At 36.4% G+C, this 1,153,433-nt stretch overlaps 2 protein-coding genes and 1 long non-coding RNA gene across 10 annotated transcripts; 2 read left to right on the top strand and 1 right to left on the bottom strand.

The window, feature by feature from the left end:
* Positions 1-214,222: 214,222 nt before the first annotated feature.
* On the bottom strand, positions 214,223-235,417 carry LOC139035952 (uncharacterized). Its single transcript, XR_011488600.1, has 2 exons — positions 234,978-235,417; positions 214,223-217,487 (listed from the first exon to the last, which is right to left on the bottom strand). It is a non-coding gene; the product is annotated as an uncharacterized lncRNA (long non-coding RNA).
* Positions 235,418-235,716: 299 nt separating this feature from the next.
* Positions 235,717-745,925, top strand: CACNA2D1 (calcium voltage-gated channel auxiliary subunit alpha2delta 1). 7 transcript variants are annotated; one of them, XM_070469957.1, is made up of 40 exons: positions 235,717-236,332; positions 343,505-343,586; positions 372,310-372,426; positions 514,085-514,144; positions 551,581-551,622; positions 570,015-570,144; positions 605,238-605,369; positions 619,378-619,447; positions 621,677-621,727; positions 625,298-625,397; positions 653,952-654,110; positions 658,934-659,038; positions 673,405-673,483; positions 674,344-674,393; positions 675,572-675,661; positions 680,150-680,227; positions 682,356-682,430; positions 682,649-682,723; positions 685,975-686,031; positions 689,792-689,848; positions 691,122-691,193; positions 694,019-694,080; positions 700,210-700,286; positions 701,562-701,582; positions 702,232-702,292; positions 709,595-709,692; positions 712,384-712,471; positions 713,599-713,661; positions 714,330-714,433; positions 715,284-715,370; positions 716,877-716,944; positions 717,307-717,345; positions 719,385-719,456; positions 720,312-720,464; positions 720,550-720,602; positions 722,210-722,265; positions 722,655-722,784; positions 724,781-724,890; positions 725,983-726,065; positions 741,896-745,925. In XM_070469957.1, exons 1-40 carry the CDS (start codon positions 236,238-236,240, stop codon positions 742,010-742,012), a joined length of 3,318 nt encoding a protein of 1,105 aa, XP_070326058.1. In that variant the 5' UTR covers positions 235,717-236,237; the 3' UTR covers positions 742,013-745,925. The 7 variants fall into 7 exon arrangements, with proteins under 7 accessions (XP_070326058.1, XP_020739722.1, XP_020739721.1 ...); XM_070469976.1 differs by lacking the exon at positions 235,717-236,332 and adding an exon at positions 270,841-270,860; XM_020884063.2 differs by lacking the exon at positions 685,975-686,031.
* Positions 745,926-981,948: 236,023 nt separating this feature from the next.
* HGF (hepatocyte growth factor) lies at positions 981,949-1,063,006 on the top strand. Of its 2 annotated transcripts, XM_070469949.1 has the most exons (19): positions 981,949-982,101; positions 982,390-982,519; positions 989,454-989,619; positions 995,222-995,334; positions 997,061-997,175; positions 1,002,357-1,002,499; positions 1,008,458-1,008,578; positions 1,009,937-1,010,055; positions 1,027,691-1,027,865; positions 1,031,171-1,031,298; positions 1,041,609-1,041,711; positions 1,045,690-1,045,823; positions 1,049,767-1,049,805; positions 1,051,001-1,051,097; positions 1,053,493-1,053,567; positions 1,054,403-1,054,549; positions 1,055,015-1,055,121; positions 1,055,237-1,055,382; positions 1,059,311-1,063,006. In XM_070469949.1, exons 2-19 carry the CDS (start codon positions 982,432-982,434, stop codon positions 1,059,485-1,059,487), a joined length of 2,193 nt encoding a protein of 730 aa, XP_070326050.1. In that variant the 5' UTR covers positions 981,949-982,101; positions 982,390-982,431; the 3' UTR covers positions 1,059,488-1,063,006. The 2 variants fall into 2 exon arrangements, with proteins under 2 accessions (XP_070326050.1, XP_070326052.1); XM_070469951.1 differs by lacking the exon at positions 981,949-982,101 and having other exon boundaries at positions 982,273-982,519; positions 1,002,372-1,002,499.
* Positions 1,063,007-1,153,433: the final 90,427 nt, after the last annotated feature.

Here is a 1,153,433-nt window from a genome sequence, read left to right as displayed (position 1 = left end):
AAATGGTCTGACACTGATCTAAATGCTGGAAATGCAACAGTGAATAAAACACTGAAATAATAACTCCATCCAGCCCTGAAATGTATTAATTATTGATGAGCTACTCTGTGCAGAATAACAAACATATTGTTTTACAACTCATAGGAAGACACCAGGGAGTTGTGAACAACTCTAAATGTGTGTATGAGCTGAATGTTCAGCAAAAATCTAAATATCACAATAATAAAAAAAAAAATAACAGGGAAAACTTGGTTACTGATCTTTTAAGTGATATTTTACCTTGAAAGTGTTAGTTGCATCCAACTCTACAACCACATGGACTGGAGCCTGCCAGACTCCTCAGTCCATGGGATCCTCCAGACAAGAATACTGGAATGGGTTGCCATTCCCTTCTCCAGGGGATCTTCCTGACCCAGGGATTGAACCCAGGTCTCCTGCATTGCAGGCAGCTTTTTTACTGTCACCAGGGAAGCCCTATTTTACCTTGAGGGTTGTTGGATTTGTAACAATTCAGTCTAGTCCCCGATTGAACTACATCATATATCAAAAGGTTCTCTTCCTTGGCAACTCAAGTCTAATTACAGTAACATTACATTCGCTTTACATCCCCCATTAGGATGTAAAGACTGCCACCATTGCTTTCACTGGACATATTTATATACCATTTTTTCAGTGATTAATTATCCTTTATCTCTTTTTTTTATTCTGCTAAGAACTGTTTGCCCAGCTGTTCAAATACAAGCTGTAATTAGAATATAGGCTCATAAAAAAACTTATTTCCTCAAACTAGTGATAATATCAATAGATTAATTCAAATATTCTAATGTGTTTGACTATTGCCTTTTCACAAAAGAAAGGAAGTAAAATGATGCCCAAGAAATGGCCTTTGAGCTTTTTCTGTAGCCTTGAAGGGCTTCCCAAGTGGCCCCAGTGGTAAAGTACCTGCCCGCCGAGGCAGGAGACGTAAGAGGCCTGGGTTTGATCCCTGGCTGGGAAAGAGCCCCTGGACGAAGGCATGGCAGCCCTCTCTTGCATTCTTGCTTGGAGAATCCCACAGACAGAGCAGCTTGGAGGGCTCAGTCCATAGGGCTGCGAAGAGCTGGACATGACGGAAGCAGCTTAACATTCAGACACATAGCCTTTGAGCTTCTCCACAACTTTACAGTAAAGATGAAGCTGAAAAGAAATGTGATAAAACTTTCTGACTTTTTTCAGGCATGGGAAAGACAATGTTATAGAGCAGATCTATGTCCATATAGACAGGAGTCTGAAATTAACGAATGAGACTACAGAGAATATAGCCTGCATTCCTGTGTTTATATTTACTTACACATGTAAACTAGAGATCTTGTATTCAACCAGTCTGTGAAATCACAAATGAATTAAATGTTTTTCTGGAAACAGAGCTCCAGAAATTCTGTGAGTAGCATGATATTTTACAAGGTTCCCCTCCCTAAGGATCTGTGGAAGTTGCTGAAAAAAATGAACGTACTCCAAAATGCATCAAGATTGGCATTTACCAGTTCAACCAGCTTCCTGCCTCCTGTCATTTGCTCCACTCCACTGCGAGAATATCTCAAATCTTCTGTAATCCAGGGATCTGCTTTACTCAAGTGATAGTTATAATCGAATACACCACTTTCCCACAATTTCCCATTACTGCTTACAATCCTGTTATGTATTTTCTAGTCTTCTGCTTTCTGACTTATATGTCATTGATGGGAACTTTCTCACCGCCCCCATGAATCTATAAGCATGCCTTCAACTATGACCATGTTATTCTTTTTGAGACGGCAGAATACATGTTCTTTCATTCAAAGACTGGGTGCTCTGTATGTGTTCAAGATCTCATTTCTTTTCCCATAAATAGCTTTGCTTTCTCTTTAACAGATGCTCCTTTGAAAGTCATCTGTCATTTCTAGTCTGGCAGCTTTAAGGATTTTCTAATTTTTTCCAATTTTTTTCATGATGTGTCTAGATATAGAATTCCTTTCATTACCTGGATTTGGATTTTTTTTGCTATTTGATATTGTGAGTTTGTCTATAATCAGTACTGGAAAACTCTCAGCTATTATAATTTAAATATTGACTAATTCTATTCTATTTTCCTTCTGAGACTCTAATTAAATGCATATTTTCTCCTTATATCCTCTATATCACTTCCCTGCTTTTTTGTATTTTCATTCTTGTGTCTGTGAAGTGAAAGTCTCTCAGTCGTGTCCGACTCTTTGTGACCCAATGGACTAAACGGTCCATGGAATTCTCCAGGCCAGAATATTGGAGTGGGTAGCCTTTCCCTTCTCTGGATCTTCCCAACCCAGGAATCAAACCCGGGTCTCCCTCATTGCAGGCGATTCTTTACCAGCCGAGCCACAGGGAGGCCCTCATGTGTCTGTACTAAACTCTGAATATTTAACTCTGATATAAATTTGATTTCACTGATTTTCTCTTTAGCTATGTCTGATCTGTTATTAAACAAAAGTATGAAATTTTGCTTATTTGTTTGTTTAGCTGAAGTATAGTTGGTTTACAATATTGTATTATTTTCAGGTGCATAACATAGACTCAATATTTTAGGTTTCAATTCAGTTCAGTTCAGTCGCTCAGTCTCTGCGACCCCCATGGACCGCAGCACACCAGGCCTCCCTGTCCATCACCACCTCCCAGAGACTACTCAAATTCATGTCCATCAAGTCGGTGATGCCATCCAACCATCTCACCCTCTGTCGTCCCCTTCTCCTTCCACCTTCAATCTTTCCCAGCATCAGGGTCTTTTCAAATGAGTCAGTTCTTCATGTCAGGTGGCCAAAGTATTGGAGTTTCGGCATCAGTCCTTTCAAAGAATATTCAGGACTGATTTCCCTTAGGATGGGCTGCTTGGATCTCCTTGCAGTCCAAGGGACTCTCAAGAGTCTTCTCCAACACCATAGTTCAAAAGCATCAATTCAAAAAAAAGAAAATTAAAAAAAAACAAAAGCATCAATTCTTCGGTGCTCAGCTTTCTTTATAGTTCAACTCTCACATCCATACATGACTACTGGAAAAACCACAGCTTTGACTAAACAGATGTTTGTTGGTAAAGTAATGTTTCTGCTTTTTAATATGCTGTCTAGGTTTGTCATAACTTTTCTTCCAAGGAGCAAGCATCTTTTAATTTCAAGGCTGCAGTCACTGTCTGCAGTGATTTTGGAGCCCCCCTCCCCCCCCCCTTCCTCCCCCCCCCCCCCCCCACAAATAGTCTGTCACTGTTTCTGTTGTTTCCCCATCTATTTGCCATGAAGTGATAGGACCAGATGACATGATCTTGGTTTTCTGAATGTAAAGCTTTAAGCCAATTTTTTCTCCTCTATCACTTTCATCAAGAGGCTCTTTTCGTCTTCGCTTTTGGCCATAAGGGTGGTTTCATCTATGTATTCCCACTGGTAACCACTAGTTTCTTTTCTATAGCTGTGAGTCTGTTTGTTTTTTAAGTACATTCATTCCTTATATTTTTGGATTCCATATGTCAGTGATAACATAGAGTGTCGTCTCTCTGCTAACTTCTTTGACTCAGCATATCTTCTAGAATCACCCGCTTTGCTGAAGGTGGCACAATTTTATCTGTTTTATACCTAAGTAATATTCCATTGTATATATGTCCCACATCATCTGTATCCATTCATCTGTTGGCAGAAATTGTTGTTTCCATTACTTGGATTTTGTCAGTAGTGCTGCAATCAATGTTGGGGTTCATGTGTTTTCCAGTTATCGTTTTCTCCATGTGTATGCCCAGGAGTGGGATTGCCAGATCATGTGGTTTAGACTAGATCCTCTAGGTTTTTAAAGAACCTCTATGTTGTTCTCCAGTGACTCTTACCGATTTACAATTCCACCAGTCATGTGAGAGGTTTCCCTTCTCTCCACACCCCTTCCATCATTTCTGTGTGTGGACTTTTGATGGTCATTCTGATGAATGAGAGGTGGTATCTTATTGTAGTGTTGGTTTGCATTTCTCTAATGACGAGTAAACATGTATGGATGTGAGAGTTGGATCATAAAGAAGGCTGAGCACCAGTTGGTGCTTTTGAATTATGGTGCCGGAAAAGACTCTTGAGAGTCCCTCGGACTGCAAGATGTCAATCCGAAATGTAGTCAACCCTGAATATTCACTGGAAAGACTCATGCTGAAGCTCCAATACTTTGGCCACCTAATGCGAAGAGTTGATTCATTGGAAAAGACCCTGATGCCAGGAAACATTAAGGGCAGGAGGAGAAGGGGGTGACAGAGGATAAGATATCAGGATGGCATCACCAACTCAATGGACATGAGTTTGAGCAAATTCTGGGAGACACTGAAGGACAGGAAAGCCTGGCATGCTGCAGTTTATGGGGTCACAAAGAGTTGGACACAACTTAGCAGCTAAACAAAAACAACAATAATGAGTGATATTGAATCTCATTTCATGTGCTTTTCAAAAAAAAAAAAAGTGTAAGTAAAATTTACCTGTTAAAATTGGCTTCTTGAAAACCTAGCTTGTTTTGAATTCTTATTTGACTGCCTACCCCAGGCCATTTCTTGAGAACAGGTGTCATTTACCTGTTATGGTTTTAAGGGGCTTCCGGGGTGGCTCAGCGGTGGAGAATCCGCCTATAAGGCAGAAGACCGGGGTTTGGTCTCTGTGTTAGGACGGTACCCTGGAGGAGGGCATGGCAACCCACTCTAGTGTTCTTGCCTGAAGGATCCCGTGGACAGAGGAGTCCAACAGGATACACTCTATAGGGTCGCAAAGGGTTGGATAGGAGTGAAGCAACGGAACACACTCACAGGCCCTGGTTTTAAAGTTGTAGTTTGGGAAACAGCCACAAGGAGGCAGCATTTCTTCAGCCCCAGTCTGGTTACTGTGATAAACAGCCCCTAGGGAAAGGCGTGTTCTGAGCTGTGATGAGACTGCAGTGCTCCACAACAAATACTCCGGGCTTCTGTCCCATTTCTTCTTCTCCGTTACACTTCACCGCCCAATCCCGAACAAATCACGGTTCCTGCGGGTCTCTGCTGCTGTCTCTGTTCTCTGCGGTTCTCTGAAGGCGATGTTGGCCCTGTGTAGGGCAACTCAAAGTAGGGGAAGGAACCCAAGCGCCAAGAAATGTGGAGGCCAAGTTACTTTTCAGAGCACTTCAGGACCAGAAAGTCCACCGTCCTTTGGGTGCGTAGGCTTGGATTAGCTACTGGAGGTTCGCCTGGATATGGAGATTGCAAGCCTGATGGGCTACCGTCCACAGGGTCACAAAGAGTCAGACCTGATTAAAGCAACTTAGCACCCACCTTTCAGAGGGGAGCAGGCACTAATAACTAATAGTCCCAGGGCAGCTCATTTACTGGCACTTCCTTCCAAGCTCCCTCAGCCCCATAACAGTTCTGCCTTGAGAACTGAGGATACTCAGGCTCCAGGGATGACAGCCAAGACAGAAGGAAAATAGATAGGCATTTTAAAAATTTAATCTTTAGTGTATATTACAATATACTTCATTTATGGTACAACATTGTGTACGTTTTACACAAACAGTACATTGATTCAGTTATATGTAGATATATATCTACTAATTTTCAGATTATTTTCCTGTATTTGTTATTACTCTGTTGAGTAGGGTTTCCTGTACTTTATAGCAAGTCCTTGTTGATTATCTGTTTTATACACCTGAGTGTGTATATGTTAATCCAAACCTAAATTATTCCAACACCCACCAACATTTCCTCTGTAGTAATGATGAATTTATTTTCTAAATCTATGAGTCTGTTTCTGTTTGAAAAATGTGGTTCATTTGTAGTAATTTTTAGTTTCCTTCTATCAGTGATTTGTTATGACGCTGTCTTTCTCTACCTGATCTACTTCACAAGGTATGTTCATCTGCAAGTGGACTTAAGTGGTTGCAGTTGGCATTATTTCATTTGTTTTTATCACAGAGTAATATTCCCTTCTATATATGTACCATTTCTGCATCTGACCATGGACAGTTTGGTGTTTCCCTGTTTTGGCTATTGTAAACAGTGCTAAAGTGAAACTTGGGGTCCTTTGCCTTAACCAACTATAGTTTTCTCTGGATGCATCCAAGAGTGGGATGGCCAGATCAGATGGTAACTCTATTTTTATTTTCTTAAGAAACCTCCATAGTGTTCTCATAGTGGCTGTTACCAGTATACCAATATACTGTATACCAATACACAGTCCCACGAAAATCAAGTGCAGGTTCTTTTTATCCGCATACTCTCCTGCAGTTTTTCTTTGTAGGCTTTCTTATGGTGGCGTTTCAGCCAGTGACAAGTAACACGTCATTGTTTCAATTTGCATTTCTCTACTGCTAAGTGACCTCAAGCATCTTTCAGTGTCCTTAATTTTTTTAAATAGTGTATGTGAATTTTACCTTTTTCAGGTTGCTCCTTGAAAATGTGCCCTTTAATGAATTCTGTCTCAATTACCTACTCCCAGGGTATTTAAGGTGTCTTTTACATCCCTACAGACCTTGAAAATAGAAAATAGCCCAAGGAACTAGTTTTCAAGTTGTAGTTCCAGAAAATGTCCACAACGTGGAAGAATTTTTTCAACCCCACTTCCCATCCCTGGGGTAACCAGAGCCTTTGTGAAAGTCCTCTCCCTGGGTTGTAAAGGAGAATGGACTGTGGTAGAATATATACCCCAGATCTTGTGTCTTTTTACTTCTTACCCATAAAAGGACACCCTCTCAATAAGTCCAAGGACTGCCAATGTCCTAAGGGTGCTTTTGGCCATAGGTGCAATGAGTCTAAAGGAGGTGGGGGTGGGACCCCCAACTCCAGGAGTCATAGGCACCAGGTGACTATTCAGAGGTCTTTGGGCCTAGAGGGTCCCCCATCCTTTGGGTGTACTGTGCTTGGTTTTGTGGCCAGAGATCCCGAATGATCCTGGAGACTGTCAGCGATCCAGAGGGGAATCGGCACTTACGGGTCCAATGGGAGCTCATTTGCTGGCTTATCCTGCCCTGCTCCCTCAGCACCACACCAGTCCTGCCTTGGAAAATAAAGCTGCTCAGGCTCCGAGGATGTGAACAAGCGTGAGTTTCTATGGCCCAAGAAGAATAGAGTAGGCATTCCTTTTTTTTTTTTTTTTTTCATGTAATTTAACTTCATTTTAAAATTATATTCAACTAGAGTTGTTTTGGAGAAGGAAATAGCAACCCACTCCAGTATTCTTGTCTAGAGAATTCCATGGACAGAGGAGCCTGGTGGGCTGCTGTCCATGGGGTCACACAGAGTCAGACATGACTGAAGTGACTTAGCATGCATGCATGCATTGGAGAAGGAAATGGCAATCCACTCCAGGATTCTTGCCTGGAGAATCCCAGGGACAGGCGAGCCTGGTGGGCTGCCGTCTGTGGGGTCACACAGAGTCGGACACGACTGAAGTGACTTAGCAGCGGCAGAGTTGTTTTATGGTGTTGTGTTTCTTCTAGGATTACAGAAGATTGATTCCGATATATGGAGACATATTTCTACTGTTTTTTCAGATTCTTTCCCCCTACAGGTTATTACAGTGTTGAGTTGTGTTTTCTGTAGTTTGCAATAGGGCATTCTTGATTATGTATTGTACATAATAGCCTATGCATGTTGATCCAAAACTCCTAATTTCTCCAGACGCTCACCTACCTTTCTTTTCTGATCACCATAAATTCATTTTTTGAAATCTATTTGAAAAATGGAGTTCATTTGTACCAAATTTTAGTTTCCACCTATCATTGATGTCTTAGGTTATATCTTTCTATACTGCTCTACTTCAATTAGTATGATCATCAGCAAGTGAATTCATAGGGCTGCAAATGTCATTATTTCTATTATTTTTGTGGCTGAGTCATATGCCCTTTATATACATAATATGTCTCCAAAATGAATCCAGCCATGGATATTGTGCTGCTTGCCTATTATGGCTATTATAAATAGGGCCACAGTGAAGGTTGGCGCCCATGTGACTTTTCCAACCATGGTTTTATTTGGATATACACCCAAAGGCAGGATGTCTGGATCATACAAAGCTCTATTTTCAGTTTTTTAAGGACACTCCATAGTGTTCTCATAGTGTGTGTTACCAATTCCCAGTGCTTTGCCAGGATTCCTTTTTTGTCCACATCCTCTCCTGTAATTTTCTTTCTAGACATTTTTATCATGGCCTCTCTGATCAGTGCCCAGGAATACATGGTTCTTGTTTAGATTTGCATTTCTCTGGTAGTTCAGACAATAAATGGCAACCCGCTCCAGCACTCTTGCCTGGAAAATCCCATGGATGGAGGAGCGTGGTAGGCTACAGCCCATGGGGTCGCAAAGAGTCGGACACGACTGAGCGACTTCACTTCACTTTCAGACGGTAAACAATCCGTATAAAATGTAGAAGACCTGAGTTCAAACCCTGGGTGGTGAAGATCCTTTGGAGAAGCGAAAAGCTACCCACTCCAGTATTCTTACCTGGAGAATTCCATGGACAGAGGAGCCTGGGGGCTACAGTCCATGGGGTAGCAAAGAGTCGGACAGCTGAGCAACAAACATTTTCCCTTTTGCTGCTAAGCAACCTTAAGCACATTTCTGTGTCCATTTAAAAAAAAAAAATGGTTGTGAATCTTGTGATTTGTAGGTGGCTTCTCAAAACTGTGCCCTTTAGTGACTTTTGTTTCGATTATCTACCGCAGGACATTCTTAAAGCTCAGGTATAAACTACGTTTTCACAGCCTTTCTGAATGGGAAATGCACCTAGACACGTTTCCAAGTTGTAGTTCCCACATATTTCCACACGGGGCAGCATTTCTAAAACCTCCTCTCCTATTGCTGGAAGACACAAGGCCCTGCAGACAACCCCCTTGCTGTGTTGTAAGCAAGAGCGGGCCATGGAGAACAGCCCCCCGAAGTCTTTTGGACCTTTATGTGTTTTCCCTTTAAAAATATACTACTGGTAAGGCCAAGGCGTGCAAAAGATGTCCAGTGGTTTCTTTGAGTCATAGGTTCAGTGAGTCAAATGAGGAGGCCTGAGGTGGGTCACTTAGCACCAAAAGCCCTAAAGACTAGAGACATTTCAAGATCTTAGGGCACTGAGGAACCAGAATCCTCGGGTGCACTGGGCTTTATTAGCTCCCAGACTTTCCCACTGATCCCTCGGAGATTGTCACCTGTCCGGAGGGTTCCAGGCCCAGTGGGTCCCATGGGATTTCTTTGATAAAATATCTTGCCAAGGTCCCTCAACCCCATGAGAGTCCTGACTAAGGAAACAAGGTGGCTCAGTTGCCAGGGGTGGAGACATTTTTTTTATATACTGGACTATAGTTATCTCACCAATTTGGTTTTTTTGTTTTTGGTTTTTTTTGGGGGGGGGTATATAGCAGCTTCATTCACTTATATGGAGACAACTGGTAGTATTTTTTAGATTTTTTTTTCCCAATTAAAATGCTACTGTGTTGAGTTGAGTATCCTGCAGTTTAAAGGAGGTCCTTTTTTTAGGTATTCCAGGTATATGAGTGTGCATGTCAACAGCGACCTCCCAATTTGTGCGGATTTATTTTGTGCTCATCGTGAATCTAGTTTCTAATTCAGTGAGTCTCTTGTCTGAAACATGCACCTCATTGGTACCATATTTGGTTTCTACTCATCAGTGATCATCCTGGGCATCTGTTTTCTCCGCCTGATGTGAGGCCGTGTGTGTGACCGTCTGCACGTGCAGTCACGCTGCACGTGTCACTGTTTCATTCCTTCCCTGGCCCGGGAGATTCTTTATCTTGACACCGTTTCCTCAGTACTTCACACCATGGACATTCTGGTCTATCTTAGTGAGTGTAATTAAGGCTGCAGCAAAGGTTGGAGTTCGTGCCTTTTCCAACAGTAGTTTTCTCTAAAAATATCCTCAAACTTGGGATGCGCAGACTATATGTACCTGTCTATTTCATGTCCTGCAGGATACCCATAGTGGTCTCATACACACTGTGACCAATTTCCAGTGCCCTGAACACGGAGTCAGAATTCACATTTTCCCACACTCACCCTTGGAATTCTTCATCATAGACAGGTTTCCTGTGGCCTCTCTGATCGGTGACAATTAATACCTGGATTTTGTTTAGATTTGCATGTCTCTACTTGTTAGCGATGCACTGATCCTGGGGATGTTGTCCCTATGCACTGTCCATCCCATGAGAATATACTTGCAGGCATAATCGTGCCCAGTTTCCCCAAGCCCAAGCCATTCTCCTCTAAGAAAAATAGGCTTCTAAGTCTACAGGACTCACTCAGGCTTCCAGGTCTCCTTCAGAAAAGCATGGATTTCCTTAGCCGAGGTTTAGTATAGCAAAATTGCTTTATTTCTTTTTTTCTCCTCTTTCATCTAATTTTTCAATGATATTGTCCACGATGACTTCAACTTGTTGTATTTCTCTTAGGCATTAAAATAGCTGGATTTAGTTATAAGTAGTAAATCTGGAGTATTTTTCAGATTCTTAACCCATATACATGGGTTAACCCATATACAGGTACTATAGTGACTAGAGTTTCCTGTGGTGTACAGTAGGTCCTTCTTGATTGTCTATTGTAGCTATTTCAGTGTGTATGGAAATCCAATCCCCTGTCTGCCTTGGCACTCAAGTAGATGACTTTTCTAGTCAGCATGAATTTTATTTGTAAATCTGTCAGTCTGTTTTAGTTTGAAAGAGATACCTAATTCTGTCTTATTTTTTTTCTTTTTTGAAAAGGACTGTGTGTAAAGTTTACCATTTTAGGGTGCCTTCCTCAAACATATTTGATTACTGAATGTTTTTTAGACTACATATCAGCAGCTCAAAACTTCAGGACACAAAAATAATTATTTAAATCTTCACAGACTTTGGGACTCGGGAATGGCCCCAACATGGCTTTCCAAGTTGTAGTTCCCAACAGTGGCCACAAGATGGCAGCAGTTCTTCAACCACGCTGCCAACCCCGGGAGATGCAGACACGGAGCCAGTCGCCTTCCTGCGTCGGAAATCAGAGTGGGTGGTGGGAGGACAGCCCCCTGAAGCGCTCTGCGCCGCTATGTGTTTTGGGTCAAAAAGCACACTACTGATCAGTCCCGGCCGTGGCAGAAGTGCCCGGGGTTTCTTTCAGTCTTAAGTTCACTGAGGCTCAAGTAGGCGGCTCGAGGTGGGACCCCTAAGAGAAAGAGTCCTCGAGACCCGGTGACCCTTCCAGGTCTTAGGTCGTAAGCATCGCGGTCCCTGGGAGCCATAAGCCTTAGTGGCTGCCTGAGTTCCGCCCCAAGGCTGGGGAGAGGTCACCCGTCCAGCCGCCCTCCACATCTCCTGGGACCTTCTTAGGTGGCACATTCTCTGGCCCAGACCAGTTCTGTCTAGGGAAACAAGGCTGCTCCTTTCCCATGGATGGGTATCATCTCGGATATCCTTGGGCCAGGTTTATCCAGGCGGTCTCCATTCTTCTTTTTTCTTTCTTTTTGTCCTTTGACCCACTATTGGGATTCTATTGATCGCCAGTTATTCCACGATTTTTGGCTTGTTTAGGTGTACAGCAGCCTGATTCAGTACTATGGGTGAATCTTTGGTGTTTTTTAGATTCTTTCCCCATGCAGACATTTACTATGCTGAGCAGAAGCCTCCATGGTTGACAGGTTTGTGGATTTGGTCCTTCTGGTACAGGAGTGTTCATGTCCACCCAGCCTCCTCAGTTATCCTCATTCCCAACCCGATGTCCTCCATGGTCACCGCGAATTTGATTTCTCTCTCGGTGGGTCTGTTTCTGTTTGAAGAGTGTATTTAATGTGTACCAAATGTTAGGTTCCGCCTCTCAGTGATGACTTTATGTATTGCTTTCTTTCTCTGCCTGATCAGTGTCCTTTCGTATGACCTGGTCCAAGTGAAATCAAGTGGCTGCTGGGATCAATATTCCTTTCCTTTCCATGGATCAGAAGATTCTTTATGTATAGCACGATTTTCCCCGAATTTCATCCCCCCGTGGATATTCCAGTGGTTTCCGGTTTCCACAATTGGAATAGCTTCCGCACAGAAGGCTGGAGTCTGTGTGTCTCTTCCGACTATGGTTTATTCCGAATTTTTCTTCAAGCTCAGTATGCAGTGACCCTATGTTCCAGTCGGTTTCGATTCCTACAGAATAACCGTCGTGGTCTCACAAGCCAGGACCAAGTCCAGTGCCCTGAACTCCACTCAGGTGTCCCATTTTCCCACTCCACTCTGAGAATTCTTCAGTGTAAACATATTTCACCTGGCCTCTCTGATCAGTGCCAGTTAAACCCTGGTTTTTGTTTAGATTTGCATGTGTCTACTTGTTAGTGACCCACTGGTGCTGGGCCTTTGTCCCCCACGAAGAAGGGACCAGGCACTGTCGATGCCATGGGGCCTTAAGCAGGCATATCCTGACCAGCATCCTCAACCCCATGCCAGTCCTGTCTAGGAAAAATAGGCTTCTAAGCCTACACGGATCCTAAAGGCTTGGATTTCCTTGCCCAATTTTTAGGCGAGAATGGCTCTTTTTTTTTTTTCTCCCTCGGAGCTTTCACCTCGTTTTTCAACTATAAGGTCCTCCAGTGATTAAGTTGTTTTATTTCTTGTAGGTGTAACATAGCTACATTCAGTTATATGTGGTCAACCTGGAGTATCTTTTAGATTTAATTACGCATAGAATAGTACTACAGAGACTCAACTTTCCTGTGGTTTACAAGTGGTCCTTCCTGATAGTCTGTAGTAGCTGTTTGAATATGTATGGCAGTATCACCACTTAAGCGGTCTTGACATTTGAACAGATTTTTTTCTGGTTACCTTGAAATTGCTGCATACATCAGGAAGTCTGCTTTTGTTTAAAAGAGATACACCTTTCAGAGTGTCCTTTTTCTTTTTTTCATTGTAAGCAAGTGTGTGAAGGTTCCCTTTTCGGGGGGGCTTCCTGAACGGGTGCCCTCTTCTCAGTGCTGTTTGGATTACCTCCCAGCAGGACGTTCCCGCAGGGCACATATTACAGAAGTGTTCACAGGCGTTGTGAAGAGGGGATGCCCCTAGGCCCTGGAGCATTTCCAAGCTGTAGTTCCCAAGAGTGTCCACAAGACGGCAGCATTTCTTCCACCTCTCTCCTGGGAGACGCAGAGACTTGGAGACCATCCTCTCCTGCGTTGGAAATCAGAGTGAATAATGGGAGAACAGCCCCCTGAAGTGCTCTGCACTTTTATGTGTTTTGGGTCAAAAAGCACACTATCGATTAACCTGGCAGTACCAAAGGCGTCCAGGGGTTTCTTTGGGTCTTAAGTTCACTGAAGCTCAAGCAGGCGGCTCAAGGTGGGACCCTTAAGAGAAGAATTCCTCGAGACCAGTTGACTTCTCCAAGGTCTTAGGGCGTAGAGCATCCACGATCCTTTTCTTTAGTAGTTGCCGGAGTTCGTCCCAGATGGTGGGGAGAGGTCCCCCTCCAGCCGGCCCTTCATATCTCCTGGGACCTTCTTAGGTGGCACATCCTCAAGCCCAGACCAGTTCTGTCTAGAGGAACCAGGCCGCTCATTTGATGGGCAATATCAGTGCCAAAATATCAGGGTTGGCAATCATCTCAGATATCCTTGGCCCAGGTTTATCCAGGTGAGCTCCGTTTTTCTTGTTTGTTTGTTCTGTTTTTGTCCTTTTACCCACTATTGGGATAATATTGAGCATCAGTTGTTTCACCTTTTTTGGTTTGTTTAGCTGTACAGCAGGCTGTTTCAATAAAGTGGATGAATCTTTGGTGTTTTTCAGATTCTCTCCCCATGCAGACATGTACTGCGCTGAGCAGAGGCCCCCATGGTCGACAGGTTTGTGGATTCGGTCCTTCTGGTACAGGAGTGTTCATGTCCACCCAGCCTCCTCACTTATCCCCATTCCCAACCAGATGTCCTCCATGGTCACCGTGAATTTGATTTCTCTCTCAGTGAGTCTATTTCTGTTTGAAGGGTGCATTTTATGTGTACTAAATGTTAGGTTCCAGCTCTCAATGATGACTTTATGTATTGCTTTCTTTCTCTGCCTGATTGATGTCCTTTCATATGACCTGGTCCAAATGAAATCAAGTGGCTGCTGGGATCAATATTCCTTTCCTTTCCATGGATCAGAAGATTCTTTATTCTATGTATTACACATTTTTTTCCCTTGATTCATGCCACCATGGACATTCTGATGGTTGTGTGTTTTCGACGATTGCAATTACTTCTGCACAGAAGGCTGGAGTCTGTCTTTTGACTATGGTTTTCTCTGAATATTTCCTCAAACTCAGTATGCAGTGATTCTATGGACCACTCCCTGTTGACGCCTGGGTGTTGAGACCACCCGCAGTGGTCTCATACACCCCGGGACCAAGTCCAGTGTTCTGAACTGCAGTCGGGGTTCCCATTTTCCCACACCCCCTCTGCGAATTCTTCATCTTACCCATATTTCACTTGGCCTTTCTGATCAGTGCCAATTAAAACCTGGTTTTTGTTTGTGTTTGTATGTCTCAAGTTGTTCATGACCCACTGCTCCTGGGCGTGTTGTCCCACATGCAGAGGGGGCCAGGCACTGTCGATGCCATGGGGCCTTATGTGGGCATATCTTGGCCAGGTTCCTGAGCCTCATGCCAGCTTGTGTAGGAAAAAAAGACTTCTAGTTCTGCAGGAATCAGAATAGGGTCTTTTTTCTTGGCCGACTTTTCGGGGTGGAATCTCTCTTTTTTTTGGTCTGTTTTCACCTAATGTTTACATTATATTGTTCTCCAGTGATTAAGAGTGTTGCATTACTTTTAGGTATAAAATAGCCTGATTCAGGTATATTTATTCAACCTGAATGTCTTTCAGATTTTACTCCATATTAAATAGTAGCACAGTGACTAGGGTTTCCTGAGGTTTACAGGAGGTTCTTCCTGTTGTCAGCTGTGGCGATTAGAGCTTGTTGGAGCTCTCACTTTGTAATTTGTCTTGTCAGTCAAGCAGATTTCTTTTCTGATCACCAAAATTTGCTTTAGAAGTCAATTAGTCTGTTTTTGTTTGAAAGAGATACTACTTTCTGTGTATCCTTTTTTATTTTATTTTTTATACTTTTTTGGGTCAAGTTTACCTTTTCTGGTGGCTTCCCTAATGTGTGCCATTAACTCAATGTTGTTTGGATTACCTACTCACAGAACATTCCTTTAGGGCATGTATCATTTGCATCCCCTCTGCTGAATGTGGAAGAATTGATGCTTTTGAACTGTGGTGTTGGAGAAGACTCTTGAGAGTCCCTTGGACTGCAAGGCGATCCAACCAGTCAATCCTAAAAGAAATCAGTCCTGAATATTCATTGGAAGGACTGATGCTGATGCTGAAGCTGAAGCTCCAATACTTGGGCCACCTGATGCAAAGAACTGACTCATTTGAAAAGACCCTGATGCTGAGAAAGATGGAAGGCAGGAGGAGAAGGGGACGACAGAGAATGTGATGGTTGGATGGCATCACCGACTCAATGGACATGAGTTTGAGTAAACTCGGGGAGTTGGTGATAGACAGGAAGGCCTGGTGTGCTGCAGTCCATGGGGTCGCAAGGAGTCAGACAGGACTGAGCAACTGAACTGAACTCAACTGGGAAATAGTAAATGCCCCTAGGCGTTGGTTTCTAAGTTGTAGTTCTCAAATATGTCCCCTAGGTGGCAGAATTTCTCTACCCACTCAGGGTGTCGGGTAATCTGAACCTTGCTGACAGTTCTCCAGGATTTTAAATGAGGGTGAAGGGTGAGAGAACAGACACTTGAGATCTTTCGGCTCTTTCCTTCTTCCCCTTTAAAATACACCCCTCTATCAAGTCCGAGACCTGCCAATGATGTCCTGAGGTTTCTTTCCGCCACAGGTTCAGTGAGTTTTAGGATGAGCCTGGAGATGGGACCCCCAACATCAGGAGTCCTTGGGACCAGGTGACCATTCTTTGGGTGCATTATGCTTGGTTTAACTGCTGTAGGTCCTCAGTCATCCTGGAGTGATTGTTGCCCTTTCAGTGGGGACCCGGCACTGCAGGTCCCAGGGGAGCCTATAAACTGGCGCAACCTGCCCAGTCCCCCAGCTCCATGGCAGTCCTGCCTTGGGAAGCAAGTCTGATCAGTCTCCAGAATATGAACGAGTCTGGGTTTCCTATGTGGGAAGAATTACTGTAGGCATTCTTTATGTTGTTGTTTGTTTGTTTTAATTTTGTTGTTAACTTCAATTTTATATTATATTGGAGTATACTTTTTTTTTTCGGATTATACTTGTTTTAGGTTTTTGTGGGTTTTTTTTTAAGGTGTATAGCAGCTTGATTTATTTATATGGAGACACACATCTACTATTTTTCATGTAGCTTATTCCTATATTGAATTCCTATATTGAATAGATTTTTCCAGTGGTTTACAGTAGGTCCTTGTTTATTACCTAGGTTAGGTGTATTTGTTAGTTGCAACCTCCTTACTTAATATCCTGTCCCCCTTTCTCTGTTGGTCACCCTAAGCCTATTTTCTAAATCTGTGGGTCTCTTTTTGTTTTGCAAATGTAGTTCATTTGTTATCAAATTTATTTTTCACACTTCAGTTATATCATATGGTATTTGTCTTTCTGTCGTTGACTTACTTCACTTACTGTGTTTATCTCTAGGTCATTTATATTTCTTTTAGTGGGAAAATTGCATCCATTTTTATGTAATTATAATATACCTCTGTGTGTGTGTATGTGTGTGTATGTAATGTCTTCTTTATCTGTTCATCTTTTGATGGACTCTTAATTTGTTTCCATATATTGGCTGTTGTATATAATGCTGCTGTGATCTTTGTTGGGCATGTGTTTTTTTCAAATTCTTGTTTTTATTTTCTTCAGTATATAATAAAAAATGGAATTGCTTAATCATGTCATAGTTTTTTGGTGTTTTTTTTTTTTTTTTTTGTCTTAGTATTCGGAGGAAACTCTATACTGCTTTTCATAGTGGCTGCACCAATTTGCATTCTCAACAAGAATGTACTTGAGTTCCCTTTCTCCACATTTTTGGAACATTTGTTATTTGTAGACTTTTGATGATAGCCGTCTTGATAGGTGTGAGATGACATTTTCTTCTGGTTTTCTTTTGCATTTCTTGGATGCTTAATGATGTTGAACATTCTTTCATGTGTCTGTAGGCAATCTCTGTATCTCCTTTGGAAAAACATCTATTCATGTCTTTAGCTAATTTATAATTAGGTTTTCTTTAACATAGAGACGTATGAGCTTCTCATATATTTTGGATATTAACCCCTAATTGGTTTTATCATTTGCAAATATTTTCTCCTATGCAATAAGTTATCTTTTTTTCTAATTGATAGTTTCATTGCTGTGTAAAAGCTTTTCAGTTTAATGATTTATTTTTGCTTCTGTTTCTTTTTTTCAATTAAAAAAATTTTTTTTTTAGCTGGGCTGTGTCGTTGTTGCCGTGGCTGTGCGTTCTCTAGCTGTGGCCCAGTGGAGGCTTCTGGTTGAGGTGGTGTCTTCCGTTGCAGGACGTGGCCGGCAGAGTCCCAGGCTTCAGCAGTCCGGTGCGCGCTCAGTAATTGTGGCCCACGCGCTTCGTTGCTCGGAAGCAAGATCTTCCTGGACCAGGAGTTGAACCCGTCTTTCCTGCCTTGGCTGGTGGAATCTTAACCACAGGCTCACTGGGGAAGCCCTGCTTTGTTTTCTAGCTTGTTTTTGTTTTCACCTTCAGAGATGGATCCACGAGGAGGCCGTGAGCGCTCCCCGGGCCCGGGCGCCCCCCCTGGGTGAGGAGCGGTGCTGTGAAGCAGGCGGGGCTGAGGCGGGCTCACGGCTCAGTGCGACACACGCCGGGGACGTGTGCAAAGTGCTGGCCGGGACGCAGGACCCGGCTGCATCTCTTCTCCTCCCTTCCTGCTTGATTCTCTGTGGGTCTTTCTTACAGCCTTGTTTGTTCAAGAGTCTTTCTGCTAGTTGCCAGTTAGTTTTCAGTGAGAATTATTCTCCAGGTAGATGTATTTTCAATGTATTTGTGGCGGGAGGAGAGTTCCATGTCCTCCTACTCTACCGTCTTCATCTCCTCCCTGAAATTTAAAAAAAAAAAAAGTTAAAAAAAATTTTTAAAATATTTGTTTATTTTTATTCCCATAAGTTTCTGGTTCATTTTAAATAATTCTGTGTCACTTTGGTTACTTTCCTGTTTCCAGCAGATATCTTCAAGCCTGTCTGTTGCTTCTTTAAATATACTTGACATGATTAATTTGAATATGATAATCCCAGTATCTGGAGCATTTGAGGGGCTGTTTGTGGTACTGCTGCTATTTTTATTTTTTGCTGTTTTTCACTCCTGAGATCTACTTATTTTTTTCTGCCTAATTATCTTTGAATTTTTTTTTTTCTGTTTTGGTATTGTACCTAAAATGAAAAATTTAAGTGAAATCCACTCAGTCGTATCTGACTCTTTGTGACCCCATGGACTACAGAATCCATGGAATTCTCCAGGCCGGAATCCTGGAGTGGTTAGCCATTCTCTTCTCCAGCGGTTCTTCCTGACCTAGGAATTGAACCGGGCTCTCCTGCATTGCAGGCAGATTCTTTACTAGCTGAGCTACAAGGAAAGCCCCATTGTACCTAAACATTTTTTTATAGAAATCATTTGAAGCCTATAATATAGTAAATAAGATAACTTCCCTCATTTGCTTCTGCCACGTGTAGAAGGTCATCAGTTTAGGACTAGTTTAAGATGAAGGTCACAAAATTTTGAGACATCCTAGGACATTTTAGGAGACTAATTTTGTCTTATCTGTTCCATATTTAGTTTAGTCTAACTTTTAGAACACCCTGTTTCTGGATGCTCTCTTTTTAGACCTTCAGTATCCAATGTGGCGGTTGTGAGGTTCTTGTGGTTTACTTAGAAATGGATTTATGTGACCTACTTAATCCTGCAATGTTTACTCTATATTACTCAGCCATACAAAGCAGTTAATCAGTTTTTAACTAACAATGAAATTGTTTAATCTAATTCAAATAATATTTAGTTCCATTAAAAAGAATTCTAATGTAATGGTTCAGAAATTAAACAGTGAATAAACTATTATTCTAAATCCTATTGATAATTAACATCCTGATAAATGTACTTTATGTGTTTAATCCATTTACTAAACATAAATAGCCACCTCTGCATTTTTTTTTTTAGAAAAGAATAGAAAGTGATCAGCATGTATAAAGGCTTTGGAAGTGCAAACACTGTCTTCTGTTCTGAGGCAAGTACCTCCTGGGAGTATGCTGTGATCCCAGTTTCAATTATAAGTTTAAAAATCAGAAAAGTAAATGCTAATATTAAAATATATTATTCTTTGAAACAGTTTATATTCTTGACACAATTTAACTATCAGTGAACAACAGGAAAGTTTTTTTTTTCTAGTTTTCAACTGTGATGATTTCTAAAATAGGCTACTGGTGAGCAGAGAGATGGGAAAAAGTAAAGAATGCTGTCTTTAGAAGTATAAGAAGCTGACTAGTAAGGATATCTAATCCACGAGGACACATCAGGAATCATTGTTAATGTCTCTTCCCTGTTTGGGTCCTAATTTCAGTGTATTTCCACAACAAAGGTGAAGATTTCCAAGACAAGATTAGACCAGGACCAAAACAAGTGATGTGACCAGATTCATCCTCTTAAAGGTCTGGTCTGTAATACAAATGCAGACGAGTATCCTAACATCTTATTATTCAAAGTGTGGTCCACGGCCTGCAGAACTTATTAGAGTAGCAGACTCTTGGCTCTTCTCCAGATATGCTGATTCACAATCTGCAACTGAAGAAGATTTCTCAATTGAACAATAACTAAAATAAAGTTTTAGAAACATTGTCTTAAGGACATATACAATTACTGAGTGAAGTTTTTAATATAGATGTATGTTAATAAACATTATTTTAGTCTAAATAGTGTAAAACATTTCAATTAGCTTAATCCTAGTGGTCATATTATTAAATGTTACAAAAAGTAAAAATAGATAAGATGTATGAATGCATATGACATGTACAACAAAGAAATTGTAATCGATGTCTTTTAACTTCATAAAATTAAAAGATATGAGAGATATTTACATGACAAGCACCCAGGCAAAAACTAAAATAGGAAAGATATAATAATAAATAACTATTGACACAGTCCTGACTTCTACAGTATGTTGTACTTTTAAAAAGTTAAAGAAGAATCGCTTGATTTGCTGATTCAGGTTCCCGGGAAGTTTTCATAGCAGAAATATCCAGAGTAAGAAATATGTTATATACACAAAAATAATACCTCAGATTTTTTTTCCAGTATCAAGCAACTGGAGACAATCTGAGAAGTAAAGGAGTGTTGAAACTATAAGATGTCTATAATACAGGATGCAAGTTTAGAACACAGAATGTTCATGACTGCTACTTTTTTTTCTAAAGACCAAAGTTTAATATTATTACACTTAAGTAAATGCATTCATATGAGCGAGGACTGGAAGATCATTCAGAAAAATGTAAATTGATTTGTTAATGTCATGAGATGATAGTATTTTTCAACTTGTAATAATGACATTTGCAAGTGAGAAGGCTGTCTTCTGGAATGGCAAATTAAGAGCCCCAGAAAATCTATTCTTCCATCAGAACAGTGAGAACACTGGCCAAAACTGTCAAAAATAAACATTATCAGAATTCTGGAAATTAATTAAATTTATGCAACAAGCTGAGGACTGTTTATTCAAGAAAAAGAGTTGAAACTTAGTAGGAATGGTGAGTTTCACAGCATTCAGTGTGGCCCAATCCCATCATTTCTCCCTTCCTCTGTGGGTAAGCTTATAAAATGAAAAGCTACGATAATTGTGAAAATCAGTGGCCTCACAAGCCTTAGAAGAAGCAAACCCATAAGGTTGGGAAGGTCTCAAAGTCCCAATTCCCTCAAAATTGTCACTGTTGACATCTCTGGTGGCTTACTAAACAGCTCCATTTTCAGGGCTTGTTTTCATTTGAGCCAACTCTGAGATCCCTCTGCTGAATAGCACTAACCCCAGGACATTGGCAGAAAACAACCAGTGGCAATTGGTAAACATTGGAACTACCTGAAGTAGCATTGCATGTTGGGGCTAATGAGACACTGACCAAAAATTCTTGAAAATAAAAACTGAGAACTTGGAAGTCCTTAGGGGCTGTGAGAGACTGATTTATTCCTGGAAATTTCTACGTCCACATGCACAGCTGGGGCTGTGTATATGACCAAAAAAGACCCCAAAAGGGTCTAATCTCTCCCCTTTTGGCTGACCTTGAGGGCTCCGCATGACTGGAAGTGAAGACGAAGAAGCAGTTATAAATTGTTTGCTGGAGCATTAGAAATATACCTACACACACACACACACCCTTGACTAATGTTGGAGGGATTTACTCATTCAAATCATTTAAGGGACTCTTGTTCAGTCATTCCTTTAACACTAAGCTAATAACAGAAATTTCAGTGGCCATACATGACAAAGGATATAGACTTTAAAGACTTAATACTGGTCATTTTCTAAGGAAAAGTAAAAACAATGACAACAAGAAGAAATAGCAAAATGACAAACCTGAGCGGGGACAGGGGGATCTAATTTCCAGATGTGATGCATTATTTTATTTCAGTATCACAAAAACTTTAGATATGTAAAGAATCGGAAAAGTGTGGTCCAAACATCAGAAAAAAAAAAGAAAAAAAGACATAAAAAACAGCAGCCAAAAGAAGCTATACCTGAGGAAGCTCAGATGTTGGACTTCCCAGAAAAAGACTTTAACTCAGCTGTTATAAATATGTTGACAGAACACAGGACAAGTCATACAAAATGCATTTTAATATACTTTTTATCTGCAAAGAGTACAACATTAACAAGCAAAGCACTAGCATTTCAGGATTTTTTTCTTTTTTCAGAAAAACTAATTGACTTTTTTTCAAAGATTCAAAAATTGGGCAGTAACTCACCTAACAACTAGAAGGGCACTCCCATTTTAGGGAATTTTTAATTTAAAAATATTTAACATGCTAGTCATGGTAAACAGAAAAGGATATTAGGAAATAACACTCCTGTCTCAGAAAACTAAATTACGTTCTTCTTATTTAATGGGCATTGTTATTCTATGATAGTAAATATTTTAAAAATTGTTAAATTTTTAAAACTTTGCTGACAAAGATACATGTAGTCAAAGCTATGGTTTTTTCCCAGCAGTCATGCACAGATGTGAGAGTTGGACCATAAAGAAAGATGAATGCCAAAGAATTGATACTTTTGAACTGTGGTGCTGGACTCTTGAGGGTTCATTGGACAACAGGGAGATCAAACCAGTCAATCGTGAAGGAAATCAACTGTGAGTATTCATTAGAAGCACTGATGCTGAAGCTGAAGTGCCAATAATTTGGCCACCTGATGCAAAGAGCCAACTCATTGGAAAAGACCCTGATGCTGGGGAAGATTGAGGGCAGAAAGAGAAGGGGGTGACAGGGTAAGATGTTTGGATGGCATCCTCGACTCGATGGACATGAGTTTGAGCTAACTAAGAAGATAGTGAAGGACAGGGAAGCCTGGCATGCTGCAGTCCCTGGGGTCACAGAGAGTTGGACATGACTGAGCAACTGAACAATGACAAATTTTAAAAATTACTGCTTTACATATAAAGTCTTACGTCCATCAACCTTCGCTCATAAAAGCTTAAAATCACATTGGAGTTGTTCAGCAACTAAACGTGAACATCAAAACATGGAATGGGTTGCCATGTAAAGTAGGTAATCTGGTTTTGGTGGTGGTGATGTGAAATATACATGCCTACTTATCAGTGTTGCTTTGGAAACACTGGTTGAGAGCAAGAATCAGAATTTCCTTTCCAAAGAGATAAATTGAAGATTCCATTGTGTCTATACAGAAGTGTTGTTTTCCGTAATTTACAAAGTCTCATTTTTATACAAATAAGGTACATTTTGCCTATATATTAATACATGGTGGCATTATTTCCAAGCTTACTTAAGGAAGATTTTAGAAATAGAAATATAAGAAGCACATGTAAGTGATGGAAAAATTAAATAGGAAATGAAAAAGTAAATTAACTTGAGAGGCTAAAATTTTTAAAAGTGACTTAACAAATGCTGACAGGGTGTGGAACAGCACAAACTCATACATTGTTGGTGGGAGTATTAAAATGGCATTATTCTTGCTGTCATTCAGTTACCAAGTTGTGTCCAACTCTTCGAGACCCCATCCACTATAGCATCCCAGGCTTCCCTGTCCTTCACCATCTCTCAGGGTTTTCCCAAGTTCACATCCATTGAACCAGTGATGTCATCCAACCATCTCATCCTCTGTCACCCTCTTCTCCCTCTGCCTTCAATCTTTCCCAGCATCAGGGTCTTTTCCAAGGAGTCAGTTCTTCATATCAGGTGGCCAAAGTATTAGAGCTTCAGCTTCAGCATCAGTCCTTCCAATGAATCTTCATGGTTGATTTCTTTTGAGATTGACTGGTTTGATCTCCTTGCTGTCCAAGGGACTCTCAAGAGTCTTCTCCAACACCACAATTCAAAAGCATTAATTCTTCAGTGCTTTGCTTTCTTTATGGTCCAGCTCTCACATCTGTACTCAGCCACTGGGAAGACCACAGCCTTGACTATATGGACCTTTGTTGGCAAAGTGATGTCTTTGCTTTTTAACACACTGTCTAGGTTTGTCATAGCTTTCCTGCCAAGAAGCAAACATCAGAGGGTTTTAATACTGCCCTTCTTGGGAACTGGGATGAGATTGACATTTTCCAGTCCTGTGGCAACTGCTGGGTTTCCCAACTTTGCTGACATATTGAGTACAGCACTTTAACAGCATAATTTTTAGGATTTTTAAATAGCTCTGCTGGAATTCTATCACCTCCACTAACTTCATTGGCAGCAGTGCTTCCCAAAGCCCACTTGACTTCATACTCCAGAATGTCTGGCTCTGGGTGAGTGACAACACCATTGTGATAATCCATGTCATAGCTACTTTAAAAATGCTCTGGCTAATTCTTACATAGTGATAGTAATTAACCTAGTTTTAACCTATAACCCACAAGCAAAAACATTCACAAAAAGTCTTATGCAAAACTGTTGAGGGAATCCTCTGGCAGTCCAGCGGTTAAGACTCTGCTTTTATTGCAGTGACCCAGGTTTAATTCGGTCTCTGGTTGGGAACTAAGGCTGCGCAAGCTGTGCATCATGGCCAAGAAAAAAATGTTCATAGCATCTTTATTCATAACAAAAACCTGGACACATTTCAGTAGTACTGTGCCAAAATAATACAATGGAATTTACTCAACAATGAACGGTGAATATATAACATGTTGTTCAGTCACTAAGTCATGTCCGAGTCTTTGTAACCCCATGGACTGCAGCACACCAGGCTTTCCTGTCCTTCACTATCTCCTGAGTTTGTTCAAACTCATGTCCAGGAGTCGGTGATGCCATCCAACAATCTTATCCTCTGTCATCCTGTTCTCCTACTGCCCTCAATCTTTCCCAGCATCAGGGTCTTTTCCAATGAGTCAGTTCTTCACATCAGGTGGCCAAAGTATCAGAGCTTCAGCTTCAGCATCAGTCTTTGCAATAAATATTCAAGGTAGATTTCCTTTAGGATTGACTGGTTGGATCTCCTTGCAGTCCAAGGGACTCTGAAGAGTCTTCGCCAGCACCATTGTTTGAAAGTATCTGTTCTTTGACAGTCATCCTTCTTTATGGCAAGGTGATGTTTTTGCTTTTTAATAGGTTTGTCTAGGTTTGTCCTTGCTTTTCTTCCAAAGAGTAAGCATCTTTTAATGTCATGGCTGCAGTCACTGTTCTCAGTGATTCTGAAGCCCTAGAAAATAAAATCTGTCACTGTTTCCACTTTTTCCACTTTTTCTCCAGCTATTTGCCATGAAGTGATGGGACTGGATGCCATGATCTTAGTTTTTAATAGTGAGTTTTAAGGTGGCGTTTTTGCTCTTCTCTTTCACCCTCATCACGAGGCTCTTTAGTTCTTCTTCACTTTCTGCCATAAGGGTGGTGTCATCTGCATATCTGGGGTTATTGATATTTCTTCTGAAAATCTTGATTCCAGTTTGTGCTTCATCCAGTCCAGCATTTTGCATTACGTACTCTACATAGAAGTTAAACAGGGTGACAGTAAACAGCCTTGTCATACTCCTTTTCCAATTTTGAACCAGTCTGTTGTTCCATGTCCAATTCTAACTGTTGCTTCTTGACCTGCATGCAGGTTTTGCAGCAGGCAGGTAGCATGATCTGGTATTCCCATGTTTTTAAGAATTTTCTACAGGTGTTTGTTGTGATCCACGCAGTCACTGGTGGCTCAGAGGGTAAAGAATTCACCTGCAATGCAGGAGACCCAGTTTCGATCTCTGGGTCAGGAAGATCCCCTGGAGAAGGGAATGGCAATCTACTCCAGTATCCTTGCCTGGAAAATTCCATGGACAGAGGAGCCTGGTGGGCTATAGTCCATGCGGTCACAAAGAGTCAGACCTGACTGAAGGACTAGCACTTTCACTTTCAGGCAGTCAAAGGCTTTAGCATAGTCAGTGAAGCAGAGTAGATGTTTTTCTGAAATTCCTTTCCTTTTTCTGTGATCCAACGGATGTTGGTAATTTGATCTCTGGTTCCTCTGCCTTTTCTAAATCCAGTTTCTACCTCTGGAAGTTCTCAGTTCACATACTGTTGAAGCCTAGCTTCTCCAGGGTTAAGCCAAAAGGGTCTTTGTTTTACAATGAAGAGGAAACAGGGCTTCCCAGGCGGCACTAGTCGTAAAGAACCCACCTGCAGGAGACATGAGAGATGTGGATTTGATCCCTGGGTTGGGAAGATCCCTTGGAGGAGGGCATGGCAACCCACTTCAGTATTCTTGCCTGGAGAGCCCCAGGGACAGAAGAGCCTGGTGGGCCACAGTCCTTGGGGTCTCAAAGCGTAGGATGTGAATTGAAGCAACTTAGCACACTTGTAAGAGACAAGACTGGAAAGAAGCAGTGTGGGGAAGCGGAGTGGAAAGGTGACTTGGTTGGATAGCACATCAAAGAATGTTTGCCTTGAGGCCAATGTATACTTAAGACATGTTGCGTGCTGCATGAGGCTGACAGTGGGTCAAAGTTCAGGTGCATGAAGGAAGAAAAGAAGCTGAAACAAGGTTTAACAATCACTTTGTTCCCATTCATCAGTGGAGACAAGCAGTCCAGCTAATCATTTTTGAGGCAAAGAATAGGAATTTGGAGCATCGGATGGTTGGATGGCATCACCGATTCAACGGACATGGGTTTGGGTAGACTCCAGAAGTTGGTAATGGACAGGGAGTCCTGGCATGCTGTGGTTCATGGGGTCGCAAAGAGTCGGACATGACTGAGCGACTGATCTGACTAACTGATAGTTGGCTTTGATGTGGGTAAACACTAGAGTACATCCGTGAATCTTACCAGAATCATCTGAGGAAGTATGGTTCTCTGCAGTAAGCAGTTTCCTAGACGATAGAGTCAAGGATTTCTTTAACCAATGCTGTTTTCCAGTATCACAGGGATCCAGTAAAATGCAGCATTGTCACAGTTTGTAATTATACATCCAGTTGTATGACTATCTGACTTGTGTGTGTCTCGCCCATGAATTGATGTTACAGGAAAACACAGGCTGAGTCTGTTTTTGCTGCACACCATGGTAAACTCAGAGCTGGGCATTGTGAGTACTAACTTGTAGTCATTAGTATACAAAGGAAAGAATAAACAAATGGATTCACAATAGTCAATAGAAACTTTATTTCTCTTTCTCACATCCATTAAATGAAGGATTTATATAGCTATCTTCCTATTCTGAAATGTTTCAGCTATGTGAAAACAGGTTGTTTTCACAAACACATAGTACAGGCATAGAACTGATTTAACAAAGCTTTTAGTTGTTGAGGGCAAGGTGCCTTTTCATTTGGTATTTTGTCTTGTGCTTTTGAAAGTTTTGTTGAAGTATAATTCATACAAAAAATAATTGAAAAAGAGAAATTTTAATCTGTGAAAAATGTAACATTTTAGTTTAATTGCCTTTCTTCTCCATCTTCCTGAGAAAGAGAATTACCTCTTCATCAATTTTGAGATTACACCTGCACAGTGTCTAATGACTCTTGTGACAGTTTTTCTTCCCTTAGAATCTCACCTCACTTCCATCCATTCTCCTTTTAAGAAATTAGCTAATCCAAAGGCACACTTTGCTTCTGATATCCTGCCCTAAGAACTTCAGTGTTCAATGCAATAAGCAATACAAACTTGCTCTCATTCTCCTAATGAGCTGCCATTTTGAATGGTCAGTATAAGGTGTTCTCTTAGGCAGTAAGTCATTAAAACTCAATTTGTTTTCATAATTACAGGTTACTGTATTCAAGAGGGCTTTTCTACAGTTTAACATGATGAAACCGGAAGAAACATGCCCGAAAAGGAAGCATTTGAAGAAACTCATCATGTAAGTAACCACTCCTTCCAAAGACTCCTCTTTGGAGTGGATTTCCATGCCCTCCTCCAAGGGATATTCCTGACCCAGGATTCAAACCCATGTCTCTTACATTTTGGGGGGTAGTGTCAGGTGGAAATTCTCTTTTAGTAAAATGGGGTCTAAGTTATGTGCAAGATGGGAACATCCTGTCTAATATAAACAAGCTGGGGGTTTCAGAAGGAAAATAATTCTCAAAGTCCAAGATATGTTTACTATTATAGATACCTGAGAAAAAACATTAATTGGAACTTGAGAGTCCAAGGAACCCAAGATCATTTTACCCCATTCCAAGGTACCTTGATATCATCCTTCCTACTCCCCAGGAGAAGAAACTTAAACACAGCAACTTGGAAGGAGAATTTTAAAACACAGAAAGGGGGCTTCCCTGGTGGTCCAGTGGTTAAGAATCTGCCTTCCAATCCACTTCCTGGGCTAGGAAGTTCCCACATGCCAAGAGGCGACCAAGTCTATGCAACACAGCTACTTAATCCACTCTCTGGAGCTTGTGCTGCACAGTAGGAGAAGCCACCTCAGTGAGCGGCACGCACACCACAGTGAGGAGTGGCCCACGCTTGCCACAACCAGAGAAAACCATTGAGCAGCAACAGCAAAAATAATAATAATAATAATAATAATTTAAAAAACCCCCACACACAGAAGGGAAACTGGAACTCAGTAATTTTAGTAGAGGAGTGAAGTGATACTTTCAGAAATAGTTGATTTCAAAGAGAAAGGGCAATGAGAAGGAGGTGGCTGGTGAGTCCCCCAAGATCTTAAAACAGTGCTTCTCAGTGCAAATAAATCACCTAGAGATCTTGTTAAATATGAATATTCTTATCCATTAGGCCTTGAGTGGGGCCTTAGATTTTGCATTTCTAACAAGTTTTTAAGTGATTCTCAAAACTATTGGTCTTTGGTCCACATGTTGAATAAACAAGTCTCTGTGGAATGTCTGAAAGACACACCAAAGACAGAGATACTCAGTAGTAACAAGGAAATCATACCAGGAAGTGCAGCCCCGGATCATCAACCGAATGGCTAGGCTCCATCTGGATTTCTAAAAGGAAGCCTTTTAAGGATCTTTGCAAATTTTCTTCATTGAAACCAAGATTTCTATAGTACCAACATGCATCAAGCAGGTGTGTTTAAGGGCTTCTTCTGAATGAATATTAAAATTTAAATTTCTTTTTTATTCTTTAACCTTCAAGGTGGTTTTTATATTGTCAATGAAGAAGTTTAATCAGTAGTTTGAAGAAAGGAATGGAAAATTTTATTCAAGCCAACTTGAGGGTTATCCCTGGTGGCTCAGATGGTAAAGAATCTGCCTGCAATGCAGGAGACTTGTGTTCAATCCCTGCATTGGGAAGTACCCCTGGAGAAGGAAATGGTAACCCACTCCAGTATTCTTGCCTGGAGAATCCCACCGACAGAGGAGCCTGCTGAGCTACAGTCCATGGGGTTGCAAAGAGTTGGAAATGACTGAAGCTACTTGGCATGGCACATTTAGGTCTTTAATATGTTTTTAGCTTATTTTTGTATATGTTGTTAAAGAATGTTCTACTTTCATTTTTTTTTGCATGTAGCTGTCCAGTTTTCCCAGCACAATTTATTGAACTTCAATAAGTTTTCTCCATTGCATATTCTTGCCTCCTTAGTCACAGATTAATTGACCATAAGTGTGTAGTTTTATTTCTGGGCTTTCTATTCTGTTCCATTGATCTATGTGTTTGCTTTTGTGCCAGTTTCATACTGTTTTCATGACTGTAACCTTGTAGTATAATCTGAAGTCAGGGAGCCCAATTCTCCAGCTCTACTTTTCTGTCTCAGGATTGTTCAGGGTCTTTCATGTTTCCATACAAATTTTTAAGTTATTTGTTCTAGTTCTGTGAAAACTGATGTTGGTAATTTGATAGGGATTGCATTGAATCTATAGACTGCCTTGGATCATATGGTCATTTTAACAGTATTGATTCTTCCTATTCAAGAACATGGTTTAATCTTTCCATCTGTGTGTGGGCTTTAATTTCTATCATCAGCATCTTCTAGTTTTTGGAGTACAGGTCTTTTGCCTCCTTAGGTAGGTTTATCTCTAGGTATTTTATTCTTTGAAGAGGCATATGTACCTCAATGTATATAGAAGCACTGTTTACAGATACTTAGCCAAGACATGGAAGCAACATAAATGTTCATTGACAAAGGAATGGATAAAGATGTGGTACTTACATGAAGTGGACTATTACTCAGCCATACAGAAGAATGAAATAATGCCATTTGCAGCAATATGGATAGACCGAGAGATTATCATACTGAATGAGGTAGTCAGACAGAGAAAGACAAATATATGGTTTCACTTATATGTGGAATCTAAAAAAACAAAAGATACAAATGAACTTATTTACAAAGCAGAAATAGACTCACAGACATAGAAAAACCTAAAGTTACTAAAGGGAAAAAGGTGGGAGGGATAAATTCAGAATTTGAGATTAACAGATATACACTATTATATATAAAATAAATAGACAAGGACCTACTGTATGGCACAAGGGACTATATTCAGTATCTTGTAATAATCTAATGGAGAAAAATCTAATATACTATATAAACCTAACATATATAACATATGTATATATATAACTAAATTACTTTGCTATACACCTAAATCTATATCTTAATACAATTTTTTTTAAAGAAAGCTCTTAGGTCAAAGCACAGTTATATATATAAGTTCTGAGACATAGGGTTGCTGTCAGATGACATAGTGATAGTTAATACAATCCAGATCTGCACAAAGGCAGTAGTCGGTCATCTTTACAAGACTGAGAAGGAATGTTATCTCCTGAGGAGGTCTGGTTAATGCAAATAAACAATACATAATACACATTAGAGAGGAGGGATGAGACCCAAAGGGGCAGAGAAAAGTTTGTTTAAATGTTTCTTGTCTTGCCATAATATATAAATTTTATTTCACTGATATAAAAATATGATGCTGGTTACAAATTTAAATTCAGTGCTAAAAAAAAAAAAAGTTTCTAAGGCAGGACTTTGTCCATCTTTCAATTTAGCCTTGTCAATCTTTTCCAGTGCCTGCTCCTTAGTCCCCATAGAGGCTTGAGGCTAAAATTGTGATTAAGTACTTAACACTGAATGATGGAGAAGTGAAAGACATCTTGTTTCCCGAAGCAGAATGTAAATTAATTCTTAATAGAAATCACGGCTTTGAATCTCCAAGTACCTTAGAGAATTAGTCATCTCTGTTATTGTTTAGGTGGACTCTTTTGTAACCCCATGGACTGTAGCCTGGCAAGCTCCTCTGTCCATGGGATTTCCCAGGCAAGGATACTGGAATGGGTTGCTATTTCCTTCTTCAGGGGATCTTCCTGACCCAGGAATCAAACCCAAATCTCCTGCATTGCAGGCAGATTCTTTACCACTGAGCCACCAGGGAAGCCCCCAAATTGTCTCTAACATGTGCATATTTGAACCATTTTGGAAGTATTTCTCACAATAACTAGCCTATTTATCAGAAATATATTTAATTTTTTTCATGGAATCTTTAATGTTTACAAGCATTAAAATTTAATTAAAAGTAATTAAAATTTAATTTTTATAATACATTTTTAAGTATTTTATAAAAAGCTATTTATAAATAGTGCATGCATTTAACTGTGTAGTAGTTTTTTAGTGGAGGTTGTTTAGAGCATGCAGTTGAAATCAAGCCCCAAGCGTAATCAACATGTGCCAGTTAAGCTCTCCCTAAACTCAAAGCTAAAGCATACATTTATCCTGATCAAAATAAGAATGATCTTTTTAATTAAACCTCCATCTCCCATTGCTGAAGCAGAGGGATCACTTTATATTGAGTCACAGGTGATAACCATTTCCCCAAAATTTATATTTCATATTCAATATCCCTATGAAACTCTTACACTATTTAGTATATAGTTAGTTACTTGATAGGAAAATTTACTAGAGACCATTTAGAAAATGAATTTATTATTTTAAACTATTAAAAAAATATTATTTGCTTCCCAGTTACTAGTTCTGGAGGAGAATATATAGTGAAACAATTGTTACTAAATATTTGACTTTATAATTTTCAATCATTCTCTCTATGGAATTGGGTATCTTTTCTTTTGCTAAGATAATCATCACCTTAAAAACATTCTTTTGGGCTTCCCTGGTAGCTCAGTGGTAAAGAATCCATCTGCCAGTGCAGGAGACAAGGGTTTGACCCCTGATCTGAGGAGATTGAACACGCCACAGAGCAGCTAAGCCCAAGCTCCACAACCACTGACCCTGTGTTCTAGAGCCCAGAAGCCACAACTATTTATCCCATACGCTGCAGCTGCTGAAGCCCGCACACCCTAGAGCCCATCTCCGCAACAAGAGAAGCCACCACAATGAGAAGTCCAGGCACTGCAGCTAGAGAGGAGCCCTTCCTCTCTGCAACTAGGGGAAAGCACGCGCAGCCACAAAGAACCAGGGCAGCCAAAAATAAGTCAATAAGTAAATAAAAGTTTTTTAAAAAATTCTTTCAGTTAAGGATTTTATAAAGCACTGACTTTTCATGTTTTTAGCATTTTTAAATGAGTTATTAATTGTGTCTTTTAGCAATGTAGAGACTTCTTTATTCTATCCATGTACATATTTTAGAAGGGAGGAAAGCTAACTTTATTACTGTGCCCTTTTTCTGTTTCAAGGACAAACTACATCTGATGTATTTCAAAAGATATATAGAACTTTCCATTTTTATTCTAATTACCCTTTTTAACGATGTTTAATGTTGTCACATACAGTGAAGCCATAAAACACTATACACTGAGGATGCAGATGTTAATGATCGCTTCAAAAGACTATAGTTTAGGGAATGTGCAGCTTTGCAGACAGAAATGTTTTTTTTTTCCTATCTCTGGAGGGATTTTCAATGCAGCAGTACTCAGAGGAACTGCATCTATGATTCTGCTGAGTTTACCTCAAAGACATTTTCTGTTTTATCCTTTCTTTATTTGCCAGGTAGGCTTCAAGCTACAAATTTACATGAGAAAACCACACTGTACTGACTTTTAATTAAAACCTTACCCCCAAAATGCATTGGGATTGAATTTAAATATTTAATTAAAACGCAGCTTTAAAAAGAAAATAAGAAGGAAGGATTTGAGACTAAGTTATCATATGAGTAAGAGACATCCTAATTTAACCATGGCAAGAACACTGATGAGTCCCTGTCTAAGGGACTCACCTGACCTGTGGGCCATTAAATTTGTCTTGCTAATGAGTAGCCCCTTCCTGTGTATTTTGTGGGCCCTAAAACTCAGGTCTCCCAACACTGAAATCATCATCCTATCATTCTCCTGTACTTTTTCTTGTGATGAATGGTACTCACATCCCTCTAGTTACCAAAGCTTGAAGCCCTAATTTCTCCCACTCCCTCCCTCTCCTTAATAATCAGTGTCTTTTATGAAGATAACTTGGCACATAGCTCTGCTTATATAAGGACAATGTTAATGACTGGCTTCAACAGAGTTTCTTTTTCTACATTTTGTGCAAGTGGGGTCAAACTGGTTCTAGAATACAGTTTTAGAAATCAATGAGCTTTTTCTCTAGACGTGGCAAGAAGATCACGTGAAAGTCAAAGTTGCATTGAATTCAGAATGGTGTTGCTTCTGATGAGGTGTGGCTGTAGCACTTCTTGTCTCTTCCCTGAAAATCGGGTATGTAGTTTTTTCTAGGTCCCAATGAGATTTAGCTGCAAAATACTATTTCCATTTTTAATATTCCCAGATTACTTGAGGAAATGTGAACAAGTCTCTTCTGCTAACAACTGATGCATAGTTGATCCTAAATCATAAATGTTAAAGGGATATTGTTCAGTTGTTGTCATTCAGTTGCTAAGTTGTTTTGACCATTTGCAACCCCAAGGACTGCAGCATGCCAGGCTCCTCTGTCCTCCACTGTCTCCTAGAGTTTGCTCAAATTTGTGTCCTTTAAGTCAGTGATATTATCCAACCATCTCATCTGCTGCTGCCCCCTTCTCCTTTGGCCTTCAATCTTCCCCAGCATCAGGGTCTTTTCTAATGAGCAAGCTTTTCACATCAGGTGGCTAGAGTATTGGATCTTCAGCTTCAGCATCAGTCCTTCCAATGAATATTCAGGGTTGATTTCCTTTAGGATTGACTGGTTTGATCTCCTTGCTGTCCAAGGGACTCTCAAGAGTCTTCTCCAGCGCCACAATTCAAAAGCGTCATTTGTTCAGATGCTGTGTCAAATGGGCATTAACGGCAAAAAGCATGGACTTTGGATTGAGTCCTGGCTCCACCAACTGACCAGCTGGGTGACCTTAGAGAGATCATTTAACCTCTCTGTATTTCAGTTTCTATGTGTAAAATAATGGTAATAAGGATTTGCCTTATGAAAACATTCTAATTATATGATTGGAACTTTTTCTCTCCAATGGGTATCTTGTGTTTTCCTGTTGATTTACAGGAATTTTAAAAATGTATTACAAATAGTAATTTTATATGCACTGAGTACATTTTAAGAGATATAGTTGAATACTAACTTCCTTTTACTTCTGGCATTGTCTGTAGATAAGAATTATTCTGATCACTTGACACACTATTATGATGTTAATCTGAGAAATCATGTACTACTGCAATCACCTTAAAGACTGTTTCCATCTACTTCCTAAATTCCATGATTTATTTTTGTAAATGTAGATCTCAAAGTAAATAGGTACTTACAGAAAGACCATAACCAAAACAATCTACCATATGAAAAAAGAGATACTTTGCACCATTTTCCCAAAGATTATTTGTATTTTTTCTTCTATGTTAAAGCAGTAATAAAATAACATCTCTTTGGTATGGTGAGGGCTAAAGCTCATTTTCTACTTTCACTTTAAAGGGGAACTGTCATTCTTCTTTGAGCAGGTCATTGATGAGCTTAAAACTCATTGCTAAAAATAAATTTCAATGTTTAATTCACTTATATTCTGAGGTCAGCATGTAGTGGCTGTCACAAGCATTGGTGTTTTAGGAATTTATAAACCATTTGACATGACATTGGTGACTTGAAATTGCAAATGTTAGGAGTCTTTACATCAAGAGTATCAGCAAATGCTACAAATTAGGGTTGGGTTTTGTGTTTCTGCTTTCTTTTTTTCAGAGAGTTGGCTTTTAAGCATCTACTAGAACACCACTGATAACATTCTTTCAGCATCCTGTGTTTTTCCTATATTGAAACAGAATGACTCTTTCAAATCTACTCAGACATTCAGCAACAAATGTGAATAGATTTATGATAGACGCCTAGAATCTTCTGTCCTTGGCAGAAAATAGGAACATAAATCCATTCTGCTCAGAATTATGCGCAGAGTAGACTGTTGCCCTGTCGTCCTTATCCCATCTGTTATCATAGGTAAAATTTCAACTAAATCTTTTGAGGAATCAGAATAGAAATATTTATAAAGTCTTATATTACAGGTGGTACTCAGCAATTTCAGTTACAGAAAAACTAGATTTTCATCAAGAATGTTCTCTAAAGGAAAATGCATAGAAATCACAGGAAAGTTTTGAAATTATCTTGGCAAATATGCAATTCATAAAAACATTAACTTCTGATCTCATTTAAACTGCCTTTGAGACAATTATTTGGTCATCTTATTCTGGTGGTAATATTTGGGTTTCACTGAAAAACCTAGACTTGTTTCTCTTTATGTTTGATAATGAGAATTCTCATTAATAAAAAATAAACATATTGGGTAGAGATCAATGAAAATCATATAAGTTTCCAGGATTCCCTACTTAACTGTGAAATTACCCTTCCCAGATGCAGACCAAAAGGTAAGATTTGTTATTCCCTTTAGAACTCCTTTTAGAGTTTATGAGCTAGTTAGAACATTATCAATAAAAAGCAAAAATTCTGGTTAACAAATAGCTTGATAAACAGTTTTATCAATATAACATAAGGTAGGATATCTATCTGTACTAGTTGAAAGGAAAAAAATTTATCTTAGTCTAATTTGTGTGATTTTTATTTAATAATCACAATATTTAATGTGACTTTACTAAGTGTTGTTGGAAGTACTAAGACATAACCACAGACACCTACAAGTGAATCTTTTAATTATTTTCATGCTGGAATGATGCAAAGCTAGCAAGTACATCTTAGGCAGTTAATCCAAAGGCTTAACTTAATTGTGCTCCCATTTTTCTTTTCCTATTTTTTCCTTTACTGAGGGAGAAGTCACCTGCAATAAAATCTAGCTAAGTAGACAGATTTGTGAGTTTTGGACAAATATATATTGTCATGTAATCACTATCACAATCAAGATATAGGACATTTCCATTGCCATAGAAAGTTACTTTTTTTATCTTTGGAAGTTAATTCATTGTTTTCTAGTGCAAATGGTCACTTGCTTTCTGAGGTAATTTGCCTTTTCTAAACTTTCAAATAAGTGAAATGATACAGCATGTATACTTTTGTATATGGCTTCTTTCACCTAGCATGACGATACTACATTATGTTCTTTACATGTATCAGGAGATCATTGTATTCACCTACGGATGGGCATTTAGTTGTCTGCAGTTTGGGGTTATTATGAATACAAGTGTGCAGCCTTTGGTTGTGCGTGTGCTTTCACTTCTCCCAGATAAGTTGTTAGGAATTAAATTGCTCAATTACACACTAAGGGTATGTTTAACTTTACAAGAAATTCCAGAACCATCTTCTAGAGTGGCTGTGCAATTTTCTGCTCCCACAAGCAATATATGAAATTTTGGATTACATCATATTCTTACCCATACTTAGTATTTTCCAATTTTTAAATTTTTGATATTCTAGTGGGTGTATAGTAACATTTCTTTTTGGTTTTAATTTGCATTTCCCTAATGACTAATGATACTGAGCAGCTTTTCTTGTATTTACTGTTTTTCTCTTGCCCCTAATTTTTCTTCTGTGTCCATGTCAAATGCTAGTAGTTAGGCCTCTTTCAAATGTAAGTAAATGAAACTCACTGCATGGTTTTTACTAAAAATGTACTCACAAAGTACCAGAGAAACTAAGAAAAGTTTTACAATCAAGCCTTGGGTGAAAAAGAATAGGAGTAAGTATCCTCTACTATAAATATATAACTAGATCCTTGTCTTACAGAGATGACATTTAAATGACTCTGTTCCAATGCCCACATACATCATAATACCAAATTTTAGATTTCTATAAAACTTGTATTGCTTCTATTTGAATTAGGATCTTCTTTAGAAAATTGCATTTCTTAAATGCTTTCCCTTTAAATTATGGGCGGGGGGGATGTGACATGTGACATAATTTCCTCTCTTACAACTTCTTCTGATTACTCTGATCTTTTCTTACAGAATAGCTTATCCTCGAATTCACCTTTATATGGTGATGACAAAGATTCTAAATGCACAGGGCAGAAGAGAGGAAAGAAATCTGATTCACACACACCTCTTTGATGATGAAGAGAAGCGGACCATCATGGGGATTGTGCCCAGGTGTTACAAGTGGTTCACCATTCACCACAGAGCCTGGAGAACAGGGCAGGAAACTTGCTCATGCCAGAGAAAATGGTCCGTGGACCCCTGGGGCAGAGACCAGTGCTGCACCCGCGGAGGCAAGGATGGCTGTGGATGAATGAGAATTTGTAGGTAAGTAATTGGAAGTTGCGAAGCTTCTTGCTTCTTATTTTCTTGGTCAGGAATTCTGATGGTGAGAGGAGAGATGGTGGGACTGAAGAAATAAGAGAAGAAAATAACTTCAGTGAGAAACAGCTTTAAAAAAGATGGAAAATCTAAACTCACCAGGCAGTGTTGCATAGAGGCTCCGGGAGAGGCTGTAGCCCACACCATTTGTAGTGATCCCTACCTGAATACTTTTTTTCTTTATAAATTTTCTTCATTTATTTGATTTTTGGCTCTGCTGGGTCTTTGATGCTACTTGGGCTTTTCCATAGTTGCATAAACAGGGGCTGCTCTCTAGCTGCCATGAGTGGGCTGTTCATTGCAGTGCCTTCTCATGTTGCAGAGGACAGGCTCTAGGGCGACTTCAGTAGTTGCGGCACATGGGTTCAGTAGTTGCAATTCCCAGGCGCTAGAGAACAGGATAATAGTTGTGGTGCTCAGGCCGAGTTGCTCTGGAGCATATGGGATCGAGTTGAGGGATCAAACCCGTGTCTCTTGCATTGGCAGACAGATTCTTTACCACTCAGCCACCAGGGAAGTCCTACCTGCATACTTCTCTAATATTTTCTATTAAAGCCCAGCAATCTGGAATAGGGAGAGAACAGCAGGGAAACTAAATTATTACCAAGACAGAAAAATTTTTAGGAAGTTGTTATAGAAGAGAAGACTAAGGTGGTCAGTCCACCTTAGTATTTATTTTGGTGAGAGAAAAAAAGTGGAGTCTAGCATATGAAGCTTAATTAACTTGATTGTTTTGGGTATTTGCTTTTGCTTGTGTGAAGTCCATATTAAGAAAGGAAAATGGTAGATATCCATGTCACTTGCTAATATTTTATGACATTTCACAGTGGTGTTGGTATTTTGCTGACTATAAATCCCATTTTATTAAATATTTTGTGATGAAATATATTATTGGTAGTCTTAATAATAAGTTCATCAATATAATTAATTTTGGGTATAATTTCTGAAATCTCGTATCTTCTTTTGTGAAATGTCAAGATATTCACGAGAGCAGCATAAAAAGTAAGCAAGTCAATCATATAAATATAAGTCATTATGCAGAATTATAAATAATTCTAGAAAATAACTAGTTTTTCTGAAATGAAAGTCATAAAGTTGATGTTTTTTTTAATGACCTAACCATTACTTTCTTTCCTATATCCTTACATGTAAAAATGAATACCTTCAAAGATATAAAGTTTTTAAAATATCCCACCAAGCTTTTGTTGAGAAAGTACAACCATATGAGCATCATATTACTGTAGGCATGGAGTCAGGTGACCCAGCTCAGGACCCAACTCTACTGTTCGCTACAATATTTGTGTGTTGTCAGAATAGTAATTGAACATAATTATGTTTGTTGTTCTTATTTGTAAAAATAGAATGACAACAACAGTACTATCCTCATAGAATTATGGGGATTGAAAGCAAAATACTTAGATTTGGTGCATAAGAAACTCTATATAAAAGTTTGGAGTTTTGTATGCAAATTAATTTGATCCACAAGAGTACCATGATGACTCTCAAGATGACCCAGGCATCTCAACTGCCCGCTGAGTCAAAGCTACTTTCCTTTTCCTACTAGTGTCAACGTGTCCTTGAAAACTAGTGTCAACATGTCCTTGAAAACAGTGTACACATGCTGCTTCTTCCTTCACTCTGCATTCCTTTCTTTTCTCCATTGAAAACTTCTGCCTTCCCTGTAAGACTCACTCAGCTTAAAATATCACCTCTGTATTAAGTTTTCTTTAACTCTTGCAGGCTTTTGTATGTTCCTTAATATTCTGTAAAAGTTCTCTGTTAATGTAAGTCACATTGTTTGGAAAGTTCTGGCACACTTATGTTTCTACTTCCTCTACTAACAACTGAGCACTCCCAGCAGAGAACTGACATCTTTCTCTCATTCTTGCTTTAAAACCCAATAGTTAGTCTACTTCACTCAATCACCTAACCGACTTCAACTAATACTTATCTACTTCAGTAGGTAAAAAATTTGGAGAATCAAGAAATGAAGCAGTCCATCAGCCAATCATGATACACTTTTTTGAGACATGCTTTACTAATACTTATTGAGTGCTTACAATGTGACATTCCCAGCTGCAAGTGCTTATTATATCTTCCCAGTAACAACCTTATGATCTGGGAAAACTGAGGGGTAGGTGAAGTAACAAACTGAAGTCCACAAGCCACAGATAGTAAAGCTGACCTGTAAGGCCAGGAAGTATGACTCTAGCCTAAGTGATTAACCTGATGTCATTTTTTATTATATTGGTGTTGAATATGAAAGTCATTCATTGATATAGAACACACATCTGTATAAAATCACAAGTGTATATTTATATCCAGGACATTGTGAAAGATTTCCTCTTTTGTATTTCCTCTTTGTATTTTCTATTTATCACTAGCGTTGTATTTCTTAAAAATGAACTTGCTTTGATACACTAATGAAAACCTGCCTCACCTAACAGATAATTACATTTAATAATTTGCAGTGATGGATTGCTTAGTATATTAAATTAACTTTTGTGTTTGAATGTTCACTTTTCTATCGCTTTTGTAATGTCCCTGACATCAGTATCCCTGATTTTAAAAATAATAAGGCCTTCCTCCACCTGCACTTTCTTACCCCACATGCTATGCATTCTCTCAACCATTTTTTAACTTACTGAATAAGACTGACTGAAAGATTAATTAGATTTTTAACTAGTAATCTAAATGTAAAGAAAACAGTAATCATTGGTCAGAGTCCATCTGTTTTCACAAAAATATGCAGTTAACTACATATGTGGCTGAAAATAAATGTTTAGTCTTGGAAACTTGATGTAAATATATTGTATGGAAACCATATTGTGGGGATGAACTCCTATAATGAAAAGGACATCTTTTTGGGGTGTTAGTTCTAAAAGGTCTTGCAGGTCTTACAGAACCATTCAACTTCAGCTTCTTCAACATTACTGGTCGGGGCATAGACTTGGACTGCATTTATTGGACTCTTTTGTTGACTATGAGGGCTACTCCATTTCTTCTAAGGGATTCTTGCCCACAGGAGTAGATATAATGGTCATCTGAGTTAAATTCACCCACTAGCCCATTCAGGTATGACCTAAATCAAATCCCTTATGATTATACAGTGGAAGTGAGAAATAGATTCAAGGGATTAATCTGATAGACAGAGTGCCTGAAGAACTATGGATGGAGGTTCATGACATTGTACAGGAGGCAGTGATCAAGATCATCCCCAAGAAAAAGAAATGCAAAAAGGCAAAATGGTTGTCTGAGGAGGCTTTACAAATAGCTATGAAAAGAAAAGAAGCTAAAGGCAAGGAGAAAAGGAAAGATATACCCATTTGAATGCAGAGTTCCGAAGAATAGCAAGGAGAGATAAGAAAGCCTTCCTCAGTGATCAATGCAAAGAAACAGGAAAACAATAGAATGGGAAAGACTAGAGATCTCTTCAAGAAAATGAAAGATACCAAGGGAACATTTCATGCAAAGATGAGCACAATAAAGGACAGAAATGGTATGGACCTAACAGAAGCAGAAGATACTAAGAAGAGGTGGCAACAATACACAGAAATATAAAAAAAAAGATCTCCATGACCCAGATAACCATGATGGTGTGATCACTCACCTAGAGCCATATATCCTGGAATGGGAAGTCAAATGAACCCTAGGAAGCATCACTACAAACAAAGGTAGTGGAGGTGATGGAATTCCACTTGAGCTATTTCAAATCATGGAAGATGATGCTGTGAAAGTGTTGCACTCAATATGCCAGCAAATTTGAAAAACTCAGCAGTGGCCACAGGACTGGAAAAGTCAGTGTTCATTCCAATCCCAAAGAAAGGCAATGCCAAAAAATGTTCAAACTACTGCACAACTGTAGCCATCTTACATGCTAGCGAAGTAATGCTCAAAATTCTCCAAGCCAGGCTTCAGCAATACGTGAACCATGAACTTCCAGATGTTCAAGCTTGTTTTAGAAAAGGCAGAGGATCCAGAGATCAAATTGCTAACATCTGTTGGATCATTGAAAAAGCAAGAGAGTTCCAGAAAAACATCTACTTCTGCTTTGTTGACTATGCCAAAGCCTTTGACAGTATGGATCACAACAAATTGTGGAAAATTCTTGCAGAGATGGGAATACCAGACCACCTGACCTGCCTCCTGAGAAATCTGTATGCAGGTCAAGAAGCAACAGTTGGAACTGGACATGGAACAACAGACTGGTTCCAAATAGGGAAAGGAGTATGTCAAGGCTGTATATTGTCACCCTGCTTATTTAACTTATATGCAGAGTACATCATGAGAAACACTGGGCTGGAGGAAGCACAAACTGGAATCAAGATTGCTGGGAGAAATATCAATGACCTCAGATATGCAGATGATACCACCCTATGGCAGAAAGTGAAGAGGAACTAAAGAGCCTCTTGAAATTTAAAGAGGAGAGTGAAAAAGTTGGATTAAAACTCAACATTCAGAAAATGAAGATCATGGCATCCAGTCCCATCATTTCATGGCAAATAGATGGGGGAACAATGGAAACAGTGACAGACTTTATTTTGAGGGGCTCTAAAATCACTGCGGATGGTGATTGCAGCCATGAAACTAAAAGACACTTGCTCCTTGGAAGAATAGTTGTGATCAACACAGACTTCATATTAAAAAGCAGAGACATTACTTTGCCAACAAAGGTCCATCTAGTCAAAGCAATGGTTTTTCCGGCAGTCATGTATGGATGTGAGAGTTGGAAAATAAAGAAAGCTGAGCACTGAAGAATTGATGCTTTTGAACTATCATGTTGGAGGAGACACTTGAGAGTCCCTTGGACTGCAAGGAGATCCAAGCAGTCCATTCTAAAGGAAATCAATCCTGAATATTCATTGGAAGGACTGATACTGAAGCTGAAACTCGAATACTTTGGCCACCTGATGCGAATAGCTGACTCCTTGGAAAAGACCCTGATGCTGAGAAAGATTGAAGGCAGGAGAAGGGGATGACAGAGAATGAGATGGTGGGTGGCATCACCTGCTCGTGGACATGAGTTTGAGTAAGCTCCAGGAGTTGGTGATGGACAGGGAGGCCTGGCGTGCTGCAATCCATGGGGTCGCAAAAAGAGTTGTACATGACTGAGCGACTAAACTGAAATGAACTTCTACTTCTTAAACTTTAAAATAAATGGCGCAGAAGATGCTAAATGAGATAAGCTATTTTGACAAGCCCTGCAATATCTTTGGATTTTCATACCCAAGTCATAGCACTTAATGAAAGTGACTAGTCATCCTTGACATGCTAAGAACCATGGAAGAATGCAGAGAATAAATTACATGGCCTTCAGTTTGACAGCATCCATGTATCTTAAGGTTATAGCTTTATAACTTTCAATTTTCAAGTGCAACAAAGAAAATGAAATCATGAATGACTTTTATAATAACAGTGAAAGGAGCTTTCTTGATCAAAGGAAATTTGGAAATGGGATACAACTGTTAGAGAAAAAATTTGAAGCCTTGGAAAATAATTTCTATTACAAAAAGATTTTTCTAGCATACTGAGTCAAAGTTACATTTTTAATTAATAATTTAAACTTCACATAGACTTCATCTATCCTTCCCCATTCTACCCCACTTTAAGTTCCCTTAATAGAAGACTGTCCATTTTCTGGGAAAAAATGTAACTGATGTTAATATAAAGATTTTAAGAGGCCTTTAGGAAAGCTGATGTGGGAAGTGGGGGGGAAAAAAGTGACAAGAGAGGTACAATAGTTTGGACCAGCACCAAGGAACAGTATAAGTAGGGCTGAATCTGCCCTATAATTTTCACCAGCATCTTGCAACATTACAAGAAGCTATATAACTGGCCTTTTAAAAATATTTTGAAAGCAGTGTTGGTTACATGTATGAAATGTAGTTAGATTTGCAATATGCACTTTTGGGACTCTGTCTCTAGTCACAGTACCAACCTGATGGTTTAAACTACCTAAACCATTTATTGGTTAAAATATACTGTACACATCAATGAACAGATTATTTCTACTCTTCCCGTTATGGTGTTGATCATGTATACACTTGAATCTTGCCTTAAATGCTTCTGGAAGAAAACATGGAATAAATATAAATAAGCAAATGTAAAGAATAAAAGACTACATTTCTTCAATGGAGTCCTACAAAATTGAACAAAAATGAAAAAAAAAATATAGAGAGAATGTAGAACTAGTAATTCCTCAACAAAATACATTCAGTAGCTCATAAATATTTTAAGAAATAGTTGTTGAGAGGAGAAAAATTGACCAAAAAACTATAATATCAAGTGAGCTGCTAAATGATCATTTTCTTGGAGTTTGGCATCTTGTTCTCTATCTACCTTGTACTTAACACACTCTGATAGGAACCACACACTCTCCTTGGAAACAATTTTCTTGAGACTAGCTTAATCTTTAAAAACATGTGTGTGTGTCTTTTTTTCAAACTACAGAAGAATATATAAAGGACCCCAAATTCTTACCATTTTATTTTTTATCACTGGGTAATAATTGGGTATAAATGCCAAATAAAATTGTATACATTGAAAGTATACAATGTGATAAGTTAATACACATATATATTATGCAATGATTACCAAGGTTAATATGATGAACACATTCTACACCCCATGAAGTTAACTTTTTTTTTGATGGTGAGAATGCTTAAGATCTACTCTCAGTAACTTTCAAGTACCATATCCTTACCCTATTGACTCCTATGACAAGTAATGTCAAGTATTACATAAAGTTAGAAAATTATGCTTTCTAGGAAACTGCAAAACGCTTACTACAGGCGCCTCACCTCAAAACACCCACTAGTAACAGTTTCTTATGATTTCTTAGGGCTTCCCTGGTGGCTTAGCAGTAAAGAATCACCTGCAATGCAGGAGATGAGAGTTCAGTCCCGGGTCTGGAAGATCCCCTGGAGGAGGAAATGGCAACCCACTCCGGTATCCTTGCCTGAGAAATCCCATGGATGGAGGAGCCTGGTGGCCTACAGTCCATTGGGTCACAAAAAGAGTCATTCACGACTTAGTGACTAAACAAAAACAACATGATTCCTTTCCCTCACCAAAATATATATTTATTCACATACACATAATTAGTTTTGAATTTACTTTCACAAAAATGATCTTAATATATAATTCTGTATCTTTCTTTTTTCCACTAACATGCATCTTAGAGATCTGTTTACACTAGAACATATATCAATATTTTATTATTTATCATATGGTAGAGTGTTCCATCATATACATACATTGTAATAAGTTAATCTGTCCTCTTCTGATAAACAGCATTTTGTTTGTTTTTAGCATTTTGCTCTTATGAAAATTTCTGTACTGACTATCCTTGTACATAAATTTTGACAGGCTTTTGTAAGGATATTAATAGATCAAATTTCAAGCAATGGGCTAAAGGTATTTGTATTTTAAATTTTGATAGATGTTGTGAAATTGTTCTCCAGAAAGAATTGAGCAGTTTATATCCCTACAACAAAGTATGCGACAGACCACTTAGCCACACCCTGGCCACTACTGGAAAAATCAAACTATTTTAAATTTTGATAGTGTCATAGCAGAATAATATATTTTTTCACAAGGGCTTCCCTTGTGGCTCAGCTGGTAAAGAATCCACTGCAATGTGGGAGACCTGGGTTCAATCCCTGGGTTGGGAAAGGCTGGAGATGGGAAAAGCTACGCATTTCAGTATTCTGGCCTGGTGAATTCCATGGACTATACAGTCCATGGGGTCAAAAAGAATTGGGCACGACTGGGTTTTCACCAAGGAATGAATACTTTTTCATAATTTACATTTTTCCATTGACACTGAAATTGAGCATTTTTTACAAGCAATGTATTGTTATTTGCATTTTTTGAAAAAATGCCTTGCTCTTTTAAGAACTTGTTTGTTCATTTTTTCTTATTGATTTGCGTAAATTCTTTAAAAGTTAAGAAAATTCTATTTGTTTATATACATAAAATGATTTTTACATTGTTATTAAATATTAATTTTTCAATTTTGGTTGTGAAATCTATTATCTTCCAGATCAAATTTTTCAATCCTTTAAAGCTACTCAGAAAACCTTTGTGTGCTAGTACTGTAACTAGATTTATTCACACTTTCTTCATTTATTTTAATAGCTTCATTTCCCCCTATAATTTCCAATTTTATTTCTATTTTTATTATGAATAATAAGCAGAAAAACATATTCATAATAATTTTGAGTAAAGCAGCTTTTTAAGCATAACCTTATGTATCTAGTAATCTAGCTTTCATTTGTTAGTTTTTTGAAATCTTTTAAGCATTTTATTTTGTATTGGGATATAGTTGATTAAGAATGCTGTGATAGTGTCAGGTGACCAGTGAAGGGACTCAGCAATCTATGCATGTTCACTCCCAAACTCCCCTCCCATCCAGGTTGCCATGGAACATTAAGCTGAGTTCCACAGTAAGTCCTTTTTGGCTATCCATTTTAAATATAGCAACATGTACATGTCCATTCCAAACTCCTTAACTATCCCTTATCCTATCCTTCATCCCTATAACTTCATTTTTTTAAATGTTTACTCCCTTGTGCTATTGGAAACATCTTTTTTGATTGTTTGTTCCAATTTGTAGTAGTTTTCATACCACTTATTGAATGATACATTTTTGAAACATTTATTTATTTATGGCTGTGTGGGCTTTTCTCTAGTTGCCACTAGCAGGGTCTGGAGTTGCAGCATATGGACTTCTCACTGAGGGGGCTTCTCTTGTGTGGAACACGGCCTCTAGGGCATGCAGGCTTCAGTAGTTGCGGTGCATGGGCTTAGTTACCCTGCAGCCTTTGTGATCATCCCTGACCAGGGATTAAATCTGTGTCTCCTGCATTGGTAGGTGGATTCTTACCACTGAGTCACCAGGGAAGCCCTGTACTTAAAATTCTGATATGCCACAATTACCATTAATCTAATTATCTAATTCCCCTAGGTGCTTAGGTCTGTATATTTTTTTAAAAAGTCTCTTTTCTGTTTCATTGCCCTGGCCTTTTAGTTTCTCTGCCTTACTACCTAAAGTATGTTCAATAAGAATAGGTACATTTTATTGAGTGACTCTCCTATAAACATAAGTAAATGTTTATTAAGAAACATTTTATTTTTATTTAATTTTATAATTATGACACCCTAGAAGTGGGAGGAAGGGGGGTACACCTGACTTTCCCTAAACACCTGTATTCACTATCTCATTGAATTGTTCAATTTGCCACATTGAATTATTTAATTTATTCCTAACCACCATACTTCTATGCAGGTGTTAATTATTCAGTGTTGCAGATGGAAAAAATTAAACTTCAAAAAGGAAAAGTATTTTGCACAAAGTCATACAACTTATAAGTGGCAAAGCTGAGATTCAAACTTATATATGTCCAGCCCCAAATTCCATTCTTTTCCCATGACTCTCCAGTGTTAGATGCATAAAACTACTTGACAGAGTTAATGACAAACAATGACAGGATCATCCTCCAGTATTTAGCATCACGTAGACAGCAAGATTTTACAGTGGAATAATGATAAATATTAAGGGAGGTAGGAAAAACAGGTATGAAATTAATAAATTTCATAGGAATCAGAGAATGGTTTATTGAGGTTGCTAATAAGGTATGTTTCCCAGGTGGTGCTAGTGGTAAAGAATCTGCCTGCCAATGCAGGAGACATGAAATGACGGTTCCATCCCTGGGCTGGGAAGATCACCTGGAGAAGGAAATGGCAACCCACTGCAGTATTATTGTCTGGAAAACCCCATGGACAGAGGAGCCTGGTGGGCTACATACAGTCTCTGGGGTCCCAAAGAGTCAGACACAACTGAAGCAACTTAGCACATGAGGTATGCAAAGAGACATAGAAGAAAAAACTGAAAATAGAGTTTAGGTCAGACAGTAGAGAGATTTGACTACCTTCCTAGAGAGCTTGTATTATATGTATGATTTTATCAGAGGAACGTTTTTCAGTATTTCTCACAGAGCAATTTCTACCAACCAGTGTTTTTTTGGTTCTTGTTTTAAGAAAAAGAACTGCAAAAGGCAAAATGGTTGTCTGAGGAGGCCTTACAAATAGCTATGAAAAGAAGAGAAGCTAAAGGCAAGGAGAAAAGGAAAGATATACCCATTTGAATGCAGAGTTCCAAAGAATAGCAAGGAGAGATAGAAAGCCTTCCTCAGTGATCAATGCAAAGAAATAGAGGATAACAATAGAATGGGAAGGATTAGAGATCTCTTCAAGAAAATGACAGATACCAAGGGAACATTTCATGCAAAGATGAGCACAATAAAGGACAGAAATGGTATGGACCTAACAGAAGCAGAAGATACTAAGAAGAGGTGGCAACAATACACAGAAATATTAAAAAAAAGATCTCCATGACCCAGATAACCATTATGGTGTGATCACTCACCTAGAGCCATACATCCTGGAATGGGAAGTCAAATGAGCCCTAGGAAGCATCACTACGAACAAAGGTAGTGGAGGTGATGGAATTTCACTTGAGCTATTTCAAATCCTAAAAGATGATGCTGTAAAAGTGCTGTGCTCCATATGCCATCAAATTTGGAAAACTCAGCAGTGGCCACAGGACTGGAAAAGGTCAGTGTTCATTCCAATCCCAAAGAAAGACGATGCCAAAAAATGTTCAAACTACTGCACAACTGTACTCATCTCACACACTAGCAAAGTAATGCTCAAAAGCAAAAGCCTCCAAGCCAGGCTTCAACAGTACATGAACCATGAACTTCCAGATGTTCAAGGTGGATTTAGAAAAGGCAGAGGATCCAGAGATCAAATTGCTAACATCTGTTGGATCATTGAAAAAGCAAGAGAGTTCCAGAAAAACATCTATTTCTGCTTTATTGACTATGCCAAAGCCTTTGATAGTGTGGATCACAACAAATTGTGGAAAATTCTTGCAGAGATGGGAATACCAGACCACCTGACCTGTCTCCTGAGAAATCTGTATGCAGGTCAAGAAGCAACAGTTAGAACTGGACATGGAACAACAGACTGGTTCCAAATAGGGAAAGGAGTATGTCAAGGCTGTATATTGTCACCCTGCTTATTTAACTTATATGCAGAGTACATCATGTGAAATGCTGGGCTGGATGAAGCACAAACTGGAATCAAGATTGCTGAGAGAAATATCAATGACCTCAGATATGCAGATGATACCACCCTATGGCAGAAAGTGAAGAGGAACTAAGGAGCCTCTTGATGAAAGTGAAAGAGAGTGAAAAAGTTGGCTTAAAACTCAACATTCAGAAAATGAAGATCATGGCATTCAATCCCATCATTTCATGTCAAATAGATGGTAAAGCAATGGAAACAGTGACAGACTTTATTTTGGGGGGCTCTAAAATCATTGCAGATGGTGACTGCTGCCATGAAACTAAAAGACGCTTGCTCCTTAGAAGAAAAGTTGTGACCAACCAAGACACCATATTAAAAAGCAGAGACATTACTTTGCCAATTAAAGTCTGTCTAGTCAAGGCTGTGGTTTTTCCAGTAGTCATGTGTGGATGTGAGAGTTGGACTATGAAGAAAGCTGAGCACTGAAGAATTGACACTTTTGAACTGTGGTGTTGGAGAAGACTCTTGAGAGTCCCTTGGACTGCAAGGAGATCCAACCAGTCCCTTCTAAAGGAAATCAGTCCTGAATACTCATTGGAAGGACTGATACTGAAGTTGAAACTTCAGTGTTTTGGCCACCTGATGCGAATAGCTGACTCCTTGGAAAAGACCCTGATGCTGGGAATGATTGAAGGTGGGAGGAGAAGGGGACATCAGAGGATGAGATGATTAGAGGGCATCACTGACTCGATGGACATGAGTTTGAGTAAACTCTGGGAGTTGATGATGGACAAGGAAGCCTGGTGTGCTGCAGTCCATGGCACTGCAAAGATTGGACAGGACTGGGCAGCTGAACTGAACGGCTGGGAACACAGCTAGCCTCATTTATTTGCATGTGTCTATGACTACTTCTGTGCTACAATGGCTGAGTTAAGTAGCTGCATAAAACCCAAAAGTCTGAAAAAAATTCTGTCCTCTATAGAAAAAACTTGACAACCCTTTTACTAGTGTTTTCTCAACACCTCACTATAGCTGCCCTGCATAAACAGATCAATTTTGTTTGTATGTAAGGATTTGGGACATTGATTCAATATTGACTACTTGATTCTTCAACTCCTGTCACCATGTAAAAACACTTGCAGCACTATTTAAAACTTGTTCTTAATTTTGTTGTTATGTAACGATACCCCTTGACTCATTTGATGAGTAAATAAAAATAAATGAGAGAAAGATCAGAATATAAATTGCAAAATTGGTGAAGATATTTATAAGGCCTAGATGTGTCATTAAATACCTTAGAAAACACTCTTTTAAACTTTGCAGTAATGTGAAAAATTTTAGAAATATCCAAGGGGTATATCATAAATAAGAAAATGAGTCTAATGTAATAAGGAAATAATACTGTCAATGCTATGCAAATTAAAGTTACTCTTGTTCAAAAGAGGATGACAAATGGACATTGATGGAACTGATTATTTATTTGAATTTTTGTTACTAAAACACTTGAGCCATTAGCCAATTAACATAAAGTGCAATTTGTGAGACCAGGAGAGGGAAAATGTCACTAGACTGTATCCAAAGTGATTAAATTCCAGGAGCCAACTGACCTCTCAGCAGCTCTGCCTCGTCTGCTCCTTGACTGGCCACCCCATTCTCTGGTACTCTAAGCCTTTCCTCCAAATGCCACATTCCTGCTGAGTGATCTCTTCCTTCTGAACTTGTACTGAGCTTGAATTGCTTCTAAATCAATCGTGGATAGTTTATAGAAAAATGTGAACACAAAAATTTAGGGGTTGTTTACATTGATATGAAGGACAAATTAATAAGCTTCTAATCAAGGCAGAAAATGACTTTCTATAATTATTTACTTGAAGAATAAAGTTTTTCATATCCAAGGTGACCTATATTTTTACCTGTACCCTAGACCAAGGTTTCTCAGCCTTGGCACTCTTGACATCTTGGGCCAAATGGTGTTTTGGTTGTCCGGCTGTTCTGTGTATTGCAGAATGTTTTCCAGATTCCCCAGCCTCTACCCAGTGGGTGGCAGTAGAAACAGCCCGCCCCTTGCCAGTAGTGACAAAATTAGCCCTGACTGAGATCCACTGCCCTGGATAAAAATGTGTGAAAAGCTGTATCAGAACCTGTGCTTTGTCATCTATGTAAGTGTTAGTCACTTAGTTGTGTCCAACTCTTTGTGACCCCTTGGACTGTAGCACACCATTTTTCCTCTATCCATGGAGTTGTCCAGGCAAGAATACTAGAATAGCTTGCTATTTCCTTCTTTAGGGGATCTTCCCAACCCAGGGATTGAACCGAGCTCACCTGCATTGCAGGCAGATTCTTTACCATCTGTGTCACCAGGGAAGTCCTAATTTATCATCTAGTTAGCCATAAAAACCATGATTTAAACAGGCAGACTGCTGCTCTTAGTTCTGCTCTTTTTCTTGAGAATTATATTTATTTATTAATTTTTATGGGGAAGCAATGCATGCATTCCCAGACGTGTCCCATCTTTGCGACTCCATGGACTGTAGCCCGCCAGTCTCCTCTGTCTATGGGATTCTCCAGGCAAGAATACTGGAGTGGTTTGCCATTTCCTCTTCCAGGGGATCTTCATGCCCCAGGGATCGAACCCAGGTCTCCTGTGGCTCCTGCATTGGCAAGTGGATTCTTTGCCGTTGAGCCACCTGGGAAGCAATACAAAGCCTCAAATGCTTAGTCTTCAGATTAAACTATCTTTGCCACTAGGCTCTGCCGTTTACAGCTGTGTGACCTGACAAATTACTTGACCGCTTTTTGTTGTTGCTGTTGTTTAGTTGCTAAGTTGTGGTTGACTTCTACGGGGCCTCAAGTTTCTTCTGAGGAGTAATAGTACAATAATAAAGTACAATATTTAGCAATATGCTTGATATATGTTAAGTGATTAACAATTTGGGGTTATTATGGGTAATTGTATTAAACTGTATTATGATTAAAAATGTTTTTTCCTTTCCTATAAAAACATTTTATATTTTCATCCTGTGGATTTCCTGTATGATTTGCTTTGGCTAATGAACTATGAGTGAAAGAACCACTTTCTAGAAGAAGCTTTAAGAACCATTGTGAGGGTCTAGTTTCTCTACACTGGCTCTCTCCTGAAATCAGCTATGTCTCAGATAAGCTGTTCCTTAAGCCTAGGACCTGTTCCCTCAGAATGAAAATGACATGGAACAGAACCATGACCTGTGATAAGCATATAACTTAACCTAGGAATAAAGTTTTGGTTGTCTAGAAGGAATGAGTCCGCTAAGTTTTTTTTAATTTCAGTTTTTAACTGGAGCCTATTCTGGCGTAAGGTAATTGACAAAATAATTGATCGAACATTTCTTGAACATGCATCCCATGCCAAACATTATGTTATGGAAAAGATTAGCAAAACTTTCAATGCTGTCTTAGGATGTAGATTTCAGGGGTAGAGAAGGGGAAAATGGTATTAAACATAAGACACAGATAGAAGCGGTAATAGATAGGGGACAGTGAGGAGCCTCTTAGAGTTAAAACCCTGAACAGAAGGGCAGAAAAAGAATCAAGCTAAAGCAAGTGTAAGGCAGGGATACATGGGAGCATGGGATGTTTTCTTTTAATGGTGAAGAGACGAAAAGGAGACACTGTGGACAATTTAAGGACATATTGATGCGCATGTTTTGAAATTCAGGATTTATCTTTTTAGTCAAAGGGCAACCATCAAACATTTCTAATCAGGAAAATGACAATGTCCTAAATTATCCATTTGGTCATTGACTTTCCATACCTATTGCCTCTTTAGAAGCCTGATGCCCTTAAAACATTATTGAAAGATGTTCAGCTGTCTGAATGTCTTATTTCTCAGAACAAACTCAGAGAATGTTATGTTCTTCTAATAAGCCAACATTCAACTTTTCTAATTGAATTGATTACTTTGAGAGATTAGTTATGACCCCTAAAAGTAGAGTAATCTAGAGAATTCACTTATTGACTATCATTAGCTAGTAATTTCCTTCCTGTTACAATGCAGCCAGTGACAGTACACTAAGGTAGTATTTCAGGGAGAAAGATAATAGCAGCAAGAGAAATAACAATAACAACAACAACAAACCTAACATAAGCAGGTCCAAAATAGAAACAGAAAGTTGTCATTGAAAAGGATTCTGGAAATGGAAGATTCATCTCTTCATTATTTGAATTCTTCCTATTTGAGATTCAGAAGGAATCACTGTCATTTTTTCAATGGCAGATCTATTCCATTGATAATAATGCCCTCCTTTATAGATTTCCTGAAAGCTGTTTCTTGCTGTAGAATAAAGTCCTAGCTAGGATACTCAGCCCTTCCAACAATTGTGTATCACCATTATCATCATCATCATCATTTTATTATTATCATTATATCATTATCATTACTGTTATTATATATCAAGTGGTTCTGCTCTCATGACTACACTCTGAGATACAGTCTCATTAATCGTAACTGTGACACATGGCCAACACTCAACTGTAAAGGGATACAGAGAAAATGAATTTTTTTAACTTCTATAGCCAGCCTGTCCCATTTTATAGCCCTAAGCCACATGTGATTATTTAAATGTAAATTTAAATTAATAATTTTTATTGGGCTATAGTTGATTTACAATGTTGTGTTTCAGGTATAAAGTAAAATGATTCAGTTATATATAATTGAATCATATATATATATATTCTTTTTCAAATCCTTTTCCCATTTGTGTTATTATAGAATATTAAGTAGAGTTTCCTGTGCTTTACAGTAAGTCCTTTTTGGTTATCTATTTTATATATAGTAGTGTATATATGTTAATCCCAAACTCTTCAGATTTATCTCTCCCCCTACCTTTCACTTTAGGTGACCACAAGTTTGTTTTCTACGTCTGTGAGTCCATTTCTCTTTTGTAAGTAAGTTTATTTAAACCATTTTCTTAAGATTCTGCATATAAGTGGGTATGATATGCTATTTGTCTTATCTTTCTGACTTACTTCACTTAGTATGATAATCTCTAGGACCAGTATTATTGCTGCAAGTAGTTAAAGAATACAATTCAAAATTTAGCTCCAAAGTCTCAGTAGGCAGATTTCAAGCTCTCAAAGCTACATGTGCAGAGTGGCTCCCATAATCCTCTGTGCAGCACACACAGGACATTTCATCATCACAGAACTTTCTCTTGGAAAGTGTTGTCTATAGTATAGACACACAGTGGGAAAGAAGTTTTGCTAAACTTCCACAGTGCCAACAGGGTTTACCATAGGGAGGATCCGTATGCAAGGGTTCTTTTAAAAGATTAATAATTACTTATCTATTTTTGTTGAAGCTCAAATATTGTTATCTCCTCACTAATTAACATATTTTATATTTAGAAGGGGGAAGGTAACAATAAATTAAAAAGTGACTGTTGTCTGAATTTGTCTAAAATTCAGTGGAGTCACCTTCAAACTTTGATCCTGTACTGTGGCTTCAAAATTCAAGTAAGGCATAGAATAAACAAGACAGCAGCATCTCAGAGATTTAATGCCACTTTCTGTGCCAGCCATTCTATAAAATATTAATGAGGACATCTGTGGTAATAAATGTTAATATGTTCTTTTGAACAAGTGAACAATGGCAGATAATTCTTTATAGTGGCATTCAGTAGTAGGAAGAGTTTATTAAAACAATATATTAGTTTTTAGGAAGCTAAAAATAATGCTTAAATTCATATCCAAAGCTTTTAATAGTTTTCTCTTTTTTTTTTCTAATTGGAGGAAGGTAATATTTTGCAGCAGAAATTGTTTAAAACCAGGAACCAAAATACTGGGTTTATAAAGTACCTGACTTTTGCTGTCACTTCACCACAGCATTGCCAGACTCAGGAAAGAGTATCAGACATCTTATGAGCCTCCCGTATATGACTGAGAGACAAACTAAGCCATCCCTAGTTACTTAATGGACAAGATTTAAAATATATCATCACTCAATCATGGTGTTTTGAAACAATTCAAGAAACCTCTGATACACTAAAAGCCAACTCTAGTTTTATATATACCAAAAAAATTCTCATTTGAGAAATAATGGTTATGGATACTTTTCCTCTCTTGATGTAACAATTGTGGTCTATGTGATGTTTATGTGATATTTCTTGGACCACTCAAGAATGAGAGCATGATTTTGAAATTTGTTTTTCACTGATCTGTGAATCATGTAACTGTCGACATGTGTATAACTGTCATGATTTCTCCAAACACTAAATTTGCCTTTTACAAGGCTGACAATTTTGTTTGATGTTTCTATTTATGGTCGTAGTAATGTAAAATTATCTTTTTGGAAATTAGGTAGTGAAAGTAGAGAAGCCCAGAGTAAGAGTCAAAATTCTATGGTAGTGATTTTCATTAAGTAGTAAAGCCATGCCAAGAATATTATAAGGCCTCTGCTTTATATGGCACAATTCATTTATTTAGCAAATATGTGTGAAGTACCTTCCTCAGGTGAATCTGCATACTGCATGTTTTGAGGGGCCAAAGAAGACTTAAAACACCTAACAATTCAATAGTTGGCTTGACATCCCTACAAGAGTCATTTTATTCTAGCGGCATACTGGAATCACCTGGGAAGCTGTGACGACCTGAATGTGTGGTTTCCTTCCAAGTTCATATGTTGAAGCTTTATCTCTCAAATGTGATGGTATTAGGAGCTGAGTCTTCGAGAGGTAATTAGGGTTAGATGAAGTCCCACGGCTGGTCTTCATAATTGGATAGCTGTGCTCATGAAAGGGCTTCCCTGGAGGCTCAGTGGTAAAGAGTCCGCCTGCCAGAGCGGGAGACTTCATTATTCTCCAGTATTCTTGCTGGGAAAATTCCATGGACAGAGGAGCCTGGTGGGCCACAGTCCGTCGGATCGCAAAAGGGCCAGACATGCCTTAGCAGCTGAGCAGCAGGCAGGCACGCCCGCATGAAGAGGGATTCCTGAGCGCGTTCGCCCTGCCCGCCGCGTGCAGAGAGGTCACGTGTGCACAAAGCAAGATGGCGACCACTCCAGCTGAGAAGTTTCTGACGGAAACGTGCCTTGCTGGCGGGTTTATCTCCTACTTCTCAACCTCCTGAATGGTAAGAAAGCTTTGTTGTTTAAGGTGTTTTGTTATAGCATCCTGAGATCATGAATGCAGATGCTAAGAGAAATTTTAAAAGCCAAACAACAAAATCTCCGGCCTGCTCCCACTTCCAGAGACTCTAATTTAATTGGTCTTGTTCTCAGGGCATTAGTATTTGTTAAAAGCTCTTCAGGTAAATTTACTCTATAGACACGTATGAGAAACACTGTCCTGCAAGGAGTCTAGTGTTGGTTTTTTTCCACTCGTGCACTCCTGAGGAAAGTAACACTGCCCACAGAAGCTTCTCTGTTGCTCAGAGTTAGGAGATGGGTGGGTACAGCTTGCAGTTTCCTAGAGTAGTGTGTCTCATTTCTTCTCTCTTCCCATTGGGGATCACTCTGTAAGATAAAGTATTAGGGCATATATCAACGTGAATCAGTTGCAGGTATAGGTATTTCTCCTCCCTTTTAAACTTCCTTTCCACCTCCCACCCTATCTGTGGCAGAAACCAACACAATACTGTCAAGCATTTGTCCTCCAATTAAAAATAAATAAATTTAAACAAAAAAGAAGTTATTAGGGCAGACTATATGGTCATTGTTTCCCTGAGGCTTTCTGAGAACAGCGCTGTTACTTTGGTGCTCAGGTGATAACAGCTGGCTTAGTGTTTAATGAGAGGCGAACCTGCCTTCTACGGAACCCCCTTTTTCCCCTTATGTTCCGAGAACAGGAGAACTGAATATTTGAGAGATGTGTGGGACTGCGATGTTGGAAAAAAGTGCGAGTTCTCAGAAGGTGCTCTTTCTCGGCGTGTACATTATTTTCCCTTTGGGGAAGTCTCGTGAATCATTGCAAAGCTGTGCAGTTCGTAGAACGGGAGGTCCTACACTGCAGCGTGGTGTCAAAAGAGATTGGGGCTATTTATGTGGCTAGATTTTTTCTGTTTATAGTGCTGTAACGTCTGGGCATACAGGTGTAGTCATTTGTATCTTTGCATGAATTTAAGCTGATGTGCCATTAGTAATACCCATTATTTGGGAATTCAAGTTGAAGTTCCCATTAAAAAAGTTTGTGTCATACCAAAAAGCTGCATAAGAGAATTTGCCATTATTTCACCTCCTTCATCCTTTTTCATTCTCTTAATTTGCCTATTTCTGTCTCAGAATGGGAGAAAAGAAAATAGAAATTGTTTAAGTAATGAGAGCAGGCTTTCCTGGTGGCTCAGACGGTAAAGCGTCTGCCTACAATGCAGGAGACCCAGGTCCGATCCCTGGGTCGGGAAGATCCTCTGGAGAAGGAAATGGCAACCCACTCCAGTACTCTTGCCTGGAAAATCCCATGGACAGAGGAGCCTGGTAGGCTACAGTGCATGGGGTCTCAAAGAGTCAGACACGACTGAGCGACTTCACTTCACTTCAGATGGTAAAGAATCTGCCTGCAGTCCGTGAGACCCGGGTTCGATCTGTGGGCCAGGAAGATCCCCTGGATAAGGAAATGGCAACCCACTCCAATATTCTTGCCTGGAGAATTCCATGGACAGAGAAGTCTGGCTGAGGGCTACTGTCCTTGGGGTCCCAAAGAGTTGGCCATGACTAAGAGACTAACACACACAAGTAATGAGAGTGAACATTTGATTTCGTCATGTTGAGGAGAGTCTAATAGTCAGTGGGAAACTGGTAAACAAATTCTTTGGTTAAAATGCGGAGTTTTCTCTTTCAGTCTTTGCTCAGGTCCATACATACATTTGTGTGACTGTTTCTGTTTGGATTTGGTCATTCCAAGGAAAACAGACTGAGTCTCACATTTGGGTTAAATCCAAATGAAACTGAAGGATATAAAGTGGAACTGAGAAATTCAGAAAGCACAGACATGAAATAAAATACAGATATAAATTCTGATAAATTTATTGAAATTTGGAATGAGAATTTCCTAGGATATGAAATGTGTTTTTAAGACATCTTTATCTAGATTATATGAGTTATGTGAGTTATACTGTTCCAGAGGAATATCCTAGTGGGAAAAAAATAAGTCTTTTTTTTTTTTTAAAGAACTGGAGTCCTGTTCTGCAAACAAAAATGCCCCTAAAACCCTTAATTGCTATTGAATAATATTGCTTCTTTTATTGCATGAACTCTGACCTCATATTTGGTATTTTATACACACATACTTGCTGCAGCTCCGTGTGAAACTTTTGGAATTCAGTTATTTAGGAGACTTTAGGAACCTGCTTAAATCCTTCAAGTACTAAAATGTGTTCCCCTTAGTTATGAGATGAACTATCTCCCCAAATCCCTCTTCTTCCTTGAAACAATCAACACGAAAGTCTGCAAGGAAACTTTGCAGCAGTGGTTCTCAAAGGATATAGGTGGTGGTGGGTGGATCAGCTGCCGCAGCAACACATAACATTGATTAAAACTGCTAATTACTTGGAATCAGAAGCTCTCTGGGTAGGTCCTGCAGTCAGAGCTTCAACAAGCCTTGCAGGTGATTTGGATGCCAAGCTCTAACTAAGAAGCATTGCTTTAAAGTAATATCAGCTGTGGGAAGGTGCAACAGTGGCTGTAGAAATGAAGTATTCACTGGACACCTACAAAATAGAGCAACGATAATAAGCCTGTGAAATCCTTACTTTGTGAAAAGCACTGGGGTTTATAAATGTTGTCCAGGGACAATGTAGCACAGTGATTAACAGCATAGACTCTGTTAAGGCTTGAATCCCCACCCTTACCATTTAAAAGCTCTAGGGCTGTAAATAAGTTCTTTAAATTTCTTCATCTGCAAAATACCTAACTCAAAGAATTGTCAAGTGGATTAATGTGTTAATATGTGTAAAGCATTTCAGACACATCTGGAAAATAGAGCTCTAAAAGTATTGGCTATTATGTTTATGAATATATAATGTATAATTTTATATTGTATTAAGATTTCTTACTCCAAATGTAAATTTTGTATTACCCCCCTTTTATACATGTGGATACTGTATCTTCAAGAGTTTAAAAAACTTGATGAATTAGGATTTTTTCAATTATAAATGTCAGATCTAGTGCTTTCTCTTTTAAATGGATTTTACTGACTTGCATAGCTGAAAGTTCTAGAGATAGATCCAGGCAAGGTCTGTATTCATAGCATTCAAATAATGGTGTCAAGACCTGTGTTATTTCTATATCATTACTTTGGGGAGGACAGCTGTATACCCTATACCCTATCTCTGCCTCACCCTTTCTGCTAACTCCTTGCTGAAAAGAATGATCAAGTTGATTCTTGTGACCACAAAATGGAGGGTGCCCTAGTGGCCTGGTCCATAGCACAGCTCTAAACCAATGTCAGCCTGTACTAACAGGAAATAGTGGTCAAGGAATTCTAACATACACCAAATACAATCTTCCAATTTAGTTTAGCTTCCCTTGCTATAGAAAATAGGATCTGTAGCCTTAGAAGAAGATCCCCAAACTCCTGGCCAAGCCAGGCCCTGTTTCGATGTTGCCTGGTTTAACTCTCGGTGACACTCGCTCTTGCCCCAAATCCTTTGGGAACAGAATTCTCTGGCTTGTTAGGCGTTGTACTCCCAATCCATGGATCATTTTCCCTGGAATAAAGGACAGCAGTCTTGTTACTGAATTGTTTTAGTTTTGTCTTTTGACAAGAGGCTGTCTCTCCCACCATAGCTTTAAGAAGCCCCAGGCTTAACTGGAAAAGTCTGGATGATGCATCTGTTTTGGATACCAGTACAAGTTAGTAAACCTGGGTCTGTGACCATCTTCCCACCTGGGGGTGGTTTCAGACCATATGATGAATATCCTTTTTCTCCCATAGGAAGGAAAAACTTAGGGCTCCGCAACAGAAAGAAGGGGAATCATGGCAGAAATGAAAACAAAGATGTTGCCTACATTTGCCCAGGATCACACAGCTATCTAGTGGTAGTTGTTCCTCAAATCTAGGTCTTTTTAGTTCAGAAGACAGTGTTGTTGAACAGTTTTAAATATTGGTTCTTAAAATTAAATATGTTTGCTCTTCACTATGTACTGATAAATAGCCTAGGCCCTACCTAGGAATGTAAAGATGTATAGGACATATTCCTGCCCTGAAGAGCTTTATTTAATGGTGGAGACAAGTGTAAAGTTGACAGTGGTGTGATTAAGGTGCTCCAAAAGAGGCATGGAGGCCTCATTAGCAGTGATTAGAAGTACTTCCTGGATGATCATTAATCACTAACCCACACTTGTGAACTCCAGAATCTCCACCAGGGGAGAGACTGTGTGAACACAACATTTATCTCCTGAAAGGAGAAATTGTGCTCAGTTATTCTAATTTAACTAAAAAAAAAAAAAAAAAAAAGCCACTATGATGTTTTATGGTCAATTTCAGGAAGTTACTGTACTAGATAAACAAAAATAGGAAAAAAAAAACCTAAAATGTAAGAAATTATTCTCCACAATGATTGACACATTAGAATTTTCTTGGAAAGTGAGTATCTTGATCCTGATCTCCCTCAATTTTTCTACACACTTTTTTAATGCATCATGGAGAGCATCAATTCATTCACAAAGGAATAAAAGCAAGTTCATTTTCCTTTGGCACTTAATGGTGAAATGGTTCATTTAATGTAAAAATGACACATTGGGTGAAACTAGCTCCATCTGGATAAACTAGAAGCTGATGTTGAAGCCACACTGAGCTCCAATCAGAGCTCCGCATTTGGCATTAAATGCTATGCTTGGCTTGCAAGACAGAATGACTAGACTGTAGTAGACAACACATTTTTCATTCAAGTAAGTTTTGTGAATTTATAGTGAGAAATACAAGATGAATAACCCACAGCACTCCATAGTTAAATCTATGAGATGAGGATAATGTAGTAGTGATGTTATGTGTCTGATTTTAAATTCAGTGATTCTGGTACAAAGAAATGAAAACTATTCTTGCATTTTATAAAACTCTAATTATTTGTAAGACTCTATGCTATAAGTTTTAGGGCTGTTAGTGTTGCTCAGCACTTTAGAGGTTTAAACTCTTCATAATGGACTCATTCTACGGCTGTCTGGTCTGGCAAATTCTTTAGAAAGAGCAGCACTCCTCTGCTCAATAGCACGCACCTATCAGTGGTCTCAATTTACACAATCTGTTGTGGACATCTGCTAAGGAAATTTTTTGACTAAAATAACAAAGGCATTTAGAATTCAACTGACTGTGCAAAAAAGAATGCAAGAAATTTGAAAATCAACTCTATATGCTTTGATCATAGACAATAAAAAGTAAACTTTGTATTCAGTAAACCTGACAGTCAGGTTTAGTATTTGACAGAATTGGCTGATGTATCCAATTAAGTGGCTGATTGTTTTTGTGGAATAATTGTCTTCACTATTTCAATAGGTTAGATATAGAAAGACATATGGACTGGTTGTGTATCCCCCAAATTCAAATGTTGAAGCCCCTACCTGCAGTCTGGCTGTATTTAGAGTGAGGAAATGAAGATAAATGAGGTCATAAAGATAGGGCCTGATCTAATAGGATCAGTGTCCTTTGAAAAACAGACATCAGAGCTCACATTCTCTGTGCATACTCAAAGGAAAGGCTGTAGACTGAGTCTACTGGATGAGACCATAGAGCTCTTCAGCTTTAAACATGCTTTATCCTTCAAGAAAAAGAATGATACAAAGGGGACTGAGAGATCTTAGGGCTACTGCCCCCACCACTTCCTCCAGTTTGTGGGGACAAGGCTGGGTCCTTCATTTCAAGTAGTGGAGCTGTATTGAGTGCCTCAGGGCAAGGACTTGGCCCAGTGTTAGCAGGGCAGAGCTGCTCCACGGCCAAAGGGGTGATGTGGCCCCCACAGTGGGTCTGGAGAGCAGAACATCAAGCCAGAGGAATATTCTGGTGCCTTCAGATCTAATGGAATTCACCTTAGCTAGGTTTTCAACTTGGTTGGGATCTATCATCCCATTTTTTTCCCTTAGTTTTCCCTTTAGGAATGAGAAAGTCCACCATGTGCCTGTCCATCCTGTGATTGTATCTTGGAAACATACAACTTGCCTGGTCTTCACAGATTCACAGCTGAAAGGCAATTCACCTCAAGTTAAATTACATTGGGACTCTCACCCTACTGGATATAGATGATATTTAGATGACACTTTGGACCTTAGATTTTACAGTTGATGCAGGAATAAGACTTTTAAGGCTGTTGGGATGAAATCAATGGGTTTTTTTGCCTGAGAGAAAAACATCAGTTTGGGGGTTGGAGTGAAAAGTCATGGACTGAATGTGTTCCTCCTAAATCCAAACGTTGAAGCCCTAACCTCCAATGTGGCTTCAAGTAAATAATTAAGGTTGAATAGGATAATAAAGCTGGGACCCTGATCCCAGTGGATTAGTGTCCTTATAAGAAAAGACACTAGAGAGTTGGCTCTTGCTGTCTTTGTTCATGCTCAGAGGAAAAGCCACCTAAAGCTTATCTATTTACAAGCCGGGAAGAGGATTCTCACCAGGAGCCAAAACCTGCCAAAACCTTTTTCTTGACTTTCCAGTCTCCAGAACTTTAAGAAAATAAATTTCAGTTTTCAAACCACCCAGCCTATGAGCTGAAAAAATACAGTAGATAAGATCATGTTTCTATACGCTACTGTTATATATACCTCTCTATATATTAATGGCAATTACAGATCTTATTAAAAATCTATTATTGAATTCATTCAATTGATAATGTAAATTATTTTTCCTGATATACTATTCTGGTATCCCTTATAAAGTAATATTTACATAATATAAAATTTTCTCACTGTTTCTACCTTAAGATTCTGTCATCTCTCACTTTATCATCCTATCTAGCAATGAACTATTTCCAGTTCCTACTATATATGGTATTTATACCTTTATATGATTGATCATAATGTTCTCTTCATAGAAGACCCTTTTGCTTTTTGTGAAATTAACAGACTTGTAATCTTTCAGTGTTTGAGTTATGTATTACACTGACATTCTTTGTGAAGCCTAACCTTGATAAGCAAAAAAGAAAAAAAAATATCTTTCCTCTGAGATACCAATGTTATCATGTACATACTTTAATTTATGTATTTAGACAAATATGTAAGACATATACAAGGAAAGGACTGGAAGAGATTGTCAGTTAGCTCTGTACAATATTTCTTAGATGTAATTAAGAGGATATAATTAAGAGTTTTTCTACAAACTTTTACTTTTCTACTTTTAAACTACAAAAGTACAGGATGATTCCATGATCCAGGTTTCATCCAGAGATGGAATAGCTGATGTTAGATTTAGTTGTTGATGAGTCTAATCCATGCAGATTTAAGTGCAGGCTAGAACTCAGAGTTCAGTGACCCACAGGAATGACTGGGAGGTCATTAGCATTACTACATTATAGAAAAAGAAGAGTTATAGTTGGATTACTAGTATGAATTTTAAAAGAGGATGAGCCTAAAGAAAATGGGAGAGTAATAGTCTAGAATTAGGAGTGAAATAGTCCAAATCAGCAGGAGTAACAAGGTGTGTGGAAATACATCACTAACACCATCACTTACATCTCCTCAGGTATCCAAACTAGAAGTCTTAGAGTCATATTTGACTATTATTTGTCTTTGTTTGGTACCATTAGGTCACATCCTGGTTACTATACTTTGTATATATTTTTCAAATGCTACCATCTTCTTTATTCCCAAGAATTTTGCTTATGTTATTAAATTAGTATCACTACAATATTGGATATTGTTCATTTATCCTCCAAAGAGCCACTTCCTTGCCTTCTCTACTGGCCTTGTGCCCAAGGAGGCTATGCCCCCTAGTTTCAGTTGGATTTGGCTATAGAAAGCCTTAGCAGGAGATTAGAGTTGGGGAAGAATGAGATTGGGGGTTTTGAATCTCCTGGTTCCTCCCATGTCTTTTAAGGATGCCTGTGTTGTGACAACAGGTCACTGCTCCTTTTCAAACCAGCCACTTTGCATAACTCTGTGTCCAGGTTCCTATAACCTTTCTTTCTCCTCATCCTTCTGCTCAAAGTGCTTGTTTCATGCATCATCCTTCCTGATGCCCCTGTGCTCTGCCCATGCCTTGGAAATTATTCCATGTGCACACCCTTCCTGGTTTACCCTAGGTTGAGTATGCCATTTGTTGGAATCCTGACAAGTATTAACTCTTAGTTCATTTCCTGAGTTAGCCCGCTCTCATACTCTTTCTCCAATCTTCTGAACACATTTCAGAAAGGGGTCTGTTCATTCATTCTCCAAACCTGTAGATTCCTCTGCAAGATGAATTTAATTTCTTTGATACCATGTGTGCTTCTGCTAAGTCACTTCAGTCGTGTCCGACTCTATGCGACCCCATAGACGGCAGCCCACCAGGCTCCGCCATTCCTGGAGTTCTCCAGGCAAGAACACTGGAGTGGGTTGCCATTTCCTTCTCCAATGCATGAAAGTGAAAAGTGAAAGTGAAGTCGCTCAGTCGTGTCCGACTCTTAGCGACCCCATGGACTGCAGCCCACCAGGCTCCTTCATCCATGGGATTTTCCAGGCAAGAGTACTGGAGTGGGGTGCCATTACTTTCTCCGGATATGATGTGTAAGACTATAATTATTAACCTTTTGTAAAAGAACCTCACCTCTCATCATACCTACAGAGGGACTCTGCACTCAGGCCACTGTGAACATTCAGACCACATGTGGCTCTTCTTGTCTCTTTGCTTCTGCATAAATTGTATCCTCTGTGAAATACCTATCTCCTCCTTAGGTCACATGGAAGCATCTCTATTTACTATCCAGAAACAAATATCATAGACATGGGGGGATGGTAATTTCCTAACTTATCTGAAGCAATGAATGACTGTTCACTATAATCCTCTGGGAAACTGTACCTAGTTCTATCACATTGCCAATGATACTGTAGTTTCATGATTATTTGGCAGATTTTCTTAGGCTCACCCACTAGATTCTCTTGGCTTCATTGGGAAAGGAATGTGGTCTTTCAAAATCTTGATCTTATTCAGTGTCTACCATAGAGCAGATGCTCAATAAAATACATGGAATAAATATGCTAGCCTGTACATTATTACTCTAGAGATTTCATAGCTGGTTAAAAGGTGAGATGATCCAGTTGTGAAAATTTTATTCCAATTATTTATGGCCAAAATGAGTTTATCTGATACATCTGGCCAGGCAGATGCCCTTCTCCCCCAACTACTCATTCCATACACATCATTGCTAAAATGTCAAACACAAGAATGTTGATATAGGCAGAATATTGTGAAGTTTACACTGAAAATTAAAATTCATAATCATTAGGCATAAACATCATACCATTTTCCATCAAAAACAAATATTTACTGTATAGTTTACCTACACATTTAATAATTTTCAGAAGGGCAGTGAAAAAATGTTTGCACAAGCCTTTTGACTATAATTCAATGGCTGATATATATATCTATATATATAGATAGATAGATATAAAATGGAGGTACAGTTAAATAAGAAAAATTGAAATTATTCTACTGGAATATAGGTAATAAAATATTATTATTTGGTAATTCAGACCTAATAAGTTAAATGGAGACCATCTTTCCTAAATCTGTGAGTCCATGCTCCTTTTGCAGAAGGAAATGCAACCACTCCAGTATTGTTGCCTGGGGAATCCCATGAAGGAGGAACCTGGTGGGCTGCAATATGTGGGGTTGCAGAAGAGTCCGACATGACTTAGCAACTGAATGACATGTCCATTTAATGAACAACCTATAAATAATTGGTAAATAGAATACAATGCAAACTTCTAGGAGGATTTTTAACTCAGCCCTTCGCCACTCTGCTTAGTTTAATAAACAAACTTAATAAACTAAGGGTTGTGTCTTCTTTCTTTGTTTTCCTGCACAGATGAAGCTTTAAAATAAAGTTTCCCACCTTCTGTTAAGCTTTCAGGGTGGCATCTGTGCCTCTGTAACTAAGCAGCTAAGAGGCTGAGGCACATATTTTTCAACTGAAAAGTTGGATCTGGATTTCTCTGCTGCCTCACTCTTGGGAGACTCTGTAGCAGCCCTCGCAGCCCTGCTCTGGTGAGGATGAAGGTGAAAGAGTAGCTGTTAGGTGTGTTGAGGTTGATCTAAGGCCAGACAGTGGTGGGTCACAGATTTCCTCTGATATGGGGTTTTATGAGACACTGGCCCATGAGGAGCAGAAAGAATTTTTCTTCTGAGGAGCAAATAATACTTGAGAGGCCAGAGAATAAAGACTAAAATGTAAATCATAGGTTCAGCCCCGAGGATACCTGTTGAAGAAGTAGTGCAGAATTCTTGTCATTATTTGTTGCCTAAGAGCAAACACACTATTAAGAAGAAATTATTAATAAACTTGTTGAGCTTGAACAGAAAAATGATCAGTTGCATGATTTGGAGTAATTCAAACTACTTCCTGGCACAGGTATATTGTAACATATGGAGTAAAAGTTCAGTTTAAAATTTGTTTAAACCAAGTTTTCCCAATGAATTAATGATAAACGCATTAGCTTGTTTGCCTTTTAAGGAAGACCTGAGGATTCCTTGTGAAAAATCATTTATTTGGTAAAACATGTATTTGGATCCAAGTTTATCTAAATACAGATTTCAATTTTCATGTTCAGTAACAGTGTTAGTTCAGGTGATACGTATAGACTGTTTTTGCTACTTGGCGCACTTAAACTGATATGAAGGTGAAGATGGAATTATGTCATCAGTGGTCTGTGAAGCTATCTAATCTTACAGTCTACTTGTTACAGTAAGAAGTAAGTGAAGTATATTTCATCCCCAAGGTAGACCTTCAACAGTAGTACCTCTCCAAAGCACTAAATCACAGCAATAAGATGGAGACAAAATAGGTTGACTATATCTTTCTGTCTAATCTGTATCCAATTGATAAGATATTTTTCTTCATAATAAGTATTGCTTAATACACCAACTCATATATTGAGGTGCCATATATATTGAAGATATGCTCTGAGAGTAAAGCTAAGTACACATTTTGATCCTGGAGATGCCTCAATTTTTTAATGAGCTGTCGTCAATACCATTATGTATGCTTTTGCTTTTTTAATATTTCAAAATAAATATTTCCATGTTAAGAGGCTTATACAATGTTATATTGAGGTTCTGTGATTATGGACTCATCTCAGATTATTTCCAGCTTTTAAAAAAATAGCGTAAGTAATGCTACTGTGAGTACCTTTATTCATAAACTTGTTTTTATTTTTACTCAGTACATTAATGCTCAGTAATGTTATTGTCATGCATCAAATAATTTTACTTTGCACAGCTACATTCTTCACATTGCTAGGGCTGAAGTCATCACAGTGCCATAGTAAAGTGGTTGGTAGGTACAGCTCACTGTATTGTAGCTACGGCAGCACTGGGTCATTCCGAATTTGTTCTTGCTAAATTGTTATGTATAAAAGAGTGCCTTAAGATAGCAAGTCTTTTACTTATATGTTTGGCGATGTTTCTGCACTGGTATTTTCATCGAACATCTAAACTTGTCGACAGTTGATTCCAGGGAGGTACTCTGTTGCTTCCATCAGATGATTCTCAAACTATGTAAGGAAAAGCCTGGTGCTTTCCTCACTAGCATTCACTCTGTAGGCAGCTGAACAAAGCACTGAACAAAACAAAACAGGTTTTGTTTGGTTAACTTCAGAGAACCAAGAAGTGAAACAGTGCCTGATACAGGAAGGACAAAAAAATTAAGTGTTAAAGATGAATTCAAAACGTTCGCAAATCTCCCAAATTTGAGTAGACAATGCTATGTGTAGCGTAAGGACATGGAAAAGTTCTTAGCAAGGCCTTATATGGAGTCAGGGGAAAATGGGCCGGTAGTTCTGTCCTTCCACATACTGTTTGTTTAGGGAGTAAATCTAAAGAAATTCCTCTTCTTGATTTTTAAAAATCAAATTGCCCAGTTGTAGCTTCTTAGATTTCTTCTGTATCACTGGCAATAGCTTATACAAAAAAAAAAACACATTTCATGTAGTTTTATCCCACTATTAAGTTACTGCGTAAGCTAAATAAATTAGTAATCAATGAATCAAAATAAAAGTTGTAAATCCTGTGCAGATAGCGAGGCTCAGTGTAAATAAGTTAATTGATTCAAACTAAAATTTCAGATTATAAATCACATGTGTAGTGGGCTTTCCAAATAACTCATGTTTAAACCTATAGCTACTCAGTTGTCAAAAAACAAAATTCTATTGTACTTAGAAAATAAATTACTTTATAAGAATGACTCTCAGCCATTGTGCTGGTTATTATTGAATAATTTTGTTAATCTGAAATTTACTAATTTACAATGAGTTTTTAAAGATATTTTTAAAAATTTAAGGCATATGGTGATATATATACATATATATGTATAAATTAAGGAATATGGTACCTGTTTAAGTACTTTATTTCCCATTGTTTACTAGTATTTTTATTGATGTTTAAACTTTTTAATATATTATAAAACTCTTTTGTATTCTTTTTGTGAATACATGCATTTTACAAAACACAGAGGCATGTTTTATGTTTATAATATTCATTTTATACATGCACTAAGAATTTTAGGTGATCAAATTAATTCTTTCATAGTCTAATGTTTGCAGTCATGTTTAGAAAGAACTTCATGCTCATGGTTATTTTTTTAATCTTTAAAAAAATTTTAGAAGATATTTTTTCCCAGTTAAATCTTTGACTCTTCTGGAATTCTCACAGGCAAAAGGAACATGGAAAAGATCCAGCTTGTTTTATAGCCATTCCCCTCAAACTTTAAGAGTTTTTACACTGCCTTGAGACCATTTCTTGATCAATATTTACTCCACTGACTGGAAATGCCTTATTTGCCACATACTAATTATTTATGTCTATTTTTTAAAAATCTCCATTTCTGACTGTATGTCTCAATATGAAATTGTTTTTTAATTCATATGGTTTTATGCAATAATAAAGCTAATCTTACTTTTTCCCCATGTGTTCCATATCTTTTTTGAAATTTGGTAATCTTCTCTTATCAACTTAAAATTATTTTGGTATTTCATTGGAATTCATTTAGAGAAAATTGGCATTACTTTATAATTGAGATTTTTTAATTCAAGAATATTCTGTAGAATAATAAGATATATATTTAGAATAAATCAATATTTATTTCCTTTCAGAAGTTAGGTTTTGCAAAATCTTACAAGTATTATTTCTAGATATTTTATTTTTTTTTTTTTACTACTGTAAAAAATTTTTTCTTCCAAATATATGGCTATTAATTTTTAATTGTGTGACATGTTACTGGGTTATGTTGTTAAAATACATTTTCATCAAATGTTTAAGTATAAAATCATATTATTTACAAATGATAATTTATATCTTCCTTTACAAAATTTTTTGGGACTCAAGCTTTTTGGATCTGTGGATTTATAATTTTCTTCAAAATTTAGAAAACCTGGGCTATTATTTTTAGTTTTATTTTCTTTTTCCTGCATACCACCCTCTACTCCTTTTTCTGGGTTGCCAATTATATGATGTTAAACTGTATGATATTTTTTCATAGGTCATAGATATTTTTATTATTTTTCAGTCTTTTTTATTTCTGTGCTGTTAGGAACTCTGCTGAGCTGTAAGAGAGCTGATCTTAGCTACAAGTGTTAGAGTAGCTCATGAAAGCAACTAGCCCAAAATAAGAGTTAAGCCTTCAACACTTACTGTGATGGTGTAAGCAAGAGGATAAACCAGAGAGAGTTTCCACTTCTGTTCATTATCTTCCATAGAATACACGTTTTGGAGGTTAAAGTGGATTGGATCAGTGCAGACTTGTTTTTTCACTGTTGACCTACACCCCCACCTTCCCGTGCAACACAGACAACAAAAGGCCTAGGCAATTTTTTTTGTGTTCACTGGGGTAGAAAAGAAGGCAAGGGGGAAGGGCTAGGGGTGGAGAAGGACTGGGAACTGGAGTAAAGGGTGAAATGTCTTCAATGTTTTCTTCTGTCCTTAAGGCCCAATCTCTCCCCTGACCTGAAAGGAGGACTGAGCAGAAATACTTGAAGACCTCTGCTCAAGGCCCCAGATAAAGATATCTAAGAATGAAAGTACCTGGACTAGGAATGGAGATATGCAAACAGCATGGCCAGCCAATTGAGTCCTTGACCTCAATTCTGGGCAGTTTTCCCAATGTGGCTTGTCTCCATAATGGCCTGTGGTCAGACCTGAAAAATTATATGGATTTCCTGCACTGCCTAATTCAGTATATTTTTCATTTCAGTGATCATATTTTTTATTTATAGAGATTGCATTGTGTCTTAAAATATCTTTCATTTCACTCATTGTGCTCATGTTTTCCTCTGCTTCTTTGAATGAACACAGCATAGGTACAACAGCTGTTTCAGTGCCTGCCTGTCTGTGTGCCTGATCTACCATCTCTGTTATTTCATAGCTGGTTTCTATTACTGATTTTTTTTTCTCCAAATTATGGAGTATATTTTACGTTTTCTTCTTTTACCTACCTGGTAATTTTCTTTTACTGGACACCAGATATTGTGTTGTTGATGTCTTGGGTTTTGTTGTTATTGTTGTTGATTGCTGACTTTTGTTCCTTAAAATCATTTTGCGTTTTGTTTTGGGATGCAGTTACATTAATAAAAACCAGTAAAAACCTTTTTGAGGCTCACTTTGAGGCTTTATCAGAAGTAAACAAAGAGCCTAGAACTTTTCCTTGGCTGAGTCCTTTCCAGGAAAGAAGAGCAGTCTTCTTCTTGTCGGGCTCTGCTGTTGTCACAGGGCCTGAGAGCACCCCTTTCTGGTCTTCCAACCCTATTTAATGGAAGTTTCTGTTTATTCGTTTCTTACATGTGTATTAAATTGCCACAAACTAAGTGGCTTAAAACAACACACACACACTTCTCTTACAGTTTCCTTAGGTCAGAAGTCCAGGCATAGCATAATTGAGTCCTCTCGTCAGGGTCTCATAAGCCTGAAATCAGAGTGTTGGTGGAACTGAACTCTTTCCTGAACCTTGGAGTCCTCTTCTCAGCTCTTGTGTCTGTTAACGGAACTCAAGCTCCTTGTGGCTCTAGGTCTGAGGTCTCCGTTTTCTTGTCAGCTCTTACCCAGGGGCGTGTCACAGTTATCAGAAGCCACCTGTATTTCCTTGCACCCCTTAGAACATGGCAACTATGTCTAGGGCAGATTTTTAGAGTTAGGCCCAGTCAGGACAGGATCTTTTTTGATTAGCTTTGAATCAACTGATTTGGGACTTTTTTTCTGTCCACAGAAACTCTTCACCTTTGTCATATTCTTTTGACTAGAAGCAGATTTCATTTCAAGCCTGCACTTAAGTAAAGGAAAGTATACAAGGATATGACTTTTGGGGGATAATCCTAGAGTATGTCTTCCACAAGACAAGGGTCAATTTTCATTATATTTCTTGGTTGGAAGTGGAAATCTTCTAGTTTCATTTCATCTTTTCTAGTAAAGTCTGCCAAAATAGCCCTCACAATTTTAAATGAGGTCATGGTAGACATTCTTCTCCGGTAGCTCATTTTAAAGAAACTTTTTTCAGTACTGATCATTGAATATTTGTTGTGGTATATTAAGAAATTACCTGTTTATTTGTTATTAAGGATGCACATTAAATGTTCAGATGTCTTTGCATGTCAATGGGGAAGATTCTATGATTTTTCTCTTGTGGTGAAGCAAATTCACTTTTGGAACATTAGTTCAGTTGGTTGTATTATTTTTTCTAGTATTTTATTTAGGTTTTCATTTTTTCATTAATAGATACAGTTATTCTCTAGCTTTATTCTTTTTTGTAATGTTTTATATATTAAAGCTATGTCTGTTCCTTTGTAAGAATTGGGAAGTTTTTCTTTGTTTATGCTTTGAAATGGTTTAAACAGTCTATCGAGTTTTTTCCTTAAATATTTTATAGAATTCAATGTTTGACATTTTGAAAGAATCGGAATTATTTGATTATGGTCTCAGTTTCTTTTATAAAAATTGATCTGAATTTCTATCTCTTCTGTAGTCAGTGTTATTAGTATTTTTCTAGAAAATTATCCTTTCATTTATATTTTTTAATATGTTTTTGGAGAGCTTGGAAAAGTAATAACTCATAGTTAATTCCCACTGTACATTTATATACATTTTCTTCCTTATTTTATAATTTGCTTCTTTTTATTTTTAACTAGGTTTGTAAATAATTTTACTGTTCATGAAAAAAGATATTTCCCAGATTATTTGCTATAGATTATCTGATTTCTTATCTTTCCTGATTATACCCTTTGCTTATTTTAACTTTTATTTTTATTAATTTTTCTTTTTAGATATAATGTTTTAATTCATTTATTTAACATTTTCTTCATTAGTTCAGTGACTTTTAGTCTATATCTTTTACGTCAAGTTCTGCTATAGTTTCCTATATTCAGAGATTCATATCATTTTTATAGGAAATTTGTAATTTCTTGGTGTTTTTTCCTTTTTGGCATAAGAATTATTAGGGAAATATTTTTATAATAATAATGTTAATATCATGGCATCTGGTCCCATCACTTCATGGCAAATAGATGGGGAAATAATGGAAACAGTGACAGACTTTATTTTTAGGGGCTCCAAAATCACTGCAGATGGTGATTGCAGCCATGAAATTAAAAGACACTTACTCCTTGGAAGGAAAGTTATGACCAACCTTGATAGCATATTAAAAAGCAGAGACATTACTTTGCCAACAAAGGTCCATCTAGCCAAAGTTATGGTTTTTCCAGTAGTCATGTATGGATGTGAGAGTTGACTATAAAGAAAGCTGAGCACCAAAAAATTGATGCTTTTGAAGTGTGATGTTGGAGAAGACTCTTGAGAGTTCCTTGGACTGCAAGAAGATCCAACCAGTCCATCCTAAAGGAAATCAGTCCTGAATACTCATTGCAAGGACTGATGCTGAAGCTGAAATTCCAATACTTTGACCATCTGGATGCAAAGAACTGACTTCTTGGAAAAGACTCTGATACTAGGAAAGATTGAAGGTAGGAGGAGAAGACGACAGAGGATGAGATGGTTGGATGCCATCACCAGCTCGATAGACATGAGTTTGAATAAGCTCTGGGAGTTGGTGATGGAAAGGGAAGCCTGGTGTGTTACAGTCCATGGGGTTGTAAAGAGTTGGACATGACTGAGCAACTGAACTAAACTGAACTGATTAAGAGGATAGGAGTTTTTTTTTAGGGCTTCTTTTTGTAGTTTCTAGTTTAATGTCAAACATGATCAATAAACATTCTCTACAGCTTGTAAGCCTTGTAATACATTGATATTCATCTCATGGCCAATGTAGGATCAATGTATATGAATGTTCTATGAGCATTGGCAAACAAATTTTTTATGCATGCAAGCGTTTTTATTCAAGTTTAAGTTTAAAAACTATGACAGTTCAATAGGGTACCTAGTTAGAGATTTTAAGATATTAAGCTTGATGTATATAAACTTAGGAATTATGTTTCACTGTTGTTTGTTTTGACTTTCACTTAAACAGTCTATAATATAAGCTTAAACAGTTCAATTTTATAATCTCTTATCCATGGTCATAAAATTTAAAAGAGTCCTTAAAGTTGAAATTTTTTCCATAGATCATGCAGCTGTAAACTTTTTCAGGAAAAAAAAAGTTTGTTTAGTTTTTATTTATATTATTTATCTTGAATATATGATTCATTGCACAAATATTAATGCATTTGATTATGGAGTGCTGCTTCAGATCCCACTGAGGACTTAAGTGTTACCGAGTATTAGCAATATCTTACCTTTTAGAAATCCAAGCCATACTAAGTTCCAAAATATGTAAGACTCTTGGAATTTCTGAAAAGGTATTGTGGACCTATCTTTTTGTTAGAGTTTTTCTCCATAGAACCAATATATGAGATAGATTTACTTTGTTACCTTTAATAGTGATAATCTATAGTTAAGGTAAGATAAATTTTTCAGAGTTTTATAAAATATTCCTCCACTTTTTAATTGTTTTGTTGTGCAAAAGTAAGTGCAGTGTAGACAACTATTTCTTAATCAAAAATTAAAAGTAGTGATAAAAACTGAATTTCCTTTTATAGGGGAATAAAGGACTTCCCTGGTGGCTCAGGCGGTAAAGCGTCTGCCTACAATGCGGGAGACCCGGGTTCAATCCCTGGGTTGGGAAGATCTCCTGGAGAAGGAAATGGCAGCCCACTCCAGTACTCTTGCCTGGAAAATCCCATGGACAGAGGAGCCTGGTAGGCTACAGTCCATGGGGTCACAAAGAGTTGGACACCACTGAGCAACTTCACTTTCACTTTCAGGGGAATAAAATATTTTATGTTTATTATATTCATACAAAATGTTTCAAACTATGAGGTATGTTTAAATGCCCTGTAGAACAAGTTAACACAATGGAATTTCAGATAGAATGAAAAGGACTTAATGATAATTAAATTCTTAGGACTTCGCAGACAAACTCCTAAAGATGGAATCCTAATTAAGTTTATTGGTGAGCCTACTCCATTTTCTTTTCCTCTCTTCCCCAGAATCTGTACACTTAGGGCTTCCCTGGTGGCTTAGTCATAAAGAATCTTCCTGCAATGTGGGAGACCTGGGTTTGATCCCTGGGTTGGGAAGATCCCCTGGAGGAGGGCATGGCAACCCACTCCAGTGGGTTGTCCTGGACAATCCCCATGGACAGAGGATCCTGGCAGGCTACAGTCCATGGGGTTGTAAAGAGTCAGACACGACTGAGTGACTAACCACACACAGTACCACAGACAGGTTCATATGAACTGTCTCTACCCTAACCTGCAGTGCTCCAAACTTGTATAATCAATTCAGTTATTCACACTTGCTGCCGACAGTCACTTAAGCACCCAGCACACATCAGGAGTGGTCCTAGGTGCTGAATTCTTGGCAAGGCGGGGTTGAAGGGGGAGTGGGGATGGAGCGAGGGAGCGAGGGAGCGGAAGAAACAAAATATATATAACAGTGTTACCATTTGTGATGGTGTAAGGGAAGTTACAAAATACTGTGGGAACAAACAGAAATGAGTTTGCCCAGAGCATGAAGGAAGGTAGAGATGAGGAAAAATATGGGGAGACATTGGGTACATTAGATATTGGTAGAAATTTTCTAATTAGTCATTTGTAGTAAAGATGTTAATTGAAGAGGAAAGAGTAATTGTGAGGCCTAAAGATATTTAGAGAGGAAAGACTGAGGATAGGTGGAAAGAAAGTTTGTGATAACTGTTGTTTGAGTTTATATATCTTGCTAGAGGCTTCCAGCTCTTTCCATAACAGTATTGCTGGAAGAGGACTGTGATGCATCAGTTCTCCTCCCAAGTCTTGCTGCAGATTCCAAGATGTTATTATTCTGAGTGTGCTTTGTAAACAATGACAATGACACAAATGTTAAGTATTAGCTCCAATGGGTTCTGAGATTGATCCATGGACTTAAATATGTTACATAATTGTCCTAACTTTTCAAATGGCAGTGTCCTAAAAGTGATCATTGAATAAAATGAATAGAATGCCGATGGTTATTATTTTAAGCAGATGTGATAATAGTCAAGAATTTTGGAAAGAAAGAATATTGTGCAGAAAAAATTTATTTTAATCAAATGTCACAAAGAAGACTTGGAAATTTTATAAAGGAGAAGAGATTATTAATCATCTGCATTTTTAAATCGTATATAGACAATGTTGTTTTACTAAGTGGCTCATTTGACATTATCAAATTCCTAACTTTGTATCTCAGCACCTTTGTGCTCATTTTATAATTGCAGTTCATATTACCAATGTGTGCTTTATCTACTTTTTTATCTACACTTCAAGAAGAAAGTTCTTGGATTCTATTTTGTCAGATAATGGAAACTACTTAATAACAAATTATAAAAGGAGAAAGATGAACACCAGCAATTAATTTTTGCCTCCCTTTGGCTTTTGTATATGCAATAGACTGCGAACAGTAAGAAAGTAAGGACTTTGCTTTCAAGTTTAAATTCTTAGTTTTAACTAGTGTTTGATAGAGAGTAAGCATTCAGTAAATATTATTGAATAAGTTAATGAAAGACATTGTATTATAAAAGAAAATATTGATCATTGATTAGTCAACAGAAATGTTCAAACTCAAAAGAATAAAAGACAGGTCAATTAACTGAATAAGCTGACATTTTTTCATCACATTAACATAATAAAGATGATAATAGCTAGTGAACAGAGAAATTGGTGTATTCAAGCACTACTTATGAAAATTAAATTGAGCTAGATTTTGAAAAAAATTTTTTCCTTAAAAATTATTTATATCCTTCTACTCTAAATTGTTTTCTTAGGAATCTATCCTAAAGAAACAATCCAAGCTTTTTAAACAGATATATTTATAAACAGATAGTCATTTTAAAAATTACAAAATAACTGAAGCAGGCTAAATGTCATCTAATGGAGAAATGTTGAGGTAAATTCTTGTACCCTTTTAGTGGACCTTTAGGCAGACGTAAAAAATTATGTTTAGGGATACAGTCATAGAAACAGCTTCTTAAAATTTCAGAATTACTGTGATAAAAATCTATAATTTATTGACTCATGTGCATGTGATATGCACAGGAGAAAAAGTGAAAGAAAATGGTCAATTCAAATTTTGCTTATGATGTTACTATGGATTCTGTTATAACATCTTGTAATTTTTATGGCAGTTACTTACTGACTCTTGCCAATGCAATTTCCATGACTTATTATGTATTTACTCATTAATAGTAAACATTCACTATTATTTCACTGTATGCTTGGCAGTCTGCTGGGCACCGAGAACATAAAATTGAATATAATGTATTTATGATGCTCATGATCAATAAAATGCCATCTACGGGGGATGTTTTCCCTGAATTTCAGCCTATTATCAGCAATCCTGCTAGCCTGTCCAGATAGTGCATTTGGTCACTAACAAAGCTTCTGTGAGGGAGATATTGCAGTAAGAGAGCTTAAAAAGTTTCTGTGGAGGTGAAGGAAAAGTCAAAAGAGGAAGGATTCATCAACAGATAGCTTTTCCAAGAAACGGGTGATGGGGAAGGGATGAGAAAAAATTTTAAAATAATAATCTAGGTGTTTCTGTAAAATTATGAAAATGTATAAATTCCAAGTACTTCAGCTTTCTAATAGTATCCTGGCTCAAAATCTAGACTTGTAATATTAATACAATAGTATTCTGAAATTTTTCTTTGCACCTGACTTTTCTCTGCTTAATAGTCACAAATGTCATGGGTTCTCTCACCGACTGCTTGAATTTAAAAGTTGTAGAATGTTATTGAAATGAAGGTCTGGCAGAAGTGAGAACAGTGCCGGAATGTCATTTAATAAACTGTAAGACAGATAATCTGAATTTGGGGATTGACTGTATTAGCAGCTTAGCGTGATGGAGAAAGACACTGTGGTTGGAATCAGAAGCCTAGTGGTTGAGTTTCTGCTCTCCTGCTGCTTAACGTAAGATCTTGGACAAGTCTCTTAAATTGATTTTACTTATTGTTAATTGATGATGAGAAATAGCTTTATTAAAAATCTATTAAGATCAGTTTAAAGATCAAATGAGAAATGTAAATTAAAACTTTTTTTCTCCACTAATGTGGTATAGGTATATTAATCATTACAAGTGGTAGGTAGTGATCCTGATAACATCAAGATACTATATCTTGTTTATGACTCATATGCCTTTTTCTGAAAGAAAAGGACCCAAGGATATTTTAGCATTCTTTCTATTCAATTCTTTTTTTACCACCTCTAACTTGTTTCAGTTGTATCCAACTCTTTGGGACCCTATGGACTATATAGTCCACCAGGCTCCTCTGTCCATGGGATTTCCCAGGCAAGAATACTGGAGTGAGTTGCCATTTCCTTCTCCAGGGATCTTCCTGACCCAAGGATTGAACTTGCATCTACCTGTGTCTCCTGCATTGCCGGCAGATTCGTTACCCACTGAAGGAGATGGGAAGCTCCTAAAATTTTTAGCAAGCACTATAGTTAAGCAACTGTAAGAAGAATTTCAGTAGTTAAGAAGATTGATAATAAATTGGCTGTGTACAAGTATGTTCGACTTGCATGGGGGTGGCATCTCTTTAGTCCATTTGTACTGTTGTGGTCATTATGTAATAGGTGTTATACTTTCAAATTAATGGACTATTTTTCAAAGGTAGAATAATTGTTACTGATGAGGAAATCATCCAAAAGTTGTTCTTAAATGTTCAACTGTGTCCAGACTTCACTGACCTTCTGAGTCTGAGAGCATTGTCTTTATAATTTATTCATTTTTTAAATTTAAAACTTTATAAACAATTTCATCATATGGAATTTCAATTAGTCAATTTTCATTTTTATTTTTAAAATTCTTTTTTAACATTAAAAAAAATTTTTAATTCAATTTTCATTCCTAGTGTATGAAAAACAATTGAGCTAAGAGGAACAAATTGAACTTTCTTCTCTTTAGGACATCTAATGAAAGGGCATAGATCCATAGACAAATGGATGAACCAAATAACAGGAATGGTTAGTGACATTTATCACTGCATAAACTCTACATTTAAAATGTCTAAGGGTTTGAATTTGTCAGTAAATCTCTATGGGAAAAAAGCAATTTCAGTATGGCACATCTAGTATTTGTATCATATGAGTTGGCACAGAAGTTCTATTGAGATCATTTTTAAAAATCTATCGATTTGTGCATTCCTGGTACAAATTACTTGCCCCAGAAAACACATTCTTCTTCTCTTTTATAAGTTTGACTAAATGGACAGAAAGTACAGTCTGAGGTATATGTGTATGTGGTATTCATCCAACTTAAATTTTAAAACATGAATTTATTTCTATTTTATGACAGGAAAGAGTAACTCAGGAGAAATGGAAATATATTCAGACCCCAACATTCTGTCCTGCCTTCCCACTGTCCTTTCCCCAAGACATGTACACACCTTAACTGAACTGAATTAGACTCGTTACTGAATGATCCTTACCTAGTCATCTATGTAAATAATTTGTATTAAATATTCATTAGTTGCTTTTTAATTTTTTTTGGACTTAAGAGTCTTGAAAAAATAAACCCATGCAAGAACTTGGGAAAGATTTAGAACTGTCAGAGTTTATAAAATTGCCTCTAGCTAACTTAAACAAAGTCATGTGTTTGTTTAAAACACTTATTCAAAATGCTGTTTGTACCTCATCACATGCAGGCTTTATTTTGACATTTTATTAATGTAACACTTTTAGTAAGATTATATTATATAAATATTAACAATAGTGAAAGATCATCTGAATCATTACAAAATACTTATTGGTACCCACTAATATTCACAAATGCTTCTTGTTACCTTTAGAAAAGAAGGCAAGTTAATTGCAAAATGATAAACACTTTCAATATTCAACACACTTAGAACACCAACGAGGTTTGGGATATTTGATTTACAAGTTGCATATACAGTTACCCATATTTATAAAGCACTGCCTCCTGAGCACTACAAGAAGTGATTTTATCTGTATACCTACAATAGGAGGTAGTACTGCCAAACAGCTGGTTGTGTCATTTTAGATTCCAGATTAATAGCCAATCTACTGGGAACAGATGTTAAATCCTCATTTACACTGCTGTACATGTACGTCTATTTCCGGTGGAATGGGTTTCACTCTGATCAATAACTGTATCAGCCTAGTTTTTCATCTTATTAGAGAGGTCGAAGCCGTGACAGAAGTACATCTGTTTTCATGTCAAATAATGTTGGAGGTAATGAATCCTCTCCAAGTCGATAAACAACACTTCTGCAATTGTCCTTCGGTCTTCTACTACAGAGCTGATTGTGATTAAGCGCAGGCACTTGGGGAATTGGAAGTGCTGGCACATCCTAACGCATTTTTTACTCTGAAATTTATTTTCATCTCTGTGGTATTTTCAGTTCTTGAGTAGTGACCTGGTTGCATAATATACATCTAAGATGACGCCTGTTATATAATGTCTTTGCATAAGTGGGAAAATGTAGCAGAGAGATGGTTCCAAAATAGAGCCTGTTAAAACTCTTTGCAGTTGCCTACATAACACTGAAACACCTCTGGGAGCTTAGATAGTACACTTATCATGATAATAGTTAATAAACCATGCCTAATGAGCACAATGCAAATGTGCGTGTAAATGCATGTTAACCTCCATACCTTGTTAACACTTGGTGGATGAAAATCTAATATGGTACTCTCTTAAATGCCTAAATGAGATCAACACAAGTCTACAGAGAGGCAAAGCACAAAAAGATGTTCAGACAAATCTAGAAAATCTAGAAAGTTTCTATTTGGAAGTTGAGTTGTTTCAAAGGAAAAATATGAAGGTGATGTCTTGCTTGATGGATACAGCACATTGTTTTTGGTGGATTAAGTTACTGCCATTCATCAAGCCTATTTCCTATAACACAATTGGATGTGATGAATAGATTTAGTCACTCTGATTTGTAGTCACTTGCTGAACTGCTAGTATTCATTTTAGCCACCATTTTGACATTGATCGAGCAGGTAGCCCTGTCACTTGAGCCCTGCACTCATCAGTATCTAGATTGATAAAATACAGAAAATAACACCTCACCAAACAGCCATCCTTGGGGACAGAGAATTCTTCAGGCTATAGAACAAGGTGAAATCTTGCCAATTAGCAGAATAATTGGCAACCCGGGGTAGTGGACAGGCTGTGAGCATCTGGGCAGACTAGAGACAAGTAATTGCTATTTATTGTTCAGACTGTCCTCTGTTCTGACGTTTGGGATTTTTATGAAGTTGTAAAATTTCAAAACTTTAAGCAAATGTATTATCAGCTTGCTTTTTCAACTGGAGACTTAAACACTTAATGCCAGTATTAATCCACAAATTAAAGGGCATTTTAACATCAAGATTGGGAAGGATGAAACTAAAAATAAAATATATTGATAATTTTTCAATATAGCTTTCTTAATTTTTTTCAGTATAGGAACTCATTTACTGGCCCCAGATGATGAACAGACATTTGGGAAACATGATTTCTAAGTACTAGCAAGGCCTTGCAATAAAGATTCTGTTGTTGGCCAGACTCTGGAGACCCAAGACCAAAATGCAGTGTCCAGAGGTCCAAGAAAGACAGCAGTGACTTGGTGTCAAAACTGTGCTTCACAGGCCAACTCCAATCCTGAGTGAAGCACTAGAGGAAGCGGGAGCTGGCTAGGTTACTTGAGGTCACACCCAAATTCGAAGGGCAACATATTGAGACCAAACCTCTGGGACAAGGGTAAAAGTCCAGTATAACCCTGTAGCTGAGTTCGTACTTCTGGCATGAAAGCAGAAACAAAAGAGAAGCTTAACACTGAATCACCTCAGTTTCTGAATTAGGAATAGTCCTTAAATTTCTGAGGATGAAAAACACAGTTTCCATTTCTAAGGCTGGAGTTGAATCTTCATGTAGTAGTCATCTCCCCATGTATCCAGGTGAGAAGGTTGTGGATTCAGGACTTTTCATGGAGTCGGCATTGGACCACTCCATGGCTTCATGGGAAGCCTCTCTGTAGTCACTTATGTCTCTGGAAAACTTTGTAAAATGCTCATATATAATTTTTCCACCCATGAGACAGTAAAACAAAATACCTACCCTTGTAAAACCAGAAAAGAAATCAGTAGCATGATTTCCATTCTAGGGTGAAAACTGTATAATAATATTAACAGTATGGAAATTCATCTGCATACAAGTCTTCTTGTATTTGCCAACAATGACTCTTTGGCTTGTAGTTAGGATAATTAAGCATCAAGTGTATGAAAGGTTACAATAGATAGATCACAATTTTCCATACACATCTATAGATAATAATATTCAGTTTCATTTTTGTTATTCATTAAATCATATAGCTACAGTGAAAATTGTAACATTTTCTTAACTATTTTAAAAATGTTAAAATTTTACTGAAGCATCCTTTAACTCAGAGGCTGGTTGGCAAACTAGAGTCCACAGGCTAAAAAAATTAATAGCTGATTAAAATAAATAAAAACTGAGACTGAAAAAACAATATAAAAAATATTTTAACAAAATTCTGAAAGTAATACTAAATATATCTATAGGTATTTAATATCAAACTTTTTTAAAAGGACATTAATGGAAAAATAATAAAGAGAATGAGATCATATGTTTTATGTCAATATATGGAAGTAAATCATATTTTTTTTAAAAGCAAGTAAATCATGATTTTAAAATCATATTTTTTAAAAGCTTAAATATTGAAACTTCCCTGGCAGTCCAGAGGTTAAGACTTTGCCTTCCATTGCAGGGGTTGTGGGTTCTATCCCTGGCTGGGGAGCTAAGATTCTATATGCCTTGCAGCAAAAAACCAAAACATAAAATAGAAGCAGTGTTGTAACAAATTCAGTAAAGACTTTAAAATGTTCCACATCAAAAAAAGCCCCCAAAACAAAAAACAAGCCTTAAGGGAACTTTCCTAGCGGTCTAGTGGTTGGAACTCTGCACTTCCGATGCAGAGGGAACAGATTCGATCTCTGGCCAGGGAACTAGGATCCCACATGCTGTGGAGCGGGGCCAAAAAAAATTATAGAAAAACCTTAAATGTTTGCAAAAGTAAAAGAAAAAAACAACAGTAAGTTGTATAGAAAGACAAATTTTTTGTAGACACATAATTCTTAAGTTTATAATTACTCACTAATAGGCACATTTACAGAAATATTAAATCAATGATGCAATAAAGTCATAGAATGATACAGCATGGCCGATAGGCCAAAATGATAAAGGAGGTATCTGGCCAGTAATTAAAGATGGAAAAATTATTGCTTCTTGCCTTCTGTTCTTAAATAATGTGCATGCATATTGAATATTGTATATTTCATTTCTAAAAAGTGACATGATGAAAGATATATTTTATGCCATGAAGGTAATTACATTCTTGGGAACCAATCAACTAAAGTAACTTTACTAATAGAATATATGCAAACATTACCTATTTTTCTCCAAAAATCAGGACTGAATCATGACAACAAACCTGTCTTTAAGCTTGAATTTTAAAATCAGAGATCAAGTGATAGGACTGTTCCCTCTTTATTTCTCTTTTTTTAAAAAAATGATTGTGTCCCCATTTCACATAAGTAAATTTTTAAAATGGAAATGGATAGATAAGATTTGATGTCCTTATTAACATTAAAAACATGTCTAGATACCTAAGTGTCACCCATCTTTTATTATTTTGCTTAGCTATTAGTGTTTTGATGATACTTCAAGTCTCTTTATCTGGTCCCCAGAACCACCAATATCATAAAATGGTTAAATGTAGTAAGATGGTTAAAGCTAGTGATGCAGGGTCATTCCAATAAGTGGCACAGCCTGGATGCTAATCCAACCCTGCCTGAGTGTATAGAACAGGAAGGAATTATTCATCACTGTCATATTCTCCTAAAGTCTTCATTTTCAAGTTGAAGAACCTAAGACATAAGAAGCAATAAATTGTCTCAGATTGCCAGTATTATACTTCAGCTGTGTTCTCATCAATAGAATCCTGAGATTTAGAAAGTTCTGTACAACTTATATTCAGGAATTTTTATGTAAAACTTTTATTCTGTTGTATATCCTGACATAATATTTCTATGCATTTATGACTAACGAGTGAATACCATTAATTCCATTTCAATAAAGAATAACATTTTAAAGTCATGAAATATTTCAGTATTGTTCCTTGACCTGATGACAATTGTGAGAAAACAGAATTCTTCCTATAAGCTCTTTTCTTAGTATTCAACAGCCTTTGTGTGTGTGTATATACACACACATATATAAATAGTCATGTCTGACTCTCTGCTGCCTCATATATGTGTGTGTGTGTATATATATATATATATGCACATGTCTGACTCTCTCCTGCCAGGCTCCTCCGTCCATAGAATTTTCCAGGCAAGAATATTGGGGTGGTTTGCCATTTCCTATTCCAGGGGATCTTCCTGACCTGAGTCTCTTGTGTCTCCTGTGTTAGCAGGCAGATTCTTTCCCACTAGCACCACCTGGAAAGCCCATAGTTATATTTATTCTTATATATATTTTTTTATTTGGAGGAAAATTGCTTTGCAGTGTTGTGCTGGTTTCAGCCACACAGCAGCGTGAATCAGCCGTGATTATACTTATGTCCCCTCCCTCCCCTGCCTGCATTCCACCCCTCTAGGTCATCAAAAAGCACCAGGCTAAAAAAAAAAAAAGCACCAGGCTTAGCAGCCTTTTTAAGCTCTTTAACCATTACCCAAAAATTTGAATATCAACTTTATAAAATAATTTTAATATTTATCCCTCTCTCATGCCTGTTAATTCTCTACAGAGGCTAGACTTACTACACTTATGTAACTTAGTAAAAACTTCCTTTTAAATAATCTAAAGGTAAAATTCAACATATCTTAAATGTAAGTTTGTTACAGTAACAGCCATACCTCAAACCCACCTTGGATGTTGACTTTCCCCTCACATTTCATTAGTATTTTGTTACTATAATCCTAAAATATTCACCCAAATCTCCTCCAAGCCTTCTTCCCCATGAAAATCACTTTATTTCACAGCTTCAGTGTTTCAAAAATCTGTTACAATAATCTATCCTCTTCATACTGGAATTAATTCTTCACACTACTTGCAGATTTCATATTAATTCTCCACACTGCACACACACAGAAACACACAATCTGATCTGAACACATGTGTGTTTGAAACTCTGGGATAGCCCACTGTCTGCAGAATAAAGTTTACATTTCTCAGCATTATAGGCTCTTCGTGATCTGCTTCCCTTTCTTCCCTGATCATCAGTTTCTCCTCATCATGTTCCCGAATCTTTGGGCGCCAGCTAGCTTCTCAGACCCAGATTTAGTTATGTTACTTATGCTACTCTGCTTGTATCCTTTAGATTTCTTTTTATTTCACCTTTCCCCTTATTTGGCCTTCACATTTTAGGCCTTTCTCTCCTGTAGCATTCATTTCTGGGCCTGTCTTTGCTCTAGTCAAAGTTACTACTTACATAGTTGATTTACAGTGTTGTGTTCATTACTGTTGTAAAGCAAAGTGACTCAGTTATGCATATGTATACATTCTTTTTCATGTTATTTCCCATTATGGTTTATCACAGGATACTGAATTTACGATTTTGTAACATGGTATAGCATGTGTATTTTATTGCAGTTTTTTTCTTATCCCTACTAGGCTATGCATGGCTACTAGGCTATGCATGGCTAGATAACAGAGACTTAGTGATCCTTATCTTTTTATTCTCAATATCTAACACAGAGCTAATTACTTAGCAGTAGTTCAAATATATTAGAGAACTAATAGATTTCAATGAATAAAAGCATGAATAAAAATGATTCTTTTTTATTGACAGCAAATCATGTCATAACTCCTAATCATAGTACTAAGCACTTTATTAACAAGACCCTACCTGCTCTAAAGAGTTATTCTACTCTGTGTTCACTATTCACTATTCATATACAATATGCAAACCATGTAAACAATAAGTCTCTATTGAATATGGTATTTCTCTAACTTATTCTTCTACTTGAAAATTTTAATACTGAATATATAATTACATATAATTTAATGTATACAATATGAATTTAACATATCAAATTATATATAATAAATATATTAATTTATTGACAAAATATTATAAATTGTAAATTGATTATGATATATAATTATAGTGCTTGTTACTAGAATGTTCTCCAAATAGTAAACTATGTATTATCTAAGAAATAATATTTTACATTTTGTAAAGTACCTTTTATAGTTGTAATACCCTTCCATATAAATTTGATATATTTTTTAAAATTTGGTGTTTGCTAAGACGTCTCATCCTTATTTTGCAGAAATTGAAATTGAGCTTTGAGTTGCTGAAATAACTTGTTTCATGGTCACAAAGTTAGGAACGAACCTAGGTGTAACAGACAACTGTTTCCCGGTGCAGTTGTTTTCTACCGCATCACATTCACAGGAAGACAAGATGGGGTAAATACACAACAGCATAATCGCATTTTGCCACTTCCTACTTATAAAGGCATATGAGGAAATTAGATTTCTTCCAGTTACGTGCTCAGCAGCTAGAAAGTTCCAGTTATGAAAAGTTGAAGGAGATGACAAAGGTAATTATGTTGCTTATACAACAATTGTTTCTTTCAAAATTCTTCCTAACTTTAGCTCCACTAGAATTTTTCCACTCAACAACGTCTTGTGACTGTTTACCTGCTGAGCGGTCAAAATTATATCATGATGTAAGGGAGAATTTTTTTTTACCTTAAAATAAATTTCCTCTGAAACCAAATGCAGCCACTCAAGTTCACCCTGTCCCTAGCCGCCTTAGATAAATATGCATTTCCCTGACATCCTAGAAGAGCAGGGTTGAGGTCTTTTTTGGCAAACTGACAGTTGTTCCACGAAGCGAAGAATGGGGGGAAAGGCATAGCTAAATCTCTGATGGTGTCTCCTGAGCAGACAGTGTGCTTCCACTAAGTTTAACCTCCTAAGCAGAAAGACGTTTCTTTCACAATATCTCTCTGTTAGAAGAAAACATCTACACTGACGGGCAGCTTCCAACTTCACATAAAAGCCATATTTGAATTTGTAGCCGATAGAACATTTGGAGTTCTCGTTAAAATAGTTGAAAATTTTTCTGGGCAGTATAGAACTTAGGTGGAAAAGACATGCAGTTTTCTTCCCGTACCTCAGTAACCTAGAAATGACTGCTCCCTAGTGATCAAAGCAAAAGACCTGTTCTCTTAGAATTTAGCGATTCCAATTTATTTGATCCATTTATTTATTCATTCTAAGTTTTTAATTTAAGGATAGTTGCTTTACAGTGTTGTGTTAACTACTGCTCTACAGTGAAATGACTCAGTTATACCTATGTATACTTTCCTTTTCATATGATTTTCCATTATACTTTATCATGGGCTTTCCAGGTGGTGCTAGTGGTGCAGAACCCAGCGGCCAGTGCAGGTTAGATATAAGGGATGTGGGTTTGATCCCTGCGTTGGGAAGATCCCCTGGAAGAGAGCACGGCCACGCACTCTAGTGTCCTTGCCTAGACAGAGGAGCCTGGCAGGATGCAGTCCATGGAGGTGCCCGGTCGGACACAACTGAAATGACTTAGCCTGCTTTATCACAGGATACTGAATACAGTTCCCTGTGCTGTACACTAGGACCTTGTTTATCTGTCCTATATATACCAGTTTGCATCTGATGATCCCAAACTCCCACTCCATGCCTCGCCAACACCTCTCCCCCTTGGCAACCACCAGTCTACTCCCTCTGTCTGTGACTCTGTTTCTGTTTCATAGATAGGTTTATTTGTGTTATATTTTAGATTCCACATACTGTATAAGTGATACAATTTGGAATTTGTCTTTCTCTTTATGACTTCATTTAGTATGATAATCTCTAGTTGCTTCCATGTTGCTGCAAAGAACATTATTTCCTTTTTTTATATGGCCGAGTAGCATTCCATTGTATATATGTACCACATCATAATGCATTCATTGTTGACAGACATACAGGTCATTTCCATTTTTTGGCTGTTGTGAATAGTGCTGCTGTGAATGTAAAGATTCATGTGTCTTTTTGAATTACAGTTTTGTCTGGATATATGCCCAGGGTAGGAATGCTGGGTCATATGGTGTATTTATTCATTCTTGACACAAAGTTAAGTATCTCCTTTGTGTCAGTAATTAGGATGGGCACAAATAAAACACCTAGGTAAAAACAAGTAATGGGATGAATGTATCAGGAAGAGCACTCTGGAAGAGCCAGTGCTTTTGCTGATCACTAAAAGAGAAAGACTCAATATGCCAGCAAATTTGGAAAACTCAGCAGTGGCCACAGGACTGGAAAAGGTCAATTTTCATTCCAATCCTAAAGAAAGGCTATCCCAAAGAATGCTCAAACTACCGCACAATTGCACTCATCTCACACGCTAGTAAAGGAATGCTCAAATTTCTCCAAGCCAGGTTTCAGCAATACATGAACCGTGAACTTCCAGATGTTCAAGCTGGTTTTAGAAAAGACAGAGGAACCAGAGATCAAATTGCCAACATCCTCTGGATCATCGAAAAAGCAAGAGAGTTCAAGAAGAACATGTATTTCTGCTTTATTGACTATGCCAAAGCCTTTGACTGTGTGGACCACAATAAACTGTGGAAAATTCTGAAAGAGATGGGAATACCAGACCATCTGACCTGCCTCTTGAGAAACCTGTATGCAGGTCAGGAAGCAACAGTTAGAACTGGACATGGAACAACAGACTGGTTCCAAATAGGAAAAGGAGTATGTCAAGACTGTATATTGTCACCCTGCTTATTTAACTTATATGCAGAGCACATCATGAGAAACGCTGGGCTGGAAGAAGCACAAGCTGGAATCAAGATTGCCAGGAGAAATATCAATAACCTTAGATATGCAGATGACACCACCCTTATGGCAGAAAGTGAAGAGGAACTAAAAAGCCTCTTGATGAAAATGAAAGAGGAGAGTGAAAAATTTGGCTTAAAGCTCAACATTCAGAAAACTAAGATCGTGGCATCTGGTCCCATCACTTCATGGGAAATAGATGGGGAAACAGTGGAAGCAATGTCAAACTTTATTTTTTTGGGCTCCAAAATCACTGCAGATGGTGGTTGCAGCCATGAAATTAAAAGACGCTTACTTGATGGACACGAGTTTGAGTAAACTCCAGGTGTTGGTGATAGACAGGGAGGCCTGGCGTGCTGCGATTCATGGGGTTGTGAAGAGTCGGACATGATTGAGCAACTGAACTGAACTGGAAAGAGAAAGACAGAACATTCACCCAAGCAGAAGAATCAGTATGTGATTAGAACTATAGACAAGAGAGTACTCGACACATTCATATCTAACTGTGAGTTTAATAATACCAGGGCTAAGTAAGATTCAACAGAGACGGAGAAAAGAAAACAGATTTCAAATACTATAATAAGGTACGATTGATAAAATTCAGTGGTTATGTGTTGGGAGTAAATCAAAGAATCATGATGTTTGGTTTCCCGAGTTGGGTGATTGGCTGAATAACTGTGCTACTTCCTGCTTGGAAATAATGTAAGAAGAGGGGAGGGTCAGAGGAGTGGGGGTTGAGCAAGCAGCAGCAGGCCAAGGAATAGAAGGCAGTTATGAACCAGGCAGTGCGAATGTCAAAAAGCAGTAAGATAGGGACAGAGAGATACTTGAACTAGAATTTAGTTTGGCAATTACTGGCATAGAGTTCTTAAATGGAAATTGTTTTGCATCTTATTTAATTACGTAAAAATGTGTGATACATCTATAGTATGACAGGGGCTTCCCCAGGTGGCTCAGTGGTAAAGAATTTGCCTGCAATGCAGGTGACTTGGGTTCGACACCTGGGTCTGGAAGATCCCCTGGAGAAGGAAGTGGCAACCCACTCTAGTATTCTTGCCTAGAAAATACTATGAACAGAGGAGCCTGACAGACTACAATCCATGGGGTTGCAAAAGAGTTGGACACTACTTAGCAACTAAAACAACCACCTCAGTAGTTTAGTAAATCAAAATTTCTATGAATACAAAGGTAGTGTCCTGCCTCACCTTTCACTTGAAGTGAAGTGAAAGTGAAAGTCACTTAGTCGTGTTCTGCTCGTGGTGACCCCCTGGACTAGACAGTCCATGGAATTCTCTAGGCCAGAATACTGGAGTGGGTAAGCCTTTCTCTTCTCCAGGGGATCTTCCCAACCCATGGAATGAACCCAGGTCTCCTGCATTGCAGGCGGACGAATCCTTTACCAGCTGAGCCACCAGGGAAGCCCAAGCATACTGGAGCGGGGAGCCTGTCCCTTGTCCAGCAGATGTTCCTGACCCAGGAATCAAACCGGGGTCTCCTGCATTGCAAGCAGATTCTTTACCAACTGAGCTATGAAGGAAGCTCATCTCTACTTATCTCTAGTTATCCCCTCTATTTCACTCCCAGAAGTAAACTTTTTAAACTCTGTAGTTCTTTTATATATCTAATAACATGCTATTATACAACCATTTGTTGAATTGTTTTTTCAGTTTTAGGTATTATATATTGACTTTTTGTTACAAAAGCTGAGAATTTTCTTTAACATTTTCCCTGTTAATCTTTTTGATATTTATGTCAGTTTTCATTAAAAAAAAAAAAAAAACAAGTGTTTTTATCACTATAATATTATCACTTATTTGTAATTAGGCCTGTAATACGCTATGCTAGTGTTTCCTTTCTTGTGCAACTCTTTTCTTCTCCAGGGATTTTATAACTGCCACATTCTTTATTTGTTTAGTTTTATGTGTACATATTACCACTTCACCCTGAAATATCGGCAGAGAATAACATCCTCTCAATGTTGTTAAGCAGTTCAGCTAAATCTGAGTTCACTGTTTCTACTGTGGAAATCACTGTGGGAATTTTGTATCTTCCTGTTTCAAGATGGACTGGATACTCTCTGGCCTGTGGAAGCTGTCATACTGGGAAATTCATTAAAGTATCATCCCTGAGAAGAATGTTTTTGTTGTTTTTTTGTTTTTGTTTTTGTTTTTTTACTATTCTTGTTTCATAGACCCCTGCTGTGGTTTAAATTGTGTTCCTCCAAAACTCCCATCTTAAAGCCCTGACCTCTGATTTCTCAAAACATAGCTGTATTTAGAGATAGGGCCTTCAGAGAAGAAGTCAGGTGAAAATAAGTTTGTTAAAGTGAACCCTCATTGATCTGACTGGTGTCCTCATCAGAAGAGGAGATAAAGATACAGAGACAAACCGGGGACACATGTGCACACAGGGACAGCCATGTGAAGGGGCAGCAACCGGAGAGAGACCTCAGAGGAAATCAACTCTCTCTCTCCATCTTGGACTGCCAGCTTCCAAGAACTGCGAGAAAATGCGTTTGTCCTTTAAGCTAACCCATCTTTCTAGGGCAGTCCCAGTAAGCTCAGGAGAAGGCAACGGCAACACACTCCAGTACTCTTGCCTGGAGAATCCCATGGACGGAGGAGCCTGGTGGGCTGCAGTCCATGGGGTCGCAAAGAGTCAGACACGACTGAGCGACTTCCCTTTCACTTTTCACTTTCCTGCATTGGAGAAGGAAATGGCAGCCCACTCCAGTGTTTTTGCCTAGAGAATCCCGGGGACGGAGGAGCCTGGTGGGCTGCCGCCTATGGGGTCGCACAGAGTCGGACATGACTGAAGCGACTTAGCAGCAGCAGTAAACTGATTGTTGGCTGTTGTTTCTGTTGCTAAGTCATGTCTGACTCTTTGTGACCCCATGGACTGTAGCTGCCAGGATGCTCTGTCCATGGTATTTCCCAGGCAAGATTACTGGAGTGAGTTGCCATTACCTTCTCCAGGGGATCTTCCTGACCCAGGATCAAACCTCTGTCTCCTGCATTGGCAAGAGGATTTTTTACTTTTGAGCTACCAGGGAAGCCCCAGTAAACTAATACAACTCCATATAGTGTTCTTGCTTTCTTCCCTCCCCACCCCACTATTTTTTAGGCAGAGTACATTTTCTAGATTTTTTTAATTAAAAAAATAATAGGGGACGATTATTAGGAGTAGGGATGATATTTTGACTTATCTGAAAATACCTATATGTGAAATTTACGTAAGTATGATACATTTTCTGGTTATAGAATTCTAAGTTGATTATTTCCTGTCATCTTTTTCATCTCCCCTCCTATTATGAAGATTATACTCTGTGTATCTATTATTTCAGTATTTACCTACATATGAAACTTAGCGTTTGAAAATATACTTATTCCCTCTTCCCATAGAGTATGTGACTCCTTCTAAACTTATGTTTTATTGTCATCATATCATTTCATTCTGCCTTTTAATACCTTAGGGCATTATTTTTTATTGTATGCAGTCAAGGTTTGCTTAAATCATCTGTGTATTTTCTGTATCTTTTTTTTTTTAATTCTTCTTGTTTCCAGAAGCTTCCAAACAGGACCATTTACTTCCTGCCTACAAGTTTTGCTTGAAGCTTGCATTTTGTTGGCTCTATAAATTTGTATCTTTCACAAGAGGTGGGGTTATTATTTTTTCTGCACTTTTTTTTCTCTCTTGTAGATTCTATTTTAAAGCATACTTTACAAAAGCCATCAGTAATTCATAGTAATTTTAATGAAAGAGTCAGTTTAAAAGAGTAAATGAATCTAAAAAGAGGAGTATGTATGTTACAATAGGTTACATGATGCTGCAGTCTGGAACAACCTCCAAATCTTTATGGCCTAAAGTTACAAAGGTTTAAATTCTCATTCATGCTCCATTTCCAAACAGGTCATCTGAGGTCTCTACCCTGCATCATTTTCCTCCTCTCCATCTGGAGTACTTTCTCCATGGTTGTGAGGGGAGGAAGAAAAAGAAGGAGAGGAATTAAGTAATTTATTACTGAATTTTACCTCCCAAAGTAAAATGTGTAATTCTACCCACACATCGGTGGCCAAGGCAAGATATATGGCCACTGCCTAAATTCACTGGATCAGAGAACTGCAATTCTGCATGTTCAGAGCACTGGAAATACTTGATGAAGAGCATTAATAAGAACTATAAGGAACAATGTAAATCAACTGAAAAAATCAGAGCAATAAGAACTTATTGTTGATTTGAGGTAAATTAAACACTGATAAAAATTTCCTTGGCTAAAAAAAAAAAAAATTTCCTTGGCTAAATTTCCAAGAAGCTGTTGGAATTGAAAAATATTTAAACAGAATTGCCAAGATTTTATATTTTCTTCTTAATCCAGTTTACTTGTTATTGATCATAGAGAATCACAATCTGATTTTTTAATTAGAAAAATGCAGTAGAACTTCAACCTAAATTAGGACCACTTATTTCAAATAAAGGGGAAAAAAACCCTTAAAATTATGGCTTTGTATAGCATGAACAGTCTAGACCACATTCACACAGTGAGGAAATCTATTTTATCCTGGTTTACTCACATGGCACAGCGATAATGCTAATATATGGCATCAAGGTTGTTCCAGACTGCGGCATTTATCAGTTTCTGAATTTATCAGGTTCATTGAATAGGAGAAGTCTGTCAATATAGAGGCAGTAAAGATTGTTAAATACATCACAAAGTGAGTGGTGATGCAGATATTTTTAACATATATATATTGTGACTTATACATTAGCATTTTTTCTCAAAGATCTGAAAGATTTATTACACATATAGTTAGGGACAAGGGAGAGTATCAGTGTAACTGTAATAATCCGTTTGTACGCTAAGGGGCGCCAGGGCCATGTGTTTATCATGACATTTCTAGATTAGAATTAAGAATTTAATGATCAAACCTGAGGTATTATTTCCTAATATAAGCCCCTTTCTTTGTGATACAAATGGGGGCCATCATTGTTTAATAAATATTTCCCCCAAGCAAAGGTTCATGGTGGTCCTTGAAATTTGAACTTAACTACACTGAAGAAATTGATGTCATTTAATTTCCCTTAATAATAATATTATTAAAGAGCTTTTCCATAAATTCAAGTAACAACATCTTACTATATATCAGTAAACAAGAAATTTTTTGTCTAAATTTTGAAAAGCCCTAAATGAGAATAATGAACTATTATTTATTCAAGGCTTTATCTGGTTTGAAGATAGAATAGTCCTATGTGTCTTTTCACTCTGCTCAATAGGAAAAGTCAGGTTCAAAATAACATCAGGAAATTTACTTATTTATTTATTTTTTCCTCAAAATCCTCCTTCTCGTCTACTGCCACCTGCAGACTCTTTTTTTTATTTTATCATAGGATAGTTGGTTTACAATACTATTTTCTGCTCTTTCCAGGAGCATTAGTTGCTCCCAAAAATGATAGGTCTTGAGGAACATCACAGTTCACTAGACATCAAAAAAAGATCTACATGTATTAATACTGTTACTCCGAGGAAGAAGGGCCTTTTAGAATCATACAGTAAATCTATAAAGAAAACTCTTTTGGTAATAACTCCTTTAGTTAGTCATGTTCACTGTTGCTTTAAATTTTATCTCATGTAATTCTCACAGTAAATCTAAGAGGCAAGCATTATTCCTGTTTCATATGTAGTAAAACAAAGCTTGTAGCGGTTAGGTAAACTTGCCCTGAGTTTTACTGGATGTGGATGCTACGGCCAGGATTTTAATTAAAATCTGATTTCAAGGCTCTTATTTCTGATATGTAATTAGCACTTTCATTGCTGCCAAACTGTTATACTGAAAAAAAAATTTTTCTGTATTTATTATAGCAATAATCTCACCAAATTTTCCTTCAGAGATGTTGCAAAAGTACGTTTCCCTAAAGGAAATGTAACAAGACACTATAGTTTTCATACCTAATCTTGTAAGTAGGTCTACTCTGAATTCATGTGATTTATTTAAAATGAAAATGATTGGGGCATCCCCGGTGGCTCAGTGGTAAAGAATCCACATGCCAATGCAGGAGACGGTTCAATCCCTGCTCTGGGAAGATCCTTCATGCCGCAGAGCCACTAAGCCCATGGCCCACAACAACTGAGTCTTAGCAGTATTAGTCGCTCCGTTGTGTTTGACTTTTTGTGACCCCGTGGACTATAGCCCATCAGGCTCCTCTGTCCATGGGATTCTCTAGCAAAAATACTGCAGTGGGTTGCTATTTCCTCCTCCAGGGGACCTACCCAACGGTACATAAAGGAGACTTAGAGGATACCCCAGGTTAACGTGTCATAGAAAACTGTCTCATGAACCTTTAAATTCTGTACAACCACTGAGCCCGCGCTCCATAGCCTGTGAGCCGCAGCTGCTGAGCCCGGGTGCCGCAGCCACTGAAACCCATGTGCGCAGAGCCCAGGCTCTGCGAAGGGAAGCCCCCGAGACGAGAAAGCCCGCGCCTGCTCACCACGCCAGAGACGAGTCCGCTGGCGGTGAAGGCCCAGCACGGCCAGAAATCAGTAATTAAACTGGGAAAAGAAAATGGCTAGATACAGGTTTGAGGGGCAGCATTCTTCATAGGAACTGACTTACAGACTCACTTTACAACTTACATTCAAAATCTGTGAACTGATTATGCTTGTTTGTCCCCAGGGCCTTAACATGTTGAGAATTTTACTAAGAATTGGAGTTTCAGACAAACTGGGACCCTCATTTCCAAGGGTTTGTCACATCTCTGGATTGTTTCATGTATCAGTGAGACTGAATGTATTAGTGTATGTACACTTCAGTATATAATAGTTTGTTATCTATTCGTCAACAATACCTTAGTTCTTTAATAAGGCAAAAATAGGTATATAAATTTAGAACATGGAAGATTTTGAGCTTGTGATAAAAGGAAAGCAAGAGAAGCAAAAAATGTTTAATGTAGCATATAGTTTGACCATTTTATATGTTAATATTGAATAAGATCAAAAGGTTTTTACATTAATTAATTAGAAAGGAGATTCTCTGCACTTTGTTTCTTTAATTTAAAACTGAAACTACATCAAAGAAAAATTTTTTATCACTAGTAGACTGATGGCCAAAATGCAACTATGCCTTTAGGGTGATAAATATGCTAAGGGCATGGGTTTTTAAAATATAATGAAAAATTTTACTTTGTTAACAGAGGAGAAGAAAGTTTTGGTAGTAGATACTAGAAGTATCTACTAGAAGATACTTACCTACTAGAAGTATGGGATGGCTGTGTAACATTGGGAAAAAGTGGAATGAGCAGTATAAACTCATAACTGTACAGAGAAGTTTTGGCCTAATGGAAATTTTATTTCCAGTTGTGCTATAACTAGTAGGCCAAGAGCCATATCTTTCTTTCTGTACGTCTTTCTTCTCATTCCAATTCCTCCAGTGCATTTCTAGAGTCCACTTTTTGGTTCTATCCTATTTTCACCCCTCAGGATTCAGTGCTTTTTGGAGGATGACGGGTTACCTGTGCCAGAGCAGAAACTGTCAGGAGAATGCTGATCATTCTCTGAAAGACCCGTCAAAGTTTTCAGGGGCAGTGCTAGAAAGAATCAATGTCTCACTTAAACCAGCTCTTAATGGTCAACTTTGATATTTGAACAATAAAATAATAGTAAAAATGAAAATGTTGATTACAGTGGTGATGAAAGTGACAGGTGGAACATAGTGAATCTATAAAAGGGCCTGAACATATAATAGTCAAGAGAAAAGTTATTTCCAAGTGTGTGGGAAGATAATGATCCAGGAAAATTAGGATGAATAGAATAGGAAATTAGGAGTTCTTTCATTCACTTTAATATGTAGTAAAACAGAGTATTCATTTTTATAGATAATATTATTTTTGCATTCTATGTCTGTTTTAGAAGTATAAAAATGTTTGTTTCTGTTTAATGGAAGAATAAACACAAAGAACAATGAATAAATCAAATAGTGCAGGGAGAGTAGATACTACAAGAAAAATAGGAAGGCATAATCAATATTAGTTGCCACAAAAAAATCAAATATAAAGAGAATGAAGAAAGTGATTGACAGATAGGCATTGTATATTAACAAATAATATTTCATAGTAACAATAGCCCTTAAATATTTCAGTGCTTAAAGTATACTAACTCATTTGATCCCTCTAATACCCCTGTGCATGCGTGTGTGAGCTCAGTGTTCTTGCCTGCAAAATCCCATGGAAACAGGAGCCTGGTGAGCCACAATCCATGGGGGTCCCAAAAAGTTGGACATGTTTTAGTGACTTAGCATGCATGTGTCTGACTGTCTCTTTTTAGAGTTTTCCTAATTCAGACCCTTATCTATGCAATTAGGTACAAGACTTTACTTTTTAGTGTTGGTTATTCAAGAGAATTTACTAAAAGCGGCTAAAGCACTCTATGAGATGAAAATCATTTAATCATACGTGTGTGTGTGTGTGTGTGTGTGTGTGTGTGTATGCTGATGTATGGATATATTCATATGGTGGTGATGGTTTAGTTGCCAAGTTGTGTCCATATACACACTACATATATCTCAAACCAGAAGTACTTATACCTGTTTTAACTTCTGCAAGCTTCTCACAAGGATCTAGTGAAAACACAAAGCTGTCCAAGCTATTCCTACTCAGATTTCGATCTTCTTTCATCTTTCAACTCTGCACCACCTCCTGGCCTTTCCCAAGTCCCACAAGGTTCATTTCCTGCTCTGTCTGCATTGTTGTAGTTTCTGCTTGATGCCATGGTATTTACTAACAATTGCAGAGAGAACTGTTTACAGTTTAGACTTCATGTACAGAATTTTTGTCTATTTTTATCTCTAGCTATGCGAAAAATCTGTGCACTCCTAGAATTTAAGAGAGTGTTAACATGGACCTCTGAGACTTTCTTTCTGTAGTTTATTATCAAAGAAATTGTATATACTCTTCATATATTGTTTAGCTTTGTCTTCTGCTTTTAGCTCTGTTCTGTTTAATTCTGTCTTATCCACTATAGAAATAGAAAGTGTTTTATATAATACTGAGTTTTTAATAGAACAGTAGCTTCTGGGCATATGTTGATTTTTTTGTTTGTTTATTCAATATGTAATATGTTCCAGGCTCTTCTAAGTGCTTTTACAAACATTAAACATTCATTTAATCTTTCAAACAACCCAATAAGACAGTCATTATCATTGTCTCCAATTTGTAAGAGAGGGAACTGGGGAACAGAGAAATATAAAAATAGAAGTCTGCACTAAATCTAGATCTTCCCAGAACTTATTAGAATATGGTTGGTGAAATCATTTCCTAAATGGAAGTGGCACGATTGGAACAATCTTAAGGAGCTGCAGTTACAAGGATGTTATTCACTAAGAGAGTATCTCTAGTGCTGTGCCACAGTGAATATTTTGTGATAGCTAGAAACTGACAGAGATGGCATTTGAACCCAGGCAGTCTATTTCAGTCCATGTTCTTAAAGTAACATGGAAAGAGTACCTCTCTTCACAGAAATCACTAGATTCCATGATACGTTAGTCCCAGAATTATTACTTTCCAAGTCTCACTGCCCAGTTTCCCAAATGTCACTTTAATTGTAGTCTGTTTCATGTCAAAGTCTATGGATGCCTTATTACCCCCATAACAAGTTTAAATGATAAATTCTTGATGTAGATAGGGATTAATATTACACTAGAGTGGTGTGTGTGTGCTCAGTCATGTGACTGTTTGCAGCTCCATAGACTTTAGCCCACCAGGCTTTGCTGTCCATAGGAAAGACGTGATTAAAATTTTTAGAAAAGATGTGGTAAGTCTACCCTTAACACCAGTGTCCTGCCAGTGACCAGTCATCATAGTTCTAGGGGTTGTGGAAGACAAATCAATCAATATAAGGCACTTAACTCCTTTGTACCAAGTTATACTCAGTGGGGTTTTATGAAATCTTTTGAATCAGATGAAAAAAAAAAAAGTTTGTATAAGCATTTCTTTTTAGAATACTTAACACTTGATGCTTTATTTTAAACTACGACTTTCTGACTGACCTTTGGTGATTAAAAAAAAAATCTGCATTGGGTGCTAAATTCTCACACAGGGTGTTGGCATTAAATTGGTGAAATAGTCCCTTGAGCCCAAATGGCAAAGTCAGAACAAGCCTAAGAAGCTTCAGTCAGTAAAGAATCGGCCTGCAACACAGAAGACTAGGGTTCATCCCTGGGTCGGGAAGATCCCTTGAGAAGGGAATGGCAACCCACTCCAGTATTCTTGTGTGGAAAATCCCATGGATAGAGAAGCCTGGCAGGCTGCAGTCCATGGGGTTGCAAAGAATCAGACACAACTGAGTGACAGACACACACACGCACACAGCCATACTTATGAGGCATTGTTTAGTAAGAGAGCTTTCCTACTTTATCTTTGCAAAGGTTAAGCTGATGTTTTAATTTCCCTCATTAGATAAGGATCCATCTGTAAAACCTATATTGAGGATTATCATTCAAGATAACAAGAGGGTGGAGTATGGCAGTAAAAATGTGTTGCCTTTTACAGGATAATATTTTCAAGACTTGGTTTTATGGTGAGGTATTTTGCTAAATAGGAAGACCTGGTTTCTTCCACAGACTGCACCCAACTCTTTGGACATAATGCCTGTGATAGAGATGAAGTGAAAGTGAAAGTCAGCTCAGTTGTGTCTGACTCTTTGTGATCCCTCCATGGAATTCTCTAGACCAGAATTCTCTAGGCCAGATTACTGGAGTGGTAAGCCTTTCCCTTCTCCAGCGGACCTTCCCAACCCAGGGATCGAACCCAGGTCTCCTGCATTGCATGCAGATTCTTTACCAGTTGAGCCACAAAGGAAGCTCAAGAATACTGAAGTGGGTAGCCTATCCCTTCTGCAGTGAATCTTCCCAACCCAGGAATCGAACTGGGGTCTCCTGCATTGCAGGTGGATTCTTGACCAACTGAGCTATCAGGGAAGCCCCATAGAGAAGTGATAGACATTACTTGCAGGCAAGTGATAGAGATACTTTCAAAGAAAAGGAAAGTTTGTCTTTTCTGGTCCTGAAAAACTGTGGCAGGAGGAAAGGATAAAAGATTTCCAGAGTAGATGATATCATATGATATTTGTCTTTTACTTCACATAGTATGATCATCTCTAGGTCTATCCACGTCTTTGCAAATGGCCCTATTTTGTTTCTTTTTATGCCTGATTAATATTCCACTGTATATATGTGCCACACCTTTATCCATTTCTCTGTTGATGGGCATTAGGGCATTAGGTTGCTTCCATGCCTGGCTACTATAATTAGTGCTGAAATGGCATGCATCTTTTTGAATTAGTTTTCTTTGAATATATGCTCAGGAGTGGGTTTGCAGGATTATATGGTAAGTCTAGTTTTTTAAGGAACTTCCATACTGTTCTCCATAGTGGCTATAGCAATTTACATGTAGAATCTAAAAAAATAAAAAAGATGTAAGTGGACTAACATTTTTATAAAACAGAAATAGACCCACAGATATAGAAAACAAACTTACCAAAGAAGAAAGGTGGTGGAGTGATATTAGGATTAACAAACACACACTACTATATATAAAATAGATAACCAATGAGGATCTCGTGTACAATACAGGGAGCTAGGCTCAATATTTTGTAATAACCTATAAGGGGAAAGAACCTAAAAAAGTATGTATATTTGTATGTATGTTATATATAGAGGTGAATCACTGGTGTATACCTGAAATGAACACAACATTGTAAATCAAATATACTTCAACAAAATAAATATATATTCTTTGAAAAAAAAAGAATACAATAAAATAAAATTTCACCTGCTCTTTAAAAAAAAAACAGTTAACAGAGTAGAAGAGGAAATGGTAGATAGGTTTTACTCTTCCAACTGGGACTGGGTCAATAGATAAGGTAAGAGAATCACAGTGGACAAGGGGGTTTTCCTACCTTCTTGAGTGTCTAGAAGTTAGTTTTAGATACTAACTTTACTTGAAGTGGTGTGGAGCAGAGAACTAAAGGTTATGAGAAGCAGCAGTTTTAAATGACTTCAATGAGGTTGGTACTTCCTTACTGAGAAGTTCCTGCCTCTAACCTCTGTCCACAAGGCCTGAACAGACTGCAGAGTAACAGCTTCAGGTCGGAGGTGACCATCCTCTCGGAGTCTAAGATCTGGCTGAAGATGCGTGAGTCCTTCAAGGAAGCCCCAGCTATTTTTTCAGGGTTTCACGGATTATTGTTGCTGCTTAAAAATCTAAGAAGCTGCATTTTATAGCAATGTCAGTGCAGGGGCCTCTGACAACTATTTAAAATTCTCAGCAACTCCCACCTGCTGCCCATTTCACTTCCAACCACGGTACTCTACGTGGGGTCTGCAAGCGGCAGCTGGGATGCTTAGAAGCCGAGCAGAAATCCTGACTGATTCACAGGGCAGAGGAGTTAAAATAGGACTCCAAGACTTGCTGCGGCTTTGTTCTCAACCTAAAAGGCCATCTTGTCCTTTAATGAGAGTAGCATGAAAACAGATCAGCCCTCACAGAGATTATAATTAGAGCCTCAAATTATTCTATGATTTTTCATATGTAATCTGACATTCAGTTCAAAATGATCTTGTATTTGAGAAGGTGGCACTTGACAGGAAACCAAGAGAAAAAATAAAATAGAATCAAAACCCGCATCCCCATAGGTTCAGTCTCTGTCATCTTCTCTTGCTTTACCTATCTTTTTACCTTTCAATGTGCTGTGGAGATTTTTTTTGTTGTTTATGGTCTGTCTCACTAGAATATAAGCCTCCTTAAGACATAGCTTTGTTTCTGTTTTATTCAGTGTTGCCTGACATATCATAGATGCTCAAGAAATTTTGTTGAATGAGAGTGTAGTCAAATTAATTTGCACAACAAATGGTTGCTGTGAAATGTTAGCGACTTGAGCTTTTACTTCAGAATGGTCACTAAAAGAAAAACATTATGGAAGTTAGGAAAAAAAGCAAGAGTTATTTTGGTAAAAAATGAAAAGAAGAATAAGAGGGGGAGGGAGAAAGTAGTGGTGAGGGAGAGGAAAACTGAGGTCACAGGGAGAATAACTCTATCTCTATGTATGTTAATGTAAGAAAAATGAGAGTGCAAGATTGTGAATTCCAAATAAATATAGTAGTGTTTTAACAATATCAGGATTGTTATCAATATTAATCAGTTTGAGAAGTAATCAGGAAAAAAGAAACATAATAATAATAAAAAAGGTGAGAGTCTGCATATTTTAATGAGCTTAACTGAATCCAAGTCAGTAAAACTGTATGGAAAAGTCAGTGAGACAGTGATGAAATGAATCAGAGCGTCTCCTCCTCAGAATCAACTGAACCTATACTGGACACAGTTTCAATTTCTCATCTAAGGAAGGAATCGAAGCTTTAAATGGTTTACTAAGGTCAAAATCAAGGAGAAACTTTTTAAAAGTGAACCCAAAAGGATATACTTAAAAACAAACAAAAAAAAAAACTTCGAAGAAGGAGAATTTATTTTTAGTATATGGAATATGCTAGTTGTGAATGAAACTATTCTTCATGTACAAAAGATAAGTATTTAAGATGATTGAGGAAAGTTACAGAATCATCCACCATATATTAGAGCAAGGATTAGCCATAAATGGATTTTGTGTTTTCTTCTCTCAATTTTGTTTTTAAATCTTTGATTTTATTACTTACACAGTCATTTATTTATGTGCTGTTTTTAAGTACAGAAATTATTAGAATGTTTCCATAAAATAAAGATTAAAAATTTCCTAAGAATAGACCACAGCCACATATTTTTAATAACCTAGTATATCATGGGGGCTAAATGGCTGCTGAATCATAGTCAAATTAATAAAACATTAGCTATTCAAACTATAATAACAGTTTCTTGGAGTATTGGTTGAAATGAGAAAAATGACAGTGTAACAAGGAAAGTGTATAGGGGGTTAATTGTGACAGCTAATTGAGTTTTTAACGACAAATCTCATATGAATTTGGACAACCTTAAAATTGCAAGAAAAGCAGAATATGTAACAAATCACTTTTTACAGATCGAAAGCTTTATTGTAGGAAGATTTCTACAGAATTCAATAGTCATGGAAAATTGACATAGACTATAATTAATTATTCATTGGAAAAAAAATCCCTGAGAGAAATAAGCAAAAATCAAATTGTAGACACATAGAAGAAAATGGGAAGAGGCCAAATAAAATCTGTGCTGTGCCTGTCAGAATGGTCTGCCTTCCTCCTAGTAGACAGAATTAAACATGATAGATGTGAGCTTTCAAATCCACCACGAGAGCTTAATTTCTTTTTTTTTTTTTTTTTTTTTTTTTTTGATTTCTCTGCATACAAAACAACTCCAAAAGGTCTTTTTTAAAGCAAAGTATTTTAACTCATGTTTTAAAATTTAGGAGGTGGATGTGTTTAATTCTACTTAGTGGGCTTTTAGTGACTGAATCTGGAAACTCCCCGAGTCTGACCCTTCACTCTTTTTTTGCTCCCCACCTGGTACCATGACTCTCAAGACTTAAAAGTAACCTGTTTGGTTTACTACAAAGAATGATCCTGAAGTAGCTGTGAGAAATGGAGTCCCCCAAGGCTGGCTGGATATTAAAAGCTTTGTGCAAGTGGGATCCAGTGGAGCTGATGTAACAAAAACCAAGGCAGTTTTCTCTCAGCTCAGTTTACTGAAAACAGAGCAGCAGAGCAGAGTCTGTTGCCCACGGTCCGTCCTCTTCCTTAGAGGCAGGGAGGAACTTTTCTTTTTCTTTAACTTTGATTAGAGCGCTGTTGCTTCCCAAAGGGGGGGAAAGTACTCAGCTTTTAAATACGGGCTTTCTGTCCTAGCCATGTGAGAGTGTTAGAGACATGGAAGGATTTAAATTAGTTCTCATCCTCACTATTCCTTACCAGCCTCTGTACTAGGTTGAAACTTTTATGTTTAACCAAGTTCATGGGTACTTACCCAGCTGAAAACTGGAGATATTGGGTCAGATAACATCTTCCCATATCAGAAATCTTCTTCTCCTCTCTTTTCATCCAGCCTCCTCTTTTATTAAGCATTACTTAAAAAAAAAAAAATCATCTCTGTGTTTTATAAATCAATACAAAAAAAAAAAAAAAGACTGGTTCAAATGTTCACATAGGCTCAGGAGATTCACTAGGTTTCCACTGTGTACATTAAACGCACAAAGGTATAGACACGCATGTGCACACAGACTGTAATTGTTATGATCATTCTACTTTTTGAAAAAAGCAAGAGAGTTCCAGAGAAACCATCTACATCTGCTTTACTCACTACACCAGAGCCTTTGACTGTGGGGATCACAACAAACTGTGGAAAATTCTTAAAGAGATGGGAATACCACACCACCTTACCTGCCTCTTAAGATCATATGCAGGTCAAGAAGCAACAGTTAGAACTGGACATGGAACAACAGACTGGTTCCAAATTGGGAAAGGAGCATGTCAAGGCTGTATATTGTCACCCTGCTTATTTAACTTATATGCAGAGTTCATCATGTGAAATGCTGGGCTGGATGAAGCACAAGCTGGAAACAAGATTGCTGGGAGAAACATCAATAACCTCCAACACGCAGATGACACCACCCATATGGCAGAAAGCGAAAAAGAACTAAAGAGCCTCTTGAAAGTGGAAGAGGAGAGTGAAAAAGTTGGCTTAAAACTCAATATTTAGAAAACTTAGATCATGGCATATGGTCCTACCACTTCATGACAAGAAGATGGGGAAACAATGGAAACAGTGACAAACTTAATTTTTCTGGGTTCCAAAATCATTGCAGATGGTGACTGCAGCCATGAAATTAAAAGGTGCTTGCTCCTTGGAAGGAAAGTTATCACCAACCTAGATAGCATATTAAAAAGCAGAGATATTACTTTACCACAAAGGTCCATGTGGTCAAAGCTATGGTTTTTCCAATAGTCATGTATGGATGTAAGAGTGGACTATAAAGAAAACTGAGCGCCGAAGAATTGATGCTTTTGAACTGTGGTGTTGGAGAAGACTCTTGAGAGTCCCTTGGACTGCAAGGAGATCCAACCAGTCCATCCTAAAGGAAACCAGTCCTGAATATTTTTTGGAAGGACTGATGCTGAAGCTGAAACTCCAATACTTTGGCCACCTGATGCAAAGAACTGACTCATTTGAAAAGAAACTGACTCAAAGAAAAGACCCTAATACTGGGAAAGATTGAGGGCAGGAGAAGGGGATGACAGAGGATGAGATGGTTGGATGGCATCACTGACTCAATGGACATGAGTTTGAGTAAGCTCTGGGAGTTGGTGATGGACAGGGAATCAGGGAATCCTGGCGTGCTGCCATCCATGGGGTTGCAGAGTCAGACACGACTGAACTGAACTGAATATTTAAATAAATCACTTGATATCGGAGTTGCTGTTCAGTCATTAAGTTGTGTTAAACTCTTTGCCACCTCATGGACTGCAGCATACCAGACTTTCCTGTCCTTTACTATCTCCTGGAGTTAGCTCAAACTCATGTCCATTAAGTTGGTGAGGCTGTGTAACCATCTCTGATTTACTTAGCAATAATTTTATCTTTTGGAACTCATAACAAATTAGTGGGGGAAAAAAATGCCACAATAATGGGAGTTTTTGTCATGTACTTATGTAGACATAGGCATTAAGCTGAATTTCACTCCAACCTACGAATACTCATTAGTCACTGCAACCCCTGAAGGTTCCATATGCTCTGACAGTCCCCCAAGACAGATGTGCTCTGTGCTTTAAGATTGATGGTTATGCCCATGAATCATCACTATATATAATTCAAAAACTGGCACTTGCCCTTGTGCTGGAACATTCATTTTCCCCATTCTATCAATGTTTACATCTTATTTTCTTAGAAGTTATACTTATTTTATCTTAATAAAATAGGTAATGAAATATGTTTATGAGCCAAGTGTCTTTTAAATTACAATTGATTAAGTATGAGAGGAAATACGATCTCACAGAAATACAGGTATGTTTGAGTTGTTAGGGTTAGATGTTTGGGTAAGTAGAAAAGTTTTGGTTTTTAGAGAAGGCCAAAATTTTTTAAACTTGGAAGTCAGACTAGAGAAGAAAGTATGGCCTCTAGGTCAGCATCAGTGCTGTTCCATATCCCTAGTCTGCTGATAGGAATGAGGATGAAATGCAAGGAGCAAAACTGATGGTATCGGAACTGGAGCATGTAGGTGTGGTGGTCTGTACACACAACATAAAGTAGGTTGTTGTTGTTGTCCAGTAACTCAGTCATGTCCGACTCTTTGTGACTCCATGGACTGCAGCTTGCCAGGTTCCCCTGTCCTTCACCACCATCTCCCGGCATTTGCTCAGACTCATGTCCATTGAGTCAGGGATGCCATCCAACCGTCTCATCCTCTGTTGTCCCCTTCTCCTCCTGCCTTCAATCTGTCCCAACATCAGAGTCTTTTCCAACAAGTCAGCTCTTCGCATCAGTTGGCCAAAGTATTGGAGCTTCAGTTTCAGCATCAGTCCTTCCAATGAAAAGTCAGAGTTGATTTTCTTTAAGATTGATTGCTTTGATCTCCTTGCAATCCAAGTAAGATTGATTGCTTTGATCTCCTTGCAATCCAAGGGACTCTCAAGAGTTTTCTCCCATACCACAGTTAGAAAGCATCAATTCTTTGGTACTCAGCCTTCTTTGTGAGGGGTGGGGGTTAAGCTGGGAGCTTCCCACAAAGTAGGTTTGGCAGCTACATAAAGTAATTGGACATTCAGAAAGATGAATTCTAATCCTATAAGCAGATATCACAGTGCTAAGATTAACCTTCAAAGTCACTCCCAGTTTAAACCCTGCCTTTGGCTCCCTAGTGCCTTAGGGATGGAATCTCTGTTTTATCCTGTCATAAAATATCTCTCAGAATCCATTTTGAGCTTCTTTCCCAAATTCCCTCTGTCCTTTCCCATATATCAAATTTCTCACCATCTCCCAGGAAATTTCTGTGATTTACAAAATTCTCTTTTCTCAGAACGCTGTTCCCATTTTTTTAATTTAAAAAACAAAACAAGGCAACCTCTTAGACACCTTAAATGGAATAAATTCTCTCTCTTCTCTGTAGGCTTTCCATCTCTCTCCAGTTGGATTAATTGACTCCCTCTGCTGTTTCCTTTTGCACTTTATGTCTCTACTTGAGCTCTTACCATGTTGTATGGTAAGTGCATGTTTATAGGTATTTATTGCCCATTAGACCTTAGAAGAATTTAAAGTCTAATAGTTTAATGCATCTTAGAAGAACTTAAATTCTGTTCCAAGTTCTGAAACACAGATGCATACAAGAGGGCAGGCAGATAATGGAGGTGGATTTTGGGAACACTGCAGCAGTTATGATGATAAATGGCAACTCACTAAAAGTATTGAAGACTGAATAACTCAGAACACGTGCTGAAAAATGCAGCTAAGTGATCTCAAAACGCAAGTCAGGTAATGTCTTTATTGCCTAATGCCTCAGTGTTTTTCTAGTGTTTTGTCCATAGCTTAATCAAGTCCTGCCTGACTTGAAATCTCCTAGCCTTTCTATGCTCACTACGTCACATTCCTTCTTACTCTCTCTCCTTGAAGCCTCTGTTCTTATATCTACAGTGCTTCTACTCTATGGCTTTTTACATGTTTCTCTCCTTTATTAACGCCCACTCATCTGATTTCTACCGAAAGTTCTTCAACCAAACCACCAAATACCTCTGTTTGTGTCACTCACCACAATGTAGCAATAGTTATTAATACAATGTATAAGTGGTAATCGCAATTATCTGTCTCTGTAGACATCCTAGATTTTGAGGAGGCAGTGTTCTTTTAACCTTTTATTCTTACTGTATCCCCAGAAATAAATATAGCACCAGGGAAGAGATAGGTAATGTATTTTAAAATAGATGGTTGAGTAAATAAATGAAAAATACTAAAAATACATGATTAATTTTTAAATGGATGGACAAATGGAAATGAAGATGTCCTCAAAATCCCATTATTCTAATTACACAATGAGAGAATAGGTCTGTGAAAGAAGAGACAAAATTGTTTAAGATCTTATTGCACATCTTTAATTTATGCATTATTTCAATAGCAAAATTATTACATAATAATATTTACATATATACTAAATGTCCATGTTTATTAACATCAGTATAAATAATTTGATATCAGAAAGATGGAAAGTAGTTTTAAAAGGTTATTTTTCAATTTAATTAGGGGTGGAGAACAGATTACTTGGTGAGAAAAGATAACCTTTAGCCCTCAGAGAGGCGCTTCTGCTTCTGCTGCCAGATATTTTCCAGCCAGGGTTTCTCTACATCATTCTATTAGAGGTTGATCTTTCCCCTTTTAACTTAACTCTGGAGAGAAGTATATTTCACTGAGTGCAGTTTTAACCTGAAAACACAAAAATCCATATGTAACAACAGTCATTCCTTGACAAAAAATAGGAAATAAAAATCAGTAATGACCAAGACAATATTTAACTTCTAAAAGACAAGAGAAGGAATAGAAATACTTTGAAGTTGTAATAGGAAATGACATAAAAAACAGTCTCATTTCTTTCAGCATTTAAATTTGAAATGTTTTTGTTTCTCTCAGTAAAATATTTAAATAATGCTAATTACACTGCTCTTAACACAAACACGTTAAAAAAGACATCTGAAATATCTTTTCAAATATATGTTATATGCATATATATATTTCAAATATGTATGTATAAATGTGCTGTTGAAATACATCTAGAATCAGTTCAGTTCAGTCACTCAGTCATGTCTGACTCTTCGCAACCCCATGGATTGCAGCACTCCAGGCCTCCCTGTCCATCACCAACTCCTGGAGTCCACTCAAACTCATGTCCATTGAGTCAGTGATGCCATCCAACCATCTCATCCTCTGTCATCCCCTTCTCCTGCCCTCAATCTTTCCAAGCAGCAGGGTCTTTTCAAATGAGTCAGCTCTTCACATCAGGTGGCCAAAGTATTGGAGTATCAGCTTCAAGATCAGTCCTACCAATGAACAGCCAGGACTGATCTCTTTTAGGATGGACTGGTTAGATCTCCTTGCAGTCCAAGGGACTCTCAAGAGTCTTCTCCAACTCCACAGTTCAAAAGTATCAATTCTTCGGCACTCAGCTTTCTTGATAGTCCAACTCTCACACCCATACATGACCACTGGAAAAACCATAGCCTTGACTAGACGGACCTTTGTTGGCAAAGTAATGCCTCTGCTTTTTAATATGCTATCTAGGTTGGTCATAACTTTCCTTCCAAGGAGTAAGCGTCTCTTAATTTCATGGCTGCAATCACCATCTGCACTGATTTTGGAGCCCAAAATAATAAAGTCTGCCACTGTTTCCCCATCTATTTCCCATGAAGTGATGGGACTGGATGCTATGATCTTAGTTTTCTGAATGTTGAGATTTAAACCAACCTGGTCACTCTCTTCTTTCACTTTCATCAAGAGGCTCTTTAGTTCTTCTTCACTTTCTGCCATAAGGGTGGTATCATCTGCATATCTTAGGTTATTGATGTTTCTCCCAGCAATCTTTTTCCAGTTTGTGCTTCCGCCAGCCCAGCATTTCACATGATGTACTCTGCATATAAGTCAAATAAGCAGGGTGACAATACACAACCTTGACATACTCCTTTTCCTATTTGGAACCAGTCTGTTGTTCCATGTCTAGTTCTAACTGTTGCTTCCTGACCTGCATACAGGTTTCTCAAGAGGCAGGTCAGGTGGTCTGGTATTCCCATCTCTTTCAGAATTTTCCATAGTTTATTGTGATCCACACAGTCAAAGGCTTTGGCATAGTCAATAGAGCAGAAATAGATGGTTTTTTGGAACTCTTGCTTTTTCAATAATCCAATGGATGTTAGCAATTTGATCTCTGGTTTCTCTGCCTTTTCTAAAACCAGCTTGAACATCTGGAAGTTCATGGTTCACGTATTGCTGAAGTCTGGCTTGGAGAATTTTGAGCATTACTTTGCTAGCGTGTGAGATGCGTGCAATTGTGCGGTAGTTTGAGCATTCTTTGGCATTGCCTTTCTTTGGGATTGGAATGAAAGCTGACCTTTCCCATCCTGTGGCCACTGCTGAGTTTTCTAAATTTGCTGGCATATTGAGTGCAGCACTTTAATTGCATCATCTTTTAGAATTGAAATATCTCAACTGGAATTCCATTACCTCCACTAGCTTTGTTTGTAGTGATGCTTCCTAAGGCCCACTTGATTTCACATTCCAGGATGTCTGGCTCTAGGTGAGTGATCACACCATTGTGATTATCTGGGTCGTGAAGATCTTTTTGTATAGTTCTTCTGTGTATTCTTGCCACCTGTTCTTAATATCTTCTGCTTCTGTTAGGTCCATACCATTTCTGTCCTTTATTGAGCTCATCTTTGCATGAAATGTTCCCTTGGTATCTCTGATTTTCTTGAAGAGATCTCTAGTCTTTCCCATTCTGTTGTTTTCCTCTATTTCTTTCTATTGATCACTGAGGAAGGTTTTCTTATCTGTCCTTACTATTCTTTGTAACTCTGCATTCAAATGGGTTTATCTTTCCTTTTCTCCTTTGCTTTTTACTTGTCTTCTTTTTACAGCTGTTTGTAAGGCCTCCTCAGGCAGCCATTTTGCTTTTTTGCATTTTTTTTCTTGGGAATAGTCTTGCTCCCTGTCTGCTGTACAATGTCATGAACCTCCATCCATAGTTCATCAGGCACTCTGTCTATCAGATCTAATCCCTTGAACCTACTTCTCACTTCCACTGTATAATTGTAAGGAGTTTGATTTAGGTCATACCTGAATGGTCTAGTGATTTTCCCTAATTTCTTCAATTTAAGTCTGAATTTGGCAATAAGGAGTTCATGATCTGAGCCACAGTCAGCTCCTGGTCTTGTTTTTGCTGACTGTATAGAGCTTCTCCATCTTTGGCTGCAAAGAATATAATCAGTCTGATTTCAGTGTTGACCATCTGGTTATATACACGTGTAGAGACTTCTCCTGTGTTGTTGGAAGAGGGTGTTTGCTATGGCTGGTGCGTTCTCTTGTCAAAACTCTATTCGCCTTTGCCCTGCTTCCTTCTGTACTCCAAGGCCAAATTTGCCTGTTACTCCAGGTGTTTCTTGACTTCCTACTTTTGCATTCCAGTCTCCTATAAAGAAAAGGACATCTTTTTTGGGTGTTAGTTCTAGAAGGTCTTGTAAGTCTTCATAGTACCACTCAGCTTCAGCTTCTTCAGCATTACTGGTCGGGGCATAGACTTGGATTACCATGATATTGAATGGTTTGCCTTGGAAATGAACAGAGATCATTTTGTCATTTTTGAGATTGCATCCAAGTACTGCATTTTGGACTCTTTTGTTGATTATGATGGCTAATCCACTTCTTCTAAGCGTGTGCAGCGCTGGAGTGGCAGCTGTGAGGTGCTAGAGCAGTAGCTGTGAGGAGATACCCCACGTGCAACGTCAGAGAAACCCCAGCAAATGGTAGGCTCTGGAGCAGTGGCTGTGCAGGGCTAGAGCAGCTGTGAGGAGATACCCACACCCAAGGGCAAAGGAGAAGCCCCAGCAAGACAGTAGGAGGGGTGAATTCGTATTTATTATCAAACCTCATTCCTGCCAGAGACACTCAGAGGACCCAAACAAATCTTGTGTGCACTAGGACCCAGGGAGGCCACAGAGACAGACAGAACTGTGTTGAGCATCTCCTGTGGAGGATGGGTCGGCAGTGGACTGCCAGGGCCAGGGGCTCTGGGTGCGGCAGATTTGGGTACGGCATACAGTCTCTTGGAGGAGATCGCTATTAACCCCACCACAGAGCTGCCAAAACTCACACAGGACTGGGAAATAGACTCTTGAAAGGTATAAACAGAACCTTGTGAGCACCAAGACCCAGGAGAAAGGAGCAGTGACCCCACAAGAGACTGACCCAGACTCGCCCGGCAGTGTCCAGGAGTCTCCAGCGGAGGCGTGGGTCGGTGGTGGTCTGCTGCAGGGTTGGGGGCACTGAGGGTAGCAGTGCATGCGTGGGACCTTCTGAAGGAGGCCCCCATTATCTTCATTACCTCCACCATAGTTTGGGCCCAGGTAAATAGCAGGGAGGGAACACAGCCCCTCCCATCAACATAAAATTGGATTAAAGATTTACTGAGCATGGCCCCGCCCATCAGAACAAGACCCAGTTTCCCCCTCAGTCAGTCTCTCCCATAATGAAGTTCCCATAAGCCTCTTATCCTTCTCCATCAGAGGGCAGACCGACTGAAAACCACAATCACAGAAAACTAATCAATCTGATCACATGGACCACAGCCTTCTCTTAACTCTATGAACGTATGAGCCATGCCGTGTGACCCAAGATGGACAGGTCACGGTGGAGAGGTCTGACAGAATGTGGCCCACTGGAGAAGGGACTGGCAAACCACTTCAGTATTCTTGCCCTGAGAACCCCATGAACAGTATGAAAAGGCAAAAAGATAGAACACTGAAAGATGAATTCCCCAGGTCAGTAGGTGCCCAATATGCTACTGGAGATCAGTAGAGAAATAACTCCAGAAAGAATGAAGGGATGGAGCCAAAGCAAAAACACCACCCAGCTGTGGATGTGACTGGTGATAGAAGCAAATTTCGATGCTGTAAAGAGCAATACTGCATAGGAACCTGGAATGTTAGGTCCATGAATCAAGGCAAATTGGAAGTGGTCAAACAGGAGATGGCAAGAGTGAATGTTGACATTTTAGGAATCAGCAAACTAAAATGGACTGGAATGGGTGAATTTAACTCTGACCATTTTCACCATATTTCTCCACAAAAATATTGTGTTTTTCTATTTGCTTTACATGACTGTTCAGTCTGTACTTTGTGACTTAATTTTTCATTGAAACATATTTTAGGTAATCAGCCATGTTAACATGTGAGATGTATTTCAGTCATTTACACAGGCACATAGTATGTCATTGCAGGCATATGGTGTATTGTATTTATTCATTTTCCTGTGGATATTTGTTCTGTTTTCCATGTTAATTTCTTAAGAACAAGGCTCTTATGAGTAATGTGATTCTTCTAGTGGATATGTGCAAAAGTTTCACTGCAGTATATATCTAGGCAAAATATGGCTAAATGCAAAACTGTTTTTTTAAGTGACTGCACTAATGTATACTCCCACCATCAGTGAACAGGAGTGCTCACTAGGCTTTGGATATCCCCTGATCTTGGTAGCATTAGCAGACTTTTAAAATTTGCCAGTCTAGTTAAAATGGTATTTCATAGTTTATAAATTTAAGAGTGAAATTCAGTGAATTTTAACATATTCACAATTATGTCACCATCAACACAACTGAATTTTGGAATATTTTTATCACTCCAGAAAGAACGCATTAGGAGTCATTCCCCATAACCTTCTGCTCGGTCATAGGCAGTACTTTTGTCTATATAGATTTGTCTAATCTGAATATTTCATATAAATGAGAGCATACAATTTGTGATCTTTTATGACTGGGTTCTCTTAGCATAATGTTTTCAAGGATTGTCAGTGTTCGCATGTATCAGTATTTGATTTCTTTATATTACTGAATAATAGTTCATTGTATGGATATATTGCACTTTGTTTATCCATTCCTCAGTTAATGGACACTTGAATTTTCCATGTTTTGATTCTTATGAATGATATTTCTATGAACACTTATATACCAGCCTTTATATGGATGTGCATTCATGCTCAGTCGCTTCAGTTGTGTCCCAACTCTGCAACCCTATGTGCTGTAGCCTGCCAGGCTTCTCTATACATGGGATTCTCCAGGCAAGAATACTGGAGTGGAATGCAAACTAGTACAGCCACTATGGAGAACAGTGTGGAGATTTCTTAAAAAGCTGGAAATAGAACTGCCATATGACCCAGCAATCCCACTTCTGGGCATACACACCGAGGAAACCAGATCTGAAAGAGACACATGCACCCCAGTGTTCATCGCAGCACTGTTTATAATAGCCAGGACATGGAAGCAACCTAGATGCCCATCAGCAGATGAATGGATAAGGAAGCTGTGGTACATATACACAATGGAATATTACTCAGCCATTAAAAAGAATTCATTTGAATCAGTTCTAATGAGATGGATGAAACTGGAGCCCATTATACAGAGTGAAGTAAGCCAGAAAGATAAAGACCAATAGAGTATACTAACACATATATATGGAATTTTAAAAGATGGTAACGATAACCCTATATGCAAAACAGAAAAAGAGACACAGATGTACAGAACAGACTTTTGGACTCTGTGGGAGAAGGCGAGGGTGGGATGATCTGAGAGAATAGCATTGAAACATGTACATTATCAAGGGCGAAACAGATCACCAGCCCAGGTGGGATGCATGAGACAAGTGCTCGGGCCTGGTGCACTGGGAAGACCCAGAGGGATGGGATGGGGAGGGAGGTGGGAGGGGGGATTGGGATGGGAAACACATGTAAATCCATGGCTGATTCATGTCAATGTATGACAAAAACCACTACAATATTGTAAAGTAATTAGCCTCCAACTAATAAAAATAAATGAAAAAAAAAAAAGAATACTGGAGTGGGTTGCCATGTCCCCCACCAGGAGATTTTCCCCACCCAGGGGTGGACACACATTTTCATTTCTTTTAGGTATATACTTAGGAGTGGAATTATATATGGTAACTCTGTTTATTTAACATTTTGAGGAATTACCAAATTGTTTTCCACTATTTTACCTTCCCATTTGCGGTAGACGAAGACTGATTTCTCTACAATTTGATCAACACTTATTTTCTGTATTTTTGGTTATAGTCATTCTACTAGATGTGAAGTGGTCTCTCATTGTGGTTTTTCTTTGTATTTTCCTAATGGTTCATGTAGATACTCATTTCATTTGCTTATTCACCATTTATATGTTATCTTTGAACAGATGTCTATTCAAATTCTTTACCCAAATTTAATTAGATTGTCTTTTTACTATTGAGTTGTAAGTTATTTTTGTATGTTCTAGATGCAAGTCCCATACCAGATATATCCTTCAAGTGAGTTCCATTTCAGGCAAATAATGACAACACTCCATAGATAGGTATTTTCCAGGGAGCTGTAAGGTTAAATATTGACAGTTCTTTGGTCATAGGACTTCTTGCCAAGCCTCAAACCCAGTCTTCCCCTGTGTAATGAGTGTAAGGCTTCTGGTTCTCATAGCTCTGTGGTTTTGAGGCTGATAATTTTCAGGGCTACTGTGGAGCTGTGAAGAAGAGGGCTTATATCCAGAATACATAAATAACCATCACAATTCAATAATAAGAAACCAAACACTCGATTTAAAAATTGGCAAGAGACTTAAAGAGATACTTTAAAAGAGCAGAAAATATGAATGACAAATTAGAACTTGGAAAGATGCTCAGTGGCATTTGCTATTAGGGAAATGTAAATTAAAATCTCTTATGAGATAACAAGACATACCCACTAGAAAGGAAAAGATTCAATACCAGCTGCTGGTAAAAATGTAGAACAACTGGAGTTCTTTCACTGTACTGGTGGGAATGAAAAAACAATGGTAAAAATATTCATGGAAAACAGTTTTTTAATTTCTTACAAGACTAAAGAATTTCTTACATGTCCCAGCGGTTTCAGTCTCGAAATTAACCCAACGGAAATCAAAACTGTCCACACAAAACCCATTAGGTGAATGTTCATAGCAGTTTTATTCATAATAACCCAAATCTAGAAACAATTCAAATGTCTATCAAAAGGCAAGTGGATTAAATCCGTAGAATGTGAGCAGCATTAAAAAGGAAGGAACTGCTAAAAGGTACAATATGGATGGATTTCAAATGCATTACACTGAAGAAGCCAGACACAAAAGACTGTATACTGTATGATTCTGTTTATATGGCATTCTAGAAAAGGCAAAATAGTACTAATAGAAAATGGATCAGAGTTTGCCAGAGGCTAGGTGTAAGGGAATGGATTTGCCTGCAGTGAGGCTGAAAGGAACTTTTTGGAGTGATTGAAAGTTTTCAGTATCTTGATTATGGTGGTGAGAACTATGTACATTTATCAAAGCTCATTGAATTATGTACTTATGGTGAATTTTGCAGTATGAAAACTATACCTCAATAACCTGGCAGAAAATATTTACACAGATATTATATTGACCTTTATATTATTATAAATATTAAATATATTTATATTTACATTTAATAGAGACTAGACAAAGATATGTATCAATAACATTACATACATAGCAACAGTATCAACAATAGCAAATGTATAAGGTTTAGAGGAATAAATCTAATAAATTGTGTGAACACATCATGTAGGAAACTTATAAAGCCTTATTAAAATAATTTAGAGAAAATCTTTATAGATGTAGAGAGCCATCATATTCATGGATCAAAAAACTGAATGTTATAAAGATATCAGCTTTCTTCAGATAAGTCAGAAATTCAAGTTAAATTCATTCAATCAGCAAATATTTATTGAGTACATATTTTTACTCGGGAAAGATCTATTTTAGGTACTTGAGATGTACCAATGAACAAATCCAAAAATCACCCTGCCAATTTTGGGTTTATAGTCTAGCTGGTGGGAGATGGCTAGGTGAGAGGGAGAAAAAAAAAATAACAATAGGCATATGAATAAATAAACCATATAGTATCTTAGAAGATAATCCTTTACTATGAACAGAAAGTAGAGGCAAGAAAATGATTGAAAATGGTGGATAGGGGGTTACAGAACTTTTAAGTGAAGTTTTCTTTAAAATCAGTTTTATTCTAAAATATGTATGTGGAAGAACAAGTGAGCCAAAAAAACTAACTCATTACTGAAGAGTACATACATACTAGAGAGAGATTCTCTAAGAGATACTAAGACTATATTAAAGCTATACTTATATGGTAGTATCGTTTTGGTGACTGTTGGACAAAGGAACAGAATAGAGAATTCATAAATAGACCCAAAGAGATATACAAACTATATAAGGAAGGAAAGGATGGATTATTTTAAACAATCCTGGAATAGATACCTGCTTCACATGTCTCAGAAATAATTTCAAATGAAAAGACTTACAGGAAAAAATATTTAAGATGGCAGTATAAGAGAATACCCTCATGAAATTGTGGTAAGAAAGATGTTCTTAAGCAGAATTTAAAATGGCAAAAATTGCAAACTTTTTAATCAAGATTTAAAAAGGAAACTACACTATATTTAAGAACTTTTTAATTTCAATAAGAACACCTACTGTATTAGTAATAAAAAATTTGAGTTAAATTCATAGCATCATTTCACATTCATCAGGTTGACAAAAAGTAGAGACTAACAGTTTCAAATAACAGCAAGTATGTGAAACAATGGATACCATACCTTACTTCCAGGAGCACAGAGTGGTATGACCTCTTTGTAAAGAAACTCATGATGCCTCATAAGATGCTTGCTCCTTGGAAGAAAAGTTATGACCAACCTAGATAGCATATTAAAAAGCAGAGACATCACTTTGCCAACAAAGGTCCCTCTGATCAAGGCTATGGTTTTTCCAGTGGTCATGTATGGATGTGAGAGTTGGACTATAAAGAAGGCTGAGCACTGAAGAATTGATGCTTTTGAACTGTGGTGTTGGAGAAGACTCTTGAGAGTCACTTGGACTGCAAGGACATCCAACCAGTCCATCCTAAAGGAGATCAGTCCCAAATGTTCATTGGAAGGACTGATGTTGAAGCTGAAACGCCAACACTTTGGCCACCTGATGCGAAGAATTGACTAATTTGAAAAGACCCTGATGCTGGGAATGATTGAAGGTGGGAGGAGAAGGGGATAACAGAGGGTGAGATGGTTGGATGGCATTACCGACTCAATGGACATGAGTTTGAGTAAACTCCAGGAGTTGGTGATCGACGGGGAGGTGTGGCTTGCTGCAGTCCATGGGGTCTCAAAGAGTCAGACACAACTGAGTGACTGGACTGAACTGAAATGAACTATGTGCTACCATACAGTATTTGTCTTTTTTGACATGTTTCACTTTAGCATAGTGCCCTCCAAGTCTACTGTGTTGTTGAAAATGGAAAATTTTAATTCTTTTTTTAGCTGAATAATATTCCACTGTGCACGTGTATATATATATCTTCTTTATTCATTTGTCAGTTCTTAGACACAGATTGCTTCTGTAACTCAGCTATTGTAAATAATGCTGCTATGAATATTGGGGTGCATGTTTCATTTTGCATTAGTGTTCTTGTTTTGGATAGGAGTGAAATTGCTGGGTCATGTGATCATTCTGGTTTTAGTTTTTTGGGAAAACTCCACACTGTTTTCCACAGTGGCTGCACTAATTTACATTCCCACCAGCAGTATACAGAGGTTCCCTTTTTCCACATCCTCACCAATATTTGTTATTAGTATTCTTTTTGATGATAGCAATTCTGACTGGTATGAAGTAATATCTCTTTGTGGTTTTAATTTGCATTTTTCTGATTAACAGTGTTGAGCATCTTTTCATGTGCCTATTGGCCATCTGTATATATCTTCTTTGGAACAGTGTCTATTCTTCTGCCCATTTTTCAATTGAGTTTGCTTTTTATGTTGAGTTGTACGAACCACTGATATATTTTGAATATTAATCTCTTATGGGTCATATCATTTACAGATGATTTCTCCCATTCAATAGGTTGCCTTATCATTTGTCACTGGTTTCCTTTGCTGTGCAAAATTTCATAAGTTTAATTATATCCCATTTGTTTCTGTTTTTTTTTTTTGTTTTGCTTTAGAAAGAAGATCCAAAAATGTTACGTTTATGTCAAAGAGAATTCTGCCCATGTTTTCTTCTAGGAGTTTTATGGTTTCTGGCCTTAAATTTAAGTCTTTAACCCATTTTTATTTTATTTTTGTAAATGTTGTGAGAAAATGTTCTGATTGCATTTTTTTACATGTAATTGTCCAGTTTTCTCAGGACCACTTGTTGCACAAACTTTTGTCATAATTATATGTTCTTGCCTACTTTGTTGTAGATTAATTTCACAGAAGTAGAGCAACTAATTAAAAATTTTGTATGGAAAAAAAAAGGCCTTAAAAAACTTTAAACATTTATTTGAGAAAGAAGGACTGAAAGTCACATTCTTCCTGACTTCAGACTGTATTACAAAGCTATAGTAATCAAAACAGTATGGGACTGGCCCAAACACACACACACACACACACACACACACACACGCACACACAGATTTATAGATAAGTAGAACAGAATAGAGAGGCCAGAAACAAACCTATGCACTTATGGTCAATTAATCTATGACAAGCCATGCCAGAATGTACATTAGAGAAAAGACAGTATCTTTTAAGTGGTGCTGAGAAAACTGGAAAGCTACATGTTAAAAAATGAAATTAGAACATTTCCTAACACCATATACCAAAATAAAATGGATTAAAGATTATACTTAGTTTTTATAGCTAAAAGTTTAATGTTTGCATAGGTATTTTATTGTATTAAAACATTGAACACTCTTTAGTGACGTGAAGTCGCTCAGTCATATCCGACTCTTTGCAATCCCACGGACACTACCAGGCTTCTCCATCCATGGGGTTTTCCAGGCAAGGGTACTGGAGTGGGTTGGCTTTCCTTTTCCAGGGGATCTTCCCGACCCAGGAATCAAACCCAGGTTTCCCACATTGCAGGCAGACACTTTACCCTCTTCACCCTCTACCCGAGCCACCAGGAAGTCCTGAACACTCTTTAATTCTATATAAAAAATAATTGCTATTTTAATTCTTAAAAATATTTTTCCATATTCTTTTAATTCTTAGTAAAAAGTTATAAAGTGTTTCTTTCTTGTAATAACTGAACAGAAGTTGATAATAAAGGATATGTTAGTTCTGTGCTGAGTGCTGCCACAAAAAAGGACTGAAAACTAGATTGGCTTATATGGCAAAGATGTTTCTTTCCCTCATGGAAAAATCTGAATTGCATTTTTTAGGCTGCCAGGAAGTTCTGTCAGGGAGTTATTTTTTCCCTTGTGGCCATTTAGGGGCTGGAGTTCCTTCCAGGTTCTTGCCTCTCCCATTCTCCAGGGCAGTCAGGGTTCTCAAACTTTTTGTGTGCTGTGGACCTCTTTGGTAATCTACTGAAGTATATGGACTTTCTTATCATAAATGCATAAAATAAAATGCATCAGATTAAAAGGGAACTTGCATAAAATAAAATGCATCAGATTAAAAGGGAACTTGCATAAAATAAAATGCATCAGATTAAAAGGGAACTTGCATAAAATAAAATGCATCAGATTAAAAGGGAACAAATTATATTAAAACACCATAATCAAAATATATAAATGTATACTTCCTTAAGAATATAAGTTATAAAAATTCTGTATTATGGGTATAAATACCATAATTTTGTAGCAATTGTGGACATAAGCAATATTTTAAAATATCTGCAATGACTAATGATTTGAAGATACCTGTAATCTCTATTTTTGCCAAAGCTGCATGTACTACAGTGTGTTGTCTCTGTTTTCAACAGAAGAAAATCTTAAATTAATAAAAATGAGGAAAAAAATTTTCACTATCCAAATATCATGAGCCCATTGAATTCTATCTAGTGTTAGCCTTTAGGTTACAGGTTGAAAACTCTTTTTCTATGATGTTGATATTATGATCCTGGTCCAGTTTGAGTGGAATTGGCAGGAGAATGTGGGGGTCTGAAAACTTAGGTCTAGAAGTTGGCATTTAATTCTTCCAGCCCGTTCCATTTGAGATAAATCAGTCTCTAGAGACCTGGAGAAATATAGACCAGTCGTACATCAAGATGAAAGTACAGAATTAGAGGACCACCAGCAGATTGCCCCAAAGGCTGCACTCTTCATCTCCCTATTTCCTTCTCCTTCCCTTTTGGTGTTTGCTTTATTTTGTTTAAAGTCAATTAATTTTCTTATATATGTTCCTTTTGGGTAGTCCCTCAGTCTTTTAGAAAATCTTCTAATATTAGGATTTTCAAAGGATGTTTTACTTCAAGGCGCATTAAGTATATGAAGACATTTTTAGCAACATAATCCAAATGCTGGTCAGATTATTCAGAGATAAGAAAATGCAAGTATATTATACATGATCAAGTATATGATCCAAGTTGATCTATTTTTCTAAAATTTCATTAAGTAAAATAGTTCTTAAAATAAGTGTATTATCAGACAGATATGATATTAACTATATAAATGTGTTAAATTGTTAAAAAATTTCTTATATATGTATGTGTGTGTACATGTACATGTTGCCTTTAATTTTTAAAATTCTAAATCACACAAATTTAATTTTTTAGGCTCATACAGATTAGTCAATAACAAAGTAACCTTGTAAACCAGCAAAACAATTATAAACTGACCTTCTAACAATGCCTAAGGAAGAAGGACCAGTTTTGAGCAGTGAAGATAACTATCCATCAGATTGTTCTGTTGCAATATCTCTGCTATAACCAGTGAGACCCCAATAATTATGCCCTCTGGTAGTCAGATGAGAGAAAGGAGAATTCACCTTTATTAACTATTTATTTATAAGAACATTTTAAACTTGAAAAGTTATTAGATCTGAAAACTTTATATCACTTGTAATCACCTCAGATTTTTTTTTTAAAAAGTATATAAGATTGAAGGTAAAATAGGCTACTGATAGGAGGAACAATTGCTGCTGGGAAATCAGTTCTGTGTGATCCATCTGCCTGAGGCCCATCTTAGCTTCATCCAGTGCAGAGGTCTATATATCAGTGCTTATTTTAGTGGTTTATATAGTGCATCTTTAAAGCCACAATTTTTTTATTTAATAGAGAGTGATGAGTGATTTCTTTTGGTAATTATAAATAGAATATATTATCTTGAATCTGTTTAATACTGATAATTACATAATTATATCACTATGTTGCATCAGGGTTGCTTAACCTTTTCGGGGGACCACCTGGAAACTTGATAAAAAGCTATGGATTCTTTCCCCCAGAAAAAAAACACATGCACACAAATAAACACAAATTTCACATAAAGTTTAGGGGTGTTTATTGACACCTTAGTACTTTTCCAGAGGCATCTCTAGGATTCAATTCAGGATCTCTTTAAAACCCTGCTTCTACATTTTCATGTAATGGCAAAGGAATCAATAAAAGAGTGGTAAGATCATTTTTCTATAAGTCACTTCTACAACAGATTTCTTTTTTTCATTATGCTGGTCTTTTTGCTAGCAAAATCACCTTGGTGATATTTTCTTTTTCATTCTTGATACATATGTATTAACTCTATCTTTCTACTCTAATTTGATTCTCACTAGTACAAACTAATGAAAGTAAGTGATGTTGTGAGTCATCTAAAATAATACATTATTCACAAGGTTCAGTTGTTTACATACACTTTTTAAAAACAATTTAAGACCCTAATTGTATTTTAATTACTTTTAATATAAAATTGTATGCATTTCTCTGTATATATTATTCTAGAAGAGAGAGAAATTCAGAAGTTTATTAAATGACAGAGGAAATTTCTCATATATAATAGGATGACCAACTGGGCATTTTCCAGTTGTTCCAGAATTGGTGACTAGAACCCAAAGCTTGCATTTGAAGAGGTACTCACTTTCTGAAGAGATACTCCAAAAATGGAGTTCAGAATCCTCTCTGCAGGGTTTACCAGGCAGGATAAGAACCAGCCCTGGAAAGCTACAGAGTGGTTGGTATTAATAGCACAAGTGCTGTATTGAGTTGGCTTGCTTCAAATCCAGACCTAGCCACACTGTGTATCCATGAGCAAGTTACTTAATCTCCCTTCGCTGCAGCCTCCCCAATAAAATGGGAATAATAATAGCTAGAAAATGGTGCTCACAACACTTACACTTAGCACATAGTAAATGTTCAGTGTGCTTCTAGGTAGCAGTTAGTGATGCTACTGGACAGTCTCTGTGCTGCAGTGTCCTCCTTCGCAAAGTCCTACTCCATAGGATTATTGTGAAGATTAAATGCCAGCACAGGCATAGATAACGGGAAAAGTAACTGGGCCTAGATAAGTGATAAATGTGTATTATATACATTTAATAGTTAATACAATCATTCTCCCAGGTGCGTGTACATGTGGGCGGCTGTGTGTATGTGTGTGGGGGGGTGGGGCGGGGAAACCTAGAGAAGAGACACGTAGAAGGCGTGGGAATAGCAAGCCCTGTGGAATGGAAAGTGTGTTCTTTGATGGCGTTCTTTCTGTACGAGAAAAGGTGTCTCCTCCACATCCAAAGGAAATTAAGGAGACTTCACAAGAATCACGCAGAGATGAGGGCTCCCTGTTGATGAGCAGGGATTCCATTTCCTTCTTGAGTGCCCGTTTAGCAAGACTTACTGACACGCCATGTTGCCAGCACTCCTTCCTATTCCACTCAATGTCTAACCATCCGTTAGGTTACCTCCAGTGTCACTTCCATACGTAGTTTCTCCTATCCCTCAAACCAGATAGTATCTCCTATTAGGCACATAGCACTTCTTTTCATAGAACTTATCAGAGTTGACACTTGAATATTCATTTAGGTCTGCTTAATACTTCTCTTGGAGAAGGAATTGGCAACCCACTTCAGTATTCTTGCCTGGAAAATCCCATGGACGGAGGAGCCTGGCTGGTAGGCTACAGTCTGTTCCTGGGATCGCAAAGAGTCAGACAGGACTGAGTGACTTCACTTTCACTTTCACTTAATACTTCTCTACCTTATTAAGGTAAGAAATTTAATACGGCCATGACTATGTATTCATAACTCACACTAGTGTCTAGCTTGATGATTGGCTTATGGTTAAACACTTGATAATTTGGGGATAAATAAATGAATGATGTAAATTGTGGGAGAGACTTCTCAATGTTCAGTTGGAATTGAATGCTGTTGATTATTGGGTTAACAAGATCCTAAAGAAACACAAATGCTGATGAGTTCAGCTAGGGAAGGATGAGATCAATTCTCGTTAGGTGATCATAGGTTTATCATATAATGGTGGATTAGAATGAGAATTTGAAGGAAGGTAGATTTATCTATCTTCCTTTATGTGATAAACCTCCTATGATCATCTAACCAGGATTGTGAATAAATGAATCTGGGAATAAAAAGAAGGGACTTTATAAAAAAAAAAAGGAAGATACATATATAGTTGTGAGAAATTTGTCATTATATAGCCCCTTTCATGTAATGTTAAGTATTTAGATTCCCATAAAGAGTGTTAGATATTAAAGCGTTTAAGCAGAGAAGAACATGAGAGTATATTCAACAAGGTTGATATAGAAAACTAAAATTACTTTAGGTATTTTGAGCAGAAAATGACTTAACAGAGTTTTTGGTAATTGAAAAATTATTGAAACGGTTTAAGAAGTGAACGCCAGCCTAGATCTTCAGAGGTGGCTGCACAATGCTTCTCAAAACCCAAGAAGCTAGTAAGGAGACACTAAGACTCTGCCAGAAAAGTTTTAAAGCTGCTGCCAAACTTTGTATCCAGATGACTTTGATTAGTGGCAGAAACAAACAAACCAGATCAAACATAGAAAATGTCTCTATGTTAGTCCTGCCTTTCAAATATTGCCGCATTGCTTGTAGTAGGTAAAAGGTAATTTGCATCAAGAAAACCAGCAGTGGAGCTTCCGGGTTGGTGACCCCAGGGATGTGCGGATGCACCCACAGGGGCCTGAAAGCCCCCCACCCACCCGTTCTTTGTTTTATGCCTGTGTTCCGTTCGGCTTTTCCTGAAATGTATTTTTTTTTAAATAGAAGCAGAATCTTGAGCTTTATAAGGAAAGCAGTGGGGTTTCACAGTTCCTACCAGGTCTCCTTACAGATGCGATCAATTGCAATTCTATCACACCTTGATGATGCTTTCCTTGGCCAGAAATGCATTAAGTACAATTAACATTGAACAACACAGGTTTGAACTGTGCAAGTCTACTTATATGTGGATTTCTTTTTCAGTTGTAAATACTACGGTACTCAAGATCTGTGATTGGTTGAATCTTTGGATGGGGATGCCATATACACGAGGGGCCAACTATAAGTTATTCCTAGATTTCTGACTGCACAGAGGATGGGCACCCCAAATCCCCTCAGTGTTCAAGGGTCAACTGTAGTCTCAAAAATCCAAGCATTCAGAAAGTTGTGGCAAGAAAGAACCACTTAAAATACTCACTGGATTTCCATGACACATTCAGTAATGCTGTGGTAGCTAGCAGAACCATTTTCTGTGTTGTCATATGAGTGCTTGCTGTCACAGGATGGAATAGAATGGAACCTGGTAGAGACATCCTAAAGGGGTAGAGAGATAAGCGACCATTGCAACTGCTCTAATACAGAATTGTTCCTAAATCAATTTGTCATCTAAGCACTCTGCTGCTCATTATAATATAATTAAAGAGAGGAAATATATTTGAAACCTAAAAAAGAAAGCAAACAAAAAACCAGGCAGCAAAAAAACCAAAGAAATATAGCCTTGGTCTCTGTCTCTCCAATCTTGACCTTCTCTTCTTTCTCTCCACACCATACTTTCTATTGCCACCCAGAGTTTAGGTCAATGCACAGCATTGTTTCTTTTTTAATTAATTCACCGCCAATGTACTAATTGGCTTGGAGTTAAAAGATTGAAATAGGTGGTGAGGGAGAGAAGTCACCAATTACTTACTCCCTGGTGCTTTTAAATATGACAAAGAATTCAGCCAATGTAATAGATAACTTTTTCTTTCAGGGTTAGTATATAATCACTTATTCCCTTTAAAGTATATAATCAATATGTCTAAAAAATCCTTTAGAAACTGAATTTGAACCATAGCAACATTTCAATGTATACTGAGGAACCAAAAGTTCAGTAAACCTTTTGAATCGTTTTCCATGAAAAGACAGAAAAGTGGACAAAAAAATGTAATAATTTGAAAATGTGCAATGATATGCTATTAACTTTTAATAAAAGTATTTGGTGTAATCACCAAATTTCATTAATTTTTAAATATTAAGGAAATATTGCCTATCGGTGTTACTTTTCCAAGGATAGCATCCACACTTGGTTAATCACCAATAATCCATTCATCTAGTTTATGTATAGCCATGACCAGTCTACAGCCCACATCCCAGCCTACATTTTGCTTTTTACGGTTCTTCCATTTGGAAATGAGAGTTAGGATCCTTGCCAATAACAACCACCTCCAATGTTTTCGATATTGCTACCATCACCCTGGCAACACAGAAGACAGGACATAAATAGTTGCTCTGCCAAACATGTGTATTGCCTTGTTATACTCGTGGGAGTTAGAGTTGTCAAGGAAAGTTTATACCAAAGTTAAAAGTAAATTTGGACTTATCAATGGCAAGATTTTTCTAAAAAGTACATTCTACTATATGTAGATAATTAAGTAAAAGTGTAAGTAAAATATAAACTACATGATACCAAAAAAAATCTATTTTGTTCCCCAGCACTGAGCGTTAGTAGATGCTTTATAAATATTTGCTGAGTGGACAGATTTCTTCACTTCGTATTTGGATTTCTAAGGTCAAAGCATACAGTTTAACATTATTTATGATTACTTATGTTACTGTATTGGTTACATTCAAACTTTTTAAAAAAATGACAGTCCAGAATGTTTTTAGGTGACAGAATTGTAAATGCATGTGGAGATTTAATTAACTAGTTTCAGTCGAACCATCTAGTATCTATGCTACTGCTAAGTCACTTCAGTCGTGTCTGACTGTGCAACCCCATCCCTGGGATTCTCCAGGCAAGAACACTGGAGTGGGTTGCCATTTCCTTCTCCAATGCATAAAAGTGAAAAGTGAAAGGGAAGTCGCTCAGTCATGTCCGACTCTTTGCAACCCCATGGACTGCAGCCTACCAGGCTTCTCCGTCCATGGGATTTTCCAGGCAAGAGTACTGGAGTGGGGCGCTATTGCCTTCTCCAATCTGGTATCTATAGATAGACTCAGTATTGTCAGATGTCATCAATGCTCTTGACAATGAATTAGGTGCTTTTTTATACATTTGTGGCATTTTAACCTCCCCAGTGCCACATGTTGTATGTATTTTGCTGATAAGATCTAGACTTTAATCAGTCAGCAGAGTTAAGCAAGATTAACATACCTTGTTAGGGGAAGGCAAGACATGAACCTGGTTTCATCTGGTATCAAAGCCTGCAGTCCTGCTGGAATAGTCCTCTGACTACCTCTCCTGGTATCTCTCCTCCATCTCTCAAGTTGTTTGGACCTTTGGTGGTGTTCAGTTGCTAAGTCATGTCTGACTCTTTGTGACCCCATGGACTACAGTACACCATGCTCCTCTGTCCTCCAATGTCTTCTGAATTTTGCTCAGATTCATGTCTACAGAGTCATGATCCTATTGAACTCTCTCATCCTCTGCTGCCCCTTCTCCTTTTGCCTTCAGTCTTTCCCAGCATCAGGATCTCTTCCAGCGAGTTGGTTTTTCACATCAGGCAGACAAAGTATTGGAGCTTCAGCTTTAGCATCAGTCCTTCCAATGATTCAGGGTTGATTTCCTTGAGGATTAACTGGTTTGATCTCCTTGCAGTCTAAGGGATTCTTAAGAGTTTTCTCCAGCACCTCCTTTCTGGAGGTAGGAGGCTAATTTAGCAATTAGGCTGTTGTGCGAACCTGGTTTTACTTGCTTAGAATCCCTGCTATCATCTCTCTTGAATAGGACCCTTGGCACCTTTTCCATAGCTCAGAAACTTGCCACTTTCAAAGGAGAGGGACTGTGGAAGCAGAGCTGTATGGAATATCCCACATGTGTACTGAGGATCTTTTTCAGAGTAGAAAATTAGGTACATCACTGACCTCCCAGATGAGGAAATACTTGGCATGGTAATGAAAACATGAAATTTGGAATCAGAAATTTCAGGTTTGAATCTTAGCCCCCTCACCTACCAATTATTCTCACGTAGAAAAATTGCTTAAAGCCTGATCCCTCTTATTTGTAAAATGACTTATTACAAACTTTGGCTTTTGAGGCTATTGGGAGTTTAACTGATAATATACGGAAGCATTTTCTAAAGCATAAAGTGTTGTACAAATATGCTATTTGTGATAACAGTATAGTTATTATGGTATTAACCCTAGGACAGAACACAGAGTATCTATTCTAACATTGTAGTTTCACACATAAGAAAACCAAGACTTAGAGGAGTGAAGTGAGGCAAAGCTTCCCAATAAAGGTGGAATAAAAATAAACTTGAAAATAGACACAAACCAATATTGCCCAGAATCTATGTATTCCAATACATTGTCTAACCACATATACAAGATTTTAAATAGCAATCATTGCTTTCTATATTTAGCTAGTCTTAAGTTCTCTTAAAAATTGAATAGAAAAAAAAATAATAATCATTACCACAACTGCTATTTTGTCCAGACAGAGAAGTCCAATTTGTAAGATATGTCTCACTCTGTTAGGGACCAAATGATTGTGTCCCTCCAAAATTCCTAATTTGGAGCTGCAACCCCCAGTGTGATGGTATTTGGAGATGGGCCTTTGGGAGGTAGTCAGGTTGAGATGTGGTCATGAGGTTGGGGCCCTCATGATGGCGTTTGTGCTTCCCACTGCCCTGGAGAGTGGGAAGGCAGCTGTGTCCACATAAGAAGAGAACTTCTCCACTGTGCTGGTACCCTAATCTTGGACTTCCTATCCTCCAGAACTGTGAGAGCTAAATGTCTACTGCTTAAACCTCTCATTCTGTGTGTGCTTAGTCACTCAGTCATGTCCAACTTTTTATGACCGCATGGACTGTAGCCCACCAGGCTCCTCTGTCCATGGGGATTCTGCAGGCCAGAATACTGGAGTGGGTTGCCATGTCTTCCTCCAGAGGATCTTCCCAACCCAGAGTTCAAACCCAGGTCTCCCGCATTACAGGCAGATTCTTTACCGTCTGAGCCACCAGGGAAGCCCAGGAATACTGGAGTGGGTAGCATATCCCTTCTCCAGGGGATCTTCCTGGCTCTGGAATCGAATCAGAGCCTCCTGCTTTGCAGGTGGATTTTTTACCAGCTGAGCTACCAGGGAAGCTTTCAGGGAAGCTCTCATTCTGTCTTATTTTGTTATAGTAGCCCAAACTGACTAATACACACTTTGCTTTCTCAGATTTCTAAAGTGTTGACCTAGGCCATAGGTATGTATGCTTTTATTCTTTGATTCTTATTTAAATAATTTTTTTTTAGTATTTGAAAAGGCTTCTCTGACTTTCACCAGTTCTCTAATGTAAAATGATGCTTGCAATGAGCCTCTATTGACCACTAAAAACAGAGAGCTTTAACTTCCACCAGGTGGCGCCAAACCATAGCAGGGATGGGAATGGATGGCTTTAGCTTCTGCCGCGAAAGGCTGGACACCGGCTAGCTTCAATAGTCAGGCCTGGGCACTTGGAAAAAACCCCAACAATCTATGTTTTATTCAGTTGTATTTTTAAGGCAGACTTCTTGGTTATGGCAGGTTTTGCTGTAGTTAGAATGAATGCTTCTTCCTCACTGCTTCTAAAGATGTTATTTCCTTATTAGGGATGATAAAACTTCCTAACTTTTCAGGAATGCCAAATTCTTCTAAATGCTAAATTCTTCTTCAACCTGCATGTTCAGATAACTTTTATTGGCCATTAGACTAGTTAAAGTTTATTTTCCATTCTATTTACTTTTCTAAACTCTTTCATAATGGTAGTGACTTTAAAAATGTAAGGAAAGTTTAGTTTGATTCCCCCAGTACATCAGCTCACAATGTATTACAGCAGTGCCAATCTCTGTCTGCATTCAACTTGATGTTGGTTAGCCAGGCGGTGCCATGTTCACAGTGTTCATTATGGTCAAAGTTCTCCATTGGATAGTTTACTCTAACATTACAAAAAGCTTGGAACATTCAACATTCCCTTTATAACTCTTTAAGAATCTGCTTCTTGAAATTTTGACTACGTAAGTCAAATATTTCTAAAGACAAACCACTCTATTCTTTTAACCTAATTTTAAGGGAAAGAATAGTAATTATCAGAGTCCTGGTGGCCTGGTTTTGTTTAAGCATTATCTGTTGAAAATATGTAAAGTCATCCCTTGGGACTTCAATTTACATGATAGCCTTTACCACCACTCTTATGGACATTATAGGAATCTGAAATTTATTTATCAAATCTCATATTTTTAATAATTTACTGTAAAATTAGTTGAGACTCCAACTAGAATACAGAATTGTCGTGTGTGTGTTTCCACAGTTGAGGCAAACATTTATAAAATATTTTTTAAATGCTGAGTTGAAAGTGTTATTAGAGAACAATGAATCAAAACCCACTAATTTTACAATGGAAAAGCTGTGATATAGAAAGGACTTGCTGAAAAGTTATACACAATTAGGTAAAATAAAAAGGGCCAGAAGTTAATGTTTGTTCATATTGCCTTATATTCTGTGTCTTTAACCAATCATTTTACAGCTCATTTTAACAGGAAACCTTAGGGGATTTAGGAGTCTTCTGGTGCCTAGGGAAAAAAATCCCTCTTATAGGTTTCTCCACTGCCTGATTCTGGATTTAATTAATCTCCTTCTCCTCTTTTGGAGGCTATTATCACAGAGATGACCTTTTTGCTGTAGAAGGGGCACTAGTGGTAAAGAGCCTGCCTGCCAAAGCAGGTTAGACTTAACAGACTTGGTTTCAACCCCTGGGAAAGATCCCCTGGAGGAGGGCATGGCAACCCACTCCAGTATTCTTGCCGGTGAATCCCATGGACAGAGGAGCCTGGCAGGCTGCAGTCCATAGTGTTTCACAGAGTCGGACATGACTGAAGCGACTGAACATGAAGCATGATAGTATTCAGACCAAAGTCATTGAAGTCAGTCCTCATTTTGAATTCAAAATGGTTTACTTGTTATATGCAGAAGTTGCTCCGTCATGTATGACTCTTTGTGACCCCATGAGCTGTACAGTCCATGGAATTCTTCCAGGCTAGAATACTGGAGTGGGTAGCTATTCCCTTCTCCAGGGAATCTTCCTAACCCAGGGATTGAACCCAGGTCTCCCGCATTGCAGGCGGATTCTTTACCATTTGAGCCATCAGGGAAGTCCTACTTGTTATGTAATCTTGGGCAAATTAATTAATCTCATCTAATCTCTCTGCACCTCAATTTCCCTATCTTTAAAGGGGGAATTGCCAACTACCTCTTTTATGGAGCTAGTCTGAGGATGAATAAGATGCTGCTTATGACGGAGTCTGAGAAAGCCTTCAGCAGTGTCAGTTGTTGTTGCTGTCCATCATCCCTGCAGGAGTCACTGCAGTGTAAGTGATCCCAGATGTGTTTATACTAGTTCATAACATCAGTAGAAGGTGAATATGGGATTTAAAAGGCAAGTATAGACCTCAAGTGTTACATCTCTAAATCCTCACTGAGGGATGTACGAAGTTGCATCAAGTAATGAATGAGAGAAGTTTAGAGGGATGGGAATAAAGCAGATAATATTTATCACAAATAGTTATATCAGTGGGGGTGGAAGTGAATAGCAGCTTTATAATTCATGAGACTGTTTAACTCCATTTGGGAAAAAAAAGCATTTTTTGAAATGTGTTAGTTTCTTTATTATCATTGGTGTAAACTAAGAAAATATTCAGGTATTCAAATATAAATGTAAAAATCACCTGAAATTCCACCGTGTGGAGAGAACTAGTTTAATATGTGTATATTCTATAAAATGTAAAGATAACACTTCAATATATAATCTTGCATACTTTTTCTATACATCTATAAAGACTTGAAGAGAGTGAGGGAGTAGGCCATATGGCTAACAAAGAGAACAGTGAAGCAGTTTTAAAGGCAGAAAAAATAGTAAGTACAAAAGCTCTAAATTGGGAACATGCCTAGTATATTCTAGTAGCATTGAGGTGGGTAATGTAACTAAAATAGATGGATGAAGAGAAAGAGTAAACTAAAAATGTAGCTAATTAAGAAGCTAAAGTTGAAAGTAGCTTAGATCAAAGTGGTGGCAATTGGTCTGGGGAAAATGTGATGTATTTGGATATCTGGATATATTTTGAAATTATAGACAAAAAAATTTTTTTGGTGAATTGTAAATGAGGTGAGCTGAAAGAGACCAGTCAAGCGCAACTCCAAGTTTTGTGTATGAATAATCAAAAGACTCAGAAGACTGGAGCTGCCAGCTACTAAGATTGGAAAGAACACAGGAGGAGAAGTTTTGTAGCAAGTGGAGATACGTCAGGGATTCCATCTTGAACATGTTAAGCTTGAGAGATAGAACAAAATTCCAAGTGAAGACATGAAGCAGTCAATTGCTTATGTTAACCTGGAGTTCAGTGGAGAATTCTGGGCTGGAGATATGAGTTGGAGAGCCATCTGCACCTAGATAGTTTTTAAATCAGAAGAATGGATAAGATCATCTAGGGAGTGTTAAATAGAAGAGTTTAAGGATCTGAGCTGTGGGGCACTTCATAGAGTTTGGAGGGCCAGCAAAGGAGGCTGAGATGAGCAGTCAGGAAGTTGGGAGAAAATCGGGAAAGTATGTGAAGGCAATATCTTAAGAGGAAAGGAGTGATACACTATGTAAATTGCTATCTGTTATTCAAATTGTGCAACAGTGGATTTAGCAAGGTGGAAGTCATCCATTGTTGTCCCATTCTATTAGAAAATCTTTTATCATATTTTAGAATTGTCTTCAAATGTCAAATACCTCCTCACCCTCAAATAATGACCTGCTGTTTATTCCAATGCAAAAACAGAGAAGGATGTATGCAGCCTCACCTGCGTCTCTGCCCAGAGTGTGCCTGTCGCTTGTTACACAAAAGACTCTCTGTTCTCTTAACAGCAGTCAGCCCATCTACCTGTGCAAGACCCAATCCGTTCTTGACTATCCATGAATATAATACTCCCTTCCACTGTGATTGTTTTCTCCATATTTTATTATTCTCACCAGCATTCATCTTTCTGGAAATAATTTTATTGTTCAGATGAATAGGTACTTCTTAAAGGATGCACAGAACATTTTTTTTACTGAAATGGTTTAATAATTGTCACTATCCATGCACATTCATATAACCCCTGATCTATAGCTATTTTCTTAACATCAGAAAATAACTGATTTGAGATTTAACTTCCTTTTAAATGTGTTAGGTATAAGGACCTGACTTGGTGTGCACATCATCACAAATACCTGGTGATTGACAGATGCTGATTCCATAGGCCTAGAGAAGAAGAGCATCATCATTTTCTAGTTTGAGGAACAGCTACCACACAGCAGCAGATCTAACTTTACCATAATGCATGCCTGGAGTGGCCTGAAGTTCCCTGTTATGCAATTCCTTCAGGCAAAGTGTCTTGGATATATTATATCATGGATGAAGAGGTTGTTTGCCGTGTACTTGCAGGGCTGGGTAGTAGAGTTCAAACAGTGATTAATATCTAGTTTCTTTTCTCAAGTTTAAGTTCAATAAGGGTACTAGTATGTAAACAACTTCCTTCAGTGTAGTGTAATTAGTTCTCCTATTATGGGAACACACAGAAGGGACAGTTAACCCAGCTTAGAAGGATACATAAATTTGATTAAAAGAACACTTACACCTTAGATCAGGAACATGGAAAAGGAGCCAAGAGAAAGGAGTTAGGGGAAACCCATGGACTCTGATGTCACAGAAGCAAAGATACCTTCCTGTATTTCTAGACAGCAAAGTGAAGACACAGAAGCAGAAGCTAGAGAAATGGGAGGATCAAATCAACAGTCCAGATTCACAGGGGAAAAAAATGGAAACCAAATTTAAAGATAGAGATTTAAACACATTCACCTCAGAGATCACAAAGATGGTGATTTAAAAAAAAAAAATCACTTTATTAGTCTGCCTGGAAAACTGGGCAGATGTATAGTTATCACTTAGTAGACACTTGTTAACCAAGAGTAAATACAGATGGCGGTCAAAAGGGGGGCAGGCAATCATAGCACTCCAAAGAGGGTGTGTGGAAAGGGAAATCTGGCATAGTCTTCCAATGGCCAGGTTTCCGAGATGAGATAAATGTGTTTAAATCTTAAAGTTACAGTACCATTTCTGGCAGTTGCTTGAACTAAAAATAAAACTCGCTTGTCTACATGATGTCCCAGCACCTTTAAATGTGAAAGAAATTAGTCAATAACCACACTATTTAATCTACCTAAGTCAAATAATCAAGTCCTTCACTGAATTGAGGGATTATTTTGGCAGCCTCAATCCATCCCATCCATAACCACCCAAAGAATTGATTTTGAATAAACGGTACTTTAGGCAGATTGTGAAATTTTGAACTGCATTTAGCACTCCAAGATGTCAGAATGTAATGTGCTGAGAATCTAGTTTTTTAGAGTTCTGACAAGGGACATGGCCAGCTTTGGCAGCCACGGAAAGTAGGCTGTTTGCCCAGAGTGTCCAAGGCTTCACTTTTCTGGGCCTGTTTATTGTTCCTTGGCTTCTCTCTCCTCTCTTGCCATTAAAATCATAAAAAAAAAAAAAAAAGACTTCAGAGAGTATCTTATATCAGTCAGTTATATTTTAATTTGAGTTTAGATCCCAGGGTTATTTTACATGTTAAGTCTTAGCATAAATTCTTCACTCTCTGTAAAGAATTTCAGGAATTAGAAAGCAGGAAGACTGACAGTGGGAGATGATCCTTCCCAGGTCTCTAAATATGCCAATCCATAGATTTCAAATCTAGCTAAACATAGAAACCTAATAAAAAAATTCTCTGGAGACATGAAAATATTATACCTTAATTATGGTCCATCTAGTCAAAGCTATGGTTTTTCCAGTAGGCATGTATGGATGTGAAAGTTGGATTGTAAAGAAGGCTGAGTGCCGAAGAATTGATGCTTTTGAACTGTGGTGTTGGAGAAGACTCTTGAGAGTCCCTTGAACAGCAAGGAGATCCAACCAGTCCATCCTAAGGGAAATCAATCCTGAATATTCATTGGAAGGACTGATGCTGAAGCTGAAACTCCAATACTTTGGCCACCTAATGGGAAGAACTGACTTGTTGGAAAAGACCCTGATGCTGGGAAAGATTGAAGGTGGGAGGAGAAGGGGATGACAGAGGATGAGGTGGTTGGATGGCATCACTGACTTGATGGATATGAGTTTGAGTAAGCTGTGGGAGTTGGTGATGCACAGGGAAGCCTGGCATGCTGCAGACCATGGGGTTGTAAAGAGTTGGACATGACTGAGCAACTGAACTGAACTGAACTGAATCATGGTGGCACCTGGCTTCCCAAGTGGCACTAGCAGTAAAGAAACTTGTCTGCCAATGCAGGAGTCACAAGAGATGCGGGTTCAATCCCTGGGTTGGAAAGATCCCCTGGAGGAGGAAATGGCAACCCCCTCCAGTACTCTTGCCTGGAGAATCCCGTGGAGAGAGGAGCCTGGTGGGCTACAGTCCATAGGGTTGCACAGAGTCGAGTACGACTGAAGCAACTTAGCATGTACACATGGTGACACCTCTTCTTGTTAATCTGCCCCAAATCCACTTAACCTTTCTTGGGAATAGCGTCCTATTTTTCTGTAAGGGATCATCAATCCATTACTCTTCTGATTTGTGTAGGGTTAATTCCAACTCTGACTCCCAAAATGAGCCTATGATTTAAATTTAATCAGAGCATCAAATCCCCCCAAGCTCAGTGATTACTTACCATTAGCCTCAAACCAAGAGGCTCTGTGAGGAAAACAAAGACACATTAACAACATTCTGAGTGGGGCGAACTAGAGCCAGTGAAACTCAGTCTTGGGACTTTGCCTGGACTTAGGAGGGAAGAAATACCTGTTTTCTGAGCCCCCAAGTGGGATGCATGTAAGGTGGAACTCCTGCCATTAAGAGAAGCAGCGTGCCTCAGAATAAAGCCCGGAAAGGAAAGTGAGGTCAAGAAAGAGGAGAAAGTGTTTCCAATCTTGATCATTTCATTTGAGCCCGCTAGTCTTTTCAGTTATGTGTGTTAATACTCTTGGTCAGTTTTAGTCATTCACAACTAAATAAAGCATCAAAATATTTCCATTTCTGTTTGATTGGATTTCTTGAACAAGCCCAAGCTAAACCTTTAATGATGTTCCAACTGCTGTGAAAGCTCTGAGGTCTTCAGGCTGCTACTCTGACTCCCTTCCTGTCCTGGAATTTCTTCCCATTAACCCCCAAAGCCTGATTTATTTTTCACATTTATTTAATATAAATTTAACTTCTTATTTAATTTCTATTTAATTAATAGAAATTGAATTAAATAGAAATTTACATAGTCATGGCTACTGTCCTAATTACTTTACAAATCTCAACTTATTTAATTTTTCAGCAGTCCCATAACAGCCACTCTTTCTCCATCCTTATTTTATAAATGAGGACAGCAGGCAAAGATCACACACCTAGGGTGTGGGGGCAAGCAGGGAGCCAAGAACCCATTACTAAGAGAGCCTAGTCCTTAATAAAGCATTTACATCAGTTTCTCAACCTGTACTCAATATGAGTATCTCGGGAATTTTTAAAAATCTAAAGAATACTGTTTCACGGGTTCCAGCCCAGAGACTTTGATTTAATTGGTCTGTCCAGTAAAAAAATACTGGACATCAGTATTTTTGAAAGCTTTATAGGTGATTTCTGTGGTTTATGTAAACAAGCAAGCACCTGTTTACCTAAAGGCCTTGAGTATCCAAGAGGGAACTCATTTCAAATCCTCTGTTATGTGCTTCTGTACTATGATCACTAGGAAATAATGCTTTTAAAGGCTTATAAAGACAACCCATTGTGATATATTATACATTTAAGTTGCAGTTGTTGTTTACTAAGACTAGGGGTGGGGCTATGTCTCATGAGACTATGACTATACCTAATGCGGGAAATGGATGGCAGCAAAAGTGAAGGTACTTATGCTTAAATAACAAAGACCCAGTTTTAACCATTTCTTCATGTTTAAACTGTGAGTAAAATGGAAAATTTTTCCATACATGACTTGTACCTGGCCCAGAAAAATTTAATAGCAATAAAATACTGTTTATTTTCATGTCATCTATCTCTAGGAATATAGACCCTTTCAAACTCGCTCCTCTCCTTTTTGTCTGGGCTTTAAAAAGAAGGAAGAAATAATATCTAACTCTCCTTTCCATTTTCTATTCCCTTCTTACATGCTTAATCCCTCAACTACTGTGTAGTGCTTAGGATCACAGATATGCTATGCTTTCTGAGAAATATATGGATACAAGGAATAAGGTTTCGAAGTCATCTTAAATAATGAAGAAAATATTTTGCTTTAAAAAATCTTCAGTTGCATTGCTTCTGATGAATGAATGTTCTTCATGTCTTGGAAAATTTGTGTAGCATAATTAACAGTCTCTGGCCATCCCTCCATTCCAACTTCCAGTTCAGTTCAGTCGCGCTCAGTTGTGTCTGACTATTTGCAATCCCATGGACTGCAGCACACCAGGCTTCCCTGTCCATCACCATCTCCCCGACCTTACTCAAACTCATGTCCATCGAGTCAGTGATGCCATCCAACCATCTCATCCTCTGTCGTCCCCGTCTCCTCTCACCTTCAATCTTTCCCAGCATCAGAGTCTTTTCTAGTGAGTCAGTTCTTCCCATCAGGTGGCCAAAGTATTGGAGTTTCAGCTTCCACATCAGTTCTTCCAGTGAATATTCAGGACTGATTTCCCTTAGGATGGACTTGGACCTCCTTGCAGTCCAAGGGATTCTCAAGCATCTTCTCCAACACCACAGTTCAAAGGCATCAAATCTTCAGCACTCAGCTTTCTTTATAGTCCAACTTTCACATCCATACACGACTACTGGAAAAACCATAGCTTTGACTAAACAGACCTTTGTTGGCAAAGCAGTGTCTCTGCTTTTTAATATGCTGTCTAGGTCAGTCATAGTTTTTCTTCCAAGGAGCAAGCGTCTTTTAGTTTCATGGCTGCAGTCACCATCTGCAGTGATTCCAGGGCCCAAGAAAATAAAGTCTCACTGTTTCCAGTATCTCCCCATCTATTTCCCATGAGGTGATGGGACCAGATGCCATGATCTTAGTTTTCTGAATGTTGAGTTTTAAGCCAACTTTGTTACTTTCCTCTTTCACTTTCATCAAGAGGCTCTTTAGTTCTTCTTCACTTTTTGCCATTAGGGTGTGTTATCTCCATACGAGATTATTGATGTTTCTTCTGGCAATCTTGTTTCCAGCTTGTGCTTCATCCAGGCTGGCATTTCGCATGATGTACTCCTCATATAAGTTAAATAAACAGGGTGACAATATACAGCCTTGACATACTCCTTCCCTATTCTGGAACAAGTCTGTTGCTCCATGTCCAGTTCTAACTGTTGCTTCCTGGCCTGCACACAGGTTTCTCAGGAGGCAAGTCAGGTGGTCTGGTATTCCTATCTCTTTAAGAATGTCTTTAAATATTACCTTTCCTAATCAATGTCAGTTAGAGATCTGCCTATTCAAGGTAGAGAATAAATATTTAAGCTTGTTTTCTGATTTCTTTTTCCTTGAGGAAATGAGAAGCCATTTTTCTGAAATAAAAAAATATTGTTGAAGATTTTTTTTTTTTAGAGTCTGTGATCAGCAATCTATGTTCAGATAAATATAATCTTAGTGTCTAAATAGGCTTCCCAGGTGTCACTAGTGGTAAAGAATCCACCTGCCAATGCAGGAGACTCAAGAGACATGGGTTTAATCCATCGGTTAGGAGGATACCCTGGAAGAGGAAATGACAATCCACTCCAACATTCTTACCTGAAGAATCCCATAGACAGACGAGCCTGAGGGGCTATTGTCCATAGGGTCACAAAGAGTTGGACAGGACTAAGTATCTGAGCAAGTAGTGTATAAATACTTATATTTCTTTTATTGTGTTTTTAAATAAGAGACTTTTCCTAAATAAAATTTTTAAATTCTTGCAAAGGTTTTACTAAGCTCCTATGGTCTAATGACATCCTGCCATCCTCATCTAGACTTTCCATAAATCATTTTGTATTTTAAATAAATAAATATTCACACTTAGAAGAATATAACATTATTGGTTCAAGTGGTGAACATAGAAAACAAAATCTTTGCCCATTGTCATTATTTAATGTTATCACAAATATGTAAGCTTTATTAATTATTCCTTAATCTGAGACTGTTAGGGAGGGTAAAGTGGCACCCACTCCTTTAAATTAGTAATAGCTTACATAGAATTCATGCCTGAGAATGCTAACCAGTCCAGGGGAATGAACTTTGTTGTCTTCATGCAGTCTAAAGCAGCCCAAAGATTTGCTGGTATTATTTGTGAAAGACAGAAATATAGTAAATAAATATATTTTATTTATTTAATTAATTTTTAATTTAAAAATAAATTTAATTATGTTTAATTAAATAAAGAAAAATATGAAAATATGTTTTTTACTAAGAGGAAGTACAGGAAAACTATATTCTTAATTACTGAAAGATAGCAGCAGTCTAATAAGTAGCATTTGGCCATCTTTTTGACACAGCATTGAATTCTGAATGAATTGCTTGATTGAATGTTGAGGCTTTTGTTTATATGTCATGAGAGAAAATTTGGGAACTAGTAGTGTTCAAAGATTTTCTCATTTACACCACCAGCAGGCACATTCAACAACTAGATTGCCCTCTACAAAGTAGTTTCTCTATTCAATAATGACTCATTGCTTATGCTTCCTCTTAAAAAAATAACAACAAAAAAAAACCCCTTAAAAACACACACATACAGACAAAGACATTTCTAGCGTTTCTGCTGAATGTCCTACTGCTCATTCCTTTCTTTCTGAGGCTCCTGCTAAGTTGACAGGGTCATCTGGGCCTTGGATTTTTATCATATATGTGGTAATAAATACCAAGGGTGTTAATAATTTAAAACATACAATAGAGTGAGAAAGACATTTTCTAAACTTCTTTTACTAACTCAGTAAATAAAGTCAGCCAGTCCCACATTAAACTGTGAAACAGATGAAATATGCCATTTTCCCCCCACAGGAAGCTGACTTCTTTGCCAAGCCTCTGTGTGATTCAATAAACATGTATTGACTTTTTAGTATATGCAAGGCACTCTGCTAAGTGGTTGGAATACAAAAATGGGTAAGATGGATGAGTTGTTGTTGTTATAGTGTTTTTCTCAGTAAACCCAGAAAGTTCTTCTCTAAATAGGATAACCATACACTCCAGCTTGCTCTGAACACTGTTTACTCCCGTTGTATCAATACTTAGAACTCCCCATTTTACTTTCAGAAAATCTAGTTTAATCCACATGTATATGTATATATTTCCTTTTATCCTTAGTGACATCAGTCATCATTACCAAGAAAGTGATGTTGATGCTAAAAAGAGCTTAATATAGGACCCTTTCTTAATAGATAGTGACTTGTATCCAACAATGACTTGATGTTAAAAACTAGTTTTTTAATTTTTTCCTTTGAAGTTAATCATATATGCAATTAGGCAAAAATAGCCTAAAAAATTCCTGTTTACCTTTTCATTAGATTTCTTCAATGTTGACAGTTTATAAAACCACAGTAAAATAAAAGAAATCAGGAAACTAATATTGATACAATACTATTCATATTTTCTAATCTTAGACCTTATTCAACTCCACCACTGATGTCTTTTTTCTAGTCCAGGATCTAATTAAGGATCACACACTGAATTTAATTATAATTTCCCCATAATCTTCTTTAAGTCTGGAATAACTCTTTGGTCTTTCTTTTATTTCAAGACCTTTTTAGAAGGATACTGGTAGATTATGTTGGAAAACCCCTCAATTTCACTTTATCTTATGTTTTTTATGGTTAAACTGAACTGTCTTTTTAGCAGTACTACCAGAGTATGCTCATTACCTTGCATTAGGATACACTCACAGAACTCCTTAAATTACAATACAAAGGCAGATTTTCACTTTTCTCTTTCGTAGTGATCATCTTAATCACATTAGATATTTTAAACCTTATATAATAAAGTCCTTTATTATATTATTTTTTTCTACTGGTTTTATAAGTCAAAGATTCATACTGATCTCCTTGAAGAAGGTTAACCGTGAGGACAGTTAATCCCCTTACAAATTATTAATTAATTTACCTGCATAATCTAAGGACCTGGTTCTCATGCTGAAAAAAACTCTACATGATTCACTTAATCTAAAAATGCCTGAACAAGCAATTGGAGAGAGCGTTTCTTATACCTTGTCCTCAATTCACATGTGACACTGAGTGAATATGTTGACTTGTTTGAGTATTAGTTGTAAAATACAAATCCTATAAATTTTAAAATAAATAAGGAAGCAATTTTTAATTCTCCCAAAATACAAATAGACAGGCCTCTAATGATTCCATTCTATTTAATTTGTACCAAAAGACACATTAAAATTGGGGCCATGTGTTCATGGCATGGAATAATCAGATAAGAATAAAATACTAAGAGCTTCTGGTTTGTCACAACCTAATTATACATCCTTATGACTACAGAAATTAAGAATTTCCAGACCTTTTCATACTATTTTTTATTTAGCTATAACAAATCAAAGTACTGAAACCATTGTTATATTAAAGTCAAGTATGAGCCTATAGACACAGGATGAGAAACGTCACTATAAACAGACATGGCCACCAGTTGCTGGTAGTAACAGTTACTATATTATTTTCTCTTGTAATATATTAAGCATTCTGTCTTTGCTTCCTATTTTCAACACAATTTTAAGTTAAAATAATAGTGAAAATTTTACATTTATAAGTGAATTAAATTCTCTGAAGTTTCATGTCTCATTTACTGAAATACAGTCATACTTCCTTAGAAGACTTTTTAAAATTAATTTTTATTGAAGTATAGTTGCTTAACAATGTTGTGTTAGTGCATCGGTTATAGATATACATGTGTTCTCTTTTAGATTTCCTTCCCATTGAGGTCACCACAAGATACTAAGTTCCCTGTGCTATACAGTAGCTTCTTACTAGTTACCTCTTTTACCGAGTGGCTCTGTTCACTCACTCAGTCGTGTCCGATTCTTTGCGACCCCATGAATCTAAGCATGACAGGCCTCCCTGTCCATCACCAACTCCTGGAGTTTACTCAAACTCGTGTCCATTGAGTCGGTGATGCCATCTAGCCATCTCATCCTCTGTCATCCCCTTCTCCTCCTGCAGCTAATCCCTCCCAGCATCAGGGTCTTTTCCAATGGGTCAACTCTTCACATGAGGTGGCCAAAGTATTGGGGTTTCAGGTTCCACATCAGGCCTTCCAATGAACACCCAGGACTGATCTCCTTTAGGATGGACTGGTTAGATCTTCTTACAGTCCAAGGGACTCTCAAGAGTCTTCTCCAACACCACAGTCCAAAAGCATCAATTCTTTGGTGTTCAGCTTTCTTTACAGTCCGACTCTCACATCCATACCAGACCACTGGAAAAACCATAGCCTTGACCAGACGGACCTTTGTTGGCAAAGTAATGTCTCTGCTTTTTAATATGCTATCTAGATTGGTCATAACTTTCCTTCCAAGGAGTAAGTGTCTTTTAATTTCATGGCTGCGATCACCATCTGCAGTGATTTTGGAGTCCAAAAAAATAGTCTGACACTGTTTCCACTGTTTCCCCACCTATTTCCCATGAGGTGATGGGACCAGATGCTATGATCTCAGTTTTCTGATTGTTGAGCTTTAAGCCAACTTTTTCACTTTCCTCTTTCACTTTCATCAAGAGACTTTTTAGTTCCTCTTCACTTTCTGCCATAAGGGTGGTGTCATCTGCATATGTGAGGTTATTGATACTTCTCCCAGCAATCTTGATTCCAGCTTGTGCTTCTTCCAGCCCAGCGTTTCTCATGATGTACTCTGCATATAAGTTAAATAAGCAGGGTGACAATATACAGACTTGACGTACTCCTTTTCCTATCTGGAACCAGTCTGTTGTTCCATGTCCGGTTCTAACTGTTGCTTCCTGACCTGCATACAGGTTTATCAAGAGGCAGGTCAGGTGGTTGGGTATTCCCATCTCTTTCAGATTTTCCACAGTTTATTGTGATCCACACAGTCAAAGGCTTTGGCATAGCCAATAAAGCAGAAATAGATGTTTTTCTGGAACTCTCTTGCTTTTTCGATGTACCAGAAGATGTTGGCAACTTGATCTCTGCTTCCTCTGCCTCTTCTAAAGCCAGCTTGAACATCTGGAACTTCATAGTTCACGTATTGCTGAAGTCTGGCTTGGAGAATTTTGAGCATTACTTTACTAGCGTGTGAGATGAGTGCAATTGTGCAGTAGATTGAGCATTCTTTGGGATTGCCTTTCTTAGGGATTGGAATGAAAACTGACCTTTTCTAATCCTGTGGCCACTGCTGAGTTTTCCAAATTTGCTGGCATATTGGGTGCAGCACTTTCACAGCATCATCTTTCAGGATTTGAAATAGCTCAACTGGAATTCCATCTCCTCCACTAGCTTTGTTTGTAGTGATGCTTTCTAAGACCCACTTGACTTCACATTCCAGGATGTCTGGCTCTAGGTGAGTGATCACACCATCATGATTATCTGGGTCATGAAGATCCTTTTTGTACAGTTCTTCTGTGTATTCATGCCACCTCTTCTTAATATCTTCTTCTTCTGTTAGGTCCATACCATTTGGGTCCTTTATCGAGCCCATCTTTGCCTGAAATGTTCCCTTGGTATCTCTAATTTTCTTGAAGAGATCTCTAGTCTTTCCCATTCTGTTGTTTTCCTCTATTTCTTTGCATTGATCATGGAGGAAGGCTTTCTTATCTCTCCTTGCTATTCTTTGGAACTCTGCATTCAGATGGGAATATCTTTCCTTTTCTCCTTTGCTTTTTGCTTCTCTTCTTTTCACAGCTATTTGTAAGGCCTTCTCAGACAACCATTTTGCTTTTTTGCATTTCTTTTCCATGGGGATGGTCTGGATCCCTGTCTCCTGTACAATGTCACAAACCTCCATCCACAGTTCATCAAGCACTCTGTCTATCAGATCTAGTCCCTTAAATCTATTTCTCACTTCCACTGTATAATCATAAGGGATTTGATTTAGGAGGCTCAGTGGTAAAGAATCTGTCTGCAATGCAGAAGATCTGGGTTTGATCCCTGGGTTGGGAAGATCCCCTGAAGGAGCAAATACTGAAAACCCATTCCAGTATTCTTTTTTTTTAAATTAATGAATTTTATTGATTGGAGGATAATTACTTTACAAAATGTGAAGATTTTTGCTATACATCAACATGATTCAGCCACAGGTATATGTGTGCCCCACCCCCTTATCCTGAATCACCCTCCCACCTCCTTTCCCACCCTGTCCCTCAGGGTTGTCCCAGGGCACCGCATTGGGTGCCCTGCCCTATAATGGTCATCTGTTTTACATATGCTAATATACATGTTTTAACTCTATTCTCTCAAATCATCCTATCCTTGTCTTCTCCCACTGAGTCCAGATGTCTGTTCTTTACATCTGTGTCTCCTTTGCTGCCCTGCATGTAGGATCATTGATACTGTCTTTCTAAATTCCAAATATATGTGTTAATATACAGTATTTGTCTTTCTTTCCCTGACTTACTTCACTCTGTATAATAGACTCCAGGTTCATCCACCTCATTAGAACTGACTCAAATGAGTTCTTTTTATAGTTGAGTAATATTCCATGGTGTATATGTACCACACCTTCCTTAGCCATTCGTCTGCTGATGGGCATCTAGGTTGCTTCCATGTCCTGGCTATTATAAACAGTGCTGCAATGAACATTGGGGTACACGTGTCTCTTTCAGTTCTGGTGTCCTTGGTATGTGTGCCCAGCAGTGGGATTGCTGGGTCGTATGGCAGTTCTACTGGCAGTTTTTCAAGGAATCTCTACACTGTTCTCCATAGTGGCTATACCAGGTTTCATTCCCATGAACAGTATAAGAGGGTTCCCTTTTCTCCACACCCTCTCCAGCATTTATTGTCTGTAGACTTTTTGATGGCAGCCATTCTGACCAGCATGTGGTTTTGTTTTGTTTTTTTTTTCATTTATTTTTATTAGTTGGAGGCTAATTACTTTACAGTATTGTGGTGGTTTTTGTCATACATTGACATGAATCAGCCATGGATTTACATGTATTCCCCATCCCGGTCCTCCCTCCCACCTCCCTCTCTACCCGATCCCCCTGGGTCTTCCCAGTGCACCAGGCCCGAGCACTTGTCTCATGCATCCAACCTGGGCTGGTGATCTGTTTCACCATAGATAATATGTGGTTTTGATTTGCATTTCTCTAATAATGAGTGATGTTGAGCATCTTTTCTTGTGTTTATTAGCCATCTGTATGTTTTCTTTGGAGAAATGTCTGTTTAGGTCTTTTGCCCACTTTTTGATTGGGTTGTGTTTTTCTGGTATTGAGTTACATGAGTTGCTTGCATATTTTGAATATTAATTCTTTGTCAGTTGCTTTGTTTGCTATTGTTTTCTCCCATTCTGAGGGCCACTCCTGTATTCTTGCCTGGAGAACTCCATGGACAGAGGAGATAGAGGGCTATACAGTTCATGGAGTCGCAAAGTGTTGGACACGACTAAGCAACTAACACACACCTGTATAGTAATGTATCTATGTCAATCCTAATGCCCCAATTCATCCCACCCCACCCTCTTTCCCCTCTTTGTAACCATAAATTCTCTACATATGTGTCTCTATTTATGCTTTTGCAAATAGGTTCATTTGTATCATTTTTCTAGATTCCGCATATAAGCGATATTACATGATGTTTTTTTCTTCACTCTATATGACAGCCTCTAGATCTATTCACATCTCTGCAAAAGGCACTATTTCATTCACTTTTATGGCTAATATTCCATTATATATATGGACCACATCTTTGTTATCCATGCATCTGTTGATGGACATTTAGCTTGCTTAATATCTATTACAAATAGTGCTTCAGTGAATATTGGGTTGCCTGTGTCTTTTTGAATTGTGGTTTCCTTGGGGTATACACCCAGGAGCAGGATTGCTGGGTCATAAGGGGTTGTTTTATTTTTAGTTCCAGGGAACCTCCATACTGTTCTACATAGTGACTACATAGTACCAATTTACATTCCCACCAACAGTGTAAGGAGGGTTCCCTTTTCTCCAGCATTTATTATATGAAGATTTTTGGATGACAGTCATTCTGTAGGTCTGTCTTAAAGATAAATGAGAGTGGAGGTTTTTTCTGGAATTCAACAACGTGTCTAATCAGTAAACATTGCCCTCTTCAAAAAAATAGAAACAGTACTATTCTCTTAGGAATTTAATTTTAAGGGCATCTGACTTTTCATATGTATATTGTCTCATTCATTATGTTTGTATCTTGGAAAAGAACAGGAAATAAACACTATCTAGATTACCAAAACTTATTTGTTGACCCAGTAAGGATTAATTTAGTATACTTATTCTATATTAAATTAATCTTATTGCTGTAGCACAAAACTATATATTTAATTGATGGGGTGGAATTTTGTTGTTTTTATTTTCTTCTATAAGAACTGTACCTATTCAAAAATGTGATAAAGCATAAAAGGCCATTTTGATTACTTACATTTTTAAAGCTTTGAAAGGGAAAGTGAGTCAATATCTTTCATCCAAATATTCATAGAGAAATATTAGGATGATCAAAGAATATTTGTGAAGATGTGTTTTTATATTTAAACATATCTTTGAAGGAAAATATACTTTATTTACTGAAGAAAACCATTCAAAACGAAAATTTTGACTTTAAGGATTTTTATAGCAGAGTTCCCTCATTACTCAACTTTCATTACTTGTAAGGGAAAAGAGGGGCACATTGAACACATGGGTGCCGTTGTGAAAGAAGACAGGTTTTTCTGTGTGATTATGTAATTTATATCTGTACTTTGGTCCTCATATCCCATATGTGTATAGGATGCTGGACTAGAAAAATATTATTCATAAACTGCCTGAAAAAATTGTTAAGCCTCTTGTAAAATACAGATCTTATAAATTTTAAAATAAATGTTGAAGCAATTTTGAAATTCTATCAAAATGCAAATAGGCAACCCTCTAATGATTCCCTTCTACTGAATTTGTACCTAGAGAAACATTAAAATTGGAGCCATGTGTTCATGACACAGAATAATCAGATAAGAATAAAATAGTAGGAGGTTCTGGTTTGTCACAACCTAATTATACATCCTTCTGAGTACAGAAATTAAGAATTTCCAGACCTTCTTTTTATACTATTTTTAATTTGGCCACAGCAAATCAAATTACTGAAACTTTTGGTTATATTAAATTCAAGCATGAGCCTATAGACACAGCTTGAGAAATGTCGTTATAAACAGACATGGTCACCAGTTGCTAGTCACAGTTACTAAATTCCGTGTATTTTCTCTTGTGATATGTTAAACATTCCATCTTTGGTTCCTACTTTCAGCACAACTTTAAATTAGCACACTAAAATAATAGTGAAAACTTTACATTTTTAAGTGATTTAAATTCTCTGAAATTTCATGTCTCATCTGCTGAAATGCAGCCACACTCCCCTTTTTTGAAAATGCAACGAGATAATGTATATGAAAAACCTCTCACATTATCTCATACAGAATAGCTTATTTTTTAGCTATGATAATATTTTATCTTTATTGTTTTCTGATAATTTCACCAGATCCAAATTCGTGTTCGTTATAACAGACCAGAATATCTTTGACCTTTATCATTCGGGTATTTTGTTCCTATTTATTAGAGAGCTCCACATACTATTCTTCACAAATCCTTATTTCTGAAGCCATTCTCCGAGGTGTGAGCATCTGCTCGCTGTTAAGAGAGGCTGCAGCTGTTGTTCGAGGCTGCCTGTGTTGTGTTGCCAAGCAACTGCCGCAAGCCAAATCCCGGGGCAGGTCGCTTGCCCAGGCGCACCTGCCTGTCGACCCAGCTATTTATTTAATTAAAAATCTGTTCCTGCACAACAGCTTGGCTAGAAAGGCAACAGCAGCAATCGATGACAACTGGATTCAATGACCTACCCATATTGTTTCATTGACTATTCATTGTGAACCTAAGGTGTCTCGGACCACCCTCACTTACTGTTAATGATTTTGCAAAAAGTGTGTAAGAGCAAAGTAGAAATGGATTTATTTGCATGTCAGAGAAACTGAAACCTATTTGTCAGGCATATCACTTCATGTAATCAAAGGTGCCAAAAATAAAATGTTTTATCAACAAAAGAGCTTCTAAAGAGGCATTACTTCATTTTTATGTAAAACAGGGAGAAAAGAGATGTAAAATATGTATTTACTATTAATTTGAAATTTGGAAAGTCAATGTTTTCAGAGACCAAGTTATTTTTTTCCTTTCAATAAAAAAACACCTTAAAGTGCATTAGATTTCATTCCTAGACTACACTGCTTTTCTCATTTTACTTTCCTCATTTTCTAAATTGACAGTGGCTCTTTTATGTCAACCAGATGACATTAGAAATAAAACTGTCAAGAATTAATACCAGCCATTAAAATTTCTTTTAAAAACACAGGGAGTCTTGGTAGTACTTATATATATGTCAGGCGTGCTCCATCCTTTGAAGTTCATTCCAGCTCCCTTTCCCTCTTAGGAACAACTAGATCTAATAAGGATTTCAAGAGAAAAACATAATAGTTTTGACTGTGATTGCTTTACAGATTTATTTTTAATACCTGTGAAGGAAAGACTTAAAAGTGCGACACAAGTAACTAAAGTATTCCTAATTTTTATGGCAACTATTAAAGTCAAAAAAGGTCTTTATTAAGAATTCAGTGTTTGTTATATCACCAAAAGCAGCATAAATTATTATTAAAAAGCCTAGAATTCTCTTTGAGTGATGTATAAATTACATGTGCAAAGGAAACTTGTTCTCAGAAAAGGTACTAAATACAAGTAATGATAATTTGATATTAACTAAAGCTCAATTTAAAGAATATAATAAAGTATTTTTTAATATTGTATGTTTATGTCTTATTTGCATGTGTGTGTCTTATTTTAAAATGAGAGTATTTTGCAGTTAAAATTGGGATAAAAGTATAGAACAATTCTGCCAACAAACCTATCAGTAGTCTCCCTTGTTTAATGCATTTTCTATTTTTACTCAGATATGTAGCTCATAGGCTTCTGTTTCAACTCTCTGTTTCTTGACTGTGCCATATATATTTTCATTGTTGACATAGAAGTTATATCTATTGACTGCATAGAAAATGCTTAATCTTACTAATTGTATTATACTCATAAGGTATTGAAATTTCACAATACCTATTTCCAAGCAAATGTCAAAGGAGGATCTCCTATGAACCTACCTGATTCAATTTTTCTTTTTATCTCTGCAAAGAATTTCACCAATTAAATGTCTACTTTTATAAACACTAGAATCTGCCAGCCACACAGAGTTCTTTTGTGTATGTCTATTTACAGTATTTTTTTCTTTTTTCTCTCATTCCTTTTCCTTCTAATGAAATAACACATATACTAAATCTTCTATTGGATGTAATTTAGGGTCCTGAAAGTCATTTCGAATCTAAAACAGTTACAGTGTTTTTAGTCCAGGTTGATTACTTTTAACCACACAAAGAAGCAGTATTTAATCAGGTATTTTTTTTTTTTAATCTGAAAACTATTAGTTGGACAATCACTGAGTTTAAGATAATAAATACATGTAAATATGACTCACATATCATGTTCCCAAACTTTACTGTCTTCTTCTACTTCAGTATGCTTATTCAGATTCTACGCATTCTTCAAAGCCTAGCTAAAGATCATCGTCTTTGTGAGGACATGTCTTCTCTAGTGTATCGTGATTTCCTGTTACACCAGGTAAGTATAATCATAAGGGATTTGATTTAGGTCATACCTGAATGGTCTAGTGGTTTTCCCTACTTTCTTCAATTTAAGTCTGTATTTAGCAATAAGGAGTTCATGATCTGAGCTACAGTCAGCTCCCAGTCTTGTTTTTGCTGACTCTATAGAGCTTCTCCATCTTTGGCTGCAAAGAATATAATCAATCTGATTTTGGTATTGACCATCTTGTGATGTCCATGTGTAGAGTCTTCTCTTGTGTTGTTAGAAGAGGGTGTTTGCTGTGACCTGTGTGTTCTCTTGGCAAAACTCTATTAGCTTTTGCCCTGCTTCATTTTTTACTCCAAGGCCAAATTTGCTGTTACTCCAGGTATCTTTTGGCTTCCTACTTTTTCATTCCAGTCCCCTATAATGAGAAGGACATCTTTTTGGGGTGTTAGTTCTAAAAGGTCTTGTAGGTCTTGCAGAACCATTCAGCTTCAACTTCTTCAGCATTACTGGTTGGGGCATAGACTTGGACTACTGTGATATTGAAAGGTTTGCCTTGGAAACAGACAGAGATCGTTCTGTCATTTTTGAGATTGTGCCCAAGTACTGCATTTGTTGTACTCTTTTGTTGACTGAGAGGGCTACTCCATTTCTTCTAAGGGATTCTTGCCCACAGTAGTAGATATAATGGTTATCTGAATTAAATTCGCCCATTCCAGTCCATTTTAGTTCACTGATTCCTAAAATGTTGATGTTCACTCCTGCCATCTCCTGTTTGACCACTTCCAATTTACCTTGATTCATGGACCTGACATTGCATGCTGTCTTCCAACAGTAACATGCAATACTGTTCTTTGCTGCTTCTGCTGCTAAGTCACTTCAGTCGAGTCCGACTCTGTGCGACCCTGTAGACAGCAGCCCACCAGGCTCCCCCATCCCCGGGATTCTCCAGGCAAGAACACTGGAGTGGGTTGCCATATCCTCCAATGCATGAAAGGGAAAAGAGAAAGGGAAGTCGCTCAGTCATGTCCGACTTTTTGCGACCCCATGGACTGCAGCCTACCAGGCTCCTCTGTCCATGGAATTTTCCAGTCAAGAGTACTGGAGTGGGGTGCCATTGCCTTCTCCGATACTGTTCTTTACATCGGACTTTACTTTCATCACCGGTCACATCCACAACTGAGTGTTGTTTTCCCTTTGTCTCAACTTCTTCATTCTTTCTGGAGCTATTTCTCCACTCTTCTCCAGTATCATTTTGGGCACCTACCAACTTGGGGAGGTCATCTTTTAGTGTCATATCTTTTTGCTTTTTTGTACTGTTCATGGGGTTCCAAGATATACTAAGAGTACTAAGTATTCTTGGCTCCATGCCTCTATCAGAGGCTCCTGGACACTCACAGGTCCTCCAAAGTGGCAGCTCTACTATCCTCAGCATGATGGTGATAGCCACGACCCCGAGGAGGTGCCTGGTGCCACATCTGGCCCATCTCCTTGAACTGCCTTTCCAGCTTCCAAGGACCACCTCACATCCATGCATAAGCCTCTTATCCTTATCCATCAGCATAAGCCTCTTATCCTTATCCATCAGAGGGCAGCCAGAAAGGAAACCACATATATATAAAACTAACCAAACTGATCACTTGGATCACAGCCTTGTCTAACTCAATGAAACTATGAGCCATGCCATGTAGGAACACTCAGGATGGATTAGTGATGGTGGAGAGTTCTGATAAAACGTGGTCTACTGGAGAAGGGAACGGCAAACCACTTCGGTATTCTCTCCTCAAATTATATCCTTATTACTAACATAATTCAAGAGATACAGTGTCTCAGAATAAATGATGGAAGATAGGGGATAGAAGTAGTAAACACTGATAAGAATAATTTGGTTGCTCTCAGGATATAAGCAGAGAAGGCAATGGCACCCCACTCCAGTACCCTTGCCTGGAAAATCCCATGGACGGAGGAGCCTGGTAGGCTGCAGTCCGTAGGGTCGCTAAGTGTCGGACACGACTGAGTGACTTCACTTTCACTTTTCACTTTCATGCACTGGAGAAGGAAATGACAACCCACTCCAGTGTTCTTGCCTGGAGAATCCCAGGGACGGGGGAGCCTGGAGGGGTGCTGTCTATGGGGTTGCAGAGAATCGGACACGACTGAAGCGACTTAGCAGCAGCAGCGGCAGGATATAAGACAATACCTCCAAACCTATAATATTACCAGAATATTGGGAAGCTTTATTTTAAAAATAAAGTTTCCATAGCATCAATATTTATGTTCTGAATTAGAATTAAGATGGCTTCTCAGGTGATTCTAATGACCAGCCAGTTTTGGCAATTTTTAGAGGAGGAGACCTTACTAGGATTAATATTTTATGTAAGGATATTTTGAGTAAGGATTAATATTTTGTGAGCGTGTAGGGATTTGATATCTCCTACTCCCACATACTGGAGCCCAAACACTAATACAAAGGGCAACCTTGTATAAGATCTTGGCTAGATATGGGCATCCTTTTAACATAATTTACAGGAAAGTAATTGTTTCAGCGTGAGTAGTATAATTTTTGATACGACCTCTGGTGCTGTGATCACCATGGAGGTTCCTGTTCCTCCAGGCCTCGTTTTCAAGCCCTTAAGCCCCATGAGCACTACTCCCTTGTCTCTCTCCCCGGAGTAGAAAAGGATCAAGTAGTTATTTATTGCCAACCTAAGCTGAAGGCAGGGCCTTAGGAGATTTATAGGGTAAGAAGTTGATGAAAAGCAAAAAAAGAGAGAAGGCAGTTAGTGCATGGAGTTCTCTGCCCTTTGCAGGCCCACTTCCCAACAGGGACCAGTTTGATATCTTAGAAAAACTGTTCTCAAATCTCCCACCATGTAGATTCAATAAGGGTTAAATTACATTGTTTGCACCTAAAATTAAAAAGAAAAAGAAAAGGGGAAGAAAAGAGGAAGTGTAAAGAACAGATTTAACATTTATGGGATTTAATTATGTGCTCAGTGAGTTAACAAGAAAATATTTCACTTATGGAGTACATACAACAGCCATTCTTTATGCAGTAGAGTTTAGTGTCAGAGATACATAATGATGCCATGTTCTCATGTGTGTTTATTCTGTGTTGCTTTTCCAGATAGACTGTATTGTCAAAGATGTATAATACGTAATCTCTACTCTCAAGGAACTCAGAGCCCAAGGGAAATCCTATTAGAAAACAAACAATTACAGTTCCCTATGTTAAGTATCATGGTAGAGACTGAAGGGACCAGAAAAGCTTGATCTGTGACTTCAGTGGAAGGATATACAGGAATTTTTCTGACAAATAAGAATAAGGATATTTCTAGTTAAGGAAATTGAGGATGTAAAGACATGAGTGTGTTAAATAGCATGGTGGTTTATGAGAAGTGAGTAGGAGGCTGTATATCAGCTTAGAATATAAGGTTTGGGATCACATGGAGATTGCAATTCTTGCATCTGCTACTAACAGTGATACTGCAGCCTTGCCTAACTTTGTTTAGATTTCTGTTTCTTCTGCAGTGGAATGGTCATATAATAATACCTCTGTCATAGAGTTTGTAAAGTTTCATATTATGTATGTAAAGTGCTTAGCACAGTACATAGCAGTGCTTAGCAAAGTACAACTTAAATAATAACTTAGTGGTTCAGTATGGTTGGACCAGGAAATACATAGAAATGAGTAATGGAATTTCAGTCTCAATTTATACATGACCAGATCAAAAGAGGCCATACAGCAGTGCTATACAAAAATCACTGCTTTCTCAGACCATACAAAAGATGTTTTGTCCTTTTATGTCTTGCAATTAAATATAATTGATTTTGAGTATTTCCCCTGATTTTTAAAAGCAACAAATACCTCAAAGAAAACAAGCCTCAAAAAAAAAAAAACCAACTTAAAATGGATGTCTTTTTTATAATGTTGTGAAGTACATTTATACAAATGACTCAGAGAAATGTATTCGTAAAGAAAATCTGTACTGTTTGACCCCAAGGTAAGTAAACAAGAAAATGGTAATAAAACCCCCCCTTTACCATATGTCATTGTGTGCCTAACATAAAAATCAATAAACACAGAACACATGCAGTTTTTTAGCTTTTGTGTGATTTGCTCTTGATGCCATTCTTAAAATTCAGAGCAAAACATGACCCAGAGTTTTACTTACTTAGATGTCATTTGTATTACCATCGGGACAGGAAGTACACTGGCTTCTGTCGTTTGAAGATGTGACCCTCTCACTCATGTGACATGTAGTTCACTTTAAAATTTCAAACACTGGATCATTAGCTACACTGTTCAAGGGCTTCCCTTTCCTTTCACTTCCTGCTGCTTTTGTTTCATTTGTACTGAATCTGTTACTACCCTCCACCTCAACATGTATGACTATTATGAACATAAATTTAGCAGAAAAAAAATTTTTAACCAGAAATATGTATGAGAATTGTCACCTGTTCAGAGATTATGGAAGTGTACTAAAATAGGAAAAAATGTGTTTTACTCCCACTTTACCCATTAAATGAAATTGAGTCGCTGTTTAGCCTATATGGGTTTCAGTTACTACACCTATAGTAACTATGCCACTGTATGCGTGCACTCACCGCCTCTGACTCTTTGTGGTCCACCATGCTCCTCTCCCCATGGAAGTTTCCAGGCAAGAATACTGGGGTTGATGGCCATTTCCTACTCCAGAGGATCATCCTGACCCAGGAATCAAACCCATGTCTCTTGCATCTCCTGCATTAGCAGGCTGATTCTTATCCACTGGGCCTCCAGGAAAAGTCCTCAGTTTTACATTTCAAAGCCCTCAGATCCTTGGGCTTTAAGAGTCCTTGGTCTGAATTTACGGGTTATATATTATGTACACCTTATATAACCACTGTATCTTTCTTAAGTGTACATAATAGTAAAGATAGATCTATTTCAAGGTATAGAATTTAATAGTATGGTTAGCTGTAGCATTTACTGTGTTATAACAATAATTTGCCCAGTTATGAAATAACTGATCCAAAAGACTTCTTTTAATTTTGAACCCATTTAATAAAAACTTAGTAGGAAGTGCTGCCAGATAATAATCAAATATTTTAATTTATTTAATTTATGCACACACAAAAAACAGAACTGGTCTTACCATATACTATAAGTGATACTTACCTTGACTTTTAGCCAAGTTTTCTATGATAGCTAGCAGGTAATATTAAAAAATTAGATTTTCTCTAGTATCAGTGTATTATCGTGTGTGCTATCAGGTCATACATGACATAAAGTCTAGACAGTAGCATCTATGTTGATTGCATTGATAAAATTTTCTCTAATGCTGTGGAGCTAAAACCAAAGTGGTCATCCAACAAACTTAACAAGGATGGCAAATCACTATCTAAAATCTAATTGCAATTGTGTTAGTCATTTTTTGGTATCAGTGCCACTTCTTTAGAGTATGTTTATAAAAAAAGAAATCACAAGGTATCTTTACTGAGAAATTTTATTCAGTAATATTTTTTAATAAATGAATGAATTTGACTCGAAAATGTTCTACTTACAAATGAGCAATGAGAATAAGGATGCTAGTGTATAGTAGATTTATAGGAGTTTAGCTAATTGTTATAATATAAAAATAATTTGCCCAATAAGACCTATCTAGCCCTGGTATTCTTTATTATAATCCACTTTTAATTAATTCTTTGGGGCTCAAGGTTGTTTTTTTTTGTTGTTTTTTTTTTTTGATGCTGTCATATCAACTGCAGAACCATTCCTTAAATATGGTGGTCAGGAATGCTATTTCCAGATCCCATTTACTGTTCTAATTAGCTTGCTTTATAGACAGAAAATTTGAAGTATTATTTGCCCTGAACAAAATAAAAAGAGTATACCTCTTTTATTAAAAAAAATTTTTTTTTTCAAATTTTAAACTTTTCATTTTGTATTGGGGTATAGCCAGTTAGCAATGATGTGGTGGTTTCAAGTGAACAGCAAAGGGACTCGGTCATAGATATACATGTGTCCATTCTCCTCCAAATCCCCCTCCCATTTAGGCTGGCTCATAGTGTTGAGTGGAATTCCACATGCTATACAGTAGGTCCTTGTTGATTATTTTGAATATAGCAGTGTATACATGACCTTTCCAAATTTGCTAACTCTCCCTCTCCCCCCACAACCATAAATTCATTTTTTAAGTCTGTGAGCCAAAAAGGGTATATATACTTTTTTTAGAACTGATTCTCCTCCTAGGTAGTTGGGTGCTAAGTTGCTTCAGTCATATCCTAGTCTTTAAAATCCTTTGAACTGTAGCCCGCCAGGCTCCTCTGTTCATGAGATTCTCCAGGGAAGAACACTGGCATGGGTTGCCATTTCCTTCTCCAGGGGATCTTCCTGACCCAGGGATTGAACTTGGTCTCTTATGTCTCCTGCATTAGCAGGCAGGTTCTTTACCACTATCGCCATGTGGGAAGCCCTGGGTAGTTAACTATGATTAAAACTCTCTCTACAAAGTGGGCATTAGGACCTCTGCTCTCATATTCCAAAAGTAGCAATTATATCCCCTGTGGTTATTGTGTCCCACCAAGAGAAGTGGCAATTAGTAAAATCATTTATTTTAGGGTGGCTCCTGAGTAGCTGAGAGTGCTTGATTTTATTTGCTGCTTTTCTAGGAATGCTAAGGTCACCTTGTCTTTTAACAAAATAAAGAAAGTTTTCAAGAAGGGAGCCATCAAGACTGTCAAGTACTTCTAGGCACTAAATCAACATAAGAACTAAGAAGTGTTCCTCTGATTAGTGTTGGGAAATCATTGATTTCCTTGGCAACTGCAATTTCAATGAGGTTATTGATAGGAAGAAGCCAGATTGCAATGGGTTGAGAAGTGGGTGGGAGGTAAGAAAGAATTCTTTACAAGTGTAGAAAATTCTTTCAACTTGTTTTGTTATGAATCATGATGAAGAAGATAGCTGGACAGGGTTAGGGAACTAAAAGAGAGTTCTTCCATTATTTTCTAAATGGAAGCTTTTTAAAATGCTAGTGGATAAAGGCAGAAAAAAAAGTTGAACTAGAATAGAGAGGTCAATGTAGCATTTTCCCTGAGAAGGCAAAGAAGAGTCTCAGGTAGGAAAAATGACAGCATTTCTAGCTTTAACAGAAACAAAATGTCTAAGTGTTTATTTGGGAACATTTACTAAGCCACTGGCAGAATATTGAGGGGTTTTCTTTCTAACAACTTTCAATATGACATGTTGAACATAATGTAGAAGATGGGGGAAGTAGCATGGCTAAGAGCTCAAAAAATAAATTTTATTAAAGTGGAGAACTGGAGGGAAAAAAACAGACTTTATTTTTTTGAGGTAGGAATCCTGGGGAGTGTTACCAGCATAGCCAATATTAACATCTCAAACAGAAATATATATATATATGTATATATATATATCTCTCAAAGCTAAATCTAATTAACTTTCTCCATCATCTCAGGATGCTATGAGAGATATAGGGATGTGTTCAATGAAACCAGGAAAATGTAATTAGCTAAAGCCCATGGTATATGTGATACAACTTCTTCATCAAAAAACAGCAGTTTAAAAGGATAAAGGAACACTTTTTTTTAAATACAACTGAAAAAAAAATGAGCATTAATGGGGTATTAGGTCATTTAGGATGACTACTATTTTGTTAGGTAGAGAATTAATAGCATATTTATTTAGAGTTGACTATTTGAGAGGTCTTTTAATTTCATGGCTGCAATCACAATCTGCAGTGATTTTGGAGCCCAGAAAAATGAAGACTGCCACTGTTTCCACTGTTTCCCTATTTCCCATGAAGTGATGGGACCAGATGCCACGATCTTAGTTTTCTGAATGTTGAGCTTTAAGCCAACTTTTTCACTTTCCTCTTTCACTTTCATCAAGAGACTTTTTAGTTCCTCTTCACTTTCTGCCATAAGGGTGGTGTCATCTGCATATGTGAGGTTATTGATATTTCTCCTGGCAATCTTGATTCCAGCTTGTGCTTCTTCCATCCCAGTGTTTCTCATGATGTACTCTGCATAGAAGTTAAATAAGCCGGGTGACAATATACAGCCTTGTCATACTCCTCTTCCTATTTGGAACCAGTCTGTTGTTCCATGTCCAGTGCTAACTGTTGCTTCCTGATCTGCATACAGGTTTCTCAAGAGGCAGGTCAGGTGGTTGGGTATTCCCATCTCTTTCAGAATTTTCCACAGTTTATTGTGATCCACACAGTCAAAGGCTTTGGCATAGTCAATAAAGCAGAAATACGTGTTTTTCTGGAACTCTCTTGCTTTTTCAATGATCCAGCAGATGTTGGCAATTTGATCTCTGGCTCCTCTGCCTTTTCTAAAGCCAGCTTGAACATCTGGAAGTTCATAGTTCATGTATTGCTGAAGCCTGGCTTGGAGAATTTTGAGCATTACTTTACTAGCGTGTGAGATGAGTGCAATTGTGCAGTAGTTTGAGCATTCTTTGGCATTGCCTTTCTTAGGGATTGGAATGAAAACTGACCTTTTCTAATCCTGTGGCCACTGCTGAGTTTTCCAAATTTGCTGGCATATTGGGTGCAGCACTTTCACAGCATCATCTTTCAGGATTTGAAATAGCTCAACTGGAATTCCATCTCCTCCACTAGCTTTGTTCATAGCGATGCTTTCTAAGACCCACTTGACTTCACATTCCAGGATGTCTGGCTCTAGGAGAGTGATCACACCATTGTGGTTATCTGGGTCGTGAAGATCTTTTTTGTACGGTTCTTCTGTGTATTCATGCCACCTCTTCTTAATATCTTCTTCTTCTGTTAGGTCCATACCATTTGGGTCTTTTATCGAGCCCATCTTTGCCTGAAATGTTCCCTTGGTATCTCTAATTTTCTTGAAGAGATCTCTAGTCTTTCCTATTCTGTTTTTTTCCTCTATTTCTTTGCATTGATCATGGAGGAAGGCTTTCTTATATCTCCTTGCTATTCTTTGGAACTCTGCATTCAAATGGGAATATCTTTCCTTTTCTCCTTTGCTTTTCACAGCTATTTGTAAGGCCTCCTCAGACAGCCATTTTGATTTTTTGCACTTCTTTTCCATGGGGATGGTCTGGATCCCTGTCTCCTGTACAATGTCACAAACCTCCATCCGCAGTTCATCAGGCACTCTGTCTATCAGATCTAGTCCCTTAAATCTATTTCTCACTTCCACCGTATAATTGTAAGGGATTTGATTTAGGTCATACCTGAATGGTCTCGTGGTTTTCCCTAATTTCTTCAATTTAAGTCTGAATTTGGCAATAAGGAGTTCATGATCTGACCCACAGTCATCTCCCAGTCTTGTTTTTGCTGACTGTATAGAGCTTCTCCATCTTTGGCTGCAAAGAATGTAATCAAGCTAATTTCGGTGTTGACCATCTGGTGATGTCCATGTGTAGAGTCTTCTCTTGTGTTGTTGGAAGAGGGTGCTTGCTATTATCAGTGTGTTCTCTTGGCAAAGCTCTATTAGCCTTTGCCCTGATTCATTCTGTACTCCAAGGTCAAATTTGCCTGTTACTCCAGGTGTTTCTTGACTTCCTACTTTTTCATTCTAGTCCCCTATAATGAAAAGGACATTTTCTTTGGGTGTTAGTTCTAAAAGGTCTTGTAGGTCTTCATAGAACCATTCAACTTCAGCTTCTTCAGCGCTTACTCTTCGGAAGGAAAATTATCACCAACCTAGATAGCATATTAAAAAGCAGAGACATTACTTCACCAACAAAGGTCCATCTAGTCAAGGCTGTGGTTTTTCCAGTGGTCATGTATGGATGTGAGAATTGGACTGTAAAGAAAGCTGAACACCGAAGAATTGATGCTTTTGAACTGTGGTGTTGGAGAAGACTCTTGAGAGTCCCTTGGACTGCAAGGACATCCAACCAGTCCATCCTAAAGGAGATCAGTCCTGGGTGTTCATTGGAAAAACTGATGCTGAAGCTGAAACTCCAATACTTTGGCCACCTGATGCGAAGAGTTGACTCATTGGAAAAGACCCTGATGCTGGGAGGGATTAGGGGCAGGAGGAGAAGGGGACGACAGAAGATGAGATGGCTGGATGGTATCACTGACTTGATGGACATGAGTTTGAGTAAACTCTGGGAGTTGGTAATGGACAGGGAGGCCTGGCATGCTGCGATTCATGGATCTCCAAAGAGTCGGGCACAACTGAGCAACTGAACTGAACTGATCTGATCTGAGAGTTATGGGAAAGTGTGAGCAATAGGGAATGATGTTTGAAATTTGTTTTGAAATTTGTCAGTGAAAAAAAAAATGGGGGAGGGTGTAGAATTAGAAGAAACAAGAAGGGCAAAAATGCCAATAATAACTGTTGATAACTATGTGGAGACCGTGATCCTGGGCATCTATTTCAAGATGTTTTGTTGTGAAAACTGAAACTGTGAGGCAGCTGGCAAGGATGTGGGACAAAGGAGATTACTTATTTTAAGATTTTAAGTGGTACTCAAGCATGTTTGCCTGCTGGTGGAACTATCCAGTAGATAGGAAGAAACCACTGATATAAGGAGAAGAGTAATGATGGGCTCAGAGTTGCTGAGCTGAGAGGTGATGGCGTCCAGAACTCAAGCAGAGAAAAAGTTCATCTTTGATAAAAGCAAGGAGGTTTTCATCCACAGCAAGAGTGAAGGTGGTGTGTCTGTGTACAGATGTAGATAGGTTACTTGTGGGAGGAATTCAGAGTTCCTCAGTGAAGGCTTCTCATTTCACAAGTCACATAAAAGGTCAGAGAGTAAGTAAGATTAAAGAAGCAGTGAGGAACTAGAAGTTTGAAAAGAAAAGGGAAATATGAAATAGTTCTAGAAACCCAGAAAGTGCTTTTCGGTTGGATTTTTCTTCTAAGTAAAAGCATCCGTCTATACATTTTTTTAATTGGAGGATAATTTCTTTACAAAGTTGTGTTGGCTTCTGCCATACAACAATGCAAATCAGCCTTGAGTGTCTGTTTACCCCCACCCTCTTGAACCTCTCTTCCACCCCCACCCCCTTATGCCACCCCACCCTCCCATCTCACACCTCTAGGTCGTCAGGGAATGCCAAGCTGGGCTCCTTGTATTACATAGTGGCTTCCTACTAGCTATCTATTTTACCTATGCAACCCACTCCAGTGTTCTTGTCTGGAGAATCCCAGGGATGGGGGAGCCTGGTGGGCTGCCGTCTATGGGGTCGCACAGAGTCGGACACAACTTGAGCGACTTAGCAGCAGCAGCAGCAGTGTATATACATCCGTGCTAATCTCTGTTTGTCCCACCCTCTCCTTCCCCCAATGTGTCCACAAGTCCATTCTTTACATCGGTGTCTCTATTCCTGTCCTCCAGATAGGTTCATTAGTACCATTTTTCTGGATTCCATATTTATGCTTTAATTTTGATACTTGTTTTTCTGACCTCATTCTGTATAACAGGCTCTAGGTTCATGTTTATTTATTAATGAAGGCTGTGATGTGGTTCTAAAGGGAATGATACCATGTTTGTTAGATTATTTTCCTGTGAAATTACTTTATCTTGACTTTATCTTATCTTGAGGGAATCTGGGCAATGAACAATTCTCAGTCATACTCTAATGAGTCTACTTACTTGGAGCTAATCAAATGAAGAAAAAAAAGGTATTTTTGACACTCCTGCCACAGGGCGCTGTGCCTCTCATCTCAACTTCAAAACTATCAGCTGTTCAGACAGTGAGATTCCACAGTGGCTTCATGTAGAAAATGCTACTGTAGATGCAATGTCTTTCTTTACCTTCTTTGAAGATGTATCCTTTTCAAGTAGCTGTAGAAGGAGAGGAGAGTGATTAAAGGGAATCCATGGATGACACAATGGAACTCCGTCAGTATATCTGAAACCAGGCTGTGTTCACTCTGCACCACATAGCACATATCATATGAAATAATAATAGATTAACCTAACATTCTGGTGGAAGTGGGGGTCTGAAGGCCAGTTAGACAAAACAAGTTTTTCCTAATGTATCAAAACAGTGTACGTGGCTGTGTTAAATAAATTCATGCTGGTGCACTGCTGTGAAAATTGAATGATTAATGACCTTCAGTATTATTCCTGCTTCATTTAAGACACAGTAGACTAATGATCAGACATTATGCAACAATACCTTTCTATAAGGATATTGTGAATTCCATTTTAATTCTCTGTTTTCTCTGAGACATATATTCCTCCAGATTTGCTTTTGTCCCTTCTGAAGATTAATATAAAAGGTCTTAGATCTTAGGCTCGGAAGAAAGTAAGCTTTGAGACTTTAACCTAAAATGGGCTAGCTGCGTGGAAATGGGTTTCTAATGAATTCAGCATGCCTGAAATGCTCCCCTAAATTGGTGCTGAATTAATGCAGGAATATATATATATTTATTTGTTTCTACCTGTAATTCTTATTCCATAGTGACTTGATATGAAGGGTAATTTTAAGGAAAAACTGAACTGAATAATACTTTATAAAAAATGTAGTGCATTATTATGGGTATTTATGATTTAAAGTTTCTATTAAAAATGAGTACTATTTGAGTCTTTTAATTTTACAGTGACTTAACATTTACTTATTGATTCTTTCCTTTAGGAGGATTCAATAAAAATATGAAGGAATAAAGGATAAATATTAAGACTTGAGGTCCCTTCCTCATCTGGACACATTTTGCCTTCTTTGAAGTTTTTTTGATATGAGATGCAACTTAGTTTTTTAATTATATGGTAAAAATATTATAAAATGCTATATGTCATATTTCTTAAATTCAATGTGCATATATAACTTAATGTTCTTTTTACCATCCATTCATTGCAAGAAAATAGTGTGAAACAAAACTAGATACAATCTTTGCTAATCAGATGGTGCTAGTGCTAAAGAACCCGCCTGCCAATGCAGAAGACATGAGTGATTCAGGTGGGATCCTTGGGTGGGGAAGATCCCTTGGAGGAGTACATGGCAACCCACTCTGGTATTCTTGCCTGGAGAATTTCCTGGACAGAAGAGCCTGGCAGGCTACAGTTCTTAGGGTTGCAAAGAGTCAGACACAGCTGAAGCAACCTAGTACACACGCACACAGCCTCCCTACAGGAGAAATCTGCAGTGAATAAACTCGCATATAGGTTCATTGTCTCATTTCAAAGTTACTACATGAAAAATTGGAGTTTTGACTTGCCAAATATTTAAAAACTGAAGCTTATAAATGACATTTCATTTAGCATTTTTAATGAAGTAGTATAATCAACAATAGGTAGTCACTGAGACACTTGGAGTTAGAAGAATCATAAAGTATCAGAAGCCAAATCAGTTCATTCAAAACATTGCTGGATAGGACTTTGCATACTGATGTACGATACCCTTCTTCTCTTCATAACTTTAGTTTACAAAAGCATATATTAAGTAAACAGATTGTATCAAAGTTCAATTTCTTGAATTAAGTAGTTGTGGTCATAAAAGAGAACAGCCCATTTCTTAGGAAAAATTTGCCAAAGTACTGAGAGATGATGTGTAGAGTCATGATGTCTGAAAATTATTCTTACTGTGTAAGTGTGCGTGCAGTGCTCCTGTGAGTATATAGTGGAGGAGAGAGAGACTGACTGCTTTACCAAAAAGCACGGAACATGTGGCACTGACTATGGGAATGAGTCGTTAAAGTTGGAAGAGCCTTAAGTAGATGGTTAGTGAGGGCTTGAAAATATTAGTGTGAGATGGAGAGAAGGGAATCCTTGTTATAGTGTAAAGGAAAGTTTGGTAATACTGGCACTTGCAATTAAAAAAATAAATAGAGCAGGTACCTAGTTCATTTGTCAATCTGGCTTCAAAGATTTCCAAGAAGAATTGAGAAAGCAGAAACTGGCTGTTTGTGGCTGCCTTCTATAGGTTGAATGGCATCCCCATACCCCAAAAATATTTAAAGTACTAACTTCAAATTAGTGAATTTGACCTTGTCTGGAAATAAAGTGTTTTCAAATGTAATCAAGTTAAATGAGGTTATTAGGGTGGGCCCTAGTCCAATGTGACTGGTGTCCTTAGAAGAAGAGGAGAAGAGCCATAAACACATGGATGCACAAAGAAAATTTCACGTTACAACAGAGGGAAATATTGGAGTGATGTGTTTATAGGCCAGGGAACACCATGGACTGCTGGCAACACCAGTAGCAAAGGAAAGAAATGGAACAGATTCTCCTGTAGAATCTTTTGAGAGATCATGATCCCCTACCAAAACTTGGTTTTGTACTTGTAGCCATCAGAACTGTGAAAGAATAAATTTCTGCTGCCACCCAATTGGTGGCAATTTTTTATGCAGCTCAAGGAAACTAATATATTGTCTTCTGATAAAGGAAATGAATAAAGGAATGAACTAACAAAGATTCTGTTTGGTTTTAGGGAATCTATAAAATAACATAAAGGAGCTAGGACATCCTGGAGTTAAAAATAAAACTGTTTCATATCCCCAAACTTTCCCAGAAAAAAAAAAAAATCACAACATAAAACAGGACTTTGGGGCAAAGATCAATCCAGGATACCCCTGGAGGACCTTCTGTTCCTGTAAGAGAAAGAACAAGTTGACTGTTTCAGAGAAACAAACGTTCTGAGGTTCTGAAGATGTTTCCTTGTAGTTCCTTCTTGATTAAACAATAGATTTCTGGGAACCTTAAGGGTGCTGTCCCCTGGAAGCTTCACTTTGGATACAAAATATAGAGAGGCTTATCTGAAGAGAACTGCAGGTATGACTTTTAAATAATCGGTTGAATCCCATTGTGATTCATAGAAATGTATGAGCAGAGATACCACAAAGTGAAAACAGCCTTTTTGGCTCCTGAACCTTCCAAGGGCAAGTAGAAAATCCAGAAATCTATTCAGTGGCAAATACAGGCTATTTCTTATCAAAATGATCAGATGACTTAGCCAGGAGAACCAGGCAAGAGCCCAGATGATGGATCCAGGAGTTTTGTAGAATTATTCCCAGGGAATAGGACTAGATTCTAATCAATGGAGACAAACGCTTAGCTGGCATTGAGGATTGCAGAGGATGAGTAACTTAGTACTAAGATTCTGTTTCCCACTCTCCCCTCCCTTTCAATGGGAGTGTCTGCTGTGATTATTGTATCTTAGCTTCACTATTTTATGTTGGGTTTGTGGACAGCAGGTAAATTCTCTCTTTGGCTGATAGGTCTTCAGATTGAAAGCAGTCATGCTCAATATAAATCATCCATGTAGCTTCACAGGCACCTGGACCTGAGTTAGATGACAGGACCTTAAGCTAATGCTGCAATCATGAAACTTTGGGTTCCTGGGATGGTAAAGGTGCTAAGTACATTTTCATATGAAAGAAATGTAAATAATCTATAGGCCTAAGATGGACTATGGCAGACTAATGATGGCCACACTCTTTGTTCATTCCAGTAAGAGGTGAAGTTTGTGTACCATCTCCTTGAATGCAGGAAGACTGTGTCTTTGCTCTGGCCAGTAGAACATGGCAGAAGTGCTACAGTGCTAGTTTCTGGGCCCAAGCATCAAGGGACTGGAAGACTACATCCTCTGGACAGTCACCATGCTGTGAGAAACCTAAGAGGTGTTTGTAAGTGTAGATTTGATTATTATTCAGCTATGGTAAGACCAGCAGTTCAGGAAACAACTACCTGTGGGAAAAAAAAAAGTTTGTTGCTCACAATTCTCAAGAGGAAAGGATACACTATACAATTCAGGGCCACACAAGGATTCACCAGGGTGGGTCAGGAGGCAGAAGGAGTGATGGAGAAGTATGATAAAGTGATGGAATGTTTATTATGATCTCCAGAGGAAATGCAAGGTAAACAGGGTAAAAAGTTTTAGGATTGGCTAGTTGGAATATTTTCAGCAGGTTTTGTCATCTAGGGGCTATCTTTACTGATCTGGTACTGGTGCTGGGATGATTAGACCAGAGGGAAGATTGCCTCCTAGAGTGTAAAAGCCAGTATAGAAGAGGCAGTAAAGAATATGGGCTCTAGATCAGTTATTTGCATACAAAGGGCATGCTTCCTTGTGAGTCCTAAGCTGTCTCCCAGAATTGGCCAGCCCGAGGAGTGGCAGTCTCTCTCCAGTCAACAATGCCTCAGAGGCCAGAATATCAATAATACAGAAAATGTCCTATTTCTCCATCAGTCTGGAAAAGCTTTGCTGTTCAGGAGAATAATTACCATGGCTTCTGGTTCTTTGATGAAGCCTCAGAGTCATGGCAGGAGCATTTGTTGCCTCCCAGTAGATTGCAGCTTTCTATACAATTGCTGCGACTGAGCCAAGAAAGAAAGCATATGCAAATTTCTACAGAAATTGTGATTCCACAGATGATTTTGAGGAAATGAGGAAGGCTGGTATCCTTCAGAAATCAAAGTGATTCTAAATGTAAGAATTTCTTTGGGTTGCTTTCATGGAAGTTTGCAACTGACCTGTGTTCCTGAAACTTGAAATTAGGAACTATGAGTATGTGGGCTAAGGAATAGTTTCTCTTGATAAATAAATGATTAATAATACTGTGGGAGATGGAGAATACAGAAAATAAGAAAATATAGTTAGTACAGGAGGCTACTTTAGCCAATGAATGATAGCCATGTGAGTGGACCATCTCGAGGGTTCAGTTAACTGAAAACTTCAACTGACTTCAGCCATATGAAAGACTCAACAAAAACCACCCAGCTGAGCCCAGCAACCCACAGATCCATGAAAGGTAATAATCAAATGTGTTTTAAGCCCCCATTGGGGTATGCAAGTTCCAGCAATAGATAACCAAAACAGAATCTGTGTGTGTCTATGGATATATGTGTATCTATAGACACACACACACTAACACATACACAGAAGGAGAAGAGAACAAATGTGGCAAAACAGTAACAGTTTGTCAATAATCTAGGTAAAGAATTTAGGGGTATTCTTTGTAACTTCTTTTAACATTTCTGTGGATTTGAAATTTTTTTTTTAAATTAAAAGTTTGAGGAGGAAAAAAGCACATCAGTTCAGTTCAGTTCAGTCAGTCAGTCGTGTCCGACTCTTTGCAATCCCATGAATCGCAGCACGCCAGGCCTCCCTGTCCATCACTAACTCCCGGAATCTACACAAACCCATGTCCATTGAGTTGGTGATGCCATCCAGCCATCTCATCCTCTGTCGTCCCCTTCTCCTCCTGCCCCCAATCCCTCCCAGCATCAGGGTCTTTTCCAATGGGTCAGCTCTTCCTATCAGGTGGCTAAAGTACTGGAGTTTCAGCTTCAGCATCAGTCCTTCCAATGAACACCCAGGACTGATCTTTAGGATGGACTGGTTGGATCTCCTTGCAGTCCAAGGGACTCTCAAGAGTCTTCTCCAACACCATTGTTCAAAAGCATCAATTCTTTGGTGTTCAGCTTTCTTTACAGTCCGACTCTCACATCCATACATGACCACTGGAAAAACCATTGCCTTGACCAGACGGACTTTTGTTGGCAAAGTAATGTCTCTGCTTTTTAATATGCTATCTAGGTTGGTCATAACTTTCCTTCCAAGGAGTAAGCGTCTTTTAATTTCATAGCTGCAATCACCATCTGCAGTGATTTTGGAGCCCCCAAAAATAAAGTCTGACACTGTTTCCACTGTCTCCCTGTTTATTTCCCATGAAGTAATGGGACCAGATGCCATGATCTTAGTTTTCTGAATGTTAAGCTTTAAGCCAACTTTTTCACTCTCTTCTTTCACTTTCATCAAGAGGCTTTTTAGTTCCTCTTCACTTTCTGCCATAAGGGTGGTGTCATCTGCATATGTGAGGTTATTGATATTTCTCCCAGCAATCTTGATTCCAGCTTGTGCTTCTTCCAGCCCAGTGTTTCTCATGATGTACTCTGCATAGCAGTTAAATAAGCAGGGTGACAATATACAGCCTTGTCATACTCCTCTGCCTATTTGGAACCAGTCTGTTGTTCCATGTCCAGTTCTAACTGTTGCTTCCTGACCTGCATACAGGTTTCTCAAGAGGCAGGTCAGGTGGTTTGGTATTCCCATCTCTTTCAGAATTTTCCACAGTTTATTGTGATCCACACAGTCAAAGGCTTTGGCATAGTCAATAAAGCAGAAACAGATGTTTTTCTGGAACTCTCTTGCTTTTTTGATGATCCAGTGAATGTTGGCAATTTGATTTCTGCTTCCTCTGTGTTTTCTAAAGCCAGCTTGAACATCTGGAAGTTCATAGTTCACTTATTGCTGAAGCCTGGCTTGGAGAATTTTGAGCATTACTTTACTATCGTGTGAGATGAGTGCAATTGTGTGGTAGTTTGAGCATTCTTTGGCATTGTCTTTCTTAGCGATTGGAATGAAAACTGACCTTTTCCAGTCCTGTGGCCACTGCTGAGTTTTCCAAATTTGCTGGCATATTGAGTGCAGCACTTTCACAGCATCATCTTTCAGGATTTGAAATAGTTCAACTGGAATTCCATCTCCTCTACTAGCTTTGTTCGTAGTGATGCTTTCTAAGGCCCACTTGACTTTACATTCCAGGATGTCTGGCTCTAGGTGAGTGATCACACTGTTGTGGTTATCTGGGTCATGAAGGTCTTTTTTGTATAGTTGTTCTGTGTTTCTTGCCACCTCTTCTTAATATCTTCTGCTTCTGTTAGGTCCATACCATTTGGGTCCTTTATCGAGCCCATCTTTGCCTGAAATGTTCCCTTGGTATCTCTAATTTTCTTGAAGAGATCTCTAGTCTTTCCCATTCTGTTGTTTTCCTCTATTTCTTTGCATTGATCGCTGAGGAAGGTTTTCTTATCTCTCCTAGCTATTCTTTGGAACTCTGCATTCAAATGGGAAAAAACACATAGAAATATCAAAAAATCATCTTATGTGAAATGTGGACATGAATTCAAATTGTGGTAAGAAAGCGAGAATGAAAAATGAAGACTTTTTGTTAGGTTGATGATCATATAAATAGAAAAGCATCCCCATTGTGGGTGAAGCCTACATAATTAGAGCCCTAACTTTTCTGCTAAACCATAAAAGAGAAAGAAGCTCTGTAAATAAAACAAAAGTTTAAAAACACTGCCAGATCTAAATATATTCTCACATTAGTTTACTTTCAGAAATCTGGGAATTATTGTTGTTGCATCCCAGGAAATCTTTGGAGGAAAAAAGTGTTATTACATTCCAATAACTGCAAAATAGACATGACTCTAGCACTCAAGAAATAAAATAAACATACTTTATTAGCTCATATAACTGAGAAGTCTAGAGATGGGTAAGGATTCATATAAAGCTGACCATAATTTTTCAAATACTTTAATAAGGGTCAAGTTTTTCCTGTCACTACCTTCTGCCTTTCTCAGTGCCAGCTTGATGCTAAGCCTGATTCCAATATGGCAGTGCATCCCAGGGCTACCTGCATCCTTATTCATTTAAGACAGAGCAAGTGTCTTTAAAAATCTGAGATTCACTAAGACCAAATGCTTTCTATGCTCATTAGGCACCAGGCCATTTTTATTTCCAGAAGATGGAATGTGATCATCTGCCCTGCCTTGATTATGTGGTTTGCTTCATAAGACAGGAGTGATAGGAGAATCTCTCATGCCACCTAAAGGAGACATAGAGGTGCTAATAATTCAGAAGGAGAAAATAGATGTTCCATGGGCAGCCAACACGTAACCTCTGCAGCATATAGGCTTCCTCCTGTTTGCATCATTTTTTCTTTGTTCTGAGTTTCTTTTCTGTCTCTCTCTCTCTCTCTCATACTGTAAAGTGACTGCTGGCTGCCATAGCTGAGTTTAGAATACTTCCTTCAAGAAGATAGCCAGGCTTACATTAGAAAGTTCTTCTCCCCAGGCAAATTTATAGGCAGCAAATACTGCCTGGCCTACTCTGAGTCATGTGACCAAATAAATGTGGTCGTGGCCTTGAGTCAGTTCCAGTAAGCAGAAGGTATCTGGTGCATCTTTCTTTATTTGTGGATCATGGATGTCACTTTAAAAAGGAGGTTCATGGAGGACTGTGTAGTCAGCCAAAAGTTGTCCACTCCAGGTATCATCCTAAATGGGGTATTGGTTATTGGTTTAAGATCCTGTGGTAGCCAGGCTCCAAGATGGCTTCCAATCCTTCATTCTTGATATTCTCATCCTTGTGTAATTCTCTTCCACCATGAATGGTTTGCTTCATGTGAATACTGTGAATGTGATGGAATGATATCTAAGGCTAGTTAATAAAAGGTGTTGTAACTTTGGCCTTGCTTTCTTGGATTGCTCACTCTAATGGAAGCCATGTACCATGTCATGAGACCTCTCAAACAGCCCTAATGAGAGGCTCACACAGACAAAACTATGGCTTTCTCCAACAGTTAGTCTCATCTGAATAGCCATGATGTTTTGGCAACATGGGAAACAGAATTTTGAACCCTGTTTAAGCTTTCATATGACTACAACCTCAAACAGCACCTTGTTACCATGTTACAAGAGGCTCGGAGGCAGAGCTGCTCTATCTTATCTCTTCTGAATTTTGTATCCACAGAAACTGAGAGTGATATAAAAGTTCATTATTGTCTTAAGCCACTAAATTTTGAGGTAATTTACTTGGTAGCAACAGGTGGCTACTATAGTCTTGTATTCTCTATTTTGTTAAAGAAAAAATGTTCTGTTGCTGGGAGTGTGAATGAGCAAGATAATTCTGTCCCAGATTAGGCATATTAGGTATTATACTTCATTAAATGGTCTTTTAGAAGCAAAGGCAGCTACTGTTAATTTTTTCTGATTTGATAATTACTCATGTATCTTCTACTTTTAATTAGTGCACGTGTGTGTGTGTGTGTGTGTGTGTGTGTGTGTGTGTGTATAAGCTTATTTGAATGATTTCCCTCAACATTATGAACTAGGTTTTAAGGAAGAAACTGAGGCTTAAGGAGATTTGGGAACCTAGCCAAATTCACCCAGCTAGCAAGTTGCAGCTCAAGGATTCAAGGCCATGATATTTTACTTCATATTTTAGCCCATGCTTTTCATCATTACATTTTATATAAACCTTCTATTCTTACTCTTGACCCTAATTGCTCATGATGTACTCAGAATGGTGGTATTCATTTAGGATTTTGTACTACATTCACAGAAATGCTTTCTCTCTGTTATATATACTGTATTTTGACATTTGAGCATCAGAATGTTAGCTTCATAAACCAAACTGAACTATTATGCCTAGAGTCTATACCAGTTGCAGTGTGAAGATTACATATTTCATGAAAATCTGAAATATTTAATTTGAAAGTGTAGAATCAAACTTCATGGTTTCAGAATCATTTTAAGAGTATTTCTGAATCAATATATTTTTATGTTTTTAATATTTTTATTGTGAGATAATCACAAAATTTACAAAAGAGTAAGATTTTGTTATTGTTGAAGTACCCTGGTGGCTCAGACGGTAAAGCGTCTGCCTGCAATGCAGGAGACCCGGGTTCGATCCCTGGGTTGGGAAGATCCCCTGGAGAAGGAAATGGCAATGCACTCCGGTACTCTTGCCTGGAAAATCCATGGACGGAGGTGCCACTGGTAGGCTACAGTCCATGGGGTCACAAAGAGTGGACACGACTGAGCGACTTCACTTCACTTTATAGTTGATTTACAATGTGTTAGTTTCTGGTATATAGCAAAGTGATTCAGCTATATATATATTTTATATATATATATGTATATGTATATATATATATATCTTACTCTTTTCAATTGTAAGTTGTTACAAAATACTGAATATATTCCGTGTGTTATGCAGTTGGACCTTGTAGTTTATCTGTTTTTACATATATATATTAGTATGTATCTATTCATCACAAACTCCTCATTTATTCCTCTCCTCCTTCCCCTTTAGCAAACATGTTAGTTTTCTGTGTCTGTGAGTCTTTCTCTGTTTTGTAAATAAGTTCATTTGTATCAGAATTTTGATTCCACATTTAAGTGATAGCACATGAAAGTTATCTTTCTCAGACTAGAAGAGTGAGACTTTATAATGAATGATTTAAAAGTTACTTTGTCAAACTGATAGCATATCACCCTCGAATACCATATTGTGTAATTCCTACAAACAAAAACATCCCCCCATCCAAACTAACACATAATCATCTAATCCTTGGATACCATTCAAGTTTCACTAATTGTTCCAAAAATATCTTTTCTACAAAATGGTTTAGTTTGTAACTACTGGCTATACTTAGCTTTCATATCTCTTTAATCTTCTTCACTCTGGAAGAATTTTTCAATGTTTACTTGATTTTGGTGGCCTTGGTATTGCTGTGAAAGCTTTAGTCACTCAGTCATGTCCAACTCTTTGCAACCCCATGAACTATAGCCCACCAGGCTTATCTGTCCATGAAATTCTCTAGGCAGGAATACTGAAGTGGGTAGCCATTTCCTCCCCTAGGGAATCTTCCCAGCCCAGACGTGAAACCTGGGTCTCCTGTGTCGCAGACAGATTCTTTACCATCTGAGCCATCAGGGCGGTTTACAATATTTCCTGACTTGAGTGTTCCTCTTTAAATGTGAATTTTTATTTCTTTTTGATTACTTTAAGATATTTAAATCTCTTTCTTGATCTTAAAGATCGTGTAGATTGGGGCTGGGGAGAGGGATAAGGGGTGAGCGAGTCTGAGGATAATAAATAACCAGTGACTGAAACCATTTTCCCATCATCCTTTGTTCTGAGCATGCTCTACGGCCTTTCAGATACCCATCTTTTTCATTTAAAACCCCAATCTTTCACTTGAAAGATTTTATTGTATAAAAGTTCCACAGGTAAAAAATTTCAAGGAAAATGAGTATTTGGTCCAAAAAAACGAAAAAAAAAAAATCAAGATTTTAGGGCTTTTATTTTTTCTTTTGTAATTGTGTAAAAATTGGGGGGGAAAAACACATAAAAAGCAGAATTTAAATGTGAAGACTTTTTTGCTATAATTATTGGTTTTAGCGGCATTGTTAGTTTAGTGTGTGTGCAGAGTCCATTTCCCACATCTTTCCTCAAGTATCTTCTATTTTTATCATGAACTCCCTTTTAATCAACTGTAGGTTATTTAAAATAAATTCTTACAACTTAACGGGAAAAAAAAGTTTGGATTTATCTGATGTTTTCTTATGATTGATTTCATGTATGGATCTTTGACAGGACTGTAACAGAAGTGACTGCATCCTCCTCTTAGCATCCTTTCAGGTGACACATGATTTCAGTTTTTCCCATTACCGTTGGTGGTTCACTTTAACCCCTTGATAAGGTGATGTCTACAAGAATTGTCCATTGTCAGGTTACCTTTTCTTTTTAAATTAGTAGATATTTTGTGTGGAGATAGTTTAAGGCCATATAAATATGTTCTCTGTGTATTTATTAATTTAATTTATTTTGGGTATGGATTCATAGTCGGTAAATCATGTACCTACAATCCGGAAGACCCAGGTTTGATCCCTGCTTTGGGAAGATCCCCTGGAGAAGGAAATGGCAACCCACTCCAGTACCCTTGCCTGGAAAATCCCATGGATGGAGGAGCCTGGTGGGCTACAGTCCGTGGGGTTGCAAAGAGTCAGACATGACTGAGTGACTTCACTTTCACTTTCATGGTATAATTCAAAACTATCACTATTGGATTGTTTATATTCTTTCTGAATATATGAGACCAATGGGAGCCATCTCAAGCCAGCTCTTGTGTCCTCTTCACATGTTCCCATCAGTCTTTGAGCAATGCCTAGTCTCTAGCACAAGATAGTCTAGATTTATCCTATAATTTCCTTGATCAAGACATGATATTACCATTTCTCCCAGGAGCCCTGGTTGCTTTTAGTATAAACGGTTTGGAGAAGCCAAATCTGAGCTCTAAGTTTGTTTATGTTATTGAAATGTCATTAGTTCCAGACAGGGAACAGAGCTACGGAGTATATGCATGTGTGTGTGTATACACATGCACGCACACACAGACACACACATGATGTGCACTCTATTTATTGCTTTGTCTGTCTATGTCTCTATATTGGAAACTCTTGGTTCACACTAACACATGCAATTCCAGGTCAACACCACAGTTTCATTTGCTCCCCATCCATACCCCTAACTCCCTTCTATGATATTGAGGAATGTGGTTCTCATGATACTTACTGTATTTACTTATTTGACCCCCTGTTCATGACCTATTTCAGAATTTCCCTGCCACCCTTCCGCCACATAGAAGCATCCCTCTTCCTTTTGCATCTAACTCTTCACAGCAGTCTCCCCATTTCCCTGGAGTGGATGTCAACTCAACCTGTCTGAACCTAGTGTATCATTACCCTCCACACCCAGCTTGGGCTGTGACAACCTACCTTGTTAGAAGACACTCCTATACAGATGCCATCTTTATTTTGCTCAGTTCTGACACTTCATTCCAGACCACAGTCCTGTAAAGTGATATCCTCTTTCCCCTGCTTGGGTTCTGAGTTCCCACAGTGAGCAACTCCTATAACTGCTTGGATTGACACCCCACTTTGGGCCTCTCCCCTTCCCACTCCACTACAGACACCTACTTTTCTCTTCCACACCTAATAGACTTGGGACCAAGTTGTTTGGGAAGGGAAGGGGAAAAAAAAAAAAGAGTGGATAACTTTTCAATAATTGATTTCACTTTCCTGTACCAATAGTCTTTTTTCCAATAATTTCAAGTTTAAACTTATTTAATGTATAAATTTTTTCAAAGAGATCTAGCCATTTCAAAATTTTCAGAGCACAGAATAACGAGGACAAAATTCTAAGCCGTGTCAGTTACAAATTTTGAAAAACAATTGTCTGGTATCACAGTTGTGCACATCTTGTGAGAAAAGGCATTCTCTGGCAATTATTCATAATGTTTCTACATGAATTGTGAGTTGTTTTTTTTTCCTTAGACTGCCTTTTTTTTTCTTAGATTTAGCAAACAGCTTTGGATGATAGAGATTCTTTCAGAGCAGAGGACAGTTTTGTTTTCTTTTTGCTACCCAGTGTAATAAAGATGTCTCCCTCTGGGGCAGACGTCGAGCAGGTTTGCTTGCAGTTTATAATAGAAGACTGAGGTCTTCTCTCTTGTAACGCAACCCATTGTATGGTGAGAACCCTTATCCTAACACTTGTGGGAGCTGGGAACTTGGGAAATTGGCACAAGAAAATGATGATGCTATAGCTTCTGATGCTGATGGGGGTAATCAGCTATCCTTTGTCTATAACTTAGCAGTCTTGTGTCTTCTGCCAGCTTCTGTGAAGCTGTCAGTGTTACTTTGAGCTTGCAAAAAGGGTAACATATCAGATATTTTATAGTTATTATAAGAAATGCATTTGACTGCAAATAACAAAGTCTACATATTACTGGCTAAAATAAAAATTTGTTTTTCTAAAATAAATAAATATGTAAATAAAAATCTTGAGATGAGTGGTACAGTAATAATGCAGTTGCTAAAGAATCATCATGATTTGGATTCTTTCTATTTCTCTGCTTTGTCACCTTTTCAAGCATGGTTTATTCTCAGAGTATAGGCATCTATTTACCAGATAGGAAAATGAGAGAAGAGGAAAAACAATGGATGGGACCATTAATTTTGCCAGAAAAAAAAACTTTTTTTTTCCCCTGGGAGCACTAGCCAAGCCAACTTCCACTTACCACTTATTGTCACAGAGACTGCCCTAGGCCCAAGAGCAAAAGTTTGAGAATATATCTTAGGTTAGCCAAGAAACAGTATCCACCATGAGTATTATTCTATAATGCTTAGTCTTCTTTGAACATGTTACAAAATTTCCTCATAGAAATGAACTAGAAAGTTCTTTGAATTTGTGTTTTCTCTGACTTATCTTCGATAGGTTTGCCAAGTATCTCTTTTTATAACTATTAGTTTTATTTGAAAAACTTGTCTTAGGGCACTTTTGCTTTTGACCACCATGAAGTAATAGGAACTGGATTTACTCTCACATCTGACACAATTGAAAATCAATGTAAAATATATTAAACAATGATCTTCAGACTTTTGACATCAGACAGCACAGGAAGGTGACATTAGAGAGAGGAGATGTCACATACTCAATGCGAACCCATAGACAGCAGCCCACCAGGCTCTGCCATCCCTGGCATTCTCCAGGCAAGAACACTGGAGTGGGTTGCCATTTCCTCCTCCAGTGCATGAAAATGAAAAGTGAAAGTGAAGCCGCTCAGTTGTGTCTGACTCTTAGCAACCTCATGGGCTGCGCCTACCAGGCTCCTCTGTCCATGGGATTTTCCAGGCAAGAGTACTGGAGTGGGGTGCCATTGCCTTCTCTGGTCACATAGTCCAGCAGTTCCTAAAGCAGGGGCATGGTGGCAGCTGCTACATTGATTTGCCACAGAAAGGAAGACAGTGAGCCAAAATGGATCTGGACAGTGTGGTTCTTATAGCAACAGTAACAAGTTAGAACTGATTTTCCAGAATTCAGTTCCTACAAGTGTTTCCTGTATACCCACTGGTGGTGCATTACACTAGGGAGAAGTATCTTAAACTGAGGAGACTCCCAATCATTTCAGGAAACTCCAAGCAAGCCTGGCCAACCCATGCCCTAAAGGAAGACATTGTATTTATTATCTTGGTCAGATATCTCTCCTCTGACCCAGAGGGAAAACTATCTCATTGTTACACAAACATCTTTGAAAACATAGTCCAGGACAAAAACTGTCACAGAGCACGTAGAAATGCCATGGAGGATTAGCAGCAAGGAAAACAAACAAGATGAGCTGTGCAATAGCTCTAGCTCACTGCCTGGAGAGGGTCACCAGGGTGCAGTGTAAGAAGGGGTAACCGGGCAGAGCTGGCTTCTGAGAAGCACGGCCTCAGTAAATGACAGGCATCCAATTTCTGCTCATCTTCTGCTTCTGGAGATTTCAAACTAGGAAAGCCATTTATAGTCAGGTTTTATAAGTGCTTCATAGACACTTTAACAAGAATGGGCATGTAAGAAGTACATTTATAGGCTTCCCTCATAGCTCAGTCAGTAAAGAATCTGCCTGCAGTGCAGGAGACCCGGGTTCGATTCCTGAGTGGGGAAGATCCCCTGGAGAAGGAAATGGCAACCCACTCCAGTATTCTTGCCTGGAGAATCCCATGGACAGAGGAGCCTGGCAGGCTACAGTCCATGGGATCACCAAGAGTCAGACACGACTTAGCGACTAAACTACTACTACTATTTATGGGCTTATCAGGTGGCTCAGTGGTAAAGAATCCTCCTGCCAAGCATGAGACATGGTTTCGATCCTTGGGTTAAGAAGATCCCCTGAGAAAGGAAAAGATAACTTGCTGCAGTATTCTTGCCTGGGAAATCCCATGGACAAAAGAGCCTGGTGGGCTACACTCATGGGGTCATAAGAGTCAGACACAGTTTAGAGATTAAACCACCACTATGGTGAATGTGCAAGTTACCAGGAAAATGGAGGACTGTTTTATAGATGAAAAAGGAAGTTGAGAAGACCCCATAAACAAAGAGTTCATGGCTTTTCATTGGCTGAGTCGTTGCCGAGGAAGGAGTTTTTCTTCTTCCTACTGGGCTCTGCTATTGTAGCTGGGCATGAGAGCTCACAGTTCTAGTCCCATTACTCTCTTATTTAAGATTCCTGTTTATTAATTTTGTATACCTTTTAGGCCTGCTGTATAACTGTCACCTTAGTACCTGCCTTAACGTCTAGTCACACTTTTTTAGAGCCAGTTTCTTAACCATTCTTGTTCATATTCAGTCGCTCAGTCACGTTGGACTCTTTTCAATCTAATGGACTGCAGCACGCTAGGCTTTCCTGTCCTTCACCATCTCCTGGAGCTTGCTCAAACTCATGTCCATTGAGTCGGTGATGCCCTCCAACCATCTCATCCTCTGAGGTCCCCTTCTTCTCCTACCTTCAATCTTTCCCAGCATCAAGGTCTTTTCTAATGAGTCAGTTCTTTGCATTAGTTGGCCAAATTATTGGAGCTTCAGCTTCAGCATCAATCCTAATGAATATTCAGGACTGATTTCCTTTAAGATTGACTGGTTGGATCTCCTTGCAGTCCAAGTACTCTCAAGAGTCATCTCCAACACCACAGTTCAAAAGCACCAATTTTCCAGTGCTCAGCCTTCTTTATGATCCAACTCTGACATCCATACGTGACTACTGGAAAAACAATAGCTTCAACTAGACAGATCTTTGTCCACAGAGTGAAGTCTCTGCTTTTTAATATGCTGTCTAGGTTGGTCATAACTTTTCTTCCAAGAAGCAAGTGTCTTTTAATTTCATGGCTGCAGTCACCATGAGCAGTGATTTTGGGGCAAGAAAATAAAGTCTCTCTCACTGTTTCCATTGTTTCCCTATCTATTTGCCATGAAGTGATGGGATCAGATGCCATGAATTTAGATTTCTGAATGTTGAGTTTTAAGCCAAAATTTTCACTCTCCTCTTTCACTTTCATCAAGAGGCTCTTTAGTTCTTCTTTGCTTTTTACCAGAAGAGTGGTGTCATCTGCCTATGGGAGATTATTGATATTTCTCTCAGAAATCTTGATTCCAGCTTGTGCTTCATCCAGCCTGGCATTTTATATGATGTACTCTGCATATAATTTAAATAAGCAGGGTGACAATATACAGCCTTGACATACTCCTTTCCCAATTTGTAACCAGTTTAGTGAATCCATTATTTTGCCAAAGTATATCCTTTAATTGATCTCTCTTATTCTTACGCTAATGCAGTCTCTCTTGCTCTCTCTCTCTCTCACACACACACTCACAGGCATCAAATATCTTACCTTTATTCTTAGATCTTTTATCATTCATCTGCATCAACGCTCAGAGGGAGTATTTGATCTGAACATTTGTTTGTCCCTGGTGTATGTTTTTTCTTTCATTGTTCCCTCTATTCCCAACAGTTCTGTTTTCTCTAATTTAGACTCAATCTGAATTAAGTTTCATCAGATATTGAAACATTTAGATTAATCATTTATGTCTTGGAGTTTTCATCTTTTTTTTTTTTTTTGCTCTACATTCTTTTGATCTACAATCAGGGAGAACTTATTTACTTTATTTCCCAAATTTAATATATGATTTATGTTCATCAGTTGTACATTTTATTTCCAGAAGGTTTTTTATTTGCTACTTTCCCATAGCATTGATTATTTTTCATGGATGCAATATCTTAGTGAATGTCTTTAAAGACAAGAAACAATTTTTTAAAATGTTATCTTCAGTTGTGCAAATTAGTTTCCCTCAAGTTAGTCTTTATTTTTCTTTTGGATCTTTTACTTTCAAACCCTTGATTATTAGTTCATAATGATATTGTGGATAATATCTTGGCATCAATTCCTAGTTATAAGAAAGAGGAAGGGGCACATTTTATATATTCATATATTGTATTGATTGATTCTTTTAAAAGTAGTGTCAGGGACCTGGCATTTATGCTGTGTGCCTTGAATTCCAGGATTAGAAGAAATTTGTGCTGGGATGCCAGTAATCATACTTGTTGATTCCTTGGTGGCTCAGAGGATAAAGCGTCTGCCTGCAATTTACGCAGACCCGGGTTCGATCCCTGGATTGGGAAGATCCCCTGGAGAAGGAAATGGCAACCTACTCCAGTATTCTTGCCTGGAGAATCCCATGGACAGAGGAGCCTGGTGGGCTACAGTCCACAGGGTCACAAAGAGTCAGAGACAACTGAGCGACTTCACTCACTCACTCACTCTGTTAGATGCTGTATTGGGTACTAGCTAACAGCAGGCTGTTCTTCATGAGGAAGTTTGGGAAAGGGGTGTCAAACGCCTAGTGCTCAGTAATTTATGACATTTCCATATTCAAATCTGGACTCCCTCCTCTTCACTTCCTCTGTCAGAATTGTACAGTGGATTTCTCTATCTGTTGGCATGCTTTAATCCATTTACTGTCTTCCAGATATTTGATTAAACCTCTTGTCTGCTCTCCTTTCGTATAGTAGAATACACTTTAAATAATTCTATTATTATCACTGTTCTGTTATATGGGGAGAAAGAGGAGTTAAGCATAAGTTTTTAATTTAGCCTGTTGACCCAGAATCATTATGATATTGTTGCTCCGTTATTTTTAAAAAGTAATCATATATTTGATTCAAGTGTTTTCCACCTCTAAAAACAAATAAAAATTTAACAGAAGGTCTTAGTCCTAATGTCATTTCTGACTCTCACAGATCTTGGCCAATGAACTTCTGCAGACCTCAAACTTAATACCTGTAAAATTGAGCATCTAAATCAAGAGAGTTCTAAATTTCTTTCACCTCTTAAATTTTAATACCAAGTGTACTGTAAAATATTTATGAGTTGAAAAAAATTCTTCTGGTTATCAGAGAATGCTTTCTTATTGCATATTCTGGAAAGACATAGCAAGAATTAGAAGACAGTGTTATTAAATAAGAAAATCTCATTCTTCAAGAAAAGAATCCTTTTTCCATTATAGATTGTACTCTGAGGGGGTAAACCAGCTGGCTTTAAAACAGTAAGGTTTTATTTATAGAATAAAAGAATGACAGCTCAATTCACTTTAAAGAGATGCCACACCAACAACTTATAAGAAAAGATTCTCTCCTTTGCAAATGTTCGTATTGCTCTCTGAATCTTTTTCCAATTATGAAAATTAGAGAGCACCTCCTGTGCAGTGATAGGTTTGCTTTTGTTCACAGCAAGTTCACAACACTTTTACAGGTTTGGGGTCAGTAGACTGAGATTTCAGATTCATATTCTTAAAAGATTTATTTTTTAATTCTAGGGAAATGGACAGAGAAAGGCAGTTGTAATATTTTTATGAGCTAAATTATACCATCGTTTGGGGCTGTTCACTTTTATTGGTTCTCACTTTGAGCCTCCTAACTTAATCTGAGTTAGTGCCTGCTCTTTAACATGTCATAAAAGTGATATTATTTGAAAAGCCAGTGAAACACATTTTAGTTCTCATTTCACCCTTGGAGCTAAAGTGCTGTTGATTGTTGAAGCACTATATGGAATCCACATTAGTAAATTCTGACACAGATAAGTGGAAACTTCCTCCATGGGCATATAGAAGAATTGGAAGGAGGCATGGATATATCACAAAACATAATTGGCTCTGTTTTAATTGGATCTTGGGGGGAAATTGTGCTTCTTCAGCTTGAGGATTTTCTTCTGGGAGTAAGAAAACCATGGCTCCTTTCTTAACAGTTTTATTCTTTACACTTTAGCATCAATTTGAACTGCAGAGATGATGATACTAAAATATTTATTAGAAGGAAAGACTTAACTAAACTTCATGAAAATAACAGCTTCATAAATCTGATCCTATGTCATGAAGTTGTACATTTGACAGAAAACTTGTTTTCATTGTATTGAGTAATTTAACCTATGTTTATATTATGTATATTTTTTAATTGTAAATCTATGGGAAGAGAAACAAAATAATTTCCAGTCATTAAAATTATATAAATTAAGATTATTTGCAGAACTAGGCAGGTTAAAATAGAACAACAGGACTGAAGGGATTGACATCTTTCTTAAAAGATTTCCTGTTTTCTTTGGATTACATGATGTTTCTAGTTGTCTGTTATTACTAAAGTTGGATATTTAGAAAATTATTTTAAATACCAATTCTCACATTTGTTATAGGAATAACAAAGAAATCTTGTGTCTTATTTATGTTTTGAATACTCTTTGTTGACAAACTTAGTCTCTTTTTAATTGCTCTTTTTATTCTAGCCCCGAGTCCCTTTGTTCCTCAGCCTAGCTCAGGCCTTATTTTATTTGTCTGCTTGTGGTTTTTGTGCATGTGACATTTTTCTCAGTCTTGTGAGATTCCAGATGTCAGAAATCATATTTTATTAGTTGTGTTGTTCTGCTGCTTAGATTAGTGCTTGCTGAGGGCTAGATAGATATTTGTTGAATTTAATATTGGGTTATCTAGATTTTAAAAACTAGGTCTTTATAATCATTTTCTCTTTCCTGTAAATTCATAGAGGACTGTAAAAATAATAAGAGAATATTTCACTTTGACCAAGCTGCTGAAAACTTGTTGTTATTGTTCACTCACTAAGTCATGTCCAGCTCTTTGCAACCCCATGAACTGCATACAGCACACCAGCCTTCCCTGTCCTCCACCATCTCCCAGAGTTTGCTGAAACTCATGTCCATTTAGTCAGTGATGCCATCCAACCATCTCATCCTCTCTCACCCCCTTCTCCTCTTGCCCTCAATCTTTCCCAGCATCAGGGTCTTTTCCAGTGGGTCAGCTCTTCGCATCAGGTGGCCAAAGTATTGGAGTTTTAGCTTCATCATCAGTCCTTCCAGTGAATATTTAGGGTTGATTTCCTTTAAGAGTGACTGGTTTGATCTCCTTGCTGTCCAAGGGACTCTCAAGTGCCTTTTCCAGCACCACAATTTGAAGGCATCAAAAAGTAAGGAACAAAATGAAACAAATTTTTACTAGTGACATATCAGAGTAGATTTTGAGGAATCTAAGCAAATAACGTTTAATAACTACAAGTTGACCTTTACAATATGGGTTTGAACTGCAAGGGTGCACTTATACATGGATAAATTTCAATAGTAAATACTGCAGTGCCACACCATTCAAAGTTGGTTGACTCTGTAGATGCCGAGGAAATGTGGATACCAAGACCAAGTATAAATTGTAGGCATATTAATCTGTGCATTATTCAAAGGTCAACAAAGTTCAACTGTATTGAAAGAAACTTTATTTTTCAGAAGATTCATAAAGAACAAGTTAATCATTGCAAAGCGCTTTAAATGCAAACATTGACAATATTCTTGGTGAAAGTATTGTTTGTAAGATGGATAATCTCAAAATACCTGAAGTAAGAGGACCATAATGAAAACATTCAGCTTGCCCTAATGAAAACATCATTTTCTTAAAAATTATTTTCTAACTTTAGTATCTTTTAATTTTACTCTCACGTTCTTCAGTTCTGGGAAGAAAGCAATTTCTGAGATATGGTTATTTTAAGCAAATAATTACCAGATCAGGCTTTCCAGGTGGCTCAGTGGTAAGGAATCCGCCTACCAATGCAGGAGGAGCGGGTTTAATCCCTGGGTTGGAAAGATCCCCTGGAGAAGAAATTGGTAACCCACTTAAGTATTCTTGCCTGGGAAAATCCCAAAGACAGAGGAGCCTGGCTGGCTACAGTCCAGGGAATTGCCAAGAGTTGGACACGACCGAGTGGCTGAACACACATACACATATACACAAAATTATCAGATCATAGTGATAGAAAAGAATTATTTAATCAGTGCCTCATTTTAAATCAGCTGAATTCTGGTCTACTCACACTTGCTGCTACCTTTCTCCATTTTCCTCTCTCTGTCCACAGTTTTTGGCTTCTGTTATAGAGCCTATTCTTACACTGTTTGAACCTTGTCTTTCACCCACATACATCCTGCTGCTTTGCAGGTAACCATGACAATGTTTCACAGTTCTCAGGTTATATGCCATATAAAATGCAACGATGCTATCTTAAATTTATTAGCAAATACACCCTTCCCAAAATATGCACATGCACACAAACAAATACCATATTAAAGCTGCATGACATTTGGAAACTTTTACAGGACTGAGTATAAAATAAAATGATTTAATGGGTGGAAAGATCTCATGATTCTTTTGTTAGGAACAAATAAAAGGATATGAATCCTTGCTGATATAGAAATTGTAATTTTTTTCTGAAGTATTTAAAATACTCTCGTATCTTCAGTGTCTGCCTTCTGAGATTTACATTGTAAGAAACATTTGGTTAATAAGCACAGTAATGTTGGAGATATATGTATTTTCTGGTTAAAAAATGCTAATAAATATTAGTTGCTTAATATTTCTAATTAGACAGCTGTGGTACAGCATAAATACACTGGTCAAGAAGTGAGAAAGTCAAGATTCAGGTTCTGGGAAGCCATAGAAATCACTGGATCAAACATTCACAGCTTTTCTACATGTATACTGTATGCTATATGGAGAAACAATTTATACTATACATTATATATAGTATATGTATAGTATACAATGTATGCTCTATGGGGAAACAATGGAAACAGAGAGACTTTATTTTCTTGGGCTCCAAATTCACTGAAGATAGTGACTGAAGCCATGAAATTAAAAGACATTTGCTCCTTGGAAGAAAAGCTATGACCAACCTAGACAGCATATTAAAAAGCAGAGACATTATTTTGCCAACAAAAGTCTGTCTAGTCAAAGCTACAGTTTCTCACATGTATGGATGTGAGAGTTGGACTGTAAAGAAAGCTGAGCACAGAAGAATTGATGCTTTTGAACTGTGGTGTTGGAGAAGACTCTTGAGAGTCCCTTGGACTGCAAGGAGATCCAACCAGTCCATCGCAAAGGAAATCAGTCCTGAATATTCATTGGAAGGACTGATACTGAAGCTGAAACTCCAATGCTTTGGCCACCTGATGCAAAGAACTGACTCATTGGAAAAGACCCTGATGCTGGGAAAGATTGAAGGCGAGAGGAGAAGGAGATGACAGAGAATGAGATGGTTAGATGGCATCACCAACTAGATGGACATGAGTTTGAGTAAGCTCCAGGAGTTGGTGATGGACAGGGAGGCCTGGCATGCTGCAGTCTGTGGGGTTGCAAAGAGTTGGACACAACTGAGCAACTGAATTGAACTGATACTATATGCTAATATTTTGTTTGCCCACACTTAAAGATTTGATTATCACCTCTTCAAAAATACATCTTCTTTTGAGCTTTGGTGGAGACACTGTTTAGATCCTGAGACTTAAAGAAAGTTGTTAGATGTTAACCCAGAACTTGGAAGATTTACAGTTAAGTTGGAGATGTGCCATATCTTTGTAAGCTTTTTTCCTACCTTGTTTCCACTTGTTAAACTGGTATATATTTGGTGATCAGTATGGCTACATCCCCTCTTAGATATGCCCAGGAAAGGAAGGCACAATGCTGGCCTTCAGGAACTTGTACTCTTCATCCTATTCTTCCTCATTCCACTAGCTCCCTTAGTTCATGCTGTTATCTCAGTACTAGCATTAGTACCTTTTTCTTAAACTTCCTCTGTCAATTAGTTACATAGCAGATTAAACTCTTAAAAACAAATTTTCCAACATAACAACTGTAAAAGTTTCTAACAGGATGAAATTTGTTATTGAAGGGCCAACAAAGCCTAGCACTTAGTAAACCCTGTGTTATTCCATTGTCATATTTTTGCCAGCATTTTTCCTTCTACTTAGAAATTCCTGGTATTTATAGCTTATCAATATTTCAAGACCAATTCAGGCTACAGCTGCTCTTTGAAGTTTTCTCAGACATTCAGAATGACATCATTAGTGATAAATAGTAAAAGCAATAATAATAATAATAATATATAATATTTAGGGAATAGGCCTGTATTCAGATAAGCACTATGATCAGTACCTTTACACATCTCCCTTAATCTCTGTATGAAGTTTTTATCTGCTATAACAAATTGCCACACATTTCCTGTCTTATAAACAATAGAAATTTGTCATCAACAGTTCTATAGTTTAGAAGTCTAATGGGTATCATTAACTAAAGCCCAAGGTATGGACAGGGTTGAATTCCATTGTGCCAGTTTTTGATAGAATATTCCTTGCCTTCTCCAGCTTCTGGAGGAACTGTTGTATCACCCTAGCTGTTAAGAGTATATGGGTTGTAGGAGTGATGGCTAAAAATAAGAGCTCTAGAGTAAAAACTCCTGCATTTGAATCCTAAGACTTCTATAAATTCTTTGTGGTCTTGAGAAGTTGCCTTTACTAATTCTGTGCTTCAGTTTCCTTTTCTTTAAACTAGGGAAAATAGTAGTCCTTATCTCATGGGACAATTATGAAGATTAAATGACTTAATCCCCGCAAGGACTTGAAGCAAAGAAGGTGCATGTCATTTCCTATGAAGAATCCTTGCCAAAAGTTATCTAACTGGAATCCAATCATGTGAAAAGGATCCAGACACATCCAGAATGAGGGGCCTTCTGCAGGACACTTGACCTGGAATCTTCAGTAAAGCAGTCAGTGTTATGAGAAACATCAAGACAAGGCTATCATTCTAGATAATAGAGACTAGAGAGACAAAACAATATTGCTAACATGTAAACTTTCATGGGATCCTGGATCCACATGGGGGGAAGCTCTGATAGACATTTTGGAGACAATATGAGAAAATTTCCATGTGAACTATGTACTGATTACAAGGAATTATTGTTAATTTTTTACAAATGAAAATGGTGGAATTTTTAAAATTGCTACTGTACCAGATTGCCCAAAACTTGATTAAAAATAATACATATTTTTATTTTAAAGAGTTGTCAGTTAGAAGTCCCACATGGGTCTAGCTGAGCTAAAATCGAAGTGCTGACAGAACTATATTCCTTTCTGGAGGCTCTGAGCCTTTAGAGGTCGCCAGCATTCAATGGCTTGGGAGATGTCTTCTTCCATCTTCTAAGTTAGCAAATATTGCATAGCTCTAACTGTTCTTTTTATAGTCATACCTGCCTTGGACCACAACAGGAAAGGCTTTGTACCTTTAAGGATCCATGTAATTAGACTGAGCCCACTCAGATTAACCTGAATAACTCCCCATCCCAAGGCCTTTAATTTAATCACATCTGCAAAGTCTCTTTTTCACTGTTAGGTAATTATTTATAAATTCTAAAAGTAGAACTTTGGAATGGCAGGGTAGGAGGGAAGCATGATTTTGCCTAACTCAATGGTATTGTGGCTATTTAGGAAATTCTTTTTATTCTTAGGAGAAACATGGTTAACTAGGAATAAATCTGCAGTTTAAATATATATATATATATATGTATGTATATACTTAAAATATATATGCATATGCACAACCATAAACACACAGGTAACCAAATGTAGCAAAATGTTAACAACAGCTGAATCTAGATGGAGGGTTTATGGTTGTTTTTGTTCTGTTCTTTCAACTATTTGGTAGGTTTACAGTTTTTCAAAAGGTAAAAGAGAGGTGCTATCGAACACCTTCAAGTACCCTGACAATCCAGGACACATCTGATTTAGAGATGATTTTAGAAAAAGGAAAGTGGGGACAATTTTAAAATGGAATATCTCAATAAAAATCTATAGTGAGAGCCAATTAGAATAATAAAACAGTAATTGATTAAAAAATGTTACTCATATTTCTTGGAAAAGGAAGGTGTTCACTAGTTTGTAAGTGACATAGAGACCTTGTTGGGTCTGTTTAAATAAAATTACAAAGTGACCTTGTTTTGTTTCAGTGTGGTCTTGTCTGATGTTGATGTTCTATAAGAATGTTTAATATTCAACAGGACAGCATGGTCTAGCTGTAAGCACCAGGCCAGTTTCTGACAACAGCAAGTCTCAGATGTCAATGTCAGACCAGTTTTAGGCTGCCTAGGACTGCTTTTCTCTTCCTCATTTTTTTTTTTTTTTAAATCAAGGCTCAGCATAGCAAGAAGTGAGTTACTTTTCATTCCAATGGTAAATTTGCAAAATATAGTCCTTAAAAGTGGTAACTAAATGTAAGGTAAATAATTCAAGGAAAGTCAATCTTACTAATACAAATTCATTCATTTGACAAATAGATTGAGTATTGAGTAGCTGGAAAGAACTCTCAGTAGCTCAAAGGGGAATGAGTATGTAGTTGCATATGAAACAGTAATTGTCTCTTAAAAAGCATATATTTTGATCATATATATATAATAAATATTTCTTCTAACTTAGACCATTTATTATAAATAAAGAAAAACTATCTGTGTATTTGTTAACTAAATTCTTGTTTAGAACTGAATTCTAAATAATTATATGTAGTAACTTAAAGAATGTTGTCAGAGAATCCTTATGGAATTATTTAGCCTGCTATGTTTGTGAATATGTTTGTGGAACTCAAATATTTGCCTCTCACAGAGTTGATGAAGGCTGCTATACACTGAGTTGTCAGTAGAAATAAATACGTGACTGAATCTAACCAAAGAAATCAGGGTTAAATAATATATGACAAGTAGCTGCTCCCCACAAGAATTATCCCGCCTGCAGTCTTTAGCACTGCTCTGTATTCACACTGGTATGATAGATGTATGATATAAAACCAGAGCTGTGTCATGTAGCCTTGGGTATTCTTGTATAAAATAAAGATTTCTTAGTAATTTTTTTTCCATTAAGTCACGGCCAAATGTGATGGTAGGAACCACTGTTCTTTTTGGTATTGTCAGCAGCCTTTTATAGTCAATAAATGCAATCCTCTAAAAGGAAACACAGGGGAAAGCAGCCCACTTTAAAGGTGTTGTTACCAAAAGTAATTGACATGCAGAAAGAGAGCTCTTTAAGTCATGTATCTACCCAGTGGGGGGTATATTTGAATGAGTACAGTTTCTATAAGCTTAAAAACTCCTCATTATCCAAAATGAATGAAGCAGTTCCTCTTTTTGTTTTATGGACTCTCAGACTGCTAGCTGGATTGGGAGGAAATTAAACTATTTGAGACTTACCTTAATTTAGCTCTCATGTCTTTTGTTCATTTTCTTTTTAAATAATTTAGTTTTCTGCTATGGAGTTTTGAAAGTTCCTTGTTATCCTACATCCTATTTTTCAGTCATTATGTCTTAGTACTTTTTCAGCCCTGCTTTCTCCATACTCCTGGAATGATAGAAATGTTAGATCTTTTGTTATTATCCCACAAGTTCCCAAGGTGATGTTGATTTGGTGGGTGGGGGAGGATGTATTTTTTAAAAAATTTTATATTGAAGTATGGGCTTCCCTGGTGGATCATTAGTAAAGACTGCCTGCTAATGCAGGAGACACAGGTTCAGTCCCTGAGTTGGGACGATTCGCTGGAGAAAGAAATGGCAACCCACTCCAGAATTCTTGCCTGGGAAATCCCTGGGACAGAGGAGCCTGGTGGGCTACAGTTCACGATATCACAAAACGGTTGAACACAACTTAGCAGTTAAACAGCAAATTGAAGTACCATTGATTTACAGTGTTGTGTTTCTGCTGACCAATAGAGAGAGTCAGTTATACAACACATACATCCCACTCTTCTTAGATTCTATTCCCATGAAGGTCATTACATAGCACTGAGTAGGGTTCCCCGGGCTATTCACTAGGTTCTTATATCTATTCTCTATATAGCAGTATGTATATGTCAGATTCAGTCTCTCTTTATCCCTCCCGCTCCCCCCCACTTTTCCCCTGGTAACCACAAGTTTCTTTTCTACGTCTGTGACTCAACTTCTGTTTTGTAAGTAGGCTCATTTGTACCATGTATTTATGTACCACATCTTTATCCATTCCTCTGTTGATGAACAGAGGACCAACCAACATTTTGGTTGCTTTCATGTCCTGGCTATTGTAAGTAGTGCTACAATGAATATTAGGTGCATGTATCCTTTCAATTTATGGTTTTCTCTGGATATATGCCCAGGATTGGGATTGCTGGATCATATGGAGTCTGTTTTCCTTCTGTTTTTCCAACAGGTAATATATATCATTCCATCTTAGACATCATTGATTCTTTCCTCAATCCTCTCTCTTCTGCTGTTGAGTTTTCTTTATGGCAGTTACTGCATACCATAAAATTTCCATTTGGTTCTTTCTTCCTTTTATTTCTTTGCTGAGACTTTCTTTTCTGAAACTGTCCATTTTTTCATTTGTTTCCAACCTTTTTATTATGCTTGTTAAAGCATTTTAAAATTCCTTCTTTAAAATCTTAGATATTTCTAATGTGTCATTTCAGTGTTTGTATTTATTTTCTTTTTAAACTCAAATTGTGATTTTCCAAATTCTCAATATGAGATATGATTTTTAAAAACGTAAAACCTGTACATCTAAGGTATTAAGTTTACAAGACTCTGGATTTCACACAAATCTCTGCCAAGAAGTTGGCTTTCTCTGGCACTGCTGGAGCAGGGAAAGAAAGAGGTGCCCTCTTGTAACTGCCAAGTAGATGTCCAATTTCCTACTCAGCTTCCAGGGAGACTGGGCAGTGTCTTTTCCTGCTGGGTAGGGGTGTTATTCCAGTTTCCCTCTCGCTCTCTGCTGACACGACCCTGCCTAGGAATGCTTCCTGTCTGCAGAGTGTGCTGGGCATCCTGGCCTCCAGTGATATCAGGGCAGAAGGAGTGACCTCATTATCACTGGGTTTTGGGGAAAGTCCTAATTCTTCACCAGTCCTCACCTGCCATTCACCTTGGTAGGGAGGAGAAGGGATGCCTAGCCAAGGCAGGTAGTGGTGGGAGACCCTGCTCCCCGTGGTCTCCATGGATACTGTGGGAAAGGAGTTCTTTATTGCTCAGTGGGGATGAAGTCTTAGCTTCCAACTTGGTCTTCTCTGGCACCATTCCAGAAGTGGGCTGCTGAAATTTGTTACAGTCTAGAGACAGCTTTCTTCAACCTTTGCTGGGGTCAGAGGCCAAGTTGGAGCCATAGTTTTTTTCCCTGCGTGTCTGGATGGAGTAGTTATTTGTTGTTTAAAATATTTCTCTGTGGCTAAGCTGCCTATTTCCTGATCTTTGGGCTGGAGAGCACAAGCTTTTGTTGGAGTTATTTTTGTCTGCCCCTATTTGTATTTCCAGGTTGCCACTTTTCCAGCATGCAGTCTGGGATATATGAGGCTGAAAGAAAACCCATGCTTTTAATATCATGCCTATTTTTTCTGGTCCCAAGACATCTAGCTGATCTGCCTCTTCTCTCTACCTTTGAGAATTGCTATTTTTGTTTTATATATAATGGCCATGATTTTTAGTTGTAATTAGTGGGAGATATGGGGAAAAGAATCTACTCCATCTTTCTGTAAGTGGAAATTCAAAAAGAAATTTATTTTATATATCTAAATGTACAACTTTTATTTATTATAAATTTTATCAGTGAGGACAGTGAGACTATTTGATGGAAGTCTCAGATGACCTTCAGCATCCAAGTTATTTTCATAGTTTTTTTTTAGCCTTGTGGTGAGAAAATTCTGCCTGACACAAATAAGGAGTTACCATAATATCCTTTTTTATTTCTCCTGTGACTCATAGGGCACATCTCACCCATTGCGTGCTTTGGTAAGCAAAGTTAGACTGGCTCACAGTCACACTGATTTTTTAACATGTGTGTGGCTACATTTGCAGTACAATGTCAGAGTTGAATAGTCGTGACAGAAACATTATGGCATATGACACTGAAAATTTTTTCTCTCTGTACCTTTAGAGGACGAAGCATGCTAACCCCTGCTTTACAAGTTTCACTTTACCTTCTCATGATACTAGCATGTTAATCCAACCCAGAAACTGAAATGAGAAGTGTGAAATATTTATATCACAAAGAAGAATTGCCAACTATCCTCAATAATTCATTATTTGGTTCTTAAAGGAGTCTTTAGCCATTTAAACAACCATTTATTGGTGTAAAATATTTTTAGATTAATTTTCGTTAGTGTGGTATATTCAGTATTCAGTATTGTGAGTTAAAGAAAATGATAGATGTGTTAATTGGAAAGTCAAATTTTTATAAGCCCCTTTATTAAAACATATTGAATCTAAAATTTTAAATGTGTTGAATTGCTGATACTTTCTCATCTCAGTTGGAGCACTTTGTGTGTGTGTGTGTGTGTGTTCAGACTCTGCAGTTCCCAGTGGAGATTTTCTGAGTAACATGCAAATGAGTGTTACTGCACCACACATGAGACATGTGTGAAGGTAAAATGAATGAAAAGAGCCATGGGAGTAAGTGCGAAACTTTTTTCTAAGTCTGTATTGAAAATTTGAGGAGTAGCTACAAAATTTTCATGGCTGGGAAAGAGTGAAGAAGGAGGAGACTGATAGAAGATGAGTTTAGATATGTGACCAGAGACCAGGTCATGTCAGACTCCTTTACCATGTAAAACCTTAACTTCTACAATGAGTGAGCTAAGGAGCCATTGGATGGTTTGAGGCAAAGAAATCTCATGATTCCACTGAAGTTTTGAAAGGATACTTTAATGTTTGGAGAATGGGGCTGAAAGAAAGTAGAAGAATAAGAAGAATACCATTTGGGGAGCCATTGCATAGTCAGGCAAGAGATATTGGCGATTTGAGCTAAGGAGGTGTATGATAAAATTTTGACAAGTCTTCATCCCTGGTTCCTGGGAGGTAGACTTTCAACTCTTGGAATTTTCTGAGTGATAGGAATGTCTTTGTCTTCATGTTGGGCCTTGATAATATGCCAATCAGGTGACTTATAGCAGGCTCCAGCACAGTTTAAGCTGGCAAGATGACTCAGAATGTAGCAATTCAGGCCATAGAGACCAAATTGTGTAATTGGAGGATTGAGGCTTTGAGCCACTTAGGCTCTGAACCCTAAGGAGGAGAAGGCTCTGGAAAATCAATTCAGTCATGTGGCAAGTGATTCAATCAATCATATCTATAATGACCCCACCCCACTCCCACACAGACACACACAAGAGCTGGCCACCAAAGCATGAATACAGTGATGTGTACAGAGAGATTTTATGAAAAGAAAATAAATGCCACTTGGGTACCCTTTGGGCAGGTCAGTAAGATGCTGTGATGTTTGGAGAGTAATATTGGCTCAGACAGTGAAGAATCTGCTGGCAGTGCAGGAAACCTGGGTTTGATCTCTGGATCAGGAAGATCCCCTGGAGAAGGGAATGGCAATCCACTCCAGTATTCTTGCCTGGAGAATTCCATGGACAGAGGAGTCTGGTAGCCTATGGTCCAGGGGTTCGCAAAGAGTCAGACATGACTGGGTGACTAACATTGACTTTTTTCACCTTCTTCCTTAAAAGCAAGATGTTATATTGACAAGTTGTTAGACATGAAAATAAACATAGAGTTTACAATATTTTTGTGAATAGAGGGACATTCCACAATATTGTGTATCAATGTTTGTACTTAGTAAATACTGGAGTGGTTACGGTGTGATCTTGGCTACAGTTCTGCATGTTACAGTACCTTGGACTTTTAAAGCATATGTATTTGCTTTGATAGAAGATTAAATGAGTACTATACTTTCCAATACCTACACTGTCACTTACATTTATAGCACTGGGGACACTCTTGACCTGACAATGCCACAACTCTAAACACTTCCATGTGTATATGTCAAATCACAAAGAACTATACTTATATGAAGTGACTGGTTAGAGGGATGTTCAAATGAGTGCATATAGCTTCAAAGGATCTGTAGATCTTAATTTAGACAGAAACTTAAAGACTTCATTTAGATTTTAAAACTTTAACTGAAAAATTCTTGAAGGCATGGGAATAGCATTTGATAAAGAAATACTAGAAATTTGTGATAAAAATTATAGATTTTCAATGTCATGTTAAAGTTACTACTGTAAAAGTTAGAATCACCAATTCAGAGCAGAGGACAAAGTTATGACATATATATATATATATATACACACATATAAAATATATATGTATGTTTTTTATATTAAATATATATTAAATTTAATTAAGCTAAATTAAATCTTTGAGCTATGTTTGTGTATGTAGAATAAAAGAGGTTTCGAGGAACCAGAAAACTCCATTATAGGTGGCAGAAAGAAGTCTTCATCAAATATAGTACTGTATTTTAGCAAAAAAAAAAAATTCTAGAACACAAAGATACCATGACTATAGTTACAGAAATAAATTTGGGGCAGTAATAGAAGTTTTTAATAAAAGAATTGCATGTTGCTTTTGAATTTTTCTCAAGCTCTTTCAAAGATTTATATAAAACCAGCCAAAAGCTTAATGTTTGTCAACTCTGTATATTGCAAGCAATTTAGCAGCAGTATGCAGAGCCCATCTATTATAAACCGTCTGGAGGAAGGTGTTCTTTTGTATTATGTTTAATACAAATAGTGAAATTAACTGAATGATTCAAATGCCTGGATTCACAGGACTAGTCATTTTTAAAATTACCATCACTCTCTTTTTAGGTCATAAAAGTATATTGAATTACATCAACTAGAGTCATGCAAGAGGTGTGTACTCAGTCTGAATCTGTAAGCAGATATGAGCTAATTGGCCTAACTGGCTTAGATCCCAGTGTTAAAAGGTATGGAGATTTTCTAAAATAAACTTACGAAAGAAAGTAAGATAATGTTATATTTTGAACATATATATTTAAATCTCAGGGAGTAAAGTAATTATTTAGGTTTGTCTGAACACTGATTATTGCTACTTGAAATCTAGATTAGTATTTAATCTGCAAATGTCAAGGTCCACTGGTGTGGATAAATATATATATATATGTGATAAATAATTTCTGCATTTAAGAAATTGATGATACTATGGAAAGTATAAGACATGTTCACATGAAATATAATTTATGCAAGACAGTGCAATTACCAGGCGGTTAGGGCATAAGATAAATATCTCTAACTTAAGATAGGCAAATAAAGTTGTTCACAGTAAATGCATGTTGACATATAAAGATATGTCACAGCTGAATATGATAAGGAGAAGGGTGGTATCAGCAAAGGATCAAGCAAGGGCTATGCGTATTTGGAATTGGCAAGTTGATATATTTCCCAGGATATTTGAATATATGTGAAAAAGCAGTAAAAGTAAGATTGGGTTTTCTTGTGGAGGATATTAAATGCCAGATTGAGAAGTATGGATCTCAAACAGTGTATTAATATTTTCATTTGGATATTGAGTCACTGCATCCATAAATCAAAACATAAACTTAAGATCTGGACAGTTAAAAAGTGATGAACTTGTTTAGCTAGAAACAGCAGTTGTTCATTACATGCCTCTTTTCTTTGACCTGAGAAGAAATTTTTGCAAAAGCAAATACATAAAAAATTTAAACAGTTGGCTAAAATGATATGAACATCTTTATCAATCTTAAGAATGAATTCATGTCTCTGAAAGAGGATTTCTCACTGTTAAAACATCCCCTGTGATGATTCTTCAGTGCTCCCAACAGTATATATAAACAGACTTTTGTGATTTTCCTGCCCAGCACCCTTTCTTTTGACTTCACTCCAGTTTTTCATTCTCCATTGTAGGGGATTTGCCAGTGAAAGCGCCCTGACCTTCTCTAACGTTGAGAGAGACACATGACCCAGATGAATCAGATTCCCTGTCCTTGGAACTGAAATCTTGGCAAAGCGCCACCAACTCTGGAACTCTGAGGCAAAATACCCCAATTTGTAGCACCCTAAAAAGATAGTTCATTAGTTTCTGTTACCTAACCTCCAGGAGCTGTTCTACTCTCTGGGCACTAGGACACTGGCTTTTCAGTTTTCTCATAATATGCTTCCAAGAAATTCATTTTTTGCCTAAGTTTTCCCACAGTGTTTTTGTGGCTTGCAACTCATGACATTGACTGGTAGCAGGCAATTTCTCATAATAGTTAGGGGATTTCAGCGTGACATGCTATTGTTGATGGGTTATGCTTTGGACCCATTAATGTCTTGTAGGTAAGGTAACGATGTAAGGTAACGAGGGCATCATTAAAAATTAGCTATAATCACAGTAAAGACCAGGATATAGGTCTTACTCTTACTTTTAGTATATCTTGTGTAAAAAAAAAAAAAAACAAAAAACTTTAGATAATAAGCTCTGGTTTGTATTTGGGCTCCTTTGTTTTAAGAAATAAGAAAGAATGGGCTCATCATTGAACAATCATGTCTTTCTACAAAATTTTGAGTGTGCCGCTCCTAAGATTCCAGAGTGGTGGTTTGCTATCTTGGGAATTTATGTGACCTTATAGTTCAAGTCTTCTGGATTAAAACATTATTGCTAAGGTTGTTACTATATGAAGCAACAAACAAAACCTCCAACAAAGACAAAAAGGTCTGGCTGATGCTCTCCAAAACATGTTGGCTGTGTGAGATAACCCACATTCAGCCCATATTCTTTTGAATACGTTGCATTCTATATAGGTCAGTAGGACTCTGTTTTTTAAGGAATAGAAAAGTTGAAAAAGCCCTTTTAATAGTAAAATTCTTTTAACCATGTCTACCATATATATACATACAAATATACAAATATATATAATATATACACATACATATGTATGTATATATACATAAATACTGATCATAATTTTCACCTACTGAGTTACCCAGTTTACACAGATCTTGTGAATAAATTATATGATTATGTAGGAATGTTCATGTATCAAAAAATTCCACAAAAAAACCATGAAGAGAATAAAAGTACAGTTTTGTAGTGTAAGGATTAATTGTAAATATGACTTGGTAATTCACTTTTTAGCTATTTTCCACCTTCAGGGCTTTTTTTTAACCTTGGAAAGACTTTTTTTTTTTAACCTAGGAAAGACTTTTTTTAAGTGAAGGAAATACGGTTGATTTACAATGTTGTGTTGATTTCTGCTGTACAGCCAAGTGGTTCAGTTTTATATACATTTATAAATATATATATACACACACATATATATGTATATATATACACACACACTCAGTTCCGTATTTTTTCCATTATGGTTTACCATAGGATACTGAATATAGTTCTCTGTGCTATGCAGTAGGACCTTGTTGTTATCCATTCTGTATATAATAGCTTATATCTGCTGACCCCAACCTCTCAGTCCATCCCTGCCCCGGTCCCCTCCTCCTTGACAACACAGTCTGTTCTCTGTGTCTGTGAATCTGTTTCTATTTCATAGATAGGTGCATTTGTGTCATATTTTAGATTCTACATATAAGTTATACCATACCATATGGTATTTTTCTTTCTCTTTCTGACTTACTTCATCTAGTATGATCGATAGTTGCATTCTTGTTGCTGCAAAAGGCATTATCTTTTTTTAATGACTGAGTAATATTCCATCGTATATATGTGCCACATCCTCTTTATCCATTCCTCTGCTGATGGATATTTAGATTGCTTCCATGTCTTGGCTGTTATGAATAGTGCTTCTATGAACACAGGAGTGCATATGTCTTTTTGAAATGTAGTTTTGTCTGGATATATGCCTAGGAGTTAGATTGCAGTATCATATGGTAATTCTATTTTTAGTTTTCTGAGAAACCTTCATACTGTTTTCCATAGTGGCCACACCAACTTACATTCCTACCAACAGTATCCTGTACTCCTACCAACCTAAGTGTTCCCTACCTTAGGACTTCTAAGTTCTGCTGCCTGAAAAACTTGTTTCTCATTTTTCTTCTGATTCTTACCTTTCAGGTTTCAGCTTAAATATTATTTCCTCAGCAAAGTCTTACCTACCTGTCCGAATCTAAATCACATGCGTCTGATCCCCAACATATCCTTAATTTTCCTTCATTGCAGAATTTGTAGTCATATCCTTATTTATATTATTATTCTATACATTAGAGGAATAGGATATACCTGAAAGCAAAGGTCTTGCCTGCTTTGACTCTTACTCAATGTTCATCAAAATTAATGAAACTCCAGCTAATTTCTAAAACTGCTTATTTTTCTCTTGTCCTGTCTTGATTCTGTGCCAAGAGCACACAAGCAAAGATTCAATAATGTACAGCCTTCTGTGTGATTAAATTTGCTCCAAAAAATATGGTTATAGTTATCAAGTATTTTCAACCATAAATTTTGTAGGCAATATTTAATTTCCTTTCAGTCAGAACAGCAAACAAATGGTGAGAAAAATCATTAAAATTCAAACTTATTCTTTATTATGTATAATTAAAGGTGGGCAAACTTTAGTGTTATTGGGATAATTAAAAACATGAGGAATAGGGACTCCCTGGCAGTTCAGTGGTTAAGACTTTGCCTTCCAATGCAGGGGATGTGGCTTTGATCCCTGGTCAAGAAGCTAAGATCTCATATGCCTGGTGACCAAAATATCAAACAGAAACAATATTGTAAAAAAAAAATAATAATGGTCCACAAAAAAAATTTTTTAATCCAAAAAACCTTGAAAAATATATTGTAACCTGATAATGTTACCAGTGTTGCTGTCATATAATAAAATACTTGAATTCTGAATCCTCCCATAAAATTATTGGGAGAAAAAAGGGTGCTACTTCATAAATTTAAAAAAACTCCCATGGACCATAATTTTCTCCTTACTGGGTCTTAATGAGAAGTTACTTGCATGGTTTGTTTACAAACATTTTACATATATTCAGTGTCACTGAGGGAATTCATAATTCAAATAAAACTATTTCACGTTTTGGTTGACATTTTGATAAAAACACATCATATCAATGTAAATGGTTAAGCTTAAAAACAGAAACCAAAACATTTTTTCATTAGCTAGCCAAACCAAACATTTTTTCATTAGCTAGCCATTATGTAGAAACTGATATGTATTTCAAACTTACAAATTAGATTGGTAAAAGGTGTGCATTTATCCTTCTTTTGTCAAGCTAATGATCTTTTTTAGCACCTTATGATCTTTAAATTGAGTTAAAGATGAGGAATATCCAGAGAAAGCCAATTACATTTTCCCTCCATGAGGATCTTCAGAGCAGACTTTGGAGGTATGGCATACTCAACAAAAATACTTAATTAGAAAAGTGTGAGTAGATGAAGATCTCTAAGGCAATAAAATAAATTCATTTCCTTTCTATGGCTATAAGAGTAGTATTTTAGCATATGCTAAAAAGCTGTTATGCATGAATTTAGAGATGTTATTTAACATTGAACAATTGTTTGCCAAAGACAGTAAAGATTACTGTGAATTGACCAAAAGAGATAATGCAGTGTTACCATAAGACCACTAGAGGGTGAAATGAAAAACAGTCACAATTCCATATGAAAACATTTCTGCAATAACACTTTATTTAATCAGTTTTATTACATCTTAAAGTATTATTTACCTTCACAGAATTTTATCATAGGAAAATAGTCATACTTTGAGATAATTTATAAACACAGATGATTTAATGTTTTGTTTTGAGCCACATAATTGGAAATATAGCTCTCCTTTGTTGTTAGTATGACAAACATTTTGTTCCTTATTTTGAAAGGGATTTATTTGAAAACAAACCAAAAGCTATGTTTTAGTTATTTTGATCATTTATTACTTAGATAAATCCAATAGAGTCAATTTAATAAGATAAACCAATAATTAAGTTAAATGTGTGAAGGATAACTATGCACTCTGTGGTTGAAGGGAAATCTGGCAATACACTTGTGAAAAATAGTAGATTTGTTGGAATTCATGATAAATCCTAAATTTACTTTATAAGTATCAAAAAGGCTTACAGGCTTCTTCAGAGTGTCTCCACTTTAGTCATAAATTAGATGTTTTAAATTTGACTCGATTAAGACTCGCGGCCAGGTATCATTTAGTTCTTTTATTTTTAACCTGAAACTGCTGTTGGAAAATCTGTAATCTTCTAGGTATATGCTTCCTTTTCAAATTTTACAAGGATTAATTTTGTAGACTTATTACTGTTTTTGGCGATGAACTTGATGACAGTGCTAATGATTGGCGTTATTGAATGGGGCAGTGTTTAGAGTCAATAACGATCTCTTTAAAGGTACCAAAAACCATCCTGAGTGTGTTAGATGAATTAACTCACCCAGTCCTCAAAACAAACCTACAAGGTAGGTAGTATCGTTGTCTTTGTTCTACAGACAAACTAAGAAACAGATTTATTAACTTGCTCAAAATCTCATGCCAGAATGTGGTAAGGTCAAGATTTTAACCCAGGAAGTTTAGCGGCTCATACACTGATAGATTTTTGGTTTCAATTTTGTTTTTGTTTCGTCTCTAGGTTGTGTCCAACTCTTTGCGGCCCCATGGACTGTAGCCCACCAGGCTCCTCTGTCCATGGAATTGCCCAAGCAGGAATACTGGAGTATTGCCATTTACTTCTCCAAGGGATCTTCCTGACCCAGGGATGGAACCGTGTCTCCTGCACTGGCAGGTGATTCTTCATCGCTGAGCCACCAGGGAAGCCCCTAGGCTTCAGTTACTTAGAAGCAGTTAAGTTCTGCTACGTGGAAACAACACACTGTTAAAAGTCATCAAATGCTCATATCTTACCATACAGTCTTAAAGGTTATGCCCATTTTTGGTTATTTATTATTCATTTCTATTTCTTAAATTCATAGGATCGTAAAACTTCCCAATGATATGACATATCTAAAAATCCTGTCTTCTGAATGATCAAACCATATAGATTTTTAATTTCATGCCACATATACACAGTATATATTAGTCTATGGTCAGAACTGACTGACTTATTTTTAATCTGTTTTCATATTTGCTTTAGCTATTCTGTTAAAGCTATGTTAGTAAATATTTAATTATATAAGTTAGTTAGAGATATTGATTTACATTTATTTTTGATTCATCACCTGTCTTTTCTTTTTTATTTAATAGTAAGGTTGATGATGCTAAAAGGTGTTTATATGATAACATGATACTGAGACAGTTTCCTAGTGTGAAAAAAACAAACACTGGATTAAGTATGAAAGATGTGGATTCTGTTTCTGACTATGCCACTTAAGTGATACCAAGCAGATGCAACTTTTTGAGCTTCAGTTTCTTGATGTAAAAACAGGAGATAATTCCAACTATGGTAGCCCCATCACAGAATTTTTAAGAAATAAAACATAACTATATATTAGACAACATTTTTGCAAATTGGAAAAAATGAAGTGGTATATTCATTATCACTGCTTCAGTTACTATTACCTCAAAAAAACGTATATCAAAAGATTAAAAAGAACCATGTGACAGCTTATAATAACTATTTGTAGTAAATAACTTGCAGTTTAGTTCTATAAGCTATTAAAATCCATGAAAGAGTACAGAAGGGAATAAGTTTTGAAGAAGGTTGGATTCAGATCATGAAGGGTTTTGAATGTCTAAGACGTTTGTCCTCCATCTAAGAGAAACTCTGACTAGGTAGGTAGGGCTTCCCCTGTAGCTCAGCTGGTAAAGAATCTGCCTGCAATGCAAGAGACCTCCGTTTGACTCCTGGGTTGGGAAGATCCCCTGGAGGAGGGCAGGGCAACCCACTCCAGTATTTTTGCCTGAAAAATCCCCATGGACAGAGGAGCCTGGCGGGCTACACTTCATGGGGTCGCAAAGAGTCAGACATCACTCAGTGACTAACAACAGCTCAGCACAGGTAGGAGATAAAGAATGCCTCCATGCTTTTGCAAAGACAGTTTAACTTTGAATAATTTGCTTCAAACTTGAAAATTAAGATTAGTGCTGTGCTATGTTTAGTCGCTCCAACTCTTTGTGACCATGCCCTCCTCTAAGGTTAATAGGTAAGTTTAAATAAAATAGGTAAATTTGAGTTTATTGTAGATAAATAAACTTTGAGTTTTTTGAGTTTATCCTTATTTTATCCTTTGAGTTTATTGCAGGTAATTTAGGCTTTGAGTTTATTGCAGATAATTTAGGTTTAATTTAAAAGCAAGTTGTCTAGAGTAGATAATTGTCTATTAAGATCCTGGTAAACTGTAAATAGTTTTGCTAAGATAATTTCCTAATTCTCATTTTAGGGAATTCCCTTGATCATTTAATTTTGAAAAAGCCCTTATATTTCCACAAGTGAGTAACAGTGTTTGATTAAGTGCTATATATTTATCATCTATCAATATTTTAGAAATTTGACCAAGCACAATTTAATAAGAGATTAACTCTTATTTACTTCAATATAAAAATAGTCCATAATATACAAAATATTAAAAGATGAACATGAATGCACATACATATGCAATCACTTAGTGTTAATGCTGTGGATTCTTTTTCTTTTTTTTTCTGGATAGTATAATGGCATCAAACCAACATGAGTGAATCACAGTAACTAAGAAGGGAGTGAGAGTATAAAAACAGCAGTTCTGGGTAAAGATTTTCCCAAGGAAAGCCAGAAAAACATTATTAAGGTATTTTCACTTATATGTGATCATAAAGAAATGACAGGCTGGCAAGATTATCTTGGGAATGAGACACTGAAATACAATCAAGAAAGCAAGAGACTTTATAAGACAGAATAAGCAAACCTTTGAATTAAGTATACAGTGGCCGAAAGACAGAACACTGCACTTTCTGTCACAGCTTTTAAGATGGAAGGATAATGTATGATGAATTTAGAGAGACTCACTTTAACTGACTAACGCTTTCTGAGAAATCCATTTTGGTTTGTCTCTTCATGAATAATGAAACTGTTGAAGGAAAGGGGACCGCTTCCAGGGGTCTTTTCAGTGGGCTCTTGTCTAACACTCAGAAATGAATTGTCTGAGGAGACACATGTGCTGACAAAGCAAGAGGTTTTTTTGTAAAGGTCGCCCAGGTGGAGAGGAGTAGGGGAAGGGAGCCCAGGAGAACTGCTCTGTGGTTTATGGTGATGGGATTAGTTTCCAGGTGGTCTTTAGCCAATCATTCTGACTCAAGAGTCCTTCTGGGTGGTACATGCCTTGTTCAGCCAAGATGGATGCCAGCAAGGATTCTGGGAGGTGGTCAGATATGTGGTGTCTCCTTTTGATCTTACCCGAACTCTTCCGGTTGGCGGTGGCTTATTAGTTCCGTGTTCCTTACCAGGACCTTCTGTCCTAAAATAACTCATGCAAATGGTTACTATGGTGCCTGGCCAGGGTCGGCGGTTTCAGTCAGTTTGCTTCCCCTGACAAAACCACATGTAAGTTTAGCTGTGCTGTGAAAATGAATCTCACTTATTAAATAATAAGTGACATCTATTGGCAAGTTAAGGAATAAACATGTTGGTATACTCAGTCTTGGAATAAACATGATTGATATAATCAAACTCTGTTAGATGTAGTGTGACTACTTGTTCTGCATATTCTTTGAAAGATCAGCTGATTAAAGAAATCAGGATGAGTTCAAATGTATGTTGGTTTAGATAAGGAAATCTCTGATTACTCATGGTTTCCTAACTATATAAATTCAAATACGTTTAAAAGTCTTATGAAACTAGGAAACACCAGAAGTGGTTCTTAACTAGCAATAGGATATATTGGTGGTGCTAATTTAAAGAAACACTGTCTCTGTCATAACAGCTGTTCACTACTGTGCTGAGACTCTCCACGCTGTTGCTTCTCATTTAAACATGGAATGACTGATGCCTGTAAAAAATCATTTTCACTGTTTAGCTGGCAGTGGATAAACCTGCTAGTTACCAGCCAAGTATCGAGAACTTGCGAGATAATATTTTTTCTGTTGCTGATTAGATGGTGTAGCTTTACAGCTCTGAGGTACAAGTAAAATTAGAAACTCTTTAGAGTAGATTTAAAATAAAATTCTTAAGGTTGGTTAGAGATAGAAATCAATCATTCTTAAAGTCATGCTGTTCCACAAGCAAAGTTGTAAACAGGAGTACACATAAAAGGAAAAAATGATGTGGAAGTTTCTTGATACACTTTTCAGTGGATTCAAGAGGAATTGTAATCAACTTTGGAACATGAAATAAAAGATTGTTATTGCACTTAAGAGAAAAATATAAATTTTAAATTAGTATCTTCTCTGCAAAAAAAAATTAAAGGTAGACAAACTAGACCCAATCTAAATTGATTCAGTCTGTTAAAACGTCTTGTAGTGTCTCCACTTGGAAAATAATTCTTATTCTATGTCTATGTAGGCCTAAAAACATGTTGTAAAGGAAAAAGTTGTGCGTATATCAAGCACCTAAGTTTTTATCCTAAATAATCACAAATTTGGCTTATTCTCTCAACTGACCAGTCCAGGGAACTAATCAAAGGAATAAATGATTGTTGCAATGACAGTAACATGTCCAACATCCCTTATGTGTTGATGATTTGCTCATGAATTCTCTGAATTCCTAGCCAGTAGGATTTTTTTTTAAGTAAGCAAAATTGTGAAATTCGAGATGAGTGGGTTCTTTTGTTCGTTTGTTTTTTGTTTTAAATAGGATTTACTGGAAATATGGCAGAAAGTGAAGAGGAACTAAAAAGCCTCTGATGAAAGTGAAAGTGGAGAGTGAAAAAGTTGGCTTAAAGCTCAACATTCAGAAAACTAAGATCATGGCATCTGGTCCCATCACTTCAAGGGAAATAGATGGGGAAACAGTGGCAACAGTGTCAGACTTTATTTTGGGGGGCTCCAAAATCACTGCAGATGGTGATTGCAGCCATGAAATTAAAAGACGCTTACTCCTTGGGAGGAAAGTTATGACCAACCTAGATAGCATATTAAAAAGCAGAGACATCACTTTGCCAACAAAGGTCCCTCTGATCAAGGCTATGGTTTTTCCAGTGGTCATGTGTGGATGTGAGAGTTGGACTGTGAAGAAAGCTGAGCGCTGAAAAATTGATGCTTTTGAACTGTGGAGTTGGAGAAGACTCTTGAGAGTCCCTTGGACTGCAAGGAGATCCAATCAGTCCATCCTAAAGGAGATCAGTCCTAGGTGTTCATTGGAAGGACTGATGCTGAAACTGAAACTCCAATACTTTGGCCACCTCATGCGAAGAGTTGACTCATTGGAAAAGACCCAGATGATGGGAGGGATTGGGGGCAGGAGGAGAAGGGGACGACAGAGGGTGAGATGGTTGGATGGCATCACTGACTCCATGGACATGGGTTTGAATAAACTCTGGGAGTTGGTGATGAACAGGGAGGCCTGGCGTGCTGCGATTCATGGGGTCGCAAAGAGTTGGACACAACTGAGCGACTGAACTGAACTGAACCTTTTTCTCTCACTTTCATGCTGCATTATTTCTCTCTTCAAAATACATTGTTTTTAAAAATGTTCCTTTTTCTTGGCACTAAGGGATTAAGAGGGAAAAGAGGGAACAACCCATGGAAGGAGAAATTACCTGACAATCAGAAGTCTCAATTCATTCTTGTATTGTAAGCAACAAAAGCAAGTCCCTTAGCATTTCTGAGTTTTTGTTTCTTCATATGCAAAAGTAGGAGTTAGAATATGCTCTCTGAGGTTCTTCTAGCTCTGTAATTTATTATTCAGAGTATGTGAGAACAGATAAAATAAATCATCATATATTATTGAAGCAATATTTGTTACAACAGAATGGCAGTACTTGTTTTCCTTCACAGAAACAAATGTGTCAACTTGAAAGAGTAATAATTTCATTTTTTTCCCTAATTTTTAAAAAAGTAGAACATAAACCCCAAACATTGGTATAATCCCTAGAGAGTTTTAGAAATCCTATTATAATATACACCCTGTGTCTTTTCAAGATACCTCATTTTACCAAATGTTTGCAACTAATAGCTCTTTTTCTAGAGGAAATAACAGTTAAAATCACCTAGTTAAGGCTTGATAGTGCTGACTTTTTGTAAGTTTTCATAGAGCAAAAACTTAAATGGAGAGTTATTGGGGACTAAATATTAAAAGCTAGAAAGAAATAATTGTTTTCATGACCTTTAGCTTAGATCACTGTGGTACATATATGTATCAAGTAGACTGGAAATTTTATCATACTTTCAAGCATATAAGTTGGCCTGCCACAGTTTCATAGTTGCTGACAAAAGACATGAGACTTCTGTGTCAAAGACAGAGGACTTTATTCCTTATTATATGAGCTGATATTAGAGTATTGACGTTTATGTGTGTGTCCCAATTCCAGCAGGGAGACCTGAAGTAGGGTAGATGTTATTCATGGGCTTCCTGGATGGTACAGTGGTAAAGAATCCACCTGCCAACGCACGACACCTGGGTCGGGAAGATGCCCTGGAGGAGGAAATGGGCACCCGCTCCAGGACTCTTGCCTGGGAGATCCCATGGACAGAGGAGCCTGGTGGCTACAGTCTGTGGGGTTGCAAAGAGTCAGACACAGCTGAGCAACTGAGCACAAATGTTATTTATATACATTGTGGGTTACATTACTGACAGGAATCCTGAGCTTGGGGAACAAGTCCTTCAAAATAAACATTAAGTCTGACTGACCTTTGCCCCAGTAGAAGACATTATTTATATCTGCTGCTGTTGCTAAGTTGCTTCAGTCTGTGTGACCCCATAGACGGCAGCCCACCAGGCTCCCCCATCCCTGGGATTCTCCAGGCAAGAACACTGGAGTGGGTTGCCATTTCCTTCTCCAGTGCATGAAAGTGAAAAGTGAAAGTGAAGTCGCAATAAACCAGATTCTTGCTCCAGAGGGAGACTCTTCAATTTCAGAGATTATTCCCTGTATGTTCAAACATCCTTGGGAAGATAGTTTGGAACAAAGGCTGTCAGGATGTACAGAAACCAAAGAGACGTGTGGAGAATTATTCCCAACTATATGTTAAATCAAACTGTGTATGAGTGACTTCCCTGGTGGCTTAGACAGTAAAGCATTTGCCTACAATGCCGGAGTCCCGGGTTCAATCCCTCGGTTGGGAAGGTCTCCTGGAGAAGGAAATGGCAACCCACCCCAGTGTTTTTGCCTGGAAAATCCCTTGGATGGAGGAACCTGGTAGGCTACAGTCCATGGGGTCGCAAAGAGTCAGACACAACTGAGCGACTTCACTTCACTTCATGAGTGACTAATCATTAAAGCTGCATACAGTAAAAATATGTATTGTGTTATATTAAAACTGTTTACCTTTCAGATGTCAATCACAATTGGAATTTGGGATAATAATGAGGTAGACAATAAAGCAAACCCAAAATACTATTTTAACTCTTTAAATAAGAGTTGACTATGTTGTCAGCGTCATCAACAACCTTCATTTTGCTGAATCATCGGTCAACCCAAATTCCTTCTCTCACTACACCACTCTACAGCACTGACAAAGTTGACTACCTCTCAGTCATGAAGCGCTTCCTTCAAAGAGATCCCAGATGTTACAGTACCTTGATTTTACTCTTACTTTATTGGTAGCTGCAGTCTAGGTTACTTTACTAAACTTTATTCATCTGACAAAACTCTACACTTTAGTGTGCCTGTTTGCTGATATCAAAAAAGACAACCTAAAAGTTGAGAGTTATGTTTTATTTGGTGGACATTCTGAGGACTTTAGTCCTGGGAGATAAAACTTTCAGATTATTCTGAGGGACTGCTCCAAAGAGGCAAGGTAGAGAGAATCGGGATATATAGAATTATTTTGCAAAAAAAAAAAAAAAAAGACCAGGTGGCAAGAACATCAAAAGATTACTGTTAATCAAAGCAAAGTGGATATCTCAAGTTAAGGAATCTAGTGCTCTTCTGTGTATGGGAAGATACAGGATTCTTGGCTCACTGAAATTATTCCTTTGATACGCACTTAAGCTATATGGGACAAGTATCCAGTGTTTTCTCATCCTGAGTTTCATCAGGGTGCACCATTGAGGGTGGTTGCCGTGGCTACTGCTAGATAGACTTGGCAGTGGGCAGCCCATTTGTCTCCATCCTGGGTTCTGTCAGGGTTCACCATCAGGGTCCACCATCAGGGCAGCCGTAATGTGATGGCTTGATGGCTGCAACATCCTTTGTTTACTGATATGGCTGGCAATATTTTTCATTTACATGACTTTGGATAAAGTTGTTAGCCCTGTCCTCCATCTAACTTTGTCCTAGGTGATCTCACTCAGTCCCCCAAATTAAAATTGCCAGCTGAGAACCCTGTCTAGATATCTAGGCTCATATATCCAATTCTATTTATATTTCTACTGGGATACAACTGGTATGTCAAACTCAGCATGTCCAAAAAAGAGCTTTTAATTAACCCCAGCTCAACGGGATTCAATTTCTTCTTAATAATTCCCTACAAATATCAGCTCGTTTGCTCAAGCTCCAACCACACTCAGAAGTCACATTTGGAATCTCTTTTCCATATCCTTGACAAATGATCCATTAGTAAATCACATCAGCATCATCCCAACATAAACCTGTCATCTGACTGCTTCTAACCATCTTTCACACACTACTATTATCCTAGCTATTATCATTTCTTGCCTGTTCATTAGCTTCTTATAATGCTTTTACTCTTGGCTCACTGTAATTCATCCCTATATGGCAACCAGTTTGACACTGGATTAAGTATGAAAGATGTAGATTCTGTTTCTGACTCTGCCAGCAATGCAGGAGACTGGGTTTGATCCCTGGGTCAGGAAGATCCCCTGGAGTAGGGAATGGCAACCCACTCCAGTATTCTTGTCTGGAGAATTCCACAGTCAGAGAAGTCTGGCAGCCTACAATGCACAGGGTCACAAAGAGTCAGACAATGACTAACACTTTGACTTTTCACCTTTTTCCTTAAAAGCTAGATGTTACATTTGACAAGATGCTAGTCATGACAATAAAATAAACGTAAAGTTTACAATATTTTTGTGAATAGAGGAACCCTCCACAATACTGTGTATCAATATTTGCACTAAGTAAATGCTGGGGTGGTAACAGTGTGATCCTGGCCATTTTTAAATGGCTTAAAATTTTCTCAGTTAAGCCTGAGAAAATTTTTAAGCAAATCTTACTATGACTTCCAGTTATCAATAGAAATAAAACCAACTCCTAGTAGCCTCCAAGATCTTGTAGCTTTAGTTAGTGCTTATTTCTCGGTCCTCTTTGCATGCATTCTCCCTGATAGTCTCTGAATTTCAGTCATACTGTCTTTCATATGTTTGTCAAGCACATCAAACTTCCCCATCTTGGGTTCATTTCTCTTGGTCTTCACTTTGCTTATACTCCTCCCCCAGATTTCTTTGTGGCTGTGTCCTTCTTATCAGTCACATCTTTGTTCAATTTTATCTCAGAGAGATTTCTTGGAGCTCCCACTCCTTCCAAACTAGCCATTCACTGTAGCAGACACTCTTATTTGCTTATTACAAAGTTTTTCTTCTTTGGTAATAGAACCTTCACATTCACTAAAAATTTTAGAACAAAGTCTTCAAGGGAGACTGGACCCTTCCCAATGTCAAGGCATGACTCAGTTATTTTAAAACATAAGCCTATCAAACAATTCAAAGGAAGCTCTGGATGGGGGCAAGGGATTGTGCTTCTAGAAAATTGTATCTCCTTAAAAAAAAAAAAAAGAATGCTCCCTTTACTACCCCAGGATATCTAACATCTGAGACACTCTCAGCTATTTTGAAATCCTGAGGATATCTAGGCAAAAATGACTGGCAAACGTGCTGAAAATGGCAAAGAAGAAAGCATTTCTATAAATAATGAGGCAACTGAGCTTTTGAATTAATCATCCTGGAATTTTTCTAGCCCCTGACTTCATATTCTGTGAGATAATAAATGTCCTTACTGACCAAAAAGATTTTTTTCTGGTAACTTGAGACAAGAAACATCCTGATGGCTATATTAGATATCCCATTGTCCCGTGTTTTCTTCCTAGCACTTTTCTCAGTGAGGCTAGGGAACTCTTTATCTTGTTAATCCTTACTTATATAGCACCTGGGATAGTGCCTTGACATAGCAGGTACTCAGTAAATATTTTTGAATTAAAGAAAAAGGGTAAAACAAAATCAATGTTCAGTGGAGATTATATTAAAAGGAATTTGAAAAAATTTCATACACACTCAATATGATATATGCCAAATCCTTTAAAATATGTTACAGTGCTTTTTTCTTTTACCTTTCCGTCCTCTGTAATCTCCTCATCAGCTATTTTTGTGTGTGTTGGTTGGGGCAAGGAGGGTAGAGGGGGTGAGGAATTAGGGTTGTTAAGGAAAGAGAAAGACATACTGCTCAGCTTTTAAGAACAAAAGTAGTTTGTGGGGGTATTTGTCTTGTAAGCAACTGTCTAATCTCCAAGTGTTTTGACAAAGAAAGGGATTTTATATGTTCTTTTTTCCAAGCGTTTGACAAAGAAAGGGATTTTATATGTTCTTTTCTTAAGAATATTGATTTTATTTATTTGTGTCAGATTGCAGCATGTGGGATCTAGTTAGCTGACCAGGGATCGAACCCAGCCCCCAGGATTGGGAGCAGAGTCTTAGCCACTGGGCCATCAGGGAAGTCCTGATTTTCTACATTCTTTAAGTGTCTGTAAGCATACTAAGATTTCAGCCCTCTCAGCTGGAGTGTTAGATCTCTTGTGAGATAGAGAAACATCAAGAAAGTGAAGTGCCATTTGTGGAAGGAAATGTTTTAAAGAGGATTTGAAGGTATGCAGCAAGGAGAAATTACAAGAGAGACAAAGAAAAATATTTTCCTATTCTCCATGAGACTGTATGAGTTTGAAAAACACTGTGATATATCAAGACAAGTATCGGAGGAAATGGAAAATATTTGAAGTCAATAGCTCACTTTTCTGGGCAGTCATGGAAAAGGTTGAAAGATAATTGGAGAATTTTCCTATGTGATCCATCCCAAGCATAGAAGGAAGGGAGGGGTCTCGATGGAGGTACCCCAGGGGAATGGAAGGTGGGTGTGAAAGGCCCAAACAGAGGTTTTCCACAAGCAAGTACAAATGCTTGAAATGCAAAGCTTTAGAGAGTGTCAGCAGGGTGCAACAAAGAATCAGAGCCCATCTCACTAGAAACATGGTGAGACCAACCGACCCACAGTGGAAGCCAGTAAGGATCCTCTGAACAGTGTATAAATCTGCGGCTACCTCTTTGCCACAAATGTCTATCCATAGTCCAAATCTCAAAAATGTCTATCTGCAGTCCAGACCTCACTTTTGAACTCTAACATGCATACCAAATTGTCTACTCAGCATTGCCATTTGCATGACAAATTGAAATCTTGAAACTAACATGCCCCCTCAAATAGCATACCTAAAATGGAAATCATATTCCTTACCCTTGCATTTATTCTTCTTGCTTTTTCTATCTCAGTAAATATTCACCTTACTCACTTGTTCAGTTGAAAGTCTTCAACCTCATTCTTGACTCCACCTTTTAACTAATACTTAATTTCAAGTCCATCACCAGGTTTGACCATCTCTGAATTTAAAGCACACTCAAAATCTGATTGCTTCCCACCCATGTCTTCTGCTCCCACTTGAATCTAAGCCACTATCATCTATTGCCTGATAATGTCTTAACTGTTTTTCCTGATGCTAGTTTTGCCTACTTTAAGTCTATTCTGCACACACACACATCTGTCAATATGATATTTTCAAGATATGTCATATTATGTCTCTTGGCTTAAGCCCTACAATAATTTCACAATGTGCTCACAATATAATGTCCAAATTTCTCACTGTGGTCTAGGAGGCTACTCTTCATCTGGTCCTTAGTACCTTTCTGATGCACTCACCAACTACTGCTAACCCTGCTGTAGCCTCAGTAACCTCATGATTATTCCTTTGTCAAGACAAGATATTAGGGTCTAAGAACCCATTCTATGGGTTTGACTTTTAGTGGTCCCTTAGCTTGCTCATTTACTTCATTCAGTTCTTTGATCAAATGTCCTTTCAGCAAGCTCCTTTATGACCACTATCAAAGGAGGGCAAACATACATATTTTTACTACCATAATGCCAAAGCTTTCCCTTTGCAATTCTTTTCACTGCCAACCACACTATAGTGTATCAATTGCAAATTGCAGTCCTGTTGTAGAAAATATAAGACAAACTTAGACGATGAAAGCTTTTATTATTTAAAATATACCAGTAAGTTATGTAGAGTTCAAATGAAAGAGAAGTCATTTCCAATGAATGAAATGTGAAAAATATTTAGTAGATGGCAAATAAAACAGACCTTGAAGAATTCATACAGTTTATCAAGACCTAGTCAGAACCTAAATATCAATTAGGTCCAAGTAATGAATTGCAAACATACTTAGAAGTTTTCATGTATGTCCAGCTTCTAGGATACTAGGTTCTATTATCAAAATATTGGTTTTCATTGGAATTTTAAGATGAGAAAAGGCAAAGTGACAAAGGCTAAAGTCATAAAGTACTAGGTTACCAAGGCAACAATATAGGGATGAAGAAGCAAGAATTTTCTTTGTTTTATAAGACTGGATAGCTTGGTATATAAGAAAATGTAACAGTCCACTTTATAGGTTTATGAAGGAAAAAAAATTAGAGATTTGAGATTGGTTTGAGGCTGATACGCTGATTTTGGACTTTTCCTGTTACCCTGCCAGGAAACAGGGCGGTATCTAAAATCCAAGGCTAAGGGTTTTTGTCTACTTGGGCTGTGCTATAGCCCAAGATTCATATGCTGAAGACTTAACTCCCCATGTGACTGTACTGGAGACGGCCTTTAAGGAAGTGACTAAGGTTAAACAAGTTCATAAGGGTAGAGCCCTTATGCAGTAGGAGTGGTGTCTGGGTATGAAGAGGAAGAGACATCAGATCTCTTTCTCTTCCATGAGAGGACATAGCAAGAAGGGAGCCACCTACAGGTCAGGAAGACAGCTTTTACCAGAGCCCAACCATGCTGCCACCCTGGTCTTGGACTCCCAGCCTCCAGAACTACAAGAAAGTAAATTTATGTTTTTGAAGCCGCCCAATCTATAGTATTTTCTTATGGCTGCCCAGCTTAACTGACACATGGCACCAATCAAAAGTCTGCAAGTTCATGATGATCCACATGCCAAAATGACAGACAAGTCAAAAAAATAAGTGAAAGTGGAACTCACTCAGTCATGTCTGACTCTGTGAGACCCCAGGGGCTGTAGCCCGCCAGGCTCCTCTGTGAAGTTCTCCAGGCGAGAATACTGGGTTGGGCGCCATTTCCTTCACCAGGGGATCTCCCCAACCCAGGGATCAGACCCGGTCTCCTGCCTCGGAGGCAGATTCTTTATCGTCTGAGCCAGCAGAGAAGCCCACAGGAGTCAAATAAGAAGTCCAATATTACTACATAAATTCTTCAGATAACAGAGATAAAGCAGTTCTGAGAGATCACGGGCCTCCTAAATGGCATTTCCCTACAGTCTTCCTGCCCACTGACAGGACCTGTCCAGTGCAGAGTGATGGCTCTACTGTGCCAACCTAATCATGACGTTGGCTTGCTTCTTCAATAATAGCATGTTTGTGGCACAAAGTGAATACTGATCCTGGCAAACAATGTCCTTTGTGATCTGGCCCCCAAAGCACTCAGGATTCATTTCCTGCCATTTCCAGAAATACCCTAATTATCAGCCTAAAGAAACTACCTCATATTTCCCATGTTGCCATGCTGTTTTCACAGCTTTAAGCTTTACCTTGCCTGAGAAACCTCCTCTTCTTCCCAATCCTCATCCATCTTTAAAACTATTCATTCTTCATGTTCTGGCTAAAATTTTGCCCTCATTCCTAACCATGTAATCGTACCTTTCTTCATTGTATCTTGAACATTCATCCTCTATATATAATCAATTGCCATAACTAGTCCATGTCCTTCCCTTTCCTGGACTTACTTAAGAGCCTCAATGTATCACACATTATTCACTTGATCTGGAAATTCTCTCTCTCTCTGTGCTTCTCTGTCTGGCTTAAAAATTTTTTGGAAAACCTTCCCACTCTCTTAAAATTAGCTGGTCTCTCTGTAAATACCCTTGATCACTTGCATCACACCTTCATTGCAATGTTTTTATTTGCTACTTTCTTCAGGCTGGAATAATGAATGTATAGCATCTGTTTGCTAATTGAATTGCCTAGTTCAGCAGCCACTCATGACATGTGACTAATGAACAATTGAAATGTAGCTAGTCCAGGTTGAATTATGATGTAAATGTAAAATATGTACTAGGTTTTGAACATAGTACCAAAAAGAAGATAAAATATCACAATAAAATTTTTATATTGATTACCTATTAAAATTTTAACATCTCAAATATATTGAGAGATAATATTTAAATTAATTTCACTAATTTTACTCCCTTTAACCTGGCTACTGGAAAATTTTAAATGTTCATATATGCCACTAATTATATTTCCTTTGGATTGCTACTACTGTAGATCATGGTCTTTAGGAATAGAGAAAACATTTTATTGACCATAAATATGTTATCATATGGCCAAAATATGTATTGAAGGAGTCAGCTAATAAATGGCAAGTAATCAGTAGAAAACACCTGCATTCTTTAATTAGCAACAAGTAAAGAAATTTGCACAAATTGTATGTTACTAATCCAGAAAAGTACTTTTAAATCCATCATGATAATATTCTTTTTAGTATACTTATAAAATGAAAGAAATCAGGGTAAAAGAAATTACCCTGAAACCCCTATGATGGTACAGTTCTGACTCTAAAATAAATATATATCCTGACTTTTCTTTAATTTATTTTTTAAATTTTTCATTTGAATCTGTGTTTGGGGGGCAAATCTAAATGTGCCTGTCATAGGCAGATGCTTCTGTTCTCTAAGACTAGAGACATAGGAATCAGTAGGTGGTGGTGCAGATGGCAGAGAGAGGGCGGGGTGACATTTCAAACTGTGGGCGGGACTAATGCAAATTTGGCAGCCCAAATGGAATTTTTGTGGGCCTGATCATTTTTGTAAGACTCTTGCTTCCCAAACAGTCTTTGCCTACCCTCACCCCCAGCATATATATATGTGTGTGTGTGTGTGTGTGTGTGTATATATATATGTGTGTGTGTATATATATATATATATATTTTTGCTAATGAGATAAGATTTTATACTTCTCTAACATTGGACTCTACAGGAATTTCTGTTATAAAGAATATTAAATATAGATAAATAGATCATATATGCAGATAGTTTCCATAGAAAGTGCAACTTATTTCATCTGAATTTTTTAGTCATTGTGATTGGAATTGAAGAGCCATAGAATGCAAATGGTTTGAGAGAAGTCATCCTTCACATCAAGCTTTGTGGCATGACTCAATACTGTTTCCAAAGTCATGGCAAAAGAATTTCATCTCTATATTCTTGATCCCTAATCTTTAATAGAGAATGTCTTCCAGCTTGACAATATCTTCATATAGCAATGATATGTTTCCAACTGTCTAACCATATAACCCACTGTGTTAAATCTTTTGTCGTTGTTTTTTTTTTTCCTTTATGTGCTTGATCATGGGAGAGCCAATTATGGTATGGTACAAAAACATTTTAAAAAACTGAAGTTTTTGCAAACTATTTTCCAATGTTCTCATCTATGTAAAAATATGAGAGGTTTCAAAGATGAAACTTAACTGGCTGTGATAAAACAATACATGTCTTTAAACTTAGCAAAATACTGTAGGCCCTTAGGTTTTGAATTCTGGGTAAATTTCATTTTAAGCTCTTGCTGTAGCAGGAGGAAAAAGAGATACTATCAAGTGTAAATGAGGTTCTGGAATATACCATATTCTTACACATTGTTAGTTGGGTCACAAAACATGATAGCTACTAGGAAAATAATTTGACATTATCTAGTAAAATTGTACACTCCCAGCTACTCAACAGTTCATTCTTAGGATTGTATCTTGAAGAAATTCTCAAATACATGAGGCAAGAAACAGGTGGAAAAATGTTCACCAAAACACTGTGAGAATAAAGAATTAAGAGCTACGTAAGGATCAATCAACAATAAAATAATTCAAAGAACTGTGATAAATTTATGCAATGGAATGTTAACTAGCAACAAAATGAATGCTCTTTAGCTAAACTTAGCATGAATCTACCTTGGAGTCATGAGATTAAATAGGGAAATAAATATGGAAGACTAAATACAGTAAAATTACATTTATACAAAATTTAAATGTGTACCATAAAACAATACATTGATTTTAAATAAAGACATAGATTAAATTACATAGATATTGAGAGTTCCCTGGTGGTCTAGTAGTTAGGACTCAGCTCTATCACTGCCAGGGCCCAGGTTCTATCCCTGGCTGGGGAACTAAGATCCTGCAAACTGTGTGGCATGGCCAAATTAAGAAAGAAAAAAACAAACAAAAGCTTAGAGAAAAAATTATGGCAAACTAAAAGTTAGATAACTGTGAATTCATGGTAAGTGAGAAGGGTTGATGGAACCAGGATGGGACAAGGAGGGGCTTTCAAGATATTCTGGTAATACTTTTTGTTTCCTAACCTGAGTGGCAGGAATGGAAGTGTTCAATTTTTTATTACTGAGTTTAGCTTACAATCCACAATAAATGTTTTACTATTTTGTGCATATCAAATATTAAATTTAAAATAATTTAAAATATGGAGTTATAAAGGAAAAGAAAGAAGTGAGAGGGGAAGGAAAAAGCATGGACAAATAAGACGAAAAATAATGACCAAAAGAGGAGTAAATTAGTTGAGCAGTGTGAGCAAACAGAAATCCCAAAGGGAAAGTTGAAATTAACAGGAAAATGTTGGTCATGATGACATATTAACAATAACATTAAAATGATGATGGTGATGATGATGACATAGTAGCTAATGTTTATGGAGTAGTAGTTATTTTCCAGACAGTGTTCTCAGTTTATGTACATTAATTCATTTAATCATTTCCAAAACTTCATGGAATAGGTCTACTATTTCCATTTTTCACATTGCTAAACTAAGCAAATAAAATTCGAGTAAACTTGAAAAGATTTCACGTTGATAAGTAGAAGGGGGATTTTAATCCCATTTCAGATGGGCTGCTTCCTTCTTTTTTGGTTGTTTTAATTGAGATCTAATTGACATTTAACCTGTCAGTTTCAGGTATATAGCATAATGATTCAATATTTGTATGTATTGTAAAATGATCACCACAATAAGTCTAGTTAACCATTCATTTACCAGACATAGTTATAAATTTCTTAACATCATAAAGTCTTCTAGAATCATGGTCTCCAGATGAGTGATTGATTTTTCATAGTCTATCTGGAAACGCTTCCATGAACCTCCCTCAGTCTGTCTTAGACTCTACTAGGTCATTTATGGGAATTTTGTTTGGTCTAATAGATTTTAGGCAGACTGTGTGGGAGGCTATAAGATTAAAAGTCTGTTCAAGCTTCTATTTTCACCTTTTAAGAAATTCTACAGTTTCCTACCCCTTCTCGACTAGTCATCTTCACGAGATACTGAGTTTGGAATCTGTAGCAAAGGTATTAAATCACTTATAATAAAGGCATTCTTGTGCATCACTGTATTTCTATTTCAATTCCTTCTTCCAAAACAAAGAGTAAATCTTTTATGATGTATAGGATTTTCTGTGTGTCACATAATCTTTCATTAAAGATTAAAATTGGATAAAACTATTTCCCATAATTTTATCTCAGTCTTAACTAAAAGCTTACTCAGGATGATGCCAAGCTTAGAGATTTATACACAGAAACAATTACAAATTGTTACAAAGAAGAATGACAAGATTCTATTTATTTTTCCAAAATGTCACTATGTGTTGTAACTGTCTCTTATTTCTTCTATCACTGTGATGACCTTATTATGACATATTATGAATTATGTATGCTTATTAATATTTTATCAGTCTTGTTAGCAGAAGTCATCATAAAATTATACGTTACTCACCAAGTTGGGGAAAAATAATCTTAATCACTGAAACTAAATCACCTTCTCTTTATTATTCTATCCAGTGGTTCTACAACCCATCTACAACGGGATTAAAGGCAATGATTATGCCTTTACCAGTCTAACTTCCTCTAGAACCTAAATTCCCTCTTTAGTATTTCCTGAAAAGTGTGAACAAGAATGTGAAGATCTAAAGAGCAAGATAGAGTAAAAACACCACGCAGGCTTTAAGTCAGTGACCTCAGGTTATTTTTAGTGCTGCTATTTGACAGTGTGCCTTGCTAAACAAGTTTTATGATCCCTGTTTCCCTCAACAAATCGTTTAAACTTAGTTTCATTTTTCCCACCTGTGTAAGGAAAATAAAGACCTCCTTCATATAGTGGTTGTGAAAATTCAGTGAGATGACATGTATATGTAGATATATATAGATAAACAGACATAGATACGCAAAGAGTCGGACACGACTGAGCGACTGAACTGAACTGAACTGAACATATATATACACATATAACACAGTGTATGACTTGAATACTTGTTAGTTTCCTTTGTTGTTGTTGTAAAGTCTCTCAGTCATGTCTGATTTTGCGACCTCATGAACTGCAGCTCTCCAGGCTTCGTTGTTCTTTGCCATCTCCCAGAGTTTGCTCAGACTCACATCCATTGACTCAGTGATGCTATCCAACCATCTGTCACTCCCTGTCCTCCTGCCCTCAATCTTTCCCAGCATCAGGGTCTTTTCCAATGAGTTGGCTCTTCACATCAGGTGGCCAAAGTATTGGAGTTTCAGGCTCAGCCTCAGTCATTCCAGTGAATATTCAGGACTGATTTCCTTTAGGATGGACTGGTTGGATCTCTTTGCAGTCCAAGGGACTTTTAAGATTCTTCTCCAACAGCACAGTTCAAAAGCATCAGTTCTTTCTTGTTCGTCCTTCTTCATGGTCCAACTCTCACATTCATACATGACTACTTGGAAAACCACAGCTTTGACAATACAGACCTTTGTCAGCAAAGTAATGTCTCTGCTTTTTAATACGCTATCTAGATTTGTCATAGGTTTCTTAAAGGAGCAAGAGTCTTTTAATTTCATGGCTTTTGGCAACAGCTACAGTGATCTTGGAGTCCCCCCAAAATAGTCTGTCACTGTTTCCACTGTTTCCCCATCTATTTGCCATGAAATGATGGGACTGGGTGCTGTGATCTTCGTTTTTTGAATGTTGAGTTTTAAGCCAGCTTTTTCACTCTCCTCTTTCACCTTCATCAAGAGGCTCTTTAGTTCCTCTTCACTTTCTGTCATAAGGATAGTGTCATCTGCATATTTGAGGTTATTGATATTTCTTCTGGCAATCTTGATTCTAGCTTGTGCTTCATCCAGCCTGATGTTTCACATGATGTACTCTACATATAAGTTAAATAAGCAGGGTGACAATATACAGCCTTGACATGCACCTTTCCCAATTTGGAACCAGTCCGTTGTTCCATGTCCAGTTCTACCTGCTACTTATTGACCTGCATACAGGTTTCTCAGGAGTCAGGTCAGGTGGTCTGGTACTCCCATCTCTTGAAGAATTTTCCACAGTTTGTTATGATCCACAGAGTCAAAGGATGTAGCGTAGTCAATGAAGCAGAAGATGTTTTTCTGGAATTCTCTTGCTTTTTCTATGATCCAGTGGATGTTGGCAATGTGATCTCTGGTTTCTCTGCCTTTTCTAAATTCAACTTGAACATCTGGAAGTTCTTGGTTCATACACTGTTGAAGCCTTGCTTGGAGAATTTTGATCATTACTTTGCTAGCATGTGAAATGAGTCCAATTGTGCGGTAGTTTGAACATTCTTTGGCATTGTCCTTCTTTGGGATTGGAATGAAAACTGAAAAGGCAAATAGATTAGTTTCCTTAACTTCCATTAATTCATTTAGATTTCCCCCCATAGTAACTGTATGTAACCTCAACACCTCTAAAATTATATAGATAAAAACAAAATAATGAACAAAATATCTTCCAAGGCTCTGTGAGCAATATTACATCGCTAGATCCTCACCTTGACAGCCTTTAATTTCCCACTGGTTTCATCAGTGATCATTGGACCCTGTCAGGTAATCTCAGCCTTGCCAGTATCCTAATGACCACTGGTTAGAGGCATTCTTACAAAATCTCACTGAATACATAGAGACTTTGCTTGTAGTTGCTCTTTGAAATTGTGCCTAGTTGTTCTCAATGTGCCTCCATCTTACTTTAATACCTTTTGTTCTTAATTCTGGTAAGCAGATTCCTGATCTCCCCTATTTTTACTTTCCCCCAATCCATTCTCTTCAGAACTGCAAAGGTAAAGCTTTTAATTGTGCATATCTGATCATTCTGTTCCCCAAGTAAGTCCTTCAGTGACTTTTTATTATACTAAAATAAAATCTAAAACCCTTCAAGATTCTCTATAACTTTTCCTATTTCTTCCTTTTGTAGCCTCATATTGAATCACACCTTTGTTTAATTATTTATTAACTGAAGACCAACAAGTTTAGCTTTAAATTCTTTTTTCCTTGAATGTAACAAACTCCTTCTGCCTGTTTCATTGAGCTGCTTTAAAAAATGTCCCATTGTTTTTGATTTTCAGCAATTTGTTATGTGCCTAAATGTGTTCCTTTTAAATATTCTGATTGAGTTTCACAGTGCTTCCTAGATAGTTGAGCTGGCATCTTTCCACAGTTTTAGAAATTCTCAACCATTCTCTGTCCTTTCTATTTCAGACTCCAATTACATGTGTGTTAGACCTTTTTCATTCTGTCTTGCATGTCTATACAGACTTTTCTTTTTAATCTGGATAGTTTCCATAAGTCTGTATTCCAATTCCTTAGTTTTGTCTTTTGCATATTTAATATGCTGTTAAATGCAGCTCTTTTTCAGTTATAAAATTTTCATTTGATCCTTTGTTTTAGTTTTTGATTTTCTAGAAAAAATTTCAGAATCTTATTTTTTATGCATGTTCTTCTCTGTTTTCTTGAATACATTAATAATATTTGAATGCTGTTGTCTGATATAGCCACTCACTATTTAGAGCACTGTAAATCTATTTGTATTTTCTTAAATTTTCTAAATGTTTATTATGTGTTTTGATCTTACAGCATCTCTAAAACGTCTGACTAAATATGGACATTAGGCATGGAAAAAATAGAGATTTTAAATTATGTTATCTTCTTTGCTCTTCTAAGAAAAGATATTGAGACTGATCTCCTCAATATAATCACAGACTTATGGGTTGAAGTTTTGATGGTATATTGTTGACTTCTGAATTTCTCCTGGAGCATATTCCCCTAAAAATTAATATTTGAGATCTTTTTCTGGCAGTCTAGATCTCCAATTCTTGTCCTCTAGGCACAGTGAAACTATTGAAACCTCTCTTACAGCTTTCAAAAGCATTCGTTTTAGTTTATTAAACTGATCATGTGTCAAGCACAATTCTCCAAACCTCTCTTCTTATCAGGATCTTTGATCTTAGTCCCAGAGATCTTTTCCCCCCTCAGCCTTACAGGACTGCTGAGATCTCTTGTCATTTCCCTATCCTTTAGCAGTCATCTTTTGCCCAAGAAAAGTTCATATTCTTGGGCATTTGCTGAGGAATATTAGCTCACCCCTCTACAGTTCCCATTTCTCCAAACTTCTGGCCTCTTTACCATGGTTGATTTTGAAGATCTTTGGTGCTTTCTGAACATTTTATATGACTTTTTATGTTGTTCTTAAAAGAGGGTATGCTACAAGCTGCCTCATTCTATCAGAATGGGAAACGTGCCTCCACGCCTTCACACAATTACCCTTTCCTTGGGATGTCTCTGACCCAACTTTACCTGTCTAACAATCATTCTTCTGTATGTCTTTCTCTGAGAAATTACTTACCAGTATTAAGTCTTATTGTTGGATTCTCTTATAGTACTTTAGATTTTTCATCTGTAGCACTTCTCGGCTCTTGTAGCTGTATGTGTGACTTATTTAATGCTTTTTCTTGACAAAATTGTAAGGTCCAAAAGGGTAGGGATCCTTGTGCTTTTTTTTGTTTTAATGTTTTTTTTTCCCCAGACCCTATTACAGTCCTTGTATTTTCCTGACCTTTCTATCAGTGCATATTCAAGTACTCCATTCTCCAAAGAATCAACATTTTTGCTTGCTGCTTCTCCTCTGAGATGTAGCATACCTCAAAACCAGTGGTTTTCCATCCTGGCTGAGGACATCGTCCTAGTTAGCAAAGCTTTTATAAATAAGAAAAACTTTAAAATACTCTTTTTTGAACATGATGAATATGTATTAGTAGCAAAAACAGTTCACTGTCTAACAAAATGTGTAGCTCTCCTTCCATGGTATAAAACTGACTTTAGAGAGGCCATGCTATGAAAAAAGACCAGACTTCCTATCTTGTTTGCATCTAGAGAGGATCATGTCTCTCCACTGAAAAGTGAACAGAAATTCTGTGACGTGCTCTTGTACTAAATCTTTTTAAAAAAAAAAAAATGCCTGCCTTCTCCTCTCCATCTCCTGCTGGTGACTGTGAGTTTCAGGGAGGTTGGGACCACAGCTTGAAAACATCTAGGTGAATCCCCATATTGTACTGTTAGCAGAGTGAGGAAAAAATGCCCATTTTTTTTCTTTTTTTGGTGAACCACTGAAACATATGGGGTTATTGGTAAGACAGTGAACATTCTCAAACTAATGCAATTATGGATTCTTTGAGCTGGAGTGATACCAGAACCAAAGCCTAAAATATGCAGCATTGGTTCAGTGGTCAGGAGGTGGTCAGCAAAGAAACTGATCTAACAGACTAGGAAAAAAGACACATATTATGCAGATTTTATCAGGGTATCACTAGCAAAATTTAATAAGGAAACTACATAGCTTCCAGACCTATAGTTCTTTCTAGAAAAGAGAGAGGGGGGAAAAAAACCCATAATAAAGATAATGGATGGTTCTTGTGTGACTTAAAGGAATTTTATTTTATTTATTTAATTTTTTATTTTTTTGAAGGAATTTTATAAGAAGGGCTCATGAAAGAACAGAATGAAAAGTTCAACCCTATGGCAGAGATTAAGAGTATTTCAGTCCAAAAACGTTTATAATCTCATGTGGTCATGTGGTCCTAATGCAACTTATATTAAGGGAAGAGAGACAGAAATAAAGAGAGAAGAAAAGAAAAGGACTAAAGCTGACTTGAGTATGATGTCTAAGAACTTTTGAGTATGGTAATGGTAACTTGGGTACTGATGGAACTAATTAGATATGAAGTCTCTACATTTTTAGAGAATTTTATTGTTAAGAACAAAACACAAGCCTGGCCTAAAAAAAATTTTTTTTGAAGTTTCCATGACACGCTAATTTATCGTAATAGGAATTGAGATCCAAAATCTATTGCTGCTATACTAGACCACCTGACCTGCATCTTGAGAAACCTGTAGGCAGGTCCGGAAGCAACAGTTAGAACTGGACATGGAACAACAGACTGGTTCCAAATAGGAAAAGGAGTATGTCAAGGCTGTATATTGTCACCCTGCTTATTTAACTTATATGCAGAGTACATCATGAGAAATGCCGGGCTGCAGGAAGCACAAGCTGGAATCAAGATTTCTGGGAGAAATATCAATAAGCTCAGATAGGCAGATGACACCACCCTTATGGCAGAAAGTGAAGAAGAACTAAAGAGCCTCTTGATGAAAGTGAAAGAGGAGAGTGAAAAAGTTGGCTTAACACTCAACATTCAGAAAACTGAGATCATGGCATCTGGTCCCATCACTTCATGGGAAATAGATGGGGAAACAGTGGAAACAGTGGCTGACTTTATTTTTCTGGGCTCCAAAATCACTGCAGATGACGACTGCAGCCATGAAATTAAAAGACACTTACTCCTTGGAAGGAAAGTTATGACCAACCTAGACAGCATATTAAAAAACAGAGACATTACTTTGCCAACAAAGGTCCATCTAGTCAAGGCTATGGTTGTTCCAGTGGTCATGTATGGATGTGAGAGTTGGACTTTAAAGAAAGCTGAGTGCAGAAGAATTGATGCTTTTGAACTGTGGTGTTGGAGAAGACTCTTGAGAGTCCCTTGGACTGCAAGGAGATCCAACCAGTCCATCCTAAAGGACATTGGTCTTGGGTGTTCATTGGAAGGACTGATGTTGAAGCTGAAACTCCAATACTTTGGCCACCTGATGGGAACAGCTGACTCATTGGAAAAGACCCTGATGCTGGGAGGGATTGGGGGCAGGAGGAGAAGGGGACGACAGAAGATGAGATGGCTGGATGGCATCACTGACTCAATGGACATGGGTTTGGGAGAACTCCGGCAGTTGGTGATGGATAGGGAGGCCTGGTGTGCTGCGGTTCATGGGGTTGCAAAGAGTTGGACACGACTGAGTGACTGAACTGAACTGATTATAGATTACCACAAATATAGAGACTTAAAATAACACAAATTTATTATCTTAGAGTTTTGAAGGCCAGAAATCCAAAATGACTCTCACTAGACTAAAATAGAAATACTGGCAAGCCTAAACTCCTTCTGGGAGACAGTCTGTTTCCACCCCCCACACCCCCCTTTCAGCATTTAGAGACCCTTGCATTCCTTAGCGCATATCCTTCTTATATTTTAAAAGCTACTGGTGGATGGTCAAATCTTTCTCATTGTGCATTATTTTGACATTGGCTCTCTTGTGGGAGAAACAGGTCACCAAAATTTGTGCTCCATCTTTTGTTGTATTTATGGGAAGTTACTGCTCCGACAGAGACCTTCATCTGTCAACCTCCACTTTCATCTAGGCAGGTCCACTGGACTGGTTACCACAAAGGAATGAGAGAAGAATCTGTTAAGAAGAGGAGATTCCTTATCCAGTCTGTCTTTCTTCTTTTGTTTGGATGCAAAGGACTCCAGGGCTCTGGGTAACAAGAGCTCTGAGCAGGAAAGAACCTGTTTCCTTTAGTTACCACTAAGCACAATCTGCTTGGTGACAAGCAAGCCTGCAGTGGATTACTAAATGAGCAAAAACAAAACAAAAACCTTGAAGTCCTTAGATGTAAAGTTATATTTCTCACATAAATCAATGTTAATCTAATATAGAATTACCTATATAGTTAGAAAAACAAACAAAAACCAAAATGAAAATACGCCTTAATCTTATAAACCAAAACATTAAGAGGATGTTCATTTTCCCCCCCATTGAAACACCAAAATTTTACAGAGCATGATTTCATAGATAATTAGTTCTGTGACTATTTTAATGAATGCTAAATATGTGATTATTTAGCATTATTATAGTCCAAAAATGTCTGTTCTGTTGAATATTCCTTTAAAAGTGAGAATAATATGAAATACATTGATAAAATCTAGCATGATCCCCAATTTATATTTTTAAGGGTCTTAGTTATATTAAGATGTATGTGAATATGATCCTATCATATCAACTCCAACATTCTGTGAAAAATTTTGTATTAAAGGAGAACATGTATATATATGTGAGTGTGTGTATATTAACAACAGTATTATTGTTTTATATAAAAGAAGCAAGCAGAACCAAATTTCATAGGGGATAACACTTGGAAATGTTGAGTATATCATAGTAGAATTAACCTATTCAGTTTTATAAACTACAGCTAAAATAGCCCTAACATTTCAGGGGCTCAATTTTTTTTTATATATCAAGATAGTTTAATAATGTTACTTATAGTTTAATTTAAACCCAAGAATTACCTTGCTGAGTCACATAGTGCATATTAAAAGTAATAGTGAATAATCAAATAGTTACAATTACAGTGCTGTATTTCTTATAAATTAAAACATATATATATATATTTTTTGGTTTTGCAGATGGTTTTCAAAAGTCACAAAATCCAATTTAAACTTCCAAATCTTACAGTAACCCAATCCATGTATTTACCACCCAGTCTCCATATTAGTGTGCCTATCTGTTTATTCATATTGACATAATACAAGTAGGGAACAAACATCTATCTCCAGATGATACACATTTCTTTGGAAAACCTGGGGAACTGAAGGAAGAGGAAGACTGGATTACAGTTCTGTACTTTCTCTATCGAATCCTTTTTATTTCATAACCATATTTTTTTTGGAGCATCCAGATTACTTTTCCTCCCAGGGCATTAAGGACAGTTCCTTTTTTTTTTTTTTTTAATCCAATAAGGATTTTGTTTTTAGTTTTTGCTCTCTGAAAGGATTCTGTGACCTATATGAGGCTCTAGGTCTTATTTGAAAGAGTGAACTTGTCTTTTAGGGTCATATAAAGTAGATTTGAGAAACAGCTAATAATAAGACTATGTTTAAAGTACTCTTTGTTAATAATGCTTCTTGTTGATTATTGTTCTTACAAATTTATTTTAATGGTAAATTAAATAAAATATCTTAATCATTTCATTTCAGAATGAAATGGTTGCAGTGATTTAAATCTGTACTGACTTTCCTTACCAAAACCAAAATAATTTCTCATAGAGCCTGGAAATCTCCTTTCAAGGTGATAACTAGTTCAGCTGATAAAACAATTTTTGATAAGGACAAATGAATATTTGTTACTCTCAATGGGAGTGGTATTTCCACCCTAATAGCTTGTGCATTTGAATATACTTCTTAATTAATCTAATGTAATACAGTTGATAACAGTGTTTTAAGCTAAGTCAGGGAGGGAGCTGGTCCTGAGGGTGCATGTTTGGGAAAGAGTGAGGTCTTTGACATACTCCAAGTCTCATACGGAAGGGTGACCTTCCAACATGGCCTCATGTTGCTAGAGATATTATAGGGGCATGCCAATATCAGTTAATTTGAAACATGAAAGGAAGCAGAAGATCTGATGGCAACTTAGCTCAGGAGTTACTATTAAGGGTATCATCTGGTAGTAAAACTCACTTACCGAATCATCCCTCTCACCAGGTACCAAGATAACCCACCAGTGTTGGCAACTTGGCTCTGAGTTGGTTTATCAACTTAAAGAGTTTGTATTCAGTATGTCATCCCCTTTCTCCACTTTTCCTGACTCACCTCACATCACTTCCCACTTACAAACATTTATGAGTAAGCAGCAGAATTTCCCTGACCAGCGAGATCACTATCACTTGTGAATTTGTTAGGCATGGAGATTCTCAGACCCTATTGTGGTCTATGGAATCAAAAATTGAGGGCTTGGAACCATTTATGTTTTAACAGGTCTTCCAGGTGTTTATGATGCCTAATCAAATTTGAGAACCACTGATTTGTGTGAATGGTACAGTACCTTCAGTGCTACCACTATAGCTTTCTCCTCTCATTAGGATTTTTTTTTTCTCTATAACATCTCAGTCCAGCCTCTATCTCAGGAAACTGATTATGGGCTGAATATGTCCTTTGAAATTGCTTAGGAGGGATAAATCCTCTTCTCTATGAATTCACACATCCCAGGAGCTGATCTTCACTCTTAGGAGGATATTTAGAAGAAATTTTAGTTATGCCAGATTTACTTTAAATATACAGAATACCAAATTTTGATTAGTTTCTCTTGCATGTAATACTTTTGGTTCATTTACCATCTGTTTTGCTTTTTATAATATAGGCATAGAGTGTCTTTCACAGTCCAGGTACTTAACTAAACGCGGTATTGTGTATAAAATTTGCAAGGTAGTAAATACACATACACACACATAGATTATGTAGTATATATGAACTGTAATTTAGGTAAAGTTGATATGCCATTCACCCATGTAAAACGTACTATTCAGTGGTTTTTAGTATATTTACAAAGTTGGCTGCCATAACCACAATCAATCAAATGTTCTACACAATCAGATGTTCTAAATCTTAGAACATTTCATCACTCCAAAAGAAACCCCATACCAATTAGCAGTCACTCCCAGTTTCATCTAACAACCTATTGTAGTCTGAAGTGACAGTAATGTACTTCTGCTATGGATTTGCTTATTTTAGACATGTCATGTATTAATACATAGAATTACATTATGTAGCCTTTTGTGAATGGCTTCTCTCACAACATATTTTCATGATTTATCCATGTTTAGTATGATTAGTACTTCAGTAGTTTTTATTGCCAAATAATATCTCATTGAATGGATATACCATATTTTATGTATCTGTTTTTCAGTTGATTGACATTTGGCTTGTTTCTGCTTTTTGGCTATTATAAACATTGCTGCTCTGAACACTTCAGGTACATGTTTTTCTGCAGATATAAGTTTTCATCTCTTTTGGATAAATACCTGGAAGTTGAGTTGCTGGGTAACTCTAAGCTTAACCTTTTCCAAAGCTGTTGCCCTTCCGTTCAAGTTCTAAAGCTTTGTTTTTAGTACCAAAGGGCATGATGTACCTTGCTTCAAAGCTAGAAAATAAGTGGATATCTCATCTAATATATATGTATCACCTACAAACACACACATTTCACTCAATTTCTGGATGGTGAGTAGAAACATATAAATTTATGAAGCTTATGATTCCTATCAGAATATATAGCTCTTAGCAAGTTCTTAATGACGAATAGATGACTGACTGAAAGAATAAAACATGAACAAATTAATAAAGACACATATAAGTTTCTAGTTTACATGAAACAATATACTATGTTCTTTATGTACTCATGTATATATGCTACATGTGTGAAAGGGAAGACATGGCTTTTTTCCTTAATGGGATATAATAAATTACTCTTTATTTTATTTTCAGCTGCACTGGGTCTTAGTTGCTGCGCATGGGCTTTCTCTAGTTGCGGTGAGTGGGGGTAAATTACTCTTAGTGCTATTAATGAGATTAAGTGATGAAAATAAATCCACATTAATCAATTGGTACTTCCAAAGTTATTAATTTAACTGTATTTGAGGTCTGTTAGACTTTATGACTAGAAATGGTAATTCTACACACAGCATTTGAAGCTAAGTGGGAATTTAAATACATGCTCAGGTTGCTAACTAAAATTCACATCTCTCTATGAGAAAATGAAATCTGGGTTTCAAAACACTGATATAAAAGTAATTGTTTGAAACATATTTATAAGTTGGAGATTGACTGTATTTTCAGATTACTATTACTATAATGGTGTTTAGAAAGTATTTTTACTTAAGTTTTTAAAAAATTAATTTTAATTGGAGGCTAATTACTTTACAGTATTGTAGTGGTTTTTGCCATTTACTTAAGCTTTTAACAAAACTTTTAAGAGAAAGCAATCAATTCAGTAAGTGTTACTATTTTATTGAGCAATAAAATGACAAATCCTCCACATATGGTAGATTTGAGGATCTAATAGAAGTTATCAAAATAAAATGCATTTAGTTATTAATTTTATTGATGTATTTTTTCTAGTATTTTCATATTCAGTTTTTAAAGCTTCTCATTTACTTGATCAGAATGAGATTGTTTCATCTCTATAAAATGTTTCTGCCTTTCTCATCTCCATTGAAAGGCTCAAAAATCAGTACTATGAAGGTGTCCTACTGAGGTATTGCTGTTTATGGAAAAACAGTACATAAAGCAATAAATAGCTCTAGCCTGAGATTCAATGCAGAAGCAGAGCTGATGTATCTGATGAATGCAAATGCCATTTACAGCCTCATATCCTTCAGTATCATAAATACTATTCTCAATGTAAACATGATAATACAAAATGAACTGTATAGTATATACTTAAATGATAGAAATGAAGAAGTAGGTGCATATGCCAATCTGAATTCTAATTTTATTGTTTGTATATGGCTCTATCAGAGTGAGCTCAAAGTGATTATTTTTATCATTTAAGTTTAAATAGAAACTTTTTTATAGTGATTAGTTGCTTGAGGTGGATTATGTGAAGGATATAGGCTAAGGTTTTATATTTGGAAATACCCTAGTCATCAGTAATTTGTATAACTTAAGTATCAGGGTTGTTAAAATTTGTTTAACATTAATGTTACTTTGATTAACATTTGCTACATGTCTATATAGCTAATACTTGCAGATCTCATAAAATACTCTCTTAGTTTAAATATGTAATGATTGATATTTTAAAAAACAGAAATGATAGTGAAAACCTTTCTATAAAACTAAAAGCCATTGGACCATACTCTTTATTTTTATTTTTTAAATTGGGGTATAGTTGCTTTACAATGTTGTGTTAGCTTCTGCTATACAACAAAGTAAATCAGCTGTATGTATACATATATCCTCTCCCTCTTGGACCTCCCTCCCACCCCAGGCCCCCATTTCACCCATCTAAGGTCACCACAGAGCACCCAGCTGAGCTCTCTGCACCATATAGCAGTTTTCTACTGCTATCTGTTTTACAAACGGCAGTGCACAGTTGCCAGTCCCAGTCCCCCAATTCATTCCACTCCCCTCTCCCCTCACCATGTCCACAGTTCATTATTTACATCTGCATCTCTATTTCTGCCCTGCAAATAGGTTCATCTGTATCATTTTCTCTAGATTCCGCATATATTCATTAATATTCAATATTTGTTTTTGTCTTTCTGATTTACTTCATTCTGTATTACAGACCACATCTGTAAAAACGTCCATCCACATCTCTACAAATGACCCAATATTGTTCCTTTTTATTGATAACACACACACACACACACACACACACATATATATATATATATATATATATACACACACCACATCTTTATCCATCCTTGATGGACATTTAGGTTACTTCCATGTCCTGGCTATTGTAAATAGTGCTAACAATGGGATGCATGCATTTTTCTGAATTATAGTTTTCTTAGAGTATATATGCCCAGGAGTGGGATTGCTTGATTTTTTGCTAGCTTTATTTTTAGTTTTTTAAGGACTCTCCATACTGTTCTCCATTGTGACTGTACTAATTTACATTCCCACTAACAGTGTAGGAGAGTATCCTTTTCTCCACACCCTCTTCAGCATTTATTGTTTGTAGATTTTTTTGATGATGGCCATTCTGACCAGAGTGAAGTGATACTTCATTACATTCATTTTGATACATTCATTTTGATCTGCATTTCTCTAATAATTAGAGATGTTGAGCATCTTTTCATATGCCTCTTGGCAATCTGTATGTCTTCTTTGGAGAAATGTCTCTTTAGGTCTTCTGCCCATTTATTTATTTATTTATTTATTTTTTGATACTGAGTTTCATGATCTGTTTGTGTATTTTGGAGATTAATCCCTTGTCAGATGCTTCATTTGCAAATATTGTCTCCCATTCTGAGGATTGTCTTTTTGTCTCATTTATAGTTTTCTTTGCTGTGCAAAAGCTTTTAACTAGGCCCATTTGTTTATTTACCTTACTCTAGGAGGTGGGTCAAAAAAGATCTTGCTGTGATTTCTGTCAGTGTTCTTCCTATGTTTTCCTCTAGGAGTTTTATAGTATCCGGTTTTACGCTTAGGTCTTTAATCCATTTTGAGTTTATTTTGTGTATGGTGTTAGGGAGTGTTCTGATTTTATTCTTTTACATGAAGCTGTCCAGTTATCCCTGCACCACTTATTGAAGAGACTATCTTTTCTCCATTATATATTCTTGCTTCCTTTGTCATAGATTAGGTGACCATAGGTACATGGGTTTATCTCTTGGTTTTCTATTCTGTTCCATTGATCTGTATTTCTTTTTTTTTTTTTTTTTTTTGGGAACATTTCCTTTAAATGGTGAATTATATGATTTGTTAATTATCAGTAAAGCTGTTAAAAAGAACAAAAATTGGGGGAAATAAAGACCTTATCACATATTTCCTATTTTTTTCCAGTCATATTTGCCTACCTAAATTGACCCTTGAAAATCACTGATTTATTGAAATGATCTTTAACTTAATTAATTAATTAATTTTGGGTTGTGCTGAGTCTTCATTACCTTCCCCAGGTTTTCTCTGGTTGGTGGTGGGGGGGGGGGTGGGGGGGGGGGGTTAGGGGGGCTGGGGGGGGTGGGGGGGTTACCCTCCAGTTGGGCTGCTCATTGCAGTAGTTTCTCTTGTCGTGGAGCACAGGTTCTATTGTTATGCAATTCTTAACCACTGGTCTACCAGGGAAGTCCATAACCTGGCTACTTTTAAAGTAGAAAAAGAAACAAACAAAAAAAAAATAGAAAAAGAATTAAATTTTTTTTCATATTTTGTACATTCATAGGGAGATATTGAAGATGATGTATCATATTTGTTTAGCAATAACAGTTTTAGATGATTAAATATTGAAATCGGTGATTCGCCTTACTCTTTTGTGTCATGAATGCTACAAGTTTCATTCCCAGTTTTGGCCTTTATGTTTCTGTCTCTGCTCTACTTCTTTCTTTGCATTGTGTTCATCTGTGTTACAGGAATAAACCCATTCTTCCTTTAACATTGCTCTTCTTCTTGCGTCCATTTTTCTCTTCTCTGGATAATTTCTCTTTGCATCCCTTGATTTTTTTCCACTTTTCTCCTTGTTACTTAAAAAAAAAAAAGAGTCCCTCTTGTGGTATTGTGTTAAAGACAGTCAACTATTGTATGTGGGGAAGAATAAAAGATCAAAAGGAGGGGTGGAGAAGGGGCGGAGTGGGGCTGGTTCCTTGGCTTGGGGAAGAAAAGGGGAAAAAATAGCAGAACTTCATTCTGTTCCTGAACAGGGGTGAATCATGGACATTTGTTAAGGCTTGAATTGAAGTTTTGTCACCAAGTTGTAACTAAGTTTATGATGACATTTCATCTTTGATAAGTATTTTGTTATAGTTGAAAGGGAAACATTGTACACATTTTGAGGGGAAAAAAAAAGGAAGTTTAAAGGAAATGTATAATTAGTCCAATAAGTAGGAAATCCAAAAGTACTCTCATAATCTTTTGAAAACCATCAGGTCTTGAATATAAAGAATTTTCAGGTACTAACAGAGAAAGATACAGAGATGAGTGAATCTACATAGTCCTCTCAACCAAAACATGTTTGTTTTTAATACAAATGACTACTACACAAATGAATGACATAATTAAAGTATTTCACTATCAATGGCAGCTAGATTATGAAATGTTATTAAAATAATATAAAAACATATTTATTTTGAAATTATTCATTTGATATTTTAAAGTTATGCATTTAACATACAAAAAATTAATCTGCATGTATTCTGACAGCATAAATTCTATCCATAAAATGAATGTGATCCTGGAAAAAGATAAGATTGATCTCTGTGTAACAGAAAGACTGGCAGTAATGTCCAGGTAATAAATAGGCTCAGCTTGAAACTCAGAATTTAGTTTACCATTTTACTTTGGACTATCATCACCCAGGTTGGCAAATTTATGAAATCAGATCTCTTCTCCTAGCTGGTTATGGACATTCTCAGAGTACCATATTCTTTAAGAATAAGTTACCTTAGAATGAAATTTAAGGAATTTGAATAAGAAAGAATAATTAATTTATGTAAATTCCAGTTGGACACAGTGCAAGCTATCTTTAGTATTGTTCTGTTCTTAGTTTTAGAGGTATAAAATGTTGAAATATTACTGATTTAATTATGAAAAAACAATAGAATATTTGATAGCATATGACAATATCCTTCAGCCTATTAGACATTACAGTATTTCTTCCCCAAATTACCATAAACCCTATTATATCCCACCACCTTATGTATCTTGAAGAAAATACTGTTATTATATAAAAATGTTTGCTCTATTGATTTTCCAATGTTTCCTGATACCCAAATTAGAAGTTTATATCTCCCATTTATAAGGGAGTAAAAAAGACATCATATCATTGTTGTCAATGGAATGTGGGATTTTAACTCTTAAGTTTATCTTCTTTGTACTAACAGTTGGCATTTTAATCACCTAAATCTAAAATATGTGGCTCCAAAGTCAAATGATTGATCTTTTATTTTCTACCCCATGCTCATTATTTCAGCAGGAGAAATTCCTAGCAACACCCTTTTGTGGTGCTCTGTGGGCACTCATTAATTACCTTATGTGTACAGAAAGTGAATTTGATCCTTAACATATCCAAATGTTTATAGAAATATGCTGGGATAAATGGTGTTTTATTATATAAAGTACATTAAAAAACCTAGTGTCAGAAAAATAATATAAAAAATGATTTTTCCTTTCTTTCTCATGGAACACTACATCCATGAAATTAAAAAACAAAACAAAAAAAAGCACCAAGAATTATTAGCTTTGATCATTTCAAGTGTTACTATCTACTTCTTATTAACCACTTCACATTGTGTTTTTGTTGTTAGTGAATACTTAGATAAATAACTGAATTGTCTACATTCCTTTGTCTCTGTAGGCCTAAGTAAATGGATTCTATATACTTTGTGCTATAAATTATAGTTCAAAAACAAGCTCCACCTCTGTTTATGGAGAAGGATCTTACTAGAAATCTAGATTTTGTAGTCTGAATTTTGTTTTTTTAAATGGAAAGTCATACTGTAGATGCTGATTTTTTTTGAGATGTGTTTGAGTTTAATGGTGGAGGGAGAGGAAGAGCAAAAATAAAACAAAAATGAATGAAAAATTCTATTAGCAGAGATTGAGAAATAGAATGGCCTAAGGCCATTGCTTGTTGAAGATACAATGGTATTTTACATACAACAGCTTATTTTTCTACATACTTAAGTTAGCAATAAATTTGCTAGCAAGAGACTCAGATGGGCAAATGATAAACTTCCAATAAATACTTTTAACTGTTACTTTGTGTCCATTTTAGAAAAGGTATTTCCTCAAAAGCTTAATGTGGTTATCTTTCAACAGGTGTATATTTAGGCCAAGGAAAAATGTCTTCTAAATATTTGTCTTGATTTTAGGAAATATTTGACCGTATTTGTTCATCTAAGACAGTGTCTGTTTCATATGGCTTTGTATCATGGCTTCTATGTGCTTCTTCAGTTTAAAAGTACTGAATGTCAACGCTGACTTAAAAACCACTACACACTCTCTTAACCGCTCTCCTGGGAATTGATGCTTCTGAGTTGCTTTCTTTCATATTCCCATCTCCTGAGAACATTCCCGAAGGACACAAACAGCAGAAGCTTTCTTTCCATTTGTCTTTAACTTTGCTTTCCTCAGCATACATCTGTTCAAGGCAGCATGACAGGACCTCAAATCAGAAGTATTTCTGATGTGATTCTTCCATATATATTGATCTCAGAACCAGGTCATTTACTCTATTTGCATATAAGAAAGGTCTTTTGTCACAATTTTCCCCTTAGTTTTCTAAAGATATGACAAAAAACTAAAAATTCATCATTTCCTTTAAAACTTTTCTAACTAAGGAGGATTATTTTCCTTTCTAGTGTTTGTATGTGTCTGTACATGAGAGGGGGGAACGTGGGGGAAGGAGAGGCCATTTTTAGAATTTCTTTGTCCTTTTCTTAATCTCAAATGTTGAAAAAGTTAGATTTGACTTACTGAAAAATAAATAATGGAAAGCATGCTCATACATACATAGAAAAATATAGGAACATCCAACAGAAATAGAATTTTATGCTAGCAATACACATAGTATAACCTAAAACAAAAAGGCAGAAAGAGGGAACATTTTATGGCTGTTCTATTCATCTTGTTCTTTGTTCATTCTTAATTAATAAAAATGAAATGTATATGAACAAATTAAATATTTACATATTATAGCAATTGATGGTTAGCTAAAAGTGACAGATCATAAATATGAGTGAAAGTGCTCTGCATGAAATCTTTAAACTTTATTAAAGGAATGATTAAATATAGACATCATCTAACTTTTCATTAATCTTTACTTTCTTTTTAGAATATTTCCTCCTAAACGAATAGTAGATACTAGTTTCTTACATCTTGCTCACTTAAAGCCCATAATTCAAGTTTTATCATCAATCCTTATGGTATATAAACATTTTATCTTGAATGGCAAATTTTGGTGACTTAGCAAAATTTTATTAAAATTGATAGGCTATGATCTAATCTTCATGAAATTTTCCAAAATAACAGAACTGGACAGAAACTGTACATTATAGAATGCTATGGTTAATCAATTGACACATAATGCTGTATTGTGAAAATGGTCTTAATTTAGTTTTCATACAAAAGAAACAAAAGCCACATTTTGAATATCATTAAAAAGGTTTAGATTGATTAAAAGCAATTAACACAACAGAGGATTAAGCAATGATTTAGGCTTACAGTTGACAATCAGCTCCGTCAGAAAGAATTGTAGATGTAATATCTTTCTTCAACAGCTTCAGAAATGAGAGAGCACAGTGTTTCATCAGAGTGATCCAAAGAAATTGAGATTTGGCTCAAAGGCCAACGAAGTTAATAATGAAGGGCTGACTACCTTCTCGAGAAGTTTATTACATTCTTTTATTCCTTAAGCTCTTTTTCTTAAAGATATAAAATTGGAAATGGTGTACCTTAGTAGGAAGTCTGAAGTCATTATTGAAATAATTATTTCAGAATTTATTAAAATATTTTTCTGCAGTGTGGCTATTATGATACCAACATATCATGTAGACAGTAATGGGCATCTGATTCTGCCATTCTTAATTCCCATGCTGGGGAAGAAAATTTGCTTTTTAATCATTAAAAATTGGGGGGAAAAAAAGATGGACTTTTACTATTTAGTTATCTAATTTCAGCATGGAAAGCTATCTATGGTTATATAAAGTATCTTTGTGAGATGAGTTCCCAATCCTATTCCATCCCATCCCACTTCATTGCTCATTTGCTGGCTCCTGCTGCCACATTCTCTTGGTTTAGCATAAAACAAACTAAGTCAAGTCACGGTGGGGTGCCTTTTGTGAGGTCACTCAGAATAAGAGAAAAGAAACAGAGAGCAAGATAGATATGTACAGAATTAAAGAAAACAAGACGCGCGCGCGCGCGCGCACACACGAAAGAGAGGTTAGGAGGAAGGAAACACCACTGGGTCAAGAATAATAAAATCACATCGCATTTTAAAATGTTGCTATTAAGTATTAATAGTCTTCTGTTTGAGCAGATTGCTTTTAGAGAGATGGCAAATCAATTCCCAATTAATAAGGGTCTTTCTGTTTTCATAATCTCAAGAAACTATGAGAAGGGCTAATTAAAAATCCCAAGCCTCCCCATAATGACAACTTTTATGCATATGCAGGATGGTGATCCGCCCCCCCCCCCCCCCAATCAGAAATGGTGTCAAAGTGCTCCAATACACTACTAGAAGGGGCTTAGTAATGTCAGGTGTTCGGGGAAACCTGTTCACCTGGGGCACCGGCTCCTTCCTGAAGGACGCCTGTGTGGTCCGAGAGGCCTACGCAAGAGCCACCTGTTTTTTCTACCGGAAGGCCTGGGCACGCCGGCCTGCGGATGCAGGTGAAACTAGTCGGTACTGCAGTGCTGTTCCCTAGCTCTCTCCAATTCCTCCTCCATATTTTAGGCGCGTTTCGCAAATTGCCACCTGTTTCTGCTTACCCTTTTCATGCCTTCATCCGGACCAAGTGAACGTGTTTTGCAGCAACCTTGTCAGGGCAGGGCAGACCACAGGCCAGACCAGGGCATTTGGGGGAATTTGGAAGTAGTACGATGCTTTTCTCGCGGCCCAGTGCTCCTCGGGTTTAGGTCCTTCCACCCCTCGGTCCTCCTAACACATGGCCAGACTAGGAAGATTTTACAGCCTCGGGTCCTTCTCTGATTGTCCTCAGCCCGGACTTGCCAGGTCTGTCTTGCCAGGTGAGAGGTACCTGGGCGTCGGGCCGCACTGCCACAGTTGGCCCTCAGCCACGCCGGAGGCTCTAGCCTCTGGCACTCCAGGGCAAATAAATAGTGCCACCTGGTAGGGAGTCAAAAGTGGTGCTTTAAAATGCAAATATAAACCCCTCCTACACTCGTTGTCAAATCACGGCCCCACGATTCTCAGGCAGGCAGTGGATTCTGCGCCTGGGAGAAGGGCCGGGGGAACACTGCCTGCCTGGGAAAAATAACCCCCGAAGACGCGAGCCAAGTGCTGGGCCGGAGTCCCGGCTGCCTGTGGACACCCCCCGGGCGGCTAGCGGTCCCCTGGGAGCTCCGCGGGGCCCGCCCCGCTCTCGCTCCGCACGCCGGGCGGCGGGAGCAAGCCGGCGCCGACTTTGGGAGTTCCTTTCTGCCTTGTATGGAGGGCCGCTCCGGCCCGTCTCCGCCCGAGTGCTCTGACGCCCAGCCCTCCCGCTGTCCACCCCCAGCCACCCCCCTCTGACTTGCCCGGAGAAGCCAGACGAAGCCTCCCTCTCTGCCACAAGTCTCCCCGCCTGCCATCCCCCCATCCCGGCAGCCACCCCCACCCTCCCCGGTGCCGTCAGCCCTTCTCCGCCCCCGCCTCCGCCCCCCGCCTGCTCCACGGCAATCGGGGGAATAAATCAGGGAGGAAACCGAGAGGGAGCGAGAGCGCGCCAGCGCCGGCGGGCTCGCCCAGGTCTGTTTCCAAAGTCGCCCTTGATGGCGGCTGAGGCGAGGCAGCTGCGGCGCGGCGCTGCCGACGCGCGCTAGTGGGTCCGCCCGCCGCCCCTTCCCCCGCGCCGGGCTTAGCCCCTGCGGCACCCCCACGCCGGCCCGCGCCCCAGCCACCGCCTCGGCCGCCCCAGCCCGCGGACGCCTGTGGTCCGGGCGGACCCCGCTCCTTCTCCTCCCGCGGTTTCCAGCACCGGTCCTTCCCCCGGCTGGGGAGGGAAGCGAGATTGATCTTCGATCGCGAAGATGGCTGCTGGCTGCCTGCTGGCCTTGACTCTGACACTTTTCCAATCTTTGTTGATCGGCCCCTCGTCGGAGGAGCCGTTCCCTTCGGCCGTCACGTAAGTGCTCGGGCCGGGCCAGCGGGGCGGAGAGTGCGGGCCGAGGGGTGCCGTGGAAGTAGGACGGGGGCTCCGTTCCCGAGTTGAGGGGCTTTTCTGCTCGTGGGGGTGGGGAGCGAGCCGGGCTCGGATCTGGAGAGGCCGAGCGGGGGTGCGCGCGGCTCTTCGCCGGAATGCGCACGGAACCCGCGTCTCGGGAGCCTCGGCGGGGCCGGGCTGTCCCAGGAAGGGTTTCCTGACGACTTGCGGCACCTCAGCCCATCTCTAAAACGATTCCTTGGACTTGGAGTTTAGCGGTACTGTGAGAAAAAGTTTCCAGCCACATACCTGCTCTCATCAAACCGACTCCAGTAAAAAGTTGTGTTTGGGTAGGGCATTTTGCAAATAAGTAACTGCAGGCTGGCCTGGGTAGCATGGACTTCTCCCGTACTGGGCCTCTGAGATGCTCATTGCTGTGGTATCCAAACTCGTTTAGGTCCCAAATTACTGGGCGCACCTGACAGCCGTTCTGATATGAGGAATGCTTGCCCCTCGCGGCAGAGGTGCTGTCCACCCCAGGGGCTCGCAGCAATTGGGACCCTGCCATCCAACCTCCCTCACCCTCTGTTTGAAACAGTGCCGGCAGACACGCGCGCGGTTCCTGTTGTTAGAATGAATAGAACCCTGTATTCCTTGGGGGGGAGGGACTGAGCTTTTTCCAGAGTCTACTGCAATTTTTCTCTTATTTTTAACATTTCTAAAATAGCTGAAGAAAACCTCGCTGCTGTTCTGGAAATAGAGTGTTTGAAGGTAGCTGTATAGTCACACGGCAGGAAGGGAGTGAAAAATAATAATTCTCTCGTGTTGGAGAAAAGAATCAAAGTCAGTGGCACATAAAAACATATACATATTTTAAAATGTGCTGTATAGCCTATTAGGCATTCTGGGAAAGCATTTATTTTGGTTGTTGAAGCTACTTTAAAGCTTGTAAGAGTAGGTAATGGTAAGTGGATGAGTCACTTTAATGCATTTTACATAACAAAACAAAGCCGAAGGTAGCCTTCCCGGTATTTTTGCTGTTGGGAATTATTTGCTGTCCTTTGTTGGCAGAGTGCTGAAAACTGGAGTTTTTGGTGGATACTGACCTTAAATCTTCACTAGTTGATACCCTGCAGTTATTATTTAAGATTCAGCTTAAAGTGTTTATTGCATTAGGTGTCAGTGCAAGAACCCGAAGAATGCACATTCTAACCTGGAGAAGGGGAGTGTCTAATATTTTTGTCATGATTTACAGTCATGTTCTTTTTTAGATAATCTTCCATAAAAATAATAGCAGATCCTTTTTGTTATGAAGCAAAAGGGTAAATGCCATCTGTAGATCTTCCTTTAATTGGCAGCATATTGCAAGCGGATGTTTTGAAACATATTTTGAAAAGAGTAAGAATTACACTAAAGATGCTTCAATATTATTCACTCATTAAGAAATTACACTTTTATTTTTTTTTAAGTCTTTTTGTAGCTTGGCCTATAAATTGAAAACTGAAGTGAGTCGCTTGCGTTTTGTGTCAAAGAAGTGGCGCTTTAAAAAGGAGTCAGTGTGTTCAGTTTACAGATTTTTAAAGTGTTATTTTTAACTGGCAGTTTATCAATATTTCTATCATTTGGAGGGAGTGCATCATCACACCATAGTGGGAAACTATGACTTTTAAAGATACAACAAAATACAATCATTTATTCCTGAACAGACCATGGTAAAATATTAATGTAAAAGATCCTTGTTGTAAGAAGGACATCTGCAATAAGTGTTTTCCCAAAATTAAAATAGCGAAATTTTCATGGTCAGAAATTCACTAAAGATAAGAAAGAAAGTGAATAGTTGGCAAAAATAGTAATTAGAAAGCCACAATTTCTTTTCTTTCGAAGGATTTTAAATTTATTTTCTAACAATAAAAATTTGAGATATTTGCAAATAATTTGAAACATTATTTTGTAAAAAAAAGACTTAATGAAAGATTTTCTATATATCAGTCCCTTGTAGGAAATACTATTTTTATAAGGCTTCTGCGTCTTTAATTATTAATTTGAAAGTCAGTCATTTCTCCTTATCATCTGAGGAAGATGTACTTCATGTTAGATTTCTGAATAAACTTTATGAAATTAAAAAATATGTAGCATTAATTATATCATGATGCAGTGCCATTTGCTTTTCTTGCAAAAAGAGTTCATGTGGCATATTTATTAGGATAAATCTCAAATCTTTAGGAAAAATTCCAAGTTCATTAGAAACTCAGTCCAAAGATTATAGCATCATTAAAGACAAATTATTGTGCTTGTCTATATACATTTTTCATTAGTAAATTCTTTTGGTTTTCTTCATCATTCATTCTAGTTTTTCCAAAAAAAAGTAATATAAGAAATTTTTTATCATCAGAAGAGGAAGAATATGCCACTAATAGAGTATAAAATTCATTATACACTCATTGGAGTGGGATCTGAATTAGAATTAGTAATAAAAAGTCTTTTGTTTTTTAGAATTTTTATAATAAGGGCTTAAATATTATTATAAAAACATAAATATTCTAAATATTTTCTTTAATTTTCTCTGGTTTAACATACATTCTCATATAGCATATTCTGAATTAAAATAGTGATTAAATTGTTCTAAGAGTTAACACTAAAATAACTTTTTTTTCAGACAAAGGGAGGAATTTTGATACAGTTCTTTTGCTAGTTTAGCTTTTTCTTTGGAAATGATTGTTTTAGTTAGGTGTGAAACATAAATATGCCATATGGTTGCAGCCACCTCATGCATATTGGTTTGTATATAAATGGAAAATACATAATTTTCATCTTACAGTATGCACATGTTATATTGATAGTTTAAAATGTAGTTTTCTAAAAGGGAGTTCTCCCTTGTTCTAGAAATAATTTGGCTCATATGTGAAAACACTTCTATTTTAAAACTCAGAGTATTATGTATGGTAGCCAGTATTGTAATGTTAATTTGAATTTGTCAGTTCTAATTTTAGAATCTATTTACAAATCCAATTTTTTAAAAAGGAACATAGTTATAACTACTATTCATTTCAAACTTTTATCTCGTCATCTCAAAATGCCAATCTGTCCATAATAATTGGCTGAGAGCCCATTGGCATATGGGGATTTTTAATGTATTTAAACTATATAGTGGGATAAATATATTGGTAAGAGTTACAGGAGCTATAGGAAATATAGCATCTCATAAAAGAATAGTACCTTGGGGTTTAAGTACGTAGTTTATAAATTTTTTAACCATTATGAGACAAATTTATATTTAAAGACTATTAAAAATAAATATTTTCATTAGAATGGATGTCTTTTTCATGTATTAGAAGTGATATAATTATTCTTATTTGGGCTTAGTGATTTTAATTTGCATACTATATATAGAACAAAATGTACCTTATAATAAAATATGAGCTAATATATTAGCTTGTAGAATAAAACCTAACAGTGAACATTAATAAATCCTTTTCTCAGATCTTTGATTTGTTCTCATCGGCTTCATCACATGACAATATTTTTCCACAGGTGTATCTTTAAAGTATGAAACAATAGGTACATTTTTTCAGATGAGTTGTAACATATTAAATTTTAGTGGGTATATGTGTAGTTGTTTGGATTGGCATTTGAATAAACATTAGACAGGTTGAAACGAATATAGTCTAAACATTTTGGAAAGGTACAAGAATCTAAACTTATTATGATTTATAAAAGGAAATAAAATGTGCCTTTATTATTTTTCTTTGGCTTTCACCAATTTTAATTAAAAAAACATATAAAATCAGATAGTCTATAGCAAATTGTTCTTTGTGAAAATAGGTAAAATTTTACCATTCTCTTCCTTCAAAGAAACCTTGCTTTGTAGACAACTTTCCAGTGTTTCTCCTACATTGATATGTTGTAAGATTTTGCAGAAACATAAATAACACATGCAAATTATGTATTCAGATTTACTGTTTATATTTAGAAGTATATATTAATAAGAAATAACAATGCATTTAGAAATTTTAAAATTAATACAGAAATTTTGCCCTAACAAACTGTATTATTTAATTAATGTGTTCTCTGAAGTATCACTGTATACAACACATACACAGAAATTTCTTGTTAGTTTTCAGTACCGATGCAAATATCCAAGAAAGTAATCTGTTGTTCTGAATTCATATCTTGTACCTAATGTGTGTCATCAAGCTTTGTAGAACCTTATAGTGGAGATTTAAGTGGTTAAATTGAAATATTTTAGGCAATTGTCCAGTTTATTGATTTCATTCTGTGTATTCCATGTGTGGACATAATCAACCCTCACTTGAGCATATTTGGATGAAAGTTTGGGGAAAAAAATCAGAATTTGTTTCAGTATTTCTAAAAAGTAACATTTCATTGCTATTCAGGTGACAGCTTCCATCATTTGTAGTAAAAGACTGTCTGTCCTAGTATTTCAAAAAGCATGTAAGTTGCTGGTGATGTGTAACTGATCTCTGTTCTATGACATCTATCGCACATTTACCTAAGGCGTAAGGTATGTATCAGGCACTGTGTCACACTGTGTCAGCCAGTCTTTCTTTTCCTGGACTGTTTATGCATTGTACTACAACTGTTCCCTAGGCTTTCATATGGTGGCTTTCCAATAAACTTGAAACTGCACTGAGATAGTCAACCATGTAACTTACACATGGTTAGTTTTCTTCTGTGTGCACAAAACTTGGAAATACTGTGTCATTGTTGTTTACAGAGTTTAAGGAAAAAAAAAAGATTGACTTCAGTGTCAATTGAGATGAAAATGGTAGCACTTTATGAAAAATGCTGTATTTACTGCCTTTTTTTGAGGATTTAAAATATATTAGCATTGCATCATTATATAATTTGTATAGTTTATCTTTTTATATTTAATACATAGTATTTTATGTCTGTCTATATCTTTATGTATCTTTATCTCTATATGTGTGTGTACACACCTATTTTTTTTTTTTTCTTAATTCTTCAAGTGGCTTGTTAGGGTAGAAGAACCTCAGTAAGATAAGTTTATTAACAGAGGTGCATGCTGAAAAGTCCCTGCCAGTCCACCACTGTTTGTAGGAAGTAAATCTCATTCAGAATATTTTTATAACAGCAGCATTTAAAAATAATTTCATGAAGAGAATCAGATGAACTATTCAAAATGTTCAGGTCCTGTTAGACAAGTAATTAACACAATTGATGAGTGACAAAAGAAATGTGGTTCTAAAGATAGGCTTACTGTCTTTTAGACAAAACAAAAGGAGGAAGAGACTATTGCACTTGAACTGTTGAGTGCTTATTAAAAGGTCTTTGCATGCTAAGCAATTTTATTTCTACCATTTAGATATAAGATACTTGAAATTTTTAAGAATTAAACATTTGGCGCGCCATGTTTTAGGGTTGAAGGATAAATGTGCACAGGTTTTAAAATTTTGTTCATAAAATGTAAACTTTTCTTTCTTATAGGCTTTATATAATTTGTGGTAATTGAATTCCATTGCTCCTTTAAAATTTGCCGTTTACATAGATTCTAACAAGATCTTAAGGAAAAGATTGACATTGTGGCCTCAACAAACTGGCACACTTTTACCGTTAATTTCAATAATACAGGATCAGACTGTTATATATGAAGCAATATTTAAAGGTCTCTTTGAATATGAATGTGGGATATTTCTGGCTCAATGTTATTTTAACATTTGCTTCTGCTGATTTTTTTTAACCATATGCTTCTGTTGAATTAAAAAAATTAGGATACATTTTAAATTCTATATCATAAATGGAGGAACAACTTAAGCTAGAAATGATGGCAATGGAAAATAATGGTGTTGCCCATTTTAAATGATTCAGATTTGGGAATAATCTGTTTATCTGAAGTTCTTTTCCCTGAGTACTTAACATTTTATTGCAGTAGTCTCCTGGCAAATTATGAAAAAAACAATTCCTGTATTCTTTTATTCAGATAATTAATTGCTAATTCTTCTTTCTCTCTTCCTTACCCGCCCCCCCAACACAGTTAGTGTTAGTCATACTTGATTTTTATTTGTGCATAATGTCAAATCAATTGGAGAAAAATTTTTTGATTTGTTTTCCATCAGGTTACCTGTAACTAGACCTCAATTTTGGGTCCTTCAGACTTGAATTTTCACTCTCTGTTGCAGGGGAGTTCCTTTTACTACTAGATTTTTTTCTCTGTAGTGATATTGTTTAGAGGTTTCAAGGCATAAATAGATCTGTGATACATTATAAGTACTTTCATCAGAATTGTCAGATAGTTTGGACAATCATTGCTTTTGACATTTGCCCATATACTCTGGGAATAATTGGGGAAAGAGTGAGAAGAGCTGATGAGATTGTTCTCTGACGAAGGTACATACTGTCAGGCTATATAAAAGGATGGTCAGACATTAACAGTGTTTTATTTTGAGGGTCAAAGGAGGAATGGCTCAGAAAAATAAATGCACTTAGGCATCCTGGGAAAAAAAATGTTTTAAAAAAGGAATCAAAAGGCGTTGTGGTGAATATAATGTGAGGAATGGTATGTATTTGAGTGGAGGCAGACAAAGGAGCCCTCAGATATGTGAGGTGTGAAACTAAAGATGCTAAAGGTGGCGGTTGATTATTTTATTTTGCTTTTATTTTCTTCTTTTTGCCCCCATTTTCCATGTGAGGTTGGTTATCCTGGAAATGCTGTTTACTTCACATATTTGATTTTACTGACCTAAATGTTCATATATTGGAAATTAACCTGAGAAACCAAAGACAATAAAATTGTCTAGATTTAAAAAAATAGAAGCAATTAAACATTCTTTTTTTTCCTTAATAAAACCTTGGGAAAATGGAGTTCATTGGATAAGACATATTGGTGTAATACTTTATCAAAAGCTTAAATACTAATAATCAAGAAAATTATAGTAAATTCCTTCCATTAGATTATAAGAAATGAAATATCTTGAAGGTTATAGGCTTCTATGTAGTACACTGAAGACTTTAGACCTCTGAGTACATAGTACATCTTATTTTTTAAAAGAATAATTTTGATTTATGCTGTCTCTTTTAACAACTTCTTCACAGATTTTTAGCATCAAATGTAATTTAATTCAACAATTAATGCAGTTACTGTTATCTAGAGCAAATTATGTACTTCACTGAGTTGCATGCTGGGAATCCAAACTGAGGAAGAACATACCCAAGGAAGACATTCCCAACTCCAGGCTGACTGTGAAGCGGTGGAATCTAACAGAGCATGGCCAGGGAAAGACACATCGCGTGGTGAAGAAGTACCCACGGGTTGTTTCACGTCAGGCATGGGACTCCTGGGTGTGAAGAGAGGCTCAGACTGAACCATCAATCCAAGGCTAGGTTATCCAAGTTTTGCATCAGAGTTGTCTTCTCACGTGACCCGAAGGGGTGTTGGGCAGTGTGGAAGCCCGGCGCTGTTTTCTCAAACAAATTAGGTTTTCATCCTAAGACTTAAATTAAAAATAAAGTCATAGGCTTTAAATCATAGTATGTGGAAGACGGATTAAAGAGGCCCACTATTCAGAGGGACAGTGGGAGCAGTTAGGAGACTCTTGCAGCATCCTAGAGCGAGAAAGGCTGAAGGACAAAGACAGTAGTGGCCGTGGGAAAGCAAAGCAGAGATGAAACGTCATGCGGAGGTGCTGTTGCTTATAGGGTTGGGGGAAACAGGAAGAGAGTAGTGTTAGAGATGGCTCTAAGGTCTTTATTTTTAAAATTTTATTTGTGTCTGACTGTGCTGAGTCTTCCTTGCTGTCCATGAGCTTTCTCTGGTGTGGTGAGTGGGGGCTACTCCTTGTTGCAGTGCGTGGGCTTTGGTCTTAGAGCACGGGCGCTCGGGTACACAGGCTTCAGTAGTTGGGGTACGTGGGTTCTGGAGCGTGGGCTCAGTAGTTGTGGGGCTTGGGCTTACTTGCCCCATGGCATGTGGGGATCTTCCTGGACCAGCGATTGAACTCATGTCCCTGGGATTCTTAACCACTGGACCAGCAGAGAAGTCCTCTAAGCTCTTTAAAAGGTAATGCAGAAAGAATAGCTAGTTGATGGTGAGTGAGGTAACATGCTCACTGTTGGGCATTTTGACATTGAGGCATCTCTATAAATGACTATTAAGCTGTTAGAAATACCTATCTGAAGGGGATTTGGAGGCAAAATGAGTATCTTTGAAAATGGATCCATCCATTTACTTAGAAAATACCTATTTAGTATCTTTCATGATAGGCACTGTGAGTTTCAAAAGATGAATCTTGATCTACAATTTCATTTTGCAGAGAGGTCGACAATGGGCCCTTTAAGGAAGTCATCAGACCTTTGCTGACATGACAGCAATTTCAGTAGCATGTTTTGGATGCAAGCATGGCTTTCGTGCCTCGAAGAGTTGGTGTGTGTGTGTGGTAGTTGTCCGACTCTGTGACCCCATGGACTGTAGCCCTCTAGGCTCCTTTGTCCGTGGGATTTCCCCAGGCGAGGGTCCTCTGTCCATTGGATTTCCCAGGCAAGAATACTGGAGTAGGTTGCCTGTTCCTTCTCCAGGGGATCTTCCTGACCCAGGGGTTGAACCTGGGTCTCCCACATTGCAGGCAGATTCTTTGCCGTCTGAGCTACCAGGGAAGCCATGAAGAGTGAAAATACGAAGGCAGCAAGTGCAGATTCTTTCAAGGAACTTGGCAATGTGAGGAAAGGGAGAGAGAGAGCAGCTTTAGAGGAAGATGGAAGGGATTTGGCATTCTTTTGTTTTGCTTAAAGAGTAGGAGTTATAATAGGTTACTTAGGATTGCAGGTAGTAGAAAACTACAGGAGTATCTTGAACCAAAAAGAGAAATATTTTTCAATGGTAGTTAAACTGGATGCTCAGTGATGGGAATCTGCGGGAGGAATATGCCCCCAGTTGCAGAAAGGGGTGGAGCTGTTATCAGGATCATCTCTTGTGCTAGCCTCTGGTTTTCTTTGTCTGACTCCTTACTCTTCCCTTTCCCTCCTGAGGTTTTATCCACTTCCTGGAAGCTCATTTTGTTGAATGGCTGGGAGGGTTTATATTTTTTCCCCATTGAAACTTTGAACCAGCTTGAGACTAGAATCCTAGTCCAAAACATAGCCTGCTAAAGAAGATGTGTTGGTAATCTGAATATGGGTTAGATAGTCATTTATAGCCTGTTCATTTGAGATCAGGAGATGGTATTTAAAAAGGATTTTGGTTGCCTGAGCTTGGGTCACTTCTCACACCCTTGTCAAATCTCATTAGGAGCAATTGCAACAGGCCAATTGCTAGTACCATGGATAGAGAAAGAGGCAGTTCTTACAAAAAGGCATCTGCTGGTTGGGAGAGGTTGTAGAGGCAACTAAATAAGTATTACCAGAGGGAAATTTGAGCATATCAGAGGAGACCAAATGGCAGAGAGATGAAAGGGATGAGAGAGGCCATGATTGATGGGTGAATGTTCTGACCAAGGCAGGTGAGAAAGGGATCAAGACTAAAAACAATGTCTTACAAAGTAACTTTTGAAATATGAAACAGCCCTGAGAATTAAAACAGATGGTTGGAATATAGGATACATTCACTTTTAATTTACTGGAGATGTTTTTGGAGGATTGTTCCAAATTATATATTCCATTCTCAAGAAGACATGACATTCAGAAATGTAATAAATGCACATTAGTAATGTTCACATTTTGAGATACAGGGGCCAGAGTTTTTCTTTTCTTGGTAGTAACAAGACTCTAGTATGTCACTGTGTTTCTTTTGGACACAGCGATGTTTGTTTCTTTTTTGTGTTTCTTTTTCTTTTCTTTCCTTTTAAAGTAGAGATTATCATCCTGAAGATCCATGTAGTTTTGCAAAACGTCATTGGTTTTAATATGTGTATATGTTTATGATGGAAAGATGTTTCAGAAATATCAAGGAAGAGGAAACAAACAAAAAAAACAAATAGTTCTTGTTTGGGGCAGTTTACCATTATTCACGTATAGATTTTTTGGCAGACAGGGATGGTTCACAACCCTGCTCTGCCTGTGCTTCCCTCCACCTCGCAACCCCATGTTCATTCTTTAGCAGAGGGCAGAAATTTGAATTGAAACAAGATTGTTTAAAAAAAAGTGCGTTTGATAACACAGCAAACCACTGACAGACTACTCCAGCAGAGCGTGCCTGGTCAGCCCTTACAGAGGCATCGCAGGTCTCTTGAAGGCCTGAAAATCACTGGCAACTGCTCTCTCAGCAGTTCTCTGAGTTTCTGAGATGACTGAATGAAGGGTTAGGATCACAAATACTGGCAGATCTAAGAATCAGTCTTCATCTCATTGGTCCCACTGCAGTGTGAAAAAACTACCCTTGTGGTCTGTAACAAGAGAAGAGGAGAATCAGGGTGCATATTTATTTCCATTTTGTGACTTTACTCTTGTTTCCTCTTCCAGAGGTAGTCACAGTTTGCGGGAACTAATTTTGATGTCTCTACCTGCAGAATGTCTGGACACTAATAATTACTCACAGCTATCTTTCAGTTATTGTGATATTGCTTTCTATAATTTAATTTTTTAGCTCTCAAATGCCAGGCACTGTGAATTAATACTCTGCTTATTTTTTAATCCATCTAACCTTTAAGTCACTCCCTTAAGATAAGTATTATCCCTATTTTATAGGTGAGGAATGTTAAGTTTTGAGTATGAAGGAGTTTTGAGTTTTTTTAGGAATCAAGTTTGACCCCAAACAGCTCGATTTTAGAGTCCTACACTTAGCTGCTATACTTTGCTGCCTTTCCCTGGCAGTACCCTGGATGTCTTTGCATCCATTATCTTACCTGTTCAGTTTGTGGCTGGCTGCATATTCTAGCAAGGAGGTCAAGGTGGAAAAGGAGTCAGTGTAAAGTAGAGCAGAATTAACAGTAAGTCCAGTTCTTCTATCTGCAGATCAAGGGTAATATTAAGCTAATCTTGAATCATGATATTCCATTATGGGGATCACATGAGAGGATGCATTGGGAACCTTCAAGGACCATTTTAGAGCCAGGCTTTATTATTTGTACCATATATTATTTTTTCTGCCTTCAAGAGGTCATGAATCGATGCCGAAGGGTTAGTGAGTTAGATTATTGTACTAATACATCATTTGGTCTAACAGAAAAAAGTGAAATGAATGAGAAAAGGGATGCTTAGCTGGCCTTAAAAATGTCTCTTCTTACAAGTTGTGTATCCTTAAATGATAAAGAGGAAATGAGAGGAGATGCCATAGACCCCAGTGAGGGAAGTGTTCTGTCTCTAGGTTCAGGACACAACCTATATCTTAAAAGGGATTGAAAGAAAGCAGGACCTCAAGGGATTTGATGTGCTTCATCTTGGCATTTCAGCCAGCACCTGTTGTATGAGTTCTGTGCCACAGGAGGTTGAGTCTATTTTTAAATGTCATAATTTTGCCACTGATAACCTCTCATTGTCAAAGATGGGAGTTATCAGCTTCAAGACAGAATATTTGAAAGTGAATAAAGCAGTCTATGATGTTTATAGAAATGATTCCAGACAACCCTGAAAACTGAACGAGCACAGAATAGTAAAATTGAGACCAGTTGCATTTTTAGCAACCAACACAGAAGTCAGAAAAAAAAAAAATCTGCCAAGAGCATACTGAAAAAGGCCAATTTTTTTTCGTCTGACTCATCCAACTGATGATTAGTTAAACTCATTGAACCCTACCCCTTCACTTTACAATATAAATGGAGGCTAGCCTTTCACAAATACTTTTCCCATTTTGGTAGAAATAAAACACTTAAATTTCTGTTGCACATTTTTGATCAGTTTATGGAGGGAAGAGATGTTTTAGATGAAACTGTTTTAATATCAACGACTAATGAGCACAACTTGAGGATAACCACTGAAACAATAAGTGTTCCAGTGCCAGGAACCTGCCTTCTTATGGCAGTCATTTTGACATTTGCTACAGAAAGGAATGTGTAAAATTCTTATGATGTCTGTCACTTTAAAAATACCAACCCTTCTTTGCCATTACATTACATTAGAATTGACTTAAATCTGCATCTGTGAAAATGTTAGGAGCGATAAACAAATGGGCCATGTGAAGCCTCAGGAGGATGGGCACAATGAGGGGTGTGCAGATTGCTCTAAATTAAACATGTAGAATGCTTGGTTGTCTCTCAAAACACCTGATTTTCCTGTCGATGTAAATGTAGAAACCAGAATTAATTTTCATGAGGTGAAATTTTATTGTGCCCGTGTAGCTTATTTCCCAGGGGGTTGATCCATGGTGTTAAGATCTGCTAGTGAGTAATTGTTTAAAATTTATAGTAATACTGGATGGTAATAAATAAACATAGGGGAATGGTAACTCATCACACAGCAAACCATGCATGGTAATTAGATGAGGTCATTTATCTCCTTAAATTATCAGAGGTGACGCAACCTGTCTGTGGGGTGTGTAACAGCCAGCTGAGACCCTGGGTGTAAATGATGGGTGACAGGGGGTCAATTTGAAGGTTGCAAACTTTGGATTTGGTCCTATACCTCTGTTTTTGTTTTTTTTTTTCTAGAAGTGATGTAGATTGCCTCCTGGGATTTTCTGCTTTTCTAATAAACACAAGTATCTAAAACCTGAGTTCAGTAGGTTGCTCAGAGTCTGTTTTTCAATTTCATTTTTATGTTTCTTCTGAATTTTTCTGTATTGCATTTCAATCTTTCATAATTACAAAGAAATGCATGAACTATATATATATAAAACTATACATCTATAAATGTGTATAAACATACATAGTTTATAAATATTAGATGTTGGTTCTATGCTGAGTGCCATCGAAGCTGTGTTCTTTGAGGTGACTATTAAGTACTTCTAAATTCTAGAAAGTGATCATTTGTGGTGTGGTTGTAGCCTTCCTAACCAGGTTTCCTCATTTGAACCACAAAACAGATAATGATTTTAGTGACAATTTTTCTCAGTTCTTTCTAAATGTTTCATGATTAGTACTACTCTAGAGGTATAGAGTGAACTTAATAATGGATGCTTTTGAGCATTAGGGCTTAATTCCCTCCTGGCATTTGCTTGGTTGGCCAATAGTGTAGATTCAAAGATCAGCTTTACCATTTGAACAAGTTAGCTCTTTCATTGCTAAAACTTCATAAGGTTGTTGTGAGAAGTAAGAATGCTAATTCATATGAAGCATGGCACAAAAAAAGCACTGGAAAATATAATTTGACTAGAAGCAAGAGAATTTAGTGGTCAGGTGAGTTGAGTTCCTTTTTGCCTCCACCAGTATCTTGTAAGGAAGAATTCCTGGCTTTAGCACTTTCTATAATTACTCATCACCCAATCATTTCTGTACAGGTTGGTCTTAGTTGTCTTGCATTTGCATTCATGTGTCAGTTGAGCATAAATGAGATGTTTCTTGGTACCCAAATATTCCACTGCTGGTAAGGATGCTTCTGAAGAGTTCTCACCTCCAGCCTCCACATTTTAGTTTTCTCTCTAATAATCTTTCTGATAGCAAAAGTGGTAAAATTTGATGTTTTCCTCCTTTTTTAACACTGTGCTATCCCCACTTGTACTTAAGCGTGGTATGGTCTCAGACTCTTCTTTATTTGATTGAAGGACCCACAAAGAAATATATAAGGAGGTCAGTGACCTTGCATTCTTGTGTGCAGAGAAATAATGTTAGTGGCCTATTGTCATATGAGGTTTTGGTTCTGTGAAAGAGGCCCTAGATGTTCTCATTTGATAATATATTTTGAGTAATGGTTGCAAATTGTCTAAAAATGGTAACTTTTAAAGTATCAATAATAATTGTGTGTAACATAGAATAGGCTTTCTTTTTCTTTAAGATGAGCAAAAACCACCTTATGTATTACCCATGGAATAAATGAATATGAGTGTTTTTAGAAGAGTAGAACTCAATTATATTGTACTGTTTAAAATGTCTAATTTTTCAAGGGGAATTAATATTAGGGCTCATTATACATCTTAAGGTTTGAAAGAGGTATGTGTGTAGAATCACATGAAGTATGGCCTTTCCTTGTGCCCAGTTGATTAGCTTTCCTCATACTAAGGAATGGAGAAGGCGATGGCACCCCACTCCAGTACTCTTGCCTGGAAAATCCCATGGATGGAGGAGCCTGGTGGGCTGCAGTCCATGGGGTCGCGAAGAGTCAGACACGACTGAGCGACTTCACTTTTACTTTTCACTTTCATGCATTGGAGAAGGCAATGGCAACCCACTCCAGTGTTCTTGCCTGGAGAATCCCAGGGATGGGGGAGCCTGGTGGGCTGCCGTCTATGGGATCGCACAAAGTCGGACACGACTGAAGCGACTTAGTAGCAGCAGCATAGTAAAGAAATTCCTAAATGAGACAAGTTAGAGAAACAGTTAAATCCTCATGGTTTATGCAAGAAAGATGTGAATCAGACTATACAAAGGAGATTGAACACTGACCATAACCACAGGTTTAAAGTATAGTGAATGAAACAAACCAAACAGAATCTTTGTAAAGGCATTTTATGTGAAGATTGAGAGAGAAATGAATCCTTTGTTTAGAATTAAGTAATATAGACTCATTTGTTTATTTTAATTTGATGTCTTCTATGCCGTGAGTACCACAAATTCAGTGGTTTCACACAATGGGCATTTCTTTTTTCACAGTTTCCATGGTGATGAGTCCAGCCATGGCTTTGCTTGTTCTTTCCTCAAAGTCTCACATGGTTGCACTAAGGTGTTGACCGGCTTGCATTCCTTTCCAGGGCTGCTCTCTGCTCCTTTTTCAGGCTTTTGTGGTTGTGCATACTTACTTGTGGTTGTGGGACTACCTGCCCACTTCCTGTTTGTTTTCAGCTCTTGGAGGCCACTCACTTCCTTTCCACAGGTGCCTCTCAAAGGTCTTCTCACAACCTGGCAGTTTACTCTTTCAAGGCCAGCTGTAAGATCTCTGCTCAGAAAGGGGTCCCAATCCCTCTTTAAGGACCTTCAATTAGTTAAGTTAGACCATTTGCGGTCTTGATTATATCTATAGAATCCCTTCTCTTTAGCCATATAACAATCATGGAAGTGACAGCCCTTCTTGATCCCAGGTCCCACCCCTACAGAGAGTGGATGATGCATGCGAGCTGTCTCAGAATTCTTCCTCCCTTGTTTTATTATTAGACAACCATCATATAAACACTAAAAACTAGAAAATGGGAAAACTTCTTTTCACTTAAGATGTTCTCAAACTTTGAAGAAGCACTCAGATAACTATCATCATTTTTGCCTCAGGCAATCTGTGCTTTGCCACATTGGTGCTGATCCATCCCATCAGGAGTCAGGAAAGCAAATCCCAAAAGCTTGTTAACTGCTCATTACTAGAGTAGTCATAATTAGCTGAACTTTTCACCCTCTACAAAAAAAAAATTCTCCGTACTGTGGTTTAAGCCAGTTTACACAGTTATTGTTAATAAATGTGTGGAAAAACTGTGACAGTTCTTTTGCAATGTAAAGGATCAAGTTACTTCTAAATTAAGGTTACACTTCATGAAATCTTAGAGATCTCCTTAAATTGTGTGCCTTTCCCTGACTGTATAAACTAGGTGATTCTGTAAACTTAATCAGCATCTAGTTTTGCTTATATGTACTTATGGTATGGTCATGTTTTCTAACTAATGTCCCAGTTACAGAGTATTAATGCAGGAATGTTCATATGTAACTGAAAACATCCATATGTGATTTCTCCTCTTCACTGAGCAGATTCAGGTGAATAGCTGTGGCTTCTGCTTTTCAATGAAAGTATTATAAGATACTTCTTCACAGTACCTAAGTACTGGGTACTCAATAAGTTTACCTGGAAAAAAGAAGAGGCCCCTCTTATCTTGCATGTAGGTGTGCCTTTGCTCTGTACCATGCATGCCTCCTGACTTTGTTTTAGAAGTACTGCTGATTGTCTGATTTATTCAGGATTTGTCTTGTTATACCTCTAGCACTAATTAATTTGCTAACATGACGGGATTCTGGCCAAAGTAATTGTCTGTCTAATTCAGTGCTTTTCACACTAACTGTCCTAAAGGAACAGAGTTTATTTTTTGTAAGTTTCATATTCATTGCAAATGTATATTTTTGTAGCATACAATGAAAATCAGTAGAAAAATAAAAGATTTAAAAAGGTATGAATTTTTGTTTTTAAATAATTATGTTTGGTAGTCATTACTTTTTCAGACTGTTATCAAAGTGTCTAAACATCCTCCATTTCTGTACTTTACCTGAGCTGGATTTGCAGAGAGTAATCTGAGTAACTCTAGTTAAATTGATTTGGCTATTTAAGGTAACATTTAGTTAAAAGTAGCATAAAAAGAAACAAAACTCCCAAAATTGAAAGTTTTCATGTTAAAATATTTTTTTAAAGTAATATGTCCTACTTTAATGCTTATCTTTTATTTTGGCTACTAGAAATGGCATTTTTTCTCAAAGTCATCGTAATACTTTGACTTGGAAGGAGCTGTCAGTTTCACATTGTTACATGCTGTAGTTCCTTACCGGAATTTTATGTTTTTCACAAGCACACTTATTTGACTTTTAATGTGTTTTCTTTAGAACATTTACTGTTTGCCATAGGTCTAAACATTTGCTATCAGTAAAGCAAATATTTTGGTACTGTAATGAAGTTAAATGGGCTGCATACCCTTTTTAGGGTATGAAGATATGAAGATATCTCATATGAAGATGACTGGTATTCCCTTTTGATGGATTATGGAAATATTTGGATATATTAAAAAACAGAGGGACACAAAATTGTTACTCCACAAAGATTTTATGTCCCAGAATCAAGATGAAAACATCTTAAACATTCCTGAGGTAGGTTGAGGTTTTTTCCCTTTCCCCCTCACCCCAGCTTGTCTTTACAAAATTATATGTATAAGGTGTAGTTGGTTGCTGAAGCTGAGGCTATATTAAAAAGAATATATAAAAAACTTCTCAGATTTCAGAGTATCTGCTGAAGTATAAAAGTATAAACGTTTTCACTGTGTTGAATAGCATCCAGAATCAAAATGATTCTTGCAAAAGGCAATTAAAATTTTTTTCCAAAGAATGCAGTGTGCCATTTATCTTTGGTTCAAATGTTCACATAGTAAGTAATGAAAATTCAAGAACTTTTTCATTTTGTAAAATTCACTTTCTCCGTATGCATCTGTGCACTTTAAAGTTGACGTATATTAAAAAGCTTTATTGGACAAGAATATTTTTGCTTTCTGTTGGTTCAATTAGATTTTTCTGACAGTTTGTTACTAAAGTTGTCCTTAAGTTACATATATGATTTTACCTAACAAAACCGAGGCATATTAAATTATATCAGTAGACTGACAGAATAAGATCAGCTGCTTTTTATTTTCTGTCTTTTCTTGCAGTCCTTCTGAGTAATATCTTTCTCTATACACTTATTCCTGAACAGTTGTCTCAAAGATTTTTATGTGATTTTTGCAGACTGCTGAGAAACTAGTTTCCTAAGAAGTCAGAATTATATGTTTTAAGAATGTCTTAAAGGATTCTTACTCTGTTCTTTAGTGGATTACTTAAAACGAATTGAGTTACACTAGATCTTTTTATAAAGATGTTGCTTCTTTCAGCTAATAGTTGGAATGTCAGGTCAAGAACAATACCAGTCTTAACAGTGCTAGACAAACTCTTGGCTAAACTTCCCAGAACGGTAATCTCTTTTAAATGACTTTCAGGATAAGCTCACAAAAAATACCTTGTTGACAAACTCTTGAAACTTCGTGGATTTTTACATAGTAAAACTTGTAGCTGTTTCTGTGTAGTTCAAAGAAAGATTTCTTTAAAAGGATGTTCAATTCAGCATATTACAAAGGCCATTGATTTTAAGAAATCAGTTGAAATCTTACTGATGAAATTGTCCAACACCTTGGTAACCATTATAGATAATTATTGCAATAAAATATCAATTATTACATTTTATGTGCATATCATTTAAAATATCTTGCCAAGATGATCTTCATACATGAATATTTCAATGTAATTTAATATAGTTGCAATTTGGCCAGAAATATGGGTGGAAATTTAGAACCAGATGTCATTGCCTTATAAATGTCACATATGAAAATAAAGTATTATCTTTGTAGTGAGCAGCTTTGGTTAGGGGTTGGTTAGGGCTATTTCTTAGAGCTGCATGCAACAATAGGTAGGGAAAATATGGTTAAAGACTATATGAACAAGAAAAAGAGAACCTTTGCTGCTTAAAATTAAATAAATTTTTTATTTTATCTTTATCTGAGAGGTTATTCTGTTGACTTTAGATGGCCCAGAAATGAAAGTCTCTGCAGTATTCTTTCTTTTCCCTGACCATCCTCAATTTTTTAATTAAATTTCATTTAAGGCACACCTATGCACATGTGTTCTGATTAAATCTGAGCCAGCCCTTCCTCCAGGCGAGCTTCTTAGAACTGACAAGCATCATATTTAGTGGTATGGAGGCATTCACCAACTGTGTTGAAATGTGCTTTTGTGTCCATCTGCTGATTTTGGGCTATTTCTCTGCCACTATATTTCTTTGTTTCTTGATGGAACAGGTATATACAAGCTCTTTCTTGGTTTTATGCTCCATCCATGATTTTTCATTTGACAGTCAGAAGCAAAGTTTTATTTATAGATAAACTGGTTTTAAAACTTGTATTTAAAGTGGTGTGTTTCAACAGCTGTTCAGTGATCCTAAAGTTCTAGAGGTAGAATCAGAAATGAAGGTGAGATTAGCTGGTTCTTGTCTTAAGCCAGAACCTAGAAAAATGTAAACTTAACCTTGCACAATTTCTCAATGAAAATAAAAGTTAGGAGAAGAAATGATGAAGTTGGAGTCCTTTTAAAAATGTCCTTTAAAGTTTTATTCCAGTCTTTGTTTTGATAAACTTATGCCTTTCAGAAAAGAGGGGATATATTTATACATACAGCTGATTCACTTTGCTGTATAGTAGAAACTAACAGCATTGTAAAGCAACTATACTGCAATAAAACTTAAAAACAAACAAAATCCCAAAATAAAACAAAAAGTTACTCTTGTATGGAAATTAGAGAAAGTCTGATTCCTGTGGAATTTTCTGTTGTGTAAGTCCACGTTACTCTAGCCTGTATTGAAGAAGATAGCATCTGTCAGTTTGCTCCACAGACCATCTGCATCAGTCATGAATTTACTCAGAATCTAAGGTGTGCCCAGGAACCTGCTTTTTAACAGCCCTGCCAGGTGATGCTTATGAATTTTCATGATTAAAATCATGGCGTTATGGACAACTTTTAAGAGTAACTAGCTGGCAGCTTACTTTGAGAAGTTTGACTTCAAAGTGGCAGATCCAGTATAGGTAGAAACACCTCAGAACATATTTTAAAAATAACACCTTAAGGGCAAATGAAGTACCAGAAACTGGTTAGAAAGGTGTTTACTTCCGGGGAAGACTATAATGAACCAGAGTTTCCAGCATTCAAGTTCAACAGTTTTCATTTTGATAGTTTTGTGATTCTTAACCCTTAAAAATATTTTGATAATGCTACGTGCATCTTCTTTCCTAAGATGTTTGCATATGAGAGCCCAAGTTTGTTTATGTTATGATGGTTTCTGGGTTAGAAGATGTTCACATATACATATTAATCATAGAGTTTTCTGTGTTTTTGGCATAGCAAAATATTTATTGTAGGGTATTAAAAAATACTAGTAGGAAAAGAATGTGACAGGAAGTCCACTATATAGTAATTTATGAGCACAGTTTTTTTCACTGCAAATTTATTTTCTGAATGAAATTGGAACTTGCTTGACTTAACACATTACTGACCAGGAAATTTTTGCCAAAACTTGTGCCTGTGACTGGTGATTTGTTATGTGAGTGAATATTGAAACCCCCGATATTCAGGTGCATTTGAGTAAATAGTGACAAGGTTTTTTTGCACTTAAGAAACTTACAGCATGTCAAATCAATCTTCTTTCCTTCTATAACACCCAAGAAAACACCTTTTATCCTTCTGGTAATCATCTCTCTTTATTATTTAGAAATATCCTAACATTGGAGAGGGAAATGGCAACCCACTCCAGTATTCTTGCCTGGAGAATCCCGTGGACAGAGGAGCCTGGTGGGCTGCCGTCTATGGGGTCGCACATAGTCGGACACGACTGAAACGCCTTAGCAGCAGCAGTAACCCTAACATTGAATCTGTTTTAATGATAATTATGCTGTTTGGGTTTATTTACCAGAGGCCATTTATTTAAGTTGATATTCTAAGATTGAGTTAAAATAAGCCTGCTGTACTTTTTTTTTGAGCCAAACTGCTATATTATGTATGTATATGTGCTTTATAAAACTTAGGGATATGAAAGGAGTCCGAAGGTTACAAAGAATGCTTATTAAGCAAAAAGGAAAAGGCAGATGTGTTGTGATATAAAACTGAAAAATAGATGATTATTTTTCATTCTGTTGTCTCTTTTTCTGTGCTTCAAGTTCCTTATGTAAGCCTTTTTGTGAAATCCCTGTTCTTCTAAAAGTAATTTGGGATGTGGGGTAGGTAGGGAGAAATAAGAGTGTAAAAGGCGCAGAAGATATACCATAAGTGAAAGTCTTTAGAAGCACAATAAACTAAGTCCCCTTTAACCCATAGGTGGGCTAGCTGAAGGAACTGACATGGACTCACATTTAATAGGATGGAGGCAGTAACCAACTGTGTTGAGATGTGCCTTTGTGTCTTATCTGCCTCTTTCCCTATCCCTCTACCACTATATTTATTCCTTTCCTGATGGAACAGGTATACACAAGCTCTTCCTTGGGTTTATGCTCCATCCAACGTTTGAGACCTGCCCCCCTTTTAAAAAAATTCAAAAGACCTCCTCTCTCTGAAACATGGGATAAACAGAATCTTCCAAGAGAGGTGGTTTTAAAGGGAGTCTATTACCAGTGGTATATCCTCTATGTAGACCATATGAATGCAAATTGTAGTTTAAGGGAGGAGTTTTCTCTGGTTCTGTTTGACTTTGTGATTGCAGCTGTCAAACACTGTCAGGTAAAGATCATCTGGGCTTTCCATTCCTGAAGGAAGGTTTTTCTCACCAATGTTTTGCCATAGAGTCTTGGAAAAAGCTGTGAGAGCATGATTTCTTGGAGTTTTCTATGTAACTTCAGATACTACCCCTTAGAACTCCCGATGCTATTCTAAAGTCTTTGTAGATAGTTATCAGTGGCACTATAAAGAAAGCTGTTCTATACATCTGAGTCTCTTTTTCTGTTTTGCATATAGGGTTATCGTTACCATCTTTATAAATTCCATATATATGTGTTAGTATACTATAATGGTCTTTATCTTTCTGGCTTACTTCGCTCTGTATAATGGGCTCCAGTTTCATCCATCTCATTAGAACTGATTCAAATGAATTCTTTTTAATGGCTGAGTAATATTCCATGGTGTATATGTACCACAGCTTCCTCATCCATTCGTCTGCTGATGGGCATCTAGGTTGCTTCACAGCATCGAAACATGTATATCTAGGGTGAAACAGATCACCAGCCCAGGTTGGATGCATGAGACAAGTGCTCGGGCCTGGTGCACTGGGAAGACCCAGAGCGATGGGGTGGAGAGGGAGGTGGGAGGGGGGACCGGGATGGGGAATACATGTAAATCCATGGCTAATTCATTTCAATGTATGACAAAAACCACTGCAATGTTGTAATTAGCCTCCAACTAATAAAAATAAATGGAAAAAAAAAATAAAGCTGAGCGCCGAAGAACTGATGCTTTTGAACTGTGGTGTTGGAGAAGACTCTTGAGAGTCCCTTGGACTGCAAGGAGATCAAACCAGTGCATCCTAAAGAGACCAGTCCTCGGTGTTCATTGGAAGGACTGATATTGAAGCTGAAACTCCAATACTTTGGCCACCTGATGCGAAGAGCTGACTCATTTGAAAAGACCCTGATGCTGCAAAAGATTGAAGGTGGGAGGAGAAGGGGATGAGATGGTTTGATGGCATCACCGACTCTATGGGCATTAGTTTGAGTAAATTCTGGGAGTTGGTGATGGACAGGGAGGCCTGACCTGCTGCAGTCCATGGAGTCTCAAAACGTCAGACATGACTGAGTGACTGAACTGAACTGATCAGTGGCACATAATAAAGTGCTGATAAGAAGCTGGACATAGCTAGTATAGAAGTACTCTGAATATATGTGATATTTTATAATAATGAAGCAAGAGTGCTATTTTATATAATTATGGTTAGTGGAATACCAGTGTGGTAGATTAAGAGGGGAAGACCATTGGAATAAAAAGATAAAGATATTTTGAAGGACTTGCACTTGAAGTATAAAGGATAACTGAATCATAAAGAAATAAGTGATACAGCCGGTGTTAGAGGAAACTGTGGCCTGATGACCTTCTTCCTACTCTGATTTTCCTGAATACTTTACATTCTGAATTGAAGATTGAAAATCTGCTCTTCGTAAAACATAATACAAATTTATCAAAGGCATGTATTCTCCAAAATTGTTATTGTTTAAAATATGGAAACAAGAACCTCAAACTGCTTAAAGCAATTGTTCTGTAAAGTATATCACAGAGAAGATATTCTAGCATTTTCCAAGATATAGCAATAGATTTCCTCTTTATATTCATTTAGGTACATTTCTGAAAGCGTTTCTCATTCTTTTATCTTTCAACGAGCGTGGTTCTGTTTCTGGCTGTAATGATGTGGTGGGTTAAAAGTGGTGTTTTGTAAAAACAAAACAAAACCATGAGTTGGTTATGAGGTGAAAACTGGAAATTAAGAAGTTTTTAAAGTTGTTATTTGATATTACATGCAGTTCAGTTTTGATTCATTTATATTTCTTACCAATCTTCATTTCTCCTAAATTCAGACAATATGATAAAGTTTAGACTATTTTGTTTTAATTTTATAGTATATTTCTTATCATTTCATAATAATTTTATAGTATTTGGGAACAATTCCGAATTATAATTTTGACAAGTTAGAAAAATCAAATCAAAGAAGCTTCACTGAAAATAACTATTGAAGTCTATTAAAATGTACCTAGGAAAAATAGTATTACCACGTGGAATTTATTTTCAGAAACCACTGATTTTCCCATACATTGTAAGGCTGGGTTTCTCAGGCTTGGAACTGTTGATATTTTGGACTAGATGGATCTTTGTGACAGTGGTCTGTCATGTGCTTTGTACTTAGCAGCATCCTCGGTCTACCTGTTAGAGGCTGGTTGCAATTCTCCAAGTCAGAGTAATAAAAAAACCTCCAGACATTGTCAGATGTCTTCTTGGGTGCACAATCACTCCTGGTTGAGAACCACTGATCTGGATGGAATCTGCACAATAAATTGGCCCCTGCTATGTATTCCTCTTGCCAATGATGTCTATTTTTGGCTCACTCCCACAATGCTTAGGTGGTGGTTGCATTTTGCTAACATTTTGTCACATCAGTTAGTTTTATTCATTAATCCCTGATAATAAGTATGCCATTAAAAGAGTAAATTAGCTAGTTCAAAATATTTTCTAAATTAAGCTGTTAAATTTAGTGCTTGGTGAAGCAGGAAGTGTAATTATTTAACATATAGTCACATGTGCAAGGGTAAAATTCTCCTGTTCCTGGAGATCTCTGAATTTCCTGAAGGAAAATTTTGTAGTGAAACTTGTCTTTAACAGAAGCATGTTGGTGTCTGCTTTTCCTGCCGAGTCTGGAGCGGAAATGAGACAATCTCTCTTGTCCTTGGGCACAGTGAATAAAATGCCTTGTAGATGCCAGAATTGCTGGACAGTTGCCAAGGTGGCCTGTGGGCAAACTGTAATTAACATGGACACACACTTTGGTTACGGGTATTTGTTTCACCTGGGAAAGCGGCATAGTAAACTAATGAAGGTTCTTCTTGGTTGAAAGTACTCCTTTTTTTTTCAGGGGAGAACAATTGACAGACTCCCTGAAACAGTATGAGTACTGCTGGGACAAAGTCATGGCACTGCTCAGTTCTGTTGGTAGGTGTACTGTAGAGTGTCCTGTCTTATGTGGAGCTTTGAAATTGTATAGTGCTGGTCTGAACTGATCACACACCAAAAATATCCTGATGAGCATGAAATGAATACCAGGTGTTTCTGCTCATCTACGTTTTTCTGTAAATGGAGAATAGCTACAGGCTGTTTGTTCTCTTTTAGGACAGTGCAGTTATAGGAATGGCAACACAAAGTGGTGTAGTATAGAAACAGTAATCCCAGTGGTCACTGTCTACATTGGTTAGGAGGGAATGCTATTACACGAGTGAAAAGGGAAACCCAGAATCTCTGGTCCAAGATACTTTTTTTTTTTTTTCCTGTTGTTCAGTCAAAATAAATTTCTTTGCTTCTTTTTTTTTCTTTCTGTTAAAAAAATACAAATAGTTTACCTTTTTAGTGTATAGGCTTAAATGAGGGTCTTGAAATAATTCAAGACCCCAAAAGAGTCCAAAATGCAATACTTGGATACAATCTCAAAAAAGACAGAATGATCTCTGTTTCCATTCAATATGGAAGCCATTCAGTATGACAGTGATCCAAGTCTGTGCCCCGACCAGTAATGCTGAAGAAGCTGAAATTGAACGGTTCTATGAAGACCTACAAGACCTTCTCGAACTAACATCCAAAAAAGATGATAGGGGACTGGAATGCAAAGCAGGAAGTCAAGAGATACCTGGAGTAATAGGCAAATTTGACCTTGGAGTACAAAATGAAGTAGGGCAAAGGTTAACAGAGTTTTGCTAAGAGAATGCACTGGTCATAGCAAACACCCTCATCCAACAACACAAGAGAAGACTCTACACATGATCATCACCCAATGGTCAGTTGATTATCTTCTTTTCAGCCAAAGATGGAGAAGTTCTGTACAGTCAGCAAAAACAAGACCAGGAGCTGACTGTGGCTCAGATCATGAACTCCTTATTGCCAAATTCAGACTTAAATTGAAGAAAGTAGGGAAAACCACTAGACCATTCAGGTATGACCTAAATCAAATCCCTTATGATTATATAGTGGAAGTGACGAACAGATTCAAGGAATTGGATCTGATAGACTGAGTTCCTGAAGAACTATGGATGAAGGTTCGTGACATTGTGCAAAAGGCAGGAATCAAGACCATCCCCAAGAAAAAGAAATGCAAAAAGCAAAATGGTTGTCGGAGGAAACCTTACAAATAGCTATGAAAGGAAGAGAAGTGAAAGGCAAAAGAGAAAAGGAAAGATACATTCATTTGAATGCAGAGTTCCAAAGAATAGCAAGGAGAGATGAGAAAGCCTTCCTCAGAGATCAAGGCAAAGAAATAGAGGAATACAATAAAATGGGAAAGACTAGAGATATCTTCAAGAAAATTAGAGCTATCAAGGGAACTTTTCATGCAAAGATGGGCACAGTAAAGGACAGAAATGGTATGGACCTAACAGAAGCAGAAGATATTAAGAAGAGGTGGCAACAATACACAGAAGATCTATACAAAAAGGATCTTCATGACCCAGATAATCACGGTGGTGTGATTACTCACCTAGAACCAGATAACCTGGAATGGGAAGTCCGGTGGGCCTTACGAAGCATCACTATGAACAAAGCTAGTGGAGGTGATGGAATTCCAGTTGAGCTCTTTGAAATCCTAAATGATGATGCTGTGAAAGCTGCACTCAATATGCCAGCAAATTTGGAAAACTCAGCAGTGGCCACAGGACTGGAAAAGGTCAGTTTTCATTCCAATTCTAAAGAATGGCAATGCCAAAGAATGCTCAATCTACCCCACAGTTGCACTCATCTCACATGCTTGTATAGTTATGCTCAAAATTTTCCAAGCCAGGCTTCAACAGTACATGAACCATGAACTTCCAGATGTTCAGGCTGGATTTAGAAAAGGCAGAGGATCCAGAGGTCAAATTGCCAATATCCGCTGGATCATAGAAAAAGCAAGAGAGTTCTGGAAGAGTATCTACTTCTGCTTTATTGACTATGCCAAAGCCTTTGACTGTGTTGATCACAGCAAATTGTGGAAAATTCTTCAAGAGATGGGAATACCAGACCACCTGACCTGCCTCCTGAGAAATCTATATGCGGGTCAAGAAGCAACAGTTAGAACTGGACATGGAACAACAGACTGTTTCCAAATTGGAAAAGGAATGTGTCAAGGCTGTATATTGTCACTCTGCTTGTTTAACTTATGCAGAGTACATCATGCGAAATGCTGGGCTAGATGAAGTACAAACTGGAATCAAGATTGCCGGGAGAAATATCAATAACCTCAGATATGCAGATGACACCACCTTATGGCAGAAAGTGAAGAACTATAGAGCCTCTTAATGAAAGTGAAAGAGAAGAGTGAAAAAGTTGGCTTAATATTCAACATTCAGAAAACTAAGATCATGGCATCTGGTTCCATCACTTCATGGCAAATAGATGGGGGAACAGTGGAAACAGTGATAGGTTTTATTTTTTGGACTCCAAAATCACTGTGGATTGGTGACTCCAGCCATGAAATTAAAAGACACTTGCTCCTTGGAAGAAAAGTTTATAGCCAGCCTAGACGGCATATTAAAAAGTAGAGACATTACTTTGCCAGCAAAGGTCCATCTAGTCAAAGCTGTGGTTTTTCCAGTAGTCCTGTATGGATGTGAGAGTTGGAATATAGAGAAAGCTGAATCCCGAAGAATTGATGCTTTTGAACAGTGATGTTGGAGAAGACTCTTGAGAGACACTTGGACAGCAAGAGGTGCAACCAGTCCATCCTAAAGGAGATTAGTCCTGAATATTCATTGGAAGGGCTGATGTTGAAGCTGAAACTCCCAATACTCTGGCCACCTGATGGGAAGAGCTGACTAATTTGAAAAGACCCTGATGCTGGGAAAGATTGAAGGCAGGAGGAGAAGGGGACGACAGAGGATGAGATGGTTGGATGGCATCTCCAACTCAGTGGACATGAGTTTGAGCCAACTCTGGGAGTTGGTGATGGACAGGGAGGCCTGGCGTGCTGCAGTCCATAGAGTTGCAAAGAGCTGGACGTGACTGAACTGAACTGATATAATTCAGATCTGTTTTCTACTCTGATCAATGTAGGAGAGGCTAGAAAGATCCCCTTTTATGTGATTAACAATATTTCCTTTTCATATTGTCCACTCATACTTTTCTCAGGCATATCATTTTATTCACAAAACAAATATATATTATACTCTCATACTATGGAAAATCTCATGCATTTCCTCACATTTTCTCACTTCTTATAGGTGTTCTTATAGGTATTCCTGCGTGAGCAGAATAATCACTGCCTTTCCCATTCTCTACTACAGACTAATAAAAGAGAAGATATCTACCTTCCAGGATTTTATTTCAGCCCAGTTCTTTTTCTTACTTATCCTCATGTTGGGCTTGACCAGGATCCTTTTGGTTTCTGCTTGTTACCCAGCCTGCTTGTTAACACTACTCTTTCAAAGTGTCCAGGTTCAGACACCAAATTATATAGTCACGCTGTGCTCAGGCTCTATCACCAGTATCTTACCATGCATTCCAGTATATGGTGTCATTAGTCGGAAATTTAGATTGTATATTATTAATGTATGTGTAACATATAGTAAAATATTGAGTATTTATAGACTAATATACGTATGTCTGGATTGTAGCTATATCAACTCTAAAAAAAACAAAATAGTTGAGACATACTTGTTCTAGCTTCTTATCCTGAATATATGCTTTCCTTTAAATGTATTGAGAAGTGGGATATTTTATATCACACAATATTATCTTCTTAAAAAATATTTTTATTTTGTGTTGGGGTGTAGCCAATTAACAGTGTTGTGATGGTTTCAGGTGAAGAGTGAAAGGACTCAGCCATGTGCACGTGTATCCATTCTCCCCCAAACCCCCTCGTATCCAGGCTGTCGTATAACACTGGGCAGCATTCACTGTGCTCTAGAGTAGGTTCTTGTTGGTTATCCATTTTTTTTCTTAAGATACATATTTTACTGAAGTATAGTTTCAGGTACACAACAAGATGGTCAGTTATACATATACACATGTATTATTTTTGAAATTATTTTCCTTTTTATGTTGTTATAAGATATTGACTATAGTTCCCTATGCTAACAGTAAACCTGTTGCTTGTTGCATATCTTTTTTTAAATAAGAATCTAATATTCTACTCATACCGAGTCAAACAAGTAGAATCAAAATGTCATTAAGTTTTTAGTTAGGCAAAAATTCACAAGTCTTCTAAAGTATATGTACTATAATCATTATATGGTCTTTTTCTTCTATCTCATTTGTTTCACTTTCTCTATTTCATTTTCAGTGCTCCCATTTCATTTAGTATATGTTTTCCAATTTCTCCATATCTTTTTTTTTCTTTTGATGTTCTTTTTCAAGCCTTTATCAAGTATAGTAGAAAAGCTTTTGTATATATACACATATAATATTAAACTTTCTATACAGCGGTGAATTATCAAGCTATGCAAACAATGAATAGGAAGAACATTCTTATGTATTATGTGTGAGACTGCTTTTGAGTCCCTGCATGGGACACTATCATAGGTTGACTTGTGTTCTCCCAGAATCACTGTGTTGAAGTTCTAACCACCTTTGCCTCAGAATGTGTCTTTAGTTTATAATGGGGTCTTTGCAGTTGTAATCAGTTTATATTAGTTCAAGCTGCAGAAGGGTGGGCTGTAGTCTATGACAAGTATCCATATAGAAAGAGAAAATCTGGACCCTGACGCAAACATAGGGACAGTGCATGTGCTGCCAAAAGCCAAGGACCCTCCAGAAACTAGGCGAGGGGCCTGGAACACTTCCTCCCTGGTGCCTCCAGAGGGAGCATGGCCCTGCTGACATCTTGATCTTAAACTTGTAACCCTCAGAACTGTAAGGTGATAGATTTCTGTTCTGCACCACCCTGTTTTATGGTGCTTTGCTTTATGGCAGCCTCAGTACAGTAATACAGACCCAGGTCTGAGCTGCTTTGCTGGGGAGGTCAGGATATCACACTGAGTCATCCAGTATCTGATGGCTCAGATTGTCATCAGATACCGTAAGTATTTCAGTGGTTTCATTTTAGATGAGACATCATTAAAAATAATTCCTGTAGAACGTTTAACTGTGAATGCTTCATGTATTTATACTCCCAGTATCCTTTTACTGGGTGTGTTTATATGTACTTGTTGTTGTCACTCAGTCATGTCTGACTCTTTGCAACTCCATGGACTGCAGCATGCCAGGCTTCCCCATCCTTCACCATCTCCTGGAACTTGAGCAAACTCATGTCCATTGAGTTGGTGATGCCATCCAACCATCTCATCCTCTTTTGTCTCCTCCTCCTCCTGCCTTCCCTAATCTTTCCCAGCATCAGGGTCTTTTCCAGTGAGTCGACTTTTCCCATCAGGTGGCCAAAGTATTACAACTTCAGCTTCAGCATCATGTACTAGCCATACACATATATGGTTGCCTGCTAACTGGCTTGTCTTTGAGATGTTTTTTCTTTTAAAAATTAAGATTGAACTAATGAAAGATAAAGTGCAATACATTTAAGTGAAGGAAAAATATTCAGAGGCTACTATTGCATATTCCTACACAGCCTGTGCACTGGGTAAGAGTCGTGCAAAACCTACCTGACTAGAATCAAGATGTATGCAGCAACGGAGCTTGTCTCTGAGATCTCAGAGGTAAAAATTCCAGGGAGTTTCATGCAGCTCCTAGATTGCATGCCAAAGACATTTTTCTGGCCTTCTCTTACAAAGAGAGACTTTTATCTGATATTATTATGCTCGTACTCCTCCTGGGCACAGCACCAATGGGTCTGCTCCAGATTTAGGAAAATATGTGATGGCTGAATAGGATGATTCTTGCCAGACAGACTTCCCAAGAAATAAACAGAACCCTTAGGCCTTTAAAGATTAGTTTAATTAAAAAAAAAAAACAGAGGCCAAATTGGAAAGCTTTTATTTCTTCTCATAAAATAATATAATACTACCTTCTAGTTTGGGACATTTCTGTTAGAAGAGTATGGATTTGTTACTGTGTACATTTTTAGGATACTGATGATGTGATTATAAGTACAAATGGATAGCTAGCGCCAGGGTGTTAAACACAGTTTCACTGAGGTGTACACTCCCAGGGTGTACAGTCTTGCAGAATCAGAGGTGGGGCTCACTGTGAACTATCAGTGCTGGTACTGTGTCCACCTTCTTGAAGAAAACATTGTTATAATAAACCTTTTGGACACATAGGCCTCCCTAGAGTAGATCACAACCACTTGTCTGCAGAATCAATACTGCATATGTCTTCTTTCAAGATTTGATGCTCTTTGCTCCCTGGTCATGCTGGATAGATGCTTGATATGTGCTTCTAACACTCGTTGCTACTCTTACTTACCATGGATTAACACTCTGTATTTCATTGTTGTTATGCTTAGTAGTTCCTTACACTTGTCATTTTTCCTGAAGCTTGTTTGATGGTTCCAGTAACCAGTTCTATAGTATATGTGTAGGGTCAGTTGTGACCTAGACTTGCTTGCTAGCCATGGGCCCATGTTTATAGTGTTTGACACTTCAGTCTCCATTTCCTCATCAGTAAAATGCTTTCAAATGATCTGTCTTACTGAGCTCACTGTGTGGCTGTGACATTCAAATGTGGTGGTATTATGGAATACTCAAATGTGATATTATGGAATACTCAAATGTGATATTATGGAATACTCAAATGTGATATTATGGAATACTTTGAATAAGCCGTAGAGCACAATATTGATATGTGACGTTAGGCTGTTCATTCTCCTCATTTAAGCCAGTGTGTTGGGTTTGTATAATATTAAACCCATCATTAAGATTGGTGGTTCTGTTCCTTGCTTCTTCTGTGTTCATCTTATGTTTGAAAAGCAGTGTTGGCTTCCCAGATGGTAGTAGTGGTAAAGAACCTACCTGCCAACGCAGGTAGATGTAAAAGACAAGGGTTCTATCCCTAGGTTGGGAAGATCTCTTGGAGGAGAGAGCACAGCAACCCACTCTAGTATTCTTGCCTGGAGATCCCGTGGACAGAAGAGCCTGCAGGCTGTGTAGTCCACAGCGTCGCATAGAGTTGGACATGACTGAAGTGACTTGGCACACACGCAGACACCCACCGTCTTGTTTAGACACTAGCATTTTTGTTCTATGATTTTAAAATTATGACTGTGTTACAATTGTGTCTTGGTTTGTCATTTTAGTATTTCATTGGTATTCTAGTACTTCTGGCATATAGATGATTATAAATATCATTCATGATAATATAACCTCATTAGTAAAATCAGTGTAATGTTTCTATAAATATGCATTGTATCTATAGATGCACATATACATCATGTATCATGTATCACATATGTATTGCATCTATATAATATATACGTACATAGGATGAGATGGTTGGATGACATCATCAACTTGATGGACTTCAGTTTGGGCAAGCTCTGGGAGTTGGTGATGACAGGGAGGCCTGGTGTGCTGCAATCCATGGGGTCATAGAGTCGGACACGACTGAGCAACTGAGCTGATGTAAATATGTGTGTATATGTAACATATACTAATTAATTAGATCAGTAAGAGATATATATATATAGGTGTATATATATATATACACCTATATATATATTTTTGGTCCATGGGGTCACAAAGAGTAGAACACAGCTGATGTTGTTGAGCAGCTGAACAACAACAAATTAATTAGGCATTGTCAATCATGGGCTAGGCAGTAAGTTCTTAAAGAAACAAAGGCATAGAGCAAGATCATAGCTTAGATAATTCATAGGACAGTTATAAGAATACTTAATACTTATTTTTACTTATTATTATTACTTATTTTACTTTTATTATTTTTTTCTAGATTATTTTGGGTTAACAAGTGTTTTGGCTGTAATCAAGAATTAAAAAAAAAACAGTGTTTTGGTAAACCACCCATACAATAGAATGAGCTCCGTTTATTTTCCACGGAATAATGAGGCTAGCCAAAGTCAGTGTCAGACGTTGCTCTGGAGCCCCTGGGGACTTGCTGGGCATAAGGATACGACCAGCCAGTCATAGAGATGGGGAGACATCTGAAGGAACAGTCTCCGCCCAGGCCTAAAAGTGCATACCTATCACTTATTTGGCTGAGAAATCAGAGCATGAACAGAAATAAACTTGCTGATGACCCATTTTCCTTTGGGCAAATGTTAGATATTATAGAAGGAAAATTAATAAGTCAATACAGTGTTCCTCTTGTACAGACATAAGGATGGTTCTGCAGTCAAAAACAGGGATTGAGAAATATCCACTTAGGAAATGCTCAGAAAAGTTATCCCAGAAATACGCATGTAGGCTGTGTAAATCTGTTTAGTTTGTATAACAAATATATATGCGAACTAATTCAAATAGTATTATTTCTTTTTTAGATACATTGAATATAGTTAAAATACTTTAGCAAACTAAATACCTTACTTGTAGCAAACTTACTTAGTTATACTTACTTAGAAGTAAGTATAAACTTCTTATTTATACTTCTGTGCTTGCTAGTAGTTTGTAAGCATTTTGGAACTTTTTTTCCTCATCATTTTACATCTGAAAGAACTTGGGACATATTTCAGCTACTTCTGAGTTTAATGCAATGTCTTGTTAATCTCAAGGGAGGTATGTGATGTTTACTTTAAATGGACCTTCTGAATTTCAAGTATTTTTAGCATAGATTTCTGCATACCAATAATTAATGGCTTCTGTTCTAAAGAATAAGGTGAGAAGCAACTTAGTACATATACTGTTTAAGAAATAAAACTAGTTTTCACCTGATTTACAACTGGTTTCTATTTCTTTGAGAACCAAACCAGAGAAAATGGCTGAAACAGTTAGGACACAGATAGCTTCAGATACAAATGCAAAAGTGTAATATGTGAACAGTCTCTGGGAAGACAGATCAAGAATCCAGGGGTGATGCCTGTGAGATGAATCCAGAATTTTGATCAAAGTTTACTTTTTAAAGTGACTTCTCATGTATTGCATGACACCTTGTTGGGAGGCAACTCAATTACATTGTTTGAGATTTAGGTAAAGTGATGATTAATCATGAATCAGGATTTTCCTGGGATCTGTATTAATAGATTGTGTGTGTGTGTGTAGTTTTTGTTTTGACTTGAGCTTAGGAGTTGAATGTTTTGAGGCACTATCAATTTCTATGAAATAATTTCAACTTTTCATCAAATATAGTCATCTCTAGTATATGCATATTGTGAGAAATGTACCAAAATGCAAAATTTCCTCTATCAAAGTTTACCACCAGGAAAAAAATATTCCCCAAGATATTTTTCACTTCTATCATGCTCTTTCTGCCAGAAAAACAGGAAGAGGCAAACCTGTTTAGAAGAAAGGCTTTGAGATTTTGGATTCTTAGATGTAAATAGTATGTGCCTACTTAAAAACAGCAGCAATTAAAATAGTATTGCTTCTTGATGGTTCGATCATCTGCTGCTCATTGACTAATATCAATAGCTTATTGTCACCAGTAACTATCATCTGTAGTATTTATTGAGTGCTAGGGGCCAGACAGTAAGCTAGTGTCCTGCTGATACTGTCTTATTTAATTCTGACCTCAGCTTAATAAAACAGGGATAGACATTATTTCCACCTTTCATAAATGAAGAAGAAGCTGAGGTCTTGAGCAGTTGAATTCTGTGCTTCAGACCAGCAACAGTGGACAGGGGATGCAGCTCTGAGCTGATTCCAGACTTACTCTTCTCCTCAACATTTTATTAATGTCTCATGCAGACTATTCTGGACCAAACATTTAAAATAGCATTTAAAATAAAGATGACCTTATTTGGCTCATGAAATATGTTATTAGGAAGTCTGTAATTTTCCTTTTTCTGGGCCAGTGATTTTTCAGTGGAAGACATTTAAATTGCTATTTCTCTGGATGTGTTAATAACTCTTTTAACTCTTGCTTCTTAGACCAAGAGTCCCGGAAAGAATACATAAAATATTAACAGATAAACAGTTTTTCCCCAGAATAATACATGTGAAAGAAATCTTCAAAGTAAGATAGGCAAATGAATATCAAAGAAGCTTATTTTAGAGTGTAATCCTACGAGAGAGCAGTCTTGAAAGATTAAAAAAAGATTCTCTTTATGATTATGAATATGAAACAGTTGGAATGAATTCAGTCATGGCAACATAACTGAGGATCATTTCTGAAAGTGAGGGATACAGAAAGTTAAAAGACTCATTGCTTGGTGCTGAGGTCACCTGCTTCATAACAGACTAAAATAGAAGAGAACAAGTGTTAGGAATTCATTCTGCCTTCCCAGTGCTTTTGTAGTTTTATTTTTAGAGCTCTGCCAGCAGTAGTTGGAGCATTGTTTGCCCTTCTGCGCCTGCTCAGTCACTCAGCCTCTCTCTCGCAGTCTTTGCCTCCCTCGACAGGTGTGAGGGACTTCCTAAATGTTGCAGACCAGTCACCTGTCGTCAGCCACCCTGAGGTAGCTTCCTTCTTCACTCACTGAGCTCATAAGAGAGGTAATTTTTATCTGACTGTTAACATGCATTACTTTTTTCTTAAGGCTGAGGTAATCAGAATAAAAGGGTGTTGGATAGATAGTGGTGCAAGAGTGGTGGAAAAATACTTAATAAAGAGTATGTGTTTCAAATACTTAAATATTTAAAACCCAGGAAACAATAGTGAGCAGAAGGGATCTTAGTGACTTTCTCAGAACTGTCAGCAATTCATGTTGTTCATTGAAATTAAGTGTGATCGAGTGATTTTAAGCACAGATGCATATTTGAATTACCTGAGATGTTTTCAAAAAAACATTATTTAGTTCCTATCCTAGAGACTATAATAATTGGCTTGGTATTGATATTAAAAAATTTTTTTCCCCCAGATGATTTTATTGTATAGTCAGGATTGAGGGTTACTGACAGAGAACTCAGCAATTAGTTCTACTTTTGCCAACATCTACATCATCTTGGGTACCATACTTCAATAGGTCAGTGTCCTGTATTAAGGACTGTTAGAAGAAATAGCATATTTTAAAACTGGAGAGCTGCGTGAGGTGCGTTCAGAATTATATGCAACCATTTATATTTAGCTTGCATGATTTGTGGAAAATAACATTTTTAAATGTACTTGCATTAATTAAAAAAGAAATAGCACAATGCTTTCACTACCTGACCATCTACATATAATGGTCATTCAAATATTTGTTGAATACCTACTGTGTAGAAAACACTGATGGAAAGCCTAAAGAATCTGGCATTGTGTTTTGTTCTGAGGGAATTTGTGATCTGGTGAACTAACAGATATAACTTAGGAAGTAATTAGCATTCCATAGCTATGTGTGTTTCACAGCAGTGTACAGTAGTGCTGCAGTGCATGCAGAAAGAGTAACAACTCTGGGCTTATGCTGTCATGGAGAGGGAGAGAGTTTATAGAAGGTATGACACTTGAGTGTTAACCAAGTTGCTGGTTTGCAGTCCTCCCCATTACAGTTTTTCTTTTAAAGCCTCAGAGACTGAGAGGGAACTTTTTGTTGGTGGCTTAAAGTTCTGAGATCAGATCACTAATTTAGACCTATCTGTTCTTCCCTTATAGATAATTAGTTTCTTACTGAATAACAACATTATCTTGGGCCCACCCTTAATTACCTGATTACCAATTGGGTTTACATCTGCTTGGTGCTTGAATATGATGCTTATGTAAGACAAGAGTAGCTTTTGAGCTGGCCTTACAGAATGAACAGAGCTTAGGTGCCCGTAATAGTAGGTTAAATTCTCTGCTTCAGCTATCAGGAGGAACATACTAAACAAAGGTTAAGAGAATAAAATCTGATTGAGAAAGAAACTGCAGTAGAAGCAGAGTTCATAGAGTTCTTCCTTCCTGTGCCCTATCTGCTAAGTGTATTTTGATTATTACCTTTGGTTTACAACTTCTGCCAGGTAGTAATTACTTTTATTTAGTAAAATGTGAGGTTCAAAGAGTTTATAACATCATACATCAGTAAGCCATCAAGTCAAGACTCAAACATAACTCAGTAACTACTCTGATATCAGAAGCAGTGCCCTTTCTACTCTGCCATGTTGCCTTCTATAAAGGATTAATGAGCAGAGACAAAAGGAAGGTACCAGAGAGAGACTGCGTTGTGGATTGCCTTCGATGGATTTCATCCCGATGGAAGTGGGTAGCCACTGAAAATTTCTGAAGTGGGAATATATTTTAGGTATTTTAGAAGGCTTATCTGGCAAGAGTGTGTAGGTTATATTAGCTCAATAAAAAAGCTTATTCATTCAAAACCTGTTTTATTGAATACATATTGTGTTCTACACTGTATGTAGTTTCTGGAAATGGAGTTGCATTAATGAGTGCTTTTAATCTAGAACTCTATATCATATACTGTGCTACACACTTTGGAGAGAAAGAGAAATACGACACAGCATCTACCCTTTACATGTCTACGATTGAACTAGCCTATTGGATAACTGGGTCCTCGTTGGTGTTTTTGTGTGCCCAGTTGCAACAATGATGGCTTCCAGGAGAAGAAGGTAAAACCGGGATCACCAAGGCTTTTGTAGCGGTCTGGATGGTTTCAACTCAAGCGGTTAAAGAAACGGAAGGATGGAAAGAAGAGATAACTGTAAGAATAGGCAGAATTTAGTTACATGTTACATATGGGAAAAGTAGGGACAATCAGAGACAGTGTCAGTAGGATTGGTCTGGGTAACATTTTAAAATTTCCCATCTACTCGCATAAAGCTGCCAAAATAGAGGAGCGAGCATTTAAAATGTTTCTCTACTGTCTACTTTGTTTCTTTGAACCTTTGTGTTTTATTTCAAACAAACTTCTTAAAAGCTCTGTCACCATGAATTAGTATGTAGCATGCTGTGACGGCGTGTATTTGTGCTGTGCTCAGTCGTGTCCGGCTCTTTGTGACCTCATGGACTGTAGCCCACCAGGTTCTGCAGTCCGTGGGATTTCCCAGGCAAGAATACTGAGATGGGTTGCCATTTCATACTCCAGGGGATCTTCCTGACCCAGGGACTGAACCCAGGTCTCCTACTTTGCTGGCAGATTATTTACCACGGTGCCACCAGGAAAGCCCTAGTGTTTCAAATATTATCAATTTTTAACTTTCAGCGTGGAAATAAGTTCATCTTATGTTATATAACTTTCTCTTTATGAAATGTATGACATGTAAGACTATGAGAGATACCACTCCTTGCATGTTTCTTTATAGCAAAAGAGAATTCACAGTTTGACATGTTGTGTTAAGAAAGATTATATTAAGCAAGAGAAAAATTATGTATTAACTTATATAATATTCTTCCTGCAAAGATCTAATAGTTCACTAAATTTGACCATGTTTTTGGAACTGTCTTTCTTGATACATATACTCTTTCAAGAAAAACTCTGTAAATACCATTAGGTGTCAATATTATGTCTAGAGTACAGAGTAAAATTACTTCATTGTAGCATTAAACCATCTTCCTGGTCTTAGTAGAAGCTCTGACCTAGTCTATGTGTTTTAAGTAAGCAGAGACAAGAAATTCCTCAAAACCCCTATGGACACCACACATTATCTACAGCGTAGACATAAAAACTATCATGTTCATAATAATTATTGCTATTTCTCAACTGGATGTAAGTGTTGGTGTTCTCAATAGATATTTGGACATGTGCCATTCCTTTTTGTTAAAAGGAACCCTGATTCAAAATTCTAGCAGTGAGCTCTTAGTCTTTTTTTTTTTTTTGGCCAATGTGCAGATTATCAAGAAAAACTTAGTTAATAAGTATATTAATAGCAGTACTTTTCCAATATTTGGGGGATACAGGAATGTATATTTTATGGAGGTACAGAAATATGAGACATTTTGTGTATGTATGTTTTATTTATCTAGTGATATGAAAAAGTCTCACTGAAGTAGAACTACATTAATAGGGATGTCAAATTCATTTCCCATTGTCTCTTCAGATTTCAAATACATTTTCACAGCTCTAGCAAAGTAAGCTCACACACCTGGTGTGTGTGCTCTTTTTGTTCACACTACTTAGGGTGGTAGGCAGAACCCTGAGAAAGTACTTGAACAAAGAATTGGAGACAACTGTCAGGCAGCTATAAAATTAAGCTGTGCTAGAGTTTTCTGTCTGTGCCAATCACATTCTTCAATTCGGCAGAATACTTTTACCATTAACATATCTGCCTTGTTGGACTCCTTATAATATTTTTAGAGGGGTTCAGTACAGTTCAGTTGCTAAGTAGTGTCCAACTCTTTGCGACCCCATGAACCGCAGCACACCAGGCCTCCCTGTCCCTCACCAACTGCCGGAGTCTACCCAAACCCATGTCCATCAAGTCGGTGATGCCATCCAGCCATCTCATCCTCTGTCATCCCCTTCTCCTCCTGGCCCCAATCCCTCCCAGCATCAGAGTCTTTTCCAATGAGTCAACTCTTCGCATGAGGTGGCCAAAGTATTGGAGTTTCAGCTTCAACATCAGTCCTTCCAATGAACACCCAGGACTGATCTCCTTTAGGATGGACTGGTTAGATCTCCTTGCAGCCCAAGGGACTCTCAAGAGTCTTCTCCAACACCACAGTTCAAAAGCATCAATTCTATGGTGCTCAACTGTCTTTATAGTCCAACTCTCACATCTGTACATGACCACGGGAAAAACCATAGCCTTGACTAGATGGACCTTTGTGGACAAAGTAATGTCTCTACTGTTTAATATGCTATTTAGGTTGTTCAAAACTTTCCTTCCAAGGAGTAAGTGTCTTTTAATTTCATGGCTTCAATCACCATCTGCAGTGATTTTGGAGCCCCCCAAAATAAAGTCAGCCACTGTTTCCACTGTTTCCCCATCTATTTCCCATGAAGTGATGGGACCGGATGCCATGATCTTAGTTTTATGAATGTTGAGCTTTAAGCTAACTTTTTCACTCTCCTCTTTCACTTTCATCAAGAGGCTCTTTAGTTCTTCTTCACTTTCTGCCATAAATGGGTGGTGTCATCTGCATATCTGAGGTTATTGATATTTCTCCCAGAAATAATAAATAAAATATGTGGTTGTTGACATTAGTTTTTGTATATATGGACCTACCATTTGAAATTGCTTAAACATAACTGTTAATTCATTATAATTACTGAAAATTTAAAATTGATTAGCTGGTGAGGTTGTAAAGAAAGTGGAAAGTCTAAAATTAACAAAGTAGAGAGGGGGAAAAAAAGCTTCCAAGATTAAAATAGGTAAGGATTTACAGAAAAGAAAAGCAATGTGTTGAACACTAAAGCTATGATTTCTGAGCCAGGTTTTCTCCAAAATGAGAATTTTTTAAAAAGATTTTACGTTTTAGAGTCCTGGAGAAGGAAATGGCAGTCTGCTCCAGTGATCTTGCCTGGAGAATCCCATGGACAGAGGAGCTTGGGGGACTCCAGTCCATGGGGTCACGGAGAGTCAGACACAACCGAGTGACTGCACTATATTTTAGAGTAGCTTTATGTTCACAGCAAAATTGAGAAGAGAGTAGTACATTGATTTCCCATATCCCTCCTGCCCCCACATGTGCATAGCTTCAGTGTCAGCATCCTTTTCCTTTTACATAAAGCACAAGAATCCAAACTATTGCTCAAAGATAGGAACACTTGCCGATGTGATGCTCTGTGATGTTAGTTTGGGGGGTGTCTTCCAACCAACACCATTCAAATTCCAGTCCCCATACTTGAAAAATGGTTCCAATTGTACAGACTTGATAATTTGTGCTGTATAATACATGCTGAGCCATGTTCTTTGGAATCCCCTTCTACATTCCACCTGCAACATTGCTATTGGCCCACCAGTCACAGTGTGAATTCCTAGACTTCATCCATTATTTTCCTACTGACCAGCTTCTATATTTTATCCAGGTTTTGTTTTTTAGCTTTTTTAGCAGGTGGGCAGGAATGTTGTATTGCCTTTACTGATAAATAATTTCCCCAATTTTAGAAATATTATTTTGTTTACCTAATCTGTACATCTGAAGTTATATGGTGATTTTAAACCTTAATTCTATGTTCTCAGACCATTCTGCTAAATTTTAATATACAATTTTAAATTTTAATATATTTAAAAGTAATGTGTATTAATGGTCTATTATTTTCATGTTACTATTATCATAATTAGACATACATCTTCATTTTTAAATTGAGAGCACTTACTGTATTTTGACATTGGTCATATTTTATGTTTGGAATCCCCATGAACAGTGACATGAAATGACCAGTCAGATAATCATAAAATGGTAAAGAGAAAGTTAAATTTTTTTTTTTTTGCTAATCCTCTATAAAATTTATGATAATACCAATAGAATTTTATTTGACCAGTTTTGAATGACTATAGCTCCATGAGAGTAACTCTCAAAAACAGCTAAGTCAGGAAAGGCAAGTACCTTGGATGCTTTGGATTTTTCTATTTAAATCTCCACTCACTGCCTCAAGTAAATATAGATTTAGTATCTGAGTGACAGCGACAAATGCTGAAACCTAACCCTAAATTCTCAGTGCTTCAGTGGACCATATTTGGCAAATCACTGTACTCTCTGGACTTTACTGATCTAGCAAATATCTTTTCTGTTGACACCAGAGGGAGAAACTATGTGAGACATAGGGCACACAGGTTCCTGGTTTTCTTTTCTGAGTGTAAAATTAGTAGTACTGACTGAGGGTGAGAAATAAGGAAGTAGTCTTAATTAAAAGTTATCTTGTGGTGCAAATGTAGAATTAAAGTTTGGCTTTAATCAAAAGTTCTATGATACATACAAAAGCAAGCATAAAGGAAATATAATAAAATTTATTCCCCTATGATTGCACTTTATTTGAAATTGGAGCCTTAAGAATAATGATAGAGAACTTAAGCTAGTTACTTTTAACTAACCTCAATCAATTTGAACCCATTTGAACCAGGGCTGGCAGTTTAAGATCTGAGAATGGCTTACGTAGCTTCTCTGGCTTTGGAAAGGAAGGTTTTGTCCAACATTCTTTGAAGTGACACGAGTTTGGCCTCTGTCCCTGCTGCAGATACTTAGATATGCTTGTTCCTTCGCATGTCACTCTGTGTCCTCCTTATTTCTACCCTGAGGTTCCTTCAGGTCACTGGCCTCAGCCACTTTCACATCTCTCTTGGCCAGGGTTTCAAGAACTTAGAACTCTCATCCAAGAATTTGACTCTTTTCTTTCATCTTTGTACTTTGGTGTCCTCCTTTGGCTACTGACTCAGTGTAAGGGTTGGGAGTGGAGGGTAGAGAAAGGGGGAAGAGAGTGAATTCAGTTCGCTGCAGTAGGTTTTATCCCTTAGTGGTTTAGTCCCTAAGTCGTGTAACACTCTTGCCACCCCATGGACTGTAGCCTGCCAGGCTCCTCTGTCCATGGGATTCTCCAGGGAAGAATACTGAAGTGGGTTGCCATTTCCTTCTCCAGGGTATCTTCCCGACTCAGAAATCGAACCCGAGTCTCCTGCAGTGCAGGCAGATTCTTTACTGACTAAGCTATGAGGGAAATCCCCCCTTTCTTAAAATCTCTTTGCACATATTAAAAACTGTTCTGTATTTACAGTATTAATATTTTTTCCTCATAGAATTGGGATATTTCTATTGTCATTACATTTGGCAAGGGAGTATAGTTAAATTTGGGTGATGCTGGAAGCTTGATCGAACCTTAAAAAACCTGTAAATCATAGATAAATAACTTTTTCCTCAATGTGATGTTTGAAAAATATTCTCCCTTCAGTTCAGTTCAGGTGCTCAGTCGTGTCCAATTCTTTGTGACCCCATGGACTGCAGCATGCCAGGCTTCCAACTCCCAGAGCTTACTTAAACTCATGTCCATCTAGTCGATGATACCATCCAACCATCTCATCTTCTGTTGTCCCCTTCTCCTCCCACCTTCAATCTTTCCCAGCATCAGGGTCTTTTAAAAATCAATCAGTTCTTTGCATCAGGTGGCCAAAGTATTGGAGTTTCAGCTTCAGCATTAGTCCTTTCGATGAATATTCAGGACTGATTTCCTTTAGGATGAGCTGGTTGGATCTCCTTGTTGTCCAAGGGACCCTCAAGAGTCTTCTCCACCACAGATCAAAAGCATCAGTTCTTCGGCACTCAGCTTTCTTTACAGTCCAGTTCTCCCATCCATAGGGATGTGATATTTTCCCTTAAGGAAATGGAATTATAACAACTACTGTCAGCTTTGGAAGGCAATTGAGCAGGACACTGGAATTACTTCCTCATCATTCATTCCAGTTTTCCCCCACTCTGTGGTGTCTACATAGTTTAGGTCAGCCCTCATTCCACACTAGTCAGTGTAATCCTGTCCCTTGTGCAGTGGTGGGAATGATAGAGCTGGTTAGAATGATGTCTAAGGCTATTTTCAGTAAGTAGGGAAGGAAATATTTCTCTTCTATGCTGATTTTATGGTCAACATAGTGAATGAATGAATGAATGTATATTTTATTTATCTTTTAATGCCTAACACAAAAGCTGGCATATCTTAGGTACCAAAAAACAGTTGCCTCAATAAATGAATGAGTGATGCTATAAACCTGAAAATTGGAAGAATGTGATTTAAATACAGAAGGGTTTTCTGTCATAGTTTAGGTGCATTAAGCTTTAGAGAAAGTGGATGTGAATTGTAATGGTAACTCTTCAGTGCCTTATTTTGGGCCTTTTTTTTTTTTTTTTTTTGGTCTTTTTTTGAGATGGAGGGTGTAAAATGGAAAGAAAAGGTGAGTTGGGAGATAGAGCTTTTAGTTTTTGGCCATGTACAAATAAAACTGTTATATAAAAGTTTTACCAGTTTATAAAAGGGAATTGTAAACCTAAACTTATTCTGTTGTTAAGAGCATTTTTTTGTTTTTTTTTCTACATTATTTTACTATCTGGTGGAAAAGTTCAGTTCCTACATAGCTATTTAAAACATAAAGCATTGTTAAATCACAATGGAGACAAACAGAATTGAGTGGAAGCAAGAGTGCCTTTTCATGTTGATTGTGACTTTTATAAGATGGAAAACTTTACTCAATTTCATAATAGTCACAGTTCAGTAAGATTTTGGTGACTGATCGTATTGGTCTGAGTTAAATGGGTGACTTAATTGTAGAAGGTTCTCTGTTCCAATATCAAAATAACTCCTAGTTGATAATTCAAAGAAATAATGAAAGAACAGAAGGGTGAATAAAACAAGGAAGAAAAAAAGGAAGCAAAAACGGTTGAAAGGGAGGGAGGATAGAGATAAAGAAGGAAAGAGACAAACTACTGTGATTTTTTCAGTGAAACCTCACTCAGAAATGAGTAGAGCAATTCTAAAATGTTATTTTATTTTATTCATTGTGTCTAATAGCATATTGCATCTCTGGGTATAGTATTGTAGTGTGAATAGATAAGTACACACACATATGTACACATGCATATATTTCTGTAATAGTTCAACACATAGTACATAATAAAGAATTAAAACATACAGACTCTGACTTGAAAACTCTATTGTTAAAATAAGTGTCTGTAAATGGAATAATGTTTGTACTGTGGCACAGACAGTGCACCTGTAGGAGTGCAAAATCAGCTGATTGGCTGGACTAAAAATCGAGAGATCTTGATCCTTTTCTCCGATCTCAGTATTCTTTACTGTCTGTGAGTCTCTGTCCTAAGTATTTATTAGGTCTGGGGCTCTAAGGCTGCTGAATCATTGTTTTTTGTATGTTGATAGTTGTAGTTTGACCTGAGTTTCCTATAGATGTAATGTTCAAAGAATGACATCACTGTAAATATTTAGGTAGAAAAGCAGTTGGAGGGAGCCTGTTTATGAGGCCTGGCCTTTGGCTGTTCCCATCACCTGTCCAGTCCTGTCCCTCTGGGGTCTCTCACTAGCCCTTTCACATACTCGTGACTATTGGCTATTAATAACGTTTTATTCCCATCACTGGCCTGCTCTTTCCCACTTTTAACACCTAATGAAAAACATTTCATCTTTCAAGACCCTCTTTTGTCTTGAAAGTGAATCTTGACTCCACTGCTGTATTTCTTTGGTAACCTCTGTGTTAAACCTCTGAGGTTTAACCTCTGTGTGTCTCATCCATACAAGCACCTGTCACAGAACGCAGCAATGATGATTAAATGAAGTCATATGGGCTTAGTACATTCTGTAATATGACAATGTATGTTCAGTAAATTTGGCAATCAGAGGAAAATTTGTTGCTGCCTTCAATACTAATACTGCCCTTTCATTGTCAGATACCTCATTAAAACTGTTAACTGCATTTTCTTGTTACCACTCCTTTGCCCTGTGTTTCTTGCACTAGTTTGTGGGCTCCATCAGCATAGATGTTTACATTTTCAAATGCTCAATTCTATGCAAAATGAATGTTGCTATTAAGAATGATCACTTACAGTCTAAAATAGTCGCATAAACAAATACATAAAGTCTATACATATATTCAGTGTACTTCCCTCATGCCTTTCTTCTTTGGTCATCATAAGTTTGTCTTCTTTGTTTGGGGGCCTATTTATACTTTGCAAAAAATTTATATCATTTTTTTAGATTCCACGTGCAAGTGATACCATTCCTTCATTTTTGGATACGTAAAGTAGCAAGATAGCTGCCAGGAAAACCAAACTTCAGAACAATAGTGAGTTTTACATAAAAGGTTCTACATGGTGAACAAAATTGAAGGGCAGTATTACAATTTGAGGAGGGTAATTCTTGCCTGGAGAATCACCATGGACAGAGGAGCCTGGCTGCCTGCAGTCCATGGAATCTTAAAGGGTCGGACAGGACCAAGGGACTGAGAACACATGCACATATTACAAATTGCGGAAGTAAAGGAGTAGCAAGTACAAGGAGTCCCCAGGGGAGAAATATATTGTATAGCCACTCAGTGGTGAGTCAGCCCTGAGAAGTGCTAATATGAAAGAAATATTAGCGGATTTAAGATTATCCAAATATCTTCATCTTTAAAGGCCTAGATTACGGGACTTATATACTTAGACCTAGCACTCTGCATTGCTTAAAAATTGTATAGAACTTGAAAGTGGGAAAGAAAAAACTTGGAGAGAAGGAAGCAATATGGCAGTTCAGAAGCTAGTATCAACTCAGAAATAATGGTTACTAAAACTTGAGTTTGGGTTAAGGAGTTAAGGGTAGAGTATTTTTTTTCGAATTGTACATAGGCAAAGTTTAATAATTACCAGAGTAATAGGGTATATTCAGTTCAGTTCAGTTCAGTCGCTCAGTCATGTCCGACTCTTTGTGACCCCGTGAATTGCAGCACGCCAGGCCTTCCTGTTCATCACCAACTCCCGGAGTTTACTCAAACCCGTGTCCATCAAGTCAGTGATGCCATCCAACCATTTCATCCTCTGTCGTCCCCTTCTCCTCCTGCCCCCCAATCCATCCCAGCATCAGGGAAGTCCAAATCTGTATTTCTGTGAAGAGAGAATGATAAAGAACACTGCATTTTTTAGTTCGCATAGCATTTTTACATTTATCTTACTTAAGCCTATCAAACAGATGCCAGGAGTGTATCTTATGCCCTTTATTTATTTATTCATTTTTAAATACATCATTGGAGACTCAGACTAGTTAGAATCATCTGCTTGACTCTAATTGCAACTTTCTTTTTGTTATAGAATATTTCTTTAGGCTGAGAAAATATGCTCTTACTACAAAACATTGACCAAAATGTGAAATGTTGTATTGTAAGTATAGATAGATATGCATGCTATTCTAACTTCCTTTAGAGTATAACTGAGCTCATATAAACTATTAATTGTAATCAACTATTTATACTAATGACCATTATAATATTCAGTTTAGTTCCTCAAATACTTTTAGAGTTAGTATTTTCACCTTGCCTGCTTTTTGAGTTTTGTGCTTAGAGGTTTTCTTCTTTTTTAAAATGTAACTGTATTACCATTGAATTACTCCTTATACAGTATTAAGTGGGAAAATATAAAATCTGAAAAGCAGAGTGCCATGCCTGAGCCCTGGCAATTGTGCTCTTACATGCAAAGCAGTTAAAGCCCATGGTATGAGGAAGTGGGTCCCGGAAATCAGATAGCTTGACCGTGCCCTTGTCACTTGCCTGGTGTTCAGTGCTGGGCAAATAGCATTTAAGTTCTCTGTAGCTCAGTTTACTCAGCCAGATTGTGCAATCTATCAGAGTTATGTTTTATGTTTTTTGGTCAATAGTATATTCTGAAGGTCTAGAGTAGTGTCCTATGTGTAATAAACATTCAATAAATATTTTTTAAAATACATTTGCAAAGGACTGACTGTATTATCTACCCACAGGTTGCTTTGAAAGTAGGCCATTTACCATTTACCATAGCTTTTGGCAAATAGAAGATGCCTTCTCTTCTTTCTGCTATACTTATTGTCATCATTATCATTATTAGTGTCTATTATTGTGGCTGAGGGTGAAGGAGGTTTAAAAAATAAGACATTGTGACTGTTCTAAGTAAGAGCTGGTGTTTGGGGGAGGGACTCCATTCTGGTACAGTATCTGGTGATTGCTTCTATTTAGTTAAACAGAGGAGGGCGATGGCTTTATGTAAGTCCCGACTAATAAAGGTTTCAAGTGGCCTGGAGCTTCTTGGTTTCTTCCTCTGTTCTAGTTATCCCTTTTCATCTCCTTTCACAGATCATCAGTCTTTGATTCTTGTACTTCTGATGGTTGGGTTTTATCAAGTATTTGAGACTTCGAACTTAAACCATTGGTGTCGTGGCCCCATTTTTCTCTTCCCTATTACTTCTTCTTCTCTCCGTGCTTTCATGTGCAATGGCTGTAGCTAATGAAATTAATGACTAGTGTGTAATTTTCCTCTCCCAAATGTAAAACTAATTTGGAAGGTCGTGGGTCTAGTCCAATATTATAAGGGCTTAGGAACTTTTTATAATATACTAAATGTTAATAGCTTGAGATATGTGTAATTTTTTGGAGAAATCTCTCTTTTTTTTTTTTTTTAAAAAGGGAGTATTCTAGGAAAACAAGCACAAATAAGCCAACAATCAACAAGAAAAACCAAACAAGCCCCTAAAATCCCCCCAGATATATGTGATGCATGTTGCTTTTTTGAGAGTGGTCTCTTATTCCATGTTCTCTATGCAGGATACACTGCTTTCAAAAAGGGTCTGTGAAGCAAACTAGCAGACAAGTATTGATTACTGATAACCTGACACTCAAGCGCTCTTATGTATCATGATAGATTTCAGCATGGAAAGTTTAGTTTAATTTTTGTCCTTCCTTTATTTCCTCTTTTACTTCCTCTCTTCCTTTCTTCTAGTTTTCTTCATCCTACCTCCCTCCCTTCTTTCTTTCTGTTCTTTTAAACTCTTTATAAAAAAGAGGATTGAAGGTATTAATGATAAAATCACTAAGTTCTGACTTAAATTCAGGTAGATGTATTCTCTAGAGCAACAGTCCCCAACTTTTTTGACACCAGGGACCAGTTTTTTGGAAGACAGTTTTTCCATGGATGGAGTTAGGGAGGGGTGGTTTGGGGATGATTTAAATGCATTACATTTACTGTACACTTTATTTCTATTACTATTATTACATTAGCTCCACTTCAGATCATCTGGCATTAGATTGGGTTGGGGACCCCTGCTCTAGAGCCCACTTCAAATCCTCTCATCATCCATTTCACCTCAGAGTTAATCAAACCCTCCTCTAGGTCATGTTGCACTTGTACTTGCCTTTATTGATGTACTTACTATACTTAATTTATTTTAATATATTATTTTCTCTATTATCTGAGTAAAAATTGAATCTTTTTTATTACCATTCCTCTTATTGTATACTTGGCACATACCAAATGCTCTGTAGATGTTTATGTTTTACTTCTGACCTTTAGCAGAATTTTTTTCACTTCTCATTCTAAGTTTCTGTTATTTCTGCTATTTTCACACTGGTATTGCGTTAGGGATGTATAAAATTATCTATAAATAAAATAATGCAATTTATATGTACACACACATATGTACATATATCAGCAATCGGGTATCTAGTTATTTTATGTTTATATGATGATTTTACATTTTAGATATCAAGAATAAATAGTTGTTTACAGTTGTTTTTCTTAGTCTTCTTTATGTCAGACACAAGTGAAAGTTTTAGTGTAAATGTGCATGTATGCTAAATTGCTTCAGTCATTTCTGACTCTTTGAGACCGGGTGGACCATAGCCTGCCAGGCTCTTCTGTCCCTGGGATTCTCCAGGTAAGAATACTAGAACGGGTTGCCCTGCCCTCTTCCAGGGGATCTTCCTGACCCAGAGATCGAACCTGCCGTCTCTTGTATCTCATGCTTTGGCAAGCGAGGCAGGTTCTTTACCTCTAGCACCACACACCGCAACATTTGGTAGCTATGCCTAAGATAGATCATTCATTATCAGGTATTCTGATAAATGGATCTTATGTGTTGGAAAAGTTTTTTCAAGGTTTTTTTTTTATATTAAAATAATCTAAGAATGGACAGAAAGTACATCTTTTTTGGTTGCTTATTACATTGAAATAAAATACTCAAATGATTAATTTTTTTTTAAAGATTTCTTTATTGACTTATTTTTTATATCTGTATTTTTTGGCCGTGGTGGGTCTTTGTTGCCGCGTGCAGGTTTTCTGTAGTTGCCGAGAGTGGGGCTACTTTTCCTCCTGGTGCTTGGGCTTTTCACCGTGGTGGCTTCTCCGGAAGCACAGGCTCCAGGCGCAGACTTCAGTGGCTGAAGTACCTGGGCTCAGTGGCTGTGGCTTGCGGGCTCAGTGGCTGTGGCTCGTGGGCTCCAAAGAGGAGACTCAGTAGTTGTAGCCCACGGGCCTAGGTGTCCCCGAGGCATCTGGAATCTTCTAGGATCAGTGATTGAAACTGTGTCCCTTGCATTGTAGGATGGATTCTTAACCACTGGAACACGAGGGAATCGTTCAGTTTTATTTTTAATTCCATTTCTAATGTAAATATATATTTTATTAGCCTGTCTTTTTACTTGTCTGTATTTTTGTTACTGTAGATACAGTACTGTTATTTGAGTTGATTGTATAATGAGCACATCTGTGTAGCATTTAGCTTGGATTATTCATATACTTTCCATGTAAGAATATATGCAGCATTATTCTTTCCATAAGAAACAGCATTTCCCTATTGCATAAAAATAGTACATCTCTGTATATAGGTAAAAATTCTACATGCAGATGCTGTTTCAAGGTAATTCAAGAATTACTGCCCTTTGCTTTTTTTGTAGTCTCATTTTATTGTATCTGAATCTTCCAACACTGAGCTGGAACACTGCCTACTTATAACTTTACATTTACAAAATTCATGGAAATTATTGATAATATAATCAAACTGTTATCACTCCTAGAATATTTGTTACTTGGAAAGGGGGAACACTCTTTCAAAATGAAAGATAATAAATTTATTTCTTATCTTTGCTGTTTCCTCATGACTTACAGAGACACTTGAACCTTTACATCTAAGGGGTAATATTTATAATCAGAATTTTTGCACTGACGTGGGATAGAACCCAGTGATGATCTTTTTCTCTGAGGTACTTAGTGTTCAAAAATATTGTCTTATCTGTTTTCTTAATCATAATAAATTCATTTATTCTCAGCTGATAGTGCTTTAATATGTCGCCCTCACAGGGGCATTCTAAAATAAAAGAACATTTCAGGAAAGGGAGAAAAGTTTATATAAAACAAGGAATGACTAGTTACAGTGGGAAGGTAGTTAATCTTTCTAGCTCCCTTTAAATGCTGCCATATGGGACTAACCAGCTTTACCTTCTATTTGGTTTGAATCTGTACAAGGGAACAAAACAAGTCTTAAGAAAAGAAAAATCTATTGTGTGAAAATATTTAAGGTATTTAAAGGCCAAATATAATATTTTTGTGCTGTAGTCTACCTTAGTCTGCCATAATATCAGTATCCTTTATGACATGGATAATTAAATTTCATTGTATTTTGAATTTAAACAGATTAGTTTGGATAATCTGAGACTTCAGAATTAGATGAGTGGGAAAAATGTCAAGCGGGTCAGCAGAAGTGGAGATTACACTGTGTAACTGCCAGTCCTGTTCAGTCTAGTGCTAGAAATTGAGTAATTTTTCATGGACATAGAAAACATGCAGAGGACATAACTTGTTTCCATCTAGTTATATACTTGTGCAGTGAATGTGTTATCTGATTCTAAAACCATCTTTGAATTAGCTTTTTTTTTTTTACACGTTGGTAATCTGTGGTTTCTGAGATTTTGTATGATCGTATGAACTGTGAGTGATGCTCAATATTGACAAGTACAGTACAAACAGCAGATGGTAAGATACTGATGGAGACATTTGTTAATGGGCCAGTAGTCTTCCTTAGAAGTACATATTTTTGGGCAAGTTTTTGGCTTTTTCCCCCACTGCTTTTCTATACTGAGTACCTGGGAAGGAAGAAAGAATCTAAAGATTATTTTGTGTTTCTTCATGGGTAGAAAAGGTGAGTATCAGGATTGCATCAACCTTAGGTGAAGCCACTGTTAGTAAATGGAGTTGCTACATTATGAAAAAGAATGTTTGTAAACACCAGCCCTGTCACACATTAGTTGGTAAACTTGGACAGATTTCCTAACCCTTCTGAATTTAAGATTCTTTTAATGTACGTTGAAGATCACAATATCTATTTTATTATGTTTTCCATTTACTAGGATGAAGTAATATATGTATAGAAAATGTATATAGTAATGCTCATGGATATTATTACATAACTGGAAACTAAAGAATTAGTGCTACTTATATGCACATCATTCTAGAGTTAGCATGAATTAATTGCTTTATAAAGCTTCCCAGGTGTCTCAGTGGTAAAGAACCCATCTGCCAGCGCAGGAGACTGAGGTTTCATACCCTGTTGAGGAAGCTCCTCTGGAGAAGGAAATGGCACCCCACTGCAGTATTCTTGCCTGTAAAATCCCATGGACAGAGGAGACTGGGGGGCTACAGTCCATGGGGTCACAGTGAGTCGGACATGACTGAGTGACTGAGCACCCATGAGTGGTAATTACTGTCTCTTTCTCTCTCTCACTTTTTTTTATTCCCCCACCAGTGACCATGCTGTCACTATTTTTTTGTTAGTAAAATAATAACTTATTTGAAGAATTGTTGTAAGTTAAAATTATTTTTGATAGGTCAGAACATGAGCCATAACTAAAAAGATGAAATCATGTAGGGCTGAATGTAAAGTCCTACATTTAGGCTAATGAAAAATATTTAAAAACAAAAAATAAGAGAAAAGATGAACTTTGTAAACCTTAGGTTAAGTGAAATAAACTAGACAAAGAAGACTACACAGTTTATGCTTTCATTTGTATAAAGATTAAAAGAGAAGTTACAGAGACAGAAAGTAGATTAGCAACAACTCTGGACTTAGTCATGGGGGAGGACAGGTAGAAGAAATGGAAATTGCTTACTAATGGATGCATAGGTTCTTTCAGGGGGTACAAAAGTGATCTAAAATTACATAGTAGCAATGGTTGCACAGTCCTATGACTTGACTAAAAAAGAACACTAACTTTACATTTTTAGTGAGAAATTGTATATAAACTGTATCTCAGTGAAGTTCTTTAAAAATGAAAGTAATATTACATTCAAAAATTTCAGTGATGAGCATTAAATTTGTTTCACCTTTAGAACTCGGTTAATCCATTCAGTAATTAGCATTTTCTACATTAGAGACATAGTTTTGTATGTATCATGTTTAAGTGTGTGTGGGAGGTGCTGTCCCATGACTGTAAACATCTTAAGGGGGAAAAAATGGGGACCAGGCTTCCTCAGTTCTCTGAAACTGTACACATTCTCAGTTAGTAAATCCCTTTTCTAGAAGCGGTATTTTGTACCTCTGCTGTTATTTTATTGTTAATTGGCTTTTTCTTGTTGATGATGTGGTCCTTAAGACCTGCTGTCAGGAGTCCCTAAAGAGTCGATGAAGCTTCAGCTCTGATTTACCTCCAGGTTCACACAGTTACCTGAGCCCTGGGAGAAGACATGGTTTTCCCAGCAGACTTTTCTTTTGCTCAAGAAAACAGGGATATTAGCACACAGATAAAGACTGGTGACTCTGCTTTCTGATAAAGGCAGGTGAAGACCCCAAAGAGAAATTGCTCTTTCCAGTTTTCTTCCTACAGATGCTGTTACTGAGTATATTAAAGTGTTCTACATATTTTCATTCAGATGAACAACACTCACATTGCCCTTTCTGTAAACCTTTGTAGATTTCTGTAATGCTATTTCATCCTCATTTTGCTGGTTAAATTATAATCCCCAAAGATCCCTAAGAAAATCTTGACAGCTCTTAATTGTCTTCTCTGCTGTTGCAAGTACATATTTTTTTAACTTAACACAGAATATAGCATGTGAAATATATTTAACATACCTGCATACTTATTTAATATAATTCTCCTAACAACCCAGTAAGTTAGGTATTGCTGCCAACATTTTAAAGATGAGGAAACTGAGGCTGAGAGTTTTTATGGTCACACATTAAGAATGAGGCATCAAATTCAGTATTAGCTAAGTGGGACAGCATTATTATAAGGCTTCTGGGGTAGGGAGGCTAGTTCAGTTCAGTTCAGTTGCTCAGTTGTGTCTTACTCTTTGCGACCCCAAAGATGGCAACATGCCAGGCTTCCCTGTCCTTCACCAACTCCCGGGGCTTGCTCAATCTTGTGTTCATAGAGTCCGTGATGCCATACAGCCATCTCATCCTCCGTCGTCCCCTTCTCCTGCTGCCTTCAATCTTTCCCAGCATCAGGGTCTTTTCCAATGACTCAGTTCTCGCATCAGGGAGATGAGAAGTAACACCATATATACTATTGTGCACCTGTGTGTGGTTTTTATTAGCATGCATATTTAACAATGGAGATGAAGCAAAGAATCCAGGAAATCTTTTAAAAAATCAGATCATATGTAATATATAAATGAAATTTGAAATTCAGTTGTTTATGAAGTACCATCAGTGTGAGTATTCAAGTGACCCCATGGACTGTAGCCTACTAGGCTTCTCCGTCCATGGGATTTTCCAGGCAAGGGTACTGGAATGGGTTGCCATTTCCTTCCCCACTATTAACCTCTAGTGTCCATTAAAATGTTTGGAGTAGAAAATGACAGCCATAGTGATAAATTTCCATTAAAGAACACAGTCTAGGTGTTTAAAATAATCTCCCATCACTGTTGGCTGATTTACGCCCCGCCACCCCCTCCCCCCGCCCCGGCTCCTTTTTTTCCTAATTGCACAGTTTATTTTCTCTTTTCTAGAAAACAGAAATTTAGAGTATCAGATCTTGAGGTGAGACCCTGAATATCCTGCCTTTTGGAGTAAATTTATGTGCTTTCACCTTGTCTTCAAAAGGTACACACTATACAGGGGCTCACACTTATTTCAAACAAGACTTTTTTACTCTTTTTTTTCCCTGGCTCTAGACAAGCCTTTTTTACTCTTTTTTTCCCTGGCTCTAGACAAGCCAGTGAACCTCAAATTTGGTGAACTTTGATGGCCTTGAATGTTGCTTGGCTGCTCTTTGGCCTCTTAGACAACATCCTGTGGCTTATTCCCTCACAAAGCGTAGGTCACAGGGCCTCCGACTTTGTGGCCTGTATGTGAAATGGAAAATGCTGTGCACAATGAGCAACCCACCTGAACTGATTTTCACAGGTCTGTGAATTTTGCTCTCAGAATAGAGTACTGTGGTGGCTGGAGCATCTAGAATTCTAATCTGTCCTCTAAGAGCTCATTACACCTCCACTTAGCCACTTGTAAAGTAAGCCAAGACAGAGCCAAAACATAACCTGCTTTTTTGGATATCAGGTTGTCAGGGGGGTTTGTAATTTCCTTAGTTCTGTCTCTCCGCAGCAAAAATTTGAAGCAACAGACGGATAGGTGTTACAGCTCAGTTTTATTTGGCAAGCCAAGGAAAATACATCCTCGAGGCATGAGGGTGGGCTGACCCAAAAGACGAAGAGAAGAGAGGCCCCAGGCCCAATTTTGGCGCCTCCTTTTACATGTTTTTTCTCCTCCCCTGAGCCTGCCCTGTGTAAATTGGGCTAGCTAGGGGGGCTGTTTGCTTGACCTGAGGTTCTCAGTCAGCTCCTGGGACCTTCCTTTGTTCTATTTTCACAGGCTTTTCCCTTTTATCTTTTAGCCACCACCATTTTGGACTTCTTTTTCCTATTCTAACTGCATAACATTCCCCCCTCAGGAGATGGGAGCCCCAATTCTTTGGGAATAAGGGCGTTGAGGTCTCTCCAGCTACTTCTGCTGAACTGGGATGGCAAGGGGCATTGGGCCACCCCCTCTTGCTAGTCTCAAGCCTCAGAGTCCTCATAGTGGTGTCCATCTAAGGGTGAGTGATATTTTCTGTGGTCGGCTCTAGTTTTATATATCCTTGCTGAACTGGCACTGCATGTTGTAGTTTGTTGACCTGGGCAGAGACAAAATGGGTTAGACAATTGATAATACATGGAGCAATCATAAGCAGTATTAATATGATGATAACAAGTATTAGTAGGGGCATTAGCCAACTCCAGATTCCCCCATGCTAGGAGAAGGATCCCTCAAAAAGAGATTGTAGCCACCCCGAGAACTCTCCAGCTTGTTCTTTGAGGTCCTGTAGGCTCTGGAATGTTTTTCTTGAGGTCTGTGAGACTTTAAGTTAGCTGGAGGTATTTACCCAGAAACAACATGTCTGATTCAAGATGGCTCAAGTCCATCCTTGTTCAGGGATCAGGAGATCTGTCTCCTGTCTATTTTGGAGTACAACCCCTGCCAAACTGTGTTGGCTCTTTAGAGCTGTCCTGAGAAATCTTATCCCTAGAAACTTAATTTTGGGGGTGTTCATTAGAATGACACTCATTTGTAGTCCAGAATAGGTATCTGATAGCTCCCAGGGGCTCACATGTATATTGAGTGTCCTCTTCTGTTTTCTTTCAAAGCTTGACTCGTGAGTAGTGAATCCAGGAGTTGTGTCCTGGTACCTTGACTGCTGTGGGGATAGAAAGTATTACAGGGTAGGTGCCCTTCCATGTGGGCTGGAGTGAGTCTTTGGGGACCCATCTTTCCAGACTTTAATTAGGACTTGTGTTCCTGGAGCATATCGTGGTGACTCTTAAGAATCTTTTGGGTGCTGGTTGACACCCACCAAGCGTATATCCTGTTGGAATTGCCCAGTGGTCATGGCATAAGACCAGAGGGTCTGAGCCTCTGGATCTAGGAAGAGGTCACTGACATAAACAAAAGGTCTCCAATATAGCATTTCATAAGGACTAAGACCAACCTGTTCCTTAGGGGCAATATGGTGTGGAGGAGCGCTATTGGTAAAACCTTCTTCCATCTGAGAGAGGTCTCCTGGGTTATCTTTTTTATCACTGATTTTAAGAATCGGTTGGCTCTTTCTACTTTTTCTTAAGACTGAGGCCTCCAGGTACAATGGAGATAATAAATAATGCCCAATGCTTTAGAGACCCCTTGGGTGACCTTAGAAGTAAATGATGTCCCATTGTCAGTTTGTAATAACTTGGACAGACCAAATCTCAGAATGATTTCATGGAGCAGTTTTTTTTAACCACCTCCTCAGACTTCTCAGTCTGGGAAAGTCTTCAATCCACCCTGTGAATGTATCTGTCATGACTAATAGGTATTTATACCCTTGAGAAACTGACATCTGGTGAAGTCCATCTGCCAGTCCTCTCCTGGGTAGTTCCCACATCGTTGGATGGGATGGGCTGTCTGGGGTCTTCGAGCTATTTGGGGGGTTGTTTAACTGGCACATGAGACAGGGAGACTGCCTGCCTTATAGGTGTTTGGAGGCCTGTTCCTCTGAAGGACCTTTTTAGTCATCTTTGGAGGGCCTTTTCCCCTTTATGAGTGGTGGCATGTAAGGAGTTAACCAGCTTCCATTGGAGGCTCCCAGGTAGAAAAAGGAGTCCCTCCTTCTGGAACCACCCCATATGATCTTCTTGAAAGTTCTCACTCTTAGATTTAAGAGTCTTACCTTCAGTATATGATGGAGTTTCTGGCAAATTAGTCTGTGGAACTAGGGTGGCAACCCCTATTAGGTCACTGTTCTGTAATGCTGCTCTCTTAGCTGCCTGATCGGCAGTTTAGTTCCCTCATGCCACTTTCTCATGCTCCCTTTTTGATGTCCTTTACAATGGGAGACTGAAACCTTGGTGGGCAGATGGACTGCCTCCAAGACCCTAAGGATGTGGTCACGTGGCCTCTTTCTTTCCAAATAGCAGCATATGCATGTAGCACCAGAAAGGCAGGCTTGGAGTCAGTGTAAATGGCTACTCTTTTTCCTTTTCCCAGCTCTAAAGCTATGAGCTCAGCTAACTGGGCTGAAGTACCTGGTGGCAGAGGCTTAGCCTCTGTGATCTAAAAATTGGAGACTACTGCCTATCCAGCTCTTCTTTTTCCATCCAAGACAAAGCTGCTTACATCAGTGTACCAGATTTCCTCAAGATTAGTCAGAGGATCTTCTGACAATCCCTCTCAGGGTTTTGTCCAGTGGTCTAAAGTTTCTAGGCAAGCGTGAAAGGGGAGAGAGACCTCGGGTATGCAGGAGGGTAGCTGGGTTAAGACCCTCACAAGGGTATATAGTCAGGCCTGGACTTTCTTTTATTTATCTATAAATTAATTTACTTTAACTGGAGGCTAATTACTTTACATTATTGTAGTGGTTTTTGCAATACATTGGACATGAATCAGCCATGGGTGTACATGTATCCCCCATCCTGAATGCCCCTCCCCATCCCATCCCTCAGGGTCATCCCAGTGCACTGGCCCTGAGTGCCCTATCTCATGCATCAAACCTGGACTGGTGATCTGTTTCACATATGGTAATATACATGTTTCAATGCTATTCTCTCAAATCATCCCGCCCTCGCCTTCTCCCACAGAGTCCAAAAGTCTATTCTTTATGTCTGTGTCTCTTCTGCTGTCTCGCATATAGGGTCATTGTTAACCTCTTTCTAAATTCCATATATATGTGTTAATATACTGTATTGGTGTTTTTCATTCTGACTGACTTCACTATGTATAATAGGCTCCAGTTTCATCTACCTCATTAGAACTGATTCAAATGCATTCTTTTTAATAGCTGAGTAATATTCCATTGTGTATATATACCACAACTTTATCAATTCATCTGCCAATGGACATCTAGGTTGCTTCCATGTCCTAGCTATTGTAAACAGTGCTGTGATAAACATTGGGGTACACGTGTCTCTTTCAGTTCTGGTTTCCTTGGTGTGTATGCCCAGCAGTGGGATTGCTGGGTCGTATGGCAGTTCTATTTCCAGTTTTTTAAGGAATCTCCACACTGTTCTCCATAGTGGCTGTACTAGTTTGCATTACCACCAACAGTGTAAGAGGGTTCCCTTTTCTCCACACCCTCTCCATCATTTATTGTTTATAGACTGTTTGATAGCAGCCATTCTGATTGGCATGAGATGGTACCTCATTGTGGTTTTGATTTGCATTTCTCTGATAATGAGTGATGTTGAGCGTCTTTTCTTGTGCTTGTTAGCCATCTGTATGTCTTTGGAGAAATGTCTGTTTAGTTCTTTGGCCCATTTTTTGATTGAGTCGTTTATTTTTCTGGAATTGAGCTGCATGAGCTGCTTGTATATTTTGAGATTAATTCTTTGTCAGTTGCTTCATTTGCTAATATTTTCTCCCATTCTGAAGACTCTCTTTTCACCTTGCTTATAGTTTCCTTCATTGTGCAAAAGCTTTTAAGTTTATTTAGGTCCTATTTGTTTATTTTTACTTTTATTTCCATTTCTCTGGGAGGTGGATCATGGAGGATCCTGCTGTGTTTTATGTCATAGAGTGTTTTGCCTATGTTCTCCTCTAAGAGTTTTATAGTTTCTGGTCTTACATTTAGATCTTTAATCCATTCTGAGTTTATTTTTGTGTATGGTGTTAGAAAGTGTACTTCATTCTTTTTCAAGTGGTTGACCAGTTTTCCCAGAACCACTTGGTAAAGAGATTGTCTTTTCTCCATTGTATATTCTTGCCTCCTTTGTCAAAGATAAGGTGTCCATAGGTGTGTGGATTTATCTCTGGGCTTTCTATTTTGTTCCACTGATCTGTATTTCTGTCTTTGTGCCAGTACCATACTGTCTTAATGACTGTAGCTTTGTAGTATAGCCTGAAGTCAGGCAGGTTGATTCCTCCAGTTCCATTCTTCTTTCTCAAGATTGCTTTGGCTATCTGAGGTTTTTTTTTTATTTCCATAGAAATTGTGAAATTATTTGTTCTAGTTTTGTGAAAAGTACCATTGGTAGCTTGATAGGGATTGCATTGAATCTATAGATTGCTTTGGGTAGCATACTCATTTTCACTATATTTATTCTTCTGATCCATGATCATGGTATATTTCTCCATCTATTTGTGTCCTCTTTGATTTCTTTCATCAGTGTTTTATAGTTTTCTATATAGAGGTCTTTTGTTTCTTTAGGTTGATTTATTCTTAAGTATTTTATTCTTTTCATTGCAATGGTGAATGGAATTGTTGCCTTAATTTCTCTGTTTTCTCATTGTTTGTGTATAGGAATGCAAGGGGTTTCTGTGTGTTACTTTTTATCCTGAATCTTTACTCTGTTCATTGATTAGCTCTAGTAATTTTCTGGTGGTGTCTTTAGGGTTTTCTATTTAGAGGATTATGTCATCTGCAAACAGTGAGAGTCTTTTTTCATCTTCTTTTCCAATCTGGATTCCTTTTATTTCTTTTTCTTTTCTTATTGCAGTGTCTTAAACTTCCAAAACTAGGTTGAATAGTAGTGGTGAGAGTGGGCACCCTTGTCTTGTTCCTGACTTTAGGGGAAATGTTTTCAATTTTTCGCCATTGAGGATAATGTTTGCTGTGGGTTTGTCATATACAGCTTTTATTGTGTTAAGGTATGTTCCTTCTATGCCTGCTTTCTGGAGGGTTTTTATCATAAATGGATGTTTATCATAAATGGATGTCAAAGGCTTTCTCTGCATCTATTGAGATGATCATATGGTTTTTATCTTTCAATTTGTTAATGTGGTGTATCACATTGATTGATTTGTGAATATTGAAGAATTCTTGCATCCCTGGGATAAAGCCCACTTAGTTATGATGTATGATCTTTTTAACATGTTGTTGGATTCTGTTTGCTAGAATTTTGTTAAGGATTTTTGCATCTATGTTCATCAGTGGTATTGGCTTGTAGTTTCCTTTTTTTGTAGGCCTGGACTTTCCATCAGCACTATTTGATATCTGAGGATTCTTTGATTAGACATCCATAAATGACCTCTCCCATTCAGGAGTTATTTCACTTGATGGCTGGTAAAAATAGTTAGTTTTCCCCCAAAAGAGAATTTTCACGCATCTTCTATGAGGACTGCAATAGCTGCATGATTTTGAAGGCAGGGAGAGATCTCTTCCCAATAAGGGAATAGGACTGTCAGGGGCCACCAGAAACTAATGGGAAGAGATTCATCCATCCCAGCAACAAAGAAGTGCTTGGGTGAATCTTTTTGTGATTGTTTTTCCTATAGCACCCAAAATGGTACAGATTTGGGAGGAGAAGGCTCCAGAGTAGGAGGTCAGGACAGAGTAGGTGTACCTGTGTCAACCAAGAAATTCCTGGACATACCTGCCACATCCAGTTGCACCCTTGGCTCCAGCCCTGTGATGGCTATTTGTGACATAACCAAGCGGGCTGGCTGGAGTGGGCCACTCAGTCCTGTTGAATCATCGTGATGGAAGGCTTGGCGCTAGACTTTGAGACTCTTGGGTCCCAAGGGCAGAGTACCGCCCACTGTCCCAGTTGGTGGCGTTTGTAGCAAGCCGTTTTAGGATACCCGTCATGGTTTGGACACTCTTTGGCCTAATGTCCCGCTTGTCACAGATTAGGCATTTGCCTCATGCTTTGTCGTTCAGGGACTCAGGGTTTGCCATAGGGCTTCCCTGGAGGGTGACCAGCATCTGGGTATGCCTTGTCTATTTCCTTCTCTCCCTTTCCTGGGCCTTGGCCTCCCTCTCCTGTTCTCTGTTATAAAAGGTATTTGTTGCTGTCTGGACCATCTCATCTAAAGAGGCAGCAGGGTCCTGCTGCTATAGCTGTTGTAACTTTATCCTGATGTCTGATGCATATTGGGACAGGAATTTGTCCTTTAAAATCACCTATCCCTTATAAGAGTCTAAGTCCAGATTGGTAAACTTTTGGAGGACCTCTTTTAGCCTTTCCAGAAAGGTAATGGGGTTCTCATTGGGCTCCTGAGTTATTGCTGAGACCTGGTCATAGCTTATTACTTTTTGTTAGGCTGCTTATAGTCCTTTACACAGATCAAAAAATGATCCTTTTCCCAGATGTGCTCAGGGTCATTATAATTCCAGTTAGGATCTGAGGAGGGGACTGCAGTTTACCCTGCTGGGCATTTGTTGCTTGACATGTGAAGCCCTATAGCATACCTTCTGCTGGCTTCCTTTAAGACCCTAGCATGCTCAGGTCAGATAAAGTTTGGCTAAATATGATCATGATGTCCTTCCACGTCAAGTCAAATGCCAAGGTAATGTGTTGGAATGTATCTATATATTTACCTGGATCATCCATATAGCTTCCCAGGTCTTTAGTTCTAAGAGGGAGAAGGGCTTAGGGACCCAGGTTGGTCCAAATTCTTCCCCAGTTTCAACTAAGGGGCAAATTTGATTTTGTGGATGGGTTGCTCCCGGATATGGAGGCACATCTGGATACAAGGAAGGAGCACCAGGCAACTCAGGAGCCATGGGAGGTGAGCCTTCACGGGGGGCTCCCTTCTCTTGGTTGTCTGTGCCTAATACCATTTGCCTAGTAGGCTCGCTTTTAGGGCATATAACAAACCCATACTTACGACAGAGTTCCTTCATATCTCTCAGTCAGAAGAAAATTTGAACATAGGAGGTCTCTGTCCAATTCCCTTTTCTTTTGCAGAATAAGTCTAGCTATAGGATGGTATTGTAATTTAAACTCCCATCCTCAGGCTGGTGTTCCTTTTCGCCCAGAGGGTACCGTGGCCATACAGTGGTACAAAAGAATTTTAAGCGACTTTTCTGTAGAGTTAGAGTATCAAACAGCTTCCAGTTATCAAGGACGCATCTCAAAGGTGTCTGTCTGGAAGTAGATTGGTTATTTACCATGTGAAAGACAGTGATGACTGGGAGGAGAAGAAAAAGGAAAAAACTAATAGTCCTTCTTCTGTTTTTATGGGTGGACTCCTTAGGGGTGTGTCTTTCTGAAGCTTACCCTGCCCAATACTGTTGCAACCTGAGAGCCAGGTGTCCCCGGGTCAGGGTGCAGATCCGCAGGCAGGCTGAGGCGTGACAGCCTCCTGGAGATCAACTCCCCGGGCAGGTAGAGGCAGGTCAGCCTCCTGAAAATTGGGTCCCTGGGCATGTCGACCTCCTGGGACCACCAGACTGAAGTTGGGCATCCCCAAGGTCTCCAGTGTGACCAGTGCTGGGTAGGATTAAGGGGTTGTAATCTTCACTCATTGCTGGTTTGACCTCTGCAGATGTGAATAGATAACTTGATGTAAAGCAATCCATATCTGTGTCCTGAGACTTGGAACCTCGTGAAACAGCCATAAGCTTTATCCTCTTATTGCTCTGAGGGAATGTAAATCACTGACTTCCTCCCCTAGTCCTCCATAAGAACAGCTTAGGGTGTTTTCAGTGGTAAACATTTCATTGTCATAGACCCCCTTTAGGTAATAACAGAAGTAGTGACAAAGGAGTGGGTTGCTTGGTTCTGTTAGAGGCATTGGGAGTGTTTTAATAATAGGCAGTGTGTACCAGTGTTGCCTACAAGGGGGCAGGGTCCTGGTTGTGTGAGTTAGTAAGTGGCTTAAGAACAAATTGATAAGAGGCAACAGACCAGATGTTTCCTAAAATGGAGTGGAGATTTGATCGGGGGTATGTTTGTAACTTCAGGAGAAGGGTGGTAAGGGTTTGGGCCCAGACGGCCTGCAAGACTGACTGCCAAAGTGGCAAACATTGTCCCTGGAAGCCCAGTTGCCCTTGAAGGAATGCCACCAACAGACAGAGTTCTAGCAGGCATTGTGTGCCTGTCGCCAGACCTAGCAGGTTCACTGAGAGATGCTGTTGTTTGACATGTTGTAGGAAACATGGAAGATGAAGGCCTGAATATCTAGCGGGATTGAATATTATACAGTATTTCCTCCCAAGGGCCAGCTGTTTTCTGGTTGTCCCTCCAGAAGATTGTAGAGGCAACATGGGCCTGGATGGGGCTCAGGAAGAGAGCAGGAAACAGGAGGGAAGGGGGCAGGGCACAACTTTTGAAAGAATGACATTGCCCAAGGGCGTAACATAAACTGATTAAAATCAAATGGGTCTAAGATGACAAGTCAAATTCAACTAAACCTTGATCCTCAATCTGCAAGCTAAATGACACACCCAGAGGTGTCAGGACAGTTCCAAGGCACTTCAAAAGTCTGAGGAGTGGGTGATTCCCCAATTGTTGGCATGATCCTCCAACTCATTAGCAGATGAAATCACCCAGTTCAGGAAAACTAACACCACCACATTCCATGGCCTCTGCACTCGCCCTCTGTGATGGCCCACACCCTGTGGACTGTGCTTCTCCCTAAACCTGAACAAACCCACCTCTTGCCTATTGCTCTGTCTCTCACTGAACTTTTTCAATGAGACATCAAGAAGTTGAGATTCATTAGGCCCTGAAATCAGGCACCGTGGGTTTTGGCAGGGCTCAAATCCCAGTTGGACACGCATGAGAAACTAAGCATAGCACAGAGTCCCTGCCATGTGGGTTTGAGTCCCAATCTTATGTAAACGATTTCAAACATAACTTTCAGAAATGGAAAGATGATGACCTCCCCAATCAAACAGTGTCATAGATGGAGAGAGGAGCTGAAGGATGGGAGGAAAAAGCAGTGGGAAAAATGTGTGGAGGAATCCCATTCATAACCTGCCAGAAAATCTGCTAAATACCTGACCTGTGCTAATAGTTTTCATTGGCCTGATCTGTGGCACAAATATCAAGGAAGAAAGAATTCCCACTCACTCGGGCAACAGCTACTGAGGCACAGCAGATAGTAGAGTCTTCAGGACACCCTGGGGCACCCATTGCCACTCTCCTGTTCCCAGGGGATTTGAGGAAACAAGAAATGAGAGATTTGAAAGGAATTAAGATTTTGTTAGCCATATGTCCTTCCAGCCATAGGAGGGAGGATTTCCTACCCCAACCAGAGGTCTTCTGGAATCTGAGACTGAGCCACATGAGTTTTCTGATGAGTTTGTTTTTGCTGTCCTGAGTTTAGCATGCTGGGCTTCTTGTCACTTCCACTGTGTTGGGTTTTCTTTGTCTTTGGCTTCCACTGTGGGAGCTTTCACCTAGTTGGGCTTCTGCTGTGCTTGGCCTCCGCTTTGCGGAGCGGCCAAGCTGAGGTTGTTTCAGCCAGGTTAAATCTGAGAAACGGCACCATATATGTTAGGGGAGTTTGTAATTTCCTTGGTTCTGTCTCGCCACAGCAAAAATTTGAGGCAACAGACAGAAGAGTGTTACAGCTCAGTTTTATTTGGCAAGCAAAGGAAAATACATCCTGGAGGCTTGAGGGTGGGCCGACCCAAAAGGCATGAAGAGAAGAGGCCTCAGGCTCCATTTTGGCTCCTCTGTTTACATGTTTTTTCCTGCGCCTGCTGCTGCTGCTGCTAAGTCGCTTCAGTTGTGTCCGACTCTCTGCGACCCCATAGACAGCAGCCTACCAGGCTTCTCTGTCCTTGGGATTCTCCAGGCAAAAATACTGGAGTGGGTTGCTATTTCCTCTCCAACGCATGCATGCATGCTAAGTTGCTGCAGTCATACCCAACTCTGTGCGACCCTATGGACAGCAGCCCACCAAGCTCCTCTGTCCATAGGATTTTCCAGGCAAGAATACTGGAGTGGGTTGCCATTTCCTGCTCCCCTCCCCCTGAGCCTGCCCTGTGTAAATTGGGCTAGCCAGGGGGGCTGTTTGTTTCACCCGAGGTTCTTACTCAGGTCCTCGGACCTTCCCTTGTTCTATTTTTGTGGGATCTTTCCTGACTTTGTCTTTTAGCCGCCATTTTGGACTCCTTTTTCCTATTCTAACTACCTAACAAGGTATTGAAACTTCTAGAATATTTGCTAATTCATAGACTGAAAGTGAATTTATAGGCAAAAAATCAATACTTTTCTGTTTTCCTGTAAAGAGAAGATAACCCTGCTGGTGGAAAGTCAGATCTAGAGATTAGCTCTGATTTGAATTTGAACTGAGGAATCTTCACCTCAAATGCTTTATGGTATTCTAATGTATTTTAATTTTCTTTGCTACTTATTTGCATTTAGCTAAGAAAAGAGCAAAACCATTCATACTGTGTTCTCTGGTATTTTGAAATGAAAAATATGTGATATATTATGGGAAAGCCAGGTTTTGATTAAAATTTTTCCTCTTGATTATCTGAATAGTTCAGAAAATTTAATAGCTCAGAAAATTTCATTTGCAATGTGAAGACTAATATTTTCATGATAATTTTCATTGTTGGATCATCATGTCAATACATTGTAACTTTGTAAATAAGATTTGCCACCCTCTGCACTTCCAAGCATGAGAAAACATTTGTGAATTTGTAGAAACATTATTAAATTTGGTAGTGCAGAACAAACTAAACAGTATTACTAAAAATGTGTTTTTTACTCAGATCTGGTCTTCATTGACCTAGCATTGATCTTCAGTTTCACAAAGAGAATAATATTCAAGAAAATGCTGTTTAAGGTGGGGATGTGTTACTGAGCAGGACCCTATGAGGCTTCCGCCATATCCTCTGCTTTAACTCCTCTGTGAAGTGCCTAGATAGCAGTATTTGAGGCACATTTCATGAGTTATTTTACAGATATGAGACCCCTCCCACCAAGTAAAAGATGTTAACTACTTGATGACCATACTTTCAGACTTTCCAGACCCTAAGGACTGATAATGTGAACTCCTGTGACTCCATTCTATTACTGCACCATCAGCCAATCAGAGAATTGTACATGAACTGATGGCTTAACTCTGAGACCCATTTCCCTCATCTGGTTTTAAAAATACTTGACCAAAACCCTTTGAGAGAACTCAGGACTTTTTAGTGCATTTCTTTTTTTTTTTAAAGGACTTCTTTAGATTTTTTATTTGGGGTCGGGGAGCGGAGGGTGGGGAGAGGTTGCTTTCTAGTCTCGTTGAATGGCCCTGTAGGAAATTTTTCTCTGCTCCAAACTCTGAGATTTTGGTGTATTTGTCCTCACTGCATGCTGGGCACACTCATGCTAACAGATTGGAACAAAGAACGGTTTAAAATTTGAAGGATGAAAGTGGTTATATGCTTATATCCAAGGGTTATTTCACAGAAAATTTCTTTCTTCATTAGTATTACTTCTTATGGTTGTTTATTATACCAAAAAAAACGTCTGGGGAAGGGCTAACTGTGGATTCCTATACTAGCCCTCATAGTAGGGGCATGTAATGATTTATAAAGGACATATGGCCATTGCAAATGATATATTTTTTCAAAGAAATATCTTAAGTGCAATAATTAATTGCCACATTATTCTTTAACCACCCGATAAATACTTTAAGTTGCTACCACTTTATACACTGTGTGTGTGTGTGTAGAGGGTACTAATCTAATTGCTTTATAGTTTAAATTTGTTGTTAAAAGTCCAGTTAACATAGTATGTTTTTACACTGAAACAATAGTGGATTTAGAGGCTTTAAATAGGTGTAGTAGTGTACTTTATTTCATTCTTCCTACGTGCATGTGTATTTCTGCTAAATATTGGTTCTCAATGGATACTCCCTTGGCTTCAAAAGGTTTTTATTATGTTAAAATGTAGTTTGAAACAAGAACTAATTTCTTCCCTCAGTCTCATGTGGAAATGTATCTCTAATGTATTGTTTTATGTATTTTAATCTTTCTCATGATGTACAGTTGCATTTGATATAAAGATTTCCACTGGAGAATAAAGCACAATGTAAGAAATGGGAATCTGGTTGATTCAGAGGGATATTCAATACCATAAGGTTTTTTCACCTTTGCTGGATGTGTTTATTGCCATGGTCATTGCCGTTTAAACAAGCAGAATTTGCTGCTTACTTAATGGTAGTAAGTGGTCTCGAGGGGACTTTGCAAAAGATTTCAGGGATACATAGTCATTCCATGAACCAAAAATATTTTGAAATTGCCTGAAAAAATCTTAGCTCACTTATTTCTAAATGTGTTGGTAATTCTAAACCTAAATATAAATGCCAGCATGTAGTTAATGTTATATAATAAAAAACAAACTTAAATGAAAAGTCAGAAAGTATATCCCGTATAGGTGGTATCTTTCTGTAGTGTTCCAGAATTTGTAAGTATATTCTTTGGAAAATGAGCATATATTTTATCATAAAAACAGTAGTTTCCCATCTCAGTTTGTAAAACCCATTTGAACCAGATGTCCTACATAAAAAAATTATTTCACAGTCAGGTTTTTTGCTCATTTACTCACCATGAACATCAGTGGGTGACACATAGACACTTCGGATGAATGATGAAGTTGTGGAGGGCAAAAGAAATATATTTGGAAAAGTCCTTTTCTCTAAAGATTTCTCTGATTGCCATGGCTAGGGCTTCCAGACTATGTTGAATAGAAGTGATGAGAGTGGACATCCTTGTCTTATTCCTGATCTTGGAGGAGATACTTTCAGCTTTTCACTGTTGAGTGTGATGTTAGCTGTGGGTTTGTTATACAGCCTTTATTATGTTGAGGTATGTTCCCTCTGGGTTTCCCAGATGGCTCAGTGGTAAAGGATCCACTTGCCAATGCAGAAGACATGCATTCAATCCCTGCGTCAGGAATATCTGGTGGAAGAAGAAATGGCCACCCCCACTCCAGTATTCTTGCCTGGAAAATTCCATGGACTGAAGAGCCTGGAGGGCTACGGTCCATGGGGCTGCAAAGACTGGATACAACTGAGTAACTGAGCACAGCATGCTGGGTACTCTGCCCATTTTCTGTAGAGTTTTTATTATAAATGGGTGTTTATGATTTGAATTTTGTCAAAAGCTTTTCAAGCATCTATTGAGATGCTCATATAGTTTTTTATTCTTCAATTGGTTGATGTGGTATACCCCACTGATGGTTTTATGGATATTGAAAAACTCTTGCATCTGTGGGATAAATCTCACTTGATCATGGTGTATGATCCTTTTAATGTATTGTTGGGTTCAGTTTGCCAGTATTTTGTTGAGGATTTTGCATTGATGTTCATCAGTGAGAATTGGCCTGCAATTTTCTTTTCTTTTTTTTTTTTTTGTGGTATCTTTCTCTGCTTTTCTTCAAAGATTTAATAATCCTCTCATGGTAGGTTGTTGCCCATTCCAATTTGATATTCTAAACTATCTTCCCTTTTCCAGCAGTGGGAGAGAAGACAGTCTCCAGCTCTTTGGGCAACTGTAGCAGGAGTAGAAAGGGAAACACAGCAAAGGACAAATTGAACAAAATGTGATTCTGTGCCTCAGGGAGCTTGAGATCCAGAGGGCAGGCAGACAGTTCTTTGATTTGTTGTCTTGTGAAATAGCGAAGTTTTGTAGATGTTGAAAAGAGGAGGAGGAAGTTAGTAATGCAGGCAGAAGAGAAAGAATTGCAAAGCCCAGTGTTTCAGTAGGGGATAAGGATGCAGGAGCAGTTCAGTACATTAATGTGATTTATGTTCCATCTACATGCATTAGTTGATTCTTACATCATGCCCCATTTTCCCTTGTGTCTTTCATCAACATTCAGTTGAAAACAAGTCCATCTTTGCTTTTTTTTCCAGTAGTGAAATATACTTACTTTCTGTTGATTTCTATGCTAACTTCTACTGATTTCAGACTATATGAAAAATCTCTTCCTTAACTAGCCAGGCATTTTTATCATTTATATATAAAGCTAACAAATAACTTAACATTTCTTTTATCGTAAGTATTTGAATGCAGCATTTAGTTCATACCATAAAATATAATTCTTTCTAGAGCAAAAGTATTTTTTCTTTCTTTCTTTTTTCAGTTTGACTATCAGTCTTTTTTTTTTTTTTTTTTCAAAATACTTTACAACTAATTGTGTTAGTCTGCTTGGGCTGCTATAACAAAATACCAGAGATTGGGTGAATTAAACAACAGACTTTTTTTCCTCATGGTTGTAGAGACCGAGATGTTCAAGATCAAGTTGATGGCAGATTTTGTTCTTGGTAGGAACCCTCGCCCAGCTTTGCAACCTTTTTGCTGTGTCTTCACATGGCAAGGAGGGAACATTTCTCTCTTCCTCTTCTTGTAAAACCTTTAATTCCATCATAAAGGCCCTACCTGCATGATTTCATCTATCCTGAATTATTTTCCAAAGATCCCATCTCCAAATTCAGTCAGTCACATTAAGGATGAGGGCTTCACAATTTAGTCCACACCATTGAAATTGAAAACAACAACCCTGATTTTTCTTTAATTGTGGCATTAATTCTCTAGTGCTTTTGTCAAGTGAAACTTGAGAACTGAGAGATTCAAGTGTGTACTCTATTTCATATTTTCAGCACTCACTTGACTATGCATGGTAAGTATATATTTCCTATAGACTTGCAGATTTTTCCAGAAGCTGCTTTTGGCTTGTTTAGTTTTAAATAAATCATTTTATTTTTCAAATATGTAAAAATGACATGTGCAGAAAGAGTCGAGTTCAGATGAAAAACAGAAAGCAATATAAATACTGTACTTGTTCCTACTCTGGAAGCCTTGGCTCATTCAGCATTTCTTTGAATTTTTCATACATATTTGCTACTAATTTAGTTTGATGTATGAAGACCAAGGATGCTGTTTTTATTAGAATTCCTGAGGACATTGTGTGTATCCCTTGTTTCAGTATCACCTTTCTTCTGTGATGCATCTTTCCCTCATAACTATTATAAATCCTCTTCCTTCCTTCCTTGTATTTGCTGCTCTATTTCTCCTTATTGTTTTCTCTTCCCAACAAGGGCTGAATATGAATAATTGAATGGCAAGTAGTTTTTAGTTCAGAGTGTCAGTGTTTTAGCTGGCTGTCTTGCCTACAAGCATCCTTGGGCAGTAGTTTAGCCTTAGGGCTAATTCTGTCTTGGAATAGATCAGTGGCCCAAAAATCTCAATAAAAGAAGCTGCAGCACAAGTTCTGTAAACTCTAGTGGAGTAAAAATCCCCAGTATCAATTATGTCTATTTTCTGATCAAAACTGTATTCTAAATGACAAATGTATCAATATCCCTAATGGTTTATTTCTCAATCTCTACTGACTTTTATGTTCCTAGGTAAACTATCAGTGTGAATCTTTCTTCTACCACTCTGGAACTGATAATTTGGAAGAAATCAGAGTACCATTTTAATAAATGCAGTTAAATAGTGGGGGATCTAAGTCTTCTTCATATCCCTTAATAGCATTATATGTTTTCAGGCAGAAAAGTCTTTGATACACTTACTCTTTTATTTTTGGAACAAACATAGTAAATATTTATGAATGCCAGTCATATAATAGATTTTGTATTTTTCTGTATATCTAAGCATGTCACTTGATTAGCTTTAAATACCAATAATTCATCTAATCTTTTCAGAAGCCCCATTTTAGGCCATGTAACATTTACGGTATCACAAAGCGTATTATGGAGGAGGTGGTTCCCTTACATTACTTAGACAACCAATGACAAATAGAAGGTCATTTTCTGATTTAAGAGGTCACTTTCCTTTCTTCTGTGGAGGGCCACCATCCCGCCCACTGCCCCTCCCCTAACATTTCTCTGAATAGTCTCAGTGAATGGGCCAGCACGCCTCTGTTTAGGCCTCAGGCACTCTTGGTGCAACACTTGAAAAGAGCAGGTGCAGGTCAGAAGTGAATGGGATAGCCCAGAATGACTGCTGGGAAACATGTGCATGCAAGTCTCAAACTAATCTGGGAATGACTTCAGACAAAGAAAACAAAGGAACACTTTAGGGTCTAAATCACCCACTTGACGGAGGAGGGCTCTCGGATGAGAATGCCTATAAGGACTAGTTGCTTCTGTTTTCCTTTCACTCAACTTCTAGTGCATTTTCGAGATGAAAGACAAAACTCTGGTCATCTGAAAGTCAGAAAATTTGCTTACATTTAAATGAATCCTATATGGGGCGATTCATCATATATATCTTCCTTCTTTCTAGTACTCTGTACTTATACAGCTCAGTTTCAATTTAGACTATTGCTGTTACTGTGACCTTCAAAGTATCTTTATTGAGAGGACGCATTCTTCAAGTTAGTTTATGTCTCTCCCCAATGTAGGGTTTGATTAAATATTTCTCTTTTGTGATATGGGCAAAATAAATCTGTTTGGAAAAAATTTTATTAATGTTTTGTATTTATAGAAATACAAGAATATAAAACAATATGGTAAAATATGAAAATAATATAAAGTTAAAGACAGGAGAAGAGTAAATATGAATTAGAGGCGAGGATAGTTTGAGTGCAATATGTAAACCACAGGGTATTGTGTAGTCTCTAAAAATTCACAAGCCATCAGGGAAGCCCCACATGCTAGTAAGGTAATGCTCAAAATCCTTCAAGATAGGCTTCAACAGGACGTGAACTGAGAACTTCCAGGTGTACTTTCAGAAGCTGGATTTAGAAAAGGCAGAGGAACCGGAGATCAAATTGCCAATATTCTTGGATCATAGAAAAAGCAAGGGAATTCCCAAAAAACATCTGCTTCATTTACTACGCTAAAACCTTTGACTATAATCAGTGCTGTGGATCACAGCAAACTGTAGAAAATTCTTAAAGGGATGGGGATACCAAACCACCTTACCTGTCTCCAAAGAAACCTGTATGCAGGTCAAGAAGCAACAGTTAGAACCAGACATGGAACAACGGACTGGTTCCAAATTGGGAAAGGAGTACGTCAAGGCTGTATATTGTCACCCTGCTTTTTAACTTATAGTCAGTGTACATCATGCAAAATGCCAGGCTGGATGAAGCACAAACTGGAATCATGATTGCAGGGAGAAATATCAACAACCTCATATATGTTGATAATGCCACTCTAATGGCAGAAAGCTAAGAGGAACTAAAGAGTCTTTTGATGAAGTGAAAGAAGAGGAAAAAAGCCAGGAAAAACCTGGCTTAAAACTCAACATTCAGAAAACTAAGATCATGGCATCCGGTCCCATGACTTCATGGCCAATAAATAGATGGAGAAAAAGTGGAAAGTGTGACTGGTTTTATTTCTTGGGCTTCAAAATCGCTGCAGATGGTGACTGCAGCCAGGAAATTAAAAGATGCTTGCTGCTTGGAAGAAAAGCCATAACAAACTTAGACATTGTATTAAAAAGCAGAGACATCGCTTTGCCAACAAATGTCCATATAGTCAAAGCTACGGTTTTTCCAGTAGTCGTGTACAGATGTGAGAGTTGGACCATAAAGAAGGCTGAGTGCCACAGAATTAATGCTTTCGAACTGTGATCCTGAAGGCTTTTGAGCATCACTTGAACAGTAAGCAGATCAAACCTGTCAATCCTAAAGGAAATGAATCCTGAATATTCACTGAAGAACTGATGCTGGAGCTGAAACTCCAGTACTTTGGCTACCTGATGAGTGAGCTAACTCATTGGAAGTACCCTGGTGCTGGGGAAGATGGAAAGCAAGAGGAGAAGGGAGCGACAGAGGATGAGATGGTTGGATGATATCACTGACATAAATGGACATGAGTTTGAGCAAACTCTGGGAGATAGTGAAGGACAGGGAAGCCTAGCGTGCTGCAGTCCGTGGGGTTGCAGAGTCAACACAGTTTATTGATTGAATGACAACAGTTCTTGAAATAACCAATAACCATGGAGTATTTTTTTTAAATGATTTCTGATACATAGAAACTGTTGACACAAAGTTGATATTGTGAGTTATCAGAAAGCACAAAATAGAGTTGTAGACCTATTTGACTGATACCTTTTTTTTTTTAAGTCAAAGTAAGTTTATTTATAAAGATACACATTCCACAGGCAGAATGCAGTACCTCTCTGAAGGTGCAAGTGGCTCTGAGATATGAGGTGACTTATATCTTTCTAATCACTCACAAAACTAATTTTTCTATTTAAATTTTATTTTTGATTTAGTTTTTTATATTTAAATATTTTATTTATATTTGAGATTTAATGTGAACCATGCTGTAATGCCAAATGGAAACATTCTGTTTTTTGGGTAATGTAATGTGAGACAATTACAGTTAGAGAACAGAATGTAAATATAATAAATGCTGACAATTTAAGAGTAATTCTGTAATGGGGAGAATCTGGGTTATGAGTGGGGGTTAGGTGGTGGAGAGATGTGGCATGGTACTAATTTTTTTACTTCTAATACTTAGGGTCTGAGTAATATTGCCTAAGGTCTATGGATAGTCCAATAGAGGTTTTTTTTTTTTTTTTAACACTTATTTTTTGAGGTATAGTTGATTTCTGATGTTGTGTTAGACTCTACTGTGCAGCTAAGTGATCAGTTATTCATACACACACACGTTCTTTTTCATATTTTTTCTATTGAGGTTTATCACAGGATATTGAATATAGTTCTCTGTGCTATACAGTAGAATCTTGTTCTTTAACCACATGTATCTATCTTTCTGTCAATGTATGTGCTAATCCTTAAATCCCAATCCATCTCTCCAGTGCCAATAATAATAATACTAATTAGGGTATTATTTAATTGTTAAAATGAAAATGATGGAAAAGTTAAAAGTCAAATTATAGCAAAGGTTGGAAGAAGGGAGATAAAAAGATAGATGGGCTTCTGGTGGAAGAGAGGAAAGGCATACATGTGAGCTGATTTCTGCATAGCTCATCGAAAGAGTGAGTGGTGCTCTCTACAGCTGAAAAATCAAGAAATGGAAGTGAAAACTGATTATTTCACGTTCTGAACGTGACCAAAACGAGGCATGTAAAGAGAAACTGGAGAAAATAATTGTACTTCCATGGAAAAAACTGGGTAGGAATGAGAGGAAACATTTGCTTTTAATTTTATAACTTTCCATACCATGCGTTATTTTTATATTTTCAAAGAGGTGATGAGCAATTCACTGGATATATTATGTGTGAAACTACAGACCATTTTCTGAGTAGTCAATAATATTTTAACGTGTCTGAAGACAATACAAATACTTAACACACACATTTTCCTAAATGTGATTTTGAGAGAAATTCAGATAAGTGTAAATAAATTACAAAAGCATAATTTTTTTGGTAAAGTCAGTTTATACAGTTGTTATGAAGGTAATTAAGAGTATGATAAAGTACTTTGTGAATTTTAAATGGTAAAAAAGTTTTATGCTTCTATTATTTATCAAGATTGTCTTTGAAATGTTTTTCTAGTGAGAAGTAAATATTTAATAACTTTATGAGAAAAAATGGTTTGTAAATTATGCTTCCATGGATTCTTTTGACTCATGCTCTGAAATTCATTATTCAGTAGGCATGGGGCTGGATCAGCAAATGTTTAATTTTTTAAAGTTTTGTTTTATATTAATCAACTAACTACACTCCAATATAAAATAAAATTAAAAAAAAATTACACATCTGCTGGTCCAGCTCCATGCCTGCTAAATAATGAATTTCAGAGCAGGGGCCAAAGGAATCCATGGAAACATAATTCAAAAACCATTTTTTTCATAAAGTTATTATATATTTACTTCTCCCTAGAAAAACATTTTAAAAACTATCTTGATAAATAATGGAAGCATGTAACATTTTTTTTTTTTCCCAGTTAAAACAATGTGTTAGTTTCAGGTGTACAAGCCATGTGATTCAGTTATACATATATGTGTACCTATCTATTCTTTTTCAAATTCTTTTCTCATTTAGGTTGTTAAAGAATATTGAGCAGAGATGCGTGTGCTATGTGGTAGGTTCTTGTTGGTTATCTATCTTAAATATAGTAGTGTGTACATGTCAATGGCAAACTCCCAGTTTATCCCCCCATGTCCCCCGCCACAACTCTTCTCTGGTAACCAAAAGTTTGTTTTCTATGTCTGTGGCCTGTTTCTGTTTTGTAAATAACCTCATTTGTATTTGGTTGTTTGGTTCCACATATATGTGACATCATGTGCTACTTGTCTTTCTCTGACTTACTTCAAGTATTGTGATCATCCCCAGGTCCATCCATGTTGCTGCAAATGGCATTATTTCATTCTTTTTAATGGCTCAATAATATTCCCTTGTATATGTATAACAAATATGTAATTTTTAAAGGCATCTAATTTATTATACTGCAAATGGTTGGAGAAAACACTGTGAGAAACTGTGAATAAAACGTAACTGGTACAGATCACTAAAAAATAGTACCACTGTCCCTGGTCTTCTCTCTCACTCTCATTAAAAAAAAAAAAAGTTTCACAAGTAAAATACAAATTCTTCGTGTAAGTTTATTGTCTGTAGTACAGAGTGGAGAAGAACTTGCTTAGGTGCAGCACCTGAGTTTGGCATACATGACAGATACACAGTCCAGCAGCACCAGTAACCAGCTGACTATAAGCGAAACATATCATCCCTACTGAGACCCAAAACTCTATCCTGGTCAGATGACAATTTGTATGTTGGTTTCAGGTCTAAAAGTTGAAAGTTTATTTAATAAGCTGATTGACAGATTGTTTTCAAGGAGACTAGGGTGCTCAAGTAGCAGGGAATCATATTCTAATAACTTGGTGTTTTTAAAACAAACTGAAAGAGTTCATGAGAGAAGTAGATATAATGAAAGCATCAGAAATTTAGGCTACTGAGTGAAAGTTACAGGGTGGCAGAATATGGTTTCAAAACTCTCAAGAGAGTGAAGTTGTCATTAATCATGTTTAATACAATTATAGTAATTGCTGTTTATTGAGAACTTGTATACTAAATACTTTTAAATCCCTTTAATCTGTCATTTTTTAAAAATCCTTACAACATCCCTGAAAGAAAAGTATGGGTAAATAACTCCATCTTACAGGTGAGAAAAATAAACATTCAAGATTACTCGTCCTGCTTATGATCTCACAGACTGTACATGGCAGGTAATTGAATCTCAGCTCTTCTGAACTTTGAACTCCCAAATAAGAAGATGAAATCATAGTTTAATATTCTCAGGTTACCTATGTTTGGAAGAGGATCTGAGTTAGATAACATTAGTGGTTTCCTTTTCTTTTTTTAATGTTAAGTGTATGTTTAATGATTACTTCAATTTTACATTGATATGACCTGTTAATAATTACAGTTGCCTTATTTAATGATAGAGTGTAGGAAGGTCAATCCTGTTTGCCACCTAGTGGAGTTTGGATGTTATCATGTTGGGAGTTAGAACAAAGTATTTTGGTCTTACTCAGTGGTTGTACAAAAAAAAAAAATCTAGAAATGCATGAATTCCTACCAAATATATATATATTTTGCTTTATCAGAGAAGTTTTTTATAAAGGCACATAATTCATGGGCAAAAGTACTATCATGGGTGCTCACAAAGTGATTGATAGCCTCATGAAATATTTGGAGCTAACGACTTAGCTGTAAATAAACTCTGTGTATCTAAAATTCAAGCCCACTATGCTTGAGTACTTGTGGAAACAGTGAGAGTTGAAGCACAACAGAAAAAGAAAGCTTGATCCGCAGAGGGGACTTTTCCATCCAAATTCTTAGAACCAGAAAGAGAAGGAGAATGATGGAGACTGAGGTCAGATAATCATGTGGCAAAGAGCAGAGAGTGCAACAGAGGGAGAAATCTTTTCTCTTAAAGAATCCTTGCCCTTTAAACCATAGTGATTGTTGATTATTACTAATAGTAGTCACTGGAGAATCACTATTTCAAGTGTGAAGCAGTAACATGAAATCCTTCTTTTAGGTAGGACAGACTGAGAGAGTGAGATCCCATTCAGGAGGATGGAGAAAAATATTTCAAGCAGTGGAAAGAAAGCAAAAATATTCCCTCACTTGGATTTTTTTGTCTACATTCTTGACAATTTTGCCAAACTCCCTAAGAGTCATACTGGTTGTAGTAACTGTAGATAAACTATGGACTGAGACAAGCCAATGTGAATAGCTGAATCTGACAGATAGCCACAACCTTGGTCTAGTATAGCAATCCTGATCTAAATGAAAAAGAGAATCTGATACCTTCCAAAGCAATTCTGAAGCTTTAATCAATAGCTGGAATGTTAGGTTTTTGCAAAAGAAGAGATGTCACAATTTTGAAGCTGACTACATACCCAAATAAAAAAGGATCAGTTTTTATTAGGAATGGAGCCTGTCAGTTTTGCATAGTAATCCAGAATTTCCTTGACACAATTTGAGTAATGGGTTAGCTCATGGAAACTGGGCAGTTTTTTTGTGTGTGACTTAAACATGATGCACAAGAAGCTTCAATCAATAATACTTGTGTTGGAGAGCAGTTTTTAAGTAGGCAAGCAGTGCGTATAATACTGTTATGTGTATATAATTATCTCAGCATGCGAACGGGTAGAAAACAATCTTCAAGTGGCAGAAAATTAATAACCTTCTATTTCATTGTTCAGCATTTTCCTTTAACTTGTGTTGGTTTTGTTTCTGTTTACCCTCATCACTTGAGATTGTCTTAAAAATATAAGCCTGACATTGCTCATTACAGCTTACTTTCCCTCAATGGTGAGCTCAGTGCTGTTGAAAGCGAAATATTTTACTTATCAGTGTCTAGGAAGGCTAGTTACAAGGAAAAAAATTAATCGGCCCAGCTAGTATATGGAAATTCTGTGCATATATAGATTTAAGAGTCTAACCCACATGAATTCTTTTAAATTAGATACAGAAGTATATATTTGGAAAAAAAAGTATGAAACTGCTCATTTCAAATGAGAAGATTTTAACCTTTGCTGACATTACTGAACTAAGATATTTGCTGTTTTAGAAAATATATTGTTCACTATTAATAACTGTGACACTATATGGTTCATAATCAAAGATTATGTTTTACCTCATGGTCATTTCTCTTTGAAGGGGATATTAGCCTTGAATAAGGAAGTCAAGCAAGGACAACATGTACTGGAAATCATGAGTGTTACTCTGGCATTGTCAAGTTTCCAGCGTTTTCGTGTTTTTTATAACAATAGGACAAACTGGAAGAGTAGTGCTATGTGCATTCAAGCTTGTTTCATTTCTAGTTTGTGAATGACAGGTATTTATTGAGTTGCTTAAGACATATAACAAGATGGAGAAATATTCATTAAAAGCTCCTAGCCCCTTGAAAAATATTAAAAAAAAATTCAAAACTAAATTTGGCAGTGTGTGGGATCCAGCTATATTTCTTACCAGCCTCCCACGCTGGTGAATTGGACAAAATCAGCTGTACTTTTTTGTTTGTTTTGTTTTGAGGCAAGAAACACAGATTTCCTATATTTTGCAAGATGGTAGGGTGCTCAATTCCCTGCAGATCTCCTTTGTGACATCTATTTTCTGTACCCCCAGCTCTAGCTGACACACAAATCCAGTGACATGTGGCCTTGTTCCACTGACGGACGGCCAGTGTGTTTTTAGTCATTAAGCTTGCTCCTGGAGCCAAGAGAGCCCAAGGCAATCACCCGTAACTTGATTTTTCACCCCAGAGACCTCACAGACACGGCATTTAGGGCTGTCAGCAATTAAGACGGTCTACAGTGAAATCAATAATATTTGAGGGGGGGCATTAAGTATATTTATAAGCTTTGTGCCACATGTGTTTGTTTCCTGCCCACAAAAATCTGCATTTTGGTGGATGAGAAAGTACACACAGGCAGCTTATTAACTCTAAAATAAGGAATTGGAAAGAGAGGAGGGTGGTGCCATGGAGCTGTAACAACTGGGAATTATTTGTAGGGGAAAAGGCTTGAGCAGAGCACACACTCCCATGTCTCCACACCTCCACACTCCTGTGATCAATATGACTGGGAATTTAATCGGGCGCTTGCAGTTCCAATAGGAGAGATTTTATGATGTGACCAGGATTTCTCTGTCACTGAAAATGCTAGGAACAATTCTGATATGGCATTGCTAGAATATGAAATGCAAGTAGTCTTTGAAATAAGTGCCTTTATACTCTCTAGTGGCCTGAAATATGATGTAGGGTGATGGGATGCTAGGCGAGGCTTTTCTGTATTCTACAGACCCCATTATGGATGATGGGATACGGTAGAATAGTGGCAAACCTAACTGCTCTGAAGGTGGGTGTGTGTGTTAGGAGCATTCAGTTTGGAGTTGTCTTTCTACCTCTTTTCTGCTCCTTGTTTTTATTTTCTATATCTCTGACCCCAATCTTTCATTTGAGTTATCCCACAAAACTTAGATCCAATATGATACTCTTAGGGATAAATCTCTTATATTCTGCCAATTTAATACCCTTAGCTTGTTGAGGATTAGAAAACTGGAATCTGTTTTATAAATTCTGAAATCCAGCTACATCTTTAAGCCATTCTGAAATGCCTTATTTTCCTCCTTTTTAAGTGCTTTTGGTTGAGAGAGAACTTCCTTATGGTAAAGTGAGTAATTTTGGTCAGCAGATACTGTATACATCTCCAAGAGGGCTGTTAATCAGAAGGACAAGAAAACATAATTGTGTTAACTTCCTGGATTCCCTGCTTTGCATGAAGATGTGAGAATTGCTTGGCATATTTCAGGACTTCTGAGCTTCAAAAACCCTGCAACTGCAGTAATTGTGAATCAGGTTCTTGTGATGAAACAAATGATTCACAGTTAATTTCAGGAGATTCACTTATTCTGTATATTGTGTGTTTGTCTTTTGTTTGCTTTGTTGGATGTTTTTGTTTATTGTGCTGTGTTTTTAGTAATTTTTTGAAAACAGCTATTTTATGGAAAGCATCGCTATATAAGAAATTTGTAGTAAGGTATTCCTGAATCTGAATTATGTTAGCTTTCATTTAGCTTTATTTATTTTTCCATCTATTTATCTGATCTTCATGTACTGAATGCAGCCACCATAAATTCTCATTTGCAGAGATGGATGTAGCAATGACTCAAACATGGAACAAAGCTTAGGAGGAATGTCTGTGTTTGTCTGTGGGCGGTGTTTGTGTGTGTGCATGTGAGATGTCTTGATCCATTTGTATATTTCTCTGGGGAATTCTCAGGCAATTAAGTTAACCTATTACAAATAGAGCCCTCTCTGTACATTCTGATTTGATAGGAGAATGGGTAATTCCTGTTAATGACTAGTACATCTGTTCAGTTATATTGTTTTGTATTGATGCTTAATTAGGTGTCAAGTTGGAGGAGAGGGAGATTGTGAACGCATGATTCCCTTTTAAATGTCAGAGACGCCTCCTAAATTACCTGTCTTTTTAACATACACAGAACACTTTGACAGGCATTATATTCTTTTGACCTTAAAACGTTTACACTGTCTTGGAGAAGTGTAATGTTCCCTAGAAAGTGAGCTGTATGTATTGGAACTGGTTTGCCATGAGTGTCCCTCATGTCCAGTTTCATGTGGAGTGACCCTTATCAACCTTCAGCTGGCAACATCGGGGCGCTTCCCATGGGTAATACAGTTTTTGTTAAATAGCCTTCTTTTCTCTAGGAGGTTTTTATTAGAAAATATTGCCCCAAATAAAGTTAATGCTGTATTGTTTAAAAGTATAACTTGCTTTTTTTCTAGGTGTATTTAGATATAAGCAAATGAAAGACCAGTTGCATTTTTTTTTTTTTTTAAATGGTAAGGTCACACTGAACCTATTTCTAGAATATAGATGGACTAATGTGTAGGTTTACTCAGTGAATAAGAGTGAGTATTTATACATCTAACTGTTGAGAACAAAACAGGAAAAGATTTGTAGTAGAATGGAAAGTGTCTCAGGAGCTGAGTAGTATTTGTTACATTATCTGGAGAGTTACAAGAGTACCACAGTATAAAAGCCTTTTTAGCCAGCTTGTAGGTGTAATTTTCATTTTTTATTGATGTCAGTGGATGCGTTGAGGCCAAAGATTATTACGCGTTACTTGACAGCTCATGCTATGTCGAAAGGCGATGTGATGTGTTCTGATAAAATCATGTATTATGTATGAGATCCTGTAACAATTAAAGAGGAGAATTGACAGCCCAGAAATGAAGTTCTTAAAAATGAATCATGATGGTCAAGGCTCGCTTGACTAGAAGACTGATCTTGTTTAAAATGTTTGGAGTGTTTTTTTGTGAACTGTGGTTTCCATAACAAAGGAGAAGGAGGTTAATATGATATTCAGGAAATGAGTAAAGAGTTGTTGATTGTAGTAACTTTGGCTAGAAGCCTCTTGCCAAGAGTCATGCGGTTTAAGGCAGTCTAGTAATAATCCAGCAATTCTCAGGTCTGGTCAGTTCTCTGTTTGGTATTGTTCTTTTAGTAAAATTTTTTTCTAACTATATCTTAAGATAGTAAAATAGAAGAATATATAAAGGAAACTATAAGCCATCTCTTGACTCTGGACACAGTAAAATTTAATCATCCATTGTAGGTTCTTTACAAGTCCTCCCTTTCACAAATTTCATCAATGTTTCAGGTTTTGTAAATAGTGCTCAGGAATATTATTTGTAAACTATATTCTAAATTTGGATAAGGTTATTTTCTTTTATGGTATAGGTAAGATTGGATAATAAAAATCTACTTTGCATTATATATTGCCATAATTTTATACTGAATGAGATTTTGCCTTACTGAATTTATTTCGTTTTTCTTGTATCAATTCTATAAGTTATTGCTTAGAGAACTAACTTGTGCACATCTTAAATGCAGTGAGGAATCTCACACTAATTTCCAGAAAACTGAACAAATTTTTTGAGGCATGATTTGGCTCATAATATCTTAATCTTTATAGTTTATTTTGTATTACTACTTATATATATATTTGAGAATATTATCTTAGAATGGAAGTTAAATGTAAGTTAATGCTGTAACTGAGCCTACTTTTTGTAATATGCAAAAATATATTCTAATGATAATACAGATCAAATAACTACAGTTTTTAAGCTTCTTATCTTATTAATTTGTTTAATATATAAAATTGGAGATCAGTTTATTTCATTTTCTTTTTCTAATAATAGAATGTTTATTAAACATCGAAAAAGTACTGAGGGGGATTTTAATAAAAGGATGAAAATGACAAACAGTTGTACAACATTCCAGGCCTGTAGCCTTGTAATGAAATTGCACATAAAACATCTCCTAGAATTTCATTATAATAAAAGTTATTTTTTCTAATCTTATATAGAACAAGTGATTTTTCAGAGGGGCTGTGTATAAAGGGCACAGTAATCCCTGTGTGGTAATTTGAAGTTGGAATTACTGGAAGACAGAGGAAGATAGAGTCAGTTTGACCAGATAGGGGCCTACTGCAATAGTCTATGCACTAGATGGAAAAGTCCTTAAAAACAATGGCAGTGAGAATGGAAAGGAGGGAGGGATGGCAAAGAGATAATCATATAATAGAATTAACATTGTCAGGCATCACTTTGACTGTTGCCATGAAGCTAAGAGTTTAATGGCGAGCTTGTTGGCAAATAATTACTGTGAAATTTAATGCCATTGTAATATTATAAGTAAAGTATATGATATCCAGGAGAGATTTGCTGAGAAGTTAGTATTTGAATTTGGCCTTACAAGGAATTTTCCAGGAGAACAATTTCAAGGAAGAGATGTTTCCAATAGAGAAAGTAGAATGCAGAGAGTTTGTACATTAGGAAAAAAAAATACTATGTGATGTTGTTAGTAATATGCTATACCTAAACTAATTCAATTTTCTGAATTTTTATACAAAATGATGTTTTGTTGAACTCATGATGTAATTCTGAATTCTGGAATGTTATTCTCATTCTGGAATGAGAATTATGTAAGAATCATTATTTATTACATACAGCAAAAGAGAAAATATTGATAGAAAAAGGATTGGAAATATAGGAGATGACAGTTATGGAAGCTGCTGATAAAACATTAAAATGTAAATAAATGGGATATACCTGGAAATTTCTGGACAGTGAGTGAAATGATGAGTTCTGGTTATTCTGAGTAACAAATTTGTAAGGCTTTAATTTGTTGTTGTTACTATTATTCAATAACAGAATGCCAATCCCAAAGCAACTACCTAGGAAAATGAGACTGGATTAAAGCATTGTAAAATATGTAAAATAATGCATTCCTTGGATTAATAGTCTCTAGAAATTTAAAATAAAAATGGTACATTGATCTGTTTAAAGTCTAAAAATGCAGAAATAGAGATATTTTGTTTCCACTTTAATTTTAGATTCTGCTTTTGACTGAATAAGGCATCAGCTATGGTATCATTACTTTCCTGATTCATAGAACTTAATGAACTTTTAAAAGTAATTTTAGCCATTGACAAAGCCAGACAATATTAAATAGTAACCTCATTGTATTTCTACACAATTTGTGTAGGTGCTGTTCTCCAAAGAATCTAAAAATTACCCTAGTATGCCAGTACTTTCAACTTCATATGGAAAGTATGTATGTATGTGAAAGTCACTCAGTTGTGTCCGACTCTGCGACCCCAGGGACTGTAGTCTGCCAAGCCCTCCATCCATGGACTTTTCCAGGCAAGAATACTGGAGTGGGTTTCCATTTCCTTCTCCAGGGGATCTTCCTGACCCAGAGCTTGAACCCAGGTATCCATGTTGCAGGCAGACTTTTTCCCGTCTGAACCACCAGGGAAGCCCTCCTTAGTTCCTTGTGTTGAAGTTCATGCAAATGATGAGAAACATTCCCACTATCAAAGCAGTTGAAGTTTAGGTAGCTGGGCAGATTGACAGTGGTGTGCAGTGCTGGATCCCACCTGGTGGAGATGGACAGTGTCTGGAAATTGTTACTTTGATTGCATTGCCGTTTCTGATACAATGGCATCATTCCAGTTGGATTGTCTACTTTTTGCTCTAGGAAAACAATGATCCTTTTATTTTTCTCATTCAAAACTGACCTGACATAATTTTATGGACATTTTGTATGAAAATTCAGACATTTGAAATGTAAATTTTTTCCACATGACTTTAATAGAAACTTTATGGTCGCTGTGTCAGCCAACATTATATTTACCTAATCTTCTCCATTCTATTAATTGTGATTATCCTTAAACAATAAGAGCCTGATATGGCCAGGAGGCGGGACAAAGGTGGTTTAGCTAGTGTGGTTGGGAATGTGTCCTTGCCCTGGGTTTTAAAGGAATGAGGAGAAATGAGAAGCCATGGAAAGGAACTTTGGTAGGCCGAAGAAAGAGTAGATAAGAACATGCTATTTAGTGATGGTGTCAAATTCTAGAGTGGCAAGTTTGAGATCTAAGTCTCTCATATCTCTGCTATAGCATTGAGCTATCTAGGAGAAGAGTTAGCTTAGGAGTTACTTGGCATTTGAGTTCATTTTCCATTCTGAAGGTCCAAGTGCTAAAGAATCTAATTCATTAGCTGAAAAGTTAGGGAGTAAAACCCCCAGACAGGTTATAAAGCACTATCAAGACTACCTCCCCATAGTAGCTTGACTTCCCAGATCCTGTATCATCCACTGTGTTCAATAGAAAATAGCATGTATGGTTATGCAAATCAAACAATATGACCTTAGCCCTCCTTTAAATCTCCCTTATTAACCACATAGAACTCCTAAAGAGAAGGTGAAAGATGGTGGCCAAATATGGAGAAGTAGCATATGCTATGACACTTCAGTATTTAGTACAATAAAATAAACATGTCTTTTACAGATATGTTCAGATATGAGTGTAGCTAAGATGTGAAGATGCACAAATATGAGCTCCACCTCTCTGCAGGAAGCCAATTTTATGATTGCTGTAAACAAATTTATCATTCATTTATTGATATGTCTTTGATCTACACAGCAAAAATCAATGTTCTTCAAATCTTTGTCCGCACTGAAAAGATGTATACTTGAATAGCAAAGATGAATGAACACTGTTTTTTCCTGACAATAAATTGAATGTAAACAAGAATTCATATAAATGAACATAGTCTTAAAAGTGATTTGATTTCATAATTCCATGAGAAATAGAGCAAAACAATCATATATCCCATTATAACCAAATTAAAGGCTATATCAGTTTATAGGACTATTAATTGTATACCTCAAAAGTTGCAGTGATTATATAAATAGTATAAATAATGCTTAAAATTTTTGGTGATAAACCAAAATTTTTCAGAGGTGTGAAAGTAAATTTTCATCTTCTTAGGAGAATTCAATTGATCTTTAGAAATATGCAGATATTTTTAATATCCTTTCTTTTTGTATACTCTCCTCCTCACTCTTCCCAAATTCTGTGTGTCTCTCTTCCTCATTTCTTATCATGATTTCTTTTTTTTCCTTTGAATCCATTGAATCTCTTTCAATTTCTTGTTTCATTTTCCTTCATTTAATCATATCTACTACCAGGTGACTATGTTATCAATTCAGGGAGAGTTGGTTAATCAGGAGCATGTTATTTCCACTGGGCTTCCCAGTTCTGTGCACTCCTGGATTTTTCTAATGAAGAGGATAAATACTGTGATATGGGTATAATGGAGTCTCTTCCATTAATTCTACTGCTGGCCCATTCATCGCACACACTTCTCCTATCAAATCGGAAGAGTGAACGTAGAGAATAAGACCAGCTTGGATGGAAATGAGAACACCTTTACCATAGTCCTGATAGAGATGTTTCCTTTAGATGGAAGGTATATATACTATTCTTGAATTTATCCAAAGATAGTCCCTTGCCCTTTTTGAAAAATCCAGCAGGAAGAATTGATTGAGAGAGTCAAGAATAAGGTTCTAATTTGAGCTCTGGCATTAACATAAAGATGAGTATATTTACTTCTTAAACTTCAGTTGTCTAAAAGAAATAGTAAAACCAAATGAACTTCCCACTGTAGTGACATTCTGCATGATGCACTTTGGGATCTTGGAGTAAGAATTTAAATAGATGTGCTTAGTTGCTTACTCATGTCTGACTCTTTGAGACCCCATGGACCACAGCCCACCAGGATCCTCTGTCCATGGGGATTTTTGCAAGCAAGAATACTGGAGTGGGTTGCCATGCCCTCCTCCAGGGGATCTTCCTGAGCCAGGGATTGAACCCAGGTCTTCCACACTGCAGGCTGATTCTTTACTGTCTGAGCCACCGGGGAATGCCAGTATTGGAGTGGATGAGCCTCTCGCTTCCCCAGGAGATCCTCCTGACACAGGAATCAAAGCAGGCTCTTCTTCGTTGCAGGCAGATTCTTTACTAGCTGAGTTACCAGGGAAGCCCTTATAAAGATAGTAGAGGTCTTTAAAAATATCTTCATGACCATGGCCCAGTCAGGGCTTTTAGCAGCTCCTTTTGAGTCCACAGATGGCCAGGAGCACAGAAATTCCATAGATAAGTCCTTAACCACATCGTGAAATTACTGGACTACTCCTTTGATCCCCAGTTGTGCTCTATTTTTGTCTTTTGCTGTATTGTAGTCTCCAGTTGCTATTCTCTTCCTAGAGCCCCTGTTCTCTTTTTACCCAGCTTACTTGAACCTTTATTTCTATGGGCAACTTCTTTGGTTCTTGGCTCCAACTTTCCTTTTGGACACTGGCTGCTGGCTCTTCTTTAACATCCATAATCCAAAGAACCTGACTGAAGCCAGGCCCAGTCTACGCCTAAACCCAAACCCAGGTTCTAGAACTTACCATTTGACCAGAAAAATATTTCTATTAAACTTACATGGGGTGTTCATTAATCATTATTACCTGTTTGCCTTTAGTTGCTGATTGTTTTTTTTTCTAATAGGAAGGAGAAGATATAAATTCTCATTTTTCCCTTTACATACATGTATTTTGTTTTCCTTTTTTATTTTGTTTAAATCTTAGTATAAAGACAAACACAAGTAAGGCAGTCAGATGGCCACAACTATATTAACTGCATTCATTGTTCTTTTGCTAGGAATTAGGAAATTGCATGTCTGAAGACAATTGTTTTTCTGAAAATTTTATAATTTTATTTGTAAATTTCAAAGTGATGATAAAAATCAAACCCTATAGAAATGTATATAAAAGGTATTTTGGATGGTTGCCTAATATTTTATAAGATAAATATACCATGATTTTTTTTCAGCAGAAGAACTTTCTAATAGTTCTGCCCTTGAAACAAAAAGACTGTCAGTAAGATACAGTAAGCCCCCTTCATGAGAACTTTCAAAGATGCGAGTGTGCGTTTCCATGTCTAGTCATGTTAGTTCACGTGTCTGGTGTCCATTCTCATGTGCGTGCGTCCTCTCCCAGTGGCTGCGCCTTTGTGTACCTTACTGAACAGTTCTGTATAGAGAACAGTACTACAGTGTCTTTGTTTCAAGTGTAGGATGTCTGGAAGCAAGCATAAAAGTAGTGATGATGTAGCTCATACTGCTAAAAAGTGCTGAGTGATAACATTGGGAACAAAAGTGAACATGGGAGAGTGGAGTGAGGTGAAAAGATGGTAGACATTATTCATTCTTCTAACATGAATTGTTCAACCATCAGCATGATTTTAAAGGAAAAACTCATGGAACATGTGAAGTCTGCTGTGCCAATGATGTCAACTCAATTACGAAGAAGCATGGAAAAGTGATGGAGGAGATGGAGAAAATTCTCAGTGTGTGGGTGTAGGATTAGCATCAGTGTCGAGTCCCACACAGCTTAATGCTGATTCAAGAGAAAGCTAAAAGTGTTTATGAAGACTTGAAGAAACACAGTGAAGAAGCAGAGGGTACACCTTTTAATTCCTCCCGTGACTGGCTCCTGAGAAATCTGTTTGCAGGTCAAAAAGCACAGTTAGAACTGGATGTGGATCAACAGACTGGTTCCAAATTGGGAAAGGAGTACGTCAAGGTTGTATATTGTCACCCTGCTTATTTAATTTATATGCAGAGTACATCATGGGAAATGCTGGGCTGGATGAAGCACAAGCTGGAATCAAGATTGCCAGGAGAAATATCCATAGCCTCAGATATGCAGATGATACCAACCTTATGGCAGAAAGTGAAGAACTAAAGATCCTCTTGATGAAAGTGAAAGAGGAGAGTAAAAAAGTTGGCTTAAAACTCAATGTTAAGAAAACTAAGATTGTGCTATCCGGTCCCTTCCCTTCATGGCAAATAGATGGGGAAACGATGGAAACAGTGACAGACTTAATTTTCTTGGGCTCCAGAATCACTGCAGATGGTGACTGCAGCCATGAGATTAAAAGACACTTCCTCCTTGTAAGAAAAGCTGTGACCAACCTAGACAGCATATTAAAAAGCAGAGACGTTACTTTGCCAATAAAGGTCTGTCTAGTCAAAGCTATGGTTTTTCCAGTAGTCATGTATAGGTGTGAGAGTTGTTCTATAAAGAAAGCTGAGTGCTGAAGAATTGATGCTTTTGCACTGTGGTGTTAGAGAAGACTCTTGAGAGTCCCTTGGACTGCAAGGAGACCAAACCAGTCCATCCTAAAGGAAATCAGTCCTGAATATTCATGAGAAGGACTGATGCTGAAGGTGAAACTCCAATACTTTGGCCACCTGGTGCAAAGAACCGACTCATTGGAAAAGACCCTGATACTGGGGAAATATACAAGACAGAAAGAGAAGGGGATTGACAGAGGATGAGATGGTTAGATGACACCATTGACTCAAAGGACATGAGTTTGAGTAAGCTCCGGGAGTTGGTGATGGACAGGGAGGGCTGGCGTGCCGCAGTCCATGGGGTCACAAAGAGTTGGACATGACTGAGTGACTGAACTGAATTGAACTGATGACTGGCTTCAGCAGTTCATGGCTAGAGCCAACTTTCATAACATAAAAGTAGGCGATGAGGCAGCTAGTGCAGATATGGTAATTGCCTGGGAATTTCCTGAACCAATTTGAGAAATTATTGATGAGGCATGTACAGTATTTACCCAAACAAGATTTTTTTTTTAAACTAGTTAATTTTTAATTGGAGGATAATTGCTTTACAGTACTGTGATGGTTTTTGCCATACATCAACATGAATCAGCCATGGTTGTACATGTGTCCCCCGCATCCTGAAATCGCCTCCCCCTTCCTACCCACCCCATCTCTCTGGGTTGTCCCTTCCTACCCACCCCACCTCTCTGGGTTGTCCCTTCCTACCCACCCCACCTCTCTGGGTTGTCCCTTCCTACCCACCCCACCTCTCTGGGTTGTCCCTTCCTACCCACCCCACCTCTCTGGGTTGTCCCTTCCTACCCACCCCACCTCTCTGGGTTGTCCCTTCCTACCCACCCCATCTCTCTGGGTTGTCCCTTCCTACCCACCCCATCTCTCTGGGTTGTCCCTTCCTACCCACCCCACCTCTCTGGGTTGTCCCTTCCTACCCACCCCACCTCTCTGGGTTGTCCCTTCCTACCCATCCCATCTCTCTGGGTTGTCCCTTCCTACCCACCCCACCTCTCTGGGTTGTCCCTTCCTACCCACCCCACCTCTCTGGGTTGTCCCTTCCTACCCACCCCATCTCTCTGGGTTGTCCCTTCCTACCCACCCCATCTCTCTGGGTTGTCCCAGAGCACTGGCTTTGAGTGCCCTGCTTCTTGCATCAAACTTGTCCTGGTCATCTATTTTACATATGGTAATATACATGTTTCAATGCTATTCTCTCAAATCATCCCACCCTCTCCTTCTCCCACAGAGTCCAAAAGTCTGTTCTTTACATCTGTGTATCTTTTGCAGCCTTGCATATAGGATCATTGTTATCATCTTTCTAAATTCCATATATATGCATTAATATACAGTGTTGGTGTTTCTCTTTTTGTCTTCACTCTGTATAAATGGCTCGAGGTTCATCCACCTCATTACAACTGACTCAATGTATTCCTTTTTATAGCTGAGTAATATTCCATTGTGTATATGTACTATAGCTTCCTTATGCATTCGTCTGCCAGTGGACACATGGCAGTGGACACATAGGTTGCTTCCATGTCCTGGCTATTGTAAACAGTGCTGCAGTGAACACGGGGGTGCACGTGTCTCTTTCAGTTCTGCTTTCCTCGGTGCGTATGCCCAGCAGTGGGATTGCTGGGTCATTTGGCAGTTCTATTTGCAGTTTTTTAAGGAACCTCCACACTGTTCTCCAGTTTGCGTTCCCACCAACAGTGTAAGAGAGTTGCCTTTTCTCCACACCCTCTCCAGCATTTATTGTTTATAGACTTTTTGATGACAGCCATTCTGATCAGTGTGAGATGATACTTCATTGTGATTTTGATTTGCATTTCTCTAATAATGAGTGATGTTGAGCATCTTTTCATGTGTTTATTAACTATCTCTGTGTCTTCTTTGGAGAAATGTTTGTTTAGTTCTTTCATCTACTTTTTGACTGGATTGTTCGTTTTCCTGGTATTGAGCTTCATGAGCTGCTTGTATATTATGGAGATTAATTTTTTGTCAGTTGTTTCATTTGCTATTATTTTCTCACATTCTGAAGGCTGGCTTTTCACTTTGCTTATAGTTTCCTTTATTATGCAAAAGCTTTTAAGTTTAATAAGGTCCTATTTGTTTATTTTTATTTTTATTTCCATTACTCTGGGAGGTGGTTCATAGAGGATCTTGCTGTGATTTTTGTCAGAGAGTGTTCTGCCTGTTTTCCTCTAAGAGTTTTATAGTTTCTGGTCTTACATTTAGATCTTTAGTCCATTTTCAGTTTATTCTGATGAAGTTTTTAATGTGAATGAGATAGGACTGTACTGGAAGAGGATGCTAGGCCAAAATTACATCAGTAAGGAAGAAAAATTTGCCAGCTTGTAAAGCAGCAAAGGCTAGGCTAACTCTGTTGTTTGGTGGCAGTGCTTCTGGTGATAGGAAGCTGAAGTCTCTCTTGGTTTATCATTCAGAGAACCCAAGAGCCCTTAAAAACATAGCCAAGGGCTCTCCTCCTCTTGCGGAAGAGTAAGCCCCCAAACATGGGTTACACAGGCCATTTCCCAGGAGTGGTTTTCCCATTGCTTTATCCCAGATGTAGAGAAATCCTGCTTGGAGAAGGATGTCCCATTCAACATTCTTTTGCTACTCAACAGTGCCCTGGGCCACCTCCCATTCATGCACAACTGTCATCCCAACATCAAAGTAGTCCATGTACCACCGAACACTACCGTGCTTATTCAACCAGTGGACCAAGGAGTTATAGTGACTTTCAGGAAATACTGTTTACATTACAGTTTTTGTTAGGTGGTAAAGGCAAGTGATGAATCATGAACAACCTTGTGACAATTTTGGAAGGATTATTACATCTACAGAGCCATAAAACATATTGACTTTGCTTGGCATGCAGTTTTGGCTGTCACCAAGAATGGGATTTGGAAACTTTGCCTGCACTTTGTTCATGATTTTTGTGAATTTGAGAAGTTAGATGAGTAGTTCAGAGAGGTCTTCAGCAACTTAATGAAGCTCAGTGAGAAGCTGGAGCTAGATCTGCAAGTGGATGACTTCGTGGAAATCCTTGTTCTGCACCACAAGGAGCTTACTAACCTGATGGAATTGGAGGCCCAGAGAAAGGATGAAGAGAGGCAAGAGGAAGAAGTAGTAACTGAAGAGATTCACGACACAGGAAATGGTAAAGGGATTTTCTTTAGTTGAGGAGGCACTGTTAGTTTTTGAGTCACAGGCCCTGAATTTAGAATGGTATGAAGGTTGCAGGGGTTATTCAGAATGCAGTCCAGTGCTACTGTGTTATGTATGATGAGAAAAAAAGAGCTTCTACTCATGCATCACTGGATCACATTTTTCAAGACGGTAGATAGAATTGAATCGCAGGGAACCTGTGCCATCAACATCAGCCGTAAGTGAAGTTGCACCTTGCCCGTTGTCTCCCGTTGCTGATGATTCTTAAGCTCTACCATCTCCCATCTCCTCTCTCTCCTCCATTCAATAATTCTTCTTGTCTGTTCACTCAGAGCCAGCCTCTGTATGCCAGCTGCACTGAACTACTGTAGTTTTCAAGGTACTACACTGTAAGATGAAGATGTTTAATTTTTTGTTGGTTTTATGTATTATTTGTGTCAAAAGTACTATAAATCTTTTACAGTACAGTACTATATCGCCAATTGTGTTAGTTGGGTTCCTTAGGCTAAGTTTGTTAGACATAGGAACAAATTGGACTTATGAACAGGCTCTCGGAAGAAAACTTGTCCATAGTATGTAGGGGACTTACAATAATGAACACCTACTCCGGGAAGTATTTGGGTGAATTGACATGATCATTTTTTATTGGAAATGATATGAAAATCATCCATTAAGTTAGAAAACTGAACTGCAAGCCTGAGGTGTATTCTTCTGCAGTTTTTAGAACTGAAATAATGTTTATTACCTGCATTAAATGGAAAAATAACTTGAGTTAAAGATTTAGTTGCAAGATGTTCAAAGGTGGTATAAATGCCTATGAGGTTACTCTTCCCCTGATGTGATCAAGAGATAAGAGAGCATGATCTGGAACTTGAGGGCAATATAATATGAATAGTTGAAAAGACGGTTCTCTAGATAGCAGGAGATGCGGCAGTGGGCTTTTTCTTGTTTCCTTTTTTCCCTCTATACTACAGTGACCTAAAAGTGATACTGTGAATTCTAATGGAGCGCTGGAGCTCAAATTCCTTTGTGTTTTCTGAATAGTAATAAGGGAGTCCATTCAGCCTCTCTTTTACAGAAGGAACATTTTCTGGGAAAATATACGGGATGTCAGGCCTGTGGGAGGTTGCTGAGTCACATATGATTCACAGATCTGGCTTCAGAAATCTTTAAATTTTTGTATTACGGTACAGGGTGGTCTGTTTCAAAGCTGCTTGTTGAAATCCACATTGAGGTGTCTAAATGGAGCTTGAGGAACACTAACAGAGTAACTATTAATGAAAAAAATTAGCAGTCTGCAACAGCTTCTGCAGCATTGCAGAAGGAATGTTGATTTTTAATTCATGCTGCTGTCTGCTTTGTGATTCCTTCCTGTTTCATGAAGATGATGAGTTCCATGGACGTGCTATCTTACTGTAGACCTCTGGAGCCAAAGTTACCTCTTTGCGTGAGGGCTTATGAAATGCTTCCTTCCTCCCTGTTTCTAAAATGACTGAATTAGATCAGTTTCTCATTTTCCCTTCTGATTGCAGAATGAGTATTTCAAATGTGGAAGATACAAAGTGAAAGTGAGTATTCATTGCTCAGTTGTATCTTACTCTTTGCAACCCCAAAGTGTAGCCCACCAGGCTCCTCTGTCCATGGAATTCTCCAGGCAAGAATACTGGAATAGGTAGGCAGTCCCTTCTGCAGGAGATCATCCCTACCCAGGGATTGAACCCAGGTCTCCCAAATTGCAGGCAGATTCTTGACCAACTGAGCCACCAGGAAAGCCCTGGAAGATACAAACATCAGCACAGATGAGACTTTGAAGAGATTAGCCATTGTATTTTAAAGTGTTTATAGAAATAATTTAAATTCAAGTGATCATCTTGTGCACTGTATGATAAAGGAAAATATGCCTAAGACTTTGATTTTTAAAATTTTTTGTTAATAATTGTGAATTATCTGATAATAAAGATTGATTTTAACTAGGAATATATTTTTAGTTTGTATTTAAATTGGACTTCTAAGTATTCATACATAAATCATGCTTTACAGTGTTTTTTTTTTTCTTTCTTTTCTTGGCTTTCATTCATTTTCAAATGTATTTTGGCCTCACTGCACAGCTCACTGGATCTCAGTTCCTTGCTACAGGGGTCACACTGGGGCCACGGCAGTCGCAGTGCCAAATCCTAACCACTGCATCCCCAGGAAACTCCATACGATGTTTTTAAAACTTACTAACTGCATGACAAAGAAGCTTCAATTGGATTTCATTATATAAAATGCAAACTTTTTCCTCTTTGATATTTTTTCTATTTAATTGCCTAGATTTTGACCCATCTTTCCACATATACTGCATCAAAGGTCATAATCTTACAATGTCATTGATTAAACAATAGCAATTATGACATAATTTGGAAAATTAATTACTTGAATAATGTTCAAAATTGTGACCAAGGGACTGAAAATGATTTCTTTTCCTGTATTCTTTGACATAGATATAAAATTTTCACCAATGGTTGACAGTCAAGGAGTTATTTGATAGTGCCAAAAGTTGTAATTCTTTCACTGTTCAATAAGCATAAATTCATTCTTAAATGCAATTCACGTCATTAATTTCACTACGTTAATGGAAGAAAACCTATTTGATTAAAAACAGTAGTTCAACTTTGTGTTTCTATTGAGCTCAGATCAGGAAGGGCAACTGGTTGTAATCTCTACTCAAGAAGTAATTTTCTACTTGGAATATTTGGTGCTCTCAGACCATCAGAGAGGAGTGCCAAGTCTGTGAACATACTGCTCAGGCAGAGAGGGTCAAGGAGAACCACATGTCTGTGAGGACAAAAAGGTTGAAAGCAATTAAATTGTAGTGTATTTTCTGAGCTGGGAAGATATGTACTATTTCACATTTGAAAAACAATTTTTCTGGAATCCTGTGCTTAAATATTCGAAAATGTTACCAATGGGCTACTTTTAAAATGTTCCTTCTGATGGTCTTCAGAAAGAAAGTTCTTGTTTTTCTAATTTGTGCATTAATAAATAAATTTGCATGAAAATCTTTTTGATTGATAAATTAACTTTGTCCTGGAATAGCTATCAGACAAATTACACTATGAGCTGTCTTTAAATGAGGAATTATACAAGTTGGTCTGGGCACAGACTTTTGTGTTCTTGCATTTGTTTGCAATCTGAACTTGCAGTAAGAACACAGTGAAGGCCAGCTGAGAGAGTTTTATTTTCCATTCATAGTTGAAGGATGTAATGTTGCTTCTAGAATATTTTATATTTAAAAACACATCAGGGCTGACTCTACATCTGACCTACTGCTCCATGTCAAATCTTTGTGCGTGTTGTGTATAATGCGAGAGTCTGTCTATGTACCTAATGCTGAGGAGCCATGATATGTTAATGAAAGCAAAATTCATGGTTTTGTAAATACAACAACTAATGCTTGTTTATTTGATAATCTGGATCAAACTTAATTTGAGGAAAAATTGTTACATAAATAGTCACGCATTTCTTTTTAGGAAGATGTCTGGGTTTTCTGTTATAGTTTTCAAATTGTTATTTTCTGACTATAATTCTTTTCTTACTGTGTAAAAATAAAACTTTGGTAATTGTTATTTCCTCTATTTATATCAATGAAATACACTTAGAACCTAGGCCTATGAAAGTCTGTAAAAGTGAAAACATAAGACTTCTGTAAGTTAGGGTGAAAGGAGAATTGGAGACTGCTATCTGGTGAGATAAGAGATGAGAACAAGCCATGTTTCAAAAGACATCAATTAGCATTTATGAAGATAGTAGACTATTGGCTTCTAAGGGTAAATTGCTCAGCTCTTTCCCTTACTAATTCTGTGACCATGGACAAGTAATATAACCTCCTATGCTTCAGTTTCCTTATCTGTAAAGTGTGATTTGTAATAGTATCTGCCTCATAGAATTCTTGTGAGAATTAAAGAGTTTGTTCACATAGTGTGTTTAGAACAGCTGTTGGCACGTGGGTGTGTGATAGATGCTGTCTGTTGTCTTCTGAGCATTTACTGTCTGTTCAGAAATGTGTAGATACTCTCTGAATACAGAACTAGAAGCTGTGGCCCATCCACTCAGGGAAATCAAGCATTGTTGGGGAAAAAAAATACTAACGTAAGACAGTATATCAGTGTGTATAATGTATTGTAGGACAGGCTATGTCTATTTTTAGGAACTTGGAAAGAAAGAAAGTTTCTGAGGGCTTGAGGACTTGCCCAGAAGAAGGAACTGAAGTATCAACTTGAAAAATGATTTACAGGCACTGAAGAGACTTAAGAGAGGTCATTTGAGGCTAGTGGAAAATGTGATTAAATAACATGACAAAACTGACATGTTTGTGAAACTCTTAAACTGGCCTCACTTCAAATACTGATCTATGAAGGGAAGTAGATGGGCTGTTTAAGTCAGAATCCGAACATAATAAATATTTAAGGATTTTGCACTGTTGGATATTTCCAATAATATTCCATTAAATAATCCAGAGAAGAAAGGAAGTGAGGATAATTTGATTATGACATTAAATAATCTTTACATGCTTGAATTAGGCTAAAATAAAATTTGTGAACTATCTGCAATCCCTAAGAAAATATATAGATAAACAATGAAAGAGAAGATCCTCAAGAAAGTGAACGGAGGTTTTGTAATGTGCAACTAGAGATTCAGCTCATTTGGTTCATAGAAACACCAGCAGCAGATTGTGTGGCCGTTTGGGACAGCTCCCTTGACACCAGGCTGGAGGGACAATGCTGCAGGTTGTAACTAAGGGTGATGTGGAAGCATAAAAAACAAAGCTCTCCAGGCCTCCAGGGAGCAGATCCCTTGTATGAGAACCCTCTTCCCTCTGGCTAATCCAGGGAACTACACTAATATCAACCCTGAAGTGTATTGCTTATTTGTTGTCTTGGAAGCTGGCAGCACATTGCTGCAGCTGAGGCAAAAATGTTAACTAAAGAAACAATGAAAATGCTGGGATAGGACAAAAATCAATCCAAGATGGTGGGAAAGGTAGATCTCATGAAGAATCTTTGGTCTTTGAGAATTATGAGTATATATGAGTATATATATTTGTAAAGCAGATTAAATACACACACACGACAGCGAAAAGCAAACAGAAACGAAGGCAGAGGAACACAACAGCATAAGAATCCGTTTTTAGTGGTAAAACCTTTTTGCTTCTGCTCTCAAGTACTTTAGTTTTCCACTCTGATTAGCACGATCACATCCTTCTCTGCATTTCTTTCAGGATTGACTCTAGACAAAAATGAAATAGTAAGACATTTCACAAGTCTAAACAGCTTTCTAAAAACAGAGCAGCAGTGTTATTGAAAATGGTTTAAATAGAGGATAATTTCAGGAACTAAGGTTCCTATCATGACATGCATCTCACAAGCAATTTTATGTTTAATGTAGATACCACATGTTCCTTTCACACACACATACACACATAGTATTTCATAATACAGTTATCCATGTTATAAGAAATGCATATTTAATAAAATAGTATGTGTAGCCTATTTAAATCTTAGGCTTACTTGTGTTATTTTTTATCCAACTATGAGAACACTGTGGGTGGTTTATTATATAACAAAATCGGGAGAAGTTTGGCATTGGTGGGATATTTATAGCAAGTGGAACAGTTTTGATATATATGGTCTTATTACTTAAAATTTATGAATAAGCTATATATCAACACAATTGAAACAGTCAGTTTATTAGACCTTGTGATATTTTTATATTTTCCCAGACCCACAGGGCGGAATTGTTTCTGATTTCCTTGGGTTAAAAATAAAATTATTTCTTAAAAATATTAGCGTAGGCTGAGAATTGCCTTAGGACAAGGACCCCAGAGGGCATAGGCTTCTCACTCTCCTGTTCCTCCTCTTCCTCTCAATCTCATACTGTTGCAGCCCTCTTCTATTTGCATTTATTTTCTGTGTATCTCCAATAACTGAAAAATATTTTTAAAGATTAATTTTTACTGGAGTAGAGTTGATTTACAATGTTGTAGTTTTTGCTATACAGCAAAGTGAATCAGCTATACATATACATGTATCCACTTCTTTAACGATTCTTTTCCCATGTAGATCATACAGAGTATTGAGCAGAGTTCCTGGCTATTCAGTAGGTTCTTTTGTAGTAAACAAACTTCTGGTCACCAAGGGGGAAGTGGGGGTGGGAAGGGGGGATAAAGTGGGAGCTTGAGATTGACATATACACACCAATATCTTCCTTTTCTGCTCTCGTCTCTATAATTACTGGTGGGATAATGCAAGATGGATGTAGGAAAAAGATGTCTGTTTCAATACTCTATAATGAATAGCAGGAAGTTCACACATTCTTTTTTAACTGAGGACTTACTATGTGAGTGTAGGAAGGAAGACAATCAGTCTCTGTAGGACCTGTTACAACATTTCTTAGCTATCAGTTTGGCTCTATTATTCCAACCAGTAAAAAGGCAAATTCTCTCTGTAGCATTTAAAACAATTAAATAGATAACTATACAAACTTGACACTTTGTACTCAACCGCTGCACTTTACAATAGATGGAGCAGGGTGTAATTTGTGCTGTTCTGAATTTGATGTTCCTCAAATGCATGCAAAATGAAATGAATTACCATCTCTCTCTCTCTTTTTTTAAATAAAGTTTTCTGAACTATGCAATACTCTTTTGAAAGCCATCTGACAGGCAAATATCATCTCAAAAGGAACAATATTAATTGAATGACTAGTATTTTTTTCTCAGATTTAGCGAAAACTTGATTATATTATTTGCCTTCAGAATTTGGGCTGTTTGTGTACAATACAGTGAAGTAGAGGATATAAAAGATTATCTCAACTATTCAGTAAAATATTTGCCTCAATTTTTAGTAATCTCTCCAAATTACACTGGATCTGCAGACATCATAAAACAATTGGAAGCATATACTGGTATTTGATTTTGTAATGAGTTATTGTAGAGTTAGAGAAGGATTACAAGACAATTTTTTTTCTGATGAAATTTAATATCCAGTTGAAAGATTTAGAATTATAAGATATATGCATGTTAGAGATTTTAAAAAAATTTATTTAAACTGTTAAGTCATATTTTAAAATTCTACTTGTTGAAAAGTGAGTGCTATTTATAGAAACATGGATTCAGCAGATTGTGTTTTTCTCATGTGAATTTTGGAGAGAAGAGGGAATTTAGTAAATAAATCACTTACTCTATATGCATTAAGTAAAGATAATTATATATTTTAAAAAAACATTACAATTACATTTCATTTCAATAAATATATGTGTGCCTGCTATATGCAAGGCAGTATAATATTGACAGTGACAAATGAGAATAAGATTATATCCATCTAATCATGAAAGTCTACAGAAAAAGAAGCACAAAGCAGATTTTTTGTTTGGGAGTTTGTGAAAGGTGATATGAAAGTATTTGTGAAATTTATTCACAATGAAGGTAGAGGCTTAATTTCAGGGAGAAGTTATAGAGCAAAAGCAGTATGTGAAAAAGGACAGTCTACACACATGGAAATGTGGGAGGTTGGTGGAAGTAAAATGGCTTAGAAAAGCAGAAGCTAGAAGGCTGGACAGTTAAATTTCAAAGAAACGTAAGCACTGTTTTTCTGACGACTGAGAGAGAATGTAAAATACTTAGGCAAGAATTTTGGCAGAAAATAAGATCTCAGTGCATTTAGCTATCAAGTGTGTGTTGGAAAAACACTGAGATATAAAGGATTGATTGAAGAAGGGATATGATGATGAAATTGATGGCAGGGACATGGATGACTGAGGATGTGGTTGGTCAGCAAGTAGAAGGAACATGAGAAGATTAGTGCTATTGGGAGGAAAGATTTTGAGTTCAGTTTTATAGATTTTTGGAAAAGAATGGTGGAAAATCAAAAGGGTGTAATCTGGCAAATAATTAAGACAGAACTGGAGCTCGAATTACATATGTAAAGATGGTAATTGAAGTCATGAGATTTTAACTTTTTATAGTTGTAGAAGCTTGAAAAACAGGGTTTCAAAAAGCACTGGAAAGTTGGGAGACAGGGGTAGCAGAGAGATAGAAAGTAGTTGTGTTATATTCTATGGTTGACTACATACCCAGTCTCTGGAACTTCTTACCATTTTCCTCTATAAATATGCATTCTCACTCTCCTGATTGGATCATGCTCTAGTCCTATCCTTGTAACCTTGAAGCCTTTGTTGTTACCACTTAACGCTTGAAGCCACGGTTACATTTCTAATAAGCAGAGTAAGTGTGTTCCTGACATCACAATTTGAAAAATCCCATGCATTCATGGAAACACTATACCTATTAGTCAAGTTCTGTTGTATCTATACAACCAGATATGCATTGATTCAACTTTTTTTGAACTGCTCAGATATTGTAATATGTATTTATTTCTAAGAGAAAGATTTTCAAGCAAACTTAAGCTTTCTGAGAGCAATATGTTTTATTTCAGTGATTTTAAGAATTTTTTCTTTTAGAAATTATATGTTGTTTCAAGTGACTTAAAGTGAGATATGTGTTCAGGCTACTTTCTTCAGTTAGTCTTCCAACATATTATATTATGAGATTATTAGCCTAAAAATGTCCCAAATGATGAGAAATTTGAAATTTTGTAATGTAGTATTTTCACATTTTTCCAGAAATTTTGTAATAGTATTTTTGGTTCCATAAGAAAAGTGTTTAAGAAAATAAGCATTGTATATGAATATAATACTGTAACAGTTTAATGACTATTTTTGGTGAGTGGTCTTTGTTACTTAGAATTAGTAGAGATCTTAAAATTTTCAGGTTCTTCAATTTACTTTTCCTAGTCCTTTATTCCCCCATCTGCTGGTATCTGCTGCATAGTCATCTAAATGCCTTTTTTTCTCCCATCTTGCCCTCTTTAGCTTAGTACTGGGAGAAAAATTCCCAGTTAAGCTGATTAGTACTGCTAAAAACTGATGACGCCCAGTATAGGACTGGTCCTTACTCTCCAGCTCTTGTTCTTTTTAAACCTGCAACTTTTAAACTACCCTACCTTAAAACCCCCTGCCTCTCTTTGAACAGAGGACTGTGTCTCTGTTTCTTTTATTAAAAAGAAAAAAATAGAACTTGTCTCCAGTTGTTTTTTTTTTTTTTCCCCTAGTTATTACAGTTATTTCCATTTACTTAAAACCTTTTACATTTTCCCTTCAGTCTCCATGGAGGAAGTAACCTGCCATCTGGCCATGGATTAAGTTTCTCCTGTGTTCTGCTTATCTCTTCATCTCATCATATTTGGAATATAGGGGGTGAGCAAGAAAAAGCTGAATGAATTTGGAGTCTTTTGAAACCTTGCCCTGTCAGTAAGTTACATGTTCTCTCCTGAAATCTCTCTCTGATGTCTTCTTTTCTCCTTGCCTTCTCCTTTTGCTTGAAACCATGTCTTTGTCTCTCTGATTAAAAAACAAAAAGAAAGGGCTTTGTGGCAATCTAGTGATTAAGATTCTGTGTCCCAATGCAGAGGACATTGGTTCGATCCTTGATCAGTGAACTGAGATCCCAGGTGCAGTGTGGCATGGCTGAAAAGCTAACAAAAAGGAACACTGAACTCCTTGTTCTCCATTTATGCCTTGGTTCCACACTGTTCTCTCTCTCTCCTCGCATGTAAGAGTGATAAATTTCTCTCATCTTATTTGGTAACTCTTTTTGGAAAGTCTTGCATTCCCTGACTTTTTTGATACCATTGTTCTTGGATTCCCTTCTCTCTTGCCACCACTTAGATTGCTGTCTCCTCTTTTAGTGTTATTTACAGAGTTCTAGCTACTATGTGTTTTCTTCCCCCCCTCTAAACCTCTCCTATGGGAATCATGAATTAGTTTACCTTTGTCCTTTGTGACAACCGGATCTTTCAATTCTACGGAAACTTCTGAGAGCTTCAAATCTATGTATATTCAGTTGCCTCTGAGTTTCTATACATCAATCTCAAAAATATCTCTACTTCAACCAGTAGCAACAAACTCATCAATATTCCTCTAACTTGTTACTTCCTCTTGTACTATCATTGTCTAGCTGAGAAATTGCTCAACTGCATTCACTATTTAAACCCAGTAAGACTTGAAATCCTGTTGGTCATCCTTCAGAATTTTGTTGAGCTGGTTTCTTCTCCTTTCTCTCTCTCTATTTTTGGACACTTCTATGGCATGGCTTGGCTTGCCATGTAGGATCTTAGTTCCCTGACCAGGGATTGAGCCTGTGCCCCCTGCAGTGGAAGTGCAGTGTCCCTAACTACCGGGCCAGGAAAGTCCCTACTTGGTCCTCTTTTTGTTTGCTTCACTACTCTCGCTAATACTGAGCTGTTTTTAATACTCATTTCTTATATCTTGTCTTGACCTCCCCTTCTCACTTTTTGTTTTCCCTTTAAGCTACCATCCACTCGGCTGTCACAGGAGTTATTTAATAATGTCATTATATACTTAGTTGATCTTGTTACTTGCTAACTTCACATTTTCCATCATCTCTCCATTATTTTGAGGATAGAGTTTAAACGCTTTAGAATGTAATTAGAGACCCTGGGTCTGGCAACTATTTGCTTGAATTTCTTCCCCGTACCATTTCTGCCTCCTTTCCATAATTTGTTGAGCCAGCCTTGGACTGTGGCTATATAGCCAGGCTACTTGTGGTTGCTGACTAGGCCATGTTTTACATTCCCTCTGCCTTTGTTGTTACTTTCTTCCCTTCTTGATTTTGTCAAATTCCACTTGTATTTCCTATCATAGTTTAATTAGCTAGTGCAGAAAACCTCCTCTATCCACCCTCCCACACAACTGTCTGATAAACTTTAAGGGAATCTCGTATTGTACTGATGGGATTGAGTATATGCTACCCCAAAATATGGTTACATGGCCTATTGAGTATTTTAGGCGGAAGGTATTTGGGAAGTGGTGTGCTTAGGAAGAACCTCCTGACCTTCCTCTCTGGTGATCACTGTCTTCCCTGTACACGGAGGAAAAGGGCATCCTTACCTTTTAAGACGTGGGGCAGAAACAGAGATGTGTTGTTTTCCCCAGTTTACTATACTTAGCTGATATTCTTTGTCCCAGCATATCTTTTTTATTATTAAATTAATGTTTTTGGCCGCACTGCTATGTAGAATCTTAGTTTCCAACTTGGCATATCATTGAACCTGGGCCCTAGGCAGTGAAAGTGCAGAATCCTTAATAGACTGCCAGGGAAATCCCCATCATATCTTTCTGCTTTTCATCAAATCTAGCATAAAGATTTTGTGCTTAACCATTTTTTGATTAGGCTTAACTTTTTTTGAGGGGATCTTCATTTCCTTATAAAGGCTCTCCTGTCATAGAAAACTTAAATTAGATAAATTTGCATGCATTCTGCTTATTAATCTGTCTTTTGTTACAAGGTTCTCAGCCAAGAATTTAGAAAGGTAGAAGAAAAAGATACTTTTTCCTCCCCTACATCACTTTATTCTTTTTCTCTTCTGCCTCTTTCCTATCAGACTCAGTTTAAAGCTCAACCAGATAGTAAGACATGTATCTTTCATTTCTACCCCTTCAGGTTTTAGTATCTTTTCCAACAGTGCTGTGTTACATGGGCAGACAGAGAAGAAACAACACATTCTTCCTCATGGAGTGCTATGTTAGTTTCTTATCATCTTAAAAGGCTGTGTCCTCTGTAACTTTCTCTATGGAGACATTTAATAGTGCTTAGTAATTCCCGGAGAAGGCAGTGGCGCCCCACTCCAGTGCTCTCGCCTGGAAAATCCCGTGGACGGAGGAGCCTGGTGGGCTGCTGTCCATGGGGTCCCTAAGAGTCAGACACGACTGAGCGACTTCACTTTCATTTTTCACTTTCATGCATTGGAGAAGGAAATGGCAACCCACTCCAGTGTTCTTGCCTGGAGAATCCCAGGGACGGGGGAGCCTGGTGGGCTGCCGTCGATGAGGTCGCACAGAGTCGGACACGACTGAAGCGACTTAGCAGCAGCAGCGGTGATTATACAAGGCTTCCCTGGTGGCTCAGCTGGTAAAGAATCTGCCTGCAATGCAGGAGACACCAGTTTGATTTCTGGGTGGGGAAGATCCCCTGGAGAAGGGTTAGTCTACCCACTCCAGTATTCTTGGGCTTTCCTTTTGGCTCAGCTGGTAAAGAATCCACCTGAAATGCGGGAGACCTGGTGATTATACATATGTGCTTGACAATTTACCTAGAAAGAGAAAGACTGACAGAATTTGTCCATGTGAATATGTTCCCTTGTGATCAATGAAATCTTCGCTTATACCTTAGCCATTCTTATTTTCTAATTCCAGGTTTGAAAAGCAAAGTGCCTATACATTTTAGAAAAGTCAGGTAACACCTTATGTCTATAAAAAATAATCTTTACTCCTATAAAATGCTCTTGACAGCTTGTCAGTGGGATGGAGAAGACCGGACGGGCCCTGAATTACTTTTCAGCCAAAACAGGTTCACCCCAGTGAACACTGGCAGTGACAGTAGACTCAGGTGTCAAGATAGAAAGCACATTTTGGATCAGTTTAGTATAAATCAGAATTCGAGAGTCAAGTTTTTTACATATATAGTCTTTGTCTCTCAGTTTCCCAGCTGAAGACTTGTATAACACTTGTTACTATTTTTTTTTCTTTTTTTCCCGGAAACACTATTTGTCAAAGTTGGGAATTATATTTGAGAAGAGGTGATTCATTTTCTCTGGGTTTTAGGATTTGTTCAGTAATTGCTTGGAGAAATGAAATAGTTTCTCTGAATTTAGAAGATGATATCCATGTTTTTTTCTCCTACCCATCCCCTACTGTAATTTTTTGTTCTTGATGTAAAAGTGGATTACATTTATACTTACTTAATAGAGTAGTAAGAATTATTAACATTTATAATATTTTCAAATATATATATATACCAGCTTGTAAGTAGTGCAAAGTATAATATTATTCTAATAATGTGGCGTGCATCATTTATTTTAATGGTACTATAAATTTTTCTTAATCTTACACCCGTTTTTCCATTTATTAATTTCTTTTTCTTATTTCTTTTATTTCTTATTTCTTTAAAATCATACAGCATAATTCAATAAATATTCTTTCTTATTTTCATTTGTGTGAAAAGTACTCCTTGTTTTTATGTGTTTCATTTACCCTATTTTGTTTCACATGTAAATCAAACCTCTGTGTTTTCCTCTAAGGCATTCCATCCTTTTCATGATTGATTTTCAATTTTTTTTGTTCCTCTTTAGTTAATCAGCTCATTATCCTTTTATTTGTTCTCCTGTATATACCTAATTTAAATCCCTTTCCCATGTAGAAGCTAGATTCATATTTAAGTTTTAATACGTTCCATTCAAAATTAGCTGAAAAAAGTTGATGACCTTGTAGTTCTGTCAAAATTTTTGTCTAAGAAGACATGCATGTTAAATTCCTGTGATTCCCACTTGTGAAATACAAAGTTTATTTTCAAAACAACAATTTTCTACTCCATTTTAGGAGGAGTGGAAACTAGGGCAGTGAAACCAGTGAACATGGCTGGGCTTTGAAATAATGAGAACCAGTTCCCTTGATAGAGGTGGTGTAGCTCTACCATTTTAGATTCAGATTGTTGGTCAGTCAGAGTAAGACAGTGGTTCAGTGTTACTCTTCATCGCTCTATTTCCTAAGTGAAAATGTGCATAAGTGCCTTTCAGATACTAATCGTGAATAATGTGATTTTCCTCAGGGGAAATTTTTCTGAAATATTTGAGAGCCACTCACAAACTTCTGGAGAATAGGGACAGGGACCAGGATTATTGTTATTCCACAGAGTCAATCCACTGATGAGCTCATTCTCTAGCATTTTAAAGAATTCGTATGTTTAGAGTTTCCTGGTGGAATCAACAGAGATAATATCTGCTCTTAGACATTTTCAAAGCCATGCGCCTTGTCATTCCATTGAGAAGGCCAGTAGTCAGGAGGTGGTGGGCTCAGTTTGGTGTGAATGCTGACTGGACAGAGTCAGTGCTATTGTGGGCAGACCAGCTTCAGTCCTTGAATTAGTTTACTGATAGAAGAGTTACCTTTTAAAAAAATGTTTTTTTTCTAATTGAAATATAGTTGATTTGCAGTGTTGTGTTAATTTCTGGTGTATAGCAAAGTGACTCAGTTATACATATGTGTGTGTGTGTAAAAATATATAAAAAGTGAAAGTTGCTCAGTCGTGTCCAACTCTTTGCCACCCCATGGACTACACAGTCCATGGAATACTCCAGGCCAGAATACAAGAGTACTAGAGTGGGTAGCTATTCCCTTCTCCAGGGGATCTTCCCAACTCAGGGATTGAACCCTGGTCTCCCACATTGCAGGCAGATTCTTTACCAGCTAAGCCACCAGGGAAGCACGCGCGCGTGCACACACACACACACACACATACACACACACACACACTTATATACACACACACACATATATGTGTATTCTTTTTTATATTCTTTCACTTTGATTTATCACAGGATGTTGAATATAGTTCCTTGTGCTTCACAGTAGGGCCTTGTTGCTTATCTGTTCTATGTATACTAGTTTACATCTGCCAATCCCAAACATCCAATACTTCCCTCTTCCACCCCTCTTTTTCCTTTGCAACCACAAGTCTATTCTCTATGTCTGTGAGTCTGTTTCTATTTCATAAATAAATTCGTTTGAGAGTTTATGTTCACTCTAAGATGAACATATCTAAGAGTTACATTTTAAATGTATGAATTATTTGCTATTGCAGTATAATGAAACTAAATCACACTGTCAAAAGAAAAAGGAAAGAAAACACTGTCAATCAAAAAAAAAAATGGAGGGAATACATTTAGTGCCAGTGAAATCCAAAGAATAGAAGACATAAGTAACATATAGCTACACATGCCATATATGTAGAGAGAGAAAAATTAAAATACTGATAAATCTTTATTTCCTATTTTTATTAGTGTTTTATTTCTATTTGAATGAATAGAAAAGAATACACATTTTTTGAAACTTGAGGATGAATAAAATATATGAAGGGATTGCAAATTAATTTATTAGAATGGGGAAAGTTGTGTGGTATTTGATAATCTCTAATAATGGGAAAAATAGGACCATCAGTTTAGAATTTTTCTAAGATCTCTAGACATCCATACCTCCTATTTTAAGATCTCTGTTACATTAATCTAAAGTATGTACAGGGACATATAGTATGTACAGGGACATATAGTATGTTGAGGGACAATCCCTCAAACAACTTGGGTTTAAACTTTCTGGGTCTACTTATAGTAGATTGGTTTTCAGTAAATGTGTAGTACTACATGATCCATCATTAGCTGAATCTGTGGATGTCAACCCATGGATATGGAGGGATGACTATAAGACATTTGTGGATTTTCAACTGCTGGGGGCTTGGTACTTTTAACCCCCAACATTGTTCAAGGCTCAACTGTACATGGAAAGGATTTGAACTGGATCCTTCAGCCATAATTTTAATGCTCAAAACCATTTCTTTAGAACTTAAGTTTTGACCCAGTAATTCCAAATCTGAGTCTAGCTAAGGACTAAGCTTTTAAGATTTATGTACTAAGATATTTGTTGCAGTGAAATTTTTAGTGGTTAAAGCTGATAATGTTCTAGCTATATATTTATTTACTTTTTCTAAAAAAGAGTATGGTCAAGTATATTAAGTGATTTAGAGATAATGGAATATTAGGTGGCCATTAAAATGCAGTATTTATAAAATATTTGTAATGACATAGAAGACTATTAAGTGACTGATATCACATACATGAATTTTACATAATATGTGCTCAACTATACAAATGCTTTTAAAAGACTAGGAGGGGAGTGCATCAAAATGTTAAGAGTGGCTATCCTTGGGCATTGGAATTATAAGAAATTTTAAAATACTTATTATTTTCTTGAATTTTTCAAATACTCATTTATCACACCCTTAGTATTATATTAAGACTTGGGATTCCTTGGTAGCTCAGCTGGTAAAGGATCCTCCTGTAATTTAGGAGACCTCAGTTCAATTCCTGGGTCAGGAAGATCCCATGGAGAAGGGATAGGCTGTCCACTCCAGTATTCTTTCCTGGAGAATTTCATGGCCAGAGGAGCCTGGCAGGCTGCAGTCCATGGGGTTGCAAGAGTCAGACATTGACTGACTTTCACTTTACTTTAAGAAGACTTGTAAGTCAAAAGATAAAGTTTAGTTTAGAACATTCCATTTATTAACTTATTTTTAATGGAATTTTCATAAAAGTTAAGCATATATTTATAATTTTTCTCTGAGTTGTTGATATTTTAGCATCCTAAGAGGTTGGTCCTTACAGGTTCATTGGTCTTATAACTTAAAAGTGGGCTGGGCTGGGGAGGTGTAGGCAAAACAGGAGCTAGGAGGGAGGAGAAATATTTAAAGGTAATTTAAGAATTATCTGTGGATAATCTGTACATATCAGATGTCAGTCTGTGACCTTATTTTGCCAGAGATTTGATAGAACATTCTTTCCTCTGATTTCTGCAGTATCAAGTCATGGGTGGATAAGATGCAAGAAGACCTTGTCACCCTGGCAAAAACAGCAAGTGGAGTCAATCAGCTTGTCGATGTGAGTAAAGTTCCTTCAAACTTACAAATCATTTCTTTAATTTGAGTGCAATTTTTCTAAGAAACTTTATTTCTATGTTTTAAATAGTACATATTTTTTCTTGGGAATATGATAGTGAAAGTCTGAGAGAATGTATTGATAGTTATTACCATCCCTAATAATTAGCGAGGTGTTTATATACAACCCTCGCTTACATGAGTTCACATGATTTACATTCATTCCTGCAATTCAAATCAGGATGTCCTGTTTCCTCCATCCTTCAGAGCATATTGGAATCTCACATGTAGTGGTTACTTTAAGGCTTGTGATGGATTCTTTTGAATATCCTCAGTGGGAACATATCTTCATTCTTCGAGGATAGATTTTGTTTTCAAAAGTGGTTTCCAGTGTTTACAGCCATGCCTGAAGACATGAGTGAATCACTGAGATGGGTAATACAGACTTGTGTGCAAGAGAAGGAGACACTTTTATAAAAGATAGTTTTTCTTATGATTATGAAATGGCTATGAATGTCACTCTAAAATGATTTTTGAAAATGATAGCAACATATAAATACTTGTGTGGCATCTTAAATAGATCATATTCCTTGGGTAAGAGCATATGCATATAGAGCTTCTGTAAGATTTATTAAAAATTAAATGTCATTTCTTTGGAGTCTCACTGCTTCCATTTTAATGTAAGTAATCTAACAATTTGAAAGTATCTCATCTGTGTTCCTAGTGATGCAGTGAGGTCTTTTGTTTTCCAAAAAAGTGGTGGGATCAGTGATGTGAAATGGTGTAAATGTGGTTTCGTGTATGATATATGAGTATTTTTTTAATATGTGAATATTCCTTTCTGGGGGAAACTAGAATGAACGGTTGGTTACCTTGTGAATTACTAGGAATTCATAAGGAAAACATGCTAAGCATATACTTCAATATATTATCCCAATATCTCTTTATAAAACAATTGTAGTTTTCAAACTGAAAATGTTGAGTAAACTTAAATATCTGTGAGATGACATAGGAATATGCTTTGAAATGAACAGTGTTCTTTGTTAATAACAATTATCACACTTAATTCAAATGAATACTTATTGAACACATACTATGTCCCAGGCACTGTGCAGGGTACCAAGGGTTTATGGAGACACAGTTCCTCTCCTCAGAGAACTGACAACCTAGTAATCAAAAATCTCCATTTTAGAAGGTGCAAAGATGCCTGAAAGCTATTGTAAGCTGATGTTTGGGAACTGCAGCGATTCTCTGGGAGAATAAATTGAAATATGAAAGTGTGGAGGATAATAAGCAAGCCTCTATGAAAGTCATGGTGTTAGTGGAATAAGAAAAAATAAATGAGAATTGACAGCTTCTGGTTAAAAATTGCATGACAAACAAATTAAAAATAAGCTGCCCTTGGGAGTGCTCCTTCCTCCTGCAGTGTTTCTCCAGCCTCAAGAACCACCTTCTTGGCTGACCTCTTATTTACTTCTGGTGTTAATATGTGGGCCCTCTCTCACCAAATCTGCAGTTTTCAATGAATCCTTAAGGGAAAAAATAAGTGTCATCTCATTTCCATTATGCTTTATGAGGTGTGGGTTACTAAGAAGAGTGTGAATACTGATGAATGAGGAAATGGCCTTGTCTGAATTAGGATAACGAAAGAGAATTGACAGGATGGAAGAAAATCCTTACAATGTTGCTTTTGTAAGACATGTACCGTATTACAGTCACAGGAAAAATACAGATAAAAGAATCATATGTATATAACAGGGAGGGAAGGAGCAAACTTTACTATTGGAATTTAAGTATTAGGGGACAAGAAGGTAAATGAATGAGTCTATAAGCCTCTTCCCTTTCATCCAGAGAGAAGGTACACGACGGGGACAAAAGAGTGGCATTTCTTTTTGGCCACAGGAACTCAAAGCACAGACTAGCTGAAGGACACCAACAGAGTGAGCTTTGTGCTGAGACTGGGGGTGTTAGATGCATGCTGAGGACAAAAGTTGAGTAAATAGAGGAATTCAGCAGGTTTCTGGGTTGAAAGTCAATATTTTTAAATGATGGATCTTCCAAAATTGTCAAATTTAGTTTTTACTGACTTCACAGGACACATCTTGCTTTTTACCTGCAGGCTCAACCACAAGGAGTGAACATAGCTAAGCAGGATACTTTTGCAATTTTATAAAGATTACTTTATGGCATCATGAAATATTAGCTCAGAGAGGATTGATAAATAGTATTGAATAAATGCAGTACTTTAACTTTTAAAAGTTAGACATTTTGCCAGGCGCCTGCCTGCATGCATTCATGCATGCTAAGTAGCTTCAGTCATGTTTGACTCTTTGTGAGCCCATGGGCTGTACCCTGCCAGGCTCCTCTGTCCATTGGATCCTCTAGGCCAGAGTAATGGAGTGGCTTGCCATACCGTCCAGGGGGTCTTCCCAACCCAGGGATTGAACCTTAAATCTTGTGCATTGGCAGGCGGGTTCTTTACCGCTAGTGCCACCTGGGAACCACTGACACCTACCTAACTTCTGTTAAAGATCACAGTGAATAGGCTTACATAAAACTGTTACCCCTGATGCTTTCAACTTCTAAGATATCTTTTGTTGGATTTTTCCATTTCTAATAATGTATTGGAAGAATACATATGTCCTTCAATTGCATATGATTTATCCACAAAAGTAGATTAAATAATTGAGGAAAAAATTAGGATAAAGAGATAAATGTATTATACTTTTTCTTAATATAATATTAGAACCTTTTAAATACAACTGAAAGGCTACATTTTTTTCTTTCTAAATTAGTTCAAATACTGTCCTAAGCACTTTTATTGATTTTATTATTTTATTAATCTTTAGGACAACCTTGTGAAATGAATATCATCATCTTTAATATGCAGGAAGAAATTGTTTGCAAGGTTAAAGTTTTTTCCTAGGTTGTACAGCTACTAAATGCAATGTAATTCCAACAATGAAGAGAGTCTTGTTACACTTTAGAATATATGTTAATATTTTACATTTTTATGTTGCAACATGTATTTTGAGAAAGTGAGCAGATCCCCAGTTAGCTACAAGGTTAATATGTCTTCTTATTCCACTGCTCTTTTTATAAAAAATATAAAGGAGAAGTCAAAGCTTTGCCACCAAATATCCACTTGTGGACATTTACATTTGAGATTCTTTAAAAAAGAAAAATGTAGAAGGAAATTCTAAGACCAAAACTTAGATGTCTAATTTTAAAAACTTCCATTATTGAGGTGTGCATGGAAGTGGCTTTGTGTGTATATCCTTTGAAAAAATTGCTAAGAATGGTACAGAATGTTTTTCTTGTCTTCATGGTCATTCAACTGAAAGAAATACAGTTAGTTATGTTTTTATATAATGTTATAACATATTCTTTTAAGTATCATTTTAAGACTGTTATACTTTGTGGTTCTTTCAGTTGATAGCTTTGTGATCTACCCAAGATGTTTAACCTCATGGAATTGTTGAGACAGTTGACATAATCCATATAAAATATTCATTGACCTGTAATCAGAACTCAACAAGTATCATTCATTTTTTTTTTAAATTAAGGATATAATATTGTATTAGTTGGAGGTACAGATGAAACTAATGTAGCAAAGAGATAAGTTAACCATGTATTTTCCTCTCATATAACAGTCTGGAGGTGAGCAGTGTGGGGTCAACAGAGTGGCTCTGCCATCCTCGGTATATAGCTTCCTTCCTGGGTCCAAGGTGACCCTTCTAGCCTTCCTTTCCCAGCCTTCCTGCAAAGGGAGAGAGACTAGGAAAACAGGTACATAGTCATATTTGCTTCCATTCCAGTGGTCAGAACTTACTGTCAGGGCCATATCTTACCAAAAAGAAGTCAGAAAAATGAAATCTTTAGCTGAGTGGTCATATACCTCCTCTGTAACAGTGGAAGACAAGAATGAAGAGTGGAGGATAACTAGTAGTCTTTCACTGACAATGTATCATTATTTGAAGAACTATATCTAAATATGTATTAAACACCTGCAAATACAAAATGGAATATATATGTATTTTTAAACATAATTAAGAATAAAATTGTAGATGAAAGAAAAATAAAGACTCCCAGATTATGAAACAGATGGTATTTTTTTCCTATAAGATCATTTTATGTAAAATATAATACAGTCTCAAATTTTATCCTGCATAGAACATTACATGGGAACTTTATGCATTTACAAAATAATTTATTATTGACTATACATTTATGAAGAAAGATTTAACATACTATTCTGTCCTCATTTTTTAAAAATTTATTTTAATTGGAGGCTAATTACTTTACAATATTGTGGTGGTTTTCATCATACATTGACATGAATCAGCCATGGGTGTACGTGTGTCCCCCATCCTGAACCTCTCTCCCACCTCCCTCCCCATCCCATCCCTCAGGGTCATCCCAGTGCACCGGCCCTGAGCGCCCTGTCTCATGCATCGAACCTGAACTGGTGATCTATTTCACATATGATAATATACATGTTTGAATGCTATTCTCTCAAATCATCCCACCCTCGCCTTCTCCCACAGAATCCAAAAGTCTGCTCTTTACATCTGTGTCTCTTTTGCTGTCTCACATATAGGGTCATCATTACCATCTTTCTAAATTCCATATATATGCATTAGTATATTGTATTGGTGTTTTTCTTTCTGACTTACTTCACTGTGTATAATAGACTCCAGTTTCATCCACCTCATTAGAACTGATTCAAATGCATTCTTTTTAATAGCTGAATAATATTCCATTGTGTATATGTACCACAGCTTCCTTATCCATTCTTCTGGCAATGGACATCTAGGTTGCTTCCAAGTCCTGGCTATTGTAAACAGTGCTGTGATGAACACTGGGGTACACATGTCTCTTTCAGTTCTGGTTTCCTTGGTGTGTATGCCCAGCAGTGGGATTGCTGGGTTGTATGATAGTTGTGTTTCCAGTTTTTCAAGGAATTTCCACACTGTTCTCTATAGTGGCTGTACTAGTTTGCATTCCCACCAACAGTGTAAGAGGGTTCCCTTTACTGGTGGAGTCTTTAGGGTTTTCTATGTAGAGGATCATGTCATCTGCAAACAGTAAGAGTTTTACTTCTTTTCCAATCTGGATTCCTTTTTTAAATTTTTCTTTACTTATTGCTGTGACTTAAACTTCCAAAACTAGGTTGAATAGTAGTGGTGAGAGTGGGCACCCTTGTCTTGTTCCTGACTTTAGGGGAAATGCTTTCATGTTTTCACCATTGAGGATAATGTTTGCTATGGTTATGTCATATATGGCTTTTATTATGTTGAGATGTGTTCCTTCTATGCCTGCTTTCTGGAGGATTTTTATCGTAAATGGATGTTGAATTTTGTCAAAGGCTTTCTCTGCATCTATTGAGATAATCATATGGTTTTTATCTTTCAATTTGTTATTGTGGTGTATCACATTGATTGATTTGTGAATATTGAAGAATCTTTGCATCCCTGGGATAAAGCCCACTTAGTTATGATGTATGATCTTTTTAACATGTTGTTGGATTCTGTTTGCTAGAATTTTGTTAAGGATTTTTGCATCTATGTTCATCAGTGGTATTGGCCTGTTTTCTATTTGTCTGGGTTTAGTATTAGGGTGATGATGGCCTCATAAAATGAGTTTGGAAATTTACCTTCCTCTGCAATTTTTGGAAGAGTTTGAGTAGAACAGGTGTTAGCTCTTCTCTAAATTTTTGGTAGAATGCAGCTGTGAAGCCATCTGGTCCTGGGCTTTTGTTTGTTGGAAGATTTCTGATTACACTTTCAATTTCTGTGCTTGTGAAGGGTCTGTTAAGATTTTCTGTTTCTTCCTGGTTCAGTTTGGAAAGTTATACTTTTCTAAGAATTTGTCCATTTCTTCCAGGTTGTCCATTTTATCGACATATAGTTGCTGATAATAGTCTCTTATGATCCTTTGTATTTCTGTGTTGTCTGTTGTGATTTCTCCACTTAAATTTCTAATTTTGTTGATTTGATTCTTCCTTTTTTTCTTGATGATTCTGGCTAATGGTTTGTCTATTTTATTTGTCTTCTCAAAGAACCAGCTTTTAGCTTTGTTGATTTTGGCTATGGTTTACTTTGTTTCTTTTGCATTTATTTCTGCCATAATTTTTACGATTTCTTTCCTTCTAACCCTGGGGTGCTTTATTTCTTCTTTTTCTAGTTGCGTTAGGTGTAGAGTTAGGTTATTTATTTGATTTTTCTCTTGTTTCTTGATGTAAGCTTGTATTGCTATGAACCTTGCCCTTAGCACTGCTTTTACTGAATCCCATAGGTTTTGTGATTTTGTGTTTTCATTTTCATTCGTTTCTATGCGTATTTTGGTTTCTTTTTAGATTTCTTCTGTGATTTGTTGGTTATTCAGAAGTGTGTTGTTTGGCCTCCATATGTTTGTATTTTTAATAGTTTTTTTTCCTGTAGTTGACATCTAATCTTACTGCACTGTGATCAGAAAAGATGCTTGAGATGATTTCAATTTTTTTGAATTACCAAGGCTAGATTTATGGCCCAGGATGTGATCTATCCTGGAGAATATTCTGTGTGCACTTGAGAAAAAGGTGAAATTCATTGTTTTAGGGTGAAATGTCCTATAGATATCAATTAGGTCTAACTGGCCCATTGTATCATTTAAAGTTTGTATTTCCTTGCTAATTTTCTGTTTGGTTGATCTATCCCTAGGTGTGAGTCAGGTATTAAAGTCTCCCACTATTACTGTGTTACTGTTCATGTCCCCTTTCATACTTGTTAGCATTTGCCTAACATATTGCAGTGCTCCTGTGTTGGGTGCATATATATTTATAATTGTTATATCTTCTTCTTGGATTGATCCTTTGATCATTATGTAGTGTCCATCTTTGTCTCTTTTCACAGCCTTTATTTTAAAGCCTATGTTATCTGATATGAGTATTGCTACTTCTGCTTTCTTTTTGTCTCCAGTTGTGTGAAATATCTTTTTCCAGCCCTTCACTTTCAGTCTGTATGTGTCCCTAGGTTTGAGGTGGGTCTGTTGTAGACAGCATATATAGAGGTCTTGTTTTTGTATCCATTCAGCCAGTCTTTGTCTTTTGGTTGGGGCATTCAACCCATTTACATTTAAAGTAATTATTGATAAGTATGATCCCATTGCCATTTACTTTGTTGTTTTGGGTTTGAGTTTATAAACCTTTTCTGTGTTTCCTGTCTAGAGAAGATCCTTTAGCATTTGTTGGAGATATCGTTTGGTGGTGCTGAATTCTCAGCTTTTGCTTGTGTGTACAGCTTTTGATTTCTCCTTCATGTCTGAATGAGATCCTTGCTGCATACAGTAATCTGGGTTGTAGGTTTTTCTCTTTCATCATGTTAAGTATGTCCTGCTTTTCCTTTCTGGCTTGAAGAGTTTCTATTGAGAGATCAACTGTTATCTTATGTTTCGCCTTGGGTTTATCCTGTTTGGGACTCTCTGGGTTTCTTGGACTTGGGTGGCTATTTCTTTCCCCATTTTAGGGAAGTTTTCAACTATTATCTCTGCAAATATTTTCTCATGGCCTTTCTTTTTGTCTTTTTCTTCTGGGACTACTATGATTTGAATGTTGGGGCGTTTAGCATTGTCCCAGAGGTTTCTGAGGTTATCTTCATTTCTTTTAATTCTTTTTTCTTTTTTCCTCTCTGCTTCATTTATTTCCACCAACCTATCTTCTACCTCACTTATCCTATCTTCTGCCTATATCTAGGAATTTCTCTGGAGCTGTTGAGGGCAGTGTGGGGTCAGTTCAATTTCAGATAGTTCCTTGTTCCAGCTTATACTTCTTTTCAAGGTCTATAGGTCCTTTCCAATGTAGCCAGTGCTAACTACAGGGCTTTCATCTGTTGCATCTGTCACGTCCAAAGTGGTTCCCTCTTCTTTGTTTATTTTGGCTTTCTCTGTTTGCACGTCTCTTCAGTATCTAACTTCCACCCTGACACATGGGGGCGAAGGTGGTCCCTTATTTAGGCTCCCTTGTTTAGTTGTGCTGCGGGGAGGGAGGGACACTGCAAACATATATCCCTGGGATCTGTGGGGAGCGCTCGCGGTGTCTGGGCCACACCGGGTTTGCACCCGCTCACAGCGTCTGTGCTTTCCCGGTCTACACTGCTCAGGCTCCAGGTTGCTCTGCAGGGGATCTGTCTAAAGCAGGCCCTGGGTTGTGTGCACTTCCCGGCCGAAGCCACTGAGGTTCAGGTTCTCGGGTCCTCCACCAAGGCACGGACTCTGTCAGGCGTGCCTTTGTGCCCTTCCCAGGTCTGAGCGGCTCAGGTGACCATTGTCTTGGCCAGTGCACTCTCCCCAGGTGGGGTGGTGCGTCTCATCCCCTCCCCAGCCCGGTTGCTCTGTTTCCCGGGTGCACAGCGGGGGCGACGACTCAGGTGTGCCTTGTGTCGCCTTTGGGGAGCTCTTCTCTGGCTGGGACCCTCCTGGTGGATGTCAACCATCCAGGATCCCAGGAAGACTTGGTTAGCAACTGGGAGCCTGTTTGCAGTTTGGTAGAGGATGCCACCTCTGGGGCCAAGCTGTCGCCTGCCTGCCTCCCTGCCTCAGGCAGGGCACGGGCCAGTCCGCAGCTGGCTAGCTCTCCTCTGGTATTCGCTCAGTCCTTTGTTGTGTGAGCAGCCCGGCAGTGCCTTAGGTTAGAGTTTTTTTGTGGGAAAGTTCTCTCTCTCCTGTTTTTTTTTTCTCTCTGGCTATCCCATTTTGGATTGCTATCTCATGTTAGCGCCCTCAGATTGTCCTCAAAATTCAGGCCCAGTCCTTACCCTCAAGCAGTGCAGCCGGCGCCTCCCTGTTCAGCCCCCATTTGCAGATGGCAGATGCGAGTGTCTTGGCTTCATCTCCACTGGAGTTGTGGTTAGGTGCGTAATCTCTGGGTTTTATTTATTTATTTTTCCCTCCAGGTTATGTTGCCCTCTGAGATTCCAAAACTCCCCACAGACCCTCTGGTGAGAGGGTTTCCTAGTATTTGGAAACGTCTCCTCTTTTACGACTCCCTCCCCAGGATGGGTCTCTGTCCCTAACTCTTCTGTCTCTCTTTTTTTATCTTTTATATTGTGTCCTACCTCCTTTCAAAGACAGTGGGCTGCCTTTCTGGGTGCCTGGTGTCCTCTGCCAGCATTCAGAAGTTGTTTTGTGGTATTTGCTCAGTGTTCAAATGATCTTTCGAGACATTTGTGGGAGAGAAAGTGGTCTCCCCATCCTATTCCTCTGCCATCTTCCAGATGTGTATTTTTAAACACTTTGAATTGTAGAATTTTTGAATACATTGTGATACTTTTATTTATTTTCTACTGGATAAATTTGACATTATGTAAACTTAAGGTATTCATTATGTTACTTTGACTCCTTTATATTTTTTAGTATATGCTTGCCATTGTAATGATATTTATCATATTATGTACTTATAGGACACTGTTATTATCTGTGGTCAGTAAGCCATACATTAAATCTGTATCATTATTTCAGTACTTGTTACAAGTTCGTACCCTTAGAGACTACTAATCTTATCCCATTGCCCCCATCCCCGGTAATCCCTAGTTTATACTCTGTTGTTGGTTCTTGTCATGTTTGATTTTTCGTAGATTCCACCTGTAAGTGACAGTGTGCAGTATTTGTCTTTCTCCGGCTTGTATCACTTAACATAATGTGCTCAGAGTCCATCCATGTTGTTGAAAATGGCAGAATATCTTCCTTTTTCATGGCTTGGAATACAATATTTTATTGTATATATACCACATCTTTTGTATTCATTCATCCATTGATAGGCATTTGGGTTGTTTTTATTTTTTGGCTGTGGTGAATAGTGCTGCAGTAAAATGAAGTTACATATGTCTCAACCAACTATTGTTTTCTTTACTTTGGATTTATCCCCAGAAATAGAATTGCTGGACCTTGTAGTAGATCTATTTTTAACTTTTTGAGACACTTCCATCCATATTGTTTTCCATAGTATTTGAACTAATATACTACCCCATAGGTATGAAGATTACCTTTTTACCAATACATGTGAGGAGTTCAGTTCAGTTCAGTCGATCAGTTGTGTCGGACTCTTTGTAATTGCAAGGACTGGAGCATGCTAGGCCTCCTTGTCCATCACCAACTCCCAGAGTTTACTCAAACTCATGTCCACTGAGTCAGTGATGCCATCCAACCCTCTGTCATCCCCTCCTCCTCCCGCCTTCAACCTTTCACAGCATCAGGGTCTTTTCCAATGAGTCAGCTCTTCCCATCAGGTGGCCAAAATATTGGAGTTTCAGCTTCAGCATCAGTCCTTCCAGTGAATATTCAGGACTGATTTCCTCTAGGATGGACTGGTTGGATCTCCTTTCAGTCCAAGGAACTCTCAAGAGTCTTCTCCATCACCACAGTTCAAAAGCATCAATTCCTCCGTGCTCAGCTTTCTTTATAGTCCTACTCTCACATCCATACATAACTACTGGAGAAACCATAGCTTTGACTAGACAGACCTTTGTTGGCAAAGTAATGTCTCTGCTTTTTAATATGCTGTCTAGATTGGTCATAACTTTCCTTCCAAGGAATAAGTGTCTTTTAATTTCATGGCTGTAATCACCATCTGCAGTGATTCTGAATCCCAACAAAAATAAAGCTTGTCATTGTTTCCACCTTTTCCCCGTCTGTTGGCCATGAAACGATGGGACCAGATGCCATGATCTTAGTTTTCTGAATGTTGAGTTTTAAGTCAGCTTTTTCACTCTCCTCTTTCACTTTCATCAAGAGGCTCTTTAGTTCTTCTTTGCTTTCTGCCATAAGGGTGGTGTCACCTGCACATCTGAGATTATTGGTATTTCTCCCAGCATCAACTTGATGATAGCCATTGTAACAGATATGAAGTGATATCTTGTGGTTTTTATTTGCATTCCCTGATTATTAGTGATGTTGAGCATCTTCGCATGTGCCTGTGCTCATTTTGATGACCTCTTTGGGAAAGTTTCTATTTCTGATGCCAATTTTTTTCATTGGGTCATTTTTTGTTATTATTATGTTGTGTTAGTTTTTAAATATATTTTTCTAATTAACTTATTTTGAGACTGTTTGCCAATTTTCTCCCATTCTGTAGACTACTTTTTCATTTTGTTAATGGTTTTGTTTTTGCTTTGCAGAAGCTTTTTAGTTTGATACAGTACCATTTGTTGATTTTGCTTTACTTGTTTTGTGCTTTTGGCATTGTCCAAAAAATCATTGCCAAAAGAATATCAGTGAACTTCTCACCTATGTTTTCTTCTAGGATTTTTATGGTATGAAGTCTTATGTTTGAGTCTTTGAACCATTACGAGTCAATTTTTGCAAGTGGTGTGAGATAGGTGTCCAATTTATGTATTGGGCTTGTGTTTTTCCAGTTTTACCAGCATTTTACCATCATCAAGGAGACTATCCTTTCTCCCTTGGGTATTCTCGGCTCTCTTGTTGAATATTAGTTGATTGTATGTACTGGAATTTAAGGGCTTCCCTGTTGGTTCAGATGGTGAAGAATCTGCCTGCAGTGCAGGAGACCTATGTTTGATCTCTGGGTTGGGAAGATCCCCTGGAAAGGGGAATGGCAACCCACTCCAGTATTCTTGCCTGGAGAATTCCTTGAACAGAGGAGCCTGGTGGGTTACGGTCTACAGGGTCACAAAGAGTAACACAGCTGAATGACTAACACTAATACTGGAATTTAATTCTGGGCTCTTTATTCTTTCACTGGTCTGTGTATGTATTTTATGCCAGTACTGTACTGTTTTTTTACTGCCATGGCTTTGTAGTGTAGTTTGAAAGCAGAACGTGCGATACTTCTAGTTATATTCTTTGTTCTCAGAATGGATTTGACCATTTGAGGTCTTCTTTGATTCCGCACACATTTTATGATTGTTTCTTCTACTTCTGTAAAGAATGCCTTTGGTATTTTGATGGTGACTGTTGAATCTAAAGATAACTTTGGGTAGTGTTAAGTTAAAAAATAGTCACAACCTAAAAGTTGAGAGTTAGGTTTTATTTAACCTAAATAGTTAGGGATTTTTTTAGAAATTCAAGAGCAGGAGACAGCATCTTAGGTGACCTTGAGAGAACTGTTCTGAGCAGGTGCAGGGACAATTTAGTTTATAGAAACTTGTAACAAAGCAGGTAGTTTGACCATTAAAAGATTATTGTTAATTAAGGAAAACCAGATATCTCAAGTTAAGGAATTTAGTGCTTTTTCTATGTATGGGAAGATACAAGATTCTGGGCTTACTGAAATCATTCCTTTCATATGTATCTCCTCTATCTAGGGTCAGCATCCTTTGATTTTATTATTCCCATCCTTGCTGCTGCTGCTGAGTCACTTCAGTTGTGTCCGACTCTGCGCGACCCCGTAGGTGGCAGCCCCCAGGCTCCCCTGTCCCAGTCCCTTGCTTATTGTAAGGAGTGGTGACAGCTCAATGGCGTTGTTCTTCCTGGGCTCAGAAACTCACATATGGGGGGTGGAATCCCCGATGGCTGTGATATCCATGTTTATTGATATGACAGGAAATACTCCATTTCACAGTGCTATGGCCGTTTTAACAATATTAATTCTCCCATGTATGCAGGATATCTTTCCATTTGTTTGTCTTTTCTAATTTCTTTCAGTAAAGACATTTTATAACTTCTAAACTCATATAAAGACTCACAAACACAAACTTTTTATTGTCATGCTGGCAAATGAAGAAGCTGATAATCAGATATTAATAAATAGATGACATTTAAAAAATTAAGGTGGTCTTAATATTCTTTGAATACTCTTTGTCTTAATATTTTTGGAAACAAAGTTTATAAAACATTCTCTGGCAATCATTTTTTCATTTAATACTTCAATAACATTCAACATTGTGTAATATATAATTTAATACTATAGTTAATGATAGTATATATTATAGTTATTTATTAAAATTAAAATATTAAATATAATTTAGTAATACTTAATACGTAATAAATTTAATAATGAATTTCATCTGAGAAAACATTTAATGATAAAATTGTAGCTAAATTTCAACCAATTTCTAAATGATCAGATATTCTAAATAAATTGGCTCTATAACAATAAATTTTGGTATATTTAAAAGATTTCTAAAAATAAATTGATTAGAAACCATTGTTTTTTTTTATAAAATGCCATTCTGAATCCATAAAAAATTATATTAAAAGGAAAGAGGAATCTGCTGTCTGTCAGAAATGCTCAGTTGTTGCACTTGACTGCCCCTACCCTGGGGAAAGCAAACCCCAACAGCAAAGTAAATTACAGACCTCCAGGAGCCTTGCTGTCTCCTTTGTGCACTGTTTTCTTCACAGCTCTTCTTTTCACTTCAGTAGTCCAAGACTTTCTTATTCCCTCCTCTTTATTACAGAAGGAAGGGATTGATAGTTACCACTCACACTTGCTTATTTAGGTCTTTGTTTACTCACTTTAATCCCTGAGCAGAGTGTATTTGGTGTTAGTAGTAAGTAATTACTTATTTCTTATTAGTAATAAGGCTCATTGTTTTGAAGCCTGCATTTTGAAAGAGGTAGAGTTTCTCCTCATTCTAAGAAGGTCTGTCTTTTCTGGCAGGGACTGGGTGGGGACAGGGGATTTGCAGAATCTGGAACAATGTGGGGCACGTGATGCACTGAGGGCGGGGAATTTAGGGAGGCTCACTCATCCTGAGAGTCTAAAGCCTATTCGATCTTCAGTGAGTGAGTGGCTCTTGGAATGTTGTTGCCTCACGCTAGTCGGAGCCCTGGGGCCCAGGAACCGTAAAGGCCTGGCTTGCTCTGCGTCTTCTGCCTCCTCGCAACGGAGAGGCCTTTAAGCCTTTGAGCATCACAGGAATTCCAGGCCACGCTGTGCATTTCTCCCCAGTGTATAATGTTAGGTCTTTCTTGCAGCTTTACTTGATGCTTTACAAGCCTCCCAGACTCTTCTTATGTCAATGTAAGGTACATTGGCTGTTCCTCTAGTGTTAACAATATGTGCGTCTTGAAGTTTTTACCCCATTATTGGACACTTCTCTCTATTTCCCCTCTCTTTCAATTCTAATGTGTTGTGTCTTCTTATAATGAAGGATGTTAGGGAAATCCAACTTTTTGTTGACAGAGACTATTGTATTCCTCTTGTTATCTAAGAGAGTTGAAATGATGCTTGTCACATTGTTTTTATAAGACATACTTCTTAGAAGTAAATTCTGTCTGGATTTCTAACATGTTAGGCTAGAATCTGCAAACACATTTAAGAAACTTACTGATTAATTTTTCCTAGGAGTTTATTCTTGAAGTAGACTCAGGCTGCAAAGGCATTATCATAGAATTTCCTGGCTTTTGATTCACTGTTACGATTTCATAACTTAAAGTTATGTTGAAATTAATATCTTCATATTTTAATATGCTCTCAAAAATGTAAATATGAAATGTGTCTAAATATTGAACATTCAGAACTCTTAATTAAGTTAGTATTTACATAACTGTTTTAAGTGAAAAATTTCTTTTCATTAGTTACTTGTGGGATTAACAGACTGATGCTCTGACACTGTGGTCATGCCATCTTTATGTAAATAAAATATTTTCTAGGATCAGAATGTAATTAATCATTGGTGATTATGACTAGGAAATCAGCAAGATGCAGAGGCAACAACAGGATTGGGGAATCTTCTTTTCTACTCTAGGTGATTCTGTTAAGTAGTAGAATGATGCTAGATTTCTCTTTACCTGCTTGTCCAGTGAGGCAGATAGTAATATTCTCCCTTGCTTATAGAAATGTTGCAGGGGTAGAAAGAACATAACATGAAATATGAAAACAATAGTAGATGCTGTGAAGAAGTTAAATTCTTATCACTTTTAAAAATGTAGCTTTGTATTACTTTGTAAAAGCAATATACTTTATATATTTATAATTACTTTATAAAGGCAGTATAATGATTACAAAGGTAATATAATTACTTTTCAAACAAAGCTGTTGATTTTTGTTTCATATGTCCCGGTTTTATTTAGAGTTGCCTTATTCCCTCAATGATGAAGTGTTGTAATTAAATCAGTTACCTTTGCATGTCAGCAACCTGAGATTGTTATGATTTTAGGGGTGAAACGCTTTCTTTTAGGAGAAAGAGCTCTATTTGACTATAGACTGTATTATCAGTAGAGACTGTGGACCCCCTTTACCCAACTACTGGAGATTTTTAAAGTAAGAAGCTATTTTCTTTTATAAGATTGTAGTTAATTACATTCATTTTCAAAGATACAGAATACACTAAGGGAATTTCTAATCTTAAGGTGACTTTCAATATTTTATTAACAGATTTTTAAGTACTGTTGTTTCACACACATGAACAGTCAAGGATTATTACAGATGTTTTCTACCTTACAAATCTGTTCCATTGTCAATCAGTACTTAACACTTTAAATTATGCTAGTACTTGAAGGATGAATGATTTGTTATTGTTTCTTCAAATAGCAATCAAATGGTTTGGTAATAATAATTACAGAGAGAGTAATGTATAGTAGTTGTGTTCTTTGCTTGTCTGTGAGCTGCACAAAGAGAGGGAAACTAAAAGCTCCTAAGTGTTGTAGCCAAGTGTTGGCTTCTTCTCCAGAATGAAGATGAATGGTGTAAAAGACGATGATTTACTACTGCACACTCTGAATATGCAACACAGAGCTACTGCTGCTGCTTTTTTTCCCCCTAAAGACATCCGTCATTAATGTCTTAATATCTAGAGCAGTGGTTCTCAGCCAGGGGCAGTTTTGTCCCCCAGGAGACATTTGTCAATGCTTGGAAACACTCGTGATTGTCACAGCCAGGGGCGGGGGAGGGGTGAGTGCTGTAGGCATCTAGTGTGGAGACTGAGGATGCTGCTAAACACCCCATAATGCACAGGACGCCACCCCACAACAGACTTATCTAGTAGAAATGTCCATAGTGCAGTGCTGAGTTTGCAAAGCCGCTCTAGAAGGACTGAAGAATTTAAGGCGAGTATAAATCTCCCAGAATTCTTTAAATGAATATAAAATTGTAAAAATTGGATCTCAGCATCGCTGACTAGCAGTTTTACTTTCCAAAAGCTGTTTGTTAATAAGGTATGATGGTTAAGGGCAAATTAAACTCTGCTCCTCTTCGAAATTCTTTTGTTGGCAGTGAAATGAATTTAGGTCGTTTGAGGTTAGGGACATTAAAAGAGCTGTCTACGGCCATACCACCCTGAACGCGCCCGATCTCGTCTAAAAGAGCCTCTCACTCAGCCTATCGTTAGTTATTTTTTTAATTTAGTTTTTATAAAATCTAATATGATCTCTTTTAATTATATATGAATTTTCTGGTCAGAACACATACACAATTCATATGTAGCTCCAGACATTCGAAGGGAAAGAGAATAGTTTAATAAGTTACTTCTGGAATTAAAAACAAACAGAAAACTAAGTAGGTAGCTTTTATACATATCTTAATATTTTTCTTGTTTTAATTTTAAGTATCCTGAGAGAAACTTAAAACTTACCATACGTGGGCGATGTCTCCAACCTAAAAACTGAAGAATTCTTGATCTGGATCTTTTTCATGCTCACCTGAGTCTTTGTTAGAGTTGTTTTCCTTATTCTAGAAGTGACCCCTAGTATTTCACTTGTATTTTTTGTTAAAAATAATCTCTGATTCCTATGTGTAGTATGGAGAAAGTGAACAGGCATATTTATGGTTGTCACTTGTTCTGTTCTTCTTTCATTTTTAAATATATTGCTCAAAAGTGTCACCATGAAATTCTTGTTACTAGGTATTAAGGCAAGAAGGAGTGTATGCTGTGGAAGAGTCACTAATTTTGACTTCTTTCTTAATATTCTTCCTCAAAATAATGTCCCAGTTGATATGTGATCCTGTCCCAGCTAAGATGCTGTGTTGTATCAAATGGAACGAACAGGAGAAATAGGGAAAATACCAAACTCTGGTATCTGATTTTAGAATGCCTGTTTGATGTAATTATGACAGGAAAAACATGCACTGTAGAAGTGAGAATATGACATATTGTATATGTGTATTTATGCATATGTGTGTATGTACATGATTAACATGTGTGAATATGTTTATATATACATGTATGTATATATATTTCAATCATGTTTATAATAAACAAACCTATGTTGTATTTTGAATTCTTCCTATGTATGAATTGTTATAATAGGCACTGGACGTTCTAGGAGTCAGTTTAAAATAGCTTGGACTTGACTACATAGTAAAATACAAACCAATATCCTAAATTTTAAAGTTTTTCATCATAGTGTTCCATTTTGCCTTTCAGTATTGTCCAATAATTCCTTACATCACATTCATTTGGATATCTTTCTCTCCTATTAATGCATATTTCCTCTAAAACATGACTGTAATACCATCTTTTGACTATCACAACCCATGTAATCTTACTTTTCTTTGAATTCTGATAGCCAAATTTTCTGTACCTCTTCAATGGAACTGTAATAATACCCTTCCTCATATTGATCAATACCTTATTTGTGTATTTATTGTTAGAATCGAATAATCATTTAGGTGTTGTTTTTATTTCATTATATAACTGCAAAACACCGTATGTAGCCTTTTGGGGGGGTTCAGAATAGATATGCATTTTTAAAATATAAGGAAGACTTTGTTAAATAAGCATTCACATTGCTAGAAAAGCCTGACGTAGTAGCAGGATCAGGGTCCATTCACTGATTCATGTCATCAGTATTTATTGAGTGCCTGCTACATGCCAGGCACTATACTGTGTGCTGGGCTGAACCAGTGAACAAAATGGACAAGAATCTGTTCTCTTGATACTAACATTGTGATTAAGAGAAGTAGGAAATACATAATAAACATGATTCTTACATGTTAATGATGTTTGCAAATGCTCAAAGGTAGCAAAAATACAGAGAACTGAAGCTGTAAAAATTTCAAAGAACTCAAAAAACTCAAAAAACTAGGTTACTGGAAAAAACTCAAAAAACTAGGTTATTGAAAGAAAAAAGGAACTGTATTTATATAAAATGAAGTTGTAGACAATCAAATCTGATTCTTTTACTGATATTAACATATTCTTTCATCTTAAGAATGCTTATATCTTCATAAATTTTTACACAAATTCTATTGAATTCATATACAATTGATGTTGGCATTCATTTTTTTTACCCAATTGTGTTAGCTGATACAAAACATTTTAAAAGCTTGACTTTTGTTTGAGATTGCATTATTTGCTTTTTAAATTAAGAGGGAAGAGTTTGAATAGTTTAGGGGGTTAATTAGGTGATACTTCATATATATATATATTTTTTTTTTTTTTGGCCAGAAGGTTTAATCCAAAGATTGTCCTCAGGCAGGATACATCCTTGTAAAGACCAGACCTACTCCCATAATTTATGCTTTAAGATAACAGAATTAGCCAGAGGGTTTAATCCAAAGACTGTCCTCAGGGAGGATACATTGTTATATAATCCTAAGGAATGTAGAGGAAAAAAAGTAAAAATGTTTGTCCTTTCTTCCTCCTTGAATATCCCAGACCTCTCTCTCCTTGGGGACCCCTAGACTTCTTATCAACCTGCCTAGGAAATGACTCTCTCATTCCCCCCTTTCCTTTTAGGAGAATTATGTTGCCTAGGGAAAAGGGGCGTCATTCTCATTCCATAACTGCTTCTGAGCTGACAAGGGGCGTTGTCCCTAAATTGGTGAGGCAACATGTTCTCCTAATCCTCATAGTGAGGATGTCTGATCCAGGGGCTCCAAGTAATAGTTGGAGGAGGCTGTGGCACTCATAGGAGCTCGGACAACTATTTGTAAATTAAAAACTTTTAGACGGTTAGAAAACCCCATTATACAGTTACAGATGTAAGGCAAAATAGTCATTAAACCAAGTTAAAATAAAAATGAAAAGTCACATTATGCCCATAGTTACATCAGTCCATCTTAGTGTTCTTAGATGTCATCAGTTTAAGAAGAGGCATCACATGTGATTGTTGAAGGTATTTGCAGACTTGGAGAAAGTCCTTTCTTTGAAGTGGAGATGTCCACCATGGGATGCCTTTCATGGATGAAGAAGGGAGTGGTCCACAGACCCAGCAGTTAGACCGATTGTGGAATGCTGCATAGGAGTGAGCCCAGGACAGGAAGGCATTGTCTTGAGGATCAAATGGCAGACTCAGGATTTCTGGAGTCAGCAGAAGTAGGCTCACATAGATTATCAGGCCCATCTTGTCCTGAAGGATCCCGGACGAGCCCCCAAGATGAAAGGTTGTTGCTGAATGATGAGACGCGGGATTCTTGGCCTCCGGAGGAGATGAATTCAATCCAGGGCCAGAGACGAGGCTGGATCGCTCAGAGCTTTTGTGTAATAAAGTTTTATTAAAGTATAAGGAGATAGAGAAAGCTTCTGACATAGGCATCAGAAGGGGGCAAAAGAGGACCCCCGATACTTCATATTTTTTTATGGCAAAGTTCACCTTTTGAAATTCAGCTAGTTTTCAATGGAAGAAGGAAGGTTTCTTTTTTTTTTTTTTTGATAAAATATATTCCAACATCAATTCAGATTTGGTGTCAGTAGTTAACTCTTTACCTTAGATGAAGGACTCTTCACATATCTTAATCCCTCTCTCTGCTGGCCAGCTTAGATGATGATGAGATTTATAATAAATTTAAAGGAAGACTGTACCTTTGAATTGTAAAAATTTCTCAAGGGAACTTTCATCCTTGAAAGTGACCAAGAAAAAAATTATATCTTACTTTTGTGTTACTGCATCTTTTAAGAAACAAGACATTCTTAAGTTGTTAGGAAACATGTAATTCAGAAGCCCACAGAACACTATTACAAAGGGAAAAAAACCCCCAAACTGCAGAATTCAACTAAAAGTAAATGAAATTGATTTTATGAGTATCTAAAGCCATCAAGGGGGTTCAGTTCAGTTCAGTTGCTCAGTTGTGTCCAACTCTTTGCGACCCCATGAATTGCAGCACACCAGGCCTCCCTGTCCATCACCAACTCCCGGAGTTTACTCAAACCCATGTCCATTGAGTCGTTGATGCCATCCAGCCATCTCATCCTCTGTCGTCCCCTTCTCCTCCTGCCCTCAATCCCTCCCAGCATCAGGGTCTTTTCCAATGAGTCAACCCTTCACATGAGGTGGCCAAAGTATTGGAGTTTCAGCTTCAGCCTCAGTCCTTCCAATGAACACCCAGGACTGATCTCCTTTAGGATGGACTGGTTGGATCTCCTTGCAGTCGAAGGAATTCTCAAGAGTCTTCTCCAACACCACAGTTCAGAAGCATCAATTTTTCGGTGCTCAGCTTTCTTCACAGTCCAACTCTCACATCCATACATGACCACTGGGAAAACCATAGCCTTGACCAGACGGACCTTTGTTGGCAAAGTAATGTCTCTGCTTTTTAATATGCTATCTAGGTTGGTCATAACTTTCCTTCCAAGGAATAAGCGTCTTTTAATTTCATGACTGCAGTCACCATCTGCAGTTGTTTTAGAGCCCCCAAAAATAAAGTCTGACACTGTTTCCACTGTCTCCCCATCTATTTGCCATGAAATGATGGGACCAGATGCCATGATCTTAGTTTTCTGAATGTTAAGCTTCTGGGTAGTGAACCTCTTTTCCTGCCTGCATCAGTAATGAAGATATATGAATTTAGTCAATAAAGATAGTGAAACTGGAATGATGGTGAGGTGTATATTCTAGCTTTTTTTCTTAACCCCACCTTTCATTATTGTGAGGTAGAATCATATTCATTCACCTAATTTATATATGTTTTTGTACAGTGTGTGCCATCTATTCTTTATATTTTTAGCTCCTCTTTCTAATATTTCTTTTCAGGCTCCTAAACAATTATGAAGGCTATAGTGGGAGTCCTGAGATAGCTTCATTATTTCATAAAGAAAATTTCATAAATTTCTTAATACAAACTGTACACCTCTCACAACAGAGCTTATTCTTTCATTTCAGTGAAGAGAGTCTGATGACTAATGAAATGGGCATTCAAAGTGTATTTAATAAACAGTGTTAATCGCAACTTAGAAAAGTACTTAGCATTTTTAGTTTTTGTAGAGTGAATCCCTTGGGGAATTTACTGTAGGACTACATGTAAAAGAAATATAATAGTACCACGTTTAAGCGAACTCGGGAAGAGTCTGGGTTTCAGCAAGAATTTAAGGCGTTTGGAAGATAGTTTGGGCAGTGAGAAGGAAGGTCTAGAGCCAAGACAGCCCCTGAGGCTGAGTATTAGCATTGTCTCCACTGCTAACTCATTGTGTTAGTTTTCTATTGTGAGTGTCACAGATTACTTTAAATTTACTGACAAAACACATTTATTATCTTACAATGCTGTGGATCAGAAGTCCTTTCCTTGCCTCATGGCCCATTTTCCTCTTCATAGCCAGCAACACAGGATAATTTCTTCTCACATTATCATCCATTTGATTTTCTCTTGCATGGTTGCCTTTTCCTCTTCCATTTTTTTAAGGATCTTTGTGAATACGTTGGACTCTCCAGGACAATCCAGGATAATCTCTTTAAATGCAACTGATTAGTGAAACTTCCTCTACAAAATTAATTCCTCTTTGCCATGTAACAAAATATTCACAGGTTCTAGAGATAAAGATGTGTTTATCTTTGGGAAGTCATTACTCTACCTACCATAGCCATCATTTATCGCATTAGTAGTATTTGAAGACTTTTTCTTCTGCTAGTCTTTTCACTTTTGCTGCTGCTTTTAACTTTGATCCATCTGTCATCCTATATGGAGAAAATTTGATTGGTTCAAATCAAATATACCCTTGTTCTTGTAGATCTTTTCTATCTGATTCCTCACAGATTATTAATTCAGGAATTAGCTGCTTCCAGGTCCAATATCAGTTCAGTGTCTGACTCTTTGTGACCCCATGGACTTCAGCACTCCAGGCTTCCCTGTACATCACTAACTCCTGGAGCTTGCTCAAAGTCATGTCCAACGAGTCAGTGATGCCATCTAACCATCTCATCCTCTGTGATTCTCTTCTCCTCCTGCCTTCAATCTTTCCCACCATCAGGGTCTTTTCAAAAGAGTCAGCTCTTTGCATCAGGTGGCCAAAATGTTGGAGTTTCAGCTTCAACATCAGTCCTTCAATGAACACTGAGGGCTGATCTTTAGGATGGACTGGTTAGATCTTCTTACAGTCCAAGGGACTCTCAAGAGTCTTCTCCAACACCGTAGTTCAAAAGCATCAATTCTTCAGTGCTCAGCTTTCTTTATAGTCCAACTCTCACATCCATTCATGACTACTGGAAAAACCATAGCCTTGACTAGATGGACCTTAGTCGGCAAAGTAATGTCTATAGTTTTTAATATGCTGTCTAGGTTGGTCATAGCTTTTCTTCCAAGCGGCAAGCATCTTTTAATTTCATGACGGCAGTCACCATCTGCAGTGATTTTGAAGCCCAAGAAAATTCAGTCTGTCAGTGTTTTTACTGTTTTCCCATCTAGTTGCCATGAAGTGATGGGACCAGATGTCATGATCTTCATTTTTTGAATCTTGAGTCTTAAACCAACCTTTTCACTCTTCTCTTTCAGTTTCATCAAGAGGTTATTTAGTTCCTCTTCACTTTCTGCCATAAGGGTGGTGTCATCTATGTATCTGAGGTTACTGATATTTCTCCCGGCAGTCTTGATTCCAGTTTGTGCTTCATCCAGCCCAGCATTTCACATGATGTACTCTGCATATAAGTTAAATAAGCAGGGTGACAATACATAGCCTTGATGTACTCCTTTTCCAATTTGGTACCAGTCTGTTGTTCTATGTCTGGTTCTAACTGTTGCTTCTTGACCTGCATACAGATTTCTCAGGAGGCAGGCAAGGTGGTGTGGCATTCCCATCTCTTGAAGAATTTCCCACAGTTTGTTGTGATCTACATGGTCAAAAGCTTTGGTTTAGTCAATAAAGCAGAGGTAGATGTTTTTTGAGAACTCTCTTGTTTTTCAGTTGATCCAGCTGACGTTGGCAATTTGATCTCTGGTTTCTCTGCATTTTCTAAATCCAGGTTGAACATCTGGAAGTTCACAGTTCATGTACTGTTGAAGCCTAGCTTGGAGAATTTTGAATATTACTTTGCTAGCATGTGAGATGAGTGTATTATGTGGTAGTTGAAAATGCTTTGGCATTGTCTTTCTTTAGGATTGGAATGAAAACTGATCTTTTCCAGTCCTGTGGCCACTGCTGAGTTTTCCAAATTTGCTGGCATATTGAGTGCAGCACTTTAATAGCATCATCTTTTAGGATTTGAAATAGCTCAACTGGCATTCTATCACTTCCACTAGCTTTGTTCATAGTGATGCTTCCTAAGGCCCACTTGACTTCACATTCCAGAATGTCTTGCTCTAGATGAGTGATCACTACATTGTGATTATCTGGGTCATGAAGATCTTTTTTGTATTGTTCTGTGTATTGTTGTCAGCTCTTCTTAATATTTTCTGCTTCTGTACGTCCATACCATTTCTGTCCTTTACTGTGCCCATCTTTGCATGAAATGTTCCCTTTGTAATTTTCTTGAAGAGATCGCTGGTCTTTCCCATTCTGTTGTTTCCCGCTATTTCTTTTCATTGATCACTGAGGAAGGCTTTCTTATCTCTGCTTGCTATTCTTTGGAACTCTGCATTCAAATGAATATATCTTTCCTTTTCTCCTTTGTTTTTAGCATAGGTCTGATATGTCCTGATGCTATTAGGCAGGGGCCAAGGGCAAGGTCTTACATTAAAATATTGCTACCCATTTGTAAGGAAACTCCTCTGACTCCTGTTTCATCAGCGATTTCCAAGGGAAAACTTCCCTCAGAAACATGGCAGAGGTCTTGATGGCTTGTCCAGGACAAGTTCCAATGGAGGGAAGTAAATGTACAACTATTGAAGGGACTGTCAAAATGTACATATTTTGATTTACTATGCAGAAATTTGACTGTGTTTATCTTTAGGGAACTTAACTTACTGCCAACAACAACTTTACTGAGCTGCCATTGTTTCTCCCAGAATGGGGGGAAAAAATTATTCTCACAATTTCATGGTTAGGCTCTTTCAGTTTAAAACAGTCTCTTGTGATCAGTTTTATATTCAGTTAATTCAGAGTTCCAACTCCCTTTCAGTATTCTCTGATTTTCTTGACTTTTCTCCTGGTCCTCTGGGTACAAGGGAAACTGACAAGACAAGATATCTGGTGTATTTACTGTCTTCTGTTCTGTTGACATGGATATTAATGTTATTGCTACTAAGAACTTGGAAAGTCTTTCCAGATAGTTTTCACCATTATTCTTCAGTTGGACTTCTGCTTCCCACTGGCCATTCTGTCTGTATTGGGATCCCCTTGAACTCATACCAAGGTCATCTCCTATAAGAGATAATTATCCTTTATTTCCAGCCTCCTTACTTGGTCATCCCAAGGGGCTTTGCTATGAATATTTCTGCACATCCTGGTGAAACAAAGAGAGGTCCCAGAGAGTGGCACTCAGGTTCCCTTTGCGTAACTGTGATACGTTAGGATTTCATCTCCTTCTGCTCTGGGCAGTGGTTTGCTCCTGAGCGATGTGAAATGGGACCTAAAGTCTCTCCACACTTAACATTCCGAAGCCTGACATGCACTGTTGCCATTAATAAAATGATTAATTGAAAGTGGTGGACGGTTTTGGCTTCCTGGGTAGCTTAGACGGTAAAGTATCTGTCAGCAATGTGGGAGATCCAGGTTTGATCCTTGGGTCGAGAAGGTCCCCTGGAGAAGGAAACAGCAACCCACTCTGGTACTCTTGCCTGGGAAATTCAATGGATGGAGGAGACTGGTAGGCTACAGTCCATTGGGTTGCAAAGAGTTGGACATGACTGAGTGACTAAGCACAGCAGAGCCTACATGTGAACCTGCAAGATATGAACTTTCGAAGATGCAAAAGTGCGTTCTCATGTTCAATCACATAAATTAATCACATGTATGAAATGCATCATTACATGCATGCATCCTCTCTAGGTGTTTGTGCTTCTGTGTACTTTGTAGTATAGTACAGTAGTACAGTATCTTTATTTCAAGCCCAGGATATCTGAAAGCAAATGTAAAAGCAGCAGTATGTAGCCAGTTGTGTTAGTTGGGTACCTTTGCTAACTTTGTTGGACTTAATGAGCATATTGGACTTATGAACGTGCTCTCAGAAGGGAGTTCATTCATATTTAGGGGAATTCATGTATTTCATGGTATAATTCCATGGTGTGACACTAATATTATGATTTCCGAAACACTTCATTAGTTATGTTTATTTAGTGATTGTGTGAGTGAGTGATGTTTTCTTTTTTTTTAGACAATTACGGGTTAGTTATTTTTAAATGTATTGTTCTGAAAATTATCACTGAACCATGGGCTTAACTATACAGCAAAGAGGCTTAACGGACGTTTTCAGTGAAAAAGGTAGGGAAACCATGGTTTCTGTTATCACAGCAAATCTTGGCCTGTGAGTTTTGTAGTGAAAGAATATTAAAACCAGCTAATTAAGATGATGAGAAGGAAAGAATGTACAAGGCGACAAATATTCTTTTTGTCAAGACTAGTGTCAAGGGTGGCAGTGTGAAGATTTGAACTATAGAAAAAATTAAAAGCATGTTAGTGTTATCGTCAGGAGGAAAAAGATCCTGTCTTGAATTCTCTTTATGTGCTCCATTCTTTCTAGTAGAAGAAACGGAAGCCAGTGTCACACAGCATGTGAGGAGCTGACATGTGATGTGAATGTAGCTCTGCCTGGTGCCAGAAACTCATGTTATTCCCATCATGCTGTTTTTCTGTTAGGAAAGACATTGGATAAAGTGGTAAAGCAGAGAATTAATTTTCTATAAAGGAGAAGAAAAACTAGGAAGAAGAAAAAAAGATATATAAGGCTCTTTAAAATATTCATGTTAGCATGTTAAATATTATAGAAATGTGGTTTATTTTAGTGGTGGAATGAATTGTAAATACCTGTAAGTTATGGAAATATAATATCTTAAAAATCCATGTGAAACCTTCTACTCTGAAAATTATTCACTAAACATGCCCCGGGCTCTCTCTGAGAGCCATTGTAATATCTCATGCAACAAAATAAACAAGATTGCATTCTTTGAAACCAGAAGCAAAGTCCACTTCTTTTGGTGGTGGCTGTTACATGATTCTAATTCATGTTTTATTACAATGAAAACATTTCAAATGTGGTATTGTACCTTAAAATGTATGGCAGGGCATTTACACTGGGCTCTGGACTTAAGCTTCCTTGACTTTATTTATTAAAGTTTATTTGCATTCTGGATCTTATTTTTCATTTCCTAAGCTTTTAAAAATTACTGTTTAAGTGGAACATGAGAGAATATTCTCTGAGGAAAAAAAATATATATACTTGAACTAGTTTTTTCTTATTTATAATTCATTCATCCTTTATGGCATTTTATATGTCTGGCATACATAGATAGTGATTAATAATTGCCATTAGCTGTAGTACATAATATGAAGTAGAGACTGTGTGTCCTGAACTAATCTTTACCAACTTTCAATTCTATTAGAGTCCCAATACCACAGGAAGGAGGTTAGACTTTATACAAAAATGAGCAAGATATTCATGATACAAAGCATACCTGCCTTTCACAGCAATTAGTTATATTGGTTTTTTTGCACAGAACTAAATATCCTTGATCAATTAAAGTGATGTTGAGTTTTATCTGTTTGTACCTCAAATCAATCTGTTTAGGAGTTCATGTCCCTGGATGAGATCTTAGGCTGAAACAAAAGAGATAGCTTTGGACTGGAGGGAGTCCTTCATGGACAACCTGGGTCTTTAAAAATAGGACACAATAGGGACTTCCCTGCTGGCCTAGTGGTTAAGACTCTGAGCTCCCAATGCAGGGGGCCCAGGTTTGATCCCTGGTCAGGGAACTAGATCCCACATGCTGCAACTAAGACCTGTTGCAGCCAAATAAATGAATAAATATATAAAAAAAAATAGGACACAATAGTCTGTCCATCAATAAAAAGTAGAAAAAAATCCAGTAATATGCAGGAATCCTGAATGATATTAACTCTTGGGATTTTATATGACTAAATTACTGTGCCTTGAATAATTGGGATGAGAACCTACAAGGTCAAAATTCAAAGTGTGAGGAAAAGCCTCATGGTTTGAAAATGATAAACAATTTTAGCAGTAGAAGTTTGAGTCAAATATTGAAAAATATTTATTAGATAATTAGTTTTATTATAGTTAATTATTTTAACTTATTGATTAAAATGTTGATGTATTTTAAATCACTTAAAACTGAAACTTCATGTGAAACCAACACACTTCAAAAAATAAATTTAGCTTGTGTATATTGCTCCTTTTGAAACCAGTGTTCACCAGCAGCATCCATGATCAGCTGGGACCAAGCTGTAGAACCTGTTGGTAGTAACCAGAATGCTGGCATTATGCCAGTAAAAAACAGGGTTGAACTGGTTCCTGCTTGTGCCTGGATTCACTTCTCATAAGACAGTAAAAACCTGCCAGTCCCTGGCTTTGAAGATGGTTTAGTCATGCATGTGCAACCCATCTGTTGGATGAATAGGGGATTTCCTTTTCAGCCAGCCCTTCAGCCACAGACATCCTCACTGTCTTTGTGCTCCTCCCCTCGCCCCCCACTTTTCTTTTAATCTTTATTTCCTGCCAGGAGTATACACGCTTGATAAACCAGGTACATCTTATGCTACTCTAGGGAAATCCTTCCATAAATGCTGATGTGAGCCAGAAAGTAATTGTTTTCTCTTGCTGTCTAGGTTACTTTCAATGTAGTCTTATTCAGTGAGTTTTTAAAAAAATTCAATTTCATAATATAAATGCTTATACTATTATAGCTTCAACCAAACTTTAACATAGACCTCAGTGACCTTGTTCTTCACTGTGAAATGTGAAGCTTCCTGTGCCACCAGGATGAACCTGAGGGGTGGAAGGTCTTCATTCTCTGTGTTTCTCTTTTTGGTTATTAGCCTATTTAGCAGCATACATCTTAGCTTCGGTGGTGGAAAAGGTGCGAGTCTCCCTCAGTGCAGTATCTTATTCCCTTGTCCCAACTTTTGTTCAGTGCACACATCCTCCAGTTTTGATGTCCCATGCTTAAATTCTTCTATTTTCTAGAATAGCCTCCCTGTTTCTTTAAAATGCTGAAGGCAGTAAATACCAGGTTTGGGGCTTCCCTGTAGCTTAGCTGGTAAAGAATCTACTTGCAATGCAGGAGATCCCAGTTCAATTGCTGGGTTGGAAAGATACCCTGGAGAACATTCCAGTATTCTGGCCTGGAGAATTCCGTGGACTGTATAGTCCATGGGGTGGCAGAGAGTTGGACACAATTAAGTGACTTTCACTTTCAGTTTTTAATTTTGAGGTTGGAGGTACAACTTGAATTTGCAAAATAGAACATACAAGTTGTTGTCTTACAAGATGTTTTACAACTTTTTAACATGATATACTGTTTTGGTGAGCTTGTGGTCTTACAGTTAATTGATATTTGTATGTATATCAACATATACATATATGTATATATATATGTATATTTTGAACACACTGGAACTCCAAAAAGATCAAGATGAAGCAAGGAACAGATTTGTCTTTCTAATCAGTTTATGGTTTTAAATACATTCTAATGTGAGGATGGAAACCAAAAAAGCAATTATTGTTCTTACTAATTTTACTTCCTCTTCATACAGATTTATGAGAAATACCAAGATTTGTATACTGTGGAGCCAAATAATGCACGCCAGCTGGTGGAAATTGCAGCCAGGGATATTGAAAAACTTCTGAGCAACAGATCCAAAGCCCTGGTGGTGAGTTTAAATTGTATTTACTCATTTTATTATTCTATACTACTCATTTATTATTTATCTTTCATGCTTTATTTGGAGGTTTTCTTTAGTATGCTTGTTTTATCTGAGAAACTGTGTTCATCTAATATATGTTCATAAAAGATGAGATCATGGTTTCACTGTGGACTTGAAATAATTAGCTTGTTTATAATTATTATTTTATTTGTATATATTTGGTGATTTTAATACAGAGAAATAGTATATTTAGTTAGAACATATATCTATTTATACATATGTAAGTAATCATGTGTAATAATCATGCTTAAACTGATCATACAGTGTAAAATCCTTGAATATTGCAAGCATCCTGAAACCTTCCTTTGTAGTATTTCTTGTCTCATCACCCTGCGTCTCTACTAGAGATAGCCGGTACACTGGATATTTGATTACTTGTTTCTTTGCTCTTTAAAAGTAGCTGTACCTCACCTAAATGTTTTGCTAAACATGTGTTAGTCTCCTTTGTTTCAGCTTTATTAAAATCACATAATGCTGTATGTGGTCTTCAGCCACTTCCTTTCTTCCATCAACATTATGTTTGCATGATTTTTTTAGATGTTTGTGCTTAGCTTTAATTCATTTTTATTCATGGTAAAATATTATTTTTTGAAGATATATCTTAATTTATTCATTTATTCTCTGCTGGTAAATTATTATTTGGATTGAACCATGAATAAGGTGGCTTCATTTTCTTGAACGAGTTTATCGGTACATATGTACAAGAACACGGACCAGTACATGATAGTAGAATACTAGACCAGTACATGATAGTAGAATACTAGACTATAGAGTATTCATAAAATCAGATTACATAAGTATGACACTGATTTTCCAAAGTGGTTGTATCAGTTTAGACCTCTACTACCAGTATTTGAGTCCACATTGGTGCATATTCTGGCCAATAAGTGGCGATGTCAGAGCTCTTCACTATAGGCAGCTGAGTGGATGCCACATGGCATCTCTGCTTATCCCTAATGAAGTGGTTATCCGTTTTGTATTCTGAATATTCTTCTTTCCTCTTCAGTGACATAGTTCTTCATATCTTTTACACATTTTTATCGTTTAAATTGATTAGTAGATTGTATATTCTTGATGGTAGTTCATTTCAGTTACATGTGATGCAAATCTCTTTTTCCAGTTTGTGACCTGTCTTTTTATTGTCTTTTTGGTATATTTTGATCAAATAAGTTCTTAATTTTAATGCTGTCAGAGTCAACTTAAAAAAAATATTTTGAGGTGTATGCTTTGTTTAAAAAATCATTTCCTACCCTGATGTTCTAAATATTTTTGTGTATTTTATTGTGAAAGATTCCATTTCTTTCAGATCTATTTAAGCCACCTGTAACTAATATCAATATACAGTTTTAGGTCACAATACAAATGATTTTTTTTTCTGATCAGTTCTCCCGAGACCATATATTAAATATTTTACCTTCCCTTGATGAAGCCCCATTTATCAAGCTAGTATGCTCAGTTTCTCACCATATTCTTCTTCAAAAGGATCTTGACTAGTCTTGAACTTTCACAAATTATTTAAAATTTAGATTCAGCATGCTATTATCTGAAACAGTCTTTACTGGGATTTTAAATGGCATTCCATTGAATTCCAAATTAAGACAAAATTTGGAAGAATTGATATTATGATTTTTGTCTTTATATGCATGATTTTTTTTTTCAGTTAGCTGTTTTTTATGCCACTTTATAGCATTTAAAAATTGGTTTATAAAGTTCTTATATATCTTTTGTTAGATGTAATGCTGGAGTTTAACTCCTTATTCTACAAATCTCAGCACTGTTGCAGGTGTTTGTTCCAGGATAACTCTGAATTCTTTGTTTACTGATCACTTACAGTTCAGATTTTTAACTTAATGTATTATATATATATGTGTGTGTGTGTGTGTACAGACATATCTCTTGGCATTCAGAAATTGTCAGTTTTGTTTTTGACCCTTATACATTTCTATGTATCTTAAAATATCCAGGATCTTATTGTAACATAATAAGAGGATCCTTTGGAATATTTGGTATGCCACATTGCCAGAAGTTGAAACACTTTTTTTTTTTTGAAGTATAGTTGATTTACAGTTGTATGCAAATTTCTGCTGTATAGCAAAGTAATTCGTTTATACACATATATACCCTCTTTTAAAATATTCCTTTCTATTAAGGTTTATTTCAAGAGATTGGATATATTTTGCTTTCCTACACAGTAGGACTTGTTTTTTATCCATTCTAAATAGAGTAGTTTGCATCTACTAACCCCAAACTCCCAGTCCATTCTTCTCCCTACTCCCTTCCCTTGGCTGAACCACAGTCTGTTCTCTTACATCTGTGAGTGTGTTTCTGTTTTGTAGGTAGGTTCATTTGTGCCATGTTTTAGATTCCACATATAAATGATAACATGGGGCTTTTATCTTTCTCTTTCTGACTTCACCTAGTATAATAATTTCTAGTTGCATCTGTGTTGCTGCATATGGTATTATTCTGTTGTTTTTGATGTCTGAGCAGTATTCCATTACATATATGATACCATGTCATCTTTATCTGTTCATCTGTCAGTGGATATTTAGGTTGCTTCCATGTCTTGGCTATTGTGAATGGTGGTGCTATGAACATAGGGATGCATGTATCTTTTTGAATTAGTTTTGTCTGGGTAGATGCCTAGATGTGGGATTGCTGGTAACTCTGTTCTTAGTTTTCTGAGGAATATCCATACTGTTCCCCAAAATGGGTACAGTAACATATATTCCCACCAACAGGTATGAGAGTTCCCTTTTTGCAACACTTTCTCCAGTGTTTGTTTATTTGTAGACATTTTAGTGATGGCCATTTTCACCAGTGTGAGGTGGTACCTCATTGTTGTTTTCATTTGCGTTTCTCTAATAATTAATGATTTTGGGCATTTTTCTGTGAGTCTAATGGCCATATGTATGTCTTCTTTGGAGAAGTGTCTACAAAGTCCTCTATGAAGCACAATTTTTAAGAAATGTATAGTGGTAAGGCAAACTTTCATGATTAGAAGATTCATAACATTATCTTCAGTTTTTGTTATATGAATACCTCTTTAAAGCATCATTTATAGATGTAAGTATATTTTCATTAAAAGTTTATCTAATAAAAATTACTTTCTTCTTAAGTGATTAATATTCACTAATGACTACTGAAAATGATTCCATTTATATTGATTTTTATCAGCTTACATTTTTTTTTTTGCCCCGGATGTAGGAAGCAGATAATCTGGTCATCACAATCCTTAGAAGAAGGTCATAGAATGAAGTAGGATGTATCTTGCCTTAACTGGATTAAAATGGGAGCTTAATGATACTTTGTTTTTTATCATTTGGAATTGAAGGTCTAGATACCTGGTATATTATTTGAGTCCTGTGAGATCACTGGCTATCTTAAGCACATAATGTGAGAGTACAGAAGGCATAATGACTAATGAAATGTAGAATTTGTTAGATTTTATGTGAGGGGGAAAGATTCATCTTTGTTTTCAAACTAAATTTTTTATTTAACTTTTTGAATATATGGAAATAAATACATTATTTGAAAGAGAAATTTTTTGAGGATAATTAAAAAGCAGGTTCTACATTGTGTTGTAAATGAATATAAGATGAATATGAATTCATTAATAAATTCATAAATTTATTCACATTCATAAATTCATTCATATAAGATGAATATGAATGAATGTAATATATTAATACTATATGAGTATAGGATTATTATATTATTAATAATGTATATTATTAATTTACTTCTACTTTTGTTATAGGCTTATATTCAGGGAGACTTCTGTATTAAAGGAGCTTTAATTTATTTGCACGGGGTACCAATGTAACTGCATAAATAAGTACATTGGAAATATATCTTGAATATACAGATTTGAGGTAGATGATCAAATTTAAGGCCAGTTACACCTTATTGAGTGTTTACCAAGTAATGTTACCTGATTATTTCTCATAATAATGCTGTGCACTGTATACCATTAGTAGTCTCATTTTTCAGTAAGGAAATGGAGTCTTTGAGTATTCCTTTAACTTTCTCCCAAAACTGTATTTAACAAGCAGTGTATGCCAGTGTTTCTCACTGTAACGTGCGTGTGGCTCACCTCTGGCTCTTGTTAAAATGCAGATTTTTATTCAGTATAAGTATGTGTGTGCGTGTGCTCAGTCATGTCTGACTCTTTGTGGCCCCTGGACTGTACCTTCCAGGTTCCTCTATCCATAGGATTTCCCAGGCAAAAATACTTGAGCGGGTTGATATTTCCCACTCTAGAGGATCTTCCCAACCTTTGGATCAAAACTGCATCTTTTGTGTTTCCTGCATTGCAGGTGGATTCTTTACCAATGTGCTACCTGGAACGCCTCTTTTTATTCAGTAGATCTGGCCAAAGATACTGAATTTCTAATAAGGAAACAGGTGATGGTTCTGATACAAAGACTGTACTTTGAATCAGTTCAGTTCAGTTGCTCAGTCGTGTCTGACTGTGTCTCCATGGACTGCAGCATGCCAGGCCTCCCTGTCCATCACCAAATCCCAGAGATTGCTCAAACTCGTGTTCATCGAGTTGGTGTTGCCATCTAACTGTCTCATCCTCTGTCGTCCTCTTCTCATCCTGCCCTCAATCCCTCCCAGCATCAGGATCTTTTCCAATGAGTCAGTTCTTCCCATCAGGTGAGCAAAGTATTGGAGTTTCAGCTTCGACATTAGTCCTTCCAATGAATATTCAGGACTTATCTGCTTTCAGTCCATGGAACTCTCAAGAGTCTTCTCCAACACCACAGTTCAAAAGCATCAATTCTTTGGTGCTCAGCTTTCTTTATAGTTCAACTCTCACATCCATACATGAATACTGGAAAAACCATAGCCTTGACTAGATGGACCTTTGTTGACAAAGTAATGTCTCTGCTTTTTAATATGCTGTCTAGGTTGGTCATAACTTTCCTTCCAAGGAGTAAGTGTCTTTTAATTTCATGGCTACAGTCACCATCTGCAGTAATTTTGGAGCCCCAAAAATAAAATCAGTGACTGTTTCCCCATCTATTTGCCATGAAGTTATGGGACCGGATGCCATGATCTTCATTTTTTGAATCTTGAGTCTTAAGCCAACTTTTTCACCCTCCTCTTTCACTTTCATCAGGAGGCTCTTTAGTTCTTCTTCACTTTCTGCTGTAAGGGTGGTGTCATCTGCATATCTGAGGTTATTGATATTTCTCTCGGCAATCTTGATTCAAGTTTGTGCTTCATCCAGTCCAGCATTTCTCATGATATACTCTGCATAGAAGTTAAATAAGCAGGGTGATAACATACAACCTTGACATACTCCTTTTCCTGTTCTTACCTTGAGAATCCCATGAACAGTGTGAAAAGGCAAAAGATAGGACAGTGAAAGATGAACTACCCAGCTTGGTAGATGCCCAATATGCAACTTGAGATCAGTGGAGAAATAACTCCAGAAAGAATTAAGTGATGGAGACAAAGCAAAAACAACACCCAGCTGTGGATGTGACTGGTGATAGAAGCAAGGTCCGATGCTGTAAAGAGCAATATTGCATAAGCCAACTAGAGTGATATAAAAAGATTGCAAGTTTATTTTCTCTCAAAGCAAGAAACCTGGATGTAGGTAGCTCAAGAGATTTCCAAAAGTCTCATTCTGTTACTTCTGTGTTCATCCCACTGGGTTACCCTTGGCTGCAAGGGGAAATAATAGATGGAGTTTTTTTTAGCTGGGACACCACCTCTCTGTACAGAGTTGTGGTAGTCTTAATTAAAATGTGGCTCCAGCCAGCCAGTGTCTGCATCAGATCTTTTCAAGATTGAATGTGAGTTTTAGGGAAGAAAGTCTGGAGAAAATTCATTTTGAAGAAGCTGAGGAGGGGAAGGAAAATGTTGCTTTCTTTGGCTTTTTATATAAAGTCCCATTTTGTAAGAATATTTTATTGAAAATATAATGATTGCATGTGTAGTCAAATCAGCTTTTTCTAACAAGGCTTGGCACAGTGTGAACAGCAGTAGATTGAAAGGACTGTTGAATCCATGTTTTAAGACTCATAAGAGTAAATTTTTTAAATATCATGGGTACTTGAAAATTAGTCAATGATAGTTGAAATATTTGAAATCATGAACCATGGATAGATCTGGTAATGGTTAGAAATTGTGAGTTCAAAAGAGTAAATTATCATTGTTATGATAATTTGCAGTGAACAATGGAGAAAAATAATTTTTGATAAATAATAGAAATGAAAGAAAGTAAGAGTGCTGGGTGATAAGGTTGAGGCATGTATGAGTGAATGAGTGGTTTTCTTCGTTGGAGAAGAGTGAAAGTTCTAGTCTTCTAATAGGAACAAATAAGTAAACATTTTATTAAATGTCAGTTATATTCCAAGCAGTTTGCTAGATTCTTTCTATGTATTTCTAACACATTGTCCTTTATGCAAAATAGGTATAACTGTTTTCATTTTACAGTTGAAAAGTAAAAACTCAAGGAATTTTGAAAAATTTGTTCAACTTTACACAGCAAAGAATTCATTTCCGTCTATGTATATGGGAATGTGGTTGCATACAAGCCTGAGGTATTTTTTTTTTAACAAAATAAACATAATACATGATGTCATAGTTCTCACTCAGAAAATATGATTTTTCTGAAGTAGACGACAGGTTTAAATGGAAAATGCCTGTCTTTCTTGATACCATTTGCTAATGTATTACATGAAAATCTCCAGATACACCAGCACATTTCCTCTCTCAAGTTATATACTTTAGCAGCATTTTTATGGATTTTACATCTCAAGTAATGATAATGATCGAAATTTGGGGTCAGACAGAAGGAATGGGGAAACACTAAGTGCTGTGTTTGGAACCTCTTAAAGTACCCTCAGAAGTAAACAGATCCATATACTCATAACGGTGTTGCTACTCACTACCACACTCAGCACTTTAATTTTTATAACATTCTGTTCGGATTAATATATTATTTAAAGGTTAGCAGCAAGGTGTTTTTTTAAACATAGCCTGCTGTTCGTCGCTCTGCTCCGCAGTACTTTCTCCCCCGTCCATTCCATGAAATAGTGTTTGCACTGAATTGTTTGAGCAAAGGCACTTTTGGAAAAAAGATAAGCTGCCAAATACACCTTTAAGACAGAGAGTAGAATTAATGGTAAAGTGAAAAGTTTTCTCATGGAAGGTGTTCAGAAAAGGAAAGGTTCTGGGCAACATTGATAGTCTCTTTCTACTAAAAAAAAAAAAAATCTCTTTTGGAAATATGATTTTCATAGACTTGAGTTGACTTAATTATTTAGGAGTAGAAAGTAATGTTAACATAGCAGTATTATTGTGTTGACAATTTAACAAACATAATGTTTGCTCCGATAGCACTGCATTTGCAAAAATAAGGGGAAGAGGGAGTGTTGGGTTGTTGATCACATGCAAGATAATGAGAATTAGATAGATGAATTGAATTGGAAATCTCACACAGGCAGTAACAACTATGTAATTTGTAGGGTCATGTCCAAAATGAAAATGTGGGGCACCTCTTGAAAGAAGGTATTCAGAATTTAAGGACGGTAGCTGCAGAGCTTTAGACCAATTGTGGGATCCAGCTGGGGGATTGCACAGGTCCCACACCAGTGGAGCTGGCTAGCCCTCATACCCAGGTGGTCAGAGTCAGAACTGGAATTGGACTTGGGATTCCTAATCATGCGTGCTATGCTGTTTCTACAGTGGTAATCAGTGAGCTTTACCTGGAGATTTAGGAGTCTCCAAAACCTGTGATAATCGTAAAAGAATGTCAGAGTAAGAGCCGTATTTCATTCCACTTCTAATCTAGAAAATTGCAAACTCAACCCAGCAGAACAATAGACATGCTTTGATCTAAATGTGCTAGTGGATGATGTTGACAAGGGAAAAATAAATATAGAGAAGCAGTGCTAATCCAAGGTTACCATCTTTGATTCACATAATGGAATCTTTAAATAAAACTTCATACCATGCTGTACATTTGGAGAAAGTCTGATCAAGTAGTCTTTGCTGAAGGAAGGTAAACACTGTTTAGCTGTTTATAGAATTCAGCCTTCCATGGTGTTCTGATTCTTAACTTTATCTGAGTCCTTGCTAACTTTATTATTTAATCTTTTGATGTTTAGTTTTTCCCCTGCCCCTATTAACCCCTTATCATCCTCCTACAGAAATACATAAACTCTCAACCTTCCTCTGAATTAATTTTTTATCTTTAATGGAGAACAGAAGGCAGCAGAAGCACTTTGTGAGATACCCATCGCTATCCAGACTTTTTTTTTGTATATACAAGAATTCTTTTAAATCTATTCCAATAATTTTTTTTAGAGCTTGTAAAATCACGAACTACATTTGCAAAGATGATCTGTCTGTGCTTTGCTTAACACCCCCTGACACAATTTATTGGGACAATGATGGAATGTCCTATTAATTTAAATAAAGTATCATAGAACATGAAAGTTGAAAGACTTGGGGAATTCAGTCTTCTGGTCCTCTTCTCATAAGTAGGTGAATGTCTAAACCACCAAGTTTGAGAAGATAGCTGTTTCTTTTCTCAGATATTTTTGGTGATGAAGCTTCCACAATTAAAATATCCCATTATTATTGCTTAACTTAGTATTGAGTAAATTATTTCTAACATGGATGTCATTGTCTAATTTAAATCTATTTTGTTTTCTGTTCCCTATATATGTTAAAATTTGTTTGGTTTTCTCCTTACAAGAGTATATCTCTTTGTGTGTGTAGGGGGAGTTTTGTGGGTGGGAGGACCCATCTTCAGCTCCTCATAGCTGAGTGTTCCTGGCAGATCCGTATTGATGATTCTCAGTTGCTGAGCAATCTTTATTGCCAGCCATCATGTTAAATGCTTTACACACATTCTCAGAACAACTCTTAATCTTCAGAACAACTCTTAAGTGGTAGGTGTGCTATGTTGAGGTTGTATCTAAAGATAGGTATTACCTAACAAAATTGACCAGCTTAGGTAGCAGGTAGAAAAGATCTTCAACTCAGGTATCCCTGATTGCTAAAGCCTCTGGTTCTTTTTGACAGTATGCTGTACTCTATAATCTAATGAACTCTAATTTAACTCCCCTATATAGACATATTTTTGGTTTCTTTTTCATTTCTGTATTCTGGAAATTATCAAATATTCTCCAACTTTGTTAAAACATGAAGGATGCAATTGAAGGTGGTTCTTTTATTTAGGAGTAATCTGATAAAGCATAGTATAACAAGTTTACCATTTTCTTTTGTCACATGATCCAGGTACAGTGAGAACTGCTTTATTCTCTGTGGGTTGTGTGTCAGATGATACCACTACGAATGTTAGATGATTCTGATATATGTTACATTCATGTTGCTAAACTTATAGTCTTGTAAATAATTTAAACAATATAAAATGAAAAAAAATTCCCTATGAGTTAAAAACAGTACCTTCTATAGTGTGGTACCCTTTAGGGCTCTTTTGAGTGTGTGTGTGTGTGTATTTATGAGTATTTCAAGGAGATTTTTATGTCTGTGGGTATGAATATATAATTGCTTCTTATGGCTTTGTATATATGCGTATACTATTTATTTAACCAGTCTATTAATAGCTTCTGTATTTTTAATATAGACAATACTTAATATTCTTTATCTCATACCTTTGCATATGGGAAAACTGATTATTCAAATTAAGACATATAAATGGAATATTTCAGTAAAAAAAACTTATGGGATATTATTTATGTTTTTCTTTTAAAGAAACAGAAATCTTTAATCTTCCCACTGATTTCTTCCCTCCTTTCTCTTTGTTTTTAAATAGCAGAGCTTCTGATAGACTTAGGTAGGAGTGAGTAGGTTGCATTTGGCCCAGTATAGTCAGTTAAATATGTACACAGAACTTAATTTTAAATGATATATATATTTTTAATTATTATAATAATGTCAAAAACTCATGCTGTTCTCTACAGATTAGTGCCTTTGTTGTTGGCAACATAATCAGTTCAGAATTAACAGGCTGGCTGGGGCAAACATCTGCCTTCCAGATTTATTAAAAAAAAAAAAATTCTGCCTAAGAGTTGCAGTTGCTGATTACACATACCAGCTCATATGCTCTAACTTGCATGCATTATCTCAGCCACAGGCAGAGTGCCAAATGCTGCACTGTGGATACGTGATCCTGTTGCCCACAGACCTTGTATTCTAGGGCAACTGACACCGTCAAGGCCCAGTTAAGAGCAAAATCCAAGTTATGTCTTGACAGCCAAGGTATTCGTTATAGGATTCTGTCTACCCTTTCTCTGGTTAAATTTATTCATTTAGTTCCAGCACTCATTACTCCCCAATTATAGCCACTCCTATAAATATTGGCCTATTGTTGCCTGACAAACCAATCACCCCTGATTATTTACACTGCCTTTATAAAAAATTCTAGGTCCACCAACTTGAAAGTCCTGTAATAAATAATAATGACTCATTTTCTCCAAGAGGGTTTACAGAGAATTTATTGCCCTGTATATCACTGCCTCTACCATTTTTTCCCTAGTGTAACAACATAATATGACCTCTTAAAAAGCAGAATAATTAAATAAATCACCCAGTATGATATTTGTGTGCTTTGGATGTTTCTTTAAAATGTGGATGTTCAGTAGTCATTTTTTGCTTGCAGCTAGTTCACAGTAATGAGTTTGACTGTTGCAGAATATTTGTTCACTTTCATTAAATAATATTGTCTACATGAACTCTCCTCTCTAAAATAGGTATTTTTTAACTTGTGAGATCAAAATAGATTAATCAAGTGTATAGTTTATGATGCCTTTATTAATAATTATGTTTTGGCTAATTATATTATTTGAAATGAAATTGATTCTCACATATTCTCATTAGGGAATGATGGCATCATTAGTTTAAGTATTAAATTATTTTTTGTAAATAGCATTATATGACATCTTATATCGAGGGATAGTAATAATATTTTATGAAGTGCTTATACTAGGCCCTGTGCTAAGGACTTTATTTGCATTTACTTATTTAATTCTTACAACATGCTTCCACTTCATGTATTATTGTTACTATTTAATAGATATATTTTCCCCAAGGATTTGAAAACAGATGCATTTCATTGCCAAGTTTTATAACAGTGGGCTTTGCACTTATGATGTGTCAGGCACTCTGCTCAGTATTTTACATGTATTTTCTGTTTCATAACTTCTCTCTTTCTCTTCCCCTGTTCCTCCTCTTTCTCTTTCACTTTTCCTCCTCCTCCTTTGACCTTCAGCTTTTTGTAATGAGTATATAATATGATCAGGTAAGGAAGTATAGACTTAGAAAGTTTTTAAGTGTATTATCCAAGGTCATGTTGCTCTAGGTTGGTATTTTTGTTCCCAAATAGGATTATATATTAATATATTTTATTTTATATAAGATGTGCTATATAAAAGAAGTAGTGAAAGTGAAAGAGTTGCTTAGTCATGTCTAATTCTTTGTGAGCCCATGGACTGCGGTCCGCCAGGCTCCTCTTGTCTATGGGATTCTTTAGGGAAGAATGCTGGAGAGGGTTGCCATTTCCTTCTCCCAGGGGATCTTCCTGACCCAGGGATCAAACCCATGTCTCTTGTGTCTCCTGCATTGCCAGGCATATTCTTTACTACTGTGCCACCTGGGAAGCCCTAGCGTTAATGTTATTTGTCTTGCCTTAAGTATTTACCTAAAAATATGTGGTTGTCTGCTGATGGAGATAGAGCTAATAAGATACAAAAGTGTTGTTAAATTCAGTGTAATTACTTGGGCTTATATCTGAAAACCAACAGTTTTAGAGTATCTATAAGCCACAAGCTGCTTGGGCTTTTACTCCAATAAGTGGATGTATTTTGAGGGTGTTTTAGGGAAACTGGTCGTCTGCTTGGTGCACCATATGTAGTTGTGGTCTAAAGATAAAAATTAGAAAGATTCTTGTTTCTAAACCCAAGCTTCAATACTATGTGAATATGCATTCTCTTATTGTAACCAATGAAACCAACATTTTTTTGTTGCTCTGCTCCTCACTTGTTATTTCAAAGAGTAAATTTTAATATCTTCTAAACATTGGTTAAAGGCAGAGATGCGGAGCTAAGTGGGCTATTTGCATGTCTCAACCTAAGGTATTCTTAAATTAACCAACTTTCAATTATAATGAATAGTGAAAAACTGGATATGAGGTCCCTCTGGCTGTGGACACCTGTCAGCCCATTGATCACTAGGGTTGATTTTGCTGATCTGGTGGACTGAGTGGTATCCCTCATCCCTCATTGCTCCAAGTGCATCTCCCCTGAAGCTGTACACTGATAGAAGAGGATGACCTGCTCTGAAAGTGGCAGACATTTCTTTGGTGAAGGTTTCAAGAGTAGCTGCACTCACCTGCTAGAACCTCCAAAAGGCACTAATGGGGTATTTGTAGGAGAACAGGTAGTCAAGCTTCCAGAACTCCAGACACACCCAAATGAGGTGCTGCATGTGGCAGGCAGTGTTTCTTAAAATAAAGTTGTGAGAAAGGTAGGGCTATGGTATATATTGAAAAGGCAAAATCACTCCATTAGAGGGGAGAAAGAGGCATCATGGGAAAAGGAAAGGTAGAACTTGGAGGCCAGCTGAGTTAGTAAAATACAAAGAACCTGGATCAACTGCTAGACTTCATTCTTCTTCAAATGTATAGATGTCTAGTATATTCACTATGTGTCATTCCTTTGTCCCCTAATGGTGACTGTGGCCATGAAATTAAAAGAGGTTTGCTCCTTAGACGAAAAGTTATGACCAACCTAGACAGCATATTAAAACTCAGAGACATTACTTTGTCAACAAAGGTCCATCTAATCAAAACTAGTTTTTCCAGTAGTCATGTATGGATGCGAAAGTTGGATTTTAAAGAAAACTGAGTGCCAAAGAATTGATGCTTTTGAACTGTGGTGTTGGAGAAGACTCTTGAGAGTCTCTTGGATTGCAAGGAGACCCAGACAGTCCATCCTAAAGGAAATCAGTCCTGAACATCCATTGGAAGGACCAATGCTGAAGCTGACACTCCAGTACTTTGGCCACCTGATGGGAAGAACTGACTCATTTGAAAAGACCCTGATGCTGGGGAAGATTGAAGGTGGGAGGAGAAGGGGACAACAGAGGATGAGATGGTTGGATGGCATCACTGACTCCTGGACATGAGTTTGATTAAGCTGTGGGAGTCGGTCATGGACAGGGAAGCCTGGTGTGCTGCAGTCCATCGGGTCGCAAAGAGTTGGACACGACTGAGTGACTGAACTGAACCTGTACTTTATAGTTCAGAAGTGATATTATCAGTTGGGAATTTGGAGGAGGATACCTCTTTCTTTAATTTCAGTGATGCCAAATGTCTGCCTGTCATCTGGCCAGGAAAATCAGGGCTGCTTACTGTTGCTTCAGTTCTGTGATCAAATTTCCCTTCACTAAATGGTAGTGTCTAGTCCTTAGCTGACATTTCACAGCAGTTGCTCCGTCGCTGATGGAAGCTAAACCAGCAGATCAAGAAGCAGCAAGTGGCAGCTAGTGCCTGTCTTGAGAAAAGTCCCCAGGTTTGAGTCACCTTGAAGTTCCGCAGCTGCTCTCCCTGAAGAGTCTCAGACGCTGGTTTGAAACAGGTTTCTCAGCTTGGTAGAAGGCACGTTGAATAAATACTGGAAGGAGGACAGTTTAAAGACTTAAAGGCAGTTCCTATCAAGGCAGCCCATACTTTTGCTCTCAGCTGCACACACACAAGAGAATCAGTCCTGTGATCTGCCGGTGTTTTATTGCCATGTTAAGTAGGTGTCCATTACAAAAGTAGCTGGCAGAAAGCATTTTTGTTGTGTTTCTGTGACAACAGTAATTTCCGACCTCTCCATTTAGTGACAGTGTTTAAAGAGGAAAATAACGTTTGCATTTTAAGAAACAGTGAGCTCCAAAAGGCTCTTGGGATCTTATAGAAACACCAGTTGCATGTGTGGTACAGCTGATGTTTAAAAGTTGGATAATGTTCAACTGACATTGACCAGTGAAAGACTGGGGTCTGCTAATGTGCCCTTGATGAAGTTGGTATATCCTATTTTGGTTCCTTTTGTGGTGTTACCTGTTCGAGTATTACTTAGTTAGATATTTTTGATTTTATATATTAGATCCTGATTTAGTTGCTTTAGTTTTCTGGTCATAGGAAATAATTCCATTATATTTAGTTCTCGTTATCAAAGAGGTTCTCAGTAAGTATGATTTAAGGGCATGTTTCCCTTGTGGCTCAGCTGGTAAAGAATCTGCCTGCAATGCGGGAGGCCTGGGTTCAGTCCCTGGGCTGGGAAGATCCTCTGGAGAAGGGAAAGGCTACCCACTCCAGTATTCTGGCCTGGAGAATTCCATGACTGTATAGCCCAAGGGGTCGCAAAGAGTTGGACACGAATGAGCATTTCTTTTCTCTCTTTTTTTTTTTCCTTCTAAAGAACTGGATTTTTCTCTTTATTATAAGAAGTTGGGAGCGCGGAAAGAGAATTGTAGTTAGAACCAACAAGATTGAGGATTTTTTTTTTTTTATTGAAGTATATTTGATCTGGTGGGCTACAGTACATGGGGTCCCAAGAGTCTGACATGACTTAGCAGCTAAACAACAGCAATAGTCGATTTACAATGTTGTGTTAATTTCTGCTATACACCAAAGTGATTCAGTTATATGTATAATGCATTCTTTTTTAAAAAATCCTCTTACATTGTGGTTTATTATAGGATATTGAATATAGTTCTCTGTGCTTTACAGTAAGACCTTGTCATTTATGCGTTCTATATAAAATAGCTTACATCTGCTAACCCCAACTGCCTAAACCATCCTTCACTCAACTCTCTACCCCTTGGCAACCACAGATCTGTTCTCTGTGTCCTTGTGAGTCTGTTTCTGTGTCATAGATAGTTTCATTTGTGTCATCTTTTAGATGCCACATATAAATGATATCGTATTTGTCTTTCTCTTTCTGACTTATTTGACTTAGCATGATAATCTCTAGGTTCATCCATATTGCTGCAGATGGCATTATTTCATTTTTCTTTTTGTGGCTGAGTAATATTTCTTTTTATATATCTACCTTGTCTTCTTTATCCATTCATCTGTGGATGGACATTTAGGTGTGTCTTGGCTATTGTGAATAGTGGTGCTGTGGACACAGGGATGCACGTATCTTTTTGAATTATAGTTTTGGTGTTTTTTTTTTTTCTGGGTATATGCCCAAGAGTGGGATTGCTGAATCATATGGTAATTCTATATTTAGTTTTTAAGGAGTTTGCATACTGTTCTCCATAGTGGCTGCACCAACTTACATTCCCACCAATGGTGTAGGAGGGTTCCTTTTTCTCCACGTCCTTTATAGCATTTGTTATTTGTAGCATTTTTAATCATGGCCATTTTGACCCCTGTGGGGTGATATCTCATTGTATCTCACTGGCTATATTATGTAAGAAGATAGTGTGTTTAAAAATCTAGAACAAGAGAAACAAAGCTATTATTCCTTTTTTTCCCTTACAATGTAATATGAAGTGGAGTGGTGGAACAGAGGGTGCTGAAGCCTTAGATAACTATAGTCATATCTGCTTTGAATCATCTCATTATTATAAGTATAATGATGAACAAGGTTACCTCATGCATTTCTGTACCACATTAAAATGTCATTACTACTGCTGCTGGGGTGACTGGACATTTTTCGAGTTGGGAAAGAATGCCTGCTGTTTAAAATCACTAATTAAAATAGGTGAATATTTATTCCTTAACCAAATTTGAACCATATAAATTGACTAAGGTTTTTGTTTTTCTTTTTAAGGCAAAGGTAGCATGTAGAGATTCAAGCAGCATAATTTCTCTCAGGAGCTTTAAGATAGCCCATGTTATATTTTCTTACAGTTCTTCCTACATATTGTTGATATTACTATGTTTATTTGATATGCTAACTACAGGAATAACTTAGAATACAAATTTTGCTAGAAGTCTCATTATCCTGGTTTTTTGAAAACTGGACAAAAACAGTATTATCTGGTTTTCTCACATTGTTTAATGAACAGCACATATAACTGACTAGGAGAATAAATGGTTTTAGCATTTTGAAAACAACTACAGTTCCTTTAGTGTCTGTAGAAAAAAAACAATGAAGTTACAAATAAAGCTTTTTTTCTTCATTTTTTTAACAAACCTAAGATGGAAAATATAACAAATAGAAAAAAATAAAATCAAGCAAACCAAAGTATTTACCTGTGTGCCTTGGCATGCTTTGATTCCTTGAGATTCAGATGTAAAAGAAACTAAGTATTATTAATATAAAAAATATGATGTCATAAGTATTATTCATCTGATTCTTTTCAAAAGCCTGTGTTTTTTTCAAAGCAACGTTGGATATAAATAGAAATTATTAAAAATAATTCCTTAAAAATATTTAAACTATTGGTAGAAATCATTGATGAAATATAGTACTTATTTAGTACTTATTAAGGTAGCTTTTTTTTTTTGGTCACACAAATAAACATGTTCAATATAAGAAATATGAGAAATGGAAATACATTAAATCCTGTTAGCCAGAGACAACCATGATTTACATTTTTGGTGTTTATTTTTCAATTATTTCTGTATACATATTTAAAAGTAAAAATACAGTGTTCTCTGGACTGTTGAGGCCAGTATATTTTACATGCTTGTACCATACTCTTGCATTCACCACTCTTGTAAAATATTTCAAATGTATTATCTCATTTAATCATCACAATTTTCATTTTAGAGAGGAGTTACCTGAAACTCAGATAAATATATTTTCCAAAATCACAAGAATAATTAGTGGTAGTCAAGATTATTTGAAACTGGTAACAACTGATTATCTCATAAGTTATATTGTATTGTTTCCCTAGCATATCACCGCGCCTCCTACATTTTCCATTATTATTGACTGTGTCTTTATAAAATGGCTTTTATTACTGTCTAAACTATCTTGAACATATAATGCCGTTTATTAACAGTCTTCTGTTTTTGAACAATTAGGTTTGACTTGTATTTGTCTGTCTATAAATAATGCTGGCATGCATATCCTTGTAGGTAGATATTTCCCAAATTCTGAATTACTTTCTTAAGTGAATTGTAAGAATTTGGTATCATGGAGCTGAGTTTGTTTTTGAACAATTAGGTTTGACTTGTATTTGTCTGTCTATAAATAATGCTGGCATGCATATCCTTGTAGGTAGATATTTCCCAAATTCTGAATTACTTTCTTAAGTGAATTGTAAGAATTTGGTATCATGGAGCTGAGTCTGTACACATTTCAAGGCTTTTTATTACATTTCCTTAAGCTCTGAAAGTTTCTGCCACGTAATCATACAAGGTCAGTTTATTAGGTTAACAAACTTCCTTTAACCTTTCACCTTCCTACCATGTCAATGTTTATGCAAGTATAAGAAAACTTTAGTATGTAAATTAATTTGTAGTGATTAAATTTGAATGTTGTTTTGTTGTTCAGTCGATCAGTCATGTTCGACTCTTAGTGAGCCCATGGACTGCAGCACACCAGGCTTCCTTGTCCTTCATCATCTCCCATCTCCTGATGGACATTCAAATGCATGTCCATTGAATCGATGCCATCAAACCATCTTATTCTCTGTCATCCCCTTATCCTGCCTTCAATCTTTCCCAGTGAGTCAGTTCGTTGCATCAGGTGGCCAAAGTATTACAGCTTTAGCTTCTGCGTCAATCCTTCCAGTGAATACTCAGGGTTGATTTCCTTTAGGACTGACTGGTTTCATCTCCTTCCTGCCCAACGGACTCTCAAGAGTCTTCTCCAGCACATTTCAAAAGCATCACTTCTTTGGTACTCAGCCTTCTTTATGGTTCTCCTCTCACATTCATACATTATTACTGGAAAACCCATCACTTTGACTATAAGGACCTTTGTTGGCAAAGTGATGTCTCTGTTTTTATATACTGTCTAGGTTTCTCATAGGTTTTCTTCCAAGGAGCAAGCATCTTTTAATTGCATGGTTGCAGTCACTGTTCATATTGGATGCTGTTTATCAAGCGATTTTTCTTTTACAACATTTAAATTTGGAAGTTGTCATCTATTCTTTGTAATTCCTAATGCCAGTCATCCAGATCCTACTTCCTTATCACTATATTGGATTAATTCAGATCTCTTTTCGAGGATGAGATTATAGGGATAGACTTTTAATTTTAGAAACTGTATTATATATAGTTTTGATATTTAAGGTCATTTTCTGTTTTATTTTTATTCTATTAAAAAGACAGATAACTGGACTAGATGTAAATTATCAATATTCTGAATGCCTTCATCTCAGTATGCTAAATATTCTAACTTTAAAAGCCTTCTTTTGGTTGACTCTTAGTTATGGTCCTCTGTTGAAAAGTATTGTTGCTTGTATTTATACTTAAGAAGATAGGAATAATTACTGCCAAAAAAATGGTATTTCCTGCATACTTGTGGAAAATATAGCAAAATACTGGGGCTTTTAATATATATTATGTGTAAAACTCTAATTTTGAATAACTCAGTGTTTTCAGTTTTGTTTAAGGAAGACAGTATGATCTGTATGTTAAATCATACAAGAGCTTTCAAATTCTCATCCACTTACCAAATATTATTATCAAATATTATTTATTTAGATAAAGTTTGTATTCCTGTCAATGTCTTTGAGCCTTTATACATCTGGCTTGTTTCTTTCTCTTTGGTTTTCTTCATTCCTCTTGTCCTTTCACACTGCTTCAGTTCATAGATCTTTATCTTCATTCCCACCTAAGAGTATTTCCATATTCTGTTTCCTCCCTCAGTTTAGTGCTTTATTCCTTAGATCTCATCGGGAAGGTCAGTTGGTCAAAATATACATGTTTGACTATATTTTTTTAAATCATTCTGATTTAGAGACTCCTATATTACCTTTAAAACAGTGATCACAAATTGGTAGTTATTGAGGTTTTTGTTTTTATTGTCTTTCTAAGCAATAATGTCCACTAGGGTTTATTTCAGTTTTTATTAATCTTGTATCTGCAGTGTCTCTAGTAGTACCTGATGTATGATGAATATTCAGTCAATATTCTCTGAATGTTTAAGTTCTTTCATGATTATAGTTTTGTTTCCTTAATCTCTCTAATATTTTCTGGTTTGCTCTAGTCATAATCCTTTAGAGCTATAGAAATGATTTTGAATCATGTTTTATTGCTACTCAAAAATAAAACTGTAAGTTTGAATGAAATAACAGTGAAGAGGCTTTGATGTTATATAAGCGTATTCTTACTTTTTATATTAAATGATCTTTGCTCTTGTTTCTTAGAACATCATGATTGAGAAAAAACAAAACTAAACAAAAAAGACCAATAAAAGTTCCTATCTTAACCTAGCTCCTCTAAAAACAAAACTAAACAAAAAACCACTGAGAGTAGTTTATTGTAAGATGATCTTTCATTTTATCTGTAGCATTTCTTTAATGTTAACCATATGTCTATATATAACAAGTAGATTTTTTTTTCCAATTCACAGGTCAGAATAAAATAGTTTCTCAGTTACCATTATTTTCCCTTATTAATTTGTGCCTACTTTAACGTGCATCATTGTGAAAGACATTTGTAGGACCCTTCAGTTTAAATAAATTCCATAGTGTGATTGAGCTATAAATATGAACTTTAAAATAAAGAGAGAAAACTAGTTCATGAGTTCTAGTCTGTAGTTTTAAAGATAGAAGATACTGTCATTCAGATGTTAACAGTATTATAGAAAGGAATGGAAAAACCTGGATTATGACAACCCTTGAAATATATAAGCATATGAGAAAGGAAGACAATGGAATCTGAGGATTTCATAATGTGACTCTAATATAGTGTATCTTTTAGTGAAAATTAAAATTATAGTCCTTTTCTCTAATATTTATTAGTAAAATCAGAAATAAAAGATGAGTAGTCTGTGGGAATGTCTATATTTCTGTTAGATTTCCAGTTTATAGAAAATATTTATGTGGTACAGTTATTTAGTGCCATTATTTAATCCTAGAGCACTTTAAAAATTCATAATAAATATTATTTAGTAATTATAAGTAATATTTATGGTACTGCAAGGCAGTACATGTTTCTTTGTATTGAATTGAAAATTTGAATAATATTTTCTAATTAGTCATGCATTTTATCATTTTCTTTTAATGTATTTAATGAGGAAAATCTTTTTCTTATTATTAAAGCTCCAATTGTACTCTACTTGATTCCAATTAAAACTGCCCCTTGGCAATAAATTCTGCTTCTGAGATATCCATACTACAAGAGTGATTGTGAAAATTACGTTTGGGTCTCATTTGGTAACAAGGTTGTTAGGAAGGTGAATGAAGACGTAATTATTTATAAGATTGCTTATTACTTCTTCTGTTAGATAGTAAAATTCTTTATTGCTTGCTTTCAGCACCTTAAATAACACAGTCCTTAGAATTTGTGTTATATACAATGAACGATGCTGAAAGACACAGATACTGATGAAGACCATAGCTAGATTAGGGCTTCCCTGGTGGTTTCTGGCCTGGGAAAATTCCATGGACAGAGGAGCTTGGCAAGCTTTGGTCTATGGGGTTGTACAGAGTCAAACATGACTGAGACGATGAGCATGCCCTCAAAGCTAGATTAAAAACCTGAAGGTAATTGCAGGAATAAATGTAGCCACAACATTTTAGAAACCTGTTATTATTTTTAATGAGGATTCTACTTATTCTGTAATCATAATGAACCTTCTTTTCATTTTAATTTCCTTTGAGAATGAAAATTGACCTTACTTAAGGTTTTCTAGTTCTCCAGTATTCTTGCTGGAGAGGAGCCTGGCTGGCTGCAGTCCATGGGGTCACAGAGTGGACACGACTGAACGACTAAGGATACACGCACAAATTCTGTACATTCCTTCTATTACTGCTTTTATAATAAGCTGAGAAGAAATGCACATCTAATTAGACACAGGTACATATGGAAAACCAGTGGTAGATTGTCTTCAACCTTCACCTCTCTAAAGAAAGTATCTTTATTCTGTATTAGCTGTCAGGAAACATTTATGTCACATTTTCTATTATCAAGATTGTTCTTAAACTATTAAATGGGGTAGGTAATGCATTTAATGTTATTTTTAAGTGAAGAAACATAGTATTCTAGACCCTGAAATATAAAAGAATTTCTGCAGATATATAGTCTCAATTACATGTAGAAATCCTTTTAACATCTTAGAATCTTATTTATTGAATGTGTGTTCAGTCACGTTGGACTCTGCAACGCCATGGACTGTAGCCCACCAGGCTCCTCTGTCCATGGAATAGACAGAGCACATATATTTGAGGAAAGCTTTGAATATAATGAGAACATCAAAATGACAAACAGGATAAAAAGGAAAAAGAAGACAAAAGCAAAGCAGAGACAACAAAGACAGTGCAGGAAAGAAAACGTCAATTAAGTGATAATGAATATCCTTAGACAAGAGAGCTTTCATTTTGGAGTTAAGACTGGAGAACATCTAAAAATTTGTAGCAGAAACAAAAACATTATGTAGAAGGTAAGGAACGTAAAGTTCAGGACACTTTCTTAGGAAAAAAGGCCAAAAGAAATGAGACAGAATCTTAGAAAATTAGTCTAGGATGTCTGTAGCGAAATAAGAGTTCCAAAAAAGAGAAAATAAAATGGATAGGAAGATGATATGTACATATGTGTATATGTGTATGATTTTTCTTATGAATTTTATATACATTTTTCATATATACTCATACATTCATAAATATTTATGTATTTACATTATGTGTGATGATGAAATGGACTATAGCACACCAGGTTCTGTCCATGGGATTCTCCAGGCAAGAATAGTGGAATGGGTAGCCATTCCCTTCTCCAGGAGATCTTCCCGACCCAGGGATCGAACCCAGTTCTCCTGCGTTGAGCTTCTCTGGTGGCTCAGATGGTAAAGAATCTTCCTGCAATGTAGGAGATCTAGGTTCAATCCCTGGGTCCTGTAGAATTCCATGGACAGAGGGACCTGGTGGGCTACAGTCCATGGGATTGTGAAGAGTTGGACACAGCTGAGCGACTAACACTTTCTCCTGCATAGCAGGTGGATTCTTTACAGTCTGAGCCACCAGGGAAACCCTAATTCCTTGTAATTGAAGATCAAGAAACCCAGTTTGATGAGACTCACTAGGTATGAAGTATAAGAAAGAAAAGTCATTGGCAAGAGGTTTGAGAACATTAGAGATGATAGTTCTGGCCCAGAGAGGAAAATCAGGGATATTACATAGACAATAGGCTTTTGAAGAACAACATTAGGAGCTAAAGACAATGGGAAATGCTTTCAAAATTCTGAGAAGTGATAATTTCTAAACAAGATTGCATATCTAGTCAAACTATCAATCAAGTGTGAGATAGGGTAAGTAAATTCTTATAAAGTTGTTCTTCCATGCATTCTTTCTCAGGAAAGTACTGCTGTAAATACTTCCAACAAAATGAGGAAGCAAGTAACAGGAGTGCATGGATGTTTTTAAAAAAACACACACACAAAAAACAAAAAAAAAAAAGGAAAAAAAATACACGAGGAAATGAGAATAGAAAATGTAATGAACTACATGTCAACAGAACGGCAGGCCAAGAGTTTACAGATCAAGCATGTGCATGGTGGTGGCGAAGTCCACAGTGAGGTCTCCAAAGAAAACATGTGTTTATACTGGTAAAATTGATGGAGGAAGAAAATGTGTGTGTGTGTGTGTGTGTGTGTGTGTGTGTGTATGGTAGGGAAAGGGAAGTGACATAAGTCACTGATGACATTATTTTTCATAGAGGGAATTTTATGGATATTAGCATGTCATTTTTAAATGGAGGTACATAACAAAAGAAAGATAATATGATTGAAAATGCTTGACTTGGGGGATCAACTGTGAGTTGAAAAAGGTGGAACAGGATTTTAAAAAACCTTTTTCTTCCCTTTTAAGACTCCCAAGGCTTATTGACGTTTGAATTTTTATTTTTGTTATTTTGGCTGTGCTGAGTCTTCTCTAGTTATGGCAAGCGGAGCTCCTCTTATGTTGCATTTCATGGGCTTCTCATTGCAGTGGCTTCCCTTGTTGCTGCGCGTGTGCTGTAGGCACGGGGCTTCAGTAGTTCTGGCCTGTGGGCTCAGTAGCTGTGGCTCCCAGGCTCCAGAGTTCGGGCTCAGTAGTTATGGCGCACAGGCTTTGTTGCTCCTGGTGTGAGGGATCTTCTGGAACCCAGCGACTGAACCCGTGTCTCCTGCACCGGCAGGTGGATTCTTTACCACTTAGCCGCCGTGAAAGCCCCTGACTGACTTTTAAATGAAGCATCTGTATTATTCAGGGAAGATAAAATTTAACTAAAATGAAATATTCTGTGCATTTTCTAATTGGAAATAAATATAATGCATTTGTATTACTTCTATAAAATTATGTATTACTCCACAAATTTAGCTTGGACACTTGTATCTTTGTAACACTGTGTATAATTTTAGGCACTTAAAACTGCTGAAAGATATTTCTATTTTCTTTTTGAAATCCTGTATTTTTGCATTTAATAAGAATGAAATAGCAGCAATTTATCACTCTTCTTTCTGTGCCTTAGCACGTAGGTATATGAGGCATCCTTTGGGGCTTCCTAGGTGGTGCCAGTGGTAAAGAACCCGCTTGCCAACACAGGAGATGTGAGAGACCTGGGTTCAGTCCCTGGGTCGGGAAGATCCCCTGGAGGAAGGCATGGCAACCTACTCCAGTATTTTTGCCCGGAGAATGCCCTGGACAGAGGAGCCTGGCAGGCTGCAGTCCATGAGATCGCTAAGAGTTGGACATGGCTGAAGCGACTTGTCATACCATAGTATAGCATTTGCATCTTTCTGTGTTATGCTTGCCTCTGTTCTTGAGTCTTCTTTTTATAGATGCTATCTTCGCCTGGATCTTTACTACTTCATGCCTGTTATCTAGCAACAACTTGTGAAATGATTTTCTACTCACCTACTCTTCTCATGCTTTAATTTGTTCTGCAGTGCTTACAGGTTAAATTGCAGTAATCACTACAGGGATGCAAGTTCTTTCAGTAAACAAAAAAGAATTAAGGGGAAAATGATGCAAAATATTTTCATTGGAAATTAATTATCTCAGGATAGGCATTTTAAGTCACTGTTCCTGGTTCCAGTGATAAGGTTGTTCACTCAACAATATTTATTGATCAGACACTCTACTAGCTACTAGGGTTATAAAGATTAGAAAGACAGTCCCCTCTCTTTTCAACCACCCACATTGGTAGAGAGGCAGTTAATATTAGCATTTTCACAGGAATGGCTGGGGTTTCAGAGCCAATAGTTGGCTAAGTACTTGACAAGAGAAATTCAGGATCACTGAAGTATATTTCAGCTGTGATAGATTAAATGGTGGTTCTTTTTCCCTCTTATGTTTTTACTCACTGAGAATAATGTTTATTTTTTTGATCAAAGGTTTTCAATTATCATAAGTCAAAGTTAAAAATAAATTATGTAGTTGGTTACATTCTTGAGAATGGTGTACTGTCTTTCTCTATGTTCATTTCTATTCTCACTTTTACTTACCTTTTTATTCTGGGCCTCTGCACACTTCCATCCACAAACAATTGCAATTTCAAAATGAATAATTCATCTGATTCATTGTATCCTGAATCGGCATATCTTAAAGCAAATATAATCCTGTGTGTTCCTACAGGAAGCCTTTTGTTCTTTTGCAAAAGGAGAAAAAAAATGCGAAGTGTCGAAAGATGTTTGTGTTAAATTATTTACATGTTGAGCATTTGATTCTTACAGTCATGCTAGGGGGTGTATTTAAATGTGGGGATATATAACTAGATTTCATTGTCCTTTTCTGCATTGAATACATTTAAATAATATCATTTCAGTTCTCACATCACCATAAACAAATAGCATTCATCTTTTCCTTTAGAAAAGACAAATAGATAACTATTTTAGTTGGATCCTATCAAGATGTACAGCTGTGTGGAACTAAATATTTGTGCTGTGTGATCATGGTGCCCTTCTGATGGCAGTGGCTGTTGCAGGCTGGCTACATGGCTGTGATTTATTATTTAACCACGGGCTGTGTTCATTTCAGCAGGGAGCCTCTTCTCCTGCAGCTCCTTTGAGACCTCTCACTGTCATCATACTTTGCACAGTGGTGTGGACATTGTTCGTACTTGCAGATCTCTCAGAACCCTCTCTCCGAGAGGCTTCATTTTCATAACCTCAGAGGAACACATAGAGAACACAGGCCTGAGCTTATTGACTCTCTGATAACCAGTGTGTTCATAGGAGCATAAAACCACAGGCAGCTGTTTTGGGTCCCAGTTGTCAGGTGGGAAATTACGAAGAGCTTCATGCTGCTCTAAATAATTAAAATTAATACCAGAAGAAAGCCTCCTCAGTTAGCATCAGATTCCTTACAGATATGGAATATTAAACTAGTGTCTGGAAGAGACAGATGTGTATTTATGAGATGCAAATATTTAAGTAGGACTAATTTTTAATCTGCCTAGACTATTCAACAAAGTTTATCAATTCAGTGGCTTGGTAAAGAAGCTAAGCATTCTGGTGTGTGTGTGCTTGTGTGCGTGTATTCATTAGGTTGGGAGCCTAAGGTTTTGATGTGAATGTTCCTTCTATCTTAACCTTCAAAGCAATCCTCCCTCCCCTCAATTTCTTTATAATAATTCATAGAATAACTTCTGGAGGACAGGAATGAGACCAAAGGGAACAAGGAAAAAGCATTTTTTAAAAGAAATAATATAAAAAACAACTTCTAATATTGGAATGGATGTACAGATGATAACTGCAGAAATGTTTACTCTATCACTCGATGACCTATATAAAATACTTGGGAATATTGTACCTGAAGCATTCGTAATATTTCATACAGCAGACAACTTTAGCAGGCACCCAGCATCCACTGCTCTGTTCCACATATGAGCTGAGAAAAGCATCACGCTGTGAAAGTCTGTAACCAGGGTAAAAGTAAGAATATAAACAAGTTCTATTCTTAGTCTTTGTGTCTCTTGGAGCTATACTCCTTTATAGTAATATCATTAGATAGCTTATAGTTTGTTTTCTCATTATTTTAATTGTCTGTACCATTTTTAAAAAGGCTTGTCAAAAGATATATTGCCAAAATACATGACATTTGGATCATTAAAGAATTGTATTGTGATATCCTAGATCTGAAAGTAGAAAGTGCATTTTAATGCTATCATTTGAGAATTTGGGTCAGTACTCCTGGGAGTTCTGAATTTGATATTCATTTTCTTTCCCAACTACAATTTTTTTCACTGAAAAGACACTGCATTGAAGCGTATAGGACAGATGTTGTGTATTAGAAAGAAAACTGAAAAACAAACACAACTGTTCAATGGAATGTGGTGGGAAGAGATGTAATGGAATCCAATATGGTTATTTCTCCAGAACATCCCAGCCAGGTGTAGCATCCATTATTGAGTCCCCTGAGCTTATTACTTACCTGGTCTGTCTAAATAGAATTAAGATTTATAAGAAATTGGTTTTTAGAAATAAATGAGAGACTCTCTAGTGTGCAAAAAGACAGAGTCCAGGGTAGACTTCCCATGTGTTAATTGACTTGTATGTTAGTAACCAGACAGTTGGTCTTGAAGCTACATTCTGGAAATCCATAAAAAAGAAAATACATTGGTGCTAATTGTCACTGCCCTAGGTTGAAGACATAGGTTATTAAAAAAAGAATGTTCAAAAGACAGTGATAATAAATTGTAAATGAACTGTAAATTAGACCAGCTGATGATTAAAACACGAGGAAATTACTCTTTTAATCTGTATGTGCTTTTAAATGGTGCAGGAGGCAGAGAGTGCCTGCCTGCCTTTTCTATGCCCTGGACATGCTGTGCTTTTGAAACCTCTAGAGAAGTCAAATATGTTCCCAGCAGCCCATGAAGTCCATTTTATCTTCATAAATGGAAACCCACCCACACACACACACACGTGTTCACGCACACACACACGTAAGGCAACAAGGTAACTTGGTTAAGATAGTTAAAAACCTATTGGGAAAATTTTTTTTGAATAAGGCATTTTTCTTTTTGCTTCCTTCTTCCTTTCTTATCAGAACAAATTAAAGGTTTTTAAAGCCGAATGAAGTATTGAGACATGATCTAATCTGTCCTCCTTTGACCAGGCTGTGCTACATCAATAACCAGAATCAGTTGTCAGAATATGAAGGTAGGGAAACATAGGGAAAGGAGTCAAACTAGAAAATTTAAGACTTTGAGAAAACAAAAAATTGATATGTTTCTATAATTTGTGTTTTGTTGTCTCAGACTGCAAAAAGTTGTAGTAGGATATTTGCCTTTTTTTTTTTTTTTTTTTTTAGAGTGAACCTTGTGTCTATTTCAGTGAGGTTTCTTTTTGAGTGGAGTATATGTGTGTGTCAGTAAAACTTGATCAGAATTTCTTGTGAGTGGTTATAAATCCGCTTCTTCCTCTGAAGAATAAGAAGGTAAGCAGTGTGGGGACTGGCAGAGTCAGGGAGGAGAGGAGCAGCCTAGATGGGGCGGAGAAGGGGCAGGAAGAGAGAGACTCCTGGGCAGTGCCGTTCCATCTGGCCCTCACAGTGAAGCTTCTCAGTAGCCAGGATGCATTTCCCCCTGTTTCCTGTTGCTCTCTGGATGACTAGGCCTTCTGCTTGGCACGTAGTATCCATGAACACTATTAACAGACATAAGAATGCTGTAAGATACTCCCCATAAGACATGAAAAGTAGGGAATGATGGTGTGGTATAAGAAGCACGGAGGGCAGTGAAGGAAGAGGGATAAAAAGACAAGACAAAAGGAGAACAGCAAAATACCGCTGTTGGATTACCTTTGGAAATGCTCTCATCTTCTAAGGAGTAATTTAGTAGACTCTGGCTTTTTTCATCTTTGATCTGCAAATAATGGAACTAATTATTGATTCAAATGCTGTTGTATTTTATACACTGTGTTTGTTGAACCTCTTTAACCTCTTTAACTCATCATAGAGTGGGAGAGAGTCTTTGTAAACCGTGTTCTCCATAGAGGGTCCTACGGGCTCCATCCCAAATTCATTAATATGTTATCGCCAAACCAATGAGGGCACCCTTGTGTTCCAGTTGCCCAAGGAAGTCCTGATTCTGTCTGTAATCCAGTGCATTTATATATACAACTCAATTTTACTCTTTTTGAAAGGGTTCCATTTAAATGATATGTTATATGGTCTATTTCAATGAACTCCAAGCCAAAACTGTCATAATAATGTCTACAGGCCTGTCTCTGAGACTTTCTCATCACCCACTTATTAGACCTAACATTTCTTATAAAAGTTATATGACTCTTAAAAGACTGATGTTAACAGATATTTAAAGTTCTTTATATGTTAAGAGCACATAAGGAAATAAATATTTCAGAAGTAGCTATTTCATACTATGACACTTTGCCATCTACAACTGGTTCTTGGCTAGGACTGCAGGGTTATCCAGAGCTGGGTTGTGTAGGGGTTTTGAAGAATTTGGGACCTGATCAAGGAAGAAGTCATAACCATGGGAAGCAGTAAAATACAGCAAGCTTTATTGGGTGGCACTTGGACAAGGTTACATGAAAAGGGGAAATCCATAGCACGTGACTCTCCATAAACTTATGGGACAAGGAGCACCTTCCAAATGGGGCAGGACAAAGGAACTCCTGGAGAAAAGGGGCATCAGAGAAGGATTTCCACATCTGGGTGGTGTTGCTTGGCAGTACTGCAGGGAGCGTCCATGTCAGAGAGCCCTGAAATGCAGTGGTGTTGGTGTCTTAAGCTCTGAGCCATGAACACCTTAGGGTCTTCATGTGGACCTTAAGGTCTAACAATTAGTTGTTACTAGCACATGTAGGGTAGGATTTTTGGGGTGTTTGCAAAGGATGCAGGTACTAAAAGGCTTAACATCTGTTTGGGTTATTTTTTAAATGGTTGTATAAATTTTGAGTTTGGTGCTAGTGGGCTTTTGAGCTCACAGAACTCAGTCTGCTGGGAAGATATTAGCAACCTAGGGATCAACATACAAAGGTCGTCTTTGGCCCATTTATATAACTGGTCCATGCAGTTTCCCAGAGTCAACTGAATGAAGGACTGGACCATTCTATGCCTAATGTACGTTGATACAATCCAAACAATTTCGGTCTTTATTAACCCCCACAGTGAGAGAGAAAATAGCAAATACTTGGACAACTCCAGTGACTTCTATGTATCAGTTACACCTCTAAAACACTTCTTTCCAAATACATAGCGCTGATGCCACCACTGCTTCCTCTCAGACTCGTTGCCTTCATGGTCATTAGTCTTGTGTTTTTCCTGGTACAACTGCTGGTATAACTTAAGACCAGCAAAACTCTGGTTGTTTTATAAGTTTAGGTTTATTTAGACTTTGCTCAAGCATTTACTTAGTTAAATACCTTCTGTCTTTTCTGTAATAGAGGAATAGAGATTTTACAGTCTCTGGGTGCTTAGAGCTGGCCCAAGCTACTAGAGCACTGCTAACATTAGTAATAATAACCTTTTGCATATGTTTAATGCTTTGCATTTCTGTAGTAATTGTAATGATACTTCCTGGTAATGTCCTTACATGTATCTCTTCTTCCTTTTTCATGAACCCTTCTTATAATCTTCTACTATACTCAGACATAGGCACTCTGCTTCAACCCTTAAGTCATGCAGATTACTGTGCCACTTTTTTCTTTGACTTCCATATATCATCATCTTTACTGAACTCATTTTAAAAATCTTTTTTTTTTTGCTCTTTTTTAATAAACAATTTGGAAACTTCCAATATAAAGGGGAAAAATCTTCTTTTCCACCTAAAGATAGTTGGTGTTAATATTTTTATATGTTTCATCTAAGCATGTATCTTGCTGGAAGGAGGGGTAAGAGAGAGGATATCCATGTGGGAGATTAAAGATTGAATGGAGTAGAGATGAAGATAAGAGTCAGTGATCGAGCTAGAGCTAGGTATGAGAAATGGGGAGGGAGAAAGAGAGATGGAAAGAGATTTGCATACATATATGGGCTTGAATTTTATGACACACCACACACACACACACACACACACACACACACAAACACACAGACACAATTTTGCAGTTAGCTTTCTTCACTTATCCAGTGGTCCCTCAGTTTCTGCAGGGGATGAGTTCTAAGGCTAGAAAGTTTTTCAGGAGAATATTACTTAGTAATCTATGTAAATCTCAGCTCAATATAATTGAGAATGTTCATAGTTTAAAGTATAATAATTAGCAGTAACTATTGATGGGAAGAGTTAAGTTCCCCATTGTCTTGTGTAGTAGGAACAGAGACTGTTTCTTTAGCAACCAGTCTACTCCACTTCTTTGTGTAACATCCAATTAGTTTGGATGACACTGATCAGTCATTCACATGGCACTTGTCTCTCTTGAAACAGTGACTGGTTCTTGTAACAACCCAGAGCTCAGTTAATTAACACATGATCCCATCTGTGCAAAGCTCAAATCTCTTCTTTAGTAGTTATGTGAGGAAGAGAACATCTCTTCTTTCTGATCTGGAATCTGGGTCTTATAAGAACACATGAGGACCCATTGGATGATAAGATCTTGAATCCTTGATGAACATTGACTCTCATCTTATATCCAGACTTCCCTTTGCCACAATCTAGTAAATCCCTTTCTGATGAGGCCAATTTATTTATTTATTTATTTTTAATTAATTAATTTTTATTTTTCATTTATTTTTATTAGTTGGAGGCTAATTACTTTACAGTATTGTAGTGGTTTTTGCCATACATTGACATGAATCAGCCATGGATTTACATGTGTTCCCCATCCCGATCCCCACTCCTGCCTCCCTCCCCATCCCATCCCTCTGGGTCTTCCCAGTGCACCAGCCCTGAGCACTTGTCTCATGCATCCAACCTGGGCTGGTGATCTGTTTCACCCTTGATCATATACTTGTTTCAATGCTATTCTCTGATGAGGCCAATTTAAGTTTTCAGTTATTTGAGGATGAAAGAAAGCCCATTTTCTGGGTTGATGTATTTGTCTTGGAATTAGCACTGAACTGGATTCCAAATCAGAATCCTAAATTCTTGTCTTAGCTCTTCTGTTTACTTGTGGTTTGATCTCATTCAAGTAAGTTATTTTTATGTAAAAAGGTATGATAAGATGACATAAAAGGCTCCTTCTAGCTCTAAAATTCTAAGATCCTCTGATCCTAAATTGGTTTCTGAATTAAAAAGTTGGGGGGATAAAGCACAATCTGAATTTTGGTTGATGATGAAGATCATTAACCTCTAAGCTCTTGTGAGAAAACTATAGACCTTGAGGTTAGGATGGTAGGCCTGTGCACTCTGGGGTATATTAAGATGGTACAAAGTTGATGATATGACAAGATATAAACATGAACAAAAAATGTTGTAGAATTCCCTTATTGATTACATGAGCCTTGAGTTTCCTTTCTTTTTTTTTTTTTTTTTTTTTGAGTTTTATTTCTTTGGAATCTTCTGTCTCTGGATTTTGAACATTGTGATGTCTCAGTACTTTTGTCACTCAAATGTTTCTTTCCCCTGTATATGAATGTGTGGTTATGTGTGCAAGTGTATGCACACATACACACAAATGCAAACAGTTTTTAATATTTTATTCTTTATTTTTTTCAAGTATAGTTAATTTACAATGTTATGTTAATTTCTGATCTACCTCCTGAGGAATCTGTATGCAGGTCGAGAAGCAACAGTTAGAACTGGACATGGTACAACAGACTGGTTCCAAATCGGGAAAGCATCAAGGCTATATGTTGTCACCCTGCTTATTTAACTTAAATGCAGAGCATATCATGAGAAATGCTGGACTGGATGAAGCACCAGCTGGAATCAAGATTCCTGGGAGAAATATCAATAAGCTCAGATATGCAGATGACACCACCCTTATAGCAGAAAGCAAAGAAGAACTTAAGAGCCTCTTAATGAAAGTGAAAGAGGAGAGTGAAAAAGTTGGCTTAAAGCTCAACATTCAGAAAACAAAGATCATGGCATCCGGTCCCATCACTTCATGGCAAATAGATGGAGAAACAGTGGAAACAGCACTTGATTTTTGGGGCTCTAAAATCACTGTAGATGGTGACTGCAGCCATGAAATTAAAGGATGCTTACTCCTTGGAAGGAAAGTTATGACCAACCTAGACAGCATATTAAAAAGCAGAGACATTACTTTGCCAACAAAGGTCCATCTAGTCAAACCTACGGTTTTTCCAGTGGTCATGTGAGAGTGTGTCCATAAAGAAAGCTGAGTGCTGCAGAATTGATGCTTTTAAACTGTGGTGTTGGAGAAGACTCTTGAGAGTCCCTTGACTGCAAAAGGATCCATCCAGTCCATCCTAAAGGAAATCAGTCCTGAATATTCAATGGAAGGACTGATGCTGAAGCTGAAACTCCAATACTTTGGCCACCTGATGGGAAGAACTGACTCATTTGAAAAGACTGATGCTGGGAAAGATCGAAGGCGGAAGGAGAAGGGGAAGATGGAGAATGAGATTGTTGGATGGCATCTGCAACTCAATAGACACGAGTTTGAGTCCAGGGTTTGATTATGGATGGGGAGGCCTGGTGTGCTGCAGTCCATGGGGTCGCAAAGAGTCCAACACGACTGAGCGACTGAACTGAACTGAACTGATTAATTTCTGCTGAATAGAAAGTTAATTCAGTTATACATACATATATATAATTTCATATTCTTTTCCATTATTGTTTATTGCAGGATATTAAGTATAGTTCCCTGTGCTATACACTGGACCTTGTTGCTTATCTATTATATCTATATAATAGTTTACATCTGTTAATCCTGAACTCCTAGTCCATATTTTGTATATTGAGTAATGCCTTAAATTAGAAATTAACCAAAACCTAATAATTAAAAATATAATTATAGGTAACATTTATTTTCACTTGTGATTCAAGATAAGTTACATTATTTTATTTTAAAATTAATTTATCTTTAATTCCTGACTGTTTTCTAATTCAAAGATTTATTTTCATTTTAGTAAGTGGATGCCAGGTGTCATGTTTTACTTTTTTAATCACTGTGACTTTGTTCATAGTGCTTGAAGAAAAGATATTAAAAAAATATGTGACCATTACAGGAAATTTTGATTGTGTTTTTACAGTTATCCAAGTACAATTTACTTTTGGTATTATTGGCTGTGAACAGAGACTACATCCCATAAAAATTATTTGGACTAAATTTATTCTTGTCATAAGATATAATCTAATAACATTTTAATTTTTAAAAAAAAATTAAATATAAAGCTTCAAGGTACAGATAATAAACATTTTGTATAATAGTTATTTGTTCAGGGAAACCTGACTGTTCCCAAGTCCTATGAACAAATTGGTTTTTAAAAGAGCTATTAAAGAAGCAGTAGGTTATGGAAACCTGAAGCCTAAGATGATAGCAACTCTCAGAAGAGGAGATTGGGTATTATTTAAGCAGTTTGTTTAGTTTCAACCTCATTTAGATTTGTCTACATTCAGATGAAAATAAACTTGGAGAAGAGGTATTTATCTCTGTGTCGTTTCTCAGGAAACAGGGAACATAATTGGCCAGGTATTTTAGTTTTTAAGAAACAATGACTCTTTGGTTGAAAATCAGGTCCTGTATATGAACTGCAAAGTATATAGTTTGTTTTCGCCCCTTTTCAGAAATAGTTGTTCATTGGCAATCTGTTTTATTGCTGGAAATGGGCAGGTTACAGCCTGGAATAGAAAAGAGGAGCACAAAAGGCCCTGTAATGATATATTTTTTCCAAAACATACACAATTCAGTTTATTGCTCCTTTTTGAACATGCAGATTCTTCCTGGAATAGGTAAATGAGTCATAAGGGAATTACCTTAATGGCAATATTCTTTTTTTTTTTCTCTTCAAATATGAAGATCATGTAATTGCCCATGAAATTCAACAGTTTTCATGAAAAGGGAAGAAAACTTTGGTGCTGATTTTTCTGCAGAGTTTCTGTAAATGGAAATACTGGGACAGGTGGCTAAGGGTTGGTTGGAGGCCTTAGAGTGTGTCAAGAGCTGGAAAGGAAGTCAGCTGGGTTTTGCTTAGATTTCCAGAGACCTTTGAAAATTACCGACAACCCACTCATGTGTTCTGTTGACACATAGGACACTTATATATGCTTGCCTTTCAAGTCTCATGCCCTATTTTCCCTTCAGTGCCTTTGTTAATTTAAATTTTGGATGCTTATTCAAATGAAACTAAGACAACTTTAAACGTGAAGATTAAACTACAACTTCATGTAAGGAAGATGTACATTTTTGTTCATTGAGACCAGTATATTAGGTCTATCAATGAAGTTTTAAAAAATTAGTAAATTGTGTTTCATTTGTGCTATAAGTTGTATTAACATGATAAGAGGTTGACAGCAATCTCCTGTTTGTAAGTGATACATTACTAAAAGTAGAGTGTATGAAAGTTATACATGTTGAGAGAGGAAAGCCCTGCTATCAAAGAACTAGAGATATATAGAAATTTCTGTTATGTTCTTTTTAAAAAAATAAGAAAAAGATTTATTTATTTTGTTTTTTGGTTGTGGTGGGTCTCCGTTGCTGCACAAGGGCTTTCTCTAGTTGCAGCGAGCAGGGGCCTGTCTAGTTGCTGTGTATGGGCTTCTCATCGTGGTGTCTTTTCTCGTGGAGGAGCACAGGCCCTAAGCAGCTGTGGCACACGGGCTAGTAGCTCTGTGGCACGTGAGGTCTTCCTGTACCGGGGATCAAACCAGCGTCCCTGTGTTGCATGTTGGATTCTTAACTACTGGACCACCAGGGAAACCCCTGGTAGGCCCTTTCTATGATGTAAGCTTCAAGGATAATTCTGAACATTTTGTTTGTATGTATGCGTGGGTGTATACACACACTAATAGTTCCATATCTCCAGTTGACGTTAGGGATTGGTCAGTTTTGTTAGGTCAAATTCCTATTATTGTCCAAACTCTATTAATGTAATCATATTAATGATTCTTTGCCCAATATCCCCAGCATTACTTTTCCAGTCTGCAATCATTACATAAAATAAAGAAGGGGGACTGCAGTTAAGAGTTCAAATATAAAGTCCTACTGACACTGCTATGCAGATAAATGTGAATATGCTGTTCAATAAAACCATTGGCTCTTAGATAGTAGCACTTTGAATCAGCTCTAAATGGTCAAATGAGTTGATTTAAAAAAAAATGGTGTCTGTCTATAATCTATCAAAGTGTCTGTTCCTTGTAAGTTATCCTCATGACATTTTTAAGTTTCAAGTAACAGAGAATGGCAAGCCGATTTAAATAGCAGGCATATTCATTGCATGAGTATATGGGATACTTCACAGAAGGACATTGCATACAGAGCCAGGCTGAAGAGCACACGTCTGCCACCACCCCGGTTCCGTGGCTCACACTGCCGCCGTCAGCCTGGGTCACGGGGGCTGCTGTGGCTGCCTCTGAGCTGGGTGTTGCTGCCGCAGCCAGCTTGAGTGTGTCAGTGCCCCTGCTTCTCTGGGTGACAAACCTCATTCAAAATCCAGGGCAGGCCCATCAGACTGGCTGAATCAGAGGTTAGTCAAAACTCAGGGGCCAAGAAAATAGACAAAATAGGTTTTTGATTTCTGCACTTGATGTGGGCACTGCCTCCCAGCATAATTTATATCTTGAGACATTCTCTAAACATAGAGAGTCAAAAACAAGTAAACTGAGACAGTTTAGCTTATTGTAAAGTTTAGCTTACTGCAATTAAGTATCTTAAACATGCTTCTGTCGAAATAATTTGACATTCAGGTTTCCGTGATTACTTTAATCAGCCTGGGCAAAAGAGACTCAACTCATTTCAAGAACATGATAAAGTAAAACTGCTTATTTGATTGGTTTGCCTGTCAGGAAATTAGAACAGTTAAACAATTACTTAATTGGTATAGATGTAAATGAGATAATGTGAGTGCAGACCTTGAAAGAGCATATCCTTTATGGTGGAATATATATAATAAGTGACAGTTCAAAAGCCCATTATGATCTGCTCAATTTGCTCTTTAAAAATCTATTATGTTTCAGCAGAAAATCAGTAATTACACTGTCTGTCAAAGGGCAAATGTTATATTTTCTCAAACAATTATTTAGTGCTTAGTGTGTGCATGCCACTGCATTGTTGCTTTACAAGATATACACTCACAAGATACATCTCTTGAGCACTGTTGATCTTTGCCTTGCAGTGTCTATTGCCTTTAATCAGCCTGGCAGGATGAAGTGTTGCTTGTGGAAAGTAATTACAGGGTTTCAATGGAAATGACAGCGTAAAACCAGCTAGATGATATTTGTCGCAGTGGAGAGTGTACGGGAAGTGTATACAAACTGTGGGTTCTCTGCCGAAAGACCCCTTACAGAGATAATGATAGAGCTGCTTTGGCAACTGATGAAATCAGAGCGCAACCTGATAGGGGGTGCCGCCCTCACCTTGGGGGCACAGCTGTGCCATCTATTTAGGAAGATCAGGGAAGTTTAAAGAAAGCGTTAAATAATGAGCACATGCTGCTGGATATGTGGCTCTGAGCTGGACAGAATTTAAAGACGTATTATAAATTGGGGTAGGGGTGCTATTGAAATTTTGATTACTTGGGAAAGCAGTTCAAATGTGGTATTGTTTCCAGGTCTTTTCAGGGAACTAGGTGACAGAGCTAAAGATCTTGTAGGTCTTGGGTAAATTTTCATGTTTAATGAAGTAATACATTAAACTGTGACTTAATTGGTAGCACCAGACAACTGGCTGCTTGATGAAAAAAGCTTGCATTGTACAGCAGTGTATATATTTCATATAAAACTTACTTAACATTTGCACGTGAGATTGGTTCATGAACAAGTGATTTTCATTCTGTATACTTTTATACTTTTACTGCTACATGCTGGAAGCCGCAGCATGTATGTCCTTGCACAGAATTACATTTGGCTTGTTTTTCCTGTTCCCTGAAGTTAATGTCATTTTTTAATGGATGCAGGTGTTGAAGAGGGACCCCTTCCAGAGCTTGAGAATGGGCTCTTGTCTAACACTTGGAAATGAATTGTCTGAGGAGACACATATGCTGACAAAGCAAGAGAATTTATTGGGAAGGGACACCCAGGCAGAGACCAGTAGGGCAAGGGAACTCAGGAGAATTGCTCAGCTATGTGACTCACAGTCCTGGGTTTCATGCTGATAGGATTAGTTTCTGGATTGTCTCTGGCCAATCATTCTGACTCAAGGTCCTTCCTGGTGGAACATGCGTTGCTCTGCCAAGATGGATTCCAATGAGAAGGATTCTGGGAAGTGGTAGGACATGTGGTGTCTCATTTTGACCTTTCCTGAACTCTTATTGGTTCCGTGTTCCTTACCAGGTCCTCCTGTCGTAAAACAACTCATGCAAATGGTTACTATGGTGCCTAGCCACGGTGGGCATTTTGAGTCAATGTTTCCTGTAATGCAGGGGACAAAATTTATTGGTGATCCCTCATTCAATACTACATAAATATATGTATTCAACAATTTTATTTATTCTGGAGTGCCTAATTTATATCAGGTATTGATTTACGGGCTAGAAACAGCAAACAGAAACTAATCACCTCCCTCATGGAGCTCATATTCTAGTAGTCTTTGAATGTGGGAATGTAGTTGCATTGAGAGGACTGCCCACATATTGTTAATGATGTAAATCTGGTGGTTTCCACTTCACTTAACCCTTTGTTGTGGTTTAGTAAGGATAAGCAAGCAGTAACAGACTTCAGTGAATGAAGAAACTGTAGAAACGAAGAAGGAAGGAGTACAGTCCCTCCATATAAGCCAAGAGGGGAGACTAGGTGATGGACAACAAGGTGTTCACTCTAGCTCTCATTCATTAGAAAATATTGCTTGAATTGCTGCTATTGGGTAGGCGTATTTTTAGGGACTCGGAGTATGGCAGTTACCAAGATGGACAAATTTCCTGCTGTAATCTTATATTTTATAAATTAAAGGAGATGGACCATAAACAAACAAGAAAGTAAAAAAGATTTTTTTTTTTTTAATAGTAAAAACTGCTCTTAAAAAAATAAAAAGGTTCTGAAGATTGGTAACCAGAGGGACATAATTCTTAATGTGTTGCCTGGGCAGAATGCTTGGGATATCATAGTCAGTAAAGCTCATCTGTGTTGATGTGAGAGGAAAATGCATTGGAAGAAGGAGCCATGCTCAGGAATGAAGGTGCTGCTCCAGAAAGAGGGCAGGGGTGGTAAGTGCAAGAGCCCTGAGGTCCATGGGGCTTTGCGTGGTCCCAGGATAGAAGGGCCAGGATGACTGGAGTTTAATGAACAAGTATGAGAGTTTCAAAGAAGAGTTCAGAAAGGCAGTCAAGGGTTGGATGAATATGGTATTCTAGAAGAGCACTCACAATGTGACACTGCCTTATTCTTTCCTTCACTAGATGAATTACTTTTTCTCTGTATTAGATGTTGTCACCAGGTCATGCCTCAGTACTTGAAGAAGGGACTGTCAAAGAATTTGTAAACACTTTTTAAAGTTGCTCAGTAGATTTTACCATTTTCTCTCTGGCATATTATAGGACATTGACAGTATTACTACAGTTAATACTGGACAACCGATGCTACCATCTCCCTGTCTATAGTACAAATTTTACTCATTAAGGGCTATTTTACATGCTTATCATATATTCCAATTCCCATGGTTTATTTTTAAATGTTTGGAATGCTGCAAGTTAGGTTACATTCATTGTTTAAAACACCTATCATTTAGAGATTGTATTAGGGGAAAAATTGTCATACATTTTGATTCATAAATTCATTATTTGGATTTCTCTTTACATGAGTTTTGACTTGTATAAATTCATAATTTGTGTTTGTGTATACTGTTTGAATTGTTAGTCTGTATCTACTATCTAGGATTATAAATTCTATTTATTTCAAATATGTTAAGATAGTCAGGAAAGAAGAAAATGATTTTAAGTTTTATACTGTAATTAACTGCATTCCTGACTAGCCAGTTACTTTATTCTGAAAACTTTTTATGTCTTTGGCTCTAATTAATAACTCTCTTTCTAAACTTCAGTATTGCTCAGCTTCCAAATATGGATAATAAATGAGCTTTATATCCACAGCATGCCTGTAATATTAGTTAGCTATTACTTTCTTAGTGGTGGTGATAGTGGTGATTGCCTGAGGACCAAAATCAGCAGATTGAAAACTAGCAAGCTTGTGTGAAATCTGGCCTATTGAAATATATTAATTTATGGATGGAAGAAGATATATAAAGTTAGAGTTAAAATCTCCATTTTAATGGGATAAGTATATTTTATGGGATAAAGAATAGAAATAAAATTTGAGAGAGAATCAAGATAATTCATAGACTACATTATAGGGGAGAAACAAGAGCAAAAATAAATGACTCAGTATTTTGAGATTGAATGATTGGGTGAATAATGGTATTTTTTTGAGTAGTAAGAGGAAACTCGAGATGGAAAGCTAGGTTCTAGAGAAAGCAGTGGCTTTACTTTCCTACAGAGTGAATTTGAGGTGACGGTACTCTTTCTTGCTGTAGCTGGTTAACAGCCAGTGAAGTTAGAGGATTGACACTTCTGAGAGAAAGGATAACAAAGATGTAGTTTCATATGGTGACAGTTGACTTGAAAAGCAAGAGCAGAAGGTTGAATCTGTAGTGAAAATATGATATTTATAAAATGAAAGTAAGGGATAGAGCCAGAGTTGCATAGGAATGAAGAAATTAACATGTCCAGTACAGCGAGGGGAGGATTTTGCAGTTAAGTAAGAAATTCAGTTTAAGTAGGTGATTATGAAAAAAAAAAATACAGTTGAGCTACAAATTGCAGATATTAGAGTAATTAGGCAGAGAACATAAGGAAACAAGTAGAAACATGAGTGAGACCTAAAGAAGTAGTTAGAGGGAGTCGAGTAATGGAGACAGTAAGGAAGTCTGTTTTTTCAAGTTCACAAGAATGGCCACAATTTTTTTTAAAGTTTCATTATGTCAAAATTTTTAAAAGGCTCACTATGCCAAAGATTTTTAAAAGACTCACCATGCCAATTTATGGAATGTAAATACATTAGATGTAAGGATACCAATTTTTGTAGCAAACTTGGTGGAAATTTTTTTGAGAGTATCTCACCCTAGTAAATCAGTCCTGCATATTCATTGGAAGGATTGATTCTAAAGCTGAAAATCCGATACTTCGGCCACCTGATGCAAAGAGCCAGCTCATTGGTAAGGACTCTGATGTTGGGAAAGATTAAAGTCAGGAGGAGAAGAGGATGACAGAGGATGAGATGGCTGGATGGCATCACCCACTCAATGAACATGAGTTTGAGCAAGCTCCGGGAGTTGGTGATGGATAAGGAAGCCTGGTGTGCTGCAGTCCATGGGGTTGCAAAGGGTTGGACATGACTGAGTGACTGAACTGAACCCTATGACCCAGCCAATTCTTAGAATATACCCAGGAGAAGTGCATGCGTGTGTCTACCAATAGTCATGTAAAATTATTCATGATAGTTTTTGTCTGAAAACTCAAATGTCCTTCAACAAAAGAGATTTTTGGATAAACTTTAGTGAATTCATACTTTGGAATGTTGCACAGAAATAAAAAGAAAGAAGGACTGTTACACACAACAGTAGTTACAAATCTCCCAGGTATAGATAAGAACCCAGAAACCAGACAAAAAAAAGACTACATACTACATAATTTGATATATGTCAAGTTCAAGAACAAGCAAAACTATCTGTAGCAGCAGAGGTTAGAGTGGTGGTCACCTCAGGCGTGGGGCAGGGGAGGATGGCTCTTGACTCAAAGGAGCATAAATATGTGTGAATAGAGCCTGAAAAAATGGGAAACAATTGGGAAAGTTAGAAATAGCTAAAGAGAACTGGTTAAGAACTTAATTAGCGGAAGCCCAATGATGGATCTTTAATTCAAGATATGGAAACCAGAGAGACAGCACAACAGTTACAATTGGATAACAACATAAAGCGATAGAGTCTGGCTTGCCTACTTTTTATGTCTCTTAGAAGTCCCAGTGTAAGGCTCTGAGCTGGAAAGAATGGAGAATGTAAATCAAGAGGTTAGTTCTTTCCTGCCACTTTCTTCCTGATATCTGTTAGGCCTCAGTCATTTATTTCCTCAGAAAGTTTTTAGTAAGTACCTCTTATGTTCTAGACATTGAGCTGAGCTGGGTACTAAGGATATACAATTTAAAGATGACATCTTTGTCTTATGGAACTTATAGTCCGTTAGAGGAAGATTGTCAAGTAGACAAAAAGAAATTTTTTAAAATTATAGTTGATTTACAATGTTTCACTAATTTCTGCTGTACAGTGAAGTGGTTCCATTAAACACACACACACATTTATATATATACACACACACATATATATGTATTCTTTTTATATTCTTTTTCACTATGTTTTATTACCAGAATTATTGAGTATAGTTCCCTTTGCTATACAGTGGGACCTTATTGTTTATCCATTAGACAAACAATTTTAATAGATGTACAGATACTATAGAAGCAGGTAGAACAATTCTCAGACTCCTGAGGTGAAGAGAAAGCTTAAGGGAATTTCAGATGATACACAACAAGGTTATTGTGCATAAAGGAAATGATGAGATGCAAGACCAGAGAAGTCCGTGAAGTGAAGTGAAAGTCACTCAGTCGTGTCCAACTCTGTGTGACCCATGGACTATTGGGTTCCTCCAGGCCGGAATACTGGAGTGGGTAGCCTTTCCATCCTCCAGGGGATCTTCCCAACCCAGGGATTGAACCCAGGTCTTCTGCATTGCAGGCAGATTCTTTACCAGCTGAACCATAAGGGAAGCCCAAGAAAATGGAGTGGGTAGCCTATCTCTTCTCCAGTGGATCTTCCCGATGTAGGAATCGAACTGGGGTCTCCTGCATTGCAGGAGGATTCTTTACAAAATGAGCTATGAGGAAAGCCCATAGAAGCCAGATAAGCAATGAGGCTTGTATGGCCCATGCCCTGGGAAACCTCTACACTTGAAAGTGGACACATCTGGACTTGAATTTTATGACTGAACCAGTAAGATGGAGAAAATGTTGTCCATTTTAAAGCATTATGAGACATTATAGGCTTAAATCCATGCTTGCTGTTGTTTTAGTGAAGGTAGTCCTCTCATGACTAATAAAGAAAATAAGTATTGATATTATTTTAAATTCATGTTGGCAGCTTTAGCATTGTATGGGCTGGAGGATTTCAAAATCAGATTGGGGAAGACCAGTGCTATGGAAATCCTAGAAAGTGAAGACAATCTTGAAAGAAAACTGTTCTAATGCAAATGTAGAAGGCCTCCCTTGTGGCTCAGATGTTAGAATCTGCCTGCAATGCTGGAGACCCAGGTTTGATCCCTGGGTCGGGAAGATCCCTTGGAGAAGGAAATGGCAATCCATTCCAGTATTTTTGCCTGCAGAATCCCATGGACAGAGGAGCCTGGCGGGTTACAGTCCTTGCGGTTACAAAGAGCTGAACAGGACTGAATGACTGCACTTGGTGGTGTGAGATAAGAGAGGAGAATATGTGCTTCATGATGAGTCTCTGAATGTGACCTTTGAGAGAAAGATATTTATGTTTCTGATAATCAGGTGGATGCTGGTCTTTTTCAGTTGGGAGAGTGTACAGGCGCCATCCACTTTCTGTCACAGACTACTTAAACTTTGTGGCAGTTTTTCATGCTGGTTCTTGTACATCTTGTACATCTTGTGCTATAATTCTGGCCTGAGGAAGCATCGTCTTTTTAAGGTCCTCTCTTCAGTTCAGTTCAGTTCAGTCACTCAGTCATGTCCGACTCTTTGCGACCCCATGAATCGCAGCACTCCAGGCCTCCCTGACTATCACCAACTCCCGGAGTCTACCCAAACCCATGTCCATCAAGTCAGTGATGCCATCCAGCCATCTCATCCTCTGTCGTCCCCTTCTCCTGCCCCCAACCCCTCCTAGCATCAGGGTCTTTTCCAATGAGTCAGCTCTTCGCATGAGCTGGCCAAAGTATTAGAGTTTCAGCTTCAACATCAGTCCTTTCAATGAACACCCAGGGCTGATCTCCTTTAGGATGAACTGGTTGCATCTCCTTGCAGTCCAAGTGACTCTCAAGAGTCTTCTCCAACACCACAGTTCAAAAGCATCAATTCTGCAGCGCTCAGCTTTCTTCACCATCCAATTCTCACATCCATACATGATCACTGGAAAAACCATAGCCTTGACTAGATGGACCTTTGTTGGCAAAGTAATGTCTCTGCTTTTTAATATGCTCTCTAGGTTGGTCATAACTTTTCTTCCAAGTAACAAGTGTCTTTTAATTTCATTGCTGCAGTCACCATCTGCAGTGATTTTGGAGCCCCCCAAAATAAAGTCTGACACTGTTTCCACTGTTTCCCCATCTATTTGCCGTGAAGTGATGGGATCAGATGCCATGAATTTAGATTTCTGAATGTCGAGCTTTAAGCCAACTTTTTCACTCTTCTCCTTCACTTTCTCTTACAGATCAGAAACTCTGGATTGAAGCTTCCTGACACCCTCTTCTTGTCATTTTCCTGTTCTAAGATGTTTAGCAAACTCTTCAGATTTACCATCTTGGAAAGGTTCCTTGTCATAGTGTTCTGTTCACTCTCCTTATTTGATCCTCTTACTTTTTGGCTTAGGGGGTCTCTCCAGTCCTCTTTTCATTCCCCCTTTCTCTAAAGCTCATCTTTGCTTTTCTAAGCCACTGTGCAAGACACCTTGCTCCTTGTGGCAAAACTGGTTTTTCAATTTTTTGTCCAAGCATGGTTCACATGACTCTAGCCAGTAACTCTTATTTTTGGGTATTTCTGGTTTTGGTTAAAAAATAGGATGGAGTGTAGAAAAATCAGGGTGAACCATGTTTGTTTGGAGGGAGAGTGAATAACTGGGTGACGTGCATACATGGTTGTGATTAAATAAACCCCAAACAGTATGCCTCAGGTTCTCTCTGTATTATCAGTAGATCATTGGTTGTTTCATCTGTTTTTGTGAAAGAACCATTAGAAGTTGATTTCATATTTATTATATTTTATGAATGCTTTCAACTAAAGTACTTATTGAGCATTTATAGAAATTATATCTGAAGCATTAAATCTTAACAATCTGTGATGAAATTTTTTTACAAGACAATTTTAACTTTGGTGTAATTATAGCAGTTTATTTCTTTTGATCAATTTCAATCTTTCTCCATTTATGTTTTACTAAAATTAAAAAAGCTTCCATGGTGGCTCAGCTGGTAAAGAATCTGCCTTCAATACAGGAGACCTGGGTTCGATCCCTGGTTTGGGAAGATCTCCTGAAGAAGGGAAAGTCTGCCCACTCTAGTATACTGGCCTAGAGAATTCCATGGACTGTATGATCCTTGGGGTTGCAAAGAATCAGACACGACTGAATGACTTTCATTAACTAACTCACTAAAATTTAAAAAAAAAAAAACACACTAGAAACATAAGTTTATGCCAAAAATAGATTTTTTCCTCTGTTTATATAAAACATTGAGGTGACTTAATTTTCCCCAAGTAGTAAAAGAGTTTTTACTTAATAATTTATTGATTTTTATCTTTTCCAGATAGATAGATTATAGATTCTATATATATAAAGAAGTTGGCTTTATTGTTTTTTAAATTTTTGTTTTATATAGGAGAATATCTTATCAACAATGTTTTCTTAATATCAGGTGTACAAAAAAGTTATTCTGTTATCCAAGTACCTGGATCTATTCTTTTTCAGAATCTTTTCTCAGTTAGGTTATAGAACATTGAGCAGAGTTTCCTGTGCTATACAGTAGGTCCTTGTTAGTTATCTGTTTTAAATATAGGTGTGTGAACAAGTCATTTGTAAACTCCCAATTTATCCCACCTCCTGTTAGCTTTAAAATCTTTACTTTTGTCAAATCTGTAGGAAAATCACATGTTGTGTTGCTTTTCAGGAAAAGAGTGAGCCAGTGGTTATACCAAGAATGTTATTTAGTACCTGTAGTCAAGGAACTTACAGACTATTGGGAGAAACAGAAGAGTGCCAATAACATTACAGTAAGACCACAGTACATGTTTAGGTGCTGTAATTGAATATCTTAAGATGAATTGTTAGCAAACAAATTATTCTGAAGATATTTTCTTGATTTTGATATATAATACCAATTGGTGCTGGGCCATAAAGAAATGTGACACTTAGGGACTGTATCATGAGCATATCAAAAAGTTATACTTTCTCCATATCAATAAGCAAAAGATTAACAACCCAAAGAAAAGCAATGTAAAAGAAAAGTCATTACACACTGCCTCTTCCATACACTCCCACACCAGTAACACGTGAAAGTGCTTGTTCTCTCCAAGAGAATGCAAGTCCAAATACTGATATATCCTTTTTCTCTATGTATATTTTAAATATTTTTAATAGGGACCTTTTGGGATTTTGATATTTACCTTGAATCTATTTGAGTCTAAATTAATTTATTAATTTTAAAGGTAGCCAGATTCTGTATACATTCATTGGAAACATCTAGTTGATGAATCTGGTAGATGAAAATATATTTCAGAAATAGTTTGTCCTGTGATTGAAATGTAGATATAGAACAAATTGAACATATCCTGGATGGGTTCTTTTTAGGATAGTGTAGTTCTCTTTACAGTTTATCTGGACAAGGAAAAAGGTCAAACATATTTCTGTTAAGAATTAGTCAAAGACCTTTTCTACCAATAGACAGTGGTGGAAAGCTTCAAGCACTGACCTGCTATATTTGGGATTTTATAAGATAGTACTTATGAGTTGATTTCTACAACTGTTATGATTTGTTATATTTTAGCTGCAGATGAGAATAAACTTGGATCCATTATCACTATATGTTCTTCTAAACTAACCTAAGAGTATTTGGAGAAGCATATAATTAATGGCAATCCACTCCAGTTTTTTGCCTGGGAAACCCCATAGACAGAGGAACCTGGTGGGCTACAGTTGAAGGGGTCACAAGAGTCGAACACGACTTAGCAACTCAATCACCACCTTGCTTACTTAAATCAATGGAAGTACATGTGTATTTTTAACACCAGTGACCAGTGAAGGAGTCTGTCTGCTGATAACTAGTAGCACCTTGCACTTATAAATCTTAAATCAAACCTTGGATTTCACGTAGGCAAAGGAGATGTACCTCATTATTATCTAAAGGCCAGGCATTTTCTCTCTCATTTTTGAAATTGGCTTACTGAATGGAAATGCTTTTGTGGCTTTTTAAAGGTAATTGAATGACTACGGTAAGACTCTCTGTATAAATTTCATAAAAAAACACAGTGCATTAGATGCACACACACCAATAAGTATAGTACCACATAGATCTAATAGATGGTTTAATGAGGTAGAATATACTTCCATCTGATTCTTTTAACATCATATAGACAGAGCTAGAACTATTAAAAAATAGCTAACCAAAAATATAAGATTCTGTATTGTCTCTCATTTCTCAGAATCAGATCCTGGATAATGGAGAAGGAAAATAAAGAGGAGAATGATTGAAAAATCAAAAATTTAATATATAAAAAGTGGAAAATGGGTTGCCAATAATGGCATGTTGTTGAAGTATGAGATGCAGTTTTAAGATAAATTTGCTCTTGAGACTAGCTATATTATACTCTTACATGGAGCCCAAAAGACTTTTCCTAATCTTTCATGAGGGCTTACAGTAACAGGCAGATATTCAGAGAAGAAAAGGAACTCAAGGCAGATTAAATTTCTAGATTTATATCTGTACATTGAAAAATAAGTGAAAAGAACCTATTGCAAATGGGATTTGGGGATATTGTTGAATGAAATCCAAATGTATTCATTGTTAAATAAAGGGATGAAAACTCTACAGGCATCAAAAAATGGAAAAAATTAATCATTAATATGTATGGGTTAGGTTTGGCCCCAGAGATCTTAGATTAAATACGACTGGGTCTGCATCGCTTTAGGAAAAATGTAAGGCAATATTTAGAAAAAAATGATGCAGTGAAATTTAGCATTTCAATTCGAGAAATAGTGCTTTGCTTCTAATGAGCAGATGCTCAACTGTGTATTGAGAGACCTGATGCAATTAAAAGATGTTTTTAGGTGGGAGGAGATCATTCAGCCTTGTATTGCCTGTCAGATCTACCTTGGCCAGCTTTCCACACGACAGATGTAGTTAGATTTTCCTAAGTCTGTTCAGCCAGCCATTAATTTGGCAGCAGTCCTTCTAACAATAACTTGTAAGACCTAGGTTTGGGAGAAGTCTTATATGTCCCTTTTTATAATAAAACAGAGATCAGATGTGTCACTGCAGTGATAGGAACATGCCTGATAATACAGTGAACCTCACTGGATTTTCAGGACAGAAGAGAGAGATTGAAATTAGACACAGCGAGAGACCTAATTGGGAGAGGCTGCTGTAATATAGGTGTGTATTTGGATCTGTGTGTGTGTCTCTACACACATGTACGTACACACATGTGATAGAAAGCTCCTTAAAATAAGAGCAAAAATGCCTCTTTTTAGAGTGAGTTACTCCATTAATGTGTCTTGCATCACACTAATTTTATTTTAAAACATCTTAGGTGCGTAAGCAGGTGCATCTTGAGTAATAAAGTGGAGCTTTGAGACATCAAGTCATAAACTGGATGTAAAATTTGATTCAACTGATATGCTTTCCCTTGTCCATTCTTTTCCTTTACTTTTTTCATTTCTCTTCAGGTCAGAGGCTGGCAGCATAATTAAAATTTGAATTATTTATGAAGAACCATTAAAGTGGGTGGCTTGCAGATTAGTCAAAGACAGCAGAGCTGACACTAAGCTGTATTTCTTTTACTCTCTCACAGTAAATGATACTGTACGCCTTCAAAATCAGCATTTGAGGTTGAAGCTTTTAAAACAGAAAAACAATACAGTGTGGCTGTTTCCACTGAAGCAAACCTAAGTGTGTATCTATAATCATCTTAATGTGCAAAAACATGTTTTGTGTGTGCATATATAAATACAAGACATTTCTTGACCAGTCACTCATTAATATTGAATAGAAATATAATTACCAAGGGGAAGAGGTTTTTTTGTAGATATAAAGATATGACTGGAAGTATAAATGCACACACATGGGTATCATTAAGTGCGCATTTTATATTTGGATAGGGACCTTGAAACAGTCCAGAAACATCTGTCACCAGTGCGACATGTTGAGAAGCAAAGAAATGGAAATGGGTGTCTGTTTTCTCAAAAGCATTAGGATCTGTAAACGTAAACATCATTTTTTAAAATCTGCCAATTAGAATGAGTTTATGGGCCTAATGCAATTTTTGAAAACAGTGAGAGCCCACATAATAATGTCAAACTAGAATATTCTCCAAATTAACAGAAAAAATTTCCCATATGATATGCTTCTTTATAACTTTATCCTAGTCATGGGGGAAAAGCAGCATATTGTGATATGTTTCATTTGCAAAGATTGAAGCAAGCCTCTCTATTTTGTTTACCATACCCGTGTAGATTTATTGATACTATTACAAGGAAAATTAAATATACCTTTGCTTTTCTGGTTTTATTCTTGTTCATGAGAAATGACCCACAACAATTTAGTTCTAATAGCATTAAAACTGAAAGAACATTAAATATATTCATACGTTTAATTTCATTTTTAATGTTTCATTTTTAATATGTAAGACGTTTCTAAACAGAATTTTTTAATGCTCTATTAAGATAATCACTCTTATATGATATCTTTTCAGTCATATTCATTTGTAATTTCAGAGTTAATTCTGTGGATAAGATCAATCTCCTGTTTTTGTTGTTGTTGTTGTTTCTTTTTTAAAGGAAAAATACTAAGCTTTTTTAAAAAAAAACTTGGTAGCAATGTTTTAAAAATAATAGCATCCAGGTTTAATCATTTAAGCTTAGGCTGTTTGTCTGGAGCCAGATGACCAAAGCATGATGCTTTCTGCAGTGTCTTGATATACATATGTAAGAGGAACAAATCCCTCTCTCTCTTCTTTTGTTCTTTCTTTTATGTCAGGTTTTGAATCATCTTCAGCAGATTTCTACTTGTAGTTCAGTGAGTTACATGATAAAATAATAGTAGCACAGCAACAATAATAATATAAAAAGCTTATTACTTTTTCCTAGCATAGAAACGTTGCATGGGAAGGATAGGTTGGTCGCCTTCCTCACTAGCACTTGGAATTGACATTACCTCCAAATAAGTATTCAACAAATAAAGTTTAATTTACTTGAACTCTTTGAGTGCAAAGGTCATTGTTAAGAAAAGTACCAGTAAGACCCTGAGCTTTACCAACACCGAAATATCATTTGTCTCAGTTTTTAACTTAGAATGAACTATTGTTTCTATTTCTAACGTCCTTTCTTCCTTATACAGATGTTTATCATCTCTGTGATAAGATGATTTTTTTATTAGAAATGATTATGTAGAATACTATTCTTACATACATGTAGAGAGGCTACCTTTACGATGTTTTTTCAAAAATGCTTAGATGAGTGTTCCTTTCACCAGTCCTTATCCCATAATTAGTACCAGAAAGGAGACTTCATCAGCCTAAGGGAAGGTTATTAGAATGGAAATACCTTCTTTTTTTTAAATCCTGGGCATACTTTATTTTTTGCTTAAAGCATAAATTAGAATGTGGAGATAAAAAATTAAGAACCAGTAGTGTAGCACTTGAGAAAGGAAGTTGATCCACTGGCCTCAGTCACACTGGTCATATGGAAAAAGAAAAAAGACTAGTCTGAGACGTTTACAGATAAGGAAGTTCTCAGAGCCATACTTGCTGCTAAGGAGAGGAACGGCAATTACACAATTCAGTGTTTGCCAAAACATGTTCCATAGCACCCAGGTTTAGAGAGATTCTAGAAAAATGGGACCATGATCCAGTAAATTTTGGACATACTTTATTTATCTTCATAGACTCACTAAACCCTGGGATTAGGGTCCTATATTTCAGAGATTTATTTGTTTGTCTAGCATTTCATATATATTCAAAGGATATCATATGTATATATGTAATATAGCATCATGATATTATTTGGCTATTATGGGGTGAGTGTATCTATATATGTATTTTTTGGGGCCAAAAAGCAAAGTAGGGAGTGGTTATGAAAGTAGCTCAAGGTCACAAAGCTAATAAGTGGTTGAGTTAGCAGTCAAACCAGTGAACAGGACTTCAGAGTGTAGGCCTTTTTTTTTTTTTTTGGCCACACTCCATGACATGCAGAATCTTACTTCCCTGACCAGGAACTGAACCCATTCCCTCTGCAGTGAAAGTGCAGACTCAACCACTGGACACCCATGGAAGTCCCTCCAGAGTCTAGGCTCATAACCACTGCAGTATGTGGAGAGAAGGGCTTTGTGCAGATCCCTGGTCCTCACTTCCCACTTGCATGAGCTTGTGACCCAAGGCAATTCTAGTTTTTCAGTTCTTTATCCTCCCAATATCAGTATTGCTGGATAGTTGTGATTGTGTCTCTCTATTTCCTTTTTAACCCCTTTGGCATTTAGGACTGAATTAACGTATACTTAATAAGTATTTAATCAAAGAGTTCTCATTATCTTTTATCCCTTAATTGCTGATCAAACCAAACAACATACCTCTAGACTTGCTTTCTTGGGACTAAATTTATCAGCTGAACGATTCTCAGAGATGTTTTGCTACCAATATGTTATCTTCCAGTAGACATTTATAGGAAAGGACTTGTTGTATTTCTCATGTTGTAAAAAGTTAATAAAATTCTCTAACTAGTTATTCAAATGATATTCACTAGCCATTTGACAATATATATATATATACACACACACACATATTCCAGATAATATAATAATAATAATAATAATGGTAATAATAATATATAGTATATTAATATTATTACTATTAATTATATTATGAGTCCCTGGTGGCTCAGAAGAGTAAAGCATCTGCTTGCAATGTGGGAGACCCAGGTTTGATCCCTGGGTGGGGAAGATCCCCTGGAGAAGGAAATGGCAACCCATTCCGATACTCTTGCCTAGAAAATCCCATGGATGGAGAAGCCTGGTAGGCTACAGTCCATGGGGTTGTAAAGAGTTGGACACGACTGAGTGACTTCACTTTCATATATATTATGTGATGTATATGTAATAACAATATATATTCCGGAGAATCTTTGGAGCCTCAAAATCTGTAGAGTGTTCTGCCATTTCAATTCCTAATAGTTCTCACTTATAAAGGAGGGACAGTAATCACTGCCCCAACAAGATTGGGAGGCTGTGACAGTAAGTCGCAAAAGAGGCCTTTAGTTAAGGTCGAGGGACTGAATAATTTGCATTCAAATTTAAGTTGATGGCCTAAATAACTTAAATGTGTATCACAGAAAATTGCAAAGAGGTTCACACTAAAGCTTTAGATTGCTTACATGAATGTTACAAACGTGTTTATAAAGTACACTGATATATCTATAATTTAAAATAAAATTAAAAGTACATTTTGTATTTTAACCTTATTACCACCTAAACTTTTGTGTTGAGGCCAGACATAATGGTCCTTTTTTGAATGGAAGATGACACAATCCTCAAAGAGCTTAAAATACCAAGCATGTCAGTCTGTCTGTCTGTCTAATCATCCATCTATCCATCTATATCTGCCTATATGGATATCTGCATAATCATCTACCTTTCTATCTATATCTATCCCAGTGTTTATTCAGGAATAGGATATAGGATTTTATAGTTTGAGTAGTTACAGTTTTCTTCTAATAAGCAGGAAACACTTTCAAAAATATTGGCTTGTGTGTTCCTCTGTTGGCTCAGATGAATGATTCAATATATAGTGAAAAGAGAACAGTGTGTTTGGAAGAGAGGGATGTGATTAATATTTAAATACCTGCAATGGAGCTTTCTCAGTGTTACATTTTATCTTGTCATCTGAAACTGTTTCGAGTGACACTTCAGATTTTAAACTAGAAATTCATTGTTTGAGTACTAGAGGATGTGATTTGGGACCCTTAGTTCTATAAGTCCAACTGACTCAGTAAAGTTTGCATAAGGCTGGTGTAAACTGTACTAGACTTATATGTTTTCAGATTGACCAGGAAATCTTGGATGAAACTCACAGAAGCACTGTTTTTCCTCTTTCTTCATAAGGAGAAAGGAGTAAGTCAATCTGACTACAGGACTGTAATCTCTAAGGGAATTGGAGAGGGGGACAAGTCATTGTGAGTATATACTCTTCACAATGAAGAATATTTGATTTCCTTTAGTTGTGAGAGGTCAGACTTCCTTCTTCTTTCAGCTCTAATATCTTCAGACTTTATCTCCACCTGTTTCACTTCAACCCAGAAACATGTCCTTTCCTCTGTCAGAAGTTAATGTCCTGGCCTGTTTTTAAAACCATTTTCTTCCCATCTCTCCCAAAACTGGGGTTTCCCTTCACAGTCTGTGTTCCTATTTTATTTTCAGTGTCTTCCATTTTGCTGTCTCTTGGCTCAGAGCTTACAAGTTTATACCTACTCTAATCTCTCCCATCTTTTTAAGATAAATCTACAAACAAAACATATTATTAAAGTTTATGTTCCTTTTAATTAAAATATTTCTTCTTTACTTTATAGCCAGATTTTACCAGAGCTTTCCAGATTTTTAGATTTCACAGACCAGTATATTCTGTTAAATGTAAGAATTCATCTAAATTACTAACAATTACCATATCTCACAACTAAGTTTCATCAAAGAGAGCATCTTATATTAATAACACCATAAGGAAGAAGGACATATTTAGGTTATTCTATTCTTCTTATTTTAGGGTTTACATAGTCCTGGAGTATAGAATTTCTGCTCTCATTAATTCCTTCATTTCTTTATTGCGATATTGTTGCAACTCAGTGCCTGTATTTAGATTTTAGGCATCACTACATGGGCTTTGAATCAAACAAGGAATGTGATTTAATTCTTTGGATTGCATTGCCAGTTGTAAATGGAAATTATCCCAAGATGCATATGCATTTTCCCTGAAAATAGATGACTGGCACAGAGTGTGTGTTTTCAGTGTCAAGACAGGGGTAATATATATGATTGGTGGTAAAATATAGACTGCTGTGGGCTTGGGGCCAGAATCCTGTCTCGTATCCTATTCCAGTCCCTTCGAGGAGCAGAGCTGACTGGAGTTGATCTGCTCAACTAAAATGCCATATGTAAGATACCATACTGAATTTCATTAGAGAGGAGAACAAACTATTTTTTGGACTGAAACTCACTGAATTTTTATTTTTCTTTGTAATGAAAAGTATTAAAGGTTAACACAAGTACAAATAACAATCTACTATAATCTATCTGGTTAGTATGGGAAAATACTGACAAAACATTTCCAAATTGTAATAATTCAAGTCAGATTTGTTGCTCCTACTTCATTGTTTTCATCATCCCTGATCAATTATCTGAACTTATTATGGGTAAGATTTTTATATTTTTGAAACTTCTAATATATTAATATATATTATTACCAATGATGGTAATCAGAGCATGTACTAAGTCATGCATTTTTTTAATGAAATATCTTATTTAAGTTTTTATGCTTCAAATTTTAAGTGACTTACAGATTCAAATTACTACAGTTCTTTGTGCTTGTCTTTTGTCACAGTATTATTGTAACAGCTTTTAATGGATGACTTGATTAAGGGTCTTCATCGTAGGTTATAACTAATTAAAGTTTTCTAAATAGGACAATAAAGTCACTCTGAAAGATTCAAATGTACTTTTAAAGCAGTTCTTATAATTCTATACCACTAATCTTTATTCTCTTTTTGATGTATAAAATAGTAGTATATGTCTTTATTTCCCTGCATCTATAAATGCATATAATGATTACATGCTCTCCATAATCAGTATTACTCTGTGACTCAATTTAATATGATTGTTAGCAAAATATGTTAGAAAGCACACAAAGTGAATTATGGAAGATATAGAATATATTTTTTTATATATTCTTATCGGAACTTGGAAGCCGGAATTGAAGCAACTCACAACTTGGAAAGAAGATCAAAATTTGACAGTCAAATTTTAATCGATATACACAGACACATATACTCATTGGATGGTTGAACCATGAGTGTTACGAATCCGGAAACCAGAATGCTTCCATAACTTGACTGAATGTATACACTTACTTCAAAAATAAAAGTACTAAGTTAGTTAACTGACTTAATAATTAAGCTAGCCAATTAGTTGATCAGTAGTAGTTCAATAAAGAAAGAAGGAAGTTTATAAAGAAAACCTTTTCCATGTCTAAACATTACCTTTTGAGGGAGACACTTAGCCATTGGTTATGGAACAGAGGAGCCTGGTAGGCTACAGTCCATGGGGTTGCAGAGAGTTGGACAGGGCTTAGCATGAAAACACCATTGCTATTGACATTTAGGTACCATTCTCAAGATTATTCCTAGATGCATAATGTATTCTCACCATTCCCCTTAATTATTTAATTCATCTAAGGCCTCTTATTCTTCTTACATGATCAAAAGCTTTTTATCATTTGGCTTTTTAAGAAGTTTTGCCTGCAGTGAAATTACTGTATAGGTTATACCAACAATGGTGATCCAGAAGGTGATATTTCTTAGAAGTAATTGACGGTTTTGTGTTATACCACAGTTTTGCGGGGCTTCCCAGGTGGCACTAGTGGTAAAGAATCTGCCAGCCAGTGCAGGAGATATAAGAGACGCAGCAGATTCAATCCCCCAGGAAGGCATAGCAACCCACTCCAGTGTTCTTACCTGCAGAATCCCTTGGACAGAGAAGCCTGGTGGGCTACAGTGCATAGGGTCACAATGAGTTGGACACGACTGAAGTGACTGAGCACACAGGCACAGTTTCGTGAACCAAGTTAGTTCTTTCCCGTGTGAAGTGTTTATCAGGATTCTCTTAATAGGTCAGCTGTATTTCATACTCAGGATAAATCAGTAAATAAATAGGCAAGTTGCTTGTCCTTGGAAAACTTATACCCTGGAATGGTGAGGTAGAACAAGATACATTCTTAGTGAGAAAAACACAATAAATGAAGCGAACATAATGATATAATACAGAATAACTGGGAGAGAGAGAAGGAGTTTTTTGGAGGGAAGGGAGGGGGAAGTGGAATCTGTAGATGACTTTTAAAAGGAACTAAAGGCTCAGAGAATTTATTTAGCAAGTGAGAGAACAGTTTTCCAAGCAGAGAAAACCAAAAGTTATGAGCAGACTGGAGTTTTAGTATATAAAGAAAACTGGTAAAGGTAGGGGTATATAATACTAAGTAGACTCTTATAGATCAGGAAGTTTGGATTTTTTTTTCAGATCTACTTGAAGTACACTGATGAAACCAAGATTTTAAATCTCTGAAGCTGAAAGCCTGCTTCTGGAATATCACCAATTTAAATACAATAAATAACTAGAGCCAGTTAAGTCTTTTGAGGCCAGTTTTACTCACAACCTAAGCCTGTAGACTCTTCCTGTATATGCTAGCAACACCATGAATGATAAACATAACATTACACCTATCAACAATGCTATGTAAAATATCATACTTCTGACCATTATTGTTTTAAATTACAGGACTGATATTATATTGCTAACTCAGAGAATGATATACATATTTAGGCAAAGAGAGACCATGTGACCTAAAGAGATATAAATGCTGCTTTATAGCTAGATGTTAAATGCATCCTGCCTTCCGCTACTAGACACATGAAGGGACTTGCCTGGTGGAGCAATGGGTAAGAATCTGCCTGCCAGTGCAGGGGACATGGACTTGATGCCTGGTCCTAGAAGATTTCATATGCCATGGAGCAACGAAGCTCGTGTACCACAGCTACTGAGCCCCTGTTCTAGGCTTGCAAGAGGCATCCACTGAAGCCTGCATGCCTAGAGCCTGTGCTCGACCAGAGAAGCTGCTGCAGTGAGAAGCCTGTACACAGCAGCTAGAGAGTAGCCCCTGCTCTCCGGAACTAGAAAGAGCCTGCAGGTAGCAATAAAGACCCAGTGCTGAGAAAAAGAAATAATTAATAAATACAGATAGTAGTGGGTATATGTCAATTTTTTTAATAAAAGGCACATAGAGAATTATAACCAGAGTGCCAACAAAAGAAAAGTGAGCCAATAAAAAATTATATTCATAAACAAGCAGTCATTTATAGCTCCTTTATCTCACGGTTACCTACACATTATGCCACCTGTACTCCCACTCCCCACCAATTAAGCATATTTCAGGAAAACACAGGGTATCCATGGGATTTATGCTGAATACTACTAATTTGTTTGTTTTATATTTAGGTTTGAACGGACAGAATAAGAACTAGCCAAGTTGATTTCTAGAGTTGGAAAAAGGTGAGAGGAATGAGAATATGATCTTTTTAAGTCCATCAGTTCAGTTCAATCGCTCAGTCCTGTCCGACTCTCTGCGACCCCATGAACTGCAGCATGCCAGGCCTCCCTGTCCATCACCACTGCCAGGAGTTCACCCAAACTCATGTCCATTGAGTCAGTGATGCGATCCAACCATCTTATCCTCTGCCATCCCCTTCTCCTCCTGCCCTCAATCTTTCCTAGCATCAGGGTCTTTTCAAGTGAGTCAGCTCTTCGCGTGAGGTGGCCAAAGTATTGGACTTTCAGCTTCAACATCAGTCCTTCCAATGAACACGCAGAACTGAAATCCTTTAGGATAGACTGGTTAGATCTCCTTGCAGTCCAAGGGACTCTCAAGAGTCTTCTCCAACACCACAGTTCAAAAGCATCAATTCTTCGGGGTTCAGCTTTCTTTATAGTCCATCTCTCACATCCATACATGACTACTGGAAAAACCATAGCCTTGACTAGATGGACCTTTGTTGACAAAGTAATGTTTCTGATTTTTAATATGCTGTCTAGGTTGGTCATAGCTTTTCTTCCATGGAGCAAGCGTCTTTTAATTTCATGGCTGCAATCACCATCTGCAATGATTTTGGAGCCACAAAAATGTAGTCAGCCACTGTCTCCATTGTTTCCCCATTTATTTCCCATGAAGTGATGGGACCAGATGCCATAATGTTGAGCTTTAAGCCAACTTTTTGACTCTCCTCTTTCACTTTCATCAAGAGGCTCTTTAGTTCTTCTTCACTTTCTGCCGTAAGGGTGGTGTCATCTGCATATCCGAAGTAATTGATATTTCTCCTGGCAATCTTGATCCCTGTTTGTGCTTCATCCAGCCCAGCATTTCTCATGATGTACTCTGCATAGAAGTTAAATACGCAGGGTGACAATATACAGTCTTGACGTACTCCCTTTCCTATTTGGAACCAGTCTGTTGTTCCATGTCCAGTTCTAACTGTTGCTTCCTGACCTGCATACAGGTTTCTCAAGAGGCAGGTCAGGTGGTCTGGTATTCCCATCTCTTTAAGAATTTTCACAGTTCACGTAGTGCTGAAGCCTACTTGGAGAATTTTTAGCATTATTTACTAGCGTGTGAGATGAGTGCGATTGTGCGGTAGTTTGAGCATTCTTTGGCATTACCTTTCTTGAGGATCAGAATTTTAAGTCCGTAGTGACATATAATTTACTTTTTAATAGCCCCCATTTGGTAAGGGGGTGTCCCTGGTGGCTTAGACAGTAGGGAATCTGCCTGTAATTTAGGAGACCAGGTTTCAGTCCCTGGGTCAGAAAGATCCCCTGGAAGGAGGACATCACAACCCACTCCAATATTTTTGCCTGGAGAATTCCATGGGCAGAGGAGCCTGGTGGACCCTGGTCCATGGGGTCACAAAGAGTCGGACACCACTGAGTGACCAACACACACATTTAGTAAGTAGCAAAGCAAAAATATAATTTGTATTTCCTTATTGTTTGATTAAACTAAATATTAGATGAATAATCTATTCATGTAGTCAACTTTTGATGTTATTTTATTTTTAAGTCAGAACAGAAATATTCCCCAAGCACAGATCAGGGGGATGGTGAAGCTACTCATCAAATTGAGTTGTCAGGGAAGAGGAACATTCCTTTCAAAAAATCTGCCACTTAAAACAATATTTGACCTCATGTTACTTAGCCATATGGGAATATACTAAACTCAAGGTTCAGTAGCTTCAGGGAATCTGCTCTGAAACCTTGCAAGTGTCTGGAGAATAAACTGTAAGTATATTTTATTTCTAGTATAAAAATCATGTGATAAATACATTTTGTGGGACCATAGGATTTATTAAAGGAAAAACACTGGAGAAAGATTTAAGATGAAATATATTCACAGCATTAATGCACATTTCTTTTTTGTATACCAATATTATATGTCTTACCAGGTTCTTTTTGGTAGTCTTTGTTTTGTGTATTAAAATATTTATTGATATATTTCAGATTTTCTTATAAAGTGATGTTGTTTTTCAGAGCCAGTACTTTTTATCATTATGTCCTTGACTAATGTTTTTGTGCATTGTATTATTCAAAGAATATATGATGCCATACTTAGAGTTTTTCTCTCATTGCAGATCTCCCTTTTTAAAGCACATTTAAGAAGTCTTGCTCTAGTCCTCATCACTACCACAGTTCATGCATTTGTCATTTCTGACTTGTGTTTCTAAGTGTCCTCTTGCTTTTGATTCCCACTGCCCTTTGATTCACTTCATTTTCCACACTACTGCCAGTCATCTTTTTCAGACTGAAAAATTTCATTTTCCTGCCCAAAATTCCATAAGGCTTCCCTGATGACTCAGTGGTAAAAAACCCACCTGCCAATGCCCGAGATGCAGGTTTAATCCCTGGATCCGGAAAATCTTCTAGAGGAGGAAATGGCAACCCACTACAATATTCTTGCCTGGGAAATCCCATGGACAGAGGAATCCAGCAGACTGTAGTCCCTGGGGTCACAGAGAGTTGGATGTGACTCAGCAACTAAACAGCGGCGCCAAATTCCATCTCACTTCTCTTCCCCTTTAGAGTGTAGTTCTCATCACTTTCAAAGTGAGACTGAGTCTGTGTTGCAGCACAGCCTAGGCTTCCCCTTCCCTTCTCGGGAGCTCCTCACACTTAGCGTTCCTGAGTGCCTACAGGCTGTGTCTTAACTTTTGAACACCCTTTATTTTATTCTTCAACAGGTGAGCTATTTATCCCTACACAAGTGTTTCCCAACAAAACCTTTCTAGATTTTAGTCTCTCTGATATGCACCACTCCCAACTCATTCTCTCTACCTTCCACAGTTTGTCTCTGGGTTGAATGTTTCTTCTTTTGGTTAAATAACTTCAGTTCAGTTCAGTTTAGTTCACTCAGTCGTGTCCGACTCTTTTTGATCCCATGAGTCACAGCACATCAGGCCTCCCTGTCCATCACCTTTGCTCTTATTAATTCTGTAGTGACGTTTTCTCGTGCTGTGATGCTTCCTATTTTGAAAATCCTTGAGTTTAGGAACTCTATATCTTCATTGCTAAATACAGAGGGCATTCAGTCAATATATATTTAGTGAGTGTTAAGACATGTTTAATTAAGACAGAGAGTAGAACTGATGTAGTTGTGATAAGCTCAGTCAGCCCTGCAACTTTTCAAGTCCTTGCTCCACTATTACCAGCTATTATGAACAAGTAAGTTACTTAAACTCTCTGTGCTTTACTTTTCTGGTTGGAAAATGGATGTTACACGAATTTCTAGCTCAGAGCACAGATGCAAGGGCATAAGGCAGTGAGCAAAATGCTTGATGTATCATCAGAGCTCAAATGAATGCTAACTGTTATTGCAAAGGAGGAAAGTTTATCAGAATTACAGTATACAGTATCTTTATTTTACTATCCCAAAGCTTGCTCACAATTTCATTTTAGAGTACAAATAAGAATAGGGTACAGCTTATTTGGAAAACAGTCATTATTGTAATGTCTCATAAATGAACTGTAGTAGATAAGAATGTGATATTTTTATATTTTAAGGACATAAATTCAAATAATGAAAAGTAAATGAATCGTAGAAATAAAGTAATGATTTACTAGACTATTTATCACATATGTCTTTTGTAGTCCTATGACTGATAAAAAATGTTGGTAAAACATTAGCAAAAATGGTTAAAGGTCCTCAGGACGTCAGGCATTTGGCGTCAAGCAGATCTAGGTTTGCATGCCATCTCTTACTCTCTCCTTGCAGATTGGCTAGTTGACATTCCCTGATTCACTTAGGAGTTATTTTAATGAAGCTAATGTATGGCTGAATTTCATTCTTTTCTGCCACTGAAAATACACACACACACCCCCACCCCACCCAGAGAAGAAACTGGCAACCCACTCCAGTATTCTTGCCTGGAGAATCCCATGAACAGATGAGCCTGGCACACTAGCTCAGGGGCGCAGAGTTGGATATGACAGACACACCACAACCACACACACACACACACACACACACACAAACACACACACACACACTCACACACACACCACACACACACACACACACACACACTCACTCACTCACTCACTCATTCATCGTCTTTATCCATTCCTCTGTTGATGGGCACTTAGGTTGCTTCAGTTTATGTTTATATATAAACTGAATAAATAATAAAGTTTATTATTTATAATTGCTTGGCAATTATAAATAATGCATGTGTCTTACTGAATTTGTGTTTTGCTTTTTCAACTATATACCCAGGAGTGGGGTTTCTGGGTCATATGGTAGTTCTGTAGTTTTGTTTTTAGTTTTTTGAGGAACCAATAGTGTATGAGGATTCTGTCTTCTCCACATCATTGCCAACATTTCTTTGTATTATTTTTGATGATAACCATTCTGACAGGTGATGTCTCATTGTGGTTTTGATTTTTATTTCCCTGGTGATTTTATTAAGGAGTTTTTTTGTTTGTTTGTTTCTTTTTTTTAATGCAGAAGAATTGCAGGGAAGGTTTAGAGACTGATTTGCTAGTTGCCTACTCACAATTCATTTCCTGCCTTTTCCCTTCTCAAGGTTTTCCTATAGTACCCAGTCAAAAAATTTAGGTTGGACTGATCTAGGCACAGAACCCATCACTTATGAGTGGATTTTGAGTCTTTAAACTACCTCAGTTCAGGATTGAAGATAAAATCTTCCCTTATCAGTCAGTACAAGATCGGTGCTTGATTATAGAGTGTTCTAATAGTTAGGATTCCAAATATTGTTTAATTATTTTGAGAAATATGGCCCCTGTTCTCCCACTGGATAAAGATAAGTGTGATTTCAGCAATATTTGGTCATTTTGCAGCAATGAGATTGGCAAAACTGAAGATGCTGTGCTAAAGCTAACCCTAACACAGGGAGAAGGTCAAAGCTAAGGGTGTGTCTTTTCTTTCTTTAATGTGGCAAAAGTTGTCTTTCATTTTCTGATTCTTGCACACTTTTTTAGCCTCATTTCCAGGCTCTTCCCTGCTATACTCTTTAACCTAGCCGTGTCATCTGTCGAGAATTTCCAAATTGTCCCGTGCAATTCTTGTTTCCATCAAATTCCTTTTTTTCTTGAAATCCTTTTACCTAAAATCCTTTGTTTAATCATGTTTCTTCAATTCCCAGTAACCATTTATTTTTTAAGACTCAGCTCTAGGGAAACTGTCAGCTATGGTCTAAATGCTTGTATGCACCCCCCCCCCCCCCCCCCCGCCACCACTCATGTGCTGAAACTTAATACCTAATGTGATGTTTTAGGTGGGGAAAATGGGGAGATGATGAGTTCATGAGGGTGGAGCCTTCATGATGGGATTAGTGCCACTTACAGGTTAAATGACACATTCAGATAGGCTTGAAAAAGATCAGTATGATTTAATTCCAAATTAGTCACTTAAATGTTATTTTTCCACTTCAGATCCTTGTTTTAAAACCCCAAGAGACATAAAAGAGGAGAAGGTAAGCGAATAGGGCTGGCAGTCCTAAACTTGTACTCTTGTTCAGTCCAGCACACTGTGCCTTCCCTGCTTTTCAAAGCTGTTGCTTTTGTAGATAAGCGATGGTCTGAGGTATCTGGAACAAGATACTCCGAGTAGGAACCACCTCTGTACCTCGTGTGCCCTTGGTGTGACTGTGTATGTGTGTGTATATTTTTGAGGTAACCATGAGTAGGGGGGTGAGAATGTAGAGTATCTTGATATATAAAACTATCAGAATAAAGTCAAAAGGGCCCCAGAACCCCACCTCCCTCTCTCCCAGCCCTCTGTGTCCATATCACCAGCCAGAGATGGTTTGCCCTCTTCATAAAGATCAAAACTGTCTAAATATTCCCCCCAAATATGTTTAGATACTTTTATGAAATGACTGGTAATTGGAGGAGCTTGTACACATATGTCAACTACCGTGTCAGCCGATCAAAGAATAAAGCCGTTTCTTGCAGCCCTGTTCCCCACACTGGCATTCTCCTCGCCCTGCTAACAACACACACAAATACACATACCCTACAGATCAGACCAGGTTTCAAGCAGAGAATTTGCACAAGTAACATCTGACCTTTAATGAGATGAGGCCACAGACTTATTGATATATACACACAGAGAATGAATATATAGCAGTAAGTAACATACTGTTAAACTATCATAGAGGGATGTTTCAATATAAACATAGCTTATGCTCTGAAATGACAACCCACTCCAGTATTCTTGCCTGAAGAATCCCATGGACGGAGGAGCCTGGTAGGCTACAGCCCATGGGGTTGCAAAGAGTCAGACACAGCTGAGCAACTTCACTTATGCCGTGCCAGAAGGTAAAGTTATCAGGGCTTTTATAACTAGCCATCAATATATATTTTATTCTTTAATAACAGTCTTTAATAAAATTCTGTTTTCTGTGAAAGTGAAGACTACATTTTCTTTGAAGTGAACTTTACAAAACTGAAAGGTTTTTTGATGTGTGTGGGGGGGGCGGGGGGGCTGGATAAAAAATTTGCAACATTTTGAGTAACTAAGAATGATTGGCTTTTTTTTTTTCTACAATGTTTGATGTTCCCTTCTATTTGTAGAACAGATATCCTCATCAAGCTTACTGTATATGATGTTTAGTTATTCCATTATAAGAAATTTCTTCCACCTTGTTAAATACAAAAATGAAGAGTTTAGTCTTCTAAAAAAAAGTCTCTCTTTTGCATGACTAGATAATTATCCAGGGGTTTATTCAAGACAAAAACAAATTATGCATCTGTGCAGAGCTGAGCAGTCTGTAAGCTCAAGAGGATTCAGAGAATTTTGTTCCACCTGTGGTGAAGGTGAATAGAGTAAATCAGTTATCATTGATAGTATGAAACACTGATGTTCCATGGCTGGCCTCAGGTTTGCCATGGACATGCTGCCAAGGTTACATGTTACAGTTCTTGTTAGAATCGTTGCTATTCCCTGGGTTTAAGTGTATGTGCTAGAGGATGCTTTAAACTTTGTTAGAAAATTAGCTTTAAGTTGTTGCTTCATTTTCAATTTTATTATACTTTTCCCAAGTGTGAGAGGCAGTAATGATCATAGATTTTTTCCCCAAGTATAATTCATATGATGTTGATGGAAAGCACATTGCTTTTGTCTATAGTAGTGGATTATAGTTAAAATTATACTTTTAAAATAATTCTGGTAACTATGTTTATATCTGTTAAAATTGGAAAGTTGATAGTATTAGGAAAATATTTTTATGTATTTTTTCTTCATTTAATTTCATTTTCCTTTTATTTAAACTGATGTGCTGGCATTTGGCCTGTTGGGTTATTGCTACCTGGGCTTTAAGCTCATCTCCTAGTAGTTAGTGCTTGATTCAATTCAACATAGGTTAGCGATGGTGGTCTACTGTAGACAACTAAGATTAAAGCTAAATTGCAATTTGTACCTGAGAAAATGTCTGTGAAGACCATTTTACAAAAGAAATTATGATCACTAGTTATTTTGGATTTCTTTTTCAAGCTCACTCTTTCGTCTTATGGGATTGTAGAAACCTCTTTGATAAATAAAAGGATTTGTGTGTAGCTTTGGATACCTCATCCCTTAGTGTCATGAAGGATTTGAACTTAAAGCTGATTAAAATCCTAATAAATGAATATACATATGAAATATTTATCCATTGAGATAAAATGGCCGTTCCAATAAAAAGAGTGTACTTTGTTTCTATGAAATGTTTTCCCTCGAGAGGCTCAATACCTTTGAAAAAATAATGAAACCCGCAAATTATTTCACTGATGTGCACATTAATTAATGAAGGAAAACAGTTTTCCCTCTCATTTACAGATACAAATCAAGGTGAAATATGAAAGGCTTTACACCTCTAAATTAGTCTGTCAAAAGAACAGTGAGCTTAGTCCTGAAAATTCTTAAAAGTCTTTTGTCTTTATTCTCTTCTTGAAACCAGCATGGAATTTCTGGTCACCTTTGAAGATGGGAATTTTGATATTTAAATGCAAGAACCACAAACCATGCTTTTGAAAACTCAAAAGCCTGAGTGAAAATGTAAATAATCCTGTGATTTCACTACGGGAGGCTATATAGAATAAAGGTTAAGGTTTGGGGATCCAGAGTCCTATGTGGGTTTTCTTCTGGCTGCACCCGTGCAGTGTGTGGGGTGAGAGTGGGTAAGAGATGTGACCTTTTGGTACCTCAGCTTTGTCACCTCTGCAGGGGGATCATGGCACCTTGTTCCTGGATTTGTTGTGAAGATTGGATGCTATACTGTATGAAATACACCACATCTGCTTGGCAGATAGCCAGTACTCATTAAGAATTGGCTATTTTAATAATACTTTGATAGTAATAACTGACAATAATAAGTCGATATTTGTATAGTTAATCTGTTCTAATTGGAAATTTTACTTCCCTATTTCAGGAAAAGATGAAGCAATCATATATCAAGCTGTTTTTTAAAAAAATGTTTACAAAGCATGAAATCCACTGTAGGATTGAATTTTTAAACGATCTATAAGTAAAATTGTCCAGAACTCTTCTCTTTGGGAGAATATGAATAAAATGTGTTCTTCAGTGGTGCTTGTGGAAGATGGGATGGTGGAGGGGATGATGGGGTGAAAGATGGGGCAGACTTGAAATAAAAAAGAAGTCAGTGATTTAGTTCCATATACTGTATTTAAAGGTTTGCTTTCATTATAAAACAAAAGATCAGAACAGCACAGTTAAACATGTTCTTCTGCAAAACTTTAAATAGATATTTAGTTAAATATCTATTTAACATATAACAAAATGTTTTGGTATCCTAACAATCCAGAGTTAAATATACAAATTTTTGATGCTTTAAAGATTTTCTTGAACATTTGATTTGTGATTTTAAAAGAAGACTGACTTTCATAATATGATGAACTATTTCCTAACTGTGACACTAATTGTGGTTTTAAGGCACAGTCTTAATAAAATATGAACAGAATATATTTTTCTTGCTTTTGCAAAGTATTTTTTTCAATAAATTCGGAATGAGCCAACTAAAAAAAAGTTGATTTATAATGTATGGATATGTAAATACAAACAAACAAATCAAGAAAAAAACAATGAATGCTGTGAGTTCATTTACCACAGAAAAAATTTATATTTTATATAATGAAAGTCTCTTCCTTGTTACTTGATTTACTGAGTAAGACCTTTTGCATTTAAGAAAGCCATGTCTTTTCAGTGACTACTACTACAAAAAACTTAATGTCAGTTAGGGCGTGAGGGTGAAAAAGTAGACTTTATTTAAAAAGATTCAACATAGAAAATCTTACCAGGAGAAATGAATATGAAGTACTTAAGATCCACAAATAAAATTATTTGTCTAAAAGAAAAGTGAAATAGTTGTAGTGAATTTGAATATGAGTAAATAATGTTTATTTTGACATCATAATTGCTTCTAATAGCTATGTCCATTGTTAACTGTACTTTAAATTTCTAGAGTTTTACATCTTAGAATGTTCATTTTTGAAGATAATATTTCAGATAGATTAGATAATTCTAATTATTTTAGTTTAGTGTATTATATGCTACTTTCTGATGTTACTATTTTTGGCAATAAAATTCACTTGTTACTTCAAGAATGTTTAGATGCACAAAATATTAATTAATCCATAATTAGTCTCTAGATCACGGACTGAATAAGTTTGTCTTATTCAAGCCTCATAGAAGACTTTGAGTGCCAGATTTATCCTCTTTGTAAAGGTGAAGAGAGTGAGGAAGATTTCTAAGAATAATCTTAGAAGCTTGTATTTGAATGATTAAATGTGCTTGAGGAGGTACCAGCATAGTTCTGCTCTCACAGCTCAGGATCTTACGTTTGTTCTTGTACGAAGATTTTTAGTAGACCAATACTATGCATAGTTAGTCAGTTTTACTTCTTGAGAAATTAAAAATAGTAGCATGTATTTCTCCCATTAGCATGCCAATTTATTTATTTAATTTCATTTTTTTTCCTTCCAGAAACTTGCCGCTGTATATAAGTTCATACTGTTGATACAGCAATGTTAGCACTAAACATAGGAATTATTTCCACTTTTGTGTACTTGGGTCCAGCATTATCTCTTCTGACCTGGTCTTCCCACCTCTCCTTACACACACACCCCCACCCCCACCCCCACCCCCACCCCCACTCTCTGTCTCACACATGCACACACACTCTCTCTCTCTCACATGCACACACACACACACTCTCTCTCCCCCCAGTGATCTCTCAGTCTCTCAATTCCAGAATGATTAGGAGATTAACATCTGAAAGGTGAGATTGTGTTGGTATAAGAGGACCTCTTGGGAACACTTTTCCCAGGAGTTCCCAAATTGATCCCACAGAGATGAAGTGAGTATTCCCAGGATTGCTGAAGTTTCCTTGTGGGGTATTGGCTTATCTTCAGCTGTCTAACCTTAAGCAGGTTGAAAAGCATTTTCCTGGAGCTTAAGAAGTTCTTGAATTAATTCAAAATATAGTCTAGATTAGCATGATTTTTTCTGAAGCTACTTCCTAGTTTTGAGAGTAAAATATAGAATAAAAAGTATTTAGGTCAAATCTGGAAATATAGAAACCTAGTTTATCTTTAATAAGCATTCATTAATCTAGTTAATAAAGCTTATAAAGATGTCTGATTCATAATTGAGCTATAACTATTGAGAAAATCTAAAAAATTATTTTCAGTATATATTTGAGTTACATCAGTCCTACTATACAACTGATAGCATTGTAATACTGATCCAATAACCAAAATAAAGATGTTTTTAGGACTGCTTTAGATCCTTTGGTTTGCGTACTATTAATTCAACTGCAGTTCTTAAATGATTCTATAACAATAATCTAAAACACCTTTTATGCAAAACCTTAAAGGTGTCTTTTACGTAAAATTTAGGAAGAATACTTTATTAAATAGAAAATTTATTAAAATAATTGAATTAATTAGCATATAAGACAACAGAAAATTAAAGGTACACGATTTGTGAGAATTCTTTGATGCATTGACATTGCCAGATCTATAATATAGTTATACTTGCTGCTCAACTTTGAGATTTTAAAGATCATTGTATTAGTATATTTTGCATTGTCATGAAAGGGTAGGTAATATTTTTTCTAAGCTCAGTTTTATATGAAATTATTAGCTCAGGAATGAAATTCAAATTCTCTTGAAGTTTATTGTAAATTAGGAGATGCAGAAGGAATATAACATATATTGAGAGCCTGTTGTTTTAGAGATTCCATTTGATTTAATAACCACAGTAAACTTAAGATGTCAGCAATGTTAGTTTTCTAGAGGAGGAAACAGAGGTTTATTAACTAATTTGTCTGAGTGGTACAATTGGTAGGTGGGTGAGGGTGAGGGGTGGGGTTTAAATTTGAATCTGTATGACTCCAAAGATGAGGATCTTTTTTCTCTTCCATATGCTCCAGAGTCTGAAACTGTAGGTCGTGTTCATCGCTCAGTCCTAGCTTCATTTTTTATATTCCTATTCTTAGTTAAACGCAAAACATTTACGTTTGTTCTTACTTTTTTACACTTAATGTCTTTATCTTTTTTACAACAGACTGTGGAGCAGTGTGGCTGAGATCTTGTACATATGTGAAGACATTGGAAACTGTTCCATGGTGATGGTGTGTATGTGTGTGTGTGTGTGAATGTGTGCGTGTTTACAGATCATAAGCACATAAACAAGTTCAAGTAGACCTTGTGGACAGGCTAAATACTTCAACAGGCCTTCCTGCCTTGGACAAAGTCATTTGCTAGGTAGGAAACAGCTATTTTTTTTTTTTTTTTTTTTTAGCATTTATTAAGCTTCTAATATAATTTAAAATGAGGCAAAATGATTTAGACTTCTCTGGCTCAGGTGGTAAAGCGTCTGCTGCAATGCAGGAGACCTGGGTTTGATCCCTGGGCCCTGGAGAAGGAAATGGCACCCCACTCCAGTACTCTTGCCTGGAGAATCCCATGGATGGAGGAGCCTGGTAGGCTGCAGACCATGGGGTTGCAAAGAGTCAGACACAACTGAGTGACTTCACTTTCTTTCACTTTCTATAGAAATGCTTTGGCACTAGCTTCAACAATATAAATTATGATATCTTTATCATGGATATTGGGAATATTGCTCTTTTTCTTTTTCTTTTCTTTTTTTGTTTTTGTGGAAACCTTTGTAGCTACATAAATGTGCCTTAAAGAAAAAAAATTAATTTACTAGGAAAGATTACCAGATGACACAATTATTTTTAGCTGCTGCTGCTGTAATTATTAATGAAGAGAAACTTGGAAAAAACGAGGGAGGCATCACTATCATAGCATTTTTTTGTTTGTTTGCTTGTTTTGATTTTTGGAGGAGATAGGGCCTATTGAATAGTTTAAAATTATTAGTTCATTGAGTCATGATTGTGTGGAGCTTAAATTTTAGTTCCCTTATGGTGTTTTTATATAGGCCTGATCTTTTTTTGGAGCATACTCTGAATTTATCACATATGGCCCACATATAGGTTTATTTGACCAACTAATTGGCATTAGAGGCAATAAGATTTAGCTTTCTGCTATAGCATACTCTTTAGTGTCTTTTATTCTCCTGACATGATAGTATTTCTAAATTAATATTCTGTTGCTCTTAAGGAAATGAGAGGAAAGGGGGTAAAGAGATGGATTTAACTAAAATACTGCTGTAAAAATGAACACAGGTTACTAGAGCTTCTGTCGGGCTGCTATTATTGATACCTTTTTATCAGTTTAATGTATTGGTTCTTAACATAAGGAGCCTCCTAAGGATTATTACTTAGTAATATTTTAGTTTCCTCATAATGTCCGTATCCTAATATATCATCTACTGAGTAATTTTTTTTAACTCTATAAATATTGTTTCCTATCTATTTTGTGTTTTGGATATTGTAATGTGTTCTGGAAATAATGAGATGAATGAGTTTGTTGTGGTTGTCTTCAAGCAACATCTAGGCTGTCCATAAAGACAGATCCATCAGAGTCAACTACATGTGTGTTATTAAGCAATGACAGTTTTCAATTCAGCGAACATATAATGAGTGTCTATCATGTGACTGGCATAGTGATAGCCTTGAAGATACAAATATGTCTAAGTCTAGACTGTACATTTAGAAAAAACTCAGAGACTTCTGGTAAGTGGAGATGTAAGTTTATGGTTTGTTTTGACCATGGCTGTTAGAATTACCTTCATAGTTTTGGGAAGCACAGAGAAAGGAGTGGTTTTTGTGTTGGACTAGGAGTTAGAAAGGTATTGTTACTACCTGATTAAGGGATTGCTGAAGCAAAAACATGCTTGCCAGTAACTACAAAATAGTAATTTGATGGGGCTAGAGAAACACTATGGTATAGAGAAATATTTTTCTTCTGTTCTTCTGGTAGCAACACAGACTGCCATGTTAAAGAATTTGGAATTTTTCTTGAAAATGAAATGCAACTATAAAGAGACTTTAAATGGACTACATTGTTTTCTTAAAACAGCAACCACAACAACAAAACACTCCAGGAGTGCAAACAGGAAAGGACTAAGGCCAGAGGCCAGATGATTTCTCATTAACAAGATATTTCACTGCTAAGGACACATGGCCAGCTGGCTGTGTGTTCACAGTTGGCAGGCTATTTGTTCAACTGAATTTCTTCAAGTACCTTTAATTTCCTGGCCTCTGTGAATGGAAGGAGACCATGACATGGTCCTTCTCATAGGCATTTTTGGGCAGATGAGTGTACCCCTGCCCTGAGGTTGTTAGAGATGACCTATAGCTGTGTTGGATTTATTAAAGACCTTTCCTCAATTTTTCTTCCATACACCTTTTCAATTAAGCTTAATAGAGAGTTTCCTAGGTTCATATCTAATGGATGTCTAAAAATTGCATGTCTTATTCCTAATGATGAACAGATTATAAAAGACAGAATATAGAAAAAGTGAAATAAATGTCAAAGTGTTGTATGCCTATGAATTTTGTTCCTCAGAAGAATCTCATGTTTACCATAGATACATAATGATAAATAAAAAAGAAAATCATTTCAATGAATTTTTGATTTCCTAGCAGGTTTTGTTTTTATTTTCCTATTTCATAAATACTAAGAGCTCTGTTACGGGAGAGAGATTTTGTTGGGAAGAATAGTTTGCAAAGACTTTGGAAGTCACCCTTAGAGGCAGGACTAATGTATCCATACCTGGCCTCTAGTTATATGTTCATAAACTCCTGATGGTTTTAGCTCTTGACCTGTAGTCCATGTCAGTTTCAAAGTCTTAGGATCCTTAAGCGTTTTCAAGCCCAGTGACTTTGGTCTTTGAAGTTTTCTCTTAAGACCTGATCTGCTTTCTCAACATCACTAATCAAAATTAGTGGAATGAAAATTAAAACAACAGTTAGACACCAACTCACACCTGTCATAATGTGTATTATTAAAAAGACAAGAAGTAGAAAATGTTGGTGAGGATGTGCAGAAAAGGAATCGTTGCATTGTTGTTGGGGAAGTGGTATAGCTGCTGTAAGAAATAGTATGGAGATTGCTCAAAAAGTTAAAAATGGAGCTATTAATACCATATGATCCAGTAATTCTGCTTGTGGGTATTTTTCTGAAGAACAAATGCACTAATTAGAAAAGATACATGTACCACTGTGTTCATTGCAGCATTATTCACAGTAGCCGGATATGGAAGCAGCCTAAGACAAATGGACAATGACGTGGTATCTATATGCAATGGGATATTTCTCAGCCTTTACAAAAGAATGAAATCTTGGCATTAGGAACAGCATGAATGGACCTAGAGGGTATTAAGCTAAATGAAATAAGTCAGAAAAAGAAAGACAAATACTGTATGATTTCACTTACATGTGACATCAAAAATAAGTAACAAACGAACAAACAAAATAGAAACAGTTATAGATACAGAGAACAAACAGAAATTGCTAGAGTGGGGGAAATAAATAGATAAGGGAGGTTAAAAGGTACAAACTTCTACTTGCAAAATAAACAAGTGACTTATATATGATATGTCTAGTGTGGGACATACAGTCAGTAACTATGTAATGTCTTTGTATTGTAACAGGTCATAACTAGACTTCCTGTGGTGATCATTTAAAAATGTATAGAAATACCAAATCACTATTCTGTACAAGAAGAGCTAGCAGTGTTGTAGGGCAATTGTACTTCAGAACAAAGAAACTCATAGAAAAACATACCAGGTTTGTGGTTACTAGAGGCAGGAGGAGGAGGGAGAGCCAGTTGGATAGAGGCAGTCAAAAGGGACAAACTTCCAGTTAAAGTAAGTACTGAGGATGTAATGTACAACACAATCAATAGTTAACACTGTTGTTAAAGGGTAAGTCCTAAGGATTCTCATCACAAGGAAAATATATTTTTTTCTGTTTCCTTTGCTTTGTGTCTGGGGCTTCCGTGGTGGCTCAGTGGTAAAGAACCCACCTGCCAATGCAGGAGATGCAGGTTTGATCCCTGAGTTGGGAAGCTCCCCTGGAGAAGGAAGTGGTAATTCACTCCAGTATTCTTGCCTGGGAGATCCCATGGACAGAGGGGCTTGAGGAACTACAGTCTACATGGTCACAAGAGTCAGACAGGATGTACCAACTAAATAGCAAGAAATTTTGTATCTGTAAGAAAGACAGAGGAACCAGAAATCGAACTGCCAACATCTGCTGGATCATCGAACAAGCAAAAGAGCTCCAGAAAAACACCTACTTGTGCTTTATTGACTATACCAACTTTGACTGTGTGGATCACAACAAACTCTGGAAAATTCCTCAAGAGATGGGAGCACCATATCACCTGATCTGCCTCCTGAGAAATCTGCATTCAGGTCAAGAAGCAACAGTTAGAACTGGACGTGGAACAACAGGCTGGTTCCAGATCGGGAAAGGAATGTGTCAAGGCTGTATATTGTCACCTTGCTTATTTAACTTATATGCAGAGTACATCATGAGAAATGCCAGGCTGAATGAAGCACAAGCTGGAATCAGGATTGCAGGGAGAAATATCAATAACCTCAGATACGCAGATGACACCACCCTTATGGCAGAAAGTGAAGAGGAACTAAAGAGCTTATTGACTCTTGATGAAAGTGCAAGAGGAGAGTGAAAAAGTTGGCTTAAAGCTCAACATTCAGAAAATTGAGATCATGGCATCTGGTCCCATCACTTCATGGCAAATAGTTGGGAAAACAATGGAAACAGTGACAGACTTTATTTTCTGGGTTCAGAATCACTGCAGATAGTGACTGCAGCCATGAATTAAAAGCTCTTGCTCCTTGGAAGAAAAGCTATGACCAACCTAAACAGCATATTAAAAAGCAGAGACATTACTTTCCCAACAATGTCTATGTAGTCAAGGCTATGATTTTTCCAATAGTCATCTATAGATGTGAGAGTTGGACTAAAAGAAAACTGAGTGCTGAAGAATTGATACTTTTAAACTGTGGTGTTAGAGAAGACTCTTGAGAGTACCTTGGACTGCAAGGAGATCCAACCAGTCCATCCTAAAGGAGATCAGTCCTGAATATTCATTGGAAGGACTGTTGCTGAAGCTGAAACTCTAATATTTTGGCCACCTGATGTGAAGAACTGACTCATTTGAAGACCTTGATGTTGGGAAAGATTGAAGGCTGGAGGAGAAAGAGAGGACAGAGGGTGAGATTGTTGGATGGCATCACTGATGCAATGGGCATAAGTTTGAGTAGGCTCTGGGAGTTGGTGATGGACAAGGAAGCCTGGCGTGCTGCAGTCCATGGGGTTGCAAAGAGTCAGACACAACTGAGTAACTGAACTGAACTGATAAGGAATGATGGCTGTTCACTGAACTTACTGTGGTAATCATTTCTTGATGTATTTAGGTCAGGTCATTATGCTGTACACTGTAAATGTACATAGTACTCTGTGTCAATTATATCTCAGTAAAACTGGAAGAAGAAAAAGAAGACTGGATCTGTTCTGATCATGGCTGGTGTGACTGATTAATAGTGCCAGCATGCATTTGGGAATGCTCACCGGTGTGATGTAATTTTTCTTCTCTCCTTTTACACTAGATTTAAGTGAGTTTTGGTGACAATAAGAACTTACTCAAAAGGTTAGCATAAGCCTACCTGCTAGTAAGGAACACAAGAAATATTGATTCTGTAAGACACTCATTAGTGGTTGAATGCTGGACTTTCAGACAGATAATCCTGAATCATTACTATTCTTGTTTCCAGTGTGAATTTGTTGTGTGATTTCACTTTCTTATCCCCCAAAAGAAGATAGTATCCATACTATCTAAAATGTAGGATGGTGGAGAAGATGATCACAGATTATGTAGGAGATAGTGTGTGAAAAAAATTACTGTTACTGTGTAACAATAAATAACTGAGAATAACAGTAATGGTCAGTAATGTTTACATCATCCTAAGTCTGGTTCATATTTTCTTATTTTTTAAATTGACATCTCCAGCCAATTTTGACATCTCCAGCCAATTTTAAATTGGTTTCCATGTAAGCCACCGGTTGGTCCAATTGCTTTGACTTTGGAAAGAAATTCCATTAGTGATCAGAATATTTAAGTGAGGTTAATACCTGCTCATGATTTGGTTGTAAAATTAAAAGTACTTAATTGCATAGGGTTTGACACAACCTATTCATACCTGAGAGTCACAGTAGAAAAAATATCAGGAGATATGGGGAAAAAAAAAACTCTAAAAAGCCAAACAGAAAGATAAGTTTGTGTGTATATGTCTGATGTTTTGCCAAAACCACATACAACTTTGATATATTGTGTTGAGTAGTTATTCACTGAGCTAGTTTTAGAGGTTCTAGTTATTAAATTTTATGTTTAGTTCCTAACATTACCCCAAATTTTAAAAGACTATAAAGGGAATGGGCTATTATTATTATTTTGAGATTTATTAAGAGTAGGAAAATACTTTAAACACTTTAGTTTTAGGATTTAGGATACTCTGATTCTGAGTTTTTTTGTAATTTAAAAAAGTGTTCGATAAGTTTTCAGCTATTAGAAACTTAAAGCTATGTTCATGATTAGTACAGTGTTATAGAATTAGTGTGACAAATTTTAGTTCTACAGGTGCTAGTATATGATTTAGGTGAACCCATTAAAATAAAGACTATTTAAATTTATAATTATATTTAACATACCTAGTTAGAAATGTAAGTGGATTCCACCATTGCTGAGGAAACAGATTTCCTTTTACAAGTTCTAGCCAACTGGGCTATTTGTAATTTTGTTTTGCTCTTCAATATGAAATTTTAGAATTCAGAATAAAAATCACCTGCAGTAGATGATAAATTAGTTTTATGTCATGGAACTCTGCCATTAGTGAGAAAACATTGTTAAGAACATAAGTCAAATAGAACTTAAAAATAATAACGTTTTTATTCTGCTTTTGTTATATTGTCAAGTTGGATACTTTTAGAAAAAGCCGAAATATAGGCAACACTACTGAAAGGGAGGAGAAGTCTTCTGATAACTTTGATTTCCTCTTTGTAACTTGTCAGTGAAGAAAATGGCTTCCTCGGAGTCAATTTTTCTGTTACACAATTGGTTAGTGTAGAGATTAAATTACGAGTGTCAGATTATATTAAAACTAAAGAGAGAAATAGCATTATCACCGAGAATGTGCTCTTTTGTGAATGTCAAGTGCAACTTGTTGAAGGTCTTTTGAAAAACCAGTAAGACTTTGTGCATTAGTTATGCATGCCCGGAGCACCTACCAGTTTGGCATACAGATGCCAAGTACACTATTGATCTGCACTGTTTTTAATGCAGGTTGGCTCTTAGAATGATGCTGTCTCTATTTTCCATTCGAGCCGAATGAGCCTGTGCTTTGGAATGGATCCAAAGCCCCAGAAAATTTGCTTAGAGACAGCATTCTTGCCTAGGAAGTCGGTGTTCACTTTCCATAAGTTTGGGGTTTACCTAGTGACAGCAGAATTTCTAGAGAGGCCTTTTCTCTCTATGCTGCATTTTTCTCCTCAAATCTTAGTTTTCCTTAGGAAGCAGGTGTCTTTTTGTTAGTACAGTGCTACACAACTGAGAATGTTGTCAACAGTTGTTAGTCTGCTTGTTTCTGTTCTCTTCTAGCCTTTCACATAAGTTTTTGTGAGTGTTAGTAGAGTTCATTCGTGGGAAGTTCTTTCTTAGTTCATAACACACGTCAGTCATCAGCAGGGCTGGTGGGGAGTATATTTCCATTAGAGAGATGACGGGAATGAGACACAGAAATATCATCTCCTTAGTCTAGAGACATCATTGGGCCTCATATGCAGTGGCGTTTTAGGAATACACCCAGGTCATTCTTGTTTCTTTAGCTGTCGCCCACTGCTTATCATGCCTCTATTGCTCCAAAGCTAAGAGTCCAACCACCAGAGTCATTTGATAGTCAGAGTTTCTTGGCATCTTAGGCAAAATCTGAGAGTGAATAAAAAAGGTAAAATTAGAAGAATCATCAGTAGATCTTTTATCAGTATCCTTCTGATTAATCTTTGGTTATTCAGCTATTTCTATCATCATCATCATCATCACTTTTCACTTCTCTGGTTTAACAGAATTTAAAGTGATGTGTGAGAGTGGATGGAGTTTCTGGCAGTTAAAAGCATCATTGGCTATAGCGAATTCATAATGTTGCCAGTGCATGGAAGGAAGCATCCCTGTCTTTCGAATTCATTTCCATTTGCCTTTGGTGGTTATGCTGGATAACTTGGCCCAAGGCACCAGCTAAAGGGCTAAAATATAATTGGTTTAGTTCCACTTTACGTTTAGCACTGGTTCGACTGTTCTTTCAGGAGGCAAGCATTTATCATTTTTATCTACAGAGAGGAGTTGATTTTTGCTGGTGGCACCACAGAGCCTATTTGAGCAAAATGTTTAGTTGCTTTATATAGCTTACCAGTCCATCTGTTTTGTAAGTAATTTTAATTAAAAGGAAGAGGGACAGAATTAAAGCATACCATTGTTAGACATTACTTTCATCTTTTAGTTTGCTTGTTTAGCCTGGCGAACACGTTATAGTAATTTTACTCATTCCCAAGTTTCTACTCTGCTCACTGCATTGGATACTGGGTAGACTTTAATATTTGCCATGTGATATGTTGCAACAGTTAAATAGTAACAGTTTCATTAGTAATTCTCAAAGGCCAACATATTTAAAACTAATTCTATTTAAAGTAAAACTGCATTATGAGCTCAGAGGCAAGAGAATATGCCTGTTTATGACAGAGAAGTGAGAAAAAGTCTCTCCAAAGGCACAGTATTTATGGGACAAAGCAAGGTGATTTGTATTCATTTTCACTTTCAAAATCATACTTTGCATTAGTAACGTTTCTTTATGTTGACTACTTAATTTTCATTGATTGATTGACTCCCCTTTCAGTTTTCTGTGGGTTGTCTGAAAAATTCAAAGAAGATTATTATGGCCCCCTTGTGGTGAAATAATGTAAAATTCTTCAAGATTGAAGAATAGCTATCTTTTTCTAAAAAAAAAGAAATTATTCTTGAAAAACTTTTGATGGATAATAAAGACACAATTTCATTGAACATATATTTGATTAACATATGGCCAGATATTTAATTTTTATATATTAATAGTACAAATATATTACATATGTTTATATATAAGTGTTAATTGTTGGTGCTTATGTGAATGTAATATCTGAATAATTACATTCCTTACCCCACCTTCTGTGATATTTTAGTTAATAAGGTAGTTAAAAAAATATGTCTCACATGATGATGAATCTACTAGCTATATATTATTTAATACTTAAAAAATAAAATAGTAGGATGTGAAACAGCATATGTATATGCTCTTGGTAATTAAGTCTTAACATTTTAATTAAAAGAATTATCTAGTTTCTCATATAATCCTATTTTATCATTGATTAGGAGAAGCATTTTTGAACCATTTCTAAGAAAATAAACATTAAGAAAAGTAAATTTTTGAAGTTTTTTCTCCTGTGTTCAGTGTATGTTTTATGTTTTACATAAGGATTCAAGAGGTTAATATCAGGAGGCATCTTAATATATTCATTATTTATCTTAACATATCATCTTTATATATACATTATTTTAATATATCTTAATGCATATTTCAATTAATAATTAATTGTAACAAGCAATTGTTCTTATTACATGTAATGAGGCTTTAAATTATTTATACTGAGAAAAATTACCGACATGAGGAGTTTGTGTCCTACCTTTTGTAAATGACTATACATAGAAAAAATTATCTAGATTTGGGCCAACTACTCTCTAAAATAGATGTGAAAGGTTATGTAAGATTGTTACATGTATAAATCTTTCTACTTAAAAATATGAAAACAGATGGTAGTGAACTAAGCAGGAATAAATCATGTTATGCAAATATAACTACTATCTCTGAGTTGTTTCAGTGAAACATAATCTTTTTGGTTTTGATGTGATTGTAAGAGTGGAAGGGAAAAATAGAACCTGCAGATGTATAGTATGCGCCAATGATAGACTTTCAAAGGCTGTCCCGATCAGTGCCAATTTGATATTACTATTTTCATCAGGTCTGCTTTACTTGATCTCAGGGGATAAATTCCTGTCTTCAGTGAAGAAATGAAAGAGCTAGCAGAAATTAAATGAATACTTCAATAAAGGTCACAAAGAATTTCTCAGAGCTTTGCTAGATTAAAAAAATACCTGTGAAGGCGAACCTGATCTCTGGTGTTGGAAGCTAGAGCACGGGGACTTTTCTGAGATGCTGCTGATTTGGTTTTGAGTGAATGCATCATGAGTACTTCCTTCTTGTTCAGATCTTTATGCTTGATACACTTTTCTGTAGGGATACTACTTTTCAATAGTAAACTAACTTAAAAAGGGAAAAACTATTTGTGAACACCTGAAGAAAATTCAGGAAATGTTTGTGTTCTAAAATATTAATATGTTAGGGATAAAATGTTCTCTGGAACATACTTTTATGATGAATTTGCTTTAAGATGCATTAGAATTCTTTCATCTAAGGTAAATTTTATGAAGGGTTTCTTTTTTATAAGTAGTTCAAAGTCAGGAAAGAAAAAGTTGTCGTCTAAATGTCGTCTAAATTAATTGCTTCTTATGTTGTAAGAAATTACCTACCTGATTTTAAATTTTTCAGAATTTCTGCTTGAAAGCAATCCTGAAGCATATATATTAGTTTTAGTCTTTTCCGTGAGTATTTGTAATGTTATAATAGAAACTAAATGCACTGTGCATTACCCTGAATTTTGTACAGATGAGAGCAGTTACAATATGCTTTGCAGCCTTTGATAACACATGAGAAAGTCTGTAACATGAGGTCTCGTACTTGATATGTCTTCAATAAAAGTTTGTATATTTTTTTTTTCCCCATGGATGTCTTATGTCAATCTACAGTTAGAAATGTGTGGATTATCTGATTTGCTGGCAACACAAAGAAGGGAACATTTGTTACTTTAAAACATGTATCACTTTATGAAAGCATTAGCCAGATGAAAAAATCTTTATGTTGTAGATGATACTTATCAATGTGATGTGAATTGGGGCCAAATGAGTGTGGCATCCTAATTTGAGGTGCTGCTTTGTTTTAAATATTAACATTAGGGCAATTTAAATTTGTAATACTGGCAAAAGTATTTTAGAAATAAAAAATATATGCATTTTCTTTGGCCTCATATTCCTGTTGCTGGGTATATGTCCTCAAAAAATAGTTTATAAAGTAGGAAAAGGGCTAGAAAGCCACAAACACAGAATAGTAGAACGTTGTTCAAAATTTAAATATCACACAATAAGAGAATATTTATAGTTTTAATTTTTTTAGTGAGTATTTTATATTTTACAAAAAAATACTATAAGATGTTTGTTTCAATGCAGACAGTGTGTTATGGGGTGAAGTAAAAGTTTATAAGTGTATGCACATGCACACCATGATTTATTAGAATTGTACAACTGAACAAAGACTATAAGCCTTAGGAAAAGGATAAACATCTCTTGGGCTAAAGTTGTGGAATTAGAGGTGATAATGTTCCTTTATCATTGTTATTTTCATTCTTTTCACTTGAGCAGAATCAGGTGGAGAGCGAGAGTACATAATAAACTTCAGAGCACTTACATTTTAACTAGACCAATGACATTTTTCTTGTCACCCTGGTATCTATTTATCTTACAAGGTAGTTTTGTTTTTTGGTGGTAGTATATTGAAATCTTACAAAATTGAAGTGTTTTGCTACAGGGTTCTTTCTCTGGTTCTCCCCAAAACCTGTTAATGACAATCTGACCAACCATCTCTTGAAGTGAAGTGAAGTGAAGTCGCTCAGTCCTGTCTAACTCTTTGCGACCCCATGGACTGTAGCCTGCCAGGCTCCTCCGTTCATGGGATTTTACAGGGAAGAATACTGGAGTGGGTTGCCATTTCCTTCTCCAGGGGATCTTCCCGACCCAGGGATCGAACTCTGGTCTCCCGCATTGCAGGCAGACTCCTTACCCCCTGAGCTACTATCTGTTAGCAAATGTAAAAGATTAGTGCCAGTTATTTAGTAAACACAGTTAATGTGGCAACAAATGTGAATCGAAGCTTCCAGGTTTGGTGCTCCCCTGAATTTCTGACTTCTTGTGCCTGGTTCTAGCTACACTGATGTTAAGCAGAGTCTCCCCCCATCCAGCCTTGGGGTTGGAGGGCCTTACACAAATCGTAGGTGAGCGGTCTGTGTAACCAGGGTGGGTAAAATGCAAACAATTACTTTGGTTCTTCTTTTGGTTCAAGTCCTTTCCAGCCTTCCGTTGTGGGGCGTGCCCTGTTGGCAGGGTGTCTGCACTTTGCACTGGGGCCTGACGCACAAACAACAAAAGGCAAGCTGGGGAGGCAGATTTAATTCATTTTATCAAGGGTCCTACCTCTTCATTAAAAGAACATTTCAAGGGGAACATTTGCTGATGTTTCTTTTTGAGGACTCATTTATTTTATAAGCATTGAACCAGAGCCTGCTATGTACTGGAGGTATAATTGTAGGAATATAAAGATGAATTTGATCTGGTCCCCACCTCAGGTAGCTTATATAAGGGAGAAGTTTGTCCTGCTTAATTTTAAGATTCTCTAAAATGGAAGCAGCTTCTTTTCTTTTTATACTATATAAAAAGAAAGCCAAGGATGCTTTTATTATACTGGTATTCTTGGATAGATGTATTTCCAGTAGATGTAAATTATTTTATTTCACAAAAGCTAGTCTGTATATTTCTAGAAGTAAAACTGGCGTAATATCTGCAGTGTTTTTCTTTCTCTTTTTTTTAGAAGTAAAAGTTTAAAGCAGTCTTTTCAAATAACAATAGCATGATCGAGAATACAAGGTTGGCTTGTATCAATTCAGACACTAAATTTCTTCCTTTAGTTAACTGAACTGAGCATGGTTTCTATGATTTATTTTTTAAATTAGAGACCAACGTTTGTATCTATCAAAGTGAAACATATGTATACACTATGATCTTGCAGTTCTTAGATACATTTCTTAATAGAAATATGTAGGTTGCCAAAGACATACACTACAGTGTTTATTGTTGTTCAGTCACTAAGTCATGTCTGACTGTTTGCGACCCTATGGACTGCAGCATACCAGGCTTCCCTGTCTTTCACTGCCATGAATATAAGAATGTAAGAGTGCAAGAATGTTCATAGCAGTACTACTTTTAAAAAAATTTTCTGAAGGATAGTTGATTTAAAATGTGGTTTTCAATCTCTGCTCTAGTGGCTCAGTTGTACGTATATACATAGATGCTTTTCCTGTTCTTCTCCATGCTGGGTTATCAGAGGGTAGTGAATATAGCTCCTATGCTCTACCGTTAGGACTTCATTGTTTATCCATCCGTATCTAATAGTTTGTATGTGCTGATCCCAAACTTCCGATCCTTCCCTTCCTCACACTTCTGCTCCTTGGCAACCAAAAGTCTGTTTTTCCGTATCTGTGAGTCTGTTTTTTTTGTTTTCCTTTCATAGATATGTTCGTTCGTGTTGTATCTTAGATTCCACATATAAGTGATACTATTTGGTATTTGTCTTCCCCTGTCTGATTTACTTTACTTCCTGTTAAAGTAATCTCTAGGTCTATCCATGTTGCTGCAAATGGTGTTATTTTATTCTTTTCAATGACTAATATTCCATCGTATATATGTGCCACATCTTCCTTATCCATTTATCTGTCAATGGACATTTAAGTTGTTTCCATGTCTTGGCTATTGTAAATAGTGATCAGCACTATTTTTAATAGCACCAAACTGGAAGCTACCCAAATGTCCATCAATAGTAAAAATGGAAGTGTAAACTGTGGTTCAGTTATGACATGGGAATATGATATGGCAGTGAAAATATGCTGTAATAAGGACAAATCTGAAACATAGCCTTGAGTGAAGAAAGCTGGGTACCACAAGTGGATGCTTTTCACTAATTCCATATCAATAAAATATCAAGCAAGCCAAGCTGCACTGGGATTAGCAGTTAGCATGGAAGTTACTCTTCAGGGGAACTGTAGTGCCTGGAAGGGAGTGCAAAAGAAGGTATTTGAGGGTTGTTCAGATCATGGAGTTTTTCACCGCAGAGCTCATTACACAGGTGTGTTTGTTATTATTGTTCAGTTGCTAAGTAGTTTCTGACTCTGGAACCCCATGAACTGTAGCATGCCAGGCTTCCCTGTCCTTCACCAGCTCTTGAAGTTTGCTCAGGCCCTTGTCTATTGAGTCAGTGATGCTATCTAACCATCTCATCCTCTCTCACGCCCTTCTCCTCCTCCCTCAGCCCTTTCCAGTATCAGGGACTTTTCTAATGAGTTGGCTCTTCGCATCAGGTGGCCAAAGTATTGGAGCTTCGTCATCAGTCCTTCCAATGAATATTCAGGGTTTATTTCTTTTAGGATTGACTGGTTTGATCTCCTTGCAGTCTAAGGAACTCTCAAGAGTCTTCTTCAGTACCACAATTCGAAAGCATCAATTCTTCAGTGTTCAGCTGTCTTTATAATCCAACTCTCATATCCATACATGACTACTAGAAAAACCATAGCTTTGGTTTATGAAAATTCATTGAGTTTTATTCTTGGGAGATATGACTTTCTGCGTGTATGTTGTCCACACAAAATTTAAATGAATGGATGGAAAAATGTAACAGGAAATGGAGCTGTGTTCCTAGCCTTTATGCTACTGATCCACTGAACTCTGGAAGAATGAAGACCTTGCCCGTTAGAAAAGACAGAGGCTGTCTATTCTGAGCTTTATATGGCAGCCACCATCACTTGTACTTGGCCTCGACGCAGGGGCAAGGAGGGGAGTGGGACAGCATGACAAAAAAAAGAGGAAGGGCTTAGAGTGTTCTGTGATACAAAGATGTTGGCAAGGGGAAGCTACGGAGGACTGTCCGGAAGTGGGGCCTCGTTTGTGATTGGTTGGGCACATAGACGGCTTTCTTTGGTTGATCCGGAGTTGCAGTGCAGGGCACGAGTACAGAGGTGCTGGCAGAACTTTGACCAAGTTCCGACAGTGCTGAGCAAGTTGCTGCAGAATTGTAGTGTGGTTTCCCAAGTTGGTTGCTTCAGAAGTTGTGAGTCAGAGCTCTGTGGCATACAGGGTCAGAGAGGGTCTCATCATAGAAGGAGCCATGTGCAAGTGGGAAAGTGATGTGCTCTTCCAGAGCTCACAGTTGGTGCACTTTGGGTCTAATCCTTAGTCTCTTGTATTTGTGGGGCTAGATGTTTTCCACAAGGTAGTTAGTCTGTGAGAAACCAACCACCTAGTAATCTAAGTCCATACACACTGAACTAATTAAAGAAATTTCTAGTGGAAAGACTTTGTAAAGTGGCAGACATATCTTCTTAAACCATTGGTTGTTTCGTTTTTTGATGATGAATTTGTTCAGAGAGTCATTAGATGCTACAAAAAGAAAAAAAAAAAAGCAGCAGCATCCAGGATTCCCAGTGATGATATATTTGAAATAGTAGTTTTCAATCTCTCTGATATCAGAATCAAGAGGGAGCTTTGAAAACTGTCATGTTCCTGGTCATACCAGCAGAGAGAGAGATACCAGTGCAATTGATAGTGTGTGGGACCCAGGTATTACTATTTTTTAAAAAAGATCCCTTTTTGTTTTTAGTGTGGCTAGCATTGACCACTAAATCACTGGTTTAGCGCAAAGGTTGCAAAATTAATCATTTGTTGTTGTTGTTCAGTTGCTGTGTCATGTCTGACTCTTTGCAGCCCCATGGGCTGCAGCACACTATGCTTACCTGTCCTTCACCGTCTCCCAGAGTTTGCTCAAACTTATGTCCATTGAGTCGGTCATCAGTGGATCACCATCCAACCATCTTATCCTCTGTTGTCCTCTTCTCCTCCTTCCCTCAATCTTTCCCAGTATCAGGGTCTTTTCCAGTGAGTCAGCTCTTTGCATAAAAGTATCAGAGCTTCATCATCAGTCCTTCCAATGATTATTCAGGGTTGATTTCCTTTAGTATTGACTGGTTTGATCTCCTTACTGTCCCGGGAGCACGCAAGAGTCTTCTCCAACACCACAGTTTGAAAGCATCAGTTCTTTGGTGCACATCCTTCTTTATGGTCCACTTCTCACGTTTGTACCTGACTATTGGAAAAAACTTAGCTCTGACTGTATGGACCTTTGTTGAAAGTGATGTCTCTGTTTTTTAATATGCTGTCTAGGTTTGTCATAGATTTTCTCCCAAGGAGCAAATGTCTTTTGATTTCATGGCTACACTTACAGTCCACAGTGATTTTAGAGCCCAAGGAAATGAAATCTGTCACTGTTTCCATTTTTTTTCTTCATCTGTTTGCCGTGAAGTGACAGGACTGGATACCATGATCTTAGTATTTTGAATGTTAGGTTTTAAGCCAGCTTTTTCAGTCTCCTCTTTCATCCTCATTCAGAGACTCTTTAGTTCCTCTTCACTTTCTGCCATTAAGGTGGTATCATCTGCATATCTGAGGTTATTGATATATCTTCCAGCAGTCTTTATTTCAGCTTGTGATTCATCCAGTTCAGGATTTCACATGAGGAACTGGGGGTTTCCCTGGTGGCTCAGATGATAAAAGAATCTGTCTGTAGGGTGAGAGACCCAAGTCTTATCCCTGGGTGGGGAAGATCCCCTGGAGAAGGGAGAGGGTACCCACTCTAATAGTCTTGCCTGGAGAATTCCATCGATAGAGGAGCCTGGCAGGCTATGAAGTCCATGAGGTCACAGAGTCGGACATGACTGAGCAACTAACACACTCTGCATATAAGTTAAATAAGCAGGGTGATATACAGCCTTGTGGTATTCCTTTCCCAAGTTGGAACCAGTTTGTTCCGTCTCCAGTTCTAATTGTTGCTTCTTGACTTGCATATGCAGGTTTTTCAGGAGAGAAGCAAAGCAATCTGGTATTTACAGCTCTTTAAGAATTTTCCACCGTTTGTTGGGATCCGCACAGACTAAGGCTTTAGAGTAGTCAGTGAAGCAGATGTTTTTTCTGCAAACCCTTGCCTTCTTTGTGATCCAGCGGATGTTGGCAATTTGATCTCTGGCTCCTCTCTGCCTTTTCTCAATCCATCTTGAATATCTGGAAGTTCTCGGTTCACGTACTGTTGGAGCCTCCTTTAGAGAACGTTGACATTACTTTGCTATGTGAGGAGTGCAATTGTGCAGTAGTTTAAACATTCTTTGGCATTGCCTTTCTTTAGGATTGGAGTGAAAACTGATCTTTTCCAGTCCTGTGGCCACTGCTGAGTTTTCCAAATTTGCTGGCCTATTGAGTGGAGCACTTTCACAGCATCATCTTTTAGGATTTGAAATAGTTCAGCTGGAATTCCATCACCTCCACTAGCTTTGTTCATAGTAAATGCTTCCTAAGACCCACTTGACTTTGCATTCCAGAGTGTCTGGTTCTAGGTGTGTCATGGTAATTCCTGGTTTTTTATTAAATTATCACCAGCATCCTTTAAGATAGTTGTTGTTACCTTGTTTTTCAAGATATGGGAACTGAAATTCATAGTAGCTAAATAACTTGCCTATAGCAGTTAAATAATTAATGTGAAGTCACAAAACTGTAGGTATATGAACCCTTATTTACAGAGAGCTCTTATTTACAGAATTCCCATAACCCAAGATTAAACACAGTACAGTTGACATTTCACTGTGTTTAATATTTAGTGCTGGGAAGTTTAATAGCATATTCATCTGTATATATTCATCTATACAGTTTCTCTGTAAAATTTTTAAAAGTATTAAATTCCAAAGGATTATGAAACGGGAATAAGAACAGAAGCAGATCGAATCAGATCCAGAGGAATCCCTCTTAGTCACCAGGCCACATACTGCTATTGTGTGAGGTTTTGATTAAGTTGTTAATCTAATACATTTTCTTCATCATTCTAGGAACATGTTTATCCAGAGAACCCAAACCAGTCCCTATTACTGATAGGGCTGTAGTTTCAGGTTCAGAAGAGATCTTAATAGCTTTCTAAACCAATAACCAGTCAGATACTTGATGCAATTCAATCTTCTCAAGACTCAAAACCTATCCTAGAGCCTTTGCCAGAATCAATAGCAAACTCTCAACTTTGTAGTTTATACAGTTTATTTTCTCACCCTTTTGGAAGATCAGTTGCACCTGTGTATCTTGGCGTTTAAAGACCTTTTCCTGTTCTTTGTGAGCTATGTAAGACGATGACGTGTTTTTGTCTCGGTCATTTTTAACTTCTTCCAACCTTTCAGACCAAAGGTCCTGAGCTCTTTTAGTATGAATAAGTTTGCTGCCACGAAGGTGGGGGATGGACACTATTGTATTATTTTTTCAACTCTTTACATCCTAGAGACTGTATTTAGCTCTAGAGCAACATCTTTCAATTTTATTAATCTGTATTCAATTTTTTTTTAAAAGATAGTTTTAATTTTTAGCATGAAATTTCAGGAGCAAATCATTCCAAGCTAGTTTAAAAATTTTCATTGTCCTTGTGCATATAAGAATTGTAATATTTTATGTGTTTTATAATGCAAAATGAAAACGTCCTAAAATAGTATTTATACTACAAGTTAAGCTGAGCACTGCATCTGTTTCAAGTGATTCTTCATTTAGAAGAACTAAATGAAGGACTAAAAGTTCTAGTATATAATGAAGTATATAAACACATACAATTTGGGAGCTAAATGAGAAGTGCAGAATAACAGTGAAGATAGTTTCTTGGTCTAACATTATAGGAGTAAGCCCCTGAATCTCATATTTCTTCTTCCTTTAGGATATTCTTTTCTTTTCTTTTTTTTTGGTCTATTGCTACTACTTAGTCATTTCTGTTGTGTCTGACGAATCTGTTCTAATTTCTAACATGAGGGATAATTGAAGGGATCCTTTCCTTATCTGTACTCAGCAAGCCTGCTCTATTGTCCCTATAACTCAGCTGTTTTTTAATCGATCCCTCTGAAGAGATGATATGCTAACAGAACAAAAAAATGTCTCAGAGTCTGCACACTTGTCTGAGAAGTTAAATCAGTTCTTCCCTTTCTCCAAAAAGAATGTGTTATAGGAAAAGCCTATGACCCAGAAAGTAGGTCTAGGTAATAATCCTTTACCTCATTTAAAATGCACTTCAGTTGCCTTCCTTTCAATCTCTTGTGAGAACAAATGAGAAAATATGTGTCAAATACCCAGAAGAGTGTGAGTCAGCCCTCAATAAATGGTGGCTGGTGAGTTGCGGAGGTGATTGTTGGCATGTTGGTAATGGCATTTTGAGCTGTTCATATTTCTTAAATCAATGAAAATCAGTGAGTCTTTGGCGTCAGAAAGTCAGATGGCCCTAAATAGACTCTTACTCACCTGTACTTTTCAAAACATGTCTAAGAAGGACTGACCACATAGTAAACCAACTAAACAACTACCTAGGACATGATTTTTTAAATATAATTATGCATTTTGTTAAGACAACATTAAAGTAGAATTATGATGGGTCTTTTAACATGTGCTTTGCATTTGGGAATTGGTTTCATTTTGAATGATGAATAAACTATTATCTTTATAGCACTTAATTTCTCTACAAACTTTAGACCTGTTTCAAGTCTGTATTTGCATGGAGAGCCATGATAAATATGCATGGGTGTTCAATTAAATGGGTCATTGTCAGCCATTTTAGAAATACACTTATGTTGATAGAAAATATGATCAGAAGGACACCCTCTGTCTATTCAACACATTAATAAACTAGCAATTTAAAAACTGTGCTCTGGTAGAGGATGAGTTGACATTCCTTGATGTAGGTTGACTTAAACCCAAAGGGAAATCTTGGTTGCAAGTCTTATGAAACTTCTCTTCCATGTATTTGTATATGCATGTGTGTATGCATGTAAAATTCACAAATATCAAAGAGCACCTATTTTGCATGATTATATTGAGTAGGCTATTTTTTCTTAAACTCTGTTAAGTCATGTATTCCCTTGAAAAATTGGTGTAAGATGTGGACATTTTTACAGAAAAATTGACATATAAATGCCTACACAAAATACCGTGGACAGTTTCTAGAGTTTGATGAATCTAATTCTGGTAGGCGGTTCATGAATCTCAAAGTCAGCACCATTCTTCATTGAGCTTTTGAGTCAGGCAGAAAATCTGAGTGATTACATTAATTTTATAGTGAGCTTATTGAAGTACAGAGTAGGTAAGCCAGTCAGCAGCTACCTTTTATAAAGAACAAAAAGCCTAGTTCTTAATTCTTATATTAGCATTCTATTCCCCTATTTCCTAGCTGTATCCATAATGATTTAATTCCATAATCGGCAGAGCCTGTAGAATAGGTTCCATATTATATAAGTACTTCTGGTCATAAGTCTTACTGCTCCCTGCATTAATTTCTGTCAATTTATTTTTCTACATTTGAACAATTCTCTCAGAGAAGTAGCAGGGTCACTTAGACAAAAATTAATCTATAAATTAGAATACAGAAAAAGTTAAGAGAGAACGATTTTTGTATAGTTCTATGTATTAACTTTTCATCATGAATTTGAAATAGTGAATATATTTTTACATTGGACAGTCTTATCAAGCATAAATTTTGTGTCTCATTAGTGATCTAAGTTTGTTTTCCAACAGTGAGACATTCCAACTTAGTTTTGAATTTCACATCCAAATAGGAGCAGAATTTCATCTGTCGTTGCACATTGTAGCTTTGCTGAGAGGAAGACCCAGATGCCATGTGGAGAGAAATGTGGCCTGGGGATGAGTAAACAGCCACTGCATGATTGACAAACAGGAGCAGTTCATACAGTTTCTGTTGAGACAGGGAGCTACATCTCCTCAGACCTCTGTGAAGTATCAAGTGTGGGCTGACTGAGAAATAGGTCCTGTCATATTTCCTACCCTTCCCAACATGACAGGAAAAAATGCTCCTTGAATCGCAACAAATCATTTGACACATGGTAACAGTAGATCAAAATGATTTTATGAACCCTACAAGAAAATGAATGTTGTAAGACTTAAAATATTTCTGTTGTGAAGTTCTTCTTAGAAATTAGTGTGTTGAATCAGATAGACTCTGGACCCAGAATATCTGAGTTAAAAATCAGATTCCTTCCTTCGCTGTGTAGCCTTGAGCTAATTATATAGCTTGTTGAACCTCATTTTTCATCTGTCAGACAGGGACAATGATTATTCCTACAGTATCAGTTTTGTGTGGGGAACAAATTAGTTAATGCCTGATGTATGGTAAATAAGCTTTTAATGAATACTAGCTATTCTTATTTTAAATTAAAGGTCATGCAACCTAAAGGGGTGAGATGGGATGAGGAGGGCTGGGAGGAAAGTTAGGGTGGGGACATGTATATACTTATGACAGATTCACATTTTTTGTATGACAGAAACCAACACAATGTTATAAAGCAATTATCTTCCAATTTAAAAACTAAAAAACAAGCTGTAATGATAGCTAAATAAAAATTAGGCTCATGAGAAATGTTTTTCCATAATTTTACAATTCTTCATGTATCTGGAATTTTTAAAAACTATTATTAATTATATATTCATTCATTTAGCAGATACTTTTGAGGGGCCTCCAAGTAGCAGACATTGTTCTTGATCTTCAGCAGGTAGGACTGGATGAATCAGTGACAGGAGTGGAGTTGAAGGAGGTTGCTAGGAAGGGGTGATGGTAAGGAAATATTTGAGTAGACCGTTGAAGTGAAGTGAGGGAAGTGAAAGGAAGAGCATTCCAGGCAGTGGATCTTTAGATGTAATAAGTCTCCAAGGTCAGAGTGTGCCTAGTCTGTTTAAGGAACCAGAAGGCGGCCAGCAAAGTAGTGTTAGGAACCTAGCACCAACCTCCTCCATGGGAGATGAGGTTGGTACTGGGAGTGGAACGCACATTGCCTCAGACCTTTTATAACAGGTGCAAGAAAGGGAAGCGATTGGATGACTTTCAGCAAGAGAGTAACATCAGACTTATATCGTAAGAAGGATCACCGCATATGTTGGGAATGGGGGACACACATGGAATGAGAAAAATCAAATAGGAGCAGTTGCAGTTGTTTAAGTAGAAATGATGGTGTTTTGGACAAGCCTGATGGCAGTGAAGGGTGTTTTTTTTTTTTTTTTTTGCTCTTTTTAAGGGTCAGTAATGTGTTAAATACCTACTGTGCATGGGATGCTTTCCATGTATATTGTCTAATCCACACAACAACCCTGAAAGGGAAATATCAGTACCATTCAGAGGTATGATTTGCCCACAAGGTCCTTCAACTGAAGTACAAGTATAGCACGATGCTCACTGTGTTCCCTTATTTCTATATCTAGACATAAAGGAGAAAAGAAAAATGACAAGTACTGCACATTGATCACGTTGCCTGGCTAAGTAAACTTTTCATGTGTACCATAGATGTTTTCAGTAGTGGATACTTTGAGGAAAGGTTGTAAGGCTGACAGATTGAAGAGAATGGAAAACGTTATACAGTGGGTTTTGGAGTTTTTAATGTTTAGAGATCCTGTGCATTGGAAGTAAAATCCTATTTTTGGAATAAGCTGAGTGACAATTTAGCATTTTAGATAAAGCACTAGAAGCAGGATACAAAAATGAAGCTAGGAACAATAAAAAAAATCCTGAAAAAACTTTTAAATATTAATGGGATGTTTATTTAATAAGTAAATAATCATTACACTTGTTTAGTATCTGCTGCTGCTGCTGCTAAGTGGCTTCAGTCGTGGCCGACTCTGTTCAGCCCCATAGACGGCAGCCCACCAGGCTCCACCGTCCCTGGGATTCTCCAGGCAAGAACGCTGGAGTGGGTTGCCATTTCCTTCTCTAGTCTGTGGCAATTAGAAACTTGACATTTAAAAAAAGAGCAAGACATGATATCTGCTCTCAAAAGCTTAACTGTATGCTAAATGATAATAGCTTAAAAGAAACCATAAAGTGTTCTCTAGAAAGTAGAAGGGCTTCCCTGTTGTCTCAGATACTAGAGAATCTGCTGGCAATGCAAGAGACCCGGGTTCAATCCCTGGGTCAGAAGATCCCTGGAGAAGGGAATGGCAACCTGCTCCAGTATTCCTGCCTGGAGACTTCCATAGACAAAGGAGCCTGGCAAGCTACAGTCCATGAGATCACAAAGAGTCCAACACAACTGAGCAACTAACAGTTTCACTTTCCAGAAATCAGTAAGCAGGTGTGTGTCTTGAGGATGGCAGGGAAGTTGTCTGAGGGGAGAAAGTAGTTTTGATAAATAATCTCTTCTGTTAGATTGGACCCAATGGAAAAGTTCCCTTGATTCATGGAATAGAAATCTTCATTTTTCAGTATAGAAAGTCATACAACTTTAGCCGTAGATCCCTATCACTGTAGTTAATATATCTGTAGCCTAGAATAGCTTCTTTTTTTTTTTTTTTTCCTGGCCACCCATCTCAACTGACCATGAAAGATTAGCTTCTGATAATGACTCTTATAAGTTATTGTTGTTTTTCAATTTGAACTTCATCTTTGGACTGCCTCTTTCTATTCTGGGGCCAGCGGCGACTCTATTTTTTCCATCCACCACTCCTTTATTGGGTTTTCCCTGATAGGTCAGCTGGTAAAGAATCTGCCTGCAACGCAGGAGACCCTGGTTCAATTCCTGGGTCAGGAAGATCGGCTGGAGAAGAGATAGGCTACCTACTCCAGTATTTTTGGGCTTTCCTGGTGGCTTAGCTGGTCAAGAATCCACCTACAATGCATGAGATCTGGGTTCAGTTCCTGATTTGGGAACATCCCCTGGTGAAGGGAATGGCTACCCACTGCAGTATTCTGCCTGGAGAATTCCTTGGACTGTACCGTCCATGGGGTCGCCAAAAGTCAGACACGACTGAGTGACTTTCACTTTCACTTTCCTCCTTTATTAATTATTTTGCTCATATTAGGATGATATTCTACTAGCACCTAAAGAAATGGGTCCTGATTTTGAAGAGGGGCTGTGATTCCTCATATAGTGGTAAAAACAATTGGTATTATAGAGAGATTGAAAGGAAACCCTTATTTTTATTATAGCCGGCAGGCCTTTCATTACTCAAAATTGTTCAAATCTTTTGATTATGAGGATTGTTCTTTGTATCAAAATCATGGTATTGACTTTAAAAGCACCGTTATAGAAATTATCCTGTAACTTGTCTGGCAGTCATTTTGATGTGCTATTAGCATTTGAAAATAGTATAATATTATTCTAACAATGAGCTGATTTAACAACAAATAGTTGTTTCACCCTGAGGTTGGAAATATAAGGCCATGTCCTAGCTCTGGTAGGAATTCCAAGAATCTATTGTAGACAGAGTGTTAGGAGTGAGTCTTATGTGTAGTATGCACACTCAAAGTGTAATATTTATTTGGCATGTGTATAATGTGAAAGTGTTTCAGAAGTTGTCTGTATTTAAACATTCAGAATCATTGATTCTTAAAGTGCGGTTGAGGCTCATCTGGGACTTTACAGAACCCTTTGAGAGGGAGTGCAAGTTACACATTATTCATGAGTGAAAAATATACTTCACATGTAAAATATACCTATTATCCATTTCAGTGTAATACAGAAGGAAATGCTCATTGATAGGGTTTCAGATTTTTCATTGCACTAATCTTTAAGAACTTTTAGAAATTTCTTTTTGTTGAATTATGATGTGGTATCACAAAAGTTATCCACAGTTCTCTATAAAGCACACTAAAATATTCCTTTATTTTCACACTTTGTATCTTTGACAGTCTTCTCATTGTTTTCTAAAAAAAAAATCTGTTTATTTTCATGAAACCATGTCATTTAATCATATAATATGAGGATTATTATTTTTACTGAAAGAATCAGTAGGTTATAATTTAAAGACTCTTAGTTTAATTGCTAATAGAATAAGTGCTAACAGATATAACCCACATACCGAAAACCTTTTGGAGTCCTCAGTAATTTTTAAGAGCATAAACACATCTTTAGATTGAATGTCTATTGTGACGTCCAGCCTTCTAGATTTAACTTCTGTTGCTTAAGCCACCTAGTGCACAGTAATTTTCATAGCAACCCAAGGTGAGATGCTTATAAAAGTTTTTTATTAATGGTTGTAACTTCTGCCGTTCTCAGAAGCCATGCTTACTACTTTTGAAGAACAAACCAATAAACAAATCTGTGGTAATCTTTATATCATTAAAAGGGAACTTATCCTTTCATAAAGATTCTACCTATGAAAATCAATTGTCAACATTGTAGACTTTTCCTATTTCTAAAATATCTTGTGTATGGGTATTATATTTTTGGTAAGTACCTTTTATATTGATATTTCAATGTTCTCATCAAAATAAGATAAAATGAATCATAAAGCATAGATGAGTCAGGTATTTTTGTAACTAAAATATACTTTTAATTTTATGATCAGGTTTGTACTTTTTATTTAAGTATGACTAGATTTAAAGTTACTTTGTGAACTTTCTAACAGTTTTCTTATTTATAAAAACTTACAGCAGGTGAACTATCAAAATATATCTTTTTTATTCAAAGAAAATAACGTTCCTTTGAAGATATTTCTAAAATGTTAAAATATAAGGTCACTTATACTTCTTTATTTAAAAATAAATGCAACAGATATTAGTCTTTTAATTGTTAGTATTACATATGAACAGCAAAAATACTAATGAAAAGCTTATGATTTTCTGTTACTATTGGAAGCATCAAATTATCGAGGTAGAATCATGATGCCATTATATAAGTGACAAATTGAAAAAAAATAAAATCAAGTATGTCACTCTCCAGGTTTTAAGAAAAGCTATATAAAATAATTTTTATGAAGTATGCACTATATGGCTGTCAGTAATAAAACAATGAAATTCTTACTAAATCAAAAATGCTTTACCTATACTACTTGTATCCATATGGTTATAGGTTGTATAGGTGTCTCATAAGTCTTTGTTGTCCCAAAACCATTTATATTCTTTAGATAAGTATATATTAGGTAAATAACTTACAGAGTTGTAAATTCCTTAGGGAATTTTACACTGTAATTTTACAAGTGAATACATTTTTGAAACATCTTTTTTGATCAATATTTTCAATTTAAAATTAATTTTAGCACCACAGAAGAGAAACAAAGCTATCCTGAAATGGAGGATCCTATGAAGGCCATTTAGGGAAAGCTTGCCTACCGTGGTTCCTTTCTTACAACTATAAGCTAATTTCTTTATTCTGATTATTTTAAAATGTTAAAAAGCTATATGTCTCAGGAAACTCAAACAGGAGCTCCATATCAACCTAGAAGGGTGGGGTGGGGAGGGAGATGGGAGGGAGGTTCAAAAGGGAGGGTTCATATGTATACCTATGGCTGATTCCTGTTGAACTTTGACAGAAAACAACAAAATTCTGTAAAGCAATTATCCTTCAACTAAAAATAAATTAAAAAACACACAATCAAAAAATATCTAACTTCAAAATTTTAATTGGCTCATATCATAAGCTTGAGAGTTCTTGATAAAAATATTCTAACAGAATATTTTAACAGAATATTCTAACAGAACAAAATTCTAACAGAAGGCAGTAAAGATATGAAACTCAGACGGACCTGCATTGTGTCTGGTTTATCAGCTGTTATAGAGAAAATGAAGCTTTGCATCAGTATTAGAAGTTGGACCTTCCTTCTCTGATCAGTTCTTTCTTGGTGATTAATAAATTTGTAACTAAAAAAAAATTATAAATTTGCAATGCAGAAAAATCCTACACTCCTATTGTATAATAGGGCATCTTTGGAAATATTATCAAGTAGAAAACAATTGGGAGTAAAAACTTGCAGATAAATGCACATCAACAGAGCAATGGATTCAGAAAATGTGATACATATATACAATGAAATATTACTCAGCCATTAAAAATAATGAAATAATGCCATTTGCAGCAACATGGATAGAACTAGAGAGTGTTATGCTGAGTGAAGTAAGTCAGACGGAGAAGGAGAAATATTCTATGCCACCCCTTATATGTGGAATCTAAAAAGAAATACAAGTAAACTTACTTGTGAAACAGAAAGAGGCTCAGAGACTTAAAAAATGAACTTATGGTTGGTGGGAGGAAGGTATAGTTAGGGACTTTGGGAAGGTCATATACACACTACTGTATTTAAAATGGGTAACCAGTAAGGACCTATTGTACAGCACATGGAACTCTGCTCAATATTATGTGCCAGCCTGAATGGGAGAGGATTTGGGGGAGAATGGATACGCGTATATGTATGGCTGAATTCCTTTGCTGCTCACCTGAAACTACCACAACATTGTTAATTGGATATAACCCAATACAAAATAAAGTTTAAAGTTTTGGGGAAAAAATACCTGCAGATAACCTTGCCATTTCCTGGAGAAGCAGCAATACTGCAGGCTTAATAATTCTAGGTCTGAACTGTGTTACTCACTCAGTTGTGTCCAACTCTAGATCTAGGTCTAGAGAAAGTTTTCTCTGTTTTAAGATCAGTATTTACTAATTGTCTGAACTTCAGTAAGTGAGCCTCGTTAAGCATCGGTTTTATTCTCTCTTAAGTGGGGATACGAGTAGTCCCTTCTGTAAGAGTTTATCTGAGAATTAAATAATAGTCTCAGTAAAGCTGGATCATCATATCTCTCACATTAAAAAAAAACTTAATGTGTGTTAGCTCGATGACATTGATTGTGATGATGGTGTCAATAATGATGAAGAAATAACTGGACAAATGTTCAAAATGAAATATTAGTGATATTTTGCTCCAGAAACTAACTATTCTGCATTTTAACATCCTTAAATTTATTTTTCCTTTCCTTTCATTTGAAATTAATGAGATAGACATATGGTAATGTACCAGCCTGATAAAATATTTCCACAATAAAAATATTATTTTGTATGTGTGTGAAACTTCACCATGACTGATAGTAGATCTTGCTTGTGGCAGTAATATAATAGCTGCCATAAAATGATTGCAATTTTATCTATACCTGAAATGAAATCTCCTGTCTCTCTTTAATTTTGTTTAAATTTTTAGTTGACTTTGGAAATGCATCAGATTTATTTGATCCTGTCTTTGAAATTTCTTTATGTCAAAGGCATGTTTTTTTCCTGACATTAAAACAAAAACCAACAAACACAGGATGTAACAGACATCAGCATAACATAATATACAAATCTAGATTTCTGGTTGTTCTGATGATCTTCCCGTGTTATATCTTATAGATTCAGTATACTGTCATGTTGTGTGTGTGACTTGCAATTAATTCAAAGTATATTGTTTAAAGAGTTCAGAAAAAAAGATTGTTTAGAAGAACAAGTTGACTCACAGAAATCTCTCACATGCTAGGCCAGTCAGACAGGTGATAGCTTCTGTCTTTAATAGAGATGGTCAAAGACATTATGAAGCAAAAGAAAAGAGCACTTTTAAAGTAGGTGACTGCAAAATGATTCTCCACTGGTGTGACATAAAAAGGATATCATATATTGTGATTTAAAGTGTCTTCAACCTCATCTTTTAGAAAAAGATGTGTATCCCTTGAATCTCTTTTTCTTCCCTCCCTCCTCTTCTTTTTTTTTTTTTTCCTATTTTTATGTTTTTCTTTTTCAAGTATTTTAACCATCAAACTTACCATGATATACATTTAGGCTTATAGCTAGTGTGAAGATCAAGAGGTTTTAAATTTACAATTATTTTTTGATTGTTCATTAGTGTATTTACTGGTTTTTTGGTAGCTTATTTATTTCTTTCACCTTTGGGACATCATTTCTTTTCATTCTTTACTTTTGGATCCTTTGAACTCTACTCATTTAATTTTGCTAGAAATCTGATCTTTGGGTAACTAAAATACTTGATAAAATAAAACCATTGTTAAGAGTAAAGTGTCTCATTATGATGATGCTTTAAGTTCCATAGAAGTAAAAATATATCAGCAGTTTAATTTTTAGAGAAGGAAAGTTTAGAATGTTTATTATGAAATATCTCATGAACATGTAGCAAGTTAAATTGATTTTGATAAACTTCTTCATATTTTACTGTTATTTCTCTGTCTATAAAATTTTACTTTGTATGGTGAGAAATTAAAACAAAATAAAAAATATACTGGAAACAAACCCACTCCAGTGTTCTTGCCTGGAGAATCCCAGGGATGGTGGAGCCTGGTGGGCTGCCGTCTATGGGGTCACACAGAGTCGGACATGACTGAAGCGACTTAGGAGCAGCAGCAGCAGATATGCAGATGACACCACCTTTATGGCAGAAAGTGAAGAAGAACTAAAAAGCCTCTTGATGAAAGTGCAAGAAGAGAGTGAAAAAGTTGGCTTAAAGCTCAACATTCAGAAAACTAAGATCATGGCATATGGTCCCATCACTTCATGGCAAATAGATGGGGAAACAGTGATAGACTTTATTTTTGGAGGGGCTCCAAAATCACGGCAGATAGTGACTGCAGCCATGAAATTAAAAAAGACCCTTGCTCCTTTAAAGAAAAGGTATGACCAACCTAGACAGCATATTAAAATGCAGAGACATTACTTTGTCAGCAAAGGTTCATCTAGTCAAAGCTATGGTTTTTTCAGTAGTCATTTATGGCTATGAGAGTTGGACTATAAAGAAAGCTGAGTGCTGAGGAAATGATGCTTTTGAACTGTGGTGTTGGAGAAGACTCTTGAGAGTCCCTTGGACTGCATGGAGATCCAACCAGTCCATCCTAAAGGAGATCAGTCCTGAATATTCTTTGGAAGGACTGATGCTTAAACTGAAACTGCAATACTTTGGCCACCTGATGTGAAGAACTGACTCATTGGAAAAGACCCTGATGCTGGGAGAGATTGAAGGCAGAAGGAGGAGGGGACTAAAGAGGATGAGATGGTTGGATGGCATCACCAACTCAATGGACATAAGTTTGAGTCAGCTCTGGGAGCTGGTGATGGATAGGAAAGTCTAGTATGCTGCAGTCCATGGGTTGCAAAGAGTCGGACACGACTGAGTTACTGAACTGAACTGAGCTGATAAGAAATGATGGCTGAGCAACTGACACGACTGAGCAACTGAACTGAACAAACAAATCAAAGAAGGCTTTTTCAGAGGAGTTGCATTAGTTTACCTTTCAAGTGATAGCAGGGCATTCTAGGGATACAGAATAGCATAAGTATTTGGAGGTTAAACTAAAAAGCATGGGTCTTATATGGAACTCCCAGAAGTTCATCATGACCGATCAACAGGTACAAGTAAGAATGTTATTGGAACATGGAAATGGACAAAGGCCAGACAATTCCTTGTGTGTCAGTAAAGGGGAACTATGCTTTACCAGTAAGCAGGGTACTGCATGATCAAGTGTGTGTTTTCGGCATGTATTCCTCTCTAATTTGAATTATAGTTAGGGTTTGTTTTAGATTTTTTTGGCTATTAATGACCTTGGATTTTGAATCTATGAAGTGGTTTGGTGTGAGAGAGAGAGCAGAGTGTTTATAGAAGCACAGCCATTTAGGAGGGAGAACTGAGTTTCCTGACTACAGTTTGGAGATATGCATTTGCCTCAGGTTATATGAGCCATGTGTATATAGCCAGGGATGAGTCCTCTAACCTGCCAGCCTGAACGGGACTGGCCCTTCTCTGGAGGGTGTCTCTAATTGAGTGTGTGTAATGTTTTTTTTGTTTTGTTTTTAAAGAACTCTTTGCAGTTTATCATGTTATATATTTATTTTTTAGAAAGATAGTCTAGGATATGAAGAACTAGGATATTATACTCATATTTTGTTTTCAATCCCAAATCTACCACATACTTACTCTGAGACCTAAAATCTATCAAGATAATAATAGATTTCTTTGTTTATGGAATGATAATGACATATTAGGTCAGAATATTTCATTGCCATGTGACAGAAAGCAAATTCATGTTTCAATGATAAAAATGTATTGGCATAATAACTGTGAATTGTACCTGTTGAGACAAAGTGCAGAGGCAATGTTGAATCCAGGGGTTCAAGTGATACCATCAGAACTTTGGCTCTACTCTGCTCTGTAAAGTTTTCATTCCTAGACTGATTTTCTCCATGTTTAGCCAAGGATGGCACCCACCCAATGATAGTCTTACGTACTACAAATTTAGCCTTACCAGGGAAATATGAAGTGCTTCTTGTCCGATGGTTCAGTGTAAGTCTTGGACTGGCTCTTACTATCTCTTCTTGTAAGCTTTCAAATCAATGATGAATCATTTTTTAAAATCATAGGTTAAAGATTGTGTGGAATGCACTTATATTAAGAAACAATTTCTCTGTATATATGCGAAACTCAACTGGAATTGGGTATCCTGTATTTTTATTTGCTAGATATGATTAACCTTTCTTAGAAACCTATCAATTTCTGAACCCATAACTTTTCAGGGTGATAGAATGTTGATTAGGCCTGGGTATGTACCTTCTTTTTTTTTTTTTGTACCTTCTTAACTAAACTTTCCCACCTTGAAACAAGTGGATCGAGAAAGGGAGAAAGGTAATTTTATTACAAAAATTGAAGTGCTAGTATTATGCTGTGCATATAGAAAACCAAAAAACATACACAAATAAAAATGTTTTAGAAAAATGATATCTAACAGGACTCCAGAGGAGATTCCATCATAAATAATTCTTTTAAAGCTGTTAGCACAGTGCCTGGCACATAGAAAATCTCAGTAAGTGCTTTTTACTGTACATACTATTACTGTTCTAGTAATTCTAATACCTAAATATTGACTCCATTCATTCAGCAAATATGTATTGAGCATGTCAATATTGTTTCAGTTTTCATGCTTTATCTGAACAGGAATAAAAGACATAATAGGAGAATGATGAGATAATTCTGTTGAACATCTTTGTTCCTTTGACTTCCCCTCTGCCCTCTCCCCTCCCCTCCACCCCCCACCAAATGAACATTTTCCTAGGAACAGAGAGGAATTACTAGCTGAGGGGAATGAATGTTCTGAAATCTTCAGTTACTTGTGTTGAACTGTGAGTTATAGCTCTATAGTTTCCATGTTCCAAAATCAGAGGCTATTTGTCTCCTGCTACCCACAGATTCAGCCCCATTTCCAATAACCAGACCATCTAGATATCTAAACTCTCAATCTAGTTCACAGCTCATATGACCCCTTACTAGTGAAGTCACAGATCAAGGTTAAAAATTAGTTTCTATAGTTCTCTGGCCTGGGAGAGACATTCTCAACTTCCACCTCAATACAAAAGTCGAAGTGTAGAGACAATTCATGGGCTTTGAAACTTCAGTGTTACTCTTTTTCCAGACCTACTTACTCTTTTCTGATGACTTCTTCCAGTATATCTTTAACCTTCTGAGGTCAATTTGTCCTTCATGCAGCAGGTAAAATAAACAGTAGATAGAAAATTAACTTAGGAAAGCCTTATCAGAATAAACCCAATATTAGAGAAAAACTAGAGTCTTAAAGTTGCTCAAATGACTGTTTTGAAGTGGAAATATAATCTCCAACCATCCCAGTTGACCACATTGATCTGCTTTCCTTAATCCAGAGGTTCAGAGAATTATTCTCCTCACTTTCAGTTCTTTCTAGTTCTTTTGTTTAGAAGACTGAAGAGAAATTAATGATCTCAATTTTTAAAATAGAATAGGAACTTCAAGGAAGGTTAGTCGTATTGATGTTTAGCTTTGCCTGTTAAAGAAAAAAGTTCAGCTAAAATTCTGCATAACAGGGATCTGAGTGGACCCATGTTAGGAAGTTTCAGTCACACTTTAACTGTGTGTACATGTAGGAAATGGGTGTCCCTCATAGCACAGTCAGTAAAGAATCCGTCTGTAATGAAGGAGATCCAGGTTGGATTCCTGGGTTGGAAAGATCCCCTAGAGAAGTAAATGGCACCCCACTCCAGTATTCTTGCCTGGAAAATCCCCTGGACTGAGGAGCCTGGCGGGCTGCAGTCCACGGGGTTGCAAGAGTTCAACACGACTTAGCGACTAAATCACCATGTGTAGGAAGGCAGCCAAAAGGGTATCCTAAATTGTTTCACACATCTCTCTAAAGGAGATTGAAATTTATCTCTTATAAGTCAACTGGGAAATATCTAAGGTTTAGACAACAACAGTCATTGTCTTAACCTAATATTCTGTTGATGCCAAAACTTCCCAGTCCCACCAAATATTACTTTAGCCCTGTAGTTAAATATTTATGGAAATGGTAATCACTCCAACGCCAACAATCTATCAATTCATACTTTCCACTAATGTAAAATACTATCTCTTTTTGTGTCTAAGACTTATTCTGTTACACATCTTCACTCTTGTGGACCTGGATTTTAGTAGTGTTTTGCCACATATCCAAATACATCCTCAACACTCATGGTTTAACCGTACATTTCATTTGACTGGCTGGCTATCCCTTGCCTTCACACCACTGACTGTATCACACAGAGGCTCACCTACTCTTCAAAGATAAGAAATTCATTGGCTTGTGTAACAATTCAGATGGCTGATAGTTCAACACTAATTAGTCACAAAAATACTATGAAATCATATAAATCATAGCTCAAAGAGCCACAAAGGAAATTAAGCTCATAATGCTGAAATTATGTTCTGCAGAGCAAATAATCACGATGGTGTGATCACTCACCTAGAGCCAGACATCCTGGAATGTAAAGTCATGTGGGCCTTAGGAAGCATCACTACGAACAAAGCTAGTGGAGGTGATGGAATTCTAGTTGAGCTGTTTCAAATCCTAAAAGATGATGCCTTGAAAGTGCTGCACTCAGTATGCCAGCAAATTTGGAAAACTCAGCAGTGGCCACAGAACTGGAAAATGTCAGTTTTCATTCCAATTCCAAAGAAAGGAAATGTTAAAGAATGATCAAACTACTGCACAATTGCACTGTTGAAGCCAGGCTTCAACAGTACATGAACCATGAACTTCCAGATGATCAAGCTGGTTTTAGAAAAGTCAGAGGAACCAAAGATCAAATTGCCAACATATACTGGATCATTGAAAAAGCAAGAGAGTTCCAGAAAAACATATATTTCTGCTTTATTGACTATTCCAAAACCTTTAACTGTGTAGATCACAATAAAATGTGGAAAATTCTTCGAGATGGGACTACCAGACCACCTAACCTGCCTCTTGAGAAACCTGTATGCAGGTCAGGAGGCAACAGTTAGAACTGGACATGGAACAACAGACTGGTTCCAAATAGGAAAGGGAGTACGTCAAGACTGTATATTGTCACCCTGCTTATTTAACTTCTGTGCAGAGGACATCATGAGAAACCCTGGGCTGGATGAAGCACACTCTGAAATCAAGATTACTGGGAGAAATATCAATAACCTGAGATATGCAGATGACACCACCCTTTTGGCAGAAAGGATGAAGAACTAAAGGACCTCTTGATGAATGTGCAAGAGGATAGTGAAAAAGTTGGCTTAAAGCTCAACATTCAGAAAACTAAGATCATGATATCTGGTCCCATCACTTCATGACAAATAGATGGGGGAACAGTGGAAACAGTGGCAAACTTTATTTTTGGGGGCTCCAAAATCACTGCAGGTGGGGATTGCAGTCATGAAATTAAAAGATGCTTACTTCTTGGAAGGAAAGTCATGACCAACCTAGACAGCATATTATATAGCAGAGACATTACTTTGCAAACAAAGGTCCATCTAATCAAGGCTGTGGTTTTTCCAGTAGTCATTTTTGGATGTGAAAGTTGGAATATAAAGAAAGCTCAGTGCTGAAGAATTGATGCCTTTGAACTGTGGTGTTGGAGAAGACTCTTGAGAGTCCCTTGGACTGTAAAGAGTTCCAACCAGTCCATCCTAAAGGAGATCAGTCCTGGGTGTTCATTGTAAGGACTGATATTGAAACTGAAACTCCAATACTGTGGCCACCTAATGCGAAGAGCTGACTCACTGGAAAAGACCCTGATTCTGGGAAAGATTGAAGGCAGGAGGAGAAGAGGACAACAGAGGATAAAATGGTTGGATGGTATCACTGACTCAATGGACATGTATTTGGGTAAACTCCGGGAGCTGGTGATAGACAGGGAGGCCTGGTGTGCTGTGGTCCATGGGGTCGCAAAGAGTCAGACATGACTGAGCTACTGAACTAAACTGAACTAAGCTGATAGCAAATAATAAGGTAAATTTCTGATTGGATTTTTAAATTGATAAATAGAATAATCATGACACAACTAGCTGCCACTTACACAATGTAATTTAGAGAATACTTTTATAAACATTCAGGGCAACATATAAAAACATATTAGTGTGCCAGTTTTCCTTCCAGTGTTTGGAAATAATACCTTGCAAGAGGCATGCAATTTAGAAAGTGAATTTCATCATACCCTGGTATTTATGCTTTGCTTATCTAATATTTTGGTAATGTAACTATATTTATGTAGAAGAGGAAACCGATGTGTAACGTTGTCTTTACTTTGACCGTATTCCATTTCTTTAATTATAATTCTGTGAAAGAATAGTTATGCATTGTTGGACCAAGTGTCTCACTTTATCCTGCTAATATTATTAGGACCTAATACCAGTGATAATGTCCATTTATTCACTGCTCAGCATGTGACAAGCATTAGTTAATTCTCACCAGGCTGTGAAAGAGCACTTGCTACTCACATATTCATGGAAAAGCTCATAGAATTTTATTTTGGTTAGGGAAGCCTTGAGGATATGCTGGGGAGAAAAGGCCTGTAGATAAGCTGACAGAGAAAATAATCAAAGAGAGGCTGCTAAACATAGACCAAGAGAGATTAATTCCTTCATCTCTTAATCTCTTGTGAATCCCTTAATTCCTTCAAAATAAAGGAATATTTTCGTCTGAGGTGGAAAAAGAGGAGAGGGTGGTAGCAAATGTTAATAAATTGTAAGGCAAACATTAATGCGAGTTTGGTTGACTGTGATTATGTACTGTCTTTGGTTTTGCAACTCTAACAAAATACCACAGACTGGGTGGCTAATAAGCAACAAAAATTAATTTTTCACGATTCTGGAGTCTGGAAGTGTGAGATCATGGTACCAGCCTGCTGAGGTTCTGGTGAGATCTCTCTTCTGGGTTTCCAAGTGCCACGTTCTTTTTTCCTCACATAGTGAAAATGGGTGAGGGAGAGAGGCAGCTCTCTAGGGGTCTTTCCTTTTTTTATAAGAGCAGCACTTCCATTCTTGAGTATTCCGCCTTCGTGACCTGATTACCTCCTTAAAACTCTTAACTCCAAACACCATACACTGGAGCGAGGATTTCAACATGAATTTTGCGGGGACATGAACATACACTATAACATGTATCAATTTGTAAGTGGTGTAGATGCAGAAAAGATAGCAGATTGTGCTGATCCAAGACTATGAAGTTTTATGCAAGTTAGGACAGAAAGGCAAAAGTTTTAAACTGAATGTTAATTAATTATTTGGTTTTCAAGTTAATCATTAGATATCGAACACTTGTGTGTACCTCACACCATTATAGAATAGTCTCTGCTCTAAGAATCTCACATCTAGAAGATAATACATACAGGCAAAGCTGTACTACAAGGAAATAAACTGTTAGTCCAGTGGTGGATGTTAGAGTCAGTTAATGTGGCCAATGTTCAGAGTGATGTCAGAGAAATGTTAAGTTCCAAAATTCTCTTTAAATCTAGGATGTCCCCTCCATTGTAGGACACAGGATAATGTTGCATTTTTTAAAAATCTGCAAACTGTGAGTCATCATTCATTGTGAAACTGATCCAGATTTTATAGATATCAATTAAAATGGGCAAAAATGTATCTCTCCAAGGCCATAAATAGATGTGGAATACTTATATTAGAATTCAAACTTCAAACTATAGCAAATTTAACATAATCTTGAAGAGACCCATTCTGAACTTAATACACAAAAAATGAATCCATTATTAATTACCTTCTCAATGCATCAGTACACGAAAACTTGTACAGTTCATGCCATTCAGTAGGCATGGTTCTCAGGGATCGTCATTTTATTTACATTAGCTTCTGTGAAAAAATTGATTTCATGTTTGATAAATTTTAACTAGATGACTGCTGGTTTCATAGAATTCTGGTACATAAGGTCATTTGCTTTATAGATGGCAATTCTCTTTTTTTTTAAAAATTTAAGTTCACAATTAACATGATTTAAGACTTACACTTACCTTGAGGATATTTTTAGATTGTGTTGTAAATGTTGATCTGCAGGTACCAAAAATATACCTCAATTTGTTCATTTATAGAAGCTAAGAGGCAAGGTTTATTTGATTCGTACTGTGCAAAAAAGTGGCACTGGCTATATAAGGAGCAATTTGGCAACAGTAAACCATTTCACAACATCCATTATTTCAGAAATAATGCCTGTTTTATTTCGTTGACTATAAGAAAGAATTAGAACTTTCCTGGCATATGTACAGAAATGAGCTCATTAGCGTTGGAATATCTTCTTATAACTGTTGGGAACAAGAAAAGAAAAACCAATCTGTTTGTTCCTTATTTCATATTCATGAAGCTGCTCAGAGGCAGTTTGATTGACACCACTAGTATATGTTTTCTGCTTTCTTTAGATCAGGCTGAGGGTTTTGGTTCACCTATCACTCACTTCCACTTAGCTACCAAGGTCTATTGTGGCTTTCTAAAATTGTGTTGTGATGAATTGCCCATTTGGGAATTTTTAGGACATCTTAATCCCAGCCTGACAGAAATCCCTTCGATAAATAATCTACCAACCCCTTCTGCCAAATACAAGTGGATCAGTGGACATAGATTTATGACAGCTTTCACAAATGAAAAGTAGTAGCAGGGAATGTATGCTTAGCCTACTCAGAATCCATGAATGGTCTCTACTTCCCAGTTTAATTTTTCCCCAGATATATTTGGTTGAAATGTGTCCTGCAGGATTTTCTTTAAAGCTCTGTGTGTGTGTGTGTGTGTGTGTGTGTGTGATGTGTGCATGTGCATGCCCCCGTATGTCTGAATGTGCAGCTGCTCCATTGATTAAAAATATGGGAAATTATTTATAAAGCAATCACTGGAAATCATTTTTATTTATAATTTGGGATTTTCTTGGATAAATATATAACTAATAGAATCTGAATGATAAGAATAAGTCACTCATTTTAGGTGATTAAATTTTCTTCAAAGAAAGTGGTTTATATTGAAAAGCACATGAAGTTACCTGTGGATGAGTTAAACTGATTATTTCTATATCAAATATAGAAATAGCAAAGATATAGAAATATCAAAGAAAAAGTTGTTGAGTAGATTAAATACATAACTTGTAATATTTTTAATGTAAATTCTATTATTTATGATAAATTATTAAAAATATCAAACCATTAATGCTATGGAATAAGCTTATGTCATAGAATAGACTTTAAGTACTGTTTCATGTGTATTATATACATACATATAACATATTTTATTTAATTGAACATTTAAAAAGTGAGAAGCAATTTTACAGAACAAATCTGAAAATTAGTAATTTTTTTTGGTATTTCTTGCATTATCACAGTTAGACTGTGAATTTTGTCACTCTATTACAGAAGCACCATTCTTTCTATGAAGTGACAGCCACCTTTTCTCACCCTTAAGGCATATGGCACAAGTTCACAGCAAGTTAGAATGTGACATATTGCTTTTTCCCATTAAAACTTAGACAGCTTTATAAGCTCCATATGAGGCTGAGAGTTTTCTTCAGTAATGAAGAAAAGAGAGGGGCGCACACTCACACACGTTCCCCTCTCTGATAGTGTACTGTATGTGTGTGTGTGTTTTTCTTTTCTTTTTTTTTGTGTATATATTTGTAAAAATACTGGGAGCAAAAAATAAAAGCAAGAACTATGGACTGGAAAAGTCTATAGTTTACTAAATCCATAGAAGTAAGTTAATATGGGCATATTGTTGTTTAAAAAAAAAAAAACTGGATTTTTTCAGAACAAATCCCAAAGAGGTTCTTAAATCCCTACTAAGTACCAGCTTCTTTTTCTTCGCCAATAGAGCTACCTGCAGGTGACTGCAGCCTCATTAAGGCTGTAACACAAGGTCAGGAGTGAAATTGCTTCTGGCTTGGATAACTGAAAAAAATCAGAGCCTTCAAATGAATGCATTTGTGTTCAAATTAGACAGTAATACCAGTAATACATAATTTTCTTTTTTCTTCTTCAAATCTTTCTTAATGAACCCTGAAAAGTATGACACGGGATAGTTGTTAAATGAAGCCAAATGTTTTAACTTTGTGTGGCACTGACATTACGAAGAGCTTTTTCAGGTCATTGTCAGCTTATGTCCATACAATGATTCTGGTAAGGCTTGAGGGCGACTCTTATTGAACCCACATCACAGAAGAATAAACCAAGGCACAGAGAGCGGTAATTTGCCTGAGATCACAGAGCTGCTAGGATCAGGTTTACTGAATTCTGTCTGTTTCACTTCGAGCCCTTTGATCATGTTTTCAACCAGGGGTGATTAGTACCCCTCCTACCACAGTTTCTCCCTCTGCTTTCCCAGCAAGAGAGTTTTTGTGTGGGACTATTTTGGTTATCATAATATAACAGCTGCTGGCGTGTCGCATGCAGGCCCAAGGATAATTCCACACAACCAGGACTTTTTCTACCTGGATATTCTGTAATGCCTCTCTTGAGAAACATTTACATGCACATTTCCCGTGCACATGCCGGGAAAGTGGTTCTTATAATTTTATATGTATTTTTAAATTCCTGTTTTCATGTATTTAATAAATAAGTCTAAGATTGTATGGTTAAAAAAATTTTATTCTCTAAAGAATGTTGTAAATGAGAACTAGTAAAATAACAAATGAATAATTATAATTCCTCATTCCTCTTTTGACATTTAGCTATAATACATACTCATAATAACATATCTATGTATTTCTATAGTTTTTAATATACTCCATTTGTTATTCTTCCAAATTAGAAATGTTATTAGGACAGTAATTTTTACCCTCTTTTAAATTTGGTATCCCATTATTATTACTGTATTACCAAATGCTGTGGTTTGCTCCTGCTGTTCTGAGACTGTAGGGAAGGTGATCAGCCTCAGGCTTTGCCTGAAGAAGCAACAGAAACTGTGCTGTTAGCAATTACATTTGCACTTTTTCTGGCATGCATTTAACATTTGATTTGAAGGGTGCTAGTTATTTTATTTTCTAAGTATCTAATTTGGTTTATGGAATGTTAATAGTGGTAGTATTGTTACAATTTGACAAATTAGGAAATAAAATATATAGGGTTGTTCCTTCTAAAAAGTTATCACAATCAAGATAAATGTTTAATTTTATGGGTATTATAGACTTACATCCTGTATCTTCCTCATTCATCAACGAGATAAAAAAATTGGTGAATTTTTGACATTTTGCTATGTAATAGCATAGTTTTTGAATAAATAATATATGTAATATAGTTATCTGCCAATAAATAGCAATATATATGGCTTGTATGGAATTAATTGACTCTTGTTTTAAAATATGCTTTTAGAAGTAACAGATTAGGATTTAGTTAATAAAGTTAAAAAGAACCCATAAAATTCACATTCATATTTTATTAAATACATATTTTAAGATCATGATTAATAAAAGTTCAATATACCTCAGAAACAAAGTTTTCTTTGGACATTAATGGGAAATTTCCATTTTGAAGCACATTCTTGGTGCCTGTATTTTTCTTTTAATTAGCTAATTTTTAAAATAAAAATGTTTAATATTATCTATCAAAATGAAGAAGATTCGAAAAGGCATATATAATATTGAAATTACTGTAGTGAATTGGTTGAATTTGATTTAGTCTTTTTTATGGGGACTGTTTCAGGGTTTGGCATAGCTCTATGGTTTTTGTGGTTAAACCTATTAATACTTCAAGGCATCAATAATTGCACATTATATGATTGAATTTATATTTGTGTAGATCTGTTTTTAAAAATTAGATTTTTTAAGGAAAACTTGTTATTTGAAATGACATATAATATAAAAATAATTGTGACTGCCTGCATTCTTCTAGTAACATAGAATAAATTTTGGATTTTAATAATTTCTGACTTGAAAATTAGTTGGTATTTCTTAAGAAGGGTATATAGTATGAATATTTTCTATTTCACTTCTGTCTTCTTCCACTTGTAGAAGGACATAGTCATGTATCCTAGTTATTGTTGCAATTGCTTATAGAGTACAAACTGCCCAGAAATTAATATCAGAATTTCCCTGAGGGGTATTACAGTGAGCAGACTTACAGGATAAATTGCTTGTGGGGGAAACTTAAAATAGCAGAGATCAGTGTATTATATTAAATTATGAGTGACAAAATAAGCAACGTGCAATACCAAGAGGTTAGAAAATGGAATACTGTGTAATAAATTTGTTAACCTGTATAAGTCTGTTTTGATAAATTGTTGGTGGCTGCTTGTTATCATAAATTTTTAAGTTTTTCATTGTAATAGTATTTTCCCACTTTCAGGGAATGAGAGATCACTTAGTTCGGAATAATAGTTAGCTGGAAGGAAGTAAAAATTTAGTATGTATTCTTCTCCACTCTAGTAGAAGCGGTCTTTGTATGTGTGTGTGTGTGTGTAATTAATTTGTAGTATTGTATTAGTTTCCAGTGCGCAACAAAGTGGTTTAGTTATGTGGGTGTATGTATGTGTGTTTATGTGTATATACTTTTTCAGTTTTCTTTCCATTAAACGTTATTACATGCTATTGAGTATAGTTCTGTGGGCTATACAGTAGGTCTTTGTTGTTTACCTCGTTTCTATATAGTTGTGTATGTTCATCTCAAGCTCCTAATTTATCTCTTTCTTGTCCCTCGTATCCCTTCCGATACTGTAAGTTTATTCTGTCTGAGTCCAGTGGAAGCAGTCTTGATGAGCTGACAGTTCCATCAAGTCTTATAAGTAAGCGTTTACTATACATAGTTATATATAGTCACACTGTAAATAGGCATCAATATAGTTTAATAATTATACACACACATACAGCTGAACCACTTTGCTGTATACTGGAAACTAACAACATTGTAAATTAAACTTCAATTTAAAATTAAAGACCATTTTTACTAGAGTGGAGAAGAGTATCGACTAAATTTTTACTAAATATATATATATATATATGTGTGTGTGTGTGTGTGTATGTGCATGTATGTATGTAGAGAGAGTGGCTTCCCAGGTGGGACAGTGATAAAGAATCCACCTTCCAATGCAATGGATGCAAGAGACACGTGTTTGGTACCTGGGTCAGGAAGATCCTGTGGAGGAGTAATTTCCTGGAGCATTCTATGGACAGAGAAACCTGGCAGGCTACTGTCCATGGGGTTGCAAAGAGTCAGACATGACTGAGTGTGTATATACACACATATAATTGTCTTAGGTCTCAGACCTCTAGGGAGAATCTGTGAGTTTGTATACTGGTCAGATTATTCAGACACATAATATATTGTTTGAAGTATTTTTTGTGAGTAATAACATAATCTCTAGTGATTAAAACAAATGTGATTAGAACTATGAGACACAAAATGCAAAAAATATACTTGAATTCCCTCAAGTGACCAGATTCTCCCTAGAGGTTTTGCCCCCCTTTCCTCCTTCATGCATTCTTCAACCAATGATTATTGCAGATGGGAAGACAAAAGGTCAGCCCCATCCCTAATCGGAGACCAGTTTCGTGGTGTGGTTCATACTAAAGTGTTTGCCATGGGATCCAGCTTACAGTTTTATGTCCAGTAAATTAGAAAATAATATGCCTGTCAGTTCTCGTCTTTGCAGTAGACTGCCTTACATATATATTCTGATTTATGGTTTAAAAGTTGTAACACATACATGATTCTAAATATTTCTAGTGTTTTTCAATTATAAAACTCAGTTTATTTTAGCAATGTATTCTGAAGCACCTAAGACATCAGATATTATTCAGAGAACCATAGATAAGGTAAAATGAAAAATATCCTATTTCCAGTCACGTAATAAATTACTCTTAAATTTTAGATTTTCTCTTTGAGCGTTCCTAATTTTTATATCCTGCCATAGGACAGTGTTTTAAATTAGATGATGTATAGTAAAGATTTATTGGCATATAATTTTTAATGTCTAATGAAATAATTTATTGTCTTTTGTGTTACAATAAGGTTATTTATGTGATAGTTAAATGCTTAATTAATTAGCCACAATTTTTCCTTGATTGTTTTTATCTAGTAGTGAGATTTTCTACAGTTTCTGCAATGAATACTGCAATTCATTAAGACAAGGATATCTTTCCTTAAAAAAATTACTGAGGATTATACAGTACATTTATTTATTCCCATGTAATGCTCTTACTCAAATTACCAAAAGAAATGCATTATTTCATCTCTGTACTCCTTTCCTCCCATTCTACCATATTTTCCTTGATTTTCAAACTCCTGACATCTTTTCCTTCAGATATGAAATATAGGATGTCAGGTGGGAATTTCCTCAATTTCTTTGCCCAGACTTTTCTCACCTGTAGCCATATTCACCCATCTCTTTTATTTCTGATTCAGGGAAATAATACTCTACTTTGCTCAACCTAGCAATCTTTTATTATGTGGATCTCTTTCACCTTTCTTTAAGGACTTTACTCCCCTCCATCAACTATTGCTGTTTTCTCCTGTTCTTTCTTTAAAGGGGGAAAAAAAATACAGACCAACTAAGGCCATAAAAAACAAAAAGCCCAATGGCAGCAGTAGCTCTAGGCTCTCTATATCCCAGTCCTCTCAATTCTGTCTCCTTCAGTTCAGTTCAGTCGCTCAGTCCTGTCTGACTCTTTGCAACTCCATGGACTGCAACACACCAGGCCTCCCTGTCCATCACCAACTCCCAGAACTTACTCAAACTCATGTCCATTGAGTCAGTGATGCCCTCCAACCAGCTCATCCTCTGTCGTTCCCTTCTCATCCCGCCTTTAATCTTTCCCAGCATCAGGGTCTTTTCAAATGAGTCAGCTTTTCACATCAGGTGGCTAAAGTATTGGAGTTTCAGCTTCAGCATCAGTCCTTCCAGTGAATATTCAGGAGTGATTTCCTTTAGGATGGACTGGTTGGATCTACTTGCTGTCTAAGGGACCCTGAAGAATCTTCTCCAACACCACAGTTCAAAAGCATCAATTCTTTGGTGCTCAGCTTTCTTTATGGATGTGTCCAACTCTCACATCCATATATGACTACTGGAAAAACCATAGCTTTGACTAGACGGACTTTTGTTGGCAAAGTAATGTCTCTGCTTTTTAATATGCTGTCTAGATTGGTCATAACTTTCCTTCCAAGGAGTAAGCGTCTTTTAATTTCATGGCTGCAATCACCATCTGCTGTGATTTTGGAGCCCAAAAAATAGTCTGCCACTGTTTCCACTGTTTCCCCATCTATTTGCCATGAAGTGATGGGACCAGATGCCATGATCTTAGTTTTCTGAATGTTGACTTTGAAGCCAACTTTTTCACTCTCTTCTTTCATTTTCACCAAGAAGCCATTAAGTTCTTCACTTTCCGCCTTGAGTGTGGCAGAGGTTAATGATATTTCTCCCAGCAATCTTGATTCTAGCTTGTGCTTCATCCAGCCCAGTGTTTCTCATGATGTACTCTGCATAGAAGTTAAATAAGCAGGGTGACAGTATACAACCTTGATATACTCCTTTCTCGATTTCGAACCAGTCTGTTGTTCCATGTCCAGTTCTAACTGTTGCTTCCTGACCTACATACAGATTTCTCAGGAGGCTGGTCAGGTGGTCTGGCATTCTCATCTCTTTAAGAATTTTCCATGATTTGCTGTGATCTACATGGTCAAAGGCTTTTGCATAGCCAGTAAAGCAAGTGTAGATGTTTTTCTGGAACTCTCTTGCTTTTTCGGTGATCCTACGCATATTGGTAATTTGATCTCTTATTCCTCTGCCCTTTCTAAATCCAGCTTGAACATCTGGAAGTTCATGTTTCATGTGCTGTTGAAGCCTGGCTTCAACAGTGCAATTGTGCAGTAGTTTGATCATTCTTTGGCATTTCCTTTCTTTGGAATTGGAATGAAAACTGAGCTTTTCCATTCCTGTGGCCACTGCTGAGTTTTCCAAATTTGCTGGCAGCACTTTCATAGCATCATCTTTTAGGATTTGAAATAGCTCAAGTGGAATTCCATCACCTCCACTAGCTTTGTTTTTAGTGATGCTTTCTAAGGCCCACTTGACTTGGCCTTCCAGGATGTCTGGCTCTAGGTGAGTGATCACAAATCATAATTATTTGGGTCATGAAGATCATTTTTGTATAGTTCTTCTGTATATTCTTGCCACTTCTTCTTAGTATCTTCTGCTTCTATTAGGTCCATACCATTTCTGTCTTTATTGTGCCCATCTTTGCATGAAATGTTCCCTTGGTATCTCTAGTCTTTCCCATTCTATAGTTTTCCCCTCTTTGCATTGATTGCTGAGGAAGGCTTTCTTATCTCTCCTTGCTATTCTTTGGAACTCTGCATTAAAATGGGTATATCTTTCCTTTTCTCCTTTGCCTTTCACTTCTCTTCTTTTGACAGCTGTTTGTAAGGCCTCCTCAGACGACCATTTTGCTTCTTTGCATTTCTTTTCTTGGGGGTGGTCTTCATCCCTGCCTCCTGTACAGTGTCACAAACCTCTATCCATAGTTCTTCAGGCACTCTGTCTGTCAGTTCTAATCCCTTGAATCTTCTTGTCACTTCCACTGAATCTTTTTTACATCACCATTCCTCATACCCTTGGGTTTAATCTTGTTTCCCGTTGTTGTCTGCTGTATTAGTGTGATAAGTACCTGACAGAAATCTCTGTCTCAGATATATCTCTCCTATCTATCTTTCCAAACATCCATCATAGAATTCTTTTGTGGTTTGCCTTTGTGATCATTCTAAACCTCATATCATATAAACCTGATTGTTGACATTAGAGTCTTCTTATCTGGAAATTTTGCCTAGGGTCCAAAGCTGAGAATTATGAGTGTAAAGTATCCTTGTTCTAAAGAGAGTATTAGACTGTGTATGTAGTATTTGAAAACAGTCCTTCTGAAATCTATTTCTAGATTTTGCTAATCTCCTCCCTTGAGGCTAGATAATAAAAAGTGAAGAGAATACCTGGTGTGAGTCAACAAGTCCCCAGCTAAAAGAGCCTGACTTGAATTATCAGAATCTGCCCTGGATGGAGAAACTTGCATGCCATTCCAGGGGTGGGAATCACCATTTCTATGCGACCACATCGAGAGATCTCCAGGGAGGGAATTTCTGTAGAATGGTTAAGGTTTCCTGGGAAACAGATTTAGCACTGTAATTCCTTCAAACCCACCCACAGCAAATTATAACTGTTCAGCCAAAGGGGACCCTTTCTGCCATCATTTCTTCTTCCCCTGAGCCAAACTATTAAGGGTTGCATCAAGTGTGGGAGGTAGTCTTAGAGCCTGGTGTGTAAATAGTGTTAGTTATTCTGTAGATTTTTCAACCTGAATTAGGACAAGAGGGTACAATGTTCAATCTGATAAAGATTTCACTAGGCAAGAGGTTTTTTGCTTCTTAAGATCTGAAATTACAGAATCAGAGGGGATAATATTCTGACTTAGGGAAAGGAGATTTGATGTTGCAAGGAACAAAGGCAGTTACTTCCGTGATAGTGTCCTAGAGACCTTTAAAAATAATCCAGTTCTGATAGCAGGCAAAATCTTTAAATATTTGTTCCCTATTTATCTAGCCTCATCTTTTATCACCAATCCTTCAAAACCAAACTCTATATCTTATCAAAACACTTTGAACACCCTTCATCATCATCTTCCTTACGTAATTAACTCCCATTTGATGTTAAGACAATTCAGGAATCACGTTCTCAAGGACACTTCCCCTAATGTCACACCCCACCTCATTTTACATTAGATGTTCCCATTTATATTTTTCTCACTCCCATCCAATCACTCATCAACCTGGATAATGGTGGTTTTGTCTTTCTCCCTTATGAGACTATGTAATTCTTTAATGCACAGACTCTCTTTTGTATTTACATCCCTGACACCAATTGTAGTGTCTTTTTTTTTTGTAAGTGAAAGTTAATTGTTAATGGCATTTTTGAATTGAGATATATTATAAATCTGAAGAAATACGTGGAAATACATGGAGTCTAGTTCACTAATTGAAACATTTAAAAATTGCAGAGCAAAAACATTTTCTGTAGAAGAGTAAAATTCACAAAGCTACCTTTGTATTACTTCTTGTGTCGCTGCTCTCCCTACCTCTCACCCTCATTCTGTCTCACTCTGTCCTTATGCTGAGCAGATACAAAACTACAGTACTGCTCACCTTCCATCTATCAAGCACTTTCACTGTATCTTATCTCTTATACACTCTAGATACACTAGAGAGTCTCTTTTCATTATAGGTTTGCAGCCCTTTCTTACAGAGAATATTATTCTCTTTACTCTATCTCTTTGTCTTGATATGACCTTTGCCAAACATTGTTATTATGCCTTTTCCCCAAATCTGATCTGAACATGTTTTTGAAATTAATTTTTTATTAAAAATGCCATAATATATATCAAATAAAAATATCACATAGTTTTATTTGCCTCATCTTCTAATTAAAATTTCTGATGCTTCTGCTTTAACTTTAGCTTACTAGCTGCAATTAATTAAAAAAAAAAAACTTAAGGAAACATTGGTATGAAATCCACCATGTAAATACCTCAACTATTGAATGTTTTTTCCACATGCAGAAACACCTATGCATGCAAATCATTTTAGGATGAATTTTTTTTTTTTTCAGCTGTTCCAGTATAGGAAGTAGAGACATGTTTGCTTAATCCTACGTGAACTTGAGAAAGTTTATTTACTTGTTATTTGCTATTTTTGCACAAAGCATAATTATGTTTGTCATCTTGAAGGATAGAGTTGTGGCAGTCAAGGAGCCTTTGTGCCCTGACATGACTCCCAGAAGCACTCGGGGAGGCAGACCCAACTGGAGGTTGCTTGTGGTAGCAAATACGCAGGTCCTCTGAGCAGGTCATGGAAGAACACCGGGGACTCTGCTAATGACTGGTACCAGCCTCTGTGGATACACATAGGACTTTCAGCAACTGCTTTGAAACCCTGCTGGTTGGTTAGTTTTAGAGATTTAATTCAACACAAAATTTGTTATTTAAGGGATTTGCTACCAGAGCAGCAATGTAGTCTCCTCATTTTGATGCCAAATTTATTGTAGTGATGCATGTTAATTAACATGTTAGCATGTTAGTTGCTCAGTCGTGCCCGACTCTTTGCAACCCCGTGGACTGCAGCCCACCAGGCTCCTCTGTCCATCAGATTTTCCAGGCAAGGATACTGGAGTGGGTTGCCATTTCCTTCTCCAGGGGATCTTCCCAACCCCGGGATCGGACCCGGGTCTGCACTGCGGGCAGATTCTTTACCGACTGAGCTCCAAGGATAGTCCAGCCCAATCTGAAAGAAGTTAGTTGTACAATTGTTACTTTAAATAAAATTATAAAATAAAAATGATAAAACATACATAAATACAAGGAATTTATTCATATTAGTGTGTGTATGTATGTGTGTGTGTGTATATATATATATATATGTATCTTTATGTTCTTAGGTTTTATTTGGGAACATCAAATGAATTTTTTGGTTTTAAAGCAGGTAATCAAAGATAAAGTTAAACATAATAAATATCATAATTAGCTATCATGCTAAATTTGTTTTTAGTATTAATAATATGTACTATTTCCATGTTGAATTTTAGGTGAAGTTGAAAGGAGAAAAACTCAGGCATTCTCCAGTGTTTCCAAAACATTGCTAAAATTATTTTAAAAACTCTTTAACTATGAAATGCAGTGCATTAATTGTAATACTCATTTCAATGTAATATGCATTTCTGTATATTACAATGTGTACAGGTATAGTACATGATTTGTGAAGATTCATTGTTTTAATGTACTATAGAAATCAGACTTTTCATTTTGTCCATGCTGAATCTTTATTAGACTTAAAAATACTCCTACAAACCCACACATCTCAAAAAACTTGGCAAACTACAATGAAAGCAATTTTTGTTAATTCCAAACTCTGCTAAAATTTCCCAGATATTTGTCAGTTTGCCCGGGTCTATTTTGGACACACATGTTAAAAGAGATTAATTTTCTCTTGTCATATGGCCATTAGTTATCAAAAAAAAGACAAAAAACAAAAACTCGATAATGTATAAATGTGTATTGTTTGAAATTACTTCAGAAAAATTTCCAGCTGTGTCTACCATTAATACTATTCAAACACTTCTCTTACCTGTTTGGCCTTCTTTGATGTTTCGAATTATAAGGAATTAGAGGCTATTCTACTTAATGCCGTTTTCTATCCAAATCTAGCTATAAAGCTTCAGGATAAAATTTGTACACCCTTGAGATCAGTGTATCACTCACCAATATAGTTGGGCAGAAGAAACATCACACAAAATGGATTAGGAATTAGATTAGGAATGTAGTTCCAGTTTATCTATTGATTCAGAGGTAAACTTGATAACTTTAATGTAATAAGCAAATTATGACTAAAATATCATTAATCAACTAGTATTTTTTATATAGGTCAGGATTTTAGATGTCATTGTATGGTTGTGTGTGTGTATGTGTGTGTGTGCGTGCACACGCAGGCACACACACAGTGTTTCATTCAGATGTTGAAATAAATTTTTTAAAAAAGGAATGACTGCTCAAGTTACTAGCACTCAAAACTCTATGTAGAAAATGCCAAGATGATGGAGCAAACTGAATAAAAGAAATAAGAAAACCTATCAGGGAGTTGGCCTCTGCCAAAGGGAGTTAATTTGATACTTACACCGCCATCATTTCAGCTTGTGACCTGTACATTTTGGAATCAGTTTTAAATCATCTTGGATGCTGACATTCTGTTTTTTTCGCTGGTTCTATTGATCCTTGTACTTAAGAAATAGATGTTTTTCAAAGATTAACTCTCAACTCTCTTTGCCATCCTCTATCTTATAGTCTCCTTCTAGAATCACATTTAATATTTTCACAGAGAGACTGTCAAGCCAGTATTTCTGCATTTTTAAGCTATTGTTCCTCATTCCAAAACATTAAAATCTTACTCAAATTTCCAGATTCCACATATATCTCAAAATCCCAAACTCCCCAAACCAAAGAGTTAATATTTTCCCCAGAAAGTCCTTCCTCAAGGTTTTGTGCCTTTAAAAGCAACAATGTTATTTTTGCATTGAAAGTCTGCTTCCACCATTGTAGCCTTTTTCTTACATACCTTTTTGGCCCCAAAGAAGCTAAATATGTTTCTTTAATTTCCTAAAGTAATCATGTGTATCATACTGAAGATTTCAGGGGAAAGTTATAGTAAGGGATTAACTCTGCCACAAAAGTCATGCTAAGTTGAAAATTAAGCTTCTCAATTATTTAAAATTTTTTTGACTGTCCCCAAATGAGAAGTTGTCCCTAGTTTCTCATTCTATGTGCTCTATTTTTACATACAACCTTGAAGTGTCTTCTTTCCTTCCTAATACCCTCCCGAATTTCCTTCCTCACCTACCTTCCTTAGAACTGTAATTTCATTTTACCCTCAGAGAAGAATTCTGGTTTTCTTAACTTGATTCCCAAACTTGTGTATGTAAAGCCAACTAGAGGCACAGCAGAACAAAATGCATTTCTTTTTCATAGGATTTAGTCTTCTTAGGAAAAATTCATTTTTGCTAGGACTAATTTTTTGTGGTGCCAGCCATACTTATTCTGCTGCTTCCCTATGTAGTCCCCATATTCCATTTTGATTTAGAAATTGAAATTAACTTTTTGTCAGTCTTTTTTCTTATGAAGCAAACACTGTCTGGACCGTCATTTCTTAAAAAAATAGTCTCCATTTATAAAGATTGTATTTGATAGTAAATGAAACTATATATAATATATATGTTTCTATTTCCTGTAACATAACAGACAGGCCTGCTGGGAAAAGGTTTTTACACTTTGAACATGGTGATAATAATACCATTGATAGGGTTATTGTGAGATTATCTAGCACCATTCCTGGCACTCAGCACTAAGTGATTAAAAGTCACATTCTCATTTTTAATATGGAACCCCAGTGTTGATTAAGTGAGTTTAGGATACTCCATTAATCATCCCATTAAACTTTTTTTCCCTTTTCTCTTTCTCTACATTAAATTGTGAAATTCTTGAGGGCAAGAACTATATCTTGGTGCTTAAAAATATGTACATATATCTCACAGAACAAAGTGGATTTGGGTAAAGAAGACTCATGGTTTTTCACCTACATGGATTTCTGAAAATATGACTTTAAGAAGTTCCTTGTAGTATGTGGTGAGTTGTTTTGGAGAGTTGTGGAGCTTAAACTCTCAGTAAGTAGTGATAATTTTTCTGTGGATTTCTAAGATGATCTGAGTCCAAATTGAGAGAAAATCATATCTGACTAAAGTTGTTTATTGCAGCCTGTCCTTTGAAATATATTCATTAATACTGTGATTCATCTTTTCCATTTTCTTTACTTTTCTTTGTCCTTGTCTTTTGATTAGCTGCTTTCAAATGCCCATTTATGCTTGAAGATTATTACGCAGGCACACATTCACACACACACACACACACACACACACATGCTCCATTAACAAGAGAAAAGGAAATTAGTTGGGTTTATTCATGCTTTGATGTTTTACATTTTTTTCTTTGATTTTAAAAGATAAGGAATACTTTTAAAGTCAAAATTTTCCTGGATAGAAGGTGGAAATGAGTGGAAAGAAAAACCAAAAGTTTTGTACAGGATAATATTCAAAGCAGCTTGCCTATGTTCTTTGAGTTTGAAGGTGGTGATTAGTTTTCAGATTTAGAAAAGTGTGAGACAACCTAATTAAACACCTTTTTGCTGAAAAGCAGTTCAATAAATTCAGATTGCTTTGGGAAGCTCTCAAAGCTTTGATCAGAAAACTAGTACTGCAAAAGTCTTCTAAATTAATAGCTTTTGAAAAATTATTTCCAAGGCTGGAAATATAAAGATATTTAAATAAATATGCCTGCTAGGATATCCTTACATTGACTAGATACAAAAATATGTCTTAAAATGTATGAAATATACAGTCAGTAAAAGTGTAAATATATATTTCCTAGTAGTAGTTAAGGTGAATTAACTTAAAAGGTAACTTTTTGACCCCTTAGCTCTCTGATATTTGTTTACAAATCTTTATTAATTATATATGAAGAGGGTCATATGGAGATCAGGATGAAGAAAGAAAAGCAAATCTCTATAGATACTAGATTTATTTGAGTTGTACATAAAACCTTGATCTTCTTTTTAAGCATATGTTTACTGTTGCACTCATTAGCAGTATACTTACTAAATGTGAATTATTTACCTGTAAATATAGTGGAACAGATTTTGTAATTTTGTGATATCATTTGATAGCATACCTTCCTTTCTAACAAAAATCCTTTTGGGTTTGTTACCTTATTCAGTGCCCAGACAGAAGAAGGGTCTTTATCTAATTTGTTTTGTCACTCCTTTGTGAGAGGAATAGCCTCTAAAATCCTTTCCAATCCTTAATAACCTAAGATTTTATGGCTTGATTTTTTATCATAATGCCAAGAGGGCATGGTGATGGGTTTAGGATATTGGAAGATTCCCTTATTCAATTGAAAATAGTCCAGGGTACTAGAAGAGAATATTTAATAAGATGATATTACAATTTGAAGAGAGCAGGAGATTGCAGTTAGATAATGAGTAATAGTGGTGTAAACAAATCCACACACTATTGGGTTGATTAAATTTACCTTTCTGGGAATTGAATATATGGTGGTCTTTTATATTACAAATGAGATTTGAGGAAAGTTAATGAAGCTGAATCCTCATTAGATGGCCATGCTTTTCTGCCTGTTTGATTGATAGCAAAGGATTGCTATTGTCTTTTAGTAATTAATCTCCTTTGTGTCATAGAACACATTTTTTATTTAAAACAATTTATTCAAAGTTAATACAATTATGGATATAAAGCAATTAAACATTGGCTCACATTCCGGATAAAGAAAAACTAATTGATAAGCTGATTTTTCCATGCATTGAGCAAGAGCAGTACTATATTACTGTGGAGATAATTCTGTGCATGTGAATAGCAGTATTATTTTGGCTTCTAAGATTGTTTTTTAAAGTTATTTTAAAGTTATTAAATTTTGCTTCTCTGAATTTATCATTTAATAAAGAGTCCAAAAATGCAATTTCCTGTAGTTGGACGCTACACTACTTGATTTCATATTCTTTAACAGAATTTTTTTTCAAGGTAAGGCAGGTTTAGCTAATAATAAATAATAAATTCATTTTAAATTGTTTATCTTTGAAATGTATCTGTGATAAAATTTATGGTTCCCATCATTTCATTTACTTACTGTAAATTTTTAATTCATAACTTAAAAATAATTTAAATTCTAAAGAAAAGTCACATCTGAATTTTTTACAGCTATTTAAAAATATTCTATAGAAAACGGAGGAACAGAGATGGCATTTTAATTTTTTTGAATTTTTATTATAATTTTTTATTTTTTCCTGGGGTATAGCCAATTAAAGCAATGTTGTGATAGTTGCAGGCGAACAGCAAAGGGATTCAGCCATATGTATACATATATCCATTCTCCCCCATATCCCCCTCTTCCAGGTTGAGGAATGGCTTTTTTTTTTCCAAATTAGTAGTGGATGATTCTGATACGGTAAAAAAGAAAGACTAGTAAGTTGGGTATTTTGCCAGTTTGATTGACTGATTTACACATCTTAGTGATTTTCCAAATCCTTAGAGGAAAAATTATGCACGTGGGGGAGGAGCACGCAGCATGCAGTTTATCAGCCACACAGTGTGAGACATTCACCCCTAATGTATCAGCAAAAGCAGAAAGTCAAAGGAGTGTTTCCGTAGCAACATTCTCGAAACACAACATTTTCCTGCTGTCTAAGATCAGATTTTTTTTTCTCTTCTGAGCCAACAACCCACCCACCAAATTGGCAGCCTGTGAGTTAATTAAACTCAAAGGTAGATTATTTACAAGTAAAAAAAAAAATAAGATAACATAGCAGGAATGATAAATAGTTTAGAAGCAGTTAGAGAGTAGCCTGCGGTAAAGGAAGCAAATCTCCTTTGACAGAAGAAGAATCAAAGGGAGAGTGGTTGGAGAAGGCAGCTGAAGTTGGCAAATTATTATTGTAAAATTAAGAGGATAGAGGGTGCTGAAGCAGCTGTAATCTGACAGGATCTTGGGTGCACTGCAGTTTATTTAGACTATTGTGATATATAACTGTTTGATTATACTTCAATAAAGTGAAAAAGCTCCTTGTTCCTGTTCTTAATTTCTGAAAGCTTTTGTTGACAAGGATATCTTTCACTGCTATGTTTGTTTAGCAAAAATCTTATCTAATGCCTAAACAATTCTGCGAAAGGGTACTATTGTCTGTTTTACAGATGAAGAAACAGAAGTGCAGAGAAATTAAATAACTTGGCCCATATTTTCAAAGTCAATACTTTTTTTATGGTCTCCTGAATTCTTCTTGAACAAGTCCTGCAGAAAAAAAAAATTTTAATGTTTTTGACCATTTGGCATATTTTATTTTTTATTTTTATTTTTTTAATTTAACTTTATTTTTAATTTATTTATTTTAATTGGAGGCTAATTACTTTACAGTATTGTGGTGGTTTTTAAACTAACCTCAAAATTAAGTGCAGAATAGCTGAATACTTTCTGTAATATCTTTGGTTACTATGTAATATTATGAAGCTACTGCATTTACTGTTACTTTAAATTTTTGTGCTACCCTCTCTAGTTATTTGTTCAAAGAACAGGTTAGAGTAATGGCAGGTAATGAATATCTGTCTGTTTGTGAGTTGATTTAGAGGGTTAATAATTCAGGCTGTTTTAAAACTCTTTAATTATGCCAAGGGAAATACAGTTATAAACACTTTATTGGTTATAATCGCTGAAAGATGTTATATCTGAAAAGAAATGATCCTTTACTAATAGGATAAACCTTTTAAGTTTTCAGTATAGGATATCACAAAAAATTTGGTAGATTTTTCAGTCTACCCTTCTTGATAGGCTTCCCTACTGGCTCAACTGGTAAAGAATCCGACTGAAATACAGAAGACCCCGGATTGATTCCTGGGTTGGGAAGATCCCCTGAAGAAGGGATAGGCTGCCCACTGCAGTATTCTTGGGCTTCCCTTGTGGCTCAGCTGGTAAAGAATCTCCTGCAATGCAGGACACCTGGGTTTGATCCTTGGGTTGGGAAGATCCCCTGGAGAAAGGAACGGCTACCCACTCCAGTGGTCTGGCCTGGAGAGTTCCAAGGACTGTATAGTCCATGGGGCTGCAAGGAGTCAGACACACGACTGAGCGGCTTTCACTTCTTGATAGTCTCCCCCCCCACCCCCGACTTAGTATCAGTTTATTGCTAAATATGTAAACTTATAGGTATGCATATATAAAACTAAAGATACATTATAAACATATATTCTTTGACCAGGTGTATTTATTTCTATTCCTGCTTTTAGGTATGGTCTTTGAAGAGAGTTGAAGCCTTTAGATTTACCTTCTTTTTTTTTCTTAAAAACAAACAAACAGTCCATATATATGTGTTAGTTTACTGTAATGGTCTTTATCTTTCTGGCTTACTTCGCTCTGTATAATGGGCTCCAGTTTCATCCATCTCATTAGAACTGATTCAAATGAATTCTTTTTAATGGCTGAGTAATATTCCATGGTGTATATGTACCACAGCTTCCTCATCCATTCGTCTGCTGATGGGCATCTGGGTTGCTTCCATGACCTGGCTATTATAAACAGTGCTGCGATGAACATTGGGGTGCACGTGTCTCTTTCGGATCTGGTTTCCTTGGTGTGTATGCCCAGAAGTGGGATTGCTGGGTCATATGGCAGTTCTATTTCCAGCTTTTTAAGAAAAGATGGTAATGATAACCCTATATGCAAAACAGAAAAAGAGACTCAGATGTATGGAACAGACTTGTGGACTCTGGGAGAAGGCGAGGGTGGGATGTTCAAGAGAACAGCATTGAAACATGTATATTATCTAGGGTGAAACGGATAACCAGCCCAGGTTGGGTACATGAGACAAGTGCTCGGGCCTAGTGCACTGGGAAGACCCAGAGGGATCGGGTGGAGAGGGAGGTGGGAGGGGGGACTGGGATGGGGAGTACATGTAAATCCATGGCTAATTCATTTCAATGTATGACAAAAACTACTGTAATGATGTAAAGTAATTAGCCTCCAACTAATAAAAATTAAAAAAAAAAACAAAACAAACAAACAAACAAGGTCAAAATAAAATGTCAAGAAATAATTTCAAAGGTACTTCTTACCTATTGTACTACAGCTTTTAAAAAAATTATGTCAATTTGCATCATGTTCAATTAAATAGTATTTTTGTTATTTTCATAGACTAGTAAAACTCAAGTGAACTTTGGTGCATTCCTAGATTTGTAGGAAGGCAGAGCCTCATGCAAAGCATCAGACAGTGAAAAGTGGTCTTTCCACATCTTTTTCCTTCTTTTTTAAAGTGGTTATATATTTCACCAATTCTTTTATATTACCTGCTTCCTACAAAATTTGATCCCTTTTTTAGAAGTATAGCCTTTTCCCACATTCTCACTTGCCTACGCTTCTGTGGTTTATGCTATATTTGCCAACCAACATATAAAAACCAAAATGAAGCCCTGCAGCCTATAAAAGTACCTGCAAACTGTGAGTGGTGGGCTTAAAAGAACTAAGAAAGTTTAGCCCATTCAGTGTCCTGTATACAAGAAAGAAGGGAAATGGGAAGGGAAGGATGCAGGTAGTAAGGGAAGAAAGAAAGAACTGTGAGACTATAAGGCAGTGTGTTTTGATAATATATTAAAAGAAAAATAGTAAGATAATTTTAGACATTTATAAAGCTCAATTTTATTAATTTCAATTCATCATATTTTAGTGTATTTTTATTGAAGATTCAAAGATACTTCTCCAGTTTCTGATATACATTTAACACTGTTCTGTAACATTATGCAGTTTTTTTACCTATTTTTCAAACTGGCAAGTATTGTTTTCGGTATTTTAATGCTTTGAAATTAAAGTTAATGATCTCAGATACAAAGTTCATAAACTGTATTAATCAGTAAAAGTAAGGCTCTAAATTACAAGTAGACTTCTGAATTGGTATCTTGTGATTAGGGTTAATCAAATCAGGGATTTTTGCCTCATGTATTCTCTAATATATCTGATTTGCAAGGTTTATTATTTTAAAATAAGACTTTAGAACAAATAGTTTATTCTTGTTTTATTTCTTACAGCTATAAGAGCTTGCTGTTAAGATAATAGAAACTTCAGTAGAACAGTGCAATGACCTTTTCTTTTAGAACAGTGCTTCTCAAACTTTAGTTCACATAAGAATCACAGGGAGGGTCCAAAGATGGTGGAGGACTAGTACAGAGAAACCACTTTCACCCTCACAAATTCATCAAAAGATCATTTGAATGCTGAGTACCTTCCACAGAACAACTTCTGAATGCTGGTGGAGGACACCAGGCACCGGGAAAGGCAGCCCATTCTCTTCGAAAGGAGGTAGGACAAAATATAAAAGACAGAAAGAGAGACAAGAGTTAGGGACGGAGACCTGTCCTGGGGAGGGAGTCGTGAAGGAGGTTTCCAAACAGTAGGAAACCCTCTCACCAGTGGGTCTGTGGGGAGTTTTGGACTCTCAGAGGACAATACAACTGGGAGGGAAAAACAAAAACAAAAAACCCAACAGAATATGTGCCTAACCACAACTTCCAGTGAAGAATTAGCCCAGACACTTGCATCCACCACCAGCCAGTGAGCAGGGGCTGGACAGGGAGGCGTGGGTTGCATGCTTAGGGTAGGGACTGGACCTGAATATCCTGAGGACAATCTGAGGGAGCTAACCAGTGAGATAGCAACCCAAACTGTGGGATAGCCAGAGAAGGGGAATAAAAAAAGAGAGAGCTCTAAACTTAGGCACAGCCTGGACCACTCACAGAACAAAGGATTGAACAAATACCAAAAGAGAGCTAGCCAAGTGCGGACAAGGCCCTTCCCACCACCAGAGGCAGAGAGGCAAGAGGGCAACAGTCTGAGCTGGAAGGCAAGGGGCAATCTCGGGCCCAGAGACGGCATCCTCTACCAAACTGGGAGCAGGCTCCCAGTTGCTCGCCAAGTCTTCCTGGGATCCTGGATGGTTGACATCTGCCAGGAGGGTTGCAGCCAGAGATCAGCTCACCAGAGGAGACACCCAGCACACCTGAGACAGCCCTCTTGTGGTGCACCCAAGAAACCAAGCTGCCAGGACCAGGCAGGTGATTAAGACCCATGGCCCACCTGGGACCTTGCGCTTGCCAAGCACCTGGTCACCTGAGCTGTTCGGACCTGGGATGGGCACAAAACGCACGCCCAACCAATTCTGTGCCTTTGTGGCATACCCAAGAACCTGAACCTGAGCAGCTTAGACCTGGGAAATGCACGAAATACAGGGCCTGCTTTGGACAGCACCTCTGCAGAGCAACCTAGAGAGGGGAAGCACAGGCCGCTGTGAGCTGGGATAAACCCTGTGTGGTCCATACACTGCAGACACTCCCCACAAATGCCAGTGATATTTGTTTGCAACTTTCCTCCTTCCCCACAACACAGCTGAACAAGTGAGCCTAAATAAGTGACCACCTTCGCCTTGTGACAGGGCGGAAAATAGACACTGAAGAGACTTGCAAACAGAGGAAGCCAAAATAAATGGAGAAGAGGGAACCACTCTGAAATCGACAGGTGCAACAGATTAAAGCCCTGTAGTTAACATTAAGCATTGGAAGGGTCATACAGACCTTGACAAGAGGTATAAACTGGAAGAAGGAACTATCTGAAGCTGAACTGACCCCACACTGCCCTCCACAGCTCCAGAAAAATTCCTACATATATTTTTACTATTATCATTTTTTAACATTTTTATTTATATGTTCTTTATTACTCCTTTAATTTTCATTTTTATAACCTACTATTACCTTGCAAAGAAAGACACCCTGTTTTTGAAGCAAATTTCATATATATATTTTTTATAATTTTTGTGATTGATTTTGTTTTGTATTTTTAATATTGTATTTTTGAGAGTCTAACCTCTACTTTAGATTTTTAATCTTTGCTTTTTGGTATTTGTTATCAATTTTGTACCTTTATGAATCTAATCAGCAGTACTCATTTTTACTTAGTGATGTGATTACTAGCTTCATTGCTTTCTCCCCTTTTAACTCCTTTTTCACCCCCAGGTCCCCTCTATCTCCTCCCACCCCCTCCTCTTCTCTGCTTAACTCTGTGGACCTCCCTGGGTGATCTGGGCTGTGGAGAGCACTCGGAACGGGTCTCTCTCCTTAGGGAGCACTTGGTCCTTGCTCTCTCCCCTTTTGACCCCCCACTTCTTCTCCTGGTCACCTCTGTCTGCCTCCTCCTTCTCTTCTCTGTGTAACTCTGTGAACGTCCCTGGGTGTTCCAGACTGTCGAGAGCACATAGAGAATTGATTATTGGCTAGATTGCTCTCTCCCCTTTTGATTCTCTCTCTTCTCCTGGTCAAGTCTATCTCTCCCTCTTCCTCCGTCTTCTCTTCTCCCATGTTACTCTGTGAACCTCTCTGGGTGTCCCTCACTGTGGAGAATCTTTTCACCATTAACCTGCATGTTTTATGATCTGTGTTGTATGGATGGAGAAGTCTTGAGGCCACTGTAAGAATAAGACTGAAAGCCAGAGGCAGGAGGCTTAAATCCAAAACTTGAGAACACCATCAAACTCCTGACTCCAGGGAACATTAAATCAACAAGAGCTCATTCAAAAACCTCCAAACGTACACTAACCAAGCTCCACCCAAGAGCCAGCAAGTCCCAGAGCAAGACATACCATGCTAATTCTCCAACAACACAGAAATGCAGCCTTGAGCATTAAAATACAGGCTGCCCAAAGTCACACCAAACCCATAGACATCCTAAAACTCACTACTGGACACTTCATTGCACTCCAGAGAGAAGAGATCCAGCTCCACCCACCAGAACACAGACGCAGGCTTCCCTAACCAGGAAACCTTGGCAAGACGCTAGTCCAGCAACACCCATAGGGAGCAACCTCCACAATAAAGAGGAACCACAAGCTTTCAGCCTGCAGAAAGGCCACACCAAACACAGCAATCTAAACAAAATGAAAAGGCAGATAAATATTCAGCAGGTAAAGCAGCATGATAAATTCCCACCAAACCAAACCAAAGAGGAGGAGATAAGGTGTCTCCCTGAAAAAGAATACAGAATAATGATAGTAAAGATGATCCAAAATCTTGAAAACAAAATGGAGTTTCAGATAAATAGATTAGAGACAAAGATTGAGAAGATGCAAGAAATGTTTAACAAGGACCTGAGTGAGTGAGTGAAGTCGCTCAGTCATGTCTGACTCTTTGTGACCCCATGGACTGTAGCCCACCAGGCTCCTCTGTCCATGGGATTCTCCAGGCAAGAATACTGGAGTGGGTTGCCATTTCCAAAATAAAAAAGTCAGTCAATAAAAATTACCACAATAACTGAGATCAAAAGCACTCTGGAGGGAACCAACAGTAGAATAACTGAGGCAGAAGATAGGATAAGTGAGGTAGAAGATAGAATGGTTGAATAAATGAAGCAAAGAGGAAAAAAGAAAAAAGAATTAAATGAGGACAATGTCAGAGACCACTGGTGCAATGTTAAACGCCCCAACATTTGGATCATAGGAGTCCCAGAAGAAGACTAAAAGAAAGGAAGGGCATGAGAAAATACTTGAGGAGGTAATAGTTGGAAACTTACCTAAGATGGGGAAGGAAATAGCCACCCAAGTCCAAGTAACCCAGAGAGTCCCAAGCAGAATAAACCCAAGGTGAAACACCCCAACACACATATTAATCAAATTATGAAGATCAAACACAAAGAGCAAATTAAAAGCAATAAATAAGACACAACGGGGATTCCCATAAGGATAACAGCTGATCTTTCAATAGAGACTCTTCAGATCAGAAGGGAATGGCAGGATATACTTAAAGAGATAAAAGAGAACAACCTACAACCCAGATTACTATACCCAGCAAGGATCTTATTCAAATATGAAGGAGAAATTAAAAGCTTTACAGCCAAGCAAAAGCTCAGAGAATTCAGCACAAACAAACCAGCTCTTCAACAAATGCTGAAGGATCTCCTCTAGACAGGAAATACAGAAAAGGTTTATAAACTTGAACCCAAAACAACAAAGTAAGTGGCAACTGGATCATACTTATCAATAATTACTTTAAATGGGTTGAATGCCCCAACCAAAAGACAAAGACTGGCTGAATGGATATAAAAACAAGACCCCTATATATGCTGTCTATAAGAGACTCACCTCAAAACAAGGGACACATACAGACTGAAGGTGAAGGGCTGGAAAAAGATATTTCATGCAAATGGAGAACAAAAGAAAGCAGGAGTAGCAAAACTCATATCAGATAAAATAGACTTTAAAATAAAGGCTGTGAAAAGAGACAAAGGACACCACATAGTGATCAAATGATCAATCCAAGAAGATATAACAATTATAAATAATATATGCACCCAACATAGGAGCACTGCAATATGTTAGGCAAATGCTAACAAGTATGAAAGGGGACATGAACAGTAATAGTGGGAGACTTTAATACCTGACTCACACCTAGGGATAGATCAACCAAACAGAAAATAAGCAAGGAAACACAAACTTTAAAGGATACAATGGACCAGTTAAACCTAATGGATATCTATAGAACATTTCACCCCAAAACAATGAATTTCACCTTTTTCTCAAGTGCACACAGAACATTCTCCAGGATAGATCACATCCTGGGCCATAAATCTAGCTTTGGTAAATTGAAAAAAAAAAATTGAAATCATTTCAAGCATCTTTTCTGATCACAATGCAGTAACATTAGATGTCAATTACAGGAAAAAACTATTAAAAATACAAACATATGTAGGCTAAGTGACACACTTCTGAATAGCCAACAAATCACAGAAGAAATCAAAAAAGAAATCAAAATATGCATAGAAACAAGTGAAAATGAATACACGACAACCCCAAACCTATGGATTCAGTAAAAGTAGTGCTAAGGGGAAGGTTCATAGCAATACAAGCTTACCTCAAGTAACGAGAGAAAAATAAATAACCTTACTTTACACCTAAAGCAACTAGAGAAAGAAGAAATGATTAGTAGAATGGTTAGTAGAAGGAAAGAAATCATAAAAACTAGGGCAGGAATAAATGAAAAAAAAAAATGGAGACTATAGCAAAAATCAACAAGCGTAAAAGTTGGTTCTTTGAAAAGATAAATAAAATAGACAAACCATTAGCCAGACTCATCAAGAAAGAAAGAAAGAATCAAATCAACAAAATTAGAAATGAAAATGGAAAAATCACAACACACAGCGCAGAAATACAAAGGATCGTAAGAGACTACTATCAGGAAATATATGCCAATAAAATGGACAACTTGAAAGAAATGGACGAATTCTTAGAAAAGTATAACCTGCCAAAACTGAACCAAGAAGAAACAGAAAATCTTAACAGACCCATCACAAGCATGGAAATTGAAACAGTAATCAAAAATCCTCCAACAAACAAAAGCCCTGTAGCAGAGGGCTTTACAGGTGAATTCTACCAAAAATTTCAAGGAAGAGCTAACACTTATTCTGTTCAGACTCTTCTTCCAAACTCATTCTATGAAGCCACCATCACTCTAATACCAAAACGAGACAAAGTTGCTATAAGCAAAGAAAACTACAGGCCAATATCAGTGATGAACATAGATGCAAAAATCCTCAACATAATTCTAGTAAACAGAATCCACCAACATATTAAAAAGATCATACATCATAACCAAGTGGACTTTATCCCAGGGATGCAAGGATTCTTCAATATTTGCAAAACAATGTGATACACCACAATAACAAATTGAAAGATACAAGCCATATGATTATGTCAATAGATGCAGAGAAAGCCTTTGACAAAATTCAACATCCATTTATGATAAAAACCCTCCAGAAAGCAGGCATAGAAGGAACATACCTCAACATAATAAAAGCCGTATATGATAAACCCACAGCAAACATTATCCTCAATGGGAAAAATTGAAAGCATTTCCCCTAAAGTCAGGAACAAGACAAGGGTGCCCACTCTCCCCACTACTATTCAACATAGTTTTGGAAGTTTTAGCCACAGCAGTCAGAGAAGAAAAAGAAATAAAAGGAATCCAGATTGGAAAAGAAGACTTATAACTCTCAGTGTCTGCGGATGACATGATCCTCTACATAGAAAACCCTAAAGACACCACCAAAAAATTAACTAGAGCTAATCAATGAACATAGTAAAGTTGCAGGACATAAAATTAACATACAGAAATCCCTTGCATTCCTATACACTAACAATGAGAAAACAGAAATTTTTAAGGAAACAATTCCATTCACTATTGCAATGAAAATAATAAAACACTTAGGAACAAATCTACCTATATATAGAAAACTATGAACCACTGATTATTGAAATCAAAGGTGACACAGATAGTTGGAGAAATATACCATGTTCATGGATCAGAAGATTCAATATAGTGAAAATTAATATACTACCCAAAGCTATAGATTCAATGCAATCCCTATCAAGCTACCAGCAGTATTTTTCACAGAACTAGAACAAATAATTTCACAATTTGTATGGAAATACCAAAAACCTCGAATAGGCAAAGCAATGTTGAGAAAGAAGAATGGAACTGGAGGAACCAACCTGCCAGACTTAAGACTCTACTACAAAGCAACAGTCATCAAGCCAGTATTGTACAAAGACAGAAATATAAATCCACGGAGCAAAATGGAAAGCCCAGAGATAAATCCACGCACCTGTGGACACCTTATCTTTGGCAAAGGGGGCAAGAATATACAATGGAGAAAAGACAATCTCTTTACCAAGTGGTGCTGGGAAAACTGGTCAACCACTTGTAACAGAATGAAACTAGAACATCTTCTAACACCATACACAAAAATAAACTCAAAATGGATTAAAGATCTAAATGTAAGTCCAGAAACTATACAACTCCTAGAGAAAAACATAGGCAAAATACTTTCTGACATAAATCACAGCAGGATCCTCTATGACCCCCCTCCCAGAGTATTGGAAATAAAAGCAAAAATAAACAAACTGGACCTAGTTAAACTTGCTTTTGCACAATGAAGGAAACTATAAGCAAGGTGAAAAGACAGCCTTCAGAGTGGGAGAAAGTAACAGCAAATGAAGCAACTGACAAAGAATTAATCTCAAAAATATACAAGCAGGTCATGCAGCTCAATACCAGAAAAATAAAGGACCCAATCAAAAAATGGACCAAAAAACTAAACAGAGATTTTTCCAAAGAAGACATACAGATAGCTAACAAACACATGAAGAGATGCTCAACATCACTCATTATCAGAGAAATGCAAATCAAAACCACAATGAGGTACTGTCTCACACCAGTCAGAATGGCTGCTGTCAAAAAGTCTACAAACAATAAATGATAGGGTGTGGAGAAAAGGCAACCCTCTTACACTGTTGGTGGGAATACAGCCACTATGGAGAACAGTGTGGAGATTCCTTTAAAAACTGGAAATAGAACTGCCATATGACCCAGCAATCCCACTGCTGGGCATACACACTGAGAAAACCAGAATTGAAAGAGACACATGTACCCCAATCTAAGCACTGTTTACAATAGCTAGAACATGGAAGCAACCTAGATGTCCATCTGCAGATGAATGGATAAGAAAGCTATGGTACATATACATAATTCATATTACTCAGCTATTAAAGAGAATGTTTTTGAATCGTCCTAATGAGATGGATGAAACTGGAGCCTATTATACAGAGTGAGATATGTCAGAAAAATATTGATATGGTATATTAACACATATATATGGAATTTAGAAATATATTAACGATGATCCTATATCTGAGACAGCAAAAGAGACACAGAAATAAAGAACAGAATTTTGGACTCTGTGGGAGAAGGCGAGGGTGGAACGATTTGAAAGAATAGCATTGAAATATGTATATTATCATGTGTAAAATAGATCGCCAGTCCAGGTTCAATGCATAAGACACCACCCTGTGTATACCCGTGGCTGATTCATGTCACTCTATGGTGAAAGCTACTACAATATTGTAAAGCAATTAGCCTCCAATTTAAATTAATTAATTAATTAAAAAAAAGAATCACAGGGAGGTCTTGGTAAAATACAGATTTATAGAGCTTCTGATTCAACAGGCCTGAGATGGGATGTAACAATATGGGTATCTAATCTATTCCCAGGTGACTGCCCCCACTTATCTAGGAATACTTTGAAAGGGGTGCAAAATGCATGCTCAGGAAATAACTGAGGAGAAAATAAAGATGACGTCAGTTATATGATGGTTAAAGTTTGAAGACAGGAAGATGGACGAGTGAGCATTTTTATAGAAGTGGACTCAATCAGATGTGGTGTGTTGAGAAGTGAGAAGGGTCTGAGATTTTACTCTTCATGCACGCTAGCAAACTAGCCAACTACCATTTCATAGGTTCAGGAGACTCCTAGAGTCAGATACAATGGACATGGTAACTCCCAGCATGGGAGGTCCCGCAGGTAACTCCTTATGGTCAAGTCCAGGGCAGGCCATTTCTCAGTCGCCCAGGTAGATTGTGCCTATGCTGTGAGCTTTTATCACAGCTGAGGAGCCATGAGCTTGGGAAATGCCCCACTTTTAAAGGGAGTCTGCCCAAGTTTTGCCCCATAGGATTATTTTTATTTACCTGAGGAGCAGATAAATCTGTCTTCTGCCCTGCAGGGAGACACTTTGTCTTCCAACACTGTTTGCTATACAGACATTCTTGAGAAGATATTTTAGAGCAGAATCTACCCCACCTCTGTTCACAGGATGTGCATAAACATGAGACAATTGTCTCCCAAATGGTGATTGGATATATAATTAATTCATAGGGAACAGTGATGACATATTTAAGATCGTTTAAAAATCAAAATGGTGTAGCTGTGTTTCAGGCAGCCAAAATGTACCTGGTGAGCATTAGGGATATATGTCTTGGGATTCTGAATCAGCATTTGTATTCAACATTTGAAGAATAAGGCAACTGGTTATAAACTGGTTTTAGAATCTCAGAGTGGAATTAGAATTACATGGATTAGTTTGGATCACATTCATAGACAAATTCTACTAAACTTTAAGAATCATATGGTGATGAAGTGATCCAGCAAGTTTTAAGAATTTGATAGTGATGTATTGATCTAGGAATATGCTTGTCTTGTGGGAATGAGTTTTGTGACCTCCTGAAGTATCATGATAATGAATGATAAAAATGTAGTGAACCTAGTTATGAATCTTGATACAACTGAGATAAAATCTTGACAGTACTTAAAAGTGATTATTTATACATTTCCACACATAGTAATTGAGTATCTGTTCTCTGCTACACATAGCATGAAATGTTGGGTGTGTGCAGACATGAAAGAAATGTGTCCTGTGCCTAATGAACTTGCAGTTAGTGGTTTATTGAAAGTTAGAGAGAGGAGAAGGAAAAAGGGGAATTAGGGGAAAGGAGGGAGAGACAACAAAGATATGGAGAGAGTTAAGTATGTGATGGGAATCAGGATAGTGTAAGGCTAGGGAACTAGTGGGTTATTTTTGTTTGACTATCAGCTTGTGCTACTGTTTCAAACAGTGTTTTTCGAAGTGATTACATTCATATGTCTAGTAGAGCTAAAATATTACCCTCTACAGCAGGGGTTCCCGACCTCCAGGATCTAATGCCTGTTGATTTAAGATGATTTAAGGTGGAGGTAATGTAATAAAAATAGAAATAAGCTGCATAATAAATGTAATGTGACTGAATCATCCTGAGCTCCCTCCCCCTCTGCCACACACACACTCTAACAGTTTGTGAAAAATCGTCCTCCACGAAACTGGTCCCTGGTGCCAAGGAGGTTGGGGACCGCGGTTCTAGAGGAGCCTTTTCAAGGTTTAGTCTGTGGAAAAGGTGTTCTCTGTAAAACAATGTAGATTTCTGGGAATGATACCAGAATCAGAATCTTGAGATGGATGTGGAGTTGAGTGGGTCTGTATGTGGTCTAGGTGATTTGAACAGGTTCATCTGGTGATTCTTTTTAGGTATCAAAGTGTATCAAATAGGTATGTATCAGGTGTGTATCAGCTCTTTCAGGTATCAAAGAGCTGATGTAGAAATTACTTTCTGTTCAACAGCTTTTTATTTCAGTGTTTGTGCTGCAGAGCCAAAAAAAAAAAAAAAAAAGTGATAATTGCCAGTTGTGTATTATTTACTTTCACTATTGCTAAAAGGAGTTTTGCTATTCTTACCAGATGACATCTCCTTTACCCTGGCTTATATATTCCAAGAGTCTGCCAATTTATTTGGAGCTAATTGCATCTTGGAATATTAGACTTGAAGCTTTGTAGTTAATTTCAAAAGCATTTCCTGAATATGTTAGATCCTGGCTGAAATCTATACAACAAGATCCAGAAGCCATGTTCCAAAAGATATAATTTTCACTGGGCCACAAATAAAAGAATAAATAATGATTGGCTTGATTTCAGTAACTTTTATTTATATGTTTTACATATATGATACTCCCTTAAATCTTACACTAGAAAGGAAAAATAGAGTTCATATACTGATCTGCTTTTGTTTCTAGTTTCATTTATTATAAGATAAAATGAAATAAAACCGAAGAACTCATTTTACTGACTACTGTGTTAAACTGCTATATTCTCTAAATTGTGTTTGCTTTTGGTACACCCTGTAGTTCCACAGATAAGAGCTTTTTTACAGATCAAAATACAGTGAAAACTTAGGGACCATTAAGATGTTTTCATTCATTTCACTCACATATGTACACATTGAAGTGGTTATCAGTGATTACAGTGCTAACATACTCTGTCCTATGTAGTTGTGTTTGTAAGATTCAAATGGAAGTAAAGCTTTATTGAGTTTATAATATGGTAGATACTGAAATATCAATAGAAAATATATAAAGTAGATACTGTTGTGAAATGCTGAATAAATGTTAAGTCCATTTCCTGTGATTCCATAGTTAGTCAATAGCAGCACCAGAATTGGAAACTGGATCTGTTTGATTCAAAGTGCATGCTTCTTTTAACAGTGTTTTAACTGTTTAATTATTTAACTTATTTTAACACTAGGGCTTCCCTGGTAAAGAATCTGCGTGTAATGCAGGAGACCGGGTGTGATCCCTGGGTCAGGAAGGTCCCCTGGAGAAGGAAATGGCTACCCAGTAGCCATTCTCCAGTATTATTGCCTGGAGAATCCCACGGGTGAGAACTCGGTGGACTGCAGTCCATGAGGTCGCAGAGAGTCAAACATGACTGAGCAACCAGCACTCACTCTCCAGAGTGACGGGTGGCACCTGTACACTTTCTTCACACTTTTCTTCAGAACACACACGTCTGTTCTTCTACTTGTTTGCTGTTTTCAGTAGATGTTTTTAGATCATTCAAATGATTATCCTGATTCTTTAGGTATCTTAAGAACATTTGATGAAAATAGGGAAAACTTGTCAACAGAGGCATAATACAGCAATTTGTTCCTTCTTATAGGTTGTTGACCATTTGAACATTGATTATATTACACTCACATTTTTTATCGAACTGTCTATTGTAAAAAGAACTAATGTTTCCTTATTAGAAAGAAAAATCTTGAGATACACTAACCAAAGAAATAGTTTTGAATTAGTTATTTCTTTGAATGCTATTTCAGTTCTTGATATTATTAACATTGAGTATCAACATTATTGGATTCTAACAGAAATACTATATGATCCCTGAAGATTTCCTTTCAAAGCTAACAAAGGAAAATTCTTTGTAATTAAATGTTTCAGAGAACTTTATCTTTCATATGCAATTAGCATTTAGTCTAGGAAGTAAAGTTTTTACAGGTTTGGAAAATATTCCCAAGAAAAAATATCTTTAGATATTTTTAAGGACAGTGATAGAATTATTTCTTCTTACACTATTATACTGCTTTTATTAAACTTGCACATCACTTGATAGAATGCAATGCTAGTGGAAAAGATAAAGATATGACAAAAAGGTGAAGGTTGAGAATGAATAGACCTTCAAGGGAGCTGCTCTTTCTCTGATCTGATAAAACCTCTCCCATTATCTGTTTCTTTCTTTTCTTTTTTTCCTTGCAGATCACTGCATATCAAAAGCTTTTTCCCTGATTAGCAACATTCTCTCTGGATTTGAGGGCAAGACCAAAGTAAAAGATAGTATCCAAACTGACATATGACATTTTGTGCTGTTTTTCTTGTAGTCTTAAGCAAATTCTAAAAAGCACTGGGGGTTTTTTCCTTGACCTTAAATAGTTTTCTGCCTGGGTTTTTTTTTTTTTTTAATTTTGATTCTACTATGTCTTCATATATTTTATGAATGCCAAGTGATATTAACACTTGATAGGTTTAATGGGAACTAAAGATTGGTCTTGTGGAAGAAGAGTAAACTTTGGAGTTGGAAGGCTTAGGTTCAAGTCCATTTTATTAAACTTGTTCTTAAAATATATCTTTAAAATGATTTTTTATTTTACATGCTCAAACCAATAGGTAGGTAGGGATGTATATATTATTACTACTTTAGTGACATTGTATATATACTTATCATTCCATACTCAAAGGACTTTTAAATCCATATGTGCTATTTTACTTATAATAAAGCCATTTAATGAAATTTTCTGGCTTATCTTAATATGACAGAATCTTCAGTTTTTTTCTTGTAGGTAATTATGCCCATCTTGGTTTTTTGCTTCTATTTGGCGCTTCATCTGGTTTTAGTGTTTGATACTGTACTAAATTGTATTGTAAATTAAATGAGAAGAGATACATTTTCTTTTTCTGAAGTAAGTTACTGTTCAGTTCAGTTCAGTCACTCAGTCATGTCTGACTTTGTGACCCAATGGAGTGCAGTACGCCAGGAGCTGTCCATCACCAACTCCCGGAGCTTACTCATACTCATGTCCATTGAGTCAGTGATGCCATCCAATCATCTCATCATCTGTCATCCCCTTCTCCTCCCGCCTTCATTAATTCCCAGCATCAGGGTCTTTTCCAATGAGTCAGTTCTTCGCATTCAGGTGGCCAAAGTACTGGAGATTCAGCTTCAGCATCAGTCCTTCCAATGAATATTCAGGACTGATTTCCTTTAGGATGGACTGGTTGGATCTCCTTGCAGTCCAAGGGACTCTCAAGAGTCTTCTCCAATGCCACAGTTCAAAAGCATCAATTATTCTGCACTCAACTTTCTTTATAGTCCAATTCTCACATCCATACATGACTACTTTAAAAACCATAGCCTTGAGTAGATGGACCTTTGTTGGCAAATAATGTCTGTGCTTTTTAATATGCTGTCTAAATTGGTTATAACTTTCCTTCCAAGGAGCAAGTGGCTTTTAATTTCATGGCTTCAATCACCATCTGCAGTGATTTTAGAGCCCAGAAAAATAAAGTCTGTCATGTTTCCATTGTTTCTCTATCTTCTTGCCATGAAGTGATGGGACCATCAGATGCCATGATCTTAGCTTTCTGAATGTTGAGTTTTAAGCCAATGTTTTCACTCTCTTCTTTCAGTTTGATCAAGAGGTTCTTTAGTTCTTCTTCACTTTCTGCCATAAGGGTGGTGTCATCTGCCTATCTGAGGTTATTGATATTTCTCCCGGCAATCTTGATTCTAGTTTAATTCTAGCATGTCTCATGATGTACTCTGCATATACATTAAATAAGCAGGGTGGCAATATGCAGCTTTGAAATACTCCTTTCCCGATCTGTTGTTCAATGTCCAGTTCTAACTGTAGCTTCTTGACCTGAATACAGATTTCTCAGGAGGCAGGTCAGGTGGTCTTGTATTCCCATCTCTTGCAGAATATTCCACTGTTTACTGTGATCCACACAGTCAAAAGCCTTGGCATAGTCAATAAAGTAGAAGTAGATGTATTTCTGGAACTCTCTTGCTTTTTTGATAATCCAGTGGATATTGGCAATTTGATCTTTGATTGAACAAGTTATTGTTACAGGGTCTATATATATAGCCAACTATGAAAACAGAGATTTCCTACTGAGCAAACATTCACAGTTTTTTAGGTAGGAATTTTACCAGTCTTAACACAATTTTCCCATGGCATTTAATGGTAGATCATTGGCTCTAAAATATAAAATGTCACTTTACCAGAATGAAAGCTCATTTGGGGCTTGCAGTGTCCAGAAGACGTGTCTGTTTTCTCTGAGTCATGGCTAGCTGGTTTTTTGCCACAAGAAAGGGCACCATCAGCAACTATTTGTTTCGATTCCCAAGACAGGCTAAGTAGCTAAAGTTCTGTATTTTGCTTCCTCATGTAAAATGCTAGGTAAAAAAATTATTTTATTAATTTCTTTGTGAAAAAAGAAGATAATAGTAGTGCATTTTCATAATATGTATCTCTTGATTTCCAAGCTGGGGATATAAAATTCAGCAAATTTTCAGCTCCCAACTAACATTTTAAAATACTTTTTTGCTTCTAGAAAAATACAGGTCTTTAGGCTTCTAAAGCTATTTCATAATCTTGCAATAAATGGCATTTACTTCATAAAATTAGTGTATTTATATTATATATATAAAATCCTCATATGTATATATGTATAAGAAAGATTACTTGGACTCTCCGCCTTCTAAAGAGAATCGTCTTATAGTTTGTGACTGTTGTTCATCCCTGTTTAGTTTTTTTCTAGAAATAATTAGCTGATGATTACTATCACTGTGGCTTATTAAACGTGGATTAAGTTCACATTATGAACCATGTGATTCTGAGTCAGATCAGAGTACAGACCTGGTGAGTTGAGACCTGGTGAGACCTGGTGCCTTGAAAACCGTGCATGGCCCTGTGGGTGAAAGTCCCCCAGTGTGTTTTGTTGGATTGGCAGCCTCCTTCTGCGTGTCTTGCAAGGAGAAATCTTAATATCCCTCTCAAGAAATATTAGAATTCTAATATTTCTTAACCTAAAAATTATATAACTTATTTATATTCTATCCAGTATTTTGTTTAAATTCACAAAAAACTTAAGTTTATTATTGGCCCCATTTGTATGAGTAATTTAGTTCTTATATGGATTGTTAAAAATGGGGGAAGACATACATTCTGAATTTTCTAAAGTATATGCATTTTTTTCCCCTTATTCTGTCATTTCTTTTTTTCTATCTTTCCAAATAAAGTTTTCTTAGAAAGTGCTTTCAATTCCATTTCTTTTACCATTTTATTCATTTTTTAGCAACATTTTTATACTGTATGTGAGTTTCTAAATGTGATGCGGTGTGACTGAAATGAATGCACTTTTCCCATGATTTTGCTCTGTTCAGGATTTTGGCTTTGTTAGGTAAAAAGAACCTTTTTGGGTTACTCTCGCTGGTACAATTTCTAACACTCGTTAGATTCTCTTGAGTTACATGGCTGCCTAGTAGTTGATAAACCGGAACCACTGTCATTTAAGCACGCTGGGGAATTTTCCCTTTAAAGTGATTCAGTGGTTTTCCTGATAGCTCGGTTGGTAAAAAATCCACTAAGCAGTTTATATAGTATAGTATTTAATTCTTTCAGCAATCAGTGAGGTAGATTTTGACACTATTCCCATTAGAAGATAGGAGGGGAAACTTAACTTTTCCCAAGTTTGCACAGCTAGTGTGCAGCAGGGTTAGTATTTAAAACCAAGCCGTCCAGTTGGTTGAATCTGTTCTTTTTTTTTTTTCCCATTTATTTTTATTAATCTGTTCTTAATCACTAAGTGTTACTGTCTTTGTGAAACTAACCCAATGGAGAACATGATAGCATCAGTGGGAAATACAAAGAGAAAATATAAAAACTATTAGAGAAGGAAAAAAAATTATCTGCAAAAAATCATTAGCAGGCTGACAATAGGTATTTCATCTCCAACTAAACCTAATGAAATAACCTTTTAAAAGTGCTAAAGGTAAATAAGTCAGGCTAGAATTCTCTAATGACTCTGGAGTACAAGAATGAAAGGGAAATGAAGCCATTTTTGAGTGTGTGGATTGATAGTTTGCTCCTCACAGGTATCTGAATAAACTCTCAAGAATGTATTTTAGCAAGGAGAAAATTATTACAATTTAATCTTTTTTGGTTAAAAAAAAAAGCCAAAAATGCTGTTAAGAAGGTGCGTGTACAGAATTTAGCCCATATTTATTGATTTCCTAATGTCATTTCTTTCCAATATATGTTATAAAGATATTCATTAAAAGCAAGATTTTACCAAGATTAATAGACTGTAGTGATCAAAACTTTTCTCTTAAATAATTGTTAGGCGTTAATAGATAAGCATTGATTGTTAGCGCCACACTACTGCAGAGGCAGAGGTAGTGAACTTAAAGGTATTCAAGAGTACTATGCTATTTACATTACTGAAGAGCAAATATATATATATCAACTTTAGTAAATTAGGTTATTAAATAATTTACAATTTAGGAATCACAAATAAGGAACGTCTCTTTTATGTCTTAATAATCGATTTGAAAACCCAAGCATTATATAACAATTATATAATCATGTGGTCGTTTGAATTCTAAGAATCTTGTTTCCTTTGCAGCGTCTAGCTTTGGAAGCAGAGAAGGTTCAAGCAGCCCACCAGTGGAGAGAGGACTTCGCAGTAAGCACCCTTTTTAACTACTTGAATTAATATGTACATCAATGTCTTGTGTTTGGGTAACTAAAAGCTTGCATTTAAAATATGTTTTTAGTGATGGACTTTGGGACGAAAAAAACAGTTCTCTATACTTCATTTAAAAAAGTACCTTCAAATATTCTCCGATACTCCAAGGTATTTATAAAATTAATAACAGAAAAATAACATTAAACTGTAGTATTTGTATAATCTTTGTATGTATTATGAAAATGTAGTACTTGAAAAACAAGTGGCATTTTCTAAGAAGTGACATGTATAATGTAATCACTTTGGTGGGCAATACAATTGAAGTTAGAATAAATGTATCAAGATTTCTTTAATTTGTTCCACATTAGCTAGACCTTATTGTTTGTCTGCTCTGGCTTGCTTTTACAAATATCAGATGATACTAACTTTTGTCCGAGTTTTTTTGATAAACTAGTTTTGTGCTTCAAGAGTCATTGGGGTGAATTATACAAATCTCAGAAATTCTTGTGAGGCATTCCCTTCCTTTTTTGCCTCCCTCTCTCCCACCCTTCCTCCTTCCCACTCTCCTTTCTTCCTTCTCTCTCTCCCTTCTTCCCTCCCTTCCTCCCATCTCTAGCTATGTCTTATCTTCTTATGTCCTTGAGAAGTGACCTCAATAGTTAAAAGACTTCTGTTACATATTTGAGTTGTTTCATTTATAGTGAATATCTCTTTAGTTTCTGATTAAAGAACAGTTCCAGACAACTCATTTGGGGAAGGTTAACTGTGTCCTCTCCACATTTAAAGTATCTTACTCTAATATGATTAAAGTAAGAATGACAGCTTGACTATACTGTTCAATTGTCTTTGAATGTTTTGAAAAACAAAAATCTCAAATTTCAAGGTACGAAAGTTGTGCTTCAATACAGCGCTAAACTTGTTTAGTGTTTAGGAATTGAGGTTTCAGGTTTAGAAATTAGCACTTTTACGTTGTGTTTCTGTGATTATACTGTATATCAAAGGAAAATGTAGTAAATGGTACTTCATTTGCTTATAGGGTAATAGTTAAATAGTCTTTCATGTTTATTAACTCTGATATTATTTACTTTTGCTCTCTTTTATACCAATTTATATTTCTTAAGGAAATTCCCAGTCTATTCAGTTGAGGCTCTGATTACTGTCAGTTCAATTCTTTCATTTGGATTGATCTTATTGCTTGATTTATTGGTATCATGTAGATACTGGCTTAATCCACAATTGTTTATTATAGGTGCATAGGTCAATTTGGTATCCATTAAATATACATAAAGAAAAAAATCAGTGACTAAGTTAAAACACAATCTTTTTCAATATAGAGGAGAAATTTTAAACTCATCCAGTGAAGATTTTACAATGCAGTTTGTTGCTGTTACATAAAAGGAAAGTAAACTTGCATTTGTTTGGTGTATAAGCCAAAAATAGCCAAATATTCTTTAGATGAACTGATAATTAATGCAATTTATTTTTCCTACTCTCTTAGAAATGGCATAGTAAAAGCATAATAGTTGTGAAGTTAGACCTTGTAGTCTGCCTAGTTTTGATTTAGTAAGTTGGTGCTGTTTTAGTTTTAATCATGAGTAATTCTGAGAATCTAAAAATTTTAAGTTCATTCAAATCCGATTGCACAGTATATAGATTAGACTGGTCTTCTCAAAAGCTTCTCTTGCAGTAAAGGAATTTGGTAATATTTCAGTCATTTATTAGTGATGTGTCTTTTCAAAATTTCTAGGAAGAAATGCTGTATAAAAATAACTTTACAAGTAGGAATGTAGTATATAAAGTTTCTTTTCCAAGATATGTTGACTCATTAACACTAAGTTAACATTATGGCAATGATTTATTTTTCCTTATAGAAATAATGGGTGACTATTGTAGATGACATGAAAACTCTTAAATGTGTGCTAGCCATTACTCTTTTATTTACTCTAAACCATCATCTATTGTATTGCACTTTACCATTTATGTATAGCTGAGAAGGAAAAAAAAAGAAGACAATCAAATTATGATACATGAACAATTTTAAGCAATATTTATACTTTTCAGATACCAAATGTGTAAAAATTTACCTTGAAATATAGCTTTTTAAAATCTACTCTCTCAGTGCCTGTATCCGTACAGGAGTATGGCTAGGAAGAGTCATGCAAGAGAACAAATCAGTTCCACAATGACAGTAAAGCCATTGCTAGATCTTCTGTAGTTAAATAGAAAGTAAATGATTTGCCCAGTAGATGTTAGGAGTTCTTAGCAAATAGTCATCACTGTGTGGGAGAATTTTGAACAAATTCAGTTCTAAATTTTCCCCTAAGTTACTTCACAATTTATTCAAGATCTACGAACATTAATTGACGTTAAAAGAGACCATTAAAGGGAAAACAAATTAGGACACTTTAGAGCACTGTCAACTCATTTCCTGAGTACCCTTCTTGATGAACTATAAATGGTGTTCACAGTACACATCTGTCACAATTTGCCTGTTGAGAATTGATATTTTCCATGAAGTCTTTACAGTAGCCCTTCCCTTTGAAATAACACAGGTGAGGGATTGTTGAGGCAATAGTGATCTTATATTTGAAGAATAGAACCTGAATAAAGATTGCCTTTGGATTCAAATAAGTGAATATTGCAAATATAAGAGATCCTTTTCTTCCTTTTTGTTTGTTTTCTTCTCTGGTAAAATAGATGATGCGACAATTCATTTACATAAACCAAGGTTAAACAAATCCTTCAAAACTGTGAAAAAAATCAAGTTCACTTTCATGAGTGGTTGGAAGTTAGAAATCAACATTGAATCTCCCTTTATTTTGTGAGCACAGACAGAACAACTGCAAATTTTATCAATTTCTTAACCAAACATTTAAAAATGTTTAATTTGAAGTTAAATGCTTCCATACTCCAGAAGATCCTTTTTTAAACTTTATAAGCCTTTTATCTTTTAAGAGATTTAACTATTTGCATCAGGGCAATACTTCTCTAATGCCATCCTTTAATAATTTAACACTAGGATGATTTAGAAGGCAGAAATAATTTACTAAAAGGTACATTAACATTTCAAAAAGAAATATAATATGCCAATTCTTCCCTCCAGTATAAGTAGGGTGGTTTCATTAGCATTACTTAGGCAAAATGTTGATTAACATTCTGTTGTCTGTAGTGTAGAGAAATCTCAGGAACAGCAAGAACAAAAGGCAAAGCAGTAAAATGCTGGCAACAAGAAAGGACTCCTGAAATTCACGCTCTCCCTCAGCTCCACTCAGTTCCCAGTTGGATGTACAATTGAGGGAACAAAAGGCGCATACTCTAAATGGATTAAGATTTATGTGGTCATGCAATTACAAGTTCAAACCAATATTTGTAAATAAGCTGTGTCTACCAGCTGCCTTTCAGGTCTGCATACAACTTACTGGCATTAAAGGGGGTTTTTTATGTCATGTATGATTGGGCAAATTATTTTATTAAGGGCAGGTGGGAGAAGGAAAAAGGAGCTTGGAAAATTAATTGTTCCGCATTAAATAATTGCTTTTATTTCTACTGAACACATCTTTTCCAGTTGCTTCTGAAATCTCATTTGATTGCATTGCAATGGTTGGTTAACTAAAGAAATTTTGTTTCCAACTAAGCCTGCAATATTAATTGTACTTACACATGTATAAACATAAGGGGTGCCTAATTTGTATTTTAATAAGTGAGATCTTTATGTATGGCTTATTAGCATCAGCTTGCTACTGTGAAGGCTGAGTACAGAGGCTAGAAATTGGCCAGTAAATAAAACATTTGACGAACCTCTTTTTAGCTCTAGCTTCACAGAGAAACTAAATTAGACAGTAGAAATTTTTCTAGTGAAGTTGAATGTTATTGAGTGTTAATCAGGCTAATTTAGTTTTCCTAATTTAGTTTTAATTATATATATATATTTTAAAAATTACCTTACTCTAATAATATTTTCAAATGTTGCTTTAAAAGTTGTACTATGTAGAATTTTGTGTTTATATGAGTTAAATTAATGGGCACTAGCATTGTATGTTTATTATTTCATCTGTCCGTTTCATGAAATAACCTTACCTCTATTGATTGCAGCACAAACAGTAGTGAATATGGGAACTATGAAGTCATACTGTATTTATTTTGGTTACAATGTATAAGAGAAACACTTCTAAATTTGTGCAGGTGCTGGATATGAAAGTGCTGACTTTCTAGGAATCAAAAATGAAAAATGGAGGGCAAGGTGGCATTTTGTCTTAATGAAAGAATGAATGAATTTAGTAGATTATCAAGATACTTTAGTCTGTAGCTGGATTTAGTTTTTCTTAGTTTTTGCCTTTGGTAGAGTCGTTCTTTTGGAATTAAGAGCTTTCATATTTCAGTATATTTTTGTAACACTTCTTACGCAGGAAAGTAATCAATTTTTTACTACTGCTTTTTTGAGTCTTATCAATTTTCTCCTGATCATCAAGACAGATGAAAAGGAGCCACAATATAAAACTGATTTACCTCCAAATTGTGGGAAACCAATTTAATAGAAAAGATCCAGATAAATATGTGTGGTCTGACTCTTTTTGTTTATTCATGCACATAAAAGCCCATGGTAAAATGACTATAAGACACCAGAGTAGAAAATAATAACCAGGGGCTTTAAATGATTCGTTATCCTGATAACCCCCCCTTTTTTTTCTTATAATGAAAAAAAGAGAAGCAACATATTTACTCATTATTTACCTAGCCAATATGGTTTTTTTAAAAAAATAATTTTTAATATGTTCTAGTGATTATTCTGTCCTCACTATTATTTCTTTTGAAGCCAAAGTCACATTGATAGTATAAGATGATACAGTAGAACTCTCAGAAGTAGAGCATCATGGCAATATGTGCTGGAATAATGCAAATTTAGATCTAATTGGAGCTTGGTAAATTTTTTTTCCCCTCCTCTCAGGAAGATAGAGAGATCTTGGGACAAGTGTCTGACTTGGGAAATGGGGAGGTGGATGGAGTCTTATATATTTTTCAAAATATATTCCAGAAATATATATTCCTGCTGCCTGTGTAACCCAGGATTGAACTGATTTTACATTACTACATTAAGGGGAGATTCCTGGAATTACTGCCATGTTCTAAAAATTATAACCAAGAATGACACACAAAATCATCCTCATTGATACTTAAGTTAGAGTCAGTTATTATCATCTGCAGATATTAAATTGTAGTTGTCACAAGAGAGCTTTTGAATGCACCCATTTCATTTACTTCTTTATAAGTTGAGCTGCATTTTATTACAGTTTTTGGATACCTACCCCTTATTTGCTAAGGTGAGGTTTACTATCTTAATTTCTCAACCACAAAAGAAATGAAAAGATGAAGAAAAATGTATCAGCATTACAAATCAATGTAGAGTCTACAAAGATTTGTTCTATAAACTTTTATCTGTTTCATTTTCTTATTTGAAAATCTGCAGTTACTTTCCATTTTCCATAAATGGTATACCAGGCCTTTCATGATCTTGCCCCATCTTATCTTTAGTAAATTTTCCATTGCAACATTTCCCCAGTAGTTATTACCCTTTCCCTGAAATTCTGAGTCCTAAGCAGAGTAAACTACTTGATGTTTTCCTTAGACAGTATTTCCTTCCTCTTCTCACCTTTTGAAAATTTCTACCTATAATCTTTCATTTCTCCCCAGTTTCCATTTGGTTTTGATCCACCAGGCTTGGATTCATTGTTTGTTTTATCTGGTCCTCTAATGCTGGGTATGTATTCATATTCAGGTATATACTCCCTATATAATTTTCCTTTTACCACATTTTTTCATCACTGAAATGTAAACTTCTTGGGGATAAAAAAAACTTTTGCTAAAGCATAACCAAAATAACTATAGTCTAGTACATAATAGACAGTAGTCTATAAGTAAGTAATTTTTAAATTAAAAATACTGAGATATCTATTTTTTACTCTAAACATTTATTGTCAGTTTTGCTGGAGAAGTAATTTTTAAAGTTTGTTGAAACAGCACATTTTTTAATGTCTGAATATGTTTGCATACAGCTGTGGTATAGTTACAGAACACTGGGCTTGGAGCTATGCAAATCTCCTTTAAGTATTGGCTTTCCCACTAACTTGCAATGCAATTTTAGAAAAATAGCAATCTTTTGATATTATTTCTTTATATAGAAACTCTTGGTTCTGTTGTCTCCACTGGCATAATTATTTTTGTGAGATGCTCTGTGCCCCTCCCTAGCTCCATAACAAAGAAGCTATTTATTAGAAACCTTGAGATACATCTCAGGTGCTCACATCCAGGTTGGTGCAAGTCCTATGATGGCTATTTGCCTAGTCCATTGAGCATCTCCCAGCTGCCTTGACTCTGGTACTCGATCTCCTTTCATTGCTCTAATGAAAGAAATACCATTGGCTCAGGCTGCTATCAACTGGTGCATGCCTTATTGTAAAACCTTTGAACTGCAGTCTTAGGGTATTCTGTGCAGAAAGAGGGTAAATGACCTTATTCCTAACCATAGACAGTTTTTAAAACCTAGATAAATAATATTTTAATGTACTGTTTTAAAAAGTCAAAGTTCATACAAAACATCCACTGTGAACAAAATATCAAACTTACCTTTCTTTGTAGAAAATTGATTGTCCTGAGAACACAACATGAGATCTACCCTCTTAAGAAAGTATAAGAAAGGGTACAATACATTGTTGCCTAAGGGTAGTGTTGTGTGGTTGATCCCCATAGCTGTTTCTCCAGCTTGGTTGAAACTTTATGCCATTGATTACTGACTCCCATTTCTTGCTCCTCCCCAAGCCCTGGTGACCACCATTCCAGTCTTTGGTCTTATTAAGTTGGCTATTTTAGTTATTTCGTATAAGTGTAATCACGTAGTATTTGTCTTTGTGTCTTCTTTATTTCACTCAGTGTGATGTCCTCGAAATCCATCCATGTTGTTGTATGTATTATAGAATCTTTACTTTTTGTATGTGTGTGCACTTAGTCATGTCCAACTCTTTGCAACCCCATGGACTGTGGTCCCCCAGGCTCCAATGTCCATGGAATTCTTCGGGCAAGAATACTGGAGAGGGTTGCTATTTCCTTCTCCATAGATCTTCCTGACCCAGGGATCGAATTCGTGTCTCTTGTGTCACTTGCATTGGCAGGCAGTTTCTTTACCAGCTGAGCTGCCGGTGAAGCCCTCTACTTTTCAGAGAGGCTGAATAATATTATATTGTATTTATAAACCATAATTTTTTCATCCATTCATCTGTCAATGGATGTTTTTGTAGTTTCCACATGTTCAGTTCAGCTCAGTAATTCAGTCGTGTCTGACTCTTTGTGACCCCATGGACTACAGCACTCCAGGCCTCCCTGTCCATCACCAGCTTCCAGAGCTTACTCACATTCATGTCCATCGAGTCGGTGATGCCATCCAACCATCTCATCCTCTGTTGTCCCTTCTCCTCCTGCTTTTAATCTTTCCCAGCATCAGGGTCTTTCCCGATGAGTCACTTCTTCATATCTGGTGGCCAGAGTATTGAAGTTTCAGCTTCAGCATCAGTCCTTCCAATGAATATTCAGGATCAATTTCCTTTAGGATTGACTGGTTGGATCTCCTTGCAGTCCAAGGGACTCTCAAGAGTCTTCTCCAACACAACAGATCAAAAGCATCAATTCTTTGGTGCTCAGCTTTCTTTATAGTCCAACTCTCACATCCATACATGACTACTGGAAAAGCTATAGCTGTCTCTGCTTTTTAGTATGCTGTCTAGGTTGGTCATAGACAGAGTGCCTGAAGAACGATGGATGGAGGTTCGTGACATTGTACAGGAGGCAGTGATCAAGACCACCTCCCAAAAAAAAGAAATGCAAAAAGGCAAAATAGTTATCTGAGGAGGCCTTACAAATAGCTGAGGAAAAAAAAAAAAAAAAAAGAAGCAAAAGGCAAAGGAGGAAAGGAAAGATACACCTATTTGAATGCAGAGTTCCAAAGAATAGCAAGGAGAGATAAGAAAGCCTTTCTCAGTGATCAATGCAAAGAAATAGAGGAAAACTATAGAGTGGGAAAGACTGGAGATCTCTTCAAGAAAATTAGAGATACCAAGGGAACATTTCATGCAAAGATGGGCACAATAAAGGACAGACATGGTATGGACCTAACAGAAGAAGATGATCTTTAGAAGAGGTGGCAAGGGCCACTTGACTCCCCTAGTGCCAGACATCCTGGAATGTGAAGTCAAGTGGCCCTTAGGAAGCATCACTACAAACAAATTTCTAAATTTCTATATCTTAGCTATTTTAAATAAGGGTACAATGAAAATGAGTGTTATTATTTCTTCTAGACCTTGATTTTAATTCTTTGGGACACATAGCTGGAAGTGGGATTCCTGGATTAAATGATAGTTCTGTTTTTTGTTTTTAATTTTTTTGAGAAGCTATACTGTTTTGTGTAATGATCGCACCATTTTGGATTCTCACCAGTAAGTTTGCAAGGTTCCAATTTCTCTACATCCTCAGCAATGCTTGTTGGTTGTCTAATGCATTAAAGACTTAACGGTAAAAATCTAAAACTGCAAGACACTTAGACTTAAACATAGCAGAAAAGTTTCATGACATTATTCTTGGCAATGATTTTATGGAGTGACACCAAAAGCATAGGCAACAAAACCCAAAATGGACAAATGAGACTACATAAAACTAAAAAGCTTCTGCACAGGAACAATCAACACAGTGAAAAGCAGCCTAAGAATGGGAGAAAATATTTGCAAACTATATATCTGATAAGAGGTTTATCTCCAAAATATATAAGAAGCCCATACAACCCATTAACAAAAGTAACAACCTGAGGCCTTTCTCATCATCAGACTGTGGAGCTAGTTCTCATATTCCCATTTATTTAAAGTGAAAGTCATGCAGTCATGTCTGACTCTTTGCAATCCCATGTACTGTAGCCTGCCAGGCTCCTCTGTCCATGGAGTTCCCCAGGCCAAAATTCTAAAGTGGGTAGCTGCTCCCTTCTCCAGGGGATCTTCCCAACTCAGGGATCGCACTCAGGTCTCCCACACTGCAGGCAAATTCTTTATCGTCTGAGCCACCAGGAAAGCCAGTTTATTTAATTCTTCTCTCAAATAGGACAGAAACACCTTTCCTTAGAAGTCTTTTAAGAGACTTAACCTTATCCTTATCTTATAAATATCCTGTGAACTCTTTCATGTTTTTCTCCTTTTGTAGAAAACAGTCCTCCTCCAGCAAATGAATGCATGAAAATAGATTTTCTTCCTATATTATCATAATTCTTGTTCATTCTGACTGTCCTGTGTTTTTAAATACACTCATATTTCCAAAATGCTCTTTGAAATTAAATGAGATAATTTATGGGACTATGCTTAGCACTTTGGAAGGTCTCAAAAATGGTAATTTTTATATAGGAGGCACTATCTTCTTCAAGTCTTTTTCCTTTCAAGAAGCTCTCATTGCTTCTTAATGATTAAGTGTGGCTGGGTATATCTGCTTAAGAAGGAAAGTATGTATTGCCTGTAATAGGCAGTAGATGATTGCTTATTAAATTGACTTAAATCCATTTTACTTACATTCCATTTATGAAAAATGAGTATATTTGGAAATGATAAGTACTCAGCGTGAGACTAAGAAATTTTTTTTTGCTCTTACTGATATTTGGCTTTATGAGTGTATGAAGTTCTGGTTTATTCAGTGCCTAAAACAGCCCTGGTAGACCTCAGTAGAATTAAAGAAAAGTTGTATCTAAAGATGTCCTTAGGAAGTACAGAGATTAATACATATTTCTATTTACTGTCGATCCTTTATGACCAAGCCTAGGGTAATAACTCTATTCTCAGAGATAATTTTTATATTGAGAATAGCATTAGATGTAGGAGAAAGAAGTGGCAACCCACTCCAGTATACTTGCCTGGAGAATTCTGTGGACAGAGGAGCCTGGTGGACTGCTGTCCATGGGGTCGCACAGAGTCAGACACAACTGAAGCGACTTAGCATGCATACATTGGAGAAGGAAATGGCAACCCACTCCAGTGTTCTTGCCTGGAGAATCCCAGGGACAGCGGAGCCTGGTGGGCTGCCGTCTCTGGGGTCGCACAGAGTCGGACACGACTGAAGCGACTCAGCAGCAGCAGCATTAGCTGTTGGGATAGTTTCACTTTGATGGCATTATAGATGTGTTGATGTTTGCTCATATTGCTGTGGGAAGGAGAGCGCTTCGGGAACTGAAGAACCGGAGTAGAGAGCTGTAGTTCCTGACGGACTGACACTACAGTGATGACATCTAGAGTTTTTTATAAAGTAGCAAAGTGGTAGGATGCAGGCAGTTAATACACGTCGTGGGGTTTAGTCACTAGTAGGGTACATTTTGACTTTGGGAGTTACCTAGAAAATGACCATGAGGACTGTGTTTCAATAGAGGGATTATATGTGTCCAGAATACATGGAAACTGTTGAAACATGGGTCTGGATAATGTTGAGAGTATGGATATTACAATGAGAAGTCTATCAAGTAAGTCTCTTAAGTAGGCAGAAGACATTTTAAAAAGGTCTTTGAATTAAACTTGTAAGTTTAAAAGAAAAGACAAGGAAACCTAGAGAATATTGATCCACATGATTGAAAAAATATTAACTGGACTTAAGTGCTAGATTTGATTACATATAGGAAAAATACGATGAAAATTTAGAGCAATTATTATTTCCGTTCATGCAAATCGGCTTTCTTCTTTAAAGTGCATGCTTGTGTCGTCTTTTAACCTTACAAGCCAGTTTGTCAATGGATTTTATTCCTCATGCTATTCTAAGTTGTCAACATTTTTGTTTGTTTTACTTTCTCATCAACATTACAAACTGGTTCCCTTTTATCATTAAAAAAAAGTCACCTCTTTTAGTTTTGCCACATTTCTTTGCTGTCTTATTCTTCAAGTCTCAAAAGAAAGAAAAAAAAGTAGACCTGCTCCACCTTTTCGTCTTCATCCAGTGGCCAGCCAACTCCAGTCTAACAACAAAATTCATCCATGGTGAAAATGTTCTCAGTGGTCACATTTACCTCAGGTCATCAAATCTAATGGACTTTTTTTTATTAATCTCTGTACTTGGTCCTTCTTATCATTTTAGTGTACCACTTCCTATTTATTCTTTCATCAAGCACACATTTCTTCTGCTAGTTTTCAGGAAACTGCATTTTTCTGGGTTTCCTATTTTCTCACCATTTATTCCTTCTTAATCTGCTTTTTTAGTACTTCTTTCTGTAGTATAGCTCTAGTTTTAGGGGACAGTTTAAATTTAAGGAACAGTCTTAGAGCTGTTCTAAGTTCAAGGAACAGTCTTAACCTGCTTGTTTTCCATATTTACTCCCAGGACACTGCATCCATTTTGTTGAAATTATATAGAATTCTACCCAAGTCTCTTTTCTGAGCTCTAGACTCATTTATGCAACTGATCATTTGCTGATTCCATTTAAATGTCTCACCTGCATGGCACTAACATGCCCGGAAGAGGTGCTGTTTCCATCCTACTTCCCCCTCAACCCACCACCACCACCCAGTATCCTGATCATCTGTTAATTTCTCCACCTCAAATGAGATCAAGTTCTCCCATTTCTTCTAGCCAAAATTAAATCATAATCCTTTATTTCAGGACTTCCCAGGTGGTGCCTGTCAATGCAGGAGACACAAGAGAAACAGATTTGATCCCTGGATCAGAAAGATCCCCTAAAGTAGGAAATGGCAACCCACTCCATTATTTATGTCTGGAAATTTCCATGGACAAAGGAGTCTGGAGGGCTGCCGTCCATGGGGTTGCAGAGTCGGGCATGACTGAGCACTGCCCACGTGCACACGGACACAATCCTGTTTCTCCCTCTGCTGTAATCGCTCACATACTGTGATTCGTGTGTAAATTCTGCTTCAAGTCCATATGTGTCATGCAACCCTCCATTCCTTCTTTACAACCACCATGTTTATTTGAATTACTGGGTTCCCACAGGCAGAATAATCTTGAAATTCATCAAATTATGAATCAGAAGTCTACTCTACTGTCCTGGGGAATCCACAGGTTTATTTTACAGAATTTTAGTGGCCCAGCATATACATAATTAAATAAGATTTTAGACTGTCAGTTCAATAGAAGAGAATGAGATTTTTTTAAATCTCATTTAAAAAAGATTTTTTAATTTAAAAAAAGACTTTTTAAAAGATTTTTTTAAATTAGCACAATTTTGTAAGATGGTGGGAAATGAAGCTTTATCTATCCTTCTGATACAAACATTTTAGACACCGAGCAAGATGAACAAGATGTACAAATTTTAAACTAATAAGTCAGGCAAATATCAAAACAGAGTAGCTTAAATAACAAAGATGAATGGAGAAAGTAATAACTGCTGCTTTTTCTCAAACTACCCGTGAACAATGTGTCGATGTACCAGTAACAACAGTAAAATCCAGGCAGCGCAAGTAACAAAAAGAGGGGGAAAAAAAGGCCAAATGTTACCTCTAGCCAAAATTAATGATACAAAAGGTGAAGTTTTATATGAATTTGGTTGTAAAATAGCAATTTCTAAATGCCTACTTCTGCTTTGTTAGAAGACATTATGGTCTGAGAGAGAATGTAATCAAGAGAGCTTGTAATTGCTCGATGTTGTAAGAATCAGCTGTCATCGGAATTGTGGTATTGTGTGCCATGGGATATGTTATATGTTAATTAAATTATTAGATTCCAAAATTATAAAAGTAGCAAAAGCTACTTTGTTATAATGTTTCACCAGTGTGTGTACAGCTCTCCTAGGGATTGTATAAGAATCAAGTGGAATCCTTTTTTTGCTTTCCAAAGTCTTTTATTACATTCTCACCATAAGGCTCTCTGTGACATCCTGTGAGGTAAAGACAAGACATTGAGAACCCTTCTGCAGTGAGCCAGTGTAAATAACTGGAATGTGATTTCTCTCTCATAGGTTTTAAAACTGAAGAAAGCTTGACAGACACTAACTGGAAGTCTTACTAGTTATGAAAATATATATGATTAGTCTAAATGCAGTTCTAAAGGTTGGAAAAAAGGGACTGAATGGTAAATAGACTTGAGGTAGAAAAGAAAATTATAATAAGCAAATAGAGTCTCAAAAAACCTGAATAGCAACTGCTACCCAGTTACTCAGTCATGGCCAGCTCTTGTGACCCCATGGATTGCAACCCACCAGGCTCCTGTCCGTGGAATTTTCCAGACAAGCATACTAGAGCAGGTTGCCATTTCCTACTCCTCGAAACCATGTCTCTTGCATCCCCTGCATTGACAGGCGGATTCTTTAACACTGAGCCACCTGGGAAGTCTGGAAAGTTGGGTTTAGTTAATAACTAAATAGCAATAACAGTAATAATTGGGGCTGTGCAATCACTTTTTCCCTAAAGTTATAATACCTTAATTGTTTTTGTAAAAGTTTTAGTATCATTATTTAAAAATTAAAATAATTACAAAAGAAAACTTAAAATCTTGCCTAAACTCTATAGCAAGGTTTATTCCTTGTTTACATTGTCTCTTCATGTTCAGCTTATCTGTTGATACTTTTTTCATGTATTTTTTCATAATATACATACAAAATTTATTGATACAGTCAATATAACAGAGTGTACAGACTTATAATCAGAGAGTATGCTCTATTTTGAATAAATTAGCATGTTTGTGTGTTCTCTCATTTTCTTCATACATCCCCCAATCTTATTAAACTATTACTTTTAAGATTCATCTTACTTCTATAACCACAGTGTTTAATACTGCTTCTATAATTTGGTGGGTTAAATGCTATCAGTATAACTTTTATGATAATTCTCCCATTACTGCCCTTATTTTTTTCTCTTTAAATTCATAATTTGATTGAATGCATTTTGTTGTGAAGTAGTTAGATCAAGACGAGCTGTGAGATTCTTTAATTCCTGAGTTCTTGTGTGATTGAGACTATCTGAGCATTTCATTTTGGGCTTGAAAACCTTGACTAAGTAGGCATTTTTCCCATTCAAAATTTTGGGACATTGCTTTACAGTCTTCTGTCACTTTTAGTGGCCATCAAGAACTATTAAGGGCCTTCCTAGGACTCTGACAGTAAAGAATCTGCCTGCAATGTCGGAGACCAGGATTCAATCCCTTGGTCAGGAAGATCCCATGGAGAAGGAAATGGCAACCCACTCCAATATTCTTGCATGAAGAATTCCATGGACAGCCCAGCTGCATTCCATGCAGTCACAAAGAGTCAGACACAACTGAGCAAGTAAATCACACACACACACACACACACACACACACACACACACACACGCTGAGCAACTAAATCACACACACACACGCACACGTGCTGAGCAACTAAATCACACACACACACACACACACACACACACGCTGAGAAACTAAATCACACACACACACACGCTGAGCAACTAAATCACACACACACACACACACACACACACACGCTGAGCAACTAAATCACACACACACACACACGCACACGCTGAGCAACTAAATCACACACACACACACATGCTGAGCAACTAAATCACACACACACGCACACGCTGAGCAACTAAATCACACACACACACACACACACACACACGCTGAGCAACTAAATCACACACACACACACACACACACACACACACACACACACACACACGCTGCCTACCTAAAGCTATTCTGATTTTAGCCCCTGGTTTCCATCCTGAATTGATTTGATTCTTTTCACTGATTCTCTAATGATACGTTCTTTGTTTTTGAGGTTGAACAAGGAATGATACATCTGATTGTTGATTGTTTGATGTCTTCTTATTAAAGTTGTAATTTCATTTTAGAGATGTTTATATTTGCTTTCAGCATAGTTTTCAATATTTCTGTGTGTAATATTTCATGGTTTTTCAAGAATATTATTTAGTGTAAGTTGGATCTCTATTTCTATTTTCCATAACTGGTATCTTCTCTATTACAGTTTTTAAAAAATACATTTTTATTCAATTACATTTCATTTGACATGATTTTTTGAAGCCTGTCTAGAATGATGGTCTTTTCACCTGCATCTGTGCTTTTGTTATTTTCATGTGGCTTTCTTCACTAAATAATCTTTTTTTCTATCTCGCACTTTTCTCTGTTCTGGCAGCTTCTTTGCCAACTTATATAGGTCTATAAACTAATCTTTTGAACTCCTCTACCTTTTATTTCCCTCCCTTGCCTTCTCCTTCCACCCTTTAATTTAAATAATTGATCTACAGTTCCTCTGACCCTCTGAAGACTCATGGATATTAATTCTTTCTTTTATTTTAGAATTTCGTATGTTAAATTAGTTTTCCTATCTTCCCTCCCTTTTCCAAAATGGCTATGTGCAGGTTCCAGAATCTTTGCATTAATTAATGATTTGATAGAAGTTGTTGAAAGTTTAAAAAAAAAAAGAGAGACCCCAAGATAGTTTAGAGATAGTTTAGGTCTCTGCTAATAGGACTTTTCCACTAAGACAATTAGTCTTAGCTGTGTTCCTTTGTACATTTTCAGCCAGTTGTTAACATTGAAGAAATCTGTAAGACTTACGGTAAAAACAATTAGGTCATGGCTTTTCTTGAAGCAATATGATGATTGTCATTTCTCTTTCTTACCAGGATTTATTTTCTTTTATGCTTTTCAGTGAGAACTTGGTAGTATTAATGACATTTTCAAAGTCAAAATAGGGAATGTCTGACTTATGTTTTCCTGCAAATATTAATATGTATATGGTACTTGATACCAGATGGATATCATAAATTCCACTTTAAAATACATTATTAGAAAATAAGATGAAGAAAAGAAAGTATAATGTAAACCATTATGAAGATAGAGAAATCAGAACATACTCTAAATAGAAACCCTAAAGTTACCATTTGTACATTAGAATTATTGATTCTCAGCTTATAATGTGCTTCTTGTTTCATTCAATAAGTTATTTTGTTGCATAATATCCAGTCTAAAATTATTTTTTGAGCCATGAAACAGTTCAAAACCTATGATATTAGAAGTGGCAAAGAATAATAAATGCTGACCAAGGTCCCAGGAAGATTTGGTTTGGTTGTTTCCTATTATGTGATTTTTAGCTAACTAATGTCTAAACCACAGTTTTTTTTTTTTTTTTTCTAACAATAAAAAGGGAATAATATTAGAGATGTTAGCACAGAATTTTGATACTTAATGAAAATTATTCATGGAAGCCTTCATGCAGGTCTTTGACAAGTAGATTTAAGCATTTGAGATAACTGAAATTTGCTTAGCAATCCAATTTAGTTTTTTTTTTTTTTTTAATATATTCTTCCCACTTGGTTTCAAGAGGACAGCATCTTGCTGTCATGAAACACCCTTCGCATACATATAATTACTCCATTTAATTGAGATCAGTTATGCTTGCAAATGTGTTGTTTCTCTTTAAACATAGTTGTAAAGATTTCAAAGAAAACATGAGATATTAAATAAGGAGAACAGTATAGAATCAACATATCCATGTTGATAAATGTTTCTTTGTTCTAAGGGGCTTTGGTTGTAAAATAAAGAACATTCAGTATACTCAGGACAGAATAGATTACAGAATTTAAATTGTAATAAATCTAAAATATATGTTTGATTGCTAAATTCTTTTTCATCATATTTGTGTTGAGTGAAAATGACCCCACCATATATTCAAGCTGACTTAAGTCCATTTCTTTGACTAGAAGTGAAATGAAACTACTTAACAGCAAATATCAATGTTTCTGTTATTTTAGTATCATAGATGTTAATCTTAAGGATTCCTGGAAGTGTCTGTAACTTTTACAGGTTTTTCTCTGAAATTCTGATTCAGAAAGTCATTCATTTGATGACCTAGATTTTAATCTCTGGTTTCTTCTATATTACAGGTTTTTAGTTTTAAATTTTGACTCATAATGAGCTTGTGGTGGCAAGGACAAGTGGTGGGAAACATGAATAATTTTAATCTGTAAATGAGTTCTTCACCATTTTCATCAAACTCTATTTTCTTATCTGAACGTCCACAGAATAAGCACCAAGAATTGTGGGACTTTAGAATGCTGGATTGTCTGGCATCTGAAGCTTTGTCTGGCTTAGTTGCTCTTGTTTCCTTTCTCAGTGAAATGTCAAGGGTATTTCATTGATGATTATGAATTGTCTTGAGTCATGCCATGTGACTCAGAAAAATACAGCAATGACAAGAAAAGCCAAGGTCTCGCTACAAAAGCACTGCTTGGCCATGATGAAAGCTTTGTGAATTCAGAATGAAGATGGGCAATTGTACTATAATTCATAGCTCTGCTTGAGTGCCAAGGAGTCATATCTTTCAAGAGCTTTCAAGTTCTTCAGGAGATGTAAAATTCAAGGTTACTGTTGAGCAAATTAAATTCATCAAATACTTAGACTTCAAAGGTATAAACATCTGTTGTGTGGTTTGAGAGGAAGTCTGTTGAATCATGTTGATACTAGTCAATTCGCTAATACAGAAACTATACAATATAAGAAACTTTCACAACTGATTCTAAAGTGCGAGCATATTTTCATCAAAAAGTGAAATTTCCTTCCTTTCCACTCCCCTCTCCATCCGATTACAAAAGGAGAAAGAAAAAAGTACTCTAAGTGATTAGCAGTGAGGACTAAAGTTAAAGTGTGTGTGCTCAGTTGTTGACTCTCTGCGAGCCCATGGACTGTAGCCCGCCAGGCTCTTCTGTCTGTGAAATTTTCCAGGCAAGAATACTGGAGTCGGTTGCCATTTCCACATCCAGGGAGTCTTCCTGACCCAGATCAAACCCATGCCTCCTGCATCTTCTGGACTGGCAGGCAAATTCTTTACTGGTGCACTACCTGGGAAGCCCTTTAGTGATGAATGGTTTGGTTATTGTCTGTTACTTGAGGTTATATACATGAATCTTTTTTTGTTCTGTTGGGAAATATGGGTCTGTTTACTCTTTTACTAAAAATCATGGTTCTTTTTCAATTATACTTTTTCAAAGGTGCAGTTAATGTAAATGTGAAATGTATATTATGTATATTCATTACATATATATATATAATTTTTCTTAAGAAAAATGTAATGTATGTATGTTACATATATATATATATATATATATATATATATATATAAAATATTTTCTTAAGAAAAAATAGGGTGGCTATGTATTTATTTGGGATTATAAAGGGCAACTTAATTACCCGGAAAAATTGGGCAACTGTTGCCTGGGTTGCTTGTAGACTGATTTCCGAGCTTCTCCCTTGTTAAAAACTGAGGTATGGCAGGAGCCTAACTGCTCTCAAGCTTCCCTGCAGCTTTATTTGTACCAGACAGTTTGGTGACAAGCGGATTCCTGCTGGGACACCTGATCCCCAAAGTAAATAGAAACCAAAAGTAAAGAGATGACAACAAAACCGGTCACTAAATAGGCTTGATTGGCATTGATTGTCACTGAATTTAAAAGCAAGGTTTATTGACTTAAAGCAAATGTGTGGGCAGTTAATTTGTCTGCATAGTGTGTCAACACATTTTGAGTAAAATTATTTTTTATCATCTTGCCAATAGGTATTTTGTAATGATATCTTGGCATACATTTAATATTTTAAATCTGCCATATTAGCACCAAGTCTTTAATGATGCAAAATTCATTTGTTTCTAAACTTGACTTTTTTTTTTTTTAGTGAATTGAAATGTTTTAAGAATTAGATAAGGGAGCAAATAAAATATTACAGTACATGATACTGATAGGATATAAGCAAATATACCATGCTGGATATGTTTCTATCCAAGTATAATTATATCTTGCTTCTGTATTTCTGTTTCTCCTTAACTTTTAGCTGTCTGTTTAGGCTGCCCTCTAGTGAAATAAACAGTAATGAAGACAGTCTTTGGGCTGGTGAAACCTTATTTTCTGTACCCTTTCCCCCTTTGTCATTTTCCTCTTTATGTCATCTGCATTATATCAGTCATTTGACTTGCTAGCAGTAATCAGTGAGGGAGAGTTGAAGAAGCACAAAGACCAATTTAAAGAAAAGTCTAGCTTTCTGAAGCTGATTTTCTTTCGCTAATGGGAAAAAATATCATTTCAGAAGCTCACTGGAAGGGAACATTGTTATTCAGAAATTGAGAGATTTAGCATTTGATATTTCCATATTAAAGATGCTTGTTTGGTTTATTTATTAAATATTCACAGCTTTAAAATGTATAGCATATGGATATGAAATTAGTAAGTGAAAGAAGAATGTTCACTTGTTCCAGAGGAAAATATGGAAGCTTTAACATATATCTGGATTCCAATTCTGTGTTGCTTCTTACTAAGTAACTTTGAGAAATTGGCTTACCTTCCCAAACCATTTTCTCATCTGTAAGTTATAATAATATACATATCTTTAATATTTGAGATGAGCACTGCATGAGATAGTGTGTTTACATACTAAATTATCAGTAAAACGGCATAATGTTATCATTATTATTGTTCATAACCTGTTTTACAAATGACAGCTGTATAAAGATTAACTGGGATTTATTCTTTGAATCATATTTTGTACTTCCTTAAATTCAGTGCAAGTCTTTTCCGTGTTTATGTGAGCATGCATATGTTTTATGTATTATGTTGTTCTACTGGAATTAGAAATGAGTGCTGATAATCTCAGATTCTAGGTTTTTCCTTTGTATACATACAAAACACACATTTCTTAAGAAAACATTTCACTTAAAGTTTTGTGCTGACAAATATCAAAACAATCTTGAAGGAATGATATTAGATCGTTGTCTATTGTCTTTCTATGCAAATATGTTAATACTTACTATGGATGGAGGTTATGGGAACAGAGAGGGAGGAAGACAAGAGAGTGGCTATTTAAAGAATTTTTTTGCTTTTTATTAGAAAACACCTTTGAAGATCTCTGCCCACTGTGTTTTTTAGTGTCTGTCATGCTTCGGTGACAGGGAGAACCAAAAGGATTGGTGGGAGCAGTATGGACAGTACTTAGGCCTCACTTAAAATAGTTTGCAGGTTCTACCAAGTTGTCAGAATTTTGTACTTTGATAGCAGGAATGTCCTCTGTCTGGGAAAGTTATACCATTTGACCTAGTGTGGGAGGATCAAATAAACTATAGTTGGAATGTAAGTGTGTATGTACCTGACTTCTCAGGTCATGGATATCAGTTTAGGTGATCTGTCCAATCGTAGATATGACAGCCTTCAAAATTTAACATATTGCTACTGAGTTACCAATATAAACATTTGACCATTCCTTAGTGTATTTCAAAATGAGAATTAAATGAACAATATCAGGTAAATATATGTGTAAAATTGACAGTACCATTGAAGCATACAGTACATTTGATTAAGCATTTATTCCAACTTTGCAAAGCAAATATCCCTTGGCTTTTATGAGTAGTTAAGTTTTCTAAAGACTGGAGCAGTTTGTAATTTTGATATCACTCCTTTGAGATCGTTGTTCCAAATTTCATTTCAAAGCTGATGTTTAATGATTCAGCATCCTTTTCCCCTCCCAAAATTCCTGCAACAACATTTAATTTTTACAGTGTTGGTAATAATATAAAATATACTTAAATTATATAATACTACCTTGTAAGTTAGGGTTGCCAGGTTTAGCATATTAAAAAAAAAAACCCAGCATGCCCAGTTATATTTGAATTTCAGATAAATAACATGTATTTCTTATTATAAGTGTGGAACTTATTTTTACTAAAAAAATATTGTCTGAAATTCAAATTTAATTGATTGTCCTCCGTTTTATCTGGAAAATTGTATTTTAAATACTTGTATTAAGCTCTTAAATGAAAACTCTTAGTTCAAGCTTTCATCAGCTTTCTATGCCTATGTCTGTTTTTGCACAATCTCTGCATGATTTCTAAGTAATACTAGTTCAGTCATATAGCTAACTTATATCATTTATTTGTGAATGGGAAGGACATTATGCATATTAGTATTTATCAGCTTGGTTAATAATTTTTAGCTTTGTCTTGTACTCTGTTGATACATAGTTTGACAAATTCCCCTTTAAAATATGAAATATAGAGGATAATTTCACTTGATCTGCTTTCAGTTTATTTGCTTCTCTTGGGTGTTTCTAGAAGAGCTATTTTAAACAATACAAATAATCCATGAAAGATGCCAAAATATGCAACAGATTGGAGGAAAAAACACAGCCTTCTAATTTTTTTAGAGAGGAAATTGTGTCTGTAAAGGTTAATTGGCTGCTAATATATTCTATTCCTACTTCTCACTTAGATATTAACTTTGAAATTTCTTTCTTCTTTACATGTAAAATATTTTTCATACTGAGTTTCTTATGCGCTAGGAGAGAAGTGATTCTGATTAAAAGATGAGTATGTCTGTGTGCTCCTTTGTTCAGTAACACATCTGGAAGCATAGTTTAAAATGTAGACAACTCTGTAATTGACTTGCTTTTTTGCAAGATTTCTGCTCTCCACTGAAGCAACACCAGCTTCTTGTGATTAAAATAACTTCAATTAGTCAAGTACTTAAGCTGATCAATCTCTTTTTTTTTTTCTCAATTTCTTGTTTAAAAACTGTCTAAGTGTTATTATTGAAAAGAAAAGCTATGACAAATCTAGACAGTGTATTAAAAAGCAAAGACATCACTTTGTCAACCAAGGTCCATATAGTCAAAGCTGTGGTTTTTCCAGTAGTCATGTATGGATATGAGGGCTGGACCATCAAGAAGGCTGAGTGCTAAATAATTGATGCTTTTGATATGTGGTGCTGGAGAAGACTCTTGGGAGTCCCTTGGACAGCAAGGAGATCACACCAGTGATCAATCTCAAAGAACATTAACCTTGAACATTCACTGGAATTTCTAAAGCTCCAACACTTTGTCTACCTGATGCGAACAGCCGATTCATTGGGAAAGACCCTGATGCTGGGAAACATTGAAGGCAAAAGAAGAGGACAGCAGAGGATGAGATGTTTGGATAGCATCACTGATTCTATGGACATGAACTTGGGAAAACACTGGCAGATAGTGAGGGACAGGGAGGCCTGGTATGCTGCAGTTCTACGGGTCTCAAAAAGTTGGACACGACTTAGTGACTGAACAGCAACAAAAATCATTATTTATGTTTAACCAAGTTGAGTGCCTTTTTTATTTTTAGGAAATATTTATTTCCATTTCAACCTTCTCTTAGTCTGTTCTATTTATATAATCACATCTCTAAAACAAATATTTTTTGGTTACTGAAGTAATGGCATTGATTATAATTGTATAAAATAGCCCTAAAATAATTTGAATACTAGAAAGTAGCAGTATACATTATCTATGTACGTCTTAAAATTTCAAAGTTCTTTCAAATAAGTCAGAACTAAAAATTATTATTGCAACCCTTTGAAGTTGGAGTTCTTTGCCTAGCTAATAAATGAGATGACAAAACAACTTTGGCTGTATCCATTTACTTGTTTGCTGACACAGACTAAGAATTGAACAAAGGAATAGAATTCTAAAGGCACCTTTTAGATGCTTTCAATTTATGATGCCAGAGAAGACTCTTGGGAGTCCCTTGGATGGCAAGGAGATCAAACCAGTCAATCTCAAAGAACATCATATTTGAGGAACTGAGCATGGTCCACAGAATTCCTTTTCCCTGTCCCTCCTTTTAAAAGTTTTGAACAACAGATGAAATGCATTATACTCCTTAGGACTATGTTGAGTCTTTTGGATTACTTGAGAATCTTTTGGATTATGACTTTCATAAGTTAACATTTTAACAATTGTACATGTTTTAAGTAGAGATAAGTTATATCTGAATCAGTGAACAGTTTGAATTTAAAAAGCTCTTTGAATTATGACTTAATTAAATGCAATTACTAAAACTAGGCTGATGAAGTATATGCTACTAGGAAGTTTTTTGTTTCCAAAGCAGTTATGTATTATTCTGATGGAATGTAGTGCTTTGAAATGTCAGAAATTATTTCATTTATTTCTTCTGCAGTAACCTTTCTTTTTTGTACTGTGAGCAAAATTATTTTCACAGAGAGGTAGCTCAAATTATTTAAGCTGTAATTTATCCCCTAGAAAAACACTGTGATTTCTACTCCAGTTAAATAAAACTGAATGGCATTGCATTATATTAATGAAAGGAAGCAGCAGTTGATCTAGAGCAGTTCATTTCTACCATAATGAAGGGAGTGCCAGAACAGGTGTGGTAGGAGGCAAGGGGTTGATTTAAGCTAGTTTAAGGATGCATCTCTCTCAGAACATCCATCCTCAGAAACAGTTACTAATTTTCAGAGATGAATGAATATACTTTGATGTGACATTTCAAGACATAAAGAAAAATAACAGTATAGAAATTCTTCTTATGCTTCTGCATGTTTCTACAGAAATATGTCAGAGACATTTCCAGTGTGGCGGGGACCAGGGCCAGCAGGGGTGGGGATGGTTGAGGAAGAAATAGCTTTGTCTTTGATTTAAAGAATTGAAAGACCGTTGAGTTTTGTTGGATGTTCAAATGAGAAGAGAAGCTAAACCTATCAAAGCCTCATTGAGCAAAATAGGTGGCAGACAGCTACTGGGTCTTATGTAATCTAAAGAAAAACAGTTTCTTAGTGGACACATCAAAATATATAGATGGAAGTATTCTAGAGACCATGGTTGTCCAGTGACTCATTTAAAATTGAAGAATGGAAGCCTCAGGAAGTCACAGTGCCAGCTAGTCAGTGTTTAAAATCGCTTATTGATTTAGCCACGTGCTCAGTAAATATTTCTGATATACTCACTATGTGACTGTGGTAGATGTTGGTTTCCTGCCCACAGCTCTTCAGAGCACACACACAGTTGTCTAGCTTCCTACTCTAAGCATCCATAGATCTTTGCTTGAGGGCTTTCTGTGGAGTCAGGAATTCACAGAATTCAGCACTTTCAACCAGTGATGACTGGTGTAGGTGAATACTAGCAATCTTCTCACTCTTCGGATATAGCAATATTGAGCCATGTTTGAGAGCTTCCTAGCATTCTTGGAGGAACATGGTTGGCTGGCTGCTCTCTAGCACACCTTATTTTGAATTGCTTTACTACCGTGTCTTACTTCCCCACCACCATGTCTCACTTCCCCACTTTCCTAGCAGTGTTTTCTGGGATCCCCTTCCTAATTAAACAGGTCTCAGGGTCTGCTCACACAGTGCTAGAAACCTGTTGTTAAAGACCTTGTCTGCAGAGGAGGACAGGCTTGTCCACGGGTCATAGGCACCTGGCTGTGATGGACCTCCAGCCACATGTGGAGTGCAAAAGTGATGGAGACTGTCCCCTTACAGGACTCAGACTGCAAAAAGGGTTGTAGCTGATCTTTGGGTCAGACTTTCACTGATTAATTCCATGCAACACCCAGTATGGTAGCTACTGTTGTTCTCTCTGATTTATAGAGGATAAAAATATCAGATGGTGCTGTGAGAAACATTAACAGGGATACCTAACTTTGATTTGAATTAGAAAAGCTTGGGAAGTTGTGCACAACAAAGAAAACTCCCTGGCTATAATTTAGGTGTGGAAAGAATTTATTTCAGAATCTTAGGAACAGTAGCACATTCTGGTCTGCTCCCAAATTTCTCCCCAAGGACCCTGACCAGTTTTTGTGAAAACCTTACATACCCTAAGTGTACGTGCCCAAACCCACCTCCCCAAATTCCCTGAAACTAGTCTGAACAAAGGAAAAGAAAGATACAATCAGAGTTAACCCGTGATTCATATGCCTTAAGCCTAGGTAGTTAGCAGTGGACAATTACCAATAGGCCTGTGGTCATACCCCAATAAACATAATAGAATTAATGATTCTATTCAGTTACACAGATAATTAGGGTATTCTTAGACTTCCCTGGTAGCTCCGGTGGTAAAGCGTTCTGCCTATAGTGCGGGAGACCTGGGTTCGATTGCTGGTTCAGGAAGATCTCCTGGAGAAGGGAATGGCAACCCACTTCGGTATTCTTGGCCACCCCCCAAAAAAGGGACTCAATGGGACATTTTAAATCTCAGGTAGAAAACTGGAAGATCTCTGTCTGTCTGTCTGGATTTATGTATTTCTCAGTGTGAGTCTTCTGTTTGGGAGACATTGGTGGCTCAGAGGTTAAAGCGTCTGCCTCCAATGTGGGAGACCTGGGTTCGATCCCTGGGTCGGGAAGATACCCTGAAGAAGGAAATGGCAACCCACTCCAGTACTCTTGCCTGGAGAATTCCATGACTGAGGAGCCTGGTAGGCTACAGACAATGGGGTCACAAAGAGTCGGACACGACTGAGCGACTTCACTTCACTTCACTTCACTTTAGGTGTCAGAGAGTCTAGGTTCGAGCCCTGGGGCTCTTCCATCTGGGGGGTCCGCTTTTCCAGTTGGTCTGTCATTCCATCGATACTGGGCATGTAGCTCAAAGTCCACAGTCTGGCCCAAGATGGAGTTGTGCTTTCAAGATGGAGCCTGTTCTGTAGTTTCCTCCTTCAACACTGCCTTTGGAAAAATTAACACGTATTTATTGCTAGGACATCATATGCTGTTAAGATCAAGTACTGTGAACTTTGGTCATGAGTCGAGAAAATCTGTGAATTGTGTAAATCAGTAGGAAGAAGTATAGAAACTGCAGTATTTTGGTGGATTAAATTTTAATGTTTTAGTTGATGATATCCCAAGCTTCATTAGAATCATAGATTAAAGGAAATTAAAGCTAGGTCATCAGCATTTTAGATGTGTTTGTTCAGTTCTGGTCTAAATTTCCTGGGATATTTGGTAGATGAAAATGACATATTTATTTTATTATATTCTATTTTGGCTTTTATCCTATAGTTTAAGTAATGTATTTATTGATGTCCTTTGGAACACTAGAAAAAGCTTACAGGCAGATTCTTATTAAAATTTACCAGATGAAGAAATAAGTTGCTGCACTTAATGTTTAATAGGAATTGATTTCCTCGGAAGTTCAAAAACATGAAACTCTGAAATCACAGCCCACTTGGAATTCCACCTTGATTTCTTATAAGAGGGAAACTAGTCTCTATTTTAACTCATCTGAGGCTTTTTAGAAGTTATATACTTTTTCTCTACTCTGATGCAGTGTATATGCATATGTTTATGCAAGCATTTATGGGTATGTGCATTTTGTTGTTATTTTTACTCCAGAATTTCTAATAGTCATTTATAAGCTTGTGATAGTCATTTGTCCATTATCTGTCTGTTCAGTGGCAGTTCATACATTTCAGACAGTAGCACTGAATATACGCATAATAGAACATTATCTCAAATCAAAACAACTTAAGGGTCCTGCTTTAAAAAACTGCATTTTTTTATGTCAATGAAATGAACATTTACATAGAAAAAGAAGAAAAAGAAACACAAAAAAGCAAAATGGCTGTCTAAGGAGGCCTTACAAATAGCTGTGAAAAGAAGAAAAGCAAAAAGCAATGGAGAAAAGGAAAGATATTCCCAATTGAATGCAGAGTTCCAAAGAATAGCAAGGAGAGATAAGAAAGCCTTCCTCAGTGATCAAAGCAAAGTAATAGAGGAAAACAATAGAATGGGAAAGACTAGAGATCTCTTCAAGAAAATTAGAAATACCTAAGGGACCATTTCATGCAAAGATGGGCACAATCAAGGACAGAAATGGTATGGATCTAACAGAAGCAGAAGATATTAAGAGGTGGCAAGAATACACAGAGAAACTGTACAAAACAATCTTCATGACCCAGATAATCATAATGATGTGATCACTCACCTAGAGCCAGACATCCTGGAATGTGAAGTTAAGTGGGCCTTAGGAAGAAGCATCATTACAAACAAAGCTAGTGGAGGTGATGGAATTCCAGTTGAGCTATTTCAAATCCTAAAGGATGATGCTGTGAAAGTGCTGCACTCAATATGCCAGTAAATTTGGAAACCTCAGCAGTGGCCACAGGACTGGAAAAGCTCAGTTTTCATTCCAGTCCCAAAGAAAGACAATGCCAAAGAATGCTCAAACTATTGTACATTTGCACTCATCTCACACAGTAGGAAAGTAATGCTCAAAATTCTCCAAGATAGGCTTGAACAGCACATGAACTGAACTTCCAGATGTTCAAGCTAGCTTTAGAAAGGAGATCAAATTGCCAGCATCCTCTGGATCATCGAAAAAGCAAGAGAGTTCAAGAAAAACCTGTATTTCTGCTTTATTGACTATGCCAAAGCCTTTGACTGTGTGGATCACAATAAACTGTGGAAAATTCTTAAAGAGATGGGTATACCAGACCATCTGACCTGCCTCTTGAGAAACCTATATGCAGGTCAGGAAGCAACAGTTCGACCTGCACATGGAACAGCAGACTGGTTCCAAATAGGAAAAGGAATACCTCAAGACTGTATATTGTCACCCTGCTAATTTGACTTCTATGCAGAGTACATCATGAGAAACGCTGGGCTCAAGGAAGCACTAGCTGGAATCATGATTGCTGAGAGAAATATCAATAGCTTCAAATATGAGATGACACCACCCTTATGGCAGAAAGTGAAGAAGAACTAAAGATCCTCTTGATGAAGGTGAAAGAGGAGAGTGAAAAAGTTGTTTTAAAGCTCCACATTCAAAAAATAAGATCATGGCATCCGGTCCCATCACTTCATGGCAAATAGATGGAGAAACAGTGGAAACAGTAACAGATTTTGTTTTTTGCGGCTCCAAAATCACAGCAGATGGTGACTACAGCCATGAAATTAAAAGACAGTTACTCCTTGGAAGGAAAGTTATGACCTACCTAGACAGCATATTATAAAGCAGAGACATTACTTTGCCAACAAAAGTCTGTCTAATTAAGTCTGTTTGGTTTTTCCAGCAGTCGTGTATGGATATGAGAGTTGGACTATAAAGAAAGCTGAGTGCCAAAGAATTGATGCTTTTGAACTGTGGTGTTGGGGAAGACTCTTGAGAGTTCCTTGGACTGCAAGGAGATCCAACCAGTCCCTCCTAAAGGAAATCAGTCCTGAATGTTTATTGGAGGGACTGATGCTGAAACTGAAACTCCAAAACTTTGGCCACCTGATGTGAAGAGCTGACTCATTTGAAAATACCCTAATGGTGGGAAAGATTGAGGGCAGGAGGAGAAGGGGACAAGAGAGAATGAGATGGTTGGATGGCATCATTGACTCAATGGATATGAGTTTGGGTAAACTCGGAGCGTTGGTGATGGACAGGGAGGCATGGCGTGCTGCAGTCAATGGGGTTGCAAAGAGTCGGACGTGACTGAGTGACTGAACTGAACAGAACTGAATGAATATTTTCTTTGGTGAACATTTTGTGTTTTTTTCATCTAGGATGTAGTTCAGTTGTTTCATGAGTCTCATAATAAGTGTTGCTTGGGGCATGAGTACTTGAACATACTTGTAATTAGGTCATTAAACATAGTAAGACACCTGAAGTTATTCTCTTTTTCTTAGGTGTCTCTTGGATGACTATGCTTATTGATTTGTTCATGTAGTAGGCTGGGTCTTAAGTAATACTTCAAGTCACAAGCATCATAGTAGCAAGTTAAAACTATACTACAAATATGCAATCTAATGGCAATTACCTGACAAATAAATGTAAAATGGTGCTTAGTAAAAGAAATAGAAGCAAACTTTCTTTAAAAAAAAGGCCAAAATTAGTTTCTAGTTTTTTCGAGTAAGCTAAAGAAATTAGTATTGAATTCCATTCACATTTTAAAGCAAATGATAAAGCAAAGTTACAAGAACAAATAAGACAGCTAAATGTGCTTTAATGATTATTAAGTAATCTATTAAAAGGTGGATGTTGCATATATAAAGGACTACTGTCCCTAAGAAGTAGATCATTCTGCATTCCCATATAGCAGGACAAGGGAGGAGTAAGTACTCAATTAGGTAAAAGAAGACCTCTGTTAGACTGGGTTTTACTACTGTTAGTCTTAGCTTTCGAATATACAGAATTGAGATTGATAGTATCTTACTCACTATTTAATCTTAACAATTATGTTCTCTAAAAAGCACATGTTCTTAGGCTTCTAGCATAGAACTTGGAATGTGTACAAAGCTCAGTATAATATATATTTATTCTTCCGAATGAATGTTGAGAGTTCAGAGAAAGACTAAATAATTTGTTTCTTCATTACAGTCATTGAACAGCATCTTAGCAATAGTATGCTACTTTTGTCTCTTTTATAGAAACTGTGGTATTCAAGCATATAACCAAAATTTATATAGTCATTTCATGTTGTATCATGCAACTAGTTTCTAAAGGCTAGTGAGTTGATATAAAGAAATCAGTAAACATTTTTTGAAAGATAATTATTATTTACTGATTTACTTCTCACAAAATATCAACTTGACACTAAGAGATTTTTGGCCTTCAGTTCATTAGATAAGTGTTTGAAAAATATTAATGGTTTTTCTTTATGTATGAGCTAAGAAAGTTTTCATCTCTTGGCTGCTTCAATTTTTTGCTTTAATCTTCTGCTAGAATTTTAAATTCTAGACCAAAAAAAAAGTTTTATGCAATAAGACTTCTGGATTTTTATCCCATAAATCTTTGCAAACCACTGAATATAATTAAAGAGAAGATGGACACACAGGAAAGACAAAGGATGAAGGAATGCAGGAGGGGCTCACATCCAGGACGTGGAGAGGGGAGTTCATTCTAGAACAGTTATAGTCTCATAACGCAACCAACAGAAATTAAAATTCAAGCCAATACTATTGCCTGTTAGTAACAGGAAATTTGAACGAAAAAGCACATTTTATTTGTATTGGTACTATCAGTTGTAGGAGTGAAAAAACACATTCTAAAAACCTTAAGGGAAAAAAAATATTGACTATAATTAAGAAGTCAACAGGTAGATGTAGCCTCTGGCACATAAAGACTGAGGCTTTAAGCATTAAAGCATTTGCAGCCATAACTACTCTTAGGGAAGTGTATTTTTATGAAAAAGGATTAGGGATATGAGATTCTATTTTTGGATAGACTTAGGCACCTGTTAATTTCTGTGGTCAGAGAAATAGAATGGTATGATTTGCCAGCTATCAGAATCACATGATTGAAAGAAACAGTTTCCCAAAGATAGAAGAGTTTCTGAAAAACAAACAAAGAAAAATTACAGACCTAAGCAAACCCACATGTGTACTATAGTTTTTTCAAAGAAAGAAACACCAACTTTCTTGATGTGAGGACAGCATGTATAATTTTTGCCGGCAAGATTCCACAGTTTAGGTGTAAGGATGAACAAACAAATGTTGGGTTTAATACAAAGTTGAGTTTTTCTAGACAGAAGTAGATGAGGATGGATGTTTAAAGGAGAGTGGGGTTAGAAAGAGTATGCTTAGAATCAGAGAGGAGGTTGGACCATAGGAACACAATAAATGGACAGATTGCATGTTGTTATTGTTCAGTTGCTAAATTGTGTCTGACTCTTTGCAATCCATGAACTCCAGCCAGTTAGGCTTTCCTGTCCTTCACTATCTCCTGGAGTTTGCTCAGACTTGTGTACATTGAGTTGATGATGCCATCCACCCATCTCATCCTCTGTTGTCCTCTTCTCCTTTTGCCTTCAGTCTTTCTCAGCATCAAGGTCTTTTTCCATGAGTCAACTCTTTGCATCAGGTGGTCAAATTATTGGAGCTTCAGCATCAGTCCTTCCAATGAATATTCAGGACTGTCTGAGAACTAACAACTACCCTTTGTAGTAGACTTGTTACTATTCAGTAGCTCAGTTGTGTCTGACTCTTTTGACCCCATGGACTGCACACTTTCTTATAAATCCCCTCATTTATCAGATTAAAAATAAAAATAACAGCTAGTAATACCATTCTGCTATATGGAATCTTTGAAGAAGGGACTTTACATGAGTTAAATAGACTCATAGCATAGTATATGATCTAAGAACATAAAGTTGTAAACATTTACTTTAATTCATATGCAATTACCAGATAAAGCTAATAGATAAATTCTAGGGATATTCCTGACTTTTATGTTTCAATTTGTAAAACAATAGCTGATAATTTGTAGGGGGCCCATACAGGCACTGTGCTCAGCACTTGATGTCAATTCTTTATTGTCTCTTATATATGATGTGAATCACGTGCTTTCAATCTAGTGATCTGGGAATGGATCTGTAAATGGACCTTTGCCCATGTTTTTCTTTTTTTCTCTTTATAAACAACATTTTCATCATTCCAAACCCCAAATGGATATAATGGCATAAATAAAACCCCAAAACAACCTTTTTTTAAGAACCCACTTTCTTTAGTGCTTCAGCTACTTTTAGCTATCTTTGGAAACTTCACTTACATTCACACCACCGCCCAAACACACACGAAGATACACAAAATCATACACATTCTGCCTCTCTCCCCCCACACCAAAATATCTTCCTAAGTTTTATTCACACAGTACTATAATCAGTGCTGCTAGTTATCCCATCTCATGTACCATGGTTGATTTGGGCACAGTCAATAGTAGTGGTGTGTCTGGTTGTATGCATGTGTGCGAAGTCACTCCAGTCATGATAGACTCTTTGTGACCTTATAGACTGTAGCCCACCAGGCTTCTCTGTCCCTGGGATTCTCTAGGCAAGAATATTCGAGTGGGTTGCTAAGCCCTCCTTCAGGGTTTCTTCCTGACCCAGGGATTAAACCCATGTCTCTTATGTCTGCTTCATTGGCATGCTGGTTCTGGTTACCAGGTCAAATTGTTACTACCATATGTTAATCAAAAAATATTTGAAATTTAAATGATTTGAACTAAACAGTATGGATCTTGTTTGGCAGGAATCATTAACACAACTCATATGTAGAGTATCCTTTATGTTGGGCTTTCCTGGTAGCTCAGTGGTAAAGAATCCACCTGCAATGCAGGAGATGCAGGAAGAACGGATTCTGTCCCTGGATCTTAAAGATCCCCTGGAGGAGGAAATGGCAAATCATTCTAATATTCTTGTCTGAAGAATCCCATGGACAGAGAGGAGCCTGATGGGCTACAGTCCATAGGGTCACAAAGAGAGACAACTGGGCACAGTACACACACACCCACACCCCCCCCCCCCCACACACACCCACCCTTATTGTTCATCCTGTTGACTTCATATTTGGAACTAAAGAAAGATAAAATGAAAATGAGTTTGTTTTTTTTTAAGTGATTTAGCAGGCAATAGAGTTGCCCCAAATTTTTCATGCTGTGGATCATATGTAGAGTCAAGTGTATAACCCAGAAAATAAAATTAGTAACTTGGAGAGGAAGTTAATATCTATTTGAGTTTTAAATGTGTCATATATTTCAGATATTGGCTATAAAATCCTAATTTTTGGTTCCAACACTTAAATCTTATCCTTGGCAACATATTATTCCCAGATTGAAGCTTTGTGCTTATGGTTCAGGTTTTTAACATGAACTATTCATCAGAGGCTGCATTTTATAGGCAAGTGGCATGCAAGGTACTGTCATTCACAGTATGTTTTTATGATGGAATGGTCTATCTTGTCCAGATTGAATTTTTGACTCCCAGTAGGCACTGGGAAACTAAAGTCATTTATCTGTCAGCTTGCTAGGGGATGTTTTAAATTTCAGTAAACAGCAATATTGTATTAGCATGAACCATTTGGATAAATTTGTTTCAAGGAGATAATAAATAACTAAACTACTTGGTTCAAAATCACAAACAATTTGTTCCTGTCATCTGGTGGTGTTTAAATTAGGAAAAATAGCTCTCTAAAGGTGTAAGTAATCTATGAATCTAGTTTGAGGCTCTTGCTAGCTGTATGCTATCAGGTTGCACATAATGCACTGAAATCCATGGATATCCCCCGTGTTTGGGTGTAAAATTCCTTCTAAGACGATGTTATTTAATAATTGCATGAAAATGTTCAGCTAGAAGGATAGCAGGGAAAGAAGATGACTCAACTCTATAATCTGTGCCAGTGATAATTAGTTTATATGCTATAGTTTTGCAGTCTTAAATGATACTGATACAACTGTGTACCTTCTGGAAAAGGGACTGAAAGAATTTTGAGTGATAGAATAGGCAAACAATTAGGACCATACACACACATGTGCAAACACACATGCTTGACTTGATCAACAGAGGAGGAATGTCTCAAATATCTGAAATTCTTCACTGTCACCTGTTTTAATATCTAGGAAGATTTTGTGTTATGTGGTCATACCATCCATGTATGATAAGAGATATTCTTCAGTTAGAGCAGATTGAAGCAACTGGCCCAGCTGCCTCCACATCTTGTCACATGTGAATCAGGAGGGCCAGAACTTGACTCTTAGGTCAGGGTTAATAGTCTACATCTTTGTTGCCCCTGCATTTAGCACTGAATGATGTCAGAAGAGTGCTGTTGAATGAGTGGGGTGTGTGGCTTCATCTCTTGGTCAGGAGAACTCGGTATCTTCCTATACTAAGTCTAGGTGAGATGGAGCCAGAAGCAGGGCAAAGGGCACTCAGCTGACTGATACTCCTGCCTCTCCTCCAGTTGCCCCCACACAGACCAGTAACTGTTAGCTCTTTTTAAATAATATCTTTCCCTAATTTTCTTTTAGCATAGAGTTCATTTTAACCAAAATTTATCCCTATGTAAATATCAGGGCATAGAAGTAGGCCTGATTCACTGTGAATTGTCCTTTATTCCTGGAAACTGTCCTTTAACCCAATCATCTAAAAATTGTTTCTGGATTTATTCTGGTGATTCAGTGATTTATGTGATTTGATTTCAGACTGATTTAGTTTAATGTAGCTTCACACATCTGAAAATATATATACATATATTTATACACACACACACACACACACACACATATATAATAGAAGAGCTAATATGTACCTCTATGAGGCAGAAGAGATGGCTCTAAATGAATGTGATAAGAAAGAGAATTAAGATTATCATTATTAAAATTATGATTTTTCTCAAGTCTATATTCAAAATTATTTATGAATCAAAGAATTCTGAAATTATGTAAACAAAAGCCATAGTAAAGCAAATCACTGCAATTTTCCACAAGAAATTATGATGAATTGTGACCTAAAACGTTTTTGTATAGTTACATAATTTAAAGGTCGCATGGATATTTGCCATTTATTTTAACATCATGCTGCCATGTAGGTGGACTAGGTTGACAGATTAAATACAGAGTTACAGTTTTCCCAAATCCTGATGCCCTATGGTGATTTATCTTTACTAAAGTTGATCAATTTAGCTTTTCTGTTAGATAAAATAAGGGAATAATGCAGTATACATGCTATCAATGCAAAGTCTGAGGTTTGAGAAAGGAAAGTGTACTTATAAAGATTAAAGAAAAGCTTCTGAGCCAAAAGCAATATCACATTTATTGAAGAAAAGAAATTTTGTTTTAATACAGTGGACATCATCAGTTGCACATTCCACTCAGGTCTGTGTTCTCTTATTGCAATGTGATAGCCTGTCTAAGCATATGTGTTTGATTAAGTACTTCCGAGATATGTTGTTGTCATATAAAAAAGACACACTTGTTTTTCTTTGCATTTATATTTTGACTGGTTATTCTTGATTCCACTTGTGCCTCATCCAGCCCAGCATTTCTCATGATGTATTCTGCATATAAGTTAAATAAGCAGGATGACAGTACAGGGTGACAATACAGCCTTGACGTACTCCTTTTCCTATTTTGAAAAGACCCTGATGCTGGAAAAGATTGAAGGTGGGAGGAGAAGGGGACGACAGAGGATGATGATGGTTGGATGGCATCATCGACTCAATGGACATGAGTTTAAGTAAACTCTGGGCATTGGTGATGGACAGGGAAGCCTGGCGTGCTGCAGTCCACGGGGTTGCAAAGTGTTGCAACTGAGTTACTGAACTGAACTGAACTGATATTTTGACCATGTTAGACTTGGGCTTTGTATAAGGAAAGAGCTCCTTAAATGTAGAAATATAAACTACCTAGTCACAAGAAGTACTGATGTTTGGCATGCAGTATCACTTTATGCCTAATATATTTTGTTTTCAGTTTGCTTAAAAAAATTTAAAAAAAAAAGCCAGGTTTGGCATTACATGTCTGATGATTTTCGGAAAATTGCCTGTAAATCCATACATAAAAGTTACATACAGTTAGCAATACACATTTTCAATAACAATTTTAGAAGCAATATAGAACTTCTAAAAGAAAGGGCAATAGTGAGGTTTTATATAAAGTATAATATAGTGACAAAGGAAAAATACTGAAATTCTCAAAAAGATTTTTCTCTATTTTAATTTTTATTTCAACTTCAGTCACAGTCTATCTTAGTAGAGTCAAATACTTAGCTTGAGTTAAAACTAGTGTTTCTTTATCACACCTTACCCTCTTCTAACACTGTGTGTGATACTCTTCATCTTTTATATAATAAATAAATTCTCTTTGTTACTGTGACCATGTGTCACACATAAGAAAAGATTTTAAGTAATCATTGTAGTCCATTAGCTCTGGTTCCATGGACTAAGTGTAATCCTAAATAAATGAATTATTTTATATAGTTATCTGAACATTTTATTTTACCTAAAAATAGAGGTGGGTATCTTTAATTAGCTTTGTGTCTTTCTTGGCACAGATGTATTTACAAATAGGTGGTGAATGAGTTTTGAAAGGATGCTACTGAACTGCATGAAATTTAATACTATTTTACCTTGTTTTCCAAATGTTCCAATTTGGTAAATATAAGTAATCAGTTGGCAAACATAATATCTAAAATGAAGTAAACTTATTCAGTGTTTTAAATTTTGATAGAATCCACAATCTAAATCAAAAATTGTCTCCTAAGCATAAATTACAGGGTTCCATGAGGGATCAATAAACTAGTAATTGGATTTGAGTCTCAGGAGAATTCCAAAGGGTCTCTTGATTTATGTATGTGATGAGTTCTGATTTGTATTTTACCTTTGTTACAAACCTAATGCTATAAGTAATAAATGTTCCAGGACATAGAAGTTTTATGTGTATGAAAATTCTCTAGCTACTTATTCTTTTAAAAAAAATAATATTAAATGGTAGTTTTAAAAATGTTAATGATGCTAAATGAAATTAAAACTCCCAAGTTTTTTTCAGTATTACAAATCTTATATTCCTATATTTATGTATGTAGTGTTTGGTTGGTTATTTGGTCTTCAGAGAGATCTGTATTTTATAAATCTTCACTATCATAGTATATTTCTCAAATCAAAAAATAGGCAGAATCTGTGCCCCTACCCAAATAAAAACAAAACAAGATCTCAATCTCTTCTTCTTTTGGAGATTATAATGTGCATTCATACACTGAAGCTGTATAAATTACTGGTGAAAAGAGACAATTTTAACTTTATAATTTATTCTGAAATCATGACCATGGAATAGTTTTGCCTATAAAAAATCTATTACATCTTTAAGAACTAGTAATTTTCTTTAGAACATACTTTAAGAAGCACTAATTTATTCTATTTTCCTCAAGTAATTAAACAAAATTCTATCAATTGTGTTTTTGTTAATAAACTTTTGGATTATCCTTATTTGTAAATGTTTAAGAGACAGAGATAAGTGCACTTTTACATGATACTCAAAATACAAAAGACATACAGAAGATGAAGAACACACATCTTCAATCAGTTTAGGAAAAGAAATTTTTAAAAAATCAGTATATATGTGTTATTTTTAAATTGCATAGAACTAGCCTTGTAGATAGAACAAGAATTGAAAATTCCTTGAGTTGTTTTATCCACTTTCCTTTCCGTTTTTCCTCTGTAACACAATTTATGTCCATAATTTATATTTATGACATATTCAGCAACATTGATAGCTAGTAGAAATGTCCACACACATTCATTCTTGAAAAGTTAACACTCATTTGCTACTTTAGTAGAATATGAGACCATTAAGAGTGTTGGATTATCTGATATTTTTGCTGTCTAAATTCACAGACAATCTTGATTCCTTATCTGATTTTCCTGAAGAAATTCCTGCTAATGTCATGCAGCTACACTTTTCTTCAAAGAATAATTTTGACACTTGATGTATATTTTTTAAACATAATGGTTTTAGCCAAATTTTAACAAGCCAGTTATTCCGTAGTCTAGAATTATCCTATCTATCATTTCATGATTTAGGTGAAGAGACAGAGAGAGAGACAGTGTGTGTGTCTATGTATAAATTATTTGTGTTAAAGATTTTTCAATTTTTTCTTGACAAATTGACCTCAGATTTGCACTGAGGTATTTTGCTCCATTGCAAGATGTGCTTTTCTAATGTCACTGATATAGTGTTTTAATATGTTCTTGTAGAAAATACTGGCTAATATTTATGGGTCTTGTGGAACATATCATAAAAGGAATACTATGTGAGTCTTATTTCATATGTGAATAAAATATACTTAATGTTTGATCCAATATGTTTTTATGTTTTTAATCAAATCAATAAAGCATTCCTTTTTCCTTTTTTTATAGAGCAATGAAGTTGTCTACTACAATGCAAAGGATGATCTTGATGTGAGTATTAAAAGTTTTATATTACGTTGCATGCTAAACTTAACTAGACTAGGGCGAATGGCTTTCTTAACAAGCTGACCATGTCATACATTTAGTTGGATTCATGTTCCCATCCAGCTTTAAAATTGTAGTTGCTTATAAGCATGAACACCTATTTAAATTCAAACTGTTTTTCTCTCATCTTAGATGTGCTACAGCTAATTCTGTGATCCAAAAATTTCATTTTAGTTCTACATATTCTTGAAATCCTGCTAACTTCATCAGGTTTGCTGGAGTTGGGCCATTTCACATAAAACTTTTAAGAATTTGTAAAGAATTGTAAGATAATATATTTTACAATTTACTATAACTTTTTTGGGGTAGTTTAAAGTGCTTTAGATATGTTAATAGTATTGCTCTTGTAGACCCTTAGATGGTGAATAAAAATGAACTGTGTTTTATGATTGGTATATTAGTTTAGCTATTACAGAGAGACTGAAATATGCTAAACTGAAAATGCTAAAGCAAAACAAAAGAGTATTCCTCTCTAATGGCACTTTCTGTGTGCAAGGCCTAAGCAACTCTATATCCAGGCCCTACAAATCTTTCTCTCATGATTTTTTCCTCTCCTCAAAATAGCTTTTCTATTTTATGGTCCAAAATGGATGCTGCACTATCCACAGTGACATTTGAATTCTGTACTTCAGAAAGGAGTCAGATGGCCCTGAAGGTCATATTCTGGAAATTACAGAAGACACATCTGTCTGCACCTGTTGTCTACTACTTAATTACTAGTGTTACCTAGTTGCCAGAAGATGTGCAATGTAATTCCCCATCTTCCTCCCACCTTCCCCTAAGCATGTAGGCAAATAAAATACAAAGTTCCATTACCAAAGAGAGAATAGAGAGAATAGTAGTTGGGAGTTAATTAGTAGTTTCTATACTTAACTTCAATTTGCTCTTCCTGGCATATGGAAGTTAATGCCCACATCTACCCCTTCAATTGAGTGACTTCTATAAACTTCTATTAATATAGTCAAATTCTTCAACTTGGAATGGAGCAGAAAATTCTCACTTATAGTAAAATAATTATAACATTTTGTCCTGTATTTAGTATTATTTAGTTCTTAATGCATATGTTTTGATCGCTGTGACCAAAATGTTTTCTGCAATAGAAATATATAGTCTTTATTTTTTAAATTAATTTATTTTTTATTGAAGGATAATTGCTTTACAGAATTTTGTTGTTTGCTGTCAAACCTCAACATGAATCGTAGGTATACATATATCCCTTCCTTTTGAACCTCCCTCCCATCTCCCTCCCCAGCCCACTCCTCTAGGTTGATACAGAGCCCCTGTTGGAGTTTCCTGAGCCATACAGCAAATTCCTGTAGGTTATTTATTTATACATGGTAATGTAAGTGTCTCTGTTACTCTTTCCATACATCTCACCCTCTCCTCCCCTCTCCCCATGTCCATAAGCCTATTCTCTATGGCTGTTTCTCCATTGTTGCCCTGTAAATAAATTCTTGAGTACCATTTTTCTAGATTCTGTATTTATGCATTAGCATATGTATTTATCTTTCTCTTTCTGAAATCTTGCCAGTAATGTGAAGCTATAGAAAATAGGTAGGCCAGATTTAGCTGTAGATATATTTTGATGTGCTGACACAAAAGCCAAGGAGCTTGCCTTTGGATGTCATACATTCTCCAGCTTGCCCCAGTTCCACTCTCCTTGTTATCTTATTCTCTGTCTGTATCACACATCTACACACACAGAGAATAATTAGAATTGCCTTAACATAATACAGGGATAGAATCCTCAGCACACCAACACTTAAGGAAAGGTCTTGAAGGCAGGGTAGGGTGTGTAGAATAAGAATAGATGGAAATGAGGAAAAAGTAGCTTTCATAATAGAAGTAAATCATATGTAAAAGCCCATAATTTTAGTTTATGTTGACTTAAAGACTAATTGTTCCTATTTTTCTTCCATGTTTATTTGTCCATCACCAAGTTAAGATTTGAATATAAAGAATGACATATTCAAGTGTAATCTATTGATTTTGTTCATTATAATGATGATTCATGGCCTCACTTAAAGGTAAAGCAAGCATTTAAAGGTGATCAGTTATCTCTTTGGAGTGTAACTTTCTATTAGCTACATCTGAATTAGTTTGTGGAGAGCTGTCACGTTGTAAGCTTTTCAAGTACTTTGATATAAGACAGTTCCTCAGGGACATTTTATAATCTCCATGCTACTCTAGATCGATGCTATTTATATTCACCTTCTGGGTATAAAAATAAAAACTTAGTGACAGCCAGATTTAACTAAAGTGGTGACTGAAATAAGGGTAAAAGTAATGTCCCTTAGGATTGTGTAATATTACAAAAAACTATGACTATATTCATTCACACAGATTTTTGCTTTGAAACTTCAAAATGTAAGTATTACTGGGCTAAATTATTTGGTTATTTGGTTAGCCACAATTCTCCTGGTAGACAAAAGGTACATAAAGTACATAGCCACACTAGAAATGTAAAGTGATCATTTCTGTCCCTTGTGCCAGTTAATATTAGCATATTCTCTCCTCTAATTACCTGATTATAATATCCTACACATTTTGTGCTAAGTAGTCTTTAAAAACTAATTCAAATACTACCTACTGTTGAAGCCTGCCTTGGTTTTTCTAGATAGCAAATGGTATTTCCTTCTTCTGAGTACCCTAAATAACTTGTTACACATTTTTGGTTTTAATGGTCTAATACCATACACTATAGTATTTTTATATAGGGATAATCTTCTTTATTACATTTTTGTGTCTTGAGAGAAGGGTCTTAATCATTTTCTCTCTTTAACGATTTACAGTAACTGCTGACATGATGCTATTGCATTGGACAGTTGGTTACGTGCTTCAGTTCCCCAGTTGCTCACATGGCGTTTGTGAAGGTTGCTCACCTTTTAGGTGGTGCTGTATTTGCAGAGTAAAGAGGAAATCTGCGAACATGGTAGTAAAGGGAAATGTTTGTTTTGCTTCAAGGTTGGGTGGAAACAAGATTAAGAGAGGATTGGCAAGATTGGCTTTGACTATGGACTGTCTTTGAATTAATTTTTTTTAATATAGACATTTGAAGATGGGAACAGAGTGGACCTTGTTCTTTCCTTTTCTCTCATGTGTTCCTTCTTCCCATTAGCCTCTGGTTCAATCATGAGGGCTAAGTAAAGACATACAGACAGTCAGGTTTGCCCTATGTCTAAAACTGATTCAAGTTGAGAATAAGTATTAGAGTTAGAATATTTGTAGGCAATTACTGCAAGTAATATAAGATCAGAAATTTTGGTTCTAAGACTGAAGAGATCTGATAAACTAAGCTTTTATGAATATTTGTGAAACATGAAATCAAGCCTGTTAGTCCATTGAACTAAATTTTGTCTAATTTTGCATTTAATAATAGTAAGTTGCTGAATTTCATTTTCAGAGAGACTACAGCATTAATGTACACATAATGTTTTAATGTAAGATTAGTTTTTAACTTTTTATCAAGAAAATTGTTTTAAATATAAAAAAGAAAAAATAATAAACTGAGTCTCCATAGTTGCTGTGTCTATTATTTGCTTAAATATTTTAAGATAAAATAGAGATATGATATTTCACTCATACATTCTTCCATATGAAACTATTTTCCCCAATTAATAACAATACATACATGTATAATTACTATGTATCAGTACATTGTTATATGGAGGAAATAGAATATGATACTTAAGAGATTATATTTCAGAGTTCCACTGCAAGCATTTGAATCCCAGATGTGCCATTTTCTGGCATGGTGATTTGGCAGTCACCTAACCTGTCTGTTTTTCCCTCTTGGCTTGAAAAGTAAAGGTAATAGTGATACCTACCTCATACAGTTATGTGAAAATTAAATTAGTTAATGCATATAAAGCATTTAGAATATTCCTTATCTTACAGTAGGCAACCTAGAAATATTAGTGAGTGTAATTTTTTAAATTAATAATTATTAATATTATTACAATAAGTTTAATATTGATTTGAAGTGATTTTAGTTCTCCATGGGGACACATTTATGCATGTGTGTGTGTTAACAATAATTAAAGAGTACTAATTTGAATTATTTTATTGTTAAGGATATCATTACATTTGTGTGAAAAACTTAAGAAAATACTTAACAAAATAAAAATTGAAATAGAATCTTCTAAAACACGTTTAGAAGTGCATGTGACTGCAATGTAGAAATTTGTTGTGAAATCCTTGTGAGTGGTATATATCCAGATTAGAAAAGATAATTAAATGTCTAAATAAAATGGAAAATAGCTAACAATGCAACACTTAGTTATGAAATTCCACATTCAGGTTCTCCTTAGTTTTGATGGGTGGAGATGCCACTATACCAATGAGGAACTGCCCTCTCCTTAGTTTTAAAATTTATTTAGGTTCTTGTTTTGGTTTTTAGAGACATCTGTCCCAATAAATCTTTAACTTTCCTAAAGGTTTAGCGAAGTAGATTCTGCAGAAGGCTTGAGTTGTGCTAGCATGCAGCACTATTTTCTTAATTCCTAAAGCAAGCAAAGAGAAAGCAGATCATTGCAAACCCTTATTAACCTAATTCTAAGATCTATGTTTTGGACTGAAATCCAAATGAAATAAATTCAACCCAGAATTCCCATGTCGATAAATTAGGTTGATTTATTCGCTACATTTTATTTTATTGATTATGTTAAAAATGTGACCTGTCTGGGACATTTGGCTAGTCTGCTGAATTCCCTTGCATATTTATGTTGCTATTTATTTTCTTACTGGCCTTGTCTACATTAAAATTAATCCCAACATAATGTCCTTTCTAAATGTCTTTTTAAAAGGCCAATCATTCATTTTATTTTATAGAAATAGCAGTCTGCTTCTAGAATGAACCAAAAGCAGTCTGTATCAAACAGTGAGGAAATATGTTCTAATTATTAAAGAAGGAATCAAAGTCTAGTTTCCTTTCTCTCTCTTTTTTTAAAATTATCTGATAGTATGTGGCCTTTATTTGAGGCTCTGCTAATGATTATTGTTGAATCGTCATAGGAGATAGTATATAGAGAGAATATTAATTGCTTCAGGAAAATAAATGGTATAATCAGAGTTGCCTTTTTTGTTTGTGAATCTAAAATAAATGGTTTGAATATTTTCAATGCTCTTTGTTTGGATTAGATTATAATAATAGTTATATAATATATATAATAATAGTCGCTCAAATTTATGTTAGCTTAATGGACTTCCCAAGTGGTGCTAGTGGTAAAGAATCCGCCTGCCAGTGCAAGAAGTATAAAAAACTGAGTTTGATCCCCGGGTTGGGAAGATCCCCTGGGGGAAGGCATGGCACCTCTCTAGTATTCTTGCCTGGAGAATCCCATGGACAGAAGAGCCTGGCAGTCTACACTCCATAGGGTTGCAAAGAGTGGGCATGACTGAGTGACTTAACATGAATGCACATGCTTATTCTAAACTAGGAAATAAATGCTTTGTAGGTGATGTTATCGTTCACACTCATCTTTTGTGGCACATACTATTATTTTAATAATTTTCAGAAAAGTCAAGTAAAGTTTAACGGGCTTGAGTGACTTGTCCCCTTTCACACATGTGTATTTGGAAGAGCAGAGAGTCGAATGACGTGCAGTCAGAGGGATCCACAGCAGGAGCCGCGTGTCACTGTGCTGCGCAGCCCTGCACATGCCGTGGGCGTCCATGGCGCACGGGAAGGACCTGTGATGGAGCTGTTATAAATCAAGATTTGCAATTAAAAGTTCTGAAGATGGTTTTGATTTAAAATTTTAATTTATTATACCTATCCATCATTCTTTCCATATTTAATTTTGATGTATATGGCTTGTATTTATCCAGCCAGCTTCATCCTTGACTGTTGTTAATAGTGACTTGCAAGTAGGTAAAATAAAATCTCTGTGATTAAAAATGATGGTTAGACTTTAAATCAGAAATCTTCACTGATCTGATCCATCATTCCCAGTGATATTTATCATGAACACCTTAAAATTAATGCATGCACCTTTGTGTGAAATATAGCCTTATTAGAATTCATGGGAGGGGGAACTGTTAAAACTGATAATAGGAAAGATTATTTCAGATTGTGTTTCTTGTAGGAAAAGTGCCATGTGTTTTTGGTGCCTTCTTGCAAAAATTGAGTCTGTTTTAATATTTTTGTAATGCTTTGTACACCTGTGCATGTGCTCCTTTTGCAAAGATAGTTAAAACATTGGTCCTAAGCTGCTTTGGAGTGGTGGCATGCATAGTTCTCTTTTAGATTGCACATGTAATTCTTCCTTTACAGAAGGTAGTATATGGTGTATTTATTTAGAACTCACTGGATTAAGATTGGAAAATTCGGTGGTATTATGTGGGCATTATCTACTCACCCTATGTACGACATTGGGTAAACAGATATGGGGACTGGATTGCTTTGAATGATATCTTCAACCTTTTCTTGCTTGCATATACATATCAGTTTAAAAAACTCACCTATTTACTTATAAATTATATGTACACACACACACACCCCGGAACTGATACACACACACACACACACACACACACACCCCTGAACTGACACACACACACACACACACCCCTGAACTGAGACACACACACACACACACACACACACATCCCCCTGAACTGATATGCTGAGAAACCTCCCAAGAGATTGCTTTGAATGATATCTTCAACCTTTTCTTTCTTGCATATACATATCAGTTTAAAAAACTCACCTATTTACTTATAAATTATATGTAAACACACACACACCTGAACTGATATGCTGAGAAACCTCCCAAGAGATTTCCAAATTTTCAAGATAAGTGAAGTTTTATGAAGTGTTGGTTTAAGTGGCATTTGACAATAAGAATTGCCAGAAAAAAGCAAAAAGTTTTATCTAGATACTTAACTAAGTAACTAAATGGCTTTAATTATGATGACTTTGTATTAATCACTGGAAATACCTCAGCAGGCCATTTGAACACAGGGATTTGTTACCAATATAGTACTAAGAAATCTAAACCCATATTTATAATAATCTTGATAATGATAGCTTTTTTAACTAGTTTGCTGGTTGAACTAATTGAATCAGTTTTCTGTCTGGTAATGAAGTACAATAAGAAGAGCCAGTGCTGGCAGTAGAAGCATCATCTCTGTCATGCCCTTTTTGTTCAGTGCATCTTCCATAACTGGAATCTCAACTTCAGTCATTATTAATTGCTGACATTTTTTAAAGCTGGTAGCACATATGGGAGTAGGTTGTACCTAAGAAAATAGTAAGTAAATTTACACGTCAGTTCAGTTCAGTCACTCAGTCATGTCCGACTCTTTGCGACCCCATGGACTGCAGCACACCAGGCCTCCCTGTCCATCACCAACTCCCAGAGTTTATTCAAACTCATGTCCATTGATTTAATGATGCTAGCCAACCATCTCATCCTCTGTCATCCCCTTCTCCTCCCGCCTTCAATCTTTTCCACCATCAGGGTCTTTTCAAATAAGTCAGCTCTTTGCATCAGTTGGCCAAAGTATTGGAGCTTCAGCTTCAGCATCAGTGCTCCCAATGAATATTCAGGATTGATTTCTTATAGGATGGACTGGTTGGATCTCCTTGCAGCCCAAGGGACTCTCAAGAGTCTTCTCCAACACCACAGTTCAAAGGCATCAATTCTTCGGTGCTCGGTTTTCTTTATAGTCCAACTCTCACATCCATACATGACTACTGGAAAAAGCATAACCTTGACTAGACGGACCTTTGTTGGCAAAGTAATGTCTATGCTTTTAAATATGCTGTCTAGGTTTGTCATAACTTTTCTTCCAAGGAGAAAGTGTCTTTTAATTTTATGGCTACAGTCACCATCTGCAGTGATTTTGAAGCCCCCCAAAATAAAGTCTGTCACTTTTTCCTCTGTTTCCCCATCTGTTTGCAATGAAGTGATGGGACCAGATGCCATGAGCCATGATCTTAGTTTTCTGAATGTTGAGCTTTAAGCCAACTTTTTCACTCTCCTCTTTCACTTTCATCAAGAGACTCTCTAGTTCTTCTTTGCTTTCTGCCATAAGGGTGATATCATCTGCATATCTGAGGTTATTGATATTTCTCCTGGAACTTGATTCCAGCTTGTGCTTCGGCCAGCCCAGTGTTTCTCATGATGTGCTCTGCATAGAACTTAAATAAGCAGGGTGACAGTATACAGCCTTGATGTACTCTGTTCCTTATTTGGAACCAGTCTATTGCTCCATGTCCAGTTCTAACTGTTGCTTCCTGACCTTCATACAGATTTCTCAAGAGGTAGGTCAGGTGGTCTGGTATTCCCATCTCTTTAAGAATTTTCCACAGTTTTTTGTGATGTGATTCACACATAAAGTGTGCATTGAAAGTGAATGTGTAAGAAGTAAGCTCTCCTTTCTCCTGTGATACCTGGAGGATGACTGATGACTTGAGACTAACTCACATACAGTTAGTAAGGCCAGAGTAGATGGAGTGCTAATGTCACTCCATTTAGTAAATATTTGCAAAATTTTTTTTTTTTATCCATTTACTAGAAATGGGTGTAACTCTAAGTTCAAATGCTTTTCCCCTATGAATTCTCTTGGGGACCATGGACACAGGGTGTGTTCAACGTTATTTAAGTTATTCACAGAGAGAAAGTCTTGGTTATCACTTGATGGAAGTAATTGAAATAATTCTACTTGTGAAATTGAAGTGAAAAGCCCAGCTAATGTTCTAAGCTATGTTCACCTACACAGTGTCTGTTTGACTGATTTATATCTATAACTATGTTGTGAATGCATTAGCATAAATTAAAATGTAAATTCTCAGGGCCAAGAGGTTTGGAAACCAAGAGACTCCTTTGGCAAATGCTTGTATATACCAGCCTTCCATCATTTACATGTTTTTGTAATTACATGGCATTTAGAAAAAAAAAGGCTGGGAACAATTCACTTTAAGTTAAAGTTCATAGATTTCAGAATTATAATTTTTAGAGCCAGGAGGAGCCTTTCAAATGTTATTTGCCTCTGTTTCTTTAAAAAGCAAACAAAGAAATAAAAAAACAATGCCAATAAAAATCCCTGAGGAGCCAGAGCAAGAACTCAAAGAATTGGAATGAGAATGAGAAGCTGAATGATTGACTTAGGTGCTTTCTGTCAATTTACTGGGCTGAAGTGTTTGTCCTTCCTTCCAATTGAAGTAGGAAAAGCATAAATTTGGGGAATAAGAAATATAGATTCAAGTTGATTTATTCACTCAACAAATAGTATAAATAGGGCAAGCAGACACAGTTCAACAATTTGCTAGGTGCTAGGACCACAACTGAACAATGTCAATGAGTTCTCTTGCCCTTGTGGTGATTATATTTAGTACAGTGGGACAACAAACATGGGACAGATAAAATGGCTGGTAACGTCCTTAAAAGATGCTTGCTCCTTGGAAGAAAATCTGTGTCCAACCTAGACAGCATATTAAAAAGCAGAGACCTTACTTTGCCAATAAAAGTCCATCCAATCAAAGCTATGGTTTTTCCAGTAGTCATTTATGGATGTGAGAGTTGGACTATAAAGAAAGCTAAGCACCAAAGAATTGATGCTTTTGAACTGTGTTGCTGGAGAAGACTCTTGAGAGTCCCTTGGACTGCAAGGAGAACCAACCAGTCCATCGCAAAGGAAATTGATGCTGAGTATTCATTGGGAACACTGACGCTGAAGCTGAAACTCCAATACTTTGGCCACCTGATGCGAAGAACTGACTCATTTGAAAGGGTCCTGATGCTGGAAAAGATTGAAGGCAGGAAGAGAAGGGGATGGCAAAGGATGAGATGGTTGGATGGCATCATTAAATCAATGGACACGAGTTTAAGTACGCTCTGGAAGTTGGTGATGGGTAGGGAAGCCTGGCTTGCTGTAGTCCACGGACTTGCAAAGAGTTGGACACGACTGAGCAACTGAACTAAACTGAACATTCTTACACATCCGTAAGTCCTTAAACACCATTCCGAATATCAATGTGTTGATGACAGATTTCTGATTTTAATTCAGAGAATTCTGATCATTGAATGAGCTTTGTTGCATTTACAAATTTGATTTTTAAAAGATATCTGAAAATAAAATGTGGTAAAATTGTTGTTTCTAAAGTCAAATTTGGTACAGTCTATGTAAGACAGAATGGAAATAAAGAGGCAACTGTACCAAAGCAGTTATGTAATCAATCTTTATCCTTTCTTTTGACATTTTATACACAGCTATTATTTTATATCCTTTGTCTTGAAAGGGTTGCCCTGCCATCTATCCATCTATCCAAATTCTGTCCATGTTAAGATATAGCCTGCGGTTAAGCAGTACAATGAATGTTTGACAAACTTTAATGTGAAATTCCATAAAATCAGTCACATCTGCATTGCTCTGAAGGTGATAAATGTGATGTAATGTTTCCATGATTCTGTGGGTGGTAATTTAGATGGGAGAATCTCCAAGAGAGTATTTTTCAGCTGAGGTCTGAAGAACAATCTGATACTGTTAAAAAAGACCAGGAAACAGCATACCAGGTAATGGGAACACAAGCAGAAGGACCTTAAACCGGGAAGAGCATGATGTGTGTGAGGAGCGGAAAGACAGGCCAGTGCAGCATGAACACGATGAACAAGGACCACAGGGCAGGAGATGTGGATGAAAAGTCAGACCAGAAGCAGATTATTTGGAGTCTTGTGAGCCATTGAGAGGTTTTTGTTTCTTTATAAATACGGTAGGGTTTTGGTTTCCTAGAGTCTGGGCTCTTTGTACATTAGTTGTAAGGTGTTAGTCTTTGTCTCAGATGTCAGGATGAATAATTGATCTTTCTACCTTACCGATTTTTTTAAACTTCTTTTGCCCTGACAGTATTTTCTTAAGTATGTTTGTCTGTCATTATCTTCACAACATAAAAATTTGCTTTTAAGTTTTTTAGAAATAGATGGGTATAATTTAAATCTTTCATAAAGCAGTGTATATATACCACTACGTGCTTCCCAGTGGGAGTGCTATGTTGACCTTTTAGACTATTTGAAATCACATAGTGCTTTTCATATGCAAGAAACCTTTTCACAGTCCCTTAGTAGAAAAAATACCCTCTCTGTCACTCCCTAAAATTTAGATGACATATTTATATATAGAATAGATATATATATATGTTTTTAGAGTGTTACATTCCTTTCTAATGCTGATAATTTGCAAATTTATACTGCTCACAGAGTTTACATCAGCTTCCAGCTCTTGTCATAACACTTTCCTGTACTATGGTTGTGATGGCTTTCATGCTCGCTGTGTGCTAGGTGCTGGATGGATGATTTATGAGCATTCATCCAGCACGCAAACTATCAATAAAAATTCATTAATTTCATTTTGAGAGTATCCTCAGATCCTGTATTCCAACGTAATGTTATCGGCTTCCATAGTGGCTAAGATGGTAAAGAATCCACCTGCATTGCAGGAGACCTGGGCTCAATCCTTGGGTTGGGAAGATCCCCTGGAGGAGGGCTTGGCAACCCTCTCCAGTATTCTTGCCTGGAGAATTCCCATGGACAGAGGAGCCTGGTGGGCTACAGTCCTGGGGTCAGAAAGAGTTGGACATGACTGAGCGACTAAGCACCGACCGTTATAATTGTGATTTTCATCAGCAACCTCAGTATATTTTATTTGAAGAATGCCTAGTTTTGCTTTTAAAACTTAATATGCAAATTACTACAGTGTTCGCTATCCATTTTTGACAATTTAGTTCAATTTTATGTTTCATATTCGTATTTATCTTTGAATCATTTCATCGTATTTAGAAAATGTATATATTTTTTGCTTTAATATCCCCTATGTGTTTTTAAACTTTTCCTCCGTGTTATTGTACAGTTTCAGTTGCTTACTGTTTTCCCTGCCACCAAAGTCAGGTTATATCAGACTGTTTCTTCTTTCTATTTTATTTATCATAATTGTAGTAGAAGAACACATGGAGACTTAACAGTGCATCTAATTTTAAGAAATAGAATTATGCATTCAAGTTTCTTCCGACCACTAATGTCATGTGTATCTTTTATATTAACTGTGAAACATTCTTTTCTTAATATATTGAGTAAATTGCCTCTGAGAATCCATGTTATAGTTTTTCCATAGAGTAAATCTAAGGAGTTAAAAATTTTAACTACTTGACGACCTGGAGAAATCTCCTGAATGTAGAAGAAAACTTTTATTTCTTCATCAGACGTGATTAGCTGAACTCATCTTTTTTTCTGGTGATAATATGCTATTCATTACTTTATAATTCACTTTTTTATTTTCTTATTGTTGGGATTCAATAAAGCATATGTACAAATATTATATCAAAATCCTTAGTATCATTTTATTGTCATATAGTCAGTGTGATCCAACTCACATTTGCATTTCAGTTCTAGTCATTTACTCAGTGCATCTTTGAGTCATAGTGTCCTCAAGGAAAAAAATAGCAGCTGAAGCCAATTAACTCAGGAGACTGGATGGTGTTCGTATTGCATCATAACTGAACTCATTATTTACAGTTCAGTGTGGCCTAACACCCTGACCTGAAAAATTATAACTGGCTGAAGGCTCAGCATCTTTTTCTCTCTATTCATTATTCATTAACTGGGCATGGGCAGCTGCAGCTGCCCTGATGAATCTCCACTGCTTATTGATGCAAGTGATTTACTAAAAGGAGGCTTTCCTGTATCAGTCAGAACTGGTAACCAGCCTTACTGGTTAGATTCCAGTGGTAAATAGTGGTTACAGAGCCAATCTTATCTTTTAATCCATAGAGCTGATAGCTACATGTCAGTACAGAGCAGCCTTTTAGTCTTGGTGTCTTTATAAAAGTCTATTGTAAATATAATATATCTACGATTATTATTTTCATTAGGTGATAATATGCCTAGAGGCACATTATGTATCCAAAATTTTATTTGATATTGGGAATACAACTCTGACAAAAAATTTCAAGAATCAAAAATACCTGTATTGTGAGAGTGGCAAAGCCCTATTGTATATAATATCTATTAAGTAGTTATAAAAAATATAAGGATGTATTTGGAGGTGGAAGTTTTAAAATATACACATATAGACTTTGGAGAATTGCATACAAGTCTATAGTCTTTGGGTTTTGAAGAACTTGGTTCTGTACACAAAAACCCATTCATTTAAGCCCTTCACTAGTGAGATCAAAATAACAATTGTGATTCCTCTATGGAGAGTCTCAGCTCTTATTTAGTGTTAACTCATTTTCTCTGGCTTCCCTCATAGTTCAGTTGGTAAAGAATCCACATGCAATGCAGGAGACCCTGGTTGGATTCCTGGGTCAGGAAGATCCGCTGGAGACGGGATAGGCTACCCACTCCAGTATTCTTGGGTTTCCCTTGTGGCTCAGCTGGTAAAGAATCCGTCTGCAATGTGGGAGGCCTGGGTTTGATCCCTGGGTTGGGAAGATCCCCTGGAGAAGGGAAAGGACACCCACTCTAGTATTCTGGACTGGAGAACCCCAGGGATTGTACAGTCCATGGGGTCTCAAAGAGCCAGACACGACTGAGCGGCTTTCACTTTCACCTTCACTTTCTTTCATTTTCTCTTGGTTTTAGGGGACACAAAAAATGACAGAGAGCAGGAGGTGGTAAATTAGCCATAATGTGATTGTGAACAAAGTTTTTCAGTATATATGTTTAGTTTGTATTCTGCATAGTGATTAAGCTAGTTTCTACTGCAATTTATGTGAAATATATAAACTTTTAATTTCGGCATGATTTGTTGTTAGAAATAGTTTTAGCATTAAAAGATAATGAAATTAAAAAAAACAAATTCTTATTATAAAAATCAATTATTAAAAAATAATTAAATACGCAAAATTATTTTGTGTGTGTCATAGAGTTATCATTATAACTTTCCAAATTAATTTTAGTAGTAAGTACTACTTGTAAAACTGAATGACCCACCTAGCACTGGATGGTACCTCTGTCTCTGAGTGATCCAATCTGTTATTTAATAACTGAAGTTACATTTAGATGATTAGCCTGAGGAACATGCTTCTCATGTTTTTCTTATATTGGAATTTCACATGTTTGACCAAATGAGTTGTATTTAGAAAGTTTAATATTTTCATGAATTTATTGCCATTTATGGAAACTTAATAAAGGAGGGCCATGGACAACAGCAATATAATTTTTTCTTAATATCTTTAGCAGCGGCACAATAAAACTAGACTTGATACATGAATATGTAAGTTGAGAAGTACATTATTTTCAGTTATTCTTCAAAGCCCTTTATATGGTGATTTGTTGAATTTCTTTATTGACCATGTCATGTAGCCCACAGGATCTTATTTCCCCAACCAGGGTTTGAACCAAGTACCAGGAGTTGAAGCACCGAGTCTAACCACTGGACAACCTGGGTATTCCGTGCATGGCAGTTTAAAAGTGCAAACATCTTATTAAAATGCATTTAAAGCACAATTTTTTAAGTGTGAGAGGATTCAGAGGAAATATTTTAGTATATGTGCTGCCGAAGCGAGCACGGATTCAGAGGAAATAGAAGCGACTTTCACCTTAGTAAGCTAATTGTATAATGCTAATAGTATGCTAGAAAGAACTTAATGTTTTAATTAAAAGTATAATACTTGTTTATTGTATTGTATTGGAAACAACAAGAAAGCACAAAGATGAATACCATTAAAACTATAAAACTAATGATAGTGCTGATAATGTTAACTATATACTCATCCTTTCATTTCTCCTTTCTTCTTATCCCTCTAAAAATATAGGCTGTTTTTCTCTTCGTACTGTGTGCTTAACATCTACTTTTAAACCTAAAACCATTTAAAAACAAATAGAGCATATATGTAATTCTTGATGTAATTACTCTTTTATATTGCTTAGTAGCGGGATTCCCTGGTGACTGAGATGGTAAACCATCTGCCTGCAATGCAGAGACCCGGGTTTGTTCCCCGGGTCAGCAAGATCCCTTGGAGAAGGAAATGGCAACCCACTCCAGTACTCTTGCCTAGAAAATTCAATGGATGGAAGAGCTTGGTAGGCTACAGTCCATAGGGTCGCAAAGAGTCCGACACGACTGAGCGACTTCACTTTCACTCACTTTAATAACGACATTAAATTGTGTTTGTCATAATAGATTATTGTGACCATTTTACTATTGTTGCATGTTTGTTTTAGGATTTAAATATTAAATGACATTTCTATAAGAATTATCATTAAATCCTCTCTCCTCCACTTTACCAATAAATATTTCTTGAGTGAATGAATGAAATATTTGCATTTATCCACATATTCCTAATCCTAATTCAGATATGTACTTCACTATCTATCTCTTATCTGTCACCTGATCTTTCTACTTTTCATATATCTAAATTTTTCTCAAGATATAAATGGGATTTCTGGGAAAAATGTGCTTACAAAAACTAACATAATATTTTCTAAAATTGTAGAAATGGAACTGCAAATTTTCCATAAGTGAAAATAGTTTTATAGTTTCTTTAGTTTGAGTGTTCTTATTTTAGGTAGGAGAGGGTATTAGAATTAACTGAGAGTTTCTTTCCAGAAACATCCTCCCTACTGTGATTTGCTGCTTATTAGTGAGGGGAGAAGCTTCCCAGGTGATTCTTATATGCCCCAGGAAATAGGTACCACACCTGTAGCCCAGAATCATTCATAAGTCAGAAAGCTGAAGTCCAAGAAACAGTCCAAGACATTATTAAATACAACTGAGGAAAACCAACTCTTCTGATATCTGTACTTTCTACCAAGGCTTTCCATGGTGTTTTGTAAGTATGTGCTTTGTTGTAGGTTTTATATGAAGCAAACAAACAAACAATCAGTATCAGATGAGCTTGAGAACCCTGAGGGTAAATATTATTTTCTTTAGTGAAGCTTATCTCAGAGTTTTAATGTGCCAATGTGCTTTTATTTCCTTAATGGAAGAGTAGAAGAGTATTACTACCTCAACTTATTTTAAGTTGCAACCAACCCTTAGAGAATCTCCAGGGAGTATTTTTTTTTCAATTATCCTTTGATAAATATTACTGGCCATATTGCTATGTGCATGCATCTGTTATTCAGTAATAATAAAAAACAGTATTTCTTCCCTGTGGAGGGTAGAAAATTTCAGACATCCGTTAATATGCCTATTACTAGTCAATTCTAATTTTTTAATGAAAACAATTTTGTGTCTAATTTAAACTATTGATGTTTTAAAGCCGTGAACTTGCAATTTTAATGTGTGTCACAATCACCTGGAGGGTTTGTTGAATTACCGAATTGCTGGCCCCCTTCCTGACATTTCTGATTGACTGGGCCTAGGGTGGAACCTCTGACTTGCATTCTAAAATGTTTCAGTGGTTGGTGATACCGCTTCTTCAAAGACTAAGCTGTTAGAAACCTCTGCTTTAAAATAAATATTGAGGCTTTTTACTAATTCAGAATGTTTGCAGTGGAGAAGCATAATGACATCATTTATTTGGTGAGACCCTCTTTACATTCATATTATTAGTGGAAGTAGTTCATTTTAATTTTCCATCCTCTTATTCAAGTCAATTGTTTCCATAGATAATCATAGAATAGAGGATGAATTTTAAATTATAAGAAAATTCATGACTGAATCCAGGACCAAATCCCAGCTATAATTTTTATTCTTTCCTTTATTAACAGTTGGAATCATGGTAGATGTGTTAGGTTAAGTGTTTTGTTCTGTGGCGTTACCTTATCATTCTTTCTTTTTCTTTCTTTTCTTATCCTTAACACTGCACACACCTAACCTTTGTTTTAGAAAGTAATATGAATTAGTAATTTCTGCATGTAGGCTTTTTGTCAAATTTTAGACTTTCAGCACTACAATTTCATAATTTTGTATATTGTTTGTTAATGGAGGGGCAATTATATCTTTGTTGCTTTCACATAGATTAAAAATAGTGATCCTTCTTTAACTCTGCTTATCACAAATTTTACAGTCTGAATGACATATACCCAGATGTGCACACATACACACAGAGTCATAACTAACTAAATGACACTTGCCAAATATAGTCCTTCTCCTTATTATAGAGAGTGTATCTTCATGCTTTCTTTCAACATTATTTCATTTGAAAAATAATTTGGTCATGACCTATTAAATTGATTTCATTACATAATAATGGGTTGGACTTGCAGCTTTAGAAATCATTGATTTTTTTTAAGCCCTTTTGCCAATATTTCTTTCTAAATAATCTTTCCCATGTTGCAGCTTCCCTAGGGAAACAAGGAAGTGTGTATGTGTGTGTGTGTGTGTGTGTGAGAGAGAGAGAGAGAGAGAGAGAGAATTAAAATATCTTGGATTACTGATGGGTTATCTTGTTGTACAAATTTTCAGAGCCATCTAGAAAGTCGGACACTATTACTTCTTTGTAAAGTTTGTTTTGCCACATCCTACCACCCCTATGAGATTGTCCACTTAAGTTCTTTCTCTTGTTTATCAGTTGTGTAACTGCAGTGTGCTGTAAAATAGTCAAATGTTGTATTTCTTTTTTCAGTTTTGTTTTGTGGAAATTACCATAGGAAAGTGGAATAAGTTAGAGATATGCATTTTGGATAAATGAGTGAGATTCTTAGTTACTTGCCAGAGGAGAAACTGAATTACCTTGCCAGGGTAATTTAATAATCAGAAGCATAGTTCAAATAGGTAGAAAATTAATCTTCACACTTAAACTCTTGTGAGATTTTCTTGAATCAATATTAATTGAATCTTTGCTTCTACCTCAGGAGACAACTTGGTTGAAGTTAGGCTTCAGTTGTACTTAGAGTTACAATAGATCTCTTCTTTCTGAGCATTTGTACTTTCCTTTTTAAAGCAAAAATGGATAGACCTGGAAAACATGCAAAAATCAAAGGACTATGACAAAATAATCCCATGTTGCTATTATGTTTTGCGTTCATGTGTAAGATTAGTTATCAAACCAAGAATTATATAAAGGTGTAGCATAAGTGGTGAAGTTATTTCAAGGGGGAGCCTTTAATTCGGTTGTATTCTCTTCTTTAAGTGCGCATTTCAGTAAGTGCTGTACGTGGGAAAGCCTCTCAGGATGCATCCTCTCAGGATGCTCCTGGGTTACTCCAGTGTTGAGGAAGTTAGGAGAGAAGTTAGGGCATAATGTGAATCCTACCGTGAAGATGCAGTGTGAATGCTAGTGCCTGAATGGAAATTTGTGGTGTCTGATATTATCATGGGAATATTTTAAAATATTCTTATAGATCTGTTTTGTCAAGAATATGCATTTGGCAAATGAAAAAGTGAATGTGAGAATATCTGTGTTAGGATACATTGTAATATTCTCTTTATTGTCTGTCTTTTCTTTATAGCCAGAAAAGAATGATAGTGAACCAGGCAGCCAGAGGATAAAACCTGTTTTTATCGATGATGCTAATTTTGGGCGACAAATATCCTATCAGCACGCAGCCGTTCATATTCCCACTGACATCTATGAGGGCTGTAAGTAAAAGGATGTGAACAACTCTTGGAATACCATGTTTTTAATCTATCTTATGTATCTTATTTTTGAAAAAAAAAAAGGGAGCAAATTTGATGCTCTCATTTACATGTTATTTAAGAGTCTGTGGTAAACTCTGATTTATGCAAAAGAAGAAACCTAATTTCCATGAGCAGTATATCGTCATCAGGCCTCACTATGTGAATAACTGCAGGAGAGCCTGTAGGCATGGAGGTGTCCTACTCTTTTGTTTAACAAATAATTCTGCCTCTCCAGTTAGTATCAATAACTTCCAAAGTAATACATGCATTTATAAAAAATTAATACTTTGTAGCGTTAGTGCACACAAATATTTTTACAAAGACACCAGACTGGTAAGGGAAGAGGGATGTACATTGTAAACTCTCCAGTTCTTACCACAACTGATTGTATTTTACCTGTCTCTCTCTCTCTGCCTTACCCTATGATGTAAAGTGAAGACACCTCACTCTTAGTTTATTGTGAACTCAAGGTATAAAGGGTTGGGTAAAGGAATAAATTATATCCCTAAAGAAATAGAAAAACTTCAAATTGAATGAGAAGGCTTCACTGCAAGGAAGGGAGGGGAATGAGTTTTTAGGAAGATATAGGGGAGGAAGCTCATGGCAGTGATGTTCCTTGGACACCCTGTGTACTAATAAGGGCAGAGCCTGACAGTTCTAACAGGAATTCTCCTAAGGGCAACCTAGTCACATAGGAAGATGAGCTGTGACCCAGAAAGCAGAGTCTTTGCCCAATCACAACTCTTGTTTTAGATGGTATCCTTTTCTAACCAGTTCCGACCCTTACTGCTTGTACCTGCCTTTCACATAAGTAAATGGTAAGGAGAAAGAACCACTTGAGATTTTAAAAAGCGTGTTTCCAATAGTCCCCTTAATTAAAAACACTGTAAAGTGTATTGAGTGTCCAGAGTGTATACATAATTGCCTGGATTCTGGATGCAGACAGCCTAGGTTAAGTTAAATTTCAAATCTAAAATTTAGCAGTATTTCCTTGGGCAAATTTATCAACTTTCTGAAAGGTGAGCATTTTTTGAACCTGTAAAATGGGGATAAAATTACTAGCCCAAAGGTTCATTTGAGAATAAAGTAAATTAATATATTTGAGTTTGCACAATAGTGCCAGGCTCATAGTAAGCATTGTATAGATGTTTGCTGTTATGAGAAATTACAAATGTAGTTTATTTAGTAGTAGTGTTAGTCAATCAGTCATGTCCAACTCTTTGTGATCCCACAGACTATAGCCCACCAGGCTCCTCTGTCCATGGGATTCTCCAGGCAAGAATACTGGAGTGCATTGCCATTCCTTTCTCCAGAGGATTTTCCCAAACCGGGGATCAAACCCGGGTCTCCTGCATTGCAGACAGATTCTTTCCTGTGTGAGCTACAGGGAAATCTAAAGCATTTTTATGTCGATACTGTGTGGTCATCATGTCACTGTTATCTGGTTATGTTACTACCTTGAACAAACATGAGGCCAGCTTGAGTGTTTTTAATTTGTTACAGACTTTCATGATTGTGTTTCTGTTTTGTCGCCAATAGTGATTATCCAGATATCCTCAAACTTTCCATCAAATTCTCGAGGAAGGATAACAGAACTTTCTCCAGGGAGATAGAGATCTCCCTCTTCCCCAGTTCTTCTTGAGTTTTTTTGGCTGGTCTAAAATTGACAGGAGACAGATTAATAGATTATTTAAAATCAATTTGCACGTATTAGGGGTGCTAGTGGTAAAGAATCTGCCTGCCATGCAGGAGACACAAGGGACGTGAGTTTGATGTCTGGGTTGGGAAGATCAGCTGGAGTGGGAAATGGGAAGCCACTCAGTATTCTTGCTGGAGAATCCCAGGGGCAGAGGAGCCTGGCAGGATATAGTCCTTGGGCCGCAAAGAGTCAGACAACAGATCAGAGCAGACCGAGTCATAAGAATGGTACCCTCACAGTGTCCAAAGCAGGCCAATTACATGTCATTTTTAGACAGAGAAACAATATGTGAAGAGATAAGACAAGGCAGCTTGTGCTTGGGGTAGCTGACTAACGAAGCAACAACATACGTTTGTACAGCTTGCTTAGCTTTGAATTCCTTACCTCTGCTGATAGGAGTGCACACCTTCATGTGGAAGATGTATTTCCTACTTTTAGAGGGTAAGAGAGACATGGTCTTATTGTTTTTATCATTTATTTTCCTTGGCTATTTCTCACATAACCCTTAATTCAGAGTAATCAATATGCCACTGAGGCATATCTTGGAGCAGCCTACTGTGGGCCACAGCAACCTCACACATTTTAAAAACAAATGTCTTTTTCTAAAAGCTGTGTTACCACAGTAGAAGAAATTTTAATATTGCATGCATGTTTAAAATAGAAAATAAAGGTCTCGAACAATAATACCTCCTGAAGCTAATCATGACTAACAGTTTGGGGCATAGTCTTATAAAATATGTATTTAAATGCAAGCACAAACTAATGAAATAATCCAAATGGGATTTTTCATGTTGCTTTTCAACTTGCTTCCCCACCAACCTGTTCTGCTTGCCTTGCTCATTTGTTGTTGTTAAACTATTAAAAGGCTGAAAATAGAGAGAAGAAAGGTAACTCTTTAGGAGTAGGTTATCCAGGGAATAGAAAAGCAAAATAACTTTGATTAACTTTTCAACGAAGTGATATTGAATAAAGAAGTGAAAAATACATTTTTCCCCAGGTAATTAGAACCTAAAATCATTAGAACCTAATTCACCAGTCTAGTAAATTATACACCAGTAAATTACAGTGTCTCATTTAATTACTGTAACTTTGTTAAAATTTTTTGAAGAGGAAACTCAAGCTGAGTCTTTGATGAAAGTCCACATCACTATTAAAAAATGGAGTCAAGTTTCATATAAATTCTAATTTTAAAGTTTATACTTTACAGTACTGTAATAGATAAAATTTCTCGTGTTTTCTTTTGACTTAATTTTGACTCATATTACTTGGTAGCCAAGATCTAACTCCAGAGGAGTTAGTAAGATACTGATTTTGCATGAGAATTTTCATTTTCTTATTTCTTTTGCTCTTTTTTTCCCCACTGAAGTCACATTCATTAATGTCTTCATCTATTTTATGCTGGAACAAACATAAAATTGACACATAAAATAAATCTAAGTATCCTTTCTTCAGATTGGTGTGTCATAGTATACATATCTTCTTTTAAAATCCTACAGAAGAGTTTTGACTTTGTGTAAATGTTTTTCTTTCTGATTTAGAATAAACTGTTAGTGGATATTTACAAAGGCTGATTGTAATAGTCTCAGAGGTTAAAAAGTATTACTTTGATTGCTTTGAAAATCAGGAAGATAGAATATTGAAATAGATGTTTTCAGAATTGTAAGAAATTTTGGTATATGGCTTAATTTAAAAAAAGAAAAAGCAGCTCTGTCTTTGGATTGTGTATTTAGTCCTATTTATCTTAATATTGGCATCTCCTCTTTTGCTGAAATCTCATCAGTAAGACTCTGACCTTGCCTGGCCTGCACTGCTTTAAAATTCATATCCGGTGTTATGAGCCATGTGAGTAAATGGCATAGGAGTAAAATCAGAAATGTCAACAAGATCTTGGAAATTTAATAATTACTGGCATTTTTCACGCAGTTCATCAAAACTTATCAGATGTACAGAATCATTCTAGATTCTGAATTTAATAAATGGAAAAGCATACTTTAATTGAAGGCTTAACTGAAGGGAACAGCCTCTCCTTTCATTCAAAGACAGTTTGTGTCTCTGAATTCTCATAAGATATCTTGTGTCCTAATTTTCCAAAGGTGATTACTTTTGAAATTCCCTTGAATTCAATATGATTGCTTTTGCTCCATGATATATTTAAAGTTTTCAAATAGTGTATTTAATTAAAATATTGTCTGAAAGCTTTTAGTTTTGAGGATTTTAGTGGTTAATACTTTTATTTTAGAGGGCACCTGAACTACACTTAATTTTTTAATCTAATTAATCTGTTTCAGTATAAAAATAGTGAACTCGATAGAAAGGACTGAATATTCTGACAATTTGTTTTAATCACAGAGCTTTATTAATATGTTAATTATTTTTGATTCACGTATAGGGAATGCTTTTATAGAATATTTTGATCATTTGTCATTAGAAATTTATGTTAATATTTATTTGTATAATTATTATAGTTGTAAAAAATACACATTACTAAGAGAAAACAGTAGGGAACTCCACCGTATGTAACTTTCAGGTACTAGATACTTTTGTCCTTATACTACCTTTTGATGTAAACTAGGCAATTTATAACTTCTATTTTAGAAATTTAAAAATGAACATACTTCTGTCACAGAGGTACATTGATTTTGATTGAGGAAGACAGAATTTTCTGGAGTGTATTAATATCCTTGGAGGTCTCATATACTTTTACAAAACTACTTTTTATAAATTAAATTATCTATAATCACTAATACTGTATTCTAATTTATCTTTTCTTACATTGAGATATAGTTTGTGTACAGTATTACATAAATTTCACATGTACAGCATAGTGGTTCACAATTTTTTAAGGTTATACTCCATTTATAGTTATTATAAAATATTGCCTATATTCCCTATGCTGTTTAATATATCCTTGTAGCTTATCTATTTTATAAATATTAGTTTGTGTCTCAATCCCCTACTCCGATCTTGCTTCTCTTAATTTTCATTTGTTTTGTCATAGAAAATGTAACTACATAAAATGATGTTAGTGTCAGAATTACAGAAGAGAAAGCTGCTAGGCTTTTGCTGATGATTGTGTCATAGTCCTTCATAAGCAACTAATCTATTTCAGGACAGGTGCACTATTTAATTAGAGAGTGCTAATAGTTTACTTTTACGGTTTTAAAAATCTGTTTATAATGGGAATACAGCACTGAACAAACAGATTAAAAAAATCCCTGTACTCTTGAACTTTACAGGCTGATGGAGATAGGGCATAAAATAAACAGTTAAGTAATAGGATATATTGTAACATAATAATAAAAGCTTGAGATAAAAATGAAATAAGGGAGCTGCTGCTGCTAAGTCGTTGCAGTCGTGTCCGCCTCTGTGCGACCCCATGGACTGTGGCCCACCCGGCTTCTCTGGGGTTATACGCAATTCCTGGGCTTCCCTATTCCCTGGTAGCTCAGCTGATAAAGGATCCGCCTGTAATGTAGGAGACCCCGTTTCGATTCCTGATTCAGGAAGCTCCCCCAGAGAAGGGATAGGCTACTCTCTCCAGCATTCTTGGGCTTCCCTGGTGGCGCAGACAGTTAAGAATCTGCCTGCAGTGCGGGAGACCTGGCTTTGATCCCTGGTTTGGGGAGATCCGCTGGAGGAGGGCATGGCAACCCTCTCCAGGATTCTTGCCTGGAGAATCCCAGGGACAGCGGAGCCTGGCGGGCTGCAGTCCATGGCGGTGAGGAGTCGGACACGACTGAGCGACTAGGCACAGCACAGCATCGGCGGTTCCTGGGTTAGGGGCTGGGGAGTTGGTGTTTACAACATAGAGGTAGGGAAGGCTTTGTGGATAAGATAACATAGTCTGTAGTTGGTGAGCGTGAGAGTTGAATTCTCTGGATACTGTGGCAGGCAGAGGGAAGAGAAAACGCCAAGATCCTGAGCCTGGTAGGTTCCTAAGGAGCCTGAAGACCAGTGTGGGCATAGCTGAGGTAGCAGGTGGGAAGGAGCAGGTGGAGCAGCAGAAGCCTCATTGTATGCAGCCTTGTGGATAATTGCAAAAGACTCTGATTTTTGTTTTAGTCTGTTTGGACTGCTCTAACAAAATGCTGTAGACAGAGTGGCTTATATAATAGATATTTATTTTTATAGTTTTGGGCACTGGAAGTCCAAGATTAAGTTGCTGACGGGGTTGATTTCTGGGGAGGTACACGGAGCTTCCCGTTTTATAGATGGCCACCAGCTTGCTGTGCGCTCACAGGACTGCTTCGTGCACATGCAGAGAGAGTGAGAGCTGATATTTTTTCCTCTTTTTATATGACAGCAATCTGATTAGGAATGTGAGACACTAATTGCACTACAAATGTTCTACCCTCATAACCTCATCTATGCCTAATTACCTCCCAGGGGCCCCACTTATGAATACTGTTGCATTGCGGGGTAGGTGTTCAACATACAGGTTTTGAGAAAACACAGAGATTAAGTCCACAGCAGAGAGGGAACTCTGAGGTGTTTTATGGATGAGGAATTACACTTTCATAAAAAGGTAGATGCTGGATACTTGGTTGAGAACAGACATAAAAGGCAAGAATTGAGGAGAAATGATGGAACCTTGGACCAAGGTTGTAGCTCAAAAAAGTATTCCTATTAAAATATGTAGGTTTTTATTTACAGGACAGCAAAGGAGAAACAGACATAGAGAATAGACTTACGGACTTGGGGAGCGGGGAGGAGAGGATAAGGTGTATGGAAAGAGTAATATGGAAACTTACATTACCATATGTAAAATAGATAGCCAACAGGAATTTTCTGTGTGGCTCAGGAAACTCAAACAGGAGTTGTGTATCAACCTAGAGGAGTGGGATTGGAAGGGAGGTTCAAAAGGGAGGGGATATATGTATACCTGTGGGTGATTCATGTTGAGGTTTGACCGAAAAGAGCAAAATTCTATAAAGCAATTATCCTTCAATTAAAAAATAAATTAATTTTAAAAAAGAAAAAATTGTGTAAATCTATTTTTGAGATATACATTTTTCCTTCTAATTTTGTATGATGGAGACATTCTATTCAATTAACTTTATTATATCAAAATAGTGTGGCAAACAAATTTTATCCTCATTATAAAAGCACTTTTAGAATTGAGAACTAAGAAACTAAGATAAATTTCCTGAGATCTTTAAAGAGTAGTGAATTAATTCAGGTTCAGTAGAATGTCAAAAGATCTTTTTTTGTCTTTCTTCACAACTTTAAAATTTTCTTTTCAAGACAAATAAATTCCATGCAAGTTAGTTTGCTCCTCATCATTCAGTGTTATAAGTTACATAGTAATCTTACAGGAAAAGAGAGGGAAAAATATAAACAAATTTCATTTTACCTGTTTACATAAATCTTACACATCCTTACATTGGTACAAACCGCTGAGCTCTTTTTTCAGGCTTGCCTGGTATATTTCCTGTAATAGGCTTTTGGTTTTGGATTCACAGCTCAGTACTGGCAAGTTTTGAACTTCCTAACTGTTGATGTATAGGTATGTGCATGGTAGTGTTTTAGTTGTTGCTTTCTGTACAAAACAAATGATCTTGAATTAATGCATGATCTATTTCTTTGAAGTAAAATGTTAATAGGGTTGTTCCACTTCCAGAATCTTGACTGAAATAACATACAGGAGAAGGCAATGGCAACCCACTCCAGTACTCTGGCCTGGAAAATCCCATGGATGAAAGAGCCTGGTAGGCTGCAGTCCATGGGGTCGCTAAGAGTTGGACACAACTGAGCGACTTCACTTTCACTTTTCCTTTCATGCATTGGAGAAGGAAATGGCAACCCACTCCAGTGTTCTTGCCTGGAGAATCCCAGGGCCGGGGGAGCCTGGTGGGCTGCCGTCTATAGGGTTGCACAGAGTCGGACACGACTGAAGCGACTTAGCAACAGCAGCAGCCTGTTAAACATCTTATGATTTTTACAATTGCTTTTGGGGCAAATATAACATTAAAATGCTTATTTTTCTCACTATAAAATAAATAAACTAGTGTAAAGGAAAATATGTAAAATTACACTGATACAGATACTATGTCTGTGTCTATGTATGTGTTCATTAAATATACTAGTAGCAAATATATAATTACTAAGTAATTATACTGAAACCCTACCAAGTTTATACCTGATCTTTTATCTTATCAGAAAGTATTGTTATATATTAAATAATACTTTTTGAGATAACATTTTATTGTTGTATGTTCCATAACTATATTTAGGTTGTTTCCATTTTATCATGGGATATAAGTAAATATATGTATTTCTCATTATCACCTTAAGATAAAATAAGAACTGATATTAAAAAAACAAAACTATTGATAAATTTTCTTGATATTACAGGTTAGTACCAAATTAGATCATACCTTCAATGAATTAGTTCCTTTCTAATTCCAATTTATTAACATTTTATAGATTATGTAGAATATTGTCATATATTGGAATAGTTTGCTGCCCTTTTTTTTCAGCATTAATTTCATATGTTTGTTTTTTCAACACTAGGTTCCATTGCTTTGTAAAATAAAATACTAGGGCACTATGAAGTGTAGCAGCAGTTTGTCTGAGGGATGGTAACAAACTTGTTTAGAAAGTACCCCGATTTTCCCACATGCTAGATCTTTCACAACATATACTGTAAAGTTTTTACTTTTACCTGATTTTAGTGATTATGCTTACTTGAACTTTGTTTGATAAATACATAAATTTAAATTTTCAAGTAGCAAAATGTGTTTAAGTGTACTTTAGCAATAAAATCACAAGCTTTAAAATGAGATTGTCAAGGCTGTTGGAAAATGAGAGGAAAAATATTAAAAGTGAGAAGTATAACTCCAGATATTGGAGATTAAAACCATGAAAGGGTGTTATGGGTAACTTTCCAGTAAAGTGCTATAATGTATAAGAAGCATGGATGATTTATTATAAAATAAAATCAGATCAACTCAATAATATGTCAGTAATGATAAAATAAATTGGAAACATGGCCAAAGAAAGTACTTCATGTTGAGTCATTTCTATAAAATTTTCAAATAATTACTTTCAAGTTTTGAATTTTTTTTCTAGAAATGTGAAAAGTTAATTAACTCATATCGCTTCATTATAAAAAAAGGTGTAGCACAAAAAAGAAAAAATCATAAGCCAGTTTTAGTTTATTAATAATAATGAAAAATTCAGTGAAAACATTGCCAAGCAAAGTAGCAATGAAAGAATAATGCCTGGTAATAAAAAAACTGTCTCGATAATTGAGTATTTTAGATGTCTAATAATGCTTTTATATTCTATATCAATTGATGCAAATTAAGCATTTACCTATTTTTTTCAGTTTGAAATATAATTGACCTACAGAACTATATAATTTTAAGGTGTAAAATATAATTTGACTTACATATATCATGAAATGATTGGCACAGTAGATTTAGTGAACATCTCATGTAATTTAGTATTAAATGGGAAAAATTTACATTCATTTTTAATTGAAGTAATTTTAATTAAAATCTTATCAAAATACTCCTACCAATGATAAAAACTGCTCTAATGATTAAGGAGAGCTGAGAAATTCCCACTACTTCTATACCTGTTTGTTTTTAGAGTATTTTTTGTCCTTGCTTTTATTTATTACAAATATGATTTTTGTTATACATTGTTATATACAATTGTTATTATTGTTATATACAATAGTATAAATTGTTTTGTATTAATTTTTTTCACCAGATAATTACCAAAAACAAAGTTTTTGAAATTCTGGGTGATACATCATTTCATGCTATAGAGTTGTGTGTTTAAAAACTAAAAAAGTGAATGACTTTAAAATATTATCATGGTTATCATATTAACAAAGTAGCTTTTCTTTTTCCTTTAAAAACGCTGTTTAACTCATAAAGCCATGATCCTAATTCATGAAACCAGAAATCTGGTAAGGGCTAAAAAAAGGATATTTTATGAAGTACCATTGATTCTCTAACAAAATGATCATTGTGTGTGTGTGTGTGTGTGTGTGTGTGTGTGTGTGTTTAAGGTTTAGCTTAATAAACTAGCATCACTCCTCATTAGGAGCATAGCAATGAAATAGTAGAAACATGAGAAGACAGGTAGTAATAAAATTTTAGGATAGGATAACTTGATCATTTTAATAAGTATTAGACAAAGAGAAGAAATACCACTTCTGAGGGCAAGCTTGCACTTCATTTCATTGTTTTTCTCTAATGGATACATTCATCATATAAATGCAATATAGTATTCATTTTTTGATAGGAAAATGTTGACCAAAAGTAAATTCAAATGCCAAAGAATACAGTATTCTTCTGATCTTACAGGTACTAGCCCTTTAATTCATTCAGAATTATAGAATAACAAACCAAGTAGCAGTAACCATTTTGTGCATCTTGTAAATTGCTATGAACTGAATTGTGTCCTACATGGATTCACATGTTGGAGTCCTAACCCTCATTGGTGACTGACTATATTTGGATAGGGTCTTTAGGGGGCAGTCGAGGTTAAATGAGATCATTAGGATGGGGCCTTAATCTGGGAGGATTGGTGATTTTATAATTTATAAGAAGAGGTATTCCTGCACAGGAAAGGCAGCAGTCTGCAGGCCTGAAAGAGAGTTCTCACCAGGAACCAAATTGGCACTCACCTTGATCTTGGACTTGTCAGCCTCTAGAACTCAGAGAAAATACCTAGTCTGTGGCATTTTATAATGGTAACCCGAGCTGGCTAAGACACAGTTTTGTTTCCAGGGAAAAATAGGAATAGGCTTAAACTCAAGTTTATATGTACACACACACACACACACACACACACACGCACACACACACACACACACACACACACACACACATAATGGTATTGGAGAAGTCTCTTGAGAGTCCCTTGGACTGCAGGGAGATCCAGCCAGTCCATCCTAAAGGAAATCAGTCCTGAATATTCATTGGAAGGACTGATGCTGAAGCTGAAACTCCATACTTTGGCCACCTGATGCAAAGAACCAACTCATTGGAAAAGACCCTGATGCTGGGAAAGATTGAAGGCAGGTGAAGAAGAGGATGACAGAGGATGAGATGGTTGGATGGTACCACCAACACGATGGACATGAGTTTGAGTAGGCTCTGGGAATTGGTGATGGACAGGGAAGCCTGGGGTGCTGCAGTCCATGGAGTATCAAAGTGTCGGACACGACTGAGTGACTAAACTGAACTGATATATAATGAGCTGAAAAAGTTACGTTGGTTATGCCATACTTCTAAACATAGAGTATAAAGTGTTTGGCTGTTTAAATTTGAATTTGCAAGACTATTTTTGGCATTTTAATTTAGAATCTTATTTTCTGTACTTCCCCTTTAAAGTAGTTGTGCTGTGGAAATCAGTTAATAATTGCCAACTCAATAGATGAATAGACTTACCTATTTATTGGAGAGACAGTTAATTTGTAATTCTAGGTGTATATAGAAGTAATAATTAGATTGTTTTCTTGGAATATTTCCTAAGTTATAATTCCCTAAATTTATATGTCCATAGGCTCTGCAGATATAGAGCCTAAAATTTATAGTTACTGAAGTGTGGTTTTCTTTTGTTATTTTTTGAGAGGGCAAAAGGATATTATAACAACTTGACTGACTATCCATTCATTTGATCATGTATCCTGTGTCCAAAATGGTGCCAGTCACTCTGACAAGTTTTTTTTGTCTTTGCAGTAAACATTGTCCTGTGTATGTTACAAAGTGATTAGAATACTCTCCCCCGGTTGAATTTGCTAAGCATTCTAGTCTCTTATTTGAAATTTGAGGGATATTTTAAACCACAATTTTATTTTAGGTCTATGAAAAAAACCTAGGTCTTATTGAAAATAAAGTGGTACGTTAGCCCTTGTGATAGCTTCTAATGCAAGATCAACTCAGTTCTTGTATATAAACATCTAACATGATGATTGTATCCATCATCTGTATCATGTATTGACACTGTTCATTCAACCATGCCATGTTTTCTCAATTCTGTTATAGGTAATGAAATTATAACAGGATTCTTAATTGGGGTAATGGTTTGCTAGTCAAACAAATTTGGGAGATGTTCTATAGCTTCCTCTTTGTAGATTCCTAGTCCTTATTAACCTTTAAAAGTGCCAAGAAATTATGCTAGAAATAAATAAAATTTAAGTCATTTTACTGATAATTTTTTGTATTTCTATTACTGTGTAACATTAACATACTATAAACATATATTTCATTTAATTCAAATAATAACACTTCCCCAAATTTTATATTATTGGCAAATGCCACAATACTTTTGATAAAATTTACAACTCATTTTGTTATCTCCTTGAGTCACCTTGTCCAACTGTGTCAGGCAGTTTCTTGTAAAGATCTAACTTTATTTTGTTAGACTCAAACTTTTTCAGTAAATGACTGGATAAAGATGACTTTCCTGGTAACAGATAATAAGATGGCCTCAGTCACATTTAGACATAAATACAGTATATAAAAGGCAAAAACACAGTCTCAATTCCAAATTTGATTTATTATTAACCCCTACTGCTCTACCACCCTGCACTCTAGATTAGGGCTAATGGAAGCCTACAGTGGAAGAGGCGGAAGGGAAGGGGTACTTCCTAGCTGTATGTATCTTGCCTCCACCAGGTGGAAGTGGTAAGGGCAAGGGAGAACAGAGAATGGTTGGTGTCTGACTGGCTGACTTTGCCAAGGCTAGGTAGATGTAGTTATGTGGTAAATAATTTAAACTTTTTCTCTTGGGGAGAGATTGTATGGGTTATTTAGAAGTTTCTTATGTGGGCATCCTCTCCGTAGTTCCTTTGAACCAGCAGACACATATCTCTATACCATGTGAAGATGTTCTGCTACTGCTTTCTGTGGCTTTATGTCATTTTGGATTTGTCTCCTCAGATCTATCTAAGGTACTATAAGAGAATAGTGCATTCTTCATGCTGTGTGGCAGGCTTAGCAGATGCTACCCAATCAGCCAAAATTCGAACATAAAATGTTGTGTCATTCTTAATATTTTACAGTATGTTTTTTTTTTTTTTTACTATTTTTCATTGCAAAGTTTCTCCTATATTGTTGCATATTTGGATAAATATTTAAGAAAGGGCCCTTGGAAAGTCTTTTATTCCTAGGAGCCTCATGAACATTGTTTGGTGAACCCGAAGTTTTTCAAGAATCTCTGTCAACATAACTTGGTTACTCTTGGTATTGCATCAGTGTTTCTTATCTAATAATATTAATGTCCATGTGTAGGTCACTTAGGTCCCAGCCCTCTGTAACTCACTAAAGAAAAATTGCAGATCTTTCTGTAACTTCTTGGAGCTGAAATATGTTTCTTCATGTTGTTGCTAAGGAAGGGGGCCCTCAGATATTGTATAATATGATTATTAAACTCCCTTAATTTCTATTCATTTTTCATATTTTATTAGAAGTTTTGAAAATTTTTTTCTGTTACTTTTTAAAAATCTGTTACTGAACAAGGATATTCAGGGATTTGTTGAAGGTCAAATTATTGCCATACTTTAAAAAATTGTTTAGAGGAGAATACAAATAAAAATCCATTGTCTCATTCTTTATAAAAAGATATTAAAAAGGGAACATGGAAGACATCAAAAAGGATGTGTGCACAATTCAAAATCTCTATAAATTGATAGCTGGAAATCAGACATTTACTTGGCTAGCTTTTTATGATGGCTATAACAAGTGACAGGCCATTCAAAGGCTGAAGAAGAAAGATAATGAAATATTAAATTAGAACAGCTTCCAAAACAGACTGACAGTACTGTTCGCAGCAAATTAAAAAGGGATTGACAACTGAAGAGAAAATAGAGGTCTGGAATTTGAGATGAGAATTTTTTAATCATCTGGCATTTTGCTTCATGGATAAGATCTTACTCAGATTTCTCCCTAGAGATAAAGAGGCATTTAAAAGATATTTCTAAAATCCAATTATTCAGAGAGAAAGATTCTAAATGGGCTTAAAGATTTCAAAGCTATTTTGTCACAAGATACAAGATCAGATTTTTTAAGTATGGAGCTATGAGTTATGCTTGCATTGAGATGGAATTTAGTCAGAATTTTTGTAATTAGAGCAAATCAAGTCATATACAATTTTACCCTAATGAATAATACATGACAAAAAATACTGCAGTCCTTGCTGGTTATTTCAGTCTTACATAAAAATCGTTTTGTTTTTAATTGTTTCTTGCAAATGATAGCAACTAGGAGCTGTGAGGCAGTTCATGGTGGGGCCTTTTTTTATCTTACACTCGTCCAGATGAGAACATGACTGAGGAAATGGCTCATTACTATCCTTCCAGGTCTGTGAAGACCAGTTGTTGTTTCTGCACTTTCCGTACCTTTTTATATGATTGTTGGTAGTCACTACTCATTATATAAAAAAAAATACATCAGCATTATTATTAGGGACAGAATGTAAGTACTCAGGAGAATTGGTGAATGACTTTATTTTTGAAAGAAATAAATGTATAAGGATGGTCTCTCTCAAACTGAAAATGACTTCTCTATTTAATCTTCATCTGTTTTAAGCCACGGGGTTTCTTTGACTCAGAGAAGAACATATTTATTCCGGAGTAATGTAATTCTTTTATCTTCTTCAGTTACCAGTGTTGATATGTCAGTGAATATTTAGATAAACAGCTTTTTAGCAGTAGATGACTTAAATTGTCATTTGTCAAACTAATCTAATATATATCTTACTTACCTCAAAGGACTGTTATGAAAATTTTAAAAACATGTAAAATAACTAGAACACTCCTTGATGAATGTTAAACTAAAATCTGCCTCATATATCAGCAGGTTTTATTTTCCTGAGAAACTGTATTTAGTTCAGTTCAGTCGCTCAGTCATGTCTGACTCTTTGCCACTCCATGGACTGCAGCATGCCAGGTTTCCCTGTCCATCACCAACTCCTGGAGCTTACTCAAACTCATGTCCATTGAGTCAGTGATGCCATCCAACCATCTCATCCTCTGTCGTCCCCTTTTCCTTCTGCTCTCAATCTTTCCCAGCATCAGGGCCTCTTCCAATGAGTCAGTTCTTCACGTCAGGTGGGCAAAGTATTGGAGTTTCAGCTTCAGCATCAGTCCTTCCAATGACTATTCAGAACTGATTTCCTTTAGGATTGACTGGTTTGATCTCCTTGCAGTCTTTTAATATAAATCATTTTTATCTAAGCCTAATGAGAATATTGTTAACTACTAGAAGTCCATAACATAGAACTGAGAACATGTACACATTTTTTCATGGATTGAGTTAAGAAAGATGAATGTTTTAATAAATACTGATGAATTATGGAATTTTTAAAATTCAGTTTAAGTAATTCAGAAATATTTGATAATGATTAGTTTCTTTTCATAGTTCTTTGTTCTGATATGGTTCTATGTTCTTTGTATGGTTCTATGTTCTTTGTTCAGGTATAGTTCTATATTCAGTTCTTTGTTATGGTATCATAGTAAGCAACTTGTGAACATGAGGTTTTTTGATAATTTTGAGATGTGTTTTAATATTTTGATGAATAGATTTTGAATCTGAATATTTGTATATCAAAGCATATTTACTTTGAGGATCATTAAGCTACTAATTTATACTCTCCTTTTTTTGTAATCAAGTAATATATTTTAGGATTGTTAAGGGTTCAATTTTAAATTCACTGCCCATACAATAATAAAAACAAAATATTCTTTTGTTTCTGTAAGATCAGTTATTATGAGTGAATAGAATTAACTATACATATCTGAGGATTAAGTGTGTTTTACTCATAGGTCATCAAATATATTGTTATCATGTCTCAAAAAGAATGTGCTGAGGTTAGAAGCAATCTGTATTTTTTTGTTTTCTAAAAAAAGTCTGAAAATATGTATCCAAGGGTCTAATTTATGGGGATCTAATTGTGTAACTAGTATTAATTTATACAGCAAACATAAGAAAATCAGAATATAAATATAAAAGTAAGGCTACTGGATGATTGAAGCTCATGTGTATTTTAGTGTATTATAATATCATACTAGACTATATGTTGTATAAATTATATATAGTAAACTTTAAGAAATAGGTACAAAGACTAGTTATTAGGGCTGTATGTCACATAGTAGCATAATCATAATATTCATTTTACCTTTCAAGAATTTCAGTAAGTGGCCAACCTATTCTCAGTGCTTGGTCAAAACCAGTCTTTTATTAGGTTGCTTCTCTTGTGTTCTACATAAAGTCATTATTAAATGAAAAGCCATTACAGTCTAGTTTATAGGTTTTTTTTAATGAAATTAAAAATCATCATTCAACCATGCTATATGACAAGACTTAGTATAGACTGCATTGCTTCACTGCATCTGAATCTCTCTTTTGGACATGTAGGAGAATTACACCTTTTCCCACCTGCACTAGGGTGGAGGTACATGGCTAGTGCTAGCCAGTGGGTTATGATGGAAGTGATATCTGTAACTTTCAAGTTGGTGAATTTAAAATTGAGAAATAGACTCTCAAACTCTCTTCCTGCCCCAAGATCAGACGGGTAGAACCACATGGAAGGAACTTCTGTCAGTCTACATCCCTAGGGTGAATGAGCACATGCTACAGAGACTACCCCCTCTTCCATACCTGGGTTCCACCAACGGTAAGCTCCGGGTTTTTAGGATGAGACAAATGAAATAAAAGATAGAAAAATGATAGATAGACAAAAGATAGACAAATGAACTACTTGGATATTTAATCCACCTAAATTATATGCATGTAAATGCACACATACATGCTCACACAGCAAATAATATTCTAATATTTTTATCTAATTAATTTTCCTAAAATATAATTCTTCATCTAATTATCTTTACATCATCATTCTATTTACAAAATGACTAATCTGACTTTCTTAGTTTCTCAGGATTTTTTCCCCAAATGTTTAAAAACTGAAAATTTCAATCTAAAACTTTGTCTCCAAAATAAATGTTAAGAGTTACTACTTGCTAAGTGTTAAAGCCTTCAGCAAACAAATTTATATTGAGCTAGGCAATAAATTTCAGTTCCATTCTCTTATTCTTAATTTTTCATTTTTTTCCCTCCTGAATCAGATTTTAAAACTATGACAGCTTAGGGAAAACAAAAACTCACTGCTTATTCTCTTAGGAGGTTGGATGATAGACTGATTTCAGGCTCTGACAATTTAAAATCTACATTTGTGCTCATTTCCAAGTCAGCAAACTAGTACAAAGTACATAAATTATACATGTTGAAAAAATACTGTCTCCAAACTTATTAGTTTGTTTTATGAAACTCAACAGTAAACTATTATCCACAATATGTGATGTTAACTGCCTTCCCACTGAAAGAATTATACTGCTTATAATATATGAGAAAATAAAATTGACTTAACATGTATCTGTAATCACTAGGCTAGAGTACATATTCAAATGAAGAGACTTGAATTTAACCTGGGTTAGTAGGCTATAAAGTATATCTATAAATATGTATATTGTACATATATGAATATGTATATTATATAAAATATACATATAAATAATATGTAAATGATATATACTTATATATACATAAATTTATAATGTGCATATCGTATAAATGTATAAATTTAAAAACATAACATTTTTGCATTGCAGGTATCCATATACTATAATACCATTACTATAAGTATGACATTTCTATACTGACCTTAGTTTAAATATTTTCCATTAGTTCTTATGAAGCATAAAATTTTAATGAAATTGCAGGTTATTAATCAAAGAGCAATATTATATACCTTGCTGATTTTCAGTTTAACAATAAGGTGCATTTTTAAAGAAATTTTATTTTGGAACTTTTAGATTTTTGTTTGTCTTAGGAGTTCAGTGTCTCATTTGACATTTGCTGGTTTTAATGGATTGAATTTCTGTGCAAATAATGTAGAAGTTGCAGCCCATCATCTGATCTCTCTCTGTTAGATTTTGGCCAAACTTAGTTCAGACCTTTTATAGTAGTAAGGGGTGGGAGATCTTAACAGTGAAAGTTAAGAATTCTGTTCTGACTGAGACATTGTTATTTTCCAACTTTAGAATGTTTTGGTAACATTGAGTGGTACTTGTGCATAGTTGTTTTCTTCTTTTGATTTTCATGTTTTGTTAGTGTATAGTTACTAGAAATTTAATCTGTTTATATAATATATAAGAATCCTCCATGTTAAGGAGTAGATAAAGGACTATTACACGTTTATCATGTTTGCATCTACTTTTGTGTTTGGTATAAATAGTAAGGTCTAGATTTCAATATAAAATAGTTCCAAGTAATCTGTTTCAATTCAAAAATTTATCTACAAACTCATGATCTTGAGTATGATTTATACATGCCAAAAATCACATTTACAGGTTCTGTACATTTAAAAAATACAAGCTACATTTCAAAAACTATAATTGTGAACTCTTCTTAGAAAATGACATTAAAACATTTGCCAGAAAAATTCTAAAAGGTTAAAGAATCAGTCTTGATCCAATATAAAAACAGTAGTTTGAGAAAAAAAAAAATCTGTGTGAAAATTTTTCTGAAAATTCAAATATTTAAGATACTATTTAAAGTCTCCACTTAATCCCCATGTTACTTGGCATAAATGCACATATGTATATATCTCACGTATGTATATTATTCAGGCATAGAACTCTTCCCAGTCAGCTGTTCATTGAATCAAATTTCAGATAATAATACCTTAAGCTAGGAAAGGGGTTTGCTTCCAGTCTGTATTTTGATGTCGATAGCATAAGTTTCAAAATATTCTGAGCTAACAGAAAAAGAAAATTGTTTATAAATGATAATAACAAACAATGTTCATGTGTTTCAGGGAGGTTTTCATTTTAATGAACACATCTTTATACTCCACAAAAACCTGATAATACCTGTGAAAGGTTAACTTTAGTAAAAGATACTAAATTCTAGACATTAAGATGAGGTTTTTTAATGATTTTTTAAACGTAAATTTCCTATGAAATAGTAAAATGGGTGCTAACACTAGGCATAACGTTGGAAGTGAGGGAATAAATGTGCACTCAGGAAAAGTCAGAATATTACAAAGGAAAATTCAGAATATTACAAAGAAACGGTAAATCCAATCTCAATCTCAGTATATTTGCACTTTTCAAAGCCATAAAAAGTTTGTTTATCCTCACTAAAAATATTTATATTCAGTTTTGGCAGTGTCTAGAAGAGCTGTTGTATAAATGCTTCTAAATGAGTTATGTTATCAGTTATGTTTATCAAAGCATGTATGTGTGCTAGGTTACTTCAGTCGTGTCCAACTCTGTGCAACTCTATAGACCATAACCAACCAGGGTCCTCTGTCCATGGGATTCTCCAGGCAACAATACTGGAGTGAGTTGCCATGCCCTCCTCCAGGGGATCTCCCCCACCCAGGGATCAAACCCAGTCTCTATGTCTCCTGCTTTGGCAATTGGGTTCTTTACCACTAATGCCACCTGGGAAGCCCATCATAAGCATGTATCATTCTAAATAGAGAACTGAATTATATGATCTGGTGCCTGTAGTGATTCACAGACACACACACACACACACATCGCTACCTTCTTGTCTAAGAAGATATTGCTATCTTGTTTAAAGGTATGTGATTTTAAAAATAGAAAAAAGTATGGATATAAACAACAAAATGCACAGACTTTTGCTTTTAAACAAAAAATGTTGGAGATGTCACATTTAGGAATAGCAGGTAAAAGGACGAGACAGGGAGAAATTGATACTTAAGTAGAATACATATGAAAAAATTACAGTAGAAAACAAAATCAAAAGGCTTCGCTTCAAATTTATTTGAAAGGCCAGAGAACCTGACAAATAATGTAAAGTATCCTGGCTGCTATCAGTCTGACATGAAACACAAAGTGACAAGGAAGTAAAGGCTTGTTTCAAAATCACGAAAAAGATTCATGTCAAACTACAGTTTTGGTAAGAATGGTAAAATCATTTTAATAAATTATTCATGTTTATATTAGACAATGGTAGCTATGTTTTTAAAATTAAATGGAATTTGTTACCTCTTTGCTGCTGCTGCTGCTAAGTCGCTTCAGTCATGTCTGACTCTGTGCGACCCCACAGACGGCAGCCCACCAGGCTCCCCCGTCCCTGGGATTCTCCAGGCAAGAACACTGGAGTGGTTGCCATTTCCTTCTCCAATGTGTGAAAGTGAAAAGTGAAAGTGAAGTCTCTCAGTCATGTCCGACTCTTAGTGACCCCATGGACTGCAGCCCACCAGGCTCCTCCATCCATGGGAGTGGGGTGCCATTACCTTCTCCCTTATTACCTCTTTACATGTGCCTAATTTGATGTTTTATGAAATAGAAGGTTTGAAGTCTTCATCTGTATGTAACCTTCTAATATTAAATTTTACTGAAAGGTCAATTGAAGTTTTGTTTTTAGAAATAAATATCTGAGATGCTGTTAATTAATTAAATCTTGTCACTCTTGTGTATTGGATAAATGAGAGTGGTTGGCACTTGTTCATTTAGACCTACTGATGCAGGTTTAAATCATTTCTGAAAGTCAAAGGCACAAGCAATTTGCAGGAGAGCCACACGATGGTAAGAAGAGCATGGTCGGCAATTTGAAGTGTCTTTATAATACATATACGACTCCTGTGGTAGAACTTTATGGTCTTATAAGACCATGTAATCATCCAGTTTCAGTCTCGTGGGGCTCTGTGAAAGTGTAGAGGCACAATAGATTGCCTTATCATTCTAACCGAGCATAAGGGGAATTGCTTATTCTTCAAGTACACAGCAAGCATAAAGTGCTCTACATACAAGAGTTTCAGGCATTGTATCCCTGGGTACTTCATTTAAGTCAATAACTCTTTTAAAAAGGCAAAATTCAAAACAGTGCATTAGAAGATAATGGGTTTTTATTGGTTTCAGTATCTTTTCATATTATTTCTTCTTGATGGACTGAGTTGGCCACAGATACACCGAATTTGCGCAGTTGAATTCAGTGCAGTTGTTTTAATGCAGATGTAAAAATTGTATTCAAAAGGCATATTTTTGCGGCTTTTGATAAATGAAAAAATAGGTACTATCATAGCACACTTTTCCCTGGTTACTTTTCATGGGAAACGGTGTTCTTGTTTATTAGTGTTAGGTCCATGTTATTTCCTTTTGGCAATCTCTCTCAGCTAAGTAAAGCCTCCTTAGTACTTAAGGATCTATAGCACTTATTGATGTCAGTAACTATGAACATCCTTCAAACAGTTTTGACTGTCACTGAAACAGTGACTTCCAAATCTGATTCTTCCATATGAATCCATGGCTAAGCTGCAGATTCATTTCTCTGATTCCCTTTTGAATAACCGTTTTCAGTGGATTAAAAGGCCCAGGCAAAAAAAATAAAAAATAAAAAAATAAATAAAAGGCCCAGGCACCTCACATTATGACATCAGTGTCTCCAAATATGCCCCTCCTCCAATGTGCATATCTTTGTTAATAGTACCAGCCATGTCCAAGCAGAAAACCGGGGTTCTTTCCTCCTGCCCCCCGTCTGTCGCTGTGGTCTGTGGATTGTTTAGTCTTCTTCCACTCCCCATGTCTCCACTGGCTTTTTAGTTCCACCCATTGTCATTCCTCTGCATCCTGACCATACTCGCTTTTTGTCTTCTTCTCCCCGTTCATATGTGGCCTTTCCCCAGTCCGCTTTCAGTCTTCTTCCATGCTGGCTTTTTGAAACCTCAAGTGCAAATATGATTATTTTGTATTTTAGCTTTTATGACTCTGTAATTCTCAGAATACAATTATTTTTTGTTTAGTACTTCTGTATCATTATAACAGTATGTCTGTATTCTTAGCTTTGCTGCTTTGGGCCATCAGTTCAGTTCAGTTGCTCAGTCATGTCCAGCTGTTTGCTACCCCATGGACTGCAGCATGCCAGGCTTCCCCCATATTCTTCTTTTATTCAACCATTTTGAAGCATGTAGAGCTCCTGAAATGCCTTACGCTTTTTTTTCCCCCCAGCGTTTCCTATACAAGGTATTCACTGAATCAGTCACCCAGCTGTTCTACCACTTTACTATTCTTCTTTAAAACTGTACCACCTCCTCCTGGAAGTCTTCTTTGACCACCAACCTTTTGACTCTCAAAACATTTACTCACCTCCTGAGAGGCAGTACTGTTGTTAATAGGGTGTATGATACAAAAGCAAAATTGGATATAAGACGCTTTACCTCTCTTTCTTCATTAGATGTAGAACAAACTGCAAAGAATGGTCACAATTTACTTTAATTCTGAGAGCATAGTCAAGGATTATTAATGTGCTTTGAGGGACTGAACACAATGCTGGAATTAGACCTCTAGAATTCAATCTACTACAGTAAGAAGACCCAAACCATTTAAGAAGACCCAATCCATTTTTAGTGTCACAGCATTCCTTTTGTGCCATGTATTTTTCTTTGGATGTTTTGATGTTGCAGCAAAATTGTGTGAGATTCTATCCTTGAAATACTGCACTAGATCCTAATGCTTTCTATTAAAAAAGTGAACAGTGGGAAGGGAGGTCTGGAGATGGTGTAGAAGGAGCCATAAACGACCGACTTTCATGGAGACTTAACTGAAGGCTTTTCATTCAGGAGGTCATTTGCCATGTAGAACACCATGGCAGTGGCCGTGGGAAAAGGGGCTGAAAATGAGGTGAAATTGGAGGCAGGGAGACTAAAGGTTGTTGTGAGAGACGTAAGTGAGTTTGGCCTTGCAGTGAGAGGAGATTGAGAGATACACAGATCTAGAACCAGTGTGACCTGGTCATTTACCATCTCTTATGATATTTCATCAGATCAAAAACCTTTAAGCCACTTGTAAAAGTTTGTGTGCAGACTATTTGTTTAGATCAGGTATAGAATCCTTTATAATATTTTTTCTCACTTTACCAAAAGGTTTACTTGTTCTTTTGAACATTTTTCAAAAAGAACCAAATAAAAGACCAAATAAATGAATACAGGGTGATAACTTAAGAATTCATTTGATGTCATTGAAGAGACATATGAATCTACTTTCCTAGTTACACTGAATGATTATTTTATGAGGAATCCTTTATAGTAGTTTAAAGCTATGTCAGAATAACTTGAATTTCTTCAACCAATTTGACCGATAATGTAAACTTTTGTGGGATATTAAGTTATGAATGAAAATTTAAAATACATGATTTATTAGAATAGAAAGATAATTATTTCTTAAGGTGTTTGTTGAACTGGCAGTAGCTAGGACTGATAAATATAAACTCAACATCAATAACTGTAACAAATACATTAAAATCTGAACAAGTAATGCTCACTATGTTGTAAGCATCCTGAAAACTGATATATTTGATGTATTTTTTTATTTTTCTATATAGATGTCTATCTTTATAAATGATAAAATGTTATGAGTGCTCTGTATGCATGTATGCTTATTTGCATATGCCAGTTCTTTATTTGTATGCAGCTAGAGATACAAGGATATAACCTCTTGTCTTAGATACGGAATTAGATTTCACCCATACCTTTATGGAACATGACTCAGTAAGTAGCAATCTGTAGTACAAAAGATTTATTTTTTGTTTAATTTCACTCTGAAGCAGTGCATGGTGTTTAAACTAAGTGATTGTTCTTAATTATAGCAATCTACTATGTGGTGTATTTCAGTGCATCTAATCTTTCCATCTTAAAATCACCAGGCAGCTCTTTGTTCTGAAACTAGTTGACACAAACCCGTAAGTACTAAGCAGTCTGTGCCTCATTGACAGTATCACCCTTGCCCCCAGGAGCCTTGTTATCCTTCTCCAACCATACCTCATTAGTCAGCTCCAATACTTTTTGATCCTTCTTTGTGAATTTGTAGTCCAGATTTGTATGTAGACACTAAATTCCCTGTGCAGTTAGGCAGTCTCAGAGCAAAGGCAAGAGATTTCCCATATCTAATTTAGTCTGCAGTTCTTGGCCAGAGTTTCCTCTCTGCCTTAAAAGAACTGTGTACACATCATTCTGTGTATGTGTGTGCATGTGTGTGTGTATGCCTGTGTTGTGCCTGGTATGTATATTAGGTCTTATATAATTTAATATTCCCTTGCAGAGTTTTAATGTTTTTGTGTTGCATTCACCAGTATGTATTCACCAGTTGTATTCACGATCACTACTGTGGTTTATTTTCAAGAGCACTGGGAACATTCCATATGAACAAATTACCTTCACTGAAATTATACAGTACATTACATACTATCATTATAGAGACTTTTCTTTTTCATTTTCCCTTCTCTTGTAACAATGTAAATGGTTTTGGAAGGGTAACAAGCTGTTTTCTTCTGGAGATTTATAACAGGAAAATTAAGTAGTATTTCTGGACATTAATTTAGGGTCAAGGAAAGAACAAAGATTCTTTGAGGAAAAGAGAGGATGTCAGATTTTTATCACTCATCCTAGCATTTTAGCAGCATGGTCAGAATGTCTCCATAAATATATATATTTTAAAAATCTTTTAAATGCTGAGTATTAAAAGCCAAATAAGAAAATAATGATATAAGCAGATAGCATTTATTGTGCAGTTACTAAATGACAAAAGTGTTCTAAGTACATGTAATCCTCGGCACAGATCTGTGAGGCAAAGCAAGGAAAATGAGGTTTAGAGAAGAGAAAATGCTTTCTCAAGGTCAAATGGATACTTCACAGAGACTCAGCCTTTTGGTGGGAGGGCAGTAAGTCACAATATTCTTTGCTCATACTGCATACATGCATATATGGTGTGCTGTGTTTAGTCACTCAGTCGTGTCCAACTCTTTGCGACCTCGTGGACTGTAGCTTGCCAGGCTTCTTTTTCCATGGAGGTTCTCCAGGCAAGAATACTAGAGTGAGTCTCCATTTTCTCCTCCAGGGGATCTTCCCAACCCGGGGATCAAACCCTGGTCTCCTGCATTGCAGGCCGATTCTTCACCATCTGAGCCACCAGGGAAGCCATGCATATACTGAATTCTAAAATACCGATTTATTTAAAGGAAAAAGCGTCATCAGCTAGATAAGTTGGCATCTAAAAACAGCACCTCAATTTGAAGTCCTTTATATCTGGTCTTAATTGTGCATTTATTCTTATGTGGCTTTGACTTCACCTCTGTGTTCTCATAGTTTCTGATTTCTTTTTTAAACTCATATATTTTATTTCCCTTTTTAAAGTTTAAATTTTAAAAAGGTTTAGAACATTTTTGTCAGTTTCTTGTTGGTTCAGAATGTAGCAAGCTGTATTTAGTAAACTTGCTCTAATGTATAAAATAGATATTTAACAATTTTTCCAAAAATTTTAGTTACAAATAGTCACATTTGTGATGAAAATGACTTTGTGAAATAGTATCAATGGAGGAAATGGTGTTGTCTTTCTCAGGTAATTTCTGTAAAGTTCCAACTTTATGTTTGCAAATTATTCAGTATTTCCAAAATGTAAAATTACAGTATTTCACTATATGATTCCAGTGAAGAGTATCTCATGATGTGAGAGGTTTTAAATAAATTAGAGGGTGGACATAAGGAATGTAGATTTATTGAAAAATAGATTTATATTTCAGTTGCTACATCTGAAAGAAGTTATTTTTCCAGTAAAAAAAATAACTGACAAAATTTTATGTCAAGATGTAAAAAGGACCTGTTCTGTATGTGACATCTAAAGGAGATGTGCATCTTACAAATTTTTATTCCAGCTAAGGAAAGGACTATAATAATATCATGGACCCTGACATCCTTTTATTCATAGGCTTATTTGACATTCATGTTAACTCTGTCTGGCACCCTTGATGTGTTTATTTTCTTTATTTAGATGAAAGACAACAGAAGTATAAGACATGAAATGACTAGTTTGAAGTTGAGGCTGTGCCCATGAGAGAGAAAGTTAAAATGCTTGCATGAGAAACATTTTGCCTCCTAATCTTATGACATTTCTTGTGCATACTACTTCTGCCCCTTCAAGAAAAATTTTGCAAGTATTTATCAATTTATTGAAAATGACATTAAAGATCCTCAATTAACAAACCTATTAGGTCTGAATGTCTTCTATTCTCTTTGCATTATTCTTATTTTATTTTATAAAAGTGGTTTCTCCTGAGCTCCTTCTATGTGCTCAGCAGTTTGCACTTTTTTTTAAAAGCAGAGCAGCTGTGTTCTGGGTATTAACCAGGTGCTCAATCTATGGGAAACTAGACATTGGGAGTGAGACCAGAAATCTCAGCAATACAGGGTTTAGAGAATTGACAAGAACAATGCCTTTTAATATTTGTACCAAGTTAACAGTAGGAATAAGGCTTATCTCCTCATCAGGCCCCACAGTGGGAGGTGTGTGGTGGTGCCCGAGACATGATTAGAGAGATTAGATTTGGTCTTCCCATCTCCCTGTACTTTATTAATATTTCATTTACACTGGCATTAGATTAGATTCCTTTAGCCAAATCCACCAAAAAGATTCATTCATTTTAATATTTATGAACACTGCTTGTTCCTTAAAGTGGATTCTTTTTGTTTGTGTGCTTAATTGGATCAGTGGGTTTCTTCTTATTAACATTTTTCTTTTTCAAGATTAAGGTTGATGAATTAAATTAGTGACATCTGGCTCAGCTCTTGGACTAAATGTAACTCCTTTAATGACTGTGTTATATACGGTGAGATAAAATGAACATTTGCTATAAAGATAAAATTAAATTTAGTTTAGAATCATACAGTGTTGAGTCATTTTTTTAAAAAAGCACAGCTCATAATATTTTATGGATATCCAGGAACAGGAAGGGGGAGGGATAACATTTTTGGGGAAGAGTGTAGCAGTAAGTGCATGGCCTCTTATTAATTGATTCATTTTATTATTTAGTTGGTATAGTTGCTTTACAACATTGTATTAGTTCCTACTGTACAGCAAAATGAACCATCCAGACATAGTCATGTATCCCCTCCCTTTTGAGTTCCTTCCTGTTCAGGTCTCCGCAGTGTATTAAGTGGATTCCTTGTACTATAGAGTATGTTCTCATTAGTTATTTTCTTATACATAGTGTCGGTAGGGTGTATGTGTCCCTCCCAACTCCTCCCACCTAATCTTTCCCCCTTGGTATTCATATATTTGTTCTGTATGCCCTTGTGCCTATTTATTCTTTGCAAATAAGGTCACCTGTGCCATTTTTCTGGATTCCGCATATGTATATTAATATATGATATTTGTTTTGTCTTTCTGACTTACTTTATGATTTTCATTCCTTTTTGTGGCTGTATAGTATTTCACTTAATGGCACTAAAAACATAGCTTTGAAATCCTTATCTCTTCAACTATGAGAATAGTGTGTTAGAATTTCTGGGACTGAAATGGAAATTTCTCAACCTGAAGAGTGTCAAAATATAGGCTCAAGTATGGACATAATTTAGTGTGAAACAATAATATTTTTAAATGTATCAGCTTTCTTTTGAAGAAGTTTTGTTATGGTTTTTTGTGGACAGGATTTGTTGGGAATATTACCTTTTACAAAGTGAATTGATTATCTTTTGTTTATATTTGTACTTGAGCAAAGTTTCTAAAATTGTGCCCTACTGACTTTTTGAGCTGGGTGATTCATCGTTGTGGAGATTGTCCTGTGCATTCTGGGATATTTAGGGTGTCTCGGATCTCTACCTACCAAATGCCAATAGATCCCCTAGTAGTCTTTCTTTTCTATTTTCTCGGCCCTGCTTTGTAGCATGTGGGATCTTGGTTCCCTGACCAGGGATAAAACCCTCATCCCTTGCATTGGAAGCTCAGAGTCTTAAATCCTGGACCTCCAGTGAAGTTCTGCCTCCTACTAGTGTTTTTTGTTTTCTTTATTTTCATTGGAGGATACTTGCTTTACAATGTTGTGCTGGTTTCTGCCATACATCAGCATAAATCAGCCATAGGTGTACATATGTCCCCTCCCTCTTTGAAACTCCCTCGCACCTCCTTCCCCATCCTACCCTTCTAGGTATCACAGAGCATCAGGTTGAGCTCCTTGCATCATACAGCGAATTCTCACTGGCTGTATATTTTGCACATGGTAATATATATGCTTCAATGCTACTCTCAATGTGTCCCAGTCTCTCCTTCCCCTGTTGTGTGTGCAAGTCTGTCCTCTGTCTCTTTTGCTGCTCTACAAATAGGTTCATCAGTACCATTTTTCTAGATTCCATAGGTATGTGTTAATATGTGATATTTGTTTTTCTCTTTCTTACTTAACTTCACTTGTAAAACAGACTCTAGATTCATCCACCTCACTAGAATTGACTCATATGTGTTCCTTTATTATGGCTGAGTAATATTCCATTGTATATATATACCAAAACTTCTTTATCTGTTCACCTGTCAGTGGACGTCTAGATTGTTTCCATGTCCTGGCTATTGTACATAGTGCTGCAGTGAACATTGGGATACATGTACCTTTTAGAATTGTGGTTTTCTTAGGGTATATGCCCAGTAGTGGGTTTGCTGAGTCATATGGTAGATTTACTCCTAGTTTTTTAAGAAATCTCCAGACTACTCTCCCCAGTGGCTGTATCAATTTACATTCCCACCAGCAGTGCAAGAGAGTTAATTTTTTCCACATCCTCGCCAGCATTTATTGTTTGGAGATTTTTGATAATGGCCATTCTGACCAGTGTGAAGTTATATCTCATTATAGTTTTGATTTACATTTTTCTCATAATAAGCAATGTTGAGTGTTTTCTCATGAATTTATTAGCTATCAGTATGTTTTCTTTGGAGTAATGTCTGTTGGAGCTAATCAGTGAATTTTGTCAAGTCCCAGGATACAAAATCAACACACAGAAATTTCTTGCATTCCTATACACATAACAATGAAAAAATCAGAAAGAGAAATTAAACAAGTAATCCCATTCACTATTGTAACAAAAGGAATAAAATATCTAAGAATAAACTTACCTAAGGAGACAAAAGAGCTGTATACAGAAAACTATAAGACACTGATGAAAGAAATCTAAGGTGACATAAACAGATGGAGAGATATGGCATGTTCTTGGATTGAAAGAATCGATATTGTGAAAATGACTATACTGCCTAAAGCAATCTACAGATTCAGTGCAATCCCTATCAAATTACCAATGACATTTTTCACAGAACTATTATAGAACAAAAATTTTCACAATTCATATGGAAACACAAAAAACCCTCAAATAGCCAAAGCAATCTTAAGAAAGAAGAATGGGGCTGGAGGAATCAACCATCCTGACTTCAGACTATGCTACCTGTCCTGACCATCAAAAGTGTCTGTAGATATTGCTGAAAGGAACAATCTGAACTGATTGAGAAACATTATTTACAAATGCATAGGTGACAGATTTAAAATTCTAAATTAGAGCTACATAAATAATGAAAGTATGAAATAAATAGTTCATAAACAGGATCTTGAAATATGACTTATTTGGGTGCTGTGTCTATGACTGCCTCTGTATGAATTTTGATAAATTGCTCTTCTAGATCTTATTTTTATCATCTAGAAATGAGTCATATTTTTAGATTGCTGCAAAAGTAATTATAATTTTGCATTTTTGAATTTTGCTATTTGATATTGGAATACATTCTTATATAAATGTGATTGTTATACATCACTTTAATGTACATTTCTCACTTTATTTTTTTGCTAATGACTTATTAGTTGTTGTATATTTTATATTTATTTTATACTTTAGAAATGATGTCTCACAAAAAGCAAATTTGAACAGTTTTTTAATTTGAGTTCAAAATGGGTTGTAAAGCAGCTCAGACAACTCAAAACATCAACAACACATTTGACCCAGGAACTGCTAATGAATGTGTAGTGCAGTGATGGCTCAAGAAGCTTTGCAAAGGAAATGAGATCCTTGAACGTGAGGAGTTTTGTGGCCAGCCATAGGAAGTCAACAACGACCAATTGAGAGCAGTCATTGAAGCTGATCCTCTTACAACTGCATGAAATTTGCCCAAGAACTCAACCTTGACCATTCTACAGTCATTTGGCATTTGAAGTAAATTGGAAAGGTGAAAAAGCACAATAAGTGGGTGCCTCATGAGCTGACTGAACGTCAACAAAATTGTCATTTTGAGATGTTCTCTTATTCTGTGCGACAACAACAAACCATATCTCACTCAGATTGTGACACATGATGAAAAGTGGGTTTTATAAGACAGTCAGCAATAACCAGCTTAGTGGACTGCGATGAAGCTCCAAAGCACTTTCCAAAACCAAACTTGCACCAAAAAAAGGTCATGGTCACTGTTTGGTGGTCTACTACTGGTCTGATCCACTGCAGCTTTCTGAATCCTGGTGAAACCATTACATCTGAGAAGTATGCTCAGCAAATCGATGTGATGCACCCAAAAAGCAAATCCTGCAGCTGACATTGGTCAGCAGAAAGGGCCTAGTCCTTTTCCATGACAACACTTGACCACACATTGCTCAACCAGTTGCTTCAAAAACTGAATAAATTGGCTACAAAGTTTTGCTGCATCTGCCATATTCACCTGACCTCTCACCAACTCATTCAAGCATCTCCAAAACTGTTTGCAGGGAGAATTGCTTCCATAACCAGCAGGAGGAAGACAGTGCTTTCCAAGAGTTCATCAAATCCTGAAGCACAAATTTTTGTGCTATAGGAAAAAACAAACTTATTTTTCATTGGCAAAAATGTGTTGATTTTAATGGTTCCTATTTTGATTAATGAAGATATATTTGAGCCTAGTTATAATGATTTAACATTCATGCTCTGAAACCACACTTTTGTACCAACCTAATAGTATCTTGTTTCAAGTGTCATTTTTAGTAAAATGTGATTGTGGATACAAAATAGTTAACTTATCTGCTTGCTCTTAATACAGTATTACTGACTTTGTTACTACCAGTGGAAATAGTTTAAATAATACATGCTAATTTTATCTTAGTACAAGTCTATGATAATGGTATGATTAAATGGCAATGGTGTAGTAAACATTTTGGACAATTCTTTTTTTTAAATTATTTAATTGTATCATATTTAGTATTGTTAAAAATAATTGTTACTATCCATACCCTTATATAACTTTAGGATTTACAAGTCTTAGGAAAGACCTGCCAATGTATTTTATGTTTTATAAAGTATATTTGTGATGCATACTTATCAAAGTTATTTTATATTTTAAGTAAATCATAAAAATTGTTTCTCTTCTTTTTTTCTAGCATATTTTTGCTTCATTTCAAAGCTATAGTTGATATTAATCTTAAGGTGTTTCAAATAGTTATATAGTGCCTTCAATACATGGTGAGGCCCAGAACCCTGAATAAATCAACAAAATGTATTCAGACTTAAGTGGGAGCAGTAGTGGAGTACCTCTTGGCTGAAGTTCGCACGAGAAAATTGGATTCTAAACTTGTTAACGATTCCACAGTAATGTCATAAACAAGACACAGATATGTCACGTATTTTAGATTAGCAGCAAATGTAAGGTCCTTTTTTTATGCTATTACAAATTAGATTTTCCTTTCTTCCCTTGAGAAGCCAAACTGAACAAAAGAATCCTCTACAAGAGAGAATTGCTGAACACCAAGGCCGTGTTTTTGAAAACTAAATATAAGAAGAATAGAAAGAAACATATGCTTGGCTTTCTGAATCAATTAGCAGTGAAATCCTTTTATACCATTCAGATTAGAGGCCCCAAAGTCAAGGTTTGCTTTCCCAGCATTCATTGATTTTAATAAACTTAGCCTTGAATATCTATGAAAGATTTATTTTCATAAACTCTAATTTTCAAACAAAGATAAAAATCTTCATTTCTTAAAAGTTGACAGAAAATCAGTACTCATGTTACTCCTAAAGAAGCCATAAGACAGCTAAGTTCATTAGAAATTGGCAGCAGGTTCAAGGCTAGATCACAATTGGCCAGTATGTCTTACACAGTGAAAAATACCTAAGTCACTCATGTATTTCTGTGTACACCATGTACTCAATTCAAGCAAGAAATTAGAAATTTGGATGTGTGAATGTAAAACATCACTACTACTTTTGGAGGCAGATAAAGGTGTGGGTGCATATAGAATACACTATATATTAAATAAGGCCATACATATCCAGTATATAATTGAGAAAATAAAATACAATATAATTTTAAAGACTGCTAAATGCTTTATGGAAAACCAATCAGAACTATTCCCTATGTTCTTGAATATACCTGTCCAAATAGAAAGCTAAGTTTTATTGTTGGACAAGAAGTATTTCAAGGGCTTTTGGAAAGATCATTTATTCTGGAGCTATTACATAAAATATTGGTGAGCTACTAGTTTATATAAATATTTATGCAAATAAATAAAATCCTCTATATCTTGCTTTCTTGCTCTGGATATTTATATAAAGATCATGCTTTATAGAAAAAATAATTGCGTTTGAAAAGTTTCAGCATTGCCAGTGTTCTGCGTTAGTTTTATTATGCCATCATTTGCAAATGACCCAGTTACTTCAGTATTATTTTTCCATAGTTATGCTAATAACATAGAATTGGGGAAATGTTGGGCACTTTAGTAATTTGTGGATTACGTATTTCGTTTTTACAAGGTTAAGAAGGTAAAAATCTACTTATTATAGAATGCCAAAGTAATACATGATTATTATGTTATTTGCTCAGTTTTGTTCAACTGTGACCCCATAGACTGTAGCCTGCCAGGCTCCTCTGTCCATGGGATTTCCCAGGCAAGGATACTGGACTGGGTTGCCATTTCCTTCTACCCAAGATGGATATAAAAGAGGATTCATACTTATTTGTTTGCTTCTATATTTTACATGTCACCTTTTACATTTTTAACTGGTTTCCAGTGTAGTTTGAGAAAAAATATTTCCTGCTGCAGAAATTTATTTTTCTGTTTTAAGGAATTTGTACAGTATAATAATTGAAAGAATGATTCTCGGTCTAAAATTCTCTGCCTCAGGACTGAATATCTGTAATCTCCTCATAGTATAAATTTTTTCAGATAGAAGTGCTGGATTAACACATTTTGATAGACAGTGTTTGCCAGACTCTCCTCTGCACTAATCTTGTACTTCTATGGCAGATCCTGTGAATTTTTCCTTGTGAAAGACATTCAAATAAAAATTGTGGCCACAAGAATAATGATTGCACTCGAGTTTTTATAAATACACAGCAGCAAATGCAGCTTTCTTGCTACACGTTCTCATCAAGTTTTATAAACTTTGCTTATTTGATAAGTGCACAGTGCCATTTCTTTCATTCTGAGTAAATCACTTCAGGTGTCTATTCTGAAAAAGCTTTATGTACTTTGTTCATTTGCATATGAACAGCTTTTGTGGAAATCATTTGCAGTGTCTTATCTGAAAAAGAATTTTCAAACATATAAACTACTATTTTAAAACAGATCACATGATAACATTTCAGAGTTTGACTTTTTCCTCAAATACATAAAAGTATAATTCATTATCAGTGTATCAGAGCCTAATACTTAGTAGTTGTTAGGTAATAAAACTGAATAAGACTCTGAAAACAAAGAAATATTTATTAAAAATAATTAGATCTCAGTTGTTATTAATGTGAATTAAAGAACCAAGGAAACTGAAGAAACAGACTTCATTAATCCCCAATCTATTTTAAGTATCTAAACCATAAATAAACATGATTATTTTGTTGAGTAGAATATAACTGTCTAATTCATGAATGTTTAAAAAAAAGGTAGAGCATGTCCCTCTTTTTCTGTGCTATTTTGTGTGGTACCATAAATATTCATGGATAGTGAGTATTAGTTTAGGTTATCTATGTGAATATAAATTTTCATATAACTGGTCACTCAGTGTTCATTGGATCATGCTTTTGAATTTGAATTCACTAGTGTCTCAGATGTGCTATGGATCTGACCCAACTCATGAATATTTACACACACAACTGATCTTTCTGAAGGTAATCACATCCATAAAGATGGGAAACTTGTTAGTTTCCAATAATGAGAAATGCATTAGGATGCCGGTCCCAGAACAATTTGCAGTATGCTTGTTTTCATATTTTGGGTGAATGATAAACCTTAAAATACAAACGCATATGCTGTTCATCTTTCCTGAAAGAAGGTCTTTGTTCTTTTATCTTCAAAACATCTTGCATATGTTTTAACCATGATTGTATTTGGTTCTTTTACTTACTGTGGTCATAGAAATGAATGGAAAAAAGTTAAGTAGTATTTCTAGTCATTATCCCAAGCTAATGTCCATTATTTACGCTTGGACATATATTCTCAAATGCAAGCTTTCCAATCTGCTAATTTGCTAAGGGCATGGTGCATATTTTACATATATTAAGACCTTCCAAGAAAGATGAGGTTATCTTGTATGTCATCTTTTTTGTGTAAAGGGAAAATAATATTCCAAGCTGATTAAATTTTTATCATGTTAGACATAGAATGCTATGATCATGGAGAGCCATAAATATAAACTATATTTAGCCCATGTTATATCCTACATTATAATTGTTTGTCTTTCATTATAATGACTGGCATATGTTTGTGATACCTATGCAGGATCAGTCAGTTGGTATAAGTAGGTATCAAAATCAATGACCTGTCCCTTGTTAGCACCACACTCTAATTGTTAGTTGAACTAACCAGAAAAAAGAAAATTATTGTTCATAAAGCTAGTGATAATGTATCAGCTACATCTTACTTCTATTATTGATGTTGTCAAGCCTCTGAATGAGTTTTTCTTTATCAACATGTATGCATTTTTGTTGTTACAGAAATATAGTTAATAAGCTATGCTCAATGACAGACATCTATTTTTTTTTTTAACTCAAGTAACAGATCAGGCCACGTTAGTATATCACAGAGAATCATCAATAGTTGAGGAAAATAGTCATCAAACTGTGTCCTAAGGTGTCCTGTAGTTTTCTTCAGAACTGCCTCAATTGGAGGAATGCTTCCCACCACCTCTCAGCCAGCAGCGCTTGACAGTTGCCTGTTCTATGTGTTACAGTGGTTCTCAGCAGAAAGTAATTTTGCTCCCCAGGGCTTATCTGATGATGTCTATAGACAGTTTTGCATATCACAACCGGAAACATGGTACTGACATCTAGGGTGTAGAGGCCAGAGATGCTTGTAAATATCTGCAAAGCACAAAACAACTCCCGCTACAAAAAAGTCACCCAGCCCCTAAATGTCAATAGGGCCACCATCATATAAACATTTGTTTGAAGAAATGATTCCATGTCTAAACTTTTTGATTACCACCAGATCAGAGTGCTTTTATAGATAAAGCAATGAAATATATATAATATTACTGTGCACATATATGAAAACAGGTTCAGTTACCGATTACAAATTTGAATTGATTGATTTTTCCATTCTTTCACTTTTGGTAGCAACAATTGTATTAAATGAACTCAACTGGACAAGTGCCTTAGATGAAGTTTTCAAGAAAAATCGAGAAGAAGATCCTTCATTGTTGTGGCAGGTGTTTGGCAGTGCTACAGGCCTGGCCCGATATTATCCAGGTAAGTACTTGGTGATTCAATAGGTATCAAGTAAAATTGTAAATACTAGACTTAGTTTTTCTTGAGAACACTGTTACCTTCTCCTATTTGGTAAAAGATGGTTATCCATGGGTTTTGTAAGAAAAGACATTTCTCCTTACTTCTCCTTACATGGCTCTTTAACTACCAAAATCACTTTAAGTCAACATACCTGAGAAGCAGCTGGAACCATTGTTATGTGAAATCAGGCTGTGCTGCCATTGAGACTGTGAGCAGGTGTCTGTGGACCTGGAACAGGAGGTTGTCATGAATCTTAAAACAGTTCTAAGACTCCAAATGCATAGCATGGACCAAGTTATGAATCACATTAGAGAACTGAATAGAAATTTTAGAAACTAATTGAAAGATCCCTTTCCAGATTTTAAGTCTCTGTGTTTATATGAAAAGTATTGATGCTTTTCTTTAATCAGTGAATGTAGATTTGTTAAAATGAGAAGATGAATATATTTTACAAATTAACAAGAATAAATCCTTGTGTAATGTCCTTTATTCTTATATAAAAGTTTAAGAGGAAAGAATTTATAATGAAAATGAAAGATTAATCACTAGTACATACTGAGAATCTATTGAAAAGACTTTAAGTGAAATGTCTGTTGGTATTTTTAGCTTTTCCACCTTTCCAAGCAAGCTGACAAGCACAAATGCATTTTCTTCCTCAAAGTGTGACTGAGTTATGGGATACATACTAGGTCATTAGGCTTTAAAAAACACAGCATATATGAGAGTTTATTTAGACTTGCATTTTTTAAACATTTAACATTAGAGTTGTTAACAATGGAAAGTCACAACAGTGAAACGGGGCTGAAATAGAATTAGATAATATGTCTTTGTGAATAAAAGTATGTGGGCATCATCAAACTAAATAGCTCTAAAATTAGGTAAAGATATATAACTTATTGCAATAAGTGCCAGATAGTAAGATCATTGACAACTACTGTTTGCAGAAATCCAGTGGGCTAGGAAAGGCGTACTGGTGTTTCATTGTTGAAAAAAAGTCATGCATTACTGAAATGTAAACAATATCAGATGTCAGGGAGATAGCACATAGCTTGCTATAATAGATGAATTTTCTACTTGGAAATACTGTTCAGTATAATACAAAACTTCTTCTAAAATACTCTTATGTTACTAATATGTTCAATATCATATATCAGGAATTTGAAAACTTTCCTATGTAATATAAAGAAAAATGCATTTATTGCTCATGTACATAGTAAACCTAATATAATAAACCTTAATGTTATGGCAGGTCTTATAAAAGTACATTTATAATTAATTAGTATACAATAACACTAGTACATGAATATAATTATTTATATTTATCAATAACTTACAGCATTATGTAGCTTTAAAATGTATTAATGCAATACAGAATTCCATTTATGAGCAGCTGAGGATAGGAGGAAAAGGATAAGTAAGAGAAAATATGATAATAATGAACAAGCTAGAGCCCAGAACTACAGGAAAGTTGGTAATGCTGCAAAAGAAAGAACACACATTATTTTAAGAGAGAAATAGGAAGGAGAGTGGAAGGAAAGATTGTATAAGAAAGGGAGAGATAACATTGGGGTCAAGAGGTAGGAGGAAAGATAGATCCTAGTATGTACATTTTTCCAAGATGAGTCTTTCCAAGTAGTTAACTTTTAAGCATACCAATAAATCACCAATAAATTTTCTTTTGAATGCTAATTGAGGGATTATGGCTTTAATTTCTTTTTTTAATCCAAATCATATACTTTCTAACATGTTGACATTTGTCCACTTTTATCTTGGAAACACTCCATAAAGATTTAGTTTAGCTGAATCCATACGGTCCCCCCAGAACGTTAGTTGTGGAAGCAACCCTCGGCTTTCCTATATAATACCATGTTTTTTAAGATTTGACTCAACAAATCATCTCTGAGTCTCATAATGGCTCTCTTGATTGCTATGGAATACACTCAGTGAAATTTCATTGAGTTTATTTATTGAGTCTGTTGCTGAGGTGCTTTTTTACTTAAAAAAATTTTTTTGACATGTGAAAAGCTGTACATAGTTAACATATGTAACTGGATGAATTTGGAGATAAGTATACATTGGTGATACTATCACCACAATCAGTGTCATCAACCTATTTATCATCTGGAAAAGTTTCCTCCTACTCTCTTACTTATTATTATATTTTGTGTTATAAAAACACTTAATATAAGATCTAGCCTGTATGGAGGGAGGAATGAGCAGCCAAGATGACTGTTCTCTTGTTCTCTATCCATCCCCACTCAACTAGTCCCTGCTTCAGCTACAATCTTTTCACCTGACTGACCTTCACTCTTAATAATAGGTAGAACCTAATCAATAAATGCCTACATACTTGCTCCCAGCCCCAGCTTGTGATTATTCTAAGCCTTATATCAGAACATCACCACCTGAGAGCTTATCAAAGTGCAGTGAGGGGCATGCTCTCTGCTGCTTTCACTGGTAACCTATGAGCTAAGCTGAGATCAGTGTCAATTCTCCCTATAACTGGAAACTTCCCCTCCTCTTTTCCCTCATTCCCTCCCCACTCTCCACTTCCAGCTAAGAGTGGGCTATATTTCTGCCCACCAGCAGCCACACATGGTGGGGTATTGCTTCAGGGCCTTGCTTCAGACCCATAAGATCCCCCAGTCCTTTAAACCATTAATGTCTCTGTCACTATCTCCAGGCTCTTTAGCCTTAAAGCTGCAGGCCTGTGGAACACAGCCCAACATACCCTGTTAGCAGAGTTTTAAGTGTACAATACCGTATTGTTACCTTCCGGTTCTGTGCTATACAGAAGATCTCTAGGGCTTACTGGCTTTGTATAACGGAAACTTTGTACTCTTTAACTGATACTTCCCCACTTCGTACTTTCCCCTGACAACCACCATTCTACTTTGCTTCTGTAAGTTTGATTATTTTAGATTCCTCGTGTAAGTGATATCCTATTATCAGGGGTGAGTGTTATTTCCTCAGTTCTGTCTCACTGCAGCAAAAATTTGAAACGACGGACCAGTGTTACCTCCCTGTTACAGCTCGGTTTTATTTGGCAAGCAAAGGAAAATACATTCTCAAGGCATGAGGGTGGTTGACCCAAAAGAAGAGAGGGCTCGATCTTGGCTCCTCTTTTTATATGGTTTTTCTCCTCCCCCTGAGCCTGCCCTGTGTAAACTGGGCTAGCCAGGAGGGCTATTTGTTTCACCTGAGGTTCTCAGTCTTGTCCTAGGATTTTCTTTTGTTCCATTTTTGTGGGCTTTTCCTTTCTTTTTCTTTTAGCCACCACCATTTTGGACTCCTTTTACCTGTTCTAACTACCTAACCATATAGTACTTGTCCTTCTGTGCCTGCTTATTTTGTTTAGCATAATATCCCTCAGGTTCAATTATGTCACAAATGGCAGGATTTTTGTCTTTTTTAAGGCTTAATGAGTTGCTCTTCATGATAATAATGTTCTAATAGAATCAAATGTCTTTAACAAAGACACTGACATTATTATAATTATTATTATTATAATTTAAAAGTGGACCTCTATATTGCTGTGTATGCTAAGGCATGCTTTCAACACATTTTACATGTCTTTCAGGTTTAAAGAGTTTCAGGTTTAAAGAGTTTTTAAAATAAAATTTATTTTTAAAATAAAATTAAAAAAAATAAAATGAAGGATTTTTTAAAATTTCTCAGTAAGCCATACTTTCCTCTCTGATTTTAGTCTTTCCATTTTGATACTGAACAAAATAATTTGGAACAGCTCATCCCTGATTACTTTCGGTTAAAGCAAAGGTCAAAATAGCCTTTAATTATTTTTAATTATCTTACTTGTGAGTTGAAATAGAATAGCTATTACCTAATTGGATTTTACATGGCAAGATTTGGACCTCAGGCTAGGATCTCCCTTCTAACTGTGAAAAACTAGATGGGTCTTCTAAATTTTCTGAGCCTTAGTCATCAAATCTAAAAATAAATATGAGCACTAACATTTCAATTTTAGAGTTCTCTGATGGCCTAGTGGTTAGGACACTGAGCCATTGGATAGCCCAGGTTTGATCCCTGGTTAGGGAACTGAAATCTTTGGGCTTTCTAGGTGGCTCAGTGGTAAAGAATCTGCCTTCTAATGCAGAAGACACAGGTTCAATCCCTGGGCTGGGAAGATCCCCTGGAGAAGGAAATGGCAACCCACTCTAGTAATTTTGCCTGGGAAATCCTGTGGATAGAGGAACCTGGTGGGCTACAGTTCATGGGGCCATGAAAGTCAGACATGAATTGGTGACTAAAGAACAACAACAAATGTTTCAATTTATCCCCTGAGAGTTGTGATTGATGAGATAATATAATGAAAAGTACTTGCAATAACTCTACATGGTGGTGTTGGTCAGAAGATGTAGGTTTTAACCTATGACCTTAGTTAAGTCACTTCTTAAGAATGCCCAGTTAAATTTCAGTTTCAGATAACAAAGGATATTTCAGTCTAAGTATATGATGTTTGAGAAATATTTACTCTTACAAAGTATTTAGTATTTGCTCTAAAAATTATTTTTTAATTAAAATTGAAATTTAATTGGATGTCCTTAATTTCGTTTTCCTAAATGTACTAATCCTATCTCTCCGGCACTGAGTTTATGACAAAATATGAGAAATAAACTTTCCTATTACCTCATGACATTGTGAGAATCTAAGAATCAATTTCATGTGTTAATATAAATGCAGAATTTGTGTTTTTTTTTCTTTTTTTAATTCTACAAGCTACCTTTAAAGCCTTTTTGCCATATTATTGTAAATAAGTTTTTTTGTAGAAACTAGAATCTTCTAACTCACAATATAGGGTCTAAAATAAAATGTATTCTTGTGAAATATTAAGATGCTACTTAAAGGAGAGCTAATAATGTGTGTGGGTTAACCGGGTATATAGCCTGATAGCCAGTGTTTAAGTCTTACTGCCATGTCTTGATATCATGGTAACCTTGGGGAAATATTCACAGACTTGAGCTGTTAAACAAAAAGGATAAAGTAGAATTAAGAGGAGGAAAAAATTAAATGTTTCTTATTTGCTAAGACATTTAGGAAAAAGCCCGTGATGATTAGCCACTCTGCCGATTTCCGTTTTTCAGGTTATTTAAACAGCATGGAGGCACTAGTGCCTCCATACACAGAGGGCCCCAGAGCTGACAACATATAAGGGCACCTCTACAGAGCTGATTCTGAATAGCAGTTTGATATGAGTGGGGATGGATTTGACCTCTTACATCTGCCCTTAGATCGAATATCAGTAATGTGTCTGTTTTCTAATTTTGGTTAATATGTATGGAAGTACAGTATAAAAATGGTTGCTGTATGTCTTTTTTTTTTTCTTTTTTCCCCTTTTCTCCTTCTTTTCCTCTTCCTTCTCCACCTCTCCTTTTTCTCCTGTCTCCTCTCCAACTTAGCAGGTAGGTAGGCTGTGTGATAATAAGAAGGAGGATCATTGTATTGAGAGGAGTTCTTGATTCATATTAAAAATTTCATGGCTAAGTCATATCTCTGAACCTATTTCTTAACCAGTAACTTGGGATGACTGAAGAAGGTGATCTCCAATGCAGGCACTCCCTTAATTTACTTATGCATTTAGACCTCATTTGCTACACCACAGCTCTTGTTTTGTAGTATGAACTAGAGGGAGTTGCCCTAGTCATACAACACGTCCTGGCAGAGTTGAAGCTGGAACACATATCTGATGACATCTTGTTGAATATGTGCTGATGGGACAGTCAGTTTAATTTATGAGTGCTTTCTCAATTCCTGGGTTTGGAAGATCCCCTGGAGAAGGAAAAGGCTACCACTCTAGTATTATGACCTGGTGAATTCCGTGGACTACAGTCCATGGGGTTGCAAAGCAGCAGACATGACTGAGTGACTTTCACTTCACTTCCTTTAGAAGCCCTTAATTGATTTATATAAATTAACCTTAATACTATTAAAACTGCTTTCAAGAGCTATCAACTGTTTGAATTTTTATGCATCATAAAAACTGTAGGTATTGACAACACATTTCATCTATTAGTGTCTCTTGAAATTGTACAAATTACTGCAGTAATTGGGACGATAATTAGAAGTTACTGGCTTGTCAGAATGCCAATATAGATAGCACTTATTCTTTTTAGGTAATTAGTTCCACTTATAAAAAAAGGAAAAAACTTAAATCTCTTAAACTTCATGTTACATTTTTAGTTAATCATTTAATTAAATGTCTTATTAAACATTTGTTCTTTCTTCATCCTCTTTCATTTATTTATTTTAAAAACATAGTTTTACAGAACAGGAACCTAGTATATGTTGTTCAGTTCAGTTCAGTTGAATTAATGTTAAGTATTCCTTATGGAGACACTTCCTTGTTCTTGGATCTGCTAGGATTTTGCTAAAATAAAATGTGAGGGAACCTGTGTGCAGAGTATATAGAGGGACATATTTTTGCCATGTGTATAGCCAGTTATTAAGCTGCTTAACTCTTTTTGAAAAATGCCTTTAAAATGTATCAAATAACAGATGACAGGGCAGTCCAAAGAATACTTTTTTTAGTTGTTTATAAAGGCAGCATTTGCTAGATTTCTGGTTAATTTGAAGAAAACACGATAGCAATGGAGCCTCAGCATTTTGAGGTATTTATAAAAGAATAGCTGCTTTCAGTGATCAGTTATCTTTAAAAAAAGCCAGATTTTTTTTTTTTAGTTTGATATTTGTGAATGGATATGAACTTTAACTGTAAATATGTTTAATTATATTTGTTGAATGCTGTATGAATATACTTTTAAGTTGAAATAATTACCTTATTGCTTTTTTATACTAATAATGATTAGAGTCCAATGCACCAATTGGGAATAAAACTAGCTACCAGTTACAGGAAATCCAAAACTATGGTGATTTCAACACTATAAAGATTTATTTCTTACTCAGTCAAAGAATATCAGTTACAGACACCAGGGCTGATAAGGAAGCTTCACATACAAGTGTTTACACTCCTGTCTTAGTTTTCTGACATTCTCTGAGTATATATTCGGCAGTGTCCACCATTGTTACTTGTGTTTTTTTCTTAAGGGACAAAGAATAGTATTTCCTCTCTTTTTAAGGCACTTTCTGGAAATCACACAAAACCTTTCCTCTTATGCAACATTGGCCAGAGTTTAGTGGTCTCATGATCATAGTTTACCTCTCTAAATTATACAATTTGCTCTTCTGTATACCATTGACCATTTGTATTACTTGCAAAAACATCATATATATATATATAAATATATAAATGCATGCACATACACACAAAATAATATATTATTGAAATTCTCACATGATCCCAATTTATAGAGGTAATTCTGTAACCTTATTTTTGTTTCCTTTTATATGACCCTATCTCTTACCTGAGTCTGTCTTATTTTTCACGTATATGGGTGGAAGAGTTGTTAACTTTATAGTCAACTATGGGTCCAGTCATTTCACAAGTGAGAGCAGTTAGAGGCAAGATCCTGATATGAAAATGGGATGTGCTCATAATTTGATGGAAGATAAAATTGTATGAAAAATGTGTGCATCTGTCTGTGTCTGTGCTAAGTCACTCTAGTCGTGTCTGGCTCAGTGTGACCTTATGGTCTTCAGCCCACCAGGCTCCTCTGTCCACGGGATTCTCCAGGCAAGAATACTGGAGTGGGTTGCCATTTCCTTCTCCAGGGGAGCTTTCAGACCCAGAAAAAATTAAACTTCCTGTTTTAGGTCTCCTGCATGGGCAGGTGGCTTCTTTACCATTATCACCACCTGGAAGCCCTAATTATGTGCGTAAGTATTGTTAAAAATCTTTAGCTCTTTTTAAGTTCTAAGGTAGCTCATTTTATTCCTTTTTCTTTGATACATTGCTAAATTTGCTATCCATTTTTAGATATATAGAACCATCTTTGATGTGCAGCTGTTGTTGTGTTCAGTATATTTTATTAAGAAAAATTTAAAACACTTTTGTCAAAATTCAGACAACTTTTTAAGCACTTCTCTCAGATATACCAAATATAAAATTTGTAAGAAATACATCCTTTAGCCCCGTTTTCTAAAAAGATTATTGAGTTATAAAAATAAGACTCTTGTTCCTATGGAATCACAGTTTATTTTTTTGACTGTATCACTGTTATCACCTGACTGGATTTATTTGCTTACAAAAGTAGAAACTTTTTTCTCTGACAGAGTTCAATTTTCTTCTGTCTAGCATACATCTGAAATTAATTTCCGGTAAAATTCTCTTCATGTTTTACTTAATAGAACTTCTTGTGTGCAAGTTTATTTTTGCACTACAGCTAATAATAACATATGGACCATCTAAATCATTAAGTCTTTGTATACTATTTACTTTATTGAATATTTCATTTAATCTCACAGCTTGTCCTTGTTATCTGCTGCTTTTGCTGACAAATAATCCTTGTTAAATGGAAACGTTTTACATGGGCTGTCTGATATATGCAGAATTACCAGCAAATTGCTTTGTAACAAGTGCTTTAATTTTTAAAACTTATGATGATTTATCCTTGGCTGTAATACCTTATATCTGTATGAGTTTCCAATCTTTATTTATCTATAAGTTAGAAAAGTGTTCTGACATAAGACCATACAGATGTCAAAGGCACTCTCAAACCAATACAATACCATCATTGAGCATCAACTCTCATTTCTTAGAAACAGTATTAAAATCTTTTAAGAATTTGATTAAATATGTCAATATACTCAAGTGTAAGTTGGAAGGAAGAAAACATAAGAACTAGCAAAACTGCCGTTTTCTGAAGGAACTGAGGTTCCTAAAGATTCAGGTACCAATAGGAGAGAATTTTGCTCTGAAGAAGCTCACAGGTAGATGAGACAGGAAATGTCTTAAACACATTAACATGCAATGCAAAGAGACATCTAGTATATTTATTAAAAAGTTTTCTGGAGTTAACTTAGATTATCACTTCTCTAGTAAAATGCAGCTGTCTGAGATTATTCACTTAATGACATCTGGCTCACTTAATGTGGCTTCAGGCCATCCAAAGAATCTAACCTAATCTACATTTTTAGTTTTACCTCTTACTGCACCGTTAAACCTTCTCCATGTACTCCAAATTGTTTTTCCCCCTCTTGAGTATTTATTTGGTTTTATTTTCTACAACCTGCCACATTGTTCCTATTCCTATATGCTTTGATCCCAGAGCCCCATTTCTAGTCATATACAACTTATCCATAATTCCAAATAGAATACATTTGGCTTTCCCCAGAGCAGTCTTTGTTTTGTTCTCTCAGAAAACTTGGTTTTTTAATCTAGATTACAACAGCTATCAAATTTTATCTTTCTTCAGAATTTATTTGCATATGCCCTTTTAAAAAAAGCATGGCATTGTAAGTAACTGCAGGTAAACTCTGTGTGTGTGTGTATGTGAGAGAGAAAGAGAGAGAGAAAGAAAGAGAGAGAGATCCAGGCAATAGAATGACAGTTGGCTTTTACAGGCATTTTTTAGTATGAGAAAACTTACTTTTTTTGTCTTTCCATGAGACTAAAAATATGAAGTCTTTTTGAATTTTAAAAATGCATTTTAACTTGTTAATTGAACATGCAATTAGATGCCATTCAAAATGGTGTTTTCACCAGAGAATCAACCCTCAGTTCATCATTTTGTACTTTGTTACTTCCTGGCAGAAATGAAAAACTCATACTCTTATTTTTAACCATATTTACTAGAAAAGGGCTCAACAGTGTGCATACTCTCTCAAGAATATTTCAGTATTCTGAGTTAACATATAGGTAAACACTATAAATCAATGGTTTGATAACTGACATAGCACACACTAAATGTCATGTAAAGTAGAAATGCCATCAGGTATATTTAGTCAAAGATATACCCACAGTTCATTTTTTATCAGGATAAAAAAACAAGTGATCATTATCACCATTAATGATGACCTTCAGAAATGAGATGCCCACATTGTAGGCCATCATTTCTACTTCTTTCTCCTGCCATTACAAAATCTTATTGGAAAGCAAAAGGGACTTTCAAAATGAGCAATATTTCACTTTTTGCAAGGTTTGTAGAAACTCTGATTTTCTTTTACCCAGCATTCATTGAACCTCATTATGAAACTGATTATTCCAGGGAATTACAATGTATGGTTATTATCTTTTTTCACTATTTGACCTTCCTTCTTTCTGAGCCTATATAAATAATGTACCATATAAGTACCACAATGGGATTTTACAATCAGCTAATTAGTATCACAGAAGAAAGTACATTATTTGATTTTAACATAATGTAAACATCTTAAAATAGCCAACGGTTATTTCCCTCTGGTAAATATCTCTACAGACTTCTATGGGAACAATATTAATGCTTTTAAATAGAAGCCATCTAAAGTTATAAAACATGTTACAATTTAATATCTGACTCCTATTGTAAATTATGACTCCTTTTTCCGTCTTTAAAGAAATAAATTTTATGGAACATTTTAATAAATATCACTGCTAAGTCACTTCAGTTGTGTCCAACTCTGTGCGACCCCATCCCTGGGATTCTCCAGGCAAGAACACTGGAGTGGGTTGCCATTTCCTTCTCCAGTGCATAAAAGTGAAAAGTGAAAGTGAAGTCGCTCAGTCATGTCTGACTCTTCGCGACCCCATGGACTGCAGCCTACCAGGCTCCTCCATCCATGGGATTTTCCAGGCAAGAGTACTGGAGTGGGGTGCCATTGATTTCTCTGAATAAATATCACAGTTCATTTCAATAGGCAGGTATACCAAAACCAGAAATCCTAGGTGAATGTGCTCTGTAAAGAATTCAGAAATCTAATTTTTTAAATTAATTTAGTTTTTAATTTAAGGATAATTGATTTACAGAATTTTATTGTTTTCTATCACACATCAGCATAAGTCAGCCATAGGGGACATATGTACAGCTATGGCAGAAATCTAATTTAAATGTGACTTTCAAATGCCTGGGTTTTTTTTGTAACCATTTTCAAATACACTGGTTGATCACTTTCAACTAATGGTGATCACTTTTATTGTCAATGGTAACCAATCCGACTTCCCCTCTCACCAAAATATTTGTATCAGTCTGAATCAGAAAAGAAATAATACAACATTTTAAATAGGGCTAGTTAATTTTTAATAAGGAATTATTAACTTTGGCAGGGATTAAAGAGGAATTGGCTAGAAGTAGGGATAAGTTCTAAATAATACAGGAATTCCAGATACAGCATTGTATAACTAACCCCCGTAGGGCAGAAATAGGTAGCCAAGGAAGAGACTTTGGTCCCCTTGTGCCCCTGGATTGAGAGATCCTTTTACAGAGGACATGGTTCTGGCCCATCAAATGGCAGAGAAGGTACTGCAGTGTCACAGAGTTTGCTGCAAGTTCACCCTCTGAGTTACATGTGTCTCATCAGAGGCTCTCCACAAAAAATACCCGAGGGTACTGCTAGAGAACCAGACAGCGCTCCATAAGCCTTGTTCTAGAGAAGCTACGCATGAGCTCTGGAGTATATGTATTGCCAGAGCCAAACCAGGAAAGCTGCACTTTACTGCCAGAGCCTTGGAGCAAACAAACCAGACCAGGATGTAGAAACCCTTATCTCACAATGTCTTTTTTCATCATCTGCTGAGAAAGCTTAAATTGTCCTTGTTAGGTAAAAGAAAAATATTTAAGGGACCAAGAGACATTTTCATAAAGCAAGATAAAAGAGTGAATTTGGAGTTAAGAGGGAATAAATGTACAACCAGCCCAGGATTTTACTGAAAGAAGAGTGTGATAAATTTGAAGTTACTACAAAGACCCAGACTTGAAGAATTATGTAATAGTTGAATGTGAACTGAAATGTCTGCCTAGTGCTTGTTGCTGAATTCTAGAGCTACCACAAAAAGAAAGAAAGAAAAAAAAAGTCATAGTTTATCTCACTAACTCCTAAGTTTCTGCAGATGTAAATGAAAATAATTAAAGTAAATTTGCCATTTCAGTTGCATACTGTATCAGTATATATTGTTGGAAGAGTGCTATATTTAAACTTAGCTATTTCTTATAAATGTGATTAGTTATTTTAAATGAATAAATAAATCATTTTCTTATGTAGGTACTAATAAGAGAGCAATTTCACAGTCAAGGAGAAGCTTGCTAATACATATTTTTGACAAATCCTAATTGGCCAAATTATCTTAGTCAGCTAATAAACATGATTCTCAGAAAAGTTCTACATAATTTTCATCATTTTGTAATAAAGGGCAAAATACATTGAGAGACGTACATCCTATGAATTATCATTGGGAATTTTCCCAGGAGTTACATGTCTAAGTGTGTTCAAGGAGAGGAGGACTTTGGCATAAAATTATCATCCAATTCATAAGCACTTTTTGTTCTCCATTGAGTCAAAGGGGTGTATGTGTATGTGTAAAGCTTTGTAAAGTATTTTAATTAAAGTAAGTTTAGAGTTAATTGGAATAGTATAAAATAATTACATTTTAAAAGCAGTTAAACATACTTTTTTTATTTACTGCAAAATGATAAAGACTCTGAAACATCTTCTGTTAGTTAATAGAAGACTCTTGAATCTGTACTTGAATTACTTTGCATCATTCAAATAAATATCAGGAAAAGTTTTTTTTCTGTGTAGCTATGTTAATTATAGTTTAATTTTTAAGTTATTATTTTAAATGAACTAGCCATTATCAAATATGCCACTGTAATCGCAGAAAGTGAAGAGGAACTAAAGATCCTCTTGATGATGGTGAAAAAGAAGAGTGGAAAAGATGGCTTAAAACTCAACATTCAAAAAACAAAGATCATGGCACCCAGTTCCATCACTTCATGGGAAATAGATGGGGAAAAAGTGGAAGCAGTGACAGATTTTATTTTCTTGGGCTGAAAAATCACTGTTCAAAGTGACCTCAGGCGTGAAATTAAAAGACACTTGATCCTTGGAAGGAAAGCTATGACAGACTTATACAGCGTATTAAAAAGTAGAGACATCACTTTGCCAACAAAAGTCCATATAGTCCATATAGTCATAGCTATAGTTTTTCCAGTAGTTATGTATGGATGAGAGAGTTGGACCATGAAAGATGAGCTCTGAAGAACTGATACTTTGGAACTGTGGTGCTGGAAAAGATTCTTGAGAATCCCTTGGACAGCAAGGAGATCAAACCAGTCAATCCTAAAGGAAATAATCGCTGAATATTCATTGGAAGGACTGGTGCTAAAGCTCTAATACTTTTGCCATCACATGTGAAGAACTGACTCATTGGAAAAGACCCTGATGCTGGGAAAGACTGAGGGCAGGAGAAGGGGGCAACAGAGGATGAGATGGCATCATCGACTCAATGGACATGAGTTTGAGAAACTCTGGGAGACAGTGAAGGACCAGGAATCCTGGCATGCTGCAGTTCCTAGGGTCGCAAAGAGTTGGACATGACTTAGTGACTGAACAACACAACAACAAGATTAAAAAATTATGCTATTACGTGATAACAATCCAAGAAAAAGTCTTTTTATAGACCAAGATAGTATAACATTGAATGAAAATAAAAGGATCAAATAATTTAAAGTACAGTTTTCCTTAGTGGCAAATAAATTTTCTGTTAAATTTTTCTGTTAGTAGAGAGGAAAGAAAATGTATATTTTCTGGACACTTCGTGAAACATACTCATGGGCACTCTGAGCATCCCTATGCCTACAGGTTATTTCTGAAATAATATGAAAAAAAAATTTGACTTCAGCCACTTTCTTCTGTATTGCTAGGTTGTTTTCCATTTAAAAAAAGAAAAAGATTAAAGGCATAAAACTTTGTATCTCCCATTTTAACATTGCTCTGGATAAGTGGAATGTGTCCTTAGTGCTTTGTAACTTTTAAAAATATTACTTTCCTAGATAATACCTCATATTTTGGTTTTCATTCTCTATTTTAAATTTAACTTCTCTTGTTCTCTCTACTTCTTTCTGTCTCTCTCTTTTTAAAGCTTCTCCATGGGTTGATAACAGTAGAACTCCAAACAAGATTGACCTTTATGATGTACGCAGGAGACCATGGTAAGAATGTTTGGGTAATTTTGAAAAGATGAAAAGGACAAAATAGATTTTCTTTCTTTTTCTTTTTTTTTGGTGTAAAAGTTGGAGGGACTCGTTCTATTATTAGTGTTAATACTGTCTGATTATTATAGAGATCTAGTGTTTTTTTTTCTTCTATACATTTGCGTTTTCTATACACTTCTACTTTTAAAAATACTTAAAGTTAAATGAAAATGATGAGTTCAGTGGGCACTGATCATGAATATTGTTGAACTGATTCATCAAATACATTTGAAGTGGACTCCTTTAAGTTTTTAGTTACTGTCATCTCTAAATCTCTTTTAGCTTTTAGGGATGTCTATTGAAATACTCCCACTTACTTATAGTAGGACTCTAACAAAGTGTCCAGATAGAGTAGAAGGTAGTTTGCCTCTGGCAGTGAATTAATGAGAACTAGCCCCAAGGAAAGAGCTACCCCTAGTTATAGACATATTGCTTAGGTTTCATTTTTCCAAAAAGAAAGTTTAATTGTTCCTTCTAAAGAAACTCATTATCCTAATATATAAGTAGAAGAATACCAAAAAAGTCATAATTACCCTCATTGGTAAATAATTGTTAAACTTATGTATTTAATTGATTTTTTTTTAATGTATGTAATGTGTGGCTATATATTTTTTATAGTATGCATGTTATTTATTATACAGTATACTGCTTTGTAAGCTACTATTTCATATCAGTACCTTTGAGTACCTTTTCATAAGAAACACACTTAACATCATTTTAAAAGAATGACTAAATGGTAAGTTATTTTAAAAATCCTCTATTAATGGACATATAGGTTATTTCTCACTTTTTGTTAGGATTCAGACAAATTCTAAGACATACAATGGTTAATTCAAAGAAATATATTTAAAACTTTTTAAATGCTCTGTTAAATATCCTAGTAGCAACTTACATTAATACCAACCATGTATAATATTACCAGATGCTATTAGTCCATGTATTATTCTTGTTAATATTTCTCCAAGTTAGTGGCTCTGGAGCCATAGGTTGCTGAATGGAGGCAAACCCTCTGCCATCATGTGATTTAGATTCAGGAACCAGTTGTTTTGGCAGAAAATTAGAAATTAGGTCCCAACCAAAGGAGACAGATAAAATTCTGTCCTCTCATTTTCCCATGGAGACACATGCCAGGACCATTTGTCAAAGTGCTAGACATGAACTAGATTTGCCTTTCATTGAAATAACCCAGCAACCCTGCCATTTTGCCTTCTGATAGAGAAGCAAACTTGAATGCAAGCTAAAAATTCTGTTCCATGACTATATCATCCTGAATAGTTATTAAATGTGCTGAATGTTGTCTGAAAGCTAATTGGCAAGCTATCTGGCAAGCTTCTGAGACGTTAGATTTAGAGTGGTGGACAATAAGTAGAACCCTGAGTTCAGACCCAGGTCTTTTTGTTAGGGAAGGCAGGCCCCTAGGTCCCATCAGTCCACAGCCAGGCACCATGAGCTTTGGGGATTATTCACCTTCAGTTATCTGTGTCTACAGTGACTAGGCTATTCTCCTAGAGTCTCTTTTCCTACATAGAGAGAATCTTTAGGACTGGGGTTTAGCATGACAATCAACATTTTGAACTGACTCTCCAGGTGACTTTTAGATAAGGTAAAGTTTGAAAACCACTACTTGAAACTCTTGGAAATAACAAGATATATTGCTCTGTTTCTAATTACTTTATTGTCCCTTTCTATTTCCCTTACATTGATACTGCTTTTTCACATTCCTAGACCACTAATTTATTTCTGTGGGAATTTTGTGTGTGTGTATTTAAATTAATGACATAATCTTATTATTCATTTTTATTATTCTTCCTTAGAATGAGTTTTGAAAACCGTGGTCAGCAAAATGGAATTTAGGATAACTTTGCTCCCCCCTTAGGGAAATACTCTTCCAGAAGTTAATTTCTTGTACTCCTAGTATTAAAGCACATCTCTTATTCCTTTGTTATAAATACCTGTAAAACATACTTTAAATATTATACCTCTGATATCTCTACTATGTTAAATATTGTGTTTTTAAGTTGATGTTGCATAATCGTGAATTAAATAGTATTATCTACCCAGCTAGGAAGGACATAGGGCCATGCTTGGAAAATATCTCAGAGATCAGTAAATAGCAATTCAACAGATATCAGTGTTTGAAATTATACAAGAGAAAAAAAAATACTCATATGAGTGTATTTGTTTCAGGTACATCCAAGGAGCTGCATCTCCTAAAGACATGCTTATTCTGGTTGATGTGTAAGTAGTTAAACATTACATTATTTTTTATATACTGAGAACATAGGAAGGGTTTTCAGTATCAGTAATAGTATGAGACTAGAAATAGGTGGGGAAGAAAAAAAACAGAGAATAATTATTATGACTTTGTCTATATCCAGACAAAGAAATCAAATTAAGACAGTAACAAAACAAACAAAAATTCTCTTGTTGAAAATGAGAGGAATCTTTGTCAGAATTGAAAATTATGACTTGTTTCTGAAGTCTAAGCTTTTTGAAAAATTATTAATTTGCTTCCAGTTTTTTGCTTGTTAAACAGTATTAAAGTACATGGTTGCTAAAACCAATCAGTTTCTGCTACCAAAAATGTAGAATTGTTTAGATGGCGCTTAGTCACTATTGATCCAAATATCTTTTAGGGATTGGTCACAAAATAGATTACTACTAGATATATTACACGTCCATACTGAAGTTTCTCAAGGGAAATGCTGAAATACAAGAAAAAAATTTATTAGTTTTTATATTGGTTATTTGTCACATTGTTTCAAGTTAGGTATGTGTGTATAATCTTCCAATAAGATTAAAATTGAAATTTGAAACTGTGGAAGATAGAGAAGACTATATCCTACTGTGTAGATTCAGTTTTTAAGAGCAATACTAAAGAATTAAAAACATGAGGTATAAAAGCTTGTATTTTCTTTCCTGAGAGAAAAAGATTATATGGAACAGAATAGAAAGCCCAGAGATAAATCCACGAACCTATGGACACCTTATCTTCGACAAAGGAGGCAAGGATATACAATGGAAAAAAGATAACCTCTTTAACAAGTGGTGCTGGGAAAACTGGTCAACCACCTGTAAAAGAATGAAACTAGAACACTTTCTAACACCATACACAAAAATAAACTCAAAATGGATTAAAGATCTAAATGTAAGACCAGAAACTATCAAACTCCTAGAGGAGAACATAGGCAAAACACTCTCCGACATAAATCACAGCAGGATCCTCTATGACCCACATCCCAGAATTTCAGAAATAAAAGCAAAAATAAGCAAATGGGACCTAATGAAACTTATATCCTCATCTGTTCTTTACATCCCTGGTGGTACAGAAAGAATTTGCCTGCAGTGCAGGAGACTTGAGTTCAATCCCTGCGTCAGGAAGACCCCCTGGAGAAGGGAATGGCAACCCACTCCAGTATTCCTGCCTGGAGAATCCCGTGGACAGAGGAGCCTGGCGGCTACAGTCCAGGAAGTCACAAAATTCGGACCCGACTCCGCAGCTGACACTTTCCCTTTCATCTGTTCTTTGCCACTGGAAGTAACAAAATTCCATGTTTTATAGGCAACTAAATTCATTTCACAGGATCTTGTCAGCATTTGAAAATTTCTCCATTATAACCTGAAGTAAACAAGTTTAAAATCTTATAATCTTGCCTGAGAAAGAGAAGATAAATGAAGCCAACAAATATAACTTAAATATTAAATCTCATTTCATTTGTTAAAATGAGTTTAAACTTCATCTTTTTAAGTTAAATTATTGTAGATTTTGTACATTTGCTAATCCTTGATAGTCTTCTGAAATATAAATCTAAATGGGAATGCAATATGTTGTAATCCTATTGGATATATGCTAATGTCCAGACATAATTTCTTATATTAAAATATTTAGAATGCATAAGGTATAATAAAGTTAAAAATAAATGTGCATGAGGTTGTAATGACATTTTAAAAAATTATTTCAACAGAACTAAACTGAGAGTATCAGACCAAGATTATTAAGACACGGTTCCTCCTCTCAAAGATGATTCAAATGTATTAGTGAAATGAAACCATATTCACAAATAACTTAAAACAATTATAGAAAGTGCGAGATGTATGACACAGCACTGAAGGAATACACTGGCGAGAAAGCACATTTCAATTTGAATGTCAGGAAAGACTTCATTAAGAAGAGAAAATTAGAATTGAATCTGTATAGCTAAGATTTAACAAGGCAGGCATGGAAGGGAGAGAATTTCATGAAAGAGAGTGGAATTTCAGGTGGGAGAATTGCTAGAAGCAAAGTGGCATTGTTGAGAACATCTGGAGGGACTATATAGAAGGTGGAGGTAGGAGAGAGAGAAAATAATGACACTTTCTGAATGCAAGGCTTTTAAGATTCTTGGATATTTTGTAGTTTTAACTATTTTGTAGGTAGGGCTTCCCTGGTGGCTCAGTGGTGAAGAATCTGCCTGCTATCAGGAGACACAGGTTCACTTCCTGGCTTGGGAAGAATCCCTGGAGAAGGAAACGGCAAGCCACTCCAGTATTCTTGCCTGGGAAATCCCATGGACAGAGATCCTGACGGGCCATAGTCCATGGGGTTGCAGAGTTGCTGGATACCACTTAGTGACTAAACAGCAACATTTTATAGGTGACAGAAGTGGACGAAGATACGCTGCCAGAATTTTCACCTGTTAGCATGGGGCAGAGAAGGAACTAAGTGATGAATGGTTGTTATTCTGGCTCTGGATCTTGAGGTGGTAAACACATCAGCTAGAATGGAAAGAGGATGGAGAGAATACTGTAAAGTAGGATGAATAAGAGAGATTGTCTCAATGGGAAGGAAAGTTGAGAGGGAGAATGAAATTGAATGACTGAGATCTAGTGTGGTTGGTATCAAGGACATATGTAGGAAAGAAAAATAAGTTTTGGGACTAATGTGTCATTTTGGACATTGAACCCATAGTCATTTAATAAACAGCTAGAAAAACAAAACTGGGGAAAAGTTAGGAGCTACAAAAGTGAATACAAAAGATACAAAAGTGAAAGTTAATTGCCCAGTTGCTAGGAAAGATTGAAGGCAAAAGAAGAAGAGGGCACAGAGGATGAGATGGTTAGATAGCATCACCAATTCAAGTGACATGAATTTGAGGAAACTCCAGGTTGATAGTGAAAGATAGGGAAGCCTGGCATGCTGTAATCCATGGGGTCACAAAGAGTTGGACATGACTTAGTAAGTGAACAACAGCAACAAATTGCCTGGAGATGAGCCACACAAATAGATGAGGTCATCCAGGATCATAAAATATGTAAAGACAAGATAAGTGATGACTAAATCCCTGAGAATACTTCAGGAATAAAACAAGGCATTGTGTTTACAAGTCTATTATCAAATTCTTATGCTGCTACTTGATAATTGTTTAATCAAGTCAGATAGTGAGGGGCAATGACTGCATTATATTAACCTCTGTAGCCCTCACTTCTAACTTGGCTAATAGAGCTGATATTCAGTATATATTTCTAGAAAAAGTGAATACGCCATGAGTATCTGTAGTTTCTTTAAATTATCACTTGAAATATAATTTTCATCATTGTAATTAGAGATAAATACATTCTGATGCTTATAGCAAAGAAAGACAAAATTTCTTGTAATTTATTTCTACTTGCTATCAAAAATAGGACTTTTTCTAGTACTGATATTTTAAAGACAAAATTATGTTCATATTATATAGTGTCAGTGCATAAGTTGCATTTCCTTAGGGTGTCTTATGTTGACTAAATGCATAGTCATTAACATGTGTGGGTCCGTTTTTTGTTTTAAAATAGGAGTGGGAGTGTTAGTGGATTGACACTTAAACTGATCCGAACATCTGTCTCTGAAATGTTGGAAACCCTCTCGGATGACGATTTTGTGAATGTAGCTTCAGTAAGTATATGATGATTGCATTTTTGTTGAGTTAAATATGCAACTTTTATCTCTCTCTGATTTTAAGTGTCTGATTGTGTTTTGTCATAGACAGGGTGAGATATTTCTGGTCCTATTACAAGACTGTCTTACTAAGCTGTTCTCTCTTGTTACTTATTCTCCTATACTTCCACACCAAGGTTCTTTCTCGGTGTTTGTACCCATGAGAGAAATGATTAAAGCAATGAATATGAAAGGAAAACATTATATACATATTCTCTTTGACTCCGAAGAGCTTAAAAAGCTGACATGCACCCCTGTACTCATTGATGTCATTGTAACTCCAAATAAATATTGACTTTGCAGTATAATTGTATGACTCTTTTCTGTTCATTATAACTCTCAACTTTCACACTGAACATATGTCCATAATGTAGTATGTTTTTAAAGTTTATTTATTATTAACATAAAAACTAATAGATATTTGAATGTGCTTTCTTAAAAGTCTTATTTCCAGGAACCATTTTAGACCTTCCTTTCATAAGTAAAAAGCTTTGAATTCTGAAGCAAATAAAGCAGGACAGAATGAATGTTACTATATCTCATTTTAATCTATGAATTAAATTTGTATTTTGGCAGAAAATTTCATGACTGTGCACTGGTTGATTTAATTTCATGTTTGAAGTGGTTATATTTATAGAGATCAAAGTGAAAGAAGAAGTAATTGTGGTGAACTCATTTTGTATTTTAGAAAGAAATGGCAATCCACTCTAGTACTCTTGCCTGGAAAATCCCATGGATGGAGGAGCCTAGTAGACTGCAGTTCATGGGGTTGCTAAGAGTCGGACACAACTGGGCGACTTCACTTTCACTTTCATGCATTGGAGAAGGAAATGGCAGCCCACTCCAGTGTTCTTGCCTGGAGAATCCCAGGGACGGGGGAGCCTGGTGGGCTGCCGTCTATGGGGTTGCACAGAGTCGGACACGACTGAAGCGGCTTAGCAGCAGCAGCATTTTCTATTGAACATAAGTGAACGGCTCTGCCTCTGAAACCATGTGGGAGGAAGTTAAAGCAGGTGACTTACAGTCAGTTTACTCCCTTCACTGGAAGGGCACCCACTGGAAGAAAAATGTAGTCAGAGGAACTGAGTTAATCTCATCAACCAGAGCCTCAAGTAGCTAGATAAATTGTTTACGAAGGGGAAGACAAATTATTTTGAAAATGCTTTTAGCAGAATATCCCTACCTAAGGGTAACATAGGGTTTCCCTTGTGACTAAGCTGGTAAAGAATCTGCCTGCAATGTGGGATACCTGGGTTCAATCCATAGATTGGGAAGATCCCCTGGAGACGGGAAAGGCTACCCACTGGCCTGGGGAATTCCATGGACTGCATAGTCTATGGGATCGCAAAGAGTCGGGCACAACTGAGAGACTTTCACACACAAGGGTAACATAAATAGAACTCAAGATCCGTGTGGCAAGATGGCTTTAAAATTACCTAGTAGGTAATATAACACTCTGGGTGATAAACTGGAAATATTTCATGGTTTAAATACTCCCACTATACAAGGAACCCTGGAAACCTCTTTTGAGACTTATTTCATCTGACCCCAGAAGAGTGTCTTCAATACAGTAAGGGAGGATCTGGTCTATTAGTTTTCTAAGGCTACTTAACCAGAATAACACAGAATGGGTGCCTTAAACTGAAGAAATTTTTCTCTCACAGTTCTGGAGGGTGGAAGGCCAAGATCATGGTGCCAGCAGGGTCAGTTTCTCCTGAGGCCTTTCTTGGCTTGCAAACTGCTGCGCTCTTGCTCCATTCGCTTTGGTCAGCCCTCTGTGCAGACTGATTTCTCTTCTCCTTATAAGGACACCGGTGATATTGGTGTCACATGCTCTTACCCTGATGGTCCCCCTTTTTTTTTCTTGTGTCCCCTCCCTCTTTTTTGAAAATTTATCTGTTCTTTAACTGAAGGATGATTGCTTTACAGAATTTTGTTGTTTTCTCTCACTTCATTAAAAAAATTACCTATGTTTACTGTTACACTTGGAGATAGTAGGGTTTAGGACTTCAACATAGGAATTTGAGGGGGAGACAGTTCAGCTCGTAACACCTAGGAACTGCCCTCCATGCCCAGTTCTTTCTATGTCTTATCTGAACATTTAGCAGTCCTTTAGCTTATCCAAGAAAGTATTTATTCATTCAGTCATGTCCGACTCTTTGAGACCCCATAGAGTGTAGCCTGCTCGGGTCCTCTGTGCATAGAATTCTCCAGGGAAGAATACTGGATTGTATAGCGATTCCCTTCTCCAGACGACCTTCCCAACCTAGGAATTGAAACCAGGTTTCCTGCATTGTAGGCAGATTCTTTACCTTCTGAGCGACCAGGGAAACCCTCGCTTGTTTATATCCTTGATATTACTAGTAAAGTTTGATACTGCATAAGAGCTCTGATTAATGTTAGTCCGATTTTATAACCTGACTCCGGGTGTTAGCTCATAACATTTTCAACAAAATGTGTACAAGAAAAATGTAATGGTCAGTCTCTGAAATAAATTGATTAGAGAAGGTAATCAATTAGTTTATTTTGTACATAACATATTTATTACAACTGCATTGGAAAGGTTGTTAACAAAATGTTATGTTTGGCATAGCAAAAGAGGAAATTGTAAAAACATTAATTTCAGTACAGATCTGGCATATCAAATGAAATTTTTATAAAACCAGCTAACATTAAATATGATTAATGTCTTAATATGACTTCTTCCTGATTCTTACTCATGGATTCCAGTGTAAATAGATTCTTTTGTGACATGATCCCAAGAAACACAACCAATTAAAGGAAGTGAGACAAGGAAGGAAGGAAACCAATTAAAGAAATTTAATTTAAAGGAACTCAATCCTACTGAGGAATTCTAGAAGCTTTGTAGTATATGAACTGCTATTCTGCCTCGAGGTCAAGTGAACTGGGGTTTTAAATGTGTACCAGCATTCCATATGTGTGGAGATAATAGACTCCGGTCATAAAAGAGAGAACTGAAACAGAAAGTTGCAGGTGATGGTAGCTAGAAACCTGTAATAATCCTTAAAGATGGCATTTAACATGTCATTCAAGTCAAGTGTTTCCTCATTGATTTTTTTCTATATGGATGATCTAGCCATTAATGAAAGCAGGATCTTAAAGTCCCCTACTATTACTGTATTACAGTCATCTTTCCTTTTGTGTCTGTTGATATTTGCTTTATGTATTTAGGTGTTCCTATATTGTGTACATAGTTATTTACAAGTGCTATATTCTCTTGTTGAATTGATCCTTTTACCATTTAAAAGTTCCTGACAAGGAAACCATTGATTTTTTATGAGTGGATACAGTCTTGTGCCAGGACATCAGTGGACTTCATGCCATGGTTCAAAATATAAACTGCATCTTGATGGACAGCATTTTAATTCAAAGACTGTAATCTCCAAGTTGGAGCTTTAACATATAAGATACTATCCCAATGTTTTTCTTTTTTCAGACTGGCAATTCCCAAGTGATGCATTATATCATAGACCCAGTGGATTCTGTGGTCATTTGTTTGTTGTTGGACTTCCTTTACCATAAAATAGATTGCTTGATTTGAGGCGAGGTTAGGCAACATTCTATAACGATAACCCTTCATGGTAAATCAGACGGTTCAGAGGATTATTTTAGTGGATGAGGAAGTGTAAACAGAAAGAGGAACGCTTAACTGAAAACTGTATCAATAACAAGTAAAACAAAATTGACCTTACCCCATTCCAGAAGGATAAATGAAGACTGGCTATAACCTATGTGATATCAAGTCACTATTAAATGTCTTTTTGAGGAGTGATACTGTATTGAATTCTCAGCATTGGATAACTTCCAGTGGGTTGGCCATTCACCAGTGGCAATAGGTATACATGCTAGGTGAGAAAGAGCCTATATTTTTAGGTCCCTCTCTCTACCTGGTTATTGCATTTATTTGTGGTTCCTACATACAAAGCCTAGATGACTTCCAGTGGACAAATTCTCCCATCCACCCCATTATTTAGTACCTCCTCTGTGATGGATGTTTTCCAGTGGTGATTGATTTCAAACAGACGTCTGCACGTTTGATGCTTGCTCCTGTAGATCCATCCTTACGCTGCTTCTCCAGAACTCTTTGTCTAGGGAAGGTCTTCCTGTCTTGTTTCTTCAAGGGCATTGGCCAACCAGCCAAGCCATTTGCCACTGTGCAAGAGTCCACGTGTTTTCTTATCTCAGTCTGCTTATTCCTTCACACCAAGTTAATGCCCAGGTGGCTTTTGCCTCAAAATCCATCAACATCCATTCCCTGGCATGTTCTGCCACTGTCTGCTGATTCATATTAAACAGATATTGCATCTCTTTTGTTGCATATTCTCTTCTTCTGTTACCCTGGAGCAGAGACTATTTTTCCAGGTAAGCCATATTGAGACCTAGTCTATTTGTTGCCTAGAACCGTGAGGAAGATGAGCTCAGATCTCGAGGATAGCAGGCTTCATCATGTATGGTCTCTAGCATGGAAAAACTACTACCCTCTAAGGGGAAGAGGTTACTTCTGCCTATTCAGAGGGCATAGGGGAACCTGGAAGTTCAGTGTTCTCAGTCCTATTCACTGGATGTCCCCATTCTCCTCTTAGGGTCCCATCCTGTGCCTATCAGTGTCCTCACTCTTACATAGAATCCTGCCATGTCTGTGAATGTGACCTCCCTTATAATTATGTCACTTTTGAAAGCAAATTCTGTGCCTCTTTCTAGCACATGTTGACCTGACATTAGGGGATTAGATTCTCTTTATTGGCTGCTATATGTCTTCTGGCTTTCACACGTTGCCCTTAGTTAATAGTTAGCTGATCTGAGGTTATCACTTTTTTCAGTGATACTGGAGTGGGTTACCATGCCCTCATCCAGGGGTTATTCCTGACCTATGGATTGAGTCCAAGTCTCTTATGTCTTCTGCATTGGCAGGTGGGTTCTTTACCACAAGGGCCTCTTGGGAAGCCCTTAACAACAACTAACCAACCTCAAGTCCCTATGATTACTGTTATCACTATATTTCTCAAATACTCGGTGCCTCTCTTGTGATCTGTATTGTGTTCTAGTCGCTGCAGATGAAAGAACACCTCTGAGGGGTTTTACTCTATTTATCACTGATGCACAGCCAGTTACCAGTGGAATATTTGTTGCCACATGGCTAGTGAATGATTTAACTTTGGAATTAAAATTTGGATCATCCCATCCTGATGATCTGTTTCCTAAGATCTCTGCTAGTATCCCTTTATATTGACTTTCCTTTGAAATAGTTCATAAGGTAGGATTCAAGTACAAATGGCTGGTATGGAAAGTAATTCTGGGAAAGATTTAGACAAATGTAAGAAGTAAAACCAAAAAAGAAGAGAACTAATACACAATGGACTACCAAATAAGTTACCACTCAGTGAATAGAGCTAATCCTCGGAAATTCTGAGAACCAATGTAGATTGCATGAATTGAAATTATTCTTTTTTTTCCAAGTGGATGATATGTTAGAGCATTTGAAGTTAATGATGGCTCCCAAAGAATGTTAATTTCTTAGTGTTCCCAGGCCACCTTGGGCACAAGCAGAAGGCTCCCAGAAACCTTGTGCAGTTAAATTTGGGATGGCATGTATGGAAATATGGGTGGGGCACCAGTAGCATCTACTTAAGTTGAAACTGAACAATACTTTTAAAAGTATTTTTTAAGACTTCCTGACTAAACAATAGAAATGAATTTGAATGACTTTTATGCTTTCAACATTTAGCCAGCAACTAATGATTCTTTCCTAACTAAAATAAAGAACTTAGATGGAATTCTCATTGACCTTTACTTTTCCTGAAAATATTATAGCTGTCAAATATGTGTTTCTTTAAAGACAGTTGTTAACTAAGTTCTTTTGAAACAAAATTGCAAGATGTTTCCATGTGATCTGCATGAATCAGGTTAATACAGACATTACTGATGCATCGACAGCTCTCCTGACAGCTCACAGTAAATCCTTGCTGGGGCATACTCACATGATGTAGCTTGAATATGTGTCCGAGCATGTAAGTAAAGTGAATATGTTGCTTTTAAAAAGAATTCTGCATGCATTTGATATGGAAGTAATGTATCTCAATATCTCAGATTAAAATTATGGAAATATCTCAGTTACATATTCAAAAATAGGGGAGAAGAGTGATATTAAAAGATGTACAATCCATGCAAGTTCTAAGGTGAATATTGCAAAAAATATTTGAAAGATGAAGTCACAGTGATTTCACACTCTACTCCTAGAGAAATTTATCAGTGGTCTTTGTTGCTCCTATAATGGCTTGTTTGGTTGAGGTTCATTAGTATCATTTACTTTATTTTAGTGGTTTATGGCTGTTATTTGCCATAAGGAGATAGTTTGTCAACTATACTCTGATTTTTTATTATCTATATATTTTTCTGTGCTTTTTTTATGTGAGAAAAACAATTAGTACATTTTCAGAGTTGAAAAGTCACTAAATGATAATAACTTATCATTTTATTTCAGACATAGATTTGTTCTTCAGAAAATAAATACAAACAAGATCTAAAGTAGATATTAGTTCATTGTTTATCTAGTATATGTATTAATCTTCAATTTAATCACATCATAGTGAATTATTAGAGTTGATTTTTCTTAACACTGCTCATGATGCAGGGAGTGTTTTATGTGTTTTTAATAGTTACACATTTGTTCTCTACAACAAACTTGTGAGGGAGATAATATTACTGACCTAAACTTTATAAAGAAACAGAAAATGTAGTTTGCCATTACCAGTGTATTCTCTTGGCAAAACTCTGTTGGCCTTTGCTCTGCTTCATTTTGTACTCCAGGGTCAAGTTTGCCTGTTACTCCAGGTATCTCTTGACTTCCTACATTTGCATTCCAGTCCCCTATAATGAAAAGGGTATCCTTTTGGGGTGTTAGTTCTAGAAGGTCTTTTAGGTCTTCATTAGAACCGTTCAACTTCAGCTTCTTCAACATTACTGGTTGGGACATAGACTTGGATTACTGTGGTATTGAATGGTTTGCCTTGGAAATGAACAGAGATCATTCTGTTGGGGGAGTTTGTAATTTCCTTGGTTCTGTCTTGTCGCAACAAAAATTTGAAGCAATGGACAGACCAGTGTTACAGCCCTCAGGCAGACCAGTGTTACAGCTCGATTTTATTTAGAAAATAAAGGAAAATACATCCTCGAGGCATGAGGGCATGCTGACCCAAAAGACGCAAAGAGAAGACAGTCCCCTGGCTCAATTTTGGCTCCTCTTTTTATATGTTTTTTTTTTTTTTAAACCCCCTGAGCCTGCACTATGTAAATTGGGCTAGCCAGGAGGGCTGTTTGTTTTACCTGGGGTCCTCACTGAGGTCCTCAGACCTTACTTTGTATTATTTTTCGCGGGCTTGTCCCTTCTTTGTCTTTTAGCCACCACCATTTTGGACTCCTTTTTCCTATTCTAACAACCTAACAATTCTGTCTTTTTGAGACTGCATTCAGATACTGTATTTCAGACTCTTTTTTTGACTATGAGGGCTACTCCATTTCTTCTAAGGGATTCTTGCCCACAGTAGTAGATATAATGGTCATATGAGTTAAATTCACCCATTCCAGTCCATTTTAGTTCACTGATTCCTGAAATGTTGAAGTTCGCTCTTGCCATCTCCTGTTTACCACTTCCAATTTACCTTGATTCATGGGCCTAACATTCGAAGTTCCCATGCAATATTGGATTTTACTTGCATTGGACTTTACTTCCATCACCAGTCACATCCTAAACTGGGCGTTGTTTTTGCTTTGGCTCCATCTCTTCATTCTTTCTGGAGTTATTTCTCCACTGATCTCCAGGAGCATATTGGGCACCTACCGAGCTGGGGAGTCCGTCTTTCAGTGTCCTATCTTTTTGCCTTTTCATACTGTTCATGGGGTTCTCAAGGCAAGAATACTGAAGTGGTATGCCATTCCCTTCTCCAGTGGACCACATTTTGTCAGAACTCTCCACCATGACTTATCCGACTTGGGTGGCCCTACATGGCCTGGCTCATAGTTTCATTGAGTTAGACAAGGCTGTGGTCCATGTGATCAGACTGGTTAGTTTTCTGTGATTGTGGTTTTCATTCTGTCTGCCCTCTGAGGAATAAGGATAAGAGGCTTAGGGAAGCTTCCCTATGGGAGATACTGACTGAGGGGGAAACCAAGTCTTGTTCTGATGGGCGGGGCCATGCTTGGTAAATCTTTAGTCCAATTTTCTGTTGATGGGCGGGGCTGTGTTCCCTCCCTGTTGTTTGACCTGAGGCCAAACTATCGTGGAGGTAATGAAAATAATGGCGGCCTCCTTCAAAAGGTCCATGCACACACTCTGTGCCCCAGACCCTGCAGCAGGGCACTGCCAACCCACACACCTGCTGGGACTCCTGGACACTCACAGGCAGGTCTGGGTCAGCCTCCTGTGGGCTCCCTGCTCCTTTCTTCTGTCTCCTGGTGCACACAGAGTTTTGTTTGTGCGCTCCAAGAGTCTGTTTCCCCAGTCCTGTATAAATTCTGGTGGCTCTATGGTGGGGAATGGCAACCTCCTCTAAGAGGGCTTATGCCTCACCAGGTCTGCTACACCCAGAGCCCCTGCCCCTGCGGCAGGCCACTGCTGACCCGTACCTCTGCAGGAGACGCTCAAAACACTCAAAGGCAAGTCTGGCTCAGTCTCTGTGAGGTCTCCTGGTGCTCACAAGGTTTTGTTTGTAGTAGCTTTTCTAAGGGAGAAGCCAGGATTGGAGCATAGCCATCTTCATTTATTAGTCTAGATTTGTCCATAAAGTTATGTGACTGGATCCTGAAGGAAATTGTAAAATAAGTTTACTAATTTTAGTGTGTATTTGATGTATTTAAGTAAAATTCCAAACTATTAGAATTCTTAGAAATTCAAAAGTAGAGTATGATTAGGTTATAAACATGAGAAATGCTTCTTTTAAGTCTAAATTTGTTATTAACTTTTGATGAAGAAAATTACTTATGTTTTGGTAGAGGAATTCTTTTAAGAAATCTGCTTTATTTTGACTTGAAAAAGCATATATGAATTGGATTATTATAATTACAAATAAATACTTAGACATTGTATCTAGATTATACATTTTGCTTAGGTATCTTTTTATAAATTTATTTACTTCCTTTATCATGTGTCGTTTCAGTCAAACTACCTAGATTGTTATTTGCATTTATATAATATTTAATGTCAAAAATATCTACCTCATAATTTAAAAGAAATTCTTCAGTTTTATTAGTTAGGTGAAAATAAAATACCTGAAAGCAATACATATAAAGAGAAGTAATTCTTATGCAACATTTTGGTCAAAGGAAAGTAAAATCCTATTTCTGTCTTTAACAGATAGGCCCTTCTCCTTAAATAGAAATGTAACAATCTAACAATGTAGCGATTCAACAGGAAATGAAACCTATTAACAGTTATAATCTCCTGGACTGTGTGTGTGTGTGTGTGTGTGTGTGTGTGTGTGTATGCACACAGATGTGCCTATATATGTTTTTCTTTCTGAAACTATTTGAAAGTCTAAGAGAGAGATATAACTCTTAGCTTTTGTAACTTCAGGGAGGCATAATAATAAGGCACTGAGGAAATGTGGTAGTGATTCTGTAACTTTGACAGTAATCTTCCCACAAAGCCTGCATGCATTTCTCTTCATCCTCATACCTAAGATCATGTCTGCCATCCAGAGTTACGATGCAATCTGCATGAATGCTTTCCCAGTGTTGCCTAGAACCACCAGACAGAAAAATCAAGCAGCTTCTCACCTTTAGGCTTATATATCTAAGTTTCTTTTTTTTGAGACCAGTAATTTTTATGCTTCAATCACACATAAGATGTCAAAACAAATATTGCATCATTTCCTAGTGTTTCTGTTATCTCCAGGGCTGTTCTTTGTTACAGAAAGGAAGCCTGCTGTTAGGCAAAGCTTTAATGCACGCATAATGTAGCTGTTTTCCCACTAATCCAGTTATATGCTTTGATAGAAGTAAGTGGTAGATGATAAGAGCAGCAATTCAATCACAGCATGTTCTGATTTACAGGCAAAATTTCAAATGTTGACACAAAGAGGGGAATTTGTTTATGGAAGTGAGCAAGTTTGACATTTTAGGAGTGAAAATACTGCAAGCCAGTGAAGGATGAAAGGAAAATGTAAGCTGATGGTGGGCAATATGTAAAAATTAACAACTGAAGAAGATGGTCTTGTGTTTAAAAAAAAAACACATACCTTTTTATTTAAGGACTAGATTGAAATGTTATTTATGATTTAGTAAATCTGTGAGTCAGTTTTCTTGTAGGAAGCTCTCCTAATTTATGGTCATTATAAAATGCTATCTAAATGTTATTTATGATTTAGTAAATCTTTGAGTGAGTTTTCTTATAGGAAGCCCTCCTAATTTATGGTCATTATAAAATGTTATCTTTGATTACTCATCAAAAAAATAATCAAAATCTAATTCCTTATATTTGCTATTAGTTGTACAAGATAGCCTTTTAAAAATAAATAAACTCTACTCTTTGCCCAATTGTGGTCATGAAGCAATAGTTCTGGAGGTGACAATCTGTAAATGCCAGGGCAAAATAAGATGTGAGACCGCATAGCCATATTGGAGGCTGGGAAGGGCTGATCATGATGAAAGGATCTGGTATACGTAGTCATTTTCACCTCTGGTTAAGTGTCCTCTGTCTCACAATCCTGCCTCTTAGATGAACTCATAGAATTGCATGGTGATAAAGTTGGCTTCCCTGGTGACTCAGCTGGTAAAGAATCTGCCAACAATGCAGGAGACCTGGCTTTGATCCTTGGGCTCAGAAGATCCCCAGGAAAAAGAAATGGCAATGCACTCCAGTATTCTTGCTTAAGAAATCCCAGGGACAAAGGAGCTTGGTGGGCTATAGTCCATGGTGTCACGGAGTCAGACATGACTTAGTGACTAAACTATCACCACCATGTGAGCTTATACAATTAACGTAAGGCTTAAGAGATTAGCTCTTTTCCTTCTCTTTGAAATGGACAGAATCCTATTTAACTTGCCCACCTTTGTTGAGCACCAAATGGAATAACATGTAAAGTACTTTTTTTTATTGTAACCATTATTCCGGTTATTATTTTTGTTATCTTCCAACACTTTTCTTCCAACCATTAGCAGACAGTTCTTTGTGAATATGTTATATTTCTTCAAGTCTGAGCATTAATAAATTTGCTCAGATTTATATACATTATTGGATAAGTACAGATAGAGATGTCTCCCTCCTCAGTAGAGATTTACAATGCCTAGTAATTAAGATATTGTCAATCTGTGGGAAGGAGGGAATGAGTCAGCTGTCAGCAGACCCTAAATAAAATCAGGACTTCCTCATCTTGCGATCCCTTGCCTGAAATACACCTACTGCTGTGCATGACCCCTTTCCCATTCCTCTGTGGGGGTTTAGGATGGCACTCTGGCTATTGGCACTGCGATTGGTATTGCTGTGAGTAATAAGCAGCAGTCTTTGCTCTCTGACCCAAAGAGCTTCCATTTTTCTGCCAGTATCTGTGAAGCTATAGGAGGATTACTCGTTAACTTGCAAGAAGGATAAAATCTCAGTAACTTCCCAGTTCTTGGCTTGACAGTTTAACACCATCTAATGTCAGAGTGGGGGTTTGTTTAAATATCAAATCACAGTGTATATGCAAGAAAGACATGATTTGGATTGTTCACTTTCCTATGTGATTTAAATTTCAGTTTTTTTCCTATAATATTGTTAAGTGTTCCTAGACAAGGGCATGATTTTCTTAGATAGGAACCTTCCTTCTCTGCATATGACAATAAGCACATTTGTTGGTTATGGCACAAAACTTAAATTTAAAAGTGATTTCTCCACCCTTACAAAACAAACCCTTTTTGCCAGGATTCAAGTATAATAAAAGACATTTAGTATGCCAATACAATTTTATGACAAATGGATTTTAGGAGAGTGATTTCATTTCATGTCTTATAAAATAGTCATCCATCTAGGAAAGCTTGATGTTGATTCATATCTCATTTACATCAGTGAACAAGAATATTGTAATTTATGCCCTTCCTACTTAAAGTGAGGTCTCTGGCCAAGCAGCCCGAGTAGCACCTTCAGCCTGTAAGAAATTCAGAATCTCGAACTCCACCCCAGACTTAAGGAGCCAGAAACTGCATTTAGCTAGTCTCCCAGGTGATTATTAAGCAATGAGCAGATCAGGGTACTTTAGGGAGGTGCTGTGAGCAAAGTCATTGGACTTCGCTATTGAGGCATCTGTCTGGGCCATATTATGACTAATTATGCTTATTTTCTTAGAGTTTTACATCTTTGTAATTAGAATTACTAGTACTATGGAAATCTGTGAATATTTTATAGCCATTTGCTTTTTGGAGGAAAGTATTAAAAAAGAGCAGAAAGAAGGAGTAGAATTATGTTCATTAAAAGAACCAATTTTCTCTCTCTTCTATACTTGTACTTTTAAGGAAAAAAAAATCTGAATCACTGTGCTGTACACTTGTAACTAAGACAATATTGTAAATCAAAATATATAAATTTTTGATACTTATTTTTATTGATTGATTGCTTTACAATGTTGATTTCTGTCATACATCAACATGAATTAACCATAGGTATACATATGTCCCCTCCCTCTTGAATCTTTCTCCCACCTTCCCCCGGTCTAGGTTATTGTAGAGCCTCAGTTTGAGTTCCATGAGTCATACACCAAATTCCCCTGGCTATCTATTTACATATGTTCGTGTATATGCATCCATGCTACTCTCCATTCATCTCACCCTCTGCCTCATCTCCTCTACCCTTGTCCTTAAGTCAGTTCTCTATGCCTGCATCCCCATTGCTGCTCTTTAAGCAGGTTCATCAGTACCATCCTTCTAGATTCCACGTGCAGTGCTGTGCCTGGTCGCTCAGTCGTGTCTGACTCTTGCCACCCCATAGACTGTGGCCTGCCAGGCTCCTCTCTCCATGGGATTCTCCAAGCAAGAACACTGGAGTGGGTTGCCATTTCCTCCTCCAGTCCAACTCTTTAGGACCCCATAGACTGCAGCCCTCCAAGCTGCTCTGTCCATGGAATTTTCTAGGCAAGAATACTGGAGTGGGTTGCCATTCCCTTCTCCATCTAGATTCCATATATATGCATTAATATACAATATTTGTTTTTCTCACTTACATCATTTGTATAATAGGCTCTATGTTCATCGACCTCATTAGATCTGCCTCACATGCATTTCTTTTTGTGGCTGCATAGTATTCCATTTTACATATGTACTGCAGCTTCCTTATTCATCCATCTGTCGATAGGCAACTAGGTTGCTTTCATGTCCTGGCTATTGTAATTAGTGCTGCAATGAACATTGGGATACATGTCTTTTTTCATTTCTGGTTTTTTTTAGGTTATATGCCTAGAAGTGGAATTGCTGGGTCATATGGTGGTTTTATTCCTAGATTTTTAAGGAATCTCCATCTTCCATAGTGGCTGTATCAATTTATATTCCCACCAGCAGTGTAGGAGGGTTCCCTTTTCTCCACACCCTCTCCAGTATTTGTTGTGTATTTTTTTTTATTGTGGCCATTCTTTCTGGTGTGAGGTGATATCTCATTGTAGTTTTGATTTGCATTTCTTTAACAATGAGTGATGTTGAGCATTTCTTCATGTGTTTATTAGCCATCTGTATGTCTTCTTTAGAGAAGTGTGTGTTTAGGTCTTTTGCCCACTTTTTGATTGGGTTGTTTGTTTTTCTGGTTTTGAGTTGTGTGAGCTGCTTGTATACTTTGGAAATTAAAAGTTTGCTTGTTAAGGCAAAAGAAAAAAACGAGTGCTTCTTAAAATTTTCTTCATTTAAAAGACATAAAAATTACACGCTATGCAGAAAAGACTCTGATAGAAAGGATAAATTTAGGAATGATAGCAACAGGGCAAGTAATCGAGGTTATTTAGATTTTAGAAAGAGAGAATACCAGAGGATAATTTAATTTCTTTGCAAGTATAAGGAAAGTTTATAAGAAGGTGTTGACGGTATGATAAATATATTTTCCATTAATTACATGATGAACTAAAGATAGTTTTAGGTAATTAGAAATTAGCTGTATTTGCAGTTTGAAATAGCAAAGTAATTCTTAAGGTGAGGCAGAGGAAATGCTTTCATTTTGAATTGAACTGTAGTTTTTTAAAAACTATGAAAATTATTGACTTGTTTGTTGAGGCTATAAGAATTACCAAAAGACTTCACATCCAGTAAGAACAGATGAGCATTTATGAGTGCCATTTTCAAAGTTCAGCCGTACCTCAGAGATATTGCAGGTTCAGTTCCAGGCAGCAGCACAATAAAGCAAGTTTCACGAATGCTTTTAGTTACCCAATACATATGAAAGTTATGTTTTCACTATACTGTAGTCTATCAAGGATGCAATAGCATTATGTCTAGCAAAACCAAAATACATACTGTAATTAAAAAATACTTTAATGCTAAAATATGTTAATCATCATCTGAGCTTTCAGTAAGTTTTAACCTTTTTGCTGATGAAGGGTGTTTCCTTGATGCTGACTGTTGGTTGCCTGATCAGGGTGGTGATTGCTGAAAGTTGGGGTAGCTGGCAATTTCTTAAAATAAGACAAGAGTAAAGTTTACTAGAGAAAAATTTATTCATAGATGTCAGAATTTTATAGTGAATTTGAATCAGTGATGAAACGTTTTGTGTTTTTAAGTGGCCAGAGTCATCCTGACTCACTGTTAGTATGGCATGTCTCTGCTCTGTAAACGCATTAGGTGCTCTTTCTCATCGTGTTCTTTAGGCAAATCCAACCATCATCACAAAAACTCTTTTTTTCAACTAGGTAAGATGTTCCAGGTAATCAGCTTCATGACCGCTAAACTATTAAGCATACTGATCAGCTCTGCATCATGTGTTGGTGAAGAGAAAGTGATAATTTGAGTGAGAACACTTGATATATGATCATTTGGTCATTTCAGTAAAGCTTCATCTGAGAGCTGGCACTCAAATTTCCCCAGGGCTATGAAAATATACTTGTGTTAGGAATAATACTGATATGATTATTGTATCTCAAGAATGTTGGGAGAAAGCTGTCCATATTTCTAGTTGAGTGAGTGCTCTGGAATCAGAATTGTATACTTGTCAATTATAAAGCTGTTTGAGAAAAGGCAAATAGCAAGGAGAGATGAGCAAGGAAGCTAAATACAAATTAAGTCTAGAGCAAAAGAGTAGCATATGCTTGCTTGAAATTCTTCTAAATGCCTATAATTAGGTTTAAAAGTTTTCCGTCCCAGAATGTAAATTGAATATATTAAAAAAGATACTTGAAACTTATTCAGAAACTCATTCAACATTTTGACAAAATTTAAAAGACTGAATTTTGAGCATGTCATGATTCAAGTTAATGGGAATATTTGAAAATGACAGCATTTATCAAAAATTTTGATGGCCATTGATTTATAATTAGAGGTAAACATAAATTTTGTCTTAATCTTCTCAATATTTTCATATGTTATTGATGCTATTTTCTTTTGGTTATACAAAATTTATTACTCATATTCATTTATGTAATTTTTCCCTAACTGATAAAATTAACATATATAAATGATACGATTTTAGAATTTCAGGGGCTTTCCAATAGATCTACCAAAGCCTTTTACTTCAGAAAAGAAAAACCTGAAACTCAGAGGGGATAATTAAATAAACCTTGACCTTGGGTACTTATAACAGGCAGATTGAGTGAGTGATAATCACTCAGTCATATCCCACTCTTTCTGACCCCACGCATGGACTTTACCCAGCCAAGCTCCTCTGTACATGGAATTTTCCAAGCAAGAACATTGGATTGGGTTGCCATTTCCTTCTCCAATAACAGACAGGGCCCGGATTAAACCTGATTTTCCTAAATTGAATTTAAAAATGGTAAATTAAAAAAAAAAATTTTCTGTAAGTCAAGGAAACTGTAAATGAGCAGCCATTACCTGGGGACAGCAACATCAATTTAAGAACAGGAGTGTTCAAGTCCAGAGTGCTGTTAGCAAAGATTTTTGTGACACCTCTAACCAGGGGAAGGTGACCACACTTTCTGATTTTTGCTAAACAGAGATTAATAATAGAAATTAAAATCATATTCACAATATTAGCCAAATCTGTGCATTAGCTAACATTATTTTTAATAATATATTTAGGGTATGCATTTTACTCTATTTTTATTGAAGTATCATTGATTTAAAATTATTTCTCAATTTTCAGTATATAGCATAGTGATTCAGTATTTTTTACAGATTATACTTCATTAAAAGTTATTATGAGATAATCCCTGTGCTTTCCAATATAGCCCTGTTGCTTGTCTGTTCTATACACTGTAGTATGGATATCTTACTCCCATACCCCTAGCTTGTCCGTCCCCCTCCATCTTCCCAAGGTAACCACTAGTTTTTTTTCTACATCTGTAATTCTGTTTTACAATATACATTTTTTATTTTTTTAGATTCCACATAAAAGTGATATGTTAAATGTCTCTCTGATTTATATCATTACACATAGTATTCTCTAGGTTCATCTTCACTATTGTAAGTGGCAGATTTTTATTATTTTTAATGACTGAATAATATCCCACTGCTTGTATACCACGTCTTCCTTATATATTTGCCTATTGATGGACACTTGGATCGCTCCCAAATCTTTGCTATGATAAGCAGTGCTGCTGTGAACATGGAGGTGCATGTATCAGTTAGAATTAGTGTTTCTGTTTTTGATGGATGTAAACCTAGGAGTAGAATTACTGAATCATATGGTAGTTCCTTTTTTAGTTTTTTGAGAAATCTCCATACTGTTTTCCATAGTGGCCACACCAATTTATAATTATAATGTAAGCATTGAATGTTACATTGACTGTGGGTTTGTCATAAATAGCCTTTATTATGTTGAGGTATGTTCCTTCTGTACCCACTTAGATAAGAGTTTTTATCATGAATGGATGATGGATTTTGTCAAATGCTTTTTCTGCATCTATTGAGATGGTCATGTGGTTTTTGTCTTTGTTTTGTTAATGTGGTAGGTCAAATTGTTTTTCATATGTTGAGCCATCGTTGTACCTTAGAATAAATCTAACTTGATCATGGTGTATGATCCTTTCTATGTATTCTTGGATTAAATGTACATTTAAAGTAATTATTGGTAGGTTTATACTTATTGCTGTTTTATTATTTTCGGATTGTTTTTGTAGCTCTTTTTCATCCGTTTCTTTTTTTTTGTTTCTTCACTTTGGATTGCTAAGTTTCTTTTTTAGTATGCTTGTGTTCCTTTTTAAAAAAATTTTCTGCCTCTGTTGGCTTTTGGTTTGTGATTATTGTTTGGTTCATATACATGGACTTATAACTGTATCTAATTGTTTTCAACTGATTGTCATTTAAGTTCAAGCATATTCTAAAAGGTCTGTATTTTATTCCTGTCCCCTACATTTTGTGTTTTTGATGTCATATTTTGCATTTTCATGTTTATCCATTAATTATTGTAGTTATGATTGTTTTAGCGGCTTCCCAGGTGGCGCTAGTGATAGAGAACCTGCCTGCCAGTGCAGGAGACATAAGAGACATGGGTTTGATCCCTGGGTCAGGAAGATCCCCAGGAGGAGGGCATGGGAATCCACGTCAATATTCTTGCCTGGAGAATCCCCATGGACGGAGAAGCCTGGCAGGCTACAGTGTATAGGGTCATAAAGAGTTGGACACAACTGAAGCAATTCAGCATGCACACACGTTTGCTTTTGCAATTTTTTTGTCTTTTAATTTTCATATTGGCATATGTAAGTGGTTGATCCTTAGTACTTTCAATATTTTGCATTTCCTGGTAGGATTTTCCCTTTCATGTAGATTTTTACTTCTTTTTCATTTAGAGAAGACTCTTTGACATTTCTTTTAGGCTGTGTTTAGTATTGATGGTCTCTTACTTTTTGCTTGTCTGAGAAATTCTTTGTCTCTGCTTCTATTTGAAATTATAATCTTGGGTAGAGTATTTTAGGTTGCAGATTTTTTCCTTTAAGGACTTTGAATGTATCATGCCCTCTCTTTTAGCCTGAGAGACCTATGCTTGTCAGCCATAGGTCCCTCAAATACATTTTAGATGCCTTTTTCTGTCTCTTCTCCTTTGGGACCCCTATAATGCGAATATTGGTATACTTATTGTTGTTCCAAAGAGCTGTTAAACTGTTTTCATTTTTGAAATTCTTCTTTTTTCTCTTCTAATTGGATGATTTTCATTATTCACTTATGCATTCTTCTGTATCACTCAGTCTCATACTCATTCCTTACAGTATTGGTTTTCCTTTTTTTCTTTTTCTAGTTATCGGGTTCTTTATTTCTGTTTGGGTCTTTATATTATTTTCTAGACCTCTCTTAAATTTTCCACTGTATTCATCTGTTGTTTTCCTTAATAAATTAACATTTTTATTAGCAATGCTTTGAATTCTTTATCTTGTGAATTGTTTCATTAGTTCTGTTTTTTCGGGGGTTTTCTCTTGCCTTTCCAGTTGAGAGCAGTTCCTCTGCCTTATAATTTGCTTAAATTTCTCTGTCTCTGAATTTGGGTGAAACAGTTACCTACTGCAGTCTTAAATGTGTGTTCTTATGTGGGTGCAGTCTATCCCTATTCAGACTGCGTGTGCTCATTTGCCCTTTCGTGGGAGAGCTGGTTTGATGTGAATGCAAGTGACATCTTTTTGCAGGATATGCTGGCATCTGTCACCTTGGTAGAGAAGGGGCTACACACAGAGGAGCTGGATGTGAGGTGAGGCTTACCCCCGCGCTGTGGACATCTCTGCCCTCTTGGCTGTGGGGTCTGATCCCACCTTGTGGGGCAAAAGCCTTTATGGTCAGGCCTGAGTTGGTTCTGTTCTCTTTAAGTTTGTGTTTTCCCCTCTCCCCAGGATGGGATCCTTGCCTCAGAGAAGGAGGGGTGCTGAAGCTAATGGGGGCCCGAGTGGCCTCTTGGCTTATCTCATCTGCAGACAGAGATCTGAGTTGTCTCCTGACAGCTCCTGAGTCCGCTCCTTCAGGCACCTGCTCCTGTTTTCTTGCTCTGCTCAGACACAGCCTTGGCTGCAAGTCCCTTTTGTCCCTCACAGCTGATCACAACCCCAAGACTTTGCTGCCCCCACTCTGTTTAGAGGCACATCACAGGACAGGCAGGGCCCGACTGGGCTCTCGGAGTACTGGGGCATGAGGTGTGATGGAGATGGAGCAGCTGCCTTCAGACACCCAGGCTTCTTCTGAGGCACTGCTGAGTAAGTGCTGGCAGCGGCTGCTGCCAGCCCACCCAGGCCCCACCCGGGGACAGAGTAACCTTTGTGTCCCTGGGCTGAGCCTGCTCGGTCGTGACCACCCTAGATCCAGTGCCCAGCGTGACATAGAGTGAGTGGGGCCAGAGCGTCCTCCCAGCCTGGACTGAGGTGAGCAGCGGGGTGCCTGTGGGAAACCAGCAGCCACTAGAGAAGTCTTCTCTCCACTTTCTCCACCCTGATTTAGGGGCAGGCTAGCTCATGCATGCCCCCCGCAAGTGGGGTCCAGGCCTCTCACAGCCCTCCTGTTCATCCCAAAGCCTTCCGACCAGCAAAAGGGTCTCATCTTCTGGGAGTAGGTTGCCAGTATCAGGGCACCCAGCCTATGGCTCTCACCGTTCACTCCCCAGGAGGCTCTCCGCCTGTGTAATCTCTTTTTCCTTTGAGTCCCTTCCGAGGGGCGTAGACCACTATCCATTACTTGTCTTCCCTTCCTACCCAGTTTCCAGTTAGTTGCATGAGAACAGTTCTACACATAGATATGTTTTTGATGTGTTTGTCAGGGGAGGTGAAATCCATGTCCTCTTACTCTCTGATCTTGATTGATTTTCTTGATTGATGCCTTGCATTTTAAGAGAGAGAGACGAGTATCTGAAATAGATGCATACATATATTGAAATTGATGGAGAATTCTTCCTGGATTGCAAAGTTGATTCTTGTGAAGATACCAAATTGTTCCAAAATTATTGCTAAATGTGGTTTTAATTTGTCAGAAGAGAATTCTGATGTTCAGGGAAAAAAGTAGCATAACAGAGTATGGCAGCTTACACTCCTGGTATAAGCTGAAAGTGATGAGGCACCATGGAGAAAGCCTCAAGTGTTGGGGTTTGAAGTAGGGTTCTGACCTTGGTTTCTCCGTGACTCTGAGCACTTCCTTTGACACTCTCAGCCTCATTTCCTCAACTGTACAGTGGAAACCTCGGCACGCCAGGCCTCCCTGTCCATCATAACTCCTGGAGTTCACCCAAACTCATGTCCATTGAGTCGGTGATACCATCCAACCGTCTCATCCTCTGTCGTCCCCTTCTCCTCCTGCCCTCAAGCTTTCCCAGAGTCAGGGTCTTTTCAAATGAGTCAGCTCTTTGCATCAGGTGGCCAAAGTATTGGAGTTTCAGCTTCAACATCAGTCCTTCCAATGGACAGCCAGGACTGATCTTTTTTAGGATGGACTGATTGGATCTCCATGCAGTCCAAAGGGCTCTCAAGAATCTTCTCCAACACCACAGTTCAAAAGCATCAATTCTTCTGCACTCAGCTTTCTTTATAGTCTGACTCTCAAATCCATACATGACTCCTGAAAAAACCATAACCTTGACTAGACGGGCCTTTGTTGACAAAGTAATGTCTTTGCTTTTTAATATGCTGTCGAGGTTGGTCATAATTTTCCTTTAAGGAGTAAGCGTCTTTTAATTTCATGGCTGAAATCACCACCTGCAGTGATTTTGGAGCCCCCCCAAAATAATGTCAGCCACTGTTTCCACTGTTTGCCATGAATTGATGGGACCAGATGCCATTATCTTAAATGTTGAGCTTTAAGCCAACTTTTTCACTCTCCTCTTTCTCTTTCATCAAGAGGCTCATTAGTTCTTCTTTGTTTATTGCCATAAGGGTGATATCATCTGCATATCTGAGGTTATTGATATTTCTGCCAGCAATCCTGATTCCAGCTTATGCTTCATCCAGCCCAGCATTTCTCATGATGTACCCTGCATATAAGTTAAATAAGCAGGGTGACACTATACAGCCTTGACGTACTCCTTTCCAATTTGGAACAAGTCTGTTGTTGCATGTCCAGTTCTAACAGTTGCTTCCTGACCTGCATACAGGTTTCTCAAGAGGCAGGTCAGGTGTTCTGGTATTCCCATCTCTTTCAGAATTTTCCACAGTTTATTGTGAACCACACAGTCAAAGCTTTGGAATAGTCAATAAAGCAGAAGTAGATGTTTTTATGGAAGTATCTTGCTTTTTCGATGATCCAGCGGATGTTGGCAATTTGATCTCTGGTTCCTCTGCCTTTTCTAAATCCAGCTTGACCATCTGGAAGTTCACAGTTCACGTATTGCTGAAGCCTGCCTTGGAGAATTTTGAGAATTACTTTACTATAGTAGGTACATATGCATATGGGTAAATGCTATGAGCTATTTTCTTGGATTTTAGGATAACCATTTTGTTGCTTCATAATATTTACTGCTGCTGCTGCTAAGTCACTTCAGTCGTGTCCGACTCTGTGCAACCCCATAGACATCAGCCCACCAGGTTCCCCCGTCCCTGGGATTCTCCAGGCAAGAACACTGGAGTAGGTTGCCATTTCCTTGTCCAATGTGTGAAAGTGAAAAGTGAAAGTGAAGTCGCTCAGTCCTGTCCAACTCTTAGCGACCCCCATAGACCGCAGCCTACCAGGCTCCTCCAGCCATGGAATTTTCCAGGCAAGAGTACTGGAGTGGGGTGCCATTGTCTTCTCCAATAATATTTACTAGTTTCCTACAAAAACTGGAAAATCAAAATAAAGGGAAAATATTTTGGTAGGAATAAAACAACCTAGATTTTAAAGATCACAGCCTCTGTTCACTTTCTTTTGCTTTTCCTGCATCGCCATCTGGTGTCCAGAATGTGGATAGCTTCTGATACCATAATTTGTAGCTACTGCCTGATGTGCAAAATTTTATGCAGTTTATTTAACTTAGATACTCCATCTAAATTATTTTATATAACTTAAATTTGCTATATAAACTATTTATGGTAGTTAACTGTGTAGCTTATTTTACACGTATTTTCTAGTTTTAAAAAATACCCATGTTCCAAAGCAGGCCAGTCTGAATTTGATTTGTTTTTGCTGACTATCTACACAGTGTGAGCCCACAATTTTACACTATATTACTTTTTCATGGAAAAAGAAGAAAGAATTTGAAATACATAGATGAAGTAATTAAAGGCATACTGAGTGATCGACAGTGATTAAATAGGTCACTTTTTCTCTGCAGTTCGAAGTAGAAGAACATCAGTTTTGGGTTTATTTTCCCTTTGCTTCAGCATTCCAGAGGAAAACTGCTTGAGCCCACCAACCTCTTCAGGGTGAGCTTTTGTGCTCCGTGAAGGTTATTATAGGTGCCATTCCTCAACAGAGTTGCTTTCTAGGAATTTGATGCTGTGATTTGTGTGTATCAGGCAATGACAGCCTTTCAGTGTTTGTGTCCTAAATTAATCCAATGCACCACAGAGCCTCCTCTCTCAGAAATATTTTGTGGTTTTTTTTCTTATTTAGCATAGGATATCAAAACAAAAAATAGACAGTGCCTTTACAAAACCAAGGGTTTAAAATATTTCATTGAGAAATTAACAATTTGTTTGGGCCCTAAAGTTTCTTTTAATTTGGTGTGTGTACTTGACTGTGATATTTAATAGGGAAGTTCGTTGGAAGCATTGACATTTACTGTTCGTGATTATGCTCAGAGATTGTTTCAAGCACTAAACTAATGTTTGAGGGACACTTGTATTATTATACTAATGAACTTTATGTAAAGCTCACTAAACCTGATATTGCTCATGTGAATCTGTCTCTTGAATATAGGCATCCATTTTTATTTCATCATGTGGCGTATACTAACGTTTTTACTAAAATACTTTTTAAAACCATAGTGTTGCAGTTGATTTAAAAATATACTATGTGTTGGGCTCCATGCTAGGTGTTCTGCATACATCTTCATTTGGATATTTTATACTGTTTGGACAAAGTATATTTACAGATGTACACATTCAATAAGATATGGAGAACTAAAATACATTTCCTACACTTAGAAGCCTTTAGCTCGATAATTGATTGATGTTTGTGCCATGTTTTCTAATTTTCTTAAACTCCACATATTCATTCAGTAAATATTGTTTTTATGTTTATTATATACCAACTATATGCATACCTATTACTATGTCAATTACAGTGGTAGGATGGCTGTTTTCTTTCACCATGGCTTTTAATCCAGTTGAAAGTTCAATCAGAATATCATACAAAAATATAGAATTATAAACATGATGTATTCCATATAAAAGATAGATTTAGGCCTATGAGAACTTTTAATGGGATTGATTTGACCTAGTCAAGGAAGATCATGAAAGCCTTTTATAAGGAGAGAATGTTGAGGTAAGTGGACAAGCAGGTGAAGAAAAGTGTAATAAGAGGAAGGAGCAGGGTATATGAAGGAGGAAAACAAAACCATGTCTACGTTCTGGGGCAGAGAGATACATCCCTCCTGATTTCTGCCCCAGATGCTCATGTTAATCCACACACCTTCCTGTCTCGGTTAATCCACACATCTTCCTAGCAGATTTTCTCGGCACTTCTAGGAAGGAACCTACTTGGTTGAATTTTCTGGGATCAGGAAAGGAATGAGTGTGATGTTAGTTTGGATTTGAGTCTCTGTAGGGTTAGTTAGGACTTTCCTGATAGCTGAGGTGGTAAAGAATCTGCCTGTAGTGAAGAGAGACCTAGGTTTGATCCCTGGGTCAAGAAGATCCCCTGGAAAAGGGAATGGGAACCCACTCCAGTATTCTTGCCTGGAGAGTTCCATGGACGGAGGAGCCTGGCAAGGCTGCAGTCCATGGGGTCACAAAGAGTCGGATACAACTGAGCAACTAACACACTTTTTAGGGTTAGTTAAGTGTACATATGTAAAAGAAATATTTTCTTAAAAGATGGCAAAAGCAGGACTCCTTAAGTGTATTTTCAATCACCATGTAGTATTTCAAAGCTTTATGAGTGAGTGATAGTTGTTCAGTTGTAAAGTTGTTCAGTCGAAAGAAAGTTGTGCAATTTCAGTTCATGAAAGTAAATCTGTTATTCTTTTTCTATTCTAAAAGCAAGTAAGCCTAAGATATCTGTGAAATATATACTTACCTAAGCTGGAACTTTTCACATTTGTCATCTCTTTCTTTGAGTAAAATTTGCCATAGAGACTTATACTTTGTAAATTATTCTTTTCTCTGCATTATTTATGCATTTTTAATTGTGGTATTTGTTATACATCACTGAATTTGTATTTAATGAATCAGATTTACATTTAATCAGTTTGTGTTGAAGTGACTTAATGAGATACTTTGCTTTTCTGTGTTAAAAGCAGGTCAAGGTCAACTGAAATACTCAGGGCAATAAATACATTACTCAGTGTTCATTTTTTACATAACTTGTAACTTTATCAAGTTTTATGATTTAACTAAATCATAATAACATTCCCTGTAATAATTTCTAATTAATTCTTTAAGGCCAGACATTTTACTATTGATGTTTTGGCAATCTATTGTTTACTTTTGCTTTATTTTATTTTATTTCATTTTTACTTTTTAATGTGGGGATTCTTACTTTCTACTACTTTCAGAACTGAATATGTAGATTAAGATTGTGTCAGATTATCAAGTGATGTGAGAAGAAAGGCAGTGCATTACAGATCTGAAGATAATTTTCAAGGACTCCCCTGTTGGTCCAGTGTTTAAGGCTCCACTCTTCCCTGCAAGGGGCACAGGTTTGATACCTGGTCCTGGAACAGAGATCCCACATGCTCTGTGGCACAGACAAAATAATAATAATAAAAGATAAGGAATTTTCAATGTTTGAATTTATTTAAAACAGAAAACAAGTATATTAGAGCTTTGTCCTCATATATATGATGTACATGAATGTAGCGTTCAAAGTAAAACTGACAAAGAACTGAGTATTTTTCTGTGTAGGACATTTTTGTTGTTATTCAGTCACTCAGTCGTGGCCGACTCTTTGGAACACCATAGACTGCAGAACGCCAGGCTTCCCTATCCTTCACCATCTCCTGGAGCTTGCTCAAACCCATGTCCATTGAGTCAGTGGTGCCATCCAACCATCTTGTCCTCTGTCGTCCCCTTCTCCTCCTGCCTTCACTCTTTCCCAGCATCAGGGTCTTTTCTAATGAGGACATTTTACTTCCTGTTTTATCTATACTCCCTGCAAACCTTCCACCTCTGCCTTTTTCCTGATGGCCTTGCCTCATTATCCATGTGTGACAAAAGCCACAGGCAATACTGTCATCTTCCCACATCAAATTTCCATACACCCAGTGTCTGTATTCAGCCCTCAGCCTCTTTCCTAGAACAATGAAGTGGATACAGTGCGTGGTTTCTCAGAGGCTTGTTCCTCTACAAGCCATCTGTATCCCGTCCTTCCCCGTCTTCGCAAGAGCTTTGTTTTTTCCCCTCTGTTTTGTTGCCCACATCATTTTCTTCCTCTTCTCTTCAATATAAATCCTCTCTTGCTCTGATGACTCTTCGCTTTGAAGACTTTCCTTGACCCTGGTTGGTCCCCGTAAGGACCACCCTTTTCCTTCTCTGCCTCTCAGCTGAGGTGCCCTGAACACTCGCCTCTGCACAGGCTAATCCTTCTCACTGTTGTTCGGTGCATTCCATTGTTCCAGTTACGTTCCACCCCGCCTCCAGATGCTGCCTGTGTAACCGGATGAGTTCAGTGGGCTCTTTTAAGTCCTCATCTTTTCTGTCTCTCTACCACAATGTGTTCTACTTGAGACCGTTTTTTCCCCCCCTCTCGTCTCTAAGACAGTCCCATCTCCTGATTTCCTTCCTGCCTCCATGGGAACTTACTCCTCCTCAGTTTTCTCAAGGACTCCTCCTCTGTTTCACTTTTATTCACATGGTTTTAAACCAAATTTTTCTGCTGAAGCTTTCCATTTTTTTATATTTAATTAAGACTTCTTTTGAGCCTGTTGCTTTTCACGTGATGATTTCTTGACATTTTCGTTTGTATATCTCACATACCGAAATCTCACCCACACTTGAACTCTCTGCCTCTCTTCTCTGATCCCCGGGTGTCCCTGAACCCATCCCTTCTCTGGCCACCCAGGTACCCATGTCAGAAACCAGGTGGTCATTCAAGACACCACTCTTTTCTTACTCTCCACCACCACTGCCTAGTGATTCTGTCTCCAAAAGAAGTCTTCAGTCTCTCACTTTGACCACTTCCATGAATGACAAAATCCCTTGGTGTAGTAAGCTAGGTTACTGCAGCAGCCTTCTGCTTATTTTTGATCCTTTACATCTGCTTATTTTTGATCCTTTACATTTTGCTCACCTTAAAACTACTTCCCAAACAGCAGCTAAGGTGAGCTGTTAAAGTTCTAGGTTAAATTATTTTACATTTGGTTTAAAACCTTTTGTGACTGGCTGTTCAACAGAAAATATGTTCCTAATTGTTCGGCATTTCCATTAGATGCTGCACAGTCCATCCTTGTCTTCTGCCTGAGGTCATTTTTATGTAACTGAGCTAAGCTCTCCATTTTCATGTTTCCCTAAGAGGGTTTTTCTTTTTTTTTTTTTTTTTTCCTTTCTGTCACATAAGGGCCTTTTTGCATGTGTTCTATTTGTCTGGAATGTTCTTCCTCATCTGTCTTCAAGGAAACATTTCTTTGGAATCACAGGAAATGCCATTTCTTGGGGAAACTTTCCTCCAACTGCTCACAGTCTGAATTAGAATCCATTATCTCTTAGAGCTTAGTATTATATTGCTTTACAGAACACATCATGATTTATTATAATCTTTTGAGAGGGGCTGCATGGGTACTTAAAATCCCAGACCCCTGCCACAGTGCTGCTTTGAATCCTGACTCTGTATTAATTATTTCCTACGTGAGTATGGACAAGTCTTTTAACTATACTTAAGGTTTCTCATGGATAATAGCAACTTAATTGCAGGTCATTTTAAAAGCAGAAATGCTTAATATCTGTAGAGAAAATGGTGAGCACAAAGCAAGCCTTGCGTCTGTGTGGAGAGTTCACCTCACGTCTGAAGGCAGAGCGCCTCCCCTGGCACACAGCCGGCGCCCCAGCAGGCTGCCGGTGGGCGTTCCTTCAGAGTGACGAGCGGTGCTGCATCCTGTTCGTGTTCAGGGAGGGCCGGCGGAGAAAAGAATGATATTTGTAAGAATATGTAACCACTATGTAAACTTTATGTTTTGACGATGATCCACTTTTTTTCATTTATTTTTTAATTGGAGGGTAACTGCTTTATAGTACTGTGTTGGTTCTGCAGTACCACACAGATCAGCCATAAGTGTGTGTGTATATATATATCCCCCCCTCTCTTGAGCCACCCTCCCCCCTCCCACACCTTTGTTTTTGATCTGAGAATATCTTCAATATTTGGTCTGTCCAGCCCCTTTTGGCAAGAATGTTTTTATTATTACTATTATTATTCTATTGCAGATGTGACAGTCTAGCCCCAAGAGCCTAAGGGGCTTGTCCACACAGCAGAGGTAATAAATGATAGGATGATTCCCCTGGTAGCAGCTCCCTGGTCTTCTTGCTGAAATCTTATTGTTTCTGTCTTTTTGGAAATATCCTGTGAGCTGTATGAATACTTTGTATGTGGTTGGTGAAATTACGTTGGTGATCAGTCTTAAATTTTCAGTTTGAGGCAGATACTGTGAGAGCTTGTTTTCTGCTCCTGCACCCTCTTTGTGCTTCGAGCCTTGCCGCTCACAGCAATAGCTCTGCAGCGAGCTGCTTGCCCTTTCTCTTGCTCCATGATTCGACTGTCTTCTTTGTATAACCTCTAGAGTGATAGGGCTGAAAGGCCACTCGTTGTTCTTGATTCTTTCAGATTACTTTCCTGTTTTAACTCTCATGGTGAGACTACCATCAGATCTCAAATATATTAAACCTCTGTTCCTATCATCCCATGTACTGTATTTCCATTAAGCTTTTCCTCATGCGAGGCAAGTAAAATGCTCAGTTTCTCCTGTATTCTCTGCAGGAATACCATTTCTGGATTCTGAATATATTTCATTGATTGTTGAGTTGTTTTTTTTTTAATCTAAATTCTCATAACATTTGAGAGCTGGAATGGGCCTCACATAACTCAAATCCCAAATTTATCATCAGGGAAGCCAAGCTAGCTTCAGGAATGTAACTGAGAGGCTTAATTTCTGTTACAGTAGGAATTGGGGCTTAGATGAAATTACTGTTTGATCTTTAGTGCAATTTTGTTACCAGTTTACTCACTTTTCTTTCTCAAAGAGAAAGCAGTGCATTAGGATTGAGAAGTATAACATGAATTCAGTGAAAATTGCATGACTGATTTTAATTTTCATTTATATATTTACCTTTTTATCTTTTGCAGTTTAACAGCAATGCTCAGGATGTAAGCTGTTTTCAGCACCTCGTCCAAGCCAATGTGAGAAATAAGAAAGTGCTGAAAGATGCAGTGAATAATATCACAGCAAAAGGAATCACAGATTATAAGAAGGGATTTAGTTTTGCTTTTGAACAGCTGCTTAATGTAAGTAACAATGCTGTCCCCTTTGTCTTTTATTATTGAATTATGGTATCTGAATTTCAATATCCTGGTAGTTACAGCTCTGTAGGATTAGGTAATAGTGCTATTTTTCACTCATTTAGAAAGCATATATGTCCAGGCTTTAGAAATCTTTTGAGCTTTTTAAAAAAATTTTAAATCCAAAATTCAAATGTAGATTTTTTTTCTATCTTTTCTTCCATCCTTTTTTTTTTTCCAAACTATATTTTAAAAACACATTTGTTGGGTAATTTAATTTTGAATAAGCACTGGAAACCTCGTTGACATATTTAGAATATTATTTATTCTCATCTCAATTAGTACTATATTTATTTGGAAACTTTTGCTTTTCATTATCAAATGGTTTCTGATGAAATATTTTAGTTTTAAACATCAGGTCTTGAGTCTTTAGGTTGTTCCTAAATGTATAGAAAGGTCCAAATGGTAAACATCAAAGTGGACAGAAGGATAAACTTCGGAGCAGAGATTCCTTCCAAAGTGAATGTTCCTTTGGATGAGTCATTGGTGTCTATAGTTAGTGTTTTATACTCTCCACACCTACTCTCTACTGCATATCATAACAATATTATAACATGAATCTCATACTGCAGACTAATATTTTCAAATGGCCATGTTGTCTGTTTGATTTTGAACTATTTGAAAGCAGGAGCTATCATTCAGATTTATATTTCTCATAAAGCAATATTATTGCAGTGGTTGAGAATATGGATTTAACCTCTCTCAGCCTTGGTTCCCTCACTGGGGTTGTAGAAGGAATGTCCATAGAATCTGCAGATATAGCCAACCACATGGGTGTGTAGTTATTGGGTTGGTGAAGAATTAATACATAAATAGCATGAGGCTGGTACAGAATCAGCTTATAATTCCTATCAAATTTGCTAAGTCATTGAATAAGCTCTTATATTTAGTCTTTTCTGTAAATTTTATTTTGTCATTCCTACGTGTATCTTCTAAACAGTTTTCAAGGTCTCTGATTGGATGATGACTCATTCATTTGTTCATTCAGCCAATATTTACCCAATGCCTCACAATTTCCTGTCATAGCACATTGATGAAATTGTAGAAATAAACAAGAAAGACCATTTGCTCTCAAGAAAGTCGAGCATAACTTGCTAAGTCATCGTTTCTCATATAACATATAGTGCTGTTACAGGGTATTCATAGTGTGTTTGCCGAGAGTATCTCGGGGAAGTGGCTCAACCTACACAAAGAAGTCAGAAAGTTGTTGCTTTTCCTTGAAAATGGAATTTTGAAGAATGAGTAGAGTCTAGGTAGATGATGAGGGGAGTGGGAAATCATTTCATATTAAAAGATCACCAGAGATTAAAAAGCACAGAAGCATGAGGGGTTGTGCACTTTGAAAGAATTGCAGGTTTGTTGGCATGGCTGGGTCATAGGCAGTAGAGGAGAAATGATGGGAATGGAAAGGCCATGAGCTATCCCTAAGTGAGGTATGTCAGAGCAGATGGAAAGTGTGTGGTAGGAGAATGATATGGTCTGATGAGTGTTCCAAGTTAAGAAGCTATTGTAGAAATCCTGGTGTTGGATTAGAAGTGATGTTAGGGTGAGTGACCTAGTAACTATTGGATGGTAGGAGGGGTTGCTGAGAAGGGAGTGGGGGTGACTCCAAGTTCTCTGAGCTGGAAAATAAGGTGGAGGGTGGCTTAGGAGTCTACATTAAACGAATGTGAGGGTAGAATTTTCAATTATTTGGACTTTGAAGTAATATTTTTCTTAGGTACAATTAGATAAGCAAGTAAATAGTAAAAAAGTAAAGAAATTCAGCACTGCAGTTTTCAGGGGAAATTATCTTTGGTAAAATTCATGTGATTATTAAATGATGTGTGTGCATTAATAAAAATGAAAACTCAAAACTTCTGAAATTCAAGCACAGATGATCACTAGAATAGGATATATCCTTTCTGCCATAAAGTAATGTGAAGTCTTTTCATAACTTCTTTTTCTCTTGAGTCAATAATCAAGTTTTCTAGATCTTGGCATTTTAATTATTCTTGGTGTTGTCAATTGGCCTCACTCATTCCCTCATATTCAAGTTTTTGTTGTGAAATGATGAGAAGGAGTCTCAAGCCTGATGTTCTACTTCAGAGGCAGTTACCATAGAGGGGCCAGGTTAACTCCCACGTTCATTATTAGTTACTTATAAAATATGGTCTAACTTCTATTGGCCTCTCCTACTGCCTTTGTAAGTTGTAAATGATTTTTAACATGTCCTCAGTTATTCCTGTAGTAAATCTCATATGTTTTGCTTTCCACATGTCCCTTAGGTATTGCAATTCTTCATTTAAAAATAATTTTCCCAAATGCACAGCATTCCTTGTTGAGCTGAGGCATGTTTTGTCTTTTTCTTATACACAATACCATTCCTTGTCTTATTTGTCCTGGCATGGTTTACCCTTAAGATCCCTGAATCAAGTGTCCAATAGAATTAGACATTGATTTGAATTAGTCTTCAGTTAGCATTTCATAAAATATTGACAAATACATGAGACGGATTTTTCAAAAAAATTTTGAGTGCATATATAATAGATGCTGTGCTGCATAGCTGCAGAGATACAGCAAAGTGTGCTATGAAATACCACACTAAAGTAAATTACCAACCCTAGCCATTGTATTTTTATTGACATAATCAAGTTTTTCCTTACCTTAATTCCTTCCAAGCCAATTTTGTATAATTGTTGTGACAGTGTGATTCTTTAGATAGTTGCAAATCCAGTGAGAATTTGCTGAGGTAGACTCTATTCTACCACAAGTCCTGAGAAGTCTACTTAGAGAAAAAATGTTGAAAACAAAGCATTTATTCATTTCTCCTTTTGTGAGTGTACTAAAAATGATCAACAAGATGCAGTATGCTAACTTTGATATTTATATTCCATAATAATATAAAAATAATACCCCCACTATTTAAAAAAAATGAAACCAAGTCCTGTGCTAAAAGCTGTCACTTTTTTGAGACGGTCTTTTGAGTAAATATTATTTTGCCCATTTTCCATATGCAGATAGAAAAGATAAGTCATCAGAGAATTTAGTTTTAGATTCAAGGATTTCAACACCTTTCACAAAAGTATTTTGATGATAAAATATGTAACTATTTTATGGTCAGATTTTCAGATAATTACCTTCCACGATAAGAATGGTTTTTGAATGTGATAAATAGTATTAGTCAATACTTGAGTTTTCACAATGCTGAGTTAAAAGCTTTAACTGCCACTGGGCTAATGGCCTAGTCAGTGGAGTGAGAATATATGAAACAGGATTTTTTTCATCAGTTAAAACAGCATGTTGTCCTCATTACCTTTTCCAACAGGAAATGTGATATACCTTTTTTGAAAAATAGAAATAAGGACCTTTGATAAATTCAAACACTATTGGAGAATTAGTGATTTTTAGACTGTGTTGTCCAGTATGATAACTATAATCACATGTGGGTATTGAGTGCTTGAAATGTGCATAGTCTGAAGTGAAATGTGTTATAAGAATACACTGAGATTTTAGAATTTACTTTGAAAGAAAAAAAATATTTATTTTCTCAATTTTTATAGTATTTTGATGTTGAATTGACTATTTTTGAATGACTGAGTTAAATAAAATATTAGAATTTCAGATATTTCTTCTTACATTTTTTAATGGGGCCATTAGAGGGATAAAATTATAAATTAGCTTCAGATTTTATCACCTTTAAATATCACTAAACTAAAGGGTTGACATTTTCAAAGAAGCTGAGCAGTCATAAATCAGTTTGATTTTTTTTTTTATTCTCAGCAATTTTGCAAACACATTTTACAACATTAGGAAGGCTGAGATTATAATTTCAGGCCTCAAAGAAGCTCAGCTTTGTATATTTCATGTGGCCCTTTGATGCTAATCCATTGTTTTCCTAAATCCAGCTCTTTGAGGGACCTTAAAGAAAATGTAAGAGAGGATTTAACATTGGAATTGAGCCTTTCAGAATTAGAATATATGTGACAGGTTGAGAGCAGATAAGACAATATCCTGGAAATAGCTGTCAACATTTACCAAAATATGAAAGAGCACTGTGTGTTGGGATCAGCATTACAATTTCAGAAATGTAAACTGAATAAAATAGGAGGAAGGAGGAGTAAAGAGAGGAACAAATTAGGAAAACAATTTAGGAGGAACAAAGAGTGGAGGAGTAAAGAGAGGAATAAATGGATTGAAAATATACATGAAAGGCTATGTATGTTTTATTAATATTATTCTTTATTCTGGTATATATTATAGAGGTATAGAATTGATACCACATCCATTAATCACTTTAAAACCCATGTGTTAATTAACCCTGAGAGGTTATTATGTATTAGGCATTTGTTCAGACAAGGAAGCTATTAAACAAAAAAGACAGAACTTTATACCCTTTTGGCACTTAATATTCTATTGGGGGAAGTCATTAATAAAAATCAAACAAATTATATACTGCATGTAAACAAACATGAAATGCCGTAAAGAAGAATACAGCTTGGGAGGGCAGATTGCAGTTTGCAATGCAGTTGTCAGGAAAGTCCTCAAAGGTCAGGTATCTGACATTTCATCAGATACCCAAAGAAAGGGAGAGGGGTGGGTGTTGAAAATGAGGCAGAGCCCTGTGTAGGCAGGCACAGGCCTGGCTTGATCCAGGAACCTGTTCTTAGAATTACTATTGGGCAGATACTTCAGTCATCACTTGCAACCTGCACACTCTTTCCATTCTGCTTCTATACTCCCTCCTTTTTACTATGAATGATATATAATTTTATTGATATATTTTACAGTATAATGTGTCTAGAGCCAACTGCAATAAGATTATCATGTTGTTCACGGATGGAGGAGAAGAGAGAGCTCAGGAGATATTTACCAAATACAACAAAGACAAAAAGGTGAGTGTAATTTTTCTGGTATCTTAAATTTAATATTAATTTAGGTGGTTTTTAGAGAGTATGGCAAGAGTGGTGAGGGAAGATGTTTTTGGTTAAAACATTAGTGTGATGATTATAAAGCCATACAGCTCATGGATTATATGCCAATCACTGAATTTAATGTTAAATATCTTTTGTGAAATTCACAAGTACTTTACGACTAATTCATTAGTAAAATAATTTGAACCTATATAGAGGCCTGTATAGAGACCTATATAGAATATATTTGTTTCATTGATTGCTTTACTGCAGAGAAAAGTATTGTACAAAGGCCTGTTTTGAAGGTTCACCAGTGTAGCTGAACCTACTGATACTGTGGAAAATATCAAATGTAACTATTTTTTCTACCACTCCTACTTGTCAGCTTATTGTAATTTACTGATACTCTCCATATTTTATAAGAGGACAATGATTCTCAACTTAATTTCCTAAAATGCCAAGGATCCATAAATAAGTAATGAAAAATTATAGCTTACGTCTTATGCTTTCAGAACTTCAACAGAAATTATATACTTCACAAGGAACCTGACTTCAGGGTAAAATGCTTATCAACTTTGTTTTTAATTAGAACTTTCATCATTGACTCATTATTAATGCTAATGAATTGTGTTATGTGTGTGTGAAGGATTAAAAAGAAGGAAAAATGTAAATTAATACATTTAGGTAAATATACATAAGTTATATATATATTGGCAGGCAAAATACTGTGGATAGTAGGGTAGAGTATTGATGAAAATTTTGGAAACACTTCATAAATACCAGTACTTTCAAAGAGTTGACAACATACATAGGTATAACTTTGAATTGTTTACAAAATGTTTTAATACTCAGCTCTTTGATACTGCATATGCTATTAAAGTATAATGTCATATGACATAAGCTTAATGTGAGGGTTAAGTTTTTTTAAACATCTGGTGACTTTGATTATATAGAAGAGCCATTCCTTTTGAAAAAGTTGATAAATGGACTGAACTGTTAATAGGCTATAAATGTTTCGAGTGGTATCTTGTTACTGTGCATATTTGTTTCAGAAATATCATTAGAATGAAAAGTAATGGGAAAATAGAGATGCATTAAGATATGATGTACATTTCTTACTTTATTTAGTAGCTACTACTCATTGTTCAAAATCCAGGGCAGTCAGCACCCCTTGGAGGATGACCCTGCCATCCTTTCCTCCCACGTGGTTGTTCAGCTGAGCGTACTCTGATCCCAGCGCAGTGTCTGAGACCCCAAGTCTCTTCACACTTAGGCTACCCATGAGCTCTTTTCTCTGTCCGCCCTCTGGATGACAAGGTCCCACGTGGCTAGGCCTTTGTGTTGTTTACCTATGAACTCTCAGCATCCTACAAGAAGCACAAAACCAGAGTTAGTTCTCAATACATGGCAATAAATAAAACTTGAAAGTGTCTAACAAAAGTTGGAAGCATGATTTCTGTTATAGAACAAATTCATAATCATAAAAAATAATCTGGGTTAAGGAATATTTCACTTACTTGAACATTCTCAGTGATATAAAATTACCATGTTTTGAAGAATTCAAATGTAATAAAATAAATTTAATCTAAATTCATTTCTATTAATATTTACTTCAGTATTTTTAATTAATCATACACTGATAATTTGGAAAGGACTTTTTAGCATCTTCTAGTCATAAATTTAAGTATTTTTTATTATGGTAGAGTTGCATAAGTAGCAGCCCCAGTGCTTTTCATTTTTTAATGAATATAAGTTTAGTTAAATCATCTTTTCTTTGATTTTGCTATCATCCAGACTAACAAGCAGAATTATCATTCACCTCTGAATATTTGGAAGAGTTTCTTAAATATGGCAATGAATATTGCATTCTGTATTGCAATTTGTGCCAGAGATATATTTTAATTTCAGAGTATAAAAAAGTTTAACAAGTTTAAATAAAATAATTTAAATGTATAAAAAGAGAAAAATAATAAACTTGTTATTTATTTTTTTCCTCTCTGAAAACTCTTTTTGCATGCAGAAGTAGTACAATAACATGTGTTGGAGGCATATCATAATTTTCTTTTTTTCCATAAAAGAGATTTTATGTCATAAGGAAAACAACTCTATCCTACCCTCCATTTTCACGAATTGTCTAGTTGATTGAATACATGAAAAATTTACTAGTTGAAAGCCATTTTTCTATGTATATATCCAAAAAATGTCCAATCTAAATATTACTATCTTGAAACACTGCTTCTCATCTCCTTCACCTTTTATAGGAACTCCATGTTTTAAACAAAGTAATTTTGTGACATTCTAAACCACATAAGAAATGATTCATATCACATTCACTATTTAAAACTGATGAATCTAATCTTACTCAACAATCTTGCTGTTTGCCTATTAATAATATCTCTCTGCTGTAAGGACACACACTTCTCCTAAGGACATAGAATTTTTGTGAATTCCAAAGAAACTTTGAAAAGTAAGTAGGCAGTGCTTTCTATGATTTTTAAAATAAATGTATAGTTAGCTAAGAAAAATTAAGATATCCTTGGAATTAGAAACTACATTTTTTTTAATGGGAGTCTAATTTAGGGGCTGTAGCAAAGTTCTGTGATACACTTATACATGTATACATATTTACATACACAGGTATATGAACACACATTTATATCTGTTTTAAATGGACATTGATTCTGTCAATAATATCTCTAGAAACAAGGGATCATGTGTGGAACTTTGGCTTAGCTCTCTTATGTAAAGTGCTATGAGTAAATTTCAACTACTGACAAGTGGTTAAAAAGTGATCAAGGAATGAGGAAATAGAAATCTGAATATAAACTAATTTTTTTCTAAAATCTTTGCAAATTTGCTAAGAAATATTAGGAAAAATTAAGACAGTCAACTCTGGGTGAAGTTTTGCACACATATGTGTGCATGCAAACATGTTTTTTTAACAATGGAAGAGCTAAGTCATTATTTTAACTTAAGGTTAGTAAAGGGATACCATCCAGACAGAGAAAGCTTATAGATGCAAAACAGAGAAAGGATAATTGATGGAGATCTTTTTTTTTTTTTTTTAACTTTACAACATTGTATTGGTTTTTGCCATACATTGACTTGAATCTGCCATGGGTGTACATGTGTTCCCCATCCTGAACCCCCCACCCACCTCCCTCCCCATCCCATCCCTCTGGGTTATGCCAGTGCACCAGCCCTGAGCACCCTGTATCATGCATTGAACCTGGACTGGCTATTTGTTTCACATATGATAATTTTCATGTTTCAATGCCATTCTCCCATATCATCCAGCCCTCACCCTCTCCCGTAGAGTCCAAAAGACTGTTCAGTACATCTGTGTCTCTTTTGCTGTCTTGCATACAGGGTTATTGTTACCACCTTTCTAAATTCCATACATATGCGTTAGTATCCGGTATTGGTGTTTTTCTTTCTGGCTTACTTCATTCTGTATAATAGGCTCCAGTTTCATCCACCTCATTAGAACTGATTCAAATATATTCTTTTTAATGGCTGAGTAATATTCCATTGTGTGTATGTACCACAGCTTTCGTCTGCTGATGGGCATCTAGGTTGCTTCCATGTCCTGGCTATTATAAACAGTGCTGTGATGAACATTGGGGTACATGTGTCTCTTTCAACTCTGGTTTCCTTGGTGTGTATGCCCAGCAGTGGGATTGCTGGGTCATATGGCAGTTCTATTTCCAGTTTTTTAAGGAATTTCCACACTGTTCTCCATAGTGGCTGTACTAGTTTGCATTCCCACCAACAGTGTAACAGGACTCCCTTTTCGTTGGAGATCCTTGAAAGAGGAGGGATTGAGAGATCCAGAGCACAGATTTCTGAATTAGACAATTAGGAATTGTATTTCTGAAAACATGTTGTGCCACGTTTTATTGCACTCTGCTTCCAAGTTCAATGGCTTTTTAAATTTTCTAATGTGGAAAAAGCTATGTTAGACAAAAAAATTGTCTCTTGGTATTTGCATGTTTTTATCCACTAGCAGTGATGATAGCAGACAATTTTTTAGCCAGTTATGTTTTTGAATGTGTTTGTATTTTGTCAAGACAACATTTCACAATTAACTGTTTATGCCAAGGGTGTATATATGCAACTAGTGTGTATAAGAGAGATTTTCCCACCATCTTCAATATGTCTTCAAATGGTTTGGGATGAACTGTCAAACCCTTTCTCACTTCCCCTGCTTATTCTGACTTTTTCTACCTTCCACTCATCCACCCAGTGTGAGAGATTTGCCACCCTCAGACATGTGGATGCATGGAAGATCCTTGTCTATCTGTGTCATCTAAGGATGTGTATGACCAGTAATTTACCTGCAAAATTCATATTTATTATGCAATAAATTTATCAACTCAGAACTTAGCTAGCTACATTTTGTTTCAAATGGCCAATGTGTAAAACTGAAATCTGATAGTAAAATAAAAACTTTCAATACTTGTAAAATTCTATATTCAACTATAATTTTACTTTAAAACATGCCCCTTAAGATAGACATTCACTTGTAACTTAAAAATATCAAAATTGCAAAGTCACAGAATTTGGAGAGCTTTTAAAGAAAAAAAATATCTGAAAACCTCTTTTTGAATCCTACTTTCTCCCCAGGCCTCTTGCTTGGCATGAATGTGACTGAATGCTTCATTTAAACCCATTTGTCATCCAGATGACATTAGAAATCATTCAGAGCAACCCAGATAGGTGTGATGAGGTCCACCCAGAGAGCTGATGAATGAGTTTGCAGATACAGAGCACAATTTAATGAGGCCAAAAGGTTTGAGAATTAGAAAAAAATGTTTGGGTTCTTTTGAAATGTATTACTCTTGGGAATTAATCTACCTGATTATAGATAGGTACAGCTTAAAACTGAGTCCATGTTAATCTCCTCACACAGCTGTTCCACATTAAAATGCATTCATTTTCTAATCTTTACCTGCAACTCTGCCATTCCTTAGGGCTCAACCATGTGTATGAGACTGCCTTATAAATGGTGCCAAAACCAAAATGAACTCTATCATAGATTCCAAACACATGAACAAAGGAAACTGACACCAGATACAGAGTTGAAAGATAATTCCCAGGTCTAGCAAAAGTAAAGATATTTAATTTTCTGTAGATTAGCAAAGAGATTGGTTAGCAGTATACACTTAAGATTGTCTAGCCAGCTATAAAATAGTTCTTGGATTCTTAGGTTAATTCTCAGAATTAATCAAAAATAAAAAGACATTCAAAAATCTATAAAATGAACATTTCAAACTAGCTAGTAAACTGAATGAGAAGAATAAAAAAAATGCATATGATAGAAGTGGAATACTTTTGTAAAATAAAGAATGCGTAGCTAAAAAGTTATAATTGTCTGACAATAGATGCTTTATTTTTTAGATTCTTTCAAAAACGATTGGCAGTCTTTTCTATTTTTAGTCAGATCCAGAAGAGAAATAATCTATAACCTACAAAAATCTAAAGCAAATCACAAATGGCTAAATCTGTATATGTGTTTTATACAATAAAAGTGAAAACCATCAACTACTTTTTCAACATATGGTAGGAAAAATAATTCATGGGAAATAATACATTGCCTTCTTGGTAGTCTCTGCCTAGCTTCTCCATCAGGCAAGAATGAAGCCTTTCAAAGGAATGTTCAAATCTCTGATAATAGAAGAAATTCAGACTTGTAGAATATTTAATACTGTTTAGAAATTTACTACTCTTAAAAATGTTCATGTAATTTGGTACTTTCAACTGTTTCCAAAGGATTTCAGTTTTAGAATGGCAACTATAGTTGTGCTCATAAAAGCCAAATATATTACTTGTGCTGGAGTTAAGGTATAATTAAACACAATAATTATAAGTAATATTGGCCCTGCCAGTAGATGATCAACTTAAAATTCATGTCATGTGCATATGGGTAGTGTCCTTCTCTGACAGATTTGTTCACATTTGTGTTCTTAGAATGAAATTAGTATTGATAATTCATTGCCTAAACTAACGAACATTTTCTTTGGGTCTGAGTATTATTACTTCCATACATTTTACAGAATCCTTAATTTGATGGCTAGAACAAATCCATTGAAATGTGAGAATAAGTATTGCATTAAACACAAAGTATTTTACATGACATAGGCCATAGAGTGCCACAAATACACTTGAAATAATTTCTAGGTAGAATTGTGCCACCTAAAATTGGGATTGCCTTTTGTTGATGTGAAATCACAATACCAGGAAGGGCATTCTTGTTCTGCTTTTCCTGAGGCTGTCTTCTTGGACTGAAAGCTGTGCTTGCCATGTAGCTCCACACCGAGATCTTCCCTGCTCAGAATTTCTAGAGTGGTCCCCATTATTCTCTATTTCAGTACCATCTTTCCTCTTTGTTTTCTTCCTCCCAAATTACCATTTTTATTATTTTAATTATGTACTTATTTACGTTATCTTGAACTCTGTCCTGTTAGAAGCTCTAAGAGGTATGGGTTGTATCAGCTTGTAAACCTACCATTGACTCCTTAGAGGCTAAGAAAGAAGGGCTTGATGCACAGAGGTTGCTGAGTAATGACTGAAGATGCCCAACATAAATGAATAAATATAAATATGCAATAAATAATCTCCTATAGTAAACTGTAAAACATTCATATATGATACTCAATAGCTTTGATCTTTTACAGGAAAATAATTTAAAATTATATTTTTTCCTTATAAGTGGAATGTTACTGTTGTTGTTGTTCAGTGGCTGAGTTGTGTCCGACTCTTTGAAACCCCATGGACTACAGGGTGCCAGGTTTCCCCGTCCTTCACCATCTCCTGGAGTTTGCTCAAACTCGTGTCCATTGAGTCAGTGATGCCATCCAATCATCTCGTCCTCTGTCATCCCCTTGTCTTCCTGCCTTCAATCTTTCCCAGCATTGGGGTCTTTTCCAATGAGTTGGCTCTTCTCATCAGGGTGGCCAAAGTATTGAAGCTTCAGTTTCAGCATCAGCCTTTCCAATGAATAATGTTTGGGGTTTATGTCCTTTAGGATTTACTGGTTTGATCTCCTTGCAGTCCAACGGACTCTCAAGAGTCTTCAAAACCATAATTTGAAAGCAACAGTTCTTTGGCACTCAGCCTTTCTTATGGTCAACTCACATCCATACATTACTGCTGAAAAAACCAGGCTTTGACTAGATGGACCTTTGTTGGGAAAGTAATGTCTTTTTGTTAATGTGCTGCTAGGTTTGTCGTGGCTTTTCCTCTAAGGAGCAAGTGTCTTTTAATTTTATGGCTACAGTCAACATCTGCAGTGATTTTGGAGCCCAAGAAAATAGTCTGTCACTGTTTCTATAGTTTCCCTATTTGCCATGAAGTGATGAGACCGGATGCCATCATCTTAGTTGAATTTCAAGCCAGCTTTTTCACTTTCCTCTTTCACTTTCATTAAGAGGCTCTTTAGCTCTTCTTTGCTTTCTGCCATAAGGGTGATGTCATCTTTATATCTGAGGTTATTGCTATTTCTCCCGACCATCTTGATTCCAGCTTGTGCTTCATTCAGCCCAGCGTTTCGCATGATGTACTCTGTATAGAATTTAAATAAGCAGGGTGACAATATATAGCCTTGATATAGTTCTTTCCCAATTTTGAACCAGTCCATTGTTCCATGTCTGGTTCTTGTTGACCTGCATACAGGTTTCTTTAGAGGCAGGTAATGTGGTCTGGTATTCCCATCTCTTTAAGAATTTTCTACAGTTCATTGTGATCCACACAGTCAAAGACATTAGAATAGTCAATGAAGCAGAAGTAAATGTTTTTCTGGAATTCTCTAGCTTTTTCAGTAATTTCACGGATGTTGCAATTTGATCTCTGTTTCCTCTGCCTTTTCTGATTCCATCTTGTACATCTGGAAGTTCTCGGTTCCCTTACTGTTGAAGCCTAGCTTTGGAGGGCTGAACATTACCTTGCTAGCAGGTGAAATGAGTGCAGTTGTGCGGTAGTTTGAACATTCTTTGAACCCCATAAACAGTATGAGAAGGCAAAAGTAGAATGTAGAGTAAAATTAATGTTCCACCCTTGCATAGGTCATTGTAAGAATTAGGGAGACTTAAGTTCATATAAAAAATGATTGTATTGATGCCACCTCTTCTTTCATACTAATCAGTCCAACACATAGTTTTTCATGAGTATTCTCATTATTAGAGTCAGTGAAGTATTTAGCATTACCCAAGAGGAACATCTGAAATAAGTATATCACTTATGTTGTGACCTCTCAGCTGACAATAGTCTCTGCAGAGCTAAATTGCTTAGAAATGAAATGTGTCCATAGCTTTTTCCTCTGTAATCAAATCCTGTCAGTGCATGCAGATAGAAGGGGAACCTGAACTTACTCCCTTATAATCTTAATATACAAGGATGATTCATTATAATTGTTAACATTTTTAAACACCAACATAATCCCAAGGGCATGTATCTATGTTATGTACCCACATGAAAGACATGTAAGAGAGATATCAGCTAGGTCCTTTAAGATCATGTAAGCAAAAACTACTGCATTTCATTTTCCTTTTTAAAGTTGCTTGGTGTGATTTATTTAAACAAACTCACTAGTCACTTACTAAATATGTTCCTTTGTCAGGCCCTGAGTAATTCCATACAGGCATATCTTACATGGACACAGCGGCATTTAGACAGTATCTTTTTCTTTGGAGTTTATTCTTAAATGCAGTAAAGCAAACCAAACTTGTCACTCTGGGAAGGTATTGTTTCAAATTAAGTTCTTTTTGAGGCATGAAAATGGAAAATGTTACCTCACTGAATTCTGATAGTTTGACTATAGAAGACATTGTAGTCATCATCATCATGATATCATCTTTATTACTGTAGCTAATATTTATTGTGCTTATAATTTTCCATATAATACAAAAGCTTTCAATGTATCACTTCATTCACAGTTGTAATAGCCATATGATAAAAAGGTTTTTATCACCATCAACATCATCCCCATTTTGGAAATAAGAAAACCAAAATTTGAGAAGTTAACGAGCTTGCTGAAAGCTACACAGCTACTAAGTGGCAAAATCAATCATTTAAATGTTCTGCAGTCCAAATTTCATAACCTCATGTGGAGTGTGCTGGCTAGTCGTGTATCTCTCTCTCCAGGGCAGTCTTGGGGCCATGCCAGTCATCATTTGCCCACCCAGGATCCTTCCTTCTAGCCGGATAGCAAGACTTCACCACTAAGGAACATGCTTCTCACAGCTTTAAGAGGCTAAAATGGATTAAACTAAGCCATCAAATCTTTGCAGACTTGCAAGAACCTTTCAGATCACTGGGCTTTATAAAATAAATTAAGTGTGAAAGGTACACTTGGACACTTTTATTTATTTCATAATGCTATAAACCTAGAGACGTGTGTTATTTTAAACACTGTGGATCCTGGTATACTTGTGAATTATAAAAACGACTGTAGAATTTTCTTCTAAAAAATTCAGTCCAATCTAGTATTTTTATAGGCTTATTGCCAAAAATTTTAGTACACACAGTAAATTAATAAAACCCATTTCTGACATCATTTTTCTAACATGATTCGATAGCTGATGTTTTTATTTTAGTTTTATTGGCTTTCTTTCTTCATAGTCTCATTTCCATTATTCCTTGGAGATTTGCCTATTGTAAATTAAACTTGAACTCTGGGTAACTGATAATTGTTGAGGTGACAGTTTCCAGTAACTGGGTTCTGCTGGGAAACAAGAAATTCCTATGACTTTTAAAATAGGTTGACCCTGTGGTTTTGGAAAAATCTTAATTGAAGACAAGTATTTTTGTCTTCAACAAACAAGAAAAAATAAGAAGCAGAGTAACAGAAGTCTAGAACTAAAGGGTACATCAGTAGTGTATTATAAGAAGCAAATCAGTAACCCAATTTGCTGGTAATTAAAAGTTTTCTCTGGTCAAATAGGCCAGGCTTAACATATAAGTTATAATTCAGATTTACATGTTGGAATTATAATTTTCTGTTCAGATAAAAAATGATTTTTGAACCAAGTGAAGGCCAAATTATATAAATTTGCAACTAATAATAGAGACTGATTTTTAGTTACATTTAATTATATTAAATATGCTCTCAAATTGCAATTTCTTTTGTGAATATTCTTATATAACTAAACATGAGTCAATAATTATTTTTTTTAATTTTCTAGGAATAATACAGCATATAAATGATATGTGTATTATACATACTTTAACTTGCCTGAAGAAATTTTCTCATCTCCATTAAAAAGACTATGTAACAACAACAAAAAAAGATTACAAATTTACCATGATATGAGTGTAAAGAAACAACCCATGATTATGAATGCAAGGCTTCTATCACTCTGGCTTTGGCTCTACTCTGTTATAATGAACTAATTTATATATCAGATGATATCAAAGTGTGTCTTACATCCCTCTGGGAAAACATTAAGACCACTCATTTAGCTATTCAATTTTTTTTCATTTAATAAATATTTATTTTCATATCTATATAAAGTACTCTAATAGATATAATAGTGCAATCCTGAAACTGTTTTAATGCAGTCCAATGTTTATTCAATTTCTAACTTCCCATATCATTTCTGTTAGAGACCTGGACTCCAGCAATGTGAAAAAATATTTTTCAAAGCCATCTATAGCTATATGTTTCATATATGACCCTCACAGAAGTGAACATTGTAAAACATGGCCTATCTAACATCAACCAGTTCAGGATCATTTAGCAAATTTTCTAGGAATATTACACTTAGAACAATGAGTCTTCAGTATGTACTTGTTCTATGGATCTAGTGTTGTGATTATAAATGTACTACTAGGCATAAGTAAATGAATTTTTTCTCCACAAAAGTTGACTTTGCTTTAATGGAGGCCTGATTTAAAGTAATTTACTTAATGGAGACTTTAGATGAGATATTTAGCTTGTGTGACTGCACATTAAGTGTTTTAAGGTTTTGTTTTTTTTTTTTAATGTCATTTTATTTGTTTTTCTGTAAGACCACATAAATACACTAAAAAGAAAAGACCTCTAAAAATTCACATCTTTGAGAATGTAATTTACCTTAATCTCTAAATTGTGCCTATTTCAAGGAAACACTTTATTATTTTATTTCTCCAAATTTATAACTAAAGAAGGATGGTACGCCTAAAGAAGTGAAAAACATCAGACCGAGGGGACAGCAACCATCTCTGTAAACTTGGCATTGGAGTCAGTTCATTAACTCTTCCACAGGGTGGCAGTCATATAGTGTGGAATAGGAGAAATGAAAGTAAAACTTCCAAGTGGAAAGTTAGGGTTCAAAAATTATTTTTTAAACTTCATCAATTCATTGTATATATGTACTATGAAATGTTGAATATCACACCTGATTATGAAATCAATCTAGTTAAAATCTTATTACATAATTAGTTCAAATATTTAAAGCAAAGACAAAAGTCTGCATGGGTACAGCACCTGGGATTGACGTATAATATTCACGTGGATCTTTTCATTGTCATAGAAAGAATTAAAAATTTATATTAAAATTTTTATATTTGATTTTATATTTTATTTGAAACTGAAGTAATGTTAATGTGGACTTTTTCTTTGTCATAGAAAATTAAACATTTATAGTTGTTTTATATTAAACTTATCACAATCAAATATATATATTTATCAAGTCGTTTTAGAAAATTCTAAGATAATCTATAAAATCATTAACTATTTACATGCATATTTTGTGTAACATGCATGTATGTATGTATACACACATATACATGTATGTATATCTACCAAGAGAAAAAATAAGTTTTTAGATATACTAGAAAGATTTTATAACTATTGTAATGGCAAGCCAGTTGCTGAAACTGTAGAAAGGTTGAATTTGTAATTATTAAGATTTTAGTAACCATTGGGAGGATGTTTTCAGAAAAATATCTTTAAAAACATCTATCATAAGGCAGATTTGCAAAGTGAGTTAAAAATTATACATTCATAATACGGGAATGATTCAATCAGTTCAGTTCTGTCGCTCAGTCGTGTCCAACTCTTTGTGACCCCATGAACCACAGCAGGCCAGGCCTCCCTGTCCATCACCAACTCCCGGAATTTACCCAAACTCATGTCCATTGAGTCAGTGATGCCATCCAACCATCTCACCATCTATCGTCCCCTTTTCCACCTGCCCTCAATCTTTCTCAGCATCAGGGTCTTTTCAAATCAGTTAATGCATCCTATATTCAAATAGCCAAGGAAGGACCTATATGATAAATGAATAAAGATAGAGAAGAAAACATTAAAAAAAATGTGTATTAAGCTTTTATTAAATTATAATTAATTATGACAATGTACACTTTGACACCCAGCTCTGATTCTAAATTCTTTAATTTGATCAATAGCTGAAGTTTCCATGTAGGCCAACAATTAGGGTCAGGCAAAACTTCTATAGTAAAACAAATCAAGCAATATGTTTTGTTGTTGTTTTTTACGAGTATGTTTTTTGCCTGTGTTACAAAAATCTATATAGAAAGGAGGTCACTCTACCTTTGGTTGCTTAGAGCATTATACTTAATGATAATGATAGTGTTTATTTGGACTGTTTGAATAACATCAGTCAAAATAATCACATGGTGTATGTCTATGTAGGTCTAGCCTCTATGTTATTAGAAATGCTTGATTTCTAGGGATATAGATATATAATAATAATTCATTTAGTCTTATTCATTTATGTCCTTATACTGAAAAGTACCTTAACCATTTTATTGGAATACTGTTGTGGTAAGAGAAACAACAGACAAAGCAGTGCTTTAAATTGAACATTTGAGACATGCTTTCAAATGTTAATCATGAAAGTGATCCCCAGGTACTTTCTAGAACATCTGGATTGTTTCCGTGTCCTGAGTTCACATGACAATTTTTTAAGGTATGGCAATTAAATTGAATTATCAGTAGGGTGGCCAACCCATTCATGAAAATAATCCATTTAGGAGTAATTTTAACTCTGTTAAGTAGTAACACCCCACTAAAATGCATGTCCCTCAAAATGACCAATTGAAGATTTTAGGGAAATGAAACTAGATTTTTATATTTTGAAGGATTAAGGGAGAGAAGGGTAGGTGTCACCAACTTCTGTTAAGCTAGAACCAGTCACCTGTCTTTACAGTTTGGGGTGATTAAAACTCTGATGTGTTCACCAAATGGCATCTTGCATAACTAGCCAAGGCAAGCCTGGATGAGTGGCTTGAGTGAAACTTTACAAGTGAAACAACCATCTCCCCAGTGTACTTTCTGGGGCAAGGGTTGTTATGATGTGATCTCTGTGTGGCCAAGACCAGCGAAAGAACAGAGACCAGATGTGGAATCTCTTGAGATTTCTGCTCTGCAGTCAGTGCGAAAGATGAAACAGATGAAACAATTAGAACATGTCAATTCAAACAGTCAATCGACATGAATTAGGGAAAAGCTCTTAACATAGTTCAAACCAGACCATGAATTCATGGCAAAGTGCTTTTCTGCATGTTTATCTTTAGAAAAAGCTAAACTGTTGAACTTAGAGTATTGGTTTACTGTGATTACTAAATTGGTAAAAATCAGTGTAAGTCAAGTAACCGTTTTATTAAATAGTTGTTGACCTCATTGAATTTATTTTCTATACTTTTATACTATTTAAATTCAGCACCTTCCAATGAATATATAAATTACAATAATTAAACAGTACCACAATTACATTTTAAAATATTTGCATATTAGAAGCAGTCAATATTTTAATTCTTTTTAAAAATGCTCAGAGCTTAAAATATTTATTTATATGTTACAGTCATCTTTTATAGAAAGTAAGTCATATGACTAACATCATACTCATACATGTGCATATTAAATGTTTTCATGATGTGAAAAGTAGTGAAACTATCATTAAGTATAATGCTGTAAGTAACTAAACATAGAGTGACCTCCTTTCTATATAGATGTTTGTAGCCTTGTACTTATTAAGTAGGATCTTTTTTGCAGTGACTAGATATGTGAATAATATGTTTTAACCAGGTGAGACAGCTGATGTTGGGTTGAATCTAAAAGATGCCATTTTTGCTAATGAAACCTTAGTCACAATCCTGCCACAGAATCGGGATATGATGGAGAGCACCCAAGTACTAACTTAAATTTAGTAACCAAAGTCTATGTTTAGAGTAGATTATGTGGTTTCTCTCTGGTGTGTTCCTAAGTGATTTAGTGGCCTCAATTTTCTTGTCACATTAATTAACTGAAAAACATGCTTTATTTATCTTTTATTTTAGCTCTTTTGTTTTGCCTTTCAATTAAATTTTATGCAGCCTAACCAGATACCCATTTTTAAATTCATCAGGTCCGTGTATTCACATTTTCAGTTGGTCAACATAATTATGACAGAGGACCTATTCAATGGATGGCCTGTGAAAATAAAGGTAACAAGTCTGTTTAATGACTACATTTTATTATAAGAAGATGAATTTAGTAGTTATCACTTCTACATATTATCATTTAAAATACTCTAAAGTTGTAACTCATTTTTAAATTGAGGCAAGAATAAGATGCAGAAGATATTTTCTCTAGAGAAAACACACAAACTTTGTCTTCGGTGTTACATTACATTATAGTGTTACTTTGACATTATAGTGTTATATTTTATTGAATTATACTAGTGATTCTGATCAAATATAACTTTGCATGAAGAATTAAGAATCAAATAATATCTGAGTTGTGTAAAACTTAGATATCAGAAAGTATAACATTATATGTACTTTTTTTCTGGGTGGCTGAATTATTTTTATATATGTGTTATACATTCCTAGATAATTCAGACTTTGTATAGTGAATCTATATTTCATTTATACTCAGAAAAAGAAAGTTATTTGAAAAATGACTCATGACAATAGAAAGAGTTTAGATTTATTCTGAAAGTTATATTTTGGCAGATATTTTATATAATATAAAATTTAGATACCCATCATTGTATACTTTTAATTATTTCTCCAATAAAAATAATTTTTGATGATAATAGATTTTCTACTGCTTTCTAGAAAAATGACATTTATTTTATACAATATGAGAAATGTAGTGAAGTTTCTGATAAAGCTTGTGTATTTGCTGTGAGTTTATGTTAATCATACATTTTTCAAACTGATCAGTGGTATTGATATTTTAGTGTTTGCTGAATTAGAAGTACTCAGTTTCTCCTAGAAAGCCATAAAATTGTTCTGTGTTTTTTATTATATCATAATATGTAAACATATAAATCTGTTGTGTATATGTGTGTATATTTCAGGTTATTATTATGAAATTCCTTCCATTGGAGCAATAAGAATCAATACTCAGGTATGGTTATTTAAAACTTGTTTAAAGTGTTTTTTTAAACTAAGATATTTCTCTGCTCCTTTAAATATGCTCAATATGAAGAAAATAAGTGAAAATGAATGAATAATTGATAGTATTACATGAATAAATAATTCATACTATTACATTTGTAATAAAATAATGAGTATCATGGTAATGTATTGGTTTTTATTTCACTAAAGTTCCAAGTGTTTTTAAATATCTGAAACTCAGACAAAGATGTATAATTATGTTTGTCTTCTCCTATTTTAAAACATCATAGAAAATAAATAAAATGAATTTACTAACAATCTCATCATATAATTTCAACTTGTTTCTATGGCAAATCATTTAACTGAGTTTCCCCAAATTATGGGTTCAACACAGAAAATTAAACAATAATTATTTGCAACTTACAACAAGGAGATGGTTTTTCTATAGCCATTCAGTTGAAAACATACTTGTTAAATAGGTAGTTTGAACCAATAAGTTAATTTAAATATATAGTATCTTTAAACATTCATAAATTGCTATTTAAAATCATTTATTCAGTTTTAAACATAACTGAAAGTCTACAAAATAGACTAAGTCAAAATTTAGTGCAAATAACATGGCTTTTGTGGAAATGAATACTGAATATGTTAAGTTTTGAAATGAAACAGCAGCTGCATTCAAGCCTGATGTCTAGTTTTGGCACAGTATTTCATTTATTTTTGATATGTTTAAATGTAGTTTTGAATTTCAGCCAAACAATCTGTGATATGAAAACAAGTATGTGGCTGCTTTATTATTTCAAATTTGTGCAGTTCCATCCAGTAAATCACAGAGCCTTAAATAGTTTAGATTAACATAAAACAATTCACAGGGAACTTATTTCACTTATCCTTGGCTGTACCTCAGAAAGAGAATGTTTTGTTAGGAGAAGAAAAAAAAACTGGGGTAGATACATTGTATAAATAATACAAGTCAAATATTGTTAATTCTGAGTATGCAGACATACCATTTATGGAGTACCCAAAGTAGAAACTGAATGATTATATGCTTAACACTCTTAATAATTTTAATTCCATCTTCATTTTTACCTCTAGGTAAATTTTTCTCTGTGGAGTTTTTTTTTTTTTTTCTTAGCACTGCATTCCTAGTTATCAACCACTTAAATTTTTTAATGTGTTTATATATAGGAATATTTGGATGTTCTGGGAAGACCAATGGTTTTAGCTGGAGACAAAGCTAAGCAAGTCCAGTGGACAAACGTATACCTGGATGCACTGGTAAGCTGGGCGGTTTAACCAAAGACTGTTATAACAAAAGCACACAGCTGACTCTGTTTCTCTCTAGCTTCCATTTCTCTTTTTCTTTTCATGAATCCCTTTCAGAATTCCTTCTATCACAACATTCTTTGCTAGAATTTACATCTAAATTTACTTAGAAATCTAGACTTGTGTGCAATAGAAAACCAGAGATGTAAAGTGTTGTTTTTTAGTTGTCATTGAGGATATAGAGTTTCAAACCCTGAATCTTGAATTTAAGATCATTCTAGTAACTTTGTGAAGTTTAATGTAAAAATAAAAATCCTCAAGTCAGATAAACTAGTAGATTTTGAACAAGAATTGTGAAGAAAGTATTTTTAAAGTAGATTTCAGCTAGCAGAAGCTTGTAGATCAGATGGTAAAGAATCTGCCTGCAATGCAGGAGACCCAGATTCGGTCCCTGGGTTGGGGAGATCCACGGAGGAGAGCATGGCAACCCACTCCAGTATTCTTGCCTGGAGAATCTCCACAGGGTCGCAAAGACTCAGACATGACGCAGCAACTGACACTTTCACACTTTCAGCTAGCAGGAGTCTGTCTGCTGTCTCCTCCATATTTAAGATAGCCTCCGTATCTCAAACCAGACTCAACAAAACTCAAGTACTTGCAACTAGATAAACAAATATCTTACCCCACCCTGGAATAATCACAAACCTAATCACCTCTTCATATTATAATTTCTTGCTTTAGAGTCAACCCCAAATATTTATGGAAATAGCCCATTGAAGTGATTCAATCTGATGTGAAATAACAAATAAAAACATGTTCGGTTGTCCACTGCACAGTGGGAATTGTAGTACAGGCATGCCATCATATTTCAGAGCAGTGGTTCTTTCTCAACTGGGGGCAATTTTGCCTCAGATCACTTGGAAATATCTATAGGTATTATTGATTGTCATGACTGGGATAGAGAGGGTTTGCTACTGGCATCCAATGAATAGGTGTCAGGGATGCTGTTAGACATTCCCACAATGTACAAGAGAATCACACACATTCCCAACACACTCACGTGTGCGCGCACGCGCGCGCACACACACACACACACACACAAAACAAAGACTTATTTAGCTCAAAATGTCAATAGGGCTGAAATTGAGAAATCATATTTTAGTATAACTTTTTCCTCTCCTAATAGGAAAGTTATAAATAGTAATAAGGTTTATTCATATGCTTATCTTAATTAGAGAAGACTTAATTAACAATTTTGCTAGTGTAACATCAGAGAGACTTAAAATACTAAACCCTGAAAAATAGATGCTGATTCAGTAACCCCTTTTCCTACTTGGAGTTTAATTATATGCTGATACTACTTTCCTGAATACAGTGATGAACCCACAGGGCAGAATGCAATCTATTTAGAAAGAATTACTTATCATTTGGTTCTTGTAAAATAAACATATACAGGAAGTTTAGGAGAAAAACAGGCACTATTAGCAGCAGCCTTGCATGCTAAGAACGATAAAATGAAGCTTGCTTACCTCAAGCCCTTGCTAAAATTACCGTCCAGTGTTCCTTCTTGACATCACATATTTATTTAAGGTCACATGGTCATCTGAAGCTGTGGTCAAAATGTTTCACGCATTCAAATCCATCACAGGACAGAGTATGATAGGAGGAGTCAATAATTATTCCCTCTTGTATTTCCTATGACCAGAAGTTCATTAACCAGCATGTCTGCATTGTTGGTAAGGTTCTTGCAGATAGCATAAATGACTTTAGGAAGTGATTTTGGTTCTGAATCTGCTGTTCTGCTAGCTGAGACTAAATGTTAAAGAAAAAAAAAGAACAAAAAGAGACACATTAATTGACTCCTCAGTGGATACATAATGCTTTCTTTCTTCTAACTTAATACTCAAACATGACCCATCTTTTACTTCCAATTACTTGTATATAGTCTCTGCACATAGCACATTCAAAAAATAATCTGGTCAGGTTCACAGTTATTTTTTACAAAAAGATAAAAAGATAAAAATATTGCAATACAAAATATAATAAACATAATGACAAAAATGAAAAGAACTCTAAAAATCAGAAGAAAGAGGCCACATATTTGGTGATAGAATAAGGTTAAAAATATGGTGTCATTTTAGCTAAATATATGAGTCTAGGTAAGGTTTCTACAATTGGTGATGTGTAGAGAAATTACAGAAAGGAGCAGCAAAAATTGGACAAGTGCTATGTATATTGAAAGGATGATACTTTGGTCACTTTTGCAGATAATGGAAGATAAGACTAGAATCAAGACTGGGACAGTATTGTGGAGGGTTCATTTTATTTGGGAGATAAAGTAAGATTCTTTATGTTAGATGAAAAGAATTACACTCTGGAAACTAAAAACTAAATATCAAATAAATTCCGAGAGAGCTGATATCTTGCTTTATTTCTCTTCTTAGTTCTCTAGAAACTTACACAGTGCCTTGGAATTGAGTGCAGTTTATGTTTGTCTAACATGTTAGAAGCCTTGTATCTCATTTGGGCACACATATTACCATACTTAGAAAAAAATTTATGGTATTCTGTGTAATTGTGAAAGTGATGCAAAGAAAAAGATTGCTTCTATTTATGCCATGCTACCATTCCTAAAACCGTGCATGTACTCAATATATACACAGTTGGTCCTCCATATATGTGTCTTGTGTCAATAGGTACAACCATTGCAGATTGAAAATATTTAGGAAAAAATTCAGAAAGTTCTAAAAAGCAAAACTTGATTTTGCCAGGCACTGGCATAATGTTTACATAATGTTTACATTGTATTTACAACTGTTTACATGGCATTTGCATTGTAAGGGGCTTTCCTGATGTCTCAGATGGTGAAGAATTTGCCTGCAATACAGGAGACCCAGTTTGATCCCTGGGTCAGGAAAATGCCCTGGAGAAGGAAATGGCAGCCCACTCCACTATTCTTGCCTGGAGAATTTCATGGACTGAGGAGCCTAGTAGGCTACAGTCCATAGGGTTGCAACGAATCAGACATGACAGAGCGACTTCCACTTTACTTTACTTTACCTTTTTGCATTGTAAATGGTATTATAAGTTATATAGAGATGATCTGAAGTTTGGAAGGATGAGCATGAGTTATATGTAAATAGTACCCAGTTTATATAAGGGACTTGAACATCCATGGATTTTGGTGTCTTTTGGATACTAGGTTTATAAATTATCTATAATCTGACACTATTTGAGGTGGAAAGTTTTCGTTGCAGATATTAGTTTGCATATTCAATTAAGGATGTTTTCATGGTCAAATTTTCTCCCTTAATACTAAATACAAAGCCAACATGCCTATCATGCAGCCAACTATGTGTCGTTATTTCCTTAATTTCCTTGGTCCCAAATCATTTGTTATCTTGTTCTGCTGAAAGTGTATGATTGTCCTTTCCCACTAATTCAGTTTCTACTGTTTTTGAGCTTCCCATGTGTATAATTAATAATAAACCATAGCCTAAACCATTTTCTTTATAAGACTGTTCTGTTTCTAGAATTAGAACAGGAGTCAATAGATTTGGATTTGGGGTCATTATTCAGAAAAAGATTACTAATAATTTCTCAGTAAATTCAGAATTTTCAACAATAACTTTAAAATTATTTTAAAGATTAATTTTGTTAAAAATGTAGTTCTGACATGAAATATTTGTAACAGGAATATAATTGTTGCAGATGACAATCATAAAATGCAACCTCTGACCTGAAAATCAGTTTTTTCCAGCTAATCTCTGTGTATTCATGTAACATATGAAATTATCTACATGCTGATTAAATCTGTGTGATTATTTTTGTTCTACTAAACTGCTTCATGACTGGACTTTCATATTTGATTATTGCAGCTGTCTGCATCATTTCACTTTGTCAAAACGTTCATTTTGGAGAGCATATAGAAGCAATGTTGCTTCTTTTAACATCATAATGCTTACCTAGAATATCCTAGAAATGTATTATCAGTACCATGTTTTTTCTGTTTATAATATAATATTATTCTGCTACACATCTGTGATTTAGCCTGAAGCCTTTGGCTTAGGGCATGAAAAAATTTAAGAATGGAGCTGAGAAAAAAAGAAAAGTTAAATCATTTGAAACAATATTTTAATATCACTCTGTTCATAGTGGCCTCTGATATTAGGTGAACTCACTATGAAAAAAAAGAGAGTGAATGGACAGGGTTACTATAAGTTTTAGTGTAATTTGACTTTTAAAGTTATTGCAATGCTCTCTTAAGGGTATTATTTTAGATGTTGCATGCTTAAAGAACTGACTAATAGATCCTACTAATTTCTAAGACATTTATTTCATTGACTTTTAAATAAGCTTTCAAAATCAATTTCTAATTTTTATGGCTTTATGGTTTATAAAGCAACTAAAATACAGTATCAGATATTCAGAAACTAATGCATAATGACAAAGTTTAAATTGTTATTTGAATTTGACTTTTTTCTGTGAATCTATTTTTAGGAACTGGGACTTGTCATTACTGGAACTCTTCCGGTCTTCAACATAACCGGCCAAAATGAAAATAAGACAAACTTAAAGGTTAAAAGTTAATTGATAAAATTAATAATAATAAATGATAAACTATGACGTTGAAGCTCAGTGTGGATAAGATATTTCTATAAGGAAATACATACAACGTAACTGTCTCGTGAGGCTGAAAGTAAAAGTCAGCAGCTGTCTATGTGATAACCACCTGGGAAAAAGGAAATGCAGGACAAGTTCTCAGTTCCCCCAGAGACAAGATTCAACTTAACTCTATTTAACTGACAAGAACACAAGTTCAGGATCTGGGAGTAATTATTGCTCAGACCAGAAAGTTCATTTGGGTTTCCTGTAAGAATTTACGGAATACATGATAAATAGGCAGTACTACTGTGTCCACATTTGTAAATGCATCTAAGATACCCATGGAGTTCAAACAAAAAAAAATCCAAAGGGAAAAAAAATAATATGGTAATGTCTGTATCAGACATATATAGATATGTTTTTAGGATCACTCATCCTCCAAGTCCTATTCAAGAAATTTATTTTTTTTTTAATTATCATGTAACTTAAGGATATGATTTAAAAGAATAGTTCTCTTTATGCTTTTCTCTTTTTTAAGATTGAGGAAATATGCTTAATGAGTCTCATAAAAGTAATTATTTCTATAGCACTGGCATTGTCAATGCTACCAACCTAAAGTTCTACAAATGTTGAAAAATATATATCTTGTGCTTATTAAATTATCTCATTTTAAAAAATACTTTTGATTTAAAGTAGGTGTGTATTCCTGTCTCTTAGCTTGCATTAGAAGGGATTTAAAAATCTAGGAGAATTAAGATTTTTAAATACTAAATACTGATTTTATATTTTGACTGACACTCCTGATTTGAGGGAAATTTACTTATAGTTTATAATATAATGAATGTTGCACTTAAGCATTATTTGTTCACTTATTATAAATTTCAGTTGAACTCCTTATTTTAATAATGTTGCCATAGAAAAAATTGGTTATTCCTCTTTGGGGGCCCATTACCATTCTTAAATATCTGCTGGTTCTAATTATCATAACTCATGAAGGGAGTAATTCTCTAACTCCTCATATAGACTGTGTAAGGGATTGCTTAAATTGGGGGAACATGCTCTGAGTGGGCTCTGGGTTGGTTCATGGGAAAACAGCAGGTTGTTGACCTAACTTTCTCATTCTGTGTGTACCTACACAGGATTTACAATGTGCTTATAATAACTATTGACTGGATTTAAGACTGGATTTAATGACTTTCTGTGTAAAATTTTTATTATTTTATAATTTATGTAATTATATATATATTTTTTTTCATTTATATTTATTAGTTGGAGCTAATTACTTTACAATATTGTAGTGGTTTTTGTCATACATTGACATGAATCAGCCATGGATTTACATGTATTCCCCATCCCGATCCCCTCTATGGGACACAAGGATGGAAATGGTGTTAAAATTTGGAATCAGGAATCCTGGTTCCAGGAAGGAATCAGACTTGATTCCAAATTTTAACACCATTTCCATCCTTGTGTCCCATAGAAGACTATGGTAACAATTTGCCACATGGATTCTTTTATTTGCAACTAAAACTATGATGCCCATTGTTTGGTATTTAGAAGTTAACAGCAACCAGGAATAGTATTGTGAGAATTTCCATTTTATTACACATAAGATCACATACTTTTCACATATACACTACTATTGGCAGCAAAAATACATGGTTTTTTATTTGGTATTGTCTAACTTTAAGAAGTGATTTCTGAATTGTATTATAGCACAAAGTCAGTTTGTACTCACAAATACACACACAACCCCCACTTACAGCTGTTGACTGTACAATATCAATTAAACTATAGGGGTAATTAGTACAAAAAGAAACAAATTTAAAATTTCATATATTTTTTGTATTTTAGCTGTAATAATCAAGATTTCACTTTTAACCTAGTAACAATACAGTTGAGGGAAAAGAAAAATCACAGCTGAGAATCACTGCAAACTGATAGCTTAATTGTCTCACCCTTATACATAAATACATATATATATATTTAACCTAATGTGAAATACAAGCATTGTCGAGCACAAGGATGAATGTATAATTTTGTATAGAAATGTGTAAATTTTTGGTATAAAATACACTGCCTTGTTGCTGTCTTCTTATAGAATCAGCTGATTCTTGGTGTGATGGGAGTTGATGTGTCTTTGGAAGATATTAAAAGACTAACACCACGTTTTACAGTAAGATGCAATTTTCTCTTTTGATACCTTTTTTATTTTAAAACTATACTAATTTAGCTTGTCTTTAAAGCACTTAAGAAATTCTCAAAAATTGTGCATTTATCTTAGCAAAGCTACTAAATATTTAAAAGAATTCTTAAAAGAATGTTATAATATCATGTTACCTTTCTTTATGCTTTAAAATATGTGTTTAAGAATTTATTATTATTATTTTTCAGTTGTGCCCCAACGGCTATTATTTTGCAATTGATCCTAATGGTTATGTTTTATTACATCCAAATCTTCAGCCAAAGGTATGTCTATAATTTGTTTACAGTGATAGTGTTCTGTAAAATTAATGATTACTGTTCTTATTAGGTTCATCATTTTTAAATTCACTATATAGCACTACATATAAAAAAGCATTTTGTGTGTAATGTTAATACAACAAGGCCACAGTTGGTGCGAAGATGTGAAAGCAGTGTTCATTTTCGCTTACCAGCTTAGCTCTGCAATATTCCTATCCAGTATCCAGCTAACCAGTAGTCCCATCTCGGAGGCAGTCATTATCCCCTCCTGGCCTGAGCCTCGCGCATCCTCCTTGGTGTTTTAATTAGGCAGAAGGTAATAAAGGAGGTTGCCTGGATGGTGTAAACCTGATAGCATTATTCATGTTCCTCTCTGCGTAGTCCATCTCTCTCTCTCTTTCTGGTAATTCTCTCTCCTTTCCATCTCCCAGGCTTATAACGATATGTATGAAATGCAGTAAGTAAAACTCAGTGAGATGGACTTCATAACTGGGAAGGGTTTATTAATCAGTGAGTTCTAGGAAAATTATAAAATTCCATACATTAAAGATTTTATCGCAATCTTTATTCCTATTTTCCCAGAATATAAAATACTTTCCTAAATATCTCATCCAATTCATTTCACTTTTCATTAATGCTTCATGGGTAAAACACTTATGTATCTATAAGTAAAGCTGGCAAAACCCTATTTATTTTTAATTTATAAGCAGCTTCAAGTTATTATTTAACTTTGAAGATAATATTAAGGATAATTTAAGCCACGCTTCAGGGAAATCTATGCAGACTTACGCATACGATTTCCTTCTCCCCAGGCATAGATATTTAATGTTAGAGATATTTTAGGAGATCAAGTAGGGTCATTAAAAATTATTCAAAAAAGTAATAATTAAGAACCATTGATATTGAATATTAAAACATATTGAATTGTTATAACTAATGTCTGCATTTTATTTCTCACTCAAAATTATTTCCATACAAAACCATCATTATCTAAATATTTACTGATTATTTGTACCTACTGATCATCCTGAATTATTTTTAAAGTTGTTACTTTACTGTAAATATGAGAGAAGCATTTCTCATGCTATCATTAATGTGTCACAGCTCTTTAAAAACATGTCAAGTGTCTTAGAGCTGTTTATGATCGGCTGACATTATGATTTTTTTATAATTGAGCATTGTTCTTTCTGAACCTTAAGATTTGTAAAAACTATATAGTATTATTTTGTATTACATTGTATAGCGAATATATTTAAATTATATTCCCATGAGTAACATGATTTAAATATGATAATAACATAATGTGCTGAAGGGTGTGAAGGACTGCTACTTTTATGTAGCTGGACATTTTAGATTGTGAGTCTAAACTCCTTGCCCAAAAGGAACTAAAATATATCACAGACAAAATAATAAAGAAGAATAATGAGAATAATGAATATATGTAAATATATAAATCAATCATTTAGAGGTAATTATTTGAAAAGTTTTTCCCCTTTCTGCATTCTTATACTAATAACCAGTGTTTATGTGGAAAATATTTTATTACTATTTGAATGCTTTAAACATGTTTCTGGCTCATACTTGGAATAATCAATTTACTAAAATTTTGAAAGCTACAAACAAAATATAAATTATTTATAAATTCATATTAAAGCCCAAGTGCTTAATTTTTCTTCAGGATTATGTTATTTTTCATATTTTTATATAGGAAATTATTAAGAGAATAGTTTTAGAGAACCATTTAAAATGTTTGAACTATCAGTGTATTTTTTCTGAAGTTCATGCTTTTGAATTAAATATGCTTATTCTCATTATTAACAGGTTAGATATAATTCTTTTTGTGGATGATGGTACTAGTTAGACAGATAGATACAAGAACCTGATAAAGGATAATACAGCGTAATACAGTTGTTTAGAAATTGATAAATACAGAATGCCAATATGGTTAGAGTAGCATGCTAGCAAAATTAATCTTAATTTTTTTAATTCAAAATTCACCAGTGAAAATATAGAAAAATAATGCCTTGTTCCATAGTACCCATTATTATTTAGCAAGATCAACATTTAATCTTATGCAGGCATTCTTTGCTGAATGCCTTGTGTTTTCCTCCTGAAACTGTAATCTTAATTCAACTTACTTGAGTACAATTCTGAAATTTTTAGAAGGCAGAAAAAGTACCCTAAAGCCAAGAATAATGGAAAATAAAATATCTGTGAATCTTTTGCATATCTAATTTTCTAAGGAATCGTTACTTATCTTCTCAAAGTGACTCTTCAAAGTCTCTACCATGACCAAATTTTGACAAGTGCTGAATTATGTATCCTCCTTTATTCCAAAATAGAGTTTAGAATTCCTCCATTTTGTTTCATTGACATAACTAGATTAGGTATACTTACTAGATATCTCATTTTCTATCAGTCTTAAGAACTATTTACTGTATAGGAAATTCTGAGTAATTTACATTTGAGAAGTCAGTATTTAAAATAAACCTACAGTGTTATGATTGAATTCACCATTTGTTCCATAGATACAATGTTTGTTGTCACTAACAAATGCCCAGATTTGATGGGTTTTGTTTGTTTGTTTCTGCCGTTCCATGCAGCATGCAGGACCTTAGTTCCCCGACCAGGGGGAGCGGTATTGCCTCTGCAAGTAGAGGCATGGACTCTTAACCACAGAACCACCAGGAATGTCCCGCAAGGCCACAAAGTTTAAGCGTTTAAGATCAGAACTTTTCAATATCCTATAATATTTGTATTTTAACATATATGAATCATATGCATTCTAAAGTATTCCTCTTTTATGCTTCTGTTTGTTTGTTTTGTTTTTAAAACAGTATAGTGAATTCCCTGGCCATCCAGTAGTTAGGACTTGATGTTTTCACTGCTGTAGGCTTGGATTCAATCCCTGGTCAGGGAACTAAGATCCTGCAAGCCATGCAGCATGTGAAAATAAAATAAGTAAGCATAAAAATTGTCTGAGAGAAAGCATCTTTCTCCTTTCCTACTTTATTACTTCTTTTTTAGGAATAAAAGAAAAATACTAGTAATTTTGCTTTAAACAATGTTTAGTAATTTTACTAGGTTTACATATTTTTTCACTAAAAATATTTTTGAACTTTTGTTAATTAACTCATCATGAACTTGATGATACCTGTTTCTGATTGAGGAAATATCTGACCAAAATTGATGATAAGGTAGAACCTTTACCTAGGTTGATACACAGTTGGTGAATTACCATCTTTCTGTTGCTTCAGCCTATTGGCATAGGTATACCAACAATTAATTTAAGAAAAAGGAGACCCAATTTTCAGGTAACTGAAGTTAGCAGTGCCTTCAAATTTGCTAAATCAGAGTTGCGATCAAGCTTCTTTTCCTAAAAGCATATGATTAATGCCGCCTTTCTTGATAGCAAGCTTCCAGAGCATGAGATGGAGATGAGCATCATTTCTCAATAAATTGGAGCAAAAATGTTATTAATGATGGCAGAGGGTATGCATTTGCTGACTAAAGACTGCTGCAAATTATGTAACAATGATAATAATCAGAGTAATCACAAAATTAAAATTAGGTTTGTTATTAAATATTATTGTGAAATCAGTGGCAAATCCATGTAATCCTAACAACTGGTTGTAAAATTAACTTCTAAGTGGAAATAAAAATACAATTCTGATGTCTAATTTCTATGAATCACACAATTTAAGCAAAAATTTGGGGGGATTTCTAAAAGCATATTTTCGGGTTAGCAGTTAGAGAAAGTTCACGTCACCTAGTTAAAAATGTCCAAAATCGCAAATTAATATTGTCTGGAAAACTCATTTGCAAAATCTTTCCTCTGGTGGGAAAATAAACATTAAACACTAAAAATAATCATCATGAAAGGATTCTTCCTATAGTTCCATAAAGTTTAGTAAGAGCATTTCAAAATTTTGAAAAAAGTTCAGTATGACTTAAGGTTTTATATATAAGCCTATTTATTTTTTTAAAAAATGGTGATATTGTAATGGAGAGGTAGTGTGATATTAATGGATATTACACTATGAATTTGTAGAACTGAACTCCAGTTTGTTCTACTTATAACCAATACTGTCTCCTTTAGTAGTTCACTAAACGTCATGATACTTCAGTTTCTTCATCTGAAAAGTAGGAAGATTAAACTATTAATTATTTCCTATCCTACACAGGATAGTCTGAGGAAGTTAAATCTAGATATAGATCCCCAGCTCCATCTCCTGAAAATTCTGACCTAATTTGGCCAGGGATGGGCCCGAGGCTCATGAATAGTTTTAAAGATTCCCAGGGAATTCTAAAGAACAGAGCCTTTGGATTAATAAAAACTTCGGTTCCCTTCTCGCTCTAAAATTCTGTGACAATCTGAATTTCATGTTGTTCTGTCAATCTTCATATCTTTTATGGTTCCTCTACAGTTAAAATTTGTCTTTTCTTGATTTATTAAATTGTTTTATGTTACTCCTCTTGCATGTTTCTTTTTGTGTATTACCTTAAATTATACTCATTGCAGTCATGTGCATTTTAGTGAATTTTTAGTTTTGCAATACTTTGAAATACTGCATGTAAATATTGTGATATAATCTTAAAAAAAAAACAACCTGGAAAATGGTTTGTTTTATTTTTGTTTTAAGGAATCTTCAAATGGCAAACTAGCAACCACACAAGACTTCTAAATTTAGAAAATATTTTTTGAACTATGTGGTATTTTTAATAATGCTGTTAATTATTTCAAATTAAAATATTTTACAACATTACATTCTGCCTTTTTAGTTCCACAAATAGTACTAATCATTATATTAGTTGATATTTAAATTTTTCAGGTGAGGATTGTTGGATATTTAAAACATATTTAAAAATATTTAAAAAATGAAAGTATTGGGAACGCAGGGACTGGATTCAGTTCTCATGCTTCTCTTGGTACTTTTCGATATGAGTCTGCTTTTGAATTTTTCTATCACTTTACCTGTGATGAGTCTTTTAAAAAATGGTCAGCCAGATTGCCATATACAAATTACAAGTGATGCATTGACATTTTTCTTTTATGATTTCCTTTTCCTCTCTGTGTCTTTATATGTTGGATTGGGACATGATCTTCATATTGCCAATTCTTCCTGATAATGCCTCCTCCATGCATGCTGTTTGGGTCTGGTCATGCTATGCATTATCCATTGCATGTAAGATGATATTCTTATTTATGTTTATATTTTATCATTTTGTTTTGACTTTGTTTTGCAGTGAGTTAAAATTGTCATATGCTGATAGGGTGTTTGTGTAAAGATAATTTATTTCATATGACTCTAAGTAAGAAATTTAGAATAACATTTTCAACTTTAGAGTCCCCTTTTGATAGAAATGTGCTCAATTTCATATTTTAAGCAAAGGACTAGAATTATTTTCAATGCTGATTTTTATTTTCTTCTTCTGAAACATGTTACTTTTCAAAAGAGTACTTCTGAACCAGTAAAATGCTGCCAAAGAAAAATCAGTATTTTAACCTGTTGAACAATCCAATACTTATTTTCAATATTTTAGAACCTTCTGAATTTAGATATCAATTTCATAAGCAGTAAATTTTTGTTTGTTTGTTTTTGTTTTTTTTGAATTTTTTTTTAATAGAAGTGCCAGGCATAGTTTTTTTTTGTTTAAGAATTCCCATTCATCAAAACCTATGGGAGTTATATATTTTTCATTATTTAAATGGAATTACTCCCTGAAGGCACTTCTGTCATTATTATAAAATGAATACATGCTATGTATATTGTGTTAATCAGCATTTGATATAAATATTTAATACATTTCATTTTTGGCATTGTCTTTGGTAGCCAGCAGTTGTAAAACAGTGTTTAAAATAATGATGATTCAAATGTATTTTGGAAGAACCAGTAAGGCTATAATTTTTTAAATTCCAGTGACCTGCACTAATATGGCATAATTTGTGTTTATTACTTCTATCTAATTAGTTATAATATATTGATGGTATCTAACTTAGTAAACATTAAAATCCAGTTTCTAAATTTTTAAAGTTGTAAAATTATAGACATGTATTATGATTTTATGTTCTAGTGAACTTTGAAATTCTACTATGACATGTTGCATTACTCGTGTTATAAGAGAATAGTATATATTTGTTTATCAAATATTTTGATGTCCTTAATTTATGATTAAGAAAATTTTTAAATGTCACGCGAGGTCAGTTTACCAGGTTAACACTTTTGTTTGATATAGGTGTATAAATAAGTAATCTGCCTGTTACATAGTGAATTGATTTCTTACTACACACTCGCAAGAAGCAGCAGTAGGACATGTTAAGCAAGAAAACATTATTAGTGAACCTGTGGTTTATGTTTCAAGTTAGACTTCCATAACTGATCTTTATTAGAACCCTTATGACTTGATCATAAATTTTATCTTCAAAATTGATAAAATAATTATTATTTATAATGTTAATAATTACATTATTAAAATGTAAAGTTTCTGGGATTTAAATACATGAATCAACTTGCATCTTTGCTTTATGCATTTTAAGATGGAAGAATAAATTTAGAAGTGTCTGTTTGTTAAGTAAATTCAAACATTTAAAAAATATTTTCCCTCATGTAATTTCTTATTTTTTATAGAATACAAATAATGTATATTACTTACATGTTGCCTTTGTTTTATTGCCAAATATATTATCCAAATGGCTATATTTTGCTCCTTTCACATCCTGACTAAAGAAAAAATAGCTGTAAGTGGATCTTCAGAAGTCATATTCCCACAGGATTTGTGATTATAAATGTCCCATCTAACACAGGACTCAAAATATAAGTATCCTCAGTTAGTGATTAATCAGAATTTGCCACAATTAAGGCTCAAATTCCTAGCCTACTTATTATTACTTTAAAATATATATGAAAGAATCTGCATTTATACAATTATTTAGTCAGCTTTTTCATATATCTTAGGTAAGTAATTTTTATGGAATTAATTCTATATTTAAATATCCCTTGAATTATTCTCTATACAGCATTTTACAATGTCATATATGCTTAATTGTTCTCTGTGTAGAACCCCAAATCTCAGGAGCCAGTAACTTTGGATTTCCTTGATGCAGAATTAGAGAACGATATTAAAGTGGAGGTAAGTGCAGCTGGCCTGAGCAACACCCTCCCATCAGATGCTGGGATTCTTCCAGTCTACAGGATTTGTTTAGCAGTTTCATTGTGTTGGTTCTCTCTTTGGACTATATGCACAAAGATGACTGTTTTTTGTCTTTAAAAATTTCCAGATCCTAGGCTTTCTCATCCGAAAGATCATATGAAAAGGAATAAATATTTTAAATTGGATGTGACCTTATTGTTTTCTTTCTTTCTCCTTCCACAGGTTAGGTTATATTTCAATAGAAATATAACTTGTAAATTTCAATTAAAAAAACATAGGGAGGAGGATGTTGCCATAGAATTGAAAGAAAATTTTCAGAGAATTTAACTACTCAATAAGCAACATGAGGAAAGAAGCTGCCATGTTTTTCTTAGTACTCTATTGTCAGAAAATTTCTATTTTATATCAAAACCAACATTGCATGCCATGTCCTCTGTGGGGACCTTCCATAATAATAAAGTGAAAAATGAAAATGTTAATCACTCAGTCCTGTCCAACTCTTGGCAACCCTATGGACTATAGCCAACCAGGCTGCTCTGTCCATGGGATTCTCCAGGCAGGAATACTGGAGTGGGTTGCCATTTCCCTTCTCCAGTGCATCTTCCCAACCCAAGGATTGGACCCAGGTCTCCTGCATTGCAGGCAGCTTCTTTACCATCTGAGCTACCAGGGAAGCCCTCCATAATAATAAAGATAATTATTAATAACACTTATTGAAGTATGTGATATGTGTCAGTCATGGCTTTTCAAGAGCTTCTGAAACAGGTACATTGTTTTTGTTGTTATTACTACTATTATTATATCTGTTGTACTGATCATCTATTTGAGGTACAAGAGGTTACGTAACTTGTCTCCAGTTACTCAGCTATTAATAGTAGCAGAACCAGAATTTGAACCTGGCTCTCATGCTCCAGAGCGGAGATATCTAAGATTCTTTCAAGTTAATTAACTCTGTCACTTATCTATTCAAAGACTCTTGTATTTCTTTTATGGTTTGTCACACATTTGTAGTTGCTTTCCACATTTTACACATTTACTCCCTCAGTGTAGAAAAATAAAATCTATGTATTATAATTACCTTAGACTGTGGCGTAGTGCTGGGATATTTTAGGTAAACAATGAATATCTGTTGTAAAGTGTTCTGTCAGGATAACCTAAAATAACAATAATGCAGTAACTTTTAAAAGAATATTTCCACACTTGGTTGGTCTGCTGAGTGTCTGCATAAAGTAACTGTTTCAATTTCCCTTAGATTCGAAATAAAATGATAGATGGAGAAAGTGGAGAAAAAACATTCAGGACTCTGGTTAAATCTCAAGATGAGGTAAGAATTAAGCCAGATTTATTCTTAAATAAAATGTATATATTAATAATAATACATGACATTAGTGGTCAGTCTGATCTAGTAAAGCAATAGTTATTTATCAAACAGAGATGTTTCTAGTAAACAGATTTATTTAGAGCACTCTTTGCTGGAGGGATAATTTCAGTAAGACTTTTAAATCTGAAACTTTTATAAAATAATGTTGCTATAGGTTTCTTAATGTATTCTTACATCGCTAATAATATATTCTTGAAAATTACATTTTTTAAAATTTTATTGACGTATAGTTGATTTACAATATCATATGTTTCAAGTACATAGCATAGTGTTTCAGCTGTACGTACACATACATACACATATATTCTCTTTAGGTACTTTTCCTTTATAGGTTATTACATAATATTGAATATGGTCCCCTGCGCTCTACAGTAGGGCTTTGTTGGTTTTCAAAAATTGTATTTTATGTCTCCACTTTTTCTATCACGATAAGAAATAGAACACACAGTATAATGTTCTGCCATGTTCTTTTAGGCCATTTCAGTCATACAATTTGAAGTTAGTACTTAATAGCTGTATGTTTTGTATGGCTTGTGCACGCAGATGTTTTAATTGCTGAGTTCCATATATTAATTTTTTTTGTTTCTCGTTTACTATTTCCGGCTTGATTTCTTTTACTATTTCTGCATGATTGCCCTGCATTTAAATCTGAAATTAAATTGAGAAAACATAGCTACCACCATAAAATCACTGGTACAACTATGTAATGCTTGTATTGTTTTATAATGACATTGGAAAATTCCTTGTGAATTGAAATTGTGTCTATCCATTATCAGTCATATAAGGATATGTGTTTGTATATTTGAGTATTTGAAAAATACATAGAACTCACAAGCTTTTGAGCCTAGAAATTTAAGCTTTTATGTATAATTGATGTCTTTTCCTCATAATCTCATCCATTTTAAGTGTACCAATACTCCTGAGTTTGTAAATCCGTTTTAAGTGTAACAAATCTCCTGAATCTGAATCAGCAGAATTTTTTCCCTAAGATGAAGCCAGGATCCAAACATAGTACTTCATTAGCACCTGCCCTTTCTCACTCTAATCAAGAGTCCCAGTTACCAGAACACAAGGGGGTATATATACATCAGCGTCAGTCTTGAAATTTGAAATGTTTTGTTGAAATGTCAGCTCCGTTTACTTAGACTTTAGCCATGCTCTTTATACCCTCACTTTCCTGAGAAAGGAGGTAAATCAATCAGCAGGCCTGCCAACTTCTCTCTGTTGATCTGACAAAAAGAACTCTTTTACCTGTACCTTCTTTTTTTCAACTTATAGATCAATTTTGTTTCTATTAAGTCACTTTTTAATTTTTCTTCTCCAACTTACTGTAAATTCTTTTATTTGACCAATATCCTCCCATAGACTTTTCGTGTTAATAACCTTGAAGAACGTGGTATTTTGTGTTTTTTTTTCTCTAATCTGATACTGTTTTTTATCTTCTTTTTTTAAAACTTGTGGAACAATACTAGTTTGCCCTGGTTTTTTAGGAGGAGTAGTAAACATGTAAACATTTTTGTTTTAATTCTTTTAGGAATTTTATGAGTCTAGAAACTTCCCGTGCACTTCTGTCCTCTCTCCCCCATCTTCCACACACATAAATAAAGCCATGGGGATATTTGATGTATAAAACAACATTGTGTAGTTGTTATAAAATGAACTGGAATCATGTATTTTCCTTCATCCTGCCAGTTAAACTCGTCTTGAAGATTCATTTTCCAAATCAGTAAATTGTGGAAAACAATAGTATTTCATTTAATCCAGTGGGTTGATTAAATGAGACAAGGATTGTAAAATGTTTTGTATATTGCCTAATATCAAGTAATAACTTCAGTGAATATTATTGTTCTGCTAAGGATGATGACACTGGAGATAACTGAAAATACTAAAAGATGCATATGTATCATCACTAAATCTAATGGAAGAAGGAATGATAATTTCTTTACTACCCTTCAAGAGCTACATAAGAAAGATTCAATATCTAAGAAGTCATTTAGCTCTTTCTTCCTTTCCCTGGTGGATATAGTTGTTTTTCTAACCTTCAATAATATTAAGTAATTAGTATCTAAGATAAATACTGTAATAATAGCTTAATAAGAACTGCTACTGCTAGTCCTGCTGTTTAGTCACTCATTTGTGTATAACTCTCTGCAACCTTATGGACTGTAGTCTGCCAGGCTCCTCTGTCCACAGGATTCTCCAGGCAAGAATACTGGAGTGGGTGGTAATTTCCTTCTCTAGGGGATCTTCCTGAACCAGAGATGGAACCTAAGTCTCCTGCTTGGCAGGCAGATGTTTACCACTGAGCCACATGGGAAGCCCTTAATCAGAAGAGTAATATGCTCATCATACATTTGGATGTAGACATTGCATTAAATTCCTAATATTACCAATTTATCTTAAACATACTCTACTATGGACATACCTGAGTGTTATGTAATATTTCAATCATGTTTCATTATTAAAATTTATTTTTTAAGAAATGTTTTTAAAGTTTTGATGTTAATAATTTGGCATAAATTACTAATTTTAAATTAAGATTTTCACTTAAATGTCCTTAAAATTTATCATGTGGGTACTTTTTTTTTCCCTAAAATTTTGCTTTACACACACACATAACAAATAATTGTAGAGTGGAATAGATCAGACATTTGTGAAGAAGGGTGTTGAATCACCACTGAATTTATAAATAGAGCCTAATGTTCTGCTGTTCTTATCAATTAACATAGGATAAAAAGTGATCATAATCAAGTCCAACTCTTTTTTAGAGATATATTGACAAAGGAAACAGGACATATACATGGACTCCTGTCAATGGCACAGATTACAGGTAATTAACCATATTTATATGTGTGCTTATAAAAAAATATTCAGTGTCTTTCACCTGTTTTTATTACCTGTTTTTCCAGTGGATGAATATTGTTTTTATATATTCTCAAACTGTTCTCAATGTAATTAAAATAGAAATGTTATCCTTTCCAACACTAAAATGCATTAAAGTTATACATTATTATTTTCAAAATGGGTAAGATGGGGAAAAGCTAGAAATATAAAATTTAGAAATGAAAATTTGTATGATATGCATATATTTGATATTTTGTATATTTATATTAGTAAAAGTTGACAAAATCCCCTTATATTGTAGTCATGACCTCCACTGACTTCCTCATTTACATTGTTATGTAGTTTACAGTACTTAAATTTAGGTTGCAAGTTAACTTAAAACTTCTCACATCATCATATAATCTGATATAAAATGCTCAACTGATATAATTTAACCCCATGAGTAGAAATTCTGTAATATACTGATTCTTCCAGTTGAGTGGACTTTGAAAAACTGGACAGACTAATACCTTAACATTTCTTGGAAATTTTTCATTATTCAGCACTTGCCGAGCGTTTTCTTTGCTTGCTCTAACTTTAAAGTCACCTCTTATCCTGTGGTCCTGCTTCCTACAGCCTCATAATACTGAAGCTGATCCGATTATGTCCTTCTTATTCATTCTTTCTTCCTCCTCCTTCACATCCCCACCTTTGGATCTCATGTCACCAGACAATACCGCCTACCATTCCTCCTTTAAATAGTCATCCCCTTCTCATTTCAGGGATTTTGATTCCTGGGCTGGTTGCCACCCTCTCCTCCATTCACGTGGATCACTGTTTCTCAAACTATTTGGGACATACCCACAGTTATATAAAACAAAAATTGTTTATTAAAATAAACACTAAAAGATGAAAAGTCAAGTGGACAACAATTTTTATTGGATTTCATAGACATAAAATTAGTCTGTCAGATTACTATAAAAATTTCTAAATGCTTACTCTCATTTTCTATACGTAACTAATCATGACCTGGTAATGGGTGGTTTGCAAATGGGCTAGGTTCCCTGGACATACTTTAAATACCACTGGCATAGATGATTTTTCTAGTGCCTGGACTCTCGGTTTTTCTGTCTCCTCCTCTCTGATGATCTTGTCAATCCCCAGTCTTAGCTACCTGCTTCAAAGTCATGTCCTGCAACTCTAACATTCAGACTGCAAGTCCTTCATAGTCTTGAGATTTCTTTTTAATCCAACTGTCAGATGACTACATTTTAGCTTTCCATCCCCTCCTTCTGATAGCCCAACTGCAGCAATCCTTTGACTCAGTTGAGACCTGAAATTTATCAACTCCTGAGACCTTTCATTGTCCTTGCCTTCCTCATGTGCGTGTACCCGTTATTTCAGCATAAATTCATTGGATCTTATTACGTTCACTCTCATATTAACGCCATCAACTCGTATTTAAGTATGGCAAAGAGTGGTTTGACCAATTTCAATCCTAGTTAAATTATTACCAGTACCACACAGCATCTGCACAGTTACAGATGGGAAAAATAAAATATTCCTTGACTGATAATGTCTAAAACCTCTAAACCTCAAGTAGACTTCAGGGGTGCCTACTGATCTCAATAGTCCAATAAATTTAGGAGGCTTCTAGATGACTTTTGATAGCTTCAGTCCTTAAACCCATCTCTTTCCCATCCATTTTCTCTGTTGATCTGAAACTCTATTTTGCTCAGTGAAATAGGAAGCAATCAAAAGAGACCTTCTACCACCATAGAACGTAACTATTTGCATCTATTTCTCCATCTCCTATCTCTGTTTCTTTTCACAACACAAGGGTCATATTTCACAAGAGTCATAGTATTAATACTTGAGTTATATTGTTTCATTTCCCTACCCACAATACTCCAATAATTTGCTGTCTTAATATCTATAAAATCTAAGGTTTTCCCAGCCATTAGAGGCCTTACATCATCTGACTTCATTTACCATCAGTTCTCTGACATTGTCGTCTCAGATTCTTTCCTGAACCACCTTCATCTCCATCCTCCTTGCTGCTCCTCATAAATCTGGAACCACTCTGCCTCAGGACCTTTGCACCTGAACTTATTTCCCTCTAGGATGTAAAGTGCCTCATCATTTCACATTATATATATGTATGTACACATGCACACATATATATATGAAGCATATATAAAGAAATTTATTTCTACTGTTTATTGTTTGTCTCCCCCTCACTATTAAGTTCTAAGAAAGCAACATTCTAAGATTGTTAAATTCTGAGATTCTAAGATTGTTGCCTGCTTCATTTACTTTTGAATCCTCAGATTATAAGACAGAGGAACACAGTAGACATTCTATATATCTTTAGACAGTCAAGTATTAGATTTCAACTTGTTTCTTTCTGTCAGATTCAAATAATAGTGTCCAGACTTCCATTGAAATATTCAAATATGAAGGATTCTTTGACTACATATTAATGTATGATTAATATGTAGCCTAATTAATAGGCTGTGGTAGACTCAACCATTTATTTCTTAATAAAACCAAACTATATTCCTCCTGCCTCTGCCTCAGAGCATACACCTAACTTTGCCGGAGAATCTAGAGTAGTGGGATTCTCTTAAAGCTGTAATATTATCACAGGAGACCATTGCCTTTTGTGTTGCTGGGATGGCATACAGACTCAATCTAGAAGAGGAGCCCATGGATAGTAATGTCATAATAACACCACTACATGCCAATAATTCTCCATTGTTTTAGTTTTTCACATAATTTTGAATCTACTGAAAAATACCAGTATGACTGTTTTACTTATATATATCTCTTGATTTCTCTCATTGCTATTAGGCATTTCTTTATACATATACCATCTTTATGTATCAGTGTATACATAGGTCACTTTTTTCCTTTCTGTTCCATGGTTATTGCCAGCTTGATTTTTTGGATAAACTTGAGAAAGGGTGTGATAGCCAAGAGGAAATCTGGGAGTCCTGTCTCTTTAGAGATGACTTCATGATAGGAATGTGCTCTTTGCCTCTCTTGGTTAGACAAATAAATTCCAAGTTAGAAAAATGGTTTCTTTTTGACCCTGACAGTGAGTCATTCTGATGGTTGGTCCTACTGCAGTCATAATTACACTCTGGGGGAATTATAAATTTTTATCCTTAAATATTTTTAATAATCTCACAAATGTCGCTGATATTCCTCCCCTTCCCCTCCCACCCCCAGTCGTAACTCAGGTAACCATATTAATGTTCTTTTCTTCAGTTTTGAGTATTTCTGTCCTTATTCACAGAACTTTAGTCTCTTCCCATTTTCATTCGAGTTCAGGCTTACAAGCTTGAAATTCACATCATGCACCTCTTGCCTAACCTTTCTGCCCTGTCATTTCCCCCACTATCCTCCCCACAGTAACCACTATTCTCTGAGAAAGCTTCAACTTCATCATCTTTGAATGTTTTCTTCACACATTCCCTTCACAAATCTATAACTTTGGGATAGATTAAATTTATTTTCATTGTAAGTACTCCCTTGAATCTCTGTTCAAAGAAATTCACAAATAACAAAGTAGAACAAAACATTACATCTGAGTTGAAAAAAAAATGGAAGTGTTTTTATGTAATGTATGAGATATCAAATTTTACTTAGTAATTTCTGTCTCCTTAAGCTTTGGTATAATTTGATATAACATATTTTGAAGTATAGAAGTTATTTTAATAGAATATTTTCTTTTTAATGAAGAGCGATTTTATGGTGATATAAATGATGGAATAGAAAAGTGTGTTATATTCCATTTAACTAAGTTAACCATGTTTATGGGAGTTTCAAAAATATTTCTTGGGCTGTACCATCCATCTGGTGGCCACTGCCTTTATCGGATTTTAATCCCTTGGAGAAAATAAGGCAGCCTTAGTCTATTGGATTTATATGGAGAAAGACAACAAAGACTGCATATGGCAGCATCATTGACTTGGAATGTTGATTAAAGATCTTATCTGCTATAGGTTGAAAAAAATAACTATTGCTTCAAGACAAAAAATATTATGTATAACTATATGTTTCTATAAAATAAACTATAGATATTATTAATAATATCAACCTGAGATTTGCAGGCCAATAAAATGTATATTTGATATGTCAATTTTAAAATTTCTGTTGTGTTCCTCATGGGTTTCCACACTAATTTTTATGGTACGTGAGCTGTAACCCGGGCTTGCAGTGTGACACTGTAGCAGCCACATGATATATTGTTATCAGTTTTAATTTGAAGTTTCTCTTAGTAATAAATGCTGATGGGGCATTAAAATGTCCTTATTTCCCTTGAGAGGAATTTGTGGGAGACAGTCTTCAAATGCTCACTAATTCTGTGCTACAGTTTATAAATGGCAAGTGAATCATGAAAGGTCATCTTACTTTCAGACTAATTGCATTGGTTTTTTTTTTTTTAATTTTAATCTCTTCTTCTACTTTAAAGGAAGTTACCTTTAAAATGAATGTAGAGATTTTCATTAGATCTACATAACATTTTGTTTCTCTGACCTTTACCCATAAGGGAAGTCTATGAATTACTTAATGATGGAGAAAGATTTGGGAATTGGAGGTAACAAGCATCTAATTATTTTGCTATCTTGACTGCATAATTAAGTTGTAGCAAATCAGCCCTTGCTTTTTTCCTCTTCATGGAATGAATTTTTAACATATTTTCATAAGAAGAAAAACCTGGAATTTTATATTTTCTCCTGTTCAATATTGTTCATTAAAAGTGCATAATTGGATTACAATTTGGGCATCTGTATTCAGAACCTGGGGATCATGAGGCTTGAGTGATGTAAAAGATGATCTTCTACAAATACTTAGGAATCTCAGAAGCCTAGAAATGGACACATTTTTCTGTGTATTGCTAAATTGGGGGTTCAGTTGTAAAAATGAATCTGAACAACTCATTTGGTCACTTTAATCAAGCATCACTTTTTAAAATTTTAAAAATTATAGTTTAATTGGGAATCTTAAGAGATTACCTTATTTTTGGCATTAGTTTCCTTCTGTATTCAAAGGATAGCAAAGGTCATTTGTAGCTGTAAGTATGGATAAGGAATAATTATGTTCTGCACATGTGTATCAGCCATTGTGAGAGTAGAAGAATTGCATGTATGCAATTGTTATGGGAAACTGCATAATATTCTGATTTTTTTCTTTTAACAATTCTTGTGTGTATGTTCATTAATTGGCATCTTCAAAATTAATAGGGTTACCTGCCTGTCTGTTTTTTAATTTGTACAGTCATATTAAGACAAGGTTGGATGACAAGCTTGACAGTCTTTGTGTCTAAAATGTTCTGAATCTTGCTAAAGATTTGCACTGGCGATTTCCTTCAATGTGTACATCTACCATAAGACTAGAGTACCCCCGGGGCTCTTGTAAACTATAAAAATCATGATGTTTCCCCTATTGTATCTAATAACAAGCTACCAAATGATATGGGATATCCACAGTTAATGAACTTGAAATAAATACAGTTACACTGTAGGGTAAGAACCACAGGGATGAGCAAAAAAATCCGAATTTCCCCATCAAAAGACGGGGGAAATTGCAGAGAGATGAGTTCTGTAATAGTAGGTATTTAATCCTTAAAAAGAAAATATTTCAAATGATTTTATGCATTGTATAATACTAATAATACTTCTTACATTTGTTATTGTTAATAGTGTACATTTGCTCGCAAGCACTGTTACATTATGTTTAATTCATTAGGGAGGGTATAGCCAATGTGCATGATGCAATTACTTTGCCTAAACATATCCCTACTATTCTTCTATTTTTTTCACGAAGTATTTTTCTGGAAGTATAATACCCATGACATTTTCTTCAGCTAATTTATGGGCACCCTTAGTAGCTAATTTTCCCTGTGTCTATTCCAATTCCCTACAATGTAGAGTACTGGATAACTCTGGATGGCAAGACAAATTAAGTGCCTTATTTGCTGAAAGCATTTTCCTGTCAAAGTAATGTCTTTTCCTTCCCATGAGGAAGATCTTTGGATTTCCCATGAACTTGATGTGTCTTTTTTTTTTTTTAAGTTATGTTTCATTTTTGTTTGTTTGTGTTTATGCTTCTCTTGTTTCTATTGCAGTTTGGCCTTGGTATTACCAACCTACAGTTTTTACTATATAAAAGCCAAAATAGAAGAGACAATAACTCAGGCCAGATGTAAGTACTGTGAAAGTGACTTCAGGGTCTATTTGTTATCTTCTAGTACCAGAGGTTTAAGTACGTCTAGACTTTTGACTACCCAAGGCTTATACCTTTTAGTAGGTGTTATTACCAAATCAACAGCAATGATTCTAACCCATTCCAAACATGCAAGGAACAAGAAATATTCTACGTGGATAGAATATGAGCAGGTACTCCAGTCTCACTGGCAGTCCCCACCCCCCCCCCCCCGCCTCGCTCTGTGCTCATAGAATCATTGCAGTGCTGTGTCCTCTGTCGCTGTTGTTTTAAGGGTCTGCTAACTGGCGCAGAATGTCTCACATAGTCTCTACTCATGGCACTCTGCTAGTCAAGTTTCTTCTTTTTTTTTCTTTATTTTCCTGTTTTTGCATTCAGCAAAAATGATATGCTCCACATCTGCGACATGGTTTGAATAAATTGCACTGGTCTTTGGCTTTGCTTTAGCGATTAACCCCCTTCTAATTATCCAAATTAATGTCTTCAGTAACCTAAATAGATTAGCTTTTTTTTAAAACATCATTTGGAATGTGGAGTAATTATTAACAGTAGCGCATATTTCAAGTCGTTATTAATCTTTATTTTATTTTGGGTGACTAGATTTAGCAAGGTAAAATGACCATCATATCCTTTACATATCACTCAATTATTCCTGACCACCAAAATTTTTCCTATGATATAAAGTAAAATATATATATGTATATATATATGTATATACTTTTTATATCTGACCTTACATGAACTACAATTTCTTTTGTTTCTATGTCAGTTCTTTTTTTGCTCTCTGCAGTCCTAGTTCTCATTGTAAATTGTGGTAATTTAGACATTTATATTTCTAGTTTCACTTGATAGATATGATGGTCTTTTAACAACCACTGACTTTGCATGAGCTAGTTCTTCACTTGATAAATGAGGGGATGACTAGTGGGTCTTTGATGATTGGTAAATGCTTCTGTGTATAGGCTAGCATCATTGGGGTTGCACTTGAATTAGCCACTTTGCAAAATAGACCCTTGAAATAACCACAGTACAGAGGGGGTGCTCTAGTAGTAATTGACAGGACATACTTTCCGATCTTCAAAAATAGTGTCTTTTTTTCCAGAACTACAGCTGTACATAAATAAACCTTTGATCTATGCACAATATTTTTATTCAAGAAAGTCATTGAATAAAATATTGTTTGTGACCCCCTTTGCTTTACCCTCTTTTTTTTTTTTTGTTTCCCTGCTTTCTCTTTCTGATGGATTTTCACAGCCAAAAAGGGCAGAATGAAGGGCAAGTATTTTCTTGTTGCTCAATTTATTTTTCTTTAGTACACTTGACATTTCCACTGATATTTCCATTCCTATTGGATATTATCCTCTGTGCTTCTCACTTGCTAGATTTTCCTCCATGATCACTCAGACCTTACTAGCAGAAAAGGGGGAAAGAACACGCTTGTGTTTTCATATATAACCTGTTTTACTTTCTGGTTTTTTCCTAAACTTAGATACTTATGTGTTTATCCTTCCACTTACTAATTCATACTAATATGAAGAATGGCGTTAATTCACTAGGGCATTAATGGGTTTATTGAAATCATTTTATTATAATATTGGTAAAATATTTATGTTGATATTTTAAATTAATACCTCTGGTGTAACGCTGACCTAAGTCATTTTTTAAAGGATATCTTGGTTACGGTAGGGTTAGTTAGTAAATGGGAAAATTATAGACCTAGCATTGTCTTTGATATAACCGTTGTAATCCATGTTATGAAATTAAAATTGATTTTATTACTGTGAAGTATTGGGGAATCTTTTTATGTGTTTCAATTTAGGATGAAATGTTTTTCCTTATTAGGTTATCTTTCTAATGCCTTATTGACATCACCTCAGGATGCATATTCCGATTGTTATCTAACCCTATAATATTATGTTTTCAGATTCAGAAACTCTGAAACCAGATAATTTTGAAGAATCTGGCTATACGTTCATAGCACCAAGGTAGGTTTTGTTTTCTTTTGTTTTCTTTTTTAAGGCTCATTGTGGATGTACAGGCCTTCAAGAATAGGTCAGAGTTGGGGGTCAAGACTGCTCTGGGTTATGCCATGTCAAATTATGGAACCAAAGGAAACAATAAGGTTAAAACTGAAGGAGAATTCTGTTCATTCATTCACTCACCCATTCAGGTACTTAGCAGCTGCATTGTGCTAAACAGTATGCCGACTTGGGGATCCAGTGGTGACTAGGACAGATGGAGGTTCTGTTTTTGTTGGAGCCAACAGTGTATTCAACAAAAATGAAGAGTTGAGTATTTGCATTTGTGACTGTGTATGCACATACAGCTCTGCATACATATACACATACAGATAGATATGTACAGATATATACATGTATGTGTGTGTATACACACAAGAATGTGTATATCTCAGAGCATGACTAACCTCATTATTGATTTAACACAAATTTTGGGAAAATATATTTGAATATAGTGAGATTTTCTGACATAATTTTTAAGATGAGCATTCTTTTTCCTCCTACACAATTTTACTTCTTTTTCATACGATCCCCCTTTCCCTATCTCTATACACCTTCATCTCTACCTCTATTTTCATATAATTACTTGGGACTCCATTCATGAATCCAAGATTATCCTTTATTTCTCTTTCCTTCCTTAGTTTTTGATTCCCAGTGTCCAGCAGACACATGTAATAGTACACATCAACATAATTTCTATTTACCCTAGGCTAAATTATTGAATAAAATACATTCAGAAGCTTGTAGTACTCACTTCTCTCTTTTTTCCCTTCTTAAAGAAATTCCTTTCAGAAGGTTCCTAAAAATTGGTCTCAGTTATTCTTTCTCATTTTATTTCTACACAAGCATATCTGAATTTTCTCTTCTGGAAAATAAGGAATATATACATATATATATGCACACCCATATATATCTTCTTCAGAAATCTGTGCTAACGAAGCGTATTCCTGCTTTGAGACTGACTGCCCTGGAGCAGCTTTCTTGCTTGGACTTCCTTCAGTGTGAACACTGCTAATCCCATCTCTGGTGACACTTGCCGCCTCTTGCTTGTGGACACACTTTTCCAGTTTTCTCCCTCCGTCCCCAGCTGCATGCTCAGTCCTTCTCGTGCACCTCACTCACTTGAGCTGCTGGCCTTGTCCCTCTTATCTCCATATTGTGCATCGACAGATATACCACAGACTCTCAAGTATTCTATGCTTTGGTTTGAGCTGACAGCTCCCAAGTCTCCAGGATGGAGACAATAGACATATTGTCTATTGTCTAAACACAATTAGACAATACTATGTCTAAACACAATAGTCATAATATGTGGTTCATTGACCTTATGTTAGAAGATCAAACAGTATACCTATTTCTAGACTTCATGTATACCCTACCTGTTTCAATATGAGACATTCATGTTTGTGGAACCTGATAGGACTCTCTCTTCAAGGTGCTTCAAATTCATTATTTCCTGAATATTTGTCTTCTTTAGGGGAGCTCTTCTTTCCATGTTGCCTCAGTAACAAAAATACTGTCCTCCCTAAATGCCAGTCTTAAAAGCTGATAGATATAAAGAAAGGGAGCAAAGATGTCTAACTTCTGGTCAATCAGTAAGTCTTGCCAAGCGGGGATTTATCTTATGAGTGTCCAGTATGTCTGTCAGACTATGCTGCTTTTGTTCAGGCCAGTGTCTTCTCTCACCTCAACTAGTAAGGCTGCCTCCTAATTGATCTCCCTGCCTCCAGTATCTCTCCCTTATTTCCCATTTCTGTCTCCTTTTTGAGGCTAGAGGGAGTTTCTAAACTTTCAATAAAGTTTTGGTTCTCATCTGCTAAGTACTAGCCAGTGGCTTAGCACTGTCCTCATGATGATCTGCTCTGCACAGGATGGCTTTCGAACGTTCTGTCCCTAGATACCAGTCCGCCAGTGTGGCACCCTATGCTCTCACTCAGCAGCTGACAAACCGGCCTACAGACTGGCTGCCTGTTTTTACACATGCAATTTTACTGGAACATAGCCACGGCCATTTGTTGAGGTCCTGCCTCTGGTTGTGACCTGGACCTTTTCAGCCCATAGAACGTGAATCATTCACTTTCCTACCCTTTAAGAAGCAGTCTACCAACCTCTGCTTTAAAGTCCAGCCACACTAAACTTTTCATAGTTCCTAAATGCATTTTATCCTCCTTATGTTTATCTTCTATTCCGGATTGAACACACCCACCACCAGTCCTTTCCAGACTCCAACTTCACAGCTCCTCCACCTGGGAATTTCTTTCCTGTCCTCTCTGGGTTAGACATTCTTGCTGACTGCCTCACAGAGTCCTATATTTCCGCTACTAGAGCACTGGCCACATTTCATTTTACTTACTTTCCCCAGCCAAGACATGATGGCATCTCTTTGGCTTACCATTCAATATTTAATATCACATCTGCTGCCTGGCACACAGTAGTGGCTTTGTAAAGATTTGGTGACTGGAGAATCTATAAATATATGAAAAGTATTTTTAAAATCATGTTACTAATGCATGCAATCTTATAAGCAATTTTTTGCTACAAGTAACTTTGAACAACTGCTAAAACTAGTTGGAGATGGAAAGCAGAATGTTACTATATAGCACAGAGATGAAACGGCATTGAGATACTGAGTGTGCTCTGTTGATGAGACTCCTCCTCCATCTCAGATCTGTGATTTTCTCTGGGTAGCTCCTTGACTCATTCCTCTTAATTTTTAAATAGACCATGCAGATTGGCTTTTTCAACTTCACCTTTAAACAAGGTAGAAAGCATGGTAAATGTCCAAGTTCTCCCAGAGAGGATGAATATATCTCCCAATCCCAATTTGTAGGCAGTGGATTTTGTTTAGTCCAGCAAAGATTAGCATATGGACCATTACTGCAGCCTTAGGTATGTTCAGCATCATGGCTGGAAGAGTAGAATTTGCCTGTATGTTTAGGGAAAGAGTAAATACCACAGAAAGAAAGACACATTGTAGCTTGTAGGATGAATCAGTGAGTGTCCCCCTCAGTTAACATATTAAGCCTTTTACATACTATGATTACATTTACCCCTCAGAAGAATGTAATAAATTAGTACTATTATCCTATTTCACAGATTAAGAAACAGTTTTAGAGGTGGTAAATAATATGGGATTTGAATCCATTTCCTTGCTACCCTAAGGTATAAATATCTACACTGAATATGTAAATACTTAAGGAATTTCAAAAAGAACATCCAGTACGGCTGAGCAAATATTTTTGTAGGGAACATTTCCTGGGAAAGTGGGCATTGAATGTATATTCAAAGATTTGTGGAAAATAAACTGATAAAAATAAAGGAAAAAAAATTGGTGAGGAAAGACAGACATTTTTGTTACCCAGGATATCAGGCATATGTTTTTGTCACTGTTATTAATGGGGAACAGTGAAGCAAATTAGAACAACACTATCAGAGTCTGTTTCCCAGATATTCCTTTTCATGACTGTTACTCAGATTTCCTGCATCTTAGTTTCTTTACTAGCAAAATAGTGCTAACAATTATACCTGTCAACATATAGAGTTTTTATAAGCTTTAAATGAGATAATACCACATGTATATATATACATGTAATATATACTTGTAAGTATATTACTTAAGTAATATATACTTAATATAGTTCTTGGTAAGAGATGAGCTCTAAATAAATATTAGTTATTATTTATGGTTCTAGTAGAGTAGGAGGAGGAGGGAGTGCTATTTAATAAAGAATGTTAAAAAGCAGATATTTTAAAGTAAAGGCAAAAGCTTGCAAATTTTAGAGGTAGACCATTTCTGTTAATTCCTAAATAATTATTCTATTTGATCCTGATTAGTACTCAGTTTTAACATTTCCTTCCATCTTAAGACTACTGGAAAGGAAAGCATTGAGAATACAGATGCATGTAGCATTATTCCTCCCTTTATGAGAATTAACCATCAGAGGGATGAAACATGAATTAATTTTTCTATCTTTCTGGGATAATCAGAAATAAGAAAGCACTTCAAAGATATGTTGGAATGAGAAAGAAATAAAAGTATGTGATACCCAGCAGTTAAAGACTAATTTGTGATGTATGACCTATGTAAGTGAAATAGAATGAGAACAAGCAGTATTTTAGAAATAATTTGGCAAATTTCTAATACCAAAGATCTTTTAGTTTCAAAGCAATTTAAGTTACAAATTTCATTTGGTCAGAAACACAAAGTGAGCAAATGAGATTATATAGCTTTCAGATCCTGAAGGTATTTTTAGGAAATGGAAATGGGTCAAAACCCACCCAGAGATTTCTCCATCTTGCTACTTAACCTTTTTTAGAAGGAAAAAAAAAGAAAATCCTCAGAAAAATAATGATCCAAAGAGAGTAAACCCAGTCTCTTATAGAAAAACAGAGCATCATAGAACGTTTACCAGCAAGTTTTCCAGCGCATCCTAAGGGAAGTCAGCAATTGTGGTAACCACAGTATGTTTCCCATCACAGACTTGCCTGGGGTGGTTCCTCTGGAACAAGAAGTGGTGATTATCTTCAGTTTTCAAGCTCCCAGCCATGTGCTAAACAATCATTAGGCTAACAGACAACTGATGTTGATGCTGTCTATTTAGCCACACATTCACACCTCAGATATTTAAGTCAGGCTATTGCTGCTATTGCCTACTGCATGGTGGATGACTTTCTGTTGTCCAGAATCATTCTTATTACTGGACAACTCATTCTTCTGACCCAGTCAACACTTTGTTTTCTCACATTTCTGTTGTTTAATTTTTTTTTTTTTTACTTCTGCTCCTATCCTAAGTCAGCTTCTCTCCTTAGTAACAGCTCCAACACTTTCACTGCTTTGCCTTTAGAATACATCAACAAGTCAATATCTTGAAACTAGTTCAAAATTGGGTATAACCCAGCCAGTGAGGATAAAAACAAAAGCAAAACATTATGACATTGTCTAAATTAATTGCTCAGAACAGCCTTCTGTTGATAGAGGTCTAACCTGCTTTTGGTTTGAAACTTTGTGGGTATAAAAGCTCATGAAGTAAAAGTTTAAAGCACATTGTATGTTGTGTTAAAACACTAATTTGGAATCCGAAGACTTGCTTCACTTCCCGTCTTGACCATTTGCCAGTTAGGCGCCTTTGGGTAAATCTTTACATCTTTGAATCTCAGTTTCCTCACCATTAAAGTATTAATCTCCTGGTAAAGTTATTTTTAGAATTAAATGAGCAAAGATAATGTTAGAAATGCCTTTTAAATAATAACATGGAACTTTAAATGATTTTATTGATAATTATTTAGTCTTTCTACAGTATTTAATCCTTCTACAATCTTGCCATGAGCTTCTATTTCTGTGTGACACTACTTCAATATATTGGCCTTTTGACTTGAAGGCTAGTGTTATTTTCCAAAAAGCATAACATTGTGGGAAGAAGTCGAAAACTGAGTATTATGAAAACTTTTTAAACCTTGCCTCCAAACTAAAATTTTCGGTGAGCCAAGAAGTTATGACATTCTATTGCTCTCTGCTCCCTGAGGCTTTGTGTTTTAGATCATGGGCTTGCATCTGAAAATTTTTACTTTTTAATTGCGTTTTTGCCTTGAATATTTGATTGTTTGGTCTGTTAGTTGTATTAACCTAGTTATTATGATTGCAGTCTTCTTATATTTATGGGACCTTACATTTATTCTGAATTTTCAAAGCACTTGGGACAACAGTTTTCAAAGTATGAAAAGTTTGAAAAGTATGAAAAGCCCTATGGTTTCCAGATACTCTTTCCAAGAATTCACAAGGAATGGCATTTGTCTTTTTCATCATATTGATACTTGCAGTGCTGTGACAGTACAAAAGCAGTGGTGAGCTGTTACCACATTGGGAATCAAGGCAGTTGTACCAAAGCGTACTGGTAGTCACTTAGTCTTCAATGCAAGGCACTCATATTGGGGAAAAAGCCAGTGTCACTCTAAAATATCCTTGAGCATGTATCTTTTAATACTCTGAATAAAGAAAATGGAAATTTACTATATACTAGAGTAACTTGGCTGTCTCCAAACAAAAAAAGAAAGAAAAAAAGAAAAGCACTTATGTGATTGTTTGAATTGAGAGCTAAAATAGGAGCGTCTTGATTTTTTTTTCATAAAATGTTTTATTGAAAGAAGGAATGACAGATGAAGGTTATTCAGACTTGGGATGGCAGGCATTTTCTCAAAAATCCATTAAGTGAGCCTTTTACTTGGAAGAATACAACTGAGAGTAATTGTTCCCAATGACAAAATCTGAACTTTAAAACAGAAGTTAGAATTTTAGGAAAGATATATTTATTACTATAAGCAGGACTGCTTTGCAGTAATTATAGACTTATCTAATGAGATCAGTGATATAATTTATGAATGTGAATTTTCAGTATAGTATAATGAAGTGTGTCATTACTTGAAAGATCTAAATTATTCACATTTTCCAAATAACCAATTTATGATGTGAGAAAATCATGGGTGGGTGAAAGAGGCACTCAAAATATAAGATGGTGCATTGAATTTTAGTATAACAAGGTAGAGAAGTTCATTGGTATTGTTTCAGATTCTGTATCACACATTACAAAGCAAGAAATTACAAATAATCAAGTTTTAGTGTTATTTTAAAGCATAGTGACAGTTATCTGAGAAGATAAAATAATTCTGTCTCTTCCAACTGATTATCTATATGAGGACTGATGTGTTTCATGTGCCAAAACAATCTTGCAGTCAATTGAATGCAAAGGCATGTTTGTCTTCTATTAAGTCAGGAGTTACAGAAATTTGCAAATAAGCACATCAATGACACTTGTTTATACTATTTTCCGAAAATTCAGTAATTTCTCATAAAAGTGCTATCATGTGATGGGTTTATTAAGATATTTAATAAATAAATGCTTTTTAATTTCTTGATATTAATTTTTAATTTCTTGATAGTAATTTCTAAATATAGATTACTAACCTACAACATTCAATAATAGCTCAATCAGTAAAGAACCCACAGGAATAACAGAAGCTAATTTTTATTGAGCACCTTTTGGTCCAGAGGTCAAAAGCTTAATATATATTGTCTATAATCTTTAGCACTTAATGAAAAAATATTGTTCTGTTATAGAGATGAGGAGATAGAGATAACAGTTCAACAGCTTACAAAATCATGCACTACAAAAAAAATAAAATTAAAAATAAATTGTTTCCACTACCTATGATTGCTATGAACATTTTTTTTAAGTTTTGATTTTAACACCTAATATCCTAAAATATGTTTTTCAGAGATTACTGCAATGACCTTAAAATATCAGATAATAACACCGAATTTCTTTTAAATTTTAATGAGTTTATTGATAGAAAAACTCCAAACAACCCATCATGTAAGTATGCAATCATTGTTCCACTGTGTTTATATTCAAAGTGGTCAAATCTTGGTTCAGTTCAGTTTGTTGCTATGCTGGTTTATTTATTTACTTTTTGAATTTTTAATGGTAAAATTAAATAATTTAACTCAATTTTTTACATATATTAAAGAAATTTCATTCTGTTATTAAGTAAACTTTAATTTTCAAAGCCAGGTATTAAATACTTGCAAATGGTTAGCTGTAAATAAGATAGGCTACTCTCCTCTCAAATTTGAGAAATTTAATTTGGAATGATCTTTTGAAGGTTTTTTCATTGCATTGTTCTTGGTATGTAGAGGGAAACACAACAGAATTTTATCAAGTGATTTATATCCTCCAATTCATACAATGAGTTTTAATATGGATAGTATAAACACAAAACTAAATAAAGATATAACACCTAATCATTTTCTCTCTTCCTGACATTCTATTTTTATCACAGTAACTTAAAAAGTATGGATCTTTAATTCTCCATTTTATGAAATAAATCAAGTTGGAATAGATAAATTTTACTAGTTTTTAACCATTTTTGTCTTTTAGATAAATTTCCATCCTTTTACTATGAAACCTCATAGAGATTTATGGATTCTTGACCCTTAAAACATTTCAAAATCTTAACTAGTCTTTTTTTCCTAAAAATTCCCTCCTTTTGTTTCATTTTTCCCCTCTTTCTCCTTTCTCTCCCTTTCTTCCATCTCTTTTTTCTTTTTAAAATTATTTCTCCATCTATTAGGAAGGTTTAAACAAAGTATGGAATATTACTTCTTACATTTATCTCATAAGAATAAATAACTACTGAGCACCTGTAACATGAGTTAGCCAGTTGCCTTAAAGAGCCACTCTGGAAACCTATCATGGGTGGATGAAGTTTGCATTGATCATGCCTGAACATAACTGATTTTAAAACTTTCTGCTCAGTGTGAGCTCACTAAGCTGAGCCTTTCTAATGTTGTTATTTATTTCCTATTCAGAACTAACAGGCATTTCCAAGAGAGAACTAAAATAATAAAATTATTGAAATCCCTTTATAGGGTATCTCTCATCCCAGAGAAGTATAAATGTTTATACAAAATCCTTTTAGTAAAATAGCAATTTATGTTCTTCAATCTCTTCCTTTTTCCTGTCTCCCCTATAATTCTGTGGAAAATGTTTGAGATAATTATGTAATAATGTAAAGAATTGAGAACTTACTGGATTTTTTATCATAAAAAAGAGCTAATAGCTAATGAAACAATCTGTATTTTCCTCTGACAGTATTTTTGTAGGTTTTTCTCAATCATACTTTACCTCATTTATGAATAATCTGTTAAACCATCTCTAAAAGTAGGTATTAGTGATTGAAATGTAACTGACCTAAATGTTTTTTTAAGGGGGTACAGTCATGTTTAATTTTGCTTTAAGACACACTTAATCCATTAGTAAAATTACAGTTCTCAACTTTAATTCACTAACTTACCTAAAGGCATATGGTATAGAGCAGTTGTTTTTTTCATATTCTCCTTTATTTTTGGATTAAGTTAAAAAGTTTTATACATAGTGTATATGTATAAAATGGTAAGCTTAATACTAATCTCTATTGTGTGTAATCAGCTGTAGGAGACAAATTTCAAGATCCATTTTTAGGCTTAGAACATAATGAAAATATTAAAGAAATTATGAAATTACTTGCAACATTGATTTATATATATATATATATATACATACATACATATATATATATATACTCCTTTGTTTTACCAAAAAGTATTTAATAATTAAAAGGATTCAAGAATTAAAATATTCACTTTCCAAATGGGTTATTTTTATAGTAATTATTTCTTTTTTTTTTAGTAATTATTTCTAAAATAATGTAATAGAAAACTTCCTAGAGTGAATTGAAATGAAGTCTAACATGTGCATTAAGTTGATCCTTTAATCTTTAGTATAAGATATATTGAGTTAAAATAATTAAAAAGAACTGAAATGTTTTCTAGCCTATCCATCCCCCAGCTCTTGTAGTAATACAATATTAAGTAAGACCATATATTTATTATGTGAATAAAATGAAATCATATCATAGGCGTGAAGTTTCAGAGGGTACTTCTAGGTTATTTCAGAGTTTTATCTATGGCTTTAGAGCAGAGGGCCCCAAAAAAGGGAAGACAACATGTTTTGTTAAGAATGTGTATGAACTGACCCTTGGTCCTCATTATCTCTTCCCACTACTACCTTTGTTTGAACTTGGGCTGATATGCTCTTCAGTTAATGTCAGAAATGACATCCTGAAGCGTATACTCTTTCATCAATACCAGTAGATTTCAAAAGCCAATCTTGGAGTACTGCTGGCCTGTGATGTGTTCTGTTCCTTGGCCAGAAAACAAACTATATTATACAGTTTTATAATTCTATATAAACTTGTCTATGAAATTATGATGCTTTGAAATCCCTATCTTTTTGATAACATTTAGAAAATAACTTGCCTCATTTAGAATTGACTTTTCCACTTCTAATTATGTCCATATCCTGAAAACTAGGAGGAAGAGGAACACAGATAAAAATGCAGATAATTAATAAGGATAGATAATTAATTTCTAAATTGCTTTGGAAATTTAAAAGAATACATTTGTTTCATTATTATCCTAGTTAAACTATGTGCATATAATTAAACTTCTCCTTTTTCTGTGTTAGGCAACACAGACTTGATTAATAGAGTCTTGCTGGATGCAGGCTTTACAAATGAACTTGTCCAAAATTACTGGAGTAAGCAGAAAAACATGTAAGTATCTGTTCTTATTAATAAAAAGATATATATCCTGTATTTCAGTTTAGCAACTCTAGGAAATTTGGGGGAAATTGGCCTCATAAATTTAAAGTTTATTATCTTTAATAACAATTTCTCAAGAAAACCATTTTGCAATTGTTAAATTTTTAGTATTGGGTGTGTGTCAGGACTAACATCAGTCATTACTCAGCTTTACACATTTACACACCTCACCGTGAATAACCAAATTAAATTGATGTGCTTTCATGTGTCTCAGTGTTTGAGGTAAAATAGGATCTCTAGTGAATGTTCAGTTAGCTTTCTAATAGCACTGCCCTACACCCAGTCAAGAAATTGAGAAATCTGATGATCGTTCTGTTCCAGTCTCTTCTCCACTCCATTTCTAATCAACCACGAAATGATAAATATTTTTTTCTAAAAAAGTTTTCCTCTCTTCTTCATTCTCAACGTTCTAATGTTTTTCCATTTCTAAGAAATCACAGCAGGTGATTTTTCTGCCTTTAGTGCTTCTGATTTCTCTGCCCACAGCCCCTCCCCGTCTATTCTCCATGTAACACAGACTTGCCAGAGTCTCTCTTTTAAAACTGAGTCCTAATTTCAGGATAAAGGTGAAGCAGGCTCTCCAGCATGGATTTCAGGATCATACATGAGCTGACCATTCTTCAAAAGCTTGTACTTGGATTTTACTTCCTATTGTTTCTCAGCTCATGCCTTGCGCTTTTGTGCACCAAACGCTACCACTCTGCACTAGCTTCCCCTCATATGTACTCATTTCTTTACATGTGGTGTCTTCTCTATTAAGTCCCATTCTGTCTTCAAAATGCAACTATATCATTGTTTCTTATGAAATGTCTTCCTCAAAGATCTCTCTATTAAGCCCCATTCTGTCTTCAAAATGCAACTATATCATTGTTTCTTATGAAATGTCTTCCTCAAAGATCCTCTCTTTAACCATTTCTTAGATATTTTAACCTATTAAACCATAGTGTGCGTCTATTGATATTTATCTTGGCTTGCTTTGTCTTAGGAACCCATTTTATTTCTTTTTGTACCACCACCATCTAAATATTGTACAAAGACTCAGTTGAATGAAACTTTCCTTCTTCTGTCTTCTGTTTCAGCAAGGGAGTGAAAGCACGATTTGTTGTGACTGATGGTGGGATTACCAGAGTTTATCCGAAAGAGTAAGTTCAAATAACATCTGTAAAAGTTAGTACATTACAGAGGACTACTCCAAGGATCTGTGCATTACTGTATTAGGAAGCTACTCTTCAGAGAAACTGATCACTATTAAATTAGAGTTTATTTAAAGTACTTAATTATTAAAAAACTCCATTCTTGAAAAACATGCTATGATTCTTCAATTGTATTTTTCCTTGTCACCTATATTACAACATTTAAGTTTTAAAAGAGATTTTTCTCTTTGTAGACATAACTAACCTGGTTAAATGAATATAATGTTATTATGAATATGACTATTGGCAATATTTGCATAGCACTTCATTATTTTCACTCATGTATGGATTTTATCTGTGTTTATCCTCAGAAGAGTCCATAAAGTGGGCTCTGTAGGTTTTTTAATACTAATTGATTTACTAACTGACTTGTCCATAATTACTTGTCTAGTAAATGTCAAAGTAAAACTTGAAGTCAGCCTTTTCTGCTCCTTAATTTAACTCTGTGCTGATCTATTGCTTCGTAATGAATGTCATTTACACCATCAATTACCACTAACTTCCTTACCCGTACCAGAGATGCAGACATATCTGTAAAGTTCAGTGATGTCCACAAATGGAAAAGTAAGTTATCAAATAGATTAAAGAATAAAAATGATGAGCTACTTCCTCCTTAGGGCTGGAGAAAATTGGCAAGAAAACCCAGAAACATATGAGGACAGCTTCTATAAAAGAAGCCTAGATAACGATAACTATGTTTTCACTGCTCCCTACTTTAACAGTGAGTACCACTTTACAAGTCATTCATCTCAATTCCCCTTTTTAAATAAGTGATTGCTACTACCTGCTTTCCCCCCAAACAATATATTTTATGATAGTTGCTCAAAAAGTCATTATTAATTACATACCATATGCATGACACTGGAAAGATTGAAGTATCCTTTTAGTTGAGGAAGTAAAATGCATCTACAGGAAATCAGCCAACCAGTAATGTGAATACAGCATATCTACAGACATGCATGGTACAGTGAAACACATGTAGATAATCCCTAATTTCACAAACTGCAAATACAGTTTACTCTGCTTTAATCAGTATTAGTTGCATAATATTTGTACAAATAATTACTAGTCTATATTTTTAAAATATTCTGTTGGGTTCTTTCCCTGAAGCTTTCTATTTTAATCCTCAGCCTTTCTAGAGGGGCTTATTACCATCATTTTATAATATTTATTTATTTTTAATTGATTGATGATTGCTTTACTGTTACCATCATTTTTACAAATGGGGAAACTGAAGTTCAGGGAATTTCAGTTTTTTCCAGTTCTTTCAGCAGCCTCCTCAATATTTTAGCAGGTATAAACCAGAGATTTGGTGTGCATCCTTTAACTTGTGAGAGTGATACAGCCAAGCTAAATAAGTTCCATTCCAAAGTCAATTAATGCAGCCAATTCATGGACACTCCAATTAGCCTGGTATAAAAAGGAAGAAAAAGAGGAGACCACTCATTCCTTGATAATATATCTATGCTAGAATATTTAAGCAAAATACTGTTTTCCTGTATTTATTAAAAGACATGTAATATTATTTGATTTATCTAGAGTGGTTTGTTTTCCTTTTTTTTTTCTTTTAGAAAGTGGACCTGGTGCTTATGAATCAGGCATTATGGTAAGCAAAGCTGTAGAAATTTACATCCAAGGAAAGCTTCTTAAACCTGCAGGTAAGCATATATACTGTCCACATACACAGGACTGAAATTAATGTGACCTACTGTTTCTAATATCAACTGGCAGTGCTTATCTGGAAGGCTATTAGTACGCTTCAACCAAAATACAGTTAAAGACATGTGAGTTTGAAAAATGAGATACAGTTACCTATGAGATTGGGGATAAAATTAAATTGATACTATAAAGAGTTGACAGATTTTTCAAAGAAGTGTATATGTTTATACACTGTTGACACAAATTTATGGAGTCAATTTTATACTATGTATCAAATTCTAAATGTTTGACTGATGTAGCAATCTCACACTAGAAATCTAACCTATAAAGTATTTCAAATATACAAAAGTCAAGAGAATTCCCTGGCAGTCCATTGGTTAGGACTCCATGCTTCCACTGTACAGGGCACGGGTCTGATTCCTGGTTGGGAAACTAAGATCTCACATGCCATGTAGCAGAGTAGATATCGCCAAGGATGTGAATGTCTATAATATTTTAAACATAAAAAGTTGTTTCCATCATTGAGAAAGATAAATTATATCTTATCTATATTATATCTGTTAAAAAGTAGGGATCTTTTTTAAAAGCGTAGAATAAAGAATATGAAATTTTTGGTAAACTAAGTCAAGCAAATGCAGAAGTTCTTAAAACTGAGCATCAGTGGGAGTTAGAAGTGGGCTATAGTAAACAGATAAATAAAAATTAAAGAAAAAAAGTATTGTGTAAATCACTGTTGTTAGAATTCTATAAAGGGTTTAGAGAGGCAGATTGAGAAAGCAAATAAATCCCGTTCTGCGCCTGAGGGCAGCTTTAGCCCTCAGTGGTTCAACTACATAGATTCACTCTGTTACTCATGCAGTGACTAACTCATTTGCTCCTTTCTCCATTCACACGGTTGCTTATTTACTCATCCAGTCTTACTCTTTCAGTCTCTCATTCATGTGCCCTTTTCTACCCACTCACCTACCTACTCATCCGCTCATTTATCCACACTTTAGCAGACATGTCTTCAGCAACTACTGCATGCACTGGTTAGGTTAGAGAAGCCCCTTCAAGCTCACCCCTCAAATGACTTCATTTTTATAAATCTATTCCTGACACTATCAATTTTTTAAGCTTATTGTATTAATTGGCAAGGTGTAAAAAAGAAACTATGAATGTAATGAAGTTTATGTAATAGTTTAAGAGCTATTAATATTACTTCTTAATGAAAACCTCAAGAAATATATCTCTAATTTTAACATTATATTCAATTTAATGCTATTTTATAAATTACCTAAATTATCATATAGCAAAATATATATCTAGGTAATTAGATATGTAACCTTTTACATGAATCAGTATTTCTCAGTGTATCTGCAATTAAATGGATATTCTTTTTCTTTTTTTTAAAGAAACTTACATTTGCCTCCTTAGGAATTTTCAAATGTGAGAGGAAAGATAAGTGACAATTATGGCTACATTTCTTAAAAATTTTGTGTTAATTTTTCTTTATGGTTTTTCAGTTGTTGGAATTAAAATTGATGTAAATTCCTGGATAGAGAATTTCACCAAAACATCAATCAGGGATCCGGTAAGATATTTTTTTTTTTAATTCCTATGCTACATTTACTAGTCTCAAAAAATCAAATACAGTGGCAAAATCAACTTTTAATGCTACTACATTGAAGCATAATTATGAATTCCTATTTTTTTCAGAGATTTTTTTTTTGTTTAGTCAACCAGTAATAAAAGTATTATCAATGTAAGAATTTAAAATGCCCATTTAAATATTAATTGATATTCTCTAATTTATAAAGATAAAACTAATGATTAGACTATCATTTAATATTTTATACTAACTAAATTATTTATAATATGGTAATAATGAAAATGATATAATTAAAATCATTATTAAGAAAATGTGAGGTGATAATTGTACTTTCTGTCTTTCAGTGTGCTGGTCCAGTTTGTGACTGTAAAAGAAACAGTGATGTAAGAAAACTCTTTAAAATGGAATTTTTATTTATTTATTTTCCCTGGTTTTTCTCTCTTTTTTTAATTAGTTGGAGGCTAATTACTTTACAATATTGTAGTGGTTTTTGTCATACATTGACATGAATCAGCCATGGTTTTACATGTATTCCCCATCCCGAAACCCCCCGCCCCCCCCCACCCGATCCCTCTGGGTCTTCCCAGTGCACCAGCCCCGAGCACTTGTCTCATGCATCCAACCTGGGCTGGTGATCTGTTTCACCCTAGATAATATACATGTTTCAATGCTGTTCTCTCGAAACATCCCACCCTCGCCTTCTCCCACAGAGTCCAAAAGTCTGTTCTATACATTTGTGTCTCTTTTTCTGTTTTGCATATAGGGTTATCGTTACCATCTTTCTAAATTCCATATATATGTGTTAGTATACTGTAATGGTCTTTATCTTTCTGGCTTACTTCACTCTGTATAATGGGCTCCAGTTTCATCCATCTCATTAGAACTGATTCAAATGAATTCTTTTTAATGGCTGAGTAATATTCCATGGTGTATATGTACCACAGCTTCCTCATCCATTCGTCTGCTGATGGGCATCTAGGTTTCTTCCTAAAATGGAATTTTTAAATACAACTTTTTGTGTTACTCTTTCTAAGACTAATGGTAACAAAATGCAGGAAGTTTTCATCAGATACCAAAATAATATTGTATGGAATTGTGAAGTTATTCACTGATAAGAATTTGAATTATATGCTTCTAATTCCTAAACTTAAACTTTGGAAGCATTTAAAAATATTCATTCAAAAGCCATATCAATATGAACTATATTCTCTTTGGACCCAATTGTGTTAGATTCTTTTGCACATATTTATTTCGGCTTTGTTTCTGACCATGGTTTCTAACTGAAGCATACTTATTATCAATGCAGTCTTTCCTCATCTTTTGCATTTTATCTGAATATTTTTGTGCTGTATTTATAGTGGTGAGAAAGTTTCTTTTAACTGAACCTTAGATTATAAAGAAGTTTTACTTGCCTGGATTGGATTCTATTATTTGCATTTTTGTCTGAGAAATTGAAAAAGCTAATATGAACCTTTTGTTTCCAGTTTAAGATGTTGTAAGAATGAAACTAGATAAGTTATGCCTATACTCAATAAGAAGGATGAATTCCCCTATTTTCTTTGAGTCCTCGCATGTATGTCTGTATGTTTCCAAGGGAAGCAGGAGTTTCGTATCGTTTTATCACTCCTAAATCTTGAGAAGCCATAAGCCAGTAATTTTAATTATTATTGTAGCATTCATTTTACATAGACTATGTATCAGCAGTTTTTAGAGCAAAGGTTTTAGCAAGCTTCTTCCATATTATTAAAACAGAATGCATTATGTTCTGAACTCTGAAAACAATGCTTTTAATTGTAATTTCATGCAGTAAAACTATTAAATTGATTCATGTATTTAAGCATAATTTAAAATGGGAACATTTTAGGATATATGATTATTTTTCCTTGAACTCATTTTTTTCCTCTTGATTCTTGCTTTTACATCCCAAAGTACCCAAATATTTTTAATATAAAACAATTATAACCTCATGGTGCTGCTTTTTCTTTTTATGTCTGTGATGGATAGTGCCCCGAATGGATTTTTTAAAAGGTCTTTCTTGTCAAAATCTTAAGTATGTGTTTAAATATAATAATAATAAAATAATTATACATTATTAAATATTTGATTTATCTAGTTTCCTGATTTATTAAGATGACCACAGAGTGACAAAAGGATTTTTTCTAGTTTGTTCTTATGTATTGTTCAGACTGAGTTGACAATTTTAATGGCTGGATGGTGGTGGAATTTCAAGCCCTGATGGTTTGATAGCAAACTATGCATACCCTTATTTCATCAGAATCTCCTGAACACATACCTTCAAGATAAGATATAGTTATTTAAGCTTTTCTCCTATTTTTATTGTTATAATCATCTACATAAAATGGAGTCATACTGTAACCTAACCTTCCTTAAAATGTATTAACTGCTATTTTTATTTTGATAGGTAATGGATTGTGTTATTCTAGATGATGGTGGGTTCCTTTTGATGGCAAATCATGATGATTATACTAACCAGGTATGTACCTAAAGTGGGAAGAGGTAGAGTTTCCAAAGTGTGTTTCCCTGATCAACATTATGAAACTCCTCCATACCACTATAAAACTTGATAACCAAAGTGTTTAATGTAATATAAGCCATAAAAAAATACATCCTAAAAATAGTTTTCCTTTTACTTGTTAGTCAGTTTTACTTTCTGGTACTGTTTCTGCTAAAACTTATGTGCTAAAGATTTTAATATGATATGAACTTTTTTATTTTTGATCTCTCAGGAATTTAGAAAATTTTCACATATTAGTCTGTTGATAATATGAGTCTTAATACAAACTCGTTTGAAACAGATGAAGATTCTAACACCAAATTTGCCAGTTGTCAATGTAGGCTCTTTGGTTCATTTCAAACAAAGTAGAAATAATTGCCAAATAATTACACTTCTGAATTGATATATCTGGCTTCTCTTTAAAAAACAAACAAAAAAAATCTCTCAGTCCTGGACTGTTTTCCTAAATGACATTATTTATGGGTTGGAATTGATGAGTTCGAGGTTGTCCCTATGGATGGGACTTAATCCAGTTCATCACAGTCCCCACAAGTTTCTAATTTCACCATTTATCTCATTTGATTGTGGCTTAGTGCATAGTAAACTGTCCATTTCTTACACAGATAGCATTGGCAGCCATTCAGTAATGAGAACACCTAATCTCAAGGGAGTTCTTTCAAAGTGTAATATACTCATTCATTACTTGCTTTTGTTTTTAAGCTCCTCAGTGGTTTTAGTTCAGTTTCTTTGTATCATTTCTTTTCTTTGTACTATTTCAAGTGTTAATAAAGTTTCAAATGTAAGCCAAATATGAATTACTTTTTTCTGTACCAGATTGGAAGATTTTTTGGAGAGATTGATCCAAGTTTGATGAGACACCTGGTTAATATATCAGTTTATGCTTATAACAAGTCTTATGATTATCAGTCGGTGTGTGAGCCAGGAGCGGCACCAAAGCAAGGAGCAGGGCATCGCTCAGCATACGTGGTCAGTAATATCCACTCGCCTTCCCATTGTGTCAGAGGGACACTCGGTGTTCATTAGCGTAACACTTTCTTACCCTGTTTTATAGCCATCAATAGCCGACGTATTACACATTGGCTGGTGGGCCACTGCTGCTGCCTGGTAAGTCCAAATTTTAGTTTTATTGGTAATGAGAAAAAAGGGTTGTGAAAGAGGAAAGAATTTGATGAAAACACAGACATCTAAATAATTATTATGGGAACTACATTATTTCCTACAGCACATATTGTTAACAGTCATAAATATTTTTTTCTTAAATGATCAGTGTAAAACCATTACAATTATCCAGCTTTTTCTATGAAAATAGATTTATGCAAACTTCAGCCTCTTCAGGGGATTCTTTTATCTATGAATCTGTTGAAATTCTTTTCATTGGTATTTTGTGTTTATATTGTACTCAGTCCTTAAATTTTAGGCCTCACATTGATCTACAAAAAGTGACTAGTTATTGTCTTAAATACCCACGTTAAATGTCTTCATCCATCAGATTCATGACATAATGACTTCTTTTTCTACTTCCTGACTTTTCATACAAAGGCTGGCCTCATTTTGGAGGCATTGTATTCCTGAAATGGATCTAAATCTTTCTTTTTACTGGTTCTACCCTTCCTCCCACTTTCCCCTCTACCTATATCCTGCCACCAATGAAAAGAAGACATTTAAACTGCTTATTGAGGCACTGTGGAAAGTCTGGAAGATCAAATTTGTCATTGTTTGGGTCTGGTCAGTCAAGTAACTAATCCCCCTGTTATGTCTGGGTCCATTCCCTCCTCCCTCCCTGTTTCTCTTTTGTGTCATTACCCTACTGTATTGTGTAAGTTTTATTCAGTGTAGGTTAATATATAATGTTCACTTGATTTTGAGACTTTCCCAGCAAAAATTAAATGATTATGCCATTTTATTAAAGTAGCAAAGATTTTAGATTAAAAATCTGATTTTTTCTTAAAAATTATGAAAAATGGAAAAATGGTACTTTCTGTTGTAAAAATGCTATTTTAGATAGGCTTTACAAAGGTTTTCTACATCTCATAGTCATCCTGAAATACTTGATTGTTTCTATGCTATTTTCTGGTCAGAAAATGCCCCCTCCTCAACTTCCCCCTTCCCTTCTCCCTGCTTTTGTTTTAACTAAACTCAGTTCCAGATGAGTTTTTACCAGTATTTGGCTCAATTGTCATTTATTGTAAAACTGAAATGTGCCATATGTCCTGTATTTAATAGGTATATTTTATTTCATGAATGCCACATTATGAATTTTATTTTATGCCACCTTAATAGTTAATAAACCCATAGTACACAGTCATTTTTGTTTGTTTTGTGGTGTTTTTTTCCCTACCATACAGCTTCAGTATCTAAAATAAGGATAAAATCTTGAATGTCAAAACTATGCACTAATATGATGACATTCTCCCTAGTTATCACTTCTCCTCACTCAGATTTATATTAGGTGTCTTCACACATTATGTGTCCCTCACTGGGTCCTGAAGACAACTGACTTCATGACTTCTTTTACAAAAAGAAATTTACAATGTCTTATATAATTTAAAAAACACTTCTATAAAAATGCCTGCAAATTCTCAGTTTTTCCAGAAAGATGAAAAAAGAAATATGTTTATGTGTACATGCAAAAATACTCTGGTTTTTATGATATAATTAATAAAATAAAACACCTAGCTTTTTATCAATAGTTTTTTATATTTAAAATTTAGGTCTTTTCTACAGCAGTTTCTCTTGAGTTTGACCTTTCCACGACTTCTTGAGGCAGGTATGTAATAGCTCAGATGCTATCATAATAACTTAAAATTTTCTTTTTGGGTGTGCTGAGTTCAAAACTCAGAGTGTGTGTGTGTGTATTTGAGAGAGAGAGAGAGATCGTCCATTTGACATTTTGTAGGTTAAATTCTTTTTGTCACAACTTTCCTAATGCCTTAGAAACATTCCTAGGTCACACTGGTTTCTGTTTTGTAGCTGTTATGTATTCAAATTCATTTATTCTAATGATAGTTATTGGGTACCTTTTGGAGCTGCCATATACCTCATGGAGTAACTAGCCAATTATGGTGCCTGCCCTTATACTGAGTGATTTGTTTTGCTCTTTGAGAAGTGGAGGCTCTGGGAGACCGCTCATAATAATGGTCTTTGTTTTCCCCACAGTTGAGATGGAAGATGATGACTTTACGGCCTCTCTGTCAAAGCAGAGTTGCATTACTGAACAAACCCAGTATTTTTTCGATAACGATAGTAAATCATTTAGTGGTGTATTAGATTGTGGAAACTGTTCCAGGTAATTTGTTTCTTCAATTCTGGACTAGTCTTGCTTCCGTAAGAAATTGTACTCACTTTTATAATCATTACAGAAAATAACAGATTGTCATTTGAGTATGAGAGATGTGAGTAACCACTTTATGTTGAAAACACCACAGATCTTCAGTCTCTCTGAAGGTTTTTAACATTAATTCTGACTTCGATAAGTTGTAATTCCTTCAACTTATTTTAGTAATTATGGAATCAAGAAAATTATACCCACCTTTAGGCAGAATATAAAGGAAATTGTATTTTGTCTAAAAGAATCCATATTAAAATTTTTCCAATGTAGAGATAGTTTCAGAAATTATATTAATTTTGATAAGATTAGAATTATACTTACTAAACAGATTAACAGACATATCCTTAGGTAGGGAATTGTTTTAGTTGTAGTATTCACTTACCTTTGATTTGAAACTGAAAAACTAAGAACATATTTTCTAAAGTCAAGGTCAGTGCTAGTCATCACTGTCCATAAAATAGTTTGAAAAATTTTTGGAAGAAATGGAAAATTTCATTTTTATTTGTATCGAGAGAAAGAACAAACGGTAGGGTGGAGATTTTTGAAGTTTTGAAAGGAAAGGGATAATCTATGTCACAGGATCCCTGAGAACAGGGCAGGAAGGCACAGAATTGGAATGCTTTGTTTTTAGTAACTGAGGACAGCTTATTCTAGAAGAAATGTTAACATAGAGAATAGGAAATACGAGGAGGTGAGGTAATCTGAGCAGGTGACAGGGCAGGAACAGTTGGTTGCTAGGGAATTTGGAAAAGAAGTTTATAACTTTTTTTTTAAGTATTTTCAGGAAGGGGTTAACTGCAGTGAGCACAAATTTTTAATTGATGTGGTATGATTTTATGACTGACTTTATTAAACCTCCATGTCCTAGGAGGAGGTGGAGGGTATGCAGAGGAGAGGAAAGGGGTGGAGTCAGGCACGTAATCAGAGAAAAGCAGACCATCTTGCTTAAAAATTAGCATATCGGGACATCACTTTCAGAAAATAGAACTGTGGCAAGTTAAGTGGTTTTATCAGTTTAGGGTCTTCGGTCTTTCATTAATTGATGTCCAAGAGTAGCAATGTTTACTTTAAAACTGACTAAGTTAAGCTGTAATGTAAAGAACCAGTATAATAAGTGGAACCATGGTTACTTTCGATTTGCTTTATGCTTGTGTCCCAACTTAAATAGGTTAAGAAAAAAAGAAAACCCCGCTTCCTTGAAAAATCAATTACTCTTTAACAACAGATCTACATTTTTACTGTGAAAGGTAGAAACAGCTTAAGATACGGGGAAAAACACTACATGGAATTCAAAGCCCTTAATTCCGTCTAGACCTGTGTTGTCCTAATTCAGTAGTAACCAGCCACAGGTGGCAATTTCTGTCATCTGATCATTAGTCACTGCAACTAATTAATATTACAATTTTGCACCTCAGTAACACTAGTCACCATTTCGGGTGCTCAATATAGCATCCTGTGGCAAGTGTTTGCTTACCATATAGGTTAAAGTGGACGACATTTCTATCTTCACAGAAGGTTTGTTTAATAGCCTGATCTAGACTTCAGCCTGTCATGAGCTTGGGCAAATGCTGAGTCATTTTACACTCCTAGTTTCCTTCACTGTAAAATAAGGCAACTCTGGGACATTTTCAGTGATAAATAGCACACGTCCTTAAACATGTAAAATAAAACATTTCTTACAAGTCTAAACAACAGATTGGTACTTACTTTGCATTGAGGTTTATCGCTTAAGAAACATCTCCTGTTGGAATTTTTTAGTATTCACTTGAGAGATAACATGTCCATGTTAATCTTTCTCTTCAAAAATCATTCTCATTCGGTTTTACTGTTTGTGCATGTGATGCTTTGTTTCAAAAGGTCTTATTTTCTTTCTTTTTAATACGTAATAGTCTTTGAAAACTATTTTTTTCTCAAATGACGTTTTCTCTAATCTTTTATAATACTCATTCTACAGAATCTTCCATGTAGAAAAACTTATGAACACCAACTTAATATTCATAATGGTTGAGAGCAAAGGAACTTGTCCCTGTGACACGCGGTTGCTCATACAAGCAGAGCAGACTTGTATCCTTTCACACTGGGGAGATTTGGAATGACAATTCCATCTTAAAGCCATGCATTTTTAACCGCATCCCATTGTTTGTGCCCAGAAAGAGGAAAGTAGCACAGAGTGCTGAGATCACCTCCAGAGGCAGCACGGACCCTTCACACACAGTCTCGCTTGGATGTCAAGACTGATGGTGCTTCGCGTGCACGCGGGGGAGTCTTTGTGCAGAGAGCCCCGCAGACCCCCAGGCAGCCCTGGAAATGGCTGGGCAGCGTCAGGGAGCGCCCGGTTGGGGTTTGGTGGTGGCGGGGAGGATGCCGGGTTTCTGCCAGGGCTGTCTGCGGCGTGCTGGCCCAAACCGCCACACGGTGCCAGGTGAGGGCATCCTCTGTCTGCGCTGGCAGGCCGCCCGGGTGTGGACAGAAGGGAAAAAGGGCTGCTGTGCCTTGAGAGCTGTCAGCAGCCAGTCATCATTGATGGAGTCTATGTGGTCTCTACCCACAATGGAATATTTATTCAGCCTTTAAAAGAAGCTAAGTCCTGTCATATGCTACAGCTGCGATGCCAGCAATTGTAAGAATACTTCTGTGGGTAAATATGCTAAATAACAATGCAGCAACTATTCAAGCATTACAGGCCGAATTTTGGTAGACTGCCTCTGGTTTTTGCTATTTCTGGGAAGATAGTCCTCCCATATGTTATGTTTGGAGCTGCCGTTTATTGCTAGAACTAGTTTCTGTTTCTATCTTGCTAAATAGGAGGCGCCAAGGTCCTCTGTTATGGTCTTATGCGAATGACTCTCTCTCACAGGTGCGTCATTTGCACATTTCAACCACTTACATTCTACAAATATTTACAGTGTACTTCCTTGTGCCGGCAACCTTGCTGTGTACAGTACAGATAAAAAGTTGATCTCTTCACACAGTCCCTAGGCTAACAAAAAAAAATTTGTGGCACTTTAGTTCCTTAAATCCTATAGTAGTGTATGGTACTAAAATAATGTCATAGGTTTCTCCTGCTTGCCTTGAGAAATAAATATATGGCATTGTATTTTTTCAGTTCTGTGGGGGGAAAAAAGTAACTTCATATCCCTTAACAAGTTTTTTTAGCTGATGGTCCAGATCCTTGTGACATGGTGAAGCAACCCAGATACCGAAAAGGGCCTGATGTCTGCTTTGATAACAATGCCTTGGTAAGTGTGTCCAAAGAATTTCAGGGGACAAATTACAGTTAATTCCAACATAATGTCTCAACCATAGTATTTCTCATTAACATGACATACTTGCTGGTATATAGATTTTTCATTTCAGTATTTTTTCATGGTTAGCATAAGCTTAACAGTTGCTTCTTCTATCTATCTATCTATCTGTCCTTTCCACAGAAATTGTACTTTCAAACACAATGCCAGTTTACTAATGTTCCAAGATGATAAATCTAATGATTTTAAAGGCTTTCTAATAAATAGTAACTGACAGTAAATATGACTAATAGTATGAGTTGCTTACCTTCATTTATATTCCAATCTTGAAGATATGTTTTTATTATAGTATTTTATTAATTTGTTTAGTAAAAATACTGTAAATATATAGTACATATACTGAATGAAGATTCAGTATATTTAAAAACTTGTTAAATTGCTGTTGTCCCCTTATTTAGTAATTCTACTTTTCTACTTGGTTTCTAATTCTATCACCTATGAGCTTTGTATTATTTTTCTTAATTACTTTTTATATTGTTTGAAATTAGACAAGGTTAGTAACACAGGATTAAGTTGATAAAATTTTACACACCATATTTAATGTATGTTATCTGAAATGAGTAGTCCTTTTCCTATAGGTTAGCTGTCTTCCTTTCATAAACACTATTCAGACTACTGTATATATAAGTAGCTTTATACTTTTCAAATTATTTTAACTTTTTAATAAGCTTTATTCTGAATCAAACCCCATATAAAAGGTGCTCACTACTTATAAAAATTAAACTTTAATATTTCTCAAGTCTCCAGTCTTCATGTCTCTTGCATGAAGGTTTGCAAACAAAGCATTATCATCTTAGGAATTGCTTATTCTAAAAATATGTCATATCATTGATTCAGTAATGTGCATTTCTAGAAGCTATTTATTTAGAACTGATTTCTTTCTTATTTACTCAAATACACACAACCATATTTGTTTCAGAAAAGAATAAGAATTTCCATAGATACATATTATGCAAGTAGATAATACAGATTAGAAGCAGAGCAAAGAAGTAAAATTAGTGATGGGGAATAAGGGTGAAAACGCAAACTGTTTTGGCCACTAAATCCTTTTACCTCCATAAGGACTGTTGATCAGTTCCTCTTTGAAGGGGAAAACTGATTCAAAATAGAGCTGTTTGACTTTTTTCTTTTTTACAGTGAGGCTTAAGTAAGACCCAGATACGAGGACTCTTTTGTTCCGTCTACTCGACCTTAAGGAGTTTTGCCACGTCAAATTATTACCCAAAGAATGTTATTTTTGGACCCAAGGCTAGTGTCACTCATTAGGGAAACTTCACTCATCAACTATTTGTCACCAAAGACAGATTAAATTTACTCAGGTGCACTTCCAAGATCATATAACCCCCAAATATCTTCACCACTGGAAACTATTTTTTGATCACGACAAAAAGATTTTACAAAGACAGAAATTTATAATATTAAAGTTCCCATAAATTGTAAAATGGATTGTGTGTGAAAGTACAACTCTTGCTCAGTAGCTTAATGTGCTAATAATGTCTTGTGTTTTTTTAGCACTGGAATATTTTGGTAATGCTTATTTGCAATGGTCACTGTGAATCTGCTCTGAGTGGAGGCTCACGTAAACTGCTGACTGCCAGCAAATTGCATGAAATCTCATCTTGTATGTCTTCTTTTCTGTGTTTTCTTTCCTTTTCCTGTATTGCTACTTTGCCCGTTATTAATAGGATCAACTTATATGCACAACGAGTCGTGCCTGTACCATGATGTCAGCTCCTATCTTCATTTTACTGCAAGTTTTCATGTGGTGTGGATGGTCAGTCACTTTCTCTAATTTTTCTTTGTTTTTGTGTTTGGCTTGAAATTTTAAAAAGTAATCCATATCCCTAAATCCACTACAATAAATATCCTGAAACCAGGTTATTAAAATGCCAGTAGTAATGTTTTGTAAATAACAACGTTCAAAATTACATGTTTCTAATCCTGAATAGAGAATATCAGTTTCCTGTATTTAGTTAAAAATTAGTAATGTCTCTTCTGGGAAGATCCCCTGGAGAAGGGAATGGCACCCCACTCCAGTATTCTTGCCTGGAAATGTTTCTTAAGATTTTACTAAAGTTTAAGTCAATGTAGAAAAAAAGTATACATTCTTCATGATGTCTTACTTTTACTTAAGAGAAGTACCCTAAGGACAATTATTAAAGACGGTCATAAGTTTTGTTTCAAAAGTTGCTAACATAAAAGTAATGAAATATTTCAGTTTTAACAAGCATTATTCAGTACCTTCTAAGCTCATTATCCTAATTTTTCCCTTCCTATGTAAATGGATATTGTCTAAACAGCATTTCTTAGATATTGATGTTCTTAGTGAAATATTTTGGTATCACTAAGTGCTTCTAATTTCTAAGTTAATTTTACTTAATATTATTTACATTATCTAGGCTAGGATTATCATTATTTGTTATTCTCTGACAAATTTCTGAATTACATACTCAGTACGACTGAATAGATATTTCAGGGCCTGAGTTTATAGTCAGAGTTCCATTACATTTTCTATTCTTTTTTGATGTTTTGAAATCCTGAATGTTTAACTAGACAGCATTTGTTATGTTCTTTCTTCATTGCTGTCCAGGTAGTCTTTGGTTAGGAAACCACTAGATGGAGATGTGGCCATTCCTGAAGAGTGAGCTCATCAGAAGGAGAGGAAAGTGGAATAGCAGAGGGAGTGTCAAAATGTTCTGGGATAATAAAATAATGCTTTGAAGATTTAAGTGGCAAAGAAAATCAAAGCAAATCAGTAACGTACTATTGAGGAAGTTCATTATTTTATGCAAACATAATTGGTAAATACATGTTATTGACAACACGAAAAATGAATATGTAGAATAAATGTGTGTGTATACATACACATACATTAAGCCTACCTACCTCATGATTGAATGTGGTAAGTGTATTAAGGTGCTATGTAGGAAATGCTTTGTTAGGGATCTTATTCATATTAAGAGAGTTATGTGTAGTATCTACCTGCGTAAATAATTTTAAATATGCATTTTCTTTGAAGCTGCTGTGGGTGATGTAAGTATAGACCTATCTAAATTCCAGAGTCAGTTATTATTTGGTGGATGCTTTTTACCGATGATTTGAGCTCTTACTCCCTGGAGGAGGAAATGGGAAGCCACTCCAGTTTTCTTGCCAGGAAAATCCCATGGACAGAGGAGCCTGGCAGGCTGCAATCCATAGTGTTGCAAAGAGTCGGACACTATCAAGTATACACTCACAGTGAGCTCTTACTGTTTGCGATTAGTCAGTCACCCCAGGTTCGGGGTGGGGAAAGAAAGGAAGAGTAAGAGTTAAGTAATACTTGTCTAACAAGAGAAAAATGGAGAGAGTTTTACTTACTGGTATATCTGGTCTTAAAAAGTAAGCTTCAGGGCAAGAGCATGGTTTAGATGTTTTTTTTTCCTTGAGTAGTAATGGGACAGAAAAAAAAAAAAAAAGAATGAGGGATTCTTAGTTGTTATCTTTACTAAGAGTATTTTGAGACAGATCCCTAGAAGGCAATTAAAATTACTCTTTCATATCTTAAAATATATGTAAATAATTTTGGCACTCTATTCCTTTACTGTTTAAAGCTGAAACAAGGTACCAGTCTGTTATCTACTCCACTAACCTTTAAAAATCAGACTGATTTATCTGGTTATGGTGTTAGTGGGATTTTGGTCTCTTTAAAATAGAAAAAAAAATATGCTGAGGTTTCTCCCACATCTATGCATTTGTGATTTAGAATGTTTTTAGAACGTATCTCATAATTTATTTTCATATAATAATTTCAAGTCTTGGTATATGTGGTTGCCCATGCAAAACATTTGAGAAAACATGATCAGGAAACTGAAGGGACAGATTTTTCAGTGTGGATCAACATGCAGACTTCAGGGACTCCAAATAAGTTATCTGAACTACCACCTCCCAGACTGAAACAGACATAGCTCATCATCACGCAGAGGAAATTAACCCCCCCTCAAAAAAACATTGGAAATATAAAAATAAAAACAATGGAAGCAGAGCCAGAAAGAATATTTTTCTTTCTATAACATTTCTAGGACATACAGATGTATTCTGCATTAATACATCAATGAGTCTTGTATGTTTGCTTATTTTGTAGTCTATCAAATTAATACTTAACCAGAACTGGGAAGCTCTCCTAGTGAAGTGACAATTAAGCCTTTAAGTTAGTATTTTATGTTTGTAGTGTTCCTAACTAATCAAACAACCACTGCTTTATTTGAGTACGAGTACTCATTTACCAAGTCCTTGCAGTACACCTACTACGTGTCAGGCCACTGTTATATGCCTGAGATATTTAAGATACATTTATACTAAAATGTAATTTTTTATCTCAAATTCACATGCAATTCAGCATCCTGTTTTTTCACCTGGTTAATCTACGTAGAGGGAAGGGTATTTGAACAAAGAGAAAAGGAAATGCAAAGGTCCTAAGATAACAAATACCTTTATCTGTTGCAGAGAAAGTTAGTGTTATTGGAGCAATGTGAAGCGGGCAGGAATAGAGGAAGATGAAGATGGAGAGGCAGCCAAGCTGCACACCACATAAGGCTTTGTAGGCCTTTATAAGAAATTTGGATTTGGTTCTGAGAAATTTCAAGAAGGGCGTGAAAGGGTTTGGTTTTAAGAAGGCTGCTTTTTGGAGAGGAAATTGTTACAGAGCAAGAATGGAAGCAGAGAGTCAAGGGAGGCAGCTTTTGCAAGAGGGTAGGCCAGAAGTAACAGTAACCTGGACATGACATAGTAAGTAGTAGGTCTGGGAATATATTTTGAAACTAGAGTTAAGAGGACAGGCTAATAGATTAGATTTGAAGAAAGGAAGACTCACAGATGATCTGTTGTCTTTGACCTGCTTCATTACTCCTAGAAATATCATTCAGAAAAATAATATTTAGGGGCAAGTTTAAGATGTTTCTGAGAATCAAAAAGAGAGGTGATAGTGCTCAATGCATATGGAGCTCAGAGGCGCATTCAGGGGTAAAGGTTTAGAAGCGTGAGTTACTGAGTTTCTGGCCCAAGATGGTGACAGAGGAGACTTAAAACTCACCCTTAACCCACAGACCTACCAAACCTACAGCTATGAAGAGAGCAATACCCTCTGAGAGAAATGTAGAAAGTAGATGAGCAACTCCTATGAGCTGAGTGAATGTAATACACATGCAAATGAATAGGAAAAGCTGAGGAACTTTGTCTCCATAAACCACACACCTGGCACAGCAACATACAATTAGAAAGGAACTCACAGCTTCCAGCTTCGACCTGAGCAGTGCAGGGTTTAGGTTGAACTTCTAACATCCCAATTTTTTTTTTAATTTTTAAAATTATTTTTAATTGGAGGATAATTGCTTTACAGTGTTGTTAGTTCCTCCTGTGCAACAACATGAATCAGCCATAAATATACACATAGCGCTGCCTCCCTCTCAAGCCTCCCTCAGCCCTGTGCCCGCCTCACTGTCTAGGTCACCGCAGGGCACCGGGCAGAGCTTCCCGTCAGTTCTCTGTTGTACACATAATACTGTATATGTCGCTGCTGCTCTCTCAATTCATCCCCCCTTCTCCTTCCTCCATTGTATCCTCAAGTCCATTCTCTACATCTGCGTCTCTATTTCTGCCCTGAAAACGGGTTCATATATGCATCAATATAAGATCATTGTTTTCCTCTTTCTGATTTACTCAGTTTTCTTTTTATGGCTGAGCAATGGAATCAATGTATATATATACAACAACTAACTTCTCTGCACCCCAACTTTTAAGACTCTAACCTGAGGGATGGGCCCCAAAACTTCTAGCTTTGAAAGCCTAATGGGCCTTGTGTCCATAAGACAGACAAGACTATAGCTACAAAGAAACAATTTTTAACAGATTTGCAAGGACTCCCTGTGGCTCTCCTTTCAAAGTTCAGAAGAGGGAGCAGAGAGAAATGCACTTCTCCCAACCTTTCCCTTAGAGAGGCTATTTGCATATTTTAAAAGATTTGCCTGTAAGTAAGGCTGATGAAAGTGAAAGAGGAGAGTGAAAAAATTGGCTTAAAGCTTAACATTCAGAAAACTAAGATCATGGCATCCGGTCCCATCACCTCATGGGAAATAGATGGGGAGACAGTGGAAACAGTGGCAGACTTTATCTTTTTGGGCTCCAAAATCACTGCAGATGGTGATTGCAGCCATGAAATTAAAAGACGCTTACTCCTTGGAAGGAAAATTATGACCAACCTAGACAGCATATTAAAAAGCAGAGACATTACTTTGCCAACAAAGGTCCGTCTAGTCAAGGCTATGGTTTTTCCAGTGGTCATGTATGGATGTGAGAGTTGGACTGTGAAGAAAGCTGAGCACCGAAGAATTGATGCTTTTGAACTGTGGTGTTGGAGAAGACTCTTGAGAGTCCCTTGGACTACAAGGAGATCCAACTAGTCCATCCTAAAGGAGATCAGTCCTGGGTGTTCATTGGAAGGACTGATGCTGAAGCTGAAACTCCAGTACTTTGGCCACCTCATGCGAAGAGTTGCCTCATTGGAAAAGACCCTGATGCTGGGAGGGATTGGGGGCAGGAGGAGGAGGGGATGACAGAGGATGAGATGGCTGGATGGCATCACTGACTCGATGGACATGAGTTTGAGTAGACTCCAGGCGTTGGTGATGGACAGGGAGGCCTGGCGTGCTGCAATTCATGGGGTCGCAAAGAGTCAGACATGACTGAGTGACTGAACTGAAGGCTTCTAGTTTAGCTCACATTTAGGGACTTACTTCAAGACTCCCTGGAGACAGGCGAAGGGGTAGACCATGCCCATTGACCCTCCGATTCACTCCAGGTCAGTGTATCTTCCTAAAAGAAGCTTGTGATCCCATCTGGCACCTTGGCTTTTGAGGTAGCTTCCCAAAGGACACACCCTTTTGTCACTTGGCTCTGAGAGCCAGCAGGGCTCACGTTCACATCCACCAAAGGACCTAGAACCATAGCAAACAAATAGTTCTTAAATGCCTATCCCCTCAGAATTCAGCACAGAGGGAGCAGACAGAAGTGCCCATCCCTCAGTCTTTCCCTGAAAGAGGTGTTTTCGCATACTTTGGAAGCTGCTGCCTGAGGATCCAGCCTCCAATCAGCCTGTTTCCGGTGCTGACTGAGATCTCCCCCACTGGGACACTGACAGATGTTAGCACACCCTCAACTACTAGGATCCAAAGGGAAAACCACAACACAGGGTGTCAAGGAAAGTGAAGAAACAGAAAAATATGTTTTAAAAGAAAAAGAACTCCACAAACAGACCTTAATGATACAGAGAAGAGTGACTGATATGAGGAAGAGTTCAAAATATGGTCATAAAAAGTCACCATATCAGGAGAAGAATGCATGAACTGAGAATTTCAGCAAAGAATATACAAGAAAGTACCAAACAAATGTCACAGAGCTGACGAATACAGTAACTATACTGAAAAGGCCAATAGAAAGGAGTTCAAATAGCAGACTAGATGAAGTGGAAGAAAGTATCAGTAAACTCACAGACAGAGCAGTGATTCATTCCATCAGGAACCAAAAGAATAAAGAAAGTGAAGATAGATAGCTAAAGCAACTTATGAGACACATCAAGTAGACTGAAATTCACATTCTAGTGTCCCAGAAGGAAAAGAAGGCAGACACAGGTAGAAAACTGAAGAAATGATTGAAAACTTTCCCAACCTGAGAAAAGAAACAGCTATCCAAATCTAGGAAGCCTAGAGAGTTACAGATAAGAGGTATCCAAATAACACCCAAACCAAGTAAGGAAGAGGTAAAACTGTCATTATGTGCACATGATATGATTCTGTATATAAAAACTGCTGCCAAAAACTGCTGTCACTAATCAACAATTTTATTCAATTTCAGGCTCTAAAGTCAACATATAAAAATCAGTTGTATTTCTGTATACTAAAGATGAAGCATCAAAAACTGTCACATTCACAATACCATCAAAAACAATGAAATATCTGGAAATAACTTTAACCAACAAAACGAAAGTTCTCTATTAAATTAAAACTAGAAGACTTTCCTGAAAGGAACTGAAGCCAACACAAACTTCCCATGTTAACTGATCATAAGAATTGATACAATATCTATACTACTCAAAGTCAACTGTAGATTCAACACAATCTCCATCAAAATACCAATGGCATTCTTTACAGAAATAGAAAAAAAAAATCTCAAAATTTATATGAAATGACAAAGTCTGCAAATAGTGAAAGCATTTCTCAGAAAAAGTAAGAGGTGTCATATGTCCTGTTTTTGACTGTACTACAAAGCTACAGTAATAATACATTATTTTAAAAGGTATGGTGGCATAAAAATGGACAGAGACCAACAGAACAGAGCCCAGAATTAAGTCCCTGCATACACTGTCAACTAATATTTGATCATGGAGCTAAGAACACCCAATGGGATATAATAGCCTGATTGACAAATGATGATGGGGAGATATGATAAACACATGCAAAACAATGAAATTGGACCCCTATCTTAACACCATTCACAAAAATTAACTCAAAATGGATAACAGATTTAAACATAAAGCCTAATATCTATAAAACTTAGTAGAAACGTAGGAAGCTCCTCAACATTGTTATTGGCAATGATTTTTGGACATAATACCAAAAGTACATATAGTAAAAGCAAAAATAAGCAAATGGGACTACATCAAACTCGAATGCTTCTCCACAGCAAAAGCAACAACTGACCAGATGAAAAAGCAACATATTCCAAGAAAAAGTTTGCAAACCATGTGTCAGATAAGAGGTTTTATATCCAAAATCCAAAATAGATAAAAAACTCATCAAACTCAAAAACAAAATAACTAACAAACAGGCAGAAAAACTAAACAGACCTTTTTTCAAGAAACACAAGCATATAGTGAGCTGTCATCTCACACCTGTTGGAATGGATATCATCAAGAAGATGAGAGATAACAGGTATTGGTGAGATATGAATAAAAGGGAACATTTATATACTGCTGGTTGAAATGTAAATTGTTGCTACCAATATGGAGGTTCCTCAAATAAAAATAAATCTACCATTATGATCAATCAATTCTATTTCTGGGTATATATGAAAAAAACATGAAAACAGGATTTTGAGGCAATAACCTAGTCCACATTGATTGTAGCATTATTCACAATGGTCAAGAAGTTATGAGGATAACCTAGATGTCTGTAAACCAGTGAACAGATAAACAAGAGGTGGAATTTATGCTTATATGTGCATATAGGCACACAGTATTATGTTTTTCAGTCATGAGAAACTGCAAACTGCCATCTGCAGCAACATGGGTGGACTTTGGGCATATTATGCTAAATAAGAAAAACAAGTACTGTGTGTAAAATCTAAAAAGCCAAACTCATAAAAACAGAATAAATGGTGCTTACCATGGAATTGGGGGTAGAGGATAAGACAGATGTTGTTCAAGGGTACAATCTTAGAACAAGTAGTAAATAAGCTCTAGAGAGCTAATGCACAGTACCCTGAATATACAAAACTACTATAGTCATCAAACTTGCTGAGAGACTAATAAATGAATTATTCTAACTACTAAAAAAAAAGACAGTTATGTAATACGATAGAGGTGCTAATTATCACTACAATGGCAATTATATTACAGTACATAAATTATCTAATTAACATGTACACCTTAAATTTACAGTGTTTTATTTCAAATATATTTTAATTACTGTGTCTTTGTATGGGTCTCTAAATTATCAAGAGTAAATCTATGACAAAGGTGGCAAGACAATCTCTGGTAAATCTATGATGAAGAAAAGACAGTCTCTTCAACAAGTGGTGCTGGGAACACTGTGCAGATACATGTGAAAGAAAGAAACTAGAACATTCTCTAATACCATACACAAAAATAGACTCAAAATGGATTAAGACCTAATTGTAAAACCAGATACTATAAAACTCTTAGAGGAAAACACAAGCAGAATACTCTTTGACATAAGTCACACTATCTTTTTGGATCAGCCTCCTAGAGTAATGCAAATGAAAACAAATAGAACCTAATTAAACTCAAGAGTTTTTTCATGGCAAAGGAAATCATAAACAAAATGAGAAGACAGTCCACACAATGGGAGAAAATACTTGCAAATGAATTGACTGTCTAGGGATTACCCTCCAAAACATGCAAATAGGTCATGCAGCTCAATATCAAAAAACAATCCAATCAAAAATGGACAGAAGATCTAAATTTCTCCAAAGACATACAGATGATATGTGGGATCTAAGAAAGTGGCACAAATGAACCTATTTAGAAAACAAAAATAGAGTTACAGATATAGAAAACAAACATGGTTATTAAGGGGGAGAAGGGGGTCAGGAGGGGTGAATGAGGAGATTGGGAATAATGTATACAGACTACTGTATATAAAATAATTTACACTTGTTATAATTATTATTATATAATTATTATATTATGTAACAATTTATATAAATATAAATTACTCATAATAATTTATAAAAACCTGTTCACTCAGTGAACTCTTTTCAATAATCTGTAATGACCTACATGGGAAAAGAATCTATCTATACACACACACACACACATATAACTGATTCACTTTGCTATCCAGAGAAAACCAACAATGTTGCAAATCAACTATACACTAATAAAAACTAATTATAAATAAATAAAACATACATAGCCAAAAAGCACATGAAAAGATGCTCAGCCTCACTAATTACTAGGGATATTGAAATAAAAACTATAATGAGGTATCGCCTTGCACCAATCAGAACAACTGCCATAAAATGTCCACAAACAATAAACACTGGGTGCAGGGAAAGGGACCCTTCTACATTGTTGCTGGAAATGTAGCCACTATGGAGAACAATATGGAGGTTCCTTAAAAGCTAAAAATAGAGTTATCATATGATCTAGCACTCCCAGTCTTGGGCCTGTATCTGGAGAAAACTATAATTGGAAAAGAGACATACACCCCAGTGTTCATCACCACACTATCTACAATAGTCAGAACACGAAAGCAACCTACATGTCAATCATGAGAGGAATGGATAAAGAAACTGTGGTACATGTATGCAACAGAATATTATTTGGCCATTAAAGAACAAAATATTGCCATTTGCAGCAACATCATGGATGGATTTAGAGATAATCACACTAGAAGTAAGTGACAGACAAAGACAAATAGCATATGATATCACTTATATGTGGAATTTAAAAATATGGTACAAATGAACTTATTTACAAAACAGGAACAGATTCACAGACTTCAGAAACAAACTTCTGGTTACCAAAAGGGAAATGTCAGGGGAGGTATACATTTTGGGATTGGGATTAACATACACACACTAATATACCTACAATAGATAATCAACAAGGATCTACTGTAAACCACAGGAAACGTCACTCAGCATCTCTATAATAAGCTATATAAGAAAATAATCCCAAAAAGTAGATATATGTCTATGTATAAATGAATCACTTTGCCATACACTTGAAACTGACATGACAATGTGTATCAACTATATTCTAATATAAAATAAATATTAAAAATTTTTAAAGTAAATGATAAGGAGAGAACCTTAAAAGCAGCGAGAAAAACATCTTGTTACTTACAAAGAGACATTTAAGGCTACCAGTATCCACCAAAATGTGCAGGCCTGATGTGAGTGGCATGTTGTATGTAAAGTACCGAAAGAAGAAAACCTACCAACCAAAAATACTCTTATCTAGTAAAACCGTCCTTCCAATTTGAAGGATAAAGAGTTGTAGACAAGTGAACACTGGAGTTCATTACCACTAGACTGACCTTATAAGATATGTTAAAGGCACTCCTTTAATATGAAACAAAACAGCACTAATTAATAATAGGAAAACATATCAAAGTATAAATCTCACTGGTAAAAATAGTCAAATTCAGAATAATATAATATTGTAATGACTGGGTTAATCACCTGGACAAATATAGTAAAAATAACTATCATACAACAATCAATGGTTACACAGACTAAAAATATGTAAATTGTTAAATCAAAAGCATAGAACGTGGAGGAAAGAGTAGAGTTTTAGAATGCATTTGAACTGAAGTCTCAAAATAAGTAAGATGTTATAACTTACTGCATATATAGCACTAAATATTATGAGGTTTAAATAAGCATGTTATATTTATAATAACTATAGAGTCCCATTTCAACTTTACAGACATTCACAGACTGAAATGGAAGAAGATATTCCATACAAATCGAACCCAGAAGAAAGCTGGGATAGGTATATACATAGACAAAATAGGCTTTAATACAAATCTAGTAAGAGACAGTCATGATCATTACATAATAATAAAGGAGTCAATCTAACAAAAGGATATAAGCATTTGTAAATATTTATGTACCCAACATAGGAGCACCTAAATATATAAAGCAAATATTAACAAAGGGAGAAATAATAATACAATTTAAAAATTGCAAACAAATCCAACAACCTAGAAGAAATGGATAATTTTTTAGAAACATACAACCTGTCAAGACTCATTCATGGAGAAATAGAAAATCTAAACAGACCAGTTACTAGTTAGAAGATTGAATCAGTTATCAAAAACCTTCCAACAAAGTCCACAAACAGATGGCCTCACTTGTGAATTCTCCCAAACATTCAAAGAACAATTAATACCTGTCCCTTCCAAACTCCCAAAAAATGAGAAATGAATACTTCCTAATTCATTTTTACAAAGCCAGTCTTATTACCATGATTCCAAAACCAGACAAGGGCACTACAAGAAAATTGCAAGTCAATATACTTGATGAAAATAGATGAAAAAATCCTCAACATTATCAAATTAATTCAATAATACTTTAAAAGGGTCATATAGCATGATCAAGTGGGGTTTGTTCCTGAAATGCAGTGATTATTCACAAACCACAAAATCAATTGATGTGATACACACATTAGCAAAATGAAGGCTAAAAATCATATGATCATCTTAATAGATGCAGAAAAAGCGTTCAACAAAATTCAACACCTGTTTATGATAATGCTCAAAATGGTGGATATAAAGGGAATGTGTATCAACATAATAAAGGCCATATATGATATGATCACAGCTAACATACTCGGTGAAAGATGAAAACTTTTTCTTCTAAGATCAGGAACAAGATATAGATGCCCACTCTACTTTTATTCAACATATTACTGAAAGTGCTAGGCAGAGCAAATAGGCATGAAGAAATAAAAGACATCAGAATTGAAAAGGAAGAATTAAAACTGTCTTTATTTATAGACTACATGATATTATATATAGAAGGTCTTAAAGACTCAACCAAGAAACTGAGTTAATAAATTCAGTAAAAATGCAAAATATAAAATTATTGTACAAAGAACATTTCCATTTCTGTATAATAATAATGAACTCTCAGAGAAATTAAGAAAGTAATTCCACTTAGAATTGGATCAAAATGAATAAAATAAGTAAGAATAATTTTAACCAAGGAAGTGAAAGACCTATATTTTGAAAACTATAAGACAGAGATGAAAGAAATAAATGGAAGATGGTCAGAGCTCATAGATTAGAAGAATTGTTAAAATGTCTGTACCACCCAAAGTAATTCATAAATTCCATGCAGTCACCATCAAAATTTCAATGACATTTTTCACAGAACAATCCTAAAATATATATATGAAACTACAGAAGACCCAAATATCCAAAGCAATCTTGAAGGGAAAAGTTGGATGCATGATACATCTTGATTTGAAACTATATTAAACAGCTGAAGTAATAGGAAAACTGAACAGCCATGTGTAGAAGAATAAAACTGGACCACTATCTTAACACCATTCACAAAAATCAACTCAAAATGGATTAATGACTTAAAGACCTGAAACCATAATAAATCTAGGAGAAAATACAGGGAGTAATCTCCTTGGCACTGGTTTTGATAATGACTGTTTGGACTTGTCACCATAGAAAAGCAAAGGCAACAAGAAGAAAGTGGGATAACGTCAAACTTAAAATTTTCTGCACAGCAAAGGAAAACAACAGAATTAGAAGGCAGCCCACAGAATGGGAGGGAATGTTTGCAAATTGTGTACATGATAAGGGGCCAGTATCCAAAATCTATAAAGAACTCATATAACTCAATATCAAAGAAATAATCTGATTTTAAAATTAGCAAAGGATCTCAATAAGCATTTTTACAAAGAAGATATACAGATGGCCAATAGTACATGAAAAATACTTAATGTCACTAAACATCAGAACAATACAAGTCAAAACCACGAGTATCGCCTCACACCTGTTAGAATGGCTATTATCAAAATGACAAGAGATAAATGCTGGCAATGCTATAGATAAAAGGATTTGGACTGTCTTTACATATTGTTGGTGGGAGTGTAAATTGGTGCAGCCACTCTGGAAAACAATATTGAGGTTCCTCAAAAAATTAAAAATAGAATTACTATATGATCCAGGAATCCCACCTCTGAGATGTGAAAAACAAAATGTTCTTTAATGGATTATTTTTCTTCAGATTTATCTTTAACAGACTTCTACTGCCTTAAAATATAATTCAAGAAGAAATTGTATATGCTCGGTGACAGGCACTGTATTAAACTCTACTGAGCAAAAAAAGCCATTGTTTTAGTGTCTGGGAGCTCAGAGTGTAAAATTTTTCTGACTGTAAAATATACTTTCTTTCATAACCTGTTATTCTGATTATTGGAAGATGAACCTTGGATTAGTGAATTCCTAAAAGATGTTTAGGAAAATAGTGAGATAAGGGATTTTCTGGGTTTCTGGAGGGATTGTGGAGTTGTTTTTTTTTTTAATTGAAGTATAATTGACCTATAATATTAAAGTTCTGGGTGTAAAATATAGTGAATCACAATTTTTAAAGGTTTTTCTCGAATTTATAGTTATAAAATTAACATTGCTACATTCCTCATGTTGTATAATATATCCTTGTAGCTTATCTTATACCTAGTCATTTTACCTCAAGATATATTTTTTAAATGCAATTCATAAAGGAATCAAAGGATGCAAAAAATATTACAGAATACAGAACCTAGGAATAAAAGTAATTTTGTGTTACCAAGGAATCTAATGATCCACCAGTAGACAATGGGGGATCCAAATGAGCAAATTGGTATCTCTAAACAGAACAAATCTCTCTTGCTAGCTTAGCTCTTTATTTTGGATATGTTTTCAAAGTGTCCTTCCTTGAGGGTTCAACTACATTATTGTTCATTTAATTCTTGATGAAGGTCCAGAGGCTACATGTACAACCTTTGAAACTGGATATGGAAAATAAATGCTCATTTTTTAAATTTATTTCTTTTACCAGTCTCAAACTTTGCCTTATAGAGCATAATTGCTAATATCTTAATTCTTTGGAATTACAAAACAGACTGTTACATTTTTATATCTTATATTTATAAATATAAAAGGATGCTTAACACTGTGAAAGTAAGGGTTTTTTTTTTTACTTTAGAAATTGGTATATCATTCAACTCAGCATTTATTATTAAAGTATTTCCTTTAATAATCATCAGACTCTACAACTAAAAATGTAAAGCATTCTTCAAATGGTACTGGGAAAATAGATTAATCCAAAATTGTTGAATAGTAAAATATAGGACAATGTAATTTATCTGGATTCAAAGCAAAGCAGCATTATAAGGTGAGTTCAGAAGTGGACTAACATAGGGTACTTGGAAAGATGTCTTACTAAATATTTTTCAGGAGTTTCCTTTTCCCTTTTCTTTCCAACAGGAGGATTATACCGACTGTGGTGGTGTCTCTGGATTAAACCCCTCCCTGTGGTCCATCATTGGCATCCAGTGTGTATTACTTTGGCTTTTATCTGGCAGCAGACACCACCAGTTATGACCTTCTCAAACCAAATCTGCAGATTAAACTCCAGACCCTGCTGAATCAGGAGCCCTCAACTGCATTAAAATAGGGTCAACTGCGAACTCAGCAGACCACTAGCTGGGCCCACCCCATGGCATCCATCTAAGACGAAGACTCATAAGGCACCCACTGGCTGCATGTCAGGGTGTCAGATCCTTCAACTTGTGTGAATGCTGCATCATCTATGTATAACATCGAAGCAAAATTCTATACATGCTCTATTGGAAAATTTCAAAAGTTGTTGTTGCATTGTTGGTGATTACATGTTAAAGGGCTCCCCACACAGTTGTTTATGGATCATGCAAATTGTCTTGATTTTGACTTGTTCTTTTACCAAGAAAATCTCTTGGGGAAAAGAGTTGCTTTATTCCCTTCACTTATTCTTCTGTTAAAAATTATTTCCTGCTTTGAGTAGTTGTTATTGGAAATATATAGAGAGAAACAGAGGGAGAAAGCATTAACATTGGTGTAATCTGGCAAAATAGAAATAATGGCTTATTTTCTACAAAAAAAAAAAATGCCATGAATAAAATGCCTTATGAAGAATGGCTTCTCTGCCAGAGATATAACACAAATGATGGTCAAGTTTTGGTGGGTATAATAAATTGGTTGTTTGAAAATAATAAGTAAGAAATTACATTAAAGGTGCTTGAAGGTAGAATCAATATGTGACATATTTCCTCATAAATGTGAGCCCTTAATAAATGCTTCGATGTAATGTCCTTTTTGTTCACAGTAAAGTTCCGTAGTGCTAGCCAGATACTTCAAAATGCTCTAAGAAAAGCTTGTTGGGGGGAGGGGAAATGTTTTTTCTTGTGATAAATGAACTTTGGTTACCAAGGGTATTTTGCATGATGCTGCTGCTATTTTAACTTTGGGTTTGTTTCTCTCTTACTGTAGAGTATAGTCCATTGAGAAGTTAACTGAGTGACATTATTGTTATGTAAGAATCTGAACCTTGCAGTGTAATGCACTTAAGTCATCTTTTAAAATGTCTTTAAACTACTCTGAATATACTGTGCAATGTAAATGCTGAATGATTGGATTGGTGAAATGGGAATTAATGGATTTTATACAGATTCGTGCTTTTGCCTGAAAATCTATGTACAGATATTTTAAGTACATAAATCAGATTTGACACATTTATTTTTTGAAGAGTACATATATGTTCTCAGTGAAGAGACATGCTAGGTTTCCTCTCTGTTCGCTGGAATAGTAGCACGTACAATCCCAAATTCGCTGCTGCTTCTCTTGCCTCCATTTTAAATGATATGAGCACTTGACCAAAATTTCCATACAGTTTGATGAGGGTTTTACAATAATCTGAACAAATAGGAAACCTTGAATCTCTATGTATGCACATGAATACTTGATTGTGAATAATCAAAATTGTTTTTATACAGCCTCATTAGTGAAAATGGTTAGTGTATTAAAACAGATATTTCATTATAGAGTAATATGGTAGAATTTATTTATGCTTTTAAAGATTATTTTCAGGGTTAAACAGTATTTGAAGAAAGGATAAAAACAATGAATGTGTAACAATTATAGGGAATAATTCTGCTGAAGGCTGGAAGTATGCAGATATTCTTTTTTCAAACATACCAGAAACTGGTATGTGTCTATGCTGGAAATTTTCTTATATATCATTTTTAAGTAAAAATCTTATTAACATTATCCAGTATGCTTTAATATGCTTCATATATCAAAGATATAACCAATTCTTTAGCATAGTTTAAAAGATATATTTGTTTTGTTTTTAGCTTTGCATATATTTGTAATTCCCTTCACCACTAATATACCCTAGGTACCACTTATGTACATTTCCTTATTTAAAATATTTTTTTATTTAAAAACGGGGGTAGAGGGAAATGGAATCACTTTGCCAACTATTGTTCTAAGAGTTGACATCAGTTACCATTTCTAATACATTGTTGTGATTTTGTAGTCTCATTTGTAACTGGTATTGACATTTTAGAAAACACCAAAGTGATTTAAAAAATATGGAACTTCTCACTCTAGTAACAATATGTTTAAATCATGTTGTTTGTTAATTAAATATTTAAAACTTATTGTTAACTTTTGCTAGACTATTTTAAATCATGAAAGTGTTGAGAAGGGGATATCAAAATATAGTTATGTTAGCTTGTGTACATAAACGACGCACATTAAAACAAGCAAATTGCTTCCAGCATACAACAGACTACCTTAAAATTATCTTTAAAATCTATTAAATATATTTTCATGGCTAATGTCACCGAAGTATGTTTTCATCAACTATATTGTTGTATTCTTCACAGTGAAACTTGGCATCTCCTGGCAGGGTCCTATTTGATTTCATTTGCCATCAAAATATATTTACGTGCATGAGTCTTGCCATGATCCTTTATTTTCTGTTATAAAGATATATTATGACAGCCACATATATGTTAATAAATTGAGTAAGAACATGCTCTCTGACTAAAAACTGTTCTCATGCTTAATACTAGTCTTCATGCATTTTGAAAGACCGTAACACTCATTCCATCCAATTGTTATTTTTACTTTAGGATTTTTCTGAGTTCTGATTGTTGGACAATAACTTAAATCACAGCCTGTTATAATATTAATTTTCAAAGACTAAAAATACAAGAGATCAAGAAAAAAGCTTTTAAACTCCTTTTGCTTACCTAATTTTTCGCTATGCTCATGCCGCTGTGTAGTTTTCACTAAAACAAAATAAGTCTTGCATTGGTGTTGAATAACAGGAATGGATTTTGCATTAATGATTTGTTTATATTTTCTTCATTTGAACAACCAGCATTACTGCCAAACACCAATCGTGGTCCATATTTGTAACAGGTTTTTAACATGACATAGTTAGCAAGTTTGACTGAAGAGATTTTTAGGTCCTGGGTCTAATAAGATTTTAGTATGATCTTTTTTCATGTTTCTAATGCTTGAGGCATTATTGCTTAACTTGGAAAAATCTAGACAGTGTTGCTGCCATTTGTAAGTTTTCCTATAATATTCCTTTTATTAACTTTAAAACTGGCCTTACTGGGTTCAAATAGGCAGTATCCCTTTTAAGTGACCTTTGCAACCCAAGTGTTACTTGCTTATTTGATGCTCTTTTGTATTTTACATCTCATTTAAATCTTTCTCTCCACCAAAGCTTAAATTCTATGTCTTAATTTAAACTCTGAACTATTCCATTAATCATGTTAGTTGACATTAAAGTGTCTAGAGGTAAAGAGGCTGACCTAGGGAAATAAAATGGATGTTGTGGCTCAGAGGATACAGTAGAATGATGGTTTCACCTTCTCACAGTTTCAAATATGTTACAATTATCTGGAACCTGTGTTGTTTTCCCATAGCATAGAATGTTAATACTGCTATTATTCCATGTACATTTCTGTAAAGAGCGAATCAATAAAGCAAAGGTTTGAAATTTCTTGATTTCTTGAAAAAATTCCAGAATGTTAAAGTCTTAGAAAATCTTTACCAACAGTTTCATCTACTTTATTTCTAATTCACAAGATTAACTCAAAGAAATTCTGAGACTAATGGGATACTGTCTTGAAAAGATGCCAATTAAGTCTACAGTGTGACCTGACAGAGCTGTCTTTTCTGTTGTGCTGTATGTTGTTGGATCATTACTATTAGGGATACTTTTACTGAAATGCTCAGTGTGCATCCATGAAAAAGGCCAAGTGGCTTTGTGAACAATATATCCTTTCTCCCCTTTATTATGTTCTCTTGACACTTTTGTGGAAATTAGCCTGATAAAAACATTTTTGTAAAAATTTGTATATTACTGTTATAAAAATATTTATAATCCCAGAAAATGTTGTGTTAAATCTTGTGCAAAAACAGTATATTCAGAATAAAAGTTTATCATTTAAAGTCACCAGCTCTGATTATTTAATTATTTAAAATTCAGTTCAAAGAACCAGAGGTCTCTGTCAAACATACAGTTTAAGAAAGCAGGCTTTCCAGTGGAGAGACTTCTAGATTGTGAAAATAAAATCTGGCATTACAAAAGTGCTTTTAGTTTCAACCTCAACTCACAAACAAATTTAATTGCAACTCCTTTGCATAACTCTGACCCTTCTCACATGTGCTTCTGCCATCAAGGTAGTTAGGAACTTATTAAAACAAACTTTTGACTTATGTAAGAGATTTTTTTCAAGAAATTTTTTTCTATACAAAAATAATGTTTCCATGCTTCTTTAAAGATTTTGGGAAAATAGTTTGAAAGAAACAAGTGAAATATATGGAATGCACATAACTGTTATACATGTTATTAACACAAATATCTCTCCTTGCTGATGGCTATATTATAGCAAATAGAAGCTGACACAGTGAAGTATAATGTACAGAATTTTTTAACTTGTTTTACAAGTTACATGTAGACCAGCTTACCACCTGCCCTCCTATGCTCACCTAATAAGTAATGAGCCTGGTATTATGTAGAATCTAATACAATGTAAGTCTATTTTTCATTTTGGGAACTCTTTAAGAGAGAGCAAGAATACCTACACAGGAGAGGAATGTAGTATGTGGGTTACCAATGATGGTGATTACTGAAAAATCTGACCCCTTGTTTCTGATCAAGGCATTTTAACAGGGAAATTACCAAAAAGGGTAAGGTGAATAACATTTGCTTTTTGAACATCTGGCTTCATTCTGAACCAATTTATCCCCTCAATCAATCCTCTTACTCCCTGCTACCCTCATTTCCTCTATCAATCATCTTGAGCCCATCCCCACCTCTTCCCTGGGGATCACGCCTCATCAATTCTCCTTTCTCAAGCATATTCAGTCTCCCTTTTCTACAGACTTTCTTCCCTCTATCTGCAAGCACATTCAGAACACCTCTACTTAAGACACGACTTAGTGACTAAACAACAATTTAAGCCAGTAAAATCAACTATCCAGTGCTGCACAGTTGCCCCATTACTCCCTCAAGCATAACCCTAAAAATGTGTTTGTGTGCGTGTGTGCCTATGTGTGTATTTTAACATTTATTCTTTGCAATATCTCAACAAGGCCTTAGAATTTTAGATATGAAAAGCTTGTTATCTGATGTTTTGGGTGACCGCGGAAAATTTTAAGTTACTGGTATGAAGGTCTGATAACTTCAAGGTCTTGGGTACTTCTTGATTCTCAAATTCTTTATATCTTAAAGTTAAGTTATTATTCACAAAGCACCAATACAATTTTCTATAAATTGGTATATAATCAACAATACTATATAATAATATTTTTATTTAATAGACTATTTTAAATAAGCATATTTAAAAAGAAATTTAACATTACTATGTAACTGGAAAGCTAATATAATTTGCTATAATTAGTAATCATGTCACATGTTCATATCTATTATAAAGAAATTTTTTAAAAAATCAGCATACACCAGTGTCAAGTGTGCTAGATTTAACATTTCTTCAACACATTTATTGTAATGATAAATTAGGCAGTTTCTCTATTGCTGCTATGAATGTTTTCAAGATTAAATCTGGACTCAGTCATCTGACATTGTAAGTATTAGTGGATTAAAATATGTTTACCAAAATGAATACTCATGAAAAGTTTTTCAAAGTTTGAGTTTTCTTGGATGCATGGGTTTAGTTTTTCAAAACTACTTTATCATAGTAGTTTTTTAGTATCTCAGGAAACTAACATGTCTTTAAAGTTTACTTGTAAAACATATTCACTGATATAAGGGCAAAATATAATATACCAAGGTTGGAGTGACAATAGCAATTTTCTATATTGAGAAGGACTGTTTTCTCAAATTGTTTAAGTAAAAATGAGCTTTTGTGAAATTATGGGATAGCTGACAACTATTGTAACTAGTGAAATTGTTAATAAACTTAGGTTAGATATCATTTTATCTGCACTCTAATCCCTCCGTTTTTAATTTTAAAATTACACTGATCTGAAAAGTTCCTAAATCTGATAGATACTGACCTAGTCTTTATCATGAGAGCAGTGTGCCAAGTAGTAACTGCAACCTGCTGTTTAGATTTGGCTTCTGACTTTACTACTTACCAGCTGTGTAACCCTGTGCAAATCACATGACGTTTCCAAGCTTCAGTTTCCTCATCCTTAAAAAAGTAATAGTAACTGCACAATAGGATGGTAATGATGACTAAATGATATAGGGCCCAGACTGTCAGCTCTCAACAATGCTCTCCATTAGTACTATGTATTGTTACCACAATCATCTTCCCAGCCAGCATCATCATTTTGATCTAGAGCTTTTCAGATCCTAATTATCTGCATCATTTTTCATTTAATATATTTACTGATTCTCTATTCAACTTAAGTGTTAGAAGTAGAGCCTTATTTAGAATAAAAAGCAGCACCTTCCTAAATGGAACTGCTGGGTAGAAATATTGAAAATTTAATAAGAATTTACAATAAAGTGCTATAAGAAATGATTGCTCCCACATTTATTTCTTATAGAAATAAGGAATGAATTATTTTTCTGATATAAGAAATAATATATATATTGTGGGAGCTTACAATACGATAACCTAGCTAGAATGAGTGGCCAGAGGAGGTTGCCATGATACTGTGTTAAGGGAAAGAGGTGGTAATACAATTACAAGAGTGGAGAGTGTGTGAAAGCTGAGAGGTGCATGCAAGAAACTGGAGGGAACGGATTATGAGTTCAGTATGACTTGGCGGGAGGGTGATAAGTAGCTAAGATGAAGTAGAAGATGACGCTGAAGGTAAAAAGGGCCATAGCCTGGAGCTCCCTCCAGAGGGGGTGGCTAGGTAACTGGAAGCTGCTGAAGGTTTTTAAGCAGAAAACAGTTTGATGAGATTGGCATTTCGGGGAAAACACTGGATGAAATATGGGTTATCAGTAGAACACCTACAGAAAAGAACCAATTAAGAGGCTATTGTCAAGGTGAGAAACTTGTTGATTGGCATATAGGAAGCTAGATAGAAAAAGAGGACTGCTTTTAGAAGTATTCAGAAGGGAAACAGGAAAGAATTTCATGATTTACTTGTACTAAAAAAGAAAGAAAATGTACAGTTACTCCCAGGTTTTTGAAGTTTAATATTGTGTAGAATGATACAGTCCCCCAAGTTAGGAAAGAATGGAGGGTACTAGAAATAGGGACATGTGGGACAAGTCCAGGGGAGAAAATGAGGGCTTCTTCTTCAGAAATATTGTCAATGATCTTTTGTAAGGTGCTGAGGATACAAAGATGATACATTCTCTAGTGCATAGAATGTATACTCCAGAATAATGATTCTTAACACGGACTCATTTAGAAACCCTTATTGGAGGTTTTATTAGTTTGTTTTCTTTAAAATGCTGACTCAGGATCCACTCTAATTCAGAATCTCAGGTATTTCTAGTGTGCAGTCACCATTACACTACCTGGGGGCATGTTAAATGACAGATATGACAATTCTGGTGCAGATTATCTGAATTAGACTTTTCAAAACCCAATTTAGATGTATGTTACTGGCTTAATTTTAAATTAACACCCTTTTTGAGCACTTTTTTGGCAACATACCCTATGATTCCAACTCCATTGCAATTTTTCTGAGGACTATACTTTTTAATGTTTTATTTTCTCTTCTAATCCAGATTCTATAGCTGTACATAGCTGATAACCAATAAAGTTTTCCTTGATTGTGGTTGATAAACAAAACCACCATTAAGACAATTCCTACCAGAGGAAATTCTATTCCTATTAGTCATATTGATGATATCAAATGTCTCAGAGTTGAACCACAGATTTCTATAAAAATTAGTGAACTCCATCAATAAGGTTCATTCTTATGGAAATGATACTGCAAGTCAGAATAAAATTAGGAAATAATATAACAATCTGGTTTCTTTAGATACTGTATTAAATGAGGTCTTCCCTAATAAAAATCTAACCGAAACTTTTAAAAATCCACTTAAAATATAAGTGCTTCAGATTGTTGTCAGACTGCCCCATCCATCTATTCCACAGAACCTCAAAGAGCTCTAACTGAAGAAAGACCATTAGGTACATAATAGAGATGCTAGGCTCTACAGTTAGACTACCTGGGTCCGCATCCCAGCTCCCCAACATTGCATGTTTTATGACATCTCTAACTGTTGCATATCAGTCTTATTTATACTATTGACTCCACAAATATTTGTGTATAAAATTAATAGTCACTATCTAATTGCTGTCCAACCTCTGCTTCTTGTTTCAGAAGCTCAATCATTCTGATGCTGATGATTTCAGGAGTGCCTAGAGAAACTTGGCATTAAGAGGATTTCTAAGGTGTGAGGAATACTGCCAGAACTTCAGATTTTTTACTTGCTGGACAGTATGGCTACAATGATGACACTGATGAGAAATAAAACAGCAAAAGCTATAGAAGAATGTGGGGAGAAAATTCATCCAAAAATTCACATAGATAAACATATTATCACTAACTCTACAAAATCATTGCTATAAAAGATCTTGGTAATAAGAGACAAATAGCAAACTAGAGAACAGGGCCAGATGGAAACTGAACTGGGTTTAGTTACAGGGCTGGGAAGAAGGACGATCCAAACTGTCTTGGATATTTTGATCAAAATCTCAAAAACAACTAGACCAATAGCTCAGTTGACTATAGATGCAATAATTCCAATAAAATATTAGCAAACTAAATTTAAGAACACATTAAAAGATAATATACTTTATATTATATTATATAATATATATTATAAAATAAAAGTAGTTATTTTTCTTGGGATACAAGGATAATTAAACATGTTAATAAATATAATACATCACATTAATAGAATAATGTATAAAAATCACATTATCATCTCAATATATGTAGAAAAAAGTCATTTGACAACAATACAACACCCTTTAATGGTAAAAACACTTAACCTATTGACCAGCACTCCCACCACGCACTCCCCAGCCTGACATGTCCCCCCATCGGTGTGGGTGGGGATTGGGCGCTGAAGCTTAGCCTCTGGAGATGAGACCCAGGGAAAGGACTCAGGTTGGCGGAGACAGGCTGAGGAGGCTGCGGTGTTTCAGTGAGGGTGCGGTCAGAAGGGGTCTGTGCCCGCAGAGAGTCGCAAGGTGTCCTTGTTGCGGGGGAGGGGAGCGGGGTGGGCATGAGGAGAGGGCAAGACCACCCTAGGAACTTCTTTCCCTGCGTGTGTGCGCTCAAGAAACAGGACACACCTACGGCAGCTCCGGGGAGCGGGTACAGGCAACTGCCTCTGCCGGGGAGCCTATGAGCAAGGCCGAGGACTGAGCCTGCTGTCCGGGGAGAGCTCAAGCGGCGCCAGCACGAACAGACTCCAAAGCAGGCATGTGTATGCCTTCTGGGGAGCGAGAACGGGCAGCCACGCCTGCACAACCCGCATCAAAGGAGGAATGGCCGGGACACGCTGAGGGAAGCGTCTGCAAGCATCCCAAGTGAAAGCAGCTGCTCAAATCCAGACAAGGTGGCAGATTAGGACTTGAGCTCACCTCCTTTCCCGAAAGCAGCTGAACTAAATGCTGAATACCCATACATAAAAAAATTTAAAAAAAAAAAATTGGAATCAACCAAAAATATTTTACACCCAAAAGCAAAGAAGAAGCCACAATGAGACAGCAGTAGAGGCGTTTTCATGATGTAATCAAGTCCCACACCCACTGGGTGGACAACACAGAAATTGGAAATTTATTATATCATAGAGGTTCTCCCACCAGAGTGAGAGTTCTGAGCCACACATCAGTCTCCCCAGCCTGGGTGTCTGGCACTGGGAGGAGAAGATCCCAGAATATTTGGCTTTAAGGACCAGCAGGGCTTGAGTGCAGGAATTCCAGAAGGACTGGGAGAAACATTCTACTCTGGAAGGGCACGCATGAGAATTCACATGTGCTGGGGCCCAGCACAAAGCCGTGACTCCACAGGAGACTGGGTTAGACTTACCTCTGGGTCCTGGAGCATCTCCTGGGGAGTCACAGTTGGCTATGGCTCATTGGAGGGACAAGGACACTGGTGGCAGAGGCCCCAGGAAAGAGTGATATGCTTGAGCTCACCTGAAGGTCTCCATTCTGGCACAAAGGCCAGGCGCCATCTCACAGCCTGCAGGCTCCAGCACTGGGATGCCACAAAGAGAAGAATCTGAAAGAGAAAGCACACACGTATCTGTTTCACTGGATAACTTAGCTGTAAGCCTTAAACCAACAGAATACTGCACATCAACTATGTCCTAATAAAATTAAAGATAAATGATTTTAAAAGGTGGCAAATTATACCTAATTATTACTAGATGTAAAATTTATACATGCAAATGTTAAGATTAAAACAGAATGTGAAAGGTGAAATCTAGACTTTGCAAATTTGTAGTAATTAAAAATATATTTCAGTCATTTTGTTAGATTTATCAAATGTTCAGCAAGTACTTCCAGAGTAGTACTATGTAACGGATTCAACATTATAATGAAAAGGGTCACAAAGAACAATTCTCCCCCACTCAACACATCTGACCTTGACTGAAATTCTAACATGTCTGTGTTCTAATTTGAATAAACATTATTCTCTCCTAATTTATAATCCACAAATTAGCATTGTGATATATTAAATTACTACTATAAATTATGTCCAATATATTGAACAAAAATTTACTGAATGACAAAATCAATCAGAATTCATTTATAACACATTCCAGTAAAATGTCAATTAGAAATTAAAATTAAATAAAAGGAGAGGAAAAATTAAGAAAACAATTCCATCTACCATTACATTAAAAAGAACAAAATACTTAGGAATATATCCAATTAAAGAGATAAAATACTTGTACTCCCAACACTCTTAAGACACAAATTAAAAAAAAACCTATATATGATGCAAACATGGGAAAATATACTCTGTTTATAAAATGGAAGAATATTGTTTAAATGATCATACTATACAAAGAAATCTAGAGATTCAATGCAATTCCTATCAAAATACGAATGGGATTTTTCACAGAGCTAGGAAAAATAATTCCAAAATTTGTATGGAAACACAAAACACCCTAAAAAGCTAAAACAATCTGGAGAAGGAAAAATAAAGTGAGAGGATTACACTCCATGATGTCAAACTCTACTTCAAAGCTACAGTATTCAAAACAGTACTGGCACAAAAGTACAGACACACAGATTAATGGAACTAATTAGAGATTCCAGAAGCAAACTCACATTTATGTGGAAAATTAATCTATGATAAAGAGGGCAAGAATATACAATGGGGGAAAGACACTCTTCAACAAATGGGGCAATGGGAAATTGAACAGCTACATGCAAAAGAATCAAACTGGACTGCTCTATCACACCATGCACAAAAATAAATTCGCAAATGAAGCCATAAAACTTCTAGAAAAAAAATGGCAGTACAATTTTTGCTGTTGGTCCTCACAATATTTTTTATATGTCTCCTGGCACAGGTGAAACAAAAGCAAAAATAAACAAATAGGATTACATCAAACTATAAGCTTTTGCCAGAGAAATAAGTTATCAACAAAACAAAAGGATCAGCTACAGAATGGGAGAAGATATTTGTAAATGATGTGAGTTATAAGGGATTAATATCCAAAAGATGCAAAGAACTTATACAACACAACATCAACAAGATAAACCGTCTGACTAAAAAATGGGCAGAGGATCTGAATAGATATTTGGTCATCAGCAAATAAAAAAGTTTTCAACATCACTAATCATCAAGGAAATGCAAATCAAAAACCACAGTGAAGGGACTTCCCTGGTTGTCCAGTGGTTAAAACTTCGTTTTCCAGTTCAGGGAGCAGTGGGTTTAATTCCTAGTCAGGGAGCTAAGATCCACATACCTCATGGCCAAAAAACCAAAACATAAAACAGAAGCAGTATTATAACAATTTCAATAAAGACTTTTAAAAAATGGTCCACATTAAAAAAAAAACTTTAAAAAAAACCACAATGAGATATCACTTCACACTGTCAGAATAATGATTATTAAAAAGACATAAAATAACAAGTGTTGATAAGGATATGAAAAAACAGAAATTTCATGCTAGGGGGTCCCCCTACATGAATCACAACCTTGTTGTGGCAAAGGGGTTTGCATAGCTCAATGAAGCAATGAGCCATTCCATGCAGAGCCACCCAAGATGGACAGCTCATAGAGAGGAAACGTGGTCCACCGGAGGAGGAAATGACAGATCACTTCAGTATTATTGCTGCAAGAATGCCAGGGAGAATGTAAACGAGACCAAAAAAAAAAAAAAACAAACTGAAAGATGAGCCCAGCAGGTTGGAAGGTATCCAGTATGCTACTGGGGAAGAGCAGAGGGCAATTACTAATAGCTCCAGAAAGAATGAAGTGGCTGGGCCAAAGAAGACATGACAGTTAGTTGTGGATGTGTCTGGTGGTGAAAGTAGTCTGAAGCTATAAAGGACAGTATTACATAGGAACCTGGAATGTTAGGTCCATGAATCAAGATGAATTGGACATGGTCAAGCAGGAGATGGCAAGAGTGAACATCAACAGCTTAGGAATCAGTGAACTAAAATGGACTGGAATGGGCAAATTTACTTCAGATGACAATTATATCTACTACTGTGGGCAAGAACCCCTTAGAAGAAATAGAACAGCCCTCATAATCAACAAGAGTCCAAAATGCAGTACTTGGGTGCAATCTCAAAAATGACAGAATGATCTCAGTTTGTTTTCAAGGCAAAAAATTCAACATTACAGTAATCCAAGTCTATGCCCCAACCTCTATAGCTGAAGAATCTGAAGTTGACTGGCTCTATGAAGACTTCAAGACCTTCTAGAACTAACACCAAAAAAAGATGTCCTTTTCATCATAGAGGATTGGAATGAAAAAGTAGGAAGACAAGAGATATCTGGAGTAACAGGCAAGTTTGGTCTTGGAGTACAAAATGAAGCAGGACAAAGGTGAACAGAGCTCTGTTGAGAGAACACACTGGTCATAGCAAGCACCCTTGTCCAAGAACACAAAAGATGACTCTACACAAGGATATCACCAGATAGTCAATACCAAAATCAGATTGATATATTCTTTGCAGCCGAAGATGGAGAGGCTCTATACAGTCAGCAAAAACAAGATCTGGAACTGACGGGGACTCAAATCATCAGCTCCTTATTACAAAATTCAGGCTTAAATTCAAGAAAGTAGGGAAAATCAGTAGGCCACTCGGGTGTGACCTAAATCAAAGCCTTTATAATTATATAGTGGAGGTGATGAATAGATTCAAGGGAATAGATCTGGTAGACAGAGTGCCTGAAGAACCACGAACAGAGGTTTGTAACATTGTACGGGAGGCTGTGACTGATACAGTCCTAAAGAAAAAGAAATGCAAGGGCAAAGTGGTGGTCTAGCAGGCTTTACATGAAAAGAAGAGAAGTGAAAGGCAAGGGAGACATACCCAACTGAATGCAGAGTTCCAGGGAACAGCAAGGAAAGATAAGAAGGACTTCTTCAATGGAAAATGCAAAGAAGTAGAGGAAAACAATAGAATGGGAAAGACTAGAGATCTCTTCAAGATGGAGATATCAGGCGAACATTTCATGCAAGGATAGGCATGATAAAGGACAGAAACGGTAGGGACCTAACAAAAGCAGAAGAGGTTAAGAAGAGGTGGCAAGAATGCACAGAAGAACTATACCAAAAAGGTCTTATGACCCAGATAACCATGATGGTGTGGTCACGTGCCTAGAGCCAGACATCTTAGAGTGCAAAGTCAAGTGGGCCTTAGGAAGCATTACTATGAACAAAGCTAGTGGATATAATGGAATTCCAGCTGAGCAATGTCATATCCTAAAAGACAATGCTGTTAATGTGCTGCACTCAATATGTCAGCAAACTTGGGAAACTCAGCAGTGGAAAAGGTCAGTTTTCATTTCAATCCCAAGAAAGGCAATGCCAAAGAATGTTCAAACTACAAAACAATTGTGCTCATTTCACATGCTAGCAAAGGTAATGCTAAAATTCTTTTAAGCTATGCTTAGCTGCATGTAAATCAAGAATTTCCAGATGTACAAGCAGAGTTTAGAAAAAGCAGATGAACCAGAGATCAAACTGTCAACATTTGTTGGATCATGGATAAAGCAACAGAATTACAGAAAAACATCTACTTCTGCTTCCTTGACTACACTAAACCTTTGTGCAGGCATGCATGCTAAGTCACTTCAGTTGTGCTTGACTCTTTTGCAACCCCACAGACTGTAGTCTGGCAGGCTCCTCTGTCCATGGGATTCTCCAGGCGAGAATACTGGAGTGGGTTACCATTCCCTCCTCCAGGGGAATCTTTCCAGCTCAGGGATCAACCACATGTCTCTTATGTCTCCTGTATGGGCAGGTGAGTTCTTTACCACTAGTGCCAACTGGGAACATGTAGATCACAAAAAACAGTGGAAAATTCTTAAAGAGATGGGAATACCAGACCGCCTTACCTGTCTCCTGAGAAACTTGTATTTAGGTAAGGAGCAACAGTTAGAATGGGAGATGGAATGACTGACTGGTTCAAGATTGAGAAAGGAGTACAACAAGGCTGTGCATTGTCACCCTATTTATTTAACTTATATGCAGAGTACATCATGAGAAATGCTGGGCCAGATGAATCACAAGCTGGAATCAAAATTGGTAGGAGGGAGAAATATTAACAACCTCAGACATGGAGATGATGCGACTCTAATGGCAGAAAGCAAAGAGGAACTAAAGAGCCTCCTGCTGAAGTTGAAAAAAAGAGAATGAAAAAATTGTCTTGAAACTCAACATTAAAAAACTAAGATCATGGCATCTGTTTCCATCTCTTCATGGTAAATACAACAGGAAAAAGTGGAAGCAAAGACAGATTTTATTTTCTTGGGCTCAAAAAATCACAGCAGACAGTGACTACACCCATGGAATTAAAAGATGCCTGGTCCTTGGAAGGAAAGATATGACAAATCTAGACAGTGCATTAAAAAGCAGAGACATTAATTTGCCAACAAAGGTACATATAGTCAAACTATGTTTTTTCCAGTAGTCATGTACAGATGTGAGAGTTTGACCATAAAGAAGGCTGAGTGCTGAAGAATTGATGCTTTCAAACTGTGGTGCTGGAGAAGACTCTTGAGAGTCCCTTGGACTTCAAGGGACTTGAAGAACAGTTAATCATAAAGGAAATAAACCCTGAATAGCCACTGAAAGGACTGATGCTGAAGCTGAAGCTCCAATACCTTAGCCACCTGATGCAAAGAGCTGACTCATTGGAAAAGACCCTGATACTGGGAAAGATCAAAGGAAAAATGAGAAGTGGGTGACAGAGAATAAGATGGTTATATAGTATCATTGACTCAATGGACATGAATCTAGCAAACTCTGGGAGATAGTGGAGGACAGAAAAGCCTGTTGTGCTATAGACAATGGGGTCACAAAGAGTTGGACATGACTTAGCGACTGAACAAGAACAACCACAACTATTTATTACAGTATTATGTACAATTGTCAAGGTGTGGAATAATCTAAATGCCCATCAATATATGAGTGGGTAAAGAAGATGTGGTTTCTATGTATACTAGAATACTACTTAGTCATGAAAAAGAACTAGATCTTGTTATTCATGACAACATGGATTGATCTAAAGGGTATTATGCTAAGTGAAATAAAGAAAGAAAAATAGTGCATAATTTCACTTATATGTGAAATCTACATAAATGAAACCAATGAGTAAGCATAATACAGAAACAGAGTTATAGTTACAGAAAGAAACAGGTGATTACCTGAAGGTACAGTGGTGGGTAGAAGAAAGAAATAAGAAATTTAAGATGTACAAACTACCAGTTGCAAAATAGATGAATTACAGGTATAATATGTACCATAATGGGAATATAGTTCAGAACTATTTAACAGGTTTGTATGGTGACATATCATAACTACACTTAGTGTGGTGATCATTTTGAAAAGTACAAGACTATCAAATCACCATGTTGTTTGTCAGTAACTAACACAGTATTGTAGGTCAACTATACTTAAAAAATAAATATAGTAGGTCAACTATACTTAAAACAAACAAACAATCTTAAAAAGAGTTCAGATTTGTGGTTACCAGAAAGGGTGACAGTAGATGGGAATTGGATAAAGTCAGTCGAAATACACAAACTTCCAATTATAAAGTAAATAAGTACTAGGAATATGATGTACAACATGATAAAAATAACTTACACTCTTCAATGTTAAATATGAATGATACTGAGAGGAAGTCCTGTGTTCTGTGCAGATGAAGATTTTTTTCTGTTTCTTTAATTGTACTATGAGATGATGAATATTCACCAAACTTACTGTGATAATTACTTCATGATCTATGTAAGTCAAATCATTAAGTTATAAATCCTAAACTTATACAAGCTCTATGTCAATTACATCTCAATAAACCAGAAGGGAAAAAGAACACATAACAGGTGTCTAAGGCCTAACTAAAGTTGTCTGAAAATTAAGTGCCAGGTTGACCTCTGAACCTGAAATGGCCTAACAGGAACTTCGCCTCCCTACTTTGTTCCTGTGGATAAGATGTCTCTTTATCAAATGTATAAGCAACAGTTTCTGCTTATACCCTTGTAACAAATTTCAGTTCACTGTTGGCACTTAGAATTATTCAAGGAAATCAATCACATTCTCCACTGGACTCAAACGGTTTTACCTTTCTGATACTCGAAAGCCTCTCCTAGTGTCTGGTGGTTCCTTCTGTTCCCAAGTGCAGCTCCCAGGTGGACTCTGTGCACTGCGTCCTCCTACCGCAGACTGTGTGCACATGTGACTAGTCAAATGCTGTCAGCCTCATCTCCCCAGTGTTGGAGGTCGTGTACAGACATCCCTATAACTCTAGGCTGGTGATTCCTCTCATCAGTGTGGTAAAAAGGCAGCAATTAAACAATCAAGTAGATAAGACAAAGAATTCTTCAGGTTTTAGTCAGCCTTTTTTTCTTGAAGCAAAAGAACCCTGATGGAAACAAATGGACTAAGTTGAACCATGATTCCAGACACATGATGGAAGCATTCACCAAGTAAGGGAAGTCAGGAGAGGGACTGGATTGGAGGAGAAACCACGAGTTCAACTGGCAAGATTTGGTTATATGTGCCATGAAATAATGATGTGTCATGTAGCTATAGGATAAGAGTCCACATCTCAGCAGGAAAATGCATAGGGAAAAATACAAATGTGAGGTTTCCATTTATAAATACCACTTGAAGTGATCAGTTTACATGTGGAAGGCTAGGCAAATTAAAAAAAAAAACTGCAATAAACATGTATTTATTGCAATGAATCCTTTGACTTTAAACTACTATTCATGCCAATTTATTCAAATTTCTTATAAAGGTAGAATTTTAAAGAATCATACTGATGTTTTAAAGAAAGGTGTTAATTTCCATGGGTATGTCCATAACTTCTAGCTTTTTAGGTAAATTTTATAGAAAAGCTATGTCTAAAGTCTTAGATCATATAAGAATTAAACACTAAATATTAGGTATGATTTTTCATAAATTCCTACAAGGAATTGAATGTGTGCCACACTTGGCTTAAATGAACTTATGGCAGCAGCAGAAAAAAAAAAAGAAAGAAAGAGAAGCAAAGGACTGTGTGGGGAAAGAAGAGGAGGAACATTCATCTCAAATATGACTTCTCCTATATAGACTTTCTTGCATTAACAGGAAAAGGAATTAATTCCTATTCACTAATTTTCTACTTGTTTTGTTATTTTTTTAAAAAAAACACTGTATAGTTGTATTTATTTATCATCATCCCTTAATAAATCTTGAGATCTTCCAAATGAGGGCCAGTTATCTTTGAAACCTCACTGTGACATCAAAGATAAAAAGTTTGATATTTGTCCCATAAATCTAGTAAGAAGAGATCAACAATTTTGATATGTAAAAAGAAATGATCGGAAAGCACTTGATCTATTTTTCCTCATATATTTATGTGTGTCCCAATGAAAGAATAAAATACAAGGCTGAACTGTAAACTATTAATGGAAAACACTATTTAGCTTCAGATTGAGATGCCAGATAACACATAGAGTTTTCTCCACATTTCAGTGAGATTTCTCTGGGAAACATGGGATTAATTACAAGGAAGAAAAAAGTATAACACCCAGGAGAATAGGAGGTGGGGTGGAAGAACTGCTGACCAATGAGAAATATCAACACTTTTGTTGAAGTAGGATAGAAGATGCAACCAAACACAGGCTAGAAGGAAGGAAGGAGCAAGTTTTCACAGATAGTCTTTAAAACTCTCATCTGAGAGTGAGGCAGTATGCTTAAGCATGGAAATGGAAAACAGAGCAGAAATTCACTTAAGTGTCAGAATGGAATAACTGTCCTCAGAAGGTCATTCATCTTTCTTCAGGGTTGAACACTCAAATCACTAGCAATCCATGCTCACTCCCAAGCACTGGTCCAGATGTTTGTAGAGGTCTGTGTGATTGGTTATGACGTATGAACAACCAGAGAATGACATGTGTCTTTGGCAGGCCAGGTCATTTAATTATTACCCTTCCAGAGCTCTCTTTCCATCAATGACAGGCCAGCAACATTGGCAGCTTTATCAGCCTATACCCAGAGCAAAGAAATATGGACAAAAATCTCTGCTGTTCTTAAAGTCACTGAGATTATTGGCTTTCTTGTTATCTTAGCAAAATCTAATCTTTTCTTATTTTGCCTTTTGTCTTATCTCTAAATTGGTGTATGGGGAATAGAAAATCCAAGCCTTTTCTCTGGCTATTGGTACTCCAGCATTTATCCCTTATTGGTCTAGTATTAGGAAATTCACACAAAGGAGAGGAGAGAGACAGATCTGACAGGAGATACAATTTTTTGAATGCAAAAGTGCATCACTTTAAATGGCTTACAGTTAGACATATTTTCATTGCACTTCAGAAATATAAAAGAGAAGACATTAATGGCTTCTAAGAGAGCGAGCGAAGGTCGCTCAGTCGTGTCCGACTCTTTGCGATCCCATGGACCATACAGTCCATGGAATTCTCCAGGCCAGAATACTGGAGTGGGTAGCCTTTCCCTTCTTATACAAACAATAAATGCTGGAGAGGGTTTGGAGAAAAGGGAACCCTCCCATACTCTTGGTGGGAATGTAAAGTGGTACAGCCATTATGGAGAACAAGATGAAGGTTCTTCAAAAAACTAAAATTAGAATTAACTTATGATCTAACAACCCCATTCATGAGCATATATCCAGAGAAACCATAATTTGAAAAGATACATGCACCCTAATATTCATTGCAGCACAACTGACAATAGTCAAGACATAGTCCATTGACATATGAATGGAAAAAGACACTGTGGTATATGGAATGCATAGAACACAATACATAGAACACAATGGAATTCTACGCAGTTATAAAAAGTGAATAAATTTTCCATATGCAGCTCTTTGGATGGACCTAGAGATTATCATAATAAGTGAAGTCAGTCAGATAGGGAAAGACTGTATCATATGAGAGCACTTATATGTGGAATCTTGAAAAACAGATACAAATGAACTTATTTACAAAACAGACTCAGTGTCTTCAACAAACAATCTTATGTTTACCATAGGGTAAACAAGGGGGTAAAGGGAAGAATAAATTAGGAAATTGGTATTAACATACACACACCACTATATGTGAAATAGGTTATCAATAAGAATCTACTGTATAGCACAGATAATTCTACTAAATATTCTGTAGAATGGGTATATAGATATGTGTATATGTGTAGCTGAATCACTTAGCTGTATATCTGAAACTAAAACACTGTATATCAGATATACTGCAATATATAATAAAAATTAAATTTAAAAGAAAGTTCAAATTATACTTTAATATGACTATGATATAGAATACAAACATGTAAAGGTCAAATTTTAAAGAGAATGTTGAAAAATGAAATCTAGAATGTTCATATTTATAGCAACTAAAATATACATTTCAGTTTTGTTATCATTAAATGTTTAAATAGTACCTCCACAGTAGTACTAGTTATGTAATGAATTCAAAATTATAATTAAAAGGGTCATGGAGAACAATGCTTCCCCACTCAATAGATCTGATCTTTACTGAAATTCTAACATGTATGTGCTCTAATCTGAACAAATATTATTCTATCCTAATTTACAGCCCTTGATTTATCATATTTTTGTGATTTTTATATTAAATTAGTCTTTTAAATGATATCCCATATAGTAAACAAATAAAATGCTAAAATTTAGTAAAAGACATAATCGGCCAGAACTGATTTCTAACACACTACAGTAAAATGTGGACTGTAAATTAGAAATAAAGAAAATAATTAAGAATTCCTACCTACCATCACATCATAAAAACTTGTAATCCCTGGGAATGAATCTAACTAAAGGTCTAAAAGACTTGTATGCCAAAAGATCTAAGACATGACCAAAAAACCAAACTGCATATGACACAAATGGGGAAAAAAGATAGTCTGTTCATAAGTTGGAGAATATTATTTAAATGACCATAAAAAACCAAAGCAATCTACAGATTTAATGAAATTCCTATCAAAATATAAATGGCATTTTTCAAAGAGCTGGAACCAAAAAATTCCAAAATTATCTGGAAAGACAAAAGTCCCTGCATAGCACAAACAACCATGAGATGATTAATCAATGCTAGATGTACCATACTCTCTGATTTCACACTATAATACAAAGGTACAAAAAAAAGACACATAGAACAATGCAATAAAACAATTCCCACAAATGAACCCACACTTAAATGAAAATTAATCTATGACAAAGAGGACAAGAATATACAGTTGGGAAAAGATAGAGTCTTCAACAAATGGTAGTGGGAAAACCGGACAACTACACACAAACAAGTGAAAATGGACTGCTCTATCACACCATGCACAAAAATAAATTCAAAATGAAGCCATAAAATTTCAAGAAAAAAATGGCACTACACTTTTCCCCACTGGTCCTCACAATATTCTTGTTTGATGTAGCTCCTTGCACAGGTGAAACAAAACTAAAAATTAGTATTACATCAAACTATGAAGATTTTACACAGGGAAATAAGTTATCAACAAAACAAAAGGACCATCTGTAGAATGGGAGAAGATATTTGCAAATTCTGTGACTTAAAAGGGGTTAATATCCAAAAAATACAAAAAACTCATACAACTCAACATCAACAAAACCTGGTTTAAAAATGGGCATAGGATCTGAATAGATATTTTCCCTGAAAGGTATACAATGTTCATCATACAAATGAAAAGATTTTCAACATTCCTAGTCATCAGGGAAATACAAATCAAAACCACAGGGAGATATCACCTCATACCTGTCAGAATAACTGTTACCAAATACAGCAAATAACAAGTGTTGGCAAAGATATAAAGAAAAGGTACATTCATGCTGGAATATTTGAGAGTAAGTAAATTGGTGTAGCCAATATGGAAAATAGTATGGAGATTCCTCAATTAAAAATGGAACTACCATATAACCATAGGCAATGCTCCCCCTGGGTATATATCAGAAGAAAGCCAAAACACTAAGTCAAAAACATATATGCACCCCTATGTTCATTGCAGCCTTATTTATAATCATCAAGATACGCAAGCAACCTATGTGCTCAACAATAAATGAAAGGGTAAAGATGATGTGCTCTATATATACAATGGAATATTACTTAGCCACGAAAAAGAGCTAGATCTTGCAATTCATGACAATGTGAACGGACCTATATGGCATTATGCTACGTGAAATAAATAAGACAAAGAAAGACAAATCATGCATGATTTCACTTAGATGTGAGATCTACATAAACAAACCAAATGAGTATATAAAACAGAAACAGAATCATAGTTAACAGAGAAAAAAACAGGTGACTGCTAGAGGAAACGATGTTGAGGGGAGGAAAGAAATAGGAAAAGAAGTTTAAGATGTACAAATTTCCAATTGCAAAATAAATGAGTTACAGTGATGGAAATATATTCTAGAACTATATAAATGTTTGTATAATAATATATCATAACTAAGACTTCTCCAGGGGGTACAGTGGTAAAGAATCTGTCTGCCAATGTAGGAGACACTAGAAACACAGGTTTGATCCCTGGGTCGAGAAGCTCCACTGCAGCAGGAAATGGCAACCCAGCCTGGTATTCTTGCCTGGGAAATTCCATGGACAGAGGAGCCTGGTGGGCCACAGTCCACGGGGTCGCAGAGAGTCAGACATGAATGAGTGCGGCAGCACACACAGGTATAACTAGACTTACTGCAGTGATCATTCTGAAATGCATAAAAATATAAAATCATATGTTCTGTATTTGGAACTGACACAGTGTTGTAGGCCGACTGTGCTCCAAAAATGAATGAACAAGCAATTTCCTAGAAAAAGTGATCAGATCTGTGGTTACCAGAAAGGGGGGCTTTGGAAGGAAGTGGATGAAGGCAGTCAAAATGTACAAATTTCCAGTAATAAGACACATAAGTCCTACAACATGATAAAAATAACTAACACTGCCCTGTGTTATATATGAATGTTATTAAGAGTGAATCCTAAGGGCTTTCATCAACCAAAGAAACTTTATTTTTCTTTACCTGTATCTACGAGATGATATTCACTAAACTTAACTGTGATAATCACTTCTCGATGTATGTAAGTCGAATCCTTAAGCTGTATACCTTAAACTTATACAAGCTATGTGTCAATTATATCTCAAAACAACTGGAAGAAAAAAGAGCACAACTTTTAATATTTGTGTAGGGCCTAACTACAATTGTCTGAATATTAAGTACTCCATCGACATCTGAAACTGGGATGGCCCAATTGCAAGTTCCCTTTGCTGCTCTGTTCCTGTGAACAAGATATCTCTTTATCAACTATGCCAGGGACAGTTAATGCTTATAACTGTCACAAGTTTCAGTTTCCTGTTAATACATGGAATTATTCAAGGAAGCCAATCATAATTCAATGAACCCAGAGGACATTTTACTCTCCTGGTACTCCAAAGCCTCCCCCAGTGCCTGGTGATTCATGCTGTTCCCAGGTGCAACCCTCAGGTGCACTTTTAGTGAGGACTGGGTCCTCCTAGCCCAGGCTGTGGGCGTATGTGATTACCCAACTGCTATCAGTCTCCTCAGCCCAGTATTGGATGTTGTGTACAGACACCCCTAAAACTCGAGCATGGGAATTCCTCTCATCAGTGTGGTAAAAAGCAACAATTACAATAACCACAGAGGTACAATTATAAATACTTTAGATTTTTGTTTTATAAATCTAATGAACCCTAACGGAAACAAATGCAACTAACTGAAGCATAATGAACCAAGTATATGTTAGCTGTAGGATATGAGTCTGCATTTCAGCAGGAAAATTCATAGGAAAGTAGACATATGTGGAGTGTCAGTATATAAATAGCATTTAAAGTCACTAGTTTTGATGTGGAAGTCCAGGCAAATAAAAAGAAAATTAGGCAATAAAACATGTATGTATTCTAATGAATCATTTGACTGAACTTTCTTTTGTGGAAATCTTATATATGAAAATTTGTTAAAATTTTAGATTTTGAAAGCATGTAACAAATGTTTCAAAGAAAGGTGCTAATTTGCAAATAATTTCTTGCATTTTAATTAAGTTTGACAACAAATCTATGTCTGAGGTCTGAGGTCTTAGATCATAGTTGAAATACACTGTAAATATTTAGTAGGAATATTCTCAAATTCTGATAAAGGAACTGAATCTGTTCCACACTTAGCTTAAGTAAGTTTATGAGACATAAAAAAAAAAACCAAGACCTAGAATATGGAAAGAGAAGTAAATGCCTGGGTGAGTAAAGAAGAGGAGGAACATTCATTTCAAATACTCCTCTTCTGTACATTTTTACTGTGCATTTTTATTTATATATCTTCCCACCCTGATATCCTGATAAGTCCTGAGCATCCACCAAATAAGGGCCAGTTATCTTTGTAATCCCACTCTGACAGGAAGATTAAAAGTCTGATATTTGTCCAATAAATCTAGTAAGAACACATCTATAATATACTTTTGATGTATTAAAAAAAGGTTATCTCAAAGCACTCATATTTTTCCTTGTGTGTGTGTGTCAGAGAAAGAATAAAACATGAAGCTAAATGGGGGAAAAAAATATTCTGAATCTAGTTTAAGATGTCAGTTCATCCATAGAGTTTGCACCCCTTCTCTGTCAGATTCCTGTGGAATAGATGAAATGAATTACAAGGAAGAACAGTAGAACCCCAAGGAGAACAGGTGACTGATCAATGTGAAAGTTCAACTTTTAATGAAGAGAAGGAGAAGCTGTTACCAATCATAGGCTAGAAGGAAGAAAGAAGGAACAATCTTCACAGAGAAACTGTCAGAAGCTGTCGTCTCAGAGTGAGGATGTATGCTTAAAGCACAGAAATGACAAATAGGGCTGAAGTGTTAGTACAGAATTACTGTCCTTTGATGACAATTCACCTTTCTCTGAACTTGAACACACAAATCACAAGGAATTAAAATTTGCTCCCGAGCACTGGTCCTGTTGCTTGTACAGGATCATGTGATTAGTTTCGATGAATGAACAATCAAGAGAAATGGCATGTGTCTTTTGTGGGCAAAATCATTTAACTATTACCCTTCCAGAGCTCTCTTTCTATCAATTATAGGCCAGCAACACTGAGATGTTGGTGGCTTTATCAGGCTACCCTCAGAGTGAAGAAATGAAGAATAGAGACCCCAGTCTCTACTGTTGTTAAAGTGACTAAGGTTTTTGCTTTATTTTTATCTTAGCAAAGTCTAATCTACTCTTATTTTGCCTGTCATTTTATGCAAAAATTGGAGGAGGAGGAGTGGAAAATACAAGTGTCCCAGCTGCACATTTGTATGACAGAATTTAGCTCTTATTATTCTATTATTTGGAGGGTCACACAAAATACAGAAACATGATGGCTAGGAGAAAAACAGATTTGACATGAGACACAACTTTTAAAATGAAAGTTCATCAAATGATCGTCACTGTAATTTTAAAAGGCTCACATTTAGACATATTTTCATTAAACTTCAGAAAAACAAAGGAGAAAATATTAAAAGTTTCTAAAGACATTTGTTATAAAGCTACTCAGAGAGCAATGAGAGACATATAGATGGCCAGGAGGCATATGAAAAGATGACCAACTTTGCTAATTATTAGAGAAATGCAAATCCAAACTATAATGTGGTATTATATCACACTAGTCAGAATAGCTATCATGAAAACATCTACAAACAATAAATGCTGGAAAGCATGTGGAGAAAAGGAACACTCCTACACTGTTGATGGGGATGTGAAGTAGAATAGTCAGCATGGAGAACAGTGTGGAGGTTCCTTAAGAAATAGAGCTGCCATTTGATCCAGTAATCTCACTCCTGGCCATATATTAGGAGAAAACCATAATTTGAAAAGATACATACACCCCAATATTTGCCACAATACCATCGACAATAGTCAAGACCTGGAAGCAACCTAAATGTCCTTTGACAGAGGGATGGATAAAGAAGATATGGTACATATATTCAAAGGACAATTACTCAGCATATGAAAGAATGAAATAATGTCATTTGTATCAACATGGATGGACTTAAGGATGACCATACTAAATGAAGTCAGTAAGACAGAGAAAGATAAATATCACATGACATCACTTATATGTGAATCTTAAAAGAAAAGATACAAATGAACTTATTTACAAAATAGAAACAGACTCACAGACATTAAAAACAATCTATGGTTACCAAAGGGGAAGCCTGGGGGAGACAGAGAGATAAATTAGGAGATTGGTATAAACATATAAACACTACTGTATATGAAGTATATAATCAATAAAGATCTACTGCATAGTACAAGAAATTCTACTCAATTTTCTTCACTAAACTATATGGGAAAAGAATCTAAAAATAATGAATGCAATATTTGTGTAACTGAATACTTAACTATATATCTGAAACTAATATCACAAGGTAAAATCAACTATAATATAAACTATTAAAGAAAAAGACAAATGAAATTTATATAAAATAAATTCATTTTTATATAAAATGAAAATTAAATAATAGAAAAAGCTTTCCATTACTATTGTAGACGATGTCCCACACAATGAATAAAGAAAATTCCAAAGTTTACTGAATGACATAATCACCCAGAATTTTGTTCGATCTTATTCCATTATTAAATGAGGGTTGTAAGTTAAAAATAAAAAAAAAAAGAAAGAAAAATTAAGGAAACAATCCCTGGTACCATCAGCCCAAAACAAACAAAAAAAACACCTGGGGATAATCAAACCAAAGAGGTTAAAGACTTGTATTCCAAGAATTCTAGAATGCTAATGAAATGTATTCTATATGACACAAATGTGGAAAAATAAACTGTGTTCCTAAATTGGAAGAATATCATTTAAATGACCATACTACCCAAGGCAATGTACAGATTCAATGAAATTCCTATCAAAATATCAGGGCAGTTTTCAAAGAATTCCAAAATTATATGGAAAAACAAAAGACAAAACAAAACTATTTTGAGAAGTAAATCCAAGTTGGAAGTACTACACTCCTTGATTTCAAACTATTATGCAAAAATAGAGTAAACAAACAGTGCTGGCCATGAAAATCAAACACATTGATTAATGGGGCAAAATAGTAATTATAAAATGAACTCACACTTATATAGAAAATTAATCTATGACAAAGAAGGCAAGAATATACAATGGGGAAAAGACTGGACAGTGGGAAGCCAATGGCAGTGGGAAGACTGGACAGCTACATGCAAAAGATTCAGACTGGACTGCTCTATCACATTATAAACAAAACTAAATGCAGAATGAAGCCATTAAAGTTCTAGAAGAAAACTGGCAATACATATTTTGACACTGGTTCTCACAGGTTTTTTTTTTTGTTATGTCTTCTTGCACAGGTGAAACAAGAGCAAAAATAAGCAAACAGGATTACATCAAATTATAAGGCCTTTGCACAGAGAACTAAACTGTTGATAAAACAAAAGGACCAGTTACTGAATGGGAGAAAATATTTTTAAGTGATGTGACTTATATGAGGTTAATATACAAACGTATATGTTTGTATACAAAGTATACAAACAACTCTTTCAATTCCACACTAGTGAAACAAAAAAACCTGATTTAAAAAATGGGTATAGAATCTAATTAGACATTTTTCTGACAAAGGCAGTCATCAGTCAAATGAAAAGATTTTCAACATCACTAATTATCAGGAAGATGCAAATCAAAACCACAATGAAATATCACCTGACACCTGTCAGAATATTATCAAAAAGGCAACAAATAGCAAGGGTTGATAAGGATATGAAGAAAGTCCTCTGTGCTGGAGGATTGGGGGGGGTATGTAAATTGATGCAGCCAATATGGAAAATAGTAGGGAGACTACTCAAACAATTTAAAAAGGCTGCATATAAACATAGGAAATTCCTCTCCTGGCTATATCAGAAGAAAGCCAAAACACTGAGGAGAAAAGATATAAGAACCCCTATGTTCATTACAGCCTTATTTACAATTGTCAAGATATGGAAGCAACATAAGTGCCCATCAATAAATGAATGGGTAAAGATAACATACTTAGCCATGAAAAAGAATGAAAGTTTGCCATTCACAAAAACATGGATGAATCTAAAGGTTATTCTATTAAGTGAAAAAAGTAAAAGAGAGACAAATAGTGTGATTTCACTTATATAAATCAGCAAAATAAATGAATAAACATAAATCAGAAACAGAATCATAAAGAGAATAGACAGAGGACAGGCTGGTAAGGAAGGGAAAGAAGTAGGTAAATATTAAGAGGTACAAACTTCCAATTGCAAAATAAATGAGTTACAGGTATGAGATATACAGTGATGGAAATATAAACTATAAAACAGGTTTACATGGTGATATATCATAATGAGACATTGTAGTGACCGTTTTGCAAGATACAGAAATATTAAATCACTATGTTCTGTATCAGGAATTACCACAGTGTGAATGAAGTCAAGTATACTTCAAAAATAAATGAACAATCTCATGGGAAAAAAGAGATTAGATTTGTAGTTATCAGAAAGGAGGTGTGGGTAGGAATTGGCTGAAGGAAGTCAAAATGCGCAAGCTTCCTGTTATAAGATAAATAAGTCCCAAGGATGTAATCTATTAATACAACATGACAAATATAACTGATACTACCCTATGTTACATATGAATATTTTCAAGAGAGTAGATCCTTAGGGCTCTCATTAGGCAAAGAAATCTTTTTTCCCTGAATTTCTTTAATTTTGAATCTGTACAAGGTGATGGATATTCACTAAACTTACTGTGACTATCACTTCTTAATGTATGTAAGTCAGATCATTAAGCTATACATCACAAACTCATACAAATTCTGTGTCAATTATATCTTAATAATACTGGAAGAAAAAAGAACACACAATAGGTGTGTAAGGCCTAACTAAAATTGTCTGAATATTAAGTGCCAGGTTGACCTGTGAAATTGGAATGGCCCAATGGGAACTTCTCCTCCCAACTGCTCCTGTGGATAAGATGTCTCTTTATCAAATATACAAGGAACAGTTTCTGGTTATACCCTTTAACAAGTTTCAGTTCACTGTTAGCACATGGAATTTTTCAAGGAAGCCAATCACATTTTCTATTGGATTTAGAGGGTTTTGTCCTCCTGATGCCCCAAGCCTCCTCTAATGTCTGGTGGTACACTGTATTTTCAAGTGCAATCCCCAGGTAGACTCTTACTCTGTTCTGTGTCCTCATAACCCAGGCTGTGGGCATTTGTGACTAATCACCTGCTCTGTCTCACCTACCCAGTGTTGGAGGCTGTGTGCAGACATCCCTACGACTCTCGGCTGGTGAACGCCTCTCTCACCAGTGTGTTAAAAAGACAGTGATTAAATAATAAAGAATTCTTCAGATTTTAATCAGCCTTTGTTTCTTGAAGCAAAAGAACCCTGATGGAAACAAATGGACTAAGTTGAACCATGATTCTAGACACATGGTGGAACCATTCACTAAAGCGTCAGGAGAGGGATTGGATTGGAGGAGAAACCATGAGTTCAATTGGCAAGGTTTCGTTACATGCGCCCAAGAGATAACAAGGTATCATGTAGCTGTAGGATAAGAGTCAGCAGGAAAATGCTTAGGAAAAAATATAATTTTTTAAAATATTTTATAAAATATATTTTTTATATATTATAAATAGGGGTCCATTTATAAATACCACTTGAAGTCATCAGTTTACATGTGGAAAGCCAGGCAAATAAAAAGAATATTTGGCCATAAACATGTATTTATTCTAATGAATGCTTTCACTTTAAACTATAGTTTGTGCCAATCGTATTCAATTAAATTTCTTATAAAGGTAGAATTTTAAAGGATCTAATGGATGTTTTAAAGAAAGGTGCTAATTTTCACAGGTATGTTCGTAATTTCTCACTGTTTAGGTAAATTCTATAGAGAAGCTATGTCTAAGGTCTTAGATTAAATAAGAACTAAACACTAAATACTGAGTAGGATTTTTCGCAAATTCCTATGAAGAAATTGAATGTGTCCCATACGTGGCTTAAATGAACTTATAGCAGTGGAAAACTCCAGACTATGGAAAGAGAAGTAGAGGACTGGGTGGGAAAAGAAGGGGAGGAATATTCATTTCAAATATTACTTCTCCTATGCAGCCTCTCATTCATTTAACAGGAAAAGGAATTTATACATATATTCTCTAATTTCCTAGTTGTTTTGTTATTTTAAAATAATAACACTGTATATTTGTGTTTATTTCTCATCCTTCCGTGATAAACTCTGAGCTCTTCCAAACAAGAGCAGGTTATTTTTGTAATCTCACTGTGACAGCAATTAAAAACTTGATATTTGTCCCATAATTCTAGTAAGAACAGATTTATAATATAATTTTCATATGTAAAAAGAGGTGATCATAAAGCATTCTATGTATTTTTTCTCATACATTTAGGTGCGTTTCAGTGAAAGAATAAAACCTGAGGTTGAACGGGGAGGGGGAAATGCTATTCAGCTTCAGATTGAGATGCTAGGTAAAACATAACCTTTGCTCCAAGTCTCAGCGATAGTCCTCTGGAAAACACAAAATTCCAGAGGTGTGGAAGTATTACTGACCAATAAGAAATATCAACACTTTTGCTGAAGTAGAATAAAAGATGTAACTGAGCATAGGCCAGAAGGAAGAAGGAAGGACTGTTTTCACAGAGAATCTCTCCAGAACCCCCACCTGACAGTGAGGCAGTATGCTAAAGCACGAAAATAGAAAACAGAGCTGAAGTTCACCGGAAGTGTCAGTATGGAATAGCTGTCCTTAGCTCATTTGTCTTTCTTCAAAGTTGAACACTCAAATCACCAGCAATCCATGTTCACTCCCAAGAACTGGTCCAGACGTTTGCACAGGACCGTGTGATTGGTTATGACATATGAACAATCAGAAAAATGACATGTGTACTTTGGCAGGCTGGATCATAATTACTACCGCTCCAGACTCGATCCATCAGTTATAGAAAAGCAACATTGAGATATTGGTGGCTTTATCAGCCTACACCTAGAGTGAAGATAATGTGGACAAAGATCTCAGTCTCTGCTATCTTAAAGTCACTAACATTATTGGCTTGTTTGCTATCTCAGCAAAATCTAATCTTCTCTTATTTTGCCTACTGTCTTATCTAAAATTTGGGGTAGTGGGGGTGGGAAATCCAAGCCTTTTCTGTGGATGTTGGTACCCCAGCATTTATCCCTTATAATTCTAGTATTTGGAAATTCACACAAATGAGAGGAGAAAAACAAATTTGACAGGAGATACAATTTTAGAATGAAGAGTTTCTCAAATACTCATCACTTTAAATGGCTCACACCTAGATGTATCTTCATTACACTTTAGAAAAATAAAGAGGAAATATTAAAATCATCTAAAGACAGATTTTAAAAAGTCACTCAAAAATCAGTGAGAGACATACAGATGTGCCAAGACACACATGAAAAGATGGGCAGCATCACTGATTATTAGAGAAATGCAAATCAAAACTACAATGAAATATCACCTCATACCAGTCTGTATGGCTGTCAGCAAAATGTCTACAAACAATAAACGCTGGAGAGGGTGTGGAGAGGAGACTCCTCCTACACTGTTGGTGGGAATGTAAGTTGGTAAACCACTATGGAGAACAATATGGAGGTTTTTTAAAAAAACTAAAAATAGAACTATCAGATAATCCAACTATCCCACTTCTGGGCATATATCTAGAGAAAATCATAATCCAAAAAATGAATGCACTTCAATATTCACTGTAGTGCTATTGACAGTAGCCTAGACCTAAAAACAACCTAAATGTCCATCAACAGAGGAATGGATTCAGAAGATGTGGTACGGTGGATTACTTCGCAGTCATAAAAAAACAAAATAATGGCATTTGTAGCAACATGGATGGATATAGAGATTACCACACTAAGTGAAGTAGGTCAGAGAAAGATAAATATATGATATAGCTTATATGTGGTATATAAAAATGATACCAGTGTACTCACTTACAAAGCATAAACAAACTCACAGACTTTTAAAAACAATCTTATAGTTACCAAAGAGGAAACATGTCAGGGAGGGATAAATTAGGATTCGGGGATTAACATATGTACACAACTATATATGAAACAGATAATCAAAAGGGTTCTAAGTATAGCACTGGGAAATAAATTCAATACTCTGGTCATCTACATGGGAAAAGATCTGAAAAGAATATATATTATATAATATATATGCTGGATATATACACACACACAACTGAATCACTTAGTGCTACACATGAAACTAATACCATATTATAAATCAACTATATGCACAAAAAAATTAGAAATTGCAAATTACACTCTAAAATTATAATTTTAGAGTACTCTAAAATTGTAGGATATAAAATTCATACATGTATGTATGAAGATTAAAAAAGAATGTGGAAAGTGAAATCTAGAATGTGCAAATTTGTAGTGATTAAAAATATATTTCAGTCATTTTAAAAATTTTTATCAAAGGATAATTGCTTTACAGAATTTTGTTGTTTTCTGTTAAACCTCAACATGAATCAGCCATTGGTAAACATATATTCCCTTCCTTTTGAAGCTCCCTCCCATCTCCCTCCCATCCCACCCCTCTAGGTTGATACAGAGCCCCTGTCTGAGTTTCCTGAGGCATACAGCAAATTCCCGATGGCTATCGATTTTACATATGGTAATGTAAGTTTCCTTGTTACTCTTTCCATACATCTCACCCTCTCCTCCCCCTCCCCATGCCCTTAAATCTATTCTCTATGTCTGTTTCTCCACTGCTGCCCTGTAAATAAATAATTCAGTACCATTTTTCTAGATTCCATATATATGTGTTAGAATACGATATTTATCTTTCTCTTTCTGACTCACTTCACTCTGTGTAATAGGTTCATCTACCTCATCAGAACTGACTCAAATGCATTCCTTTTTATGGCTGAGTATATTCCATTGTGTATAAGTACTATAACTTCATCCATTCATCTGTTGATGGACATCTAGGTTGCTTCCATGTTCTAGCTATTGGAAATAGTGCTGCAGTGAACAATGGGATACATGTGTCTTTTTCAATTTTGGTTTCCTCAGGGTATATGCCTAGGAGTGGAATTGCTGGGTCATGTGGTGGCTTTATTCCTAGCTTTTAAAGGAATCTCTATACCATCTTCTATAGTGGTTGTATCAATTTATATTCCCACCAACAGTGCAAGAGTGATCCCTTTTCTCCAAACCTTTTCCAGCTTTTATTGTTTGGAGACTTTTTGATGGCCATTCTGACTTGGGACTTCCCTTGTAGCTCAGTCAGTAAAGAATCTGCCTGCAGTGCAGGAGACCTGGTTTTGATCCCTGGGTTGGGAAGATCCTCTGGAGAAGGAAATGGCAACCCATTCTAGTATACTTGCCTGGAAAATCTCATGGACAGAGAAGCCTGGTGGGCTGCAGTTCAGAGTGTTGCAAAGAGTCAGGCACAACTGAACGACTAACACTTACTTACTTATTCTGACTTGTGTGAGGCGATATCTCATTGTGGTTTTCATTTGCATTTCTCTAATAATGAGTGATGTTGAGCATCTTTTCATGTGTTTGTTAGCCATCTGTATGTCTTCTTTGAAGAAATGTCTGTTTATGTCTTTTTCCCACTTTTTCATCCGGTTGCTTGTTTTTCTGGTATTGAGTTGTATAAGCTGCTTGTATATTTTGGAGATTAATCTTTTGTCAGTTGTTTCATTTGCTATTATTTTCTCCCATTCTGACGGTTTTCTTTTCACCTTACTTACAGTTTTCTTTGCTGTGCAAAGCTTTTAAGCTTAATCAGGTCCCACTTGTTTACTTGGTTTTTATTTCCGTTACTCTAGGAGGTGGGTCATAGAGGATCTTGCTTTGATTTATGTCATTGAGTGTTCTGTCTATGTTTTCTCTAAGAGTTTTATAGTTTCTGGTCTTACATTTAGGTCTTTAATCCATTTTGAGTTTATCTTTGTGTATGGTGTTAGGAAGTATTCTAATTTCATTCTTTTACATGTAACTGTCCAGCTTTCCCAGCACCATTTATTGAAGAGGCTGTCTTTGTGCCATTGTATATTCTTGCCTCCTTTGTCAAAAACAAGGTATGCATGGTACTCAAAGTGCATGGGTTTATTTCTGGGCTTTATATCTTGCTCCATTAGTCTATATTTCTGTTTTTGTGCCAGTACCATATTGTCTTGATGACTGTAGCTTTGTAGTATAGTCTGAAGTCAGGAAGGTTGATTCCTCCAACTCCATTTTTCTTTCTCAAGACTGCTCTGGCTATTCAGGGTCTTTTGTGTTTCCATATGAATTGTGAAATTTTTTGTTCTAGCTCTGTGAAAAACACCATTCGTCATTTGATAGGGATTGCATGAATCTGTAGATTTCATTTGGTAGTATAGTCATTTTCACAATATTGATTCTTCCTACCCAGGAACATGGACTAGCTCTCTATCTGTTTAGGTCATCTTCTTCCATTAGTGTCTTATAATTTTTTTTTTTACCTTTATCAAACATTTAACAAGTACTTTCACAGTAGTACAGTCCATGTAATGGATTCAGAATTATAATTTAAAAAGTCATGAAGAGCAATGTTCAACCACTCAATAGATCAGATCTTACTGAATTTTAACATGTATGTGTTCTCATCTGAACAAATGCTATTCTACTCTAATTTATAATCTTCAAATTAACATGTTTGTAATTTTCATATTAAATTACTATTGTATATGATGTCTCAGAAACAAAATTCTGAAGTTTAGTGAATGACAGAATTAATCAGAACTTATTTCTAATACATTACAATAAAATGTGCATCAATATTAAGAATAAATAAAAAGAGAGAAAATAATCCCATTTACCATGACATCATAAAGAACCTAGGAATAAATCTAAGTAAGGAGGTAAAATACCTGTATTCCAAAAGCTCTAATACATAAATGAAAGAAATTGCATATAAAAGCAAAATGGAAAAAATATATTGTATTCATGGATTGGAAGAATATTGTTAAAATGACCATACTATCTCAGCTAATGCAATTCTTATCAAAATACCAATGGCATTTTTCACAAAGCTAGGAAAAATAATTCCAAAATTAGTATGGAAACACAAAAGACCCTGAATAGCCAAAACAATCTGGAGAAGGGAAAAACCAAGGTGGAGGTAGCAGACTTCCTGCTTTCAAAGGGTAGTACAAAACTACAAAACTACAGTAGTACACACAAAAAGCATCATAGATTAATGGAATCAAATAGACATTCCGAAGTAAACTCACACTTACATAGAAAACTAATCTACGACAAAGAAGGAAGAACATACAATGGGGTAAAAAGAGACTCTTTAACAAATGGCAGTGGGAAAACTAGACAGCCACATGCAAAAGAGTCAAACTGGACTGCTCCATCACACTAAGCACAAAAATAAATTCAAATGAAACCATAAAATTTCTAGAAGGAATCTGGCAATATATTTTTGCACTTTTTGACAATGACCCTCACAGAATTTTTTTTTTTATTATGTCTCTTCACACGGGTGAAACAAAAGCAAAAGTAAATAGGATTACATCAACCTGTAATGCCTTTGCACAGTGAAGTAAACTATCAAACTATCAGCTACTCAATGGGAAAATATAATTTTAAATGATGAGACTTATATAGGGTTAACATCCAAAATACATAAACAACTCATTCAACTCTGCATCAAGGAAACAAACAACCTGATTAAATAAGTAGAGAATCTAGATAGATATTTTCCCTGCAAAGACATACAGATGGTCATCAGCCAAATGAAAAAATTTTCAACATCACTAATCATCAGGAAATGCAAATCAAAACTACAATGAGATATTACCTCACACCTGTCAGAATTTAACTATTATCAAAAAGTCAACAAATAAAAAATATTGGCAAGGATATGGAGAAAGGGAACTTTTGTGCTGGAGCCTTTTGATGGTATGCAAATTGGTGCAGCCAGTATGGAATAAGTATGCAGTACCCTCCAATAATTGAAGAGGGAACTACCTTATAACTTAGCAACTCCACTCCTGGGTGTATTTCAGAAGAAAACCAAAATACTAAGTAGAGAAGATATATGCACCACTATATTCATAGCAGTAGTATTTACAATCATCAAGATATGGAAGCACTGTAAGTGCCAATCAACTATACAATAGAGGAAAGACATTCTCTTCAATAAATGATGCTGGGAAAACTAGACAGCTACATGTAAAAAAATGCAATTAGAACACTCTAACACGATACATAAAAATAAACTCAAAGTGGATTAAAGACCTAAATCTGAGAGTGGACACTATAAAACTCTTAGAGGAAAACAGAGAACACTATTTGACCTAAACTGAAGCAATATCTTTTATGAGCTGCCTCTCAGAGTAATGGAGATAAAAACAAAAATAAACCAAAGGGCTCTAAATTAAACTCAAAAGCTTTTGCACAGCAAAAAAGCCACAAACAAAACAAAAAGACAACCCACAGAATGGGAGAACATATTTGCAAATGATGTGACCGACAGGGCATTAGTCTCCAAAATTCACAAACAAGTTACACCGTTTAACATAATAAACACAAGGAACCAAACCAAATACAGGGTAGAAAATCTTAATAGGCATTTCTCCAAAGAAGCCATAGAGATGGCAAGAGGCACATGAAAAACTGTTCAGCATCACTAATTATTAGAGAAATGCAACCAAAATTACAATAAGATATCACCTCAAACCAGTTAGAATGGCTAGCATAAAAAAATCCACGATAATTGCTAGAGAGGATGTGGAGAGAAGGAATGCTCTTACACTGTTGGGGGAAAGTACACTGGTACAGCCATTCTAGAGAATAGAGTAGAGGCTCCTTAAAAAACTAAAATGAAAGCTATAATATGATCCTATAATCCTACGCCTGGGCATATATCTGGAGAAAAACATGGTCCAAAAGGATGCATGCACCCCAGTGTTCACTGCAGCACTGTTTTCAATGGCCAAGACATGGAAACAATGTAAGTATCTGTTGATAGATAAATGGATAAGCAAAATGTGTGTGTATACACACACACACAATGGAGTATTACTCAACCATTAAGTAGAATGAAATAATGCCATTTGGGGCAACATGGATGGACCTAGAGATTATCATACTGAGTGAAGTCAGAGAAAGACATATCTTAAGATATCATACATGTGGAATCTAAAAACTGTAGTACATGTGAACTTATTTACAAAACAGAAACAGACTCACAGACTTAGACAACGAATTTATGGTTACCAGGGAAAAAGGTAGTGGGGGGAGGGTTAGTTAGGGAGTTTGGGATTGACATACACACACAGTTATATTTAAAATTGATAACCAACTAGGACCTATTGTATAGCACAGGGAACTCTGCTCAATATTATATAACAACCTGTAGAGGGGGGAAAAAATGGAAAAGTAATAGATAAATACATAGGTATAACTGAATCACTTTGTTGTATTCCTGAAACTAAAACAAGCTTGTAAATGAAATATCATATAAAATAAAAACTAAATTTAAAAAAGAAAAGTATAACACTAAGAAAAAAAGAGAAGAGTGAGCATCATTGACCAAGGAAAAAGATCAACACTTTTGTTGAAGAGGGAGAGAAGCTGCAACTGAAACTAGGAGGGAGGCAAGGAGGGAGCAAGGTTTCATACAGAGACTGATAGTCTCTGATAATGCTCTGAAGCATTAGAGTAGGGAGTTGTGCTAAAACATAAAATTTAAAAATAGGGTTGAAATTAAGTGAAATTGTCAGTTTTGAATAACTGACCTTTCTCTAATCTTGAACACACAAATTATAAGCAATTCCTATTCATTCCCAAGCAAAATCACGGCTGGTTGTGCAGGACCATGTGACTAATTATGACCAATGAACTATCAGAGAAAGTGCTATGTGTCCATTTGAGGACAAGATCATTTGATTGTTACCCTTGCAGTATTCTGTATCCATCAATCACAGGCCAGCAACAGTGAGATGTTGGTGGCTTTATCAGCCTACATCCAGAGTGGGGAGATGTGGAACAAAGATACCAGTCTCTGCTGTTGCTAACGTCAATAATTTTTTTATTTCAGCAAAGTCTAAACTACTTTTATCTTGCCTATTGTACTATCCAAACATTGGTGGTTGGGGGAGGGAGAATCCAAGACTTTTATTGTGGATATTTTTACCCTGGAATTTGGCCCTTATCATTTCCATTTCCGGAGGCTGACACAAAATAGAAAAGATGGAGAGGAGACACATGTATGCTTGCCAAGTTGCTTCAGTCATATCCGACTCTATACAACCCTACGGACTGTAGCCTGCCAGGCTCCTCTGTCCATGAGAACCTCCAGGCAAGGGGTTCTTCCTGACCCAGGGATCAAACTCACATCTCGGAAGTTTCTGGCACTGGCAGGAGAGTTCTTTACCACTTGGGCCATCTTTTTAGAAATAAAGGGCTTCATCAGATGCCCATCTTTTTAAATTTTAAAAAGACTCATGCATAAAAATAAAGGAGAATATTTTAAAAGTTTCTAAATACATTTTTTTTTTTAAAAAAAAAAAGCCACTCAGAAAGCAATGAGAAAATGCCTGTCATGAGTCTGAGTGATGTAGTATCTACCCAATGAGGTCTAGAGTCAGGAGCTGCAATTTACTAACCATGTGACTGGGGCAACTTATTTGACTTGTTTAACTTATTCAACTTAACTTGTGTTTAAGTTACTTCGACTATAAAATGGAGGGAGTAATAATTTCTATCATTTATGAGTGAGAATTTAAAGTGATTAGTGCAGTGCTTATACCTAATAAGTTGTTAATAAGTGTTGACTATAATAATTTTCAGACTAAAAGAGCAATTCTCAATGTGAGAAGAGTGTAGGGCAATTACTCAGAGCTTATAATATGCTTTAAATGATTACAGTTATGAAATGAACATAATTGCAGTGTCCATTTAGAGTATCTGTATTTCTTTCAAACTGAAGTTTGTTTTTAGCTCATGAATCCCAAAGAGTGTTTGGCAGTAGAAATTACTATATGGCCATTCGCGGTAACTCAGATATTTAAGGTTTTTAAGCTTGGGCTCTTGAGACTCTTATGTTGCCTCTCTTGTTAATAGAAGGGATTAGTGAGGACAGGAGGTACCTAGGAGAGTTATGTCTGCCCCAAGTGCTGATGTCTATCCTTGATAGCCTCCCGTGTCTGGCCTAGGATGTTGGTGACTGTCTCCATTGCAATAATTTGTTCCCAGATGGAATAACTTATGGTCTCTAATTTCATAGAAAAACACACTATTTTTTCTGAATTGGAGCTTTTTGTTTCTCCTCCTGTCAATCTGGGTTCCATCTTAATCTTTGTTGCAAAGACTGATGTTCTAAGCTCAGCTATCTCCCAGTACAGCCTGGACTATCTTTGTATAGCCTCAGCTACAAGATCCTTTTACCTCATTCCACCATGAATTCTCAGCAGGCACGCTGGTACAAAATGCCAACTACATTTTGCATTACACTCAGATATTTTCCAGTCTTCTTCATGTTGGTGACAGCCACGAATATCTAAGTTGCAACTATGCTTTGGCACTAAGTTTCAAGCATGCTTTTATGTACTGGGTACATACTAAAGGGTGTGCAAATCAATTATGTGACTGGTGTGAAGATGCTAACTAGATTTAGAGATGAAAGAAATTAAAGTTTTGCGCAGAATCAATGAGAGAAAGAAAGCTTTATTTACAAAAATCAATTAAAATTAAATTTAGACTAGCATAAAGTTTTAGGCATTTCTGTTGGGAAGAAACTTTTATTCTCAGTCTTTTCCAAAGTTCTTGATCCCATTGCTTAATCATATGTGGTGGGTACAATTTTGCTCTCCATCATTTAGACAAATACCACTATCAGTGAATGGATAAGAATAAGACTTCAGCCTTTAATGTAACCTGATACTTACAGAATGTGATCTAAGGCTCTGTTTTGATCTTTAAAATTTATAAATGTCTCTGGGATTCACATATAAAGCCACTTGAATGTGGTTTCCTATGATTAAAATGTAAAGTTTATGATTTTTTTTCATTTTGGTACACCTGTATTTGATAACATAACTTTGAAAAATACAACAGTTGCTATTATTTCTTGTAGGACAGATAGATACTTCTTTAAGTTTTTACTGGTCAAAGGGCAAACTCTATAACATGATGTGCATATCTAGTATGACAGCTTTATTTACAGAAATATGATCCTTAAGAATGGTTTTAAAGACTAATATCAATGACAAAAAATTAAAGAGGGAAAAAAGATATGAACATTATGACTTCTTATAAGATACATCAGTAACCAATGATTTAACTCACATTCTTGCTATTTTATTTCAAGATTGTTTCAGTGTTAGAGTGTGAAAAGCAATTTGTATTACTAATTTTTTAAAAACATAGTTGTGAGGACCTATGCCTTTGGAAAAAAAAGATATAATTTCTCATCAACTGATCATGCCTTTTTATAACATCTAAGTTCAAGGAAATGTGGAATGAAATGTGATAGTCAGTATACATTACATATTACATTACCAATGTCTATCTTCAATAAAAACTTCATCCAGCTTCTGTACCATGTGGTATATGAGTTAGACTCACTTTAATTGACTCCAGCTGTTAGTTACTATGTGGAATAATGAATCATGATCTTTTTAGCATTATCTAAAATGAGATATGTGTACAAAGGGAGAAAATATGTTAAAAAAAAATCACTAATCTATATTTATTGAGTGTACTAGACCCAAATGTGGGAAAAGAGGGAGAATCTAGAACATGGCAAAGTAAATAATGAACTAAATTAAAGGCATTTAGGCATGATGCAAAGAACAGATGTCTAGAAGTCAGTACACCTGGTTGTAGGCCTTGGCCTTACTGCTAACTTCTCATGTAAGCAACTTAAGTGTAAATTATGCTGGCTCCCTACAGCCTAGGTTACATATGGAGAGAGGAAACAGTTTACCAGATTTCAACAGGCTGACAGGTGAGCCAGGGTAACAAAAGGGCATCCACCAGGGAGATAATACAGAGAACAGTGGTCAAAAAAAATTGATAAACCCAGGCTTATCTAAGGCCCTAGTCCCCTGTAGGTGTCCGAGTACTGGTAGAAGGTCATTTAGACAGAGAAGATGGGCAGATGATATTTTACAGTCAAGTAGGATCATAGTTCTCATTACAGTCAAGTAGGATCATAGTTCTCATTACAGTCAAATAGGATCATAGTTCTCAAACTACTACGTGGTTGTTGAGCCCACTCCAGATTGTTGAAATTGGATATTTAAGACTGAAATCCAGACATCTGAGGTGGAAACAGAGACATGTATACATTTTTTATGCTCCACAGATAATTCTAATATGCATTCAAGGTTGGGAACTAATGGATGACATGATCACTTTAAAGTTTGTCCTTGAAGTGGCAGGTCACAGGACAACGGACTGGGGTTCAGTCCCCTCAGTGAAGTCAAGCTTCAGTAACAGAACTAAAGAACAAAGGGTAGGCAGAGCTATCGCTCCGGGATTAACATTAGTGACCAGTGGAGCCAAGTAGACGGTAGACCTCACATGTAACTCGTAGCACATTTGAGATGACCACACTTTGCTCTCGGTACTAAAGAAAGACCACAGAGTAGACAGAGGTGATGGCCAGAGTAGACCGAAGAACTCCTATTTGGCTTTGCAGGGGGCAGTAGTATTAAAGAATCTGCCTGCCAATGCAGGAGATGCAAGAGATGCAGGTTTGATCCCTTGGGTTGGGAAGATTCCCTGGAGTATGAGATGGCAAACCTGCTCTAGTATCTGTATCTGGAAAATTCCATGGACAGAGCAGCCTGGAAGGTTACAGGCCATGGGCTATAAAGAGTCAGACATGACTGAATGATTGAGCACTATATATACTATCAGCATTAGAAACTGCTTAGAAGAAAAAAACCAATGATGCTAGATAAACCAAGAGAAAAAGTAAAAGCCAGATGTTACTTCCGCTGTGATCACTACATCAGCAATATGCGGTTGACAAATCATTTTTTGCAACATTCAGTGTCCCCATCAGTCATCTGTTCCACTTCAGGAGCTTCTCACAAAATATTACCCTGTTACATTCTCATGTATTCAGTTTATCCGTACTTCAAAACATTCTTTCACAAAAAAACTAAAAAATGACCTAAAGAAATTATGACATTTTTAGCTCAAGTTACCTTGAATAATACTACATAAATAATGTAACAAGAAAGAAAAAAGTAAATGAGTTTAAAACTTGGAAAGAAGATAAGATTATCATTATTTTCTGGTGAAATGGTAATAGTTAAACTCTAGAGAATAACACAAATACTAAGTTATATAACAAATTCACAGGTGCAAAATTAATATACAATATTAGGAGTCTTCCTCTATACAAACAATACACTGGAAGGTAGGAATAAAAAGATTAAATATCTAGGGGAAAAAGATAATAGGAAATGAGGAAAAACATGTTTAAAAATAAATGCTACAAAAGAACTTAAATGAATAATTAGAAAAGTATGTTTTGAGCATGATTAGACAATCTGTAATAAAGACATCAGTTATCACTAAATTAATTTTTTAAATTAGCACAAAAAACGTAATAGGAATTCATTTTTAAAAACAAGTTAATTTTAAAGTTCATAAGGACAATGATACCTTTAATAATGTTAATTTTTCATAAGCGAAAGAAAGAAAATTACTTTAAGAATCGTACTTTGGTTGTCTAGAAAAGACTGCATCAAGGAAAAGGAAAGACTGAAAAAACATCAGGCTTCACAGGTGACAAAGTGGTAAAGAATCTGCCTGCCAATACAGGGGATGCAGGAGAGGCGGGTTTCATCTGTGGGTCAGGAACATCCCCTGGAAAAGGAAAGGGCAATCTGCTCTAGTATTCTTATCTGGAAAATCCCATGGACAGTCAAGCCTGGTGGGCTACAGTCCATAGGGTTGCAAAGTTCAGATTGTGACTGTGCTTAGCAGAGACAGCATGAAAAAAAATGGGATTTTTGTCCAGGCAGGAATTATTTTCTGGATGAAGGTACTGATTAGTAGTCATTCCATTACAGATGAATCCCAGACTGAAGTCTGATCACTTCTTCCTCAGAAATCCACATATAAAAACTAGGCTTTCAAGGTTCATTTGATATAGGGGGCATTTATGTAGTTCATCAGCTTAATTCTTCTTACTAAAGCTGATAAAACATTGCACCTCCTTAGAACACAACATAACACTGGTAGTCTTCTGATCTGACCCACATTTTTCATCTTTGAGTTTTTCCTAAGACCTTCCTCCTATCTCCTAAAGTTTACCCTACCTTGATCTCATTTCTTTCATCCATCAGTTTTCCAAATTATCTATTTCCTTCCTGTAGATTCTAAGATAAACAAGACTTGAATCCATTCTATTTAACTGTAACTGAAACTATTAAGCATTCCTATATTTGCTGTAATGAAGATAAGAACACTGTTGCATATCTTTACGTACTGATTCAATGAACTTTGATGACATCACTGTTTATTGAATCTTAATGTCCTTATCACAATCAAATAAATTGTTATGACATGTTTTATTAGAAAATAATCTTATTTCAGAGTTTTAAAAATTATTAGCCTGTGAAGAGTTAATTGTGTACTGCATGCTACATGGATTTATTCCATACTTTTAGATCCATTATTAATTTATTCAAACACTGACTAGTTTACAGTTTCATAATTCACTGTATTACTTCAGATGTATGGTATATTCATGAGTTTTGGGGAAAACATTTAGAACAGCAATATATTAAGTCATAAAATGAAAACACAATTTTTTTTTACTAAAAATATATATCTAGTTGACATTTATTTTTTTCTGATGTTCATCCATATGGTTGAGACATAAGTAAGCTTTATAAGACTGATGTGACATGGTACTACATTTTAATTTAAAGATTTGTTTTTTCTGTGAGTACAAACTGCATATATATCCATACAGGGGTGACACAAAGATTGTGCTTTACAAAGAGGTTCTTTTATATTTTATAGTTTATCTATATCATTATTGATAGTTACAGTAGAGAAAATATATTAAACATTTCTTTCCTCTAAGTAAACTGTCACCCCATAGTGTTCATTTAAAAAGGATAGATTTCTATTCATCTGAAGCATAGAATTTGGCTCCAGGCCACTGAAACAGTTTGAAAAATGACATTTAAGATGTGTAAATTAACAAAACACCTGTATTGTATGTATTCATTTTTGTTTCAGAAGTTTTTCATTTTACACCCTTTGAGCAATACATTTCATTTATCACTGAAGTTCATTTCATGATATAATTTAGAAAAGGCATGTTGTTTCAAATGAATTGTACAAATGGCATTAAGATCATATGAAAAGTTTTTTACACCTCTGGAATATTTTTGCAACAATGTACACACAGTTTGGGCTTCCCTGGTAGCTAAGCTGGTAAAGAGTCTGCCTGAAATGCAGGGTCTCCCTGGTTTGATTCCCAAGTTGGGAAGATCCACTGGAGGAAGGCATGGCAATTCACTCCAGTATACTTGCCTGGAGAAATCCCATGGAGAGAGAAGCCTGGAGGTCTACAGTCTATGGGGTGACAAAGAGTTGTGTTAGGCAGTTAGAATAGGAAAATGGAGCCCAAAATGGCGATAGCTAAAAGACAAAGAAAAAAGCCTGTGAAAATGGAACAAAAGAAAATCTAAGCACCAGACTGACAACCTCAGGTGAAACAAACAGCCCTCCTAGCTAGCCCAACTTGCATAAGGCAGGCTCAAGGTTGGGGGAGGAGATGATTGTATAAAATGACAAAGTCAAGATGGATTGAGGCTTCTCCTTTGAGGTTGGCCTGCCCTCAAACCTTGAGGGTGTACTTAACTTGCCACTGAATAAAACTCTGAGCTGTAACCGAGCTGTAACATTGGTCCACCATTTCAAATCTTTGCTGTGGTGTGACAGAACCAAGGAAATGACACACGCCCCTGACACATCTGGTGCCATGTCTTGGATTTAACCTAGCTGAAGCAACCTTGGCTTGGCCCTAGTAAGGCGGAGACCAAGCACAGAAGGCCAACTCAGCGAAAGCTCACGCTGTGGAAGCTGGATGTGAAAGAAACCCAAGCGCAGTGGAAGTGACAAGAAGCCCAGGGTGCTGGAATCAGGGACAGCGAAAACAAACTCTGCAGAGAGCTCACACTGCTCAGTCTCAGATTCCAGAAGACCTCCAGTTAAGGTAGGAGGTTCTCGCCCCTGTGGCTGGAAGGACATACAGCTAACAAAATCTTCATTCCTTTACAACCTCTTGTTTCTTGTTTCCTCAAATCTCCTTTGAACAGGCGAGTGGCAGAGTGTGCAATTGAGTGACGCTGGCAGGGACCGCTCCCCAGTGTGTCCCCCAAAGGCTCCACTATCAGCTGCGCCCTAGTAACTGCTGCCCAAGTGGGTTCTTCTCTCCTTAACCTCTTTTGTGCCAAGGATCAGGCCAATGAAAACTGTGGGCACAGGTCAGGTATTTAGCAGTTTTTCCAGCAAGTTATGAAAGGGGTTCCTCGGCAGGTTTTTCTCACTGCTTTTTCCTCCCATCCTTCAGCTCCTCTCTCCATCTATGCCACTGTTTACAAAGTATTGGGCAGCTCATCATCTTTCCATTTCTGAAAGTTGTGTTTGAAACTGTTTACCTAAGACTGGGACTCAAACCTATGTGGCAGGGACTCTGTTCTGTGCTTAGTCAGTCAGTCATCTCCGACTGGGACTTGAACCCAGCAAAAACCCACAGTGCCTGGTATCAGGACCTAATGAAACTCAGGTTCTTGAGGTCTCACTGCAGAAAAATTCAGTGAGAGGCACAGTGATAGGTAAGAGGTAGATTTGTTTGGATTCAGGGAGAAGCACAATCCACAGAGCATGTACCATCACAGAGGGTATATATGGCAGCCATGAAATGTGTGGTTAGTTTTTGTGAGCTGGTGAATTCATATGCTAATGAGTGGGAGGATCATTCCAACAATTGGGGAACCACCCACTCCTTGGTCTTTCGATAGTGCTTTGGAATTTTCATGGCACCTCTTGGTGTGTCATTTAGCTTGCAGACTGAGGACCAAGATTTTGTTGAATTTGACTTGTCTGCCATCTTGGACCCATTTGATTTTAATCAGTTTATGTTATTTGCTCGGGCTGTCATTCTTTCAAAAGTTGTGTCCTGCCCCCTTCCCTCCTGTTTCATGCTCTTTTTGTGAGCCCTGTCTGGGCCCACAGTGTTGCCTCTACAATCTTCTGGAGGGACAACCAGAAAATAGTTGGCCTTTGGGAGGGAAATACTGTATAATATCCAATCCCTCTAGATATTCAGGCCTTCATCTTCCATGTTTCCTACAACATGTGTGTCAACAGTATCTCTCAGTGAACCCGCTAGGGTGGCTGACAGGAACACAATGCCTGCTAGAAGTCAATCTGTTGGTAGCATCCCTTCAAGGGCAACTGGGCTTCCAGGGAAAAAGTCTGCCACTTTGCGGGTTAGCCCAGCGGGCCATTTGGGCCCAAACCTTTACCACCCTTATCCTAAGTTAAAAACATATCCCCTGGGTCAAATCCACAGTCCACTTTAATGGAACATCTGGTCTGTTGACTCTCATCAATTTGTTCTTAAGCCACTTACTAACTCCTACAACCAGGACCCTGCCCCCTTGTAGGCAACATTGCTCCACCCCACTTATTAAAGCCCCTAACAGTACCAAATAACCCACTCCTTTGTCATCACTTCAGTTATTACCTAGAGTGGGTCTATGACAATGAAATGCTTACCACTGGAAACCCCCTAAACTGCTCTTATGGAGGACCAGGGGAGGAAATCAGTGACTTATATTACCTCAGAGCAATAAGAGGATACAGCTATTTCGCCAGGTTCCCAGTCTCAATGCACAGGTTTGGATTGCTTTACATCATGATATCTATTCCCATCCACAGTGGACAAACCAGCAATGAGTTAAGATTACAACCCCTTAATCCTACCTAGCACTAGTCATACCGGAGAACTTGGGGATGCCTAACTCCAGCCTGGGGGTCCCAGGAAGTCAACCTGCCTAGGGATCCAGTCCCCGGAAGGTCATCACGCCTCAACGTGCTTGGGGATCCACCAGCCTGGGGTCCCAGGAGGTTGACCTGCCTAGGGATTTGGTCTCCAGGAGGTTTCCATGCTTCAACCTGCTCAGGGATCCGCCAGTCCAGGGGTCCCAGGAGGTTGACATGCCTCGACCTGCCCAAGGACCCAATTCTTGGGAGGTTGACATGCTTCATCCTGCCTTGGGATTATATCTCCAGGAGGCTGTCATGCCTCAACCTGCCTGGGGATCTGCACCCTGACCCAGGGACGCCTGGCTCTCAGGTTGCAACAGTAGTGGGTAGGATAAGCTTCAGAAAGACTCAACCCTAAGGAAGTCCACCCATGGAAACAGAAGGAAGAATATTAGTTGAGAGATTGTGCCCGGTCTCAGCAATAACTCAGGAGTCCTATGAGAACCCTATTGCCTTTCTGGAAAGGCTAAAAGAGGCCCTCCAAAAGTTTACCAATCTGGACTTAGACTCTTACAAGGAACAGGTAATTTCAAAGGACAAATTCCTGTCCCAATGTGCATCAGACATCAGGATAAAGTTACAACAGTTACAGCACTAGGACCCTGCTGCCTCTTTAGATCAGGTGGTCCAGACCAATCTCTTTTGCAACATAACAGGAGAGGGAGGCCAAGGACCAGGGAAGGGAGAAAAGGAGAGAGACAAAGCATGCCCAGATGCTGGCTGCCCTCCAGGGAAGCCCTATGGCAAACCCCTAGTTCTTGAAGGACAAGGCACGGGGCAAATGCCTAATCTGTATACAGGTGGGACATTGGGCCAAAGAGTGCCCAAACCATGATAAGTCTCCTAAAATGGCTTGCTAAAAATGCCATCAATTGGGACATTGGGTGGCACTGTGCCCTTGGGACCCAAGAGCCTCAAGGTCATGTGCCAAGCCTTCCCTCACAATGTTTCAACAGGACTGAAGCAGCCTACTCCAGTCAGTTCACTTGTCACAGATAACCAATGCCCAATGCCCCTTGCCATCCCAGCTCAGCAGGAAGTAGCCAGAGAGACCTCGATGCCCTGATTCCCAAATAATTGGGCCTGGGCCTCCCATCTCTTAAGGGGGGAATGTTAGGTAGTTATAATATGAAAAAGGAGTCCAAAATGGCGGTGGCTAAAAGACAAAGAAAGGAAAAATCCTATGGAAATGGAACAAAAGAAAATCCGAGGACCAGAGTGAGAACCTCAGGGGAAACAAACAGCCCTCCTAGCTAGCCCAATTTGCATAGGGCAGGCTCAAGGTGGGGGGAGGAGATAAGTGTATAAAAGGAGGAAGCCAAGACGGATTAAGGCCTCTCCTTTGGGGCTGGCCCACTCTCATGCCTTGAGTGTGTACTTTCCTTTGCTTGCTGAATAAAACTCTGAGCTGTAACAGAGCTATATCCCTGGTCCACCATTTCAAATCTTTGCTGCAGCAAGACAGAACCGAGGAAATGACACACTCCCCTGACAGTTAGATATGGCTGAGTGACTAAGCACAGCATATACAGTTTATCTGAGGATGGCAAATTATTATTTTTAACTTTTTCACTGAAGATTTATTTCATGCCCAATATCAGAAAAAGAGGAACAGAAAGAAGAGAGAAGGAGTGGGGTGTGGGAGAGACTAAAAAGTAACCTATTAGGTTAATGGTGTTGTTGAGATTAAACAAAGTAGGTATAAGACACCAAACGACTGATCTTAGTGACTGTGACTGCAATGAAGTGTTAAGGACAGAAACCAACCTTGATGAATTAAACAGGAATTGAGATAATGGCATTAAAAGCATGTTATGTTACTAGTGAGTCAATGTGTTTTTCAGAGAATAACTGTAAAAAGATATAGGGGAAGGTTGAGTTTGTTTTGCTTCTTCAAACAAATATGCATTTTGGCCCTCTTTCAAATTTGCATTTGAATTGAAAAATCTGTAGGATTAAAATAGCCTCTAAAGAAGTCTGAGGAAACTTAAATGAGGCAATTGTTATCACTAATTTGTTTAGTATTAAATTGATAGGAACCTTTTTCTTTTTTTTTTCTTTTTTTTTTTTTTGACAGGAACCTTTCTTTTTCTTTTTTAATTTTGCAATAGAAAATGTTTTTATTCAATCTCAATAGTCTCATAACGATGACAATAAGGTATGAATTATTCATCGTAACCATACATTATTCAATCACCTTGCTTCAAACAGATTTTTTTAGTGTAACCACTGATCTATTCTTGATACTGTTTGTAATCTTTCAAAATAAAATACTAGGCCAATGGAAAAAAAAATTTAACTAGAATGAAAATTTACTATAAGTGTATCAAACATGAAATTAATATATCATCAATTCTCTTCAGACATAAAATTCTAGCAAGCTTGAGTGATTTACTTTTCTTTCAGTAGCATATGTCATGCAATACAAAGTCTTAACATGTGAGAGATAGCTTTTTGATTGCAGATGTTAGCACAGAAAAATTTTACAGTATTTTAAGATTAACATTTTTCAATATACAGTCTAAAATACATGTATTATGCCTTAAGAATTGTTTGACCTCAAGTTAGTACATGGATCTCCATTATCTCTAAGTCATTAAAAAAGTAATAATAATTATATAAATTGAAAATGCTTCCATTATGATATTAATACAAACATGGATATATTTTAAGATACTCTATGGAATCTATTAATGCCATGCCAGCCTGTGACTTTAGTTGTGTCTGACTCTGTGACCCTATAGACTGTAGCCCACCAGGGTCCTCTGTCCATGGGATTTGCTAGGCAAGAATAGAACACTGGAGTGGGTTGCCATGCCCTCCTCCAGGGGATTTACTTACCCAGGGTTTTAACCTGCTTCTCTTATATCTGTTCTACTGGCAGGCAGATTCTTTATCACTAGTGCCACCTAAGACTATTAATAAAACATATTACTTCTCCTAGTGTTTCTAGGATGAGCTCAGTGAAAAGAAAGTGGGCTTCCCTTAAATACATCAAAAAGTCATCAAAATATGGAACAACTCCTCCAGAACAATGTCTAAATGATAGCAAAAGACCCCGGGACTACAAAATGACAAGCTAATCTCTTTTGGATTGAGGTAGGACAAAAGATAAAGACATTAATAATTAAAATGAAAGAAAAAGAGGACTTCAAGACAGGAGCTTGTGCCCCAAGAAAGGGAAGGAGCCATGGAGGAGGAAACGTCTTCCATGTACTAGGAAACTGCCTCACAGGTGGGACCAAGGCGAGCTGTGGAACCTCAAAGTGGCATGCAACAGTGGGGACTCAAAAGGCAAAATACAGAGAAAGCTGCAGAATACCACTTCCTCAGCCCATCAGCTGCTCACAAACTTCAGCCCAGACCAGAGCGTGGGGGTGGGGAGCTGAGAGAAGTGGCTAGCCAGCTTAGGCCTGCAGCAGAGGGTGGGACTGGGGGTGGAGGCTCCAGCAAAGATTTCAGGGAGAGGTAGGGGGCTGGTTGCCACGAGGATGTGCTGAGAGGGCTGCTTCAACATGGCTGCAGAAATACACATGACTACCACTGCCAAAACTCAGAGGGGTGCCAGAGGCAATGAACAAAACACCACTGATGCAGTCTTAATCCCAGAGGTTTCAGCTACCACCAGGCTGTGAGCAGGTACAGGTTACTGCCCACACCTTGCTGGGAGTTTAAGAAGATGAGCTCTTTCTAGGGACCCATGACCTGGGTCCTTTTTCCCTGGGAGAAATCATAACCTGACCCAGACTCTAAGAGCTCCAACAGGTCTCTATTGCCCTAGGGGCTCCCCGGCACATCCCAATTGTGGTCGCCATATCCTTCCCTCTCCCCAGCCCAAGACAGCAGGTGAGCCCTAATGAACTTTGGCTTTTGCACAGTTGAGGAACACACTGTGGACTCTAGGGGTAACTGTGAACCTTAGGAGCAACTACAAGCTGTAATAAGATCAGATCTGAAACTGAACTAATGCCATGCTCCCACAACAGGTCCAGGGACCTTCCTAGAAATATTAGAGGGCTGTGGTGTAAGCCTCTGGGTGTTTCTTGGCTGCTGAGTATTGCCTTCATTGAGAGTATTAGTAACTTGTATTTTGTGCTGTGTGGCTTTTGAGGACTTAGAGTTTCAGTGGGCTTTGAACCTGAACTCCTCAGGTGAGAAGCCCAAGACTTTGAACCACTAGAGAACTCCTGACACCAGGAAACATTAATAGACAAGAGCCCTCCAAAAGACCTCTATGACAACACCAAAACCAAGACCACTCAAAGGTCAGCATGCACCAGTGCCCAGATAGCCCCATGCCAATGCTTCAACAAAATAGAAACACAATGCTACACACTAGCAGACAGGCTCCCCAAAGCCATATCAATCCTACAGACACCCTAAAACCTACTACTGGACACAGTGCTGCCCTTCAGAGAAATGAGATCCAGCTCCATTGACTAGAACACTGGCACAAGTCCCACAAACCAGGAACTCATCACAGGGCACTAGTACAACCCCACCCACAGGGCAGACACCACAGCTAAGAAGAACTATAACCAATTTTATCTTTTTTAAAAATCACACTGTTCATTCCCCTTACCTACTTCTACCTCTATGATGGCCTTCTGTGATGCTGTAGATTTTCCCTTTTTAAAAATAAAACTTTTCTTCTCCTTTTTTCAAGTTTTTTGTTCTGTTTGACTGTTTTTCTTATTGTCCTTTTCCTGTTGTAGTTATTCCTTAATATACATATATAAAAATCATTTATATATACTTCTCTATCTAGATTTGCTTTTCTATTTTCTTTTTTCTTGTCATCCTTCCCTTGCTTTTTTCTTCTTTCTTTCCCCTTTTCTTTCTTTTCTTTCACTCTTTCTTTTTTCATCATGTTTGTTAATTTGTTTTGCCTTCTTTGCTTTATTCCCCAGTTGGCACTCTGCTTTGGCTCAGTTTTCTGGTTTAAGTTTTATTAGCTCTGTTTTTAACTGGTCAATTTCATTTTCGCTTTCCTTGCTCACCAAGTCAATCTCTTGTACTTTCTTTCCTTTGGAATATTTTGGTTATCTTTGTGTGTATATGCCATTGCTTTTGATTTATATGTCTGATCTTGTATTTGCCGTTTGTCTGGGTTCATCCTTCGTTTCTTGTTATGTTTTGATTTTTGTCTTCATGTGTCTGCTTTAGTCCCCTTTAATACCACGGTGAGTGACTGTAGAGTCTTGGTCTCCTGACCAGGGATTGGGCCTGAGCCACTGAAGTGGGAGCACAGAGTCCAGGGCCACAGAATGCCAGAGAACTCCTAATTCCAGGAAGTATTAATTAGTGACAACTTCCACAAAGGCCTACACCTGTGTACAAAGCATGGTATCACCCAGCTGCTGACAGCACCTCGTGCAGGGTGCCTCACCCAAACAACAAGCAAGGCAAAAGCACAAAACCAATCATCAGCAGACAGAATTCCCACAGACATTCCAAAATATACCACCTCACACAGCCCTGGCCCTCAGAGGGAAAAAGGAAAATACCTCCTCCCACTGGAACACAGTCACAAGTCACCCCCAAAAGGAAGTCAACTCAAACCACTTTGTGGTGGGTAAGGACCAAAACGCAGAAACCGAAAGGAAGAAGGAATAGACCAACCCTAAAGCCTGGGAAAGGAAGACCTCAAATGGAGTAAGTATGGAAAAAAGAAAAGACAGAGAAATATAGTGCAAATGGAGAATAAGGTAGAAACTCACAAGACCACATAAATGAAGGAGAAATAGGCAAACTACCTGAAAAAGAATTCAGAGTAATGATAGTAAAAATGTTCCAAAGCCCTGAAAATAGAGTGGAGAAAATGCAAGGAACAATGAACACAATTTTCATGGACCTAGACGAAATAAATACAGACAAATAACACAATTACTGAAATTAAAAATACTCTAGAAGAAACCAATAGCATAATAAGTGAGGCAGAAGAATGAAAAAGGGAGCTGGAGTCTAGAAAGGTGTAAATAACAGCTGACGAGCAGAATAAAGCAAAAAGAATGGAAAGAACTGAGAATAGCCTCAGAGACTTCTGGGATAACTTTAAACACGCCAACATTTGAATTATAGGAGTCCCAGAGGAAGAAGAGAAAAATAGAGGGTCTGAGAAAATGTTTGAAGAGCTTATAGTTGAAAATTTTCCCAACATGGGAAAGGAAATAGTCAATCAAATCCAAGAAGTGTAGAGCCCCATACAGGATAAACCCAAGGATAAACACGTTAAGACACACACTAATCAAGCTAATAGAGATTAAACACTAAGAAAGAATATTAAAAGCAGCAAGAGAAAATCAATGAGTAACATACAAGGAAAAACACATACTATTAATAACTGATCTTTCAGCAGAAACTCTGCAGGCCAAAAGGGAATGGCAGGATATATTTAAAGTACTGAAAGAAAAAAAAAAAGTCTACAACCAAGATTACTCTACCTGGCAAGGATCTCATTAAAAATTAATGGAGAAATCAAAAGCTTTACAGACAAGCAAAAGTTAAAAGAATTTAGCACTGCCAAATCAGCTTTACAACAGATGTTAAAGGTTAAAGAGACTTATACAGACAGGAAACACAAGAGAAGGAAAGACATACAAAAACAAACCCCAAACAATTAAGAAAATGCCAATAAAAGCAAATATATCAATAGTTACTTTAAATGTAAATGGATTAAATGCTCCAATGAAAAGACACATACTGGTTGAATGGAAACACCAGCCATACTCCTTATGTAGGAGCACCTCACTACATAAGGCAAACACTAAAAGAGTATGGGACTTTAACACCCCACCAATGGACAGATCATCGAAACAGAAAATTAATAAGGAGTGCAAATCTTAAATGAATTATTAGACCAAATGGACCTAATTGATTTCTTTGGGTCTTTACATGCAAATGCAGAAGAATACACTTTCTTCCCAAGAGCACATGGAACATATCCAGACCACATCTTGGGTACATATCAAGCCTCAGTGTATTTAAGAAAATTGAAATTGTATAAATCATCTTTTCTGACAACAACACTATGAGACTAGATATAAATTACAGGGAAAAACTGTAAAAAAAAAAAAAAAAAAAACACAAGCACATGGAAATTAAGCAATGCATTTCTAAGTACTGAGCAGATTACTGAAGAAATAAGAAGGGAAAATTTTTTTTAATTCCTAGAAACAAATGACAGTGAAAGCATGATGACTCAAAACCTAGGAATACAGCAAAAATGTTTCTAAGAGGGAAGTTTATAGCAACACAATCCTACTTCAAGAAACAAGATAAACATCTAATGGACAACCTAACTCTATACCTAAAACAACTGGAAAAAGAAGAACCAAAACCCTATAAAGTTAGTAGAAGGAAATAAATCATAAAGATTAGACAAAAATAATTGAAAAAGAAATGAAGGAAACAGTAGTGAAGATTAATAAAACTAAAAGCTGCTCTTTGAGAAGATAAACAAAATGAACAAACTGTTAGCCATACTCATCAAGAAAAAAAGGGAGAAAAATTGAATTGACAAAGTTAGGAATGAAAAAGGAGAGGTTAAAACAGACAATGTATAAATACAAAGGATCATAAGAGACTACTATGAGCAACTATATACTAATAAAATGGACAACCTAGAGCAAATGGACAGATTCTTAGAAAAGTTAAAACTTACAAGACTAAGCCAGAAAGAAATAGAAATTATGAACAAGTTTATTACAAAGACTGAAATAGAAACTGTGATTTAAAAATCTCCTGAAAAACAAAAAGGCCAGGGCCAGATGACTTCACAGGTGAACTATCAAACATTTAGAGAAGAGCTAATGCCTATCATTCTGAAATTCTTGCAAAAAAAAAATAAAAATTGCAGAGAAAGAAACACTTCCAAACTTATTCTACAAGACCGTCATCACCCTGATACCAAAAACAGACAAAGACATCACAGAAAAAAGAAAATTACAGACAAACATCACTGATGAACAGAGATCCAAAAATTCTCAACAAAATTCTAGCAAACAGAATTCAACAATACATTAAAACGATCATATACCATGATCAATTTGAGTTTATCCCAGGGATACAAGGGTTCTTCAATATAAGCAAATCAATAAATGTGATACACCAATATTAACAAATTGAAAGATCAAAACTATATGATAATCTCAAAAGATGCAGAAAAAGCTGCCAATAAAATTCAACACTCAATTATTATAAAAATTCTTCAAAAAATGAACATAGAAGAAACCAATAATAACATAATAAAGGCCATATAAAAGAAACCCACAGCAAACATTATTTCAATGGTGAAAAACTGAAAGCTTTCTAAGATCAGGAAAAAGACAAGGGCACCCACTCTTGCCACTATTAATCAACATAGATTTGGAACTAGCTACAGCAATCAGAAGAAAAAGAAATAAAAGGAATCCAGACTGCAGAAGAAGTAGAACTCTCACCATTTGCAGATGACATAATATTGTATGTAGAAAACCCTAAAGATACTATCAGAAAAATTACTAGAGCTAATCAGTGAATTTAGTAAAGTTGCAGGATACAAAATCAATACAAAGAAATCATTTTCATTCCTATATACTAATAACAAAAAAAAATCAGTAATAGAAATTAAGGAATCAATCACATTTACCATTGCAATAAAAGAATAAAATACCTAGGATAAATCTACCTAAGAAGACAAAAGAGCTGTATACAGAAAACTACAAGATACTGATGAAAGAAATCAAAGACAATATAAACAGGTAGAGAGATATACAATGCTCCTGGGTTGGAAAAATCAATATTGTGAAAATGACTACACTACCAAATGCAATAGACAGATTCAGTGCAATTTCTATCAAACTATGAATGGCATTTTTCACAAAAGTAGAACAAAATTTTTCACAATTTGTGTGGAAACAAGAAAGACCAAGAATAGCCAGAGCAATCCTGAGAAAGAAGAATGGAACTGGAGGAACCAACCTACCTGATTTCAGACTATATTACAAAGCTACATTTATAAAGACAGTATGGTACTGTCACAAAAACAGAAATACAAACCAATGGAACAAGATAGAAAGCCCAGAGATAAAAACCCACAAACCTATGGGCACCTTATCTTCGACAAACGAGGCAAGAATATACAATGGGGCAAAGATAGTCTCTTCAATAGAGATGCTGGAGAATCGGACAACTACATGTAAAAGAATGAAATTAGAATACTTATTAGCATCATACACAAAGATAAACTCAAAATGGTTTAAAGACCTAAATATAAGACCAGAAACTATAAAACTCTTAGAAGAAAACATAGGAAGAACAGTATATGACATAAACCATAGCAAGATCTCTATGACCCACATCCTAGAATAATGGAAATAAAAGCAAAAATAAACAAGTAGGGGCTAATTAAACTTAAAAGCTTTTGCATGGCAAAGGAAACTATAATCAAGGTGAAAAGACAGCACTCAGAATGGGAGAAAATAACAGCAAATGAAACAACTGACAAAGGACTAATTTCCAAAATATACTATCAGCTCATGCAACTCAATACCAGAAAAACAAACAACCCAATCAACAAGTGGGAAAAAGACCTAAACAGACATTCCTCCAAAGAAGACATATACATGGCTAATAAACACATGAAAAAAATGCTCAATGTCACTCATTATTAGGGAATGCAAGTCAAAATGCAACGAGATATCACCTCATACTGGTCAGAATGGTCATCAAAAAATCTATAAACAACAAGTGCTGGAGAGGTGTGGAGAAAAGGGAATCCTCTTGTGCTGCTGGTGGGTAAGTAAACTGATACAGCCACTATGGAAGACAGTATGGAGATTCCTTAAAAAATTAGGAATAAAACCACCATTTTTGTTGTTGTTCAGTCACCCAGTCATGTCTGACTCTTTGTGACCCCATGGATTGCAGCACTCCAGACCTCCCTGTCCCTCACCATTTCCCAGAGTTTGCCCAAGTTCATGTTCATTGTGTCCATGATCTCAGTTTTTTTTTTAATATTTAGTCTTAACCTGGCTCTTTCACTCTCTTCTTTCACTGTCATCAAGAGGCTCTTTAGTTCATCTTCACTTTCTGCCATTAGAGTGGTATCATTCACATATCTGAGGTTGTTGATGTTTCTCCCATCTATCTTGATTCCAGCTTGTAACTCATCCAGCTTGGTAATTCTCATGATGTTCTCAGAGTATAGGTTAAACAAACAGGGTGATGGCAGACAGCCCTGTCATACTCATTCCTCAATCTTAAACCAATCAATTGTTCTACACAGGGTTCTAACTGCTGCTTCTTCACCCACATACAGGTTTCTCAGGAGACAGGTAAGATGTTCTGGTGATTTCATCTCTCCAAGAGCTTTCCACAGTTTGTCATGATCTACAAAGTCAAAGGTTTTAGCGTAGTTGATGAAACACAGATAGATGTGTTTTTCTGAAATCCTCTTGCTTTCTCTACAATCCAGCAAATGTTGGCAATTTTATTTCCAGTTCCTCTTCCTTTTTTGAACCCACCTTGGACGTCTGGAAGTTCTTGATTCACATAATGCTGAAGCCCAGCATGCAGGATTTTAAGCATGACTTTCCTAGCATGGAAGATGAGTGCAATTGTCCACTGGTTAGCACATTCTTTGGAACTATCCTTCTTGGGAGTTGGGATGGGAATTGACCTTTTCTAAGTCCTGTGGCCACTGCTGGGTCTTCCAGATTTGCTGACATAATGAATGCAAAACTTGATGATATCCTCCTTTAGGGATTTGAATAGTTCGGCTGGAATTTCATGGCATCCACTAGCTTTATAAAAGAAGTGCTTCTTAAGGCCCACTTGACTTTGCACTTCAGAATGTCTGGCTATGGATGGCTAACTATACCATTGTAGTAATCTGGTTCATTAAAATCTTTTTTATACAGTTCTCCTTTGTGTATTCTTTCCATCTCTTCTTGATCTCTTCAGCATCTACTAGGTCTCTACCATTTTTATCCTTTATTGTGCCCATCTTTGGGCAGAATGCTCTGTGGATGTTTCCAATTTTCCTGAAGAGATCTCTATTCTTTCTCCTTTTGTTGTTTTCCTCTATTGTTAAACACTGTTCATTGGTGGGCAACTTTAATTCAGGTGACCATTTTATCTACTACTCCGGGCAATAATCCCATAGAATAAGTGGAATAGCCCTCATAATCAACAAAAGAGTCCAAAATAAAGTATTGGGTGCAACCCCAAAAATGACAGAATGATCTTGGTTCACTTCCAAGGCAAGCCATTCAACATCATAATAATCCAAGTCTATGCCCCTATCACTGATACCAAAGAAGCTGAGGTTGATCAGTTCTATGAAGACCTAGAAGAAATCCTAGAACTAACAACTAAAAAAGATGCTCTATTCATCATCAGGGATTGGAATGCAAAAGTAGGAAGTCAATATATACCTGGAATAACAGACAAGTTTGGACTTGGAAAACAAGATGAAGCATGGCAAAGGCTAACTGAATTCTGCCAAGAGAATGCACTGGTCATAGCAAACACTTTTATTCAAGAACACAAGAGATGACTTTACATATGGATATCACCAAATAGTCAATACCAAAATCAGATTGATTATATTCTTTGCAGCTGAGATGGAGAGAATCTATACAGTCAGCAAAAACAAGACCTTGAACTGACTGTAGCTCAGATTGTCAGCTTCTTATAGCAAAATCTGGCTTAAACTAAAGAAAACCAGGAAAAACACTAGGCCAGCCAGGTATGACTTAAATCCAATCCCACATGAATTCACAGTAGAGGTAATAAATAGAATAAAATAAATAAATAAAATGAAATAAAATAAAGAAAAGCAAGAGGACCAAGTGGTTATTTGAGGAGGCTTTATAAATATTGGAAGAACAAAGAGAAGAGAAAAGCAAGGGAGAGAGGGAAAGGTACATTCAATCAAATGCAGTTTCAAAGAATAGCTAGAAGAGACAAGAAGGCCTTCTTCAGTGAACTGTGTTTAATAAAACCACCATATGACCCAGCAATATCACTTCTAGGCATATACCCTGAGGAAACCAAAACTGAAAAAGACACATGTACCCCAATATTCATTGTAGCACTATATACAATAGCTAGAACATGGAAGCAACCTAGATGTCCATCGATAGATGAATGGATAAAGAAGCTGTGGTACACATATACAATGGAATACTACTCAGCTATAAAAAGGAATACATTTGAGTCAGTTCTAATGAGGTGGATGAACCCAGAGCCTGTTTCACAGAGTGAAGTAAGTAAGGAAGAGAAAAACAAATATCATATATTAACATATATATATGGAATCTAGAAAGATGATACTGATGAATCTATTTGCAAAGCAGCAGTGGAGACACAGACAAAGAACAGACTCAAGGACAAGGGCAGGGAGGAGGAAGGAGAGTGAGATGAACGGAGAGAGAAGCATGGAAGCATATACACTGCTGTATGTAAAACAGACAGCCAATGGAAATGTGCTGTATGGCTCAGGGAACTTAAACTTGGGCTCTGTAACAACCTAGAGGGGTGGGAAAGGGTCCAAGGTAGAAGGGAGATTCAAAAGGCAGGGGACATACGCACACCTATGGCTAACTCAAGTTGATGTATAGCAGAAAGAAAGCCAATACTGTAAAGCAATTACCTGTCAATTAAAAATGAATAAATTTTTTAAAGTTTTAAAAAAGCATTATGTATTCATGACACAAACCAAGAGATGTTGTGCAAAGACCTTCTTAAACAAAAAATGTGGAGGAAGAACTTAACATTTTGAAATATGCTATTCATTACTAGCACACAGCAATTTTTACATAGTTCCATGCACCAGGACCATTCTGTTAGAGTTAGTAATTTTTCAAAGGGGAGATGCATATCTTTGTTAGCTTTATTTAGTTTCATTTTGCCTTGTTTTACAAGGCAAGAAAATTTTAGTTTTTTCTTTTCCTTTTTACTGAAATATAGTTGATTTACCCAGTTTCTTCTACAGCTTGGTTACTATCCAATGAAACTAGAACTACTACCATAGTTTTTTATGGTAATTGACATTAATTGACATTTGGTTTTTGGGCAGTGTAACCAGAAAATGTTGCATATAGTAGTACTACCATATAGGTAGTATATAATATACTATATAAAATATTACTATAAAAGTAGTACTTTTAGAACATTTTCTTTGTGAAATATTACATAGTCAATTTTTATGACTACTGTATGAACTCTGCAAAAGAAGATAATTTCTTCATTTTTACAGCACAAAGTTTAATGTATATAAATTAGATCTACTTTCTTAATTATATTGGCCTGTATCTTTATCTTCCTGCTTTATTAGAGAAAAATATAAATTAAAACCTTGTATCTCTCCATAAATCACACTGTTTTATTAAGTGAAGCCTACAAGCAAGGAGACAAAACTAACCAATATCATGAATCAGATGGAGATAAAATTGCTGATTAAAAGAATAATAAAAAATGCTACCCCTCCCAAAAAAAAGCCTATGCCCATAAATTCACTAACTTAGATGAAATAAATTCCTTGAAAGACGCAGAATACCTAAAATCAAAGAAATAGATAGACCAAATAGCCCTATGTCTGTTAAAGATCCCCTCCACTTATAGGCCCACTAAATTTACAAATATGTACAGAGTATATATTGATAAGACTAAAATCTAGCAGAAAATATCTTCTACAAATAAATAGATAAAAGAGAACCACATGAGATGAGGGAGGGCAAAGTCACAGTATAGTCAAGATTCTTATCACAAATTCGAAAATAATTACAATTACAGAGGTTCTCCTTAAAGAGCAATGGTTCTGAGACAAATGTCAAGTTTCCCAGACCAGGGGTCCTGTGACAGAAAGATAAGCCCCAAGAAAGATTGGCTTTGAAGGCCAGCAGGGCTTACTTTTGAGAGGTGCAGAGTGTTGTGGGAAATAGACTCTACTCCTAAAAGGCACATACAACATCTCATAAGCTCCAGGTCCCTGGGAAGAAACAATAATTTGAAAGGAGCCTAGGTCAGACCTACTTGCTAATGTCAGAGGGTGTCCTGGAGAAGGAGGAAGCAATTAGAACTTGCCCTAATGACATAGACACTGGCTGGTGCCATTTCTGGAAGCTTATTCTATCACATGGAGACTAGTGATGTCAAGCGCCATTTGGAATCTTGCTTCTAGCATATTAGCACCAGGAGCCAGTCCCCAATACCAGTCTGCTGGCATTGGTACTGGGAAGCCTCAGGCCATGCAACTAGCTAAACAGGGACACCGCTATACCTACCAGCAGGCAGGCTGCCCTGACTCAGCCAACTTGGGACACAGCCCTGTCCAACAGAAGGTCCAAGACCCTGTTCTAAATCAGAGGGCCTAAGGCCCTATCGCAAAACCAGAGGGCTGGCTCTAGCCCTGTGACCATTCTCACACATTAGTGGGCAGGTACCAGCCCCCAGGATACCTGAGCCAGCATGTGGACACCAATCCCAAGACCGCTGAAGTCTCACAGCTTTCAACAGCAGGCCACAAAACAAGTCTCAATAAGTTTAAGAAACCTGACCTCTTATAAAGCATCTTTTGTATCCATAAAACTACTGGACTAGAAATAAACTATAAGAAAAAACTGCAAAAAACAAAAACATAGCTAAACAATATGACACTAAACAATCAATGGGTCAATGAACATATCAAAGAGAAAATAAAATAATATCTGGAGAAAAATGAAAACAAAACCACAAAGACCCAAAATCTATGGGATGCAGAAAAGCAATTGTAAGAGAGAAGTTTATACCAATACAAGCTCAATCAGGAAACAAGAAAAATTTCAAAGAAACAACTTAAACTTATACCTAAAGGAACTATAAAAAGAATGAAATCCAAAGTTAGTAGAAGGAGAGAAATAAAAAAGAGCAGACATAAATGATACAGATACTAAAACACAAACAAAAAACAGTAAGAAAGATCAATGAAAGTAAGAGCTGGATCTTGGAAAGATAAACAAACTTGATAAACCTCTGACTAGATTCACCAAGGTGGGGGGTGGGGGTAGACGGGGGTGATGCAGGAACCCAAATCAATGAAATCAGTAATGGAAAAGGGGACTCATCAGCCAATACCACAGAAATATGAAGGATCATAAGAGGTTACTATGAGCAACTGTACACCAATGAATGGACAGCTTAGGAGAAATGGACAATTCTTAGACATTTACACTTTCATAAAACTGAAGCAGGAACATATAGACTATGTCTTCTGTTTTCTAGAGCAAACCAATTGCCAATAATGAAACTGAATCAGTATTAATAATTTTTAAAAACTACAAAAAAAAAATTTCCAGAACCAGATGGCTTTAGGGATGAATTCTACCAAACATTTAGAGAATAATATTTTTACTGTTACTGTGAAGTTGCTAACTTGTGTCTGACTCTTCGCCACTCCATGAACTGCGGCATGCCAGTTTTCCATCTTTCACTATCTCCCAGAGTTTGCTCAGATTCATGTCAATTGAGTTGGTGATGCTATCTAGCCATTTCATCCTTTGCCACCCTCTTCTCCTTTTGCCTTCAATCTTTCCCATCATCAGAGTTTTTTCCAGTGAGTCTGCTCTTCGCATCAGGTGGCTGAAGTATTGGAGCTATGGCATCAGTTCAGTTCAATTGCTCAGTCGTGTCCAACTCTTTGCGACCCCATGGACTGTAGCATGGCAGGCCTCCTTGTTCATCACCAACTCCTGGAGTTTACTCAAATTCATGTCCATTGAGTCAGTGGTGCCATCCAACCATCTCATCCTCTGTCACCCCCTTCCCTCCTGCCTTCAATCTTTCCCAGCATCAGGGTCTTTTCAAATGAGTCTGTTCTTCGCATCAGATGGCCAAAGTATTGGAGTTTCAACTTCAGCATCAGTCCTGATTCAGGACTGATTTCCTTTAGGATGTACTGGTTGGATCTCCTTGCAGTCCAAGGGACTCTCAAGAGCCTTCTCCAACACCACAGTTCAAAAGCATCAATTCTTCTGTGCTCAGCTTTCTTTATAGTCCACCTCTCACATCCATACATGACTACTGGAAAAACCATAGTCTTGACTAGACAGACCTTTGTTGGCAAATTAATGTCTCTGCTTTTTACTATGCTGTCTAGGTTGGTCATAACTTTTCTTTCAGGGAGTAAGCATCCTTTAATTTCGTGGATGCAGTCACCATCTGTAGTGATTTTGGAGCCCCCCAAAATAAAGTTTGCCACTGTTTCCAGTGTTTCTCCATCTATTTATTTGCCATGAAGTGATGGGACTGGATGCCATAATTCTTGTTTTCTGAATGCTGCACTTTAAGCCAACTTTTTCACTCTCCTTTTTCACTTTTATCAAGAGGCCCTTTAGTTCTTCACTTTCTGCCATAAGGGTGAACTATGGAATGAGGTTCATGTGTTGTACAGGAGACAGGGAGCAAGACCACCTCCAAGAAAAAGAAATGCAAAAAAGCAAAATGGCTGTCTGAGGAGGCCTTACAAATAGCTGTGAAAAGAAGAGAAGTCAAAAGCAAAAGAGAAAAGGAAAGATATACCCATTTGAATGCAGAGTTCCAAAGAACAGCAAGGAGAGATAAGAAAGCCTTCCTCAGAGATCAGTGCAAAGAAATAGAGGAAAACAATAGAATGGGAAAAACTAGAGAGCTCTTCAAGAAAATCAGAGATACCAAGGAAACATTTCATGCAAAGACTGGCTCAATAAAGGACAGAAATTGTATGGACCTAACAGAAGCAGAAGATATTAAGGAGCTGCTGCTGCTGCTAAGTCGCTTCAGTCATGTCCGACTCTGTGCGACCCCATAGACGGCAGCCCACCAGGCTCCCCCGTCCCTGGGATTCTCCAGGCAAGAACACTGGAGTGGGTTGCCATTTCCTTCTCCAATGCGTGAAAGTGAAAAGTGAAAGTGAAGTCGCTCAGTTGTGTCCGACTGTCAGTGACCCCATGGACCGCAGCAGACCAGGCTCCTCCTTCCATGGGATTTTCCAGGCAAGAGTACCGGAGTGGGGTGCCATTGCCTTCTTCAATATTAAGGAGATGTGGAAACAATACACAGAACTGTACAAAAAAGATCTTCACAACCGAGATAAGAATGATGGTGTGATCTCTCACCTAGAGCCAGACATCCTGGAATGTGAAGTCAAGTGGGCCTTAGGAAGCATCACTATGAACAAAGCTAGTGGAGGTGATGGAATTCCAGTTGAGCTATTTCAATTCCTAAAAGATGATGCTGTGAAAGTGCTTCACTCAATATGCTAGAAAATTTGGAAACTCAGCAGTGGCCATGGGACTGGAAAAGGTCAATTTTCATTCCAATCCCAAAGAAAGGCAATGCCAAAGAATGCTCAAACTATTGCACAATTGCATTCATATCATACGCTAGCAAAGTAATGCTCAAAACTCTCCAAGCCAGGCTTCAACAGTACATGAACTGTGAACTACCAGATGTTCAAGCTGGTTTTAGAAAAGGCAGAGGAGCCAGAGATCAAACTGCCAACATCTTCTGGATCATCAAAAAAAGCAGGAGAGTTCCAGAAAAACATATACTTCTGCTTTATTGACTATGCCAAAGCCTTTGACTATGTGGATCACAGTAAACTGTGGAAAATTCTGAAAGAGATGGGAATATCAGACCACCTGACCTGCTTCTTGAGAAATTTGTATGCAGGTCAGGAAGCAACAGTTAGAACTGGACATGAAAAACAGACTGGTTCCAAATAGGAAAAGAAGTACCTCAAGGCTATATATTGTCACTGTGCTTATTTAACTTCCTTGAAGAGTACATCATGAGAAATGTTGGGCTGGATGAAGCACAGCTGGAAACAAGATTGTCAGGAGAAATATCAATATTGTGTATATATATATATTTTATTATTATAAAACTGTAATATAACAATATATATAATAAAACATAATATAATAAAACTAGAAATCAGTAACAGCTAAAAACAGGAAAATTCATAGACACATGTGAACAAAACAACACATAGCTGAACAACCATTGAAGAGGAAATAAAAGGGAATTTTAGGGCGTCTCTGGTGGTCTAGTGATTAAAAACCCACTTTGCAATGCAGGGGCACCAGTTCGATCCTGGTCTGGGGGAATCCCAGGTGTCGTGGACAATGGAGCCCAAGCATCACAGTTGCTGAGCCTGTGCTCTGGAGTCCACAAGCCACAACTACTGGGTCCATGTGCAGCAACTAATGAAGTTCACACACCCTAGAGTCCATGCTCCACAACAAGAGGAGTGACCACAGTGAGAAGCCCATGCACCACAACTGGGGAGTAACCCCTGCTCTGCACAAACTAGAGGAAACCTGAATGCAGGCATGAAGACAGAGCACAGCCACAAGTAAGCAAATACAATTTTTAAGAAACAGAATTTAAAAATATCTCAAGGCAGACAAAAATAGAAATGTAATATCCTAAAGCTTATGCTGTTGTGCTCAGTCACCCAGTCATGTCTGATGGTTTGTGGTCAGATGGACTATAGCCCACCAGCTGCCCATGAAATTTTTTAGGCAAGAATACTGGAGCAGGTTGCCATCTCCTACTCCAGGGGATCTTCCCAACCCAGGGATCAAACCCATGTCTCTTGTGTCTCCTGGATTGGCAGGCAGATTCTTTACTACCAGCACCACTTGAGAAGTTTGTCTAAAACCTATGAGATATAGCAAAACCAAATATAAGAGGGAAGTTTACAGTGATACATGTCTATATTAAAAAAAAACAAAAACTCTTAATAAGTAACTGCACTTTGTAGCTCATAAAGCTAGAATAAAAAGGACAAACTAAGTCCAAAGTTAGCAGAAGGAAAGAAATAATAAAGATTATAGCAAAAACTAGTCAAATACAGAATAACAACATCAAGAAGAGAAAACAAATCAATACAACTAGGTTGGTCTTTAAAATGATAATAGAGCTAGTTAGTAGTTTTGTGGGTAAGTTGTGTCTGACTCTTGCAAACCCATGGACAGTAGCCTGCCAGGCTCCTCTGTCCATGGGATTCTCCAGGCAAGAATCCTGGAGGGGCTGCCATTTCCTTCTCCAGGGAACAGAGCTAAGATGCTGTCAATTTAAGTAAGAAGGAAAGAAGATTCAATAAATAAAATCAGAAATGAATGGGAGACACTGCAATGGATTCCATAAAAATAAAAACAGAACATAAGAAACTATTATGGATAATTATATACCAACAAATTGGATAACCTAGAATAAATGAATATATTTCTAGAAGCATACAACCTACAAAAATTGAATCAAGAAGAAATATAAAGCCTGAGTGTATCAGAGGAAGAAAGAAGAGGAGGAGGGAGATTAAATAAGTAATCAAAAATCTCCTAAAGAAAAGCACACAATATGATGGCTGCATATGTGAATTCTACCAAACATTCAAAGAAGTAATACCAATCTTTATTGAACTTAAAAAAAAAAGAGGAAACACTTCCAAAGTTATTTTGAGGACAATATCATCATCCTGATACCAAAACAAAGCAGACACTATAAGAAAACTATATGCAAATATCTGGGATAAACACAGATGCAAACATCCTTAATAAACTACTAATTCAAACCAAATTCAACAGCACATTAAAAGCATTCTGCATCATGATCAAGTGGGACTTATTCCATTGATGTAGGAATGGCTCAACATATGAAAGGCAATTAGTGTGGTACATACATAACAAAATAAATAAAAACACTGGATATTTTGAATAGACAAAAAGAAAAACCAACTGACAAAGTTTATGATCTATTCAGGGAAAAAAACTCTCCACAAAATAGCAAGATAATGATCATACTTCAACATAATAAAGGCCCTAGTGAAAAGCCCACAGGCAATATCAGACTTAATGAAGTCGTGGTGAGGGGGCAGGGGTAGATGGAAAGTCTCCTTTTTAAAATCTGGTACAAAAAAATAAATAAAAAATAAAATCTAGTACAAAGCAGGGATAGACATTCTTGCCACTCATATTCAACAAAGTGTTGGAAATTCTGTTCAGTGCAATTAGATAAGAAATAAAAGACATCCCAATCAGAAAAAGAAAACAAAAAATTACTTCTGCTTTCAGATGACATGATCATATGCATAGAAAATAGGTTAGAACTAATAAATTCAGCAAAGCTGCAGGATACAAAATTGGAACACACAAATCAATTATGTTTATATACAAACCAACCAGCCATTCTGTAGAGAAATTAAGTAAATGATCCCATTCACAATTGTAATGAGAAATAATACTTAAGAAAAAAGAAACAAAAAGTGAAAGACTTGCACACTTACAATTATTAAATACTGATGAAGGAATTAAAGAAGGCACAAACAAATGGGGGAAAAAAAATCTCAAGTTCATGAACTGGAAAAATCAATGCTGTTAAAGTGTTCATACCATGCCAAGTTCTACTATCAAAATCACAATTACATTTTTTACAAAAATAGAAAAAAATTCTAAAATTCATGAAGGATAATAAAAAAATTTCACATAGCCAAAGCAATCTTGACAAAGAAGAACAAAGTTAGAGGTAACACACTTCCTGATTTCAAAATGTATTTATAAAGCTATAGCTGTCAAAACTGTATGTCAGGTAGAAAACATATAGACCCGTGGAACAAAATACAGAGTTCAGACATAAATCCCCACACCTGTATTCAACAGATCTTTGAATAGGGTGCTGAGAACACACAATGGTGGAAGGGATATTATATTCAAGAAATTGTGGTAGAAAAATTAGATATCCACACTCAGAGGAATGTCATTGAACCCTTAACTCACACCACACAAAAAAATCAACTCCAAATGGATTAAGGGAATAAATATAAGACCAAAACCATAAAAATAATAGACAAAACCTAGATAAAAAGCTGCTTGATATTTGCCTAGGCAATTAATTTCTAAATATGACATCAAAAGTACAGATGACAAAATCAATATAGACAAATCATATCATAGCCATCTAAAATGCTTCTGCACAGGAAAAAAAAAAGTATCAGCAAAGCAAAACGACAACCTACAGAATGGGTAAAAATATTTTTAAACTGTATATCTAAAAAATAATTATAAAATATGTAAAATATAAAAATACACAAGAGATCCATTCAACTCAATAGCAAGTACCATACAATAGTTTTTAAAAGGGCAAAGGGGATTTCTGCTTCAGGAGTGTGCCATCAGAGTCTCTTGAACTAATCTCCACCCATGGATATACCAAATATACAGCTATATACACAATTCTCCCTGAAAAAGACCTAGAAAGATTTAAAAACTAGTTTAGCAACTGCTATACATTGGTGAATGAGAAAAACCCCATGTTGAAGTTTATATAACAGGCTGAGACCCACTCTTACCATACACTCCACTTCAGATACAGTGACACACAGTTAGAAGGGAGTTAACAAATCCCAGCTTCCCTCTGAGGAATGAAGGGTTTAGATCCAATATGTGGTGCTCCAGCTTTTAGGATTGTTACCCAGAGACAATTCTCCAAATCAAATACCTAAGAAAGCCAACAGGGTTTGCACCCATTAGAGTCACAGAGATATAGAGAATTAAGAAAGAGTCTGGAGTTCTAGTTCAAGATGCTCCAGTAGAAGGACATGTGCTCATCTCCTCCTGTGAGAACACCAAAATAGTAACTAGCTGTTGAACAACCACTGACAAGAGGATGCTGGAACCCAGCAAAAAACGATACCCCAAGTCCAAAGACAAAGAAGAAAGGTGCAGCAAGATGGTAGGAGGGGCTAAGTCATAATAAAAGCAAATCCCATACCCACTGGGTGCATGACCCTCAAACTGTAGGACAATAATACCAAAGTTCTCCCACTGTTGTGAAGGTTTTGAACCCCACACCAGGCTTCCCAGGCTGGGGATCTGACAAAAGGCCTGGGAATCCCCAGGGACTCTGGCTTTGAGGCCAGCAGGATTTGATTATATAACTTCCAGAGAACTGAGGGAAACAGACACATCAGTCTTGGAGAGCACAAATAAGATTTTGTGTGCACCAAGACCCAGAGGAGAGGAGCAGTGACACCTAGCCACTGTAGGACACTGGCCCAAACTACCTGCTAGAGTTGGGGGGCCTCCTGTGGAGGGGTGAGTTGGCAAGGACTCACCACTGGGACAGGGGTATTGAAAGACCCCAGGGCTGGGTCCCCTCAGGCCAAACAACCACCAGGGAAGAAGTGCAACGCCACCTATCAGCAGATAATTGGATTAAAGCTTTACTGAGCAAGGCCCTGCCCACCAGACCAAGACCCAGTCCCCTCCATCAAGAAGCTTACAAAAGCTTCTTAGCCTCATCCATCAGAGGAACAAACAGACAGAGATGAATAATATACTAGAAGGAATTAATATCAGAATAACTGAGGCAGAAAGAATAAATGACTTGGAGGACAGTATGGTAGAAATCACTGCCACAGAATAGAATATAGAAAAAAAGAATGATAAGAAATGAAGACAGCTTAAGAGACATCTGGGACAACATTAAACATACCAATATTTGCATTATAGGTGTCCCAGAAGAGAAGAAGAGACAGAAAAAGGACCTGAGAAAATATTTGAATAGATAATAGCTGAAAACTTCCCAAACATGGGAAAGGAAATAGTCAACCAAGTCCAGGAAGAACAGAAAGTCCCAGGCAAGATAAACCCAAGGAGGAACACACCAAGACATACTGTAATCAAACTGACAAAAATTAAAGACAGAGACAAAGTATTAAAAGCAACAAGGGAGAAACAACAAATAGCATACAAAGGGAACTTCTATCAGGCTATCAGCTGATTTCTCAACAGAAACTCTACAAACCAGAAGGGAATGGCATGATATATTTAAAGTGACAAAAGGGAAGAACATACAGCCAAGAATACCTACCCAGCAAGATTCTCTTTCAGATTTGATGGAGAAATCAAAAAGCTTTCCAGTCCAGCAAAAGTTAAGAGAAGTCAGCAGCACCAAACCAACATTACAAAAGATGCTAGACACAAGAGAAAGAAAAGACCTACAGAAAATAAACTCAAAACAATTAAGAAAATAGTAATAGGATCATACATATTGATAATTAACTTAAATGTAAATGTATTCAGTGCACAAACAAAAAGACATAGGCTGACTGGGTGGATGAACACATGTGTATGTATGCACTTCCACTTACCACATTACTCTGCTTGACCCCCTCCCCCCCAAATTGTATGTAATTATTTTATGTTGTTAAGTTAATCATGTGCTTATTATGGCTTCCAATTAAAATCATTTTTTAATTTTCATTTAGCTATTGATTGTGAAAACTGATAAATATCTTTTACTATTGTGATTATGTAATTATTACTCAATACCATTGTATCATGATTGGTCAAGAGAAAAATAATAGGACTCTATATCACCAAAAGTAGGATTTAATAGAAAAACCTGTAATCACTTTTAAAAATCCAGATGCATATAGAATTATACTGAAATTTCTTGAAAAATACAAATGCTCAGGTATTGCTTTTTTTTTCTCCAGAGCTCCAGATATATTTTTAATGAGCAACCATGTTTAAAAACAACAGGACTATATGATAATCTTTTTTTATATATAATTTGTTTCAATTTTTCTATTTCATATTCAGTGCTCCTATTTCATTTAGTTTATGTTCTCCAATTTCTCCATCTTTTTTTTTTTTTTTTTATGCTCTCTCTTAAGCCTTTGAGAGTTGGACTATAAAGAGGGCTGAGCACAGAAGAACTGATGCTTTTGAACTGTGGTGTTGGAGAAGACTCTTGAGAGTCCTTTAGACTGCAAGGAGATACAACCAGTCCATCCTAAGGGAAATCAGTCCTGGGTGTTCATTGGAAGGACTGATGTTAAAGCTGAAACTCCAGTATTTTGGCCACCTGATGCATAGAGCTGACTCATTGGAAAAGACCCTGATGTTGGGAAAGATTGAAGGCAGGAAGACAAGGGGACGACAGAGGATGAGACGGTTAGATGGCATCACCAACTCAATGGACATGAGTTTGGGTAAACTCTGGGTGTTGGTGATGGACAGGGAGGCCTGGCGTGTTGTGGTTCATGGGGTCGCAAAGAGTCAGACACGACTGAGCGACTGAACTGAACTCAAGCCTTTATCAAGTGTAGTAGGAAAGCTTTTGTACACATATACATATAAGTATGTATAATACATATTTTTTAAAAACGCATGAATTTTTGCCTAACTAAAAAAAGTATGACATTTTGACTCTACTTGTTTGACTTAGTATGAATAGAATGTGAGATTTCTAATTAATAAATGGATATGAAAAAAGCAACAAAGGTTTATTGTATAGCATAGGGAACTAGAGTCAATATCTTATAAAAATTATGGAAAATAATTTTTAAAATAATATATGTGTATTTATATAGCTGAATCACCTTGCTGTGCCCCTGAAACACTGTAAATCAACTATACTTCAATAAAATATATAGATTAAAAAGAAAAAAAGTTTTAACAGGCTCATGGGAACTCATTATGGCCCAATGCAGAGGCAATAGACAAAAATGTCCTGTATTTCTGTGGAAGAGATTTCTTTAAAGATCCTAAAAACAGAAGCTTGAAGGTCAGGCTTCTAATTTAACATGCATACACGGTCTGACTGCAATCCCCTCCAGAGATTGATGAGGCCAGCAGACAACATTTTAATATTTTCCCTTTGCCTTGAATGAGCAGATTGGTGTCTCCATTAAAGGAGTTTGTTCACATGTTTGGCACTCCCGCTATTGTAGTTGTCACTTAGAGGATTTGTGATTGATAGCCTAGATATGGTAACCAGTGAGTCTTGTATTCACAAGTTCATTGGGTTGATAATGAAAAATAGGTTTTCTGTTTGTTTGTTTGTTTTTTGGCTATTTTCTCAGATCTCAGTGCAAAATAGGAAGAGATAAAAATACCTGTCTCCTCTAAAAGAAGCATATTTGCCTACTTAAAATCTTCTGCCCAGTGTTCAGGTTCCAATCTACCTGCATTTAGGTGCTAAGATCTTCTGAGCTGCTGGACATCACTAAGAACAAAGGTGACTGCTTGGGCAATCACAAAAGTTTGAGAAACAATTAAGAGCTAACTCAGGATTGAACAGCAAGATTAATCTCCCCAAATAAGACTAACTGGGAGAGATGGCTATTTAATAAATGTATTGAAACCTGTCTGAGTCAGAAAAATAAAAAAAAAATAAACAAAAAATAGAGGACTATGTTTCAAATTGAAAAGAAAAAAAAAAACAAGATAAAACTCATGAAAAAGACCTTAATAAAACAGAGAAGAGAGATTCACTGATAAAGAACTCAAAATAAGGGTCACAGACATGCCTATTGAGGTCAAGAACAATGTATGAACAAAGTGAGAATTTCAACAAAGAGACAGAAAATATAAGAAAATATCAAACAGAAACCACAGAGCCAGAGTCAAAGAATACAATAATTGCACTGAAAAATTCAAAAAAGGTTTAATAGCAAACTAGATGAAGCATAAGAAACAATCAACAAATGATGAAGGGCAGTGATTCCTACAATCAGGAGGGGAGGAAAGAAATAAAAAAGGACAAAGATAGTTTAAGGGACTTATGAAAGTGAAAGTCACTCAGTTGTGTCCGACTCTGCCACCCCATGGATTATGCAGTCCATGGAATTCTCCAGGCCAGAATACTGGAGTGGGTAGCTGTTCCCTTCTCCAGGGGGTCTTCCCAAACTAGGGATCGAACTCAGGTCTCCCACACTGCAGGTGAATTCTTTACCAGCTGAGCCACCAGGGGCATATGGGACAATATAAAACAGACCAATATTCACAGTATAGGGATCGCAGAATGAGAAGAGAGACAGAAAACAGCAATTTCTTTAGGAAATAGTGGCTGAAAACTTCTCTAGTTGAGGAAAGAAATAAAATATCTAGATCAAGAAAGCTGGAGTTCCAGACAGGAGGAATCCAAAGAGACTAACATAAAGACACATTACAATTTCACAGTCAAAAATAAAGATAAGGAGAAATATCTTAAAAGTAGCAAGAGAAAAACAACTTGTTATACACAGTGAAACCCCCTAAGGGTAAGAACAGATTTTTCTGAGAAAACACTGCAACACAGAAGGGAGGAGCAAGATTCATTAGACTTGCTCAAAGAAAAAAAAAAAACACACAACAAACTGCTAGCCAAGAATCAGTTCAATTCAGTTCAGTCACTCAGTCATCTCCGACTCTTTGCAACCCCATGGACAGCAGTATGACTGGTTTCCCTGTCCTTCACCAATGCCCGGAGCTTGCTCAAACTCAAGTCCATTGAGTCAGTGATGTCATTCACCTATCTCATCCTCTGCCATCCCCTTCTCCTGCCTTCAATCTTTCCCAGCATCAGGGTCTTTTCCAATGAGTTCGTTCTTTGCATCAAGAGGCCAAATTATTGGAGTTTCAGCTTCAGGATCAGTCCTTCCAATGAATATTCAGGACTGATTTTCCTTAGGATGGACTGGTTTGATCTCCCTGCAGTCCAACAGACTCTCTAGAGTCTTTGCCAATACCAGAGTTCAAAAGCATCAGTTCTTCAGCTGTCAGATCTCTTTATAGTTTAACTCTCACTTTCATACATGGCTACTGGAAAAACCATAGCTTTGACTAGATGCACCTTTGTTGGCAAAGCAATGTCTCTGCTTTTTAATATGCCATCTAGGTTGGTCATGGCTTTTCTTCCAAGAATCAAGCATCTTTTAATTTTGTGGCTGCAGTTACCATCTGCAGTGATTTTGGAGCCCAAGAAAATAAAATCTGTCACTTTCCATTGTTTCTCCATCTATTTGCCATGAAGTGGAGGGACTGGATGCCATGATCTTAGTTTTCTCAAAGTTGAGTTTTAAGCCAAGTTTTCACTCTCCTCTTTCACTTTAGTCAAGAGGCTCCTTCAGTTCTTCACTTTCTGCCATAAGGGTTGTGTCATCTGCACATCTGAGGTTATTGATATTTCTTCCTGCAATCTTGATTCCAGCTTGTGCTTCATTGAGCCTGACATTTCACATGATGTACACTGCATATAAGTTATATAAGAAGAGTGAAAGATACAGCCTTGATGTACTCCTTTTCCAATTTGGAACCAGTCTGCTGTTCCATGTCCAGTTCTAACTGTTGCTTCTTGACCTGCATACAGGTCTCTCAGGAGGCAAGTAAGGTGGTCTGGTATTCCCCCTCTTTAAGAATTTTCCAGTCTGTTGTGATCAAAACAGTCAAAGGCTTTGGCATAGTCAATAAACCAGAAGTAGATGTTTTTCTGGAACTCTCTTGCTTTTTTGATGATCCTGCAGATGTTGGCAATTTGATCTCTGGTTCCTCTGCCTTTTCTAAATCCAGTGTGAACATCTGGAAATTCACGGTTCACAAACTGTTGAAGCCTAACTTGGAGAATTTTGAGGATTACTTTGCTAGTGTGTGAGATGAGTGCAATTGTGTGGTAGTTTAAACATTCTTTGGCATTGCATTTCTTTGGGGTTGAAATGAAAACTGATCTTTCCCAGTCCTGTGGCCACTGCTGAGTTTTCCAAATAACTTATATGCAGAGTATATCATGAGAAATGCTGGACTGCATGAGGTACAAGCTGGAATCAAGATTGCCAGGAGAAATATCAATAACCTCAAATATGCAGATGACACCACACTTATGGCAGAAAGCAAAGAAGAACTAAAGAGCCTCTTGATGAAAGTGAAAGAGGAGAGTGAAAAAGTTGACTTAAAATTTAACATTCAGAAAACTAAGATCATGGCATCTGGTCCCATCACTTCATGGCAAATAGATGAGGGAAACAATGGAAAAGAGTGACAGACTTTATTTTTTGGGGCTTCAAAATCACTGCAGATGGTGACTGCAGCTGAGAAATTAAGACACTTGCTCATTGAAAGAAAAGTTATGACTAAGCTGGACAGCATATTAAAAAGCAGAGACATTGCTTTGCCAACAAAGGTTCATCTAGTCGAAGCTGTTTTTCCAGTACCCATGTGTGGATTTGAGAGGTGGACTATAAAGGAAGCTGAGCACTGAAGAATTGATCCTTTTGAACTGTGGTGTTGGAGAAGACTCTTGAGAGTCCCTTTAATGGCAAGTGGACCCAACCAGTCCATCCTAAAGGAACTCAGTCCTGAATATTCATTGAAAAGACTGATGCTGAAGCTGAAACTCCAATACTTTACTTTGGCCACCTGATGCGAAGAACTGACTCATTGGAAAAGACCCTGATGCTGGGAAAGATTGAAGGAGGAGGAGAAGGGGACGACAGAGGATGAGATGGTTGGATGACATCACCGACTCAATAGACATGAGTTTGAGTAAGCTCTGGGAGTGGTGATAGACAGGGAAGCCTGGCGTGCTGCAGTCCATGAGGTTACAAAGAGTCAGACATGACTGAGCTACTGAAGTGAACTGAATGCAACACTTTCACAGCATCATCTTTTAGGATTTGAAATAGCTCACCTGGAATTACATCACCTTCACTAGCTTTGTTCATAGTAATGATAAAATGTGGCCCAGTGGAAAAGAGAATGCATACCACTCAGTATTCATGCCTTGAGAACCCCATGAACAGTATGAAAAGGCAAAAAGATAGGACACTGAAAGATGAACTCCCCAGGTTGGTAGGTGCCCAATATGCTACTGGAGAAGAGTGGAGAAATAATTCCAGAAAGAATTAAGAGATGGAGCCATGAAAACAAAGCCCAGCTGTGGATGTGACTGGTGATGGAAATAAAGTCTGATGCTGTTAAGAACAATATTGCATAGGAACCTGGAATGTTAGGTCCCTGAATCAAGTCAACTGGACGTGGTCAACCAGGAGATGACAAGAGTGAACATTGACATTTTAGGATCAGTGAAATAAAGTGGGCTGGAATGGGTGATTTTAACTCAGATGAACATTATATCTACTAATGTGGGCAAGAATCACTTAGAAGAAATGGAGTAGCCATCATAGTCAACAAAAAGAGTTTGTAATGCAGTTCTTGGGTGCAATCTCAAAAATTACAGAATGATTTGTGTTTGTTTCTAAGGCAAACCATGCAATATCACAGTCATCCAAGTCTATGCCCTGACCAGTAATGCTGAAGATGCTGAACGGTTCTATGAAGATCTACAAGACCTTCTAGAACTAACACCCAAAAAAGATATTCTTTTCATTATAGGGGACTGGAAAATGTAGGAAGTCAAGAAATACTGGAGTAACAGGCAAATTTGGCCTTGGTGTACAAAATGAAGCAGGGCAAAGGCTAACAGAGTTTTTGCCAAGAGAAGGCACTGGTCATAGCAAACAACCTCTTCAAACAACACAAGAGACAACTTTACACATGGACATCACCAGATGGTCAATACCAAAATCAGACTGATTATATTCTTTCCAGCCAAAGATGCAGCAGCTCTATACAGTCAGAAAAAACAAGACCAGGAGTTGACTGTGGCTCAAATCATTGCCAAATGGTTGAAGAAAGTAGGGAAAACCACTAGACCATTCAGGTATTCAGTTCAGTTCAGTTGCTCAGTCATGTCCAACTCTTTGTGACCCCATGAATCACAGCACGCCAGGCCTCCCTGTCCATCACCAACTCCCGGAGGTTACCCAAACTCATGTCTATCGAGTTGGTGATGCCATCCAGCCATCACATCCTCTGTCATCCCCTTCTCCTCCTGCCCCCAATCCCTCCCAGCATCAGGGCTTTTTCCAATGAGTCAGCTCTTCGCATGAGGTGGCCAAAGTATTGGAGCTTCAGCTTCAGCATCAGTCCTTCCAATGAACAACCAGGACTGACCTTTAGGATGGACTGGTTGGATCTCCTTGCAGTCCAAGGGACTCCCAAGAGTCTTCTCCAACACCACAGTTCAAAAGCATCAATTCTGTGGCACCCAGCTTTCTTCACTGTCCAACTCTCACATCTATACATGACCACTGGAAACACCATAGCCTTGACTAGACGGACCTTTGTTGTATTACCTATATAAATCCCTTATGATTATACAGTGGAAGTGATAAATAGATTCATGGGATTAAATCTCATAGAGTCCCTGAAGAAATATGGATCAAGGTTCGTGACATTGTATAGGAGGCAGTGATCAAGACCATCCCCAAGATAAAGAAAGCAAAAAAAGGAAAATGGCTGTCTGAGGAAGCCTTACAAGTAGCTGAGGAAAGAAGAGAAGAGAAAGGGAAAGGAGAAAAGGAAAGATGCATTTGAATGCAGAGTTCCAAAGAATAGCAAGGAGATACAAGAAAGGCTTCTTCAGTGATCAGTGCAAAGAAATAGAGGAAAACAAGAAGGGAAATACTAGAGATGTCTTCAAGAAAGTTAGAACTTCAAGAAGGTTAGAACTCATCCATGTGAGTTCTGCCAGAGGTAGCCATTTTGGCACCAGACCTGGTCCCACCCAACAGCCTACAGTTTCCAGTGCTGGAATGCCTCAGGCCAAACCACCAAAAAATTGAGAACACAGTCCCACCCATCAGCTATAGGCTGCCTAAAGTCAAGCTGACCCTACAACTGTTTTAAACAAACCCTTTGACATGGCCCTGCCCACCTAGGGAGAAAACCCACTACACACCAGTGGGCAAGAACCAGTCCCTCCCATCAGGAGGCCTGCACAAACCCTTGGACCAACTTCACCTGTCAGACAGACGTCAGATCCCAGAAGATTTATAATTCTGCAGCCTGAGGAACAGAGACCACAAACACAGAATGTTAGACAAAATGAGAAGACAGACACTATATTCCAGACAAGGAATAAGATAAAACCCAAGAAAAACAACAAAGTGAAGATAGGCTGTCTACCTGAAACAAGTTCATGGTAATGACAATAAAGATGAACCAAGATCTTAGAAGAAAGCTGGTGGCATAGACCGAGAGGAAAAGGAATGTTTAATAAAAAGCTAGAAACTTTAAAGAAACAAAGAACAGAAATGAATAATACAATAGCTGAAATAAAAAATACTAGAAGGAATCAACAGAATAAAGGAGGCAGAAAAATGGATAAGTGAGCTGGAAGACACAATTATGGAACTCATTTCTGCAAAGAAAAAGGAATGTAAAGAAATTAGGACAGTCTCAGAGACCTCTGGGACAACATTAAATGCACCAGCATTCACATTATAGAGGTCCTGGAAGAAGAAAAAAGAAAAAGGCCTGAAAAAATATTTGAAGACTTCCCTAACATGGAAAAGAAACACATTCATTCAAGTCAAAGAAGCTCAGCAGTCCCATACAGGATAAATCCAAGGAACAACACACAAAGACACATATTAATCAAATTGAGAAAAATTAAAGCAAATAGAAAATATTAAAAGCAACTAAGGAAAAGGAACAAATAACATACAAGAAAATCCCCATAAGGTTATCAACTGATTTTCCAGCAGACTCTCTGCAGGCCAGAAGGAAGTGGCATGATATATTTAAAGTGATAGAAGGGAAGAACCTACAACCAAGAATATTCTACTCAGCAAGGCTTTTGTTCAGTTTTGAGAGAGAAATCATAAGCTTTGCAGACAAATAAAAGCTAAGTGAATTCAACACCACCAAACCAGCTTTACAAGTGTTAAAGGAACTTCACTAGATGAAAAATAAATGATCACAATTATAAATAAGAAAATTATGAATGGAAAAGCTCACCAGTAAAACCAAACATACAGTAAAGGAAGGTAATCATCCACATACAAGTATGATACCAAAATCAGCAATGGTGAGAAAAAGAGAAACTTCTAATGTACAATATTGGAAATGCATTTTGAAATTAGGAAACCAGGAATTTGCTATATCAGAGCATATGCACATCAGAGCATATAGCATATATCTGCTATATCAGAGCATCATGGTAAATGCAAATTGCAAGTCAACAGTAGATATACAAAAAAGGAAAAGCAATCCAAACAACACTAAAGTTAGAGATCAAATCACAGGAGAAGAGGACAAAAGAGGAAAGAAGAAAAAAGACTTAGAAAAACAAATCCAAAACAATTCAAAAAATGGAAATAGGTATATACATATTGATAACTACCTTAAATGTAAATTAATTGAATTTTTAACCAAGAGACATAGATTGGCTGAATGGATATGAAAATAAGACCTGTATATATGCAGTCTACAAGAGACCCACTTCAGATTTAGGTATATATATAGACTGAGAGTGAGGAGATGGAAAAAGTTATTCTATGCAAGTAAAATCAAAAGAAAGCTGGAGTAGCAATACTCATATGAGACAAAATACTGCTGCTGCTAAGTCACTTCAGTCGTGTCTGACTCTGTGTGACCCCATAGACGGCAGCCCACCAGGCTCCCCCGTCCCTGGGATTCTCCAGGCAAGAACACTGGAGTGGGTTGACATTTCCTTCTCCAATGCATGAAAGTGAAAAGTGAAAGTGAAGTCGCTCAGTTGTGTCCGACTCTTCACAACCCCATGGACTGCAGACTACCAGGCTCCTCCATCCATGGGATTGTCCAGGCAAGAGTACTGGAGGGGGTTGCATTGCCTTCTCCGAGACAAAATACTGTTACTACATAATTATCAAGGGATCAGCCCAAGAAGAGAAAACAGTCTTAAATATATATATGTGCCCAATGTAGGAGTACCCTAATACATAAGGCAAATGTTAACAGCCATAAAAGGAAAAATTGACAGTAACACAATAATAGTGGATAAATTTAACATCCCACTTTCATCCATGGACAGATCATCCAGACAGAAAATCAAAAAGGAAACAAAGGCCTTAAAAGACACTTTAGTCCCAGTGGACTTAACTGATATTTACACAGCATTCCATCCAAAACCAGTGGAATACACATTCTCCAAGATAGATCGTAAGCTGGGCCACAAAACAGACCTCAGGATATTTATCATATTAAGCATCTTCTCTGACTACAACACCATGGATTAGAAATCAACAAAACACAAACACATGGAGGCTAAACAATACATTACTAATTGATCATTGAAGAAATCAAAGAGGAAATAAAAATTACCTAGGGACAAATGAAAATGAAAGCATGGCAAGCCATAGCATATGGGACACAGCAAAAGCAGTTCTAAGAGGGTGGTTTATAGTAATACAGTGTTTCTTCATGAAACAAGGAAAATCTCAAATAATTAGCCTAATCTTACACACAGAGCAACCAGAGAAAGAACAAACAAAACCAAAAGTTACCAGAAGGAAATAAATCGCAAAGATCAAAACTGAAATAAATGAAATATAAGAAAACAATAGGAAAGATCAATGAAACTAAAAGCTGGTTCTTTGAAAAGATGAACAAAATTGATAAAGCTCTAGCTATATTCATTAGGGGAAAAAAAAAGAGTGAGCTCAAATCAGTAAAATTGGAAATGAAAAAGATCTTAAAATAGACACCACAGAAATATAAAAGATCACAAGACTTCTATGAGCAACTACATACCAATAAAATGGAGGTAACTAAGAGGTACCTTCTAAGACTAAACCAAGAAGAAAAAGAAAACAGACCAATCACAAGTATTGAAATTGAAAGTGCAATTTCTATCAAAAAAATTCTATCAAAATTTCAAAATTTCAATCAAAAAAAGTTTAGGACTACATGGCTTCACAATTGAAATCTATCAAACATTTAAAGAGTTAACACCTATTCTCCTGCAATTCTTCTAAAAAGAGAAGAAGGAACTCTCCCAAACTTATGAGGCCACCATCATCCTGATTTCAAAAGCAGACAAAGATACCACAAAAAATAAAATCACAGGCTCATATCACTGATGAACAGAGTTGCAAAAATTCTCAACAAAATACTAGCATATTGAATCCAACTATACATTAAAAGGATCATGCACTATGATCAAGTGGGATTTATCCCAGGATTGTAAGGATTTTTCAATATCCCCAAATGAATCCATGTGATACACCACATCAACAAGTTGAAGATTAAAAACCATATGATCATCTCAACAGATGCAGAGAAGGCTTTTGACAAAATTCGACATCAATTTATGATAAAAGATCTCCAGAAAGTGCATAAAGAGGATCTTCTTCAATATAACATAGGCCACATGTGACAAACCCACAGCAAACATCATTCTCAGTGGTGAAAAATTGAAAGCATTTCCTCTATGATCAGGAACAAGACAAGGATGGCCACTCTACAACTTTTATTTATTAAACTTCTCTGAAGTCCTAGGCAAGGCAATCAGAGAAGAAAAAGAAATGCAAGGAAACCCCATTGGCAATGAAGAAGTAAAACTGTCACTGTTTGCAGATGACATGAGACTGTACCTATTAATAGAAAATCCTCAAGATGTTACCAGAAAACCACTAGAAGACATACAGATAGATGGCCAATATCATGTGAAAAGATGTTCAACATTGCTAATTATTATAGAAATGTAAATCAAGACTTCAATGAGCTCACTGTGTCACAAAACAAATTTCCACTTGCTATCTACTTTACATATAGTAATGTATATGTTTCCATGCTATTCTCAATTCATCCCACCTTTCCTTCCCCCACTGTGTTTGCAAGTCTGCTCTCTATGTCTGCATCTCCATTGCTGCCCTGCAAATTGGTTCATCATTACCATCGTTATAGATTTCATACACATGGGGTGGTATGGGGTGGGACATGGGAGGGGGGGTTCAGGAGGGAGGGGACAGGTGTATACCTGTGGCTGAATCATATTGATGTATGGCAGAAACCAAGACAATGTTGTAAAGCGATTATTCTCCAGTTCTAAAAAAAAGACCATCCTCAATATGTCTACAAATAATAAATGTTGGACAGGCGGTATAGAAAAGGAAACCTTCCTACACTGTAGGAATGTAAATTGGTACAACCAGTATGGAGAACAGCATGGGGATTCTTTTAAAAACTAAAAATCAAGCTACCATTTGATCAAGCAATCCCTTTCCTGGACATATATCTGGAAACCATGATTCAAAGAAGCACATGCATTCCAATGTTCATTGCAGCACTATTTATAAGAGCTAAGACATGGAATCAACCTAAACGTCCATCTCCAGATGAGTGGATAAAGGAGATGTAATGCATATATACAATGGAATATTACTCAGCCATAGAATAGAATGCAATAATGACATTTGCAGAAATATGCATGGACCTAGAGATGATCATAAGTGAAGTATGTCAGACAAAGACAAATAGCATATGATTTCATTTATATGTGGAATCTATAAAGCATGATATAAATGAACTTATTTACAAAGCAGACTCATAGACTTTGACAATAAACTTATGGTCACCAATGTGGAAAGGTGGAGGGAAGTGTAAATTGAGGTAGGGATTAACATATACTCATTATTATATATGTAGTTAATAATACAAGGACCTACTATATAGTACAGGGAACACTATTCAATATTCTTTAATAATCTATAGGGTAAATAATCTGAAAAAGAATGGATATATGCATATGTAAAACTGAATCACTTTGCTTTGCACCTGAAACTAATAGAACATTGTAAATCAACTGTATTATCAAATAAAAATTAAATTTAAAAAGAGAAAATAACAAGCCAATATGTCCAATGATCACAGATGCAGATATTCTTAACAAAATATTAGCAAACCAAGTTTAATAACACTCTAAAAGGGTCACATAACATTATTGAGAATAATACATTCCAGAAATGCAAGCATGGTTTATTTCGCATAATCAATTACTGTGATATACAATATTAACAAATTGAAGGGTAAGAATTATATAATCATCTGAATAGATGCAAAGCACTTGACTTAATTCAATATCAATATGTGATTTAAAAAATTACAATAAAGTGAGTATACAGGTAATGTACCTCAACATAATAAAGAGCATATGTGACAAGCCTGTGGCTAACATCATATTCAATGGTGAAAATTGAAAGCTTTTCCTCTAAAATCCTCAACAAGACAGGAATCCTTACCATTTCTGCCTTTACTCAATATTGTACTAGAAATCCTAGCCAGAGCAATTAGGCAAAATAAAAAAATGAAATACGTCCAAATGATAATAGAAGTAAAACTGTCACTTTTTGCAGATGACAAGGTATTGCATATTGAAAATCCTTAGAACTCTATCAAAAAGCTGCTAGAACTAATAAATTTAGTAAAGGTGTCAGAAATATAAAATGAATACACAAAAATCGATTACCTTTTATACACTAACAATGAGGTATTAGTAACATAAATTAAGAAAATAATCCCATTTATAATTATAGCAAAAATAATACAAACACAACCATATAAAATCTATGAAATGCAGTGAAGTAATAACTACATATGCCCTTCTCATAAACAAACAAAACCTCTCAAATAAACAATCTAACCTGTCACTGAAAAGAATTAGAAAAAGAACAAAATCTAAGGTCAGCAGAAGGAAGAAAATAATAAAGATCAGAGAGGAAATATATAAAATAAAGATTCAGGAAACAATAGAAAAAAAATCAATAAAATCAAGAGCTGATTCTTTGAAAGGGGAAAGAGATTTGACCAGGGGAAAGAAACCCTCTGGCCAGGGTTACCAAGAAGTAAAGAGAGAGGACCCAAATAAAATGAAAAATGAGAAGTAGCAACTGATACTGTAGAAATATTACAAAATATAAGAGAATACTATGAATAATTACATGCCAATAAATTTGACAACCTAGAAGAAACTGACAAATTTCTAGAAACATACTGTCCACCAAAATTGAATTAGGAAGAAATAGATAATTTGAACAGACTGATCACAATAAGTGAAATGAAATCTGTATTTTTAAGGGAAAAACTCCATAAAAATAAGCATCCAGTACCAGATGGCCTCACAGGTGAATTCTACCAAACTTACAAAAAGAACATATACTGATCCTTCTCAAAATCTTCCAAATATTGAAGAGAAAAGGGCACTCCCAAAAACACTCTCTGAAGCTATTATCACTGGTATCACTGATACAAAAACCAGAAAAAGACATTACCAAAAAAGAAAATTAGAGGCCAATTTCTTTGACAAGTATAGATATAAGAATTCTCAGTAAAATACTAGCAAACCAAATCCAGCAACACACAGAAAAGATCATACACCACCACCAAGTTGAATTTATCCTATGGTCACAAGGGTGGTTCAATATATACAAATCAATGTGATACATCACATCAACAGAAGGAAAGACAAAAAAAATATGATCATCTCAACAGTGCAGAAAAAAGCATTTGATAAAATTTAATATCCAATTTTATCCATTCATGATAAAATCTCTTATTAAAGTGGCTATTGAGGGAACATATCTCACCATAATAAAAGCCAGAGATTGCTATACTAAGTGAAATAACTCATAAAATGAATGATATTGTTTTTATGTGGAGTCTAAAATATGACACAAATAAAGTTATTTATGAGACAGAAAAAGACTCAGAGACATAGAGAACAAACTTTTAGTTGCAAAAGAGCAAAGGATGTGGATGAGAGATTGGGAGTTTGGGATTAGAAGATGCAAACTATCATATATAGAATGGATAAACAACAACGTCTTACTGCACAGCACAGGGAACTACATTCAGTATCCTGTGACAAACCATACAGAATATGAAAAATAATATAAAAGAGAACATATATATGTATAACTGAATTACTTTGCTGTACAGTAGAAATTAACATATTGTAAGTTGACTATGTTTATCTAAGTAGCCGTGGCTGAGTGGTTAAGGCTATGGACTAGAAACCCATTGGGGTTTCCTTGCACAGGTTTGAATCCTGCTGACTACATACCTTTCCTATTGAGACATAGCCAGCTAGGAAAGAATGCTCTTGCCCTAAAGAAAGAAACTGGGTTGATCTCCAAGCTGGCTCTTTATGTTTAAAAGGCCCCACACATGCAGACTGTACCCCAAACAGCATGAGATCTTTTTGTTTTTGTTTTGGCTTCCAAGGGGGCTTATTGGTAAGGAATCTGCCTGCAACGCAGGAAATGCGGGTTTGATCCCTGGGTGGGAAAAATCCCCTGGAGAAGGAAATGGCAATGCACTCCAGTATTCTTGTCTGGAAAATCCCATGAACGGAGGAGCTTGGCAGGCTACAATCCATTTGGTCACGAAAGAGTCACACATGACTCAGCGACTAAAAAACAAAAGCAACAAATCAACTGTATTTCAATAAAATAAATTTTAAAAAGGAATAAAAAATGTTAGGATTAAATGTCACCAATGAGGTAAAAAACCTGTAAGCTGAAAGTCTGAAGAACAGATGCAATCTAAAGATTCAATGTAACCCCTAACAAAATTCCAATGGCATTTTTCACAGAAATAGAAATAAAATCATATACTTTGTTTTGAAGCACAAAAGACTAGAATCACCAAACCAATCTTGAGAAAAAATAATAAAGTTAGATGCACCACACTTCCTGATTTTAAACTATACCACAAAGCTACAGCAACAAAAACAGTATGAATTTGTCTTAAAAACAGACACATAGGTTTCCAGATTGGATCTGGAGGAAGAAATGTTCAAATGAAGCCTGAAGTCTCCAGGAGGGATGGACCCAGAAGCTCCTGAGGCCAGAGAGCCTGCAGGCTCAGGGCTTAGCAGAACACAGGCAAAAGTCACTGCTAACAAGAAATCAGCATGAACCACTCAACCAACCTTTCCCTCCAAGGACAAAAATCAAAAGGAAGAAGGAATGCAACCCTAAAGCCTGGGAAAATGAGACCTCAAGTAGAGCAAGTTAGGGAAAAAAAAAAAATGATGAAAAGACAACAAAATACATCACAAATAAAGGAGCAAGGTAGGAACTAACAAGATCAAGTAAGCAAAGAGGAAATAAGCAATCTACCTGAAAGAGAATTCATAATACTGATAGTAAAGATGCTCTGAAGACTTGAAAACAGAATGGAGAAAATGCAAGAAATACAGTTAATACAGCTAATATAATCACCAATGACATAGAAGAAATAAATAAGAGGAGATGAATAATACAATTACTGGAATTAAAAATATTCTAGAAGGAACCAATAGCAGAATAACTGAGGCAGATGAATGGATAATGAGCTGGAAGATAGAATGGTGGAAATAATTGCTGAAGAGTAGAATAGAGGGAAAAGAATGAAAAGAATTGAGAATAGCCTCAGAGACTTTGGGACAATATTAAATGCACCAACATTCAAGTTATAGTGGTTCCAGGGGAAGAAGGAAAAAAAAAAAAAAGAAAGGCACTGAGAAAATTTTGGAAGAAATTATAGTTGAAAACTTCTCAAACATGGGAAAGGAAATAGTCAATCAAGTCCAAGAAGCAGAGAGATTCCAGTACAGGATAAACTCAAGAAGAAACACATTGAGACAGATATTAATCAAGCTAACAGATATTAAGCACAAAGAAAAGAATTTTAAAAGCAGCAAGGGAAAAGTAATAAATAATGTACAAGGGAAAACCCATACAATTAACAGCAGACCTTTCAGCAGAAACTCTGCAGGCCAGAAGGGAATGGCAGGATATATTTAAAGTACTGAAAGAGAAAAACCTACTGCCAAATTTACTATACCAGCAAAGAGCTTATTCAAAACTGATGGAGAAATCAAAAGTTTTATAGACAAGCAGAAGTTAAGAGAATTTAGTGCCACCAAACCAGCCCGGCAACAAATACTAAAGGGACTTACATGGTCCGTAAATGTAAGGGAAAGGAAAGACCTACAAAAATAAGCCCCAAACAATCACGAAAATGCCAATAGGAACATATGTATCAATAATTACCTTAAATATAAACAGATTAAATGCACCAACCAAAAGACACAGACTGACTGACTGGATACAAAAACAAGATCCATATATTTGCTGAATGCAAGAGACCCACTTTAGACCTGGAGACACATACAGACTGAGAGTGAAAGGATGGAAAAAGATATTCCATGTGAATGGGAACCAAAAGAAAGCCAGAGTGGCAATCCTTATTTCAGACAAAATAGACTTTAAAATAAGTAATATCATAAGAGAAAAAGAAGGACAGAACATAATAATCCAGGGGTCAATCCAAGAAGATGATATAATAACTGTAAATTTGTAGCACCCGACATAAGAGCACCTCAATACATAAGGCAAACACTAACAGACATAATAGTAGCACAATAATAGTAGGGGACTTTAGCACCCCCCCCACCATGCACCAATGACAGATCATCAGAGCAGAAAATTAATAAGGAACACAAATCTTAAATAAAGTATCAGACCAAATGGACCTAACAGATATCTTCAGGACTTTCCATCCAAATGCAGAAGAGTACACTTTCTTCTCAACTGCACATGGAACATTCTCCAGGATGTACCACATCTTGGGCCACAAATCAAGATACAGTAAATTTAAGAAAAGTGAATTTGTATCAAGTATCTTCTCTGACCACAATGCTATGAGAGTAGGTATCAACTACAGAAAAAAAAAAAAAAACTGCATTAAAAATGCAAACTCATTAAAGAATACATTACTAAATAAAGAAGAGTCTGCTGTAGAAATAAGGAAAATCAAAAGATTCCCAGAAACAAATGACAATGAAAACATGACAACCTAAAACCTATAGCAGTTGCAATGTTAGTTGCTCAGTCATGTCTGACTCTTTGCGACCCCATGAACTATAGCTCGCCAGGCTCCTCTATCCATGTGATTCTCCAGGCAAGAATACATTCCCTTCTCCAGAGGAACTTTCTTACCCAGGGATCAAACCCAGGTCTCCTGCCTTGCAGGCAGATTCTTTACCATATAATCTACAGGGAAGATATGAAAACCTATGGGATTCAGCAAAAGCAGTTTTAAGAGGGAAGTTTATAGTGATACCATCTTACCTCAAGAAACAAGGAAAACATCAATAGACAACCTAACTCTACATCTAAAGCAGCTGGAAAAAGAAGAACAAAAAAACCCCAAAGTCAGCAGAAGGAAAGACATCATGAACATCAGAGCAGAAATAAGTGAAACAGAAATGAAGGAAACAATATCAAAGATTAATAAAACTAAGAGATGGTTCTTTGAGAAGATAAAATTGACAAGTCACTAGACAGACTCATCAAGAAGATAAGGGAGAAAAATCAAATCAACAAAATTAGAAATGAAAAAGGAAAGGTTACAACAGACAACACAGAAATACAAGGATCATAAGAGAATATTATGAGCAACTATATGCTAATAAAATGGACAGCCTAAAGGAAATGGACAGATTCTTGGAAAAGTTCAACCTCTCAAAACTGAACCAGGAAGAAATAGAAATTATGAAACCCAATTACAAACACTAAAATCAAAACAGTGATCAAAAATCTCTCAACAAAAGTCCAGGGCCAGATGGCTTCACAGGGAAATTCTATCAAACATTTAGAGAAGAGTTAATGCCTATTTTTCTAAAACTCTTCCAAAAAGTTGCAGAGAAAGGAACACTTCCAAACTCATTCTATGAGGCCACAATCATCCTGATACTCAAACCAGGCAAAGACAAGACAAAACAAAGAAATTATAGGCCAGTAAATAATGGAAACAGTGACAGACTTCATTTTCTGGAGCTCCAAAATCACTGCAGATGGTGACTGCAGCCAAGAAATTAAAAGAAGCTTGCTCCTTGGAAAAAAAAGCTATGACCAACCTAGACAGCATGTTTAAAAGCAGAGACATTACTTTACTGACAAAGGTCTGTCTACTCAAGCTATGGCTTTTCCAGTATTCCATGTATGGATGTGAGAATTGGGCCATAAAGAAACCTCAGCACCAAAGAATTGATGCTTTTGAACTGTGGCATTGGAGAAGACTCTTGAGAGTCCATTGGACTGCAAGGAGATCAAACCAGTCAATCCTAAAGGAAATCAGTCCTGAATATTCATTGGAAGGGCTGATGCTGAAGCTAAAGCTCCAATACTTTGGCCATTTGATGCAAAGAACTGACTCCTTGGAAAAGACCCTGATGCTGGGACAACAGAGGATGAGCTGGTTGGATGGTAATACCGACTCAATAGACATGAGTTTCAGCAGGCTCCAGGAGTGAGTGAAGGTCAGGGGAGCCTGGCGTGCTGTAGTCCATAGGGTGGCAAAGAGTCAGACATGACTGAGTGACTGAACTGAACTGACTGAACACTGATGAACACAGCTGCAAAAATCCTCAACAAAATTCTAGCAAACAATTCACCAACACATTGAAATGCTCATACACAATGATCAAGTTGGGTTTATTTCAGGGATTCAAGGATTCTTCAACATGCACAAATCGATCAATGTGATATGCCATATTAACAAATGGAAAGATAAAACCATACAATCATCTCAACAGATGCACAAAGACCTTCAACAAAATTCAGCACTCATTTATGATAAAAAAAAGCTTCAACAAATGGGCATAGAAGGAACCTGCATCAACATAGTAGATGCCATATATGATAAACTCACAGCAAACATTATACTCAATGATGAAAAACTAAAAGCAGCCTGAGATCAGGAACAAGACAAGAGTGTCCACTCTCACCACTATTATTCAACATCGCTTTGGAAGTCCTAGCTATGGCAATACACAGAAATCACTTGCCTGCCTACGTAAGAACAATGAAAAATCAGAAAGAGAAATTAAGGAATCAATCCTATTCACCATTCCAACAAAAAGAATAAAATATCTAGGAATAAACCTACCTAGGGAGATAAAAGACCTGTATACAGAAAATTATGACACTGATGAGAGAAATCAAAGACAACATAAACAGATGGAGAGGCATTCTGTGTTCCTGGGTAGGAAGAATCAATATTGTGAAAGTCACTATACTGCCAAATGCAAACTACAGATTTAATGCGATCCCAATCAAATTACCAACGGCATTTTTCACAGAACTAGAACAAAAAATGTCACAATTCATATGGAAACGTGCAAAAGACCCCAAATAGCCAAAGCAGTCTTAAGAAAGAAGTTGGAGCTGGAGGAATCAACCTTCCTGACTTCAGACTATACTACAAAGCTAGTCATCAAGACAGTATGGTACTAGCACAAAATTAGAAATATAGACCAATGGAACAAGATAGAGAACCCATAGATAAACCCACACACCTATGGGTAACCTTATTTTTGACAAAGGAGACAAGAATGTACAATGGGGAAAAGATAGCCTTTTCAATAAGTGGTGCTGGGAAAACTTTGCCATAAACAAAGATAAAACCAAAATGGATTAAAGACCTAAATGTAAGACCAGGAACTAGAAAACTCCTAGAGGAAAACATAGGCAGAACACTTGATATAAATCAAAGCAAGATCTTCTGTGACCCACCTCCTAGAGTAATGGAAATAAAAACAAAAATAAACAAATGGAACCTAATTAAACTTAAAAGCTTTTGATTAAACTTAAAAGCTTTTGCACAGCAAGGAAACTACAAAGAAGGTGAAAAGACAACCCTCATAATAGGAGAAAATAATAACAAAGGAAATAACTGACAAAGAATTAATTTCTAAAATATACAAGCAGCTCATACAACTCAATACCATAAAAACAAGCAACCCAATCAAAAAGTGGAAAAACGACCTAAAAGGACATTTCTGCAAAGAAGACAAATCGATGGCTAACAAACACATGAAAAGATTATCAATAGCACTCATTATTAGAGAAATGCAAATCAAAACTACAATGAAATACCACTTTACACCAGTCAGAATGGCCATCATCAAAGAGTCTACAGACAATAAATGCTGGAGAGGGTGTGGAGAAAAAGGAATGCTCTTGGATTCCTGGTGGGAATATAAACTGATTCAGCCACTATGGAATATGGTATGGAGATTCCTTAAAAAACAAGGAATAAAACCACCATATGACCTAGAAATCGAACTTGTAGGCATATACCCAGAGGAAACAAAAATTTTAAAAGACACACGTACCCCAATGTTCATTGCAGCACTATTTACAATAGCTAGAACATGGAAGCAACCTAGATGTCCATAGACAGATGAATGAATAAAGAAGTTGTGGTACATATATACAATGGAATACTACTCAGTCATAAAAAGGAACACATTTGAGTCAGTTCTAATGAGGTGAACGAACCTAGAGCCTATTATACACAGTGAGGTAAGTCATAAAGAGAAATATAAATATCGTATACTGACACATATATATGCAATCTAAAAAGATGGTTCTCATAAATTTATTTTCAGGGCAGCAATGAAGAAACAGACATAGAGAGCAGACCTATAGACACAGGGGAGATGAGGAGGGACAAGTTGAGATGTATGAAGAGAGTAACGTGGAAATTCACAATACCATGTAAAATAGATAGCCAATAATACTTTGGTCACCTGATGCAAAGAACTGACTCATTGGAAAAGACCCTGATGCTGGGAAAGATTGAAGGCGGGAGAAGAAGGGGATGACAGAGGATGAGATGGCTGGATGGCATCACTGACTCAGTGGACATAAGTTTGAGTAAACTCCAGGAGCTGGTGATGGACAGGGAGGCCTGGCATGCTGCAGTTCATGGGGTCGCAAAGAGTCAGGCACGATTGAGTGACTGAACTGAACTGAATGGGAATTTGCCGTGTGATTCAGGGGACTCAAGCAGGGGCTCTGTGACAGTCCAGGAGGGTGGAATGGACAGGGAGATGTGAGGGGAGTTTGGAAGCAAGGGGACATGGGTGTACCTGTGCTGATTCTTGCTGATGTATGACAGAAAACCACAAAATTTTGTAAAGCATTAAAAAAATAAAAATAAAAGACATAGATCAATAGAGAATAGAGAGCCCAGAAATAAACTCAGATGTGTATGATCAGTTAGTTTACAAGAAAGGCAGCAAGAAAATAAAATGGGAAAGGACAGTCTCTCCAGTAAATGGTTTTGGAAAAAATGGACAGTCTCAAAAGATGCAAAAAGAGTGAAAAAAATGCACAAGAGTTAAACTGGCCCATTATCTTATACCACATACACAAAAATCCACTCAAAACACATTAAAAACTGAATGTAAGACCTGAAACCATTAAACTCCTAGATGAAAACACAGTAGTATCCTCCTTGACATTGGTGCAAGCAATGATTATTCAGATTTGACACCAAAAACAAAGCAAGTTAAGCAAAAATAAAGTGGGACTACATCAAACTAAAAATCTTAAGCAGCAAAAGAAACCATTAACAAAATATCTGATAAAGGGTGGATATCCAAAATATATATTAAAAAAACTCATACAATTTTACAGTAAAAAAAACCCCACGAAAACAAACAATCTGAATTTTAAAATGGGCAGAGGAACTGAATAGACATTTTTCCAGAAAAAACACCCAAATGGCTAACAGGTAAATGAAAGGTGCTCAACATAACTACTCATCAGGTGAATACAAATCAAAGCCACAATGAGATATCACCTCATGCATGTTTGGATTGCTATTATCAAGGAGATAAGAAATATTCGGTGTTGGTGAGGATATGGAGAAAAAGGAACTGCTGTAAATTGATGGTAGGAATAATAGTGACTATGGAAAACAGTCTGGAGGTTACTCAAAAAATAAAATAAACTACCATAGTATTCCTCAGTTCCACTTTGAATATTAATCTGAATGAATGAAAACCAATCTCTCAAAAAGGATAATTGTGCCCCATGCTCATTGCAGCATTATGTATGATAGTTAAGACACTGAAACAAGTCAAGTGTCTATCAATGGATGAATAGATAAAGAAAATGTGACATACACACACACTGGAATATTATTTAGCCATTAAAAGAAGAAAATTTTGGCATGCAAAATGTGAATGAACATTGAGGATGTTATGCCAAGAAAAACAAGTCAGAGAAAGAGAAATACTTTATCTTGTTACTTATATACAGAATTTTTAAAAAAAAACACCTTGAATTCATAAATACAGAGAACAGATTTAAGATTGTCAGCACAGGGCATGGAATGTAGGGGAAATGAATAAAACTGGATCAAAAAGTTACAAACTTAAAAAAAAAAAAAGAAAGAAAATGCAACAACAATTCATAACAGCAACTCTTAACAAACTAGTAACAAGGAAATTTGCACACAAACTAGTAACAAGGAAATTTGCACACAAACTAGTAACAAGGAAATTTGCACAAAATGATAAAAGGTATCTCTGAATAACCCAAAGGAAACATCATACACAGTGATGAAATTCCAAGTACTTTCCTCCTAAGATAAGAAGAAACATAAGGATATTCTCTCTTATGTAAAACATTTATTAGTCATTGATAAGATTTTTAAAATAATCTTTTAACAACAAAAATACTGACAGATAGCAGTGTAAAAATTTATATTTTAGGTGGTAAATAGGTAGACAGCATACAAATTAAGTAGAGAAAAAATCTAAGAAATTTTTTCAGTGTAGTGTTATAATGAAGTGTAAATAGACAAGTAGGTTACACTTAAGAAAAAAATATATTGAGAACATAGAGAAAAGGAATCAGTGTGTGAGAATTCTTGATAAAGTAACAAAATTATACATGATATAAAAATGCATTAACAACAAAACATGTAATGAACTCTATACTTAAAAAGATACTTAGCTATTCAGAAAACTAACAGGCTTTCCTTATGTTTCCTTATGTGAAAATTTAGAAAATACATTTTAAATTAAAGCAATAAAATAAAAAATTTTATATCATTCTGCAATGTATATATAAAGGAGAGTAAAAATTATTCAAAATTGGACAAAAATCAAACTGGAACTGAAGTTGATGATTTAGAACATGAAATTGTATAAACACTGCAGTTCTAAAATTAAATGTTGTCAAATAAAATTTTCATCTGTAGTTGGAATTTTTTATGTTTGAAATTACAGTAAGTTTCTCTCAGATATGGAAACGGCGCAAAAAGATTTAACACATTATCAACATATAAAAAATATTTAAAAACAGGAAAATAAAAGCACTAGCAGTTAGATATTGAAGCATTTAAGCACATAGTGTTCTGAATAATTTTAATAAATATGATTGCAAAGTGGGAGGCCGGCTACAAAAATAATCCTTCATACTTCATATAGATATTTAAAAGTATAGTACTTAACAAACAGGACTTAAAAGTGAAAAATATATTCAATAGAGGAAACAATTATTTGGCTCCAATTTTAGGTGTTTTTAAGTATTTATATACTATGTTTGGGGTTTCCTGGCTGGCTCAGCGGTAAAGAATCCACCTGCAATGCAGGAAATGCATGGCTTCGATTCCTGGGTCAGGAAGATTCCCTGAAGGAGGGCATCGCAACCCACTCCAATATTCTTGCCTGAAGAATTCCATGTACAGAGGAGCCTGGCGGGCTACAGTCCATAGCGTCACAATGAGTTGGACATGACTGAAGCAACTTAGCACCCACACATACTGTTTATAAAATAAGTAGTTTTTAATATAATATGGAAGCTACTCATCAAATTGAGTTGTAAGGCAAGAAGAGCATTCCTTTCCCAAAAAAAACCCTGTCACTGAAAAAAAATTTGACTTCATGTTTCTTAGCCATATGGGAATATACTAAATTCAAGGTTCAGTAGCTTCAGGGAATCTGCTCTAAAACCTTGCAAGTGTCTGGAGAATAAACAGAAAGTATATTTTATTTCTAGTATAGAAGTCATATGATAAAGATACATTATGTGGGACCATAGGATTTATTAAAGGAAAAATACTGGAGAAGGATTTAATATGAAATATACTGACAGCATTAATGCACACTTCTTTTGTATACCAGTATTATATGTAGTACCAGAGTCTTTTTGATAGTCTTTGTTTAGTATATTAAAATACTTATGGATGTATTTCAGATTTTTTTATAAAGTGATGTCATTTTTCAGAGCCAGTACTTTTTATCATTATGTCCTTGACTAATGTTTTTGGACATTATATCCTGCACAGAATATATGATGCCTTACTTGGAGAGTTCCTTTCTCTCACTGCAGATCTCCCTTTTTAAAGCACATTTAAGAAGTCTTGCCCTGGTTCTCGTCACTACCTCGGTTCACGCCTCTATCATTTCTGACTTATGTTTCTAAGTGTCCTCTTGCTTTAGATTCCCACTGCCCTTTGATTCACCTCATTTTCCATACTACTGCCAGTAATCCTTTTCGGATTTAAAAAATTCATTTTCCTACCCCAAATTCCATAGGCTTCCCTGGTGACTCAGTGGTAAAGAACCTGCCTGCCAATGCCTGAGACGCAGGTTCAGTCCCTGGGACTGGAAGATCCTCTGGAGAAGGAAGTGGCAACCCACTCCAGTGTTCTTGCCTGGGAAATCACGGACAGAGGAGCCTGGCAGACTACAGTTCATGGGGTTGCGAAAGAGGTGGACACGACTCTGCAACTAAACAGCAGCAGCCTTAAATGCCATACTCGTTTCTCTTCCCCTTCAGGATGTAATTCTCTTTATTTTCAAAGTGAGACCGAGTCTGTGTCCCAGCACAGCCTCTGCTCCCCCTTTCCCTTCCATAGAGGGGCTCACACTTAGCTTTCCTGAATGCCTACACGCTGTGTCCTGACCTTCAACACCCTCATTATATTCTTCAACAGGTGAGCTACTTCTCCTTACACACAGTTTCTCCACAAAACCTTTCCAGATTTTAGTCTCTCTGATATGCACCACTCCCAACTCATTCTCTCTACCTTCCACAGTTTGTCTCTGGGTTTAATATTTCTTATTTTGCTTAAACTTAACTCTTGTTACACTGAAGTGACATTTTCCAGTGCTGTTGTGCTTCCTATTTTGTCACCGCTTGAGTCTAGGAACTCTGTATCTCCATTGATGAGTACAGAGGCATTCAGCAAATATATATTTAATGAGTGAGTTAATAGATATTTAATTAAGACAGAGAGTAGGGCTAGCTAATGTAGTTGTGATAAGCCCAGGCAGCCCTGCCACTTTTCAAATCCTTGCTCCATGACTTACCAGCTATTATGAACAAGTGAGTTACTTAAACTCTCTGTGCTTTACTTTTCTGACTGGAAAATGAATGCTACATGGATTACTAGCTCAGAGCGCAGATGCAAGGGCATAAAGCAGTTAGCAAAATGCTTGATGTATCATCACTGCTCAGATGATTGTTAACTGTTATTACAAAGGAGGGAAGTTAATCAGAATTACAGTAAACAGTATCTTTATTTTACTATCCCAAAACTTCCTCAAAGTCTCACTTTAGAGTACAAATAAGAATAGGGTAGAACATATTTGAAAAATAGTCGTTATTGTAATGTCTAATGAACTATAATAGATAAAAGATGAAAATGTGATATACTTGTATTCTAAAGGACATAAATTCAAATAATGAAAAGTAAATGAATCACAGAAATAAAGTGATAATTTGCTAGACCTTTTATCACACATGTCCTTTGTAGTTCTATGACCGACAAAAAAACATTGACAAAATACTGACAAAAATCATTAAGAATCCTTAGGAAACCAGGCATTTGGCATCAGGCAGATCTAGGTTTGCACCCTATCTCCTACTCTCTCCATGTTGAATGACTACGTGAAATTTCCTAATTCACTCAGGAGTTAGTTTAATGAATCTAATGTATGATAAAATTCCATTCTTTCTTGTGACTGAATATTTATGTACCTGGAGAAAGAACTGGCAACCCAGTCCAGTATTCTTCCCTGGAGAATCCCATGGACAGATGAGCCTGGCAGGCTAGAGTCCACGGGGTCGCAAAGAGTTGGACATGACTGAGCGACTAACACACACATGGAAGTCAGAAGATTTGTCATTGCTCATCAAAAAAAAAGATAAATTTTAAATTCATGAAGGTAGACTGTATAGATTTCTAAATATTGAAAAAACATAACAATAAAAGAAGCCACCTATAAAAAAGTGACTCAAAATTTTTAAGACTGGAGAAATCTATAAAACTTCCTTCTCTGCTTATTCTAATATGTATAAACACTTGTAGTAAAAAGCTTATTTAAGGTTAATTGTGTTGCATTAGAAATTAATTTTCATTTCACAATGAGAATTTTAAAAATAATACTTTAAAAATTAAGGTCTTTCTCCAATAATTTTGCTACAAAGCCTACAGCCATTTTCCCTAAAAATGGCACGAAGTTCAGCTTGTGCAAATCAGTTTAATTCTGCTCCAAGTAACTCTCAATATGAAGACTGCCATTGTGGGTGAATAATAATTTGATTTGGTGAGTTGTCTTTCACATGGTAATGCACATGCTATTGTTGACAAGCAATTAATTTCGACCATTTTCTATTTAACAGAAAACTGCAGAAAATCCATACTCGTAAAAGTATGTGTTAGCAAACAGAAACAGTGAATTCTCATAGCCACTTCTCCAGGTAAGGGTGGCTTATGTTAAAGAAACCCAGAAATCTCTGACATTTCTTTGAAATCATGTCAAATCTTTTCTTTTGTCTTCAAGGCTGACATCATCTTTGGCAAGGTATACCTTACTGATGTTGTCTTTGTCAGGCAAGAAATGAATAAAGAAATCCACATTTCAATTCTGAGGTTGTCTGAGCAGCGTTATCTTCAAAAGAAGGCTGCAGGGTTCCCAGGTGTCTTCAGATTCTTACTGTTAGTGAAATTGATATATAGACTCCTGACTCTGTTCTGCACAAATTCCAACATTGGAAAGTTCACATACTGTTGATCTCCCATCTCCTCCTCTAGTGGCAACTTATATAAATAAACTAAATATTTTAGGAGAGTCCATAATATATTGCCTCTAAGCCCAAGGCAAAAATATCCACCAAAAAACCCCATGTTAAGTGAAATCAGTTCAGAAAATGGAGAATTTCCTTTGAATTCTGTGAACCCTTAACTAGAAAAGAAATTGACCTCAAGTAGTTCAGTGAGGGGAGGGATAGAAGCACTACTCCATTTTTTTCTGGGAAGTATCCTGGAATAGATTATAGGATAGATGTTTACCAGTCTTGGTGTTTTCTAGCAATACTCTCAGCTACTTAGCAAGCATTAGTGGTACCCTCTCTGATAAAATACCTTGCTCCCAAACTACAGCTACAGTCTCAGCTTTTACCTCCTTTTTGCAAAGATGAGGCAGATCTAATATATCCTCTGCCCCATGGTGCATTCATGAAATTTCATATTATGTTGTGGGGAAAGGAGGTGACAATGTTACTATTCTGGGGCAAATAATACATAGCAGAGTTAATACAGAGATGCCTAAAGTTTTCCCATCTTTACCCATTACAACCCAATTTTAATTTTATGCCTTTGCCCATATGAACTTTATTTAGTAAGTGACACAGAACTGTCCCTTTAGAGTTTTGTAGGATTCTTCTTGGAATGAGTCATTTTAGAAACTTGTCCATGAGCAGGACTTAAAAAAAATTGCTTTTATGTCTCTATGCTGTCTTTGACGGCTCTTCATTTCTTAAGAACTTACTAGAGTTCACAAAAATTAGATTAAAATATTCCACTACTTTAAACAAAGGCCAGAACTCTTGCCTTGGTAGACTTTTTTCTGGATTTCAAATTACAGCATGAAGTATGTTTCCCAGTTATTTCAAAAATATATAACAAGGATTTTAACATGCTAGACTTGTTTAGAGAAATCACCACTGAGAAAATGTTCTGCCTTATTTTTTCCTCACAAGAGAAATCAGATTATTTTGAACAGATTTCTAAAACTTAAGAAACATTCAATCAGTCAATGCAAAGTCAACATGAAATTTTACTCACAAGAGCTTCCATTTTTGGTGAACTCATGGTGAAAGGTGGTAGAAGAGAAGAGGTTAGGACTTTGGGGGAAGAGGAAATTTTAGTTGGATCTTTAAGAGAAAGAAACCAAAAAAACTTAGGACAATTATTATTAGGACCTAAAAAATGCCCTCCTAAAATCTTTTGGGAGGGATAATAATTATAAGCTAACTATTTCTGTGTCTTTATAATCATCCTGTGGCTGGAGTATGTTCAACAACAGGAGAATCTGACTAAATTTCTGCTCAGGGAGATGGCTCAAGTTGTTCAGGCTATCACTGAAGACAAATCAGAGTCAAAATTTCATTTTTATCTCATCCAAATTTCCCATAAAATGTGTTGCCTTCCTGGCTCTTCTTCCCTCTTTTTCCCTTCTTGTCTTCAAATTAAGATTTTTACAGTGTATATATATCTTTTCAAATTAATGTTTTTGTTTTATTTATATGTACATAACTAGGAGTTAAATTCAATCATATGATTAAATCATATACTTTATATATATATATAAATAAATATATGTATAAATTTTATATATTTATATTCAAATCAACTATCCCTGTATAAAAACATACATGTATATAAAGCAACTTTACTTAGCCATAAAAAAGAATGAAATTTTGACATTTGCTACAACATTGATGAACCTAGAGGGTATTATGCTTAGTGAAGTGTGAGAACTGGATGTTATCACTCATATGTAGGATCAAAAAAAAAAAAAGCCAATGAGAATAACAAAACAGAAACAGACTCACAGATATAGAGAACAAAGTAATGGTTACCAGTGGGGGAAGGGTTGGGGGGGGGGAAATGGGGGTAAGGGATTAAGATGTATAAACTATCATGTATAAAATAAGATACAGGGATATATTATATAGCACAGAGAATACAGTCAATAATTTATAATAACTTTAAATGAAGTATAACCCATAAAATACTGAGTTACTATTTCTACACCCAAAATCAATATAGTATTATAAATCAGCTATAATTGAATTAATAAAAAAGAATGGACTAGAGCTATATTCAACAACATGGTGAATCTTACAAACAAAATGCTGAGTGAAAGAAGCCAGATTCAAAAGATTACACATTGTGTAACTGCGTTAATAAAAAATTCAAAATACAGATAATAAGGTATTTTATTACTTAGAGATGCATGCCTATGAAGAAATAAAAAAAAAGAATTTAAGAAAAGTTTCAGAAAAACAGTTATTTTGACAGGATTTGGAGGAGTTTATAAGTTTCTTTGGGTACTGTAGTTGTGGTGGTTGCTTATGGGTTGTTTTGTGATAATTCATTTATGCTTTGTACTTTCCTGGGCATGTGCTACATTTCACAATAGAGAGTTTAAAATACTTACTTGGAAAATGATTTTTATGTGTAAAAGGTGTCAAAAGAAAATTCAGGATATGGCTATTTTATTGGATGAAAAACAAATTGTTCTTGAAAAAGAAGGTTTCAAAATCAAAACTGGAAAATAGTTTGTTTCAGGAAGTCTACAGTAAGGCTTATGGAGTATAAAAAAGGAAGTTGATAGAACTTAATTCTCATTGGCTTAGACAAGCAGTTTACTTAGGTCATTGCTGATTGGCCACAATGTGCTGAGTCATCCTGACAAGGAAACTTCTCTTATAGTTTAAAGGGTATTTCAGGAAACAGATTTTTATGAGTTTTGCTAAAATAGGGGTCATTTAAGAATTTATTTCAATCTTGATATATTTCTATATAGGAATTGGTAAATTCTCGATTTAAGGATAAAGCCTACTCTTCTCCTGAGCTACCTACCTGTTGACCTGAATTATAGTTCCCTTGATAACATGGCTCCCAAAGTATAAGGTATTTCTTAAAGTTACACAATAAATTTAGAGTTGTCAGAGATTCCCTGGGTCTGGAGAAACATCTCAATTAACAGAAACAGACTCCTGAAAACAAGTTAACATGTGGCTGCCCATTTCTACATGCATAGGCAGGACTTATGCCCAGAGAACCCATGACTGGCAGCTGTTCTGATACATTGTTTCTGGTAACCTCCAACTCCACTTTTTTTCATGGCCTAACCTCATTACTGCAACAATTGATGGTCAAAAGCTTCTCTAGGTACTGGGGAGTGAAGATGGCATGCAGCTGGGTGATGTTACAAAGGGGTGGCCCTCTGCCAGCAATTCTAATTTTACCAACCTCATCAACCACTGGAGAAGGAAATGGCAACCCACTCCAGTATTCTTGGCTGGGAAATCCCATGGACAGAGGAGCCTGGCAGGCTACAGTCCAAGGGGTCACAAAGAATCAGACACAACTTAAGCCACTTAAACAACAACATCGACCCTTGGTATTGGTTTTGCCTTATTGCCTGATTACTTAATCTAGGTTTAACTAGTTATATACAGTTGCCTGTATATAAAGGCAAGTAAATGGGCCATAAACAATTCACAGGTATGCCTTCAAATTTTAATCTATATGTATAATTTATTTTTGTTTCCATTGAAGACACATGCTCTTATGTTGATGTTTGTCATATTGACTTTTAACAGAACAGATTGTAAAATATGATATTGAGCAGATTATAATTTAGGGGTTAAGATAGATAGCACCAGAAATAACTCAGAGCCAGACCTGTATAGTATTTATTGGGGATATCAAACGCTTTTGTCTGGTGCACAGGAGAAAAAGTAGTTACATCAGACAAAACAGCTCTCTTCAGCAACCACATAGTTCTACAGAATGACTGACTAAATAGTACAATATTTGTGGACTGTTTTTTGTAATATATATTCAGCAATTTGCTATTTGTAAGTCAGTATTTACCTCTTAACCTTTCCAGGCTGGAGAAAAAAGCAAGTCTAATCTATTTGTTCTAATCTCCTTCTTTTGAAAATGAGTATCCTCACAGCCAGAGAGAATGCCCAAACTTATGCTTTCTTGGTCAGCCCAGGCAGACTGCCAATTATGAAACCATGGAAATGTGGGGAAAAAAGTCTAGATATTCATTCCCAAAGCCGAAATTGCTAGCATATCTGAAGCATCTGTATTGGTGGTAACTGTCAAACTTTGCATTGCAAAACTCAAAGCCAGAACTTGAGTGGGATATTAAATATGAGGATTCTGTTCTCAAGCACTGTAAAACGCAAAAAAAGAAACTAAAAGCCCTAAGGCAAATATATTGCACTGACATTTGAAACTCTTACAATAGATTTTATTTATTATGCTTTTTAAAAACAAAGAACTAGAAATACACATTCCATTTTGCAAGGTGAGATACAGTCTCTCTATGACAATAAAAATGTAAAAATAAGGTATTTTATGTATTGAAATCCCAATGAATTTGAAATTTGCCAATGATCTCTTTCAGAGGACCTCAGGACAATAGTTTAAAAAGCTCTGGTGGCTATATAATGATTCATATCCAGAAAGTGCTTGAAAATTGTTAAACACTGATGGTTTGTAATGCAAGTTGAAATAGTCCATACTGAAATGACCTCTGGTGAATTGGACTGGGGCTGAAAAAACTGTTTTGCCAGGGATCATGTTAAGTGAGTGCTAGCAAGCAGAGAGACAGGTGTTTCCTGTTCCCAACCACATGGCATAACCATATAGATTAGCTGCAGGGAATCTAGCCAGAGTATTTTTTTAAAACCTAATTCAATTTACCACCACTCACATGGAAATTGGTTTAGGTTTAAATTATATTCTAAATAATTTGGGACTCATAATTAAGATTTATATGCTTTTATATATTCCTAATATATAAATACAATATAATATCCCAGAATCATAAATGCTAATAAAAGGATGTGCTCTTGAACTATCTCATCCAAACTCTGTTAATATAGGTATTCTGTCTATTAATGTCCTAGAAGGTAAGCTACCACCCTTTGCGTGAACACTTCCAGGGTAGGGAAGGGAAGAGGAAAAACTCAAGAATGACTGAGACAAATTTGGTTTTTTTTTTTTTTTTTTTAGATACCTCTGAGGCTGTTTAATGCTGACTGTTCAGATATTTAAACTAGAGTTAAAATAGTAAGTGCTGCATATGCAAAGTGGGAAAACATATTTGCACATCCTACTTCTTTAAGCATATATTAGATATATTAATGCCAACTTGGACTACCACACAATACTGCTTTTACATTCCTCAAAGAATTTTGTTATATCCAGCAGAATACTAGATTGGAAGGGATGTTTTCTAGGGATAACACTAACAATGGCATGCGGCGATTGTTCTCCATATGTCTGTCATGATCCTACCCCTGAACATACTCATCCAATATACTATGGGATGTTGGGCACTGCAGGGTCTTTAAAGAAGAGAATTTCCAGATTCAATATGATTGCCCTACCATGTACTATAGGAAATCATCTGATTAGTTGTAAAAGAGTGAGAGAATGAAAGAGGCTGAGTCACGGGGCACCTCATTGGCTTATAGAGGAAGGAGTCTTGGGGTGTCGCAGAGGAGAGAATGACAGGAATTTCTAAGATAGTATGTGCTAAGAGTTGAAAACTTTGTGGAAGTGATGGGCCCCCCTGAACAGCAGATTCCTCCCATATTCTCTTATTAAAAACTAAAATAATTATAATACTTTATTATCTATGGTACTATGAAGGGCCTAAAAAGGATGTATAGATCTCACGCATAAATCTATTCTAGTGATGGGACAGCACAGGCAGGGTCCTAGTTTGTGGAAGTCTGAGACCCATGAGTCAACTCTCAGCACCACTACTTAAGCCCTAGAACTTTGGATAATTCATTTAACTTCTCTGTGCCTCAATTTCTTCATGTACAAAACAGATAAAATAATAAATAGACTTGAGGTGATGAGTAAATAGGTAAACTCTGGCACAGAGCTTTCATTTGGTAAATATATTATTTTTTACTTTCTTAAAAATAATCTTAAGTGTCATTAGGGGTGCTCTGTGTGTGTTGTTTTCACTTATAAGGGAACATACACTCCTGGCTCTCTACTCTGCTTTCTGGCTATGAAACCCTAAAAAACGGTATTTTGGGGAAAGAGGCAGAAATTTCTTTCTTTCCTCTTTTCTCTCTCTCTCCCCACTGTGCCCCTTGGCCTCTGCGCCACCCTCTTTCTTTCTGCTGAGTCCTCAGTTTTGTGGGACCTCACAGTTATGCACTGAGGATCTGCCCACACAGGTAGTAATTTCCTGGGCTGCAGGCTGAAAGCAAAAAGGCTTGCATGTGGTGGCTGGGACTTCCTCTGCTCTGGACAGATGTGAGCATAATTTTGGCCAAAAGGCAAGGGGGTGGGAAAGGGAGAGATTTCTCAAAGCAGTGCTTTGCTGATGTCTTTCAAAAGGGGGAAAAAAAAAAGATTATACCTCTAGGTTAAAAAGTAAGACTAAACCACAGTTATGTAATTTTGAAAGATTCCTAAATCTGTATTGGCTCATTTTAAAAACATTAAACTTCAAAGAAATAACAAAGAATTTCTCCTGACCTCATACTACATATATTCCATTAAAAATTCAATTTGTTAAACATATTTCAAATGGTTATTCTCAAGAGAATATGCTTCAGTGAAGACCAGACACATGGAATATTTCAACTGTGTGTGGCTCTTCTTCATTTTTTTTTTTTTTCCTTTTTCTTCACATACAGGATAGACCTTTTAGATGAATAAAGATATGGTGTGTGTATTTTCCAGGACCAGATTATCTTTGGGCTGTGATCAAGCATGAGAAATTTCCACCCTGAGGAAAAGTATTTGAAGGGTGCAAAATGAATGTGAGTTCATGGGTAACACTACTTTTCTACTATAAACATACTATGTTCCAAATATATTTTCAATAGGAAATACCTAGGAATTCCTAAATTATGTAATCTCTGGGGACATATAGAGTGGTGGCCTTCATAAAAATTTCAGAGTGGCAGAATGTTTAGAGATTTTTCCTGTTCAAATTTCCCATTCTGCAGATAAGTAAACAAACACCTAAATTATTTCAGGGAGGGAATGCACTCTAACTTTGTGATAGAAAATAGCTTTGTGTTTGAATGCTAACTAAAGCCAATTGCTAGTGCCTGTGTGCAAATTTCTTTTGAGAAAGATTGAGAGGTTAAGTTCAGATTTGGCTGGAAAGGGTGCTGGAAAGGGTTCATTAGCATCTGCCCCAGACTCAGGATCAGTTATAAGAAAGCAAGAAAGTCATGTGGTTACTGACGGTAGCCGTTGGCTAGCGAGAGCAGCGCCGTTAAAATCAATCAAGCTCTGGCAGTGGGTCATGGTGTTACTTCTGCTTGTTAGGTAGATTTGTTTCTTAACATTTTTGCACCTCAATTTCCTTATTGATCAAGTGGGAGTTAATTATTTATTGGGAAGAGATTTATCGATATAATCAGAGCTTTATCTACAGTTTTAGATTTGCTTCTTAGAATGAATGATGCTATCTTTCATATTGACTGACCTCTTATCCAGGTTGAATTTGGTAGCCCAATACTATGATTGTGAAAAGAAAATGGAGGGAAGCTGTGAAAAATTTGGTATGACCAAACATAGTGAGAAAATGAAGAGCATTGAACAAAATTCACGTGGAAGGAAAACCTTAGGAATATCACTATACATGAATGTTAATACTGCCTATAAGAAATCTGAAGAGCCATGTAAAAGTCACCTCTGTGGAGATTCTCCCAAGGGCAGGGTGGAGAAATCATGGCAACAGTAAGCCTATCAGAGATCAGGGTGGGTGTATTTTGTGCTGCAGAAACAATACTTCCACAAGATCAGGAAACTGGTGTCTCTGAGTAAGAAAACTTGAAAGACTGTAGGTAAGCTGGAACCAGGGTAACAAGCATGACAGTATGAGCTTTCCTGTCAACAGCTTTGATCATGTGAAACAAAATAGTGGCATCAAAATAAAAACTTCTCTGCTTTTAAGCTATAGAAAAAATTTGAAAATACTTATCTGTAGGTTTATAGATAAATTATGGACTTTTCTGCCTCTGTGGACCATGCATATGAGAAAAAGTGCAATACCAAAGAAAAGTCTTTTAACATTCTGCAACTAGTATGAGTACCATCTTTGTGGCTATCTTCAGTAACACCCATAATTTCCAATAGATCTTGGGTTTTCAATAATGAAAATTGTTTCAGTGGTCAGTTTATACCTGATCCTGTTTTCCTGATTCTAAGATGTAGTATTAGAGAAGGAAATGACAACCCACTCCAGTATTCTTGCCTGGAGAATCCCATGGACATAGGAGCCTGGTGGGCTATAGTCCACGGGATCACAAAGAGTTGGATACATGATTAGTGACTAAACAGCAAAAAGCTATGGTACAAGAACTAGATTGTCAAAAGGAGCTGTTGTGAGAATTGTGAAGATGGAGATTTTGTAAAATGACTAAAGAAAAAGAAAAATCCATGGTTGACAGAGAGGTGTGATGGTATTCACTAGACCTGGGGAGAAAGTGAAATGAGGACAGGCCATAATAACATTACTAGAACTGTTCAAGGCCAAAAAATTCCACAAGAAAGACAGGACAATTTTTAGAGCTGAAGAGAACTTTTGAAATGTTACTGCCTGTTTCAAACACACTTGTATAAAACACGTTTGGTCATGTTTGACTTGGCAGGTGAAATTGATATCTTTATGTGTCATGTGAGACTTTCTCTTGGAACCTACATAAATATTTAAAACTAATAATAATAAATACTTAGTAAGTTCCTACTCTATGCTAGTCACTGATAAGCTTTTTCACCTACTTTTAATGATTAGGAAAAATATATTTATGATACCTGAGAGGGTAGCTCCTCGCTGAAGGGTAGTTATTATTTTTCCCACATCCACACTGTTAAGAAGGGATAGAGTATAAACTAGATCAAGCCTGTGCTCTTTTTTCTATTATACTAGGGTTGAATTTCTGAAAGCCAGTCATATTATCTTAATAGTCTCCTGATGGATGAATCACTTTTATCTCTTATTTATTTATTTATTATGGCCCCCTGAACAATTCATTACTTATTTCACATTTATAGATGTTACTGTCTTCATTACTTCATAGAAGATTGAGGGAAGTTAGATACTAATGGCAGAAACTCATGTTTGTTATGAGAGTAGGAAACACACACAAACATATCTGGAAACCTATTGTCACATACATATATATATATATATATATATATTTAATGTAGGCCATTATCTGGTAAAAATTCTATAGTATCTATCATTTGTGTTGTCTCACATATAATGGCCTACATTAAACTATCAAAAGATGTCATTAGTCTTGAAATTCCCTTTAAAAATGATTTAGGGAGTCAACAGTGGACTAGTTCAAAATTGGAAAAGGAGTATGTCAACACTGTATATTGTCATTCTGCTTATTCAACTTATATGCAGAGTACATCATATGAAATGCTAGGCTGGTTAAAGCTCAAGCTGGAATCAAGATAGCCAGGAGAAATATCAATAACCTCAGATATGTAGATGACAACACCCCAATGGCATAAAGTGAAGAGGAGCTACAGAGCCTCCTCTTCTGATGAAGGTAAAAGAGTAGAATGAAAGTTGAGTTCAGTTCAGTTGCTCAGTCGTGTCTGACTCTTTGAGACCCTATGGACTGCAGCAAGCCATCCATCACCAGCTCCCTGGGCTTGCTCAAACTCATGTTCATTGAGTCGGTGATGCCATCCAATCATCTCATCTTTTGTTGTCTCCTTCTCTTCCTGCTTTCAATCTTTCCCCGCATCAGGGTTTTGTCCGAGGAGTCAGTTCTTCACATCAGGTGGCCAAAGTATTGGAGCTTCAGCTTCAGCATCAGTCCTTCCAATGAATATTCAGGACTGATTTCCTTTAGGATGCACTGGTTGGATCTCCTTGCAGTCCAAGGGACTCTCAAGAGTATTTTCCAACACCGCAGTTCAAAAGTATCAATTCTACAACACTCAGCTTTCTTTATCTCACATCCATACATGACTAGTGGAAAAATCATAGCTTTGACTAGACGGAAAAAACTAAGATCATGGCATCCAATTTCATCACTGCATGGCAAATAGACAGGGAAAAAATGGAAACAGTGACTGACTTTACTTTCTTGGGCTCTAAAATCACTATGGACAGTGACTGCAGCCATGAAATTAAAAGATGTTTGCTTCTTGGAAGAAAAGCTATGACAAACTTAGAGAATGTATTAAAAAGCAGACACATCACTTTGCCAACAAAGATCTCTATAGTCAAAGCTATGGTTTTTCCAGTAATGTATGGATATGAGAGTTGGACCATAAAGAAGGCTGAGCACCAAAGAATTGATGCTTTCAAACTGTAGTGCTGGATAAGACTTTTGAGAGAAAGGAGATCAATCAAGTCAGTCCTAAGGGAAATAATTCCTGAATATTCATTGGAAGGACTGATGCTGAAGCTCCAATAATTTGGTGACCTGATGTGAAGAGCTGATTCACTGGAAAAGACCCTGATGCTGGGAAAGATGGAGGGCAGAAGGAGAAGGGGATGACAGAGGATAAGATAGTTGGATGGCATCACTGACTCAATGGACATGAGTTTGAGCAAGCTCTGGGAGATAGTGAAGGACACAGAAGCCTGGTGTGCTGCAGTCCCTGGGGTTGCAAAGAGTTGGACATGACTGAACAACTGGACAACAACAGGGCATCAGGTTATGCTGATGCAGGGTAACTAGAATTTGGTGATGACCCTTCATAATGAACACATATGTCAAATCATAATGTTGACACAAGAAACTCATACAATGTTATATACCAATTTTACCTCAACTAAAAATATTACACTAGACATTCTATCATTGCAATATGAAGAAAATGAAGAAAATCAGTCATTGTACTGTGAGTGTAAGACCTGGTTAGTGTATAAACAATTGGATGGAATGGATTCTCAGAGCAAGGGAAGATTTTAAATAGAAAAGATTTATACTTTACTCTTCAAAATGTTTTGAGCTTAATTAGGTCCCATTTGTTTATTTTTGTTTTGTATTTCCATTTTTCTAGAAGATGGATCAAAAAAAGATATTGCTGCAATTTACATCAAAGAGTGTTCTTATGTTTTCCTTAATTGTTTTATGTTTTTCCTCTAATTGTTTTACCATTTATGGAATCATGTCTCATACTTAAATCCATTTTGAGTTAATTTTTGTGTAGTGTTAAAGAATGTTCTGGCTTCATTCTTTTACATGCAGGTGTCCAGTTTTCCTAGCATCATTTATTGAAGAGACTGTCTTTTTCTCCAGTGTAAAGTCTTGCTTCCTTTATCATAGACTGACTACCACAGTGTGTGTGTTTGAAAAATGAAAAGACAATCCAAAGAATGGGAGAAAAATATTTGCAAATTAGGCGACTGACAAGGGATTAATCTCCAAAATATGCAAACAGCTCATGCAGCTCAATATAAAACAAAACAAAAAAACCTTAAAAAAACAAGCAGAAGATCTAAATAGACATTTCTCCAAAGAAGGTATTACAGATGGCCAATAGGCACATGAAAAGATGCTCAACATAGCTAATTATTAGAGAAATGCAAATCAATGTCACTTCACCCGAGTCAGAATGTCCATCATCCCAAAGTCTACAAATAACAAATGCTAGAGAGGATGTGGAGAAAAGGAAATCCTCTGAGTGTTGATGGGAATGTAAGTTGGTACAGCCACTATGGAGAACCATATGGAGATTTTCTTTTTTAAAAATGTGTTTATTTTTGGATGTGCTGGATCTTTGCTGCTATCTGAGGGCTTTCTCTAGTTGCAGAGAGCAGGGTGCCTCTTTGTAGTGGTATCTTCTTTCGTTTTGGAGTATGGGCTCTGGGCACACAGGCTTCAGTAGCTGTGGTGCACAGGCTTAACCACTCTGCCATTATAAGAAACCTTCCAGAGCAGGGATCAAATATGTGTCACCTGCAGTGGCAGGCAGATTCTTAACCACTGGACATCAGGGAAGCCCTGGAAGTTCTTGAAAAACTAAAAATAGAGCTACCATATGATCTAACAGTCACAATCCTGGGCCTATATTCAGAGAAAACCATGGTTCGAAAGGATACATGCACCCCAGTGTTCACTGCTGGGAAAGACTGAGGGCCTGATGAGAAGTGGGTGACAGAGGATGAGATGGTTGGATGGCATCACTGACTCAATGGACATGAGTTTGAGCAAACTCCGGGAGATAGTGAAGAACAGGGTGGCCTGATGTGCAGTAGTCCATGCAGTTACAAAGAGTTGGACACAACTGAGTGACTGAACAACAACCATGTTTACTGCAGCATGACTGGCAACAGTCAAGACCTGGAAGCAATGTAAATGTCCATCAACAGAGGAAAAGATAAAGAAGATGTGGTATATGCATACAACGGAATATTACTCAGCCATTAAAAAGAAAAATGGAAAAAAAAATTGCCATTTGCAGCAACATGAATGGACCTGGAGATTATCATACTAAGTGAAATAGGTCAGACAGAGAAAGCTAAATATATCATTAATATGCAGAATCTAAAAAATGATGCGAATAAACTTATCTAAAAAATAGAAACTCACAGATTTAGAAAACAATCTTTTGTTTACCAAAAGGGATAGGTCAGGGGAGGTATAAATTAGGATTTTGAGATTGACATAACCAGCAAAGACCTAATGTATAACACAGGGGACTGTGCTAAATATTCTGTAGTAGTATAAATGAGAAAATAATTTAAAAGTTGATATGTATATATGTACATATGTATGGATATGTATATATGTACTTTGACCTACACCTGAAACTAACACAACATTGTAAATCAACTATACTCCAATATGACATAAAATATTTTTAAGAAGTTTTAAAGTTTAAATTATAGTCCCATAGTTTTGTATTGTCAAAAACACTTGTTTCATACTGGAAGAACAAACATCATTTTACCCTGGAAGGCAAGTGGATATTCTTGAGGAAGACAGCATACAAAATCTTGTATTGTTTCCATTTAAGGGGATATTGTTCTAAGGTTCTTATATATACACATTTATATATAATATTCAAAAACTACCCCATATGTACTATTATCAAATTATTTATTTTCAGAAAATAATCATATATGATGATGAAAAGTAAAATGTGCTGTATATTACAATTTCCTCAGTGAAAGCTGTCATGAGCAAATTTCATTAATCTCACTGATCATTTAATGGGCATTTATAGGAATTTTTCTTAGTTTTTGTTTGGATTTCTTTTTAAACTATGAATAAACTCTTTTTGGATAGGTAAGATTAAAAAAGCTAATGTGAACTGGATGAGAAAGGCAAAAAAAGATGTAGAGCATCTTCCTCACAGACATGAAAGGAAGCTAGACCCGTGTGCATGAGTGCTCAGTCACTTCAATTGCGTCTGACCCTTTGCGACCCGATGAACTGGAGCACACGAGGCTCCTCTGTCCCTGGGATTCTCCAGGCAAGAATACTGGAGTGGGTTGCCCTGCCCTCCTCCAGGGGAGCTTCCCAGCCCAGGGATCAAATCCACATCTCCTGTGTCTCCTGCATTGCAGCTGGATTCTTAACTCAGTCATATGTAGTCTTATACGGGCCATCCGTCTGTATTATTTAGTTTTATGATGAGTATTTTTTTAAATCATAAATTACTATATGACCTTTTAAAATTGAAAATAAAAGGAAGAGAATAATCATCCCAATTCCACCACTCCAAATAGTTATAAATATTTCCTTTTGTTTTTTTCCATCAATGGGACTGCATAGGGTATGTGTCAAATTTTCACTTAATATTGTATCATGAGCATTATCCCAACTCCTAAAATTGTGTGCAAATGTATTATTTGTGTTATAACAAGTGAAATTTAGTCATTCTTCCATTGTTAGACCTAGAATTGATTTCTAGGTTTTGTTTTTATTTTTTGCTAATATCAATCTATTTGCAATAAACATCTCTGTACATCAAATTGTATATATGTATATTGTTGATTACTCACTTATAATAAATTCCTTGTAGCAAAATCATAGAGTCCTAAATGATGATCATTTCTAAGGCTTTTGATACATTCAGTTTTTGTGTGGCCAACTGCTAGAATGCAGATTTGCTTTAATTGTATTTCCTTTTAGTTTGTTTTCATAACTTATACTTAAAAGCCTGAACAAATCTAGATTTTGTTGCTATTATTATTTTGGAGGAGATAATACTCCATCTTGTATTTCCTAAATTATCACATATTACAATTCATTCTTAAAATGTGCTTTATAGGTAAGATACTGATGTATCAGAGCCATACAATATTGAGATTCTGAATACTCTAGTATATTTTGCTCATAGTTAGTATCCAAAAAACTCTTGTGGGAATAATTCTCTCAATTTATTAGAGGAAGCAGAGAGTCAAGTTCATTTCTAGAAAATCTGTTCAGGGATGTAGAAGTCTAGCGTGAAATGAACAAATATTTGTTAAAGTTTGTAAATAAAGAGTTGAACTGAATGTTATATAAAACATATGAATGAAAAGCTCTCCCAGGATGGCTTGTGGATCACCATGAATTTTCTTATTAAGAAATAAAAAGATTATTTCTTTTTATTTTATAAAATAAAATATTTTTATTTCTTAATAAAGAAAGATTTTTCTTAAGAAAAAAATATGCCTATAGATTACAACATTTACTGAAATATTTGAATTTAAAGGATCAGAAGTTGATCCAACTGAACTAATCAGAAGTTGGCCTGATCCAATGGAGGCATGAAACCCTATTGGCCACTTTTTATTTTCCCATTATTGATCTATTGCCTGTTCTGTCCTCAGGTATTGACTGTTACTCATAAAACTGATACTATACCCTTATCTGTACATTTAAGGAAATCACACTTGGTGGCTTTGTTGTCTGTGCAAATGCAGAAGTTATTGAAAAATCATATAACTCACATAATTAGATTGGGCCTCTCTGATGGCTCAGTGGTAAAGAATCCACCTGCCAGTCCAGAAAACACAGGTTTGAACTGTCAGGAAGATCACCTGGAGAGTGAAACAGCAACCTACTCCAGTATTCTTGACTGGGAAGTCCTTGGATAGGGGAGTCTGACAGGCTACAGTCCATGGGGTTAGAGAGTAGGACACAATTTAAGCAACTAAACAACAATTAGGATTACGTTATAGCAAACACTCAGAAGAGACTTGGCATACAATTTCCTGAGTCTCCAAAAAAAAAAAAAAAGTCTTTTGTTGTTTTGCTGCTTAATCAATTCACCTTATTTTTAATCTTTATTCTCAAGAGAATGCTTAAACCATGTAAATTCTTAAGGGTTAACCAAGACTATAGGGTAAAGTATGCATTGAATAAACTTTCAATAAAATCTTACAGGCACATTTGGGAAGTTCATTTTAGATACATTCCAGAAAGAATGAATATTTTTATGTGTGCAATTACAGATAATTTCACCATACACATCATCCCTGAGAGTTTAGGATTTATGCTGATTTTATTATAGTCATAATGAATTTATTATATTGTTACTAGAACTGACACAGGGGAATTTAGTAGTCTGAGCAAAGAGTATTTTAAAATAACAACAACAATGATTCTATTTGGTGAAGGTTAAATTAATTGCTCATAGCAAAATATTACAAGAGACTTTCCCTCTATTCTGTCATTATTTGTTATAAGGCTTTTATTCAAACAGTTTTTTGGTGTGACTGAGCTGGATGTTGAATAGAGTAATGGTAACAATGCCTATAAATAATTGAGATACTATAGGAGGAGGGGACGACAGAATTAGATGGTTGGATGGCATCACTGACGCAATGGACATGAGTTTGAGCAAGCTCTGGGAGATGGTGAAGGACAGGGAAGCCTGGTGTGCTGCAACCCTTGGGGTTGCGAGGAGTCGGACACAACCGAGCAACTGAACAACAACAACATTATGTGTCAAACTGCTCACAAAATGAACAAAAAACCTGTATGTTCAACATTAGCAGCCCATTTCTCCTATTGGGAAATTGTACATAAAACAGTTAAGTAATATGCCTAAATCCCAAGGCGTATAAGCAAGAGAATTAGGATTTCAAACCCAGATTTGAATGACTCAAAAGTCCTGCTCTTTTCCAGTATGATGCATCATCTTTACTTGATGAAAAGGATCCAGGCAATGTTGAATCAGAAGTTAGTTCAAGTGACACATATGTGACATCAGTGCTTGATGTGAGGAGAAGAATCATGTATTTTCTATGTGAAGTTAATGCATTCCAGCAGTTGGAAAGTCACATCATATTTCTGTGAGACTCTAGATCGAAAGTGTAGAGCAATTTTTGTGTCTGTGTCGGTTGTTATGAAACCACAGAGCAGGTGAGCCCTAGGGCTAGCAGCTTCACTCTCTGTCTATAATAATACAGTTAAAGAATATTGGTCTAAAATTTGTCTATACACAAAATAATCTATATGCAACACTGGCTCTCTTGTGTTTCCTCTCAATTATTTATAAAAAGATTTTTTCTTTTGTTATGTATCTTTTGTTTCATATCATTTAACTCTTACAGTATCAGTTCAGTTCAGTTGCTCAGTCGTGTCCGACTCTTTGTGACCCCATGAATCACAACACTCCAGGCCTCCCTGTCCATCACCAGCTCCCGGAGTCTACCCAAACCCATGTCCATTGAGTCGGTGATGCCATCCAGCCATCTCATCCTCTGTCGTCCCCTTCTCCTCCTGCCCCCAATCCCTCCCAGCATCAGGGTCTTTTCCAATGAGTCAACTCTTTGCATGAGGTGGCCAAAGTTTCAGCTTCAACATCAGTCCTTCCAATAAATACCCAGGACTGATCTCCTTTAGGATGGACTAGTTGGATCTTCTTGCAGTCCAAGGGACTCTCAAGAGTCTTCTCCAACACCACAGTTCAAAAACAAATTCTTACAGTATAGTAATACATAAAACAACTTGAATAAGCACTGTGGTTTGATCTTAGAAACTTGATTTATACCTAAGAAGTTGCCTTATCATGGCTGGTGGCGTAATTTTTCAAAATCAGATTACTAGTACACTCCTAGTTTAAAGACAAGACAAAAATTTAGCCTAACAAATACACATAACATGATTTAGTGATATGGACACAGGCTTAGTATTCTCAGTCTGAGTTGAATTGCCTTAAATTTTTTTTTACTTTTTAAATATTTCTATATTTCTCATTTTATTAAATATAAACATAACAAATATTGTAAATGACCAAAAATTATAATTTGCCATGTATAAAGTTTCCCCCTCAATACTTTCACCCTCCAGCCCCAATGGTATCTTATGACATAAGCTATTTTTAATTTGTTCTTATAATGCACTGAGGTAAATTCCAAGTATTTATATATCTTTATTTTCTTTAACAGCATCATAAAATTTCATAGGGTTCAAGTATACTAATTTTCAAAAAAAGTATTTTGTTATGAATAATGATGTTGGTTAGAAATTTTATTAGTTACAAAGACAAAAATCAATTGGTAATAGCTTAATCAATAATAAGCAATGTATTGGACATATACTGTGGTAGCACCGAGACCCAAAAGAAGAGCTAAACATCCAAATCTTAGAGAAGACAACTTCAAAATTAGACCAGTTCAAATCACACAACAACCTCCTGTCACTGGTTTCTATTTCTTCCTGCTACCTTTATTATCTTAACCAGAGATGGACTTCTCTACAAGATGGGGGTGGAAGTAGCCACCTACAACTCTGTACCCAAGTATTTTCAAAAACGCTTAAAAAAAAAAAATCAACTTTCAAAACCGTCTGCCTTTCCAAAGGGACAATTTGGGGCACGTTTTGACATGAATCACTATGGCTGGGAGAATAAAATATCATTTGTGATACAGTTGGAGTTCCTGATCTGTCTCCAGTGCCTTACAATTCTCAACAAGTATTTATGGAATTACCATCCCAAAGACCACTTTGTTAAAACAATAACATTGAAAAAAGTCCAAGTACTTAAGAAACATCTTGTGTTGATAAACTGTAATTATTGTAATTTTACAATGTGTATATATAAATTTTCTCTGTAGTCACAATGAATTAAAATGTATTAGATGATTTCTACTAATTCTGACAAGATTATTCCTACATAATCACTAAATTCACCATTTAATCAATCTGTTGTTGCTATTTGAGATTAAATAAGAGAGAGATGACTACATGCCTAATTTGAGTATATGAGAATGTCATCTACTCAATTTGATTTAAAGCAATGAATAAACTTTTTTCTTGAAAATTAATGGTTTAAAATCTTTAATCTATCCTTCCTTCCAGCAATACTCATTGAAATTATACCTAGTGTGAGGCCCTAGTCCGGGTGCTAGAAATAGAGCTGTTTATAAGACAAATCTTTGTTATCATTAAGCTTATAATTAGATGAGTGATAAATCCAAAAAATGCAAATCAAAACAGATATTGGAAAGAGTTGTTAAGAAAGCACAGCTATTATAATAAAGGAATAGAGTAATGACATACAAGATGCTGATATTTTAGACATGGTACCCAGATTAGCCTGTTCTCTTTGAGTGTTGTTTGCTGCTGCTGCTAAGTTGCTTCAGTCGTGTCCAACTCTGTGCGACCCCATAGACGGCAGCCCACCAGGCTCCCCCGTCCCTGGGATTCTCCAGGCAAGAACACTGGAGTAGGGTGCCATTGCCTTCTCTGGAGTGTTGTTTGGGCAAGCCCTAAATGAGGGAGGGGTGCTCTGCAAGTAACTCAGGACAGAGAGAATTACATGTAGAAGGATCTAAAGAAAGGATCCAGTGTCCAGAAATCTCCAAGATAGCTATAGAGGCTTGAGGAGGTCTGAGAGTGGTAGGAGATGGGATTGGATCATATAAATCTTTATAGACTATGTAAGAAGTAAAACAGTTTATTTTTGTTTTAAATTATCCCTGGAACTGCCCCATATCTATTGTGTTAAGACTACTGTTAGGTGAGCAGGTCTGCAGAGTGAAGTGGGGGACTCCAACAACTGTAATTATTAATATATTAATTTTTGCCTAGTCTCTATTGTGCTAGCAACTTTTATTTGATGACTTCAAATAAAATAAATTTTCCACAAAAAAAATAAATTTGATTGCATCAAATCAATTTTATGTTTTAGATGGGTGATCCACTAAGCACTGGGACTAAAAATACAGAATATATTTAAGCAACTTCCAATTAGATAGGGGAGACAAATAAAATGATTAATAGATGGGGATGCTATGACGTGACAAGAGAACCATCTAAACCAGTCCTTAAAAGACAGGAGGGTCTAACAAAGCTTATTGAAAGGTAATTTTTAAATTATTTTAAAAATTGGTGGAGACAAAAGCATGTACAAAGACTGGAGGCAAGGAGAGGGAGTGTGGTCAATTCAGGAAATAAATGGTCAAGGAAATCAGCATAACTGAGACAAAGGGCAGAGAGGATTGTTTCATTGTTGGTTTGTTTGCTAATTGGGATTTGGATTCTAGAGGTAGAGTTTGGGAGGCTGGGAGAAATAAGGAGCAAAGATAAGCATAGGTCAGTTAGAGACATGAAGAAAGAATTACTAATACTTGATCAACTTCAACAGTTGGGAAATGCCATCAGGCAGGTTACTATAAAAAAGACTATACACAGAGAAAGATTAAAAAGATACTGAGTCCTCAAAAACACACCAATCTAAGTCCCTTCCAGGGAATTTTTGTAATCTAAGTCATGGTGTGAAAAGTCAAAGTTGCTCAGTTATGTCCAACTCTTTGTGAACCCATGGACTGTATAGTCCGCCATGCTCCTATATCCATAGAATTCTCCAGACAAGAATACTGGCGTGTGTAGCCATTCCAGCCTCCAGGGGATCTTCCCAAGCCAGAAATCGAACCTGGGTCTCCTACATTGCAGGCAGATTCTTTACCATCTGCGCCACCGGGGAAGTAGAAGTCCCATTGCACATATGCACAAGTTAATTAGATCACCCACCATGGGGTCACTGTTGGAAAGACATGAATTAATATAATTTCAATTATGAAAGCCATCATCATTCTGAAGCCTTAATACTACACTATTGTAAACATGGGAATGGTGATTTTTTTACTCTTGTTACTATTATTTCAGACGTTCAGATATGATTTTTTCTACAACCTTTGCCCTTGCCAGGTTTACATTTGAAATTTTAAAGATTAAGACAGTCTTTCAGTTGCCTATCATTAAAATAGTTCTCTAAAGGAATAATTTCCAGAAGAAAATGAATACATCAAAGCTTGCACTGAAAGGAATCAAAGGCAACATTCTCTTCCTTTGCATTTTTCCTTAATGCATCCGTGTTTGGAGAATGAGTATTTGTTTAGCCATGTTTAATTTCCTTAAATTATCTCTGCATAAAAACTTAATAAAGTTCTCTTTGTAAGTTTCAATAAATCCTTTTTAAAAATATAGAGTCTTGACTATCTTAACAATTCATTGATACTGTTTTTATCTTATGCAAATGGTAGGATCAGTTATAACAATAATTTCAGATTCTTTTAAATAAACATCAGATTCTAATTACTGTAAACTGAAACACTTCTAAGAAAACAATGTTTAATTTATGCAATTTAAAAAAACCCTACAGCTGTACTTGTGAGACACATCATTGCTTTGACGCCAGCGACCTAACCACATGTACTATTTTTCTCTTGCAACATTTTAAGTGTCCTTGACAGTATATTTTATGATCTTTGATGTCTTAGCCATTCCCCAGAAATGCTTTCATTTTCTAAGAAATATAAATATATTATTTACATGGAAAAAAGATGGATGATTCTTAACATTGAGTAGACATTATCAAAAAATTAGTTTTTGGTTTATATTGCTTCTTACACTGTGTTATGAAAATAAAGCATGAAAACGTGTGTATTTTAAAATGAATAAATTAAGTTGTGAAAATTTCAACTAGTTCACTATTTAGATCAGCGGTCTCCAACCTCTGATTGGGACATTGACTGGTACCTGCTGTCAGATCAGTGATGGCATTATATTAGAAATAAAGTGCACAGTGCACTTGGATCATGCCAAAACCATCTCCTAAATCCCTGGTTTGTGGAAACATTGTCTTCCATGAAATCATTCCCTGGTGCCAAAATGGTTGGGCACTGCTGACCTAGAGAATCTTTGCACTATAATAAAACATGTAACATATCGGAAAAAAAAACAAAAATATATCAGAAAGATACATACGCCCCAATGTTCAGAGCAACGCTATTTACAGTAGTCAAGACATGGAAGCAACATAAGTGTCCATCAATAGATGAATAAAGAAGATGTGGCAAACACATACACACACACACTGGAATGCTAATCAGTCATAAAAGTAATGAAATCTTGCCATTTTCAGCAGTTTATATGGACTTGGGGGCATTATGTTAAGTGAAATAAGTCAGAGAAAGTGTATAATGTCAATTATATGTGAAATATAAAAGATGGAACAAACTAGTGAGTAAAACAAAAAAGAAATAGACCCACAAATACAGAAAACAAGCAAGTGATTACCATGGAGAGAGGGAATGGAAGAAGGGTAAAATAAGGGTAGGAGAAGAAAAGGATCATTTTAGAATTATATGAAATCATGTGTGTGAAACTTTTGAAGATTGTATAGCACTACAGAATTTGTCATTTAATAGGAAAAGCAATACTGTAGCATATTTTATATTTTATAAGATAAAGCAGATAGACAAAATATTGAGTTTCTTCAGAAGGGTTAATGTATGAATTGATGATAAAAATGAGTATTCTGTTTTCCTTCAAAACAATTCAAAGTTCATCTCAATTCATGGTGAGTCTGTTCTTCTCACTGGTTAGACATTCCTATTATTTCTCTCACACTCTTTATGTAAACCATAAGTAAATATTGTTAATTTTACTTCCAAAATACACTGAGAATATGACTACTTCTCATTACCTTCACAGCTACCACTTTGATCCAAGCCACAGTCATCTAGCCTGAATTATGTTAAGATTATTGCAACGATCTCTGCCACACGTGCCCCTACAGTCTGTTCACAGCACAACAGACAGCATGATCCTGTTAAATAACTTATCTTTTATACTTGAACCTCCCAATGGCACCCTATTTTACAGAGGGAAATCCAAATTCCCTACAACAAATGTTAAGTTCATCCAAGCTCCTCTCTTCTTAATCTCATTTCTTACAGGTCTTCTCCTTGCCTATACAGCTTCATCAAAACTTACCTCTTTGCTGCTTCTTAAGCAAGGAAAATGGTCATGCTCTTGCCTCAAGGCCTTAGTGTTTCTCTCATCTCAATACAGAACACTCTTTTCAAACATATTCATATTGCTAGCTCCCTCTTAAAATAGTTTTGCAAATCTTACTTTCTCATACCTCCGTCAGACCTTCCATGTCAGCCGGCGTCCTGGCAGAAATGAGTTGGTAGCTCAAATTTGTGATCATCAGGGATTATTCGCAAAAGCTGTGTAAAGGCTTAAACAAACTACAGAATGATGGTGAAGCAGCCAAAAATTAGTAACAGCTGTAAGCCATTACCATCCCTATGGTGAAAGCACCAAGGAGAGAGACTCTTCTCTGAAAGTAGTAAGAGCTGTAAGATTAAGAGGAAAGTTACCTGACAGAAGCTTGCACCTGAAAATAGAAAAACAAAGGTGCTAACAAACTATAGTTCGTCAGGGAGAGAATCAGGGGAAATAAATATGCTGATCTCTCACTTTCTCTTTCTCTTCATCCTATGACTGACTGGTGGGACCTTACATTTGCTGTATTTCAATAAAAGCCAGAGTGAGGAAATCTTGGATATATACTCTAAGAGCGCAGAGTGGGGGCAAGGAGAGAGATTAGATCTGATGGGTAAAATGACAAATCATCACAGGTGTTCATCCCTTCCCCACTCCCAGAATCTACTGTTTTTAAAAAAATAATAACTGTACCAACAAGATATTTTATGTGGCACAAAAATGGGCATTTTAAAAGTCAGTTCCCACCAAGTAAGATAAGTAGAAGTAATTGGCTTGCACCTGGAAAAATCAGAAGTCTGTGCTCCCTGCTTACCTCAGGGTTATGCCAGCTCATCTCTCTGTTGTATTATAGTCCAGAGGAACCACAGTCATCTTCCTGGCTCATTGTTAACGACATCCTAACAGACTCTTAGAATGTACCTAATGTGCTTGCATGTCACATCCAGCAAGCAAATCTTCCACCTTTCCAGGTGCAAGTCAGCTTCTTCTCTTTGTTGGTGAGAATTGAAAAGAAAGTGATGTCTCATCAATAGCTGTATATCAGATACCAAGAACTGATTTGCTGCAATCATATCAAGAAAAGCAGCTATGATTAGCCCAAGCTACTGACCATCCCCAAGAAAATCCGGTCATTATTCAAGAAACATTTGGTTTTATAATGGCTAAAGAGACAAGTTAAACAGGGATCTGTGAGGAATTACAAACCATGCATTTTTCAAGACCTTAATGATAGTGCTAATCTGTGTAATTCTCCTAGAGACGCAATGTTGCTTTGAATGTACTATTTTGGGTGTAGAGTAACATTTATAGAGGCTTCCACTGGACTTTTTTTCTTTTTTTTTATCATAATAGCCCTTACTCCATGGTCAGGTAATTAATGTGGGGAGTTTGGCCAGTTTCTAATTAGTATATGTATTCTTACTGAGTGTGCTTGGACTAGACAAATGACCACAGGATGGATTACTGGTTTCACTGTGAAACAGACCCAGGTCAAGACTCCATCCATCACTGTACTTTGTTAAGCGCCACTCTAAGCTGCAGCTGGAGTGGCATTTTGGAGTTATAGGGATTAGCTTTAGTGAAGAGCCTCTGTGTAAGTCTAACAGCCTTCTGAAAACACTGCATCTTCTTCTCTGGTATAGAGTTCTACCACCCCCCTCCTTCCATTTGGAGAAGACTGAAAGAAAGATTCATGGTATAACTTGTGGCCACATTGCAGTGTCCTTTTTCAAATACTTATGGTCTATTGTCTTTAATGGTTTAGGCCTGTTTCTGGCACACTTGACCAGGAGTTTTCTATTAAAATTAAACTCAAAGATTCCATTTCCGTGATTATCTCTGGTCTACAGAAGATCGCCATCCCACAGCTTTCACTAATGCTTTGGAAAAGAGCATAACTTCTGGGTTTCCAAGAAGACAGGGTGTGGCTGAGCAACTTACCCAAGCAGCGCACACAGATCCACTCTAACATCCCTGACGCCTTCACGCTCCTTCCTTTGGCATGCCAGGTGGTGTTTTCATTTCAATTTCACTGATGGTATTTCACCATAGAGTGCGGTTTTCATTTGGCTAACGAATCAAGCCACTGTTAACCCTGCTACCAAGTGCTCAAGCTAACATGTAAGATGCATCCCAGTTTCCCTAAGTTCAGCCAAAATCAATAAATCAATATTTTATCCTACTTTTTCTTATAGTCTTGCAAATAATTTTCACTTATATTGCCTAATCTCTGGATTATGGCTAGGTCTTGACTATACACTGAGGCTTTCAGTATATCTCTCTGTTTTCATGTTTTTAAGTTATTCAGAAATGACTAGCTCATCCCACAGTTCTTAATCATCCTCATCAACATCAGAGTGACTGAAGGCCTTACTATTGCAAGACTTGCAAATGCCTTTTTCTCCACCAGCTTTCCATCCCATGTCACTACCAGTGATAATCTGAGTAATGCTAATACAACGCAAGCCACAAATTGTGTCCCATTTATTCCTACAAGTAGATTCTTGGTTTGCATCTTTCAATATGTGAGCAATAGTTCCAAATCTAATGTATAAGGTCTATTTGGGGATGCCAAAATTTGCTAAAAATTATAATATTAGAAATTAGCCAAGCAGGACACAATACACTGAAAACAGTATTTCAACAGTTTAGTGGAGAAACAATTTAGGTAGGTGTAAGGAGAATAAAGAGAAGTAACACATGTGTGCAAAGTCACTTTAGTCGAGCCTGACTCTTTGCGACCCTACATACTGTAACCTGCCAGGCTTCTCTGTCCATGGGATTTTCCAGGCAAGAATACTGGAGTGGGTTGCCATGCTCTCCTCCAGGGAATCTTCCTGTCCCAGGAATCAAACCCACATCTCCTGTGGCTCCTGCATTGCAGGCAGATTCCTTACCATTGAGCCACTAGGGGAAGACCAAAGAGAAGCAATAGCGGATGGCATTGCAGCCAGAAAGATTCACTGATGAGAATCCCTTACAATACCTAGCTTGACAGAGAGAGGTAGAAAACTATTAAGAGAAACTTGAGAGCTATCTCCATAGCATACAAGTTTCCCAAGAGTAACCGTGGTTAGGTTAGTGCACCAAAGAGATGAACCACGGTAGCTGGTTGGGAGAAGTAAATAATCAGACTTCTCTTACTTAATATCTCCTACTGGTAACTTCTTTGCCCAAATTCAACTAGAAATCCAGAGAACTGGATGATACAGTCATAGTGATCATTTTCCTGGGGCACAAGACAGGACACAGAAGTGTAAAAGGGATGTAACTAGCACCCTTTCTGAACTCTGACCTCCCTATTAAAATCTGCAACACTCCCTCCTTAATTTTTCCCCAATAACACTGTCATATTTAATGAACTATAGTTTACTTACTTATTTTGCTTATTATTTGACTCTTCTATTATAATGAGAGCTTCATGAATTTCCCTGTTTTGCTCTATTCTCAGTGCCTAGAGTGGCTGCAGGACTGGAAAAGGTCAGTTTTCATTCCAGTCCCAAAGAAAGGCAATGCCAAAGAATGCTCAAACTACCGCACAATTGCACTCATCTCACACGCTAGTGGGCTTCCTTGGTGGCTCAGATGGTAAAGTGTCCACCTGCAATGCAGGAGACCAGGATTCGATCCCTGGGTTGGGAAGATTCCCCTGGAGAAGGAAATGGCAATCCACTTCAGTACTCTAGCCTGGAAGATCCCATGGATGGAGGAGCCTGGTGGGCTGCAGTCCATGGGGTTGCAAAAAGTCACACAACTCAGCGACTTCACTTCACTTCACTTCACACGCTAGTAAAGTAATACTCAAAATTCTCCAAGCCAGGCTTCAACAATATGTGAACCATGAACCACCAAATGTTCAAGCTGGTTTTAGAAAAGGCAGAGGAACCAGAGAACAAATTGCCAACATCTGCTGGATCATTGAAAAAGCAAGAGATTTTCAGAAAAACATCTGTTTCTGCTTTATTGACTATGCCAAAGCCTTTGACTGTGTGGATCACAATAAATTGTGGAAAATTCTGAAAGAGATGGGAATACCAGACCACCTGATCTGCCTCTTGAGAAATCTGTATGCAGGTCAGGAAGCAACAGTTAGAACTGGACATGGAACAACAGACTGGTTCCAAATAGGAAAAGGAGTACATCAAGGCTGTATATTGTTATCCTGCTTATTTAACTTATATGCAGAGTAAATCATGAGAAACACTGGGCTGGATGAAGCACAGGCTGGAATCAAGATTTCTGGGAGAAATACCAATAATCTCAGATATGCAGATAACACCACACTTATGGCAAGAAGTGAAGAATAATAGAAGAGCCTCTTGACGAAAGTGAAAGAGGAGAGTGAAAAAGTTGGCTTAAAACTCAACATTCATAAAACTAAGATCATGGCATCCTGTCTCATTACTTCATAGCAAATAGATGGGGAAACAGTGGAAACAGTGACAGACTTTATTTTACTGGGCTCTAAAATCACTGCAGATGGTGACTGCAGCAATGAAATTAAAAGACACTCCTTGGAAGGAAAGTATGACCAACCTAGATAGCATATTAAAAAGCAGAGACATTACTTTGCCAACAAAGGTCCATCTAGTCAAGGCTATGGTTTTTCCAGTGGTCATGTATGGTTGTGAGAGTTGGACTATAAAGAAAGCTGAGTGCTGAAGAATTGATGCTGTGGTGTTGGAGAAGACTCTTGAGAGTCCCTTGGAATGCAAGGAGATCCAACCTGTCCATCCTAAAGGAAATCAGTCCTGAATGTTCACTGGAAGGACTGATGTTGAAGCTGAAACTCTAATACTTTGGTCACCTGATGTGAAGAGCTGACTCATTTGAAAAGACCCTGATGCTGGGTAAGATTGAGGGCAGGAGGAAAAGGGGATGACAGAGCATGAGATGGCTGAATGGCATCACCGACTCAACAGACATGAGTTTGAGTAAACTCTGGGAGTTGGTGATGGATAGGGAGGCCTGGCATACTGCAGTCCATGGGATCACAAAGAGTCAGACAAGACTGAGGAACTGAACTGAACAGTGCCTAGAGTAGGGCTTAGTACATAATAGGCATCCCATGGATATTTGTTGGATGAAATTCTCAGGCATAGCTTCAGTTCAATTACTCAAAAATTGTCCAAGGGCTAAAGGGAGACTCTGTACACATATTCTGCTGTAATTACAATGACCACTTTACAACCTAATATTAAAATAAAAATGTTTTCACAATATATTTAAACAATTTTTAACAATTTGTACCCATTTTTTTGACTCTTGTGTTTTAAGGCTTATTAGAAAGTTAGTATGTTAAGATTTTTAAAAAGCCAGTGACTATACAGAACCATCCAAATTAGTGGGCCAGATGGCTGAAGAATTGAATATACTGCCTCCCCATTTTATTTTGCTGTTATCCATCATCATATGGCTATTGTATAGTCTTAGACAGAGTAAAGAAGCAAAAATACCCTTACATTTGATTGTTCACACACAACTAACAACTTGTTGGTGTGTACTGTCACACACTACATAAAAACAGGGTCATTGAAATATATATTCTTGATAATCTTTAGTAATCAAAATTTACTTTAAAATTTTTCTTTAGTAAATACTATAGTAGAGATACTTTCCCATATCAATAAACCTATATATACATTATTTTTTTATTAATTTCTGTAAAGGGTTATATTTATATATATTTAGTTTTAAATTATTATTATTTTATATAATTTTTCACACTTAATAAGCACATTTTGACATTGGGCTTTTTTCCTTATTTAGAAATTTTAAAAATAAGAATGAACATATTTATGTATATATTACTATATGGTATCCTTCTATTACCTTGGGGTGAATCCCAGAAGCAAAATTCTTAGGTGGGCCTGGTCAACAGAGACAGTAGTTCCCCTCTAGAAGCTGGATACCAACTCACAAATCCTAGAAAAACACATGAGAATGTATATTTCTTCATGTACTGGCCAACATTCAGAACAGTCATTTTTGCTGGTTTTACAATTGATATAAGAAAAATAGCAAGGCATGTTGTTTTAAATAATTTTCTTACTGATAATTGTTTGTAGTTAAAAAAAATCTAATGTAAGAATAAGTGCATAACAGATTAAGAAATAGTGGCACCTCAGTGCAATCACATATCTCTGCAACATCCATATACGACTTCAGTTCACTAAAATATATACAGATCTGAAAACTTTTATCATACATGAGGATTTTAGAGGAAGACTGAAGACAAATGGAGTCCAAGATGCTTCAGTAATCCTCTGTTACTGATATATCAAGTATATCAACAATTCAGTCTCATCTCCTTGGACGCCATCAAGACACATATTTACAACAGAGATATTATTGGGCCATAGCTTATTCTTCCCTTCAAGTTTCCCTGCCGCCTGACTTTTTCTTGGTGCTTTTCTTGACCTCAATTTTCAACTTTAAACTTATGATCTCTGGTCTAATTTCTCTCTTTTCAGTTCATCACTTTATATTATTTTCATATTCTGAAAAGTTATTTTCAAAGTTAATCTAACATTTTCTGCAGTGTTCTAAATGTCAAGTGGTTGTTCCTGATGAGATTGTAAATTCCCACATCACAGACCAACAGAGAGGATGGACTGGTTAAGTCTCCATAGAGCTCGACACCAGAGAAGGCGATGGCAACCAACCCACTCCAGTACTCCAGCCTGGAAAATGCCATGGACGGAGGAGCCTGGTGGGCTGCAGTCCATGGGGTTGCAAAAAGTCAGACACGACTGAGCGACTTCACTTTCACTTTTCACTTTCATGCACTGGAGAAGGAAATTGCAACTCACTCCAGCGTTCTTGCCTGGAGAATCCCAGGGATGGGGGAGCCTGGTGGGCTGCCATCTATGGGGTCACACAGAGTCGGACAGGACTGATGCGACAGCAGCAGCAGCAGAGCTCAACACACATTGGGCTTTAAAGTATTACAAGCATGTGCTCATTTATGAATTTTAGAGTCTGCTTGGTAGGATATATCTTTTATTAAAACAAGGATAACACAACAAGATTGGAAATCCTCTGTTATATTGAAATAATGTGAACATTCCAGGTGTATCTTAGCCACTCAGTCATTCAGTTTCTGAGTTCTGGATTATTATGACTTTCTTTTTCTTTTTCTTTCCTTGTAGGGTTAGTTTGCTACCTTTTTATTGATGGTTCTCTGCCATATTTGTGAAATAGCATAACTTCTCAGCATGTTTTAGAGTGTTGTGCAACTTGCTAAATGTGTGGCTGAGAGATTTTTGTGGCATTCTTATTTTTTTAAGTAGCTGTTTTTCAAAACCATTTTCTATTTACCTCAGCAGGTCTGTGATCACACCAGTAGAGTATTATTTCAGTAGGATATGAAAAAACGATAACAATGTTGATCAAAAGAGTTTGAGGAAAGATGTGATTACAATTCAGAAAAACAAAAGACAAAAAAAGCAGATGAACAGATATAATCTATTATAACTGCAGACTGAGAGGTCGCTAGAGCTGGAATGAACACAGAATAGGTGGGTTTTGAAATAATATTTTTTTTTTCCTGATTTGTAAAATAACACATGGGTATGACTACAAGAGAAAATTAAAAAAAAAAAAAGATAAATATGTAAAAAGAAAAAAAGAGTGGCATCTAGAAAAATACATTTTGACAAATGAATACCTCAAAAAGCCGTGGTACATAATTTTAACATTATTTTATTGATATTTTACTATAAATTAAAAATTATTTAATTTAAAGGCTTTGCTGCTGCTGCTTAGTCACTCAGTCATGTCTGATCTTTGGGACCCCATGGACTGTAGCCCACCAGGCTCCTTTGTCCATGGGGATTCTCCAGGCAACAATACTAGAGTGGGTTGCATGCCCTCCTCCAGGGGATCTTCCCAACCCAAGGATCGAACCCAGGTCTCCTACATTGCAGGTAGATTCTTTCCTTTCTGAGCCACCAGGGAAGCCCAAGAATACTGGAGTGGGTAGCCCATCCCTTCTCCAGGGGACTTTCCCAACCCAGGAATTACACTGGGGTCTCCAGCATTGCAGGCAGATTCTTTACCAACTGAGCTACCAGGGAAGCCCGTAAAGGCTTTATTACTATGTAAATAATATGTACTTAGGTTTTTATTATAAATGAAGCCTTTATAGCTTTGTACTTTTTAAAAAATATTTCCAACTATTTTCTAGAGAATACATTTCTCAAAGTGAAATCATTGTGCCAAAAATATGAACGTTTTACATCTCAATAATTATTGCTAAATTTCCTCCAGAAATGTTGCCAAATCTTTGATAGCACATTATGAAATGTCTGTTTCTTTGAATCATCACAAGCATGTATATATCTGCCATGGGTTGAATTGTGTCCCAAAAAGACATGTTGAAGCTTTAATCCCAGGTACCTGTGAATGTGACCTTATTTGGAAATAAGGTCTTTGCAGATTAATGAATTTAAGATGAGGTCATACTGGATTAAAGTGGGCTCTAAATCCAATGACTCATTTCTTAATAAGGAGAGGGAGCTTTGGAGATACAGAAATACAGAGGATAGCAGGGTATAAGGTCCCCTGAAGTCAGAGCAAAGATTGGAGCAGGACTACCACAAATGAAGGAACGATAGGGATAGCTAGGAGCCACCAGAAACTAAAAGAGGCAAGAAAGGATTTTCCCCCTACAGTCTTTCAAGGTATCATGTCCCTGCCAACAACTTGATTTTGGACTCCTAAACTAAGCCTCCAAATTTATGTAGTTTTAAGCTAACCAGTTTGTGGCAATTTGTTACAGCAGCCTTGGAAAAGTAATACAATAAATACCTAAAAAGAAATGTCTATAGTTATGTAGGATTTTAGAGATGTATGTCTCTCAATACTAGTGAGGAGAAGCCATTTTCCTTATGTTTGTGGCAGAGTAGCTGTTGTCTGGCACGTCTGCTTTGACAGGTCGATCTGAGGGTCTGTTGTGACAGACCTCTTATTTACTGGTTCTTTATGGCAGATATTTTCTAACTGTGGCTTTCTAATTTTTATTTGTGAGGTTCCCCCATCACAATCCTAACCCTCCACCAAAGGATGCCATGCGCACAGAACTATGTAAAAGCTCGGAATTCTTACTTTGTATGAAAGACTGTTTTCAATACCCAAATCCACACATACCCAAAATTTCCCTGTTGTGACCCTGGGACAAGGAAAATTATTTTTTCTAGGCCCTATTTTTTGTCTTCAGTGGACAAATTGTGAATTCCAGATGTATTTCAAAGTCTTATTTCCAACTCTACACTTAATTCACATTCAATACCACTTTTTCTCTTGTTAATTTTATAAAAATTGCAGCTCTCTAGATGTGGATTCTATACTGGGGCCTAATTCTCCTACTGAAGCATGAACTAGTGAATTTTCCATTTGCCTTGACATTCCCTCTTCATTACTGGGATGAAATGAAGCTTCAGATTTCCTTCTGAAAGGTTCAAGTTTCATTTTCTTTACAGTTCAGCGATGCTAAAAATAAAACAAAACAAAACACGACCATTCACAGTAGTCACTGCTTATTAATGTTTTTAGCTAGTTTGGCTCATGTTTATATCTCAAGCAAAAGGTGGGGGTGGGAGAGAGAGAGACAAGGGGAAAGTTACTGAGGCAAAAGTTATGAGATGCATAAATACGATGTTACTATAGTGAAATGGAAGACATTAAACTCAGGCTAGAAGTATTACTCAAGTTAACTAATGCATGTGATTGTAATATATAACCATCCAAATTCAATGACTTAACACGATGAAGGTTTATTTCTTGCTCATATAATAAAAAAGATAATAGGCTGAGCAAGCGGTGACTCAGGGGCCCAGGTTCTTTCACCTTGTGATCCTGCTCTCTTGATCATATGGCCTCCAAGATCACTACTGAAATAGGCGGAGTGAGGATAAACACAAAGGACTAAAAGACGCCACAGCCAATGCAAGAGAAGCCAGTCCAAACTTAATTTGAAGGGATCTTGAAAATGTAAGCTTCCTAGATTCCTAGGAAGAGAAGAAGGTATGAGTTATCAGCCTGTGTCCCAATAGGTGAAGTGAGGAAGATCCCCAGGAGATGCTAATAAAGTGTCTATGTCATTATATTTACAGATTCTCTAAGAGATCGATAGCCAAATATAGTAAAGTTCCTTAATCTGTGCACTGAGAGGAATGCAGGAAACTCAGAGTTCACAAATGGCATATGTTTAGAAACAACCAACCACCAAATATATCTCATTTTTGATCTTGCCTTGTTGAAAGGAAAACTAAGATCACAGAAAAAACATAATTCTCTTTCAGTAATGCAGGTTTATGAAACAATGGATGACTAGTGTAATTTTATAATGCCGTTTCTTAAGGGAGCTAAATATTACACTGCTGCAGGTTATTGATGCTTCTTCTAAAGCTTTTAGTGTTCTATTCTGTTCTCATCTTTTAAAGTATCTTTCAAATTTATACACACTTGCTTTTAACCTGAAAGCAAAGCTTCCTTGCCAAGGCTAGCTTTATAAAATGCTTACTATTATTTAATATTGAAACTTTTATGTACAGAAGTTTCTGTGATTGAACTCTGGACACTAGAAAAGCCACTAATCCAGAGCTTTCTCTTATCCTCTTAGTCATTCCCTGAAGCTCAGCTTATTCCAATTGCTAATCAGCTCGGCAATTTCCTCGTTAGATTTAACACTTACTCAGAGGCCCACATCTGGATTGAAAAGATGAGTCCTGGACTCTGTACTTTCATTTGCTGACTGGCATACTATTTTAAAATGAACTGATATCCTGATCAATAACATAGCCCCTACTCAAAGTAATATGATTCCTGGAGGATTTCAGCTGTTGGGTTTTCCTCCACCAAATCAGGCTACCTTTGATAGAAAGGCCAGTCAAATTCAAACCTATGTGGATCATATCCGTTTGGATCACAGAATTGGGTCTGCTGGGCATCTGATTCACTCAAAGAGATTCTCTAGGTCAGATCTCCAAACTGGTTTAACACAAAGTTCCAACAACACCGGCATTATCTTTTCTTAATCACTGTAGCTAAGGCTTTTTCTTCCTTTAAGTTCACTTATAAGGTTTCATAGCTCATAGTATATCTTCATTTCTCAAAACTGTTTGAGCACCTATAGAGCCAGCAATAACACTGAGTCCTAGAAAGAGAAACAGGAGTAAGAATGATGTCTATTCTGAGACAGTCATAGTCTAATCAGAGTAATAGATATGTAAATATATGTATCATTGTTGTTTAGTCCCTAGGTCATGTTCAGCTTCACTGCCACCCCATAGATTCCTCTGTCCATGGGATTTCCCAGGCAAGAATACTGGAGTGGGCTGCCATTTCCTGCTCCAGTGTGTATTCCCAACCCGGGGATTGAGCCTGAGTCTCCTGTATTGCAGGCACCACTGAGCCACCAGGGAAGCCCAAATATATATATAATACAACATAATTGCTACAATGACTATTTGAACAAAGTGCTAGCAATCTGTTAAGGAATAAAAAGCAATCAAATATTAAGGAATATATCGAATTAATGAATATTTCAATATCTTCTTCTCTCTTTACAAGGACATTTGAAAGTGCTTCTTCATTTGTGTCCACTATATTTTACCCACATTTCAACGTGACTTTCAGCCTGCAATCATACTCTCAGAGTCTAAATGCTCTAGCTCAAGTTTCTTATAATACACTGAGGGACAGGACCTGTTGGGTGGATGAGGCGCTGGAGGATGGTGACATTACAGTAAACTTGTTTGGAGGCGGAAAGGCTAAGATAAGGCAACAGTTAGTGCAGACACCAGTGTGAGGATGGGCAGTGAGAAGGGGCCATGGACTTGCAAGAAGCTGCCAACTATTCAGGAAAGTTAAGAATTTGAAAGACTGCTCCTGGGTGAATCGATAAGTTGCCTTTCACAGGCTGTATGCTTCCGAATGCTTTCTATTCTTCATGGTAAACTTAGGTTGATGGGCTCTGCTGTTTATCATTTGTTCCTTCTGGCTGGGTGATAACTCAGTTGCATGACCTCTGAGTTTGTTTGGCAGTTGAACCTCATTTTCTAATTTAGCTCTACTGAAAATAAAGAGAAAATTTGAAGTTCCATCTGATCCTTGTATCTATTTCTCAATTGGTTTAGTATACACTTGGCATGCTGGGTCAGAAAACTTGAGACACAGTCTTAAGAAAACTAGCATTTTGGGTCCAATTAACTGTATAGGGAGATGGCAGCTTTTTATTAATGATGCCAGGTGACTTAAATCTTTTCATGAGGCAGAGAACTCAAGTTCTGAGATAATACATGGGCATTGTTCTAAGTCATTAAGTTGGTTATTTATTTTTTGCTGAAGCAAAAGAAAGATAAAACAGGTGGAGTGGATGGAAAAGGAAGGGTTATGAATCCACGAAAGACAACAAGTTAAAAACTACCTTATTCTTAATGTTCTAAGTCTCAAATGAAGGGGGGAATGGGATTCATGGTTGCTCTTTTACTGTGCTTCATGTGTGTGTGCTAAGTTGCTCTGGCCCTTTTCAACCCCATGGACTATAGCCTGCTAGGCTCCTCTGTCCATGGGATTCTCCAGCAAGAATACTAGAGTGGGTTGCCATGCCCTCCTCCAAGGGATCTTCCTATCCCAGGGCTTGAATCCACCTGTCTTATGTTTCCTGCATTGGCAAACGGGTTCTTTACCACTAGTCCCGCCTGGGAAGCTCATTGTGCTTCATACCATATATGAAATATTCAATACTTGTTTCTCTTGTATGCATCTCATATTACATAGCAACAGTCTAAATCTCTTGTGCTGTTTCATTCATAGTTTTGTGGCAAAAGCAAGTTTTAATAAATCACAAATAATTTCAAATGAAACTTTCACTTCATGAAAAAGATACACATTGCACAATGTATTTTCACAAAGGACAGGAGTGAGGTTCTCATTCAGGCTTTTTGATTCATGTTGATTCCATGCCAACATTAGAAATATTAAAAATTTGCTTCCCTATCACATTAATGAAATTTTTAAAAACCCATGGGATAAATTTTTGCTTTATTTTTTGTCCTTTACATGTTTTACATTACATGAATTGTGGTATTAAAAGAGAAGTTAATGCCACTTAGCACACAGATTTATTGAGCAGCTCCTACGTGTCTGGCTTTCTGCATTTGGTAGTGCCTGTGCCTATTTAACGGTCTGTAATCACAACTGAAGGGTGTGTTTTCTTTAATTTGTAATCTTGGATTCTATATTAGTTTCCTGCTGCTGCTGCTAAGTCCCTTCAGTCGTGTCTGACTCTCTGCGACCCCATAGACGGCAGCCCACCAGGCTCCGCCGTCCCTAGGATTCTCCAGGCAAGAACACTGAAGTAGGCATATTTGTTTTCTAGGGCTACCAAAATAAATTTGTGCTTCCCAGGTGGCGCTAGTGGTAAAGAAATCACCTGCTAAGAGACGCGGGTTTGATCCCTAGGTTGGGAAGATCTGGAACAAATGACAACCTGGAGGAGGAAATGACAACCTGCTCCAGTATTCCTGCCTGGGAAATTCCAAGGAGAGAGGAGCCTGGCGGGCTACTTTCCATGGGGCCGCAAAGAGTGGAACATGACTGAGCATAGCACAGCACCTATAGCCAAAATACATCACCGTAAAGTAGGTGGCTTGTAACAACAGCATGCAGAGGTCAGAAGTGTGGAACTGAGGTATCAGCAGACCCAAGCTCCCTGAAAAGGCTCTAGGGGACAATGCTTCCATGCCTCTTCCAGCTTCTGATGCCACTGACATTCCTTCATTTGTGGCTGCTGAACCATGATTTCTGACTCTATCTTCACCTGGCTTTTCTCCATCTCCCTGTATGTCTTTCCTTTGTGTGTCTCTTCTAAGAACACTTATCACTGGATTTAGGACCCATCCCGATAAATGCATAACCTTTTAATTTTGAGATCCTTAATTTAGTAGCATCTGCAAAGACTTTTTATTTCAAAGAAGATCACACTCTCTGGTTCTGGGATTAGAACACAATATATCTTTTGACTGCCACCATTTAACTCACTATAATTCTAGTCTAGAATTCACAACATAGAAATGTTAATGATAATATATCTTCATTAGAATTCAGTTCAGTTCAGTTCAGTCGCTCATTCATGTCCGACTCTTTGAGACCCCATGAATTGCAGCACGCCAGGCCTCCCTGTCCATCACCAACTCCCAGAGTTTACTCAAACTCATGTCCATTGAGTCAGTGATGCCATCCAGCCCTCTCATCCTCTGTTGTCCCCTTTTCCTCCTGCCCCCAATCCCTCCATGACTCCTTATACTACTTTGTTAATAAGTAGTATAATACTTATGTTTGTAAAATATCTAAGTAGTAAATGAGAATTTCCCTCAATAAAATTTAAAATGTTTAAAGCAAGAAAGTGGTTCCCTGCTTTGTTTTAAATTTAATATATTTTAAATTTTATTTATGATCTTTTGACCCCTAATAAAAAATTCATCATTCTAGAGAGTTATTCTCCACTAGGGATTGGACCAAAAAAAAAAAAACATATTTTCTGAGGAAAGGGCTTACCAATATCAAGGTTGTAGATGGAAACTATTTTCTGGGATTTATAAAAAACACTGGTATACATACTGCCTTTATAACCCACACTATATATCAAAACTTAAAAATTATTCACACCTTGGAAAAATAGGGAGGAAAAATTATAGGTTTAAAATGAAACAAATGAATAACCTCTGATCAATAATCATACCATTAGTAACCTCATAGAGTTCATATCTATTAAATATATTCTTCTGTCACATTGATTTAGCACTAAAACTAAATACTTATGCTAATCATATTGCAAAACTGTACAATAATCCTTTGGGCTATAATGATAACAGTTGGTTAAACTTACACCTTAAAATTTCTATCTGCTTGTATCAACTAGTGATCATAGGCGTACATAGTCCTTAATGATATATCTATTCAATTCCTTTGCAAAATTTCCTTAAAAATACTATTCCTAAATCTGAGTTTTAAAACATCAAGAATATATTACATATTTTCCTTCCTGTATTGAGAGCTTCATAAAACTTATAAAATGTACTTCATCTATTAGAAAAAGCAAAGAGCAGTAACATTTTGCCTCATATCAGTCTTAACATATTTTCTTCAAGACTCATATGGACCTAAATGCTATGTCATAATTTTTGTCTCTTTTATTGTACTACATCTCCTTCTCTCTTTCCCTATCCTTTAAAATATGCTTATGACAAATGTAAAATACATTTTGGCCAATTTTTCCTTCTACTATAAGAGCATACTTTGATTTCAGGGGCTACTGAAACAGCAATTCATATCAGAAGATATGTACACAAAGAAAAAAAATGTAACAATGAAATACAAAATAAAATACAATTTAAAATGTAAGATACAAAAAGTTTGAAATGTAGTTTGAGACATTTGATGCACTTGTATGCTCAGGTTTGATTAGCATGTCAGGCAGCACGGATCAAGAAGCACCCAGGCAAGGAGAATGACTCTTAGTTCAGAAGTTTGGGTCAAGTGTCTTTTCCTATACTACATCATTCGTGTTTGTGTCATCATGATGAATGCAATGTAACCTAACACTAATACTGTCTAAATCCAGCTGAAAAGTGTGCAATTGTATTACAATCTATTTGTTTTTTCAGCCTACCACTTGACAGCATGACAAAAGTCAAGGGTTATCACCAATGGTCAGTAACATCCGATAATAATTCCATGTGAGCTAAGGAGGGCTTTTTGTACATTTCAAGAAAAAAAAAAGCAAATATATCCCCAAACTGTAAAACCTGAAGCATTTTTTTCTGGAGACTTAATCTGGACATATTTTACTTACTTTCATATATTGTTAGCATACGCTTAAAATTAGAGGAAAATACTTGTGGATGCTAAATTTTTTGCCATAAACTTAAGAATGTAAGGTTAAAAAAAAGTGATAACCTGCGTGGTTTCTAAACGTACTCTTTGCACATAAATCAAACTGTATGCAAATAGTCGTTAAAGTAGAAAAATGCCATGAATTCTGTTCATGCATATCAGTAAATTCAGCTGAAAGCACATGCTCTGTAATGTTATTTATTTTAAAAAATGACATTGTTCAGTACAACCTTTTCCTTTTTAACTGAAGGTGACTCCTTTTCAATAGTCTGATCATCAGGATTAGATGATAAGTCAGAACAAGTTCTTCTGAGGTTAAACCAGAGGGCTTTTTCCCCTCAGTTTTCATGAATCAGAAGTTTGTTTCCATTACTTTTCTTAATCACCACACAACAAAAACAATAAAATCCAAAGACAATGAGCGGGGTTTTATTTGCTTTTTTGAGCAAGCTTAAGGTGCTTCAGGTTTTCTGAATTGCCTACATGGTGCGCTATGCTAGTTTTGGAAAGATACTATGATTTATGGCTTCTCATGTTTACACCGGGTCTATATTTAATTACCAGTATCTGGATGTCAGTAAGTCATATATTTTTAAAGGATAAAACCAAACAAATTTAGGCTTCTTTAAGGCATTTGTAAGAGTAGGTCTAATTAAAGCACATCCGTTACCAAAGTCATTTTACAACATTACTCTGAAGTACAATACCTCCTTATCATAAAAACTCATTTGGAGTCAAACATTTGCCTTCATCACAATGATCTAACAATGAGTTAAATGAAAAATAATTACTAAGATTAAGAGCAATCTTTTTCTGATAATTATAATGAAAACCTAACCAATAAGGAAGGCTGCCAAAATTAGGTTTAAGTGGAGCAAATGCATGTATACTTTTTTATCTTGAGATAAATTTATTTATTTTGAGATTTCTTGAAAACTGCCTTCTATCAATTATGTGGGATTTAGTTAGGCTAAATGAAGTTCAGCGTTATATATGCATTTCCCTCTGATTCTCATAGAGCATATCCTGTTACTTAGAAAGGTTTTCCATAAGGGTGGGCTTGCAAAAGTTTGGAAAAGTATTCACATTTTTATAGTCATGGAAAATCTGTCATATGGCCAACATTTAGCATATTTTCTTTACTCTGATATAATTTTATCCTGAAATTGCCTTATTCCTCCCTGCTTATCATATATAGATTTGCTTCATCCAACTATACAGAGTTTATACAACTATACAAACAACTCTACAGTAAATCCACTAGGCTTTTGAATATTTGAGCCTCAAAAAAGTATTGTTCTTACTCATATTTACTGAAAAATCAGTTCATTCTTATATAATATATGCTATTTGCATACAATTTTCCTTTACTTGTATGTACAGGGAGGGGGAATAAACCTACCTGCTATTAGGAGGGTGCTCCAGAATCAAGCATTTTCTTCACCTTTCAGGAAACTTTGGACATCTTGGCAGTCACTGATGCTGTGGACATACAGGCAAGGTAGCTGTCTACTTGAGAGCTGGGCTTTCCAGAGACTAGCAACAAGAATTAAAGCACAAGAAAGTGCAGTTCAATCAATTAATCTTATTGGCTATTTTTGTATTATGAATTTTTTGAAATTCATACAAAAATAAATAGAATAGTAAAATGAAACCCATGTATGTATATTCTTTTTTTTTGAAACCCATGTATGTATGTTCTAACTTCAGTAATATATCTAATTATCTACTGCGTCCCTCCAGATTATTTTCATGTGAATCTGAGACATTATATTATTTAATCTATATATATATTAATAAATTTCTAAAAGACACATACTCTTTAAACAAAAACATAACCATAATATAGTTGGCAACTAAAAGTGAATAATAATTCCTTACACTGCAGAATATTCTTATACAAGTTTTAGATGCTTGTGCCACTATTGATTCAGGTGCTATCCTAACTTCTCTATTTGAAACAGAATTTGGTTTTCTGAAGAACACTTTGTAGTAGGTATTATTATTATGTCATTTTTTCAAATTGAAACCTACATGAAATTAATTTCCAAAGGTAAGGGTGGCAGAACAGGTTCAATTCCTGGTAACTTGTTCCAGTACCTTCTAACCTAGATCCATATAATTTAGTTTACTTCAGAGTAGAAGAATATAAGCAGCAGAATTATACCCAAATATATATATCACTTTTTCATAAAATTCCACATGTATTTGAATATACACAAAAACATACTTTTCTTTCTTGTATCCTACAAATATCTATTTTTTCCCTTCTTTCCTTTCCTTTCCTCTTTTTGATTGATAGTAAACATACTTGAGTATTACTCATAATTCAGAAGTGCCTATCCTATATTCTATAAAAATATTCTATATACTTAATAATGAATATACTAGAAGTTTCTGTTTTATTTCCTATTAAATCGTTTATGTATTTTTGTTGTTGTTGTTCAGTCACTAAGTTGTGTCCTATCTACTCTTTGCAACCCCATGAACTGCAACTCGCCAGGCATCCCTGTCCTTCACTATACCCAGAGTCTGCTCAAATTCATGTCCACTGGGTCAATGACACCATCTAACCAACTCATCCTCTGCCACGCTCTTCTCCTTTCACCTTCAATCTTTCCCAGCTTCCGGTTCTTTTCCAATGAATCGGCTCTTTGCATCAGGTGGCCAAAATTTTGGAGCATCAGTTTCAGCATCAGTCCTTCCAGGAAATATTCAGAGTTGATTTCCTTTAGTATTGACTGGTTTTTATCTCCTTGCAGTCCAAGGGGATTTCAAGAGTCTTCTCCAGCACCACAATTTAAAAGCATCAATTCTTCAGCACTCAACATTCTTTATGGTCCAACTCTCATAACTGTATATGACTATTGGAAAAACTATAGCTTTGATTATATGGACCTTTGTCAAAAAAAATGATGTCTTTGCTTTTTAATATGTTGTCTACATTTGTCATAGCTTTCTTTCCAAGGAGCCAATGTCTCTTAGTTTCATGTCTGTAGTCATCATCCACAGAGCTTTTGGAGCCCCAGAAAAGAAATTCTGTCACTGCTTCTACTTTTCCCCATCTATTTGCCATGAAGTGATGGGACTGGATGCTATAACTTAGCATATGCATACCTTAGCATATAAATACTTTTTTCATCTACCTAAAACATTTCAGAAAGCAAGAGCATTGGAGAATATTTAAAATATATTTTGACATGCAATTCTACATTTTCAGTTTTAAAGTAGGTTCCATAGTTGACTTCTGCATGATAAAAAATAAAAAGTTTAACAGTTTTAGGACGCTGAAACTATAGGAACTGTAAAATGAGGGAACAAGGACTTGGCATATAGAGAATGAGCACTGGCTGCAACAAGGAAACTCACTCACAAATGTATCGGTTGAATTGACTGTGACTGAGCCTTGTTTGAAGGCGCATATGTGGTTGGGAGCGCTCCTGGAAAGTTGACTACAATGGTTCTTTTTATTCTCATCTTGTGCTTCCCATTGTCCTGAGATATGAGAGTGAGTATTGGTGAAATTAACCACCTCTGGGAAATTACTCTTACACACGGACTCCTTACTTCAGTTATTAGGGTAACCTACTATGTGGAAGATATTCTACCAAGCTTTGCAATGGATGTAAGGATGAATAAAGCTCTGTATCCTCCAGTGGAGAGACTGAAAGTCTCTATAAAGGAACCTTACCGGTTTGCTTTCAGTCAAGAGCGGAGACTTGGAGCTTTGCACATGCAGTCCCCTCTGTCTTGCTGTACTTAGTTTTTCGGTCATGTCAGACTCTTTGTGACCCCATGGACTGTAGCCCACCAGGCTCCTCTGTCACTGGGGATTCTCCAGGCAAGAATATTGGAGTGGGTTGCCATGCCCTCCTCCAGGGGATCTTCCCAACCCAGGGTTTGATCACAGGTCTCTCATTGCGGGCAGATTCTTTACCATCTGAGCCACCAGGAAAGCCCAAGGATACTGTACTGGGTAGCCTATCCCTTCTCCAGGGGATCTTTGTGACCCAAGAATTGAACCAGGGTCTCCTGAATTTCAGAGGGATTCTTTACCAGCTGAGCTACCAGGGAAGCCCCTCCCTCTGTCTTACATCACTTCATTCCCTCATTTTTTCTTGTAACTAGGATCTCAGTTCAAAATCACTTCAGTGAGAAACCCCTGCCTCCTAAACAGTAGAGAAAAACTCTTTCCTATAGCACTATGTACCTTTTGTTTCAAGATTTTGTTTATAATTTTATAGGCATTTCTGTTTTACTTATGTCTGTTTTCTGTCAATAGCCTATAAGCTCCACAATAGTCTGTTTATATTCATTATTATAGGGTCAATATTTAACAGATATCCAGTAAGAACTCAATATTAATGTGGAATAGCCAGAATTTACTTTTCTTACTCCCTTTCTTCCTTCCTTTCTCTTTCCTTCTTTCTCCTTCTCCACATCCTTCCCTATTTCTCTATCTCTTTCACAGCTCCCTCACCCTAAGAGATCAGTGAGAGATATTCTTTCCTATAATCTGCAAGTTATTCCAAAAACCTACCTATGAGGCTGTAATGGTGTGATTCTTAACCATGGCTGCATATTAGAATCACCTGGGGAGTTTGCAATAAATACCCATGCATAGGCCCACCACAGACCAATTAAATCAGCATTTCTGGAGGTGGGACTCAGGCAGCATTTTTTAAAAGCTCCCTAGGTGATTCTAATGTATAGCCAGGGTTGTGAAACACACTCTAATGGATGAAATCTGAATACCCAAATGTTCGTGAACTATATGAGCCATTATTTTTGGCCTAGGAAATTTCTAATTCTAATTAAATTATCCTTACTCATTCACTCATTCATATATACATTCAAAATTTATAATTTTAAACCATATGTTATTAAATCCTGTATTTGTTGTACTAACAATAAATAGTGTATTTATTACTAGAACCAAAGATTTCTAGTAGGAGTTGTGAAAGGCTATACAATGTGGCTAGATACTTTCCAGAGTCTGATATTTTGAATGAACTCTTTCCTCACCTTGCTGATATCATGGATTTTTTCAATTTAACCCTATACTTTTCTCTTTGTTTATCCTTTTACTGTACATATTGCTTGAGTATACAGTAGACTTTCACACTGATTGTGCATAGGTGATAGTGCAGTCATTGTTTATGCAAGAAAACCTGTGAACCTCTTCTGTGAAATAGGCACACCCATGCAAAAAAAATGCTTCTTTGATCTAAAAACTGAAGGGTAGCCTTTCTGATTGCTATGGCCTCTAGGGGACAGTGGTTAGAGATGTTGCAAAAAGAGACGCTGAAGAGGTGTTGGGGGTGGGCAGGAAGGACAGAAATATTTAAAAAGAGACATGGTGAAATCAGGAAGCTTTTTCTTCAAAGGGCAGTTACTGCTGGAGCAACTGAATCATCCTCCCAGTATTGTCTGTCCTAGTTACAGTGAACAGGAAGTGAAAGTTCAGTGTTGGTTACTGTCAATTACCATCCACATAAACAGACACAGGAAGATCAAGTCATGTTACTTAGCCTTATTGCCCTTGGATGTTTTGATAAACATGTTAGCTATTTACTCAATATAAATACTAAACTTACATACCCCAAGGCAAAATTTTGTAATTTTTCTTTTGAATTTCTGTCTTTTAAAAGCAATTTCTTTTCCCACACATTTTCTTCTGAATTCATCAGAGCCCTTTGCCTCTCCTTACCTTCTGCTTATGGGAGGGAAGGTCTCATCATCCAGGCCCCTCATAAAGGTAAACTTGGTGCCAGGGAGTAATCCCCTTGGGTCACTAATGTATATTCACACATCTGAGAATGCTGTTAAGAAGCTTCTGAAGTGGAATGCGATTCCAGCCATAGCAATTACATACTGCTCATATTTCCTAGCTGAGACTCCAGGGAGTTCAACCACTGCCTATTAGCAAGCTGACGATGGAAGGAAGCGCTGTAAATCTCACAGCAATGATAAAGCTGAAGCTCCTAGAAGAAGTGGAAAAGAGTGAATTGCAATTAAAAAACAGAACCGTGAACCTTGGCCTTTTAAAAGAACACCCACAGTAAGTTAATGAAGAACACGAGAGGATAAACTAAACTGTAAACATTTGTTGTATCTCTTTTTAGTTATCATCTGGGTTGCAAGCAGAATGAAAGAGGAAACTAAACATCAAGAATCCAAATTAGTCTGTAAGATACATCTAATTCTCAAACAAATACCATATCACTTTGAACTTTTTAGAATATTTGGTTTACATATAATCTGGCCACTCCTGTTAAGACAAAGAGGAAAAGAGTTTATAGCTCCTATTACATGTGTGTGTGTTAGTTGCTCGGTGATGTCTGACTCTTTGTGACCCCATGGACTGTAGCCCTCCAGACTCCTCTGTCCATGGGGATTCTCCAGGCAGGAATACTGGAGTGAACTGTCATTCCCTTCTCCAGGGGATCTTTCTGACCCAGGAATCAAACCCAGGTCTTCTGCATTGCAGGCAGATTCTTTACCATCCATCCACCATACTTTCCCTCCTTTTATGTTCTCTACATTTTTAACGGTAAGAGAGTTTTTAAATGTTTTTATAGGATTTCTGAATGTCATGGGACCATGGTACTTTTCAGCCATGGATGAAAATGATGGCTTCTTTTTCAGCTTCAGCTTTCTGGGTCCTCTGATGGTCCTGAACTCGCCTCCCAAGTAAGGCCCGTGTGTCATTGTGTGCTTGCGGACACCGTGAGAACCAAACCTTGATTTTTTCACTTACAAAACCACCATTGTTTCTCTACCCTTTGCACTCACCTGCCTGCTGTGTCCACTCTTTATCGTTTATCTCCCCTCCCCTCAAGGCAATCTATCTTTTTCTTCCTCCTCCTGTTCCTCTTCCTCACCCTAGTTTCTCTCCCTCCCCACTCTTCTCAAATTGAAGTTTAAGTGACTGACAATATTTTATTAGTTTTCAGGTGTACACCATAGCAAGACAATATTTTTGTACATGACATGGGTAGCATTAAAAAACACTTAAATAGTTCTCCAAATACAAGTTGACCTTAACTGCTATAGGAAAATGTACTAAATCTCACACATAGAGAGTGTACTAAATGTAGTAAGTTGTATATTAAGGTTTATAACAATTTAAGAGGTTTCATTTCTGTCCTCACTAGACAGCTATGGACACTGATATTGAGAAAGATTACATAGTTCAATGATGAGTCCAGTGGTAAATCCGCAAACACAAAATAACAAACTAGGAATGGGGACCCAATTCTGTCTGATTCTACTGATTCCAGAGTTCATGTGTTTTATTTCACCTGATGTTTCCTACTGTTAATCTAACTAGGATCTATTTGAGGGAGGTGGAGATAGGAATTTAAAGACCCACAAAGAAGTATCAAATCACAAACACTTTAACTAGAAATGTTGGATATTTAAAATGGCACTGTGGTGAGTTGAAAGCTCATCTCTTCCCACTGTTTAAACATAGCAAATTGGGGGGGGGGGGGGGGGGAGCTAAGATGCCGGAGGAATAGGACGGGGAGACCACTTTCTCCCCTAAAATTCATCAAAAGAATATTTGAACACTGAGCAAACTTCACAAAACAACTTCTGACCGCTAGCAGAAGACATCAGGCGCCCAGAAAAGCAGCCCATCATCTTTGAAAGAAGGTAGGACAAAATATAAAAGATAAAAAGAGAGACAAAAGAGCTAGGGACGGAGAGCCGTCCCGGGAAGGGAGTCTTAATAGAGGAAGTTTCCAAACACCAGGAAACCCTCACACTGGCGGGTCTGGGGGAAGTTTTCAAATCTCGGAGGGCAACCTAACTGGGAGGAAAAATAAATAACACCCACAGAGTACATGCCTAAAAGCAACTCCCAGCAGAAAAGTACCCCCAGACGCCCGCATCCGCCACCAGCAAGTGGGGGTGGAAGGGAGAGGAGCGGGCAGCATTGCTTAGGGTGAGGACCCGGCCTGAGTGCCCTGAGGGCAATCGGAGGGAGCTTTTGTGAGTTACCAACTTAAACTGTGGGATAGCAAAAGAGAGACAGAAAATTAACCGGCCCAAACACACTGCTGGCCATTCGCAGAGCAAAGGGACTGAGCAATTCCAGAGAAGAGCTAGCCGGCTGTGGACCGGCCCATCCCCTGCTGGAGGCAGGAGGCGGGGGGGAGGGGAAAGGGGCAAACTTGGCCCCAAAGACGGCATCCCCTACCACACTGCAAACAGGCCTCCAGTTTCTAACCAAAGACTTCCTGAGATTCTGGATGGTTGGCATCCGCTAGGAGGGTCACGGCTAGAGGCCAACTCCCAAGAACAGACACAAGTCACACGCACCCAACTGGCGCGTGCATGCGGAAACTAAGGCTGGGACCGCGGAGGGGAGAAGGCGCACCGCAGCCGGGGAGAGTGCGCCCGTCAAGCTTCTGGCGGCCTGAGCTGCTCAGGCCGGGGAAGGCACAAAACGCAGGCCCAACCAAGTCCGTGCTTTTGTGGACTACCCGAAAACTGGAACCGCATGCAACACAGGCCGACTCCATATAGAGCAGCCGGGAGCCTGAGCAGTGTAGACGGGGAAAGCACACACACATGAGCGGGGGCAAACCCAGTGTGGCCGGAACACTGTGAGTGCTATCCACACATGCCAGCTATATCTCTCTGCAGTGCCCCGCCCTCCCCGCAGTGCGACTGAACAAGTGAACCTGAAGGAGAGACCACCTCCGCCCACCTGTGTCAGGGCGGAAATTAGACACTGAAAAGACTGGCAAACAGAAGCCAAATAAACAAAGGGAACCTCTTCAGAAGTGACCGGTGCAACAGATTAAAATCCCTGTAGTTAACACCGACCACACCAGAAGGGGCCTATAGATATCGAGAAGTGTAAGCTGGAATGAGGAGCTATCTGAAACTGAACCAAACCCACACTGACCGCAACAGCTCCAGTGAAATTCCTAGATATATTTTTATTTTTATTATTATTTTTTTAATTAAAAAATTTTTTTCTTTTCTTTTTAAAATTTTTTCTCTTTTATTTTCTTTTAAAATTCCTGATTACTCCTCCATTACTCCTTAACTTTCATTTTCATTTGCATATATTTTTACTATTTTTTTTAATTAGAAAATTTTTTTTCTTTTTTCTTTTTTTATCTTATTTTCTTTTAAAGTGCTCTATTACTCCTTAATTTTCATTTTCATTTCACTATAACCTTGCAAAAAAAAAAAAAAAAAAAAAAGAGGCCCTATTTTTTAAACTGAACTCCATATATATTTCTAAAATTTTTGTGTTTTTGTTTTTAATATTGTATTTTTAAGAGTCTAACCTCTACTCTAGATTTTTAATCTTTGTTTTTCAATATTTGATATCAATATTGGACATTTAAGAATCCAATACTCAGTACCCATTTTTACTCAGGAGTGTGCTGATTACTCTCTCCCACTTTTGACTCTGTTTTCTCCCTCAAATCACCTCTATTTCCTCCCTCCCCTTTCTCTTCCCAATCCAATTCTGTGAATCTCTGTGGGTGTCTGGGCTACAGAGAACACTTTGGGAACAGACAACTGCGTAGATCTGTCTCTCTCCTCTTGAGTCCCCCTTTTTCTCCTGCTCATCTCTATCTATCTCCTCCCTTTCCTCTTCTTCATGTAACTCTGTGAACCTCTCTGGGTGTCACTCATAGTGGAGAATCTTTTCACCATTAACCTAGAAGTTTTATTATCAGTGCTGTATAGTTGGAGAAGTCCTGAGACTACTGGAAGGATAAGACTGAAATCCAGAGGCAGGAGACTTAAGCCCAAAACCTGAGAACACCAGAAAACTCCTGACTGTACAGAACATTAAGTAATAAGAGACCATCCAAAAGCCTCCATACCTACACTGAAACCAACCACCACCCAAGAGCCAATAAGTTCCAGAGCAAAACATACCACACAAATTCTCCAGCAATGCAGGAACATAACCCTGAGTGTCAACATACAGGCTGCCCAAAGCCACACCTAACACATAGACCCATCTCAAAACTCACTACTGAACACTCCATTGCACTCCAGAGAGAAGAAATCCAGTTCCACGCACCAGAACACCGACGCAAGCTTCCCTAACCAGGAAACCTTGACAAGCCAATTGTCCAACCCCACCCACTAGGTGAAACCTCCACAATAAAAAGGAACCACAGACCACCAGAATACAGAAAGCCCACTCCAGACACAGCAATCTAAAAAAGATGAAAAGGCAGAGAAATAACCAACAGGTAAAGGAACATGAAAAAATGCCCACCAAGTCAAACAAAAGAGGAGGAGATAGGGAATCTACCTGAAAAAGAATTTAGAATAATGATAATAAAAATGATCCAAAATCTTGAAGACAAAATGGAGTCACAGATAAATAGCCTGGAGACAAAGATTCAGAAGATGCAAGAAATGTTTAATAAGGACCTAGAAGAAATAAAAAAGAGTCAATTAAAAATGAATAATGCAATAAATGAGATCAAAAACACTCTGGAGGGAACCATGAGTAGAAAAACGGAGACAGAAGATAGGATAAGTGAGGTAGAAGATAAAATGGTGGAAATAAACAGAGAGGAAAAAAGAAAAAAGAATCAAAGGAAATGAGGACAACCTCAGGGACCTCTGGGACAATGTGAAACACCCCAACATTCGAATCATAGGAGTCCAGAAGAAGAAGACAAAAAGAAAGGCCATGAGAAGTTATTCGAGGAGATAATAGCTGAAAAGTTCCCTAAAATGGGGAAGGAAATAGTTACACAGGTCCAAGAAACCCAGAGAGTCCCAAACAGGATAAACCCAAGGCAAAACACCCCAAGACACATATTAATCAAATTAACAAAGATCAAACACAAAGAACAAATATTAAAAGCAGCAAGGGAGAAACAACAAATAGCACACAAAGGGATTCCCATAAGGATAACAGCTGATCTATCAATAGAAACCCTTCAGGCCAGAAGGGAATGGCAGGACATACTTAAAAGTAATGAAAGAGAATAACCTACAATCCAGATTACTATACCCAGCAAGGATCTCATTCAGATATGAAGGAGAATTCAAAAGCTTCACAGACAAGCAAAAGCTGAGAGAATTCAGCACCACCAAACCAGCTCTTCAACAAATGCTAAAGGATCTTCTCTAGACAGGAAACACAGAAAGGTTGTATAAACGTTGTATAAATGTGAACCCAAAACAACAAAGTAAATGGCAACGGGACCATACCTACCATTACCTTAAGTGTAAATGGGTTAAATGTCCCAACCAAAAGACAAAGACTGGCTGAATGGATACAAAACAAGACCCCTATATATGCTGTCTACAAGAGACCCACCTCAAAACAAGGGACACATACAGACTGAAAGTGAAGGGCTGGAAAAAAATATTTCACACAAACGGAGACCAAAAGAAAGCAGGAGTCGCAATACTCATATCAGATAAAATAGACTTTCAAATAAAGGCTGTGAAAAGAGACAAAGAAGGACACTACATAATGATCAAAGGATCAATCCAAGAAGAAGCTATAACAATTATATATGCACCCAACATAGGAGCACCAGAATATGTAAGGCAAATGCTTATGAGTATGAAAGAGGAAATTAATAGTAACACAATCATAGTGAGAGACTTTAATACCCCACTCACAACTATGGATAGATCAACTAAACAGAAAATTAACAAGGAAACACAAACTTTAAATGACACAATGGACCAGTTAGACCTAATTGATATCTATGGGACATTTCACCCCGAAACAAGCAATTTCACGTTTTTCTCAAGTGCACACGGAACCTTCTCCAGAATAGATCACATCCTGGGCCATAAATCTAGCCTTGGGAAATTAAAAAATATTGAAATCAGTCCAGTCATCTTTTCTGACCACAGTGCAGTAAGATTAGATCTCAATTACAGGAAAAAAATATTAAAAATTCAAACATATGGAGGCTAAATAACACGCTTCTGAATAACCAACAAATCATAGAAGAAATAAAAAAAGAAATTAAGATATGCATAGAAATGAATGAAAATGAAAACACAACAATCCAAAACCTATGGGACACTGTAAAAGCAGTGTTAAGGGGAAGGTTCATAGCATTACAGGCTTACCTCAATAAACAAGAAAAAAGTCAAATAAATAACCTAACTCTACACCTAAAGCAACTAGAGAAGGAAGAAATGAAGAACCCCAGGGTTAGTAGAAGGAAAGAAATCTTAAAAATTATGGCAGAAATAAATGTAAAAGAAACTAAAGAGACCATAGCAAAAATCAACAAAGCTAAAAGCTGGTTTTTTGAAAAAAATAAACAAAATTGACAAACTGTTAGCAAGACTCATTAAGAAACAAAGGGAGAAGAACCAAATTAACAAAATTAGAAATGAAAATGGAGTGATCACAACAGACAACACTGAAATACAAAGGATCATAAGAGACTACTACCAGCAGCTCTATGCCAATAAAATGGACAACTTGGAAGAAATGGACAAATTCTTAGAAATGTATAACTTTCCAAAACTGAACCAGAAAGAAATAGAAGATCTTAACAGATGCATCACAAGCAAGGAAATTAAAACTGTAATCAGAAATCTTCCAGCAAACAAAAGCCCAGGACCAGATGGCTTCACAGCTGAATTCTACCAAAAATTTAGAGAAGAGCTAACACCTATCTTACTCAAACTCTTCCAGAAAATTGCAGAAGAAGGTAAACTTCCAAACCCATTCTATGAAGCCACCATCACCCTAATTCCAAAACCAGACAAAGATGCCAAAAAAAAAGAAAACTACAGGCCAATATCACTGATGAACATAGATGCAAAAATCCTTAACAAAATTCTAGCAAACAGAATCCAACAACATATTAAAAAAATCATACACCATGACCAAGTGGGCTTTATCCCAGGAATGCAAGGATTCTTTAATATCCACAAATCAATCAATGTAATACACCACATTAACAAATTGAAAGATAAAAACCATATGACAATCTCAATAGATGCAGAAAAAGCCTTTGACAAAATCCAACATCCATTTATGATTAAAACTCTCCAGAAAGCAGGAATAGAAGGAACATACCTCAACATAATAAAAGCTGTATATGACAAACCCACAGCAAGCATTACCCTCAATCGTGAAAACTTGAAAGCATTTCCCCTGAAATCAGGAACAAGACAAGGGTGCCCACTCTCACCACTACTATTCAGCATAGTTTTGGAAGTTTTGGCCACAGCAATCAGAGCAGAAAAAGAAGTAAAAGGAATCCAGATAGGAAAAGAAGAAGTGAAACTCTCTCTGTTTGCAGATGACATGATCCTCTACATAGAAAATCTAAAGACTCTACCAGAAAATTACTAGAGCTAATCAACGAATATAGTAAAGTTTCAGGATATAAAATTAACACAGAGAAATCCCTTGCATTCCTATACACTAACAATGAGAAAAAAGAAAGAGAAATCAAAGAAACAATACCATTCACCATTGCAACAAAAAGAATAAAATACTTAGGAGTATATCTACCTAAAGAAACAAAAGATCTATACATAGAAAACTATAAAACACAGATGAAAGAAATCAAAGAGGACATAAACAGATGGACAAATATACCATGTTCATGGATTGGAAGAATAAATATTGTGAAACTGAGTATACTCCCCAAAGCAATCTATAGATTCAATGCAATTTCTATCAAGCTATCAACGTTTTTCACAGAACTAGAACAAATAATTTCACAGTTTGTATGGAAATACAAAAAAACCTCGAATAGCCAAAGTAATCCTGAGAAAGAAGAATGGCACTGGAGGAATCAACCTGCCTGACTTCAGGCTCTACTACAAAGCCACAGTCATCAAGACAGTATGGTACTGGCACAAAGACAGAAATATAGATCAATGGAACAGAATAGAAAGCCCAGAGATAAATCCACGAACCTATGTACACCTTATCTTAGACAAAGGAAGCAAGAATATACAATGGAAAAAAGACAACCTCTTTAACAAGTGGTGCTGGGAAAACTGGTCAACCACTTGGAAAAGAATGAAACTAGAACACTCTCTAACACCATACACAAAAATAAACTCAAAATGGATTAAAGATCTAAATGTAAGACCAGAAACTATAAAACTCCTAGAGGAGAACATAGGCAAAACATTCTCTGATAAACCATAGCAGGATCCTCTATGACCCACATCGCAGAATTTTAGAAACAAAAGCAAAAATAAACAAATGGGACCTAATGAAACTTAAAAGCTTTTGCACAACAAAGGAAACTATAAGCAAGGTGAAAAGACAGCCCTCAGATTGGAGAAAATAATAGCAAATGAAGCAACAGACAAAGGATTAATCTCAAAAATATACAAGCAGCTCCTGCAGCTCAATTCCAGAAAAATAAATGACCCAATCAAAACATGGGCCAAAGATCTAAACAGACATTTCTCCAAAGAAGACATACAGATGGCTAACAAACACATGAAAAGATGCTCAACATCACTGATTATCAGAGAAATACAAATCAAAACCACAAGGAGGTACCATTACACGCCAGTCAGAATGGCTGCTATCCAAAAGTCTACAAACAATAAATGCTGGAGAGGGTGTGGAGAAAAGGGAAACCTCTTACACTGTTGGTGGGAATGTAAACTAGTACAGCTGCTATCGAGAACAGTGTGGAGATTCCTTAAAAAACTGGAAATAGAACTGCCATGTGACCCAGCAATCCCACTTCTGGGCATACACACCGAGGAAACCAGATCTGAAAGAGACATGTGCACCCCAATGTTCATCACAGCACTGTTTATAATAGCCAGGGCACGGAAGCAACCTAGATGCCCATCAGCAGACGAATGGATTAGGAAGCTATGGTACATATACACCATGGAATATTACTCAGCCATTAAAAAGAATTCATTTGAATCAGTTCTAATGAGATGGATGAAACTGGAGCCCATTATACAGAGCGAAGTAAGCCAGAAAGATAAAGACCAATACAGTATACTAATGCATATATATGGAATTTTAAAAGATGGTAACGATAACCCTATATGCAAAACAGAAAAAGAGACACAGATGTACAGAACAGACTTTTGGACTCTGTGGGAGAAGACAAGGGTGAGATGTTTCGAGAGAATAGCATCGAAACATATATATTATCAAGGGTGAAACAGATCACCAGCCCAGGTTGGATGCATGAGACAAGTGCTCAGGGCTGGTGCACTGGGAAGACCCAGAGGGATTGGGTGGAGAGGGAGGTGGGAGGGGGGATCTGGATGGGGAATACATGTAAATCCATGGCTGATTCATGTCAACGTATGGCAAAACCCACTACAATATTTTAAAGTAATTAGCCTCCAACTAATAAAAATAAATGAAAAAAAAAAACAAAGCAAATTAAAATTTTGGAATATGAGATAAGCTTCCAGACCATACACTGTATAATGGTTTCATTGATTAATAACTAGTCAGAAATCTACCCTGTGTGGAATGAAGGGAGGACATTTTGATACTGAGGCTGAAGGATAGGAAGAGAGAGATGTAATATAATAATAAAAAATATATGTAAGAATGATGAAGAAGAATACCTAGTTTACACTTACCATGGTGCTTTTACATGTACTATCTTGTTTTACACTCATGGTTTGAGGAGTATGATCCACTCTCTATAAAGCCATGGGACACTTAAAAATAAGAAAAAACAAAAATTGCCATATATCACAAAACAGTAGAGCATTATTATCCTTTTGCTTGACCTAAAAGAGGTATGACATTTTTAATTATTTTGCTTTTTTTGATTGTTAATGGCTCACAGTACCATTGCCAAGTCTGTAAAAAAGATAAATATGTACCTTATATTCAAATGTACCAAAAACAATAACATTAGATGAGATAGGACCATCCTAAGTATAGCTATCAATAGTCCATTTTGAAATGGGAGAAAAATAGAACTGTGAATTTATGAATATGTTTTCAAAGCATTCTCTCTAAGGTGTATAATTTAATCATTTTTACAGTTTAAATATCTTGACTTTGCATGGCATTGATAGCAGGTGAAAGGTTAATCTGTAAAATTGACAGTTCACCAAGAACTTAGGAAGTACCAATAAAGAACACATTTTTAACATGTGGAAGACTCTACCTACTAAACATAATCATTTTGTTTTCCTGCAAATACATTTAGCATTGCATTGCAAATGAGCTTACAACAATTTTTGACCAAAATCTTTCAAGCCATTGGCTTTAAGTAGAATACATGACTGCTCCTTTCTATATAATGGAAATTCCTATTCCATTGCCAGCCATCAAGATAATTTTGGGAAAATTTGAGGAACCATATTTTACAATGTAAACACTGACTTTACTTTCTTGAGCTCCAAAATCACTGCAGATGGTGACTGCAGCCATGAAATTAAAAGACACTTTTAATTTGCTCCTTCAAAGAAAAGCTATGAGAAACCTAGACAGTGTATTAAAAAGCAGACACATCACTTTGCTGACAAAGGTACATCTACTCAAAGCTATGGTTTTTCCAGTAGTCATGTATGGATGTGAGAGTTGGACCATAAAGAAGGCTAAGTGCCAAAGAATTGATACTTTTGAACCATGGTGTTTGAGAAGACCCTTGAGAGTCCCTTGGACTGCAAGGAGATCAAACCAGTCAATCCTAAAGGAAATCAACTCTGAATATTCATTGGAAGGACTGATGTTGAAGTTGAAGTGCCAATACTTTGGCCATATGATGCAAAGAGCCAACTCATTTGAAAAGACCCTGATGCTGGCAAAGATTGAAGGCAGGAGAAGGAGATGACAGAGGACAAGATGGTTTGATAGCATCACTGATTCGATGCACATGAGTTTTACAAACTCTGGGAGATGGTGAAGGACAAGGCAAAAACTGAAGGAATGAACAAAAACAACAAATTTTACGATTGCTGTCTTAAAAAACCAGTGAGGACAGATGAACTTCCCAAATAGTCTAGATTTTGTGTAAGTTAAATATATGCAATTTCATTTCTTAATTTTAAATGACACCTTAGAATTAGAGAAAAGGAATGTTATCAGAAAGTTTTTCAGAGAGAGCTTTTTAAAAACATTGTTTTGTATTGGCTTATAGCTGATTAAAAATGTTGTGATAGTTTCTAGTGAACAGCAAAGGGACTCATCCATATGTATACATGCATACATTCTCCCCAAAATCCCCTACCAAGAACTTTTTATTAATTAGACCACAAATAAAGTTTAGATAGATTTTCATGGGTTCCTTGAGACCAACTCCTGTAAGTACATAAAATGCTCAAAAAGCCCCCAAACCTCCAACTGTCAATAGTATGTGCACCACATATGTGTATATTCAACAGTTCTCTGTAAACGAGTTATTCAATGTGTATATCACATGATATTAGTTGATTTTGCTGTTCAGTCTCTCAGTCGTGTCTGACTCTGTGACCCCATGAACTGCAGCATGCCAGTCTTCCCTGTCCTCCACTAGCTGGTTGATATATTTGTTTAATAATAGTGCCAAAGTGCAATGGTAGATAACACTAGTGGTAACGCATTGCAGACTCTGGAGCCAGTATGTCCAGACTGCCTAAGTTCATATCCAGGATTTATGAAGTCCTTAACTTTTTATAATTTAGCTTTATCTATAAAATAGTTTATCAATAGTACCTACCTCAGAGATTCAGTGAGCTTCTCCGGGGGCTCAGACAGTGAACAGTCTGGATTGAAGGAGTTGATGTTGTAACCGTGCCTAACACCTAAGAAAGGACCATGTAAGTGTTCTGTGCCATCCTCTCCCCTTTTATCTTTTTTATAGATATATTTCTCATATCAGGGCAGCTTTATTTTCTGAAAGGTTAATAAAATTTAGGGGTAAATGTGGAACCTGTACAATATATTTACTAGAAAAGAGTATAAACAAACATGTGGTGATTGCCCTCCTGTTCCTTAGAATTTAGTGGGTAAAATGGGAAAAAATAGAACTTACGAATGTATGATTAAATTTGAAAGGACTGAAAGCCAGTAAATACACAAATAATCATCACAAACTGTGATAAATGATATGAAAAAGCAGTGAAGAATAAATGGCAAAACAAATAGATTGGCTCCTGGCGTTGACTAAAACAGCCAAGGAGACTTAATGGAAAGAAGCAAAGCATGCTGATTTTTAAGTATTTTCATGAAATAAAATTAAATAACATTGCTAAGAGTTTAAAATTTAAACATACATACATACTAAGAAGAATCCTATCAAACTTAATGGCCATTTAAATCCATTTTCCATTGCACACACTTGTATATTTATTAAACACATACAATTTAGATCTTCTTCCTCACTTGTTATTTTTATTAAATATGTCCTTTCAAGGTCCTATAAAGGTTCATAATTACTTTTTAATGGCTGCACAATTTCACATCAAATAGCATATTCTCTTATTGTTGCATACATATGCTATTTTTAAAATTTAACAATTATAAATCATAAATTATAGTTTATAAATAAACTAGTTCTGTAGATTTTTCTTATTTTGAATTATTTTCTTTGGATTAACTAGAATAAGTGAGATTATTGGGTCCAAATGTATGATTTTTTCCTGATCCAACTTTTCTTTCAAAATTGATCTTATGTGAATGTTTTTCAATTATAAAAATATTTGATCTGTGTGAAAACTTCAAGCAGTACAAAAATATATGAGGTAAAAATATAAAGTTTAAAATTTTTTATCTTCCAGAGATCATTCTAATTATTAGATGTATATTCTTCCAGACTTTGTCTTATTATTTTGGGATTATACTCCATAGTGTAGACACAAACTGAATATAGTAACCTGCTTTATATTACTTGATGTCTTATGAACATCTGTTTATTGCTTTTAGTCATAATTCAGAATATTTAATTACTGTATAATAAATATTTTCCTGCATGGTTTTGCTTTCTGTGTGTGTGTGTGTGTGTGTGTGTGTGAATAATCCACCACTGTTGATCATTCAGGTTGTTTCCAAGTTATTATTACTATGCTCAAAGGATCAAACATATGTCATCTTTTTGTACTTGTCAAAGTATTTCCATTTAATAAATTCCTAGAAGTAAATTTGGTGAGTTAAACTTGCTGTGCACTTAATCCGCCTGCAACGCGGGAGACCTGGGTTCAGTCCCTGGATTCGGAACTTCTCTTGAAGGGTAAGGCTACCCACTCCAGTATTCTGGCCTGGAGAATTCCATGGGCTCTATAGCCCATGCGGTCACAAAGAGCTGGACATGGCTGAGTGACTTTCACTTCACTATAATTTAAGGTCCTTTATGAAATTGCCCATCAGAAATATACTTATCTCTGTCCAGTGTTTGGAGCTTCCTTCTCAATAGGCCTTTCAATCATTCTCAATTTGACTAGCTGTTTAAAATTGCAGTTCTTGGATTACTAATGAGGAAAAGTATGTATTCACTTGTCAAATGAATTTTCAATCTTCATTTATGGTGACTTTTGCTGTGTAGTAGCTTCTATTATCATGTTCTATGTAAACAAATATATCTGTTCTTTCCCTTATGATGTTTGTTCAAAGCTTCTTTTTTCTAAACCTAGACCCTCCCTACACCAAGATGATGAAAATAGTCTCTTAAATGTTTCTTAAATTTTTATGGTTCTATACTTTAAATTTACACCTTTAGTTAAACTAGAGCATGTGAGTGTGTGTTTGTAATATAGAGGGAGGGTATAACTTGTTTGAATAACTTTTTACTAGTTTTCAATTAGAATTTTATCATTTATGAAGTTATTGCCAGATTTCTTTTATGTTTCTTCATGTATGTGTTTATTCTTGTTCCTTCCTACAATAAACAGAGCTTATTTGTTCTTTTTTTTTTCCTAACTGATGGGAAGATCCACTGAACTATAGTTGTAAAGTTGTCCTATTTTCTTGTTTTTCAAATAAATTAATTGAGTCACACCCTTAGTGGAATCGTGATTGTGGAGAATTATAATAATTAATCTGGAAGAAAACTTACATCTTTACTGATTGGGTTTCTCTATCTAGGAGCAACCCACACCTTATTGCTCATGTGTTCCTTTCTTTTGTGATTGAACTTTTCTTTCTTTTGGTTCTTTATACCTAGTTTTTTAGTTCTTTGGTTGAAAGCAATAAAACTACTGTAACAAACCATTTCAACATAACATGTCAACATAACAACATTTCAACATAACAAATCAATTGAAACTTTCATCAACTGAACATTTCAACATAAAAAATCAACTGAACCTTTATAGGGAAAAAAACAAACGAAAAATAATGGATTCAGAAAAAGCAGATGGCCAGAGTAACTCTGGGGACCCACACAGTAGCATGTATTGGACATCTCCAGATCCCCACGATAGAGTGAGGCGTCTGCTGTACAGAAAAGGAGGAAGAGACAGTGGGTAGCCAAAAACCAAAGTAGACTCTATTTTAAGCTTATTATCATTATTGCTAGAGTGACTAGAATAACAGTTTTAATTTGATAACTAGTTGATTATTTCTGGTATTAAATTATTTTTTAATCTTACTTTAATAAAATTTTCTATATTTTCAGTAATTTGAATATTTTTTCATTTTTATTGAATTCTCTAAGCATTCAAAATATAAAAAGATTACTTTCTCTATTCCACTTGAAAATTTATTATTAGATCTTTTCTTATGTTATTTTAGTATAGAGAATAATCCAACACGGTGATGTATGTCATGCTTTTCTTTTTCCTAATTTTATTAGAAATAACTCTAGTAGTTCACTGTTGAATAAGATTTTTCAAAAATTTTAATGTATACATTTTACCAAGTTAAGAAAGTTTCTTTCATTGACTAGAATAGGATTATAATTTTTTAATTAGGATTGGATATTGAATTTTTTGAATACTATTTGGGATATGTTGAAATGAGTTTTTCTCCATTATTTTTTATATTAAATATTGCTGGATTTGATTTTGTTGAATCAGCCATGCACTTCTGAAATAAAGCCTTCTCTGTCATGTGTATTATTTTAATAAAAATGTAGGCCTTGTTCATATTTTATTGGTATAATGCATCAACCATTGGAGCAAGCTTTATTAATAATTTTACCACAACCATCTTTGATGGTTTTCAAATTTCATTTTCCTTCAAATATAAACCAAGAATTAGCTTTTTTCATTTTACAAGTTTTTCTTCTATACCAGAATTTCTCAACTTTGGCACTCTTGACATTTTGGGCTAATAATTTGTTGCTGTAGGGCAGTCCTGTATACTGTAGGATGTTTAACTGTATTCTGACCTATTCCTTTTCCTACTGGAATATGACCATCCTCAAGAAAAAGAAATACAAAAAGGCAAAATGGTTGTCTGAGGAGGCCTTACAAATAGCTGAGAAAAGAAAGGAAGCTAAAGGCAAAGGAGAAAAGGAAAGAGATACCCATCTGAATGTAGAGTTCTGAAGAATAGCAAGGAGAGATAAGAAAGCCTTTCTTAGTGATCAATGCAAAGAAATAGAGGAAAATAATAGAATAAGAAAGACTAGAGATCTCTTCAAGAAAATTAGAGATACCAAGGGAACATTTCATGCAAAGATGGGCACAATAAAGGACAGAAATGGTATGGACCTAACAGAAGCAGAAGATATTAAGAAGAGGTGGCAACAATACACAAAAGAACTATACAAAAAAGATCTTCATGACCCAGACAAACATGATGGTATGATCACTAACCTACAGGCAGACATCCTGGAATGTGAAGTTAAGTGGGTCTTAGGAAGCACTGGCTTCCCTGGTGGCTCAGATGATAAAGCATCTGCCCGCAATGTGGGAGACCTAGGTTCGATCCCTGGGCTGGGAAGATCCCCTGGAGAAGGAAATGGCAACCCACTCCAGTATTCTTGCCTGGAAAATCCCATGGACAGAGGAGCTGGTAAGCTACAGTCCATGGGGTTGCAAAAAGTTAGACATGACTAACCGACTTCACTTTCTTTCTTTCTTTAGGAAGCATTACTATGAACAAAGCTAGTGGAGGTGATGAAATTCCAGTTGAGCTATTTCAAATCCTAAAAGATGATGCTATGAAAGTGCTTCACTCAATATGCCAGCAAATTTGGAAAACTCAGCAGTGGCCACAGGACTGGAAAACTTTTCATTCCAATCCCAAAGAAAGGCAATGCCAAAGAATGTTCAAACTACCACACAACTGCACTCATCTCACACACTAGTAAAGTAATGCTCAAAATTCTCCAACCAGGCTTTAACAGTAAGTGAACCATGAATTTCCAGATGTTCAAGCTGGATTTAGAAAAGACAGAGGGATCAGAGATCAAATTGTTAACATCTGTTGGATCACTGAAAAAGCAAGAGTGTTCCAGAAAAACATCTTCTACTTTACTGACTATGCCAAAGCCTTTGACTGTGTGGATCACAACAAATTGTAGAAAATTATGAAATAGATAGGAATACCAGACCACCTGATCTGCCTCCTGAGAAATTTTAAGCAGGTCAAGAAGCAACAGTTAGAACTGGATGTGGAACAACAGACTGGGTCCAAACTAGGAAAGTATGTCAAAGCTCTATATTGTCACTCTGCTTATTTAACTTATATGCAGAGTACATCATGTGAAATGCTGGACTGGATGAAGCACAAACTGGAATCAAGATTGCTGGAAGAAATATCAATAACCTCAGATATGCAGATGACACCACACTTATGGCAGAAAGTGAAGAAGAACTAAAGAGCCTCTTGATGAAAGTGAGAGAGGAGAGTGAAAACTTGGCTTAAAACTCAACATTCAAAACATGAAGATCATGGCATCTGGTCCCATCACTTCATGGCAATAGATGGGAGACAGTGGAAACACTGACAGACTATTTTCTTAGGCTCCAACATCACTGCAGATGGTGACTGCAGCCATGAAATCAAAAGACACTTACTCCTTGGAAGAAAAGGTATGACCAACCTAGACAGCATATTAAAAAGCAAGACATTACATAGCCAACAAAGGTCTATCTAGTCAAAGCTATGGTTTTTCCAGTAGCTATATATGGATGTGGGCACTGGTCTATAAAGAAAGCTGAGCACAGAAGAATTGATGCTTTTGAACTGTGATGTTGGAGAAGACTCTTGAGAGTCCCTTGGACTGCAAGGAGTTCAAACCAGTCCATCCCAAAGGAAATCAGTCCTAAATATACATTGGAAGGAATAATGCTGAAGCTGAAACTACAATACTGTGGCCACCTGATGGGAAAAGCTGACTCATTGGAAAAGACCCTGATGCTGGGAAACATTGAAGCTGGGAGAAGAAGGGGATGACAGAGGATGAGATGGTTGGATGGCATCACCGACTCGATAGACATGAGTGTGGACAAACTCCAGGAGCTGGTGATGGACTGGGAATCCTGTTGTGCTGAACTCCACGGGCTGCAAAGAGTTGGACATGACTGAGTGACTGAACTGAACTGACCTATTCCTACTAGAGGCCAATAGAATGCTCTCCCTACACCAGTCCCTTTCCCAGTTGTGACAAAAAAATGTCGCCAAAAATGATGAATGTCTCCTGGCAAAAAAATTGCTTCCTGGTTGAAATCCACTGGTGTATGCTTTGGAAAATGTAAATGTTTGTGAAACTTCTCTGTGAACCATTTGAATTTGGTACCACTTGTGGAGTTGTATGGAGTTTGGAGGAAGCTGTTCAGTTTTTTAAAATATTATCTTTCCAATTGGGTAGTTAATGTTACAATTTAACCAAGTCCTGTGATGTCTCCCATAGATGTCTCTCCTATGATTCTTTCTTCTGCATGCTCCTCTTTCTCATATACATGTTTTTCTTGAGCAAGTACATCATTTCCTATGGTGTCACACCATGCCTGTTTTACTAATGAACTCCAAATCTTTTTCTCCTCTCTAGACTTTCTAGAGCTCCAGATTAACACGTCTATCTATGCTTTCCGCATCCATGCCTGGATATCCCATTGTAACCTGACACACCACACATCTACGATATCATTCATTCTTGTAGTTACCTCTTCCTGAGTTCTATTCTCTGTTAGCTGCGGTGCTGCATATACTCCATCACACACAACACAGATTCTGCCTCCCCTTTTTTAAAATTGACTTGAATTAGCCCAAGTTCTGCAGATTCTACACTCAAATATTTACTTATATCTCTTATATCAGATATGTACTATTTCTACCTGGAATATTTGTATTTTACCGATGAAGAAGAAAGTTTAACTATGAATTTTAAATGCTAGAATACACATTTATTGGTTGAATATTTTCCAACTACTAACAACATCAATGTTATAGTAGCAAGAAGGGAAGGGCTAAAGCTCATAGATTTACTAATGATTTAGTAAATCAAGGAACATATTAACTCAGACAACTGTCTATATAAAAGAACTGCAAGTCTCTACACTTGACTTGTTCAAAGTTTGCTTCAGTTACTTAGTAGATATAAGGGGATAATTATAATTTTTTCAGAAGCTTTAAAACCAGAATGCACATGTGTAACTTAAGGTTGAAAAGGTATTTAAACATGAAATGAAATGATGTATCTAACTAGGCAAATGTAGTAGGGACACTAATGAAGTTCTTTTTTTGTTGTTTAGTTGCTAAGCTGTGTCAGGCTATTTCGACCCCATGAACTGTAGCCTGCCAGGCTCCTCTATCCATTGTATTTCCCAGATAAGACTATTGGAGTGTGTTGCCATTTCCTTCTCCAGGGGATCTTCCCAACCCAGGGATAGATCTTGGGTGTCATGTCTCCCGCATTGGCAGGTGCGTTCTTTCCCACTAGCACCACCTGGGAAGCTCAGGGTCTTCTATGTACTAAGTCACTTCAGTGGTATCTGACTCTTTGTGACCCTTTGGACTATAGCCTGCCAGGCTCCTCTGTCCGTGGGATTCTCCAGGCAAGTATATGAGAGTGGGCTGCCATGACTTCCTTCAAGGGATCTCCCCAACAAAGGGACTGAACCTGTATCTCTTCTGTTTCCTGTGCTGGCGAGTGGCTTCTTTAACACTAGCAGCATCTGTGTTTTCTATACTGAGGTTCAAAAAGTAAACGATAACTTACAGTTTATTGCTAAAACAAGCAACATGGAACAAACAAAGGGAAAGAACAAACAGAAAACATGAACACTCTAAAGGCCCTTTGTGAATGTTTTGGGACTATAACTCTGTGCTAATTTAAAAATGGTCACATATGCACAAAGACAGAAATATAGATCAATGGAACAGAATAGAAAGCCCAGAGATAAATGCACATACCTATGGACACCTTATCTTAGATAAAGGAGGCAAGGATATACAATGGAAAAAAGACAACCTCTTTAACAAGTGGTGCTGGGAAAACTGGTCAACCACTTGTAAAAGAATGAAACTAGAACACTCTCTAACACCATACACAAAAATAAACTCAAAATGGATTAAAGATCTAAATGTGAGACCAGAAATTATAAAACTCCTAGAGGAGAACATAGGCAAAACACTCTCTGACATAAATCACAGCAAGATCCTCTATGACCCACCTCCCAGAATATTGGAAACAAAAGCAAAAATAAACAAATGGGGCCTAATTAAACTTAAAAGTTTTTGCACAATGAAGGAAACTATAAGCAAGGTGAAAAGACAGCCCTCAGATTGGGAGAAAATAATAGCAAATGAAGCAACAGACAAAGGATTAATCTCAAAAATATACAAGCAACTCCTGCAGTTCAATTCCAGAAAAATAAATGACCCAATCAAAAAATGGGCCCAAGAACTAAACAGACATTTCTCCAAGGAAGACATACAGATGGCTAACAAACACATGAAAAGATGCTCAACATCACTCATTATCAGAGAAATGTAAATCAAAACCTCAATGAGGTACCATTACACGCCAGTCAGGATGGCTGCTATCCAAAAGTCTACAAGCAATAAATGCTGGAGAGGGTGTGGAGAAAAGGGAACTCTCTTACATTGTTGGTGGGAATGCAAACTAGTACAGCCTCTATGGAGAACAGTGTGGAGATTCCTTAAAAAACTGGAAATAGAACTGCCATATGACCCAGCAATCCCACTTCTGGGCACACACACTGAGGAAACCAGATCTGAAAGAGACATGTGCACCCCAATGTTCATCACAGCACTGTTTATAATAGCCAGGACATGGAAGTAACCTAGATGCCCATCAGCAGACGAATGGATTAGGAAGCTATGGTACATATACACCATGGAATATTACTCAGCCATTAAAAAGAATTCATTTGAATCAGTTCTAATGAGATGGATGAAACTGGAGCCCATTATACAGAGTGAAGTAAGCCAGAAAGATAAAGACCAATACAGTATACTAACGCATATATATGGAATTTAGAAAGATGGTAACAATAACCTTATATGCAAAACAGAAAAAGAGACACAGATGTACAGAACAGATTTTGGGACTCTGTGGGAGAAGGCGAGGGTGGGATATTCTGAGAGAACAGCATTGAAACAAGTATACTATCAAGGGTGAAACAGATTACCAGCCCAGGTTGGACGCATGAGACAAGTGCCCAGGGCTGGTGCACTGGGAAGACCCAGAGGGATGGCATGGGGAGGGAGGCAGGAGGGGGGATCAGGATGAGGAACACATGTAAGTCCATGGCTGATTCATGTCAGTGTATGGCAAAAACCACTACAATATTGTAAAGTAATTAACCTCCAACTAATAGAAATAAATGGAAAAAAAATGGTCACATACTTACATCATTAATTATATGGGTAGTAAATACTGTTATTAAGACTAAAAATAATTCAAACTGTTACACAATAGTCAGTTAACTACTATTTACATTTAAAAAGATAAAAGTAGCTATGACTTATCAGTGCGTAGCAGATCATGTAGATCAGCAGGAGTGGGACCTGAATCTGGCCCTGTCTTCCCATGGAGTTGACACTTAGGGATCCAGAGCCTAAGCAGAAGCACACAAATCAATGCAACAGGCAGCACAGGAACAATCACAATGAGGACACTGGGGTAGCAGGGAAACACAACAGCCGGATTCTTTGTGAGATACAAGCAACTTACCATCTGTCTAAAGTCAGTAATAGCATCAGTTATTTTGCTAGGGCTTAGGGTCCAGGCACATGTTTTGGAATGGCAAGGTTCCAAGCAGGAGCTTCTGCACAGGTAAATATGCAGTGACTCAGTTATTAGAATAGAGATTCAAGTGAGAATAGGGTAAAAGCTGAGCTATTTGTACATAGCTGTGGGTCATTGCAGGGGTGACTTCTATTTAGTCTCAGAGTTAGCTAGAGCTCCAAGTACCCCTCTAGGATGTAAGGAAGTACTGAATCTGCAAGTGGTTTGCAAGGAATTCCAGCTGTAGAGAGAGTGCTGCTTCAGCCTTGAGAATTTTACTTGACTGTGGATTCAATGTAAGCTAGTTTGGGATACCTAGGAATGCAATGCAGTTGTCATATAAGCGTATAGCATCATGATCAATAAGCGTGGTCTAAAAAGTGCCCTATCATGCTTAGTTCTGGATGTAAAGCTTTATGAGGGCCAGTGACATACAATTCAGGAACAAATTTAATTGCTTAAGGTACCAGGTATGTATTGTAAAGAAGTTAAGTGGACCTAGAACTGAAAGAAAGAAGAAAGGAAGGCAGGAAGGGAGAAAAGGAGGAAGGAGGAAAAGGGGTGGAAAGGAACAAAGAGAAAGAGCAAGATGTTAAATGGCAACGCCGTTTGGCCACCCTCAGGAAATAAGACCAGGCAAAGCCTGTAGTGAACTGGGAAGTGCATGACCCATTCCAAGGGTCTTTGATCTTGGGAGCTTCAAGTACTTACCAAAATGTGAGACATATTTATTAGTATCAATTATCTTCAGATTTTTAATCTTGGCAGTTGATTTTTTTAGCTATGTAATGGCCCAAGAAAAATATTCTGCAAACAAGGGACTATTCCTCCGGGTAGCCTCTGTTTCTCAGGTTAGCCTCTAGAAGAATGCAAGTTGTGACTTTTCTCCCCACAAAGGACAAACACCATAATGTTTAGTCCAGACAAGTCATGAGACATACTTCAAATATGTCCAAGACTACTGTGTGGAAAATGTAATGGTTATTTGAAAAACAGGATTAGGACTAATGAGGCAGCTTTTCATACAATGTAATAAAGGACTTTCTAATGATTGGAGCTGTTCTGGCACAGAAACATCAGAGCATCTTCTTGTTTAAGGGATGCTGCACCTGGTAGATAAATATTTACTGAAGGAATAAATAAACCTATGAAGTGGGTTGGGAGATAAGATTTGGACATCTCTCTAGGACATAGGAAGACATCATGTTCCATCCTTTGACAATACATATACCTTTAAGTTGGTTGATGATAGTACTGTCTCAGGAATGGAAAAAAATTAAGACTTCTTTGGATATGTATTCTCCCTCATTACCCTTTATTTAATGTGGCAAACAGATTTACTACTTGCAAACATATTTCTTATATTGATATAAATTTTTAAGAAAAATATTATTTTTTTTTGCTTTGCTTTGATCATTAATTATGAATTTGCACCTTGATCTTTTAAAGATGGCTCATGAATGAGAAGCATAATGAACTCTGTGGAAATTATAAGATTTGAAAGGTGATGGAAATGGGTTAAAATTGTGAGTTCTCTTGATATGATTTAACTAAGTTCTATGAGACTTAGTTTTCTTATCTACAAAATATTTAGGTTGCTTTTGCAAACTATGTTTAATTTTCACATCTGTAATAGAATACCAGTATTTACTACAGAGTTGAGGCAATCATGGGAGCTAAACCATGTCAAATGACTATCTATATTTGCCTACAGTTTGCAAGATACGCTTACAACTAATCCAAATTCATGTGCAAATACTACCTTTCCCAATGGATAATGCAAGAACCTGTGCTGAGTGCTGAGTTTAGTCACTCAGTCATGTCTGACTCTTTGTGACCCCATGGACTGTAGCTCACCAGGCTCCTCTGTCCATGGGGATTCTCCAGGCAGGATTCCTGGAGTGGGTTGCCATGCCTTCCTCCAGGGGATCTTCCCAACACAGGAATAGAACCGGGGTTTCTTCCCAGCCCAGGAATTGAATCAGGGTCTCCTCCACTGCAGGCACATTCTTTACCAGCTGAGTTATCAGGGAAGCCCCAATGCAAGTACCTATAACAGAGTATTCCCTTCCCTTAAGCCAAGGTTATGATTCATTTCACCTGTCCACAAGCTATGATCACCAAATATGTTGTTGTCATTATTTTGAACAAACTGTTATCTATTAGATCAATTAGGAATAGAAAAATAAGGCATTTTACCTTTGCTTATCCTTCTCTCATATTCTTTCTTTCTTCATGTAGATTTGAGTTTCTGATCTGTATAATTTGCTTTCTTTTGGAAAAACTTCTTTTAATATTTCTTGCAGGGCAAATCCAGTGGCAACATTCTCTGAATTTTTGTTTGTTTGAGAAAGTATTTCTGCTTCACTTTTTTCTAAATATAAAAATGCAATGTTTTCAAAGGCTTTATTTTTTAGCAGTTATAGGTTCAAAGCAAAACTGAGATGAAGGAAGATACAGACATTTCCCAAATACTTTCTGTTCACATACACATAACCTCCCCCACTATCAATATCTCCTTCTAGAGTGGTATGCTTGTTGCAACTGGTGAACCAACATAGACACATCATAATCACCGAAGTCCTCTCCTTTCCTTTGAAAGATAATTTTGTTGGATGCAGAATTTTAGGCTGGCATTTTTTCCCTCTCTTAACAACTTAAATATTCCATTCCATTTCTCATCTTGCTTGCATAGTTTCTGAAGAGAAGTCCAATGCAATTCTTATCTCTCTTTCTCTGTAGATAATGCAGTTTTCTCCTCTTTGGGCTTCTATCAAGTTTTACTCTTTGTCTTTGATTTATTAAATCAGAATATGATGAGCTCAGGTATAGAATTTCTGGTATTTTTCATGCTTGGTGTTTCTTGAGCTTCCCCTGTATCTGTAATTTGGTGATTATCATTAATTTTGGAAAATTCTCAGCCATTGTTTTTTTTTCAAAAATTTCTTCTACTTTTTCTTTCTTCTTTTTTTGTATTTCCATTATACATATGTTACAATTTTTATAATCATCCTTCAGTTGTTGGATAGTCTGTTCCATCATTTTCTTTTTTTTTCTTTATCTTTTTTTATACATCAGTTTCAGAGGTTTCTGTTGACATATCTTTAAACACTGATTCTTTCCACAGCTATGTACAATCTTCTGATGAGATTGCCATCAAAGGCATTCTTTTTCCTGTTAGTCTTGTGATCACTACTGTTTCCTTGTGATTTTTTTGTTAGAAGTTTTATCTCTTGGCTTAAAGTACCTATTTGGTTCTGCATGTTGTCCACTTTTTCCAACCCTTAGAATATTAATCATCATTAATTAAAATTTCTAGTGTGATAATTTCAAAATCTCCATTATATCTGGCTTTGGTTCTGATACTTACTTTGCCTCTCAGAGTGTATTTTTGTCTTTACCAGGCCTTGTGATTTTCTTGTTGAAAGCCAGACATGACTATCAGGTAAAAGAAATGAGGTAGCTTGACTTTTGTATGAGATTTTATATCTTTCTGTCCAGGGTTTAGGTTGTGTGTATGTTTGCTATAGCCATAGTTTCGGAGACTAACATTTCATTTACTGTCTATGTTTTTGCCTCTCCTGGGATTCTGATTTTTCCTAGAGACTTCTTAATAGTGTCTGAGGTTTGAACTTCTTTTAGTTATGTTCTTGCTATTATACAGGAACCCTGTTGATATGGTGGTAAGGTGGAGGGGAAGAAAAGTTATCTCTAGTAACATAATTAAGTCTCTTTTTTTTTAAGTCTCAGTTGGGTATTTCCCTTCTCTAATGTCAAAGGCTAGATGAGGCTTGAGTTGGGTATTTTCCTCCAGGTGGGTAGCCTCTGATAGAACCTCAATCAATTAGACTTTGGTAAATAGTTTCCTTGGGGCCAGGAATAGAGAACTCTGAAAATATATTAGAAAGATTACTTTTTCCTGCCCCCTGCTGCAAACATGAAGTAATTTTTCTCAAATCTTCACAGAATTTGATAGAGAAACTGGGAGTAAAAATCATGAAAGTGTGCCCCTCTCCCACCAAGATTGGGCCACCTCTGATTTTCTCTTTTAAATGAAGATTAGTTTCTATTTATTTATTTTAGTTAGTATTTTTTTTTTTTTGGCTGTGCTGTGTCTTTGTTGCGACATGTGGGCTTTCTCTAGCTGAGGCGAGCGGGGCTTGCTCTGTTGTGGTGCATGGCTTTCTCATTTTGGCGGCTTCTTCAGTAGAAGAGCACAAGCCTCGAGGCACGCAGGCTTCAGTAGTCGCAGCTCCTGGGCCCTAGAACGCACGTTCAGTATTTGTGGGGCCAAGACTTAGTTGTTCCAAGACCTGTGTGTTCTTCCCAGACCAGGGATGGAACCAGTGTCCTCTGCATTGGAAGGCGGATTCTTAACCGCTGGACCACCGGGGAAGCCCCCAACTCTGAGTTTTTAAATCTCACTGTGCCTCCAGCAATTCATTAATCATAGTTTAGAGTCTTCCTACTGCTACTAGCTCCATTACAGATTCTGCTCCAGTGAATCTGCTTCAGGTTAAGTAGTGATTTCTCTGTATCTGCCTGTCTGTCTTTCTAGTTGTCAGAGTAACAGAGCTAGGGTCTCAGTTCTCTGATATATCTAAGATTTCTTGATTTTCAGTTTGTTTAGCATTTCTCATGCCTGGATGCGAATGATGACTACCAAGCTCTTTCCATGTTGGATCAGAAATCAAAATTCAACTGGCCCATATTAAATAATTAACAAGTATTGTATCTCTTATCTATTTTATATTTTTCCTTTTACCTTTACAATATATATAAGTATTTTGTTGTTGAAGGTCTATCATTTTGTTTCTTTAAATAAAATTATTCTATTTTGCATAACTTTCTAAAATATAAAATTAGAAAAGCATAGTTAGGTGCATTTTTGCCTCACATGTATTAAAATGTGCACTTTGTCACTGCTATATTTAAAATGGATAATCAACAAGGACCTACTATATAGCACACAGAACTCTGATCAGTGCTATGTGGCAGCCTGGACGGGAGGGGGATTTTGGGGGGGAATGGATACATGTATATATATGGCTGAATCCCTTTGCTCTTTACCTGAAACTACTGCAACATTGTTAATCAGCCATATCCCAATACAAAATAAAAAGGTTTCTTTAAAAACGTGTACTTTGTTATTAAAATAATAAAGTGACAATAGATGTGCAGGTTGTTTGTGTGGGAATTGTTGGTCTTCACTGAGTAGAAAAGTGTCTCATTATTTGAATAAGACTATTAGCATAACCAGTGTCTGCATAATGTAAGTCAGAAACTAGAATGCAGTATACAAAAGCTACTATTTCATGATGGAAAATTCCTTGGTGGAAAAGGCAGCATTGCAGCCCAAAACACAAGTTTATACTCAGACTCATTCCCCTCCCACACATAATTGGAGGAGTGCAAGAGAATTATTTTTGTTTTGCCTGTACTTCCTATTTATTTTTCATGAGTCAGCTCTCTACAATTTGTGACATAACTTTACCTTTCATCTTAGAGTTGTGGTTTCTAATTTTCTTTTATTATCAAAGTCTACTTTCTCAGTTCAGTGTTAAGAGGGGAAAAAAATCCTTAAATCTCACTGGGCAAGAAGCAGCAGGTGCTGCATTCTTTGCTAAACCTATTCTCCTGAGGGGTAGCAGGTTCTGTCTCAGATCTCATGATGTCTCATTTCTGCCTAATCAATAAATGTGGCTTCTATTGATGTGTGTGTTCCAATAAAACCAGATCATAGTGTGCGCACTCAGGAATGCCATCATATGTCAAGTGTTCTTAGCACAGAATTATGTCTGGAGTGACAGTTCTACTAAGTTGAAACACTAACTTTCTTCACCATCAAACCTTTCTTCTCATTTTGCAAACATCCATTTCACTGACAGAAGCCTGCCACGTTCAAGTGTTTTATCTGACCTCTTACTGTTCACTGAAATGGTGTAAACTTGTTTCCTAAAAAACCTATGCTGGTCTCATTCATACTGGTATGGTGAAAATATGCTCTCCCTTTAAATTCCATACACATCCCAAAAATAAATTGGCCTTCTTATTTTGGGGATGTCAGTTATGTTTAAAGAATGTAGTAGGAAAGCAGGCTGTGCTAATCCAAAGTACCCTTCCTGGTGGAAAGTCTCCTGAGGCATCTGTTCTAAAACAAAGAAAACGTTTGAAGGCTTTACATCTGAGTTTTTAGACAGCTGTGCTAATTTAACTAAAAGAGTTACAGGAGGGGATGGAGGGAAAAAATCTGTAAAGTGTTTGGTCGACATTCAAAAAAGAAATTGGATATTTTCTCCATAGCTTCATAGCAACATGTGACATAAATTGTGATACTGTTCTCAGATTCAATAGGAATAGATATAAGAATTGTAAAGCGTATTTCTAGATTTTCAGGAGCGAATGCATCCAAATACACACATTAGGTGCACATATGTATATACTGGTGTGAACAACATGAAGCTATTCAATAATAGTTATTCATGCATGTGCCACACACACATGCTAAATGTAGCCACTTCATGTATTTTGATTGAGAATTCATCTTGAAAAATAAAGGTTATGGGTAAGTTAACATTTAACTAAGTAAATAAAACCAAAAGCTGAGTTTTCAAAATGAAAATATTTCAATAAAAAGTGGATAATTCAGATAGTTATTACATAGATGGCTATAACAATTTTGTCTTTTTATGATCACAAAATTGGTATATAAATAAACTGCTTGTTTTTTGTCTTCAAAAAATGGCATGTGAAGATAGACCATATGGAATGTAATTAATCTTAATGTTTGGAACAGAGGAATGAATAAATTTTAGAAAGAGAGAAAAGAGGAAGCAGGAGTAGCGAGAGCAGGAAACAGAAAACCATACAATTCATAAAAAGAGGAAGAATTTCTGAGACTGTTTGTGATTGAATCAATTGACCTCCACTTCTTGGTTGGACTAGATGATCCATTGTTTTCCCACTGCTTTCCTCAGTTGAACAATTATTATTTTTACCTGGAGTTTTGCCACTTTGTTCCTGTGACAAGTGGAAAAAGGGATTCAAAGTCCTGGGGGAGGCAAGCTATGATTTTACCAGGGCCAGCCCTCGGGTTAAGGAGCAATGGAATGGAATAAAAATAATCTGTACTCAAGGGGGGTATCACTATTGCCATCTTGTCTTTATTAAAAATACATGCTAATAAACTGAATCAACTAGACAGAGGTATATGTTTTTCTTTATTTTCTTTTTTTAAAGTCTTTTTAATGTAAAGCTAGAATTTAAGCAACATATTAATAGTACAGAATGAGGAGTGATTTGACAGGAAGAAAAATCCTAATATGGAATCAACAAGATACTTAATCTGATAATATAGTATAAGAATTTTTATAAAAGGGCTAGATATAAAATAATAGATACTGTAAGAAGTACATAATGCCAAAATGCCAGCAAAGTATCAGCAAAAGTATCCAATCTGGGAACTTTGACCTTGTGGACAATATTCTCATCTACTTTTCCTAGTAGATATTTGATTTGCAAGTATATATGTCAGAATATTGTATGACATCTTTGCAATAAGAAAGACAGAAATAACATTAATTGAATGCTTACTTATGTAAAATTAAAACCAAAAAACAACTCTACCTGATTAGTATTATATTCCCAATTTTCTGCAGGGGAACCTGCTGACTTCCAGGGCAGCTAGAATCCAAGGTCTGCACCATATGGTTGCACATTTATACTTCTACTGCAGCAGGTGAGAAATACCATTCAATACATTAGAAATAAAAACAAATAATATATTTGGTATTCATCCTATACAAATACAAAAAAGAAAAGTAAACATACTAAGAAGGTTTTAAAAGGATCTCTATTGTTTGTGGGAGTCCAGATCAGCCAAATACATCCAATAAATTCTTCTAAAAAGGTTGCTCATAGCCACAGACATAGGTCACTTTATCAGACAATTACTTGACTGTCCAACAAACCACCTTCTTAAACATTCCAATATGTTGTTAAGAAAAAGATATGAAGTGTGATGTTAAGTATTAAAGTACTTAAAAGCATGCCTGCACTTCTTTGGTGAATGGACGTGTCATTAATGAATGTATATAAACTTCAGTAAATAAGAGCAGAGTGTGTGAGAAGAGATTTACTTCAAGTGAAATCCTCTGCCCTCAAAGGGTTAAATGTTAACAAAGTTAAAAAGCAGAAATCAGGCTCCTATTAGTCTTGAACACTAATCTTGTTGACGGCTGAAGTGTTTCCTTATTTTATCCATATTTATTATATTGAAGGTGGGTTATATGGTGGTGACTAATGACCAAACATCTGGACCTAGTGACCCTTAAAATCCTCCAGCCATTGCTGTTCACAATTAAATACCACATGAACTAAAATGATATTTTGGCTTGACCAGGACAAATTAGTGTGGTAAAGCTAAAGAAATAGCCTTGTCTTTAGTTGTAGAAATCACAGGGAATAGAAATATTACAATTAAAAAAAAAATAAAAATTTTATAAAATTTGCATATCTCATCATCATTATGGAACTACAAAAGGTAAAAATGAATATTTTCAGAAGAAAATGAGTATTCTGGTGGACTGATCATAGTTGATATGAAAAACATTTGTTTCAGCAGTTTTACCTACCTCCCAGAATTTTGATTGAGCTGTGGAAAATGGGATTACTTCGGGCTAAATAATTGGCAAACCTCATTTCCAGAATAATTAATTTTATCTGCAGACAGATGGCTAAAGAGAAGAAAAGGCAAATGTCATCATCATCATAAGAATTATTCACTGAAGATGAATGAGTTTGTCTTCTTACAGGTAGAAGGGCAGGGAGGCAACAACAATAAAGATGGAATTTTCCAGACTCTGAGGTTGTGTAAGAACCCAAGAGAACAGCCTCACAGGAAGCTCTACTTGAGCTCTACAGAATTTGTCTAGTTTTCTCTCCTCTGGCTAAGAGAAGAGGTGGACAGTTGCTGGGGAAAGTTTGGCAGAAGTGCAGAACTCAACTCCTCTGATTGAGTCCTTGACAGATGGAGTCTTCATAATTTGACTGCAATATTCAAATGTATCTCCTATCACATTAGGAGAGACCTGTAAGTAGGTGGTATGAAACTTTTAATAAAAAAAATCAGAGAACAAATGTACTGATCATATCAACACATAGCCTCTCCTGATGAATCCATGCCTCCTATCTAAAATAAGGGCACAAAATTACAGACAGAACACAAAGCAAAAATAATCAGCCCTCAAATGTCATGATAGTCTGGAGTGAACACCAAAAGAATTCAGATAAGAAAGTAAAAGAATCACAGGGAATTATATGAACTATATCTGAAGAAAAATATTCAGACTACCCACATTAAATATGAGAAAGATGGGAAAAAAAACAGTGACCACTGTGGGAAAAAAAAGGCCACCACAATTTTAAGAAGATAAAATGCAATATAAGCTTAAAAACACTTCTTATGGAATTTACACAAATACTGAAAAAGATTTTCTTAAAAAATACCTTCAAATTCAGACGAAATGCTAAAAAAGATGAAATCAATAAAACAAAAAATAAATCAAGATTAAGATAATGAAACCTCAGACAGACATACGTTGAGATGGTGGAACTCAGAAAACAAACTGAGAATCAAAACGTATCATTACAGAATGAACACATAAATGACTATTAGGAAAAAATAAATATGCATATCTAAAACCTAAAACATGACATAAAAAAAGACACAGGAAGTAGTTAGTAAAAGTGTTAGTCACTCAGCTATGTCCAGCTCTTTGCAACCCCTTGGACTATAGCCTGCCAGGCTCCTCTATCCAAGGGATTTCCCAGGCAACAATACTGGAGTGGGTAGCCAGTCCCTTCTCCAGGGGATCTTCTTGACCCAGGGATTGCATCTGGGTCTTCTGCTTTGCAGGCAGATTCTTTGTTGTCTGAGCCGCCAGGGAAGCCTGGAAAAAAAAAAAAAACCACACAGCTAAAGATAGTTTATATGTGGCACAGAATTAAAACTAAACTTCTAGGAGATGTCTCCAATGTTACTGAACTAGAGAATGAATCATTTAATACAGTTGACCCTTGACAATACAGATCTGAATTGCCAAGTCCACTTACACTTATTCACTGACTTTTTTTCAATGGTAAACACTATAGTGCTGCAGTTGGTTGAAACTTCAAATGGATACAGAGGGCTGCCTAAGTTATACGCAGATTTTTTAACATGCAGAAGGTCAGTGCTCTTTATCTACATATTGTTCAAGGGTCCACTATATATCGAACAAGAATGGCAGGGTTTCAAAGACAAATCTATAGAAATAGGACAAATAAGAGAGTAACTCAAGAAATCCTATAATCCCAGAAAAAAACAGTAGATAAACAAAACATTATAAATGTACATAGTTGTAAATAAGATTGATCTACATATATGTATGAAAAAATATCGTGGCACTAAAGTAAGACTTCCTGTTATTTTATAACATTTCTAAAAAATAGTATATTTTGGATAACATACCCCTATATTTATATATAGAGAAATATATTTGCGTTTGTAAATATACTTAATATTCAGAATAGGTAGAAAATATCCAAAATGAAATCACCACAAACACAGAATATATGATAAGAGCTAAACTTAGGTCTTAGATGAAAAATTTAGAGCTTTACAGATTAATGCTACTTAATTTGATATATAATAATGCAGAAGATTAAACATTTAATACAACAAAATAGATCACAAAATAAACCTAACAGAAGACTAATGAAGGGAACAAATAGAGTTAAAAGCAGTAATACACTAATTAACAAATAGAAAAAATAAAGTGAAGAACTAAATTTTTTAGATAAAAAATAATTTATATAAAGAAACAAAACATCATTCACAATCATAAAACCTGGAAAGTAAAAAGGCACAGACACAGGGGTAACCAATTTTTAGTGCCCTATTTTGCAAAAGTACAGGTAAATGAATGCAGAAACAGAAGAAATGGGAGATTTCTGCAATAAAAGCCAAAGTACATAATTAACTTGGAGAAGGAAATGGCAACCCACTCCAGTATTCTTGCCTGGAGAATTCCATGGACAGAGGAGCCTGGTGGGCTACAGTCCATGGCGTCGCAGAGTCAAACACTACTGAGCGACTAACACTACTACATAATTAACTAAAAAACAAAAACAAAATAACAACACCGAAGTGATCCTAGAAAAGAGAACACTGAGAAAACAATTAACCATGGAAACAAATCGCCATGGATTCCACGCAGGGTCAGTCTTAGATAATTTCCCAGGTAACTTTTCTCTTTCAATCCTTGAAGGAATAGACAATGCTGATATTTAGTGTGTTCCATAACATGGAGACAAGTAAGTATAATAGCATAACTCTGAACATAAATCCACATACAGATTTTTAAAAATTTAAAGAAAATTTATGCATGAGAATGTCTTATATAATCTCTCCTGCTGTCTAGTATCAGTTTTCAAATAACAAAGTTACTCCCTTTAAGTCTTCTGTCCTAATTCATGAGTGTAAGGTACAGCAGTAGTTTAGAAGTTCTAATTATTTTTCACAGCCCACGCCGTTTCTCCCACCACAAGCTCACAAGCCGGCTCAAATCTGTATAACATCAAAAGAAAAATGAATCCCAAGTGAATAGTCCTTCCCTCTAGTGGTTTGCATTTGGAGATTACACACACACATCACTGCATATGAATATGTGAAACTGATGATTATTGCATCAAGTTCAAGTCAGTAAGTCAAATCAACAAATATTTGTTCAATACCCATTCCTCTATAAGTAGTTTATAATCTGTAGAGAACCAACTGGAGAACATTTAAGAAGAATGCATCCTCAAAAGGCATTTTTTTTTTTACAGTAGAGATTATAAATGACATGTAAATTGTGATAAGAGAAACATCAAATTATCTACAAAGGTCGATATCTTTATTAAAAGAAAATAATGGATTCCTAAAATTTTAAATCCCTATCCCAAAATAACTCTATTTTGATCAGGTAGTAAATCACACATGGAGAATAGCAATGCGGTAAAAAAAAAAAAAAAAACTAAAATTATTCATGGGAAATAATCTCCAATTTTTGAAATGTGGTTATGTTTTCTCAATAAATGAGTTGAGCAGACACCATTTGTTGATAAGCATCATATGGGAGAACGGAGTGGTTTGCCATGGTCAGAAAGTAAATCAATCATAGGTTTGAAAATAGAATCCACATGTGCAGACTTGCAGAGCTGGTTGAGCCACTGGCCAACACTCTCTCATCACACTATATTAGCTCCATTTCTGTCCAGGAGAAGATTTTTAATGGTGAGTCTGATTAAACCATGAAACTCAATCCCAAGGGGACTAACAGAGACACCATCTCATGTGTCATTTAAAATAACTTTAGGATCTGGATGATGTCATTTGGTGTTAAGAAGTAAATAAAGGGCTTGATTATCCTGAGATATTTACTAAATCCATCAAACTTGAGTAAGCCACTTTAAGGATGTTTCTTCAGAATCAAACATCACTGTCACCCAGCACGACGCAGTACAATAGTTTGAAAAAAATTTTTACTCAGGAATTTTTTTTTGAGAAGGGCACCAAATTGTTGGTGTGCTGGAACTACAACAAAAATGCATGTTTTCCTGTATTCCTAAGATACACTTCACTTCTTTCTTTCACTAATCCATTCATTTCTTCATTTCTTAAATGTAAATAAACTGAGTACTCCTTTGTTCCAAGTCCTGTCATAGAATAGAAGAGGCAATTTCTACATCACAGTGTAGTGACAGACACAGACATGATGTAATAATGCAGACTCTCCTGGTTGCAGATGATGAAAACTCAGCCTAAACTAGCTGAGAGTAATGTCCATTAGCAAGCATACCTGGAATATCCAGGGGGTACAAATGGCTTCAGCCAAAGCTAAATCCTGGCACTAAAATAGCATTTTACTGTTCATTCTCTTCCTCTTGACTTCTTGATTGTTCTTTACTTTTTAATAACTTCACTCTCCGGCATGCTTCCAAAAAATGGGGGAAGATCCGACCCTCAAATTTACATGATGCTTAGCAATTGCAGTCTCAGAAAAGAGGCCTTTCTTTTCAAGTGTCAATATCAATTTTAAACTGGAATCTGGCTTTTACCACTTGGGTCACTTGTTCTTCCTCAGTTATTCATTGTAGCCAAAGGAATTTTGTATTATGATTAGCTTGTGTATCTATCCTGTGAGCAGGAAGGTGGAATCAGTTCAGCCCGAACTGTAGTGACCAAAATGAGAAATAATTTTCCAAAAAGTATCTAGGAAGGTAAAATATGATGTTTTTGATGAATATTTTAAAGATATGCTATATAATTTAGGTATTACTACAGAAATAGAGAAGAGTTTAATCAGAGCACAAAGGAACTGGTGTCAGAAATTCTAGAGGGATGCGAGGGGTCAAGAAAGGCTTAAGAGACTAGGTAAATTTAGGCCTGAGTTTTAAAATATAAAGAAGATGTTTAATTTTTGTACCATTGTAGTAAGATATGCAAGAAGAGACAGCAAGAAGACAGACATTGAGTGGAAAGTAAAGAAGCTTTAAACATCCTGGGAAGGTATTTGTTATGAAGACAACAAAAACTGGTAAAGTTTTAATCTACAGGAAGACTGATCAGTTCAATTCAGTTCAGTTGCTCAGTCATGTCCGACTCTTTGCAACCCCGTGGACTGCAGCACGCCAGGCCTCCCTGTCTATCACCAACTCCTGGAGTCTACTCAAACTAATCTCCATTGAGTCGATGATGCCATCCAACCATCTCATCCTCTGTTATCCCCTTCTCCTCCTGTCTTCAATCTTTGCCAGCATCAGGGTCTTTTCCAGTTCTTCACATCAGGTGGCCAAAGTGTTGGTGTTTTAGCTTCAGCATCAGTCCTTTCAATAAATATTCAGGACTGATTCCTTTGGTAGTAGTTATTCAATAAAAGCTTGTTGAGTGAATAAAAGTTAAACAATTTTCAAATCAAGTATGAAATTATGGAGGAGATAGAATGAACACTTGTCAATTATGATGATATTTTTTGCAAAATTAAAGATGAGGACTTTGGAAGAATTTGAGGTTAATGATGTTGTTTTAACTTCTGGACAAGCTGCTAAAAGAAAATGTGAATAAGCTAATCTCTTCATTACATATTCAGCATCCAGCAGGGCATGTAGATATAGTCTTCTACTTGAAAGAAAAAAAATCATTTTAGATAACACAGAATGCTAGTGAAATCTAGAGGCCATTCAATGTCTAAACATTTATTTTCTTTTCCTATTTAGTTAATTTTTAGCCCAGTTAGTACTTTTCCAATGTTCTGAAGTCTTTGACCTTATTCTCTTACTGTCTTCTCTCTCCTCATTATCTTCCAACATTTTTCACTTCTCTGTCAAGTCACCTAGCTCATGACTTAGGAGAGGTGTCCTTCCAATAATGAAGACTCTATGTTATGCTCCCTGAAGGCAGCTAGGGGTGCCTTGCCTTTCATTGCTGGAAGAGGTTTAAAATATTTCATATATTTCCATTTGGAGCATCACAAAAGCTAAGTAAACTTTGCCTTTGCTGGTACAGTCCTCCTCTTACCAAAGATATCCCCTGCCCTAATCTTAATACCATGGGTGAAGAAGGGAAGGGACAAAAATGGGGAGGGAAGTATCCTGACCTCCTGAATTTCAAAGTTAAGAAATGCATGTTTTTGAAGAATCCTATGGTGCCTCATGCAAAGAGTTGACTCATTGGGAAAGACCCTGATGCTGGGAGGGATTGGGGGCAGGAGAAGAAGAGGACGACAGGGGATGAGATGGCTGGATGGCATCACCAATTTGATGGACATGAGTTTGAGTCAACTCTGGGAGTTTGTGATGGACAGGAAGGCATGGCATGCTGTGATTCATGGGGTTGCAAAGAGTCGGACACAACTGAGTGACTGAACTGAACTGATGCTGAAGTAAGAGTGTATTTTCTTCAATATTTATTAGCCATTTCCTATTCCACCATATGTGTGCATATTCTCCTAATAAAAATTACTACATATTATTAAATCTCATAATAAAAATTTACTTAAGATCTTTTCCTTGATATTAGACATCTTCCAATATTCTATTAAAATTAAGGTGTGCTCATTAATAGAACTGAAATATTTTCTCACTGAACCTATGAGTAGAATGAAGAAAGGGACAACTTAAATAAATATATAAAATTTCAGAATCCTTTGTCTGAACCAGGCAAATGCACTGTTAGACATTTCTCAGATATCAAGTCTCTGAGAAAAAGAAAACAGTTAAGAGGACAGCAATTGTTTGGACTTGCAATATCCTTTGTGACTTGTATAAAACTAAGGACAAGGAAATATGCCTAGTGGTTATGGCATTGAGATTTAAATTAATCCCAAATATATTTGATTTCCAGTCTCACCACATTTTCTACTAGTTTTACTTCAGGCAAATCAGTTAAATTTTCTGAAATTCATTTTCACTATTAGTAAAATAGGAGTAAGTTATGAGGACAATTGTGAAAATTAAATGAGAAAATATGTGTGAACTAATTAGGTCTTGTACATAATAAATTGGTGCTCCATAAATGTAACTATTATCTGAGAAATCTGCCTTTGAGCAAACAGAATAGATCCCGGGTGATAACAAAATCAAAGGGAGGTAACAGTGTATATAAACAAAGAGGGTGTTGATTTAAAAAGCAGTTACTCAGCCATAGACATTTTGAGAAGGAATTTCACTGGCAGTGCTCATTTACTTACAGCCCTGGGACAGGAAAAAAGGATGTGAGCTGTTTAGTCAGAAGGCTGGTATATGTTTGATGTGGAGGTCAGCACATTTGATTGACGTAGAGCGAGTCCAGTGCACGTTGGATGATCTCTACATCAATGCAAAGTGGTGCCAAAACGGTTTGAGCTACTTTCAAAGTACAAATTCCCATTCCCCACCATAATCTCCAGAGAATGGTTAGATAATCTATATTTTTAGCAAGCTCTTGAGCTTATGATCCAGATGCTGCCAATGTAATTCTCTCTGTTCTGATTTTGTGCTTCACCTTGAATTTTGGTTTGGATCCCAATGCTGGTCTCTCAAATACAGAAAATGAGCTAGTCACATGGGCAAGGTTTTCAATTTCCCATACAACTGTATTTCTTGCTGTAGATTGATAATCGTCATTCTGGTTTACCCAGAGTTTACTGTGAACAAAATTAATATATTTGCTTTAAACCACTTCTGGTGCGGTGACTAAAATGTCTACACGTTTTAATTATGAAGATTGTATAACTCCCTTAGGGAACTGTCAAACTGTGAGGCCCCTTAGAAAGTCACATAGCTGGCCGAACCCAATCTCACTGTAGCTGCCTTATCCCCAAAGACCAGCAGTGTGGGCCATAGTGACTCCATGTCCCTCGTTTACAGACATATACTTTCAGTTACTGCTGTTAGGAGTCACTCAATGTTAGGGTCTACTGGGCTGACCTAGTCATTCAGTGTCTGGTTTTCTTCACAAGTGTTGTACAGGAATTTCAGAAATGAAGACTCTTGGATGGATATTACAGAATTCGCTGCATTTTCTTTGTCCCTAAAGTAGGCTTTGTGTGGTGCCAAGACCGCCGAGAAGTGGAACTTTATTTCACATGATTAACTTGGCTGCATCAGGTCTTGGTGATTCGGTCAGTGCTTCCACGTATGTATTGCCTTACTTAGGGAAAAAAAGAGGAATTTTTCTCTCATTGTTTTTTTTTTTTTTTTTAAATGAACTCAAGACCATTATTTAATGCTTAAAAATAACCCTGCTGCCTCAGCAAGCAATCCCCATGTTGTCAGCACAAGATTCTGGTGGACCACATGACCATGTAGACTGGTGGGGAGTTCAGAGTCTTTCACTGACCACTGTAAGCAAGGCTTGTAGTCTTTCTTCATTCCAGATCCCTAAGAGACTAAAGTTTCTTCTGAAGGCAGTACCACTTGCTTCTCTTTTCATCTGTAAAGGGCCATTGCTCTAATATTTAGTTAAAACCAAACTCTTTTAACCATGGTGATGCCAAATCTGTAAAGTATCAAAATGTAAAGATTATACCACTATAAATATATTTGTGTCACAAACTCTTGCTAAGTTCCCTAAATTAACTTTGGTATTTCTGGTGTGACCACATACATAACTTCACTTCCCCCACTTGGTGCTTATGACTGAAGGGATCAAGTTATAGATGAAACTTAAAAAAAAAATCTAAGAAAGTTTTTCTCATGAGCATGTAAGGTGTCTCGCAGCAGGCTGCCAATAACCCCAAAGCAGCATAGCAAAGAGGCATTCAAGCTGGGCTTCTAAGATTTCGTTTCCCTTTAAAACTTGCTCTAATGCTCAGTTTAATGTTTTGGGAAATGTCTCAAACAGAACGACTTTCCCTTGGATTTGAGCTCTTCTAAGTGAGACCTGAGTGGAGATTGTTATAAACCAGCTGATAGGAGGCTGAGACGATGCCTCTTTGCAGCTGTGCAGTCCAGGATGGAGAGTAAACCTTGTCCCCACTGCGTTCTCTTGAGTGGTGAGTGGTAGAGTAACATACTCGAGGTCCAAGGGGAACATGGACTCATCTCTATTGGAATTCATGTTAGTATGCGCCGAACTTGTATTTATAAACTGTGGTTTTGTTAGAAGACAATAAACAGAGGCTTTTCAGAACAGTGCCATTGCATCTTTCAGCCCCGAGGAGAGCGGGGTGCGTGTGTGTGTGTGTGTGTGTGTGTGTGTGTGTGTGTGTGTGTGTGCCCTGCATGTACAGGCTCATTCCCCTAACCTCTGTTCCCAGAACAGTGCCACGCATGGTGGGGATGCTTAACCATTTTACCAGGTTTTCTGTTGTCTTGGCTTGTCTCATTGATTGCTCCTAAAAGCCTAGAAAGAAAGGCCTGATTAGCCCCATTTCATAGAAAAGGCAAAGGGAAATGACTTGTCCTGGAAGATGAGCTGATATTTGACTAACTCTGTCTTATTTCAGTGTTTAGATACGTTTGATGTTATCTCTGGGTATGGTAGAGACCAAGCCTCTGAAACTGAAAAATATTTTATGAAAAGAATTCTACACGCCAAACTCTAAATTAAAGGAAACCAAATCTTTTCCATTGAAGGTTGCTGGTGCCAGGGAATATAGCAGAATTCTTGTGAACGATTTGTACAATATCTTTATGATAGGAATCACAACACAAAACACGAGAGTTTCCCTCAGAATGTGAGTGAATTGAGAAAAATATCACTGATTTTCAGATGAATAAACATACTGTTGTACATTTCATTGATTAAACATGGATTTGCCTGTAGGAAGTTCATAAATTTATGAAAATTGAGGAAAATTTTCTTAAAATGGAAAATACACATATATTATATTGCTCTATTATCAAAATGTTTACTTAAATTTTAACTGAATATAGATGCAATTTATAATTTCACTTGCATAAAATAAGCTTAGTGCCCAAATGGATTAATATATAATGAAAGAAAAGAGATATGTTTGAAAATATGCAAGTTATAAATCTTTAAAACTATTTCTAGTATGAGGTTATTTTTTGTTAAAATTAAAATTTTTATTTAATATTCATGATTCAAATAATCAATAAAAACTAAAGCTAAATTAAAATATATATTCACAAATTTATTTGCAATAGCATTATGAGCATCATCAGTGCTTGTTTTCTGTTATATCTGGATGATTCCCTCTGTACCTGTTTTCCTGAAACTGCCTTGAGGATGAGCCTAAAATGTTATTTAGATAGGAAAATTCTGCCAGTGGCAAACTGTCCGTGGGTCGGGACTGCTTGATCTTCCAATAGCACACAGGTGTCTGTCTACTTGTTTGAAGTTCTAAACATCTATTAATACTGGTTTTATCCAACTTTCCTTTGTCTTAAAATGCAACCTTTTCTCTGCTTGAAAATATATATTTAAATCTTCATAAAATCAAGAGTTTCGAATTAAACATAATTCAAAAATGTTTAATTCATTATACAACTTGTTTTTTAAATTACATTATGCAATCTATTACTGATGTCATCCCATATTGCAAAACATTTGTGGTTCTCTCATTAAAAAGTAATAAAAAATAGAACTTCAAAGCTATCACCAAATACTAATAGTTAACAAATGTTCTAAGTATATTACTTTAAAGGTCACAAGAGCCCAGTGAGATGAATATTATCATCTCAAGTTTACATTGAGGGAACTAAATTTCAGAGATGACATACATTTAAAAAGACTGAAACCAGTGTGATTTTCCCAAGGCCCTTGAGGCAGAATTGGGGTAAGATTTAAAAAAAAAAGGCCTGGTCCAGGTAATTCCCTGGCAGTTCAATGATTAGGACTCCGTGCTATCATATCTATAAGAGTGGGTTTGATCCTTTGTCAGGAAAATAAGATTCTGCAAGCGGCTTGGCATGACCAAATCTTTAAATAAGCAAATAAAGATTTTAGTTCAGTGCTTTTTTTCATACAAAAATGTAGAGAAGTTCTCAAATATTTCATTAAAAAATCAAGAAATCAGAAAATATCAATGACTGAATCTCACTTAGAGATTAAAAAAATATAACACATTATGAACAGAACAATTGAAAATAGAATTCCCAAGGCTTAAATGTTAAGAAATCTTTGAAAATGCATTGTGTATAGTGAAAGAAAGAAAAAGGAATATAAAATCTTTACCTTCAGTGACATCAACTTCTCTTTATAATAGTGACTTTTGAGGTCAAGAAGGTCACCATTGTGATGGCACAGCAGTGTAAAGGCAGAAAACTGCCTCATTTCTTACTGCTCTATCCCTTTTATGTCCTGCTAAATGTTGAGAGATGGTGATAAACAAGACTTAGCCCAACTGTAGGCCAATGGCACTGCCTGCGGGACTCTGGACCTAGAGATTCTGGAAAGGACTCCAGGTAGAGGCTGGAGGAGACACAGCAGAATGCAAGTATCAGAAGTTCAATCAGCTCAGTTCAGTCGCTCAGTCATGTCCAACTCTTTGTGACCCCATGGACTGCAGCACGCCAGTCCTCCCTGTCCATTGCCAACTCCCGGAGTTTACTCAAACTCATGTCCATTGAGTCAGTGATGCTATCCAACCATCTCATCCTCTGTGGTCCCCTTCTCCTCCCGCTTTCAATGTCTTTTCAAATGAGTCAGTTTTTCACATCAGGTGGCCAAAGTATTAGAGATTCAGCTTCAGCATCAGTTCTTCCAATGAATATTCAGGACTGATTTCCTTTAGGATGGACTGGTTGGATTTCCTTGCAGTCCAAGGGACTCTCAAGAGTCTTTTCCAACACCACAGTTCAATAGCATCAATTCTTTGGTGCTCAGCTTTCTTTATAGTCCAATTCTCACATCCATACACAGCTACTGGAAAAACCATAGTTTTGACTAGACGGACCTTTGTTGGCAAAGTAATGTCTGCTTTTTAATATGCTGTCTATGTTGCTAATAACTTTTCTTCTAAGGATCAAGCGTCTTTTAATTTCATGGCTGCAGTCTTCATCTGCAGTGATTTTGGAGCCCCCAAAAATAAAGTCTCTCACTGTTTCCCCATCTATTTGCCATGAAGTTGTGGGACCAGATGCCATGATCTTAATTTTGTGAATGTTGAGCTTTAAGCCAACTTTTTCACTCTCCTCTTTCACTTTCATCAAGAGGCTCTTTAGTTCTTTGCGTTCTGCCATATATGGTGTCATTTGCACATTTAAGGTTATTGATATTTCTCCTGGCAATCTTGATTCCAGCTTGTGCTTCATCCAGCCCAGCATTTCTCATGATGTACTCTGCATTTAAGTTAAATAAGCAGGGTTACAACATACAACTTTGGCTATCAGAAGTTAGGAGCCAAGAAATAGGAGTGAAGCATTCAAGAGGGGCTCTAGAACATTTTGGAGAAGGAAATGGAACCCACTCCAGTATTCTTGCCTGGAGAACTCCATGGACAGAGAAACCTGGTGGGCTACAGTCCTAGGGGTCCAAAGAGCTGGGCACAACTTAGTGGCTTTCACTTCACTTCACTAGAACATTTGCTGACGATTAAAAATTACTCTGTTTTCTTCTTTTCCCATGTTATGCTCTCCTTCTCAACTTCACTCTTGGCTTCTTTTTTGTCCTCTTTCCTTTTCACTTCCTCTCTGCTGCAGCAGAAGGGCTGTAGAATTCTCTGGTTATGGACAACCTGATGACATCTGGGGCACAGGGCTCTCTTCTCAGGCTTCCCTTCTCCTCACTGAACTGTCAGGGCAGTCATGTCCCACTGCGCCCATGGGCTTCTAGAATGAGATAAGCAGAAAAAAATGGTGTTATACAGTTGTGATGGGTTGCAGTAGACTTGTTAGACATCAGTCGGGTCATGTTCCCCATCAGATGGGTAAGGGAAGTGTTACACTTTACAATAACACATAGGGTAAGTCCCTTGGCTGGCTAGTTGAGGTAGCTATCAGAAAGTGGCCAACACAGATGTGTGTAGTAGTCAGAAATTAATTGCCATATATATTTTATATCTTATGCAAATATCTTTATGTCACTAAGAGATAAGAACAAAATCAAATACACACACACACACACACACCAAAACACACACACACACACACACACACATGAATTTTTTTTTTATTGGCTAACTGTTAACCAGATGCAAGAGACATGGGATTGATCCATGGGTTGGAAAGATCCCCTCGAGTAGGAAAGGGCAATCCACTGCCATATTCTTGCTTGAAATATTCCATGGATCAAGGAGCCAGGTGGGCTACAGTCAATGGGGTTGCAAACAGTCAGGCATGACTGAACACAGCACAGTACAGCAATCGACTAACCAGGGATTTTTTAAAAAAGTAAATATAAAGCATTTTTAGATTAAAAAAATTATATATATCCTTTTGATACATGTTTTTGGAAAGGCCAAGGTTATTATCTCCAACATCCAGATAAGGAGACTGAATGCAAAGTGGCTGCAGCCCTTATCTGGGGTCAATAGAAAGTTTGAATAAATGGAATTTCCTAATATACCATTTCTATGGTATGCATCTGAGTGTCATAGAAACAGTTATATCTCAAGAGATATACAAACACTTTTATCTCAAGAGATATATATCAGAACTTTCAGCAGTTCTCCTGAGTCATATTTCCAACCACTTTTAGGGTATTGCCACTGAACTGTTTGCCACTGCATTAAGTTTATCAAGTCCTAGCTGCATCATATCTCTCACAGATACTATTATTCTTCTAGTCATCTGAACGAGACTAGAAATTTTGGAGACATCTTTTACTCATTCTGCTCCTTCATCATCTAATTACAACCTGTCTCCAAGAGTTATCATACCTTCATCTCTGCCTCCCCTGCTGGATCCCCTCAGCTACCTCACTACTAGGGGTTTTCATCACCTCGGGCTTAAATTACTGAAAGAGCTTTCAGGATGACTCCCTTGCCTACACTCCATCATCTGCCACTCTGGCCTGAGATCAGTGGCCCGTCAATATGCACAGCCACTAGCTAGTCCAAACACTTCTTCTGGGATTTGGGACCTTTCTAATCTAAGTTTATTTTCTAGGATAGTCTTAACCTTTACTCTCAGCTCAAGGGAAGCCATTTTCCATACATTCTCCTGCACAAAGTCACCTTCTTTCTCCTTCAAAACTTTAGCTTGAATACTTTATCTTTCTTTCTTTTTATCTCTCTTTTATTAAAACTGTAACCACACTTGGAGGACCACCTCAAAATCATTGTCCCCCATCTTCTGTGATCAAGGAAGTTCATAATAATGTTTCCATTTCTGAATTCACATGATTCTCATCAGTGTCATTTTGCTCTAATGGATATGTTGTGTTCATTTTACCAAAGAGACTGTACATACTTATTTTGTAGAACTAATGTTAATTGCACTTTTCATAGCACCAAAACAATTCAAGTCACATAAAAGTGATATTATACTAATTGGCTAATTCACTAAAGATACATTATTATTTTTTATAAGCAGGTAGGAAAAGCTGGCAAGGGTCATCTCAGAGGTCAGTGACTTCTTTAGATTTTACAAGTCTAACTATTTTGACTTTATTTGTATACTTATCCTGAGGTAGCTACTCTGACTATTCTACTGAAAAGTGAAGTATCAGCATAAGATGCATCCTTTATTTCATGGACCAGAGATTTACAGGCAGAATTACATTTTGACATTCTTCACTATTTCAAAATGTAACTATAATGTCTGAGATGCATCCTCTTTCTAATTGTCTCCCTATTGAAATATGAAAATGGATGAGCATCTGAACACATACACATGGCCTGAATTTCTGCATTTTTTTCATGTCAGCAGTATATTGTCACGAATCAAAAATCTGGAAGATACATAGCTCCTGGTTAGGTATTCTTGGACTTAAATAGAAAAATATCTAAACCAAGTCTTTGCCACTCTTGCCACTTATTCAAAATCTTTGCAAGAAAAGGCAGAAAAGAAACAAATTGTTCTAGTAAAATGAAACTGTGCATAAAATCCCCAGCAGTTCAAAACTTGGCTTTCTGGACTTTTTCACGAATTACAACTGCAAGTTTAACGGCCAGCCTTTGGGACTTCAGTGCATCAGGTAGGGGATATTGTTCCATAGAATAATTGCTCTCTGAGGAAAAGGCATTTCGGTGACTTTCATGTTATAAAGCAGCACGAGCCAGTGGGTCATTAATCATTAGTGAGTGTCACTGAGGAGCTTAAATATAAAGAACAGGATCCAATGACATTAAATATCAGAGGAAAAAAGAATCTTGCAAATTTTCATGATAATCTGTCTTATTGATGCTAAAGTTTCATAACTATACGCAAATTTCAGAGTCAAAGGAAATCTGATAAAATAAACTTGTTAAAGACTAATTTATTATGTTGAATAAAAATTTATGTCTTCCCATTTGATGCTTTTGGGCTATGTATAGGAGAGCAGCAGAGTAGATAAAAAATGCTTTAGAGTCTGAAATAAAAGATAAGTACCATCTCTATTTTTGATTTGTTTTTTAAACATAAAGGGAGCAATTTGGAATACAAGGCAAACCTTTGTTGAAATTTAAAGTAAGTTAAAAAAAAACTCTAAAAATAAGGTAAAGATGTACTAATGGCAGAAAAAAGGCATTATTATTTTCCCCAAAATCCTAGCTTAAAGATAATCGCTATAGTCATGAACTATTTCTGGTCCTAAAGTTCCTAGTGGCTAGGCAAAAAGAGGAATAGAATAAATTACTTCATGGGAAGCATGAGATAGAATGCCAGGAAAGCAAATTTTCTTCTACCACTAATTTTCAGGAGTTTATCTCATAAGTGAAACTCTACATCATTGATTCAGTTAGTCTTCAGCTTCAAACAGCAGAAACCACCTCTGGGTACCTTGAGGAATTCACTAAAAGATATGATGCAGCTTGCAGACTCAAAGGGACGGTAGAAAAAACTAGATGTGGACCCAAGAGGAAGCAAACGTTCAAGAGTCTCAACAGCTGGAAGGATCTGACAGCCACTCTCAGTCAATAACAGTTCAGTAAGTCCCACTTTCCTGCTCTCCCTGAGTCTATTACTATAACAAGGTGACTCCTGTCTCAATAGTAGAAAGCATTTGACAGTTTCTCCCAGGCACTATCACTCTAATGAATGAGTCCAACTTTTCCATTACGTTTGCCTTTATAACAGGCATTTCATTGTGGCAGTCACTCAAATTCTGCCACTGCTTTCCTTCTCTTGCCATCATTGCCAACCTCCACCCCATCCCATTATGCCAGTAGCTAGTAGCCCTGTCAGCTCAAGATAAATATGATTAAGCATATTATTCTGAGGGGAGAGGGAATTCTGCACTGAAATGAGTGAAATTTAATAATCTGATAAGACTACAGGTCATTGCTCCCAGAGACAGAAGTTTCAGGAGAAAATGAAACACTTTAAATGGGAACCTTAGTCTTGCTCCTCCTCACCCCTGCCCCCTGGCCAGCGCGCAGAAGGAAGAAGCGGGAGGGAGTAAACCTATCGCCTTCAGGGAAGGAGAGATTTAACGCTGCACCCACAAAAGCAAAAAAGCATAGTGGATATTTTTTTTAATGGCTTCACATGGGTAAGGAGCTCAGGGTAAAGTCCCATAAGGGAGTGGCTGGCTGAGTTTGGTGACACACAATCACAACTGCCGAATGGGAAGAGTGAAGAAGGCTCTGAGGTAAGGAGCCTCCAGGGACCGCACTGGCCTTCCTAGCGGGAAAGAGGTGCTGAATTTACAAGCTCCTCCAGCCACACAAAGTGTGGGAGTGGAAATTCCCCAACAGAAGATCAGTATTGTCTTTATAAGGAGGAAATGGATTGCTCAGCAATCAATCCAAATGTATCCCTGTTCATCATGCGTGGCAGCGACAAGACCAGCAGCAACAGCAGCTAACTCGACACTCGATAAGGGCCTGTTATCTGTCTGCCACTGTTTGAGCTGCTTTGCATTTGTTCATCCTCGCAATCTCCCTATGAAGATGGGATACCAACTGATGACTGTGATTTTAATACAGAAGTTGCCAGAGACACTCAGATGATAAGGGATGGTGTTAGGATTCAAATCCTACTTTTGGATTAATGCTATTAATCCCTATGGACACCATCAATAGCTGTTTTAAAATAGATGCAGAAAGTGCTTCCATACAGCTGCTTCTCATAAAAATACATATAAAATCAGACATCTTTGAAAATAATGTGTGTACTCAAATGTATTCTAAAAATATGTTAAATTTATTATTTTTAAAAATCTGAAGTATCGAGTACATACCAAAAATAAGGCTATGTAAATGAGGCCATAGATGAAGGTCAGTATTATTTTAGAAAAATAATTTTTTTTATGGTAGAGAGTTTAAAATAGCTTTCTCTGAAAACATATCTTTCTAATCTAAATAGGGCAATTTAATTGTTTTTACTACTTGTGTATTTTTAAAAGCAAAACCAGTAATAAATACATTGCCAATAATTAAATAAAAATTCACATATTCCCTACTTTCAAAGAAAAAGTTCCTGTCGCTGATGCCCAAATCCTCTACCAGTCCCATTCCCTAGATAAAAACAGTAGGAGGTGTCATTTTTTAAAAACACTGCTGTTCACAATAAAACAGGCAGACTCTGTGATGGCTGTGGGATTTCTATCTCAGAATTAGAGCCAGAGAAACCTATTAAGTGATATTTTATATCACCAAATCTTAAACATATCTTTCATTTTTCTCCAAAACAATGAAAATCAAATTATTGGCATGGCAAGGATAAGAAGTTGAAGAACGATATCTCTCTACTTTCCCCAAATTCGGTCACTGCTCTGTATTCTTAGTTTCATAAAAAAGAATGATTTTTTAACTTTGTCAACATTCATATCCATGGAGGATTTGATAATTCTGAAACTTCTTTGTCTCCTTCTTTCAGGGGAAGAATATACACACACACACACGAACACAGACTCATCAGACTCATACAGACACATGTACTGCCCACAAGTCTATAAATGATTTGGAGCATTAAATGTATAATAAAGTCATTCTAGTGAAATAGTTTTATGGTTCAGTTCAGTTCAGTCACTCAGTCATGTCTGCCTCTTTGTGACCCCATGGACTGCAGCACGTCAGGCTTTCCTGTCCATCACCAACTCCCAGAGCCTGTTCAAATCCATGTCCATTGAGTCTGTGATGCCATCCAACCATCTCATCCTCTGTCATCCTCTTCTTCTCCCACCTTCAATCTTTCCCAGCATCAGGGTCTTTTCAAATGAGTAAGTTTTTCACATCAGGTGGCCAAAGTACTGGAGTTTCAGCTTCAATATTGGTCCTACCAGTGAACACGCAGGACTGATCTCCTTTAGGATGGACTGGTTGGATCTCCTTGCAGTCCAAGGGACTCTCAAGAGTCTTCTCCAACACCATAGTTCAAAACCATCATTCTTTGGTGCTCAGCTTTCTTTATAATCAAACTTTCACATCCATACATGACTATTGGAAAAACCATAGCTTTGATTAGATGGACCTTTTGTGGCAAAGTAATGTCTCTGCTTTTTTTTTTTTTTAGTTCTACCAGTTTATTGCTACCAACCCACATCCTTCCACCCTCCTCATGAATGCATGCTCAGTCATGTAGCCCCATGGACTGCAGTCTTCCAGGCTCCTCTGTCCATGGACTTTTCCAGACAAGAATAATGGAGTGGGTTGCCATTTCCTTTTCTAGTGTCTCTGCTTTTTAATATGTTGTCTAGGTTTGTCATAGTTTTTCTTCCAAGGAGCAAGCATCTTTTAATTTCATGGTTTCAGTCACAACCTGCAGTACTTTTGGAGCCCAAGAAAATAAAGTCTATCACTGTTTCCATTGTTTTCCATCTATCTGCCATGAAGTGACAGGAATGGATGCCATGGTTTTAGTTTTTTGAATGTTGAATTTTAAGCCAACCTTTTCACTCTCCTCTTTCATTTTCACAAGTGGCTCTTTAGTTCTTCTTCATTTTCTGCCATAAGGGTGGTGTCATCTGCATATCTGAGGTTACTGATATATCTCCTGGCAATCTTGATTCCAGCTTGTGCTTCATCCAACCCAGGATTTTGCTCGATGCACTCTGCATATAAATTAAATAAGCAGGGTAATAATATACCGCCTTGATGTACTCCTTTCCCAGTTTGGGCCCAGTCTGTTGTTCCAGGTCCAGCTCTAACTGTTGCTTCTTGACCTGCATACAGATTTCTCAGGAGGCAATTTTATGGTAAGACTTCTCATTTTAATTTAGTCTTTTTAAAATTTGAGAACCTATTTATAGAAATGTATACTGAGAAATTAAACCAGGAAATATGACTTTTATATGCAATGATGTCCATATATATTCTATATTAGATAATATACTATAATAAACAATATATAATAGATTATATATACTATGTATGTTATACATTACATTAATAATGCATAATCATATTTTATTTTGCTACAAATGTAAGTTGTGTCTCTGTCACATAGATTGAAACGATACAGTGAACTTTTATTTTTTTTTTAGTATATTTTGAGAAAAATTACTAACTAGAAATTACTACTAGAAAAATTGCCCTTTGGGGTATTTTTCAAATTTTAAAATTATCAACACTTTGAATATGATATGGGTGACAGTGAGACAATTAAAATGAAACTTGATTTTACTAATTTTTCTCAGTATCAATAGGATCTTCTGAACATTTCTAACTCTTATTAATGCACCAGCTCTTTCTATAAGTAAAAAGATACAGGATGAAATACCCACATATGTATATATGGGACACATGGGCCTTAACATTTCTCAAGTTCACAATAAACACTAAAGAATCTTATCTTGAAGCTCCCTTGTTATCTTCTATGCCTGAACCAACTTCATATAATGAGAGTGTCTTCTAGCTACTCAAACAGCATTTCTTCCATTAAGTCAACTGTAAAATTTTTATTGTTTAACTTTTGAAATGAATCATTCGTTAAGTATTTGATGATAAGATTATAAGAAGATCATCAAAGAAGATGGATTTTTCTGGGAAAATAATTTATATAGATATATTCTGCTACATGTGGGAAAGATAAAGATGGGTTTGTTTTCATTTGTACCTTGGTGTGACCCTAGCTAGAAAGATGATTTTACCAGTATTATACATAATTAGAAATTTGTTTGATGGAGAAACTGAATGTCCCCAAAACAAGCTTTAAGTCCCTGCAGAAGGGGATGACTCCTTGCTTGATCACTTTTAAGACAGAGCAAAGCCCTTGTCTATGTACACAGGAATACCAAGAGCATTTTTAATCTTTTCTTCTTAAAAACACTGGACAAGCAACCAAAGAGGTTTGAAGAGTCATAGAAAAGAAACAGGACAAGGCAAACAATGAGAATAAAACTGACCCAAGAAGGAAGAGCAGACTTAAGATCAGGAAAACAGTCATATAATTTGCAGGGTCCAGTGAAAAGAAAGTTGGCACCCTTTGTTCAAAAATTATTAAAGATTCCAAGATGGAGATAGCAGAGCATGAAGCCAAGAGACATCTTCTAAGGACCGGGCTCTGTGATATGCACAATTGCATACCCATGAAGCAGGCCCTCTTTGCTTAAAACACAGAAACAACTTGAATAAATCTTTATGGGCTACCCTCAGAGAGATTCAAAATGATAATCAGTTCCACAAACCAACAGTAAGACATAAAAAAGAAAAAAAATAGGAGACAAGAAAGAACTCATGAAGTTTAAATATATTTATAAATGAACCAAGAAGATGTTTAAATACATTTAGAGATACAGCAAGGAGAGATAAGAAAGACTTCTTCGGTGATCAATGCAAAGAAATAGAGGAAAACAAGAAAATGGGAAAGACTAGAGATCTCTTCAAGAAAATTAGAGATACCAAGGAACATTTCATGCAAAGATGGGCACAATAAAGAACAGATCTAACATGGATCTAACAGAAGCAGAAGCTATTAAGATGAGGTGGCAAGAATACACAGACAAACTATACAAAAAAGATCTTCACATTCCAGATAATTATGGTGGTGTGATCACTCACCTAGAGTCAGACATCCGGGAATGCAAAGTGAAGTGGGCCTTAGGAAGCATCACTATGAACAAAGTTAGTGGAGGTGATGGAATTTCAGTTGAGCTATTTCAAATTCAAAGATGATGCTGTGAAAGTGCTGCACTCAATATGCCAGCAAATTTGAAAAACTCAGCAGAGGGCACAGGACTGGAAAAGGTCAGTTTTCATTCCAATCCCAAAGAAAGGCAATGCCAAAGAATGCTCAAATTACCGCACAATTGCACTCATCTCACATGCTAGCAAAGTAATACTCAAAATTCTCCAAGCCAGGCTTCAAAAGTACATGAACTGTGAACTTCCAGAAGTTCAACCTGGATCTAGAAAAGCCAGAGGAACCAGAGATCAAATTGCCAACATCTGTTGGATCATCAAAAAAGCAAAAGAATTCCAGAAAAAACATCTACTTCTGCTTTATCGATTATGGCAAAGCCTTTGACTGTGTAGATCACAACAAACTGTGGAAAATTCTTAAAGAGATGGGAATATCAGACCACCTGACCTGCCTCCTGATCTGTATGCAGGTCAAGAAGCAACAGTTAGAACTGGACATGGAACAACAGACTGGGTCCAAATTGGGAAAGGAGTACGTCAAGACTGTATGTTGTCACCCTGCTTATTTAACTTATATGCAGAGTACATTATGTGAAATGCTGGGCTGGATGAAGCACAAGCTGGAATCAAGATTGCCAGGAGAAATACCAATAACCTCAGATATGCAGATGACACCACCCTAAAGGCAGAAAGTGAAGAAGAACTAAAGAGCCTCTTGATGAAAGTGAAAGAGGAGAGTGAAGAAGCTGGCAAAAACTCAACATTCAAAAAACTAAAATCATGGCATGTGGTCCCATCACTTCATGGAAAATAGATGGGGAAACAATGGAAACAGTGATAGACTTTACTTTATTGGGTTCCAAAATCACTGCAGATTGTGACTGCAACCATGAAGGAAAGTTATGACCAACCTAGACAGCATATTAAAAAGCAGAGACATTACTTTGCCGACAAAGGTCTGTTTAGTCAAAGCTATGGTTTATCCAGTGGTCATGCATGGATGTGAGAGTTGGACTATAAAGAAAGCAGAGCACCAAAGAATTGATGCTTTTGAACTGTGGTTTTGGAGGAGACTCTTGAGAGTCTCTCAGGCTGCAAGGGGATCCAACCAGTTCATCCTAAAGGAAATCAGTCCTAAATATACATTGGTAGGACTAATGTTGAAGCTGAAACTTCAATACTTTGGCCTCCTGATATGAAGAACTGGCTCATTAGAAAAGACTCTGATGCTGGGAAAGATTGAAGGCAGGAGGAGGAGGGGATGGCAGAGGATGAGATGGTTGGATAGCATCACTGACTCGATAGATGTGAGTTTGAGCAGGCTCCAGGAGTTGGTGACGGACAGGGAAGCATGGCATGCTGCAGTCCATGAGGTCATAAAGAGTTGGAGACGACTGAGCGACTGAACTTAACTTAGAGATGCACTAAAGTTTTCTTTCAGTTTTTTAATTGGCCTACTTCTGCTAATTGGCTTTGGTTTCAACCTCACTTTTTGGAAAGTCAAAAAGGTGAATGCTTCCTTGTCATTTCGGCATTTCTGAGCTTGTATATGAAAAGTTGATTTCCCAGGTGGCTGAGGCATAAAGAATCTGCCTGCAAATGCAAGAGATGCGGGTTCAATCCCTGGGTAGAGAAGATACTCTGGAGGAGAAAATGGAAACTCACTACAGTAGTCTTGCCTGGAGAATCCCATGAACAGACGATTATGGCCAGCTATAGTCCCTGGATCCAAAGTCAGACACAACTGAACAACTGAGCATGCGTGCATTTGAAAAGTAACTGAGTTTCCACGAACTCTAATTGGCATATCGGTGCCACTAAAAGCAACAGGCCCTCCAGGTCAGATTTATTTTTCATATTTGAGTATTTACTTCCTTTGGAGTAAAAGATTCTTGTGTGTTTCATATGTTGAATTCTATTAGTAATTTAAGTATCACTATGTATTTATTATTATAAGTATAAAAATGCCACAATATTTAATGATGCCTGTACAAATTTGCATTTTCATGAGAAATGTAGTTACTTTCAAAGAGATAAAGTGAGAAGTAAGTCAGCAGCCAATTTGAATACTGAACAAAAATTCATAACCTGAATCTGGAAATTAGTGTCATAGCACATAATGTGAATGCTATAAATATTACAAGCACTTTTATATATTTATCTTATTGAAAGCACACAACAGTCCTTTGAGATAAGTAGAGATCATCATGCACATTAGATATTTGAGAGCACGGAGGCTCAGAGTAGTTAGATTTTGTCAAGTTCACCCATGCTGAAAATGGAGGCAAACAGAACCAATCCAGATTTTTTTGCTCAAAATCCACTGTTATTTCATACCACATGTCTTTTCAGTATAACTATGGATGACTCATGTCAAATATTTTTCTAAATAAGTGGAAAAGATTACTTAAAAGTGTAATTATTGTTACAGATTCATTGGACCGGACTTTAAAAAAAAAAAAAGCTATGAAAAAATTCCTGAAAGATTGTTTCAAACTGGGTTCCATGGTACATGAAGATGGTGAGATGGTTGGGATGAGTGTATGTAGGTTATGCTCGAAGTTGGAAGAATGCCAAGGTACCATCTCCACTTCAATAATCAGAGAAGATTGAGGTTTATTTTTCTTAGATAGCAGGCATATGAGTAAGATATCTTTTGAAGTAAGGATTTGATGATTAAACAAAAAGAAAACAATTAAATAAACAAGATGATAAAAAGCCAGTGAGACAATGACCTGCATTATTGTTAATAAAACAATATGCTCAGTGTTTTATCTATGGCCCAACAAATAGCAAATGAATAACCGAAAATTTACCTCTTGTTTAGCAATCTCCTCCATAGGCAGCACACTGCCTATGATTTAATTTTGAACTTCTTTTAGATATTATTTTCTAAAACGTGAACCATGAACATGGGCTTGGGTATAATGGCATTAAAAGAATTATATGCGAGTATTTCAGTCTTTTCTTGACATCATTTCCACAATTCCTATTGTTATGAGTTCTCAATAGTTCCACTTTCTTTTATACAGAAATACCATGATCACAATTCTCTGGAAAAAAAGCCCAATTATATATATATAGTCAGCCATGCGTAAAGCCAGATTTACTTACAAGAACATAAATCATGCATTTGCACCTGCGTAAAAAATCCTGCACTGTACAAATTATTTGCTCTTGCCAAGATGATATTTAATAGAGCCAAACCTAGCAAAGCTGTGGTGTTTTCTATTCCCGCCCTCTGTCTGAAGTTTCTCCTCTGCTTTGCCGGACCTATGTCCTCGACTCACATAAGTAGCACAGGCTATCATTTATTAAGCTCCTCTTCTGCACCAGGCATTTTACACATGCTATTTGTGAAACTCAGCACAACTCTGCAAGACATTTATTAGTTTCCACATTTTTCAGATGAGAAAAGTGTGGTTCAGGAAACCAAAGAGAGTCACACTGATAATCTCTGTGGTTTCATAGCTACTTTTTCACATCACCTTCTACAAGATTTTCTTTCTAGTCTTTGAAGGGAAATTGAGGATAAAATTTGATTTCTTTGTAGCTTTGGCTTATTTTGGAAATTAACTTGATAGATGTAGGAGTTGCTAAATACTGTTTTTACTCAAATTTGATATCTTTCTTGACTTTCTGATACTTTTCAAGAACAAATTTCCAGGAGTAAAATTTGTCAAGAGTGTGTCATAATTTCATGATCAGAAAGTAACATTTTCTAACATTTTCAAAACATTTGCAAAATAATGTGTTTTTTTTTTCTTTTCATTTCCCTTTGTAAAAGTATCAGTTGTAGATACTGCTGAGCTTATTTCCATTATTCACTTTATTATCAGTGACATTGTTTCAAGTTCTTCAAATGTTTGCTTCCTTTCCCACTTTGAAGATTTGCACTTCAGTCAAATTGTCACATTTTTAGTGTCAACTTTGTTTTTCAATTTTGTTTATTTTGAATACATTATATATATAAAGAATGATTTTAGTGCAACAGTATTTAAGGTTTTAGAATTTAGTGGTGTTATGAGCTATGTTTCAGTATTTAATATTCACATAGAAGAAATAAAATGAAAGATCCACTTTTCCACAGATAGACCAGCCAAGGGAAAAGAGAGCTGTCGGGCGTAAGAGAGTGGTGACTGGGGAGATGGTGCGGCAGGGCTATAAGGAAAATGTAAATGACCGAAATAATCAATAACATACTTATTCTCAGGATGATTACATAATATTTTCTATCATTTTATAGACAAATTTATTTTTGTCTCATAAATTAATACTTCATGTCCATTTCAATTTTCATTTTATTTTGCTTTTTTTAGTTGGTGTGTGGCTCTGTAACGTGCTTTCTTAAGCAACGGAGGTAAAAAAAGAAAAAATATCACAGGAATTCTACTGATCTTATTATGCACAGATGGAGAGCATCACAACTCAAAGGGTATATAGTAATATTTCTCCCTACTTCAGTTTATGGACTTTGTTCCAATTAGTCAACACAAAACTAAAATAATTCTCTAAAGTACACGTAAGTCTTAATTGTTACAAGAGCAGATTCTTTTACTTAATAAGGATCAAATAAACATGTTACTTCTTTTTATCAGAAATTCACACTCTTTTCTCCACTCCATTAAAAAAAAAAATCTGAAAACTTCTTTCCACAAGAATTTATTTAAATTTGTCACCTAGTTTTATGTGCTTCCATTTTAACCTCTAGTTAAATATGCACACATTTGGTCAATTACAGATATACATGCAGAATATTTTATGAGAGACACTATGGAATTGTAAAAAGTGTTCTGGTCTTTGAATCAGGAAAACAGATCTCTAGCTCATGTTTGCCAGTAACTGTCAGTGCACACTGCAGCAAATCGCTTCAGTGATCTGGGCTTTAGTTTCCTGATCTACAAAGTGCAATGGTTAATTTACATAATTTCTAACTCTTTATGCTCTAATATTCTAATAAGTCTATTCTTCCTCCCCACCTCACTAAGAAATCACAATGATGGAGGATGATGAGAAAGACTTCAAACTATAAAGTTTTATTTATTTCCTTTAAACATGCTTAAATAGAAATAAAACAGTTTTCATGGTCTTCAGAAGGCTCTCTCTCAGATCTATCTATAAATTTTAGGCATTGAATAAAAGTCTCTGTGTGTGTGTGTGTGTTCTTTGGTAGACTGGTAACTATTAACTTAATGTGACATTTCCTTCTTATTTTTCCTTTCAGAGAAAAGAAATCAAATTTAGAATTAAACATTATAACCCTTATTATTTCATTCTTTGCAACTGCATAAAATGGTTTACAAATGAGATTAGTATGTATTTGAGAGAGAAATTTGCAGGTTAACCTTCTTGATATTGGTTAATTGCAACCTTCTGTGAGTCTATGGTAACCTTATTTCCAGGGTTAGAGCCAGTTTTTTGCATTAGTTCTTCCAAAGGGACCACATGTCAAATATCCTTGGAACAGGGTACAATTTAAATTACTGGTGGTCTACTAGTTATTTTCGGTCTAGGAGAACAAACACCAGATGTATTATAGACAGACTTTAAAGGGCATTATAAAGAGAAATTGGCTGGGGCGGTGTTGTGGGGGGATGATCCATTTCTCAAACTGTGGGATCCAGCCACTGTTGCTCTGCATAATAATATCATTCTAGAAGAATTCAATTCATATTCATCATCATGTTCTTTGAAATGAATCCATGAATGAAGATTCTGTGCATAGAGCAAACTTATACAAGCAAGACATAATTCACTCTTGATCTCTAGCAAGTGACTTGGAATTTGCATGCCCGAATTAAAGAGAGGAACTGGTGATGTACAGTGTCAAGTCTTATTTAAGGCTACTTGATAGTCTCCTGTGGTTTTGTTTGAAAATAAAAATATTTACTAGTTCATGAAGCAGTTTAGGAAAAGTATGTATAAAATTAATCGGCTTATTAAAGATGAAATTTAAAGCCTTAATCACTTTTCTTCTCTGTAGAACAAGTTTTTCCTGGGGATTTTGCCAATATTTTCAGTTTCTCTTACAACCCCCTCTCCATTTACCTTCCCTGATCTCCAACTACACACTGCTTTGGGGGTGACGCTGACACTCAGCATAACTATTAAACATGACTTTGTTAACTGCTCAGTGAGGCCTGGTGTGAATTGAGTGGCACCATCGCCAGCTGTGCAAAGCCTTTGATCTTTATTTACATTTTGATTTCACATATTGGCAATAGAGGCGGAGATTTTCTAACCAACACTGGTAAATGGATTTAAAATTCTATACAAATATTCTTTTTAGCCATTATCTCACTAGTTAAAATCTATTAGGAACCTTTTCAACAAAGGGTTATAACACAATGAAGAAAATAACTACTACTTATTTTCCCAAACAAAGAAATATACACACTACATTTTAAGGTAAATATATTTCCTATTGAGCCTTGATATTTTCTAACCACATGTACATTTCCATCAGGAGTAATTTAAAGTTCTTATTTATACCAGCTCAAGAACATCACTGGACAACGTGTGTTATAGAATTCACCTGAAAATATTTGCATTCTTTGTAACAATGAAATACAATTCCTTAAAGTATTATTAGGGAGATAAAGATCAATTGGGGAATTTTACTACAGTATCTAAGTATTTGTAAATATATACATTTTAAAATTCTTTTAAATCAGAAGAAGGTATTATAGAAAGAATCTTATAGACATGACTAAATACCAGGATTTAAATCTGGAAATTTTAAATGTTCTTATGCACTTTGAATTAATAAAGTATATATTTGTACTTGCAATCAACATGTACAAATTTGTATATTTATCACTATCTTCAGTTCAGTTCAGTCGCTCAGTCCTGTCTGACTCTTTGCAACCCCATGGACTGCAGCATGCCAGGCCTCCCTGTTCATCACCAACTCCCGGAGTCCACTCAAACTCATGTCAATCGAGTCAGTGATGCCATCCAACCATCTCATCCTCTGTTGTCCCCTTCTCCTCCTGCCCTCAATCTTTCCCAGCATCAGGGTCTTTTCAAATGAGTCAGTTCTTCACACCAGATGGCCAAACTAATGGAGTTTCAGCTTTAGAATCATTCCTACCAATGTATATTCAGGACTGATTTCCTTTAGGAAGGACTGGTTGGATCTCCTTGCAATCCAAGGGATCTGAAGAGTGTTCTCCAATACCACAGTTCAAAAGCATCAATTCTTCAGTGCTCAGCTTTCTTCATAGTCCAACTCTCACATCCATATATGACTACTGGCAAAACCATAGCTTTGACTAGACGGACCTTTGTTGGGGCTTCCCTTGTGGGTCAGCTGGTAAAGAATCCACCAGCAATGCAGGAGACCTGGGTTCAGTCTCTGGGTTGGGAAGATCCCGTGGAGAAAGGAAAGGCTACCCACTCCAGTATTCTGGCCTGGAGAATTCCATGAGCTTTTCAATATTCAATCTCTATCTTTTATGGGATCAAATAATTATATGAAGCCAAAGAATATTTGGAAGCAATGATATCATTCTGTTAGACATAAATCACATTTCAGAAGAAATAATCCACAATGTTTAACCTGTTTCTTAAAGAAAAGACATTTTAGAAATGAGATATTTAATGTAAAATTACTTATAATAAATCTAGAAACAGACAAATCTACAGTAACCCTGGTGGTCATCTAATGGCATATCTTGAATGATTTAATCTGAAGTAATTGATAGCCCCTGAAGATTCCTGTGTGCACCAGGACCTAAGGACCCCACAGAGACTGAGACAGAACTGTCTGTGAGTGTCTCCTGTGGAGGTATGGGCCAGCAATGGCCTGCCTCAGGGCCAGGGGCTCTGGGTGCAGCAGACTTGGGAATGGCATAAGCCCTCCTGGAGGAGGTCACCATTAACCCCACCACAGAGCTGCCAGAACTTACACAGGAGTGGGAAATAGACTCTTGGAGGGTACAACAGAACCTTGTGCACCAGGACCCAGGAGAAAGGAGCAGTGATCCCCCAAGAGACTGACCCAGACTTGCCTGTGAGTGCTGAGGACTCTCCAGCGGAGGTGTGGGTCGGTGGTGGCCCGCTGCAGGGTTGGCGGCAGTGAGTGTAGCAGTGTATGCATGGGATCGTTTGAAGGAGGTCCCCATTATCTTCATTACCTCCACCAAGTTTGGCCCAGGTAATGAGCAGTGAAGGAACAAAGCTCCACCCATCATTAGAAAATTGGACTAGAGATTTACTGAGCATGGCAGAAAGAACAAGATCCAGTTTCCCCCTCAGTCAGTCTCTCCCATCAGGAAGGTTTCATAATCCTCTTATCCTTCTGCATCAGAGGGCAGACAGACTAAAAACCACAATCATAGAAAGCTAACCAATCTAATCACATGGACAGCAGCCTTGTCTAACTCAATGAAACTATGAGCCATGCCATGTGGGGCTCCCCAAGACAGACAGGTCATGGTGGAGAGGTCTGACAGAATGTGGTCCACCGCAGAAGGGATGGCAAACCACTTCAGTATTCCTGCCTCGAGAACCCCATGAACAGTATGAGAAGGCAAAGTGATAGGACACTGAAAGATGAACTCTCCAGGTGGGTAGGTGCCCAAAATGCTACTGGAGAAGAGTGGAGAAATAACTCCAGAAAGAATGAAGGGATGGAGCCAAAGCAAAAATAATACCTAGTTGTGCATGTGACTGGTGATGGATGTAAGGTCCGATGCTGTAAGAGCAATATTGCATAGGAACCTGGAATGTTAGGTCCATGAATCAAGGCAAACTGGAAGTGGTCAAACAGCAGATGGCAAGAGTAAATGTCGACATTTTAGGAATCAGCAAAATAAAATGGACTGGAATGGGTGAATTTAACTCAGATGACCATTATATCTACTACTGTGGGCAAGAATCCCTTCGAAGAAATGGAGTAGCCATCATAGTCAACAAAAGAGTCTGAAATGCATTACTTGAATGCAATCTCAAAAACAACAGAATGATCTCGGTTCGTTTCCTAGGCAAACCATTCAATATCATGGTAATCCAAGTCTATGCCCTGACCAGTAATGCTGAAGAAGCTGAAGGTGAATGGTTCTATGAAGACCTACAAGACCTTTTAGAACTAACAACCCAAAATGATGTCCTTTTCATTATAGGGGACTGGAATGCAAAAGTAGGAAGTCAAGAAACACCTAGAGTAACACGCAAATTTGGCCTTGGAGAACAAAATGAAGCAGGGCAAAGGCTAATAGAGTTTTGCCAAGAGAATGCACTGGTCATAGCAAATACTCTCCTTCAACAACACAAGAGAAGACCCTACACGTGGACATCACCAGATGGTCAACACTGAAATCAGATTGATTATATTCTTTGCAGCCAAAGATGGAGAAGCTCTATACAGTCAGCAAAAACAAGATTGGGAACTGACTGTGGCTCAGATCATGAACTCCTTATTGCCAAATTCAGACTTAAACTGAAGAAAGTAGGGAAAACCACTAGACCATTCAGGTATGACTTAAAGCAAATCCCTTACAATTATACAGTGGAAGTGAGAAATAGATTTAAGGGACTAAATCTGATAGACAGAGTGCCTGAAGAACTATGGATGGAGGTTTGTGACTTTGTACCGGAGACAGGGATCAAGAGTATCCCCAAGAAAAAGAAATGCAAAAGAGCAAAATGGCTGTCTGAGGAGGTCTTACAAATAGCTGTGAAGAGAAGAGAAGTGAAAAGCAAAGGAGAAAAGGAAAGATATTTCCATTTGAATGCAGAGTTCCAAAGAATAGCAAGGAGATATAAGAAAGCCTTCCCTCAGTGATCAGTGCAAAGAAATAGGGGAAAACAATAGAATGGGAAAGACTAGAGATCTCTTCAAGAAAATTAGAGATACCAAGGGAACATTTCATCTAAGGATGGGCACAATATAGAACAGAAATTGTATGGACCCAACACAAGCAGGTGGCAAGAATACACAGAAGAACTATACAAAAAAGATCTTCATGACCCAGATAATCACAATGGTGTGATAACTCACCTAGAACCAGACATCCTGGAATGTGAAGTCAAGTGGACCTTAGGAAACATCACTATGAACAAAGCTAGTGGAGGTGATGGGATTCCAGTTGAGCTATTTCAAATCCTAAAAGATGATGCTGTGAAAGTGCTGCACTCAATATGCCAGAAAACTGGGAAAACTCAGCAGTGGCCACAGGACTGGAAAAGGTCAGTTTTCATTCCAATCTCAAAGAAAGGCAATCCCAAAGAATGCTCAAACTACCACACAATTGCGCTCATCTCACACACTAGTAAAGCAATGCTCAAAATTCTCCAAGCCAGGCTTCAACAATATGTGAACCGTGAACTTCCAGATGTTCAAGCTGGATTTAGGAAAGGCAGAGGAGCCAGAGATCAAATTGCCAACATCCATTAGATCATCAGAAAGGCAAGAGAATTTTTTAAAGAATCTGTTTTACTGACTATGCCAAAGCCTTTGGCTGTGTGGATCACAATAAACTGTGGAAAATCCTGAAAAGAGATGGGAATACCAGACCACCTGATCTACCTCCTGAGAAATCTGTCTACAGGTCAAGAAGCAACAGTTAGAACTGGTTATGAACAATAGACTGGTTCCAAACAGGAAAAGGAGTATGTCAAGGCTGTATATTGTCACCCTGCTTATTTAGCTTATATGCGGAGTACATCATGAGAAACGCTGGGCTAGATGAAAAACAAGCTGGAATCAAGATTGCCAGGAGAAATGTCAGTAACCTCAGATATGCAGATGACACCACCCTAAAGGCAGAAAGTGAAGAAGAACTAAAGAGCCTCTTGATGAAAGTGAAAGAGGAGAGTGAAAAAGTTGGCTTAAAGCTCAACATTCGGAAAACTAAGATCATGGCATCTGGTCCCATCACTTCATGCAAATAGATGGGGAAACAGTGGAAACAGTGGCAGAATTTATTTTGAGGGGGCTCCAAAATCACTGCAGATGGTGATTGTAGCCATGAAATTAAAAGACGCTTACTCCTTGGAAGAAAAGGTAGGACCAGACTAGACAGCATATCAAAAAGCAGACATTACTTTGCCAACAAAGGTTCATCTAGTCAAGTCTGTGGTTTTACCAGTAGTCATGTATGGATGTGAGAGCTGGACTATAAAGAAACCTGAGCACAGAAAGAATTGATGCTTTTGAACTGTGGTGTTGGAGAAGACTCTTGAGAGTCCCTTGGAATGCAAGGAGATCCAACCAGTCCATCCAAAAGGAAATCAGTCCTGAATATTCATTGGAAGGACTGATGTTGAAGCTGAAACTCCAATACTTTGGCCACCTGATGAGAAGAGCTGACTCATTTGAAAAGACCCTGATGCTGCGAAAGATTGAAGGCAGTAGGAGAAGGGGATGCCAGAGGATGAGATGGTTGGATGGCACATCTGATTCAAGGGACATGAGTTTGAGTGGATGTTGGTCCTTTAATAGACCGGAACCTGGTGGTCTGGAGTCAATGACAAGAGAGTGAAAGAAGAAAAGAGGCTAATATTTCCTGGGATATGCAGCCGGCTTTCACGCTCCATGGAATCAGCCAGAAATAGAGAGATAGAGAGAGAAAAAAAGAAAGACACGGGGACCCAAGCTCTGATGGAGCAAAGGTGTTTTAATCAACATAGTGTGGGCATATATACTGTCTTATAAGGTAGTTATTCTCAGCAAAGATAAAGATTAAAATTCCAGATTTACAAAACACAAGGCAATCCCTATTAAAGAGAGAAGAGGGTACTTATCACTATAATGAGAAACTAACAAAGGAAGTACCTGGATTCCTCTGCCCCGGGAAAGGCGTGCATCTCCTCTTAATTCCTGAATATTCAGGAATTAATAAGGGCAGAGGATTCCTGACACGTGGACTCCGGGAGTTAGTGATGGACAGGGAGGACTGCCGTGCTGCAGTGAATGGGGTTGCAAAGAGTCGGACATGACTGAGTGACTGAACTGAACTGAACTGAACTGAGATTCTGGAGGCTTAAGAGGTGTTAACTTTTTGTCTTTTGAAGGAGTACCATATAACATTTCCATTAGCATTTTAGAGGATGAGCACTGTTTACTATAATGTGGAATTAAAGCTTCCTCAGAAAAGAAGGGGTTTGTTCAAATATAATTGGCAAATCTTGGGAATGGCTTTCCAATGGGCACTTTTTCAGTGGTCACTTCTTCTCTTGCTGTTACTCTTCAGTGCCAACACTAAACATCTGATTAATGTCTGAAATTTTATTTTTGTTGTTTGCTTCACCTATTATTTGTAAGATATATATAATTATCCCCATGTGCAAACAATGAAATTAAACCCAAAATATTGTCTCCAAGCAGACTGTGGACAAACCATGAATAACTGGGACACTGGTTGTTGGGCTTGCTGGAATTGGCACGTGAGTTAAACAAATTTCTGAATTCAAGAAAGTAATTTAGCAGTTCTACTGACCTATGCCTCAGAATTAGTAGGAAACTTTAAAACATACACTCTTCTATATTCACAAAATATTTAGCATTTGTTCTTTCAACATTCATATTTTGTTCCTCTAGTATGTGCTTCAGACTAAAAATACATGATGTCAATAAAGGCCTTGCTTTCAAGGAGCTAAGAGCCAAAGGTGAGAGAGAAGTCATGTGATAAATATTTTATTCAGTTTATGTACAAATCAAGAGGAAGGAACTACTTTTTGTCTGGTGAAGACAGAGAAGATAATTCAGTAAAGGTGCTGGATTATAAGATGGAAAGATGAATGATCATGAGTTAGATAAAGTGGGAAAAGTATGTTCCAAGTAGAGTGGGTCCTCCATGGGCTTTTTGGGTTAAGTGCACAGGACATTTATAAAGCTTGCCAATAGTTCTGGTGAGCTTTGACATTTCCTTGAGTGGAGAAATTTTCCATGAGATGAAACTGGAGATTTTGACTGGAACTGGACTGGGTTCACCACCAAGTGTACATGTGAATCTAACAGCCAGCTATACTTTGAGAACCGAATTAAGAGACAGACCACCACCAAGATTGCAGGCTGGTCACTGGTGATACATACATGGAGTTGATAAGAATAGCACTGAAAAGGCTTTGAAAAAGAAGCTGACATTGAAGCCATACTCATTGAAAGCTGACCATAACTTGTGGTCTGTTAAAGCTAAAATAACAACATTCACATCAGTTTCTCAGGCAAATAAATGTCATGATCATATTTTGAGATCATTCTGGTGCAGAATAAATTTGAGATAGATAATGGAAACACTGGAGAAATTTAGAACATTATTGAGTAGTACAAGGAAAAAAGTGATAAGAATGTAAATAAGTAGAAAAAAAGAGTAATAAACGTTACTTGAAAAATATGAGCGAACAGGTAGATAGCAGGGGCTTATTTAATACAAAAAGTTTAAACAAAGCAGAAAAAATTAAAATAATTGCTGTTTCTTCCTTAAAATAATTCCCACTATCAGAGATAAGATGGAAAGGCAGTGAGGGTGTATGGAGAAGATAATGAAGTCTCTTTTGGATATTAGAAGGACTTTCAAAATATTCATATAGATGGTGCTCAGTAATTACCAGCTCAAATCTAGATCTCAGGAAGAGGTAGGGATGTGACATAACAGTATTGTAGTCATTGGACTGTACAGAAAGCAAAAAAAAAAAAAAAAAAGATGAGATTAATAATAATATTAATACTGAATAAATAAATACCATCTCTTTTAGATTAAGTTCCACAGAGACCGACTCTGAAACAAGGATACAGGTATGAGTGATTTATGAAGGAGTTACCCCAGGTAATGTGGGAAAGGAGGGGAGAGGCAAAACAGGGAAGGGGTATAAGTCAAACCAAGGAACATCTCAGGCAAATCCTCCAGTGGGTAGCTTCATCATGATGCTGTAGAGGAACTCAGAAGTTTAAGACTTGCCTCAGTGTTATTCCTTCAGGCAGGGCACTTTGGAAACTTTCAGGATTGCTTACCATTTATTTTTCTTTCATTTATTTTTATTAGTTGGAGGCTAATTACTTTACAATATTGTAGTGGTTTTTGTCATACATTGACATGAATCAGCCATGGATTTACATGTATTCCCCATCCCGATCCCCCCTCCCACCTCCCTCTCCACCCAATCCCTCTGGGTCTTCCCAGTGCACCAGGCCTGAGATAATAATTTCTAAGTCCTTGCAGTCACTCTCAGATGAAGAGTCACAGATGCTGAACATTGATAGCAAAATTACACAGTGGATGGGTGAATGAGAAGGGACATGCTGGGTGGGAGGAAAACATCATCCTAACTATCTAAACCCAGTGGTTAACTATCATTTGTTTATAGAATATTAGGCACAATTTGATGTGAGAAGGAAACATGAAGTGGCTGGACAACAGGAGTAGAAATGAAGAGATTTGACTTTACATCTCAATTTGATGTAATGGGATTTTTCAAGTTCCTTGACCTCTTTATACTACAGTTTTCGAATCTGTTAAATGGACAAAATGACATTTGCCTTGCTGCTTGGGAAGTAATTTGATGTAATGGAAAAAAAAAAAAGCAAGTAAAATGTCAAACTGGAGCTGAAGAATCTTTTTCAAAAGTTTCTGTTTTGGGATGTTACAACTATTAAAAAATAATCTTTAATAAACTACATGTAAGTGGCAAGTGTTATGATCCAGACCTCTCTCTATTATACTACCAATTCAAGAATGATTTAAGGACTGAAGAGAAACCAGTTTTATCATAAATGATTAAAATATTTCTCTTGAAAACCAATTCCTGTTGTTCAAATTCAGATGAAAGGAAACTTTTGCCATCAACAGCTAAGAACTTGGCAAAAACAAATATACTGTTCTGTTCCTCTTCTCCTTGTTAAAACTTTTTTTCACAGTTAGGTTTTTCTATTCATCCATTCTCTGTGAATAGATATTATCCAGATTTATAGACACTAATAGTTATATGAGTTAAGTGAAAAGTGAAGTCGCTCAGTCGTGTCCGACTCTTAGCGACTCCATGGACTGCAGCCTACCAGGCTTCTCCGTCCAAGGGATTTTCCAGGCAAGAGTACTGGAGTAGGGTGCCATTGCCTTCTCCGATACATGTAATATATACATATACATGGTGATTCAGTTGGTAAAGAATTTGCCTGCAATGCAGGAGACCTGCAATGCAAGAGACACAAGAGATGTTGGTTCAATCACTGGGTTGGCAAGATACCCTCGAGTGGGAAATGGCAACCCACTCACTTTTGCCTGGAAAATTCCATGGACAGAAGAGCCTGGCAGTCTAGAGTTCACGGGGTCACAGAGTCAGACACGACTGATATGACTGAGCATGCACATACCATAGGTATATATAATAAAACATAAATAATTTTCTGCATACCAGAGGAGTATAACCATTAGAGCCATAGACAGTATTCAACAATATGTTAGATGAGTGGTTGAATTCTGCCCTGATTCTTTGGCATCTAAAAATAGGGAGAATAACTGAAATTATTAAAAATATTAATTAAAAATACTATCTCTTCTATTCTGCCCCCAATAATGTCCATTATATACTGAGTCTGGGGAAATTACTTACTTTTAAGAGCACACATGTATTCAGTGAATTAAATTCAACATTCAAAGAATTAAGATCATGGCATCTGGTCCCATCACTTCACGGCAAATAGATGGGGAAACAGTGGAAACTGTGACAGAGTTTATTTTATTGGGCTCCAAAATCACTGCAGATTGTGACTGCAACCATGAAATTAAAAGATGCTTGCTCCTTGGAAGAAAAGTTATCACCAACCTAGACAGTGTATTAAAAAGTAGAGACATTACTTTGCCAACAAAAAGCTATGGTTTTTCCAGTAGTCATGTATGGATGTGAGAGTTGGATCATAAAGAAAGCTGAGTGCTGAAGAATTGATGCTTTTGAACTGTGGTGTTGGAAAAGACTCTTGAGAGCTGCTTGGACTGCAAGGAGATCAAAGCAGCCAGTCCTAAAGGAAATCAGTCTTGCATATTCATTGGAAGGACTTATGCAGAAGCTGAAACTCCAATACTTTGGCCACCTGATGTGAAGAACTGACTCATTGGAAAACACTCTGGTGCTGGGAAAGATTGAAGGCAGGAAGAGAAGGAGACCCACAGGATGAGATGGTTGGATGGCATCATCGACTTGATAGACATGAGTTTGAGCAGGTTCCGGAAGATGGTGATGGACAGGGAGGCCTGGAGTGCTGCAGTTCATGGGGTTGCAAAGAGTAGGACAGAACTGAGTTTCTGAACTGACGACTGATTGATGCAATTTATAGCTTATTTCCTTTAAAATTTTCTCTTTAACCCTATATGTATGCCACATATAGGATGACATACTTAAAATTTCAGTTATTTATAAAGTAGCTTTTTTCACACATAAGATGGTGTTGGACCCATGGATAAGGTATTTAGCTAACAAGATTTCTGAGAGAATGTCAACCAAATTAGAAAAATATATAAGATTAAATAATTACTTAAACATCATTAAAACAATATATCCTTTTAAGGTGCTTCATTGTATATGCTATTTGTGAAATATTTCATTTTGTAACTGTCATATTACTTTTTGTTTGGTATATGTAAAATTTTGCTCAGCACAAATGGTTCACAACTTTCTTACAACTAAAAAGCACTCAGCAGAACTGGTGGTCCAGTTCCTTCACTGAGAGTAGTTGGTTATCTGATTCTCTAAAAACATCCAAGTTCCACATTTGGTTCTAGACCAATTAAACTCCGCCACCTATAATTACTTAAAAAAGCCCACCAAGGACCTCAGAGAATGATTAATTGTAAAATGGAATGGAATACCTGAGAGTTGGATTAAATACTGTTGATATTCAGTCTATGATAAGAAAATGCTTGCAACATGGACAAAGCTGTGGTGAGGAAGGCAGCTGAGCCACATCACTTCCTGCTCATCCAGTGTGACCGTGGGTGATCAGGGGTTTCAAAGCCAGTGCTCTTTGTATTAATGGCTTATTCCTCTACATCACCAGTCTTGCTGTTTAGCCTAACATACTTTCTGCTTAGCTAGTTCCATTCAGGATTTTCTAGTTCCTTCCCATTTGGCTGCAGTAATGCATTTTTGTGAATGGGTGATATTCTGAAAAGTTTCCATTTTTCTCTTTGGGAAGGAATATGGAAATTAGACCTATTCTAATTTTTATTCAACAGAATTCCATTTAGTTTGATTGATTTTCCTGAGAAAATAATCATAATGCTGATAATAGTAATTGAAATGTACTGAGTATATAGTTCATACAAGGCACTATGCTAAACACTGCACATTCATTATTGTAACACTTAAACCAGCCATAAAAATTAAATGCTAATATTATCACCATTTTATAGATGAAGAAAATGAAGCATAGAGATGGTAAGTAGCTTACTTACAGGACCATGGCAATTAAGTGGTAGAGCCAGGATTCTAGCATTTGCAAGCTGACTCCAAAGACTGGGCACTTGTGATAAGTTTTTTAAAAGATATACATAATCATTTCATGACCTTCTTGGGACTTACCAGAATTCATGCATGAGTAAGTAATAAAAAAGACATATACAATTAAGTCCTATGTGTTTAATAGTTACCACAGACAAATGAAGAAAATCAAAAGGTAAATGTGAATCTAGGAATCTTCAGGGAAGATGGTCAGGTTTTCCATTTTTTAGAAAATAAAAAAAAAAAAAAGAAGAAGAAAAGAAAAAAAAAAAACAAGAATTGAAGGTGGGAGCACTTAATGGAAGAACAAATTAGAGGGGAAAGGGGAAAAGGATGAAGCATTTCAAAGACATCAAGAAAAGAGCCTTGTTCCTTCTGAAGGCTCAGAGTACCAAGAACAGACAGATGCATCAATGATCCTCTAGCCTAGTGGCTTCCAAGTGCTCTCCTGAACTCTAAAATTCCTGGAGTCAAGTAATGCCATGCCTGCTTCAACTGAAGTTGCTCTGCACCTATTTTCACTATTTGTATATACATGTACATTCCAGCAGACAGTTAGGAAGTGATCCTTACAGCTTGTCTCTTTGCCCTAATCACTTTATTTGAAAAGTTAATAGCCACACTGACTGCTTATGTCTGTTTTTAGGTTTACAATTCCCATGAATAGCTTTCATGGCATTGTATCCTTCCATCTTTCTTACAATCTGGAACACAGTAGATGTTCAGTAAATGAATTTTAAAAGAACAATAAAGAAAGGAAAAGGAACTCTGTCATAGGTATATCAGGAACTCCTGCTTGCTTATTCCCCAAGAACAAGATTTTAAACTTTTGAAAGTTTATTTTTCACTATTGGCTCTCTTCTGCCAGATTAGATCTGAAAATAAAGAATGTAGAGACTGGGTCCCTTTTTCGCTGTTTGTAATTGTTTCCTCCAATCAGGATGTAGTTTCAAGGGTGGCCAACACTGTCAATCACTCTCTACCCTCCTTTGAAACTCCTTGATTATGGGAAAGGGCTTTGCATGTAATCACTTCAATTACTTGGTAAAACTTCCTGTGTTCCATCTGCTGTGTTTTGAATTTATTTAAAGAGACTTTGCACTTTTTCCTTACATTCTTTAAAAAAAAAAAAAAATATATATATATATATATATATATATACACATATGTATATACGAATTTGGAAGGAATAGAACAAAATGGTCTTTAAGGATGACCACACATCTAGTTGTCCAAATTAGCTTATCCAGCCTGGAGAGTCCCCAGAGTTGGAGCAGACAATTGGATGCCAGAGGCATCAGAATGAGGGGCTTTTAGCAGAGGGTTAATCTGAAACTGCAGATTCCAGGGAGATCGCAAGCTGGGAACTTGGTAGCAAGCTGTTGCATTTGAAACCATTCATTTTGTCAGAAATTCCTCTGGCATGAAGTTCTGGGGTTACTTTATGGGCGATACACTTCTTTGGCCTTGAACTTGGTTTAAAAAAACAAAACAAAACAAAACAAAACCAAAACCAAATAAAGCAACCACAGCAAAAGACCCTCTTTGCTGGACCTCCCAGCGCAGGGAATGACAGCTTCAAAAAGAGATTCTCTCTTGATCTTTGAGGACTATGACCTGCTTTATGATATTATAGTCACTCTGTTGGCCAAATCTGCAGAGTGAGCTGCCAGGCTCCTGATCACAGGGGGTGGTGCGGGTTTTCCAGGACTAGGCGAGCACTCTCTTACCAATTGGCTCAATGGCTGCAGTCCTTTCAGAATAACCAGTCACTCAAACCACACAGTGCCGGGGCCACAGATTTCCCCGTGTGAATCTCTGCGCCCTTAGAAACTCAATCATGGGAAATGCGATGAAGTTTCATAGTTAGTAATATATCCTCCCCTTATTTAAAAACTTACTCAAGGCTATATTAGCATCACTTGAAAATAAATACATTTTAAGCACTTACCATGTTCTAGGAACTATGCTAGAAACTAGGCACGGGTGATACTGAGGTGAATAAGACCTGGCTTTGACCCACCCAGGAGTCACAGTTGAATGGAGAAGTTTCTCCATCTTATGGAGATTGGAATCCTCCTTCTATCTTGCATTGGACTTAGGCCTTCATTCCCAAGGGACTATTTCCGGTAGAGGAAATCAAATTATACTTGAACTGTCACAGCTCTTCTCAATGATAGTTTTAATCTCCTATAATCAATTCTAGTCAAATCTCCAAGCTGTATGCTCCAATGTAACAATTTCCATTTGCTAGACAAGAGAGGTAAAGACAGAAGGATTCTGAATTTTTCACTTAGCCAAAGATTAGAGAAAAATTCAACTGGGAAGAGATGAGGATGTGAATCAGATAGTGACATTAGGAAAGTAAGAGCAAGAAAAAAAATAAAAAAGAAAACAACAAAGTATTGACAAAATATTTTTGATAAAATATTTGTCAAAATATTTTTGACCAATTGATGGTCAAAATATCATCAATAAGGTAGTTTCTTAAACCATTCAGTTCCACAATCAAAAGGAACAAGGAAGTTTGTTTAACATTAACTAAATACTTATTAGGTTTTTGGTGTGATATCTTTTCCTATCCTTTACAAAACTCTTGTGAAGCAAGTACACCATTTCTACTTTGTGAATTCTCTGTTTATAAAATAAGGAAACTGAGATTAAAGTACGTTGTCACATAAAGAGGGTGTGGAGAAAAGGGAACCCTCCTATACTGTTTGTGGGAATATTAACCTATATAGCCACTATGGAGAATAGTATGGAGATTCCTCAAAATTACTAAAAATAGAGCTATCATAGGATTCAGCAATCCCTGTCCCGGGCATATATCCAGAGAAAACTATAATTTGAAACTATACATGCACCCCAATGTTCATTGCAACACTATTTACAACAGCCAGGAAATGGATGCAATCTAAAAGTTCAACAAAAGAGGAATGGATAAAAATGATGTGGTACACATATACAATGGGATATTACTCAGCCACAAAAAGAATGAAGTAATGCCATTTATACCAACATAGATGGACCTGGAGATTGTCATACTGATTGAAGTAAGGCAGACAGAGAAAGAAAAACACCATGTGATATCATTCACATGTGTAATCTTAAAGAGAGCTAAAATCTGAACTTATCTACAAAACAGAAATGGACTTACAGATATAGACAATAAACTTATAGTTACTGGGGGGGGTGGGTAAGTGGAGGGATAAACTGGAGGACTGGGATTGACACAGACACACTACTGTATACAAAATTGATAACTAATAAGGACCTACTGGATAGTGCAGGGAACGCCACTCAATACTTCGTTATGACCTATTCTTGAAAAGAATCTAAAAAATAATGGATATACTTATATGTATAACTGACATAACATTGTAAATCAACTATACTATAATAAGAAAAAAATTAAAAAGTAAGTAAGTTTCCACAAAAAAAGCAAAAGAAAAAAACTAAGTTATTACATTTCTGAGGTCATAGCTAATAAGTGGTGAGCTACACTTTAAATTTATTTGCCTCTTTCTAAAGCCCATGTTATTTCTTCCAGAAGTATATACAATTATTACCTTTGCTTTACAGAAGAAAATTTGTTTTAAGAAAGTCATGGAATTAGTCTAGGATGATGGGTGCAGGAAAGTAAGAAGAAAGAGATGGGAGAGTATGATCAGAGAATATTGATTGATGCTTTCTGAAAAGAAAGGATGTGGGTGTCAGCTAACTCAAGATTATGAAAGTGTGTTAGTTGCTCAGTCATGTCAGACTGTTTGCAACACCATGGACTGTGGCCTGCCAGGCTCCTCTGTCTGTGGGATTCTCCAGGCAAGAATACTAGAGTGGGTTGCCATGCCCGTCTCCACATCTTCCCAACCTAGGGATTGAACCCAGGTCTCCCACATTGTGGGCAGATTCTTTACCATCTGAGCCACCAGGGAAACTCCAAGATTCTGAACTTGAAACCGAAAATGGTAACATCACCAAAAAACATTTTAAAGGTAAAGGGTTAGCAAGTTTAAAGAGGAAGTTACTAAGGTGGTCTGCTAAATTGACTCTGAGTTGACATCCAAATATTTATTGAGATGACAAGAAGGTAACTAAATATAATTAAGAGGGTAGGTCAAATGACAAGCTTATTCTGGAAATACAACTTTAAAATTATACCTCCTATTTCCTTTAGATATTCTAGTCTTAACTCTCTTGTTACCTCTCCCACTTAGCCCTCCTTAATTCAATCTACGATTTCCACCTATTTGTCACCATTCTATGTTCTCATAACACCTATTATTTCTGACATAGCTTTAATCATTTTTTTTATTTACTTGTTTGCTGTCTTTTCCCATTAAAATATATCCAGGTGACCAGGGGCCTTTGCTTATCTTGTTTACCAGTGTATCTTCAGAGCCGAGAACTTTTATTGGAAGAAAATAGACAATAAATTTTTATACAAAAAAACTGAAAGAAGGAATAACTTCAGATAATTAAACTGAAATGTATGCGTGTCTCTGAGTTAAATACAGAGGATTCATAATTTAATGAAGCTTATCACTTGGTGTTAAGGAGTTAAGCATGACTGTAAAACATTTCTCTATGAGAAAGTATTTAGCTATAAAGTCAAAATGAAAGACTTAACTCTGGAGGGCAGCCAAAGATACAGTGTGTGAGACAAAACTGATGCAAGGGAAAAGAAAATGAAAAACACATAATAAGAATCTGATAAAATAATATAAAAACCAAAAGAGGAAATGCATTGTGGTGAACATTTGTGATAATAGGATAACAAATTAAATTGTATTCACTCATTAATTTCAGAGATAGGAAAAATATGTAGGGCCTAATTAGATGCTAACTTATTAACTCTACCTTTCCATCTTTCAGTCTTATTCAAAGATAAGTAATACTGGATTAGTCAAAAAGTTCATTCAGGTTTTTCCATAACATCCTACAGAAAAACTCTTTGCCAACTCAATGCATTAAAAATTTATAGTAATTTGGTTTTATGCTCCAAACATTCCTTAAATGTTTCAATGGTGATGTCTGCAATACAAATTTGTATGTAGTTTTGGATCACATATACATAGTATAATAAGTATTTAATAACAATTGAAAACAGTTGCTACATCTGAACAGTTATGTGGAATTATCCTTCTCTACATCAGAACACATTATTTGGCCTGTTCTATATCATCATTTTCCTCTGAAATCAGTGGCCCTATTGGAGATAAGTGTAACATTAGTGTTAGTTCAATAGCTGGAAAAGATTAGCAAGAATGAAAACAGTATTTCTCTTGGCAGAAAATTAAAATTACATTTTAATTACTACCTCTAAAATTTTTATTTTAGTTAAAGTTATAGTCAATTTGTAACTCATGGGGTAATGTGTACTTAATAGTTTAGTCTCCAGATTTGTTTGAGCTTTGACTATTTTATCTTGGGTGTTTTTGTTATTATGATATATTCAATGGGATGTGAAAAAAATTGAGGCTCTTTGTTTTTATTTCAAGAATTAAAATAGAACAAAGAATCTATAAAACAATTCTATTTTTTCAAAAGTCTTTTTTCCTTTCTGTCATTAACAATCACTTATAGGTCCATCTAGAAGTTTCACATTCTCTATTTATATAACTATATCCTATATACATTTTTAACTATAGCAGCAGAAAATTAGGTTAATCATGAACACAGTTAATATACCACATCAGTAAGGCTTTGGGTAACTTTTATCCTATTGAAAACAATTCATCCTTAAATATATTGAATCACTTTTAAATTTTAAAATGGATTTGTCTTTTAAAAATACTATAGTGTCAGAAATATTTAATGAATAGCTATCAAAATCTTTGTAAATAAAAGCAACATTTCTCTGCATACATTTTAAATGTTTCTATATGTGCATTCATGTTTCATTAATATTTTCTTGCTTTCTTAATAAAGAATGGTAATTTATATGCATTTTATTTCTATAAATATTAAAAAATACTTCTTATCCACTGTTTTATTGTTTCTTTTGAAAAAGCCACAGCCTAATATTCTATGCCTAAAGTCCAGTAATACAAGGGTGATCAAAGTTCTATATACCCAGGTTCTACATAAATTCAAGTTTTAGGTGAAAACAAATTTAAGAGATCAGTGTGTGTGATAGAATCATCTAGTTAATATGCTTATCTTCATCTTTCTCACTCATTTTCATGACACATTTACTTCAGTAAGATTTTGATTACATTTGCCAGAATGAGTAGAATTCAGGTTGCAGCAAATCTATTTTAGAAATTTATTTCAAAAAAAAAGCAAAAAGAATGGTAAGCATATGACAGATAATACTAAAGGACCTCATTATTTCACCGTTTAGCTTCAACCTGCTCTGCTCTGCTGCTTTACTTTCAAGAGGTTATTTTTCTTACTCATTTTAAACTTTATTCTGCAATATAATTTTTTTCTCCTGCAGGCATTCTGCCAAACCTCACTAATACATTTAGTGAATTCTGACAAGTCTGTTTATATTTTTGTGAACTATGAAGATCAGGGGTTCCTAGAGTAGATGTGAAAGAGTGTAAGGTGTCATTTGGTTAATTTAAAACACATTATTGGACAGTTATTCCTGATCCTAATGGTATCATAATTAAATTTTATTTCAGTTAAAAAGCAGGATATTTAGTTTTAAATGTGGGTGAATATTTCAAAAGCTTTTCTTTGTGATTTATGAATACTTTTTGCATAGCTGTTTTAATTTTTATGTTTCAAACAGCTTTCACTTAATGACAGGCATTTTTTCCCTATTATAGTGAATTTTAATTTTGAAAAAAGATAAATATTCTATTACAGAATATTTATCTGTAAATATTAAATAATCAAATCATAAGTAAATATACAAGCTGACATAACCTTATAAGCATGAGTTAAATAATGGATTACATGGGAAAATAACAGTTTAAAATTTATGAGGATTTATTATGTGGGAATAGCTTGACTACATCATTTTAATGCTCCTATAAATATATTTATGTACATTTTATACTTAATTGTTCTTAAGTATCCACGAATATGTTCACAAAACTGCTTGAAAAGTGGCTCTTAGTGGCCACTGAGAGATCACAGTGAACAAAATGTGGGGAAGCAGCACGCGCATCTGGACAGAAATGGGAAGCTTTGACCCCACCGCAGTGTTACCTCTTGCAGTTGTTATGAGGGTTAAGCTGTATGGTGTTAAACAAAATTATTTCCCAGTTCTGGACATATAATAATCTGTCAATAGATGCATTATAAGAATTGAATCCAATTACATCTCTTTAGTTTTTAATTCATAAATAGAACTAATCTGTTTTTCACTCTGTGTGGATTGGATCATATTTATGTCATTTCTTTCTCCTCTGGACTTAGTGATTTAAGAGGGCAGTTGAATTTAAGAAAAAACTGAAGTGAGTGTTTGAAAGGACTGGAATAAGGTGTACCACTTAAGCAGTATACATCTTTGTGTGTTGGAATGGGAGTGGTCTTACTTAATTTTTTGACTCTGGGAGGCAGAATCAGGGTCAAATACATGAAAGTTACAAGGTGGCAGACTTCAGATCAAGATGAAAGAGAATTATCTAACAGCACAAATGCTAAACAACAGAAAGAGCTACTTAAAATAATGGTAGAGCTACTTAAAATGATGGTAGATTGCCAGTCTTTGACGAAATAAGAGAGAGTGTATGACTACTAGTTCATGTGTTATTTTCAAGAATGGGCAAATAGGATTTTGGAATCAATATTTTGTTTCAATATCCAAGAAAACTGTAACCACTGAAAGAGTTCAGGAAGAAAAAAAGGAAAGTTATACAGATGTATACAGGAGTGAGGCAGTCCTGAGTAATGACTAAGAGAAGTGACTAATCCATACTGTCACCTGCCAGAGGGGATATCAGTTATATTAACCGACAGGTTTCTCCCTATTTTCCAGCCTTAATTCAAATTGAAATGAGTGGAATCTCTTTATCCTCTGTCTGTCGGTTACTGTGCAGTATTTTACTCTATTTTTTTTTTTTTTTGGAGAGACAGGATAGCAATATAGACTTCAGAAGCAGAATGCTTGGGTACCAATTCTATATTTGCATATACTAGTTGTATATAGTAAAACTCAGAACCTCACCTGTAAAGTGGAGATAACAATAGTACCTATCCCTGTCTCTGTTGTGGTGATTTTCTTAAAGATATTTTAGAAATATAAAATGTAGATTGTGTGTTGAATAGTGCTCCCATAAATGTTTACTATTATTTATGATCTGGAGTTAATGCATTTAAATTATTTGCTGCAAAATCAATAAGGCAGAAAACCTGATGATTTCCCAGGCACATTTCTTAAATTAGTGAAAACAGTATTTCTAGTTATTTTTAAATTAGAAAATACAGTAAAAAAAATAATAAGGCTGGCAATGAATGATCATCATCACCAAAATCTATAAGTGAGAAAGAAACAAAGAAAATAAACCTATTTCTACTTGTTTACTCAACAGTTTAAAAATCACAGGAAATGTAATACAAAGAATGGAAACACAAAATTAAATATAAAAATACATGAAATAATGCAGTGTATCTCTAGTGGCTCTCTCAGGTTATCATTGTTAGGCTTATTGGTAGACAATTCATCCTTTGGAAGGGATCATGTCTCCTATTCTTTTGTATGATCTCACATTTATTAGTACATTGGGCACTCAACGATTATTAATGTCATTTCCCAGCAGGTGCAAGAATTGGAGTAGGTTTTAATAAATGATTTATGTTAGTAATAAGATGTGTAAATACAACAGTCATCCAAGAAAAGTAAATGGGCCAATGAGATTGGGGGATAAAAGTACTTTCAATTACCCACTTTACACCCACAGGTCTTAGATTATGTGGCCAGGATTTTTAGCAAAACCCACCTGTGTTTGACAGACTTCGTGTAATTCCTATAACTATTTTTCTGCTCCTTTAAAATAAATAATTTGACTTTTTCTTTGCACTGCTACATCAATTTTTCAGTTACTTTTTGCACAAGAACTTTGGATTTACATCCCAGAGGAGGCTCTGGGAAGTCTTAGGGTATCAGATAAACTTGGACTGGAGGAGTGCCAGACATATTAAAGAGTCTACAACAAGGATAAGACTAGTCATAAAATTCTCCTTCCTTAGGAATCTGAATAGATAAAGGAAAAGGCAGTTTTGCAACTTCCCCTTTCAAAGATACAGATCTCTGTCTTTCAAAACAGCACTATTGTTTGCTAATCTTCCTGCAATGTCAAGTGTGACTTTTTCTGTCTTTTTTTTCCTTTCTCCTGATTACTTGAATAAACAGCACATTGCAAAATGTTTCTCTCAGAAAGCAAGTAGTCCATCCTTGCAAAGGACAAGGCAGAAACCACAATGAAGTTAAGATTGCCATCACAAACTGGTTAGTACAAACTTTTTTTTTTTAACTTCCTTATTATATCATTCAATCAAAATATTTTGAATACTTACCAAGTGAAAATACTAAGTGAAAGCATCTCTTCAAATTACCTTTCCAAAGCTAATGTGGAAAGATAATAAGGAAATGTAAGGCTCAACTCCTACCTTTAAAGACTTTACGAACTACTCAGGGAGGTTAGACATGCTCGTATGTATTGGTTTTCATTGTTGCTGTAACCAATAACTACAAACCAAAAACTACAAAATCTTGGCTTAAACAATACAATTAGTTACCTTCTTAGTATGTCAGAAGTCTGACTTGGGTTTCACTAGAATAAAATCAAGGTAACAACAGGGCAATGTTCTTTCTGGATGTTCTAGGGGAGAGTCTGTTTTCTTGCCTTTTTTAGCCTCAAGAGGCTGTCCTAATTCCTTAGCTTGTGTCCCATTCCCTTTATCCTCAAAGTCAGCAATTTGCATTTCTCTGACTCTTCATCAGTCATTATGGCTCTCCCTGAAACAGCTGGGAAAGTTTCTCTGATTTAAAGGACTTATATGTTTGGGGAAAATGGATACATGTATATGTATGTCTGAGTCCCTTTGATGTCCACCTGAAACTATCACATCATTGTTAATCAGCTACAAAATATAAAGTATTTTGTAAAATAAAAATTTAAAAAAATAAAATAAAAACTTTAGTCACAAAGAAAAAAAAAAAGACATGTCACGAGATAGGGTCCACATTGATAATCTAAAATAATCTCCTATAAAAATATCCTTAACCTTAATCACATATAAACAGTCTCTTTTGCTATATATATTCATTGGGTTGAGGGATTAGGACAGAGACATCTTTAGGAGCAATTCTTCTGCCTCAATTCAGTCACTCAGTTGTGTTCGACTCTTTGCCACCCCATGGATTGCAGCATGCCAGGCCTCCCTGTCCATCACCAACTCCCAGAGCTTGCTCAAACTCATGTCCATTGAGTCGGTGATGCCATCCAACCATCTAATCCTCTGTCATCCATTTCTCCTCCTGCTTTCAATCTTTTCCAGCATCAGGGTCATTTCCAATGAGTCAGTTCTTTGCAGCAGTACTGCTACGAAGTACATTCATTCCTTCCAATGAACACTCAGGACTGATTTCCTTTAGGATGGACTGGATGGATCTCCCTGCGGTCCAAGGGACTCTCAAGAGTCTTCTCCAACACCGCAGTTCAAAAGCATCAATTCTTCAGTGCTCAGCTTTCTTTATAGTCCAACACTCACATCCATACATGACTATTGGAAAAACCATAGTTTGACTAGACAGATCTTTGTTGGCAAGGTAATGTCTCTGCTTTTTAATAAACTGTCTAGGTTGGTCATAAGTTTTCTTCCAAAGAGCAAGTGTCTTTCATTTCATGGCTGCAGTCACCATCTGCAGTGATTTTGGAGCTCCAAAAAATAAAGTCTGTCACTGTTTCCACAGTTTCCCCATCTATTTGCCATAAAGTAATGGGACCAACGTCATGATCTTAGTTTTCTGAATGTTGAGCTTTAAGTCAACTTTTTCACTCTCTTCTTTCACTTTCATCAAGAAATTCTCTAGTTCTTCTTCACTTTCTGCCATAAGGGTGGTATGTTCTGCATATCTGAGGTTACTGACATGTCTCCTGGCAATCTTGATTCCAGCTTGTGCTTCCTTCAGCCCAGTATTTCTCATGGTGTACTCTGCATATAAGATAAATAAACAGGATGACAATATACAGCCTTGATGTACTCCTTTCCCAATTTGGAACCAGTCTTCTTCCATGTCCAGTTCTAACTGTTGCTTCCTGACCTGTATACAGATTTCTCAGGAGGCAGGTCAGGTGGTCTTGTATTCCCATCTCTTCCAGAATTTTCCACAGTTTGTTGTGATCCACACAGTCAAAGGCTTTGGCATAGACAATAAAGCAGATGTAGATGCTTTCTTGGAACTCTTTTGATGATCCAACAGATGTTGGCAATTTGATCTCTGGTTTCGCTGCCTTTTCTAAATCCAGCTTGAACATCTGGAAATTCATGGTTTACATATTGTTGAAGCCTGGCTTGGAGAATTCTGAGCATTACTTTACTAGCATGTGAAATGAATGCAATTGTGTGGTAGTTTGAGCATTCTTCGGCATTGTCTTTTTTAGGATTGGAATGAAAACTGACTTTTTCCAGTCCTGTGGCCACTGCTGAGTTTCCCAAATTTGCTGGCATATTGAGTGCAGCATTTTCACAGCATCATCTTTTAGGATTTGAAATAGCTCAACTGGAATTCCATCACCTCCACTAACTTTGTTTATAGTGATGCTTCCTAAGGCCCACTTGACTTTGCATTCCAGGATGTCTGGTTCTAGGTGAGTCATCATACCATCGTGATTATCTGGGTCATGAAGATCTGTTTTGTATAGTTCTTCTGTGTATTCTTAGCACCTCTTCTTAATATCTTCTGCTTCTGTTATGTCTATACCATTTCTGTCCTTTATTGTGTCCATCTTTGCATTAAAAGTTCCCTTTGTATGTCTAATTTTCTTGAAGAGATCTGTCTTTCCCATTCTATTGTCTTCTTCTATTGCTTTGCATTGATCACTGAGGAAGTCTTTCTTATCTCTCTCTCCTATTCTTTGGAGCTCTGCATTCAAATGGGTGTATCTTTCCTTTTCTCCTTTGCCTTTCACTTCACTTCTTTTAATAGCTGTTTTTAAGGCCTCCTCAGACAACCATTTTGCCTTTTTGAATTTCTTTTTCTTGGGGATGGTCTTGATCCCTGTCTCCTATACAATGTCACAAACCTCCATCCATAGTTCTTCAGGCACTCTGTCTATGAGATCTAATGTCCCTTGAATGTATTTGTTACTTCCAGTGTATAGTCATAAGGGATTTAATTTAGGTCATACCTGAATGATCTAATGGTTTCCCCTACTTTCTTCAAGTCTGTATTCGGCAATAATGAGTTCATGATCTGAGCCACAGTCAGCTCCCAATCTTGTTTTTGCTGACTGTATAGAGCTTCTCCATCTTTGGCTGCAAAGAATATAATCAATATGATTTTGGTGTTGACCATCTGGTGATGTCCATATGTAGAGTCTTCTCTTGCGTTGTTGAAAGAGGGTGTTTGCTATGACCAGTGCATTCTCTTGGCAAAACTCTGTTAGCCTTTGCCCTGCTTCATTTTGTGCTCCAAGGCCTAATTTGCCTGTTACTCCAGGTGTGTCTTGACTTCCTACTTTTGCATTCCATTCCCGTATAAAGAAAAGGACATTAAAAAAAAAAAAAAAGAAAGAAAGAAAAGGACATCATTTTCGGGTATTTGTTCTAGAAGTCTTGTAGGTCTTCATAGAACTGTCAACTTCAGTTTCTTCACATTACAGGTCAGGGCATAGACTTGGATTACGATGATATTGAATGGTTTGCCTTGGAAACAAACAGAGATCATTCTGTTGTTTTTGAGATTGCATCCAAGTATTGCATTTCAGACTCTCCCATTGACTATGATTGCTACTCCATTTCTTCTAAGGGATTCTTGATCACAGTAGTAGATATAATGGTCATCTGAGTTAAATTCACCCATTCCAGCCCATTTTATTTCGCTGATTCCTAAAATGTCGACGTTCACTCTTGCCATCTCCTGTTTGATCACTTCCAATTTGCCTTGATTGATGGAAGTAACATTCCAGGTTCCTATGCGATATTGTTCTTTCAGCATCGGACTTTACTTCCATCACCAGTCACATCCACAACTGGGCATTATTTTTGCTTTGACTCCATCTCTTCATTCTTTTTGAAGTTATTTCTCCAGTGATCTGAAGTAGCATATTAAGCACCTACTGACCTTGGGAGTTCATCTTTCAGTATTATATCTTTTTGCTTTTCATACTGCTCATGTGATTCTCAAGGCAAGAATATTGAAGTATTCTTCTGTCTACTAAACATATATAATCCCTGTGATATATTAAGCACCTAGCAGAATGTTCCATAAATGTTTTGAATCAATGAATAAATAGAAAGGTACATAAAGATTAAAAAAAAGTGTATTTCATTTTTTGGGAAATAGACATTACTTATACATAAATTTATAAGACCTGGCTAGCTATGACCACAGAAATATATAGTCGTTTGATGCAAAAGTTTTCAAGTCTAAAGATTCAGATATATCAATTTCAAATTTACTGTAAGTGTAGGCCTATAAGTGTCACATCGGTAAAGAATCTGCCTGCCAATGCAGGGTTTGATCCCTGGGTTGGGAAGATCCCCTGGAGAAGGAGATAGCAACCCAATCCAGTGTTCTTGCCTGGGAAATCGCACAGACAGAGGAGCCTGGTGGGTTACAGTTCTCGGGGTCTCAAGGAGTCAGACACAACTTAGTTACTAAACAGCAACAGTAGACCTATAAATATACCATTGGATTTTGTTAAGTTATCAAAAATAATGCTGATGCATGTAAATAGTTTTTACGTTTTGCTATTACACATCATGTACTGTTAAGATAATATTTATTAGAGCTGAAATCAATCTCAATAGATTATCAGTGGACATAGATCTTGTGTTTTTTGTCATAAATCAATGTCTAAAGATGTATGTCAGATAATAGGGAAACTTTCAGTATTCTACAAAAGCAGAACTTTGCTTTCAGCTTAAATTTATTTTCTGTAAAATGATAGACTTTGGGTTACTTAAAAATCTAGTGGTCTACTAAATGGTAACCTAACTTTCCTTAGAGGAGTTTATGGTAGTTTTGGCCAACATAATTTTTTTTTTAACGTAGTCATGTGTATATGTGTGCCAAAGTGCATAAAATTAAATGGTGAATTTACTACTATTTGTCATGCTGTTTGAAGAAATATCAAATTTTTTTCAATATGTTAGGTAAAAATTCATGAAGCTTATTCAGAATCTAAACAGCTTTTGTTAGTTAGTCACTAGGATATTTCAGACATTGTTGTGGGCTCTAATGAACCATTGTCCTTCTGCTTCTCATAAAATTATGGGAGTAAAATCTTTGAGCGAGGACTGAGACAGGAGGGAAATCAGCATGGCACAACCATTAGCCATTGAGGATATGAAAAAAACTGGTTAGAATCAACAAGGCCCAAGGTGGTGGTAGATCTGACTTCCCGTAGAACCTCAGCCTCATTGTAGTATATAAGTATGCTAAATGACACACCCACAGGCAGCAGGACAGTTCTAAGGCTGACCATAAAAGGCCAAATATGAGCAGTGATCCAATTCCTGGAAATCTCCTCTCCTTCCCCCAAATAGTTGGAATAATCCTCCCACTCATTAGCCTATGAAATTCCGGCCCATAAAAACTAATCACCCTATGTCTCAGGCCCCTTACCCTCTGTGATGACCCATACACTGTCTATGAAGTGTGCATCTTCCTGAACAAATTTGTTTTCAGTTAAAAAAAAAATTATTACAACCCTTACTGTAATCATTTTGCCAATGAGTAAAGTGAATTAATTTTTCCAGGTTTGCTCAGTAAGTTAGATAATTAAGACTTGAATTAGCTGGTCTTAACTTTGTACTGTTGACATACATTAAGAAAGAATTAAATAAATCTGTAACAAGAAATGGGAATTGTAGGGCATTAAAGTTATATATTATATAGAAATCCTGAATCAAAAATTAAGCAAGACATAATTTTTTTTCTGATAAGTTGTCAGATGATGCAGAATAACCATAATGTGAAAGAGCACTTTAAACAGTCAAGAAGTTGTTGTTTCTGAGCAAAAACACAGGAGGAAAAAAAACACAACACAAAAAGAACAAAAATTCCAAAACCTAAAACCTGAAAAATAAAATATTTAAACATAAGAAATGTTAAAATAAATATATTGTTTGGGGAGGGTAGATGGAATAGTTAAAAAAATATTTTATTTACTTTTAAAAGGGTATAATCTCTCTTATTCATAAAAAATAAAAGTTTAAAATAATTACACTCTAGTGTTTCCATTATGGGTGTTCTGCTAAATGTCATCACCTATTCAATATTTGAGGTAGAATTCTGTTTTAGAGTTTCAGGGTGACAACATTTGGTTCACTCTAGAATTATTTTTTCTCCCTTCATTCAGGATTAGATTAAAACATCCAGTAACATTCTTCATCTGTTCTTTAAGCCTAGCATTTTATATAATTTTGCTATTTCCCCCAAACATTGTTGTGAATTGAAAAAGCATGTACATTTTAGCAAGATTAAACAAGTAAAGAATATAGATAGTTTTAGGAACCATGAATTGAATTGCCTCCACATATTCATTCAACACTGTGTGGCCAGTGAAAAGTGCTATTTCTGATGGATTTATATTCTGACTTCTATAAAGTCTGTAGGGGTCCAAATACTGCCAAACTTGAGAGAGGCAAATCAGCCAAGAACCCTACCATATAGAGAAAGGAGTCCCAGGCTCATAGATTAGGGTAAGGTTTTTTAAGGGTAAGGTTTTTTAACAACCTAAAGTGTACTGCCTTACAAATAAATTAGATAGAAATTCAGTCGTTTAAAAAAATTACCCTTAGTATGTTATATGGGACTATGCTACTATAGCATTAGTTAGATATCTCTTTACGTAATTCATAAGTAGAGTCAATAGACCAGATGTGCTGTGTACAGTATAAGCAAACAAGCGCCCCCACCCACCCGCCCACATACACATTCACACAAAAGCAGTACTCAGCTGGGTGAAGACTTTTTCTCTCTAGTTTGAAATGTAATTCCTGGTATCCAGTACCATCTGGTAAATGGAGTTGCCCTCAGTTATCCCCAAGACCACAATAAACATGCAACGTGAACATATAATAAAAAAGGAAACCTCAATTTTATTACGTGGCTTTTAAGGTGTAAAATAAATGGATTAAACAGTTGCTTTGAAAAATACCTCATTGTGAATATTTCAGTTTTCTTACACTATGATTTAATCATTGTTGGATTCTAAATTCAGAGAAAAGACATGGATTCCCTAAATTCATACATTTTACTAATATACTAGTGTCCAACATCCCAGGTGTGGAATGCTTAGGGTTTATAAGTTTGAGGGCACTCCCAGATTTAACAAAGCAGCCAACACCTGGAAATACATAAAAGCTGGCCTCTAAGCACAAGGTGATGAGTGTTAGTTAACCAGGCCCCCTAGATTCAAAGAATGGCCCCTCGTGGCTCAGAAAACAAAACTGAAAATGCAACATCATAGAGTTTAGTTTTAGCTCAGATTTCCTGGTGTTCTCAATGCCTATCTTCTCTTTACTCCCCAAAGGCAAGGAACAGCTCTAATCATGACTATCTTTTGATTTTAGAAGAATTTTTTAAATCCAGTGTGTTACTGCTTTATAGACATTAATGAACTTCATGAAGAAAAGTGATGTATGACACATTTCTAGAGGAAAAAAAATAACACTGCTTTTTTACACACTTGACAATTCCTACCTTGTGATGATGTTATTGTCATTTTTCTGGATGTTGCCTTGTGGTTGGTCTTACCACAAATTCGGAACAGATTTCCTGGGAGGGTGGCAAAAATTGGGGTGAGGGTTGAGTGTATGATTTGATTGAGTAATCATTAATCATTTTAGTGGTTAAGCAATGTTGAATTAATTTATAGCACCTTACATTACATCTATAATGTATCATTAAGTCCTGCCAGTCGTTTTCAATTAGGTCATTAAAAAAAAATGTAATAGACAAAAACTTGCCACTTTCTCAGTATGTGTGGATTGTATCACATTCCATAGTAGACAGATGTCTTGTTAAAAATATACCTAATTTTAAAAGTTTTTCTCACGACAAATTGTTCTGTGTGTGTGTTTGTCCTGTGTGCCTGGCATATTCTCCAAACAATGAGCTGTCGAGCTATCTTCTGTCACAGCTATTTTATGTTCAAAAGATAAAGTAATTGGAGTCCTGTTATACTTGTTCCAACAATATAAAATACTAATATAAAGTGGGGGGCTTTCAAAGTATCAATAAATGTCACCAACATACAGATTATTTTTTAGTATTCTATTTTTCTTACATCTTTAACAGTCATTGTTTACTCTACCCCTCTGCTTGAGCCTATAATCACATTTAAATGACAACTTAGACCAGATCAACATTATCTAACAGAACTTTCTGCAGTGATGGAAATATTCTATATCTGCATTGTTTGTGATGGGAGCCACAAAGAATTGACTGTTAAGCATTTAAAACATGGCTAATGTGACTTTGAAAGGTTAGTATTAATTTTACTTAATATAAGTTTTTATATAGCAACGCATGGCTTTGTGCCCAAAGCTGACAGTACAGGGTAAGGTAAGGTTTTTATGTGGCCATTGTATCCTGTCTTGAAGAAATTTTCAAATAAATATGCCATCATGCCTACTTTTATCATGTTGTTTTCTGATTCTGCTTCCCTTATTTATAAATGTTTTCTATCTGGTCCAAAGTTTTAGTTGCACTAGTACTCAGTGTTAGATTAAGTACTTTAGACATTAGTACTGAGTCTGAGTACTGAGACTTTAGTACATTAGACATACCTTTAAATTTGTTTTCTGAAAAGCAATTACCCAATAATCATTTTCTATCTCTAGAACATAAACTCCTTTTTCATTAGGAACTACTGATAAAGGTATCTGTGTCTTAGCCTGTTTGAGCTGCTATATACAGACTGGGTGGTTGATACAGCAGAAATTGATTTCCCACAGAGCTGGAGGCTGGAAGTTCAAGATCAGGGCACCAGCAGATTTGGTGTCTAGTGAAGGCCTACTTTCTGGTCCATAGATGGTACCTCTTATTGTGTGTCCTCACATGGTGGAAGAGGAAAGGGAGCTCTCTGGTCACTTTGATAAAGACACTAATCCCATTCCCAAAGCACCTCCCAAAGACTTTGCCTCTTAATACTATCATTTTTGGGGGTTATAATTTCAATATTTGAATCGGGGGGGGGAGCAAAAACATTCAGATAGTAGCACTTTGAATATAAATGAAGGCAAATTGATATACTGATCAACATTTTATGTACATGTTCTGTATTATCAAAAGGAAATCAATACAACTCATAATGAAGTTTGCAATATTTCCTATATTATAGGTAGTCAACACAATTATCAGTGGTGAGGCCTACATTTGAAAAATTACCATTTAGAAGGTGGAACATATAAGAGAGGGGAAGAATGAGAAGATATGGTTTTATGGGAAAGATAAGCCATCTCAAAGATTAAATAGGAACTTTTTTCTTACATGGAAAGATCAGAATTGTATAAAAGTATAGTGACCATTCAGTAGAATAGTCAAATTTTAAAGCTAGGAAGAAGGTTGCTAATCTTTCAATCTGGATCTCTGTCCCTGTGGTATACTATTTGATAGCAGTGACTTGATACCTGGACAGCTATGGCTTAGAATCACATGTTACTAGCAGCTTAACTAATGCAAGTTACTTATCATCTCTAAATCTCAGTTTTTTAATATGTAAATCAGAAACAGTAATAACAAATACATCTTCTATAGCTTCTGTGCAAGGGTGGGTGGGTGAGATAATACATTTGAAATGTTGAGCAAAGTACTGCTATACAGTGTCCCATTTTAGTGGTAAGGAAGCTGAGTTTTAGGGAGATTAATTCTTAATTCTTCTTAATTAATAACTATAGGGAAATTAAAATGGATGAAATCTTATTCAGGTTTCAGAAGCAGGAGAGCAGGCCTCTGACCTTGCTTCCGACCTGCTTGGACACTGCCCTGATTCCATGCCTGCCCATAAGTACAGCTAGTCAGGTGGCACTTTAGATAAGAAAGGGAGTGAGTCTTAGAATTCTTGAGCCCTGGAGGTCTGGCCAACCTTGCCTGGAGTTTAACAAAATCCCATGACTCAAAGAAAAGCAAAGAGCACTGTACAAATGTTAAAGTAAAAGCAGAGCTGCATTTTTGCATGCACACTGATGATGATATCAGTTTGCAGCTTAGGATTATAAGTGGAAACCCCCCAAACTGCAATTTGAAGTTTCACCCGTGGAGCGGACGCACTGCATGGCACCTTTTCTCCAATGAGACTCCAGATTGCTGTTACTTGAGACTTCCCAGCATGCTGTTCAAGGCTGGATGCAGACTGGTCCAATTTGGTGATGTATGTGCTGTTACTCTTCTCTATTGTTTCTATTTCTCTTTTCTTTTAAAGACTGTCTATTGAAATTAAGTTAAATAATCCTCTATTAAATATTGAAATTGCGTGTAACAAGTGGTTTCTTTTGTTCATGAATCCTTTGAACCTAAAACAAAAGTAAAACTTTTGGCAAAACATAAATTATCACTGTGAGCAGGATTTGTGAAACAAAATGCCACTCTAATAGGAAAGAGGTTAAAATTAATGAAGTTTTCATTCCCGAATGGGAAGATTTCCCTTAGTGCTCATTAACTACTGAATAGGGCACCCCCACTGGATTGTGTGAAAATTGGGACTCTGAATTAAAGCAGACTGAACATTTTGAAGTTATTATATGCTTGGGGTGTGCATCAATTTAGAAAGGACAAGAATGTGTCTCTTAGTCTACTGTAAGGTACATGAAACCAAAAATTAAAATTGGTTGAAGAGAAGTCACAATTGCAGAAATAATTATGTGATTTTCTAAGACAATTGTCCATGTCAAAATTATATTTTAGCTGACCTAATCTCCACATTTCAGTTGGCAGATGAAAAAGCTGCCATAAAGTTTATGTAAGCTAAATATTAAAAGTGGCACTGCAAGGTTAACATAAAAGAAAGTTCATCTGGTAATACCTAAAGCAGGGGTAGACTGGGATCCTGATGCTTGGGATGGGAGATTAATCCTTCCAAAATTCAGGGAACCCACCCAGACAATAAAGTTTGGGGAAATATAATGGGCTAAAGAACATAGAAATGTAAAGGGCAATTGGTTTCTGGCAGCAGCATAGTCCATATTTGGGCCAGATATTGAACGCACTTTACAAAATAACTTGGTATTAAGAAACTTTTAAGGAAAGAAAATGTAAATGAGAGAAGAGGTGTAGGAATGATTATGCTTTAAGAATTTCTACTTAAAATAGTTTGTCCAGGTTTTGATGACCTGCATTTCTAGAGTTGTACTAAATTAAGTTAAATGATGAAAGTTTAAATAATTAGGCCATTTCCAAATAAAATAAGATGCTGAAACAATAATTACTAAACACTGACTTTTTTTTTTTTTAAAACAGAGAAGCAAAACACTTAGAACTATTATGGGATATGTTTGGTATTATCCTGAGATGTTCTTTAAAAAGTTTTAGAAATTATCACTGGTATTTATGTTCACCAATCAGCAGAATGTTAATATAAAGGACAGTTTACAGCTGCTTAAGGAAAGTAGATGTATGTTTTCAGTAAATAAGTCATGAGGAATGGAATTGCATTTTATTAAGGAACAAGAAAGTAGATCTGACTTATATGTGTCTGTTTCTGAATGGGAAAATAAAGTGATGAATATAGAGTGATAAGAAAGGTTTGTGAAAAATGGATCCTGAGAAAAGAGTTCTATGCATGGTACAAGTTTTCTGAGGATGTTGAACTGCCTTTGATAATAGATATTAAGTTTCTTTACCTCTTAAATGATATGTTCTGTATTAGCTTCTTAAATCTTTATTGTTACTTTGTCTAAGTGAATACTATCGTTTCATAGTGACCTATGATCTTATCTGACAGTGTTCTAAACCGTTTGATGCATTTTGACAGAATTTCCTAAAATCAAATTCCAGTGAACTTCTTTTGACCTCTAGTTAAGTTTGCGGTGCCTCAGAGGGCCCTTGAACCATCCCAAAGAAAGATATTAAACTAATTAGGTTCATTTGGTATGCTAAAGTTACATGGGAAATACTGCCAAATAAGTCATAAATCTTCTCAATAGGGTTATATCGTATGGTAAATGTTACTAATACAGATATTCTAGAAATTATATAGAATTCATAAAGTTCTGATAGGTCCTGGTAAAATGTTATCAGTCATAATTCTAGTTATTACGTTAAACTGTTACATGTCACCTCAGTGACCAAGTTACTTTGTCGTGTGGATATAATCAGGTTTTAAATGTACCTTCTTAAGCTTTTTGTCATCAGCAGCTATAGTTTCACTCTGATGCCTTTGCCAAAAAAAAAAAATACTCTCACCTCTTCAGGATTTACAGAAAGGCCCTTCTAAATCTAAGATAATTAAGATTACCTAGATAAACAAATTTTGTTATTAACAATAAGCTGGTATCAGACTGGAATTAGCTTTTCCCTCTGGGTTAAGAGAACAGTTTTCTTGACACTCTTTGACAAAAGTTGAAGCAAGATCCCATATGACCTACCTCCTAGAGTAATGGAAATAAAAGTAAAAATAAACGAAAGGGACCTAGTTAGACTTAAAAGCTTTTGCCCAGCAAAGGAAAGCATAAACAAGATGAAAAGACAACACCCAGAATGGGATACAATACTTCAAAATGAAGAAATTGACAAAGGATTAATCTCCAAAATATACAAGCAGCTCGTGCAGCTCAATATCAGAAAAATAAACGACCAAACCAAAAAATGGGTAAAAGACCTAAACAGACCTTTCTCCAAAGAAGACATACAAATGGCCAATAAACACATGAAAAAATGCCCAATATCACTCTTTATCAGAGAAATGCAAATCAAAATAATAAGAGATCTCACCTCATACCAGTCAGAATGGCCATCATCAAAAAATCTACAAACAATAAATTCTGGAGAGGGTGTGGAGAAAAGGGAACCCTCTTGCACAGTTGGTGGGAATGTAAACTGACACAGCCACTGTGGAGAACAGTGTGGAGATTTCTTTAAGAACTAGGAATAAAGTTACCATGATGAAGTGGAGTGAAGTGTTAGTCACTCAGTCATGTCTATTTGCGAACCCCTGGACTATATTCTGCCAGGCTCCTCTGTCCATGGGATTTCCCAAGTAGGAATACTAGAGTGGGTAGCCATTCCCTTCTCCAAGGGATCTTCCTGACCCAGGGATCCGATCTGGGTCTCTCTTGCACTGCAGACAGATTCTTTAATATCTGAGCCATCAGCTAAGTCTAAAGCTACCATATGACCCACCAATGTCACTACTGGGCATATATCCTGAAAAAAACATAATTAAAAAAGACATCTATACCCCAAAGTTCATTGCAGCGCTATTTACAATAGCCAGTACACGGAAGCAACCTAGATGCCCCTTGACAGATGAATGGATAAAGAAGTTGTGGTACATACATACAATGGAATATTACTCAGCATAAAAAGGAACAAATCTGAGTCAGCGCTAGTGAGGCAGACTGTTTTACAGAGTGAAATAAGTCAGAAGAGAAAAACAAACACCATATATAAACACATGTATTTGGAACGTAGAAAAGTGGTACTGATGAACTTCTTTGCAGGGCAGGAAAAGAGACACAGCCATAGAGAACAGACTTGTGGACACAGTAGGGAAAGGAGAGGGTGGGAAGAATTGAGAGAGTAATATTAAAACATATACGCGCCCGTATGTAAAATAACGAGCTAGTGAGAAGGTGCTTATAAAACAGGGAGCTCAACCTGGGTCTCTGTGTGTGGCTGGGGTGGGAGGCATGTGAGGGAAGTTCAAGAGGGAGGGGACATATGTATACTTAGGGCTGTTTCACATATTGTTCGACAGAAACCAACACAACGTTGTAAAGCAATTATCCGCCACATTAAAAAAAAAAAGAGAGAGAGAGAACAAAGTTTTCTTGCAATGTGGCTACTGATAGTAGACAATGTGAATTTCTTTGCCTTTAAGTTATTTAGATTTGTTTTTCAAATCTTTTGTTACTTTGGTAAAGCAAATATTATTTTGCAATGATCTATGAAGATTGTGACATAGATAAAGCTCATTCTCCTTCTACAAAAAATTAACCAGTCATGGTCAGACTTTTGCTATCCTGATGTCTTTAGACTATGGCAACAGTCTACTTCTAAATCAAGGATTTAAAATGGGTAAACAATAGCTGTAAATCAAGCAATTGGAGCCTTTTCTGGTAGTTCAGTGGGAAAGAATCTGCCTGCCAATGGAGGAGACACGGGCTTGATCCCTGATTCAGGAAGATCCCACGCCCCATGGAGCAGCTAAGCCCGTTTGCCACAACAACTGCGCTTGTTCTCTAGGGCCCAGGAGCCACAATTACGGAGCCCAAAGCCACAACCACCGGAGCCTGGGCACCTAGAGCCCGCGCGAAGCCACCGCAAGGAGAAGCCTGCGGAGCACTGCAACTGGACAGCAGTCCCCACCCACTGCAGCTAGAAAAAATCCCGAGGAGCAGCAAAGAGCCAGCCAGCCAAACTGAAAAGTAAGCACTTAAACGATACAAGACAAAACACTGGGTGCTATGGGAAATCCAAGACAGTCATTTGTTTTCTCCTGGCTCCTTCAAAACCTTCATTTTTTATTTTATCAAACCTTCCCTGTCTGCAGGGTTAATGCCCCACCCCCAACCTCCCCCTACACACAATTATGTATTTTAATGAATATTAAATTCTAGCTTTACTAACTGAAATTTATGTTGACCAAGACTCACTTCCCAGATAGTTACTGACTGTTATGTTTTATCGCTAAAAAGTTTAATTGAATTATTCTAAAGCTTATCTCAGCAATCTATCTTGGATGGAGATTAGATATCCCATGAACTATAGCCAGGGGACATAAAATCACAGGTATTTACCAATGAACTATATGCTAATTGAAGCTTATGGCATAAACAGTATGGCAAATGAGTGCCTTTGGGCTTCTGGAGTAGGAAATTTCCAGAGGCTGGGAGAAATTACATTACCTTTGAAAAACAGCTATGGGTTTATTATCAGGCTTTGATTGATATGGAACAATTGACTATAGATCATACTGTAATATTAAGACATCATGTGTACAAAGTTTACCCCACACGCACAGGTTGGGTAAGTTCAGGAGTCCAGCATAATAAAATGGAAATGGTATATTCATGAGCAAGCCATATCTGTGCCACATGGGGTCAATGCCTTGAATGAAAAGATTTCTGAAATTCCTATTGAAGGCCTTGAGCAAGAGGCTATAGTTACACATGAGGACTGAGCTGTCTGTAAAATAGGGAAAGCCCTTTGTCTCTTTAACTGCACAAGAAAAACAGCACACGTGATTCACTGATGGATCAGCTAATATATAGGATCCACTTGCTATTGGAAAGTGGTGGCATATAACTCGGTCACTACTAAATTGCTGACATATGCTGAGGAAGGTAAAAGTAGCCAGTTTGCCTAGTTAAATGCTGTTTATCAGGTAGTACAAGATAATTTAACTGAATGCTGTATATACACATATCTTTTATCAGTAGCCAATGGATTAGCCACCTTTTTTCCCCTATGGCAAGTTCACTCTGAAGAGTATGGAAAAAGGAATTATGGTCCGATGTTTGGGAAATTGTTTACTACTGTTTCAGTCTTTTATGCTGATGCTCACAATGTTCCAAATTTTATGGAACAATGGTATATCTCTATTATAGATGAACAAACCCGAATCCCAGCAGTAGAAGTCTACCCAGACTCCAGAGAGTTAAACACTTTGACTTTGTGGGCACACCAATAATGTGGCCATCTGAGAGAAAAAGCAACATACAGGTAGTCCCAGGATCAAGATTTCCTTAACTATGGATCTCATTAAACCTGTTTCTTTACAATGTCTAACTTGTCAACATAGTAAGCATAGAAGCTTTCCACATTAGTCAAAGGAAAATTGGCATGTGGCAAGCTGCCAAATATGGGGTCAAATATGGGAAAATATGGTAAATTGACTATATTGGTCCATTAATTCTGAGATAAAGGATGCCAATAACTGTACTCCGGTGGACACCTATTCTCAATATTTAGTGGCCATTCCTTTTGGGAAAGCCAATCAGACTCATACTATTAAAACATTGGAGATAATTAATTTATATTATGGTGTTGCACTTCAAATTCAGAGTGACAATGGGTGACATTTTAAAGGTAAATTAATATAAAAGTTTGCCCAGGAACAAAATATACAATGGGTCTTTCATATTCCTTATCATTCTCAAGCTGCAGTTTGACTGACAGAATGAATGGTATGCTTAAACAGCAATTAATTAAACTTGGAGATGGCTCTTATAAGAACTGGAGGACTAACTTAAATATGGGGCTTCCCAGGTGGTGCTTGTGATAAAGAACCCACCTGCTAATGCAGAAGATGCAAGAGATGTGGGTTCAATCCCTGGGTCAGAAAGATCCCCTGGAGAAGGGCAAGGCAACCCAATTCAGTATTCTTGCCTGGAGAACCCCATAAACAGAGGGCTATGGTCCATAGGGTTGCAACAACTGAAGTGACTGAGCACATGCACACACATACACAACTTAAATAATGCCCTCAATATTTTAAATAATAAACCTATAGGAGAATCAGAAACATCTTTGATGAGAATGAGTCTTTCAAACTTACAAATTCATAAAATAGACTTCCATCCTGAAACAACTGAGTATTAGAAAATTAGCCCATGAGTTTTATTCTCGTGAATAGATTATTCTTGGAAGCCTGGCTATAATGCAGATTGTCCTTCATGCCTCAACCTTCAAGGATATGCTACAATTAAAGGGAAAATATGAAGAAAGCTATTGGTGAATCTTCAGCTGGAGAAAGCTGAGCCAGACCAGAACTCAGGATAACTTCATCTGCCCCAAAGACTTCAAAGCCAGTCTTTCCTAAACTTGACCTTTCCATGGACAAAATGTATCTGTCTGCTAGATTACACAGCTCTGGTAAAGATACAGCTCAAGCCTTGAACACAAGTATCATGCAACAATTTCCTCTGTCACTGTAATAGTCCCAGCAACTTACTGATAGACTGTAACAAAGGTAATGAGGACCAACTTCTTGCACTTGGGGAACTCCACTTATTGGAGAACCCGTCAACTATTCTGAATGAATTGTTTTCCCTAAAACCTATGATATTTTTTTTTAAATCGCTCCTTAATTAGCATGTATTTTCACTGATGATATAAACACTACCTCTATGTATCTGTTAGGAACCCCTTTCCAGATGTTTAACATGTGTTGATCATTTATATTGCAAGGGGACCATCTATTATTTTCTCCCCATGAAAATTCAGGTGTCACTGACTCAAATGTCCATGTCACTGACTCAATGGACATGAGTTTGAGCAAGCTCTGGGAGTTTGGCATGCTGCAGTCCATGGGGTCAAAAAGAGTCAGACACAAATGAGAGACTGAACTGAACTGAACTGACTCAAATGCTATTTCCTACTTTGTCTGTTGCTAATATTAGCTTTTCCTTAGAACCCCTATGTAAGATTTTGCAGAGAACTAAAGTATTACAAAATTTCATAGAAAAAAGGAATCATTGCTTGATAGAACATTCTGTTGTTACTACTATTACAGGCAATAAGTTAATTGATATAGGAGTTAATGTACAAAATCTTATTTCTAATTCATGGTGGAACTTTTTCTTTACAATGTCCCCTGCCACTCAGAAATGGTTTTCTGTATTGTTTAACCCCTTGCTTGTTTCTTTAATTATCTTGTTTCTTTTGGGATGTTTGGAATTGTTACTTGACCTATAGAATTAACAAGACTACTCGTGTTATATTGCCTTATTCCTATGTTCTTCAGCCTCAACAATCATGCGGCTGACTGTAAGGAAAATTAAAATGGAGAAAGTTTTGTTCAGGTTTCAGAAACAGAAGAGTAGTCTTCTGATCTTGCTCCTGATCTGCTTGGACACCGCCCAGATTCCATGCCTGCCCACAAGCACAGCTAGTCAGGTGGCACTTTAGATAAGAAAAGGAGTGGGTCTTGGAATTCTTGAGTCCCTGGAGGTCTGGCCAACCATGCCTGGAGTTTAACGAAATCCTATGACTCACAAGATAAAACAAACAACACTGTAAAAATGTTAAAGTAAAACCAGAGCTGCATTTTTGCATGCACAGTGATGATGATACAAGTTTGAGACCTAGGATTATAAGTGGGAACCCCCAAAACTGCAGTTTGAAGTCTCACCCACGGAGCGGATGCACTGCATTGGCCCTTTTCCCAAGTGGGACTTCAGATTGCTGTTACTTGGGAATTCCCAGCATATGCTGTTCAAGTCTGGATGTTGACTGATCCAATTTGGTGATGCACATGTTGTTACTCTCTATTGTGTCTACTTGGCTTTTCTTTTAATGGTTGTATATTGAAATTAAGTTAAATAATCCTCTACTAAATATTGAAAGTGTTTGTGTGTAACGAGTGGTTTCTTTTGTTTATGAATCCTTGGAAACTGAAATGAAAGTAAAATTTTGCCAAGATAGTAACTGGGATTTGTAACCAGGTGTAGGACTAAACTGAGTCTACAAAGTAGTGGTAGCAAGCAGAACGACACAATATATGTTCCTATTACTTAAGGGATGAGATGGGTTGTCTGAGAATGCAGAGCTCTTCAGTGGTCTACAGAACACAAAGTCCTATCAGTTTCGCTCTAATGTAAATGGACTCAAACATCACTTGTGGTTGAGTAACATGAGGCTTTTGAAGACAGGGATTTTTTTGGGGCAGGGGGTGTGGGTTGTGTGGATCAAGTGTAGGCTTTTAAAAAACATCAGCAGTGTACTTGTACTTTTTTCCCTGTTCAATCAATCTAGTTCGTATGGAATACTAGACTTAAACTTATGAAAGATTTGAAATGATATTATGTAGGCAATGAGGATCCATCTTGTATTTAAGGAATTATACGAGTTGTATCATTTGAAATATTGTCTTCATAAGATTTTCTGTTTTATCAAACAACTTTCACACTTTTGGGGATTGATACAGTTTAACAACTAAGGAGTATAAAGGAAGAGCAAAGCGTGGGGAAAATATCATGATTATGACTTGAAAAAATAATGAGAATGTATTATCAAGACAAAGTAAAATAACAGCACCTTTCATTACTTTGTGTATTTCATCATACTTTTGGGAAATTTAAAATTATTTATACTTTCATTTATTTTGTAAATTATTGTTAAGCACCTCCAGCATGTTTGCTCTCAGGATAATTTTAGTGATTAAAGTCTTGTTCTTATAAGCTTTATAGAAATTTATCCCATCCTATGTTTTGTGATCAACAATGTTCAGCTCTCCCATCTGAATCTTTATTCCTTTGGGATCTTGAGCAAGTTATTTAAGAATAAAAATAATTTTCTTAAGCTGTTTCAACTATAACTGGGGATTATAATATTTTTTTAATGTAGGTGTATTGTAAGGATTAGTAAGAATCTGTTTAAGAGTACTTGGTACAATGCTTAGCATACACTAAAAATTCAATGCATATTAGTTGTCATTTCAATATAGATAAGCCAATAACCTGTCAAAATAGAAATATAAATAATAATTCTAAATAAGGTTAAACATTTATTATATTTAATGTGACAATAAAAAACTGTGAAAATGTGTGACCTATTAAATAAGATTATTCAATTTCTTTTTGATGCCCTAAGTTTCTTATCCAGGATAGATTTTGCCCCAAGCTATAATGATAATTGCAATTATGCTTATAACCCTGATTCTGCTTTCTCTGAGAGAGAGAACAGATAGGAAGACTGGTCTCCTTCATTGTTTACCTATAGAATTTACTTATCAAAAATTCTAGCTTCTTTAAAAGGAGTCTCAATCCCTAGCGAAGCACAGGAGTTACCATGGGGCTAATCAGGATCATGGTCACACAACAACATACTGAAATTGAGAATTTCCAAGAAGTGTAACAGGAAGTGTGTGGGCTTTCCTGGTGGCTCAGATCATAAGAATCTGCCTTCAGTTTGATCCGGACACCCCAGTTTGATCCCTGGGTTGGGAATACCACTTGGAGAAAGAAATGGCAACCCACTCTAGTATTCTTGCCTGGAAAACCCCATGGACAGAGGAGCCTGGTGGGCTACAGTAATGGGGTTGCTAAGAGTCGGAGTAAAAAGTAACGTAAAATGAGTACTTAGGACATTAGGAAAGGTTGACAAATTATTTATGTGTTTGCTTGGTTTTGTTTTTATATGGAGAAAATGAGAAAAGAAAAGGACCAAAAATAGCAAAAGGTAAGATGAAGTGGATTCCTCAAGACTAGTTCTCTTAATAACTAGCTTCTCTAGCTCTTCCACAGGTTTAGGTCCTTTAGGTGGGGGTAGGCTGCACTGAAGGATGAGGAATGAGAGCTGTGGACGAAACACTGTTTTGAGGATGGCTTTAATTTTGCCCACTACCATCTCTGTACAGCTCCAGAGACAGACCACATTACGCCCATTTCCCCTTCCTCTGTGGACAGAAGACATTGTTCTTATTTGTGTCCATTTCAGAAACACATAGGGGCAACTATACCCCCAAATTCATTATAAATAGCACAAGCTCTTACCTAAAATAATCAACTCACTACCTCAAGGTGCAAACACAAGCCTCTGTATCCCACATGTCCCTCCCTTACCCTCTCCCCTCCTCCCCAGTGCAAGCCCTTCATCCCTCCACTTTGAGGGAGGCTGGGAAGTGCATGCAGACGGGATGGAGCTGGAAAAGAGAAGGGGAGGGGGAGACGCAGAATGGAATCCATGCCACATTTATCTGTCAGGGAGAGGCAGTGGGTAATCTCAATGTTTTAGACATTTTAAGAAGAGGGCATGACCAGATTTTATCACAGTCCCCCAATCAGACAAGTTTAAGAGCTTTTGGTACCTTTGCTGTTACTGGGGAGCTTAGCTCAGCTTCTGAAAAAAGTTACCTGCCCTGAGCCCATTGAATAGGGGCACTTTTTCTGCCTGACAATCGTGGCTGTTTGTGCTTTGCTGGTTCATTTATTTTTACCCCACAGTACCATACTCCGTTCTCATGGGACTTCTTTCTACCTGGGCTGGACCTGTCTGCTGTCTGCCTCCCAGGTCCTTCCCCGGCTCTAGCACCCTAGGGAAACTGCTCGGTGTTTGGAATCCCTAGATTGCTCTAGCAGTGCAACTAGACAGATTAGGAGCTGAAGCACATTTGACAGAAAGGCAGTGCTTTGCTTTCTTCTTCTGCTGCTTCCCCTTCCTCTTTTCCCAAATAGATATGTAAACACATGTATTTTCCTGTTTAAACTTAGCGAATTGGTCCTCTGCCTGTGCCTTGATTTAGCTATTGGGCTGAGCCTTGCTCCTCCCTTCCTTACTCGGATAGGAGCCACTGGGATCTGGAGCTCCAGCTTCCAAATTGCAGCTGGCCTCAGGCCAGGTGACCTTTTCTTTGTAAGTTTCTTTCCTAAGCAGAGTGGGGGTGGGGGGGTGGGGAGCTGGGCTGCGTTTGGTGTTGTGGTGGGCGAAGTGGGGGGGGGGGGAGGGGGGTAAGTGAGGAAAGGGGGGGGCGGTGGGAGAGAGTAAAGGGCTGTTGTTAAACAGTTTCTTACCGTAAGAGGGAGTTCAGACCTAGATCTTTCCAGTTAATCACACAACAAACTTAGCTCATCGCAATAAAAAGCAGCTCAGAGCCGACGGGCTCTTTTAGGCTCTGAGTCGGAACAGGATTCTTTCACCCAGGCATCTGCTCCAGTGGGATCCGCCAGCACACCCAGCAGGACCATGTGGGTGACCAGACTTCTGCCAGTCCTGCTGCTGCAGCACGTCCTCCTCCACCTCCTCCTGCTTCCCATCGCCATCCCCTATGCAGGTTAGTTTTCTCTAATATTCTTATTTAACTCTCTCTTGCTAACCTTTCCTTTCCCTAACTCTCCCTTTGCCTTACTCCCAGCATCCTTCCTTAACTCAGTTTGTGGTAAGGTTTTTCTAAACCTCTCATTTAGCTTTCTTTTGACATTCTTTTGCTGTTTGAAAAGCATTTAAAATGATAATTAGCATCCCCCCTGTTGTTTCTGCCCATCTCCCCATTGATCCAGCCCCATCTCACTTAGCCTGATAGTCCTGGACGGTGGAATGGGAATGAAGTGCTAACACCGGCTTGGAGAAATTTAAAGCTGAACAGAGGGTCTGATCTGAACGGGGACAGTGATGGTCATTACAGCAGGGACACAATTTTTTTTTTCCCCCAAAGGCAATTTTCCACGACAGTCCGCTGTCCCACATCACTCAGTCACATTCAGGGCCAAATTATGACTTAATACAGATTTTCATTTGGAGAAGGCAGATTAAACTGAGTATATGCATGTTATAAAAATGAAAGAGAAAGCCTTTCTTCTAAGGTCTTATTCTTTCTGAGTATGGAAGCCTGGCCTTTGGAAACTGCAGTGCAAGGGAGGCAAAAAATTGTGTGACTTGATTATAGCTGCAGAACAGCTCCTTTTGGTCTCCTGCTTTCTCCCCAGAATTTATAGGTTGGGAAGGAGTTGCTTGGGAGTTCATATTGCCTGGAAGTTTAGACTTTCATTTGCTGCTTTGGGAAGTTTTCTGTCGTTATCAGGGCAAGAGGAAACATCTGTATTTGGTTGTATTATCACTGTCGTGGCTGGGATGCCAACAGGAGAGGGTAGTGAGCATCAGAGGTGGGCACAGGGGAATAAAGGAACAGAACGAATGCCCAGACGGTAAACATGGTTTTTTAAAAAATAATACAAGACATAACGGGCTATATTTTTTGAGATAAGTTAAATATGAAGTTTATCAGAACTCTGATCTAGTTTTCGATGTAATCCAAAGGTTGAAGACACCAAGAATTTGCAAATGACAAGAAAAGTCATCAAGTCCCACTTGGCTTTCTTTGATTTTGTGACTTGTTCTTTTTGGAAAACAACACTGTGTGGAAAGGGTCAGTTTGAAAACATTTATGTTAGATTTCTAAAGAGATGGAAAAAAAGTATCAATCTAGCAGGTTATCACCCTTGAGAGGTGTTGTGTTAAAATTAATTCTTATATGACATTGCTGGTTTGGGGGATTTTGAGCCTAAATTGAAATGATAGCTAACATTTTGAGGGTTTTCATTTTTAAGATTAAAATGTTGATGGGCTAAAGTAGAATATGGTTACCTGGAGTCATATGTGCTAATACTTGGGGATCGCGGTGTGGAAAACCCAAACAGTAGATCAACCATAGACAATGTCTATTTGCTTTTGGCATGCATTTTGAAGCTTTGGCAGGAGATATACATTTGTAATTATATTTCACTTTGGCTAGTGTTGAAATGACTGCATTTCCTGAATATAGGGAGAATGGAACCCAAGAGAATACTGCAAGCAAGAAGAAGTCAGTTGGGAATTACAGATAATAGAATAATTCCTAGGGTGGATAATGTTAAAATTGTTATCACAAAGAGGATCTGCCTTTGTCAAGTTTATTTTGATAGTTTTTTAAAAAACATAACATTCCTCAAAGTAGAAAACATGGCTAGCCCTCTTAGAACATATAAAGAAAGTCTGTTCTTTTTTATAACATCTAACATGGAACATTGAGAACTTTGTTATTGCTGTTACTTGCTTAGGTTATGCTTTTTTGATTTATCTGATGAGTCTGCATTTTTACATACTGTGAGATAACACAATATTTAAAACAAAGTGGATACTATAATGAGGTGACAACCAGTTATGAGCAGAATGTATTATGGAGATATTTTTAGAAAAGTTTCAAAAAACTTGAAGAAATATTGATTGTTATAGACCCAAGCCATCTTTATAAGGAACTAGTCCATATAGGATTATCCTCCATCATCCCACCAGCATTGGATACAAATATCCAATTCCCTCTAACAACAACAAAGGATCATTAAATGAGCCCCTATTGTCAAGGAGTCTGTGCAAGATTTACAGATGAATAAATGACAAAGAGACTTACACTTGTTGAGCAACTGTTTTGGACCTTGTTCTAAAACAAAGCTTATTTAATTCTAATAAGATTGGCATTATTGGATTGACTCATTTTACCTGAGGAAACTGAAGTTAAAGATCTTAATTATTTTGTCTTATTATCTTAGATAATAGGTAGAACTGAGATTCCTGCCTAAATCTACGTGAATGAAATATGCAATGTGCATTTTTTCCTTTTATTTATATTGAAAACAGCAGCAGTGAAATCAATCAAAACTTACTTTTAAAAAATCCATTTTAGTTAGTAATACAAGGATGATTCTGTGTTAGAAGTAGTATTATGTTATGGTTGAGAGTTCATTTCTAGCTTAGAAGATCAAATAAGGTTTAGGGGGTATGTAGTACCCAAGTGGAGTATGAAAATACAGGTAATAGTATGCTCAGTACTTAAGTCAGGGAAACATAAGTGGCAGAAGGTACTGAAATGAGTAAGTATAACGAAGGACAGGTGATCATGTAGGGGTAGGATCATGAGTGCCTGAGCAGGAGGAGTATGACCTGGGTTTGGAAAAATAAGATAGACTAGCATGTATATGGGCTTCCCAGGTGGCACAGTGGTAGAGAATCTGCCTGCCAGTGCAGGAGACAGAAAAGATGCAGGTTCGATCCCTGGGTTGGGAAGGTCCCCTGGAGGGGGAGGAAATGGCAACCCACTCCAGTATTCCTACCTTGAAAATCCCATGAACAGAGGAACCTGATGGACTAGAGCCCATGGGGTCACAAACAGTCGGACACGACTGAGCGTGGTGCGTATGTATGTTTGAACATCACACTAAATCACACTGTTTTAAACATCATGGATCACAGCCAGATGGTTTTGAGTTTACAAGATACATGGGTGAAGTGTGGTTGCTTTGGTTGGGGTGGGAGGAGAGCTGTAGGAGAAACAGACAATGAAACAAGAGACCAGGACGAGGCTGAAGGAGGAAGTGGAATGAAGTAGAAGGAGGGAGAGACGTAGGAGGGTCCTCAACTCACACGGAACATCATTTCATTTGTAGATCTTTTTGGAAGAGATCATTATGCTGCTCCTCAAATACTAACATTTGATTGAAATCTGATTTGATCCTTTCTTAACATCTTTACTTGTGATATTGTTCTCTTCTTTAAAAAAGGGGAGAAAATTGTCTGTTTATGAAACCAAGACCTAGATAACAGCAATGAAGATTTGGACTTGTTTTTATGATTTTTGCCTCTGGGAAGTAAATTTCCAGTCACCATCATTCCCTTCCATTAATTATTTGTGTACTTTCATCTTAACATCTTGCCACTTCAAGCTGTTAATCACTAATCACGTGGGTAGGTTTCTCAGAATATGTGGAGCCAGATTCCTGCTTCTTTCCACACCCTGCAAATCCTTTCCTTTGCATGATTTTCCTTTGAAGTCAATGGTTAGTCCATACAGAGAAGAAATATATGAGGTACTGAGAGAAATGAGTGTGAGGCCTGGGGACCAGAGGGAGAAATGTGTCTTTCTTCAAGCACCTTGATACATTTGACCCTACTTTCTGTTTGTAGGTTTTCACTAAGATCCTAATGATTTCAGTTCTAAAACTGGGACTTCAGTTTCTTTAGGAAATATAGCTTTGAGAATGTTTTCCCATACTGAGAGAAGAGGGAAAAGGAGTTGCAGTTTAAAATACAGGAAAGCATGACAAAGTTTCAGTGATCTCTTACCCTTTGATTTCATTTCAGTATTTTGTTTATAAACTTCAACTAACAGTCATGCACAAAAAATAGTAGGGAAAATCTGATCCAAAGATATTTTTGAGTTTCCTCCCAAATTAAGTTTGTGTTTTAACTGTTTTTAGTAAAACAAGCATCAATTGTTAATACATATGGAAGAGAAAGTTGAAAGTATTTTCAGCAAAGGAATTTTATTTTCAGATGCTGTTTTTGAATGACTCCTGTTTTGAATTTTTCTTTTTTTGAAGAAGGAATTAATTTTATAGATGTGTGGATTACATGATGTACAACTAGCTTGAACTTTGCAGTTTTGAGTAATCATTTACTGACCTAGTAGAGATGACTGATATAAGGGAAAGCTTCCAAGTCATCAGAAATAAAGAGTGAAAAGGGAATCCTACTATCTGGTTCTGATTGCCTCTTATTAGCTTTGTAACCCCAGACAAGCTTTTCTCTCCTATTTATTATCTAGTAAAGGGAAATTATAGATTTATTTGTTTTTCAGGATGCTTTTTGATCTTTAGATGAAAGGTAGTGATCAAAAGTTTGTCAGCAAGCAAGAATAGAATATTTTTATGAGATACCCACACATTAACACATTTCTATAGGACAACTGAGGATCTGCAGAATTAAACATGACCAATGATCCTACAGAAACCACTTTTCTCTATAGTCATCCTTAATGCGTTCCTTCTGTTGTCTGGTTCTGAGAAAACAAAACAGAGCGCTGACCAGGGATTCTATTTTTTGTAATTAGTAAAATACTAATTAAAATACTAAAATACTAATTAAAAAAAACTCAGTGTTTGTCTTACACTTTTTAAATTTAGTTTTACATTCTTCTCTCACACTTAAACATGTGTAATAAATGCAATATACATTAGGCCAATTTAAATTCTATATTTTAGTTAATTTAATTGATTACATATATGTATGTATACTACATATTTTTTCCATTTTGGTAATAGTTTTTTTAATACATTTTTTGCATCTATTACTATTTTGTCTCTAAGAAATATTCCAATTTATATAGGAATTCAGATGATTTTTATGAAATCATATGAAGAAATAGTGCACCTATGAAATAGTGCACTAAGGTCAAAAGAAGGAAAAACTTTAGTGGTGAAACTTATCTCCCGTTAACATGGTCATGTGGCAGAAATCAAAATTTGAAAAGAATAATACCACTTCTTAGCTTGGGAAAATAACAGTTTCTTCTCTTATGCCAGAAATTAAAGGATGAAATTTCAAAAACAAAAGTAAAATTTTGCATATTCATAACATTTCATAATCCAAATTAATTTCCAAATGATTATAGTTTAAATCACTCCTTTTAGTTCAACTATAACGTTTATTTTGTGTCAGTAGATTGAATAATGGGATATTAGCATTTAAGGTAATAAAACAAAGTCACTTGGCAAGTCAATAAGAATGCCAGAATTATCATCAGTCTGCCAACATTATGCAAGGCATTTGGTCCACACTCAATGGATAACATGTTGATAGATTATTTGGTTGACTGAGTTTCTACGTTAAAATGTCTTCTAAATTATATCTCTTCTACCATAGCCATTTCATCTTATAGGGCAAAGAATAGTTGAAGAAAAGAAAATAAAATGTAAGCATTGTTATAGAAATTAGTTCCAGTCTTTTGGGGATTGTGTTCTGGAGTTTTACAGAGAACCAGAAGTTCAGAGGAATTCATGTTTTCTCTTGTTTATTGTGGACTTCAGGTTAGGATAGATATTAGTGAGTAGGCTTTGCATGTTTAATGAAACAACTGGAGCTAGTGGTTGCTGGCAAGCTTCAGAGTATGATGCCATTTTTGTTATCTCACTCTGTTAAGCCATATTTCCAAATTTTCTGCACAAAAATTTTCATTCTCTTTTCTCGACACATTTCACCATGTTTAAAGACCAGAAATAATTTCTTGTTCTGACATGCAAGTTATTTCTCTATTGATAGCTTTAACCGAATCTTCAGAAACTATTTACAAGCCATATTTTCATATACTCTCTTATCAAGTCTTAGAGGAAGATGGTATTGTAAGTGTTTAAGAGTGGGGGTTTTGAATCCAGGCAGCTGGATTTTGAATCAGATCTTCTAAGTTGTCAGTGTTCCCCTGTATCTTGGTTTCTTTATCTTAAAATTTTACTGCTACCATTGTTATAAGGGTATTCGAAAATTGGACAGGCAGGGGAGGGGCACAGTTATGTCCATCCTTTATAAAATAGCTACAATCTTGTAGACAATTTGATCCTCATTGTGAAGAGGAGATTATCAGGTAACTTTGGATAAATTAAGAATAAAGAAGTAAGTTCTTCCTATTCCAAAATTATTCAAAGATTAAGACTCTTGGGATGTTTTGGCTCTGCTCTTCGGGTTTTTAGTAGGAGGCTTCATGTATCTAGGGGCCTGGTAGAATACCATGATGAAGAAAAATGATATTGCTTCATTAAAGGATGAAGGTTTACATTCATTTGATTTATAGCATTTGGCTTGATTTCAAAACAAACAGTTCAATGATACTAAGAAATAGTGCCCCCAAACACAGAGAACACTTATGTAGGAAATGAGAAAGACTAAAATATGAATAGAATGAAATATTTTAAGAGCAAGTCAAGTATTTATCCAGTGCACCATTTTTAAGGAGAAGTTTCTCACCTGTCATTGAATTGGCTTATCTAATTAGTATTAATACTGTAAGTTACATAAGATCAATTGTAGAAGGAAATGACAAATTAAATTATAGAACATGATATGATATGATATGCCCTGGCACTTGCTTTCATACTGTTTGGAGAATATCATGTTACTTATTTCTTAAGAGTGAACTCTGTCCTAATTTTTAAAAGCATCTTTCATTTGAAAGAATGTAGATAAGTGACTCTGTATGAGAAGTTATTTTTTTTTTCACAATTAAGTATTCCTTTCTTGCTCTTAATTATCTGAGAGTATTATTCCCCACATCACTCTACCTCCAAGCCCTGGAGGTCTGGTATGTTGTCAGAATCACTATCTTGTACATGATTCTTAAAGGATATTTACTATATGACCCTTAAAATATTTTCCCCTATGTTTTAAAAAATTATTATTATTAATAGAAGGACAGAAGAAAAGAAGAAACACACTTCATGAATTCAAAAGGTCAGCAAAGACTACTCTAATTAAAGAGGACCCATTACTGAAGATAAAAACAAAAAAAATGAACACTGCAGACCAATGTGCCAATAGATGTATTAGGAATAAAGGACTTCCATTCACTTGCAAGTAAGTTGCTTCATTTTGTTCTTAGAATAATTTTCCAAATATAGAATGTGCTCATTATCATCATCGGTTTTGTATTCAATGGGATGTACTTTTAAAATTATAAGCTTGATTTTAGTTTTAACTCATTACAACAGAAGACAGCTCTCATTTGTTGGAAATATGTGTAAGGGAGAACACTTGAACCACAAGATTGTTTAGAATTCACATTGGCTTTAGTTATGGAGTTTGTATTTTCTCATTTTATGAACAATTGAACTTTAGGAACTAAACAATTAGATTAACTTTTTATTTCTAATATTTTAAAATATTCTATTCAGAGTAAACTTCTTTTTTTCTCACAAGAGGAGTGGAGGAATTTTCAGAATATAAATTGGGCAATAGTCAAAACTTACTGCAACTTACTGTCTTTAGGGATAGAAATAAAAAGTGTTGATATAATTAGATAAAAAACCTCGGGGTATTGGTGTTAGCAGCAAAAGCTTAAACAGCCTCTTAAAGTAGTTAGGAGGTAGTGTATTGAAGTTTTAGATGAAAAGTGATGGAGCAATTCAAAGAGGCATGAGGGGACTCAAATGGGGGAGTTTTCTTATCTTTTGAAAGTTCAGCACCTCCCAGGAAAATTCCTTACAACTTTGTCAGTACTCTCAGAGCATAAAACTTGGAGTTTGGGGCCATGAAGGTGACAATTTCATCTGAATAGTCTTCCAAATTGCCCGAAGAAAATTCATGTCCTAGTTCAAAAAATATTCGCTCCCCTCACTTTCCACTGTTTTATTTCCTATTTCATTCCATTTCAATAGCATTGCACAGGGCCACCTGTCACTTTTGAAGTCTACTCTATTACATTTGGGTTGTGACACATGTTGTGAACACAGATTTTAGGAATGTCATGGCCAGAGTTCCTATATTCAAATTGCCTTTCTCAGAGAAATAAGTGTTACAGGTCTGAGGAGAAAGGACATGGTCAGAGGAAGTCTTCCATAGATTTAGCGGGAAGACAGACTATCTCTTTTCTTTTCATTTATATCTCCTTCTAGAATTATTCTTATAGCCAAATTGCCACTTACAGGGAGATATTTCCTGGCACGGGGAATGGGGAATTAACTTTGCAAGTAATTCCTATGATAATTCCATCTTTCTCTGACTTTCCTAGAAAAGTCTTGAGATTAAAAAAAAAAAATAGATAAAACTACTCTCAATCAACATCTCAGGGGTGTAGATTTATGGAGATGTTCTTCTGGCAATTGAGGAGGTTGGATTTATTGTATTTTTCCCTCTCAGGGTTAGAAGGCAGGGCAAAGGGAATGGGAGAAGAACCACGTCTCATTGTTGATTTTTAACTCTGAATCTGAAAATGCACTCTCCTGGGTCCACAAGTAAGGAAAGTATTGCTCAATTTTTACACTAGTCAGCCCTTTGGCTAGGAAAAAACAAAAAGGCTTCCCTTTGTTTTATTTAGGAGAAACTGATTTTGTTGTGTTGGAGAAGACATGTGACCTGATTAATAAATCTCTACATATCCCATGTATATGAGTTTTCACACTTTTCTACCATATTCTGGTTGAGTTATATTTAGTCACCAAATTTAAGCCAACCTGTGCAGAAAACCACTTATAGTAATACCAATGTACAGCCAAAGTTCTTTGCTCAGAAATGGTGTCATCCTTCACACTTGTCTATCCTAAATATATATAGGCTTCCCATGTAGCACTAGTGAAAAAGAACCTATCTGCCAGTGTAGGACAAGTAAGAGACATGGGTTTGATCCCTGGGTTGGAAAGATCCCTGGGTTGGAAGAGGGCAAGACAACCTGCTCCAGTGTTCTTGCCTGAAGAATGTCATGGGCATAGGAGCTTGGCAGGTTACAGTCCATTAGATCACAAAGTGTTGGACACAACTGAAGTGACTTAGCATGCACTTCAACAGTATGTGAACTGTGAACTTCCAGATGATGTTCAAGCTGGTTTTAGAAAAGGCAGAGGAACCAGAGAACAAGTTGCCAACATCTGCTGGATCATCAAAAAAGCAAGAGAATGCCAGAAAAACATCTATTTCTGTTTTATTGACTATGCCAAAGCCTTTGACTGTGTGGATCACAACAAACTGTGTAAAATTCTGAAAGAGATGGGAATACCAAACCACCTGACCTGCCTCCTGAGAAATCTGTATGCAGGTCATGAAACAACAGTTAGAACTGGACATGGAATAAACAGACTGGTTCCAAATAAGAAAAGGAGTACGTCAAGGCTGTATATTGTCACCCTGTTTATTTAACTTCTATGCAGAGTACATCATGAGAAACGCTGGGCTGGATGAAGCACAAGTTGGAATCAAGATTGCTGGGAGAAATATCAATAACCTCAGATATGCAGATGACACCACCCTTATGGCAGAAAGTGAACTAAAGAGCCTCTTGATGAAAGTGAAAGAGGAGAGTGAAAAAGTTAGCTTAAAGCTGAACATTCAGAAAACTAAGATCATGGCATCTGGTCCCATCACTTCATGGGAAATAGATGGAGAAACAGTGGAAACAGTGTCAGACTTTATTTTTGGGGGCTCCAAAATCACTGCAGATGGTGACTGCAGTCATGAAATTAAAAGACGTTTACTCCTTGGAAGGAAAGTTATGACCAACCTAGACAACCTATTAAAAAACAGAGACATTACTTTGCCAACAAAGGTCCATCTGGTCAAGGCTATGGTTTTTCCAGTAGTCATGTATGGATGTGAGAGTTGGACTATAATGGAAGCTGAGAGCCGAAGAATTGATGCTTTTGAACTGTGGTGTTGAAGACTCTTGAGAGTCCCTTGAACTGCAAGGATATCCAACCAGTCCGTCCTAAAGGAGATCAGTACTGAGTGTTTATTGGAAGGACTGATGTTGAAGCTGAAACTCCAATACTTTGGCCACCTGGTGCGAAGAACTGACTCATTTGAAAAGACCCTGATGCTGGGAAAGATTGAATGTGGGAGGAGAAGGGGACAACAGAGGATGAGATGGTTGGATGGCATCACCAACTCAATGGACATGAGTTTGGGTAGACTCCAGGAGTTGGTGATGGACAGAGAGGCCTGGCGTGCTGCAGTCCATGGGGTCACAAAGATTCAGACATGACTAAGCAACTGAACTGAACTGAAACACACAACACACACACACACACACACACACACACACACACACACACCCCTATTTAAGTAATATATTTAGTGATTCCATTCCGAATTGAATGGACATACTATAATACTCTAAAAGTAAGTTCTTCATGAATTGAAGATCTTTTTGCAGCTTGTAACATGAACTAGTATCATTAAAAACAATGGCAAATACACAAAAACTTTTGGAAAATACCAACAATGCTGTGTGAAAGCATCTGGGATTCAGTGGATGCCTTCCACCTTCAGGGCATGAGGTGGAAGTCTCAAACACTGTTTTCTCTTGAGAAAGTGTCAACAATACAGATTTTATAGAGACTGAAAATATTTTTTTTGCTGTACAAGAAAGATGGCCAGAATACCTGATTCTAAGCTTTTCAGAAAATTTATGTTCAAGAACTGACTTAAGAGATGAAAATTTCTAACTTGACTGGGTAAATGGTATTGAAATTGCACCCTTGCCATAAACAACTCAACAAAATGAATTCTTGAAAGGAAGATGGTAGTTAAAAATATGACTAAGATAAAGACTCCTAAATTCAAATTTAAAAGAAGATATGCAGTTCATGGAATTTGTTAGCTTGGATCCAGTCCATATAGAGGTGTAAAATGATATGAGCAAAAACAGTTTTCTGAGAGCATATGATTGCAATGGATTGTGAGAAGAGGATGAATGAAATAGGCAGTCTTGCATGTTCTTGATGGGTTTCAGTGAGTCACCTGCTCTTCATGTCAAATCCATATTATTGGCAGAAAAGTAGTTTTTGTATGTGTGGTACATTTTAATTTTAATGTGAAGTTAAGTGGCAGGTATTTGATTCTATAATTTTAAGATTTCCTTTTAGATGTTTGTTTAGTTTTTTATCTTCATATGTATCTTTATCTAATTATTACACTTTCAAAGTCATTTAACACTCTCCCCCCAACACTCTACAATAGGGAAATGTAACACACATTGCATAAGTTTACTATCTTCCAGGTGAAAATTCAAATCTATCATTAGTCAGTTTTTCTCTTATTATTTCTTATCAGTTGCAACAATATATTTTTATGTTTGTTTTCTAATGCTATTACAGGTATAAAATCTTTTTGGAGGTGGATATATGAAAATGTCTACATGTAAACCATAGCACAGAGTTTATACATATAATTTTGAAGTTATTTAGCTATAGTCTAAAATGTACTATGTAAAAATAGGAAATAATAGATAAAATGTTTTAAGTAATTTTATAGCATCTTTTTAAAATTTGTTTTATAAAAGTTATTTCCCCTCATTTAAAATTATTTAAAAGCTGTTGAAATGTTAAGAAATAAGTGACTAACTTGAACTATCTAAAATTGCAAGAAAATTGTGGTTTCAAAATATATGGCCTGGGAGTGAAAAATCTTTATTTATTCTTAGAAAATCTGTGTATTTCTCTTAATGTGATGCTTATACATGGTGGCATTATAGTTAGCATGAACATGGTAAGAAGGAGTTTTAATATTATTTCTTAATGGAAAGAAAATAATTCAGAGTTCTAATTTTATTTTTTGTATTGTAAAAATGGTAACACTTAATGTGTTGAAAATTTTAAGTACTTTACTATTCTCAGTTAAGGGATTTTTGTATTTATCATTCTGCTTTAGAAACATTTTTTTTTTAGAAATACATTTTTTAGTGAGCAACAAAAATCCAATATAATACTTAGCTGTAGGAATGGTGATTTTAAGAGTTAACACATTAGCTATTTTTGTCAAGACGATATATCAGAAGCATATTCTCTATTATGTTATAGTTTCTTAAAAATTAAAAATGGTTATGCAAGCAAATCTATTTAGGAAATACTGACTTATATAAAGTTAACTAATAGCAGGATTTTCATAGCTTTTAGTAAGTTTCAGTGCTTTATAACTCAACAAGAAATGATGTTGTATGTAAAATTTTCCAAACATTTGATTTCAGATCCTTCTTTGCTAGCAGGATCTCTTGGGGTTGTGATTTGTCTATTGCATTTTAGGACATGTCAGTTTAGAATGTGCTTTTTATAATTATAAACTTTGGAAATTAATCATGATATTTCAAATATAATCATTTATATACAACCACAAAAAAACCTTCCAACTTTCTGTGTACTTACAAAAATAATAAAATCTTCATAAATAAGCCTAATAATTGTGCTGTATATTGATTGTGCTTATTGAAGCCCTTATTTTTCTAGATTTCATGTAGAATAACATGACATCATTTCAAATTTTTCTCTATCTAGTATTTAAATCTACAGCTATAAAAACTTAATTTTTTTGGTCTCATTTTGCTATCAAAATTGTAGGTTCAAATATCCTCGTTTCTGTATACATAATAATTCATCTGTTTTTATATTATCTTCCTTGGTTAAACCATGTACCTATTCTTTAAAAGCTGTATAAATAGTAGTATTCCTTCTTTTCATTCAGATATTTTTTTCAGGGCCTTTGTTTTTGATAAAGCAAGAAAACGATGCCTCTGGTTCCCTTTCAATAGCATGTCAAGTGGAGTAAAAAAAGAGTTTGGCCATGAATTTGACCTCTATGAAAACAAAGGTAACTGGCTTTTCTCTAAATATTTCATAATGAAATAAAGTATAAAGTATATGTAATTACTTGCCACAGGGCTCTTTCTGATTTTTCCATCATTTCCATCAAATATCCTGATCTGTTATGCAGTCGATTCATCCATTAAGACAGATGACACTAACGCCTTGACTGTTTTCAGTGTGGCCCTTTAAAAAGAGCTTTTCCCAAATTTTCCATAGTTAGATTACCCCCTCTCACTTTGTTTATTTCTAGTAACATCTCCTGGGACTGATATTCTCCACATTCATTTTAGAATGTGCCACCTTAAGTTATAAGTTTAAGATATTTTATATATTTATTAGTTTAAGGCATTTTATGTATATATAAAAATGTATATTTATACAGTATTCTGAATTTTAACAACTTTTTTTCTAATAATTAAATTTTAATCTATGGATAATTAATCTAAGTTATACTGATGATGACTGATAATAATAAAATGTGGAGGTTTTGAAAACTTAATTGTATCTCTTGCTAGGTATATACTTAAAAAAAAATCTTTAAAAGAATTGAGACCATATTATTTGTTAATTTGCCTATGCTGATAATTTGATACTGTATTCTCAAGGTATTTACTTTGCTCAAAAGCAGATTTATATCAATAAAATAATCTCATCACAAAATAATAATCATGAATTATGTTTATAATACTATGTGTTTCAATTTTAATGTTTTGTTATATTATATTTTCATAAGTTTAGTTATTTAGTAATACACATAGACATTTCTTTGTTAATAGGGAAAATGCTTAGATTACATTAAAATTAATTCATGTTAGAAAATAAGATGATCTGTATACACCCCAGTAATTCTATAAATCCTAAACATGATTCATAATCTAGTGTAAAACCATCTTCAGTCTTCTAGGTTGCTAATTGAATATACTGTTATTTGATAGGAATATATAGCTTGTTTCCATTTGATTGTCCTATAATTTAGCAGCCAATCTGTTAGGAAAAATATGGAAAATAATAATCAGCATAATGTAACTGTCACATACACACATATACACAAAAACCCACACAATTTTACTGATATAAAGACAAACCAATAGCATTGGCATATATACACTATCATGTGTAAGCTAGATAGCTAGTTGGAAACTGCCGTATAGCACAGTGAATCCAACCTGGTGTTCTGTGATGGCCTAGAGGGAGGGGATGTACAGAGAGAGATATATACACATGGCTCCTTTGCATTGTTGTATGGCAGAAACCACCACAACTTTGTAAAACAATTAAAAAAATGAATCAGATCATTTATATCAAAATATCAGTTATTTCCATTACCTCAAAGTAACTGCTTGAATTCAAATAGGTTTACAAATTTTATTTTTAATATTTTCTTTAAATGGTCTCTGCACTTAAGCAAATAATTGTGCCAAATTAAATTTGCCTCGTCAGTTGAGTATATAGAATAATCTACGTTAAACAGGTAGATTAATCTCTAGAGTTTCCCAGGTATATACTCACAAAATTAAAATTTCTCAGTGGTCTGTTTGTTTGTTTGTTTTGGATTATTCTAAATGCATTATTTTGAAAATATTAGAAGGTTTAGGCAAGAAATTTCAGTATTTGTGATGGTTTATAAGCATTAATTAAAGCTTCAAAAGGAATTTTATAATTTTTATTTTTAATATATACAGCATATGTTACACATGGTTATAACATTTTCCTCTGCTTTCTTTTGATAGACTACATTAGAAACTGTATCATTGGTAAAGGCGGTAGCTACAAGGGAACGGTATCTATCACTAAAAGTGGCATCAAATGCCAGCCCTGGAATTCCATGATACCACATGAACACAGGTAAGACTAGCATGGAGAAAAGAGGACAGAGCCTTTCTTGGGCGGGTCTGTTAGCAGGCCCAGGTTAGTCCTTCAGATGAATCCTACAGTCCTCTAGTAGTTCAGCCAACTTTGCTGAAGTGTATTAGTCTAAGGCTTATCTGAATTAATAACTGATATTTAGCCAAAGAATAAAAAAATATATATCATTAAGGTGTAGCCTAACATTATTTCACCTCAAAACCTCAATTTATAGATCTTGGTGTTTGGGAAGAAAATAAAAAAGTAATAAATTTTTTTCCTTCTCTTTGCCTGTGAGAAGGCAGAACACTCTGCAGCTGGAGTGGAGAGGTTGCCTTTGCTAAGCTGGCGGTGAGGCAAATTCCGATCTTCCCCAGGGGCCGAATGTCGTTTAACCATGGTGGTTCTCAAACTTGGCTGCACATTAAAATCACTAAAAAGCCCTTAATGAATCCTACCACTTGGATGTCAATACAGACTGATTAAATCAGAATCTTTTCGGGGAAATAACCCAGGCACCAGTTTTTCTATAAAGCTTTGCTAAAAATTCATGTCTCAGATGACCAGCTTTCCCTTTTCACCTAGCACCTAATGACTGGAGAAAGCTTCTTATTTCTTGGAAATTAAATGTCTATAGTTAAGAGAAGGATTGTGTTCATTATAACAGATGAATGCTATTTAAAGATGAGTAAATATAATATCCATAGGCTCATTAGTCTGAGAGTTTTAAACATCATGAAGGAGAAACAGATATCTACTCATTAGAGAGCTATATATAGCCAAAGTTTTTCAAGACTTATTTTGGAAATAATTTTAACAGGAACTAGTTTAAAATAGCTCTACCTGGTTATTAGATGCACTGAAGATTTAGATTACCATGTGCCTAGTACCTTGTTAAGCAGTATACCTAGGTTATCTCATTTAATCCTCTCAAGAACCACCTGTGTGCTCAGTCACTAAGTTGTGTCTGACTCTCTGCGGCCCTATAGACTGTAGCCTGCCAGACTCCTCAGCCCATGGAATTTTCTAGGCAAGAATACTGGAGTGTACCATTTCCTACTCCAGGGGATCTTCCCAACCCAGGGATCGAACCCATGTCTCTTGTGTCTCCTGCACTGGCAGGTGAATTCTTTATCACTAGCACCACCTGGGAAGCCCCCAAGAACCACATAGTAGGTGATTTTATTAGTTCTATTTTTTATATGGTGAAACCGAAAGGCAAAGATCTTAGTAAGTTTTCAGAGTCACACACAGCTAGCAAGTGGTAAATCCAGAATCTGAGGCCTGCTAGTGCCACTCTAAAACCTGTGCTTTTAACAGCTCAGCAAATCAGAAGGATACATGCTGTGACTTCTTTTTGCAATAGTGGTAATTGACTTGCCTTGATGAACCCACTGTGTTCATTTTCATTCATTTGGTGGGGAATAACCATGCAAGATGATTTTACTTCAGTAAACAGAGACAGAGTTCACTGGTCCACATGTAAAGAAAAAGAGTTGGTTGGTCTACACTGAGATGAAACCTTTGATGTTGGTCTAGTTAATGCCAACCAGCAAGTGTCCAAGTGGATCAGCTTTACAGTGTTTGAATAACAGAAAGCAACTAATTATTTTTGTCAAATTCATTACTTACAATTATGCATGAATACCTCCAAAAAATAGTTTTATCATTATAGTACAAAACAAACAATATAATTGGTTTTGTCCTCTCATAGGATTTGTATGGTGCCAGTCCCTGCATAGTGAGGAAAACATTTTGCTTAAATAGATGGATCTAAGAATTTCATGAACAAAGGAATAGTGTTTGAAATCAATCCTACTGTAGTCAAGGAGAGTGCACTGGACTGACCCAGTAAAGGTCTTATTTCAACCCAAATTCTCTATGATTGTGATTCTGTGCTACAGGAGTACATGTGAAATAGATCTCCCTGGGAACTAGCTTCCCAACCCAATCGGCTATTTTATCAACAAACATTTCCTTGTGATATAGAGCTTTAAGGAAGAGAAGACTTCATAGGTTAATCAATTTTTTGTATTCAATGGGAGCAACACATTTTCATCAATTAGCAGCTATTTGGAATATCTTTTTAAAGTGATAACCAAAGATTAATTGTATGGAAAGTGGAAAAATAAATATATATCTATATATGTCTCTGTCTAGAAGGGTGATTTATTGTGGACTCCCTAAATTGAAATAGTTTACAAGTGGCTTAATGGGAAGATGATGATAGATGATGAAATTAGTATAGAAGCTTAACTAGAAAATCAGGTGACCTGATATCTCCATCTGTATCCTTCACTGGCCACCCAGCATTCATTAAAGAAGCAGATGATGGAATGGATCAAGTTTCCTATAAACACAGTTCATATTAAAAGAAAAGAAAAGGTGGCTATCACCCAGAAGATCTAATTTATATTTCTAAGTATATTTGGATATAAATCAATTTTACATATTCTTTCACTTATCTTTCTAAAAATAAAGCTTTGCTCACAAGGACAAAGAACCAAAAAAAGTATGTATGTGAGTAAAAGTTTATTACAGAGCCTATTGCCTGGCACAGGGCATGTGTGTAATAGATTTTCATAAATATGTGTTGAATGAACACATAAGTACAAAGAACAGGGTTAGGCTTCATCACTTGGTCAAGTATGATATGTTAGAGAAAAGCACACTAAAAACCTCAGAACACTAAAGAATGCCAGTTAATTGGGGTAAAAGTTATATATACCAAAGAATGAACAGAAGAGATGACCCAGACTGCTCTTTACCCTGCGTGTCCTAAAGAGGAGTTTGATATGCACTGATACAGAATTGTGGAAAACAGCACATATTTTTCTCTTCATTTTTCATTTTTATTAACTCTATTGGGAAAACTTTATTCTTTTAACCATACCTATTTTAAATTTTTAATTTATCTCTCTTCCTTCCTACTTGCATCTTTCCTACTAAACTGTTGACTTATGCATTCATTACTTCTTCACAGCTTCTTTTTCACTTTACAAATCTACTGGAAAGGTATATGTTTGTGTATGTGTAGTGTATATGTGTATGTGTTTTGTGTATGTGTAACAAAAATCTCTAAAACTTCAGGTATTTTATATGTGTGCAGTTAACATGTTAAATCATTACTTAGCTTTTTAAACTTAACACATAAAATGATAAAAAATAAGGGACCTTATAATAATCTAATTCACTCCATTCATTTTGCAAGTCAAGTCGAAAACCCAAAAAGCAAGTAAATTGCCTAAGGACTAGTGTTGTATACTAGTCGAGTGATATGTATAGGGCTACTATGTAGATTTTCATGATTAACAATAACCTATTCTTACTGCTATAATAAGCCAAACTTTTAAGAAAGTAGAGTTATAGGGGGATTTTCTTAGGTAGATTTGGTTAAAGCAGTGCTTTATGAAAAAATATAAAGTAAAATTTAATTTTGATTCTATCAGAAAAATGAGTATTTCATTATAAACTTACTATGAAAAATTAGATAACTGGCAAAAATGAAAAGAAAATACATTTCATGCAATGGCACAAAGATTATCTTAAGTTATTCTTGAATAATAGAGCTAAAACTAAGACAAAAGATACCGTTGTTTTCTTTGAAAATTAAATACTGTTAAGAACTGTAAAGTCATGATAAACTTTAATTATAATTTGTGTCAATCATAAGACCAAATGTTTAATTATTATTCCCCAGTATTTAAAATGCTAGTGAAATAAGAATATAAACTATTTTGACATTTCATAATGTTAATGATACTTAATTGATATCTTGAAATTGTTTAGTTAGTAGTAAGTCTCTTAGACTAATTTTGACCAATAATTTATATTTTCTGAGGACTTTGTCATATTTCATGTCCAAATTAAATGATTTCTTTGCAAAATGTTGCTTGGTACCCAAGGCATGTTCCTATTTATTATGTGCTACAGCATAATGAAAAATCATTATTTCTTAACTAAAAGTTTAGGTGCATAGGAAACATATTTGAGTAGCATTTATTGACAGACTAAAAGCTTTGGATTTGACTGCAGTTTAAGTAGCATTTAGAACTCAGAGATCAGTAAAAGTAGAAATTAAGCTTTATGGAAAAAATTGTACTGAATATTGAAAATGCAGTTGGATTTTCAAAAAAAGTGCTTACTAATGTTACCTACAGATGTATATTGTTTACTTATGCTATTTATGTGTGCAGTCTAGGAGACACATGCAGTAGGCCAAGGTCACATGCAGTACAAAAGAATAAAAAGAGCTTTGGATTTTTCTGCTTTTACATTGAAATACTTTATGCTGATAACAAAACTATAACTAGGGCATTAGAAATTTTAAACAAAGGTGCTGTATTTCAGTCTATGGCCAAATACTATGAACTAAGTCTGAAAGCACCATGCTCCAGTCACAGTGAAAACTTTAAACATTTTTAAAGAGAATAGCATTTCTCTTTTACTATGACATCTAAAAACTAAGTGGAGTGTGGTTAATAATAGGTAGCATTTATTAAGTCTCAGTCACTCTTGTCTCTTTGAACTTCTCAAAACAACCACATGAGGTGTAAGATGTTACAAGTTATAGTTATACGCAGCGTACAGGTAAGCTAACAGGCTGAAAGAGGCTACATTGCCCACTGGGGTCTCCAGTTAGTAAGATAGAGCTGAAATTTGAGTCTGGGTTAAGTTTGAGTCTACAATCTTTGTTTCTATGACTTCATCAATCTATTTATCAATTGTGAAGAAAAGGGGGGGTATTATTCCTAAGAAAATATATAAAAACAAGTAATTATCTCAAGATAAACAATGGAATAGTGAGATGTCAAGGCCTAGTGCAGTGTTTCTACAGGTCTGTCCTCAGTGGCTCTCCTCTATCATTTGCCACCTTTGAGTGGAACATTGAAACTGTGGTTCAAACAATGTCAATTAGGTTCTAGAATGATTAGCAAATTCAGAGATGAGTCATTTTTATTGGTGCAGAATACGAGAATTCAGTTAGGTAAATGTCTATAAAATTTAAAGTATTTTAAGAATGGATGGAAGTGATAGAATTCAAGTTAATATATATGGCTGTCTGAGATAGAGTAAAGAATTTCTCTACTTTCAGGAAAAAATATCCACTAGTTAGTAATATTAATAGGCCCCCAAAAGTTGCATGCTCTTATACTGTAATGATTATCATTTTAAAACTAGCTTTTTGCCTTCGAGCTATCGGGGTAAAGACCTACAGGAAAACTACTGTCGAAACCCTCGAGGGGAAGAAGGGGGACCTTGGTGTTTCACAAGCAATCCAGAGGTACGCTACGAAGTCTGTGACATTCCTCAGTGTTCAGAAGGTAAATGACCTGAATGCCATGTGGGGTACTCTGTTCCCCCTTTGTGTAAAAATGCAACTCACATTAAAGGTTAATAGAATTGGATTAAATCACAATGAATATGCTGTCCATTCAAATGCAACTGTAGATCATTATCTGAGCATTTTTATAGGATGTTTTAAAAATTAAAAACTGGTTATCATCAAATTAATGCAAAGTAATGAAGGGAGTTAGTTTGAATTTTAAAAGAGCCTGAGGTTATCTCTCTGGGTAGAGTAAAATTTGGGCTTCTTCATCTACTGTTTTGAGCTCATATACCTCAATCTACTCCCTCAATCTACTCACCTGAAAGGAGCCAAATGACACTTAGCCCTTTATTGTAACACTGATTCTATTCATTTAGAACCTGCTTCTGCAGAAGTTTTGTCAAATCTATATTGAAGTGGTGTGGCAAGGGTATACAGAACCAGAAGAGAAGAAAGAAGCGGGCAACTGAAATTTTGAATGCCCTGTATGTGTTTTGGTGAATATGTGTCTAGAACCAAGTTTGACATGTAGTCTGGAACTAAGTACCATTGAGAATGTTATTTGAAGAGCTCAAATCTATAGATTCCAGCTGTCTTGAAGGCAGCCACTCCACATCTGCATATTCATCTCCTCTCACAGCATGAAAGGGCACTATCCTTACTTTTCCACTGGAAAATGACTGAAGAGAAGGAAAAGTAACCATTTCAACATTGTACGTGGTTTCATTTTCTTAGTTTCTGGCTACGTAATAACTGGCTTTTTAGTTGTGTCAGAAACTAAAATTCTAAAAATCAAAATGAAACATGGATCAAATTCTGATAAAAATTTGGTAGGGTTTTGAAGTACTTGGGGTGGGAGTTACTGCTGGAATGCTGTCCAATTTTTATAGTAAGATATCTTGCTTGTTTGTTATTAACCAAATATCTTTGAACTATTTCTTCCATAATATTCATTAAATATTAGGTTGATATTTATCACGTAAAAAGGCCGTTGTTAGCTAATTGTCACAGAGAAGTCAAATTTGTTTTTTGTTGTTAGTTAGTTTAAAATTCTTGAATTAATGTGCTAGAGCCAGTTCCAACTCTGTTTGTAAATTCTTACTTTCCATTCCGTATCATATTCTGTTCACTATAACTTCTTCATTGTTTTCTTTTCTTTTAAAAATAATAAAAATCTTATCTGTGATAACGTTATGAATAAGTCTGTTTTGTATGAATAAGTCTGTATTTAATATCTGTCTTAAGTTTGCACATGTAAGAAAACCCTACTTTTAGGGATTTCTCCGCTATCACAGTTTTCAGAGGTTGGAAGTTATTGGCAAAGAGTTTTATTTATTGGTTTTGTTTGACCTGGGACAGTGTTTTCAAGGAAAGGCAAACTGATCAAACTTTAGTTTAGCATTTTTTCTGTGTGCCTAGTTTGTGGGAATGTGGTTTTTCAACTCCTGGTTTATAAGAAGAACCTTCATCGAAATATATTCACACAGGTTTAAACTATCAGGCAAAAAATAAGTGTGCTAAAAAATAAATGACTGGGAAAATTTTGGTCATTCTTATTAGGGTATACATTTTGAATTTTTTTAAAAAAATGATTTGAGATTATCACACTTCCCTTGGAAAAGGACATTGTTCAGTAGCATGAATGGCACTTGATGCTATTGGTCACGATGGCATGAAAGATTGCAGATATACTTTTTCTGGAAACTACTTAGAGGTCTGACAGTAGTTGCAAAACTCTCCTGTGAGAGAAGTAAACCAACACCTGTCCTGTGGGCTAAATATATTTCAGGGACTGTGAACTGAGCTTTGATATTTAAGCTCATGCTAAAATGAACAATGTTTTAGAAGGATTTTAATAAAGAAGATTTAAAATAAGAAGAAGCATAGTCAAACTTAATAGAGAAAATGCGTTATTTACAAAATGGATAATTATACAAAATAATGTACATATGATGTAAATTTCTATTAAAATATATATATGAGGGGGAAAGCCTCAAAATTCACAATGTTTAAATAGTATGATGGGTGAGACATTTTAATATATGGATATTACAAATGTCAAGTTCCAAAGTTTATTTATATGAATGAAACATTAAAGATGCCATCATTTTATATATTTTAAAATTAAAGTACCTGTGATCAACTTTGGACTGTTTGGAAAAGGATAAGTAAAACAGTATATATTTTTTGAACTCTTTCTATATATTTTTGATATCTTTCTAACTATATTAAAATATTTGCTTTAAATAATTATCTGAAATTTGAAATTTTGGTTCATAAAAATATATCTGATATTTAAAGATTAAAGTTATTTTCTTATAAGTTAAACCTTTGAAGTATATTAAGCATTCCAAAGGAAAATGAATACTCATTTATCACATTTAGAACCTTACATAACTATGTAAAGAAAATACTACCATTAACGTTTAATTCAAGATCGTGGAACATTGAGGTATATGAAATCTGACTTTTTGCTTTAATGTTTGCTTGGGATTTAAAATAAAGCAATCATTTGTCATTGAAACAGGTTTTTTAAATGATAAATATTCAAGTAAATGCATTTTATTAAGACATCATATTTTTAAATACTTACACATAAAATACCAAATAATTCTGCCATAACTTTAAATGTGTAATTCCTGTGTGGCAAAAGACTTTTAAAAACAAAGATTTAAATAAAACTATTATTTATAAATGGGGGTTTGTGAGACTATTCATATTTTAAGCATTCTGTTTTGCTGAAGTAATCACCAGCATGGATTTATTTGAGAGATCCTTTCAAAATAGTTGTTTTAATCTGTAAACTCAGATCACTTGTGACTTTATGACTGAGAAAAATGGAACAGAGCAATTTTTGAGTTTAGTTGGTTAGTATACCAGAAAGGTGTTAAATTAATCCTACTTATGATTAATGTGTAGCTTGTGTACTGTCCTATTATCAATTAGGGCAGAACTATAATTAGAAAAAGATATCTACTTATGAATAGAGATTTTGTTTGAATTTATGAGAACTGGGACATAATTTTTTTTTTTAATTTTAAGGGGAGAGTTTTCCGGAATGGTTGAGTAATACATTAGCCATAACAGAGAGAGTCAAAAGAACATAGAATAGGAGATGCAGTGCTTACCTTCTTGAACTATTATCTAGTTAATGCTTTCACCTGAGTCCTTAGATGGACTTGGTTTACACCTGGATGGCTTGACTGTGAGCTGGGAAAACTTAGAAGAGTCTTAGAATTCTTGAAGATTGAGAAGTAAATATGAGTTCAAAATTTGCCTTTCTCAAAGTAATATTTATGACTAACCTGATGGTCTGATGCAAAGGAAGAACCACACTTTTTTTTTATCCTTGGATAAGAGAGCCAATCTCATTTCTTGTAGCCTCCAATAGGTGAGAAACCAACAGGAGAACAACTGACTGCTATAAAAGGAGGGAAGAGGGTAATGAGAACAATATTAAAAAAAGACAGGGAGACTGACCTTCTAAAAGTTTTACTTTTAGTCTGTCTTAAAGTATGGCCAGTTAGAATGTGTGGGAAACAAGTTCAATATACAGGATGGATAGGCAATTAGGGGAATGGAAAGAGCACTGGACTGTGGGTCTGACCTGTGTTCTAGTTACAGATCTGTCATTTTCTGTTTTAGGTAAGTCCCTTAAAACTTTTGTGAGCTTTGCTTTCCTCACTGCAAGGATCAAATGATTTCTTACATGTTCAAAATACTGACTAATCAAAGAATGTGTAACTATAATATATTTTTAGCATCTCAGTCCTCACAGGATACATTTAATTCCCACCTCAATGACAACTTTCATTGCCTTCCAAAACTGAACATTATTCATGTTAAGTTTTATTATTTTTTCAACTTCATTAGGTTTGCACCTGCATTCATAACTCTCCCTTCACTATACTATAAACATAGCATGCTAGTTCATTTTTTGGGCACCATTTAGGTTATTTTGCTCCCTTTATAGTTTATCCACATGTCATCCAGTCTTCAAGGTCTAAGGAAAATCCATTCTCTCCTAAAAGCTATTACTGCCAAACATTAAGGATTTTCAGAATTGAACAAATTATCTACACACTTGCCACTCAGTGTGAGGTCCAAGAACCAGAAGCACCAGAATCCACTGGGAGCTTGCTATTAATGCCCCAACCCTGATTCACTGAGTCAGAAGTTGTCCTTTATTGGACAAGATCTCAAAGTAACGTTTATGCATATTAAAGTTTGGAGACGCTCTGATCTACCACTCATGCTAGAAAGTGGTCATCTTATAGAATCACCTGTTTCATTTGTGTAGCTATTATTCCTTTAGAAATTTAAAAATTCTAAAGTTCCAGGAGAAACATTCTTTTAATAATGTCCCACAACAATTTCCCCAAAAATAATTTTATTTGCTCTAATTTGAAAAGGATATACTCTTATAAACTGCATTTCCTGATGGACACAAAATAGGTGTATTCTGATTTTTAAGTACTATTAAAGATTAGAAATTGTACATGCATATATTTATTCCTTATCTGTGATTGTAGGATTCTATTTTATGCTTTCATTCAGTACAAAGGAGCAAACAACAATGATCGATGATGTGAACATCAAACTTTACATTCTTTTCAAAATGGAGACCAAGTAAGCTTGTAATCCTATTCAGATGGAAAGGTGAAATGTGATGATACATAACCTATGTGGATTTGATCTTTGCCAACCAGAGCACTTTAATCTACATGTTCTTGGACCCCCTCAGGTGTTTACCGACTGTTGTCTGGGGGAGCTCAGTATCAAATGAGAGGAAGTTGAATCGGTCTCTTGTTTTACTTCATAGATTAACCTACATGAAAAGAAGTAGATAGATCAGGCCAAATGGTTTCACGTTTTAGAGGTTTAATTGTTAATGTTCTATTAGATTATAAAAATCAAAGTTTCAAAAGTGATGATTCTAATAGTATATCCCAAATTACTATACTCATTAGCCTAGATCCCAGTGGATAAAATGAAACCTTCATATGTTTTCCCACTTCAGCTAATGTTAGATGATCAGTAATCACAAGATACAAATGATGTGTTTGGGGAAGTTTGCCGGATTCGTAGGAAAGCCAAGCAATGATTTATTCCACAGGATGCCTGCTGTGCTCCATCAAATCAACCTGTCCATTTGAGAAGTCTCACTTTCAGCTAGTTGATGCGATTCAGAGTTTTCTGTGTGGCATAAGGTGCCGGCCGGAAAACTATTAATTAACCTCACAGAATCAACAGTAATATTTAGCATAGTTAGATCAGTTTATAGATTTTTAAAAATCATGAGTACAAGAAGTTCAATAGTAGGTCACATTCTACCCTAAGCTTTAGATAAGAATGTAAGTTTGCTCACTTATTCGATGTGAATGCTCACTAATAGAAAGGAAGTGTGATTTTTTGTTTTAAAATATTTGTATTCTTTAAATAGTACCAGATTACTATTTGAAGCTGATCTCTCAAATATGTGTTGTCCTGATCTTTGCATTAACTGTAGCAGTATGATGTGTACTCATCTTAAACTGTGCATTTTCTGTGTATGTATTGGAGGGTAAGTTGAAAGAAGAGTACTATTATGTTGACAGTATAGATATTGAGATCCCTGGCATTTTAGATCAACAAAGGGAAAATTCCCAAGGACTTTTCAGTTTCTAGGTACCTTTCAGATATCAAAAATTAGGAAGGTAGTATCTTGGCCCTATGGTAATTTTGTATGACACTAACTACAAAAATTCCATTTAAACTGTGTGAAAAGTTCTGTAGGGAGTATTTTATGCCACTGTTAATGGACATTAAGTCCTATTTTAAAGTTAAAATAGTATATAAGTTTTCCTAAAAATATCCTTGCTGAATAGGTGATTTACTGTTCTTTAAATGGAACAGTGGTGCTCTTGATTTTGCTGTCAGAAGCAATTAATATGCCATGCTTTGATTTTATTAGTTGAATGCATGACCTGCAATGGGGAAAGTTACCGAGGTCCCATGGATCACACAGAAACAGGCAAGATTTGTCAGCGCTGGGATCATCAGACACCACACCGGCACAAATTCTTGCCAGAAAGGTAAAATACCGCTAAATCACGTTTCCAAGTGATCCTCTTTACAAACTGTAATTTGTCCCATGACAAATTACATGGAAATTCTCTTTCTATAATGTTTTCCTGATAGTCTTGGGACAAAGGGATTTATGATGAGGTACATGAGAGTGCTGACTACAGCGTCAACTGGTCTTGGCTGATTAGGTTGAGAGTCCCTGAAATCAGGATGGTCCTGAACACAGGAACATCAGTGGGTACAAAAGGAAAACACTAATAGATGCTTCCTCTTTCTCTTCCATGGCAGAAAAAAGATAAAAGTGCATTCAGTAATAGCCACTTTGACAGGTCCAAGCTGGGGAGGGTGGCATTATTGTTAACTAAAAGCCAGTCTCCTCGTGGTGCCATAGCTTCCTGTGACTCAGGTAAAGTGGGGTCATCGTGTGACCCCATGTCACACAAGGCTAAAGGTGGAACAAGCAATTGCTTGGCTGCTTTCTTATTGCCTATCTGGAAGTCAGGCAACCAAGTTTACTTTTCTCTTCAGGAGAAGGTTTAAAATTATGTGTACTTTGGCCTATAAATTTCACAGGCAACATTTTAGTTGAAATTTTTTCCTTTTTTTAATTATAAAGAATAAAAATACAAATAAATACAGAAGAAGTTCTTTCTCCACCTTTCTTTGGAAATTGCCAAATGGTGTTTTTTCTTTCTTTTTTCTCTTTTTTGTTTGTTGCTCTTTTAGATGAACTTAAAACTGCTTTATTTTAAAGCGCATCTCTCATCTTTCAAGTGAGATCAGAAGGGATATGGTAGCAATTAAAAGCAAACCACAAATTCAGAACCCTGTTAACTTAAAGGGAGGTGGGTATAGAGAAAGTGGTGTGATAGAGTTTGTCTTTTACTCTGGTGGAGGTGAGGGCATGACCTACAAAGCTCTAGCTCCAAAATTGAGTTATCATTAGTAACATAGCTATTGAAACCTAACTTTAAGCTTGCTCTAGGAGAGGACCTTAATAAATAATACATTATTTTCTAAAAATTATTGTTTTCTTAATAAGTAATCTACACAAGGTCACGTGTTTGTAATCTGTCCTTAATTGGGCTTGTGAGAAGGGGATTCGGTTTGAGACCTCAACTGGTAGACAGGTGCCAAATGGACCTAACTTATTATTGAAGGGGATGGTACTCTAGCCTTAGTACTATATGCAGATTAATAGACTCAGCAGTCAATGATTAGCAGTCCTTGTAAGGCAAAACATAGAAAATTCTCTTCTTTCATCAGTTAATAGTATCCGAGCTAAGTCAAAAGTTATTTTATGAGCTGAGGGCTGGGTAATGTTCCAGGAAGATTTACATGACACTTTTCTTGGTGTGGTTTGCAGATATCCCGACAAGGGCTTTGATGATAATTATTGCCGCAATCCTGATGGCAAGCCGAGGCCATGGTGCTATACTCTTGACCCTGACACCCCCTGGGAGTACTGTGCAATTAAAATGTGCGGTAAGTTAGGGTCAAATTTATTGCTTCCTTTTCCTCTCACAGACTGGATCTAAGCAGGCGATTATTAGTGAGACAGGTTAACAACTATTTTATTTGATACTTTAATGCGTATAGGTTTTAACAATATAAGAATGTGTTACATAAACGTATCCAATCTTTTGTATTTTCAGAGAGCCATTATTTAGAGATATACATGCACGTGCCACATACACACAAGACAAACTCATGGTAAAGGCCTAAATATTCTCATGTTATCAAGGAAAAGGAAGAAAAAAACAAACAAAAACAAAAACAGAATGAGAAAAAGTGCAGTATCATAATGTCATTAGGGCTGTAAGAGTGAGGACCTTAGACTCTCATCTACCAATCCTGCATCCTTTCCCTAACCTATCCTCCCAGACATAACATGAGCAGTCAACCGACTATGGACCTCTTCTGGTGAGTGATAAAGGCGGCAATGCAGAAAACTAAGTCTAGTAGAAGATTCTTACAGACATCTTTAATCTCTAGTAGCTAATTTTCAGCGCTTTGACCGTCCTTGTACACAGCCTACATTCTCTTTCACCTTGTATTTTAGCAGTCCTATAACCCTTCTACATCCTGGCCTTTACCCTACTCTCCTGAGTTTATGATAAAGGCTTCTTTTCTTACTTGCTTTGTGATATCCCTTTAAATCTGTATGCTTGGTCCTCTCCTTCATGGTTAACTCACACATTTTTATTCTTCTCTAAAATTATCCTGGATAATAATTAGATGTAGATATGCTTTTATTTCTGTGTAGTCTTATTTTTTTCAACAAGATCCTAAAATGCTTTCAAATCAGTAGAATTCCAAAAATTTAGTAAGTGTAATCATGTTATAAGTTATCTTGCTAATATAAAAATCTGTATATATGGAGAGAAACACATAAAGACAGATAATCAGGTGCCAGCACACCAAATGATAAATATACCATTACTAGGCTATGCATAGGGATTTGCATATTTCCTTAGATTGGCATGATGAGACTGTTTCTTTGAACAAACTTATTCAGTATTATCTACACTGTGATACTGCCAAGGTAAATATCTCTCCACTTAAAGCTGCTAATAAAAAGAAATGTTTTGCACGACTCAAATAAAACCCATAGAAAAGAGACATGTCTGGCATATGTGAAATAACTGCAGAATCTGGAAGGCTCTCAATGTTCCAAGGAAACTGAACCATCTGTTTGGTCCTTTAAAATAAAGGATGACTTTTGTGACAGTGTTTCTCTTTATAGATTGGGTTAGTGCAGCTCATTGACTTTTTAAATCTTATTAATCTGTTCATTATCTAGACCAGGTAGGTACAATAAACCAATAGTTTCCCTTCCTTGTGTGTGTGTGTGTGTGTTAGGCAGTCATAAATTCTGTCTGGAATAAGACCAGTAGTAACACACACACACACACACACACACACACACACACACATGCATATTGACTGGCACATTCACCTTTCAACTGGCATGCCCAAGATTGGCTATTTTTAAAAGACATTGGGAGAGGAAAAAAAATACAATGAATATGACACTTCTGTTAGGTAGATTTTTTTTTTCTCTTCTGTCCAGAGTTGACTATTTATACAACATGCAACCATTCTGATGGATTTGTTAAACAGAGGGTAGTGTTTATAGGATGCTAATTCTAAGAAAATGGTGGAAGAATTTGTGAACCAACCCTCTATACATTTGGGCCTTGAACAACATGATGATTAGGTGGCACTGACTCTCTTGACTCCCCTTGTGTCCATGAATTCAACCAACTGTGGGATCTTGTAGTACTAATAGGTAATAGCATTTACCACTGGAAAAAAAACCAGCATGTAAGTGGACCTATGCCGTTCAAATCCATGCTGTTCAAGGATCGATTGTAGTTAAAATAAAATTATTTTAAGCTTTGGGAATATTTTTAAAATAGTTTAAGTTTTAGTTTGTAAACTTATATTTAGAGACTACACTTTGATCAAAATTAGTGAAATAAAGTGGCATTTAGGAATTTTTTCTTAGATATTTTGTCTAATATATATAGTAAAGCCTATAATGAAAAACTAAGAAATTTGGTAATGGTTTCAATTGTGTATTAATTTTCTATTGCTATATAACAAACTATCAGAAACTTAAATTATCAGAAACTTGGTAGCTTAAAAAAACACATATGCATAACTCAAGTTTTCTGTGGGACAGGAGTCAAGGCATAAGTCAAGTGTGTTCTCTGCTTAGGATCTCACGAGGGCACAGTCCTGGTGCCCACCAGACATACTATCTCATCTAAGATTTAGTGTCCCCGTTCCAATTCAGTTTCTTGTGGTTGTAGTGCTAAGGTCCTTAGCTCTTAGAAACTGCCTAATGTTTCCCCCCATATGCCCCTATTCATTATACGGCAGTTTACTTCTTCAAGACCAATAGCATAGTGTTTGGTTACTTTGAACCTCTGATCTTTGCACCCTCTTTCATTTATTTACTAAGATTTTTTTCAAAGTTATTAAAATTTTATAAGCCAACTTTCTCCGAGATTCTGCACTCGGGATGAATTTCAAAAGGGCCTGTTAGGAAATCATATCTTTTAGAGCTTCCATATAACTTCTTTCATCTTAACACAGAGTTGTGAAAGGCAAAAATAACGATGTTTTATTTTTCCTGGGAAAATGGTATATCTTTATTGGGGAAAATGATTGAAAAATAACTGGCCAGTTTTTGCCCTCACTCTGTGTATGATTTGATACAGAAAGCTCTGCACCCTTTTAAAGAGCTCACCTGATTAGGTCAGCCCACCCAAGTAAGTCTTCCTTTAATTAATTTAAAGTCAACCGATTGGGAACTTTAATTACATCTAAAAAAATCTCCTCACTTTTGTTGTACAACATAAACTAATTACAAGAGTGGCTTTCCCAAGTGGCTGTTCACAAGTTGTACCCATACTAAAGGGGAGGGGATTATAGAACATACATCAGTGGGCAGAAATCTTAAGGGCTGTATTAGAATCCTGTATACCACACACATGTTTACATGCCCTGGCTGTAAAAGAACATTGGTTTATTATGTATTACTTATATCACTTGATTCTTGGGTTATCTCTTTGGCTAGCTCTGGTTATCTCTCAGACACTACTGCTTGAATTCATTCTGAGCTTTCAATATGTTTGAAGAAAAGAATAGAGTTTATGACTGTGTCATTTGTCTTCTCTAAAGTTGAAGGCACATTTTAAAACTCTTGTTTTATTATATAACAACTGTATAATAAAATTATAACTGCTATTATTTATTTAACATCTACTGAAAAGTGCTTTCCATCTATTAACAATAATCTCTCTCTCAAAATGGCTGTGATTAGGTAGGCCAGTGATGAAAGGTGTGCAAAGACATGATCAGTGGAGCAGACTGCAATATTCATGACATGGTAATTAGGTTGACATAGGTAGGGATGTGATAAAGACAGAGAAATGGAAGGAGATGAGAAAATAAAATTAATGTGAGGCCGATGAAGTAGAATCTAAGAGTATCCCAGCTAGTTACCATGAGAAATACTGAAAATTAAGCAGGGAGAATGATCTTATCTTGTTCATCATCTAGAACAGTAGCTTCCAAATCAGTGTGCATGAAACCCAGGGGAACACAAAGCCTGTCCTAGGGGTTTAAGGGCATGAATATGTTAAAAGCCTCAAATTCCAGCTCCTCTTTTTCCATATGAATTCTTTCTCAAAATTTTTTGTTTGAGGTGCATGGGTTGCTAAGGGGTCAATCAAATTCAATATCCTACCTGTCCACTGACAACTGCCTCTTGCTACTGTACTGAAAAAAGGCAAACTGTCAATCCTTCCTGAATATTAATGGGGTGTATTGTCCTGGGTGTAAAAATCTTGGGGACACTAAACAAAGAGACCTTTGAAAATACTATGTATTCATGCTGTTTATCATTTACATACTGCTAACAATTATATAACTCTATCCATAACAGATAATACCAAAGAATATCACAATAATACTAAAGAACTGCTCGCACTGTTGTGAAAGTTTTAGGCCCCACATCAGACTTCCCAATCAGGGGATCTGGCAAAGAGACTCCCCAGGGAATCTGACTTTGAAAGACAGTGGGTTTGATTCCAGAACTCCCACAAGACTGAGGGGGTGGAAACAGAGGCTCTTGGAGGGCACAAAATCTTGTGTGTGCCAGGACCCAGAGGAAAAGAGCAGTGACCCCACAAGACTGAGCCAAACCTGCCTGTGTGTGTTGGAGGGTCTCCTGCAGAGGCGTGGGTTGGAAGTGGCCTGCTGCGGGGACAGGGGCACAGGAAGCAGCAGTTCTGGGAGGCATGTGTTGGTATAAGTCCTTTTTGGAGGTTGCCAGTAGTCCTACCATAGAGCCTATACACTCTAGGACTCATCTTAGGCCAAACAACTAACAGGGTGGGAGCACAGCCCTGCCATCAAAAGACAGTTTGACTAAAGATTTACTGAGCATGGCCTTGCCCACCAGAACAAGACTCAGTTTTCCCCACAGCCAGTCCCTCCCATCAGGAAGTTTACATAAGCTTCTTATTCTCATCCATCAGAAGGCAGACAGAAGAAGTAAGAACTTTAATTTCACAGCCTCCAGAACAAAAACCACAATCACAGAAAGCTAATCAAAATGATCATATGGATTACAGCCTTGTGTAACTCAATGAAGCTATGAGCCATGGTGTGCAAGGCCACCCAAGATGGATAGATTATGGTGGAGAGTTCTGACAAAATGTGGTTCACTGGAGGAGGGAATGGCAAACCACTTCAGTATTCTTGCCTCAAAAATCCCATGGACAGTATGAAAAGGCAAAAAGATATGACACCAGAAGATGATCCCCCTAGGTCAGTAGGTGTCCAATATGCTACTGGGGAAGAAATTCCTCCAGAAAGAATGAAGAGGCTGGACCAAAGCAGAAACAACACTCAGCTGTGGATGTGCCTGATGGTGAAAGTAAAGTCTGATGCTATAAAGGACAATATTGCATAGGGACGTGGAATGTTAGGTCCATGGATCTAGGTAAGTTGGAAGTGGTCAAGCAGGAGATGGCAAGAGTATGCATCAACATTTTAGGAATCAGTGGACTAAAATGGACAAGAATGGGCAAATTTAATTCAGATGACATTATATCTACTACTGCAGGCAAGAATCTATTAGAAGAAATGGAGTAGCCCTCATAGTCAACAAGAGTCTGAAATGCAGTACTTGGGTGCAATCTCAAAAACAACAAAATGATCCTGGTTTGTTTCCAAGGCAAAATTTTCAAATCACTGATGCCAAGGAGGTGGAAGATGACCAGTTCTGTGAAGGCCTACAACACTTCCTAGAGCTAACACCAGGACAAAAAAAAAAAAAAAAAAAGCCCTTTTCATCATAGGGGATTGGAAAGCAAACGTAGGAAGTCAAGAGATACCTGGAATAATAGGCAAGTTTGACCTTGGAGTACAAAATGAAGCAAGGCAAAGGCTAACAGTTTTGCCAAGAGAACATGCTGGCCGAAGCAAACAACAACACAAGAGACGACTCTACACATGGACATCACCAGATGGTCAGTACTGAAATCAGACAGGTTACATTCTTTGAAGCCGAAGATGAAGAGAAACTCTACACAGTTAGCAAAAGCAAGACCTGGAGCTGATTGTGGCTCAGATCATGGACTCCTTATTGCAAACTACAGGCTTAAAATGAATAAAGTAGGGAAAACCACTTTCAGATATGACCTAAATCAAATCACTTATGATTATATAGTGGAGGTGACAAATAGATTCAAGGGATTAGATCAGGTAGACAGAATGCCTGAGAACTATGGACAGAGGTTTATAACATACGGGAAGTGATGACCAAAACCATCCACCAGAAAAATAAATGCAAGAAGGTCAAGTGGTTGTCTGAGGAGGGCTTACAAATAGCTGAGAAAAGTAGAGAAGTGAAAGTACAAGGAGAAAGGGAGAGATATACCAACTGAATGCAGAGTTCCAGAGACTAGCAAGGAGAGATAAGAGAGCCTTATGTGAACAATGCAAAGAAATAGAGGGGAAAAAAAAACTGAGTGGGAAAGACTAGAGATCTCTTCAAGAAAAGCAGAGATACCAAGGGAGCATTTCATGCAAAGATGGGCACAATAAAGGACAAAAACAGTAAGGACCTAACAAAAACAGAGGGCATTAAGAAGAGGTGGCAAGAATACACAGAAGAACTATACAAAGAAGGTCTTAATGACCCAGATAACCAGGATGATTTGGTCACTCACCTAGAGCCAGATATCCTGGAGTGTGAAGTCAAGTGGGTCTTAGGAAGCATCACTATGAACAAAGCTTGTGGAGGTGATAGAATTCCAGCTGAGCTATTTCACATCCAGAAAGATGCAGCTGTTAAAGTTCACCCAATATGCCAGCAAATTTGGAAAACTCAGCAGTGGCCACTGGACTGGAAAAGGTCAGTTTTCATTCCAATCCCAAATAAAAGCAATGCCAAAGAATGTTTAAACTACTGTACAATTGTACTCATTTCACATACTAGCAAAGTGATGCTCAAAATCCTTTAAGCTACATTTCCACAGTACACGAACCAAAAACATCCACATGTTCAAGCTGGATTTAGAAAAGGCATAGTAACCAGAGATCAAATTGCCAACATTTGCTGGATCATAAAAAGATCAAAGGGGTTCCAAAAAAATGTCTTCATCTGCTTCATTGACTATGCTAAAATCTTTGTATGGATAACAACAAACTGTGGAAAATTCTTAAAAAGATGAGAATACCAGATCATCTATCTACCTCCTGAGAAAACTGTGTGCAGGTCAAGAAGCAACGGTTAGAACCAGACACATTGAACAATGGACTGGTTCAAAATTGGGAAAGGAGTAGGTCATGGCTGTATATTGTCACCTTGCTTATTTACCTTCTATGTAGAGTACATAATGTGAAATGCTGAGCTGGATGAATCACAAGCTGTAATCAAAACTGTCAGGAGATATGCAGATGATACCACTAATGGCAGAGAGCAAAGGGGAACTAAAGAGCCTCTTGATGAGAGTGAAAGAGAACAGTGAAAAAAATGGCTTACCATTCAGCATTCAAAAAACTAAGACCATGGCATCCAGTCCAATGATTTCATGGCAAATAGGTGTGGGAAAAAAATGGAAGCATTGAAAGATTTTATTTTCTTGGGTTTTAAAATCACTGCAGACAGTGACTGCAGATATGAAATTAAAAGATGCTTGTTCCTTGGAAGAAAAGCCATGACAAACCTAGACAGTGTATTAAAAAGTAGAGACATCACTCTGCTGACATAGGTCCATATAGTCAAAGCTATGGTTTTTTCAGTAGTCATTTATGGATGTGAGAGTTAGACCATCATGAAAGCTGAGTGCCGAAAAATCAATGCTTTTAAATTGTGGTGCTGGAGAAGACTCTTGAGAGTTGCTTGGACAGTGGGGTGATCAAACCAGTCAAGCCTGAAGGAAAACAACACTGAATATTCATTGGAATGGTTGATGCTGAAGCTGGAGCTCCAATACTTTGGCCACCTGATGTGAAAAGCCAACTCACTGGGAAATATGCTGATGCTAGGAAAGACTGAGAGCAGTAGGAGAAGGCGGCAGCATAGGATGAGATGGTTAGATAACATTATTGACTCAACGGACTTGAGTTTGAGCAAACTCTGGGAGATAGTAAAGGACAAGGAAGCCTGGTGTGCTACAGTATGTAGTTGCAAAGTCAGACACAGCTCATCAACTGAACAACAATCCATAACGCACATAATAGGCCTGCAGTGCAGGAGATGTGGGTTCTATCCCTGGGTTGAGAAGAGAAGATCCCCTGGAGAAGTGAACTGCAACCCACTCCAATATTCTTGCCTGGAGAATCTCATGGACACAGGAATCTGGTGGGCTACAGTTCATGCTGTCGCAAAAGTGTTGGACATGACTTAGCATTTAAACAGCAAGAACAGTTCATAATATGCACACATATATATGTGTGTAGTATTTGTACATTTGTGCCTGTGCATGTGTTTAGTGTGTATTGGTCTCAGAATTTTGTAATCACAAGAAATTTTTAAATGATTTAAATATGTAAAAATCTTTCAGCAAAGTGTGAGAAATGAGCAATAAAAGACTCTCCAACATAAAATACATTACACTAAAGTAACATCCTGTGGTTAAAGTGGAATGGAAAAATGATTCGAGGAGAAAAAGAACTTGATAATGTACATTTTATCAGGAAAAAAGTAGATATAAGTCCCTTTGGTATTTAGAGAAACTTAAATCCATTCAAAAGAATGATATAAAATTTTTTGTTTTAAAACTGTCAATAGTTAAATCATGCTAGAAATCATATCTTTTGTAGCTATTTAAACTTAGCATAAAAATGTAGATGGCAACTTAAAAACATGAGAGGGAATATAAGTAAATTTTCATAATAATTTTAGTAACAAGAGCAAAAACCAAAAACCAAAAACCCCAACATATGAAGACTCCTGATCCATAAGAATTACTATATATTCTGGGTGGTTAGCATCGTGTTGAACAAGGAGGCAGGTGCAGCTCATAAGAGCTTATTTTAACAGTAAAGTAAGAAAGAGAATGTGAACCACGGCAGTAAACATTGAGAATAACAAGGTGAAGAAGGATGTGAACAATATTAAAGAGTTCAAATATATAATGATGATATTAAGTGTCCCATATATGATGACAAGTTGGATGAACTGGGAAATAAGATAGGGAAAAGGTAAAGTCTAAAGTTTTTTTTCCTAAGTTGATTAAATGATGCATATTTAAGAGAAATAAATTTGAGGAGAAAGATATTAAGTTCGGTTCTGTTTATACTGAGATGCAGGTGCTTCATGTCAGTGCTCAAAGCATACCTAAGTTCAGTCTTCCGTGAATGTCATGCAAAATCAGAAGTGGATAGTGAAAGCAAAAGCCTTGGGCATAGCAGCACTCCCAGGAAGCATAGAGAGAGCATAAGGAGGGGTGTTTACCCCTCTTCTATAGAATTCATCAAACAGATATTTACTGAGTAGCTCTTATATGTCATTTTTTTTTTTTTTTTTAGCTGCTGGGAATAGAGAAGTGGAAAAAGCAGAGCAAAATCGATGATAAAACTGCAAATTCCATAACTTTATCATAAACTAGTAAAGTAAAAGATGAGATGCCTTGACAATGGGCTTTTTACACCAGAGCCAGAGTTCTGAACACTGCTCTCAGTTCCTTTTATTTGTTAAAAAGCTGAATCAACTATGAATTTATAATTGTCAGTTTGCTTCTGAGTTTCTCATCTTGAAATCAGTGTATCACTGAAAGTTCATCACCTGACAAATGTGTACCAGGCTGTTCTGGGACGGGCCTTTTCAGTCCTCCTTCACACCATATTCTTCAAAAGGTGATGTCTCCTCAGACAGCAGCCTACACATACTCTGCTATGTGACTTTAACAGACTTCCAAGAATACAGAATTTTAAGACAGGCAAACATGTAGTAAGATTGGAGGTCCCATGTGGTGCTTAAATGAAGTACTAATTTTTTAACAGTTTTTCCCTATAACAGTAACTCTGTATTCTGAGTAAGAGTTTGTTTTATGTATTAGTTCATGCTTTTCATAGAGAAACAAAATATTTGTTGGGACTAGTTGTACTTTTCTGAAGTGAACTTTAGTAGCTCTTTGGCAGCTGAAAAACTAACTTGTGGTTTATGTCCCTTATGTTGTGGTTGATGCCCCTTAGGTATTCCATTGATTATTTAAATCAATTAAACTGAGGATATCTTTACACATTATTGAGAACACCAAATTGTCTTAGTGAGTTACATGAGTCAATATCTAATGTATTGGAAATTAAAACATAAATTGAAAACATTTATTAATTGATTAGACATAATAAGCTCATTTGATGTTAAGAAATATAACATTTTAAAAGAAAAGTAACTTTTTTTTTTTTTTCAGAAAAATAGAACAATGATAATGGTTTAGATTTTTTTTTGTGTGTAAATTTCTTTAATGTTAGCTTAATTGTAAGAAGACAACTGAGTGTCTTGTATTTGCTTCTGCATTCAGTCTTTTGGGATATCGTACATCAAAGTGCACCTGGAAATACCACTGTAAAAAGGACAAGTGGTATTTTAGCATGTTATGAAAACAGTTTTGACTTCCTAGATTCCTGCAAAGATCTCCAGAATGCCAGGTATCCCTCTGAGAACTTTTTTTGCTCCATGTCAGACATGTAAGGCTGATGTCCCACAAAAATACTCTAATTAGGATATACTTGTTGTATATCTGTTCCCACCCTTTGTCACCAGCAACTTGCCTTCTTAGAGACTTCCATCATTTATTATATTTTTCTCGGATTTTCTTCATTTACCCTGTAGGATGGTCTAATCTGCTTTGTACGCTCTCTTTTGCATGACTGATACCACCATTTACACAGTTTAAAATCCAAAAGCTTAAAATAATCCTAAACATGCTCTTTCCTTCATGTTTCACATGTGATACATCATTAAGGCCTGTAAGTTTTATTTTCTATGTAGCTCTCAAATCTCCATTTTACTTCATCACTTTTATCTAAGACAATTATTTTTGAACTTTCTTGAATATTTGGATGGACTTCTGAGTGGAGCTATATCCATGTTCACAAGCTTTCCCCACCCCCCAACTCCTTCTCCACTTGGCAAATAGACTATTAAAAAAAAATCTGAATATATCATTCCCTATGCCTAGCACATCACACACACACACACACACACACACACACACACACCCCAGTATAGAACTCTGCAGTCACTACCTCTGATGATAGGACACAGACCAAACAAAATCATCTTTTACTCCCCACCCAACTCTCCAGCCTCATACACACGTCTCTCCGTGCTCTCTGTTCCAGCCAGAATAGGTTTCTTCCTGTACCTCATATCTTCCATATTCTCATTATAGTTCCCTGCCATCTCCTCTGCCTTAAAAAAATGTTTACTTCCTTCCTAACCTAACTGACAGCTACCCATTGTATAGATTTCAAGTCAGTTATTATTTCTTCATTTGACTTCCCCAGACTGGGTCAAATTCCTTACTGTATATTTATAGCAACATAAACCTCTCCTTCCATGTACTTCTCAGAGTTTGGTTTCCACATTTATTTTTGAAGCTATTTGGTTAATAGCTCTCTCTATCAGAATTTTTAAGCTCCAGAAGAGTAAGGACTATGTCTTTTTTTGTATCCCAGAGACCTACCACATCATTGCCTTGCACGTGATGGGAGTTCAACAAGTCTGTGTTGAGTGAATGACTGTTCCTTTCCTAATCAGTGGTCATTTTTAATTTTCTTTTAGTATCTCTTGGAATTTATTCTACGCATTTTGATTTTCATGTAAAAAACAGGCTTTTCCTAAACATTTCCAACTAGGAAGATTGCTTCTTACCTTCTTCCCATCACTTCAACTGACTGTCAGATTTCATGCTTCCCTGAGCTAGTTTTGCTCCTTTGCTGCTTGTCTTGATGGGTTTTCCTTCAATAAAATAAACAAAGATTGTGACTTCTTCCCTATTTTTTCACCTTCTTTTCCTTTCCTTCTTATTTTTTAAACTTCTTATATATAAGTGTCCAGAGTCATTTTACATTTTTAAGAGCTTTACTGAGCTATAACTGATGTTTAAAAACATCACATATTTAATGAACACAGTTTGATAGCTTTGAACATATGCCTGTGAATCTATCTCCACAATCAAGATAATAACCATATTAATCACCTTCAGAAGTTTCCTCCTGACTTCCCTTGCCTTTTTGTGTGTGTGTGTTTGGTAAGAACACAACTTGAGGTGTAGTCTGTTAACAATTGTTTAGTATACAACACAGTATTGTCAAGTATAGTTACTATGTCATATCGTAGCTCTCTAAAAATTACTTATCTTGCATAACTGAAACTTTATACTTGTTGAACAACTCCCCCCTGCAGAAGTGTGGCCTAGGCAGATCTCTGATAGCTAAGATTTCTATCAAAATTATCATTATGGGTTGACTTTTGTTCTCCTACTCAAAATTCATACGCTGAAGTCTAAACCCTTACTGCATTTGGAGTCGGGTTCTTAGGAGACAATTAGGATGATGAAGTATAATGATGGGATCCTAAAACAATAGGATTTGTGGCCTTAAGAGTAGAGGATGAACATAATCTCTCTCTCTATAATATGAGGACATACCAAAAGGGCATGTCTATACCTACATCTACAAGCCAGGAATAGAACTCTCACCAGGAGTCACTGGCTACCACCTTAATCTTGGACTTTATAGCTGCCAGAATTATAAGAAAATATATTACTGTTGATTAAGCCACCCAGTTTTATTTCGTTATGGTGACTTGAGAAGATATGTTGCCATTGGTACTAAATTAAAAAAGTCCTTTCTCCTAGTAACCAATGTACATTGGCATAATCTTAAAGGAAGGAATATATATAACCTTTTAAAATTCAGTGTCTTTGTGTGTTGGGAAACTGACTTTAGCAAACATTTTCTTCCTTAAAGAAAGCTAATTATTTGTCTCAATTTTATTAATTAATTCAAGGCCAGAACAGAGATTCATAGAAATATAGTCCTCTCATTGTATTCAGTGTCAGGAAAAAATTGCTATCAATATCCTTTCTCAAGGGAAAGATCTTGTACTGGAGGTCTTTTCCAAGTCATCTTCTAAGGAATAAGAGAATAAAATTGAAGCCCTTTCATGAAAGTCTTGTCTCCTGAGCATTTTACAACAGAAAAGAATTGGATAAAGTCCAGGGGAAAGTTTCAGACGTGAATTCCAGGTTCACATGGAAAGAAAACATGGAAGCAATTTGAGGTTTGTGTTTTGGAGGTCTTTATACTATTCTCTCACAACAGTTTAAAACAAGGAGCTCTTTAAATTTACATTGAGCCTTATCCTGCCCTTTGCGGCCCAAAGAGCAGAAGTCTGATGATGGGATAGTAGCTTTACACATTGTTCTAAATATCCAGGGACCATTGTAAAGTAAATCCTACATTTCAATTGCTCTTCAGTAGCTGGGAATAAGAAGTAGGTTGGGTTGAATTATTCTAAGAATAATCAGGTATTTAGCCAATGGCTTATGAAGCAACTTGTTCTTAGCTATAGGCAAAAGAACAGCAATAGCTTGTCAACACAGATTTTTTGGAGGACTAAGGGGACTGTAAATGTAAAGATTTACTAATTGTCCATGTAAGAGTTATGGAGCCTGGGTGTGGCTTTCTGCCATATACGTGTGTACTCACATTCTCCATTGCCTTTCACAGACCTCTGTCAGGGCCTCGTGGTCTGTCTGCAAGGACTTGGCTAGCCTTTAACAGAGAAAAAGGGTGAATTTATTATACATTGTCTTGGAGGCAAGAGGGTTTTCCTATCAATTACATAACAATTAATGTTCATTCTCTCAAAAAATCTATTCAGACCTTAAAATTCTCTACCAAGTAGTATAATAATAAGACCACAGCACATCCATATCAGCAAAGTGAAATTAATGTTCCAAGAGACACCCATTGTATTTGATCGTGTTCTAACAAGACAGTGAAATTTTTCAATAGCAAATGTTGTTTTCCTTAAAGCATTTCCAAATAGAAAATTTTGAGTCAGTCATCAAAGAAAAACATTCCTTCACTCACAGGCCACTGAGGATCATGCAAATATCTTTGCATCTGCTTCCAAAGGGTGACCACTACTTACACCCCTGGCAAAATGTTTTATTTGTTAGAAACTGTCAGAAGAGTTCCTGGTATTTTCAGTGTAAGCCTGGTAGACATACTTGCAGAAAAATTTGTGGATGTTGAGATGTAATATTTTAAAAACATATTGCTTTGGCTAAACTTGATAATCTTCAGCTAATACTGGGGATGGTTCTGTGCTTCTTTAACACTATGCTAGGCCACTGGAGACTCCTCAAAGCCTTCCCTCATTCAGGTCTAATGTTTAAGTATTAAGTCCAAAAGAATAGATTTCCCAACATTTAACAGCCCTTTCAAATCAAGTAGCATGAAACATTTGTTTTGTTTTTGCTCCAAGTTTTGATGTTTATGTAGTAGGACAGCTGAGGGAGTCTATTTTATTGCAGACCAGGAATAATTCCTTTTGTTTGAATCATAAGTATTCATGTAGGCGGCAGAGATCAAACATTTATATCAGTTAAATGGTCTATGGACAAATCATTCATGGTCCCCCTCAAATAATATTTATTAAATAGCTACATAAAGTCTTACAATAACTGTTACTAATTAATGAAAGCTATGTAGTTACCTTGTTGTATTAATATATCTTTTTTTGCTTATATTATTTATTCTATACATTGCCATCAGAATTATGTAGCTTTGTTTATGGGGCCTCTTCTAACAGCTGAAATAGATAAATACAGATTCACTGACTTCAGAGGGTACTTTTTAAGTAAACAAAAATACTATATAAACATTGATAGTTTGTAGTTAAATAATAAAAAAATATTTCTACTGGATTAAAACTCCACAATAAGTAAAATCAAGTTGTTTCAGGTTACATATTTCAAAGTTATAGACACTTATTAAAATAAGAGTAAGAAACAATAATGTTATTTAGATTCTTTACATCTTGATAGGGCCAGACTTATTTCAGGCTGCTATAAGAGAATACCATAGACGTGGTAGATTCTAAACAACAGAAATATAGTTCTCATAAATCTGGAAGCTGAAAGTCCAAGGCCAAGGTGTCAGCAGGTTTGGTATCTAGAGGGGCTGATTCCTGGTTCACAGGTGGCTAACTCCTCCCAGTGTCTTCATATGGTAGAAAAAGCAAGGGAACTCGGCAGGGTCTCTCTTATAACCCCATTTATGACGGCTCTGTCCTTACGACCTAAACATTTGCCAAAGGCCCCACTGTCTAATACCATAACATGGGGACTAGGATATTGACATATGAATTTGAGGAAGACACAAATATTCAGTTTATAACAAGACCTAATGAAATGATATTTATTCTGTACAATATTGTATTTTTACTAATGTGCAAAAATTCCTTGTATTCTGTAAATTTTTATAATTTCAAAGTTAGAAATTGTTCAGTAATCCTCCAAATTAGAATCTGTTCAATAATCCAATTATTTAATCTAAATCCAAAAATTTAGTTTTTATCTAAACATTTTAATTTACACTTTTAGTGAATAATAATGACTCCTTAAAATAAGTTTATATCATTTTTAAAATATAATAATAAAAGTTCAGAAAAAATATTTAGCATAATTGTTCAAATGAGGATTTTATGATAGTTACTTTTAAAGTGAAAACAAATTTTTTAAAACTTTCTGGGAACCTCTGCAGTTGAGGTGCAAGGTCAGTAAAACAATTCTGGTCTCTGAACTTCATACTGAAATTTTAATGCATCCATCAGCAAAGAAATATTTTCCTCAATATTCTTATAGCTTAGTTTATAGTCTTTACTTTGACTTAAGAGTTTTTGTAATATAGGTATTTCTTTTCACCAGGACTCCAAAAATTTGAAAACTTAACCTCAATTAGAAAAATATTTATCTTTTACTAGCTTTTAAATTTTATCATTCCTCTTTTTACATTGTTTAGGTTGATGTCTAGACAGTCATAGTGGGTTACAAGGAATAGAGTGTATTAACCTCTGATGGGCGTGCAAGGCCCATATTTAGCCAAAGGTGGCCCCGGCTGACTGGATTCTTCACTTGCAAGTTCATAGTGCCAAAATGATACTGAGAAGGATGGATCACTAACACCCAAAACAAAACACACCCATAACTAGGAAAGTCAGAGAGCTGTAGTACCCAAGTCAGGCGATGAAGTCCGTGAGAGTAGCGGAAGTGTTTTCGCTCTGGCTGCCCTAACTCTGACCTTCTTGCCATTGTCAGTAATCTGAGATCTGACTGAGGTCACAAGTTTACTGCCCAGGAGCTTGTGTCCAAGAAGTGGGGGATCAAAAGTTTTCTTCTTAAACTGTTAAGCTAATGAACTGACAGATTCCTGGGGACATTTCTTTTGTCTTTTTTGACACCGTAGTTTTATAATTAAATATATATGTCAGTACCTGTTTTAGAGTTGTCACCCTTTAAAGGCTTCCCGCACATACCCAGTCTCCTCAAATCATTTAACAATCCACTCAAATTATCAGAAAAGATAGTTTACTAGCATTTGTTTTAATGAAACATAGTTCTAACCCTCAGAATCTATGAAATTTATTTTATTTTCTATTTCATCAAAGAACTTCAGGTAGTATTAAAATCATAATGAACTTAAATAGAATGAACTTCTATACAAGTAATTTCTCAGTTCAAAAATTTGTTCTTCCTGAATCAATGAAGTGAAGTGAAAGTTGCTCAGTTGTGTCCAAGTCTTTGCAACGATGGACTGTGTCCATGGAATTCTCCAGGCCAGAATACTGGAGTGGGTAGCCTTTCCCTTCTCCAGGAGTCAAACTGGGGTCTCCTGCATTGCATCCAGATTCTTTACCAACTGAGCTATGAGGGAAGCCCTCCTGAGTCAATATACATTGCCAATATCAACAGATACTAATTTCTAAGTCATCCACTCTCAATGCCCATTTTATGGGTCAATCTGGGAACATTTTCTCATGTCCATTTGGATTTCTTTTTAATTTAGGATGTTTCTGAGCTGCATTTCTATTCCCTAAAGCAGATACATAAGAAATAACACATTTTAAGATGAGCTGAAGAAGAAGTTTTTTAAAAGAAAAATTACTAAATGAGCAGTTTGTGGAAATCTGTGTTTAAAATATTCCAGTGATTGAGATGGTCATTAATTAATCCTTATTTTTCACAAAGCTTCATAGAACAACTCCAAATGTAGACTCTACTACCTTTGCAAGGAACTCGATGAAATAAAGCATTCAGCCACATAAGGTAATAATTATTTGCAAGAAAGAAAGAAATTAAAAATGAAGCTAAAGAGCCACTTAAAAAGTATTTACACCGTTAAATATGGTACATTTTTATTCACATCCCTAGCCTCTGAAAACATGCCTAATTCTGACCTCTCCTTTGGAGAAATGATACATCAAATTCCAGAATAGATGAATAAAAAACATTTATTCACTTTTTAAACTATCCGAGAGGGTTTCAACTTGAGTTTTATCCAGAGGCATCTTGAATAACCATTTAGGTTAAAGGTAACTGGTGAGTTTACATGGAAACATAAACATTGTCATGCATGTTTTGAGAAGGTATATGAATTTTAGTTGCTCCAGAATGCTTTGAGTTATATTTTGTATAAGTGAGTATATTTTAAGACAAAGAGAGAGCTCAAGTTTTGTAAGTTTAATTTTTTACTTTAAATATTTTCTTACTGAGATTTTCAGGATCTTTATCAGATATGGTAAGCAATGAAATTGGACAAACAAAAAGGCAAGAAATAAATCTTCTTAGAGACAAGTAATATTTTTAAAATGTCAACAAGTTGAGTCCACCGTTTTAATTCCTCCTTTTGGTTGAATGAGATAGTAATAATGATAAACTGAATTTTTTATTTCATTTAATTATTATAAAAACATGTGACAGAAAATCCTACAAATAAAATGCAAGTGAACTCTTAAGAGGTAGATGACAAATTAAATTATTTTATTTAAATTTATATTTCTTTTTACCAATAGCCCACAATACTATGAATGACACAGATGTCCCTATGCAAACAACTGAATGCATTCAAGGTCAAGGAGAAGGTTACCGGGGCACCATCAATACCATTTGGAATGGAATTCCCTGTCAGCGTTGGGATTCCCAGTATCCTCACCAGCATGACATAACTCCTGAAAATTTCAAGTGCAAGTGAGTAAATTAGGGAAATATTATAAATTTCAGTAAGCAGAATAGTTGATTTTTCATAATTTCAATGTTAGTGATCCTTAAACTTTAGTGTGCCTGGGGAAAATTTAGCAATTAAAAGGCAGATACATCCACCCTGAATTTTTGATTCTTCAGGTCTGAAATTTGGACCTCAAATAATACATTTTAGCAGTCATTCTTGCTGATTCTGAATCAGATGGTTGATGTACCATCCATGCTTTGGGAAAAACATCTTTAGGTTTCTGATCACAGCTTTGTTCTTACAGGTCTATTTAATGAACAAATTAGTGGTAACGACAACCAGGAAACTTTCAAACTAGTGCTTCCTTAAATTTTCATAATAACTTTAGGGGAGATTACAAGGCATACTTTAAGTCAACATTGTAAACTGATGAGTTTTCAGCCTTGAAAAAAATTTATAGTTTTATATGAAAATTTTTTATTGTTTCAAAATTTCATTTAACAGGTAGGGAAGTAAAACAATTGTATAGATGAATCAAGCTGAAGAAACTGCCCTTGAATATCAGTTGTATACTTGTTACGGTCTTCCCATGGCTGCTTTTCTTCACCACTTGAATTTCGTTGGACAGCCACAGTGCCATGTGTTTTTAAATTGTCCACCTTGTTATTAGGAACATAAAATGATTGCTTTTAAAATTTATAACACACGTGTCATTCATAGTGGCTTTGCTGAAATAGCACCTATAAATAACATATATTGGCTTTATGTAACTGACTTTTAATAAGAGGGCTTAACATTTCAAGATGGAGAACTATGAAATTAGTCGGCCCATTCACTGGAGAGGGGATATAGTTTATGGTTTTTTATATTATTTAATTTTTTTTAAACCAATTCAGAATTCTTTGCTTAGATACTAAATATTCACTTGTTGTATTTTAAAAATTATTTTATAATAAATGTATTGTTGCCACTCTCTTTATTTCCCTCATTTTCTTCACAGCAATTCACTCTATTTTTGACCCATGTGTTTCACACCTCAGAAATAAACAAAAAGTAGAGAGAACAAAGAAAATGAGAAAAGAATAGTAAGAGAGACAAAGAAGACAGTATCAGTGCCATGCACACTTCTGGTTAACTTCTAATGACTGGTAATACTCAAGATTGTGTATGTGAACCAAATTTAATCTGTAAGAAAAAGAAAATCATTATAGAAATTGAACCCACACATTTCACAATAAAAAATGATCAAAAGTTTAGTTGCTATATATTATTGGAATTTAAGCTGTTCTTCTTTTTGGGGGGAAGGCTTTCCTTGTAGCTCAGTCGGTAAAGACTCTGCCTGCAATGCAGTAGACCCGGGTTCGATCTCTGGGTTCGGAGGATCCCCTGAAGAAGGAAATGGCAACCCACTCCATTACTTTTGCCTGGAGAATCACGGGCTACAGTCCATGGGGTTGCAAGAGTCGAACACGACTTAGTGACTAAATGACCACAACCACCAAGCTATTCTTTCTTAATTGATTATTTGGTCAAGATAAACATAAATATGAAAAAACAAAAAGTGAGTTGTGTTATAAAACACATAAAATCTGATGCATCATTTTGCTGAGTATTGATGCATTTACCGTTTGTGGGCTAGCAGAGAATGGAGTACTGGTCAGGTGTCTCTGGTTGTACCAAACACTGTTTGCCCCAGTGCTGAGATTCCTTACAAATGATGATTTTTAAAGCACTATAACTGAAAAATACTGCCTGTGATGATGTACATGAATCATACAATCATTAATTTGTTTTAATAATTGTAACTGATTCTTCAAGTGAGGTGAAAAAACTTAGAAAAAATATTTGAGCAAACCTTGACTTCCTGATTTAATCTAGATTAATGAGGTGCTTCTAGATACAGATTATAAAAGGGGAACTTTAAGTTTATTGATAGCCTTAGATATATGTTTAATTATCTTGCCTTAAATTACAACTCAAAATTAACTAAGCAATTATTCATTTAAAATTGCAAATTTCTGTACACTTTATATAAAATTCAGTGCACATATATTGTACTGACATAATCTTTTTTTTTACATAATCTTTTTAAATGTGAGTATAAACTAGTTAGAAGAAAAGATTTTTTTCATCTCTCCAGTTAATAATTTTATGATTTTATAAGAAGAGTAAAGGTTTAAATGTGGGTTATAAATAAGAACATTTGCTATAGAATGGTCAAATCTATTGGCACTCACTGTTCTCACAACCTTAAATAACATAGCTTATGTCAGGATCTGTTTTGGCTTGATAAATTATTACTTGTTGATTTTATAACCAAACTCAAGCTTTTTTAAAAAATGGTTTTCAGTTTCTAATGGTCAACTGATTAGTATTAAATGTGTAGTATTTTTAATTGGGCCTAAGTGAAACAATGTACCTTTCTATAGAATGAATGTTAATTTTGTTAAATTATTAGAGAGATCTATGGAAAGAAAGTACACACTTTCTTCAAATTAGAGAGCACTATCAGGGGAACAAATCATGAACTCCCCATTTTATTTAATGTGAACTTTGTATTAAGGTAAAATCCTTTTACATACAGATAATATTAATTTAGACTTTTCCCTTATCACAAGTCCAAATGTCTAGCTATATCATTAATAAAATAAAGGAAGTGCATGTACTATGTCGACAACTTTTTCTATAGGTTTTCTATACTATAATTAAGCCTTAATTTTACAGAAATATAAAATTTCAGGTAATATCTCTAAATCAAGAAAGAACTACTTTGTAATTAAAAGAAATCTACGTGGTAAATTAAATAAATCAAAGAAATACAGAATTTAAAGAATAAATATGTTTTCCGTGGCAAATGTTTCAATAGGTAGAACTTCATTTTTAAACAAGGGTAATTAAAGACTGTTAATTATAATAGTCTTTCTTCTGCAAAGAGAATGTTGTTTCTACATTATTATGATCCATGAAAATACAATGAGTAACAGACCAGTTTTTAAAAATTGTAACAGTTGAGAGTTCAAGTCTTGAAAATGAGTGAGAATAATGAAGTGGTACTATTTCTCTCTTTCATGAAGCAGTAGTATTTGTGTGAAACTCTGGGTCTGTAGAAGTAAAAGAATTTTGACATCTGACAGCATTTATTTCAATAATGTGGGCAGTGTCAGCTGTGTATACTGAATTTTAAATTGTTAAAACTATCCCAATCTAAAATGTAGAGCTCTATTTATAGAATGCATACATTCTGGGATTCTAGAAATGTAATAACACTAACTTCACCAATGTAAGAAACCCTGGCAATTTACATTAACATGCTTATTCTCAATAGGGACCTAAGAGAAAATTATTGCCGAAATCCAGATGGGGCTGAGTCACCGTGGTGTTTTACCACTGATCCAAACATCCGAGTTGGCTACTGCTCCCAAATTCCAAAATGTGACGTGTCAAGTGGACAAGGTAATAGCTGACATTTTGCAGTGTGGGCATGATTAAACTCAGTGGAAATGCCTAAAGGGAGTATACATTTTATAGGAGATGAGCTATCTCTTATTGCACGTTAGCAAACAAAATCACAAAGTCCAAAGTTGGATTTCTTTTGTATATGCTCAATATCCGTTTATTTATGTGACTGTATACTAGTGCCAGGGACAGTTTTAGGCACTGTGGATATACCAGTAAACAAAATTCTCTGGCCCCATGGAACTAACGTCCAGCAAAGAAAAAACAAGCAAAATTAAAATGGAGGTGGGGATAGTAAGCTCATTTGTGTAAGTGCTAGAGAGAGAAATGTCCTAGAGTTAGAGAGAGGAGGACGTTGCTATTTTACATTTTAATGGTCTCAGAATATCTTACATATTAAGGTAACATTTCAGGAGGACCTGAAAGAGTGGGAGAGCAGCATGTACCATGTGCAGATAATTGTAAAGAGCATTCTGGATAGAGGAAATTGCAGATGAAAATGAGATGAGATGGGAAAGTGCTTGAAAAGTTAAAAGAAGAAACAGCACATCATTGTGGCTGGTACAGAATGAGCAAGGTAGAGAGTAGCAGAAGGTGAGGTTAGAGAGCAGCTGAGCTAAAACTGCAGAGGTCTTGTAAAAACTGGAAGGATTTACACTTCTATTCTGAAAGAGAAGAGACTGCTGTAGGATTCTAAGAGAAATTAAATGATCCATTTGACTTCAATTCTAACTGGATGACTCTCGCTGCATTATGAAAAATAGCCAGAGCTCCTGACAAGGGCCAAAACAAGGGGATCAGTTGAATGATTGTTTCAGTAATCTAGCCAAGAAAGGAGAGTGATGTGGACAGGAGTGTTAGCAGTAGAGATGATATGCAACAGTGGGCTTTGAGATAAATCACCATCATACTTGGAAACACAGACACCATTGCAAATAATTGTTTCAGGGAGCAGTGGTTAAGAAAAGTCACACTGAAACAGGTTTAAAAAATCATTTGTCAAACAATAATAATAATGTTGGCCTCTGGGCATTTGTTGGTATAGAATGAATTGGGAGTTATGATTTTTAATAATCATATTCTTTGACATAAATTTACTTTTGATGGTCATGGCCATGGTCAGTTCTAAATCATTCTGAAAAGTCCAAACCGAATTTAAAGCTTTGTTTCGCGGATTTATTGCCCTATGCATACCTCTTCCATCCCTGACTTTCCCTCAGTGCCATTTTTCGAGAACAACTCCGAACACAGTTGTAGAGGGAAGAAGGGATGAGTCTCTTTTCAATCAATTTCACTCTTCCTGGGCAGACTTTAAAGGTCAGTTGGAAATAAAGTTGAAAACAATGATTAAAGAAGGCTTGGTACCAGCTGGATCTATTCTGTCCCTGCTTTATTCATTTAAACAATTACTGCTAATTCCTGAGTGATAGAGGCAAATAAGAATGATTGTTTTATAAGTTTCTGGTGTGTATTAAGATGCTTTAATGTACAGATATATCACTTATCAAAGGATCAGGTAATAGAGTATAGATTTTTGATTTGGAAAGCAAAGTTAATGTTATTGCTTATATAATAAGCCTACACATTAATAGATGAAGAAATTAGTTTTGTGGAATTCAAGTAACTTGCCTAAATTCTCAAATGAACACAACTAGGATTTACATGAATTCTCCTTAAAATGACCTTTCCATTACCCCCAGGCTTTCTCCTTTTCATTAATATTTTAACAACATATTATAATCTTTCTATTTAACAATATATTATACCTGATATATGCAACAATGTGCAGGGTCCTGTGGGGCAGTTGTATTGAGACAGTTAGCCAACAGAGTTGTGAAATTTTATCAGACAGTTATATCATTGTATAATACTGCCAAGCTAATTGTATGCATTGTTACATGTATGATATGTATGCATGGAGAGAAACATACATACACATACCTATCCAACCCCCACCACACACACATGAAAGGATGGTGCTCTTATCCCTCTGCATATAACAGGAAACAAATTTTACATATAGGTTGATGAGTTAAAAACTTTTGCCTAAATCTTGCAGCATCTGAATTAGCATATATATAAAAGCTCTTCCATTTGGATATTAAATAACTCTGTTAAAAAAGTTGAAATTGTAGAATTTCTTCAAAAATACTGATGAAACACTGTATTGGATTATATAAGGTACACTTAAGGTAGGAAACAAACAATTCACAGCTTTAAATATTTATATCAGTAATATATAATAAAGATAGGGGAATGAAATTTCCCACGCAAAGAAGTGTAAAAAATGTAAACCAAAAGCAACAGAAGAAGGGAAACAACTAGGACAAAAGCAGACATTAGAAAAGTAAAGAAGAAATAGTAGACCTAATGAATAAAGCTAAATGATGATTCTTTGAAAAAATTAACAAAATGGACAACCATTAGCCAACTGACTCGAGAGATGATAAATATATAAAATTTTGTATATTTTATATATTTTATATTGTATATTTTATTTTTATAAATTTTATATATTATAAATTTTATATATAATAATAATATGAAGGTAATAATAATTATATAATATTTATATTATAAATAATAATATGAAGGTAAAGATAACCAATGAACTGGAAAATTAGAAAACCTGAGATTATTTTATACAACCTCATGTGAAAACTAAAAATGAAAATAAAATGGATAATACGCTAGGAAAATTCAAGTTAGTTGAATTGACCCTGATAGAGAAAGAAAATTTAGACTCATTCCTATAGAAGAAACATGGAGATTTATGATAAATTGTTCCACCACAAACCACATCATGCCTTGATGAATTCACAGATCAAGTGATCACAATGCTACATAAATTGTCCTGTAGCTTAACAAATGTAATAAAATTTTCAAATTATTTCTGGATGAAGTTATGATATTGAATCCTAAATATGATAAAGGTATCCAGAGAAGAACACTATAGATTCATATCACTTGTAAATATTAATGTAAAATCTTAAATGAAATTTGAATGAGCAGTTTAATAAAGAAATTAAGAAAATAATACATAATGATTGCATATAGTCTGAGTACAGAAATGGTTCAGTTTTAGAAACCCATTAATGTAATTCACCTTAGTTGTAAGAAATGCAACCATATAACAAATCCCAACAGATTCTGAAATTACTGTGACAAAATTCATGTGTTCTTCATAAAAATATTCAAGAATATTCAGAATACATACAAACTTACACACCATATATCTGTATCTATATCTATGTGAATGTGTGTATGTATATATATATATATATAGCATCCTCAGTCATGTCCAGCTCTTTGTAACCCCATGGACTATAGCTTGCCAGGTTCCTCTGTCCATTGGATTTTCCAGGCAAGAATACTGGAGTTAGTTGCTATTTCTCTCCCCAGGATATCTTCTCAAACGAGAGATGGAACCCACATCTCCTGCATTGGCAGGTGGATTCTTTACCACTGAGACTCTAGGGAAGGCCACTATCTCCCTTACTATTTAATATTATAAATATTTTAACATTATATTTTTTTTGACATTGCAATGTTGACATTTTATACAATTAGATAAGAAGGCATATTTACTGATTGAGTAAAAAGGCAACAGATCTTTGTACAAATTATATAATAGTAATATTCTTGGAAATCTGAATTCAAATAATAAAAACAAATCACTAAGGTAGCACAATATATGATTAATATACAAATATCAATAGCATTCACATATGCATTTGAAGATATAATTAAAGAGAAAACTACATCTGTAATAGGAAACAAAACTGATGAAAACTTAGGAGTAAACTTAGGAAAGATGTGCAAATCTATGTAATTAAATTTCAAATTACTACTGAAAGTCCAAAATTGTACTTTAACATGTAGAAAAAAATCACTTGCTCTTGATATAAGATCTCAACATCACAAATACATCAGTTTCACCTAAGCTAATTTTTAAATTTAATGTGATATTAATAAATAGATCACCATCTTTTTTGATACCAAACAAACGCATTCTAAATCTTTCCTAGAAGAATAAACATGTAACTATAGTAAAGAAAAATGTGAAAAAGAAGTGATTTGAGGTAAAAAAACTTATCAGATACTAAAATATTTTTAAAGAGTATATAATTTAAAAAATGTAGTTCTACCACAAGAATAAATTGACAATTAGAACAGAACACAGGATCTAAAAATAAACTCCTTACTGAGATTATATTTAAAAAGTGGCACTTTATGTCATTGTGTAAAAATGAAATTTAAAAACTAATAGTGGATCAATAAAGTTATATTTGGAAAAATAATAAAATTAATCCATGCTTTGCACCATACCTGAAAATAAACTTCAAATGGATAAGAGATATGAACATAAAAATGGAAACCATATAGATACTAGGAGTAAACTTGGAAAAATACCTTTATGACTTAGATGTAGCAATGTGGTTTCTAATTAACACTCAAATTCTAAAGACAATAAAAGAAAAAAAAATAAGCTGCAAAAGGTGTCATGACAAAAACATAATGAAACCTATATATTTAAATTCAAAAGACAAATGACAAATTTGGACCAAGTTTTAAAATGTATATCACAGATAAAGAGAAATATTTTTAATATATAAAAGCTATGAAAGTGAAAAATTTAGGACCAAAAAATTAAATAATGGAAAAAACATATGAACATAAAGATTTCTTTAAAGAACATGAAAATTATGCTTAAAATCACATGTAACAAGAAAAAATATAAGTAGAGATTTTTCATAATGTGGGAGTTCTGTTTTTCACATATAAATTCACAAAAATTCAAAATGTTGTCAACACTATCTTTTGGCAAAGTTGTATGGGAATATGAACTCTTACACTTTGTTCTTGGGAATGGAAAATGGTAAAATCCATATGAAATGGAATATTACAATAATTAAATTACATATGCATCCATCTTTTCACCCAACAATACACTATCTGAATATATAGCTTCAATAATATGGAAACTCATATACACGAGTTTTTGATTTCAGCATTTTCTATGTTAGCAAAACAACACAGATCTACTCTGGCAACATCACACAATGGAATACTGTGGATTTGCAAAAAGAACAATAAAGTTTTTTTTTTAATATGAAGTGATTTTCAAGTATGTTATTAATGAAAAAAAGGCACTAAAATATATATTTGGTGTTCTTTTAATAAAGAAAGGTATTTACTCCTAGTAATAAAAAATGGGATATAATACTACATATATAGAATATATACATATAATTTATATATACATATTACATATGTATATATGTATGTATGTTTGGTATGTATCTTTGCTAAAAAAGTAAAAAAAAGAGAAACACAAGCACCATAAACAATAAACTAATGAAACTGGTTACTCTAACGGTGGGTAGTAGTGAGTAGAAATATGACACAGAAGCTAGAGGGAAAATGAGAACAGTCTGGATACATACTCTCATATACTAATACTAATGTTTTAATAGTGTTCTAAATGTTCAAAAAGTAATGTCAAGAAAGATGGGGGGGAAAGCACAGAAACATGCCTATCTGTGTATCAAAGAGATACCATTACTACAGAACTTGGAAAATAAATTTCAAAATGATTTTTAAACACATTTTTTTTTTACTATATATAGCCTCACTGAAATACATTTAAAGTAGATAACTGTAAATGTGTTTTGAACTTATATAAGTATAAATTTATTGTTAGAATGTAGCAGATTGGACATTATTTTGTGTGCATTGGAGAACTGAGAAAAGGAAGAAACACATTCATGTACCTACAATCAGTGTTCTTACTATGGGAGAAAGGAAATACAGAATTGAAATAGAGAAGAGGAAGAACTCTTGTACTAGACTGGCGTTAGAAGTGATCAGTTACTCATGAACACACACACACACACACAGAGCTTGGCTCTATCAAATGTAAGGGACTAGAAAAAATGGTACCAAATAGCAATGAGCACACCTGTTTCTTGTCTTCTTACTTTTCATCACTAGCAAACAATGGCTCTCCGGTGAAATTGAAGAATCCATGCCTAGGGCAAGAAAAACACAAAGTAAGGCTGGAGTATCTTTTGCCAGCAAGCTAGCAAGTGCTCAAAAATTCACGTCTCCCTCTCAAAAACTTATAACCTAGATCTAATCATGAAGAAAATATCAGACAAACCCAACTGATGGACATTTTATAACACACCAATTCTCATCAAAACTGTTAGGATCATCAAAAAAGAAAGTCTGAAAAAACTGTTACATCTGCTGGTGCTGCTGCTGCCGCTAAGTCACTTCAGTCGTGTCCGACTCTGTGCGACCCCATAGACTGCAGCCCACCAGGCTCCACCGTCCCTGGGATTCTCCAGGCAAGAACACTGGAGTGGGTTGCCATTTCCTTCTCCAATGAAGGAAAGTGAAAAGTGAAAGTGAAGTCGCTCAGTCATGTTGACTCTTCGAGACCCCATGGACTGCAGCCTACCAGGCTCCTTCGTCCATGGGATTTTCCAGGCAAGAGTACTGGAGTGGGGTGCCATTGCCTTCTCCGTGTTACATCTAGGAAAGCCTAAAAAACATGACAGTTAAATGTAATGTGGCATCATCCTAGAACACAAAAAGTACTCTAGGTAAAAACTATGAATAAATTGGAACAAAATAGTCTTCAGTTAGTAATAATGTTGAATAGTGGTGTTAAATCCATCGTACTAATATAAGATAGTAGGGGAAGCTATGTGGTGTATTAGAGCTTTGTACAAACTTACACATTTTTTTTGCAAATTAAAAGCTATTTTAGAATATAAAGTTTACTAAGGAAAAAAAAAAAACCTAGCTTATAGCTCATCCTCTTTCTCTAAAACAGAAAACATAGGTGTAAAATGAAAAATGTATTAAAGAGCAGTACCATATACTGCATTGCATAATTGTTTTCTTCAGTGAGAGCTTATTTAAATAATTTACTATTTAACAAAGGTTTAAGATTTCATAATAAAGGAAAAAATGGCATTGTCAGAGGAAAGTATTTTACTGATACATTCTGCATATGTACAAGAATTGGATTTTACAGAATTATGCTTTCTGAAAACAATTTTATTGTGTATTGTAATGATTGCTATATTATTTGTATCAAATCCTATCTCATTTGAATTTGTATATTTAGGTTCAAATCATGAATACCAAAACACAGCTATTAAATATACTTACTGTATTTTTTTTACTAAATTAATTCCTGGACAATTTATTACTTATTTAAAATTTTTATTAAGTTTTCTATGTATTATTTTGGGGCTTCCCTGATAGCTCAGCTAGTAAAGATTCTGCCTGTCATGCAGGAGACTCTGGTTCTACTCCTGGGTCAGGAAGATCCCCTGGAGAAAGGATAGGTTACCCACTTCCATATTCCTGGGCTTCTCTGGTGGCTCAGATTGTAAGTAATCTGCCTGCAATGCAGGAGACCTGGGTTGGATACCTGGGCTGGGAAGGTCCCCTGGAGAAGGTCATGACAACCCACTTCAGTATTCTTGCCTGGAGAATCCACATGGACAGAGGAGCTTAGTGGGCTACAGTCCATGGGGTCACAAAAAGTTGGACATGACTGAGCGACTAAGCACAGAACACCTATTATTTATTCTAATCATATAGCATATCTAAAACCAATGATAATATTCTCTGGCTTACCAAATTTAAAAGAAAATAATCTTAATGCTGATGTACATTTCTAGGTAACATTTTATAGTCAAAACGATCATATTTATTCACATAAAAATCATTTTTAGTTACTTTTAAAATACACAATATTATTTAAAAATATGTAGTGCTTTTTTTCAAATGTAGAAATTGCTATGTATGTATTAGAAAGACCTTAACTTCTTTTTCTTAATTTTAAAATTAAGAATATGGTCACTCCTATCAATGTTTAACAGAATGCAAATTGCTCAGTTGAAAAAAAAGTGAAAAAGTCACATGGGGCGTGATAAAAGGCACAGGAACCATTTTAACATGACTTCCATTGGCTAAATTTGTAACAACTTGAGCATTAAAATGAACAACAGGAACAACAGGTTATATATCTTGTTGAATAAAAAGAAAATCCATGAGTCCATCTTTACATTACTACTTCTACTAGTAGTTCTGCCACTACCATTGCTAGTACTACTACTAGAAGTATTTAGTAATACTTAAATGAAGGGAGTTGTGGGAAAAGGAAAATTATATGTTAGAGAAGAATACCAAGAGAGAAAGAAATATAAGAAAGAAATAATATTTTAAAACCAACATAGTAATAACTGATTCATGCAATATTAATTAAAGTATTCCTAAGCCATTTTAAAAAAAATTTTGTTTGGAATAGGATGTTGTCAGCCTCAAAGTTCTCAAAACTTTTTATTTGCTTGTTTTTGTTATATATGAAGAGAAGTTTTTCCTTTATATCACTTAATCAAGTTATCAAACTCATCACCAATATTTGAAAAAACTGAAATCATGTGTCACATGAAATAATGCTATAAATGCAACAAAATATCACCTTATACAATATTTCTGTATTTAACTTGATTTCATTCATGAAGATAATCAGACAAAATTAAAGAGCATTTGCAAGACAGCTGGCTTGGATGACCTAGAATGTCAACCTCATGTAAGACAAAAATCACAAGTCAACAAATGTGACTGGTACATGAGTACTCATTATATCTCTTGTGACTCTTCTGTGGAGTAAAATTTTTCCATTGGAAAATATACATTAAAGAAAGGCAGTGTAAAAGAATGTTCAAACTACTGTACAGTTGTGCTTACTTCACATTCTAGAAAGGTAATGCTTAAAGTTCTTCAAGCTAGACTTCAACATTTCGTGAACCAAGAAATTCCAGGCGTAGGAGCTGGGTTTAGAAAAGTCTGAGGAACTAGAGATCAGATTGCAAATGTCTGTTGGATCACAGAGAAAGTAATGGAATCCAAAAAAACAAAAATATGCTTCATTGACTATACTAGAGCCTTTGACCATGTGGATCACAACAAACATGGAAAATCCTTAAAGAGATGGGAATACCAGACCACCTTTCCTACCTCCAGAGAAACCTGTATGCAGGTCAAGAAGCAACAGTTAGAACTGGACATAGAACAATGGACTGGTTCAAAATTGGGAAAGGAGTACATCAAGGCTATATGTTGTCACCTTGCTTATTTGACTTATGTGTAGAGTACAACATGTGGAATGCTGGGCTGGATGACTTACAAGCTGGAATCAAGATTGTCAGGAGAAATATCAACAACCTCAGATATACAGATAATACCACTCTAATGGCAGAAAGGAAAGAGGAACTAAAGAGCCTCTTGATGTGGGTGAAAGAGGAGAGTGAAAAAGTTGGCTTAAAACTCACATACAGAAAACTAAGATCATAGCATCTGGTCCCATCACTTCATGGCAAATAGATGCAAAGCAAGTGGAAACAGTGACAGATTTTATTTTCTTGGGCTCCAAAATCACTGCAGATGGTGACTGCAGCAATTAAATTAAAAGATGCTTGCTTGCTCCTTGGAAGAAAAGCCACGACAAACCTAGACAGCATATTAAGAAGCAGAGATATCATTTTGCTGACAAAGATCTCTCTAGTCAACGTTATGGCTATTCTAGTAGTCATGTACAGATGTGAGCAAAAAGGCTAAGTGGCCAAGAATTGATGCTTTTGAACTGTGGTGTTGGATAAGACTCTTGAGAGTCCCTTGGACAGCAAGGAGATCAAACCAGTCAATTCTAAAGGAAATCAACCCTGAATATTCATTGGATGGACTGATACTGAAGCTGAAACTCCCAACACTGGCCACATGATGGAAAGAACCTACTCATTGGAAAAGACCCTGATGCTGGAAAAGATTGAGAGCAGGAGGAGAAGGGGGCAACAGAGGATGAGATGGTTGGATGACATCACTGACTCAATGGACATGAGTTTGAGCAAACTCCGGGAGATAGTGAAGGACAGAGAACCCCGGTGTGCTGTAGTTCGTGGGGTTGCAAAGAGTTGGTCACGACTGAGCGAATAAGCAGCACAAAGTTTTTCTTTCTTTGATGTCCCTAAGAGGCACTTATTTAATTTTTCTTTGGATTTTTTTTTTAATTTGTAATTTGATGTACAAACTTTCATTTTAATGAAGAAGAAATCTGGCTAAAAAAAATATTTTATTAGAGATAGTTAAGTCCCTTTGCTTTGCACATATTTCAGTGTGTTGCTTTCATTTTTATGTTGATTTTCATGAATTCATATGTTTGTAAAAATGTCTTTATTCTATACTCCCTAGTATTCATTAGTTTTCATATATTTTATGTTTAGATTGTTATCGTGGGAATGGCAAAAATTATATGGGCAGTTTATCCAAAACACGATCTGGACTAACATGTTCTATGTGGGATAAGAACATGGAAGATTTACACCGGTATGTAAATTTATTTCTTTAAATATATAGTATGTAGTGATAGCAGCAGATAGATGTATTGAGATACATTGGTATTTCTTTCTATTCATTTATATATCTTTAACCTTCTTTAATTTTCTCAGAGACATTTCTAGTCTTTCCCATTGTATTGTTTTTTCTCTATTTATTTGCATTGTTCACTTAAGAAGAATTTCTTGTCTCTCCTTGCTATTCTTTGGAACTCTGCATTCAGATGGGTATATCTTTCCTTTTCTCCTTTGCCTTCCATTTCTCTTCTTTTCTCAGCTATTTGTTAAGGTCTCCTCAGACAACCATTTTATTTTGTTGCATTTCTTTTTCTTGGGGATGGATTTGGTCACCACCTCCTGTTACAAACCTCCATCCAAAGATCTAATCTTTTTAATTTATTTGTTACTTCCACTGTATAATCAATCATAAGGAATTTGATTTGTTATTTCCAAATGGCCTAGTGATTTTCCCTACTTTCTTCAATTCAAGTCTGAATTTTCCAATAAGGAGCTCAGGATCTGAGCCACAATTGGCTCCCAGACTTGTTTTTAGACTGTATAGAGCTTCTCCATCTTTGGCTGCAAAGGATGTAATCAATCTGATTTTAAATAATAGGTTTATATTATCCAGCATTTCTAAAGCTTTTCATTTCAATATGTATTCAATATAAAATCATTAATGAGATATTTTACATTTTATATTAAAGCTTCAAAATTTGGTGTGTATTTATAATTACAGCACCTTTCAATTTGGAGAGGTCACGTACTACTTTGTCTGTAACCACATTTGGCTAGTAGTTACTCTATTGGATATTGCAGTTCTAGGACTTCAAAATTAAGTAGAATTCTGCCCTCATGGAGCTTACTCTCTAGTATGGAATGGCTGAAAACAGCAATGCAATGCCATATTTTAAAAAAATCCATTGTTGTTGTTATTCAGTCACTCAGTCCTGTCTGACTTTTTGTGACCCCATGGACTGCAGCATGCTAGGCTTCCCTGTCTATCACCAACTCCCAAAGCATGCTCAAACTTCATGTCCATCAAGTCAGTGATGCCATCCAACCATCTCATCCTCCATTGTCCCCTTCTCCTGCCTTCAATCTTTCCCAGCATCAGGGTCTCTTCCAATGAGTCAGTTCTTCATATTAGGTGGCCAAAGTATTGCAGTTTCAGCTTCAGCATCAGTCCTTCCAATGAATATTCAGGGCTGATTTCCCTTAGGATTGACTTGTTGGATCTCCTTGCAGTCCAAGTGACTCTCAAGAGTCTTCTCCAACACCACAGTTCAAAAGCATCAATTTTTCGGCACTCAGCTTTCTTCACAGTCCAACTCTCATATCCATACATGACCACTGGAAAACCATAGCTTTGACTAGATGGACCTTTGTTGGCAAAGTGATGTCTCTGCTTTCTAATATGCTGTCTAGGTTTGTCATGGCTTTTCTTCCAAGGAGCAAGCAAGCATCTTTTAATTTCATGGCTGCAGTCACCATCAGCAGTGATTTTGGAGCCCAAGAAAATGAAGTCTGTAACCGTTTCCATTGTTTCCCCATCTATTTGCCATGAAGTGATGGGACTGGTTGCCATGACCTTAGTTTTCTGTATGTGAGTTTTAAGCCAGCTTTTTCACTCTCCTCTTTCACTTTCTTCAAGAGGCTCTTTAGTTCCTCTTCATTCTCTGCCATAATGGTGGTGTCATGTGCATATCTGAGGTTATCGATATTTCTCCTGGCATTCTTGATTCCAGCTTGTGCTCCATTCAGCCCGGCATTTCACATGATGTATTCTGCATATAAGTTAAATAAGCAGGGTGACAGTATACAACCTTCATGTACTCCCTTCCCAATTTGGAACTAGTCTGTTGTTCCATGTCTGGTTTTAGCTGTTGCTTCTTGACCTACATACAGGTTTCTCAGGAGGAGGGTAAGGTGGTTTGGTATTCCCATCTCTTTAAGAATTTTCCATGAAAACACCACATTTTATGTTATGGGACTGCAAAGAAGCCAGCCAGACTTAGATGGTTAGGAAGCTTTCCTAGTGGAAGGGACATTAGCAGGATATACATAAATGGTAGAAGTTGGTCAAAGAAGTGTAGGAGGAAAAATATATCAGGCAGAAGAAACAACTTGTCCAAAAGCCTTTAAATTGAACTGTTTGAAAATCGGAGATATTTTTATTAACCATAAGGTTTAAGCAGTTTCATTTGGTCAGTGGGCACAGAGAAGAAATTCTCTAGTGGGAAAGCCATACAGGCCCTTTAACCTCTGTTAAGGAGTTTGGGTTTTATCCTGAGCCCACATGGGTCCATTAAGAATTTTAAGCAAGAATTGGCATGGCCAAGATTAATGCTTATTTTAACACTGGTAGTTTTAAAATCATTTTGAGAAATATGATGGGGGTAGAGTGAGTTCTTTATCTGTTTGTAAGAAATAACTGTAACCAACTCTGCCTTCAGTGATTCCAGCATTAGATGCTTGACAGTTTTATGGTAGAAGTAGTTATGCTACAGAAATTTGCAAGGACAGCAAATAAAGACTCCCTCCATACACAGTTCAAAGTGCCAGTTGCTAAATATTTACCAACATACCACTGGAAATTTATGACATATTTATTCAGGATCTGCAATGATTATAACTTTAAATTCACTGTGTTTTGATTTGCCTTTGGGAATAGTTAAAAGTCATTTGGAAAGAACTTGTAGGCTATTGATGAATGAGTAAGTTGCATGGTACCATTTTGGTTTAAGAACAAATCTGTGACTGAGTGAAGAGGTAATGGGATGTGATGATTTTGAACAAAGACTCTAGAAAATGCTACATGTTCAAACACCTGATCTACAGCTGAAAAAATATGTGACCCTAGACAAATTAATTATTCTCTGTGGATTTCAATTTCTTCAAATACAAAGTTGCATAATCTTAGAGCCTGTCTCATCAGGTTGGTCTAAGTAAGTATGCAAGTCTACACAGTAGACTCTGTTACATGCATGTCTTTCCTGTTTTATTGGTCCAAAAAGTGAAGCTGAGTTTGGAAAGACAGTCCAAGTTTCTATGTTGAAGTTCTTCCCAAATTTAAAAAATGACACATTAATTAAATTCAAGCATGATGGTAATTAATGTTGATGTTATATGAGTGGGCAGGCTTCCCTGTTGGCTCAAATGGTAAAGAATCCACCAGCAGTGCGGGAGACCTGGGTTGAATCCCTAGGTTGGGAAGATCCCCTGGAGGACGGGATGGCAACCCACTCCAGTATTCTTGCCTGGAGAGTCCCATGAACAGAGGAGCCTGGTGGGCTGCAGCCTGTGGAGCACAGAGAGTCCGGCATGACTGAGAGACTAAGCCAGAACACATATGAGTGGGCATGGTCTAATAAAATAATATACAGCATTTTCTGCTTTTCGTTTGTACGAAATTTAGTTAAGATGTAAAATGAGATAGCCTGAAATGTTACTCAGTTATCTTTCAAAACTATATCTTAAATGATCAGTGAAATTTTCAAATTTAATAAGTTTATTAGCACATCATGTGTTCAGTGTATCTTCCTGTATGTTGTCATAGCAGTGTTGCTAGTGAAGCTTATTTACATGTTTCTGAAACATGAAAAAATAAATATTTTTGCAATAGCTTGTATTTTTATACATTTTATAACTTAGATCTTTATCATCTGCTGCTTTCTTGCATAGTGCATTGTTACCTTCCCGGTATAATTATTTAATAGAAACAATGTAATAAAATTTTTTACCTTTTTATCTATGCTGATTATTCAGCCTTATTCCTCAGTTAAAGAACATGCTTCCAAACTGCAAGAACAGCAACAAAGTCTCAAAAAATCAAAAAGAAAAATTCACAGCAGGTACTTTATGCTGTGCCTGTAATGAAAATTATGTGCTAGGGTTGTATCTTCTTGTTTTGTTTCTCTTGGACAAGATGTGTGCTTCTTGTGATGTTCCAAGTTTGCTGTTTATGCAGGCATATCTTCTGGGAACCAGATGCTAGTAAGCTGAATAAGAATTACTGTCGGAATCCTGATGACGATGCCCACGGTCCCTGGTGTTACACAGGGAATCCTCTCATTCCTTGGGATTATTGCCCTATTTCTCGTTGTAAGTACATTTTGTGATCTTTTTCAGGCGAATTATTTTAAATATACTGCATGCCCTAAAATGATAATTCAATCGGAGGTGGAAATAATACAGGAGGGCTACAGTTGATCCCAAAATAAGGATGCACTCCAGACAACAATACATATACACACAATTTCATCTCTCCTCTAGACAAAGAGACATTTTGCTGACCTTTTAAAAGAGATTTTTCCTCCCTCAGAAGATTTCTATTTGGAATCCAGAAGCAATACATGGCCATGGTTCTGACTGGGCTAGAAAGACTGCCTTGCCCCACCATCAATAAACTTGATATTAGCAATATATATTGATTTGGGAGGGCTTCCCTCATAGCTCAGTTGGTAAAGAATCTGCCTGCAGTGCAGGAGACCCTGGTTCAATTCCTGGGTCAGGAAGATCCACTGGAGAAGGGATGGGCTACCCCTTCCAGTCTTCTTGGGGCTTTCCTGATAGCTCAGTTGGTAAAGAATCTGCCTGCAATGCAGGAGACCCCGGTTCAATTCCTGGGTTGGATACATCTGCTGGAGAAGTGAAAAAGCACTCCAGTGTTCTGGCCTGGGTCGCAAAGAGTTGGACAGGACTGAGCGACTTTCACTTTTGGGGTTTCCCTATTAGCCCAGATGGTAAAGAGTCTGCCTGCAATTCAGGAGACCCTGGTTCGATCCCTAGGTCAGGAAGATCCCTGGAGAAGGAAATGGCAACCCACTCCAGTATTGTCTGGAAAATCCCATGGACGGAGGCCCCTGGCAGGTTACACCCCATGGGGTCACAAAGAGTCAGACATGACTAAGCAACTAACACACACACAGGCTCTAGAGCACAAGCTCAATAGTTGTGGCACACAGGCCTAGTTGCTCCTTGGCACGTGGGATCTTCCCAGATCAGGGATTGAGCCTGTGTCTCCTGCACTGGCGGACAGGTGCTTTACCACTGAGCCACCAGGGAAGCCCTAACTTAAAAATTTTTAAAACATATGTTCAACTAACATTTTTAAACTAAAAATTAGTAATGTGGTATTGAAAGACTTGGGTGTGTTACTGGTATTTGATTAAATGCTATTGCAGATAACATTTAGTTCAATGCATTCTGAACATTAATTTCAGCAAATATTTTGCTGTCATTTTTCTAACTATATTTATAACCAGGATTTATTTACATTTTATCACTAGTGAAAGGCTAAAAATATTTATCTTCAGAAGATTTGAGTTCTTATCTATTTAACTTCAGAGATTGTATATATCATTTTCACACTGTACATTTGCATTACAAAATATGCAAAGGTTTGTATTTCTTTTTTTTTGTATTCCTTTAAAAAAAATATTTACAAAATTGAAAGTATGGTAGTGGGTGATGTGAAGAAAGCCCTGTTTTAAGATTATCAAGATGCAAAAGTAAAACAGTAGAAATGTCTATATTTGTCTATACATGTACACACACTATATCTTAGTATTAAATAGATATATATCTACTTATATAGTAATTAAGTATTAATTAGATATATATTTAAGTATCTGAGTATTAAGAGAATACAGTGGTTTAGAGTTGCAACTTTGACTTCCTAGGTAAAAATTGTAGTTCTAACACTTTTAAGTGCCTTGGGCAAATTGCTTCCACTTCAGTTTGCATTTACTTATTCATTTATTAATAATTTTAAATTGACCTGTTACTGTGTGCAAAGCCCTATATAACATTCTAGGTATAGAAAATATAAACAGTGTCTCCTGTACTCAAATAATTTTCAATGTAGAGAGGATACAGCTACATACCTAATCACAAATACAGTCATTTAAATACATACATATTAATATTAAAATATGTAATGAATTGGGAATACAAATGTCAGCCTGGAAAATATGCATTGTTCATAACGTTTTGAATTTGAGTTGAAACTTTAAGGATCTATTAAAAGAAAGTTTTCTTTATGCTTTCACTAAGAGCCCATGTTTGTTCTGAGGCCATATATCAACACATAGACACATACATCTCTACTGTTCCACAGGAAAAACTTTTATCATTGACAAGCTTTTCTTCTTCAAAGTTAAGTTGAGTCAATATAAACAAGATTCGTATCATATATAGTTGTTCAGATTTGAGTACTATGGTAGAGATATGAAGGAAAAGTAAAAGAGAAGTGAAAATAGTATTTTAAGGGAAAAGGGAAAAGGCCTTGAAAGCTGAAGAAACTAGAATGCTTTTTAAAAATTTGTAATCTAACTAACTACCCAGAATATTTAGAAATCTGACTTTAAGTGGTATTATAGCTTCTCTAAATATTGGCTTACAGAAAAAAATAAATAAATATAATTATAAATAATATATTAGGGTTATAAATTATAAATAAATATAATTATTAAAGCCTCTAAATTATAATATCTAAATATTTTAAAACAAATTAAGTATTTCAGTGAGGCACAATAACAAACTGAATACTTTGCAGAACTATTAACTGGATGTTTAGAAATAGGAAACTTGATATGCAATTAACAATACAATGAATATGCAATCAATCATAGTGCCTCAAAAATTCTTAATTTAGGAGATTAAACTCTTGTTTTAAGAACTATAGTTTTCTTTTTTGTTTTTTTAGTGCCCTTTAGGCTCTATCCCAAATGTTATCTTATTAAACATTTATTTAAAAAAAGAATACAATGAACCGTAGTCTTTTCTCACCACAACAATATAAGAAATAAATCGCTTTTCAGATTGGAATTTTTAGAAATCAAGTGGAAAAACCAATATCCTTGATGTTTTAATGACCACATTTATACTAAGAAATAAAACAATTACCTCAGCTGACAAGACAAAACTCTCCCTCGGGATAAACTAAAAGGAAAGGGAAATGATGAAATCTATATTTCACCTTTATGCTCATTCACTTAAAATATCTAGATCCGGAAAATGAACATAAACAAAAATCCTTTGGCATGTGTTAATTTTCTCAAAATTCCCCATAAATGAAAATCAAGTGTGCATCTATTACAAAGGAATCCATATGCCATTTTTGTTTCGTTGCTGGTTTATTTGAGCTCAGGGCACTTCTAGGGACTAACAACCAGCTGGGTCTAAACAATGTCTGACTAAACTCTATGTCATCAATTCTAAACAGTCACACATTAAAATCCAGGAAATGTCTTGGGCCTCATTCATTGCTACTTAAGTATTTTTAAATTCTAGAATCTTCCAAGCTAATCTCTTTGCAGCAGTTAAATCCCACTCAGTAGAGAGGTTATAAAAAAGAATTAAGTATGAAGTGTTAGCCATAATTTATTTGCAGTTTCCAGAATTCTTTTTTTTACACCTTTCCCTTTACTACCTAGAAAAACCAATCTTTGAAATATTCTGACAAAACATAATTATACTTTGTTATCCCTCTTTTTCCAAGAGTGAGGTTGATTTCTATATTTTCAAATTATTTAAAAAAATTTTCTGAAACATAGGGGAAGATTCAATTATCCTTAATCATATAAAAGATAAAAGTAATTTTCAGCAAAAATGTAAATAGGCCAGAATTGCAGTAAAGCTCTGTAGTTCATATGAATGGCCCAACCAAGCAATAATAAGAGTGGCATGTTCATCGTGTACAATCTTTGGCATGTTGGGAGAATGAGGCAGCTCCTCAGTGCCAGCAGTGAAATTCAGACTGCCAACATCATCAAACATCATTCAAAAGTCATAAAACAGGGCTTTCTTCACATCACCACTACCATACTTTCACCTCTGTCTAGTAAAAGTGATACAGAATTATTCAAAAGGGTACTATTACATTATATTTTTGAAGAAAATGTAAAGAATTGTCTTAAATTATCAACTCATGGATATTTGGGTTTCAATACAAAATGATGTACTATTGAATAGTACATTTTATTTTTATATAACAGAAATATTTATGCATGAATTATGTATACATGTATATTTGTTTTTACAGGTGAGGGCGATACCACACCTACAATAGTCAATTTAGACCGTAAGTAATCCTTCAAAAAATTTATTATATCTTAGTATCTATGTGTCATAAATGATGTCATTATTTACTTCATAAAAATATCATTATATAAACTTCCATCATAAAAATAAAATGTTTTATTTGAACACTTTTTCCTGTGTGAATGTATAAAGGTATTACAAAGACAACTGCATGCTAAATATCAAAATTCCTTGCTCTGTCAGAAATGTTACATTAAACTTTGAAAAAGCATGTATAGTACTTTTAATTAGGGGTAGAATATATCCAGTGGACCTTCACCATCCTTTAAATTAAATCAGGATGCCAAAGTTAGAATGAAACCAGAAGGTTGGAAAGTTATGCACTGTCTTTATCCTGCTCTGTCTTTAAAGCTCTTTGCATTTTCTATGAAGCAAAAGATGACACAGTGTGAAAGGTTTAGTTAATCCTCAGTTTAGGAAAATCTAGACTGCATTTAGGAGCTGCTTGCATCTGACTTTCACACATTTCTTGGACTGAAGGAAGTTACTCAAATGGTTTGGTTTGAGAGACCACCTGCTGTGTCCCAGGCTGAAGAGGCAAATGGAAATCTATTTGAGACCATGGACAAGAGTGGATAGGATAAAGCAAGGAACACTGACGAGGGTCAGGAAAAAGTTTACTTCAAAGAGTCTGTGTTATATCATTTGGATATAATGATTTAAATATAATTATGTCATTTGGATAAAATTTGAATTAAGATCACTTTGGTTAACACGTTGCAAAACAGTTCTACATTCTTACTCTACAAATTCAGAAGTAATAAACCAAATACATGTATTTTTCCCCCCACAGAGGCTTTCCATTGATATTTAGAAAAAAAGAACTGTAAATAGCATCATTCTGTTGTGTGAGGTTGGCCAGGAAAACACAGTTGCTGTTAGACCTGCAGAACTTGCACAGAGAGAGCAAAGCCAGTGTCACTATGATGTCAGTTCTGCTGACCTTGAGCTGATTACTTTTGCTTTGTTATCTATTTAGATGAGGATAGCAAATATTTTGGGTCTGATTTGGCACTGTAGTCACACTATTTACCTTTTATTTTTTCCAAAATGGTCTTCTGACACAATTACATAGTTACATTTGTGAAGTTACTATCAAATGCTTAAGAAAGCCAAGAGGCACAGGTTATTTCAAAAATGTTTTGTCACAATGTTGTCTTTGGTCCTCTTTTTAGATCCTGTAATATCTTGCGCCAAAACAAAACAATTGCGAGTTGTAAATGGAATTCCAACACGAACAAATGTAGGATGGATGGTTAGTTTGAAATACAGGTAATTATTAATAGACACAAATCATACATATTTGGATTATTTGCAGATAGTTATATTCCCAGCAGTATGGCCATGTGCAGTCATGAAGGTTGTGCCCTACACAAGGCACCCATATGAGGGGGACACAAGGGGGACTAATCACATTTTGCTTGCCAAACCTCCCTGGATTTTTCAGTTTGTGCCTCCAGAGACAGTGCTGTTTTAAATGTTTATAAAGGTCCCATATGTGTTGGCATTGTCCCTGATGTGACATTTTAGTTCTTCTTAAGCAAAAGGCAACTACACAGGAACCTACTTATACCTTGATATAACCATGGTAGTTGTAATACTTATGTTAATTTCCCAATTAAGGATATTATGAGATTATTTTCTAACATGTTTATGCACAATCATAGCAAAACATTTATATTTGATTTTAATGTCTGACTTTTTCATTGTCATTCTAATGAAAAATGGCAATAATTTAAAATTCTAGAATATTTTATCATTAAGAAAAACATAAATTATACTGATAGTTGAACAGTCTTAAAATTATAATATTTGATATGATAAAACATGTCTATTGCTTAGTGTAAAAATCAATGCAATGTTCTATATAAAATAGTTTTTCAAAACAGACTGTTATACAAAATTAAGATTATTATAAGAAGTAAATACTGAAAATAGGAGCTAGCTTTAAAACCTGATCTTAGAACTTTCTATATACTACACATATTATACTGTATGGTAATCAGAATGTTAAAAATTTTTTTTTTCTATATCTATCTCTATTGGAATGTCATCATGCAACATACCCCAAAGTGCACCTGAATTCTAGCTGCATTTTCCCTTGTTTTCAAGACACTCTATGTTTCTCCCCCTGGCCTTTGTGCTGTTGGAGCTTTCTTCCTCCATATTTTATGCCTACAAAATTTTTATTCTTTAAATACAAACTGGAATATCTCCTTTTTTTCTAAACCTTCCCTGTTCCTTTAACTCTAGCCTCCTAGAATTTAGGAATAAAATTCATTTTTACTATAATTAAATCACAGTGACAATAAAGTAGAAAGAGACAACTTGAAACTGGTTATTTTTCTTTCAATGAATAAGTCAATTCATAATAAGCATGAAGTTTATATTCTTTAGACACCAAGTAGAAAATGACCTAGAGTTCTCTTAGTGTGTCTTTCTTTCAAGGAGTAACTCATCAATTTTTATAAATCTTTATGCTGATAATTGTAGGGTAGTAAGTAAAATAGAATTATGAAACCCACCAGAATATTAAAGTTATAAATGCAATGTGAAGACATAATGAAGGTTGTAAAGTTTGAGGGTGGTAATTTCTTTACTACAGAAAAATTTCCAATAATCTACATCTTTGAGCTAATTAGAGGATCTCTGCAAATCTCATTACTCCAGAAGAAAAGGCAAATACTTTTGAATTTATTCTTACTCATAGGAGACTTCCTTTTGAAGTCGGCATCTTTGGAGAAGTAGGTGAAACTGTTTTTCACCAGATCAGTGTAGTATAAACTTTTTTTAAAAAGTACTCTTTTCCTTTTAAATCCAAGTTCTTAGTAACAACAGCTGTTTATCTATTCTTCCAAAACTCATAGAGAGTAATAGAAACTAAAACTCTCTATATATTCTTATCCTCCTTTGTGGTATAGGCCGTAAATAAATGTGGTCTTAGTCTGGGAATCTTATTCTGTTACTCTCTGAAGCACTGAACATCTGTACTCTTTGGAAATGTAAATTGTGAGTAGTTGTACTTTTTCCCATGTGTTTGCCAAAAAAGAATACATTTACAGATTTTGGATATCATCAAATAAATATTGTAGTATTTATTATTCTTTAAAAATAATAATTTCCTAGATGATATATCTTGAAAAACTTTTAATTTGATAAGTAAAATGTCACATTGTTGATATTAAGCTGGACAAACAGATTTACTCAGTTATATCCTAAGTTAACATATCAGAACTAAATAATGGTAATGAAAGAAGCAAATAGTGCATAAATATTGTAACGTTACCACAAGATGGTTTTCAGAATTGAAATAAAAACTCAAATTTGTCATTTTCATAATCAAACACTGAATTTAAAATAGGTCTAATAATCCTATATTTATAGCACATACTTTCTCTTATAAGGATAAACTACACACATGTGAACATGTGTTTGGGAATGGATCAATAAAGTTGATTATGTAAAATTATAATCACATTATGAAAAAGAACATCATCAAGTATCATCCTTCTGATAAAAAAATACTCATTTTATTCTATTTAGATTAATATCTACGTTTTCCTCTCAATGTGTTTATGCTTAACAAATGGAGCCATAGGTTTTGCATTAATTGGCAAGCACTCTTTATGTGCAGATGTTACTTGTTTTTCTTTCCTCTTTCTTTTAGAAATAAACATATCTGCGGAGGATCATTGATAAAGGAAAGTTGGATTCTTACTGCAAGACAGTGTTTCCCTTCTCGGTAAAGTGAAACCAATATTTGTTTTAAGCATTTAAAAATATGTATGGCTTCCCTCTAGATTCCCGCTAGAATGTATATTCATTTAACAGATATTCAGCAGCGTAGGGTGAAAAAATTAATTTATTTTCATTTTAGATTTAGCTTATGAAACTGACTTAATTAATACTTACTTATGAGTACTACTTCTGTCTACCTCTTTCCACGATTAGCACTACTCTCATTTGGGAGAAAATTTTGCTAGAATTATGTTAATAATTTTTACCCTAACCTCCTTCTTGAATTCTATATTTCTAGATAGAAATTTTTTTTCTGAATTAGCAACAAACTTCTTTCAGTCCTCACTTCTTTCTTATGTAGAGCCAGCCTCAGAAAAATACTGAGAATGATTTTCAGAGTAAACTAGCCTAAGGAAAAGATAAGGAGATAGCATTTGTTAGCTTACTTCTTAATTCTCATCAAGATTATACTGATTTTATTAGTATAAATCTTCAATCCTTATCAATAAGCCAAACATATACACCTTTGAGATAAAAAGGAAAACTTGCAATAAATTATAATTCTTGTAATATGCTTTACCTGAGAACTTTTCATAAATGACCTTCTCTCTAGCAAGAATAAGCAAGTTGAAAAAATAGCCGTTTAGAATTTCAGCAATTTAAAGGCTCTTCCTGATTTTAGAATTCAGAACCTTCCAATAACAAAATGTGTTGCTCTTTATTATACTTTGAACTTTAAATCTAGGTTATTTTTCTGCCCTTGTAAGCTAATATAACAATACATGTAAATAATATTACATAATTTAAAGTTATATTTTATATTTTAATTTTCTACATAGAAACAAAGACTTGAAAGATTATGAAGCTTGGCTTGGAATTCATGATGTCCATGGGAGAGGAGATGAGAAACGCAAACAGGTTCTAAATGTTACCCAACTGGTATATGGGCCCGAAGGATCAGATTTGGTATTACTGAAGCTTGCTAGGTTAGTTCCTGTAGATAGTTTCATATTTTTAACATACACTGGAATGGTTGAAACTTCTTCTTCAACTATGTGGTTATTCTTTCTCTTTCATGTAAATATATTATAAAGCATATGTCACATGTCATATGTGTGTGTATATGCATACAGAGGCAAAGAGAGGGGCATTTTCAAATTGTTCATATGTGAATAAATGAAATTGGGTCAACAATATGGTTAGCCTGCTCTAAAACCAAAGCTTAGTGAGCAATTATATGATAACTTTAACAGGTAAAATAATGATTTAAAAATAGTAATGATCATTTATTCTTAAATATTTTCAAATATTCATTTCTCTACTACCTACTTGAAGCAAATTTGTTTATTCTCTCTAAATGAAGCACATTAAACTTTCACACTGCATTTTAATATATTTATTTTGTGCTGAATCCAATCAAAGGTACTTACCATTATATTTTCTCTTTTCAGGCCTGCTATTTTGGATGATTTTGTTAGTACAATTGATTTACCTAATTATGGGTGCACAATTCCTGAAAAAACCACTTGCAGTGTTTATGGCTGGGGCTACACTGGATGTAAGCTATTTTTAAAAAGATAAGGCAATATCATATTTATTTTACAAAAATATTTTGTAATTGTTTTTCACTTCACCCTATGCTCCTTAACCATACATATTTTGCACCATTCCAGTGATCAACTCAGATGGTCTACTACGAGTAGCACATCTCTATATTATGGGGAATGAGAAATGCAGCCAATATCATCAAGGGAAGGTGACTCTGAATGAGTCTGAAATATGTGCTGGGGCTGAAAATATTGTATCAGGACCATGTGAGGTAAAAAAAGGGGGGTTTTTTAATAAGTAGCATGTGATAGATAACATAGTTGTTCCTGTTTATAATTTTTTTCTATTTGTTTCAAATAAGAATCATTGTACATCAGCCTGTTGTAAGAGAGAGGAATTGGAAAATATAATCCTTATTATTCTTGTATATCTCTTTTAGCTAAACAGTGAACAATCCATGTTTCATTAGCAGCAAACTAAGATGACATTTATCTCTCAAATAGCAAGAAATTAATACAGCCAAAACTCTAAGAGAAAGCTGTTCAAAATAGAAGTAGCCAACATGCAGTTTGATACCATAGCTTGCATTTTTTTCTAATGTTTTTCTAAATGTATCCAGTCTTCCCAAATTCTAACTTAACTCTATTAATTTTAGTAAGAGATCCATGCCTGGTTTTAAACCTTTAAATGTGTTTTCAGTTAAGCCAGTGTGTGTGTGTGTGTGTGTGTGTGTGTGTGTGTGCGTGCGCTTCTATTTTAAAAAACCAGAAGGTCAAAGTTTGTGACTTTAAGATTTTGGACATTTTCATTTCTTAGGCAACTGTTCCTTCTACTTGGCAGTGTTCCTATCCCTATTTAACATAAACAAGCTGTTAAACTGCTATTTTAGATGTATTTTGAATGCAAGAGACAAGTTTTCCAACCCTGAGAACTCTGGAATTATAGAATACTATGTATAGTAAAATATGGAATGAGTTCAGTAATAGTGAAATATCTTTTGACTTTTAGGAAAATGCCCTATGTATGAAGCATAAATTTGTATTGAAGTGCGTATGTTATGTATATATTGCTTTGAGATTTCATCTTTGAAAAGAAAATAAAATATTTTTAAGTTAAAAAAAGTTAATTGCTTTAAAATAATATGATTTGAAACTGATTATGTGTTTATAACCACTTTGGAATTTGGTGGTTTTTGTTCTAATAAATCTAACATCACTAAGTCTATTATAACAAATGAAAATTTACTAGGAATATTTTTTATCTATTTATTTATTTCCCAAAGAGCTCTGTAAATACAAAAATGTTGAGCTAGACCAAGTCTTTGAGATAGTTAGGAAGTTTACACTTATTCAAGTCTTACTGCCATTATTACTTTGACAACTGCTCTTCTGCATAGCCTGTAATCTGGTTTATCATCTATGTCCTCTTAGATTCCTAACTTTAGCACTGAAAAACTTATTATCACGTATTTGCTATTTTTTATCTATTTACTTCAAATTGATTCAGCCATTTCTTAAAAATGCTTGATTTTTTTTACATCACTGTTATTTGAAATGATAATCACCAAACCACTAAAATCTAGATGCTTGAAAAAGAAATCTCTTAAACATTTGTATGATATCAATAGCATCACATTTAGTGAAAGTCTCTAAAAATGTAATTGACTTGAACAATTTGTATCAGTGAACACTGGTGCATTAATTTAAAAACCAGATTAATTCATGTGGCAGAGTTTATATCAAGTCTTTTTTAAAAAAATCATTGGAATATAGTTGCTTTGTAATGTTGTGTTAATTTCTGCTGTACATCAGTGTCAACCCATTATATGTATGCATATATTCTCTTTTTATTTTTAATTAAAAAATTAATCCCTACTCTTTTTTGAATACCTAGTTTCTAATCATTTGCTACTATTAGCAGAGCTATCCCTGATGAATCAGATGGTAAAGAACCCGCCTGCGTTTAAGGAGACCTGGGTTCGATCCCTGCGTTGGGAAGATCCCCTGGAGGAGGGCATGGCAACCCTCTCCAGTATTCTTGCCTGGAGAATCCCCTATGGACAGAGGAGCCTGGTGGGCTACACTCCTTGGGATTGCAAAGAGTCAGACACGACTAAGCGACTAAGCACAGAGCATAACTGATATGCCTATAGAGAAATCTTTTTGCATGTGTCTGAACCATAAGTTCTTTAGGATAGATTCTTAACATGGAATGACTTAACATTAGAGCAAGTTTAGATAATTTACGTATTCTGTCAAATCACCCTCAAAACTTTATATCAGTTATTCTTCCAGAAACACTACATGAAAAAGAAATCCCCTTTTCCCATTGCTAAGAGTCAGTATTGTCAATTTTTAATATTTTGGTACAGATGAAGAAGTGAAAGTACTAGTCACTCAGTTGTGTCTGACTCTACGACCCCATGGACTGTAGCCCTCTGTCTATGGAATTCTCCAGGCAAGAATACTGGAGTGGGTAGCCATTTCCTCTCCAGGGGATCTTCCTGGTCCAGGGATCAAACCCAGGACTCCTGCATCGCAGGCGGATTCCTTACTGTCTGAGCCACCAGGGAAGCCAGTTAAAAATTTATCTCATTTTTGTTTGATCAGATTTTATTGTTCACATATTTAAGCATCTGTTCCTATTTTCAACATACTTTTAAATTACTTTCTCATTCATTTGCCAATTTATCTGTTAAGTCATTTGTCTTTTTCAAGTTGATTTGTAGTAGTTTCAAATGTTCTTTCAATCTGTGGCTTTATTTGAACATTGTTTATGATGAATTTTGGCATTCAGAAGACTTTCACTTCATTGCACTTTTTTGTGTGTTATTTATTCATTTATTTTTAATTGAAGGATAATTGCCTTACAATGTTGTGGTTTCTATTGTGGAACGACATGAACGTGCTATAAGTATACATGTATCCCTACCCACCCCACCCCATCCCACTCCTCTGGGTAATCACAGAGCACCAGGCTAAGTTCCCTGTGCTATAGAGCAGCTTCCCACTAGTATCTATTTTCCACATGGTGGTGTGTGTATGTTAATGCTGCTCTATTTGTCCCATTTTCTCTTTCCCCTGCTGTGTCCACAAGTCCCTTCTGTACATCTGCATCAAGTCTCTTTGAATAAACTATTTTCCTTAGTATTTTATCTTCTGTGTCACCCCCACCTTGATTTTATCTATCATAGAATGTTGATAACTCTCTTCTTTCCACTTGTATTACAGAATTAAATTTTGCAGTAGTTTAGTTTATCTCATCTGTTGGGGGAAAATGAAGATAGTCCCAATCACTCTTCTAGATACAAAGATGTCAAAAGTCAGTCACTACAGTCCTAGGAGGCTACATGGCACAAAAAAGTGATGCAGCACATTTTAATGATGACATATAAAATGTGTATAAACATAACATCTATATTAAAAAATATACACGCAAATCCTTTTATCAATCTATTCATCTTTCATCTATCACTTATGAAGATATGATTATACACCAGGGTTACCATACAAGCTTTCCACAAAGAGTAAAAAAAATATAAATATAACTCTATTAACTACTAACAGTAAGTGCAGGAACATTCCTTCTTTAGGCCCAGAAAAGCAATTTCTAAACAGTAAATAGAATTGTTTTACTACCTACAAGTTTTGGTTTAACTTGTTAGAATCATTTTGGGGGCAGGGTTGAGGGAAGGGAAGAAATTAGATAAAAGTTAATGTGGCTTAATCATTTAAACTGTAAGATTACAGGTGAGTTTTTAATGTATTTTTCTATATTTTCCATTTTTTGTATATTGAACATACTCAGAACACCAGAAGCAAACCAAAATGAATATAAAATCTACTTTCCTAAAAAGCTATCAGTGGTTATGTATTAATTAGTCTGCATGGAACAAAAGCAAAAACCACTTTAAAACATGAGTGACTATTTTAGAAAAGATAAATCATTCTTAAATGATTACTACACATGATAGAACAGTTTTGACCCTTTGTGCTTATCTCAGTCTTGAGTTGTCTAATAGAAAGACAACCAATGGTTTAGTACATCAGTTGAATGTCTTCATATTTTAGTTGAAGTTATTCTCTTTTTTACATATATATATATTTGAGATATAAACTGATATATGAAATGTTAATGATTTGTGAATTTTTATTTCTAAAATAATACTTTGTTGTTATTGTTGCATGTCTTCTTCCTAGGGCGATTATGGTGGCCCACTTGTTTGTGAACAACATAAAATGAGAATGGTTCTTGGTGTCATTGTTCCTGGTCGTGGCTGTGCCATTCCGAACCGTCCTGGCATTTTTGTTCGAGTGGCATATTACGCAAAATGGATACACAAAATTATATTAACATATAAGGTACCCCAGTCATAGCTGGTGTAACTGTCTGAAGCTTCCAATAACACAAGTCTCTTTTACATGAAGATTTTGGAGTACATGGAATTAAAATGTAACTTAAAAATCCTGAGACAACTACTTGAGTGTCATGTTTGTTAAGATACTCATTAATATTTATGGGTGTTTGCTGTTGTTTTGTCTGTCAGTGTTACTTTGTAAATGTTGAAGTGAATTAAGGTACATGCAAGTGTAGTAACATATCTCCTGAAGATACTTGAATGAACTAAAAAATGCAAAGGTATAATTGCTGGATGCTAAAGATATAATGGAAAAGATCAATTAATCTCTCTCAGCTGCTTTCCAAGGTTAGTTTCATAATAATAAATAAATCATAAGTTAAACATTATTTCAACCTCACAAAAACAATTTATATCTTGTGTCTTTAAATTGTAACTCTATATTAAATTATATTACCTTTAATATGCTATACATTATATTTCATTCATTTCTCATCATGTATCCTGTAATACTGGTACATATACTTCTTACAAAAACATATACCTATATGCAAATACATGGGTACACATGTGCATACACTACAGTTCAAATTGTGGTGTATCTAATGTAATCCCTAAATATTCTGAAATTGTATCTTTATACTTTTTCCTTAAGAAAAATATTAAAAAAATTCTAAAGACTAGTAGGAATATTAAGGAAAAGTGCAAGATAGAAGTGACTAGATCATCCTCCATATAATCTGCAGATGACCTCTACTCCTTGGCAATTGAGGTGTGGTCAGACACACAAAGTTAAATAACACCTAACCTAGGTGCTTGCATATGTTTATTATCCAAGTTATTTTAGATAGTTTCTAATTCTTTTTTTTTTTAGATAGTATCTAATTCTTAAAGGGAATAGGCTATTTGTTTATTAGTATTTTTTCTTTCAAATTTAGGGACACTTATTTATGCAAGGTATTTTTATATCTTTTCCCTAAAGTAGTTAAAAAAGTGAGAGATAACTAATGAAATTTAAAAGTGTTTTGGTCTTTAAGATGTATTTAAGGATGTTAAGTCTAAGACTTGCTGCTGTGATTGGCTTCTTTCTCATCTTCTTTAACTTAAAAACAAATATTTAAGAGGAAAATTCCCATGTCTCTAAAATTTGTAAATAGCCTTTCACCAAATTATGCATTAAAATATATATTGAAGAAAGAAAGAAAAATAAGTTTGTCTACCTGGAGGTCTTTTAGTCTAATAAAACTTTACTCAAGTAAAGGAAAAAAATGTAAAAGGAAAGGAACTAGTTTGTCTAAACTGTGTATTCGATTATTTTTTAAACTACAGTTAAATCTGCTGAATGAGGTATTTTATCAAAATACCTTTATTTTATCTTACTTAATTTTACATAGATCTTTCCTAATACATGGGAAATTTCAGATTTTGTATTCTGTATGATAATAACCAGACCATATTTATTACTGTATTAGTCATGATTAGCTAAAGATCATGTATTTGTCAAGAAATGAGATAACAAAGAGTAATTTTATATGTTCTGAAGTTTCACAAAATATTCCTGTTTAAAAATCCTTTAAAAATAATTATTTGAATATTTTGAATCTAGTATTTCCATTTCTCTAACTTGTTTCTTTTGTATGACCTCAATTAAGGCCAGGGATCCAAATGATGCTCTAAAAATTCCAGAAGACATTGTTCAATCTAGAGTAAAACGGTTTTAATTTTACTCAAGAACTTAGTCCAGATTATGGGCAGCAAATCCAAAATTCTTTTCGAAATTGTGCCATTTTCTTTATTTTTTGTAATAATATATGTTCTGGTATCAAGAAACAGTGAAAGTGAAGAGAAATCCAATAAGTTTCTAGTACATATCAGTGTATCTGATTGTACTTTTCTCTCCTATACATAATATACCATTATAATCAAACACAGAAATTTCCAAGGTAAATTGTCTAGATATTAAAGTATTTTTCAGTTTCTTCTTGTTAAATGACAAAATTTTATTGTCACGTATTAATGATATTTGTAAAACACTTACTAAATTGCAATTCTTTTAAATACTCACATTTAAAAATATTTCTTTTATGTCTTTTCCTCTAAATTTCCACTGAGGGATAGAGATGACATAGATACAAAATGAAGCTAACTTTATAGACATTTTGAACTCAGTGTTTTCCATTTTATTAAATGATAAAACAAGACCACCAATAAACCATCAGACATGTGTAAAAAGTAGTCCTTTCTTTGGGAGTTTCCTTTTTATAGGAGATTGACAAAATAGATATAAAAGCAAGATGAACAAGACCCATGTTATTTTAGGTGGTGGAATGGGAAATAACCATGTCATTTTTCTCTGGTGAAAGATACTATTTCCTGGGCATTCTTTTTTCTTAATAAAAATTAAAAATCCAATTTATGTAAAAATCCATTTCATTTGAGTCATGGAAAAAAGAATCTTTAAATTAGAAGTTTTCAATGATATTTTTATTTTGGCTGTTCGAATAATGGTTATATGCTGTTATAATTGTGGACATTTTCTTATGTCTACCAGGAATAGTAATGTAAAATTAAAATATTTGTCATAATGCCTCTGCCGTGCAGAAGGAATGATAATCCTTTTGTGTACTTCTTTAATTTTATTGTAAAATATGTAATGACTTTTACCTATCTGCTGTGGGCAGGTCCTCAGCAAAATGGTTTATATTGAGTGAATCTCTAGTATTAACAGGCTCTTGCTTGCTATCTAAGTGTTTCAAACTATGGGAAATGTGAGACACTGGAAGGCAAGAAAAATAACAATAATGACATGTGATAACAAAATTGTATTTCACTTATTCCTGTGAATATTTCTTGTTGGTACCAATGGTACTGTAGAAAGTGAATGTTATAGCCACAACATTCTCTTGAAAAAAACACTGTCAAGAAATAAGAAATTGCTGTCAGGAATTTTCTTGTTATTTCTAAACATTTAAAAAGAAATACTGGCTTTGCAATATAGGGATCATGTGGTGAAGAATTTTAATAAACTCATATTAAAAATATTTTAAATTGACATAAGTCCAAAAAAGAACTACTTTCAATCAATTATATCCCATATTTATAGACAAACTCATTTGAGAAATAAAGTTAATTTGAATGAGATATAATCTTTATGTGAATAAGTTACATTTCATAATAAAATCCAAAAGAATTTATCTTTCAATATTCAACTGAATTTTGAACTGAGAATTTGCTAATATAAAAAGTTAAAATTCTCTGGACCCTATAAATATTGACAGTGTAATTTTCAGTAGGTTCACTTCCATTTGCACAGAAAGTTTCTGTCTTTAGGAAACTGAAAATGGAATACTGTGGATGTTATTACTGTTTGTCTTGTATGTAAATAGGAAATAGATAAGCTGCCTATTGAGTGGTATAGCTGGACGCTTACCCAAAGGGGAACACTGTGGTTATGACGTGTATATAAATTTTCTGTAGTTAATAAAGTTGTTATTTTTATAACCATGCTTATTATTATTAATAAAATATTTTATCAAAATGCTCTCCTCATTTTAGTTATATAAGTGGACATATTTGAATCTGCTCTGGGGTTAATGCGAAAAACAAACAACAATGATGTCGTTGACAGAAATTACATATGCTTTATTGCAAGAAAGATCATGTAACTTGTGTATAGAACTAAGACAAAAGCTATAATTCTATTACAACTTCTATCTATGATAATATCAGTGATCTTCAGTAAACTGTTAATCTCTATGGATTTCAATTTCTTCCACTGCAAAATATAATTATTCATTCTTCATATTTGCTAGAGTGATGCTATGATACAAGTTGTCATGAATGATCATCTGAATTCCTTTACCATGTTACTATATATTACAAAGGGGATTATAAGTCAATCACTTTAGAATTTATCTTCAATGTATACATTAAATTCAGAATAAATATGAATCAAATTCACTCATTTCATTCAAATTGGAGGCAAAATTGGAAGAGCTAATTATCAACTCATCTAACCAAAAAGAATTCTGCAACACCATTGACTATTTCAAGTTATATTATACTGTCTCTCCCTCAAAAGGGTTGCTCTACCAGTTTTTCTGGCATAAATACTCATCTCAAGTGATGATTAATATATCTAATTCTAGAGCCCATTATAAAATATTTAATCTTCTTAATGGTTATGATCCAAGTAGAATATTCCCTCTTTTTTGTGTCAATAACATTTCAAATGTACATACTATTGATTTTTCTAATTTTTGATTTTTTTTCTCTTTTCTAAAACTCCATTTCATCCTAAACCTTTATTGTGCTATTTTAACTAGAATAGTCCAGGAAAGCTCCTTTAAGAGATGGTTTTTTAATAGGATACTCAGGGAAGTGAGAGAGCAAGTGAGAAAGTTGTGATAATATCTGGGGTCTGAGAAGGAAAACTGAGACAATATTTTTGCTGGCTTCTTAATATAATGTATTTATTTACTCTTACAAACTATAATGCATTAATTAGTCACCATCTGTCAGTGTCCTAAATAGAATCACTTTGGTTTGCAGTTCCTCAGTGTTTTAATCCAGGAGTTTTATTGCCATTCTATTCCATTAGAACTTCCCCGGGTGGCTCAGACGGTAAAGCGTCTGCCTACAATGCGGGAGACCCGGGTTAGATCCCTGGGTAGGAAAGATGCTCTGGAGAAGGAAATGGTAACCCACTCCAGTACTCTTGCCTAGAAAATCCATGGATGGAGGAGTGTGGCAGGCTATGGTTCATGGGGTTGCAAAGAGTCAGACATGAATGAGCGACTTCACTTTCTTTCTTTCATTCCATTATTACCCTGCACAGGCACCATCCTTAATTTACACAGCCCTAGACATGCTTTCTATTTCATTTTACCAAGTACACCACTTTCATGTATACTTATATTAATATGTCTTATTTTAGCCAGTATAAATTTTTCTTTTGGTTCTTAAATTTGCAAATATCTCAATTGCATGTGTTGTTTGGGAAAGCTGATTTTAAAAGTATTAATAACTTTAAGGTAAAACTATATTTAAGGTAATTCGGGAACATTTTATAGTACTATGAAGAATGGGCTTCCCAGGTGGCTCAGTGAGTACAGAACCCGCCTACAATGCAGGAGATGCAGGAGATGTGGGTTCAATGGCAAGCTACGATCCATAGGATCAGAGTCAGACATGAGTGAAGCGAATGAGCACGCATGCACAAAAGCACTATGAAGAACAAGTTCTTTTTTTTTTTCCCCCCTCAAGGTGTCTTTGTCTGTTTTGGTATCAGAGTGCTGCTGGTCATGGAATGACTTCAGATGTGTTCCTTCCCTTTCGATTTTTGGGAATAATTTAAGCATAGTAAGTGCTAATTGTTTGAATGTTTAGTAGACTTCACCTGCGAACCATCTGGTCTTAGACTTTTGTTTGTTCAGATGTTGGTTTTTATTACAGATTCATAGTCATTACTGGTAATTGATCTGTACATATTTTCTATTTCTTCCTGATTCAGTCTTGTGAGATCATCTATTTCTAGGAATTTATCCATTTTTTTAGGTTGTGCATTTTGGGGGGACATATAATTGTTCATAGTAATCTCTTACTGTTTGTATTTCTGTGGTATTTATGGTAAGCTTTCCTTTTTTTCCTGATTTTATTGATTTGGATAAATCATTATGTTTTTCTTCATGAATTTTGTTATTCACTGTCCAGTAGCTGAGTTGTGTCTGACTCTTTGCGGCTCCATGTATTGCAGCACTCCAGGCTTCCCTGTCCTTCACTGTCTCCTGGAATTTGCTGAAACTAATGTCCACTGAGTCAGTGATGCCATCCAACCATCTTATTCTCTGTCACCACCTTCACTTCCTGCCCTCAGTTTTCCCAGGATCATGGGTTCTTCCAATGAGTCAGCTCTTCCCATCAGGTGGCCAAAGTATTGGAGCTTCAGCATCAGCATATCCTTGATGTCCAAGGGAGTCTTAAGAGTCTTCTCCAGCACCACAGTTTGAAAACATCAATTCTTTGGCACTCAGCCCTCTTTACGGTCCAACTCTCACATCCATACATGACCACTGGAAAAACCATAGCTTTGACTATATGGACCTTTGTTGGCAAAGTGATGTCTCTGCTTTTTAATATGCTATCTAAGTTTGACACAGCTTTTCTTCCAAGGAACAAGCATCTTTTAATTTTGTGGCTATAGTCACCATCTGCAGTGATTTTGGAGCCCAAGGAAATAAAATGTCACTGTTTCCACTTTTCCCCCATCTATTTGCCATGAAGTGAAGTGATGAAGCTAGCTAAAGGTTTATCAGTTTTATTTAACGTTTCAGAGAACCAACTCTTACTTAGCTTCATTGACCTTTTCTATTATTTTTTGTTGTTGTTGTTTTTAATTAATTTATTTTTTGAAGGGTAATTGCTTTACAGAATTTTGCTCTTTTCTGTCAAACCTCAACATGAATCAGCCACAGGTATACATATATCCCTTCCATCTCCCTCCCATCCCACCTCTCTAGGTTGATACAGAGCCCCTGTTTAAGTTTTCTGAGCCACTGGCTATCTATTTTACATATGGTAATATAAGTTTCCATGTTACTCTTTCCATACATCTTACCCACTTCTCCCCTCACTTTTCCCCTTAGGGAAATTCCTTTAATGCTGTGGTAAAGTCAGTGCTGCTGAATTCTTTTAGCTTTTGATTGTTTGTAATCCTCTTTATTTATTCTTCAAATCTAAATGATAGCTTTGCTGAATAGAGTATTCTTGGTTTTAGATTTTTCCCTTCATAATTTTAAATGTATTTTGTCAGTCTTTCCTGGCCTACAATATTTCTGCTAGAAATTCACTGGACACCTTCTGCTTTGTTTTCAATGTGCATTCTACCTCCACTCAGTTTAAATTCCTTGAAGGTATCAGCATATCTTGTCATTAATATTTTTATATCCTTTATTCTACAATGTTTTCACATGATAATGCCCCAATCATATAATTATTAATATTTTATAGTCCATTCTATTTTTGAAGGCTTATCAGTATCATCCAGAGATTTAAAGTGTTTATACAAATTGTGTAACTCACACTAAAGGTTAAGAATTTGGGGTTTTATATTTGATTGCATTATTAATTTGAATTAGTAATTGGGGCTATTTTAAAATGTTTATTGTATTTCACACACTAGAACATACACCTGGAAAAGAGAGGAACTATTAACTTTAAGAGTTTTACATTTAAATTTATAAATGTAGTTATTAAAATGAAAATGGAAAAGAGTTTAGTTTACTAATGGACACTGATATTTAATTCATACAACCTAATATAATTTTGATTATGTTGGTAAACATTTTCTGGTCTGATTTTATGTGTGTGTGGGAGGGGGAACGTTGATGTCATATCTTTTAGGGGAAAGGATTATGTCAGTTATTGCAAAAATATTCTGAGTCAAGAATAGTCTACTTATGACTTATGTTAAAATATGCCATCTGCTGTGCATTGAAAGTTTCACAATATTGTTACTCAATTAGCAAAAGATCCTCATTTGATGAGTTTTCTGATAGAAATCTCAGATAAAATGTTGCAATAAAATGAAATAGAAAAAAGGCAGATTTGGATTTTAGTGGGGTTTTTTCCCATATATTTCAATGCTTTACAAAATATTGTCTAGTTTTCAGATATCTTATTTTTTACGTGGCTAAACTCAAATTCAATGAAAGTATGGAACATATGACTATACCCTAAACCTTTCTTTCTATAAAATAATAATAATAAAATATTAATAAGTAGATTTGACACCATGGAATGTTAAAAGTTGATGAACTCTTTTCAAAATAGAGAAGGTTCAGTTCACTCGTCAGTTATGTCTGACTCTTGGCGACCCCATTGACTGCAGCATGCCAGGCCTCCCTGTCCATCACCAACTCCCGGAGTTTACTCAAACTCATGTCCAGTGAGCTGCTCACGCCATTCAACCATCTCATTCTCTGTTGTCCCCATCTCCTCCTGCCTTCAATCTTTCCCAGCATCAGGGTCTTTTCAAATGAGTCAGTTCTTCGCATCAAGTGGCCAAAGTATTGTAGTTCCAGCTTCAGCATCAGTCCTTCCAATGAATATTCAGGACTGATTTCCTTTAGGATGGACTGGTTGGATCTCCTTGCAGTCCAAGGGATTCTCAAGAGTCTTCTCCAACAGCACAAGTCAAAAGAATCAACTCTTCAGTGCTCAGATTTCTTTATAGTTCAACTCTCACATCCATAAATGACTACTGGGAAAACCATATTGACTAGATGGACCTTTGTTGGCAGAGTAATGTCTCTGCTTTTTAATATGCTGTCTAGGTTGGTCATAACTTTTCTTCCAAGGAGGAGGTGTCTTTTAATTTCATGGCTACAATCACCATCTGCAGTGATTTTGGAGCCCCCTCCCAAAAAAGTCTGTCACTGTTTCCAATGTTTCCCCATCTCTTTCACATGAAGTGATGGGACCAGATGCCATGATCTTAGTGTTCTGAATGTTGAGCTTTAAGCCAACTTTTTCATTCCCTTTTTCACTTTCATCAAGAGGCTCTTTAGTTCTTCTTCACTTTCTGCCATAAGGGTGGTGTCATCTGCATATCTGAGGTTATTGATGTTTCTCCCGGCAATCTTCATTCTAGCTTGTGCTTCACCCAGTTCAGCATTTCTCATGATGTACTTTGCATATAAGTTAAATAAGCAGGATGACAATATACAGCCTTGAGGTACTCCTTTCCTGACTTGGAACCAGTCTGTTTGTTCCATGTCCAGTTCTAATTGTTGCTTCCTGACCTGCATACAGATTTCTCAGGAGGTAGGTCATGTGGTCTGGTATTCCCATCTCTTTCAGAATTTTACACAGTTTGTTATGATCCACACAGTCAAAGGCTTTGGCATAGTCAATAAAGCAGAGTAGATGTTTTTCTGAAACTCTTGATTTTTCAGTGATCCAACAGATGTTGGCAATTTGATCTCTGGTTCCTCTGCCTTTTCTAAATCCAGCTTGAGCATCTGGAAGTTAATGGTTCATGTACGGTTGAACCCTGGCTTGGAGAATTTTGAGCATTACTTTACTAGCATGTAAGATGGGTGCAATCATGTAGTAGTTTGAGCATTCTTTGGCATTGCCTTTCTTTGGGATTTGAATGAAAACTGACCTTTTCCAGTCCTGGGGCCACTGCTGAGTTTTCCAAATTTGCAGGCATATTGAGTGTCGCACTTTCACAGCATCATCTTTCAGAATTTGAAATAGCTCAACTGGAATTCCATCACCTCCACTAGCTTTGTTCATAGTGATGCTTCCTAAGGCCCACTTGACTTCGCATTCCAGGATGTCTGGCTCTAGGTGAGTGATCATACCACCATGATTATCTGGGTCATGAAGATTTTTTTTGAATAGTTCTTCCATGTATTCTTGCCACCTCGTCTTAATATCTTCTGCTTCTGTTAGGTCCATACCATTTCTGTCCTTTATTGTGCCCATCTTTGCATGAAATATTCCCTTGGTATCTCTAATTTTCTTGAAGAGATGTCTAGTCTTTCTTATTCTACTATTTTCCTCTATTTCTTTGCATTGATCACGAAGAAATTCTTTCTTATCTCTCCTTGCTCTTCTTTGGAACTCTGCATTCAAATGGGAATATCTTTCCTTTTCTCCTTTGCCTTCTTTCACTTCTCTTCTTTTCACAGCTACTTGTAAGGCCTCCTCAGACAACCATTTTGTTTGTTGCATTTCTTTTTCTTGGGGATGGTCTTGATCCCTGCCTCCCGTACAATGTCCCAAACCTCCGTCCATAGTTCTTCAGGCGCTCTGTCTATCAGAGAAGGTACACACATGATTTAACATATTCTTTGGTTGTTCAAAGTGTCATTCCAAGAGGAAATAAATGCTTAGATATCTCTGATTAAGAAAGTAAGAATTTGGGGAAAATAAGATTGATATTTCTGTCAGTTTAAGTATCAGGTAGGGTGCCATAATTCTGAGGACTATAAAATACAAAAATGAATAAGAAATCTCAGAACCTCTTACTATGGACTCTTCTTAAAATAGGAAATGTTTCCTCATTGACTTAGGTAAGTTTACCCAGACTAGTCTGTCATGGACCGCCATTCTGTAGTATTCTAAAAGCTGTGCTGAGAACAGAGTGGGGCTTGAATAAGTTTTAGAGATGCTCGGATGCTTTAAATAGATCACTTAGCTGCACAGTTGTCAAGGGCCTTCAGATGTTCATATGTGTTTTGAAGCTACACAAAGGAGTATAGTATAGCATATTTTTCAAATTTACTGTACTACAAAAACCTTCTTATAATTATGAAGATGATATTTATACCTCTTGCATTAAAGTTCTGATAAATGAAGTATAGGAAAAGATTTACATATTTTCTGAACAAGAGGAAGTAGTAACTATGCAGTATGAGTTTTCTATTGTCTTTAATAATCTACAGTAATTTCTGTCTCCCAAAAAACACCTCTCAGCAATCTTTCTATTTGGCAAATTTTTTCAGATCAATCTCTCTCTCTCTCTCTCTTTTTTTTTTTTACACGATTTGCCCTTTTGTACTTAATTTGAGTAAAATTTAGACACTTAGGGGGAGTTTAGGAATATACTTCTTGGTATATGTGTACCACTTACTTGATCTTTCATATCATTAATATGAAAGCAAAATTGATAACACAAAAATTATAAGATAACAATATTTTACCACTCAAAACTAAAAATAGAAAAAAAGAAAATAGCCCATTTTCCCACCGTTTGACTAGTGCTCACAGTATCCTCTCTGCTGAAATTATTTGGAAGTGGGGAAACCAAGAGGGGAAAAAAGACAAGAAAAGATTATAGAAAGAAAAGAAAGAGGAAAAGGGGGAAAAAAATATCTGGAGGAGAGCTGGGAAAGTTTTCTGGAGGTTGTTTACATGTCCCTGGAAGTAAAGTCAACAAAATTATGTAAAGCATTTTTCTTTATTAGTCTGTTTCCTTCTTTGTCAGAGTCATTTGTATTTCTAAATCCACTTGTAAAAACTAAATATTAGGAGTGATCCTAATATTAACAAATATAGAGTATGAGTATAGATCTTCTATATTCATAGTCAGTGTCCCATTTTTATTCTTTCATCTTCTCCATCCCTTTTTTACTTGCTGCCTCCCTCAAATACATCATACTCATGACCCAATAAGGAAAAACAAAATTCTCAATATATTAGTACTGCTCTGTAAAATATTATAACACCCTTCTCACCTTCAAGGGCTTTATTATCTTTCCTCTGCCATAGCAAACAGATGAACATGGTTGGAATTTCAGGAAAACTGCACAACAGTGAAGAACTGAGGTATAAATGGAGGCACAAAGGCAGAAGTTCAGCTGCCCACTTGACATCACTACTGGGATGCACTCTCATCATCTAAACTGAATGACTCCAAAACTAAAGACTACTCCCTCCTTTCCCCTCAGTCATTTTTTTCAATAAAAGGCACATCAATCTGGCTTGCCCAAATCACAATCCAGAGACTCCTTTATTCCTATTGGCCTACTATGTCTATATGAACTGTCCTTGACTGTTTAATTCATCCACCAGCCACTCTTTTCTCTTTGCTCACTATATTTCAGCTACATCAGACTCTTTCTATTGTGGAAGTATGTTAAACTCTTTATTTCCTCAAAGTCTTTGTATCAGTTATTCTTTCTACCTGGAATTACTTTCCACTCACCAGTTTTTCCTTGACTAATTGTTACTTCATCTTTCAACTTAAGTGTGACAAATTTTCCTCTCACCAGTGCTCCAGACCCAGTTACACATCTCAAAGTATGATGCACTTTTATTTCAGAACATTTATCTCCATTAATTAAATTGTTATTTGCATAGTCTCTCCTACTAGATTATAAGCTCCCTGAGAATGTGGGCTAGAAGTAAATTCTTCACACATTTATCTTCAGTACCAACTAAGTATTACATGATAATATTTTTAAATAAATGTATGAGTAATTACCTGCTTGCAGGATATTTTATTTTTCAATCAATTCCAATTTCATAAATTCTACATTTTGTTTGCTATTAAAATAATAACACTTCCCAATTTCTTCAATAGTAGTGTTAAGGAGGAGGTTTCTATCAGCTTCTGTCACATACTTCTATTTCATGTCAGCTCATATTTATTGATCACCTGCTGTGATAGAGCTAGGAGAGGGGAATATAATAGTGAATAAATAATATTTGGCTTCTACTTTAATTATAAATACAGACAAGTCTGGGAGACAAGCATAACATAAGAACCTGAAATATTAACTGAGAAGTGTGAATAACTTCAGAAGCATATGGTAAGATTTCACTGAGCTTTTTGTTCATCTTCCCTTAATCTTTCTGTACTACTACCGTCTTAAATCCTGACAAGTTGAATATTAGTTTTATTCTATTTTTTGAACATTTCCTTCATTGCATTACTAATTATTTAACTAAGTATAGTATCTTTTTTTCTATCTTCTCCCTTATTAATCAGTTTTCCAGGATACTAATCTTTTAAATCCTGCACCCTTTTCCTTACATTCCTAAGAATCTTCTGATGCTTTTAGTAGACTCAAAGAGGTTTATGCGTTTATTAACAAGGGAATAACGTAACTTTTTAAAGGGAGAGAACACTAACAAATTTTAGAGATGAAATTATAAAGGTTCCTTCAGATCCTGTTCCATGTAGTGAATGTCTGGCTGTCACTCAAAGAACCACAAACATCTTTTCCTCTGGGCAGAGAGAGCCTGCCCACCTCCATCCCACTCCCAGGCTAGTCCCCATTCTACCCTAAAAAAAATAAGAAAGAAAGAAAAGAAAAAGAAATTATAAAGCTTTCCTTTGCTAGTGCAAGACTGATACATATTTATCATGATAACTTTTTAATTATATTTGAAGATGATTTAATAACAATAGATACCATCCATTCAGCGCTTTTTATTTGTCAGACTGTGTTTTATCTCATCTAATCAGCATTGCAATGTTACATAGGCAGGTTCTATAACTATATTGGCCTTCCCTGGTGGCTCAGAGGGTAAAGCATCTGCCTGCAATGTGGAGACCTGGGTTCGATCCCTGGGTCGGGAAGATCCCCTGGAGATGGAAATGGCAACCCACTCCAGTATTCTTGCCTGGATAATTCCATGGACAGAGGAGCCTGGTAGGCTACCGCCCACAGGGGTTGCAAAGAGTCGGACATGACTGAGCAACTTCACTTTCATAACTATATTAATTTTAGAGAAAAGGAGATGTTCAAATAACTTGTAAAAAGAACATAGGAACAGATTTTCAATATTAATTCTGCTTGATTCTTCCCTTCTAGCCTATCTAATGCATATTTAATTATTTCCTAGCAAAGTAGGGCAAAGGGGGAAACTTATTTAAACAAGAAAACACTGCCATCATCTGGACAGGATATGAGCAAAAAGCTATTCAGGGGACAGTTGCTTTTCAGCCAGCCTTCCCCATAGTTCTGTGAGTCATCAGCTAAAAGAGCATGACCTTATCACCTTTAAATATAAATGACTAAAAGATGAGTTACTTGTATTGCTACTTATGATGGAGTTGAAGGCCAGAGGGGTAAGGAGCTAGTTCAACAGAGGAGGTTTCTTTACCTTTGATGGGAGACTTGGATAATAGCTATTGACAAAAAAAGTACAACAGCCTTGTGAGACAAGTGATAGAAATCATAGAGAAACATGTGGTGGTAAGAATTCAAAAGGGCCCCAGTGGGGGGAAAAAACTCAGAATTTATTCTAAAACAAAGGCGTAATGGTGCTTGCCCTGTAATTGCAGATGGCAGAAAGTATTATATGAAACAGGAAAAAAGCTCCAAAGGAAATTATAATCTTTTACAAATGGTCCCTGCAGTCCTTGGAAAAACTTGGTTTACACATTTATTTTTTTGCATTATATTACATGGAATCAAGGGCTTGCCAGGTGGCGCTAGTGGTAAAGAACCTGTCCGCCAATGCAGGAGACATGGGTTCAATCTCTGGGTGGGAGATCCCCTGGAGGAGTGCATGGCAGCCCACTCCAGTATTCTTGCCTGGAGAATCCCAGGGACAGTGGAGCCTGGCGGGCTACCATTCACAGGGTTGCAAAGAGTCGGACAAGACTGAAATGACAGCACACATGTGGAATCAAAAACTTTCACAGCTACAAAGCTATACTAAAATTCACATTTTCAAATTACAGAGGAAAAAACAAGAAAAACAAAATGACTTGTCCAGGGTCACACAGCTAGAGGCAGAGCCAGTTCCAGAAACAAAATCTACTACTTTTTAAAATTAAAAACTATGGTTTAATTATTTACTTATTTTGAACCAAGACCATAAAATACATTATACTGAAATTTAGTCAAAATCTCAAAAGAGCTATAGTTAAAAAAATAATAATTTTAAAAGAAGTGTTAATAAAAATGATGCCCAGATGAAAGTAAGGTTCGATTTACTTTACAGCCTAAAGGAATCTGGCCTAATTCCTGGCAGAGAGGCCCAACCCCAGGTAGAGATCCAGCAAACTCCTCCTAAGGAGTAAGCCAAGGTGGGTGTCATCTGGCTTCCTTCCCTATCTCAGTCTGTGATCTGATTCCATCTCTGACTGGGAAGAAGCCTTCTAAGGACAAGCGGGGAGGGGGGTGCAGGGGAGAGGAGTGGGGAGGTTTTTTTTGCAGAAACTGAGTTGAAATGCAGAAGAAGCAAAAACATACGCTAACAAGCAGTAGCATAAAATGAAATGATGTGCATAGGACTGTCCTTCCCAACCCCTGGGTGAATAAACCTCCTGGGGCTAACCAATTCAGAAATTGGCAAGAGTTCCTCACCCAGAGATTTTATTTTTTAAAGCAGCTTTTAAAAGTTTGGTTTTACTTGCAGATTAGAATTACTTTCAGTTCCTCATGTGGAGTCAGTGGTGTTCTGTGGTTGTGCAACCTGTAAGGAGATGAGTTTGAAACTCTAGCTCTAAATTTCCCAAATATAGGTCATACATTGAGATTAAAGGCTTACGAAATAGTACCTATAGTTCTCAATATTATACATATGATTTATATATTGCTCAGCTACCTTAATTCACCAGTTTGATTTTTCAAACTCTGTCTCTATGTACCTCATGAGCATTCTCAGGATGTTCATCTGTCTAAACACATACCCAAAGTCTACGTTAGTTTAGTGATCCTGTCTGGGAACCGTGCAGTCTCATTTCTTGATGTTATAGTCCTGAAGGCAGAAGGAGTAGGGTTGGCAAATGTGGCCCCTGGATCATTTCAAGTTTTATCACCTAAGTATATGGTCAATGATGTCCAGTGGATAAGCTTGATTTTGCGGGGCTTTTTTGGTAATAGTAACAATAAGCTAAAAAAAAAAAAAGTTATTTTTATTAACCTCATAATAATGCAGCATACATTTTAGTCAACTGATTTTTTTTCTTACAGTGTTATGAAGTAAAGTGAAAGAAAGTGAAATCACTCAGTCGTGTCTGACTCTTTTCGACCCCACGGACTATGCCTGCCAGGCTCCTCTGTCCACAGGATTTTCCAGGCAAGAATACTGGAGTGGGTTGCCAGGCTATGCTTTGCGTTTAATGTATCTAGAGTCCAAAATGCTCTTCTGAGGTTTACTCAAAATGACAAAACTCTACCAAACCCAGAATTTGTTATTTCCCACTGAACCTGACTTTCCTCCAATATTTTTGATTTCAGTCATGACCGTACCATCTGCAAACCCACCAAACAAGAGAACTGGCTTCTTATGGTGACAGCCCTGGTTCATACCATTCTCCCTGCTCCCTACAGCTCAGATCTCCAGGTGTGCTGATTTTGACATCTAATTATGTCTTGAAAAGGCTCATTCCTCTTCCATTTTACCTCTTCTCCCCTAGTTGAAGTGAAGTTGCTCAGTTGTTTCGGACTCTTTGCGACCCCATGGACTGTAGCCCACCAGGCTCCTCCATCCATGGGATTCTCCAGGCAAGAATACTGGAGTGGGTTGCCATTTTCTTCTCCAGGGAATCTTCCCAACCCAGGGATTAAACCCAGGTCTCCCGAATTGCAGGCAGATGCTTTAACCTCTGAGCCACCGGGGAAGTAGCGGAAGCCCTCATTATTTCCCTCCACTGCCTCAGCATCGTAAAAGACTAAATACAAATTGGTTCTCCCTTAAGCCATCCTCTTCCATACTGTTAGAGCGACCCTTTTAAAAGGCACACATGACAAAGGCAGATTATAAATATGGCTCTCCGTCTGCCAGGATGCAGACACCAACCTTCTTAGTGACCTCAGAGCTCACTCCATACCTCTTCCCTCCTTGTTAACTCTGCTTCATGCAAACAGATATCATGGTAGCTGCTTGAAAAAATGGTGATTTGTTTTACCATTTGTTTTTATTTGTTCCTCTGTTTCTTCCCTCAATAACTTTGTCATGGTCTTCTGTCTTCCTGACGTAGTTCTGCCTACCATCTCTATTAGTTGCTAACTTCATAAGTTTTGAGATTGACCCTAGGTGTAACCTTCTCTTGTCCTTTATCCTGACCAGCTGACTGGCTGGATCCCATTTTCTTGTTCAGTTTCTGCCAGACCTATTGTCTGGGAGCAAAACACTGCTCTAGATCAATTCCATCTGTTTTTAGATGAATATCCTTAAAGAAGCTACTTTCCCTGGGGCAACACGATCTCAGTTCTGTGGTTTGTTAGCTGGGACTAATCCTTTGGAGTTTGAATAACAGTCACATGTAAAACTCCTGTGATGTTATTCTCACAGTTGATCCCTCTTCCTTGGAGCTTCTGCTTCCACATCAAGTGTCACCTAATACATTCAGGGCTGCAGGGGGAACAGGTGTTTATCAATGAACCACAAATTCTGATATTTTGCTTTCCCTTCTATGAAATGGAATTTAGAAAACTACACACACGAATGATTTTAAAAATAATTATGACCTTGAGTTTATTTTAATTTTAGATATTAAGTTAATCAATAGTAGTTTGGATCACCTTAAGTCTTCAGTTAAGTATCAGTACTTAACTTTCCATCTATACTTTTGTGGGGTTTTTTGTTATAGTGTGTAATATTAAGTATTCTGACAGTAATTTTTTGTTTATTAATATAAACAATTCCATAGTGGTGGGTTTTTCAGTTAAAATTAGGTTTGGCTACAATCAACAAAAATTCAAAATAATCATTTTATTCCTGTTTCATATAAAAGCAATCTGGAGGTAGGAGTCCAGGGTTGGCATGGTAAATTAAGGGAATCACCAAGGAATGTATTTTATTGCTGCATTATTTTCAGTACTCAGTTCTTTTTCAGGTCCAAAGTAATTGCTCAGAGTTCTATCATTGTCTGTTTTCCAGACAGCAGGAAAAAGAAAGGAAGGCTAGAAGGATATCCTCCGTTTGAGATCACTTCCCAGGAGTCCCCTGGCCATAACTCAGTCTCATGGCCAAACTTTACTTGAAAGAGTTGGTAGACTCTTGGGCTCCATATGCCCAGGAGGGCATATCATAGATGCTATTTTTAAGGAAGTGGGGAATGAATTTGGGGGAATGCTATTAACAGCCAACTATGTGATGGGAAGATTTGCTTTTTTAAAGAAAACATTTGAATTTTGTAGGTGAGCACTTAACATATAGCTCTCTCTTCCTTGTGTAGTGGGGCTTAGAGGAAAAGGGTGGAAAGATAACAAATCAGTATTATTATACAGGCAACACTAGTAGTAAAGAACCCTCCTGCCAATGCAGGAGACATAAGAAACACAGGTTCAATCCCTGTGTCAGGTAGATCCCCTGGAGGAGGACATGGCTACCCACTCCAGTGTTCTTGCCTGGAGAATCCCATGGACAGAGGGGCCTGGCAGGCTACAGTCCATGGGGTCGCAAAGAGTTGGACATGACGGAAGCAACTTAGCAGGCATGCACATACTTAGAGGAAGTAGTGACATATTTATGTAACTCATCTAGTAATAGTAACATTTTCTTTAAATGACAGGATCAGGCTATATAAAGGGACAATCAGGTATTTGTAAGGGGTTCAAATAAGTACTCCATGTTATTTAGACTGAGAATGGGAATATACACTGAAGAAAATTCACATCCATCACATTCTCCTTTTATATTCATTCTTTTACAGTTTTCATCTGATCACAGTCCTGAAATTTCACTTTTTAAAACTTTAATTTTCACTATGTATACTTTTATTGTAATCATTTTTTGTGGGAAAGAATGTACAGTGTACAATTGTTGGATTTTGATAGAGGTTGCATTGTAGATTGTCTTGGGTGGTATGGTCATTTTAACAGTATTGATTCTTCCAATCCATGAATACATATACCTTTACATCTGCTTGTGCTGTCTTCAGTTTCTTTCATCAGAGTCACAGTTTTCAGAGTACAGGTCTTTTGCCTCCTTAGTTAGGTTTATTCCTAGGTAGTTAATGATATTTAATGTGATGGTAAATGGGATTGTTTCTTTAATTTCTCTTTCTGATCTTTCATTGTTAGTGTATAGAAATGAAACAGATTTATGTATATTGATTTTGTATCCTTCAGTTTTATCAAACTCTTTAATGAGCTCTGGTAGTTTCCTGGTGGTGTCTTTACAATTTTCTATGTGTCGTATCATGTCATCTGGAAACAGTGACAGTTTCATTTCTTCCTTTCCAACTTGGATTCCTTTTAGTTATTTTTCTTCTCTGATTGCTATTGCCAGGACTCGTAAAATTATGTAGAATAAAAGTGGTGAGAGTGGGCATCCTTGTTCTGTTCTAATCTAAGAGGAAATGCTTTCAGCTTTTCACTGTTGAGTATTATGTTAAATGTGGGTTTGTCATATATGACCTGTATTATGTTAAGGTATGTTCCCTCTGTGCCTGATAAACAATATCTTGTTTAAGTTAGAAAGACAAAGCTGTTTTTATCATCTTGTCATGAGTATTCAGGCAAAATCATGTGATTCCATTGTATATTGGATAATTATGAAAAAGTTGGGTTTTATGCAGGAAAGAAAGTGGAATAACACTTTTTATGCATGCTCCATTTAAATAAATATAGTTATATTCTCATGATAAAACATGAGATTAGTAGATTAGTAGTAGATTAAAAATATTACCAAAGCCTGATACTCTATAGGAATTTCTTATGTGGAGTCTATGTACTTATGAGGATGAAAGTTTTATTCTACAATGCCAAATTCTACATTAAAGTGTATATACAATACAATGCCTACTTTGATTTGAAAAATATTTATGATTTGGTAATCTACTTCAAAGAAGTGATGTGCTATATACCCAAAATATAAAGTATATTTATTAAAAATTAAATAGCTAGTATTTATTGAGTGCTTCTTATATGACAGACACTAGAGTGAGAAATGAATATAGATTTATGATTTAATACTTTAAAATATCTGTATATCTTCATTTTACTTGCAAGTTAACGGAATATTAGAAAGTAGGTATGGCTGATAGTTATTAAATGTTCACATCCAATTTGTTATTTTTAACCACAGATTTTTTTCATCTTCTCTACCATGACATGCACTTTATTCTCATTATTTCAGAATACCAGGATGAAATAGCTAAAACATCTATTTTGACAGATATTCTAGTGTTGTTGCTGTATTTCTATGGTCTGCCTTCATGGTTTTTAAGTACATATGTCAAGGCAATTATTTTTTGCTTGTTGATACTCATAAAAATTTCTTGAAGCAGTACAACAAGCCATCTATTCAAGAATGTGAAACTAGGCCCTGCTCTAAGTTAAAACATTTGTTAATTAATTTAACTTACACATATTTATTGAACAGATGTCATGTGTTGGGTACTTTTCTAAGTACTGGGAACATAGCAGTGAATGATCCAGGCATAAACAAGTAAATAGGTTTTTAAAAATATAAAAATAATGGTTTTAGAACTGATAAATAAAAAGAGTAGGAAGATAAGAAGAAAACTCTGTGGTATTAGATCTATCATCAGGGAAGACCTCTTTCTTCATGAAGATCATATCTGAGTAGAGAAAGAGAATATAGGGAGGAAAACAATGTGCTCCACAGGGAGAGAGGAGAAAATAAACGACACGAGATGTCAAATTCTTATAGAATGAGAGCAGCAAGAAAGCCTGAGTGTCTAGAAGAGGATTTGGAGAATAGTGAAAGATGAGGTTTGGATGCAGGCAGGAGACAGAGCATCTATAGCTTTATAGGCCATGGTAAGGGGGTTGAGTTTATTCTAAATGTAATAGGAAGCTCCACCTAGTCAGCATGATGGAAGAGTCTCAGTCTGGACTCCTTCCAGTCACCACTGTAGAAAGGACTTTAAGCTGCTGCCCACAGGCAACACATTTCACTTGCGGATTCAGTTCATTGATGATAGCTTGTCATGTGGTTGAGCCCGCGGCTATGAGACAGATGGTGTAATCCTTCCCAATGGAGTGTGAATGAATGTTTATGAATAAAAACATAATGCATCACAATAGGTGTCACTTTGAGGGTCTTCTGCCCTCCCCACCAAATAAATCTCAAATATGAATCTAATTTAAATCATGCAATTTTAAGTAAATTTTCTAAATTTTGGAAAAAAGAAGAAAAAAGAAACCTACAAAAGTTCCAGCTATTTCAGAAACAAACATATCCATCAAAAAAACAGGTCAAAATTTCTATTTGTTTAAAACTCTAGAAAAATAATTGCTGGATTATTGAGATAATTATGTTAGAAGTTCTTCATATATAATCAAGTTGTTTTCAAATTAGGCAGGATGAATTTAAACTTTCATCGACAACATATGAAAAATTGTGTCACTGGAGTATAATTAGTAGTTTGTTTTCTAGTTTCATGTGTTTTCATTTCTTCACATAGCACAGTAGGAACACTTTCGTCTACTCTGATTTCCAAAAGGAGCTAGACCAACCTTTTGGCATCAGGGACCAGTTTCCTGGAAGACAATTTTTCCACAAATGGTGGGAGAGGGGTGACAAGTAATGGTTTTGGAATGATTCAAGTGCATTACATTTATTGTACACTTTATTCCTATTGTCATTGCATCAGCTCAAACTCAGATCATCAGGCATTAGATCCTAGAGATTGGGGACTCCTGAGCTAGAGTTTGAATGTCCCTACAAATCTCTCTAATTCCTAAGATGTCCCTTCCCATGCTCTTTCCACTAGCATATGGGGGATGGAAAAAAAAAAAAAAACTTTGCTTTGAAAACCACCTAAGATACTCATTTTGTTTATTACTGTGACATTGGAAGGAAAGTTATGACCAACCTACACAGCATATTAAAAAGCAGAGATATTACTTTGCCAACAAAGGTCCGTCTAGTCAAGGCTATGGTTTTTCCAGTGGTCATGTATGGATGTGAGAGTTGGACTATAAAGAAAGCTGAGTGCTGAAGAATTGATGCTTTTGAACTGTGGTGTTGGAGAAGACTCTTGAGAGTCTCTTGGACTGCAAGGAGATCCAACCAGTCCATCCTAAAGGAGATCAGTCCTGGGTGTTCATTGGAAGGACTGATGTTGAAGCTGAAACTCCAGTACTTTGGCCACTTGAGGCAAGAGCTGATTCATTGGAAAAGACCATGATGCAGGGAAAGATTGAGGGCAGGAGAAAAAGAGGACGACAGAGGATGAGATGGTTGAATGGCATCATCGACTCAATGGATATGGGTTTGGGTGGACTCCAGGAGTTGGAGATGGACAGGGAGGCCTGGCATGCTGCAGTTCATGGGGTTACAAAAAGTCGGACATGACTCAGCGACTGAACTGAACTGAACTGAACCTAGCCTATCTTGACTGATAGAATTGTGCATCTGAGGATCACAACTAGGATACACTAAGACCCCCTACTTGGAGGTCGATAAACAACAGCATACAATAAGCATTAAGATTGAATGACAGGGTCTTCCCTGATGGTACAGTGGATAAGAATCCACCTGCCAATTCAGGGTACACAGGTTTGATCCCTGGCCCAGGAAGATTTTACATTCTGTGGAGCAACTAAAGCCCATGAGCTTCAATTACTGAACCTGTGTGCTATAACCACTGAAGCCCATGTGCCTAAATCCTGTGCTCCACAACAAGAGAAGCCCCCACAATGAGCGGCTTGTATACCACAATAAAGAGTAGCCCCACTCACCGAAACTAGAGAAAGCCTATGCACAGCAATAAAGACCAAGCACAACCAAAAATATAAATAATAATTAAATTTTAAAAAGAGATCCCCTATTCTCTACTTATCCACTCGCCCTATCCTTAAAAAAAAAAAAAAAAAAAAAAAATTCCAGGACAATTTTGTGAATTATACCTCCATAAAACTGGGGGAAAAAAAAGCAAAAGAAAAGATTCTATGGAATGAGAAAACAAATGATGGTTTTCATGTATGAAGACAAAATTAAAATTCAGCTAGGCAGATACTCTAAATAAAGGGGTGTTGACTAAGAGTTGACCTGTTTCTCATAGGCCATTCTGGTTTGCACCAGGGTAAGTGGTGTCAGGGAGTCATTTTTATACATATTGATTCTTGACAGTATAGCCAAGAAGGCTAACTCATCTAGTCCAAGGAAATTATTATGGTATATATACAGAAAGAGAAAAAAAAGCATGTAAATGTGTTTAGCATAGCAGTTTTACAATATTTCAACTCTGTAGTACCCTAAATGGCCAGCTTTAGAATGATGAAATGTATAATACAAACTCATAGATATATTTTGCTGCTATTAAAATACACTACATTGCTGAGGTTACATGTAAACTGCTTGTGCTTGTGAAATTTATATATAGTATAGTAAAAGTAAAAAGTGAAAGAGAAAACTGGGATGTCAAGAAACCAAAATGGTGACAACTATAGTCACAGGATGAGGAACAAAGAAGGGATTTCAAATTAGTCTTGCTACTTTGTACAGTTTTTACTACTTTAGAATATATGCATGCACCCACATTTTAAAAAGAAAGAAACAGCAGTTATAGGATTTGGAAAGTTGAGTGTTATATCTTAGGAAGATAAGATTCAATTGAGGGTGAAACAAAATTAAATATTATGTATTGAATTAGCAGGTAACTTTAGTTTGTGTTTTTCCAGATGTTCCCTCTCAGCCTTGGGCTTTCCAAGCAGAAAAACATAGTATATACAAATGCAAAATGTTCATAAAGTAAGTGTTTTAAAGAGAAAATCATAGTTCTCATCTACATGAAAAATAGCATTTTCCCCTTTAATATTGCCAACATTCTTTAGTGCAACTCATAATGAGACTCTTCATGACTCCATATTAATCCACTTCATAATCTTATACCATCAATTTATCATCTGAAAATGATGAAAACTTTAGCTGAGTCTGCGAAGACATATCTTGTGTCACTGTAGGTGCCATTTGCTAAAGTTTAATTTCATGCTATTTATCACCTCAGTTCCTGACCCTTTCTGCCTCTAATTTAGTGTAGAATGAAGGGGGAGATTTATCTTTACTTATTTAATTGTAAGCCTCACAGATTTCCTCTGCTGTCCTTGTGAGGCAGCAGTGTTAGTAATTAGTAACCAACCATAAACGAGTGGAGACAAGGCTCCACATGTCTCTTCAATTACTTTCCCCTGGAACTTCTCAATGTCAGCCTTATCATTGAGATAAAGCCACCACTTCCCCTTTGCATTTTTGTGAGCTGAATCCCTTTGTAAAAGGAATTGGTGTTTTGTTCTTTAATGCTATCTTTGGTGTATTATCTTCAGTTCAGTTCAGTCTTATCCTACTCTTTGTGACCCCATGGACTGCAGCACTCAAGGCTTTCCTGTCCATCACCAACTCCCAGAGCTTACTCAAACTCATGTCTATCAAGTCAGTGATGCCATCCAACCATCTCATCCTCTGTCATCCCCTTCTCCTCCCGCCTTCAATCTTTCCCAGCATCAGGGTCTTTTCAAATGTGTCTGTTCTTCATACCAGGTGGCCAAACAATTGGAGCTTCAGCTTCAACATCAGTCCTTCCCATGAACACCCAGGACTGATCTTCTTTAGGATGGACTGGTTGGATCTCCTTGCAGTCCAAGGGACTTTTGAGTCTTCTACAATACCACAGTTCAAACACATCAATTCTTCACCACTCAGCTTTCTTTATAGTCCAACTCTCACATCCATACATGACCACTGGAAAAACCATAGCCTTGACTAGACGGACCTTTGTTGGCAAAGTAATATCTCTACTTTTTAGTATGCTGTCTAGGTTGGTCATAGCATTTCTTCCAAGAAGCAAGCACCTTTTAATTTCATGGCTGCAGTCACTATCTGCAGTGATTCTGGAGCCCCCAAAATAAAGTTTCTAATTGTTTCCCCATCTATTTGCCATGAAATGATGGGACTGGATGTCATGATCTTAGTTTTCTGAATGTTGAGTTTTAAGCCAAATTTTTCACTCTCCTCTTTCACTTTCATCAAGAGGCTCTTTAGTTCTTCACTTTCTGCCACAAGGGTATTATCTTAGTGTAAAATTGTGTGTGTGTGTGTTTGCATTTGTATTACCAAGTTTGGTATTCATAAAAAAAAAATCATGCATGCCTGCAAAAAAAGCAAAAGATGCAGACAATGTAACAATATAAGGTAAAACAAAGTGACACATCATCATAGAAATTATATTAACAGTTTGACATATATCTCTTAAATTATATCTATTTATATTATTTATATATATATGTATATATATACTTTTGTGTGCTCAAGACTATAGGGCAGTGCATCTTTCCATGATCACATTTATAGACAGTTTCTTTCTCTCATATTTGAAATCATTCTATATTTTAGTTTGTACATTGTTGTTAGCATTTCACTTAAAAACTATTACTTTTTTGTTTGAATGGATATCACATAACTTTGTCATGTCACTTTTTCTTTTTAATCACACTACTCAGTCCCCAACATTTCCTTATGGTACCTTCAAAACGAATTATTATTTTTGCCTTTTCTCATGAACAACACCATGAAAAATCTCTATTTCAGTTTAAAAATAAAGAAAAAGGGAAATGAAACATTGTGCTTTACATATGACAGCATTTATACTAGGAACTTTACCTGTATAAATTATTTTTTATCTTCATAGCAATCCTGTGAATAAAAGCCATTGGTGATAAAATATTTATTGAACATCTGCCATGTATCTGATACTCCGTGATTTCCAACTATCATGAAAGTTAAATATATAATCATCATTTTACAAGAGGGAGGGAAAACTGGTTCTAAATTTTAAAAAGTAAAGGTGATAAATGACTGTGATAGTATATGAACATGTCTGTATAAATACATAGCCTTTAATCTGTCCATTAAGCCATTTAATGTCACTTATTTAAGTGTTCGTAATAAATAACATTTGTTTTACACTGCTCTACATTTTATCTTTGACAATAAAATTTAATAGTCATACTTAAAAACTTTTAGTGGCTTCAAATTCTCTAAAGGATCTAGGCTTAAATTAACAACAATATTAAAAAGCCATTCAAACTCATTTTGTCCCCTGCTTCAGGAAAATCCACTGGAGAAGGGATAGACTACCCACTCCAGTATTCTTGGGCCTCCCTTGTGGTTCAGCTGGTAAAGAATCCACCTGCAATGCGGGAGACCTGGATTCGATCCCTTGGTTGGGAAGTTGCCCTGAAGACGGGAAAGGCTGCCCACTCTAGTATTCTGGCCTGGAGAATTCCGTGGACTGTATAGTCTATGGGGTCACAGAGTCAGATATGAGTGAGTGACTTTCACGTCACTTCGCTTCCCTATACCATAATCACGCAGAACTCATTTTCATTCACTAAACATGACATACTGTTTTACAGCTTTCACTTACTTCACATCCCTATACCATAATCATGCAGAACTTTCACTCACTAAACATGACATACTGTTTTACAACTTTGCATATGTTTTCTCACATGTTATCTCATCTCACTCCCACAAATGGTGAACTTAAATTCATATTTCACAAACCACTGAATTGTCACCACCTCAGGGATGTTTTCCCAGACTTCTTCAGAGAAAAAAATCATTTCCTATTATGAACCTCTGAAACAATTTCTATATGCCTTTACCATAGTACATATCATGAGATAGTACCACTATGCTTTTATTTTCACCAGAACACAAACTTTTGGAAAGTAGGATCACTGTTTGAGGCTACTGTTTGTCTTCCCAACAGTCTAGTCCATTGGTTAAAATAGTTAGTGCTCAAGAAATAAGAGCTAAATAAATCCCACGAAATAATTATTCTAAGGTTATGTACCAATTCTGACAATAGACTAAGAAATCACTAAATCTATAAGAAGAATATTGATTAAAGGTAAATCTGCATCTTTTGTGGGGCTGTGTGTCTGTACCATGTAGATGATAGTCAGTCAGTTTAGTCACTCATTTGTGTTCAACTCTCTGCGACCCCATGGACTGCAAAACGCCAGGCCTCCCTGTCCATCACCAAATCCCAGAGCTTACTCAAACTCATAGCTATCGAGTCGGTGATGCCATCCAACTATCTCATCCTCTGTCATCCCCTTCTCCTCCTGCCCTCAATCTTTCCCAGCATCAGGGTCTTTTCAAGTGAGTCAGTTCACATCAGGCGGCCAAAGTATTGGAGTTTCAGCTTCAACATCAGTCCCTCCAATGAACACCCAGGACTGATTTCCTTTAGGATGCACTGGTTGGATCTCCTTGCAGTTCAAGGGACTCTCAAGAGTATTCTCCAACAACACAGTTCAAAAGCATCAATTCTTCAGCACTCAGCTTTCTTTATAGTACAACTCTCACATCCATACATGACTACTAGAAAAACCATAGATGATACTAATCATGGTGTAAAACATCACTTTTGTGGCCTATTCTACTCCAGAATTGATAATGAAAAAGGTCAGAACACAGTACAGACATCTATTTATAAGATAACTCAAAGAAGCCAAAAGATATTGCCAGAGTGTACCACAATCTTAAGTCCCAATCATGTATATTGTTTTGCTGACCACAGGAAGAAGACCTAAGGAAAGACTCCCCTGGCCTCCTTTTAAAGGTACCAGAAGTGTTTCATGATAGCTGTACCTTCTTCATTTCTAATTATCTAGTTCTAGTGAAGCCAACATTGGAATGTGAGGGTAGTGTCTCTTTCATCATTTTGATATTTCAGTGGCTTTTGATTCATTTTTACAATCACCTTCTTCTTATGATTTTAGAAACAGTGTAAATAAAGGAAACTCATCCCAGTAATGTCCTATATTTGAAGGTTGTTTTCCTCATATGAGCAACTTTACTGGTTGAACACATATTTATACTGTTATAAAATTCTTTTCCAAAGAGGTATTGATTTTTATAAACTTAAACTCAATACTTTACTAAAATTAAGATAACTCTTAAGTGAGAGAACTCTAACAAAATAGTGATTAATTGCATTACTATAGTGTTTAAACTTCCTACCTTTGATTATTCCATAATGTACTAGAAAACAGCTACTGTATTTAAGCATAGTATTGACTTTATTTCAATGATGAATTAAGTCAAGTAGATGCATGCATGATGATAACACAGGGAAGTTAATTTGGAAAAACAATCCTTTGAACACAAGCTGGTAGAAACTGAAGCTATTTGTGCAAAGACCCCCTACTACTCTATTAGTAACTCTATTAGTAAGTAGCACTGGGGACAATACGTTGACCCTTTTCTCATGCCATGCCTGCCTCTGTTAAGCCCATTCTTAGCGTTTCCTCAAGGAAAAGCTAGTTGCTGGTCTCTGCTCAGAGCTCAAGTATATTATAATCCATAATAACCAGCAAATGGAGTCATAATAAACTTAACACGTTGTTGCCATTGTTCAGGCTTCCCTTGTGGCTCATCTGGTAAAGAATCCGCCTGCACTGTGGGAGACCTGGGTTCGATCCCTCAGTTGGGAAGATCCCTTGGAGAAGGGAAAGGGGTGTACCCACTCCAGTATTCTGGCCTGGAGAATTGTGTTCAGCATGTACTAATCATCTAATATAAGATTAGATAATATTCCCACCATCATCCAATCAGTTACCAGGCCTTGACAAATCTTTTCTCGTGGTATTTCTTTTTTTTTTTCTCTCTCGGTATTTCTTAACTCTATCCTCTCCTTTGTGTTATCCCTGAATGACAGAGTATTATTTTCTAAGTTGTACACATGCCGCTAGCAGTACAGAAGATTATTTTAGATTGCATGTAAGAATAAATTTTAAAAAGGAGCCTTTCTTTATTTTATTTTAAGATATATAAATTTTCTTTCTGAATCAATAGGTTTGAATTTTAAAGCAAGTTGATATAAAAGTAAGGATTAAGAAAAAGACATTTAAATGCAAAAAAATCTTAATGACTTTTATGGGAATAACTGAAGTTTGAAGAGTATGTTACCGGGACTGTCTGTATACCCTAGCCTCATCCCTACTTCTTTCTGTCTCCATACTGCCCCCTGAGTTATCTTTCTAAATAAAAATCTGATCCTATAGCCCTTTGCCTTAAGCATCACCCACCCTTAAGCTTCTTTACAGGACACATCCCAATCTTAGGAATGTGCGAGGTCTTCATCAGCTGGACCTTGTTTTTGTTCCTGACCTCATTGATTGCAACTTCCACAGCACAATTTACACTCCAGCAAAATCAAGCTGATGAAATTCCTTGATCATAATCCATATAACTTTTTACAGCACTTTGCATTCAGGCAAACTCTTGTGCTTTTGTTGTTGTTTGGTTTTTGTTTGCTGTGTTTTGCTTGAGTATTCATTTATTTGCTTATCCAAATGGAGAATTTACTTCATGTCAGTACCACAGTGTCTTTATTACTGTAGTTTTTAATAATTTTGAAATTGGGAGGCATCTGTTTTCTGCCTTGCTTTTTGGCAATGCTTTTTTTTGCTACTCTTGGTCATTTATATTGTTATGTGAATTTGAGGATTAGTTATCAATTTCTTGGGAATAAAGCCTGCTGGAAATTTAATAAATTTAATATAAAGTTGTACTCAATCTGTATTTCATGTGATTTTTATTCTTTAGGTTGTAATATGTAATATGGTAGATTACATTGACTGATTTTTGAATGTCGAAGTAGTTTTTTATCACTGGAATAAATTCCATTTGGTCATGAGGTATAATTATTTTATATGTTGCTGGATTCCATTTGCTAATATTTTCTTGAAAAATTTTACATCTATATTTATAAGGAATGTTCATTTCTAGTTTTCTTTCTTTGTTTTAATAATATATTTTTAATGGCTTAAGTATAAGGGTAATATGGCCTCCTAGAGTTGAAGAGTATTGCTTTTTCCTCTATTTTCTGAAAAAAATTATGAAGTGTTGATGTTATATATTCTGTAAATGCAATTAACCAATTAATCTATGAGATTTTCGGCTTTTTTGTGGGGCAAGACTTAAATTTACTAATTGCTTACTATTACTATGGGGTGTAAAATAGTGCAGTCATGTGAGAGTTGTGCCTGGGTCTCAGGTCTCAGTCAACTGTCTTGGGAAGACACTAGGGTAGGAATGGAAGACCAGAAAACAAAAATTAAAACTTTACTAAGATAAGAAGAGAGTGAAAAAGTTGGCTTAAAGCTCAACACTCAGAAAACTAAGATCATGGCATCTGGTCCCATCACTTCATGGCAAATAGATGGGGAAACAGTGGAAACAGTGGCTGACTTTTTTTTTTGGGCTCCAAAATCACTGCAGATAGTGATCGCAGCCATGAAATTAAAAGACGCTTACGCCTTGGAAGGAAAGTATGACCAACCTAGACAGATATTAAAAAGCACAGACATTACTTTGCCAACAAAGGTCCGTCTAGTCAAGGCTATGGTTTTTCCAGTGGTCATGTATGGATGTGAGAGTTGAACTATAAAGAAAGCTGAGCACCGAAGAATTGATGCTATTTAACTGTGGTGTTGTAGAAGACTCTTGAGAGTTCCTTGGACTGCAAGGAGATCCAACAAGTACATTCTAAAGGAGATCACATATATTATTTATAGTGAAACAGATCACCAGCCCAGGTTGGATGCATGAGACAAGTGCTTGGGCCTGGTTCACTGGGAAGACACAGAGGAATCGGGAGGAGAGGGAGGTAGGAGGGGGGATCAGGATGGGGAATACATGTAACTCCATGGCTGATTCATGTCAATGTATGACAAAACCCACTACAATATTGTAAAGTAATTAGCCTCCAAGTAATAAAAATAAATGAAAAAAAAAATAAAGGAGATCAGTCCTGGGTGTTCATTGGAAGGACTGATGTTGAAGCTGAAACTCCAATACTTTGGCCACCTGATGCAAAGACATGACTCATTTGAAAAGACCCTGATGCTGGGAAAGATTGACGGCAGGAGGAGAAGGGGACGACAGAGGATGAGATGGTTGGATGGCATCACCAACTCGATGGACATGGGCTTGAGTGAACTCTGGGAGTTGGTGATGGACAGGGAGGCCTGGCAAGCTGGGGTTCACGCGGTCGCAAAGAGTCGGACATGACTGAGCGACTGAACTGAATTGAAGATATCACTATATACACATCAAAATGACTACAGTATAAAAGAAGGGAAATAGCTTGGAATTTTTAGTGTTGGAAAGGATATAGAGTACCTAGAACTTGTATCTGTGCAGGGGAGAATATATGTTGGTGTGGCCCCTTGGGAAAACTAGTTTTATAAAATAAGCTGAGTGTATTGATATGCTGTGACCTGGCAGTTCAACTCCTAGATATATATTTAATAGAAATTCAACATGTTCACCAATAGATGAGTACTAAAATATTTATTGCAGCACTGTCCATAATAACCCCAAGCTACAGGTCATCAGATGCAAAATACCTTTGCTATGCTTACTCTTTTCCTAGACCACCTTTATCTGGTCTGCTTCCCTATTCCCCACTTCAATTATAAATCACCAAATTTTTCTAGACATAAATTTTAGCATCATTCCTAACAATGACCACTTTGTCCCAAACCATATCCAACTGCATAAAAGTTTTGTTCATTACTCATTAGATTGATTTTTAATGTTAATGTCTTGTGCATTCTACAGTATTTCTGGCTTGAACTCTCACCTCGATATCAAAATGCCTCCTTAAACTCTTGTGTCAGAATCTCAAATCCAGGTAACTTACTTTAAAAACTGGGGAGTAGGTGGGATTTGTTGGCTTGTTGTGCCAACTATGTACTACCACAATAATGCTGCATCAGAAAATAAAACAAAATCTCTGTGAAATATAACACTAAAATTTATTTAGCTCTATAAGTCTGAATTTGGTGAGCAGTCTGTTGATTGGACTAGGTTTGAATAACCTTGGCTGGGCTAGTTTATGTGTCTGAGGTAGACTGGCAGGTCAGCTGCCTAGTATTTGGGTTGACTCAACCCTTCTCTATACGGTTGCTCAACCTTCAGCATGTTGCCCAGTTTGTTCTTATGGCAATGGCAGGGTTTCTAAAGAACAAATTGTCTTAGGCTTTTTGAGGCCCAGGTTCACAACTGGAACATAGGCACTTTCGCCTCATTTTGTTGCCCAAGGCAAGTCACAGCTATGCCAGATTAAAGACATGGAGAAATGGATGCTACATATTGAAGGAAAGAGATGAAAATTCACACTGCAAAGGGCACGGGTAAAGAGAGAGAGGAAGACGTGGTGCCATTTTCACACTCCATATACTATACTCATATAAACAAAATTTAGAAATGGGATAAAGCTAATTTCAGAGAAGATTAGATATAAGAATAGAACTCTGTTCAGCTATAATCTGTAATTTTCAGGCAGCTAGCATATACTCTTCTCTGGTCCTTTCAATGTGGTCATGGATAAATGATTATTATTTATTATTAACCCAGTTAAGATAAGGTAGGATGCTCTTTCCTTCTACATTCAGAAAAAAAAGGGAAAGTGCATTTACTAAAAGGGGGAAGAAGAGTGATGGGAAGGCAAAATTAACGTGACTCTGGTCTCAAGCAATTCAGTTCCTTCACATTCTTACACTATACAGCATCAGTGGAGTTTTTCTCTATTAACATCTCATCATGTTACTTCCCAGCTTAAATTCACTGCCTGAAGTTAAACATAAGCCTTTTAGTATGACATGATGTGCTTGTCAATTTGCTGCAAAGGTATCTCTCTAGTCTTTTTTATCTGCTGCTTCTTTCCTTGGTGACTCAAAGATATAGCCATAGTGACCCATTTGCCATGACAAAAATGTATGATACACTTTTGCCAAAGTTTTAATTATATTTTCTTGATTAGTTGGCCCAAATCTATATCTCTTCTATGTTTTCTATCAGACCATTTCAGCACCCCGTAATGTATGATCAAGTCATACTGTATTTCTGTCCCTAAACCCCTGATATTTTATGATCCAATGCCTTTACTTAAATAGTATGCCCCTTAAATAGTATGCCTCTCACCCTTTCTCATTCTCTGGCATAAACCCGATTATTCTTCAAATCCTAAGTCCAATATTTTCCTTTCTATGGATCTTGCTTTATCAATAAATTATTATTCATTATTCTCCCATAATCCCTATCATGCTACATTGTGATTATTTGTATTTTTTCTAGCACTTCTCCCTCTGCAATTCTTTTATTTCTTGTCTTTTAATCCTCTGTGTTAGCATCATGCCTAGACTATACTACCTACACAGTAATTCCTGATAATTATTTTGTTTATAGTAATTAGTAACCTTCAATAAGTTAAGTGCACATAAATGTAGGAGGCTGAATTGAAAAAGGATACTATGTAGCCATGAAAAATATTTGCAAATCTCCTTGAATAAAAAAATCACTAGGTTTCAATTCTGAACACTAGAATAAAAATAAGTGATTATTTTGGACATTCAGTCTGCTCCAAAACCTTTAAAACACCTGAAACTAGTGGAGTTCAAAACTCACTTATCAACTTTATCTTTGAAATTTCATTATTGTATTAGATATGAATTATTCTCTTCTCCCATACAAAAACTGTGTCACTATCTTTTGAAATTAAATATCCAATATTTCTTCTTTGGTCTAATTCGAATGTATCCTCTGTCTAAGCAGAGATAGATGCATTTTTACTTTGTTCTGTAAAACCATATGCACTAGTGATAAATGAGCAGTGTCTGTGGTTACAGTTGTTCTTATCTCTTTTGAAGCAGAAAATCTGGCAGTCTCTTATCTAAACTTTAACAAGTGGAGATAAACCTTGATAGAAAAATGTTTCTGGACTGCCATCACTTTTAGCAAGAGTAAACTATTTAAACTAAAAGCAGCTGTTTGTTTCCAAAAAATAAATCTAAAAGTAGAATTCTCTCCAAAGAATGGCATATAATTCAATGTAGCTTTCAATCAAGCACAAATGCAACTGTCCTGCACATTTATCTGTTATAAATACAAAGCCATTTTATAAATTAAGTTATTTTGGCTTTGAACTAAGCTGGCTATTGAAATAATGTCCAGTCTGTGCCATTAATATTATCAAGGAAGTAGTGTTAATGTTGCAGTACAAGCTATTAAGCTTATAAACACCTATATTTTATTTTTCTAACAATCAGTAAATCCATTTGCTAGATTATAATTTATGGCTCATCAAGTGGGAATTCCCCTGAAAGTTCTTAGAATAGAGTGGCTCCTGATGGAGGGAGTTCAAGATCATTGTTCCTATTCCCTTTCAGAAGGGACTACAGAAAGAAAAAGAATTTCATGGAAGAAGAGAAAAAGATAAATCCTAACAGTGAAGAAGGCAGCAAATAAACAACTATTTCTGTATTATGAGGGACAGACATGTACATTTTAAATCTGAAAATTGTCATCCCAATTTGTTGCCTTCCTTGCTCCAATTAGCTCAGGGCTCTGATGTGCCTGATCTAATTGCTGCCACAAATTGGCTTTTTAAAAAATTTCTTTAATGCTTATTCTTTGGCATATGTAGGTACAATTTTTTTCTCCTGCACAAATACTAGGCTGATATATAATAAAATGTAGTGTATTTTCAAGTTATTTCATTAACATAACTTTCAAATTTCTTCCCCTCTTCTTCCCTTCCTTTTATTCCTTTCTTTTATTCCTTTTTGTTCATCAGAGCAAAAGTGAACATTACCACAGTTGAGCAAAAAAAATTTTTCTTTATAAATAAATTAATATAAGATATATGTATATGCATTTTAACTAAATCATATTAAGATCAAATGGCTAATTAAGCTAAATTCCTTTAAACTATAATATATGCCTCTGTGAATCTAAGTTCCAAGGAATCATTTTCCTGTTGTTCTGCAGAATGGAAGTCACCAAGTTTGACCTCCAAAATACTGTAGTACTTTCTAACTCTTTTCACCTTTGGCTTAAAGACAGACATTTTATCTGTAATTAAATTTAAGGTTTTCTTTAGAATTAGTGTGAAATTTTGCTAGAAATTTGGAATGCAAGGATTTTACACTGTGTATATGAACAAATAATTTCTACTCTAGGGATTTTGTTGGGTAAATTCAGCTGTCTTATTACTAATCAATCTCCTTCATAGTTGATGTTGAGATTAAAGTTATCAGTTGGCTTTATCTTTATCCATTGGGAGAACTACAATCTTTGAATAGAGTTTGTGTCTGGTATCATATTTTAGTTGTGGTCCCAGTTTTCATAGAAGGAAATATATAATAGAGGAATTCAAGTACTACTATTTTAAAATTATGAAATATTTTTCTTGGCATTACCATGCATTTCATAGCTATGATTTTCCAACTCAAATGATTAGTGACAACAGATAGCAGTGAAGGGGTAACGGCACTTCTGTTTCAGTTGGATTGGGTAGAAGTAATTGAAAGTTTTACTGGAAGACAAGTAAATTTATTCAAGAAAAAGAAAGCCAGAATCATTTCTTAAGAGAAGTCTTTAAGACTTACTGTCAACAAAACTGAGCTGTTGAAGTAATTTTCTTCATTAAATTGTAGCATTCTCCCTTCCCCCAAAAGGACTTGATTTTTCTTAACATCCTGCCCCCACACTTTGAATAATCACACTCTCTGCAGGTACTAAGTATATACCAATTCCAATTACTTCATTACAAAATAGAGATCTTCAAAGAGGGAAAATTGCTAGTGAGTCATAATGGTAAAGTAAATATAGTTTCAGAAAAAGCTTTATCCACCCTAATGGACTGGCCTGCTTTCTTTCAGTCCTTCACACCAGTTAGAAGTTAAGGTTTGTACAACAACATACTTTAGGGCTGACAAAGGCTCGTGTAGTCAAAGCTATGGTTTTTCCAGTAGTCATGTACAGATGTGAGAGTTGGACCATAAAGAAGGCTGAGCGCTGAAGAATTCATGCTTTCAAATTGTGGTGGTGAAGACTCTTGAGAGTCCCTTGGACAGCAAGGATGTCAAACCAGTCCATCCTAAAGGAAGTCAATGCTGAATAGTCATTGGAAGGACTGATGCTGAAGCTGAAGCTCCAATACTTTGGCCACCTGATGCAATGAGCTAGTTCATTGGAAGAGATCCTGATGCTGGGAAATACTGAGGGCAGGTGGAGAAGGGGCCGACAGAGGATGAGACAGTTGGATGGCATCATCAACTCAGTGGACATGAGTTTGAGCAAACTCTGGGAGATAGGGAAGGGCAGGGAAACCTGGCGAGCTGCAGTTCATGGGGTTGCAAAGAGTCAGACACGACTTAGTGACTGAGTAACAGTGAACAACACCAACCATGTAAAGCCTTGTGTTAAAAGCAAAATTACTCTTGGAAACATTATAAGCTAGTTGCTGTCTTCTGTTTAATTATAATTCCCCTATCTCTTGAACTGGTTTCCAGAGTTAGCTAACAGAGCACAGTTTGTCAAGATGGTTCTTTTTTTTTAAAGATGGTTCTTTAAGCATTGATTCTAACTTTCTCATTCTTTTTTCTGCACAATTTTTACTTATTCTTTCAAGTTTTACTAATTACTTTTAATGTTTACATTACCATATCACCTATATTCAGATATTAACCCAAATTTAGATTGTCAAATGGTTGTTTCCTCATATATTTTTACTATTTAATCTATTGTCATTACTATATCTGTTAGTGAATTGAATAAGTACCTTAACTCTATGAAAATATGAAAAGGACAAACTTCACCTTCATACTTATTGCATTTTTGTAGTGGATTTGCATTGAAATTAGGCTTTATAACTGATTCATGCCCAGCAAAGCATCTCAGCATCAATGAAAAATGGTCTCTGTTCCATATGTATTCTCCAACATTTAAAGCAGTAGACTTAAATGATAGCATCAAAATTTTACTTCAGTTTTACAGTTTATTATGCTCTAATATAATGCTATACATAATTTAGACATTCTATGAGTTATACAGAGCTACTAACTCTTCCTTATTTTTTTTGTTTCACTTTGTCATATCTCCTGTGGTTTAAAGTTCATACTTCTAGCATTCTCTCATAGCACTTAAGAGACAAAGCTCTTAGTACAAATTTGCACCTAACTGCTGATGCATAATGCTTGCATCAATTCTGAACTGTCTTTGAGATCAAACATCCAATTCTTAAAAGTTCAAAGTATGATGACTTTCTCTCTCTTGCTTCTGCCATATAAAGCAATTGAATTTCACTTTAGCAACATATTTAAATGATATATACTTATCAAGGGATTCATTCATGTCTTAATGCCATTCAATACCTGCCAAAGACTCCTTTAAGACTGACAATTGAGGACAGCCTAGCAGACATTTTTAATATCCAGAAAAATATATATATATATATATAAATAAAAAATATATATATATCCATCAGAAAATATTTTCCAAGTTCTATCCCAGTATTATGTAAAAGGACATTTTAGAAAGTGTCTGGGCCTTCTGTTTCAGTCTTCTACATTGATGTAATATCATAGCCTGCACTTCATAGAATTGGAGAGGAAAATGGCAACCCACTCCAGTGTTCTTGCCTGGAGAATCCCAGGGACGGGGGAGCCTGGTGGGCTGCCGTCTATGGGATCGCACAGAGTCGGACACGACTGAAGCGACTCAGCAGCAGCAGCAGCAGCAGCACTTCATAGAAGAATTCTTTAAGTATTAACCATAAAAGGGTGATTATGCATCTTCTGAAAATTTTTATTTAAACAGGTATTATTAGAATAATTAAAATTAATTAAGATACCTTTGTAGTAGTTAAAGATATTTTCTACTTTGTTGTTAAGTGTCATAGAGGGCAAATTCCCAGTTGATTTCTGAGGGGGGGAATTGTGTATTGACATGTGAATTAGTATAATTTGTGAGTGGCACAGTGTTTGTTTGCTTTTTTTGGCCTTAATTTTCAGAAGATGTATAATCACTTATAATATTGGTAATTTTTAAATCTAGGGCTTGACAACTCCTATATCTGTGGCTTACATTTATTTTTAAATTTCATAATATTTCCCCCTTTTTCTGTGTATTTGATTTTATTCTTCGCAAAATCTTATTGGAGAATAATCATCATCATAAGTAAATTGAGATGAGATAAATATATTGTGACTATAAGAAAACACTTCAAGAAAACCAATTAAAAATGGGCAAAAGATCTAAATCAACATTTTTCCAAAGAAGACATGTAGATGGTAACCATGAACATGATAAGATGCTGAACAACACTAATTATTAAAGAAGTTACCTGGTGCCTCAGATGATAAAGAATTGGCCTGCAATGCCAGAGATCTGGGTTCGATCCCTGGGATGGGAAGATCCCTTGAAGAAGGGAATGGCTACCCACTCCAGAGTTCTTGCCTGGAGCATCCCATGTACAGAGGAACCTGGTGGGCTACATACAGTCCATGAGGTCACAAAGAGTTGGACACAACTGAGTGACTAACACTGTCATTTTCTTTCACTTTCAAATCAAAACTACAATGAAGTATCACCTCATGACGGTGATCATAATCAAAACATTGAAATAAAAAATGACCACAATAAAAAAAGTCTACAAATAATAAATCCTGGAGAAAATTGTGGGAAAAAAGAATACTCTAACACTTGGTGGGAATGGAACAGTCACCATGGAGAACAGTATGGAGGTTCCTTAAAAAAACTAAAAATAGAATTACCATATGACCCTGCAATCCCTCTTCTGAGCATATCTTCAGAGAAAACTATAATTCAAAAAGACACATGCACCCCAGTGTTCATAGCAGCACTGTTTACAATAGCCAAGACATAGAAGTAACCTAAATGCTGATGGATATTTGAATGGATAAAGAATATGTGGTATACACACAAACACAGGCATACACAATGGACAATTACTCAGCCATAAAAAGAATGAAATAATGTCAGTTGCATAATATGGATGGACTTAAGAGATTATCATACTAAATGAAGTAAGCCAGGCAGAGAAAGACAAATATCATGTGATATCACTTACATGCAATATATATATATATATATATATATATATATATATATATATATGTATACAAAGGAATTTATCTACAAAACAGAAAGACTCACAGACATAGAAAACAAATTTATGGCTACCAAAGTGGAAAGGGGTGGGTAGAAATAAACTAGAAGGTTGGGATTAACCTCTCAACCAACAGGACCTAATAATGTACAGCACTGTGGTCTACACTATTTTGTAATATTTTGTAATAACAATGTAATAATCTATAAGGGGAAAGAATCTGAAAAAGAATATGCATACCCACGTATCTATGTTTACATAACTGAAGTACTGTGTTGTACATCTGAAATGAACAGTATACTGTAAATCAACTATATTTCAATAAAAGAAAGAATTACACTGAATGTTAGAGAGGCAAAAACAATACATTGTTAAAAAAATAAATACTTCCATGTAATATATACCACAATTATTAATTGAATTCATAATAACAAATATGCACAATGCTAGCTTCTATTTTAAAGAGTCTTTGTCTCAAAAGTTAAACATTATAATTTGTAATAACTGCTGATTTTTTATGATAATATTTGTCAAAATAGAGAGTAGTTGTCTTTGTCAATATGTTTATTATCTAAAGATTTTTTTTAGAGGAAAAATATCAATGTGGCTTGTTTAGAGTTTAACTTGTGGTGTTAAAGTCACATAAATATTTATCAAAAAGAAACTTGTAGTCTCTCACGGTATACATCTGCTACTGAAGAGCTGCAACTCACACATCATATGTCTTTTCTTGACAAACAGCATGTCAGAAAGGAATGTTAAAACAAATTAAAAATAAAAAAATGTAAACTCCTATCAAACACATTAAAATCATGGGTACATAATAATATAAAATTATGTCTCATTGAAGGAGTCTGGAAAAATATCTGGAGCACATATAGGATAAGACAGCTCTTAGGTTGCCTTTTAAAGGTGAAACAGATTTATAATATCTCTATTATAATCCCCATATATAAATATCAGGGATTTCTCAGAGTAATTAATATTCATGACATTAAAAAGAAAACAAGCATGTCTTTCTTTGAAAAACATGGGACTTTTCATATTAATTTTAAATTGACTCAAATTATAAGAGTAAGATGTGTTATTTTATGCAAGACTGAAGGATGTCTTAAATAAATCCCAATGAAAATGGAAAAATATTAAAAGATAAGTTATTTTCAGAGTAGTCATGCAAAAAAAGCTAATTGCTTCATCTTATAAATTGGATTCCTTAACATCCTTTTACAACAATCTTATAAAGAACATAAAGAAAGCAAAAATGAATTAAGAAAACAGAATGAATTGCAAAATAAAATACAACTTCAAAAGCAATTGTGCCTTATAAATCTATTCACAATCATTACAAACATAATATTTATATGGCCTCTCTTTCTGAATCTGTGTCTCTCTTTGCTTCTCTCTCTTTTGCTTCCTCTCTATCCAGACTCTGCTATGTCCCAAAAGTATTTAAGATCCCTTAAATGGAAATACATGAAATCCATCAAGAGCATTTTCATGGTCTAACCAGGAATACAGAAACTGCTCTAACTGTGTTTTAAACAGTTAGTTTAAAGACAGAAATTGTTCACACAGGGTATAAACTAGTGAGAGTCCAAATGGAGGACACTGAGGCAACAGAGAAATTGTCAACAACAGGAAGTAGCTACCATCTTCAGTTGAAGGGACAGAGAAATAAAGCTGCATTAGGGCTGTAAGGACGAGAGTCTCCTCATAGGAACTAGACCCACTGCAGGTCTGTCTGACAGGAAGGAGCCAGGTCCATGTGGAGGAAGTAGTTCCTGACCACAATCCTGCAGAGAAAGAGCTAAGAAGTACTGCGGCTTCTACCATCCTGTGGACGCCATCCTCTCTTCCCAAAGAGCCTCCGATAGGGAGAAAAGAGGAACCCAGCTGAGATGAGGTGGGAAGTGTAGGCTACAGGGGTCAGCCTTGCTGTAACAGACTGGGGCAAGGTAATAAATGATACATGTGAAGTCCCCATGAGGCGTATATCCAGCTTCTAGCAGCTAGCTAATGGCTAGAGTTACTGCCTTTCTTTAAGAGAAACAGAGTGGAATCTACTGGGTGAGTTCATGGGAGGACTGTGGTTAAAACCAGGTCCAGAAGTTAAAGGTCACTCCACCCTTCCTATCTGTATCACACCACAGGCTCCACTGGGATTCCCTCTTCTCCCAGGTTAGAGATGATGGTCAGTGATGCCATCCAACCATCTCATCCTCTGTCGTCCCCTTCTCCTCCTGCCCTCGATCCCTCCCAGCATCAGGGTCTTTTCAAATGAGTCAGCTCTTCACATCAGGTGGCCAAAGTATTGGAGTTTCAGCTTCAACATCATTCCTTCCAATGAACACCCAGGACTGATCTCCTTTAGGATGGACTGGTGGATCTCCTTGCATTCCAAGGGACTCTCAAGAGTCTTCTCTAACACCACAGTTCAAAAGCATCAATTCTTCAGCGCTCAGCTTTTTTTATAGTCCAACCCTCACATCCATACATGACCACTGGAAAAACCATAGCCTTGACTAGACAGACCTTTGTTGACAACGTAATGTCTGTGCTTTTAATATTGTGTCTAGCTTGGTCATAACTTTCCTTCCAAGGAGTAAGTGTCTTTTATTTTCATGGCTGCATTCACCATCTGCAGTGATTTTGGAGCCCAGAAAAATAAAGTCAGCCACTGTTTCCACTGCTTCCCCATCTATTTGCCATGAAGTGATGGGACCGGATGCCATGATCTTAGTTTTCTGAATGTTGAGCTTTAAGTCAACTTTTTCTCTCTCCTCTTTCACTTTCATCAAGAAGCTCTTTAGTTCCTCTTCACTTTCTGCCATAAGGGTGGTGTCACTGCATATCTGAGGTTATTGATATTTCTCCCAGCAATCTTGATTCCAGCTTGTGCTTCTTCCAGCCCAGCGTTTCTCATGATGTACTCTGCATAGAAGTTCAATAAGCAGGGTGACAATATACAGCCTTGAGGTACCCCTTTTCCTATTTGGAACCCATCTATTGTTCCATGTCCAGTTCTAATTGTCTCTTCCTGATCTGCAAAGAGGTTTCTCAAGAGGCAGGTCAGGTGGTCTGGTATTCTCATCTCTTTCAGAATTTTCCACAGTTTATTGTGATCCACACAGTCAAAGGCTTTGGCATAGTCAATAAAGCAAAAATAGATGTTTTTCTGGAACTTTCTTGCTTTTTCGATGATCCAGCGGATATTGGCAATTTGATCTCTGGTTCCTCTGCCTTTTCTAAAATCAGCTTGAACGTCTGGAAGTTCACAGTTCACGTATTGCTGAGGTCTGACTTGGAGAATTTTGAGCATTACTTTACTAGCATGTGAGATGAGTGCAGTTGTGTGGTAGTTTGAATATTCTTTGGCTAGAACTAACTAGATCCAAGACAGCAGAAGATCTGACTTCCAACAGACCTTGAACTTCCTTATATGCTCATTGTAATATGTCAGCATTCTAAGTGATACACCCACCTGAATTGTGACAGTTCTGAGATAAAACCATAATAAAAAACAAAAAGTGAGGTGTACCCCAATTCCTGGAAATCCCCACCCCTCCCCAGAAATAGTTGGAATACTCCTCCCACTCATTAGCCCATGAAATTAAACAGCCTGTAAAAACTAAGCATCATATTTGGGGCCCTCTCATCTTCTGAGATGGCCCACACTCTGTGGTGTGTGATTCTACCAAGACCATTCTTGCCTTTTGAGATGCGCCACATTCTGTCTATGGAATGTGTATCTCTCTAAATAAATCAACTTCTTACCTATCACTGTGCCTCTCACTGAATTCTTTCTGTGATAAGACATAAAGAACCTGAGTTATAATTAAGTCCTGAGACCAGGTATGTGATCTCAATTAAAAGACACCATGGAATCAAGTCCCAATCTTGTTTAGACTGAGCTCAAGTTCTAATCTGAGGTGCACCATTTCTCCTCTGTACCTCCTCTTTTCTCCAGGCCCTAACTCTCCAGCTACTATTTCGGGTGGCTTTCTGCAAGCCCCTAGTTTTCATCATAATTGGGGCTGGTGATTTCTATGAGTACCACTATTAAGATAGAGAAGACATCTGTGATATCTCTCTATCTCTCCCTAGCCTATCTGATACCTCTCCCTAGCCTATCTGATCCAGGTGTGGGGGGGACAGAAAGCAGTGCATTAGAGAAATTTCAAAGGAAGAAATGATAGGAACATAACATTGAGCAAAGATGAGGTTAGTACAATTTACTGTGTGGCTAAGTCACTTCAGTCGTGTCCGACTCTGTGCACCCTATGCACTGTAGTCCTCCAGACTCCTCTGTCCATGAGGATTCCCCAGGAAAGAATACTGGAATGGGTTGATATTTTCTTCTCCAGGGCATCTTCCTAACCCAGGGATTGACCTGCACCTTTTATGTCCCCTGCATTGGCAGGAGACTTCTTTCCCACTAGGGCCACCTGGGAAGCCCTAATTCAGTGTGAGTACCTAACAATCAGTGTTTTGATTGTAATGTAAGTGACTGACATCAAGCTTTTGATTGCTGAGACATCCATTTCAAAGAATTCATCTCAAATAAACATATTGTCAGCTATACAACTAAATAAAGCTTCAGGCCACTCTACCCATAAAGTTACTTTTAGAAAGCCCTGAGTGACCTAGATTACTGAACTCTTGAGGGAGCACACTTCTATTCCCACGCTTTCATTCCTACTCTTATGTTTTAAATTCACTAGTAAAGAGTAAACCCACAAAATCCTGGGGACCCCACCCATGACCCAAACAAAGGCAGAACCCCATGTTGTTGCTCTCTCTCTGTCTTTTTATTTGACTTAGTTGTGTGGCCCTGGGCATATTGTGTACCCTCCAGGACCTGTGAGTAATAAAACTTGTTTTTCAAAATTTCCTGATAGTTGTTGCTGAGGTGCATCCTGCAATCATAATAAGAATCAGAAGGGCTGGTCCAGCCACAACATTGGCTCCTTCTGGAGAAATGTTTATGGCAAATTGCCGCAAGTAGTACAGTCCCATGTGGTGCCCCAGGCAATACTAGCTGATAGCTGAAACCCAGCTAAAGCATATACAGAAGTGCCATAACATTTTAGTAAATTATAAATGGAGGCAGCCATTTTAAAAGTCTTCCTTACCAACAAATCTAAGAGTAATGTACAGGTAGTCATATAGTTTAGAGACAAAAATTACTCAGAAGAGGCAGACCTTTTCTGATACCAAAATAAGAAACGAGTTTGTTCTAAGTGTTATAACAAAAAGAGTTTAAAGTAACGAATACTGTCCTCAAAATCCTTGTAGTGATGAATTTCATTCTTCATGATTTTTAGAAATCTAAAAGAACACTATTAAACAAGAAACAGTAGGGGTTCAGAACAAGCTTTTCCCCAAATGTATCACATTTGCAAGAGGATTATTTTGAGCTAAAGACAATCTAGATACAGGTTCAAGAGAAACTACTGCCTATCTCTTAAGTACCTAGAAGAAATTAAATTGAGGAGTTTTCCAAGAAAAATAATTATTACTAGAGATAAATTTTATCTAAGTGGTTCCATCTATATGGAACCTATAGAAAGATCTAATTACCAAACATCTGCTCTTCTTATCATCCTGTGAATGACCCTCTTGCCCTTGGAATCCCTGGGCTCCTATCCCATTCCTTAGATAAGAATGCCATATATATACATGTGTGTGTGTATATATATATATATAATTTTATCTTTCTGTCTCTGAACTTCTCATGTGTGTTAAATTCCCATATGTACAAAATTAAGTTTAATTCTTTACTGTTAATTTGTCTCATGTCAGTTTAATTCTTAGGCCAGCCAGAAGAACCTAGAAGGGTAGAGAAAAGTTTTCTTTTTCTCCTTCCTGACAGTTTTGATACCTAACGTGGGCATTCACTGGCTGGAAAACTGCTTTCTCCCAAAAACTAGGGCAGATGATTAGATTCTGGGACATCTGAAAACATCAGGCATAATAAGATGACATTTCTTGCCATATCAGTTTCCCAGATTTCAGCCTGCCTTTCACAGTAACTGCCTTTACTTTCTTAGGCTTTACTCTGAGAGTGAACTTCCTGGGTCTTGTAAGGGCTGCAATATTTGCACTCTTTTATGGTATAGCACTTACCTACATGGTTTAGCCACAGGAAGGTTTATTAGACTGAGCTGCTGTTAAGATTAACAGATACTACTCATCATAACGGCCACATAATAGATTATTTAAATTGGTTAAATTAAAAACAAATATTGATAGCTCTAACATTGGTATAAAGGCTAGGTGTTAGGACTCCTTTCATAAGATTGAAGATAGACAGTAGAACAAAAATAAAAATCCACTAACATCCCTTTCTGTTTGCCTTCAAACACTTGAAAATACTTGCAAAAACAAACAAACAAACAAACAAAACAGGGCATTGGAAGTACAGTTGATCCTGCATGTAAGAAACAATTTTTTTCTTAAACCCAGGGACAAACCTAAAAAAATAAAAACAACTTCTTCTTAAACAGATTGCCTCTTGAGATTAATGGATAAATTAAAAAAATCAAAGAAATGGGATGAATAAAGTGAACACTGATGGGATTAAAATAAATGTTTTAATACAGAACTACAAAAGGCTGGGTGGGCGAAAGTGACTCAACTTTAGTAGGATGGTTAATTAAGTTAAAAGAGCCAGGATTCTTTGGCCTGACTCTTCACTGGGGATGCAAAATCTTTTGCACAAGAGTGGGTAAAATGGGCAGGTGAGAGAAAGGAGAAATTTCCAGGACCCTTCAATATGGGAATCCCTTGAACTGTGGTACCAAAACTCATTGGTGAAGCTGATTCAGGCTAAAATTAGGTTGAAAGAATATATAATAGAAATGTAAGTGCTGACAAAATTATGTCAACTTTACCTGAATGTTTTATGGGATAGATATGTATATCTGACTGCGGATACTTTCTCCTGAACAATATTGCATAACCAAAAGTTATTTTTGAAGTCCTAATGGCGGCTACAGTTAGAAATGTAAGAGTTGATAGTATTAAGCCTAGAAGTTTATAGGAGAACTGGTATATTTGAACAGTCTTTATATAAAAGGCTGCATTTCTGGTATCTGAGTCTATTATGAGGCTGGACATTGTATTTCACTGGAGAATGTTTCCCCTACCTAGTATTATAAAACAGAAGACATGCACAGCTACTCTACAAACAATTTCAATTGGAGATGTTAAAGGAAACACAAATATTACCTGAGCAGAATAAAAACATTATGGTTTACATCTAGGGAATCTCCATGATATTAAAAAAAGCAAATTGAGGATAATGTAGTTGGACAGGTGGATTAACCCATGGTGCCATTTAAACTATATCTTACAAGTATTTGCAAAACCAGAAACATAGATCAAGAGGTAGTTCAAATTCTACCCATTCCTTTTCATTAATGTCCAAACCTCCCCCTTTATCTCAAAAGGCTTCTAACCTCTCCAGAAACACTGATCTAGACCATCTTCAATTACTTAGACTGAAAAAAAAAGAAACAAAAACAGAGCAAGGAGCCTTTTTAAACATATGAACTGCTATAGAAGCACCCTTACCAAAAAATCTAGCTCAAGGAAAAATTTTAAACAAAAGAATTATAAGACCTCTGCTTTTATTTGTCTATATGTTCATATGTGTCTATATATACATGTCTTGTAAACATGTGGGGTTTTTTTATATCTCTTGATGGTATTGACAGAAGTATTTTGTAAAAGAGCTCTATTTAATTGTTTTAACAAACAAACTGTATCTAAATTGAGTATATATATATATATATATATATATATATATATACACACACATGTGGGCTTCTCTTGTGGCTCAGCTGGTAAAGAATCTGCCTGTAGTATGGGAGACCGAGGTTTGATCCCTGGGTTGGGAAGATCACCTGGAGAATGGAAAGGCTACCCTCTCCAGTATTCTGGCCTGGAGAATTCCATGGACTGTATAGTCCATGGGGTCACAAAGAGTCAGACACAACTGAGTGACTTTCATATATATATATATATATACACACTCTCAAAATATAATAAAAATTAACTCAAATATTTTTCAGGTTCTTGTGTTTTAGGATTAACTTTCAGTAAATAAAAGGCAATTTAAGGTTGTTGGTTTACTTAAAACAAATATGTCTTTAAACTTGTCACCATTAAGTATAAAACTTTTATTCTACCTAGGTTTACTTAAGGTCAAACAGGCTTGTAACAAAAATTGTCAGCCAGAAAAATAATTTAGGATGATGACTGATGGTGCCTAAAGCCTAATAAAGATTTTTTTTTGGTAGGTAATTTAAGCATAGTTGTCAAGAACATATGAATAAAATAAATGTCAGTATCACAAGCTGGAATCAAGATTGTTGGAGAAATATCAGTAACCTCAGATATGCAGAAGACACCACCCTTATGGCAGAAAGTGAAGAACTAAAGAGCCTCTTGATGAAAGTGAAAGAGGAGAGTGAAAAAGCTTGCTTAAAGATCTACATTCACAAAACTAAGATCATGGCATCCAGTCCCATCACTTCATGGCAAATAGAAAGAGGAAACAGTGACTGACTTTATTTTGGGGGGCTCCAAAATCACTGCAGATGCTGACTGCAGGCATGAAATTAAAGGACACCTACTCCTTGGAAGGAAAGTTATGACCAACCTAGACAGCATATTAAAAAGCAGAGACAACTTTGCCAACAAAGGTTCGTCTAGTCAAGGCCATAGTTTTTCCAGTGGTCACGTACAGATGGGAGAGTTGGACTATAAAAAAAGCTGAGCACAGAAGAATTGATGCTTTTGAACTGTGGTGTTAGAGAAGACTCTTTAGAGTCCATTGGACTGCAAAGAGATCCAACCAGTCCATCCTAAAGGAGATCAGTCCGGGATTTTCATTGGAAGGACTGGTGTTGAAGCTGAAACTCCAATACTTAGGCCACCTGATGCGAACAGCTGACTCATTGAAAAAGACTCTGATGCTGGGAAAGATTGAGGGCAGGAGGAGAAAGGGATGATAGAGGATGAGATGGTTGGATGGCATCACCGACTCAATGGACAAAAGTTTGGGTAAACTCTGGGAGGACTGGCATGCTGCTGTTCATGGGGTCGCAAAGAGTCGGACACAACTGAGCGACTGAACTGAACTGAACTGATTACAGTTTTTAGGTGAACTTTTAAGCAATAATTGTTTTATGTTCTTCAGTCAGTAAGTAATGTCCTTCTCTTTTGTGACTTCAGGGACTGTAACCCCCTAGGCTCCTCTGTCCATGGGATTTACCAGGCAAGAATACTGGTGTGGGCTGCTATTTCCTTCTTCAGCGAATTTTCATGACTCCAGTATTCTTGCCTGGAAAATTCCATGGTCAGAAGAGCCTGATGGTTTCATGGGGTCGAAAAAATTGGGTATGTCTTAACAGCTAAAGCACCCAGGGATTGAACCCAGGTCTGCCGCTCTGCAGGCAGATTATTTACTGCTGAGTCACCAAGGAAGCCTAATTGTTTTCTGATCTGTTTACTTAAAAGAGTTTCCCGAATCTCTGGTAATTTTCACCATTAGAGTTTTGCTAAATTAAGTTAATGATTAATTAAATGAAATTCATTGAATATTTAGATCATTCCCAAATGAGATACTGAAACATTAATTACTGAACATAGGCTTCTTTTTTACAGAGAAACTAAAGATATTCAGAACTATTAGTAAACATGTTTGGTGCCACACTGAGAAGTTTTTTATGAGCAAGCATGTGTTTTTAGAAATTAGAAAAATTATTTTTTTGCCAATCTACAGAATGCTATAATGTACATAGTAATTTATAATGGCTTAGTTCTTGATTTTCACTAGAAACTATAACTTTCTAAGGGTAAAAAAGGAGGGGGGCATCTCTGTATGCAAGAAAGTAAGGTGGGTGTTTTGGTAGAACAAAATTTATGAAAAAGGAGTCTTTGAAAATAAATTTTGTGTGTTGTAAGGGCTGGATAATACTGGAATGAATTTAACCAAGCAAATTAGTTTTAATATCAAGAGTAAACTGGCACAAAATTGGAATTTGGTTTTCTTTGTGTTAGAAAACAAGTTGCTTAATTTTTACCTACTGGTCTGCTCTTGATTTGCCTTGATTCATGGACCTAACATTCCAGGTTCCTATGCAACATTGCTCTTTACAGCATCGGACCTTGCTTCTATCACCAGTACCATCCACAACTGGGTATTGTTTTTGCTTTGGCTCCATCCCTTCATTCTTTCTGGAGTTATTTCTCCACTGATCTCCAGTAGCATATTGAGCACCTACCGACCTGGGGCATTCCTCTTTCAGTATCCTATCATTTTGCCTTCTCATGCTGTTCATGGGGTTCTCAAGGCAAGAATACTGAAGTGGTTTGCCATTCCCTTCTGCAGTGGACCACATTCTGTCAGACCTATTCACCATGACCCAACTGTCTTAGGTGGACCAACACGGCATGGCTTAGTTTCATTGAGTTAGACAAGGCTGTGGTCCTGTGATCAGATTGGCTAGTTTTCTGTGATTATGGTTTTAGTGTGTCTGCCCTCTGATGCCTTCTTGCAACACCTACCGTCTTACTTGGGTTTCTCTTACCTCGGACGTGGGGTATCTCTTCACGACTGCTCCAGGAAAGTGCAGCCACTGCTCCTTACCTTGGATGAGGGGTATCATGTTAGGTCTGTGAATCAAGGCAAATTGGCAGTGGTCAAACAGGAAATGGCAAGAGTGAATGTCGACGTTTTAGGAATCAGCGAACTAAAATGGACTGGAATGGGTGAATTTCACTCAGATGACCATTAAATCTACTACTGTGGGCAGGAATCCCTTAGAAGAAATGGAGTAGCCATCATAGTCAACAAAAGAGTCCAAAATGCAGTACTTGGATGCAATCTCAAAAACGACAGAATGATCTCTGTTCGTTTCCAAGGCAAACCATTCAATACCATGGTAATCCAAGACTATCCCCCAACCAGTAACACTGAAGAAGCTGAAGTTGAATGGTTCTATGAATACCTACAAGACCTTTTAGAACTAAGACCCAAAAAAGATGTCCTTTTCATTATAGGGGACTGGAATGCAAAAGTAGGAAGTCAAGAAACACCTGGAGTAACAAGCAAATTTGGCCTTGGAGTACGGAATGAAGCAGGGTAAAGGCTATTAGAGTTTTGCCAAGAGAACGCACTGGTCATAGCAAACACCCTCTTCCAACAACAGAAGAGAAGACTCTACACATGGACATCACCAGATGGTCAACACCGAAATCAGACTGATTATATTCTTTGCAGTCTAAGATGGAGAAGCTCTATACAGTCAGCAGAAACAAGACCGGGAGCTGACTGTGGCTCAGATCATGAACTCCTTATTGCCAAATTCAGACTTAAACTGAAGAAAGTAGGGAAAACCACTAGACCATTCAGGTATGACCTAAATCAAATCCCTTATGACTATACAGTGGAAGTGAGAAATAGATTTAAGGGACTAGAACTGATAGACAGAGAGCCTGATGAACTATGGACAGAGGTTCGTGACGCTGTACAGGAGACAGGGATCAAGACCATCCCCATGGAAAAGAAATGCAAAAAGGCAAAATGGTTGTCTGAGGAGGACTTACAAATAGCTGTGAAATGAAGAGAAGCAAAAAGCAAAGGAGGAAAGGAAAGATATTCGCATTTGAATGCAGAGTTCCAAAGAATAGCCAGGAGAGATAAGAAAGCCTTCCTCAGCGATCAATGCAAAGAAATAGGGGAAAACAACAGAATGGGAAAGACTAGAGATCTCTTCAAGAAAATTAGAGATACCAAGGGAACATTTCATGCAAAAATGGGCTCAATAAAGGACAGAAATGGTATGGACCTAACTGAAGCAGAAGATATTAAGAAGAGGTGGCAAGAATACACAGAAAAACTGTACAAAAAAGATCTTCATGATCCAGATAATCACAATGGTGTGATCACTCACCTGGAGCCAGACATCTTGGAACATGAAGCCAAGTGGGCCTTAGAAAGCATCACTACGAACAAAGCTAGTGGGTGTGATGGAATTCCAGTTGAGCTATTTCAAATCCTGAAAGATGATGCTGTGAAAGTGCTGCACTAAATATGCCAGCAAATTTGGAAAACTCAGCAGTGGCCACAGGACTGAAAAAGGTCAGTTTTCATTCCAATCTCTAAGAAAGGCAATCCCAAAGAATGCTCAAACTACCGCACAACTGCACTCATCTCACATGCTAGTAAGATAATGCTGAAAATTCTCCAAGCCAGGCTTCAGCAATACGTGAACTGAGAACTTCCAGATGTTCAAGCGGGTTTTAGAAAAAGCAGAGGAACCAGAGATAAAATTGCCAACATCCATTAGAACATCGAAAAAGCAAGAGAGTTCCAGAAAAACATCTATTTCTGACTTATTGACTATGCCAAAGCCTTTGACTGTGTGGATCACAATAAACTGTGGAAAATTCTGAGGGAGATGGGAATACCAGACTACCTGACCTGCCTTTTGAGAAACCTGTATGCAGGTCAGGAAGGAACTGTTAAAACTGAACATGGAACAATAGACTGGTTCCAAATAGGAAAAGGAGTATGTCAAGGCTGTATATTGTCACCCTGCTTATTGAACTTCTATGCAGAGTATATCATGAGAAATGCTGGCCTGGAAGAAGCACAAGCTGGAATCAAGATTGCTGGGAGAAATATCAATAACCTCAGATATGCAGTGATACCACCCTTATGGCAGAAAGTGAAGAGGAACTAAAAAGCCTCTTGATGAAAGTGAAAGAGGAGAGTGAAAAAGTTGGCTTAAAGCTTAACATTCAGAAAACTAAGATCATAGCATCTGGTCCCATCCCTTCATGGGAAATAGATGGGGAGACAGTGGAAACAGTGTCAGACTTTATTTTTTGGGCTCCAAAATCACTGCAGATGGTGATTGCAGCCATGAAATTAAAAGACATTTACTCCTTGGAAGGAAAGTTATGACCAACCTACATAGCATATTAAAAAGCAGAGACATTACTTTGCCAACAAAGGTTCATCTGGTCAAGGCTATGGTTTGTCCAGTGGTCATGTACGGATGTGAGAGTTGGACTGTGAAGAAAGCTGATTGCCGGAAAATTGATGCTTTCGAACTATGGTGTTAGAGACTCTTGAGAGTCCCTTGGACTGCAAGGAGATCCAACCAGTCCATCCTGAAGGAGATAAGTCCTGGGTGTTCATTGGAAGGGCTGATGCTGAAGCTGAAACTCCAATACTTTGGCCACCTCATGGGAAGAGTTGACTCATTGGAAAAGACCCTGATGCTGGGAGGGATTGGGGGCAGGAGGAGAAGGGGATGACAGAGGATGAGATGGCTGGATAGCATCACTGACTGGATGTGCATGAGTTTGAGTAAACTCCGGGACATTGTTATTGACAAGGGAGGCCTGGCGTGCTGAGGTCCATGGGGTCACAAAGAGTCGGACACGACTGAGTGACTGAACTGAACTGAACTGCTCTTGATAATAGAAGATTATGAAAAGTTTTTCTTTAGTATTAAGTAATCCAACTAGAAAAAAATATCTTTTGTCTGCTGACAACAAACTATTATGTTCTGTGTTTTTTGAATACCTAAGTAAATCTAGTCTGCTCTATATTAAAAGAGCTAAGTGACGTTCAGAACTATATAAACTATATTTGCCTTTAACTGTCATTTTTGTTAAATGGATAACTAAGCATTGTTTCAGAGTGACCTATGATCCTATCTGACAACGTGCTTTAAAACCTTTTGGCTATTTTTTACAAACTTCCCAAAATCAAATTGTAAATGAAGTCTTTTTGATTTAGAGCTAACTTTGAGATATGAGGTACTTCAGAAAGTCTCTGACATACCTTAAAAAATACGTTATCTTTCCTTATAAAAAGAGAGGTATTATATTAATTAGATATATTAGATACATTAGTTACATGGGAAATATTTTCAAATAAGATATAATGTTATGCAGCAACATGGATGAACCCAGAGATTCTTATACTGAGAGAAGTAAGTCAGAGAAAGACAAATATCATTATGTATAGCCTAAAAAAAAAAAAAAAAGGCTACAAATGAACTTATCTACAAAATAGAAAGAGTTACAGATATAAAAAATAAACTTATGGCTATCAGGGCTAAGAGAAGGAAGGGATAAATTGGAAGAATGGTATTGACACATACACACTACTACATACAAAATAGATAACTAAAGACCTGCTCTATAGCACAGGAATTCAATACTCTGTAATGACATATGCAGGATAAGAAGCTAAAGAAGAGAGGATATATGTACAGATTGCTATACACCTGAAACTAACACACCACTGTAAATTATACCACAGTAAAATTAAAAAAAATTAATGTTACACCTTCTTAATTGTGTCTATACAGGTATATGTTATCAAGTGTTTTAGTAATTGTGTGAAATTCTTGGAAGTTTGATGTGTCCTGACATAAAATGTTATCTATCATCAAAATTGGGCAAACCCTAAAAACGATTGCATCTGTGTATCAGTAAAATGCACTGGATGACTTGCATGCAAAGGCAGTAGCAGTAGAATCTGTGAAGATTGTGTCACATGTGAATGAAGTCCATTCTGTTATAGCCACACTTTCCGGGAAACAAACTCACTCAGAAGGACAATGCAGATAGTGGAGTGCAGTTTATTACCCCGGCGGGTCCAAGGTAGAGTCTCCTCTTAGCCAAGGGCCCCAACCAGCATTATGTGAAAATCTTTTATACCCCATGTGTATGTGTCCAAACCCACCAGCCCAAATCCCTTTAGGCTTACAAAGGAAGGGTAAATACAATCACAATAACCCCATCATTCACGTGTTATGTGTTCAAACAGTTAGTAATCAATAAGTCCACGGTTACATTCCAACCAGTTAATAACCTGATAAGCCTGTGGTTACATTCCGAAAGATACTGTCAGGAGGCAGGGGTGATTAGCGTCATCCCTGCCCAGAGGGGGGTCTTATCCTTCCATTGTCATTCCCACAGGTGCTAAGCACAGAATTCAGAGTCTACTGGAGAAGTGGCCACGCAGGCCCAGCACGGACAGGCCTGAGATGGAGTCCAGGCCCTATGAATTCCTTCTTCAATTCCTCTTCTGCAAAAAAACAAATTGACCTGTCATTGTCAGATTTTGGTCAACCTGATGTTTTTGTAACAGGGCATCAGTCTGCTTCTGAATCAGAGAAATTATTGAGAGAGTCAATTCCTAGAGAGGTTGATAGGAAGTCCAGGGTTCCCAAGGTGGAGAAAGGGGTCCAGAGCCCTTGAGAAGAGGAAAGGGGTCTGGGGCTCCCAAGGAGAAAAAGGAACTTTTTTTTCCCCTACATTGCTTTGTCTTAGTCAATATAACAATGTATTTTGCTCGAGGACATGTTTCTCCTTAACAAGAACCTTCTGACTAATTCTGTCATTTTAAAATGTATATTTTGGGATTGGGTCTGGTAAGATCTTTCTATTGTTCATTCTAATCTTGTTAATTTAAGATGTTTGTTGTGGGAGTGGGCCTGAGAAAAAGTACATAAGGCCTTGATAAGACTAGCTAGGGGGGCATTCTCCATCCACCTTTCTGATGTCTCTGTCGGGAGCTTTCTCTGTCCCTTTTCTTACTTTAATAAAACTGCTACACAAAGGATCTTGAGTGATCAAGCCTTGTCCCTGGTCCCGAAGCTAAATCTTCGAGATCATGAATCCGACATGGTTCACCGTAAGCTATCATTATGATGGGTAAATAATAGCTATAAATTAAACAGTCAGTATTATAGGCATTCCTAGAAGGCCACTGATCCTTCTTAGCTCCCTGGCGAACCCCATTTTTTTGGCATTCCTTCATCGACCATAGTGCATTTGTATGCGTGTGTTCAGTTGCTCAGTCGTGTCCAACTCTTTGCAATCCCATGGACTGTAGACTGCCAGTCTCCTCTGCCCATGGGATTGTCCCGGCAAGAATACTGGAATGGGTTGCCATTTCTTCTTCCAGATGATCTTTCCCACACAGTTATCAAACCCACGACTCTTGTATCTCCTGCATCTCAGGTGGATTCTTAACCACTGAGCCACTAGGGAAGCATTTAAGATGACTCAAATTGTAAATGTGTGCACGCCAAGTCGCTTTAGTCATGTCTGACTCTTTGAGACCCCATGGACTGTAGCATACCAAACTCATCTGTCCATGGGATTCTCCAGGCAAGACTACTGGAGTGCGTTGCTGTCCCCTTCTCCAGGAGATCTTCCCAACCCAGGGATTGAACCCTGGTCTCTTGCATCTCCTACATTGGCAGAAGGGTTTTTTTCTTTTACCGCTAATGCCACCTAGCAAAAATTGTAAGTAGACCTTGCCAGAAAGATTTCTATAAAATTATGAAAACTGTCTACCAGCGATCTCTGACCTACCAAGGCCATAACCCAGGAAAAACATTTATGTTGTCAAAGGCCTCAGACCTCCTCTCTCTGGGTCCTTTGAACATCTGCAGCTGAACCTCATTCAACTGTCATTTAGTATATGTTATTAAAATCTTCTTGTTATTGTATGTATGTTTCCCTGATAGGTTGAAGCTTTGCTCTGCTGCCGTGTAAACTTCTTGGAAATATCACTGTCCTTTATCATTTTCAATCATCAGACAAGGTCAACAGAATTAGTGGAAAAACTGGACTCAAGCAAACAAGAATTAATTATATGGAACTGAATGAATATGATTACACTGTTGAGACTTTATCTAAAATACTGGATTAGACAAAAAGTTCATTTGGGTTTTTCCCTAACACCATACAACCCAATATTAATATTTTTTAAATCTTTTGTTTTCTAGATATGAGTTTTTTTTCCCGTAAGCTACACATAATTTACAGTAATTTGGTAAATTATACCATTATGTGCATATGTTCTAAATCACTTTGGTGTTGTCCAACTCTTTTTGACTCTATGGACTGTAGCCTGCCAGGATCTTCTCTCCATGGGATTCTCCAGGCAAGAATACTGGAGTGGGTTGCCATGCCCTTCTCCAGGGGAATCTTCCCAACCCAGGGATTGACCCCAGGTCTCTTACATCTCCTGCATTGGCAGGTGGGTTCTTTATCACTAGCACCACATGGGAAGCCCTTATACCTTTATAAGCAGTGTTGAAATACTTATCTTTTTCTCTTTACGTGATCCCTTTAGAATTTGGAAACTCTTAGTATTGTTATTATGATGGCTATATAGTTATCTGCTTAAGCTCAATAAGAATCTGTTTGCTTTATAGTAGGACACAGTTAGAAACACTGGTTTAATACCAAGGTTTTAGCTGGAATGTCATATTAGGAATATGCATAAAATCTGTGAGACCAGTCAGCTTTAAGAAACTAAGACTGACTTTATGGAAACAATAAAGCCCCTCAGGAAAAGAGCCTGGTACATTGCTTATAGGGTTCCCAGCAGCCTTACAATGTGAGTAACAAAGGTCATTTCCTGGCAGGTGCTGGAACCTCAAGATATTTTGATGATCTCAAAAAGAGAGGAATTTGCCCACATATTTTTGTAAGATATTACAGAAAAACCTGAACAAACTTTCTGGTCAGCCCAATGTATAGGTATTACAGGTGAAGTTTGACAGCAAGTTTTTGGCTTAGTTTTCCTGGCCTTCAGAAGCTTTTAAATATTTAATGAGAGATTCCTTAGGAAAAGTTCCAGCAGAGCAAATTTTTAAAAACTTATATAATCAGTTCTTATTCTTGTTACATCTTTGTAAATAATCAGGCAAAGTTTATTAAAACCAGACTTATTTAGCAAACAGTCTTAATCTTAATTTGGCTATCTTTGATAGAAAGAAAGGGTCATCTTACAGAGAAAAAAATTAACTTTAGTAATACACATCTGGGGATATTAGGTGAATTAACTTCAGTAATTCAGATTTGTGAATATTAGATTCTAGAACTGTCCATTGTCTTTTAAACTTTCTACTTGTAAACTGGGTAAGATCTTGAATTCTTCTAGTTTCCTTCAATATCTGGTTATGACTCTCTAGACAATGTTCCCAGTTTTTCTCCTGTCCTTCTTATTCAGAATCACTGATGGAGAACTAAAGCTGTCTTTTTTCTGAAGCTATAAAAACTGGAACGGAAGCCATTTCCATTTTTCCAGTAGTCAGGCATGGATGTGAGAGTCTGACCATAAAGAAAGCTGGGCACTGAAGAATTGATGCTTTTGAACTGTGGTGTTGGAGAAGACTCTTGAGAGCCCCTTGGATTGCAAGGAGATCCAACCAACCAGTCCATCTTAAAGGAAATCAGTTCGGGATATTCATTGGAAGGACTGGTGCTGAAGCTGAAGCTCCAATACATGGCCACCTTGATGTAAAGAACGGACTCATTGGAAAAGACCATGATGCTGGGAAAGATTGAAGGCAGGAGGAGAAGGGGATGACAGAGGATAAGATGGTTGGAGGGCATCACTGACTTTATGGACATGAGTTTGAGCAAGCTCCAGGAGTTGGTGAGGGACAGGGAAGCCTGGTGTGCTGCAGTCCAGGGGTCACAAACAGTCGGATCGACTGAGTGACTGAACTGAGAAAGGTATAAACTCAGTATAAGTTTAATTAATTAAATTTAATTGTTAATTAAATATTAAGTGACTGAGCATGCAGACTATTCTCTGGTCATCCAGATTCTAGATTAGTCCAGTGACTGACTTAGAAAAGGGATTGTGATGCAAATTCATCAGCTGCTGTTCAAGAATGAACTTTTGATAAACATTAAGTGAAAGAAATTTAAGATTAAACTTCGGAGTAGTGAAAATGAGTATACTACCCAAAGCAATCTATAGATTCAGTGCAATCCCTATCAAGCTACCAATGATACTTTTCAGAGAACTAGAACAAATAATTTCACAATTTGTATGGAAATACAAAATAACTAGAATAGCCAAAGCAACCTTGAGAAAGAAGAATGGAACTGGAGGAATCAACCTGCCTGATTTCAGTCTCTACTACAAAGCCACAGTCATCAAGACAGTATGGTACTGGCACAAAGACAGAAATATAGATCAACAAAATAGAAAGCCCAGAGATAAATGCATGCATCTATGGACACCTTATCTTTGACAAAGGAGAGAAGAACATACAATGGAGAAAAGACAATCTCTTTAATAGTGGTGCTGGGAAAACTTGTCAACCACTTGTAAAAGAATGAAACTAGAACACTTTCTAACACCATACACAAAATTAAACTCAAAATGGATTAAAGATCTAAATGTAAGACCAGAAACTATAAAAGTCCTAGAGAAAACATAGGCAGAACACTCTCTGACATAAACCATAGCAGGATCCTCTATGACCCACCTCCCAGAATTTTGGAAATAAAAACAAAACTAAACAAATGGGACCTAATGAAACTTAAGAGCTTTTGCACAACAAAGGAAACTATAAGCAAGGGAAAAGACAGCCTTCAGAATGGGAGAAAACAATAGCAAATGAAGCAAAGGACAAAGAATCAATCTCAAAAATATACAAGCAACTCCTGCAGCTCAATTCCAGAAAAATAAATGACCCAATCAAAAAGTGGGCCAAAGAACTAAACAGACAGTTCTCCAAAGAAGACATACAGATGGCTAACAAACACATGAAAAGATGCTTAACATCACTCATTATCAGAGAAATGCAAATCAAAACCACAATGAGGTATCATTACATGCCAGTCAGAATGGCTGCTATCCAAAAGTCTACAAGCAATAAATGCTGGAGAGGGTGTGGAGAAAAGAGAACCCTCTTACACTGTTGGTAGGAATGTAAACTAGTACAGCCACTATGGAGAACAGTGTGGAGATTCCCTAAAAAACTGGAAATAGAACTGCCACTGCTGGGCATACACACTGAGAAAACCAGAACTGAAAGAGACACGTGCACCCCAATGTTCATCACAGCACTGTTTATAATAGCCAGGACATGGAAGCAACCTAGATGTCCATCAGCAGACGAATGAATAAGAAAGCTGTGGTACATATACACAATGGAGTATTACTCTGCCATTAAAAAGAATACATTTGAATCAGTTATAATGAGGTGGATGAAACTGGAGCCTATTATACAGAGTGAAGTAAGCCAGAAAGAAAAACACCAATACAGTATACTAACGCATATATATGGAATTTAGAAAGATGGTAACAATAACCCTGTATGCGAGACAGCAAGAGAGACACAGATGTACTGAACAGTCTTTTGGACTCTGTGGGAGAGGGTGAGGGCAGGATGATATGGGAGAATGGCATTGAAACATGTAAATTATCATGTGTGAAATGAATCGCCAGTTTAGATTCGATGCATGATACAGGATGCTCGGGGCTGGTGCACTGGGATGACCCAGAGGGATGGGATGGGGAGGGAGGTGCAGGGCGGGGTTCAGGATGGGGAACACCTGTACACCCATGGCAGGTTCAAGTCAATGTATGGTAAAACCAATACAATGTTGTAAGGTAAAATAAATACATAAATTAATTAAAAAAAAAAAAGAACAAAACAAAAAAACTTTGGAGTATTTTTTAGAGCTATTTAGTTTTGTCAGTTTACTCTGGAGATTTTGTGCTTTAGTAAGAAGTTGCCCTGGATTAAGAGCCAGTCACAGGCGTGTGTGCTAAGTCTCTTCTGTAGTGTCCCATTCTTTGTGACCCTGTGGACTATAGCCTGCCAGGATCCTAGGTGCTTGGGATTCTCCAGGCAAGAATACTGGAGTGGGTTGCCATGTCCTCCTCCAGGGGATTTTCCTAACCCAGGAATAGAACCCAAGTCTCTTATACCTCCTGCATTGGCAGATGGGTTCTTTACCACTAGTGCCATCTGGGAAGAGCCATTCACATATTATGGAATTACAATACAGCAGAATATGATAGCTAGAAGTGGGAAAAAGTTACATGATTCATGGTTTACCTACATTGCTATGCTAAAAAAATTCGAGGTATTAGTAGCTAATAACAATTTCATTCCTATTTAGAATATTATGTACTGTATTTAGAATATTATTTATTATATTCTAAATTATATATATTTAGAATATTATTTAGAATAATAAAATTATCCAAATTTAGTGTGAGATGTCATTAACTCAGTAATCCTTCTCTTTTTCTCTCCTTATTAATTAGCTGAAATGTGCCCTTTTTCTATGACTTTTTTTTCTCTTCTTTTTTCCAGAATTTTCAAGTAATTAGTGGGTGGACTAGAGCTACAAAACCCTTTAGCATCAAATACTATAAACATTTGGCTTCATTAAATTATTGCTGATAGTTACATATCATAACTAAAGTCTGCTAGGACACAAGATAAGTCACAAATTAATAAAAAGGAACTTGAAAGTTCAATCCAAGTATATACAGTCTTCTTTTGGATATAGTACTAGTGAAATAAACTCACTTATAATTACTGTTCTCTACACACTATATGATTCTCTTAGACAATATTATTTATCAACCCTCACAAAATCCATTAAGTATTTGGTGTTATATATAAAAACTGTTGCATCCAACTTTTTACCAAGAATGTAAAAAAGTCTGATAAAACATATCTGAACATTCTATTAGTGTGGGAATATTTCTTGTTCCCTAGAAAATAACAATCCATTCCTCTTTGCAGAATCATGCCAAATTCAATAACTATGTAGATCAAGTAACTATTGAGAAATACAAGAATTATCTTAGAATACTATTACTTAATATTAGAAAAAATAATATTTTTAAAAAGACATGGCAGAAGTTCAGGGATTTATAATATTAAACAAAACCAGCTTTGACTTTTCTTTGACGACCCATAAGTAACCTTGTCTACATGCCTTTCAAGCAAGAGGCAGCAGAGGCTGAAGGTTCAGAACCCTGACTCAGACGTCCATCTGCTGGTGCTGGATCTGGCTTGGCTACTTACTAGCTGTGTAACTTGGGAAATTCACTTTATTTCTATTGCCCCAGTTTTTTAAACTGCTAAATAGAGGCTGTATTAGAAGCTTATTCATTAGTTCTTACTAGGTATTACAAATAGTTACTCTTTGTAAATTGCTTTAAACATTGCCCAGCACACAGTAAGTGCCACTAAATGACTGTTAAATTAAAGCCTTCAGCATATTTATTTTTAAAAATGAACAGTAAAACTATCTTCTTGTTTACAGTGTATAGACTTAGAATATTTTGTATGTAAGGTTAAGTGCTCTAGGACTATTTTACAATGTTTTCATATTCATATTAGTCAACGACTGACATATAGGTGCTTCGCTGTGAGCAACACAACTTATCAGATGAAAGCAAAATTGTATTCTTTACCCCATTTCATTATTCTTACTACCGAATTCTGCTAGAGCCAAAAAAAAAAAAAAAGAGAGAGAGAGAATCAAAATAGACAGTAGATGTTTGAAGCTCTGTATGCATACAATCAGGAAAAAAATATGTGTCTCAAGACAAAAACACAGCTGAAGTTAGGTTATGGTTAAATGCCTGTAATACAAACATTTTTGAAGTACTTAAATAAGTTCTACATCTGTCTGGCCATTTATTATTCATCCTACTTCCTAGGGGGAATATTGCAAATAACAAAGCATATGTTGATTTGGGATCATTTCAACAAATATTCTTTCATATGCAAATATTTATCTTAAATTCCTTAAAGCTACTAATGAAGGCAAAGACTTTAAACAGACAATAGAATATTGCAAACCCTGGGATACTGAGGGCCTAGATTCTCAAAGTTAAACTGAAATTCTCACTGTGTTATAGTCAAGAAATTATTATGCTGTTTAAATCTTGTTAAAGTATTCATGTGCTACTTTATAGGCAAGGAAAAAAAAACTCTACAGCGAGAGTCAAACAGAAAATATGCACTCCTATTAAAACAGTTGTAGTAGGGCTATAATTTTTACTGCACTACATGATTTCCACATATTATCTTATTTAATCTCAGTTCAGTTCAGTTCATTTAAGTTGCTCAGTCATGTCCGAATCTTTGCGACCCCATGAACTGCAGCACGACAGGCCTCCCTGTCCATCACCAACTCCGGGAATTTACCCAAACTTATGTCCATTGAGTTGATGATGCCATCCAACCATCTCATCCTCTGTCGTTCCCTTCTCCTGCCTTCAATTTTTCCCAGCATCAGGGTCTTTTCTAATGAGTCAGCTCTTCCCATCAGGTGGCCAAAGTATTGGAGTTTCAGCTTCAGCATCAGTCCTTCCAATGAATATTCAGGATTGATTTCCTTTAGGATGGACTGGTTGGATCTCCTTTCAATCCAAAAGACTCTCAGACCCAGAGGGATGGGGTGGGGAGGGAGGTGGAAGGGGGGATCGGGATGGGGAACACATGTAAATCCATGGCTGATTCATATCAATGTATGGCAAAAACCACTACAATATTGTAAAGTAATTAGCCTCCAACTAATAAAAATAAATGGGGAAAAAAAAAGTCTTCTCCAACACCACAGTTCAAAAGCATCAATTCTTCAGCTCTCAGCTTTCTTTATATTCCAACTGTCACATCCATATATGATTACTGGAAAAACCATAACAGCAATAGCCATAACATGTTTAACATTTTTAATTCATAACAAAGAAAATTGATGTTAAAAAGTATTTACTAACAAAAATGATCTTACTTATTATTATGTTTGCCTGATTACTATACATTTTTCTCTCTAGAATGTAGTTTCCAGGGGAGCAGAGACCTTGCTCTTTCTTTTCCTGACCATATCCTCAGTATATAGAATAATTTCTTCCACTTCATTATTGCATCAGCAGAATGATTAAGATGATCATACACTGGCCCCTCATCCGCATATTGAAAACAACAACAACAACAAAAACTTCAAGCCCTAGCCAGTAAAGCAATTATTTCAGGTAAACACAGGACTCAAGAATGACTCTAATATATAAAATGGAGATGTAGAGGTGTTTCACATAAGGAGAGTATATGGAGAAAATTTTTCTTTGCCTCAACGGATGCTAGCTTTTCTGTGCTAGTTGTCCAGAGTGTACAACCTGAGGTGGTAGACTTAATTGGGAGACTTCTTTCAAGTGGTAGTTTGGCATTGTGCATGTCCCTGTTGGGGGCTTCCCAGACGGCTCAGTGATAAAGAATCTGCCTGCTGATGCAAGAGACACAAGAGACACAGGTTCGATCCCTGGGTTGGGAAGATCCCCTAGAGTAGGAAATGGCAACCCTCTGCAGTATTCTTGTCTGGGAAATCCCATAGACAGAGGAGCCTGGGGGGCCCACACTCCAGAGGGTTGCAAAGAGTTGCATATGACCGAGTGACCGAGCGTGTGCACATGGGTATGTGCGCACACACACGTTCCTGTTGAGGGAGAAGTCATTGATACATATTCTCTCTCCTCTCAGAAAATGACATTTTGGCCAGCCCAGAGTTAATGTGCACATCCAACATGTCAAACTCTCCTACGTGATAAGTTCCTCCTATCCTGAGCTGGATATTGTCTCCGGGATGACATGTCTTCCATAGGGTTTCACTTGACACCTGACTCCTAGGAAAGGTTTATCCCTCACCTCCAAATTTGTTTCAGTTATATATTTGTTCTCAAGAAATTTCTGAACTAAGGTTGCAGCTGATACTTCTTAAACCCCATAGTTAAATCAGAACCAGTAGCTCTACATGTACTTTCCTAGGCATTGTCTTTCTTCAGCATTTGAAAGGCTTGTGTAGATTTAAGGCTTTGAACAGCAGGAGTAGATAATGCCTACAACATTGAATTTCTCTATATCTTTATCCTTTTTAGGAAAATTTAACTGAGTGGACACAAGTTCCAGTTGTTTCCTTTCCATCTTTACAGTACTTGGACTAAAATTGATTCTATGTTTTCCTTCATTTTCGTTTCCCCTTTTCTTTCTTATTCTAATATCTGTCCTGACCTCAACTTTCATTATGTTCTATTTGCTGTCATGTGTTATCTCCTGTAGGATCAGTTCAGTTCAGTCGCTCAGTCGTGTCCAACTCTTTGTGACCCCATGAACTGCAGCACACCAGGCCTCCCTGTCCATCACCAACTCCCAGAGTTTACTCAAACTCCTGTCCATTGAATCGGTGATGCCATCCAACCATCTCATCCTCTATCGTCCCCTTCTCCTGCCCTCAATCGTTCCCAGCATCAGGTCTTTTCAAATGTCAGCTGTTCACATCAGGTGGCCAAAGTATTGGAGTTTCAGCTTCACCATCAGTCATTCCAATGAACATCCAGGACTGATCTCCTTTAGGATGGACTGGTTGGATCTCCTTGCAGTCCAAGGGACTCTCAAGAGTCTTCTCCAACATCACAGTTCAAAAGCATCAATTCTTTGGCATTCAGCTTTCTTTATAGTCCAATTCTCCCATCCATACATGACCACTGGAAAAACCACAGCCATGGCCTTCGTCTAGACGAACCTTTGTTGGCAAAGTTGTCTCTGTTTTTTAATATGCTGTCTAGGTTGGTCATAACTTTCCTTCCAAGGAGTAAGCATCTTTTAATTTTATGGCTGCAATCACCATCTGCAGTGATATTGGAGACCCCAAAAATAAAGTCTGACACTGCTTCCACTGTTTGTCATGCAGTGATGGGACCAGATGCCATGATCATAGTTTTCTGAATGTTGAGCTTTAAGCCAGCTTTTTCACTCTCCTCTTTCGCTTTCATCAAGATGCTCTTTAGTTCCTTTTCACTTTCTGCCATAAGGGTGGTGTCATCTGCATATCTGAGGTTATTGATATTTCTCTCAGCAATCTGATTCCAGCTTGTGCTTCCTCCAGCCCAGCGTTTCTCATGATGTACTCTGCATATAATTTAAATAAGCAGGGTGACAATATACAGCCTTGTCGTACTCCTTTTCCTATTTGTAACCAGTCTGTTGTTCCATGTCCAGTTCTAACTGTTGCTTCCTGACCTGCATACAAGTTTATCAAGAGGCAGGTCAGGTGGTCTGGTATTCTCATCTCTTTCAGAATTTTCCAGTTTATTGTGATCCACACAGTCAAAGGCTTTGGCATAGTCAATAAGGCAGAAATAGATGTTTTTCTGGAACTCTCATTTTTTTGATGATCCAGTGGATGTTGGCAATTTGATCTCTGGTTCCTCTGCCTTTTCTAAATCTGCTTGAACATCCAAAAGTTCACAGTTCATGTATTGCTGAAGCCTGGCCTGGAGAATTTTGAGCATTACTTTACTAGCATGTGAGATGAGTACAATTGTGCAGTAGTTTGAGCATTTTTTGGCATTTCCGTTCTTTGGGATTGGAATAAAACTGTTTTTTTCCAGTCCTGTGGCCACTGCTGAGTTTTCCAAATTTGCTGGCATGTTGAGTGCAGCACTTTCACAGCATCATCTTTTAGGATTTGAAATAGCTCAAGTGTAATTCTATTACCTTTGTTCATAGTGATGCTTCCTAAGGCCCACTTGACTTCACATTCCAGGATGTCTGGCTCTAGGTGAGTGATCACACCATTCTGATTATCTGGGTCATGAAGACCTTTTTTGTATAGTTCTTTTGTGTATTCTTGTCACCTCTTCTTAATATCTTCTGCTTCTGTCAGGTACATACCACTTCTGTCCTTTATTGAGTGCATCTTTGCATGAAATGTCCCTTGGTATCTCTAATTTTCTTGAAGAGATCTCTAGTGTTTCTCATTCTATTGTTTCCCTCTATTTCTTTGCACTGATCACTCAGGAAGGCTTTCTTATCTCTCTTCCCTATTCTTTGGAACTCTGCTTTCAAATGGGTATATCTTTCCTTCCCTTCTTTGCTTTTCACTTCTCTTCCTTTCACAGCTATTTGTAAGGACTCCTCATACAGCCATTTTGCTTTTTTGCAAATAATAAAAAAAATTAGTTCATTGAGTCTCAAAACCATTCAGTGTCCAAATAAATCTTTTCATCTTTAAATTCTTCTTGATTCAGAAAAATGACACCCAGAAGATATTCTCCCAGCAAAACCTTACCCAGGCCTGCAATCAATCTGTCTCCACTTCTACCCTCTATGTTTAACATGTCTCTTTTTGCGGACCTTCCCTAGAGGTCTAAGTTTACACATCTCTTAGGCATAGGCAGTATCTGTAGCTCCACTTATAGTTCCTTGAAATCAATTATTGAAGCCTGAATATTTTATTTCAATATTTCCAGTCATCCCCTCCCAAGTCAGTGAATTGTTTTTTATGATTGTGTAGCCTAGATTCTCAATCTTTAAGGAGATATCTTACAAACTACTCTTACTATGGAAATTTAAGCAGCATTTATCAATTATTTTTTGGATCTTAGCTTTCTTTGGAAGAATGATCCAATCTATTCTTCCAGAATTTGCTCCACTGGAGACTCAATAAGAATTGGTAACAGCTAATACATTTTTCTCTCCGCCGCTGCCTCTGACCTTGGGCAAGGGGTAGCTCCTCACGGCTACGCTTCTGCAGTCAGTGGCAGCCGGCGCTCTTCTGCGCGGTGGTCGCAGCCAGCACTGCGAGGAGCGCTGCGAGGAGCTTTGCTAGGAGCCCTACACGGCATGGCTTAGTTTCTTTCTTTTTTTAAAAATTTTTATCTTTCTTTCTTTTTTTTAATTTTTATTTTTTCACTTATTTTTATTAGTTGGAGGCTAATTACTATACAATATTGTAGTGGTTTTTGCCATACATTGACATGAATCAGCCATGGATTTACATGTGTTCCCCATCCCGATCCCCCCTCTCACCTCCTTCCCCATCCCATCCCTCTGGGTCTTCCCAGTGCACCAGCCCTGGGCACTTGTCTCATGCATCCAACCTGGGCTGGTGATCTGTTTCACCCTTGATAGTATACTTGTTTCAATGCTGTTCTCTCAGAACATCCCACCCTCGCCTTCTCCCACAGAGTCCAGAAGTCTGTTCTGTACATCTGTGTCACTTTTTCTGTATTGCATATAGGGTTATCATTACCATCTTTTTAAATTCCATATATATGTGTTAGTATACTGTAGTGGTGTTATCTCTCTGGCTTACTTCACTCTGTATAATGGGCTTAGTTTCACTGAGTTAGACACGACTGTGGTCCTGTGATCAGATTGGCTAGTTTTCTGTGATTATGGTTTTAGTGTGCCTGCCCTCTGATGCCCTCTCGCAACACCTACCATCTTACTTGGGTTTCTCTTACCTTGGACGTGGGGTATTGCTTCATGGTTGCTCCAGCAAAGTTGTATATTGTCACCCTGCTTATTTAACTTATATGCAGAGTACATCATGAGAAACGCTGGGCTTGAAGAAGCATAAGCTGGAATCAAGATTGCTGAGAGAAATATCAATAACCTAAGATATGCAGATGACACCACCCTTATGGCAGAAAGTGAAAAGGAACTAAAAAGCCTCTTGATGAAAGTGAAAGAGGAGGGTGAAAAAGTTGGCTTAAAGCTCAACATTCAGAAAACTAAGATCATGGCATCTGGTCCCATCACTTCATGGGAAATAGATGGGGAAACAGTGGAAGCAGTGTCAGACTTTATTTTGGGGGGCTCCAAAATCACTGCAGATGCTGACTGCAGCCATGAAATTAAAGGACACTTACTCCTTGGAAGGAAAGTTATGACCAACCTAGACAGCATATTAAAAAGCAGAGACAACTTTGTCAACTAAGGTCCGTCTAGTCAAGGCCATAGTTTTTCCAGTGGTCATGTACAGATGGGAGAGTTGGACTATAAAAAAAGCTGAGCGCAGAAGAATTGATGCTTTTGAACTGTGGTGTTAGAGAAGACTCTTTAGAGTCCATTGGACTGCAAAGAGATCCAACCAGTCCATCCTAATGGAGATCAGTCCTGGATGTTCATTGGAAGGACTTATGTTGAAGCTGAAACTCCAATACTTTGGCCACCTCAATGAGAAGAGTTGACTCATTGGAAAAGACTTTGATGCTAGGAGGGATTGGGGGCAGGAGGAGAAGGGGATGACAGAGGATGAAATGGCTGGATGGCATCACCGACTCGATGGAAATGAGTTTGAGTAAACTCTGGTAGTTGGTGATGGATAGGGAGGCCTGGTGTGCTGCGATTCATGGGGTCGCAAAGAGTTGGACATGACTGAGCAACTGAAGTGAACTGAACTGAATACATTTTTCTCCTTTATATATCTCTTTTTGAGTAATTATATCTGAAGGCATTAACTTTTCCATTTAATATATCATTTTTCCAATTTATATCTCTAAATATTTGATTGATCTTTTCCAAACTGATATCTTTCTTCTTCCAGTTGAATCATATCTTCCCTCCTGGTCCTCCTTTCCATCTTCTGTCCCTTTCTTCTTTTACTTGTTCTTTATTTCTCTTATTCATCTACTACTCCTTTTCATTTGAGCATCTTTTTCAAGTCACATATTTTCTCTTTGAGGAAACCTGATTGCTAGGCAGTGTTTTATCAAAGCCCTTGTGAATTACCCTTCTATGTATACGATTGAGTAATTTTAACCAAAATTTGATTTTTGATATTAACCAAAAAAGATTGTATGTTCCCTTTATAATATATATCTACATCCCTTTTACTTGTTCATGGAGGAAAGCTATAATGTTTCTCTGGGGTGAATTTGAGATTTAAAAGTTCTTGATTCTCGATTCAAAGAAATAGAAATATATCCTATGTTCTTGGATTGTTATTGTTGTTCAGTCACCAAGTCGTGTCTGACTCTGTGACTCCATGGACTGCACCATGCCAGGCTTCCCTGTCCTTTACCATCTCTGGAGTTTACCCAAGTTCATGTCAATTGAATCAGGGATGCAATCCAGCCATCTCATACTCTTGGATTAGAAGAATTAATAGTTGCTAACACAGCCATAATATTTACAGATTTAATGTGATCCACCTGAAATGCAGGGGACACAAGAGATGCCAGTTCAATCCCTGGATCTAGAAGATCCCCTGGAGGAGGAAATGGCAACTCACCCTAGTGTTCTTGCTGGGAAAATCTCATGACAGATGAGCCTGGTGGTCTATAGTTCACAGTGTCAAAAAGCCTTGGACACAACTGAGTGACTAAACACATACACACTATCAAATACCCATAAGCTTTTCACAGAATTAAAGCAAATAATCCTAAAATTTATATGGAACCATAAAAGACCCAGAACTGCCAAGACAATCCTGAGGAAAAAGAACAAAGCAGGAGGAATAACCTTCCCAGACTTCAGAAAAACATACAAAGCTATGGTAATCAAAATAGTGTGTTACTGGCACAAAAACAGACATATTGACCAATGGAATGGTTCAGAAATAAAAGTACACATATGTAATCAGTTAATCTGCAACAAAAGAGGCAAGATATACAATGCAGAAAAGATAATATCGTCAGCAAGTGGTATTGGGAAAGTTTGACAGCTATGTATAAACCAATAAAGTTAGAACACACCCTGATGCCATACAGAAAATGAACTCAAAATGAATTCAAGACAAGTAAAAGACAATGACAAAATAAAACTCTTCAAAGAGAACATAGACAAAATATTATCTGACATATCATACCAATGTTTTCTTAAGTCAATCTCCCAAGGCAATGGGAATAAAAATAAAAGATAAACAAATAGGGCCTAATCAAACTTACAAGATTTTATATAGCAAAGTAAACCATTGGTGGTGTTTTTCAGTTGCTGATTCAGGTCCAACTCTTTGTGACCCCATGAAATGCAGCTCACCAGGCTTCCCTGTCCTTCACTCTCTCTCAGAATTTGTTCAAATTCATGTCCATTGAGTCTAAGATGCCATCCAACAATCTCATCCTCTGTCATCCCCTTTTCCTCCTGCCCTGAATCTTTCCCAGCATCCAGGTCTTTTCCAGTGAGTCAGCTCTTTACATCAGGCCAAATTATTGGAGCTTCAGCTTCAGCATCTGTACTTCTAAATAATATTCAGCATTGATTTCCTTTAGGATTGACTGTTTTCATCTCCTTGCTGTCCAATTATTCTCAAGAGTCTTTTCCACCACTGAACTTCAAAAGCATCAATTCTTTGGTGCTCAACATTTTTTATGTTCCAACTTTCACATCCATACCTAACTACTGGAAAAGCTATAGCTTTGACTAGAGGGACATTTGTCGGCAAAATGGGTTCTCTGCCTTTTAATACGCTGTCTAGGTTTGTCATAGCTTTTCTTCCAAGTAGCAAGCATCTTTTATTTTCATGGTTTCAGTCACTATCTACAGTGATTTTGGAGCCCAATAAAATAAATCTGTCACTGCTTCCATTATTGTCCCATCAATTTGCTGTGAAGTGATAGAACCAGACCATAATCTTAGTTTTTTTAATGTTGAGTTTTAAGTCAACTTTTCCACTCTCCTCTTTCACCTTTATCAAGGGTCTCTTTAATTCCTCTTAACTGGACTGGAAAAAGTCAGGTTTTGTTCCAATCCTAAACAAAGGCAATGCCAAAGAATGCTCAAACTGCCACACAATTGAACTCATCTCACACGCTAGTAAAGTAATGCTCGAAATTCTCCAAGCCAGGCTTCAACAGTATGTGAACCATGAACTTTCAGATGTTCAAGCTGGATTTAGAAAAGGCAGGGGAACCAGAGATCAAATTGCCAACATCCGCTTGGATCATCAAAAAAGCAAGAAAGTTCCAGAAAAACATCTACTGCTATCTTGACTATGCCAAAGCCTTTGACTGTGTGGATCACAACAAACTATGGAAAATGCTTAAAGAGATAGGAATGCCAGATCATCTGACCTGCCTCTTGAGAAATCTGTATGCAGGTCAGGAAGTAACAGTTAAAATTGGACATGGAACAACAGACTGCTTCCAAATAGGAAAAGGAGTACATCAAGGCTGTATATTGTCATCCTGCTTATTTGACTTATATACAGAGTACATCATGAGAAAAGCTGGGCTAGATGAAGCACAAGCTGGAATCAAGATTGCTGGGAGAAATATCAATAACCTCAGATATGCAGATGACACCACCCTTATGGATGAAAGTGAGGAAGAAGTAAAAAGCCTCTTGATGAAAGTGAAAAAGGAGAGAGAAAAAGTTGGCTTAAAACTCAACATTCAGAAAACTAAGATCATGGCATCTTGTCCCATCACTTCATGGCAAATAGATTGGGAAACATTGGAAACAGGGACGACTTTATTTTGGGGGGCTCCAAAATCACTGCAGATGGTGATTGCAGCCATGAAACTAAAAGACACTTGCTCCTTGGAGGAAAAGGTATAACCAACCTATACAGCATATTAAAAGGTAGAGACATTACTTTGCCAACAAAGGTCTATCTAGTCAAAGCTATGGTTTTTCCAGTGGTCATGTATGGATGTGACAGTTGGACTATGAGTAAGGCTGAGCACCAAAGAATTGATACTTTTGAACTGTGGTGTTGGAGAAGGCTCTTGAGGTCCCTTGGCCTGCAAGGAGATCCAACCAGTCCATCCTAAAGGAAATCAGCTCTGAATATTCATTGGAGGGACTGATGCTGAAACTAAAACTCCAGTACTTTGGCCACCTGATCAGACGAACTGACTCATTTGAAAAGACCCTGGTGCTGGGAAAGACTGAAGGTGCTAGAAGGGAAAGACAGATGATAAAATGGTTGGATAGCATCACCGATTCAATGGACATGAGTTTGACTAAACTCTGGGAGTTGGTGATGGACAGGGAGGCCTGGCATGCTTCAATCCATGGGCTCTCAAAGAGCTGGACACGACTGAGTGACTAAGCTGAACTGAACTGCTTTCTGCCACTGGGGTGGTATCATTTGCATATCTGAAGTTATTGATACTTCTCCTGGAAATCTTGATTCCACCTTGTGATTCATTCAGCCTGGCATTTTGCATGATGCACTCTGCATATAAGTTAGATAAGCAGAGTGAAAATATACAGTCTTGATGTCCTTCCCACTCCTTTGAACCAGTCCATTGTTCCATGTCCAGTTCTAACTGTTGTTTCTTGAACTGCATACAGGTTTCTCAGGAGGTTGGCAAGGTGGTTTGGCATGCCAATCACTTCAAGAATTTTCCACAGTTTGTTATGATCCACATAGTCAAAGAGTTAAACGTAGTCAATGAAGCAGAAGTAGTTGTTTCTCTGGAATTCTCTCGCTTTTTCTATGACCCAACAGATGACAATTTGATTTCTGGTTTCTCTGCCTTTTCTAAATCCTACTTGTCTATCCGGAAATTCTTAATTCACCTATTGTTGAAGCCTAGCTTGAAGGATTTTGAGCATTACATTGCTAGCAAGTGAAATGAGCACAATTGTATGGTAGTTTGAACATTCTTTGGCATTGCTCTTCTTTGGGATTGGAATGCTAACTGACCTTTTCCAGTTCCATGACCATTACTGAGTTTTCCAAATTTACTGGCATATTGAGTGCAGCACTTTAACAGCATCATTTTTTATGATTTAAAATTTTATGATTTCCCTGTGGTCAAGTGGTTAAGGGGCTTTCCTTGTGGCTCAGCTGGTAAAGAATCTGCCTGCAATAAGGGAGACCTGGGTTTGATCCCTGGGTTGAGAAGATCCTCTGGAGAAGGAAAAGTCTACCCACTCCTGTATTCTGGCCTAGAGAATACTAGGCCATGTACTGTACAGTCCATGGGGTCACAAAGAGTCCGAGACAACTGAGCAACTTTCACTGTCACTTTCCAGTGGTTAAGACTCTGAGCTTCCACTGGAATGCTCCTCAGCCATAAAAATTGTGAAAGAATGCCATTTGCAGTAACACACATGGACCTGAAGATTATACTAAGTGAAATAAGTCAGAAAGACAAATACCATATGATATAACTTATATGTGGGATCTAAAATATACAGATGAACTTATGTACAGAATAGAAACAGACTCTAGACAGAGAATAGACTTGCTGTTGCCAAGGGGGAGGGCTGGTGGAGGAGGGATGGATTGGAAATTTCAGATTAGCAGATAGAAACTAGCTTATATAGAATGGATAAACAACAAGGTCTTACTATACAGCAGAGGGAATTATATTCAACATCCAGTGGTAAACCATAGTGGAAAATAAAATGAAAAAGATTGTATGCATACGTATAACTGAATCACTTTTTTGCACATTAGAAATTAACACAACATAGAAAGTCAACTATACTTCAGTAAAATAAAAAATTTTTAAGTCTCTAATTTCAAAGAAGTTATCAGAATTTATGTAATAAAGAAATTCAAGAACAACATAAGACCGTAAGGTGGAAAATGCACCTTAAAGTCCTGTGCACAGTCAGATGAATCTAAGGGTTTAGCTCTTGTACTTCCAGATTAAAATGCAGCATGGAATTTGGAGTAACTAGTCTAGCATTGCCTGACAAGTATGGCACTAACAATTGAAACTGGAACTTCACACACAGTGTCCTATAGCTCATGTAGAAATTAGGTGTAACCTCATAGCCTAATGTGCACAGCCCAGAGACATGGTATTGCTTTTGTTTTTTAACTCAGTATTAACTGGAATGGGTAGGAGTGGTTCCAGGGGATGACACTTTTAGTTTTCTATCACAAGAGTCCATATTCCATGCGTTTGGAAACAAATATGGAAATTCTGTTAGTTATTACATATATTTATTACCACTGTACATTCTGTATAGTTAATTTTCCTAAGTAATATAAAGGTTAAATGTTGAAAAATTGTAAACATCTTACTGACATGCTGTATATATCATCACTTTTTAAGGTTATTCTCTGTTGTTCAGTCACCCAGTCATGTCCAACTCTGCCACCCCATGGACTGCAGCACACCAGGCTTCAACTGTCCCTCACCATCTCCCAACGTTTGCCCAAGTTTATGTCCATCACACTGGTGATGTCATCCAGCCATCTCATCCTCTGATGCCCTCCTTCTCCTTCTTCCCTCAATCTTTCCCAGCAGTTGTTTACAAATATGTAATCAATACATAACATCATAGAAATACATTTGATTTTCGTATTAGTCTTTATCTTTAACCTTTCCAATTTATATATTTTAGTAGTAAAATTACCTTTCTTATTTTTACAGGCTAAGATATTCAGAACAATGATCAGTAGAAATGATGATAAAGCATATTCTTGCCTTATTTATAAATCGGAGTGTGAGGGATATTCCCAGTATTTAAAAAATACAGATGTCTTCTTTTCAAAAAACTTAAGTATGCATGCTTTCTGGTATGTATTGGAGTATAGTTGCTTTGTGATGTTGTGTTAGTTTCCGCTGAGCAGCAAAATGAGTCAGTTGTACTCACTCTTTTTTAGATTTCTTTCCCATTTCGATCACCACAGAGCACTGAGGAGAGTGCCCTTTGCTATACAGTAGGTGCTCATTAATTATCTATTTATATATTGTACTGTCCACTGTAAACAGTGATGGAATGAGCACTGGGGTGTATGCATCTATTTGAAATTATGGTTTTCTCCAGATAAATGCCCAGGGTTGGAATTGCTGGGTCATGTGGTGTATATTTTCTGAAGGTTTTTGTATTGCAGGTTTTGTATTGTATTGTTTTATCTCACATTGAGAATATATTCTTTAATTGCTTGTTTCTGAATATTCAGAAATTCTTTTATATATATATATATATATCTGGATTAATTAGCAAATATTTATTTTGACATTTGTGATGCTGCTTACGAGAAAGACTGACTCATAACCTCCCTTTCTTGTGATGTATTTCTTGTCAGGGTTTTGTATCATGCTTATGCTCATGTCATGAAGAATAATAGTTTCCCCTCTTTCTACATTCTTTGAAAAGTTTACGTAATATTTTTGTCATCTTGTTCCTATTGCTTTCTTGTTTAATTCAATTAGTTTACAAATATATTCTCTATTATTTTTATCCTTAAAAATGTATTCAGGCTTCCTTCCAGCATTTTGGTGAATGTTCCATCTGCACTTGAAAATAGCCATTTTGCTGCAATTATTGGACATGGTAACCTATACATGTTAATTAGAGCTAGTTTATTAATGGTGTTATTCAAATCTATATCTTCTATATATTGTAATAGTTATTTGAAATGTTTATTAAAAATTTCCACAAAAATTGTTGACTTTTCTTTGTTTCTATAACTACATAGATTTTTGCTTTACATAATTTGTGTCTATGTTATCAGATATAAGTACATTTAGAATTTCATATCGTCTTGATAGATTGACTCTTTTATCACAGTTAAATATCTATTTCATCTCTAGTAAAGTTTCTTGCTAGAGTCTTTGTCTGTTATTGTATGGCTATTCAAGCTTTTAGTAGTTGCAGGTAGTGTTCACACAATAAATTTTTAAATATCAAAAAAATTTAATATTTCTACATCATTAGATTTTACACACATCTTCTTAAGCAGTATGCAATTGTTGATTTGTTAATGAAATCTGGAAATCTTTTCTTTTCTTAGTACTTTTTAATCTACTTACTGTGATCAATTAGTGATATACTTAGTTTTACAGCTAATGGTTTTATATCCATTTTACTACATCTCTTTTGCCTTTCTTCATCTTTTATTAACAATTTTCTTCTAATTATTGTGATATTCTCTCAACTTCTTTATGGTTACTTTGGAGATAGCAATATACATCCTTGACTTCCTATAGTGTAATGTACATTATTATTTTCATCATTTCTAAGACAGTGCAGGGATCTTAGATTAGTAAGATCTTCTTTTTCTTCTCTTTGTTCTTTGAGCTTTTTTCTAATATATTGACTCATAATATTTTATACAATCAATATTAATTCACATTTGCCTATTTATTTCCTCATTCTGATGTTCTTCTTCCTTTGCAAATATTATGCTTTTGTTATAGGTAATTTTCCCTCAACTTAAAGAGCTCCTTTAGAAGTGTGTGCATGCTCAGTCATGTCTGACTCTTTGCAACCCCATGGGCTTTAAGCTCATTATGCTCCTCTGTCCACAGGATTACCCCTGCTAGAGTATTGGAGTGGGTTGCCTCCTTCAAGGGATCTTTCTGACTCAGAGATTAAACCTGGGGCTCCTGCGGCTCTTGAATTGGCAGAAAGATTCTTTACCACTGGGCCACCTGGGAAGCCTCTGCTTAAACCAAATTCTCTGTTTTTGTTTTTTTTTTTTCCTTGAAAACATCTTTCATTTGCTTTCAACATTTTATCATGAGGTACTTTTTTTTTAGTAACACAGGGATGGAGACAGATAACTATTTTCAAAGAGAAAAATACCTTCATTAGGTTTTTACAAATTATTTTTTAGTTATAGAATCTTACTTTCTATTGTTTTCTCTTTTTTCAGATATTTACTCAGAAGTAGAATTGCTAAGTCATAAGATAGCTTTATTTTTAGTCTTTTTTGAGAAAGCTCCATACTGTTTTCCACAGCATCTGCCTAATGTACATCCCCACCAATAGTGTACAAGCATTCTCTTTTCTCCACATCCTTACCAATATTTGCTATTTGTGTTCTTTTTGATGATAGCCATTCTGACAGGTGTGAGATGACATCTCATTGTGGTTCTGATTTGCATTTCCATGATAATTAGTGATGTGTATCTTTTCATGTGCCTGTTGATCATCTGCATTTCCTTGTAGTAAAGAAGTCTATTCAGTTGTTCTGCTTATTTTTTAATTCGGTTGCTTATTTTTTTGACATTGAGTTGTATGAGCTGTTTATATATGTTGGATATTAATCAGTCACACATTTTGCATATATTCTCTCTCATTCAGTTTGCCTTTTCATTTTGTTGATGGCTTACTTTGCTGTGCAAAAGTTTTTAAGTTTAACTAGTTCTCATTCATTTATTTTTGCTTTTATTTCCTTTACTTTAGGAGATGGATACAAAAATATTGTTGTGATTTACATCAGAAATGTTCTACTTCTATTTTCCTCTAGCAGTTACATGTGGGTCTTCAATCCATTTTCAGTTAATTTTTGTATATGATGTTAGTTAGAGATTGTTCTGATTTCATTTTTTACATGCAACTGTCCAGTTTTTCCAGCATTAGTTATTGAAGAAACTGTCTTATTCATTGTATATTCTTGCCTCCTTTGTCCTAGATTCATTGACCATAAGTGTGTGAATTTGGACTCTGTATTTTGTTTCATTGATCTATGTGTCTGTTTTTGTGCTAGTATTATGATGTTTTGATGACTTCAGCTTTGTAGTGTAGTCTGAAGTCAGGGAGAGTCATTTCTCTAGCTCTGTTCTACTTTCCCAAGATTGTCTCAGCTATTTTGGGTCTATTGTGCTTCCATACAAATTTAGAAAATTTTTTTCTGGTTCAGTGAAAAGTTTCATCAGTATTTTGATAGGGATTGCAATGAATCTGTAGATTGCCTTGGATAATATGGTCATTTCAGCAAGATTAATTCTTCCAGTATAAGAACATGGTATATCTTTCCATCTGCATTGTCTTCAGTTTCTTTCATCAGTGTTTTGCATTCTTCAAAGTTTAGGGCTTTTGCCTCCTTGGGTAGCTATATTCATAGACATTTTACTCTCTTTGATGAGGTAAATGGGATTCTTTTCTTAATTTCTGATACTTCATTCTATATACAAATACAACAGATTTCTGTATATATATAAATTTTACCAAATTCATTGATAAGGTCAAATAATTTACTGGTGGCTTCTGTAGGATATTTTTTTAAATTTACATCTAACTTGAAAAGATACATGCACCCCAATATTCATAGTAGCATTATTTACAACTACCAAAATATGGAAGCAACCTAAGAGTCCAACAGAAAAAAAAGGATAAAGAAGATGTGGTTTATTTAGAAAGTGGAATACTATTCAACTATACAAAACACAAAATTTTACCATTTGCAGCATCATGGATAGACTGGAGGGCATTATACTGAGTGAAACAAGTCAGACAGAGAAGGACACAAACTGTATGACATTATGTATACGTGGAATCTAAAGAATACACAAAAATGAGTGAATGCACAAATTGAGTGAATACACAAAATACACAAAAATGAGAGAAAAAGAAGCACTATGTTACTGTTAAAGCTATGTTTAGTTTTTCAGATTCTTCTGCTTAACTTGGCTTCTTGGTCACTTACCTTATGCAACAGAGGGATTAGGAAATACTCCAGAAAAAGCATGGCACGCTTCCACACTCATTTCCCTATAGTTTTGTTTTGTGATCTCAGCCCTTTAGTTGTAATTGAAGTTATAATTTGTAGAACCAATTTGTAGTCCTCAACTCCATTGTTTTGTCTACCTACTTTCTTCAGTTTAACAAAAGCACTGAGCTACTGATCAGCCTGTATAAGTTACACATCAGCCTGCTTAAGTTATACATATGCTAACACCTTGGGTTTAAAATCAATGAAGAATTTAGGACTTATCTTTATGTCTTGTCTTAACAACCTAGTTCCTCAAGTCCTGTCTGCCTTTAGGTGCTTTTCTAATGCCTCTCAATAGCTATTAAAAAAAAAAATGTTTATAGCTTTTCTATTTATTCACTGCAGGAGAATTTGTCTTTTAAAAACAATTCAATTACAGTTGGAAGAATAAGACAAAAGAATACACTGATCTGTGTTATGTTTCCAGGACTCTACCAGCAAAAAATGTGACTGAGTACTAGACAGTCACACTGTATACATATCAACACTATGAAATTATTATGAAAACTGAATGAATTTAAATAATAGTAGAGTTAAAACAATATCTACACAAAGCACTCAAAACATACTTTAACAAGTTTTAAGTTCTGCATAGTATAGCCCCTGCCTTCATCTTCATATTCATCTCACAAGCTATCCCGAATGCCTGCCTTCCAACCAAGCTTTAATTTCAGCCTTGGTGGAGGTGGTTTAGTCCCTAAGTTGTGCCTGGCTCTTGTGACCCTATGAACTGTAGCCCACCAGGCTCCTCTGTCCATGGGATTTCCCAGGTAAGAATACTGGAGTGGGTTGCCATTTCCTTCACCAAATTCCAGCCTTAGTCTTTTTATAGTTTTGTGAATGCCATGAGATCATTATTCCCTAAAGACTTCACATCTACTGATTTCTGCTTTCACTTCTAGAGAGTGGCTTTATTTTCTGATTTCAAGAGAGTTTAAACCTTCTAATGAATTGTTATCATTAGAAATATTTGATTATAATGATTTCAGATGAGTACTGTAGACTTGACTGTTCTCTAAGTTGAAGGTCTCAAACTGGGGTCTTTGTATTTATTTTCCTCATTTCTTGGTCACAAGAGCATATAAATAATATACAGCACATATTAGCTACCCAGAACTTTTTGTTGAATTATGCTAGAACAATGAAAGGAATCCTGGACCCTTCAAAATGATAAAAATTCACTCATATAGGAGGAAATGGAATGATAGGAGAGAGCTGATAATTATGTATTTGGGGAAATTGAGCTTGAGGATCTGGTGAGACAACTGTGAATTGCTCAGGAGAGAAGAGACATTTTCTACTGTAAAGACAATTCTAACAGTAAGTTCCAGAAATAGAAAACTGAATAGCTGGGATTAATACCAAGGCAAACCTAACTAAAATAAATATCAAGCACAACTTTGTCAAGTATGAACTATACCTAATATGGGTATTTTGTTTAACATAGTTAACAGAATGCTTTTTTTTTTTTTCCTTTTGGGACATCTTTTGAGAATCCTTTATGTAGTCTTTTTTTTTTTTTTCTTGTCTGTTTCCCTTTTTACCTGCCAGCAATCCACAAAGATATTTTTAACCATATTAAGCCAATCTCTTTCTCCCCAGAGGCCTAAAACCATAAGAAACCACAAATAGGCATGTATATATTTGAAGCTGAAGGTTTGCCAAAGAAAAGTATTCCTGCCAAATCAAACTTGAAACTCTAATGCTTTCACACTTAAAACATTGCAGTTTCATGGTAATGCAATGTCCAAGAAAGCCACAACATTAAAAAAATTTTCAACACTTCATGATGTGAAAGGATAAATAAATAAAACATAACATTTTGATTAAACTGGAAATCAAATAAAATAAAGGTACATTTTTTTCTTCTTACTAATTTTTTAATACAGAAATTTAATGTATTTTTAAGCCTAAGTAAAACTAAGATGTAAAACATTATAAAGTATGGTACAAAGTGCATTATAAAATGATAAATGCTAAAGCTAAATATGTATAAGAAATATTGTAAAGATTCTTTAAAGAGAACCTGATCTCAAAGTCAAAAATAAACTTTGGTTTTGTGAAACTGCAATGTATAACAAATTTTCTACAGTCTGCTTTTGCTTAATAGTAAACAAGGACTTTCCCAATTTTTAAAGATATTTGTAGTGTATACAAGTCTTCTGTTTTCAATTAATAGATTTAAAATTATATAGAGGCTACTTTTGATTGTTGTGTTTTTAAACAATGTTTAATAAATATAAAAATGTAGGGTCAGAATACAATTTATTAGTTCATTAATCACATACTCTATGCCTATATTCTAGGCTTCCCTGGTGGCTAAGACAGTAAAGAATTGGCCTGCAAGACCTGGGTTTGATCTCTGGATCAAGAAGATCCCCTGGAGAAGGGAATGGCTATCCATTCCAGTATTCTTGCCTGGAAAATCCCATAGACAGAGGAGTCTGGTGGGCTACAGTCCATGGGGTCGCAGAGTAGGACATGACAGAGTGACTAAGCATGCATACAAACACATGCCAATATTCTAAATACAAGTGCTTTAACTCATTTATTTTCAGAACAATATTCTCTAAGTACTATTATCAAATCTATCTAACAGATGACAAAACAACAGCATGAGACTGAACCAATTTCCAAATCTACACAGTTTTCAAGTGGCACAATCGAGATTTGAACCTTGAGAAGCCTGTTTTGTGCTTGATGATAAACAGGCTGCCTAGAATTTTTTACCACCCGTTTCCCTCTCAATCTAAACCAATTTGGCTTTCATTACAGTAAAACTCTCTTTGGTAGGGTCATTAAGTCTTTCCTAATTGCCAAATCTCTTGGATGCCTTTCTGAATTTAACTTCTTTACTATAATTAACATCATTATCTACTTTTTTGTTCAAACTCTTTCCTGTTCAGCTTCCATGAAAACACCCTACGTTTCCTTCTTAACATTGTGGCCACTTTTAAAAAACCTGCTTCTTTCACATACTTTTCCATATCATTCAACCTCTTAGTTGTATTTTGTTTTTGTTTTGTTTTTGAACTCAGCCCTCAGCGCAGTTGTCATTACTTAATTTCATTGAAAAGCTAATTCATACGCCTAAGTATTTTCTGGAAATCTATGCCTGGATATCTTATAGGCAACTAAAATTCAACATGGTGAAGCAGTATAGAATGCACTATCTCAAAATATGCCATTCTGGCATATGGACTATTTTGAGTCACATGTAGTTGAAAAGCATCAGATGCAAGAATGACACTCTGACTTTCCCTCTTTTTCTTAAAAGTAGATGCAATTCTTATGTAAAAGTTATCCTCTGTATCTCAGAAGGAAAGAAACATTCTCATCACCAAGGATGGGAGGTAAAGAACAAGAAAAATTTTCACAAACCTTATTAAACTAATTTTTATTCTCCTGGTGACTTCTCCATCAATTAACTACCCCAGCCTAAGTCCCTTTGCTTTGTCACATTGTCACAGATTACTACTTTTTGTCCAACTCAGTATAAGATTTTAATTCTGCTTTTTTGAATCTTCATATTTCTGGTGAAGGTTCCCATGTATATGTTTAAAAAAAAAAAAACTTTAATGGTTTTTTTCTGTTAATCTGTCTTAACGACAGTTTACTTTTAAGCACTAAGAGAGTAAAGAAAAAAACTTCCTCCCCTAACTGACCAAACTTAATTCTCCAGTTTTTCTTCTAGAAATTGGCTCTTTATAAAGAGGGATATACATGACACATCTCTCACACATAAAGTCAGCCTTGATTCTTCCTTTTTATTTATCTTTCACTGAATCAGTCATCATGTCCACCCTTTCACATTGAGCCACGGCCACTTCCTTGCTATAGATAGGCCTTACAAATTTTTTTTTTTATCAGGATTAGCGTTTTATAGCTTTGGATCTGTCTCTAACTTCTTTCTCACCAAACCTCTCTCCCCCACCACATAAACAGAGTAATCATTATAAAACCAAACTACAGTCTTATCACTTGGCAGCATAAAATCTGTAATGCTCCTGTCTCATTCACAGATTCTTCCAGGTTAAAATTTCTAAGCTTGGAGTCAATCTGATATAACCGTTTCCCACTCTTCCTATATCATATCTCTTCCCCATTTATATGTTACCTGTGAATCTTTCACATACAGATTCACAATATTCACAGGTTCCATATTTGAGAATCTGTCAGTTACTATAATTTATTTGTAATCATAAAATCAATACTCACAGATCTTTCACAATCATCGTTCATGTTACGAGTTCCCCAATGTACAAATTCTCAGTGAATGTCAGAAAGGTGATGCACTACCTTGTTTTAGCTCAGTTACTATAAAAACGTGTTCTTTTCACCATCTCATTAGTGCTGTGCTGTCCACATTTTTTGTGCTTTTTTTAGTGGTGAATCTGTTGTTTAAAATGGAACCCAAGCATAGTGCTAAAGTGGTATCTAGTATTCCTAAGTGAAAGCAGGGTGTTATGTGCCTCACAGAGAAAATGTATCTGTAACTTAGAAAAGTGACTTTTAAAATAAATAATAGTGCTGTTGGCTTTGAGTTCAATGTGAATGAAACAACTATACACATTAAATAATGTGTCTTTAAACAAAAATACACATAAAACAAGGACACATAATTTTAACTATATTCATTAATAGTATTATTTTTAAACATATTATAGATAAAATAAGAAATGCTAATATTATCAATTAAGATTTCAGCACAAAAGAGATGTTGCATAAAATCAAATGCTATGAAAAATATTTACAGTTTTATAAATTATTTTGGAATATCAGAAAGATTTAATACTTTATTTTTATATTTCTAAAACAAATAACTACTTTTAAACTCCATTCATTGAAAAAGCATAGAAAAATAACAACCTAGTCTACAAACATAGATGATTCAATAGTAATTAGCACTACTAACACCCATATTTGGATCTCCAATTATGATGCCCTACTAAAAGGAACCAAAACTCTTAAAGAAATGGTTGGTTACAAGTTTAGAGCAAGAAAAGTATAAGATGGTCCTGGAACATCTTGTCCCAGAAACAAAGGACACTATCAAGTATCACTGGAATCTAGTAACATTCCAAACAAAACTAACTAAAAAAACTAGGAAATCACTGAATGTGTTCCCACTGCTTAATATTAGGAAAACTATAATGTCAAAGAAAATAGTAACTGCAATGATTGAAACCACAAGTTATATTAAAGTTCATGAGTATATATAAAATTTTAAAATCTTACTGCTTATCTTTACCTTTGGTGATTTTCTAGGACACACACTCTTTATTGTAAACCAGGGGGTGGCAAATTTCCTGTAAAAGACAACAAAGTAGATATTTTAGAATTTAGGGTCCACATCCAATCTCTGTTTCTTCTCCCTCTCCTACTCCTTTTCCTTCTTTTCCTTCTCCTTCTTCAACAAGTCTACTTAATGTTGCATGTTCTTCTTTATTCTTATTGATATTCAGTGAAAAATGCACAAAAAATTTTAGCTTATGGGCCACACAAAAAGAGGCATGGGCCATATACAGGACATAGACTAGTTACTAACACCACATCTAAAGAAAGTCAAGATAAATAAGACAAATTTTATCTAGATTTCTTGTATAAACTGTACTTTACCTTAACAAAATAGTTAATGAGAAAATTTTCTTTATCAAAGCCCAGCTAATGAGTTCAGAAATAATGATAGAAGTAATGATGGAATTTTAAAAAGCCATCATTTGTATACCATGATAAAATAATAGATCTAAGCAATGATCATTATACTAAAACAGAGTTAATACATAGATTAACACATAAATACATAGATTAAGTTAGCATCACTTTGATCCACTGGATCCCAAACTTTGTCATATAGTAGCATTACCCAGTGAATTCTAAAAACCTCTGAGGATTTCAGCCATGGATATGCAGATTTAATTGGCATGGCTTGCACCTGGGTCTCAGTTTCCCAATTCCTCTGATCATTCTTAACTCATTAAAAATGGAACAACTAGGTATTATGTACTTTGTGATGAGATATAACAGGGAATGTATATAGCACTTCCAAAATACTTAGTACTGCTACATACACATTCTACAAAAAAAATCATAGATCTAAACAATGCTATTTAAAAGCACTGGTCATTATAAGATGAGAACTTTTTTTTTTCTTTTCCATTCACTAATTTCACTCAAATTTTAAGTGGACAATAAATCTATAATTTGATGAAATTAAATTTTTCTAACCCCATTATATGTTGCTTTGGAGAAGGAAATGGCAACCCACTCCAGTACCCTTGCCTGGAAAATCCCATGGACGGAGAAGCTTGGTAGGCTACACCCCATGGGGTCGTAAAGAGTCGGACACAACAGAGTGATTTCACTATATGTTGCTTACATCTGAAATTTTCTTGTAATATTTTCTTGTCTCTGAAATTTTTAAATTGATCTATCTGAATGACCATTTATATAGCCATTAAGAAGGCTGAGAGCTGAAGGATTGATGCTTTTGAACTGGGGTGTTGGAGAAGACTCTTGAGAGTCCCTTGGATAGCAAGGAGATCCAACCAGTCCATCCTAAATGAAGTCAACCCTGAATATTCATTGAAAGGACTGATGTTGAAGCTGAAGCTCCAATATTTGGGCCACCTGACACAAAGAGCCAACTCAATGGAAAAGATCCTGATGATGGTAAAGATTGAAGGCAGGAGGCGAAGAGGATGACAGAGGATGAGATGGTTGGATGGCACCACCAACTCAATGGACATCAGTTTGAGCAAGTTCCAGGAGATGGTGAAGGACAGGGAAGCCCGGCATGCTGCAGTCTATGTGGTTGCAGAGTCGGACACAACTGAGTGACTGAGAAACAATAATCTGAATGATTCTTAAAAACTGATAAAATTTCATGTTTTCTTTTAGAGGAGATTCTCTCTACCATACATCTAATCCTTTTCAACCCAGGTATTATTTTAGCTTTAACTGTATTTAAATACAATCTGAATTAAAAATTTCACTTTGAACTACAAGAGACTTTATAATTTTATATCTATAAAGGATTCCTGTATAAAATAATATTTTTATTGAGGATATTTTATAAATCATGCAATCTTTATCTTTTGAGATTGAATCTTTCCAAATAAAATATTGTATAGTGAAATGGTCACTCACGCTATTCTCTAATTACTATTTGTTCTTTGATTTTGAAAACAAACTTATTATTTTAGGAGTAAGTTGGGGTAAGGTAATTATTGCTATGCTTCCTGTTTTTTCTTATATGTTTAATTTACTTTAGCTACAATATTCTTTCTTCCATTTCTCCTGTAATTCAATTCCATTTTTTACATCTTCAAGAATTTTCTCACAATTTTCAGATTGCTTAGGGTTCCCTTTTAGGTTTTCTAAGCCATTGCATTACAGTCCATTTCATATACAGTTAGCCTTTGGATGGTTGGAATAGGTTGAATTTGTATACTGAATTTAACATCGTCAGTCAATTTCTAACTAACAATGTACAATACTGTGTTTCTTTACCTTTCTTATCTTTTGCTAGATTCCTTGTCATACTTTTCATTGCCTTCTTTAATCCATCTACTCAGACCTGTTCTCCTCAATCTCAACAAGCTTCCATCCTATTTTTCTTCAAGAAATTGATATGATCAATCACAAAAAATGGAACTTCACTCCCATCTTACAAATCAATTTATCTACATTATCCTATGGTAATATTTTCTCTCTATCCTCAATACTTGACAGGTCTTCCCCTTCTTCTCCAGAAGAAGGAGACCAGTTCTTACTTCTGGGCTCCTGATTCCACCTCATCTCTTCTTCAGAAGCACCACACCAATGCTTTTCCGCATTGGTGCTCTTCTCTATCAGCTGCATTGTTCAAGTTCCTCCTATTCTAAATAACTTTGTATCTATTCTTCAGTTTTAAGTTTGTTTCAAACAAAATTCTTTCTGCTTGTTCAATCCTTCTTTCCCTTGCTCTCTTCCCTTCTCTTAGCCACTCTCCCTTTTCAGAGGAGTTCGAATGAAATCTACAAGTAATCCTTCCCATTCATCATTTTGACAATCTTTCTACTGATTTTGTCTTTTTGTTGCTGTTGCTCAGTCGCTAAGTCATGTCTGACTCTCTGTGACCCCATGAACCGAAGCAACTAGGCTTCCCTCTCCTTCACTATCTTGGGGAGTTTGCTCAAATTCATGTCCATTGAGTCAATAATGCTATCTAACCATTTATCCCCTGCCAGCCCTTTCTTCTCCTGCCCTCAATCTTTGCCAGCAATGTTGTCTTTTCCAATGAGTGCACTCTTTGATCAGGTGGTCAAAGTATAGGACTTCCAGTTTCAGCATCAGTCCATCCAATGAATATTCAGGGTGGATTTCTTTTAGGATTGGCTGGTTTGATATCCTTGCTGTCCAAGGGACACTCAAGAGTTTTTTCTGGTACCACAATTTGAAAGCATCAATTCTTCGGTGCTCAGCTTTCTTTATTTTGTCTTTTGTGTTTTTAAATCATATTTTACCATCCTCCATTGTGGTATTGTCTTTCTAGGACTTCTTAAATAGTGGCTTTTTTTTTTTAAGTGTGCTGTATTCTTAAAAAATGTGTGCTATTTTCTATGCCAGATATTTGCTTCTTGACCTGATCTCTATCCTAAACTTTAAAAAAATACTTATACAAATTACGTAGTGAATAACTACTTGGATGTTTCACATGTGACCCAAACTCAAATAATCATTCTCTACTCTCTCCTTGCTCCCAGTCAATGTCCCAGTGTTCTTTCTGCATTGTTCATATTACTTAATAACACCTCCATCTATGTAATACCCAAGATAGGAATTTGTGGAGCCAGTCAGGCTACACTTTAATCCTGCTAGCCACATCTACCAATTCATCATTTACCTATGATTTAAAAAGTGGTTCCCAGTCTACCGTGGTGGTGCTGTGGCTGAGAATCCTCCTGTCACTGCAGGGGACATGGGCTCAACCACTGATCTGGGAGGAATCCACATGCTGTGGGACATCTAAATCCATGCACCACAACTCCTGAGCCGGCCTGCAACAACTACTGCTGGCTACACTCTCTAGGGCCTGCAGCACAACTATGGAGCCGGCCTGCTGCAGCTACTGATGCCCTCATTCCTACAGCCTCTGCTCCACAAGAAGACACCACGATGAGAAGAGTAACTCCAACTCTCTGCCACTAGAAAGAAAGAAAGTGAAGGCACTCGGTCGTGTCCGACTCTTTGCAACCCCACAGACTGTAGCCTACCACGCTTCTCCATCCATGGGATTTTCCAGGCAAGAGTACTGGAGTGGGTTGCCATTTCCTTCTCCAGAGCATCTTCCCAACCCAGGGATGGAACCTGGTTCTTCCTCATTGTAGGCAGACCCTTTATGGTCTGAGCCACCCGGGCAGTCCTTGGTGCGACTGGAAAATCCGAACACAAAAGAAGGTGATCCGCCTTTCTTCCATTTGTGTTTATATTGACTAAGCTTGGATCTTTATTATTTATCAATTGAGTAACTACAACAGAGTTCCCTGTGATTTGTGTATTGCATTTTACCCCTCAAAACTTTGCAACACACTCAAAACAATGAGTCTAAAACACACATTTGATTATATCACGCTTGAAGAAAAGTCATCACCTAACAACTTCTATTCAAGGCACATCATCTGTCATGACCTTCTTCATACTTCATTCATTATTTGAACTGACTTCCTCTTCCCTTTTTTATACACACACACACACACACACACACACACACACACACAGATGGAAGACAGAAGGTACTATATCATTACATACTTCTGTTTGTCTATATTGTTTCCTCTCCCTGGAGAGACTTCCTTTCATTTCTTGGTTAGAACACATAATGTATTTATTTATTTTTTCATACTGTATTTAGACTTGACTCATATTACTTACTGAGGGAGGAGTTCTCTAATTGTTTTTAGACTTAATTCCTCACCTAAATTACTATAGTAGATTTAAATGATTTTTGCCTCTTCATTTTCCCATGAAATTATAATTCCCTTTGGGAGGGGATGGTATCATATTCATCTTCCCTTCCTTAAGTGCTTGGTTCAGCAGTGAGGTAGGTGGTGGGTCCTTAATAATTGTCGGCATTTTGAACTGAACAAATATATGTACTACATGCTGCCTTGGGGAAAAATGAATAATTGAGGTGCTTTAAGGCTTAAATTTTTTAAAATGGTATGAAAAATGGAATAATCTTTATACTTGTTAGTTCTTTACTTGATTACAGACATTTTAATAATAGTATATTATTTGTGTTACAGTGTAATACTGCAATATTAAAAATAAGGTTAAATTGGAGTCTGCCAAATATTATCTACCTATATATATATACTACTTTCAAAAGATAAAATTAATAAATGTTCCACTTTTAAAAATTAGACACAGAGAACAAATTTAACAAAATACAAACTATTAATAATAATTTTGATATAAATCAAGGGTTTGAGAGTTTACCTACCATATAGATATTATCTCAGAGAACTTTCTTATTTGGCTATTACTTGAAATCTTTGAAATGGAGTATAATGTATGGTGTTTTCTTTTTTTTTTCTTTTCTTTTTAAATTTTTCTAAATCAATGAATTAACTATTTTTCATAAATGGCTGCTTCAACTAAGTTATTTTTCAAATCTGGACTCTGATATTCTATAAAGTTAAACACTATAATTATCCAATTGAAACATTATCTCTTGAAATGCATAAAGACATAAATCCCTCTGCCTATTTGCAGTGTTCTATTTGTGAATCTCTGTACAAACTGGACTGTATATTCCCAGAATGACCCCATGGCCTGATAGACACCAGAGAGCTTTAGACCATTCCCTTCCTAGAGTGACATGTATATTAGGAGAAGAGACTCTTTAATCTATAACTCCACAGTATATCACATTTCCATTTATATTGTGTCACTACATTTTATTAACGCTTCCTGATATGTTCAAATAAGTTATGCTCTCATGCCAAAAATGACTGTACTGTCTCTGTTTTTACTGGTTTACCATTTTCTCCAGGGAACTGACTAAGAGACATACTTTTGAGATTGCTGTTAAGTGAAAGTTAATACTGGATCCTGAGAGAAAAAGTTGAGAGTTTGGGGGAAAGAAAAGAAAAGTTTTGTTTTCCTATTTTTATTTTTTACCTCTTGTCCTTTAATCTGACTGTTCAAGTTCCTACACATTAAAAATGAAATATGTTATATGACCTTTATAAGTGTTTCCAAATCAGGAGACTCAAGTGAAGAGTCACGTACATCCAGAGAGAATTAGTTCATCCAAAGGATAAATTTGTTGAAATATGATTATGTGAAAGTAGACAGGGTTTTGGCTAAGGAAATGTCTTCTTGATTACTATTTTTCATATGTTTTAGTCTATGGATCATTTTGGGGACACCAAAGATATCTGAAATGGGCTGACTTATTGAGTAATGTTTTCATCAAGTACAGTCAAGCTTGTTTCTACTTCTCTAAGGGCGTAATTCTAGCAACTAATAGAATAATAGATTAATATAGAATAATAACTCTATGAATAGAAATTTACCATCTTTAAACAACTTCTGGTGATTGTGATGCATTTATGATAATTAGAAAGCCACCAACTTTGGCACTAGAAAGACTTGTTTTTGCCCTCTGATTTTATCATTGATTGTTATATGAAAGCCTCTTTGATGTGTTATATTCCAACAACAATAACAACAAAAAATTACCTATCTTATAAAAATCAATAGTCCCTGTACATAGTAGGAGATAATAAATATTTGTCTTCCATTCTTTCTAACACTTCATCTTTTCATTTTTTCTCCAAAACCTCAGCTCCTTCTCCTTGACATCTTTGGACTAGGACCTAAAAAACAAGGACGATATTTCTGAGTTCCTTTGGTAATTTTTGATTGTGTTGAGATAATATCTTCACTGCTGGTAATCATCTTGAGTGAGTTTATCCAACCAGTCTCAAACTGAATTACAAAAAACTGTTTGATTGCTTTATTTTATTAATTCAGATAACAGAATGGTTAAAGGAAAGCCAAACAATTACCTCATTAAAAATCATGAGAGCTTTGGTAAATAAGTTTTTAGTCTTCATCTCTGTTTAAATATGGAAAAGAGGAGTAATGAAGAGAAAATAAATTTGATGTTTCTAAACTTTAAAGATTCTATTCATTTCCAGATACATTTACCCTATCACATAAAATCATTACTGTCAATAAAATATATATATTTTTTAATATTTTTATATTTTGATAAACTGTCTTTTTTTTAATACAATGTGAAATGAGCTCATTCTCATGTGAGCTCATTTCACAAGCTGGCAAGGTAATATTCAAAATCCTTCAAACAAGGCTTCAACAAGAAGCCTATGAACCAAGAACTTGCAGATGTATAAGCTGGATTGAGAAAAGGCAGAGGAATCAGAGATCAAATTGCCAACATCCATTGGATCATAGAGAAAGCAAGGGAATTCCAGAAAAACATCTGCTTCATTGACTACACTAAAGCCTTTGATTTAGTGGAAACAAACTGTGGAAAATTCTTAAAGAGATGGAAATACCAGACTATATTACCTGTCTCCTGAGAAACTTATATGCAAGTCAAGAAGCAACAGTTAGGACTGGACGTGGAACAACGGACTGGCTCAAAATTGAGAAAGAAGCTCATTAAGGCTGTGTATTGTCACTTTGATTATTTAACTTATATGCAGAGTACATCATGTGAAATTCTGAGCTGGATGAATCACAAGCTGGAATCAAGGTTGCCAGGAGAAACATCCAACATCCACAAGCTCCGACATGCCGATGATACCACTCTAATGGCAGAAAGCGAAGGAACTAAGGAGCCTCTTGATGAGGGTGAGAGAGGAAAGTGAAAAAGTTGGCTTAACCCTACATTCAAACAACTAAGATCATGGCACCTGGTCCCATCACTTCATGGCAAATAGATGAGGAAAAAGTGGAAACAGTAACAGATTTCTCCCCCCCGATCCTTGGGCTCCAAAATCACTGCATACAGTGACTTTTAGTCATGAAATTAAAAGATACTTGTTCTTTGGAAGGAAAGTTATGACAAACCTAGACAGTGTATTCAAAAGCAGAGACATCACTTTACCAAAAAAGGGCCCTATATTCAAAGCTATGGTTTTTCCAGTAGTCAAGTAGTCACAAACAAATGTGAGAATTGGACCACAAAGAAGGCTGAGCACCAAAGAATTGATACTTTTGAACTGTGGTGGGGAAAAAGACTTGAGAGTTCCTTGGAAAGCAGAGATCAAACCAGTCAGTTCTAAAGGAAATTAACCCTGAATATTCATTGAAGAACCGATGCTGAATCTGAAGTTACAATACTTTGGCCACCTAAGGCGAAGAGCTGACTCACTGGAAAAGAACCTGATGCTGGGAAAGATTGAGAGCAGGAGGAGAAGGGGATGACAGAGGATAAGATAGTTGGATGGCATCACCGCCTCAGTAGAGATGAGTTTGAGTAAACTTCACAAGATAGTGAAGGACAGTGAGACTTGCTGTGCTGCAGGCCGTGGGGACGCAAAGAGTGGAACATGACTTAGGGACTGAACAACAATTAAATACAGTAACAGATATAAAGGTACACATGTCACAAGTGTACAGAGCAGATCATCACATTACAAACAGATATATATCCATCAATGTATTAAAATGGAAAATAAAACATGTAAAATATTTATTAATATAGCAATAATAAAATCATCAAAGGTAATATAAATAGTGCAAAATAACTATATTTTTATGTAAAATAAGTATATTTTTCCAAATAAAAATATAGGAAGTGTGTCATTGTTTCACATTTTCCAAAATTCTTTAATAAATGCATCAGTAGAAATAAGTTGGATTTTTATATCAGTTTCTGCATTTTTTTTTTTTTTGCTATATGCTATTCAGTTGAAATCAAGATTGCTGGGAGAAATATCAATAATTTCAGATATGCAGATGACACCACCCTTATGGCAGAAAGTGAAGATGAACTAAAAAGCCTCTTGAAAGTGAAAGAGGAGAGTGAAAAAGTTGGCTTAAAGCTTAACATTCAGAAAACTAAGATCATGGCATCTGGTCCCATCACCTCATGGGAAATAGATGGGGAGATATTGGAAACAGTGTCAGACTTTATTTTTTTGGGCTCCAAAGTCACTGCAGATGGTGGCTGCAGCCATGAAATTAAAAGACGCTTATTCCTTGGAAGGAAAGTTATGACCAACCTAGATAGCATATTAAAAAGCAGAGACATTACTTTGCCAACAAAGGTCCATCTGGTCAAGGCTATGGTTTGTCCAGTGGTCATGTATGGATGTGAGAGTTGGACTGTGAAGAAAGCTGAGCGCTGAAAAATTGATGCTTTTGAACTGTGGTGTTGGAGAAGACTCTTGAGAGTCCCTTGGACTGCAAGGAGCTCCAATCAGTCCATCCTAAAGGAGACCAGTCCTGGGTGTTCACTGGAAGGACTGATGCTGAAGCTGAAGCTCCAATACTTTGGCCACCTCATGTGAAGAGTTGACACATTGGAAAAGACCCTGATGCTGGGAGGGATTGGGGGCAGGAGGAGAAGGGGACGACAGAGGATGAGATGGCTGGATGGCATCACCAACTTAATGGGCATGAGTTTGGGTAAACTCCGGGAGTTGGTGATGGACAGGGAGGCCTGGCATGCTGCGATTCGTGGGGTCGCAAAGAGTCGGACACGACTCTGAGTGACTGAACTGAACGGAACTGATTCAGTTGAATATTTTGAAGGACATGTAACTTCATGCAAGTATGTACTTGAAAAGGAAAGGATGTTTAAATATCTTTTTTCAGATAATTGTTTATATATTTAACTCTGACACAACAGAAAAGCTCTACAAGTGGTAATTTCTTAAAGGTAAATTAGAATATGGAACTGAAACCATCATCCCTCATACCTCCCATTCTTCCACCCACATGCTTGTGCATAGTCCCTCAGTATGTCTGACTTTGCAGCACCATGGACTGTAGCCCGCCAGATTACTCTGTCCATGGAATTCTCCAGGCAAGAATACTGGAGCGGGTTGCCATGCCCTTCTCCAGGGATCTTCCCAACCCAGGGAGTGAACCCAGATACCCTGCATTGTGGGCAGATTCTTCATCATCTGAACAACCAGGGAAGACCCCAAGGATACTGGAGTGAGTAGCCTATCCCTTCTTCAGGGGATCTCCTCACCCAGGAATTGAACTGGGGTCTCCTGCATTGCAGGCAGATTCTTTACCAGCTGAGCTATCAGGAAAGCCCCTTCCACCCCTAGATACAACAAGTACTTTATTTCTGCCACTTTATACTAATTTTGTCTGGTTTCAGACTTCATGTAAGTGGAATCAGATTCTGAATACTTGAGAGAGTACAGAAGTGAAGATCAAATAACATCACAGCATTATTATGAAAATGGTTTTGCCTTTGTAAAACACCTGCAAGAACCTCAGGGCCCATTAGGGTTTCCCCAGCCACCCTCTGAGAACAACTGCATTGTAAAATATTTCATTATGTGAATACATATAATTTATTAATATTTTCTATTAATTAACAGATATTTAGGTTGTTTATTGAAAATATTATCCTTCCCCCTACTGGTCTTCTGTCTACTTTTGTTTTATTTGCATCTATTTCTGGGTTCTATAATACTGCATTGTCTTAGCTATCTAATATTCTAACAAGATAACAAAATATTACTTATTACATATTTATAATAACACTAGATATGGTGTAGACTAAATCCTCTAATTTCCTTCCTTTAATATTTTTTCTTTATTTTTGACTTTTTGCAGTTCAATATCCCTGTGATTTGTTGTTTTCTCTATGGACTCTTACAAAACATTGGTTAGATTCATTCTATGTATCTTATGTTTTTTGTTGTAATGGTTAGTAAACCTTTAAACATTTTTTTCAGCCTCTAATTGTGCTGGTTTATGTAAATACATTAACTTTTCCACAGTGCAAACTTGCTAAATTTATGTATTTATTTGAATAATTCACTAAAGATTATCTCATGCAAATTCATGCCATCTGAAATAATAACAATTATACTTCTTTTTGATTATTTATTTTACTTGATATATTTCATTGGATAGAAACCGCCTCAAGAAAAATGTTAAATAGAAGCAATGATATGATATAGTACTGCCTCATTCCCAAGGGAGGCTCCCCTGATAGCTCAGTTGGTAAAGAATCTGCCTGAAATGCAGGAGACCTCAGTTCGATTCCTGGGTCAGGAAGATCCCCTGGAGAAGGAACAGGCTACCCAATCCAGTATTCTTGGTCTTCCTTTGTGGCTCAGCTGGTAAAGAATCCACCTGCGATGTGGGAGACCTGGATTCGATCCCTGGGTTGGGAAGATCCCCTGGAAAAGGGAAAGGCTATCCACTCCAGTACTCTGACCTGGAGAATTCCCAAACTCAAACAGAAAGATTTCATTGTTAATAATTTAGTAATTAATTAATTAAATTTCATCATTAGGTATATGTTTGCCATGGAGTTTTGAAGAAAGTTCCTTTATTTTTCTGGTTTACA

The sequence above is a fragment of the Odocoileus virginianus genome, chromosome 1 (assembly GCF_023699985.2).
Source record: "Odocoileus virginianus isolate 20LAN1187 ecotype Illinois chromosome 1, Ovbor_1.2, whole genome shotgun sequence".
NCBI lineage: Eukaryota > Metazoa > Chordata > Mammalia > Artiodactyla > Cervidae > Odocoileus > Odocoileus virginianus.
Note: the sequence above shows the minus strand (reverse complement) of the source record. Positions and strands in the feature narration are given on the sequence as shown.

Bases quoted from the DNA above. Each gene is read 5' to 3' on its own strand.
- CACNA2D1 (XM_070469957.1), top strand. From the start codon at position 236,238: ATGGCTGCTGGCTGCCTGCTGGCCTTGACTCTGACACTTTTCCAATCT. The intron at 717,346-719,384 runs GTAAGAAAACTC...TTATTTTGATAG, and splicing joins ACTGTAAAAGAAACAGTGAT to GTAATGGATTGTGTTATTCT. The intron at 722,785-724,780 runs GTAATTTGTTTC...CTCATTCTACAG, and splicing joins GATTGTGGAAACTGTTCCAG to AATCTTCCATGTAGAAAAAC.
- HGF (XM_070469949.1), top strand. From the start codon at position 982,432: ATGTGGGTGACCAGACTTCTGCCAGTCCTGCTGCTGCAGCACGTCCTC. The intron at 1,010,056-1,027,690 runs GTAAGTTAGGGT...TTTTACCAATAG, and splicing joins CTGTGCAATTAAAATGTGCG to CCCACAATACTATGAATGAC. The intron at 1,055,122-1,055,236 runs GTAAGCTATTTT...GCACCATTCCAG, and splicing joins TGGCTGGGGCTACACTGGAT to TGATCAACTCAGATGGTCTA.